The 988,338-nt window shown below is 44.3% G+C and overlaps 1 protein-coding gene, 1 non-coding gene and 1 pseudogene across 2 annotated transcripts; 1 reads left to right on the forward strand and 2 right to left on the reverse strand.

Annotated features, from left to right (window-relative positions):
- Positions 1 to 114,942: 114,942 nt before the first annotated feature.
- On the forward strand, positions 114,943 to 939,039 carry LOC126336930 (rap1 GTPase-activating protein 1). Its single transcript, XM_050001102.1, has 13 exons — positions 114,943 to 115,259; positions 410,154 to 410,247; positions 490,541 to 490,633; positions 786,255 to 786,605; positions 922,402 to 922,584; positions 922,708 to 922,946; positions 923,049 to 923,200; positions 924,941 to 925,067; positions 926,627 to 926,792; positions 927,912 to 928,187; positions 931,686 to 931,783; positions 937,157 to 937,364; positions 937,653 to 939,039. Exons 1-13 carry the CDS (start codon positions 115,207 to 115,209, stop codon positions 937,791 to 937,793), a joined length of 2,181 nt encoding a protein of 726 aa, XP_049857059.1. The 5' UTR covers positions 114,943 to 115,206; the 3' UTR covers positions 937,794 to 939,039.
- On the reverse strand, positions 394,955 to 395,071 carry LOC126337415 (5S ribosomal RNA; annotated as a pseudogene).
- Trnat-ugu (transfer RNA threonine (anticodon UGU)) lies at positions 746,383 to 746,456 on the reverse strand. Its single transcript has one exon. It is a non-coding gene; the product is annotated as a tRNA-Thr (tRNA).
- Positions 939,040 to 988,338: the final 49,299 nt, after the last annotated feature.

Raw genomic sequence — 988,338 nt, forward strand, 5'->3', positions numbered from 1 at the left:
CACCATTTATGGGGATAATGTCACTGGACAGAAAATCGTTTTCTCATTTAAAGGAGGATCGTTTTGGCTTTACTGACACTTCACGTTCAGGACGATCTTTAAGTTTTGATGAAGATTGTGTAAACGTGTTAAAAGGATCAAAAATGGAGGTTTGGATACCGGATGCTCTAAGCGAAAATCACAAAAATCAGTTGGTGTCCATATGTGCTTCCCTGCTACCTCGTCATCAGTTGGTTCGTGAACAATACAGACGACTCCTGTACTGTATCGTTACTGGTGACGAGGAATGCGTCTTTATGCTAAGAAAAGGAAAGGAATGGTTGAGCCAAAACAAAACGTCAACTTCCCATACAAAGACCTACGCGCGTCCACAAAAGATAATGAATGCTATGCATCTTCAGGAGCAGCGACGGTGCTTGTGCCACGAATATCTTCCACGGGGCGTAACCATTACTGCTGACATTTATTGTCAGCAACTAAGACATATTGCAGACACAGTCCGAGTACAACGACCAGAGAGAGTGCTTGAGGTGGAGCTCCTCGATGATAATGTCCGCCCACGCTCTGCTGCACTCATGAAAAACACTGCGTCGGAGTTGGGAAGTCATTCAGCACCCACCTCATTCACATGATCATAATTTCACATTTTACGCTCTCTATGAAACAACTTTCAAGGAACTTCCTTTCCCCATTCAGGTGTGGCGCCTTATATCGCTCTGTCTAGAGCCTGTGTACAGGAGAATTACACTTTCATTCTCAGATACAGATGCTCTGAAGCGGGTTCAGTCGAGTACGTCGTTCTAATTTTCATCTGATAGAGGACAGTAGTGCACAGAGACATTCAAGACACTGGTCAAGAGAAAGTTTTTGTCAATTGTTCTGTTTATTTCTTGAAGGCTTTTTTGCTTATTTATATTTGTACAGTTTTGTATATGCTTTTAGTAGTCTGAATGTGGTCATAAAGTAAATATGTCCAAATGAAAATAGTGAATAACGTAAATTATAAACAAAATATCAGAATCTTAAATATTTCTTTCTGGAGAAAGTAAAGTACGAAAGTGTGTTATATGTTGATTGGTTAGCAATGAAAAGCGCGGACTAACGTGGGAGAATAATGTTTTTCTATTTGCCTTATAGAAAACTGACCAATCAGAACGGTGTATTCTTCACGCGCGTTTCTCTTGGTGATATAGAATACTTAGAGCAGTCTTAAAGGGTCGGAGCTCAGCCTTTCCATGGTACGGTGATCTGTAGTATGAGCTCCGAAGGAAGTTGTAATTGTGCTACTTGTTTCAAAGGTATTTTAAAGTGAAGGAATATTTATTCCAATGAGTTTTTTAGAAAGTATGGATTTTTTAAAGTAATTTTGTCTATGAGAAAAGACAGTAATTCCGCGTGGAATATTGAGGAGATCGGTGACTAAAACCTTGAGTGCATTAAATACCGATAAACTTAATAATATGGCGAGCATTTTCATTTAAGAACAATCCGTGCTTAGTAGCTGTTCAGATTTCGGGAAATACCTTACCATAAACTTGCTAACGTGAATGAAAGGGTTTGTGCGTGACTGTGTTAAGATTAGCGTGGACTTGGCAGTGAAAGTGTACAACATCAAGGTTCAGTACATGCCGAAGTTGTGTCAGTATTTCCACCTTTCATTTAAAATTAAGACCTTTTCCCGATTCTTGGAATAGTTGCGTTGTGTGCAGCCTGGTGCGAGTTGCAGTACGGTAAGTTTCTGTTCGGCTTTCCTACTGGCGATCTGCTGCAACGAGTTCACAGGTAGGTGCTGGTAATGGACGAAAGAAACAGTGCCGCCACACCATGACGATGAAAATGCGTACCGAACATGGCTCAACGAGATCTTCGGGTCGAAACCTAGTGATTTCTATGGTCGTGGAAATCCCCCGTGTTAACGTACTCTTGTAAATGGTGAAGGAGAATATGCATCTACGTCGACATCATACTTCGGAAGAATCCTAATCGTGTATGGCGGGGAGTGCTTTCGGTACCACTATCTAGTCCACCCAACCCTGTTCCGCTCGCGAATGTCTCTAATTTCTCGAATTTTCTCCTCATGGTCAATACGCGAGATGTAGGTGGGGTGAAGTAATATGTTGTCCGACTCGTCCTGAAAAGTGCTGTCCCGAAATTTCAATAATAACTCTTGCCGTGATGCACAACGCCTCGCTTGTAACGTCTGCCAGTGGAGATTGTTTACTCTTCTGTCAGTCCTTCGTAATAGGGATCCCAGATACAGTACTGGCCATTAAAATTGCTAAACCACGAAGATGACGTGGTACAGACAAGAAATTTAACCGCCAGGAAGAAGATGCTGTGATATGCAAATGATTAGCTTTTCAGAGCATTCACACAAGGTTGGCGCCGGTGGTGACACCTACAACGTGCTGACATGAGGAAAGTTTCCACCCGATTTCTCATACACAAACAGCAGTTGACCGGCGTTGCCTGGTGAAACGTTGTTTCTGATGCCTTGTGTAAGGAGGAGAAACGCGTACCATCACGTTTCCGACTTTGATAAAGGTCGGATTGTAGCCTATCGCGATTGCGGTTTATCGTATCGCGACATTTCTGCTCGCGTTGGGCGAGATCCAATGACTGTTAGCAGAATATGGAATCGGTGGGTTCAGAAGGGTAATACACAACGCCGGCTGAATCCCAATGGCCTCGTATCTCTAGCAGTCGAGATGACAGGCATCTTATCCGCATGACTGTAAAGGATCTTGCAGCCACTTCTCGATCCCTGAGTCAACAGATGGGGACGTTAGCAAGACAGCAACCATCTGCACGAGCAGTTCGACATTTGCAGCAGCATGGACTATCAGCTCAGAGAACATGGCTGCGGTTACGCTTAACGCTGCATCACAGACAGTAGCGCCTGCGATGGTGTAGTCAACGACAAACCTGGATGCACTAATGGCAAAACGTCATTTTTTCGGATAAATCCAGGTTCTGTTTACAGCATCATGGTGGTCGCATTCGTGTTTGGTGACATCGCGGTGAACACACATTGGAAGCGTGTATTTGTCATCGCCAACTGGTGTATCACGCAGCGTGATGGTATGGGGTGCCATTGGTTACACGTGCCGGTCACGTCTTGTTCGAATTGACGGCACTTTGAACAGTGGACGTTACATTTCAGATGTGTTACGACCCGTGGCCTTACCCTTCATTCGATACCTGCGAAACCCTACATTTCAGCAGGATAATGCACGACCGCATGTTGCACGTCCTGTACGGGCCTTTCTGGATACAGAAAATGTTCGGCTGCTGCCCTGGCCATCAATTGAAAACGTGTGGTCAACGGTGGCCGAGCAACTAGCTCGTCACAATACGCCAGTCACTACTCTTGATGAACTGTGGTATCGTGTTGAAGCTGCATGGGCAGCTATACCTGTACACGCCATCCAAGCTCTGTTTGACTCAATGCCCAGGCGTATCAAGGCCGTTATTACGGCCAGAGGTGGTTTTTCTGTGTACTGTTTTCTGAGGATATATGCACCCAAATTGCGTTAAAATGTAAGCACATGTCAGCTCTAGTATAATATATTTGTCCAATGAATACCCGTTTATCATCTGCATTTCTTCTTGGTGTAGCAATTTTAATGGCCAGTAGTGGAGATGAACAATACCCAAAAATCGGGGGAACAAGCGCCTTATAAGCCACTGTTTTCGTGGATGAGTTACATTTCCTTACGATTCTTCCCATGAATCTGAGTCCGGTGTCTGCTTTTCACATGATGTTTTTTACATGGCCATTCCACTTAACGTTGCTCTGGATAGTTACGCCTAGATATCTTACGGCAGACGCTGTCTCCAGCCGTGTTTCATCAATAGTGTAGCTGTACAGTAGTGGATTTCTTTTCCTATGTATGCGCAGCAGTAAGTTACATTTATTTACGTTCAGGGTCAACTGCCAGAGTCTGCACCATTGAATGTGCATCTGTTGTGATTATTAAATTTATGGAAAAAACGCTACGTGATTGTGCACCAAGCCAATATTTGACTTGAGAGTAGACTGCAAAACCGCTATCGCGACTGTCCCCGTCTCCTACGGTGCGGCACGGTGCCCCAGACCCGCTGCAGCGCGCTTCCCCTGCAACACCAGCGCCACCCCGACAACATTCTGCTTACGAGGTCTGCGTTTACGACCCGCGGCCCCTGTCCTGCCAACCTTTTAACTGCTCGCGACGCTCCCACTGTCGCCTGCACGCCTAGTTTTATTACCGCCTTTTATTGCCACCTCGTTTCGTTATAAGCGACCACACGCTCCCGATTTCGTCCCCATCAAATTGTACTTTATGCGACCGCATTTCAGAGCCGTAACTTTTTTGCAGGAGCCGAGTCCGATAAGCGTGAAGAACTCATCTCGTATGAAACGAGTTTTAAATACCAACAGCTAGTGGTTACGGCAAACAGGAAACGGGGGGAACTTTATTACAGTAAATGCTTCTCACGGGTCCACATAACCTACATTGTCTGATGAAAAGAGTCGGACCTCCTATTTGTGGACTTTAACAGGAGGCGTGTCCACCCTTCGCCTTTACGACGGCTTGAACTGTGCTGGAGACAGTTTCAGTGAGGTGTCTGAATTTGTGAAATAATGGTAGCCTCTGCTTCTTCAAGGGCCGAAACTAGAGAAGGTAGTGTTTTTGGACCCACGAGTCTGGAGCGAAATCGACCTTCTATCATCTAAAAAGTGCTCCAATAGGTTTCAGTTCCAGACTCTGGGATGGCCATTCTATATGAGGAATGTTACTGTCCGTCTATCTTTTACTCGCTCCACACGGTCACTTTGCCTGAGCACATTTAATGTTGCTTGGTATGTTGTGTGCAATTTCTCCGTCATTAGTGTAATCAGTCGTTGACTGTTTTGCCCGCCCAACGTCGATGCGACACTGTGTAAGGCTTAGCATCTCTTCTGTTATTGTACAGAGGTGTAGCATATCCACCGCAGTTCGCTTTTAGTTTAATAACGCACAGCAGCTGCCTAGTTCAGATATTTTCAGTTCTGTTTTACGTTTACTGACAAGACGTTGTTTGCTGTTATTATTTTATTCTGCAGTCATGATCACTTTGTATGATCATAATTACTGGTTAGTGTCGACGCAGAGTGAACTATTGTATTGAATGTCACGCTTGTTGGATATTGCTGTACGATAGAAAATTAGTATCACGGTTTCATGGTGGCGAAAGATAACGTAGGCGGGAGGCAGAACCGGAGATACATAATCAACAGGATTGTTTTCTTTTGAGGCAAGAGTCAGTAAGTAAACTCTTCTTCTTCTTATTCCTCTTGTGGATTATCTACGACTGGCGCCGCTTCTTTCTCCCAGTCACCATCTCTTCCTTCTTACTTTCCTCAATATTCATACTCCTTGCTTTCATTGTCTCTTGCACATCATTTTCCCAGTTACATCGCGGGTGACCCCATTCCTTCCACTATGATGGTATCCGCCGTAGGATCCTATTTTTATCCTATCTTCATTCATCAGCTATCAGCTGATTTTGTTGGATATCGTCACAGACAACCCTATCCATTCTCATCCTTTGTCCTATTACGTCATTTCTTATCCTATCGATCCTAGTACAGCTTAAGCTTCGTCATAAGTGATCCATTTGACTCCCAAGCAGTTTATTTATTCGTCCGTAAAAATACTGCATTCTAGACTACACCTTTTTTTACACATTCTCACCTTCTTCGTTGTCGACGGCCCTCTTTAAGCTTTCTCTATGAGCAATCCTCCAGACTTGGCATAGAAAATACCAGGTTATGGGAGTGACTGTAGAGAACAGCAAGATATTTAGTCTGTATTTTCCATAAGACCAGCTTGTACTAGCAGAAGATTAAGGTGATCTGAGCTATATGATAAGAAAGCTTTAAAAGTTATACAATGAGGCTGGCCTGAAATGAACGTGAAGAAATGTGAATACTTGGCTTTTAGAACGGAAAGTAAATAATTTGGAGGTAGATGGAAAAGTAATTACAGGTGTGGAAAAAGGCTAAATATCGTGGAGGTACTATTTATTAAAGAGGGCACAAACGATGATGAAATCATCAGTAGGATTAAGGACGCGGTTTATCGAGGGCAGTAAACTCTGTGAAAGAAAAATAGTGAGGTAAATCACATAAGCTTCTTAGAAGGCACACTTAAAGTACATTGGAGGGAGGAACATCAAAATTGAATTTTAATCTGTCAGTGCCTGTCGGAGTCGTAAATTTCTGCCAGTTTTGTCTGAAGGTTCGAGAAAGAAACCTACTGTTGAGGAAAATGCAATTCATAAGTCAAACTATATTTACACAACGTGACCACTTTTTCAGGTTTCTTCCTCTTCTTTTTTCTCTTTCCAGCTCTACATCTGAGCTGCAAAAGCGACTTCTGGTAGTTATCTGTCCCCCCCTCTCCTTATGGAAAGAATGATTAGAGAGAAATCACCGTATGAGCTCTACTTCAAATGATTTTTTTGTGCGAGGCGTGTGTACGAGTATATAATATATCGCCGACTCTTCCTGAAGTGTACGCTTTCGGAATTTCAACCATAAACCTAGTAAAGCTTCCGGTGCAGGAGTTTATTGAGCATTTCTGAAACGCTCTAACGCTGATTGAATAATCCCGTTAGGAAATGTTCCGGTCATCGATGGATCTCCTCTGTTTCTTTTATTAATGCAACCTTGAGCAAGCCTCAGACGAGCAATACTCAAAACTCGGTGTTATGAGTGCTTTGTAAGCAACTTCTTTTGTCCATGAAATCAAATTCCCTGCTCTGTCTGTTTGTGCCCAGTACACTACATTTATTTACGTTTACTTATTTACTTTGCTGTGCGTTATCATCTGTAGTGTAGTCTTATACGTCTTGTGAATTGTTTTGTTTCCAAAGTTCAAGCACCGGTGAATCATGTATTATGATAATGTCGCAATACTGATTTGTTGCCATAAAAGACTTTTGAACAGAAAACGAGTATCTCATTTCCATTATGAGTGAAGCAGCAGTTTGGCGTGATGCAGAAACAAGAGGAGATGAGTAATTACCAGGGATTTTTCTTATGATGGAAAATCCGATCACTGTAACCGCAATATTGGCTAGATGCCTAGCAGTATGTGTGTGATTGAGGGATAGAAAATGCATGGTACTCATACCAAATAGGATATGGAACATACACAAAAAGCACGGCAGCACGAATGAATGGTTACAGATTTTTTCCCACACATTTGTGGAATATGACATGCTATAAACATAAAATTTGTTTATTGTGAGGTATGTAGACTAACTAAAACGTGTATTTTTAATATTTTTCTATATTTCCTTTAATTTACGTCTATGGTCACAAACTTTTTGTTAACAGACTACCGGTTTCTGTCTTCAATGACCATCATCAAGTCTGTTTCATAAAAACAAAGTCCTAATGTACTTTCTCACGAAATCAAAGGAAACTTATTACATATACGGGTTACTGCTTTTTAGCAACGATGTCGCAGCTTGTTTTCTATATTTGTTATTTTTATTTCTTGTTTCTACTTAAACCTGCCATAGCTTGTTATTTCTTTACCACTAGGCAGCTTTAACGTTCCGGAAAGTGGGACACTGGCTATCTGCTAAATAATTGAATAAAATCTTTATTTTAAAATGAAATAACAGCCGACGCGGCCTTTTTATGTATATATTTCATTGAGTTTTAGATCCGTCCTATTATCGAGCTGAAGTCACATCATACGTACTAGTATTCAGGTTTCATAAACCGGAATAAATGGGAGGCGTTAACCAGTTCTAGCATTTTCGGTACTACCAAGGCAAACCTCCGGCAAACCTTTACTGGAACTACAGCATTGGAACTACTTCTAACCCCCAACGACCTTGCCGCAATGGTACCACGGTTCCCGTCAGAACACCGAAGTTAAGCGCTGTCGGGCCTAGCTAACACTAGGATGGGTGACCACCTGGTCCGCCGAGCGCTGTAGGCAAGCGGAGTGTACTTAACCCTTGTGAGGCAAATTGAGGAGCTACTTGACTTGAAAAGCTGACAGAGACCGGGAGAGCGGTGTGCTGACCTCATAGCACTCCATATCCGCATCAAGGGACGCCTATAACCTGAGGGTGACACGGTTGTAGGTCAGTACCATCAGGGTCTTTCGAGATCTGTTCGGACGGAAATTAGTTACGTTTTGACTACTTTCAACTTATTTCTGGAACACTATGTGTCTAGCTGATCCAGCTTACAAAACTTAATGAAAAAGTACAAGGAGTCCCTATAAGGACCAGAAAAATAGGACTGTGCTAATACAGTGCGAACAGAGGCATTCGAGGGATCGTTCTTTCCGTGCTCCAAACTTGAATGGAACGGGATGAAACATGAATATCTGGTGCAATGGGAAGCACCCTCTCCTGCGCACTTCATGGTAGTTCGCAGAGTTTGTATAAGTATTTGTAGGTGACTAAAATGAGTATGGAACTGGTAGAGTATGCCAAAATGTTGAAAAATAAGAATATCCGATTTTGTGACTATGATGTGGATGTGATAAAACCAATATACAGGGTGGTCCATTGACCATGACCGGGCCAAATATCTCAAGAAATAACCGCCAAACGAAAAAACTACAAAGAATGAATCTTGTCTGACTTGAAGGGCGAAACAAGATGGCGCTATGGCTGGCCCGCTAGATGGCGCTGCCACAGGTCAAACGGATATCATGTTTCTTTAGGTACTACACGAATATGTAATAAAAAATGGGGGTTGCTGCTTAAAAAACGCAGTTGATATCCGTTTGACCTATGGCAGCGCCATCTTACGGGCCAACCATAGCGCCATCTGGTTTCACCCTTCAAGCTAGACGAGTTTCGTTCTTTGTTGTTTCTTCGTTTGATCCTTATTTCGTGAGAGATTTGGCCCGATCCCTATCAATGGACCACACTGGCACAAAATATTGAAAAACTAAGAACATCTGATTTTGTGAATACGTGCTGCAAAAGTGGTTTTGTGCCAAAGAAATATCCAAGATATTCCTAAGTTGTGCGAAAGGAAGTATATGTATTAGTCTACTGAATGCGTGATATAAATTTCATGTTAGAGTTTTAACACAACGATTATTGCCAATCACAGAAGGTATATTATCAGATGCCCAGCACGAGTTTCGCAAGAGAAGATCATATCCGCACTCTTTCACTATGAAACAATTCTTACAAAAACACCGAAAATTCAGTTTATGAGCATTTCTTGTCATCATTGACTACGAAAAGTTATTTGATCAAGAAAATCGAAACAAACTATGGGAAATTTTAAGATCCATCTTATATACGAATAGCAAAATGCAAATGGAAATAGCTGACAGCGGACGTAATATGGCTGAAATCAAACAGGGAATTAGGTAAGGGTGAGCCTTTGCACCAACTCTTATAATATATCGAAGATGTAACCGAAACCTGAGAACAGACAATTTTTTTTTAAAATTAATGATATGGATGTTTGTACACTGCTTTTTTGCTGGTGACCATGTAGGTTAATCACAACGAAAATTACCTACAAGAAAGTGCTTTTAATTCAAGTACAACAGCCGGAGAAGACAGTCTGAAATCCCCATTATGAAGACATCAGTGGCATTTTTAGGACACCAGCCGTTGCATATTTAACATTGAAAATGACAAGCAGATCATACAATAAGCCAGTATAATTTTACATGTAGGTTTCAATTACACTTATGGGGCAAATAATGAAATACAAGATAACTTAAACCTATTTAGCCATTCCTGTCGAACTAACTGCAGATCGATGGGAAAGCAAATCCACAGAGATACTCTACTGGAATTCTACAAGGTTGTGGCTAACCTGCATTAATCTATGTAAGCGACAACTGGACCCTTAAAAAGAAAGATGAAAAGAAATTAGAAGCGTGTGAAAAGAACTTCCTTAGATCGAGGCTGGATACACTTCATGGATTTAAAGAGAAATGGCATTGAGGTGCATTGAATATGCAGAACGTAACTGACAAAATAAAAAAATTCCACTTAAGGTGGTTCAAATGACTCTGAGCACTATGGGACTTAATATCTGAGGTCATCAGTCCCCTAGAACTTAGAACTAATTAAACCTAACTAACCTAAGGACATCACACACATCCATGCCCGAGGCAGGATCCGAAACTGCGACCGTAGTGGTCGCTCGGCTCAAGACTGTAGCGCCTAGAACCGCACGGCCACTCCGGCCGGCACCACTTAAGATGGAAATAACACATAAACCATACGGGAGATGCAAGACTCACTAAAATAAAAATACAATAAAAACCATGTTTTAAACGATCTTCAGGAAAACCAGTGAAGTGACGGTCCCATCAGTTTAGTAGGAAACGGAACGGACAAAAAGGCCGAAACCCTGACGCAGATGATGACAGTGACAATGGAGACAGTTTTCGCTCTACCACTTCCCCTCCCAAGTATTAGGTGTTACCACATTGTGAAGTGTATGCATGGAAGCAGGGGACTCGGTTTGCGTCAGGGTCGGAAAAGCAATCTGGTAGCAGTCGCTGGCGCCAAAAACCCGTGAAATAGTGCACCGGCTCCCAACCCCTAGCCCTCTTGCTCTGGAATTAATTTCTCAGGCTGCAATCATGATCGCGTTCAGTATCGGTGAGCGCGCCGGTACTACACGGAATGAAATTAATCCCCGCGAGGACAGTTTGTTTACCCTGACAGGAATGCGCTGCTGGTACAGAGCGGCGTTACGTGCGGTGCGCGAGGAGGTGTTACAGCAGCTGGCGCTACCTGGCACCTGCGTTTTGAACTGCACCCGCAGGCAGCACGCTATTCGCAGGTTGTGACACGCAGGGTCGTCGCATCCACTTGCGGAAGGGGCATTCCCGCCAACGAGCCTAATAGAACGGCGCCTGCCAGCACAACTTGGCGATAACGACGCTGCTATGAAGCTCTGTGCCGAGTTCTCGAAGTTTGGCGCGCTTGTAGCGTGTTTCTCTGCAGTAATTTGGGCGAAGAACCACTCTCACACGACCCTTACCTACCTCCCCCCCCCCCCCCACACACACACACACACGTTTTTATTTTACCTTTTTTTATTTTGTTGCGACAGTATAACAAAAACAATTAAAAATGCGGTTACCGATTTCCAACACTCAGTGATGAATATCAGATTATCGGAAGATAAGATACAGGAAGCAGAAATCTATGTTACTAAGCTGCTTATGTAGCGCACGGTGCATGTTCTCAGTTACTGGTTGCATACCTGACAGAGTTCAAGCGCAATAAAAACTACATTTACCATGTTTCATATAATTATGGACCGCTGGCCGCTGTGGCCGAGCGGTTCTAGGCCCTTCAGTCTGGAACCGCGCGACCGCTACGGTTGCAGGTTCGAATCCTGCCTCGGGCATGGATGCGTATGATGTCCTTAGGTTAGTTAGGTTTAAGTAGTTCTAAGTTCTAGGAGACTGATGACCTCACATGTTAAGCCCCATAGTGTTCAGAGCCATTTGAATTTATCATTTCAGACAGCCCATGTATTGTTCTCTAATTGCTATCTTTGTTTTTTTTTTTTTTTTTTTTTTTCAGGTGAGTTTCAAACGAACGACTATACTGTGCACCAGTCGACAATTATAAACGGCAGCAGGCGGTGAGTCCCGAGCAGAGGCGAAAAGCGCATTTGCTGTTTCGTAAGCCTAAAGCTGCTAACGCTGTCAAAGACCCAACGTTACTTTAACAGACAAAATATTTATTTGGCAGAATCCCCAAACAAAAATTTGGTGGGTGATTAGCTTTCAAGCTAATAATGTTAAAAATGCCATCCTATTCTACGGAATAGGCATTCAGATTATTCGGTTTTAAGAAAATAGCTACACACAAACCATTGAGAGTAAATAATTTTGCAATAGCAGGAGTTCGGCTTTAATCACAACACTTTACACTCATGAGCGATTGAATTACAGACACGCACTTAATAACGTTTAGCACAGCCTTTCGTCCTCTGAGTGACAGCAACGATCGTGATTTGACTCCACGAGGTTCTCAAATTGGCGGAGGCATTGGACTTTTTACGTCCCAGCGTTTTAAGGGCTTTCAAGAAGTATCTCGATGTGAGAGAGCCTTTCGGCCTTCCATGTGTATGCTCGAACGCAGCCGTTCTCAGCCCACATACAGGTAGATTGATCCAACGAGCGCTTGTTTTCGATGTGCTCTACACAATTGAAGTCGTGTATCTCGTACTGTCCTATCCCGCCAACCCCGCCTGTGGAATGTTCCTCGGGCAATTGTGTAATAATTCTACAGCGATGGGCTCATGCATATAAAAATATATGTCTTTATCTTTGACATACTGCTGTCAGTTAACTTTATTGTACAGCATATTTTGTAGACAGTTATTTGCAGCTGCGTTTAATAATTTAACATTTGTCTTGGGACCCATGTGAAAACGTAAATCTTTCTTAAAGTGCATTTCAGTATACCCGGTTTAGTTTTATGTTGTATGTATAAGGTCATAATTCTGACTTCGTATCACGGCGTTAAAACTGCCTTCGGCCAGCGACATCTTACGGCCACATCCCTTCAGCTGTTCGCACTACCGTTGTTAGTACAGTACCTTAGCAACGACCCGACATTACGGGTCATGAGTGTTTAACATTTAATCATAATTTTAATATATCTGACGATGCTATTTATGTCTATATATTTTATTTGCTTACTATGTTAACTTCACGAAGAAAAGTATGTTTCCTAACCTTCGAGCATCTGTACAGGGTAATTATAATTAAAATTAAACTATCAAACCGCTGTAGAAACAACATCACTGGTCAGAATGACGTCAAATTGGAACGCAGTATTATCGGAGAAGGGGGAAAACGTATGGCAGAAGAAAAATAAATAATTTCCAAAATGTAGCAACAGATGGCGCTGAAAGAATCATAATTTAATAGTGGTCGACTACAAATGACAAGTGAATAACGCAACAATGCCTAAGGTGCACGTTTGACGTTAAACAAACTGTACTACTCAGTGTGCGTGGATGTACAGGTGTGATACTGTTAGTTACGTAAGCGGATCCACCACGTCAAGATCATATCGCATCGGATGGGAAAAACCGGTTTTTAATTGTCCTGAGGCCAAAAACAGCATAAAAAGCATCACTCACGTCGGTTTTTAACTGTCCTGGGGCCAAAAACGGCATAAAAAGCATTAATCAAAATCAAATAGGATTATTAATTTCCGTATAGCTGGCGCGCAATATGCTGTCCATTGTTTCCTGCAACAAACTGAAATCCAGAAACAGCACGTTCCACAACTGATCAAAGTTTTTCCGGGGTAACGTTAAGAATGTGCTGCGCAATGCCTACCTTCAATGCAGCTAAGTTTGCAGTCGTAACACTGAACACAACATCTTTCAGATAGCTCCATATCCAGAAGTCATGCGGATTAAGATCAGGTGACCGGGACGGCCAGGCTGTAGAGAATTGGGGGCTGATAATTCGAGCAGCTGCTTAACTGGATTTGCAATGTGCGGAGGTGTGCCATCTTGCATAAAAATGATCCCATCCACACATCCACGCCGCTGGAGAGCTGGAATGACAAAGTTGCACAAAAGACACTCATGGCGCTTCCCAGCGGTGGTACAGGTAACAGGACCGGAAGCATCTGTCTCTTCGAAAAATTCCTATGATCAACGATGCTGAAAACCCGCCCAGGCAGTGACCTTTTCAGAATGAAGTGGTACTGGTTGATTTGCGTGTGGATTTACCGTGGCCATATTCGACAGTTCTGTGTATTGACATACCCTGTCAGATAGAAATGGGTTTCGTCTGTCCACAAAATCTTCCACGTTCACTCCCATTCGAGCAAGAAATTCTAAAGCAAAAGTCTCTCTTGCTGGCATGTCAACAGGAAGCAACTCGTTCACATGGGTAATTGTGAATGGATAGCAAAGAAGGATGTTTCGCAGGATTTTACCACCGTGCTCACGGATATGTCCAATGTTCGGGCAATTCTCCGTGCACTACACGTTTACACACCACCATTCGTCTCCTCCTACACTGCTGTGACCACTGTTTCCACTAAAGTCGAATCAGTTCGTTTCCTCCCTCTACCGAGTTGCACACCGAAAGAACCCGTCTTTTCGAATTTCCGAATCATTTACTCCAGACCCACGGCAGCCAGCGGACCACCGCCGTTTTCAAACCCTTCAGTGTCCGGAACTTTTGCAGAGCGACGTGCGCACAGTCGTTAGTCTTGTAACACAGGTTTACAAGCAGAACGCGATCCTGCATGGAGACAGATAAGGCGAACGTCACAGACGCGAAAGGAGGAAAATCAGTGTACCCGTCGTGCTTATACCAAATTCAAAGGGTCTTGCGCATGACAGGAGTTTTCATTTACATATTCTGACACATACAGCGCCATCTATTGATCAATTTTCACACTATTTTTTTTTTCTTCTGCCTTACATTTTCCCCCTTCTCTGACAACATTCCATTGCAATTTGACGTCATTCAGACCAGTGGTCTTATTTATACAGTTACACACATCAAAAAAGGTTTTGCACCTCAATTCCGAGAGTTCCTAAACCTGTACAGAAAATTGGAATAGAAAACACAAACATCATTTCTGCCCTTTTTATTGCTCATGAAAACCACACATTGCATGGTGTACCACTATCCAGGGAGTCCTTCAGAGGCGGTGGTCCAGATTACTGTACACACAAATACCCAGTTGTACGTCCTCTTGCACTGATGCATGCCTGCATTCGTCGTGGCATAGTATGCACAAGTTCATCAAGGCACTGTGGTCCAGATTGTCGCACTCCGCAACTGCTACTCGGCGTATATCCTTCAGAGTGCTTGGTGGGTCACGTCGTCCATAAACAGCCCTTATCAATCTATTCCAGGCACGTCGATAGGGTTCGTGTCTGGATAACATGCTGGCCACGCTAGTCGAGCGTTGTAGTTATCCTGAAGGAAGTCATGCACGAGCGAGGGTGCGTACTGTCGTCCATGAAGACGAATGACTCGTCAATACGCCGCCGATATCGTTGCGCTATCGGTCGGAGGACGGCATTTAAGTATCGTACAGCCAATACGGTGCCTTCCATGACCACCAGCGGCTTAGCTCGGCCCCACATAATGCCCCCCAAAACAGCAGGGAACGTCCACCTTGTTCCACTCGCTGGACAGTGTGTCAAAGGCGTTCAGCCTGACCGGGTTGCCTCCTAACACGTCTCCGACAATTGTCTGGTTGAAGGCATATGAGACACTCATAGGTGCAGAGAACGTGATACCCATCGTGAGCGGTCCATTCGGCATACTGTTGGGCCCATGTGTACCGCGCTGCAAGGTGTCGTTGTGGCAAAGATGAACCTCGCCATTGACGTCGGGCATCATGCAGACTATTGCGCACAGTTTGAGTCGCAACACGACGTCCTGTGGCTGCACAAAAACATTATTCAACAGGCTGGCGTTGCTGTCAGAGTTCCTCCGAGCCATAACCCGTAGGTAGCGGTCATCCACTGCAGTAGTAGCCCTTGGGCGGCTTGAGCGAGTCCTGCCATCGACAATTCTTATCTCTCTGTATCTCCTCCATGCCCGAACAACATCGCTTCGGTTCACTCCGAGACGCCTGGACACTCCCCTCGTTGAGAGCTCTTCCTGCCAGAAAGTAACAATGCGGACGCGATCGAACCATGGTATTTACGTCTAGGCTTGGTTGAACTACAGACAACACGAGCCGTATACCTCCTTCTGGGTGGAATGACTGGCACTGATCGGCTAATCGGCTATTGGATCCCCTCCGTCTAATAGGCGCCGCTCATGCATGGTTGTTTACATCTTTGGGCGGGTTTAGTGACAACTCTGAACAGTCAAAGGGACTGTGTCTGCGATACAATATCCACAGTCACCGTCTATCTTCAGGAGCTCAGGGAACCGTGGTTATGCAAAACTTTTTTGGTGTGTGTATAATCACCCTGCAAATAATGATACTACTTGTAATAGTTAATAGCCCACTATTACATACACGTTTTTTTTTCATAAATATCACAATTTTCTGTTTTTACATCGACCTAAAGACGATCTTAATAATTGAAACTGGTAACTGAATAAACAAATATTTGCGATCAGAGACTGTTGTGGTACTCGCAAAATTTTATATCATTTCATCGCTGTCATCTTCGTAGTGACTCCATCACTCTTCATCAGTAGGAAAGATTGTAGAATAGAAAAGTGTTTATTTGTAAGGTATCTGACGATGGCCGAAATAGAGTGGATGAAAAAAAAGCGTTTCTAAAAAATAGAAATTTGTTAGCAGTGGATGTATATATTAGTGTTAGGAAGTCTTTTCTGGAGATACTTTGAGTGTACGCTTTTACAGAATTAAAACTTGGACGATACGCAGTTCTAGAGAAAAATGCAGACCGTCATAGAATAGTTGATTTGGTAGTTGAGGGAAATTGAGAGGGCTGGAGGGGGAAGCAGATTTGCAATAAATGTTGGCTGTAGTAGCTAAACCGATATTATGAAGTTGGCGCAGGATGCTGTGGAGAGCTGCATTGCACCTGTCTTCTTACTGAAATCACCAAAACTTCAACATATAATACTGCACTTTTCCACCACCTTCACAAGTGATCTTCTCGTATAGCGTAACGCATAGCGTGATAAGCTTGCGAGACAAACTGGTGAGTCGCACACGGTTCGAAACTACGTCGTGGAATGATGACTGAGGCTGGTGCACTGACCTGCTTGAGTGTGAGTTTTTGGCAGTTTCCCAGGCTCTTTTAGGCACCTGCTGATCTAGTACCCAAATTCCACTTCAGATAGTAATACATACTTGTAAACAATTAAATTTCGTTAAGACAACGCTGTAATACAGAGAACAAAGTCTATACGATTCACAGTCACTTCGAAAACGACTTCACTCCCTCATGTTACGTAGACGATTGTGACGTCAGGAAGTGCATCCTGCCACCAAATTAAACAGTAAATTAAATTCTAGTATGAAAGCTTTTACGACCGGACATCGTAGTTGTTGATGAGCCTTCCGGGCTGTTATGGCCGTGGTCGAAGAAATCTTGCGATTCTTGATGTTTCGTCCAGAGCTTCGCTGGACATCTCCGCAGGTTCTCCTTGCGACGCTGAGCCTTGCCGATTAAACAGTCGGACTTCGGAGAGTGACACAAAAGTTAACCATCGATTATTGCCTGTCAAGGATAAAAACGTATCTATCGATTCTCCAGAGATCCTGTCGGTATATAATTGAGTATCAGTGCTTCTTTTTTTCTGTCAAAATTATCACTAATCTTAGATATTTCGACTGCTTCTCTTTACCGTCGTGGATGGTTGTTTGTCGTAATAGTGAGAATTTCGGTTGCCGAAAATTTAACATCATGATTTCCTGACTGAAGGGCATTCCCGTACTACAGCTGACTTTTCTGTTTTCCCTAGTCGTCAAAGATTTTTATCACTGAAGCGTGACATGATCGGGAGACAGGAGAAAAGACGGCTGTCTTAATGTGGTTTATTCCGCAATTTTCCTATTACAATTAAAGTTCGATAACTAGTTTCGGTTGCTATCTGCAAACATCTTCAGATCGTTCAAAATATGAAAAGGCAATGAATACGCATTGGAAAGAATCGTTAGCCGTAGTCAAGTAATAACACGCATTCGTAAGCACCAAAATATTAACATTACGTAGTTGGCAACGCCACCTTGAGCAAACTAGCTTGTGGACCGTAATTTCGCAGGTTGACAATCATACAGGGTGTTACAAAAAGGTACGGCCAAACTTTCAGGAAACATTCCTCACACACAAATAAAGAAAATATGTTATGTGGACATGTGACCGGAAACGCTTAATTTCCATATTAGAGCTCATTTTAGTTTCGTCCACCTACGCTCAATGGAGCACGTTATCATGATTTCATACGGGATACTCTACCTGTGCTGCTAGAACATGTGCCTTTACAAGTACGACATGTGGTTCATGCACGATGGAGCTCCTGCACATTTCAGTCGAAGTGTTCGTACGCTTGTGAACAACAGTTTCGGTGACCGATGGATTGGTAGAGGCGGACCAATTCCATCGCCTCCACGCTCTCCTGACCTCAACCCTCTTGACTTTCATTTATGGGGGCATTTGAAAGCAATTGTCTACGCAACCCTGGTACCAAATGTAGAGACTCTTCGTGCTCGTATTGTGGATGGCTGTGATACAATACGCCATTCTCCAGGGCTGCATCAGCGCATCAGGGATTCCATGCGACGGAGGGTGGATGCATGTATTCTCGCTAACGGAGGACATTTTGAACATTTCCTGTAACAAGGTGTTTGAAGTCACGCTGGTGCGTTCTGTTGCTGTGTGTTTCCATTCCATGATTAATGTGATTTGAAGAGAAGTAATAAAATGAGCACTAACATGGAAAGTAAGAGTTTCCGGACACATGTCCACATAACATTTTCTTTCTTTGTTTGTAAGGAATGTTTCCTGAAAGTTTGGCCGTACCTTTTTGTAACACCCTGTATAATGAATTGTCCAATTACATGAGTAGAAGTTGGATCAAAAGCTCATTACTTGTAATAGTGCAACAAGTACCATCGTGAGAGCAGTGTAGCCAGTGGTTCCAAAACCTGACAGCTGTTCCGTAGCCTGGCTTACACAAGAATGACCCTGCATGGCGTGGCGTGCAGTGTTCTTGTATTAACCTTCAGTCTGTACATATTTGATGAAGATGACTGCCTTTTTGTGTAAGGCGGCCAACGGAAAAGCTGACAGTTTTTGGAACCGTTGCATATGCTGCTCTCACGATAATACCTGTTAGACTATTGTAAGTTACGAGCATTTGATCCGACTTCTACTGATACAACTGCCCGATTTCCTATATGACCGTCAACTTGCGAATTACAGTCTACAAGCTGGCTTGCCTACAGTGACGTTTTCAACTACCTACTCTTCATGTTTTGGTACTTACGATGCTTTCCAGTGCTTACTCATCAACTTTTCATATTTTGAGCGATCTGAAGATGGTTGCACATATCAACCGAAGCTAGTTACCGATCATTAATCGTGATACCAGAATTGCGGTCTAGGCACTAAAAGTTTTTACTTTTGAAAATTTTTTATTTAATAAAATACATGTTCTTCATTGTAACTACCAAGAGAAGCGTAAACATCGAAGAAATGTAGCTTTGCCATTGCGAACACCGTGCTGTCTTCGCCCTCTCGGTGACCTCAATCATGTAAGACACGCCCTTCCACGCCGCCAGATAGCTCGCCCAGTTCCGGCGACCCTGTACCCCATCCGCTGTCCGCAGGCGGCCTACTCTAATTGCAACTGGCGGAGCCCGTGCTGGAGGTGGCGGCGGTCCCTAATTGAGGCGGCGAGTCTCCGGGGCCGGAGGCGGACATGCATAATTCATTAGCCGCCCCCACCGCCCCCGCCAAGCCTCCAGCCGCCTTCACACTTGCCGGCAATCCCGAGCGCCTCCCTGCCCAATTTCGGAACAGGTGCAAAAAGGCCGGCCGCTGCCTCGCTCTCGTTTCGCTTCCTACCCCGTGAGGCCAAAGTAGGCGCTGTGCAGCCTAGCAGAGGTCCGTGTAGAGCCGCCCTGCATAGTGTTACCTCTCAGTTGTGATGTGTTTACTACTTGCAGCTCGGTTATGTGGCGGCGCCGATACCTGCTAGGCGATGGTGCCCATGCACTAATGATACCTCCGTCGCTTAAATAATATCTCTTGGAGTAATGGTAGATGAGGCAAGACAACGCAAATACAGGGCAGTTGGAACCAATTACAGTGATTACCAACTGCTCTAGCCATTTAATGCATATCGATACACCTAGAAGACTTAAAGAGAAATTCGAAAACTTTGGCAGTTGTTCAAGCGCAGTGAATCTGGGGCCATTGTTGAGGTCAACACGATTGAAACTGTATAGTTCCAGAGACCTTTTCAGGTTTCAAACATTTATGATGTAGTGGATTTGGTACGTAGGACATCAGCAACTGAGAGGCATGATAATTTAGAGACATAGGTGTTCTAATATTTATTTCAACCAGAACCGCTTTTGAGACTTTAAAATCCCATCTTCCGGTGTATGAAATTATAGCATTTGGTAATACATGACACGTGGTTGGGCCAGTCAGTGCAAGAGTTTCAATCATGGCTTTTTGGTTGAAAGGCGTTCCTACAGTGCACCTGCCCAGTGCGGGCCAGTTTTCGCCAATATGAAGTGACCTCGTGTTATGTGCTACCAAATAATATAATTTCATAACCTGAAGATGGGATTTTAAAATCCCGAAACCGCGCTTGGTTTAAATAAATATTAGTATAACTGAAGCAGATCTATCTGAAATGTTCAAATGTCTGTGATTTCCTAATGGACTAAACTTCTTAGGTGATCGGGCCCTAGACTCACAAACACTACTTAAACTAACTTATGCTAAGAACAACACACACACATACACACACACATCCACGCTCGAGGGAGGACTCGAACCTCTAGTGGGAGGGTCCGCGCGGTCAGTGAAATGAGGCCTCAAACTAAGCGGCCACTCCGCGCAGCCCAGATCAATCTAAATTAATAATATATTATGTATATATGCAACTGAAGCGCCGAATTAAAAATTTGTACCGCGGCCGGGATTCGAATCTGGGACTCCTGCTCAATACGCAGCAGGCGGCTACGCACTAATGAGCAAGAGAACCAGTTTGTTATCCTGACTTGGGTACAAATTTTCATTCGTCGCTTGAGTCTGCATATATACATCATGGACGTTTGAGCCTTGTTTCTGGAAACAGAAAGATACACTTTATTAAGGCGCATAAGCCTAGGTTTGAGGCAGTATCCCTCGTTTCTTTCGATGCTGAGATACGGTTCCCATACAACTGGAGAGATTGTGCAGTGCTGGTCGACTTTAGGGAAAATACTACGTGGGCTGAGGCATGAATAGGAAGGGAGGCGTTCTAGGCTAGTTCAAATGGCTCTGAGCACAATGGGACTTAACATATGAGGTCTTCAGTCCCCTAGAACTTAGAAATACGTAAACCTAACATAAGGACATCATACACATCCATGCCTGAGACAGGATTCGAATCTGCGACCGTAGCACTGAACTGAAGTTCCTAGAACCGCTCGGTCACAGAGGCCGGCGCTAGGCTAGTCCGTGCAATTGTGCCTAGCCACGTGCGGGCGTGGCGCATCTGCATAGTGTGCAGGAGACCAGGGTTCGAATCTTAGCCTCGATATAACTTTCCGTTCGTAGTTTCAGTTTGCAGACTACATATTCAAAACTGTTGGATTCCCTCCGTGTTCTGGCCCTAGGAGGCCAACTGAGCACGACCGACTGCCGTGTAATCCTCTGCCAGAGACGTTATGGGATGCGGTATGGAGGGACATGAGGTTAGCACACCGCTCTCCCCGTCGTTGTCGGGGTTCGTGGCATTAGAACATCGGTCGAGTAGCCCCGCAGTTGGCCTTACGAGACTGACTGCACACCGTTTCAGTCCTCTCGCCAAGGAAAAATCCCTGAAAATACTGGGAATGGAATGCAGTTCCCCCGCAAGGCAGCAAGCCGCGCTAACCAAGAAGCTACGGAGGCGGACTTTCCGCTAAGTAGTGGCGAATAATGTAGCAATTTTTTTTTATGTGCACGTCTGGTCAAGGGAGTAGAGTGCAAATACGAGTAAGCATGCATATTTCACATTGTTTCACTGGTAGCTGAGTGACGTTCATTGAGGTCAGACTCAGCCCAGAACGTGCTTGTAAGCTCCGGATTCTCCCGCCGCTAGAGGCGGCTTTGTGTGCTTCTGCAAGTTTGGCTTATTGCAATGGGAAAGAGAACACTGGTTCTTTTGAAGTTTGATAATAGGCCTGTTGGCCGTCACCATGGTAACAGTATTCTCACAAGGACGGCAGGCAACGTGCAGAAGAAAGATATCTCGGAATTTGTAAAAAGCAGTTGTATTTCTGTCGGAAGAGGGAACATTGAGCTGAGACAAGCAAATAGTGCCATTCGGTACTTATGTCGAGCCTATAGACCGAATTATGATACTGACTCTGTGTGTGTGTGTGTGTGTGTGTGTGTGTGTGTGTGTGTGTGTGAAAGAGAGAGAGAGAGAGAGAGAGAGAGAGAGAAAGAGAGAGAGGGAGAGAGAACATTTGAAGATGATTCTGAAGACTCTGCTTACGTTTAACTTGATAACATAGCAATGACAGCGTCAAAGACTACTAGCTATTGCAGCGTGAACCATACCAAGTGGAGCTCTCCAGGACAGCCTCCATTGTTACAGTTGTTACATACAACAAGAAGATATGCAGAAGATAATAATTTACTTTAAAATTTTGTACATGGTTGAAGCAGCAACCGTATGATGAAATCTTCTTGTAGAAACAGCAAACAGCCAATCAGTTGCAAAATGGTAAGTTTATTAAAACCCCTTTACCATGGTTTCAACGTCCATAAAAACGTAATCTTCAGAAGGAAATACTGACAACTGGATTATATGTTGTGGCAAAGGTACGTTAAAACAGAGCCGAAAGACGTCAGTCAGACGTAAAATTTCACCTCCATAACAATTAAAACAGGCACATGGTGGTTGTAATTTGGCATTTCCTCACCAACGTTCGTGCTGCGCACTAGCTCGTTATTATATCGAGATATGGAAGAGAGTGTTGGATGTGATAAGGGAGTTCGGGTGGCAATCATTAAAGCTGTTACAGCGTAAAGTGAAGCGCCGGCACGCCAGTCGGGAACGTTGGAGCAGAGATGTCTGTGAAGAAGACGTCAGCTAATAGCACGCTGACCGACCCCTCTCCAGGACGACAACGCAACAGCAACGGCCTCTATGCCAAGAGGACATAAGCGCCGCACCGAGTGGCCGCACCCAATTCTTCTAGAAGCTTCAAGACCAGCCATCAGAATAGAAGTGTCAAAGTTCATACTTTGGTCGTACATTCTACGTAGCTCAAAGTTGGAACTGTTATATTGAAGGCCATTGATTATTTTGCATGTCACCCTTTGTTTGCCACACATCTGTTTAACACAAAGTTAAGAATTGTACTTTTTTCTTTTGTAATAAATCTGATTAATACGACTCGTTTGAATGTTGTCTAGCGATGCAAGAAGTAGATTTCCTAGACACTACATATCTGACGTCAAGGCAAGATTCAACAAAAGGAAAGGCATTTTTCGTTGTAGTGAGATCTTCCCATGAAATTTCGATCACCAGCTTTCTCTTCCGAAAGCAAAATATTTTGTTAACTCCCAATTACATAGGGATAAATGACCATTCCGTATTCTAGAGTGGAACAGCCGAGCAGTAATCTGAAAGTTAATCTATGAATCTTCCACTATAAACTTAAAAGTGAATTCTACAGTAGATATAGATAAACGCGCCGGTGCTTTGTATCACGATATGCAGGACATAAAATCCCGTCTGAGACCTGCGATTATTTTTATGTTAATAATTGACAACCAATGCTGTACAATCGCAATAAAGTCGTGAGATGTTCAATTGACTGTTTTATTAGAACATGTTACGCGTTTCGGGATTAGACCCATCTTCAGACATCTCTTACAAAAAACTAGAAAACATAAGTGAACAGCACACTCAACACGTCAGAGTGCTTGTGTCACAGTTATAGTCATATGTTATTGGACACTTTCTCTGAGTTGTCAAGCTCTAAACCAGGTTGGTTACGAAGGAGTTGAAGTTCGTGGTACGTAACTCATACGACCCGATCTCCTTTTCTGTAACGATGAGACGTGTTGAGTGTGCTGTTCACTTATGGTTCAAATTGCTCTGAGCACTATGGGACTTAACATCAGAGGTCATCAGACCCCTTGAACTTATTACTACTTAAACCTAACTAACCTAAGGACATCACACACTTATGTTTTGTACTTTTTGTAACATGTCTAAAGATGGGTGTAATCCTGCAACGCGTAACATGTTCTAATAAAACAGTCAATTGAACATCTTATGGTCCGCAGCTCGTGGTCGTGCGGTAGCGTTCTCGGTTGCCGCACCCGGGTTCCCGGGTTCGATTCCCGGCGGGGTCAGGGACTTTCTCTGCCTCGTGACGGCTGGGTGTTGTGTGATGTCCTTAGGTTAGTTAGGTTTAAGTAGTTCTAAGTTCTAGGGGACTGATGACCATAGATGTTAAGTCCCATAGTGCTCAGAGCCATTTGAACATCTTATGACTTTATTGCGATTGTACAGCAATGGTTGCCAAATAATTACTTTGTATCACGCTTATTTCTGGTATTCTGCTGATGTACAATGCGCGATGCGCGTCAACAACCTTTATTATAATAAGCAGATTCTTGTTATTTAACGACTTAACACAGTCTTAATGGCATGCTCAGTCAAAAATTACGTTTAACTAAAACCTCGTTTAGACGTCTCGAACATTTCAGGAAATCCAAGAGGTGTTGAGTCCATCGCTGCCAGACATGTTTATCACATAGAAACGTCAGCATCTGTGATAGCCAGTCAGCTATATCGTGTATGTCTGCTGTGGAGGCAACACTGCACTCACATACGAGATAGCTTGTTTCAAAGAATAGAATGTTAATGGAGATAAATGTGTGTGTGTGTGTCAGAGGAAGAATATCATTGTTCCTATTCTTTCTATGTCATACAACGGACGAATTTATCCTTGAACTGAAAAGAAGAAACTATATGCAAAGGGAAAGTGTTTCGCACTCACGTTCACAAACTAAATCAGCGTGCTCTGCGGAGAGAGGGAGCGCACTAACTCAGGTTCGTTAACAGACTGGGTCAGCGACCACCGACAATTAGCTGTACAAATCCGCCGTTCTCTCGCGTACGGCGCTTTCGCTGGGACAGATGCCTGAATAACGATTCATTTGCAACAGGCGGCAATTACTCCATCACCGGCGGCGCAATTAGTTGCTCCGGCTAATGAAATACATCCGGCCGCGACAGAAGCACGGCAATATCCGGCTTTTGTCTCCGCGGAGCGAGGGGGACGGGACTGTCTGTCCAGAGCAGGAAATTACTGAACAGGATTCGCGAACAGTCCGCCTAATAGATTCTCTGTCTGGCGTAGATTATTAGTGTTGAAGACACATTTAATTCAGTAGATCTTATTCGATTTTTTGCCTTCCCAAGGTGTTTCGACAATGCAAACTTGCACCTCACAAAACAATAAATTGTTTTTGTGCCCAATGTAACTTTTACGGGTGGGCTAGTCGCCCAAGACGACGTTGCAGTTAAGAAAAAAACAACAGTCCTGCACGTTCTTAGGTTATTGCTGTGTATTTTTTTTATTTCTTAGATTAAAACCACGTAATAATTTCATTTATATTGTCATTTATTGCAACACTGTGGCTGCTATCATCGTCAGGTAATTAAGAATAAGAGTTGGTAAGTATCCTCACTGGTGCACCCTCTCGACTAGCACTTAAATATATATAAACTTTCGAGCCAAGTTGGCAACGCAACCTACCCAAGGTGGCGTAGGTTTTATTGCACCTGAAACTCAACTTTGTTGTACGAGTTCTAAAGTTTTATGGGTGAACGCCAATTTCTTTTTTCTTTTTGATCTTTTACTTCCTTACTGACATCGACTGGCACTGTATACTTAACACCTCCGGTTCTCACGTTACTATAATCTACATTAAAAATATGAAAACGGCAGCAGTCGAAACGTCTTAGTAAATGAAGGGATATTAATCGATGTAGATGGCTTTATTCCCAAAGTCCGCAAATATATTATATTATTGTCGTTGTCGTCGTTTTTGTTGTTGCGATATTTAGTCCAAGGATTGGTTTCTGTACAGCTCGTCACGCTAGCGTATGCCGTACAAGCCTCTCCATTTGTACTTAAATACTGTAGCCTACTTTCAAAGAAAAGAAAAAACACCCACAGCTGTTTCCTGTCACTGGTCGATTGGTCTGAACTCCGTTCCTTTTTTACGAATGACCTAAATTTTCCTAGAAATCGTGTCTATTCGAGATGAATTCCGTTAGAAAGTCCGTAAAAAAATCAAAAATTAATTACATCATTCAGCATATAAAACACAACTTTCCTAAGCTGGGTAAGTTCAGACATTAACACGTAACTCGGTACTGGTGCGCACACTAACCATTGCCCATTGCTCTACGCTGTACTATCAGACAAAGTTCAGCTGACGCTGATGTGTTAGCAAGATCAAATGTGGACAATGGCTCTTACCTTGTATTAGCCCCGTTGGTATTCCAAATTTTGAACAACCTCTGTAGAAGTGTAGAGGAAATGGACGCTGGAAAGCGGTGGTACTGAACTGAGAGACGTATACACGTTTTAAGATCTTAATATTTCAAAAATGGACATATAAAGTCCCACACCAAGACGATGTGAACCAAGTTCCAATTATACATCCGATTGTTCCACAATATAACCAACCTCTTGAACTACAATTTAGTAGTTACGTTATTCATCAAAAATTTCAAATCTCATCACTCATTTATACGAGTAAGATTACACGAGACACATTTTCACATTTACAATACTGAAAAATCAATACAAGGTGTAGCCCGCTGGGTCAAGCTCCAGCTTCACTTAATACTTGAATAACACCTCACTCACATACCATAAGTAATCGGTACTTCACGCCACTAACGGTTACTCCCGTGTTTAGAGAACAAACAGTACATGCTTAAGCACGCCTGGAGGGCGTAGCAATAAGGTACACAATACAACTACAACCACACCACAATAAATCACAAAGTTGTTCATTTTTACTTTATTTTTTATTTTACAGCTCTCGGTAGGACCAAATTGAGGAGGAAATCTCCATGGACATAGAACGTGTCAGTACACGAAATCACAACAGAAAAGTAATAATCTGGTTTATTAATCCTGAAAAGATGACAAACTATAAGTTTAAATAAACTCAGTCAGAAATGTGACACAGGAATCAGCACGGTATTTTAAGGAACCCCTTGACAGGATAGAAGGAGGGACCTATGAGCAAACTCTTCAGTTCAAATTTGAAAGTGCATGGATTACTGCTAATTTTTGAGGTAGCGTACTCAAAACTGATGCAGCAGAATACTGCTCACCTTTCTGCACAAGAGTTAAGGACGTGCCATCCAAACGCAGATAGAATTTCTACCTAGTATTAATGCTTCGCTAATGACAGAGGTGCTCTCCCAGTGGAGTACACTCTTTGCGAACACGTACGAGCGCACTCGCTCTCGTTGTGTGTCCCTGCTCCAAAGGCGACAACGGAATGTCTCCTTTTTCTCGAAAAATTTGCAAGGGTATATCATTCGCTGTCTTCCCTCACTCCTCTGGCTCTTTGCGTCAGAAATATTCCGCCAATCAGCGTTTCTCTCTTAAACGGGAGAATGACGTTTCGTTTAAGTCGACCAGTGCAGAAATATGTAGCATCTCCATTAGTCATATACTGTCTTCCTGTGAGAACTCCGTAACTACAGAGTCGGGCCATCAAAAAATACAGCTTCTGAGCGCTTCCACACATTGTAGCAGAATTTGCTTTTAAGTCGTTATCTGTTCGCTCTGGCAAAAGCTGTCCTCTCTCTGGGCGGTCGCTCCAACCGAAGTAGGTATGTGTTGACTCACCCCTCTGAAGGACGCGCCACCCAGCAGGCTGGTCGCCTCTTTAGAACTAAAACACCTGTGGCTGTCATTATGTACACCAGCCTCGACTTTTTCAACCTTGGTGCGGACTTGCAATTTATTTATTAGATTTTCATTTCGCTTTCATGAATTCATACAAAATTTACTCTACCTTATCGAGTTTGGATTCGAATGAAGCGTCTTGATGTGCAGAATAAGATTGTGAGGACGGAATATGTTAGAAATGAAGGTCAGGAGACCACGCCACCTTACAAAGCTACCAAATGTTTATAGACTTGCTATATATGTCAGTCCAAGTAGTGCAAGGGGTGTTCAGTAAATAATGCTACACATTTTTCCTGGTCAATTTCGTGTGAAAAAAACATGGAATTTTTTGTGGGATATCGTGGAATATTCGCACTTCAGCCACTTTAGTTCCGTGAACTTTAAATAGGTGCTAGCACTCGGCCCAGCAAGGAATCTAACCCAGGCCCAGAGGATTGACAATCCGACACGCAGACCATTCAGCTACGTGGGGCGGACAACGTATATAAACTGAAGTGGCGAGCGAAAATTTGTACCCAGGCCGGGAATCGAATCGGGGTCTCCTACTTATTAGACATGTGCATTAGCCACTTACCCACCTTGGCACTGCAGTTCGCATAGCTGCACCGATTACCCTGGCACATCTCCCTCCACGATCCAAATTCTCACTACCACTCCGGCCTAATTTAAGTTTTTCCTTGCACACGAACAGAGTTGCCGAGGTTTTCCATGTTCTGAAATAACAACTCAGTGTGGAAAATAAATGGGGGATCCAATCAGAAACCTAGAGACTTTACTGGTCTCATACAGATATTATTTTATGTATGAGGTCACTAAAGTCTCTGAAATTGTGCCATTTCATTTGTCTAAGTACCTGCAGACTGGATCCCCATTTTTCTTTCGATGCTGAGACGCTGTTCCTGGAGAGGCTCGCCAATTCTGTTCGTGTGTAAGAGAGAATTTAAAGTAGTCATGGGTGGCAGCGAGAATTTGGACCGAGGAGGGAGGCGTGCCAGCGTAATCGGTGTAGCGGTGTCAAACGCTTTGCCAAAGTGGCTTGGTGGCCAATGCACCTGTCTAGTAATCAGGAGACACATGTTCGATTCCCGGCCTCGGTAAAAAATTTCACTCACAGCTTCAGTCTTCTGTATGACACCAGTAAGGTCTCAGAAATTGTCATTTAATTTACATCATCACAAGGAGGTCGCGCAAACCTGTCAGCCGACAGCACACAGGTGTGACTCCTGCAGTAGTGGCACGTTAGGACGCTCTCATTCAAGCTGAGTTCCTCGCCACCTAACAGAAGACTACAAAGGACAACGAAGTATCATTTGTGTGGAGTTGCTTGCGCACTACGAGGCTGAACGCGAAAATTTCTTGTCAAATAGTTCAAATGGCTCTGAGCACTATGGGACTTCACTTCAGAATTCATCAGTCCCCTAGAACTTAGAACTCCTTAACCCTGGCTAACGTAAGGACATCGCACACATCCATGCACGAGGCAGGATTCGAACCTGCGACCGTAGCGGTCGCTCGGTTCCAGACTGTAGCGCCTAGAACCGATAGGCCACCCCAGCCGGCAATTTCGTGTCACGTGATGAAACATGGGCTTATCACTTCGAACCGGAAAAACCGGCCGTTAAGGCCGAGCGGCTCTAGGCGCTTCAGCCTGGAACTGCGTGACCGATACGGTCGCAAGAACGAATCCTGCCTCGGGCATGGATACGTGTGATGTACTTAGGTAAGTTAGGTTTAAGTAGTTCTAAGTTCTAGAGGACTGATGACATTAGATGTTAAGTCCCATAGTGCTCAGAGCCATTTGAACCATTTCGAACCGGAAGCAAAAAAAGGCAGTCTGAAGAAAAACTTCAAAGCTGCCCCCTCAGTCGTTAAAGTCGTAGTGACGTTGCTCTGGGAATGTAAATGGGTTATTCCATTTGATGTCTTCTCTCATGGTGCAATGATCAACTCTGAAGTGTATCGTGCTAGCCACAGGAAACTGAAGAAACACCTTCAACATGTTCGTCGCAACGAAAATGCAAACGAACTTCTTCACCATGGCAATACAAAGCCACACATGAGTCTGTTCACCCGAGAGGATCTCACAAAACTTCATTCGACTGTTCTTCCTCATCCAACCCCCAGCCCGGATCTCGTACCTTCCGACTTTCACCCTACGAGTCCGCGGGAAGCAGTACGCGGATGATGGAGAGTTCATGGATACAGCAAGACGTTGGCTCCGATGTTGACCAGTAAGTGGACCCATGCGGGGATACAGGCCCTCTCACAAAGGTGCTGTAAGTCTGTCGCACTGAACGGAGAATATGTTGAAAAATAGAGTTTTGTAGCCAGAGCTGGAATCTGGTTTCGCAAGACATAGCGGATCAGGTTGTGGAAAGGGGCCCAGATCAGTTGCTGTTAGCTGTACAAACATACAAACTTTATTTTGCTAAAAAATCACACATACGCTTAAAAGAATTCAGATACGGCTGAAGGCCTTAAGGAACACACACGGCTGAAGGCTTTAGTTACAAAGTAGAAGAACTGAGGACTTAAGGCCTGGATAACAAGAATTTCAGTAAGAAAATTTAAAAAGGTTTTAAACAAATGACCTTTCAAATATTAATTTAATGCGGCTGAAGGCCTTACCTTAAAACATTTCACATAAAGTTCGGCTGCAGGCCATATACTAAACATAGAACAAATCGAGGCTTAAGGCCTGGATAACAAAATTAAGAGAGAGAGGAAAATTTTCAAATGATTTATAAAATTTTAATTTCTGACGGCTGAAGGTCTTATCTTAAAACATATGACATAGAAGTTCGGCTGAAGGCCACATACTGAACATTAAAACAAACTAAATTAATACACGGCTGAAGGCGTAGCACAGTACTTGAGACCAAAATAAAATCATAATCCAAAACAATGGAACATTGGTGCTCAGAAGTGTTCCAAGGGTCGGCCTGGGGAGGAAACTCTAATGTATAGGTGAGACAGGAAGCGAAGCGTAATACTAAATAATCGGAAGGCAACACGACCTAGGGACGGCTGAAGAACCAACCAACAACATAATCAATTCCCTTCCACCCGACCAGTGGCACGACAACCGAAAATATCAGCGAGGACGAAGATACCAGCAGCACTACGTCTTGACAGTTGGCGTCTAAATACAGTGAAGGCACAAAAACCACCCAAAAAAATATGAACAACACCAAGGCTGTCGAACTACACGCCACGCCGGACAGCATTAGCACTGCGAGGAAAACACACTGCCGGAAAACTACGCTTATGACCAGGGCAGGTGACTGGAATGTTAATTGCCACAAGGCAGAAGATACCGCTGGTGCAATTCACTAAGTTACAATCAATTCAATAGTTAAACACCATACAGGAAGAAGGCTGCCAAATTTTGCCGACTCCGGCTCACCATACTTCGCTGCTTGTGGGAATTTCCCAGGAAGCAACAACCGGCAATGAACAAAGAGATGTCACAGTAGTTGAGGTTTCATAACAGGTTAAGTGATTATTCATCTTCAGTATCCAGGTTCGGTGGGCGACAAACTCAGCAGCTCTCGCAGCTAGTGCCTCACAAATCCGACCGCGCGTGCAAGACGCCGCAGGCACCGGCTGACCGCACGCAGCGGGGAGTTTCTCGCTGCTCTGTCGCAACCGACCGACTGCCTCACACACACCACCACACGGAAATATAGCGGTCACACCAAAGATGGTACAGCAGTGCTAGTATCGATAAGCGCTGCGCTGCCATAGAGTAAATATCTCTGGAGTGAGCATTGCGTTCTGCGCATGTTGTCAACATTAAACCAGGATTGTCACGTTTCTCGGGACTTCATTGTACATGTGTGCTTTCCGCAGCGTTTGAAGTTTATAATATCAAAATTTTTTGTTGTGCTTCACCGTTTGTTGATAGTGTAATAGCGATGGTGAATAACTGTTGTTGCTACGGATGCAAAGAAAAAGATGTGAAAGGAGAGATAGTAACGTTTCATAGGTACATAACATTTAGCTCTAATTATAGTTATCATATTAGTAAGAGACACTGTATATGTTAAAAATTTCGAGACGCATTGTAATTAAGGCTTGATTCTGTAGACCTATTTTTCTACGATTTTATGACTATATAATAGATATTACGGCTGGTACAAAAGCTTACAAACATTCGCTTCCTCTCGTAAATTAGCTAGTGCGACAGGAAAGGAAATGGTTAGTTGCTTCAGCAAATACTATCCTCCATGCGTTTATTAGTGACTTGTCGATTATGTATATAGATTATTCAGTCTACTATGTATTTATAAACAGGGAGCAAGTACGTAAAATGCGTTAAATGAATACTTCAAAGTGTCACCAGTAAGAAAAATTGTGCTTTAGATCGCAAAAACGAGAAAATATATACGCAGAAGAAGCAGGAAAAAAAGACGAATTAGCAAGGATAAAATGACTAATGTGTGGAAAATTCGGTGTTTTTCGGACACTGTCGGCCGTGGTGGCAGAGCGGTTCTAGGCGCTCAGTCTGGAACCCCGCAACTGCTACGGTCGCAGGTTCGAATCCTGCCTCAGGCATGGATGTGTGTGATATCCTTAGGTTAGTTAGTTTAAGTAGTTCTAAGTTCTAGGGGACTGATGACCACAGATGTTAAGTCCCATAGTGCTCAGAGCCATTTTTTTCGGACACCTGCAAAAGTACTAGCGTACTGTCAAGTCGTTTTGTAAGACTATCAGTGCAAAAATGTACGTCAGGCTCTGTATTACTATAAAGTGCCGTATCATACCGAAAATTACAAAAAATCGAGTCCATCTGAACTGTGTCACCTATCGTAAAGAAGCAGAAAGCAATGTCACTTGCCCTTAAAAGTTACGTACCTGGTTTATTCCCGGTATCAAATGAATGCTGTTAAAATGTCTGCGCAACATACATAAAGAATCCACGAAACGTACGAAAAGAATCCGTCTGTACTAGGGATGTAGTGACATCCTAAATATACAGGGCGCTATACGGACAAGCACACGACGTCCCGAGAACACATGACCAGGCCGGCAATGTATGTTGACAACACAAAATCTGTTCTGCGCATGTGAATGCTCAAATTGTTGAAATGGCTCTGAGCACTATTCGACTTAACATCTGAGGTCATCAGTTGCCTAGAACTTAGAACTAATTAAACCTAACTAACCTAAGGACATCACACACATCCATGCCCGAGGCAGGATTCGAACCTGCGACCGTAGCGGTCGCTCGGTTCCAGACTGTAGCGCCTAGAACCGCACGTCCACTCCGACCGGCGTGAATGCTCACTCCAGAGATATTCACTCTATGTGCGCTGCCACCGATGTAGGCAAGCCAGCAACTCGTCATGGTAGTAACTCAGGGAGCAATAAGACGCCACTCGATTGTGAGAAAATGTCAAAGAAGAAACGGCATCAACGCGAGCCGGCCACGGAACACAACCTGTTTTCTGAAAAAAAATTCTTGCGCTACTTACTGAACGCCCCTTGTGCTATGTAAAGCTTTTGTGTAGACAGAATGAAAAACATAGAATTTCCAGCATATGTGAGGGATAAACATCGTTAATTCTGCTCAAAAAACCTAAACTTGTCGTATTGCGCGGAAAATTCCAGTTTGGAATACGTCACAGATTCACTGCTCGAATGAACACTCAAAGAAATCCTGCCGATTCGTACTGGCATCGCAACAGGGATGGTCGGCAAATACGTCAAACGTCCGAATCAGAATAGCGCGCCATAACGTCAATGTTGGCACGAATAGATGGCAATATCTGCAGACGTGGAAACGTAGCCAGCCATCAGCTGCCCCCGGTAGCAGATACGAGTGCGAGGCAGCGGTAGGGCCTTTGGGATCTGCCGCACTTTGCGCCGCTGACGGCCGTGTACCGACCGCAGACCGCAGAGCCGGCGGGCATTCGTTCCTCTTTCATGTGCGGATGCCAGCGAGCAGGCTGGCGCCGGCAAACCGCAGGGCTCGGATGGGCGGGTCCGCATTGGCACGCAACGCCACGCACTGCGTACGCAGGCCAGGCGCGCCTCTGCCGCTGATTCACCATTAATTACACCTCACCGGCGTGCGCAGCGCACGTCTCTACATACCGGATGATCAAAAAGTCAGTATAAATCTGAAAACTGAATAAATCACGCAAGGTAGAGAGGTACAAATTGAAACATATGCTTAGAAAGACATGGGGTTTTATTAGAGCCAAAAAAATACAAAAGTTCAAAAAATGTCCGACAGATGGCGCTTCATCTGCTCAGAATAGCAATAATTAGCATAACAAAGTAAGACAAAGCAAAGATGATGTTCTTTACAGGAATTTCTCAATATGTCCACCATCATTCCTCAACAATGGCTGTAGTCGGGGAATAATGTTGTGAACAGCACTGTAAAGCATGTCCAGAGTTATAGTGAGGCATTGGCGTCGGATGTTCTCTTTCAGCATTCCTAGAGATGTCGGTCGATCACGATACACTTGAGACTTCAGGTAACCCCAAAGCCAATAATCGCACGGATTGAGGTCTGGGAGGCCAAGCATGACGAAAGTGGTGGCTGAGCACACGATCATCACCAAACGACGCGCGCAAGAGATCTTTGACGCGTCTAGCAATATGCGATGGAGCGCCATCCTGCATAAACATCCTACCTTCCAGCAGGTGCTTGTCAGCTAGGATGGAGTTGATGCGATACTGTAACATATCGGCGTACCTCTCACCCATCACGGTAGCAGTTACAAAACCAGAATCACGCATGTCCTCGGAGAAAAAAGGCCCGATAACGGTAGATGTGGTAAATCCAACCCATACCGTGACTTTATCGTCGTGCAATGGAATTTCCACGACAGTTCTAGGATTTTCGGAAGCCCAAATTCTGCTGTTGTGGGCGTTGACAGACCCTCAGAGTGTGAAATGAGCTTCGTCGGTCCACAACAGGTTACTCAACCAATCGTCATCTTCCGCCATCTTTTGAAACGCCCACACCGCAAATGCCCTCCGGTTCACTAAATCGCCAGGTAACAGTTCATGATGCCGATGGATTTTGTACGGATAGCATCGGAGGGTACGCCTCAGTGCCAACCAAACAATAGTGTATGGAACGCCGGTGCCACGTGTGACTGCACGAGCGCTGACTTCCCCGTGCATAGACGAACCCGCTACAGTCTCCATTTCTTCCTGAACTGTCTCAGCAGCATTACGCTTTGTGCTCGATCGGCCACTACGGGGTCTATCGTCTAAACAACCCGTGGCTTCGAACTTCGAAATCATTCTCGCCACAGCTGCATTTGTCAACGGACCTTTACCCGTTCGAATCCCCTTTCTATGGCGATTGGATCGTAACGCTGAACTAGCAAATTCCCCATTCTGATAATACAGCTTCACTAAAAGCGCCTTTTCAGGTAACATCAAAATGCTGCGACAGCTGGCGCATCTGATTCTCTCTCTCGTTACTGCTCGTTTTATACACGCTTGTCATGCGCAGACATTGACGTTTTACTGGCCAGCGCTATCTGTCGGACATTTTGTGAACTTTGTTTTTGTTTGGTTCTAAAAAAAAACCATGTCATTCCAAGAATGTGTGTCAATTTTTACCCCTCTATCTACATTATTCCATGGTTTATTAAGTTTTCAAATTTATACTGACTTTTTGATCACCCGGTGTAAGAGTACTAGAAGTAATTGTCAACTGAAGTACGTGATCTGTTTCCAGTATATGCTTTTATTCAAAATTATACAAATTTGAGAGATAAATTATAGCTAATCGGCTTCGACTCTCGACAGACGTCGCCAAGAAATAAAAATCTATAGTTACACTTACAGAGTGACTCTCTGGTGGGCAGCCATGTGAGTGCCTCCAATCAACATCTGCCTTTCAGTAAGTCTAAGACACAGAGCCATCCTAACATATAAAGCCCAATTACGTAAATTTGCCGCGAAGCTGTAGAGCCGTAATAGCCTTCTTCAGCGCCTAGCTGGTACATCATGGGGAGCTGACGCCAACACATTGAGAACATCTGCTCTAGCACTCGTCTATTACTGCTCTGCAGTATGGTTTAATAGCTGCAATACTCACCTTTTGGACACTCAACTTCGATGCGTATCATATCTGAAACATTACTTGCTACTCCAGTCCAATGGCTACCGGTTTTGTATAAAATACCAGCTCCTCACATCAGAATACAAAAACGTCTTGGTCATGTGTGGTCCAGAATACTGAATAACTCGTCACTCACAGTTCGCGAAGATGTGAGACAGCTAGAATCATCCAGGTTGAAGTCCCGTAAATCGGCATGTAAAACGGCCATGGAATTGTTAAACAACCATTTAGACCCCAAAGACAGCTGGCGGAAAGAATGGACATCTTGAAGATTCAACAGTAAGGCTCAATGGTTTCAACTTGCCAAGATACACTTGGAGCAGGCTTAACAGTTTCAGATGTTGTGTGGGAAGAAGTGCTTCTATTCTTCATAAATGATGTTGGGTGGACATCCTATACTGTGACTGTGCTGACGTTCCACAAACAATGAAGCATATAGCTGTGGCTGCCCCCTCCTTGCCTTCTCTGGAAATCTAGGGGGTTCGAACCTGGTTACTTCCGAAGTGGTGGACTGGATCAATTGCTTATATATATAGATCTAACCTGTATTTTAATGTGTCTGTGGTACTGTATTTTATATGTTATTGTGATTCTTATGTTTCATGAGATAAATAAATAGCAATGAAAACTATCCACAAGAATATAAACGCAAATGACGATAAAAGGTGGCCTGTGTAATGTCACTGAGGTCTAAACATTGTATTTCTCACTAAACGACTGCCTCTATTATCTCCCATATAAGTAAATAAAATTATCAGAAATGTTCAAGGTATCTTGTGAACTTAAACGAAAGAAAGAATCAAATATCACGACGGATTTCATAATAAAAACATGTAAAATTGGGATGTGGGTGAAGATAACATCTTCATAAAGTAGAATGATCTGATTGGCGGATGACAAAGTTGAGCCAAGTGTGATGACTCGACTTTAATTGCAACTTCAGAGGGGTAACCCTGGCTGATTTTGGTCAATACGATTGACTCGGAAACAAACTACTATAAAACGCTTGGTCGGACAACATCTGCTGCTTCCCCGGGCGAACAGATGACTGACATCATAGGGGAGTTACGTAGGAATTTTACCACGGAGGACTGGATAGTGACAGTGAGTGGAGCAGGGAGCAGTCTCGATAGGGACGGGGAATATGATGCACGTGGTGACCTGATAAAGAGAGCTACTCAAACTGGTGGCACTAATGTGCATTTCGTGCAACTTTTTCACCGTCATGACTCAATGCGGCTGTTAGGGGCGTTAACATGGGGCTGGAGAGGGCACTGATGGCAGAGGGCAAGGGTCACATTGCAGTGGTGTCAGTTGGGTCTATCAGTAAAACGGGTTTCACTAGGCATGGCAAGGAGAGGCTGGCAAAGCTTGTAGGTGACAGTCTAGTGGGTGGTGGTGGGTTCACTCATGAAACATTTCGTGTAGTAGTTGGTGTTAGAGCGGCAGCTTTTTTAGATTGAAGTCAGCTGTTAGGTATACCTGTTTAAAGGACGTCCTTCTAGCTAAGGGCTCACCTTCAGAGGATGTAATGTTCCCAAGTAGAGAAGTAATAAGCATATCTCATCAACGTATTAGAGATAGAGTTAGTGAACCGCTTATAGATGTTGACTCTGAAATTATTGGTATATCGATGCACCACTTAAATAATTCGTTTACCAGATTAGCTGGCTGTTTTTCAAGAAATTCCTTGCGGGGTGGGGGAGTGGCTATGGACGTAAATAACAGTATTCCATTTGTGTCCATAGACGTATCACGCCACTGCACAGAACAGATATCTCAATGTTGAGCAGGGGCAGTTGGATTTAGTGAAACTAAACTAATTGTTGTTTATAGGTCCCCTAACTCTGACTTCAGAGCAGTTCTGCTCAAGCTAGTGAGGGTTCTTGATTCACTTTGTAGAAAGTACGAGAAATAAGTTATATGTGGTAACTTCAGTATAAATTTTGTATATGATGGTGCAAGAAAAAGCATGTTGGTAGATCTCCTAAATTCATATGATCTGATGAAGACTGTGTTTTTTCCAATTAAGGTGCAGGGGAACAGTAATACAGCCATAGAAAATATTTTTATTCATTACTAGATGGGCATTCTGTTAGTAAAAGGGTGAATTATCTTTCAGATCATGATGCACAAATTTTTACACTAACAGACTTTTGTACTCAAACAAATGTCATATATAATTACAAACTATGTAAGAAAACTAATTCAACAGCAATAGAGAGTTTTTTAAACCTTGTCAAGAAACAAGAGTGGCAGGATGTTTATAGTGCTGATAACGTAGATGATAAATATAATGCTTTCCTTAACACATTTCTCATCCTCTTTAAGAGCTGCTTTCCATTAGAACGTTCTAAACGGTTCACTAGCAGTAGCAGACAGACCAGGTGGCTCACTAGTGGGATAAGGGTATCATGTAGAACAAGCGGCTATTATATCAAAATCTTAGTAGCCACAATAAACGTATAGTAGCCCATTACAAACAATATTGTAAGGCGCTTAAAAATCTTATTAGGAAGCCAAAGAGTATGTGGTATGCAAATAGAGTAACTAATTCGCACGATAAAATTAAAAATATATGGTCATATGGTCAGTTGTGAAGGAAGTGTCTGGTCAGCAGCACAAGGTTAACTATATAAAGTCAGTTCGTAGTAAAAATATTTATGTTATTGATAAATCAGATATATGTACAGTATTTAACAATCATTTTCTGAGCATTTCTGGTGAATTAAATAAAACTTTAGTTTCTTTAGGGAATCATATGACTTTCTTGGCAAATGCTTTTCCGAGATTGATGCCCGAAATACTACTCATTGATACTAACAACAGGGAGATTGAGTCAATAACTAAATCACTGATGACTGAGGACTCTTATGGATATGATGGAGTGCCTATCAGAATATTAAATAACTGTGCCCCATATGTTAGCCCTGTATTTAGCAATATTTTTAATTTTCCTTTAGGAAGGGTCAGTTTTCTGAACGATTAAAGTACCCAGTAGTAAAACCGCTTTATAAAAAGGGAGAAAAGAATAATGCAGACAATTTTAGACCTATTTCTATTCCATAAGTGTTTGCTAAAGTTCTTGAAAAGGCTATGTATGTAACGATAATATATCATTTTAAACCACATAATTTGTTATTAAATTTACAGTTCGGCTTTAGACGTCGTTTAACAACTGAAAATTTTATATACTCTTTTCTGTGTGGAGCATTGGATGGGTTAAACAAAAGGTTTGAACGCTAGGCATATTTTTTGATTTAATTAAGGCGTTGGATTGTGTTGATCACAAAATATTGCTCGAGAAGTTGGACCATTACGGAATACAGGAAGTAGCTCACAATTGGTTCACCTCTTACTTTAGGAACAGACAGCAAAAGGTCATTATTCACAATGTTAAGAATTGCTGTGATGTGGGGTCTGAATGGGGTACAGTAAAGTGGGGGTGCCACAGGGATCAGTGTTGGGGCCACTCCTGGTCCTTATTTACATAAATGAAATGGCCTCTCGTTTTACGGGTAACTCTAAAATATTCCTGTTTGCTGATAACACTAGCTTGCTAGTAAAGGATGTTGTGTGCAACACTGGCCCGGTTTCAAATACTGCAGTTCATGACCTAAGTCCGTGGCTTGTAGAAAATAAACTAACGCTACGTCACAGTAAGACTCAGCTTTTGCAGTTTCTAACACACATTTCACAGAACGGGCATATGATTAGTGAAACTGAACAGTTCAAATTTCTAGGTGTTCAGAAAGATAATGAACTGGCGTGGAAAGCCCAAGTTCAGGATCTTGTTCAGAGACTTAATGCTGCCATTTTTGCTATTCGAACGGTATCTGAAGTGAGTGATCGTTCGACACGAAAATTAGTCTACTTTGCTTACTTTCATTTGTTTATGTCGTATGGTATTATATTCTGGGGTAACCCTTCCCATTCTAAAAGGATATTTCTGGCACAGGGACGGGCGGTTCGGGCAACAAGTGGTGTAAATTCACGAACCTCTTGTCGACCTCTTTTCACTAGTCTGGGTATTTTGCAATTGTCTCTCAATATATATATATATTCTGTACTGTCATTTCTCCGCAGAAATCAAACCTCCATTTGGATCGGACTTCCTTAACTCTATTTTCAATAGCCTGCAGCTCGAATTCAAAATCTTAGCAGTAATCCACGCGATTTCAAATCGAAAGTGAAGAGTTTCCTCATGGGTCACTCCCTCTATTCTGTCGAGGAGTCCCTTGAAAGATTAAGCTGTTTCTTGTTGTATTGTTGAGTGCTTAAACTTATGGATTGACATTTTCGGGTTCATAAACATTTTATTTTTATCTGTTATTACATTTATGTTGTGGTTTCATGTACTGACATGTTCCATGACCTTCGAGATTTGCTCCTCAATTTGGTCCTACTGAACTTGACGTGTAAGTTTAATAAATAGCAATAAAGTACCAGAATGTACTCTCAAGATCGCTACTCCTGGTACTGATCAATGATCACCATGCATGTAGAAAACTCTAGATGCGATGTGTAGTGTGCCTCGGAGATGGATCTTTCGTCCACACTCTTCCTCGAAACGAGGCTGAATCTTTTCCGCCCCCTTATCCTGAGCGAATATGCTTTCAATCGCACTCTTGCGTCGACTACGACCAAATGTACTCTTCCACACATTATCTCCCAGACCAACGGATTAAAACCGCCAATCGAAAGCTCAGAAAACACTCGTGCGTCAGTTGCGGATCACTTGGCGTACTATCCAACGTTCCTCCATAACACGCGAAAAAAAACTGTTCCTCCAGTCCTAGGACAACGACAGATGACAGTAGTCAAGATTTCTTATTTCACGGACAGCGGTCCAATCAACATACTGTTATTTTTCGCACTCGGGAAACGCCACGGACCAGAGCAAGGGAAAAACTCTGCAGCCTTTTCTGGAATCCAGTCTCCGGCTACCAGCAGTGTTTCCGAGAAATGTTTTCGCCAACCAGCAGATACAGATTTTTCCGGAAACTGGAGACAATACGAGGCCCCCTGCTGAAACGTGAACCGCACTTCGCTTCGCCTTGGAACAACTGCCACTCACATTCCGCAAAAGAAGTTGTGCATTTCTCCTCTTGCTGCAAGGGCGATACAGCTCAGCCCCTGCTGCTGCATTTCCACTTCTGTGTGTCCAGTGGCTCCTTGTGGTTCGGACTGCATCCTCTTCTGAAGACCACCGTCGTGTCAAAGTCCTGCCCGACTGCCCTTTGCATACCTATGCCCTGTTCCTCTCAGAACTAGCGATATGTAGCCTCACCTGCCACAGCGGTGGCTGCCCGATCGAAAACAAGTGTTCATCTCCTCCACCTCAAGTGACCGCATGCATTGATGCATATGATTGAATGCAGCGATACAACCACTGACAAGCCTCTCTAGTAATCGCGATGATAGTAGAACACAAGCAACCAAAATGGAAGAAAGGCGGGTCGAAAGGACCTGCCATCTTCCACGCTGCACAACAGAACTAAAGGACCATTTTTGAAACTACGTTATTGTCTCCCATTGCGACATGTAACTTTGAAATATGGATCAACGGTATCTACAACCCAACTCTATGATGGCGTAAAGCGCAGCGCTCTGCAATGTACCCTAGGGCTCGGCGACGCCTCAAACAGCAAGTCATAAACAAATGCCAAAAAAGTCCACAGCTCGAAAGCTGCAAGAGGGGTTAACGATGTCAAATTGGCTCCAAATTCCAGCAGTTCTGCCAACGCAACCGTGGATGTGTCACACAATAAATAAGTCATCACAGCTCCTGTTATCGACATTTCACCCCTTCTTTTCACATCTCTGCTGAGGAGGACAGGACCACGACACCCGTCTTTGAAATCACACGGGTTTCTTACCGATGGCCAAGAAAAAAATTTCAGACATACCGCTGTTCAGAATATCCACGAAAAGGCCTCTAAGGGTGGCATAAAGGGGCTTGACGAAACCCCCCTTCCCTTGGGGCATTGATCCTTACACATTGCGCGGTCGAAAAAGACAGGATAACCTGCGATGAGCAACAGGGAAATGTTCTTACCATCTTTGACACGGATGACAACCCATCTCTAAAGACACAGTAGGCTGCATCCCCACTGCACGCAATCACACCTATCTGGAGCCCAGCACGACCGCAGGTTTTGGTCAGGTGTACAGCTTGAGAGCACTAGAGATCGTTCAAAACCATTCGACGAAATTTGAATGTGATCCGAAGCATCAAAGGGTACTTATACCTTTTTTTCAATCTTCCTGTTTTCCGCTCTCTTGTGGCATGATCACATGGGAGTGCAACATTAATATGTGCGTGAGTAAAACTGCAAGTGGTCCATGTGAGACGTCCGAGTTCGGCAGCATCCTCGGTGCCACCCATTTAAATTTTTTGAGCACGTTAGCATTTACCTGTCAGGAACTTCGTCATCAATTCAGTGTGGCGGCTGCTCTAGCGCCTGAAGATAGGCAAATCGCATCAAAGGAGTGTCGAAGATGTTGCCTAACTCTCAGTCGTTAAAGTAGCCGTCAGACCGATTTGATGTCGACATTTCTGAAGGTATATTCCGACGTGCTCAACGAGGCTGCATGAGCGCCACGGTTTTGCGGCATTACAGAGAAACGTTGTAGGCACTTTTGAGCTAAAATGTTGTTGTGTAGTATACTTGTGCTGTGCAGGCACGTTTTGATATCGATAGCCCACGCTCGTTATTAGCCTCTCTGGCCACAATAGCTTCTCAAGTTGCTTGTAGCCCCCCACCCCTGCAGAGAGCAGGTCCGTCGGCTAGAATTTAAGCTCTGTCGTGGCCCGGAGGCGCTCTCGAAGTGATGGACCCTTGAGCGTGCGTTTGACAGCGGCTGGAGTAAACGCCGTGACGTGGTGACCGGCAGTTCCTTTGGCCCACAGTTAAAAGTTGCGCTTTATCACTGTGGGTTCGGTGGAATTGTGTGTCGGCTGGGGCCATGGAGACTGCTCGTTGAAAATGCAATCTCTGCGCAATCCAAGGAACTCGACTTGTTCTCGGCAATTTGAATTTGCAAGAAGTCTGTGTCCACTGTGGGCGCCGGATTGGGTTCATATCTGTCAGTTTCAAGAATCGGGTGCAGGGACATATGGTGAATAACATCCGTTGGTTCCTGATTCTTAGCTAACTCCTCATAACAATTATTGATGGCAGCTCTTGCAGGAGCAATTGTCCATTTGCTCATCGATCTACAAGAAGTTATGGTGAGCGTCCGATTACCGTGTGCATGGATATGTTGTGTCGCACTGTGGCTATTCTGACTTAACATGATCTCACGCTTCTGTGAACGTGCGTGACTAAACTAATGGTGCCCGAGCCATTTGACTAGGTTTGGCTTCACCTATAATTAAAATTTGTTGTTTATTTTGGAATCAGGTGATTCATGCGCAACGTTCGCATTTACAGTGTCCATTTGTATTGTAAATTAGTGGTTCGTATGATACAGGGTAGCTTGATGTATCTGTTGTTTATGTTGTTAATTCAGCTAAAGAGACCTGGGTGCGATAAACGTCGTAACTGAGGGTATCTACTTCTCTAGTGGCTTTCGCCTCCACACTTACGTGAAGAAAAACAAATTGATTGGCTCTGAACATTCCATTTCTATCATACTTCTTCTACTTATCTGTGAACAGGCACTTGATAGCGGATAGATGATGTTAATGACTTGTTAGCTATATTCAATACTTTTTTGACGCTTGTAATGTGGAATATGCAAGTTAATTTGCTAGACTTGTGATCTGATTATACCTCTGTGCTACGCCTCTATCAGTTTTCTTTAAATTAATGTGGTTCTCAAAAAACATTTTTTTTAAATTTCCTTAGTCATTTCTGAAAGTTATGTAATATCTACCAACAGTTGTGTTGTTGGAAATTAATTTAATCAATTTCGGGGATAGCTGCTTGTAATATCTACCAACAGTTTTGTTGCAGGAAATTAATTTAATCAATTTCGGGGAAGCTGCTCAAATTGTCTTGCATCATTTTCTTTGTTTTCAGAAACTAGTTTGTGTTTTTAATAAATTTGTTACTAAATTTGTGGCCCAGTATCCTTCCACTCAGCACCGGCTCCCTGCCACATTGCAATATCTTTGTGTTACTTCCACTCACTTCATGCCGTCATCAAACAGACAAAAGACTTCTATACGGTGAGTCGTGTAAGAAGTAACAGCCATTTTATTTTGTGAACGAGAGCAAGGAATGACCTCTTTGCTCGTACTACTCTTCATGTCTTGTTATTAGGTATCCGTGAAATCTCGCTATTATTCCAGAAAATGGTAGCTTGGAAAATTTTAGAAAGTAGGATATCCTGGATCGTTGCAAAATATTTGGCAGCTCTTAAAGGTTATTTGCACGGCAGAAATTCAGAGAGTGCCATATACGCAGATCGTAGAGCATCATGGCGATATTCGATTTTTGCCCACGAACAGGTCAGCATTTCAACATTAACAGTTCCGGTTGCTCCACTGATTTGTGCACGAAGGGTAACAATGTCATTGACGGGTGTTGTGTACACGCGATCCTTGACGTAACCCCACAAAAAGAAGTCTACATCGGGAGAGCGCGGAGGTCTTGAAACGGGACCTTTCCGACCCAAATATCTCTCATGAAACGTGTCATTCAGCAAATCTAGCGCATTTAGACTCCATCTTGCTTCCTGCTTGGAACGCAGATGCACGTCCACTTCGAGGAAGTCTGTAACACTATTGCCTCTTTTAAAGATTTCACTCACCTCATTATGCTTGTTTCTGAGGAAGGTGCCCTCACATACTGACGTCAATAATTTCGCAATACCGTTGTCACAGTTTGGCTTCTACACTGACGGGAAAAGAAATCACAACACCGAGAATGAGTTGTGCCAGATAAACTTAAGTTGGTAAGCGTATTCCTACACCTGAAACAAGATGTCAGTTCAATTTTCACGCCAGTCGCATCGGAGTGGTGCTAGCAGAGCCACTGACGACATAATTCAGATTTGCTTTAAATAAAAGCTGTAATGTTCATAAACGTTACTTACCTTTGAGATTGGACATGGTAAGTTGATGTTGGTCAATAGTGCCTATAAGACTATAAAGACGCCATTATCAATACATCATTGAGCTTGCATGACGTTGTGTAATAGAACTACGAGAAGATAATGTTCTTTCTGCGGCATTGCAGAAAGACTTGGCTGGAATGTAGCCGCTGTACATGATTGCTGGCAGCCGTGGTCACGAGGAGAACACGCTCCGGATAGCCGCGTGGCACTACTGAGAGGTAAGACCATGGTCTTTGGCGTATGGCTCAGCCGCATGGTACTGTATCTGCAACAGCAAATTGATCAGCAACTGGCACCACAGTGGCACAACGTCTGTTGCAAATCGGTTACTTCTAGGACAGTATCGTGCATTCCACTGACCCCAAACCACCACCATTAGTGACTTCAACGATGTCAAACAAGAGCTCATTGGAGGGCTGGATGGAGGTCTGTTGTGTTTTCTAGTGCAAGTTGGTTCTGCCTCGGTGGCAGTGATGGCCGAATGTTCGTTAGAAGGACAGTTGACGGCTTGCAACCAAACTGTCTGCATGCTACACAACTGGACCTATACCTGGAGTTTTGATCTCGGGTGCAATTTCGTATGACAGCAGCAGCAATCTCTTTGCTTTACCACGCACCCGAACTACAAATTTTTCCGTCTATCTGGTGATTCGGCGTGTTGGGCTCCATTAATGAATACCATTCCAACAAGATAATGCACACCTACATACCGCTATTGTAACGCAAAGTGCTCTACAGAGTAGCGACATGTTGCCTTGTCCTGCTCGATCACCAGATCTGTCTCCAATCGAGTTCTTGTGAGACGTCATCGGACGATACTCCATCGTCGTCCATGAACAGCATTAACTGTCCCTGTACTGACCAATCGAGTGCAACAGCCATGGAACTGTATCCCAAAAACTGACATCCTACACCTGTACAACACAATGGATCCACGTGTGCATTCAACAGTCTGGCGGTTACCATCTTTTAACATTTGCAGTGGCATATCTCACGCTTACATTAACCTATGGTCTTGCACATGGCAATCAGTTAAATGTGACCTAGACCAATTTATTCCCCAAATTTCATTACTCTACATTAATTATTTTTGGTGTTGCGATTCTTTGTCAGTCAGTGTATACACCAGACGACACATTGTAATTCTCCTGGTTTGTCGCCATTTTGATGCACTCGAAGTCAAATCTGCAACAAAGGATCAGGAAAAGTTTAAGAGGTGCTAAATGTTTTACAAAAATCAAGATTCTCTGCCTCTGTTTTCAAGTTGCCATTTTTTAAAATTATAGCTGGACTTCATGGAAACTCTGTATTGTTCGTCATGGCTCCTGTCATTTCTTTCATTGCACATTCGAAACACAGGGTGTTCAGAAACTGTTTAAAAAGGTTGTAAGGGTGTTGCACGGTAGGTTGTGCTGATAAATAAATGTTCAGAAAAATATTCAATACGTTGAGCCGTTTCTGAGATAATTAGCGTTGACGCTAGCCAGTCAGGCTGTTGAGAGCTCAGATTCATGCGGCTCACCAGGTATAATCAATGCAAGTTGTTCTCATACTGTACATGTCAGTGCACGAGACTGCCCAGACTTTGATTCGGGTTAAATGCTTACCACAGTCCCATGTCAAATTCTTGTATTGCTCTCTAGGTCGCTTTAAGGAAACCAAACGAAAAACAGCTGCTTGAATCCGGGTGCACAATGGCCTAATCGGTTAACTTTAACGCTAATCAACTCGGAAACGGCGCAACGTATCGAAGTTTTTTCTTAATAATTATTTCTCAGTATAGCCTATTCTGCAACACCCTACAAGCTTTTCAGACTGTTTCTGACCGCCCTGAATATGTTGAGCATTACAGGAAAAAGAGTGCTTCCCTGTCTTATGCCCTGCCAAAGCGAACAATTCTCTCTCGATTTTCTGTTAACATGTTCCATCTTGGTCGATAGACAAACACTAAATTATACTTCTTGTCATAAGCTTATACCCATTTTTTATACAATTTCATACATCTTGCACAATTTTACGGAGTAAAAAGAATTTCTGTGTCAACAGGTCCAATGAAAGCTTCTAGACTTTTCTTAAATCTTGCTTCCATGATTAAGAGTCACATCAAACTTGCCTGCCGAGCATCGCGCTACAAACTGCTTTCAGACAGACTTACAGAAATGGTTTGTAAATCGAATATTCACGTTGCTTTCGGTTAATCAAGGGCGATATAATGTTCTCGAAATGTATCGCAAACGTAGTCCACGCACAAGTCGCAAGCATTGTGTATCAGACTTTTTCGTTGTAACTGGCATCCTCAGGTTATTAATATCGTGGATAATGATTACGACAAAACAGATTGATACTAACTTAGGCAGTACGGCCTACTAACCTTTCTAATACATAAAGGGCCGTTAGTTAATTGTAATCGACCAGCACCTTGGAGAAAGACGGAAATGACACGTACACGTAGGTACCAACGAAAAACGAAGAGAAAATTTTAAATTCGTCGGCAAATGTCCGTGACAAGATGCAATAGTTTATATAAGGCTACAAAATGCATTTCCACTACGGCATGAAAATATGTCATCCACAAAATAGCAAAATGTCTATGGCAGACGAATGAAGTGACTTTTTACACGGAGAGTTCAAATGAAAAGAAGATAATCATAATTCACCTACAGACTAACGAACAACGACAGACAAAATTATGGCACCCACGTAAGACTTGCACTCCGGTTGCCCCTCCAGTGTATGCAGCCCAGCAGACAGCACCGCGATGCGGGTTGCCTAGCAACGGTTTCCTTTCTTCTGTACTAGCAAAGTTTCGCTGCCAATATCCGAGTAAACTTTTCTTTCTGTGGGGATATCACGGTGTCACGACGCCATTTGTGTCTAGAATTGTATTTCGCTGATTCACCCGTAGATGACAATAATAAGTTTTCTTTTGCAAATGTGCTGATTGCCATCACTGTATTATTAATAACATGGTGAAGAAAAACGTGTGTTGTATATTGACATGAAATCTGGCTCAGAATATTATAAAATCTGGACCGTCACTTTTGTCCAGCCTTTTAATATTACTTTAATAAAGCCATAAGACTCATTTCCAGAGAAACACAGGTTGTACTATTATTATGAAAATAAAAATTAAAAAGTGAATGACACTGTTGTTCGATTACAACACTATACATTGACGATTCATCAATACTCATTCACCGTGGAATGTGAGACCTAAATAACCCACTAGCCTTTTGAATTTTGTTACTTGATTTTCCTGAAAGTTCAATTCTGCCACAGTATTATCTGAGAAGCTCTTGAACCGGCTAAGTTAGTCAGCTACTTTTTGCCGTAAGAATACTTGCTTTTTTCAGGGATCACGGAATTGGCAATTTAAAACATTTTGCATATTTGCATACATTTTTGTCACAACCGATAACAATTTCTATCAATTCATAACTTGCACAAACGTGTTCACTGCTCAGAACAAGCACAATTTGGAAGTTTCACATCTTGTGGGCATCTGTTTATGCAATTGGAAATATTAACTGATGTCTCTTTGCACATTTATCCGCTCCTGAAATTGGTCGTAAACGTACATTCGAATTTGACAGTACGTATGTTCATAAATACAGCACTAGGAAAAAAATAATCTGCAGTACTAGTATTACAGAAAAAAATTAAATACATAGCTACACAGTTTTTTTACGATCTGCCCAAGGAAACGGAGTCTCTGACAGAAAGCACACTATTTTTAAATGCACCTTTACCGAAACGACTAAGTTCATACACAGTTCGCATACCGCTGTTGTTTCAGTATATATAACAGTGCAAAATTGCGGTATCCAAGCCGTCGCCGAAGTAACAGTTGTGCACCACGGTCCAGAGATGACGGGGGTGAACGATGGCTACGGACAGGTCTACGAACGCATAGATGTGAAACTGTTCAGCATCTGATGGCCCAGATGAACGAAAAAGCTACGAATAGTCTCTCTTCAACGACCGTTCAGCTAACGTTGCTGCGTATGGGCCTCCTCAGCAGGCGCGTGATCCATACACCGACGCTGACTGCTCTCCGTCGGCGAAGGTTGGAATATGCAGGCCTGTGTCGCAACTGTACATCCAGTGGGTTGCCTGGCCCTTCCAGGTAAATAACATTTTATGCACCATCGGACGTGAATCACCCTCCAACAGTCGTGGAAGTCCCTTAGCGATCTCGTCATTCTGGAAGGCACAATGGATCAGCACAAGCATGCATCTATCGTTGGGGACTACTCCCACCCCTACATACAGTTTGTTTTTCCTTGCCACTTTGTCACCTACCAGCAGGACAATACAATGTCTCTGGGACATACTCTCTAAGGCTGTTCTCGCCATGGATCCTGAACCGAAAAACCTACTGCAGACGGCCACGGCAGTGACATATACATGGCTCCAAATCCCTGTGAGTACCTTCCAAAACCTCGTTGACACTCTTGCAGCACGTCTCGGAACGGTCGGCGCTGCGAAAGGTATTTGTTCAGACTTTTGACAAGTGGTCACATTAAGGTGATTGGACAGAGCATTCGAATAACGGAATGTTCAGCTATAAAGCACTGCTATTTTTGCAGTAAGTTCTGAAATGTTACAATATACTGTTCCAAGCAGGTGTTAAGCACTTTTGCTAAATACGAGTGTCGTCCAGAAAATAAGTTCCGATCAGTCGCGAAATAGACACCAAGGTGAAAACGCGATGAAGCTTTGCACAGATGTGTTAGGTAGTGTCTCTAGTATGACCGTCGATCGCATCAATACGCTTTTTCCAGTTGTCAGCGCACTGTGAGCGAGTAAGGGTGCCTAGAACAACGGTGTCTAAAACAAAATAGGAGGGCCGGCTGAGAGGCTTCGCCTTAATGGATGCAGCCCACCTAACACAACTGCCACGCACTTCCTTCTTCGTGGCAATTCTCAGCCGCACTCTGCAGGGGCACTGGAGACGCTCCTGCAGCCTTTTCGTAGCGTTCGATCACCCACAACATAGGCCTAATTGCCTCGTCCTGAGTTCATATCTGTTCACATGAAACGCTGGATACGAAGACAACACTTGGGCGCAGCCTACGCGCTATAGACTAGCGTAGAGAAGCACAGGCGGCTGCCTTCAATGACGATAGTGTTGGAGATTTGGTATTACGCTCCTACAAATGTCAATGTCGGAGTGGCGGGTATGTAGAGAAGTTTCTGGAGAGTGTAGTTAACTCTTGCAAATGGAATGTTTCTGATTTTGACTTTGGTTTCCACTTAGCGACTGATTGGAACTTACTTTCTGGGCAACCCGCGTAATACCTCACATACGACTCGTGCAGAATTGCTGGTTGTATCTGTCTGTTTTGCATTTAAATGAAATAGACGGGTCGTATCACAGACATACACTCCTGGAAATTGAAATAAGAACACCGTAAATTCATTGTCCCAGGAAGGGGAAACTTTATTGACACATTCCTGGGGTCAGATACATCACATGATCACACTGACAGAACCACAGGCACATAGACACAGGCAACAGACCATGCACAATGTCGGCACTAGTACAGTGTATATCCACCTTTCGCAGCAATGCAGGCTGCTATTCTCCCATGGAGACGATCGTAGAGATGCTGGATGTAGTCCTGTGGAACGGCTTACCATGCCATTTCCACCTGGCGCCTCAGTTGGACCAGCGTTCGTGCTGGACGTACAGACCGCGTGAAACGACGCTTCATCCAGTCCGAAACATGCTCAATGGGGGACAGATCCGGAGATCTTGCTGGCCAGGGTAGTTGACTTACACCTTCTAGAGCACGTTGGGTGGCACGGGATACATGCGGACGTGCATTGTCCTGTTGGAACAGCAAGTTCCCTTGCCGGTCTAGGAATGGTAGAACGATGGGTTCGATGACGGTTTGGATGTACCGCGCACTATTCAGTGTCCCCTCGACGATCACCAGAGGTATACGGCCAGTGTAGGAGATCGCTCCCCACACTAGGATGCCGGGTGTTGGCCCTGTGTGCCTCGGTCGTATGCAGTCCTGATTGTGGCGCTCACCTGCACGGCGCCAAACACGCATACGACCATCATTGGCACCAAGGCAGAAGCGACTCTCATAGCTGAAAACGACACGTCTCCATTCGTCCCTCCATTCACGCCTGTCGCGACACCACTGGAGGCGGGCTGCACGATGTTGGGAGGTGAGCGTAAGACGGCCTAACGCTGTGCGGGACCGTAGCCCAGCTTCATGGAGACGGTTGCGAATGCTCCTCGCCGATACCCCAGGAGCAACAGTGTCCCTAATTTGCTGGGAAGTGGCGGTGCGGTCCCCTACGGCACTGCGTAGGATCCTACGGTCTTGGCGTGCATCCGTGCGTCGTTGCGGTCCGGTCCCAGGTCGACGGGCACGTGCACCTTCCGCCGACCACTGGCGACAACATCGATGTACTGTGGAGACCTCACGCCCCACGTGTTGAGCAATTCGGCGGTACGTCCACCCGGCCTCCCGCATGACCACTATACGCCCTCGCTCAAAGTCCGTCAACTGCACATACGGTTCACGTCCAAGCTGTCGCGGCATGCTACCAGTGTTAAAGACTGCGATGGAGCTCCGTATGCCACGGCAAACTGGCTGACACTGACGGCGGCGGTGCACAAATGCAGCGCAGGTAGCGCCATTCGACGGCCAACACCGCGGTTCCTGGTGTGTCCGCTGTGCCGTGCGTGTGATCATTGCTTGTACAGCCCTCTCGCAGTGTCCGGAGCAAGTATGGTGGGTCTGACACACTGGTGTCAATGTGTTCTTCTTTCCATTTCCAGGAGTGTAGTTCTATATTTTTAAAATAATTTTCATTCGTTCTAGCCGGGTCACTGCGCTCGCTGGTATTACCCCCGTATACTTCAACTGTATGAAATACTGTGTATGCTTCCCTCTAATCTTATAATTAGATACTATCATGCTCTTTTTCCGCGTTATATGCAGTGTCTTACATTTATCCACATTTACAGAGAGCTTAGATTCATTAGACCAAGTAGGAATTTTGTCCAAATTTTGTTTACATTTCCTTACGATTCTCCGATGGTGAACGGTCTGATGATGCTGCTAATACTTTCTGATAGAATTTTGCATTGCATTTAAAATTTTGCTTTGTTATCTGTCAGAGATCTTATTTTGATGGACAAATTATGGAAGATTCTTTGTGGCTCCATATTGTATACACATCTGGATCTCTGGAAGACATTATTTTTAATTACTTTGGACTGTTCTTCTCAAATTGCGATTTACTACGAATGGCACTAACGCATGAAAATATTGTAAAGGTGGAATTACAGTTCCTTGAAGAAGCGAGTACCAAATGACTGTTACTGAATAGTACATACTATTCTGACTGCTCGCTTCTGTGCTGTCGTAGCTTTCTTTCTAAATGTGTTATCTCAGAAGATAGTGCCACAAGATATTAATAAGTAGAAAAACGCAATGCGAAAGTGCCCTGAAGTTCTTGATTCATGCCGTTAATTAATTACTTATGAAATACTAACGTTTCGGTTTGTATATACACAGGCATGAGTCAGCATCTAAGAGTTAAACTCAGTGGTTATTACTTTATTTCTATGAAAATATGGTAGAACCTTACCTTGGTTTCCTATGCTATTATTTTAAGCCTAAAAATTATAATACGTACATCTAGTTTTGATGACATCTCTCTCGACTGCTTCCTGTAAGACTTTAATTTAAAGGATACATGCTATTGTACACTTAATACCCTGAAAACATGTCAGCAGAAAATAAAGGAGAAGCAGTCTTCTTTTCTTTTCTTCAAAAACATTTGTTTCCTAGAGATTATTTCCGTTAATAATAGTAGTAGGTACCCTTGTTTCAGAAATAGCTTCATTCCACTGAAAAAAAATTGTGATACAGGTTATTTGTAACAATAACACTAGTGGATATACTTGTTTTAGAATATTCACTACTAATACTGCCAGCAATAATCTGTCCCTGTGCCTGAAATAATATCGAAACCAGTCAGACCTCGCGGCAGATGTTCACACAGTTAAGGAGAAATTCTCTGAGACTGTACGTAAAAGCTGAAACGTGTCTAACTAGTAAAGAAAAAAGAAAGATTTTTTTGCAGCTTGCACTGTTAGAATAACTGTTATTATTTCGAAATGACGAAAAAAGGCTATAACAAGATCTTCAAAACTCAACAATATGCTTCGTTTGTACTCTGACAACCTAGTGAAAGAGAAAACAAGTAAGAATATCCTAATGATCGGAAGAGAGACATCGGTACTTGGACAAAGGGAACCCTTGCTGAAGCCTGCGATGTTTGATGGGCTCCACTGGGAACATCTTCTCCCACTCCCTCTCATTTTATTGCGATATTTGGTGAAAAAGGAAAAAACTTCTACAATATCTCGCACCACTCTCGCGAGAAAGTGTAAAAGAATTAAAATAAAAGATAGTGAAAATTTTTAGGAACTAAAAGTAAAACCAGAACTGATGAACAACACTGATTATATGGTATAATGGGATGACCACGACTAACCAATTCTATCTAGCAAGATAAAGAATTAATTTATTAAACAAATTTTTTTTAAAGTAAAAACATTTTTAATGCCTAGCCACATATTTTCCTATTGCAATTAAAGTGCCGGCCGCGGTGGTCTCGCGGTTAAGGCTCTCAGTCCGGAACCGCGCGACTGCTACGGTCGCAGGTTCGAATCCTGTCTCGGGCATGGATGTGTGTGATGTCCTTAGGTTAGTTAGGTTTAAGTAGTTCTAAGTTCTAGGGGACTGATGACCACAGATGTTAAGTCCCATAGTGCTCAGAGCCATTTGAACCATTTTTTGAATTAAAGTACGATAACAGTGTCGGCTGCTATCTACAACCATTTTCAGAATTGTAAACAAATGGAGGAAAAGTAGCTTAAGAAAATTTCCTATAATCAAGTATGATGTCATTCGGGAGGACGACGGTTCAATCCCGTCTCCGGCCATCCTGATTTAGGTTTTCCGTGATTTTCCTAAATCGTTTCAGCAAATGCCGGAATGGTTACTTTGAAAGGGCACGGCCGATTTCCTTCCCAATCCTTCCCTAACCCGAGCTTGCGCTCCGTCTCTAATGACCTCGTTGTCGATGGGACGTTAAAAACTAACCACCACCACCAAGTATGATGTAACGAAAGTGTGTATTTAATGCTCATAAGATAAGACACCGTTCAAAATGAAAAAATAACGGTTAATATACACTGGAAAGGCTCATTATCATCAATAACGGTTAAAGCTTGAAAATACATTACGAAGGGCAGAAGAGACAACTGACTACCTTTGAGGTGGCGGGCAGACTCAGGGGCCCTGAGCAGGTGTTACGTCTTGAAGACGACGGTGCCCACGCGAGAACCCCTTCACTGACCGGCAGTTCGGTTCTCCATCGGAACGTTCAACAAAGGAACACCTGGCGCTTTGTAGGTATGCACTGCGCTTTCTGTCCTGTGTAGCCACCGTGCAGAATAGCGGGGCTACAACTAAAAGGACGGCAGACGTATGCACGCCCACTTCCGCAAGACACCCGATCCTCTTGCAGGTACTGGATTGTCCCTGCGCCAACGGACGCCGCTCCAAGGCGGTTTCCCGCCAAGGGAATAGAGGGAGATATCCCTGCTAGTGATACGTAAAATGGAGCAAAACGAAAGGGTTCACCGTGAGATGCAACCTCTTCCAAGTTTGTCGTGCACGTTGGGGGAGCTTCTTGCAGGAAGAACTGTATAAGCAAGTTAATAGTCCCACTATTGTTAGATTACATAATTGGCAACAAATTAGTGAAAATAGTCGTGCGATATAAAGTAGGAAAATCGGATGCCAGGTTTAGATCCCTTGCTAGAATATCGAGGAAATAGATTTACAGAAGGCATAGAAGAGACGCCACTGTTAAACGAAGACGGGAGGACGGATAGGCGGAAAGAGTATATTGAAGGTCTATATGAAGGGTGGGGGACTTGTCTGACGACGTGATAGAAGAAGAAATTGTAGTTGACATGAAAGAGACAGGAGATAATGTTCTTCAGAATGTATAAGAGCTGTGGAAGATTTGAGATCAAATAAGGTAGTGAAGATGGATAACATTCTGTAGCAGTTTCTAATATCACTGTGAGAAGTGGCACCGAAACCGCAATTCAAGGTGGTGTGTTGATTCTATGGATAAGGTGACATATCATCAAACTTTTGGTAAAACATCATCCACACAACTTCGAAGGTAGCGAGAGCTATTATGTGAGAGAACTGTCACGCAGACAGCTTAACAGCTAATTTCTGACAAGAATATAATACCGAAAAATGGAAAATTGAGGATGTGTTAGATGACGATTGGTTTGGCTTTAAGAAAGGTATAGGTACCAGAGACACAGTCTGACGTTGCGCTTGGCAATGAAACCAAGATACACTTACAGACAATGTGAAATCGTGTAACATGTCCGAATTATTGAGAATAATAGGATTCAAGTAAACGGAACGACGGGTAATGTAAAATACGTACAAAAACCAAGAGAGGCAATAAGACTGGAAGACCAGGAGCGAAGTACTCGGATTCAGAACGTTACAGGACAGGATGAAGTCTTTCTCCCCTACTGTTCAATCTATACATCGAAGAAGTAATGACAGGCATAAAGTAACTTCTTATGTACGAATTCGTGCACCTTTGCACTGTTGCATTTCCAACTTTTTGGCCGCTGAACGCACTAATTTTGTCGGACTCTTGCGAAACCGTGCCGTTCCTAACCCCCGTTGGTGTCTGAAACAGATGGGCAAGCCGCCTCCTGTTAACTGAGAACGCTACCTCTTTCCATAGCTGTATACTTAGCGCGAATCACGGGACGAAAGTTTCCTTGCGCTTGGGTATCGGATTTCGTCTCTGTGATCCAACCTACACTCTGAACTTTCTCTTGTTTATGTTCATAGTATACGTCAGATGTTCGGTACCTGCAAAATAAAAGCAATAGAAAATAAATAAATGTATCAGTTATCTTTTCACACGCTGAAAACCAGTTATTATTTAGTGTACTTTTGAAGTTAAAGAAGAAAGTTGCGAAGAGAATTTACGGACGCCCTCCAGAAGGAATCCTTGCGGATTTCACGAAAGATTAAATATTTACTGGTTAGTTACAATCTGAAGTCAGATTAGTGTCGTCTCTGCCTCCCGCCCCATATTTTATACAGCGTTATGGATGAAATATGCAGCAGAATTTACTAGCGGAGCGTCTCTCGCTGCAGTCGTCTGCAAACAGAAAGTCTTCCCTACTTTTCCCGGCTAGGTGTCTGTTTTGCCAGAAGCTAGTCCGCGAGAAGTAATTAGCATCAAAGTGCGTTTGCGTGCGCGGCGAAAGGCCGCGAGTGTGTGATGGCTTGCGCGTAGTGCGCCACGGGTGAGATCAAAGCGAACCGCCACCTAGCGTCGAGAGAGTGAGAGAGACGGCAAACGCGGTACTCAACTTAAAGTAATTAAAACGCGCGTGAGAACTCTGGCTGCTCCGCCGTCAACTCTACAGCTTGCTTTCTTCTGGTCTGGTCATCGACGTTAATTACATTACACGAAAGGCAATCATTGTGGCTGCTACATTTTCAAGGTCGTGTTTTTACCTGGATCAAAAACTAAAATATAATACATGACTTATTATTTAATTTCATTATGCAGAATTTTAAAGCAACTGTTGCTCGAGAAATGCTTAAATTATATTGTCGTACTCATTTTTACGTTCATCAGCGAATTCGTTCTTTACTGAACGTCATTAGATTTGTTAAGATAAATAAGAGAAACGCTAAGGTATTATCAATTAAATAACCTGAAATACGCATATGATAAATGAAACAATACCCACCGTAGTTGCAGAGCAAATGGTCAGTTTCCTGTACTATAGACAGCGTCCATAGGTCACTAACGTAGACAGAATATAACGATAGAATTTCTGAGGAGTGCAGAAATGTTCTTTAGGCGATATCACCATCCGTGTATGGCACAGCAAAATAAAGTGAAAAACAAAACAGCTATAAAGATAAAATTAAATATGTATACCGAGTTAAAGGTAGAAGAGGCTATTGCCGCTCATGTCACGAACGTACTTCATTTCTGCAGAGAAACTAGGAACTATATCTGGTAATCTATATCTATTACGTAGCTAACATATACGGTAAGATGGGAAAATAACGAGTCAACGAAAAGCGGAAATGTTCCCAGTAATAACAATAGACATGAAAGTGATGATGTGGTTTACAGTGTAAGCATTGAAGCAGCTAATACTGCACAATGACCGTAGGCGATAAAAGCCACTTCTTCCTGTTCGGCCTCAGCGCAACCGGGTAGTGTAGTATCAAGTACCTTGCTAAGAGCATGGCCATATTAATACATGTCAAGACAAATATTTCCACATTACCTTTTTTATTCCAGCATAGAGTATAGTCGTTTTTGTTCGTCAAGCTTATTGTAAACTAAGGTAACAGTAGAGCTTCCTCACTGATTGCAACTTTAGGTCGGACTAGGAATCCAACCCGGTCCTTCCATGGGAAATGTTCTTAACAAGTGAGCTAGCTAGGATCTTTTCATGAACCACCCATCATATACAAGTAACGCAAATGACGTCCTGACATTGATTCCGAATGCTGTGAATGGATTGAAAAATTACATTTAATTTTATAAGTGTTTGTCCATAAACTAATGCTATTATATAATGTACAAGTACGTTACATATTTGCGCCTAATATTTTATCTATATTTCATAAGAACAGTTGTTTTATAAATCTAACATGAAGTATAATGGTATCTTGGGTTCAGACGTACTTTAAATGGGTAAACAACGAAAAATAGCCGTGTTTCAGACTTTGAAGTGCGTTTATAGGAAACAAACACAAACTTTAGTGACTCTATAAAGGACCTGTGGTTTGAGTAAGCAGCTTCTTATTCAAAGCATCAAGTGTCCAGTGAATTTCAGAAGTGAAATGAATGGTAACCTTCTGATGTACAGTGTTACTTTTAATGTATTTGTGTTGTATTAGAATACCTTTAAAGTGGTTGCTATAACACTCGTTATTTATGACCACAATCTTTGCTGAAATCTCCTCAGATCGTCATGTTATTTATTTGCAGCACGTACCAAAAAAATTATTTTACGTTTAAATTGACTTACGTTTTTATGGAATGCACATTTGAGTACCTCACTCACACAAGTGTTCAGTACTTATAAGTTAAGTGTAGTTTATGGCAGTCTGACTCGCAAGTGATAACCGCAAATAAAAAATAATTTGGAAAAAATTATTTACATTATTCAGGAACTGCTTACAATATTCTACAATCCGTGAACAAAAGAATTGTTGCATATTTAGCAGCAAATTTCTTCTGAGGATTATAAATACGGATACCTGCAACCATTCACTTTTGAAATATTTTTTTTAACTTCATAAACTAATTTTCGTGCATTTTCAGGTTTATCTTCAGCATGTGGGAGTTGCACGTTTATGTTTTTAACACGATGCTGGTGGCTAGCTCTGTGACAAGAAGATGGGGAATATTTATTCATTTATTTAACCTGATCTGATAAGAGCCATAAGGATCTCTCCTACATAGGACCAGGGTTTCACACATACAGTACCTTTTTTACATCATAGGTACCTAAGAAATAACAATTTTAATGGCGTTAAAGCGATTCGAGTGTCTATGGAGACAACGTAAGTAAGTAATATTGCCTAAACCTAATAAAGTTAATACCGTCAATACTTGTGCTACTGGAGCTATTGATAATAATAATTATTATGATAATAATAATACTATTAATAACCATAAGGATAGTAGCAGATATAAAAACAATTTATAGGTGTACAAAGTAGATGTTTTCTGATACAGAGAATTCTGGGAAAAGGAATTTTAAGGAGGCTGCACCAGCGAAGAATACCGGGAAACGAGGAGGATTTGGTTAGAAAGAAGAATCTACAAAGGTAACGATTGCATATAGGAACAATGATAACCAATATTGTTGCTCTAGTAGATATATCATAGCTTTCTTCTGAAGCTGGAGAAGTTACTCAATTCTCTAATATAATGCGAAAAATAATTCCAGGGTCTGGTTCCTGCTACAGAGAATGACATCGAGAAAGTGGCTTAACGATGGAATGGGACAGGAAGGATTTTTTTCTATTTGGAGCGGGTGTTTCTGCCCTATTGTTCAGACAAAAGCGTTAAGGTCGAGTAGAGAAATGAGGGACATTGTTGATTGTTATGACTGTAGAGAAGACAGAGAGTATGGAAAGCTGTGCGCTTGTCTGCACGCAGCCAGGATAGCTATGTGTATGATAGTGAAATGCGATCAAATAGTTGAACATCGCAAATATAACGAACACAGGCATTCTTAATCAGTTACAGGCGCCGTGAGCTTTTCTGCGAAGGGCCTTGTAGGATAATATTGCCGTAGTACGAAATACTACTGTACAGTAGTATTCAAAGAACTGCAACTGACGGCCGAAGAACTGGGACTGAGATGCTTTGAGACTAGAAAATAGTGCATTGGTAATGGCTAGTCACTAGCCGAAATCTGGATTTACCAAATAAAACCTGCAAACAAGGACGTGTGACTACTGTGTTCTATCGTTTATACATTTATAAATTGAAAGTGTATATGTTTGCACAAGTCAAGAGAGAATAGGTTTTTATATTTCTGTAGAGCATGGAGAGATGCTGATGTCTCCTTGAACCTTGCAGTTACAAGCGCAGTCCAACTCAGATTTTCATCTGTTATTACTTCTAGACTCTTTGCTGAAAGAGAGAAGTTGATATTTCTTCCATTTAGAGTTAAAGACGGTAGAGATTCCCGATAATTCACTAATGAGACCTAGAATGGCCAACCAGCGCCGCTTGTGTTTTGGATGGTTTAAGTTTTAACCCTGTATCCTGTATCCATTTTTATAGTGCACACGGGTCAGTATTGAGATTCTCTATAGCTGTCTTCAGGTTTACTGATTTTGCACGGGAGATCATTAGCGTACATGTGGTAGTTGCACCATGACGAAACTGATGACACATAATTGGCATGCAATGATGATATTATGGGACCTAATGCCGAACCTTGGGCGACGTCTGATACTACCTGTCTTCATTGTGACTGTATGGCGCTGGACATGACGCATTTTTGGCGAGACGTCAGGTATATATTGCACTGCATTTGGTGAGAAATTTAGGTTGGTACGTCTGGTAACTAAAATATCGAAGTCGACACTGCCAAAGGCTTTGATAAAGTCTAAGAAACACATGATAGTCGTGTCTTGTGCATCCATGGCAAGCTCCACGTCATCTGTTACCCTAATTAAGGCAGAAGTTGTGCTGCGATGTTTATGGAAATCTTATTGCTATTCGTGTAGTAGATTGTAGTTGGGTTGTCTGTCAGATGGTCGTGGACTATACTTTCTAAGGGCTTGGACAGTACAGGAAGAATGCAAATAGGTCTATAATCAGAGGGTGCTGAGGCAACGTCGTTTTTTAGTTGGTGACTTTATTACTCCCTGTTTCAAGACCTCATGGAAAACACTTGTTAAGGTGTGTTTGAAGATATAGTGAGCAGTAGCGAGTCAGTAATAAGCTTCATCATTTGAACTGCGACGCTATCGTGTCCAGCGGATGCTTACCTGATACGCACGAGGGCTTATTTGACGGTATTGCAAGTGACATGCTTTTGATAGAATTTTTTGTGGTTGCAGTTGTTTACCTCCATAATAATTATCAGTGAGTCTCCATTTCGTTTGTGGTTTACTTGTGGTTGTAGGTAATATGAAGTACTAGTTCATTTCTCCGGCTGGGACAATTTGATCAGCTGCTGCACTTACTGTGCTTAGACTGTCCGTTGGACAGCTGGTCTATTTCTGTTGTCGGTTAATGTCTGGGCTTGCCTGAGTTTTGCATTTCTCACAGCGTGGCTGGCTCTGTTGTGTTTCTGCCTGTAAGCAATGAGATTTTCAGGAGTGGGGCCAGTTTGTACACAGTTTATATCCGTGATACGTAACGTCTCTGAGATTCATGAGCTGTTTTAATTCTTCAGCTAACCAAGGTACAGGTTTCCCTCGTACTTTCCCGATTGCATACGTCGCCCTGTGTGCAAAGTATATGGCAACTTACCTAGAAAAAAAAATGCTTAATGGAAATTAAGAAATATTTTCTAAGTGACTGGTCGCAGTTACCTGCATTTACATTAAATTAATATGCAATCATGGTGCTCTACAACGACTGTAATAGATTAAATATTGTATCATCGGAGTGTTTAGAGGCTGTATGACTGGATAAAATCTTCCTGTGTCAGTCAGTAGTTTTACTCCTGATGACGGTGGTGGAGCTAACAATCAGAAGCTCGAGAGGTTTTGGAAACGCTGCCTGAAAACCGAGAACATTTTAAGGAAACTAAATTTTAAGGATCTGGTGTCTGGTGTCTCGTGTCTGTTCTTTCTGACATGTCCGACAGAACAGACACCATATCCATATCCATAGTTGTGGAAATACCGGCCATCACCTCCTCCTTCTGTGCGGATGCACACATATTCCCCAAACTCTTACGGGACTTGGTAAGAACGTCTTCCATGAGTAATGAGTGTGTTGGATATGGACACTGCGAATGTAGTGTGTGGACATATGAGGTCTCGCGGGAGGCGTGCGCGAGATAGTCCCTGCAGTCGCACTATCCTCTGTGCCCTCGGTGGCTCAAGTGGACTGCCGGCACGGTAGCTCAGCGTGTTCGGTCAGAGAGCCGGTTGGCCTCTGTAATAGAAAAATGAGTGGAGGGATCAACCACCGAACTTGAACAGGATGTATTGCGACGTCCGCAACGACCAAACACAACGATCAATAACGAACAAAATGCAAAAAAAAAAGTGGATAGAGCGTCAGCCATGTACGCAGGAGATCCCGGGCACACATTTTCACCTGTCCCCATTGATATATATCAACGCCCGTCAGCAGCTGAAGGTATTAATATAATTCTAATTTCGTTTCAAACTAAATTTTGTCCGTATAAGTTTACAAAAAAGAAGCTGCACAAGTTTTTGATATAAAATTAGTCGTAGTTGCTAAAAATGTTTTTTACTCTACAACTACTTTCGACAGTAAAGTCATCGTATGCGAGATAAAAAAAAAATACTGTGTGCACATGTAAGCAATATTAGAGAAATTTTTGGGTGTGAGGTCCGCCAGTTATGAAAAACACAGTTTTTCTCAGTACCCAAACATGTTTCGGCACCACTGTGCCATCATCAGTGGGTTTTAGTTTTTTTATTTATTCTTTACATTTGGTGTGCATGAACTTTCTGGATCAAAAATGGTTCAAATGGCTCTGAGCACTATGGGACTTAACTTCTGAGGTCATCAGTCCCCTAGAACTTAGAATTACTTAAACCTAACTAACTTAAGGACATCACACACATCCATGCCCGAGGCAGGATTCGAACCCGCGACCGTAGGGGTCGCGCGGTTCCAAACTGTAGCGCCTAGAACCGCTCGGTCACCCTGGCCGGCCAGAAAGTATATGCACACCAAATGTAAAGAATAAATAAAAAAACGAAAACCCACTTATGATGGCACAGTGGCGCCGAAACATGTTTGGGTACTGAGAAAAACAGTGTTTTGCATAGCTGGCGGACCTCACACCCAAAAATTTTAACTGCAAACACGGCCAATACAAGGAGCTGCATATCAAAAGATGAATGTTAAAGAAGTATTTAACATTGTAAATGCAAGTGGTCCTGGGGTATTGCAGGATTAGTAAAGTCTTTAAAAGAAGGAAATTCTTATCAGTTCAGGTGACTGCTTGCGTTGAACAGGAGTTCTTTGTCCGAATCGTGGTTTAACACAAATATTACTTTGTCACGACACATTCAGTTACCCTCGTTTCCCTGACGCTGAAGGTGTGAATCAAGCGACTGAATGCCACATCGCACCAAATGCGAGTAAAACACGCGGTGAAGCTGTACAGAAAACAAACATTATCTTCTCCTCTGGGTGACATCCCGTTCCGCGGACCCGAGCCCTCGGCACAGAGGCAGGGAGACACGCAGGCGGAAACAGCCGACGGCGCGCGGAAGCTCCCCATTCCCGCTGTTACAAGGGGTCAATTACCAAACCAATCGGCACGCTGCAGTTGATATCGCCTAACGAAGGCGCCGCGAGACGAGGGAAGGGTCGCAGAGACAAAGGAAATGAATCAGCGGGGCGTGCGGTGTGGAGGGGAGTGGAGCGGTGCCAGGCGCTGGGCGCGGGCTCGTGTGGGGGAGGTGTCCGAGTGGGGGAGGGGGGTGGGAGGGGGAGGACCCAGGGGGGAGGCGGCGCCGCGGCGCGTCCACCACTCTTCCGCCCGCGTACCACTTTCGCAAATTGTCTTGGCAGCTCGACCTAAAAAAAAATATGGAAAGTTAGAAGTGATGTTCCCTTCTTTGAATATTTCCCTCACAATCAGCGTGTGTGGTGTCGCTGAGAAAAGCTCACATACACTGAGTATTACACCGGTTTAAGAATGCAGTCTTCCGCGAACGGCATTTACTTTAATGAACATTCATTTAGACCTGAATAACACAATGCCAAGTGCGTCGAGAGCACGGCTTCAACTATGCAGGGTGAATCCACTGTAGGTTGAGAAATGAGAAGGAGCTGTATGTTTTACTTGGTAAAAAGCTTTCTACAGCCAAGATCGCAAAAATACACTACTGGCCATTAAAACTGCTACACCACGAAGATGGTTCTAGGCGCGCAGTCCGGAACCGTGCGACTGCTACGGTCGCAGGTTCGAATCCTGCCTCGGGCATGGATGTGTGTGATGTCCTTAGGTTATTTAGGTAAGTAGTTCTAAGTTCTAGGAGACTGATGACCACAGCAGTTGAGTCCCATAGCGCTCAGAGCCAGTTTTGAAGATGGCGTGCTACAGACCGGAAGTTTAACCGACAGGAAGAAGATGCTGTGATATGCAAATTATTAGCTTTTCAGAGCATTCACACAAGGGTGGAGCCGGTGGCGACACGTCCAATATGCTGACACGAGGAAAGTTTCCAACTGATTTCTCAAACACAAACAGCAGTTGACCGGCGTTGCCTGGTGAAACGTTGTTGTGATGCCTCGTGTAAGGAGGAGACATGCGTACCATCACGTTTCCCACTTTGATAAAGGTCGGTTCAAAGAATGATTCAAATGACTCTGAGCACTATGGAACTTAACATCTGAGGTCATCAGTCCCCTAGTACTTAGAACTACTTAAACCTAACTAACCTAAGGACATCACACACATCCATGCCCGGGACAGGATTCGAACCTGCGACAGTAGCAGTCGCGTGGTTCCGGACTGAAGTGCCTAGAACCGCTTGGCCACGATAAAGGTCTGATTGTAGCCTATCGCGATTGCGGTTTATCGTATCGTGACATTGCTGCTCGCGTTGGTCGAAATCCAATGACTGTTAGCAGAATATGGAATCTGTGGGTTCAGAAGGGTAATACACAACGCCGGCTGAATCCCAACGGCCTCATATTCCTAGCAGTCGAGATGACAGGCATCTTATCCGCATGACTGTAACGCATCGTGCAGCCACGTCTCGATCCCTGAGTCAACAGATGGGGACGTTTGCAAGACAACAACCATCTACACGAACAGTTCGACGACATTTGCAGCAGCATGGACTATCAGCTCAGAGAACATGGCTGCGGTTACGCTTGACGCTGCATCACAGACAGTAGCGCCTGCGATGGTGTAGTCAACGACGAACCTGGATGCACGAATGGCAAAACGTCATTTTTTCGGATGAATCCAGGTTCTGTTTACAGCATCATGGTGGTCGCATTCGTGTTTGGTGACATCGCGGTGAACGCACATTGGAAGCGAGTATTTTTCATCGCCAACTGTTGTATCACCCAGCGTGATGGTATGGAGTGCCATTCGTTACACGCCTCGGTCATCTCTTGTTCGCATTGAAGGCACTTAGAACAGTGGACGTTACATTTCAGATGTGTTACGACCCGTGGCTCTACCCTTCATTCGATACCTGCGAAACCCTACATTTCAGCAGGATAATGCACGACCGCTTGTTGCACGTCCTGTAGGGGCCTTTCTGGATACAGAAAATGTTCCGCTGCTGCCCTGGCCAGCACATTCTCCAGATCTCTCATCAATTGAAAACGTGTGGTCAATGGTGGCCGAGCAACTGGCTCGTCACAATACGCCAGTCACTACTCTTGATGAACTGTGGTATCGTGTTGAAGCTGCATGGGCAGCTATACCTGTACACGCCATCCAAGCTCTGTTTGACAATGCCCAGGCGTATCAAGGCCGTTATTACGGCCAGAGGTAGTTCTTCTGGGTACTGATTTCTCAGGATCTACTCACCCAACTTAGGTGAAAATGTAATCACATGTCAGTTCTAGTATAATATATTTGTCCAATGAATACCCGTTTATCATCTGCATTTCTTCTTGGTGTAGCAACTTTAATGGCCAGTAGTGTACTTCCTTTTCGACAACCGGTTCCGACAGATTTTGCTGTCATCTTCAGGTTTTCCAAAATTTTTGTTACAAAACATGTTGATTGTGTGTTGGAACCTCATGTCATGTTTTCATATTAGTGGATAACATTTAACATATTATATAAAGATTTGTCAGAAATAAAACATTTATAACCAAAATGCACCTTGTGGACATGCCCCTGTCCTATATCTAGTTTTTACAGATGAATATTAACGCTTGGAAACCAAATTATATAGTAAATGCACCTTGGTACATATTTTACGTTAGCTCCACATATTCTGTCTGTGAACGCTACACATGGTCATGTGCACAAGGTGCTGTTTGATTGTAAGTTTTATTTCTAATAAAACTATGTAAACTTGTTACATTTTATTCACTAATACGATAATTTGACATAGCGTTCTGACTTACAATGAACACGTTTTGTAATACAAATTTTTGAAGACCAGAAGATGACAGCAAAAGCTGTTGAAAACCACTGTCCAAAATAAAGATGTATTAAAACAGTCTTGGCTATAGAAAGTTTTTTCCACTGTAAGTTGTTCAGGGTAGTCTCTGGGTATTTTGGTATTCATGACTTGTTGTCTCTATTGACTTGGTGCAGAGTAAAGTGTGAATGCCAATGATGTGCTCTGTGTGTTTTGTTTGGAATCAAATATGTTTGTTTTACTCACTGTTGGCAACAGTAATGCCGACTTTATCCTTCGCTCTCAGGCTTCTATTCAGTACAGCTTGGTTCGGCCTCAGGTTTCTTTTCGTTTGATATTAGGTGAGAAAGGCTATTTGGGTGTTTGAACCTAATTTTTCCACTTGTATAAGGGCTCGCCATATAGTTTTAACAATCACCGCCAAAACATAGTTACGTAATTAATTTTTATCTTCTTTTACTCACACATTTCTCGTCTGTCTGCACAATACACGTTTGCAATTGATTTTAAGGTGACTTCTTAATGAGCTAGAAACTTGAAATTTTAAAATTAGCTCAGGTCTGTTCTGTAGGGGGGGGGGGGGGGAGGTTTTGTGGAAACTGTGGTAAACCTGATATCTCGGTTGCCCTGCAGGATGGGTGTGTTGTGTGGGTAATACCACAATGCGTTCCAGGCAGCAGGTGAGTGGGAGGGCAAGGCAGAGCACAGAGGGGAGGGAAGAGATGGATATCGCTTTCTTGTCTGACTTGTTACAAATTTTACAGTTGATGCAACTGATTAGCGAGACATGAAATTTAAACATAGGTCAGAGCTATGTGACAATGTAATATTAACTCCGTTTCCTGTCTGGTGTGTGGCAGAAGCTACGTTGCCTAACACTGCAGTTTCTATCTTCTCCTGTTCCAGTCAAGAGAGGTTTGTGGGATCGTGGGGAGAACGACTGCTGCTAAGCCTCCATTTGAGCTCGAATCTCTCTAACTTTCACCTCCACGGTCTTTTAGTGAGGTGTATGTGGGAGGAAATTTGAACACATCTCAGCTGTAATCTCATCAAAATGTCTGAAACTAATTGAAAATTTGCACACACAAGACTAAAAGCAAACAATAATTAATTAAATAGAAATAAATTTTAATACAACCGGTTTGTAAATCCTACTAAAAAGTAGTCCTAGCCCCTTAAAGATTCCTACCTCGTGCAGATAGTGCTGAAAATTTGTGACTGTCAATTTTTAATAGCTACCTACAAGATTATATGATCAAAAACGAAAAACATTGGGTGCATGCAATATGTAACTGATACACGGATCGTTTACCTCCCCACTATTACTTTATAGACTAACTGATGCATGAGTGGTTCACCTCCTTACTATTATCTTTTGAATGTACCTTACATTTTTCTTTTAAATCTTACATGTATTTTCATAGCTATTAGGTATTCATGAGCACAAATTTTCAGGACGATCTGTGTGGAGTATGAAATATATATGGGACTGGAAAAAATTATTTTATACTTTTCTGCCCAATTTAAAAACTTCGTACGCTAAAAATTTATTTTCGTTTTCTGTTGTTCATCGTAGTTAAATGGAAAAGAGAGGAAAGAGAAAGCACTCGTTTATAATAGGCATGGGAACTGAATATCTGTCTTAATCTCCTTCTCTCCCTCGTCTCTGTCCATCTCCTCCTTTTTCCCCTCTCTCTGTCCATCACCTCCACATGTCTCTGTCCATCTGCTCCTCCCCTGTATCTGTCCCCTCCCAACCCTCTCCCTTCCTCTCGCGCTCTCCATCTCCCCCCGCCACTCTCTCTTCTGCTCACTCTGTCCATCACCTCCTCAAACCTTTTCTCTCTCAATTTTCTCCTCCTTTGTCTCACTCCACCTCCTCCTGTTGCCTCACTCACCTTTCTCTCTGTCCATCACCTACTCCTCCTTTCTAGGCCATCTTCTCCTGCCTTTCTTTATATTTTCTCCCTCCATCTCCTCCTGCTTCCTTTTTCTAAGCCATCTTCTCCTCCCCCTCTTTCTCCGTGTGGTCTATCTGCATCTCCTCTTGCTTCATAGAAGAATCTTTGAAGAACTTTCCAGGATTTTCCCCTATAATTATTACGTATATATTTATATAACATATGTGGTGCTGTAGTAGGTGTATGAAAGCACGAGCATATTCGTATTAGGTTCTGCTGGTGGCGAAGCAGTAGGAGTGTAAGGCCGCCGACACGCCACAAGCTCGTATCGCACGCGAGTGCAGAGCGGCAGGTTAAGAGCTGACAGGCCGTTCGCTGGCCAGCGCGATGGTATCTGGTCCGGAGCAACGCCGGTTGCCGAGCTGGGAGCGGCCGGTCCGTATATACAGCGGCAGTGGAAGCGGCCGGCGCGGCGGGACTCCTGTTATTGCTGCTCCACTCCCGCGGAGCCAGACATGTGGGGCTCCACACACAAGGGCACACGAATCCCATCAGCAGCCGCGTCCGGAACAAGGCAGGTGCTGGCAAGGTGATCTGGCACTCCGCGACAACATTCGCAGATGCCGTTCCAAGCAGGTATAGGTTGTTGCTTCTCTCTCTCACCCTCACACACACACACACACACACACACACACACACACACACACACAAACACACACACACGCATATATCTACGCGAACTCTTATGATGCGATTTATTTGTGTCCAGCAGTTGCTTCTTCCATTGTCTGATGTTCTCTAGTTCGACGCTAGAATCCTCCAGAATTTGTGGTTGGACGATAATGACATGAGGCAGAGAGAGAGAGAGGGGGAGAGAGAGAGAGAGAGAGAGAGAGAGAGAGAGAGAGAGAGAGAGAGAGAGAGCGACCGACCGACCGGCACAAAAGTAGCTAGAACATTTAACAGCCTGCCTCAGTTCCAACCCTCTGATATTGTGAGTGAAATCGGAGAACGTACCAAATCTGACATTTGTCAGAACGAAAAATCACTGTATCTCATTTGTACCTAACTTATTTCTATATAAAAAATCATACTTGTGACTAGGAGTCACGCACCGAAGGTTCCTTATCTTTGATGACTGCACAACACAACGCTTTACGCCTCGCCTGGGCGAGGTCTGTTGATGACTGGAAACATGTTGCCTGGTCGGACGAGTCTCGTTTCAAATTGTTTAGAGCGGATGGAAGTGTACGGATATAGAGACAGCCTCATGAATCCATGACCCTGCATGTCAGCAGGGGACTGTTCAAGCTGATGGAGGTTCTGTAATTATGTGGAGCATGTGCAGTTAAGGTGATAGGGGGCACCCTGATAGTCTTGATACGACTCTGACAGATTACAAGTAAGCAAACATCCTGTCTGATCATTTGCATTCATTGACGTCCTTTGAGCATTCCGCTGGGCTTGGGCAATTACAGCAGGACAATGCGACACACCGCACGTCCAGTTTTGCTACAGAGTGGCTTCAGGAACACTCTTACGAGTTAAAACACTTTCGATGCCCACCAAACTCCCCAGACATGAACATTTTTTAGCATATCTGGAATGCCCTGCAACGTGCTGTTCAGAAGAGATCTCCACCCTCTAGTACTCTTACGGTTTTATGAACAGCCCCGCAGAATTCATGGTGTCAGTTCCCTCCAGCACACTGAGTGAGGTGGCGCAGTGGCTAGCACACTGGACTCGCATTCGGCAGGACGACGGTTCAATCCCGCGTCCGGCCATCCTGATTGAGGTTTTTCGTGATTTCCCTAAATCGCTCTAGGCAAATACGGGCATGGCTCCTTTGAAAGCGCACGGCCGACTTCCTTCCGTAATCCGATGAAACCGATGACCTCGCTGTGTAGTGTCCTCCCCCAAACAACCCAAAAAATGGTTCAAATGGCTCTGAGCACTATGCGATTTAACTTCTGGGGTCATCAGTCGCCTAGAACTTAGAACTAATTAAACCTAACTATCCTAAGACATTACACACATCCATGCCCGAGGCAGGATTCGAACCTGCGACCGTAGCGGTCGCTCGGCTCCAGACTGTAGCGTCTAGAACCGCACGGCCACTCAAACAATCCAACCCAACCCCTCCAGCATTACTTCAGACATTAGTCGAGTCCATGCCACCCCGTGTTTCGGCACTTGTGCGTGCTCGCGGGGCCACTAAACGATATTAGACAGGTGTACCATTTTCTTTGACTCTTCGGTGTTAATCTTTTCAGTGTCCTCTTTTCCGTTTGTACTTAAGTATACTTAAGTAGCTTGTGCGAGAGTCGGTGTAGGTGCAGAAGCGCATCAAGCTTAAGTGTTATTCGCGTATCCATTGATTGGCGCGTTACCGACGGAGATGCGTTTCTCCTTTGTAATAGTATGACTGCCATCAAAACCAAACGGAGGTGTAGCGGGTGTCGGGTGACGACAGAGCTAAGGGCGTATCGCACCGCCTTCTCTTGTCATCTGCCGGCGGCGATGATGGCCTGACGCGATCGGTAACGAGGTCGTCGGAGACGGCGGCGACGACGGCGGCAGAGGCAGAATCCGCTTAAGGCGCCGGGCTTCGATATTGCGTCGCCGGGAGGTGGAGACGCGCTTTTCAATATCGGAGCCCTCCTTCATCTGATGGGGCTCCCGCCGGCAACCAAAGCCGGAACACCTCTCTGCTTCGAAGATGATCGTCCTGTCACCTGATAGACCGCCTCATTGCCGATTTTCGCACTGCCATTGTCAGATCAGACACTCAAAAGCCGTGAAGGACAGGCGGGCGCACGAGAAGGACGGCTAATGGTATCACTGCTTTCAAAATATAGGATAAAAGCTCTGCTCTAGGGCATTCAGTAAAATCATTAAGGTCGTAGGGGAGACCCGGGCAGTTCGTCTCAGTTCACGTGGTTTTTGAAGAAGCTGTATGTCGCAGGGTGTATCCTTGGCTATAATTTACCACAAATTTCCAGAAAAGAATTTTTATGACAGCTAGTCCGGATTCCGGATTGGGCATAGAAGCTGATCGTCACAACAATTGTTTATTAAAAAAACTGAATTGAGAATAGAATAATCAAACAGCAGTACTGATAATACGCTAATAGATATTGAAGGCCAATTTAGACACTAGAATAGTATCCAGAATGAAATTTTCACTCTGCAGCGGAGTGTGCGCTGATATGAAACTTCTTGACAGACTAAAACTGTGTGCCGGACCGAGACTCGGGACCTTTGCCTTTAGCGGGCAAGTGCTCTCCCATCTGAGTTACCCGAGTACGACTCACGACCCGTCCTCACAGCTTCAATTCCGACAGTACCTCGTCTCCTAGCTTCCAAACTTCACAGAAGCTCTCCTGCAAACCTGCCAGAAAGTTTCATACCAGCGTGAAAATTTCATCCTGGAAACATCCCCCAGGCTGCGGCTAACCCATGTCTCCGTAATATCCTTTCCTCTAGGAGTGCTAATTATGCAAAGTTTGCAGGAGAGCTTCTGTGAAGTTTGGAAGGTAGGAGGCGAGGTACTGTCGGAATTGAAGCTGTGAGGACGGGTCGTGGGTCGTGCTTGAGTTGCTCAGATGGTGGAGCACTTACCCGCGGAAGGCAAAGGTCCCGAGTTCGAGTCTCGGTCCGGCACACAGTTTCAATCTGCCAGGACGTTTCACTAGAATAGTAATTTCATACACATACCTGACCCATGCAGTTATATTTGGTAGTGAATATAACTTATCCTCGATATGTTGGCGAAAACAAATTTTTGAATCCGGAGGTACGCGTAAAACATCATCCGAAATTGTGGTAACGCATTCTCTGAAAATTATTTCGAGTATGTACTTCATGAGCCCACTCGAACAGTAATCGGTTCTGAAAACACACTTGACCTCTTGGCAAAAAATAATCCTGACCTAATAACAAGCATGAAAACGGATGCAGGGATTAGTGTACACAGGGTCGCGGTAGAGAGATTAAATATTGTAATCCCCAAATCCTCCAAAAATAAACGAAAAATACCTATTCAAAAAAACAGATAAAATTCACTTGACGCCTTCCTGACAGACAATTTTCACTCCTTCCCTATTAACAATGTACCGTTGAGACAAGATGTGGCTTAAATTCAAATAAATAGTATTGGCAGAAATCGACAGATGTATACTAGATAAATTAACAAACGACGGAGCTGATTCCCCATGGTACACAAAACGGGTCAGCACACTGTTGCAGAAACAAATAAAAAAGCAAGTCGAATTTAAACGAGCACACAATCTGCAAGATTGGCGATATTTTACAGAAGCTCGAAGTTTAAAGCGGAATCAATGCGAGATGCTTATAGCAGCTTCCACAACTACACTTTTTCTCGAAACCTGTCAGAAAATCCAAAGAGATTCTCGTTGTATGTAAAGTATGCTAGCGGATAGACACAGCAATGCCTTCTCTGCACGGTAGCAATGGAAATACTATCGTGCGAAAGCAGACTTACCAAACACAGACCTTTAAAATTCCTTCACCAAAGAGGACGAAGTCAGTATTCATGAAATGGAATCAAGAACAGCTGCCAACACGAGTAACTTAGATAGCGTCGGAGTAGTAAAGCAACTTAAATCAATAAAAGTAAGTCTTCTGGTCTAGACTGTATACCAATGAGGTTCCTTTCAGAGTATACTGATGTAAGAGCTCCACACTTGACAATCACATACAACTGCTCGCTCGACGAGGCATCCGTACCCAAAGACTGGAAAGTTGCACAGGTCACGCCAATATTCAAGAAAGGTGGTAGTAGTAGTCCACTAAATTACAAGCCCATATTATTAGTGTCGATTTGCACCAGGACTTTGGATCATATATTGTGTTCGAACATTATGAATTACCTCGAAGAGTCAACACGGATTTAGAAAACATCGTTCTTGTGAAACACATCTGGCTCTTTACACACACGAAGTGTTAAGTGCTATTGACAAGGGATTTCAAATTGATTCCGTGTTTCTAGATTTCCACAAGGCTATTGACACTGCACCACAGAAGCGGCTTGTAGTGAAATTGCGTACTTATGGAATACCGTCTCAGTTGTGTGACTGGATCCGTTTTTTGCTGTCCACGTTTCAAATTTCGTGAGGCTGAAAACTATGTCTTGATTGACGGAACGTCATCGAGAAAACATTAGGTGACTTCTGGCGTTCCCCAAGGTAATGTTATGGGCCCTCTGCTGTTTCTTGTGTATATAAACGATTTAGGAGACAATCTGAGCAGCCTTCTTAGGTTGTTTACAGATGATGCTGACGTTTATCGTCTAGTAAAGTCATCAGAAGACCAAAACAAACTGCAAAACGATTTAGAAAAGATATCTGAATGGTGTGAATGATGCAAAAATTTGAAACTGATCCTAAATAACGAAAAGTATGAAGTCGTCCACATGAGTTTTAACAGAAATCCGTTAAACTTCGATGACACCACAAATTAGTCAAATCTAAAGGCCGTAAATTCAACTAAATACCTAGGAATTACAATTTCGAACAATTTAAATTGGAATGAATACAAAGAAAATTTTGTGGGGAAGTACACGAAAGATTACGTTTTATTAGCAGAACACTTAGAAAATGTAACAGGTCTACTAAAGAGACTACCTACCCTACGCCTGACCGTCCTGTTTTGGGGTAGTCCTGTGCAGTCAGTGGTCCTTGCCAGATAGGATTAAAGGAATGCATAGAGAAAGTTCAAATAAGAGCAGCTCGTTTTGTACTATCGTGAACTAGGGGAAAGAGTATCACTGACATGATACAGGATTTGGGGTGCACTCCATTAAAACGAAGGTGGTTTTCGTCGAGGCAGAATCTTCTCAAGAAATTTCAAACACCAAATATTTTGTTGACCTACATAGAGAAACGATCATCGTAACAAAATAAGGGAAATCAGAGCTCGCACGGAAAGATATAGGTGTTCGTTTTTCCCGCTGCCGTTCGAGATAGGAATAGCAGAGAACTATTGTGAAAGCGGTTCGATAAACCGTCTGTCAGTCACTTCAGTGTGATTTTTAGAGTAGCCACAGAGATGTAGATGACGAAATAAATGTTTTAAAACATGCGGTGTACTAGAAAGAAACTTTTTGGCGCGCTCATACAGTTCTTACAGATACGACAGTTTCTTAGCCTTGTGGTGCACAATTTGTGAGCCCAATACTTTCAATCTATGCATTTGATCGATTTTTTCTTGACCTTCACTGTTAGCTCCAATTACATCTGGTATCTGCGCTGAAGTAACGACCGTTTCGTCCACGTTTCAAATTTCTGGAGGCTGAAAATTATGTCTTCCACGAACTATTATTAACTTACTGAGAAAATATTCCACATTTGTTCGGTGGAAGTTAGGTGCTCGAGCTAAGGTGGTCTCCTATGGTTTTTATAATGAAAGAGTTGAGCGTCTTTTACAAGTCGGCGAACATCATCTATGGAACACCTATTACCCTTCCAGGATTTAGGATATTTGCCACACGAAGATCATAACCCAGAGTGTTGATTTATTTTGATGTTAAGCCAAAGTAAACATCAGCTACTTGAAAAACATACCGATTTAATATCCTCTCGTCGTCATAAGAAATACACTTCAGTGTTCGACGAATGGCTTTGGTGCGTCGCCTACCGCATCTGCTGCAGCAATCTCAGCAGCAGTTGGCACCACAATCACACAACAAACTGTTATAAATCGGTTACTTCTAGGACAGCTCCAATCCAGACACACTGTAGCGTGCATTCCATTGACCCCAAATCACTACCATTTGCAGCTACATTGGTGTCAAGCGAGAGCTCATTGGAGGACAGGATGGAGATCTGTTGTACTCTCTAATGAAAGCTGTTTCTGCCTCGGTAACAGTGATGGCTGTGTGTTCGTTAAGAGGCCAGTTGACGGCCTGCAAACAATCTGCGTGCAAGACACACTGGACCTACCCTTCGGACTATGGTCTGGGATGCGATTTCATGTGACAGCAGGAGCACTCTCTATGTTATCCCATGCACCCTGACTACAAATTTGTACGTCAGTCTGCTGGTTCTAACTGCTGTAGTTCCATTCATGAACAGCATTCCATGGGTGTTTTCTAACAGGATAACGTTCGCCCACATATCGCTGTTGTAATCCAGCATGCTCTTCAGAGTGTCTACATGTTGCCATGGCCTGCTCGACCACGAGATCTGTCTCCAGAGTAGCACATATGGGACATCACCAGACGACAACTCCAGCGTCATCCAGTAAACATTAACCGTCTTTGTATTGACCAACCAAGTGCAACAGGCATGGAACTCCTTCCCACAAACTGGCATCCGGCGCCTGTACAACGCACATTTTCATACTTGGATTCGACATTCTAGCGACTACACTGGTTATTAATGTACCAGTATTACACATTTGCAAGGCTTATCTCGTGCTTACGTTAACCTATGACCTCGCATCTTTAGTCACTTAAACGCGTTATGTAGATAAGTGTATTCCCGTAATTTCATTACTCTACATTAATTATTTTTTGGTTTTGCGATTTTTTTCCATCAGTGTATGTATGTGCTTTTCTCGAGAAGTTCTTGACCGTTTTACTTCATATTTTTAAACGATGAGCTAATGAACTTTCGGACAGACATATTTATACATTTTAAAGCATATAATATATCAATATACATTTAATACAAAAAGGAGAAACGTTGTTAGAAAAAAAAAACTCGAAAACTTCTTAAGCGATTTAGTCCAAATTTTTATTTGATACTGTAACAAACATTCAGGCGTACATAAGCTATATAGTTTTTTTTTCTTTATTGTTATTTTCAAACCTGTTCACAGGCAGGCCAGCAGCAGCATACTACGCCGCTCTTCTGCCGCAGAGAAACACACAAGATACAAATGATGACAATGTGAGAAAAAAATATACGGTGGACATGTAAACGGAGTTTTCTAAACGATAGTGTATATGATTTTTGTTAAAACTGACCGCGAGAAAGAAAATGCTGTGCTATACTATTACAATGTGCAGTTTAGATTTGTTTCTCGCAGCCGTTTCCAACTACGATAGGAAGGTATGTAATGAGTTAGTGAATTGTTTATCCCATATATACTCTTCCTCCTCATATATAATTCCAGACAAAAGTTGAGTACCCAGTAATGTGAAGTTTTCCTCCTCACAGCTGATTTATACAGAAAACAAGAAAGCTGTATTTTCATCCTTCAACCGTATCCTGTGCTATGGTCAGCTCACATCGCAAATTTTAAAATCTTAAAACATTCTAACTCTGTCATGTGCCATATTCAGGTCATATCGTAAAACATCACAACTTTTATAACACGTTCTTTGGAATAGGTAAATTCGTCATCATTTACAGTACTGTTAGTGAAGTAATGACATTTAGAAACGTCATACTTAAAGCTTGCAGTACATTTCAGACGTGTGCTGACTAAATAGTTATGGACCGTGATTTGAAAATGGACGTGTTGGTCCGAAACTATATGGTCACCACAGAGGAATGACTATTATCGCAACCGTGACGGGTATTGGAAGAAAATAAAAATATTTAATACTCAAGCTGCTGGTCCTATCCTCCATCTGTATGATGGAACTTCAAAACAATTTACGCCGATACTGTTCAAGTCCGTAACGTAGTGCGGTAACGACTTCTCTGCAGGTTCGTTGAGGACGACTCCAAGAGTGCGTGCGTGGGTGCGTGGGTGCGTAAAGTGCGTGCGGCGAGCTTCCGGCAAATTACGCACCTTACTTATTCACGGCCGCCGCACCCCCGGCGCGTTGCGTGGCTCGGATTGTTGTCTTCTCCCCTAAGCTGGCACAGATTTCCATACAAAGGGAGGACTGCTGACTACTTCCTGAAGATTGCATCGGCGCGGGTTCCATCCGCCTCTTTTAAATTTCAGATTGTTTAAGTTTTTAATGAGAAACTGGCCAAGTTTTCGGTTAGGAGGACAGTACGTTACTGCGAAGGTCGAAGGGTCTCGGCTGTCGTGGGTAGAGTTTAGGGAGCGCTGAGAGGGAGGCACAAACGTGTCATCGGTAGATAGGAGGAGGTAAGGCACGCCAGTGGCTCTACGGTATTAGCCCTGCGCCTTGTACCATCCCCCCCCCCCCCCCCTACGAAATCAATTATTCAATATTCAAACTATCCCTTAGTGTTCCTGCAACCATATAGATCGCTATTAATCCTCGGTGAATGTGCGTATATTTAGTTCTCGCTTATACTCTCGTGAATACATGAACTTAATGACACACGAGAAGGAAGGGTTTGCCGTCGATATTATTAAAAACAAATACAACAGTGCAGTGGAGAGAAAGGTAAGAAGAGGAAGTACTAATGGCCTCTTTGTAAAAACCATAGCAGTGAAAGTATCCTTCATACCCCCAGCTAGTCGAGAACACGCAACGATATCTCTGAGGGATGTGATTGTGGAGAGCGGAGGTGGGGGGGGGGGGGGGGGGGTGAGGGATAGCAGAGAGTAGGAGGATAGGGGAGCAGGAAGCGAAGATCTATATGGGAGTTTGTGACAAGTAATGTCGATGAGCTGCGTTTCATTTTCGTATTTATGTAAACAGTGCAGTCATACGGATTATTAAAAACGAAACTGCATTAAAATCGTTATACTCTATCAACCCTTTTTCTTCGTGTGTGCTCTCTCCTCGCAATTGTGTACTACTGAAGACGTGTAGCGACAGAAATGCTTGACATGAAGTAACCGTTTATCTTTAATTTGTGAGCGTTCTGCCGCAAAAAGCTACAGGTAAATAGTTTCGAAAGGAGCCGGACAGTTTACATATGGATGAGGAGCGTTGCGTTCAGGTGGGGTAGAAATTCACATCGAATAAACCTATAAGTGGCCAACGTCCGCTTACAATGGTTTTATTTGAAGGGATACAGGAACACCATGGAAGATTTTAAACAGGGTGAATACATTAGATGTGAAGCGCAGTTGCTGTAGGTGCAAGTTTGTGGAGGACACCCCAAGATGCGCTTATGATCGATGGAAGTGGTTACTAATGCCTTCCTTTAAATACCGAATGATGTATCAAATGTGTAACTGGGTAGTTCGGCTGACTATAGTAAGTCCTTGAGGAGTGTAGTGAATCGTATTTGTTATTTCATACTGTGACTGTATTCAACGAAAAGGAGGAATGGAAAACTTGTGCTAGGATATAACAAACTTCTGCACCACCTTCGGTTCGACCCAACTAACCATTGTGCACTTCCTCCACCTTCTCCTTCCCTTCTTCTCCTCCTTGCATCCCCTACCTCTGCTCCTTCCTTATCTCCTAATCCTGTTTTCTTCTTCTTTGTCTCAATCCCTTTCTCTTCCTAGCCGACATCCTTCTCGTCTGTCTATTGGACCTCCTCGTCATAACCGTTTTTCTTCTCGCCCTCCTCCTTCTTCTCCTACTTTCTTCTCTTATTCGGTTTTCTCTCCTGCTCCTTCTCCATAAACTCCTCTTCCTCCTCTTCTCCTATTCCTCACCCATGTCCTCCTAACATCCAATATTCTCCTCGTCCTCCTCCTCCTCCTCACCCTCATCCTCTTCTTCTTCTTCTTCTTCTTTTTCTTCGTCTCCTTCTCCTCTTCCTCACTGCACTCCTCCTCCTTTTTGCACTTCTCCTCTTTCATCTTCTGCTAGCTCAGTATGAAAAACTAGTGTGTACCATATACCTCAATGTAAAAAGGTAAGCTAAACAATCTAACTCACCCACATTATCCTCCTGATCCCTCACCTACTACTACTGCTACTACCACTACCACCACAACTAGTACTGTTGTCCCGCAATGAACTTCCGATCACATGTGCACGCGCAGAAAGCGGGAAGATCCCGCAACGGCGCCACTCGGCGAACAGGGTGCTGGCGACAGTGTTCTCCTCGTGCTGCTTCTCCGGCCGCACGCTGAGGCTGGGGGCGTGCAGCTCGGCCCGTCTCGGCGGCCGCAAATTATTGATCGGCGTGCGGGCCGGCAGTAATGAGGGCCGTACCGTACCGTAGCGTAGCGAGCCAATGCCGCAGGAATGCGGCAGCGCAGCGCGCCAGTAATTGCGACCGCAGCGCAGCCTCCGCGCTGTTTCCGTAAACAAACACTGGCGCCTGCCGTCTGCCGGCCGGACACCCGGTCATCGTAGGCAGCCAGGCCTGTCGCTGCAGCCCCGCGTCCTTCACAACATCCTAGCAATAGCTTTGTAAGCGCTGAATGTATCAAGGTCTTGCGAGTTACCTTCACGAAACAAGTCCACTTACCTGCAGGCCGTGCTCACGTCTGTCTGAATATCTGGCGGGCTCTTCATCACGAAGTGTTGCATGTGGAGAACACCCGTGCACTGAGAGTACTCTCCGTACTGCAGTGAATCGAGAACTCTTTCGATCTCTTGCATAAAATGGCATTGCCACATGTTGGGTAGCAATAATTAAGTAACATCGATAATCAAGGAAACTGAAACAGCAAAAGGTTATGAGATTAATGGACTGCAACGTGGATGGAACAGATTGTTTAGATACGTGAATGGGACAGATTGTTTTATTACTGTACTTTTGTCCGCAGCTCGTGGTCGTGCGGTAGCGTTCTCGCTTCCCGCACCTCGGTTCCCGGTGGGGTCAGGGACTTTCTCTTCCTCGTGATGACTGGGTGTTATATGATGTCCTTAGGTGAGTTAGGTTTAAGTAGCTCTAAGTTACAGGGGACTGATGACCATAGCTGTTAAGTCCCATAGCGCTCAGAGCCATTTGAACCAATACTGTACTTCTTCTTCATAAAATTACAAATGTCAGGACCGATTTAACTGGGCGTGGACACGACTCAGTTATTAAGGGGAAAGCAGAGCGAATGAAACCTCTCACCATTCTTCATAGCCATTTGTCGCTCGTTGATGTCGGCGGCAGGTACTAGGTCGGTACGGAGCTGTCCCTGTGAGGCGCGAGTTGGCCACTCTCCCCGCGGCTGAGGAGCGAGGATCTGGACCGGTCTCCATTGCAGGTCACCGTCAGTTTCATGACCCAGGAAGCGTTATCGCGGTGTCGGGAAGCGGATGTAGGCGTTGGATGGAAGAGTTCCCGTGTTCTTGGTTCTTTGCTTTCTCACCGACTTCCCGTTCACTTCCTACTCACTCCCCTAAGCTCGATGACTCCTTGAAATGTTCCTCCTGCCGGCGTTGTCATTGGGGGACAAAATTTGCAGTCCCGCCCAATGACTGATAGCCATTACATGACAACGGCTCAAATGGTTCAAATGGCTCTGAGCACTATGGGACTTAACTTCTGAGGCCATCAGTCCCCTAGAACTTAGAACTACTTAAACCTAACTAACCTAAGGACATCACACACACCCATGAACGAGGCAGGATTTGAACCTGTTACCGTAGTGGTCGCGCGGTTCCAGACTGATTGGCCACGGCTCCTAGTGCAGAGTGGAGTGGTGTGTGATTCGAGAAATGACATCTTTGTCTCGTTTTCACAGTCAAGGCTATTCCCAGCGATAATCACACATTTTCCGATGTTTTTCTGCATTTCTAAGTTGCTGTGAAAGCAGCCACACGACCATTCTTGTAATACACTCCTGGAAATTGAAATAAGAACACCGTGAATTCATTGTCCCAGGAAGGGGAAACTTTATTGACACATTCCTGGGGTCAGATACATCACATGATCACACTGACAGAACCACAGGCACATAGACACAGGCAACAGAGCATGCACAATGTCGCCACTAGTACAGTGTATATCCACCTTTCGCAGCAATGCAGGCTGTTATTCTCCCATGGAGACGATCGTAGAGATGCTGGATGTAGTCCTGTGGAACGGCTTGCCATGCCATTTCCTCCTGGCGCCTCAGTTGGACCAGCGTTCGTGCTGGACGTGCAGACCGCGTGAGACGACGCTTCATCCAGTCCCAAACATGCTCAATGGGGGACAGATCCGGAGATCTTGCTGGCCAGGGTAGTTGACTTACACCTTCTAGAGCACGTTGGGTGGCACGGGATACATGCGGACATGCATTGTCCTGTTGGAACAGCAAGTTCCCTTGCCGGTCTAGGAATGGTAGAACGATGGGTTCGATGACGGTTTGGATGTACCGTGCACTATTCAGTGTCCCCTCGACGATCACCAGAGGTGTACGGCCAGTGTAGGAGATCGCTCCCCACACCATGATGCCGGATGTTGGCCCTGTGTGCCTCGGTCGTATGCAGTCCTGATTGTGGCGCTCACCTGCACGGCGCCAAACACGCATACGACCATCATTGGCACCAAGGCAGAAGCGACTCTCATCGCTGAAGACGACACGTCTCCATTCGTCCCTCCATTCACGCCTGTCGCGACACCACTGGAGGCGGGCTGCACGATGTTGGGGCGTGAGCGGAAGACGGCCTAACGGTGTGCGGGACCGTAGCCCAGCTTCATGGAGACGGTTGCGAATGGTCCTCGCCGATACCCCAGGAGCAACAGTGTCCCTAATTTGCTGGGAAGTGGCGGTGCGGTCCCCTACGGCACTGCGTAGGATCCTACGGTCTTGGCGTGCATCCGTGCGTCGCTGCGGTCCGGTCCCAAGTCGACGGGCACGTGCACCTTCCGCCGACCACTGGCGACAGCATCGATGTACTGTGGAGACCTCACACCCCACGTGTTGAGCAATTCGGCGGTACGTCCACCCGGCCTCCCGCATGCCCACTATAAGCCCTCGCTCAAAGTCCGTCAACTGCACTTACGGTTCACGTCCACGCTGTCGCGGCATGCTACCAGTGTTAAAGACTGCGATGGAGCTCCGTATGCCACGGCAAACTGGCTGACACTGACGGCGGCGGTGCACAAATGCTGCGCAGCTAGCGCCATTCGACGGTCAACACCGCGGTTCCTGGTGTGTCCGCTGTGCCGTGCGTGTGATCATTGCTTGTACAGCCCTCTCGCAGTGTCCGGAGCAAGTATGGTGGGTCTGACACACCAGTGTCAATGTGTTCTTTTTTCCATTTCCAGGAGTGTATCTCTCCCTCTACGTGAGTTCTCGACAGTCTCATATTTGCCCTCTGTCTACGAATCTGCTGGCTTTCACGATTCAAAAGCAACCTTAATGCCCAAAAACAATTTTTAGGCCTGCTAACTTCTTCCGCAATTCTTTAGCTTCAAACACCTTTTTTCCCACTTACGCCATAGTCCCACAGTGATCGCAGGGTCAGCGTGGTTACAACGGATTTGGCAATGTTAGTTGGAGGGATGGCAGGATGCCCTTCCCGCCGCCGCCCCGTACCCCACAGGACGGAATCAGTGTATCCCAACTGTCTGCGTCTAGTGTAAATCGTGAAATAGTGCGGACGTGTTTCAAATGTCTGCGACGCGTGTAACTGAGGCGGAACGTGGGGACCAGCCTGGTATTCACCTAGCGGGATGAGGAAAACCGCCTAAAATCACATCCAGGCTGCCCGGCACACCGGCCCTCGTCGTTAATCCGCCGGGCGGATTCCATCCGGGGCCAGCGCGCCTACCCGAGTCCAGGAAGTAGTGCGTTAGTGCTCTCGACAACCCTGGCGGGTTTTAGCTTCACACACCTCCCTTGCCGAATTCTGGGCGCTTTCAGTCAACGCTACCTGCCAGTGTCTGTAAGGGTCCATCAGTTATCTGCACGTTCCGCATTGTCAGCCAGACTCTTCACAAGGCGTCAACTCTTCAGTGAGGCTAGGAAATCTGGCAAGCTACCCACTGTGTGTTTGCGGAAAGCCTCGCTGGCGCTCGCCCTATGGTGTCTGACTTAACCCTCACGCTAGGTCTCTGGCGCCGTGAGGCTGCGACAGTGGCCACCAGCAGAGGTATCACAACAACGAGTAATGCGAGCTATCGACAGGTAACCTCGAGTTGATTCCATATTTTTAGATTTCCAGAGGTCTTTTGTCTCCGTTCTTTACAAGCGTATAATGAAGTTTCAAGCCTACGGAGTATCGTGTCAGTAGCGCGACCGGAGTCGTGGTTTTCCGCTAGGAAGCTGATAGTTCGTGCTTATTAATGGGAAGTCGTCTAGAGAAACCGAAGTGATATATCGGACTCTCCACGGAAAATTATAGGCTCTCTGCTCTCAACGTAGACAATCTAAACAGCCTATTGTTTGCACGGCATGCTGTCGGTTACTATTTACTAAAGCCATCAAATATCAAAAAAATAAAATGTTTAAGATATGATAACTGCATGATGGGAAAAAATACTCTTGACAATAAAATCTGTGAGATCCTCCTCGTAAGTACACTCCTGGAAATTGAAATAAGAACACCGTGAATTCATTGTCCCAGGAAGGGGAAGCTTTATTGACACATTCATGGGGTCAGATACATCACATGATCACACTGACAGAACCACAGGCACATAGACACAGGCAACAGAGCATGCACAATGTCGGCACTAGTACAGTGTATATCCACCTTTCGCAGCAATGCAGGCTGCTATTCTCCCATGGAGACGATCGTAGAGATGCTGGATGTAGTCCTGTGGAACGGCTTGCCATGCCATTTCCACCTGGCGCCTCAGTTGGACCAGCGTTCGTGCTGGACGTGCAGACCGCGTGAGACGGCGCTTCATCCAGTCCCAAACATGCTCAATGGGGGACAGATCCGGAGATCTTGCTGGCCAGGGTAGTTGACTTACACCTTCTAGAGCACGTTGGGTGGCACGGGATACATGCGGACGTGCATTGTCCTGTTGGAACAGCAAGTTTCCTTGCCGGTCTAGGAATGGTAGAACGATGGGTTCGATGACGGTTTGGATGTACCGTGCACTATTCAGTGTCCCCTCGACGATCACCAGAGGTGTACGGCCAGTGTAGGAGATCGCTCCCCACACCATGATGCCGGGTGTTGGCCCTGTGTGCCTCGGTCGTATGCAGTCCTGATTGTGGCGCTCACCTGCACGGCGCCAAACACGCATACGACCATCATTGGCACCAAGGCAGCAGCGACTCTCATCGCTGAAGACGACACGTCTCCATTCGTCCCTCTATTCACGCCTGTCGCGACACCACTGGAGGCGGGCTGCACGATGTTGGGGCGTGAGCGGAAGACGGCCTAACGGTGTGCGGGACCGTAGCCCAGCTTCATGGAGACGGTTGCGAATGGTCCTCGCCGATACCCCAGGAGCAACAGTGTCCCTAATTTGCTGGGAAGTGGCGGTGCGGTCCCCTACGGCACTGCGTAGGATCCTACGGTCTTGGCGTGCATCCGTGCGTCGCTGCGGTCCGGTCCCAAGTCGACGGGCACGTGCACCTTCCGCCGACCACTGGCGACAACATCGATGTACTGTGGAGACTTCACGCCCCACGTGTTGAGCAATTGGCCAGTACGTCCACCCGGCCTCCCGCATGCCCACTATACGCCCTCGCTCAAAGTCCGTCAACTGCACATACGGTTCACGTCCACGCTGTCGCGGCATGCTACCAGTGTTAAAGACTGCGATGGAGCTCCGTATGCCACGGCAAACTGGCTGACACTGACGGCGGCGGTGCACAAATGCTGCGCAGCTAGCGCCATTCGACGGCCAACACCGCGGTTCCTGGTGTGTCCTCTGTGCCGTGCGTGTGATCATTGCTTGTACAGCCCTCTCGCAGTGTCCGGAGCAAGTATGATGGGTCTGACACACCGGTGTCAATGTGTTCTTTTTTCCATTTCCAGGAGTGTATTTAAAGCATTTGGTTGAATTTTATATATACAATAAATAACACAAATTTAATGGCTGTAGATTCAAGTAAGTACACAGGAATTACAATTAAGAACGATTTATACCTGTAGCCATCACAAGGAAAATGTTCTGGGGAAGGCGAACTAAATATTGCGCCCCATTGGCAGGGCACTTAGATGCAACCGGTTTACTAAAGAGACTGCCTACGTTACGCACTTGTACGATCTTTTCTGCAGTATAGCGGATCCTTACTAGATGCGACTGACGGAGGACATCGAAAAAGTTCGGAGGAGGGCAGCTCATTTTCTGTTATCTTGAAACAGGAAGGGGAGGGAGTGTCACGGATATAATAAACGAGTTGGAGTGCCATTCATTTATACAAACATCTTTTCGGTTGCAGCGAGATCGTTTCACGAAATTTCTCCTCCTAATGTCAAAATATTTTTTGTGCCTCCGATCTACAAACGGATAAGCGACCATTGTAATAAAATAAGATAAATCAGAACTCTCATCAACGGCTATTCGCGTTTGGAACGGTCGAGACAAGGTCCTAAAGTTAGTGTAAGAACACCTTGCCAAATACGTAAAGTATGAGTTACGGAGTAGTCCTGAAGATGTAACTGTAGATGCAGATGTATCTGCATTTCTCGTCCTTGTAAGTGGATATAGCAATTGGAAATTGTGACGGGGATTGATCGGAAGTGATTTTGTACAACCTCTTATTGATCACTGATTACAGGAATCATCAGTCAAAGAGCCTTTTTCAAAATTTAATTGGAATAGCGTAGTTACTAAAGTCAACGATTTACCACATTTTAAATTACTAGAAAAGAACAAGATTAATTTAAACAAAATCGTTAGCGCACGTGCATGGAGATCCCATGTGAACCGACTCCACTCTGTGCTGTAATTTAACTTACCGAAGCTACAAAGCAAGAACGTTTAAAGGTTCACATCCCAAAGAAGGTCCCAGAATTTAGTATTTATCCATCTTCAGCAACTGTAGTCGTATATAATGAAATAATGACTAACCTGTTGCATAAAAGAAATTTCTTTGCCGGTTCCGGGCACTTAGTGTCCTTCTTCAGGAGGTTTTACCTTCTGAAAAGGGGCACTAAGTGCCCGAAACCGGTATTGAAATTAAATTTCTTTTATGCAACTGGTTGTACGTTATTTCATTGTCTCAGAATTTACATTGCGAAGACTGCAGTGTGTATGCATTACGACTTACACAGCTAAACTAGATCCAACTACCATGCCAAGTTCGAAGTCTTTTAATTCCCGTCGCGCGGCCATAATCACATAAGACACCTTTTCACATGGATCAGCTGAATATGAATGGCAGCTCCGGCAAGGCACCGCCCTTTTATACCTTGTGTACGCGATATTACCGCCATCTGTACATGTACATATCGTATCCCACGACTTCTGTCTCCTCAGCGTATTCTGAAATTGAGTTACGTTTCGGTTATTTGGGCTACATAAAACTTTATAAATCGTGGAACATAATTTTGTAGAGAAAAATCATTGAGGATGGTATAATTCTTTTATATCCGTGAAAAGATCTGCAACAAGACAAGTGGTTCTTCATAAATTTTGCAACGTCTTCGACTGATTGAGGACAGTAACTTGAACGTCAGTTCGTTCATAAACTAGCAGGGCTACACCATTTTTAATATTCTCTAACAACAGCATTCTTCTTAGTCGTCTTTCCCCTCAATACGCGATTATTCTTCTACAAATGTTTATTCAATCACCTGGCCGAGTTGGCGGTAGAATACGAGGCCTGGGCTACGTCCTTGAGAGCCGAGTTCCTTTGTCACTTGTCTGAGACACCTGTCTTAAGCAGTAAATGACATGTCACGTCAACGACGGTCGCAAGCGTAAAAACTCAAAAGATCACTTGTCCGAGCGCCACTCTACATATTATTTCATAGTAACGTCACCGCCTCCTTTCTGATTTTGTGATAATGACGCCCGAAAGCGTAGTACACTAATACAAACTCCGATGGAGAATGATACCTACTCGCGCTTCAGCAACACAACTTATACGAATGGTCAGGCTGAAAGCGAGCCTAGTGCTCGTTTGCAGTAGTAAACATCAATCAATTAAGTTTATGAGCGGAATAGCAGTTAAATCACTTATGCACGCAACCTTATACGTGGGGAAGCCGCAGCTATGAGTATTCATCTTGGGTATTAATAACCTCTTCAGCTGTATTTGGTCCTTTATTACCGTACCACTACCTGTTTCGCGCCGCTAAAAGTCACATCTTCAGGTAACATACGATTAAAAAATTAGAGCAGAAAAGCTGGCAGTTTTTAATGCATGACATACAGTCTTTTAGCGATGTTTCATTTTGACTAACAACGAATTTTGAGAGAAAGATTCCGAGCTTTTCCGCTCTAATGTTTTAATCACATGTCATCTGAAGATGTAGCTTTTAGCTCCAAGAAACCGGTAGTGGTACAGTAATAAACTACCAAATACAGCTGAAGCGGTTATTAATACCCAAGATAAATCACGTATGCTTACGCTGAATCATTAAGATGTTATCTCCCTGACTAGAATTACTTTAGATTCAAAAGAAAACTTTCGTATCAACACCAACAAGACAAAAAAAACAATTAATCAAGTCAGACCACTCTGACGAAGCCAGACTAAATGTTGGACGGGTTACACAGGTAATGTTAAAAACACACTTTTAAAAATCAATTAACATTCAGTCGGGAATAAAATCACAAGTAACTTCAATTACTCACAACACAGATAATGAAAAAAATCCTTTGGTATAACGATCGTTAAAGGAATGCTTGATACTGTTTGTACAATATAGTAACTGTTTAAATAACTATTTCTTAAAACGTGGGAAAAGCCTCAGCTTGATATAAGGAAACATTCATCTCATCTACTTGCACTCGCAGAAAGAAAGGAACATCAGGATAAATTTGTACACCAGTCTGAAACACGATGGGCCAGAGAAACTTTATCTTTAGCAATCAGCCACGTGGTCGGCAGCTTGCGTAATGATTTTCCATGTCGTAGGTACAGGGTGTTTCAAAAATGACCGGTATATTTGAAACGGCAATACAAACTAAACGAGCAGCGATAGAAATACACCGTTTGTTACAATATGCTTGGGACAACAGTACATTTTCAGGCAGACAAACTTTCGAAATTACAGTAGTTACAATTGTCAACAACAGATGGCGCTGCGGTCTGGGAAACTCTATAGTACGATATTTTCCACATATCCACCATGCGTAGCAATAATATGGCGTAGTCTCTGAATGAAATTACCAGAAACCTTTGACAACGTGTCTGGCGGAATGGCTTCACATGCAGATGAGACGTACTGCTTCAGCTGCTCAATCGTTTCTGGATTCTGGCGGTACACCTGGTCTTTCAAGTGTCTCCACAGAAAGAAGTCACAGGGGTTCATGTCTGGCGAATAGGGAGGCCAATCCACGCCTCCTCCTGTATATTTCGGAAGGTCCAAAACAATCACACAATCATCGAAATGTTCATTCAGGAAATTAAAGACGTCGGCCGTGAGATGTGGCCGGGCACCATCTTGCATAAACTACGAGGTGTTCGCAGTGTCGTCTAAGGCAGTTTGTACCGCCACAAATTCACGAAGAATGTCCAGATAGCGTGATGCAGTAATCGTTTCGGATCTGAAAAATGGGCCAATGATTCCATTGGAAGGAATGGCGGCCCAGACCAGTACTTTTTGAGGATGCACGGACGATGGGACTGCAACATGGGGCTTTTCGGTTCCCCATATGCGCCAGTTCTGTTTATTGACGAAGCCGTCCAGGTAAAAATAAGCTTCGTCAGTAAACCAAATGTTGCCCACATGCATATCGCCGTCATCAATCCTGTGCACTATATGGTTAGTGAATGTCTCTCGTGCAGCAATGGTAGCGGCGCTGAGGGGTTGCCGCGTTTGAATTTTGTATGGATAGAGGTGTAAACTCTGGCGCATGAGACAATACGTGGACGTTGGCGTCATTTGGACCGCAGATGCAACACGGCGAACGGAAACCCGAGGCCGCTGTTGGATCACCTGCTGCACTAGCTGCGCGTTGCCCTCTGTGGTTGCCGTACGCGGTCGCCCTACCTTTCCAGCACGTTCATCCGTCACGTTCCCAGTCCGTTGAAATTTTTCAAACAGATCCTTTATTGTATCGCTTTTCGGTCCTTTGGTTACATTAAACCTCCGTTGAAAACTTCGTCTTGTTGCAACAACACTGTGTTCTAGGCGGTGGAATTCCAACACCAGAAAAATCCTCTGTTCTAAGGAATAAACCATGTTGTCCACAGCACACTTGCACATTGTGAACAGCACACGCTTACAACAGAAAGACGACGTACAGAATGGCGCACCCACAGACTGCGTTGTCTTCAATATCTTTCACATCACTTGCAGCGCCATCTGTTGTTGAAAATTGTAACTACTGTAATTTCGAAAGTTTGTCCGCCTGAAAATGTACTGTTGTCCCAAGCATGTTGCAACAAACGGTGTATTTCTATCGCTGCTCGTTTAGTTTTTATTGCCGTTTCAAATATACCGGTCATATTTGAAACACCCTGTACGAAAAATACAGACATATATAGGATAAAGCAAAGTCTCATAGGATTTGAAATTCAATGTAAGCAGCACCCTTGGATTGATAATAACGTTGAGCTGAAGGCTCTCCATGAGGCGCAAATCATGTGGTGTAGCATAGCTAACCAATACAAGGAAACACCGAACTCAGGAAATCAATTTAAAACACAGAAAAAATTTTAACACACACACACACACACACACACACACACACACACACACACACACACACACACACACACACACTAAATTAGTATTAACTAAAGCAAGACATAGGTTGGACGAAGCACTCTCCCATTGCATTCAGATACACTGTTTGATGAAAAGTATCCGGTCACCCTCAAAAACATACGTTTTAGCATTGTGCTGCCACCTACTCCATATTAGCGACGTCAGTAGTCATCGTGATAGAGCAGAATGGGGCGCTCCGGGGAACTCACGGACTTCGAACGTGGTCAGGTGTTTGGGTGTCACCTGTGCCATACTTCTGTACGCGAAATTTACAGACTCCTAAACATCCCTAGGTCCACTGTTTCCAGATGTGATAGTGAAGTGGTAACGTGAAGCGACACGTACAGCACAAAAACGTACTGGCACGCCACGTCTGTTGACTGACCGAGACCACCGACAGTTGAAGAGCGTCGTAATGTATAATAGGCAGACATGTATCCAGTCCATCACACAGGAATTCCAAACTGCACCAGGATCCACTGCAAGTATTATAACAGTTACGTGGGAGGTGAGAAAACGTGGATTCCATTGTCGAGCGGTTGCTCGACGCTTCCTTGGTGTAAGGAGGGTAAACATTGGACGATTGAACAGTGGGAAAAGGTTGTGTGGAGTGACCAATCACGGTACACAATGTGGCGATCCGCTGTCAGTGTGAGGGTATGGCAAATACCCGTTGAACGTCATGTGCCAGCGTATTGCCAACAGTAAAACTCTGAGTTGATGGTGTTATGGTGTGGTCGTGTTTTTCATGGAGGGGGCTCACACCCCTTGTTGTTTTGCGTGGCACTATCACAGCACAGGCCCACATTGATTTTTTTAAGCACCATCTTGCTTTCCACTGTTGAAGACCAGTTAGGGGATGGCGATTGCATCTTTCAACACGATCGAGAACCTGTTCATAATGCACGGCCTGTGGCGGAGTGGTTACACGACCATAACATCCCTTTAATGTACTGGCCTGCACAGAGTCCTGAAACCAATAGAACACCTTTGGGATGTTTTGGAACGCCGATTTATTGCCAGGCCTCATCGACCGACATCGATACCTCTCCTCAGTACAGCACTCCCTGACGAATGGGCTGCCATTCCCCAAGAAACCTTCCAGCACCTGACAGAACGTATGCCTGCAAGAATGGAAACAGTCATCAAGGCTAAGGGTGTGGCAACACCATATTGAATTCCAGCATTACCAATGGAGGGCGCCACGAACTTGTAAGTCATTTTCAGCTAGGTTGCCAGATACTTTTGATCAGATAGTGTAGATACTCCAGCCATACGGTTTACCATTGCCGTGTGACTAGGGCCTCCCGTCGGGTAGACCGGTCGCCTGGTGCAAGTCTTTCGAGTTGACGCCACTTCAGCGACTTGCGTGTCGATGCGGATGAAATGATGATGATAAGGACTACACAACACCCAGTCCCTGAGAGGAGAAAATCTCCGACCCAGCCGGGAATCGAAGCCGGACCGTTAGATATGACATTCTGTCGCGCTGATCACTCAGCTACCAGGGGCGGACGGTTTACCATTGCCATGCTGCTAAGAGACGTAATAGTAACTCAACCACGACCAAATGCTTACACATTCCAACTGTGTAAACCTACATAACAAGAGAGGACCAGAGCAGATAACCTCACCTTCCGATGAGCCAGCGAGCAGTGTTATTCCACGCTCCTGTTCAGAGATCCCAAGGTAGTAGCGGAAATGGACAGAGAAAATACGTTCCGACTACCTGCACTGACGTATACAGTAGCTACTGACCAATCTCCCCTTACGTCTCTTTGGCCCAGTAGAAGTCTCTCCCACAAAAACTGGCTGAACAGCCACTGCCACTCATAAAATCTCTGACCAAGGGTCATGAAAGCATCACACACAGTCATTCACATACACTCTCTCTAGCAGACAAGAGAAGAATAGGAAACGGAGACACAAACGTACAAGATGGAAAGGTAATAAACAAGTGGTAAAAGGAAACACAGGGCTATATATATACTTAGTATACCTATAGATATATGAAATGCAAAGCATAAATTGTGAAATGGCAGTCTCATTAAACATTCTGCTGCTCCTCCTCCAGAAACCAAAGCACGTATGTATCGACCAGCAGAGGTCCAAATAAGTATAGAAAGGCTGAAGGATCTCAATAGAACCAATGGAACGCCTCACATTGAAACGCTTCAATGGAACACATCTGGGGCACTGTCGTGTGCCAGCTCTGTGCCGACAGGGCACCGGCCCATAATTTACAGGAATTGCACGGCCTGTGGATAGATGTATGGTGCCAGACACTGTACCGCTAGAAACCTATCGAGAGCTTACTCACTGTACCACAAATCGCTGTGAACCAATATGCTGCTAAGCGATTGGTCACAATGTTCTGGTATGTCAGTGCAAATTAGAATATTAATATTCTAAGAGAACGCGTATCAGAGGAAAATAATCTAGAAACTTTGTGCATTACTTATTCAAATCCTTGTTGTGGTGCTCCACTTTGATGTCGCTTTGTTGAAGGTTGAATCGTTATTGGAACACTGGACAGCATCGAAAAGAACTGACACTCTGTTCGGAGCAGCTCTCAGACAGAGGGTTCCTATTAAATCGGGTCAGTGCAAATTCGTTAAAGAGAGTTGATTGTCCAATATCTCGTTAGAGTAGCCCTTCCTCGGCTGTTGTCGGCTGTAATCGAATTTCTCATCACAGCGACGAGAGCAGCGGAGCGGTGCGCGGGGAGGCGGTGGAGCATGCCCACTGTGTGCGGCAGATATCTGCTGGAGCAGGGGGTTGGCTTTCAGCCACGTTCACCAGTATGTGAGCACCGACACATGTGACTGCGATCAGGGCTAACAATGTGGTGATATTAAAATGGAAACGGGACTCTGAAGAAGGTCTCTGTCAGTCGAACCCTCGATCTATAGACTTCAAATCACTGTGAGGTGTACGGCAGAGACTCCACAGCGTTGTACTGGTCGTTAGGGTTTCTCCTCATTCCATTAGAGTATGGAGCGTGGAAGAGATCTTAAATGCTTCCGTGCGTACTGTAGTTAGTCTTGTCTTTGTAGCCTCTTTGAGAGTGATACGTATGTCGTAATATAGTCCCAGATTCGTTAATTAAGCCTAGTTCTTGAAACACTGTACGTAGCCTTTGGAGGATAGCTAGTTTCTGCCTACAAGCGGCTACAAGTTACAGGTGTTCAACAGTTCCATGACAGTCACCTATGGTTCAAACTAACCTGTGAGCATTCGTCCTGCTCATCTTCGTATATATCTAGAATCACCATACGTCTATATATTTTAGCTTTGGCAATTCAGATATTTTTGAAATGCCTGTGCTAGCAGGACAGAGCGGATTAGGTTGTGGAATGGGGCCAAAATAAATTGCTGTCAGTTGCACTCAACAAACAAATTTTATTTATCAATACACAATATTACAAGAAGGCTGGAAAACAATAAAACACTTTAATCGACCTCGTTTGATTAGCTTTAGATCGGCTGAAGGCCACACTCAAAATCCAAGACACAAGGCATAAACAAGAAACTGAAATACAAGGTTATTCTGGAGGTTTCACCCAATAATATTTTCTAAATCTTCAATCTAAACAGGCTGAAGGTCTTAGAAATTTAATTTTAATGGAATTTGGCTGGAGGCTGCATATTAAGCAATAACAAGAGTTTCAATCAAAAGGCAGAAGGCCTTATCTTAAAACATCTCATGTAAAATTCGGCTGAAAGCCCGATATAAAAGAGCAATAATCTCATACCTTAAGGGCAAGAGAAGAACATTAATGTAAGAGATATTGATACTCGGCTCAAGGCCACACATCAACCAAACAGGGAAATTACTATATAACACACAAGGAACGGCGCTCAGAAGTTTCCAAGAGTCGATCTGAGATTGTAACAAAAAAAAAAAAGCTCTGAGCCCCATGGGACTTAACATCTGTCGTCATCAGTCCCAGAGAACTTAGAACTACTTGAACCTAACTAACCTAAGGACATCACACATATCCATGCCCGAGGCAGGATTCGAACCTGCGACCGTAGCGGTCACGCGGTTTCAGACTGGAGCGTCTAGAACGGCACGGCCACACCGGCTGGCAGATAGTAACACTAAAGCCGTTTAGATGAGACAGGCAGCCTGTCCAAAGACTTCTTAATCGGAAGGCAACCCAATCGACAGACAGCCGACCCACCAATCAACAAAAATAGTTCCGCTCGACGCATCCAGCAAAACGACCACAAGATTTCAGTACTACGACACACAGAATATTGGTACCCACAACGACCGACAACACCTCTGCTGTCGAACTACACGCCGCGCTGGATAGCAACAACACGACGAGGAAAATACACTGCTGAAAATTACGCCACGACCAGGGCAGGTGACGGGAACGTCAATGGCCACAAGGCAGAAGATACCGCTGGTAAATTTCAATAACAAGGAATAAATTAAGTTAAACTCCACAGGAAGACGTCCTGAATCTTAGCCGACTTGAATAAACACACGTTGTTGCTTGTGGGAATGTCCCAAAAGCGACAGCCAGGATCAAACGAAGAAATTTAAACAGTTGAGGCGCGATAGCAGGTAAAGTGAGGGCTCAACTTTCATGTCCAAGATCGGTGGCACCCGCAAGCAGCACCTCACATTGCAACCGCGCGTGCACACCGCCAGTGGCCGCAGCCAGAGAACACGCGACGGAGACTTGCTTGCTGCTCCACGCTAACCGACCGACTGCCCAGGCCCGGAAACAGTGAAAAGACCAAATATATGTTGGCCGACGACAGACCAACCGAACGACCAACCAACGGTCGTCCCGCTCCAATCTCCCTCCGTCGAACAGTTCATGCGTGTCGCCAGCGGTCGGCGAGCACCGTCCCCGACTTCGCGGCTGCTGCTTCCCGACTGCACTGCTGGTCCGTCTCCAACCGACTGCCAGACACACGACCACCCGGAAATACTATCGGTCGCTCCACGACAGTGCACTTATCGATACGCGCTGCTGCTGCCGCTCACCGGCAAGTAAGGCAGGAAATTAGTAACGCCAGTAAATGGAATAAGAAAACGAGACAGCAGTACCGTAATAGAAGGTGACAAACAATAAAGGGCATGAAAACGAGCCGTGCACGACAGAATTTTGACTTTTATTTTTTTCTCGTATAGTGAACAATTTACAAGGGGCGTTCAATAAATAAAGTAACAGATTTTTTTTCCCGGCCAGTTTTGATTGAAACGCGGAATTCGTTGTGCGACATCGTGGAATATTCCCACTTCAGCCCCTATAGTTTCATGAAGTCCCTTTAGGTTGTGGCTCTACACGTAGCCTTCAAGATGGTGCCTGTAACGGAAGCGGGTTCCAAACAGTCATTGAGTTTCTTTTGGTACAAAACCAGAGCATCGCAGGTATTCACAGACACTTTCAGAATGTCTGCGGAGACGTGACAGAGAGCGAAAGCACGGTGAATCGTTCGGCGAGAACTCGCGACAAGATCACACAACCGCATGCTAGCCGGCTACACATAGCAGTGAAGGAACGGCGTCAGCGTATATATCGTTAAAAATCGCTAACGAACTTCTCCGTGAAGACGCAAGGCCTCACACAATTGCCGGCCGCGGTGGTCGTGCGGTTCTAGGCGCTCCAGTCCAGAGCCGCGCTGCTGCTACGGTCGCAGGTTCGTATCCTGCCTCGGGCATGGATGTGTGTGATGTCCTTAGGTTAGTTATGTTTAAGTAGTTCTAAGTTCTAGGGGACTGATGACCACAGCAGTTGAGTCCCATAGTGCTCAGAGCCATTTCAGCCATTTGAGCCTCACACAATTCTCCACATCAGAGACGAGTTCACAGAACATCGCTGGACTGTTCTCCATCATCCACCATACAGCCCGGATCTCTCTCCTTCCTACTTCCGTCTGTTTCGCCCAATAAAGGATACACTCGACGGGAAGCAATACTTGGATAAGGGGAAAGTTACCGAAGCAGTGTGACATTGGCTCCGACGTCGACCAGAAGAATGCTGGCATGCCGGCATACAAGCCTTCCCGTTAAGGTGGTGAAAGGCCGTCTCAATGAATGAAAATTATGTTTAAAAATAGGGATTTGTAACCAAAGGAGTGGAGAACAACGTGCTGTACTCGAATTCTGAATAAAACCAAGTTAATTTCGAAAAAAAACGTGTTGAGTTAACTATTGAATGCCCCTCGTATAAACTTTTTACTTTGGTTATTTTGTATTGTGGACATCCATAGGTGTAGAATTGAATCATGATGAACAAGGCCGCTTCAGCTAAATGATAAATCTTTGTTTCTGATTCATCTAGTTTCGCGGAATTAGAGCCATATTTTGAGATAGAAATTGTTACAATTCTGTATCCCTGAAGATGTGTCTCTAACGCCGTGAAAGTAGTTGGATCAGAAATAAAGATTTGTCTTACAGCTGAAGTGGTCTTATTTACCAGTCTTATTCACTGTGGTTATGTATGATGTGTGCAATAGTTTCGTTTTGTTTGTCTCGTACGTAATCTGGCGTCACGAAACGGAACTGAGGTTGGATTGGTAGTGGGTTCTCGTCCAACTGTTTACAGTTTTTTTTTTTTTTACCTTTGAGTTTTCTAAAATTTTGTGGGAGTTATCGCTTAAATTAACAGAAATAATTTGTATGTTTGATGTTCTCTAAATAAAAGTGCGCTCTGTGTCAGGAGTGGTTGCTTTGGATATGGTGACCTTTTATACGCTGATGGCCTTACTGAGTGGACATGAATCTTTCATTTTTGTCTTATTACATGTTCACGGATATTGAAATTTTTATTCGTATGTACCACAGGCAGAACAACATGACTAGCGTATGGTCAAGCCGAGAAATGTGCATTTTAATATAGCTAACGCAAGAAGTCTACGCGGCCCATTTTCGTGATCAAACTGTATGGTTAGCGAGCAAAATAAAGCCGACACTGCTGCTGGAGGGCGCTGCGAGCTCAAAATCACGTTAATCAGCTCGCGCCGTGCGTCTTCCGACGTTAGATGTCCCATCGCCTTGCACGTCAACCTTAGCTGCCTCCTTCAGTGTGTCGACGGCATGAGGCGGCGAGTTCGGAGATGACGTCATAGGTTCCGCTAGCCAGTTTAAAGCGAGCACACGGAGCTTATTTCTGATGTCTAGTTTGTATACGAGAGCAGAAACTAGGCAGGATGGCGGCAGTTAACCGACGGCAGCACCACTCCTTTCGTCCGGTCTCGGGTCGTCGGCTTGCGCCGTAAAGCCCCAGCATCAATTAGATGCCGGGCCGTCGCTTCGTGACGCGCCAGGCAATCTCTGCCGCGCACCGCAGCCTGCTCTGCCTTCGATAAAACAAGCCCGAGTCTGCACACGCCCCTATCCGCACTCCACTCCTCCTTTACTTGCTCCTCCCCTTCCCTCTCCCCACCCTGTCCTGCCCCCACCCCTCCTCACCCCTCTTCCCTAACAACAATGTTCAATAAAGTTGCCAATATCTCGGATGGGCGCGCTTAGGGGTCAGTAACGCCGTCGTAACGGCCGCGATAGATCGATTCCCTCATACTTTCCATAAAAAAAGGCTCGGATCACGACCGATCTCCGGCAGAGATTAGAATTCGATACCCCCCGGCGTCTGGCACCAACTGCACACCTCGCCTCGGGCGTGTCCCTATAATCTGAAATGAAACATCTCCCTCTACGGCCGTCTTCTCGTAGCGAGCAAGAGAAGAGTTAATCGAGCGAAGTTTCACTTCCCCTGTGATATACTGTGTCATTACACCCGTGACATCGGGGAACCTAACTTTGTTTTACGTGACACTTCGCAACCTTGTTGGGCAACGTCGCATTTCGAAGGTGCCAGCAGCGCAGGATTGCGCCATGTAATTGGTAATTGCTTTCTTGCCGAGGCAGTGTCGCAATTGCATTTTGTACATGCAAAATGTATTTAATATTAAATCTGATTCAACTATTAAATAGATATTACTGTGTAGCAAATTCAGTGAATACTTCTTATAAGCTTAGTGAATTCTGCATGGGCTATTTGGTGCCATCGTAAAATCTAATCTGATGAGTATGCTGGTATAATCATTTAAATAGTGTCTTATGATTTTTTTATTTTAAAGGCTGGATTTTTACAAATATGAAGAAAGCGAAAAATTTAAATATTACAATTTGACATCTTGCCCCTCACGAGCACCACCTGGCGGGTAGAACATACGTCTGTGTACAAATGTTTGAGCCAGCTTCGTATGCCTCCTTTGCTGAGCGATGCCGGCACTGTAGCTCAGCGTGTTCGGTCAGAGGCTAAGCTGCCCTCCGTAATAAAAAAAAATTGAGTGAACGGATCGACGATGAACTTGAACAGGTAGAATGGGACGTCCGCCACGAACAAATGCAACGAATAATAGCAAACAAAATGAAATCAGAAAAAAAGTGGTAACGTGTTTGCCTACCATGCAGCGGACCCGGGACATTTTCTCCGCCCACGGACTGGCTGTTGTGTTGTCCTCATTATCACCGACGCGCAAGTCGCCCAATGTGGCGTCGCGTGACGTAAGACTTGCACTCGGCGGCCGAACTTCCCCGAATGGGGCCTCCCGGACATCAATGTCACACGATCATTTCTCCATTTGAGCCAGCTGCTTGTTGACGCTCCGATTAGGCATAGGTTTTAATACTGGAGCTGAACCTTGTTCTACAAGTTCTAAACTTTTTGATAATTGGGCTTTCAAAGATTTTATAACTTTTTAATGCCTTATCTTTTGTACCTTGCTGTTCTTTAGGAAACACCTGCCGCTCCTTACTCTCCTCTAATCTTAAAAGCAAATATCTGATGGTAAATCATGTTTTAACAGCGATATAGACAATTTTTGGCACAAACATTGACAATGACCATGGACTCATTCAGGAATTTTATTTGCTTTATTAACAAGACATGTAAGCACAGCAAATACAGAAATACTTTATTCTCAGTATTGGCTGTAAAACTGCAAGTGATTCATTTCTTTATAATTTTTTTTAAATTAACCCTATGGTTAATTCCCCGCATAGAATGTCGTTACCTATTCCTGCGAGAGGAGAACAAATATATGCGAGCAAACTGACACATGAAAACTTACCAAACGAAATTACCGTGTAAATATTCACCCGGTTTTTTCATTGTATTATTTTAAATTATGTAGGCGCTGTTGTGGCAAATAGTATAATATGGAAGTACTAATATAATGAGGCTAGGAGGGCGCTTCTGGTATCACTATCCGAGCTTCGCTATCACATTTGCTAATGGTGCTTAGAAAGAGCGACTGTCGACAAACCTCGTTATGAGCTCCAATTTCTATGATTTTCTCGTCGCTGTCATTTCGTGAGATTTATGTGCGAGGAAGTAATATGTTGCCCACCTCTTCCTGAAACGCACTCTCTTAGCATTTCAATATCGAATCATTCGTAATGCACAACACCTCCCTTGAAGCATTTGCCACTCCGTAAAGCTCTAGCGCGAACTAAACGATCCCGTGAGGAAATGCGTCGCTATTCGTTGGATTTTTTTAAACACCTTCCATTGAACCAACCTACTGTAAACTTCCTCTAATTTCAGACATAAATTCTGTGTTACAACGATGACCATTTTCGACCTACAGTTGGTGATGAGTGGTATTTGGGGTTCATTACATTCATTGTTGACAATCACGTATGCGCTCTTCTGCGGAGCGATTAAAAGCTTATCGGAGCCGGAAGAATCTATAACCGTGCTGTAAACATTGATCGAAGTGATTTCGACCTAAAAAACCAAATGTGTTCGGCCTGTGAAACAATTTTGTGTGTGTATCATATTTTCCAGAACTCTGTGCTATATTAAATTATTTGTTACAGTGGTACAAATCAACTAACAATATATACAGATTAAGTTTATACAAATGGGTATAATAACGAATAAAAATAGTACATCATAAATTATTCTAATTTCTAAGTAACACACTGCTTCAATAAGTACGGAAGAAGAAATTTCTGACACTTGCATAGATACGAAATCTTCCACCTGTAAATCATCGTACGGCAGAAGCTGCAGTGCAAATAAAGCAGAATCAAAAGCGAAAATGTTGTGTTTCAAGCAACATTTTAAACTGGTGTCGCTGGTCAAATCTGGTGACAATTATTAAGAGCGAGGATTGATTTGCAACACATTACGTAACTTGCCTAGCGCTTTACGCGTCGCCTGGAATAACCATGGTTTATTCAAATGTCGTCGCGGAAGTTCGAAAAATGGCCCAACACACGAAACTGCAGTAACATAAATAAAGGTTACAAATTCAGCCACTTCTTAAATAGAAACCTCTGGAAGAAATGCAACATTTTCTCTATAGGACAGTTGTACAGAACCTGTACTCGAAAAAGACTAAGACCATTTTCCTGGGATAAGGGAGTTTAGGTTGCTTACAGAGACATGTAGACAGTGTTCCACTCAATATGCAAATGCATCATCATCTACATTCATCGATGAAGTTCGACAAATCTTTTCCGTCTTTAGTATGTTAATTCCAACACGTCGTGGTCCACCATACGTCTCTTACCCTTTTGGATCTACATTTCTAAACGTTTTTAGAATATCTATCTTTTTTTTCATTCTGTTTACATGTTGCTTGCATTGCTGCTTATTTGTCTCCATTTTTTCTGTTATTGCAAATATTTGAAGCTCATTTCTTATGTCTTCGCTTTTTATTCTGTCTTCTACTTCACAGTCTTCAACTTATTTGAGGAATTCTACTTCTGACGTCACTGTTCAATTTATGTCTTCTTGTTTGTCTAAGATCCACAAGCACCACTGCAACTGCCTTTTCAGTTGTCTTTTTGTTTAATTTTCTTAATATTGTTCCACATATACCCTCAAATTTTGCTGTTTTCTTCTTTATATCTGTATCATAATCAAAAGAATGGTCGCGGCCCAGGTAGCTAAAATAACCTACTCGCTGGACAATTTTGTTTTCTGTTATTGTTTGTGAGCGCACCTATTGTTTCCCCCGGATACCTGTCACTATTGTCTTGTCTATAGAAATTTTGAAATTATGATTTTCGCCAATTACATTTAATTTAAGAACATTTCTTTGGATTTCTTCTGATGAAGTGGGCGTTACACTCTGGTCGCCAGCATGTATAAATGTTTTTTATATAAAGCTCCTTATCTGGTTTTATTCCTTTGATTCCACATTCCGTTTTAATAAGGTAATTCAAACATAAATTGTATGTAAATTTATATATAAATTAGAGATAGACTGCAACCTTTTTTTACTCCTTGGTTAGTAAAACTCCATTCCTACTTATTTTGTTAAATGTTTTTACTACAGATTTAGTCCCCTTTTATGGCCCATATCAAGGGTCATGGAAATCCATTTTTCTGTAATATTGAGTAGAGTTTTGTCCTGCATGATTTGACAAACACCTTGACATGGTCAATAAAAGCTTTTTGTATCTCGTTATTAAATTCTTCTCTTTTGTTAGTATCTTCAAAGGCATTGTTGTTCGACCAAATCCAGTACGGTCTTCAGTTAAAATTGTTTCGGCTATTGGTCTAAATCTTAAAATTAAATGTTTTGCGTGTACTTTGTATCCAGCTGTTCCCCTACAATTATTATAGTCTTACCGGCCAGAGTGGCCTAACGGTTCTAGGCGCTACAGTCTGGAACCGCGCGACCGCTACGGTCGCAGGTTCGAGTCCTGCCTCGGGCATGGATGTGTGTGATGTCCTTAGGTTAGTTAGGTTTAAGTAGTTCTAAGTTCTAGGGGACTGATGACCTCAGAAGTTAAGTCCCATAGTGCTCAGAGCCATTTGAACCTAATTATAGTCTTTTCGATGTACTTTTTTTAGACAACTGAATACACAACAGCTGTTGTCTCTCTCAGCATAAATTTAGGAAATGTAAGGAAAAATCTTAGTTTGAGGAGAATCCCGCCGTATTTTAATAACTCGCTTCTAATGCGAACTGTACCAGCTGCCTTCCTGGTTTTCATTGTTTTTGTAAAGCTTCTTTTAATTCTAGCAGTGTCAGTATATCCACCCCTTTCTCCACCTTATAAAATCAATAGGGGATAAAATCATTAATAGTGATGCAAAGTTCCCCCCGTACTGTATAATGGCTTGTACAGTAGGTATGTACGTATTAACATAGAATGTAGCTACTAGACCTGTGTTATTTGCCACTTTTGGCACAGTGTACATCATTTTTAGTCACAGACAATGTGAAGCAAATGATTTTGTACCAAGGCAGGAACCGTTGTCCAGCGGGTTGACCGTCACCAGGATGCGATGATTCTCCGACCTTTTATGCGGAGGTGGATAACGGGGAGCGCATCTCGGCCTAAAATTGGCTCTAATGGACCGCCTCGTTAATATCCTTAATGTGCGGCAGTTAGCAGACATTCTCAGCGTGTCGTCTGTGTAAATGCGGCGATATCTCAGGGAGACGGCCGACATACGAGAGCGGCCACCGACGACAAGTCTCGCCACCAATAAACAACCGACTGCGCGCCGTGTGCGGTGCCGGCTCCCCGGTCCGCAAACGATGTCGTCCGAGGCGTGCCGGGAACACGACATCACTTCTAATTAAGCGCGCAGGCCCGCTTATTAAAGCGTTCCCCTTTCGCGGAAACAGGTGTTATAGTCCCGGGATAGGCCGTGCCGCGCCGTGACTCGTTAGTCTCGTACGGTGCCGTCTGGTCCGTTTGGGAGCGGCGCGTTCGCTTTGGAGGACGGCCGGTCTGACTCCAGCGGTCGTTGTCCGTGTGGAGGAGGCGATGGGCCAGAACGGACGCACAGCTACGGCGGATCTTCCAAAATAGGGCGTCACCTGCAGGGCCAGTAGCTGCCTAAATATCATTCCAAATAAATGAAACATCGCCAAGTGACGCAATATTAATTCTTTATTGTCAACTGGCTTCCCCACTTCAAAAGACTCATTTTCCGAAACTACGCTACCGGCCATTAAAATTACTACAGCAAGAAGAAATGCAGATGATAAACGGATACTCACTGACCAAATACACTCCTGGAAATGGAAAAAAGAACACATTGACACCGGTGTGTCAGACCCACCATACTTGCTCCGGCCACTGCGAGAGGGCTGTACAAGCAATGATCACACGCACGGCACAGCGGACACACCAGGAACTGCGGTGTTGGCCGTCCAATGGCGCTAGCTGCGCAGCATTTGTGCACCGCCGCCGTCAGTGTCAGCCAGTTTGCCGTGGCATACGGAGCTCCATCGCAGTCTTTAACACTGGTAGCATGCCGCGACAGCGTGGACGTGAACCGTATGTGCAGTTGACGGACTTTGAGCGAGGGCGTATAGTGGGCATGCGGGAGGCCGGGTGGACGTACCGCCGAATTGCTCAACACGTGGGGCGTGAGGTCTCCACATACATCGATGTTGTCGCCAGTGGTCGGCGGAAGGTGCACGTGCCCGTCGACCTGGGACCGGACTGCAGCGACGCACGGATGCACGCCAAGACCGTAGGATCCTACGCAGTGTCGTAGGGGACCGCACCGCCACTTCCCAGCAAATTAGGGACACTGTTGCTCCTGGGGTATCGGCGAGGACCATTCGCAACCGTCTCCATGAAACTGGGCTACGGTCCCGCACACCGTTAGGCCGTCTTCCGCTCACGCCCCAACATCGTGCAGCCCGCCTCCAGTGGTGTCGCGACAGGCGTGGTGGAGGGACGAATGGAGACGTGTCGTCTTCAGCGATGAGAGTCGCTTCTGCCTTGGTGCCAATGATGGTCGTATGCGTGTTTGGCGCCGTGCAGGTGAGCGCCACCATCAGGACTGCATACGACCGAGGCACACAGGGCCAACACCCGGCATCATGGTGTGGGGAGCGATCTCCTACACTGGCTGCACACCTCTGGTGATCGTCGAGGGGACACTGAATTGTGCACGGTACATCCAAACCGTCATCGAACCCATCGTTCTACCATTCCTAGACCGGCAAGGGAACTTGCTGTTCCAACAGGACAATGCACGTCCGCATGTATCCCGTGCCACCCAACGTGCTCTAGAAGGTGTAAGTCAACTACCCTGGCCAGCAAGATCTCCGGATCTGTCCCCCATTGAGCATGTTTGGGACTGGATGAAGCGTCGTCTCACGCGGTCTGCACGTCCAACACGAACGCTGGTCCAACTGAGGCGCAAGGTGGAAATGGCATGGCATGCCGTTCCACAGGACTACATCCAGCATCTCTACGATCGTCTCCATGGGAGAATAGCAGCCTGCATTGCTGCGAAAGGTGGATATACACTGTACTAGTGCCGACATTGTGCATGCACTGTTGCCTGTGTCTATGTGCCTGTGGTTCTGTCAGTGTGATCATGTGATGTATCTGACTCCAGGAATGTGTCAATAAAGTTTCCCCTTCCTGGGACAATGAATTCACGGTGTTCTTATTTCAATTTCCAGGAGTGTACATTATACTAGAACTGACATGTGATTACATTTTCACCTAAGTTGGGTGAGTAGATCCTGAGAAATCAGTACCCAGAAGAACTACTTCTGGCCGTAATAACGGCCTTGATACGCCTGGGCATTGTCAAACAGAGCTTGGATGGCGTTTACAGGTACAGTTCCCCATGCAGCTTCAACGTGATACCACAGTTCATCAAGAGTAGTGACTGGCGTATTGTGACGAACCAGTTGTTCGGCCACCATTGACCAGACGTATTCAGTTGGGGAGAGATATGGAGAATGTGCTGGCCGGGGCAGCAGTCGAACATTTTCTGTATCCAGAAAGGACCGTACAGAACCTGCAACATGCGGTCGTGCATTATCCTGCTGAAATTTCGGGTTTCGCAGGGATCGAATGAAGAGTAGAGCCACGGGTCGTAACACATCTGAAATGTAACGTCCACTGTTCAAAGTGCTGTCAGTGCGAACAAGAGGTGGCCGAAACGTGTGACCAATGGCACCCCATACCATCACGCCGGGTGATACGCCGGTATAGCGATGACGAATACACGCTTCCGATGTGCGTTCACCGCGATGTCGCCAAGCACGGATGCGACCATCATGATGCTGAAAACAGAACCTGGATTCATCCGAAAAAATGATGTTTTGCCAGTCGTGCACCCAGGTTCGTCGTTGAGTACACCATCGCAGGCGCTCCTGTCCGTGATACAGCGTCAGCGGTGACCGCAGCCATGGTCTCCTAGCTGATAGTCCATGCTGCTGCAAAAGTCGGCGAACTGTTCGTGCCTCTGGTTATTGTCTTGCGAACTACACCATCTGTTGATTCAGGGATCGAGACGTGGCTGCACGATCCGTTACAGCTATGCGGATAAGATGCCTCTCATCTCGACTGCTAGTGATAGGAGGCCGCTGGGATCCAGCATAGCGTTCCGTATTACCCTCCTGAACCCACCGATTCCATTTTCTGCTAACAGTCATTGGATCTCGACCAACGAGAGTAGCAATGTCGCGATACGATAAACTGCAATCGCGATAGGCTACAATCGGACCTTTATCAAAGTCGCAAACGTGATGGTAAGCATTTCTTCTCCTTACACGAGGCATCACAACAACGTTTCACCAGGCAACGCCAGTCAGCTGCTGTTTGTGTATGAGAAATTGGTTGGAAACTTTCCTCATGTCAGCACGTTATAGGTGTCGCAACCTGTGCCAACCTTGTGTGAATGCTCTGAAAAGCTAATCATTTACATATCACAGCAAATTCTTCCTGTCGGCAAAAGTTCGCGTCTGTAGCACGTCATCTTCGTGGTGTAGCAATTTTAATGGCCAGTAGTGTACATCACCGCAGCGGCCAACACGCCATGGAAAATACGCATCCCGAGTCCTTAGCACTGACGTTGAAGGTGGCTGCATACTCCACAACCTTTCATCATCTCATCTGTCATGCAGCAGACGATTGTTCACCGGTCTGCTGCACATTTAGATATATCTTTGTCATCCCTGGGCCTGCTGAGATAAAGTGTCGTTGTTTCAAACCTCATAGAATATTTGGTGGTTGCGAAAGGCTTTGTTCGTGGTAGATGACGTCACGGAACTTCCGCTTGTGGAACAGACAGCCGTTGAACAGAATACGCTACCAGAGGTCTGCAAACCCGTCGAGTACGCTAGGAGAGCATTTATGCTAGAAAATGTAGTTAAGCGCCGGCCGCGGTAGCCGACCGGCTCTAGGCGCGTCAGTTCGGAACCGCGCTGCTGTTACGGTCGCGGGTTCGAATCTTGCCTCGGGCATGGATGTGTGAGATGTCCTTATGTTAGTTAGGTTTAAGTAGTTCTAAGTTCTAGGGGATTTATGACCTCAGATGTTAAGTCCCATAGTGCTCAGAGCCATTTGAACCATTTTTTTGCAGTTAAGCATTTGTTAGCATTCCACTAGACAATGAATCGACATCTTTTAGTTTCAGTTGTGATGGAGAAATTATGGGCCAAGTTTAAACTGATTGTAAATAATGCTCTGCAAAGTATGTAGAAGTAATGGATAAAGTATGGAAAGGACCCTCCGTGGTATTGCTCAAACTCAGAGAATGGCGACGAAATAGAGATTATTGCACTCTTGGTTGAAAAAAGAACGCGCAAATGTCGACAGACAAAAGTTAGTAGAAATTCGTGCGTCCGTGAGAAGATCAATGCGCGAGGCATACAACGTCTTCCACCTTAGCGAAATATTTTGCGGAAAACAGAGAAAATTCTTGTCATACGTGAAATGTGTAAACTTATCGAAGGCTTGTATCCAGTCACTCATCAACCATCTGGGGTGGCAACCGAAGACAGCAAAGAAAAGTCAAAGTTTTAAATTTAACGTTTAAGAAATCATCCACACAGGATGATCGTACAAACATACGGTCATTTGACTGTTCCACATACCTCTGCGTAGAGGACATAGAAATATGCATCCGTGGCATTGAGAAGCAGCTGATAAAATTGAAAACAAAAGCGTCGCTAGGTCTATGGAATCCCTTCGGTTTTAAAGAAAGTTCCCTACGACATTGACCCCTTACTTAACTAGCAATTATCATGAATCTCACGCACAGCAGAAAGACTCAAACGGCTGGAAAAAATGCAGGTCACACCTGTACGTAAGAAAGGTAAAAGAACGAACACGCATATTTGCAGACCAATATGCTTAACTTCGTACGTTTTTGGATATATTTGAAAGACACACATAAATTGTGAATTCATACCTGTTTACCACATGGTGTGGTTTTTCTGATATGTTGTGTTTCTACAGGGACCGTTTTGTTCCACAGTTTGTCATCGGCAATACCACTTGCATCCTAAAGTAGATAAATTGTTTGAGCGAAAATTACTATTTGAAAAGTTATTTGTACGCCTGAAGTTAATTAAAGGGTTAAAGGGGTAGAAATAGCCTACAGGACATACAACCCAACACGGAGAAAACTAAGGACAACCAACACAAGCACAGACAAACACAACACATCTGGCATTTACGAACTAACATGTCAGGACTGCAAAGCAGTTTCTATAGGGCAGACAAGCATAAACTTTAATACCAGGTACACAGAACACAAAAGAGGATTAAAAAGTAACAGTCATTCCACATTTGCTGATCACCTCATGGACAAGTAACATAACCCAACAAACATCAAGACTGATTGGAAAATTCTGAAATGCAGCAACAGCCCTCCACAAAATCTAATAATTGTAGAAAATTATGAAATACAAAAGGCGCTAGTGGAAGGAAACAAGTGATACATGAATACACAGCCCTCTGCAATGGAACTCTGTTCTCCGCCCTCAAAGACCAACCTCCAACCCCCCCCCCCCTCCACCCCAGCCCCTCCCCCTCTCCACCACACAGACCAAACAAAATCCTAAAACCCACCCTCTCTCTCTCTCTCTCTCTCTCTCTCTCTCTCTCTCTCTCTCTCTCTCTCTCTGCTTTCACACACAAAACACACACACAGAATTAATTAATTTCCGGCATAGAAATAACTTTCAAATCGTAATTTTGGCTCAAACAATTTATCTACTTTAAGGAGTAAGTGGTGTTGCAGATGACAAATTGTGGAACAAAAGAGTCACTGCAGAAACACAACACATCAGAAACACCACACCATGTGGTAAACAGGTATGAACTCACAATTTATGTGGTTTTTTTCAAATATCTGTAATTACGATTTAAAAACTAATAGTTACATGTACAGTAAAGAACATTCTTTGTCTTTAACAGATGAAAAATAAAAGCCCACTTAAGATGCTGCAGCTGCAGTGATTTTTGAGTTAAAAAACGAAATTGTGTTTTGCTAAAGGCGGACCCTATCTAGAAACTTACGTATACGGAAGGGGAAAAAAGTGCTTCAACCCCAAGATCGGTTAACTGTAGAATTCATCAGTACATTCTGAGTTTCGAGTAGAATAAATTTCCTTGAGACAGAAAAGATTCTGTCCACAAACCAGCACGGAGTTAGAAACCATCGTTCGTGCAAAGCTCGGCTTATCCTACTCTCACTTCGTATCCTACAAACCATACTCCCAGATTTCGGGAAAGTGTTCGACTCGATGCCCACTGCAAACTGTTGACAAAGATCCCATTTATGTGAGTGGCTCGGAGACTTTTTGAATAATAGAACCCATTACGTTGTCCACGACGGCGAGAATTCATCAGAGACAAGAGCAACGTCTGCAGTGCCCCAGGACATACACAGCGATCTGACGTGCAGGGTGAGATGCAATTTACAACTGTTTGCTGACGACGCTGTGGTGTACGGGAATGTGTTGTCGTTGAGTGACTGTTGGAATATACACGATGACTGAAAGAATTTCTAGATGGTGTAATGAATGGCACCTTTATCTAAATGTAGAAAAATGTAAGTTAATGCGGATGAGTATGAAAAACAATCCATTACGTTCGAAAATAGCATTAGTAGTGTGCTTCTTGACACAGTCACATGAATTGTATATCTTGGCGTAATGTTCCAAAGCGGTACGACATGGACTGCGCACTTTAAGTTGGTAGTACGGAAGGCGAATGCTCGACTTCGCATTATTTGAAGAATTTTGAGAAAGTATAGCTTAAAAATACAGGAGACGCCGTATAGAACGCTAATGCGACCCTTTCTTGAGTGCTGTTGGAATGATTGGGATCCCCAGCAGGCAGATTTAAGGCAAGACATGGAAGAATTCAGATAGATTAGCTATCTGTAGTGTCGATAGGCACTCTAGTGTTATAGAGAAGCCCCGTTAACTTAAATGAGAACCCCTGGAGGGAAGACGACGTTCTTTTCGCATGCCACTACTGCTGTAATTCAGGGAACCGGCGCTTGAGGCCGACTGCAGTACTATTCTACTGCCACCAACGCACATTTCACTAAGGGGCCACGAATATAAGATGCGATAAATTAGGGCTTGTGCGGAGACTTTTAGACAGTTTTTTTTCATACGTTATGCTTGCGAATAGAACAGGAAAGTAAATGACCGGTAGTGGTATATGGTACCATTCTCCATGCACTGTAAGGTGGCTTGCGAAATATGTATGTAGATGTAAATGAAACACCGCGACCATGACAAATGGAGCTTCATGTATTCGTACTCGAGCCAAGTTGAGGTCATTTACGGTGAATTAAAAAAAAATGGTTCAAATGGCTCTGAGCACTATGGGACTCAACTGCTGTGGTCATCAGTCCCCTAGAACTTAGAACTACTTAAACCTAACTAACCTAAGGACATCACACACTTCCATGCCCGAGGCAGGATTCGAACCTGCGACCGTAGCAGTCGCACGGTTCCGGACTGCGCGCCTAGAACCGCGAGACCACCGCGGCTGCCTACGGTGAATGAATTTTAATTTATTTTGATTTCTTTCACTTCAGGACTCATGCGTTACCTCTGTGTTCTTTTTGATACCCCGAAATTCTTCGTGCAAACAAGAGTTGCTAGAAGCTTACCTTTGCATGATAATTACGTCAGTAATTTTGTTAAACGTGGGATATTTATTTGCTACCATTCATAAATTAGGTACCTGGTCCCCAGCTCATGTGATCGTTTATTTGCTCTGATGACATCAAAACGTCGGAAATCGCCTTACAGTGTCTGGCGGGGGTGTTTTGTATTCCCCTGAGGCTTCCCCCATTACCTGTACCTGTCGCGAAATGCTTGCGGCAAGAACGATTGCTGGTAATCCTTCCGTGTGTGTGAGAATCTCTCTAATTTTACCTTCATGGTGTTTTCATGAGATACAATTTCGAAGAAACAAAATATCCGTTGACTCTTTTAGGAACGTACAATATCGGGATTCCACCAGTAAACCACAGCGTAATGCAAAACGTCTGCTACTGGAGTTGTATCTTAACAGTTATTGACCATTCGTTTATGTAACTTCATGGTACCTTCACAACAAAATAAGCTCTATAAATGCTAATTTTGTTCGCTCGACCTTAGTCACATAATACCGCCTAACCGAACTTGTAGAGAGTCTTTCTCCATTACGTTGAAATCATTCCTGTTTTAAACTTCATCTTATGTGTATTTCAGCGAATAGGCAGGGCGAGGTCGGGTAATTGTACGCATCTATTAAGAGTTCGCAGTGCCGTTTTCTCTACATTGGCAACACTGATCGACAGCGAAAAACTACAGCCAGTTGTTGCTTCTATAACGACGCCATCACTTGTAATATTGAAGAGCTCCGCCAGATTTATTGGTTACAGCAGGTAATTATAGGATTTTGTTTCAACTTACGTAATATTTACGTTGCACATCGTAAGCAATAAGCACTATCTAGGAAGGCACTAGATAATAAAATTGTCAAAAGAATCACCGTTCTGTGAGGAATAAACCACAGCACGGCAAACAGTGGAACCAAACAGTGACTACCATTTGTGAGATTTTTTTTTAAATTACGCGATGCATCAGTTAAGAGTAAGCTATAAGATAGCGGGAAAGACTATGGCGTAGTCTTAACCCCCATCCCCGCCTTTGTTTCTAACGGTTACTAATCCACAAAGACCCATTAAGCAGACCTGTGTTAGTGCTTTGTTTCAAGCTGCATATCCAAGAGTAACCGCAATTCAGAGCGATGAGGAACCCTTCGAATTACAGAAAAAGAATTTTCCTCCTTCAACAGTTGTCACTGAGAGAGCCGAATTTCCAACAACTAAAGAAGGCAAAGAAGTTTAGCAGGATCCCACCGACAAATGCTGCTCCTGAGTCACAGTCACCAGGAAAAACTATTAATAGTTTCATATTAACAAATGACATTAATTAATAGTTTCCGACGCCATATTTGTGTACAAAATATGACAGTATACATGTGATGTGTTACGACAGTGAAAGGAAAGTGTGACCTCTGCAGACAGTGCCATAAGTACCTCCAAAATATCGTAGCACAGCACACACACAAATGTCATATTAACAAATGTAAAACCATATGATGATGGAGGTTTAAACCTTTGAAACGCGTCGTGGAGATAAATAAACAGTGACTGCTAACAGTAAACTTGATGTTTCATTTAAAGTCAGTAGCAGGTAAAACCTAACCTAAAATGATCGCATTTGAACTTCAGCCATGTTATGGAGGTGTAGTAAATTACATGCAAGTGTTTCGTGCCAAGTCGATAATGTATTAGCACATAGAGCAATGCAGTTTAGAGATGCTTATTCCAAATATGGGCACAGCGGCTAAATACAGGATGTTAAAAAAGTATTCCTCATTTTGAGATGTAGCCGTGTGGATCAAAATAAGAAAAATGTCCGGTAAACATGGGCTCTGAAATACATGCCTTAAGAGCTGTGAGGACTTAACTAGAGGTAGCTCGTTTGGGACATGACTAAACATCCGTAGGCTCAGGTAACTTAATTGAATTGTGCGCAGTGGATAAATTTGTTTCTGTGCCTGAAGTGGATAGTGTATCAAGTCCATAATTTAGAATTCCAGCAAATAGTAATTCAAAGTTTCCATGCTACGGCAAAATTCTACAATGGTGGCAAAAAATTATTTTGGTGCTTATTGTGTTCCCAGACTATTTCATCGGTATAAACTGGTTTTCCTTTTAAAATGAAGTTTAGTCACTGATGTTCAACATTAAAGCTAGCGTGCCCTAAAAAATTGTGGACTTTACCCATTTTACTCTCATGAAATTCTTCATTCTATATTGAGCAACGATTTTAACTTACGGTAATTGTGGTTCTGCTGGCTCTTACAAAAAAAATGGTTCAAATGGCTCTGAGCACTATGGGACTCAACTGCTGTGGTTATCAGTCCCCTAGAACTTACAACTACTTAAACCTAACTAACCTAAGGACATCACACACATCCATGCCCGAGGCAGGATTCGAACCTGCGACCGTAGCAGTCGCACGGTTCCGGACTGCGCGCCTAGAACCGCGAGACCACCGCGGCCGGCTGGCTCTTACAAATGATTAATAAATCAATAGATGAAGCATCGGTATTCACGAACATGATCATTTATTCTACATACATACTGGAAAACACAGTGGAAAAAATTATAGCTATGTTCAAAAATATTCATGGCACCTTCATCTTCTGTTCCACGGTAAATATTCCCAGCACTGCTCGGTAGTGCTAAATTTTGGCAAATATAATGGAACAGTGGAGAAATAAAAGGTATTAGGTTCATCAAATCTTTCTTTTCCTCATGCCGAATGCTGTATTTTTCGAAATGATTGCTTTTTTTTTGCCCGTCTCCACCAGCTCACATGTTTAAGCTGTTCCTCTTTTCCAATTGATGTTTTATAAGAAAAAAAAAGTCCCTGGCTGGCTGGGCATCTGGCTAGAACGGAAACAAACAGTACTAAGTAGGCATTCGAGGGCACTGTCCAAACCTCAATACCTTTGGGCCGCCGGCCGCGGTGGTCTCGCGGTTCTAGGCGCGCAGTCCGGAACCGTGCGACTGCTACGGTCGCAGGTTCGAATCCTGCCTCGGGCATGGATGTGTGTGATGTCCTTAGGTTAGTTAGGTTTAAGTAGTTCTAAGTTCTAGGGGACTAATGACCGCAGCAGTTGAGTCCCATAGTGCTCAGAGCCATTTGAACCATTTTTGAACCTTTGGGCCGACCTCGCATACCGCGGAAAGATGACATACAGGAGCACATCGCAGCATGAGGAATCCCCATAGGCTAGGGAGAGACCACGAGAGGGAGCAGATCATTGATGCGGCGCGTGGTCTACGGGGCCTGTGATCGCTGAAAAGAAGAATAAGTCACTTGACCTGTCTGGAAAGGATTGCTGTCCGTGTCTTTTGTGTGATTTTGCAATTGGGTTTCCAAAATGACAGTGTAGTCAAGAAAATCGTTTCTCTGCATTTCGAGGAGTGATTTAAAATGGAATGATCATATAAAGTTGATCGTCGGTAAAGCAGATGCCAGACTGAGATTCATTGGAAGAATCCTAAGGAAATGCAATCCGACAACAAAGGAAGTAGGTTACAGTACGCTTGTTCGCCCAATGCTTGAATACTGCTCAGCAGTGTGGGATCCGCACCAGGTAGGGTTGATAGAACAGATAGAGAAGATCCAACGGAGAGCAGCGCGCTTCGTTACAGGATCATTTAGTAATCGCGAAAGCGTTACGGAGATGATAGATAAACTCCAGTGGAAGACTCTGCAGGAGAGACGCTCAGTAGCTCGGTACAGGCCTCTGTTAAGGTTTCGAGAACATACCTTCACCGAAGAGTCAAGCAGTATATTGCTCCCTCCTACGTATATCTCGCGAAGAGACCATGAGGATAAAATCAGAGAGATTAGAGCCCACACAGAAGCATACCGACAATCCTTCTTTCCACGTACAATACGAGACTGGAATAGAAGGGAGAACCGATAAAGGTACTCAGGGTACCCTCCGCCACACACCGTCAGGTGGCTTGCGGAGTACGGATGTAGATGTAGATGTAGACGGCTGCGAAACTCTTCTTTTTCCCAGTTTGTCTAATCAGTTGATTCCAGTTGTGTGCTAAATGTAAACTGGAAATTTGTGGTAAGTTCCTATGTGGCCAAACTGCTGAGGTCATCGATCTCAAGGCTTGCACACTACTTAATCTAACTTAAACTAACAACAACACACCCATCCATGCCCGAGAGAGCTCTGTAGGTCCGTTGAAATTTTTCTTCTTGCACTTTATTAAACTGTGCGATGAATCACACTTTATGTTGAAGTGTCCTGGAGTAAGGAATCTATGATCAATTATTACCAACGTTGGGGACTTCTGAAGGGCAAACATGCACATCACTGCAGTATGGCTGTTCTTGTTTGGGCCTGGACAGCTGTCAGAATACATTATAAATGTTTTCACTGCTGGTTTGGTATGTTGAATGTATGTGTACAAACACATCCCACTTCATTAGCTACTGTTGCAGCTTCAGCCCTATGCCATAAATAACAGTTTATCAGTCGCTCCTAAAAGTCGTAACTGTTAGATTGTACGTCCATAACGACCGTGAGTAAAGGAGTTGGGGGATATTTTTGCAAATCAAATGCAATATTCCGTGTTTCGTTATTGTTCTTTCCTGTTTCTTTATCGGCAGCCTTACTTTTCTAAGTTGGATGTGCTGCCCCGTGAGATTCTTGCATAGCTATTATTACTTCAAGTTTTCACTTTCTGGAGCAAGTTTCAGTTGAATTTTCATTTTTTCACGGGTTGCACAGGTGTCTACTTTCGGTTTTTTAATACTAATTTCATCTCCCACTCAATAAAGGTCTGCAGGACGCACAGTCACTAGCCCTTAATTCGTTAGCACACTCTTCATACAGAGGTGTAATCTTAACGTGCGGGGCCAAATTCTCTTGATGGTCCTCATTACAGTTAACCTCTGCTACGATAGGTATTCCAAATGGTTCAAATGGTTCTGAGCACTATGGGACTTAACAGCTGAGGTCATCAGTCCCCTAGAACTTAGAACTACTTAAACCGAACTAACCTAAGGATATCACACACATCCATGCCCGAGGAAGGATTTGAACCTGCGACCGTAGCGGTCGCGCGGTTCCAGACTGAAGCGCCTAGAACCGTTCGTCTAAGCTATTCTAAGGTAGGTATCTAGTAAATTTGGAAATTTGTGGTAAGTTCCTATGGCATCAAACTATAGAGGTCTTCGGTCCCTAGTCTTACACACTACTTAATCTAACTTCTAACTTAAATTAACTAACGCGAAGGGCATCACACACACCCATGCCCGAGGGAGGACTCGAACCGTCGCGAGGGGGGAGGGGGGTGACCCACGCGAACCGTGGCAAGACCGCACAGCTAAACCGCGCGTCAGGTATTTAGTATAGTTTTGTATTGAAAATACAATAGGTGCCAAACTAAGATCTGTATAGTTTTGAAATGAATATTACGCCAAAAACTGATAGAATGTTGTAAAACAATGGACCGAAGTTTAGTAGCTCCGTATGTGTCCTCTGCACACCATGCCGCAGTGCTGCACATGGCCACGCCATGCCCCAATACACACGAAATTGCAAATATTAATGCGACGAAAAGCGTATGAGTAGAGCAAACACGGAATACGGACATCTTACGTTATGTTAGCTGCGCATGCGCACTGACGCTCGTTTTCTGGCTCTGCCTGACAGCTGCTCAAACGGACGTGAACAGTCGGCGGTGGACGAAACTTTTGTTGCCGAAAAACAAGAAGGTCGTGGTGGGGAACGGCCAAAACAGTGAAGGGTGACGAGGCGTGAGCTACCTGGTCCGCCGCATCTTAACTGCTCTGCCAGCTTCCGCCGTAGCAGGTTCGCACGGGGCGCCGGAAGCGGCCGGCCGTTGGAGGACAAGAGGAAGCGCACAGAGCCGCACGTAGCGCCCGCCTCTCATTCACTGGCTGGCGGGGTCGCGAGCGTTGAATGGAGCCGCGCGGCGGTTGCGGCGGCGGCCGGCAGACAGCGCCAGCGCCGCGGCCGGGCGCGCACTGCGGCACAGTAGCCGGCGAGACGTCAGTGCGCTCCGGACTGCCGCGTGTGCTGTGCGAGTGCTCCAGAGGGTGGGCGGGGACTGTGCGTGTGTGTGTGCTCGGGACGCGGCGCCACGACTCCGGCGAGGGTGCGCGCTCGCCGCCGCGACGGCGCTCCTATACGCGTGCGCGATGCGCTTCTCCACCAGCGGCCGGCGCGAGTCCTACACGCTTACGCGTAAGCGGTGAGTACTGCCCATCCTTGCCACTGGTACTAGGAATTGGGACTCCAAAGCAGTGTGCGATTTGCAGGGGGGATTCCCCCCTCTGCATCAGACCATCCCCTCCTCTGGTTTCAGTTTATGCATCCCAACCTGGGATGTTTATTTCCCACGCACTGGAGTAGAACTTTACATATAATTTAAATTTGTGGAGCCGAACACTGATAGTTTTTAATACAGTCTTACTATTAATACTACTAATTTGTTTGCTTATTAATTTTGAAAAAGTGTTACGTAGTAGGCAAGTATTTCAAAACATTTAGAACTAAACGACAAGACGACGCCCGCCACATTTCCGTAGCACGCCACAATGTTGCAAGACGTCGCCCCGGCGTAAACGAGGCTTTAGAGCCAGGTCTGTATTGTATGGTGTATGTGATGTGCTGCGTACGGAACTAAAACCTGCAATCAGATCCAAACGTCGTGGAAAACTCTGAAGAGATGTCGTCCTGCAGCAAGATAACGCTCGCCCACATTCTGCCAAGATAGCCGACGCAATACAGCAGTTGAGATTCGAGGCGCTGGAACACCCAACATACAGTCCAGACCTGGCTCCAAGCGATTTTCACATGTTTGGACCCTTAAAGGAAGCACTTCAGGGAAGAAGATTTAAAAGTGATGAAGACGCCATTGCTGCGGTGCAAACTTGGTTACAGATGCAACCTATAAACGTATTTTCTGATGAAATAAAAAAACTCGTAAAACGTCGGGAAAACTGCATTGAAGTCCAGGGAGGTTACGTAGAAAAATGACGCATGTTTAAAAAAAATGGCTCTGAGCACTATGGGACTCAACAGCTGAGGTCATAAGTCCCCTAGAACTTAGAACTACTTAAACCTAACTAACCTAATGACAACACACACATCCATGCCCGAGGCAGGATTCGAACCTGCGACCGTAGCTGTCGCGCGGTTCCAGACTGTAGCGCCAGAACCGCTCGGCCACCAGCGGCCGGCAACGCATGTTTCAGTTTTCTATCATTAGAATAAGTAAAGTTTTTACAAAGGTGACTTTACTTTTTGAATTCCCCTCGTATACCTGTATGTAGATGATTTTGTAAATAAGCTTTACCTATAATGTACTTTTAAAGATATAACAATGGATGGCTTTTCTGATCGTGCTTACGCATGAATAGTGAGTTTCGGCATTAACATCTATTTATAAATAACTGTTTAACCATGGGTAACACCACGGTCCAAGCTAGTAACATATATAATTATACTAACCCCCTAAGACATCCCCCCCCCCCCCCCCCCCCCACATGTAAAAGCACAAATCGAACACTGCTCCAAAGTCTAAAGGGTAGCTTAGACATCATCAGACGCAAATTTAGCAACAGGCGTGCTGCAAGGCATTGTGTTCGGACCATTACTATTCCCAACACAATTGAGCAGTTAATTGAAAAACTGGTTTCCATGCGTGTAATTGACACTTCGCACTGAAATCGATACGTCGCTTGTATTGCCGCTGTGAATGTAGCTCCGAGCTTTCTACAAGACGGTAATTGTAGACCGTTTTGATTTCCAATATAAATCAGTAATTTATCGAAAACAGCGTAAATTTATAAATGGGCTTTCTACAGGGCATTTCAAAAATGGTTCAAATGGCTCTGAGCACGATGGGACTTAACTTCTGACGTCATCAGTCCCCTAGAACGTAGAACTACTTAAACCTAACTAACCTAAGAACATCACACCCATTCATGCCCGAGGCAGGATTTGAACCTGCGACCGTATGGGTCGCGCGGTTCCAGACTGTAGCGCCTGGAACCGCTCGGCCACCACGGCCGGCTTACAAGGCATTTGGGTGGTTACTACTGCCAATATAAATTAAGAAGTTATTGGAATCCGTGGGTTCTCTGCGAGTGTCTAAAAATCCGGACTGAGGAATTCGAAGTAGACTACAAGTTGTTGATACTGGAGGAGGAGCCAACGGGCGCTCAATGCCGAGTTTATGTGAGACAGTGTGTTCTACACTTAAATTGCCAGTAGCACGCTCGACCTAGAAATTTGTGGTTGACAGGACACCGGTTGATCATTGAGGAAGCAAATATAGCGGCGTGCTTTCCCCAAGGAAGTGTGCTGACCCATTTCCATATCCAAAATAACGTATCTTAAGTGTTCGTTATTATGTTACTGTGCGTGCTTAAGTGTGCGTTATGATGTTTCTGCGCGTGTGGACGTTTTGCAATGATTCGAATTGCGAAATTCCTGGTAGCTATAGTCGAGCAAGTACTCCTCTTTGAGTTGTGTCTCAGAATCGACTATCATAGTTTTCATTCTACCAAAAACATTCTGGAGCCATCATGTTATACTGACAGCTAAAGGTATCTGGTGAACGAGTCCTCCCAACTGGTCATCGTTTAAGGCAGAACTCCTGCCGGGCCCACAACGATAGGTACTGTTTTCACTGTACATCAGTAACTTAAACTAAATGATGAATCCTTGTTTTTCTATCATGTCATCAATCGTCGTGACGGCAGATAAAAAATTGTACCACAGTCATGTTACACAATCCCGACTGTTTATTTCGAGACTTTCCGTTTCAAATAGCAACATACGTTACACCTGTTAATTCTGTTAGTAAGACCCATGTAATTCCATTATTCAGTTAACAAAAGCGAATACACGCGTCGGTTAATAGACAAAAATTAACCATAAAGCAAAATAATCGCCTATTTGCTGGATCATTGTTACCACATGTCCTTGTAATGTGACACACACACACACACACACACACACACACACACACACACACACACACACACACACATTTATTTTATGTGTAACATATTCGATACGTTGTTTCTTATCGAGATACGGGAAACTTGTGTTTGAGGCTATGTAAATCGGTTAATATAATTTTTTTAAGGAAAAAAAGTATCCGCCGTATCTTTGGAAAAGTAGTCCAGTCATATGACGCATATAACAGTTTGAAGTGAAACTAGCCAGAAATTTTTGGAAAATGAGAGTCCACAATTTTACCAACAGGAAACTATGGTAAGGATACCCATTACCATCAGTGGCAGAAATGACCCGCTGAGATTAAGATACGAAATTAATCTTCGTTAAATTGTATTCATCCCTGTCATCATGAATTACCAGAACGAGAAGACTGGAGCGATTTTTGGCAGACTTGGCCTCATACTTTGATATAATGGTAAAAAAAAAGTACTGAGGTGTTTTAGAGATCATTGTAATTATGGCCCACCAGGAAATTTGGACGATGTGGATAGTCGCTGTAACTTTTGGGTGCGATGGTGATATAAAGCAGATTCCAAACCAAGAGCATCTAATTAAATTAGCAGCTAGTGGAGGTAACTGGACGTCGGCATGAGTTTACCTTCTACTTGATTGTCACTGTTTTCGCGATATTCCCTGTTCATCGTCGTCAGATTGTACGGTACCGGCGACTTAATCATCTTAATTATGCTCTTATTAGCAGGAGTCTCATTCGTGTTGATTCACTTTTGCCAGTTGATTGTTTTTTATTTGTTTCGCAATTTCAATTTTGAATTTCATGCCAAGTGATTCATTACTACTCTTTCTAAACGACTTACATTTCATGTTTTAATAACCTACAAGAAAGATTTGCTTCATATTCTTATAAACCATGAAAGTGCCATTAACATGGCGACCCCTGTATGGGCAAATAAAGACCATGTTGTTTTTAACATGTAAGATGGCATGAAATGAAGCAGTTTCGAAAGGGTTGTGATCAGTCACCTGACAATGACCACAACACCTAAATTGCTGTAGTGTGACTAGAAGGAGACAAAATTCCGTGAGATGGCAAATGCATTGTCATTCAGACAATTCGTCATCTTAATTTTACTCTCCAGTACGTCTACTCAATGTTAGTACTTGCTAATAAACATAACAAGAAAACGCTTCTGAGTGGCGAAGCGTTTTCTTGTTACGTTCATTTATAAATCGTAAGTGACGATCCGGTACCTGTCTTCGGTAGTGATCAGTAACACCGTCTGAGTGCCATCAGAAGACCTGGGTCCAGTCCGCGACACTTCCAAGCTCCTTTTTCCTTTTTATCCCACTCAGCGCTTGATGCTACCTCTCATTTTGAGAAATTATGTGGATGAGTAACGGATCCGATTTTTAAAAGTTGATAAACCGGTGTTGGAGAGCGGTGTGCTTTCCGTATGCCTCAAACAGAGCTCGAAGAATCAATCGGGCGACATGCGAATTTGTTGTGGTCCGGTATAGAAAATAATCTGTTCCCCCAATGTTTTCGCACGAGAGGTAGGTCTCATTTTGATAGCGTTCTACCTTCATTCAGATGACGGTTTACTGCCAATCAACAGGAATAATTGCATTTTTTTTACCCCTCGCGGTGAAACAAAGCAAAGACAACGAACGGGCATCAGCGGGGGGAGAGAGTTTTGATAACGGGTGCCCAGTGAAGAGGGGACTGGGAAAATGGTGTTGGCCTTCGTCATTAATGCTTTTCTCGTCGATCCGAAACGAAATTAAATTTCCCAGCGAATTGGCGCAGTGCGCCTCTGTTAAATTATTCCCCGTGTGGACCCTCCATGCTGTATTGCCCCGCTGAGCCGAAAAAAAAATTAAAAAAATGCCGCAAGCCGATATGGGCACAGAGGCCAAATAAATTAAAATCTATCAGTTGCTCGGCAGTCATATTATTCGTGTATATTTGCGGTTAATTAAAGTCAAACAACGTCGGTGAAGGGGGGGGGGGGGGGGGGGACGACAGAATAAGGGAGACATTCTGTGGTTACTGCCTGACTGAAGTGCACTAAGGAGAGGCCGGCAGGTGGAGTGATCTATTTGGGACTTGTGGTCAGAGCTAAAAGGCGTTTATATCGGGTAGAAATAGGGGGGGGGGGGGGATGAGAGGGAGAGAGAAGTGTTGTAATTGGTTTCTTTATCGAGTCGATGACATTTGGACAGTGGGTTCAGTGTTTATGACATCTGTGATTGAATCACAGGTAGTCCCAGTACTCAAGAAGGATCGTCGAGCAGATCCACAAAACTATAGGCCTATATCTCTGACGTCTACATCTACATCTACATGACTACTCTGCAATTCACATTTAAGTGCTTGGCAGAGGGTTCATCGAACCACAATCATACTATCTCTCTACTATTCCACTCCCGAACAGCGAGCGGGAAAAACGAACACCTAAACCTTTCTGTTCGAGCTCTGATTTTATTTTGATGATCATTCCTACCTATGTAGGTTGGGCTCAACAAAATATATTCGCATTCGGAAGAGAAAGTTGGTGACTGAAATTTCGTAAAAAGGTCTCGCCGCGACGAAAAACGTCTATGCTGTAATGACTTCCATCCCATCTCGTGTATCATATCTGCCACACTCTCTCCCCTATATAATACAAAACGAGCTGCCCTTTTTTGCACCCTTTCGATGTCCTCCGTCAATCCCACCTGGTAAGGATCCCACACCGCGCAGCAATATTCTAACAGAGGACGAACGAGTGTAGTGTAAGCTGTCTCTTTAGTGGACTTGTTGCATCTTCTAAGTGTCCTGCCAATGAAACGCAACCTTTGGCTCGCCTTCCCCACAATATTATCTATGTGGTCTTTCCAACTAAAGTTGCTCGTAATTTTAACACCCAGGTACTTAGTTGAATTGACAGCCTTGAGAATTGTACTATTTATCGAGTAATCGAATTCCAACGGATTTCTTTTGGAACTCATGTGGATCATCTCACACTTTTCGTTATTTAGCGTCAACTGCCACCTGACACACCATACAGCAATCTTTTCTAAATTGCTTTGCAACTGATACTGGTCTTCGGATGACCTTACTAAACGGTAAATTACAGCATCATCTGCGAACAGTCTAAGAGAACTGCTCAGATTGTCACCCAGGTCATTTATATAGATCAGGAACAGTAGAGGTCCCAGGACGCTTCCCTGGGGAACACGTCGATCTGTTATAGAATTTTAGAACATGTTTTTTGCTCGCCTATCATTTCGTTTCTGGAAACCCAGAATCTACTCTGTAGGCATCAACATGGATTCCGGAAACAGCGATCGTGTGAGACCCAACTCGCTTTATTTGTTCATGAGACCCAGAAAATATTAGATGCAGGCTCCCAGGTAGATGCCATTTTCCTCGAATTCCGGAAGGCGTTAGATCCAGTTCCGCACTGGCGCCTGATAAAGTAAGACCCTACGGAAGATCAGACCAGCTGTGTAGCTGGATTGAAGAGTTTTTAGCAAACAGAACACAGCATGTGGTTCTCAATGGAGAGACGTCTACAGACGGTAAAGTAACCTCTGGCGTGCCAAAGGGGAGTGTTATGGGACCATTGCTTTTCACAATATATATAAATGCAATAGTAGATAGTGTCCGAAGTTCATGCGGCTTTTCGCGGATGATGCTGTAGTGTACAGAGAAGTTGCAGCGAAATGCAGGAAGATCTGCAGCGGATAGGCACTTGGTGCAGGGAGTGGCAACTGACCCTTAACATAGACAAATGTAACGTATTGCGAATACATAGAAAGAAGGATCCTTTATTGTATGATTATATGATAGCGGAACAAACACTGGTAGCAGTTACTTCTGTAAAAAATCTGGGAGTATGCGTGCGGGACGATTTGAAGTGGAATGATCATATAAAATTAATTGTTGGTAAGGTGGGTACCAGGTTGAGATTTATTGGGAGAGTCCTTAGAAAATGTTGTCCATCAACAAAGGAGGTGGCTTACAATACACTCGTTCGACCTATACTTGAGTATTGCTCATCAGTGTGGGTTGACGGAGGAGATAGAGAAGATCCAAAGAAGAGCGGCGTGTTTCGTCACAAGGTTATTTGGTAAGCGTGATAGCGTTACGGAGATGTTTAGCAAACGCAAGTCGTAGACTCTGCAAGAGAGGCGTTCTGCATCGCGGTGTAGCTTACTGTCCAGGTTTCGAGAGGGTGCGTTTCTTCCTCCTACTTATAGCTCCGAGGAGATCACGAATGTAATAAAATTAGAGAGATTCGAGCGCGCTCGGATGCTTTCCGGCAGTTGTTCTTCCAGCGAAGCATACGCGACTGGAACAGGAAAGGGAGGTAATGACAGTGGCACGTAAAGTGCCCTCCGCCACACACCGTTGGGTGGCTTGCGGAGTATAAATGTAGATGTAGGTGTAGGAGAGGGTGCCGTGGCGGTGTGCGGAGCATTTATTGCCCGTACAGCGGGGCGAGGGAACAGGTTTCCCGGGCGCCCCGATTTTCACTTGTCCGGCAGAGTGCGAGGTGTCCAAGGCCGGTTGGACGCCGCGCCGGCCTTCCCACGAGAGGCGCGCCGGCTGACGTTGCGTGCCCGTCTCCTGGGAAGCGCCTCGGGGTGGTGGGCGTGTCGCGGCCCGCTGCCGACCTGCTCTGCCGCCGCCGCCGCCGCCGCTGCTGGTGTTGATTATGGTGGAGGTGGTGATTGTTTCTCGGGAATCGAGGCGTTTTTTTGAAATCGTTACCTCGCCGGAGGCTGCGTGGTCCCTGACTGTGCTTTTGTTTCCATACATTTGTTACAGAGCAAGGGTGGGCAAAAAACACGAGCCTCGTGTCACAATCGAGCAGAAAAACAAGGACATAAAAATAAATAAAAAATATAGCAAGCCGAGGACGTACCGCCATAGTCCTCAGACCCAAAACTGCTTTGATGCATCACTACTACTGGAGCCTACAACAGTCTAAGCTCGCTTGCTGTGCTCAAGACTTTTGAGACCATCTACAAGTTTTAGCCCACTCTTTCCCCATGTGTATATTTTGTTTGCTGTAAGCATTTTGTCAACCAGATTATTATCAAGACATATACACGAGGGGAGTGTCTTTTATGTCTTGAGAACCTTCAACTTCGCAGCGCGTCAGCAATCATTGGTTAATATATTAAAAAACTAAAAAACCGCCTCGACTGCGAAAAAAGCACCTAGTGTTAAGTGTTAACCCAGGTTTCGGCGTAGATATCTACACTTTCTTCAGAAAAACAATAAAACCCACAAGTGCCTAAGAAGACTGTCCATGATTAAAAGAACACCATAGCTACACATTTATAAACGAAAAAGAACAGAAAACTACAGCCTTAACTGCTTGTGCTGCCACCTGCCGCCTGTGAGGAGTTGCTGCACGATGACGTGGAACATAGGTGGCGGTCACATTAATGCCACTGGACCGTGTATAACACCGTAAGCTGCTGTTAAAATGATTCTTCAACAAGCGACCGGTTTCAGTCAAACACCATTTTCCATCACACCTTGTGTTAATAGCGGAACTACACTGGAATATAATTAACGCAGAAGTGATACATGTAGCGTCAATATGCACTAATGTCTCTAGGATATTCCGCACAACGTCTGCAATTACTTATTGAGACGCCCTGCTAAACCCACAGGACAGGACAGGTAGTTTAAGTTGTGGAAAGGGGCCAAAATAAGTGGCTGTCATTTACATTCGAACATAAAACGTTTTATTTGATCAAACATTACAAGAGCCTAGAAAAAAATTTGTAAAAAAAACACAGCTTAGTTTTGGAACTTAATTAGCGGCTGAATGCACCGTACAGTCTCATTCCTTAAGGGCAAGACCACTTTAATTTAAAAATGGCTGAAAGCCAATAACTTAAAGCTCAACCAAAATCAGAAATTTAAAAGGCAAAGCCTTATCTTAAAACAGTTCGTTAATTAGGCTGAAGGCCCAAAGAATCTGACACTTTAAAAGCAAAACAACTTAAATTCAAAATCGGCTGAAGGCCCAACACCTAAGACTCAATAACATTAATTTTAAAAAGGCTTTACACAAACACTTCTTAAATTAGACTGAAGGCGCAAACCATCTGATACCTTAAGGGCAAAACAACCTTAATCTAAAAATCGGCTAGAAGCCATACAATAACAAACAACAAGAACAAACACGAAAAGGCAGTACGCCCAAGGGCGCTCACAAGTTCCGAGGGTCAGCCTGGAATTCAAACACTAACGCCCATTTAGGTGAGACAGGCAGGCGATCCGACGACAACCCAACCGACAGACAGTCAGTGGACCCAGTGACAAGCTAACCTCCGCTTCAGCCGACCAGCACACATCAGGGAGTTCAATGGAACAACGTAGAAGGTATTACCGCCCACAACCAATTATACATTGAGCTGTCAAACTACACACCGTGCTGGACAGCGACAACACGATGAAGTAAATACACTGCCTGAATTTACGTCAACGGCCAGGGCAGGTAACCGAAACGTTAATAGGCACAAGGCAGAAGATTCCGCTGGTGCACTTCAATTCAAATAACCAAGTACAGTTAAACTATAACGGAGGGTGGCTAAAATTTGCCAACTTGAAAACACACATTGTTGCTCGCATGAATCTCCCAACAGCCAACAACGAAATCCAAACGACACGAACAGTCGTGATTTGCTGGTAGATTAAGTCAAAACTCAACTTTCATGTCCATAGCTCCACAACTCTGACACTGCATAGAGGCAGCCAGCGGCCCGGCCAAACCACGCACCGCGGACATTTCCTTGCTGCTCCACGCCAACCCACCAACTGCCAGCACACAGCCCAGCTGGAAACTATAAGCGCAATGCCAAATATAGTCCAAGGTGCTGTCACCTGTGGAAACACAGGATAACAGCATAATCGCGATAACCTCGGGAGGGTAAACACAGAATAGCAACCAAGGTTTAATCCAATGCATAGCATGAGCCAGCCGCGGCTCAATTATTTTATGTCATTTGAACATGTTTACTGCCTAAATACTTTCCTGTCGACATTTTTAGATAGTGCTGTCTTGTTGACGTCATCGTATTCCAATGAAAGCCTTGATGTTAGTCCCAAAATATGCTGGAAAATGGTCTGTAGAGCGATAGCTCTCGCTTATTACAGAGCTACTTTTACTGGCAGTTCAGGGTGTTAGCTGTTATGTGATCTCATGTTGAACTTTATCAAGCCATTGAGGACAACCAAGAGGAAGTATTCTTGAAACTTCCTGGCAGATTAAAACTGCATGCCCGACTGAGACTCGAGCTCGGGAGCTTTGCCTATCGCGAGCAAGTGCTCTACCAGCTGAGCTACCCAAGCACGACTCACGCCCCGACTTCACAGCTTTCATTACGCAAACGAGGTACATTGCAGGCAAATATTTTCTCCAAATACTTACTTACAATTAAATTCACGTTCGACGCCAATGTATCTAATTTTTTTTTTTTCGGAAGAAGGTTATTGGCAGTATGCATTTTATGTCCTCGTTACATTTCCCCGTGTGCAAGGCTCATTTACTGCTTTTAGAATCTCGTTGCATAATATAATTCCCTAGCCGGTTGAATTTCTCATGTTGAGAAATGAGAAGGAGCGATCTGTTTTACTTGGTAAAATGCCTTCTACAGCCAAGATTCATAAATGCTTCATTTTCGACAACCGGTTTCGACAGACTTTGCTGTCATCTTTTGGTCTTCCAAAATTTTTGTTACAAAACATGTTGACTGAGAGTTGGAAGCTGGCCGTTGCGGTCGAGCGGTTCTAGGCGCTTCAGTCTGGAACCGCGCGACCGCTACGGTCGCAGGTTCGAATCCTGCCTCGGGCATGGATGTGTGTTATGTCCTTAGGTTAATTGGGTTTAAGTAGTTCTAAGTTCTAGGGGACTGATGACCTCAGAAGTCAAGTCCTGTAGTGCTCAGAGCCATTTGGACCATTTTTTCCAATGAAGTCATAGGGTCCGGCTTTCTCGGTAGAGATAATTGGCTTGAGAGTGGATATAATGTAAAATGTACGAAATGTCCAGGTAACTCCTCAATTGGCCTCACAAGGACTGAGTGCACCCTTTATATCTAGGGGCACTTCCACTAAGAAGAAACTACTGGACATCGGTCTTTGTCCACGGCATAAAGCACCTCTAAATGGCTCGAGCGATATTTGATGCTGTCAGCAACTTGACTGTGATGAGCCATAACTTCTGTATCAAAGTAACCTGCGTGCGTGCGTCCGTGAGTGTGCGCGTGTACGCCATACAGTAGGCCAGCCGTACGCAGAGCGCTGTTACGAATTCGTGGCGCTGCCCACAGCGCACGTCACAAGCGACTCACTTCCCGTCGCGTGGCGGGTCGCTTTTAAGATCGACCTCACTTACACGCAGGCGCCGACATCGTGACGAGTCCTGCTGACGGAGCATCCGGTTCCGAGCGGCACACTCACAGCCTTCTTAGGCTTTTGTCGGTAAGACGCCTCCGCACACTACGCCTCTGTAAGCCTGCTTCTCATCTGATTTACACCGTGTGACACCAGTTCACTGTGCTCCTAAAATGCTTGACAATTCTCACATTGACTGATACATTATTCTACAAAGTTCCTGTGACAGACAAAGTGGTCTGTTAAAATCTGATTGTTTTAGGTGGCTGTAGCGTAAATTCTCTCAGAGTAATTCATTTTAGGAGTGGACTAGCGTGGGGGAACCAGCGTAGACAACGATTCACTTACTACGTGGTAGTATTCATATGCATACTTCTCTTCGCAAGATCAGCGATTGCTCTGTAATTGATTGATGAAGGTTCTAATGTGTGAACAGTTCTACACAATCGTTTAGTGAGGAAAATACGAGCTTACCGAGTACTGAACCAGATTTGTGACTACATGTTTTCTTTCGCGCACGTTTGCGCTATTTATTTGTTTATTATTATTTATTTATAGCTATGCTACAGATTAGATGCATAGATAACATAACTAATGAGGTATTGAATAGGATTGGGGAGAAGAGGAGTTTGTGGCACAACTTGACTAGAAGAAGGGATAGATTGGTAGCACATGTTCTGAGGCATCAAGGGGTCACCAGTTTAGTATTGGAGGGCAGCGTGGAGGGTAAAAATCGTAGAGGGAGACCAAGAGATGAATACACTAAGCAGATTCAGAAGGATGTAGGTTGCAGTAGGTACTCGGAGACGAAGAAGCGTCCACAGGATAGAGTAGCATGGAGAGCTGAATCAAACCAGTTTGTGGACTGAAGACTACAACAACAACAAAGCTACTAACCAAAAACAAGTTTCATAAACTTTCATGAACCTACATGAATTGCAGCATCAAGATATTCATCATAAACTATTTATACGATATTCAGTTCAAACTACATCACGTTTCAAATTGTATTTTTTGTCTCTAATGCGTCCTAGTGTAAGCAAACTCAGATCAGCATTCACGGCTGAATTTCTCTAGTTAACCACGGCGCCCGTCACTGCTTCTCTGTAGCGCAAAAAATCCAAATCTACATTACTAATGTTATCTAAAAACCAATTTCTAATGTGATCATCATAATTAGTATTATTATTATTACATATCTATTGACAGTAGCTCATTGTTGGTGGTCAGCGATATACAGAGCGGTTAAAAAAATGGTTCAAATGCCTCTGAGCACTATGGGACTTAACATCTGAGGTCATCAGTCCCCTAGAACTTAGAACTACTTAAACCTAGCTAACCTAAGGACATCACACACACATCCATGCCAGCGGCAGGATTCGAACCTGCGACCGTAGCGGTCGCGCAGTTCCAGACTGAAGCGTCTATAACCGCTCGGCCACCCCGGCCGGCCTGCCTCTAGGTGTCGGTATTGGTACGACCACGTAGAGTTGAAACATGCATTACAGTTGCAGACAGTCGACATGGGTGAGGAACACGGTGTGCGGGGCTTTACTGGTAAAACTGTTTTGTCAAAGGAACAGCAATAGTCTTGCTGCTCTTGGTGAATGTGGACGCATTAAAGGAATGGGGAGAGGTCCCCTTTCCGCACCGGCGTAGAAGAACCATGATTCGAATTAACTGGCGATTTGGGAATTGATCCTAGGACAGGCCGACAGCTGCGCAACAAATCGTTGGAGATGTTACTATAACCATGGCTGAAAATGCTGAATGGAATGTGCGATCTTCAAGCCGTGTCACGACAGCTCATCATGCCACGGTCCTCCGTTGTTCCGAGCAGCAGTAAAGAAATCACTAGTGAAGTTCCATGCTGTTACATTGAGCAACGTTTGTCTAACATGGAACATCGACATGGTATGCAATTAACAAACGTTACCCACTTAAGAGTAAATTAAAGTTGGCTTCTTTCAGTGGTTTATTCGTTGTCTCTCATCCGCATTTTTTTACACATGTTTACACAAAATTTTATTGTCCTGCGATCATTTGTTTTTAATGGAAGTTCAATTATAATTCGCTCATTCATTCAACAGCTACACATTACTTGGCCAGATGCCGTGTACATGCCATGGGTATCAGCGAGAATCCGCGTGAAAGATAAAAAAAAATGCAGAACCAGTATCGTAATTCTTCTGTTTCAGACTATTCCTTTTTCCCCTCACATACATAAAACATCAGGATAGCTAGATAAGTATTTGAGCACAGCTCCTTCAAATAAGGGTCTACTGCTTAAAACACTGATCCCTTTCATTCCGCCCTAATTGCAAATTATGTCATTCCTGCGTTTATTTGCGTAGCGACTTTGCGCCTTGTGAAAGGGACGCTGTAGCTGCTAGACCTTTTTTGACAATGAGGGAGGAACGAGTCTGACATTGACCGTCGCGTGCAGCATTTCATAGAGTGTGATATTCAGTGACGGCGACGCCAGTAATATGAATCATGTGATGCGGTCGATAGCACTGTGCCGTAGCGTATTCGCTGGGAAGTCACGGTACAAAGGCAGTGCGGTGCGAAAAAAAATTATTACTAGCGGCGAAACTGTCGGAATTAGGTACACTTTGAGTTAGGCAGGCATTCACGCTTCGGTTCATCCGTTGACGTGATGCACTCGAGGGGGCTACAGAACGGGAGACTGCACAGCATGTTTGTGAAATATAACTCTTTTATCCATTTTTCGAGCATGGCTTCTTTTTCCCCCTTTTTTCACGTGGAGGTAGTTGGAGAGATAAACAAAACAAAAAGAACTGCCGCCAAAAAGTGCGAAGTCTGGCGTGGAGGACTCAGTGCCGGTACGTAATGCCGGCGTGTCCGTGTGATGTAGTACGGCTGCTGCGCGATAACTCACGCTGCGCGCCACGGCGCATGCGCGGGCGGGCCCTGACGTCACACGGTGAGTTACTGTCGTCGCGGGGACACTCGGGTGTCCGCCAACAGCCGCCGGGAAGTTGGTGCCTTCCGCACTCTTTTATTCTCTCGGTGTATCTACCTGTCCGCCACGATTGTGTAAGTAAAGGACTTCACATTTTCGGGAAGATGTATGTCAAGCCCCATATGTTACTTACTACTTGTAATGCGACGGAAATATCGTTTGTTTATTTATTATGCAGACTCCAACTAGTGAACTGACGTTGGTCGCGTGGTTCTATATTAGCGTAACTGGGTTACTGATACATAGCAATGACGCCATGATACAGGCTATCACTTCTGTCAACCATTCCGAATAGGTTGGACCAGATGAGAGTCCAGTCCTCTCAGTGTCATGTCAAATGGTATTGGAATTTTTCGTCTATTTTCAAGTAATATTGTAATTAATGATAATTAATTGAAACCCTCAGCTGCCGACAGGTGTTGTTGATATACCTCGATGGGGACAGCTGAAAATGTGTGCCCCCGCCCGGGACTCGAACCCGGGATCCACTGCTTATATGGCAGACGCTGTGTCCATCTGAGCCACCAGGGACACAGATGAATAGCGCGACTGCAGGGACTTATCCCTTGCACGCTTCCCGTGAGACCCCCATTCCCAACTGTCAACGATCTCAATACGTAATGTTCTTAATAGATGTTTTCCCATCCACTCCTTACTCGCACCAACTAGGGTGACGATTCCCGTGTCCTCGGTGGCTCAGAAGGATGAGGCCAGCACGGTAGCTCAGCGTGCACGGTCAGAAGGTTAGCTTCTCTTTGTAATAAGAAAACTGAGTGAACGGATCAACGAAGAACCTTAACGGGTGTCATCGGACGTCCGCCCCTATAAAGTTCAACGAAAAATATAGAAAAAAATGAGAACAAAAAAGAGATGCATAGAGCGTCTGCTGTGTAAGCAGGGGATCCCGAGTTCGAGTCTCCGTCGAGACACACATTTTCAGCTGTCCCCATAGAGGTACCTATATCAGTAAGAACTGTCGCCAGCTGAGGGTTTCAATTAATTATCATTTGTTCTAGAGATTCTCTATGGTCATCAATGGTATCTGTTCTTTCGAGAACAGTTACTATCTTCATAAAATATTGTAACTATTTTCGTTAGTTTCTGTCCCGGGTGCCAATAATCTACAAGTCTTTTTATTTTATGTTATCATTTGCGTTTCAGTCTTTGCGACTAGATTTGGCGTCGCTTTCCCATTCTCAAGACCTCATTATTGTAATCAGCCAAGCTGTCAAGCTGGAGCCTGGAAATGTCACCATAATTAGACTAAACTTGCAGTTTTAAGACGAATTTCTTGCGCGTGTTGTACGCAGAATCTAACAGACGCCCCATCATGCCCAGTAGCCGTTCGTGTATCGGGAGAAATTCGCTGATTTATGGTTCGCCTATCCCCCCCCCCCCCCCCCCCAAATCTCTCTCTCACTTTTATTCGCTCCCTTTGACTTCAGGTACATACACTTCGTGAATGTAGGTAAGTAGGCTTTCACGCCCAGTGTCAGTTTTATCAAAATCCTTCTGGAGGTACTGCGGCGTTATAAACACAGACATCATTCACGAATTAGGTTCAAATGGCTCTGAGCACTGTGGGACTCAACTTCTGAGGCCATTAGTCCCCTAGAACTTAGAACTAGTTAAACCTAACTAACCTAAGGACATCACACATTCATTCCCGAGGCAGGATTCGAACCTGCGATCGTAGCGGTCGCGCGGTTCCAGACTGCAGCGCCTAGAACCACACGGCCACTTCGGCCGGCCACGAATTAGGTCTCGGCGCTGTTCCGAATGGCACACTGGTACTTACAGGGCAGTAATAGGAGTGATGTGTGATCGCGGGATGTGTGATAAGCATATGTTCAATCCCTTTCAACCCTTATTTGTTTATTTGTCGTTATGTCTGCACCATTTCTAAACGCCGATATCACACTGTCAAATTTCTTTGTCAAAGTTGACATGTCAAATACTTTTGTCAAAGAAGTTTGATGGTGTAAAGGGCACTTTGTCAAATCTCGTCTGTCGTCAAATATATCTGATCAAATCTAGGGCCTCGCTGTAGATTTGATAATAATTCGCTTGTCTTCTGTTCACTACAATGTTACATGTTACAACACGGAGTGCTAGCGTCGCTGCAGCGTTTCTGCCATCTGTAGTGTGTTTATAAACATGGCCGGTAAATACAATTGTTGTGTACTGTCAACTACAAAATTAATAGAGATGTATGAAGCTGATGAGGAGCTTTACAACTTGAGGCACCCTGAATACAAAAATAGATTAAGAAGATTGGAGACCTGACCTAACCTAACCTAACTCTCTAGCAAGGAATCGGAGTGTTACAGCGAGACTCTTTTCTGCAGATATAGCAGTTCTTAAGTGAGTATTGTGCTTTGTGATATGAGAATACACTTCATTGAGCACATACAGAAATGTAAGATCATCCATTCTTAAGTAATTTATGTGCGACTTGACGTCCTCCGCTATAAGCTCACTTAACAAGTTTTGTTGAATGCTTTTATCGTCTCGTCGTAAAACCCACGGCTTCATCCATGTACGTTTCCTTTTTTTCCCCCGCTTCTCTTCCACATATGCACACAGTGCAATTGTGGTACATGCAACTGCTGCGGTTAATGACAAGTTGTTGTTGTCAGCCATCTTGAACTTTTTATCGAAAAATTCACTACTGGCCATTAAAATTGCTACACCAAGAAAAAATGCAGATGATAAACGGGTATTCATTGGACAAATATATTATACTACAACTGACATGTCATTACATTTTCACGCAGTTTGGGTGCATAGATTCTGAGAAATCAGTACCCAGAACAAACACCTCTGGCCGTAATAACGGCCTTGATACGCCTGGGCATTGAGTCAAACAGAGCTTGGATGGCGTGTACAGGTATAGCTGCCCATGCAATTTCAACACGATACCACAGTTCATCAAGAGTAGTGATTGGCGTATTGTGACGAGCCAGTTGCTCGGCCACCATTGACCAGACGTTTTAATTGGTGAGAGAGCTGGAGAATGTGCTGGCCAGTGCAGCAGTCGAACGTTGTCTGTACAGGACCTGCAACATGCGGTCGTGCATTATCCAGCTGAAACGTATGGTTTCACAGGCATCGAATGAAGGGTAGAGCCACGGGTCGTAACACATCTGAAATGTAACGTCTACTGTTGAAAGTGCCGTCAATTCGAACAAGACGTGACCGGGACGTATAACCAATGGCACCCCATACCATCACGCCGGGTGATACGCCAGTATGACGACGACGAAAACACGCTTCCAATGTGCGTTCACCGCAATGACGCCAAACACGGATGCGACCATGATGATGCTGTAAACAGTACCTGGATTCATCCGAAAAAAAATGACGTCTTGCCATTCTTGCACCCAGGTTCGTCGTTGAGTAAACCACTGCAGGCGCTCCTGTCTGTGATGCAGCGTCAAGGGTAACAGCTGCCACGGTCTCCGAGCTGACAGTCCATGCGGCTGAAAACGTTGTCGAACTGTTAGTGCAGATGGTTGTTGTCTTGCAAACGTCTGTTGACTCAGGGATCGAGACGTGGCCACGCGGGTAAGATGCCTGTCATCTCGACTGCTAGTGACACGAGGCCGTTGGTATCCAGCACGGCGTTCCGTATTACCCTCCTGAACCCACCGATTCCATATTCATCTAACAGTCATTGGATTCGACCAACGCGAGCAGTAATGTCGCGATACGATAAACCGCAATCGCGATAGGCTGCAATCCCACCTTTATCAAAGTCGGACACGTGATGGTACGCATTTCTCCCTGTTACACAAGGCATCACAACAAAATTTTTTGTGTATGAGAAATCGGTTGGAAACTTTTCTCATGTCAGCGCGTTGTAGCTGTCGCCACCGGCGCCAATCTTGTGTGAATGCTCTGAAAAGGTTATCATTTGTACATCACAGCATTTTCCTCCGGTCGGTTGAATTTCGCGTCTGTAGCACGACATCTTCGTGGTGTAGCAATTTTAATGGCCAGTAGTGTATGATGGCAGTGTAATACCCGTATTTAGCGCCACGTCAAAGATCTTTGTGATATAAATTTGACGAATATTTCATAATATCTTTGATCAAATCTTTGACAAAGAAATACACTCCTGGAAATGGAAAAAAGAACAGATTGACACCGGTGTGTCAGACCCACCATACTTGCTCCGGACATTGCGAGAGGGCTGTACAAGCAATGATCACACGCACGGCACAGCGGACACACCAGGAACCGCGGTGTTGGCCGTCGAATGGCGATAGCTGCGCAGCATTTGTGCACCTCCGCCGTCAGTGTCAGCCAGTTTGCCGTGGCATGCGGAGCTCCATCGCAGTCTTTAACACTGGTAGCATGCCGCGACAGCGTGGACGTGAACCGTATGTGCAGTTGACGGACTTTGAGCGAGGGCGTATAGTGGGCATACGGGAGGCCGGGTGGACGTACCGCCGAATTGCCCAACACGTGGGGCGTGAGGTCTCCACAGTACATCGATGTTGTCGCCAGTGGTTGGCGGAAGGTTCACGTGCCCGTCAACCTGGGACCGGACCGCAGCGACGCACGGATGCACGCCAAGACCGTACGATCCTACGCAGTGCCGTAGGGGACCGCACCGCCACTTCCCAGCAAATTAGGGACACTGTTGCTCCTGGGGTATCGGCGAGGACCATTCGCAACCGTCTCCATGAAGCTGGGCTACGGTCCCTCACACCGTTAGGCCGTTTTCCGCTCACGCCCCAACATCGTGCAGCCCGCCTCCAGTGGTGTCGCGACAGGCGTGAATGAAGGGACGAATGGAGACGTGTCGTCTTCAGCGATGAGAGTCGCTTCCGCCTTGGTGCCAATGATGGTCGTATGCGTGTTTGGCGCCGTGCAGGTGAGCGCCACAATCAGGACTGCATACGACCGAAGCACACAGGGCCAACACCCGGCATCATGGTGTGGGGAGCGATCTCCTACACTGGCCGTCCACCTCTGGTGATCGTCGAGGGGACACTGAATAGTGCACGGTACATCCAAACCGTCATCGAACCCATCGTTCTGCCATTCCTAGACCGGCAAGGGAACTTGCTGTTCCAACAGGACAATGCACGTCCGCATGTGTCCCGTGCCACCCAACGTGGTCTAGAAGGTGTAAGTCAACTACGCTGGCCAGCAAGATCTCCGGATCTGTCCCCCATTGAGCATGTTTGGGACTGGATGAAGCGTCGTCTCACGCGGTCTGCACGTCCAGCACGAACGCTGGTCCAACTGAGGCGCCAGGTGGAAATGGCATGGCAAGCCGTTCCACAGGACTACATCCAGCATCTCTACGATCGTCTCCATGGGAGAATTGCTGCGAAAGTTGGATATACACTGTACTAGTGCCGACATTGTGCATGCTCTGTTGCCTGTGTCTATGTGCCTGTGGTTCTGTCAGTGTGATCATGTGATGTATCTGACCCCAGGACTGTGTCAATAAAGTTTCCCCTTCCTGGGACAATGAATTCACGGTGTTCTTATTTCAATTTCCAGGAGTGTATGATAGTGTAATACCCCCGTCGCATGACCTCATTCGATTTCAAGTTTTGAGAACACTCAGTTTTCTTATTACAGAGGGTGGCCACTGCCCTGAACGAACACGCTGAGCCATCGTCCCGGCAACCTTTCGGCTATGGAGGCTGCGTCAACTTTAAAATGGTAAAATACTAAAATTTCCGGCGTTTCGGTTGTGTTGCAGGGGCCTTCAAGATGAATCTTCGTCGTGAGCGTGAAAATTCGGATAGTATTTTAGCATTTTTATATTATGAGGTGACGCAGTGCTCCTCGTAGAAAAATTATAATGAGACAATGTGGCTTTGTCCGGGCTGTGGGGTGATTAGAAGGCGTCCAGTGGTGCTCGTGTATAGCCGGAGCGATAGCGCGCCGCCTCTGCCGAGGACCACCAAGGCTATGCCGGCCGCCCTGTGGCCCCGGCCGTAACTCAGCGCGGCGCGGCCGGCGTACAGCAGGCGGGCAGGCAGGGGGACCGCCCAGCCGCGCTGACCCCGCGCCCACGACGCGGGCGCGTCTCACGACCGACATTACGTCGCGCGGGACCGCTCGGCTGGCCGCGGCGCTCCCTCTAACTCGCCGTTTCGCATCGCCGGTCTGGAATTAGGAGTCCGTTATCGCTGCCGCTGCTGCTGCCGTTGAGGTCCTTCGTGGCTGTCCAGGGCGGAGGCAGGTCGCGCGACTGTGGGCATTAGGACTGCCTGCAATAAAAAATGTGAAGTGGCCTCGAGACATGGTTAGTTGTCGCTGTTGCGCCTTCGGCAGGAACAAATGAGTGTGACAGGTAGAACGGCCACCAGAGTGCGTTAGTCGTGTTAGTATTTAGCGTTGTTGCCAGGCCTGGTAGGATTCATAAGCGGCGCGAACAGAGTCAGCCGCTCAGTGATCACTGTGAAGAACACAGAGATGATGCGTACTCCTGTGAGACAGTGCTATCGGCACATGGCCGATCGCGTTCGCGCTTCCCGAGCACGGGATCCCGGGTTCGATTCCCGGCGTGGTCAGGAATTTTCACCTGCCTCGAGATGGACTAGGTGTCTGTGTTGTCCTCATCATTTCATCACATTCATGAAAGTGGCGAAATTGGACTAACCAGAGGTTGGGAATTTGTACGGGCGATGATAACCGCGCAGTTGAGCGCCTCACAAACCAATCACCATCATCATCATCATCATCATCATCATCATTTGGCCGGCTGGTCGATTCGTGCAATATCCAAATTTGTGGGGCATTCGGTTGTGACACTGTTGGACTGAAAGGGGAGTCGTCAAGGTTCTGATTGACTATGTCTGGCCAACTCAAGGGAGGACCGCTGCATAAGGAGACATTTTGAACTGCCCTCTTAGATTGTTCGCAGGATGATCCTGTCATTCACCGTCAGGTCAATTCATCGAGAGATCAAAACCAATGGAGAAATGATTTGGACATGGTGACTGTATGGTGCGAAAAGTGACAATTGACACTAAATAAAGTGGAGGATGACGCCATCCACTTCAGCACGAAAAGAAACCGTTAATTTTCGGTTACACGATAAATAAACTCTGGAATTGCAATTACGAACAACTTAAATTGGAACGATAAAATAGATGATGTAGTAGGTAAGACAGGAGACTTACAAAACGCGACAGTACTAAAAAGATCGCCTGCACTACGCTTGTCCGTCCTCTCTTACAGTATTGCTGTATAGGATCCTTACCAGACAGAATTGACGGAGGGGATCGAAAAAGTGCAAAGCAGGGCAGCTGGTTTAGTATAATTGCTAAACAGAGCAGAGATTGTCCCGATATAATATGCGAGTTGGGATGGATGGCAATCATCGAAACAAAGGTGTTCTTCGTTCCGGCGTGTTCTTTTCACGAAATCTTCATCTCCAGCTATCTCCTCTGAATCCGAAAATATTTCATTTGCACTATTTTACATAGGTGGAAATGATCGTCTAATGAAATAAGAGAAATCAGAACTCGTACGGAAAGATCTACGTGTTGATTTTTCCCGCGCACTGTTAGAGAGTGGAGCCGGCCGCTGTGACCGAGCGGTTCTACGCGCTTCAGTCGGGAACCACGAGGCTGCTAAGGTCGCAGGTTCGAATCCTGCCTCGGGCATGGATGTGTGTGATGTCCTTAGGTTAGTTAGGTTTAATCAGTTCTAAGCCTTCGGGACTGATAACCTCAGATGTTAAGTCCCATAGTGCTTAGAGCCATTTGAACAATTTGAAAAAGCGTACTTCCTTAGATATTAACATTTGTTGTACGAGGGTGTCAAAGAGATTTGGTTGCTGATACGAGCACCTTCGTTGTGTTAAATCTCGGTGCATAGGGTCAGCATATATTTCTCTATCGTTGGTGATATCATATCTCGCAAAATATGAGTTTCTGGACCAGTGTATCAGTGTTTACATGGTATTTTATATTTTGGATATGTACTACTTCGTGTGACATATTCAACACTTTCTTAAAGTCGCATATTTTTTTAAATTGCGTATACCTACAATGTATATAATATAATAAACTGGCGCAGAAATTTTTAAAAAGGAAAAAGGGCGATCGTGGCGATATCATTTCATTATTCAGATTTTAAAATGCCAATTGCGTATAAGATCCAACGCAGTGAAGCTTTATTGTATTACAAACAAAGTTCTGGTTAATAGTAGCGCAGTCGGAATTAGATGTTCTCCAGCTTACAAAATTTAGAACAAACGATGTGAAAAAAAGGAAGCATGTAACCGCAGTACGTGGCATGGTTTAATGAACGTCAATGGTCGGAACATCTCTCCTCCATTCGAACTTTGTACAAAAACTGTATGAAGAGTACACAACAGGGTACAAAAAGAGCAGCCTCGTTGCTCGTTACGCTGTCGCAAGAAGCGACACACTGGTGGGTGGATCCCGTTACACCCGCCGATTATCTCACGCCAGCTTTTATCGACTCGTCCCAGTTACGCTGGTGCCACCACAATAGTGAAATGCACATGCCCGCTTCTGTGCGCTCGCGGTGGCGCTCGCTAGTTAAATATTCATCACTCTGGTTTCCACACACCGAGCACAAATCGCGAGAGTAGCAATAGGTCAAAAGATTATGAGTCGAATGTAATAAAATTTAGTCAAAGCTAAGAAAAATGACGCATAGTAAACAAAACAAAAAAAAACACGGTCGGGTGTTGGAACTTGGAAGTGTAGGAAATGGGTGTGATAAACAAAAATAATCGTCGTCGTTGTCATAGGGAATAACGCACAAACTAGCACGACTCTTCTTTTTGGACCTCGAATCATTGGTTGTGGGTCCACGGCTGGTTATATAGATCAGTTCATGGACCACAATTTATTTCAAAATGGTTCAAATGGCTCTGAGCACTATGGGACTCAACTGCTGTGGTCATCAGTCCCCTAGAACTTTGAACTACTTAAACCTAACTAACCTAAGGACATCACACACATCCATGCCCGAGGCAGGATTCGAACCTGCGACCGTAGCAGTCGCACAATTTATTTCACAGAGTTAACTTATGTTTACAGCAAAATAGCGCAATAAGGGTTTTTTCTTTGAGTTGTCATTCGTCCCTAACTTCCCTGCCGCTTCATGTTTTCCAAGTTCCTGTACGAATTGTACAAGTCGATTACATGGTTGTGAATCAGATGCTCGAACGCCGAAGTTTTCAGTATGATCAAGCTTTCGTGCGTGTTATATTTCAATGCAGCTCTAAACCCTTTACGCAGTCTTCCCAGCGTAATTTTTCTATTCTCCGGCGGAGCGAATATGATTTGTTCGCGGGGACGATAACTTGGCATAAGAAGCACCATGACCAGCCCACCAAATCTCGTGTTTAATTATTGTCCCCATGATACTAGTGGACTGGCTTCTTCGCTGATCGTGGTCTCTCGATTTGCTGGCCTTTACAGTTTATTCTACGATTCTCCTAGAATCCCGCTGATAACAATTTTCCAAGTAAATTACCTATCTCCTGTATAGTTCCTCCTCCTATACCTATCTTTTGTAATGGAATACCTTTCTCCTTTTGTTATTCCAAGTTTTAAATCCGTATAATAGCTTTTTCCGAATGGACGTAACTGTTATACACTTACGTACACTCATCATGATTTCTCCCTCCCCTGCACAAAAAATAAGAAAAAATCCCTCTATCGCTATTCCTCCCCTACTCTTACACAGTACATAAATACACAGAAGCATAATTAAATAAAATTACACACATACAGTAATATAATAAAAACAAGTTGTAGGTCAAAGACAAAGTAGTGGAAAGGGTATGTTGGCAACACTGCAAAACACAAACCACAACACATACTTAGAAGTACAAAAACGAATAGAATACAGTGAAGTGCATTAAAGTGCATCATGCAAAACATAAGAAATGTATAACGCTGCAGAACAACTAAAACTTAGACCAAAATTATCCGTGTTTAAGGCAGAAAAACAACGATGTGCTAGCAGACGGCATTCCCCGATGTAAGCGAGAAATCAACCGAAAATCGCTTTAAGTACAAACAAGTTATTCTTCACGAACTGTTTTTCGATCTAAAAGAAAATCAAAATGTAATTGGTTTAATTACAGACTACTGATGATGCTTTACCTCAATAAAGCGAAACGCGCCTGGTGAAAAAAAAATCACGCATTTTTGTAGTCGCAACGACAGAACAGAAATACCTTCAAGAATTAAGGCACGTTCATCGCATGATTCGTAAGACGAAAGGTTATTTTTAAACTGTCGGTGTGGCCGTTTCATGTTGTAATAGGAAACAACGCTTCGTGACAGCAGTTACAAGAGGTGATTTCTGTCGCCTATACATACAAGCGCGGGGCTATTTTGCCTCTGCTACACCCGAAGGAACTAATGAATGGGTGTCAGTTTTCCCCCGGCTCCAGGAAGCAATGCAGCCGTCTTTGCCAAGACGGGAAAACATTTTTCCCCGTAACAACGACCGGCTAACAGCACAATTCCATGGGAACGCACGAAGTTACGAGACACGAAAGAATCGCATTCACTGTTTCGCATGCAAGCGAAAGTGTCCGCCGCCTGCAGCGAAGCCTTGCACAATTCAGCCAAGTCGTAATGTCTGCTCATCGAGGTGCTGTGTCGGTTCCTCTGATGTTGATCTCCATTTATGAAGCTGTGTACACATATTTTTCAAATTAATTTATTAGATCTGTGTCGATCGAGAATGTATGACTTTTGAGGTCGAGGGATTACAGATGACAGTAAAAGCACTTGGACTTAACATTGTAAAATGGTTATCGGATGGACTGAAGTAGACGGAACACCATTTGGCTGGGTTAAAGCGTTACGAACGACGGTCAGCGGTTACTTTATGGCTGCGTTATTTTAAAGCCCGATTTTACGACTCTGGTTTAGTGCGACGGGCCGCTGAAGATATCTTTTTGCCAAAATTACACTAGCTGAAGGCCATCGAATCAGAAAGTGGGAACTACAGTCTACTGAAAACTGCACAGCTTGCAAGCAGATTACGTGTTTGTAGTCGTTGTTACTGATAGACGGAACGACGCTCTCTTTTCGTCTGTAGTACTGAATCTAATCGCGAACCGTTCCGGTTTTCAGTGGTTAGGGTACATCAGTCAGTGGTACTTGAGATAAGTTTTAATTACGGATAACGCACTGTTTTGTCATGGGAGAATATTGGATGGTATTTTACCGGAGGCAGCGCTAGTTGTAGATTGTCGGTATTTACAGTGCCTCTTCTGAATCTGCACGTATTAAACAATTCATTGTGCGGACATGACTATGCTATACTAAGAAATGGAACTGAAAGTACTTGAGGTGTTGCGGCAAGTTTCTGGGAAGAAAGACGATAGATAAAAACCGAAATGTAGATTTATTATAAGAAATAGTGAAAAATATTTGGATGAGAAACTGTTTCCAACGGTAGCGCTAAATTCCTGAGATAAGAATTACTTTACACATCATCACGTGACTCTGGGAGCAGCGTAGAGAGGAAACGTTGTAGAGCCAGATAAAGTTTAGCTTATCTGGAACAGGTTGTTATGGATTTGTAATGTGACAGACGTATGGAAAGCAAAGGAAAAGCGCAAGATAAGAAGAGGCAAAGAATTCTTTTAGGTGGTTTTTCTAGCTCGCAACTCCTTGAGTCCACCAATTTCCAAATTCTATTCGGCTGTCTTTGTGGATTCATTCTCTCTTGTTTCCCACACTCTACGGTTCGCGACTAAACACACCAGTTTCAGAAGAAATTCCGTAAAATAAAAGTACGTGTTACTGTCTCAAGTTCTATTATTGTCTCATCACACACTATTCTTTCTAACGATGTTGTCATATTCGAGATGACGTTCAAATCCACATGCGCGCATCTACATTTAGGTTTTCCAAGGTTTTCTTAAGTAACAAAAGTCAGATACAGATATTGCTTCTTTGAGAAAGTACAACACAAATTTCGTTGCCCAAGCTTCCCAACCCGACAGCGGATTTAATGAAAAACACCAGTATATGAGTATTTTGGTTTTACTGCTAGGTTTCAGGTATTCAGTGAGCACAAATAAGAATTTTGTTTGAACTTACTAAATGCCATCTGCAAATAGAAACTACATCCACCTAACTCGCGCAGTGTCGTGCAAACCGGTATGTTAGTATGATATTACAGAGAACCATGATACAAATTGAAGTTATGAATGCCAGAATTAGTTTCTCTCACAAGAAATAGTAAATGGTTCAGATAAGCCTACACAGATGTCCCTAGTTTTTTGGTACTGTACTTATTTGGAGGAAAACATTATTGGTCTCTCAGTCGGTAGAAAACTTGACAAAAGTGAAAACCATAAAGTTGCAGTGTAGAACCCGTTCATCAAATAATAAAATTGTTTCCCTGTTTGATTGTTACTGGGAGAGCCGTGTTAGCAATCGGAGCTGTAGCAAGTTAGCTTGTCCATTGCAAAATCGCATAAACAAATGCTATAAAGCGTTAAGTAGACCTATCACGAACATCGGAGAAATACCAACCTTTGCGTTGATTGAATCCTTACAACCAGTTAAAAGCTAAGGCGATATTCTCTTTAAAAAGGGCTACTCTTTTTTGACTCGAATGTTCAATAGATTTACGCAAATGAAACGTAACAGCTGCGTTGTAGTTGGGTCCTGTTCGTTACGTTTCGCGCGAAATAAAGGACGCAATTAACAATGCAAATCCGTGGTTGGGCGTCACGGGGGTAACGCAAATGCGGCAGGGACAGGCGGACTCGAAACAAAACAGTGGCTCAGTGAATCCAGTGGTTTTATGCACAGATTCAGCGCACACGTCCGGCACAGGTGCACATATTACATTGTACTCTCATATCATAACACTGTAGGGTAACTGCGTTTTGTGAAGCGTCTCAACGAAATTATACGTCCCCACTGTTCCCGTCAACATTTTGTTTTTATTCGCGGTTTAGGGTCTTGTCAGAAAATCGGAACTTCTCCGAAGTACATATCAGTCACTATACAAAGTGAAGAGACTGAAAAGAGAGGAAAAAAGACAAAGGACTTACTAGTCGCACGAAGATAACCCACACATTGACAGTTAAAATGCGTAACCAGTTTTGTACAGTTTTGATTATGGCTGGTCAGACCCTAAGTTGAAATGTGACGTTGTGCTCTAGAGGGAACTGTGTGATGAGTGGGATTCAGGCATGGGTTGTGCAGACGTGAGGCTCGATTTAACAACTAAGTTATTAAACATAAAATGCTTCTGGATAACGGTGAAACAGAATATAACTCTGTAGTCCAGTATAGTTCCTCAAGCAGGGCTGAAACAATAGAATACAATTAAAATGTCTGCCATGCAATAACCAGAATGAAAATCAAACCTTTGCCACAGGGGAACAACAGTAACAATTACTATATGTGGCTGTCGGGGATAGACTGGAATAATAACAGATGTAACTTCGGCCATTAAGTATAATATCTCACTAGGGGTAAGATAGATATTACCTACAGGAAAATTAAAGAGACGTTTGGAGAAGAGAGAGCCACTTGTATGAATATCAAGACCTCAGATGGAAACCCAGATCTAAGCAAAGAAGGGAATGCAGAAAGGTGGAAGGCGTATATAAAGGGTCTATACAAGGGCGATGTACTGGAGGACAATATTATGGAAATGGAAGAGGATGTATATGAAGAAGAAATGGGAGATACGATACTGCGTGAAGAGTTTGACAGAGCACTCAAAGACCTGAGTCGAAACAAGACCCCGGGAGTAGACAACATTCCATTGGAACTACTGACGGCCTTGGGAGAGCCAGTCCTGACAAAGCTCTACCATATGGTGAGCAAGATGTATGAGACAGGCGAAATACCCTCAAACTTCAAGAAGAATGTAATAATTCCAATCCCAAAGAAAGCAGGAGTTGACAGATGTGAAAATGATCGAACTATCAGTTTAATAAGTCACGGCTGCAAAATACTAACGCGAATTCTTTACAGACGAATGGAAAAACTGGTAGAAGCCGACCTCGGCGAAGATCAGTTTGGATTCCGCAGAAATGTTGGAACACGTGAGGCAATACTGACCTAACGACTTATCTTAGAAAATAGATTAAGGAAAGGCCAACCAACATTTCTAGCATTTGTAGACTTAGAGAAGGCATTTGACAATGTTGACTGGAATACTCTCTTTCAAATTCTAAAGGTGGCAGTGGTAAAACGCAGGGAGCGAAAGGCTATTTACAATTTGTACAGAAACCAGAGGGCAGTTATAAGAGTCGAGGAGCATGAAAGGGAAGCAGTGATGGGAAGGGAGGGAGACAGGGTTGTAGCCTGTCCCCGATGTTATTCAATCTGTATATCTAGCAAGCAGTAAAGGAAACAAAAGAAAAATTCGGAGTAGGTATTTAAGTCCATGGAGAAGAAATAAAAACGTTTAGGTTCGCCGATGACGTTGTAATTCTGTCAGAGACAGCAAAGGACTTGGAAGAGCAATTGAGCGGAATGGACAGTGTCTTGAAAGGAGGATATAAGATGAACATCAACAAAAGCAAAACGAGGATGATGGAATGTAGTCGAATTAAGTCGGGCGATGCTGAGGGAATTAGATTAGGAAATGAGACACTTAAAGTAGTAAAGGAGTTTTGCTATTTGGGGAGCAGAATAACTGATGATGGTCGAAGTAGAGGCGATATAAAAAGTAGACTGGCAATGGCAAGGAAAGCGTTTCTGAAGAAGAGAATTTTGTCAACATCGAGTATAGATTTAACGGTCAGGAAGTCGTTTCTGAAAGTATTTGTATGGAGTGTAGCCATGTATTGAAGTGAAACATGGACGATAAATAGTTTGGACAAGAAGAGAACAGACGCTTTCGAAATGTGCTGCTACGGAAGAAAGCTGAAGATTAGGTGGGTAGATCACATAACTAATGAGGAAGTATTAAATAGAATTGGGGAGAAAAGGAGTTTGTGGCACAACTTGACAAGAAGAAGGGACCCGTTGGTAGGACATGTTCTGAGGCATCAAGGGATCACAAATTTAGTATTGGAGGGCAGCGTGGAGGGTAAAAATTGTAGAGGGAGACCAAGAGATGAATCCATTAAGCAGATTGAGAAGGATGTAGGTTGGAGTAAGTACTGGGAGATGAAGAAGCTTGCACAGGATAGATTAGCATGGAGAGCTGCATCAAACCAGTGTCAGGACTGAAGACAACAACAACAACAACAACAACAACAACATACTGAACCAAGTCACAGCCTTAATTAAAATCTTCTACGAGATGCGTTCAACAAATAACGCTACACTTTTTTTTCTGAAGGCAGATTGGTTTTATTCACTCTTGTGGGTAAAATCCGTATTTTTCAACATAATCTTCGTTCAGTGCGACGGCCTTATGCCAACATATTAGGAGGGCCTGCATGCTTGCATGGTACTAGTATATTAGTCGACGTCGGAACCAACGTCTTGTTGTATCAGTAATCTCTCCATCATCAAAAAAAAAAAAAAAAAAAAAAAAAAAAAAGTTCAAATGTGTGTTAAATCCTGTGGGACTTAACTGCTAATGTCATCATTCCCTAAGCTTACACACTACATAATCTAAATTATCCTAAGGACAAACACACACACCCATGCCCGAGGGAGGACTCGAACCTCCACCGAGACCAGCCGCACAGTCCATGACTGCAGTGCCCAAGACCGCTCGGTTAATCCCGCGCGGCTCTCCATCATCCACGTACTGTTTCCCACGGAGCGCATCCTTCATCCAACCAAACAGATGAAAGTCGGAAGGTACAAATTCCAGGCTGTAGGGTGGATGGAGAAGAATAGTCCAGTGCCATTTTGTGAGCTCCTGTCGGGTGCGCAGATTTGTGTGAAATCTTGCGCTGTTCGGGAGAGCGGGAAGTTCGTTTGCATTTTTGGGGTGACGAACACGCTCCTTTAATTCCCTGATGGTAACATAATAACCTTCAGAATCGATGGTTGCATCATGAGACAGTTCATCAGACAGAATAACGTCTTCAGGGTCTCAGAAGACCGTCACCACGTGGCCACGATCCTGGCGAGCGTCTGAGCAGCGTGAACGTCCAGAACCACGTCCGCGGCTGTGAGAATATTCACGTGACCATTGATCCCAGCGTCGTTACACAACTGACGCAGCACGTTTAACTTGCATGGCAGTTCTCCGAAAGGACCATCCCCCCGCTCGGAAGGGAAGGCCACAGTTTAACCCCTTTCAAACTTGTCAGTTGGCTGTAGGAAGCACGAGTGCATCTCCGTTGCATGGTTACCTAAAAATGTTCAAATGTGTGTGAATTCCTAAGGGTCCAAACTGCTAAGGCGATCGGTCCCTAGACTTACACACTATTTAAACTAACTTAAACTAACTTATACTAAGAACAACACACAGCCATGCTCGAGGGAGGACTCGAACTTCCGGCGGGAGAGGCCGCGCAATTCGTGACGCCTCAAACCGCTCGGCCACTTCGCGCGGAATGGTTACCTGCTTGCTTCACACACACGTGTGCCGCACTAATCCTTCTGGCTGTGAGGATTCCGAAACTAAACGGTAGACATAGATGATGCTGTGATAGCTATGCCACAGTGCTATCTGTTGGCGCACGACATTATCAATAACTCTGCGTCATAGGATCAAAATCGGCGTCTTTCCTGATGTACTCTTTTTTTCCGGTTGTGTACGTTGGTGAACTGCGGGACCCTCAGAAAACTGAAATCACTAATTCGAGTAGATCGTCCACAGACATGGGAGCGCCCTGTCCTTCAGCATGACAATACCGGATCACACACGTGTTCTACGACATCTTCAGCGTTGCGAGGACTTGTGTTCATTATCTCCTATCACCCTCCATACAGTTCCACCGAGCGAGGTGGCGCAGTGGTTAGACACTGGACTCGCATTCGGGAGGACGACGGTTCAATCCCGCGTCCAGCCATCCTGATTTAGGTTTTCCGTGATTTCCCTAAATCACTTCAGGCAAATGCCGGGATGGTTCCTCTGAAAGGGCACGGCCGACTTCCTTCCCTAATCCGATGAGACCGATGACCACGCTGTGTGGTCTCCTTCCCCAAACAACCAATCCATACAGTTCCAACTTGGCCCCATCCGATTGTCATCGGTTTCCAAAGCTTAAAGAACTCCTTCGAGAATCTCACTTTCAAAGTTGATGAAGGGGTGCAAGGAGAGGGGAGGTTGTCACCGTCAATAAAGTCATACGTTCTATTACGACGATACCAACAAGCTGGCCTCCCTCCAAGGAGAGGGGAGGTTGTCACCAGCAATAAAGTCAGTCTGTTTTTTACTGTTTTTACGGAGTTTAACGAAGGCGATGTTGGCCTGATGTATTCGACGACGCCCTTTGGCTACACTGTCTAAAGGATCGTTCTAAGAAATACCAAATTAAGGTCAACCTGAAGATGCCTCAATAAGGCGAAACGCGCAGTTGAAAAATAAAAAGCTAAAATTGCAATCAAGACTGTTTTTAACCAATAAAATCAAACATTCTATAGTGACGATATTAACAAGCTGGTCCTCATCCAAGGAGAGGGGGGGGGGGGGGGGGGGGTGTCACCGTCAATAACGTCAAACATCCTACAGTGACGATATCAACAAGCTGGTCTCCCGTTGGGTGAAATGGGGCTTTTACCAAGATGACTACGTGGAGAAATAAATGTGCAGACATGAAGAATGAAAATGTAGATTGTTAATAACGTTCGTTTTATTTAAAAACTTTAAGAGCTTTTACATAGAAATTCGGAGGCATTACTTTTCAGTACGCCCTCGTAGTTTCCTAGTTCTTTTGTATTATTTTCTTTATTTCGTAGGTCAGCCACCAACTCGTATTGGGAAAGTGTCGGGATCTAATCACTGTTCCATCATCCAGATTTATGTTCTTCCGTGGTTTCCCTAAAATATCGCTTCTGCTGAGAACCGTGACTGTCCCATCATGGCAGACTTCTCTCCTCGTTTATTTCATCCTTATACTCTAATGATCCCATCGTCAACAGAAAACCGAAATTTAGTTCTTCCTGTCTTCCTTTTCAAGTAAATTGTTTTGATTTTTTGAGCCAACGGTTGCCTGGCGTGATCTCACTCCAAAGCACTTAGTAAACACATTCAGTCATTTTGTCGAAACGCGATCAGCAATACATGTGTGTTGGTCAGACATCGCACGCAAGGCCAATTTCGTGAAGCATATCCTTAAAGCACAACGAGGTCCCCCGCTAACTGTTTGATTGACCTCGTGCACTACAATCGATACGAGTGTCAATTGATGTGCCACTGCGCGTGAAGATCACGTGTCGTGCACGTGAGTTGCTAGTTGCAGAGTCGAGTCCAATAAACTGCGATCACATGCAGTGAACAGCAAAAGTGCCTGCAGTCATATTCAGAGTCATCATAATGTTTCTCAAACACGATCTTACAAAGAGATGATTCGAAACCATCCTCCCGATATGGTTGTATCTGCTTTAATCAGTTTATACACAGTAGCTTGTTGGTTCCTTCGTCTGTCGTTTACCGTTATGCCGCTACTCTTGGTAAGGGACAGCCTTCGCGGAGAAGTAAATATTTAGTCAATACAACACACGCTTGCGCAACCGGTTAAGCCAGCAAGATAACAACTCGCCACTTCCTCCAGTTTTCGGCGCCTTTAATCACCCAGCGTTGCGATTACAAAGGCGCGTCGTTATATTTCTCGCAGTGAATGGGAACTAATGGCCATTAAAAAAGCCGTAATGAGACGCCGCTGGCTCCTTTTCTTCCGATGAATGAAAAACAATGGCGGCAGCAAACAGCGGGGTGATGACCGCTTACTCCAGACGTGGAATGATGCGTGAGCCCAAATTAACGCCGGGGACCTCGACTTGATACCAGCTCGCCTGTCCCCACCCTAGCTGCTATCAAACTGATAATTAATTATGTGCTCGGGAAGTCGTATTAGCTGTTGAAAGCAGTTTTTGTTGACGCTCTCAGGCGCTACTCCGAGATTTCTTTTCAGTGAACTGCCATTGGGAATCACCGTAGGCAATAATGAAATTATAACTGTTTTTCCGAGTACTTGTTAAGCAAATAGCTGAGACGTGTCTTTATTATGCCCCAAGGCTCTGATAGAAAGCGTATCGAATGCAAAAATGACTCGTCAGTTACGTGACCCGTTCCAACAGATATCATGATCCCAGGGGAGGCGCTGCGAGCGATGTTGTGCTGTTAGCAAAAGCACTCGCGTCGGTCGTCTGCTGCCATAGCCCATTAATGCTAGATTTTGCCGCACTGTCCTAACGGATACGTTCATCTTATTTCCCACATTGATTTCTGTCGTTATGTCCCGCACTGTTGCTTGTAGCACTGACAACCCTACGCAAACGCCGCTGCTCTCGGTCGTTAAGTGCGTTTTCCGTGGTGAGGAGTAATTCCTGAAATGTGGTATTCTCGACACGATCTTGACACTGTGGATCTCAGAATACTGAATTTCCTAACGATTTCCGGAATGCAATGTCCCATGTGTCTAGTTCCAACTACGAGGGTGAGTCAAATGAAAACCTTAAACATTTTTTTTAAAATATTATTTATTGTGCAGAAGTGGTACAAGGCTGTATCACTTTTCAGCATAATCTCCCCCACGCTCAATGCAAGTCCTCCAGTGCTTATAGAGTGCATAAAACCGTTTAGAAAAAAATTATTTTGGTAGTCCGCGCAACCACTCATGCACCACGTGGAGTACCTCTTCCTCGGAACGGAACTTTTTCCTCCCATTGCGTCTTTGAGTGGTCCAAACATACGGAAATCACTTGGGGCAAGGTCTGGTGAGTATGGTGGATGAGGAAGACACTTAAAATGCAGGTCTGTGATTGTTGCAACTGTTGTACGGGCAGTGTGGAGCCTTGCATTGTCATTTTGCAAAAGGATACCTGCTGACAGCAATCCACGTCGTTTTAAGTTGATTGCAGGCCGCAGATGATTTTTTAGGAGATCTGTGTATGATGCACTGGTGACAGTGGTCCCTCTAGGCATGTAATACTCCAAAATGACGCCTTTTTCGTCCCAAAAGAGAGTCAGCATAACCTTCCCTGCTAATGGTTCTGTTCGAAACTTCTTTGGTTTTGGTGATGAGAAATGGCTCCATTCCTCGCTCGCTCTCTTGGTTTCCGATTGGTGGAAGTGAACCCAGGTTTTGTCCCCAGTAACGATTCTTGCAAGGAAGCCATCACTTTCTCGTTCAAAGCGCCGAGGAAGTTCTTCGCAAGCATCAACACGTCGTTCTCTCATTTCAGGAGTCAGCTGCCGTGGAACCCATCTTGCAGACACTTTGTGAAACTGGAGCACATCTTGCACAATGTGATGTGCTGACCCATGACTAATCTGTAAACATGATGCAATGTCATTCAGTGTCACTAGGCGGTTTTCCTTCACTATAGCTTCATCTGCTGCAATGTTCTGTGGAGTCACAACTCGTTGTGCCTGACCTGGACGCGGAGCATCTTCCAGTGAAGTCACACCATTTGCGAACTTCCTACTCCATTCGTAGACTTGCTGATGTGACAAACATGCATCACCGAACTGAACGTTCAGGCATCGATGAATTTCAATAGGTTTCACACCTTCACTACGCAAAAACCGAATAACAGAACGCTTTTCTTCCCTGGTGCAAGTCGCAAGTGGGACAGCCTCTTTATACTGATACTGCGATGGTATGTGTGCATCTGCACTATGTTGCCACCTACAGACCGTTCTACACGCTGTCTGTAACACGCTTACCAACTTACAGGGTAACGGCACGAAATTTCGATTTCTTATTACAAATTTAAGGTTTTCATTTGACTCACCCTCGTACCATGCCGCGTTTAAAGTCCGTTAATTCGCGTCGTGCGGTCATAATCACGTCTGAAACATTTTCCCGTGAATCCCCTGAGTACAAATGACAGAATTGCCAACATTCCCTTTCTATACCTTGTGTACACGACCCTACTGCCATCTATTTATGTGCACATAGCTACATTTGACTTTTATCACCTCAGTCTATAGCTGGGGCAGAAAATTTGATGTTACTTTATTTCGTAAAAATAGCAATTCACCGAATGGCCCGGATACGTGCATGAAAGGGATCAGAGGGGACAGTGCGCTCGTCCGGATATGCAAGCAGGTTGCTTTGTGCCGTGTCAGGCTGCACTTCCTGCGCTTTGTGCTGGGCCGGACGTGCAGGCCGCGCGGCCATCGCAGTCACCTGTCGTGACGAAATCATTGTAGCGGACTGACTGTGGCGGATGCACGGTTTACATTTTTTGCCTTTAAGCGTTTATTTGGTGACAGGGGAACGTGGACCGAAGAGTACTTGATGCAAATCACTGATCAAAACTTATTTAATAAAATTTACATTGTGGGTAATTTATTACGAATAAAAGTAACCACTGATGATGACACAAAGATGCCGAAACGTCTGGCCTTACGAGAAGTGGATCATAGTATGAATTTTCACTCTGCAGTGGAGTGTGCACTGATCTGAAACGACCTGGTGGCTTGAAATTGTATGCCACACCGTTACTCGAACCTGAGAGTAAGAGGACGGAAAGCTGTGAGGGCGGGTCGTGAGTTGTATTTCGATAGATCAGTCGGTAGAAACACTTGCACCCGAAATCCACAGATCTCAGGTTCGAGTCCTGGTGCAACACACAGTTTTAAGTCTGAGGAAATTGTATGCTTTTTTAGTTAGTCCGTTTCAGTTGGACTGATATAAGTGTCTGCTGCAGTGGTTACCGGTTACGGGCTGACACGTCCATTCTCAAACCACACATCTCGCTATTAATCGTAATTATGCATGCAATATGATTCCAAAAGCTCTGAATTGCTTCTGCAAAGCCAAGTACAGAGTAGGCAACAAGTACCCTCGTTGACCTTAGCTTATGTGTCTGTTCAGTTGACTGACACAGGCAACACGTAGGCTAGAATTAACGAGGGTACTTGTTGCCCACAGTTTACTTTTCTGTACAGAAGCATTTAGACACTTCTGACATCATACTTTATGAATAATTATGGTTAATAGTATGGTGTGTGGTTTGAGCGTGGACGTGTCAGCGCGACACCGGTACCCCCTGCAGCAAAATTTTATATCATTGCAACTGAGAAATAGAACCTTATAAAATTTCCTAAGTGCTGAACGGTTGAAGATCTACCATCCCGTTGCGGCATGCCTCGAATAAGCAAGCTTTATGTCTGCCAATAAGTTTCATAAAGAACACTTGTTTGCATAAAAAGCGAAACTGGGGGATGTCATCTTCCGCGAGGACACCTGTGTCTAAAGTTTTCTTATCTTCTCGTAAAATTTGAGTAAAGTGCCAGGATTATTGTTTCACGCTTTGTCGTTATTATTATCGTGCCCTTACACAATCGGTGTGCCCTGTATATATGAATAAAACGACGCTAAAAATGATATTTTACAAAATGTTTTGGTCTTGTTTCCAGTGCTATTACTGTATCTGCTTTGAAACAAGCTCATCTGCCATCTAAACTTTATTTCTTTTACTTTCAGGTGAGTACCGATCACAGAGATCCAACAACTTTCCAAGTGTAGTCGCTCTATCACTGTGGTACGTACATTTTATGATATTTGAAGTTATCTTTGCTACTTATGAATAAGTTTACAGAATATTTGCTTAACATTCAGGCAATTCTTCATTATTTATTAGGCATTTGACACTCTTACTTACATGAATAGCATGGTTGTCTTTTACCATTAAACCAGCGCTTGTTGCAAAGTACTTTGTCATCAGGATTAAAACGTCCAGTAACTGATTGGACTTGGCTCACATGTGTTACAAAAAACATTTATTAAATTTTTGCTGAACTTAGCATTAACCCACTTCAAAATGGCAAAGCCAACTTCGTGGACTCACAGATCAGTTAAATATGGTTTTAAGAACAAGCCAAAATTACTTAAAAGACTTAAACCTTTACTTATATGAATCACTTAAGGAAACAGTTCAGGAAATAGCCTCTCATGAAAATAGCTTTAGCCAAAATGTCTTAATTATTTAAACAAGTTTTCCAGTAACAGGGAATTCACAAATAATATTAGAGGTACGTCATGTAACAGTCAAAAATTATTACTGAAGAAAGAATTAATGTTCTTAAGGAAAAATACTTTCGTTAAGACAGGCGGCAATTGCGGCTTAAGTGTAAAAGATTAAATCAGGCCCAATACACACATACAACCGTTACTGCCAAAGGAAATTCTTGATTATGTGGCTCTCTTTGTCATATTATTACGCAGACACAGGGAATGCAGCTGCTTAGAAACTGTTAACAGCAGTAATAAAAAAAGCTATCTTTCAACACGTCCAGTTAACGTTAGAAAATGCTATTACAATAGATACAGTACATTCATGATGATATAAGGCATAAACAACGTTGCTTCCCTTGTTCACTATGTGCTGCACCGGCATCACTCTCCTTCCTACATGTGGCAGGTATTTGCCACATCGATTCTTTCAAGTAATAAATGAAAAGGGAATCGAATAATCTGCAACAGACTAGACTTAACAGCCAGTAACCACTGTTCAAGGCAGTTCAACACTTCTTCCTTTCAATACAACTGCTGGCCAGCGTAAATATCATCAGCACACTAATAGTTAACCACGTGAGTTCAATTCGTATTCAGAAAATAGCAAACACAAACGTCAGCGCCCAAAGAAACACTGTGTGCTGTAACAAAGGAACACAGTCTGTCGACCGACTCAATGCGGCTCACTGCCATCCAAGATGGAACTCAGCACGTATAAACAGTACCTTTTAGAGCAAAGAACAAGCGCAGCCCAGACTCGCTACACACAGTGCAAATACGCTTTCGTCTATCATACAGCACCACCAGGTTCAGATGTCCGACATACAATCTTTCAGCGCATAAACTTAAGACACACCAAACCAGCTTCTAAACCATGTTTACGAGGAAAGCCGTCACAAGTTTCCGCTTCATCCTAATGATCCGTATTGCCACTGTCCATTTCCTCCTTGTTGGACCATTGGTCATACGCTGGAGCAGCTCCAAACTTGGCTCATGCTACACACACTTTAATAGCACGTCTGAAGTACTAGCTTAGTGAAATGGACCACCTTGGCAACGATGGTGGTTATTTGAGACGTAGCACCTCAAGCTTAGCATTTAATGGGAGTATCATTGACTGTGGGGAAACCGAAAAAATGAGAATCAAAGTTGCTACTGAATGATGCGAAAAGGTAAATCCTCTGGTAAGATAAGAGTTGAAGAGGTCCTTCGCAGAATCGTCAAGGAAAGGAATATGCGGAAAACACTCATTAGATGAATGGACAAGATGACAGAACACATGATAAGTCCATCGAACTAGAGTGAGCTGTAGAGATTAAAAAATTGTCGAGGAAGACAAAGATTGCAGTACATCGTACAAATAATGGAGGACGTTTGGTGTTAAAGTGCCGGTCTCAAGTGAAGATGTTTGCACAGGGAAATAGTCATGGTGGGCGCCAACAGACCAGAGCCAGGACAAAGAGAAAAAGAAAATGAAATTTGAAAAGTTGAAAGTAGCCCCTTGTTGTCTACAACAAGGTAATGCTGTAATGCAATTAAATAACACCAATCCAACTAACGAGGTGACAACAGTCGGGGGTCACCTCCTAATATCGTGTCGTATCTCCTGTTGCACGGAATTAGTGCAGAAACCGGACGTGGCAGGCACTCAATTCCCCTGCGGAAATATTGAGCCACGCTGCTTCTATAACTGTCCATTCCTGGGAAAGTGATGCTGGTGCAGAATTTTGTGCACAAACTGATCTCTCGGTCATGCCCCATAAATGTTGTATGTGGTTCATGAAGGGCGGTATTTGGGTGGCCAAATCATTCGCTCGAATTGTCCAGAATGTACTTCGCGAACAAGTTGGCCCGATGACATGGCGCATTGTCATCCATAATAATTTCATCGTTGTTTGAGAACATGAAATCCTTGAATGGCTGCAAATAGTCTCCAAGCAGCCAAACGTAGTCCTTTCCAATCAATGGTCGATTCAGTTGGACCAGAGGACCCAGTCCATTCCGTGTAAACACAACACACACGATTACGGAGCCACCGCCAGTTTGCACAGTAACTTCGTAGCACATGACTGCAGCCGGTGTCGTGCTATTAGCAAAGGCAATCGCATCGCTTGTCTATTGTCATAGCCCATTAACGCCAAATTGCCTGAAATGTGGTACTCTCGGTACAGTCTTGACACTGTGGGTCTCTTAATACTGAATTCTATACAGTTTTGGAAATGGAATGTCCCATGTGTCTAACTCCAAGTACCATTACGTGTTCAAAATCTATTAATTTCCGTCGTGTGGCCATACCCACGTCTGGAAACTTTGTGTATGTGCCTAAGGCTATCCCAAGACTTGCCATCTCAGTCTTTAGCCCAAAGGGGAATAGAAACAACTTCAACAGACAAATGTACAATGAGTGCAATTTTCGTTGTAAGCCCTCAACCACCAACTCTCCAAAAACAAAAGAACCTCCCGATGGAGAGGGTGACACAACGCTGTTTTCAACGTAACTAATGAGGATACTGTTTAAGGAAGAGTGCAGCAGTAACTTCCCACTTTTGATGTAGACACAGCATATTCACAGCCAGGAGGGTGGTACTGGCCTGTAACAGAGTCGGCCTCTTCGCGCACGGTAATGAGGGCGATTTGATACACCAAAATTTTGGAGCGAAAGAAGCCGACGCTCGCCATATAGGTCGGGCACCACCTTTGTATTGAAAAGGCAATTGGGATGCTTGGTTGTGCTCTGGAGACAGCAGCGGCAGCACAGCATTCTCTGGTCTGAGTGAGGCGCTGGCTCTGCCAACAGAAGCACTGAGCAGGGTGCGGCCCGATTTCAGCAAAATCTGACCAGCAACACAGGAATGTTCGTTCCATGAAAGTCACTGTTCACCTCCAGCCGACAAACCGGAAACTGAGACCACGCCGGGAGTGCATCTTCCTAGCAAGAAATGTGCAAAGCTTTTCTTGTAGGCGCATCAACTTTTCTTGTAGGCGCATCAAAATGACCACACAGCAGTGAAACATTATCAGGTTTAGTTATTAGTTGGCACAGTGGATAGGCCTTGAAAAACTGAACACATATAAATCGAGAAAACAGGAAGAAGTTGTGTGTAACTATGAAAAAATAAGCAAAATATTCAAACTGAGTAGTCCATGTGCAAGATAGGCAACATCAAGGATAGTGAGGGCCCAGGAGCGCCGTGGTCCCGTGGTTAGCGTGAGCAGCTGTGGAATCAGAGATCATTAGTTTAAGTCTTCCCTCGAGTGGAAAGTTTATTTTTTTATTTTCAGACAATTATTATCTGTCCGTCCGTCCGTCCGATGCGAGGTAACTGCGCCGTAGTATGGGGACGCTACACCTAAACAAACATCGAAACACATGACGTAAGTCGACTACAGCGCACGGAAGAGAGAGTTTTCCAGCTAACGAGGCTCCCTGGCTGGCAGTTGACTGTTCGCTACTTTGGACGAGAGTGCATTAAATACGTGAGATGTATTCCGTGGGCAATATGAATCCAGCAAATACAGCTCGCGAAAATAACGACCTCTCGTTCCGCAGCTGCTCACACTATCCTTGATGTTGCCTATCTTGCGCGTGGACTATTCAGTTTGTATATTTTTTTCATAGTTCCACACAACTTCTTCCTGTTTTCTCGATTGATCTGTGTTCAGTTTTTCAAGGCCTATCCACTGTGCCAACTTATAACTAAATCTGACGGGGGTGCGATGGGGAGATTCCCTTGTAGGAATCCATACATCTCATCTTCTGGACGCAACGACTGCTGCTGTCCAATTATTAATAACATTTGTCATGCATGGAGAGTACTTAGGCGAATGGGCATATTCCCGTGACATATCTCAGAGCGGCTGATGGCGAGATCTCGGTCTGCTGTCGAAACAATGTACGGCTCAGCGATTCTTTTGTTCGGCCCTTGAGACACGATGTGCGCGGGAAAAGCGAGGCGACCGTTTGGAACGGCAATGACGACACTCACTCTTTGTCGCGTTGGAGTCTCATGCGCGTCTCGGACGGAAGGTTGGCAGGCAGCTCGGGAGAATAGCCCTCTGTGGAGACGGCCAGCTAACGACTCGACCGTAACCTCGACCCGAGCGTCGGCGCGCAGGTATGCGCCGGCAACGGGCGGGGTGGAGTGGGAGGAGAGGAGGGGGCGTATTTCAGAAACGTTTATTTATTCGCGAGAGCCGAAGCACTGTACGGCGCGTAGCTTCCCAGAAAATTTACGGAGCGCCTCGTTGGCTGGTGGCAGACGGGAGAGCCTCCCCGTCCCGCGGACGACTCGGCACCTGCCGGGCAGCGCCAGACGTGGTCGGCGTGTGTGCAGCTGCCCACGTGCGTGCTAACGCAAAGTCTTAAGCATCTGATCCAATATACTTGAGGGCGTTGTTGACACAGCGAGGCAGTTGGAGATCGTGACGTAACAGATCTCACCTAAGAGTATAGCAGTCCAGATGGTTCAGACGTCGAAATCAACAGCCATTCTGACCCGCTAGACACAAGAATATCTTCACATGTATGAGGACACCACGTCAAGAGGGTGTTATACAGCTGGAAGCCGCACTTTCTCATTACCTTACCTCGCGCTCCACACAGCAGCACAGATGGGTTAGTCCTCGAAACCCAATGGTGTTACCAACTGTTAGAAAAGAATATGTCGAAAATCATGAGAACGCTGAACCGTCAGATTGTTATGAATACAGAGCGGTCCAAAAAAAATGTACCCAATGTTTAAAAGTCCATAACTGGCAAACTAATTGATGGAGTTGCCTCTGTATAGTGATACCAGCTGGAAGAACGTCTATTTTGGTCATACCTTGTGCTCTACACAGTATCGTAAATGGGTTGGTCTGGGAAAGGCAATAAGCATGTTCTAAATATACAATTATAAGATCCAGAGTGTGCTACTAGGCACAAGAAAATGTCCAAAAGGATAAGGGCACTACAAAATCAGGGTGTTCCAAAAAACAACAGGAAGGCGCAGTGTCTGATGATTGTGTACTCTTCTCTCCAGACAGTAGATCAGGTGGGTGAGTGCTCCAGTCCGATCTGCCAGATACAAGAATGTGATGCAGTATACACGGACACCATACTGCCATCATTCACCAGATACAAAATGTCAGTTCGAAAGCGTGACTAGACCTTCTGTCTGGCGTAGTCACCCAGCTGGGTCAGTGCTCAAAATCAAATGTCACTATACCCTCCTAGTCTCAAGATTGTGCCCAAATATATGAGGACACCACACTGATATTCTAAACATTATTAAAGCTGCAAGCACAAGTGTCAGTGGTCACATCTCGTTCTACACACAGCAACCTTGATGCATGATAACTCGAAATCCACTCTTCTGTATTCCCCATGATACGTCGACGCTACCAGAGGTTTCTAGGTATATTCACTTGAAAGGCCTTACGCATCTAGCGGATCCCCGCCAAGGCTCATATACTGCCGCTCAGACACGTGTGAGCTCAAAGTTCATTGTCAGTGCCACTCTCTAGCTACTTCTCTCAAAATATGTGGACACCACTCAAAGACGTCCCAGATATAGTGATGGCAGCTAATGGCCTGATGCACGTCGTGTTGTCTGTAGCATGCACAGCCACATAAATGCACGAGAGTTTGAAATCCACTGCCAGTCCATCATGCATGCATGACCCAAAGCATGTGCACTGTAAGTGATGGGATTAGAAGATCTGACGTAATCAGTGTCACATGATCGGCCGGCCGCAGTGGCCGAGCGGTTCTAGCCGCTTCAGTCTGGAACCGAGCGACCGCTACGGTCGCAGGTTCGAATCCTGCCTCGGCCACGGATGTGTGTGATGTCCTTAGGTTAGTTAGGTTTAAGTAGTTCTAAGTTCTAGGGGACTGATGACCTCAGATGTTAAGTCCTATAGTGGTCAGAGCCATTTGAACCTTTTTTTTCACATGATCGTCCGTTGTGGTCTACACAACAGGCTAGATGTCTCAGACCTCGAAATCAGCTATTCAATCCTATCAGACTCCTGTGCCTCAAAAAACAGTACGCTAGCAGAGTGCCTGTTGGAAGGCTAAGTACATTACTGCTACAGATTGTGGCCACACAGCAAGGCAAACACACAAGACCACGAAATTCACAGCCACGACCGTGCCTGGTATAAGTATGTGAACCAAAGTATGTAGACACACAATACCGGAGTAGACTAGATACTCGTGATGGTTCCGTTACTGGTGGCACTTCATGATCTGTACAGCACAAACGTATTAACTTTTGTTCGGTAATCTTGGTTTCTGTTTCTCGTGATTTTTCTATATCACAGTCTTCGATCTCGACGTTGAAGGGATGCTAAACATTAGCTCTATTCCACCTCGTTATTTTCCTGAGCAAAATAGCATAATTTAACTAAGACATTCCGAAAGGCAACCCGTGTAAGCGCAGAATGGGTGCCATTAGTTTCATGCCATTCATTTATTTCATTGAACAAAAGACATTCTGAAAGACCAGCCACATCAGTGGAACCTTCAGTTGTATATCCTTCTTCCAATCCCTTTATAGTGCCGTAAAAGCATCCAATGTGATTGATTCTTGCGCAGAAAGGGACACATATGTTGCTGGCAATAAAATAAATTCAAAGGTATGTCCTATTCTATTAACTACACTATTTGCAAAAGAAGAGAAAAGACACAAATTTTATTTTATTGGTGTGTCGTAGCTGTTGGCTGAAGTGGCGAATCAGCCGTAATTTAAAGCGTCCTTCGGAAAGAGAAACCGAACGTCCTCCGAAGTGCTATCAGTAGCTTTTAGGATCCAATATTTCACTTCAGCACTACCTGCTTTTAACTCAACGGCTCTCACCCGCCCGCTGTCCTATACTTAAGCAACGGAAGACCGCAGATAATCTTTAACGGAGCCATTCTCCGTCTGCGGGCACTGGAGCTCCAAAACCGAGGACCGACATTCGAAGGTATGTGGTTGTCAACGGCATTTAGAAGGCCGTAGTTGTCGTTACTCAAGATTCGTTATCGTGTCAACTAACTTGTATTTTGAAACAACGAACCATGTTAGAGTCTGTTCGCTGGTGCAAATATGGTAACTGGCGCCTGGGGAAAAAAATCGACGTTGCATAGCCCCCCTCCCCCCCCCCCCCGTTCCAACATCCGTCTGCAACTCCCCATTTTATTTTGTCTAATCCTCACCCCAAACCTTCTCTCATCCATCCCGGTTACTTTATTGTGTTTGAATGCGTCAGTAAGGCAAAACAGTATTTTATAAAAAAGCAAGTTTAAGTTCAGAACAAAATTAGAGCTGAATGAAAAAGAAACTGGTATCGTTATTCTGAAATTTCAAACCAACAAAAACCATTAGTTTTTTAATTGATTTGGCTTGAAGATCACTGTTTTCACAGAAATTCTGACTGCTGTTTGGTCGCAGTAAATTATATTTATTTCAACAAAAACAAAATAAAAATTATTTTATTTTGTTTTTCTACTCACATTTGAGTGACTCAATCAGAAAGCACCCGACGCAATTTGCTGCTGCTGACTGCTCAGTCACTCCGGAAAAGCTTTTCAATACTAAGCAAAGCAGGTTAATTGAGCCATCTTTGTGCCATAAATGTTCTGAAATACGAAAATATAAGCTGAAGTTGTAGCATGGGGAGCTGCATCAAACCAGTCTCAGGACTGAAGACCACAACAACAACAAGCTGAAGTTTGCTAAAAGAGTATTTCTTGCAGCTAGAGATGGAGTCAGCGAATGTCTGCCAGATCTGGACAGCTCCCCCTATGTAGAGTAACATATTTTCGTCACCGTTTTCAACAACGACCTGAGACGTGCTCTTGAGACTTCGGTGGTATCGCGGTTTGGTAGCAACCTACTGCGGTCCGAATTTTTTGCATGCAGTTCTTCACTACCCACGTCCTCGCCGTAAAAAGTAGCCAAAATATTCTCATTTGGTTTTTTCAGGAAAAATTTCAGTCATCAGTTACAAATAAATTTTATTATACTTTACCGGTTTCGACAAATTATTTTGTCATCTTCAGAAGCCAACAAAATTATGGGTGTTATAAATTTTTAGACCTTGCCTCTAAATTTATGTAAAGTATAAAAAGTATATAACAGGAACTTACTATTTTATCAAAAAGTCAGTATCTTCTTCATTGAAGGATACTGTCATGGTATGTTCAGAAATTTACATTTGTATGTGATTTTTTAAACACTGTTTGACAATTTACAATAACTGAGTCACATCTATGTACTTGTTGTGCTAGTAGAATGGAATATGTATAAAAACGTGTATAAAACTATGAACAAGGCATGTAAAGAAGCTATATTTAATACATTTTAAAAAACATGACACACAATTCTAATGTATGAAAAGGAAGGGCTAATTTTTAAGTATTACAAGAGTTGATATAAATCAGAATATTGTCTTTTTTTAATGCTACTTGATCATTCAACAAATCTTTGGAATTTAGGCGACAATATTTTTATATTTCAAATCCTTCTAAAAGGTTCATTTTGTAGCCCTTATCAATTATATGTAAAATTTCCATGTTATTCAAGGATAGGGGAGGAAGAGTGTGTGTGTGTGTGTGTGTGTGTGTGTGTGTGTGTGTGTGTTCCTCTGTTTAGAGGTGGTCTGCAAAAGTTGACTTACATGAATTCTCGTCATCTTTGTTAAGCAAGTGCTCACGAAAGCAGGTCTTAAATGCCCTCTTTGTCCGTCCTATATAAAAATTTGGATATGTGTTACATTGTATTTTATATAATCCAGATTTGAGAAATTCGTCATTTGGAGGTTTCTCATTGCATATAAAGAGCAAAGTGGTAGCATCATTGATGGTAAAGGACACATAGATGTTATATTTTTTAAATAAATAGCTTATACGATATGAAATGTTACCTAGAAATTGAACTGTGGCGTATTTCTTAACAGTAAGGCCATTTTTATTAAGCATACAGGAATTTATCTTCTTGTTTGTTTTATTATTGTAAAGTTTTTGTACAATGTTTGCTTCATATCCTTTATGAACCGCTGTATACCGTAAGTTATTGAGTTCTGTAGCAACACTAGAAGGGGTTACTGGCACCTCAGTGATGCGGTCGATCGTAGTGTAAAAGAACTCCAATTTGTGCTCAAAATAGACACAAGAAGGGGTATGAATGACGCCATCTGTTGTGGTAGATTTCTTGTCAATATCAAAGGTAATTAATCTGAACATACCACGACATTATCATTCTATGAAGAAGATATTCACTGTCTGCTAAACTAAGTAAGGTTCTGTGATATGCTTTTACGCTTCAACTCATGTATAGCCGAGGTCTAAAGATTTATATTCACCCTAATTTTGTAGGCTTCTGAAGATGACAAATTAATTTGTCGAAACCTGTTAAGCATAACAGAATTTATTTTCAACTGATGGCTGAAATTTATCATGCAAAAATAATACCACAGTTGCTAAAAGCTACAGCCACGAATAAAATAATCCTTATTTGTTCATTAGGGCCACTTTATCAGAATCATAGCATTGCCTTCTTGATTCGAGAAAATATCTGAAACTTTCGCGTGTTTTATTCATTTCGCTTCAGCATTTCTTCTCCTTCTTCTTCCGTCTTCTTCCCCCCTCTTCGTCCGCCCTCTTCTTGCCCTTTGCATTTGTTCTTTCTTTTGTTTTTCGGTTACAAAAATGCTCCGCTACGGAAGTGTCGCCCATGGCACCGGATCACGCCACAGAGTGCGTACTTTTGTTTCATCCTGATTATCATAAACAAATTTCACGGGTGTCAAAACAAATATGAAATACAGCACATAATATTTATTGGACTAAATGCTCGTTTGAAATCAGATATTTCTTTTGAGCATTGGGGACAACACTGTAGTATCCTTCACAAGTCGCGAATAAAACAGTGATACAGAAAGTGGAGAATAAATTTATTTTATTTCCGTCTGTGAATCACAAAATTTTTAGTTCTTAGACTACCGCTTTCGGTCAGTGATTACTGTCTTCAGATCTCGGTTCTTATTTGCAGCTTCAGTTGAAAGAGCTTTTCTTGACTCTGTCGCAAACCAAAAATGGCACTAGTTTCACATACTGCGACATAGTCGTAAACTGAAGCAGCACGCACCAAGTACCGAGATCTGGAGATGGTCATCGTGTACCGGAACCGATGTCTACGGACAACAACAAAAAACATCTGTCATCATAGACGGAAATAAAAGAAATGTGTTGTAGTATCTTACCAGACTGCATTGCTGAGGGCGCCGTTTCCAGCTAATCCAGATACTGTTGCCGTTATGATTTAATGTTTTCGTTTAAGCCTGGCGTTCAACAATGTTCGGCTGATACCTTCCTTAAATATGTACCCATTTCTGTCCGCAAATGGGTTTCAAAGAAAAGTGTACACCAATCTGTCGGGATTTTTTTCCTATTTTGAAACGACTGTTCGGGGCCAGTAAATATCTCCAGTCGCTTGAGGTTACTTTCTAAGCAGCCTCCAGCACAATACTGCTTTCTTTTTGGCTACCGACGAACCTCTGAGCAACAGGCCGCCTGCAGACGTTCTTGCGATCAATCGATTCCGCCCGCTCGCCTCGACACAGGCACAGCGGGAGAATTTCAGGCATGACTAAGTCAGTGCGGTTCTTTCATCGCGGCAGCAAAAACGGGTTGCCAGGGAGAAAACGTGCCCCGCTGTTCTCAGACTGAGGAAAGAAACTGGAGCAAGACGGCCACCGGAAACGACCGTCCGACTTATTGGAACAGCGCCGGCTGGACATAGCCTTCCTAAATGTTGAAAACTGCTCGATGTACAGTGCAACTGCGTTGCGGTTTACTGGTGTAAAGTACAAACTGCCTGCTTCACGTGAATGCGTGCCGCGTTGAGTTATTTCAACTACCCTTAGCGTTACTGGTTCAAATGGCTCCAAGCATTATGAGACTTAACATCTGAGGTCATCAGTCCCCTAGACTTAGATCTACTTAAACCTAACTAACCCCTCCGAGGCAGGATTCGAACCTGCGACCGTAGCAGCAGCGCGGTTCTGGACTGAAGCGCCTAGAACCACTCGGCTACAGCGGCCGGCCCAGCGATTCTAGTTGACTTAGACTTCGTGTGATCATCCTGATTCCGAGACGATACTGACAATGATTGAGGTGCTTTTGGGGATATTATCTGCAGCAGTTATTACTCGCAATAGGTACATACATTTTTAAAGGCACAGAGAATTAATTTGGGCCTACCGGGTGGCCGAGCGGTTCTAGGCGCTACAGTCTGGAACCGCGCAACCGCTACGGTCGCAGGTTCGAATCCTGCCTCGGGCATGGATGTGTGTGTTGTCCTTAGGTTTAAGTAGTTCTAAGTTGTAGGGGACTGATGACCTCAGAAGTTAAGTCCCATAGTGGTCAGAGCCATTTGAACCATCTTTTTAAATTAATTTGGAATGATGTTTTTCGTTGATTTGAAAAGAAAAATCATATGCTGATAGCTTGGTAATAAGTTGAAAGCCTAAGACAGCATGTCTATTTTATATTAATGAATTTCTCTTTCTTTGAAAAGATAAAAATCAATTGTGAGTGAGTAAATAAAGAAATCCCATTTTCGGATGGTGTTTCATGCAATAATGTGGAGGCTCCCAATCATTTCGTCGCATTCACATCAGTTTTCGTGGTTATGTGTATGAACATGCAACAACAGTTTTCAAAATTGAAAGTTTTGAATTTTTAAAGTTCGTTAGCCGCACTGCCATAAAATACCACACAGCCATGTTACAGACCAATGGAATACCAAAACCACTCTCTCTAGTCAATAAACAAATGTATAATCGTACTAGACTTTGGCTCCTGTGCATGACGAAAATACCGTCACAGAGAGATCATCAACTAGGGAATACAGAAGGTTGTAGGTTTTTTTTCGATTAACCATCTAATTCTAAGAGATCTTTATTTCCTCTTAATGATATTGACGTTACATAAAATTAACGTAGAGCAAAGTTCTCTGAAATCTCTAACGAAAACTACAAAATAATTCTTACGTTATGGATTTGTAACAAATTATATGGAAAACTCTACGGAGATAACACAAAATTTCCTCATCTGGGCAGTTCGAGAATTCGAAGTTTAACCGAAGTATCATGCAAAGTAAGTAAGTAAGTACCAAGTTGTTCAGAATATGGATCTCCCTACTGCAGTTTCCCCAAAAATCAACAAGCGTTCGCCGATTAGCACCAGACAAAGACCAGGAGATGAATTGCACAGAATCTTACCTCAAAATCCTGAACTGCTAACCTTAAAAAAATCTTTGGAGGGGACGACTAGACGTTGTTGCCACTGTGACGAACAAGAACGTTACTTATTTTACGAAAAGAAAGCAGGAAAATATAGCAACAACTTCCCACTGGCGGAACACAAAATGCACATGAATAAACATGAGGTTGGTACTCCCCTGGAGCCTTCTCAGTTGATCAGCCTGTTGGCGCCAAGCGTGGTGGTGGGGGCAACTCATTCGATTGGAAAGGCCAAAATTTTGGAGCGAAAGCAATTGAGTTTCCCATGCTGGTCAGGCAGTGGTACAGTGCCCTGACCTTTGACGTACATACAGAAAGGCAAAAAGAAAGGTCATTCTTAGTTACTCTTCGGTACGGTAGTGGCGACACAACGTCCTCTGCCTTCAGTGAGGGCAGTTGCTGGCTGTACCAACAAAAGAACAGAGTAGGCCACAACCCGACTTCCGCGAAAACTGCCCAACTTCCCAGGGATGTTCGCCCATCTTTGAGACTCACTGATCACCTTCTGCCGACAAACAGTAAGTGAGACCAATACTGGGAGCACACCTTCCTAGCGATAAAAACGCAAAGCTCCCATGCACACATGTCCACTACACTCAATAAAATAACCATGAAATGGTGACAGGAAATTAAATAATATCACTTAGTAACATATAACAGTCATTTCACAAAATTATTAACGAAATGATTGCTACCCATTTGTCACCCTTCTCTACCACTGAGCAATAGTTTGATATTCATCCTAGCTTCATATCTGAATTTCAGATTTTAAGGATGCATAAAAGAAAAAGGTATGTAACTTGACTGTCACAGTAGCGGCGTACAACTTGAGACTGTTGGGGAATATTTTGTATTCGCAGCAGAAAGGCTAAGTTCACATTAACTTTCCATTAAATTACATAGGTTCATTATTTTATTTACAGTGAATTTCGAATCGGGTTTTGGCTTCATCTACAGTACAGTTATAGAGATGAAATGTTGCTAACAGTACGTAAATACCCGAAGATGAAGCCAAGAACTGCTTCGGTACTGATTGTAAATAAAGTAATCAACAAATGATACTGAGTGGAAAATTAGTAGTATGAAAACAGCCAGTGTGCTCCAAAACAGTCTGAGCTCCCATTAACCAGCGCGATAGAAGCTACAAGATCTCCGGGCATTGCGATAGTCGAAAAATGGAATCTGTTGACTTTAGAAAGAAATAAGAAGTAGGTGATGCTTTTTTTATCGGGGGAGGGGTCGGCAGGAGGCGGTGAGAGTGTTTTTCAAAGACGTGGGAAGAATACATTTGCATATCTGAGAGACTTTGTCCTTGTATAACAGCCATGAGGATCGTTTTATATTAGTTTAAAGGTTTACCTGGCCGTCGTCACTGATTGTAAAACCTTTTGAGTTCTTAGGCCGCGCCATGTTCCTATTCAACCTTCTAGAAGATTTATGGAAGTCCATCATCATCGCGGACGTGGGACAATAGCTGATGACGTAAATAGAGAAAACGAATCACGATAGCTGTCTAATCAAAGAAATCAATTTCAAACGACTTGTTTTATTATAGGATTTGGGTTCCTCCTCCTTGCAAACAAATTGCTTTTTGTTTTTACCCGAACATGTTTCAGCACCTCTGTGACATCGTCATTGAGTCTACTTGTTTAATGGAAACGGTAAAAAGTGAAAATGTTTTAGGTTATAACTGATTTAACAAATTGAGGTCTAAAGAAAGCTTTTGTTCGCTTTGTTTCTTACCGTGATTTTACATTATGTGATTTTGCAGGACCAACTGTAACGAGTCCTGCACTGATAGCTTGTCATCTGCAAACCAAGCGATGTAAATGTGAATTTCATCGGCGAGTTAATGCAACTCTTGATTTTTTTAAAAAAAAATCGCTTTTTACAGTTTTCAATAAACAAATAAACCCACTGTTTTGGCACAGAGGTGCTGAAATATGTTTGCGGAAGAAATAAAAAGCAGTGTGTTTGCTAAAAGGAGGAACCTATGTCCTATAATTCAACTGCAAATGCAGAAAGGAAGGACGAGAGCTGCAGATCCAAAAGCTGTATAAGGCTGGTTCCATGTCCATGTGGTGAAAGTGATGGCAACATGCTGTACGGTATACACTCCTGATGTTTGCAGTCCACGACGATTAATTTTATATGGTTCTACGATAGACGAGCCAAGGAATGAAAGTACTCTTTTGGTTTACAGTGGACCTGAAGACGGCGTAACTGTTGCTCCGAAACTAGTCGTTTTAAATAAATTTCTTTGATAAATAAATAAATGTAAATGTAGTGTGACTAGGGCCTCCCGTCAGGTAGTCCGTTCGCCGGGTGCAAGTCTTTCGATTTGACGCCACTTTGGCGACTTGCGTGCGGATGTGGATGAAATGATGATGATGATGATGATGATGATGAAAACAACACAACACCCAGTCCCCGAGCAGAGAAAATCTCCGACCCAGCCGGGAATCGAACCCGGGCCCTTAGGATTGACATTCTGTCGCGCTGACCACTTTCTTTTTGGCTGATCTAATTTTGTTATATTTTGTTCGTTGGATTTGTTGGGGGGCGGACGTCCTATGACACCCGTTAAGGTTCTTCGTTGATCCGTTCACTCAGTTTATTATTATTATTATTATTATTATTATTGTTATTATTATTATTATTACTATAGAGAGTAGCTAACCCTCTGACCAAACACGCTGAGATACCGTGGCGGCACCACTCAGCTACAGGGTGCGGACAATTTCTTTGATGATAAGGTTGCGGTAGTTCGTGTCCCTTATTTTTAGAGCACTCGACGTTTCGATCCCTCGGCTGGAATCTTCTTCAGGTTCTTTAATTGTCCCTGGAAGGCTGAACAGTGTGTTTGATGAGAATCATCACGCGATGTAACCAGGAATTTGGGCGCGGTCGGCAACACCGGTGCCATTGTTTTCGAACAGTACGAGGGTAACGCCGGGATTATTAATTAGTAGGGTGATTGATCCCCTCCGTACAGGCGTGCCGGCGGCGTCTCCTAATTCGCCGTCGGTGGTTCCATCTCGCGGACGACCCCATAACTCAGCCGGAGCGAGCTAATCCGCGTTACGAAACGCCGGACAAAAGCCTGACGCTAGCTGGCCTTTCCTCGTGGCGCGCATACATCATCGGCGAGACGGTAGAAAGCGCCGCGTATCCCGGGGAACAGATAAGCGGCCAGAGTCCGGGACGCTTTGTCCGCGCGGTCCCGTTCGCAGCCAGGGCGCAGTCTTGTGTGAAAGCTTACACACTCTCAGCTGTACGGCGTGGCGGCGCCAGTTTGATCGATTGGCTTGTTATGACGGCGCTTTCACGCTCCTCTGCACACGCGCGCACATACGGCCACATGACTTACAGCCGAGTTTCGTTTCAATTTCTTCTCCGTCGCAGACAGAAGAGCGTGACTAATGCGGTCCACGCGAGATAGCTGCATTTGCTATTCTTGCAAGAAACGGCCTGCCTACGACAGGAGACAGCGCTTGTGAAACAGCCGCTATTCGCTTAAGGGGGTTAGCGCGTCAAACGGGCCGGCTTCGGGAAGGAGAGGCACCACAGGACATTTAAGTTGCACTGTCTATACTTTTACAAACAAATTCCTAAAACTTCGTCAGCATGACCATGAAGGATTCAGGGCTCATAGCAGTGGGAGTTCAAAAACACGAAAAAATAATATTTTTCAAATGTGAAATTTTATGATTTTTTCTCTTACTGTTAGCTGTGTTTGTTGCTATAGGTACACTTTTCTTCATAAGTAAGAGAGATTCTTCGATGAATTTTGCACAGCTTACAAACCATACTTACAGGTGTATGAAACTCTAGAATTTATTTAATCTACTGAAAAATGAATGGGCTGTTACGTTATAAACTTCGTGTTTAGAGAAAACTCGAATTTTATAGTTAATTATCTCAATTTTTACCACAGTGATGAAATTTCACATGTAAAAAAATTGTTTTGTTATGTTTTTGAACTTCCTCTGTTATGAGTGTGAATCCTCACTCCTTCCTGGTCATGCTGACAAAGTTTCGTGAATTTATTTGTAAAAGTATAGACAGTGAAAATTAAAATATCCTGTGCTGCCTCTCCTGCTCCAAGTCGGCCCGTTTCACGTCCTACCCCCCTTAACATGATTGACTCGAGGTGTAACATTAATCCTACGCTCTTTGGACGCGAGCACCACTTTTTCGTGAGGTGCTGAATTTTGAATTTGTCTTCATTAATCTCTAAGTGATGGTACACTTACGAAAATGGAAAATGTTAGACCGTGAAGCACCACTCCGATATTTGTCAAGCTTTGTTGAGATATTCATCACATAAGCGTTATTAAATGATAGAACTTTCATTCAGTTCCGAAATGATGGACGTCATCCTCAACAGTATGAAGTGTGACCCCGTCACAAACGCGAAACACTCTTGTATTAGTTGTGACATGGAAGTAGACAACCTCTGAAACTCATTGAAGAAATTCTTGCCTTGCCTTAAACGCATGCTTTTTCAGTTCATGAAGATTGCTGGAGTATAGTGTGGAAGTATGGGTCGCCCCATCGCTTACGTCTGGATGATGATCATTCAAATGGTTCAAATGGCTCTGAGCACTATGGGACTTAACATATGATGTCATCAGTCCCCTAGACTTAGAACTACCTAAACCTAACTAACCTAAGGACATCACACACATCCATGCCCAAAGCAAGATTCGAACATGCGACCGCAGCAGAAGCGCGGTTCCGGACTGAAGCGCCTACAACCGCTTGGCCACAGCAGCCGGCGATTGCGGTGGCGCTATGCCGAAATATGCCATTTGTTATCGTATTCATGAAGGGTATGGTAAAAGGATTTATGTTTTTATTTGACATAGCCAAAGTGGAGATAAGCGATATGTGTTTATTGTAGGTTGTGGACTGAGAAAAATCCATTATTAGTAAAGATCACATGTATAATTTGTTGTTCATAGCTAGTTTCAGTAAACTTAAATGGCCAACATCAAATCGCAGTAATTTTTTTTCTTTGGTGTACAGCACCAGCTGGCGGCATACATCGTCACAATTTTGTTTAAGCTACAATGCTTATTATACAACCCAAGTTTACGAAATCGTTGCGTGCCATGTATAATAACAGAATCAAACATTTTCACATATGCATACGGAAAACATAACTGGCGCCCTGCATTATTTTTAAATAGTAGCACCAGAACAAATTTAGTCAATATTATAAGAATGTTCGATTCTGTTATTCTATGTGGGACACAACGGCCTCTTAAATTTGAGATGTATTATAAGCAATACAAAACAAAATTATGACGATTTATCCCGCCAATTGGTGATGTACAATAAACAAACAAGCAAAAATTTTGATCTGAAGATGGATACGAAATTTACCGGTAACTAGTAACCAACAAACATTGTAGGCCTACTCAGAGCTTGACTAATACAGGATTTTTCTGGGCCGGCCTGAGAGGCCGATCGGTTCTAGGCGCTACAGTCTCGAAACGCGCGACCGCTACGGCTGCAGGTTCGAATCCCGCCTCCGGCATGGATGTGTGTGATGTTCTTAGGTTAGTTAGATTTAAGTAGTTCTAAGTTCTACGGGACTGATGACAGCAGCAGTTAAGTCCCATAGTGCTCAGAGCCATTTGAGCCATCTGATTTTTCTGAATCCACAACATTCAAATGGATTTACCACATACTCCCTTCAACGAGTACCAAATCAGTTCTGTTTCCATATCCAGTAGTTCTTCACACCATGATTCCATCAGTTGTAGTGGCTCGATAATCGCTGCTTCCTGTTATTTTTCACCAGGTCGACGTTGGCATCGATTTGACTACCACGAATACAACTGAAACTCATTGCTGATTACCACGGAATGCTAACGAATGTCCCGTTTGGCTCTGGTTTTACACTGTGCAAATAATTATTGTCTTTGGTAAGGCACCAGCGGTAAATTATGCTCCGCAACTCGAGATTTCAACCCCAGTGTTCTGCTCCCGATGGACCGAGAAATGTGGCGCAGTCGTTAGCACACTGGACTCGCATTCTGAATCCGCGCCCGGCCATCCTGGTTTAGGTTTTCCGTAATTTCCCTAAATCTCTCTTGGCAAATGCCCGAATGGTTACTTTGAGAGCACGCCTAATTTCATTCCCCGTCTCTGAAATATTCCGAGCTTGTGATCCGTCTCTCAAGACCTCGACGTCGACGGGACGTTACACCTTAATCTACCTTCCTTGCTCCCGACGGTTCGTCAAAGTTTCAACTTCTCTTATCTCCCTATTCATCAGAGGCAGTCAAAGAACAGTACGATTTCCTCACGATGTATTTCTCTGTGGCCCTGAGACCACCTCGCCGCCACTAGTTTTTCAGCCACTGCGTACGCTTTAATGTCTGTGCAATCTATCGGTATACTGTTCCCATGCCAATAACTGAACCTTTCTCACAGTCCTAAAAAAAATTATTGGTATGGTGATCATGCTGTGATGTAATCTCCACCTAAAAGCTTCAAGTAGTAGCCAAGATTTAATCACACCACTCTTCATTCGTAGGAACGGCCTTTTTATGGAGTGTTGAAACAGGAAATAAGTTCGCACAATGGTGAAATTTTAATCAACATGTCCGAAAGCAACGGAAATACCGGAGTGTCAGTTAAGTAACGTTCGGTCAAGGTGCTCATTTCCGCTATACTCGCCCGAACAAGCATACAGTGAAATTCAAAATGGTTCAAATGTCTCTGAGCACTGTGGGACTTAACATCTGAGGTCATCAGTGCCCTAGAACTTAGAACTACTTAAACCTAACTAACCTAAGGACATCACACACATCCATGCCCGAGGCAGGATTCGAACCTGTGACCGTAGCAGCAGCGCCGTTCCGGACTGAAGCGCCTAGAACCGCTCGGCCACAGCGGCCGGCTACAGTGAAGTCAAGAGGCATAAAGCAGGCAGGGGTTGCATAACTCGTGACGCGATAGCTGACGTACGTTGTTAGATAGAATACAAGAAACTGAAATTAATCAGTTCTCCAAATGTGCGTCTAGGCCGCGGGTGGACAATCGACGGCCCGCGAGCCGGGCCCGACCCGCGATTAATACCAATACGGCCCGCGGAAGAAATTCCAAGAAGACAAAGAACTCTACAGCTGTACAAATTGAAACTAATTTAAAGTGTATTAGTTTCGACGAGTTGCTTTTATAGACGTTTATTCTTTCTTGGTGATATCAGCATTTCGAAATGCGAGCCATACCATCATAGAATGTTAACATTTATTTAAGTATCGTGGACGCTGTTTCTTCACTAACGGTGTTGTAAAATTTTGCAACGAAATTTTTTAATACAGCTACTCTAAAATGTCGTAAGTAGGAAAAAAAAACAATGTTGATTACGCTAGGAGATCTGTAATCGGTAGGCCTGGTTGCCTGTTCTGATACTCGTTTAGCACCATCCAGGGAATATGTAGAACTTAAGTCTACCCCTCTTCATTGGTTTCTAACTCTAAGCCACGTTGTGGCAACAGATCTTCGAAGACAGAAGACCCCTCTCTAGGAACGTGAAAAATTCATTGAAATTCCTCAGCTCCCAGTCCACTCTGACGTGCTTGCACGTAAAATGAGCCGATTAAAATTCAGGGAGTCACGATCGTATTGGCAGAATCCAGACCCCCATAAGATCTGGCACAAGACCAGCCGGCGTGGAAATACCGCGACGTACTTGGAAAACAATTAACAGGATTCGCATAAGCCATGGGATCTAAACAGGAAGACTCCACCAGGGGGAAAGGCTTCAAATTCTTACTCTGACTTTGGTAACGAGCATCGGACCACCAAGCACAATGTAACAAGCCGTAGCAGACGAGCGTATCCCGAAAATCTAGACTACTTATTTGCAGTGACAGAGGCAGTACGTAAATTGATTGAAAATTCAGTTTTAGTTGTTTGGTTTTGTTTGTTGTGTAAAATTATGCAATTCGTGTGTGTAACACTGCAGTTGTATTAAATAAATATATGAATGTGAGATCAACATAAAATTTCTGAAAGACCGGTATTTTGATGCATAATTTGCTGTCTTTTTCCTGTCAGTTAAATTTCTCGTCTGTAGCACGTCATCTTTGTGGTGTAGGAATTTTATTGGCCAGTAGTGTACGTTGGTTCCTTCAAGAAAGCCTTAACCTGCTATTTTCTCCATCATTAGTTATTAGTGTTTATTTTCCAGTGGTAACACCGGTCCCCGTCAGATTACCGAAGATAAGCGGGATTGGATACCACTGGGATGGATGGCTGGATCTGCCGAGCGCTGTTGGCAAGCGGGATACACTCAGCCGTTGTGAGGCCAGTTGAGGAGCTACCTGACTGACAAGTGACGACCCTGGTCACGAAAGCTGACAACTGCCGGGAGAGCGGTGTGCTGGCTACATGCCCCTTTATATCCGCATCCAGTGACGCCTTTCGGCTGAGGATGACACGGTGGTCGATCGGTGCCGCTGGGCCTTCCGAGACCTGTTTGGGGGGAGTTTAGAATTTATTTTCCAATGGCCTCGCTACCAACAACAAGCTGTCGAAAATAAATTGTTAATTGGACTAACGTGTGTAATGGTCAGATCTGTGTTAACAGCTCCATGCGAAGGCAACGAAATCTACTTGCTTTACAGCGAAAGCTCCTTTCAACTGGGAAAATGTGTACCGAATACGGCAGGCGAAAACTGCGACTGTAATGAATGCAATGTCTGAGTTCACCTCTCCTTTACGAACTGCTGTTTCGCGTTAGCGACTTATCGGGTCTTGTGCAGCGAAACAGTCGGGCGTAGCTGAACCACGCCAGAAGAGAAAGCAGACGCGGGCGAGGGACTGACTTGCCATTAGGAGTGAGTCCGCAGCTGGCCGATCGTTTGCTGCGTGGGAGTGTCGGAGGTGTTGCTCCCTCGGTAATGAGGGGGCGTGCCAGTCTGTGCGGTTAAGCGGCCTTTCCCCGGGTTGTTAGGGCAGGGCGTGTGCTGCCAATTCTTCAGGGGCGGCTGCGCTCGCTCATCTGTGAGCGTCTGCCTCCTTCCGCGTTTGAAGCTTCCGAGCCGCCTGAGTCAGGAGAGATGGACGAGGAAATGCACGGTGAGCACAAGGAACGCGTGAGTAATGCGGAATGCCAACGATAGGAACAGGAATAAAAGTAGCGGTGGACGCTAAAAATATGTTGTTGTTGTTCTTGTTGTGTTGCTGTCTTCATTCCGAATACTGATTTGATGCATCTCTGCACGCTAATCTATGTAGTGCAAGCCTCCTTATCTCCAAATAACTACTGCAACTTAAAACAATTTGAACCTGACTTCTGAAGCCTTGGTCTCTAAAAATTGTATGGTTCAAATGCTTCTGAGCACTATGGGACTTAACATATGAGGTCATCAGTCCCCTAGTTTTATAACTACTTAAACCTAACTAACCTAAGCACATCACACACATACATGCCCGAGGCAGTATTCGAACCTGCGACCATAGCGGTCGCGTGGTTCCAGACTGAAACGCCTAGAACCGCTCTGCCACCTCTGCTGGCGTACAAGTTGTATCCAACAACACTTTCTTTTATTACCGTGCTGACCGCGGTGGTCTCGCTTTTCTAGGCGCTCAGTCCGGAACCGCGTGACTGCTGCGGGTGCAGGCTCGAATCCTGCCTCGGGCATGGATGTGTGTGATGTCCTTACGTTAGTTAGCTTTAAGTAGTTCTAAGTTCTAGGGGAATGATGACCACAGATGTTAAGTCCCATAGTACTCAGATCCATTTGAGCCATTTTATTACCGAATTTACTATTGAGAATGTGTTCTTGTCAACCGATCTTTTCTTTTAGTCAAGTTGTTCCATAATTTCCCCCTTCTCATTATTTGTCCCATCCACAACCCTGTAATACCACATTTCAAATTCTCACCTTGTATCCTGCGTTTCTCTTCCGTGCTAAGCAACGCTCTTGACAATACCTTCATAAAAGACTTCCTAGAGTTTAAATTTGTATTCGATGTTAAAAAATCGGCGCGCAAACGACAGCTTGCACTACCAATGTGTTCCAAAACGCCGCCCATAAAAAGCGAGATTTTTCCAGGGCTCATACCTCGGGTTCTATTGGTGATAGGAAGACATGGTCAAGTGTTTAGACAACCATTCAGCTAGAGACCATTTGTTTACCAAACAGAAGGATCGTCTTATTGTAGACATCCTACAACATATGGTCAAAATTTGAATGTTACACATTTCTCCAAATTTAGCAAACCGGTTGGTTCTTTTTCCATTAGAAGTGATCTACGCTGGCCGTAAGGGGCTATTGAAGTAACATTTAGTTAACAAAAAACCAAATGTGTGTGAAATCTTATGGGTCTTAACTGCTAAGGACATCAGTCCCTAAGCTTACACACTACTTAACCTAAATTATCCTAAGGACAAACACACACACCCATGCCCGAGGGAGGACTCGAACATCCACCGGGATCAGCCACACAGTCAATGACTGCAGCGCCCCAGACAGCTCGGCTAATCCCGCGCGGCTACCATTTAGTTCACGGGCAGTTCTTGAGAAACCCAGAAAAAAACAGTTTTTTTACCTTTTCTTCGCCATCAGCAGTATATATGTAAATTACTTACAGCAGCAAGGCCCGCCCGGTTAGCCGTGCGGTCTAACGCACTGGTTTCCGGGGTTGGAAGGCGTGCCGGTCCCCGGCACGAATCCACCCGGCTGATTAGTGTCGAGGTCCGGTGTGCCGGCCAGCCTGTGGACGGTTTCTAAGGTGGTTTTCATCTGACTCGGCGAATGCGGGCTGGTTCCCCATAGTCCGCCTCAGTTACATATGTCGGCGATTGCTGCTCAAACTCTTTCTCCACGTATGCGTAAACCATAATTACTCTACCATGCAAACATTGGGGTTACACTCGTCTGGTGTGAGACGTTCCCGTGGGAAGTCAACAGCGGATCGAACCACACAATAATCCTCGGTTCGGTGTAGGGCGGCGGTGGGGTGAGTGGACTCCTGTAATCTTTTGTGGGGTTGTGTACCAGCGCGTGATGCGGCGCGGACGAAGCCTCTCCGTCATTTCTAGGTCCCCCGTTCCATAAAATACAATACAACAGCAGCAAATTGCTCAAAATTTCAACGACGTATTCCCTAGGTTTCTATCTATAAACTTCCCAGTTTCAAAAATTATGATATCACGTATCGATATGGAATAGCAAGTTTCTGTCCAATGCCGAGTGCGCACATGCGGTAGCTTGTGGACCCAGTAGTGTGCGCCGGCTGCACCACGCCTCTCTCAAAAATGGTTCAAACGGCTCTGAGCACTGTGCGACTTAACTTCTGAGGTCAACAGTCGCCTAGAACTCAGAACAAATTAAACCTAACTAACCTAAGGACATCACACACATCCTTGCTCGAGGCGGGATTCGAACCTGCGACCGTACTGGTCGCTCGGCTCCAGACCGCAGCGCCTAGAACCGCACGGCCACTACGGCCGGCACGCCTCCCTCAGCTCGGTACTCCGAGCGCAGTGTGGGAGTGTCGGCTGCAGTGCCTTAGCACTCTCGTGCTCGGAGCCAGTACGCAACTTATGCTACGGAGACGCCTGGTCGCGGCTCCGGCTTCGTCGTTCGTGTTTTAATGCTGAGAAACTTCTGCTTGTGGATATTGTGGTAGCTGGACACGGTTTCTTGCTTCATTGTTCGTAACGAGTGCACAGTAGTTTGGAGAAACACAAATTAGGCAGACCTTCTGTTTGTTGTGTTAATTTGTTCGCTGATCGTTTCTTCCCCTGTCCAGCATTCTCACGGCGACAGTTACCGCGCCCCTCCTTAGCCCACCTCTCCTTACCGAGCAGTACGAAGTCGTGCACAGCAAAAATCTTTATCTGTTATTGAGCCCAAACCACGGTTCTTGGGTACCTCGGATTCCAAGACGCCTGTCCATAGCAAATGGCTGTAATTTTTACCATATATTCCTAATATCTCGCCGGCCGGGGTGGCCGAGCGGTTCTAGGCGCTACAGTCTGGAACCATGCGATCGTTACGGTCGCAGGTTCGAATCCTGCCTCGGGCATGGATGTGTGTGATGTCCTTAGGTTAGATTAGGTTTAAGTAGTTCTAAGTTCTAGGGGACTGGTTACCTCAGAAGTCAAGTGCGATAGTGCTCAGAACCATTTGAACCTAATATCTCGATGTCCAAAAACCTTGAAAATGTTCCAGATAACTTTACCCGTTCCGTGATATGGAGGTTCAAAGTTACTCTATTCGTTCACGTAAAATACGCACTTAAAATCTGGTATGAGGCGAAAACATAGTTTATAAAGTGACTTACCACGGGAAAATATGTGGTTCTGGGAACCCGATGTTGTAGTGCTGAAACACATGCAAAATTTTTGTGTGAAATTAGATTTGCGTTATTTCAGGTTCACATAGATAAACCATCAAAAAATTTTGACCCGTGAAGTTCTTTTCATATGAGTGACGTGCTCTGCTGTTGCAGTGAAAAGAAGAGAACCAGTGAAAAAAGGCCAAAATTTTTGGGATGAGGCAGCTGGTACCCCATTTTTCAATCAGTTTTTTTAAGCAGGAGCATATTTTCCATTTTTGGCTCTGATAAGGGCATTATTCCTCTGGTTTCTCTGAAACAAAAAGGTTTTTCTTGCGCTTGCTAACCTCCATTCTCCCTGTTTCAGCCAAAATAACGAAGGTCACCTATTACTCTTAGTGTCTCATTTCCTAATCTAATTCCTTCAGCATCGCCTGACCTGATTCGGCTACATTCTATTACTTCTGCTTTTCAAGATACAATTCAATCCGTTCAACTGCTCTTCCATGTCTTTTGCTTGCGCTGACCGAACTACATCAGCATCGACAAAGCTCAAAAATTTATTTCTTCTCCTTCAACTTTAATGTCCACTCCAAATTTATTCTTAATTTCCTTCATAGCATGTTCAATGTACGGATTGAGTAACATCGAAGGGTAGGCTACAACCCAGTCTCATCTCCTTCAATCTATTGCGTTACACTAATTTGGAAACATGTGTATATTTCTTTCATCGTTTCGTCTCCCCCACTGTGTTGATCCTTTTTGTTTCAATATGAAGGACGTCCATTATGAGAAACTTGGAATCAAGTTTAAAGCATCACAGCTGGCTGCCTAGTGAACGAAACCTACAGACAGTGATTCGTTTATAGACACATTTCCAATAAACTACTACTTTTTTCTGGGTCATTCTAGGCGAAGTTTGTGATACTTTGTTGTGCTATACTCCGTATCACTTACTTCTCCAACCGTGTTGTAATCCAACCATCTCGCTGTCTATGGCATTAAAATCTAGTAAATGGAACACCATTTACACTCATACACATTGCCTGTTGGTATTTTTTATTTTTTTTTCCTTTCTGATCACTCCATTTCCATGCAATAGTTGTATTGCGTATGAGACCATTTCTTTTTCTGCTGTCCTTGTTTTCTCAAGACTGTGTAACTGACGCAAAACTCGAGTACACATTAGTATTTTGAATGGACCGTTGCCTACGAATCTCCTATTTCTGCTTAAGGGTGATGTTTGAAGTGAACACTGCCTCGAAAAACTGCGGACGCCAGTCATTGAATGCTGGCCCTTATTTTGACTGGACCCGAGGTGGGAACCTAAACGTCGGTCAGACGACATATAGAGGGCATACTATATCGCCGAAACTGGTAGATCAAGAAAATAAAAATCTAGAAATATAGACGACTGAAATTTGCTTGACTTGACATTTTCAACACCTGATCTGTCACCCAGGGTAAAATGATCATCAGTGACCTGCTATAGCCGCATGTACTTGGAGGTACTACCCAACCTACAAACATTCGACTTGTAATAGCTATAATTATTAGTCGCCGGCCGTTGTGGCCGAGCGGTTCTAGGCGCTTCAGTCTGGAACCGCGCAACCGTTACGGTCGCAGGTTCGATTCCTGCCTTGGGCATGGATGTGTGTGATGTCCTTATGTTAGTTACTTTTAAGTAGTTCTAAGTTCTAGGGGACTGATGAACTCAGAAGCTAAGTCCCATAGCGCTCAGAGCCGTTTATAATTATCAGTCTACAAATAACGTAAATACTGAGGTAATGTTGTTCAGTATAACGCCCTAAGTCAATAGTACAAATATCTGCCCTTACACAGGTTACGCCCTGTATGCTTAACTGAGAAGCAGACTCTTATATCCGAAAGAGAATTCAGCAACACCTTTTCATACCCGTGCTCGTACAGACCTCTGTCGTTACCTGAAAAAAAAAACTGTCATTAAAACTTTCTGTACAAACCTCTCAAACCCGAAATAGAATAACTACAGTCTCGGCTCCGTTAAATGAGAACATTGCACAGTTAAGTCAAAAACAGAACGCCTTTTTGAAGTCCTTTCTGCCAGAAGAAGCAATAGGTTACGTATTTATAGATCTACCTTGATCCTAACCATTCCCTTTTTTTTCATTTTGCTCGAATATGTTTCGGCAATACTTGTTGACGCCTGTGTTTCCTTATTTATGAGAAATGCGAAAAATTATAGGAGCTCCCAATGTTTTGCCTCAATTAATATTTAAAAACGCTATATTTTTTTCTTCGGAATTCCACAAAACCGAGGTTATAATTATTTTTCAATTACACGTTCCAATTTTCTGTTTTCCAGCTGCGTCTAACCGAGAAAGGTATAGCACTCCCGAATGAGGATCCCCTAAATGTGTCATCCTGTTTCGAACTTGGAACTTCCTCTCTTCCGATGAAACCTGGTTACCGCACGGTTGAAAAGTGCTGTTAATGCTCTTCCTCACGTGCTGTCGAAATTCGTTTACGCGTTCGTTGCGTAGCAACTGGAGTATCGTCTAGTCGTTAACTGCTGCCATTCATAAGCATCGTCCTTTCAAGTGTGGAAGTGAGGCTGTAAAAAGTTTCAAGTGCATTCACGTGAGTAGTCATAATTTAAAACTGCTTGCAAATGCCCAGTTCCTGGTTACGCCTGCCGGGTTCCCATGCACAGCCGGAAGAGAGAGGCAGTGGGAACAGCCGGCGCTTTCACTGCAGCCAGTTATCACACTGCATTTTGTCATCTCCCTGGGGCTGCGCGCCTTGCACAAGCAGCTGCGGAGGTTGTTGACGCCTCGTACTGCGTGGAGCAAATAAAACTGGCCCGGAAAAACATTTCATCCAGCCTGAGGTAGGCAACCCAACTCACATCATATACACGGGTTGCGTAAGATGTAAGCTGGGTTGCCTATTATAAGATGCATGAAATATTTTCGTGCTAGTTTTATTTTGCTGGCAACTGACGTACGATATAGGATTTCAGAATCAAATGTCGCTATCAGTTCCTACATTTTAGATTGTGGATTCTCCCAAAAACACACACAAGAAAATTTTAAAAAATTCGATGAGACGATTGAGATAGGCTGACGGGTAATTTAACCAACAAGGACAGTACCCAGGAGAACTTTTCTGAAGTTTGGAACGCAGGGGACGATCTACTGGCAGAGGCAGAGATGTGAGGGCAGTTGCTATGTCGTGCTTGGATAGCTAAGATAGTTGAGTACTTGGCTGCGAAAGGCAAAAATCGTATATTCGAGTCTCAGCTTCATTGTAGTACCAGATGTCAGGGATAGAGGCTTTAATATAGTAGGAAAAGGATGACTTCCATTGTACTGCACACTCGGAAATACGGAGATCATCAGAGCAAAAAAGAGTATGTATCATTGGTCCAAAAAAATTACGATATTACTGTTAAGTGTGATTACTCATCTGCTAAACATCAGTTTATACTCGAAGCCGAGATACAGTAGTTAAATGACGTTAATATACTACAGTGCAGCCTAAAAAGTTCTATGAATTTTCACTAATGATATCTTTCACCAGGAAATATGTATTAATGTAGCGGTTGTAATAATTTGAAAGTAACAAAGGTCTTGCTTCCATTTAAATCGCGACCAGTAGCTACAGGAAAAAGGAAGACGCGATTTAGGCAGACGGTTAAAAACCTAAATTTCGATGGCTGGACGAGGTTTGAACCGTCCATTGCATCACCACTGCGCCACCTCTATCCTAAGAATTCACTTTAATTGTATGATCATGGATAGCAGTAATCATTCCTTTCTTGGATCCCAGACTATCAAGAAAGGATAGCGAGGAGAGTGTTCGCAGGTGCGTTGGCGAAATCCATCTTATGGTTTGTGGCGGAGCGTATTTCGCGTTCCACCATCACTTCTCCCCCTTCAACCTCATCTGTTCTATTGGCAAACGTTGCAGGCTAAGGAACAATATAGGTGCACATCCAGTTGCCCTCTCTGTTTCTCTGATTTTATTGTTATGGTCATATAGCGCAGTGATTCCTTGTGTAACACTGATTTTTGCGGGGGAAGGAAACTGTTCTTAGTTATTCCGCCTCATAGCGGCGTTCAGATATTGCACTACCTGGGCAAGCTTACTTGACACCTTCAGGCGGTGTTGATGGGACAGGAAGTCATCTTCCACAAATACTGAAAAATCTGGGAGCAGTTGAAAATATTAATATGCAACTTAGCTCTTCCCGGACAGTGTATTCTCGAAATCTTAACGGCGCACCTCTCCGTGACGCATAACGTCTTTGTTGTTGCGTCTGCACCGCAGTTGTGTGAGCATCTCTGTCCACCCAACTAAGCACAGCTAGTTCACAGACGGTGGATTCCACTTTATTCATTGAATAGTTTCCAGCTTTATCACACCTTGCCTCACTGAAAGCATTTCTGCGTTGTCTAGAGGCCCACTATTATCGCCGATGAGTCCACTATTGCCGCCGATGGTCTGTTTGTTTTAATGGAGTCATTCTGCCAAGACTGCACACATAGAATATGTGTGGGACGAGCACAAAAATTTAACAAGTAGAAAACTCACTGCAAAGTCGTACGCTTCTCTTCTTCTCTAACAAGACAGAGGGAAGTATATAGCACGTTGAGCTGAAACAGTCTTCTACATCATCATTTAGATTACAGGAGAGCTTACGTCGATAATAATAGATGGAAGCGTTGTATGTTACACTGGCGAGGCTTAGTTAAATATGTCGCCACTGAACTTATTGCCGATTCTAGACGTAACCAATGGAAATATGAAAAAATAAAGTTTTAGTCTCCAGAGATGTAAACTACAGTGCGTTTCAAAAAGACGCAGCTGATTTCACAAGACTGTATATTCTACATGAATAACGATGCAAACGGCGTAATTGTTAAATTACGAAAGGGTTTACAGAGTTTTTGCTCAAAAGAGCCTACCTCTTCTACAAGGGTATATTCACTGACGAAAAAAACTCGTAGCACCGAGAAGGAACTGTGAGACATAAACAAAAGTTGGTGGGCGTGTTTATACACTCCCGGAAATTGAAATAAGAACACCGTGAATTCATTGTCCCAGGAAGGGGAAACTTTATTGACACATTCCTGGGGTCAGATACATCACATGATCACACTGACAGAACCACAGGCACATAGACACAGGCAACAGAGCATGCACAATGTCGGCACTAGTACAGTGTATATCCACCTTTCGCAGCAATGCAGGCTGCTGTTCTCCCATGGAGACGATCGTAGAGATGCTGGATGTAGTCCTGTGGAACGGCTTGCCATGCCATTTCCACCTGGCGCCTCAGTTGGACCAGCGTTCGTGCTGGACGTGCAGACCGCGTGAGACGACGCTTCATCCAGTTCCAAACATGCTCAATGGGGGGCAGATCCGGAGATCTAGCTGGCCAGAGTAGTTGACTTACACCTTCTAGAGCACGTTGGGTGGCACGGGATACATGCGGACGTGCATTGTCCTGTTGGAACAGCAAGTTCCCTTGCCGGTCTAGGAATGGTAGAACGATGGGTTCGATGACGGTTTGGATGTACCGTGCACTATTCAGTGTCCCCTCGACGATCACCAGAGGTGTACGGCCAGTGTAGGAGATCGCTCCCCACACCATGATGCCGGGTGTTGGTCCTGTGTGCCTCGGTCGTATGCAGTCCTGATTGTGGCGCTCACCTGCACGGCGCCAAACACGCATACGACCATCATTGGCACCAAGGCAGAAGCGACTCTCATCGCTGAAGATGACACGTCTCCATTCGTCCCTTCATTCACGCCTGTCGCGACACCACTGGAGGCGGGCTGCACGATGTTGGGGCGTGAGCGGAAGACGGTCTAACGGTGTGCGGGACCGTAGCCTAGCTTCATGGAGACGGTTGCGAATGGTCCTCGCCGGTACCCCAGGGGCAACAGTGTCCCTAATTTGCTGGGAAGTGGCGGTGCGGTCCCCTACGGCACTGCGTAGGATCCTACGGTCTTGGCGTGCATCCGTGCGTCGCTGCGGTCCGGTCCCAGGTCGACGGGCACGTGCACCTTCCGCCGACCACTGGCGACAACATCGGTGTACTGTGGAGACCTGACGCCCCACGTGTTGAGCAATTCGGCGGTACGTCCACCCGGCCTCCCGCATGCCCACTATACGCCCTCGCTCAAAGTCCGTCAACTGCACATACGGTTCACGTCCACGCTGTCGCGGCATGCTACCAGTGTTAAAGACTGCGATGGATCTCCGTATGCCACGGCAAACTGGCTGACATTGACGGCGGCGGTGCACAAATGCTGCGCAGCTAGCGCCATTCGACGGCCAACACCGCGGTTCCTGGTGTGTCCGCTGTGCCGTGCGTGTGATCATTGCTTGTACAGCCCTCTCGCAGTGTCCGGAGCAAGTATGGTGGGTCTGACACACCGGTGTCAATGTGTTCTTTTTTCCATTTCCAGGAGTGTATATCTTAGATTATGTCTGTTCAAATTTCGTGCCATTCGCATAACATTGGCGCTAGTAGCAACACAGTGAGAATATGTACATGGCTGCTGGCAGTCGGAAGGAGACCGGGCTCCGGATGGCGACGTCGAGAGGCAAAACCGTCGTGTTCGTCTCATGGTTCTGGCAGTGAATCTGAAGCAGAAATTTGAGCAGCACTTGGCACCGCAGTGACACAACAAAAACCGCGTACTTCAAGGACAGCTCCGAGGCAGACACCCTTCAGCGTGCACCCCAAATAACCACCATTTACGACTTCACTGGTGTCAAGCGAAAGCATTTTGCAGGGTGGAGAGAGGGTCTGTTGTATTTTCTGGTGAAATCTGGGTCTGCCTCGGTGGCAGTGATGGCCATGTGTACGTACGGAGCTCAGCTGAGGACCTGCAACCAACCCGTCTTGGTGGTACCCTCTCTGTACCTACACCCGGAGTTATGGTCTGGGGTGCGATTTCGCATGACAGCAGGACCACTCTCTTGCTTATCCCAAGCACCCTCACAACAAATTTACGTGCCAGTCTGGTGGTTAGTCCTGCTGTGCTGCCATTCATGAAAAGCATTCCAGGCGGTGTTTACCAACAGGGTACATATCGCTGTTGTAACCAAACATGCTCTACAGAGTGTCGACATGTTCCCTTGGCCTGCTCGATCACCAGATCTGTCTCCAAACGAGGAATTATCTGACAACATTGCACAACAAGTTCGCCGTCATCCACAAACAGCATTAATAGTCGCTGGATTGATAGACCATGTGCAGCAGGCATGGAACTCCATTCCACAACCTGACATCATGCACCTGCACAACACAACGCTTGCAGGTTTGCATGATTATATTCAAGATTTTGGCGGTTACATCGGTTACTGCATTTCAAATTTGCAACGTCTTATCTCGAGCTTACGTTAACCTGTGATCTTGCAATGTTAATCACTTCCATATGTTACCTTGACAAATGTGTGCCCGAAATTTAGTTACTGTAATTTAATTATTTTTTGTTGTTGCGAATTTTCTCCATCAGTGGTTTTACATGCAGGCACATACAACCTTGTGGTACTTTTTATAGTTACGTTTAGGATTTAAGTTCCGATGTACGCAGCGGCGGAGCAGTAAGTAACGAGACTATAGTTGAACTCGTCCCATACTCTGCCGAGCATGTCTGTTGTTGCTGTAGAGCGTCATGTTGTTGTTGTGGTCTTCAGTCCAGACATTAGTTTGATGTAGCTCTCCACGCTACTCCATCCTGTGCAAGCTTCTTCATCTCTCAGTACCTGCTGCAACCTACATCCTTCTGAATCTGCTCAGTGTATTCATCTCTTGGTCTCCCTCTACGATTTTTATCCCCCACGCTGCTCTCCAATACTACATTGTGATCCCTTGATGCCTCAGAATATGTCCTACCAAGCGATCCCTTCTCCTAGTCAAGTTCTGCCACAAATTTCTCTTCTCCCCAATTCTATTCAATACCTCCTCATTAGTTACGTGATCTACCCATCAAATCTGCAGCATTCTTCTGTAGCACCACATGTCGAAAGCTTCTATTCTCTTCCTGTCCAAACTATTTATCGTCCATGTTTCACTTCCATACATGGCTACACTCCATACAAATACTTCCAGAAACGACTTCCTAACACTTAAATATATACTCGATGTTAACAAATTTCTCTTCTTCAGAAACGCTTTCCTTGCCATTTCCAGTCTAAATTTCATGTCCTCTCTACTTCGATCATCATGAATTATTTTGTTCCACAAATAGCAAAACTCATTTACTACTTTAAGCGCCTCATTTCCTAATCTAATTCCCTCAGCATCACCCGATTTAATTCGACTACATTCCATTATCCTCGATTTGCTTTTGTTGATGTTCATCTTATATCCCCCTATCAAGACACTATCAATTCCGTGCAGCTGCCCTTCCAGGTCTTTTGCTGTCTCTGACAGAATTATTAATTTCTACTCCGAATTTTTCCTTTGTTTCCTTTACTGCTTGCTCAGTATACAGATTGAATAACATCTGGGATAGACTACAACCGTGTCTCATATTTGACCTAAAGTATCGTGACACCAGATGATATTGTAGCCCAATGTGCAGTGCAGATTCCTACGCCTGCCTACGATCGGTTGCCGTTGAGGCAGCTCATTATCAATAACTGCTCTTACAGCTTGTGCCAGAACGCTGTTGCTCCATCCTTTCGACGGTTAAAAAGCATTTTGTTGCTGTGATATCGCCGTCTCGGTTAACACACATTTGGTATTGAAGACACGTGCGAAACGTTCTGAAATGCTGCTCACCTCCGTGTGGGACGCAAATGAAGTGTTACAGTAGGAAGTATTCTGTCCTGTGCACTACACATAGATATGGATTTAGAACTAGCAGTGAGCCAGCTGCACCAGCGGGACCCTACCGGGAACCACATGACCGTACCAGGTTTGTTTGGTAAACGTGATAGCGTTACGGAGATGTTTAGCAAACTCAAAAAAATGGCTCTGAGCACTATGTCCCCTAGAACTTAGAACTACTTAAACCTAACTAGCCTAAGGACATCACACACATCCATACCCGAGGTAGGATTCGAACCTGCGACCGTAGCGGTCACGCGGTTCCAGACTGTAGCGCCTAGAACCGTTCGGCCACTCTGGCCGGCTAGCAAACTCAAGTGGCAGACTCTGCAAGAGAGGCGCTCTGCATCGCGGTGTAGCTTGCTGTCCAGGTTTCGAGAGGGTGCGTTTCTGGATGAGGTATCGAATACATTGCTTCCCCCTACTTATACCTCCCGAGGAGATCACGAGCGTAAAATTAGAGAGATGCGAGCGCGCACGTAGACATTCCGGCAGTCGTTCTTCCCGCAAACCGTATGTGACTGGAACAAGAAAGGGAGGTAATGACAGTGGCACCTAAAGTGCCCTCCGCCACACACCGTTGGGCGGATTGCGGAGTATAAATGTAGATGTAGAACTTACTGTTGACACAGATGTGAATTTTTCCATGCGATGACTAAATTAGAATTCACCCCTTGTGCCTGTCATGATTGATTTAGAACATATACAGTCAAATGAAAGAAGGTGGAACCTTTTTGAAATAGTCTTCCTGCTTTAGTTTATTTACTTACAGTTTCTGGCCGTCATGAGTGTTTTAAACAAGGGCTCTCGAAAGTTAGTAGCGTCAGTACTGAACGAGACTTGCGTGGCTTTCTGGGAGGCCTCCAGGAGACTGCAGGGTGCGCTCTGGATGTGCGATGCAGGTGTGCTGGATCGGCAGCGGCGGCAGCAGCAGCCTTCGCGCCGCCCACTGGTGCGCCGGCGCATAAACACGGCACTAAACGCCCGCCTGAGTCACGAGTCCAGCCCTGACCGCCGCCGCCGCGGCCCTGCCCCTGTCCCTGCCGTGGCGCGCAGTCCCTCAGGGAAACGTGCCCCGACCAGCCTCATTCGCAACTTACATAAACGACGATCCGGCACAGTACACTCGTGTACCAAATTTTGGCCCAAGGACACTCTTGCATGAGGCCTCACTGACACGCACCTTTGCTCGATGAAATGTGAATCATACACAGAAAGAACTGTTCCAGTGCAGTGCAGAACGTACGAGAGGCGTTGAATAAGTAATGCAACACATTTTTCTCGGTCAATTTCGTTCCAAAATTGCAGAATTTGTTGTGGGACATCGTGCAATATTTCAGCGTTAGCCCCTAAGGTTTCATCAAGTTCCAATAGGTGGCGGCGCTCTACCCAGCCTTCCAAGTGGAATCTATAACGTAGGTGCATTATAAGCAAAGAGCTGTCATTGAGTTTCTATTGGCGGACCAGAGCATCGCTGACATTTGCAGGCGCTGCAGAATGTCTGAGGAGATCGGGCAGTGAACAAAAGCACGGTGAGTCGTTGGGAGAGACGTCTGTCATCGTCGCAAGAATGTCGCCCAAACCTGTCAGATCTAGCCGGCTGGTGCGGCCGAGGGGTTCTAAGCGCTTCTGTCTGGAACCGCGCGACCGCCACAGTCGCAGGTTCAAACCCTGCCTCGAGCATGGATGTCTGTGATGTCCTTAGGTTGGTTAGATTTAGGTAGTTCTAAGTTCTAGGGGACTGATGACCTCTGATGTTAAGTCCCAAAGTGCACAGAGCCATTTCAACGATCTGTCAGATCTCCTGCGTGGGAACGCGTGAACATTCATTCATCACCGCAAAAATGCAGACGAACTACTTCTTTTCCACGACAGCACAAGGCCACACGCAAACCTGCACGCCCGAGAGAGCTCGCAAAGATTCACTGGACTGTTCTAACTTCTCCAGCCTACGGCCCGAGATCTCAAACCTTCCGACTTCCATCCGTTTCGGCCCAATGAAGAATGCACTCCACGGAACGCAGAGCGTGGGTGATGGGGAGGTTATTGATGCCACTTCGACTAGTGGAGTGGATTCCATGCTGCGATACAGGCCCTCCCAGAACGTTGGCGGAAGGCCGTCCCATCGAACGGAGATTATGCTTGAAAATAGGGTTTTGTAGCCAAAAGAGATTCAAAATGGTTCAAATGGCTCTGAGCACTATGGGATTTGACTTCTGAGGTCATCAGTCCCCTAGAACTTAGAACTACTTAAGCCTAACTAGCCTCAGGACAACACCCACACCCACGCCCGAGGCAGGATTCGAACCTGCGACCGTAGCGGTCGCATGGTTCCAGACTGTAGCGCCTAGAACCGCCCGGCCACCCCGGCCGGCACCAAGTGAGGGGTGAACAATGTGTGTACTGGAATCCTGAATCAAACCAACTTGATTTCAGAAAAAAAAATGTAATGCATTACTCGTTGGACGCCTCTCCCAAAATCGGGTGGTGGTTTTCAGTATAAGAACTTCGCGTTCGTATGAGTAAATTAAAAGTTACCTTAAGTTTCTAGCATTCATTTAGAACATATAGTGTAGTGCAGTTGGATGAATATTTTTGAAACACCCTAAATATATCCTACAGCTGACGGTCTGCCACTTGTTCAGCAGTCTGCATACAGTGCAGTGCAAAGCACTTGATAGTTGTTGATCATACCTATGCCCATAGCGCGCTCTTTGAACACTTAGCGCCGTAGAACCGTGACCCGACTAACTGCAGCAACTGTCTTACTGTTTCGTTATTCTCAGTTATACATATCTTTCCTCATCTTTTCAGACGAAGCTGCCAAACTGTATGGCGCATTAGTTAACACCTTGGCCTAGCAGTCGGCAAGAGTGTGGCTCAAACCTCCATGCAGCCATCCAGAATAAGGTTCTCCCTAAATCGTTTAAGGATAAAGTAGGGGTGGTACGTTTGAAAAGGACACAGTCACAATCATTCGCCATTAATGTTCAATCTGCGTATTTGTTCTGTCTCTATTACGTCGTAGGCGTGATATTAAACCTCAATCTTCCTTCCTTTCTTCGAAATAGGGCAGTCAAGCGCTTTGACCTCAACAAATCTAAATGTGAACGCAGTTGAATCAGTTTCACGAGTCTGGTGGGCTGGATCTACCAACACGAAAGCGCTCTCTTTCGTTCGTTTTAGTACAAGGTATCCACATTTCACAAATTTCGCAGGGGGTCTGTCACTCGACTATCCTTCTGTGACCTCCTCACGCAGAGGTTCCAATTGAAAACTCTCAGCTGAGTCTCATCTTCATTATTACATGGGTCTTCATTTGTACATGGGCAGTCGTGCAACTCACCCTGACATTGGTTGGCCTATTGGCGATGTAATTAACCAATTTTCCAGGAATAATAGGCGCATAGAATTCATCATTTAAACAAGAGAACCACAATTGTAACTTTTTTCATCGTAAGATGGCATTGCCTTGTATATGTGTATAATCAGTTTAAATAAAACATTCTTAAACTTTGCATGTGACTTGGTTACTTTTTATTGCGTCGAAAGTAAAGGCAGCTCAACATATCTTTAGCGCCCCCTCCTTTTCTGTATCCGCCACTGGTTGGGACCGAGTGATCTACGGAAAGCAGTTAACGCATTTAACTTACAATCTTTCCAGTCCTATCCGGACATCAACATTTTTGTAAAAATCGTGACGCTTTTTCCCTTCAGCCATTCTAAATTTAAACCGAGTGCGCTTTGAAATGGCTATGCTGTCATATGAGGGGGATTCCATTTCTGGAGACATATTTGTCTGTCGTCTCTGACCTGCCACACACTGAAAAAAACTTGCTGAAAGCGTCCTAGTTCCACGCCGTTTCCATTCGATCAAAGATTAAAAGAAAGCAGTTGTTCTCTCCACGCGTCTTCATTGGTATTCAATTGAAAGTAATTGCTACCGAAATCACTGTTTGTAGTTCAGTCGAAGGAAAACTTTTGTATGTTCACAATTTGCTCCTACCTTCACTGAAAGTAAATGAGGCAACTATGAGACGTTAGTAATGTAATTGATAATGTTTTGGTTTTTGACAGTGTAATTAGTTTCGTATTAGCTCTTTTATTATAACTTCTGAGTGTAGGCCTATTGGTCACTGTGTCCCCGTTTCCTTTTGCTTCTCATCGCAACAAAATATTAGCCGTTTTCTTAAAATAACTGTGCTAATATGATAACGTCGAATCTAAGACAGATGTTTAGTAATATCTTAAAAATGGAGAAAGGAAGATCAGGGTTCAACGTCCAGACGACAACCAGATCATTGGAGATGAAGGTGAAGACCGTTCAGGGAAAGGACGCCGACCGCATTATTTCAAAGGAATCATCCAGGCCTTACTCGATTTTAGTGAAATCACTGCAAAGGCCGACTGGGATTTGAACCTCCTTCCTCCTGAAGACGAATTCGTTGTCTTCACCACTGTGCCACCTGGATTTGTCATAATATCGTTTCCAGTAAACATGTGACAAGCCGTGGCATTGTACGACACGATTTCTGTGGGAGAAAGTAGCAGCAATTTGTTTCACCGGTAGCCCCTCAGAAAAAAAAAAAAAATGGTTCAAATGGCTCTGAGCACTATGCGACTTAACCTCTGAGGTCATCAGTCGCCTAGAACTTAGAACTAATTAAACCTAACTAACCTAAGGACATCACACACATCCATGCCCGAGGCAGGATTCGAACCTGCGACCGTAGCGGTCTCTCGACTCCAGACTGCAGCGCCTAGAACCGCACGGCCACTCCGGCCGGCGCCCCTCAGAACTAAGAAGTGTTACAGCTGAAGAAATCACCTACGTGGACAAGGGTATGGACATATTTTTAAATAGCATAAATAGTTTCGACAGGACTAGGCTGCGATATTCCCTGCTCGTGTGCGTACTGTGCTGTACCGAAGTCTTTCTTGGAAGCAGTCACTTCAGATCACAGAAAATACGAGACTTTTTGCTAGCGATTCTCAGAGAGGTTAGACTTCAGAGTATAAGAGGCCAGACGACATTAATGTCGCTTTTTCATGCAGTACGTGGAGAGCCAAGAATAACCGAACACACAGGGTGAGGTCACCGAAACTGAAGCTAAGATGAGCTAATCTGATTTATTAGTGACGGCCAATAACTCTCGGCTGGTTATCGGCTAGAATAGTGACGGTGTTGTCAGCCACGTGTCAAGAGCGGCTGATCCGCTATACTAGTGGTCCCAAATAGGAAAACAACTCATTTCATCAGCATTGCCTGAGAGCACAGTGCTTCTGCGAAAATGACTGCTCACAAAGTACTTGCATCGTCCATACTCAGATACTTACAATGAGGCGATAAGCTCTAGCATGCGTGTTTTCTAATCCGCAGAACCGGATGGCAGTAACAAGATACGAACGCGCACCATTTTTAGTACATCATCGTCAGAATTTAGTATTACGTAATAAAATTACACAAGATGAGTCGTCAAATGGTCTGGCTCATGAAGGAAGCGCCATAGCTTTTCCCAAAATGTTGATTTTTTTCTCAAATGAAACTCTTAAGTTATTAAGTCGTACTTAGTTTGGACGGTCGGTTTATTCAGTCACAATTCATTGTGTAATGGCCTAGTCATTCAAAGGAAATAGGGCGCTAACTTCTACAATATAACACACTTGAAGATCAATCAGAAAGAAATCGAAGGCGGATGTGTAAATTAAATAGTGGCTTAAATGGTAACTCGTGCATTTCATTTCAATAAACATGTCACCAATTAAAATATTTTGAAACCTTTGAAGATACCGTTTTTTTGTTGTTGTTTTTTTTACTCAGTAGTCAGGTGCAGTACTACAGATACAAAGGTCTCGGGTTCAATCCCCGGTTGCTTCAAAGACTTTAATCTCTCACTTATCACGTCTTTCATCTCTTGTGGTGTTTATCAATGTGAATAATTCATTTGTGCAGTGATTCGGAACCACGTTAAACTACAACACCCCCCCCCCCTCCCCCTCTTCCAGCCCCTGTAACTAGTTGGATAAGTCAGTTCATGTGACGGACATACCACTAAAATAATGCATAATAAAGCAACGCCGTGTTCTAACCAATCTTCAGGTTGATTACAGGTTTACCTTTGATTTTATAGTACACAAGAGGCTTAGTGTATTCTTAGAGCCGGCTGTTATGGCTGAGCGGCTCTAGGCGCTTCAGTCCGGAACCGCGCTGCTGCTACGGTCGCAGTTTCGAATCCTGTCTCGGGTATGGATGTGTGTGATGTCCTTGGGGTAGTTAGGTTTAAGTAGTTGTAAGTTCTAGGGGACTGATGACCTCAAATGTTAAGTCCGATAGTGCTTAGAGCCATTTGAACCATTTATATTCTTAGAATTTTTTTAAATCTGTGGAGATGTTCACGCAAACTCCTTTTCATTTCTTATTGTTGCAATGTAGTTCTTAAAGCTGCTAGAGAATTCTTCAAAAATGGGAAATTGCTGTACACTACTTGCTATGTTTTACAGTAGAACTTGTCACAAAAATGAAACACCAGAACTGATGGCACTTGCAATTTTACTTTTGTCGCAAAAAGGGATTGAAAACCAGTGAAATAATTATGCCATTATGCGCCACTTTTGCACTCATGTCCTCGAAACGTGTTACAAAGCAGCCTACGTCTACCTCTGTATCCGTATACTGTGAAGTGCGTGGCAAAGGAAACTACTCGTCATGCTGTACAACAAGGTTCCTTCCCATTCCATTAATTTTTGGAATTGTCTGTATGCCTCTGTGAGAGCCGTTATTTGGCCAATGTTATTTACTTGGACTCTACGGGAAGATAGATAAAATGCTCTAGAATTTTTGTAGTGTCCGTTTCGAAAGACTATTCTTAAGGTTTTGTAGGAGGATTTTCGTGAAATGCAAGCCGCCTTGCGTTGAGTGCCCGCCAGTAAGATGCGTCAAGATTTCTGAGTGGGGTGAATTCCCGATGAGTTTTCGTGATAAACGTCAGAGAGAGAGAGAGAGAGAGAGAGAGAGAGAGAGAGAGAGAGAGAGAGAGAGAGAGAGAGAGATCGGATAGTGGGTTACATTTTGAGAGAGATTAATATCTTCATTTACATCAGCGACTTAACGTGTACCCCGCAAGCGACCTTACGGTATGCGGCAGAGGGTGCTTTCCCTTATAATTTTCCGCTTTCCTGTTCCATATACGAATGTCTCGTTGGAAGATGAACTATCGAAAAGCCTCCGTATGACGTCCCATCGTCGTCATTTTGCGAGACGCATGTCAGATAGAAAGAAAGAGAATCGAATATATCCGACAAACAGTCGAGTACTCTGGTTCAAAATGGTTCAAATGGCTCTGAGCACTATGAGACTCAACTGCTGTGGTCATTAGTCCCCTAGAACTTAGAACTACTTAAACCTAACTAACCTAAGGACATCACACACATCCATGCCCGAGGCAGGATTCGAACCTGCGACCGTAGCAGTCGCACGGTTCCGGACTGCGCGCCTAGAACCGCGAGACCACCGCGGCCGGCTCGAGTACTCTGAGATACCGATGTTAGCAAAGGAGAGGAAGTAGCAGTGGGCCACATCAAAGCATTTGGAAGATTGATGACACAAAAAGAAAAGTAATTTGAAAGGTAGTAGTTTCTTGTCCGATTCTCCGTGGAACGTAGCTTTCCTTGTTGTACAACGTCTGTCTTGTAACGCCTACCACCAGTGTTCATTGAGCGTTTCCGTAACGGTCTGGGCGGTCAAGAAGGCACTGGTGCACTTGAGACATCATGCTGTAGGAAAGTTTCTTGTCTGCATGATTCTGTTGGTGCTCTGCAGGCTATTCAGCAAAAGACTCCAACCGACGGGATAGTTCAGATGGTTCAGGACAATGTGCATCCTCTCTACAGGCAGAAGAAAGACGTGGCGTTATGCTGGATCCGTGGATACATGGGAATCGAGGGGAATGAGGAAGCTGACAGCGCAGCGAAAACACTCCCAGGAAAATACCGCACTTAACATTTGCGTCCTCCTACAGGCTGTCGTGTCGTGGGAGACTAAGAGAAGCTTAGGTAGTGGGAAAGGCAATGGCTGGAACTGACCAAGAACAAGCTGGTGTCGGTTAGACTCACCATTCGACCACGCGATATATTCTCTCGAACTCGGAAAAGGGGCGAAGTTGTCATCACTGGCCTTCATATCGGGCACGGCCCGCCGGCCGTTGTGGCCGAGCAGCTCTAGGCGCTTCAGTCCGAAACCGCGCGACAGCTATAGTCGCAGGTTCGAATCCTGCCTCGGGCATGGATGTGTGTGATGTCCTTGGGGTAGTTAGGTTTAAGTAGCTCCAAGTTCTAGGAGACTGATGACCTGAGATGTTAAGTCCCATAATGCTCAGGGCCATTTGAACCATTTTTTTGGACACGGGCCAATGACGGATGCCTGCCTTTTACGACGTGTTTGCGGCTTCACAGTCACGGTGCACCACGTTTTACCGTCGTATGTTTCGTGTTTTGATAGGAAAAAAGCCTTTCGGTGTACCTATCCGAATTTTAGGAGATAATGAAACAATAGCAAGAAAACTGTCGGCATTTTGCCTTACATCAGGAGTGCTTTCCAGTTTTAATTGTCGAAGGAACTTATGGTAAGTTGGCTCAACCTATTAGTTCTGCAATCAACCGGTCATCCTAATACCATCCGTTGTTGTGTTAATGATATTTACCTATGAAGACGATGTTGTTGTTGTTGTTGTCTTCAGTCCTGAGACTGGTTTGATGCAGCTCTCCATACTACTCTATCCTGTGCAAGCTGCTTCATCTCCCAGTACCTACTGCAACCTACATCCTTCTGAATCTGCTTAGTGTACTCATCTCTCGGTCTCCCTCTACGATTTTTACCCTCCACGCTGCCCTCCAATGCTAAATTTGTGATCCCTTGATGCCTGAAAACATGTCCTACCAACCGATCCCTTCTTCTAGTCAAGTTGTGCCACAAACTTCTCTTCTCCCCAATCCTATTCAATACCTCCTCATTAGTTACGTGCTCTATCCACCTTATCTTCAGTATTCTTCTGTAGCACCACATTTCGAAAGCTTCTATTCTCTTCTTGTCCAAACTAGTTATCGTCCATGTTTCACTTCCATACATGGCTACACTCCAAACAAATACTTTCAGAAACGACTTCCTGATACATAAGTCTATATTCGATGTTAACAAATTTCTCTTCTTCAGAAACGCTTTCCTTGCCATTGCCAGTCTACATTTTATATCCTCTCTACTTCGACCATCATCAGTTATTTTACTTCCTAAATAGCAAAACTCCTTTACTACTTTAAGTGTCTCATTTCCTAATCTAATTCCCTCAGCATCACCCGATTTAGTTTGACTACATTCCATTATCCTCGTTTTGCTTTTGTTAATGTTCATCTCATATCCTCCTTTCAAGACACTGTCCATTCCGTTCAACTGCTCTTCCAAGTCCTTTGCCGTCTCTGACAGAATTACAATGTCATCGGCGAACCTCAAAGTTTTTACTTCGTCTCCATGAATTTTAATACCTACTCCAAATTTTTCTTTTGTTTCCTTTACTGCTTGCTCCATATACAGATTGAATAACATCAGGGAGAGGCTACAACCCTGTCTCACTCCTTTCCCAACCACTGCTTCCCTTTCATGCCCCTCGACTCTTATTACTGCCATCTGGTTTCTGTACAAATTATAAATAGCCTTTCGCTCCCTGTATTTTACCCCTGCCACCTTTAGAATTTGAAAAAGGGTATTCCAGTCAACATTGTAAAAAGCTTTCTCTAAGTCTACAAATGCTAGAAACGTAGGTTTGCCTTTTCATAATCTTTCTTCTAAGATAAGTCGTAAGGTCAGTATTGCCTCACGTGTTCCAACATTTCTGCGGAATCCAAACTGATCTTCCCCGAGGTCTGCATCTACCAGTTTTTCCATTCGTCTGTAAAGAATTCGCGTTAGTATTTTGCAGCCGTGGCTTGTTAAACTGATAGTTCGGTAATTTTCACATCTGTCAGCACCTGCTTTCTTTGGGATTGGAATTATTATATTCTTCTTGAAGTCTGAGGGTATTTCGCCTGTCTCATACATCTTGCTCACCAGCTGGTAGAGTTTTGTCAGGACTGGTTGTCCCAAGGCCGTCAGTAGTTCTAATGGAATGTTGTCTACTCCGGGGGCCTTGTTTCGACTCAGGTCTTTCAGTGCTCTGTCAAACTCTTCACGCAGTATCGTATCTCCCATTTCGTCTTCATCTACATCCTCTTCCATTTCCATAATATTGTCCTCAAGTACATCGCCCTTGTATAAACCTTCTATATACTCATTTCACCTTTCTGCCTTTCCTTCTTTGCTTAGAACTGGGCTGCCACCTGAGCTCTTGATATTCATACACGTGGTTCTCTTCTCTCCAAAGGTCTCTTTAATTTTCCTGTAGGCAGTATCTATCTTACCCCTAGTGAGATAAGCTTCTACATCATTACATTTGTCCTCTAGCCATCCCTGTTTAGCCATTTTGCACTTCCTGTCGATCTCATTTTTGAGACGTTTGTATTCCTTTTTGCCTGCTTCATTTACTGCATTTTTATATTTTCTCCTTTCATCAATTAAATTCAATATTTCTTCTGGTACCCAAGGATTTCTAGCAGCCCTCGTCTTTGTACCTACTTTATCCTCTGCTGCCTTCACTACTACATCCCTCAGAGCTACCCATTCTTCTTCTACTGTATTTCTTTCCCCTATTCCTGTCAATTGTTCCCTTATGCTCTCCCTGAAACTCTGTACAACCTCTGGTTCTTTCAGTTTATCCAGGTCCCATCTCCTTAATTTCCCACATTTTTGCAGTTTCTTCAGTTTTAATCTACAGGTCATAACCAATAGATTGTGGTCAGAGTCCACATCTGCCCCTGGAAATGTCTTACAACTTAAAACCTGGTTCCTAAATCTCTGTCTTACCATTATATAATCTATCTGATACCTTTTAGTACCTCCAGGGTTCTTCCACGTATACAACCTTCTTTCATGATTCTTAAACCAAGTGTTAGCTATGATTAAGTTGTGCTCTGTGCAAAATTCTACTAGGCGGCTTCCTCTTTCATTTCTTAGCCCCAATCCATATTCACCTACTATGTTTCCTTCTCTCCCTTTTCCTACACTCGAATTCCAGTCACCCACTACTATTAAATTTTCGTCTCCCTTGACTATCTGAATAATTTCTTTTATTTCATCGTACATTTCTTCAATTTCTTCATCATCTGCAGAGCTAGTTGGCATATAAACTTGTACTACTGTAGTAGGTGTGGGCTTCGTATCTATCTTGGCCACAATAATGCGTTCACTATGCTGTTTGTAGTAGCTTACCCGCATTCCTATTTTCCTATTCATTATTAAACCTACTCCTGCATTACCCCTATTTGATTTTGTGTTTATAACCCTGTAGTCACCTGACCAGACGTCTTGTTCCTCCTGCCACCGAACTTCACTAATTCCCACTATATCTAACTTTAACCTATCCATTTCCCTTTTTAAATTTTCTAACCTACCTGCCTGATTAAGGGATCTGACATTCCACGCTCCGATCCGTAGAACGCCAGTTTTCTTTCTCCTGATAACGACATCCTCCTGAGTAGTCCCCGCCCGGAGATCCGAATGGGGGACTATTTTACCTCCGGAATATTTTACCCAAGAGGATGCCATCATCATTTAATCATACAGTAAAGCTGCATGTCCTCGGGAAAAATTACGGCTGTAGTTTCCCCTTGCTTTCAGCCGTTCGCAGTACCAGCACAGCAAGGCCGTTTTGGTTAATGTTGCAAGGCCAGATCAGTCAATCATCCAGACTGTTGCCCCTGCAACTACTGAAAAGGCTGCTGCCCCTCTTCAGGAACCACACGTTTGTCTGGCCTCTCAACAGATACCCCTCCGTTGTGGTTGCACCTACGGTACGGCCATCTGTATCGCTGAGGCACGCAAGCCTCCCCACCAACGGCAAGGTCCCTGGTTCATGGGGGGGAGACGATATCAACATCTAAAACGAAGTTTTTTTTTTATGACGTGGCTGTAGCTGATGGTCTTTGCCAAGAGTTTTCATAAGAGTAATTACTCCTGAAACACTACCAAGATCTTGAGAAAGGTCACTGATGACCACGTCTTTAAACGGCCAACAGTTTTCAGTCTGTCCATCCATCAGTAAAGACGTAGCATGTACTAAACCATCCCGTGCCGAAACGGGCCGCTCTTTGTTGGATCTACTCCATCTTGTATGTTCATTCAACCTGTGACAAGTACTGCAGCTCACGAGGAATACTCAGTAAGTCTGTCATCTCATGTTATGTACACAGCTGGTAATGTTCTCCTGCTTGTGCTAACTTTGCACTTGGATTCCTGAAGATGGAAATGATTCTGAAACACGTCATGCATACTTAGTGATCAGCAAAGATGTTCTTCAATATAGCCTCACATATCGACATCATCCTACTACATCATAGCAACGGAATTCAAGTTCCCGTCTGACGCCGATAGCAGTATCTAGAGGACCCAAGCATGCGCGCCCTCAGCTGCCGCAGTATAGGACGGCTGGCGGCAGCAAGACAACCCGCGCGCGCTAGGAGACACTTCACAACGTGATGCTACACAGAGATGCCGTTTGGTCGGGCTCTGTCTTCATCCTTCATACTTTAATACAGAGAGACTTTTGCTTGTGTACGCTGTGACAGTTCGACCATGTCTCTTGCAGCATTAGGTGTATTGTCTCTTCGTTCGCTTGGAGAAACATAAGTTAATATTGTGTTTATCATGTTAATCTGTTCGCCAATCATTTCTGCTCCTGTCCATATCTCCTACGACGACCATTGCTGCACCACTATTTAGCCCATCTCTTTTTAATGTTGTGTTCGCTGTCACGCACAACATTTACCTGTTTTATGACTTTTTATCCAAGTTAGAGTTTACTACGGATATAAGCTTATTTTCTAGAATAGTCTCTAGAATCCTACATGACTTTATGTGCCACCTTCATTACTCATGAATTTGTTTTATAAGCTAGATCTTTCCTGCTTGAATGACTTTTCCTCAAGATTCTTCCAGTGAACCTCAGCCTTTCCTTCAACTACTCTCACGTAGATGGTACACCTTAAGTCGCGTCGGACGACTACGCCAACAAATTTTTTGATTTATCGACAATAGTGTAAACGAACAGTGATCTCTTCGCCTATTTATATGCAAAACCTTACATCTATTTACGTCCAGTGTCAACTGCCATTCCCTGCACCAATCGAGTCTTTAATATTATGCAATACGCGGAGGTGAGGTAGCGGTTGTTATACTGTACCAGAAATAGCTTCCCAGCTGCCTCTTTAAATGTGCTTCACACATTTTAACGACAAGTTTCGACAAACAGTTATCTCAGCTGATGTTTTAATCATATGAGCTATGTTGACAGTCGAGAGAATTCCCACAAAGCACGTTGTTCAGTCGTGTGTGGAGTACGTTTAAAGTGGTTCGATCCTACTAGTTAATACTGAACCGCCGGTCCTCTGCAGGTCTTCGGGCATTTGGCTACACTCTTGTGCCATCGCAGCCGTAACTTTCGATATGGAGGTCATCGTGCTGTGGAGCATAGCGTTCATGTGGAAACACGGCAAGAAATGGATGCTTCAACGTAAAAGCAGGTGCTAGACAAGTCTGTAGGTTGTGCTCTTGAATTTGAGCACGAACGGGACCTGTGCAGTGTCCTCAATACGTTGCAAGTGTTTATCGTGGCAAGGAAAATGTTCTGTGCAGTTGTGACTGCGTTATCTCGGAGATCAGTGCATTCGAACGTGGGCACATTGTTTATGCTCGTATGGTGGGTGCTGCTTCCGTAACCAAGGAAGCCGAAGTTTTTGGTGTTTAAAGAGAGTTTGTACTACATAAAGGGAAAGAGGAAAGACAAACGCTAAGTCACAACTTGGGACGAAGTGTGTGTTGTCTAAGCGCAACAGACGGTCACTACAAAACTGAATGTCGTGCTCGCGAACCCTGTCAGCAACAAGACAACATGAAAGGAGCTCCAGAACAGAGAATTTCAGGACGAGATCGAATTCTAAATCAACGTATCAGTGATGCAAAAACCTGTTACAGAGAAATGTCGTTCCGAAGTCATTAAACATGGACTATGCAGCAATGGAAGAAAGTCACTTGTTCGGAAATCTTCTGTACACTGTTTCCATCTCCTGGCCGAGTTTACAGCTCGAGAATAAAACATGGCTGATGCCTCAGGGAGTCGTATCGTGATATTCCATGGGCCTTCTCAGTACTCTGAAGATCACATTATTGCCAAGGGTTATGTGAGCATTCTGGGTGATTAAGTCCATATCACGATAGAATGTTGTTCCCCAATGGTGACCCTCTGTTCCCAGACAACAGGGCTCCTAATCACAAAGCTCGCAACGTCCAGAACTGGTTGGTCAGTAAGAATGATTTGTCCCCTGCCCACCATGGTCACCTGATTCAATATTACTGAGCCTTCCTAGTCTACTTTGGAGAGAGGCGTGTGTGATCGCTGTCTGCCTCCATCATCGCTACATAACCTGCCACTTTTTAGCAGGAAGAGTGTCAATAGATTCCCTTGAAAACTACGCGGGACTTGTATTTATCCATTGGGAGACGACTGGAAGCTGTTTTCCTGCACCGTATTAAGCATGTTAATGTGTTTGTCGCGACGAGCAGCCGCGCGGTTAGAGGCGCCTTATCACGGATTGCGCGGCCCCTCCCGCCGGAACTTCGAGTCCTCCCTCAGGCATGTGTTGTTCTTAGCACCAGTTAGTTCAAGTAGTGTGTAAGACTAGTGACCGATGACCTCAGCAGTTTGGTCCCTTAGGAATTCACATAGACTTGAGTGTGTCTTTTGCTTTTCCGTATTTTCGTCCACCCTCTGCACGTGTCGAAGACGCGAGCACTCTATCGGGCTTGTGTGCAAAGATCTAGGACGGCGCGCGTCGGCGCTTTTACCGGTAATCCCGATAGCTGTCGGGGCAAATGGAGTCGTGATCGTCCACAAAGGAGACGGGTCGGGCGCTGCAGCGCGCTGACTCACCGGCGGTAGCGAGTACCGGCGAAATCCCTGTCACTCGGGCGCTTCCTCGCCGTCTTCTTTTTCGGCCGCCCGGAGAGCGCGAGACGAGCTCGGTTAATAGGATTTCGGCCGGAACCGGCCCGGCGCGGCCACGGTCCGTTATGGCTTGCACGTGGCCCGCCGAGGTGCAGACCTCCTCCACCCAGCTTAGCCTCTGCATTAACGAGGGCCCTCGACACAGGTTAGTGCAGCGCTGCATTATTCGTCCACCCGGCACACGTTGTACATCAGATTTTTCATGTACTTGCAAAGCTATCCACTTACGGTGGTTAAATGTCAAGTGTTTCGAGTGGATGACATCGGAAGTTCACTGAGGCTTTTTGCAGATGATGCTGTGGTGTATCGAGAGGTTGCAACAATGGAAAATTGTACTGAAATGCAGGAGGATCTGCAGCGAATTGACGCATGGTGCACGGAATGGCAATTGAATCTCAATGTAGACAAGTGTAATGTGATGCGAATACATAGAAAGATAGGTCCCTTATCATTTAGCTACAAAATAGCAGGTCAGCAACTGGAAGTAGTTAATTCCATAAATTATCTGGGAGTACTCATTAGGAGTGATTTAAAATGGAATGACCATATAAAGTTGATCGTCGGTAAAGCAGGTGCCAGACTGAGATTCATTGGAAGAATCCTAAGGAAATGCAGTCCGACAACAAAGGAAGTAGGCTACAGTACGCTTGTTCGCCCAATGCTTGAATACTGCTCAGCAGTGTGGAATCCGCACCAGGTAGGGTTGATAGAAGAGATAGAGAAGACCCAACGGAGAGCAGCGCGCTTCGTTACAGGATCATTTAGTAATTGCGAAAGCGTTACGGAGATGATAGATAAACTCCAGTGGAAGACTCTGCAGGAGAGACGCTCAGTAGCTCGGTACGGGCTTTTGTTAAAGTTTCGAGAACATACCTTCACCGAAGAGTCAAGCAGTATATTGCTCCCTCCTACGTATATCTCGCGAAGAGACCATGAGGATAAAATCAGAGAGATTAGAGCCCACACAGAAGCATACCGACAATCCTTCTTTCCACGTACAATAGGAGACTGGAATAGAAGGGAGAACCGATAGAGGTACTCAGGGTACCCTCCGCCACACACCGTCAGGTGGCTTGCGGAGTATGGATGTAGATGTAGATGTAGATGTAGAATTCGCAGGTGTTGCAGTGGTATATGCACGCAGGAGAGTACCCAGGATCTGAGCTAGAGAGTGGATGACAAACCCATATAGTCTCCGGTTCAACAGCAATTTTTTTTTTCGCGAATACACAACCTTCCAGTCAGTATTGGTATGCATGCGACAGCAGCCTCAATTGTTTCGGGTAGCCCTTGGACTAGGGACCATTCGTATACCCAACAGAAGGATCGTCTTCGCTTCACTATCCTACAGCACAAGGCCAAAGTATGAATATTACACTCCTCCTCATGCCTAGGCAAATGGAGCGAATCGGCTGGTTCTTTTTGCGTTTTGTGTGGTATGTGCTGAGCTTGATGGGTCTTGTGGAGGCACGATTAGTTCATGGGCGATTCGACGGTAAATCTCCAAAAGGGATTTTTTACTATATTTTCGCCTCACCAGCGGACCAAGACCTAGCTAACCGCAAGAGAGCTGTTCATAACAACTGGCTGCAATTTTTACGACATATTCCTAAGATCCCAACCGTGAAATTTTTATTTAGTCTGTCCGTTTCCTAGCTAGAGGTTCAAAGTTATCCTGCTTGTACGAGTAAAACACTTGGGTAAAATCCGATGTGAGATGAAAACGTAATTTATAAAGTGACGTAGCACCGAGAAATATTCTGTAACGTGTCTCCGCTATCGTCTCTTAATCATATTTCTAGTGCTGAAGCACGTGCAAAATATTTTTGCATGTAAAATCCTGTCTGAGGCATAAAATTAGTTCTGTAACACGGCTTCCTGCCTTTACCAAACGAGGCTGTCGGCTGCAGACAACCTGCACTGATCGATTACTTACACAAAAACCGTTAACTTTACACCTAATGTGACACTGTATTTTACTATAATAGAGACAAACATTTCAAAATTACAACTAACCTGATTGCTTTACGAATGAGTTAACCCTAGTAAAGAATCTTAAATGTCATATTAGAAAAGACTGCGATTCTGATTATGATTTTTAACGATAGGAGGTTTTTGCTTGGCATTATCCATTCTCTTTACACTTGCTATTAGATGAACACGATTATGCAGCAACAACAAAAAATTGTGTAAGTATTTATTCGGTTGCTGTGTTTACATTTAATCTCATATATATCGTTTTTTTAATTCTGTGCGACGCCAGTGTTTACCAAGCAAAGATGTTTTCAAGAAGTCACTATTTCACTTACTCAGACTAAAACTGAGACTTTCACACGAAGTACACAGATATGACGATTATCTGTGCACGCGTTTCAGAGAAACTTCGCAGACATCGATCACCAAACTTGATGTGCTGTTGGTCAGACTTTACCTTGCTAGGTGTCAGGCAGGAACTGTTCCGTCCGGCTGCCGCGGTGCCTGGATGTTGACGCTCAAGAGGAACGCCAGCGAGCCGAGCGAGGGAGCAGCCTCATAGAACCCCATTATCGTATAACTGGTTCGCCACTCATCCCAAGCTCTAAGCGGGCCAGTGATTAACGACCAATTATTCGAGGAACATAAGAAAACTACCGTTGCTGTACGTCTTTTTGGAAGCTCAAAAAGAGGCTGTAAAGTTATACGGCCAATTTTAATGCGCTAATAAAGTGGCACCTCACATATAACGGTCGTCTCCCTCCGCGTTACGAAAATTGCTTCGCTCTTCAGGAGTATACACTAGTCACAGAAATTGTTCTCCAGTTTGGCTGTAACTGAGAAGGCCGTCTTTAACATCGTTTCGATCTCGAATATTGATGTTGCAGAACCAAATTCCTATGGATAATTCGAGCTGTAAACTTGTTTTCAACACACAAGTTGATTTATGTGCTACAGTGAATGGTCCTGTTGTTGAGTACGTCATTGACTTGAATCGCATTGACAGTCCACTCGCCAAATCAGTTCTGGCAGATCTACAGTTTAGCGATGAGTGATCCAGACTGCAAATTGGCTTCCTATACACTTATTTCCTCAGCAGTAAAAGACATGCAAAACGTCCAAAAAAAATCTTAAAATCACACAGAGATCGAGCACCTACCTTTTTTCGCCAATCCGTCTCAAATGACAGGACATGTGTGTCCTGACGCCAAGAAGCCCGTATGACTGAATACTTAATCGATTTTCACATTTGCAAAAAGCCTTTTATTTCTTACGAAGATACAATTTTTATACACATGCTGGACTATCCATTACCCTGTATCTGACCCAAATACGCATAATCAATCATAAAAACATCAAAAAATTCTGTTGTGATTTAGGGTGCTGAATGGTTCACCATGTGCCTCCCATGTTGTTGCTATTGTACAGAATGGTTGTGTGCAATTGTACACAATTTCATTATGTACAGCGATTCGCTTGAGAACAAAGGAAACTAACGATCACATGTTCGCTGACGCTTGTGTTCAGAAAATTGCCGGATTCCGCCTTGTATTGATCCAACAGGTCCCAGGAAATTCCCATTCGACGCTTCCGCCCGTTGTGTTACCAACAGCCTGCAATCACGATAAGTAAGATAGCGTAACATATTGTGTAAGGCATAAACAACATTCCCAAAATAGTGACTCCCATTTATTTTCATGTAAACTACAACAGTTACAAGCACTGAAACGTAGATAAAAGGCAAGATTTCAGGTGCATACTGCCATTTTTCCACAAAGTTACCACCATTCATTATGTGTTTTTGCCAACAATGAACAATAGCCTGCATATGGCGCTCGTAAAAACCTGAAACAGCTGAAGCTGGGCAATGTTTTTGCAGCTTTGGCGACAGCAGCTGAGACGGAAAAATGTCGACCGCTTAGTCCATCTTTCATAGTTCCAAAGAGATAGAAGTGTGAAGGTGCCAAATCACTGTACAGTGGTTCTTGTAGAGCAGTACAGCGAAATTTGACGAGTCCCATGGTCGGAAAAATTGTTTTGGGGCGTAACTTTATCGTTGTTGCAAGCGGAAGTTCTCAGACCTAAGTCGGGCTTACAACCAATTCAGTGTTCAAAATTGACCAATGCTTTATGCTTCAAGACATCCAAAAGAACTACGCCCTGCCCATCAAAGAAGATTGTGCACATAACTTTGCCTACATAAGGCTGTACTGAACCTCTCTTTAGCGTCTACTCGCTTGTCGCCGCTGTATTCTGAATTGCGGCTCGTACTAGTGCCCCACCCATCACGATGAAACGTGCTGATACCTTCATTCAAGGTGATCGACGGGTCACTATCAAACACCTCGCTGCTTAAAGGAATGTCTTCGTAGGTATTGCTGACACACTCGTCCACCAGTTGGGGTAGTCTAAGAGAAATTTCCACTGGCTTTCTCGCCGCCTGGAAGAAGACCATAAAGAGCAACGAAGGATGTTCGCGTGTTGAGAAGCTGATCGCGATAATTTTTTGTCGAACATCACCACTGGCGATGAAGTATGGATTCACCTCTTCGAACCGGAAACAAAACTTAAGCCTCTGAAGTGCCGCCATACTACATATCGTCCGAAGAAAACGTTTAAGGTCTCATCCCAGCCGGTAAGGTCATGGCAACGGTCTTCTGGTACTCTGAAGGGGCGTTATACTGTCTGATGTCCTCCTTCATGGAACAGCCTTGAGGGCTACCCTTCCGTGTGTTCATCATCACAAAAGTGCAAAGGAACTTCACCTTCTCCATGATAACGCCTCACGCAAGTTAGCGCACCGGAGACGAGTTCACAACACCTCATTCGAGTGTTCTTCCTCATCCAAACTACCGCCCGTATCTCGCACCTTCCGAGTTCCATCTGCTGCCCCAAGCTGTACATGGTTGATGGTGAGGTTATTGATGCAGCAAGCCGTTGGTTCCGCCGTAGACCAGTTCAGTGGGCATACAGGCTCCCCCGTAAAGTGACGCAAGATGAAAAATAGGGTATTGTAGCCAAAAGTGTAGAGAGTAATATGGTGCATTAGAATCCTGGATAAAACCAAAAAAATGGTTCAAATGGCTCTGAGCACTATGGGACTTAACAGCTGAGGTCATCAGTCCCCTAGAACTTGGAACCACTTAAACCTAACTAACCTAAGCACATCATAAACATCCATGCCCAAGGCAGGATTCGAACCTGCGACCTTAGCGGTCGCACGGTTCCAGACTGAAGCGCCTAGAACTTCTCGGCCACACTGGCCGGCCAACATGATTTCATAAAAAAATTTGTACACTACTTATTGAACGCCCCTCTTAAGTTAATTATGACCCTGAGAAGTGGCAAGGCGTAGGCACTTTGCAGCGTTGGTATGCAGTGTGTGTTGACCATTTTGGAATCAACTGCTCCGCACGAAAGAGGGCAGGCCACGCTTCTGAAATATCTTTCTTCGCTTACACTCTTTCTCAAGATATCATTGTTGAAAACCTATCAATTTAGTGACGTTTGTAGTAACCAGTTGGCCAACGGCCTTGCCCCAGTGGTGCCAACGGTTCCGGTCAAATCACCGAAGTTCAGCGCTGTCGGGCTAGGCTAGCACTTGGATGGGTGACCATCCAGTCAGCCTAGCGCTGTTGGCAAGCGGCGTGAAATCAACCCTTGTGGGGCAAATTGAAGAGCTACTTGATTGAAAAGTAGTTGCTTCGGTCTCGTAAACTGACTCACGGCAAGGAGAGCGGTGTGCTGACCACATGCCCTTTCAGTTCCGCATCCAGTGACGCCTGTGGGCTGAGGATGACACGGCAACCGGTCGGTACGGATGAACCTTCAAAGCCTGTCCGGGTGCAGCAAAGTTTAATTATCCAGTTGCAGCAAACCTGGTAGGTAGAACCCGCTAGTCCGGCGTAATCAAGTTGTCCCAGTGTCGATGAAATATATGTAAATACGCCTAGAGTTGCCGGGAATTGTAATCGAATATATTGTCTGTAATAGAAGTAGTTTCTCAAGAGGTGACATATCACCCTTAGACATTATTGTTTGAAACACCCTGTACATAAAGGAGGGCAAACGTAGTCGGTCTCCACGGTTATGAAATCCTGGAATAGTTAAAGACACGTTAGGTAACGTGGAAGGTATCCTCTCTCCCCTACGCAATCAACCATTAATAATGGTTCAAATGGTTCAAACGGCTCTGAGCACTATGGAACTCAACTTCTGAGGCCATCAGTCCCCTAGAACTTAGAACTACTTAAACCTAACTAACCTAAGGACATCACACATCCATGCCCGGGGCAGGATTCGAACCTGCGACCGTAGCGGTCACGCGGTTCCAGATTGAAGCGCCTAGAACCGCACGGCCACACCGGCCGGCTGATAATGGTCTCACCTTGTAGTTATAACTTCAGTGACTGGCGCGCAGTCGGGTGAACGTAAACTATAAGTTGAACCATTGCCTCCGTTTGTTGCGAAATTCGCCGATAACACAATTTCCAGTTGCCGAGTTCGCAGCGGATAGAGGGTCATAGCGATTACAGTTGCCTCGATTGCCCTGGAGGCTAATGAAACACGAGGTAGACAGAATAGGTGCCTAAAGAATGGAAGCTTACTGAACGACGTACTCTGCTAGCGTACGATTGTAGTGTAGTGATTTTCCTGCTTGTAAGTTGGAACAACAAGTTCGTGACACCGTCGCAAAACAAAATAAGAAACTGGTGAAGGTCCCGTATCCGGCGATGTGGTTAATAGCCCCTCGACTGGCCAACGCCCAGAGTCGTCGGTTCCAAATGTCTTGAAACTGAGCGGAATCCTGTCGCAAAGTTTACGGTTCCTGATATAAACGGCCGATAACCTGGCCGCAGAAGGCGGGGCCATGCGTCATGAGGATGTTTGTCTCGTCTGTGCCCGAAACGGCGGGGCCGGTCGGCGAGTAGTCAAGGTCGCGTGCGCCAACCATAAATTCAGTCTCTCTTGCCGCGGCTCGCACGTCCTCTGGACGACGCGCTGACTCCTGCGCCTTTTTTTATCGGTAAAATTCTGCACATCGCTTTTCGGACTAACTATTTTTTTGCTTTCCGGAGATGCGAGCCGAGGTCATTCGGTATTAGTTTTAGAGGGCTGACAGAGTATCCGCTACGCGGTATTCGCGATTCTCTGCGGTCGCACCTGATGCCCGTAATAATATGCGGCAACGTAGGAGGTCGGCATTAACCACTGTGGCAGTTCCCGTGGAAACGGTTTCTGGAACGGGTCATCTGATCGCCGATTTTATGTCGGAGCAAAATATTAACATTTTTATATCTGCTACGCTTGCTGGACAACGCTAAACAAGTCGTGCAACGCAACTTTATGTAACAAGCTTTTTTTTTAAGCTCAAATTTACACAGCCTAAAAATGTACTGAACTACTGAACCCTGATGTGTCCATGGGTCATCTGAATTCGGTGGACGACCTTTTTGTGTGTTCGACTCGGTCCTTACGATTTTTTTCCAACGTTGTCATTCGTATAGAGTTCGATGACATTTCCCCGTTACGCTCGCCATCTGCTACAGAAACGTATATCTTCTGCTTTTTGACCTTGTAAGCCAAGTTCTTTAAGTCTTCCTCGTAAAGGCTCGCAAAATTCAGGATAGTTCACAGCGGAGGTAAACATTTCACTGATGTACCGTTGGTAATCATATTGCATCTGTCCCAAAAGGAGTACAGAGACAGTTACGAAACTTGGTTAATTTTGATAAGTTTCTCTTTGCTGCAGGGAAATAATCACCGTACAAATGTTTGAATGTGTAGCCCACTGTTATAGCTGATATTACTACCGTTGGCTATCTGTTGATACTCATGTCTGCCGTTTATATTTCGCTGTAACATTTTATCTGTCCCATAGAAGAACACGTGATTCACACACACACACACACACACACACACACACACAACAGGCGACAGATTCCCATCTTCATTACGTCCAGTTAATACAGCTACTGCTGAAGTTGCCGAACAAACATATAGCTTCAGTCTGCCTGGAGTTTTCCACACTATAGTTGTTTAATGATCATCAGCCGGCCGCTGTGGCCGAGCGGTTCTAGGCGCTTCAGTCCGGAACAGCGCTGCTGCTTCGATCGCAAGTTCGAATACTGCCTCGGGCATGGATGTGTGTGATGTCCTTAGGTTAGTAAGGTTTAAGTAATTCTAAGTCTAGGGGACTGATGACCTCAGATGTTAAGTCCCATAGTGCTCAGAGCCATTTGAACCATTTGAAGAATCATCATCCAGACGTACAGGGTGAACCCAAAATCCATCAACAGCCTTTCGGAGGCTGCTCAGTAATATTGTGTTAGTATTTCGTTACAGAAGACGCGTGACCTCCTGTGCATGTCATTGTGACAGTGTAATTAACCCGTGACAGAAATGAGCAATACAATGAAAGTTAGAGGATTAAGACAAAAAATACAGTAAATGAACGGTACAAGTTCGTTTCCAAACAAGAAACACAGTGCACAGAATGGATATATACTCTGTCGCGCTGCTATTTTCAGTGCCATGGATGTAGAAATACATATGGAGGTAAGAAATCAAAATGTCATTAGCCCTTAACGAGTCACCGGAAACCACGTTTCCCCTTACTCCAAAATACCGCGCAAGAATCATCGAACTTTGGCGATGGAGTTTAGGTTCATCTGACATTCATGTTATGTAGTATGGTAGCAAACAATTAGGAGGAGAGTAGAGGTGAACAGAGAGTAGTAAGGCGGGGAACAAGAGCCCCTTTCCTCCTGAACAATTTTGTTTAAAGAAAATGGACCACCTATTGGGACTGCATAAAACAAACCTAAATTTCATCAAAGCTTTCCCATCATAAATGCGCTAGACCACAATCGTACGTCGATTCAAGGGTAAAGTTATGAAGTAAACATCTAATCCCCACAATTGTGATAGTCCATACTTAACTCAAAATTATTATATGTAGACATGAGATTAGTAATAAATGTTGAACGTGCAGTATTAAACAGTGTTTCAAAGTCCATGCGTGATACTTCGCGTCATGCGGAACAACGTTTTTTAGGTTCCCGGCGACGATAGGCATCCGTTGGAAGAACCAGTTGTGCTACATATTACATACTACAGTTAACTGGTTGAGTAATTTTCAACAAGAAATAATAACTATCCCTAAGGCGAGAAAGATATTTTAGAAGCGAATCAGGAACTTTAAATATCGCCTTTCATACGGAGCAGGTGTCTGGGTTATAGCCAACACAGAAGGCATACGCATGCTGCAGAGTGCCTACACCCTGCCACCTCTCAGGGGCATGACGAATATGAAAGAACGCCTACGATATTGTTTCTCTGGCGTTATATTACCCCGAAATGTTTGGGCAGACACTTTGCATCACCCTGTATAGTTCTTGAAAACAACTACACCTAGCAGATCGCCGGAACATCTTCAAATAGCATACACTGTTGTGCAACAGTTAAAGTCGAAAGTAACTTTCTTACGACGTGTCACTGCCAAGTAATAAAGCTAGATGAAACTTGGACCACAGATGGAAGGAACTGTCACAGTATAGTACAGAAAATAGCTGAAAGAAATATGCAGTGAGACGAATATTACACCTTTGTCGAATGACAATACTTGCACTGAAGTCACCACAGTTTATGAAGATGGGGGCATGGTTCTTGGGACTGATCGCCGCGAACGGGAGTGCATACTCTGGAAAGTGCTCCCATGCTGGCAACATGGTACTTAAGGAGTTCTTGTGGTAGGGGGTTCCATTCCTCCACTAGGGCGGTTGACAGCGGCTGGATGGTCTTGGCGCATGTGATCGTCCTGCAGTATGACTCCTGAACAAATCTCACACGTGTTCGATGGAACGGGCCAGGCTGTCTGTTCGCTTCATGTCATCTCGTTCTAAGATCTCCGTCAACTGAGTTCTTTGTTGCAGTCACGCAGTGACATCCATAAAAATAAAATCGAGGCCCAATGCATCCCTCAAAAGGCGTATCTGGGTAAAGAATACAGCATCACAATAATGTTTACCGGCCAGTGTATCGAGTCCAGAGATCTGGAGGTCAGTACGCTCTTGCAACGTTATGCCTCCCCATACCACAACACCTGAACCACGAAAACGATCATTTTCGGCAATGTTCCTCTGTGCAATGCGTTAGCTACACTTTACCGCCAGTTCTCTACATAGTCGCCATTCCGTCTTAGACGTTTGTCGTGGGTTGTATCAGCTTTCCAATAACCTCGTCATAGAAGGTAGCCGCCTGTGCTTTCCACCAATTCTCTACGCTCGTCTACAGTTAGTCCGCGCCAAAGCGTTGCCTTCAAAGCCAGAGGATCGCGTGAGCGAAGATGATACTCAGGACGCGCCGGTTACGGGCTATGTTGTGGGTGATTAAACACTTCCCATCGGAAACGATGCCGGAGCATCTTAACAGTTTCTGCAGAATGCGACCGAGAATTGTCATGAAGAACGAAACGCGTTACAGCTACGTGGGCTGCACGATATCAGGCGTAATCTCTCACCAGGCCCTCATACGTGGTGGGAGACACTATTTTCTAGGCGTCTTTATGTGCTCACTGTGCGCTCAGAATTGAAAAGAACAACGTGCCGCCAGCGACGGGCGTTCTGGACACACTACCCAACACATGTGAGCAAAACGTCTTCGGATTTTCACAGTGGTTTCTATTTCGCGACCAATCGGAACTTACTTTGCAAACAGCCGTCGTATGAGGACCTGCTGAGGGACTTCGCCGGATGTCATGCAGCCCACATAACATAACTGTCACGCGTTTCCTTCTTCATGGCAATTCTCGGCCGTACTTTCCAGAGGCAATGAAAGTGCTTGTGCAGAGTTGTCAATGGGAGTTCCATCTCTGCTCAGATGAACTGCTGGCTATGAAAACAACATTTTGGCACAAACAACGAGCTGTAGACCACAGTAGAGAATTGACTGAAAGCACAGGAAGCTGCCTTCTATGACGAGGGTATTGGAAAATTGGTACAACACTACAACATATGTTTAAGTGGCAGCGGGGCCAACGTAGAGGAATAGCTGAAAGGTGTAGCTAGCTGTTGCAAATAAAACATGTTTTTTTTTTTTTTTTGCTTTTCACAGTCGTTTTCATTTCGCGACCGATCGGACCATACTTTCCGAACAGTCCTCGTACCTTCTCATTCCCCTGTCTCTGTCTATCCATTCCTCTTTCCTTTCTATCTCCACCTCTCCCTTCTCTCTGTCCATGTGCCCCCCCCCCCCCTCTCTCTCTCTCTCCGCCCGCCTCCTACTCTTTCTCTATAAGTTCCCATCTCTTCCTTCCCCCTTGCAGTCTCCTCTCTCTTCCCTTCCCTTCTTTCTTTGTTACGTGGCAGTGAAACATCATGCGAAAGTTTCTTTCATTCTTAAATTTTGCACACCAGCGTAATTACGATCAGCTGACCTAGGGACGGCATGGTGGTTACATTTGAGCTATTTGCGCCGAGTGGCAATATAATCAAGAGAACTGTCATACGTTGCAGCTCGGTCGGAAGCAAGAGAAGAGACTCAGCCCGGCAGAAAAAAAAGCACAATCCCGTGGGTTTGCGTGGAAAGTGATAGGTAATGTAGCCCCAAGCCGTTGGATTACAAATTTGGCACGCGAGAGAGCTACCGTGATGGGCACAAACAGAGAGCCCTGCGCTGCGGTCCGGCTCTTCCGCTGTGTAAACGCGGCGGCCACTTGCCAGCAGCTATCATGGCTACCTACAGAGCGCCAGAACAAACAGGCGTGATTGATGGGAGGCGGCTGCGGCAATTTGTTGCCGTGGCCGGCGGCTAGCGAGGCCGCGCCGAGTGATGGATACCCGCGCTCCGGACTGCGGGGGCGTGCGCACACCGGCTCCCGCGTCACGGCTGCCTTGGCCGACTTCGCAGAGCGACCGGCGGAATGTCAGCGGTGCCCTCTTAGCGGCCTTCCACGAGGGCGGCCCTCTGTGGTGATAATGTCGGCGCTAGCCGTACGACGTCACTGCCTGTTCGTCGTAGTGGAACTCTTCCATGTTTCTGGAATAAACCACTTTGAGCTGCCTTTGAACAACATAACCTTTTTGGTGATGTTAGATCACATCTTCAGGTATACATACGTAAGTAAAACATTTTACGCCCCTCCCTTCAGCATCACGGCTTTAATTTTTAGCCGGCCGCGGTGGTCTAGCGGTTCTAGGCGCTCAGTCCGGAACCGCGCGGCTGCTACGGTCGCAGGTTCGAATCTTGCCTCCGGCATGGATGTGTGTGATGTCCTTAGGTTAGTTAGGTTTAAGTAGTTCTAAGTTCTAGGGGACTGATGACCACAGATGTTAAGTCCCATAGTGCTCAGAGCAATTTTAATTTGTAACTGTCACCTGAAGATGTGATCTGACACCACGAAACCGGTCGCGCTCCTGTAAAAGTTCACATACAGCTGAAAATATTTATTTCACAAGCAGGGATGAATTCTGCTGAAGTTGCCTCAGCAGGAAGCTATACCGGGAGTATTGTTCTGACGACCATACACCGTGTATTTAATGCACTGTCTGGGACTTAGAACCTAATCTCACTCGAGATAAACTTTATACTTGGGGCATATGTTTGACATTATTTCACTCGGTGTGCGATCTAAATTGATAGAAATAACGAACTTGAAAATGGCGCGGTCGCTTTGGTAGAGCATTTATTCAGATTACCGGTTTCGGCTAAACTGTTTTGCCATCTCTGTAGCTTATGCTTTGAAGCGCAGTGAGCGCAGTGCATAAGGTACGAAGGTGGTTACATACTTTTGCGGCAACCAATAATCTGAATAAATGCTCTGCTAAAGCTATCGTGGCATTTTGAAGTTTGTTACTTCTATTTTCGTATATACAAAGTGTACCACAATTCTTACTAATGCTTTATAAGTGTTGCAGAGCGGATTTAGTAAATCGAATAACACATTGGTATCCGAAAATTTACCGTTTGGATGTAAAATGACTTTGAAAATCCAATAACGTTTAAATTTCCTCCATCACGGCCCGCACATAGCGGAGACGATGACCTCTGACCTATGTGTTCAACAGTGGCCTACCGCATGATCTATGTTTCGAGAATCCATCGTCGAGTTCTCTTGTACGCGATGATGGTCATCCTCTTCAAATTTTAAAAAGTGTCATGTCCGTGGAGTTCCGCAGTCACCCCGCCTAGTTATGAATGTACCAGTTTCTTACTGCCATTGTAGTTGCACGGAGACCATATGTGACGTCATTATCAAAACAGGGACTGATGGCGGCGCCCTCTTCTCAGTTCGAGTGCTTACCGGATGCGGTAGATTTGGAAGTGATCCAGTCATTGAACATATTTTACATCCAAACGATACATTTTCGGACTTGGGTTCCTTAGCAAAACTTAATCTACCAAGCCCTGTTTACAACCCCTAGAAGCCTGTAATAAGAATTGTTAGACACCATGCATAAATGCACTGAGCTGATTCCTTGAAGAAGGTTTGATTCTAATATGAACTTAATGGCCATGAAGTGTTCTGAAACGCTTACGATTTGTCTTGCACACTTATCCTGTAACTATGCACAAACTAAATTCTCTGTGCATCTGTCCCACATCTAGTGGACTCGTACATAGACGAACTTCCATTCTACGCTAAAAACATTTATGTACAAGTGAGTGCGATGTACACGATCTATTAACTTACAACATGAGAATCACTGTGCGGGAGTTAAGGAAATTAATGGTTTGGGTGTACAAGAAATATTACTAGGCACTTTGATTGAATCTTTCTATTAAAGTGAAAAATAATAATATAAAACAACTGGGAGGGAGGGCCAATAGGTGAAGGTGCCCAATGCGTGACTACATGTCGGCGAGACTCTCGTACACGAAACTATAATTAGTGATAGTCACAGAGAGCACTAAGAAATTACGTAGCAAGAGAAGATGTAAGGCATTCTAAGGATAGAACATGGGAGCAAGAGTCCAAACTGGCATAAACATGTGTCGAATTACCGGTCTACCGTTGTTCAGTTCATAATTCAGTTGTAGAAACTGCGGTCAGCAACTTAATACAAAGCTGTAATGGCAATTCCGCCAAAGTGTTACTTTAGATCCACTCGAATATCAGCAAAAAGGAACGCTGCTCTAGTACCATAACTATAAGACAAGTTTATGTAAAATACCAGGTCGTTCGTTCAACGGACAAACATACATTGTACTTTGTTGGGCGTTATCTGTAGATGGTTCAATTGGCTCTAAGCACTGTGGGACTTAACATCTGAGGTCATCAGTCCCCTAGACGTAGAGCTACTTATATCTAACTAACCTAAGGACATCACACACATCCATGCCCAAGGCATGATTGGAACCTGCGACCGTACCAGCCGCTTGGTTCCGGACTGAAGTGCCTAGAACCGCTCGGCCTCAAGGCCAGCACATCAGCGAGTTCTGAAGACCAGCCATCAGAGATGTCGAAACATGAATACTGTAGAAGAAATAGTTTGGAGACGAACGTTACGCCATCTAACAACGCGGAAGGATTTACCTTGAAAGCGTCAACGGAAGTCAGTAGAGCTCTTGATGAGCTTGCTTGTCATGGTATAAACAATCCACGTTAAGTGTCACCTGATTTATAGAAAAGTATTAGTACCTGTTACAACATTGCACGTCGCAGGAATAGGGTGAAGTAATGGTCAGTCCACAGAAAAATATTTAGCAAGGTTAAAAGGGCTACAAAGTAAGGAATGTTACTACCACGAAGCCAATGCTTATCATGGAAATACTAGGGTAGAGACAAGTATGTACGATGTTGCGATAGTAAACGGAAGGAAGCAAATAAGACTGGATTCAATGTCGCATCGACATCAAGGTCATTAGTGATGGAGCCCAATCTCGGATTGTGTCAAGAATGGGGCCTGAAATCTGCCGTGACCTTTCAAAGGAACCATCCCTGCATTTGCCTGGATCGGTTTAGGGAAATCAAGGAAAACTTAAATCTGTATGGCCAAACATAGTTTTGAACTGTCGTCCTCCCGGATGCGAGTCCAGTGTGCTAACCATTTCGCAACCTCGCTCGGTCGTTGTCTGTCACAATAGTAAACTTTATTATTATTACATCTTCTATTGTAGTTCATCATGTATACTTCCTTCTTTCTCTAATTTTATTACAAAAATGCGATAAATAACTCTCAACATTAGATAGTCTCGAACTGATGGTCTGTGTCACTTCTTGTAGTTCTATGAACGTTCTGTCGATGGTTTCATCGTAATTGCTGTTTGCTATCATGTGGATGAAATTGCGTTTTTCATTTTTATGCCGACATTTCTTTCTTTCTGTTCGCGACAAGTATCAACAGGATATAATTTATGCCGCTGCTCTCGCGTAAGTTTGGGCCATCGCCAAACACACAAAGCGGTGTCAGATCTCAAACAGAGACAACTCTTGCATACATTTTCGAGGAGTTACAGCGTTGTCACAGGAACAACACCGGTCAATAAGCTTTAAATGGTCTTATGATGTAGTAGCTGTTAGTGTGTTACACACGTATTGCATGAATTCGTTTCCACCTTGTGCTGGGCAGGCAGCGAGAATAATTATTATCGTTTTGTCGCCTGCCTTTTACTTCACGCAAAAACGAGCTCGGCCCTTTCTTGGCGTGAATCCGGTTTCTTTTTATCATATTGTATTGCTAGAATGATACGCATTATTCAATATCCCTACGCACTGAATACAACTAATGTATCTTTCGGAGCTAATATCACTGTTTCTTGCAAGAAAAGGCAAGTAGTGTGTCAAAGACACGGAAACCTTGATGCCGGCCGGGGTGGCCGAGCAGTTCTTGGCGCTACAGTCTGGAACCGCGCGGCCGGTACGGTCGCTAGTTCGACTCCTGCCTCGACCGAGCTTTGTCATGAAGAACGAAACACATGCCTGTTATGTTATGTGAGCTGCACGAGATCTGGCGAAATCCCCCACCACGCCCTCATCCCTGGCGAGAGACAATATTTTCTAGGCATCTTTACGTTCACTGCTCGCTCAGAACTTAAAAGGGCGACGTGCAGCGATCTAGGGCATACTAGAGATACAACCCAACACATCTGTGCAAAAGGTCATCGGATTTTCTCAGTGTCCTGGCGGAGGTTCGAGTCCTTCCTCGAGCATGGGTGTGTGTGTTTGTCCTTAGGATAATTTAGGTTAAGTAGTGTGTAAGCTTAGGGACTGATGACCTACGCAGTTAAGTCCTATAAGATTTTCCCAGTTGTTTCCATTTCGCGACCGATCGGAACGTAATTTCCGAATAGCCCTTATTGGTCATCATTGTGTTTTAAATCGGTATAGCTCACAAGTTATAACGCCAAAAACATCAACTACAGAGGGCCTTTGCCTAGCGATATGTAGGTTACTGTCATGTTCTTATAAAAAAGCTGGAAGGACGCGTTTTCAAGAGATCCTCAGTATGCTAAGCTCTGAAACAATTTGTGTTCATACTACGTACTCACTGAGAACGAAAATCAACCAAATTCGACGTTTAAAGCTTACAATATGGTGGCTCCTTCGTTGTGCTTGTGACGAAAACTGCTGTCTCTTAGTGGCCACCGAGCAAGGTGGTGCAGTGGTTAGATACTGGACTCGCATTCGGGAGGACGACGGTTGAATCCCGCGTCCGGCCATCCTGATTTAGGTTTTTCGTGATTTCCCTAAATCGCTCCAGGCAAATGTCGGGATGGTTCCCCTGAAAGGGCACGGCCGACTTCCTTCTCCGCCCTTCCCTAATCCGATGAGACCGATGACCTCGCTGTCTGGTCTCCTTCCCCAAAGAACCTCAACCCAACTCTTAGTGGCCGCGCGGTTTGAGGTTCCATGTCATGGATTGCGCGGCCCCTCCCGCCGGAGGTTCGAGTCTTCCCTCGGGCGTGAGTGTGTGTGTTGTTCTTAGCATAAGTTAGTTTAAGCAATGTGTAAGTCTAGGGACCGATGACCTCAGCAGTCTGGTCCCTTAGGAATTCACACACATTCGAACGTTTTGCTGTCTCTTATCAATGGCCACTTTCCTTCTGACGAGCCAATAATCTGAGATGCCAGATTCTTTTATTTCGCGCTCCGGAAGGTAGTTGAAAGTGCAATTCCAGCCTGTGACGTCACCAACTCTTCGTTCACGTGCGTTTGCACGTCCCGTGAAAGGACGACCTTAGCGGCTCCGGGCTGTGGAGTAGAAGGGAAAACGGAAGACAGTGCCGGCTGAGATTGCGAAACGAGCGTGCGACGGCGGCGCGGCTGGTCTCCTAATGAAGGCTGTGACTGCCCACTCTGCAGGCACCTGCCGGCGCGCCGCGGCCCTACGTCAGCCAATGGGAGGCGACGGCCGGCGGACGCCCACGCGCCGGCCTCGCGGCGCACATATTTGCAGACGCCGTGCGACTGGCACGCCCTCTTCACGCCGAGAGTGCTGCCAGCAGCCGACAAGCGCCGTCGCACCGGAGGTAGCAATGTGGAGCGTACCCATAGGGACGGGACAGTAACTTAGCTGCCAGAAAACGTTGGTGGGTGCAAAATATCGTAATCCGTTCGAAAATTCATCCGAGCGTTCCATTGAAATACTTCAGCGAAACCACACACAACCTACTACATTACAGCTATTTGTCCGAAACGGGAATCCACAGTATGGATCATAGCATCATCACGTGGATTAGCACCATACCATCATTACTGGTTGTACACGGTTCAGTCACGTTAGTGTGACTTCCGCCTATGGTCGACGTCAATGTGCAATAACCATTGCCGGCCGGTGTGGCCGAGCGGTTCTAGGCTCTACAGTGTGGAACCGCGCGACCGCTACGGTCGCAGGTTCGAATCCTGCCTCGGGCATGGATGTGTGTGATGTCCTTAGGTTAGTTAGGTTTAAGTAGTTCTAGGGGACTGATGACCTCAGATGTTAAGTCCCATAGTGCTCAGAGCCATTTTCAGCATATGGGACGCTGTTGACTGAGTCGTGCGTGCCTTGTGGCTAGCCCTGACAAATTTCCGTCAGTTAAGTTTGGTGGTTATGCCCTCATGGATCAGGAAGGATACCCAACGAGGTGTCAGCTTAGAACCCATCTTACGGCGCGTTGCTATCATCACCAAGTTATAGCTGGTTGGTCTCTCTAATGTAGCTGCTCCTGCAATACGTAGAAGGCGAAGTGTGAGACAAGAGTAACGACAGATTTGCTGGAAATCGCGCACAGGAAAAGGGCGGGACGACATGAACTACTACTTACAAATTCAGTACGAATCTACCATGGTTCTTCGAAACTATAGACGTATCGGTAGTTAGCGGACAGTCTGCTAGAGGCTCTGCCACTAGCAAAAACATAAAGGGAGTAAGGCAACGTTTTATGTGAACACCTGTGGACGGCAGACGTCGGACACCAGCAAGATCATCCAGTTGGCGGTGGAGGCGGCGCGGCACGTCTGCAGAAGAGACTCGTGACCACTGGGAGGGCGTCGGCCGCCGCTTCCAGCTTCCGCAGTCACGGCGCCGATGCTCTCCCAGATAGCACAGGCTCCGCCTGTTCTGCCGCGTCGCGGCGACACTCAACAGCTCCCGGCTAACTACTGCCTCAAAGTTACGACTCTCCTCCAGCATCAGATGGGGCCCCAAGCCCACGATTCCGCGAATCGCTGCACATTTAAGACCGCGCGTCCAGAAACAAGACAAAGTACCCTAGCGCTGCAGTGCAATAACTCTATTAGGAGCTACCAACTTGGCTCTCAAAACAGACTTTTTAATTACCACCACAATTTCTTCTTTGCCAGTATTCCAACATCAGCAACGGTACCTACTGAGGCAGAAGCACCTACCGCGATAGAGTACTAAGTGGAGATTCCAGAGCTGTCCAGCTCCTACCTGTCTATTCTGATTTGTGTTTTCCCTGGTTTCCGTGAAGTACTGATGCAAACATAATCGCGACACTAAGAAGAATTTGTGCGACATAAACAAAAGTTGGTAGGCGTGTTTCTATATCCGAAAATTGATGTCTGTTCAAATTTCGCGCCATTCGCCCTCGAGTGGCGATAGTAACGCCACTACGAGGTTGCAAATCAGGTTTGCTGTAAGTACACGCCGTAGCGGTCGTGGGCGTTAGCTGCCTTTGAAACTGGACGTGGTGAGTTTTGATGTCAAAATGCCTAGGCGCTATTGGTTCAAAGCCGGTGGAGGAAGGAAATGTCAGTTGTCAAACCGCAGCAGGCGACAGATACAGGGTGTTTCAAAAATGACCGGTATATTTGAAACGGCAATAAAAACTAAACGAGCAGCGATAGAAATACACCGTTTGTTGCAATATGCTTGGGACAACAGTACATTTTCAGGCGGACAAACTTTCGAAATTACAGTAGTTACAATTTTCAACAACAGATGGCGCTGCAAGTGATATGAAAGATATAGAAGACAACGCAGTCTGTGGGTGCGCCATTCTGTAAGCGTGTGCTGTTCACAACGTGCAAGTGTGCTGTGGACAATATGGTTTATTCCTTAGAACAGAGGATTTTTTTGGTGTTGGAATTCCACCGCCTAGAACACAGTGTTGTTGCAACAAGACGAAGTTTTCAACGGAGGTTTAATGTAACCAAAGGACCGAAAAGCGATACAATAAAGGATCTGTTTGAAAATTTCAACGGACTGGGAACGTGACGGATGAACGTGCTGGAAAGGTAGGGCGACCGCGTACGGCAACCACAGAGGGCAACGTGCAGCTAGTGCAGCAGGTGATTCAACAGCGGCCTCGGGTTTCCGTTCGCCGTGCTGCAGCTGCGGTCCAAATGACGCCAACGTCCACGTATCGTCTCATGCGCTAGAGTTTACACCTCTATCCATACAAAATTCAAACACGGCAACCCCTTAGCGCCGCTACCATTGCTGCACGTGAGACATTCGCTAACGATATAGTGCACAGGATTGATGACGGCGATATGCATGTGGGCAGCATTTGGTTTACTGGCGAAGCTTATTTTTACCTGGACGGCTTCGTCAATAAACAGAACTGGCGCATATGGGGAACCGAAAAGTCCCATGTTGCAGTCCCATCGTCCCTGCATCCTCAAAAAGTACTGGTCTGCGTCGCCATTTCTTCCAAAGGAATCATTGGCCCATTTTTTCAGATCCGAAACGATTACTGCATCACGCTATCTGTACATTCTTCGTGAGTTTGTGGCGGTACAAACTGCCTTAGACGACACTGCAAACACCTCGTGGTTTATGCAAGATGGTGCCCGGCCACATCGCACGGCCGACGTCTTTATTTTCCTGAATGAATATTTCGATGATCGTGTGATTGCTTTGGGCTATCCGAAACACACAGGAGGTGGCATGGATTGGCCTCCCTATTCGCCAGACATGAACCCCTGTGACTTCTTTCTGTGGGGACAGTTGAAAGACCAGGTGTACCGCCAGAATTCAGAAACAATTGAACAGCTGAAGCAGTACATCTCATCTGCATGTGAAGCCATTCCTCCAGACACGTTGTCAAAGGTTTCGGGTAATTTCATTCAGAGACTACGCCATATTATTGCTACGCATGGTGGATATGTGGAAAATATCGTACTATAGAGTTTCCCAGACTGCAGCGCCATCTGTTGTTGACAATTGTAACTACTGTAATTTCGAAAGTTTGTCTGCCTGAAAATGTACTGTTGTCCCAAGCATATTGCAACAAACGGTGTATTTCTATCGCTGCTCGTTTAGTTTGTATTGCCGTTTCAAATATACCGGTCATTTTTGAAACACTCTGTAGCTTAGTTCTGGAAGCACCAGTATCTCACTGCTCGCAGCGCCACCCAGTGCATCGCAGCACTGGCGACTTTTGAGTCGGCACGGGAACCGAGTCTTTCTGCTGATGTGCAGAAGTATTGCGTAAAATGACGCACTAGAAAACCACAGGAAAGGGGAATTACGAATTTCCATAACAAACAGTAAAAGACTTGGATTTATTATACAATTCGAGGAACGTTTCTGAAAACATTTATTTACATTTGTGTCAACTGTTGTAGAGTTCCAAGAACTACAGTAGTCAGTTAATTGATCATCTCTGTGACGTCAGCATTATTATACAGACAGTGTTGGAAAATCAGTGTATATTTTCCTAAGCGCATATACATTGAACAACCAAAGACACTAGTATAGGCATGTGCATTCAAATACAGAGATACGTAAACAGGCAGAATACAGCGCTGCGGTCGGCATATAAGACAACAAGTGTCTGATGCAATTGTTACATCGGTTACTGCTGCTATAATCGCAGGTTATCAAGCTTTAAGTGAGTTTGAACGTGGTGTTACAGCTGGCGCACGGGCGATGGGACACAGCATCTCTGAGGTAGCGATGGAGTGGGGATTTTCCCGTACGACCATTTCACGAGTGTAACATGAATATCAGGAATCCGGTTAATCATCAAATCTCCGACATCGCTGCGTCTGCAAGAACGGAACCAACGACGACTGAAGAGAATCGTTCAAAGTGACAGAAGTGCAACCCTTCCGAAAATTGGTGAATGTTTCAACCCTGGGCCATCAGCGTGCGCACTATTCAACGAAACAACATGGATATGGGCTTTCGGAGCCGAAGGCCCACTGGTGTCCCTTGATGACTGGATGACACAAAGGTTTACGCCTCTCCTGGGCCCGTCAACACCCACAGTGTACTGTCGATGACTGGAATATGTTGCCTGATCGGACAGTCCCGTTTCAAATTGTATCGAACGGATGGACGTGTACGGATATGGAGAAAACTTCATGAATTCATGGATCATGCATGTCAACAGGGGACTGTTCAAGCTGGTAGAGACTCTGTAATTGTGTGGGACGTGTATAGTTGGAGTTATATGGGACCCCTGGTACGTCTAGATACAACTGTGGCTCGTACGTAAGCTCCCTGTTTGATTACCTGCCCCCAGTCAAGTCCACTGTGCATTCCGACGGACTTGGTCAGTTCCAGCAGGACAATATGACACTCCAGACATCCATAACTGCTACAGAGTGGCTCCAGGTACAGAGTTTAAACACTTTCGCTGGACAACAAACTCCCCAGACATGAACTTTAGGAAGCATATCTGGGGTGCCTTGCAACGTCCTGTTCAGAAGAGATCTCCAGTCAAATGGTTGAAATGGCTCTGAGCACTATGGGACTTAACTTCTGAGGTCATCAGTTCCCTAGAACTTAGAACTAGTTAAACCTAACTAACCTAAGGACATCACACACATCCATGCCCGAGGCAGGATTCGAACCTGCGACCGTAGCGGTCGCGCGGCTCCAGACTGTAGCGCCTAGAACGGCTCGGCCACCGCGGTCGGCAGATCTCCAATCGCTCATACTCTTACGGATTTATGGACAGTCCTGCAGGATTCATAGTGTCAGTTACCGCCAGCACTACTTTAGACATTGGTTGAGTCCTTGCCACGTCGTACTGCGGCATCTCTGTGTGCTTGCGGGGCTCCTGCACGATATTAGGCAGGTGACCAGTTTCTCTTGCACTTAGCGTATATAGAATGTAACTGATGCTCAGCAATGCGCTACTCCTATCGTCATTTCGAATAATGTTGAAACAGCATTTAATCTGAACAATATGGAGTTAGCAATAAAATATTTATTGCGTGGTATTTTGCGGCAGTGAGTTATAGCTCGCTCTGCGCACGCTACGATCGTTATGCGTTCGACAGTGTGCTGGGTGGTTTATTGAGTGGTCTTTAATGCCAGCGCACGGCCGCACCTATCTGCTGACTTGTTCAACTTTGACTCTACGGACTGTATCACCGGTACATCTGTTTGGCTGCGAAGTGTGATTCATCAGGGTCACAGCTAGCGGAAGTTACCTGTAGCCTCCCAAAGATCCTCGGCGTTACTGTGCCGAATACAAAGAGGAACGATAGAAACAGCACGGTGCTGTAAAACATAAACACCGGACGTCTTAAACATAAACAGGACATTTACGTCAGAACATCAGGGCAGCTTTGATGATGTAAATAAAGTAACATAATGTACTACGTCCGGTAAACAGTAAGCATAAAGGAAGCATCGAGGTATTCAGCAATAATACGTATGTGATTTACACATAACTGACGTGCGCCTATAGTAGTGCAGTAGAATAAAGAGTCAAGAAACAGTAATTATGCCCCTAAATGTGCACTGGAGCCGCGTTCAGTGGGAATTAAAACCTTCTTCCGGCCATCTTAATTTAGGTTTCTTTCCTTATTCGCTTGAAGATTGTGCTGAGATTATTACAGTGTTTGAATCCCTGTGCGATACTTCATCAGAAAAAAAAAATCAGATTTAGGGTTTAACGTTCCGTCGAGGACTACGTCATTAGAGAGCAATCAGAAGATTGGAATACAAAGTAATTTGGGAACAGGATTTATTTATTTTATTTATTTATTTATGTAAATGGGAATAGGAAACAGCCCTTGAGAGGGATCATCCCATCATTTGCTTTTATTTATCGAAACAATCAACAATCAGTTGCACAAAAGGAATTATATTTCCTTAACCGTCTTCAGGCACTTAGTGCCCTTCTTCAGAAGGTTACGACTATCGCATTATTTGCGAGTGTCGAAGTAATGTACTTACTATAACCTTCTGAGAAGAGCACTAAGTGGCTGAAACATGTTAAAGCAATAAAATTTCTTTTATGCTTTAAAATAGCTGATTATTTCAATAAACACACATAGAATTGCTGAAGGTGAACAAAATACTAAGCATTCGCTTTTATTGATTAAGGGGATTTTAATCTCGCTGAAACGATAAAACGCCTTAACAATTTGACAGCTTGCCCATGCGAAATGGTGTTCTGTGTACGATTACTCCATGACTATTAGGCTACGACGTAAAATCTTCCTTCAACTTTTTTTCCACGTTTACTGCATTAGCAAACTGAGGTAAGTTGTAAATCTGTGAAAGGATTGACTGTTCAATAGCTTGCCTGTTGCGACTGGAATTCGTTGCAACTAATCACAAGAAATTACCTCCAGTAGAAAGAGTTAATAGTCCACAAATTGGCAAGTACTTTTATTCTCGACAGAACCAACTTTCTATTGACCAAGAAGCTGAACTTTCCTCTGGGTGTCACGTTGCGGGATACAATTACCATGTCAGTTTGGCTTTGACTGCTTGATGTCCACTTTCGTCAGACGATTCGCGAAAATGACTTTCTCGTACCAGCTATAAAGCCATGTAAGGCGACCCCTTACGTCGGTGGGATGTCGGCTGAGAACTTTCCTTTATCCTCGTTTGCTTAAGTCCCAAATATGTAACATCGTCGTAATCGCTCTTTTCTCCCCCCTCACACACACACACACACACACACACACACACACACACACACACACACACGCACGCACGCACGCACACGTGCACGTAACAGAGAGAGAGAGAGGTTGGATACAAAGTAGCCAGTTGCTTTGCATACTACAGGGTGTCCCAAAAGTACGTTAACAATAATGTGGATGGACAGGAAAAAAAAGTTACACACACGCCGGAAATGACATGAGGTTTTATTGAAGCCTAAAACTGGCCAACACATGGTGCTAGATAACAACACGTCAGTGACGCCGCTTAATAATCGTCAGCGTAATTGGTGTGAGGTACGCCGTTATGTTACAGTATCGCATTATCCCTAGTTTGGCTTATGAACACCTGCTGGAAGGTACGATTTTTGTGCAGGATGACGCTCCACCACTTAGGTGTGAATATCTTGCGCACTTCGTTTGGTGAGAATCGTTTGCTGAACCGCCACTTCTGTCACCTTTGGCTCCCAGGTTCCCAGACCAGAACCCCTATGACTGTTGGTCGTGGTGTTACCTGAAGTCGCAAGTCTACCGCAATCGTCCTACCTAAAAGACAGCACACGACGGCAATTTCTCACCAGACCTACCGATATGCTGTACAGTGCTGTTCACAAAATTATCTCTCGACTATAGGTATTGTTGATGAATACCGGCATGCTGAGCATTTGTTATAAAGAACATAGTCTTTGCTAATCAATTGTTATGTTAATTATTGCGTATTACATGAAGCGCCATCTGTCTGTCATTTTGTGCACTTTTTTTGGCTTCAATAAAACCCACTGTCATTTCAAGCATATGTCAGTTTTTACTCTATACCTACACTACCGCGTGAAGTATTGCATTTTTAAATGTTAACGGACTTCTGGGTCACTCTGTACATAGCTGGCGCGATTTCTGTTCCAGTGACGACAAACGAAATCAGATGCTTAGTATGCAGATAGTTTACCATCACTTTTGAGGTTTTATGTGTCTGTTAGAAGATCTCAATTCTTCTTTTCCAACCGTCTGTTGGCTGCACTTATTATTCTTCTGATAGCCTGTCACTATTCTGTGTTGTTGCTACTTCATCGTTTAACCATTCATAAGCATGGATTCTCGTCTTACGCCGTGGCGAAATACTTTGTATTTCTAAAGATGCGCTTCTTGATACAAATGCTTTGTTACACTACATGCTCTTTCCAGTTTACTAAGTGTTACATCTAACAAAAATTCGTCAAGATATTGCAGTTTACTAACTCGCTCTTGTTTACTTATTTGTGTTCGTATGTGTTTTGTGCATTTTTTTATATTTTTCATTAATTCTACGATGTTAGCTGTTCCTTCAAGAAGGTTTATTTGAGTAACTGCTTCTTTAGATTTTCTAAAAGTATTTCAAATTTGCTTGGCAGTGCTAAGCAATCTGTCTTAACTCCATTAGATTTCTTCGCAGAATTATCGGTTCAGTTTTGCGATATATATATTTTTTTTTTTTTTACTCGAAATTCCTTGGAACACGTAGGACCTAGCTTCATGTTTGCCATATCATTTTCTCCCGCAACCTTCCATCATCTGAGGCTCGAGCGTGTATTAGTCCATGGGTATTATAAGGGATTATCTGTCTCTTTTTGTAACTTCTAACGTACAACTTTTAAGAGTAAATTCATGTAGGAAAGGACTCGCTGCGAAATCATCGGACAGTGCATGTTATTGATTTGCTAGTTGCGAGTCATAACACGCAACTCATCAACCAAACATTAGCTTTGCCTTACGAAGAGAGGCTATAAACATATTCCTCCGTTGGGAACGGGTGCACTTTCCACATAAACAGTACTGTCACGAGTTGTAGCAACTGTCAGCAAGAAATCTCGGATCAACTACGTATCAGACTTCGACTCACTAACGTCATAGTTAAGTAGTTGTACTTATGTACTACACTATTATGCTGCCATTTACATTATTCACATTTTGCTGCGACACATTTCGTTAATCTATTTCTAAGGGCTATGTTAATATTGGAAAATATGATCGTGACTGAAGTATATGGTTTTAAATGAAGAACGAAAGCAGTCGTGTCCTCTGTTATGCTTTCCCTCGGAAGCACAGGATCAAATGAACTTACTGCCTCCGCGGAAGTGACGTCTTGAATAGTTTCTGGAGAAATGTGATTGTGGTCGGATCAAAGTACTGGTCTTCTTTTTATATGCACTCCACTGTGACATTGTTCAGTTGCGAAGGCTGTGGTTTGATTCTGCCGCGTCTTCTTCAACAACAGTGGAAGCAGAAATACAACAGCAGCAGTCATTAAAATACCACGGAATGGTGAAAATCAGCCGACGAAATTTGTACACTGTCTACAGTATGCATTTAAATGGTTGTGTTTCTTTGGTCACTTGTCCCAAACGAATTAGAACAGGCTAACGAATCAAATATTCCTTCATTTATGAAAAAGTCAACAGTAGTTTGAGTTACAGAGTAAAGAAACCCTATAGAAGGCTAGAAAAAAATAGAAACAAACTGTTTTTAGAGTACAATACTAAATTTGGCTATCAAGGCAATATAAGTACGAAGTAGATAGAAATGCGGAAAAGATAGCGTGGGGAGAAGATGTGGGAGTACTATAAAAATAGAAAACTGCGACGAATGAATAGGAATTGAAGTTATTAAGTGATCCTAATCACTCAGTACGAAGATAAAAAAAATTACAAGCAGCTTTTGCGAACACCTATGTGCCCAGACATGACCACCATTTAGGTCTGAATGGCTAAAACTAATGTTTCGGCCACGACTGCAGTGCCCTATTTCTCTGGGACTACTAGTGAAGAAGCACTCTACACACGGAAAACTTTCACATTTGATGCTCAGCGATTCATGGTCGATGAAGGCTTCTTCTAGTGCAGTGGCTAAGAACTGCTTCGTGGCACCCTGCCGTGTTGGAGTGTTGTCAGAGGCAGCGGCTACCGTGTGCCAACACATGCAGCGCGAGTGTCAGCGTGAATGGAATGCGGCGGCGGTTTTTGCCTGTGCGAAAGAGAGCAGCCCGTCTGCTAATTACGGGGGCAGGAGCTGCTTTCTCTGAGCGAGTGCGTCCCGCGACGAGGAAGCGCCGAATCACGCGTGCCAAACACAAGAGCCCAGCACCGGCGTGAGCTTCCTTACTGTAATTAACAGCACCACGTGGCGCGCGGGAAAGCGAGTGGGGCTCTCTCCATATTCTTTAGACTGGAACCACAGGACCACCGGTAGGCGTGTGTATAATTTGCCTGAAACGACTTAGGGAAATCACGGAAAACCTAAATCAGGATGGCAGAATGCGAGTTCGAACCGCTGTCCTCCCAAATGCGAGCCCAGTGTGCTTATGATACAGAGTATTCGTAGCGTAACGTTATTTTATAAACCACAGTAAACATAATACAGCGCGAAATGTCGAGAGTCCTTTAAAGTAAAAATTATCTTTGTAACAGAGAACCGTTCTTGGATTGCTTTCTAACTGTACACTGCTCAAACAAATTCTGATACAGGCGGTACCTTGGGCTAGCCGGCCGGAGTGGCCGAGCGGTTCTAGGCGCTTCAGTCTGGAACCGCGCGACCGCTACGGTCGCAGGTTCGAATCCTTCCTCGGGCATGGCTGTGTGTGATGTCCTGAGGTTAGTTAGGTTTAAGTAGTTCTATGTTCTAGAGAACTGATTACCTCAGCTGATAAATTCCATAGTGCTCAGAGCCATTTGAACCATTTGGTACCTTGCGCTAATTGCGTTGTGTGCAACAAGTAAAGTCGTTCACCATCTATCGGCTATGTTGTGATTACAGTGTTATGTGACCCCTTTTAAGGAAGTGAATACTAGTTTCCCAGCGTTCTCTAGTGAGGTATACAGGGTGTTACAAAAAGGTACGGCCGAACTTTCAGGAAACATTCCTCACACACAAAGAAAGAAAATATGTTGTGTGGACATGTGTCCGGAAACGCTTACTTTCCATGTTAGAGCTCATTTGATTACTTCTCTTCAAATCACATTAATCATGGAATGGGAACACACAGCAACAGAACGTACCAGCGTGACTTCAAAGACTTTGTTACAGGAAATTTTCAAAATGTCCTCCGTTAGCGAGGATACATGCAGCCACCCTCCGTCGCATGGAATCCCTGATGCGCTGATGCATCCCTGGAGAATGGCGTATTGTATCACAGCCATCCACAGTACGAGCACGAAGAGTCTCTACATTTGGTACCGGAGTTGCGTAGACACGAGCTTTCAAACGCCCCCATAAATGAAAGTCAAGAGGGTTGAGGTCAGGAGAGCGTGGAGGCCATGGAATTTGTCCGCCTCCACCAATCCATCGGTCACTGAATCTGTTGTTGAGAAGTGTACGAACACTTCGACTGAAATGTGCAGGAGCTCCATCGTGCACGAACCACATGTTGTGTCGTACTTGTAAAGGCACATGTTCTAGCAGCACGGGTAGAGTACCCCCTATGAAATCATGATAACGTGCTCCATTGAGCATAGGTGGAAGAAACTAAAATGTGCTCTAACATGGAAATCAAGCGTTTCCGGACACATGTCCACATAAAACTTTTCTTTATTTGTGTGTGAGGAATGTTTCCTGAAAGTTTGGCCGTACCTTTTTGTAACATCCTGTATAGACGAGGCTGTCATTTGTGGACATTTGACTTAATCGATCACATGCAACGCGACATCTTAATGGAGCGCAAGTTGCATGTGCAGTCAGTTTGATCCAAAAAGAATGGACTTGTAGCTATCGATGTCAATTTCTCTCCATTGTCACCCACGGGTTGTAGGGTCGCAACAGTGTGACAGATCAGTACAGAAGGCCATTTAGACGAAGTTTCCGACGCATTACAACAGCACGTGAAGACCGATCTCTGACCATCTTTGAGTTTCAGCGTCGCACAGCTACCTCCAGAGCATTGCAAGACAATCTCAGGAGGTTCAGTGGAGCCGCTGAGTCCGATCAGACTGTATGGAACAGGTTGCGAGAGGACCCTGACGTCCTGTTCGAGTAACCACTTGACACGACATCATCTCGCAGCTCGCCGTCAGTTCTGCCTTTCCCATATCGACTGGCAACTTCGCCACTGACGAAACGTGCTGTTCACAGACGAGTCCATATTTCCCGTGACGTAAGGTGAAGGCGTGTTCGTGTGTGGAGACGCCGTGGTGAATGGTTCCTGGCAAATGTTGTCCAGGAAATGGAGAGATTCTGCCAAGGTTCTGTGCTGGTGTGGGAAGCCATTGATGTTGATATCCGTACTGATCTTGTTGTCCATGATCGCCTTACCGCCAGGCGGTACTTCGAACAGACTCTGTTGGACCATGTGGTGGCTGCTCCATACAGCGGTGGTATTGAATCGCAACTTATGCAAAATAACTGCAGGGCCCACGTGGCAGACGTCCCCAGGAATGTCTTGCGAAGCCTGAATATTGAAGTAATGGAATGGCCAGTAGTGAGTCTCCACCTAAAGCCCATGGAACATCTATGGAACATGCGTCCTGTTCCACCACAGACGCTCTAAGAACTCTCAAGGGCTCTAATAGAAGAATGGAAACCGATATCGCGGTGCGACCCCAACAGACTTACACGGACCACGCTGTGTAGGGATCAAGTGGTTATAAACGCTCGCGGAAAGCACATACGTTATTTAAGCTCTCAAAATCCAATAAAAAAACATCCAGGATGACGGAATGAATCATTGCTTCCACTTCATTTTCGACACCTGTCACAGACTTTAGTTGTTGTTATGTACATGGACGTCGAGTGCTGTGATGTTTTGCTGTGTACTTCGTTTGTGAAAGATAAAGGTATAATTTGGTAACATGTCTCGTTCTCAATTATTGCTCAGTGGAATATGACAGACGCCCAAAGTCATGTTCTCCTAATTCTTTTGAGCTCTGTATTTATTCCTTTTATGGATACCAAATAGTATGGATATAGTTCATTCAACAGTGTCGCTTTTGTGAATAATAAATATTGTTGTATTCAGTCTCAGACTGTTTTTATTTCAGTGAGTAAGCAACTCATTATTCCTCTGATATTAATTGCATTATGGAAGTGCTCACTGGCCGTTTTAACTAAAGGCGGTTCGTTTCGTGACGCCACGATCGAGCGCCATTAGCTCTCTGTCATTTCCTGTTCTTTATTTTAGGGGTGAACCTGCAATTTCATTACAAAATCCGATAATCTTTTGCAAAAATTTTGTTTGTGTGAGAATATTAATTTACGTATGCGGTCTAGCGTCACCATGTACGCAGGCGACCAATATCAAACTTTGGCTTGTATTTTTTTGTTTGGAACTAAAAATATTCAGAAATAATTTGGCAGAACACTTAAGAAAGCAAAGTCAAATGGCTCATTAAGTGCAACAGATGTATAAATTTCGTTCCATACATGTTGAAATGAGTCCTTTCGTTGAATACTTTGAATAATTTAAAATTTATCAGCACATCAAAAACTAAATAGTCGCACGGAAGGATACACTTCAGCCTGAACATGTGATGCTTCATCCTAATTTATACCAAGTATAAAGTAGGAACGGATTGAACGATTTGAACTCGTACAGGACTGGTCCAGGCACAGAAGGATAGGAGTTATTATGCTGCCAATACAATATCTAGCCAACAACCTTGCCGCAGTGGTAACACCAGTTACCGTCAGATCACCGAAGTTAAGGTGCTGTCGGGCTTGGCTAACACCTGGATGGGTGACCGTCCGGACTGCCGAGCGCTGTTGGCAAGCGGGGTGCTCTCAGCCCTTGTGAGGCAAACTGAGGAGCTACTGGATTGAGAAATAGCGGCTCCGGTCTCGTAAACTGATATACGACCAGGAGAGCGGTGTGCTGACCGCATGCCGCTTGATATCCGTCCTGTGGGCTGAGGATGACACGGCGGCCTGTCGGTACCGTTGGGCCTTCCAAGGCCTGTTCGGAAGGAGTTTGTTTAATACAATAATCAACAGCGTTGCAGTATGAATATCAACAGCATTGCAGTATGAATTATACAGTAGTGGAGGTAGGGATATTGCTGCCAAGGTACGGACCAATATGCATGGTAACCAAATGGATCAAGACCAGCGGTGTTTGGAGCGTACGCGTAAAAGAAGAGCAACACCAGATGAAGCAACAAAACATCGGTACCACGAGGTGGAAAGCTTTCGGAGAGCAAGCAGCAATGCGGACACAAAATTTTGTTCAAAGTGAAGACCGTGTCCGAGGACGGGGAATGAATGGTAAGGAGGGACATGGAGTGAGGCGCTGGTAGCTGTGGAGGCGCCACGGCTCTGGCAGCCCTGACCGGAAGCGAGGTCGCCGTGACGTAACGATGCGGCAAGTGGCAGACGTCAGAGGCACGCGCGTTTTTTGCCGCCGTGTGTGTCCTCCGCTTACTACAGCCAGCCGCTTAGGAACACACTCTCGCTCTCCGTTCTGGGTTCCTGCAGGAACCGCCCCTTAGCGAAAGTGCGCGCCACTCGCTGGGCGGAGAGCTCATTAAGGGCAGGATGTCCCTATTAGCGTTATCCAAATACGATTTCTACCAAATTATGCTGCACAGAACAGAAACAGGACAATATATCTGCCCTCAATCCTTACGCGTGACATGCTATCAGGCAAATATAAGCACAGTAATAAACACATCCAAAAAAGTTTTGCATCACCCAGGTTCCCCGAACTCCCGAAGACAGACGTTGACTGTGGATGTTGTATCACAGACACAGTCAGTTTGACTGTTCAGAGATGTCAGTAAACCCTCCCAAAGATTAAGCAACCATGCATGAGCAGCGCCTATTAGACGGAGAGGATCAGACAGCCGAACACTTCCAGTCATTTCACCAGGAAGGAGGTACACGGCTCGTGTTGTCTGCAGTTCAACCATGCCTAGACGGTTAATACAGCGGTTCGACCGCGTCTGCATTGTTACTTTGTGCCAGGAAGGGCTCTCAACAAGGTAAGTGTCCAGGCGCCTCGGAGTGAACGAAAGCCATATTGCTCGGACATGGAGGAGATACAGACAGACAGGAACTGACGATGACATGCCTCGCTCAGGCCGCCTAAGGGCTACTACTGGAGTGGCTGACAGCTGCCTACGGATTATGCTTTTCGTGCAGCCACAGGACTAAACTGTGAGTAATAGGCTCAAACTGTGAGTAATAGGCTGCAAGATGCGCAACTTCACTTCCGACGTCTATGGCGACGTCCGTCTTTGCAACCACGACACCATGCAGCGCGGTATAGATGGACCCAACAACATGCTTAATGGACCGCTCAAGATTGGCGTCACGTTCTCCTCACCGAAGAGTGTCGCATATCCATCAACCAGACAATCGTCGGAGACGTGTTTGGAGGTAGCCCGGTCAGGCTGAAAGTCTTAGATACACCGTCCAGCGAGTACAACAAAGTGGTCATGGAAGGCGCCGTAACGGCTGTACGATGCCATCCTCCGACCGATAGTGCAACCATACCAGCAGCTCATTCGCGAGGCATTTGTCTTCATGTACAACAATTCGCACCTTCATCGTGCACATCTTGTGAATGACTTCCTTCAGGATAACGACATCGCTCGCCTAGAGTGGCCAGCATATACTCATAAACCCTATCGAACATGCCTGGGATGGATTGAAAGGGGCTGTTTATAGACGACGTGACCCACCAGCCACTCTGAGGGACCTACGCTGTATCGCTGTTGAGGAATGGGAAAATCTGGACCAATAGTGCCTTAATGAAATTGTGGATGGTATACCACTATGAATACAGGCATGCATCAATGCAATAGGATGTGCTAATGGGTATTAGTGGTAACGGTGTGTACAGCAATGTGGACCACCACCTCTGACAGTCTCTTTCTTTGGTAGTACAGCATGCAATGTGTGGTTTTCATGAGCAATAAAAAGGGCGGAAATTTTTTTATGTTGATCTGTATTCCAATATCCTTTACTGATTCCGGAACTCTAGGAACCAAGGTGACGCAAAACGTTTTTTGATGTTAGTGTCAAGTACAGAATGAATGATTACATGCCGCATGCTTTTTACATTGCATTCTCTCGGCCCCCTTAACCCCTTAAATGCCAGTTCTGTGAGCTAAAGTGGCGGTCACGACCAGTTTCTCTTTGCAGGATGTTTTTGTTCGGCCTGAAGATTATGGACCGGCTTTTCACTACTCCTCGAAAATGGATTCTGTAGGTGACCTTCACTATGAGACCAATGGTATACGAAAAGATGTAATGCGGAATTCCCCACCTGATGCCCCGAGAGACGGACGCGCTAGAACGATATTTGAGGGGAGTATCGTGTCTCAGTAAGAAAGCAGAAACAGCAGAATGGGTCCGTGAGGACAGCTCAGTGACTTCCAAAGTGGACTGATCGCTTGGATATCACCTAAGAAGCCCAATGAGACATTTCAAACCGTCTAAAGTGCCCAGGTGATGCGAAGGAACAACCACAGTTAACTCAAGACCAGACCGACCTAAAGTGCTGGCACACAACGACCCGTCGAGTATTAAGAAGCGTTGTTGTGAAAACTCGATTCAAATCCAGCTAGAACAAAATCTGTGAGTTTTTTTTCTTTTTTTTCTTTGACCTGCCACAAATTCCCCTTCTGTGCTAACCTCTTCATCTCAAAATAGCGCGTGAAACCTACGTCCTCAATTACATGCTGGATGTACTCCAATCTCTTTCTCCCTCTACAGCTCCTTCTAGTACCTTATAAGTTATCCCTGATGTCGTAACACATGTTCTATCGTCTTGTTCCTTCTTCTTATCGGTTTTTTCCTTATATTTCTTTTATCGCCGATTCTGCGGAGAACCTCCTCGTTCCTGACCCTTTCAGTCCACCTATTTTTTAAAATTCTTCTGCAGCACCATACCTACAGTGCTTCGATTCTCTTCTGTTTAGGCTTTTTCGCAGTCCATGTTTCACTACCGTAAAATGCTGTGCTGCAAACGTACATTCTCAGAAATTTCTTCCTCTAATTAAGGCTTATATTTGATAGTAGCACTTCTCTTGACCTTGAATGCCCTCTTTTGCAGGCATAGCCAGCTTTTTATGTCCTCTTTGTTCTGTCCATCATGGGTTATTTTGCTTCCTAGGTAGGATAATTCCTCATCTTCATCTACTTCTGATGTTAAATCTGTCGCTGTTCTCGTTTCTGCTACTTCTCATTACTTTCGTCTTTCTTCGGTTTACTCTCAATCTGTATGCTATGCAAATTAGACTGCTCATTCCGTTCAGAATATCCGGTAATTCTTGACTTTCACTGAGGATAGTAATGTCATTAGCGAATGTTATCAGTTATATCCTTCCACCTTGAATTTTAATTCCACCTTTCTTTTATTTCCATCATTACTTCTTCGATGTATAGACAGGGACGAAGTACTACATCCCTGTCTTACGCCCTTCTTCGTCCGAGCACTTCGTTCTTGGTCTCCCACTCTTATTCCTCCCTCTTGATTCTTGTACACATTCAATATAACCTATATTTTTCTCAGAATTTCGAATATCTTGCATCAATTCACACAGTCGATCGCTTTTTCCACGTCGACAAATTCTATGAATGTGTCTTACCTTTTCTTCAGGCTTGTATCCATTATCAACCGCAACGCCAGAGTAGCCTCTCTCGTGCCATTACTTTTCCTAAAGAAACTGATCATTTAACACTTTACGCCGATAATTAAAGGAAATTGGTGTCTGCTTTTCAAGGACGACGTCACTAAAGTGGACCCAAAAATGCTCATTGGTCGCTTCAGTCTTCTCATTTTGGGAGCTGAGACCTATACAATTTAGGATAGGTCAGCTTTGTGAGAGTCTGGTGCCCAATCTGAGATGTGCCAGGAAAAGTTTTATGTCTGACAATGCGTGTTTGCTATTGGTGTTTTGCTTTTGACGGTGACTGTTGCGTAATCAATTGTAAGATATATTATACTACAGGACGATATAAATATTTATATACACTCCTGGAAATGGAAAAAAGAACACATTGACACCGGTGTGTCAGACCCATTATACTTGCTCCAGACACTGCGAGAGGGCTGTACAAGCAATGATCACACGCACGGCACAGCGGACACACCAGGAACCGCGGTGTTGGCCGTCGAATGGCGCTAGCTGCGCAGCATTTGTGCACCGCCGCCGTCAGTGTCAGCCAGTTTGCCGTGGCATACGGAGCTCCATCGCAGTCTTTAACACTGGTAGCATGCCGCGACAGCGTGGACGTGAACCGTATGTGCAGTTGACGTACTTTGAGCGAGGGCGTATAGTGGGCATGCGGGAGGCCGGGTGGACGTACCGCCGAATTGCTCAACACGTGGGGCGTGAGGTCTCCACAGTACATCGATGTTGTCGCCAGTGGTCGGCGGAAGGTGCACGTGCCCGTCGACCTGGGACCGGACCGCAGCGACGCACGGATGCACGCCAAGACTGTAGGATCGTACGCAGTGCCGTAGGGGACCGCACCGCCACTTCCCAGCAAATTAGGGACACTGTTGCTCCTGGGGTATCGGCGAGGACAGGACCATTCGCAACCGTCTCCATGAAGCTGGGCTACGGCCCCGCACACCGTTAGGCCGTCTTCCGCTCACGCCCCAACATCGTGCAGCCCGCCTCCAGTGGTGTCGCGACAGGCGTGAATGGAGGGACGAATGGAGACGTGTCGTCTTCAGCGATGAGAGTCGCTTCTGCCTTGGTGCCAATGATGGTCGTATGCGTGTTTGGCGCCGTGCAGGTGAGCGCCACAATCAGGACTGCATACGACCGAGGCACACAGGGCCAACACCCGGCATCATGGTGTGGGGAGCGATCTCCTACACTGGCCGTACACCTCTGGTGATCGTCGAGGGGACACTGAATAGTGCACGGTACATCCAAACCCATCGTTCTACCATTCCTAGACCGGCAAGGTAACTTGCTGTTCCAACAGGACAATGCACGTCCGCATGTATCCCGTGCCACCCAACGTGCTCTAGAAGGTGTAAGTCAACTACCCTGGCCAGCAAGATCTCCGGATCTGTCCCCCGTTGAGCATGTTTGGGACTGGATGAAGCGTCGTCTCACGCGGTCTGCACGTCCAGCACGAACGCTGGTCCAACTGAGGCGCCAGGTGGAAATGGCATGGCAAGCCGTTTCACAGGACTACATCCAGCATCTCTACGATCGTCTCCATGGGAGAATAGCAGCCTGCATTGCTGCAAAAGGTGGATATACACTGTACTAGTGCCGACATTGTGTAGGCTCTGTTGCCTGTGTCTATGTGCCTGTGGTTCTGTCAGTGTGATCATGTGATGTATCTGACCCCAGGAATGTGTCAATAAAGTTTCCCCTTCCTGGGACAATGAATTCATGGTGTTCTTATTTCAATTTCCAGGAGTGTAGTAGTCAGTACGTGCAGTATTAAGATGTGTTGATTTGTTTCCGTTTTTTATAGCACTTTATGAAGGGACAACGTAGCCCCGAAAAATATCGTGATACGTATGTAGACTGAAGGGGCGATTGAAAATTGCAAGTGCGTTAGTCGCTAAGCCACCGTGGCACAGCGGTTCACATAACTGTACGGATTACCCTGACACGCCCCCTTCCTCGATCGAATTTCCCTGTTACCACGAATAGAATTGCCGAGGCTCTCCATGTTCTGGAACAGCACCTCAGCATCTAACGTAAATGGGGGATCCAGCCAGAAACCCAGGCGCAGGTACTTATACAAATGAAATGACACAACTTCAGATTTTACTGGTCTCAAACAGATATGATTTTATGTATACACGCTGAAGCACCGAGGGAAAATTTGTACCAAGACCAGGAATCGAACCCGGATCTCCAGCGTAGGCAGGTGTGTTAGCCACTAAGCCACCAACTGGGGCGGCAGTGAGAATTTGGATCGAGGAGCAAGGCGCCAGGGTACTTTAAAAATGAACACAAACAGTCTCGACTGCAAAAACTTGTAATTTTGTGGCAACCAGTTTAGGTCACTTTTTGACCATCTTCAGACCTCATACCATTGTGCTGGGCGTTGGCGGTGAATCGAGCGGGTGTTAAAACTCCACGAATGTCAACAACGGATAGCATAAAATAAATGCTTTTTGCAGTCGAGACTGTTTGTGTTCATTTTTAAAGTAAAGTTATTAGTACTTTCTCATGAGGCAGTTGTACGATGACTTCACAACAGACATTACTCTTCTGTATTATTATGTGGAGATTATTCGCGAAAATGGCAGGGAGCCAGATGGAACGGTGTAGGAACTGAAGCGGTTTATACAAAGTGTTAAGTATTATATGGTAAACCCCTGGGGAATGGGTAAAAGACTTAAAAAGTGGAAAAAAGTTCATGCATAGACCTTCCTAGTTAGACACTTTTTTGGTGTCATATGTTTGCTTCGTTTCTGTCTTTTTGTTTTCAAGTTTACAGCTTAGTTCTATAGGCGTTTTTTTCGTTTCAAATATTGTTTGTTTTGGGAAGTGTTAAGTGGCTGGCTCTGAGTACTATGCGACTGAACTGCTGAGGTCATCAGTCGCCTAGAACTTAGAACTAATTAAACCTAACTAACCTAAGGACATCACACACATCCATGCCCGAGGCAGGATTCGAACCTGCGACCGTAGCGGTCGCTCGGCTCCAGACTGCAGCGCCCAGAACCGCACGGCCACTACGGCCGGCCAAGTGTTAAGTCAAACCCTTCATATGTTTCTCTTGGTTGTCACACTAGAAATAAATAAATGCATCCTTCTAGTATTAGGAACAGAATCAGTAGTGAAGGCTTATTCTACAGTTCTTATTCGACCAGTGTTTCGTGTGTACTGAACCTTATTCCCCTACCAGGAATCGAATTGGTTATTTCCGTGAGGGGTGATACCAAAAAAGCTTACTGGAGACTGACTGTTGTGTCTGACTTCCCGTCGGGGTGTGATGCCTCCTCGGCCGTGTTGTTGTTGGACTAGTGTGTACTGTACGTTTCTGGTTAAAATCTGTTGTAATCAGTCCGTGGAGAAATGCATCTGACGTATGGACCTGTTGCCGGCAAAGCGTCTGAAGTCAAACTTTTGTAAACTGAAATATTTTTAACAGACATTTACAAAGTAATAAGGCCTTTCAAAGAATATGTGAACGTCTTATAGATACAGGCACAAGAGGTCATTTCATTGCGAAAGACTAGTGTTAGACCAGCTGACTGAGTGTCTCATCACATTGGGGATAACAATGGCAGCAACACCATGAGAGAAATAATAGAGAATGTGAGTCATATGACGATGTGGAAACTGTTACGAGAGCAACTGCTTTATCCAGACCATCTTTAGATATTGCAAAGTTTTGTTGAAACACATTTTCAGTCCAGAAAAGCTTTTTGTACTCGGTTACTGAGAATGTGCGTTCACAACCAACAGTTTCGGTCTACCATATTATTCACTGACGAAGCAAAGTTTACCAGGAATGGAGTGCAGAATTTTCACAACACTCATGTATGGGCGGATGTGAAGCCTTCTCCACTTAACTTGACATCAACAACAGCTTAGTATTAATGTAATGGCTGGTATCATTGGAGACAGATGAACTGGACCTTTCGTTTTCCATAGAACACTGACTGGAGCATCTCACAGTGAATTTTTACTGGAACGTTTCAATGTTTTTCTGGAAGAAGTTCCACTACGCTTCATTCCAAACATGTGGTCCACGCACGATGGGACACCATCTCAATTTTCTTTGCAAGCAGGAACAATCTTAAATCAGCGTTTCCCAAATAAACGGCTCTAGGGGCAATAACTATTTGCTCTACTCGATCTGCTGTTCTCAATAAATTTGATTTTTATCTTTGAGAACATTTAAAGGACATAATGTATTCAAGAGAAATTGCAAATTTTGAAATTTCTCGCCAGTGCGTTCAAGGAGGATTTCAGCAGATGCAGCAGACACCTGGGTAATCCATGATGCAGTGTTTAGAAGCTTCTGGCAGAGCTAATTGTACGCACATTGAGTATTTCATTTAACCATCAGAAGACAACTTTCTAAAAGAAAAGAAAAAATTCCTGCACAACCAAGAAGGAAACACAACCAAGAAGGAAACTTGAAAACCAAAAGACAGAAACGGAGCAAACACGTAACAACAAAAAAGTTACACTCTGTAATTAAAACAGTAAAGTGTCTGTAACTATGAAAATTAAAAAATGACCAATATGAGCTCTTTTGCTACCTTTTAAGTTCTCTATCCATTCCCCATACGTTTCCTGGACATTAGTTAACACACTGTATATTGTTGAGCAGTGTATTAGTAGAAAAAGATTTAAAGATGTGAGGCAGATTATTAAATCCTGGAGCCAAAATATTATCACAAAGTTATTGGAAACGAATTAAAAATGCGTTGACTCGTTTGTGGATGATTTGATGTATCCCTAATTATCAGGTTGCTGTCATGATGGGCATTCATTTACATACGGATTTTGTGCATAAGAACTTTGTGGTTGCACTTAGGTTTCCATTTATGTCAGCTTTCATAAGAAATTGTCTTATATGCCAAGGAAAGACGAAAAGTTCCATTTTAGTAACAGAAGTACATATTACTTTGAAAATAACAGCTCAGCGATACAGTACATTTTAATGTCTACAGCGACGTAATTCGTAATAAGACAGACGTGCAGGGTACTCCTAATTTTATTCGTGTCAAGTGGTGTTCTGCGCAGTACAGTAGACAGTGAAACATCTGGTTTTATTCCCTTAGCACGTACACTGTGATGACGATTAAGTTTACTGAACGTGATCCTGTACAATACGTGCACTGCGCATGATGATCAGGGATGAGAAATTGCCGTGTACTGTGATTTTTCAGGTACGACTGAGTCGACGTATGAGTCTAAAAAGCAGCTTCTGACACTGACTACGTAGTGATTTTGAGTGATCTGTTCACTTCACCTTTATCAAAGATAAGGAAAGCTATGTACTTCCTTCCAAAAATATTTAAATTTCCTTGAAATTTAATTCTCAAGTTTCGCGAATGTATTTATGCAGATTACATCGTTAGGCTAATGTTAAGAAACGTTAGATCTTACTCAAATGGTCGATGGTGGATATTCATTACTTCGTTCAATTTATTCGGTAGTGAGGGGGCTCCAGTAAGTCAATTAAATTCCATTGAAATCATCGCGGAAGATATATGTGGAAAGGAACTGCATAACTGTGATATTTACGTTTGGAAGTATGCTGCGTGTTTAGGAATCCCTCTAGTTGAATCAGCCAACTCTATCATTGTTTTGAATTCAGTGTTTAGGCTGTATTACGTAGCTACAAAGAAAGGGAAATTTCAGTTTAACACAATAACGAACCACAAAAAAATTATTGGGTAGGCATGTGATTCAAATCTACGTATCAACATTCTCTTATAGGTTTTCCGTGCTTTCCTTGAGAAATCCATGGTGTCGCTGTGATGGTTCCCTTACGAAGATCATGAACGATTCTTCCTCTGCCAGCTGGCGCTCAATCTGAAATGCTTCGTTAGAGACTGTTACGTTTGTTTCACAATGGGAATTGGTGTTCTTTCCATATATGTAGATGTACCAGAAACAGAAATCAAATACAGAGCCACGAAAAAAAGTTGCCCATCGGTACTTTATCGGGAATTTTTTTGCACGTATGTTTTTACGCTTATCATCCGGATCTATTAGGTTGATCACGGTATGTTACCCTTTCAGTTAGCTACATCTGACGTAAAGATAGAAGAAGCGATTTCACCGCAAATGTGCGTGATTTTCCTGTATAAAACGTAGCTGATCAGCGCTCTTTCGTGTGCCGGTGCTGCTCGGAAAAAATTCTAGTATTTTGTGTGCTCGATCTTGAACACTGCAAACAGATTTTCTGCGCAGTTTATGCTTTTGGGGCACGAATTATGAAAGCGGCTCACGTCCTATCCAGAGGATTAAGCTGTAGCGGCGACCATATTCGGATGTGGACGCTTGATCCGTATCTGACTGCGAAAAACGGCGGACAGCCTTCCAGCACCGTAGAATGTAATTTAATCGCCAAATAAGAACCGCTTTGCCCGACACGCTTTCATAAGCGACATGTCCCTTCCAAGCATGAGTTACGCTGGGAAAATTTCGACCCGCGTTAGCAACTTTCACTGTGTGCGTACAGCTAGCACACTGAGTCATCACCTCCCAGTAGCTGACAAGCGGGCTGGATGTTGTAAACCGACGAACACTTTTATATAGATTACATACTTTATTTCCATAGAAACAGAAGTACAACTTCAAACAGTCAATATCGCTATAGTACAGCATTTATAGCGAGGGACGGTCTCAGCAAACTACGTTTCCAAAATGTTCAAATGTGAGTGAAATCTTATGGGATTTAACTGCTGAGGTCATCAGTCCCTAAGCTTACACACTACTTAATCTAAATTATCCTATGGAAAAACACACACAACCATGCCCGAGGGGGAACTCGAACCTCCGCCGGGACCAGCCGCACAGTCCACGGCTGCAGCGCCTAAGACCGCTCGGCTAATCCCGCGCGGCAATCTACGTTTCCATCATCAGATCTTCCTCATTACATTTCACTGAATCTTGATCAGAAACGTACCATATCATATCTGAATATGCATTCATCAAGATTGAGTGAAATTTATAGTGGAAGATCAAGTGATACCAACATAGTTTGCTGAAATCGGTCGTCACAATAAAGGATGTACAACAGCGATCTTGGCTGTCTGAAGTTGTACTTATGCTTCTATATTAATGTAGATCTCTCGTTAAGCATATACGTATAATTGATTCCCCCCGCCCCCAAATAAAAAGGAAGGATGATCGTTTCCTGATTACCACGTTGCGATTATCAGGTTCGGCCCTCTCTGCAAAGTATTGGCTCTTTTATCTCTGTTGTAAGCGATTCCGCGAGAACATTATCGATCTGGAGATAACGGAGGAAGATGTAATGCAAGTGCTTATCAGTTGTCGTCGTTTTTCAGTTGGAAAACAAGATTTGAGAGAGTTATGCCCTTCATATTTAAGAAGTAGTTTCACATTATTTTAAGATGCTACATTCCACACTAGTTTTATCTAATTTGACTTTGTCTCCATTACTCAGTATGTGTCTTCCCAATATTTCATAATAAGAGACTAGTTAAATGAGGCACGGAAACACACATTGAATTCACATGCTCTAAGTATGTTATCGGAATTGACACAGTTTATCTTGCTTACATTTTCTTTGCGAGATAGTAAGTAACAAATTTGGTCAGTCTTTTGAGAGCTAGCCGCACATCACTGATCATAATGCCCAAAAAAGTTTGAATAAACACGAGTGGCGTTCAGTAACTAATGCAACACTTTTTTCCTTGGCCAATTTTGTTGAAATAATTTGTTGTGGGACATTGTGCAATATTCCCGCTTCAACTCCTGTAGTTTCATGAAGTTCTGATAGATGCCTTCAAAATGGCGTCTGTAACGCAGGTTCGTTCCAAGCAGTGAGCAGTCATTGAGGTTCTTTTGGCGTAAAACCAGAGCATTGCAGACCTTCATAAGCGCTTACAGAATGTCTCTGGCGAAATGACAGTGAACAAAAACACGGTGAGTCGTTGGGCGAGGCTCCTGTCATCATTGCAACAAGATCACCAAAACCTGTCCGATCTCCCATATGCCGCACACAGCTAAGAGTCCTGCAGTTTTGGAGCGTGATTACACTCACATTCCAGGTGTCGGCGGATCGCAAACGTACTTCTCCTTCTCCATGACAACGCAAGGCCTCTCGCAAGTCTACAGACCCAATAGGAGCTCACAAAACTAAATTGGACTGTTCTTTCTCATCCACCCTACAACCCGGATCTGGTACCTTCCGACTTTCAACTATTTAGCCCAATGACGCATGCGCTCTACGTGAAGCAATACTTGTGTGATAAGGAGGTTATTGACACAGCAAGACGTCGGTTTCGACGTCGACCAGTAGAGTAAGGCGAGCATTAAGGACCTTTCAGTTAGATAACGTAAGGCCGTCACACTGAACGGAGATTACGGTGAAGAATAGGATTTTGTCGCCAAAAGAGTGGGGAGTAATGTGGTGTATTGGAATCCTGAATAAAATCAACATGCTTTCAGCAAAAATTGTATTACTTTACTTACTGCACGTCCCTCGTAGAAGAAAATTAATCCAAGCAGTTTTTGTCGAACTTACGTCTCAAATACGATCTCCATGACATGCGCCACAGATGTACAGCATTCAAGGTTCAAAATATTTTCTTTAGCTTCAGACAGCACGTTTTGTGAGTATTCCTACTACATTCGTCGAAAGTGATGACTTGCTGAAACATTTTATGTGAATGTTTTTGTACTAATTAGCGATCCATACTATTGTTTTACTGTACTGAAGAGAAGCACAGTAAAGTAGGTTAGATTAAACACAATTTGATTCCACAGATTTTAGTGAAGAAATGCTTGATGCAGTAGAACACGTCATGAAACAACAAGACATACTACTTGTCTACAATAATAAAAAAGAGATATGTTACCATACCATCCACAGATCCTAAGTGAAATGTTCTTCATTGATGTGAAATAAGTAAAAAAAATCTTAAAACATACTTCCATTTAAGACGACCTGATTACAAAATTTTCACGAAAAGCGTAACTGACAAGTCACTGAAAGTTTGTCTTCCTAAAAAATGGACACCTTTGTGGGTGAAAGTAAGTGACTTTAAGTCTATATGAAGATTTTTCTTATTTCTTATATGAACTAAGCTGTCGGTTTGAGAAAGAGATATTTTGTTTATGGCAGATTTAATCAAGAGATAAATAGAAAGAGAAGGAATAGTTAGTATCTACAGATTCTTCAACAGTCCTTTACCGCACTTCAGCTCAAAAAAACAAAAAAATCGAGTTACTTTCTTTTCATCTCGGAAATCTTTAGCTTAGCTAGATGAGTTACCCAAAAAATGATCCCGTATGGCATTATCGAATAAAAGTAAACGAGGTTTTTTAATCACCCATGTCTGGTAGCTTTCGCATTCCAAATGAAAATTTGTACAGGCACTTTAGCAATGCTGTGGTATGCTCTTTCCAGATGAATTTATCATGGTTTAGCGCTGACAGAATCATCTATCTCCTTTTATTTTTTAATCCTTTTGACAACGCAAAGGAAACCAAATGCAGTATATAGGTTCCTTACACCAAAACAAGAAAACTGTTCATATGGTTATATTTGAAATTCCTTCGTTTTCGAGTTATTAATGGAACTTTATAAATTAGGTGAATGTAGCTCATCAACAAAAAGTCATAATAAATGCTCGAAGAGTCCTCATATTGCTTATAAACAATCATGCACTTGTCGAATCATGGACCATCGCTGCCTTTAATGCTCATTGACGGTATTTGCGAGCTTCCATGACACGTCAATGAAGAGTATCTGAATCTGGGTGGTCTCTGCATAGACCAGTTTTTTAAGGTGCCCACATAGATGATAATCCAAAGTACTGAGGCCGGGAGAATGTGCAGGCCATGGAAATGGTCCTCCTCTACCTTTCCACCTGTTATGGTAGATAAACAGCAAGTGTATCTCAACACCGATAATGAAATACGCTGGAGCTCCATCGTGCATAAAACACATGTTTCTTCTTATTTGCACACATCTTCTTGTAGGTCTTGGAGGGTGTTGTGAATAAAGTCCCTGTAGACAGCACCTGTAAGATGCGCTGAGAGAACGTATGCCCTACCAGACAGTCATCTACAATTCCAGCTCACATATTAATCTTAAAATGATGATGATTTCTATCCAGTACTGCAGAATGAGGATTGAGCTCGGCCCATATGTGTTGGTTTTGGAAATCTGTTGTTCCATCTCTTCAAGATTCCATCTCTTCCAAACGTTGCCTCGTCTGTAAACAAAACAGAAGAGACAAGCAACGGATTGGCAGACTGTGTAACAAACTATCGGCAAAAGTCCTCCCACTGTGGATGATTGGCTAGCGTAAGGCCCTGCACACTTTGAAGATGGCACAGTTACATGAGTTACTCGTGAAGTATCCTACATGCTAAACGTGGTGCTGTGCCAAATATCAGGGTCATTTTTCTTGCGGTGAAACCTGGCTCTTCTTCGAAAGCCTGTAAAATGTGCTGTTCTTGGTCAGGTCTCCCTCGATCAGTAGTCTGTGGTGCTATGGATCCTGCTTCAGCACTGAAGGTTGGATGAATCGGCTGTCTTCGGTCTGGAAATGCCATCTGATATATCTGTCCCCAATGTCTTTCGTACTGCCATACATAAAAACCATGTCTCCCTGCCACGGAATGAATATCATCCATACTCAAACGGAGCACTTTCAGTTAACACACTATCTGTATTACATGTATACTTTGACACGATGAAGACAATCGAATGACGAAAGTAATCAAGTCTCCCAGGCAACAAAACAGCATCTAGCATACAACGGGCCAAACGGGTACATAGATAAACGAAGTTGTTGGGTTTTACGTGGAAAGCTGTTGAACGTCAACTTCATTAAAAACGAAGGATTCTGGAAAATATGTTTGTATGAACATTTTTTCTTGTTTTAGTATAAGAAACGTGTGCTTAAAGTTAATAAAAATGTTTTTCGAAAGACTACCACTGACAGACCGAAAGAGGCTACAGCACTCTCAAAAGCTCTTGTGATTTTGTCGTAAAAAGTAGAAATAATAAAAGAACATAAAACAGTCAATCTGCGAGATAGTAAGAGTTGAGATCAAAAAGTAACGGGAATTTTTAAATTTCGCGGGCTTTATAAAAACGATTTTCAATTTTTTTATCTTGTTGGTACACATGTTCCTGATTTATGTTTGCTGTTTCAGCTGTTTTGAATATTTATTTTACTGTTGACAATCTAAAAGGTTTTGCGTGTGTTCGAGTGTTCGGCGAATTTTTACTTTCGAAAAAGACGGACCAAAGAATTTGCATTAAATTTTGTTTGAAAAAATAGAATAAAGTGCAGCACCGTATTCTGCGTCTGCAGTTCGTGGTCTAGTGGCTAGCATTCCTGCCTCTGGATCTCAGGGTTCCGGTTCGATTCCCGGCCGGGTTTTGGATTTTCTCTGTCCGGGGGACTGGTTGTTGGTGTTGCCTTCCTCATCACCATCATCATTCGTGACCAATTGGACTGTGAAAAAATTGGGACTTTGTACGGGCGCTGATGGCCCTGCAGTTGAGCACCCAAAAAAAAAAAAAAAAATCATCACGGTATTCTAAATCTTGATTGTGGCCATTGGAAAACGAGCTATGAGTAAGACATGAGTTTACGAGAGGCATGAAAGTTTCAAAGAGGGTCGAGAAGACGTTGAAGATGAAGACCGCCCTGGACCCCCTAGTACGTGTTACCGACGACAGAAGAAGTAAAGGAAATGGTTCTGGAAAATCACTATCAGAGTGGTTGCTGACGATGTTGGGATATCCTTTGGCTCATGGTATACCCGGGCCGCTGAAACATTGCACTTGACGTTTGCGTAATAAGTTGGCAGCGTAACAGAGTAACAAGTGAAGAACGATAGGCGCTAGGCGTTCAGCGTGGGGCGCCAACCAATCACAGCGCACTGAGCACTGCTGTCACTCACGTGCTGTGACGTCAAAGTTCCCGCGTTGCCGGCTTTGTTTAGTGATAGTGTATACAACGTGAATTGTATGTTGTTTACCGCGTGTTTTCGTTGTACTGTGTGCTATATCGTTGTGACTTTTGTTACGTTGAAAGTGCCACCGAAAAGACTTCGTTCACCTAGTGACAATCCTTTGCGTCGAGGAGTGCCGCTAAACAGCCAGGCACTGGAGTTGCTACGCCGACCTCGTGAGTTTTACGAGCAGGAGAAAAACTACGTAAGCATTCATGGACGGCCATCAATTCCTGCCGGTAAAGTGGTGGAACGTACGTCGAAAACTCTTGGAATTAGTGCAAGAATGCAAGAACCGTAGTAAGTAAGGGAGTAATACTACAAAACTTGGAAGATACTGAAGTGAGCCGTAATGATTCCGAGCTGTCTGGATCAAATAATACATTATTAACAACCCCGGGAAAGAAGAAAAAGCAGCCTAGTCCTGTCGCAGATTTAGATTCTTTCCAGACTGATGCAATTCGTAGGCATGTTTATGCTTACTACAGCAGAAAAGAGTATCCGACTGTAGCTAAGTTATTAGTCCCTTTAAAGAAAGTGAACTCCTCGGGGGTGGTAAAACATCACTAAAAATTGTGCTGAAAAATATGGGTTTCCGTTACAAAACGCTAGACGGACGCAAAGTATTGTTAGAGAGGGCACATATTGTTACCGGTCGTAGCATTTTCTAGCACAAAATTGTGGGCAGAGACATTCATTCCATAATTTGGCTAGACGAAACGTGTGTTAATGCCGGCGAAGCTGCCAGTAAATGCTGGACGCATAACACACCCAGCAGTAGCGGCCATCAGCCGACGGGAAGAGGAGCTAGATTAATTGTGGTCCATGCTGGCTCCTCCAGTGGTTTTGTCCCTGATGCACTTTTAGTTTTTAGATCAAAAAAGACTGGTGATTACTATGAAGATATGGATCACACACGATTTGTTGAGTGGTTCAGGAAACTTTTAAAACAATTTCCTGTCCCTACAACAATTGTAATGGACAATGCTCCATATCATTCGGTGATACAGAACAAAGCCCCAACCACAAATGATCGGAAAGAAGTTATGGTGCAGTGGTTACAGTCTCAAAATATTGCAGCGGATATGAGTAGGACAAAGGTTCTATTATATTCTCTTGTTAAAGAAAATAAGCCTACGACACTTGCATATGTAGTAGACAAAATTGCCAAGGAGCAGTGTCATACTGTAATAAGGCTGCCACCATATCACTGCATTTCAACCCTATTGAGTTAAAATGGAGTGATGTAAAAATGTATATAAGGAACAAGTCCTTTACAATAACAGAGGTGGAAAAGCTGTTGCGTGAAGCTCTTGTGACTGTGGATGCAGGCTCATGGAGTAAAAGTAGAGCATGTCTAGAAGCTTATACGAGCAGCACAGACAATAGAAGGCATTATCAGTGGCCATGAACAATTAATGATTTGTCTTGCTGATGACGACGATGAAGACGGTTTTGGCGATGAATCGGACAACAGTGACGATGGCGAGCTGGATGGAATTGTGCCATTATCGCTGTAAATTGGTGAGTGAAAAATTACTAATATTGGTTATTTATTGCAATCTCGGTTATAATTTATTTTGTCAACTACGTACATTATTGATTTTAAAGTACCAGTCGTCAGAAGATTGTTTTTTGTATTTCTTTGCTCCGTTATCGAAAGGGTGTGTATTGTTATGCTTTTACATGCATTATTATACGGTTGTTTAATTCCTGTCATTGAAGTACAACTAAAAACGAGTTTTTATATAGACTGTAATTGCTCAGTCGCTTGCATTTACGAGACGGGACGGAAAACTGTATCGTCTGCTGTGTGTATAGACACTGCTGTTGCAACATCGCTATTACAGTATAGCCAAACTAACTAGACAAAAAGCGAACTGTCAAGTGCAATGTTTCGCCGGCGCGGTTGTTTTGGGCCTGAAACGTGTAGCAGCAAAGTTTGTTTCGAGGAAATCGACCAGAATTGTGACAAAACCATCCCCTTGGAAACTGCATCACGGTAATGCTCTTGCTCACGCCTCAATGCTTGTTCGTGTTTTTTGGTAAAAAATGAAACCGTTATGTTGTCTCAGTCACCGTATTCGCCATAATGGCCTCCTGTGACTTGTTTCTATTTCCAAGGCTGAAGAGAACCATGAAGGGACGTCGTATTGCCACCACTGATGAGATAAAAACAAGAGTCGCTGAAGGAGGTGAACATCATAACGAAAAGGGTGTTCCAGAAATGCTTACAAGATTGGAAAAAGCTCTGGCACAAGTGTATTGTATCTGAGGGGGATTACCTTGAATAGGACAAAGTTGATGTTGATGAAAAGATTCCATAATATCAGGGCTTCCCAACCTTTTCAGCTGGTGGACCCCTTCTTCAGTCGAAAATCCATGGCGGAACCCTAGTCTGTTCCCAATTACCCCCCATCTCCCCCCCCCCCCCCTCCCACACACACCGAGGTATCAATAGTCTTTGGTTTAGAGATGACTGAAAACAACTTGAAGGTCAAAAATCGACTTATGAAATAGGTAGTGCACTGACAAAGCAAGTTTAACATTTAATGATGCCTTGGGCCGCACACGTGCCAGCGAGTGCTGTGATTGATTGGTCGACAAACCTCGCTCCACGCATGCGTAAAAGGTTTCAGCGCATCTACCGCCGTGAGCCGGCGCACAAACAGCTGCTTGGAAATACGATCTGAAGTAAAAGTACGCATTTTTTTCACACGAAAAAAAGTGATGAATTTGATTTTCACATTTTTATTCAATAATTTTACTCATTAATATACACGATTTCGTGAAGGGTGGCCACGGACCCCCTAGAAAGAGCCGGTGGACCCCTAAGGAGTCCACGCACCACACGTTGGGAAGCCCTGCATAATATAATAGTAATAATAATAATAATTCCCGCAACTTTTTGATCACATCTCGTATGTTATGTTTTTCTAATTCCAATCATCTGCGTATCATAGAAACCCTTTGTGAGGTTCTCTCTTCCGTATAGAATATAGGAGACAGGGTGGTCTCTTAATGACCGCCTGCTTTCGGGAGGTCGTCACCGGGCTCAGGAATAGGTGCATAGCGGCGCGGAGGAATTTAAATGCGTCGCCTGCTGTCCAAACAGCGGAGGAGGGGCTTTTTCCTTTTGGCGGTAGCGCGTGCGCCAGGCGGCAGCCGGCAGCAGGCCGTGTTTTGTCAGACAAGCTGGCGGCCCTAAAACTATCGCGGGCGTGGCGTAAACACGGCGCCTTTGATGCCGCGGCAAGTGTGTGGCTGAGTGCCGCTCCATTAGGGGCGCGCGGCGGCCCGGGGCTGCAGATACGCGCCAGCTGGCGCCACCTAGCGGCCACCGCAGGAAGCAGGTGCGCCTCGTACGGCGCTGCCGTCACGCTCGCGTTCCTTCCGCCCAACCCTTTGAAACCGGGAGCCCGTGTTTACACGGACTCGCATAATTATTCTGAGACCAGGACTCCACAGAAGGCAACGGAGCAGGGAGGTGCAGTGGTTCGAGAACTGGAACTGCATTTCGGAACTGATGTTGACCTGACTCCAACTCTTTTCTATATCTACGTAGACTGTCAGAGACAGCAAAGGACCTGGAAGAGCGGCTGAACGGAATGGACAGTGTCTTGAAAGGAGGATAATAGATGAACCTCAACCAAAGCATAATATAATGCAGTCGGATTAAATCGGGTGATGCTGAGGGTATTAGATTAGGAAATGCGACGCTTAAAGTAGTAAATGAGTTTTGCTGTTTGGGGAGCAAAATAACTGATGATCGCCGAAGTAGAGGGGATATAAAATGTAGACTAGCAATGGCAAGGAAGGCGTTTCTTAAGAAGAGAAATTAGTAAACATCGAGCATAGATTTAAGTGTCAGGAAGTCATTTCTGAAAGTATTTGTATGGAGTGTAGCCATGTATGGAAGTGAAACATGGACGATAAATAGTTTAGACAAGAAGAGAATAGAAACTTTCGAAATGTGGTGCTACAGAACAATGCTGAAGATTAGATGGGTAGATCACATAACTAATGAGGAGGTATTGAATAGAATTGGGGGGGAGAGAAATTTGTGGCACAACTAGAAGAAGGGATCGGTTGGTAGGACATATTCTGAGGCATCACCAATTTAGTATTGGAGGGCAGCGCGGAGGGTAAAAATCGTAGAGGGAGACCAAGAGATGAATACACTAAACAGATTAGGAAGGATGTAGGTTGTAGTAAGTAATGGGAGATGAAGAAGCTTGTACAGGATAGAGTAGCATGGAGAGCTCCATCAAACCAGTCTCTGGACTGAAGACCACAACAACAACAACAACACATAGACGACCTATGGACGTAAGTACCAACTTGGAGTAGCTAACGGCAGTAAAGTCGGCATTAATCCTGTTCAGCGCAAAGTTCTGGTCCGCTGACCTCGATCAAAGTTAAATGAGCGAGTTGATCGTGGATAAATTTGACTGCCTGGGTTTATTCAAGATGACGAGGGTTTTATACGCGTACAGTATTAAGATGGCGGCGTTTTCGAGGCACTGAAGAAACTCAAGGCATTGGACATCATAACCAGTACTTGAGATGAACCCAAAAAGTTGTTAATTAATGAATCAAACGTACCATCTCATCACATTGCCTGTTTTTTCTATAACAAGGAGACCGCACCACAACCAAAACTATGTAATTTTTAATGTTTATGGCACGTGAAGCTTAAAACTCAAGTATTTCTCGCAAACCAGTTCGATGCAACTCTCAAAAATTCTCAAGAAAATAGACATCAAAGTTTTCCAGCCACGTTTAATATTCTAAAATAAGACAAAACATTGTCGAAATCAGCGTGTTTCTGTGGAATCAGGTGTGATGATTTTGGGGAGGGGGTTAGTTCAATTCTAGACGGATTCAAAAAAATTGAGAAGTAATATGTAGTTTTTTAAATCATAGAATCTTGATTAATAATCTTTTATTAAAGATTGATAATGAAGAATTGCAATGAAAACTGGATTGTTGGAGGAGGAGGAGGGAACTAGTGTTCAACGTCCTGCGACAACGAGGTCATTAGAGACGGAACACAAGCTCGGGTTACGGAAGAATGGGGAAGCCAATCAGCTGTGCCTAAAGCGATTTAGGGAAATCACGGAAAACGTAAATCCGGATTGTCGGACACAGATTTGAACTGTCGTCCTCCCAAATGTGAGTCCAGTGTGCTAACCACTGCATTACCTCACTCGGTAACTGGATTTTTGTGTGCAACATATAGTTACGAATATAAGACGTGCGTTTTCCATAAAAATGGCTATTAGGTGTTTTAATTGCCATACATAATTGATGAATTTTATGTTTAAATGGCGTAGGTATTCGAACAGAAGACCAAAAAAAAACGAAGAACTAAGACAGAAACGAGACTTTACGTTTATTATTTTACACTGCAGGTGTCAGTTTTTTTATTATTTTTATTTTCAAGAACTGATGCATTCACACTGACAATTTCAAGAAGTACATCCTTCTAGTACTTCGAAAAATTTGATGTTCTTTTTTGTTTTCCATTTCGCCAGACATAAACGAATGGACATGTAACAAAGTATAAACACATTTCTGCGTGTTAACGAAATTGAAAGCATGTGACAGTGACGTCACTCACCAGCGATTGTCTACAAAATTTGTGTGTATAGGCAGCTGCGAGAAATCTCTCATCTCCTTGGTGCCTCCATTGAAATATATGGAGTTAACCACAGTCAAACGCACAATTAGCTGATGACAGTTTGCTGAGCGTCGATTAACCTGTCCAAAGCCTGAATAACCACCTTCCGCAGCGCGAATTTGTGTGAGATCTGCAGTAAGAAATCAGTGAGATTCTGGAAGCTAGCTACAGGGATGTGGAGAAATGCCAACTGCAGTGCTGTGGCCAGTTGTTCTAGATTTCTCAGTTGAAGATCCATGGCACGTATAGCCCGATCAAGGCAGTCCCACTGCAGAGAGAATTTAAACGCGGTTTACTTTAAACCGCGATCACGGGACCTTGGATATTGACCGAGGTTAGTGCACTCGACCACTAGTCACGGGTTGGAAACAAAATATCACTTACGGCATAAAGACCACTCACTCACTCAGGCGCGCGGGGTAGCCGCGCAGTCTGGGCGCCCTGCTACGGTCCGTGTGGCTGCCCCGTTGGTGTTTTGAGTCCTCCCTCGGGCATGGGTGTTTGTGTTGTCCATAGCGTATGTTAGTTTAAGTTAGATTAAGTAGAGTGTAAGCCTAGGGATCGATGACCTCAGCAATTTTGTCCCATAGGAACTTACCCCAAATTTCCAAACTCACCCACACTGTTGGCTTCTCAGGGCATTGATGATCACGCGCCGCCCTCCAGTTCTTCGTGTCTTGCGCCGCTTCCTCCCATTTAGTGATGCCCAACACTTTGCATCTACGGTCACCTCACTTGGCCATCTGATTCTTAGTCGTCCAGAGCCTTCAGCCTTCCAGGGCTAGCAGGGGATACAAAGAAGACAGCACTAATGTTCATGGGTTCGTTCGACCCATGAGAGCGTGACACGAAGATGCTGGAAGAAATGAATTGGCGGACGCCTGAAGACAGACGCAAACTTTCCCATTAAAACAAACTTCTAAAGTTTGTAGAATTGTGTGAGATATGCAGGAAGAGGGGCAGTGAGGTTCTGGAAGATATCAACAGGAATGTGGAGCCATGCCGACTACAGTGCTGTGGCCGGATCCATGGCATATACAGCCTGATCCTGGCGGTCCCACAGGTTTTCGATTGCGGTTTAATCCTGAGAGTTTGATGGTCAGGGTAGATTCCCATTGTGACGAGGTTAGATGATGTGTATGTTGCTCCATTGTGCTTGCCCGAATGACAAGAACACCCAGCCATTGTAACGAAAACACTCTCCAGATCACAACAATCCCTCGCCCGCAGGGGCCTTTCCGACAAGTGTTGCAAAGTGTTTGCTTTCGGGCACTCCCCGCCGTACACGCCAACTACCATCTGTCCAGTGGAGCATAAAACTTGATTCATCGTAAAAGGCCACCTGTCGTGGTTCAGAGGACGTCCAGTATTGGTGTGAAAATTATAGCTTTCGTCGCCGAAGAACAGCAGTCAGCATCGGTGCATGGAAAAGGCGCCTCCCGCGGAGGCCCATATGCAGCAACGTTCGCTGAACGATCGTTGAAGAGACTCTATTGGTAGCCCCCTCGTTCATCTGGGCGATCAGTTGCTCGATAGTTGCACGTCTGTTTCCCCGTACACATTTCCGAAGCCGTCGTTCAGCCCTGTCATCTATGGCCGGCGGTGTACCATAATTGCCTCGGCGCTGGTTTTGAATGGTGCCATTTTGCCAAGCACGGCGTATTTTAATCACGGCCAGATGGGAACAGCATACAAACTCAGCTCGGAAATGCTTTCAGTCGTGCCCGTAAAGTAAATTTTGGACAATAAACACCGCAGTCAGTCACTACACCCTCAACAACCTCTTTCTCCCTTCTCTTCTCCAAACTAAACATAAAGTCAAAGAGCATAAGGACAAAGACGAGATCTCCACACTTAAAGTTTCTATTGCAGCCAAACTCAATTTATTATTATTCTTCCTCTAATAACCCTAACAAAGCCCGCTAATTTCGTTACGTAACGCCATCAGTTACCGAAATGCCCCGCACTCTACTAAGTGGCGTCTTACTTAACACTCCGTGTACATTCGCTAACCCTGGAAACAACCGCCAGTGGCCGTGCGGTTCTAGGCGCTTTAGTCTGGAACCGCGTGACCTCTACGGTCGCAGGTTCGAATCCTGCTTGGGGCATGAATGTGTGTGATGTCCTTAGGTTAGTTAGGTTTAAGTAGTTCTAAGTTCTAGGGATCTAATGACCTCAGATGTTAAGTCCCATAGTGCTCAGAGCCATTTGAACCTGAAAACAAGCAATAGATTAACATTTCTTCGACGCAAGCGAAAGGGAACGCACTTCCACATTCTGAACGTTTGGTTCAAATGGCTCTGACCACTATGGGACTTAACATCCAAGATCATCAGTTCCCTAGAACTTAGAACTACTTAAACATACATAACCTAAGGAAATCACACACATCCTGCCCGAGGCAGGATACGAACCTGCGACAGTAGCGGTCGCACGGTTCCAGTCTGAAGCGCCTAGAACCGCTCGGTCACATCGACCGGCATGAAGACCACATACTTATGCTAATGTTAAGAACCGTTAGAGCTTACTCAAAAGGTCGATGGTGGTTATTCATTACTTCGCTCAATTTATTCGGCAATGAGGAGGCTTCAGGAAGTCAATAAAATTCCGTTGAAATCAAAAATGGTTCAAATGGCTCTGACCACTATGGGACTTAACATCCGAGATCATTAGTCCCCTAGAACTTGGAACTACTTAAACATAAATAACCTAAGGACATCACACACATCCATGCCCGAGTCAGAATTCGAACCTGCGACCGTAGCGATCGCGTGGTCCCAGAATGAAGCGCCTAGAACCACTCGGCCACACCGGCCGGCTCTGAACGTTTCATACGTGAAAAAAAAAACCTTTCTGGCCCCTGACTACGAACTTCCCAAATACGCCTCCAAAGCACCTCCGCCGCAGAGGGCTAAAGCGCGCCTGGTGTATCCTACACGATTTCGTGAGATGCCCGCAGCTCCTGAATACGCCTTTCACATGCTGACGTACACCCTCATAGTGCTGGTCGCCGCCGACACTGTCAGTAATTTGCTACCCAAAGGGTCCCAGGAAACGCTAGCCATTCTGTGGGAAACAATTGCCTGTGGAAACCATCCGGTCGGGTCAGGCCAGGCCCCACCCGTTAGCCGGATTAAGCAAAGGCCACCATTTCGTTCCAGGCGTGAGAGCAGTTTCCTTTCTCCGGAAGCCGCAAAACAGACACTTCTGCCGACAATAGCGACGAGAACTCGCAGGCGGTCGCGGTCCAGAAATGATCCATTGCCCCTGGGAACGTGTTGATAGAATACCTGAAAATGCAAAACAATTGCTTGACTAAAAGCCTGTAGCAATAAGACAGGAGGGAAGAAAACGAAAGAGATGACTCGAACTTGTTGACCGGAACGGATGAAATGAATACATGAAGGATATGTCAGCGTGTCTCTGGATTCCTTGGTTGCCTGTTGTCATACCTATTTACTTAGGACTCCGGGCGCTGGAACAGCAGTCTTGAACACGCCTCACTAGCATCTTGTACGCAAACTACTTTTCGGAGGCAATGTATTTCCCCGCACGCTTCCAACAAATCTGACACTCTCATTTGCTTCTCCTAACTGACTTTACGTGAAATCATAAACGTGCTTCTAGGGTAGTTCTTACGTTACACCTGATGACGCATATCGTCCGAAATTAACTCTCTTTATTATGTCACTGTTCTGTACTCGGCACCGCCATGTCCTTTACAGTTCATGCAGATTAGATTAGATTAACACTTGTTCCATAAATCATGAATACGACACTTCGTAATTATGTGGAACGTGTCAGGTTAATAAAAGATGTCTGTACAAGATATTACATTACACAAAATATTGCATGACACTAATGTTTAAGTTGTTTTTTTTTTCCTTAATTTCTGTTCAAAGTCTATATTTATTACTGGAGTTGTGCCATTTACTGTACATAACTGTATATACTGTGTTTTATCAAAATTTAAAGTGAGTCCGTTTGCTGAGAACCACTTAATAATTTTGTGAAAAACATCATTTACAATTACATCACTTAGTTCTTGGTTTTTGGATGTTATTACTATACTTGTATCATCAGCAAAAAGAACTAACTTTGCATCTTCATCAATGTGGAATGCTAAGCCATTAATGTATATCAAGAACAGTAAAGGACCTAATACCGAATCCTGTGGGACCCCGTACTTGATAGCCCCCCGGTTTGAGAAATCAGCTGTTGTTTTAACAATACATGAACCACTTATTTCAACGTTCTGCATTTTTCCAGTTAAGTATGAATTAAACCATTTGTGCACTGCCCCCCTCATACCATAATGATTTAGCTTATCTAAAAGAATTCCATGATTTACACAATCAAAGGCCTTTGAGAGATCACAAAAAATACCAATGGGTGATGTCCGGTTATTCAGAGCATTTAATATTTGATCAGTGAAAGCGTATATAACAAGTGAAAAAGATTCGTAATTGAGTCGACACAGCTCGTTTAAATAAAAGTAAAACATAAATGACAACGGGGACGTTTATTGTCAGTAAAGTATTTGAAACTATAACGGAGATGTTCAGGAAATTTAAATGGTAATGTTTTTTAGAGAACCACTTACAGTTCGTATGACAATCCGCGGTGAATCGCATCAAAAACAGAGCTAGTAATCACGCGTAGCATGATGGCGATATGCCAACGACTTGTTCTCTTATTAGATGGTATGCAGCGAATTGCCATTTTCAAGCGTTCCGTCAATAGTTTACTTTACTAGCCGGCTATGCCAATATGTAATGGTTCTCCAAAAAATATTAACGATTTTTTCGTGTTCACTTCGCCATCTGCATACTGCAGCATCTGAAGCTACAGCGGTTGGACAGAAATATAGACGAATATGCAAAAATGCATCTGAAGCTACAGCAGTTGGACAGAATGTGGATTAACATGCAGAAATGCGTGATGGACCATAAAAGCATATGCTAATCAAGCCTGCAGGTTGTGCTGTTGTACTTGATCACGAACGGCAACTGTGCAATGTCCTCAATTCATTGCAGTAGTCAGTGGTGGTCATAACAGAGTCCTGTGTAGGTGTAAGTTCGTTTTTTCGGAGCCAAGTACATTCGAACGTGGGGGAAAATGTTGGTGCTTTTACAGTAGGTGCTTTCGTAACTAAGGTAAAAGAGCTGTTTGGTGTTTCAAGAGGCACTGTACCAGGAAAAGCGGAAGATATCACCCTCTAACGCAGACGAAAGTGTGTGTTCAGTTGTCGTCACGGACGGTCATGGAGGAGGATTGTGACAAAGAAAGAAGGTTGCGAACAGCTACATAAGTCTCTGCAGAAACGTTTGTCGCACTTGCGAATGCTGTCGGCACCAAACAACACGAAAGGATCTTCATAAGAAGGGAATTACATGGCGAGCTGGAGTTTCAAAACCGCTCATCACTGGTGAAAATGCTCGTAATAGGGAAACATGGTACCGAAGCCATAAAGCCTGAATTAGAGAACAATGCAAGAGTCATTTGGTCGGATGAGTCTTGGTTCATAGTACTTCCAACACATGGCCCAATTTACGTTTCAAGAGTGAAACATGGCAGGGCGGCTTCTGAGGTATTCCATGGGCACCATTGTTACTCTACAACTTCCCACTACTGACAAGTATTACGCGACTGATTTGGCTGATCAGGCCCGTACCATTGAACAATGTTTGCTTCACAGTAGTGATGCCGCTCTCCGAGAGGACAGAACCCCTGTTCACACATCTCCCAGCACCGGTTCTGTGAGGGATTGTCGCATCTGCCTGGCCACCACAGACACCAGCGCTCAATGTTATTGCGCCTGTTTGGTCTACTTTGGAGAGAATGGTGTGTGATCACTGCCCACCATCGTCGTTACTTGAACTTGCCACTCGTTTGCAGGAAGAACGGTGTAATATTTCCTCTCAAATCATGCAGGATCTGTCTTCATCCATTCTGAGGCAAACAGAGGCTGTTTTGAATGCCAGTGGATTTCCTACACAATATTAGGCTTAGTAATGAGCTATATTTTTGGCCTTTCCACGTTGTAATTACAATGAAATGAACACCATTAGCTGCTTACAGGCGTTGACATACGTCAACGGGGACAGATGAATATGTGTGCCGGCCGGCCGCGGTGGTCGTGCGGTTCTAGGCGCTCCAGTCCGGAGCCGCGCTGCTGCTACGGTCGCAGGTTCGAATCCTGCCTCGGGCATGGGTGTGTGTGATGTCCTTAGGATAGTTAGGTTTAAGTAGTTCTAAGTTCTAGGGGACTGATGACCACAGCAGTTGAGTCCCATAGTGCTCAGAGCCATTTGAACCATTTTGAATATGTGTGCCCCGACCGGGCCCTCCTGCTTAAAAGGGTAGACGCTTTATCCATCTGAGCCACCGAGGACACAGAGGAGAGCGCAACTGCAGGGATTTGGCTTCTGTACGAATGCACAAACAGAGCCCGAACTCTTACGGGAATCGGCAACGCGCCGCGAGTAACGAGTATAATGGACGGGACAGTACCTCGAGAACGTGAGTTTCGCGGGAGACGTGCCAGAGATAAATCCCTGCAGTCGCGCTATCCTCTGTGTCCTCGCTGGCTCAGATGGATAGAGCGTCTGCCATGTAAGCAGGAGATCCCGGGTTCGAGTCCCGGTCAGGGCACACATTTTCATCTGTCCCCGTTGACGTATGTCAACGCCTGTAAGCTGCTAAGGGTGTTCATTTCATTGTAATTTCATTCTAACGAGCTGCATGGTCACCGATGGTACCTGTTCTTTCGGACATGTCCGAAAGAACAGATACCATCTAAGTATATTTCCACTTTGTGTCCAACCCTTGTGATGTTACTCGAATAATTTTATTGAAATGTGCTTTTAGATCATGGGACCCGAAGTGCCGACATCGATACTTCCTCAGTCTGCGTATCAGACTGCCGCACACTTGCTATGTCTCAGTGAGCGGCATCGTTGGTGCAAAGATTCTGCAACAACGTTGATGTAATTTTGGAAATCAGACAAACTGTAGCGTCTCAATGTGGCATCATTTGTAATCCAAATGCAAAACCACTGACGCGCTAAGAAAATTAGCGAAAGTCTAGGCGCTAGCCTTGGATTCCCGTAACTTTTCAACAGCTTTCCTTATTGGCACCAGAGTCAGCTCTCCTTATTCGCTCTACGCTCATTACTCATGTTTAAATAAGGTTGTCCTTAATTGGGTGAGCAATTTGAAACTATTTATTAGAAGACCTCGACTTCGATATCCCATATCCACAATTACAGCTGGAAAACTGCCAGAACACTCCTTGGTGGCTCCTTCAACTGTGTAACCTGACTTTCCAAGTCATTCAACATGTTTGGAATATCCTAGGCTTTTATCTGTGTTGTAAAATGTAAACTTTCACGGCCGGAACTGTCATGATTAATAAAATTCTTTTCCGGGCTATTATGCCGTGGTCTGATGGGTTTCGCATTGTAACCCGACGTTTTCGTCCCCATCTGCGGAGGACATCTTCAAGGAGGTTCGTGGCTTCTGTTAACTTCCGAAACACACACTGTCTCACTACTGACTGCAGCAAATTTTTGTTTTCGCGTGCTCCCGCGCATAGGCGTGACGTCACATGTTTTGAATACGCGAGCGCAATTGGCCGTTGTCGGTTGCCGCCGTCCGCTGTTGCTATCATCCCATGGCGGAAGACTGGTACACATCTTCTTCAGCACCGGCATCCAGATGTCATTCAATTTCACGCCCTCCTCCTTCCTATTAAAATTCCTGGGGTGTTTCATAATCTCTATAGCCTCTCTGTAAAGCCTTTCATGATATCCGCTTGTGGCTGCCAGTACTTGAGTTCTATCAAAATAAATGTGGTGGCCTCCTGACTGCAAAGCGTGTTCCGCAACAGCTGATCTATCAATCTCTCCCCTTCTACAATTGCCCTTATCTGTGTTGTGCAAAAGTCTTTATCTCAGCGCGATACTTACACACAACGTCATCAGTTATTGATGAAATATTCTCTATTCACTATCTTTCCCAACAATTTTTGCTTTCTGGGGCTCCGGATAGTAAGTAGCATGCAAGCTAATCCCTGATGTCAGCACACATATGCTGTCACCCTGTCCCTCCTTCTAGTTCGCGATTGCCACATATGTTTCCTCGCCAATTCTGAAGAGAACGTCGCTTCTTCTTATCAGTCAACTTAATTTTAAGCGTGTTTCGATATATCTTCAAAATCTTCCGTGCTATGAGTTTCCGGTTTTTCCACAATCCGTGAACTTCAGACCAAAATCTAATGGAAAAGAGAGACGGAGAGAATGTGGAAACATTATGGTTGCATGTCTGAAGATACCTTCCACACACTTTCACTACAAATCCATATCACGCATGTCGCCACCAGTTCAAGGAGCTACGGAGCTTCTACACTTGCTTTTCTATTTTTCCTAGAAGTGGAAGAAAATTAAAAGGAAGAAAATTAAGGAAGCAACGTTCAGTATAAAGAAAAGAGTGCCGTGGTAGCGTTCTCGCTTCCCACGCCCCGGTTCCCGGATTCGATTCCCGGCGGGGTCAGGGATTTTCTCTGCCTCGTGATGGCTGGGTGTTGTGTGCTGTCCTTAGGTTAGTTAGGTTTAAGTAGTTCTAAGTTCTAGGGGGCTGATGACCATAGATGTTAAGCCCATAGTGCTCAGAGTCATTTGAACCAAAAGAGTGGCAAATGACTTACGTAAGAGACTGTCCCGGTATTCACCACAATCTATTCTGGTATTGAGCACAAAATCTGCCCAGAAGATGTATTCAAATTCCGAGTATGATTCCAGTGTCTTAATCACTATGTTACTACGTCTGGAAAGCGAAGCGGAATTAAGAACCCAAACTAGAATTCCGTCGAAACTCTGCAACGAAATTGGCGCAAAACTGTGTTAAGTATCCATTTCTTCATACACATTAATCGGAATACATTGTGGGTGACTTATTTTTATTTATTTAATCTGATCTGGTTAGGGTTATCAGGCTCTCTCCTGAGTTTCACACATACAGTCCCTTTTTTACACTATAGTTACCTAAGATAAAACAATTTTAATATGACAAATAGTATTAAAATGACCTGAATGTCTATAATGACGGTGTGAGTAATTAATACTGACTATGAAGTAATAACTATTTACCGAAGAAAATCGCCAAACAGCCGCATGTTCTGACGAGTTATTTTATTTAGGTAACCAATTTCGGCATCTCAGTCATGCCATCTTCACGGCTCTGTGCACTCCATGTGCAGACAATCAAATTTTCGATCCTTGCACTCTAGAGCTATCAATATCTGGATTTCTTGAATTCGCCTTTTCAGTGTTCACTTCGAAGACTTGACAATTTGTTGTTTGCTTCGAGGTCTTGACAACTTGCTGTCAAGTCTTCGTGGTAAACACTCAAAAATCGAATTCACATAATCCAGTTATTGATGGCTCTAGTACGCAAGTATCAGTAATCTGACAGTCTGTACATGGAGTGCATAGGGCCCTGAAGATGGCATTACTGAGATGCCGAAACTGGTTGACTAAATAAAGAAACTACTCAAAACATACGGCTGTTTGGCGATTTTCCTTGGTAAATATTTGACCGGCCGCTGTCCCGATTCCAGAATGGATCAACAGAGAGTGACTACTAAAGTTCATTCTGGCGGTACTTGTACTATTGCTGCTGCTGCCACTAACAGTAATAATAATAATAATAATAAGAAGAAGAAGAAGAAGAAGAAGACGGAGAATGACTGTAATAACAATACTAATAGTGGTAGATATAAAAAGAATTTATAAGTGTACAAAATTTATGTTTTCCGTCATAACGAGTTTTGGGGAAAGTAAATTTAAGGAGACTGCACCAGCTAAGAATACCAGGAAATGAAGATGATCTGGGTTGGGAAAGAAGGAGTACAAGGGTAACGAGTGCGGACACCGACAATGGTCAACAGTAATAATTATTCTTGCTTTAGCAGATATATCATTAACAGTCTTTTGAAGCCGGAGATGTTATTCAGTTTACTAATATAACTGAAGAGCCAAAGAAACTGATACACCTGGCTAATATCGTGTAGGGCCCCCGCGAGCACGCGGAAGTGCCGCAACATGGATACGACTAATGTCTGAAGTAGCGCTGGAGGGAATTGATATCATGAATCCTGCAGAGCTGTCCATAAATCCGTAAGAATACGACGGGGTGGAGATCTCCTCTGAACAGCACGCTGCAAGGCATCCCAAGTATGCTCAATAAGGCTCATGTCTGGGGGGGGATTGGTGGCCGCAGAAGTGTTTAAACTCAGATGATTGTTCCTGGTGCCACTCTGTAGCAGTTCTGAGCGTATTCCTGCAGGAATTGCGCAAGTCCGTCGGAATGCACAATGGACATGAATGGATGCAGGTGGTCAGACAGTATGCTAACGTACGTGTCACCTACCTGAGTCGTATCTAGACGTATCAGGGGTCCCCTATCACTCCAACTGTACCCGCCCCACACCATCACAGAGCCTCCAGCAGCTTGAACAACCCACTGATTCGTGAGTTTGTCTCCATACCCGTACATGTACATTTGCTCGATAGAATTTGAGAAGAGACTCGTCCGACCAGGCAACATGTTTCCAGTCATCAACAGTCCAATGTCGGTGTTGACGGGCCCAGGCGAGGCGTAAAGCCTTGTGCCGCCAGTCATCAACAGTACACGAGTGGACCTTCGGTTCCGTAAGCCCATATCGATGATTTTACGTTGAATGGTTCGCACGCTGACACTTGTTGATGGCCCAGCATTGAAATCTGCAGCAGTTTGCGGAAGGGTTGCTCTTCTCCCACGGTGAACGATCATCTTCCGTCGTCGTTGGTCCCGTTCTTGCAGAATCTTTTTCCGGCCGCAGCAATATCGGAGATATGACTTTTTACCGAATTCCTGATATTCACGGTACTTTCGTAAAATGGTCGTACGGGAAAACCCCCACTTCATCGCCACCTCGGATATGCTGTTTCCCATTGCTCGTGCGCCGACTCACTTAAATCTTGATAACCTACCACTGGAGCAGAATTAACCGATCTAACAACTGCCTCGAACACTTGTTGTCTTATATAGGCGTTGCCGACCGCAGCGCCATATTCTGGTTGTTTACATATCTCTGTATTTGGATAAGCATGCGTATACCAGTTTCTTTAGCGCTGCTGTGTATAATGAGGGAGGTTATTTCAGAGTCGAATTCCTGTCACTGAGAAGGACTTCGAGAAATGATAGGGGAGGGGGGGGGGGGCGCAAGACTTCGCTCTGATGGGAAAAAATGTTTCTGTCATTTTGCTCAGACGAGAGCGTTAAGATCGATGAGACATATGAGAGTCGGTCTACTTTGATAAGACAGAAGAGAAGACAGAGGGTATGGAAATCTCTTGCGCTTATCTGAACGTAAATAGGATAGCTATGGTTGTGATGGTGACATATGATCAGAAAAAGTCGAACATTACATATATAACGAACATAGGCTTTCAAAACAAGTTCCAGACGTAGCGAGCTTTCCTGAGAAAGGACTTGCCAGGGATAACATTGCTGTAATCAGTAATTTGAAGTGTAAGTGTTTATACAAGTGTCTGCTTAAGGTCAAGAGGGAAGAGCTTTTGTGTTGTGATTCTCCAATTTCTGCAGGCGTATTTAATGACGGAATAAATCTCGGGTGCACAGCCTGCTGTGAGTGGGCATGGGACACAATATTTCGGCAATCGACCTTGTTGCCATCACCAGGTGTGCTGATGTACTGCCAAGGGACGGCAGGCGTGAGGTATATATCCCCCTTCCCCTCCCTCGGGCGCTCCCATCGCCGTCCGCGCCGCCGGCGCTCTCGGCCGTCCGCGCCGGGGTTCGACGCCCGGCTTGTGGCCCCGCGTCTGGGTGTTCCCTCGTAGGTCTGCGCCCAGAGAGGTTTGCCAGCGGTGATTCGGAGGTTACTCCCCCTGCCCTCCAAGTCAGAACACTCTCGGATATTTATATCTTCTTCTTCATCCGGGTAATGGCTGGTTCCCAACCTGGATTAAGGGAAAGCCGCTGTCACAATTAAGGTTTTCTTACTCTGATCTCTGTAGCTTCTTTGATGATGCAGTCTCAATATTTCCAAGTCCGTGCTACGACCTTGGTCTTGTCATAATCCATGCCGTGAAGCTCTGACAGGCAATGCTCGGCGATTGCAGACTTATTAGGCTGTTGCAATCTCGTGTGCCGTTGGTGTTCACGGCATCGGTCTTCAATGGTGCAAATTGTGTGACCTATGTATTCCTTACCACATTGGCACGGTATTTTGTAAACCCCTGATTTACGTAACCCAAGGTCGTCCTTAACAAAGGTCGTCCTTAACACTGTCAAGAAGTGCTCTGATTTTAGTTGGAGGGCAGAAAATTATTTGCGTAAAATGCGTCCAACTTTTCCTGATAAGGCCCACATAATGGAATCAATGCCATGGACGTGTTTTCCTCATGTTCTTCATTAGTTTCCACAGGTTGTGTTCCGAGTGTCAGATGTAGAGCATCCCGGATTTGCCTTTCCTTATAACCGTTCCTTAGAAACACGAACTTCAGATGGGCCACTTCTTGTTGGAGACTGTCCTCGTCAGAGTTGAAAACAACACAGCTGAATAGAAGCTGGAAACAATGTTCGTTGGTACGTTAGGAATGAGGAGCTTACGCCCGTGCAGTCATTACAGTCTCATAATCCTTTCTGAACAGATACCACTGCCTAGTGAAACTACTCAAGACACTGCGGTGGAATATGCGTGGGAATGAATTATCTCGTGACCTTATCTAAAATACCACTGTCTAGCGGAACTATCCAAGACCTTGCGGAGGAGTTCGCATGGATATGGAATCAGCCCTACACAAACGCTGTAGTAATGTAAAATGTCGTGGATTCCGATGTGCTAGTCATCTTACTACAATGACAATAAAACCGGCATAAATTTGTCTCCAGATTGCGCGTCTGCCATTGAGAGGCGCAGTCTTTAGCCTGTATGGATACGGTCAGTATAATGTGCACAGCTAACTTGGCAATGAAGAGAGAAAAAGATAGAAATTGAGAGAGAGAGAGAGAGAGAGAGAATTTGGCGCTGTCGTACTCTGAATGTAGTAGAGCTCTGCCAGACATAATTAGCCACATTGCAGATAGACCGCAACAAGTTGCTCCTAACGAACAAAATCGATAGATGCAAAGGTAATTGCTGAAAGGTGGAGGTACTGAACGTAAATATGAAGAAAATATTACGCATACACATGAAAAAAAATCCACTGCTATAAAAACTATACTGTTGATGACAAATTTCTGGAAACAGTATCTACCGTAAAATATGTATGAGTAACTATCAAGAGCAACTTCAAGTGTAATGAAAACGTAAGAGGAGCTGTAACAACAGCAGAGGCCAGACCGAGATTCATAGGAATAATCTTACGGAAATGTATTTCATCCACTAAAGAAGTTGGTTACAAAGCGCTTGTTCGACACATTCTTGTTCATCAATATGGGATCCTTATCAGCTGTCTGATAGAAGAGATGGAGAAGATCCAACGAAGAGAGGCGCCTTTCGTCACGGGATCGATTAGTCGGTGCGAGAACGTTACATGTATGATTAACAAATCCTAGTGGCAGACGCTACAAGAGAGGCATTGTGCATCACAGAGAGGTTTACTATTTCGATAGAGCACTTTTAGGGAAGACTCGGACGGCATATTACTTTCTCCACTGCCACCTTGCAAAATTAGAGCTAATACAGAGGCTTACCTGCATTAATTCGCGAGTGGAATAGGGAAGGGGGAATCAGTTAATGTTGCCAGAAATACCCTCCACCAGACAACGTCAGGTAGCTTGCGGAGTATTGCTGCAGGTGTATACTGCAGTAATGCGAAGATTTGTGGTTATTAATCTGGACTGCTTGAGTTGATAGCTGCGGAAAGCAGAATTAATGTCGCATGTGTATTGCCGACGTTGAAGGATCTATCCCGAGGAGACCATCTTATCGCTCGAAAATGTCGTAAAACTGAGAAACGAATAATGACGTCCTGTCTGGCAAATACCTTGACTTGTTTAATGTGTATGTAGAAAATAAAGGACAGCACGATATTGCTTCTCTGCGGCGGTAACTAGCACTCAGCTATAATTCACATCTGCCGCGCCAGTAACTAGACCACCTACGTAAAATCGTAAATAACAAGTAATTTATTGAACTAACTTGAAGAGCAAACACAGTGTACTTAAAAGCCCGCAGACGATGCTCGTTGTAACAGAGAACTTGAACGATTGTAGTGGTAGACTACAAACTAACAAACTAATTCAAACAACAAGTCCGTACCCTAGTCAATAAAACAAGTAGAGTGCTTCATGTGAAAAGAGGTGTTGCAGCCCGTGAAGGACGGAGGTCGATGTGGAATGCAATTCGACGTATCAGGTATTGTGCTTGGGGTCTCTCTTTTCGAGTTACTAACTGACGCTGTGTAAATTTTAACGTGGGACGCGTCATTTCACAAAACAGTGACTTACTTCTCCAGCGAAAAGCACTGTACGGAATATTTTCTTTCGGAAACTAGGCAGGTAACTAAAGTGTGCCTAAATTCATTGAGGTCGCTACGACTAGTCATAAACGCGTCGTGTATCAACGGCTTTTAGAGAATCATTTGAGTAAATAAATTTGTCACAAGAAGTTCTATGAGGTGTTTAGACAGCATCCAAATAAAATTATTGATGACTAATATCACTTTCGATTTGCTTTAACCTCATCACATTTGCTTTGTAACTGTGTACTGCGGCATTGTGTATCAAACAGAAGCATCGTTTGGGACAAACACTACAGTATAATGCGTCAATAGAGACGTGCCATAAAGCTTAAAGCACCATATCAATTATTTTTTCTGTTGGCGATGGTCAACGATGAATTTATCCTTGCGTTCTTCTTTCCACATACACAACCTTAGGTAATAAATTAGTCTTGCGCTTCCTTCGATATTTCTTAGAACAGTAAAATTTTCTCTGTCTTGTCTTGCTCGATTATGGTACACACTATACTGTTTTGATGGGCCGCTTGGAGAATAAGTGAGGATGGAAACGAATTAGCCATTAAGACGCAGATGAGGAGACCATCTCTCAGTACTGATGAGTTTCTGGAACTTTATAACCCTTATATCCTCTGGTTATTACCCAGTTGTAGGAAAAACCTCGTGAATCTCATTCTCCTCCATTGCTTGTATAAACTATGTCTTGCTTTTGTTTCTGTCTTTGATGAGAAGACGAGTAAACACGCCTGGCTAATGAACTGAATCCAGTTTCCATGTTATGTTGTTTCCTTTTGTACTCAAACAGAATAAAGTTAATTATCTGTATAAGAATTACAAACATACGACAAGTTGTAAAGGAGTTGCAACCACTAAGTTAATTAGTGATTGCTATCTACTTTACAACTAATCTTTTCATACAGTCATGGCAACTTCAACATTTTATAGAGGATAGCATTGTAAGTCAAGCAGACTGAAAAATTTCACTTCATGGAGGTAGGACAATTAACGCACCAGTAGACACGAATCGAAGTATTTGATTCTGAGGGGAATTGTCGCAGTTTTTCTCGGGCGTCTCCCCCCCTCCCCATCTCCCAACCCCAAACATTAGGGCCTTCACCTCCACGTTTATCAGGCCACAGATGCTGGAATGTTTAATAATAAAACAATGAAATATATAAAGTATTGTAATATAACAATATTATTTTATTTACATCATTGGTTAGTAGAGCAAAGGGCGCTTTGGCACCTATTCGTCACTGAAACTGGCTGCATTTTTAGTATAGCTATCGTGCACCATGTAATCGACCTACCATCACGGCAACGTATATTTCGATTTCGTCCTAAAAAAAGTTAAAAACGCAGTTGGGTATAAAATTACTTGCTAGTTTCGATTTCCACGGACATCAGTACGATTATTTGAGGGCGTGCTGAAAAGTAATGTCTCCGAACTTATTGAGTGAAAACTCTTAAAGCTTCTTAAATAAAACGCGTCATTAAAATTCTACGTTTTTGTTCTTCATATCTGCATATTTTCAGCCCTATACCGCTGGAGCTCTCGGAATTACAAGTCTAAAATGGCGCTGTGTAACTCTGTCGCCGCGTGAGAAACGGCGTCCTGCAATCGAATCTCAAATCCAAAGAGCTCGTCCACACATGGAGCATCCCCTCCTTCAGGATGACCATACCTCCCCACGAACGAGCGACGCGACATCAGCAACAACCCAACACCTTAGGTTCACTGTCATCTGTCATTCTCCAGGCAGTCCCTACTTGGCCCCCTCCGATATTCATCTGTTTCCAAAAGTTAAATAACTCCTTCTACGACTACACTTTGATAGCGATGAAACCGTGCGGTTGTGGCTCCGTCGATAATGTCAAACATTCTGCTGTGAAGGAATCAACAACCAGGTCTCTCGTTGGGAGAAATGCGTCCGTTGCCAGGGTGACAGTGTTGAAAAATAAATATGAAGACATGAAGAACAAAGATGTAGAATGTTGACAAAGTTCGTTTTATTTTTAAAAAACTCTTAAGAGTTTTCAGACAAAAAAAGGAGCCATTGCTTTTTAGCACGCCGTGGTACATCTATATCATTACCTTGGCCCGATATATGGCTGTGACCTACGACAATAAATATGAATGCAGAAGTGTTTCTGGTTTTCAGGAGGAGTCTAGAGCAGAAGTAACCCAAGGAGACCAGCCGTGACATTTCGGTGACATCACTCAGCATTTGCGTTTGGTCATGGAGGATATTAATTGAGAGGGCACACGACCATTACAGACGCACAGATGTCAACAGGCAGTGAGTCATGAGCCTTTTAGACACACCGGCTCAAGGGCCCGGGGTCAATTCGGCTATGTCTGTCCGGTCCCCAGTGAATAACCGTTTCCAGGAAGCGTCTGATGCCAAAGTATCGTAGACACGCTTCTCCGTCAGACCTCTTTTATGACAGCTATCTGTTGAAAGCTATCGTCTTTCATTGCCTTGCACTTCTTCCTTAACGTACTGGTAGCTTCATCCATTTCTGACGTAGAGCACAAATTTTATTATAGTTGTCATGGTATCCTCACAAAGATTTTAAATTTTTTTAATAGAATGATAGTTGGTTTCATTTTCATACGTTTCGCGTGGAACTGAAAAGTCTGATTGTTAAGTCCAAGATTTTCAGAGTTATTCTGTACAGGAAGTTCATTGCAGAAATTTAGTGTTGCACAGTAGCGAATTTACTTCACATATTCTGTGCTTTTTATTTTTAGTCTCCTTTTTTTATTTTCAATTTTTTGGCAGTTTTTATGAATTATTTAATAACTCGCTCCTTGTTCGAGGAACTTATGCTCACACCATCGCGTAGGACCTGCTGATTTTTAAAAAAAAGTTTAGTATAGACAATATATGTCTAGGGTGCAGCTGAAGGTGTTGAAAATGAAATGGAATTCTTATGTCATGTGTTTACGCTTTTTGGGATGGTAGCTACAAAAAATGGTTCAATTGGCTCTGAGCACTATGGGACTTAACATCTGAGGTCACCAGCCCCTAGAACTTAGAACTACGTAAACCTAACTAACCTAAGGACATCATACACATCCACGCCCGAGGCAGGATTAGAACCTGCGATCGTAGCAGCAGCGCGATTCCGGACTGAAGCGCCTAGAACTGCTTGGCCACACCGATCGGCGATGGTTGCTACAGCTAGTCTCATCTGCGTGCGGTAATCATCTGTACTGGCCTAACAGAACTACAATGTTTTCACCGCTTCCGAAGACTAACTTGTTTATGATACTTCGCCATTTCGTTTTGGCTCATTTAGTCGATTCATCAGAAATCTGGAGGTGTACTGGGACTGCACGTATGTACGTAAAAAAATACGTCACTTCAGATTTTTGTTTGAAAAAGAAAAGAGTATTGGTTGCAAAATAATAATTAATTAATAACGCTTTTCACGGCTTGGTGGCATCATCAGATTATGTTGTATTCCCATCCGCAGCTCGTGGTCGTGCGGTAGCGTTCTAGCTTCCCGCGCCCGGGTTCGATTCCCGGCGGGGTCAGGGATTTTCTCTGCCTCGTGATGACTGGGTGTTGGCTGATGTCCTTAGGTTAGTTAGGTTTAAGTAGTTCTAAGTTCTAGCGGACTGATGACCATAGTTGTTAAGTCCCATAGTGCTCAGAGCCAACATGTTGTATTCTACAAATAAGCATTCGTCCAATATACGCGCAAGGTATGGTGTGGACCTGAAACTCACCAGCTGCTGTGAAACACTACTGAACAAGTGCTCATAGCTCTTAAAGTATAAATTTTAGAACCTATTTTTATTAGGCAATTTATATATATATAACCACCTCGCAGAATATGGGAAGCAAAGGGCCCGCAGGAGAAGAGAGTTGTTTCACAGTACTGAAGATGAATAAGAGGCAATGATTACTGGAATTTTTTTTACTTCGAATGATCTTTCCTGTCATATTCCTGAATATTGACGATTCCTCTTGGGACACTATACTAGTAAATGTCACGTTATTCCTGTAAATTACGGGCAGGTGGTTTGTGGGCACAGAGTTAGTAGCCAATAACGTCCCAAATGTTTGCCATCGGGTTCATATCAAGTGTGAGTTTGCGGACCAAGACATCTATGCTCATGCTCCCCATCCACTGTAGCAAGATTCTGGTGCCCCGCGGCATTTGCCGAGCGGTCTTAGGCGCTGCTGTCATGGACTGTGCGGCTGGTCCTGGCGGAGGTTCGAGTCTTCCCTCGGGCATGGGTGTGTGTGTTTGTCCTTAGGATAATTTAGGTTAAGTAGAGTGTAAGCTTAGGGACTAATGACCTCAGCAGTTAAGTCCCATAAGATTTCACACACATTTGATTTGAACAAGAACCTGGTCTTGTGACAAAGTTATCCTGCTGGAAGATGCCATCGACGTCTACAGCGAAGCCCCACGCTCAATATTGTGCGCCGAACAGTGTGCTCCGAAACACTTGGCCTGCACTGTACCTCTGTCGTCATATCCACCACAGACCGCAAGATATCCTGCTTTACGGAACGGGCAAACCTCACACGATGTTCTGTGATGAGGCGCGGACACCCAACATCTTTGTTACCTAGTCGTGGTTTCATCGTCTGTCAACCACTTTTCAGTCATACTCATCACAGTGGCATGCGAACAGCTGACCAGCTTCGCCGTTCTCGACATGCTCGTTCCCTTAGAACCGTGTGGTCATAATCTGCCTGTCCCAAAGTCATTGGATATATGATGAGTCCCCCCTTCGAATCTGCTCCCTATATATAAACGGGAGAGTCCAGTTAATATGACTACCGCCTATGTTCGACGTCAGCTTCCATTAACCACACACAGACTGTAGGTGACAACACCAGCAGTGAAGGGTATATAAAGCGCGTCGGGGGAACGCAGAAAACAGTGCAGTCGCTGTCGTAATGCGGATTCGGAGCGATCTGTCTGACGTCCAAAGTGTCATGAGCATTGGCTTCTAGGCCAAGTGTCGAAGTACTTCCAAAACGGAGAAGTTGGCATGCCGCCGTGGTTAAAGTACACTGTGCTTAGCAAATTGGAGCTTTTCGAAACTAGCCTACAGGCTAGTGTGGTACACCACGGGCCATAGAGGACAGGGGTGAATGATGGCTGTGGAGGTGTGTACGGGAAAATAGACATGCAAGTGTTGAGCAAGTGGCCGCTCATATGACGTACGGGGCTACACAACAGTGTCTTCTCAGCGACCGTTCAGCAAACATTGCTGCGTATCGGCTTCCACAGCAAGTGCCTGGTTCATGCACTGTTGTTTATCGACGACGAAGGTTGGAATTTGCACACCAAATCCTCCACTGGGTCCCCACTGAGTGGCGAGAGGTGGCCTCTTTCAATGGGTCACATTTTATGATCCAATGGACAGGTGGCAGTTAGTTTGTACGGTGTGAAATGTCTGAAAGCAAACACTGTTCAACAATTGTCACAGCGTAAAGATATCGGGAATCTTTTCATGGCATTTCCTGTGTGATATCACAATCCTGGAAGGCACAATCGATCAACACAAGTATGCTTGTATGTTTGTGGACCGTGTCCACCCCGTTACAAATGGCTCTAAGCACTATGGGACTTAACATCTGAGGCCATCAGCCCCTAGAACTTAGAACTACTTAAACCTAACTAACCTAAGGACATCACACACGAACCTGCGACCATAGCAGCAGCGCGGTTCCGGACTAGAGCGCCTAGAACCTCTCGGCCACAGCGGCCTGCTACCCCCTTATACGCAGTTTGCTTTTCTTCCGCACGATGGCATCTACCAGCAGCACAATGCGACGTGTCACGCAGCTGGCAGTGTACGTACGCGTTTCAAGAGCAGCAGGGTGAGTTTACCGTCCTCCCTTAACCACCAGACTACCAGGATCAAAACCTAACCTAGAATCTGGGGAACCACCTCCATTGGGACGTTCACTTCCTGGATACTCAACCGAGAAACCCGCCGCCGCTTGCCACAACACTGGACTCTGCATGGCCGATCCGCGCTGCAAAAAGTGGTTATTCAGGCTTTTCACAGGTGCTCACATTAATGCGATTGGACAGCGTACGTTCCTTACCAAATCAAATGACTGCAACGTCAGAAGGCGGCATTCACTCTCTCGTTTGGCAGTGCTCATAATGTTTTAGCTTATCGTACACTACTGGCCATTAAAATTGCTCCACCAAGAAGAAATGCAGATGAGAAACGGGTATTAATTTGACCTATCTTTTATACTAGAAGTGACATGTGATTACATTTTCACGCAATTTGGGTGCATAGATCCTGAGAAATCAGTACCCAGAACAACCACCTCTGACCGTAATAACGGCCTTGATATGCCTGGACATTGAGTCAAACAGAGCTTGGATGGCGTGTACAGGTACAGCTGTCCATGTAGCTTCAACACGATACCACAGTTCATCAAGAGTAGTGACTAGCGTATTGTTACGAGCCAGTTGCTATGCCACCATTGACCAGACGTTTTCAATTGGTGAGAGATCTCGAGAATGTGCTGCCCAAGGCAGTAGTCGAACATTTTCTGTATCCAGAAAGGCCCGTGCAAGACCAACAACATGTGGTCGTCCATTATCCTTCTGAAATGTAGGTTTTTGCAGGGATCGAATGAAGGGTAGAGCCACGGATCGTAGCACATCTGAAATGTAACGTCCACTGTTCAAAGTGCCGTAAATGCGAACAAGAGGTGACCGAGACGTGTAACCAATGGCACCCCATACAATCACGCCGGGTGATACGCCAGTATGGCGATGGCGAATACACGCTTCCAATGTGTGTTCACCGCGATGTCGCCAAACACGGATGCGACCATTATGATGCTGTAAACAGAACTTGTATTCATCCGAAAAAATGACGTTTTGCCATTCGTGCGCCCACTTTCGTCGTTGAGTACACCATCGCAGGTGCTCCTGTCTGTGATGCAGCGTCAAGGGTAACCGCAGTCATGGTCTCCGAGCTGATAGTCCATGCTGCTGCAAACGTCGTCGAACTGTTCGTGCAGATGGTTGGTGTCTTGCAAACGTCCTCATCTCTTGACTCAGGGATCGAGGCGTGGCTGCACGATCAGTTACAGCCATGCAGATAAGATGCTTCTCGTTTCGACTGCTAGTGGGATCCAGCACGGCGTTCCGTATTACCCTCCTAAACCCACCGATTTCATATTCTGCTAACAGTCATTGGATCTCGACCAACGCGAGCAGCAATTTCGCGATACGATAAACCGCAATCACAATAGGCTACAATCCGACCTTTATCAAAGTCGGAAAGGTGATGGTAAGCATTTCTCCTCCTTACACGGGGCATGACAACAACGTTTCACCAGGCAACGCCGGTCAAGTGCTGTTTGTGTACGAGCAATCGGTCGGGATCTTTCCTCATGTCAGCACGTTGTAGGTGTCGCCACCGACGCCATCCTTGTGTGAATGCTCTGAAAAGCTAATGACTTGCATATCACAGCATCTTCTTCCTGTCGGTTAAATTTCGCGTCTGTAGCACGTCATCTTTGTGGTGTAACAATTTTAATGTCGAGTAGTGTAGCTGTCGTATATAAACTCCTCAGTAGAGTAGTATGGCCTTTACTGTCAGCGACCGGTTGCTCCAGTGCCATCCTCGCGGGCCTGGCAGCCGCAGAGCTGAGGCTTCAGCGAACAGCGGCCGCCCCTGGCGTCGGGCCGTCTCCGGCCGCAAATAGACGAGCGACGGAGAAAGCGACGAGCAGGTGCCCTTGGCGCCGTTCCATTAGGAACTAGCGCTAGTGCGCCAAGGGCTTTCCACTCGGCCCTTACGTAATGCCCGGCAGCGTGGCCCAGCTGGTCGGTCGCACTACGCAGGCGCACTCCCGTGCCAGTGCATTAACTCATATGTCAGGCCACCCTTAAACGTGTTCTCGCGCTGTTGCTTCATCTAGACTGACAGCGCTCTCATAGCTATAGAAGGGGGGGTCTTGCAACACCGGCGCGTTCCTATAACTATCCTCTACTGGCATCAGAAAGCCGAGCGAGACATACACTCTAGAGTTGGGCCATTCACTGTGCCTCTTCTGAACACTCTCTGTGCTCTATAGCATCGGCTACAGAGCAAGGAACTGCATTTCAAATGGCTCTGTGCACTATGGGACTTACATCTACATCTACAGCATTACTCTCAAATTCACATTTAAGTGCTTGGCAGAGCGTTCATCGAACCATAATCATACTATCTCTCTACCATTCCACTCCGGAACAGCGCGCGGGAAAAACGAACACCTAAACCTTTCTGTTCGAGCTCTGATTTCTCTTGTTTTATTTTGATGACCATTCCTACCTATGTAGGTTGGGCTCAACAAAATATTTTCGCATTCGGAAGAGAAAGTTGGTGACTAAAATTTCGTAGATCGATCTCGCCGCGACGAAAAACGTCTTTGCTTTAATGACTACCATCCCAACTCGCGTATCATATCTGCCACACTCTCTCCCCTATTACGTGATAATACAAAACGAGCTGCCTTTTTTGCACCCTCTCGATGTCCTCCGTCAATCCCACCTTGTAAGGATCCCACACCGCGCAGTAATCTTCTAACAGAGGACGAACGAGTGTAGTGTAAGCTGTCTCTTTAGTGGACTTGTTGCATTTTCTAAGTGTCCTGCCAATGAACGCAACCTTTAGCTCGCCTTCCCCACAATATTATCTATGTGGTCTTTCCAACTGAAGTTTTTCGTGATTTTAACACCCAGGTACTTAGTTGAATTGACAGCCTTGAGAATTGTACTATTTATCGAGTAATCGAATTCCAACTGATTTCTTTTGGAACTCATGTGGGTAACCTCACACTTTTCGTTATTTAGCGTCAACTGCCACCTGCCACACCATACAGCAATCTTTTCTAAAACGCTTTGCAAGTGATACTGGTCTTCGGATGACCTTACTAGACGGTAAATTACAGCATCATCTGCGAACAACCTAAGAGAACTGCTCAGATTGTCACCCAGGTCATTTATATAGATCGGGAACAGCAGAGGTCCCAGGACGCTTCCCTGGGGAACACCTGATATCACTTCAGCTTTACTCAATGATTTGCCTTCTATTACTACGAACATCTGAGGTCATCAGTCCCGTAGAACTTAGAACTACTTTAACCTAAGTAACCTAAGGACATCACACACATTCACGCCCGAGGCAGGATTCGAACATGCGACAGTAGCGGTCGCGTGGTTCCAGAGTGAAGCGCCTAGAACCGCTTGGCCATAGCGGCCGGCAGACAAGAAGGGATTTGATGAGAAAGTTCTGGGAAAAGATGAGGAAAATGCGACCCATGAAGGGTCAACCGGTGGTACCACAGAAGCCTTAACACACGAGAAGAAAAAGAAGAAAAATGACGAGAGGCCAAGGCACAAGTGACTAATAAGAGTGGAAGAAAGCATTCGGAAGAGAGGAGAAGACTGTGGCAGAGTAGCGACGGAGATCTCTGGGAACTGTACAAGATGATGAGGAGCTGCTGTTCAAGTGTGCTGCAGTGACCATTCCTTGTGCACTTTCCTCCATTCGGCGACATCCTTCTCTTTCACAGTAAGCAGACAAGAGTACAAGTTTCAGGAGAACACGTCTCACTGGTTGTCACTGGCCACAGGCGTCGCCGTAGAAACCGAACTCCCATCCGCGGCGGGCTTTCCACGGGTTTCCGGTGTTTATCGCGGCCCACATTCCGCACAGATAAGGCGCCGGTTTCGCTGCACTGTCACCGCGCTCCACTCTCGCGTCCAGGGAAGCCACTGACTTGGTGTAAGCGTCACCACACGGGAATATTCTCTACACGGCTCACTCAGTCTCCAATATAGTATGTCTTTTTTTCCTCTCATCTACCGTTTCATATAATTTTACTCCCTAGGTAGGTAAAGGATTCGACAGTCTCACCTGATCATTATTAAATGACACTGGGCAGCCGTGCTTTTTGTTTTGCCTTTATTAATTTTCGTAGTATAGAAAGAGCTGAATGTGGTTTCCATTTGAGGTAGCATCGCTTGTAATTTAACTGCTTCTTCAATAACACGGTAATATCGTCAGCAAATCTCAGCACGTCATTTTCTTACAATGAACTTTAATTCCTGCTAGAGCTGCTACTCCCCCTAGGTTTCATCTATTGCTTTGTGAACAAAACAGTGGAGAGTTAACAACCCTGTCGTACACCCTGCTTAATAGTGGCCTCTTCCTTATGTTCTTCACACCTTATCTTCTCTCCGATACTGTATTTCATTCCAGTCTCCCTCAGAACCTTAAGAAGGTACATGAGAAATTATATTCTTTATATATACTAATATAGCATCTTAGTATATACGTATATAGTTAAGGCTCACCGGCCACTTTGGCCATCTTCTTCTGTGCGAATGCACAAACAGTGCCCGAACTCTTACTGGAATCGGCAACGCGCAGCGAGTAATGAGTTTAATGGGCGGGGGCACTACGAATGTAGTGCGGGACAATACGTTGAGAATGTGGGTTTCGCGGGAGGCGTGCCAGAGATAAATCTCTGCAGTTGCGCTATTCTCTGTGTCCTCGGTGGACCAGATGGATATAAAAAAAAAAAAAAACCTGCGTTAATTCATCAACAACGAACTGAAACGGGTGTCTTTCGACGTCCGCCCCGAGCAGATACAACGAACGAAAACGAACAAAATTAGATTGCAAAAAAAAAGATGGATAGAGCGTCTGCCATGTAAGCAGGAGATCCCGGGTTCGAGTACCGGTCGGGGCACACATTTCCATCTGTCCCCGTTCACGTATGTCAACGCCTGTAATCAGCTAATGGTGTTCATTTCATTGTAATTATATTCTTGTCATAATTTTGAGTATTGTAACCATCACAGTAATCAATAACGTGTCAGTATTATCATCGTCAATGTCACCGTCATTTCCTTCCCTGTCTTCGTCGACGTATCTTCCTGCCATATCACCGTCGGTTCTGTCGTCGTCACCTTTGCGATCATATCATAAGCACTATGACGTCATCATGTTCATCTTCTTAAATTTATCACCATCATCTCGTGTCTTTGTTGTCACTGTCATTGCCACATCGTCGTCGTCGTGATTGACCTTTTGCATGCACACCATAGTTACATGAATACAGTGATGGTTTTTCCTCCTGTAGTAGGCTGCTTGATAAGTAATAAAGGCAGCTACTGAAAGACATCTTCATGCTATGAAGAGGCCAATGCTGCGTTCAATGATGTAGATTTTCCAATCTCACCCCATCTTCAACGAAACTATCTGCCAGAGACGTCGCTCCCGTCTCATCCGTGAAAAAAGTACGGGAAGGCCGACACCGCTACTACATTAGCCCGAAATCCTTATATTTCAAGTGACGTAAATCCAAGAGCTGCAACAAAATGATTTATTAATCACGATTAGTTTCGTGACATTATAGTCATATCTCCAGGCAACAAACTGTTGGCCTTGCAATACACTGTGTCCTTAAAACTCCGAAGGATAAATAATGGAGTCCGCCACTTATGTCCCGGTTACATGTTCTTCTATTTCTACTGGTTACTTTATTCATGACGGTTCCATACTTTGTGAGGCCCGTTTTATACTGAAAGGTCAAGAGTTTGTTACCTGAAGATGTGACAGTAATGTGATGAAACTAGTCGTGATTTATAAATCATTTTGATTCGGCTCTTACGGTCTGTATCGTTTGAAATGTATCATCAAGTATGTGGATATCTTCATACCAAACGTTTTCCAAAATCCTTACATTTGAATACCGGTAGCTGAGAACTAAGTGGGCATCCTAAGCAGCGATGACAATATTAACAAAGGTATGCAGATCGTTGAAATGGATTTATGCACACATTCACCTTAAGTCACTAAATAACTTTATTTAAATTTTGCACAGTGTCATTTTCAATCTTTAAGTGCTTTCTTTCTTGCACTGTCAACAGGTGTCTCCGTAAAGGGTCTCTAGAGAATAGTGTTAGTAAATACGATGATATACACAAATACGATGTTATATAAAAAAGCATTACGACAAAAATTGGTTAAGTCTTAACCACAAAAGCATTTCTTAGGGTACCAGGATAAACTAGCTCCAGCAAGACAGAAAGTGATACAATATAGCACTATAACAAGATATCAAGTTAAACGCTACACAATATAAACACTGCAAGTCAATAAACCAGCGAACAGTTTGCGTACAAAGGTGGTTTGATACAAATGTTTCATGTATTTAAAGATAAAATGGTGCCGTGTAGCTACCATCGCCGGCCGCTGTGGCACTTCAGTCCGGAACAGCGTGACTGCTACGGTCGCAGCTTCGAATCCTGCCTCGGGCATGGATGTGTGTGATGTCCTTAGGTTAGTTAGGTTTGAGTAGTTCTAAGTTCTAGGGGACTGATGACCTCGGATGTTGACTCCCATAGTGCTCAGAACCAGCCATATAAAATGGTATTCATGCAAAATGGTTAAGTATATTGCAGGACTAAGTAAAATCGTAGTTGTAGAGCTAATCATTCAGTCAATATTCTGTTTAAATTTATGAAAATAAATTTCCTCCAGCTCTTCTAGTAAGTGGGACGGCTTGGATGAAGAAGAATGGGAATTTGCTTTTCCAGCAATATTTCTGTGTATTACTCCTCTCCTACTCAATGTCTCACTGTTTCTGTCATTCAATAAAACGCACTTTTTACGAAAGATAATTTTTTCTCAAGTAACAAAACACCAAACATGTGACAGTGAAATAAAAGTAATGGTACTCCCAGCTATCCAAGGAGTCGATAAGGACGAGCGAAGTGAAATTTCTTCATCGTAGCTGCTTACAACCCTCGTTCTGCGCGATCCCCCTTCATTAAAGAAGGATAAAAGGACCTGCCAAGTACTTGAGCTCCATCTTAATTGGCTTGTTTTCCTACGTCATGCCGGAACAAGCGGAAGCTGCAATAAAGCGCTAATTTTTTCGCTGGCTACAAAAAAAGCTTGTTTTGCGCGGATGAGATAGCCGTCGAATTGAGCAAACAGCCGGAGGGGAGAAAGGGGTTTGGGAGGGGGGGGAGGGGGGCAGTGTTTGTAGAATCGATGCTAAGCACTTTAGTGGCGGGCGCCTTTTCTTTAAGGGGGCGTCGCTGTCTGGCCGTTCTGAAAGGCGGGACTCCGGCTTGTCTGGGGGCGTCCTCTTCAAACGCCGCCTCGTAACCAGGTCTCTTGTCGCCAGAGATTGAATTTCTTCCTCGTCCGCCGTGCCAACTCTCCAGACAAGCTGACGTAATGTAAAATCTGCCGCCCGTCCTCGAAACCTCGACCAAGTTACATGTTAGAAATGTCACTGCAAAATTACTATAGTAACCGTCTGGAGCTACCTCTATAAAACTAGCTGTAGAAGAATAGATGCTATTCTGCGATTCTGTTGTTGATAATTCTTCCGGGTTGTATGGCCATGGTCCATGGAATTTTTCTATTCCTAACGTTTCGTCCAATACTACGTTGTACATCTTCAGAGATATGGCTGGTCCTGCTGAGTTCTGTCCGCAGGACTCAGCAGGACCAGCCATACCTCTGAAGATGTCCAACGTAGTATTGGACGAAACGTTAGGAATAGAAAAATTCCATGGACCACAGCCATACAACCCGGAAGAATTATCAACAACAGTACCATCCGGTCGTTAAAGCCTTCATTGTATAGTCTGCGAATCGTTGGATGAATTGTAAGCAAATTTAATTCACCCACGAAAGAAATGTTTTACGAAACATTTGTTCGCCAGATTGTAGAGTAGTGCTCATCAGCCTGCGACCATTGCTAGGTTGGATTAATGTCAGAGATCGATACGATAGAAAGAAGAACAGTACACCTCGTCACAAACATCTTCAGTAAGCACGAAAGCTTCACAGACATCCTCTGCAAACATAAGAAGCAGACCCCCAAGAGATGTGCATCAGCCGGCCGGTGTGGCCGTGCGGTTCTAGGCGCTTCAGTCTGGAACCGCGTGACCGCTACGGTCGCAGGTTCGAATCCTGCCTCGGGCATCGATGTGTGTGATGTCCTTAGGTTAGTTAGGTTTAAGTAGTTATATGTCTAGGGGACTGATGTTAAGTCCCATAGGGCTCAGAGCCATTTGAACCATTTTGAATGGAATGAAGTCTAATTATATAGAATATGGATTGAGAGTAAACAGAAGAAATACGAATGTGATGAGGGGTAATAGAGTTGAGATTAGCGATACGCTCAATAACAAAACCGAGGACAACGAAATAGACGAAGTGAGGGAATTCTAATACCTTGGAAATAGCACACGACAGGCAGAGCAAGGAAAGCAAAAAAGCAGATTATCACAGGCAAAGAGGGCACTCACGGGGAAGAAGCCTCAGTCTGAGGAAGAAATTTCTGATTACATTTGGAGCGCAACATTGTTTAGTATTGAATCACGGACTGTGCGAAAGCCGTGTGTCATGCCTGGATAGCTGAATCGGCAAGCATATCGCCCGTGAAATTGCAAGGTTCCGACCTGAAGGCCGGGTCCGGTACACAGTCTGAATCCTTCAGTAAGTTTCCAGATGACGCACAATCCACTGAGGAGTGAGAGATACACTCTAAAAACGGAATGTTCGTTACTAATCGCTGAAAGTCTCTGTTCATCATCGTCCGCTGTCGCCTTGTTTGTAAAACCACTAAGTTAGTGGAGTCGGTCAGCCAGTAATGTAAACGCTTGTAGTACAACTTCACTGCGTTGTTTCGATTGTATCGTGGGAAGGTGACACGCACGCACGCACGCACGCACGTTATAGCGGGGAGAACCTCGCGTGTAGCTGCAGCGCCGAGACGACGCCAACGCATCCCAAGTCGCGATCAGTCATAAGCGCGCGCGCGCGAGGGCGAGCGCGAAAGTGACCTCCAGCGAGGCTCCGCGCTTCCGGCAGATCCCAATTAGCATACAGATGAAAGTTCTCGCTTTATGACCGACCGCACTGTTTTATGGATAGCCGCTCACAAGGCCGTAACTTCGGCTGCTCCTCGCACTGTCGCCTCGCAAGTTTCGACTATTCTCTTCAGCGTTTAATAGTGACGAGACAAAGGAAGTGCGAAGCACCAGAAGTATTGTTCGCTGCTCAGTTCCATAACGAGTGGAAGTATCGTATTATTTACATTTTCGCCGATACTATTCAAAATTCAGCAAGTAGCGCATGGTACACGTACAAAAGTTCTTCTACTTCAGACAATGTTTGCATCTGTAGCCGAGGTCGCTTAAAGCACGCCGTGTGTGGCCGAGCTCGACTCGGCGGTAACCGGTTTCAGTGCAGCTGATGACAGAAATTTTCACATCCATTATTTGGCTGGCACAAGGAGGAGATGAGGTAGTATACCATTCCCCGATCACCAGACTTTGAGCCAGTGCTGCTGGTTATTATGTACAGTTTTCAGCAGATCCCATTTATTAATGATATGTTACTATGGTGTTGGTGGTCTGGCCATCAGATGGAGACGTTAAACTCGATTGGCTGTTTGGTGTCATTACAGAGGAGCAGTCCATCTGTTGCCGTCCACAACACGAGAAAAACAATAAACATTACTTTCAGTTGCGGTTGCTACCTCCACTGAACAGACAGACGTTTCACACACACACACACACACACACACACACACACACAAACGCGAGCTCGAAGGAAATTTTGGAAATTCCTATGGGACCAAACTGTTGAGCTCACCGGTCTCTAGGCTTACACATTAATTAATCTAACTTAAACTAACTTGCGCTAACGACATCACACACACTCATGCCCGAGGGAGGACTCGAACCTCTGACTGTGGGAGCCGCGCGAACCGTGGCAAGGCACCAAGACCGCACGGCTATCCCGCGCGGCACACAGCAAGGAAAGTTACCTATGACGTGCACGAGGAAGAGAATCCTTTCCAATTAGCTGGCTGAACAATCCCTATCAGTGCCATACAACTTCACTCTTACCTTTAGTATGGGTTGGGTAATATTAAACTGCTCTAGAAAATATTTCATGCGCCTTAAGATAGGCAATCCAGCTTACACTAACCACAACTGCGACTGATGGCTAAGTGAGTTTGCCTACCTTAAGGCGCATCGTTTACAGGCCGTTTTTATTTTGTCCACCCCATAGTAAAAATACTTTGTCACGCTGTCACATTGTGGAGTCCATTTGCTATTCAAACGTTACTCTATGTGGTAAACGCTTCTTTAAGGTGCTCGTTGCCGATACCATACTCCATTCTTCCGCAGCTAAATTAGTGGAGTAGCTCAAACGCCCTAGATTACGATGGTGGTTATTCATTTATTTATTGCCATTTATCTGTAAGCTTTCATCTGCTATTTTTTTTTAAATGTTGGTATTCTCACAGAACTAAATGGTACATGTACTCACACTTCAGATAAACACATTTTTTCTGTAACTGAACGTGTTCCAAGCTTCTGTCCCATGCTGTCGTTTCCCATGTGTTGATATTGGGAAATTCTGTTTATCTAACGCAGTAGACGCATATGCAACGTTTTTGCGGGGACTGTTACTCTTCTGCAGTGCGCCGAACGCGAACGACTGTCACGTATACTTGACCTTTACAATCTACGAATAGACTTCCTCACGTTTTCATGGTAGGCCCATATCTTGCTGCACTGCAGTTCAAAGTGACACAGATAGATGGTATTGTTTTTCAACACATTCGGTTCGATTCCCGGCTGGTTGTGAGATTTTCTCCGCTCAGGGACTGGGTGTTGTATTGTCCCAATCATCATCATTTCATCCCCATCGACGCGCAAGTCGCCGAAGTGGCGTCAAATCGAAAGACTTGCACCCGGCGTATGGTGTACCCGACGGGACGTTCAAAAATGGGTCCGATCACTATGGGACCTAACTTCTGAGGTCATCAGTCCCCTAGAACTTAGAACTACTTAAACCCAAGTAACCTAAGGACATCACACACATCCATGCCCGAGGCAGGAGTCGAACCTGCGACCGTAGCGGTCGCTCGGTTCCAGACTGTAGCGCCTAGAACCGCTCGGCCACTTCGGCCGGTCCGCCAGGAAGTCCTAGTCTCAAGACATTTACATTTTATCAAGTCTCTGCAGACAACGGTCGGAACGATCTACCAGTCGTTCAGTTCCTCGACAGTAGAAACCCGCCCTCGGTGAAGAGGCCGTTCGGAAACCACTGCGTGAACGTTCTCACAGTTGGAAATCTCTTAGCCCGCAGAAGAACATTCAGCATTACGGAAAGTTAGAAATCGCATGGTGTACATCCCGTTCAGTATCACCCATGTCTGTGTTGTCTCGGTAAAATTGTCGGGGTCATTTCGCTACGGCTCTACGCGAACTTCATAGCGTATCTCGTGCACTTTTGGACATTTTTCCCACAAGAACCGTACTGCCCTGCTTACAACTGTGGAGTACGTTTCGACGCCCCATACCGTTTCAATCGCACCGCAACAGAACTTCGGATACCGCAAACCTGGAACGGCCAGCCTTTGTGACCGGGCGATTCTAGGCGCTTCAGTCTGGAACCGCTACGGTCGCAGGTTCGAATCCTGCCTCGGGTATGGATGTGTGTGATATCCTTAGGTTAGTTAGGTTTAAGTAGTTCTAAGTTCTAGGGGACTGATGACCTCAGATATCAAGTCCCATAGTGCTCAGAGCCACTTAAACCAAACCCGGAACGTGTTCTCCCTTCTGACAGCGCTCCACTCTTCATGCGTAGTGCTCTTAGCGTGTGAGGGCAGATATCTCACTTTCTGCAGGCCCCATATTGGCACCCCCATTACGCGCCACGGGGGAGTTAGCTCCCAGTATTTTACGAGGACTGAAATGGTTCTGGCTCCTTAATGACTGCCGATAGTGTAGTCGCCTTGATGAAAATAGGTTGCGGTCATTCCGGAAATGGGGACGATTTCGTGCTGATAGTGACGTCACCTGAGTTCCCTATACCACAGAATAGACCGTTGCAAATTCGCGCCAGGTGTGACGGAAACCTGGTAACGTATGAAAGGGCAGGAAATGGGAAACGGCGTCGACCGCCTCCAGGGCGGCTATTAATGAGGAAAGAGCAGCTAATAGCCGCCCGCTGCCGATAGGCCTGGATGAACATCTTAACGACAGCGGCAGTCGCAGCGGCAGCCGCCCACGCGTCTTCCTGCCTCCAGCGAGCAGCGGTGGGCAGCTGGACGGCCGCCAGCGAGGGACGCACAGTGCCGCTCAAGAGGGCCCGCGGAGGACGGTGGACGCCAGCTGCCTTGCGGCTACGATGCTCAGGCGGCGTGCTTCCGTGCTGAAGTAATGTTGGGTTATGTGTGTGCCGGTGCGCACACACACACACACAAGGGGGGAACAACGAATTTGGTCTGAACAGTCGAACGTGATACTCACTAGCGACGGAAAGGTAACTTCCCTTGGGCGGGTCTGTATCTGTGGCATTCATTCTGTACAGGAAAAGAATCTTCTGACAAGTTGGAAAAAAAAGTACGGTCTCCACATCACAAACAAGAGAACCTTCTCTAAAACCTGCTCCGAACCTTCGCCGTGGTGCGCTATGAGCCCAACTAAGACCCAAAAGCCTTGCAGCACGATAGCGATACGAGGCACGTTCCAAGAGCTTCTAGCGATAGCTCTGGTACATGCAGTGTGGGGTCAAACTGGCGCATCATACAGCGCTGAGAATGGAAACAAACTTACCTAAACCGGTCTGTAAACAAGTTGGAGCAAATTTTTTGTTTCCCTTCGGTGGGCGTTTTGCCATTCGTGCACCCAGGTTCGTCGTTGAGTACACCGTCGCAGGCGCTCCTGTCTGTAATGCAGCGTCAAGGGTAACCGCAGCCAATCAATGCTGCTGCAAACGTCGCCGAACTGTTAGTGCAGATGGTTATTGTCTTGCAAACGTCCCCATCTGTTGACTCAGGGATCGAGACGTGGGTGCACGATCCGTTGCAGCCATGCGGAGAAGATGCCTGTCATCTCGACTGCTAGTGACACGAGGCCGTTGGGATCCAGCACGGCGTTTCATATTACCCTCCTGAACCCATCGATTCCATATTCATTGGACCTCGACCAACGCGAGCAGCAATGTCGCGATGCGGTAAACCGCAATCGCGATAGGCTACAATCCGACCTTTATCAAAGTTGGAAACGTGACGGTACGCATTTCTCCTCCTTACACACTTCACCAGGCAGCGCCGGTCAACTGCTGTTTGTATATGAGAAATCGGCTGGAAACTTTCCTCATGTCAGCACGTTGTAGGTGTCGCCAACCTTGTGTGAATGCTCTGAAAAGCTAATCATTTGAATATCACAGCATCTTCTTCCTGTCTGTCAAATTTCGCGTCTGCAGCACGTCATCTTCGTGGTGTAGCAATTTTAGTGGCCAGTAGTGTAAATTGTTTTTATCACATGCTTCTGGTGTTTTTGTACCTTCAGCCAATGATGAATTGAAGCCTGTGTATCAGAGAGAACGTGGCTGCTGACACGGGAGAGCAGGCGAACGCCGTGTACCTGGCACCTGCTCCGCCGCTGCTGCGATACGCGGCGCTCGCGACTGCGGACAGCGGCCGCCTATTACTCACCTGTCGGCAAAGCCGTGCCGGACACGCCAGGCCAGCACTCGCTCCCTCTGCCCGCGATGAGATCTGCCAGAGCCGTTAGCTTTTGCGGTACATTTATCAACCCGGCGAGCAGGCCCGCTGTGCGGTCGTGATCCGTGGAAAAAGTACTAATTACCGCGCTAAGATAAATTGGCGGCGCCCTTTGCCCCGATACACTCCGAGCCTAATTGCCGCCATAAACATAGCGCTACTTTCTTTTATTTCTTATCCTTACTTTTTTTTCTCTCCCGACGTAACAGATTGTGCACTGCTCGTGCGATATTGCTCGTGCCTCGTCAAGGTCTGGCGAACAAGGTGTCGTTGTTACGTCTGCAACTTCAAGCTCGGTTTCGACAGTGAGCTCGTCTTCATATCGCCTTGCGTTTCCTTGCTGTCTTCTCGTGGTGTTGTAAATCCGCTTGTGCCGTCTGTCGCGTATAAATGTTTGTCTCGATGGACGAGAAACGTATGCGCCAGATGCAGTTTATGACTCGAGGTCGGGAGACCCGTAAAAGACGCAGCGGGACGTCATGTTGCGTTGCGCAGGACAGAAGCGTCGAGGTTCTGCACTGTTCTGAATGCTCAGGGAGTATGGAATAACAGGAAATACACGTTTCTACAACAACATTAGCAAAAGACAGTTATTCAATCATTACTTCTTCACAGGAATCTAATTTACAAATTACCTCGTCACGTTGACTCATGGAAAGTAATATCCATAAGAGAAAGAAGGCAATAGGGTTCCATTACAAAGATGGTAGTAAATCGACACTCCCTTAATAAGGAAATTGATTATAATATGTGGTTGTGAGGAATTCTAGAGTGCTATTCAACCGTTCACAGTCCTTGTCAGCGGGGCATCATTGTCATCGCAACAAATTTGGAGACTCACAGTTAGGACACAATCTGTGTAACCCACACTCAAGTTTAAAAAAAATCATTTTCCGCTTGTGGCTGTTAAAGTTGTTATTATCGTGATACTACAGTTTCGACGTTACGCCATTGCTTAACTTAATCTTCACAGGTACAGTTGTACTTTAATTTGCATGTGAATGGCACAAGTTTAGGCAGTGTGTTAATTGTGTCATTGATCACAGCTGTTGCTTCCATTGCTACAAAGTGGGAAACATCCCTGCAAGAGCACTGTTACAGTATCAGTTCAAAAGTATCATGACACCTGTTAGTGGACATTAATATATGATGAATCCACATGAGAGCCTCAGAACTGATGGGAACGTTTTCAGTGCGGTGTCTGAATATTTGTGGAGGAATGTCAGTACATTCTTCCTCAAGAGCCGAAACTGGTATTGATGTTAGACGCTGAGATCCGATTTTCTAACTCAACCAAAAGGTGTTCCATTGGATTCAAGCCGGGTCTCAGAACAGTTCAGTCCATTTTAGGAAAGTTATTTCCCATAAACTGGTACCTCAAAACTGGTGCTTTATGGCAGGTTTGTGTTCTCATGCTGATGCAATCAATGATCATCTTCGAACTTTTTCCCTGGTGTACATAGCAGGCGATGCTGTAATATCTGTTCACACTCTTTCTAATGTAGCGTAATAAGGGGACCGAAATCTAGCCACGAAAAACACCCTCATACCGTAACACTGCCTCCTGTTTTTCACTGTTCGTACTACACATGACGACATGTAACGTTTTCCAAATATTCCCCAAACTCGAACCTTTCAGTTGGATTGCCAAACGATATGGCATGTCTCATCACACCAAATCAATCGTTTCCGTATTCCATTCTCCAGTAAAACGATGGTACGCCATTATTGACCAGGAGATAAGGGGTTGTTTAGTTGCCTGGTGCAGCTCGTTGCTGTTGATGCCACTCTGCAACTAGCGCGTCTGTGTGATGGAGCTGAGATAAAATAAGGACAACATAAACACCCTGTCCCCGAGTGAATAACACTGTCCGACACGGCTCGGAATCGAACCCTGCACCTCGCGCGATTCTAACCAACAGACCACGAGTTGCAGACATCCACTACCCACTGGCGTTGTTCTTTACCACATAAAATGTGACATGGCATTGTTTACTGAAATTTGCGGCAATATGACCAACACAGATTCGCATGTTGTCATCCAAACTAATACTGTGACCTAAACCCTCACATGAACAGCATGCGTATGATAATGGCGTTAGTTCAAATGGTTCAAACGGCTCTGAGCACTATGGCACTTTACTTCTGAGGTCATCAGTCCCCCAGAACTTAGAACTACTTAAACCTAACCAACCTAAGGGCATCACACACATCCGTGCCTCACTTGGGCAATACCAGCAGTACAATGCGACACCCCACACGTCCATAAGTTCTACATAATGGCTCCAGGAATACTTTTCTGAGTTTAAACACTTCCACTGGCCACCAAACTCCCCAGACATTAACGTTATTGAGCGTATCTGGGATGCCTTGCAACTTGCTGTTCAGAAGAGATCTCCACCCCGTCGTACTCTTCCGAATTTATGGACAGCCCTGCAGGATTCATGGTGTCTGTTCCTTCCAGTACTACTTCAGACATTCGTCGAGTGCATGCCACGTCGTGTTGCGGCATTTCTGCGGGGTCGCTTGAGCTCTACAGGATATTAGGCAGGTGTATTAGTTCAAATGGTTGAAATGGCTCTGAGCACTATAGGACATAACATCTAAGGTCGTCAGTGCCCTAGAACTTAGACCTACTTAAACCCAACTAACCTAAAGACATCACACACATCCATGCCCGAGGCAGGATTCGAACCTGCGACCGTAGCGGTCGTGCGGTTCCAGACTGTAGCACCTAGAACCGCTAGGTCACACCGGCGGGCGATCTCAAACAGCTACAGTCAAGTTTCTCTCTGCGTTTTATTGCTCCGAACAGCAGCGACATAAATAACAGCACGTGGAATACCTTCTTGAGGCCCCGGAAGCGTGTGTTTGGCTGTGTAGTCTGGCGGGGCGGCTGTTTAGATAGCCCTGCCGGCAGGGGTGGTTCCAACCCTGGCGATAAGCTGGCCCACCCCCGACCCGCGCGCCTTTACGCTCCGCCACCGGCGACCTCATTTGAGCCTCTCTACCTCGCTTCCGGCTCGCCTTATCGCCACCATATGTCACATCGGCCGCGCAGAAAAAGGAAAAATAAGACAAATAGCTTTCCCCGCTAGACAATGGCCGCTAAATGAGCTGCGGGACGAAGCGAGAGCCAAATAACGATGGGTAATAAACAACTCGCTGCTCTGTCCCGGAACATCTCAGAATTATGTGACACAATGCCTTCAGACAGACTTATGTTTTATGCTTCATAAAACTAGAACTTATTGATAAACCTACTAATAATAACAAACCGACGTTACAACGTTAATTCTAAGTCCTATTTCAGACATAAAGTATGCCCCATGAGGAATGGTCAATATTCAGGGATATGAGATCAACAATCATTCGAAGCCAAAAAGTCTAGTATCATGTCGTTTTTGGAAACCCAGAATCTCCTCTGTAGGAATCAACATGGATTCCGAAAACAGCGATCGTGTAAGACCCAACTCGCTTTATTTGTTCATGAGACCCAGAAAATATTAGATACGGGCTCCCAGGTAGATGCTATTTTCCTTGACTTCCGGAAGGCGTTCGATACAGTTCCACACTGTCGCCTGATAAACAAAGTAAGAGGCTGCGGCATTATCATACCAGCTGTGTGGCTGGATTGAAGAGTTTTTAGCAAACAGAACACAGCATGTTGTTATCAGTGGAGAGGCGTCTACAGACGTTAAAGTAACCTCTGACGTGCCACAGGGGAGTGTTATGGGACCATTGCTTTTCAAAATATATATATAAATGACCTAGTAGATAGTGTCGGAAGTTCCATGCGGCTTCTCGCGGATGATGCTGTAATATACAGAGTAGTTGCAGCATTAGAAAATTGTAGCCAAATGCAGGAAGATTGCAGCGGATAGGATCTTGGTGCAGGGAGTGGCAACAGACCCTTAACATAGACAAATTTAATGTATTGCGAATACATAGAAAGAAGGATCCTTTATTGTATGATTATATGATAGCGGAACAAACACTGGTAGCAGTTACTTCTGTAAAAGATCTGGGAGTATGCGTGCGGGACGATTTGAAGTGGAATGATCATATAAAATTAATTGTTGGTAAGGCGGGTACCAGGCTGAGATTCATTGGGAGAGTCCTTAGAAAATGTAGTCCATCAATAAAGGAGGTGGCTTACAAAACACTCGTTCGACCTATACTTGAGTATTGCTCATCAGTGTGGGATCCGTACCAGATCGGGTTGACGGAGGAGATAGAGAAGATGCAAAGAAGAGCGGCGCGTTTCGTCACAGGGTTATTTGGTTATCGTGATAGCGTTACGGAGGTGTTTAACAAACTTAAGTGGTAGACTCTGCAAGAGAGGCGCTCTGAATCACGGTGTAGCTTGCTGTCCAAGTTTCGAGAGGGTGCATTTCTGGATGAGGTATCGAATATATTGCTTCCGCCTACTTATACCTCCCGAGGAAATCACGAATGTAAAATTAGAGAGATTCGAGCGCGCACGGAGGCTTCCAGGCAGTCGTTCTTCCCGCGAACCATACGCGACTGGAACAGGAAAGGGAGGTAATGACAGTGGCACGTAAAGTGCCCTTCGCCACACATCGTTGGGTGGCTTGCGGAGTATAAATGTAGATGTAGATAGGCTGTAAAATGAATACCTTAGTATCTAAGATCACTTCTTTATCTTCAGTAATATGAAACAATTTTTTTTCTGTTGCAAGCTCTTTACTTCTCATATTTTGGATGAAGTAGTATGGTAAAAATCAAGAAAAAAAGTCAAGATGGCCTCTGAAGTTTATATCTTGAGCGCTATGAGTACTTTTTCATCATCGTTACTTTGAGACACATCTACTGAACAAATGCTCATGTCTTAAGGTATATATTTTAGAACACATGTTTACCAGGCAATTTTCTCTTGTTTTTCTCCCACAATATTGAAAGGAAAGGGCTTTTAGTAGATGACATATGTTTCACTCTAAGGTAAAGAAGTGCTCATACCTCATAAAGTATGCATTTGCGAACCCATGTTTACTTGTCTTTATTTCTCCTGAGACGCCCTTTATAAACTCTACTACTCAAATGTCACCCTAACCTGCTATTGGTGTACCCTGTACTGGCTGTGCCATCATAACACGTAGCGCAGAGAATATGCTGTACCACTCTCAAGACGAGGAAGCTCAGAGAAGCTCAGAAATGACAGTCACGTCACTAGTCACACCTAGGGGGACAAGTCAAGGTTCCCTGCTGGAAATAGGAGTAGCCACATTGGTCGACCAACGGCAAACGAAAAGACAAACCGTTTTGGGTGACAGAAAAGTTGAAGATTATATTAAGAGGTAGTCTAATAAAAGTTTTTTTTTTTCCTTTGCATTTCCCCGTCCTGTTTACGAACTAGTTCATGGTTTTAGTTAATGCTCCGATTCCCTTACGTAACTGACAAGTACCTTTTCTTTCTGTTTCAGGTGAGTGCGTTTACTGTGACCATTTATTACGAGGTACTGAGTTCGTAAGTAATCAGTAACAATGCTGTCAAGACAATAGTGCAGAAAATATTATTTATTTTTATTTCTTATTGTTATTCATTTTGATACGACAATATCATGCCTCATATCATCTGTCAGGAAGCATCATTTATATAAACCCTACAAACAATAGTTCTCGATTATTTAAATTTTTTAAATATCCTTATGACATGTATATAATGAAATAACAATATTACAGCAGTTTCAATTTAAATTGAAAATAGTTGTTAGATAGGCCATCGAAATCCGCACCAATGACGACCTCATAAACCGTGACTGTGGCTATAATCCTAGCAAGGCTTGGCAACCAGCGATTGGGTTAATCAAGAGTAAATCGAGCAAACGTATAGTTGTGACGACCACGGCGGACAGAGCCGTCACACCGACGTCATCTCAGACGCCGTCACAATCTGTTCCAGCGCGCGACCGTGGCACGGAGCGCGGACAGCGGAGGGAGCGCGCCGCTGGCGGAGGGTATTTGAATCGGCCGCCGCCGCGACCGAACCCAGTTCCCAGTGAGCAGCCATAGCGTACGGATCTCCGTGCCGGCACGTTCACAGGAGCTCAGTCCGTCAGTTCACCTGATGATGGCGACATGTATGATCGCCGAAATATTGTTCCCGTTGGACACTGTAGGCAGGGAGTACACCCGTGGATATTTTGATTAACAATAATACAGGTTAAGAAGAATGTAAATAATTTTGATAAACTGAGTAGTTTGGAAACCTTTCAGAAAGCAATAGAACCTGAACGCTTATGAGAGAGAATATCAGGCCGTAAAGGCAGTGACGAAAAAGATGGCAGACTGTTTCAATAGAGGAGTGTAAACGCTGTTACTGTCGAGTGGGAAATGTGATAGGAAGTGAATCATTAACTCCCACTGAAAAATTGCGCAACTTGTGTGAAATTTTGGGACAGATTCAGGTTCCTGATACAGAGAAATATTTTGAAAAAGTGTCTGCTGTGGAGTGGCGCAGTGATTATTCTGCGATGTTAAGAAATGTCTCTGATAATTTGCTGAGACATAATTGCTTGGTCAATAAACTTCTCTACTTTCTGTTCCCCAGCCGCTATGAACTTGTTAAATGTTAATGTTCGTAAACAACTAGAAGTTGCCTCGCACGTCGAGGATGACCGGTTTCGGCCTGAGAAGCCATTGTGAAGAAACACGAAGAGAAATCTAATGTGCTCCTAGGCTTTAGCTGCTCAACTGTCATGTGCAGTTCTTCATTACAAACGCACAACTCTGTAGGAGCCACCGTTTTAACATTTAACAATAAATGCTAGAGTACAAGACAAATAAAAAAGGACTACAGTAACAGTGAATTTTAAGCTGTCAGTTACCCGGTTCTTACTTATACTTACGTCATACATACACAGTAGCTACTACATGGTATAAAGTCCCGCAAAGACAGAACGTTAAACGTATCTTATCTTTACGCGCATGCAGGCTTATTCAGCGAACTTTTTCTCGGGAAGTCAGCCGAGTAATATAATTCATCAGTAAACACGTTGAAGATTGCTTCCAACAGTCAGTCATCTTGGATTTTTTTTAAAGAACTGTGCTCATTGTTGCTTATAACAGGGTCCACCCTCGTTTTATCGGATGAATAACAGTGGAAAACTGAGAACGAGGACAACTCAATTAAACATCACCACATATACAGAATACAACAAATCCGCTAAACTATTTTTTTCGTTGTTGTTGTGGTCTTCAATTAGAAGCCCGGTTTGATGCAGCCCTCCCAGCTATTCTGACCCGAACGAGCCTTTTAATCTGTGCATAACTGCTGCAACCTCCTTACTCTAGTCGACCTTTGTTGTTTTGTGATCGTGTTTCCAAGTTACTGCTATGTTAGTGACAATTTGTGAACAGTGACCAAGAGAGCCACGGAAATTGAAACACCGCAACGCATCACAACGAGACTGCCACGCCAGAAGAACAAAAAGATGACCGCAGTATATACGAAAAGACTAGGGACGTCAGTATGACCTTATTGTAAAGTTGTTTTTGTACTGCCATTTAGCCTGAAGATAAGGTATAACCCTCCAAACATGTCGCTAAATAAATAATTAATACAATAGGATGAGATTTTCACTCTGCAGCGGAGTGTGCGCTGATATGAAACTTCCTGGCAGATTAAAACTGTGTGCCCGACCGAGACTCGAACTCGGGACCTTTGCCTTTCGCGGGCAAGTGCTCTACCATCTGAGCTACCGAAGCACGACTCACGCCCGGTACTCACAGCTTTACTTCTGCCAGTATCCGTCTCCTACCTTCCAAACTTTGCAGAAGCTCTCCTGCGAACCTTGCACAACTAGCACTCCTGAAAGAAAGGATATTGCGGAGACATGGCTTAGCCACAGCCTGGGGGATGTTTCCAGAATGAGATTTTCACTCTGCAGCGGAGTGTGCGCTGATATGAAACAATAGCTGACAAAGTTTGTGACTGGTAGCGTTAATTTAAAAAAAACCTTTACATACTTCTTGAGACAGTCACGGTCGAAAAATAGTAAAAATGGCTTCAAATTCAAAATCGAACTTTTAGAAACTGACGTTATGCCAGTATTAAAGATATTCTAAATGTTTATTTGCATCTATTAAAAATTCATATTTAACCATGCACATTTTCGTTTAAAATGAAGATTAACAATTTTGATTTTGCTTCTTGAACTACTTTTCTATCTGCAAAGCAACTGCACGAACACTGTAGAAATTACGCCAATAGTTACCAGATAAAAGTTCAGTAGGGCTCTAAGTTCAAAATACACAAAATTTCTGCCAAATATATTTTTAGAAAAAGTAAGATGGTTTAAATGGCTCTGAGCACTATGCGACTTAATAACTGTGGTCATCAGTCCCCTAGAAATTAGAAGTACTTAAACCTAACTAACCTAAGGACATCACACACATCCATGCCCGAGGCAGGATTCGAACCTGCGACCGTAGTGGTCACGCGGTTCCCGACAGAAGCGACTAGAACCGCACGGCCACACCGGCCTGCCAGAAAAAATAAGTAAATTACCTCTGGGAATACCACAACTTTGGTGAAGCATTATCAAACTCAAACATAAAACTTTGTTTTACTAGAAGGCATATCCTGTTGACCATATCACCAGTTATCCGGCTTGTCTGGATACTAAGCTGAGTTGTACAGATGCACAGTGGTTCAGATATCAGGAGAACGAAGCCTTCGTAAACAAGCGATCGACCAGTGCATTGCCGTGCAGCTACCGGTCCAGCCGTACGGACGGCAACTGCAGAAGAAAGACGTAACTGGACCACTGTGTATCGTGTTGGCCCTGCCAAGCTGTTCGTTTAGCCTCATTGTGCTCTTCTTTATTCTGTCCCCCACTCTCCTCTCAAACTGCTCCCTCCTTTTTTTCCTATTTATCATCCCGCGTTGTGAGGGTATCCAGACACTGACAAACGAGTCGTGAACCGAAGGCGGTCATCCTGCCTCTCTCTCTCTCTCTCTCTCTCTCTCTCTCTCTCTCACACACACACACACACACACACACACACACACACACGCACGCACGCACGCACGCGCGCACACACACACACACACACACACACACACACACACACACACACGTACACTGCTTATTCACACACGGCCGGCGACAATTTAAATGTGAGGCAATCTTTTCCTCATAACTCCAGTTCCAGCCACAATGGGCGCCTCTCGGAATGCGGAAGAGCGGCAGAACTCTCACAGCCGTATTTATTTTTCACCTTCGCTTACTCTCTGCAGCTCGAAGAACATTCCGGTGCCATCGTTACTCAAATCTCCTTTCACGTGGCGGCCTTGCATGGATGATTTGTTGTGAGAGATTGTATTCACGGAGCCATCGAATTATCGTGTTTGGAGCTAAAGCATATTTTGCGGTTGTATAGTGATATAGTTAATCAGACGCCACAGGAATTGTCACAAAGATTTCCGTCAAGTTCCATAATTTGCCTTGGTGCTTGCTTTTAGCGCCTAAGGACGGATTTACTTCGCCTTATACATCTCCTTATACATCACCTTTCCATCGTCTGATAATTATTTATTTGTTATTACGTTTCTAAGACATTTTATAGAAAAATCCAAAACATTCAGGTGGGTATCGGACCACTGTCCGAGGCGTCTCCAGACACGTCACTGGATTACCCATTGACTGGAGTAGCATCGTCTTCAGTGATCAGTCCCGCTTAGAACTGAGAACGATGACCAGCGACCAGCGTAGACGTGTCTGGAGTAGCCCAGACAGCCCTGGGATACCAGCCTAACTGTCGCACGCCATACGGCCGACAACCAGGAGTGATGGTCTGCCGTGCCATCTCTCTTCCTAGCAGGACATCTTAGGTTGTAATCAGCGTCACCCTTACAGCACAGCGGTACGTCGCCGGTATTTTACACTCCTCTTTTGTTGCACTTCATTGCAACCATCCTGCCCTTACATTTCAGCAAGACAATGCCCGCCCGCCCGCACTAGGCGAAAGCTTCTGCTGCTTGTCTTCGTGGTTTGCTTGGCCAGCGAGGTAGCCGGATCTCTCCCCCAATTGAGACCAGCTCGGAGTTTTGACGGTCAAATGTGCCAGAGGACAGAATGAGGCCCGATATCCATAAGGAAATCACCCAAAAACTCTACCAATTAATGCCAAGCCGAAAAACTGTTTGCATAAGGACCAGGAGGTGGACTAAACGTTATTGACTTTCTCAATTTGGAAAGCTTTTGCTTTTCGTTACATGTGCATCACACATACCGATTTCTATCCCATTCGGATAATTCCATCGTGGTACATCGTTTTTTATGACGTATAGTGTATTTCCTGGGTGAGTGTTTTTTTTCCCTACCGGTAGAAGACATTAAGAGCTATCACCTACTGCAAAATAAAAGTAAGAAACGATCCTATGTTAGTACCTCACCGCCGTCCAGTGATGCCTTAGTTAAAATATGAACTTTTTAGTAGCGACTTTTAATTGCAAATAATTGAATTTAAGCTGCGGCTAGTTGCTTTCTTTATTAAACATATTCTGTATTTTATAACTGCCTTGTGCATTGAGAAAGCTAGCGTGGAAAAAATTGATGAACAGGAAAATAGTGATATGCATATAATAACATTAATCATAATAACATTTAACATAATATAATTCATTTCACAAGATTCGGCGATGGAAAGTTTATGCCATAGCTTGTTATGAGATTTTACGGTCCATCGACGGCCAGGTCGCTGGACACACAATGGAAAATTGGATAACGAAAGAAAATCGGCCGTTTCCTATTCAAAGGGACCATCCCAGAATTTGCCTTAAATGATTTAGAGAAACCAAAGAAGATCTAAATCTAGATTACCAGGGCGGGAGCAGGATCACTGTCCTGCCGAAAGCGAGTCCACGTTGTGTTACTGCACCACCTCCAGTTGTATCTAGATTTGAACAAGTCCTCTTCTTCTGAAAAACGATATTCGTCATAGACCAACATGCTACATTTACATCTACATCTAAATGCCAGAATGAGATTTTCACTGTGCAGCGGAGTGTGCGCTGATATGAAACTTGCTGGCAGATTAAAACTGTGTGCCGGACCGGGACTCGAACTCGGGCAAGTGCTCTACCATCTGAGCTACCCAAGCACGACTCTCGCCCCGTCCTCACAGCTTCACTCCTGCCAGCACCTCGTGTCCTACCTTCCAGACTTCACAGAAACACGCCTGTGAACCTTCCAGACTAGCACTTCTGGCAGAACCTGCACTTGCCCGCGAAAGGCAGGTATCTTGAGTTCGAGTCTCGGTCTGGCACACAGTTTTAATCTGCCAGGAAGTTTTACGTCTACATGATTACTCAGCAATTCGGAATTAACTGGCTGGTAGATGGTTCATCAAAAATGGCTCTGAGCACTATGGGACGTAACATCTGAGGTCATCAGTCCCCTAGAACTTAGAACTACTTAAACCTAACTAACCTAAGGACATCACACACATCCATGCCCGAGGCAGGACTCGAACCTGCGACCGTAGCAGTCTCGCGGTTCCAAACTGAAGCGCCTAGAACCGCACGACCACCTCGGCCGGCTAGATGGTTCATCGAAACACCTTTCAGCTACTTTTCTGATATACCACCCTTGAACAGCACGCAGGAGAAACGAACGCTGAAATCTTTCCGTGCGAGCTCTGATTTCTCTTACTGTATTAAGATGGTTACTTCTCCCTATGTAGGCGCCACACTCAGAGGAGAAAGTTGGTGACTAAAATTTGATGAGAAGGTCCTGCCGCAGTGAAAAGCGCCTTTGTTTTAATAACTGCCGCCTCAATTCGTCTATCATATCCGTGGCACCCTCCCGGTTATTTCGCCACAATACAAGATGAGCTGCCCTTCTTTGAACATTTTCGATGTCCTCCGTTAGTTGCATCTGCTGAGGATCCCACGCCGATACTCCAGAAGAAGGCGGACAAACGTAGTGTAAGCAGCCTCCACAATAAACTTGTTGCATTGTCTTTCTTCCAGTGAAGCGCAGTCTGTGGTTTCCTTTCCCCACAACGTTATCAGTGTGGTCGTTCCAGTTCAAGTTATTCGTGGCTGTAGTCCACAAGTATTTAGTTCAGTAGTTTACAGCCTTCAGATCTCTGTGATTTAGAGTCAATTGCCACTTTTTGCAGCACGCACCTTTCTTGTCTAAATCAATTTGTTTTGATCATCTGATGATAGCACATGATGGTAAATGACAATGTCATCTGCAAACAGTCAAAGAGAAATGCTCAGATATCTCGTCAGTGTCAATCGTTTATATAGGTCAGGAACGGCATGGGGCGTATAACACTTCCCTAGGGAACGCAAGATAACGCTTATGTTTTACTCAAAAATGGTTCAAATGGCTCTGAGCACTATGGGACTTCACTTCTGTCATCAGTCCCCTAGAACTTAGAACTACTTAAACCTAACTAACCTAAGGACATCACACACACCCACGCCAGATGCAGGATTCGAACGTGCGACCGTAGCGGTTGCAGACTGAGGCGCCTAGAACCGCTCGTCCACCACGGCCGGCTCTGTTTTACCCGATGACTTTCTGTCAACTACTACGAGCTGTGATTTTTCTGACACGAAATCACGTATGCAGTCACATAAGTGGGACTACACTCCATAGGCACGCAATTAGAAGTTGCTTGTCAGGAACGATCTCGTAAGCCTTCTGGAAATCTATAAGTACGGATCAGTTTGACGCCTCTTGTCGACAGGACTCTTTACTTCGTGAAAATACAGAGCTAGGGAAAGCAAACAGTGTGCCGGCAGATGTATCAGCCGTACAACGGGTAGGCGCTGTCTGGGGCGTAAAAGTGGATCCGCGCGGGACACCAGTCGAGTTTATTCGAAACAATCGCCGACTGCCGGGACACAATAGGAGCACTCAACGTGCGCCGAGCCCCCCGCGTAACACGGGAGAGTCGAGTTCACTTAGAGAGGGGCAGGCCGGCTAGGTGGCTGCCATTGTGGTGCTCGGCCCCTCTATCGAGCATGCTCTCTTGTGTTTACGGGCGCACAAAGCGGACGCAAAGTGACTTAATGGCGCGTGACCGCGGGAGGTGTGAATGGCGCACGCGCGCCCGCGGCAGATGCTGCTCGCACCCTGACGTCTTTATGGGCCTCCCTGCTGCTCGCCTCCGGTTTTAAACCCGAGCGGTATGCGATTTATACGGGACCATCGCAGGGTGACACGAATCAGAGCCTCGTGAAATTCGCAGCGTAAGGACGTACGCTCGGCACTGACGTCATTTGTCACTTACCTGGCTGCTTAGGTGCGGGCTGCGGGACTCACCAATACCTAATAATCCTTTTGTTATATCACCCAAACATGTTATACCACAGCTGTGTCATCCTCTAAGGATTTTTTATTATTTACTCGGAGTACATATATACAAATTATCTTTAGGTTACGGAATATGATACATCAGATTTTGTTGTCATTTAAATTCTATGTGCACCTTACCTTTTATTTTCCATTGTGTGTGTCCGGAGGCTGCCAACCATAATCAGTTGCATTTGATTTTTCTTTATTATTATCCAATCTTTAAAATGTATTTTCTGATAAAATTCGTGGCATGTGCCCATTGTTGACCTACCATTGTACTATTTTGCTAGCCCATAGCTGTGGGAAGGGTGACAATTATTGGACAGTATGCAGCTAATTTAAGTTTTTTTTTCATACTATGGCCTGCGCACACTTTATTCAACAGGTAACCTTCACTACAGATCTTCGGATTTCGGTTATTACAAGTACGATATCCCTGCTATCATTGGCGATGATGTGGCTCACACGTATAGCGAAGTTCTGCATGACCCGCTAAAGTGTCGGAACATCGATGCTATCGATGATCTCCTGAATAGCTGTTTTCAGTTGAGCGATGATTTTGCGGTTATTGCTGAACACCTTGTCTTTAATGTAGCCCCACAAAAAGAAGTCGCATGTGTCCAGACCTGGAGAATATGGCTGTCAATCGAGGACCATGCCAGTGGCCTAAGGGTACCACAGATCCCTTAAGTGCTTCCCCAGGACATGAAACACTCTCCTGCTTCGATGGATCGAGCTCCGTCTCGCATGAACCACATCTTGTCGAAATCAGGGCCACTTTGGTTAACGCGGATGAAATCATCTTCCAAAACTTTTCACCAATTATTGCGTGACTGGACATTGCACATCACAGTCATCCGTTGAGGGCGAAAAGACTCCTCCATCGCGAAATGCGGTTTATCAGTCCTCCAAGCGCGCCAATATTGCTTATTGGAGAACCCATCTATCTGAAACCGAGCGAGGTGGCGCAGTGGTTAGCACACTGGACTCGCATTCGGGAGGACGACGGTTCAATCCCGCGGTCTGGCCGTCCTGATTTAGGTTTTCCGTGATTTCCCTAAATCACTCCAGGCAAATGCCTAGATGGTTCCTTTGAAAGGGCACGGCCGACTTCCTTCCCCGTCCTTCCTTAATCCGATGAGACCGACAACCTCGCTGTTTGGTCTCTTCCCCCCAAACAATCCAATCCATCTAATTGAAAGCGGGCTTCGCCGCTAAACCATAAACCAAACCCTACAGCTCATACTAATTCCCCCCCCCCCCCCGGCCAACCATGCAGTTTGAACGTCCTAACGGAAACCGTTCAGAAGTTATGATAATTTTATTTATCGTTCAATAATTGTTACCTTGTATGCATCCTGCGTGTTTAGTATAGATTAGCTGAGCCTTTGGACATCGATAAAATTTTTGTGAATATTAGGTATGGCGAAGTATTTCATGTAGTTCGTTATTCGTAGATTATCTTTCGTATTTTGACAGTGTTTACTCAGGTTTTCACTTGCTCATTTGTAAATAATGCGTTCTGTTATGTTGCTGCGGCTTGGACACGCTTTTCACTGCACAGGTTTATGACGCTGGTGCGTTTCCGACTGTAGTTCGTTTATTGCTTTGTTTTGGTTTGACTTCAGCGAACTTTGAATCTGTACCGCTTGTTTCCATTCTGTGTGTGTGTGAGGGGGTGGGGGGTGGGGGAAGCGTGTGTTTCATTTTGTGTTTTCCCATAGTTCGTGTAGAAAGAATGTCGAATAGTGTATTGTTACACAGTACTCTTGTTGATTGACGACTTTGGCATGTGTGATAGCTTTCTGGATGCGATAATTTTAGGGAGGGTTGCACTTCTGTCACGCTGTACGATTCTCTTCAGTCGTCATTGGTTCCGTTCTTGCAGGATCTTTTTCCCACCACAGTTATCTGGGAGATTTGATGATTTATCGGATTCCTGATATTCACGGTACACTCGTGAAATTGTCGTACTGGAAAATCCCCACTTCATCGCTACCCTAGAGATACTGTGCCCCACCGCTCGTGCGTTGACTATAACAACGCCTTCAAACTCGCTTAAATCATGATAACGTGCCACTGTAGCACCAGTAACCGATCTAACAACTGCGTCAGACACTTGTGTTATATAGGCGTTTGCCGACCGCAGCGCCGTACCCTTCCTCTTTTCATATCACTGTATTTGAATGCGCGTGCCTATATCAGTTCCTGTGGCGCTTCACTGTATATTGCATACATATATGTTTCAAATTAGATTATGAGATCTTGTGTAGACAGTGATATTCTTCTTGTCCTGAAAGTAAGCTGTGCAAAATTTCATCAAGATCGGAACAAAACTGTGGATTTATATGAGTTACAACCAAGCAAACTGACATGCTTCTGTATGTCACTGGGTTTCAGCGGAATGTGAGGACTGAATACGTCATCCGCTGTGGCATGACGATGATGGACCGTATTACATTCGGCAAAAGGTTACTCATAGCCAGCCCTGCTCCCTTGCATATGTTATCATAATCAGTAAATAAGACTTTACAATCGTATATGTCAAGTTCAAATATAGAGCGCCTAAATGATTCTTTCTTCGTTTGATCGTTCTTTCATTCTCTTTTTGAACACTATGGCAATTTAGGCTCTATAGTCATTTTCATAACGAACCTCCAGAGTCAGAAATTTTACTTTTACCAGCAAGCTGAACAGGCAGCAATCAGAAAGTGTTTCAGTTCAAGCCACTATATCCAAGCAGTACGCACACCGATGAAGAAATACACATGCTATCAAGTCTTCGAACGAAGCACTTGTGTAACGATTGAATTCATGACACCCATGTTTATGGCTCTCGTTTATTTGAAGAGTTGCGTTTGAACCCTGAAGATGGCATAATGAAATGCTGAAACCGGTAACCTCCAAAATAAAATAACTTCTTAAGCTACACGGCTGTTGGCGAATTTCATTGACATTGACAGCCGATGTCCCTTGTCTATGATGGACCAGCAGAGATTCAGAGTGTTGTGTGCTGCTCGGCCCGCCTCGTCCCGTTTGCCGAGTACTCGCCAGGTTCCGGGCGGGGGCTAGCTTAGTCTGCTCCAGCGGCACTGCAGACTCCAGCCAGGCTCAGTTATCTGCAGCATCTGGTGAGGCGCCCCCTCCTGCCTGCGGATAACAACCATGCAGAGAGAGAGAGAGAGAGACAGACAGGCTATCGCGAGCCACCATCTGCGTGTGTACGCGACGCCTAGCAGAACAAAGGGCGGCGGGAACGATTTGTGACCACTTACAGCCGTGTGTGTGTGTGTGTGTGTGTGTGTGTGTTTGCTTGCACTAGCGCGCGCGAGTCGTGAGGCCGAGTGCAGAATAATTTGCCAGTGGATCCCCACGGCTCGGCGCAGTGAAGGAAAACTGCTAGAATGCTTCCCGCTGCAGTACCACCACACGGCTCAGTCTCGAGGCGCAACTGTTGATTATGCGCCAGTAACAACTGCGAAACACTGTTGCGGTGCATCCGCAGGTACAGCAAACTCCCCGCCCGTCTTCCTAGACAACTTTCTGTTGTGATCGCTTCTATTCTCGTTGAATGTTGTAAATATATCAAGTTTTCTCATTCCTCCTTTACTTCTACGTACAATAATAATGGTCCTTCTGCTGTGTTAGATCGACTGTTCGATGTAGCATACAAAATGCTGAATAGCCAAGTCACTGAAAGCTAACAAGGTCGCTCTGATACAGTTGAAACTTGGCATGGTGATATAAGGATGAAAATAAAGGAATAACTCTCTTGCCTTAGGGAATGAGATTTTCACTCTGCAGCGGTGTGTGTGCTGATATGAAACTTCCTGCCAGATTAAAACTGTGTGCCCGACCGAGACTCGAACTCGGGACCTTTGCCTTTCGCGGGCAAATGCTCTACCATCTGAGCTACCCAAGCACGACTCACGCCCGATCCTCACAGCTTTACTTCTGCCAGTATCTCGTCTCCTGGAAGGTATGAGGGCCGGGCGTGAGTCGTGCTTGGGTAGCTCAGATGGTAGAGCACTTGCCCGCGAAAGGAAAAGGTCCCGAGTTCGAGTCTCGGTCGGGCACACAGTTTTAATCTGCCAGGAAGTTTCATATCTTGCCTTAGATGCCAAAATGCAATACCTCCTGCGAAAATGACAAAGTTCCGATGCGACTCAGTCAGGCTACTCGTGTGTTGGTGGCGAAGGGGCTAAAGCAGCACACTTTCGAAATTGTGCTGCCTGAGTTCAAATACAATCTCATGTGTCTTATGCTGTCGCGGAAGTATGTGACATCAATATTTTCTTTGACGTCGTGAAATACAATAGAATTAATGGCAAAAGAAGGAAAGATTTAAAATACGTATTGTCATCACAGCTGACACGGATTAACATCTTCCAGAAAACTGCTACCAATTGTTTTCATTTTTCACCAAGAAGTGAGCGACAAATAGGGCTTCGAGGACATCAAGACGTACACTAATTAACGGAACGACATCAGAATGTGCACGCAATATCCACAAAATCTGGAAAGCTCTCAAAATAAGATTATCCTCAGTTTCTGGAATACGTAAAAATGGACTTGTCTCTGTACGTTACTGACTCGTGTGGTGGGTAAAAAGATCCATCCTTAGACGATGGGCTGTTTGTGGATGAACTCGGAATACCGATATGTTCATTAAAAGTAGTTGCCCCAAAGTGTATGCCGTTATGTAAACCCTGCCACACACAGTTTTACTGAAAGGTGAAGAATTGCGTCCGCCGAACTCAGAAGGGTCCTGCTTTCATCGCGTAGAAAAGGTAAATCACAAGTAGAAACGATGCTGTTAAAACACTCACCTTGCTCCATAATTATTGCATGCTCCAGCTTTCGAGAAAAAGCTTCGGTATGAGTGTTCTACCACGAAATTATCGCCAGGTCGCGAGATTGTTCTCCTAATGATATTCACACACAAAAATGTGACTGTGATATATGTGCCTTCACACGTTGCTCGCGGTGCTCCGAATTGTTAGGCGTCGAATGTTTTTATGAGTGTACTGGTCGTGTTGTTGAATAAAAGTAAAACATCTTGAATAATAGACGCTTGGCTGCTCTTATAAATAATTGATTTGACGACCGGATTCGTAACCTAGAAGCCATATTATCAGGTGAAATATAGTGACTCACGACATTAAAGCAGCAACATTGACGGGAACGAACGTTCCTTGTTAATGAATAAATGTCGCAATTAGCGGATTGTCTGGTAAGTGTGAATCCACGGTGTCTCAAGCGTGCCATATGAATCCAAACGGACGACAACAGAACGAACATAACCAGTTAACCACTGCATACACTGGTACAATCCATACCGGGTTGTCTAAATACTGCACAACGCAGTGTTGTTCGTTTGGAATCATGACACCCTTGAGGAAACGTGGACCCACACTTCCCGCTTGTAATGACGATACGCTAATTGCGACATTTATTCATAAACAAGGAGTGCTCTCGATCCCGTCAGTGCTGGAGCTCTAATGTCGTGATGCACCATATTTCACCTGATGATGTGGTTTCTAGGCTACGAAACTGGCCGTTAAATAAAATATTTACTAAAGCAGCCAAACTTTTATTATTCAAGACGTTTACTTACGGCTACTATTGTCCCTCATACAGGACGATGTGTATAAAAGTAAAAATCGAGACAAAATCTGAAATTTGTGTATGATTTTAAGTTTCAATTACTAATAATTATGTACGATATTGCAGAGTCCGCTTTATTCCGAATTACAATGCAAAGTTTCTTTGGACATACAGGCATTGCGGCGATTACAGTTGCTATGAAATACATTGAATGTATTCGCAATTCAGAATATAGACAACCATCAGCTGTAGAATGGAATGATGACAGTGAAAATTTTGTGCCGGTCCCGGGTTTTCCCCTTATCGCGAGCGGTCGCTTTACCGTCTACAGCTGATGGCTGCCTTCATTCGCAATTGTGAATACATTTAATGTATTTCATAACGGCTGCGGTCGCCGCAGTGCCTGTTCCCCATGCATGCATGTCCAGAGGAACACTGCATCGTAATTCGGAATAACACAGGCACTACAGTATAGTATTTATCCGCTGATACGGGAATATACGTAATGGATGTACCAGTACAGGTTGTAGACACGTGATTGACGACATATGGAAGTTTGGGTCTGGCTGTGAGTAGCGCACGAGTAGCCGAATGTCTAGGATACCGCTCCAGATAAAAGGGAAATCCTTGTTCGAGCCCCGGCCCGACACAAACTTTCATCTTCGTCACCCCGTTCTACAGCTGATGATCATCCATATTCGCAACTGCGAATACGTTTAATGCTGATTATATAACATTTGTGATCGAACAATCTATTCGTATTAACATAAGAAATGCTTATTTCTTTTCACAATAATGCCACTGTGTTTTCCGATATCCCAAAAAAATTATGTTCTTCCGCTACACAAAAGAAAAACAAAACATAAAATCTGAGGTGAACAATCGACGCGAAATGTCGAAATTGTGCTCTTAGCCAATGCACTACCAACAGATTTAGTTTTACGATGCGCCAGTGAACTGATGCAGAAGCGAAGAAGTCGCCTGGAAAACTTTACCTCCATTTTCTCGAAAACTACTGAGTGCGAGAACCTAAACCGAACTAGGTGTCCCTTTGTTTTCACCCTTCTCTCACCATGCCAAGTTTCGAGTGTATCAGAGAGCGAGATACTGCGGGTTCCCCTTGAAACTAACTAAACCGAAAATTATAAAGAAAAGGCACTACATAGCTACTCGGCAGCTCGAGCAGAGATTGGCTTATAAAGTGCAGGAAATACATTGTACGACCGCAACTTCACAAATCGCAGCTCAAAACTCCGCTTGAGAACTCTACCGCCAACGCTGACGAGGTACTCTGTATCAATCTCACGTACTTTTCAAGATCGATAGTGGCCCCAGTGCATCAGGAAATTAATACAAAACTGTAGTCAAGACAAACATACAATTCAGCTATGTGCGATAGCTCTACAGTGGCACTTATTGTTGTAAACGTAAAGATATTATCGGAAACTTACCACGGTCGATGTAAAACGGGTATCCTGACTCGTTCGGTGCGGCGCCATGGATTCCTGCCATGCGCCAACCTCGTCATCACATACACCCTACGTCCTCAATTATTTGTTGGATGTATTCCAATCTTTACCTTTCCCTACAGTTTTTACCCTCTGTAGCCCCTTCCATATCATGTAAGTTATTCCCTGATGTTTTAACGCACGTCTTATCATCCAGTCTCTTCATCTTGTCAGCGTTTTCCATATGTTCTTTTCTTCACCGATTCTGCTGAGAGCCTCTTGATTCCTTATTACTCCACCTGATATTCAGCATACTTCTAAAGCACTACATCTCAGACTCGTCGATTCTCTTCTTTTTCGGGTTGCTCAAAGTCTACAATTCCCTGCCTTACAGCGCTGTATTCTGAATGTTCATTCTCAGAAATAACTTTCTCAAATTAAGGCCTACGTGTGATACTAGGAGACTTCTCTTGGCCAGGTGCGCCCTCTTTTTGTCTGCGCTAACCTACTTTTTATGTGCTGCTTGCTTAGTCGGTCATGTGTTAGTTTTCTTCCCAGCTAGCAGATTTCCTTAAGTTCATCTACCTCGTGGGCACTAACTTTGATGTTAAATTTATCACTATTCTTATTTCTGCTACTCCTCGTTACTTTCCTTCTTCGGTGTACTCCGTCAACATTCTGTGCTCATTAGACAGTTCAGGCCGTCTAACATGCCTTGTAATCACGGCCAGGTGCAATCATTTGTAAGAAAATTAAAGTTATCTGGAAACGATTAAATTACGGAAACCGGTTGTTTTAGCAGCAGCTCTAAAACTGGGTTCAACTATTACTTTTTCCTTATATTTAATGTACCCAGAGACCTTTATTGAACTACTTGCTATAATTACACACCGTTGCAGGAGATTTCTCATTGGACCCCAACATGTGTGAAATGGCGTGAAGACAGCTCCCCAAACGTAGAAGATAATTTTTCAAATGACACCCACACCATTTGTAATGTATCATTTGTGGCATTATTAGTCTAACCATTTTCTGTGTCACTCGACTGCATACTGGATAGGCGGATAGCCACCGTCTGTGTACTTCCGTTCTTACTCCACTGAATAGCGTTGGAATCAGCAGAATTATTTTCTAGTATCTCAAAAACTGTTTTCTAGAATATCAGTTCGTTTCTGTACCATTAATCCTCTGGGCTGTTCTTTACCAGTAATGCTTTGGACTTCCCAGTTTCACATTCTTCCACTTATTGTGTCACAATTCGTCAGTAAACTCAAACGACCTCTGCTGTCAGCATAAACTGCGGCTACTTGAGATGCTAAAGTAAAAGCTGTTTAGTTTATAATCCGGGGATTGCTAAAATTTCCGTTAGTAAAATTCGGAACAACCAAAATCTCTTACGACGTGAAAGCATCTACTGTCCGTGATCAAGGTCTAGGGAAGTACGCGTAATACATTCGTGGGCGTTTTAGAGACAGACCACTTCTGATCTAATTGGAACTTTGTAGTTATTAAATTCCTACACGTCATTTACTGGCATCTCTGTCTGGCGGCTTTGTTTTTCAATCCTCCCCTACCTATGTTTACATCATAAAGCGGCTGCACAAATGTTAGGTGGAACTATCGTCTGGTGAAAATAATAACTTTTGACTAACGATGTTAGTCTTTACTTGCAAGGAGGAAGCTTCGTTAACAATAATTAAAATATTCTTGTCATGTCTGAAGCTGGATAATACAATCACTTTGAGATTTCAGCTGTCTGTCTGTCTTCAGCTTTAGGTGGCATCGCTAAAATATTGTACCAAGATGATTGTACGATTGGGCTGCAGGCTCGACAAAAATATTATCAGTCAGTACGTTACCATGCCGGGAGAGTTTACGTAGTGACATAAAGTAAACAGAGAGCCACTCAGCTGTTGTTATTCTTGTTGTTACACTCTTTTACATCTCAGAGTGCAGGAGACAGGCACTCGTTGGAATGAAATTGGATGGCCACAGCAGCCACATCATCAGGCAGCAAGTGCGGCTGTGCTGACCGCGGCGCCTCTGCTGGCAAAGTTTAGAACCGCGGGCCCAAAGTTTGCTGATGCTTTCCCGCTGATTTAGTTTCTGGCGGCGCCGGGGATGTACGTCCGCGCGCCTCGGTACTCTGCGAACACGGGTAAAAGTTTGTTCTCGAGTTGGCGCGCCTGAAAATTTTATCCTTGTGGTTACCGCGTGCACGCAACCTACCCTGAAGTGGCTGACACTCTTCCAGCTTGCTCCAGTCCAGAAGTGTAATGAAGTTCTTGACTGTGGCAAGACGAGAAATCTTGTACGGAGCACATTTTGTATTCAGCAGCTTGTAGCTTTTCGGCTGTAACCTCGTATTCAATTGTCAGATTATATAACGGACTAATCTGTCTATTCTTCTTGTTGGAGATCCTCTTAGCTAAAATATCTGCTTTTTTAAAGTTACCTCTACTTGCGACTACTTTTTAACCTCATTAACACGTTACGCAGAGCGAACCTATATCCCCGAAGTTATTTACAGCAGTTCTTGAGATGGCAATGTCTAAAAGTATTTGGAACAACAGATGAATAATGATAAATGATAAAACGCTCACCAACCTGAGATTTTCTGACGATATAGTGGTCCTAGCTAACAGTAAGATGGAACTGCAGTCCTCTATAAAAGACTTAATAGATCGTTCTCAGGAAGCTGGACTTGAAATAAATCACTCTAAAACTAAGGTTATACATAATAAATGGGTAGCTGCAGGACAAGTAACACTGAACGGCAACATCCTAAACAATGTTGCAGAATACGTTTATTTGGGGCAATTACTTGACACAAAAGGGGATTTGAAACCTGGAATTTTTCGTCGAATTAAACTGGTTTGGAGGGCTTACGGAAGGAATGCAACATTTTTCAAATGTAACATGCCAGTCTTCTTAAAGAAGACAGTTTTTGATCAGCGTGTCCTACCGGTTTTAATGAACGGGTGTGAAACTTGGACTTTAAATGAATTTTTCAAGGGGAAACTGCTCAGTGGGCAATGGAAAGGTTAATGTTAGATTTCACTAAGAAAGATCGACAGAAAAGTGAAGACATTCGAGCAATAACAGGAGTAAAAGATATTAAAGAACGCGTTAAGACTCTAAAATGGCAGTGGGCAAGACATACCGCACGAACGATGGATGGAAGATGGGTAAAATCAGTTTTAGAGTGGAGGGACCACCTGATCGCTGGGACAAAGAACTCAGGAAAGTTGGGGGGTTCAACTGGCAGAAGACAGCAGCGAACAGAGATGCTTGGAAAAACCTCTTAAAATGTATTTAATAACTTAAAGAGGCTACATCTTGTATAGATTGAATTAGCTGAACAATAAATAAATTAAATAAACGATATCCACTTTATCCACGGTTTATTTTCTCCGCTGATACACAGTGACGTAAATGCTATCTTATAAGGCGTGATCAAAAAGGTTCCATTCGAACGCCATATAGCGCAGAAACGGTATACCAATACGGCAAAATGTTTGTTAGCGTTGAGGCAAACATCCTACCGACGCGCCAGGTTGAAAGTACTATTTTGGCAAAATATCGTGTCCAACGAAAAAGCCCGTATCTGCGTGCTTCGCATCCTCGTCCGACAGGAATCGCCGACCTTTCTAGGTCTTTTTTAAGGAATCGAAGGCGTGATAATCGTGAGGGGAGAGATCAGAAGGATGGGTAATCGGGTGTCTCCCGCTCAAGTAGTCGAAACGCGATATGCGGATGTGCGTTATCACAGAGCACCAGCATCGTTTGTCGCCATATTAGCGGACGTTTCGCCTTAATTGTACGCCGTAATCTCTGCAGCTTTGCGTTGTACCGCACCCCAGGGATGAAGGCACCAGGTTCTTTGAAATCAAAGAACAGAGTGAGCATCACCTTCCCAGCAAATCGCTGAATCTTGAACATCTTGGGATGAGGAAACAACGGATGACACTGCAGCATCATCGACTGGTGGCACCAGCTTTCGCCACCTGCAGCAGTGCGCTCAAGGAACGCGTTGCCTTCAAAATTGAAGCGCATCATTTGCTTCAGGGAAATAGACGAGCGATTTGCTTTTTTCTTTTTCAACGCCCGGGGTACCCATGGTTGCAGACCTTTTTTTCATCCGTCTACTGACTCGTTTGATGCGGCCCGCCACGAATTCCTTTCCTGTGCTAACCTCTTCATCTCAGAGTAGCACTTGCAACCTACGTCCTCAATTATTTGCTTGACGTATTCCAATCTCTGTCTTCCTCTACAGTTTTTGCCCTCTACAGCTCCCTCTAGTACCATGGAAGTAATTCCCTCATGTCTTAGCAGATGTCCTATCATCCTGTCCCTTCTCCTTATCAGTGACTTCCACATATTCCTTTCCTCTCCGATTCTGCGTAGAACCTCATTCCTTACCTTATCAGTCCACCTAATTTTCAACATTCGTCTATAGCACCACATCTCAAATGCTTCGATTCTCTTCTGTTCCGGTTTTCCCACAGTCCATGTTTCACTACCATACAATGCTGTACTCCAGACGTACATCCTCAGAAATTTCTTCCTCAAATTAAGGCCGGTATTTGGTATTAGTAGACTTCTCTTTCCCAGAAATGCCTTTTTTGCCATAGCGAATCTGCTTTTGATGTCCTCCTTGCTCCGTCCGTCATTGGTCATTTTACTGCCTAGGTAGCAGAATTCCTTAACTTCATTGACTTCGTGACCATCAATCCTGATGTTAAGTTTCTCGCTGTTCTCATTTCTACTACTTCTCATTACCTTCGTCTTTCTCCGATTTACTCTCAAACCATACTGTGTACTCATTAGACTGTTCATTCCGTTCAGCAGATCATTTAATTCTTTTTCACTTTCACTCAGGATAGCAATGTCATCAGTGAATCGTATCATTGATATCCTTTCACCTTGTATTTTAATTCCACTCCTGAACTTTTTTTTTAATTTCCATTTGCAGACCTTACCGTAGCCTAATTTCATCTGGGTAATGTGCTGTGTCTATCTGATGGCGCAATCCCTTGCTAGCGCTCGAATGGTTATGTACTGGTCGCCCTAATCGTAACATCAACCGTCCACTTGCTGTTGTCCGTAAAGGAAGAGGCTGGCCTCACAGATCGACCGGAGTCTTGTATCGAACCGCGACCAGCACAGAACTTGGCGCACCATTCCACATCAATGGGGTATCAACAGACGTGCGGCGCCATACATATTCTTCATTCTCCGATGGATGCCTATAACTGTTTGTCCTTCGGCAGGCAAGACAAGAACAGCAATACGTTGGTCGTTTATGCATTTATCTCACACACGTCGGGAAGACACGAATGCTACAGCAATCGCTTGCCTACATGTCGGTGCTTACACACCCGTATCGGAGTCGCGCTACGTTGCATAACGCCGCAGCAACGCCCTGAGAGGGAAACTTTTTCGTCGCCCCTTATATAAAGGACGAGTAAAAATACGTTTAGAGAATTCTATGAATGCCGAAGTGTAACCTGTTCATACAGCCTAACGCTCAGCGCGCTAGCTTGCTAGATAGGGAAGTGAGACAGACTCGGATCGAACCGACACGGCAGAATAATGGCCCTAGACTGATACAACACCCGCACACAGTGTGGATTTTAGTCAGTTCCTCACACTCGTTTAGGAAAATGCCATGCTGGTCCCCAGATTCCACTTCAGAGAATACGATGGGCAAATAGTAAAAATACGATAACACACAGAATGTATTTACACGAGTCACTGACAGATGGGTCTCACGTCATCGCTCCTTCCAGATACCTTGCCAACAATGGTGTCAGTAAAGGCATCCGGCCTCAAAATTAAATAATAAAATTTTCCAAAATTGAAAAGTTTCTGAGAGTTGTGCAGGGTTTTACTTGTCCACGTATGAACAGTGTTGACATTTCTGCGGAGTGCAAGACACTTCAGGTACTATTTTTACTTTCACATTCGTTGGCTTCGCTAACTCGCTAGCAAATTGTCACCCTCCAATCGAACCTAGATCTTGGGTTGAGCTACAGATTGTCACCAAGCCTCTTATTCCAGTAGGAACTGAAGGTTCCGCAGAAATGTTCTCTGCACATGTATTCCAGTCCTTCCTGCAACAGCGGATCCCGTACTACACGGGATAAAAGATAGGGAACAAAAAGAGAGAAGAGGGATGTCAAAGTGCATCAAAAATACATGAGGTGCGTTATAATTCGGAAAGTCTTTGCAATTTCTTCGGAGCCATTGAACTTCTACATCTGTATCTGCTTCTACAAATACTTCTATACAACAAAACCACCTTATGATGTGTGGCCGCGAGTCCTTTTCGTTCCGCCATCCTCTTGCCTGCCATGTTCCACTGGCGGATGGTGAGCGGTAAAAATGACTCTAGTTAGACCCTTATTAACTCGAATTTCTCTCAATTTCCCATCTTCCATATTTCAAGTCGTAAGCAATACACCCGTAAGACAAAAAACACTACGCACTACGAAAGAACTATCCGAAAGGGATGGGAATCGGCAGAAGCAATGCACTTGTACAAACAAACAGATGACTACAGTGTCAGAAAAATGGGATTTTTCAACGCAAAAAGCTCCAAAAATTGCGTTGGTTCGTCTCTAGCCCTTATGCAAGCAGTTATTCGGCTTGGCATTGATTGACAGAGTTGTTGGATGTCCTTTTGAGGGATATCGTGCCAAATTCTGTTCAATTTGGGCGTCAGGTCGTCAGAATCCCGAGCAGGTTGGAGGGCCCTGCCCATAATGCTCTAAACGTTCTCATATGGGGAGGGATGCGGCAGACTTGCCGGCCGAAGGTAGGGTTTGGCAAGCACGAAGACAAGCCGTAGACACTCCTCCCGTCTGCTGAAATGTAAGGCCAGGATGGCTTGCTATGAAGGGCAACAAAACGAGGTCTAGAACATCGTCGACGTACGGCTGCGTTGTAAGGGTGCCGCGAATGTCAACCAAATGCGTCCTTCTTTGAAAAGTCGTGACGCCCCGATTATCACTCCTGGTTGTCGGGCCTTACAGCAGGCGACAGTCATGTTGATATACTTATATGAATACGGTGTCCGTTCTTGATGGTGTCCCACTGCTGTCCGGGACGTCTCCAGACGCATCTTTGGCCTGAAATCTCATTGACGGCAGTAGAATTGTCTTCAGTGATGAGTGTACCTTCTAACTTAGCCCCAATGACCAGCGAGGATGTATGTGGAGACCCACTTCCGGCACAGCGGTAAGTCGACGACATTCTATGTCCCTTTTTGTTACCCTTCATGGGAAGCAACCCTGCGCTTACATCTCAACAAGCTAATGCCCGCCCGCACGCGTCTAGAGTTTCTACTGTTTGTCTTCGTGCTTTCCAGATCCTACCATGGCCACTAAGGTCACCGGATCTGTCCCCAGGGTAGGGCCCTCCAACCTGCTCGAGAGTTTGACGGTTTGAGGCAGAATTTGGTAAGATATCTCTCAGTGGGACATCCAAAAACTCTGTCAATCAATTACAAGCTGAAGCACTTTCTGCCGCGTGGGATTAGCCGAGCGGTCTAAGGCGCTGCAGTCATGGACTGTGCGGCTGATCCCGGCGGAGGATCGAGTCCTCCCTCGTGCAAGGGTGTGTGTGTGTGTGTGTGTGTGTGTGTGTGTGTGTGTGTGTGTTTGTCCTTAGGATAATTTAGGTTAACTAGTGTGAGATTTCACACACATTTGAACATTTTTTTGAAGCTCTTTCTCTTGGATGAATCAATCTTTTCCGAAATTGTAATCAGTTGTTTGTCTGTGCACGTCCATCACATCTTCCGATTTCCATCCCATTAGGATAATTCCTTCGAAGTACGTTGTTTTTTCTCTTATTTTGTCTTATGGCGTGTATTTACTTTTCTTGGAAAGTACTTTCTCGGAATTCTGGCGAAATTTTCCTCGGTCTTGTAGTCGCAAAGTCAAGTGGAAAATTGCTTCGAACTTGGGGAAGTTGATGTTGCTCGCTTTTTAGAGGCATTCGGAAACTTCAGCCAAATGCTAGGAACCTCTGATCAAGACTAAGAATTTGACGAATGCTGAAAATACCTGTCCACTGCTGTAGCGGTAACAAAAAGTTCTGAAAATGTAACAGCTGACTTGTTTTTCCTCTTCCTTCTACCACTTCGGCGTGTAGCGACCCTACAGACTAAACTGACAACCAACACCACAACTTCACCATCTAAATCAGGTGGTTTTCTTGCACTGAATCATTCCTCGTTTTGTTTTACATTTTTTCCACATACTATGTTTATAAAGTACTCTAACAACCTTCGATTATCGTTAATTGTAGATAATTGTTTATTTTCTCGTTTAATCATTGTCAGTGGAGAGCATAGATTGTTTACCATGAGTGTTAATTTCTCTTGTTCATCTCCTACCGCTTCCGCCTCTGGATAAAGTGCGCGCGCTTAAAAAAGAGAAGTATTTGAATGGAGATAGTGTTTTTGTGCTTGTGTGCATCTGCAATCCCGTCCCTGATCCAAGTCCGACTCGGGTAGTTTGTTTACTTACAGGCTGCCTCAGGACGCTAGCAGCCACGAGTTCATATTTACGCTGACGTAACCGTTGGCAAGGAAAAACGCACCATTACATTCTTTTCTGTCGAGTTAAATGTCAGCTTAACAGGTTTTACCAACGACATCACCGTATTTGTTCTATTAGTCATCTGTGCTTCTTAGAGCCTCCCATCGTGTTTTTTAACTCTTAACATGTTCCAAAAAAAATTATAATCTTGTGCGAATAATCATTTGACAAACTACAGCTCTGTTAATATTAAAAAACCTCTCTCTCTCTCTGTCTCTCTTAAGCAAGTAAACAGTGTATGACCGAGAGTACTTTGTACCAATAGCTTCAGCTTTCTGTCTTACACCTCATTAGAAATACCGGGTGATTTTTTTAAATGCGGACACACTGCAGGAAATAATCCCATACACGATAAGGAGCGAAAGAAGTGATATGGATATATGGCGGGAAATGCGTTCCAAGGGAGGTGCATCCACTTTAATGCGGAGATAAAAGATCGGCAGTCTAGACTGCATCTACTTCTACGTAACTGCTCCACAAGTCGACTTCTGATACCACTAAGTGATCCCACCTCCCCTTTTCCACTCGCAAATGATGCGTGGGAAGAATGATTGCCGGTAAGCCCCTGTATTACCTCTAATTGGTAGAATTTTCTCACCGTGTTCATTTCGTGAAATGTTTATGGGAGGAAGTAACATGTATTCCGACTCTCTTGAAATTTCAGCAGTAAACCTCTCAACGACGCACAGCGTCTATCTTGTAGCGTCTGGCACTGGGGTTTATTGAATATCTCTGTAAAGCTCTCGCGCTGATTAAACAACACGTGAAGAAACGCGCCGCTCTTCTTCAGATCTTTATCTGTTATATCAGTCCTTCCTGGTAATGGTCACACATTGATGAAACATTCTCAAAAATTCGGTGGAACAAACGCCTTAAGCCACTTCTTTCGTAGATGAACTAAATTTCCTAAATATTTTTCCTACGAATCTCAGTCTCCTAAATCTTTTTCCTGCTATTTGTTTTATGTGCTCATTCCACTTAAGGTCGCTCTTAGTAGTTATCCCTAGATATTTTATGGTAGAGACTCAAAGGAATCACAGAGATTGGCTGCGAGTAGGCACTGACTTAAATCAATGTCCGAAGGAACAGACGTCGAATAATATATATTTTACGGTAGATCCTGTTTCCAGCAATTATTCACAAATAGTGTAGTTTTACAATAGCACATATCTTTTCCTAGGCATGCGCAGTAAGTTACATTTATTTACGTCCAAGGTCAACTGTCAGAGCTTGCGCTATTCATCAGTCCTCTGCAGATTTTGCTAATCGATGCCGTTTTCTGGGGCTGCTACTTTCCTATAGACAACCGCTTCATCTCCGAACTGTCTTAAAGAGATTCCGACGTTTATATACACTGTAAACTGTAACGGTCCTATCACACTTCATTGGGGTACTCCTGAAAGCATCTTCACATCTTCACATCTGTTGATTTTGTTCCGTTAAGAGCGACGAGTTGTGTCTGCGGGGAGGTCTTAGAATCCAGTCGCAAATCTGGTCCTATACTCCGTAAGTTGTACTTTTTTTTTATTTCAACAGTGAAAGCACAAATAAAGACACACCAGCAAAAGGGAATGTTTTGTCTGTTCTAGTGTTCTCTCCTCAAACAGATCAGGAAACAGGCCGTACAAAAGTTTTACAATGTGGTGGCAGTAATAGTTCTAATGTATGCGTCATAAACTTGGTCTGAAACTACCAGGCAGCGGGAGAGGAGCGAAACAAACATGAGACACTGAAGAACCACTAAATGGTTGCAAACTCGTATTTCGGATAAACAATACTGAAATTACAAATGAACTGTGCTTGAGAATCAGACTTCAGAAAATAGAGTAGTAAAGAACGAAATCGCACGAATACGTGAATTAAAATACAAATATACGCCTCAAAAAATGGTTCAAATGGCTCTGAGCACCACAGGACTTAACATTTGAGGTCATCAGTCACCTAGAACTTAAAACTACTGAAACCTAACTAGCCTAAGAACATCACTCAGAGCCGGCCGAAGTGGCCGAGCGGTTCTAGGCCCTAGAGTCTGGAACCGCGCGACCGCTACGGTCGCAGGTTCGAATCCTGCCTCGGGCTAGTTCTAAGTTCTAGGGGACTGATGACCTCAGAAGTTTAATCCCTTAGTGCTCCGAGCCATTTTTTCAACATCACACACGTCCATGCCCGAGGCAGGATTCGAACCTGCGACCACAGTAGTCGCACGGTTGCGGACTGAAGCGCCTAGAACCTCTCGGCCACAGTGATCGGCCCAATATACGCCTCAAGGGAAATGTTGGTAGCCCTAAGAAGAAGTGGAAAGGTCAGTTGCAGTTTACTTGAAACTGGAAGAAAAAATGATGCCTGAGCCAAAATTGGATATTATGATGATGATGATGATGACAGAAGTTATTGTAGAAGTTACGAATACTACAGGTCTCAAAGACGGCACCAAGTTTCAGTTGTCATGTTTTTCTTGTTGCGGCCTTCAGTGCTGAGACTGGTTTGATGCAGCTCTCCATGCTACTCTATCCTGTGCAAGCCTCTTCATATCTCAGAACCTACTGCAACCTACATCCTTCTGAATCTGTTTAGTGTATTCGTCTCTTGGTATCCCTCTACGATTTTTACCCTACACGCTGCCCTCCAGTACTAAACTGGTGATCCCTTGATGCCTCAGAACATGTCCTACCAACCGATCCGTTCTTCTAGTCAATTTGTGCCACAAACTCCTCCCCAATTCTATTCAATACCTGCTCATTAGTTATGTGATCTACCCGACTAATCTTCAGCATTCTTCTGTAGCACCAAATTTCAAAGGCTTCTGTTGTCTTCTTGTCTAAACTATTTATCGTCCACGTTTCACTTCCATACATGACTACACTCAATACAAATATTTTCAGAAACGACTTCCGGACATTTAAATCTGTACTCGATGTTAATAAATTTCTCTTCTTCAGAAACGCTTTCCTTGCCATTGCCAGTCTACATTTTATATCCTCTCTACTTCGACCATCATAAGTTATTTTGCTCCCCAAACAGCAAAACTCCTTTACTACTTTGAGTGTCTGATTTCCTAATCTAATTCCCCTCAACATCACCCGACTTAATTCGACTACGTTCCATTATCCTCGTTCTGCTTTTGTTGATGTTCATCTTATACCCACCTTTCAAGACACTGTCCATTCCGTTCAGCTGCTCTTCCAAGTCCTTTGCTGTCTCTGACAGAATTACGATGCCATCAGCGAACCTCAAAGCTTTTATTTCTTCTCCATGGATTTTAATACCTACTACTAACTTTTCTTTTGATTCCTTTACTGCCGGTCGGAGTAGCCGAGCGGTTCTAGGCGCTACAGTCTGGAATCGCGCGACCGCTACGGTCGCAGGTTCGAATCCTGCCTCGGGCATGGATGTGTGTATGGCCTTTGGTTAGTTACGTTTAAGTAGCTCTAAGTTCTAGGGGACTGATGACCTCAGAAGTGCCATAGTGCTCAGAGCGATTTGAGCCTGTTTTTCCTTTACTGCTTGCTCATTATACAGATTGAATAACATCGGGGAGAGGCTACAACCCTGTATCACTCCCTTCCCAACCACTGCTTCCCCTTCATATGTCGTCATATGTTCTCCGTAATGTTAACTGCCATCCCAACTTAGGAGACTGGCCACCGCCTAAGGGCGCTCGAGGTTGTACTTGGCTCGAAGAACAAGAGCGAACCTAAGTTGGCGGCGGCACGGACGGCACGGACGGCACCGCAGCACGCGTGACAAAGAGTTAATTTTCTGTTCGGATGCGGCCGCGTCCGTCTCGGTGACCAGTCGGGCGGAAGCGGGCACCGGACGAAAGAACGGCGTCAGGGACGGCGGGTGCGCACTCAACCTAATTTTCTGCCAATTATGGCTCGAAATAGGTTCGTTTCCTTGTGGTGGAGCCGCGTGACCGGGCCGCGCTGGCGTGACTCCAAGCGACAGTGGCCAGTAGACCGCCGCGACACACACACACACACACACACACACACACACAAGACGGAGCACCCACTTACAGGTCTAGATGGATGAATGTAACGTTCCGTTGTCATGAGGTCTTTAGACATACAACAAAGGGGAGCGCACTGGGGGAAGATAGCGTATAGACCAATTGCCGTCAGACTTCTTTGCTCAAGAACCAATATTGATATTGTGGGGCACCACCTCGGGCCGCATGAATACCGGTCTTATTATTCATTGCTAAGCTACATAATGCAGTGTGTTACGATCCCCCAGGAGACTAGCTATCGTCTGGGTCCCGTAACTTTGGCGCGGCACTCCTCAGTACAGATCGTTAAAAGTCGACACCATTCGGAACGCTTCGTGTCGACTGTTGTACTGTTACAGAGCGCTACCACCGTCAGCGATTCCAAGGCTGTGACACTGCAATTGCCAAAGAAGTGTTATTGTGTTGGCTGCGTGAGCGCGTGATTAGTTGAAAATGGCTCTGAGCACCATGGGACTTAACTTCTGAGGTCACCAGTCCCCTAGAACATAGAACTACTTAAATCTAACTAACCTAAGGATATAACACACATCCATGCCCGAGGCAGGATTCGAACCTGCGACCGTAGCGGTCGCGCGGTTCCAGACTGTAGCGCCTAGAACCGCTCGGCCACTTCGGCCGGAGATTAATTGATTATTATTAGTAATTGTATTTACGCATTAATCGATACTGAAGCGATCACGCATTTTTTCTAAATTTTTAATGTCATTTTTCTTCTACTCTTTGCATTGCATTACAACTACTTCACTTTAATTTCATATTCCTGCAAATATGTAAAAAAATTAACACTCCGTTGTTTTAAGGGGTGGTTCCACTTTGGAACATAATTTTAATTTTTCTCAAAAATTAACATTTATTGTCACAGTAGCAAACGAATATAAGAAGAAACTGTCAAAAGTAAAAAATTAATTGTATTCAGGAGGTTTTTTGACTTTCGAGCCACTGGGAAATATAGTTTTCAACTTCGCATCATTTAATGTTATTTAAAGATCTGGTGTATGTACCGCCTCTATCACGTGATACTTCAGAGCTCCGGGAGAGAATACGAGAAGCGACTGCCACAGTCGAAGATGCCATGCTGGGACGGGTATGGTAAGAATTCGATTAACGTATTGACGTCTGCCGGGTCACCCATGGTTCACATATCGAATGTTTATAAAACAAACAAACAAAAAATTCAGACTTTCTCTTTAAAATGCAATAAGTATGGCATCTGTACAATTGAATGTGTTACCGGACTTTGCTGGCCCCAGTGGCCGTGTGGTTCTAGGCGCTACAGTCTGGAGCCGAGCGACCGATGACCTCAGAAGTTAAGTCGCATAGTGCTCAGAGCCATTTGAACCACTTGTTACCGGACTTTATGTACACCCTGTATACATATCTATATAAAGTTATATGTTTGTTAGAAGCCTAGACAGACTTTTGTGCTAATACCCTGGTCATAACTATTCCCGGCACCTTACCACTTCCCTACGTCGTGCCTGTCGCAACCATCTGGCTCAGTGCATTCACGGCAGAGAGTACAAAGTCAATACTGCACGCTGTAGGCGGCGGCTTGCAGCGACGCGTGAAGCCCCCCCCCCCCCCCCCCCCCGAGCCGTCGGCCGTGCGCCAGACGCCCTAATGAGGCGGCATTTAGGCGCTATTACTGGCCAGTAAATCAAACCCGGCGCGTCTCCAGTTGCAGCCGGCAGTCCGGTGTCCACACGCGGCGAGGCTCCGGTTACTGTGCGGGGATCGCCCCCTCGTCCAGCAGGCCATTTGCATGCCGCGCGCGCTTTCTGCGACTGCTGACTGCTGGCACTCACACAACAGTCCTACTGTTGGCCGGATGTGTGGAGCCCCGCACATAACGATACCTCGACATCAGAGTCACAAGCTACCTACTGACTGAAGGGCCAAAGAAACTGCTAAATGTGCGTAATATCGTGTGGGACCCCCGCGAGCGCACAGTAGGTCTGCGGCACGACGTGGCACGTACTCGACTTATGTCTGACATATTGTGCAGAGAACTAACACCATGAATCCTGCAGGGCTGTCCATAAATCCGTATGAGTACCAGGAGACAGAAATCGATTTTCAACAGCACGTTGCAAGGGATCCCAATGTGCTCAATAATGTTATGTCTGTGGAGTCTGGTGACCAGAGGAAGTGTTGAAAGTCAAAAGAGTTCTTGGAGCCACACTGTAGGAATTATGGACGTATGGGGTGTCGCATTGTCCTGCTGGAAACCCCAAGTCCCTGGGAATGCACAATGGACATGAATGGATGCAGGTGATCAGAAAAGATGCTTACGCACGTATCAGGTGTCAGAGTCGTATCTAGACGTATCGGGGGTCCCATATCACTCCAACTGCACACGCCTCACACCATTACAGAGCCTCCTCCAACTTGAACACTCCACTGCTGCCCATGGATTCATGTGATTCTCTCCATACCCGTACACGTCTACCCGCTAGATTCAATTTGAAACGAGACTCGTCGGACCAGGCAACGTATTTCCAGTCATCAACAGTCCAATGTCTGGCCGAGCGGTTCTAGGCGCTACAGGCTGAAACCGCGCGACCGCTACGGTCGCAGGTTCGAATTCTGCCTCGGGCATGGATGTGTGTGATGTCTTTAGGTTAGTTAGGTTTAAGTAGTTCTGAGTTCTAGGGGACTGATGACCTCAGATGTTAAGTCCCATAGTTATCAGAGCCATTTGAACCATTTGATAACCTGCCATTGTAGCAGCAGCGGTCGAATGGATGAAATCGGGAAGATTAATATAAGAAAGAAAAGAAAAGGACCTGGTGTCACACACCGTCACTCAGTGCAGAGATTTCGGATTTAATAATGAACAAGGGTTCATAGCATCGTTCCCCTTAGCACCTCCCGATAGCCAGACAAATACTGGGAAATGAAACACTTTCACCTTGAGGATTCGAACCTAGTACTCAGGACGCGTCAGCGTCATCGAGCTTGGAGGCCCCACAATTGCAGAGAGGAAGAGCCGCCTTTCTAGACCGAATCACATGCCGAACGAAGCCCCGCGAGCGCAGGACGCCCGGGCAACCGGAGCCGTGTGGGAGCCGCACAGTAGTTTCGCCAGCAGCCAGCAGGGCCGCCCGAAAGGCAGCCTTTTTCACTGTGGACGCTGCAGCCGTTTTTATTGCGCACCACGGTGGCGCATGCGCACTGCGGCGGAGCTGCTAAACCAGCACGGCCGCTGAAAAACGACGTGGACAATAATTTTTGTCGCTGTCGCGCGTCATAATGGGTCCGCTGCTCCCTGCGCTCACGTATAAAGTTTCGTCTCTCGCTTTGACGCGGCTAAAGCGTACACGCATTGTCCAAAGCCGGGCTCGCCGCACTCGTGTTTGAAAGGCGTGCGCAAGAAAGACTGAGCAGACAAATCGTTTTTAGGATCTCCCTTTCAAGTTCGAACACGTGACACATAGCTTTGCGTCAAACACAAATTGTTTTATGGGGAACGGGAAACTTTTCGAAATATATCATTTAGGATATTCTTTTAAACTGCTGGTTTGTTTCCATATGCCGCATGAAGTATACAAGCAACAGTCCTATCCACTTTGAAGCAATGAAATACAATAATACATTAAAGCTCACTAAAGTGCCTCTGCCTAATTATTCTTAGGTTTAAAACGGTTTCATTAATTGAACCCACCAATCTTCCAAAGTGTTCGTAATTCATTCTATAAATTCAAACGCCCTTCTCTTGCTGCAATATTATGTTCATTTTCCCTACGCGTTTCGCCTTTTCTGCAACGATATAGTTTTTCCTTTTAGAAATGACAGATTCAAACAGTTCGTACCAAAATTTTCACAGAGATATAATATCACTGATAGGTGCTTTTCTCTCCTTCCAAAATCAGCCTGTCATCTTGCCATACGTTTGACAGTTACAGGATGTTTTCCCTTCACTTAAGAAATTTCGACGTCGACATCCTTTCGTTTTATTATTTTCACATTTTATTTTACGTTATCAGTAATTACATGTGAAATGCTTTATTCTTGGCGACGTACAGCCATTTCATGGAGGTATCAGGGAAGTATTAAAACAACGCTCTGCTCTCGCATTCGGGAGGATGCCACAATTCTGCAGGGTTTTTACCCTCTACAGTTACCTCTAACAGAAATTGTTCTCTGATAAGTTAACTCCTGGTGGCCGAGCGGTTCTAGGCGCTTCAGTCTGGAACCGCGCGACCGCTACGGTCGCAGGTTCGAATCCTGCCTCGGGAATGGATGTGTGTGATGTCCTTAGGTTAGTTAGGTTTAAGTAGTTCTAAGTTCTAGGGGACTGATGACCTGAGATGTTAAGTCCGATAGTGCTCAGAGCCATTTTAACCGTTTGAGTTAACTCGTGTACTATCATCCCGAACCTTTCTCCTGTCAGACCTTCTAGAAGTTCGCCTATAATGTCTCATCTAGATCGCACTCTGTCGCATTACACTGAAGAGCCAAAGAAACTGGTACACCTGCCTAATATCGAGGACGCAGAAGTTCTGCAACACGACGTGGCATGGGCTCGACAAATATATGATGTAGTGTTAGAGGGAACTGACAGCATGAATCCTACAGGGCTGTCCATAAATCCGTAAGAGTACGAAGGGCGGAGATCGCTTCTGAACAGCACGTTGCAGGGCATCCCGGACGTGCTCAATAATGTTCATGTCTGGAGAGTATGGTGGCCAGCGTAAGTTTTTAAACTCAGAAGAGTGTTCCTGTAGCCACTCTGTACCAATTCACGACGAGTAGGGTATCGCATTGTCCTGCTGAAATTGCCCAAGTGCGTGGGGATGTACAATAGACATGAATGGATGCAAGTGATCAGACAGGATGCTTACGTACTCGTCACCTGGTTCAAATGGCTCTGAGCACTATGGGACTCAACTGCTGTGGTCATCAGTCCCCTAGAACTTAGAACTACTTAAACCTAACTAACCTAAGGACATCACACACATCCATGCCCGAGGCAGGATTCGAACCTGCGACCGTAGCAGTCGCACGGTTCTGGACTGCGCGCCTAGAACCGCGAGACCACCGCGGCCGGCCTCACCACCTGTCAGAGTCGTATCTAGACATATCAGGAGTCCCATACCACTCCAACTGCACACTCCCCACACCATTACAGAGCCTCCACCAGCTTCAACAGTTCCCTGCTGACATGCAGGGTCCATGGATTTATGAGGTTGTCTCGTCCGAAAGCCAATATGGATGATGTTTTATTAAGTGGTTCGCACGCTTACAGTTGTTTATGGCCCAGCATTGACTCTGCAGTTATTTGCGTAATTGTTGCATTCCAGCCACGTTGAACGATTCTCTTCAGTCGTCGTTGGTCCCGTCCTTGCAAGATCTTTTTCTGCCCACAGCGATGACGGAGATTTTTATGTTTTATCGGATTCCTGATATTCACGGTACAGTCGTGAAATGGTCGTACGGGAAAATCACCACTTCATCGCTACCTCGGAGATGCTTTGTGTACCCGCATCTCGTGGTCGTGCGGTAGCGTTCTCGCTTCCCACGCCCGGGTTCCCGGGTACGATTCCCGGCGGGGTCAGGGATTTTCTCTGCCTCGTGATGGCTGGGTGTTGTGTGGTGTCCTTAGGTTAGTTTGGTTTAAGTAGTTCTAAGTTATAGGGGACTGATGACCATAGATGTTAAGTCCCATAGTGCTCAGAGTCATTTGATGCTTTGCGTCCCATCGTTCGTGCACCGATTGTAGCACCACGTTCAAACTCACTTAAATCTTGATAACCTGCCATTGTAGCAGCAGTAACCGATCTAACAACTGCACCAGACACTTGTTGTCTTATACAGGCGTTGCCGACCGCAGCGCCGTTTCTGCCTGTTTAAATATATATCTGTATTTGAATACTCATGCCTATACCTATACCAGTTTCTTTGGCGCTTCAGTATCGTTCACAATCCATTGAACCTACAAGTCATTGGGTAGCCATATGCGCATGTGCAGATGGCTGTATTATCGCCCACAGAAGGTATAAAAGGACAGTGCATTGGTGGACCTGCCATTTGTACTTAGGGGATTTACGCGAAAAGGTTTCCGACGTGATAATGGCCGCGAAACGGTAACTAACAGACTTTGAACGCGGAATACTAGACGCATGGGACATTCCATTTAAGAAATCGTTAGGGAATTCAATATTCCGAGCTCCACATTGTCAAGAGCGTGCCGAGAATATCAAGTTTTATGCGTACTCTCTCACCATGGACCGAGAGCAGCCGCGTATGCGTGAACTTGACAGTGCTAACAGACAAACAACGCTGCGTGAAATAAGCGCAGATAGTAGTGTGGGACCTGCGACGAACCTATCCATTAGGACAGTGCTGCGAAATTTGGCGTTAATGCACTATGGAATCAGACGACCGATCGAGTGCCTTTGCAAACAACACGACATCACTTGCAGCGCCTCTCCTGGGCTCGTGACTGACTCTAGACGACTGGGAAAAAATCCTAGGCTGGTAAAATGAGTCACAGTTTCAGTTGGTAGGAGCTGATGGCAGGGTTCGAGTGTTGCATAAACCCCACGAAGCCTTGACCCCAAGCTGTCAACTAGTCATTATGCAAGCTGGTGGTGGCTCCATAATGGTGTGGGCTATGTTTACATGGCAACGGCGTTGCCGCAATGGATATACCGGTTCCTGTCAGATCACCGAAGTTAAGGGCTGTCGGGCGTGGCCGGCACTTGGATGGGTGACCATCCAGACCGCCATGCGCTGTTTCCATTATTCGGGGTGCACTCAACCTCGTGATGCCAATTGAGAAGCTACTAGACCGAATAGTAGCGGCTCTGGTCAAATAAAATCATCGTAACGTCCGGGAGAGCGGTGTGCTGACCACACGCCTCTCCTATCCGCATCCTAATCTGAGGATGACACGGCTGTCGGATGGTCCCGATGAGCCACTTGTGGCATGAAGACGGAGTGCTGTGTTTACGTGGAGTGGACTGGATCCTCTGGTCTAACAGAACTTATGAATGGCATTGGTTACGGTCGGCTACTTGGAGACCATTTGCAGCCATCGTGGACTCCCAGGTTTCCTACAGCGATGGAATTTTCAAGGATGACAACGCGCTGTGTCACTGGCCCACAACTGTTCGCGATTGGTTTGAAGAACATTTCAGACAATTCCAGTGAATGATTATATCACCCAGGTATCCCGACAAGAAACCTGTCAACATTTATGAGACACAATCGAAAGGTCAATTTCGCAAAAATCCTACACCGGCAACACTTTCGGAGTGGTTCAGTATATATATGAAGGGGCCATCCGAAGGCTTGCTGAGTCCGTGCTACGTCTAGGTGCTGCAGTATGCCGGGTAAAAGAGGGTCCAGCGCGACATTAGTGGGCGTCCCATGTTATTGTCACCTCAGTGTATAACATGCTTTGGCTTACGACACATTATTTTGTTATAAAAAACAGCACTTACATGGTAAGAATGTGGCAACATAACGAATTCAGTAAATATTCTTCTGATATACCAGCTACAGTATCCCTGTACACTCATGTAGACGCTGCATTCCATACTACGCCGATAACCTGGGTGCCCACAAAGCGCACATACATACATTCCATTCTAAATGTCATATAGGCGTTGTAGATATAGCGTCCAATGAACTGAATAATATTTTACAACGAACAAAATTAATTTGTATCGAAATTTAATGATGTCTATGCAAAATGTCTGTTGATTTATCACTTTCTTTGTACTGAAAATGTGTTTTAGCGTTACCAGCTACATGACCCCGAGGTAACGATTGAAAGTCAGTCATATTTTTTTCAGGATATAATACACAATTCATGTGGTGTAGGTAAATTTGTCGTCGCTGGTCGAAACATTGTACTGTAAGGCAGCTGCTGTGACTTCAAGCGTAAATAGTGAGTGATGTTGCTAAAGAGGAGTCATTGAACAAGTGGCAGTGCGATGGATCGGATCAGAAGGGATACCAGGTAGTGATTTTAAACAATGACGAGGGTTTTTTGTCTGAATTAATTCAATTTGATTCCGACATTTCGCACGTTCCATTACGCCTGATTCGTGATTTACATCTGATGTTGAAAGAGTGATTGTTGAGACACGTAGCTGTGTCTTAACATTGCTTTAACATATAGAGTCTACTAAACTAAAATAGTTCCGAACAGTTCTCGGGAAGGCCCAGAGCTATCGACCGATCGCCGTGTCGTGCTCAGACGATTGGCGTCACCGGATGCAGCCATGGACGGGCATGGTTCAAATGGCTCTGAACACTATGGGACTTAACATCTATGGTCATCAGTCCGCTAGAACTTAGAACTACTTAAACCTAACTAACCTAAGGACATCACACAACACCCAGCCATCACGAGGCAGAGAAAATCCCTGACCCCGCCGGGAATCGAACCCGGGAACCTGGGCGCGTGAAGCGAGAACGCTACCGCACACAAGCTGCGGACGTGTGGACGGGCATGTGGTTAGCAAACCGCTCTACCGGCCGTTGTCAGTTCTCGTTGGTCGGAGTCACTATTTCTCAGTCAAGTATCTCGTCAAGTGACATCACCGCGGCTAAGTACACCCCGATTACCTACAACGCTCGGCAGACCGGACGTCACCAATAGAAATCGTAGCCAAGCCCTACAATACTTAACTTCGGTGACCTGACGGGCACTGGTGTTACGACTGCGACAAGGCTCTTGCCAAATAGAATCTACTGCTGCCCATTAATATTGCAAAACCTTGAAGACAGCACGCGACAAAACTCAAATTGACATGAAGTACACTACACGTTTGGATATGCAGATAGTTAGCATTCCAGGCCAACCACATAAAATAGGTAAGAGTAACGTCATATATATTCTGTACATATGGGAAGATAGGACAGCAGATTCCTCATAAAGAATTTTATTTGAAGTTTTGGTGTCTGTGGGAAGATGGAGTTATGCCTCATATAAAAAGATAAATCTTCTAACAACACGTGTCGAAATTCGACAGCGACAGCTTTGTGGACTGTCGACATTGCACTCCACCGTCCCACTGTATTATTGCTCGCATTGCTATGTATCCCATGATTGTCATACGAATATGAAATCTATGGTATCAGGATCACAACGGCCCCACGTGACTAGCGCCAGAGAGGACAGATATATTGTTTGCTTGGAGTGCAGAATCACACAGCCAAATCACGAACCTTCACTCAGGAAATAGGTTTACTTGCAGCGAGACAAGTATCGACTCTGACATCTGGACCACTACTGGCAGTCAGTAGGGCAACGTTTGTTGCGGCTCTCGTTGAGCAACAGAGAATGGCGCAACAATAGTGGTGCCTTCAGCGACATCAATGGACACAAGAATGTTACACTGCATATTTTCTGGCGAATCCTTTTCAGCGTAAGGAATCATAACGCACATGACGGTCTACGGAGGCTTCGGAGAGAACGAACGTTGCCGGATTGCATCCGCCGTCGTCATGTGGGCCCGACACCTAACGCCTTGGCGTTATCATCTCTGCTTCGCATTGCCGAAAATATGGATAGCAACCGTTGCGTTTCTGACATACTAAATCCGGTGCTAGTGTCTCATGTTTGAGACGACGTTATCTTCTGACAAGATAACGTGGGACCCCGTGTGCCCATGCTGTCCTGATATGCTTCGATACGGAAGGTGTTGCTCTGGCCAGCCTTTTATCCACATCTCGCACCCAATGAAAATGTCTAGTGATGCTTTGATGAGAGACTGTCGTGGCACCACTCCATTGATAACTGATGCAGCGGGAAATGATTTACCCGAGCGTGTAACTTAAGCTCAGTTCGATTTGATGCCCAGTCGGGTTAAAACGATACTTGGTGTCAGAAGTGACAATTCTATGTAATTAATAACGCATCCTATATTTGGGGGCGCAAATTACCTACAAATTAATCACGTACCCCCTTCCTGATGTACTGTTGACGCACAGTAAGTAAAATTTAGCTATTCGTTATTCTTTTTGGTGTTGCGGTTTTAATATCCGGTTATGAATGCTGTTTAAATGTAGGTGATGTGGTTTACCAATACAAGGATAGCGTACCAATAGGGACAAGAAAGGAGGCATAGAGGGCGCCAAAAACAGAAATAACAATCATTCATTTATTGCACCATTACGCACGCACATCAAGATATATGAGACATTACAATTGGCATACTCAAATGTATTATGACAAACAATATGTATCAGGAAGGGCACACACAATGGAGGTTAAGAAATTACAATGGCACATCAACTCCGCTATGACAAACAGTGTTCATAATGAAGGCCGCACAATTTTACCAAGGTAAGAAATTAAAATAATATTAGCATAAAATTAGCTAAAATGCCTTGAATGAAATATGTATGAGAACAACACGAAGGGGCCGCAAGGGAGGAGGCAATACAATAGTTAAGTCAGGTGCACCAAAACAAACAACGGGCACCAGGCCGCACCAACTGCTCTCTCCGTTGTGGTTCCGCCCGTTCCACATTTTAATACTTAGGCATTTTAATACTTAGAACAGTACATCAGTGATCAGAAAATTAAAAAAAAACAATAAAATGACATAAAAATAGAATAATTTAAGAAAATCACATCATATGACTATGAGCTTAAGGTCTTTCGGTAATTAACAGATTGCGAAACAGATAAAGGGACATGTGCCACTATTAAAGCTTCCGTAATTACACTACTAAATTTCTCAGTGCTAAAGTTGCAACTAACGCAACAAGAATTAAATCATTTAAGTGATAATGTACCTTAAAATAATAATAAAATCATGGTACTCCACGGCTCCGAGCACACAGCCCAATACAAAATGCAACACAACCACACCGACCCGGCGTACTACCAGAACCACCAGGCAGTAAACCAAAACCGTACTCAGCCAAAACAAGGACCGACTTTTAAAATAACGAGGCCTAGCGCGGGCCGGACAACAGACCAAATGCCGGGAAATCCATAAGAAACCTCAGCCAACTTAATACCAAAACAACAATTTATGAACAATTTGCAAAACACAAGACATCTCAGTCCAAAGGCTTCCGTTTAGTCGCGAAGGTGTCTCCGACCCGCCTGCTGAGCTGCCAAGCGCCGTACGGAGTGCCGAATCAAGCTTAACCTTGGTTAACAGAGAGCGGAAGCACCACAAGAAAAAATACACTCCAATCTAACTGCGCAAGCAGACTCTAAGGAGTGCCACTCGAAGACTATGCACTTGAAGATCAAACATAAAGCACCCAGATTAACGTGCCGCTGAAGACGGGGACGGTAAACGAGGTTAGCAATCCCAGCGACGGAGAGACAGGAGAACGAAATGACATCCCGCCGCACATAGAAGGTATTTCAAACTCTGCTTCGACAAACTACAACAGGCGAGATTTTGCTCCCCTTGCGAATCAAGTTAAACGGCACACCACGCCGCTGCCCACACAATTAACCGTAAAATCACGGTCCGGTCTTCCCATCGGGCCCCACTCGGCGTCCAGACGCAAGCAACCCCAGCCGAGCCGAACTGTCTCCACGCCAAGGCAGCCACCTCTTTCCTCCTCAGCTAAGCTGCGGCCAGCGACCACACACGGAAACAACCGCCTAACGCCAAAGCGCCGTCTCAGTGAAAACTCAGCACTAAAATCGATACGGACTTGGAAATAAGCGAGCACCGTAACAGTAACGTTCAAATCAGTTGGTTCAGATGGCTCTAAGCACTTGCCCGCATCTCGTGGTCGTGCGGTAGCGTTCTCGCTTCCCACACTCGGGTTCCCGAGTTTGATTCCCGGCGGGGTCAGGGATTTTCTCTGCCTCGTGATGGCTGGGTGTTGTGTGATGTCCTCAGGTTTGTTAGGTTTAAGTAGTTCTAAGTTCTAGGGGACTGATGACCATAGATGTTAAGTCCCATAGTGCTCAGAGCAAAAAAATGGTTCAAACGGCTCTGAGCACTATGGGACTCAACTTCTGTGGTCATTAGTCCCCTAGTACCTAGAACTACTTAAACCTAACTAACCTAAGGACATCACACACATCCATTCCCGAGGCAGGATTCGAACCTGCGATCATAGCAGTCTCACGGTTCCGGAATGCGTCCCTAGAACCGCGAGACCACCGCGCCAGGCAGTGCTCAGAGCCATTTGAACCATTTGAACTCTAAGCACTATGGGACTTAACGTCTGAGATCATCAGTCCTCTAGACTTAGAAATACTTAAACCTAACTAAACTAAGGACATCACACACATCGATTCCAGAGGCAAGATTCGAACCTGCGATCGTAGCAGTAGCGCGGTTCCGGACTGAAGAGCCTAGAACCGTTCGGACACAGCGGTCAGCTAAATGTAAGGATCAAAAAGTAACGTAAAGCCAGCCATAGAATCACATGTGACTAAGCATTATCGAATTTGCTAGAGAGTCATACTGGCGATTGAATCAGCGTTTCGTTACGTTACTCATGTTCTGGTGGGGAGCATATGAAAGTGTGTGTGTGTGTGTGTGTGTGTGTGTGTGTGTGTGTGTGTGTGTGTGTGTGTGTGTCTGAGTGAGTGAAAGAGTGAGTGAGTGTTGGCGCTCCGGAGACGGCATCAGCGTGCTGTAGTGTGGCGTTGCGTAGCGTTTGCCCTGCGGTCCCGTGTCGCAACGCGTGTTGTTTCCGCAGAGACGTCAGCGGCGTTTCCTTGAAGGTACGGCAGTGGCGCTAGCCGCCGCCTCCAAGCTCCCGCAAGCCGTCAGTCAGCAGTTACGTCGGCCGTGAAAACACCTCGTGCTGTGCGCGTCTCCTCCGCTCCGTAACCCTAGCCGGACCAATGTACTCGTAGTGAGCCTTGCGTGTGATGAATGGCGACCCGAATCATTAGTGCTCGTGTGGTTTTTCTTCATCCTGAGCTACGACGTGGCACCGCCTGAGGAGACTTGCCGGAGCCTTTGGTGAGAACAGTCACTCAACTTCCCTGTGTTTTCTCAGTCCATTCAAAAATATGTCGTGGTGCTCTCCACCAGATGGATTTTATCGGAGGCGCAACAGCGTCCTCATTATACACCACATTTCGTCTCTGCGTCTCGTTTCGCTCTTTTTGCTGCCCTGTTGCTTAAGATACTCGTCCCGAGGTATATGATATCCACAAGACGGAGACCTCCCTAGACGTAGCAGCGTATTACGCTCTCCAGCATCATTATTGCTCCTACAGGTTTTCTGACGTCTAACGTCATCCACCTATCCTCCATTTGGACGTTGTCTCAGTTTTATTTCTTGGATTCCAGCGGATATATTCGTACATTTGTCATACAGTCATCCCGCAACATATCCGGCCCACCTCCATTTGTTTTTCATTACAGCCATAATTGCGTCTTCAACTCTAAGTCTGTTCCCTGATCCAATTTGTTTGTTTTCTTGCCTCTTACAGTAATTCTGAGCATGCTCTTCCTATAACAGCTGGTCTTGGAATCAAAAGAAGTAAATCTCTTAACACATTTTACATTTTTCCAGTGAGCAATTTTATATGAAATAGTTTTCTGGCTAACTCATCATTTAGAAAGAAAGTATTCATTGCATAAAACCGAATAGTATGAATAAGACGTAGCGTTTACTCGGAATTATCTTGTAGGTTCCTCTTAAAAGTGCTAGGAATTTTAAATGCTTATTCACAATTTATAAATTTTCTGATGATATTCTTCATAAGTAATCCGTCACAGTTTGAGAAGAGTAGTCATGTCCATACCTACAACACTGTAAGAAACTAAGGCCTTTGTTGCCTATTCAGTCATAAATTATTTCGACGGGCACCAACAAAAAGTTTTGATCACTTGCCCAACAACATAAAATGTCTGATTGGTTGCGAAGCACATATGGACACTAAGCTGAAATCACATATTCTGGACAACTCCTGCTGTTGTGTAGACGAATTTTTACTTAAGAGGGGTAGGACGTCAAACGGGTGAACTTGGAGCAGGAGAGGCACCACAGGGCATTTCAATTTCCACTGTCTATACTTTTACAAGTAAATTCATAAAACTTTGTCAGCATGACCAGGAAGGATTCAGGATTCACACTCGTAGCAGCGGAAGTTCAAAAACATAACAAAATATTTTTTTACATGTGAAATTTCATCATTTTTTCATTTACTATTGGCTGCATTTGTTGCTATAGGTACACTTTTCTTAATAAGTAAGAGAGACTGTTCGATGAATTTTGCACAGCATACAAACCATACTTACAGGTGTCTGAAATTCTAGAATCTATTTAATTTATGAGAAAATGAATGAGCTGTTACGTTTTAAACTTTATGTTTAGAAAAAAAAAAAATTTTGTCGGTAATTATCTCAATTTTTACCACAGTTTTTAATAGATTTGCAAAATTCTACAGTTTCATACACATGTAAGTATGGTTTGTATGCTGTGCAAAATTCATCAAAGAATCTCTCTTACTTGTGAAGAAAACTGTACCTATAGCAACAAATGCAGCCAACGGTAAGTGAAAAAATGATGAAATTTCATATCTAAAATAAATTTATTTTGTTATGTTTTTGCACTTCCACTGCTATGAGTGTGAATCCTGAATCCTTCCTCTTCATGCTGACAAAGTTTTATGAATTTATTTGTAAAAATATAGACAGTAGAAAATAAAATGTCCTGTGGTGCCTCTCCTGCTCCAAGTCGGCCTGTTTGACGTCCTACCCCCCTTAAAAATTGGTAGCCTGTAAGGAAAGTATAGTTTTAAAGTGTACTTGCATAAGTAGGACCGGAACATGATGTGTTAAAAAAAATTAATAATGTTCACATATCCTGTAAATTGACTCGTTCTACATTACTTCCATAGAAAATGTTCAGACGATCTATGGAACATGTAATTAACCAACCAACTAACTAGCTCTCTTTTAATCTCCCATCAGCCATTAGTTCTTGAATAGTTTTCGCATTAAAATCCGTGTCACGTTAACAACTCAAAATCGGTAATATTCATTGATTGTTTCGTGTAAGATCGGTACCGTAGTTCTGAAAACTCTGTTTACTTTGAAACTGCTTGAACCCATGTTTTCTCTTGTTTTCATCTCTTTTTAATGTTAACCCAGTCGTTGTTTTCCACTGCTCAAAGTATCAAATCTCGGCATATGGTTTAATGGCTTCATCCTTAATTTGTACTATTTGTTTTCGATATGTAGATCATATATTATTTTAGTCTCGTAGTGATTGATTTTCAGGCCTACTTGCAAACTTCCTCTATTAGGTTCTTCCCTTAGTTGTTGAAGTTTATTTGCAGTAAAGTGAAAATTTCATCAGCTGAACGATGGCGTTCGAGATATGTTTCATTATCATGTATTGCACCATTTTATTCCAAGTATAATACCTAATACAAATCTTCCTCAGTGGAGGGATTAGATTGGTTATTATTGTTACTACTTTTATTATCTTCTTTTGTAAATTTTATTTAGTGATCGTTGAGAGTTAAGTGAGATCATTTAGTCATCAGTTTTTTCCAGAGAAATTGTCATATGCTAAAGTGACTCAGATGAAACAAACGAAAAAATCTAAATCTAAAGTTTTATTCTGTTTCGTTGAGCGAAAAAGTTGGTCATAATGGAGAATATTTTCACAAAGAAAATATAAACAATAAAAAACGTGAGCTTGTAAAAGACGTATCGACTAAATTATTTACTATTAATCCATACCTTTTTATGTCTAGAAGTGAGTAACTCCACACCCCAGTACCGACGATAAAGCATATTTGCGAGGAAGCCAAGCAATGTTCCAAGAAAAATGTACTATTCCAGTTCAGTGATCTGAAAACTTTGACTGGAATTACTGAGAAGAGTTATATTCTTAGGGAATTTTACCGGCTGATTCTCTGAACGTAGATGTTGCTGTCCGATGGATGTTATCGAATAATGGAAAGAAAGAAAATTAATGGTTCCATGTTTGTGTCATTAGGGTTGAATCAAAAGTTAACAGTCGTCAGTACAGCAAGCTACAGAGTAGTGATCTGTACCCTGAGAAAAAGAAAATAACGATGCCCGTGCGAACATGTTTCTGCGCCTGTATCGATATCAGTGACGAAATAAGTCTGTTTGCAGAAGGCGAGTGAATGTACCACTTCTTCTGCGAACACAGAATTAAGCCGATAAGCGACAAGTGGCTATTTATTGACTTACTAGGAACTCTTGCCCCGTATTGCAGCACCTACGGAAATGTGGTAAATTCCGCACCAACAGCTCTATAAACCAACACAGAGTTGTTTAGGATCAACACCACAGAGGTCTTACAGCAGAAGTACATACTTTTTTCACGGAAACAGTTTGCATAGCATGAATGGCTGTTGAGAGTTATCGAAAAACGTTGACGATAACATTTCACATACGAGCCTCTTTCTTCAGTTTGCTTCAGTGCACAAGCAGACTGTTTTATTTGAAAACACCAACATACAGTGTTTACTGACATCTTGAGGTGGATTCTTTAAATGATCTAACGTAGGGGATTCCAGGTACTTTATCTTACATTTCAGTCTCCTGACCAAAATTCCCTCGCAATCTATCAGCCACACATGTTCGTGCAGTTACTTTAACACTAACGGAGATTGGGAACAGTTCTTCATTCTAGCCGTAACTGTGCACAGTACCTTAGCGGAGATATTTTTAAACATTTTTAGCTTCCGCGCAGCGCAGATACTTAACGCAAATTATCCCGTTAAAAAGTGAGAGAAGTCGTGGTTTTCTGTTCATTGAACTGAGACCTATGTAGTTCCATAGGGCACCTGCAGGAAGGGTTGCTATATGCGCAGATACTCTTCCTCCCCACATAACATAAGCGTTAGCTGTCGCTGAGTTGATATAATTGGGACGTGGCCAAAATCGTGAATGTTTTCTGTTGAGAAATCATTATAAAAGTAATGTTGACTTTATCTATCATTTCCCCTCCAGTCAACATAATGAATGGATAAAACACATTCGATGACTATAAAATATGATTGCCCTCTCTTGCGCCAACAACTTTCAGCAAAGATTCAGTATTAATATTTTTTCTATCAGTTTCGAATGCTGAGGCATATGAAACACGTGGCTATATGAAGGACATCTGTTTCTCGTGACTGTTTCACTCACATGGTTTCTAGTCGACGGAACAGAGAGATGTCAACCGTTGCCTCTATAGAAGTATGTATTTTCGTGAGAGGGGTCGTCTGTGACATAAAATCCTGAAATCAGACGTACACTATGAGTACAGCGACGCAAGGAAAATCATAAATATTTATCACGAGCGAACGCTAAGCAAATAAGAGTTGTAATATGCGAAGCTGATGTCAGGATAATGAATGGGAAAAAGGAAGTACGCGACATAAATCAGAAGAGCAACAGAAGAACACGTAAGAGCGAGACTCAATGGAGGAGAACGATGGAGATGGCGTAGCAGAAAATCTCACAATAGAAAGTGTGACCTCAGCACGCGAGGTTGTCATTATTTCAATTACATGATACATTACTTCGAGAGCGTACCTAAAAAATGTTGTATTTTTCTTCGTATGAGCGGAAACAGCGACCACTGGAACATTGCATGACCGGGCTCTTGCGGTGCCTTTTTCAGCGATAAGACTAATTACGGCACTGTGTGTTTCCTCTTATTTGAGAACCAGACGCGTAGCTCACGCCTTTGTTCTTGGGATACACAGATAAGAGCTTTAGTCAACAACACAACGTCCACGACAATATTCGCTCCATCTGAATAAACTCCATGTAGTATAATGCCGCCGCGCACTGTAAAATGGTTAAAAGGCATTCTTCCGACTAATTTGCAGAGGTCTGTTTCAACGCCCCCATGAAGGATGTTGGAAGTTGGCCTAAAGAATGGTTCTCATTTCGTTTAATTTTACAGTACCTTGAGATCGGATACCCAAAAGGATTTTTATGTGGATATCATAGACTTACACTACGTTGTAACTGGTATCTACAACGCAATGTACAGGTCGGCTTAATACTATTCTGTAACTGCAACAGGCAATATACCTGGTATTCCAATGCATTTTGCCATTCTTCAGTTCTACAACTCGTGCATCTAACTTATATTTGACATTCCAGCATTTCTTCTTTGTCCAAGACGGCGCATTGCGTAGGTAACATTTCGGCAGGCGTATTGTGTACATAGTTTAAGTATTTGTTTCTATAATATATTGTAACGAGGTCGAAATGTTTAGCTACAGCCGCATGTGCGCAGTTCTTATTCTGTCTCTTCTTCTCTTATGGCTGATCAACAACTTCACTTCTGCATACTGCATTCTGATTTTATCGTCTTCCCTGATTACCTGTTTTTCATTACCATGTGGATAGTGCGTTACGACCATCTATTTTGTAACATTGCATTATTATTTGCCTGGAGTGTAGCGTTATATGGAAGCGGGCGCTAAGGAGTGCAGACAAGGGTAGAATAGGAGCTTTTGAAATGAGTTGTTACAGAAAAATACTGTAGGCTACGTGGATAGATCGAGTGACTAATGAAGTACTGCAGAGAATTGGGGGGGGGGGGATGGGAGGAGGAAAGATTGACGGCCCAACTTGACATAAAGAAGGGGCAGGTTGATAGGACATAACCTGCGGCATTAATGAATAGTTAATTTGGTAATGAAAGGGGGTGTGGGTGGTATCGCATTTTTAAAAAGATGTAGGTTGCAGTAGATATTCAGGGAAGGCGAAATATTTACACGCTGCCTGTTGACGTTGACATTTGCATCAAACTAGTCTTCGAACCGAAGAGTACAAGAGCAGCTGTGACTCTTACGGGTTAGGTTTGTCATGTACGCAACGAGCGAATTGTAAAAGGGTTTTGAACTTGCATGGACTAGGTTTTATCAATAACCATCTTCGAAACGTTCCAACTTTTCTACTGCTTCTAATTCGATGTTATGTAGTGGTCAACATACCAGCAGGAGTGCTCGTGTTATTCACTTGCTGTTGACGAAGGAATCATTAATTGAACCCGGAATAACACATCTCTAATGGCATTCTCAGTGCTACAGACAATTCCAAACAAAAATCTGATAGCACATTAAAATTTGTCTAGAAGTCCAACCTCGACACCACTGTCGCAAGAAAAATACATCGTCTGAACTTCCTGTTATCACATGCGTAAGTAAGTTGTTCCGAAGAAGAAATGACTTTCATTATTGGCGCGATAAAATTTTTCTTTCTCGCTGGTCCCTCGGTACCAGCGCGAGTTCAGCCTGCCTGCGGAGCAGAAAAAAATTAAATTAACCCACCCCCTCCCTCGGCTGTTAACAGACGCCGCTATTTAACTTGAGGGGGAAAAAGTGCCCCAGCGGTTTCTCGTATTTTCCTCTGTCTCTCTCTCAGATCCTCTTTCGTCTTCCTCTGCAATGGCGCCTGTGTATTCCAAAGGAATGCCTAATGTATGTTGATCCAGCAGACTTTACGAATATTGCTCTCTTGAGGGGAAGGGAAAAAAAGCTAGCCTTTTATCGGGAATGGCACACGTTTGTAATACTAACAGGGCTGATCCGTCCAAGTGGATTTTCCCATTTAAAGTGCGGAGACGTATTAAGGCAGTACGTATATCCTTCGCAAAGCCTCAGCCCCGTCTGCAGTATTACACTACCAAAAACCTGTATGGTCCTGAGGAGCAGTTCATAAATATTCAACGACTGTAAAACATATTCTGCTATGTATTACTTTGCTACTGGCATCTCGCATAAAGCACTTTTGATCCACGTAACAGAGCTGATTTTGAATATATTAAAAGAAATTAACTACTAACCTTGCACCTGACGATGAACAGTCGTCCGAAACGCATATGTCATGAATAAAAGATGGCCAACATGACAATGAATGGGAGGAGATTTTATTTAGAAGTTTAAATGAAAATGCAGTTCAACAAAATTAGCTACCGTAGGATCAAGAAAGTATGAAGTCTACGTACGGCAAGAAGACTGCAGAAATGGTCACTGACCAACGAATGTAGGCCAAAATTAAGTGAGAAGTTTCATCATCCTTTTGTTTAGAAATAAGGAGCCAGAGCTACAAGAAGTTTCTGTTGTAGTCTTGCAAAGAACTAAAGTAAAGATGTAAGTGAGACTCGGGGCAGATAAGTTTCCTGAGTGCAATCGTACAAGGTTTAATTGCCATAACTGAAAGTGATTCATAGAAGCAGAGGTACAAGTGAATGTCTTCGAAAAAAACATACAAAATGAAAAACATATGGTCTGTCCCAATTGGTCGTCCATTCAGGCGGGATCGATTTCTGAGCCCTTTATTGTACGACATTCCTCTGTTCTGTTATTTACTTTTTATCTGAAGTTTGATGTTCGCGTCCAGCCGATGTTGGATGATGAAGACCTTATTTTACATTAAAGAAAAGCGAAACATAATTGATCATTGAGCACATTCTTACTATATCATCGAAATGTAATCCGTCTCTTTAACCGAGATCGGAGGCTCACAGTTTCTGATTACCAGTCTGAAGTCCTGGGTTCTTCCTACCTTCCTCAATGCTTCTTTATGTGAAGACATATTATGCCATTGATGTCGAATGCGGCCGTTTGACTATTTAACTGGAAACTTAGTTACTTTGCGTCGTTGCTGCTTTCCGTGCAGAAATGCGTTTTGACGTGCGGTTGGTCCTGGTGGAGGTTAGAGTCCTCCCTCGGGCATGGGTGTGTGTGTGTTTGTCCGTAGGATAATTTAGGTTAAGTAGTGTGTAAGCTTAGGGACTGATGGCCTTAGCAGTTAGGTCCCATAAGATTTCACACACATTTGGACATTTTTCTGACCAAAATACTTGTTCTGAAATGCACTCTTATTCGTGTGTCTATGGAGGCTGTGATGACGATGTCGGTGCCTCGAATCTGATTTCTGCCCAAAAAAATGAACACATGTTGCATGAGACCCTTCTGAGACGTGGCGGTTACGTTCTGCTCTTATAATGAAACTATTTTATTTCTTGTCAAAGGAACAGAACACTGTGATACAAGTATCACATCCAAATTATACCTAGTAAGCTTAAGGCTTATGCTTAGTACGGGTGAGTTAGACACGATTCTTTGTATCAGCAGCGTAATATTCGTTTAACAGTGACGAAATTAAGAAACGCGTAAGGAAGAAATGGAATAAATATTTTGTAGTCAAGAGGAGAGTTTCATTATAAGGGCAAGAACATGAAAATAAACTAAAAGGCGAAAATGGGGCTAGGGGAGGAGAGAGATGGGTAGCGAAATAAAGTATGCTGGGACCCAGACATGAATATATCAAGTGGTTTTATTTAAGAATTTTCACAACGTAAGTGTGCGCTAATATGAAACATCCTGGAAGATTAAAACTGTATGCCGGACTGAGACCGGAACGCTGATCCTTCACCATTCACGGCCAAGAACTGTACCAACTCCTGTAAAGTTTGGGAGATATAAATGAGGTACTGGCGAAAGTAAAGATTTGAGGACGGGTAGCTCAGTTGTAGGGCAGCTGCCCGCAAAAAAGAAAGGTCCTGGGCTCTAGTTACTGTCAGGCACACTGTTTTAATCTTCCAGGACGTTTCATCTCCACAATGCGTTCCGTGTGTGAATGGACTGAAAGAGAATGTTTTGTTATACAAAACATGATCTTACCCAAATGAATTTTAATGCGGTGTATTAATACAAAAGCTGACGGTACAGTTACTTCAGGAATGAAAAAGTGGTACGCAATGACTGCTGGGACTATCAAAGCATGGTTGCTTAAACTGCGTCGGTTCCCGCCAAAGAGTGCCTGACCTGCATGCATTTGCGGGATCGCTTACACGCTGCGCAAAGAGCTTCTGCATTTTGGTGGGTGAGTGTTTTGCGCCCCTTCATGCTACTGACTTAACTGTATCAGTGGCCAGGCAACGAAAGATGCCACATTCACTCTGCGTAGATACGCTACTGGCCACTAAAATTGCTACACCAAGACGAAATGCAGATGATAAGCAAGTATTCATTGGACAAATATATTATACTAGAACTGACATGTGATTACATTTTCACGCAATTAGGGTGCATAGATCCTGAGAATTCACTACCGAGAACAACCACCTCTGGCCATAATAACGGCCTTGGTACACCTGGGCATTAAGTCAAACAGAGCTTGGATGGCGTGTACATGTACAGCTGTCCATGCAACTTCAACACGATACCCCAGTTCGTCAAGAGTAGTGACTGGCGAATTGTGGCGAGCCAGTTGCTCGGCCACCATTGGCCAGACGTTTCCAGGTGGTGAGAGACCTGGAGAATGTGCTGGCCAGGGCAGCAGTCGAACACTTTCTGTAATCAGAAAGGCCCGTACAGGACCTACAACATGCGTTCGTGCATTATCCTGCTGAAATGTAGGGTTTCGCATGGATCGAATGAAGGGTAGAGCCACGGGTCGTAACACATCTGAAATGTAACGTCCACTGTTAAAAGTGCCGTCGGTGCGAACAAGAGGTGACTAAGACGTGTAACCAATGGCACCCCATACTATCACGCTGGGTGATACACCAGTTGGCGATGACAAATACACGCTTCCAATGTGCGTTCACCGCGATGTCACCAAACACGAATGCGACCACCATGATGCTGTAAACGGAACCTGGATTCATCCGAAAAAATGACGTTTTGCCATTCGTGCACCCAGGTTCATCGTTGAGCACACCAGTGCAGGCGCTCCTGTCTGCGAAGCAGCGTCAAGGTTAACTACAGCCATGGTCTCCTAGCTGATAGTCCATGCTGCTGCAAACGTCGTCCAACTGCTCGTGCAGATGGTTGGTGTCTTGCAAACGTCCCCATCTGTTGACTCGGGGATCGAGACGTGGCTGCACGATCCGTTACAGCCATGCGGATAAGATGCCTGTCATCTCGACTGTTAGTGATACGAGGCCGTTGGGATCCAGCACGGCGTTCCGTATTACCCTCCTAAATCCACCGATTTCATATTCTGCTAACAGTCATTGGATCTCGACCAACGCGAGCAGCAATGTCGCGATACGATAAACCGTAATCGCGAGAGGCTACAATCCGACCTTTATCAGAGTCAGAAACTTGATGGTACGCATTTCTCCTCCTTACACGAGGCATTATAACAACGTTTCACCAGGCAAAGCCGGTCAACTGCTGTTTGTGTATGAGAAATCGGTTGGAAACTTTCCTCATGTGAGCACGTTGTAGGTGTCGTCACCGGCTCCAACCTTGTGTGAATGCTCTAAAAAGCTAATCATTTGCATATCACAGCATCTTCTCCCTGTCTGTTAAATTTCGCGTGTGTAGCACGCCATCTTCGTGGTGTAGCAACTTTAATGGCCAGTGGTGTAGAAGTGGCACCAAGCACGCCTTTGAAATTTAATACCCACTTTTATCTAATGAGAAATTCCAACTGAGAAACAAGTTTGTTGTTACGGTATGGTACGGGTGAGATTTGTGGATAAACGGAACTTTTTTCGCGTCCGTACGGGAAGTGTGCAGTAGGCGGCGGTAGTCCAGGAAGCAAGCGAGAGCACGTTCCAGGGGACGAACCTGCGCTATCTCGTCCTGGGAGCAGACAAGAAGAGAAGAGAGATGTCTGCAAGCGCTGGCGAAACTGTCTTGACCTGGCGCCGTTGTCGCTGCTGCAGCAACACCGTTATCTGGTCAACGCCTGCGCACTGTTGCGAGGGTCACCCGGCGAGTATCCTTTTTTATTATTATTATTGTTATTTTTCTCCCTGCACGGCACGACACCCCGCGGTGACCTCAGCGGCGATGACAGCGGCGCTTCCTTGTGCTCTTCCGGCGGCGCACAATTGGCTAGCTCATTGTGCGGGGGAGCGGACAATAGCGAGCAGGCGACACAATGCGCCGGCGCTATTCACGGTGGCAAATGTCACTCGCTAGGACGGACCCACCCGTGGCTCGCCCCCAGATCCAGCGCGTGCTGCAGAAAGCGTAGTGCGTTAAGCACCGCTACGCCACGACCTCATCTGCCGGACGGCCTTCGGCAACCTTGGGTGGTGATTCACGGCATGTGGTCACGCCTCCTTCAGGCGCCCGGTACAGCAGGTGTGAGAGCCGATTCACTCTCCACGCCAACTGGGTGGAACATAAGACGAGGTGCACCATCGGATCGTAGCTTTTTCACATTACCGGACGGGACGTCAATAAAACTTCGCCTCGCTTAGACCAGCAGTGTACTTCGCCTCGCTTAGACCAACAGTGAACGGCGAAAGTAAGATAACGAGATACCATCCGTGATACAAAAGATCGGAATATCTACAATACTACACGCTACAAGCGTACACAGTGCACAATCCCAGTTGCAGGTTGCCTATATAACGGCTTCCAACGGCAACAAAATTTCATTTTCGGTATTTCATATAACTATTGAGCGAAAAATGCTGTCACAATCTACTCATTAACCCGGCAGTGGTTGTAGGGGTGTGGTACAACCCTTATGACGAATTTCTGTAATTAGTTGCTAGATGGCATGTCACACTACTTTGTGGTTCCAGGCAGCCGCTACTAGATGTCGGTAGGGTGGTACAAGTGTGTGAGATGCTGCTGAAACAACACACCACTCTCGTCTCATAAGAAGAAAAGTAAAGGGAGCTATTTCATTGCATTATTGTACGTATTTTGAATGAGATACATATCTGACCGTATAATTAATAGCAAATATTGTTATATGTGGACAGAAGGGGACAAAGTGAGGGCTTTGATTAATCATGTACTTGATCAGGGGCAAATTCATTCTGATGATGGAGACGAAAAGGATACTGTTATTGCCAGTGTTCACGACACACCATCTGAGCAGAAGGGAGATGAAAACGATGAAGCAGAGGTGAGTGATCTGGGAAAAGATGGAACGACTAAATAGAGAAAAGAATTTCCATGATTTAATGTTAGAATAATGTCGCACAATTACCCATCTTCCAGGTGTCATTGGTGATGCCAAACAATATGCTACACCATTAGACCGTTTAATTCTTTTTATATTTTCTGATATTATTGAACAAAAATTATTTTGTTTACAAATGAGCGTACAGAGTGTCAGAAGTAATCGCAACGAAACTTACTAAAACTTACAACGAAGCCCGAAGTGATGGCAGTGGGTTCCTGTATTTAGCAGGAACCTACAGGGCAAGTAGATTGGATTCGAAGGCCCTTGGGCATCTGACGGAATTGGGATAAAGATTTTGTGGTTACTATGTCCCTCTAAAGATTCGGATTACTCTTGCGCTATCCTCGTTTTGATTACCGAGATGCTCGAGTAGCCAGAACGGAAGTAGATACTTTGATTCCAATTAAAAACATATTTGACTATTTTGTGACACTGTAAAAAACATTTATCTGTCACTGAATATTTTACTCTGGATGAGAAATTAGAAGCGTATGACTCACTATTTGTAACTGGTATGTGACTAATAATTAATAAATAATATTCCATTTTATTATTGTCACTGCTTATTAATAATATTAATGCATAGTATTAACTTACAGTTGGTCAAACCACTAATTTCAGTGTTAAATTATTCAAAATATGTAAAATACAAGATGGAGTGTACACACCTCACACACTACGCTTGTTAGAATTCCAGGCCACATAATTGGCGCATTAAGAGATACAATCTTACGTTGAATCTTTAACGCAATAAGACAAATGTTAAAGTTGCAATTTGTGTATACGTAATTAGGCAGACTATTACATGCCCAGTGCTTGAGAATAAGAACACTTACTGACTTCCAACTAATTTTCTCGCCAACACCTCCCAACCGCCGAACCCCACTTCCGTCAAAATAGCAAAAGGAAAAAAGTTTGTCGTTTACTACATTTTCGCTCTTCATGCATAACTGGAGGCCGAACCGCACAATAACCCTGGTTTCGGTGTGGGGTGGCAGAGGGGTGATGTAGACTGCGGTAGTCGTCGTGGGGTTGTGGACCTCTGCGGCTGCGGCGGGGACGGAGCCTCTCCGTCGTTTCTAGGTGCCCGGTTATACAATAAAATACAAAGGATGCTTTTCTGTGTCTAGATATTATAAAATCTTTTCCTTTTCCACCTTCAGTTATCTGGCCTCTTTTACGTAAGAACTCTCACAGGAAAGATATCTAAGTCGTCATAGAAACTTTTCAGTGCCTCGCGAACACAAACCAAGAATAAAATAAAGACTAAAACAGACACAAAGGCAAAATAATACTCTACTATGAAATGATTGAAAGAAGGGATACTAGATTAACGTCAGATCATTATTAAACATGGCTGCACCAGCAGCCGTAAACGAAATTCTAATAAATGATGTATACTGCTAGTCAGTTGCTTAAAGTTTAATGTATAGTCTGAGAAAGTTTTACATTTTGCTAATGAAAGAGAGGGACAGTTCCCTGGCGGAAGCGGACTGGGCTCATATCCCAAGGATCCGTGATCGAAACCAGATTTTTGACAGGATGTTTCGTCGTACTAATACAATCGTGGTCTCAGAATTGTTCAGCTACTAAAAGCAGTACACAATGCTGTTAAACGTGTTCGTACCCTTCCGCATTTAGCGATTTCTCAAGCGCAGTAAGCCGGCCGCGGTGGTCTAGCGGTTCAGGCGCGCAGTCCGGAACCGCGCGACTGATACGGCCGCAGGTTCGAATCCTGCCTCGGGCATGGATGTGTGTGATGTCCTTAGGTTAGTTAGGTTTAAGTAGTTCTAAGTTCTAGGGGACTGATGACCACAGATGTTAAGTCCCATAGTGCTCAGAGCCATTTGAACCACCAAGCGCAGTAAGGGGACCACACCTTAGTCACGAAAAATGCTCCCATATTGTACACACCACCTTCCCCGTAATACGCCGTTGCGACTACACGTGATGGCAGTCAAGGCTGTTCAGACATTCTCCAAACCCAAACACTTCCATCGGATTTCCACAGGGTACAGTGTAATTCATCACTCCGAATCACCGTTTTCCAGTCATCCACTGATCAATGGCGTCGCACTGTTTTACCACGTCAAGCGTCAGTTAGAAATGTGTGGCTTATGAAGAGTCGTTCTACCATTGTAGCCCATTCGATTTAACTCCTTGTGCACAGTTATTGTGTTAGCTGCACTGCTGGTAGCCGTTTGGAACTCACGAATGATTTCTTCCACTGATTTCATGCAATTTCTTACTACACCTTACGCAATACTCGAAGGTCCCTGTATGCCAGTGTATGATACATGCCAGGGCTTCGTTCGGCTGCGGTTGTTCCTTCGCGTTTCCACTTCACCAACAGTCGAGATGGACAGCTTTAGAAAGGTTGAAATGTCCCTGATGGATTTACTGCTCAGGTAGCGTCCAATGACTAGTCCACGATCCAAGTGCCTGAGCTCTCCTGATATTCTGCCGTTACTGCTCCTCTACTGACAACACAGTACTCATCGACGCCTCTTATTCTGACAGGCCCGCCTCTGTTCACATTCCGCATTATGTAGGAGCGTCCGGATACTTTTGATCGGATGGTATATCCCTCCGTCAATATGCTTTTCTCGTTCTTATCATTCCCACTTCTTTCCCCTCCTACTGTCAAAGTAGATCCGTATGTAAACACGACTAATGACTGCTAATTTCAATGTGTAAATGTGTTTGACAAATGACTAAGGCTAACACACTAATTTATTCGACATTCACTAAAATTTTTAATTTCTCTGACTGCATCAAAAACAATTTCTTGCCTGTCACATGTCGCACTAACGAGCGGTCTCTTGCGTGCAGGCGTGTGTGTGTGTGTGTGTGTGTGTGTGTGTGTGTGTATGTGTGTGTGTGTGTGTGTGCGGCTGCCCGTACAGGGAGAAGCAGCACCAACGTGGTACAGTGCGCAGTACCGTAGGCCACATCCGGCTGCGGCGCTCACAGCCAGTGTCGGGTTTCTGGGGCTGCCCACTGGCCGCGTGACGTGCATCCCGCATTCCTCATCCGCACGGCATTACTCGCTTCGCAACTGCTCTGACTTTAAAATGGATCTGTTGCCGTCAGCGACCTGTGGAAACATCTCCATAAATGTTACCCCCATATAAGGTATAAGGTCCGTGGATAAATATACTGACCTCTCGATTATGTCGAAGGGATTGATGTCGCATGTCGGGCCAGTTCGGTGGCCAAATGCTTCGTTCGAACTGTACAGAGCGTGCTTCAAACCAATCGCGAACAATTGTGGCCTGGTGACACGGCGCATTGTCATCCATAAAAATTTCATCGCTGTTTGCGAACATTACGTCAATGAATGGTCTCCAAGTAGCCATTTCCATTCAGCTGGACCAGAGGACACAGTCCATTCCATTGAAAGCCCACACCATTAGGAGTCACCACCAAGTAGCACAGTGCCTTGTTGACAACTTAGGTTCATGGCTTCGTACAGTCTACCCCAAACTCGAACCCTACCACCAATTCGACCCCCACCAACTGACATCGTGACTCATCGACAGACTCTAGGGTCCGAAAGATATTCTCACTAGCTCAGGAGAGGCACTGCAGGCCAAGTCGTGCTGTTAGCAAAGACATTCGCGTCTGTCGTCTGCTGCCATAGCCCATTAACGCCAAATTTTTCCTCGCGGTCCTGGCTGATACGTTCGTCGAACGGCCCACATTGATTTATGCGGCTATTTCACGCAATGCTCACGTTGGTACAATGTCATTCTTGGCGGGCCCAGGTGAAAGTTTTGTGTCGTGGAGTCATCAAGGGTACACGAGTCGGCCCATATCGATGACATTTTGTTGAATGGTTCGCACATTGACACTCGTTGATGGCCCATTGAAATCTGCAGCAGTTTGCGGAAAGATTGCACTTCCGTCACGTTAAACGATTCTCTTCGGTCCTCGTTGGACCTGATCTTTTTCCGGCCGCAGCGATGCCGGAGACTTGATGTTTTACCGGATTCCTGATATCCACGGTACACTCATGTGTACGTGAAAATCCCCGCTTCATCGCTACCTTGGAGACGTCGTGTCCCATCGCTCGTGCGCCGACTATAACACCACGTTCAAACTCACTTAAATCTTGATAACCTGCCATTGTAGCAGCTGTAACCGATCTAACAACTGTGCCAGACTCTTTTTGTCTTATATAGGCGTTGCCGATAGCAGCGCCTTATTCGGCCTGCTCACATTGTAAGTAGGCTGTTTAGGTTTTCTTACTATGTAAGTAGGCTGTTTAGATTTCCTTATTGGTAACGCCACGTAGCCCTCTGTATGAAAATCACTGGCTGTGCTGTGTGCAGTCTGTGGCTAGTTTGCATTGTTGTCTGCCATTGTAGTGTTGGGCTGTTGGCTGTTAACATCGCATAGCGTTGCGCAGTTGGAGGTGAGCCGCCAGCAGTGGTGGATGTGGGGAGAGAAATGGCGGAGCTTTGAAATTTGTAAGACTGGATGTCATGAACTGCTATATATATTATGACTTTTGATGATATTGAGGTAAATACATTGTTTGTTCTCTATTAAAATCTTTCATTTGCTAACTATCCCTTTCAGTAGTTAGTGCCTTCCATAGTTTGAATCTTTTATTTACGTGGCAGTAATGGCGCTCGCTGTATTGCAGTAGTTCGAGTAACCAAGATTTTAGTGAGGTAAGCGATTTGTGAAACGTATAGGTTAATGTTACTCAGGGCCATTTTTTGTAGCGATTACTGAAAGTCAGATTGCGTTGCGCTAAAAATATTGTGTGTCAGTTTAAGCACAGTCTTGCACAATTTTTCTAAGGGGACGTTTCAACGTAACTGTGTATTTGAATACGTATGCCTATACCAATTTCTTTGGCGCTTTAGTGTGTGTTTAGTAAAGATATAACAAAACCAACTGTAGAAATAAAATAAAAGCGAGTATTTAGACTGCTGAAGATATTTTTGTTTGACGTTTTATTCCCTCTAAGATGCTCACGTAAATAGTACACGATCAGCTTTGGCGTTTCCGAAATCCTTGCCCCATGCAAAGGGTCATAACAATGTGCCTTTTATTAAAATTGCTTATTTCAGTGAATTACAACTTCTACAGGTACATGGGTACTCTGCAAGCCACATTCAAGTGCCTGGCAGAGGGTTCATCCAACCACCTTCACAATTCTCTATTATTCCAATCATGTATAGCGCGCGGAAAGAATGAACACCTGTACCTTTCCGTACGAGCTCTGATTTCCCTTATCTTATCGTGGTGATCGTTCCGCCCTATGTAGGTCGGTGTCAACAAAATATTTTCGCATTCTGAGGAGAAAGTTGGTGACTGGAATTTCTTGAGAACATTCTGCCGCAACGAAAATCGCCTTTCTTTTAACGATTTCCAGCCCAAATCCTGTATCATTTCTGTGACAGTCTCTGACATATTTAGCGATAATACAAAACGTGCTGCCTTTCTTTGAACGTGTTTGATGTACTCCGTTAGTCCTATCTGGTAAGGACCCCACACCGCGCTGCAGTATTCTAAAAGACGACGGACAAGCGTAGTGTAGGCAGTCTCCTTAGTAGGTCTGTTACATTTTCTAAGTGCCAATAAAACGCAGTCTTTGTTTAGCCTTCCCCACATTTTCTGTGTGTTCCTTCCAATTTAAGTTGTTCGTAATTGTAATGCCTAGGTATTTAGTTGAATTTACGGCTTTTAGATTAGACTGATTTATCGTGCAACCGAAGTTTAACGAGTTCCTTTTAGCACTCATGTGGATGACCTCACACTTTTCGTTGTTCAGGGTCAACTGCCACTTTTCGCACCATACAGATATTTTTTCTAAATCGTTTTGCAGTTTGTTTTGATCTTCTGATGACTTTATTGGTCGATAAACGACAGCGTCATCTGCAAGCAACCGAAAACGGCTGCTCAGATTGTTTCCCAAATCGTTTATATAGATGAGGAACAGCAAAGAGCCTATAACACTACCTTGGGGAACGCTAGAAATCACTTCTGTTTAAACTCGATGACTTTCCGTCAATTACTACGAACTGTGACCTCTCTGACAACATTTGCTGCCTGTATTGTCGCCAGAATGATTTCTCATTAGTGTCTACCCCAGTTATATATTTTCCTTACACCGTCACGCGACCGCAACGCCAGGGAATTCAATCGCACCAGTGCGTGTTATTTAGTTTTGTATATAAACGTAATAGCTATGTTAAGCGCCAGAAACAGATGTATGAATCTGTGAATTTTGACCTCAGACATTTAGTAAGAGCCCCGTAACGCTGATGGATCTAAAGCACAAAGGAAAAAGTGGAATGAAAACAGAGATATTTATTCACGGTGCAAACCCGCACTTTCATACAAAATGAATTCGTTCTTTTCAGTGGATGAGATGTCCGTGTGCAAAGACATATGGGTAGTAAACCATTGCGTGAGTCACGAAATATATGCCGTCATCTTCTGCTCGGAGACGTAGCAGTGAATACTGAAATATATTCAGAGGCAAATTAGTTTTTTGTAACACTCCGAAATCTCAATGATCGTATTCATATCTCTTTGTGAAATCGAATGTAACTCTCCCATCAGCTACAGTTCTACTGGTCTGCATTTCCAGTGCGATCCATGGACGGTCGCGCCTGGGAGAAAGGCTATTACAGAGATGACTCACCTAAAATGGAGGGTCGCCCTTTTCACGCACTTCGCAGTTGATTGAAAGACCTTTAATTCAGATCTGCCCTCGTCTCATTCTGAGTCACTCCATCACTGGTCCAGTCCCAAGGGTACCCGCCTGGAGGGCCCTTGGCAGTCGCTGAGAAGAGATTGGAGTGGGAAGGGCTGGGAGCGGTGGGCACGAGCAGCGGATGGTAGCGCTGTATCTCGTACGGAGAACGAGGAACAGAATCTCGTATTCATGCTCGTGTATGTCCGCTCCTATAAATGCGACAGGAAATGCATGCTGTAGAGAAGATGAATCAGAACCACGGTTACATTACCATTAATCGCCAAAAGGCGTCATAAAAACAGAAGGGGACCCAATAGGAAACCGTATTCTCAGACTGACTACAGCTGATGCTTCGGACGAAGCAATTTAATTTCTTTAAAATGCTCGTCTATCGCGTTACAGAATATGCGAAAACGCTTTGGAAAATCTCGCTTTGCCTAATAATAACGACGACGAAATAGCATTATTTTACAACATTTGGACGTCAGTTGACTTGCGGATGTAAAAAAAAAAAAAAAAATTCAAATGGCTCTGAGCACTATGGGACTTAACATCTAAGGTCATCAGTCCCTTAGAACTTATAACTACTGAAACCTAACTAACCTAAGGACGTCACACAACACCCAGTCATCACGAGGCAGAGAAAATCCTTGACCCCGCCTGGAATCGAACCCGGGAATTCGGGAGCGGGAAGCGAGAACGCTACCGCACGACCTGCGGGTGTAAAACTTCCCCCTAAGTATCCTCACTAACTTCACATCATTGTGACATCCAACTATTTCAAAATGGTTCAAATGACTGAGAACTATGGTACATAACTTCTGAGGTCGTCAGTCTTCTAGAACTTAGAACTACTTAAACCTAACTAACCTAATGACATCACTCACATCCACTCCCGAGGCAGGATTAGAACCTGCGACCGTAGCAGTCAAAAATGGCTCTGAGCACTATGGGACTTAACATGTATGGTCATCAGTCCCCTAGAACTTAGAACTACTTCAACCTAACTAACCTAAGGACATCACATAACACCCAGCCATCACGAGGCAGAGAAAATCCCTGACCCCGCCGGGAATCGAACCCGGGCGTGGGAAGCGAGAACCGTAGCAGTCGCGCGGTTCCGGACAGAACCGCTCGGCCACCGCTGCCGGCCAACTATTTCTCAATAGAAAACATAAATATGCATACGCAGGAAGCAAATAGGTGTCATTGTGCTTCTACAGACGTAATATTAGCTAAACTTATTTCGAGACCTTCAAAGATAATTATATACAAAATTCATATGTGTTTTAACACAAGCTTTCGAGACTTGGACAGAAAATCAGAAGAGACAAAGCTAAGAAGCTTTGAAAACAGGAGGATGAAGAAAACTGCAAAACTCGCAATTCTCCATTTCGTATGCAGTGGCAGACATCATAAGCAAACTAAAACCAAGAGACTTTGTTGGACTGGACACATATTTTGAGCTCCTGAAGCAAGGAAAATCCAATAAATATGTACGGATTGTTCTGAAGGACGAAAACCCAGACTAAATTATCCTAACGATATCAGGAAAAATATGGAAATGTTACGCATTAGGAAGTGGTACAGTGAGATAATTGTCTACATCCGTATCAGACTGTATATTACGTGTACCACTATCGTCAAATTTTGTATATTTATGCCGTATGGTATGATTCAGTACAAGATGTGACGATATATTCTGTATTATTTCTTTTCCTCTAATCTGATAAGGGCTGCCTATCGCCATGATTAATTTATATTTAAAGGAGACAAATTACGCGCGAAATTGGTGTATGTTCGTTTCACAAATGAATCTTGTGCCTTGACTTCTTTTTGCCTTCTATGAGATACAGAATTGTCAAATTATTTGCCAAGACCCAACTAGCATAAAAAGCACTGCAAAATTATTTTTTAAAGAAACACACCTCCATTTGAGTATTTTATTGTTTTTTAAGTGTAACCCAGATTTCGACCCTTTATGCCATTTTCTAGTATTTGATTTTATGTTTTTAATATATATTGCAGGACACTTAACATGTTGTCAAGTTCGACAACATGTTAAGTATCTTACAACATATGTTAAAGACATGTAATAAAATACTTGAAAATGGCATAAAAGACCGAAACCTGGGTTGTACTTAAATAAACAATAAATCATTGAAATGGCGGTGTATGAGTGTGCTCAGCAACTTCAAAACTGTTGATTATAAAATTAGCTACTAAGACAAAATGGCTATATGGTCTTCTTAACAATTTGTGGCTGGACCACTGTTTTCTCTCATAATCTGAAGACGTTCGGTGTCGTACGAAACGACTAATTTTAGTTTGACATTTTTGAGTCGTGGCACTGCCGATCTTTTTTTCGCCTTTAATCGAGGTTCGACATCTCGCGTTTCATTGCAGCTCGGATATTAGAGAATCTCTGGCACGGCTAGTCTTAAAAGGCCACGACCGGTGGTGCCAGAGAGAGAGAGAGAGAGAGAGAGAGAGAGAGAGAGAGAGAGAGAGAGATCACAAGGTATAAGAGGTGCAGGTGTAACCATACTGCAACTAGGTGCGCTCTCTTATTATTAGATAAAAAAAATTAGTTGATGTTTCACTATTTACGAATTTATGTACCCAAATTAAGTTTACTAAAATGTTCAAATGCGTGTGAAATCTTATGGGACTTAACTGCTAAGGTCATCAGTCCCTAAGCTTACACATTACTTAACCTAAATTATCCTAAGGACAAACACACAGACACACCCATGCCCGAGGGAGGACTCGAGCCTCCGCCGGAACCAGCCTCACAGTCCATGACTACAGCGCCTGAGACTGCTCGGCTAATCCAGCGCGGCATTAAGTTTCCTATAACTTATTTTGTAAATTCCATACAACATCGATATTCCACATTTTGTGAAGCGTTTAACATTTGCTGGGGCTGACGCAAACCGTTGTCGGCGCGAAATTTGCACACTGGTTAACCCGTGGCTCTGCAGCCATCAGTCAGCAGTTTACTGTCGTGTTGCCGTGTGAACACCGGGGCCGCCAGACGCAGGCAGATAGGTAAATGGTACGTCACTGCTTCCCTAAGCTTCCACCGGACGCCAAACTCATCAGACTTCCTGTACCTGCTATTATTGTTCCTATAGTGCTTTTTTATTATAAAAAACATGATTTCTAAGTGAACTGGAAACCGCATATTAATAAATTATTGTTGTGATATATATTTGTTTTCACCCTGACATTAGATAACTGTTACTCCTCTAGACCATGATGTCCACATTTAGTTGTATTTACTTGGAGATCGTGTATGAGAAGGAGGCATCCTGGCATTTCTCTGAACCGATAAATCACAACCACGCAGAACATAGATCGAGATGGTCTACGTAATGTGAGTGCACAGGCTGAGCACTCGCTCACTGACGCCTAGAAACTCGAGGTGTACTGCACTGAATAAATCGACCGCTGCTCCCCGTTCTAAGGAACGCTGCGCCCCAGGGAAATTGCCGCCATGCGCAGGAGTTCTCACTCACAGCTCCTCGCCTTAGCGAAACGTGTGCGGTAAGTGGAGACACAGCTCCTCGCCTTAGCGAAACGTGTGCGGTAAGTGGAGACTTTCAATTTTCACGACTGGCGCAGCCAGCTGCGTTAATTAGCGAGCAGGACGTCCGCTTAATTAACGGCGGCGATGATTCATTCCTTACCAATAACTTCGACGCGTCCTGGGGCCAGCTGTAAACATCCCCAAGCAATTACGCTGGCCGTTCTCTGTCCTCCCTTTCGCTAGGGGAATTCTCACTGCCCACAGATTCACAGCTGTGTACGGTACAAGGAATTTTTAGTGCCCTCCCAGGCGACGGTTTTGCAGTTAAAAATGCGGGACGTACATGATCATGTGCTCCACATTACTGAGGACTCTGTTATACACTTCGATTTAATATTTCTTGTGTTTATTAAATAGCAACTAAATCGCTCATCGACCAGATCTTTGTTTTGAATCTTTCAAAAAAAAAAAAAAAAAATGTTCAAATGTGAGTGAAATCGTAGGGGACTTAACTACTGAGGTCATCAGTCCCTCAAGCTTACACATTACTTAACCTAAATTATCCTAAGGACAAACACACAGACACATCCATGCCCGAGGGAGGACTCGAACCTCCGCCGGGACCAGCCGCACAGTCTATGACTGCAGCGCCTAGACCACTCGGCTAATCTCACGCGGCTATGATCTTTACTTTCTCATATTGGAGATACAATTCCGTCGGCTTCATCTGACGTGTAAACTGCTTTGTCCAGTCAGTCATAGCTGCACATATAGTTTAGTATGGGCTCCAAAACAAGATGAAGTCATATTGTGGTTGAAATTAACTCTTGTGTCCGTATTTGCTTACAAATAAATGTGTTTTTGTATACTTTTCGCTTTGAGTACAGACAATTTTCTCATCTTTTTACCAACGTAAGTTCGTTTGTTTCCAATTTGTGAATATTTTTCTTAAGAACTGAAATACTAAGTGTAGAGACGGTAATAAGTAATTTTCATTCCATAACTAAACTGAAAGTATGGAAAAACTCTGATGGTACTCTAACTACAGCGAAACATTGTAAGTGGGCTGTTTAGGTTTTTATGTCGGTAACGCCACGTAGCGCTCTGTATGAAAATCACTGACTGTGCTGTGTGCAGTCTGTGGCCGGTTGGCATTGTTGGAATATTCGCTATTGTAGTGTTGGGCAGCTGGATGTGAACAGCGCCTAGCGTTGGGCAGTTGCAGATGAGCCGCCAGCAGTGGAGGAGGTGGAGAGAGAGATGTCAGTTTGAGAGGTAGCTGTAAGCGGACGACCTGAACGTGTGTCCGCCAGAAAAAGGAAATTTGTAAAGATGGATGTCATGAATTGATAGATAAATATATATGATGACTATTGAACACTATTAAGGTAAATACATTGTTTGTTCTGTATCAAAATCTTTCATTTGCTAACTATGGCTATCAGTAGTTAGTGCCTTCAGTAGTTCGAATAACGAAGATTTTTGTGAGGTAAGTGGTTCGCGAAAGGTATAGGTTTTTGTTAATCGGGGCCATTCTTTTTTAGGGATTATTGAAAGTCAGATTGCGTCGCGCTAAAAATATTGTGTGTCAGTTTAGTGATGATCAGAATAAGTAAAGAGAAAACTGTTTGAGTACGTTGAGTTTTGCTCAGCTGTTTGAAAATCAAATAACGTATGAGGTTTAAAACAGCACAGTCGTTTATAATTTTTCAAAGGCGACATTTCAACATTTCTAGTTGGAAGAAGTAAATACTGTGTTTGTTCTAGGCACAACTTGTTCTAAAACGAATTTATGGCTAAGCCAATTGCTACTTTGAGGGTTTTAGGGAGTTTTCACAACTCCTTCGTCCTTCATGAACAAACGTATTACTGTACGTTTGTTAACAGCCACATTTACCCTGATTATTTAAGCACTTTATGCTCGTGGAAGTATGTGTCACAAAATGGTTTTCATACGACGCAATGTAACGGAACGAACTGCTCTTAAATAAGCTGTCAACCTAATTTCAATTTTTTTTGGAGATGCTACTGATGTATATTTATATTGTATGTCAAATGAAGCTACCCAGGTGCGCCCTGAATTCAGCACTTGTTGCTCTGGACGACATTCGCGAGTAATGCGCATGTGGCGTGGCCTGCTAACAAGAATTCGATTCATTTTAATTGACAAGAGGGCAGAAGCCGGTTTATTAGTAGAAGCCCCACAAACTGATGGGCCAACCATCATTTTCAGACTCCATACTCCGCGGGTTTTCTGGTCTGATACTGATTAACCAACTTTTTTTTTCTTTTTAGTTGCCTTTTTTCTCTTCTCTCTAAAGAGCTATGGTGTAACAGTTATAAGTGTAGATATTTGTGTTGGTAATTGAAGACGGTGAAATGAAAAACAACAAAAAATGTGTGTGAAATCTTATGGGACTTAACTGCTAAGGTCATCAGTCCCTATGCTTACACACTACTTAACCTAAATTATCCTAAGGACAAACACACACACCCATGCCCGAGGGAGGACTCGAACCTTCGCCGGGACCAGCCGCACAGTCTATAACTGCAACGCCCAAGACCGCTCGGCTAATCCCACGTGACGAAATGAACAACATTACAGCAGTAATTTATGTAAGTCATATGTTTTTAGGTTCGGTAATACCTCCAACTGCATGTGGCAAGAGCAAGCCATTAGTGGTGGTGGTGGTGGCGGTTAGTGTTCAACGTCCCGTCGACAACGAGGTCATTAGAGACGGAGCGCAAGCTCGGGTTACGGAAGGATTGGGAAGGAAATCGGCCGTGCCCTTTCAAAGGAACCATCCCGGCATTTGCCTGAAACGATTTAGGGAAATCACGGAAAACCTAAATCACGATGGCTGGAGACGGGATTGAACCGTCGTCCTCCCGAATGCGAGTCCAGTGTGCTAACCACTGCGCCACCTCGCTCGGTAAGCCATTAGTGCTTTTATCCCCTAGGCATCAGGTCAGATGTGACACGTGGACGCCGGCCGCCGTGGTCGAACGGTTCTAGGCGCTTCAGTCCGGAACCGCACGAGTGCTACGGTCGCAGGTTCGAATCCTGCTTCGGGCATGGATGTATGTCATGTCCTTAGGTTAGTTAGGTTTAAGTAGTTCTAAGTGAAGGGGAATGATGACCTCAGATGTTAAGTCCCATAGTACTCAGAGCCATTTGAACCATTTTTTTGACACGTGGACGCAAAACGGTTAGTCTATACTGACAGGTTGGTTGGTTGGTTTAAAAGAGGGGGAGAAGGATCCAAACATTCTGTAATCCACTTAATGGTGCAGTTACGACCGTGCAGAAAACATTAGGTAGTACATTACGTGATATGTTCGTAGGAAGACTGTTCAATGTAGAGAGAAATGAACCAACACAATTATGTATGAACGTATTAAGTTACCACATATAAAAATATATGCACTTTACACACAGTATTTTAAGCACATTCGTCTAATGCAGTACTTGTAAGGGTGTTGTTAACCATAACACTGTGCGCCATAGGCAGACCTACAAACAAAAATAACGACGAATCGATGCGATTTAAATGAAGTGTGCCACATCACGTATTTACTGACACAAATAAAAAAAACTGAAATACAGTCTAACCTACACGAAGCCACGTCAGGTCCGAAACTCACGGTAATTGTCAGAGCCTTGTCTTTTTCTCCATCGTCTGCGTTACTTCACCCGGTTAGTAACCATTCATAAGCAGAGGTATGTAGACGAGTAAAAAGCAGGGGCGTCAGCGACACGAGTGACTGGCGGTGCGCTTGTGCAGGCCAGAGGCATGCGACAGCCAGTTGGAAGCGGCGGCCGCACTTTTTTGCCAGCCAGTGAGGTATTCTGCCAGCAGGCGGGGGCGGCGGCGGCGGCGGCGGCGGCCTTTGAAACGCGAGAGCAGACGCAGCGCCAGCAGCCACGGCGCTGCCAGCGCCAGAGGGCGCTCTTGCCCAGTTGGCCACTGTTTGGGTGGCGGCGAAGGCCGGCGCTCACCGATGTCAAGCGCAGCTAACGCCCACGCAATATCCAGTTAACAACTTGCGCGAGAACAAGTGCAGATGTGAGGGTATCATCTGGAGTGCCCTACGGAAGCGTGGTACGTCCGCTGTTGTTTTCAGCAACGTGTGGCTGTTTGCTGATGATGCTGTGGTGTACGGGAAGGTGTCGTCGTTGAGTGACTGTAGGAGGATACAAAATGACTTGGACAGGATTTGTGATTGGTGTAAAGAATGGCAGCTAACTCTAAATATAGATAAATTTAAATTAATGCAGATGAATAGGAAAAAGAATCCTGTAATGTCTAAATACTCCATTAGTAGTGTAGCGCTTGACACAGTCACGTCGATTAAATATCTGGGCGTAACATTGCAGAGCGATATGAAGTGGGACAAGCATGTAATGGCAGTTGTGGGGGAGTTGGATAATCGTCTTCGGTTCGTTGGTAGAATTTTGGGAAGATGTGGTTCATCTGTAAAGGAGACCGCTTACAATACACTAATACCACCTATTCTTGAGTACTGCTCGAGCGCTTGGGATCCCTATCAGGTCGGATTGAGGGAGGGCATAGAAGCAATTCTGAGGCGGGCTGCTAGATTTGTTACTGGTAGGTTTGATCATCACGCGAGTGTTACGGAAATGCTCAGGAACTCGGGTGGGAGTCTCTAGAGGAAAGGGGGCGCTCTTTTCGTGAATCGCTACTGAGGAAATTTAGAGAACCAGCATTTGAGGCTGACTGCAGTACACTTTTACTGCGGCCAACTTACATTTCGCGGAAAGACTACAAAGATAAGATAAGAGAGACTAGGGCTCGTACAGAGACATATAGGCAGTCATTTTTCCCTCGTTCTGTTTGGGAGTGGAACAGGGAGAGAAGATGATAGTTGTGGTACTAGGTACCCTCCGCCACGCACTGTATGGGGGATTGCGGTGTATGTGTGTAGATGTAGATGTAGATGTCGCTGGGGAGATGTGGTAAGGCTTTCATTGTGCACCACCGAGTTTGCCAACCAGTTGTTTCTTCCTTAGGGGTTTGCTGCCCATTCATGGAACTTTCATTCCCTTTATTTTCAACCTCTTCACCCGTCCCCTCCCCCCTCTCTCTCTACCTCCTTCTCTCCCTCCCTCCCCCCCCCCCCCTCTCTCTCTCTCTCTCTCTCTCTCTCTCTCTCTCTCTCTCTCTCTCTCTCTCTCTCTCTCTCTCTCTCTCTCCAGGCCGTTTTACTAAGGTACAAAGGAGAGAGCAGAGGGCACTGAAGCATGTAAATAATCCTAACGAGGTCCGGAAACCAATGGTTTCCTCACTAAGACGTACAGTAGGTGTATGGAGACTACGCTGTTGGTCGCAGTACAGTGAACGAACTGTTAATCCGAGACTTAATAGGAGAAGCGGATATGTGCAGAACGAGAAAAGCTAGAGAATAGAGGTTGGAAAAGATTTGCGCCACGTGGATAGCGAGTATGCACCGGCCACAAGAAAACACGGAAGACAGTGTGCAGTAAACTTTGGGTAGACAGCGAGAATTTTGAAGATGACTTCTTTGCAAGAATTGTGGCGGGGGATGAAATATAGTTGCGTCACTTTGAACCGGAAACAAAATGGCAATCGATGGAATGGCATCATGCAGAGTCACCGAAGAAGAAGAAATTCAAAACTGGGCCTTCCACAGGAAAAGTGACGACAACTGCCTTTCTCGATTCAGAAGGACTGTTGCTTGTGGCTATTATGCCGCGCAGAACCAGCAACACCACTTACAGAACTTCATGCTCTACTGTGTCGCGTTAGGCAACGTCGCGAAAAACACGACTTTCTGGTGGTACATAATGACACCAGGGCACATGTCAGTGTGAAAACCACCGAAATCACAAGGCCTGGGTAGACAGCATTGAAACGCCCACCCTACAGCACTGACCTAGTACCGTGTGATTACCACGTCTGTGGTAAACTGAAGAAATCTCTTCGCGTAACGAGATTTGAAGATGATGGCTCTCTAGTGAAGGCTGCAAACAGATGCTCAGACTTGCTGTACCCGACTTCCACCGTATGGATATACAGGCCTCAGTTCCTCGGCAGTTGAAAGGAATGGGAATTTCATGGAAAAACAACGTTTTGTTTTGTACGATGCCCCTTATGAAGAAGGGGTGCGTGTATGGTACATGCATGATGATGTACCACCACATTTTCATGTGGCTATTAGGGAATCTGTAGCACGAATCTTCGACAAGAAGTGTATCGCTCAAAGCTCGCAAGTACCATGGCCTTCCAAGTCTGTTGAACGCGGTGTATTATTTTTTTTTTTTGTGTGTGGGAATATTTGAAAATTTTGCCGTGCTCCAGCGAAACTGATAGTTAATACTGTGTCAGTCATTGATATATTTTGCCACTATGCCTTTAGATGTTTTACTCTGTCATCTTCAGGTGGAGTTAGTGAACAGCACAGAAGCCTTTCTACAGCAGCAGACCAAGGCAGCAAGAGTTATGTTGCGCATTTTCATGATAATAAAAATTGATTTTTACAGAACGCAAAGTTAAAAAATCTGTTTGAGAGCGTAAATCCTACTTACAGGGAACCACAATCGAAAAAAAGTCTGCACACTGCTACTTGCTGCATGTGCTTTTTTTCAACTTTACTTCCGCTGTAGGTACGACTTGTTTTTGTCCTGAGATACATATCTTAGTTTGGATCCTCGGGGACTCTTTTATAAGAAATTCATGTACTCAGTTGGGAAACTATTAGTTTCCAGATCTATATTAGATTTATTTGCTTGTTTCGTTGTTATCTGCTCGCATCCTTTTGTACCTGTAATAACCAAACACACACTCTCTCTCTCTCTCTCTCTCTCTCTCTCTCTCTCTCTCTATCTGTCTCTCTCCCTTCTTTCTCTGTCGTTGTTCTCGTAGCAGGACTTGAAGACATGCGTAACAATCCCTCTGAAATGGACACATCACATTAATCCTCTTCTATCATCCTATGTTGTTCTTTATCAAGCAATTGGTCAAAGTCTCGATTTTGTGTTAATATTGTTTTTAAACCGTTTTAATTAGTATCGTAGGATGATGCGGAGAACGGATGGTGACATTTAGAATAGGTAATGACGGGTAACAAACTTTGATTTCTGTTTTTGCACGTTTATTATACGAGCAGTAACAACGGAATTACACAATGACTTAATGTCATGTGTGTACCAGAACTTCCTGTAAACCTTTTCACAAGAAAACTCCAAATTGTCCAAATTTCTTGGCGCTACTAATTAATCTAGTACTGAATATCACACATGAAACGGTGATTAACGGCGTAATGTGGCATGAGACACATTTCGGTGCGCACGCTTTTAATTGTCTTGTCTGCAAAAATTGCATGCAGCGTAGGGCTGCCGACTTTCTATTGACTCAGTCGCACTCCACGAACAGCTATAAACTCAAACCACTGTCGCACGCTAAGGCAATCTTGTGCGACTGGGTTAACTATGCTGCATAGCCTCCACTACATCACGATACATGCGGCAAGAGAAAAGGACTCAAAAACAGAGCCCAAAGGAAAATTAAAATACTTACATGATGTCTGAGGATATGGGATCCTCACATATGTCTCAAGGAAATGACTTATTGAGTCAGAATGTTAACTTCACTCCAGAAGATGGAACCCGATTATGATAGAGTGCGAAGATTGATCAATTGTGTCAGTTCATTTTACAGTTTACTGTCTAATGTATTTTTACTACTGATGGCTATGACAACGGAGGAGTTTTATTTTATTTGGCGTCACATTAAATGTTGGGATTCAGGCTTTTAATAATTTTGTAATACATGAAGGAGATGAGATGACCGATACCGGTAGTTGATAAAGATTTATTTTATCAGCAGCTCTTGCTGACAGAGTATACGCCCTGGTGACATACCCCGTATGTCAGATCAGGACTCGAACCCAGATCTTTGCCTTTCACGGGCGTTGCTCTCACCCCATGAATTACTCAAAAACAGGTTTAATTTTACAAGTAACTCTCTCGTGAACTAATTTTTCGTTTACAATCTTTCTGGGCTAAGCTGATGAGAATTCGGATGGTGGAAAAATTTCGCTTTCGGTATTCGGCCGGCAAGAGGCGTCAGGTCGTGTAGTTTGGAACGTGGCTGTCTCTCCAGAGCGTCTCCATTCGACCAATCGCTAATTGTGTCTTGATTTCCTCCAAGCGACCTCCTTTTTGCAGTTCATTGTTCTTGCGCTGGAGTGATCCTTTCCACGATGCACAGCTACTAGTTCCCCTTAATTTCCTCCGTCACAGCTCTGATTCTGTGTAAAGTAAGTTGTTGTGCATAGTTTTATGTTGAGGTGTTGACGTCTGTGTGATAGTCTGTAGGGCAGCGGAATCAACGTTGTTCAGTACGGGCGCAGAATTTGATATTCGTCGTAGCTCCGTCGCTCGCTTTAACACCTTTCAGAACTAGCATGAACGAGGGAAAGGAGCCTAGTGTAAACAGCGATTTGCCGTCCCATTAGCTGCCGAGGCGAGAGCTGCAAACTGAGCGCGACCGCGACGTAACCGGATCGCGCCTGGGACCTGTATTGCGGCAGTGCGACGCGGCCGGCCGCTGTGAGTCACACACTCAGCTGGTAGCCGCTTTCCGCTACCACATCCTCATCGCCAGAAACTATGACGCCATGTACAGATTTTCCTTCTTTCTCTGGGCGCGCATGGCAGTGAACCTTGGTCTCGGCCTGTACTAACCCAGACAATCGGAGCCCGGGCTTTTTTGGACAGGATCAGTAACACCTAAGTTCTTCTCTGCGTATGGCCCAGCATGACGCAAAGTCACCGTTACTGTTGTCTGGTGACTTGCGGTGCTGGCTGGCAGTCGATGTGGTGGCGTCCGGTTTTGGTAACGTCTTGATCTGGGCCCGAGCAGACTTGAGAGGCGGACTGAGGCCCTGTATGCAATGAAATGTTTGCCCCAGCTGCAAACTACAGCCGCGCGGGATTAGCCGAGCAGTCTCGGGCGCTGCAGTCATGGACAGTGCGGCTGGTCCCGGCGGAGGTTCGAGTCCTCCCTCCGGCATGGGTGTGTCTGTGTTTGTCCTTAGGACAATTTAGGTTAAGCAGTGTGACTGATGACCTTAGCAGTTAAGTCCCATAAGATTTCACACACATTTGAACATTTTTTTGCAAAGTACATACGTTACAGGACTATTCATGGGTATCTCCAGGGCTTCAGGAAATGACTGCACGAAAACTACCACATACAGAAAGTACACATCAGTAGACAGAGCATCTCACCAAGTTTTTAACTCGCATTACCAGTTGCTCAATGTGGATAATGTTTCTGACGCAGAAAGCGTCAAGAGAAAATATTGAAGTGGCTGACACGAATTGTTTGGGAGGGTGGTGCAGCAGCCCACTTCGGAAATCTGTTCATTACGTCACCCGTCTACAGGTGCTAAATAATTAGGTCCGACAATATGGGGTGGATGATTTGTCTATATGCCCCTACTGCAAAAATACCATAGCGCGTATTAAGAATCGAAACATAGATCTACTGTTAACGCCATTTTTTCCCCTATGTGTTGTAGATTTCAAGCAGTCCTTTCCGAACCCTAGAGATACTTTCGAATAACCCTCTATTTACGATGTAAAATATATTTGAACATTTGTGTCGCTGCTCCAGGCAGCCACCATAATGGTAGTGGTACAATGAAGACTTCCATGATACTAAAGGGAAGTGTAGAGGGCAAGAACTGTAGAGGAAGAAAGAGATTGGAACACATGCAGCAAATAATTGAGGACGTAGGTTTCAAGTGCTACTCTGAGATAAAGAGGTTGGCACAGGAGAGGAATTTGTGGCGGGCCGCATCAAACCAGTCAGAAGACTGATGGCCAAAACAAAAAAATCTTAGTGATAAAGTACTACAATTACAACAATACCTGTACATTTCTTAGCAAATACTCTGTCATTCCTTAGACGCTCGTTTGATGAACGTGTTTCCTTGACATAAATGCTGTTTTAGCGAAAACGGTTCATCTAATATCTGCAGAGTACCCTTTGTCACCTGTAATGATACAAGGCAGTTATATAGAGATAAATGATTGTAATCTCCATCGGACTCAACTTATTTGAGCTCCTCACCAGTCTCCTTTTCTAACGGCTCTTTTTTCTTAATTCCTGTAGCCGTCGCGTAGTACCTATCATTAAACAAGCTTTATATCTGATGGCAACCGACGATTCCTATAAAGCGACAATTCAGACTTGCAAGAAACGAGTTCTCGCTTCTCCGCATTAACGTGTATCCAGGCACAATGTTACGCAAAAAGCTGCAGTAAAAGAAATAGGGTGAAATGCGGCGAGTGCTTCAGACAAAGAGGACACAGCGACAGAACATCACTCAGCGGACAGTCGAGTGTTGTGGGAGGGGATGAGTGTGCAGTGTGGACTTTCCCGCGGAATCAGGACAAGAAACCAGCACGGAGGACGCGTGGGCGCCGGCAGCTGCGATCTCAAGTGCGGAGGACGTTCGTCGAAGAGCGCTGCGCTGCTAATAGCGTTCTGCATCAGCTAGAGTGCAGAGGCTTAAGCTTATTGGTATTTACTATCCTGTTAAAAGGGTAGATTCAGAGCCCTGGCACCTTATACAGCCTGTAAGATTGACGAAAAAAGTGATTGTGTAACTCTGGCAATTACCACATATTACGGCGAAAGAATAGAAAATCATGATGGATTAATCTTACACTCACTCTTTCTTCTCTGGTGCTGCTCGCCCGTTGCTGATTTAAAGTCTGGTTCCTTTTCTTAGAAGCCTTTCCTGTCCCTATAAGTCATAGTAGTAGTATTAATATGTTGGCTACTGAAAAGCCAAAGAAGAGCGAAGTGTTTCGAGAAGGAAGAGAATATTTTCTCAGAAGAGACAGGCAACATATTCCAAGAATGAAGTTTTCACTCTGCAGCAGAGTGTGTGATATGAAACTTCCTGCAGATTAAGATTCGAACTGAAGACATTTACCATTCTGCACGCAACTGCTCTACCAAGTGAGCTACCAAACGAAAGAGAACGTCCGTGAAGTGTTGAAGTTTGTAAGGTAGGAGATGAGGACAGTTCGCGAATACATATATATATATAATTGACTTTCATTTATAGGAGCATTTGAAAGCTCTTGTCTACGCAACCCCGGTACCAAATGTAGAGACTCTTCGTGCTCGTATTGTGGACGGCTGTGATACAATACCCCATTCTCCAGAGCTGCATCAGCGCATCAGCGATTCCATGCGACGGAGGGTGGATGAATGTATCCTCGCTAACGGAGAACATTTTGAACATTTCCTATAACAAAGTGTTTGAAGTCACGCTGGTACGTTCTGTTGCTGTGTGTTTCCACTCCATGATTAATGTGATTTGAAGAGAAGTAATAAAATGAGCTCTAACATGGAAAGTAAGCGTTTCCGGACACATGTCCACATAACATATTTTCTTTCTTTGTGTGTGAGGAATGTTTCCTGAAAGTTTGGCCGTACCTTTGTGTAACACCCTGTATATATACGTTGTTGTAACGGACATTAGTGTAGAAGTTTCTGTGATGACTAAGGACGGGTTACTGAACAACATTACATCGGTATTTACACATTTTGTAGAATAACATACACTCCTGGAAATTGAAATAAGAACACCGTGAATTCATTGTCCCAGGAAGGGTAAACATTATTGACACATTCCTGGGGTCAGATACATCACATGATAACACGGACAGAACCACAGGCACATAGACACAGGCAACAGAGCATACAGTATGTCGGCACTAGTACAGTGAATATCCACCTTTCGCAGCAATGCAAGCTGCTATTCTCCCATGGAGACGATCGTAGAGATGCTGGATGTAGTCCTGTGGAACGGCTTGCCATGCCATTTCCACCTGGCGCCTCAGTTGGACCAGCGTTCGTGCTGGACGTGCAGACCGAGTGAGACGACGCTTCATCCAGTCCAGAACATGCTCAATGGGGGACAGATCCGGAGATCTTGCTGGCCAGGGTAGTTGACTTACACCTTCTAGAGCACGTTGGGTGACACGGGATACATGCGGACGTGCATTGTCCTGTTGGAACAGCAAGTTCCCTTGCCGGTCTAGGAATGGTAGAACGATGGGTTCGATGACGGTTTGGATGTACCGTGCACTATTCAGTGTCCCCTCGACGATCACCAGAGGTGTACGGCCAGTGTAGGAGATCGCTCCCCACACCATGATGCCGGGTGTTGGCCCTGTGTGCCTCGGTCGTATGCAGCCCTGATTGTGGCGCTCACCTGCACGGCGCCAAACACGCATACGATCATCATTGGCACCAAGGCAGAAGCGACTCTCATCGCTGAAGACGACACGTCTCCATTCGTCCCTCCATTCACGCCTGTCGCGACACCACTGGAGGCGGGCTGCACGATGTTGGGGCGTGAGCGGAAGACGGCCTAACGGTGTGCGGGACCGTAGCCCAGCTTCATGGAGACGGTTGCGAATGGTTCTCGCCGATACCCCAGGAGCAACAGTGTCCCTAATTTGCTGGGAAGTGGCGGTGCGGTCCCCTACGGCACTGCGTAGGATCCTACGGTCTTGGCGTGCATCCGTGCGTCGCTGCGGTACGGTCCCAGGTCGATGGGCACGTGCACCTTCCGCCGACCACTGGCGACAACATCGATGTACTGTGGAGACCTCACGCCCCACGTGTTGAGCAATTCGGCGGTACGTCCACCCGGCCTCCCGCATGCCCACTATACACCCTCGCTCAAAGTCCGTCAACTGCACATACGGTTCACGTCCACGCTGTCGCGGCATGCTACCAGTGTTAAAGACTGAGATGGAGCTCCGTATGCCACGGCAAACTGGCTGACACTGACGGCGGCGGTGCACAAATGCTGCGCAGCTAGCGCCATTCGACGGCCAACACCGCGGTTCCTGGTGTGTCCGCTGTGCCGTGCGTGTGATCATTGCTTGTACAGCCCTCTCGCAGTGTCCGGAGCAAGTATGGTGGGTCTGACACACCGGTGTCAATGTGTTCTTTTTTCCATTTCCAGGAGTGTAGTTATTAGCAAGCTTATATTTTGGGTTGGATAGTACCTTCATGTACATTTGCCAAAAGCAAGCCACTAACGCTTATTTTCCTTGGGCAGCAGATCGGGTGTTGAAGTGTGGACACGTGGACGCAAAACGGATAGTCTATAGTGACAGGTGTAGTCCACTTACTGGCGCAGTACGACCGTGTACAAAACACCAGGTCGTACAAGTTTGTGACGTGTTTGTGGGAAGACTGTTCGACACAGAGAAAAAACAACCAACACATTGATGCGTGCTTATATTAAAGCAGCACATATAAAAATATCTGTTCCTATACCTGTTACACTCTGTACCTATTAGTTCATAATGGATCCATAGCCCTAAGTTCAAGTTTGAAATCCAGTCACAAGCTTCAGCAGATAGCTTGTGAAGTTCTTCCACTGACTATGAAAGTTCAGACGTAACATTCAAATATTTCATGATGGACAGTTTTCTGCTCTTCGCCTCAGTCACACTGAGTTGAGAACTTCCATCGCCATTCCATAGTTTGGGATTGTGTGCATGTGGATCTAGACGATGAGAGAAAAATGATGATGATGTTTGGTTTGTGGGGCGCTCAACTGCGCGGTTATTAGCGCCCGTACAAATTCCCAACCTTTACTCAGTCCAATCTCGCCACTTTCAAGAATGAAGATGGAATGCAGAGGGCAACACAAACACCCAGTCATCTCGAGGCAGGTGAAAATCCCTGACCCCGTCGGGAATCGAACCCGGGACCCCGTCCTCGGGATGAGAGAAAAAGTAGACTACATCATCTGTTTGTGACCCTTGAGGCTATTGTTGTGTTTGTTTTTGCATTTAGCTGTTTGTTACTTGTTACCTTTCTGAGGCCAAGGTAGTTACCCGCAATTTTACGTGAAGTAAGTACGGAAAAAAACCATCATCAAGCTGTGAGGGGACGTGGGAGAGTGTGGGGGGGGGGGGGGGGGGGTGGTTGTACGATACCAAATGGTGAGAGTAATTGCCGTCAGTCCAAGCGGATACTGCTTATCACGCAAAGCCCAATGTCGACGGAAAGTAGGAGACGGAAGGTAGGAGACGAGGTACTGGCAGAAGTAAAGCTGTGAGGACGGGGCGTGAGTCGTGCTTGGGTAGCTCAGATGGTAGAGCACTTGCCCGCGAAAGGCAAAGGTCCAGAGTTCGAATCTCGGTCCGGCACACAGTTTTAATCTGCTAGGAAGTTTCAAGTTTCGGTTTGTTTGTGATTAAAAACATAAAGATTTTTAAGAGCGGTATTTTAGTGCCCGTTCCATAGAGCGGCCTTAAGTTAGTCTGGTGCGATATTTGTTATATGCGTATGTATTAACGGGGCAGTAAAACATGGATAATATCCAGTCCTCCACCATCGACAGCATCGTCTTCGTCGGCGCTGACTGCTACTGCACTGCTTGTACTGGTTATTCTTCAGGTTTTAGTGCATTTAGATAAAACAAATATCGCACTAGACTCATTTGGGACTACTCTGTAGAATGGACACGTAAGTTCCGCTTTAAATACATTTTGTTTGTAACAGTAAAGAAATCGATATTGGGCGTCGCATGAAAGAAGTAACGAGCAGTATTTACTTGGTCTGACGCCAGCTATACTTTGCAAAAACGAAATTGAAAATACCTGCCGAAACACCAGAAAAATGCTCCTGATCACTCAGGAGGGCCAGAAGACGTCACTTCCCCCACTTTGTAGGTTGGAGGTTCATTGTTTAACTGCGAAATGCTGTAAACGCTGCATAATACGAAGGCATTCGCCGTGGCTCAGGTGCGTATGGCTATCTTTCCAGCGCCTCTGCAGTAACTTTACGAGGGCAGCTAGCTGGCTGGAGCGTGCCCACGACGGGCGTGGCTGCCTCAAGACTCTAGCCTGTGCACACCTCCCTAGTGTGCGCTTGTGCTCTGTCCTGTCGCCGCAAACTGCGTGTCTAGAGCGCAGCGATACAACGAATTGCGCGTAGACCGGCCGCTAAATCTCTAGATTCTTTCGTAGACGGGACACATGAAATAAAATCTCAACTCGCCCCACGCTAAGTAACATCAATTCTGACGTCCCTGCTGGATGAAAAACCAAACAAACAAAAAACAATAGACAGCCAGAAGTCGGTATTTATGGCCACCAGTATAACAGGAGCAGCCTGTCACCCTTTTTGACTGTAAGACATTGACCATGCATTATGTATTTCCACTTAAATAACAATGATAACATATTTTAACGAATTATCTATGCTGCTATGGTCTAAACTAGTAAATAATTTGACATGTCCTAAAAAGAGATCTACGGATGAATAAAGCTACTACTACTTCTACTACTAGTAGTAGTAGATCTACAGATGAATAAAGCCACTACTACTTCTACTACTACTAGCAGTAGATCTATGGATGAATAAAGCTACTACTACCAGTAGTAGTAGTAGTAGTAGTAGTAGTAGTCGTAGTATTAGTAGTAGTAGCTTTATTCATCTGTAGATCTATTACTAGTAGTAGTAGAAGTAATAGTAGCTTTATTCATCTGTAGATCTACTACCAGTAGTAGTAGAAATAGTAGTAGCTTTATTCATCCGTAGATCTACTACTAGTAGCAGTAGACGTAGTAGTAGCTTTATTCATCCGTAGATCTACTATTAGTAGCATTAGAAGTAGTAGTAGCTTTATTCATCTGTAGATCTACTACCAGTAGTAGTAGAAATAGTAGTAGCTTTATTCATCTGTAGATCTACTACTAGTAGCAGTAGATGTAGTAGTAGCTTTATTCATATGTAGATCTACTACTAGTAGCAGTAGAAGTAGTAGTAGCTTTATTCATCCGTAGATCTACTACTAGTAGCAGTAGAAGTAGTAGTAGCTTTATTCATCTGTAGATCTACTACTAGTAGCAGTAGAAGTAGCTTTATTAATCCGTAGATCTACTACTAGTAGTAGTAGAAGTAGTAGTAGCTTTATTCATCCGTAGATCTCTTTTTATAAGGATATAGGACATGTCAAATTATTCACTAGTTTAGACCAACTTAAAATAAGACAATTCGTATACACATACATTTACATACTTCTAGTTAGATACAATCATTAGATTTACTTCTGATATACCATACCATACCTTTTTTTTTTACAAATCACGTATTAAATAGTGTAATGCTTCACCGTCACTTCGATTCTCTTCTGTTACGGTTTCCCCACAGTTCATGTTCCACCATCGTATATCGCTGTGCTTTAAAACTCACATTCTCAGAAATTTACTTCTCAAATTAAAGTTTATGTCTGATGCTAGCATAATTGTCTTCACCAGGCATGCCCTTTTTTCATGCTAACCTACTTGTGTCCTCTTTACTCTATCGATCATGGGTTATTTTGCTGCTTGCGTGGCAGAATTCCTTAACTTCATCAACCTTGTCATCACCAATTTTAGTTATGTTTTTTGCTATTTTCATTTCTGCTACTTCTCATTACTTTCGTCTTCTTTCGATTTATTCTAACTTCAATTCTGTGACTGTTCATTCCATTCTATAGATGTTGTAATTTTCCTTACATTCACTGAAAGCTTTAAGACTGGAATCCGGCAGCATTATTATTCATAGATTTGTCTCAGGGCTAGCTCTGTACGAAAGTTAAACGTGAAAAATAAACAGAAAATGGAAGAGACCCAGACCTTTTGAAATATGATGCTGGAGAAGAATGTTGGTGATTAGATGACCCGAAATAGGCGATTTTTTTATTTAAATTTTTTTGCGGAACTTGACCAAAAAACAGATATCGGTTGATAGGACATGTTCGTAGGCATCAACGAACCATCAATTTGGTAATGAAGGGAAGTACAGCGAATAAAAAGGCTAAAATATAGTAAGCAAACTGAAAGTGCCCTATTAGGATGCAGTAGCTATGCATAAGCTATGCTTTGTTCAGATGGATATGCATGGAGACAGGCATCAAACCAGTCTATTTACTGCAGACCATAGGGATAAAAACAGCAGTCTAAACTCCTTCGAAAACAAGGGAGAAAGCGTCATTCATACGTTTTATGCTTGCCCGCTGGTAGGTGGACAGCTTGGTGGCCTGTGTTAATTCACCCGTTAAGAATGGCATAATATCAGAAATTGGCTAACACTGGAAAATAAACAACAATTACAGTCGGAGGCGAAAATATTGTCAAGTCAGAAATTTTGAACAGATGTGACAACTGCACAAAGAGTAGTAGTAGAAGGTAATAATGGCAATACCAGAGATCATCGGATAGCGCGACGTAAGGAATGACGTATGGACCTTACCGTCGTGAGGAGGTCAGAGACGGGACGAAAGCTTAAGAAAGACGAGAAGGGAAATCGGCTTTGTCATTTGCGAAGGAACTATCCCTCATTTGCTTTAAACAATTTAGCGAAACCACGTGAAACCTCAATGTGGATGGCCGGACGTGAATTAAGACCGCAGTCGTCCCGTAAAAATGTGTTAACCACTGCCACATCGCTTGGTATACCTAGACGTAACGTGAATAGTTTCGAAATCATATAGATAGAAGAGGAAGTGATTAGACATAAGGAAACCATGCTCAGAAATGAATATTCACTTTTTATCAAACCACAATTCAGAGTAACAACGTAAGCTTGTGGCTGTTGTTCAACGTGACGACCGATCATCTCATTGATTGCATTACAAAAGTGTATGTCATCATTTAGCAAGTATCTAATTTCTCCCTGTGTGGCTACTGTACTTCTTGGATCTGATGATGGCTGCAGAGGCGAAACTGGTGATGCATTTTAATAAATCAGTATGTGACTGAAACGTTGATTTTACAATTTAAGTAGTGTGTAATCTTAGGGACTGATGATATTTCACACGCATTTTAACATTTTTTGTAATTTAATCTGTTACAAAGGTCGCCGGACTCCTCCGCTAACCCAAGCTGCCCCATTTGGCACACATTGTCAAAGTACAGCAAGCTTGCAGCCATGGGTGTTAGCATTTATTCACGGGGAAGAGGGGGAGGGGGGCGGGGCCTAGCTGTCAATCACGATAACATTTGGCTTAATCACATAATTATGTTGCCTACCTGACGAAACTCTACCATCTGGTGAGCAAGATGTATGAGACAGGCGAAATAACCTCAGACTTCAAGAAGAATATAATAATTCCAATCCCAAAGAAAGCAGGTGTTGACAGATGTGAAAATTACCGAACTATCAGTCTAATAAGACACAGCTGCAAAATACTAACGAGAATTCTTTACAGACTAATGGAAAAACTGGTAGAAGCTGACCTTGGGGAAGATCAGTTTGGATTCCGTAGAAATGTTGTAACACGTGAGACAATAATGACCTTATGACTTATCTTAGAAGAAAGATTAAGGAAAGGCAAACCCACGTTTCTAACATTTGTAGACTTAAAGAAAGCTTTTGACAATGTTGTCTGGAATACTCTCTTTCAAATTCTGAAGGTGGCAGGGGTAAAATACAGGGAGCGAAAGGCTATCTACAATTTGTACAGAAAGCAGATGGCAGTTACAAGAATCGAGGGATATGAAAGGGAAACAGTGGTTGGGAAGGGAGTAAGACAGGGTTGTAGCCTCTGCCCGATGTTATTCAATTTGTATATTGAGCAAGCAATAAAGGAAACGAAAGAAAAGTTCGGAGTAGGTATTAAAATCCATGGAGAAGAAATAAAAACTCTGAGGTTCGCCGATGTCATTGTAATTCTGTCAGAGACAGCAAAGGACTTGGAAGAGCAGTTGAACGGAATGGATAGTGTCTTGAAAGGAGGGTATAAGATGAACATCAACAAAAGCAAAACGAGGATAATGGAATGTAGTCGAATTAAGTCGGGTGATGCTGAGGGAATTAGATTAGGAAATAAGACTCTTAAAGCAGTAAAGGAGTTTAGCTATTTAGGGAGCAAAATAACTGATGATGGTCGAAGTACAGAGGATATAGAATGTAGACTGGCAATGGCAAGGAAAGCGTTTCTGAAGAAGACAAATTTGTTAACATCGAATACAGATTTAAGGGTCAGGAAGTCGTTTGTGAATGGAGTGTAGCCATGTATGGAAGTGAAACGTGGACGACAAATAGTTTAGACAAGAAGAGAATAGAAGGTTTCGAAATGTGGTGATACAGAAGAATGCTGAAGATTAGATGGGTAGATCACATAACTAATGAGGAGGTATTGAATAGAATTGGGGAGAAGAGGAGCTTGTGGCACAACTTGACTAGAAGAAAGGACCGGTTGGTAGGACATGTTCTGAGACATCGAGGGATCACCAATTTAGTATTGGAGGGCAGCGTGGAGGGTAAAAATCGTAGAGGGAGACCAAGAGATGAATACAGTAAGCAGATTAAGAAGGATGTCGGCTGCAGTAGGTACTGGGAGATGAAGAAGCATGCACAGGATAGAGTAGCATGGAGAGCTGCATCAAACCAGTCTCTGGACTGAACACCACAACAACATGTTACCTACACAAATGCATTACCCGAAATTTCTTATCCTGCATTAATTATTTCTTGATGATGGAATATTTTTTTCCAGTGTAAATACTTATGGTCAAGATGAGAGTTTTGTTATATCATTCACCTTGTATTAGAAGTTAAGAAAAAAAAAGGGGGTTCAAATGGCTCTGAGCTCTATGGGACCTAACTTCTGAGATCATCAGTCCCCTAGAACTTAAACCTGACTAACCTAGGGGCATCACACACATCCGTAGCGGTCGCGTGGTTCCAGACTGTAGCGCCAAGAACCGCTCGGCCACCTCGGCCGGCCTTAGGAGTAAACTGTAATACTGCTGAATGAGATTTTCACTCTGCAGCGGAGTGTGCGCTGATATGAAACTTCCTGGCAGATTAAAACTGTGTGCCGACCGAGACTCGAACTCGGGACCTTTGCCTTTCGCGGGCAAGTGCTCTACCATCTGAGCTACCGAAGCACGACTCACGCCCGCTCCTCACGGCGTTACTTCTGCCAATATCTCGTCCCCTACCCTACAAACTTTACAGAAGCTCTCCTGCGAATCTTGCAGAACTAGCAGTCCTGAAAGAATGGATACTTAGGAGACGGCTTAGCCACAGCCTGGGGGATGTTTCCAGAATGAGATTTTCACTCTGCAGCGGAGCTTCTGTAAAGTTTGGAAGGTAGGAGACGAGGTACTGGCAGAAATAAAGCCGTGAGGACGGGGCGTGAGTCGTGCTTCGGTAGCTCAGATGGCAGAGCACTTACCCGCGAAAGGCAAAGTTCCCGAATTCGAGTCTCGGTCGGGCACACAGTTTTAATCTGCCAGGAAGTTTGTATTACTGCTGTTTAACCCGTGCACTGAGAGGGTGGCCATGCCGTGTGAAAATTTTCCTCCGTAACAGGCGACCACTTGTTGGTGGAGCAAGTGAAAGCAGGGACAACAGAGGCCGGCGTCCCTCCTTCCCTGGGACCAGCGGCGCGCCGCTATCCGTCAGGCGGGCGTGGCGCACGCACACACACACAGCCGCGGCTCTTCGTATTTTGCAGGCAGGCGTCGACTCGTCGACAGCCCGTCCCGTCGCGCCAGGAACAACGGCCCCTGACGTACTACTGCGAGTCGTTCCGTATGCAGGCGCGCGTTACTCACCGGGCACGCCGACCGGCTGCTGCTCGCTATTTACGGGCCCCGCTGTACTCGTATTGTGCTCAAGTCTGCGCTCGCCAACGCGACTAAATATTTACAAACTGTGATCTGTACGAGATGAACATTCACAAAATACGCAAACTGCACGGGCGGAAATGGAGGAAATAAGGTTCTATGAGCATCTGTCCGGAAATGTTTTGTTGACAGGGTAGATGGCGCTGACGATTTGACAGTTCCTCTGGCCACGTGCCGCATGTTCGTTGCAGGCTGTGTGACTGAGGCGTATTGTAAGCAGCAGAACGCTCCTGGTATTCACGTCGGGAACAAGCCTAGATGGGCCGGAAAGGGTGGGCGAGCGGTTCTAGGCGCTTCAGTCTGGAACCGCGCGACCGCTACGGTCGCAGGTACGAACCCTGCCTCGGGCATGGATGTGTGTGATGTCCTTAGGTTAGTTAGGTTCAACGAGTTCTAAGTTCTAGGGGACTGATGACCTCAGAAGTTAAGTCCCATAGTGCTCAGAGCCATTTTTAGCCGAATGGTTCAAATGGCTCTAAGCACTATGCGACTTAACTTCTGAGGTCATCAGTCCCCTAGAACTTAGAACTATTTAACCTAACTAACCTAAGGACATCACACACATCCATGGCCGACGCAGGATTCGAACCTGCGACCGCAGCGGTCGCTCGGCTCCAGACTGTAGCGCTTAGAACCGCGCGGCCACTCCGGCCGGCCATTTTTAGCCAAGCCGAGATGGTGTTTGCGTACGACCAAGCAGATGGGAACGGTCGAGAGGCTTCACGGTTCTACCAAAACAATTCCCTTGTAGACAACAACCACTCCGCCACAGGCCGTGCATTATGAACAGGCGCTCGATCATTCAAAAAAAATGGTTCCAAGCACTATGGGACTTAACATCTGAGGTCATCAATCCCCTAGACTTCGAACTAATTTAACTAACCTAAGGACATCACACACATCCATGCCCGAGGCAGGATTCGAACCTGCGACCGTAGCAGCAGCGCAGTTAGAAAAGTCAGAAAAGTGTATGTAGAAGTAATAGCTGGTGCGTAAAGAACGAGATAATGAGAATCTCCCGCATGGTTTATGAAGGCAAACTGTTGCTATTGAAGGTTGCATAAAACGACAGCGGCAGGGGCAGCTGAATAACTGAATGCATATACTTTACCAATACTGAACTGAATTACGAAGAATGGTATACGTATGCTAACGTACACATATATCGGCAGAGGATATATGTAATAACATAATTATGGAAGATTTTGCTGTAGATAAACTAAGTTATTCCGCGTGTCAGTCTGCGTGTCAAGGTGAAGTAAGTCACGAAACACAGGGGTTTTTTATTGCTTTTTTTCGTGCGATAGATTCGGTATTAGCAAATGTTCAAATGTGTGTGAAATCTTATAGGACTTAACTGCTAAGGTCATCAGTCCCTAAGCTTACACACTACCTAACCTAAATTATCCTAAGGGCAAACACACACACACACACACCCTTGCCCGAGTGAGCGGCATTAACACCTGCGTGCTTATCAGGCGTGATTAACTAATGATATCCACTCAAGGATAAATAAACTGGTTGAATTAATTCCTAGATAGCTGATGTATGTACTCTATGTCGTTTCCAGCAGATAAAAACCGCAAGACTAGGATTATATGTGGTACACAGAACTTGTCAAATCTCCACCGACTTGCCACAATATATCAACTATAAATGTGCTGACATATGTCGTATGTTTACTCACGGTCGCTGATTGTGAGTTTACTAAAGAGAGGCAAGAGCTAACCCGCCGTAATTTAGAGTCTTGGAGTGTAGGTACCGGCAAGTCGTGTGACATCACAAGCAGGCACCGGACGCGGCTGTCTTCCGCTCAGCACTTAATTTGCGAGAGCCCCCGCTGGGCAGCGCTGCAGTCGTTGCGTGACCGGTACGTGCAAGGAACTTTGCGTAGGTCAATGTCTCATGGCCTGCAAAACCAGCATTATGCGCTCTTCCTGTAAACCGCTCATGCCTCACTTCGTCATGTTCCGGAAACCTCGTTTAAGAAAAGAATTTGTTTAGTGAAATAATAGTGACACGGTTCTCGCGATGATCAATGAAGCTGATTTGCTGGTCGAATGTCAATCGTTGCATTCACTTATAGGACGTTAGAACCGTCTGCCAGCCTGCAACGAGATAATCGTTACTTCATTCCACTTTCGTAAACACTATGACAGCTCTCAGCTATTATAAAACGGAGACTTTCGTAGTGAACCAACTAGTATGTAAGGTAATGGTGCCCTAGAATTTTTGGTAGCTCGTAAATATAAAAACCGATATATGAAATGCCGGTCGGTGTGGCAGAGCGGTTCTATGCGTTTCAGTCTGGAACCACGCGACCGCTATAGTCGCAGGTTCGAATCCTGCCTCGAACATGGATGTGTGTGATATCCTTAGGTTAGTTAGGTTTAAGTAGTTCTAAGTTCTAGTGGACTGATGACCTCAGATGTTAAGTCCCATAGTTCTCAGAGGCATTTGAGCCATTTTTATGAAATATCTCGATGCTATAGAATCCGTTCTTCGACTTTCTTTCTGTATTATTTATTTATAGTAAACCCATCTCTTTCAGATCAAGTATCACTTACATCCAGAAGTCAAATCGCTACTCTACTCATGAACACTGATTACTGCTTTTGCTGCCCCCCCCCCCCCAATCTCTCCCTCTCCCTCCCCCCCCCCCCCTCTCTCTCTCTCTCTCTCTCTCTCTCTCTCTCTCTCTCTCTCTCTCTCTCTCATTTTCTCTGTATATCTGTCTTCTTATCTATCCATCTCTTCAGGCGAAGATGGCAAGTAAGAAACTTGCTGAAACGTTGCCGGAGAAAAACGTATTGACTCGGCTGTCAACCAGAGAATATTTTATCATCGAGATGCGCTGAGGAAGCCTACAGTCTCGTATGGAGGTTATGATTAAAGTTTTGCTACTCGAGATGGCCCCGTAGAAAAACGAGTGATCATAGGACAATGAAACATTGTGGAAATGTTTGTATGGACATGTGGAAGAGAAATAACGAATAAACCCCTGAAAGAAATACATTTTAATTTCCGCATGCGTACCATGTTTACGTTCCAGGTGACAAATGTTGCTTCATGTGATGAAATGGTTCAAATGGCACCAAGCACTATGGGACTTGACATCTGTCATCAGTCCCTTAGACTTAGAAATACTTAAACCAATGTAACCTAAGGATTTCACACTCATCCATGCCCGAGGCAGGATTCGAACATGAGACCGTAGCAGCAGCACGGCCCCGGACTGAAGCGCCTAGAACCGCTCGGCCACAGCGGCCGGCTTGCTTAATGTGACGACCATCTGCGTCCGCGACAGTCTGGAACCACACAGTTGTTCGCAGCAGTTCTCGAACATTGGTCAATGGAACGTTCAGTTGACGTAACACAGCTCGCTAACTGCTTGAAGATAGCACGTTTCGTCCAACATCCTCATCCACGGCAACGGTAACTTCGTCAACAATTTTTGGCGCAATTGGCCTTCGGAGTCTCCAAGGAGCAATTCCCAAATCCCCAGTTAATGCCAACTTCCGAATTATGTTCTTCAATCTAGGTGCGAAAAGAGAAGCACACTGTATTCCTGAAATGCGTCTATGCTTACGAAGAACAACAGCATTATTGGTGTTGTTTTGGTAAAACAGTTTTACGTGTAAAGCTCTGCTCACCCTGTCGCGACCCATGTTAATTTTATGCGACTGAAATGGACACTGATGCTTGTGTTTGAATCCTAAATCGCTGTACCAGTACCGGTGCCTAACGGTAAGCCATAATATTAAATCTATTAAAAACTTCAGTACCCTGCGCACAGTCTGACCATCATTGCTATGTAGTTGAGTACCCAAACGGTAAATAGTTTCCCGTCTACACTATAGTGAACATCTAATAATAACCACCCTGTATACGTATTGAGGCTGATACTCTTGAGTGGTTATCTATTCTGCAGCAGACAAGATATTGATCCACTTCTCTTAATACAAAGTAAGCGTTCTGTGGCTTACCGACTTATTAACGAAAGGCGTGACGTTGTTTTCCCACCACCCGCATGATTAATGCCGTCACGTGTGACATCCCGTGCCCGCAACACTATTTCCTAGTTAGCGTAGAACTCGATTAATCGAACGTGTTCGAGAGAAATTGCACAAACTACGTGAACAGTTTCCGGCTTAATTTATCGCGAGTGCTTTTCGGATAATTGCTCGTTAGTCGCTGTCGATCGTAACGAACCGTGTTTATCACCAGATTGCCGATTAAGCCGGCACAAAGCTATTTTTCAGCACGAATAATTCCATATCGCGTTTCATTAGGGAGCTGTAGCATATTGCAACGACGGCGACCATTTAGCTGATTAGTTTGTCCGACACGTCTGACTAATCGTCAGCGTTTTGTCGCCGCAGGTTCTCGTGTAGACCCGAAGAACACTGGCGACACGTTCTTCTGAGAGCACAAAGTGGGCGCACATATGTCGCCAGGTACTATTTACACTACAATGATTCGTCCTTTGTCAAATGTTAAGTTCACTTCTCCGTCTCAGTTTCTTAGAGAATGCTCACTTAACACCCCGATCTCCGATGATGCTTAAAAATCGAAAGACGATCCGTCTGTTGCAGTCCTTCCTTTCTGTGGGACTCATCTGGCATAATCGGTTGGGTCCTGGACAGCGCAGGCACAATGTCTGTCTTCAGAGCGACCGAGATAAGAACAGTAACAATCTTTCCTTCAAGGTCCCTACAGCAGTCCCTATAGGAATGAGCAGCTATATTGGTCAATGAATCCATGTAGTTTCGGAACGTTTGGCAGAACACTGACAGAAACATTAAAATTTATGTTGGAAGTCATAGGACTCCCATAAGTAGCGACCATTGGATAGGCGAGTGGAAGTATTCTATCAAGCGTGCTCCTTCTTTTCCCAATATGTTCATACGAATGACTAAGTATTAAAACTTGAAAGATATATGTGTGTAAGTACAAGTTTTGTGTTACCACATTGGGTGACGTCTGTGCTTACGATGGTTATTTTGATGTAGCAGGACGTGTAGTTTGAAGGACGTTTGCGTGCAAAGCAGTCTCCTTTTCTCACGAAAAGCAGATTTGATCTTATTTACTTACAACAGTGGTCCCTTAGGTATGAAAAGCTACGAAAACTTGGGCTCAAAGCTATCCGCAATACGGCCAAGTAACTAACAGAGTCGTATTTTAAACCTTAAAGCACAATAACTTCCTCCAAATTGTAATACGTCACCAACTGGTGCAGAAGAAAATTCAGGTACCCGTTACGACTTAAAAGTAAAAATCTCAATCAAAAATCAATCTCTCTCTCTCCAAACACATATATTAACATTCATATTATTAAAAAAAAGTCATTTTATAATTTCGCGTAATTGCATTCTATATTTACGTAAATTAAACTTAGAAAGCGGGTCTCTTGTATGTAAGCAACTACGTAGCCTGTAGAAAATTACAATTGTAAAGATACGTTACAAAGCAACCGTGAAACAGATTTTCAGTGTAGTTAATTTGACATACGTTGACAGTTGTAAATTATTAGGAGATGCTGGGTTAAATTAGTTATGAGTAATATGAGGAAAGACAGGAAAAGAAAAAATGTTACCTTAACATTGAACAGTAAAAAACAGTCCAGAGGCCCGCCCATCCCCACCACGGACAGGAATTAAAATGATACCAAAATAAAAATAAACGAATAGTGTTGCATGGAAGCGGACTCCAGAGATGTTCTTCCAGTTGTTTACGTTTCAGCGGAAGTGCTGGGGCCAACAGCATCGCAGATTTCGACGCCATCTCGGACTGCATGGCAGTCGTTCCTAACGAATTAGATGGATATGTCAGCGAAGACTCCTGTTTTTATTCCAATCTGACGCAGCAGGTGTATCTTATACAATAATTTCGTCGTCAGAAACTGCTACAGATCTGACAATGTATAATCAAATATGGAAGCGGACTGCTCGACTTGTAAAAACCTGCAGATGTGAGACATATTTACGCTTTAATTTTAGTGCTTTTTGCACTGTAAATAGATGACTGTGCCGGCATTTTAACGTTGATTATAACAATCACGATCTCGTACATATGAAGTACGATGATATCAGAAAAGTCTATTAGATGACAATCAGTTTGGCGTTAAGCAAGGGAAAGGGACGAGAGATGTAGTTCTGACTTTGCGCTTGATAACGGAAGAATGACTTCAGGAAAATCAAGGATTTATCGATCTATAAAATGTGTTCAAGCAAACAATATAAAATGGCGCAACATTTCCGAAAATTTCAGACAAATCGGCGTAAACTACAGCGACCGACCAGTAATAGCTACACAGCATGTACGTGAACGAAGAAGGAGCAATGTGAATGAAAGACCAAGAACGAAGTGCTCCCATTAAAAAGGAAGTCTTTCGCTCCTACTGTTCAGTCTATATATAGAAGAAGCAAGACGTAAATAAACCAAAGTTTCAAGAGTTGGATTACAAGTTAGAAAAATTAGAGCGGAGGGGTGTCAGTAAGATTCGCTGAAGACATTGCTATCCTCAGTGAAAGCGAAGAAGAATTACAGGACCTACTGAGTGGAGTGAACAGTTTAAAGAGCAAAAACTACGGACAGCGAGTAACTCAAAGAAAGGCAAAAGTAATGAAGAATATTAGAAATGAGATTAGTGATAAACACACAAAAAATGATGTTGGCGAAACAAAATAATACATGGTGGACAAAACAAGGAGAACGTAAAAACCCACTAACACAGGCAATGGATAAAAGAAAAACTATTCTATGAAATTGATACCCTCACTAGAAAAAGAAATTTCTGAGAATGTGCATCCGGAGCATAGCATTGTATGGAATTTCATAATGTGCTGTGACAAAAACACGAAAAAAGGATGTCGAAGAGTTTGACATGTGGTGCTACAGAATCATTTTGCAAATTAGGTGGACTGATAAGATAAGAAATGTGCAGGGTCTCTACAGAATCGGCGAGGAATCGGGCATGTGAAAAATACAGCCGAGAATGGGGGAGATCGTGACAGGACATGTGTTAAGGCATCAGAGAATAAGGTCGTTGTACTAAAGGGAGCTGCAGGAGATAAAAAATACTGTAGAGAAAGCAAGAGATTGGAATATGTCCGACAAATAATTGAAGACGCTGGTTACCCTGAAATGAAGAAGTTAGTGCAGGAGATTACGTGACAGGTCGTATCAAATACCCACATGTCCCTCCCTCCCTCCCCCCCCCCCCCCCCCCATAAGAAAAGAAAAAGAAAAACTAGACGATAATTTCATTGTCAACAGGATTAAATCTGTCAAACCTTGAACTCAAATGCTCGTTCTCTGTGGGTAGAATGTGAGGAGACATTTCCGCATGGTTCCCGCGGTTGTGGACGTATACCGCTGGCTGCGTGGCGGTTCCTTGACCCCAGCGGCTGATGGTCCGCCATGAATATGTAAAATTGCGGCCACGGCCCACGAGCCAATCAGCCGGCTCGGTAATTACGGCCAGCAGTTCGCACTGCGTCCCCAGTCGCAGAGTAATAGCGCAGCCATTCCACCCATAATTAGCACCGTCTCTATTAGGTTTCGCCGGACACCACCGAGAGGGACGCGCGTGTGGGACCTTTGGGTAATCCACCTTGGTTCCTCATAATTGAGGCTACTGATGCCAGTGAACAATAGTCAGTGGGTTTTCGTAACTGGAGTCAATTTGTAGACCGCGCCATGATGTAAAATGTACCATTTGCACCGTTCTGAGGACCTTCATCAGAGTGTGCATGATATCACTACCTCAGTTGCACACTTTTTGTGTAAGTCACATTGCATTATTACCAAAGAACAACCTTGTAAGCCATTCGCGCTTCCTGTGGATCTCTTTAGGAGCCTATATAAGAAGCTTTCATCAGCTAAATGTAGTAAGATAATTGCTATACCGATTTCTCCACGCGAATTGTCTCACATCAGCTTTTCTTTTACTTGTTTTCTAAGCTATAAAACTCTCGATTTGTTGCACGTCTCCACCATACCTTCACCTTGTAATAATCATTTCTTCCGCATGTAACTACTAGACCCAACATCCCGCTATCATTTCCAAAAGTCCTAACTTGGAAACTTTTTCTGTTATGCCAGAATTTCATCGCTAGTAGAACATCGATATGATATTCGAATTTTGCCCATGTACTGTTCAGCACTGAAGCACCAACAGTTCTGATTGTTTAACTGATTCATCCATAAAGGGTGGCAATACCATTCAGTGATGCCGCGTCCACGCGGTCCTTGATATAACCGCACAAATAGAAAAATGGTGTGACATTGGGTGAACGCGTCCGCAGCTCTTGGTCTCGCGGTCGCGTTCTCGCTTCCCGAGCTCGGGATCCCGGGTTCGATTCCCGGCGGGGTCAGGGATTTTCAGCTGCCTCGAGATAACTCAGTGTTTGTGTTGTCCTCATCATTTCATCATCATGCATGAAAGTGGCGAGATTGGGTTGAGCAAAGGTTGGATAACCGCGCAGTTGAGCGCCCCACAAACCAATCATCATCGTCATCGTCATAGGGTGAGCGCGGGGGCCATGCGATGGCACCACCTCGACTCATTCACCTTCGTTTATCACATCCCGAGCTTTCAAACTCCAATATGGTGGTGTACCGACATGTTGGAACATGAAGTTCGGCGCATCTCTTCGATTTTTGTTAACAGGAACAGTTCGAGCGTGTCCAGCTAAACATTTCCCATTATCGTTTTCTATACGAAAAAACGAGCGTATTTCCCTATCACGCATTACAACACCAGTCATTAAGTTTCAGATTATCCCGGGTGTGTTCGAGTACCTTGTATGGGTTTTCAGAGCCCCAAAACGTGTTACTGTGGCGATTAACATGTCCAGATATGTGTAACCCGAATGGATACCGCAGATGATGATCGCTTGGCTGCAGTGCCTGTAACATTTACACTTTGTATGCAAAAAGATGCACCCACTTATATTATACTTTATTGACGCTCGATCTCAGTTCCCACAATTCGCTTTGAAATCCCACTTTCACTCTGTCAACACATGCTTGAGAAACAGGGGAGCGTCCACTTCGAGGAAGGTTTTCCACACCGCCCTGTACCTGAGGTTTTGAAGCACCTCTTTACGCTTGTTTCTGCCAGCGATGCCTCACTACACAGACGTCGACAGTTTCGCTGTACCTTTGTCGCAGATTTAGAGTGTACATATCAGATGTCACACTGCGCCCTTTACTGGTCTGCCACCATTCTGTTACACTACGAGTCAAATCTGCAACAAAGGACAAAGAAAAAAAAACTTCCAGATTGCTAAACATTTTACAACAAATACAATTTTCCATGTCTAATACTACACAAGTCGTTATTTTTTTTTAAATAATAGCGGGACTTCATGGATTCCCTGTATGTTTTGCATATCGATAATCTTTGTCTACCACTATACCCTTTTCCCTCAGCTCTTCTTTTCATTACATAGCACTCTGTCTCGCTAACCTCTCCCTGTTTCCAGTAACAGTTTTCTATAGCCTTTTTCTCGCCTATCCCTTTCAGTTCTTCATTTCACACTTCATGTGTCTACTTAAATTTTCATATCGATCTGTAGCACTAGATTTAAAATACGTCCAGTTATTTTCTCTTCTTCCTTTTCTCAATTCCCAACTACCTTCGGGGGTTTGTCACGTAGTTTGTGGCTAGATTTATTTCATATGTACAAGGGTTGGAACTTTAATAGTGGCAACTATTTATTTACAGCTCGTACAAAGTAGATACGTGTTTCAAAGTTTTATTGACCTTCAAAGTGGTCACCAGCATTATGTATAATCCGTTGCAAGCGTTGTGAAAGTCGTAGGATACTCTCAGCAGTGTCAGTTGTGTTGACAGTTCGAGCGGCGCGGTCTATTGCCGACGAATTTGTAGCAGTTCGAAGCGAATGCCGTGAAGTGTTTCCTTCAGTTTGTAAATGTAGTTGAACTCACAAGGGCTTAAGTCTGGAGAGTGCAGTTGGTGGTATAGCACTTAGCAGCCACATTAATCAAAAAATCAGTAACAGTTTGCACTGTACGTGTCTGAGCGTTGTCCTACAAAATGATGGTCAGGTCCTGCAGAAAGTGTCATCACTTCTGTGTCTAAGCTGATCGTAGGTTGTGTTCCAAAAATGAACAGCATAGAGACAGAAGTGATGAGACTTTCTGCAGGACCTGACCATCGTGTTGCAGGACGATGTTCATGCACGTACAGTGCAAGCCGTTACTGATTTGTTTGACTGATGGGGCTGCTAAGTGCTATACCACACACTGCACTCCCTTGACTTAAGCCCGCGTGAGTTCAACTCGATTTCTAAATTGAAGGAAATACTTCAAAGCATTCGCTTCAGAACTGCTATAAATTCGTCGGGCATTAGACCGCGCCGCTCGAACTTTCAACACAACTTACACTGCTAAGAGTATCCTACGACTTCCACATCTCTGGCAACGGGTTATAAACATTGCTGGTGACTACTTTGAAGGTCAGTAAAACTTTACATCAGGTCATTACGCAGAATCAGCGGCGACGAGTGAAAATTTATACCAGTGCGGGATTCGAACCCGGTATCTCCTGCTTACCAGGCGGAAGTGTTACCCACTGCGCCATCTGGGACACAGCGTTATCGCAATTGCGCGGATTATCTCAGCAGGCCTCACGAACAGCCAGAAAGAACAGATACCATGCATTCATATAACAGATTTATTTCAATGTAAAATTCTTGGAAATCCCTCTGAGGAGAATAGCTTGCTCCGAAAAGGTGTCTTACAAATCTTAATTGATAATAAATTTAGTGACTGAAGCAAAATTCTTATATGCAGTCATAAATGTCGAGTTCTGCGTCCTAGGAATCTTACTTGATAATAAAGGGAATTTCTGAAGCAGAGTAAAATTCTTGTGTACAATCGGACACCTGAGGTTCTGCATCGTAGCACTTTACTTGATCAAGGAAGTGATTCAGGCAAAGTAAAATTTTTATTTCCAGTCGTGAATCTAAATTTCCGGTTGGAATGGTTACAAAATTAAAACAACTTCGTTGATAGTACCGGACGGTTTCCATGTTCGTCGTAATTACGTAGACAAGTGCGACGGCAGAGTTGGCTGCAGAAATTACTTGTGTCATTTCATAGTTTTTTGTTCAGTTTGTGTGTGTGACTATTACACTACGACAAGTGTTAGTCTTGAATACGAAGCCAAGCAGTTCTCGTTTAAATAAACAGAAGTTTAACAGGTCACTTAACATTTAGGTTTCGCATTTAGCTATTTTTTGACGCGAGTTTCAGTAACAGTTGCATTATTCCTTGTTTCTGTTCCTAATGACTGTGATGCGCACATAATAATAATAATAATAATAATAATCTGTGCACTGTTTTTTTCTTACCTTACACTCTATCTCTTCCCGAGTAATCTTTATAGAGTTATTAAGGGCTTTACTAGACTGGAAGGAAAGCACCGTCGTTCTGCCCACAGATGGCCAAACAGGCCCGACCGGCCGCCGTATCATCCCAAGCCAAAGGCTTGAGATGCGATGTAGGAGGACGGAAAGGAGGAATGCTAGGGTTTAATGTCCCGTCTACGTCGAGCTCGTTAGAGACGGAGTACAAGCTCGAATTGTTCAAGCATGGGGAAGGAAATCGACAGTGTACCCTTCCAAAGGAATCATATCGGCATCTGCATTAAGTAATTTAGGGAAATCACAGAGAACCTCAACCAGGATGGTTGGAAGCGGATTTGAACCGTCTTCCTATCGAATGATAGTCGACCGTACCAACCCCTGCACCGTGCGGTAAAGGAAGGACGTCTGATCAGCACACTGCGCTGCCGCCGCCGTCGGGTTAACAGATCCCGTCCCCCCTGCTGCTCGGTCAAGTAGCTCCTTAAATGGCCCACGAGGCTGAGTCCACACAGTCCCAGTTGTCTCACCCAGTAAAAATCTACGGTATAAGTGGGAATCGTAGCCGGGACTTCCACACGGCAGTTCCCCACATTTGATGCTCGTAATATATGAAACATCGACCGAGATGCTTCAGTTGCTTCCAGATGAGCATGGGGATACACGTATCCACCAAGAGTCTGTTCGTTTCTGAACATTAAAAATATTTCTGCTGATGGTGTACCTACAGTATCAAAGAGTTAAAGGAGGACAAGGCAGCATCTCCTTGTTTTGCAAGATAAATGTAGTTTTAGAAGGCAGAAATCAAAATTATTGCCTGGGTGAAGCTTCATATCTGCGCTTGTGAGCAGTTCCGGTGGGCAAGCTTTGTAGTATAAAACACTGCACGACTCATGCTCCGTCCTCACCGTTTTACTTCTGCCAGTACCTCGTGTCTTGCCTTCCAAACTTCGTGCTTGGGTAGCTCAGTTGGTAGAGCACTTGCCCGTGACAGGCGAAGTTCCCGAGTTCGAATCTCGGTCCGGCACACAGTTTTAATCTGCCAGGAAGTTTCACTATGGGACTTAACAGCTGAGGTCATCAGTCCCCTAGAACTTAGAGGGACTTAAACCTAGCTAACGTAAGGACATCACACACATCCATGCCCGAGGCAGGATTCGAACCTGCGACCGTAGCGATCGCGTGGTTCCAGACTGAAGCGCCTAGAACCTCTCGGTCACGGCGGCCGGCTGCCTGCTGCCATTCATGGGCCATGTTTCACCAGCTGAGCAATCCAAATGCGACTCTGTACCGACCAGAATGTACATTCTGCTACCAAGCCCTCTGTGCCCCAATATGGCGTCCCTACTACTCCGCCACCCAAGTCAAACAAGAGTGACAACACTCTGCAAGGAAATAGAGGAATCGAAGTATACAACACCACTAAAGTACAGCGAAGACAGTTTCAGACCCTTTTTGAAGACATTCCTTTGTGTTGCTTATTATGTTACAAGTATACAGTCCGCAACATCTTGGGAAGATATCGCAAAGCTGTAGAGTATCAGGTTTATTCATGGTGAAACTTTCAGACTACTAGATTTTGTTTCCTAATTTATACCAAACAAATACTTCTCTCTCTCTCTCTCTCTCTCTCTCTGTGCGTGTGTGTGTGTGTGTGTGTGTGTGTGTGTGTGTGTGTGTGTGTGCGTGTGTGCACTCACGCACGCATGCTAGCGCGCGTATATTTCACGCTCATGGTCGATTTCTACTGACCAAGGCAAATCCGACTTAATTAGGACATTACTGACTAAAGAACGTTTCAACCACAATAATGACGCGCTATTAGTTTTCACGTACTTCTTGTAGTGAACTCTTACGGAATGACCACTTTGTACCTCCACAAAAAGCTGACATACTTCAAATGTATCAGCAGCGGTAGGTGGGGGCAGCAGGGAAAACCCTTGCGCAGTGGCCGACCGTCCGAGAACCAGCGTGGGTCGACGATTGTCATCGATAATGACGCAGTGACTGGGCTTTCGTGCGGCACGAATAAAAACACGTTCGCGCCATTTGTCGCCTGATTGCGCTAATTATTACCTCACAGCCACCTCCAGCGGCGGTCATTGAACTTTCAGAGACGAAACTCTGCTGCAGACACAGGTTCTGATCCTTGTTTTCGTCTCTACATTGCATACTGGAGTACTTACATATAAAAAGCTATTTATCCAGTAGATAGCCGGCCGGAGTGGCCGTGCGGTTCTAGGCGCTACAGTCTGGAACCGGGCGACCGCTACGGTCGCAGGTTCGAATCCTGCCTCGGGCATGGATGTGTGTAATGTCCTTAGGTTAGTTAGCGTTAATTAGTTCTAAGTTCTAGGCGACTGATGACCTCAGAAATTAAGTCGCATAGCGCTCAGAGCCATTTGAACCATTTGAATCCAGTAGATATATTTGTGGATCATCATGCTATACATACATCAATGCGTCTCCACAATGCTCTTGTCATTAGCGAACCTTCTCGGCAGTTCCACTTCCAAAGGCGTCCTCAATACTTTTGTGAAACTGTCCATTAGTCTTGTTCCCACGCTGAGCCCGTCAGATTTGATTGTTTGGTATGGCAATGTCCAAGATACGTGATGGCCATTTCAGCACGGGTGGAAATGTTGCTGCATCATGTCCAATCCCGTTATCCTGAAATTCGTCATCAATTAACTCAACTCACCCTTCTGAATGGCAAAAGTGTGCTGGTGCTGATGTAACCGTACAAGATCTATGACTCCCTTGTGTTCAGTCTATAAGCCATATTTGTCACAAGTCTAAATAAGAATTTTCATTCACGCAGCCTTCAAAAAACAAAAACAAGATCTGAATATGTATTTTGATGACATATCAGGCCGAATCATTACATGAGACGACTCCCTTCCAACTCTTCAGGGTATTTCTTCGACCAGAAAATCGCGTTATTCCAGTCTTGACTCTGATACGTCGCATATTCATCAGAAAACCGCACTCTTGAAAACAAAAGGCATTTGAAAAGCAAGACGGGCTGCATCTCGCTGCTCCATGTCGTTGTCACAGGAGTCATTTACAAACGTTGCTCAAAATCCTTTTGTTTCCAGATCTTTTCGTCAATTTCAAAAGAGGTATACCAATAAAACAACTCTTTATTTTACCAATAGCGGGCCGCGTGGGGTAGCCGTGCGGTCTAAGGCGTCTTGTCACGGTTCGCGCTGCTGCCCCGTCGGAGATTCGAGCCCTCCCTCGAGAATGTGTGTGTGTGTGTGTGTGTGTGTGTGTGTGTGTGTGTGTGTGTGTGGGTGTGGGTGTGGGTGTGTGTGTGGGTGTGTGTTGTCCTTAGCAAAAGTTAGTTTAAGTTAGATTAAGTAGTGCGTAACTCTAGGTACCGATGACCTCAGCAGTTTGGTCCCATAGTCCTTACCACAAATTTCCAAAAATTTACGAATAGCGTACAAAGACAAGAAGCGTATGCGGACTTCTCCGACACCCTGTACGTCCAATCTTCCATGTAGTGCAGCAAATACCCTTTCACGACTTTGACACGACACACTGATGAATTCCATCTCTAACTCGACAGGCGACCTACTCGGTATAACAGCTCAGCGAACGAATGTCGTCGCTGCGACAGATGTAATCTGGCGGGTCGCGCCGATAAATTGAAATTCAAATACTGTCCGCTTTATATTCCCCACCGTCGATTCGCCGAACTGCAAAGTCGTTGAGGGGACAAGCCGACAAGCCCATCCTTTTTTTCCCCTTTGCCGTCCCTTGAGATTAACTCGATCTCGTTCCGGGGGCTACAATGTATTAAAATTCATTTGCCTGCTACTCAATTTGCAGATTCCGCGTAAAATTTCGAAAAACCTGCTTTCTGAAATAACTTCGTGCTAATCTCCGGCGCTTACTGATTTGCAACGTACGCAGTAATTCGTCAGTTGCGAAAGTTGTGTTTACTTCACGTACAGGCGCCCGTAAGTGAATACGCTTAAGCACACTTGTGTGGTGACGCTCTACCCGCAAATAGCCAGTTCAAATCCCAATGATGGAGAGAAATTACCACCACTGGTATTCGCCCCTCAAATGGAGAGGAGCGATGGTGTACGCTTCCCAGCCACTTGACAGATTTTCTCTTTGTCCCGTGCAGCTAGAGGATGTGACATTGTTAATGTTGATCACTCTTTCAGCAAGGGACGTTAACATTGACAGGTCTCTTGCCGCTACATCAGAGAAGTACAAAATGTCCCAGCACCAGAGCATACGGTTTTCCACAATTTCTGTCATGCTACAGCGATATATATATATATATATATATATATATATACAAAACCAGGCTGTCCAATACAACAATAGTACACATTACAGTCATCTACTCAAAACAGGTGTTTTTTATCATCATAAATTGAGTTTTTGTTCTGCTATCTTGGTATCTGTGGTTTTTTTATTTATTTACTCGTCATGTTCCATAGGACCAAATTGAGGAGCAAATCTCCAAGGTCATGCAACGTGCCAGTACATGATATTACAACTTAAAAGTAACAACAGATAAAAATAAAATGCTTATGAGCACAAAACTGTCAAGCTGTAAGGTTAAGTAAACGCAATCAGCAATACAACAAGAGCTTAATTTTTCAAGGACCATCTAGACTAAATAGAACAAGTGACCCATGGGGAAACTCTTCAGTATCGACTTGAAAAGGCGTGGATTCCTGCCAAGATTTTTGAATTTCTGTGGTAACTTGTTGAAAATGGATGCAGTGGTATACTGGACACCTTCCTGCACAAGGGTTAAGGAAGTCCGATCCAAATGCAGGTTTGATTTCTATCGAGTATTAACTGAATGAAAGCTGCTTATTCTTGCGAATAAGCTGATATTGTTAACAAGAAATGACAGTAAAGACTACACATATATTGAGAGGCCAATGTCAAAATACCCAGACTCGTGAACAGAGGTCGACAAGAGGTTCGTGAACTTACACTACTTACTTCCCGAACCGCCCGTTTCTGAGCCAAAAGAATCATTTTATAATGGTTACCCCAAAATATAACACCATACGACATAAGCGAATGAAAGTAAGCAAAGTAGACTAATTTTCGTGACGAACGATCACTCACTTCAGATACCGTTCGAACAGTGAAAATGGCAGTATTAAATCTTTGACCAAGATCGTGAATGTGGGCTTTCCACGACAGTTTACGATCTATCTGAACACGAAGAAATTTGAACTGTTCAGTTTCACTACTCATATGCCCATTCTGTGAAATTAAAACGTCGGGTTTTGTTGAATTGTGTGTTAGAAACTGTAAAATCTGAGCCTTACTGTGATTTAGCGTTAGTTTATTTTCTACAAGCCATGAACTTAGGTCACGAACTGCACTACTTGAAACCGAGCCAATGTTGCACACAACATCCTTTACTACCAAGCTAGTGTCATCAGCAAACAGAAATATTTTAGAGTTACCCATAATACTAGGCGACATATCATTTAAATAAATAAGTAACAGGAGTGGCCCCAACACTGACTCCTGGGGCACCCTACCACTTGACAGTACCTCACTCAGACCCCACATCACAGCCATTCTCAACACTGTGAATAATGACCTTTTAATCACTGTTGCTAAAGTAAGAGGTGAACCAATTGTGAGCTACTCCCCGTATTCAGTAATGTCCAACTTCTGGAGCAATATTTTGTGATGAACGCCATCAAACGCCTTAGTTAAATCAAAAAAACTTTTACTTAACCCAGCCAGTACCTCACAGAGAAAAGAGAATATAGCATTTTCATTTGTTAAACGACTTCTAAAGCCGAACTGCACGTTTGATAGCAAATTGTGTGATATAAAATGATCATCCTTTTTAATAACTTTAGCAAACACTATTGGCATGCCCCCATCTCGTGGTCGTGCGGTAGCGTTCTCGCTTCCCACTCCCGGGTTCCCGGGTTCGATTCCCGGCGGGGTCAGGGATTTTCTCTGCCTCGTGATGGCTGGGTGTTGTGTGATATCCTTAGGTTAGTTAGGTTTAAGTAGTTCTAAGTTCTAGGGGACTGATGACCATAGATGTTATGTCCCATAGTGCTCAGAGCCATATGAACCATTTTTGAACTAATGGCATAGAAATAGGTCTAAAATTGTCTACATTATCCCATTCTTCCTTTTTATAAAGCGGTTTTACTACTGAGTAATCGTTCAGGAAACTGACCATCCCTAAGGAAAAACTACATATATGGCTAAATACAGGGCTAACATGTGCAGCACTATACTTTAATCCTATGCTAGGTACTCACGATCGTTTGCTTCCATTATCATTTATCGGTATCTGCAACATTTTTCAGCTGATCAAAGAGTCGATTCCTTCTTCTGCTTTTTGCCTTCCTCTAAACCGTTCTAGGACTGATTGTAGTCCGCAGCTCGTGGTAGTGCGATGGCGTTCTCGTTTCCCGCGCCCGGGTTCCCAGGTTCGATTCCCGGCGGGGTCAGAGATTTTCTCTGCTTCGTGATGACTGGGTGTTGTATGATATCCATAGGTTAGTTAGGTTTAAGTAGTTCTAGGGGACTGATGACCATAGATGTTAAGTCCCATAGTGCTCAGAGCCATTTGAACCATTTGAACGGATTGTATCCCCCCATTTCTCCTTCAGATTTGTCAAGTGCTGTTCCTCTTCCTTATTTTTTCACTTACTTTTCTTAAAACTTCAATTCACTATCGGCCAATTTTATCTATTCCATCACTGCCATGCTCACATTTCGAATGCCTCCAGCTCCTTCGTGTTGACCTTCCTAAAGATTCACATATCTGCAAGGTACAACAGAATGCACCAGATAGAGTTCAATATTTTAAAATTAGATAGCACGCATGCACTCCGTCTTCAGGCCATCTCCGGGGCCATCTGACCGCCGCGTCACCCTCAGAGGAGGATGAGGATAGGAGGGTTGTCGGGTCAGCACACCGCTCTCCCGGTCGTTATGATGGTATTCTTGACCGAAGCCGCTAGTATTCGGTCGAGTAGCTCCGCAATTGACATCACGAGGCTGAGTGCACCCCGAAAAATGGCAACAGCACATGGCGGCTGGATGGCCACCCATCCAAGTGCCGGACACGCCCAACAGCGCTTAACTTCGGTGATCACACGGGAACCGGTGTATCCACTGCGGCAAGGCCGTTGCCAAAATTAGTGTGACTGTAATAATTCGAGGAATAATGACACAAACCATCTTCCTTTCTTGAACTTGCTTACCGCCAAATCTGTTTACATCTCGAAAAAAATGAGGTCATCTCACTTTTCTACAGTCACTGCCGTTACGTAAGACGTCTACTCTGCTTGACAACAAAACAAACAAGAAAACGAATCAGAAGCACTGCTACACGAGCAGAAAGATCTAGGGCGTCGACAGCAGTGTGGTAAAAGTTTTTTTTTTTTTTACGGAGAAACCACTTAGCCAGGAGTTGCGGTACGGCGAATAGTTCTGTTTGCCGTCGTAGCTTCGAGACGGAGGCGCAGATCTGTCGCCTCGCTGGGATGTTTATGTTGCCGCCGCCGCCAGAGTTCGGCAAGTCGGCCACAGCACTGTGTCTCACTGTACCGCCCCACCCCCATCTCCCTCCCCCCTCTGCTTTACTTCCCCACCCACCCGAGATGAGGGCCGCCGTCAACAAGCGCAGGGAGTGTTTGCCTGCGCCGTGGGCGGATATTGTCTGCCGGAGGTGGAGCACGCCCGCCGCCTGCAGCCTGCAGACTTCTTCGCGAGCAGCGCCACAGCCGGTATATTGAACTGGTGGGCGCGACTGCAGGCTGGCGCCGGAATCCAATACGGGAGCACCCGGGTTCCGGCAAAACAGACACACGCTCTGGCCTTCGACGGCAGGGTATGTCGTTCCATCAGCACGAGGCTAGGTCGCTCCACCCAATTCTAACAGTACGGCCATCTTTGATTCCCTTGGCGTAGACGACGATTACAATACCGAAAGTTGCAGCAGTGTCGGCTTGGTCGTCCTTTGTAGAAAATTAACGTGCGAAGGTTACGAATATAGAAGGAAGATCAGCTCTGGTCGTAGATTTTAATCTGTTTATTGCAGATCTATTTCAGCTACTGTGTAGCTGTCTTCAGTGCATTGTATACAAGCCGTGATGACTAGTCGTGAATACAGAGAGCACAGAACTGCGTCTTCAGGCCACAAGTGGCCCATCGGGTCCATCCGACCGCCGTGTCATCCTCATGGAGGATGCGGATAGGAGGGGCATGTGGTCAGCACACCGCTCTCCCAGTCGTTGTGATGGTTTTCTTTGACCAAAGTCGCTACTATTCGATCGAGTAGCTCCTCAATAGGCATCACGAGGTTGAGTGCACCCCGAAAAATGGCAACAGCTCATGGCGGCCTGGATGGTGACCCATCCAAGTGCCAGCCACTCTCGATAGCGCTTAACTTCGGTGATCTCACGGGACACGGTGTATCAACTGCGGCAAGACCGTTGCCTGTAAATACAGAGAGTACATTAATAAAACCGAGAAACTGCAGAGACGGACCCCTGACGAGAAATGGAGGGTAAAAGGTCCTATGAACATTTGTCCAGAAATGGACGATGTGCATGCAACAACAGACCATGCCGACAAACATGCCGTAAAACAGTACAGAGATGTATCGCATCCACGTCACAACAGATGTTCGAAGTGGCCTCCATTGGGTGCAGTGCACGCGTTCACACATCGCATCATGAATTGCCGCACTCTTTCGCACGTTCCGGCTTCTCTCCGAATGGCGTCACAGGCGACATGAGCACGCTGTTGAAGGTTCTGCACATAAGGAACTGGTTAAGCATACACTAGACTAGAAATTCCCCCAGACGTACATCTACATTTATACTCCGCAAGCCATCCAACGGTTTGTGGCGGAGGGCACTTAACGTGCCACTGTCATTACCTCCCTTTCCTCTTTCAGTCGCGTATGGTTCGCGGGAAGAACGACTGCCGGAAAGCCTCCGTGTGCGCTCGAATCTCTCTAATTTTACATTCGTGATCTCCTCGGGAGGTATAAGTAGGGGGAAGCAATATATTCGATACCTCACGCAGAAACGCATCTTCTCGATACCTGGACAGCAAGCTACAACGCGATGGAGAGCGTCTCTCTTGCAGAGTCTGCCACTTGAATTTTATAAATATCTCCGTAACGCTATCACGCTTACCAAATAACCCTGTAACGAAACGAGCCGCTCTTCTTTGGATATTCTCTATCTCCTCTGTCAACCCGACCTGGTACGGATCCCACACTGATAAGCAATACTCAAGTATAAGTCGAATAACCACCTCCTTTGTTGATAGACTGCATTTTTCAAGGACCCTCCCAATGAATCTTAACGTGGCACTCGCCTTACCATCAATTAATTTTATATGATCATTCCACTTCAGATCGTTCCGCACGCATACTCTCAGATATTTTACGGAAGTAACTGCAACTAGTGTTTGTTCCGCTATCATATAATCGTACAATAAAGGATCTTTCTTTGTATGTATTCGGAGTACATTACATTCCTCCATCTTAAGGGTCATTCGCCACTCCGTGCATCAAGTGCCTATCCACTGCAGATCTTCCTGCATTTCGTTGCAATTTTCTAATCCAGGGGGTTTAAGTCAGGTGATACGACAGCCCTTGCTCAAGGGCTTCCGCTTCTTATCAGACGTATGAAGAAGACGACGGCGAAATGCAATGCGGAAGTGCGCTGGTGCTCTGTCGTGCAGAAAACACAAAACTTTTAGTATTGAAAACGAGCATTCTCAATCAGCCCAGGGAGAGTAGTCTGCAGGAAGTCTAGGTACGTTCCTCCGTCGACATGTTGTTCAATAATGACCATCCCATGAATAGCTGCCTGAACTAATGCTGTGTGGTTGTTATTCATAGGATGGTGTATTGCTGTTCTCCCACGGTTCAAATGGTTCAGATGGCTCTAAGCACTATGGGACTTAAAATCTGATGTCATCAGTCCCCTAGGCTTAGTACTTGAACCTAACTAACGTAAGGACATCACACACGTCCATGGCCGAGGCAGGATTCGAACCTGCGACCGTAGCAGCAGCGCGGTTCCGCACTTGTCCCACTGTAACCTGCACTGTCAATCCAGGGACCACAACACACACACCAAAAGACACCCTTAGTGGCTGGCTGTAGAATACGGCGTTAGTAACCTAGGAATCGACCGCATTATAATAACTTGCCGGATGAGGGAAATCCATTATTACTCCCTCTTCCTCTCCGTTTCGCTATCCGTTCTGTCTCTGTCCACCCCTTCTGGCACTTTGCAAGTCTCTCTCCATGGCACAAGTGGTGCCTTTGTGTAAGTCTCTCTCCATGCCACTGCTGCAGGTATTCTTCAGATCGTCTCCATCGCTGGCTTTCTAGAAATGTTACTCCATGTCACTACTGTAGGCATTCTGCAGAAGCCTCCTTTTCTGGAAATGTCTCCCCATGTTACTGCTGCTAGCCTTTTGGAAGTGTCTCTGCATCAGATACATCTCTATGGCACTACTGTTGGTTTTCTAGAAATGTTCGACCATGGCACTGCTGCTGGTCTTCTGCAGATGCCTCTCCATTGCACTGCTTGAGGCATTCTCCAAGTGTCTACATCTACATCTACACCCGCACTCCGCAAGCCACCTGACGGTGTGTGCCGGAGGGTACCTTGAGTACCTCTATCAGTTCTCCCTTCTATCCCAGTCTCGTATTGTTCGTGGAAAGAAAGATTTCGGTATGCCTCTGTGTGGGCTCTAATCTCTCTGATTTTATCCTCGCGGTCTCTTCGCGAGATATACGTAGGAGGGAGCAATATATTGCTTGACTCCTCGGTGAAGGTATTTTATCGAAACATAAGCCCGTACTGAGCTTCTGAGCGTCTGTCTTGCAGTATTCCACTGGAGTTTATCTATCATCTCCGCAACACTTTCGCGATTACTAAATGATCCTGTAACGAAGCGCGCTGTTCTCCGTTGGATCTTCTCTATCTCTTCTATCAACCCTATCTAGTACGGATCCCACACCGGTGAGCAGTATTCAAGCAGTGGGCGAACAAGTGTACTGTAGCCTACTTCCTTTGTTTTCGGATTGCATTTCCTTAGGATTCTTCCAATGAATCTCAGTCTGGCATCTGGTTTACCGACGATTAACTTTGTATGGTCATTCCATTTCAGATCACTCCTAATGCCTACTCCCAGATAATTTATGGAATTAACTGCTTCCAGTTGCTGACCTGCTATATTGCAGCTAAATGATAAAGGACCTTTCTTTCTACGTATTCAGAGCACATTACACTTGTCCACATTGAGATTCAATTGCCATTCCCTGCACCATGCGTCAGTTCGTTGAAGATCCTCCTGTATTTCAGTACAATTTTCCATTGTTACAACCTGTCGATATACTACAGCATCATCCGCAAATAGCCTCAGTGAACTTCCGATTTTATCCACAAGGTCATTCATACACGGTGGTCAGAAAATGTGTGAAGTGCCTGTAGGGATGTTACAGGGCAGGTTGTACTGAGACATAAATGTTAAGAAAGAAATTCGTTACGTTGCTCCGTTTCCGAGTTATTTAGCATAGAATTTAGCCAATCGGGACGACGCGCGCTTGCATTCAAGCGGCCTGCCAGGGGCGGTGTTGCCCAACGACTGCTTTGTCTCTTTAGCTGAAACTTGAATTTACTTGCGCGACGATCTGATTGGCTAACTTCAATGCTAAATAACTCGAAAACGGCGCAACGTACCGATTCTTTTTCTTTTTTTTAACATTCATATCTCAGTACAACCTGCCCTGCAACATCCCTACAAGCGTTTCAGATATTTTCTGACCACAGTGTTAATATTGTGAGTAGCAACGGTCCTACGACACTCCCCTGCGGCACATCTGAAATCACTCTTACTTCGGAAGACCTCTCCATTGAGAACGATATGCTGCGCTCTGTTATCTAGGCACAATGGCACTGCTGCACCCATTCTGTAGGTGCCTCTTCATGACACTGCAGCTGGTTTTCTAAAACTAACTTTCCGTTACGATACTGTAAGCTTGTTTCAAGTGTCTCTCCATCGCACTGTTTCTGCCAATTTGCAAATGTGTCTCCGTGATACCTCTTCTGGCTATTCTGTTGTCTCTCCATGACACTAGATTTCTCTCCATGACACCGCTACTGGCTTTCCTATACTGCGTTTCGACGGCCCCGACAACAACGGAAGGATTATATGATACGAGAGTAGTGTCTTTCAGTCGACGGAAGCGCCCTTGCCGCGCTCTGTGCAAACAAAGCCTGCCGTGGGCGATGCCGCCAAGAGCTCGTGCAGGTCTGTCCGGCGGTGACTAAGCAACCTTTGCCCCGGCCTCTCCTTTCCTAGACAGGGCTGCCCCTCCCTGACTCACGCACCTGTTTGCGCAACGCAGCACATATTCCACGCACGTCCTCACGTCCGCAACACAATAGCGGAGGAAATGGGAAACTGCCCCGGTGGCGGTGGCGGCTCTGGGGCCGTGCGGCAATCAGCGGGCGCTCCGGTTGTCTCGTGTCGATCGCGGCCGCTGTTCCAGACTCAGCGCTGTCCTTACAGGGCCGCCGGCGTGCCTCTGGTAATCGCCAATGACCCGCCGAGCACGCGAATCTCCTGCGCAGACACGCCATTTATGGGGGGGGGGTGCCTCTCGTCGATAGACAATCCGTCCAAGTTAGCCGACATTGTAAACGCGGTACAGCTAAAAGCTGCAGATACACCACCATAAGAAATGTGGGAAGCTGTGAGCTGTTCTGTCGGTTTACTGCACGAATACACATTCGTGCTACGCAGATGCACAGAATGAACTTTGCTTAAGGGTCCATTCTTCTCAGTCAGCCTATAAAATAAGCGGTATACAATTTTTTTTAACTAGTGAAACAATGAGCGTAAATGTTTTTGCAAATTGAAACTTCCTGGCTGATTAAAACTGTGTGCCGGACCGAGACTCGAACTCGGGACTTTGCCTTTCGCGGGCAAGTGCTCTACCATCTGAGCTACCCAAGCACGACTCACGCTCCCTCCTCATTCTGGAAACATCCTCCAGGCTGTGGCTAAGCCATGTCTCCGCAGTATCCTTTCATTCAGGACTGCTAGTTCTGCAAGGTTCGCAGGACAGCTTCTGTAAAGTTTGGAAGGTAGAAGACGAGGTACTGGCAGAAGTAAAGCTGTGAGGATGGGGCGTGAGTCGTGCTTGGGTAGCTCAGATGGTAGAGCACTTGCCCGCGAAAGGCAGAGGTCTCGAGTTCGAGTCTCGCTCCGGCACATAGTTTTAATCTGCTAGGAAGTTTCATATCAGCGCACACTGCGCTGCCGAGTGAAAATCTCGTTCTTTTTGCAAATTATTTATTGACTTTGGTACAACATTTTCTATTTTTTTTCTATATTCAGTCATCGTAAGCCCTCCAACAGAAGAGTTAAAGTTGCTCTGTCTGTAGTTGAGTCCCATAGTGCTCAGAGCCATTTGAACCATTTTAACCCAATTAATGACATCGGGCCACTTCTCAGACCTTTCAGTCGGCGATAATCAATACAGCACTGTAATTGTTGCCGTTCGTATAAAAGAGTTTCACGTTCTTTCTTCTCGATAGCCACACTGTTGACTGACGTTACTGCGTGTCAAATGACGGAGTGGATGTATACTGTCATACAAACCGATCACAAAAAATGGTTCAAGTGGCTCTGAGCGCTATGGGACTTTTAGCTCACCAGTCCCCTAGAACTTAGAACTACTTAAACCTAACTAACCTAAGGACATCACACACGTCCATGCCCGAGGCAGGATTCGAACTTGCGACCGTAGTGGTCGCGCGGTTGCAGACTATAGCGCCTAGATCCGCTCGGCCACCCCAGCCGGCAACAGATTACAAAGCCGTAGTTGCACCTGTTGGCCACAATCGGAACTAATTTACTTTCCAGCGTAAATGGGCTCTGCATTAACACATTAGTATATCTAACAAGTTTCGCTGGCATACGATAATTATAGTCCACACTGAACCTCCGTGAGTAGATGCACTTTAATTATAAGCAGCCGGGGTACAACTAACACTGCAGGAGACACAAAAATGAGACAGTATGCAAGTTTGAGGAGAAGAGTAATGTGGATACTCTTTATTGTCAACAGAATGGACGAAGTTTCTTTCCAAACACAGGGCTGTTTTACTCACACTCGGTTGAAGTCTCCGGATTTCGCAGTGATATGACACAAAGAAATTTATAAATAAGGCCTTTGTCGAAGGCAGCAGTAAGACCAACAAATGCTACGAATGTTTTCAGCTTCATTTGGTATCGTATCTCTATGAAGGATGTAAGAGAGTACTTGATCGCAGCAGCTATATCCTGGCCTGAAGCCTGGCTGATCAACTGGAATATGCTCTACGATAGCGCTCCTTATTCTGTTATATATCAACCTTTCCAAAAGGTTATATATATCAGCAGCAAAGAAGGGCGACAGGGCGATAGCTTTCTACCGCGTTGTTGCGTTTGCCACGTTTCAAAACAAGGATTATCTTCGCCTTCTTCAGCTCCAGTAGAAGTTGAGCGGTCAATAGGATGTTACTGAAGAATTCTGCCATCCATTTATTTAGCATATCCTCCCATACGAATCAGGAATTCTGGACGGATGCCATCGAATCCATTACGATGTCGTAAAGCGTCAAGTGTGCCCACGTGTCACGACAGTGTGTTGCGAAGCGTTCAGTAGGGCGCGGTCCCCGGCCACAGAGCGCCGTTGTCGTGCTGCTGCCGCGACAATAGCAGAGCAGCTGTTCGGCCGCTCGGCCCGCAGGAGAAACGCAGCGAATTATCTCGCCATGGCGGGGCTTCGGTCGCGGGGAGAAAGTTGCCACTGCGCAGACGCAGGGACGCGGGCCGGCCTGCCGTGTAACTGCCGATTGCGTGGCCATTGACAAGCGAAATAAACTAGGGGCCGTCCAGCACTGGCGAAATCGGTCGTACCTCCAGTTATACTGACCCCCTCTCCCCCGCCGACTCCAGTACAACAATGGACTACGGAATTACGTGCCCTGTAAGGTGACCGCATTTCGATAACGAAACAGCAGACGCAAAACAGGACTGGATTCGGTGCGCCGGAGCCAGATGATATTCTTGTGTTTGTTTTTTATCGAACTGCTATTGCAAACCATTCATTTTGCGACCTGGAAGTGTGAGAAGTGAATGCAAAGTACACCGCCGGCCATTAACCCTGCAACACCATGAAGGCGACGTGCAACAAACGTCAACTTGGCATGAAGAGTACTCAGTCATGGACACGCAAGTGATTAGGGTTTCAGCGCGACCGTACAAAGCCGGTAGCAGTAACGTCGTCTACATCCATACATCTTATAAAAGTGTAAGTGCTTACTAATGTATATATGTTCACATCTCCTCCTAAACCACTGGACCGATTTCAACCAACTGTCTGGAGAGATTCGTTGTTGGGCTAAGAACCATCTGTCCGTCAAAGGGTTGCGGAAGGGGGTGAATAAGAAGTGTAGCCAACAACGAGAGAATACACAGACATTGTTCACCCAGTATTCGAGAGTGATAGCACTTAGTGACTTGCACAAACTTTACTCGGAATTTCAAATATTTCCGAAAATTTTTCTCGCTGACAGCCTCCAGGAAATGATGGATGAAATGAAAAAAGGTTTTTGGCTTAATACGTTTTCGCTACTTATGCACTAATACTGACGCAAGAGGCATGATGTTTTAATTCTTCTTTATTACTAACTGTATTCACGACACATTTTATAGACAGTACTCAGAGATCGAATGTACTGCTAGCCTCCACAGTCTGCTTATGCCACATCGGACTATTACCAATACGACGGAAGTACGCACAGGATTTTTTTATGTTTTACTTCATCAATTTTATGAAGCTAGTCTCTACTGGATCTTACATCCTACGAGCTGTTATCCGGCCTGGGTCATTCAGCAGTCACGTCTTTTACTGTTTAACAAGTACCTTTCGGGTGTACTCAATTTTATCATCACAACCGACCATTATGGTTTGACTCTTAACGTGACTTCACGAAAGCTGGGACTCCGTAACTGTCTCTGTTATGGAAATATACCTATTGTAAACCTGAAGATGCGTCTATACTAACGTGAAACTGGAAGCTGCGAATAAAGCAACTTCATTTAAGCTGTGCAGCGTTTGCAAACACCTCGTCATTCTTGACTTTTTAATTGTTATAATTTTATGATAATTTGAATGGTTATTGAGTATTGAGTGTTATTGCTGTTATTCATAATGTCTCTGAGTTGTGGTTGCCGTCCCCAGAAAGTTGTTTTTATTCGCAAATATCAGTGAATATACTTGCAAATGTATACAATTTTGCGACACGTAGTTCAAGAGATATAACGTCATGAACACTGAGGTGCGTGGTTCAAATGGTTCTGAGCACATGGGACTTAACATATATGGTCATCAGTCCCCTAGAACTTAGAACTACTTAAACCTAACTAACCTAAGGACATCACACAACACCCAGTCATCACGAGGCAGAGAAAATCCCTTTCCCCGCCGGGAACCGAACCCGGGAACCCGGGCGTGGGAAGTGAGAACGCACTGAGGTGCGTGAGAAGCTTCCGTATCATTCAAGAGATTTAAGCGTATTACTTCTCCTACTAATTATTCATAACAAATGCTGCTGAATGTTCCTACAAAATTATATAATTGTACGACACTTACTTCAGGAGATATGACGTCACAACGATTGAGCGGCGTGAAATTCGCTACAGATACAAGTGAAGTAAGTGTGAAATACGTTAAATATTTGTGGAACAGATGCGTGCTCTGACAGAGCCGCTTGTAAAAAAGCTCCTCCTTAACCCCCGGATCGATTGCAACCAAACTTGGTACACACATTACTTACTGTCTGGAAATAAATCTTGGACAATGCTGCAATTATTACACCCGTCAGCTTCCTCTTAGTACTTTACAAGATATCCCTGGAATTATCTCCAGCCTCACAGGAAAAAGGGTTTTAGACAGGAAAGCGGAACAAGCTGGCTCTGAATGTGGATTTAATATAATTAACGGTTTGCATATGTGTTGTTGTTGTTGTTGTTGTCTTCAGTCCAGAGATTGGATTGATGCAGCTCTCCATGCTACTCTATCCTGTGCAAGCTTCTTCATCTCCCAGTACCTACTGCAACCTACATCCTTCTGAATCTGCTTGGTGTATTCATCTCTTGGTCTCCCTCTACGATTTTTACCCTCCACACTGCCCTCCAATACTAAATTGGTGATTCCCTGATGCCTCAGAATATGCCGTATCAACCGGGGCACCTCGAAATAAAACTATAAAAATTTACAACAAAATCGTAGAAACAGCACTTTACGCATTATAAAATCTCTGGCCGTTCAGTTATGATGAGTGCACAATGTATATGACATCAATGACGGATCTTCCTACACATTGCAAAGCGAATGATTTGCGAGTTACATGTTAACAATCAAAAGCAGACCCATTCTGTTGGCAGAAAAACCTCATTATATTCTGAAAAACATCACTTATACAATTAATATTGAAGTCACCACATATAACTAACTTTTTGTATTTCCTATAAAGTGAACCAAGAACCTCCTCTAGCTTTAGCAAAAATGTTGTGAAATCGGAGTCTGGGGATCTACAAATAACAACAGTTTGAGGTTTGGCTCCATTAAATTTAACCACGCCTGCACAACATCCAAGCACCTTTTCAGTGCAGTACTTTGAAACATCAATTGACTCAAATGGGATGCCGTTTTTCATATACATGGCTACTCCCCCACACCGCAAAGAGCTCCTCGAAAAACTGCCAGCCAACCTGTATCCTGGTAAAGGAAGCCTTTGAATTATCTCCTTATTTAAGAAGTGCTCAGATATACAATAATTTCAGAGTCAACACCTATAAGCAGTTGACTAACTTTATCTCTAATACCTTGTATATTTTGATGAAATATACTAATTCCCTCATTACTCGGATACCTAAGCTTTGTCAAAAGTGGTTCCTTTGTTAGAGAGATTTCCCTTATGCAGGAATACCTATCAGCTGACTTCAGTCTAAAAAAGGTTAGTTTCAAAAAATAGTTTTACGACAAACTTGAAATAATTAGGAAGAAATAAAGCAAAACTGCAGCAACGTTCGCTTGGCAGTGGCATGTTTTGGGATTAATCTCATTCCAAGTACAGATATTTCAGGCGAATATTAACATCGTGGTCCGTCCCCAGAAGCAACATTCCAGCTCTGTTTTCCCGACCTGATGTTCCAGCACTGCGTGTACTAAAGCTTAAAATTAAAAATCAGATCTCTGTTGTGTGCATAAGACTTGTTCCTAGCGCAGGTAACACACATAGACAGTAACTTTTCATTCCGGGATAAACGCAGCTACGAAATTAATGCGATAATTCCATCTTCCAACGATCGAAGAGAGGCAGTAACAGCCTTGGAACAATTAAATTTGCATATCAATTGAACTGATGTCCGGAACGTTCGTGAGGTTCGGCGAACCGTGACGTCGGGCTAATTCCTGATTATGCATTCAGTAGTGCAAGTCGTGAGTTACTGCGTGCTGATTCTATTTCCCTGTCGTCACATTTCACGGCGACGTTTACGGGCAGTAACCAGCATTCGCTGCGTCCGCCGACGTTGCCTTATCGCCAGATTCATCGCGGTGTATGTAAACCACTGGACCTCTGTGTTTGTCGTATTACATAAGTCGTCATATTCTCCGTTCACCGGAGCGTGCAGCGGCGGAGAGAGAGACAGAGATTTATGAAAGTTTGCCGACTTCTCTTGCAAAGTCGGAGGAATGATTTGTGAATGCTGATACAATCTTCGGGCAGGCTCTTTCTACCGCAACAAATTCCCCGAAGTGTCTCATCAGTGTTTATGTTTTTGGGATTAACATGTCAGTCTCATTAGCTCATCAGACTTGTTCGTTGATTCCCCTGAAGACTAAGCGACGTTTAATATGACCAGCTGTATCGTTGGTGACTTCAAGTGCCCGTGTTACACAGTAAAAGGTTGAGTGAACAGTAGTCTAGTTTAGACCTTGAGTGTCACGACGCTCTACTTTCATGAAGACTGATAGACCCATTCGTAGTGAGTGAACAGTTTACTGCCTATAGTGATGATCCAGAATGTTATGACCCGTGCCCACAGTGAAGCTGAATGCCTCCTGGTACCGATGTCAAAGCGCGACGTGGTAACGATAGTACTAGGGGCGTTCAGCAAGTAATATAACACAGTTTTCTTTCTGCAAGCAGTGCATCAAATTATCCCCCACTCTTTCGACTACGAAACCCTATTTTTCAACATAATTCCATTCAATGCGACAGCCTCACGCACCTTACCCGGACGGTCCGTGTTGCCCACTTGGTACCACTCCACTGGTCGACGTCATAGCCAACGTATTGGTGCATCGGTAACCTCTCCATCATGCACGTACTGCTTCCCACGGAATGCTTCAGTGGGCCAAACAGTTGCGAAGTCTGAATGTGTGAGATCCGGGGTGGATGAGGAAAAACAGTCCAGTGAAGTTTTGTGAGCCCCTCTAGGATGTGCAGACACATGTGAGGCCTTGCGTTATCAAGGAGAAGGAGAAATTTGTTTGCAGTTTTGTGGCGACAAACATGCTTAAGAAGTGTAGGACAGTAGGGGGGCAAATGGGATGCTGGCGAATTTTGTTAGTGTGGGTTGCCTACATCAGGGGCAGGTTTACCCCGAGTACATACCTGCCCCTGATGTAGGCAACACACACTAACAAAATTCGCCAGAACCTCTCTTGCCCCCCTACTAAACGGAATAGCCCGTCACAGTCCCAGAAGACCGCCGCCACGACTTTACCCTCTGAGGGTGGGGTTTGAGGCTTTTTCTTTGGAGGAGAAGCGGTGCTGCACCACTCCATACTTTGCGTTTTGTTTGCGGCTCGAAGCGATGAACCCATGTTTCATCGCCTATGACGATGTTTGACACAGAATTATCACAATCAGCCTCGAAGCGCGCAAGCAACTCTGCACAGATGTTCCTTCGTTGCTCTTTATGGTCTTCTGTTACGAGGTGAGCAACACAGCAGTTATACACACCTTTAAATACCGCTATTTGTGGACTGGTGTGTCAGCACTACCAAAAAGAAACGTCCAGCTGCGCAGCGGGGTTTTGATTGTGATCCGTCAGTCACCTCAAATGAGACTGTCTGCACGTTCCAGATTTCCAGGACACAGACGTGTGAGGCCCGCTTGCATGCCGGAGATCGGGCATGTTTGCGCGACCTTGTTTGCGATGATGAAAGACGCCTCGCCCAACTACCACCATGGCATTGTTCCCCGCCAGGTCTCTGCACACATTCAGCAAGCACCTATAAATATCTGCGATGCTCTGATTCTCCGCCGAATGAAACTCAGTGACAGTTCCATGCTTGGAATGCACCTCCATTACAGATGCCATTTTCAAAGCTACATATAGCTCCGCCACCTATCGGTATTTCATGAAACTACAAGGTCTGAAATGCAACTGTTCCACAATGTTCTCACTGTTTCAACAGAAACTGATTGAGAAAAAAATACATTGCCCCTTGTACTACTGGCAGCGGTGTTTTTGGCTCGTGCCACTGTTTAGTTGGACACATCCTGAAAAAAGCTGCCATTAGTTAGAATTTGAAACTGGAGGTGAAGCTGCCATTTCTCGGCTTATCGTAGAACTGTCAATTAACATGTCTAAAGGAAATCACATATCATGTTTTTCAATGGGTCTCCGCCTCTCCTACCTTTTACAAGTCCCTTCAAACCCTGGAACACCATGCGCTCCGTCTCACCTATCGCATCTGCCTCCCTACCCCCATGCGGATCCTCTATGACTTAATTCTTTTCCCACACCTGCTCCTCTTGCTTGAATGGATACAGATCCTCTACACCTCCCGTAAACTTGATCCCCCTCACCCACATTTCTCTCCCATCCTTTCCTACCCCTGTCTGCTGCCGCGCCTGTACACCTGCATCCCACCCGCCAAAGGTGGCTTCCGCCAACTCCCCTTCCCTGATGATGCCCTCGTCCCCTCCACCTATCCCTCCTACGAGCTTTGAACCTCCCCTTCCTCCTCATGAGTTTTTTCCTCCAGGGCTCCCTCTTTCCCTTCTCTCGTTCCTCACTTCCTCCCCCATCCTCCCACCCTCCCCTCCGCCCCTCCCCAGGCTTCCACATACCCCTCTACCGTCACCCCTCCCCCTCTCTTCTTCTCTCCCACTGGCATCTTACCCCCCCCATCCCTCCTAACCTCCCCTTCCCCTCTGGCAGGCCCCCGGCTTTTTCGTGTGCACAGATGTTTATAGCGCGCCGGAGATCGTTACCATTGTGCTAGTATTTGTCTTCCCGTCAGGTACTCAGTGTCTCTTCTTCAGTGCTCTTCCATTCACGTGTGAAACTCTGTGTCTCCGTTATGTACAGTGCTGAACGTTTTTATACAAACAGTGCGTCCTTGGACGCCTTCATTTATTTTATTTTAATATGTATGTCTCCTGTTTTTATGCTCCATGTATTTTTCTTTATATGTCTTCTTGTTTTATGTATGTTTTTATGTGGCCAAGTGCGGCATAGATAGGCCGCTGCCGGCCTACCTTTCTGTAAAGGTTTTAAAATTACAATAAAGAAAACAAATGTTATTCCTGCAATAACTCTTTTTCTCTTCGATTGTCCCTTACTATTGTTGTTTAGAGCCGAAGGCTCCAGTTAAAAAAAAACAGCACATACACACTTTAACAAGGGTTCAGACCCAAATGACACGCTTTCTTGGTGGAAAATGCTTTGTGCATCAGAAATATGGATGACAGCGTCTTCGTCTCGCTCTAGACAATTTTGCCACTCAGGACCTCTTACACGGGAAATACCCAACAGTTCTTTCTATAGTCCCTGTCCTCTGCCTGGACAGTGGTGAACAGTCAATTTAACATACGTAATATAGTCTCTCCCTGCACATAGGATTTTATTTTTGATCGTTGGACTCCTGTCTTCTTTTCCTCTGGTAGCACTGCAATATGCCCTATGACACGTAGGGGAAGAGCGAAGAACTTGTGTGGAGTGTGTCCCAGTGACAGTAGTGCAACTGGCCAGCGTCACTCGCTAAGCACAAGCCTCGGGCGGAAGCAGCAGGGCACTCTAAAAAGCACGGTGCACCTCGCGGCGCGCGCCGCCAGATAAACAGCAGACTGACTGAAGTGTTGGTGTGTGTGGGTGTGTTGCAGGCGGCAGCAGATGGAGGGCCAGCTGTACTGCCAGAGCCACGTGCCCAGTCCACCCAGCGACCCGCCAGACACCGGCCAGCAGGACAAGATCAAGGTGAGTTCTATCTCCGCTCCGTCCACTGTGTCTGCCTACCAAATCCTCCGACCTCAGTAAACGCGTCACGTTACCCTTTCCAAGAAAGATGTGCTCTGACGATGTTGGATGCCATATGTGTCTCTGTGGTACAGCTAGCTGAACGGTTAGTGCTAGATATTAACAGAGGCGCCAGACATGTGCTCCCTGAAGATGTAAATCAGAATTTACGATAGTTGCAGGAGTAACAGTCTGCAAAAGTAGCCAACACGGAATCGCCGAAGAGAGGGTTAATTGAACCGCGCTGTCCTCAATAACCTCCTCTATACATGCCACTGTCAGCACGAACCTTGGACGCCGCGGGGTGGCCTCAGCGATGTGGACAGCCAAACCGTAAAGCCAGACTATATTGTTCCCGAATTGTTACCACGCCAGCCAAACCCAAAATAACATCATTTAGTTGCAGGTGACAAGGTAAGGCGTACAATAAACTGAAGAGGGCCGTACAGACTTCAACAATGTAACAAATAAGGTAATAACCAGAACAGAAATAAACCGCTTTATGCGAAATTTAGTTAGAATAATTAGTACTTACAACATTTTTGCATTTCACACAACTGAATAAAAGAAACTGCTGATAATGACACAAAAGTCGTGAAACACATTTGGATATTTATAGAGAACAATTCTTTGCATAATAGGCTGACCTGAGTTGACTCTGCAAACATACCTACGTCAGAGCTCCAAACCAAATCCAAACGATGATGAAATTATTGCTGTTAACACGTCGATAATAGCAATGTTGAATTTTCGTCTCGTCCTTTTAATGTGGTACATTTGTTCCTCTTAGTCATCATCTCCAAGTATAGCTCCCCTCCCTCTCTCTCTCTCTCTCTCTCTCTCTCTCTCTCTCTCTCTCTCTCTCTCTCTCTCTCTCTTCCTTCCTTTTTTTTCGGTGCCGGTACCCATAGCTTCCATCGTCTTTCTTGACTTCTTCTCCCAAGTAAGTAAAATCTTCTAATCTGGAGAGATAATCTTTCTGCGCTCATTCTTTCGAGGTCTTCGTGCCAATTTCTCCTATGTTGCTGTATTTCACTGAGGATATCAAATACATTCAGTTTTCCCTGACTCCTGATTTTCAAAACCTGTCCGCCCTTGTGCGTCCCTTTCCTGCTGACAGACGTCTGTGCACATGTTACGTGCACTGTTACATAATTTAACATCCAAGAAGTATCAGCGGTATGTAATGTGTTTCGACATTCCTGGTTACACAAGACGCTTTTTAACATTGTTCTTTTCATTTTTGACAAGTCTGTTTTTACCTTCAGCGAACCTATGTGGAATGTACTACATACCATCCACCGTACTGTCAGCATGGAATGTGTGATACAGTCACATGGAACAGGACGAATAACTACAACATTTTTGAAGATCAGGAAATGATAGTCTTAACTGTTGAAACGGGTCATAAGGAATAAATAGTACTGAATGCGATCTTGGCTATTAAAAGTTCCATAAAGGAAGTACAGATCGCTCCTTCCAATCTCTAATTATGACAAATTTTAAGCAGAATTTCAATCTTGTTTCTTTCCTTATTTTTTTAAATATATTTATTGTTCCGGCTATAATAGCGAAGTTCACTAGAAATTCTTCCAATCCATATGTGGCATACAGCAAACCAATGATTAACAGTTATTGGTTAAAAACAGTTTTGGTTGCAATTTAAGCTTTTTTTTCCAACAACGCTTGATCCCTTTCACGGGAACGCGTTATGCAGTTCTTAGCGCCTCTCGTGTCCATCTAGAAAAGATAACCTGAAGGTGCCTAAATGAGGCAAAATGCGTCATTGAAAAATAAAAAACTTAAATTACAACCAAGACTGTTTTTAAGCAATAACCGAAGTTCACTGATTTCTTCTCTCTGTCTTCGTCATACTCACATGTGGCACCGAAACCTAAGTAGAAAATGTTTAACCTGTTCCCTTAGTCTGTTATTAATGACAACATATGTCTTTTCCTTTTTTCTGTGCCTTTGTCACGGCACATGTCGGCATGTTTAGTAAGGGATCTGGCATGGTTAATTAAAAGGGTCGCCCTTACTGATTCCACCCCCCCCACCACCCCCCGAACTCGACGCCTCCCCCGGAATATGAGTACCCAAACTGCCTATGTGTTGTGTTATCCGTGTGGAAGTGAGCGAAAGTTTTCTCAATGTGAGACCTTAACTTTCCCCGGCGAATTGAATGTTCAAATAATTTACGGGTTTGTTGCCGGGTGACATTGTCGACCAGTGCCGATATTTCGGCAGGAGCAGACTCTACCATTCTCAAGGCACAACAGCAAGGACGAAGCAATGTGCAAGGGAATTTAATGCCTCGATTCACAGAGGAGAAACAAGGAAGATACCACACACAGAACAAGTAACCGCAAAGTCAACACACAACCAAAGATAACCAACATTAGAAATATCGAAAGTGACTATTAATCAAATGGTGAGGTAGCACTAATTCTGTCCCTCTGTTTTTTTATGAGAGACAGAGCCGGATTCCAAGCAGCATTTGGACAAAATCCGCCATCTCTGTTCATAAGGTTGCTTGATAGTTTGATTTCAACAGCTTCCTTAGTGACACTGTCCCAATAGCTGGACGTGCAAGCCAGAATCTCCGTGTTGTTGTATTTCATAGGATGACCGGTGTCGAGGCAATGTTCTGCAATAGCGGATTTGCTCGGCCGTTTTAAGCGTGTATGACGCTTATGTTCAGTACACCAGTCTTCCACAGTCCTGATTGTCTGACCAATATATGACATGCCACAACTGCAAGGAATCCGATAGACACCAGCCTTACGCAAACCAAGATCATCTTTTACGGACGCCAACAGGGCCTTAATCTTAAAAGGTGGTCGAAAAACACATTTCACATCATATTTCCGCAAAATACGGCCAATCCTGTTAGAAATGCTTCCTGCGTAAGGCAGAAAGGCCGTAGACTTCGGTGCTACTTCGTTGCTATCGTCACTCACCCGTTGCACAGAAGGCCGATAGCGCAACGCACGTTTGACCTGCCTCTCACTATAACCATTCCGACGAAAGGTGACTTCGAGATGTGATAGATCAGCTGCCAAACTTTCGGGGTCTGAGACAACGTGGGCCCTGTGAACCATGGTATGTAGTACTCCTCCACTCTGAGCTGGATGGTAACAACCATTAGCTGGCAGATACAAGTCAGGCTTCTCACACTGACTTGTATCTGCGAGCTGATAGTTGTCACAATCCATCTTCATTTTCTATCAGTAATGTGTCCACCGTCCGATGCCCTGGTCCACGTTCTTTGGCTGCTGGGAAGAAGAAGTAGTATTAGCGACTGTGGCTGTCTGCGGACAGTGCCTGCCGTTGAAGAAGCTGCGCCTCGGCTGCGCTCAGCGGCTGGCAGTTGTAATGGTCGGCCAGTCAAGACGTAATGGGAGCGGACAACGTGGCCAGACGGACGAGCCGTAACAGAGGCGCTCAATTGGCCGGCTCAACCGTGGGACGGGACGGGGCGTCTCCAGAACACTCCGGCCGTGGCTGCCGGCGGACAGGCGTGTTCAACCAACTGTACGTCTTCATCATCATCATTAAGCTTCGCGCAGTTCGTTCTGTTCAAAGAGGAATTCCACTGTGACCGTTCCGTATCTCTCTCCGGCGTCGCTTTGCAGAGCTAAATTGTTTTCACAGGCCTTTTCCATTCGTAAGAGATGAGGGGTAAAAGGTGTTCTTTGTCTCTCTGATCTCTACTTTCTTTTTTATTTGACCGTTTCACCTACTTATGGGCAACGACTACATAATCACCTTCACTTCTTAATTTTGTTTCCCTTTCGCCAGTGTTGTTTCATTCTCTTACTCTTTCTTGCTCTTCTCCCGAGAACAAACTTTCTGTTCTCCTGGCTTTCTTGTCGGACAGGGCCACCATTCTCGTTACTTTTACTTAAAACTCTCTCTGTTTCCTAATCTTTTATATTTTCATTTATTCTGAATTTCCTTTATTTCTGTCACATGATCTCGTTTCTTGTTTCATCTCTGACAATAGTTCGTCCCCGTTAGCTGAGTGGTGCCGGCACGGTAGCTCAGTGTGTTCGGTCAGAGAGCTGGTTGGCCTCTGTAATAAAAAAAAAAAAAAAAACTGAGTGGAAGATTCAACAAACGAACTTGAACGGATGTCATGTGACGTCCGCAGCGACCAAACACAAAATGAAAAAAAAAGAGGTCAGCGCGACAGGATGTCAATCCTAAGGGCCCGGGTTCGACTCCCGGCTGGATCGGAGTTTTTCTCCGCTTAGGGACTGGGTGTCGTGTTGTCCTAACCATCATCATTCCATCCCCATCGACGAGCAAATAGCCGAAGTAGCGTCAGATTGAAAGACTTGCACCCTGCGAACAGTCTACCCGATTGGGGGCCCTAGTCACACGGCATTTACATTTTATCTGACAATATAGCCAGTCGTAATTCATAGGAATTTAGTTCGTGGTGTTTCGAAATTCTCTTGTTTCCGTTCAGAGCCCAATTCACACAAAAAGAACAACAGTAAAGGAAAAGGTACCACTTTTTTTTAAAAAAAAAGTGAATATTCTATTTTTTCTTTGTTAGCGTTTTTCTTGCAGTGCCACATGGCAGTAGGAATTTATCTGTTTCTCAGACGTTCAGCTTGATCGTAGGATATCAAAAATTCTAAATAGTTAAACTTACTTACTTATTCTATTACAAAATGGTTCAAATAGCTCTGAGCACTATGGGACTTAACTTCTGAGGTATTCCATTATATCATTGTCAATTACGAGCTTTGAACGGAATGGATATTTCCCCTTGAGAGCTACTTTCGTTTAAAAATTCAGTGGGTCTTGATCGCAAGAAATGTTTATTATGGTTAGCAATCAGTTTCGGTCTATAATTTAGACCATGTTCAGATCACCATCATGATGGCGGCTGGTGGCAGTGGATGAAGGAAGATTCGTAAGAACAAGAGCGACAACTGCTGTTTACTTCAGCGTTGTTTATAGTTTGGAACTAAGTTGAAGAGTTGATGTGTTGTTAACTGCAGGTCAGTATTCTTACATGCGACTTTGCTTCGCAGTAAATACAGAGAAGTCTGGAACCATATAAGGAATTAAAGCAGCAACCACATTTCTGCCTCGTATGTTTTACGCCGAAGAGCTACACGGCAGGTACCTGGTGCAAAACGCTCACTTTTATCTTTCGTAGCAAAACATCCTGTAAATGATTAAATGTTTTGAGGAACTAACGCACTCGATGAAGGCAGCTTCACTCCCAAAAAGTATTGCTTGATTGTTTGGAATGAAATGTAGAGCTTGTATCAGGGCTTTAAAGCGTTCCTAAACAACAACAAGAACAGCAAAGACGCCATGATTCCAATGAGTTCCGACACTTTTTAACTTTGTTTCTCACTTGTATGGTTACGTTTCTACTAATTTGTTTAGCACCGCACTGCATTTGTCTTTTCAGTTTTTATAGGCATCGAAAGGAGGGATACTGCGTATTGGTATACGAAGTTCTCGTGGGAAGGAAGACCTGTGAATGTTGTCACAAAATAAGAAAATCACCAATGGGGGTAACTGTATCTCTATGTTTTAGAGTATTAATAGGACGTTCGCATTCGGTAAAAGGGCGATATATTCTGTAAGTACTCCTAAAAAGCACTAAAATGAATACACTATCATTTCAGTTGCTATTTACGTGATTACCATTTTGGAAGAAACTCGGATTATAATTTTTCAGTACTAGGAATCTAATATACGCTTACATTGTCGCACATTTGCAAGGGTGAGTAAATCATATTAACGATTTTAATCCAGATGCCGGATAAAATAAATAGATTACTGCCGTTCCCCGAGGCATGTGTATTTATTTTGAATCGCGTGTAGAAATTTGTAAATTGTATTCAGGGTCTTACAAAAAGGTACGGCCAATCTTTCAGGAAACATTGCTCACACACAAATAAAGAAAAGATGTTATGTGGACATGTGTCCGGAAACTCTTAATTTCCATGTTAGAGCTCATTTTAATTTCGTTAGTATGTACTGTACGTCCTCGATTCTGATGATCAAATTGTAAATTTTCACAATCAACATGTGTGGGCTGACGAGAATCCGCACGAAATTGTGCAATCACGTCATCAACACAGATTTTCTGTGAACGTTTGGGCAGGCATTGTTGCTGATGTCTTGATTGGGCCACATATTCTTCCACCTACGCTCAATGGAGCACGTTATCATGATTTCGTACGGGATACTCTACCTGTGCTGCTAGAACATGTGCCTTTCCAAGTACGACACAACATGTGGTACATGCACGATGGAGCTCCTGCACATTTCAGTCGAAGTGTTCGTACGCTTCTCAACAACAGATTCGGTGACCGATGGATTGGTAGAGGCGGACCAATTCCATGGCCTCCACGCTCGCCTAACCTCAACCCTCTTGACTTTTTTTATGGGGGCATTTGAAAGCTCTTGTCTACGCAACCCCGGTACCAAATGTAGAGACTCTTCGTGCTCGTATTGTGGACGGCTGTGATACAATACGCCACTCTACATGGCTGCATCAGCGCATCAGGGATTCCATGCGACGGAGGGTGGAGGCATGTATCCTCGCTAACGGAGGACATTTTGAACATTTCCTGTAACAAAGTGTTTGAAGTCACGCTGGTACGTTCTGTTGCTGTGTGTTTCCATTCCATGATTAATGTGATTTGAAGAGAAGTAATAAAATGAGCTCTAACATGGAAAGTAAGCGTTTCCGGACACATGTCCACACAACATATTTTCTTTCTTTGTGTGTGAGGAATGTTTCCTGAAAGTTTGGCCGTACCTTTTTGTAACACCCTGTATAAAATGCTGTACAATCAGTCAACTTTTAAAACGTGCACACAGAAGCATATTTGATTGTTCAGTTGCCACGAAGTACAAAGTTTTCCTTTTTAACAGCCTACCCGTATATGCGTTGGCTTTTGACGCTGAAAGAAAGACGGAGGGAGGTGAGGGCTTCACGTCCCCCGTCGAGAGTCAGTCTGTAGAGCATAAGCTCGGATTGAACGAGCTCAAGGACGGAAACACGCCACGGTCTTTTCAAAGGAAGCAATTCAGAACTTGCGTTAATCGATTTAGGAAAAGTCACGGAAAACACAAATTTGGATGAGTGGATGTGGATTTGAACTGTCGTCCTCCTGAATATGAATGTAGTATATCACTTCCGTGACACCTCTATCGATTGTAGAGTCTGAGAGAAAGTCGGCTTTGTGTATGTATAACAACACTGGGCTGCTTCTGCTGCACGTAAAATTTACCAGGAAGTCTCTGTGAGAACAGGCAGCGCGGCGCCTACTCGACGTTCGTTTCAGTGCGAACTCCTACGGGAATTAACAGTTTGCGGTTAGGTGGTTACTGGAAGAGGGACGCTCCATTGCAGCATTTGATAAGTTGAGAATTTGGGTTGGACAGAAAACGTGTCCTAATGGTTCAGGCACTTAAGGTAACTGTTCTAGAGAAGCAAAGCAACTGGGTTCGAGTCCCGGTCCAGCACAAATTTTCAACCTTCGCCACTGCATTACCACAGTGCCCTACGTAGCTGGAAATCAAGAGTTTCCAAAAAAAAAAAATGGTTCAAATGGCTCTGAGCATTATGGGACTTAACATCTGAGGTCATCAGCCCTCTAGAACTTAAATCTACTTACACCTAACTAACCTAAGGACATTACACACATCCATGCCCGAGGCAAGGTTCGAACCTGCGACCGTAGCGGTCGCACGGTTTCAGACTAAAGGGCCTAGAACCACTCGGCCACAGCGGCCGGCCAAGAGTTTCCCACCCATCCTTTCCCTTTCCTTGCCCATTCTCTATTTCATTTAAAAATCTCGCAAAATCCAATTGCTGGTCATGGTGTCAGAAGCCACGTCTCCTCAGTGTAGGGGCCACACGTGGTATACATCCTTAGCTGGCAGCTTCTCGAAGCGAAGAACGGCAGTGTCGTTGTAGCGGCGCCCCCAGAGTGAGATCCAGATAATGGAAATACTTCCTCATTCGGCTCCTGTCCCAAGAAATGCTCTCCGAGGAAAATGGTCGAGTGTAATCTGGTCTTCGCTCTAAATACTGCCTGGGCGCCAGGATAATGCTGGTATTATTTTGGGTTGCCGCCTGGTGACCAGACAAAAGACGGCCACCCCTCGTCTGTCATTTGAAGAGCTGTCCCCTGTAAGGACTGTGCGAGCATAGCTCGTCTTTGTTGTTGGGTGCTAACTGAGTAGGCGCGCTGCATTGTGGTAGCACATCCCAACAAAGCAGGATCAGTGGTTTACAACCCCAGACAACACCATTTTAGGAGTGGTGTCATCCAGATTTAGAGTACCCTTGAAGGAGAATATTTGGATGGCTCCTGAAATACGATGTGGCTTCTTTCCTTCATATCCTACTCCAGATACAATAGTGCCCCATTTCTCCATCTGTATGTAGGTGGGAGCTTGAGCCCTCTTTATTTCCTATAGGTTGTGGATCTGAGACGCAGAAGATAAACAGCTGCCACCAAATACTAAACTGATCTCCATAGCCAAGGCTCTTATTCAGAGATAGCCGGCCAGAGTGGCCGAGTGGTTCTAGGCGCTACAGTCTGGAACCGCGCGACCGCTACGGTCGCAGGTTCGAATCCTGCCTCGAGCATTGACCTGTGTGGTGCCCTTAGGTTTGTTAGGTTCTAGGGGACTGACGACCTCAGAAGTTAAGTCCCATAGTGCTCAGAGCTATTTGAAACATTTTATCAGAGATACGATCCCTCCAAACTGCGATATTAGTGTTTTACAAAGTTTCGAAATAATCAGGTGACATAAACGAATAAATAAGGTGACACAAACGAATAAATATTGGCCAAGGGATGATGGAGAGAAAAAAAAAATTACAGTCAAATAAAGGCAGCTGGAGGGTATAAGATAGGGAACATCAGACGTTTTCATGAATAGAGGAAGTCATTTGTTCTTTTGGTGATCAGTTTTAAGAACAGACACAGATTCAGAGGGTAGTGAGACACTGCGGCAGAAAAATTTATTAAAAGCATTTGTTTAATACATATAGAGTCGAGGGGCATGAAAGGGAAGCAGTGGTTGGGAAGGGAGTGAGACAGGGTTGTAGCCTATCCCCGATGTTAATCAGTCTGTATATTGAGCAAGCAGCAAAGGAAACAAAAGAAAAATTCGGAGTAGGAATTAAAATCCATAGAGAAGAAATAAAAACTTTGAGGATCGCCAATGCCATTGTAATTCTGTCAGAGACAGCAAAGGACCTGGAAGAGCAGCTGAACGGAATGGACAGTGTCTTGAAAGGAGGATATTAGATGAACATCAACAAAAGCAAAACGAGGATAATGGAATGTAGTCAAATTAAATCGGGTGATGCTGCGGGAATTAGATTAGGAAATGGGACGCTTTAAGTAGTAAATTATTTTTGTTATTTGTGGAGCAAAATAACTGATGATGGTCGAAGTAGAGAGGATATAAAATGTAGACTGACAATGGCAACGAAAGCGTTTCTGAAGAAGTCAAATTTGTTAACATCGAGTATAGATTGTCAGGAAGTCGTTTCTGAAAGTATTTGTATGGAGTGTAGCCATGTATGGAAGTGAAACGTGGACGATAAATAGTTTAGACTAGAAGAGAATAGAAGCTTTCGAAATGTGATGCTTCAGAATTATGCTGAAGATTAGATGGGTAGATCACAAAAACTAATGAGGAAGTATTGAAGAGAATTGGAGAGAAGAGAAACCTGTGACACAAATTCACTAGAAGAAGGGATCGGCTGGTAGGGCATATTCTGATGCATCAAGGGATCACCAATTTAGTATTGGATTGCAGCGTGGAGGGTAAAAATCGTAGAGGAAGACCAAGAGATGAATACACTAAACAGATTCAGAAGGATATAGGTTGCAAAAGGTACTGGGAGATGAAGAAGCTTGCACAGGATAGAGTAGCACGGAGAGCTGCATCAAACCAGTCTCTGGACTGAAAACCACACACACAATATATATTAATGTCCAGATTTCTCAGATACCTTTAGGAGAATATAGTAACATGAAAATTGTAATAAATTCCAAATAACTACTAGAATACTAGTCCATTCCAAACTGATGAATATTAAGATACTACGGTTAGAGTAAAATATTCGCGAATGCTTTAAGTACCTATGGGTTTGGGGACACCACAAGTGTCATTGTTCTTGTCTCAGGCAGATCTGCACCTGCAAAGCGTACATAATAATTCACTGCACCATCACAGTCACTCACGGAGCTGGGGAAGTTAACTAGCTTATAATGAGTGTTCCTAAGCCTCCACTCCGGTTGCTGTGGAGGGAGCACCGAAACTGCTGCGTCCGCTTCCGGAGAAGAGCAGGAGCTTCCGAGATGGCGAAAGGGGAGCTGCCGCAAGGAAATTTACAAGAGGGCGAGCAAATAATGGGGACTGCAAGTTTCCGGGACGGATCTGTGTCCCCCCTCTCCGACATCACATCACACCACGCCGCGGCTCGAGTAGCACGTCTCCGCAGCCTGCCTTTGTGTCGTCTTGAAACTTGGCGGCAAGTATTTTCTGGCAGGTCCTATGCATTCAGAGGAGGCGGCGGGCGGCAGGGCGTGAAGGCGGCGAGAGGCGAGAGGCGACTCGCCGCCGGATTCTGCATTCATGGGCCGCTCCGCTGCGTTTGACGGCTAGCTCCCTAGCTGCGCCACGGATTAAAGATTAAAGGTCGCGCGCGCGACGTACAGCGACTCCCGCCACCTCACATTACATTACTGGAAGTACCAAGAGGATAACCGCAAGTAAAGGAATGAGAGATGGGTGGAGCTTCTCATCTGCTCTTTTTAACATTTGTTTAGGTCATGCAATCCGGGAATGGCAGGAGATTTTTAATAGCGGAATTACGATTAACAGAAACTCCTGCCTACATATCTGAAGACGATGTCAGATTATTGGCAGACATTGTAGTACCTAAAGTCTACAGACGCTCCACTCTGTGACGTGAGGGTTGTTGTTGTGATCTTCAGTCCAGAGACTGAAGGCATAGGTAAGAAAGTGCAGTAAGTTTAGATGCAGATCTGCAGAAGAAGGAAGGAAGACTGGGTTTAACGTCCCTTCGACATGGAGATCATTAGAAACAGAGCATAAGCTCGGGTTATGTCAGGGATGGTGAATTAAATCGGCCTTGTCCTGTCAAAGGAACCATCTCGGCATTTGCCTGAGGCGATTTAGGGAAACCACGGAAAACCTAAATCTGGATGGCCGGACATTGGTTTGGACAGTCCATTGTGATAACCATTGTGCCATCTGCAGGAGTAAGTCAGCTCAAGGGACTGAGTAAGTGCTTGTGTAACATTCATTATAGTAATAGCAAGCGAGACACACTATTTATCATATCCCTGTCACTTTGTAGACTTCTTGTTCAGTTATTGGCAATCGGAGTAAACTTAGAGAAGGTTCAGCGCCTGATATACTGCCGTAGTCGTATCAGGAAATTATAGAAAGATCCCCTATAATCTTGAAATAAGTAAAATCACTTCAGAAAATAATTATTTAAATACAAATAAGTTTAATATAACATGTTTTTAAATTGGACTAAATACTATCAAATAATTTCTCCTAAAACCATATAGAATCATAACCCCATACAGATAGTCCTGAAAATTAGTGCTTGTGAAATTTTAATAGTACTTGAAAGATTTATAACGAAAAACGTGGCATGTGTGTCACACATAATCGATCCATGAAGAATTAATCTCTTGACTGCTATTATCTATAGCATGCACCCCACTTTTTTCGTTATGTATCTTACAGATACTGTCAGAGCTATTAAAAATTCTCAAGCACACATTTCCAGGAGTATAGCCGGCCGGTGTGGCCGCGCGGTTCTAGGCGCTTCAGTCTGGAACCGCATGACCGCTACGGTCGCAGGTTAGAATCCTGCCTCCGGCATAGATGTGTGTGATGTCCTTAGGTTAGTTAGGTTTAAGTAGTTCTACGTTCTAGGGGACTGATGACCACAGAGGTTGAGTCCCATAGTGCTCAGAGCCATTTGAACCATGACTATATGTGTATGTAAGCCCGTATAGGACTACGAGAAATTATTTTATAGATTTTAGTATGATGTAAAAACGTGTTATATTAAAAATTTATTTTTACTTAAATAATTATTTTCTGCATTTTAATTGTATATGTGAAATTTCTCAATGGGTTTTAAACATCTTGATGAGATAAAAAAATTTTATTTACATGATTATATACATATATTAATTTTTCCTCTGGCTTCACATATGTATGTGTGAGCACGTATATTGCGCACATCTCCTCCTCTCCCCCTCCTCTTCCCCTTCTCTCTACTCAGCTATAGCCACTCGCTCGTGTACGTCTGTAACGCATTGTGATACTACCTGTGCAACATGCGCTTCTGCAGGCATCTGAACTGTCAGTCACTCCCTAACCACACCCCTACCGAACAGACCGATAAGAAAGCGAGCTAGTATTGCATTCTCATCCAGTTCTGAGCTCCGTTTAAAATTTCATGTCTCTAGATCATCAGGAAGTTAGCTTCAGATCAGTTGCAAAATTTGCAGACAGACAAGAGAGCTACCTAGTAAAAACGTGTTAATAAGGAATAACAAAAATACTAACGAACAACTTCAAAGCAAGGACTAGTGTAATCACATTCCATTGTTTTACGCAATGCTTCATTTAGCAGCACAGTTGAAACTCTTTGTGCTGAAAGCTTTAATTAACAAACTTGTAGTCAACCACACACATTTCTATCAGTACACATGTACTCGATTCAGACACATCAGAGGTGAAATCACAGGAAGAATGATAATAACGAAATCGACAACGACTAAGATATCGTGGCTGGGTTTAAACGAATATCGTCAGAGAGAGCGACAGATATCTTTATGAAAGGATTCAGTTGCATAAGCTACATTCAGAGCATTGTCTAAAAAACTGGCTGTGACTACAGTGATGTATGCTTTGAATTTACACACTTTTGTTCGTTTTATGACGTGATTGTATTGTAACTTATGGAAGTTTTGGAGCGAAATCATTCTCTGATCCAAATGTAGTTCGAACTGAATTAAGGATCTACACAGTGGCAAAGCTAATGTGACAGCGTCTCTCAATATTACAGTACAATGCGATACAGAAACGTTAGTAACTAACACGTACCCAGTTGGACCAAATTTGTTGTGATTGCTTTTAGGAAATGGAGCCAGGAACCTTCATTTGGCGGACGCATTCCGTAACCCACAATGTAGGAAACATCGGCCCCTTACATGCTTGATGCCCCGACGTAACTCTATTGAACATCTTTTAGGGGCAGCAGAAAACCAGCTGATTGATAGTTCGCCTAAAATCCGAGTAAGAGTTAAGAATGGTCCCAAATTGCGCCTGCAGTGCATCAGAACTAAACGGAAAATGTTATCGCAGTAATACTTGCCAAAGGACAGCCCACAAGCCGTTAGTTACAGAGTGGCGTTTTCACAACGCACAGAAACTTGGATCCCGAGAAAGTGTTATTGCTGCACAATCTGGCTTGACAGCCTCCATACCAAGCCAGATAATGTGAAGGATTTGTGACACGATTAAGAGCACTCCCACCCTCTACCTACCAGTCCTAGATCACTACTGCTGCGAAGACAACAAGCATTTCGTACATTACTTACAAAGATCCAAAACAATCGACAACTTCCTTTTCATCAGTTCTGTAAACATTTTAAGAAACTGTATGCTTAGGAAATAACAGCTTTGATATTGCCCAACACCGGAAGAACGCCGATCTCAAGAAATTACGTCTCGGAAAAACCGACTGACTTTTATCTCTTACGAAGATCCTGAGTAATTCTAAACCGAATTAGAGCCAACCGTCGCAAATGTGCTGACTCGTTATATAAATGGAAACTAAATAAATCTCCAAAATGTGGCTGTGGAGCAGAAAGGCAGACAGTATAGCGTTTAGTGCAGACATGTTCGCTATGTGCCTACAAGGGACAATCTAAAGACTTCCTAAGTTCGATTAACTATAATTATATTTGTAACCTAGCTGTTTCTTTATGAATGTTATCCTTTCACTAATTTTCTTGGTAGGTCGAAAGATTGTCTACACTTGTAACTTGGCCAAAACTTTCCCAGTACGGTCCGTGATGTTATAAATAAATGGAAGAAAAACTTTTCCAGCCGACGGTTGTTGTTGTCGTGTATTTTCGGACACTTTTCTTCTAGGGTGGAGTGCTCGACCTATCTCGTTGTCAGTTACCCAAATAGTGAAAGTTTAAGATCGATGAAAGACGCACGACACCCCTTAGCTACCCCAGGTGTCTATAAAATTCCGTGTAGCTGTGGCATGTTTTATATTGGAACAACTAAAAGGAGTGTTAATACTCGCCTAACGGAACACAAAAGGAAATGTAGATTGGGACAGATTGACAAAACAGCTGTAGTGGAACACGTATTCAAAGACGGTGACCACGAAATAAAATTTAGTGAGACAAACGTGATAGCTAGAACCTCACATAATTATACTCGCATGGATAGAGAAGCTATAGAGATCTACAAGCACGGAAAGAATTTTAATAGAAAAGAAGAAGGATTAAAACTAGACAAGATATGGCGGCCGACTTTGTACCAACGAAGTGACAATCGATTACCTGTAATCGAGAGAGATGGCACTAGCCAGAGATAGTTTTAAAGTCGAAAGCACGTGACGAGTGGTGACGTCATCCAAGCGCTCTATATAAGCGGGACCACCAGCGCCTAACAGCCAGTCGCCGACTTACCTCAGAAGATGTTGCCCGCAGTAGGCAACGAAACGTCAGGAAGGAGAAGAAGTTTTATATATGGACCACGGGAATTCAACCCGGAAGTTTTAATTAATAACCTAAGGACAGCACACACAACCATGCCCAAGGCAGGATTCGAACCTGCGACCGTAACGGTCGTTCGGGTCCAGACTGTAGCGCCTAGAACCGTTCGACCACCCCGGCCGTCAGATTCCCTATCATTCATCTTAGTTCTTTCCGACATGTTTCGAAGTATTTACACGTGAGGTTACTATTACGAATAATCGTGCCTCCACACTGTCCCGTTTGCATTGGACTGTCCCTTGTAAATAAACTGCTCAGTGTTGTTTCAAAGTACGCAGGTCTTTAGCGATACAACCAAACAGAAAAAAAATTAAGAGATAGAGCAGGCGTGGTGCAGCCAAACAGCGCGGGCGGAGCTTCCGTGATGGAGGGCCCTCTACGAGTTGCCCTTTGGCTCGGGCTGCGGCCGGCGTGCTGGTGGCAGGTGGCTGAGAGCTTTCGACACAAAGAACGGCCGGGCCTCCGGGGATCCAGCGGCCGTCACGCCCACCTCCAGGCCTCTTATCGTTCCAGCCGGCCGTCTCTCCCGGAAGAGCAGCTCCGGGCCAGGGGCTCCCGCCAGATTACCTGCGGCTCCTCGCTGTCCCGCCACCCGCCGAAGAATGTCGGACGTATTTTCTGCGGACCAGCCTTTTGCTGAAGGAACGCGCAAAGTTTTCCATAAAACTCCCGCTGAATGCTCCACCGCAGGATTTATTTTCACTGCAGAACCTACACTACTGGCTATTAAAATTGCTATAGGCGCGAAATTTAACCGACACGAAGAAGATGCTGTGATATGCAAATGATTAGCTTTTCGGAGCATTCACATAAGGGTAGCGCCGGTGGCGACACCTACAACGTCCTAACATGAGGAAAGTTTCCAACCGATTTCTCATACACAAACAGCAGTTGACCGGCGTTGCCTGGTGAAACATTGTTGTGATGCCTCGTGTAAGGAGGGGAAATGCGTACCATCACGTTTCCGACTTTGATAAAGGTCGGATTGTAGCCTATCTCGGTTGCGATTTATCGTATCGCGACATTGCTAGTCGCGTTGGTCGAGATCCAGTGACTGTTAGCAGAATATGGTTCAGGAGGGTAATAGGGAACGCCGTGCTGGATCCCAACGGCCTCGTATCACAAGCAGTCGAGATCAGCTCGAAGACCATGGCTGCGGTTACTACTTGACAGGAGCCCCTACGATGGTGGACTAAACGACGAACCTGGGTGCACGAATGGCAAAACGTCATTTTTTCGGATGAAGCCAGGTTCTGTTTACAGCATCATGATGGTCGCTTCCGTGTTTGGCGACATCGCGGTGAACACACATTAGAAGCGTGTATTCGTCATCACCATACTGGCGTATCACCTGGCGTGATGGTATGGGGTGCCATTTGTTACACATCTCGATCACCTCTTGTTCGCATTGACGGCACTTTGAACAGTGGACGTTACATTTCAGATGTGTTACGACCCGTGGCTCTACCCTTCCTTCGATCCCTGCGAAACCCTACATTTCAGCAGGATAATGCACGATCGCATGTTGCAGGTCCTGTACGGGCGTTTCTGGATACACAAAATGTTAGACTGCTGCCCTGGCCAGCACATTCTCCAGATCTCTCACCAATTGAAAACGTCTGGTCAATGGTGGCCGAGCAACTGGCTCGTCACGATACGTCAGTCACTACTCTTGATCTCTTGATGAACTGTCGTATCGTGTTGAAGTTGCATGGGCAGCTGTACCTGTACACGCCATCCAAGCTCTGTTTGACTCAGTGCCCAAGCGTATGAAGGCCGTTGTTAAGGCCAGAGGTGGTGGTTGTGCGTACTGATTTATCAGGATCTATGCACCCGAATTGGGTGAAAATGTAATCACATGTCAGTTCCAGTATAATATATTTGTCCAATGAATACCCGTTTATCATCTTCATTTCTCCTTGGTGTAGCAATTTTAATGGCCAGTAGTGTAAGAATTATGTTCGCTTAAATTTTCTATAATAAAACATGCTTTCTGGTGGACTAAATAAAAAAGCAACATTATTATGGACAAGATAAAAATATTCGAAAAACCTATAGTTGTTTTGCCATTTACTTAACACTTTACCTACCAATTTTTTTCGGAGTGAAAGGCATCTTTACATGGTTGTTTTAATTAATATCGCAGAAGTAACAATACGAAAAAATATCTACCGCCGTTTCATTTTCCAATGCAGGAAGGATTATTCATAAATTTTGTACATTGCTGCACGTTCAGAAACCGTGTATAGTTACAACTGAAAGAAAACAGCCATCGGTCACTATTTTTTACGAATTAACCGGGTTTCAACACTGCTAGGAGTGTCTTCCTCAAAATTTAAATCAAAGAATGGTCTATATCATGATCACAGAATTAAGACTAAAACATATGATACAGAATATAAGTACAAAATTATCGTGAAAGGCTGGCAGTAATTGTATGTCATTTATAAAATAATAAATATGCCAAATGGGCATTAGTCACAAAGATATTCAAGATAAAAAATTGTGATGGAAAGCCACTAAGGGCTGCTCGTTACTTACGCGGTTACAGGTTGCAAACGGATTTTTTATCTTAAATATCTTTGTGACTAATGCCCTTTTGGCATATTTATTATTTTATAAATGACATGTAAGTACTGCCAGTCTTTCACGATGATTCTGCACTTACGTTCTTAGTCATAATTCTGTGACCATGTTATACACCATTCTTTGATTTAAATTCTGAGGAAGACACTCCTAGCAGTGTTGAACCCGATCAGTTCGTTAGAAATAATGACCGAGGGCTGTTTTCTTTCAATTGGGATTATTTATAAAAACCTCCGGGGATCCGGAAGAAGACTGCGCGAAAAACTTCAAAAGCTAGAAAAAACAGACACACATCAGTTGACAGCGCATCACTCCAAACTTGCAACTCACATGAGGCTCACAGGTGCTTGGTATGGGCTCCGCTTGTGACGCGCCAAACGTCAATACGTGCATACAGTTCACTGACACAAATTGTCGGGGAAGGCACGACCGCAGCCTGCTTTACAGATCTGTTCATTAGGTTGCCTGTGTACAGGGGCGAACTAATTCGATGTGACAGAACAACCTACTGGTGCGATCTTTATTCATAAGTTCGTGCGAACCGTTATCGGGTTTCTGTTTGCCAGTCGGACATTGATACGTAACTATAACATGCAGCTAATTCCCATTCCCACTCTGATAATCTTTCGTGGGATACATACTTCCCAGTTATAGCGATAAACTTTTTTTTTCGTCGAATAGTGCATTCAAAGAAATTTCGGTCTTGCAGCCGGTCGGCGTCAGTTACACTCCACAATATTTCGACTGGGAACCTGTCAATCATCTTCAAGTGAGCCATCGAACACTAATGAAGGACTGTGCGGCTGGTCCCGTCGGAGGTTCGAGTCCTCCCTCGGGTATGGGTGTGTGTGTTTCTCCTTCGGATGATTTATGTTAAGTATTGTGTAAGCTTAGGGACGATGACCTTAGCAGTTAAGTCCCATAAGATTTCACATACTTTTTTTTTAACCAATGACGGCGCCCCTCGTCCCACAATGTACAGCATCGTCAAAAACAAACTTAAAAGCTTGTAAGCGGATTGCAGTGTAAGATGTCCTTTGGAATAATTGTCAAGAAAAAAATTCATAAATCTGAGTTCTTAATTTGAAACCCTGTTACTACATTTCGCGAGCGGAACGCTACCCATTACACCATCAGTGCACACTTAATGAAGCTAGGGGCTCCTTCTCTTTTGCTCCCAGACACTATGGAGTGTTCAGCCTGTGATGCTGTGAGAGCATCACCTTAGAGAGAAACGGCAGAGCGGTTGATTCTGACTTATCCACATTACCATAGTTTTTGCAGAGAAGTACTGTGTCTAGCATTGGAAATTAAGAAGCTCTATCACAGAAAATATCCTTGCAGCCATACATTCAGCCTTGGAGTAGTTGTAACGCACAGGGAGACAAATGTAAGACGGGTCGCTTAAAAGCTTGCCACATTTCCGCAAATCGATTGCATCAGATTAAGTGGCGTGTTCTTCTGCAGCTGAGGTAACACCCTCGTGCCGCCCGCGTGATGGATTCGTTGCAGCGCGGCGACAAGAACAGCCCGGCAGAGCCATCCGTCTTCGCCAACAGGGTCGCCGTCCCCAGGGCCTCGGCCCACTTCTTGCGAGCGCAGCAGGCTCCGCCAAGTTGGCGCACAGCTAAGCTGCAGCACCTGCGTCCGCCACATCCCTGAACGGCGCTGCGTTGTATGTCAGCCACGCCGACCATGGTAGAATACTACAGTCCTGGCTTGCTGGCCACCTATTACAACTGCGTCTCTTGTAGTTGTTTGTAAATGATTGGTAAATTATTCGTTTTTATACACACTTAAGTGCCAAGGGAACTGCTGTAGACATGTGTACTCAAATATAGAGTGATGTAAACAGGCAGAACACGGCGCTTCGGTCAGCAACGCCTATATAAGACAAGTGTCAGGCGCAGTTGTTAGATCGGTTACTGCTGCTACAATGGCAGATTATCAAGACTTAAGTGAGTTTGAACATGGTAATATAGTTGGCGCACGAGTGCTGGGACACAGAATATCCGAGGTAGCGGCGATGTGGAGATTTTCCCGTAGGATTATTTCACGAGTGTGCCGTGAATATCAGGAATCCGATAAGACATCAAATCTCCGTCATCACCGCGGCCGGAAAAATATCCGGCAAGAACGGGACCAACGACAACTGAAGAGAATGGTTCTACGTGACAGAGATGCAACCCGTCAGCAAATTTCTGCAGATTTCAATGCTGTGCCATCAACAATTGTCATCGTGCGAACCATTCAACGAACCGTCATCGATATGGACTTTCCACCAGTGCACCCTTGATGACTGCACGACACAAAGCTATACGCCTCGCCTGTGCCCGTCAACACCGACATTGGACTGTGGAAACACGTTGCCTGATCGGAAAAAGTCTCGTTTCAGATTGTATCGAGCGGATGTACGTGTACGAGTATGGAGACAACCTCATGAATCCATGGACGCTGCATGTCAGCAGGGGATTGTTGAAGCTTGTACAGGTGTGGGGCATGTGCAGTTGGAGTTATATGGGACCCCCGATACTTCTAGATACGATTCTGACAGTTGACTCGTACGTAAGCGTTCTCTCTGATGCCCTACTCCCATTCATGTCCATTGTGAATTCCGACTTGGCCAGTTCCAGCAGGGCAGTGCCACACCCCACACGTCCAGAATGGCTACCGAGTGGTTGACTCTTCTGTGTTTAAACACTTCCTCTGGCCACTACACTCTCCAGGCATGAACATTATTGAGCATATATGCGATGCCTTGCTACGTAGTGTTTAGAAGAGGTCTTCACCGCCTCGCACTCTTACGGATTTAAGGACAGCCCTGCAGGATTCATGATGTCAGTTCCCTGCAGCACTATTTCAGACATTAGTCGAGTCCATGCCAAGTTATGTTGTGGTACTTCTGCAAGTTCGCGGGGGTTCTTCACGATATTAGGCAGGTGTCCCAGTTTCTTTGCCTGTCAGTGTATAGAATGTGTACACGAGCAGTGATTTGATTTGATTCATGTTAAAGCTGTTAACAATGGAAAAACTGAAGACCGAACTTAAGGATGTGATGATGACATGCATATATGTCAGACAATTTATTTATTCGAGTCAGGAGCAAGTACAATGTTTGTTAAACTTCCTGGAAAATTAAAACTCTATGCCGGACCGAGACTCGAACTCGGGACCTTTGCCTTTCGCGGGCAAGTGCTCTACCAACTGAGTTATCCAAGTACGACTCACGCTCCTTACTTACAGCTTCACTTCTGGCAGTACCTCTCCTCCTACTTTCCAGAATGAGATTTTTATCCTGCAGCGGAGAGTGCGCTGAAATGAAACTCCCTGGCAGATTAAAACTGTGTGTCGGACAGAGACTCGAACTCGGTACCTTTGCCTTTCGCGGGCAATGTTGGCAGGAGAGCGTCTGTGAAGTTTGGAAGGTAGGAGACGAGGTACTGGCATAAGTAAAGCTGTGAGGACGGGGCGCGAGTCGTGCTTGGATTGCTGAGATGGTAGGGCACTTCCCCGCAAAAGGCAAAGGTCCCGAGTTCGAGTCTCGGTCCGGCACACACATTTTTAATCTGCCAGGAAGTTTGATATCAGCGCACACTCCGCTGCAGGGTGAAACTCTCATTCTGGAAACATCCCCCGGGCTGTGGCTAAGCCATGTCTCCGCAAATGAAACCTGATTTTGTTTTCTTTTGTTGCATCGCGACAAAGGGCAAGCAAAGCGTCCTTGTGTTGTTAGTGGGAACCAACTACCCACTCGGTCGGAATTATTTCGGAGAGGGAGCGGATACGTAGAACCTGGTGCCACCTTACATACAGAAGTATGTTCCCAAGCATAATCTTCTCATACGATGGCCAGGTGTCAAAGAGCAGCGATTGATCTAGCCATACTATGAAATACTTATAGATTTACAGTTAACTTTATAAGAATTAACTGTAGACTTTGACGCACATGAACGTTACGCCTCCATCTCTCATTGCACTGAAATTCAAATTCTAGGGTTTTATAGTGATCTCTTCTTCCCATCAACAATATCTGAACCGAAAGCTTTGGTGACTAAGGTTACAGGGGCTTCACGTAGTGTCTATTACTAAAGGCATTCTCTAAACTTGTGAATTCGAGATTGTTTAATGGGCAACGTAGCTTTAAGAATCACGCGGTGGAAACCAGAAAAGAAAGAAATATCATCCGCCGACTGCCTACCGTATGAAGATAGATAAACAGAAAGTTCACTGCTCGCCAGAGCAGTCTGACGTAACTGGTCTTTTATTGTACGAGGGGAGTCCACTAAGAAATGCAACACTTTTTTTCTGAAAGCAGGTTCGTTTTATTTGAGATTCCAATACACCATATTATTCCCCCTCTTTTGCCTTTTCAACGTTATCTCCGTCAATGCGACAATCTTACGTCACCTTACTGGGAGCGCCTGTATGCCTGCACGGAACTGGATGACGTCAGCGCCATCGTCTTGTTGCATCAACAAACTCATCGTCCACGTACTCCTTCCGGCGGGTTGCATCCTTCATTTGGGCAAACAGAAGCTCTTTAGGTCTTCTGCTAGGCGGCGAGGAACCGAACTGGTGGACGAGTGTGTCAAAAATCAAATGGCTCTGAGCACTATGGGACTTAACTTTTGAGATCATCAGTCCCCTAGAACTTAGAACTACTTAAACCTAACCAACCTAAGGCGACCGTAGCGGTCGCGCGGTTCCAGACTGTAGGGCCTAGAACCGCTCGGCCACCCCGGCCGGCGTCGAGTGTGTCAGCACTACCAACAGAAACATCCAGTTGAGCAACGAGGTGTTTCATTACGATCCGTCGATAACCTCGACTGAGGGTGTCCGCACATTCCAAGTAGCCACAGCTGTGTACGACCAGCTGGAACGCGGTAGGTAGGACAGATTTAAGCGACCCTGTTGCCAAGACGACAGACGCCTCGCCCAACGAGTCACCGTGCTTCTGTTCATTGCCAGGTCTCCATATGGCAGCTCTCTGCCTGGAACGCTATTCCGTTACAGACGCCATTTTGAATGTTACGTATTGCTACCCACTGGAACTTCACGAAAGTATAGGGGCTTAATCGGGAACAGTCCACGACAATTTTTTTCAATCGAAATTGACCGACAAAAAAAGATCGTGTTGCATTACTTATAGAACGCCACTCTGAACAGCGGAAAGTGAATCGGAAACAGAGAAATAAGTTATATATGTGGTTCTCGGGCGAGACGTCGGATGTCATAGTGAAAACTCAGAGCTCTCTTGGGCTCATCTAAGGACAACCTTCGCCTAAGAAGACCCGGTGTTTACGAGATTCCTTGTAGCTGCGGCATGTCGTACATCGGACAAACTTGTAGCACTTTAGAAGAGAGATGTACTGAACACCGACGCTACACTCGTCTGGAGCAACCACAGAAGTCTGCAATGGCCGAGCATTGTCTCAGTACAGGCCATTCTATGAATTATCAACACACCAAAATTCTCGCATCGACGAGTTCGTACTGGGACAGTGTTATTAAGGAAGCAATGGAAATACCTAGCTCGACGAATATTGTAAACAGAGACACGGGCTTTCAGCTCAGTACAGCTTGGGATCCAGCAGTGGCCATATTGAAGTCGCATCGAGCAGAGAGGAGTACTATTGGTCATACGACGGATGACGATTCGCCAGCAACATAAATATTCTGTTGCCAACGGAAGGGTAGTCACGCACCTACGCGGACGCACATTTTTGCTTGCGGCTTCCGACAGAGGTCGCAGGGACGGGCGATGGCAGCGGAGAGCAGCAGCAGCCTCCGCGCCTGCGCCGAAGTCTTTGGTTCTTCATCCTGTAGGTGGCGTTGCTGTCCTTCCAGCTATCGGTTGATATCGTCGCTATTGGCCATCGGATTTGGCGCCTCCACGCATGCGCACTTCCTGCCTAAGACTGGCATAAATAGGGGGCTCTGGTCCTGCCTTAGTAGTGTGTTCCTCGCACCTGAAGATGTAGTCCAGTTGCGGTGATGAAATGTTGTGGAGTTTTCACTATAACATCCGACGTCTCGCCCGAGAACCATATATACAACATGTCCGTCGGGAAAGCCTTAAGCAACACAGAGAAAAAAGTATTCGTGTATATTGCTACGGAAAAGTCGGAGCTTCTTACTAAGGCTAGACCGTACTGTTGCTTAAACCTTGCCATATTATTGACGATCCGTCGCGAAGTGATAACAGAAATGTAACCGAAACTGGGGAAGTGATTCTACGTTTCTGTTAGGGGGCCATGGCGAGGCCAAGTAGGAGGAGCTAACAGGTGGTGGGAGCTGATTTGCAGGGACACTTTGGCGAGCGGAGAGGAGGGGAGAGACGGGGGAGCGCTGAGGGGAGGCAGTGAGCGATGCTTCCGGGCTGCGGGCGGCCAGATAGCCATCGCGGGGCCGCGCCCCGCCCACGCCACGCGGCGAGAGCTCAGCTGACTGCCAGGGTCGTCGCCCGCGCACGCCACAGCCGGCGGCTTACACCACCCCCAGCCGCCCTAACCCGCTCTGTGTTGACGGTCTCTCCCTCTCGCACAAGGCGATACAAAAATTTGTGACGTTGTGTTCGTTCTTTTCCCGAATACATGGCGGTATTTGTACGTGGATGGTTTCTCAGAATTGCTACCACCTCGAGGCTGGTCCTCCTGGATCCAGTAAGCGTCAGGGTAGGGAACTCTTTATTCAGCTTTTAATGACGACTCTGGGCTCTAGATCCTTCAACCCTTCTAGGGGTGATTGCTGGTGGTCACACACATCGTTGAGAAGTTGTTCAAACAATGGTTCAAATGACTCTGACCACTATGGGACTTAACATTTGAGGTCATCAGTCCCTTAGACTTAAGAGATAATTAAGCTTTTACGGGTACCAGTGTCATATAGACGGGAAAAAATGGCTCTGAGCACTATGGGACTTAACTTCTCAGGTCATCAGTCCCCAAGAACTTAGAACTACTTTAACCTAACTAACCTAAGGACATCACACACGTCCATACCCGAGGCTGGATTTGAACCTACGTCCGTAGTATCAGCATGGTTCCATACTGAAGCGCCTAAAACCCCTCGGCCACAACGGCCGGCTCAGAAGTTGTTCATCGGGGTTCCTCGACAATAGCTGTAGGTGTCCGGATGCTACGCCATCATTCGGGAGCAACAGCTCCCACATGGTCCAGGTGTCTGGTTGTATTGCGGAGAGTTTCTATTTTGTCCAACAGTTTCTGGTTGGTCCCTCGAATGGCTTCCTTGATGCTCGATACGTACAGTTTCTCATGGAATTCGCGTAATTCGCGCCTACCTCGGGAGACCGAGAATCGAAAGGAAGCAGCTGTTCTGCAAAGCCCCGAGACGTTGAAGATTGCTATGACTAGTAGTGCCCCAGGATGAGCAACCATGAAAAACTGAAGACAGGATTGTCACTCGGTAGGGGCACAGCTTGGTACAAACGTTGACTGCTAGGTAGATGGATATAAATGGTATTTATTTATTCATTCGTATGGGTCACATTCAGTGTAAAAGTACAGATATACAATGAAGAGACAAAAAAACTGCTATTGTTGTTGTTGTGATTTTCAGTCCAGAGACTAGTTTGATGCAGCTCTCCATGCTACTCTGTTCATTCTTCATCTCCAAGTAACTACTGCAACCTACATCCTTCTGAATCTGCTTATTGTATTAATCTCTTGGTCTCCCTCTACGATTTTTATCCTCCACGCTGCGCTCCAATACTAAACTGGTGATCACTTGATGTTTTGGAACATGTCCTCCCAACCGATCCCTTCTTTTACTCAACTTGTGCCACAAATTCTTCTTCTCCTCAATTCAGTTCAGTACCTCCTCATTAGTTACGTCGTCTACACATCTAATCTTCAACAGTATTCTGTTACACCACATTTCGAAAGCTTCTGCTCTCTTCTTGTCTACAATATTTATCGTCCACGTTTCATTTCCATGCATGGCTGCACTCCATACAAATACTTTCAGCAAAGACTTCCTGACACTTAAATCTCTACTCAATGTTAACAAATTTCTCTTCTTCAGAAACGCTTTCCTTGCCATTGCCAGTCTACATTTTATATCCTCTATACTTCGACCATCATTGGTTATTTTGCTCCCCAAACAGCAAAACTCCTTTACTACTTTAAATGTCTAATTTCCTAATCTAATTTCCACAGCATCAACTCATTTAATTTGACTACATTCCACCATCATCGTTTGTCTTTTGTTGATGTTCATCTTATATCCTCCTTTCAAGGCACTGTCCATTCCGTTCAACTGCTCTTAAAGTTCCTTTGCTGTCTCCGACAGAATTATGTCATCGGCAAACCTCAGAGTTTTTATTTCTTCTCCATGGATTTTAATACCTACTCCGAACTTTTCTTTCGTTTCCTTTATTGCTTGCTCAATATACAAATTGAATAACATCGGGGAGAGGCTACAACCCTGTCTTACTCCCTTCCCAACCACTGTTTCCCTTTCATATCCCTCGATTCTTGTAACTGCCATCTGCTTTCTGTACAAATTGTAAATAGCCTTTCGTTCCCTGTATTTTACCCCTGCCACCTTCAGGATTTGAAAGAGAGTATTCCAGTCAACATTGTCAAAAGCTTTCTCTAAATCTACAAGTGCTAGAAACGTAGGTTTGCCTTTACTTAACCTAAGATAATTCGTAGGGTCGTAGTGCCTCATGTGTTCCAACATTTCTACGGAATCCAAACTGATCTTTCCCGAGGTCGGCTTCTGCCAGTTTACATTCGTCTAAAGAATTCGTGTTAGTGTTTTGCAACCATGATTTATTAAGCTGATACTTCAGTAATTTTCACACCTGTCAACACCTGCTTTCTTTGAGACTGAAATTATTATATCCTTCTTGAATTTTGAGAGTATTTCACCTGTCTCATACATCTTGCTCAACAGATGGTAGAGTTTTGTCATAGCTGGCTCTCCCAATATTGTCAGTGGAATGTTGTCGACTCCCTTGTTTCGATTAGTAACGTAAAATGGTACACCTGCCTAATATCGTGCAGGGCGCCCGTGAGCGTGCAGAAGTACGGCAACACGACGTGGCATGGACTCTATTATGTCTGAAGCAGTGCTGGAGGGAATCGACACCATGAATCCTGCAGGGATGAATATTGCAGGGCTGTCCATAAATTCGTAACAATACGAGATGGTGGAGAACTAATCTGAACAACTTGTTGCAAGCCATCCCAGATCTGCTCATAATGTTCAAGTCAGGGTAGTCTGGTGGCCAGATGCAGTATTTAAACTCATAAGAGTGTTCTTGGAGCCTCTCTGTAGCAATTCTGGACGTGTAAGGTGTCACATTGTCCTGCTGGAATTGCTCAAGTCCGTCGGAATGTACAGTGGACATGAACGGAGGCAAGTAATCGGTCAGGAAGCTTACGTGCGTGTCACCTGTCCGAATTGTATCTAGACGTATAAGGAATCCCCTGTCACTGCAGCTGCATACGCCCCACACCATTGCAGAGCTTCCGCGAGCTTGAACAGTCCCCTGCTGACATGCAGCGTGCATGGATTCATGAGGTTGTCCCCATACCTGTAAAGGGCCATCCGCTCGATACGATTTGAAACGAGACTTGTCCGACCAGGCAACATGTTTCCAGTCACCAACAGTCCAGTGTCTGTGTGCACGGGTCCAGGCGAGGCGTAAAGCTATCCTGGCGTGCAGTTATCAAGGGTACACGATGGGGCCTTCGGCTCCGAAAGCCCATATCGATGATGTTTCGTTCAATGGTTCGCACACTGACACTTCTTGATGGCCCAGCATTGAAATCTCCAGCAATTTGCGGAAGGGTTGCACTTCTCTCACGTTAAACTTTTATCTTCAGTCGTCGTTGGTCTCGTTCTTGCAGGATCCTTTTCCGGCCGCAGCGATGTCGGGAATTTGATGTTTTATCAGATTCCTGATATTGACGGTACACTCGTGAAATGGTAGTACGGGAAAATCCCCACTACATCGCTACCTCGGAGATGCTGTGTCCCATAGCTCGTACGCCGACTATAATACCGTGTTCAGCCTCACTTAAGTCTCGATATCCAGGCATTGTATCAGTAGTAACCTATTTAACAATTGCACCAGACACTTGTTGTCTTATACAGGCACTGCTAATCGCAGTGCAGTATTCTGCCTGTTTACATATCTCTATATTTGAATACGTATGCCTACACCAATTTCTTTGGCGCTTCGGTGTGTATACTACTGATTTCTAGTTCATTCTTTTCCTTTAGGATTACCATGTCTGTCTTTATGCCAACTGGTAGTAGAGAGTCATTTGTAACATAATAGCCGAAAATGCAACTTCTCTACGATTTGAGGTATTTTTTGCTGCTCGTTAGCACTTTACCGGCAATGCTGAACGGTAAATCGCCGAACACGTACTGACATTGATTGCAAATAATCCATTGACGAGTGTGCCTTCTGATAGGCCGCTCTTTGCTGGCGGGCAGCTTACTGCCTTCATACGCCACAAACAGCTGTTAGATCATAATACCGGTCACAATAGTAATGTAATACGATATTTCATAAGTGTTTGGAGACAAGGATGAAAATAAATCTGGAATAACACCTCTCAACAACGTGGTTACAATGGCACAGCGCTGGAAATGCGCGTATCGCTTCATTGCTTAATTTTTTTTGTCTACCTGTAAGATGTTTCTTTGATGAGAATCGTAGAAGGAAAAACGAAGCGCTCAGGCAATGAAAAGACCGTAAACGTAATTGCACCAGTGGCTGCGTGTAATCATGAAATAGTGACACTCTCAGAGGGTTTAATTATTACGACGTCTCAGTGCCTCGGCCGCCGTAAATCGACCAATCCAGCACGAAGACTGTCTTCTGTTTGTGTCGCTGAAGCGTGAGAAAGAATCTCCGAGCGAGTGCTGCCGGCGCTCGGGGAATGTTCACTTCTGTCAGCGGTTTCGGCAGCGTAGTCGGAATGGGCAACAGTAAGTTGTGTGTGACATCGGTCCAGTATATACGAGCCAACCACAATGTGGAGACGTTGGTAGCAAACGGCACAGCGTTGTAACAGCTGGAAGTCGCTCTGTTACGTAACGTGTCTGTCGCTCTGAGACGGGGTAGCTGCTGACAGAGCTTTGGCGTAATCTTCCTGTCTAATCTACACGAATGAGTCACAGTCCGCCTAATTCTCCTTCCTGCTGCGTTCTTAAGTGCATACGTTGTTGCTCAGTGGAACACAGACAACGAGAGGTATTGGTTATCGTCGCATCGGGATCACTTGGCCGTGAATCTGATTCTGGTTCGCATAGAAGGTTGGAAAACCTGTTCTGTGAATGAGAAAGACGCCCCATGTCACAGTGTTCTTATCATTTATTTTTTACCATTTAGATTTTAGACCTCAGTTAATTATCGAGTGGAATATTGAAAAACCAGAAGTACCAATGAAACAGATTTCCTCCTAGATTCTGGAAATTTAAGAGATGTTCAAAAACTGTGCGTTTCAAGACTGTTGCAACGAGTATGCAACCCAACGCGACTCAGATGCGATGTAAGCATGGCCTTCCAAAGAAAACTTTTTGATCGCCCGTTGTACATCGTGAGGGAGTACGCCCGTAATCCAGAGTAAGTCTAGATCATGTTAATATTTTCTGACATAGCGAAAAATAAATTATAATAGTGAAGGTGATTATGTTGTCAGACATAAAAAATAGAATAAAAAATTCATTGTTTAAGCGTAAAATATCTTCTACGCGGCTAAGTCCCAAGCGTCTTATAATTTTTCTCAAAGTATTGCTCCGATGTGGATAGGCATAATGTTTATGAACTGAAGTACTTTCATTAATTCCGTAATAAACGCAGGTTCAAGTTATCTTTACTGAACCGTGTCTGTGCACGTATCCTAGATACGATGTTGGCTTCCTAAGCTGCAAGAAATAAACTATTTTATTAACTTTCTGTTCTATATTTGGGGACATAGGACGCTCAGTGACTAATATATTAGGACCGTTTTTATTTCGTGTTCTTTTTCAATCAATGTCCTTTTTTTTTTTGCTAGAGCTAGAGAGAAATGTAATTAGTAAAATTGTGACTGCCGTTGTTCTGGGGGAATGCTGCACAGAAAGAGGCTGGCGAACACCAAGTCTGTAGGCTCAAAGGAGTTTCACCTGCTTCGCCAAGGAAACATCGCGCAATAATAGGGAGCCACTGATGGTTTTTATGTTTACATTTTCTTCCTCTTTTTGCTTAAATTTTCACCGTAAAAAGCAACAAGTTGTTCTTTTCAAGAGGGCTCGAAGCCCCATTAAATTGAAACACCATAAAAATGTCGCTTCAGTATCCTTGCATAGACCAAACAACAGTGCCCTCTTTGCCTACTGGTAGTATCTATCGCAGATAGTGGTGCACTGGTAAAACGCTGGGCTTGCATTCGAGAGGATGACGCTTCGAATCTCCGTTCAGCACTCAACGTTTGCACTTTGCGTGGTTTCTCTATATCGCTTAAGGTTAATGCAAGGATGATTCCTTTGAGATCATGGTCAAATTCCTTTCGTCATTCTTGCCCAGTTCGAGCTGGTGCATCACTCTTGAGTGTATTTCCAACTACAGCGTCATATATTTTCTTTTCAGTGTTCTCTCTGAGATCGAGGACGCTTTCCATAATGGTCTCCTGCATGTAGTATTGTCACGCGTAGCCGAATGTAAATCGAATCTTTATGTGGCCCATTGGCCCTGTTTCGGACTCTGGCCTGTATTTGTCGAACGAGACTTCTGTCGCACTGGCCGTTCTTTGGTTCTGGACGTCCTGCATAAAAGCAGAACAGCGCACTTCAACGAAAAATTGACTAAGCCCAGGTTTTCCAACCATGAGGACTTTCACACAGCGGTTCTCGAAGGGTTCTGTGACCAAAGAGCGCATTTCCGATGTCGAGGAACTGAAGGATTGGTAGAAAGAGGTGACCGTTGTCTACGGTTCTCGAAGGGCTCTTGAGCAAAGGACTGATCTCTGACGTCAATGAACTAAACGATTAGTGGAAAGATATGACCGTTGCCTACAGATGTTTTGTGATTATGTTGACAAACAGTGATGCTGATCTGCGTCGCTTCGACGTAATGCAGCACTCAATAAAAGTTCGTTGGCCTGCCATAATAATTGTAAGTAGCACTTTGATCCCCACTTGTAGCTGATTTCCATTCGGTCCAATTGAGGAACGCGTGTGAAATTATTTAGCCGTTTTTATTTTATTCTCATTTTCTTCTTGTCTCTTCATTCGTTAATTGTTTCCTGTCTTCTGTCTACCCTGAATTTAGGTGGGTTAGGTTTCTCAGCAAATATGTTTACGTGAATTGTGATTCTAAATTCCATTCTATCGATGATGATTTCTTCACGAATTCCAGTCTGTTTTAGCTCTTTATTAACTTCTGTTACGCAGTATTCAGGGTATTTCATCGATAAGGCTATGTTTAGAATTTTACCGTAAAACGCTAATCGCCTTCTCCTCATGGCAGCTATGACTTTTTTTATATGACTTGTCAGATGTCGTTAGACCTACGCTCCATCCATATTCCATGTTTTGGGTTTTGGTCCTCAGATTTTTCTGAGAATTTTCCTCTTTACTCTTTCAGCTTGAATGTTTGTGCATATCTAGCATGCCGGATTAATAACGAGGCTGCAACTTGTGTTAACCAGTCTGATGTAGAAAACAGCCAAAGTTGCAACTGTGGCTGTTTTTTTACATCAAAATATCGTAAGTCTAAAAATCTTTGACCATTGCGTAATGCCGAAATTATAACAAAAAGGGCTCTGAGCACTATGGGACCTAACTTCTTTGGTCATCAGTCCCGTAGAACTTAGAACTACTTAAGCCTAACCAACCTATGAACATCACACACATCCATGCCCGAGGCAGGATTCGAACCTGCGCCGTAGCGGTCGCGCGATTCCATACTGAAGCGCCTAGAACCGCTACTCCGGCCTTCTATAACAGAAGAATAAAAACATCTACTGGCATATGCGGAATATGACGTCCTTTATCTACTGAAATCGTTGACGACGGGACATAAAAATTATCACAAGCTGTGACATGGTCGCGAATTGAACAGTGGCCTGAGTATAGAATAAATTTCCTTTACTTCAAAGTATGGTCACAAACTTTTTGTCTTATGACTACCGGTTGCGATCTTTAATGACAATTTTTATATATTTTATAAAACAGATCTGAAGATGGTCATTATAGACCGAAACCAGTAGTCTGCTGACAAAATATTTGTGACCAAACACGTAAAGTAAAGGAAATTCATCAAAATCATTTCGCTTTCCCTGTTTCAGTGTCTTCAAAGGTTGGGGTTCGAGGCTGGTATCTCGGGCCACTCGCCGAGTAGATGCAAGTTTGTTGCCGGTCCGGCAAGCGGCTTGCGGCGAAACAATGCGAGCGGCACAGAGGTGCTACTGCGGCGCGGTGCGCGGCTATAAATCGGTTTCGCAGCTTTGCAGAGTGCGGAGTGTAGAGTGTGGAGTGCCACACCTCGCAGTGTCGCGTCTAGTGGACAGTAGACGTGTCGCCTCCTCCCACGGCGCCATAAACCGTGTCCAGGGGACAACCGGCCAACACGACGGGCCGTCCTGTAGCACCACGGCGCGAATAGTACACCCCCCCACTCCACGCGTCCTCGAGCGATGGACTCTGCCAGCGGTGGAATCGCAGCCGTCGCCTCATACACTTCGTTTTTTTATTCGCGCTAGCGAGGAAAGGCGTGTTCCCTGTCGTCGTGTCTTAAAAACACCACAACATTTCCTTAGCGTCGATGTTAGACACGGGAACACCAACAGCTGTAACTACGAGAGCTACTTTTTGTTCCTGAGATCCGATCGGGCTCGAAATGTGAAAATCAAAAATGTTTTATTTGCAACATTTAGCTACACCTTCCAACGACTTCTCTACAAATGGCTGACCCATTTGTCTTAGCGTGATACCAACTTTCCAGTACCCTCTTCACAGCAGGAGCCTTCTCTGCTTTCCGCCAATTCCCTACACTGGTCTGCGTATCACTGACTCTGCCAAAGTGCTGTCCTCATATCCAGCGTTCCATGTGAGCGAAGAGATGAAAATCAGAGGGAGCCAATTTCGGGCTTTATGGTGGGTGTTAAAACACCAGGAGCGTCCTTGTTGCAGCTGAGTGTGAGGCGTAGCACTCCCTCGAGGCAGTTCTTATTCAATGTTACTTATAACCCGTCTTGATTGCAAAAATGTTTCACCAACTGCAACATAATCACGTATACAAACGGTGATCCAATACTGTCAAATGCTTTTTTATTCCAGTCTCTGATCAGAATATCAAGTCTTTAGATGATGACCGGTTTCAGCCCGTAATGACCATCCTCAGATCTTTTTTACACCATGTCCTGAAGTGATACGGCCATAATGGCGTCGTCAAAACATATAATCAGCTGATTATATTTATATGTTTTGACGATGCCATTATGGCCGTATCACTTCAGGACATGGTGTAAAAAAGATCTCAGGATGGTCATTACGGACTGAAACCGGTCATCGTCTAAACAATTGATATTGTGTTCAGAGACTGGTATAAAAAAGCATTTGCAAAAATGTTTATTCACATGACCGGTTTCGGTTCCTCTAGAGCCATCTTCAGATCTGCAATTTCAATTACAGGAGTAACCCGTCCACACACAGCTACCTTCACATATTGCGACACATTCAATGTGCAGATCTGAAGATGGTTCTAGACAAACCGAAATCGGTCACGAGATTAAACATATTTTTAATCAAGACAGATTATAAGTAACATTGTATAACCAGTGATTGCGGTATCCTATTGTATAACCAGTGATTGCGGTACCCTATCAGACATTATGTCTGTTTTTGCATTGCTCATGAGGAAGGACAATGCCGGATGACAACATTCCTATTCCCTAGCTCCGAATTGCCCTTCATAGACGATTTCCTCTAATCGCCTGGTACACTCGCTAAACTAGATCATCGATACACACTTGCATTCTTCCCTGACTGCTTGCATCATGACCGTTTATACGTCCCACATCAAAGATCCTGCACTACTGCTGCACTTTGCTGTCATACATGAGTCACACGATGTGGGTCACATGAAAACAGGTAGAAACCCCTCAGCATGAAGACATCGAATGGTCGAAGAGTCTATTGTTCGTGACATCTTTACGTGCTGTAAAGTGCAACGTGGCGCGAATGACGGCCATACTACAGGAACTGCAAAACACACTGTGGCAGTAGTTTTCATTTTGCGACCGATCGGACCTTAGAAAAGCACTATTATGCGCAGTTTCACGTGTTGACATTTCAGAATCCTGGGACGGCTTGTGCAATCGAATCGAGGCTGACAGGACATGGCACTAGTGAATGCTCGTTTTCTTTTCTTCAGCTGCTACCAAATAATGTGGAATGAACGGATTCTCGCCGTATCTGACTGCAACTTCCGCTCGGGAGTCCATTTCGGATTTAGATTTATAGTTAATAATGGGCTGCTGAGCGGCTTCCGAGACGAATAGGTGCACAGATCAGTGAAGATGGTGAAATACTGTGTTAACTTTGAATGTGCAACACACACTTACGAAGGTAGCACTGGCTGAAAATGACATTTCTCCATGGCATAATACTTCGAAGATTGGTCTAATGGATTTCGTCAGTTATTGCTGTCAGATTTCGAGAGGTTGGAAATGGAGGATACTTAACCAAATGGCTCTGAGCACTATGGGACTTAACTTCAGAGGTCATCAGTCCCCTAGAACTTAGAACTACTTAAACCTAACTAACCTAAGGACATCACACACATCCATGCCCGAGGCAGGATTCGAACCTGCGACCGTAGCGGTCACGCGATTGCAGACTGTAGCGCCTAGAACCTGTCGGCCACTCCGGCCGGCGATACTTAACCCTTTCACTAGCATCGGGGCCTATGTGTTCCACAATAGCAATGCAATTGTCATACAGCTCACCGGTGAAGGGAAGCTTGCAGATGATTTGAAGAATTATTATAACTACAACTTGCACCTGCGTGTTGCACTGCCTTCTTATTTCGTTGTTAATCATTTGCTCCGCTCCGTATTAGTGCGCGCCTGCATATATGCAACCCAATGAACAGACATGCAAAGCGGGGTGCTGTCGGGCAATCCCGGAGAATTCGTTTAACGGATCGGCGGACGCACTGACGTTTCCGTGTCACAAACGGAGCCCAGATCGAGCACCTGTAATGTGCGTTGCAAACTTGCAGAGATGCTCTGTCCGCTGTTTTCTGTATAGTTTTCACGTAGTCGTCTAGTGAATGCCCTACGTCATCCGGCGGAAAACCCGTGAACAACATTCACACTCTATCACTTGTTCTCGGATGGCAGGCGCCGATGTGAAGAGGTTTCACTTTGCCTCAGGAGCAATACTAGTGACGGTCAGAGGTGATCGACTAGAAGCTCGACGACGAGTATGCTTCCCCACACATTCCCATGCAGTGCTACATCGGGCCAAACTGAGGCTCCATTCATACAATGAGGTGTTGATAACGCTCTCTCACACGAGTACTCAGCCTCTCCGTCTCCTCCACAGTGATCACTCAGCATCTGACACTCATCACGTCCCTTGTACCGGGTGGTCAGAAACAGCCTGAAAAGTTTGTAATGGTGTTGGAAGTTAGTTTGTTCTGAAAAACAACTGTTAGAAAAAAAATTTGATATTTGACAACGTGTCAAAGTTAACTTGCATTAAAGCTGACCAATCAGGCCATTGCGTTCCCAAAATTCAAACGGCCCGCCAGATAAAATTAATGTCAGTTGTTCTCATATCACAGATGACAGCGCACGAAACTGGACAGCTTTTCGCTCGGGTTCGGTTCTTACTACCGTCCCATGCCTGGTTTTTATATCGATCTCTTGTTCAGTGTTAGAAAACCAAACGAAGAACACGTTTGACGACAACGTCTTTGGTGTGACGCTTGAATTTCTGCACGCAACTTTTCAGTGCTGCGTAAAGAATTTTTTTTTCTTAGCGGTTCTTTCTTAGCACAACCTATCTTGGTTTTCTGACCACGCTATACATTCAAGCCGGCAGCAACATTAAATAGGAATACTACTAGTGCACTTTTGTAGCCGTTCTATTTGGCACGGAGAATCGCAACGCTCGTCATTTACATACCCACCGATTGCGTGTACGTTGAAACGTCCCCTTAGAAAAATTTATGAATCACTGTGCTGATATACCTCTTACGTTATTTGGCTTTCGAACAACTGAGCAAAACTGAGCGTACTCGATTTCTCTCTTTACTTATTCTGATCAACACTAAACTGACATACTAACTTTTTAAGCGCAACGCAATCTGACTTTCAATAATCCCTACAAAAGAATGGCCCTGACTAACATTAACCTATACCTTTCACGAATCACTTACCTCACAATAATCTTCTTTACTCGAACTACTGCAATACAGCGAGCGCCAATATTGCCAGCTAAATAAAAGAAGGCACTAACTACTGATACGCATAGTTAGCAAATGAAAGATTTTGATAGAGAACAAACAATGTATTTACCTTAATAGTGTTCAAAAGTCATAATATATGCGTATGTCAATTCATGACATCCAGTCTTAAAAAATTTACTGTCTCTGATGGACACACTTCCAGATCATCCGCTCTCAAAACTCCGCCATCTCTCTCCCCACATCCACCACTGCTGGCGGCTCACCTCCAACTGCGCAACGCTACCCACTGTTCACATCCAACTGCCCAACACTACAATAGCGAATATTCTAACAATGGAAACCAGCCACAGACTGCACACAGCACAGCCAGTGATTTTCATACAGGGCACTACGTGGCGTTACCAACATAAAAACCTAAACAGCCTACTTACAACGTGAACGTCTTTTGAGTGCATCACATCTTTTGTAGGAAGTGTACTTAGTCTACGTGCCCTGTCCAATTAACATCGTAACATATGTAACGAATAAGCACAAATATTAAATTAGCTTAGGCGAGGCAAACCAGTTTTTCCTCTAAAACGAAGAAATTTACCTTTTTAGGAGTCCGCTTTATCCTCGACCGAATGCACATGTTGTGTTCATAATGAAGGAGAAAGACGTGAAACAGGCGTAATGAAAGTCCTCGAGGTTATACCTCGCAGCCGTGAAACGAAGCCTCGGACAAAGCTCACACCGCACGGTTGCTCTCCTGTGTGTACGCGTGTTTAGCGATGAGCGGCATCAGGCCAGCGGCCGGAAGTCTGCACAGCGTAGCACGCACTGCCGACATCGCGCAAGGACGCCCAGCTTCCGGCCGCGCACCGGACACGCGCGGGAGGGGCAAGAAACGCACGCACACAGGCAAGAAACGCACGCACACAGACAAGAAACGCACGCACTGACACGCGCACCCAGCACGCGCCACTAGACGCGGGCAACCACCCCAATTCAGCGGCCGCGTCTGTCTGATGTAGGTTTTACTGTTACCTGGCAACACTTGAAACATGCGACAGTGGTTGTAGCGTGATTTACTTTCAAAGAATATTCGTAAGAACTTATTTTATTTACTAGCGACTCATCAAGAACATTAATACATTTAATCACAATATGTGAGCGTGGAAGTAGTTTCCAGGGAGTAAGCAAATTCCTTTTCAACTAATGGTAATTTATTCACTTTAATGGTGCCTAAAGCATTTTTGAAAGAAATGTTTAAAATTATAATCAGAAAGCACCCTCTAAATATCAAGTTACAATTTATTCAGAGGCAGAAAAAAACAAATTTTTGACTGTATGAGCTTTCCGGGTGAGAACCTTGCCGCTCCCTTTTGACACAGCCGTAGTTACGACCTCTCACAACAACCTCTAAAAGACTACACTGGTGCAAACCTGCAACACACCAGATTACTTTGAACTAAAAGTTTTAACCATTCACACAAGCTATGCATCCCGTGGGAGGGATGGAAATGGTACAAAACACTAGCATTAAAAAATCTGACTTGCCACCGAAGGTGCAACTTGATTTTTTTTAAAAAAAACTCTTACGGTGGAAGGGTGGCAACTTTATATACTAAAATGAGCATTTAAATAAAAGCCCATGAAATGCAATCTTATATAAAATTATACAAGGTTTGTCAAACGAGTTAACACGCTCTACAGTACACATATACCGCCTCTCAAGATGATAGGTAATATAAAAACGTATTTAAGGAATTAGGCCGTTACACTCCAAGCAATAAATTCGTTAACACACCGAATCCGACAAACGGAGGCAGCTCCGAACGACAGACAGACTGCCTAACAAATGCGGACGAGAGACAGACGAGCATACTGGGGACTAGAGACTGACCAAGAAAACAAGTAGAATTTACCAAATCACACAACATATCACCAATCACGAAACTTTTAATAAAAAGCGATTTCTCGAGAAGACCTGGCACAACACCCTCAAATCGCTCTCCAGAACCGTCCGCTGCCAGCCTCTTCAACGGACGCAGGAAGGCGCGCCGATCTCCCGTCTTTCCGGCTCCTCACCAACAGACCGACTGCCCGCTAATCCGTCCGCGACTGCTGCTCCGTCGTAACTGCACTGCTAGCGCGTCTCCCACTCACTTCCAGACCCACGACGGCGGAAATACTGGCTCGGACCCAATCATGCAGAGGAAACACGCCCACTGGCAAAACGACATCCCTGCACCAGGAAAGGACCGAGCCAAGCTCCACAAGTTGGTAACTGAAGGAGAACCAGTTACACCACGACGTCACAGCTCGCACCGGCCAGACCGACGTCGTGGGTTGTTGACTCCTGTTGCTCTCGTGTCGTCCGCGAAGCCACTACCCCTCTTTCTCTGCCTCGTGATGACTGGGTGTTGTGTGATGTCCTTAGATTAGTTAGGTTTAAGTAGTTCTAAGTTCTAGGGGACTCATGACCATAGATGTTAAGTCCCATAGCGCTCAGAGCCATTTGAATCATTTGAACGGCGCGGCCCACTTGACTCACGTGGTGACCTCACATGCGCCGACGCTCAAGACGGACAAGTCATCTTGTGTCTCAGTGCGCGAACGACCAACCGATCGACCCAACCGCCAATGACCATTGCCTGTGCAAACTCGAGCAGACTGACGGCCTAACGCGCAGACTCAGAAGCAGGAACTAAGCCCCGACCGGGCGACCACTCGCTGAGTTCTCTTACTGGCGGAGTGGAAAGACTCTCATTTTGCCAGCTTTAAAGGTTGATCCGAACGAAAGACATACTAGCACTCCGGACGACAGACAGACTAGCAGGCTGTGGACGAGAGCCTGACCCCAGACTAACCCAGACTGATCGACTGGCGAGCTCATAGCGTCCCTTAAATGCACGTGAACAGGCAACCTTTCCCCTTTCCCATCAGAGGGGGACAGCAAAGTTGCAATTGCCACAGCGGCGCCACCGCTAGAAACGGAGGGCGACTGCTTCACACTACGCGTTCGTCAAAACAGCAATTTTTACCACTGCTCAGTGGTAACTAAACTTGCAAACAGCTTTCCTCTCAAGCTAATTATAAATGTTTTCCCTCTGTAAAGAAGTTAATGAAGATAGTTGTGGTATCACTAACCTCTGTGTAATGTCTCCGCTCAAATTTAGAAGCTGTCTTGTCTGTATCTTCAGTTTTTGACTAGTTTGATGCGGTCCGACCTCTCTCGTGCAAACCTTTTCTCCTTAGAGTAGCGCTGATTCCTGAAGTCTTCAGTTCACTCTTTGAACGTATCCCGTTAGTCCAAAAAATTTCGAGAGTGAATTAATAAAAAAAATAGAGAAACAGATGTGAATTAATAAAAAAAATAGAGAAACAGATGTTGTACAAAGTCTCCTCCCACTTGAGTACAACGCACACAACTTGCATACAACCAGACAAGACGTTTGGCACGTCGTTACACTCACCAGTCACTTTGGTTAAAGCCGTTGACCCTTCCTGTGAATTTCTGCACTTCGTAGTTTTGTGGTAGATCGTTACTCGTAAGTCCCGTCACCCGTGATTATTGTTTCCCAGGAAATAATTGTCCTCGTGCGGCATTTTAGCTGAATCGCGCCAAGCGTCTGGACGTCAATCACTTTCTTAGTGAGTCAAGATATGCTGAACATACTTTTGCACACATTTTTCATCAACACATTTTGGTGATTAGTTCCGTATTTGACTGATTCAAACCATCTCACCAATTAACGCGATGGCGTCTGAGGAGAATTAACTAACATTTTCATCTGTATGTGAATTGCATGTGTTTTTGTTTTCTTTTAGCAGATAACCGACTGCGAGAAAATAAGTATACGAACAAAATTGCCTCCTGTTCAAGGAGATGGTGATTGACCTTTATAAATGTTTGTTTATTTTAGACACAGTCACTCCGCAGAAAATAAGACTATATTACAAACAAATTGAGAAAGGAATCTATTAACTTGAGACACAACTTAACTTGTCATTTTTCACTCATTTCAGAAAAAAATTACACAAGGCAGGCGATGTTGTTTCACCTCTTGCTTGTGCTGTTCCACCTCCTACCTTTCCTTCTTTAGTAACAGGTGTTACAGCTTCAACATTACGTTTAATACACTACCAATTTCATTCGCTGAAAACGTGTACAGCAGGATTCGGAACATACTATCGGGGTACATAATGACTCGAATGAGGAAAATCTATGCATCGCCGTTCTACGAGGGCGTGCTGAAAAGGAATGCCTCCAAATGTTTTATTCTATTCTCAATTTCGGCTAGATATCATGCATATTACTCTCTCGACTTTCCTGCTTTTTTGTCGGTTGCAACCTTCTGCCGCTAAAGAGCTCCGAATTTTAGCGTGTAACTTGGCGGTTAACCACGTCGGTGCGTGAGAAACAGAGTGCTGTAATCGATGGTCGAATTGAAGAGTTTGTCCACAGTCGGAGCACCCTCTCTTTGAGCATGACAGTACCAGGCCACACACAAGCGCTGCAATAACCCGTCGTCCATCTCCCTCCGTAAAGTACTGACTTGACCCCATCCGAATGCCATCTGTGACCAAAACTTAAAGAACACCTTCAAGGACTTCCCACTGATAGTGATGAAACGGTCCAAGCGGAGGTGAGGCTGTAGCTCTGTCAATAGAATGAAACATACTAAAATTAAACTTCGCCCGAACAGGCTATGAAGGCCCAACGGTGCCGACCGGCCGCCATGTCATCCTCCGTCCACAGGCGTCACTGGATGCGGATATGGAGGGGCATGGGGTCAGCACACCGCTCTCCCGACCGCATGTCTGTTTCCGAGACCGGAGCCGCTGCTTCTCAATCAAGTAGCTCCTCAGTTTGCCTCACAAGGACTAAGTGCACCCCGCTTGCCAATAGCGCTCGGCAGACCGGATGGTCACTCATTCACGTGCTAGTCTAGCCGGGCAGCGCTTAACTTCAGTGATCTGACGGAAACAGTGTTACCACTTACGATTGTGACAAGGCCATCGGCGAATGAAACATACTACAGATACGAATTCGATGAACCGGTCTCTCGTTTGGCGGGGGGGAATGCGTTCGTCGCCTGGGTGACTGTATTGAGAAATATGTAGACATGAAGAATAAAACCACATAATATTAATAACATTTGTTTTGTTTAAAGAGCTTTAAGAGTTTTCACGTAAAAATGTCGGATGCATTACGTTTCAGCACGCCCAAGTCAAAGAACTTCAGTTTACTGACGCTTAAAGAATCTGCGTACAAAAATTATGGAGCAATGCGAAGCGTAAGAAATTTACAAAGCGAAATGCAGTGTACCTCAGCTCACAATGATGCTTCCTTAGGCCTTTCCCAGTTCGTTTGACCCCAAAAACAATTCGTATCTCACAGCGATTTAACAAGAGTCTGAAGCGATAACGAGAAACAAAGACAGTTCCTCGGCGTAATAGTTACTTCAGTCATACTGAGGGGCTACCATATGGTCAGCTTTTATGGCTTCTTCAAGGTTTTCTTTTATACCGGTGTCTCAAGAGAGTGGCCGTCCAGCAATGCAGCGTTTTCCTCTCACACGGCGTTGCGGCTCAGTATGGGCGGACTTCCGCGTCGGGCGATGGGCGTTGGTTGCTACGCAGCCGGAAGGCGCAACTGCGGTACTCCCATTCTTCTCACGTCTGAAGAAACCACATTCGCACCCGGAAGCGCTGTCTAGCGACATTGATTCCCATACATTTCGTCCAGCGTCGCGATGCACTACACGAGTTAAGGCAACCGTATTCCTTAATGGAGTCCTGATCGTATGCTTTCTTTACCCTTCTGCTATCTCACGGAAATAAGGTTCATTATGAATTACAACAAGCAGAGCGGTACGTTCTGTGATATAAGAATTCAATTGCTTGCTGCGGAAGTTTCAAGCACTTAATAGCTTTACTGAAAGTGGTCTTTGTGATATTTTGAAAGTAAAATGTGGTCACTCGAAAATAGTTATAAATGAAAACAAGGCCGTCACTAGAATGAATAAAGATCACAATGTGTCCTTGGCTGTTTCCAGACATTTTATATAAAATTCCCATGCAAGTTTTCTTTTACAAGGCGAATAAAACAGAAAATATACTTAGTAACGTAATTATTCGAGCGATTAAGAGCTAGTTGAGGAGAAAAATTATAATTTTCTCGATGTTGTGCAACGTAATTGATCAAAGCCGTGTACAGACAAAATCTGATTCCCAGTGCACCAGCTAAGTTATATCAGTATATTTGATCCGCTTACTCTATCGGGGTAATTCTTTGCTCACCCGAGGCTTCCACTGGAGCTACGGTCACGCATCGAAGGGGTTCCTTAGAACAGGAAGAGGAGGAGATTAGTGTTTAACGTGCCGTCGGCAATTAGATCATTACAGACGGAGCACAAGCTCGGATTAAAGGAAGGTTCTCTCCCGGTATTTGCCTAAATCGATTTAGGGGAATCACGGGAAAGCTAAACAAGAATGGCCGGACGCGGGTTGGAATCATGGTTAGAACAGAGATGACGTTGCGCTCGTGATACGGCTAAACTGCTAGCAGCTGGAAGTGTTCATTTGCGACTGTGTCGTCAGTGACACTGATTTTCGGTATTATACTCAACTGGCAACACTACATGACATGAGTGTACAATCTTGCGCGGCAGTGTGAATATATCCACTGCCCTCCATAAGTTTGGAAACACCAAGCTGTGTATTACAACGGAGCAAGATGGAAGTGATCTATGTGAGTTATTGGTTAGAATACGGAATAGCAAGCTCAAATAACGGTTAATAATGACACTTACAGTATTGTACACTTCATTATTGTACATATACATACATACTGGAACGTACTAGTATTACTCTGTTTTATGTAAACCGACGTTATCTGCCCAAGCAGTTCTACTAAACACGTCAGGTAGCGCGAGTAGACCGCATGGCTATGTAGAGGTACGATGTTTACATTTCTGTTCACTTGTAGTTGCGTTTGCATAAAGGTATAACACGCCAGAAAGTAACTGAAAATGTCCCCAACGTGCCAGAGTCCTTATGAATCACGGGTAATGATAATCACTTTGCAGCAAGAAGGCAATAGTGTCGGACAAATAGCAAAGAAACTGATGATTTCCATCAGCGGAGTTGTCAAAACCATACACCGGCATCGAGAAACAGACTCCTATGGAGATAGTCCTCGCTCAGGAACATCCAGGAAAACGATTTGGTAGTGACGAGTAAACGTAACAGAATTGACTGCTGAACTAAACGCAACGAGGGATACACCGGTGAGTCAACAGTGAGACGACGCCTGGCAGACAAGAACCTCCGAAGTTATGTACCAACAAGGAAACCACTGTTGCGCCCTGTTAACAAGAAGAAAAGCTTTCAGTGGGCTAAGACACACCAGCATTGGACAGGGGAGGACTGGGAAAGAGTCTCATTCACTGATGAATCCAAGTCCAAAATATTTGGAAGTAAACGCCGTCAATTTGTACGCCGTTTACTCCATGAGCGCTTGAATCCTAGGTGCGTAATTTCAACTGTAAAGCGTGGAGGGAATAAAGTCGGAGATTTGGTGAAAACAGATGGATAAATGAACGAAAAGGATTATCATGCAATTCTTCAGCGACATGCTAAGACATCTGGTTTGCGTCTGATTGGGAAAGTGTTTGTCTTACGGCAAGACAACAACCCGAAATATACGTCTCACTTATGTCAGACCTATGTGAAGTCTCTAGAGGTTCGTAAAATATTGAAAAAAATGGAATGGCCGCCCTAATCCCCTGATTGTAACCCAATCGAGCTGTTATGGGATGAATTGGATAGTAGGTTCCGAAAACGCGAAATCATGAGTTGGTCACAATTGTGGGAGGTTCTGCAGCAAGAATGGATATTAATTCCAACTGAAACCTTCGCAAAACTGACGCAGCGCATGCCGAGAGTGTTCAAAGCAGTGGTGAAATTAAAGGGTGGCTATTTTGAGGAATCGAAAAGTTAATTGTTGCATCTTCCTGTGTATTGTTTGAGCGTAATAACCATTTGGAAAACAACAAAATGCATTTTTATAATGTATTTCCTTTCCATTGTCTATAATTACCTAGGTGTTTCCAAACTTATGGAGGGTAGTGTATTCTTATGGGAAAAAAGCACCGCGAAGGAGCTATTCAAATTTGTCACAAATTTGTATTCATCAGGTATCGACGGAAAATGCAAAACTTCCGATCGATGAATGTTTGACGCTGCAGTGCAGTTTCAGAGCGCATCTGGCAAGGATACCGAACAGGGGACATGTCGATACCAGGCCATAAGGCCTTTGCGAATTTCTTTCCGTGTACTCAGCTGGACAGTAACAATATACACAGCATTTGAGGGAGGACGTGAAGTTGATCTCAGAGAAAGTGATTGCAGTAATCGGCGGATCACTCGACATATGAGTAGCAGCGATGGCATTCGACGATGCTGCTAGGAGTGGGTGAGCCATGGCCGAACACAGTGCCAAAGTCGACCTAGCGAGATGACAGAACGTAAGGACCGGGAATAGCCAGAGAGGCACTCAGCGTCATGGGTTTATCATCAGCGATCCGACGTGCAGCTGGTGTTTAAGTGAGCACAAGGACCATAAATAGGCGCTTGCAGTGGTGTCGGGCACATTCGTCCAGGCATCTCATTGACTGGAGTAGAATTGTATTCAGTGACAGGTCCTGCTTCGAACTGAGCTTTCATGACCAGCGAAGATGTGTCTGGAGATGATGTCCCAGACAGAGGTCTGGTAGCAACCTCAATGTCACCCGCCACATGGCTCGACGGCTTGACATGATTGTTTGGGGTCTCACTTCATTTCATAGCAACATCCATTAATTGTCATCAGTGGCACCCTTACAGCAAAGCAGAACGTCAACGGTGTCCTACGCCTCGTGTTGTTGTCCTCCACTGCAAGACATCCTGGGCTTACATTTTACGAGGGTCGCACCAAAAGAAATGCGCACTATTTTGTTTTAATCCGTCTTTTATTCTACTGCTTGAAAGTTTTACAGTGTGTAGATACATCCTTTAGGAACAATATTTTCATTTCTCCACGTAATTTCCCTCCTTCTCAACTGCCTTACGCCATCTTGGAACCAGCACGTGTATACCCGCCACGGTAAAATTCTGGACCAACCTATTGGAGCCACTGTTTGGCAGCGTGCTCAAGGGAGTCATCATCTTCAAACTCTGTTCCATAAAGAGAGTCTTTCAGTTTCCCAAATAGATGATAGTCACTTGAAGCCAGATCAGGACCGTAAGGCGGGTGTTTCAGTGCTGTCCATCCGAGTTTTGTCGTCGCTTCCATGGTTTTTTGACTGACATGAGGCCGTCCATTGTCGTGCAACAACAAAACATCCTGCTTTTGCCGATGTGGTGGAACACGACTCAGTCGAGCTTGAAGTGTCTTCAGTGTCGTCACATATGCATCAGAATTTATGGTGGTTCCACTTGGCATGATGTCCATAAGCAACAGTCCTTCGGAATCGAAAAACACCGCAGCCATAACTTTTCCAGCATAAGATGTGGTTTAGAATTTTTTTCTTGGGTGATTTTGCATGATGCCCCTCCATTTATTGCCTCTTCGTCCCTGGTGAAAAATTATGGAGCCATGTTTCATCACCTGCCACAATTCTTCCAAGAAATTCATCTCCACCATTCTCGTACTGTTCCAAAACTTCGCTGCATACCGTTTTCCTTGTTTCTTTGTGAGCAATTGTCAACATCCTGAGAACCCACCTGGCACAAATTATTTTTAATGCCAACACTTTCAGTATTCTGCAAACACTTCCTTCTCCTATCCCAACGTTGTTGTTGTTGTGGTCTTCAGCCCTGAGACTGGTTTGATGCAGCTCTCCATGCTACTCAATCCTGTGCAAGTTGCTTCATCTCCCAGTACCTACTGCAACCTACATCCTTCTGAATCTGCTTAGTGTATTCATCTCTTGGTCTCCCTCTACGATTTTTCCCCCAACGCTGCCCTCCAATGCTAAATTTGTGATCCCTTGATGGCTCAGAACATATCCTACCAACCGCTCCCTTCTTCTTGTCAAGTTGTGCCACAAACTTCTCTTTTCCCCAATCCTATTCAATACTTCCTCATTAGTTATGTGATCTACCCATCTAATCTTCAGCATTCTTCTGTAGCACCACATTTCAAAAGCCTCTATTCTCTTCTTGTCCAAACTACACTCCTGGAAATGGAAAAAAGAACACATTGACACCGGTGTGTCAGACCCACCATACGTGCTCCGGACACTGCGAGAGGGCTGTACAAGCAATGATCATACGCACGGCACAGCGGACACACCAGGAACCGCGGTGTTGGCCGTCGAATGGCGCTAGCTGCGCAGCATTTGTGCACCGCCGCCGTCAGTGTCAGTCAGTTTACCGTGGCATACGGAGCTCCATCGCAGTCTTTAACACTGGTAGCATGCCGCGACAGCGTGGACGTGAACCGTATGTGCAGTTGACGGACTTTGAGCGAGGTCGTATAGTGGGCATGCGGGAGGCCGGGTGGACGTACCGCCGAATTGTTCAACACGTGGGGCGTGAGGTCTCCACAGTACATCGATGTTGTCGCCAGTGGTCGACGGAAGGTGCACGTGCCCGTCGACCTGGGACCGGACCGCAGCAACGCACGGATGCACGCCAAGACCGTAGGATCCTACGCAGTGCCATAGGGGACCGCACCGCCACTTCCCAGCAAATTAGGGACACTTTTGCTCCTGGGGTATCGGCGAGGACCATTCGCAACCGTCTCCATGAAGCTGGGCTACGGTCCCGCACACCGTTAGGCCGTCTTCCGCTCACGCCCCAACATCGTGCAGCCCGCCTCCAGTGGTGTCGCGACAGGCGTGAATGGAGGGACGAATGGAGACGTGTCGTCTTCAGCGATGAGAGTCGCTTCTGCCTTGGTGCCAATGATGGTCATATGCGTGATTGGCGCCGTGCAGGTGAGCGCCACAATCAGGACTGCATACGACCGAGGCACACAGGGCCAACACCCGGCATCATGGTGTGGGGAGCGATCTCCTACACTGGCCGTACACCTCTGGTGATCGTCGAGGGGACACTGAATAGTGCACGGTACATCCAAACCGTCATCGAACCCATCGTTCTACCATTCCTAGACCGGCAAGGGAACTTGCTGTTCCAACAGGACAATGCACGTCCGCATGTAACCCGTGCCACCCAACGTGCTCTAGAAGGTGTAAGTCAACTACGCTGGCCAGCAAGATCTCCGGATCTGTCCCCCATTGAGCATGTTTGGGACTGGATGAAGCGTCGTCTCACGCGGTCTGCACGTCCAGCACGAACGCTGGTCCAACTGAGGCGCCTGGTGGAAACGGCATGGCAAGCCGTTCCACAGGACTACATCCAGCATCTCTACGATCGTCTCCATGGGAGAATAGCAGCCTGCATTGCTGCGAAAGGTGGATATACACTGTACTAGTGCCGACATTGTGCATGCTCTGTTGCCTGTGTCTATGTGCCTGTGGTTTTGTCAGTGTGATCATGTGATGTATCTGACCCCAGGAATGTGTCAATAAAGTTTCCCCTTCCTGGGACATCACGGTGTTCTTATTTCAATTTCCAGGAGTGTATTTATCGTCCATGTTTCACTTCCATACATGGATACACTAGATACAAATACTTTCAGAAAAGACTTCCTGACACTTAAATCTATATTCGATGTTAACAAATTTCTCTTCTTCAGAAACGCTTTCCTTGCCATTGCCGGCCGACCGCGGTGGTCTCGCGGTTAAGGCGCTCAGTCCGGAACCGAGTGACTGCTACGGTTGCAGGTTCGAATCGTGCCTCGGGCATGGATGTTTGTGATGTCCTTAGGTTAGTTAGGTTTAAGTAGTTCTAAGTTCTAGGGGACTGATGCCCACAGATGTTAAGTCCCATAGTGCTCAGAGCCATTGCCATTGCCAGTCTACATTTTATATCCTCTCTACTTCGACCATCATCAGTTATTTTGCTCCCCAAATAGCAAAACTCCTTTACTACTTTAAGTGTCTCATTTCCTAATATAATTCTCTCAGCATCACCCGATTTAATTCGACTACATTCCAGTATCCTCGTTTTGCTTTTGTTGATGTTCATCTTATATACTCGTCTCAAGACATTGTCCATTCCATTCAACTGCTCTTCCAAGTCCCTTGCTGTCTCTGACAGAATGACAATGTCATCACCGAACCTCAAAGTTTTTATTTCTCCTCCATGGATTTTAATGCCTACTCCGAAATTTTCTTTTCTTTCCTTTATTGCTTGCTCAATATACAAATTGAATAACATCGGGGAGAGGCTACAACCCTGTCTTACTCCCTTCCCAACCACTGCTTCCCTTTCATGCCCGTCGACTCTTATAACTGCCATCTGGTTTCTGTACAAATTGTAAATAGCCTTTCGCTCCCTTTATTTTACCCCTGCCACCTTTAGAATTTGAAAGAGAGTATTCCAGTCAACATTGTCAAAAGCTTTCTCTAAGTCTACAAATGCTAGAAACGTAGGTTTGCCTTTCCTTAATCTTTCTTCTAAGATAAGTCGTAAGGTCAGTATTGCCTCACGTGTTCCAGTATTTCTACGGAATCCAAACTGATCTTCCCCGAGGTCGGCTTCTACTAGTTTTTCCATTCGTCTGTAAGGAATTCGTGTTAGTAGTTTGCAGCTATGGCTTATTAAACTTATTGTTCGGTAATTTTCACATCTGTCAACACCTGCTTTCTTTGGGATTGGAATTATTATATTCTTCTTGAAGTCTGAGGGTATTTCGCCTGTTTCATACATCTTGCTCACCAGATGGTAGAGTTTTGTCAGGACTGGCTCTCCCAAGGCCGTCAGTAGTTCCAATGGAATGTTGTCTACACCGAGGGCCTTGATTCGACTCAGGTCTTTCAGTGCTCTGCCAAACTCCTCACGCAGTATCGTATCTCCCATTTCATCTTCATCTACATCCTCTTCCATTTCCATAATATTGTCCTCAAGTACATCGCCCTTGCATAGACCCTCTATATACTCCTCCACCTTTCTGCTTTCCCTTCTTTGCTTAGAACTGGATTTCCATCTGAGCTCTTGATGTTCATACAATTGGTTCTCTTATCTCCAAAGGTCTCTTTAATTTTCCTGTAGGCAGTATCTATCTTACCCCTAGTGAGATAAGCCTCTACATCCTTACATTTGTCCTCTAGCCATCCCTGCTTAGCCATTTTGCACTTCCTGTTGATCTCATTTTTGAGACGTTTGTATTCCTTTTTGCCTGCTTCATTTATTGCATTTTTATATTTGCTCCATTCATCAATTAAATTCAGTATTTCTTCTGTTACCCAAGGATTTCTACTAGCCCTCGTCCTTTCTGGAGTGTGTGCAGTACGCGGCCTGCCGCTGCGAGGACAATCCTCAATATTGCCGTGCCCGATTTCATCACGTAACCTGCTTGCCCACCGACTAACTGTACTACGATCGACAGCAGCATCTCCGTACACCTCTTTCAACCTCTTGTGGATGTTTCCCACTGTTTCGTTTACACAGCACAGGAATTCTGTAATAGCACGTTGCTTCTGACGAACGTAAAGTGTAGCAGACATCTTGAAGACATGCTGTGACGGCGCCACTCACGCGAACAGGTTGAACTAAGTTTGAAAACAAGCGGGAAGGGTGTATCTACACACCGTAAAAATTTCACACTTGCAGAATGAAAACAGTATTTTTACAAAAATAGTGTGCATTTCTTTTGGAGTGACCCTGGTAGCAAGATAATGCCCGCCTGCACATGGTGAGAATTTGTGCTGTTTGTCTTCGTGTTCCCAAACGCTACCTTGGCCATCAAGATCTCCGGATTTCTCCCCAATCTAGAACGTTTGGAGCATTATGGGCAGGGCCTTCAAATCAGCTTGAGATTTTGACGTGCCGGATGGACAAATTTAGTCAGTATACCTCTATGGAGGGCATCCAGCTCGATCAGTGTCAAGCTGAATAACTGCCTGCGTAAGGGACGGAGATGGATCAACGCGTTATCGACTTGCTCAGTTCGTGAAGCACTTTCTCTTGATTAAATCATCCAATTTTTCTGAAACTGTCATTAGTTTGTAAGCGCCATGTACATCAAACCTACGGATTTCCGTCCCATTCCGATAATCCCTTCGTGTTGCGTCGTTATTATTGTCTTAGAGTGTATTTAAAACAGCTTACAAGGCTATAGAAAAAGGCGTCAAATAATACAAAATCCGAAATTTGTCATTGTTGTCAAATACAATTGTTTGACATCAGTGACCTATCACGGATTTTACAGTATTAAGGGGCTCTAAGAGTTTCGTGAGCAGCTCTTGGCAATGGTGAGTCATGACATTTATCGAATAACTAATAGTACCTTATAATGTTCTCATTTAAATTCACGGCCTGGTGGAAAACGCGTCTTTCTTTAAATTCATCGAGGTTTTGTCGTACTCACATGGGAAGTCAATCGAATAATTTGGCACATCGACCATGGCCTCTCAGCCCAATAGGTTCAACAGAAGTAAACGCCGGTCGCGAATGGGTTTCATACAATGCTATACTGGTTACACTGGCGTGAAACTTCGGCGGCTTTGGACTTGCCGTTGTGAAAGGTACGGCACGTGCCGAAACTGTTCCGACTTTCCGGGCCAGACTTTGCTATTTCCCCGGCGGCTGCCGGCTGCCGGCTGCACTCGCTACGCTGGACCGGCGCTCACTGGTGCTGTTCCAATCCTCCGGGCCGGACTGGACGGTAATAGCTTATTGATCACAACCGCTGCATTCGGTCCGTACCCGCCAGACGCCCTCGAAATTCGTTGCCGGCTCACGCGGCCGCTCGGGGAATTGCCTTAGCGCCCCAATTCTGAGTGGCGCGTTCCATTTCGCCTCGGAAAAATATTAAACTTTCCGCATCCTTTCGCGGTATTCCTCAGCTCCGTGGACTTTCCCAAAAGGCACCTTCCTCCTCTCTCTCTCTCTCTCTCTCTCTCTCTCTCTCTCTCTCCCTCCCTCCCTCCCTCCCTCCCTCCCTCTTCCACCCCTTCCTCTTCTTTACACGCTGGCTCACAGAAGTGCATTTTCGTATACCTGTTCGTTGCGAGAATCCTCGTTTTCCACGGTCATATTGCATATCCACTGCAGATGGAACTTTTTATTATTGAGGGTAAAATCTTCTAGGTAAGCTACGTCAAGTACCTCTTCATAATTCTTCTTACACAGTCGACGTTTCGGTGTCTCTTTTGGTGTGCCGAGTTAGCTAGCCAGAAGGTCCTTAAAAAGATACCAGCGCGTGCGACGAAACGCCGGTTTTTTTATTGTATTTCACTGGACAGCAACTAAAACAACAATGATTTTTGCAAACACACAAACAAACAAAATGAACCTCATGTTCATAAATTAACTCGTAACTGCAGCCTTGAATTAAAAGATTAATTTCGCTTCGTATTACTTGGAGAACATTTCCGAGAAGCATTAACTGCACAAAACGCATCCAGTGACTACGGCACAAGCGTGGCGAGGTACAAGATGTTTAGTTCCAGTCGGAGAATAAACTGATTTCGTCACGGATTAATTTTAGCACCTGTTACGAGTCTAATGAAAAACTCATTTAAGCATTGCACTGATGATACACCATTTAAATTTTTCGCAGTTTCCTTTTTCATAACGTTTTATGTCAAAATGTTGTAATAACTTTGTAATTAGACATGACTGTCTTAAGGAGAACCACTATATGTAAGTTTCTTCAAATTTATTTGACTTCAGTACAGTAGTCAAACCATTATCGCAGTAAAATACAGAAAGGTGGCGTAATAAGACCAGTCAGCGAAGACGAGAAGAGGTGAAATGTGGCAAATAATTCGTGCAGTCGCACATTTTTGTACAGCGGTACGAAGGAGTGCCTTGAACAACGCAGTAGTAACCCTGACTGATGGGGCTTGCGTGTGGGTGTGGGGGTGCGTTTGAAAGTAATTTTTGTACGGTTTTCTTGAATAAACTACGGAGATTAGCGAAAATGTGTCCTCGTATAAAATTTAACTACATTAAATTTCTTACGTGAAAGGTCCAGATCATTTTTCTGTAGGACTAACAGTTTGCGCTTAGAGAGCGAGCGAATATAAAAATCTCGCGCATGAATCTTAAAGTCCAGATACACTGAAGAGCTAAAGAAACTGGCACACCTGGCTAATATCGTTTAGGGCCCCCACGAGCACGCAAAAATGCCGCAACACGACGTGGCATGGACTCGTGTAGTGTCTAAAGTATTACTGGAGAGAATTACCACCATGAATCCAGCAGGGCTGTCGATAGATTCGTAAGATTACGAGGTCGTGGAGATCTCTTCTGAACAGCACATTGCAAGGCATCCCAGATATGCTCAATAATCGACATAAAAGCTTTCTGGGTAATGTACCGCGTCATAATGTATACTGCTGCTGGAGAAAAACCAAGGTTTCGGCCACGATTGCAGCAGTAGTTTTATACATTATGACGCGGTACATGAACCAGAAAAGCTTTTATGCCGACTGACTGTGGCCGCGGAAGCCTCTGGAATTATATGCTCAATAATGTTCATACCTGGGGAGTTTGGTGGGCAGTAGAAATGTTTAAACTGAGCTGAGTGTTCCTGGAGCCTCTCTGTAGCAATTCTGAAATTGTAGGGTATCGCATTGTCCTGCTGGAATTTCCCAAGTCCGTCGTAATGCACAATGGACATGAATGTATGTCTCCTGTCAGTCAACTTAGACGTGTCAGGAGTCCCATATCATTCCAACTGCACACTCCCCACACCACTACAGAGCGTCCACCAGCTTGAACAGTCCCCTGCTGACATGCAAAATCAATTCAGTCATGTAGTAGTCTCCATACCCGTACACGTCCATCCGCTCGATACAATTTGAAACGAGACACGTCCGGACAGACAACATGTTTCCAGTCATCAACAGTCCATTGTCGGTGTTGACGGCCTCAGGCGATGCGTAAAGTTTTGTGTCGTGCAGTCATCATGGGTATACGAGTGAGCCTTCGGCTCCGAAAGCAGATATCGATGATGTTTCGTTGAATGGTTGACACGCTGACACGTGTTGATGGCCCAGTATCGTAGAGGATGGCAGTCAGTCAAGGAATATTTTAGGGAAATGGTTCAAGAAATTTATTTCAAAGCCCCAGTAGAATCATTACAAGTTTTCTCCCAGAGTAATTCACGCCGTGTCTACGTGACACAAGTCGCTTGTCTTTCAAAACCGAGGCTGTTCTGTCCAGTTAAAACTGCTGACAATAGACGCCCTGAGCCCTCTACTGAAACTGCTAGCGAATTCAAGCCACTGATTTAAGCCAATAGCGTGTGCGCGATACCGATCACGCGTGTGGCCGGCGGAGCGTTCTGCAGTACACAGTTGCTCCTCTCTCTTGGAATCCAGACTTCGAGAAGCACAGACGTCTTCTTGGAAGACAGAGCCTCTGGCTCTGCTTTTCACGCCCGGCCATCAGCGTAAGTCAACATGAACCGCTTCCCCTTCCGTTCCCCATTTCATTTAATTGCTCGATCTCATAGACTGGCCTAAACCTGCTAACTTCCGACCTCAGGCGCTCCTTTTGTACTCCGTATATTGAAATATATCCTCTTTATTGTACTTAATTCCCTGTTTTGTCATCTAACGGCAGCCCTGGATGCCCACTCTCTAATCCTGACCGCCCGACCTCCAGCACACTGTCGTCACGAAGCATATGTAACAAAACAGCCCCCCCCCCCTCTTTCCCAAACACTGTATGTCAGAAGTGCCCTTATACTTTACAATTTGTGTCAAAAGTGGGATAAACTTTACAGCACTGAAATCTGCAGCAATTTGCGGAAGGGTTGCTCTCCTGTCACGCTGAACGTATCTCTTCAGTCGTCGTTGGACCCGTTCTTGCAGGATCTTCTTCCGGCCTCACCGATGTCGGAGATTTGATGTTTCACCGGATTCCTGATACTCACGGTACTCTCGTGGAATGGTCGTACGGGGAAATCGCCACTACATCGCTACCTCGGAGACAATGTGTCCCATCGCTCGTGCGCCGCCTATGACACCACTTTCAAACTCACTTGAGTCTTGATAACCTGCCATTGTAGCAGCAGTAACCGACCTAACAACTGCACCAAAGACTTGTTGTCTAATATAGGCGTTGCCGACCGTAGCGACGTATTCTGCCTGTTTACATATCTCTGTATTTGAATACGCATGACTATACTCGGGTATCCCTACCATCTCTTATCCTAAATGGAACAAACATTAACTTATCTACCTCAGCAAAGAGTTTGGGAGTAGTAATAGATGAAAATCTAAATTGGACAGAGCACGTAACTGCTGTGTGCAGAAAAGCATCAGCATCCCTTCATGTCCTACAAAAATATAAAAAACTCTTCCTTTTCGATCTGAAAAAGAAATTAGTACAAACGCTTATACTTCCAGTCATTGACTACAGCGATATTATCCTACAAGGCCTCTCTCAGGAAAATTCGCGACATCTAGAACTGGTCATGAATGCGTGCGTCCGATATATCTGTGACGTTCGACTTTTTGATCACATTTCACCAGCATATGCAAAATTGTCCTGGCTACGGGCAGACAAACGCAGAGATTTCCATTCACTCTGTCTCATCTACTGCCTTATAAATGTACGCTGTCCCTCATATCTCTCCTCATCCCTAACGCTCATGTCGGAACAACATGACAGAAACACACGTTCCCATTATAATAAAATCCTCTCTGTTCCGCTGCATCGCTCAGTCACCTTCTCCAAGTCCTTTACAGTAGCGGGAACCCGACTCTGGAATAACCTCCGTCGTTATGTTAGAGAACTTTAAAACATCTCCAGCTTCACAAACAGTTAATGACGTATCTAATTAAGCAACAGTAATGCCTTCCTCTGTACCTGAATGCACTTCGCCTCATTACTTCCCTCTTTCCCCCTCCTTAAATCTCCCTTCCCCAAAGCTCGCTATACTAGTAAACATCTATTTTACACACCAAGATATTAATGTGCATCTGCACAAATCTTCATTACTATTGCCAATTTTTCTCATGTTTCTCATTATTATTTGATTTTTTTCTGTTATTATTATTGCTTTTATCATAATCTGTATGTATAGCACCTGCTGTAAAAATACTGCCAGAATTTACTGAAGTAGGTCTTATTCACTGCTCTTTATTCATATTGTCACTAGAGTGATCTAATTTTCTCATTGAAACTATTGTCATGATGTAACTCTGATGTGTGAAATGGTGCATGTGTGGAACACTGGTCCGATGTAAGAGAGGGCCTGATGGCCCTAATCTGATCAGGTTAAATAAATAAATAAATAAAAATATGCCAGTTTCTTCGGCGCTTCAATGTGTAACTTTGCGGGTTGCATAAAATGACATTAGTAGCGGCGGCTGAATCGCCCGAAGCAGCTCGATAAGTCATCCGTCAGCAGGAGATGGTCCAGCTGATGGTACCACCGCTACGGCGTACGCAGCGGAGAGCGTGCAACTTGCAAAGACGCAGTGTCGGCGGGCGGCCTCGCTGGTTGCGCAAAGCGCCTTGGGAATGTGTGCCGCGCCGCCAGACCACCTGGGCCGGAGCGCATTTACGGCGTGGACGCGCAATTACCAATTACGCTCGAGCACCTCGGACGGCCCCATTAGCGGTTCTTCGGAGCGCACACTCTCGCCGTATGGCTACTCACGGTAGTACGGAGTTTCTCCTCCTAATGGGTTTATATCCCTCTCGAACAGCACTTACTCAGTAAAGAGCCGCAGTTACTACGTACTCCTGTCATTGCAGTCGCATTACGGGCCAGTGGACCTAAAGACGGGCGAATTGGAAAGTAACGTCTGTTCTCCGACGACTATTGTGCGGAATTGGCACGCACATGGGGTGGGTGGCAGCATCTCATTGGTACGCTGTGTCCTGTGACGGCCGGCAGGGGTGGCCGAGCGGTTGTAGGCGCTTCAGTCAGAAACCGCGCGACCGCTACGGTCGCAGGTTCGAATCCTGCCTCGGGCATGGGTGTGTGTGATGTCCTTAGGTTAGTTAGTTTGAGGTAGTTCTAAGCTCTAGGGGACTGATGACCTCAGAAGTTAAGTCCCATAGTGCTCAGAGCCATTTGAACCATTTGTCCCGTGACGTTGCTACCCTAGACTGGTGATCTTTCTTTTCATTATAGAAACTGAAATAAGGTACCTACCCTTTCTTTGTCTCCCGTTATGGTTTTTTTTATATCAGACTACACATTGGTCTTACCAAAAACGCAGAAGCGGTTCTTCTTTGTGTTGTAACTCTCATGGGCACCGTGGTATGTTCGCTGTGTGAGGCACCTCTGGGCACCTCTGTGTGTCTCGCTGGCGCTTCGGACTTCGTCGCTGCTGAACCGCGGCTGCGGCCATTCGTGTTACTCATTTACATTCAGAGGATTCTTTCGCGAAAAAGATCGTTATTCACGTCCGTGTACACCTCAACAATAAACACATCTGCGATTCGACCTTGAGCAAAACGGTTTTGTTTGTTGTGTTATATTTGCCAGAAATGTATGGACTATAACCGGCGTGGCTGGTGGTCTAACGCTCAAGCGCTTGCGAGGAAACGCCATTGCCAGCCGTTGTGGCCGAGCGGTTCTAGGCTCTTCAGTCCGGAACCGCGCGACCGCTACGGTCGCAGGTTCGAATCCTGCTTCGGGCATGGATGTGTGTGATGTCCTGACGTTAGTTAGGTTTAAGTAGTTCTAAATCTAGGGGACTGATCACCTCAGATGGTAAGTCTCATACCGCTCAGAGCCAGTTGAACATTTGAGAGGCCGTGGGATCCAATCTACATCTACATCCATACTCCACAAGCCACCTGACGGTGTGTGGCGGAGGGTACCCTGAGTACTTTTATCGGTTCTCCCTTCTATTCCAGTCTCATATTCTTCGTTGAAAGAAGGATTGTCCTATGCCTCTGTGTGGACTTTAATCTCTTTGATTTTATCCTCATGGTCTCTTCGTGAGATATGCGTAGGAGGGAGCAATATATAGCTTGGCTCTTCGGTGAAGGTATGTTCTCGAAACTTCAACAGAAGCCCGTACCGAGCTACTAAGCGTCTCTCCTGCGGGGTCTTCCACTGGAGTTTATCTATCATCTCCGTAACGCTTTCGTGATTATTAAATGATCCTGTAACGAAGCGCGCTGCACTCCGTTGGATCTTCTCTATCTCATCTATCAACCCTATATGGTACGGATCCCACATTGCTGAGCAGTATTCAAGCAGTGGGCGAACAAGCGTACTGTAACCTACTTCCTTAGGATTCTTCCAATGAATCTCTGTCTGGCATCTGCTTTACCGACGATCAACTTCATATGATAATTCCATTTTAAATCACTCCTAATGCGTACTCCCAGATAATTTATGGAATTAACTGCTTCCAGTTGCTGACCTGCTATTTTCTAGCTAAATGGTAAGGGATCTATATTTCTATGTATTCGCAGCACATTACACTTGTCTACATTGAGATTGAATTGCCAATCCCTGCACCATGCGTCAATTCGCTGCAGATCCTCCTACATTTCAATACAATTTTCCAGTGATACAACCTCTCGATACACCACAGCACCATCTGCAAAAAGCCTCAGTGAACTTCCGATGTCATCCACAAGGTCATTTATGTATATTGTGAATAGCAACGGTCCTATGACACTCCCCTGCGGCACACCTGAAATAACTCTTACTTCGGAAGACTTCTCTCCATTGAGAATGACATGCTGCGTTCTATTATCTAGGAACTCTTCAATCCAATCACACAATTGATCTGATAGTCCATATGCTCTTACTTTGTTCATTAAACGACTGTGAGGAACTGTATCGAACGCCTTGCGGAAGTCAAGAAACACGGCATCTACCTGGGAACCCGTGTCTATGGCCTTCTGAGTCTCGTGGACGAATAGCGCGAGCTGGGTTTCACACGATCGTCTTTTTCGAAACTCATGCTGATTCCTACAGAGTAGACTTCTAGTCTCCAGAAAAGTCATTATATTCGAACATAACAAGTGTTCCAAAATTCTACAACTGATCGACTTTAGAGATATAGGTCTATAGCTCTGCACATCTGTTCGACGTCCCTTCTTGAAAACGGGGATGACCTGTGCGCTTTTCCAATCCTTTGGAACGCTACGCTCTTCTAGAGACCTACGGTACACCGCTGCAAGAAGGGGGGCAAGTTCCTTCGTGTACTCTGTGTAAAATGGAACTGGTATCCCATCAGGTCCAGCGGCCTTTCCTCTTTTGATTGATTTCAATTGTATCTCTATCCCTCTGTCGTCTATTTCTATATCTACCATTTTGTCATCTGTACGACAATCTAGAGAAGGAACTACAGTGCAGTCTTCCTCTGTGAAACAGCTTTGGAAAAAGATATTTAGCATTTCGGCCTTTAGTCTGTCATCCTCTGTTTCAATACCACTTTGGTCACAAAGTGTCTGGACATTTTGTTTTGTTCCACCTACCGCTTTGACATAAGACCAAAATTTCTTAGGATTTTCTGGCAAGTCAGTACATAGAACTTTACTTTCGAATTCATTGAAATGCCGTACGACACCATGTAAATGGTCTGTCTGTCGCCTCTCAATGATGTGGGGAAGTCTCCACGAACGACACGTGGTTTGGATTCCACGTTAAGCGGTAGGTCGGGTCCCCTTTCCCCGGTTGCGTACGAGTAACGGGGCAGATTAAGGACATACAAGTCACTGAAGTGGTGCCCAATTGGATGACTTGTACCAGGCCACAGAGACGCACGCAATTATTGTTATCTATCATGAGTAGGTTTCTCGTTATTATATTTGTTTATGGTGCTTTGTGCGTTATAGAACGTTTAGAGTAAACATTAACCTATTCAGACCCTCAGGCAACAATTGTGCCTTAGCTGCAACAGAAATGTTTTTCCCCGGCGGAAACCCGAGCTACACATTTGTGAATGTTCAACCCTTTCATCATGAGCAAGTGGTGCCAACTGTTGGTCATCACTACGAAAATATCAGCAAGCAATTTAGTAGTGCGCAGTTCGTGGTCAACAGAATGCCCGGTTGTCGTTGGTTTGCTATATTCCACTGTATAATTGAATAGTATTATTGTTTTTTGCAAGGTAATTATTGAATGTTCGTTTTATTTACTACAACAGAAAATATTCCACAGTTATATAGGTCCATAAAATGAAGCCAAGTGCACAAAGTATACAGGGTATACAGAATTATCTAGTGATGGTACTTCCAATGCCGTATCGGTTTATTGGTGATTACTTTTAACATGTTCACGACAAAATGTTCAAATGTGTGTGAGATCTTATGGGATTTAACTGCTAAGGTCATCAGTCCCTAAGCTTACACACTACTTAACCTAAATTATCCTAAGGACAAACACACACACACACACACACACACATGCCCGAGGGAGGACTCGAACCTCCGCCGGGACCAGCCGCACAGTGCATGATTGCAGCACCCAAGACCGCTCGGCTAATCCCGCCCAACGATATCACGACACACTTCCCATTTTTCAGCTGTGGCGTGAAACACGTTCTGAAGCATTACTGGTGTTATGGCAGCAGCAGCTTGTGTGATGTGGTTCCTGAGCTCCTGCAGTGTGTCGAGTGAACACACGTCGTTTGAGGAGCCCCACACAAAAAAGTCCATCGGCGTGAGGTAAGGGGAAGGTGCTGTCCACGGCAAGGGGCCTGCGCGCCCAACCCATCTCCCAGGGAACTGTGAACTCAGGAAAGTACGAGCATCTAAGGCGTTATGACATCTTGACATACAATCCTGGAAATGGAAAAAAGAAAACATTGACACCGGTGTGTCAGACCCACCACGTATAGTGGGCATGCGGGAGGCCGGGTGGACGTACCGCCGAATTGCTCAACGTCTCCACAGTACATCGATGTTGTCGCCAGTGGTCGGCGGAAGGTGCACGTGCCCGTCGACCTGGGACCGGACCGCAGCGACGCACGGATGCACGCCAAGACCGTAGGATCCTACGCAGTGCCGTAGGGGACCGCACCGCCACTTCCCAGCAAATTAGGGACACTGTTGCTCCTGGGGTATCGGCGAGGACCATTCGCAACCGTCTCCATGAAGCTGGGCTACGGTCCCGCACACCGTTAGGCCGTCTTCCACTCACGCCCCAACATCGTGCAGCCCGCCTCCAGTGGTGTCGCGACAGGCGTGAATGGAGGGACGAATGGAGACGTGTCGTCTTCAGCGATGAGAGTCGCTTCTGCCTTGGTGCCAATGATGGTCGTATGCGTGTTTGGCGCCGTGCAGGTGAGCGCCACTATCAGGACTGCATACGTCCGAGGCACACAGGGCCAACACCCGGCATCATGGTGTGGGGAGCGATCTCCTACACTGGCCGTACACCTCTGGTGATCGTCGAGGGGACACTGAATAGTGCACGGTACATCCAAACCGTCATCGAACCCATCGTTCTACCATTCCTAAACCGGCAAGGGAACTTGCTGTTCCAACAGGACAAAGCACGTCCGCATGTATCCCGTGCCACCCAACGTGCTCTAGAAGGTGTAAGTCAACTATCCTGGCCAGCAAGATCTCCGAATCTGTCCCCCATTGAGCATGTTTGGGACTGGATGAAGCGTCGTCTCACGCGGTCTGCACGTCCAGCACGAACGCTGGTCCAACTGAGGCGCCAGGTGGAAATGGCATGGCAAGCCGTTCCACAGGACTACATCCAGCATCTCTACGATCGTCTCCATGGGAGAATAGCAGCCTTCATTGCTGCGAAAGGTGGATATACACTGTACTAGTGCCGACATTGTGCATGCTCTGTTGCCTGTGTCTATGTGCCTGTGGTTCTGTCAGTGTGATCATGTGATGTATCTGACCCCAGGAATGTGTCAATAAAGTTTCCCCTTCCTGGGACAATGAATTCACGGTGTTCTTATTTCAATTTCCAGGAGTGTATTTTGCTGCAAGTAAACAGTATCCCAACGCCAGTGCTGAATAAGCTGTGGTAACAGCATGTCCACCGAGCGAGGTGGCGCAGTGGCTAGCACACTGGACTCGCATTCGGGAGGACGACGGTTCAATCCCGCGTCCGGCCATCCTGATTTAGGTTTTCCGTGATTTCCCTAAATCGCTCCAGGCAAAGGCTGGGATGGTTCCTTTGCAAGGGCACGGTCGACTTCCATTCCCGTCCATCCTTAATCAGATGAGACCAATGACCTCGCTGTCTGGTCTACTCCCCTAAAAAATCCAATCCAATAACAGCATGTCTAGGTACACTGCTTTTATGGTTTCTTCGGCAAAGAAAAAAGTTTCGTATACGATGTCACACGTGGTGCCCATCCAGACATTAACCTTGGGAGAGTCTCGCAAGAATTCGCATGTTCCACTGGTGGTGTGTTATCCCAGATAATGCAGTTATGCCTGTTAGCCTTATCACAAATGAGGAAGGTCGCTTCATCGCTGAAAAATATGTGGTTCAGGAAGTTGCGCTCTTCATGTGCAACGAGCAGGCCGATCCACATGGCTACACGTTCTGCAAAATCTTCTTCATGCAGATGATGGAGAACCTGCAAGGTCGGATGGCTTCTTCTTTAGCGTAGACCGCAACACTTCAGTGTATATTACACTACTGGCCATTAAAATTCCTACACCAAGAAGAAATGCAGATGATAAACGGGTACTCATTGGACAAATATATTAAAGTAGAACTGACATGTGATTACATTTTCACGCAGTTAGGTTGCATAGACCCTAAGAAATCAGTACTCAGAACAATCACCTCTGGCCGTAATAACGGCCTTGATACGCCTGGGCATTGAGTGAAACAGAGCTTCGATGGCGTGTATAGGTACAGCTTCAACACGATACCACAATTCATCAAGAATAGTGACTGGCGTATTGTGACGAACCAGTTGCTCGGCCACCATTGAAAAGACGTTTTCAGTTGGAGAATGTGCTGGCCAGGGCAGCAGTGGAATATTTTCTGTATCCAGAAAGACCCGTACAGAACCTGCAACATACGGTCGTGCATTATCCTGCTTAAATGTAGGGTTTCGCAGGGATCGAATAAGGGTAGAGCCACGGGTCGTAACACACCTGAAATGTAACGTCTACTGTTCAAAGTGCCGTCAAGGCGAACAAGAGGTAACCGAGACGTGTAACCAATGGCACCCCATACCATCACTCCGGGTGATACGCCAGTATGGCGATGACGAAAACACGCTTCCAGTGTGCGTTCACCGCGATGTCGCCAAAAACGGTTGCGGCCATCACGACGCTATAAACAAAACCTGGATTCATCCGAAAAATTGACGTTATGCCATTCGTGCACCCAGGATAGTCGTTGAGTACATCATCGCAGGCGCTCCCGCCTGTGATGCACCGTCAAGGCTAACCGCAGCCATGGCCTCCGAGCTGATAGTCCAAGCTGCTGCAAACGACGTCGAACTGTTCGTGCAGGTGGTTGTTATCTTGCAAACGTCCCCATCTGTTGACTCAGGGATCGAGACGTGGCTGCACGATCCGTTACAGCCATGCGCATAAGATGCCTGTCATCTCGACTGCTAGTGCTACGAGGGCGTTGAGACCCAACACGGCGTTCCGTATTACCCTCCTGAACCCACCGATTCTATATTCTGCTCACAGTCATTGTATCTCGACCAGCGCGAGCAGCATTGTCGCGATACGATAAACCGCAATCGCCTTAGGCTACAGTCCGACCTTTATCAAAGTCGGAAACGTGATGGTACGCATTTCTCCTCCTTACACGAGGCATCGCAACAACGTTTCACCAGGCAACGCCGGTCAAATGCCGTTTGTGTATGAGAAATCGGCTGGAAAGTTCCGTCATGTCAGCACGTTGCAGGTGTCGCCACCGGCGCCAACCTTGTTTGAATGCTTTTTAAAAAGCTAATCATTTGCTTGTCATAGCATCTTCTTCCTGTCGGTTAAATTTCGCGTCTGTAGCACGTCATCTTCGTGATGTAGCAATTTTAATGGGGAATCGTCCCAAGATATTACTTTTTATATCATTATACGTTTAACCAGGACACTCTGTATACAAAAAAGAGATGCTGTTGTCTCTTCGGAAACGTATTGCAACATATCTCGGCCGGAGTAAAGGTCGCTCGCGCAGAAGGTCCTGGGTTGTGCTCCCCGCGCAGCGCGTACGGTGACGCTGGGAGCGGCCGCGCCGGGCCGCCCTTGGGCAGCGGAGCGGAAAGCGGCCGGGCGCTACGTCTGCTCGCGAATAACAAATAGCCGACTGGGCGGCCCCCGCGGCCACTGGAGCGCGTCGCCACCGCGCAGCCGCCGTCCCCAGCCCCGCGATCCCATCTAGGCCGCGACCACGCACTATTATCTGGCCCCAGCCAGGTCGGCCGTCTGCGATAGTTACGGCGGGCCGCGCTGCTTTCACTGCCGTCTTGTGCAAACAAATTGCTCTGTATCGTTCACTATAATACGTGTAATACTCCATCCACGCTGAGATCACCGAGTCCGATGATTTATCTTACGATTGCAAGACGCGAGGCAGGGGACTGGCGCTGCATTTCTGTAACGGTACTTATCAAATGCACTGACATTGCTAAATTCGATCAATAAATTCACCCGTTGCGAAATATCCTTGCTGGCCGTGCTCTTGGGGTCGTCCTTAACCAACGTGGACGCCAGGGACATTCTCCAGTAAAAGGGTGAAGGTAGCCAGAAACATTTGCGCAATTTGACAGATTTTTACAAAAACGCTTGAGAAGTTCGACGCACTGCAGCAACATTCGGTACATCTAAGTATATACTACCACCACTGCTGAAGACGAGCAAACTCGGTGACCAGTTGCGTGTACGAATATGCTTCCCTTGTCAGAGCGCCAAGGTCCCAGATTTGGGTGCCGGTTGTGAAGTTTCATTATGCACGAAGAACTTGTCCCACATCACACAGGGGCTACATACTGCTTTCCTGCCTCCGCCCCCTCCTCTGATACACCCCTTCGTTTTCAGACCCACGTGCACACCTACCATTATAATTACTGTCTGTGGTACATGAGCGTACGCCAGAGAGGCAGTTTCGCGCAGGCGCTTTCAGAAACAAACCCGGTGCACGCGGAAGCACAGTCTCCCACCTTCCCACCTCCACCCCCCCTGGAGCAGGTCGTTCGCGAGATTTCAGAGCGATAGTTCCCGCCAGCAGCCGTTACCCCCCCCCCCCCCCCCACCACGCGCGTTATAATTGGCGAGCAGCCGGTCGTAACCGCCAATCGCAGCGGTAAGTGTTCCGCCGCTTGAGCGAAACTTCCAAGGGCGATTCTACTATCAAAGTTGGTTACGAGGCAAGCGTGAAGGCATTTAGCGAGCCTTGAGGTGAGATTATAGTTTGTAGCGAAGTAGACACTAAACCGACTGTAGGACATTACGCCACCGCGCTGTAGAATCCACATTAAAGCTTCATTATCTGATCAAAAGTATCCGGACTCCCCTATGTAATGTAGAATTGACTACTAGCTTTCAAGGGAGGCGGACCCGTCATTACAAAAGGACAAAAGGAGGCTGGGGGTATTGTGTTGTCACTAAAAAAAATAGTGACTGAAGAATGGATCGGTCAGATGAACCCAGTGACTTTGAACATGGACTAGTCACCGGATGTCAACTTAGTAATTAAACCAGCAGAAGGATTTCAACCCTTCTAGAGCCGTCCAAGTCGATTGTTTGTGATGTGGTTGTGAAGTGGAAACGCGAGGAAACGATCACATGTAAACTAAGACCTGGCAGGCCTCACATACTGAGGGACGGAACCGTCAATAATGCAGAGGGTGGTAGTGAAATGTCGCATCAAACTAGTGAAAAGAATTACTCGTGAATGCCAAAGTCATACATGCAGTCCGGCTACAGCAAAGACTGTGCAAAGGGAGTCTAGGGAATGTGGTATAACGATGGAGTTAGTCCTCAAAAGTCAAACATACCTGTAGGTAACGATCATCGACGCTTGAGATGGTGTAAGAAGGGACGCCACTGGACAGTGGATAATTGGAATCGAGTGATTTTGAGATATTAACTATATGTCCTGGCAAACCGATGGAAGGGTTAGGTTTAGTCGAATTTCTGGAGAACGTTACCTGCCATCATGTGTGTTGCCAATAGTGAAGAACCGAGGAGGTGGTGTTACAACATGTGGGTATTTTTGTTGGTTATCATGTGTTCCCCTTGTTGTGCTTAGGAGAGCGTCAAATGCGAAAGGATAGGGACACATTTTATAGCACTGAGTGCAGTACAGCTCGGCGACGATGACTGCATCAGCTTGACAGGTGCATCTTTGAGATGATGGTTTGCCAATGGTAACATTCCTGAAACAAACTGCTCGGAAATCCGAGATAAACCCAGTGGAACACATTTGGCTTGTCCAACATCATTATCTTCTATGGTTGGGACTGTTAAGATAGAATGGGTTACCATTCCTCCAGAGACATTCACACACATCGTTAAAATTGTCGCCAACAGAGTTCAAAACGTTATAAATGCGAAGGAGTGACACACACCGTACTTGTGTCCAATAGTAGGAGTCCAGTATTTCGGTATATCATTTTTCCATTACATTCAGCAGACCCATTCCCGAGGTGCAAATCGATCAACTCATCAGCAAACCTATTCATACTTCTGTGTATCACTGTTGGCATACAACTAATATTGCGGAAAAAAACAAACCCTGAGACGGATTCGATTGGTACTGAATTTCAGGGTGAAGAGCAAGATTGTCATTACCGTTGTGAGCAGCAATATCTTCAGTAAATGGAAAAATGCTGTTTCCGAACAAGACATACAGCACATACTGTCAAAATTTGCACTATTGTTCAGAGATTTTGCTGTGTTTTAAAGATACCCAGATAAATGGGGGTTTAAGAAATCAAAAGAAATATTATTACCTTGTAACTATCCACTGGAAACCATACCAAAACGCTCAAAAAGCATCCCTGAACAAAATACGATTTGTTTTCGGTACAGTTCACCTTCCATACTTTGGAGGGAAGAAAATTAGCACTAGGATTGTGGTTCTGAATTTACCTGTTAGAGTTTCAAGAGGACCTCCTTCGTCTTTCTTCAAAAGATTACCATTTAAATTCCGTAAACTCTCTGTTACGCTTTATCATGGGCTATACCGACCTCTTACGAGTCTAGCAGTTCGACTCTGAATTAGTTCAAAGCCGGTTGTCATTTCTTCTTGATGTCTCCAAACACTGGAAGAGGATTCTAGAATTGATCGCACCAGCACCTCATATACGATTACCTTCACAGATAGACCATATTTTCCCAGAACCCATTCAACAAATTTAAGTCTTTCGTTCGCACATCCTAATACTGATTTTATCGTCCCAATTCGTATATAATACCTTTTAGCCACACATATTTAAACGGTGTGATTGCTTCTATAACTTTACCACTGATCTTGTCGTCCGATATTATTGTGATCGTTTTCTTCGTTACAAACTCTATCTTACATTTACCCACATTTAAAGAGAGCTGTCATTCATTACGTCGGGTACAAATTGTGTCCAGGACGTTTTGAATTTCCTTAACCCATCATCCAGCAGAAATATCATCGTCAGTAAACAATCTGATAGTACTGCTGACTGTGTCTGATAAAAAGTTACGGTGAGAGTCGTTCCGTCGCTCTTTCTAGGGCAAAACGTAATGGTTACAATGGTTACTCAGTTTCCGTTGTACGTTTGTTGTCCAGTATAATGCGGCGGAAGGAACTCCAACGTTGCCAACAGCATAGCTGGGAATACAACCTGTCTGACGTATCCTGGTTATTATTCGATCATATGCTAGTTATGTCTCTTGGAACCCTAGAGAAGCGAAACTACTGTTGTGTAGGGCATCTTCCAATTCCTCGCAGTTATTATTGGCTTTAAAGTTTTAGGCCTTGTCGTTTTATCGCGAGATTCTGTGCCTAAAGCAGGCATTCTTACTTATACTCAGTTCAACGATTTACCACTTCGTAAGCAATAATTCAAGAACAGTCTTAATCGCATTTATTATTGTTATAATGCCGCCAACCGGTTTCAACCGACATAGGGGTCATATTCTGGGCGTTTACACCACTGGTCGACTGCTGGTGGTATCACTCCTGTCTTCATAACGGCATAGTTTCCTAGCAGTTTAGGAAACTATTCCGCCCTTGCTCCAAAAGCCAATGACCCAACCCTTTTGGACGTCAGATAAATCGCTCCGTTTCCGAATTACGACAGCGACTGCATAGTTATGTAGACAGGAGTGACACCACCAGCAGTCGACCAATGGTGTAAACGAAAGATGACCCCTACGTCGGGTTGAAACCGGTTGGCGGTATTATGACAATAATAAATGCGATTAAGACTGTTCTTGAATTATTGATTAATCATACTAATCGCTGCTTCTCTCCACAACCATGTTGTCCAAAAAACTACGTAAGCAGTCTAATTTCCATTTATCCAACCCCGCTTAGTTCTCAACGCCATATACAGTGCAAGATCAGGTGTCAAGCGTTTTATGGAAATGTTCGTCCGTTGACTACTGTGATGCACAAGTCTTATACTGAAATCTCGTTACTTTCCACAAAAATTGTAAATTTGTGGCAAGGTCTTGAGGGACCAAACTGCTTACGTCATCGGTCCGTAAGCTTACACAGTACTTAATCTAACTTAAACTAACCTACGCTATGGACAACACACACGCACACCTAATCCTGAGGCATGACTCGAACCTCCGACGGGGGGAGCCGCGCGTACCGCGACAAGACGCCTCAGACCGCGCAGTTGCTTTCTATATTTTGAGAGGTTATAGTATGGACGAAAACAGGGAAATAGTACGCTTGGGCTGTACAACGAATGCCTTAGGAACTATGAGTACTTGTTTGTCTTCGCTAATTGAAAGACACCTCTTGCATCCTCAAGTGCCCGCGGCATGTATGCATTTTAGAGGCCATATTTACTAGACAACTTTTTCTTGTGCAAGTCTGCAGTTTTTCGTGGCTGTTGTCACAGAAGTTAAAATCTTCTGGGTTGTTAGGCGCGTCATGTTTCCATCTGAAATAATTCACGTGTCTACGCCTCTGCTGGGATCGTCTTCAAGATGTTTCGGTGTGGCCTAATAAGCCAGAAGATTTCAACTTTCGTTAACTTTTTCTTGTTTTGATCCATACTACCTCCTCCCAAAAATATGCAATAGTAAACAGCTTTCAGTAGGAGAGATGTGTTCCACATTATCGAAGATGAATTGCTCATAGCTCTTACGTAATGCATTTTAAAATCCATATTTAGACGTTTTTATTTTTTTGGTCCATACTACCATCTCCGAAAGCTCTGATTCATCCACTATATCATGTACATACATTTTCTTTTTCGTCCTCCATTCATTGCCCCTGTTTACTGTTCGTTTATCTCATTCCTGTTTCTTTTTCTCTCTATATTTCTCTCTTCCATTTTCTCCTTTTAGTTTTCTGACCCAACGTAACCAGTGCGTTTCACGTGGCATTCCTGAGTAGTGGTTTTCAGGACATTTTCGAATCGCGCAACGTAACTCCAACTTTAGGGCGTCATAAAGTCTAGCTTTGTGGTTGTCGGTGAGAGCATAGCAACGAGAGGCGGCGACCAGCAGGAAGCGGACGGAGGTCGCTGCGGTCACGCCGCGTTTCCGCTCTGCCCAACAAGGCGACACAACACACATGTTGCGCCCAGGCCTGTCGGTCGCCCGCCGCTGACTTCATAACACTAGCATCGCATCCGCTGTGGTCACTTCGCTTCTCAGAACATGTCTGAAATGCCGGGCCTCAAGTAGTAATCGATTAAACGGGGCATAGCGACACAACTAACGAACGCCTTTGTCCTACCCATCTGGTTTCTAATACACTTGCACAAATGTGAGAAAACTAGCGTAAAGGGTATGCCGCTACGAATTGCTTGAAAGACCGCAAAGGAGGTTTCATTTTAAATCTCTTCTGGTCGGGTACTGAAATTATTAACATCCCTCCCGGCCATCTCATCCCCCACAGCTGGAAAACTCAGAGAATGTGCGTTCCGTGGAATACCAGTGTTTTGTGTATCAAAGGGCGTAGCGGGTGCGATAGCTGCGATGATTCACGCATGACACAACTTGTGGCACCGGCAGAAGACGAATGGGTCAGTCGTCGAAATACTGTATAGAAAATTGAATCAACAACTGAACACACGAAAGCACGCGGTTAATCCATCAGACTGAAAAATCCTGAGAGATGACAATGCTAAACTATAATTCACCTGTAGGTATTTGTCTGACCGTAGTGTAGTTTCCTCCCAAAACGATCATCGTCCATCGAAACACTGCACAAATACTCGTCATAGGCAATGAGTTATCATTAACAATGGACTAAACCTCTTATGGAATCAGATCCCAATATGCGACTTTGATTCGTTATGTCATTCATATCTAGTGTGGAATGAAACATTCATTCAAGGAGTAAATAATAAGTGGATAAAATTATCTCCCGTGAAGTCATCAGACTTTTGGTTGTTATTAATTCTTTTCTATAAGTAAAGCACACTTTTTACTTTTCAACACTACTGCTGTAATTGTTATTTTGCCTCAACATCAAACTTCTGACTTATAATTAGAAAAATAAATATTGTCAGTATATCTCCATCTTGGCAGTAGAATAAGTCCAAGATTTACCTCACAGTATTTCGCAGAATACTTACACTCCAAATTAGTGTATTTGTGTTTTGCTGTTACTTTTTCTTCGCTTCGTAAATGGTTATGTTTACTGTACAGGCAGAGTGTTTCTCACGTTGAAACGCCAACGGCATCCCCATGCAATTCCAAATTATTATATCTGGATTTTGCAGTTACATTTTCTTCGCTTCGTAAATGGTTACATTAACTGTATAAGCAGAATGTTCCCCACGTTGAAAGGCTAACGGTGTCCCCCTGCAACACTCACCATGTGGCTGCCAAGCCAGCATAAGTTGTTTGCGGGACAGTATAAGACACAGGCGCTCTCACAAACGCCAGAAGCTTCTTGTGCGATAGGAGGAGTGACGAATACACAAAAGTTCCGTAAAACATCAGCAATCTAAAAAATAATAAATAGTCATCATATTGTACAGGGTGGCAGCCAGTCAATATTTTAGGGAAATGGTTTAAAAAATTGTATTTCAAAGGTCCCAGTCAATTTTTTTACAAGTTTCCTGCCATAGCAACTTCCGCAGTGCCTACGTAACACAAGTTGACTGCCTTTCAGAGCCGAGACATTCTGTTCAGTTAAAGCTGATGACAAGCGACGCCTTGAGGCCAGCGCTGAAACTGCTAGCGAATTCACGCCATTGGTTTCAGCCAATATCGTGAGTGGAATACAGGTCACGTGTGTGAATGACAGAGGATTCTGCAATGCTGAACATAGTTGCTTCTTTCTCTTGTGATCCAGACCTCGAGCATAGCAGACCTCTTTATGGGAGGCAGAGCCTCTGGCTTTGCGTTTCATGACAGGCCATCGACATCAATTCACATAAACCGCCTCCCCTTCGGTTGCCTATTTCAATTAGTTGTTTGTCCTCCTAGACTGGACTAAACCTGGTAACTTCCGACCCTAGGCACGCCTCTTGTATACCATACACTGAACTATATTCTCTATATTTTACCTACTTTCCTGTTCTGTCATTTAGCGGCAGCCCTGCATGCCCACTGACAAGTGCTGACCTCTCGACACCTTGTACATTGTCGACGCAAGCAGAATACAACAACCTTCTTCCCTATCCGTGCGCCTGTACAGAAGGAAGATATTTACGGCTTACAACAGGCTAGAATGCCATATTTGGTCGGGCCCGTTTCTATATCTACAGCGACACGTTTTCAGGTTCAACATTTCTTGACGTTGTGCACTTTTTCTAGAACATAAAAAATTCATAAAATGCAATCTTATACAAGTGTAGCTGACATTAACGTAAAAGAGGCCACAAATTTGAACCTCGCGTAATAAGCAAAATGTTCTGTCACTTTAGTAGCTAATTATTACATTTCGAAAACAGTCACACTGTCGTGATTATTTGTATGGAGACGAATAATCCTTTATATTTCAAGATCAGCAGCGTTCTTCATCAAAAGAACTGACGCTACCTCCTGACTTTTTTTTAGAGAATATACCTTTAATATCGAAAGTGAAAAAAATTAAAGTATGGTGCAGTTGTTCTAGAAAAGGATGATTCAAACCAGCACGTCCGCCACCATGATTCGTAAAGCTTCCATCTTTTGCGCAAACACAGCGCAAGCAAGACGACCTAAAAATATTCATAATAACTCCGAGCGTTTTACGACTTACCGAAATGCAGCTTAAAATTAAACGAACAATTTAAATCCATTCAAGCTCATTGTGTTGTCGATCGTCACTGAAGATTCAACAACACCCACGCATGGATGATGCATGGCGTAGATAGGCTTGCTAAATTATAACAGGTGCTATTTGTGTTTTCCTGCACATTTGAAGAAAAGTTACAAGTAGTTTTTCTCTTTTTCTTACAGGGAGGACATAGCAGTTTCAATGTTTCATGTTTCCGATGCGTTTATATGTTAGTCTTGATGTGATGGTTTAAAGAACCTATCCCCCCCCCCCCCCCCAACACACACACACAAATGCTCATTCACCACCCGTTGATAAGAACACTCACGTGAACGACTTTGTATACACAAAACCGGACATTAATTTGGGTTTGTTTACCGATTCGTAATAGCGTCGTCCTTCATCTTGTCGATATTTTCTCAGTGACAACTATTGAATTGCTAACGTTGGGAGTGGCCGTAGACGTTACTCTAAATGTTACCGGTCGTCATAGATTATAATTGCCGAACCTCTTAAGGCACCCCAGTTGCCTTTTAATTTATCTTTTCCTCCCAGTAATGGTTGCCTAAAGGCAACAAGACAAAAGAAAAGTATGCAAAGCCCTTTCAACTAACGTTCTCCGATGTACTACCTGACATAAAAGTCGGCGCAGTCCGGCTTCCACTCAACAGAAAAATAATTTCATTCAGGCTGCAGTGTGCAAAACGCCGGTGGCGTGCGCTCCGCAATAAGCCCCTGTCTTTACTGCCCGACGGCCGACAGCTGGCCAAGACAGAGCTCGTAAACAGCCGCCGTAACGTTAATTGCGTACAGAAGCTGTAGGCCGCCTGCTCCGATACACTTTACATTGCCCACTCAACTGCGAAATTCTCTCTCTAGTAACGAGGCGTTACTCTCGTACCGTGGTGCTTTTTACTTTTACGTAAATGGAAACAGCTATCGCAGCAACGATTTACTCGGGTGAACAATCATAAAACTGGGAACTTCTGTCGATATGTGACACACTGGACCGACAGGCTGTCCGGCGTTCTCCTCAATGGACGATACTGTCCTTGTCTCTGAGGAGATAGCTCTCCTTGCACCGTTTCATTTATACGGCGCTTGCGAACTACGTGCAACGCTTGTTAATGGGCGGCTGGAATACTGTATCGCGCGAGCTGTCAAAGTGCTTTGGCACCTGCTTATGCAACCCGAGACGTACTGCACTCAGCGGAGTGAAATAACGAGAGCCGAAAGGAAAATAGTCACAAGACGATGCGTGAAAATATATTTCTCCCAGTACCACACACACACACACACACACACACACACACACACACACACACACACACACACACACACGGTTTGTTGTATTTCAGGCTTTCGCTTATAAGATTCTAGCCACTCCAGTAATAGAAGTATCATATAATATTCCATTTGGAAACAATAGCATTCACTTTACGTGGACTCCTCTCGTTTTCTTAAATTATAAGTGTTACTAGCCAACTTTATGTGACTCTTTTTTTTGTTTTTTTGAAATTATAGAAGTTCCTCGCCAAAAGTATTTAACAAATGCGAAAAACTTTTCATTGTAAAACGTGGTCATATACCTATGAATAAATATTCTGGTCAGATCTAAAATGCTGCAATAGGTAAAGTCTTATCTGTGCTGTATGTGTTACAATGTTACTTTTCTATACACCAATAATCAGTAATTAAAATCGAATTAAGAAGTATTATAAAACAACAGTAACAAATTAAAAACGTTTTGGAACCTAAGCTATTGACAACTAACAGACGTTTCCATTTTCAAGTCAGGGAACATTTTTAATAAATTAAAAGACAACGGTCAAGTAATATACCTTACATACCGTGTTTTGCAACATTACAGTTGTAAAAGACGGTATTTCACCTATACTAGGGGCGTTTGAAAAGTCCGTGCAGAAATAAAAAACTACTTACGAGTTTCCGGTAAACCTTTTTATTTTTCGACATAGTTTCCTTTTAGACTTATGCATTTCGTCCAACGCTGTTCTAATTTGTTGATCCATTCCGAATAACAGGAACTGTCAAAGTCTGCAAAATAGCTATTAGTTACTGCAATCACCTCCTCGTTTGAAGAAAATCCGTGTCCCGCCAGTCATTTCTTCAAATTGGGGAACAAACAAGTAGTCCGAGGGAGTCAAGTCTGGAGAATAGGGGGGATGTGAAACGAGTTGGAATCCTATTTCCATGAATTTTGCAACCACAACTGTTGAAGTGTGTGCTGGTGCATTGTCGTGACGGAAAAGGACATTTGTGCGGTCCAATCGCCGGCGTTTTTCTTGCGGCTCGGTTTTCAAAATGTCCAATACAGATGAATAATATTCACCTGTAATAGTTGTACCCTTTTCCAGATAGTCGATGAGGATTATCCCTTGCGAATCCCAAAAGACAGTCGCTAAACCATTGCGGCCGAAGGAATTGTCTTCGCCTTTCTTGGAGTAGATTTTCTCGTGGTAACGCGTTGTTTAGATTGCTGTTTGGTCTCAGGAGTATAGTAATGTATCCATGTGTCATCCACAGTGACGAAACGACGCTCTGCGGATTCTTCCTGAACAGTTGCAAACCACCCTTGCAACATTTCACGCGATTCCGTTTTTGGTCAAGCGTGAGCAACCGCGGGACCCATCTTGCAGATGGCTTTCTCATGTCCAAATGATTATGCACAATATTATGTACCCGTTCATTTCAGCTGGCCACAGCACTAGCAATCTCACGCACCTTAACTCTTCTGTCATCCATGACCATATCATGGGTTTTATCAATGATTTCTGGAGTCGTAGCCTCCACAGGGCGTCCAGAATGTTCAGCATCACTTGCGTCTATATGGCCACTCCGAAAATTTTGAAACTACTTATAAACTGTTCTAATAGAAGGTGGAGAGTCACCGTATAGTTCATCAAGATCCTCTTTCACCTCCTGAGGCGTTTTGCCTTTCATAAAGTAACGTTTAATCATCACACGAAATTCTTTTTCGTCCATTTTATGACCGTCACTCGACATCCTTGATTCACACGAACGCCAAACACAAAGAAATAGACCAATATGGCTGAAACTAGGCGTGCGTTCTTTCCAAAGATGCTACTAACTAAACATGACCCACATACGCGCCGGTGGTGCCATCTCTCGGACTTTGCACGCACTTTTCAAACGCCCTTCGCATAACTTGTATATCTGCGACTGCGGAAAAAAGGCCGGAAAAAAACCAAAGAAAACTGTTCATTTGCAAATATAACGTGTTCCATGGACGACGACCTTTTTCCGTTTCAAGGTAGGCTAGAGAGTTCCGAATACCATCGTGTAACATGTCGGTGTGTAATATAACAATGTCGTGCGTGAGAAACAAAAGAGCTATAATAGTGGTTCGAATTCGAAGAGTTCGTCCACCCACGCAAGTAGCGCCCTCGGCAAGACAATGCCAGAGAACACATATGAGCGCCGCGACATCTGAACAATACGACGCCTGGCGTTTATTGGCATCAGTCATCCTTCATACAGTCCCGACAGGACTTCACCAGATTTTCGTCTGTTTTCAAAACTGAAAAGAACAGTTTTGAGGACTTTACCGTGACAGTGATGAAGTGGTACAGGCAGAGGTGAGGTTGTGGCTCCGTCACCAAAGTCAAACAATAATTCGCCTCTAGTTGGGGAAAATGTATTCGTCGCCAAGGTGATCATGTCGAGGAAAAAATCTGTAGACATGAAGAATTAAGACATAGCTTAGTAACGATTGTTTTCCTCAAAAATCTTTAACAGTTTTCACATTTAAAAAATCGGAGGCATTACTTTTCAGCACTCCCTCGTATGTTTACAGTGTGCTGGAAGTCGCTAAGTGCCCTCATCACGAAACATAGGGTGAGCTAGTTTTTCACACCTGTGATGGAACACATGTTTGTTTCGTGAAAAGGGCAACGACAGAGCAGACAGAGTACAATTTCTTACAAAATAGAAGTCAAAACTGTTGAAAAACTGTGTTACTGAATCACCAAATGTAGGCTACCAATGTCGTCACCTTACCTTCTGCCTACTACCTACAACATACTGAGTATAATTTTCAAGAAATACTTGCTTGATATGTTGCTGTCGAGCAGGTGACGCTCAGATACATGCGAATATTTACTAGATTCACATCTTAGTAGTTTATAAAATAGTCGAACACAGAACCATGTCGTATTTTCATTTGCAAAAAAAGCAGCAGGAAGCGCCGAGATAATTGTGAGATTCATGACAAACGGCTCTGTATGCGCTGGTCAACGGTCAATAACAATTACTTGCTAATGATACGATTACGATACTAAAATGACAGTTCTGTCAGCGCGGGGTGCGGGTTCGGTTAGCGGATTTATTTTTTCTCTAGGGGTGGAGGGAAGGGGGCGGGGCTTAGGATGGAGGGGCAGTCGGAAGCTTGCTTCTTCCCCCCCCCCCCCCCCCCCCCATCGCCCGTCCCTCACTTGATACGCTCTCGCACAGACACCACCTGGGCGTACACATAGTGGTCTTCAGTCTTCTGACTGGTTTGATGGGGCCCACCACGTCGTCCTATCTTGTGCCTACCTACTTACCTCAGGTAACATACCAAACGTTCGCAGTTATTTGATGCTTATATTCCATATGTCTTCCACCGCAGTTTTTACCGTCTACACCTACCTCTAGTAGTATCGAAGTTACTTCTGATGTCCTCTCGTCCTGACCCTTCCTCTAGTCCATATTTTCGACGAATTGCTTTCCTCGTCGATTTTCCTGAGAACGTCCTCATTTCTTAGTAACGCAACTAATTTTCAACATCCTTCTATAACATCACACCTCAAACGTTCGATTTTCTTCTTTCCCGGTTGTACTGTAGTTTCGAAATCTTTCACAGATTAAGGTCTAAGCTTAATACGTATTTCTTTTAGAGATAATTGTCTCTTGGCCTGTGCTGGTCTGCTACTTACATTCTCCTCGCATCGCCCATCAAGTCTAATTTTTCTTCCAAAGTTGTAGATTTCTTTCAGTTTCAATTGTCGACCCCAATTTTGATGTTACGTTTTTCGCTAACATCATTCCTGCTACTCTTCAGTACTTTCGGTTTTCTTTGGTTTACTCGTAGTCCATATTATCTGCTCATTAGACGGCCCTGTAAAACTACAGCAGTACCCTTCAGTGAATCTTGTCACTGGCATTGCTCGATGACGATGATTTTACGACGGTTGTTAGTTGTGTCTCTAGGTGATCCACCTATTGAATTGCTTCGCAGATCCATCAGTTTGTTTTGCCCTCTGTAACGCTACGGATTTAGTAAAAGCAAATTCCTGAACTGAATCTTACTAACTGCCATCATTTCTAAAGGACCGTGTAATGGTACTTGAATTACGTAACCATCGCGGCATCTCACCTCAACCTCTCGATACCAGCAATATTCTACTGTTTTTCTGTAAAGTAGTTAACATATTTCTGAGACAACATTCAGATTTGATTTCATTAATGTAGAGGTCCTTTGATACATCGATATATTTATATTTCAATTATATTATTCTTATGTTTATTCTTTCTTTTGTCACTATGATCTTTGACGTACTTGTAACTCTGATTTTTGGCCGCGTAAGTGGTTATTAGATAGTCAAGTCTTGGTCGTCACGTTGAAAAGACGCAAATTGTAGTCAGTTTATAAAATGTGAACTTTAACAGTGAGGAAGATATTTTCAAGTATGTTTTATATTGTGAAGTGACGTTTTGTGAATTACGTGATATTGCAACAAAAGTAATAAAAAAAGAAGTGTAACTTAAATTCGGAGTGTTGATTACTTTTTTTTACATCACCATTGTGCTAACTTGCGTAAGTTTAATCTTCAAGAATGGTTTATGAAACACATCTATAAAACTTTTGAATATCGCAGAGTAACACCTAGGCGGCCTCTTTGCATCCGAGCTTGGAATCATCAGCATCTAGATTTTCGACCATTGAACCATGAGTTCACAACGATACCAGCGTGGGAAATACGAAAAGATGAGTGCCTAGTTTATCCATTATTTCATGAAATGACTTTATTAACTGTGCTCTAATGACACCTGCCACATAATATAACGTTGTTGTTGCCCGAAAATGCAACATTTAGTAGCGAGAGCAACACTACACCTTTGTAGTGGTAGGCTTGTTAGAACCGCTCTCAGTAAACGACAAAGGGACGACTGTAAACTGTGGGTTCATTCCGTCGGCCTGAAGGGGACCGACTTGCGTGACTCACCCAGATAGCGCACCGGTATAAATCAATCTTAATTAGCCTAAGTATACGTTAGTGCAGTCGTAGTTTGTGCAGTCGATATAGGCAGAAACCTAGAAATCAATTTTGCAGCCGTCTTAACTGACTTCTTAGCAACCACGTACTATACCAGAGCAGTGCAAAAGGTGACGTCTCGCTTTCTTGACCGGTTGTCCAAGAAGTCAGCAAGCTTAGGACGCCATGAACGTCACCTCACTTTTGCACACATCAAGTTGTTCTGGCCGAACCTAGTTCTGTAGTAGTGGTCGTTTAAACTTCGGAAATAGTGGACGCTGATTCGCGCGCTTGAATCGTTCGAGCGCAGAGCAGGGCTGATGTTCCGTTACGCCGCCATCTTGCTTACCCGTGCACTGTGCGGAAGGGGTTGCTTTGTGCGCCAAACGCGGTTGGACGCTTCCGGCCAGCCCGTGAAGACCAGGCCGCCTTTCCCACGGCTATGCATCCTTCTCATCACTTTATAAATCATTTGTATTAATAAATTAGTTTCTGTATATAGTTTCTGTGTAGGTTCCCGCCTTCACCAACGACAATTTTTCTTATTTTTATCTCCGAACATGTTTTGCTGAAGTTGCAGTGTCTTCACAATGTTTTTATTTGCTTCGTATCACATTACAGAAAAAACTACTTTCTACTGTCTGGACATATAGAATTCGCCGGTTGAAACGTGTTGTTTGTGCATCTTTCTGTACTTTTAAGTATAGCTGTTATTCTTTCGCCGGCCAGAGTGGCCGTGCGGTTCTAGGCGCTACAGTCTGGAGCCGGGCGACCGCTACGGTCGCAAGTTCGAATCCTGCCTCGGGCATGGATGTGTGTGATGTCCTTAGGTTAGTTAGGTTTAATTAGTTCTAATTTCTAGGCCACTGATGACCTCAGAAGTTAAGTCGCATAGTGCTCAGAGCCATTCGAACCATGTTTTGTTATTCTTTCACCAAATATCATCTGCAACAATAGAGGACTTCATTAAGAAGATTACACCTAGATAAATAAATGAAGTAATTGATAGCATAACGCAACAGTAATTATGTAATGACTACTACTCTGCTGTAGGGCCCACACAGTCTCATTATTGTTGTTGTTATTATATTATTATTATTATTACTAGTGGCAGTGGTCGGACGCAAAACAATGGCAGCCGCAAGTTTTAGAATTTCTAGCAGTTACGAAGTAAAAGAGTTCAGCGACCAAGTGATTTCCAAACGAAGTACAGTGCACACTTTTTAGTTTTGTCAATTTTAAATGGGTGTGTAGCGAGTGGATGTGGCAAGTAACGCTAGGGAGAGGAATGTCCCCCCTCAGTGCAGACAGCTGGATTCCTCCTCTGACGAGCATTGGCGATGCACTGAGAATTTCTATCATTATTCCTTAAAACAAAGTTGTTAGAACAAGCAGCATCAGTTGTCTTACTGACTCTTTAGTTCGTGGTGTCATGAAACCCTTATAAAAATAAACATCATTATCTTTCGTCATTTTAAAAATGAAACAGTTCAAAGAACTGAAGTTTAACTAGATGGGCTGAAGGGAGGATACAATCTAATATATGATGGCACTCAGGGTGGTGTCCTCAGATAGGTTGTGAACCACTAGTGAATGCTATGTGTTTACACTTACTTTTACAGGTTTCCACACTGCCTTCTCTCCGAAACTGCAATTGCTACTTGCACTGTCTCACTGTTTACAAGATACGAAAACAAATGGTGAAGAGGTTACTCTCCCTCTGTCTGCCTCTGTGTGTGTGTGTGTGTGTGTGTGTGTGTGTGTGTGTGTGTGTGTGTGTGTGTGTGTGTTCAAAATGTTCAAATGTGTGTGAAATCTTATGGGACTTAACTGCTGAGGTCATCAGTCCCTAGGCTTACACACTACTTAACCTAAATTATCCTAAGGACAAACACACACACCCATGCCCGAGGGAGAACTCGAACCTCCGTCGCGACCAGCCTCACAGTCCATGACTGCAGCGCCATAGACCGCTCAGCTAATCCCGCGCGGCCGCGCGCGCGTGTATGTGTGTGTGTGTGTGTGTGTGTGTGTGTGTGTGTGTGTGTGTGTGTGTGTGTGCGTGTGTTTGTTAGTGTACTTTCGTAACACACTCGACTTCAGGAAAAGTTTGGCTCATTTCCCGACTCATCTGCGCCACATAATCTCGTCGTCTGCTCACGCTAAAGTTCAGTTGCGCCAATTAATCTGAGCAATAGGCGTTCCCTTTCAGTGTCCTCTCACCGTGAATTTTAATCACGCGCTTCAGTCTTTGTTTCGTTGTCAAATATTAATGTGATCTGGCGACCCTTCAGGAGTACTACATGAACAACCCCATATTTCGCTTTTCCCTATTCTGCATAGCTGTGATGTGCAGGGGCCGCGGAACCATGCGACCGCTACGCTCGCAGGTTCGAATCCTGCCTCGTGCATGGATATGTGTGATGTCCTTAGGTTAGTTAGATTTAAGTAGTTCTAAGTTCTAGGGGACTGATGACCTCAGATCTTAGGTCCCATAGTGCTCTGAGCCATTTTTTGAGGGGCCGCGGTCGGTCATATAATGCACCATTTCACGTACTGGCCGGCAACATTTTAATTTTAGACAATCCCGCCAGCAGATCCATCTGAATATAATTCCCGTGTATCAACCTCTGTGGCCACGTGCTAACAACATACATCGCCGACATGCGATACTTACGTGGACGAGAAGCATAACCCTACTAATGGTGTCGGTTGTTTCCTGTTTCAGAATGCGACGCAGGACCTGTTCGAGTTGCTGGAGCGCGTCCAGAGCAGCCGGCTGGACGACCAGCGCTGCGTGCTGCCCGCCTACTTCACACAGGTCAGTGAGTGAGTGAGTGCATTTCTGCCGCTAGTTTAAAACCATCCGACGCACTGCATCAGGTGGCATCCGATACACGTCCATGCACTTGCTGTACTATAACGACGTAACTCGTCCATTTCAATTAAATTGGACATTGTGAAAGTGCAGCAGGCGAGCAGTTCGGAAAAATTTATTTTTATTCACAGTTGTCTTGATCGGCATTTGTGGACGAAAGTAATACCTCAGGTAGTCGTGGTCTGTTGATCAGTTGACTACAGGTGGCTACGATGGGCGCCAAACGACTGTTTGACGTTACAAGATATTGGTTCTGTTGAGGGCCCATGAGAGTCGAAACTAGTAAGCTGTCATAAGCCCACAAATGCGATCAATACAGTCAAATACACAAAAATTAATATGTGTCTTGTTGCAACTCTTGTTCACAGTACGAACAGTCCTTAGCGGCTCGCCATCTCACAACTATTCATGACGTCGCCTTTCCGGCTTAGATCTTTTTTAATATGTGACTTGTATGTACTGCATCTTTCTCCAGTCAGTACAAACTTTAATTTTATTAATGTATTACATATCTAATATGTTTTAGAATAGTTAGTCTAATTCTGAAGACGACGCTCATAGTAGCGTCGAAATCTGGTCAATTTTGACTTAATATTTGTGACCGAGGGCTTATTTGTTCTAATATAACTCTGACACGGTCACTTAACCTTAGCAGCTATGTTCAAAGAATATCTGTTTGTTTGTTCGTCTTCTGTGCGTTGTTATAGCATTCATCCGATAGCGATGAAACGTTATTGGGTTGTTGTGTACACCTATATGGTTTCTGGGGGGGGGGGGGGGGGGGGGAAGGAATGAACTAGCCACCAGTCTTAGAGGTTGGGGTGAAAAGGGGGCTTATCTCAAGAATTTCTAGAGCAATTTCAATCACATTTTGTCTATGCACGATTCATTATTTAAATGAAAAGACTGTGCGGGTTAGTACATCGCAACCACCCCTAGGACTGGGTAGGCGGTAGTGGGAGGGGATGGGAAGACGTAAAAATATTCCTGACGACTGATATTAGTATCAAATCGATCATTTTAAAGGTAGCTAGGCTCATTGGTGACTGACTCGATAGTGTTTCACCACTGGAATTGGGGGTGGGGTGGGAGTGACAGGCAGTGACGTATCAGCATATCTCTGTAACGCCTGAAGGATACTCTCCCAGAATTAGCACACACATCTCTTGCTATCTCGAAAAATTTACGGCAGCATTATGACATCTCTAGCCCTTTCTGAGAGTGTGTGGTCAAAAGGCGTGACATGGGATGTCAGGAGTAATTGCAGCTAAATCTGGTATATACGGGGCTCATTATTTATATAAAAATATTGCGGCGGTCCAACACTAATTTTAATTTGCCAGGAAGTTTCAAATCAGCGTACAATCCACTGCAGAGTGAAAATACAATTTGGAGTCAATACATTATTTTGCATTCGTGCAGCTTTCCCCTGAGCTGCCAATATTTAAACACAACCAAAGAGTCCTTACTTTTTGCAACGTCTCGTCACGTCCGTGTGTGTTTTGCTGTCAGATATTAGTGAGAACGTTGGGCTTCTTCCACCGGGAGCGAGGAATAAATGGTATCTGCAGGGCCCGCCTGTCGCTGAATGCTACCACTGGACTAATTAGGCGGTCAGAAGAGGCGCATAAATTGTCCTCTAAAGCCGACCAGAGTTAGTGGCCACTAGACCGTGAATCACCCTCTCCCATATAACATCCGCAGGACCTGCCCCCCCCCCCCCCCCCCCCATGTCTACGCCCACCGGCCAAAAGGAAGGAGCACAAAAAAAAAGAGCTCAAACTGACGTAGCCACACTCCTATTCTCAACTGGCAAAGCTCTTTGCTTTTGAAACCTGGTACAGGAATAATATATGCGTTAACACACACTCCAGAGATTAGGGCCAACTCGTCTCTTACCCCTAACAATACAACGCATTTTCCATAAGGTGCAATACCAAGGGGAGGGAGGTGGGCGGGCTAAAGCTAAAAAAGGAACCAAATTTCATTAAATATATTTAACTTTTAATAACAACATAATTTTTAAATACGCCGCAGAACATGAAAATATATTTTAGCCCAGTCCTAGCAACACCAAGACATTTTCAGTAACGTTTACACTGGATGGACGATCACTTTATGACCACCACAAAAGACTTCAAAAAAATAAATATTTTGGTGATGGTCGTTGAATTTCATCCACAACACATTTTTTAAAGTTAGTTGTGTAAGAAGGGCAATGAATCTGAAAACAGGAATATGACATCTGTTGCGAAAAGTTACTTTCGTTACTAAAACTTAAATTTTACTCAACAATTTAAAACAGTTACGGAATTTCATATAAGAAATCATTAAAAACAATCATTTTCTTTAAATTTTAATGTATAAAATACCAGACTAGGTTATAATATACACTCCTGGAAATTGAAATAAGAACACCGTGAATTCATTGTCCCAGCAAGGGGAAACTTTATTGACACATTCCTGGGGTCAGATACATCACATGATCACACTGACAGAACCACAGGCACATAGACACAGGCAACAGAGCATGCACAATGTCGGCACTAGTACAGTGTATATCCACCTTTCGCAGCAATGCTGGCTGCTATTCTCCCATGGAGACGATCGTATAGATGCTGGATGTAGTCCTGTGGAACGGCTTGCCATGCCATTTCCACCTGGCGCCTAAATTGGACCAGCATTCGTGCTGGACGTGCACACCGCGTGAGACGACGCTTCATCCAGTCCCAAACATGCTCAATGGGGGACAGATCCGGAGATCTTGCTGGCCAGCGTAGTTGACTTACACCTTCTAGAGCACGTTGGGTGGCACGGGATACATGCGGACGTGCATTGTCCTGTTGGAACAGCAAGTTCCCTTGCCGGTCTAGGAATGGTAGAACGATGGGTTCGATGACGGTTTGGATGTGCCGTGCACTATTCAGTGTCCCCTCGACGATCATCAGAGGTGTACGGCAAGTGTAGGAGATCGCTCCCCACACCATGATGCCGGGTGTTGGCCCTGTGTGCCTCGGTCGTATGCAGTCCTGATAGTGGCGCTCACCTGCACGGCGCCAAACACGCATACGGCCATCATTGGCACCAAGGCAGAAGCGACTCTCATCGCTGAAGACGACACGTCTCCATTCGTCCCTCCATTCACGCCTGTCGCGACACCACTGGAGGCGGGCTGCACGATGTTGGGGCGTGAGCGGAAGACGGCCTAACGGTGTGCGGGACCGTAGCCCAGCTTCATGGAGAAGGTTGCGAATAGTCCTCGCCGATACCCCAGGAGCAACAGTGTCCCTAATTTGCTGGGAAGTGGCGGTGCGGTCCCCTACGGCACTGCGTAGGATCCTACGGTCTTGGCGTGCATCCGTACGTCGCTGCGGTCCGGTCCCAGGTTGACGGGCACGTGCACCTTCCGCCGACCACTGGCGACAACATCGATGTACTGTGGAGACCTCACGCCCCACGTGTTGAGCAATTCGGCGGTACGTCCACCCGGCCTCCCGCATGCCCACTATACGCCCTCGCTCAAAGTCCGTCAACTGCACATACGGTTCACGTCCACGCTGTCGCGGCATGCTACCAGTGTTAAACACTGCGATGGAGCTCCGTACGCCACGGCAAACTGGCTGACACTGACGGCGGCGGTGCACAAATGCTGCGCAGCTAGCGCCATTCGACGGCCAACACCGCGGTTCCTGGTGTGTCCGCTGTGCCGTGCGTGTGATCATTGCTTGTACAGCCCTCTCGCAGTGTCCGGAGCAAGTATGGTGGGTCTGACACAGTGGTGTCAATGTGTTCTTTTTTCCATTTCCAGGAGTGTATATGAAACGTGGACACGATGTACCCTCCCCTTTTCTCCCCCGTCCCCTTGGTATTGCGAGGGTCTGGTTGAAGGCATATGCGAGCCTCATTGATGAGGAGAACATGATGCCAGTCCTGAGCGATCCGTTCGGCATGTTGGGCCCATCTGTACCGCGCTGCATGGTGTAGTGGTTGCAAAGATGGCCTCGCCAGGGACATCGGGAGTAAAGTTACGCATCACGTAGCCTACTGCGCACAATTTGTGTCGTAACACGATTTCCTGTGACTGCACGAAAGGCATTATTCAACATTTCACCATGGTGGCGTTGCTATCACGATTCCTCCGACCCATAATCCGTAGGTAGCTATCATCCACTGCAGTAGTAGCCCTTGGGCGGCCTGAGCGAGGCATGTCATCAACAGTTACTGTCTCTCTGTGTCTCTTCCGTGTCCGAACAACATCGCTTTGGTTCACTCCGAGACCCCTGGACACTTCCCTTGTTGAGAGCCCTTCCTGGCACAAAGTAACAATGCGGACGTGATCGAACGGCGGTATTGACCGTCTAGGCATGGTTGAATGACAGACAACACGAGACGTGTACCTCCTTCCTAATGAAATGACTAGAACTTATCTGCTGTAGGACCCCCTCCGTCTAATAGACGCTGCTCATGCATGATTGTTTGCACCTTTGGGCGGGTTTAGTGATATCTCTGAATAGTCAAAGGGACTATGTTGTGATACAGTATCCACAGTCAATGTCTATCTTCAGTTCTGGGAACCGGGATGATGCAAAACTTTTCCGTGATTTCCCTAAATCGCTCCAGGCAAATGCCGGGATGGTTCCTCTGAAAGGGCACGGCCTACTTCCTTCCCTGCCCTTCCCTGATCCGACGAGACCGATGACCTCGCAGTTGGTCTCCTCCCACAAACAACCCAACCCTTCATTCATGGTTTACAATAGCCGCGCGGGGTTAGCCGGGCGGTCTGAGGCGCTGCAGTCATGGACTGCGCGGCTGGTCCCAGCGGGGGTTCGAGTCCTCCCTCGTGCATGGTTGTGTGTTTGTCCTTAGGATAATTTAGGTTAATTAGTGTGTAAGCTCTGGACTGATGACCTTAGCAGTTAAGTGCCATAAGATATCACATACGTTGGAACATTTTGTTTTTGTTTACAATAAAAATATAAAGCGGCTGATCTTCTTGCTGTTTCTTCCTAACATGCCTTTATCTGCTTGTAGCCCTTGAATACGGACAAATTAACACGAAAAATAGTTCATCAGCCTCAGTTTCCACCTTTTAGCACTGGCTACTCGTATTGTCCAAATAGTGGTAGGATCCCCGATTACAACACGATTTTTGAACAAAGTTTCACTAAATTAAGAGTCTGTACGACAGTGCTGGTGATTTTTTTTTTTTTTTGTAGAGGTCGACCACTTATCACTTTTCGAGAAAAACAGTGAACATCGGTGAATCGACCGTTTTCTGTTATTTGCTTATTTAATTTAATATTTTGATTCTGTGTATCTTGAAACCGAGGGAATCAGGTCTTACTTTGATTTCAGTGTTCGTTGCAGGAAATAATACGGATAAAGAAACCGAAATCGGTTATTTTACAAACAGGTTATTTTGAGAGTTTTAACAAACTGGTTAACTGATGTCGGAAAAAAAACGATATAACCGAAAACCAGCTGTTTAAGCGATACCGCCGTAGCGTGTGTGGGCGATTAGCCAGACGACTCTGGCGGTACGGCACGGCCTCGCATCGGCCACCTGGTGGGCGCATCTTTATTAATTAGCCGCGCGCCTCCCTGCGGCAGCCGGCTACCGGCTGTCGACCGCACCTGGCGGGTGCGTGGACCGCCGCAGTATCTGCCCATCAGCTCTGACGGACGCAGCCAAAATATGCACTCACGGAACGTAATCCGTAACTGGAAAGGGAGCCACTAACGGAACTCTGTACCACATGCTACAAACGACCAGGTCCGCAATACACTACTGGCCATTAAAATTGCTACACAAAGAAGAAATGCAGATGATAAACGGGTATTCATTGGACAAATATATTATACTAGAACTGACATGTGATTACACTTTGACGCAATTTGGGTGCATAGATCCTGAGAAATCAGTACCCAGAACACTCACCTCTGGCCGTAATAACGGCCTTGATACGCCTGGGCATTGAGTCAAACAGAGCTTCGATGGCGTGCACAGGTACAGCTGCCCATGCAGCTTCAACACGATACCACAGTTCATCGATTGTAGTGCCTGTCGTATTGTGACGAGCCAGTTGCTCGGCCACCATTGACCAGACGTTTTCAGTTATTGAGAGATCTGGAGAATGTGCTGGCCAGGGCAGCAGTGGAACATTTTCTGAATCCAGAAAGGCCCGTACAGGACCTGCAACATGCGGTCGTGCATTATCCTGCTGAAATGTTGGGTTTCGCAGGGATCGAATGAAGGGTAGAGCCACGGGTCGTAACACATCTGAAATGTAACGTCCACTGCTCAAAGCACTGTCAATGCTAACAAGAGGTGACCGAGACGTGTAACCAATGGCACCCCATACCATCACGCCGGGTGAAACGCCAGTACGGCACGACGAATACACGCTTCCAATTTGCGTTCACCGCGATGTCGCCAAACTTGGATGCGACCATCACGATGCTGTAAACAGATCCTGGATTCAACGGAAAAATGACGTTTTGCCATTCGTGCACCCAGGTTCGTCGTTGAGTACACCATCGCAGGCGCTTCTGTCTGTGATGCAGCGTCAAGGGTAACCGCAGCCATGGTTGCCGAGCTGATAGTCCATGCTGCTGCAAACGTCGTCAAACTGTTCGTGCAGATGGTTGTTGTCTTGCTAAAGTCCCCATCTGTTGACTCAGGGATCGAGACGTGGCTGCACGATCCGTTGCAGCCATTCGTGTAAGATGCCTGTCATCTCCGACTGCTAAGGATACGAGGCCGTTGGGATCCAGCACGGCGTTCCGTATTACCCTCCTGAACCCACCGATTCCATATTCTGCTAACAGTCATTTGATCTCGACCAACGCGAGCAGCAATGTCGCGATACGATAAACTTACACGAGGCATCACAACAACGTCTCACTAGACAACGCCTGTCAACTGCTGTTTGTGTATGAGAAATCTGTTGGAAACTTCCCTCATGTCAGCACGTTGTAGGTGTCGACACCGGCGCCAACCTTGTGTGAATGCTCTGAAAAGCTAATCATTTTCATATCACAGCGCCTTCTTCCTGTCGGCTAAATTTCGCGTCTGTAGCACGTCATCTTCGTGGCGTAGCAATTTTAATGGCCAGTAGTGTAACTACTGGACGGACTCACGCACTGGCAGAGACACGGGACTCTCTTCCGAGAGGAACGGAGTTCACATCCACACGTATTCATTTAGAATTACATTTTCCGTACTTTTTCCTTAACCGATTGGCGAAACTATCAAAAGGACACGACCACTGTGTTTCCCCACCCCTGTCTTATCTAAGCTAGTGACCCCTCGCTGATGGCCAGAACTGTTGCATATCGTTTGTTTTTCTTTTTCTGATTAATCAGGTGCCCAACTAGGGCCAACTCAGTAATTTTGGTATTCCTCCAGTTAGTTGTCTACAGCACATTAGGACTAAGATAGACAAAGATCATTGTCATGGTTTCCACCTCGGGTATTGATTTATCAACAAGTACACTGTGGACGCAAAAGTCATGGTACAGCGATATGTACATACATAGTTGGCTGTGGTATCGCGTACACAAGGTATAAAATTGCAGTCCGTTGCCAGAGTTGTCATTTATGAGGTTCAAGAGGTAATTGTCCGCGCGACCGGAATTAACAAACCATGAACACGGAATGGTATTAGAGCTCCATAAATACCCCAGCAGTTTAGCGCCTAAGTAAGTCGGTCAGACGGGTCAACGGCGTGCACGACGTTCGCATTCGATGCCCTCATTGCAGCGAAGTGACGTCTGGCACAAGTCTCTTGTAGATTCCCTGCACGCTACGGACAACAGCCGCTACCGGGAAAGACGGCTACTTCGCCATAAACACCAATCGCAAAAGTTCAACACTACAATCTGCCTCTGTCGCAGATGGGTGAATCTGGAGGTCTTGCCTAGCCACCAGGATCAGAGCAACAGCGTTCCGAAGGGTTTAGTTGAGCCTTCCTGGACGGCAAGCCAGTATTGTCGAACTTCACGGCTACTCGGTACGCGGAATGACGAAGAACGGTGGTGAGCGGGAGGGGATACAGCACCTACCGAGTCGGTATATATAAGTTCAGTAGACGCGCCGCTGTCACTGACTGTCATCGCGCCGCGGTACAGCTCCTGTCGGGGTCACCGCAAACGGCGAACAGCCAGCTGGAACGAAGTGTGCGGTGTCATCTGCCTCGAGCGAGCTGAAGGTCGCTTACGACGCGATTCCTCAACGGGCATTGACAGAAGGTGGTAAATACAACTGAAGACGTTACCTATAGTTTTATCGAAATAAATTATTATTTCTGAATCTCCTTTCGCTGCACCTGCCGGGCATCATGGATCACTACCATCCTTACGAGGAAAACTGGCAAGCAGCAAAATGGGAGAGTTCTTCCTGACGAGGAACCGACACTACTTGCGTCCTCCTAATACTCGCCTCTTGCAGTACTCACTAAACGCCACTCCCCGGTCTCCGTGCGGCGACCGGAAAACAAATACGTGTAGCAATGATATCAAGTATCTCTGATAGGCGCCGGAGGCAAATCGAGCCCCAGCAAGGCTCAATCTTGGCGCGCGAGTGCCTGTCTTTCATACAAGAATCACCAGATGAATTTACCTGAAGATGGACGACTTAGAGCGAGCTTTTGACAAAGTTGACTGGAATACTCTCTTTCAAATTCTAAAGGTGGCAGGGGTAAAATACAGGGAGCGAAAGGCTGTTTACAATTTATACAGAACCCAGATGGCAGTTTAGAAGAGTCGAGGGGCATGAAAGGGACACAGTGGTTGTGAAGGCATGAGACAGGGTTGTAGCCTCTCCCCAATGTTACTCAAACTGTGTATTGAGCAACCAGTAAAGGAAACAAAAGAAAAATTCGGATTAGGTATTAAAACCCGTGGAGAAGAAATAAAAACTTTGAGGTTCGTCGATGACATTGTAATTCTGTCAGAGACAGCAAAGGACTTGGAAGAGCCGTTCAAAAGAATGGACAGTGTCTTGAAAGGAGGATATAAGATGGACACCAACAAAAACAAAACGAGGATAATGGAATGTAGTCGAATTAAGTCGAGTGATGCTGAGGGAATTAGATTAGGAAATGAGACACTTAAAGTAGTAAAGGAGTTTTGCTATTTGGGGAGCAAAATAACTGATGATGGTCGAAGTAGAGAGGATATAAAATGTAGACCGGCAATGACAAGGAAAGCGTTTCTGAAGAAGACAAATTTGTAGAGATTGTCAGGAAGTCGTTTCTGAAAGTATTTGTATGGAGTGTAGCCATGAATGGAAGTGAAACATGGACGATAAATAGTTTGGACAAGAAGAGAATAGAAGCTTTCGAAATGTGGTGCTACAGAAGAATCCTGAAGATTAGATGGGTAGATCACATAACTAATGAGGAGGTATTGAATAGAATTTGGGAGGAGTTTGTGGCACAACTCGACCAGAAGAAGGGATCGGTTGGTAGGACATGTTCTGAGGCATCAAGGGATCACACATTTAGCATTGGAGGGGAGAGTGGAGGGTAAAAATCGTAGAGGGAGACCAAGAGATGAATACAGTAAGCATATTCAGAAGGATGTAGGTTGTAGTAAGTAATGGGAGATGAAGAAACTTGCACGAGATAGAGTAGCATGGAGAGCTGCATCAAACCAGTCTCAGGACCGAAGACCACCACCAACAACAACAATGGACAAAAGAATCTGCGCCGAAATATCGTGACAGCACGTTACGGACATCCGGCAGTTCGCACGAAATTTCAGGGACCAACAGTCATATGGCTGTGGGATGTAATTATTACGTGATAAATGCAAGAGCGGTGCGGCGAGCCCAGAAAGGACGAGGGAAGCCTGGCGGGGCCCTCGTCTTGTGCTGACTGGCGCGCGCCGTCATCAACAGTCAAGAAGCGCGCTCATCAGGGTAATGAGCGCCGCGGCGTGTTTGCGCCGACAGTCGATCGGCGAGGGTCCGCGCCGGTGCTCGCTCCGACGAGGCCGCAGTGCCAGCCAGGCTGTGCGCGAGCCAGCCGCACCTGCCGGAGCGTCGGATCCTCGTTACGGTCTCGGGAAACGAAACGATGTTCCACGGCCGTCTTCTAGGAAGAGCGCATGCCGCTTCTGTCTCATTTCCACCTGCAGCCCCTCGTCCTGTGTGAAGACTGTCGCCTCGAGAGCTACATTCGAGAGCTGTTGCGTTAAACTTGCGAGTTCCCTAGTCTCGTATAGCTTCCGGAAGCTTTATATTGTTCTCTGCATTTGCATAACAATACAGAGAACATCTGTGCGTTTTCTGATTTTGGAACATACCAGCTCTCGAACACCTTGTGGACCAGTGATAGAATTGGGCCAACAGAAACGACGATCCGTCTTGTCAGTTTTTAAGAGTGGTCATACTTTGGCAATAATCGTTGGACTACACCATCAAATTCCGTATGTGGGCGTCGTCGTCTTCCCGTTACACATGAGCAGCATTCTACAGGTAGGTAACAATTAATTTCGTCCTAATGCGCCAACATGAGAGATGACGTTTCGGCGCATCTTATATACCCTGACGGTGCAAAGTGTTTGGTAGGGCAGTGGTGCGTTTTCGACCTGCATTTGGTGCGGTGTGTCCAAAGTACCTCCTCCGAGAATGGGAATAGTGCAAACTAAAATTCATTATTCTTCATTTACTCTCATTACACGAGTAGCTTTCTTCTGTTTGACAGCAAACTATGGCATGGCACTACACTTTGCTTGCTTTGGCTGTATATATAGGGTGCTTCTTCAAACATCCAGGGTTAGTGGATCACGTCATGGGGAGGAACATTTGTTAGAGACAAAATCTTGACTGAGCTTCCAAGCAACACTAGACGTCCTTGTGTATTGGTTGTGCTCCTGCGAGGCAGTAGGGCGTAGACACTTCGCAACCTCAGTATGCAGTGTGTGTTGCCTATAATTCGGTCAGCTGCTCCACGTGGAAGGAGGTAGGCCGAGCCAATTACGTTTCTTGTTTCGCTTCAAAAATATCTTTCTCCACTTAGAAACCCTCATTTTTAAGGTTTCCCTGTTGAACATCAGTCTGTCAGTTTACTAGGGCAGGTAGTACGCAGCACTACTGGTTAGTAAACCCTGCTAGTTCGCTGAAATCTTGTTACCGCAGGGACAGCGAATACGAAAGGACGCCTATTGTCGCTGATAAATGACAGCGCACACGTTATTTCCGTATTGTTTTTAATGTTTTAACATAGATTTACTGCACTGAAGATGGCTACACAGTGACCAAAATCAGGATATGTAATGGTTCAAATGGCTGGTAGCACTACGGGACTTAACATCTGAGGTTATCAGTCCCCTAGAACTTAGGACTACTTAAACCTAACTAACCTAAGGACATCACACACATCCATGCCCGAGGCAGGATTCCAACCTTTGACCGTACCTATCGCACGGTTTCGGTCTGAAACGCCTAGAACAGCTAGGCCACCGCGGCCGGCGGATATGTAATAAATGTCATAAACATCATTTTGGCTAATTGCTGTACCCACAGCTGTTGCCCTTTGGAATGAAACCTGAATAGGTGTCAGACTGCAAACCTGAATCTCTTAAGATTCAAACCTCTTTCAACTCTAGCAATCATTTCTTAATATGAAAAATACCTAGTAACACTTTGCTTCTAAGACAACGTTCAATTGTTGGTTCCTCTGTAGCTGGCTGAATAAATCATTTAAAAGGTCGAAGGTAGTCAAGGATGCGACGCCTCCAATAGAACCATCTATATTAAGGCTTTGGGTTGTCCGACCCAAACGTGTTGACGACAGCTCTTAACATTTCATTTCTACAACGAGTATAACAGACTGCAGATGCCATTCTCTTCATTCTCTTTTTAAAAAGACGTAAATATTGTCTACTGTAGGAAAGAATGTGTTCTACATAACGAATCTGTTCATGTGAAACGATTAGTTAAAAATAGTTTTAAAACTGGCTCTGAGCACTATGGGACTAAACTTCTGAGGTCATCAGTCCCCTAGAATTTAGAACTACTTAAACCTAACTAACCTAAGGACATCACACACATCCATGCCCGAGGCAGGATTAGAACCTGCGACCGTAGCAGTCACGCAGTTCCGGACTGAAGTGCCTAGAACCTCGCGGCCACCAAGGGCCGGCAGCAGTGCAGGGTATAGAAAGCCTGTCGGAGGGACGCAGAAAACTGTGCGGTCGCTCTGGGAATTCGGAAACGGTGCGATTTATTTGACGTCTAAAAGAGTTGGGTCATTGGCTTTCGGAGCAAGGGTGGAATCATTTCCTAAACTGCTAAATTTGTAAACTGTTCGTATGCCTCCGTGGTTAAAGTACACCGTGCGCGACAAAATGGCGCTATCCAAAACCGGTGCCTAGGCAGTGAGGCACCACGAGCCGTAGATGACAGGGATGAACGACCGCTACAGAGATGTGTACGGGAGAATAGACGTGCAGCCGCGCTGGATTAACCGAGCGGTCTGGGGCGCTGTAGTCATGGACTGTGCGGCTGGTGCCGGCGGAGGTTCGAGTCCTCCCGCGGGCATGGGTGCTTGTGTTTGTTTGTTGTTGGGATAATTTAGGTTAAGTAGTGTGTAAGTTTAGGGTCTGATGACCTTAGCAGTTAAGTCCCACAAGATTTCACACACACAATAGACGAGCAACTGTTGAGCAACTGATCACCCAGATTTTTTGACAACATAGTTGTGGAGATGAAGCAGCGGTTAGTATGATTAATCAGTTATTCAAAAACAATCGCATTTATTATGAGTATACCGCCAACCGGTTTCAACCCGACGGAGGTGTCATCTTCTGGGCGTTTACACCACTGGTCGACTGCTGGTGGTGTCACTCCTGTCTACATAACGGCAGGAAACTATGCAGTCGCTGTCGTAATTCGGAAACGGAGCGATTTATCTTGACGTCCAAAAGGGTTGGGTCATTGGCTTTCGGAGCAAGGGCGGAATCCTTCGCTAAACTGCTAGGAAACTATGCCGTTATGAAGACAGGAGTGACACCACCAGCAGTCGACAAATGGTGTAAACGCCCAGAAGATGACCCTTCCGTCGGGTTGAAAGCGGTTGGCGGTATAGTAATAATAAATGCGCTTAAGACTGTTTTTTAGTAATTAATTAACTGATCACCCAGATGAACCAAGGAACTACCAACAGTGTCTCCTCAGTAGCTGGCCGCGGTGGTCTCGCGGTTCTAGGCGCGCAGTCCGGAACCGTACGACTGCTACGGTCGCAGATTCAAATCCAGCCTCGGGCATGGATGTGTGTGATGTCCTTAGGTTAGTTAGGTTTAAGTAGTTCTAAGTTCTAGGGGACTAATGACCACAGCAGTTGAGTCCCATAGTGCTCAGAGCCATTTGAACCATTTTTGTCTCCTCAGTGAGCGTTGCTGCATTTGGGTCTCCGCAGCAGTCGTCTGGTCCATTCACGCACACCGACTGCTCTTCATCAGCGACCAAGGCTGGAATTTTCACGCCAGTACCGCAACAGACATGTGCACTTTTCAGATGAATCACGTTTTATGCCACATCGAATAGACGGCCATTTATGCGTACGGCGTGGAACATCTGACGTCACATTAATGTGATATGGCCCACATCTACGTGCCATCTCTTACAATTAGGATTTTTAAATATTGATTAACTGTGAAGGGTATGAGTTAACCTATCCCTCGTAAATGACAGTCAGTAGTAAATCTCAATTGTAAATCCACTACCAGCAAAAGTACATGACCAACAGCGTTCCATCATGAAAGTCCGGATTGCTTGTGTAAGGGACGAATGCTATTAATTGCCGTTGTGTGCGGAATAGCTTCACAGCGCAGCAAGAGCACCCACTAGACTTCCTCCCCCAGCTTCGACCGACTCCACCCCTCTTTTGCTACATATTACCACTAGCTTTACTTCACTTCAAAGAAGACCGTATACTACTCGTAAAAAAAAAGGTGACATCTGATGATTACTGAATGTTGAGATATCGAGTGTTGAGGCCCGCTGGATACATTATTCCACAAACTTTCTTTCTGTTCACTTCGTAGCCACTTGGTTTAAATCTATTACTCGCAGCTGTCATCCCGTCCGGCCTCTGAACTCTGCTCCCCGGCCATAAGTCGCCCTCTTTTCGCCGCTAAGAGATTTTCCGCAAGGAGCGGCAGAGAAATCTCATTTTCTCGACCGCCGAGGGAAGCTGCTGCCCCGTTTGATTAGCTTCGCAATGTCGCAAAGCCGCCCAGACGCTGAAACTCGCTTGCCAACTTCCGTCCTACGATATTTAATTACAGGTGCCGTATCCTGGCCAACCCCTCAGGAGTAAAGAATGAAACTTCTGTGACAAAAGCTTTCTTTCTTTCTTTCTTTCTTTTTTTAGACCAGTTTACCGTCTGAAACGAGATTAGTGACTTCTCTTCCACAGCTTTGTCACGACGTTTGCGGTAGTTCTTGCTACTGGAAAAGAACTGCGTCCTTAAGCACGCCATAGGAACCTTTAGTGGACACCTTTTTCTACAAAAGCGATATCTTAGGCTACGTTCATAGTGGCAGCGGCAACGGTCGGCTGCGCTGTCCTCAGAGATCGCCCGATAACATCGGCCGAGAGCTTGGTCGTAATGCGATCGATCTCTTTCGAGAGTTTTCAGGAGGTCAAGGAGATTAGATTAGGTTAGGCTACAATCTATTCTAGGTATGAAGTAGGCTACGTTTTAACCACCAAGGATGGAGTGGATGCCACAACGCGTGCTTGGAGACGAGTGTTGCAATACGGCTTTTGCTATTAGAAAGATGCCAAATGCGTGTGAAAGAGCTGTATGTGTTTCCAAAAGAACGTCTGTCGTCAGTTACTGGAATTATCAAACAAGTTTTACGAACATATAAAATGATGGGAGAAATCTTCTGCTGCATAATCCAGATGATTCGTAGTGGCCTTGAAAAGCGAGATTAGAAAGACTCTGTTCTGCTGAACGTATTTGAATTTGTGCAGACATGCGTCAGTTAACATTCAATAACTGCGTACGAGGCTTGTGGGCTACTGGCTAGCGTTGCTGCCTCTGGATCATGGGGTCCCGGGTTCGATTCCCGGCCGGGTTGGGGATTTTCTCTGCCCACAGACTGGATTTTTGTGTTATGCTCAACATTTCATCATCATCATCATTCGTTACAGTGGCTAGAATGGACTGTCTACACAACTCAATCTGAGAAAAAATTGAGACTTTGTAGGGGCGCTGATGACCGCGCAGTTGAACACCTCACAAACCAAACATCATCATTATCATTCAATAATTGTCATTTATCTTACGTGTGAAAGACACACATATAGTTTATAATAAGATACTCTGTATATCTAAAGCACTGAAAAGTGGAAACACGTGCACCACATTTGCAATCCAATTCAACTACCAGAATAACCACCCTACTGGCATAAAAACGCCAGTATACATTAATAATAATCTGTAAACAGCTAATCTCCACATAACGCAACTCAGGAAATATTCGCTACAGTGACTTTAAGTATAAAATTCACCAACCTTCTCACTTTAACAAATAATTTTTTTGAGGTTGTAATTTACGCCTAAAATTTCCGATAAAGATTTTGCCTACTTGTGGTTTCCAATAAATCTACAATTCCCAACTATATAATAATCATATTTCTCATCCACAACAGAAGGAAATAATCTGATTTTCCGGACTAACAGGCCGTGGTCGATGTATACAACTTTCTCGTAAAGTCTCCTGTCCGACTGCGGGAGACATCATCAGAAGTGAATTGGCGAACTGCAGTCGGAAAGGAAACTTTCTGTTAAAGTTTTATATATTGCCCACAGCTTATTAGCCCGGAAGTTTCAAGTGATGTCAGTACCATCCCACTGCCATTTCAAGGAGCGTACTGTCTCTAAGATGTCCTTAAGCTTCGTCACAGACCGGATAACATCTGCCCTGTTCCTATCCTTTTTTATATAGCCCTGCATTGTTCTTTCCATGGCTCTCTCTACTGTCCTAAGTTTTCCTTTTGTAAATGAGTTCAGTGTCCATGTCTCGCAGCCATACGTCAGCACAGGAAGACTGCATTGATAAAATACTGTTTTCTTCAGATTTACTAACATTTTTTATCTGAATACTGTTGAATTCCTTGCATATGCTTGACAGCCCAAGCTTGATGCGCCTATAGATTTATGGCCTTACATCTCCCTTCATATTTATACTCTGGCAAAGGTAAATATACCCACTGATCTCACTGTCCTTGATTTCACATATCCAGCTGAGACCCATTCGTTGGACATTACTTCTGTTTTGGAAATGTTCATCTTCAAGGCAACCAACTGACTTTCCGATGCAAGATCTGTAACTATATTTTGGAGCTCTGCGAAGTCGTTGGCCAGGAAGGCAATATCATCAGCAACTCTCAAGTTGGTAAGCCTTCTTCCATTAATTATAATTCCCTTATCTTCCCAGCTCAGCTTTGGAAGCCTAGAACAGTTCTGAGGAGATGGAATCGCCTTGCTTGACACCCCACATGATGATGCGGAATTCCTGAGTTGATGCGCCGATATTAACGTAAGCTGAAGAAGTCTCGTAGATATTGCCGAGCACTTCAATATACGCTGCTCCCACTCCTTGCTCACTCAAAGCTTGGAGGACAGCTCCATGGCTAACGGAGGCAAAAGCCTTTTCAAAATCAACAAAGGTCTCTCTAGGCAGTTGGTATTCATTTGCTCTGTTTTTCACTTCACTAACGGTCAGAACTTGATCAGTAGTGCTAAAATTGCTTCGGAATCCTGCTTGGTCTATAGGTTGGGCTGAGTCTAGAGTGCAACTAATTCGATTTAACAGGATCTATGTGAAAATTTTGTACAAAATTGCAGGAAGTAAATACTTTTGCCAAGTGATTTATCGTTACCTCTACTGCCTGTTGTTTTGTATACCGGATATATTAGCGACGGAAAATATTTACACCCTAGCAAATCTCTGTGATATCCAGAATAATCTTAAATATTATCCACACTGTCGATCCCGATGTTATTAACTTCAGTATCACAGCCGATGTGTCACAGCTATTGTAACTGTATATTTGAAAAAAGTCATATTACGCCTTGAGCTGCTGGTAAAAAGCCAATTTCTGTCGTCTGACCATTATCAGGTTCATAAAAGCATTCACAGCACCACCTTAGGCGAAATATAAAATCGTTATCGTCAGATGACAAACCATCAATAATTACAGTAGACGTATCGTTATATGTATTAAGTCGACAATCTATAAAAGAATAGTACTGGTTAAAAACCGTCTTGGTTGCCATTTTATTTTTTTATATCTCTCAACGACGCGTTTCGCCTTACTTAGGCATCTTCAGGTTATCACTCGTTCCTGTGAAAAGATAACCTGAAGATGCCTAATTAGGCGAAACGCGTCGTTGAAAAATAAAAAACTAAAATGGCAAACAAGACTTTTTTTAACCAATACTGTTAAGCACTAGTTTGCTGTATGCCACATATGGATTTGAAGAATTTCTATAAAAGAATATTCTAGGCATGTACCCATTCACGTTGAAATTGTAATTTTAACATAAATGTGTACACACCGTAGCACAGCTTTTATAGACTGACGACGTAATTCATATTACGCTATGATGACAGCGTACTATTTATTCAAGGTTTTTCGCCTGACGATTGTAATCTTCGCCTAATATGATTGTGTGAATAATTTTATGAACCTGATCATGGTCAGACGATTGAAACTGGTTGTGTAAGCGATGTGTAACCGTTCGCAGCTTAAATGATAATTTCAAGTGAAAGACATAGTGTATTGGCGCGGCTATGTGGAGTTAAGCCACTGGTGACTGGAACGCCGGTCGACCACGTGCGCGCTGGAGGCGTCGTTTGGGGAGCTCCCTGCCATCTACCGGTGAGACCTCGAACTGCTAGGAGTGTACTGCATCACGTGACCCCCCCCCCCCCCCCCCCTGGCACCCATTCTCACTCTGTCCCTCCCCCTCTCACTCTCTCTCCACAACACTGCGGCCTGGATAATTTTACGAAAGCAGTGCTGCTGTTACTCACGAGGCGTGAATAGGCAGTTTGCGCTCATTGTTATTTTAAATGCCTACTTAGCCACCAGGCGCCAAAGCCTCGTTCCATCGCCGGTCTGTCGGACACATCATTCAGTGTAAGGGCCTGCCATTTCTAACCACAGCCGACAACAGCCATTGTTGGACAATGTCTGCCCACACCATAAATATCTTTGATCAGCAACTGCAGTAGTCCATTGGCTACCATTTGCGTCTCGCGCAGTTTGTGACCTAATAGTTCTTCTTAACACCCCATTGTCCGCCCGGGTTCGTTATGTCGTCACTTCAATTGCAGCCATAAGTATACCCAGTAAGAAGGCATTGTAGTTCCACACAATAAGCCGTTTCGTTGAAGAGTTTTCTGCGTCAACAAAAAAAAAAAAAAGAAGTGCGGTAGTTGTAACCAGTTTCTTTCGTTTCATACCCAATCGGTAACTGTGTGTCTGAATGCAGATAGTATAAACACAGAATTGTGTACATTCAGTACCGAAGGTTGTGCATGGTTCCAGATCAGCAAGACAGCCTGATTTGATTCACATCGACCTGCGTAGCCAGATGTCATCGATGTCTAACGTACTATGTTCAGTAATGAATACGTCACGAATTACTTTATAACTATCAGTAAATGGTTAATGAAAACTTTCGCAATTTAACCCGTTTATAATTAGTTGGCTGGCACTGAAGAACTAGGGTAATTTTTTGTGACTCCAAAAAATATACTTTTTTATAAAAATCTACTATGGCGAATGGGTTTAAGATGGCTAAATGAAAAGGCACATGACGCGATTGCCGACTTAATGTGAATGTCTATAATTCCTTTACTTCGATTTTCACTGATGTGTAATTTAGTACTTGCTTCAAACTAAGCCACAGAGCTGGTAACTGTTATGTTCGCCATTCTGTGCACATTTTCTAGCCAAGCTGCGTAGCCATGCAGGCATAAATTATTCTGGGTAGAACAGATAGAACACGTCGGCTGAAAAAATTTGATCAACAGAAGAAACTTAATGTTAGGTGATTCTTTTTCAGTAGTTGTCACACCTACGAAACCTTTCTTACAATGAATTTGTGCAATCGATTATTGCTGCATTCGAGCCAAATGACATTTTTTTTATAAAAGAAAAGGGACCTTGATATCTTCAACTATAGTACGTTATTAATAAGATTTCGAAAACACGGTGGTTGCAGTGTCGAAAACCTTGTGACTGGCTTAATGTAGGTGAAATAGGAAACCAATACGTTTAACATGCGGGGAAAGAATATAGCACTGAGAAAGTTTTGGTTCTGCCGGGGCTGATTTCCATTCAGACTGCAGTTGTTAAAAGTGGAATTTTCATATGAAAAGTCTCCAAACCACTGTACCGTTCATTTAACGTTTAGTTTCGAGAACTCGCTTCTCGTTGTCAAATGTGTAAATAAACAATAACCCTTGATAACATTAACTACACAACTTGAGAGCTGAACTACAGCTGACTAGAAAATTAACTATGGTCTTTGACTATTAGATGCTGACGTGCTCAGGATCGAAATTTCAAAATGTTGAAATATAAACGTATTAAATTTTAGTTATTAACACAAAACACAGAAAAAATAAAAAATATATAACGAACAATCAAAAAGTATCAGCCTCAGAGTGTTGCTGCTGCGAATATGCAAACTGCTCAATTTCGGTATGGGTGCATAATCACCGACCTGTAGGAAAGGCGGTTAGTGTCGTCTTCGAACAAAAACCTTTTGATCGCCCCTTATAACGGCATAAGCACATTAGGCAGAAACATTGTTTTGATTAACTGTTGCTCGTATGTCTTTAAATTGACACAAATGAAGTTGAAGTTGAGTATAGGTGATAATTAACAAACATGTCATCTTAGGGAAAGCATACACTTCTGGAATCAGAAAAATTTGGGGTACTACGCAATGAAATTTTGACAGGGGTGCGTTTTAAGATTCTAATATTCCAAAATAGCTCATTTTGAACAGAAATAGGTTTTGAATTTCCAAGTTTTTGGAAAAATTTATTTGAAAGAGGATAATGATGCTTTTCAAATACGGTATGTCAATTCTGAAACAAATAACTAGGTAGTTGCTTGGTTGATTCGGAGGAGAGGATCAAACAGCGAGGTCATGAGTCCCATCGGATTAGGGAAGGATCGGGAAGCAAGTCGTCCGTGCCTTTTACAGGAACCATCTCGGCATTTACCTGAAGCAATCTAGCGAAACCACGGAAAATCTAACTTAGGACGGCCGGATGCAGGTTTGAACCGTCGTCCTCCCGATTGTGAGTCCTGTCCGCTAACCACTGCGCCACCCCGCTCCATCATATAAGTAGTAGTAAAGTCGAAATATGTAGTCCACGTGGTTTTAATTGTAAGTAGGCTGTTTAAGTTCTTATATTGGTAACGCCACCGCTACGTAGCGCTCTGTATGAAAATCACTGGCTGTGCTGTGTGCAGTCTGTGGCTGGGTGGCATTGTTGGAATTTGCTATTGTAGTGTTGGGCAGTTGGCTGTTAACAGCGCGTAGCGTTGCGCAGTTGGAGGTGAGCCGCCAGCAGTGGTGGATGCGGGGAAAGAGATGGCGGAGTTTTGAGAGCGGATGATCTGGACGTGTGTCCATCAGAGACTGTAAATTTGTAAGACTGGATGTCATGAACTGTTATATATTATGACCTTTGAACACTATTAAGGTAAATACATTGTTTGTTCTCTATCAAAATCTTTCATTTGCTAACTATGCCTATCAGTAGTTAGTGCCTTCAGTAGTGGTTCAAATGGCTCTGAGCACTATGGGACTTAACATCTTAGGTCATCAGTCCCCTAGAACTTAGAACTGCTTGAACGTAACTAACCTAAGGACATCACACAACACCCAGCCATCACGAGGTAGAGAAAATCCCTGACCCCTCTGAGAATCGAACCCGGGAACCCGGGCGTGGGAAGCGAGAACGCTACCGCACGACCACGAGATGCGGGTGCCTTCTGTAGTTTGAATCTTTTATTTAGCTGGCAGTATTGGCGCTCGCTCTATTGCAGTAGTTCGAGTAACGAAGATTTTTGTGAGGTAAGTGATTTGTGAAAGGTATAGTTTAATGTTAGTCAGGGCCATTCTTTTGTAGGAATTTTTGAAAGTCAGATTGCGGTGCGCTAAAAATATTGTGTGTCAGTTTAGTGTTGATTAGAATAGGTAAAGAGTGAAATGTCTGAGTACGTTCAAATAACGTAAGGGGTTAACCAGCACAGTAATTCATAAAATTTTCTAAGGGGACGTTTCATAATGAACCGTAAATTTAGAATATTTCTGTGAGTACAATACCTCTCCCTCAACCATATACAGTATTGTTATCATCAGACCGTGTATGAGTATTTCATACAACGTGCTATAGTGGCTTACAGGGGCAAAAGAAATTTGATTGTCAGTGTTTCGTGTAATTATTGAGTGAATTTAAAAATATAAAGTGTTATCCCCCAATCTACTCATTAAGTGGTATACCTAATCTTACTTTAAAGTTTGAACGCACTAAGACAGGTTTTAGAGTTTAGGAACTGTGTATTAGTCTTGAGGCACCGTAATAGCTCAAAGCGCGCAAACCATGCAGACTATATTCACCCGGTATTTGAGAATAAGGTGACTTAGCGACTTCTTGTAACCTCTTCGAAACTTTTTACCTTCGGCTTTTTTGCCCCCCCCACCCCACCCCCCGCAAATACGCACACTAACACTAAAAGGAAAAAAAGATTTTCACTGTTGATGCAGTAAAGCTTCTGGATTAGGCATAGCGTTTTAATTTATTACTTCTTTACTACTTCCCTATTCGCAAAAATGTTGCATACAGTATTCATAAATGCCACCTAAAGTACTTGCAAAATTATATCTTTGTATTATCATTACTTCCAGAGGTATGATAAACAATGGGATGCATGGTAAACGAGTAGTCTTAAAAAAAGAGTTGTTTTATATACGGGGGTTCGATTCTATAAAAAATATTGGGTCGAAATGGGGGATGGTTATTGGTAAAAGATGGGATAGTAAGAAAAATTATTTAACGATTGAGTGTATAGAAAGGGACTATTTACGATGCTACGTCTCAGTATGAACATACAAATAGAGCCACATACGATTAAAAGGATGCATTACGCGGCAGGTAGTTCATTATGTTCCCAATTAGTGAGTAAACTAATACAGGGTGTTTCAAAAATGACCGGTATATTTGAAACGGCAATAAAAACTAAACGAGCAGCGATAGAAATACACCGTTTGTTGCAATATGTTTGGGACAACAGTACATTTTCAGGAGGACAAACTTTCGAAATTACAGTAGTTACAATTGTCAACAATAGATGGCACTGCGGTCTGGGAAACTATAGTACGTTTTCCACATATCCACCATGCGTAGCAATAATATGGAGTAGTCTCTGAATGAAATTACCCGAAACCTTTGACAACGTGTCTGGCGGAATGGCTTCACATGCAGATGAGATGTACTGCTTCATCTGTTCAATTGTTTCTGGATTCTGGCTGTACACCTGGTCTTTCAAGTGTCCCCACAGAAAGAAGTCACAGGGGTTCATGTCTGGCGAATAGGGAGGCCAATCCACGCCGCTTCCTGTATGTTTCGGATAGCCCAGAGCAATCACACGATCATCGAAATATTCATTCAGGAAATTAAAGACGTCGTCCGTGCGATGTGGCCGGGCACCATCTTGCATAAACCACGAGGTGTTCGCAGTGTCGTCTAAGGCAGTTTGTACCGCCACAAATTCACGAAGAATGTCCAGATAGCATGATGCAGTAATCGTTTCGGATCTGAAAAATGGGCCAATGATGCCTTTGGAAGAAATAGCGGCCCAGACCAGTACTTTTTGAGGATGCAGGGACGATGGGACTGCAACATGGGGCTTTTCAGTTCCCCATATGCGCCAGTTCTGTTTATTGACGAAGCCGTCCAGGTAAAAATAAGCTTCGTCAGTAAACCAAATGCTGCCCACATGCATATCGCCGTCATCAATCCTGTGCACTATATCGTTAGCGAATGTCTCTCGTGCAGCAATGGTAGCGGCGCTGAGGGGTTGCCGTGTTTGAATTTTGTATGGATAGAGGTGTAAACTCTGGTGCATGAGACGATACGTGGACGTTGGCGTCATTTGGACCGCAGCTGCAACACGGCGAACGGAAACCCGAGGCCGCTGTTTGGTCACCTGCTGCACTAGCTGCGCGTTGCCCTCTGTGATTGCCGTACACGGTCGCCCTACCTTTCCAGCACGTTCATCCGTCACGTTCCCAGTCAGTTGAAATTTTTCAAACAGATCCTTTATTGTATCGCTTTTCGGTCCTTTGGTTACATTAAACCTCCGTTGAAAACTTCGTCTTGTTGCAACAACACTGTGTTCTAGGCGGTGGAATTCCAACACCAGAAAAATCCTCTGTTCTAAGGAATAAACCATGTTGTCCACAGCACACTTGCACGTTGTGAACAGCACACGCTTACAGCAGAAAGACGACGTACAGAATAGCGCACCCACAGACTGCGTTGTCTTCTATATCTTTCACATCACTTGCGGCGCCATCTGTTGTTGAAAATTGTAACTACTGTAATTTCGAAAGTTTGTCCGCCTGAAAATGTACTGTTGTCCCAAGCATATTGCAGCAAACGGTGTATTTCTATCGCTGCTCGTTTAGTTTTTATTGCCGTTTCAAATATACCGGTAATTTTTGAAACACCCTGTACCTAGGGCTTGAACATAAGGATTTAACATAAGGTGTGCGCATTAGGCCAAATCGTAAACAACAACTGAAGGCATAAAGTGGACAAAGCACTTCTAAACAGAGGTGGGTCACAAGGTCCTGTTGTTTAAGTCTTGCTTCTAGATTTTTAGCTCGTCGTGGTCTGCTGATGTCAAAGCTTGTAACGATTATGTCTAAAGTAAGGTGTGATGTTTATGTCTAACAAAGAGTAATTATATCAACAGGTGTGTTGACTGCGAATCTGATTACGTGTATCTGTACATTCATCTGGCCCTGTTTTAAACAATCTGTCTACTAACTAGAAAGCAATACCATTAAACTCAAACAAATTAAAACCTGTGTCCGATAATCAAAAATTAGAGGTAAGTACATTCAGAACTACTCAATCTTACTACGGCCCTATAAATCTGAATAAGTACAAAAGTCGTCCCTGTGCGAAGAGCCATAAAGTGTGTGAAATAAATCTCATACCTCGTATTGGTATCGCCTTGGAAAATGCGTTGCTCTGCTCTCATCACTACCAAACTAACTACAATTGCTAAGGCCAAAATGCAAGATATTTGACTGAAACACAGAATTTGTTTGAATAAAAACGATTTGGAATTAGGCGGAACATGACTGAGGAGAATGGCTGTAATTTATTACTTGAAAATCTTAGTGTATTGTGAAACACTTGCAACTGTTAAGCCGTATCATGAAAATCACATTTACCCAAACAAATGATCTTACAACAAAGGACATGGGGCTACATACAGAGATGGTTTCGTTCAAATTCGTTCTACAGCAAAAGCGTATAAATACATGAATATTGATTGCCTTATTGTAGATCGATGTAACAATAGGTAGAAACATTTTTCATCAGAAATTCATAATAATATTTGTAGCATTTTCTTAATTAATTTTACTTCAAATGTTATTTCTTCCATAAATCATTAATAAACAACACTGAAATTATTACACTGAATATTTAATACTAAGCGAGTGTCCATCCGGAGCATCGCAACAGACACTGCCGACCTCTGTCACGATACCACTACGACTGCTGAGCAACAACTGCCCACTACTGCGCGACCTAACACAATCTCTTTGTTACACATATGGTACTCTGCCTCAGCGATAGCTAATCTTTGTAATCGGTATATTGCTTGTGCTCTTGGATAATAAGTTAAAATTTACAATTTCCATTATATGTACCTATTTCGTACTGTACTGCTGCCTGGTAGTGCATTTAAAATGGATCTAGCGGCCAATAGGCCTGATACCTCAATTCCCGGCAGCAGGCAATATTCCACGCGAGCTGAAACCTCTAGCGTCCACCGGCGACCAAACGAAGAAAACGAGATACACTACCACATGTGATGTATTGCTTAAATTCTCCAGCTATGCCATGTTTAAAATACCACCATAGAATGCTCCGTCAGATGCTGAGTTTTAGGAGTGGTAGTGCTATCGAACCACCTGAGCCGGGACTTCAATTCTGTTGCCGACGAAACGGCACAAATGCGTCTCGGGAAGCTGCCCAGCAAGAGCGCGCAATGCAGAAAAGCGGTGTTCGTTCTCCCTTTCATAGACACCACAGCCCGCGTGCAAAGTAAACGCAGCCACAAAGGCAGGGGATTGAGATAAATTTCACTGGTAACATATTCTTCCTTCTTTTTTACTGCTGTCTCGCCACTTTTTCGCACTCGACACGCTGGAGGACCGGCAGCGGTGAAATATCGCTCAACAACGCAAGTTATGAATGGGCGGCCGTAGAGGCTGTTACAGTCACTGGCTGGGAGCCAGGGGTCTCGGCCGCTACCAGAGGGCCGCTGGCGTATCTTAACACCGCCTGCTAAGAAACTGACTCCTTCCTCGTTACCACTCCTCGTACCCACTACTTGTCTCCTTTGCTCTCCTTCTGGGTGAAAAGTGAGCAGAATATGGTTAAACGAGGACTCTGAATCAGACCTAAAAAAAAATTGTGTGTGCAGAATGCGAATCCGCTTCGTATGTTTTCATATACATGGATAGTCTGCAAATAACATTTAAGTGCCAGGCACGAAAATCATAATACTAAAATTAATTTCAATTGCCACTCTGTTAATTGCAATTGTTACACGGGATAGTACCATGGTCAAAGAACAGGTAACTTTCGACGATCGCCAGCCCCTTAATCACCTTGCACCACTTTTTCATTTCCTTTTCGACGCTGCCGCAACTCGGCACTTTTTCGGCTTTATGGATTGTTTTCAATGTGCGTTTTCCTCTGACTTGCGTTTTCTATAATTACGAGCATCTGTACGAGACGTGTGAGACATTTTTCATTATTCTGTAATTTTAAGTTCAACTCAAGGAAACAAAAGAAAAATTCGGAGTAGGATTTCAAATCCATGGAGAAGAAGTAAAAACTTTGAGGTTCGTCGATAACGTTGTAATTCTGTCAGAGACAGCAAAGGACCTGGAATAGCAGCTGAACGGAATGGACAGTGTCTTGAAAGGAGGATATAAGATGAACATCAACAAATGCAAAACGAGGATAATGGAATGTAGTCGAATTAAATCGGGTGATGCTGCGGGAATTAGATTAGGAAATGGGACACTTTAAGTAGTAAATTAGTTTTGCTATTTGGGGAGCAAAATAACTGATGATGGTCGAAGTAGAGAGATTGTGTGATCATATCAGTCCTTCATACTCCCAGCTAGGTTGGATACAAGGCACGCGATCTCCACACGGTGTGCTTACTTCATCGATTTCTTAGCCACTGGTGCCCCCAATACTTATCTTCTCACATTAAACACCTATTATCATTCCACAATCGCAATGCCAGATCGGATACGTCTAGCATCTTGGCTGTACCTTTACGTAACACAAAATCTTTCTGCGTGTCATTCTCCATCTCAGCCATACGACTATGGAACGCGCTCCCCTGTGATCTGCGTCTTATCCAGAACTACTCAACATTCAAGAGGGAACTCAAAACTTATATATTAGGGACGGTATAGCCACCATTGTTGTTCCCCTCTCATCTCTTTCTTTCTCCTCTCCATCACAGCTTCGAATTTTCCCATTCTGTTTCTCTTCCTCTAACCTATCTACCTCTTATATATCTCTTTTACCTCATTCTATCGTCTTATGTCTCTGCTCGATGAGAATAACTCACAAGCTGCAAGAACATAACGAGAAAATTTCCAACTAACAATAGGACTGACATTCACAAAAGAAAAGTATGTTTACTTTCATATACATAGTCATTACTATTATTATTATTATTGATTGTTATAATTATTTTTTATTGTTATAGTTATCATTGTACTACTGTTATAATCTCTATTTTTCTTCTTTAACATCAATACTGCATAATACATTATATCTCCTTAATGTTCTGTAGAAACTGTAACTCGTTCAATCTGAGTATGCCTGGTTAGGTGTAAGAGAGGGCCTGAAGGCCCTAATCTTGCCAGGTAAAATAAATGCACAAATAAATAAATAAAATGTAGACTGACAATGGCAAGGAAAGCGTTTCTGAAGAAGAGAAATTTGTTAACATCGAGTATAGATTTAAGTGTCAGGAAGTCGTTTCTGAAAGTATTTGTATGGAGTGTAGCCATGTACGGAAGCGAAACGTGGACGATAAGTAGTTTGGACAAGAAGAGAATAGAAGCTTCCGAAATGTGGTGCTACAGAAGAATTCTAAAGATTACATGGATAGCTCACATAACTGATGAGGAGGTATTGAATAGAATTGGAGAGAAGAGAAATCTGTGACACAACTTCACTAGAAGAAGGGATCGGTTGGTAGGACATGTTCTGAGACATCAAGGGATCACCATTTAGTATTGGAGGGCACCGTGGAGGGTAAAAATCGTAGAGGGAGACCAAGAGATGAATACACTAAGCAGATTCAGAAGGATGGTACTGGGAGATGAAGAAGCTTGCACAGGGTAGAATATCATGGAGAGCTGCATCAAACCAGTCTCTGGACTGAATACCACAAAAACAACAACAACCTGGAAAACAAAAGTGGGGAAAATATTATATCGTTACTAAATTGTCGTGAATTTTATTACTCTGTATTTTATTTACAGGAAGATATACGTTGAAGCGCCAAAGAAACTGGTATAGGCATGCGTATTCAAATACAGAGGTAAGTAAACAGGAAGAATACGGCCCCGCGGTCGGCAACACCTATATAAGACAAGTGTCTGGTGCAGTTGTTACATCGGTGACAATGGCAGATTATCAAGACCTAAATGAGTTTGAACGTGGTGTTATAGTCGCCGCACGAGCGATGGACTCATCATCTCCGAGGTAGCGATGAAGCGGGGATTTTCCCTTATGACCATTTCACGAGTGTACCATGAATATCAGGAATCAGGTAAAACATCAAATCTCAGGCATCGTCGCGGCCGGAAAATGATCCTGCAAGAACGGGACCAACGACGACTGTAGAGAATCGTTCAGCGTGACAGAAGTGCAACCTTTCCGCAAATGGCTGCAGATTTCAATGCTGAGTCTTCAATAAGTGTCAGCTTGACGAAACATTCAACGAAACATCATCGATATGGACTTTCGCAGCCGAAGGACCACTCTTGTATCGTTGATGACGTCACGACACAAAGCTTTACGCCCCATACGTAAGCATCCTGACTGGTCACCTGCATCCATTCATGTCCATTGTACGGACTCTGGAAATTCCAGCACGACAATGCGACACCACACACTTTCAGAATTACTACAGAGTGGTTCCAGGAACACTCATCTGAGTTTAAACACTTCCGCTGGTCACCAAATTCCCCAGACATGAACGTTATTGAGCATATCTGGGATGCATTGCAACTTCCTGTTCAGAAGAGTTCTCGACCCCCTAGTACTCATCGATTTATGGACAACACTCTATTCTTCAAGGTGTCAGTTCCCTCCAGCACTACTTCATACATGAGTCGAGTCCATGCCACGTCGTGTTGCGGCACTTCTGCGCTCGCGGAGACCCTACACGATGCTAGGGAGTTGTTTCTTTGGCTCTTAAGTGTAATGCAAAGTTGATTACAATTATAATGTCTCCAACGGTATTTTACACACAAAATAAGTACAAAATGAGCAGCTTTACGCCCTGTACTGACAATATGAGATTGATGAGAACTGCGAATTGGTGCCAGATTTAATCGTAAATTTTACGAGGGTTAATATCGATTTTCACTTATATTCATGGGAATATTCTTATTGTCTCACTTTACGTAGTAGTAATCTCCGCAAGCTCTTCACAATAGCACTCGATTCAACGTTCTAGTTACTCGCCTTTCGGCATGACACAAATTTACAGGTTTACACAATGGAACCACGCGTAGTAGCCTACACTAGTACGATGACGTCACAGGTAAAACAAATACTGTGAGACAAAAAGGCACAGACATGATTTATCCCTTATGGGCTCAACCACTGTTAACACATTATTAGTCTTACTGGCAATCTGACGGCATTTCGTAATACTTTCTTGTTCAACCGACGAGCGAACAGAAAAAAAGAAACAGATCCAGTGCTGTATTTAGCATAGATTTCTACGCTCAGTTTGCGGTGCAGGTCCTACCAAAGGAAAGGTGATAACTAACCCGCAAAAAATTGAATCTTAAGCTATTTTCGAATTAAAGGCGTATTACGAGCCATTTGAAATTTGTTATTTAATTGTATAAAATTTTCCTGTAGAGTTTAAGATTTTATTAATTCAACTTATTAACATGCGAGGCCGTGAAGTGCTGGTTAAGATTTTTTTGTGAAAATCCTTAAAACGTTTCTAATAAAATCAGACTTTATTCTTCATATTTATTCCTCAAAATAGCCACCCTGGCGACGAACGCTCTTCTCCTAACGAGAGAATAGTTTGTTGATACCTTCACTGTAGACTATTTGACTTTGTTGACAGCGCCGCATCACCACCACTCCGAGCGCCGCTTCATCAAAGTGAAGTCCTCGAAGGTGTACTTAAGTTTTGGAAAAAGAAGGAAACCGGGTTGTGGCCGGTCAGTACGGTAAGAAGGACGAGCGATGACAATGAACCAAAGGCGTCGAATTGTTGCAGATATCGCAGTGCTCGCATGTAGTCCGGCATTTTCATTGTGAAGGGGAGAGTGCACCATGTGTAGACGAGATTTTCCAGTGCGAAACCCGATTACGGCGCGCTGTTTCTCACGCACCGAAATAGTTACGTTACACGCCGCCATCTTACACGCAGCATTCCAGAACCCTCTAGCGGAAGACGGCTGCAAATATGTAGACATGAAGAATAAAGCTGTAGAATGATGATAACAGTTGTTTTATTTAAAAAGCTTTGAGAGTTTTCACATAAAAAATTCGGAGACACTTCTTTTCAGCGTGCACCCTCGTAGATATGATTACACACATTTATTAAAACAACTGTTGTGTTCACCACATACGGTTGACATACGACATAAAGATGGCAGGAAGAGAACTCTCTCAACAGATACACACATTTAGATGGACTGCTAAAGACGAGACAGTTTATCGTTTCAGTTCCGTCAAAACTACGTAAGAACAGAAACTAAAGGAATCGCATATTAAGATACAATTAACAATCATATTTTAAAAGATTATATACATTCATGTTCAGAAAAAAATAGAACACGTTGAACGACTACAGATAGAACGTTCATATTCACAGGATATATACATTAGTATGTTCTGTAGAAATGATTAGCATTTGAACTATGTCGGCCCGTCGGTTCAAGGTCAACATAGATATCGGCGCAACGCCACCTACCGGTAAAAGTGTCTGCGGCTTTCCTTGTCGCTATAAACCGAAGGTAACGGATCATTGGGACTGGGGCAGATGTACCTGATGCCTCGCTGACATATGCCCAAACCGTACTATCAAACCAGTGATTTTGAATGAGGTCGTATTATTGTCGTGAGACAATATGATGCATCCATACGGGAAACGGCTGCTCGTGTGGGACGAAATGTTTCGGCAGCGTAACGGATGAGTGCAGAATGGTTCACGAAAGGCTGTAGAACACGACGAGCTGAGTCAGGTCGTACCACCCAGATAACAGCCATTTGAACCAATCCGCATCCAGTGTCGGCTGTGGGTTGAGGATGACACGGCGGCCGATCGGTACCGTTGGGCCTTGATGGCCTGTTCGGGAGGAGTTTAGTTTAGTTTTTTGGAGTTCATGGTGACATTATATTAAGTCGTAAAATAGGATTAACATAGGAGTGCTTCGACATAACACAGGTTTTACAATCAAAAGAGTAAATAAGATGAAAATGGAACACAGCATACTTAATATTAGCATACTGTAAAAATCCTGCTGTTAACACAGAAAGAAATGTTGAATCGCCATTGATACACATTTGAGGTATTCCCAGTTCAGTCCACACGAATGACTATGTATCTAAACTATTAATAAAGTGTAATTTGCATGTCCTGTGAGAAAGTTTCAAAACCCACTGGCAGAGAACTGAATATTTGTCCAGATTGATATGTGCCATATTTGAAGGCTCAGTCTTCCATATTCGCAGTTAATTGCGCTGTGGTCTTTTCCTGGTATTCTAAGTACCAGGGGCACCAGATTAGCGCCGCAGGGAACTACATCTTGGTACTGGCCGTATTGACCAACACGTACAATAACTTACACGCTGCTACATCTTTGGATGCTAGCAGGATTTGGAAGCTGCTTGGGAACTGAAGACTAACAGCCCGAAGGTTACATGCAAGGACTTTTATATGTTCCGATGACGCTGTAGCGTTCAAGATAGCGCTGAATGCGGAAGAATATGAAGAAATTTTTCAGCGTTGTATGTCGTGTACAGAACAGCTTGTAGACAATAACATTTCTGAAATGGACTGACGTGCACAGCGGAAGACCTTTGGGATGAGTTAGATCGTCGGCTCCGCTCCAGATAAGTGGCATCGAAGATGACTACCTCCCTGGTTGAGGAAGAACGGGCTGCCACTCCTCCACTGACATTGACACCTCACTGAAAGTTCAAGGCGAAGGATGGACACAACCATCTTAATGTCTACTAATAGGTGTCCGAATACTTTTGATCACATGTATAAGATACAGGCGTCATCAACCCGAAGGTTGACTGAATAATGCTTTTCTAGGCACAATCCCACTGGGGGCCGTATGCACTTCGCTTCGTAGGACGTGTACATATACATATAAAAGGACTTTATGACAAGTGAAAGGAAAGGACAGCTTAATAGGACGCTATGGGCGATAAATCACGGCAAGCAGCAACACTCGTAAAATAGTTGCTAGTAACCGTCCGAAGCGACCTAAAGAGAAACGACTGCATGAAGCTAGTTCAAATGACGCCCCGGCGCTCGGAGTGAATTGCGTGGAAGGAATGGACCTGGTTTTGGATAAAAATGATTTACCATTTGTAAAACATTTATTACAAATGATTATAAAGTGCAAAATTTTTAGTTTCACAGTAAGCAAACTAATTATAAGGTGCAAATTTGCAGTTGCACATTGAGCCAACTTTCAACATATACCAAACGGCTACTGCCGCTTAATACATATAAAATAGTGACTCCAAAAAATTGTTTGAGAATTTAAAAACAAGCCCTCACTGCATTTAAATAAAACTTGAATAATAAATAACAGAATTTAGTCTACTTTTTAATTTTACATATTTAAGAAAAGGGAAAAAAGGCTATCAGTGCCAACAGACAGCGTAATTGTACTCATAAAGACGACCAGATGGCGTTCTAGGATCGTATATCACAATTCAGATCTCTAAACTGGATTCCGACTAGTACGAAACCAAGAACATGAAGCATAATAACGACAATTACTTATAAATGCATCTCCCTTAATATTCTGGCCCTTTAATTAAATCTTGGCCAGTGCCAGGTAACAAATTTTGGAAAAAAATTTAACAAACTAAGAAACAGCCAATAATGTCTCTACAAAAATTTAATCCTGGCTAGCGCCAAACGGCAAAATTTAAAGAAATTTAACAATCTGGGCAACGGCTAGTCACGGCCCTGTAAAACATTAACACAACAGAGTGTAACTATTTAACTCACATTAGTTAAAATACGAAATAGGATGAGATCTCTCTCAGAATAGAGGGGGGGAGGATAAAACAAAATTTTGCAATTATTGCAGCGCTACGCCGTAACAGAGTTAGATAACTCAATTCATTCCGGCGTGAGTTGATGGAGGAGGCGGCAGACTCGACGAAAACAGTGTTTGCAGCCGATGCACACAGGCCCCAGGCGAACAAGATAACCATGGGGCAACATGCGTGTGACTGTAACAAATAATTGGGTGTTCAGGCAGGAAAAGATTCCCTTAACTGGTGCGAACTCCACCAAAGTCAACAGTTCTCCGCACACGGGATCAACAAAAAGAAATGTATACAATTTTAAAAGGGTATACCCTGTCAGACTTAATGCTGCACATAAGCTTACTAGAACCAAATCTCAGGCATTGCAGCCCCTTGATTCTGCACTGGGAAGCAAGATATCGGGACAGGAAACGAACTCGGGCACCACCAATATCTGAAGGTTTTTTAAAAATTACCGCTATCAGTCACAAACTTTGTCAACTATTGTATTACCTATTTATTTAGCGACATGTTTCAATGGTTATTCCTCGTCTTCAGGCTAAATGGCATTACAAAAACAACTTTTACGATGTCATACTGATGTTACATAATCTTTTCGTAAATACTCTGGTCATCCTGTGGAAGAAGAGAAAACTTAGTAAGAGGAGATGTCACTTTGGAAGCTGGACCGATGTTTGCACGAAAATGTTTTGTAACGGTCAATCACTTTGTTCTTCTGGCGTGGCAGTCTCGTTGTGATGCGTTACGGTGTTTCCATTTCCGTGGCACTTTTGTCACTGTTCACAAATTGTCACTAACGTAGCAGTAATTTGGAAACAGGCTCACAAACAGTTCTGTAGTGTAGTGGACAAGATGGCGGTCGAAATACAGGTGCTTTCGATTTGTCGATCTACGGGGTGTCAGATGTTTACATGTCTGCACGTCTTGTTATCGTATTATAGATGTAGGTTGACGAAATACATTACAAAAATGGTTCAAATGGCTCTGAGCACTATGCGACTTAACTTCTGAGGTCATCAGTCGCCTAGAACTTAGAACTAATTAAACCTAACTAACCTAAGGACATCACACACATCCATGCCCGAGGCAGGATTCGAACCTGCGGCCGTAGCTGTCACGTGGTTAAAGACTGAAGCGCCTAGAACCGCGCGGCCACGCCGGCCGGTGCGAAATACATTACAAATTGAGCATCTGTTACAATATTATTGAACACAAATTGATATAAACTATATCATGAAATATATTATAGATTGAGCATCTGTTACAATATTATTGAACACATCATGATATAAACTATATCGCTGGCTATGCAATAGCAATCTTCAGAATATCTCATTCTATTCCACTGCAACAAGTCATAATGTAAAAATAACAAGAGTCCAACGTCATCCGGACATCTCGCTTTTGGTTTCACATTTCAGAATATTGCAGAACAGTACTTTTAACAAGGACAATGTTCTCCACCAAGACGTTTAACACCGAAGACTAGGTCCTTCAATGCTGTTTTTTGAAATAAACCGAAAAGTTTCCAAACGGAAATTTTCAGCACTACGATTTCCTAAAAGAGTTTAACGTACAATTTCTCCCGAGCACTACTATTAGGCTGATTTACGCTTGCACTTAAAGTTTTTTTAAATGTGGATTACTGATGTTTTTTCTAGGGAAAACCAGGTTGATATGAGAGAGGCAGAACTTTTGTGTGTTGATGCGAAGTCCGTGGCTGGATTTACTGTTTTTATCGAAAATGTTAAATGAATAACTACGGCTTTTGCAGTAGGCAAATGCAACAAAACACCGATGACTTTAGCTACCGGGAAGTATACTTGCCTTAGATAAGTTTTTCAACATTCATCGGGCGTAAGCTATGACGCGTAATCGACTGTCTTGGGTCTCGCGTTTTTCTTCACAATGACGAGGTACTCATATTCGCACCAAAAGGATAAATGAAACATCAGCGTGAGGATACAGTACTTAGCATCGTGTCAGGCAAATTCGTTTTGCAGTTACTTAAGTGGACGTAGGCAGATTATTTCACTATCGCTTATGATGTATTACCCTCTCTGATGTCAACGTAGAGTCGGTTCCACAACTAACGGTGCACGCCACACTCTATACAGCACACAATAGACCATTGTCTTCGACGAAAGGCTTATGTCCACACCAACGGTTTCTAAGTATAGATCTGCATGTGTTGTTGTCTTTTTACGTTTTCAGCATATCATGCTGCCATAGTATCTGCAGTTTCGCAGTTCGATATATATTATTTTGATATTTTTCAAAGCATGTAGCACCCATTCCCTACTCGTCATCGATCACAACTTTTTTTTCCATTTCCTTTTACTTACAGTGAATGTACTACGTCTCATTCATGGACATGTTTTAATACGCTTAAAAGAACTTCGAAGCAAGCAAAAGAAGCGAAATCAATGTGTAACAACTCGTCTACTACGAGATCACTAGAGACTGAGAACAAGTTCAAATGGGGAACGGGACAGGTCGAGTTCTTTCTAAGAAAACGAACCTGACCTTTTCGTTAAGCGATTTATGGACAAAACGTTAAGTCTAAATCTAGATGGCTAGACAGGGACACAGGGTCCTTCGGACTTATCACAACGTTACCCTCCTTCCCTCCACAGCTTGGTAACGAACCACGACTTAATACTTTTTATCAAAGGAAGAAATAGTCAAAGAGGCACAGATCATTTTGGCATTACAAGGAGACCAGAATAAAACCACATTAAATTCATTTGCATTTGTGAATAGGGACAACCATCAGATGTAGATCGGACTGACGTCTGTGAAAATTTGTACTGGACCAGGACTTCATACCTGAATTTCCGCTTATCACAAGCGGTCGCATTACCATCAGGACCGGCCGCTGTGGCCGAGCGGTTCTAGGCGCTACAGTCTGGAACCGCACGACCGCTACGGTCTCAGGATCGAATCCTGCCTCGGGCATGGATGTGTGTAATGTCCTTAGGTTAGTTAGGTTTAAGTGGTTCTAAGTTCTAGGGGACTGGTGACCTTAGAAGTTAAGTCTCATTTCACTCAGAGCCATTTAAACCATCAGGTTAGCCGTGCACGTTTCACAGCCAGGCCCAAACTTCCATATGTCGTTAATCACGTGTGACCAGCCAAAGGAACACTGTAACGTAATTCGGAATAAAACAGGCACTCCAATATCGTATTTACTTGCCGACAGGGCAACCGACTTTCAATTAAAATGTGTCTCCTGTACAGGAATATACATAATGGATGTACGAGAACACATGGTTGACGAGATATGGAAGTTTGGGTCTGCCCATGAATCGTGCACGGATAGTCTAACAACAAACTGCTCGTGATAAGCGGGTAATCCGGGTTCGAATCCTGGTCTGGCACAAATTTGCATTGCTCGTCATTCCAGTCTACAGCTGACGGTTGTTCCTGTTCAATTTCGGATACATTTAATGTATTTCATAACAGCTGTAGCCGCCACAGTGCATGCATAGGAACACTGTATTGTAATTCGGAGTAACGCAGCCACCACAATATCGCAAAATAAAACCGGCCCGGAAAATGTTTAATGCAACTTAAGATAAGCAACCCAGCCTTACACAATCCGCCTAGGAAGCGGAGCTGGCCTGCGTGGCCGAGCGGTTCTAGGCGCTACAGTCTAGAACCGCGCGACCGCTACGGTCGCAGTTTCGAATCCTGCCTCGGACATGGATGTGTGTGATGACCTTAGGTTAGTTAGGTTTAAGTAGTTCTACGTTCTAGGGGACTGATGACCTCAGAAGTTAAGTCCCATAGTGCTCAGAGCCATTTGAACCATTTAGGAAGCGGATGATGTAAGATGGTTTGCCTACCTTTCTTCGGGCCAGTTTTATTTTGGCTATCTTGCACTTATGAATTCAACTAGATCCCAATTTTTTGACACTTTAGACAAGGGTTAATCAACCTTTTTTTACCTACTGCCCTTTTTTTGTGCCTGTGTTAGTAGTAAAAAAGTTTCTAACCGCCCAACGGTTCCACAGTAAAGTAAGAAAATTACTTTACAAAATTTATAAAGTAGAGCTACATCAAGTAAAACGTATAACAATAAACATGAACACTGTATGTCAACATTTTATGAAGACCTATTGAAAATATCTTTAAAACCTCCACGGCTGACTGGCCACCAGGAAAACTGGAGCGTCAACTAGTGGCCGGTAGTGACCAAATTGACTACCGCCGCCTTTGACCAAAATGGGCGCGATACGCATTACAGCGAAAAGTTCTTCACAGTGCTACAGCCCTTGTTTGTTTCCTTTCCACAGTATTACTGTGGCTGTGTTATCAATGTCGGAAAGTCTCTTTTTTCCCTAGTGTTCAGCCCATCGTGTGGGGTCCGCTGTTCGTATGATTTGTGAGAGTTTTATTTTACTTTGTGGCCAGATGCTCTGCCTATCACCATAATCATCACCAAACTTAAGGGAGCCAAAGTGTGTGTCATCTTTCTGTGAATTATGTGTACTCCCTTCTGTTTTGAAAATAATTTATTACCGACACAATGATAGTAATTTGAAAAGGAAATAATCGATATTTTCTGGTCTTATCATATATTAACTGTTTGGGCAACGCATTTTCTAAGGTGGAGATCGGGAAACAGCCCATCATTTGCCTAAACAAGAGAGCAAAAGTGCCTAAAAATCACAGGCTGGGCAGTTCGTTATTCTACCGGGCCAATTCGATCCAGATGTGTTCACTTCCATATATAGCACGTTACCTAAAAGACTAGGTGCAGTACAAACGTGATAGGCGAAAGATTATTTAAGTTACCTCTCTTCCCCCCCCCCTCTCTCTCTCTTCCTCACCCCGCTCCCCCCCCCCCCTCTCTCTCTCTCTCTCTCTCTCTCTCTCTCTCTCTCTCTCTCTCTCTCTCTCTCTCTCTCTCTCTCTCTCTCGCTGTGTGTGTGTGTGTGTGTGTGTGTGTGTGTGTGTGTGTGTGTGTGTGTGTGTGTGTGTGTGAGAGAGAGAGAGAGAGAGAGAGAGAGAGAGAGAGAGAGAAAGAGAATTTTTCTCCCACTCCATCTTCTTTGTTATGATTTAACAATAATGGAAATATATGGGCAAGATATTTTAGATGGAGACTTATGATAAGCCACCGATATAATAATTACCAAATTTATATTACTGTCGATTGTAGGATAACAGGCGACATTTTTGTACGTAGATAGTACCAACTCGGGCTTTGTATTTACATTTTGCCGTTAACAGAACGTCTACCGGCGTAGGTGTATGACACTGTGAGTTCAAAGGCACTAGGCAAATGTGAAACGTTCCACAGTGTGGATGAACGTAAGGTTACAGTTCGTCTCGTTCACGTCATTAAAGGGGCATTTTGTCGTCCTGGGGAGTTAAAAGGCGAGGCTGAGGGACGGGGGGGTGCAGAAGATCGACCTTGTTCATTCCAAGCACTTAGAAGCAACGTCATAAAACCTTAGGGGAACTGGGTGGGAAATTCGGATGCACTTTCTTAACCACCACATCGTTTCGTCCGGTACCTCCGATAGAGCATCACCGTGTAAACATCTGTGATATTCCAGGCAGCCTATGGTTTAATTGCTTTAATTAAGATAACAGTAAACAATCGAAGTAAAAATTGTGACATTAACTAATAGTTAATTATCCTGCCTCAGAATTCTCTTCTGAATGAGAAGACATATCGTCTACACTTTAGGAAATTTAATATTTGCACTCTGCACGAGAAAGCGCTTAACAAAGCTCGAAGTATTCGCAAGTACTACATTTGTTTCTTTTCTTGCAGCAATCTTGCCGAGCTAGTCGATTTTAATGGCAAAAGGCTTGACAAGTGTATGGTACGGCCATCCATAAGCTGACTGGGAATCCCGACAGAAATGGCGTCGTAAAAGGTTCGCGACAAGTCGCCTCTTCCATCGCAGCAGTGCTCTCTGTGTGAAGTAAGATGCGCATAAACGCATGTAGCGCACTGGAACCAACCCAGCGAAATGCTAATTTCCTCGGTCGCTGCGTGTACTTCACCAACTTAAAAAACAAAGGATTAAGAATTAATTCAGAATATCGTATCGCAGAGCCTACACACTTTTTCAAGGCAGTCTTTACTATTTCGTCCCTGCTGATCAACTGTGGCTGTAAATATTTCGCAGCATTTCTGATGCAACATGTACGTGGGAAATCACGTCAGCGGGGGGAGTAGATTTTTAATAGCCTATTACGCAAGGTGACTGGATGTACTATACCATAAGTATTGTACACAGGGTGGGGGAGGGGGAAGGTGGGGCAAGTAAAACTGGCCCGGAAAATATTTATGAGCCTGACGCAGAAATGACCGTTGTTAATGAACAGAACTGCCCATCACAGAAAATGCTGCCGACCGCAGTCTCGATATACCAGTCGGTTCCTCGCATCTCCCACTTGCTCTGTCCCGATTACTTTGCTATGTCATAACTTCTGTGTACGTAAGAAGAGCAATAACGTGTTCAATGCAACACAAAATGCTGCCTACAATAAAACATTGCATGTTCATTGTCCAGTGTTAGGCGGAGCACAACTGGTGGAAATCGTGGAGGAACTGTATCCGCAGGAGTTTAAGACTGGAAGTGTTTTTGACAAAATCCCCAGCAAAGTCTGCAATGCAAAATTTTTTGTGGCAAAATGGGTCTCTATAATAAAAATCAGAACCGTCATTAACAAGGTCAGTCACGTATCAGTCTTACTGTAAATATAATTGTAAATATAAGAGGCTGTCAAAAATTTTCCGTTCGAAGGCCGCACGTTTCAGAATCGGTATGCCAATCAGGCAAAATCGCCGTGAGCAGTAAAGCAATCATCCCACAAATGCACCAAGTTGTAGATCTCCGTTTGGTAAAAAAAAAAACTCTATCCTGCTGCATGAAGAAACCCGTAACTGCCTGCTGCACGTCTTCATCAGGGCTTTTTTAAGGGACCGAAGGCGTGATAATTATGTGGCGAGAGATGAGGGCTATAGGGCGGATACTTGAGTTGGCGTTACTTCCGCTTAACGACATTAGCGACATGGGGATGTGCGGTATCATGAATAAGCAGCACCCCGTGGTACACCGTTCCACTTTGACAGATTTGCTGCTCCATACGTATTCTCCATTCCCGGATGGATATCTTGCGGTGTTTGTCCTTCGGCAAACAAGAAAAGACTAACTACAAGCTGACCCTGTTTGCATGCCATAGTTCACGTTTCCGCATTTACGGCAAGCACGTCGGAAGGAAACGACTGCCACACGAATTACTTGCCTACACGTCGGTGCTTATATACCTGCATCGGAGTCGCGCTACGCTCGACATACGCTGTGGCAACGCCCTAATATTTTCCGTGTATTATTTTTCCCGGCATGTATAAAAGACATTCGTATAGCAAAAAAAGTAGCTGTTACATAACCGTTTATTCTGGCGTGATTAGTTTCGACATTTAGACAACTTTTGGTAGGCTTCACAGCTTATGGCAAAATAAGCGATTTTTCCATCATTACAATTTTCCTTAAATGTACAGGTATATTTGACGCTAAAGTACGTTGGAATCATAGACTCTTGGTAATAGAATGCAGTCGAATTAAATCATGTAATTAGATTAGCTGATGAGACACTGAAAGTAATATTCAGTGAGCAAAACTTACTGACGACTGCCAGTGGGAGAAAAACAGAGACTGTATGCTGGACTTAGAATAGTAAGAAAAGACTTCTGAATAATGGGAATAGCTTGCATAAATTGTTTAGGAAGTCTTCTTCTTTTAAGTATTTGTCTGGCCAGAAGGAAAGTAAAAGCTTTTCAAATGTATGCAGCAGGTAATTGAAGTGCAAGATGTAAAGGTAAAAGAGGAAGAGAACGTGGCTCGGCCGGTCGGGGTGGCCGCTGGTTCGAATCCTGCCTCGGGCATGGATGTGTATGTCGTCCTTAGGTTAGTTAGGTTTAAGTAGTGCTATTTTCTAGGGGACTGATGACCTCAGAAGTTAAGTCCCATAATGCTCAGAGCCATTTGAACCATTTGTAGAGCCACCTGATCGTAAAAAAATAAAAGAAAAAGACGCTACTGACACGAAACTAAGCTTTACGTCTTTGCCCCCACCTCCCTTCCTGGGGATCACACCACTCAGTCTCAGCCTCGGGGCCCCACTGTTCGATCCGAATGGGTGAACTCAGAACAAATATACACTCCTGGAAATTGAAATAAGAACACCGCGAATTCATTGTCTCAGGAAGGGGAAAATTTATTGACGCATTCCTGGGGTCAGATACATCACATGATCACACTGACAGAACCACAGGCACATAGACACAGGCAACAGAGCATTCACAATGCCGGCACTAGTACAGTGTATATCCACCTTTCGCAGCAATGCAGGCTGCTATTCTCCCATGGAGACGATCGTAGAGATGCTGGATGTAGTCCTGTGGAACGGCTTGACATGCCATTTCCACCTGGCGCCTCAGGTGGACCAGCGTTCGTGCTGGACGTGCAGACCGCGTGAGACGACGCTTCATCCACTCCCAAACATGCTCAATGGGGGACAGATCCGGAAATCTTGCTGGCCAGGGTAGTTGACTTACACCTTCTAGAGCACGTTGGGTGGCACGGGATACATGCAGACGTGCATTGTCCTGTTGGAACAGCAAGTTCCCTTGCCGGTCTAGGAATGGTAGAACGATGGGTTCGATGACGGTTTGGATGTACCGTGCACTATTCAGTGTCCCCTCGACAATCACCAGAGGTGTACGGCCAGTGTAGGAGATCGCTCCCCACACCATGATGCCGGGTGTTGGCCCTGTGTGCCTCGGTCGTATGCAGTCCTGATTGTGGCGCTCACCTGCTCGGTGCCAAACACGCATACGACCATCATTGGCACCAAGGCAGAAGCGACTCTCATCGCTGAAGACGAGACGTCTCCATTCGTCCCTCCATTCACGCCTGTCGCGACACCACTGGAGGCGGGCTGCACGATGTTGGGGCGTGAGCGGAAGACGGCCTAACGGTGTGAGGGACCGTAGCCTAGCTTCACGGAGACGGTTGCGAATGGTCTTCGCCGATACCCCAGGAGCAACAGTGTCCCTAATTTGCTGGGAATTGGCGGTGCGGTCCCCTACGGCACTGCGTAGGATCCTACGGTCTTGGCGTGCATCCGTGCGTCGCTGCGGTCCGGTCCCAGGTCGACGGGCACGTGCACCTTCCGCCGACCACTGGCGACAACATCGATGTACTGTGGAGACCTCACGCCCCACGTGTTGAGCAATTCGGCGGTACGTCCACTCGGCCTCCCGCATGCCCACTATACGCCCTCGCTCAAAGTCCGTCAACTGCACATACGGTTCACGTCCACGCTGTCGCGGCATGCTACCAGTGTTAAAGACTGCGATGGAGCTCCGTATGCCACGGCAAACTGGCTGACACTGACGGCGGCGGTGCACAAATGCTGCGCAGCTAGCGCCATTCGACGGCCAACACCGCGGTTCCTGGTGTGTCCGCTGTGCCGTGCGTGTGATCATTGCTTGTACAGCCCTCTCGCAGTGTCCGGAGCAAGTATGGTGGGTCTGACACACCGGTGTCAATGTGTTCTTTTTTCCATTTCCAGGAGTGTAGTTCCACATTCCCTGGAAATTTTCCATTCGCTTTCAGTGCCCGTCTTGTATCGGCTTCACGAACGCGACCGCTCCCAAGCGGAAAGAAGTATCGCTTTCTTTTGCACAGCCGCCCTGCACTCCGGCCAGCCGGGGGTTCCCCCTTTGTGCGCCCGGCGCTCTTAACAAGCAGTCTAGCGGGCGCGAGAATTGGTGAACAAAACGGCGGGCAGAACGCTCGAGTGGCCGCTACAATAGCAGGGCGGATTTCGGCAGCGCTTAACGAGCCCGCGACTAAGTGGCACCATTATTATAAAAAGACGCTCCTCGCTAGGCGTCGCCCAGCACTGCGCAGTCCGAAGGCCGCCGTCGGGTCGAGCTGGGACAATGGGGCCGTAGCGGGGTCCTTGACGCTCGCGCCTTATTCCGCAGTAACGGACTCACTGTACCCGCTCCACTGTGAACTTAAATTTGGCATTCAAAAATTCACGAAGGGAGGTCGCCCGAACATACCGTCCTTTGACCGTCGCATGAACTCCCGTATGGAAAACGTAACGTGCAGACCTAATTAGGTTTTACGGAGAGTACTTTACGGCATTTGATCCTTACTTAGCTCGCATTTATCACGAAACTCTCGCCCAGCGGAAAGTTCGGAGCACCTGGAGAAAAGACCAGCAAGTGACTGCCATATACAGTGTGGACACAAACAGTCTAAAATACTTGTAATGGTGTTGCAGGCAAGGTTTTGCTGGGACATAACTTTTAAGAACAAAAATTCGATACGTTGAACCGTTTCAGAGTTAATTAGCATGAAGATAAGCAGGAAAAAGAATCCTGTAATGTAGTAAAAACAATCCTGTAATGTAGTACTACACTGAAGAGCCAAAGAAACTGGTACACCTGCCTAATATCGCGCAGGGCCCCCGCGAGCACACAGAAGTACCGCAACACGACATGGCATGGACTCGGCCAATGTTTGAAGCAGTGTTGGGGAAAACTGACACCATGAATCCTGCCGGGCTGTCCATAAATCCGTAAGACTACGAGGGTGTGGAGATCTCTTATGAACAGCACGTTGCAAGGCTTCCCAGAGTCTGGCGGCCAGCGGAAGTGTTTAACCTCGGAAGAGTGTTCCTGGAATCACTCTATGACAATTCCGGACGTGTGGGGTGTCGCGTTGTCTTGCTGGGATTGTCCAAGTCCGTCGTAATGCACAATGGACATTAATGGATGCAGGTGATCAGACAGGATGCTTACGTACGTGTCATCTGTCAGAGTCGTATCTAGACGCGTCAGGGGTCCCAAATCAATCCAACTGCAGAAGCCCCACATCATTACAGAGCCTCGACCCGCTTGAACAGCCCCTGCTGATATGTATGCGAAAGGCGTCCCCGGAGGCTGATCAGAAAGCCTCCCCGGTGCGTCTGACAAACCGGTTTCAGGCACTGTCTCTGGCTGAGCCAGATGCAGCCGCCTGCCCTGTTTCAGAGGATCATTCTCAGCCTTCAAGGTCTGGGCAATCGCAGAGGGTGGGCTTACTGGTAGTTGGGAGCTCCAATGTTAGGCGCGTAATGGGGCCCCTTAGGGATATGGCGGCTAAGGAGGGGAAGAAATCCAGTGTGCACTCCGTGTGCATTCCGGGAGGAGTCATTCCTGATGTGGAAAGGGTCCTTCCGGATGCCATGAAGAGCACAGGGTGCAGCCAGCTGCAGGTGGTGGCACATGTCGGCACTAATGACGTGTGTCGCTTTGGATCTGAGGAAATTCTCTCTGGATTCCAGCGGCTATCTGATTTGGTGAAGGCTGCCGGTCTTGCTTACGAGATGAAGGCAGAGCTCACCATCTGCAGCATCGTTGACAGAACCGACTGCGGACCTTTGGTGCAGAGCCGGGTGGAGGGTCTGAATCAGAGGCTCAGACGGTTTTGCGACCGTATTGGCTGCAGATTCCTTGACTTGCGCCATAGGGTGGTGGGGTTTCGGGTTCCGCTGAATAGGTCAGGAGTTCACTACACTCAGCTGGCGGCTACACGGGTAGCGGAGGCTGTGTGGCGTGGACTGGGCGGTTTTTTAGGTTAGAAGGCCTCGGGAAAGTGCGGGATGGGCTGCAATGTCAAAGGGTGCTTGGCAATTACAGGACGTGCTTGGATCAAGGAACAGTCGGAATTATAGTTGTAAACTGTTGTAGTTGCGCTGGAAAAGTCCCTGAGCTTCAAGCGCTAATAGAAAGCACAGAAGCTGATATCGTTATAGGTACAGAAAGCTGGCTAAAGCCTGAAATAAGTTCTGCAGAAATTTTTACGAAGTCTCAGACGGTGTTCAGGAAAGATAGATTAGGCAGAATTGGTGGTGGAGTGTTTGTGTCTGTCAGTAGTGGTTTATCTTGTAGTGAAGTCGAAGTAGATACTCCGTGCGAATTGGTGTGGGTGGAGGTTATACTTAACAGCCGAATTAAGTTAATAATTGGCTCCTTCTACCGACCCCCAGACTCCGATGATACAGTTGCGGAACAGTTCAGAGAAAGTTTGAGTCTCGTAACAAATAAATACCCCACTCATACGGTTATAGTTGGTGGGGACTTCAACCTACCCTCGGTATGTTGGCAAAAATACTTGTTCAAAACCGGTGGTAGGCAGAAAACGTCTTCCGAGATTGTCCTAAATGCATTCTCCGAAAATTATTTCGAGCAGTTAGTCCACGAACCCACGCGAATTGTAAATGGTTGCGAAAACACACTTGACCTCTTGGCCACAAACAATCCAGAGCTGATAGAGAGCATCATGACTGATACAGGGATTAGTGATCACAAGGTCATTGTAGCTAGGCTCAATACCATTTCTTCCAAATCCATCAGAAACAAACGCAAAATAATTTTATTTAAAAAAGCGGATAAAGTGCCACTAGAAGCCTTCCTAAAAGACAATTTCCATTCCTTCCGAACTGACTATGCGAATGTAGACGAGATGTGGCTCAAATTCAAAGATATAGTAGCAACAGCAATTGAGATATTCATACCCCATAAATTGGTAAGAGATGGAACGGATCCCCCGTGGTACACAAAAAAGGTCCGAACGCTGTTGCAGAGGCAACGGAAAAAGCATGCGAAGTTCAGAAGAATGCGAAATCCTGAAGATGGGCTAAAATTTACAGACGCGCGAAATTTGGCACGTACTACGATGCGAGATGCCTTTAATAGGTTCCACAACGAAACATTGTCTCGAAATTTGGTAGAAAATCCGAAGAAATTCTGGTCGTATGTAAAGTACACAAGCGGCAAGACGCAGTCAATACCTACGCTGCGCAGTGCCGATGGTACTGTTATCGACGACTGTGCCGCTAAAGCGGAGTTATTGAACGCAGTTTTCCGAAATTCCTTCACCAGGGAAGACGAATGGAATATTCCAGAATTTGAAACACGAACATCTGCTAGCATGAGTTTCTTAGAAGTAGATACCTTAGGGGTTGCGAAGCAACTCAAATCGCTTGATACGGGCAAGTCTTCAGGTCCAGATTGTATACCGATTAGGTTCCTTTCAGATTACGCTGATACTATAGCTCCCTACTTAGCACTCATATACAACCGCTCACTCACCGATAGATCTGTACCTACAGATTGGAAAATTGCGCAGGTCGCACCAGTGTTCAAGAAGGGTAGTAGGAGTAATCCATTTAACTACAGACCTATATCATTGACGTCGGTTTGCAGTAGGGTTTTGGAGCATATACTGTATTCAAACATTATGAATCACCTCGAAGAGAACGATCTATTGACACGTAATCAGCATGGCTTCAGAAAACATCGCTCTTGTGCAACGCAGCTAGCTCTTTATTCGCACGAAGTAATGGCCGCTATCGACAGGGGATCTCAAGTTGATTCCGTATTTCTAGATTTCCGGAAAGCTTTTGACACCGTTCCTCACAAGCGACTTCTAATCAAGCTGCGGAGCTATGGGGTATCGTCTCAGTTGTGCGACTGGATTCGTGATTTCCTGTCAGGAAGGTCGCAGTTCGTAGTAATAGACGGCAAATCATCGAGTAAAACTGAAGTGATATCAGGTGTTCCCCAGGGAAGCGTCCTGGGACCTCTACTGTTCCTGATCTATATAAATGACCTGGGTGACAATCTGAGCAGTTCTCTTAGACTGTTCGCAGATGATGCTGTAATTTACCGTCTAGTAAGGTCGTCCGAAGACCAGTATCAGCTGCAAAGCGATTTAGAAAAGATTGCTGTATGGTGTGTCAGGTGGCAGTTGACGCTAAATAACGAAAAGTGTGAGATGATCCACGTGAGTTCCAAAAGAACTCCGTTGGAATTCGATTACTCGATAAATAGTACAATTCTCAAGGCTGTCAATTCAACTAAGTACCTGGGTGTTAAAATTACGAACAACTTCAGTTGGAAGGACCACATAGATAATATTGTCGGGAAGGCGAGCCAAAGGTTGCGTTTCATTGGCAGGACACTTAGAAGATGCAACAAGTCCACTAAAGAGACAGCTTACACTACACTCGTTCGTCCTCTGTTAGAATATTGCTGCGCGGTGTGGGATCCTTACCAGGTGGGATTGACGGAGGACATCGAGAGGGTGCAAAGAAGGGCAGCTCGTTTTGTATTATCGCGTTATAGAGGAGAGAGTGTGGCAGATATGATACACGAGTTGGGATGGAAGTCATTACAGCATAGACGTTTTTCGTCGCGGCGAGAGCTTTTTACGAAATTTCAGTCACCAACTTTCTCTTCCGAATGCGAAAATATTTTGTTGAGCCCAACCTACATAGGTAGGAATGATCATCAAAATAAAATAAGAGAAATCAGAGCTCGAACAGAAAGGTTTAGGTGTTCGTTTTTCCCGCTCGCTGTTCGGGAGTGGAATAGTAGAGAGATAGTATGATTGTGGTTCGATGAACCCTCTGCCAAGCACTTAAATGTGAATTGCAGAGTAGTCATGTAGATGTAGGGTCAGTGGATTCAAGGAATTGTCTCCATACCCGTACACGTCCAACCACACTATGCAATTTGAAATGAGATTCGTCCGACTAGGCAGTTTCCAATTATCAACACCCAATGTCAGTGTTGACGTGCCCAGGCGAGGCGTAAAGCTGTGTGTCGTGCAGTCATCAACGGTACATGAGTGGGCCTTTGGTTCCGAAAGCCCATATTGAACGGTTCGCACGCTGACACTTGTTGATGTGGAAGGGTAGCACTTCTGTCACGTTGAATGATTCTCTTCAGTCGTCGTTGGTCCCATTTTTGTAGCATCTTTTTCCGGCCACAGCAATTTCGGAGATAGGATGTTTTACCGGATTCCTGATATTCACTATACACTCGTGAAATACACTCCTGGAAATTGAAATAAGAACACCGTCAATTCATTGTCCCAGGAAGGGGAAACTTTATAGACACATTTCTGGGGTCAGATACATAACATGATCACACTGACAGAACCACAGGCACATAGACACACGCAACAGAGCATGCACAATGTCGGCACTAGTACAGTGTATATCCACCTTTCGCAGCAATGCAGGCTGCTATTCTCCCATGGAGACGATCGTAGAGATGCTGGATGTAGTCCTGTGTAACGGCTTGCCATGCCATTTTCACCTGGCGCCTCAGTTGGACCAGCGTTCGTACTGGACATGCAGACCGCGTGAGACGACGCTTCATCCAGTCCCAAACATGCTCAATGGGGGACAGATCCGGAGATCTTGCTGGCCAGGGTAGTTGACTTACACCTTCTAGAGCACGTTGGGTGGCACGGGATACATGCGGACGTGCATTGTCCTGTTGGAACAGCAAGTTCCCTTGCCGGTCTAGGAATGGTAGAACGATGGGTTCGATGACGGTTTGGATGTACCGTGCACTATTCAGTGTCCCCTCGACGATCACCAGAGGTGTACGGCCAGTGTAGGAGATCGCTCCCCACACCATGATGCCGGGTGTTGGCCCTGTGTGCCTCGGTCGTATGCAGTCCTGATTGTGGCGCTCACCCGCACGGCGCCAAACACGCATACGGCCATCATTGGCACCAAGGCAGAAGCGACTCTCATCGCTGAAGACGACACGTCTCCATTCGTCCCTCCATTCACGCCTGTCGCGACACCACTGGAGGCGGGCTGCACGACGTTGGGGCGTGAGCGGAAGACGGCCTAACGGTGTGTGGGACCGTAGCTCAGCTTCATGGAGACGGTTGCGAATGGTCCTCGCCGATACCCCAGGGGCAACAGTGTCCCTAATTTGCTGGGAAGTGGCGGTGCGGTCCCTTACGGCACTGCGTAGGATCCTACGGTCTTTGCGTGCATCCGTGGGTCGCTGCGGTCCGGTCCCAGGTCGACGGTCACGTGCACCTTCCGCCGACCACTGGCGACAACATCGATGTACTGTGGAGACCTCACGCCCCACGTGTTGAGAAATTCGGCGGTACGTCCACCCGGCCTCCCGCATGCCCACTATACGCCTTCGCTCAAAGTCCGTCAACTGCACATACGGTTCACGTCCACGCTGTCGCGGCATGCTACCAGTGTTAAAGACTGCGATGGAGCTCCGTATGCCACGGCAAACTGGCTGACACTGACGGCGGCGGTGCACAAATGCTGCGCAGCTAGCGCCATTCGACGGCCAACACCGCGGTTCCTGGTGTGTCCGCTGTGCCGTCCGTATGATCATTGCTTGTACAGCGCTCTCACAGTGTCCGGAGCAAGTATGGTGGGTCTGACTCACCGGTGTCAATGTGCTCTTTTTTCCATTTCCAGGAGTGTAGTCCTACAGCAAAACCCCACTTCATCGTTACCTGGAAGATGCTGTGTCCCATCGCCCGTGCGCCGACTATAACGCCACGTTCAAACTCATTTTAATCTTGATAACCTGCATTTGTAGCAACAGTAACAGATCTAACAATTGCGCCAGACACCTAGACACTTGTTTTCTTATATAGGCGTTGCTGACCGCAGCGTCGTATTCTCTCTGTTTACGTATCTCTGTATTTGGAATTCGCATGCCTACACCAATTTCTTGCCGGCCTTGGTGGCCGAGCGGTTCTAGGCGCTCCAGTCCGGAGCCGCGCTGCTGCTACGGTCGCAGCTTCGAATCCTGCCTCGGTCATGGGTGTGCGTGATGTCTTTAGGTTAGTTAGGTTTAAGTAGTTCTAAGTTCTAGGGGACTGATGACCTCATAAGTTAAGTCCCATAGTGCTCAGAGCCATTTGAACCATTTTGAACCAATTTCTTTGGCGCTTCATTGTAGTGGTGTGCTGTTTGACGGAATTACATCGATTTAATATCCAAATGTAACGCTGCAAAGCAACATGAAATGGAAGTAGCTTCTAAGGTCTGTTGTAGAGAAGGCGAATATTCGACGAATCCTAGGAAAGTGTTGGTCATCTATAAAGGAGACCGAATACATAACACGGCTGCGATCCACCCTTGAATACTGCTCATGTGTTCGAGGTACTCACATGGTCTGATTAAGGGAAGACTTCAAAGTCTGTCAGGGGCAGGTTCGACCAATACGCGAGTATTACGGTAATGCTCAACTCAAACGGGGAACGGAAGAAGACGTTCTTTTTGAGAAAGTTTAGAGAGTCGGTATTTGTGACAGACTGCATGACGATCCTAGTACCACCAACATTCATCTACCGTTAGGACAGAGAAGACAAGACGAGGGAAATCAGGCTCGTACGGAAGCAAATCAGCAGGTATATCTTCCCTCGCTCCATACGGGAGAGAAACAGGAAGGGGAATGACTATATCTGTACAAGGTACCATCCGCTATGTACCATACGGTGGCTTGGAAGGTATGCAAGTAGAAGTAAGCTTAAGTTTTTGTTTTCACCTACGCACTTAAGGTTAAATGCATCTTACATCAAATGATGGGTATGTTGCAGTATTTTAAAAATTATTAGAGAATAGTTGGCTCGACATATTTTAACTTGTCTTAACGTATCGTTGGACTCGGCGAATGTTCTGACAGCGCAGAACATTTCCGTTATGAACAATCCTGAATTAGTAAGCTAATGGTTTTAATTCGCAAGAAATTATATTTTTTGATTTTAACTACAAAATGTTACTTTACTCCACAGAAACAACCTTTACAACTAATTTAGGCTAACTGCAGACGTGAATTCTCTTTATCCTCACGAAGCAACTGAACGTCAAAGCTGACGTACTAATCAGCGATAGACGATAGTTACGCAGTACAAAAATTTTACGTCTGTTCACAAAAATTAATATTCTTAAAGAACTGATTTACAAGATGACCTTTAGTACTTGTACAACACGTGTTCAGATGTACGTAAATAATATTGGAATAACTTTTTGACACATTATAATTTTATACTGAGAACAGAAAAACAGCTGTTTTGGATGTGACTTAAACACAGGCACGAGCTTCATTACACAACTGTTACTGCAAACATGTAATGAAAAACTTGAACCTTTCAGAATGAGATTTTCACTCTGCAGCGAAGTGTGCGCTGATATGAAACTTCCTGGCAGATTAAAACTGTGTGCCCGACCGAGACTCGAACTCGGGACCTTTGCCTTTCGCGGGCAAGTGCTCTACCAACTGAGCTACCGAAGCACGACTCACGTCCGGTACTCACACCTTTACTTCTGCCAGTATCCGTCTCCTACCTTCCAAACTTTACAGAAGCTCTTCTGCGAACCTTGCAGAACTAGCACTCCTGAAAGAAAGGATACTGCGGAGACATGGCTTAGCCACAGCCTGGGGGATGTTTCCAGAATGAGATTTTCACTCTGCAGCGGAGTGTGCGCTGATATGAAACTTCCTGGCAGATTAAAACTGTGTGCCCGACCGAGACTCGAACTCGGGACCTTTGCCTTTCGCGGGCAAGTGCTCTACCAACTGAGCTACCGAAGCACGACTCACGTCCGGTACTCACAGCTTTACTTCTGCCAGTATCCGTTGTCACAAAAGTGACGAAATGATATGGTATTACTTCATGATCACCAATGTAGAGATCGATACCCAACGATACGACATCCATAATCTCTAAAAATGTTAAGTTATCTTTTTACATAATAGCCTGCTATTTGTTTTATTTCCGAAATTTTGAGTTTAATTTGAAGAACAGCCTGTACGTGAATCAATTACTAGATCTGTTCAAAAACTACGGACATTATTTTTGCGTGGCAGCATTGTACTCGTCATTATCCCTGAAATAACCACTTTGTTCATATTTCGTTTAGTTTATTGTTGATGTAAAATCTGGAATACCCGTGGTCTCTATATATGTCACAACTTACATTCATTTATAATAGTTGTACGTACTGCATGTTTTTCTTTTTTCTTGTTTGCTAATGATCTTTCGTTTTCTACAAAACTGGTTATCTATTCAATGTAATAATGTAAGTGGCTAAATATGTAGACTGATGGAATCCAATATAAAATTTTTTTTAAATCTCACTCGGTTACGAAGCTGTCATTTGAGCGTTGGTTTCTTCTGAAAAGGTTGTGCGAGAAAATCCGCAAAACGAGGTCACAGTTGTGGCAAGACAGTTTCGTGGCTAATTCGTTTACTTCGCTTGGGCCTAAAATTTCTGTGTACTCTGCCTTACCACTGCTCGAAAATACGCTCTCCGAGACTGCATAGCGAACTACAAATATTGCTGAGAATAGGTGAAGGGCCGTACTTTGAACAAGTCAAGGACTTAAAATGTTGGATATATTTTTAATGGACCTAATAGTGGACAATTTATTTTTGAATGTCAGTTACTTTTCCTCATTTAGCCCTTAAATGAATAAAAGGAATTACCCTTGTTACTTGCTTTAATACTGCACCCCGGCAATAAAGTGAAACAAGGCGAACAATGGCATCTTTAGTTTGTCACTGAACAATAGTACATCTCACTGAAAAATACGTGTGTAGTGCACCAGCGTGCATGAAACATATAATGAGACTTACTTGAAATTTAAAGGATGCTTACACTATTTCTCTATGTTTTATAGAATTAGTTCTGTAAGTCGAGTTTTCTCAAGTACTGCATTTTTAGTTGTGTATTTGTTCTTCCAGCCAACAGGAACTTTACTCGTACATTTATGTTGAATACGTTTTGTCTCATCTTACATCTGCAAACTTCAGTGTATATATTTCACCATCTACCAGAGTAAACGTGTCATCTCAAGCAATTTGAAATAATGCATATGGGAAACGGAAAGGAAAACTTGAACTGCGATCCAGTATACACGCTCTAAGCGCCCTTACAGACAACGCCTCTTGCGCCGAAACTGTGAACTACGTATTGGTAGTTGTGCGCCCCGGCGCTAGATGCCGTGACAGTCGAGGACTGCGTAGTAGAGACCCTAGCGGCAGACCAGATAACTAGCGCCGAACACGGTGTTCCAGTCACGTGGCGCACTGACAGCGAGAACGAGGGGAAGCGGTCGTGTTCACCGGTGCGCGTTCGCAACAAAAGACCGGAGCCGGAAATAAGGCGTCCAGCGAGAATCCGGCTTTGGGAGGCGGGAAGCACGTCGGACGCTTCAACTACTGCTTGTGGACGAGGCACGTTTTCTCAAACAGGAGAGTTTCAGGAGCCGTTCTTAGAAACGTAAGCCTCGTTTTACTGTCTTATCCAAGGAAAAAAATATATTCACACTGGACCATTTCTAGAAGCTGCGATATAGTGGTGAATAAAAACAGTGATCCAGAAAGGTTTCTTTAATTCCACGATCACAAAAATTGTGATCTATAAGAATATGTTTTAAACATATGGTAACTATGAACGGAAATGGACGGCAGACAATTATTGTGATCGTAGACTGGAATTAAAGTAACAAAAGGGTCTTTTATGATCAGTGGATTTGAGAACTTATTTCCACCTGTGATTTTGAAACTATGGTAGATACTGTATTAACATAATATTGAATGTCTACATACTGAGTTGTACGGAAACAGGCTATAAGTGCATCAGTCAAGAATTGTTTTCAATATTCGTATTTTAACCCGCTCCATCCTTCGATGAACTGATTCCTTGAACGGCAGATTTGGTTGGCGTGCACGACGAAGATAAGTAAAAAGTTTACGCTTCTTTCTGTTATAAAAAAAGCACCTGTAGATAGTGACTTTGTTTATGAAGACGATATGCAAGTAGTCGTAATAACCATAATTCGGTCGGGAAAAATAAAAATGTATGGTAACCCATGTGATATAACGGTTCTGTTTCAGAGAAAGGCAGGACTCTGGTTAGTATTTAATGCGTGCGAAATACATGGAAATGCAAAAATAAAGAAGAACTGCAGAAAACTAAATAATTTGATGAATATGCAAACTGTAGGGAAAGCAAAGTAATACTGTTACCTGAAGTGCAAGATCGCTTAAGTGCGAAGGTGCTTGGCGCAGACAAGAATATTCTTCTGCTATATAAGTTTACTGGTATCAATGGTGCAGAAATGAGGAAGAAGGCACTTAAAATTTCTGCGTTTGGTGCGCAATACTGAAAGGAAGAGGCATAGAGACTGTGGGAAGAAATGAAAAGGAAAAAAAAACCATTTTACATTGGTCCATCAACAGAGAAAGGTCGAGCCTGGTGGTCTTGAAGTAGAGAGCGTGCCTGGAAACAACGAGTTCGCAGGATCGAATCCCGGCCGGACCACAGAAATTTCCAGTCTATTTTTAATCTGGCTTTCGCCTCTCAACGTTGTAAGCTTTCGCAAGGATCGACACGTATTCTTAGTTGTAAAATTGTAGGTCACCTTTCCCCGATTCGTTAACGGGGGTTGATTAGGGACACAAAGTCGCCGTAGTTGCGTCCAGTCGAAAGACTTGCACTGAGTCACTCGATATTATTAGCAGCGGAAAGATGAATTTTTAGATACTACAAACTATTGTTATGATTACAGTTCTCTTCTAGATGATTGTGTAGAAAGTAAGACACTCGTTCATAAAGAGGAGGGAGGGGGGATACAACGGACAGCCCCTTGCTCCAAATTACAGAACTATATGCCTAATATAACATCCAGCAAAAATACTCACATCCTTACTTTAAGAAAACAAAATATAACTAGAATCTGAAGTGAATGGGTTTGACTTTAAACCAAAATTAAGTACTCAGGAATTATTTGACAGTATTAGCTGGAAAAAAAAAATCTTCAAGATCTTGAAGGATAGACAATGGGGAGATATAAGCGCGACATTAAGTGTGTACAGAATCAAAGCATGAAGGCTGATACTAATGGAGAATATTTTAAAGCTAGAATTAGAAAAGGATGCTTATCATCCCCTTTAACATTTTTTTATCTCGTTATGAGGACAAGTTACATAGATTGTGACTGTGGAAAATGAGGTCGAAAAAACAGAGAACACAACATGGCGAAAAATGAATGAAAGCCATGCTTTCTAAACTTTGAGTAGTTATGGAAAAGTTTCAACTTAAAATTACTAGTTAAAAAAGAAAAATTTTTATAGTACGCAAATCTAAAATGGAGCCAGCTGACATTCACACTGAAAGCAATCAAATTAAAAAAAATGATAAATTTTGTTACTTATTCACCTTATACAGCTTCGAAACAAGAAAAAAGCATTTCAACAGCCAAATGCGCTTTCATTGAACGAGAACACTTATTTGTGAACAAGTCGTTTTGTGCAGACAGGATACACAGTTTGACAAGATGTTGATTTGGAGCTTGCTCCTATACAGGGTGTTCGAAATTTCCCGTTACAAACTTCTACGACTTATAGAAGGGAGTGAGTACATAATATTTTGATCCGGAAACGTTATCCACCGACGCTACAGAGCGTAAAATGTATAGGCGCCGATGTCTGTAAATATATCTATATACTGGGTGATTCCGTGATGATATTCAAAAATGTTGGAGACGGACAAATGTACCCATTTGAGGTAGTGGTTCATGGTTCGGAAACGAACTAATCGAAAGTTAGAAGCGAAAATCGTTCCGATACCTCTGACAGTGGAATACATGTACCGGTACTGCTGTTGTTACGATTGCAGGATAGACAACTTTTAAAGCATGGCAGTAAGGACCAAAACAAGAAAAAATGTCTACCTGAGCAGCTATGAGCAGTTTTTCATCTTCGCTGGTGTGATACACATCTCCTCTATAGAAGCTCATAGCTCTTCAATGCAGCCGGCCGAAGTGGCCGTGCGGTTCTAGTCGCTGCAGTCTGGAACCGCGAGACTGCTACGGTCGCAGGTTCGAATCCTGTCTCGGGCATGGATGTGTGTGACGTCCTTAGGTTAGTTAGGTTTAACTAGTTCTAGGGGACTGATGACCTCAGATGTTGAGTCCCATAGTGCTCAGAGCCATTTGAACTCACTCCCCTGTAAAAGACATAGAAGTTTGGGCACTGGTGAAGACAGAGATTGCTTAGAGCGATGAAAGTGTGGCTTTGCACATTGGAAAGGATCGTTTTGGGGGGAGAAAACAAAGGGAACGCCAAGGAAAAAAAAATCTATTGTCAATAACACAGAGACAAAATTTTGAAGAAAAAAAGAGGAAAGTGCGAAATAGTGTAGAACGGTTGCAACGACAAGGCAGACATTAGAAAAAAAATGGCGAGGGATGAAGTTCGTGGAAAATCTTGTACTGCACAGGGGAAATGTCGAAGATTGTGACACAGCTTTAACAATTCACCAGAGGAAGCAAATGTGATGTTGATGCGTAGAGGGACACAAGGATTGGAATGTGTGTCGCATATAGTCTGGAGGGAGCTAGTGTAATAGATGAGCAGAGATCGTGACATAGTGCCAAGTAAAAAAAGAGAATGCTATATACCGAGTAACTTGGGAGAGAAGCACATCACTTCCGCTACGGGACAAGTGAAATGGGGTGGACGTAGGCTGCGAAAGGCGAGATAGATACCGTGGCGCCATTATTTGCGGGCGGACAGTTAAATTGGGCCCCGAAGCACGGCTGTGCCGTAAACCGTTAGCGCTGGCGTCGGCTGCCCCAATAATATAATTCGTCTCTCCGGAGCTATTCGCCGCGCTGAAGCAGATCCCTATATAGGCCTGATTTAGTGGGACGTGCTGGACAAGTCACGATGCTATTGTTTGGGAACTGCGGCTGCTGGTCCGATGGCTGTGATTTTCGCCATCTCTTCAGGTTTGTAAGATCCGTGTGTTTAACAATTTGGATCCGACGGATCCAGCCGTACTGATGGCAGTATAGGTGTGGTGCTAGCGGCCGGGTGATCAAAAAATCCGTATAAATTTGAAAACTTAATAAACCACGGAATAATGTAGATAGAGAGGTAAAAATTGACACACATGCTTGGAATTACATGGGGTTTTATTAGGAAAAAAAAAAGTTCACAAGATGTGCGACAGATGGCACTGGACAGCAAAACTGCTACCGTGACGGGTGAGAGGTAGGCCGATGTTACAGAATCGCATCATCCGCAGCCTGGCTGATAAACACCTACTGGAACGTACGATGTTTATGCAGGATGGCGCTCCACCTCATATTGCTAGACGTGTGTAAGATCTCTTGCGCGCGTCGTTTGGCGATGATCGTATGCTCAGCCGCCACTTTCGTCATGCTTGGCCTCCCAGGTCCCCAGACCTCAGTCCGTGCGATTATTGGCTTTGGGGTTACCTGAAGTCGCAAGTGTATCATGATCGACCGTCATCTCTAGGGATGCTGAAAGACAACATCCGACGCCAATGCCTCACCATAACTCCGGACATAGTTTACAGTGCTGTTCACAACAGCATTCCTCGACTACAGCTATTGTTGAGGAATGATAGTGGACATACTGAGCATTTCCTGTAAAGAACGTCATCTTTGCTTTGTCTTACTTTGTTATGCTAATTATTGCTATTCTGATCAGATGAAGCGCCATCTGTCGGACATTTTTTGAACTTTTGTATTTTTTTGGTTCTAATAAAACCCCATGTCATCTGTGTCAAATTTGTACCTCTGTATCTACATTATTCCGTGATTTATTAAGTTTTCAAATTTATACTGACTTTTTGATCACGCGGTATATCTCGAGCTGATCCTGTGTTCCTGGAAGAACTGCAAAAGCTGCCTTCTTCCTACCTCCCTCGTAAACCTACCCTTATGCAATATTTTCTATGCACATTTAATAAAAATGAGACATTACTGAAAAAATATAATATTATTCCCCTTTTCAGCGATTACGTGTTTCACAGATGTTCTCATCGGATCTTTTAACACATTAACAGAAGTTCATAATCTTTACAAACTTGCAGGCCACGTAGTAGCAGTGGACATCTTTTTATTGTAAAATTGCGCGACATCACTATGTGGCTTCCGAGTTAGTAAAGATCATGTACTTCTGTTAATACTTTACAAGGTGCAGTGATGACAGTGCAAATCTGTCGAAAGCAGTAATCGGTAAAAAGATTTACAAGCGATATTGGCGAAACTGTTTTTTTAAAAGTAGTGTAACAATTCAGGTACGTCCCTAACAATTGACAAAATGACAAACATACATGAAAAATATTACTTAAATTAACAATATTGATGAAAAATACGACACACGATAAATTAAATGTATATTTGTAGTTATTAAATTATAAATAGTTTCTAAAAAAAACTGAAAGCAAAACAAAAATCTGTGTCTTGATCCTGCGACGATGAAAGAAATCTGCTCATGACCACCGCGGTTAACGTGCGCCAGCGCTGCCAACGCCACCGCTGTTCACAGCGGTTTGCGAAAAACACGTCCATATTGGAACGAGTGGAAGCCACAGGGAAACCGACTGTCCAGTGAGATTTTATACAAGAACTACGCGCCGCGCGGTCCAAGGCGCCTTGCCACGGTTCGCGCTGCTCCCCCCGTCGAAGGTTCGAGTCCAGCTTCTGATATGGGTGTGTGTGTTGTCCTTAGCGTAAGTTAGTTTAAGTTAGTGTGGAAGCCTAGGGGCTGATGACCTCAGCAGTTTGGTCCCATAGAAACTTACCACCACTACCAAGAACTACGCGGGTTAAACATTCAGCACAGTGATTAGCAAGGAAACATTAAATACTGGGAAAAGGATGCACAATGAAACATAAGACTTTCAATGCTTTTGCATTTGTCAGTTTCATTCGCGTTAGAATAACAGCAATGTAGCTAAGTAAGGCGTATTTGCAGTGGTCTTTGAGCACTAGATGGGTGAAAAGTGTAGCCGATGAGCAATGGCAGAGCGTACGTTGGTTACACGAGGGTTCAACATAGATGAACGAAATGTAGGAAACTAAATAAAATCTCCAGCTTCAGAAGATAGTTTACGACATACGTACTGAAGCAACAATTCTGAGTGCCATTGTCCTTCTACGCACTCACTTCCGCCGTACATCCTCCATTCCAGCCATATCTTCGCCATTTTTGAACATTCTTAGCTGATGGACTCTTCTTAAATTTCCTCCCCCCAAAACTCGCTATATCAGAAAAATCTTTTTTTTTTAATCTGCTACCATCGTTATTACCATTGTTATCATTATCATTATTAGTGGCAGCAGCAACCGCAGCAGCAGTAGTAGAAGTACTGCCAGTATCAACTTAGTTCATAGTCAGTATTATTTAATAACGTTGTGTCTATAGATAAATCATTTTAATACTAATTGTCATTAAAACTGTTATTTCTTAGGTAACTGTTACGTAAAAAGGTATTGAATATGTGGAATCCTGACCCATGTAAGAAAAGGTCTGATGGACCTACTCAGATCAGGTTAAATGAATAAATAAATATAGGCGCAATGACTTAACAACTCCCGTGGTATTATTAATCAGCCACAGAAATCTTACTCTTGAATAATTTTTATTTACCCAGCAGATCTTGCCAACAGAAACTAGTGAAAAACTGAAGTAGTGGCTGGAGAAACGGTTAAGTTACATGTTCCCGCCATCTTTTTGCATTAGTACGGTTGAAGTCACGAACGATGGCGGTCGAGTTTAGGCTTGTTCTGCGCACCTAAGTCACGTCTTCTGCGACCGCCAATGAGCGTCCAGTAGTGTTCTGAGTGCTCTGCTGTGAACGCTGCAACTTATGCGAGCATTAAACGTGATCGTAGCAAGTTGTTTAGTTAATTTCGATTCCATTTGTTGTCATCGCTGATTGTGGCAGTAAGTGGTAAATTCTGCATAAGCAAGCAAGAGACATAACTTGCAGGATATACCTTTTCTCCAAGCGAAAAGCGGTCGCTTCCACGTACCGCAACTGTCGCTTGGGCTCGTCAACAAAGCAATCCCCGTCCGTCTCTCGACATGCGCGAAGCGCCATCGTTCGTGGATCGGGGCGGCGTCATCTTAAGGCTCAGGTAGGTTGTAGCTTCGGTGGAGACGAGCGTAGTACCTTTAACCCCTCGGTTACAGTCTCCCTCATGAACGTTCTGCAAAGATAGGTTCATAAATTTTTAGGAGATATGTGATACATTTTCCACTTTCACGTAATTAAGTCGTCGTTTAAGCGCGTGTGTTACGCGAGGAGGATGGAAGGGTACTGCCTTGTAAGTTCGCTATTCGTGGTTGAAGGACAACAAATGCCCTATAGTTGGTACCTTTATTGGACCTGTATGGCACTCGGGAAGCGCGCGAAGACTAGGAATGGGTGGACAAGAACTTCACAGTTCGGAAAGGGTGGACAAAAGGCCCACTAATCCCGCAACACGAATTCCTCAACAGGTAGAGGAGAGCTGACACGGGGTTTCCCCGCCAAACAGGTGCGTCCGGCGGCGTCAACTTAAGGCTGGGCCAGGTAGCTGGCAGCTTCGGCGGAGACGAGCACAGTAGCTTAGACTCTAGAGCTGATGAACTCATTAAGTAAGAAACGCTTGCAGAACTGTAGGGTAGTGAAACTGAAGGAGGAGAACAGTATAAAGCTAATGTACAGTGAAAGGGTCAGGCTCTGCTGTGTTGCAAAAACTTTGCTTTCAGATACGATAGTAAAGTGAAAGCCCCTGGTGAACAGGGTTGGAAATGCTCGAGCAAGAAGTAGGTTACTGGTGTGCTGGGGGTATAGGGCAAGAGAAAATAACAGGTTTGTTATTAGTCGTGGTGTTCTGGTACTGGGTGTATAAGGGCAGTTTCGGGCAAGGTGCGGAGTCAGGAAAAGGTGCCGTGTTCGTGTGAACCGCCGAAGTATTGTTGTAGTTTTCCAATACACCCTATTTCGAGACGAGTGTAAAATATCGTAAATAGTGAGATTAAGGTTGACGAAGTACGATTGCTAATATTGAAAACTGAAAACTCTTAAAACAGTGGCTCAGAATTGGGAGCACATTTCGGACGAAGGCGAAGAATTTTCAGAACACAACGGTTGATCACGTGAGCTATAATGTTAAAACTCAGTTGTAGGTAGAGTAGCTTGTTTACAGAAAGCCATCAGGCCATTTCATTAGCTACACGGAAAAAAAAAACATAGGCGTGTCCTTCAAATGAACGCCACCCATTTCTCGATAGAACGCAACTATTCCAACAAATGCTGCAGTCCAAAATACGAAGGCTAAAATATTCGGCGTCTTCTTCTGACGTTCGCTGCTAAAGGATGAACGTTTGCATACAGTCCTGATTTTACAAAAATAGAAGTCGATCACATATCCGCGTCAGGGAAAGAACCCCGCCCTACACCATCGTAGTACAAACCGGGTCTTGCTAGTTCCTTCGATAGCAGCAACAAAAGACTGATATCTGTGTTGATTTCACTGTTGGTGACACATTGATTACAAAAAGAAAAACTCGGTTTTGGCCAATGTTGTACTGGTTATTTATTATTTTTGTGATCTGGGTTTCTGGTTATTGACCCAAGATCAATATCTTGGGATTGTAATACAAAACCTAGATCAAAAAATAATAAATATTCAGTGAGACAACGGGAAAATGTGTGTGTGTGGCCGGCCGGTGTGGCTGTGCGGTTAAAGGCGCTTCAGTCTGGAACCGCGTGACCGCTGCGGTCGCAGGTTCGAATCCTGCCTCGGGCATGGATGTGTGTGATGTCCTTAGGTTAGTTAGGGTTAAGTAGTTCTAAGTTGTAGGGGACTGATGACCACAGATGTTAAGTCCCATAGTGCTCAGAGCCATTTGCACCATTTGTGTGTGTGTGTGTGTGTGTGTGTGTGTGTGTGTGTGTGTGTGTGTGTGTGTGGTTTTTCTTCATGTAAACAGTCATATATTTAGTGCGGGCCACATAAGTCGTACCATTTTATGTGCAACGGCGACGATCTTTACGATTATCTTTACATTATATCTATGGTTGCAGTAATTTACAAGGTGTGTCTGAAAAGTTCGGTGACAGATCTAAGAAAACGGAGGCAAGAGGATTTACAAACAACATACCGTTACTGACCTTTACAATAATCGCCATTAGCCACAAAACACTTCTGACATCGCTTGAAAAGCTGTTGGAAAATGTCAGTAAACGCATCTTGCGGAATCGCTCGAAGCACCGTGCTCACCCTTTGTTGCATATCCGCATTACTACAGGCCTGGTGCTACCTTTGCGATCCGGATGCCAAACGACAGTCAATGGCATAGTGTTCATCGACTTCCTTCCAAAAACAATGTCGGTTGCCAAAATCCGACATTAAGACGATTTTGATCTCGAAAGGAAATGCTCGATCCATCACAAATTTCTAGCCGAAGGAGGCGGGGGAGACGATGAACACCACGCCACTGACTGTCGGTTGGTCTCCGGATCGTATTGGAAGCACAGGTTTCATCTCACGTAATGGATATCCAGCAACGTGTGTCCACGCTTGCTTTGAGCGATTCCACACGACGCTGCTTCTAACAGTTCTCGCCAGCCTTACAAGCGATGTCAGAAGTGTTTTGGGAGTGATGGTGGCTACTTTGAAGACCAGCAAAGGCATTTTGTTTGTAACTGCTGTTTCCTTTATTTTCTGAAGACAGTTCACCGAGCTTATCAGATGCGTCTTGTAATATGCAGTAAAATTTGTTCACGGTGTCTCGAGACTTCACCGCTAATAGTAACCTGAAAATGAATGGTTGGCATTCGATCGGACGGTTACTTAAATTCTGCTATGCACGCGAGACGTTGTATTTAATCACTAGACTACAACACTGATCCTGTGTCCACTTTTCCGTCTAAATCCTAATGTTTTTGCAGCAAGCTATAAGAAACCTCAGAACTGAGTCAGCTCTTAAGATCTCAGTATACCATGGAAGATTATTACTTCCGGGCAGGCGATAAACTGTAGCGGTATTGAGCGCAGGACACACACGCTACTGTGCTGCGAGCCGAAGTTGGACAGCAAGCAATAGCCTCGCCGAGTTCACTGGCTCTCCAGTACGTAAATACTCCCCAGTTGGCAGCACTGCCAGCAGACTGAAGAGGTCCGGGAAGTTGGCGGCGCCGGATCGAAGATTTCGGGGCCCCGGCAGCTATTTTCTTTCCGTATTCTCTCCCTTGGCAGCTCCATTCAAGCGTGAGATTGTTCGCGAAAGGTTCACTTGCAGAAAACAAGAGGAAGCGGTGCTCCCAACGTCCGAAGAGCCGATTTGCAAATCCGTCGTCACCTGCGGAACAGCCCGCAGAGTAATCGTGTGCCTGCAACAGTGTAAAAGAATCAACACCATTCGAATATGGGGTCGTGGTTCAGGAGCTGGGGTGCGAAGATTGCTGTAAGTAAGTTGTCTAGAACTAAAGAGGACAGTGAGAAAAGCACATTCTGGAGGACAATTCCATAAACGTTGCGAATCTATTAGGGGGAGTGGAAAGTAATGTTTCCGTACATATCGATATTCGTTTGTCATTTATCAGCTTGTTGTGTACTTCAGGGTCGTGTCAAAGACATTTCCGGGTTAGAGTAACTTGTTCTCTCACAAATAATGAAACTGGTGAAATGGCCAGCCAAATAGCAGAATAGGTACACATCCGTTTTTAGAGTTTCCCGGGAGTAGTAACGCAACAGTTTCTACTGAAAACAGTTTGAGATGTTTATCCAAGTGCATCACAAGTTCATAAACGCCAGTGGCACTTTTCTAAGTTCAAATCCGGTAATTCTGATCTTTCCGATTGTATCGATCAGGAAGACCATGACATGTTAAGGGCGGAAATGGAACCAAATCCATGTCAGACAATAAAAAAAAAAAGTTCAAATGTGTGTGAAATCTTATGAGACTTACCTGTTAAGGACATCAGTCCCTAAGCTTACACACTACTTAACCTAAATTATCCTGACAAACACACACACACACACACACACACACACACATGCCCCAGGGAGGACTCGAACCTTCGTCGGGACCAGCCACACAGTCCATGACTGCAGCGCCTAAGACCGCTCGGCTAATCCCGCGCGGCGTCGGACAATCGCGGAACTGTCAAACATTCTAAAGTAACCATGGGTGACACTCCACGAACATTTGCAGCTTACTGGCAAGGACAAACAAAACTAACAGATGAGCCACATGCTTCTTATTTCCTTTGCAGCACAGTAGAAGAGCGTTTTTTTTTATCACTGGAGATGAAAAATAGGTCCCCTATGATAATCCTTTGGTGAAATTAAAAGCAAGGTCGGTAAAATTACGAGTGCAATGGTAATTCCAGTGTTAAATGCAGAGGAGAGAGCGGATACGTGCAAAGAGTACATTGACGGTCTCTATGAGGGGGAATACTTATCTGATGTGTGATAGAAGGAGAAACGGGAGTCAAAAGGGAAGACAGAGGGGATCCAACATTAGAATCAGACTTCAGAAGACCATTGGAAGTCTTAAAATCAAATATGGCAGAAGGGATACGTAATATTAGATCGGAATTTCTAAAATCATTAGGAGGAAATGGCAACAAATCGATTATTCACGCTGGTGTGCGGTTGCAAAATTTAATTTGTGACGCGTTTCACTCTCACAGGAGCATCATCAGACACAAGTTTCCTCAGCACAACCTTATGAGCCAGGAGCCAACTATAAAACTACATTGTCTGTTAAATAAAACAATTGGGAAACCACGACCCGAATTGTGAAAAGAGTGTCTGATGATGCTACTACGAGCTTGAATGCATCACAAATTAAATAACTAATAAACCATTTTGACCGGGTGTTGTGTGATGTCCTTAGGTTAGTTAGGTTTAAATAGTTCGAAGTTCTAGGGGACTGATGACCATAGATGTTTAGTCCCACAGTGCTCAGAGCCAAACCATTTTGCAACTGAAACTTCCTATTCTTTCTCTAACGTTTCAAGAGGTTTCTGTTCCAGTAGCTGAAAGATGGAGTGGTGTGATTTTCACCTACATTCTGTGTACAGGGAAATATCACACAAGGAGCTCATTCAGAAACCTCGTTTAGATGTCGTTTGTTTGTGAGAGGATTGTGTAATGCCTTCTGCAAGTAAGAGGAACGTTACCAGCACGTGTCGGAATTCGACAGTGGCAGGATGTCGGCTGTCAAGACTGCGGTTCGTCATTGTGAGACATTGCTACTCGCGTAGGTCAGGATCCCACGACTTGTGAACGCGGAATCGGTGGGTTCCTGAAAGCCAATGTAACGCTATGTAGGATCTCAGCGGAATCGAGCGTCTAGCGACCGAGAGAAAAGAAATTGTTCGCCTAGCTGCGCAGGACGCTGCAGTCACGACACGTACCTCAAGTCAGTAAATGGGCTTAGCTGCAGCAAGACAGAGGTGTCCACACGGGCTATGCGACGGCGACTCCAGCACCATAGACTGTCGGCACGGCCACCGTTGTTGCGGCTCTCCGTGGTGGCGGCAGCAGAGAGAGGTAACGGCATGCCGCAGCGATGTCCTGTAAAGTACGTCAAGAGATCGACGTATGGTCTAATAATACCTTTGTCCGAGCTGTGCAGTTTGCCCAGCAGGTAGAAGAGCCGACGGCTGTTAACGAAGTGTACAGATGAAGAGGACTCGAAGTGAGTCTTGTGAAGTTGGTACCGACATTCGAGACATACACATTTTTTTCAGTTCTTGATAGATATCGTATAACACTCCCTGCCAGATTCAAAACTGTGTGCCGTACCGAGTCTCGAACTCGAGACCCTTGCCTTTCGCGGACAAGTGTTCTGCGCTGCAGAGTGAAAATCTCATTCTGGAAACATCCCCCTGACTGTGGCTAAGCCATGTCTCCGCAATATCCTTTCTTCCGGGAGTGCTAGTTCTGCAAGGTTCGCGGGAGAGCTTCTGTGAAGTATGGAAGGTAGGAGACGAGATACTTGCAGAATTAAAGCTGTGAGGACGGGGCGTGATTCGTCATTGGGTAGCACAGATGGCTGCCGGCACGGTAACTCAGCGTGTTCGGTCAGAGGGTTAGCTGTCCTCTGTAATAAAAAAAAAACTGAGTTAACGGATCAACGAGAGACTGAAACGGCTGTCTTGCGACGTCCGCCACGAGCAGATGCAACGAACAAAAATAAAATATGAGATTTTTAAAAAAAAGATGGTAGAGCACTTGCCTACGAAAGGCAAAGGTCCAGAGTTCGAGTCTCGGTCCAGCACACAGTTTTAATCTGCCAGGAAGTTTCATATCAGCGCACACTCCGCTGCAGAGTGAAAATCTCATTCTGGAGATATCGTATAGTTCTATAGCTACCTGCACAACGTCAGCAGCATTTCGCGATGAAAACAATAGTAGTCGGAAACTCTTGTGGATCGTAAGTTTTTTCGCGAATTGGCGAACATTTATCTTCTTACAGTCCGCCTCCACAACGCAGCGGTAGCTTAACTGCCTACCAAGCAAGGGGGCCCGAGTTCGATTCCCGACAGGGGAATGGGTGTTGTGTGTCCCTCCTCACCATTCTCACCATCATCCTTTGTTGTAACATAGTTCACATCTGTTTCTTTGTTGTTGTTTTTTTTTCTTTTCTGTGCGACATCTGTGTGGTATCTCTTCTGCTCTATTTGTGGCATTTAATTGCGACGGTAACGTATTCTGACCACGTGACTCACAGTTTTTAATCAGTGTATAGTATGACAACTGCCAAGACTACAGAAGGAGAACAAGCATTTCAATGGCCGGACGGACGATTCATAAAGTTGTGTAAAAAAGTGAAAATAAATGGCACAATAGGGTTTAGTAGCTGGCTCGCCCACTTCGCAGTCCCACAGGGTTACCACTTAACCGCGACGCTATAGCTCTAGCGCGTCACTCAATGTCGCACTTCTTAAGCTTGGATCGTTCCTGTTTCTATTTTGCTCTCTATTTTTTTGTATAGTTCAGTACACCCTCTTCCCATTTCCATTCTTGATATATGTTCAGTTTCTGACTGGCTACCCTTGTCGCGGTTCGCGCTGCTCCCCCAATGAGAGGTTCGAATCCTCCCTGGGGACGGGTGTGTGTATGTTGTCCTCAGCATGGGTTAGTTTAAGTTAGATCAAGTAGTGCGTAAGCCTAGTGGCTTGCCACAAATTTTGACGGGCTATCCACTGAGCCATCTCACCACTAAATCAGAATGGAGTGCGATGGGGAGTTTCCCTTATCAGTGACAGCACTACACATAAGAGAGGCAACGCCTTGCCTTTTCATATGAGCTTCGGTTCTGCATAGACCATCACGATAGACGTATCCGTATGAGGAGACTCCTGTCAGAACCGCCGTCGTCGTCGTACACGCCCAGCATCCAGCGTGATGATCAAGTAGTGCGTAAGCCTAGTGGCTTGCCACAAATTTTGACGGGCTATCCACTGAGCCATCTCACCACTAAATCAGAATGGAGTGCGATGGGGAGTTTCCCTTATCAGTGACAGCACTACACATAAGAGAGGCAACGCCTTGCCTTTTCATATGAGCTTCGGTTCTGCATAGACCATCACGATAGACGTATCCGTATGAGGAGACTCCTGTCAGAACCGCCGTCGTCGTCGTACACGCCCAGCATCCAGCGTGATGATCAAGTAGTGCGTAAGCCTAGTGGCTTGCCACAAATTTTGACGGGCTATCCACTGAGCCATCTCACCACTAAATCAGAATGGAGTGCGATGGGGAGTTTCCCTTATCAGTGACAGCACTACACATAAGAGAGGCAACGCCTTGCCTTTTCATATGAGCTTCGGTTCTGCATAGACCATCACGATAGACGTATCCGTATGAGGAGACTCCTGTCAGAACCGCCGTCGTCGTCGTACACGCCCAGCATCCAGCGTGATGATCAAGTAGTGCGTAAGCCTAGTGGCTTGCCACAAATTTTGACGGGCTATCCACTGAGCCATCTCACCACTAAATCAGAATGGAGTGCGATGGGGAGTTTCCCTTGTCAGTGACAGCACTACACATAAGAGAGGCAACGCCTTGCCTTTTCATATGAGCTTCGGTTCTGCATAGACCATCACGATAGACGTATCCGTATGAGGAGACTCCTGTCAGAACCGCCGTCGTCGTCGTACACGCCCAGCATCCAGCGTGATGATCAAGTAGTGCGTAAGCCTAGTGGCTTGCCACAAATTTTGACGGGCTATCCACTGAGCCATCTCACCACTAAATCAGAATGGAGTGCGATGGGGAGTTTCCCTTGTCAGTGACAGCACTACACATAAGAGAGGCAACGCCTTGCCTTTTCATATGAGCTTCGGTTCTGCATAGACCATCACGATAGACGTATCCGTATGAGGAGACTCCTGTCAGAACCGCCGTCGTCGTCGTACACGCCCAGCATCCAGCGTGATGATCAAGTAGTGCGTAAGCCTAGTGGCTTGCCACAAATTTTGACGGGCTATCCACTGAGCCATCTCACCACTAAATCAGAATGGAGTGCGATGGGGAGTTTCCCTTATCAGTGACAGCACTACACATAAGAGAGGCAACGCCTTGCCTTTTCATATGAGCTTCGGTTCTGCATAGACCATCACGATAGACGTATCCGTATGAGGAGACTCCTGTCAGAACCGCCGTCGTCGTCGTACACGCCCAGCATCCAGCGTGATGATCAAGTAGTGCGTAAGCCTAGTGGCTTGCCACAAATTTTGACGGGCTATCCACTGAGCCATCTCACCACTAAATCAGAATGGAGTGCGATGGGGAGTTTCCCTTATCAGTGACAGCACTACACATAAGAGAGGCAACGCCTTGCCTTTTCATATGAGCTTCGGTTCTGCATAGACCATCACGATAGACGTATCCGTATGAGGAGACTCCTGTCAGAACCGCCGTCGTCGTCGTACACGCCCAGCATCCAGCGTGATGATCAAGTAGTGCGTAAGCCTAGTGGCTTGCCACAAATTTTGACGGGCTATCCACTGAGCCATCTCACCACTAAATCAGAATGGAGTGCGATGGGGAGTTTCCCTTGTCAGTGACAGCACTACACATAAGAGAGGCAACGCCTTGCCTTTTCATATGAGCTTCGGTTCTGCATAGACCATCACGATAGACGTATCCGTATGAGGAGACTCCTGTCAGAACCGCCGTCGTCGTCGTACACGCCCAGCATCCAGCGTGATGATCAAGTAGTGCGTAAGCCTAGTGGCTTGCCACAAATTTTGACGGGCTATCCACTGAGCCATCTCACCACTAAATCAGAATGGAGTGCGATGGGGAGTTTCCCTTGTCAGTGACAGCACTACACATAAGAGAGGCAACGCCTTGCCTTTTCATATGAGCTTCGGTTCTGCATAGACCATCACGATAGACGTATCCGTATGAGGAGACTCCTGTCAGAACCGCCGTCGTCGTCGTACACGCCCAGCATCCAGCGTGATGATCAAGTAGTGCGTAAGCCTAGTGGCTTGCCACAAATTTTGACGGGCTATCCACTGAGCCATCTCACCACTAAATCAGAATGGAGTGCGATGGGCAGTTTCCCTTGTCAGTGACAGCACTACACATAAGAGAGGCAACGCCTTGCCTTTTCATATGAGCTTCGGTTCTGCATAGACCATCACGATAGACGTATCCGTATGAGGAGACTCCTGTCAGAACCGCCGTCGTCGTCGTACACGCCCAGCATCCAGCGTGATGATCAAGTAGTGCGTAAGCCTAGTGGCTTGCCACAAATTTTGACGGGCTATCCACTGAGCCATCTCACCACTAAATCAGAATGGAGTGCGATGGGCAGTTTCCCTTGTCAGTGACAGCACTACACATAAGAGAGGCAACGCCTTGCCTTTTCATATGAGCTTCGGTTCTGCATAGACCATCACGATAGACGTATCCGTATGAGGAGACTCCTGTCAGAACCGCCGTCGTCGTCGTACACGCCCAGCATCCAGCGTGATGATACGGGGTTCCGTTCGGCACATAATGCGATCATCTGTGGTTCGCGCAGCCTGAAGTTTGGACAGCAGGCCCAACCATCCAGCAACCTCCCGGGCAAAACGTAGACTAATAATTGTGCCGACCGTTGTTAGTCAGAAATGTTCAAATGTGTGTGAAATCTTATGAGACTTAACTGCAAGGTCATCAGTCCCTAAGCTTACACGCTACTCAACCTAAATTATCCTAAGTACTAACACGCACACCCATGCCCGAGGGAGGACTCGAACCTCCGCCGGCACCAGCCACACAGTCCACGACTGCAGCGCCTTAGACCGCACGGCTCGTTGTTAGTCGAGCAGCGGTCATGTACCAAATAGTTTTATCTTGTGGCTGCTGTTTTACATATCTTATGGAAAAGAATGACCATGAGAGCAGTCGATTTTTATTTTTTGTGATAATGATTTTATATTAGCTTGACTGCCTCATGTATCCTTATTTCACATGGTTTATAAATGTTAATCTACATTCAAATCCGATGATGGCACCTTTAGTGTGTTGAAACCGGTTATCCAGTAAACAGTATTTAAGCGATCTTGGCATTTGAATTATTTCTAATACTTATGAGGTGTTTTTTTTTTTAGGAAAACAGGTAAAGCTTGCTGCTTGGTTGTGTAAACTGCCATCCCATCAGCAGCGTTCTGTGTAACCAGAGGTACAGCGCGCTCACTAAGTAGCAGTATGTGTGTGTGTGTGTGTGTGTGTGTGTGTGTGTGTGTGCGCTTTTGTGTGGGTGGGTGGGAGGGAGCATACTCGCCTTCTCGAGATAGTTTCATATTTTTCGGTGAAATAATTGGGGAAGATGTGGCAAGGAGTTCTGTAAGTTTTTGTTCGCGTCGCGTCGACCCACTTTCACCTTTTGCAGATGAAGACCGTTCTGCGATTCATCAGAATAGATTGGGTACAGAAACCGTCTGGAAAACTTCAGGAGTAAATATGTTACCCGACCCGTGACACTGACCCACATTTTCGATTCCTCAGTACTTGATGTTCACCAGCTGTAAACTTGTCACAGCTACAGAACAGTCGCAGACTGCTCTATTCTTTACTGACACACGATGTGTGTCTTTGCCAGTTTTAGTTCTCTTTGCTTTGAAACATCAGACCATCTTGCAGCAGGTTAATCATAGTGTTGTAGTCGCGGGATGTAGCCTCTATGCCATTCCATAAGTATTCTCTATCTGCTGTTTGACGCAATCTCCACTGTACCGGTCCCAGGTATACATTGAAATGTAATTAGCCACAATTCCATTATTTATCAGGAATTTCATTTTCCCTATCCAATATCGTATTGTTATATTGTCGAAGTGGGTTAAATTAAAATCCTTTTTTTGTTAATATTTTTGGAACGTCTCTGTATGTTCCATTTACCAAACTATTTTGCTGTGTAGGCTCAAGGAACATTTTCGCCAAGCTCAGAAGTTAATATAAACTGTATTCTACGGGGCGAATAATCCTTGCTAACATTGCCAAAATAATCGGTTGTTTTGTTTTTATTGTCATCAAACACAGTGACAAAGTGCTTCCTAAGTCTCTCACCATACACTTCTGTTTGTAAAAAGTGAAACATTCAGAAGCTTTGATCTGCACCATGCCACAATAAGAGGATGTGTAGGGCAGTGGAACCATAAAAGTAATTTCAATGGCAGAGAGGTGGCCTGCACGTAGACGCAACAGCGCCCTATTTTGTGTGAGCGGACAGGTTAATGTTGCGCATCGCTCAGTCGGTGCGGAGCCGTATTACAAAGTGCAAACGTGTAACCAAGTACCACTACGCCTCACCGACATCACAGGATGGAATATCGGCATGTGAGTGCATTCGAACGGGGCAGAATGATCGGTCTCCGGGAGGCGTGTCCCTTACTTCGCGACACTGCGGCTCGTACAGGGCACGCTGCTTCAACAGTGAGGCGTATTTGGAAACAGTGGAGAGAAGAGAGCCGGGCTACTGGACTGCACAATCTGATCACAGAGTGAGATGACCGCCATCCTGTCCTCTGGCCGTACCGGACAGAACAGCTCTGCCCACAGTTTCAGCACGACGCTGGAGCAGTGCGAAGAGTGTAGACATGTCTGCGTCGATGGTTTGACGCCGTCTTCTGCTGGCTGGACTAGTGGCACGCATGGCATTCCAGCATTATAAATTTAAAAAAAAATTGTGATCTACTAATGCCGCATAGTGTAACAGACCCGCCAGATGGCCAAATGATAATATTCAGACTTATTCCAGTTATTATTATTATTTGTTTTAGTGTGGTTATTCTATGTAGATTTTCGTTCCTAAAATTGCTTAGTTATTACTATCGCATTTGAAATCATGTTAAAATCTTACGTGCTTCATTCACTTCAATTCATATACAACTCAGTATGTTCTTTTATGTAGATAACAGACTAAAAGAAAATAGCAAATAAACAAACAAATGCCACTACGTCGGATTTCATTGGCCAAAACACACAAACGGTGAAGGTGACAAGTGGGCGTCGATGCTGGCTTGCTGTGATAAAATATAGTGTTCCCTTCAACTTGTTAAACAGTGATGGCCGCATATGCGTTCGACACCGCCGTGGTGAACGCACTCGGGCAGACTGTACTGCTGAGCGACGTAGCCAAGTGTGAGGGATTGGGGCGCCATTGCCTATATCACGCAATCGCGTTGCCTATATCACGCAATCGCGCATCCTACGTCTTGAGGGCAATCTGGACAGCTACCGCTGCAGCAGGTAGGTTTTACAGCCCGAGGCACTGCCCCACCTGCAGGCCGTTCCACTTGCCGTATTTCAGCAGGACCGTTCGCCTGACTTGTTGCTGGAGGACACGTGTGAGATACTATCTGTTGGTCCATCATTGCCAGAGGCATCGGCTTGTAATTAATTTTCACTGACAATAAAACTAACAGTCGTATACTTTAAGATATTTTATTTTATTCTGGAATCAACAAGTCTCGGCATTTCATTTTGCCATCTTCAGGTCCCATACGCTTTTATCCATATAAACGAACTTGTCGCCTTAAATTACTGAATGTCCTGAAGAGTTGCTGTCACGCCTTCGTATGAAGCAATTGTGTAACGATTGGAATTTACGATGTCGAGTAATTTATGGCGCTATACGACAAGTTCGTTTATTTGGATAAAAGCGTATGGGACCTGAAGATGGCAAAATGAAATGCCGAAACTAGTTGGTTTCAGAATAAAATAAAATATCTTGAAGTTTACGGCTGTTGGTGAGTTTTATCGACATTGAAAAAAAAATAGTCTGAGATAAGATCGGTAGGCCTTTTGTTCGTTCAGGTCCTGATGCAGCTACAGATGATGCTTTGCGGACCCACCTACAAACCACATGCCGACTATTGCGCACAGCACATTCACGCGCTCTTTGATTCCAAGCCGCAACGTATAGCGGCTGTGCAGCACGTGGTGGTGATACTTCGTACTGAATTTCCACAGTCACTGTGCCAGTAAAGGTCTGTATTGCTAATCATTTGTGTAGCGTCATATCCCTAATCGGTGGAATTTCATATTGATAACATCTTTCGGTCTTGGTGTTCCACTTTTTACAAACAGTCCTGTAGATGTAATGAGTTTAGACGTTGTTTCACTGTACATCGCACCATATTAATAACGACATCAAAAACTAAAACTCAACGTGCGAAAACACCGTTGGGCAAAGGTTCTTGTTGAAAGCTGGTAGCTTTCAGTCGTAGATGTTGCTCGGTTGCAGTGGAATAAACGATGTGACATTTGATTAGTCACTTCTATTTTCTTCCAAATATATTGGCACTTATATACAAGATTGGCCATATTTAATAGCAATTTTCATACTTTGGGCACAAGAAAGCTCCTGGCCTCTTGTGCATTTCGAAATTTTTCGAAGTTTCACAGATGTGGAGCAGTGCTAGGGTCGGTTCAGTCGGGAGGGCGTCGTCCGAGAAAGGCCTCCAGTTTCGAGATCGTATGCATTTAGCTTGTCATTTATCTGCTTCATTTTTAAGCACTGCTCTGTATCAACAACGATGAAGTAAATCTGTTTACAATATGAAACTACTTCATTGAGTGTTCGCTCACTGTTTGATAAATTAGTAGCTGTCGTCGTTGGTATTCCGGAATTCGGCTGATGTTTTCGAATAAGCGGTATAATTTGGATAGTGGTACATCCTGAGTTGTGCTTAGGAAATCTTGCGGTTATTTACACTGAATTATTTCCTGGCGCTTCGTTCTGTCAGAAGTCGCTGCATGTGAAGTCGAAGTCACGGAGCGAAATGGCGCGGCGAACTCGAATAACGCGCGGCGCATGCCACAGCTGGCAACGGACTGGCCTGCTATTGGCGGAGACGCCGCCGCGCGCTGCACGACGGGTAACAGCAGCGCCGCCGGCCGCAGGCGGCAACCCGAGGAGCTAGCGCGCCGCGGCTTCAGTTGCTGGAGTGTCGGTTGACGCAGCGGGTGATGTGAACGGCGGTGGAGGCGGAGTGCGTGCGGTGAGCTAGGATCCGGCGTTCCGCGGTACACTGCAAGTCGAGCGGTAGCGAGGCCGCCTCAGACTGGCTCAGGGTGCGTGGGCCACCGTCGTGATGGGCGTGCTGCGCTGGAGGGACAGGTCTGCCTCCGACTGCCGAAAGTTCGAGTCGCAGGTGCGTACCCCAGACCCTTCAACAGGTTTGACAGGAACCACCGCCTCGCCGCAGACGTTGCAGATCGCGCTCCGCCCTCGTCTGTAAGCGCACTTTGTGTTCTTATACACGAGGTCAAAGAGGGAGAAGACAAAAAAATTCAAATGTCATGTCGGACCATTACCATAGCTTACCGCGTCGCAACACACCTGCCAGCAGCAACAATAGCCAGTGTATGGAATGACATTTACGGCACATGAAGTGCAAATTTTTACCTCTTGCCGAGGAAGATAGTAGTTTCGACTGTAGTGAATAAACTATTTGCCAGAATTCCTCTCTCTCTTAAATTGTTTATTAATGATTGTGTCAAATTTAATAAAGTTGCTGGTTACCTGTCAACAAAACGTTGAAAATGAAAAGAAACAATTCTTATCAGTATCAGTGTCCGCCAAAATAACTTTCAGAGAGAAAGCCCTTATTCGGCCTCTTCTATCTTTAATGCCAAATTGCGGTATTAGTGGAATGTTTTTGCGACCTGCTTAACCCTAGACTATAGGGGGGAAAATGTTAGACTGTTACCAAACCATATTTTGTTCGAAGATGTCATAATTTATAGTGTATGCGCTAGTTAATTACAATTACGGCCTATAACGTCTTTAGTGGTTTGCCATGTGAAAAATAGCATAAAATGTCCTGCTTTACACTCTGTACTGTTAATACCAGATTGGTGGGATCCGCGAATTGGTGCTAGCTGCCGTCGTAAATTTAACGAGTTTTTAGTAGCTCGGAATAAAGTAATATGGTGATGATGAATTTATATTAATATTCTAAAGAATCTTTTCCGCGTTTTGGATGTGTGATTACGTTTTCCATTCCCCAGTAATGACTCGGGGAGAGTTGAAAGTAATTCACAAATTCAGGAGCGGACTTTTTTCAAATTTTCGGTAGTCTTCCATTGCCAGTCACAGTATCATCTTCGTTACAAACGATATGACGTTATAAGTTTTTCTTGTGTTTAGAAAACAAGTTGCCATTGCAACACAGTTTTACTGTGTCATTGTACACCTTCATGTCCGACTTAACGGAAGTTTATGAGCAACTTTTTGTGACATTTTTCATATTTGTGATTATTTCTTTACGTGTCTCGGAGTTACATTGGTATCCTATTCGCGTCGTTTTTTAGCGCTCAGAAATGTTTTTGACAAAGTATTTTAATTTAATCTTATACGTTACAAGTATGGTAGAGGTCAGAGGGTACGGAAGGTCACGTTTTTTCTTCTTATCCTCTTAGAAGTTCTTCCTGTTGGCTGTGGTGGGAGATGAAATGGATACTCGGATAAATTGGTGTGCCTCCTCTGTATTTTTAGTTGGTAGCTTGAGTCGTTGACAGCGCCCACAGCAGGGCGTACGTCTCGGATAATGTACGATGTTTTGCCCTTGGAATGAGGAAGAAAGTGTACGTGAAGTGAGGCAGACCGTCGTCGTCCTCGGAAATGGGCTGCCAGGCGTCGTAACATCACCAGCGTCCCTGAACGCTAGAAATCGTTATGCAACGTCCGAAGGGACCACAGCGCCATCTACTAGATGCATCCACGTATTATGAACGTCAGAGGGTCTTGCCGTCGGTATCAAGCAACAATGTCGGTACTTTCGTATGCTACGACGCTTGAATCTCATATATTACGCACCTTGAATAATCCTCCAATTTATCCAACTAAATACCATTGATTTTCTGGCTCCCTAGAGGAAAGTTTCGATGTTGTACCTACATCGATTGTTACCACATAGTTATCTGTTATTAAACAGGACTTGGCATAGAGTGACAGTCTGGAAAGTGATCGTGATGTCCATAATTTTCATCTAATTGTCTTGATCGCGAAGTTTTTTTGAACAGAATTGCCTGTTTCGGATATGCAGTAGCCATCCTCAGGATCTACAATGGAAGTAAAAGAAAGTAAATTACTTTCTACTACAGTAAGAGATTAAAATAAATGACAGAGCCGATATACCTCTCATTCTGTGTGCTGCAACAAGTCGTAACCAAGTGAAACTAACGAGACAAACTGCCATGCATGTTTCAATCAGTTATGTACAGGATTCAAAGTTACCATAGAAGTCAATGATAAATGCGTAACATGCAGATAATTATGCAAAGTAATTCATTTAAAACAAGAGTTGCACGACGTATTCTCAGTTGCATACAAGAAAGCAAAATTCTTTTTTTTTAATATATTTGTCTTTTGGCAGTTTAAAACTGGTCATAATTTAACAAAATGCTTTGCATCCTGTATATAACTGGTTGAAGCACGCACGGCAGCTTTTACTCGTGTTATTTTTACATAATATGACTTGTTGCAGTGCAGCAGAGAGATATATCGTGTTTTTGTTTTAACATGTGTCATTTGTTTTAATATTATAATGTAGCAGTTAGTAATTTTTCTTTTAGTTCCATTGTAGATTCTGAAGATGGTTATTGCACAGGCGAAACGGTAATTATATTCAAAAATACTTCGCAGTCAACACAAAAATTATTCTTTGTTATTTTTTTTCCAATTTCTGTAACTTATCACTGTTCACCCAAAAATGTAGCTGGACACGAAAATATGAATTCGCTTTTGCTTAGTAGAAAACTGAGCGAGTAGCTAAAAAAAAATTTTCTTTGTTCATGTAGAATATTTCTGTTAATAACTACCTTTTCCAACTTTTACACTTTTCCGAGTCAGATTTAGCTAGTACGAATAACTTTTCTCTGCGGAAAATAGTAACGTGACGTCCTATCCGGGATCGTAATTTGCTAATGGCTAATGATGTGGAACGTTGTCTCCTGCCCGTAGTTATTTAGCTATATCACTCATTACTAGACTGACATCAGTAGTGGATTGCGAGAGTTGTTTTTCTCCTTAGCAGACACGCCTAGCTTTCTCTGACCTTCGCTGCTTAAGTTATTTAATTCTTGTTCTCGAGTTGGTAGCCCAGAGTACCGAAAAATGCACGTGGTATTAGAACCTGTATTGAGATACGGTGCATCGATAGCGCTATATTGGTTCCGCCTCAGAAGCGGATATTACTTTAAGTTGATGGTTTCTGTTAAATTAGTGGTTGTAATTGGTCAGGGATTCGGACCCCGATGTATTACCTTTGTGCCTGGCGAGCTACCCGAGAGCACCACACGGCCGGACACTAAGTTTGCCCGTCACACTACTTTAGTTGTCCACAGAAGTGGCGATGCATTTTACAACTAAAATTACTCTGCATTTAATTACCGTTGTATCTCGCCTTCGTCATTCAAAATCGCCACACCCTTAATTAACATGCACGTTTGACAAGTACTAAATACAAGTCTACTGTGGCTGGGAATAATGATACAGTAAGGAGAAATTATGACTTACGACAGTTGAAGGGGTAACGTGCGAGAAATAAAGCCTATTTTAATAAAATATTCGTTTGTTTTGCTAAAATGTTTGTTAATGTGTTACCTCACATTCGTACCGGTCACCGTAGAGGATAAATGCCTTTTACATTACTGCATCTCGTTGACTTTCGGTGTAAGAACTTCGTAGATATAGCATCTCTTTTGGAGAGACGGCACGCCGGAAGTAATTTAACGGGAGTGCTCTGGAGACGGTGAGTTGGACGGGTAACAGCGGGGTAAAGGAGAGAACAGATGACTCCAACAATTATCTCGTGCACCGTCCCGTGACTGGAGGAAGACAATAGATTTAAAGTTGGTAGTGTGGAAAAGGGGTTGCGGCTAACCGTGTTAAAGCCCCAGCTTCGTCAGCTGTGCACCCTTCAAGGGGAGACTTTGCGTATAGGGGCTCCGCACGAGGAGATTCTTACAAAGAGGTGAACAGCACTTCGGTAAGGCAGTCGTCTTCAGTATGCCTTTTAAAATGCTTGTTTGTCCATTCTCATTTGAGAACTGTGCTTTAAAGCAAGAATACAACCGTGTTCAAATTATTCCACCTGCAGCACACCTACTCTAAAAGTGTTTTGTTTCTGTATAAATCTCCTTGGATCGTCTTGTCGACTTTCTGTCAAAGTGTTTGAAGATCCGGTGGGTTGTTCATTTGTCACCCATCCCACGTAAGTGATCAGAAGATATCACTTTCATTTTTCTTGTTGCTTCTGTTGTATACTGAAGAGCCAGAGAAACTGATACGCCTGCCTAACATTGTGCAGGCCCTGCGCGAGCGCTCAGACGTGCCGCAGAACGACGTGGCATGGACTCGACTAATGTCTGAAGTTGTGCTGGAGGGAATTGAGACCATGAATCCTGGGGCTGTCCATAAATCCGTAAGGGTACGAGGAGGTGGAGGTTTCTTCTGAACAACACGTCGCAAGGCATCCCAGATACGCTCAATAATATTCATATCTGGGGAGTTCGAATCTCGGTCGGGCACACAGTTTTAATCTGCCAGGAAGTTTCATATCAGCGCACACTCCGGTGCAGAGTGAAAATCTCATTCTGGAAACATCCCCCAGGCTGTGGCTAAGCCATGTCTCCACAATATCCTTTCTTTCAGGAGTGCTAGTTCTGCAAGGTTCGCAGGAGAGCTTCTGTAAAGTTTGGATGGTAGGAGACGGATACTGGCTGAAGTAAAGCTGTGAGTACCGGGCGTGAGTCGTGCTTCGGTAGCTCAGATGGTAGAGCACTTGCCCGCGAAAGGCAAAGGTCCCGAGTTCGAGTCTCGGTCGGGCACACAGTTTTAATCTGCCAGGAAGTTTCATATCAGCGCACACTCCGCTGCAGAGTGAAAATCTCATTCTGGAATTCTATAAATGATTTGAGAGTACGCATTAGGAGTCATTTAAAATGGAATGATCATATAAAGATGATCGTCGGTAAAGCAGATGCCAGACTGAGATTCATTGGAAGAATCCTAAGGAAATTCAATCCGAAAACAAAGGAAGTAGGTTACAGTACGCTTGTTCGCCCACTGCTTGAATACTGCTCAGCAGTGTGGGATCCGTACCAGATACTTTTGATAGAAGAGATAGAGAAGATCCAACGGAGAGCAGCGCACTTCGTTACAGTATCATTTAGTAATCGCGAAAGCGTTACGGAGATGAGAGATAAACTCCACTGGAAGACTCTGCAGGAGAGACGCTCAGTAGCTCGGTACGGGCTTTTGTTGAAGTTTCGAGAACATACCTTAACCGAGGAGTCAAGCAGTATATTGCTTCCTCCTACGTATATCTCGCGAAGAGACCATGAGGATAAAATCAGAGACTTTAGAGCCCACACAGAAGCATACCGACAATCCTTCTTTCCACGAACAATACGAGACTGGAATGGAAGGGAGAACCGATGGTGGTACTCAAGGTACCCTCCGCCACACACTGTCAAGTGGCTTGCGGAGTATGGATGTAGTTGTAGAACCCGATCTGGTACGGATCCCACACTGATGAGCAATACTCAAGTATAGGTCGAACGAGTGTTTTGTAAGCCACCTCCTTTGTTGATTTTCCAAGGACTCTCCCAAAGAATCTCAACCTGGCACCCACCTTACCAACAATTAATTTTATATGATCATTCCACTTCAAATCGTTCCGTACGCAGACTCCCAGATATTTTACAGAAGTAACTGCTACCAGTGTTTGTTCCGCTATCAAATGACCATACTATAAATTGTGTCTGATCTGTCGGACATGTCCGTTTTTCGTCAAAATGAAACAGTTTCAGTGCGGATGCACACCCAGCGTCCGAACTCCTGCGGGAAGCAGTAATCTGCGAGTAGGGGGTTAAAAGGCGGGGGTCGTTGCGGTTCGGAAAGCGGCAAGTTGGGAATTTGGGTCTGACGGAAAGCGTGTCCGGATGGCGGTTATGGCAACTGTTCTGAAGATGTGGAGCATCCGGGTTCTAATCCCGGTCCGGCACAAATTTTCAGCTCTCGCCGATACATTGCCGCACTTCCCTGAGCGGCTGAAAGTCATTATTTCCTTCCTATCCCGTTTCCTCTCCATTCCTGTCACCCCAATTATTCATGAAGTATGGGGCGCCATTCCTCTACAGACGTTCGGACATCTCCTTTTAAAGCGTCCCTTTGCAGAGTTCAAGCTGTCTCATAAAGGTGAATAGTGGACCCCTCGTATTAACGTTCACCAGTATACTTTTGGTCAGATTGAGCATGAATAACTCACCCTTGCAGGCAAATCGTAAACATCTCGCCTAATGTCCCAGTGCAGACAGTTAACGGAAAGTGACGAGCGAATGGCGCAAAAAAGCGTCAGTAGAAACCGGCAGGCGCGCGCGCCTCTGCGCCACAAAGCAGTGCGTTCGCTCGCTCCCTCCCCTGCGCAGCTAGCGCTGTTTGCTCGCCGTGCCCCAGTCCACAGCCGCAGAGAGGATTAAAACCCAGCAGCCGGGACGCACACATACACGACACGCCAGAGCTGCCGCAGTGTTACGTACCTTTTGCTTACAAGTCAGTTCCCCGCATCAAAAACGACCGCCGCCCCGTGTCCCCGCACGGCGGGCGGATCCCGGGGAAATTTAATGACAGGTAAGGGAGAAATTGTTGTGTACCGGTCCGGCGCGGGCCCTCCCGTAGCGAAGCGCAGGGGCTAGGGAGACGGGCAATACTGCGGAGGGGAACGCTGGGGAATCCCGCTTTTTGCCTACTCGTCACAATGGCGCATTATACGGGCGAGCGACCGCGGACCCGGCATCGAGTAATGACCGTAGCCTGTTGGAGGACTGTCGCCTCGCCTCGCGCTTCACTTGTTCCGTCTGGAGGCCTTATCTCGACTGTGGGGGCACCACCGCCTTCTTTGTGTCGCAGAGTCTTCAGCCAAAATTTGAGAACTGGCGTTTTCTACAAAGCTGGCGCCAGGAGGTACCGACCCAAAAGCGCTCCAACTCTATGGTTTTGTCATGATACCATCCTAACTAAGCTAGGATGCACGGACAGGCCACATAAATTCCAAAGCGCAAAAGCAACTTCATCGGAAGAGGGGGGGAGAACTGAAATTACTCAAGTTGTGGGACTTAGTGCCAAATAAAATGAAGAGCTCCAACTCTTCCACACTACAGGCACCGCAACACACGTGGACGCGACTCCACGTTCTTAAGGGGAGGTTTACTGTATTTGGCACGTATAAAAGCATGTCTTTGAGAATTTTTTGGTTCAAAAAATGGTTCAAACGGCTCTGAGCACTATAGCAATCAACTTCTGAAGTCATTAGTCCCCTATAACTTAGAACTAGTTAAACCTAACCAAACTAAGGACATCACACACGTCCACACCCGAGGCAGGATTCGAACCTGCGACCGTAGCGGTCTTGCGTTTCCAGACTGCAGCGCCTAGAATCTCACGGCCACTTCGACCGGCGAGAATTTTTTTTCTCGGGGTGTGTTATATCAATGTCAAATTTGGTTAATATGTTTACTGATATTTCCTCTACAAACTGGAATTTTTTCGACCGGAAATGTCGAAGGGCAAAGGCGGGAGTGCCGTCGGAACGAAACAAAATTTCTATGTAGAACTCCACGCGCGGTATGTCAAACGTCAGTCGGCTCGTCTGAAATCAAAATTCTTAGTGAAGTATATAAGATTCTTTAGGAGTTGTACCTCGATTAAGTCATTTGGACCGTAGAAAACAAAATAGCGGCCATATGAAAAAAAAGGATTTTTTCTTCGATTTTTTCGACTTCGTCGGCCAAGTAAAAATATTTATAGTTGATGGATCGGAATAGAAGTGGTGCAACTCCTAGACAGTTCAATTAGCTTCGTCGGAAACAAAGAATCATGGCAATCGGTTCGGTAGATTTGAAGTTACCGTACCGCGCGATAAAAAAAAGTAATTTCGAGAAAAACGCGTTTGAAGTTTTGACTACATATAAATGCAATATTATGTAGTGTACGATCAATCGGCTATTCCGGGTCCATAAACTAGTCCTTCCTTTTTCTCATAGAGGGCGTTCTGCTCGATCTGGGCCATCCTGCGCTGCTCCAGAGCCGCTCGTACTACGGTTTTTGGCCGCTTGAATCCGGTGGTCGTCCGAATGTTTGGCGAACTGAGTCGAATAGAGTCCCAGGGTGACGTCCATCGTTGTCATGGTCTTCAGAATTGCTGAATACTCTTCGTCGTTGAAGCTGCTCACTGCCAGGAAAGTCGCATCTCCGCACTCTTCGCACCACGGCCTTTCCGTGATACGTTTCTAAAACATACGTTTTCGACTTCATTCAAGAAGCGGTTATAAGTTCCGCTATGTGTATTAGTGTCACCGCGTTTCTCACCAACAATAAGAAAATAATCGTTTTGTATGTTCACACACTGAAACAACGCGAAAATAATCTTTAAAGGAAATTTAAGACCCTTGGAAAACATAAAAAAAGCTAATTTCCGTGTCTTTGACAAGTAATGCAAGGTTCTTTTGAAGCAAAAGGATAATTACTGTATTACTTCAAAAGATATGGGGAAGAATAATGAATGTAAAGTTCAGTACAAAATCTAATTGCCGTCTCGAAGTGTCTGCAGTACCTGGCTCCAAGGTCACTAACTTGAGCCGGCTCTGAACATGGAAGTGAAATGAGCCCTGATGATGGAAGTGATTTCAATTAAAAATCTGATCTGACTGGCAAGATGGGGAGATTTTCTACAGGTTTGCCGTATTAGATACCACATCGTGGCTATTGTCTCGTGGAAGGACAGTTTGAGGGAGTATCGATGGTGGTCCGGTCGTCTGATGAGAATATTAAGTTGTAACGTCCCTTTAGAAAAATTATGAATGACAGTGCTGGTAAACCTCTTACGTTATTTGATACAAAAAACAGCAGAGTAAAACTGAACGTCCTCAGACATTTCTCTCTTTGTAACCGTAGGCTTCCGCGGCCGTTGTCAATGTCAATAAAATTCTTCTGGGTTACAAACCGCATTGTCATTTATAAAAAAAAATTACAATGCGGTCTGTAACCCAGAAGAATTTTATTGACATGTCTCTCTTTGCTTATTCCGATCAACAGTAAACTGACACACGATATTTTTAGCGCAAAGCAATCTGACTTTAAATAATCCCTACAAAAAAATTGCCTTGACTGACAAAAACCTTTACCTTTCAATAACGTTTACCTTTCACGAATCACCTACCTCACAAAAATCTTCGTTACTCGAACTACTGCAATACAGCGAGGACCAATACTGCCAGCTAAATGAAAGATTCTAACTACTGAAGGCACTAACTACTGATAGGCATAGTTAGCAAATAAAAGATTTTGATAGAGAACAAACAATGTATTTACAGTTATATATATACAGTATTAAGGTAACAATGTATTTAGTTATATATATATATATATATATATATATATATATATATATATATATCCGTTCATGACACCCAGTCTTAAAAATTTCCTTTTTTCTGACGTACACACGTCCAGATCGTCCGCTCTCGAAATTCTGCCACCTCTCTCCCCACATCCACCACTGCTGGCGGCTCTAATATGGCCCTGTTCCCATCCAACTGCCCAACACTACAATAGTGAATATTTCAACAATGCCACAGACTGCACACAGCACAGTCAGTGATTTTCATACAGAGCGCTACATGGCGTTACCAACATAAAAACCTAAAAAGCCTACTTACAAAGTCCTCTCGTTGCTTTTTGGACGAATACCTGCCAAACTGGCGTCTTTTTCATCCGTCTCGTTTCGGTCCCGTTCATATCACCACCAACATCACTCCTCCCAACAGTCATCGACACTGTCATCCAAACTACAAGTCTTTAGACGACAACTTCAAACCATCTGCAATATCATCTCTTTACGAAAGTTATGCGTTACTTCCGCAGTGATCTTGATGCTCAGAACTGGGACGGAGTTCATCGGCCTGTTTTCGCCACGTTCTTCTGGAGCTTTACCTCAACAATTACCCAGAATACCGGTCGATGTCTGGTTTTTCAGTGCACATGATATTCGTCAGCAGAAACGTATCCCGAGCACTGAGTGTTAGCGTGCTTCTAGAGATACGACGCCTCTCGACACTCGAGCTGCACTTCGGTTGCGCTGACGGCGTATCGCTGCCGCAGCGCTAGGCCGGTTCCGAGTGGGCCCGTCGGTAGCAGTTCCGTAATGGAACAACTTGCGGTCCAGCTGCTGGCCAGATGTAGAAGTTTGGGGTGGGGTGTGGGAGAGAAGTTAGAGATGACGGACGAACGGAAATCGGTCGTCCGCAGAGTGTCGCTGCAGTGAATCGTCATTCCAACTGCCTCTCTCTGGCTAAGTATGCACATGTAAGCGAAAGCGTTTATTCTTAGAAACTGAGTGCAGCGCATACTGTTGCAGAGCGTAAAATGTTCTTACGTTGTTAATAGCAGCGCTGTTTCGATAACCTGGAGAAGATTTTTCTTCTCAACGCCAGTATCCGTGTTTTGCTCCTTACGAAAATCTAACAAAGAACAAATTTTAATATAATAATTCTAATTTACTGGTCACACTACAACCGTTCCTCTCGTACAGGTGAAATCATCAGCTATTTGACATCCACTGTAGACTTCAGCCACACACATCTGTAGGAACCACGCGGTCTTGTGGTGCGAAGTGGTGCTCGTTATGACCTCCATTATTGAAAAAGAGGCTATTCTTGATTAGCGAGCAGTACTTCCGAAATCATCTTGCGACCGTATGCTGTGCCTACAACTTGCTCGCCCACTTATTATTTGTCCGGCCACATGTTACATTCCGACGCAAAGCACACTGGCATCTGCTCGTTAACCAGTGATCTCTATACAACATGGATCCAGAAGTCTGGTCTCTTGAGTACACAACTGCAGCGCCTCTGCAGATTCATGCGCTTTACATCGTCCGCCATGTTGTCACTTTGACAAACAAATTTCCATCGGTCTGCACGTAACAATGAACTGTAAATTGATTTCTTCTTTTGAACTTTATGTCAACGTGTGATGTAATTGGCTGACGTGGGAGAGGACTCGAAAAGTATTTTCTTTTCGTGTTCTAGTGACATTTCTTATCAGCCATATTTTAGTTTGGCAAGAAACGAAATATGAGCATCTATGGTCGGCAAGATCAGACAGCTGAATTTCAACATTCAGCATATAGATCACTAGTGTTAACGCACATGTTTATTCCACGCCACAGATGCTTCGCAACTACTACTCTGTTTTCACTTCTCCGACGGCGCTCACTCTCGGCAGCGATGCTATTGTTACACAAAGATATTACGTGTTCTTTATGCAATAAAAACTTCTCTGACATGGCCAGCGTGTTTACTATAGTGATTTGACATCAATAATTCTTACTTAAGCTTTTAACATACCGCGTGATCAAAAAGTCAGTATAAATTTGAAAACTGAATAAATCATGGAATAATGGCGCTTCATCTGATCGGAATAGCAATAATTAGCATAACAAAGTAAGACAAAGCAAATATGATGTTCTTTACAGGAAATGCTCAATATGTCCACCATCATTCCTCAACCATAGCCTGTAGTCGAGGAATAATGTTGTGAACAGCACTGTAAAGCATGTCCGGAGTTATGGTGAGGCGTCGGATATTGTCTTTCAGCATCCCTATAGATGTCGGTCGATCACGTTACACTTGCGACTTCAGGTAACGCCAAAGCCAATAATCGCACGGACTGAGGTCTGGGGACCTGGGAGGCCAAGCATGACGAAAGTGGCGGCTGAGCACACGATCATCACCAAACGACGCGCGCAAGAGATCTTTCACGCGTCTGGCAATGTGGGGTGGAGCGCCATCCTGCGTAAACATCGTACGTTTCAGCAGGAGTTTATCAGCCAGGCTGGGGATGATGCGATTCTGTAACATATCGGCGTGCCTCTCACCCGTCACGGTAGCAGTTTTTCTGTCCAGCGCCATCTGTTGGACATTTTGTGAACTTTTTTTTCCTAATAAAACCCCATGTCATTCCAAGCATGCGTGTCAATTTTTACCTCTCTACCTACATTATTCCGTGATTTATTAAGTTTTCAAATTTATACTGACTTTTTGATCACCCGGTATGTTAAAAGCTTAAGTAAGAATAACGTATGTCAAATCACTACAGTAAACACGCTGACCATGTCAGAGAAGCTTTTATTGCATAAAGCACAGATAATATCTTTCTGTAACAACAGCATCGCTGGCACGAGTGGGCGTCGTCGGAGAGGTGAAAGCAGAGTTGTAGTTGCGAAGCATCTGCGCTGTGGAACAAACATGTGTGTTAACAGAATAGTTAAAAACTCGAGAAATAAAGTAGCTCAAAAATACGTGAAGCAGTGGATTGCAGTGTTACAAACTGAAAGCAAGCTAGATGGTGAAGAGTAAAATAGGCACTCGTGTTGTCAGCAGCGAATACCGTGAACGAATGAAAAAGTCTGTTTCGCAACAAGGCGTACTGAGCATACCCTCGACATTTGTTCTGTCATGCAAATATTTTCAGGGCAGTTGAGTGCGAGTAAGAAATCAAACGAAACGCTATTACTCTCTAACGAGGTACGACAGATTACAGATCCCTTGTACTGAAAAACTCAGAAAAGATCCCTGATTCCATCACGAATGTTGTCGGTAGAGTTGGGGTGGACCCCCATATAAGACATTTTTGTCGAGTACTGCCTCGTATGCAGAGTAATGCGGGCGCTTGCTGGTTTCGGATGGAACACGTAAGGGTTGCCAGTGTGGAGGCGGAATAGGGTAGAGAGGGAAAGAAAGAAAGAAAGAAAGAGAGAGAGAGAGAGAGAGAGAGAGAGAGAATAGACAATAGGCTCTTACGGCGAGTGAACCCACCGTATGGGAGAGGAGGGCGGGCGAACCGCGGCCGGAGCCCGGCGCTGCCAGCTCCCTAGACGTCTGGACGAGTTCTTTTTTAATGAGCTCATTTTTCAGGCCGGGGAGCTGAGCGAGGCAGCTGCGAGAGGCACAGTACGGCGCCGAGCCGCGAGCAGGTCGATGACGGCTGGAGCCAGCCGGCGAGGCGAAACGGGAAGAGAAGGAAAGGGAAGAGTAGGCTAGGGTTGAGTGCAGCCTGGCTGGCTAGCGCTGCACGGGCTTACCTATACCTGATACTGGCAGCTCTCGTAGTATGTTTCCAATATTCTACTCAATCGTTCAGAGAACTTACAGGAATGCGGATTGTACGAGGGTTGCCCAGAAAGTAATGCACCGAATTTTTTTTTCTTCAACCAAATATATATATATATATATATATATATATATATATATATATATCAGTCCCTAAGCTTACACACTACTTAACCTAAATTATCCTAAGGACAAACACACACACACACACACACACACACACACACACACACACACACACACACGCCCGAGGGAGGACTCGAACCTCCGCCGGAACCAGCGGCACAGTCAGTGACTGCAGCGCCTTACACCGCTCGGCTAATCCCGCGCGGCTTTTCTTCAACAATTTTTTATTGAACACAATAAGAATTACACACACGAAAGAATGGCGTTTTATCTGCACACCCTATTTTTCCACATAATCTCCATCCCGATCTATCGCCTTCCTTCAACGCGAAACAAGGGCGTGTATACCATTAAGGCAATAATCCTTGTCCTGGTGGTGCAGCCAGTGCTTCGTTGTGTGAATCACCTCCTCATCGTCCTCAAAATGTCTTCCACGAATGACATCTTTTAAAGGCCCAAACAAGTGGAAGACCGAGGCGGCTAGGTCACGGCTGTAGGGCAGATGGCTCAAAAATGGCTCTGAACACTATGGGACTTAACTTCTAAGGTCATCAGTCCCCTAGGACTTACAACTACTTAAACCTAACTAACGTAAGGACATCACATGCCTGGAACCGCTCGGCCACTCCGGCCGGCCAGAAAATAATGTTTTCTAAACAAACACTAGTAACACCATATATTTGACCTACTCGGGTAATACTGCTGCTTGCGAGAAGCATGACATATGGCTACAAGTCCTGGTCTGCAACAAATTGCCATTTGTCTCGATGCATTCATAACATGTGACATTTGCACATTAAGGCAGGTGGTGAATAGGATCACCAGTTGAGCGCGCCGTTCCTTTGGGATCTCTAGAGCGCAGCACTCGCAGAGGAGAGCTTTTTTTTCCCCCGCGAGCTTTCGTTGCGCGCATTGTATTTACGGTCGAATTGCCCATCTATTGTAGTGCGCGCCCAGGTTCCCATTTTCTGATCACGGAGTCTGAGCAGTGCAGAGCAGTCCCTTATTTGAAATACACCCTCCACTTCACGGTCTGCCGCCACATCGACTCGCCGGCCATTTTTTCCCCCAGCTGCTACCACTGGCCGAGTGCAGCTGGCGCGCCGCTTTGTACCGTTGATTGATACCATGGACGTCGGGAGAATGACCACCGGCTTACTGGACGGAGCATGCCTATCGGACTCATGAAGGGCAATACTAAAACTTTTGACTGTCACCTTGAAATTTAAAAAAATCTGGGACGGTTCCGTTTTATAATGGCGTTAGTACGTCTGTACCTTCAGTGAGGTGACAGGAGTCATGGGTTAGCGATATGCACGTACACTGATGGCAGTAGTGTCGCGTACGCCAGACATAAAAGGGTAGTGCATTGGCGGAGCTGTCTTTTGTACTCAGGTCGTTCATGTGGAAAGGTTTCCGACGTGATAATGGCAGCATGACGGAAATTAACAGACTTTGAACGCGGATGGTGGCTGTAGTTAGACGCATGGGACATTCGGTAAGGAATTCAATATTCCGAGATCCTCAGTGTCAAAAGTGTGCCAATAATACCAAATTTCAGATATTGCCTTTCACTATGGGCAACACAGTGGCCGACGGCCTTCACTTAACGACCGAGAGCAGCGGCTTTTGCGTAGAGTTGTCAGTGCTAACAGACAAGCAAAACTGCGTGAAATAACCGCAGAAATCAATGTGGGACGTACGACGAACATTTCATTAGGATAGTGCTGTGAAATTTTGAGTTACCTTCCTATAGCTTGAAATCGTCTGCGACGCCTTTCCCGGGGTCGTGACGACATTAGTTGGTCTGGAAAATGCTAGTCTGGTCAGAGAACTTCCGATTTCAGTTGTAAGAGCTGACGGCAGGGTTCCGTTGTGGCACAGACCCCACAAAGCCATAGTTACAAGTCGTCAATAACGTATTATGCAAGCTGGCGGTGGCTCCATAATGGTGTGGGGTGCATTTACATGGAATGGGTTAAGTCCTCTCGTCCATCTGAACCGATCATTGACTGGAACTGGTTATGTTCGGTTACTTTCTATTTATGACAAATGCGCCATATCACCGAGTCACAATTGTTCACAATTCTAGACGATTCGACCGAATGATTTTTGCCACAGAGGTTGCCCTGTGTGAATCCCTTCGATCACTTCTGGTACATATTCGAGAGGTCAGTTTCTGTACAAAATCCTGCATCGGCTAGAACCTCGCAATTTCGGACGGCTGTAGTGGCAGCATGGCTCAGTACTTCTGCAGGGGACTTCCAGCGACTTGTTGAGTCCATGCCACGTCGAATCGCTGCAGTACGCTGGTCAAAAGGAGGTCCGACAATTTTAAGAGGTATCCCGTGAACTTTGTCATATCAATGTATTTCCTCTTCACTGCGACACATTTTTTCCCAAAGGTGGATGAGTAGCCAGTCCGTTTTTGTACAACAGCAACTGTATGCAGCGAGTTTGTTGTTGTCTGTCGCACCTCGTTGGAGATGTCTAGGTGCATCACATCTCGCGGTTGTTGACCTGAAATCCACTAACCTTCTTTTCCGGTCAAATAAAATGAAAACAGCTGCAGTCTCTATTGCATTTAATTCATTTTTGCAAAAGTGGCAGCTCCGGGTGTTTTATTTCTTACTGAACAGCAGAAGTCCTGGTAACCATCCATTACAAGAATGGACCAACAAATATCTTTCAGATGATAACTCTTTCACTGTAGTGGAAGCGCTGGGCGTGGACTCGCCAGATCTGGATGCGGAGGTATGGCTACAACAGCGAACTTATAGAGTACTATGACTTATTTTATGTATTTTATTAAGGCGTCTCTGCAGGAATGCCTTCGGAATCGAATGATTCATCTTATCAAACTCGGGGTGAATGTTTGCCAATATGAACTTCCAGTACACCACCACCGTAGCAATGGCGTAACAAACTGTCGCCGTTTTCATATTTGCTTAATAGTCTTATCATCCCATGTGTTTGCCGGCCGATGTGGCCGAGCGGTTCTAGCCGCTTCAGTCTGGAACCGCGCTGCTGCTACGGTCGCAGGTTAGAATCCTGCCTCGGGCATGGATGTGTGTGATGTCCTTAGTTTAGTTAGGTTTAAGTAATTCTAAGTTGTAGGAGACTGATGACCTCAGATGTTAAGTCCCATAGTGCTCAGAGCCATTTGAACCACCCCATGTGTTCAGTTTGACATTCACCTACAGGCGCTTAATGCCAGATTTAGTGTTGACAACAGACTATAACAGATCATCATTTTCGATTTGCACCTGAATGAACTAAGGGACATAGTAGCTTCGCGATTGTTTGAGGGTTAGTCATTGCATCGCCGGAAGATGCACTTGTAACGGAGCGAAACTGGTAGTGTTCCCAAAGGAGCACTACTTAACAGCTAGAGCACCTGTGAATCCCATCGATTTATAAAAACCTTTTTGTTAAAAAGAAGTAGTTTGAAGATTTGCTAAATATTGATAGTTTGTTTGGACTCTGCTCTGTAGACATCTCATCGTGTAGCAGGACTGGACCGTGTGCCTGTACACACGCAAAAAATTAATTACCTAACTATATTTTTTTCGAGGTGATGACTGTAACTTAATCACTGGTAATGTGATCCAGTTTCAAATCCTATGGTCGGTTTCAGAAGTGCGGACCGTGAGGGCATCTGTGATGAATATTAAGGAAAAGAATGCCGAACGAGTTTTATATTTTAATGACAGGTGGCAGGTTTTCTCTGAGTAGGAAGCTTCGCGGTAGCTGGAGTCAGTTGCAGTTGCATGTTAGCAAGGGACAAGTACCTGCTGCAAGGAAACTCGATAGTGTCATACCGTCTCGGCGGCGGCCTTCGTTTCTTCTTTCGTAACGCGACGCTGCTCGTTCACACAGCCTTCACGGCGGCGTCGTCCACAGTCTCTCTCGGGTAACGTCATTTTTATCTGCTTACTTTTTTTCCCTTTGCTTCTAGCTTCGTTTCTTTAGCCTTTGCCTCGCCGCACAATCGCTGCTCTTACAAGCTGGAGACCGAATTCCGGGCGATGATTGCGCAACCGTGCAACGATAATGTCGTACTATGTTGGGCCAATGACTGATAAAAGATGTGGTATGTAATACTATCCTATATTACGAGGGGACTTCAAAAAGTAAGTTACACATTATTATGGCAGGCCAAGTAACTGTCATTGAATACTGCACTACAGTTTAGAGCACTGGTTTCTAACCAGTTTTAAACTATTACACCTGTTTGCAATTAGGTATTAGCTACTAGCCCCGTCCACCCTCTCCTCCCCCCACCTCACCTCCTCATTAATATTAGTAACAACTGTAGAATGAAAGACTTTTCGGGGAACACTTTTATTTTTAAAACGATAAAACGTGAATTATATTGTGTGTGTGTGTGTGTGTGTGTGTGTGTGTGTGTGTGTGTGTGTGTGTCAGAATGAATGACGAAGGAATTCCTTGTGCATCGAAGTGCTACTGAGATAAGTAAACACTTGTTACAAAACATACTTCCCTTGGATTACTCTTTTACATTGCGGCACTTGCTTCATCTGCACACTGCAAACCCATTGTAAGTCAATAAAGCTAAAAATTGTACACTATACGTACCGTTCGTAAATCACTTGATAGCTGCACTCCTTACTTCTAAATTGACACAATCTCGAAAACTTCAGGCTGTTCATACTTTGTTTCTTACAACAGCCACTAATAGAAATAACAATAATACTGTTACAACGCTCAGCAGCCCTTTATGAGAGAGGCGATTATTATTACGAGTAGGTTTACTGTTTACATTTCGAAAGCGTAGGTTGCAAGAAATCGCATACATCTTGGAAAATGACGAAGACAGGAAAATGAGAAAAATACTTCGCTCGTACGGTAGCTTATCCGTTCGAGAATAGAACAAGGGAGGGGGAGGTGATAATGAGCAGGCAGTACCTTCTGCGTTTCTCGACAACAAATCTTGTGGTTTAAGAACTCGGCTTACTCTGCGACTACTGATTTTCAGTTGAAAGAGATAACCTGGCTATGTAACTCCTGCTCCTCGCACCTGTTAAGAGAATTGCTAAAAGGACTGTCCCATATATCTGTTATGACCCATTTAGTCGTCATTCAGTTTGTTTCAGCTAATCTACCGGCAGAATGTACAGCTACAGCAGTAGTTCTGGAGTCCAAGAAGTGGTCATACTTAGTGGTTCCCAATATACAGGCTGGTTAGAAGACTCTGAAAAGTTTACAAGAGTTAGGAGCGTAGGTTGTGCTAAGAAATTGTTATGAAAAAAAAACCGATGCGTCGCGCACTTTCCGAGTTAATTAACGTTGAAGTTAGCTAATTGGGTCGTTGAGCGTGCAAATTCAAGCGGCCCGCCAGAGACGGTGTCGCCAGAGGTGTTCCCATAGTTTGGTTTCCTTAAGGCAAACAAGAGAACGATACAAAAACTGGACATGGAACGGTGGTAAAGATCGAAGCCGAACCAAAGGCTGAGCAGTCTTGTTCACTATCATCTACGCCATGATAACAAGTGACACTAATTGTATCTGGCAGACCACTTGAATTTGTGCTCGCAATGGCTCTATTGGTTAACTTCAATGCTAATTAACTCGGGAACGGCACAATGTATAGAATTCTGTCTTATTACTTATTTCTCAGCACAACCTACCCTGTAACACCTTCACAAAGTTTTAGTACTGTTTTTGACACCCTGTTTATTAAAATTAACAAGGCCTCCGCGAGCGCACAGAAATGCCGCAACACGACGTGGCATGGTCTAGACTAATATCAGCAGTAGTGCTGGAGAGGACTGACATCATGAATCCTGCAGGTCTGTCCATTAATCCGTAAGAGTACGAGGGAGTGGATACGTCTTCTGCAAGGCATCCCAGATATGCTCAATGATGTTCGTGCCCCGGGAGTTCGGTGGAGAGCTAAAGTGTTTTAATTCAGAAGTGTGTTCCTGGAGCCATGCTGCAGCAATTTTGAACTTGTGCGGTGTCTCATTGTCCTGCTGGAATTTCGCAACTCCGTCGGAATGCGCAATGGGCATGAATGGATGAAGCAGGTGATCAGACAGAATGCTTACGTACGTGTTACTTGTCAGAGTCGTATCTACACGTGTCGGGAGACCCATATCACTCCACCTGCACACGTTTCGCACCATTACAGAGCCTCCACCTGCTTCAACAGTCCTCTGCTGACGTGCAGAGTCCATAGGTCATAAGGTTATCTCCATACCCGTACGCGTCCATCCGCTCGATCCAATTTGAAACGAAACACTTCTGAGCAGGCTGCATGTTTCCAGTCATCAAGAGTCCAATGTCAGTGTTGACGGCCCCAGACGAGGCGTAAAACTTTGTATCGAGCTGTCATCAAGGGTACACGAGTGGATCGTCGGCTCCGAAAGCCCATATCGATGATGTTTCTTTGAATGTTTCGCAAGCTGAAGTTGTTGATAGCCCAGAATTGAAATATTCAGCAATTTGCGGAAAGGATGCACTTCTGTCAAGTTGAACGATTCTCTTCAGTCGTCGTTGGTCCCGTTCTTGCAGGATCTCTTTCCGGCCGCAACGATCTCGGAGATTCGATGTTTTACTGGATTCCCGACATTCACGGTACACTCGTGAATGGTCTTACGGGAAAATCCCCACTTCATCGCAACCTCGGAGAAGCTGTGTCCCATCGCTCGTGCGCCGCCTATATCAAACTCACTTAAATCTTGATAACGCGCCATTGTAGCAGCAGTAACCGCTCTAACAAATGCGCCAGACACTTATTGTCTTATATTCGCCGACCATAGCATCGTATTCTGCCTGTATACATATCTCTGTATTTGAATACGCATGCCTATACTAGTTTCTTTGGCGCTTCAGTGTAGTATCCTTGGGAGCAAATAAACCAGTCGCAACTGTTCTCCCACTTTCGAAAGGCGTCCTGGAGTTATTTCTTAGGATACCACTTCTCGCACTAATTCAAGGAGGATGTGTTGGGGGACACCTAGCGATATTAGAACGACCTCGTAACCATTCGCTCGCAGAATTCGAATTTCGTGATAGTGAGTTACGAACATATGTTTTTAATTGGCTGCTGTCTTCCCGCCGAGCGGGATTAGCCGAGCGGTCTAAAGGGTAGAGCAGTCATGGACTGTGCGGCTGGTCCCGACGGAGGTTCGAGTCCTCCCTCGGGCATGGGTGTGTGTGTTTGTCCTTAGGATAATTTAGGTTAAGTAGTGTGTAAGCTTAGGGACTGATGACCTTAGCGGTTAAGTCCCATAAGATTTCACACACATTTTTTGTTGTTGTCTTCCCCATACTGACTCTAGTTTACAGCCATATAATTACCGAACAACGGCATCGCTGTTGTAGCCACAGGTGACATGAAACTGTAATTAACGGGTCGCCTGAGAGTGTAGGGAAGTTTAAGTGCGTCCGTGTAGAAACAACACACTCGTCGACTCTAGCAAGACCGTAGTCCTTTGTGATGTAGCCTGTGGCCATATGCTCTGCTGGACAGGCTCAGAGCAGAGCTCGAATTGAGGCTAAGTGTGCCGTAAGACGGAGCGGCCGGCGCGGCCTGCAGGTGCAGCACCGTTACCCGCGACCTGGACACTCCGAGCAGTCCAGATCGCTGCTTTCGGGGAAGCCAGCCAGGCGGCGCAGTGCTAACACACTGCACCTGCATTACGAACGACGGCGGTTGAAGCACCCGTTCTGCCTTCCTGATTTAAGTTTATCGCTGTACGGCCAAATCGCTTAGGGCAAAATCCGCAATGATTTCTCTCAAAAAGACAGTCGAAATCCATCCACGCCGTCCCAAATACGACTTAATGTTCCGTCTGTAACGACCTCGACGTCGACGGCATCTTAAACCGTAATCTTCCTTCCTTCATTTTCGGGACCATCCCGGTCACACAAGTCTGCAGTCAGTATGGAACAACTCCTTCGATGTCTTAATTAAACAAGTTTATAGCATTACGATATGTTCAGCATAGTTGATGTCATGTTCAAGCTTTACATAGTAAACGTCTCGAGAATTCCGTCTCTTTCATAACCTGAAGTTTTTCTAGCTTTATACCTTCAGTTGAAACCATTGTCTTTAAATGATTTAGCTAGTGACAGGGCTATTTACCATGAAACGTATTAGCTGGGCCATATTAACCGAAATTCACAGACAACCTCACGATCGCCGTTTGGTTGGTTCTCGTTGTACGGCCGTAACTGCAGAAAGAGTTTGTGGCACAACGATAAAATACGTTGACATTGCTTCCGAGCCAAAGAAACTTCAGGTAGCTTTTCGCTTCCACATTCGTTGGCATTGTCAACTCACAACCGAACTGTCAAATTCCGACCTAATCTAGACCTCGGGCTAAGCTACAGATGAGTGTGTAACCAGAACCAGATTTTTTGCTTTCACATTCGTTGTCTGCTCCAACTCTGACTACCTGCGAAAGCCGCTTATCCCGGAAAGAGTGAAACGTACACTATAGGCTATTTAGACAAGAAGAGAACAGAAGCTTTTGAAGTGTGGTGCTTCGAAAGAATGCTGAAGATTATACGGATAGATCGCGTAACTAATGAGAAAGTATTGAACAGCATTACGGAGAAAGAAATTTGTGGCACAACTTGTCTGAAAGAAGCAATCATTTGATAGAGCACATTCCGAATCATCAGCAAATCTTCAGTTTAGTTCAAATGGTTCTGAGCACTATGAGACTTAACTGCTGTGGTCATCAGTCCCCTAGAACTTAGAACTACTTAAACCTGACTAACCTAAGGACATCACACACATCCATGCCCGAGGCAGGATTCGAACCTACGACCGTAGCGGTCACGCGGCTCCAGACTGTAGCGCCTAGAACCACACGGCCACTCCGGCCGGCTTCAGTTTAGTATTTGAGGGAAGTATGAGGGGTAGAAACTGCAGAGGGAGACCAAGAGGCAGCTTCACATGGATGTGTTTTGTAGTTGTTATTCGGGAGTGAAGAGGCTTGAACGGGGTAGAGTAGCGTGCATCAAATGAGTCTTCGTACTGAAGACAACAACAACAACAACAACAACAAGAACAACAATATTCTGTCAAATGAAAGGGTTCTAAACGAAATTTTTAACCTTAACATTAAAAAAGAAACTCTCGCTTGATGACCAAATGACACTTTACATTCGAGAGGTTCCACTTCCGGCAATGCTGACATCAGTCTCTGTTGTGTATCAAATATGCAGTTTTTTGAGTTTCACGTTACGGTGCAATGCGACCGACTTTAAAAGTGATGCCTTGGGAAACGGATCGTTGTGATGCGATATTCTCGCCCGTAAGGAACGCCTAGCGATCCTGAATGTATTCCATGTCGTTATGCTCTCACTGTTTGGGCAGGTGTTCACCGTACATACTACGTTTCTTGGCTGAGTGCCAGATCAGGTCGTTGACTTTCCTGTCTTCAGCAAGTGCTTCCTTTGGCGGACATTTCGGATCCGTAACTCAGAGAGGAAGATTGGATTCTCCCTGGTACTGAGTCCCCTCCGCTTCGGAGACTACGGGCGGCAAGGGAATCGGCTTACGTTTGAGGATTATTCGGCCCCGGGAGCAACGTCAGCCATCTTCTCTTGCAACAGGAGCTTACCCTTTGCGCAAAGGAGGCCTATGGGGGCATTTACCGCTTGCTTGCATGTATTCTCGTGTGACATTAAAGATTGTTATTTTCGAACATGAGTGAACATGCATCTTTTTTTTATTGGATATATACGTCTCCTGGACTGGGGAATCTGTAGAAAAAATTCACTTATGTTCTTATGGCCGTTTCGGCCACCAACTTGATCTTTGTCGCAGTTCTCCTTTGCTGTCGCGTGCAAGCTATCCTGTCCATTTCGAAACTGGTGAGTCCTACGCCATCGACGATCTGTTTCACACCCACTGTATGCGCGTGTGTAAAACAGATATATAGGCTTGCGCCTGCAATTATCTCCAGCCACCATCCTTTCAAATACTGTTTTCAGTAACAACCAATGACGTAATACGTCTCAACCACTTTTTCTTCGTATGAGGAAATAATAGCCACTGGTTGTACAAGAAATATTTTTTTTTTTTATTTGCGAAACATCAAATGGCAGTAACTCGAAGGAACTCGTGCAAGTTCAAATAAGCTCCGTCTTCATAAAGTGGTGATTAATGTCGCTTTACGATTCAGTGCTCCATTTCGTATCGCTTAAAGAAGATTCAAGTTAAGCTGTTGCTTAATACGGCACTGCATTTGATAGGTTGGGGCGTATTACGCCATTGGTTGGTACTGAAAACTATATTTGAAAGAGTGGTAGTTGGAGAGAATTGCAGGGGCAGGCATATATGAAACAGATCGTCGATGATGTGTGATTCACCAGTTTTGTCGAAATGGACAGGATAGCTTGCAGGCGATGAGTAGCGAGAAATATGGAAGCTACACTGATAGTGAGAAACACATACGTACAGACGCCTTGGGATACCCATAACTGGTTTGGCGTCTGTTCAGAAGGCATACGTGAAACTGACGAGACAGTTGCGTTCCCTCGTGACTCCGAAGGTTGCTTATTAATCGATCTGCAAGGGAAGGTCACAGGATGAGGAATATTCCAAATCCCACTTAAAATCAAGATATAATCGTCTTAATAATTTTTCTGCTCAGAATCGGCGTTTCCACGGTATCCTATCGCGAAGCAATTAGTCTGTTATATGCGATTGGTTTCGTGTGATTGGGTGCGTGCGATTGTGTACAGTTCAAGGAAAAGACCTATTTCTCTACTTGTCATTGCCATTGCTGCTTTTAGATATCTCGTTACAAGTCTAAATTTTTTTGTCTAAATCTATCACACGTAATGCAGAGTTACGTGATACGGTAACTTCGATCTTCTTTAAACGACAGGAAATTGTGACAGTGAGCGGTAAAGTGACATGTAATTTTATCACTTTGTAAGAAGTTTCTTTAACGCATAGCGTCTAAATACTACGAACGCGGCATATTTTTGTGAAAATGGTGCTTTTTCTTGAATGGATAAGAGTTCCTTCGAGTTACTATCATTTGGTGTTTCGCAAATAAAACTGGTATTTCATGTACAACAAATGGCTGTTACTTTCTCATACGAAGAAACAAGGTACTACAACGCTTTTTTTCCTTCAAAAGAACTGTCATATTTTACAACTGTATGTATTACGCGCCACCACTTACAACCTTAGGACACCTTTTCATTTACGTTTAGATCAAATTTCTCGTTTCCCTTTCAAGCGGGCATTGAGCAGATTTACCGCTAATCACAAGACAAACTTTGAAGTCCTGTACGTACGTTAAAATTAGGCCCTAGTTTCGGTCTTATTTCATGTGGAAGATTAGTCTCGTGACTTTGGATCAGTAGTTTTGAAACGAAGTTTAGTATGATTGTAGCGCGGAATGGCTCCCTCTAAAAGCTGCACATGTGGAGAAATCCTTATAAAAGTCATGCAGAAGAACCCAGCAGTACTCAATTCTACCAAATGTTTCGTTCAAAGCTCGGAGAGATGCGGTTCAGCTTCCCATCAGTAAGGTGACCGCAGTAGCATGCCACGAGAGTAGCGCACTCTCAGTATCGCATTTTTGCTTTTCTGGGTATCTCCGCTCTCAGCCAGCCGCTAATGACCCTACCCTTAATAACAAGAGCCTCAAAGCTTTCGCCTCAAATAGCGCCAGGGAAAGCTGACAAAAGCTTCTCTATTCGAAACTTTATTTGTGTCTTTAATGACCCTCTTCACATTTGCGGTGCGTCATCTGGCGACAGCAGCGAAATTAATGAAAGCCAGCGACGCTAAATATCTTATTGCAGCGTGCATGTCCGTAAGCGAAAAAGCGCATTGAGCAGAAGCTTCTACCGCGGATACTGTGCCCACCAAGGAGCTTGGTAGCAGCAATGCAGCTTGGAGAAGATTTGGAAAGGGCTGCACGAAGGCTTGTTTCTCGTGGGTGGCAAGAAAGAAGACGAAATGAAAGACGTAGGGATGTCATGTGCTGCTTACAGCAGCGGCCAGATGAAACTGTTGCATTTAAACGAATAACGGCATTGGCACCTTCTTTCCACAAATCAGTTTGTTCATCACTTCGTTTCTTCTGAGCTGATACCAGAGGTAGCAGTCCATAACTTTGTGACGATACAAGCAACTTTTCTTTCGTATATTGCAGGGAAACACTTACGATGCAATTTATGGTGCATTTGCAGAGGAAAACAGTGTCGGCGATAAATCGTTTCACTACATATAGCCTCCATATCATATTGAATAAAGGCGGATTCCAAAGAACATTTTATAAGCCCTATCTAATTTTGGGCCTAAGCATTTATCAATTTACTTTTCTCCAGTTTGAAGGCTTTGTTCATGGCTAAGTAAATCGTTTATTGGACGAAATTATGGCTATTGTTCCTCTTGCTGCTAGGGAGTTCATCGTAGTGCGTGATAGGTTTGTAGGAATACCGCTTCACTGCCGCATTACCGCGATTTCTTGTTTGGTCTCTCAAACAGCTGTATCAATTACCCGTTTCCTCCTTCAGCTCGTAATGTAATTATAGAGTGAGGTGGCGCAACGGTAAGATATGGGACTCATATGCAGGTGGACGGTGAGCTTTAATTTCACTGTTTCCCTACCTAATGAGTTATCGCAAGTAGCTTATTCATTGGGCTTTATGCCATATTCCCGCGCAGTGCACTGAACTTGCTCATTAAGTAATATTTGCACCAATAGATTACAAACTGGAAGTCTTCCTGAATATAGCAAAATGTTACTGTTTTTGTCTCTCACTAGCCACCACCGAGCGAGGGGACGCAGTGGTTAGCTTGCCGGGCTTGCATTCGAGAAAACGATCGTTCAAATCCTCTCTCAGCCAGCCAGATTTAGGTTTTCAGTGATTTCCCTAGATCGCTCCAGACACGTGCCGGAACGGTACCTTTGAAACGGACGTGACAGAGGTTCTTCCCCATCCTTTCTTGATCTGGGCGTGTGCTCTGTCTCGCGCTGTCGACGGACCGTTAAACCTTAATCGTCTTCCCCTCCTTTCTTCCAAAAACCCCGTCGACGACAGTAGGATTGATAATAATCTTCCTTCCTTCATAATGCACTCCACTGGTACTTGTATAAAAATATTAAACGTGTTTGTAGGAGACGTGTCTCGACGGACACAGAAAGCTAATGGCGGGTAGAAAAAGAGGGGGGAAGACAGAAAAACACACTAACAAATATCGCAAGTGGTTTAATAATGATTATACTGAGGACAGCCTACGAATAAGAGAGCATCAGAAATTGGTTAGGGAACGATATATTACTTTTGCAACTGCTTTAATTCTTTTGTTTTGCATAAAAGTCCCCTAGTCTTATTTTTCGTGTGTGTGTGTGTGTGTGTGTGTGTGTGTGTGTGTGTGTGTGTGTGTGTGTGTGTGTGTGTGTGAATTTATTACAATGCGAACATTCTCTCAACTGAAAAATGCGAGTGATATGCTTACGTAACTGATGAAAGGTGTCGCAAAATCCATCTGAAACTGTGTAATTGTATTCCAGTTAACTGCTGAAAATAATTAAGAAACCTAAAGCTGTGTCGTGTGAAGTTATCACGTGAAACTCTGTATTATGCAATGCACTGGAAAGTGCTAAAATGCATGACGTCACAGTACGTATCTTGCAATTCTCACACACATCACTAACAAAATAAAAATCCTGTATAATGTTACAATGCCTTACAAATTTACGTACCGAAACTTAGTAAAATTCCGAATATTGAATGATAACACACGCCAACATCTAACAGCACTGTAAGAGTATTTGAGAATAGAAATGAGTTTTGAACTTAACTGAACTGACCTGATGATAATTCTTAATGCGATGAGTGAGTGTGAATAATCTTACCATGCCCTAAAAGTGATGTTAAACTGACCCTAACAAATTTACGTGGCTTACCTTGTGGCGGTACTGCTCGAAAGCGGTGAATTTTAGAATGTAGCGCAGCAGCAAACCAGCTTAAGAAAATCTTGCTCAATTGCAAGGAAAGGAAAAGCAACTGCGCTAAGCACATCACACTGCAAGCTTTAAGTAACCATTCCGTTACATGCAAAGCGGTGATACTCGAACACAAAGTAGAACTCATGGAAAGGGGACGCTGAAAGAAACTGAATTTACTGAGTGATACAGAAGAGACTAGCATTTAAAAAGCTGTATTATGAAAATGACTTTTAACGATTACACCAATATTTACAAAATTCATTTGTTACAGTCATAGCTCTGCCATGTGGCCCGTTAATGAAGTAGTGAAGGAGTGGTGAATCTATGACTCTGTGCAGGCCATATGAGCAGATAATTTTGTTTAATCGCCTCTCTGAAATAAAACTAACCGACCCGAATCAGTAAAGAAAATTCATACCGTAAATTTACGATTCGAAAACACTCCATAAACTAAGCACGAGTCGGCAATACAGCTGCAATACCATCTCACTCTAAAATTGGTCTTTATATAAAAAAAAACCTCTTCGTCTGCATCTAAGTCTTCTGCTAGTTATTTCCTCAAATTATCGGCAGCAGACACTGTCACTTACTACACAGGAATGCTACACTGGCAACGGCAACATCACATTGTCTGTACTCAGAACCTCTATGATATAATATATCGATTATTACAGGCACCTGTCTGCAAAATATCCAGTGTATAAGTAAGAAGCAAGACTCATCGACTAAAAAGAGAATTATCATCACTCTCATCGCCTACCAAAAGTAGAGATTACGACACATTAAACATTCTTCGATGTCGAACGGGCAGGGAAAGAGCATGAACGAACTGGAAGACGGGGAAAATAAGACACCGGTAGCACGTACCAACAGATACAGGATGCATTCATCTGAAACTATTTAGGTCAATCGCGCGGAAGCTGACGCAAGCTCCCTGAGAGAGGAATCCGACCGTAGCGCCACGTCTCTGGAGAGACCGATCTGTCTTCACTCGATGGGAGTCCGTACACCTGCTAGCTGTGAAAGCGCCTCGGGGCCTACAGTAGTTCTTCCGTAGTGCCGCAGAGCGGGAATTATGACGAAATATTGGATCCGCGGGCGAAAAGTTTCCCTCCCTCCCTCCCTCCGTCTCCGCGCGCGTTTTCCATCAAACTGAAACTTGCCTCCCGCCGCCCCCTGACGCGTCGAAATTCGTCCGTAATAACTTGGCGAGTAGACGGCCGCAAGTTTGGAATTCCTGACGCGCTCTGCTCGGGCCCTTTCCCCCGGCGCCGGAACCACCCTCCCTCCCCTACCCGGACACAGCTGTAGGGGTAAGTGGGACACAGGGGCGCCGGTCGACAAATATTGTTCCAGCTGCGGAAACGCGGCCGACTCGCACCTTATTAGCGCACGCCTCGCCGCTCGCTGTTGCTTTGATTCACATCTTCGGAAGGGCGGAATGTAGCCTAATCACTGGGCTAAAGCAGATTCGTATGTGGTGGATTTTGCGAATCACGTGCAAGCACCCGCCCGCATAGTTCACGGACGACGCTAACGCAAATTGGAAGATAACAAACTAAAAATGAGCGCTTGTAACATTTTCTTCTCACATGACCATAATCGCAATGTCCTACTCAGTGGACAGGTTGTCTCGCACAACATACAGCCTCATGTGGCTACAATGCAGACATGAAATACTCGTACGGCTGTAGCTTACCTGTAGACATACATTAAGCATCCACTTCTTATACAGGGTGTTACAAAAAGGTACGGCCAAACTTTCAGGAAACATTCCTCACACACAAAGAAAGAAAATATGTTATGTGGACATGTGTCCGGAAACTCTTACTTTCCATGTTAGAGCTCATTTTATTACTTCTCTTCAAATCACATTAATCATGGAATGGAAACACACAGCAACAGAACGTACCAGCGTGACTTCAAATAATTTGTTACAGGAAATGTTCAAAATGTACTCCGTTAGCGAGGATACATGCATCCACCCTCCGTCGTATGGAATCCCTGATGCTCTGATGCAGCCCCGGAGAATGGCGTATTCTATCACAGGCGTCCACAGTACGAGCAAGAAGAGTCTCTACAAGACCTTTCAAATGCCCCCGTAAATGAAAGTCAATAGGGTTGAGGTAAGGAGAGCGTGGATGCCATGGAATTGGTCCGCCTCTACCAATCCATCGGTCACCGTATCTGTTGTTGAGAAGCGTACGAACACTTCGACTGAAATGTGCAGGAGCTCCATCGTGCATGAACCACATGTTGTGTCGTACTTGTAAAGGCACATGTTCTAGCAGCACAGTAGAGTATCTCGTATTAAATCATGATAACGTGCTCCATTGAGCGTAGGTGGAAGAACATGAGGCCCAATCAAGACATCACCAACAATGCCTGCCCAATGAGTCACATGTCAACACAAGCACCGAAGTCACGTTACCTTCCTTCAATTGGGCCAACTCGCGGTAAATCGAGGAACTAGAGTACATACTGACGAAACTAAAATGAGCTCGAACATCTTTTCTTTATTTGTGTGTGAGGAATGTTTCCTGAAAGTTTGGCCGTACCTTTTTGTAACACCATGTATATTTTAGTTAAGCTAAGATACGTTACGGGCGTTCAAGCATCTTCAATTGGCGTAATACATTTATTTATATCTTCAACAGTACAACGTTTTTATGACTGTATTTTGAACGCCGCAGCTATAAATATGCAAATACGTAACTGCGAAATTTTTCACCATTGGTTAAAATTTCTCATTTTGAGAAATGAGAATGAGCGACCTGTTTTATTTGTTAAAAAACTTTCTGTGGCCACGATTGAGACGAGGTACTGGCAGAAGTAAAGCTGTGAGCACGGGGCGTGATTCGTGTTTGGGTAGATCAGTTGGTAGAGCACTTGCCCACGAAAGGCAAAGGTACCAAGTTCGAATCTCGGTCCGGCACACAGTTTTAATCTTCCAGGAAGTTTCTTATGAGCGCACACTGCACTGCAGAGTGAAAATCTCATTCTAAATACTTCTTTATTTCGATAGCCAGTTTTTATAGACTTTGCTGTCATTTTATGGTCTTGAAAAGTTTTTGTCACAAAATGTGTTCATTGTGGGTTGGAACCTCATGCCAAGTTATATTAGTGCCACATTATGCAAAGGTTTGTGAGGAAGAAAAAGTTTACAATCAAAAAGCTCCGTCTGCACACGGCCATGTCTGTAGCGCTCACAGACAATCTTTAATTTTTTTTAAAAAGAAAAAAACACGCAATTTTAAGTTTATCATTGACGATTGAAGCGAGCGGAGCTGTCGACTGTAGGGGACACAGAGATCGTTACAAACCGCCAGAGATCGCCTATTATTTGCTTTTTTGTTACTATCTTCACTCTGCCAGTGAGAGCATTCTCAGATAAGAGTGGGTGCTAAAAAGTAATTTTTATGTAAAAACTTTAAAAGCTTTCTAAATAAAACGTTCTACATCTTTATTCTCCGTGTCTAGGTATTTATTTCCCAACATGGTGACCCTGGCGACGAGCACATTTCTCCCAACGAGAGACCAGTTTGTTGATACCATCACTGTAGAATCTTTGACTTATTGTCGGAGGCACATCACCTTTGCTTGCACCACTTCATCATGAGCGTAGTGAATTCCTCGAAGGTGTTGTTTAAGTTCACGAAATAGATGAAAATCGGGTGGCCCAAGCTGGGACAGTACGGAGGATGATCGATGACAGTGAACCCAAGGCGTCGGGTTGTTGGAAATGTCGGAGCGCTCGTGTGTGATCCGGCATTGTCCTGCTGAAGGAGAGAGTGCTCCATGCGTGGAAAAAACTCTGCGAATTCGAAACTCTATTACAGCACGCTGTTTTTCGAGTATCGACGTAGTTACGTTACACACCGCCAAGCTACACGCTGCAATTCAGAGCTGTCTATCGGCAGAAGACTGCAAATATGCAGACATGAAGAAAATAGAAGGACGTTAATAATATTCGTTTTATTTTAAAAGCCTTACGAATTTTCGCATGAAAAATTCGAAGGCATTACCTTTCAGCACGCCCTTGTATTTATCGTCTGGTGATAACTCATCAAAAATTAATAGCTACGTTCATCTTGATCAACACTGTGTGATTTCTGGCGATTAATATCTCAAGAGGTATAGCTGGTAGAGCAAAACAAGTAATGAACAAGCAAATTATATTCAACTTCCGGCAATGCGTTTTGACATAAACTGCAAGGAAAGCGCCATCTAATTCCATTAAAAGAATACTTCATTCTGCTCTGAAGAAAGTATTTACAAACGTTACAACTACTAACAAAGCAGACAAACACTTCCTTGTGAGTGCTGTTGCCAACTTTCTTCTTTTGATATCGTTGGGTGTTAATGAGATGACTGTTAGTATCGGCAGCAATTTCTCGCTGTATTCAAGATTAGCAGTTTATCAGCGAGGGTGCAAATGTTTGATACTGACTCCATATTCACAAATTCGACGCGGTATAGGAGAACAGCCGAGAAAATTCTGTATTGAGCGGCGTACAAGAAACAACTCATTAGATATATTGTAAAAAAGTGAAATATTTAGGCGTTGGCGTCAACAAGTTGCGATAGCACGACTGGATGAACGTTGTTGCGTAAAAAGACCGAGTAACATATCGGGTTTCTATAATTTCTGCGTGCGCGCAACGTTGAGTATCCCTTGGGTTCATAAAATGTGTGTTAGACTCTGAAATTCTTGATGTTATTGAAATATCTCCATTGTCATTAGCAGTCCTCTTAGGGTAGAACGTAAACGCGTACGGATCTGTGTTCTTCCGTAGAGCTGAAGTTAGAAGCAGACGTTACGCCGTTTCTCAGACAAGTGCTCCCAGACAGCTCTGCTAGGAACCCCGGAGCGCACAGCAAGTAATCGCGAACTTCCGTTTCCCCTCCGAGTGTCGGTGGGGGGTCTGGAGGAGTGGGGGAACGATGGGAGGGGAATCAGAAGCCCCCAGACAGCCCGGCGCTGTGATTGCTCAAGTGTTGCGACCTTGTGCTAGCTGCCGGTAGACACGTCGTCCGCATTAGTACTAAAGAGAAAAAGGCGAGCAGTTTGTACCGTAAAAGCATTTCGTGTGTTAGTGTCTGGTGCGTATTGGCGAACGTGACGCACGCTCTATCTCTGATGGAAACGCAACACCAGTTGCGTAACAGGCGACCACTATTGTGAATAGGTACTGTAATGTAACTGTTGCTGTTTTTCGCAGTTTTTGAACGGACAATTGTGGACAGTCCTTACGTCACTACCCACAAAATATTGAAGTTCGGAGAGGTTGCGGGACATTTGCGAAATCCTGCCCTTGGGAAAACTTCACAATGACGAAAAACGAGACCGGTTCAGAACGATTAGGTAGGAAACACCATTCAGTATGATTGTCAGTTTTTCGCATTGGAGAATTAGACCAAATGGTGAACGCTCCCTTTAAGTGGTCTTACGGAACACCCCCCCCCCCCCCCCCACACACACACACACAAACACACGCACACACAAACTTATTACGCTTCTAATTTTGGCATTTGGTTTTCCTTCAGTTGTGCACCTTAACATTTCCCACGTTTATACAGAAAATCGAAAATGCTCACTGTGACTCAATTATTCGGAGATGTAAAAGCAAAAGATGCACTAAGCAACTGGATAAGCTCTACAGAGTCGCTCAACGGTGGGTTACTGTCCTCGCCCCAGTACTCTTTAATCTGAGACTTTTCAATATGCCTGAAGCTAGATCTCGTTTCTTTGCATTTGCCGCCGGCTACTGTGGCCGCGAGGTTCTAGGCGCTTCTGCTTCTACGGTTGCAGGTTCGAATCCTGCCTAGGGCATGGATGTGTTTGATGTCCTTAGGTTAGTTAGCTTTAATTAGTTCTAAGTCTAGGGGACTAATGACCTCAGATGTTAAGTCCCATAGTGCTTAGAGCCACTTGAACCATTTGGATTTGCCAATGATTGGGGCAGTGGGATGCGGAAATTTTGAAGAAACCGAAGCCACCTTAGCATTTGATCTGGTGATAAAGGGGACAAACTTTCGGAGATAGACTGAAAGCGAACCCCACCGCGAGAGAGACGGCTAGCTTTCATTTGTGCAACAGACTGGCGAATAGGTAGCTCCAGGTCCATTTTGGTGACAGACTACTTGACCACAATCAGCACCTAAAATAACTAAGGTTTACAGTGGACCGGACACTGTCCTCGAACACACCGCAGCTGAGAAACGGCCAAGGAATAATACCTTATATAAGTTGTGCCGAACAATCTGGGGATCCGTTGCTGGAATTCTGCGAAATTCAGCACTTGGACTAGCATATTCTTCTGTGGAATGTGGTAGTTCTGTATGGCTCAACAGCGAATACCCGCAAGTGCTCGACGCACAGCTGAAAATCACAATGAGAATTGCATCAGAGGTATACTAACATCAAACCACCGTCGAATATTGTCACAGGCCGCCCCTTCGCCTTCGACGAGAAGCAGCTCTTCTTTGTGAGTTCAAACGCATAAAACTCGTGCAACTCCCAAACCATCAGCACTCAGTTATCCTAGGAAGAAGCCGGCGTCGATGAAGAAAACCATCCATGAAAACAACCCTGGAACTGCGCACGTCTCTGTTTAACTTAACCGACTCCTCGGAACGAGACTGGCTATTCGCCTCCACATTGCCAGAACTTCCTTTGCATAAGAAAAACCCCTACCTTCGAGCATTCGCGCAGAACGTGGACAGTGATCAACAGAATACGCACCAACCATGGCAGAAGCGCAGACTCTGTAGGTTCCGCCTCCAAAATGCGCTTGTGGAGCAACCAGGCAAATCATTCGCCACTTTTTACAGTACGTTTCAGTAGGGCGTATCGTGGAACTTTCGACGATTTCCTGATGGCAACGAAAGACGCAAATTGCATGTGTTATTATTTATATTTTAATACTTTCCTTAAAACCGCACCATAAATAAGTAAAATAAGGAGGTGAATATCGTTATCTTCTGTCATTATCTGCGACATATTTTAGAGACGGCAGTACTGGGATAATTCAGAAGTTGTGTGGAAAAATTCACCGGTTAATATAACGTAAAGCGTAAAATCTGTGTACACAGAGCTTTATGGTACTCAGTCCAGCCTATCTGTGGTTTTTAAGAGCCTTCATTCGCCATTGTTCTAGTTTCCTCTTTAAGGCTGAGAAGCCACCACACGCAAACGGATTTTACTCCATTCACTGACAGCCTAGATTTATCGGACGACGCACCCGAAAGTGCATCGGTTACAGAAACAAAATCAGACAGGTGTTGACCGAACAGTTGCAGGTCCAGGCTCTGAAAATGCATTACGCAAAGAAGGGGAAAAAATGAAACAAATTCTTGCGAATCGCGTGTATTCGAATAAGGAACCAGAGTTTTCCTAGGCTTCCGTCGCCATCACGATCAGATTGAAATGGTTCGTTCTAGTTGTACAATTTTAAGAGGTCTGAGAGAGAATACGGGAGACTGACTGCTCACGTATTAGTGCACGAGTCTAATATTCCGACCTTAAACTAGATATTTGCCCTGTACCAAGCTGGAAGTTACTCGATCAATTCAGGGACAGCAGACTGTGGACGAGCATTTTACTAAAGAAAGATTCTTGTTGGATTTTGGAGAAACGTCGCGTACGAAACCTTATTTAAAATGTTCATATTATTTTTCCTTGTCTAGTTAATTCACATCTTTACTATAAATAGATAAGCACAACGCGAAGCAATCACTTAACTTTAATTCCTCAATTACCAACCATTTACGAGACGTATTCCATCATCAGGTTACAGTTTTTAGAATTTAGCTCAGGAGCATTGCTTCCACGAAAAAAGTGATGCTTCCACGAAAAAAGTGATGCTAGGATTTCTAAAGACATTTTAGATTTAACATTTCCCGGCCGGAGTAGCCTAGTGGTTCTAGGCGCTACGGTCTAAGTTCTAGGGGACTGATGACCTCAAAAGTTAAGTCTCATAGTACTCAGAGCCATTTGAACCATTTTTAACATTTATTTTAGAAGTGTTTCCTTGTACTAATCCACTAAATGCAGTTGCAGCCAGAATGATATATTATACAAATACAAAAATTTATCTACAAAATTTTAACGTAGCTGTTTTCGTGGGAGTAGTTCTGCTAAGCAAAAGACCGAACCTGTCACTTGGTGCTAGAACAAAATATCCGAACTCTTCGTAAATGAAGTATTAAAATTTAGCTGCTGTTTACACTTTGTGTTTATTTATGGCTCAAGTTACAGTGACGGAAACCGTGCATAAAAGAAATCCTGACGACACACCCCAGTAATTCTGGTGAGACTGTGCCCACGGCCTTGGGGCTGTAATTCCGGCGGGGATGTAGGTCGCTAGCTTATACCTGGAGCCGGTGGTCGACTATTACCCGTCCCGCAATACAGGTGCGGGTAATTGCTAAGTGCAGCCCGCGGGAATTACGTGCGTCCGTAATAGTGCTGTCGGCATTTCGCGTCCGCTACGCCCCGCGCCTGTTAGTACCGCAGTACGGCACTCCACTGGGGGCTGGAGGAGGACGAGTTTCACGTAAGTGGTACACCACTGCGGAGCTCAGGAAGTGCGTACTTACATTACGGCCCCTCTGATGAGAAGGTATCTTATCCTTTCAAAACGCCTATTATTAGTAATACGAAAAGCCGACCACATTTTACGCTGTAACCTCTCATAAATGCGATGTGCCATTGCAGCATGCACCGGCAACTTGTATAAAGTAAAAACTATAGACACGGCCAAACTTTCAGCTTAAATTCAGGGATTTTGGCGGAATTATTTGATATCTTCGCTAACACCCAGTACCTTACAAAGTATTAAATTGTTCACGTCTTGGACGTGTTTTGTCATACTTGAGTTGTGACGAGTACTTTACAACAGATTAAAAAAAAGTCGGCGACATATCGTATTGCGCTGCACGGCTTTAAGTACAAAGACGTCTGCCATCTTATAAAAATTGTCTCAAAACTTCAGTTGTGACAGTCAAGCCCACAGAAATTTAAGGTGGAATTTTGTTTTCTGCGATCAAGTTTGACACCGACGTCTGCTGTATAGGTGAATGTAAACAGCGGCTTTAGTTATTGTGATCACTTCTTAGTATTGGTTACTGATAACTTGATACCAGTGTCTGAGTTTAATCTGCACATATCAGCACTGAAGATGATCACCATGTGATCGAAAATCGATTCTGCCATCAATAAAACATTAATATTGTAGACAATGCTGACCTTCCTTTTAATTTAACATACACTCCTAGAAATGGAAAAAAGAACACATTGACACCGGTGTGTCAGACCCACCATACTTGCTCCGGACACTGCGAGAGGGCTGTACAAGCAATGATCACACGCACGGCACAGCGGACACACCAGGAACCGCGGTGTTGGCCGTCGAATGGCGCTGGCTGCGCAGCATTTGTGCACCGCCGCCGTCAGTGTCAGCCAGTTTGCCGTGGCATACGGAGCTCCATCGCAGTCTTTAACAATGGTAGCATGCCGCGACAGCGTGGATGTGAACCGTATGTGCAGTTGACGGACTTTGTGCGAGGGCGTATAGTGGGCATGCGGGAGGCCGGGTGGACGTAACGCCGAATTGCTCAACACGTGGGGCGTGAGGTCTCCACAGTACATCGATGTTGTCGCCAGTGGTCGGCGGAAGGTGCACGTGCCCGTCGACCTGGGACCGGACCGCAGCGACGCACGGATGCACGCCAAGACCGTAGGATCCGACGCAGTGCCGTAGGGGACCGCAGCGCCACTTCCCAGCAAATTAGGGACACTGTTGCTCCTGGGGTATCGGCGAGGACCATTCGCAACCGTCTCCATGAAGCTGGGCTACGGTCCCGCACACCGTTAAGCCGTCTTCCGCTCACGCCCCAACATCGTGCAGCCCGCCTCCAGTGGTGTCGCGACAGGCGTGAATGGAGGGACGAATGGAGACGTGTCGTCTTCAGCGATGAGAGTCGCTTCTGCCTTGGTGCCAATGATGGTCGTATGCGTGTTTGGCGGCGTGCAGGTGAGCGCCACAATCAGGACTGCATACGACCGAGGCACACAGGGCCAACACCGGGCATCATGGTGTGGGGAGCGATCTCTTACACTGGCCGTACACCTCTGGTGATCGTCGAGGGGACACTGAATAGTGCACGGTACGTCCAAACCGTCATCGAACCCATCGTTCTACCATTCCTAGACCGGCAAGGGAACTTGCTGTTCCAACAGGACAATGCACGTCCGCATGTATCCCGTGCTCTAGAAGGTGTAAGTCAACTATCCTGGCCAGCAAGATCTCCGGATCTGTCCCCCATTGAGCATGTTTGGGACTGGATGAAGCGTCGTCTCACGCGGTCTGCACGTCCAGCACGAACGCTGGTCCAACTGAGGCGCCAGGTGGAAATGGCATGGCAAGCCGTTCCACAGGACTACATCCAGCATCTCTACGATCGTCTCTATGGGAGAATAGCAGCCTGCATTGCTGCGAAAGGTGGATATACACTGTACTAGTGCCGACATTGTGCATGCTCTGTTGCCTGTGTCTATGTGCCTGTAGTTCTGTCAGTGTGATCATGTGATGTATCTGACCCCAGGAATGTGTCAATAAAGTTTCCCCTTCCTGGGACAATGAATTGACGGTGTTCTTATTTCAATTTCCAGTAGTGTATATGGTCGTTGTGCACACAGCAGTCCATGGAGTCGCCAATCAACTAATGATTTATTTCATTTAAATCTGACGTTTAGCCACTAAGCCACACATGCATGTAATGTTGGTTTGATACTTCTTTTCTGGTACGTGATACGCCTTTCCCGTAAATGTTTTAGAAGAGTGCCGAGTTGTGAAAAAACTTGTCATCGCTAGCCACGTAAACAAAAATTACCGCGTGTGTGTGTGTGTGTGTGTGTGTGTGTGTGTGTGTGCGCGCGCGCCCCAATTACGGGTCTTAAATCGTGGCTCAGTGCGCCCGAGATAGCTGCGCGGCCGCCGCTATGCCGGTTGGACGGTGCGCCGGTATTACTGCAGCGTGTTAGTGCACCTTAATGGCGCGTAATAATCCGGCGTCGAAAAACAAGACTGCCCCTCCCGTCGCGGTAAGCAGGCGTCCGCAGTGAATGGGCTCGCGAGGAATGCGGTCCCGGCACGGCCGGACCGCTGCCTGCGTGAGCTGCGTGCGTGCGTGCACCTCCCGCACCGGCCTGCCAGCTGTAAAGAAAGCAGGGAAAGGAACGGAAAGGAAAGGGTGGAGTCGCTGTGCGTGAGTCGCATCGCACGCTCCTTTACGGCTCGCACGAGACTGCTGCACCTCGCGCCCTCGTCCTCTCGCTGTCTATTTTTAGCCCAAACAGTGTTTCGAAGAATGTAATCTTTTTCATAATAATAACTCTCCCAGGAAACCACACTTGAGGCCGGATAGTAAGGTTTTTTACAGGCCGAGGAATGAATATTCACATTAACGAGAAAACACGGTAAGTGCCATCACTTGATTACACAGAAATTTCGTTCACAAGGGAACCTCTCCATCGCACCCCCTCAGATTGGGTTATAAGTTGGCACAGTGGATAGGCCTTGAAAAACTGAACATAGATCAATCGAGGAAACAGGAAGAACTTGTGCGGAACTATGAAAAAAATAAGCAAAATATACAAACTGAGTAGTCCATGCGCGAGATAAGCAGCATCAAGGATGTGAGCTCAGGAGCGCAGTGGTCCCGTGGTTAGCGTGAGCAGCTGCGGAAGTAGGGGTCCTTGGTTCAAGTCTCCAATGAAAAGTTTACTTTCCTTATTTCCGCAATGTTATGCTCTTTCCATTCGTTCATCGTTGTCTCTGTTCACTGTAATAAGTTTAGTGTCTGTGTTTTGCGACCGCACAGCAAAACCATGCGATTAGTAGACGAAAGGACGTGCCTCTCCAAGGGGAGCCGAAAACATTTGATCGCAAGGTCGTAGGTCAACCGATTCCTCCACAGGAAAACACGTCTGATATATTCTATAGGACACTGGTGACGGCATATGCGTCACATGACAGGAATATGTTGTCTACCCACCTAACTTGTACACTTGAGAATGGGTAAAAGATTCTTCTACCTTGCCCAATTTAGGTTTTCTTGTGGATGTGATGATCACTCGCAAAAAGTGATGAAAACATAAGAGTTTGTCACATAAACTGCAACAAATGAATGCAACAGCTTCACAGTCGCACAGTTTTTCCTGTGCTCTGTCGAAAGATATGTTTTTAACGTTTACAAATTTTTCCGTGTGTAGACGGTCAAATCCTGCAAATGTCCAAGCAAATCTGAACATGTCCTGGAATTTTGGAGAGCGAAGTTGATTATGTGTGGGTGCCTCAACGTTGATAATTGCCTGAAAATAAAAAATTAAACTTTTCACTCGAGGGAAGACTCGAACCAAGGACCTCTCGTTCCGCAGCTGCTTACGCGAACCACGGGACCTCGGCGCTCATGAGCTCACAACATCCTTGATGTTTCCTATCTTTCGTATGGACTACTCAGTTTGTATATTTTGCTTATTTTTTTCATAGTTCCACAACACTTCTTCCTATTTTCTCGATTGATCTGTGTTCAGTTTTTCAAGGCCTATCCACTGTGCCAACTTATAACTAAATCTGAGGGGGTGCGATGGGAAGGTTCCCTTGTCAGTGTAAGAGATGTCAAAATAAGCGAACACTTGTCTCGGCCTATCCGTAGATACAGGACCGTTTCTGACGAAATGTTTCCCTTGTAATTCATATGCCTTTTAGCAGACTGAAGTCCATCCAAACAGTGTATAGCGTCGCTTCTTCGCACTTTTGCGCCCATTGTTCGACTCCCTATTATTGTTTTTATTTTAACTTTAAATGCTAACATTTTAGGTTAGACTTTAGCGTGACTATCATTGGTATTAAATGAAACAACAATCATTGTTTCTGTATCTTCACGAAGCGTTTCAAATGTTTAAACCTCCAACTTCAGGTGGATTTAATTGGTTAGTATGTTGTGTTACGATTTTGTGGAGGAACTTGTGGCACTGTTGCCAGTGGTCACAGGTTCCTTTCACTACCGTAGAACATCACATGTATAATGTCATGTTTCAAAACATACCTTGCGTTTATCGTCTTTTGTGGAACTGAATATACAATGGATCTGTATATCAAACGCGTTCCGCTTTTATAGTTCGAAATTTTATCGTGTTATGAGTCGAATAACTGTGCGATTTGCTGCAGACTTTCGACGAGTTCGCCACTCATCACCCTCAAGCATGAAGTTAGCCCTGCAAAGCCGACAGTGCGAGGAGATTTCACCAGCAGAAAAAGAGTTTATAACAGTTTAGGTTCAAGGTGACGCCAGTCATTATACTGACGATAAACTGAGTAGCGAGCGAAGATGATGAATGACAGAAGTGTCCAAATGTTGCATGAAGGGAGACTATTATATGACTAATAAAGCGAGATTTCATCAAGGAAATTCTCCAACGAAAATCTTCTTCTTCATTCCTCATGGTCTAGGCCATAGCCCTGTTCCGTCTTCTAAGTGTCTAGCCATTTTTTCTTGGTCTTGCTAGGGTCTCGTACCTAAAAGCCTGAAATTTAAGACTCATTTTGGTAGTCTTGAATCTGGCATTCTTCGTAAATGTTCTACCCAGCTTTGTCGACTGCTCTTGGTGTTCTCATTTATAACATACATCCCAAGTTCATGTCTTCGTTTCTTACTCTATCTTACCTTGTTCACTCCGCTTAGAAATATCAGTTTTGCAGTTTGGATTCTACTTTCTTTCTTTTTAGTAGTTATCCAAGTTTCACTTACAAATAGTAATGTGAGGGTGGCCATTATCTCATAAAATTTGATTAATGAGCCTTTCTTACTTTGTTTCCCAATGTTCTATTGATTATTCCGCATGTCATCCGATATTTCTGCAGTGTGTTGTCGACATCAAGTTCAGTGTGGGACGTAATGAAATTTTCCCAAGTAACTGAAGTGAATAACTTGTTCAACGGCTTTGTTTCCTACTACAATCTTAGTCCTCATCGGTTTTACCCCGTTGAAAGTCATGACATAGCTTCGCTTAGTTTAGCGGAGCATAGCTCTGATGATGTTACGGGTATATCAACAACACCTGTTGGCAGTTGACGGTTTCCATTAATTATCACTTCTTTCCAGAGAAGCTGCATGGTCATCATTGGTATTTGTTCTTTCAGAACAGTTACTATCTTCATATAGTTAAAGGCTACCCGGCCATTGACCTTCTTCTGTGCGAATGCGCACACTTTTCCCGAACTCTTACGGGAATGGTCACTATAGTTGGCGCGAGTAGTGAGTGAAAGGGGAAAAATCCTTTAGGAACATTACGAATGTAGGTTGTGGACGGTTGGGAATGTGGGCTTCACGGGAAGCGTACAAGGAACAAGTCCCTGCAGTCGCGCTATCCTTTGTGTCCTCGGTGCCTCAGATGGATAGAGCGTCTGCCAAGTATGCAGGAGATCCCGGGTTCGAGTCCCGGTCGGGGCACACATTCAACTGTCCCCATTGAGGTATATCAACAACACCTGTTGGCAGCTGAGGGTTCCGATTAATTATCATTTCTTTCTAGAGAAGCTGCATGGTCACCATTGTTGTCTGTTCTTTCGGAACAGTGATTATCTTCACCTGCTGGACTAACACTATTCTCAAAAATCATTTCACCACCATAGCTACATTCTGGTGCACATTTTGACAGTGTAGTAGTTCAGGCTTGCCCTGTTAACGATATTAGCGTCGGTTAAATCAGTAATACCAATTTATCGCTTGAAATTTAAGTATAGTTTCCACAGTTACGTAGCATAGCTTAGCTTAGTTTAGCGTAGCATAGCTCTGATGGTGTAACGGGTATTATGATTGTGTGGGATACAATCGTCTTGACTAATTGATATTGTTTTGCCCGTGTCACGCTCTCTGCGTCGTATAAATCTTGCCTAAGACGAGTGTGATCTCTTACATAAGCTGAGATGATGTATCGCCGTCGCGCAGCTGTCCTCCATATATTGGTCTTACAAGGGATATTTACGTGAAAACATTATTAACAAAGCAACTTCTCTGGGACTCGCATAAATATTAAAGTTGCTGATGCAACAAATGGTCAAATTAATTCCATTGAAAGGCGTGAAGATTGAAAGTACGGACATAACAAATTGCGAAATTAGCTTGTCTAAACCAATTAGTCGCTGTATGGTTACAGTAAATATTAAGACTAAACTGATTTACTCAAGCCCGGAATAAAGTTTACGACTTAATGCGAAATTGTTGAAACTCATCCAGCAGGTAACTCAATAACAGCTCTCAGTTATTGCGGTCGGATTTTTTATCAGGAAAACGTAGCGGTGAGAAGAAACTTTGTTTCCGAGCAATAGAGGAAATGGAGTTTTTGAAGTTGTAAAGATGGCGTATTAACAGAAGACATTTCGAGAGCAGCTGAAGCTTGTAGAAGTTTCTCCTCTGGAATCTCACAGAAACTTCTACTTCTTTTTGCGAGCAACGAAGTTACGGAAAGACAAGCGCGACCGGTGGCTGGTTGTTTCCTCGTCCTGTTCACTAGCATCTGCGTACCACTCCGCGTAACAAATACTGTCAAAACTGTCGGCTCTCTAGCAGCAGCAACGATTCATCTATTACACAGGGCTGACTGCTTCACCCAGTGCTTCCTTCATCATGATTGTTAAAGAGCTCCTACCTTACGAACTTTAAAAAGCTTTCGCACTTGGTCGTCGCCAGATTCTTTCGCAGGTCGTCGCCACATTCTTTCGCAAGCCTTTGTCGACGACACAGATTGGCGTTGTCTTCGCAATCCTTACTTTTTGGTCATATCCGCCTTGTGTTGAATTCATTTACATTTGGCAACAGTATACTTAATCTTTCTATGTGTGTTAGGTACTGTACTATGGTTCATTCAAGCAAAATGAAACCCACATTCTAAACAACACTGTCGCTACTTATTTCGAGCACGGACAGTTTATTCCAGCTGCCTGTCCCGTTATCGACATTTATAACTATTTAGAGCTCGTATGACCAAATGTTGATGTAAAAAGTTAGTTCATACTGAAATCGCATTTGAACACGAATACTCCTGTTGCCTGAGTCTTATCTGCTCTAGTGTGCCGGCCGTGGTGGCCGAGCGGCTCTAGGCGCTCCAGTCTGGAGCCGCGCTTCAGCTACGGTCGCAGGTTCGAATCCTGCCTCGGGCATGGATGTGTGTGATGTCGTTAGGTTTCAGTAGTTCTAAGTTAAGGGGTCTGATGACCTCAGCTGTTAAGTCCCATAGTGCTTAGAGCCATTTGAACCATTTTTTGCTCTATTGTGTCATAAGAACGGCCCATCTCTTGGAAAAAGTCTTATATCTTGCCTTACTTCCAGTGAGTGAAAGTCTGTAAAAGAAGTGAAGCGCATCGCCGGTTATTTCCTTCTAGGGGTAAGAGCTGGGATGGTTCCTTTTCTTTATTATTGCTCTCTCAGCTCCGTCCTAACTCATGCAGAAAGAGCGAAAGCGCTGACATCCTTGAAACTCGTCTTTCATCGAGTCAAACGTTCCGTAATCTCAATGGTGAAAAACATCTCGCTCTGAGCAGAAACGGGGAGCGGGAGAATCGTGTAATCTGCGCCTACGTATTTACTATTTTTCTTCTCCGTTTTGAAGTGATGAACTTAAGAGCTTTACTCGGTTTATTCAGGATCTTTTCGTCGACTATATTCTCGAGTTATTTTCTTTATTGAGACTGCAGACATACTGCAACGTACACCTACTTTAAGCACTTTACTGTAATCAAGCTTCGGCCTTCCTCTATAATTTAAACAGCAACACTTCCTTCGATTACAAAATTAACTATTCACTGACACCTCAGTATGGTCCCCTTAATCCTTTCCTTATTTGGGCAAATTTCGGTATCAAGTTCTTTTTCTTCCAATTTGATTCACTGCCTCCTCATTATTCCTTCCAGCTAAGCATAAAATCTGCAAGCGTTTCAATAGCTTCTGTTCTCGTCTTGCATGGAGGTTTATCGCCCAAGTTCCACTTGCGCAGAAGGTTAGACTCAGACCTTCGGAAAAGACTTCCCAGCGTCTCAATTTAGGAAACTTCCTGGCACATTAAAACTGTGTGCGGGACCAATACTCGAACTCGGGACCTTTGCATTTCGCGGGCAAGTGCTCTGCCAACTGAGCTACCCAAGCACGACTCACGATCCCTCATCACAATCTTACTTCCGCCTGTAATTCGTCTCCTACCTTCCAAACCTTACAGAAGCTCCTCTGCGAACATCCATTCCGGAAACATCCCCCAGGTTGTGGCTAAGCCATGTTTCCGCTCTGAGGAGTGCTAGTTCCGCAAGGTTCCCAGGAGAACTTCCGTCAAGTTCGTAAGATACGACACGTACTGGCGGAAGTGAGATTGTGAGGACGGGTTGTGAATCGTGCTTGGGTAGCTCGTTGGTAGAGCATTTGCCCGCGAAAGGCAAAAGTCTCGAGTTCGAGTCCGGCACACAGTTTTAACCTGCCAGGAAGTTTCATATTAGCGCACTCTCCGATGCTGAGCGAACTTCTCATTCTGGTCTCAATTTATATTTCATGGTTTTCCCTCTCAGAAATGATTTTTATTGTTACGCCAATCTGGATTTTGTATGAAAATAGCCCGCATCTCGTGGTCGTGCGATAGCGTCTCGCTTCCCACGCCCGGGTTCCCGGGTTCGATTCCCGGCGGGGTCAGGGATTTTCTCTGCCTCGTGATGGCTGGGTGTTGTGTGCTGTCCTTAGGTTAGTTAGGTTTAAGTAGTTCTAAGTTCTAGGGGACTGATGACCATAGATGTTAAGTCCCATAGTGCTCAGAGCCATTTTTGTATGAAAATAGCAAAACCCGTCTACTTCATTTAGCGCATTATTTCTTAAGCATCTCCTGATTTACTTCCACCACACACCCATGTTCTATTTTCGATGATAATATTGTTGTAATCTATAACGCACTAGCCATTTCTGTTTGCAAAATCTGTAGACAGCTTTGCCAACCTTATTGTTCACGAGCTTCTACGTTTCTTTTTTCTGCAGGACAGTATTGTCACCATCTTCGATGAATGCTTAGTTCTTTCAGGTGTTTCACTACTTTTAATCGCCCCTATTTTGTCGAAGAACTCGAGGTTTACGCGTATCTGGGATGCGGCACCTCGCTCGGAGGCCCGTTACCTATTGCGAAGCTGCCCCCGTGCTGCGGTATAAACTTTCAGGAACGACTTTCCCGCCGGCGTTCATCACGCAGCCCGGTTGGTGTAGGCCCATTAAGGCGTTCTGCGTGCAGAATGGCGATCGCGTAACTCAGCGGGCCGCCGCCAGCTGTATCGGCGAAAGGAAAACTCCATTAGGGCGAACAAGGCCCTGTATGCCAGGCAGACCCAGTTAACCACCGGCACCAAGCGCTCAAGAGAAAAACTTCCTGCGCATTCCCGGCTCGCGACGGGACAGGAAGGAAAATTTAGGCAGATGCGAAAGCGGCGAGTCACTAATCTGTCGTGAAAGCTGCGAATGGCCCATGATACGATAATTGACAGTATAGTTCCATTTATAGGCAATTATTAATACACTGCTTCAGTCCCTTACACAGTTAACACCGATATTCGTTCCAATGGTCAGGCAGTCATTGTCATCACTTGGTTTACAGTAATTTTTCATTGTTGAATTTGTTTGTTACATGCAGATGTACTGCCCTATTTGTGCTTAGCGCTGCAGCAGTGAAGTTGCGTGTAATCTTGCATGTATCTGGACAAATATATAGGATGTTAAAAAAAAGGTATTCCATATTTAGGCAGGTGGTAGTAGTATGGACCGAAAAAAAGAAAAAAATACCCACTAAACAAGGGCTCTAACATGTGTATGATAGGAGCTGTGAAGATATGTTCAGTATAAGAGATGTTTCCTAGCAGCGAAGATGTTTTCATCTTAGAGCCCACGTTTTTCCTTGTTTCGGTCTGTGCTGCCACCCCTCCAAACAAGCAATCATTTCTCTTAGCGCCATGTATTTAGTGTATGCTGCCGTAGCGAAATCCCTGTGTTTCTCACTACACACTCTACAGTATTACGGTACTTACAACCCTTACAGTTCAAAGAAATTCAACAATGTCAACGTATCGTAAACCACCTGATGATAATGGCACGACAAACGGAACGCGTAATGTTGTTAACATAAAACTAAAAGTGACTAAAGCAGTGTACCAATAATTGTATCTGATTATTCACATCCCTTCACAAACAGTCCGTTATGGACGACATATTTGTTTTCTGTTTATGTTTCCGCATACTGGTCTCGCGTAAGTTATTTACTCAATAATAGCTAACATATACCCCAAAGTAGTCTGGCCGTGGCTGAAAAGAGTCTCTCCAGAATAGCTGTGTTGAATGAAAACAGTGGAAAACTCGCCGTAAGTTTAGTTTGCTTACGGATAGAAATGTAACTCGTCCTTTTTCCATTTTTCCGTAAATATATGATGCATTGCCTTGTTAGGATTTGAGTCCGTTCATTCTTCCATATTACCCATGAGAAATGATGATTCGCCCATGAGTAACACGCTTGAACTCTCACTCGTTGTGCAACTGATGTAATACTCCTGTCCAGGCCGACAGTTGTGGTCGAGCGGTTCTAGGCGCTTCAGTCTGGAACAGCGCGGCTGCTACAGTCGCAGTTTCGAATCCTGCCTCGGGCATGGATGTGTGTGATGTCCTTAGGTTAGTTAGGTTTAAGTAGTTCTAAGTCTAGGGGACTGATGACCTCAGATGTTAAGTCCCATAGTGCGTAGAGCCATTTGAACCATTTGAACACCTGTCTATAATGCATCCCCAATAGCCGCAATGTTTAATACATTATGAGACTCGTTGGTGAACGTACTGACCGCTGTCACGTGTTGTGCCTAACGCCTCACTGCACTGCAGTATCGTAGAGAGATGTGGACAGCACATGTTGATGTTTGAGTTCGAGGTCAGAGTAGCTGTTATGCTGTCAGGGAATAATTTCCGTGGTGGTACAGGGAGAAAAAAATGTAGCAGTTGTAGAGGACAGAGACTGATATATATACGATAGATCATGATTTTGGATGAGATGTCACAGGAGGGGAAATCTGGGCAGACCCCCACAAGCCACTCGGGGGGGAGGGGGGGGGGGGGAGTCTCAAAAGGAAAAATTTGCGGTTGTTATGGCGTAGAAACCAAGTCGCCCGTATAGCGGATTCACAAAGAAGTTGTGCAACACTGCTGTTATTGGTATATTCATGAAATGGCCAAAGCATACTTGGTCGAAAGATCGTGGATTTTGAACACTTGATGAGGCTAGAAGTCTGAGAGAATTATATGCTTCACATAATAATGAAAATCTTCGCCTGTTCTTGTACAATACATATGATTTGTTTACGTTGTCAAACTGGAACAAGCGGTCTATTTTGGAAAAAAAAAAAAACAAATCTTGATGTCATTTGTGGACAGCTCAGTTTACCGGTTTCGAGTCTTAGGTCATTGTCACAAAAGTAGCACCCACATCTACATCAGTACATAGCAAGCCACGATGTGTGGTGAACGGTACCTCTGGTACGACCATCATTTTTCCCCTTCTCTGTTCCATTAGCGAATGGTGCCTGGGGGGGAGGGGGGGGGGGGGGAACAACTGTGTATGAACTTCAGTGTGAGTTCTAATTTTTCTTATTCACTATTTTCCTTCAAACGCCCGCTCTCGAAATTTTAACACTAAGCTTCTCCGTGAATCACACCACAGCTTTTGGCGACTGCCATTGGAATCTGCTCAGCATCTAGCGACGAAACGTGCCACTCTTCGTTAGTTCTGATCTCTCTCTCTCTCTCTCTCTCTCTCTCTCTCTCTCTCATTATTTTTTAAATCCTACTTGAAGAAGTCCCAGACTAACGAACAATATCAATAATCGTTTGAACAGGTGTTTTCTCAACTACTTTTTTTCGTGGATAAATTACAGTTCCTTCCGATCTTCCTGGCACCTGCTTTCCTACAATTAATTCTACGTGGCCATTTCACTTCAGATCACTCCGTACAATTACTCCTAAGTATTTTACGGTTCTCAAGTTTCCATCGGGTTTTCACCAATAACGTAATAGGGCAGTAATTGACCTAGTAAAATTCTCTAGGGCTCCCAATCGCTTCAAGTGCTTTAAAATCCACGAGCTTTCGATAGAGTAGTCCTCGGTCGTGGTCGAGCGTTGAGTGGTGGGTCACCACTTGACATTGACAATGGCCATGGAGTACTCGGTCGAAAGTTCGTGGATTTGGAACCACTTGATGTGAGAGAATTTTCTAAAAGTGAATAATGCCGCGAAATTATGCTTCACATATTTTGACGGAAAGCTTCGCCTGTTCATGCCCAATATGTATGATTTGTTTACATTCAGCTATCACTGCAACAGTCATCGACCCTCTGTAGGTCTTCTTCCTGGATTTTGTCATTGCCTTTTGGTATTGCCACTTTACTGTAGACAATAGCAAAAATCTATAAAAACTCTTTTGCTTTCCGACTTTATTCACTGATCATTTATCCATATTGCAAACAGTAGTCGCCATACAACATTCCCTTGGGGTATTTCAAAAGTTATCTCTATATCTATCGATTTCGTGCCTTTAAGAATCACATATGGATTTCTATCTCTTAGAGAGCCATGAGTCCAATCATATACCTGGCTTGACACTTATAAGCTCGTACGGAGCGTTAGAGGAATACGCCGGCCTTCTAGCACACGTCGGCCGCTATGACCGCTTCAGTCACGAGCCGCTCTGCTGCTACGGTCGCAGGTTCGAATCCTGCATCGGGCATGGATGTGTGTGATGTCCTTAGGTTAATTAGGTTTACGTAGTTCTACGTCTAGGGGACTGATGACTTCAGATGTTAAGTCCCATAGTGCTTAGAGCCATTTCAACCACCGTAGCACACATTTTTGTCACTTGAAATTAAGGAGATTTAGATTCTGATGATGGCGAAATAGGTGGACTGTCGTAAGACCACAAGTTCTGTGAAGACCGTATTATTATCTAGAAAGTAGTCATACCATGGTGTTTTCCTTTTCTTTTTCCTAAAATAAAAAATCTATTTCCTTAAAATGGTACCTCAGGCGCATTTCTCTCGTTTCAAAACCATGGATGTCACTCGTCAGAATACTGAACTTGAATGTCATACTGTCATCCTGGGTACTGATTGTGTGGGAGGGAGAAGAGGTGGGGGTGAGGGGGAATCAAAATTTTCAATTGCTCTTACCTCATCTTTTGAGTTTCCGATGTCCTTCACCTGCAATTCCAATCTCATCCAGAAGAGCGGGGAACGGGCGGCAGAGCAGGTGCATGTGTGCGTTATGCGGGTGCCAGAGGTGGGTTCGGAGCTCATCTCGCACACTCAGCCCGGCGCGGGGGCGGCGCGGTTCAGTGGTATGCGTGGCGACGCACAGCTGTGCGCACGCACGGCCGCCCGCTGCTGCGGTCTCGGCGGCTCGTCAGCGGTGATTGCGTGTGTGCTTAAGCGGGCGTGCTCGCAGTCGCAGTAGGTCGATGCGGGCCCGCGCTCGGTCGATCCCGCGGTCGTAACGAGAGCGCCTGGCGGGCTGCAACCCGAAGAGCAGGCCCGCTCTGTCCGTGTGTACCGACCTATTCGGTTCAGCTAGTCGCTCTGCAATTCACGCGCAGATACCAAGTAAACCTACACTAGTGGCACACTTCGATTTTGATCGGCTTTAAACATGTTCTAGTAGAGAGCAAAATAATAGCCACCTATTTTTTTTATACGTGCCCATATGACCGTTAAAAGTGTGAATCACCCGCCAAGAAAAAAAGTGAGTTTAATATATCTGAATGAATATCGTTGGAACAGTTGACAGATATATAAAAAAAGAGCTTCAAATAAAAATTCTTTGGTTTTTAATGTACGTTACAACGGTGCATTCAGATTTTATTTCTACATTTTATTTTCATTTCGCCATTTGACTAACAGCGAAACATCGAGCATCGTTAATACCAAACTCAATTATATATGTTGAAGTAAGTGGTATCCCAAAGTCACATTTGTCAGAAATAAGCTAAAAATGTATCTAAAATAATAAAAGTGTGTGAAACCTTATGGGACTTAACTGCAAAGGTCACCAGTCCCTAAGCTTACACACTACTTAACCTAAATTATCCTAAGGACAAACACACACACACACACACACACACACACACACACACACACACACACACATGCCCGAGGGAGGACTCGAACCTCCGCCGGGACCAGCCGCACAGTCCCTTAGAAATATATCTATATCGCTGTACACGTGCCCGATATGTGTCCGCTTCAATGGGAATTGTCATGTTGGGTTATTTAATAAGTATTTCCGAGATAAATATATTCATTTATACTTTATTTTAATTTTATGAAATGTAAAATATTTTTGTGGTATTTGTGTTTTCTTTTTCACCTTTGGTATATTTTGGATTTTCAAGTTGTAAGCTTTTCAAATTTAATTACGTTTATTTGAAATTGTTTGTACATTATTGCTGTAACATTATCGTAAATGTGTACAGTATTGAGGAACTCAAATGGTTCAAACGGCTCTAAGCACTATGGGACTTAACATCTGAGGTCATCAGTCCCCTAGACTTAGAACTACTTAAACCTAACTAACATAAGGACATCACATACATCCATGCCCTAGGCAGGACGCGAACCTGCGACCGTAGGAGCAGCGCGTTTCCGGACTGAAGCGTCTAGAACCACTCGGCCACAGCGGCCGGCTATTGAGGAAGTGCAGAATTGCTCTGGTCAGACAAAAATGCTGAATGCTCTGATTTTTCCAGGGAGTGCTTCACTCCCTTACAGGCTGTATGGGCACATACAAAAGACTGTGTCTCTTGTTCTGCTCTACACTACAACATATTCAAAGCCGATAAAAATCGAAGTGTATCCCACGGGTAGGTTTACTTGTAAGAACAGGGGCGGACTAAAATATACTAACTTTCCCCCTTCACCGAACGAACTGGACCATGAACAAGTGAAGAAAACGAGAAAAAAGGTCATGCGGCTGAATGTGGCACCATTAGTTCTCATATACTAAACAGCTGTCGCCCCTTTACCCATAGAAGATGGATATACGAAAGTGCAATAATATTGTCCATACCGATTGACAACTTTTTATTTATTAATTATTCCATAACGTGTTTAGGACGCGCCCATAATCAGAGAACATGATGAAGTATTGGCAGTACATTACGAGTAAATAAACTTGAAATTTCACTCTGAAAATTTAGTACTTCTTCAATAGTCAAAATACATCTACAGGGAGGTGTGGCCGAGCGGTTCTAGGCGCAGCAGTCTGGAACCGCGTGACTGCTATGGTCGCAGGTTCGAATCCTGCCTCGGGCATGGATGTGTGTGATGTCCTTAGGTTAGTTAGGTTTAAGTATCTCTAAGTTCTAGGGGACTGATGACCTCAGATCTTGAGTCCCATAGTGCTCAGAGCCATTTGAACCTCTACGAGGGTATTCAAAAAGAAGAAACAGATTTCAAATATCTATTGCTTCCGAACTAAAAAAAAAAGATAGAAATACAATTCCAACGTTCCTGGGAAATGTTCAAATTTTTAAGCACTCAAGAGGAGCACCATGTGTTACACGACAAATATCAAAACGATGACTCATTTCCCGCCACACACAAAACAGTTGGTCTCTCGTCATCGAATTCACTGCCTCAACAATGCAATGTCGCAGACTTTCAAGAGTGTCAGGCATAGGAGGATAAAAATGCGGTCTTTTACGTAATCCCACTGATAAAAAGGGACAAGGTGTGAGGTCTGGAGACTTGGGAGGCCACCGGCGATGAAGTTCATCTTCTGCTTCTCCCAATCCAACGTCCTGGAATGGCGTCATTCAGGTAATGTCGGACGTGCTTAGGGGAGTTCTCAATTTCCAGCAATCCGCGCTGAAGGGTGCACCCCAGACCACCTACAGAGCATCACTGTTATGCTGTCTCAAACACATCGCACCCACCCTGTTTCACAGAGCGGGAAAGCCTCTGACGTCATTTCATGACGAGGCATGAGCGTCGAACAGGCATGGACGTCCAACGCACTTGTGTACTCGTGGTTTCACTGTCCTTTAACGAGTTTTCGTCGATTATCACGCGAACAGCCGGCCAGCTTCGGAATTTCCGAAATACTCGTTCCCTGACCCTGAACCGTAACAATCTGTTTTTTGTCAAAGTCGCTTATATCAGTGGATTTAACTTATCTCTGACAGAATCACTGCCACTTCATGTGTACTCCGTTTATTTTGTTCCCTTACCGTGTTAAGTGTCTGGAATTCAGTGTTACGGTGGGCAGTGGTCGTAATGTTTTGACTCAAGAATTTATTATGTTAAATATCGTAACGAAAAAATCAAGCAATCGAGACAGTAGTATTCACAAAGTTTCAGAATGATTCCATCGTTTTTTTAATTTTTTAATGTTTTTTTTAATTAAAAGTTTGTCAGCAGCTGTGCTTGTTTTGGCCTCATCGAAGGATACTTAAATACAAATGCCCGAGATCAACGTTTCTGCATTAACCGCGTGTTCGTTCTGTTGTACGCAAGTGTCAGCATACAGTTAGCACATATTCATAACTGTACATGTTCGTCAAGAACGAACGTCTACGTTACATCGGCGTCTGCTGCTGTGAAAATGTTTGTTATTGGTACCATTTTCAGTTTCCTAAGCATCTCAAAGGTACAACAAATTTTTAAATTACAGCACGTGTGTGTGTACCTATGTTCCGTCCCAAATGACGTCCGGTCCCATTGTACATAACGTAAAAAAAAGGTTTAAACAACAGACCTCAATAATTTATGCATTAACACATAAAGGAATTAACGACTTTAGCGGCTAGTGGGCATTGATTTAAATCATTGGGGAAGGTTAAAAATTTCTGTGGGGCAGGGATTCGAAAACGGATCTCCTGCTTATTAGACAGATGGGCTGAGCACTATTCCCATATGGCGCCGTTGTCCCCGCTGTGCCTTGTAAGCCGTAGACTCTGGTTCGAATCCGGGTCCGGCACATATTTTCAACTCTCCCCATTGATTTAAATCAGTACCCACTAGCAGCTAAAGTCATTAGTTCCTTTCTGTCTTGATTCATAATGGCTGCGGGTTCAGAGTTTTATCGAACATGCCCGGAAGAGCAGTCACCACATTCATTTAATTTATACATTGTTCAGAAGATATAGTATGTCATTAACGTAATGATATTCACCATCCTCCGGAGATACTTATAAACCAGTGGAACATCAGCGTTACGTCTCTGAACCACGGCTGTCCTCAAATGTCTGTAGCATCAGATACTGAAAAGAAAGTGGTTATTAGAGTTACTTTTCCTTTTTCACCAGCCCATTTTCTTTAGTATGTTGACGCTGACTGCCTGGTATTTACCCTTCTTTGCATCGTTCCCTCAGTTCGCATGCGTCCGGAATCTCCACGTAGATTTGTCAAAACGTGGACTTGGAGTCGGTTTTGGAGTCATGAGGCCCACGACTGTGAGTGTAGTTGCTCGTGTGTCAGAAAACAACCGAAAACACGCTACCAGGAACGAGATCTGAAAGCTGTAGCGTACGCGTAAAGTGGCCTATAGCAACGCAGGACCAGGTCGGATGTGAGTAAAGCAGCCTTCACCGGCGGTAGCCCCTCGCATTTTATGTGCTATTTACGACGTCACTCGACTGTTCGGCGCTTACCTTCAGTCTCCTGCATCTCTGTGGTGAGTGGGCGCGTAGCAGAAGAACGCACGTTGCGACACAAATGTTTGGTCGACACTCGGCTGGGCGTATACTCACGACTCGCGCAGGAGAGGTGAGAAGGCCGCCGACCCGGCATTCCAGACGGGCTGGGCGCCGGCGCCACTTTGCCGACCCATTCTTCCCCCGCCTTCCCCCCCCCCCCCCCCCCCCCATCACAACTACCACCACTTACCCTACCGCGCACACACTTGCGTAAAAAAGAAATTGCGACTATCGAGGTCATTGGATAACGGGGGCGGTCCGCAGCACTTGACGGATGCTCCGCAAACAGAGGCCTGTCTGGGAAATGCAAGCGCAGATTTTGTGGAACCGCTAAATTCTGTACTCTTCCCACAGTGCCAGGCGCTTAAGTGTGATTTGCAGAGTATCGATGTAGATGCATTTCAGGTATAGTCGATATGTACTTAACTACTGGTCCGCAGGTCGTGGTCTTGCGTTATCGTTCTCGTTTTCCGCGCTCGGGGTCCTGGGTTCTATTTCCAGCGGGGTCAGGGATTTTCCCTGCCTCGAGATGACTGGGTGGTGTTGCGTCATCATCATCATCATTATCATTCATACACATTACAGTCGGAGAAAGGCGACAGCAAACCACCTCCGCTAAGACCTTGCCTAGTTGGCGGTGAGGGTCCCCGCATCGTCCCCTACGCTCATCGGAATATGGGACCTCACCATCACCTAACTACTGACAGCAAAGTAGCGACAGTGTGTACTGTGTCGGTAGGCTGCGAATACTGAAGATGTATTTATCTTTAGGTGTCAGCTCATATTTTATTATTTGATGCTGTAGACGATAGATCGCGATTCAGTGTTTCGTCGATATCCTCGAATAGACAAAGGATAGGGGAGCAATGGGCCGTGATCTTCTCAAGTGAACTGCCCCAGTATCTATAAAAATCACGAAAGCCTAAATGCTGCCGATTTTCCGGTCGGAGGTTCGAATCCTGCCTCGGGCATGGTTGCGTGTGCTGTCCTTAGGTTAGTTAGGTTTAAGTAGCTCTAAGTTCTAGGGGACTGATGACCTCAGATATAAAGTCCCATAGTGCTCAGGGCCTGCTGATTTCCAAGTATATCCTCCTGAATTGAGATCTCTTGTTGTGAGCAGAGCGCCACCTCACTGTGTGTAATAATAACTTCGTACGTGATGTAACGTCGCTATACCACTACCAGACACACCTTCGTCGATGTAGTTCTATACAGGAAAAATAGGGACAATATGTGCTTCACCATGAAACGTTTGTATTTTACTCGTAGAGGTCACGCAATAACACTGAGAATGAACTGTTTAGTTCCGCTTAATGTGCTTCAGACTCGAAATAATTCACATACGATCTGCTTAAGTGACATTTTAGAAGCAATCATTAAAATGTTTTTCCTTTATTTCATCCAATTCTCGCGACATACACTAGTTCTACAATTTGAGACAGTGAATCATTGTACAGGCCATGACGTAACGGGAGAAAGATGACGATGTCATTAGATACCGAGGAGATTCTCGGATCAGTAAGGAATTAATACGTGCCCTTTCAAAGGAACCTTCGCGGCATTCGCTTACGCGGCGTAGGAACGTTTGTTGGAGTTTGGAAACGGAAAATTTTATCAATGTCTCGCGTACCAATTGGAATGACAACAGAGTAATAATAATAATAATGAGGCCGTTGTCGGCGGGACGTTAAATAGAAACCACGCAGGAAGGTATACGAAATACCGCATCATAGGAAAACCTAAATGTGGCTGGATGAGAGAGAATTTGAACCGCCGCCATAGTCCCGAATACGAGGCTGCGCCAGGAGAGAGACGAAACTATTGAAACTGCATACAGCATACGCAGCGCTAGGAACAACTGCAGATGTACCAAGTAACAGTAATTAACTTGTTCGCCGCTGCAAAGTTTGCGAAGTCGGTATCGCCTGCCGTGTCGGCCGTTATTAGTTCGTAGAAGTGCCCTGCGCTGGCAGCTAACGAGAAGCCGGCCGAGTGTTTTGCTTCTCAGCGCGGCAAGCGTGTTGGTGAACGGGACGGCAGCTGGCGCTCGCCTTGTCAGCTGGTATCGTACACGGCAGGGGGGAAGGGGTCGATGACAGCGCGGTGTACGGGCGCGGTCGATCCCGCCGCCGGTCGACACTCGACAGCAATTCATGCGGCGCCGCGGCGCCGGCACGAGAAAAATGAAGCGTCGTGCGCGCGTGATCTGCGTTATTATACACCGGCGTGCAGTGTGTCAGCACTGCGCCTCCAAGAATCCCTGCTACCGCAGCCTAGCTGGGCATGCCGTTCAACACAGTGTTCACTGTACAGGGGCTAACATGTCTCAGCCAATGCCACCTACTTTATTTAAATGACAGGGATGAACAATAATTATAAATGAAGCTATATATACATTAGGGGTGAATTTTCGGAGTAGCTACTGTAGAAGCCAGTGCAGGTATCCGTAGGTATATCTGCGGAAATTCGCACTAATAGCTACCTGCTGAATTTATCGTATGATTGTGCACAGTGTAACACGTGTATCATACTGCAATATTACCAGCAGCTCGCTCACATCTGAATCATTCCTGTTTCTTTTGCAGAGAAAGAGGTCAATACGCAGTTACCGAAGTCTTATAAGGCTGTTCTAGGACTCCGGAGTCTTTCCTTTATAGTTCTGAGTGCTGTGGAATCTTCACTTTATAGTGTCACGTACCATACTACTGTTGGTATAAAACCGGTGACTCTACCAACATTTCTGTTAAAAATGTATGTTAATAGTACACAATGCAATTGATACGGTGAGAAGTCAGCACATTGAGATGATTTACTATTGTGGTAATTTAACTTAAAAAAGATGAACTACGTGACAAACATTTAACAATATGCAACATACAAGTGCTTGTAGCACGATTTCATTTGAATGCTCAGTGTAGGGGAAAAATGACAGTCCGTTTCGATAATTACGATAGAACGTTATAATTTGCGGAAAGTTTTTATTAATATGTAGTCGTGATCCACCGTTTCGACTTAAGGCTCAAAGCGCAAATTACGAGGAACGTACGTAAAATGTTAATAAACGGTTACGAATGATCTTAAACGGTTACGAATGATCTTATTAGCAAGGCATCTTAAACATAAAGAAGCAACAAAAACGTTTTGTGGCACTCATGGATACAAAATGAAATAAGTTTAGGTTTCATTTGACTGAGTTGAAAAAAAAAGTTGAAAGATAAACACGAACTGAAGTAAAACGGATGATAAAAAATTATCCAATTTAAATCAGGTGATGCCGATAGAGGCCGGCCGTAGTGGCCAAGCGGTCCTAGGCGCTACAGTCTGGAACCGCGCGATAGCCACGGTTGCAGGTTCGAATCCTGCCTCGAGCATGGATGTGTGTGATGTCCTTAGGTTAGTTAGGTTTGAGTAGTTCTAAGTTCTAGGGGACTGATGACCACAGATGTTGAGTGCCATAGTGCTCAGAGCCATTTGAACCATTTTTTGACGCCGATATAAAGCGGACTGCAGCAGATGAAAAGTCTCTCTTCTGAACTACGGCGTACCGTACGGTTAAAGTACTTCAAAAGGCTTTAATATCCACGGATCCGGGTCAAAAACTTGCCGATGCGCTTTGCCGATGGCAGCAAGCGACCTGCAGACAGTTTTTCTCGTAGCAGATCTCTTGCTATAAGTGTTGACGAAAAACTCGAGGGCAAAAAGCAGACCGTTGACTTCGGGGTTGAACCTGGCTGCAAAGACCGCATTTGTGGTCGTGCCGCCACTGTGTTCGACCGCAGAAGAGGGCGCGTTGTGGTGCCCCGCGCCAGTCGATAGGAAACGGCAGCGAAATGCAATTACGATTACCCGCCGGCAGTCGGCAGTCGGCAGTCGGCAGCGGTGCTGGCGCGGTGAAGGGGCTCAGGGCAGCTCCGTCCGCGCAGACTTCGTGCTCCCCGCGTGACGTACGTCGATCTTCACACCGGCCGACTGCGCCTTTCTGGACATCACGTTCACTTCACACAGTAATCGTTTGGGAAGTAGAGAACATTTCTAAATACGGGCAGCACACTCACAATGTCAACTCAGTACATGGGAATCTACATCTATATGGTTACTCAGCAATTCACAATTAAGTGCTTGGCAGAGGGTTCATCGAACCACAATCATACTCTCTCTCTACCATTCCACTCCTCAACAGCGCGCGGGAAAAACGAACACCAAAACCTTTCTGTTCGAGCTCTGATTACTCTTATTTTGATGATCATTCCTACCTAAGTAGGCTGGGCTCAATAAAATATTTTCGCATTCGGAAGAGAAAGTTGGTGACTGAAATTTCGTAAATAGATCTCGCCGCGACGAAAAACGTCTATGCTGTAATGACTTCCATCCCAACTCGTGTATCATATCTGCCACACTCTCTCCCCTATTACGTGATAATACAAAACCAGCTGCCCTTTTTTTGCACTCTTTCGATGTCCTCCGTCAATCCCACCTGGTAAGGATCCCACACCGCGCAGTAATATTCTAACAGAGGACGAACGAGTGTAGTGTAAGCTGTCTCTTTAGTGGACTTGTTGCATCTTCTAAGTGTCCTGCCAATGAAACGCAACTTTTGGCTCGCCTTCCCCACAATATTATCTATGTGGTCTTTCTAACTGAAGTTGTTCGTAATTTTAACACTCAGGTACTTAGTTGAACTGACAGCCTTGAGAATTGTACTATTTATCGAGTAATCGAATTCCAACGGATTTCTTTTGGAACTCATGTGGATCACCTCACACTTTTCGTTATTTAGCGTCAACTGCCACTTGCCACACCATACAGCAATCTTTTCTAAATCGCTTTGCAACTGATACTGGTCTTCGGATGACCTTACTAGACTGTAAATTACAGCATCGTCTGCGAACAACCTAAGAGAACTGCTCAGATTGTCACCCAGGTCATTTATATAGATCACGAACAGCAGAGGTCCCAGGACGCTTCCCTGGGGAACACCTGACATCACTTCAGTTTTACTCGATGATATGCCGTCTGTTGCTACGAACTGCGACCTTCCTGACAGGAAATCACGAATCCAGTCGCACAACTGAGACGTACCCCATAGGCCGGCACCTTGATTAGAAGTCGCTTGTGAGGAACGGTGTCAAAAGCTTTCCGGAAATCTAGAAATACGGAATGAACATGAGATCCCTGTCGATAGTGGCCATTACTTCGTTGCACAAGAACGATGTTTTCTGAAACCATGCTGATTACGTATCAATAGATCGTTCCCTTGGAGGTGATTCATAATGTTTGAATACAGTATATGCTCCAAAACCCTACTGCAAACCGACGTCAATGATATAGGTCTGTAGTTCGATGGATTACTCCTACTACAATTCTTAAACACTGGTGCGATCTGCGTAATTTTCCAATCTGTAGGTACAGATCTATCGGTGAGCGAGCGGTTGTATATGATTGCTAAGTAGGGAGCTATTGTATCAGCGTAATCATAGATTGAAAAGTTTGTTTCTGTGTTCTTTTGACAGCTGTGTTGGTTAAACTCTGTTGTCACTATTTTATTTTACCGAAGGAGCCATCAGTCTTTGTATACAATTTCTTTGAGAAAACCATACTGGCTGGCAGCCATCCTGTTTTGTCTCACGTAAAGTAACTGCTCAAGTGAGTCACTCTCATTAAATCTACGGCTATTGAGCAATTTTCTTTTGCTAGGGGTCTGATTCGAAGCTGAAATTCTTTCATTTTAGGTCCTCACGGTTGAGTTCATATAAATAATTTTGAAGCTTGTCGTTGCAGAATTTCTGTTTTCACATTAATTTTTTGTCACATTTTCGTATATCACACAGTCTTTTGAATTTTCACACGAACAAAGCCGAAATTACATTGTTCGCCCTGAATACAAAAATACGTCCTATTACATCAGAGGCATGGTTACTACTACTTCACTCTGCGGTAATAACAATATTTCAAAGAGTTTACAATATTTCTTGACAAATGAATTTGTATTTCGATTGTTATTTCATAAATCAATCCAGAAATAAACTAATAAACAGTACTAGATTGCGTAATTAATAATAGAAATTTGGTGTGTGCCAAATAATTCGTAATTTCAAATGTTTCTAAAAAAATTAATTGTACATTCAGAAGTAGTATTTATCGATCATAACATCCAAAATAATAATTCCTATTCACAAATTTTAGCTTGAAATGTAACATATTGTGTATAAAATTATATGAATTTTTTCAGAAAAGCGATTGAGAAAATACTGATATGTCCAAAATTCGAAAAATGTTACTGGTATCGACTACTGCTGTTGAGGAAAAGTAATGCTAGAGCAGCTGGCCTGCCCGTTCCCCCGACTTGAATCAATCAGCCACGTGTGGGATGCGTTCGAGAGTCACGCTGCAGAGCTCCACGTACACCAACTACGACCCAGCTGTTGTTACCTGCGCTCTTAGAGGAATGGGACAATCTACGGCAAGAACTTCGTACCAACCTTGTGACCAGAATCACACTCCCTGTTACGAATCATGTCCCTCGTTTCATGGTGTCCAGGGGGTATTACAAATCGTGGGGACTTCTGTGTAATTTTCTGTGGATAAAAGTGTCATTTCTATTTGTCTCATTGCGTACTTCCTTCAATGACATGCTGTACTATGGGGTAGCTGTTCTTTTTATCTGTGACACAACTTTCATCGAGCTGTGTTACTTGTCAGTGCGAAAGTTACTTTTGTACTTAAGTTTTGTTCGCCAGCTGAAACTTCCCCTTAGAACGTCAGGAATGACAGTGCTGGAAAAATTCTTACGTTATTTGATACAGAAACAGCTGAGTAAAACTCAATGTACTCAGACACTTTTACCTTTACTTATTCTGATCATCACTAAACGGACACACAATATTTTAGAGCAACGCAATCTGACTTTCAATAATCCCAACCAAAGAATAGCCCTGACTAACAATAACCAATACCTTTCATGAATCACTTATGTCACAAAAATCTTTGTTACTCGAACTACTGCAATACAGCGAGCGGCAGTACTGCCAGCTAAATAAGAGTTTTTAACTACTGAAGTCATTAACTTCTGATAGGAATAGTTAGCAAATGAAAGATTTTGATAGAGAACAAACAATGTGTTGTTAATGTGGTCTTCAGTCCAGAGACTGGTTTGATGCAACTCTCCATGCTACTCTCTCCTTTGAAAGCTTCTTCATCTCCCAGTACCTACTGCGACCTACATCCTTCTGAATCTCTTTAGTGTATTCATTTATTTGTCTACCTCTACGATTTTTACCCTCCACGCTGCCCTCCAATACTAAATCGGTGATCCCTTGATGCCACAGTATATGCCCTACCAACCAATCTCTTCTTCTAGTCAAGTTGTGCCACAAATTTTTCTTCTCTCCAATTTTATTCAGTACCTCCTCATTAGTTATGTGATCTACCTTGATAGTGTTCAAAAGTCATATATCAGTTCGTGACATCCAGTTTTACACATTTCCTTTTTCTGACGGACACACGTCCAGACCGTCCGCTCATAGTAACCTCTCAAAACTATGGCATCTCTCCCCCCACATCAACCACTGCTGGCGGCTCACCTGCAACTGCCCAACGCTACGGGCTGTTCACATCCAACTGCCCAACACTACAACAATGAGTCCAACGGGCCACAGACTGCACACAGTCATAGAGGGCGCTATATGGCGTCACCAACATAAAAACCTAAACACCCTACTTACACAGCGTATATTCAGAAATTCAGAAGCTCTTCCTTTTTATCGCTAATAGTGCATCAATAATATTCTTTTAAGTAATTTGCACTTTTATATGTTTAAAAATATTAGTTTGTTTTATAATTGTTGATAGTGTAATTGTTGAAGTGTAAACAGTGCAATTGAGGGCTAAACAGAGTAGTTGAAGGCTAAACAGAGTAACTGTTGATAGCTACATAGTATGTCCATTCCGAAGCCAAAATAAAAAAGAAAAATCAAGAAGAGACAGTGTGATCGAGAAGTGGGGGAGAGTGATGGTAGTAGTTGAAGAGGTAGAAGAGGAAAAAGAGGTAGAGGAGGGATATGGATAGAACAAGAAGTGTGAGAGAGCATTTGGGGTGATCAAAAACAGGTATGCCGCCATATTACTCTTCCTGACTGATTGTCGTAAGACACTAAAGTGCACCACTGAGATGACAGAGCTGGCGGAATCTTCACAGGGACCGCTGTGAAGATGGAATGAAGAGGTAGGACAGGGAGAGGAGGCTGTTGCGGAATAATTCAGCGCGGCTTAGCGATAAGGGGAGGGAATGCGGGCCAGTAATCCGGAGCCTGAGACGGCGCCCACCTGCATAAAGCTCCGGGCTGGAGGCGCTCGCTATGATTCATACCGGGCTTAGGAGCGGCGCGCCACGGCGCTCGTAACGGCAAATTTACGGCGAGCCGTCCGCCCTCTTCCCGTAGCCCGCGCCGCTGTAATAAGGCGGCGCTCCGAACGTACACACGCGTGCGCGCCGAGCAAGACGCTCCAATGTTATCAACACGTCGCAGCGCGCCGCGGGCGTATACGTCAGCTCGCGCTGTGGGGCGGGATGCGCTGACAGCCTTAACAGGTGTTGTTCACGGCAGAGGGCTCTACGTTGTCACAAGAAAGATCGCACGGGCACGCTGTTTCTCGGGAGCCTTACCTGTCGCTCACAATGTACTTAAAATTAGGCAAAAAATAGCTGTGAGCACTATGCGACTTAACATCTGTTGTCATCAGTCGCCTAGAACTTAGAACTAATTAAACCTAACTAACCTAAGGACATCACACACATCCATGCCCGAGGCACGATTCGAACCTGCTATCGTAGCAGTCGCACGGTTCCGGACTGCGCGCCGGCCGGCTAAAATTAGGCACCTTCTCGTTCTACTGAACGAAGTGGCACGGTGGCTAAGACACAGGATGTCAGCTCTGGAGTCTGTCCCTCTCTCCTAACAATATCGCAGCGTGTGACGTCACAGTGACATCTACATCTACATGGTTACTCTTCAATTCAAACTTAAGTGCCTGGCAGAGGGTTCATCGAACCATTTTCATACTACTTCTCTACCATTCCACTCTCGAATGGCGCCTGGGAAAAAGGAACACCAAAATATTTCCGTTCGAGCTCTGATTTTTCTTATTTTATTATGATATATCAGCGGGATGTAGCGATCGTAGTACTATGTTATGTGAGGGTGGTAAAGTGTTTGTAAAACGCCATATTTGATCACAAAGAGGTAATAAATGCACCTGCAACCGATTCCTCAGATCACCATTAGGTATCTTAAGGCATTTAAAACAATGGCGATGTAAAACTTATAGCACCAAATTCATCACAAGTCACTGGTGTCCGATATTAAAATACCGGTGCACCCTCTGTATCACCGATTCTTGCCAGTTCATCAAACGTCGTACCTCGGAACTACGAGAAGGTACCAAGAAATAGCTGACCTCCCTCGTTTTTTTCTTGACTTCTTCTGTGTTGTCAAATTGGCGTCCTTTCTTGCTCCTTTTCATGCGTGGAAATAAGAAATGATAGCACGGAGCCAGGTCGGGTGAGTAAGGTGCGTGGGGCAGCGGAATCGTGCCTTTTTTTTTTAGCCAAAAACGTTTCTAACACAGATGGCTGTGTGTGCAGGTGCGTTGTCGTGGTGGAAGAACCAGTCTCCTGTCTGCCACAAATCGAGACTTTTCTACGAACCCTCTTGACAGTTGCTCAATTGTGAGCACAAGCTTTCGAACTTTTTAAATGTTTTAGTCGATTCGAGCAGTTGATGGCTATCCCGAACGAAGATTGTTGTCGATCTACAAGTCGCATTTTTAATTCGAGCAAACAACTTATACACTTGATTCATCTTGGTAAGCTGTTTTCAACATTAAAACAGTTTCAGCAGTATTTTTAACGAGTAGGAAACAAGCTTTCACAGTTACATGTTGTGCATTTAAACTTACCATCATAAAAAACGAATCGAGAACAGAACAGCGCTAGCAAAAATAGTCACTGCAGGTGAGCAGAACTGGCCAGGTTGATAACACAGGCGCCACTGAACTGGCAATGACTTGCGCTGTACAAACCTAGCGGAAATGCGTACTACGCAAGCTCTACCCACGGCAATGTTATTGCAAGTTTTTTTTTATTTTTATTTTTTACCCCCTCGTATGGCTAGGACAGTGACAGAGTTTCGCATTTACGTTCAATGGTATAAGTGCACGCCTCCTGCAAAATCCCTTGCGAATATTCGCTGTCCAGTCGCATTGTTGGCTTGTCAAAGGCCTAAATAACCTCATTTTGCAGGAAGAGAGGCAGTGAAGTTCTGAAGGTACCTGCCCGGGAGCGGAGCCATGTCAACTACAAAAAAAAAAAAAAAAAGAATAGTTCAAATGGCTCTAAGCACTATGGGACTTAACATCTGAGGTCATCAGTCCACTACACTTATAACTACTTAAACCTAACTAACCTAAGGACATCACACACATCCATGCCCAAGGCAGGATTCGAACCTACGACCGTAGCGGTCGCGCGGTTCCAGACTGTAGCGCCTAGAACCGCTCGGCCACTCCGGCCGGCCCGAAAATTTGAACCAAGACTGGGATTCGGAGTCGGGCCTTCTGCTCACTAGGGAGATGCACCAACCACTTCGCCATCTGGCCATCTGGCACAGTAGCTTTGCGCAACTACGTGGAATATCCTAGCAATCCTCCCTCCTCACTCCAAATTCCCATTCACACCTTAACCCACTTGGTACACAGTTTCATTTGTTGCTTCAGTCTGCGTGTGTTCATCAATTATATGAAACATTAAAAATCGAATCTCGATTGTCTCTGGAGGCTGTTAGATGTACATCCTGCAAATGGGATTGTGCCTTGTTTTATGTTTAGTAGTACAGCTGTTACTCTTCTTCTTTTCTTTTTCCCAGTATCGAATTCCAGTTACTAGGCAGTATTAAATTTTCCGAGGATAATGACGGTATAAACGCTGAGGAGGCGAGGGCGGAGCCGTGATCGATATCTGCAGCTGATTTATTAGCAGTCAGTTTCACCTAGACCGGTGAAAGGCATTGCAGTTGAACGGCAGAAACATGGCCACGCGAACACACAGTGCTGACGGTGTCCGACGGCCACTCCCTCGTTAGCATAACCCATCCTTCGGGAGAAGAGACGGAGCCGAGGAAGCGGGCAGATGGCGGCAGAGACGGCAGCGAGACAAAAGACGCGCGGGACAATGGAGGAGGAGGAACGCACCGACGCACGAGCGCGCTCGCGTCTCTGAGGAAGGCACGCATTGCGTACGGCGCACGCACTCGCTACGTGCGCCCGCCGAGTGTTTCCCACAGCGTGCCGGTGCTCCAGCGAAAATGTGGCCGTAACTTCCGGGGCGCACAAAGCGGGCCGCCGGAAGCGCGCATCCTTCATTGTTCGGCTCCGCCCCGCCGTCGGCTCGGATGACGCTCGCGGGGGCGTACTCGTACTTGCTGTGACGTCACTCTGTCGCCGTGTGTGTACTTTACAAAATGAGTAAGCACGTACAAAACGCGTAGGCAAGGTGAAACTCATGTAAGGCTTTCCAAATATTGACATCTTCTTGGTTGGCACCACAGCTTCGGGACTAAATTTTAAGAACCACGTAGTCTCAGCTAGGCTGTTAGTCTAAATGAGTACTACAGTAACCTCTACTACATACAGCTATGTACGTGGCGGAGGGTACCTTGTCATTTTATTTCCTGTTCCACTCTCAAATACAGCGAGGGAAAACATCCTCCGTACGGGCCATAAGTTTTCGCATCTTATCTTCGTTGCCTTTACGCGAAATGTACATTGGAAACAGTAAAATCGTTCTGCAGTCGGCCTAAATGCCGACTCTCTAAATTTTCGCAATGATGCCTGGCGGAAACGTCGTTTTCCTACCAGGGATTTCCATTTGAGTTCACGAATCATCTCCGGAATAGTTGCGTGCTGATTGAACATACTGATAACAAATCTAGGAGCACGCCTCTGAATTGCTTCGATGTCTTCCTTTAATCCGACGTATTGGGGAATTATTCTTCAGTTATTGTGCTTCCGAGATATTTAAATGCACTTACTTGGCTAATGGCAGATTGTCCTATTTTAATATTGGACAGTCTGCGTCTTGTACTGATGACCATACTCTTTGTTTTTGCCATAGCGAAGGAGGCATTCAACAGAAAGAGGAGACTCTTATGCGGCAAATTAGATAAAGGACTAAGGAAAAGGCTTGGCAAATGTTTTGTTGGATTGTGGCACTATATGGACCAGAAACATGGACGCTGAGACGAGAGGACGAAAAAAGGTTAGAAGCATTTGAAATGTGGATGTGTAGGAGAATGGAGAGAATAAGCTGGATGGAAAGAGTGAGTAATGAAAGAGTATTGGAAGGGGTTGGTGAGAGAATATGTCTGCTGATGGTTATAAGAGAAAGGAAAAAGAACTAGTTGGGACATTCATAGAGAAGGGAGTGCTTACTAGCAGATGCCTTGGAAGTATTGGTTTGTGGGAGAAGACTGAGAGGAAGAAGGAGATACAAGATGATAGACGACATAAAGGGAAGAGGAAATTATGCAGACCTGAAGAGGATGGCAGAAGACCGGACAGCCTGGAGAACTACCATGTGAAAATCTATCTTTACGCAGAACACTGATGATGATTGGGGAATGCCGAACACTCAAATAGTACTCAAGGCTGGGTCGCACTAGCTTTTTGTGCACCGTCTCCTTTATGGATGTGCTACACTTCCCAAAATTTTCCGTTTGAAACGAAGCCGAGCTTTCGCCTTCCCTACTGGCAACCTGACGTGCCCATTCCATTTCGCTTTGAAACATAACGCCTAGTTATTTCTTTGAAGTTACTGTATCAAGATGTACCCTACTAGTGCTGTATTCGAACGTTGCAGGACTGTTTTTCTTCTTATGCACATTAACTTACATTTTCTACATTCATCACACCAACTAGTTGTGCCTAAGTCATCTTCGAGCATTTGCTTGTTTTCAAATGCACAATTGATGTGCACACATCTGCCTCATAAGTAGTGTAGAACAGCAGTCACATGACTTGCCGGTATATCTGGAATGATCGTCAGGCGGATACGACGTGAGAATAGGTATCCACAAAACACACATACACTAAACTGACTACAGTTGTGTAAACTTTGGCCCGCATCTCGCGGTCGTGCGGTAGCGTTCTCGCTTCCCACGCCCGGGTTCCCGGGCTCGATTCCCGGCGGGGTCAGGGATTTTCTCTGCCTCGTGATGGCTGGGTGTTGTGTGATGTCCTTAGATTAGTTATGTTTAAGTAGTTATAAGTTCTAGGGGACTGATGACCATAGATGTTAAGTCCCATAGTGCTCAAAGCCATTTGAACCATTTTTTTGTGTAAATTTTTTCTTAGCCACATGTATAGGTTTGGTATGAGTAGACTTCTTTTTGACAAGAAAAGCTTTCTTTGCCTGTGCCATTAGTAGCGTGCACGTAAGAAAGACTATGCACAGTGGAAAACGACAGTGTGCCACCTAACGCTCATGCCAACTGCGGCATTTTGATGCTCGTGATTGTTTGCGGACGTACAATAGGGTTGGGTTCTATTTTAGTTTAAGTATGGTCTCGTATGACGTAACAATTGATCTGAGATGCTCTGTGGGTACTTAGCCAGTGTATTGTTCATTATGAGTTGCGTGAAACGTACACGACTTCTACTACATACAGAAACAACATCGATGAATTCTCGTGTATAGAAATTTTTATGAGGACAGACAGAAGCAGAAATAGAGGCCCAAGAGGGCGCTTAGCCAAGCATTGCTATTACCAGGATAAGGCACAGCTACAGCGTGTGGTGAGGGGGCAGTGACAGGGCTGATACCGCATCCCCCTTTGCACACAATGCATAAAACTGAAGCCCGGTCTCCAGTTTTGTGTTAAATTTATCTCTTATCTCATTTCTGCCACTCCTCATTATATTCGACTTTCTCCCGTCTGCTCTGATTCCATTTTCTGTGCTCACTAGACCATTCCATTCAATAAGTCCAGTAAACGTTGCTCATTTTCACAGTGTGTAGCAACGTCATCAGCGAGCTGTCACTGGCATCCTTTCACCCTGAACTGTAACCACACTCCTGAAACTTTGATTTCCTTCGTTGTTTTTGCTGTCTATTATTATATTAATGTACATCATATCAAAGGGCACTCAGTGATGTGGAGATTAGCCGGAATCGACACTTGGGTCAGCTTACGTGTTAAAGTGTACGTCCTGTTACCACAGTTCTGGGGTACGTTGAAGAAACGCTCAAGTCGCCGAAGTGGCATCCAGGTGAAAGACTTGCACCAGTCATTGCGCCATTGTAGTCATTATAATAATGTATGTTTCATTTGTTTATTGTTTGACAAAAAATGGTTCAAATGGCTCTGAGCACTATGAGACTCAACTGCTGTGGTCATTAGTTCCCTAGAACTTAGAACTACTTAAACCTAACTAACCCAAGGACATCACACACATCCATGCCCGAGGCATGATTCGAACCTGCGGCCGTAGCATATTGTTCGACACAAACACTTGAGACATGTATGGTGCAGCGGCCACTTAGTAAAAACAAGCTGCAGAAGGACTCAGTAGAGCCGGCCGGGGTGGCCGAGCGGTTCTAGGCGCTATAGTCTGGAACCGCGCGACCGCTACGGTCGCTGGTTCGAATCCTGCGTCGGGCATAGATGTGTATGATGTCCTTAGGTTAGTTACGTGTAAGTAGTTCTAAGTTCTAGGGGACTGATGACCTCAGATGTTAAGTTATATAGTGTCCAGAGCCATTTGACTATATCGACAGGTGTCGAAATACTCTACCAACATTACCTAGCATTGACTCAGTGATTTATGACTATACACGTCGATGATTAATGATTCAAACTCAGTTACAAACAACAATCTAGAGATCATTGACCTTGCGCGTCACTTCTTGTTTTGTGGACGTAGATGCCTGAAACACTAAAATCGGCAGCAGCCAGAAATCAGCAGGGCGATGTCATTTGATTTTTGTCGATTCAGCGGCTCGCGCCAGCCACCGCGTCGAGAGTCTTAAGATGTTGCGAGCAGCATTTACGAGGAGACTGCGGAGGATGACAATGGCGCAGGCTGCCACTCCAGGGACGGTCTCAATGGAGCCGCAGTGACGTCAGATGCGTGCATCGATCTCATGCAAGATGGAAGATCGCGGCGGCCGTAACTCTGCGTGTCCGCCTTGCCCATTTTTCAGGCCGCTGAATATTGATGCCTCGGCGCGCCTTGCGACCCGTCCCTCCAGCTTTTACGGTCACCGCCTGACCGGAGGCCTCGTAACGACCAGCGCCTTCAGGCGTTAACGGCCGCCTGCTGAACTAGTAATGCCTGCCCTCGCCGTAAGCTGCCCCTCGGGACACCTCCTACTTTGCTGGTGCAGCCAGTTCCGCCGTTGGCTAAACTCTAGCGAACAATCGACCGTGACGTCAAAGTTCCTGTGTCTCCTACGTCAGAGACGGATCAGCAGCGCTCACAGTTACTATAGGCTGTCTGTAAACTCGAGAGCGAGCAGCGCTTTTGGTGGGGGAAGTGGCCTTTCCCGGAGGAAAGCTGCCACCGGCCTACAGGTGCACACAAAATGTGTTGCCCGTTATTGTCTAGCAGTGTAGATCGGCGTGCAGTGATATACGTCGTTTCTGTTCGTGGCATCTTAAGTTGCCAGTGTGAGTGAGTTACCTTTGTATGCTTACCGATGTACTTCGATATCGAGAAGTGATGCATAATCGTCTAGCATTGCAAGAAAATGTGCAAAATAATAAGATGAGGAGGTATTTGGGGACTAACGGCCGTTTGATCGTCTCTAATGTTATTAATGCGTGTATTAAAGAGGCGACCCAAAAAGAACTGTTGGCTAATATTACCAGTACCAATCAAAGGGCTGCAATTTATGCAAACGTCAGCCTCACCTAATTGGATGAATAAGTAAGGAATGGAAAAATAAGCCGCATGTTTTACTGGAATTGTCACGAAGGAAAACTAATAATTTTGGGAGGAAAGCCATCGTTATAGACAGTTTCCAAATCACGTAAATCCTTTGATGCTTGTGGAACACTATTCACCTGATTCTAAGACATATATCTTAAAACATGTGCGCAATAGCTATTCTAAACACTGCTGAAATTTCCTACGAAACATGTACACCGATTCTGGACTTCTAAGCAAAAAGCTTGACATACGAGGTGTGTTCACATATTAATTTTTATTTTTTGGTAAGAACTTTATCTGTTAATCTACAGTAATGTTATCCTCTTCAAAATATTCCCCATTACATACTATACATTTATGCCAGTGTTTTTTTCCAATTCCCGATATACTTTAGGAACTGTTTCTTCGGAATAGTTTACAGGTCTCTTATGTGTGCATTTTTAATCTCTTCCATGCGTGTAAAACCGCTGTCCTTTAAGGTCTGCTTTGAAATTTTTATACCACTTGTCTGCCCTTAGTTCACTCAAAACAGGATCACCAAAACCAATGTTTATCATTTCTAAAAATTTCATACACTTTATGCCATTCTTATAACAAAATTTAATACAGATTCTCTAATTTATTTTTATACAAAACAAATAATAGTTGATGCTACCAAAACACACGTAACCTTTTTGACAGATGACAACAGAGTATATACCCAATATGCATAACATTGAACACATGCTTTTGAGGCATGTTTACGAAGACAGTGACAAAAAGTAGTGCAAATCGGACTAATACAACACACAAAATTATAACACTCTTAGTCTTGCAAGAATTGTTAAGTACTAACGCAGTTCTTCAAAGAGAACTTCTACCTCTTAGTAGAAACACAAATTAAGTACAAGCCTTAAATTCTACAGACTGATCGCAGACAATAAATTTAGCAGTCTTTTTATCTTATATTTAGCCAAACTGCTCATAGGCTTTTTACGCCGTATTAATAAAAATGCCTCTTTTGTTTGCAGGTATGTCCAAAGAAATAAACTCTTACGACGAAAGTTCAACATAAAGACGTACCGAAGTTCGGGTGGTGTTGCTGTTGGTGAGTGTTTTAAGTTCGTTCGTTCTCTCTCTCTCCCCCCCCCCCCCTTACCCACATCTACCGCCCCCCCCCCCCTGTCTGCACAGCGTAATTTTCACAGTTTAAAGAATTTGTACATTCCTTGGTCCATATTAGCGTGTATTAACGGGCAACTGCAGGACACTGTCGTATGCACTACTTCCGAAAACTTTCTTCTGTCAATTTAGGTCAAAAAAAAAAAAAAGAAATAATCGTATGGTATTGTTGGCCGGGGGACCCCCATGCGGGGGAATTCCGCACCCGTATTGCAAGTCCTTTTTAATTGACGCCACTTCGGCGACTTGCGGGTCAATGATGATGATGATGGACACACAACACCCAGTCCCCTACCGGGAATCGAACCCGGTCCCTTTGCATGGTAGGCGGAAACGCTACGGAGGCGGACCATGGGTTACAAACAGTCTATCGGAAAAGCGCTCTTCTGCCTTCAGGATTGGGAACGTTGTGCTGTCCGTCGCGACAACAAAGAGCTGGCACAAAACGCTAACGCTAATTCATCCCGAGGGTCATTACACAGACGCACTCATTGTTCCAGGGAGTGACGCTAGAAAGCGCGGAGCTTCGTGCGTCTGCCGCTTTTAATGCTTTTGTGCAGCCGTAATAGCGGAGGGAATTCGTGCGCCATTACTAGAGGAAACCCGGCCTGTACAATAAGGCTGAAAGTGGTCACGTTTTGGCTCGCTACCTTGTACCTCTCGTCCGCTCTCAAGGTGAATCTTGTGCTTCTCAGCACCGGTATTCTTGCTGTATACATCACTACATTTTCTTAGTGCACCTGCAGTCATTAACGGAATTACATGGTAAGGCCGTGCATTTTAATTTTTTTCCGCTGAGTCGTGGCCATCCTTCATGCGAATATTCAGCTAGTACCGAAACGTTTCAGTGTAACGTGTTTTAACTCGTAGAATTAATTCCCCCAGCATTAAAAACCGTAGTTCTTCTCCGGAACCTTTTCTCTCTTTCCCCTAATAGACCGTCTACTTCTTACTAATTAATATGTGCTGTGACCTCGCTCAGATGTTCTACAGTCTTCTTGTGTCCTTTCTTTCTCCTCGCCTGAATTTTCACTTTAAAAATCGTACTGAGACTAATACCTAACCCAGAATTAAAGTTTTTCATCCTTTGTGTAGCATCTAGACTGCCCTTTTGTTCTTTCAGTACTTTATAAGCTACTCCCGTACTCTTCTTTCTATTCAGGGAGTTTAGTATTCCTCACTCACATCTCTGTTTCTGTGATTTCAAATAAGATATATGACTGTAAGTCGAGAATCCTATTTAGCAGCAAATTTTCTGTTATAATTTTTTGTCATTATTTCTGTATGTTATTTGAAATCATCGGTGCAAAACAGTTTGCCTGCATGTTGTATTCTGATAGTTCCAGACCTGGCATTGTTTTTGTTTTAAAAATAATTTACATTTATTTAAGAATAAAAAACAAAAAAGTGTTTTTGTTCTACCAATATTGGTTTATTTAGAGCCGGCTTGTGGGTTACTGTCACGAAACAACTGACTAGCGTTGTTTCCTGACGGTGCCCCAACAACCGCTTCAAAACAAGCAAATATTAGTAGAAAGAAACGCCTTTTATTTATTCATTTTTTCATCTTTAAATATGAAATTGTTCTGCCAAGAAGTGGCGGAAGAATCCGTAAATATGATTACATGTGGAGGGTGTTCGGAAATTCCCGTTACAAATTTCTAGGACTTGTAGAGGGGAGTGAGTAGATAATATTTTGAATTGGTATCCTTCTACGAAACTTACCGTTTGAAAACATGTTGGTAAGGCGACCACTTTTACAAGTGGCTGATTAGACGTGTTCGTGTACTCGTTGGCAGTTTTCAACGTGATGTAGTACGGCCTCTTCCAGTTGGCTGTGCAGCGTCTCCTTCGAGCACCACAGTCACGCCTGCTGATGGTTAAGGTATCGCTTTCTCGAAGCTGTTGCGTAATTATGACGAAAAGAATGTGCGATGGAATCAAAGGTTGTGGAGAACGAGTCTGATAATGGCGCGAGCAGTTCTTCCATTGCCGAGCTTCGCCATTCAGAAGGACCATGTTGGTGTATTCTGTAAACGAGTACTCAACCTTGTTGCTCTGACACACACACAGCCACGAATGAGGCTCAAACTACGTCAGAGAGGTAGGATGGACGTCAAATGAAATCAGCCGATCAGACGTACCCCCCCCCCCCCCCTCCTCCCCACGGCTACCTAGCAAACATGTTTTCAAATGGCCGTAGTACAGAAGTGGTACGTTTCCGGACATGGGTTCCTTTGCAAAATATTGTGTACCCACTCCCCTCTGCAAGTCGTAGAAGTTTGTAACAGGAGTTTCTAAACACCCTGTACATTTTGTGTGTGTCTTCAAGCGCCACAGACGAGGCCTATGGATTATGGTGAGGTATCCCTACAGAATATGAAGCGACTGATAGAATCTCTGCTTCCCCAAAGCTGCTACCGCTTCGTTCTACTTGGGCAGTGGAGTTTCTGCGCTTTCCTTTCCATTCGTCGAAAGGTCAACACGAAATCAGCAGATTTGAAAAATACAGGCTCTGGATTCTCCCCTCCCGCTCTCCCTGCGCCCCTCCCCAGGAACACACATATTCACCCATACGTTTATAAGTTTATAATTTAACAAACGGACAGTCAATCCGACACACCGCCAGATGTAGCTGCGCCGGTAAGAAAAATGAAGTGCTGGATACTTGGTGAGACTCCATCTCACCTACGCAAACCTACTGCTGGGTGATAGATGGAGCTTCTTTGCTGGAAGTGAGAAGCTTGTATCGCCTGCGAGAGCAAATAATCTGGTTTTCTAGCAGGCGCGAAGCCAACGAAATTCTTGGCTGATGGCTGGGAATCGGCGAGGGCGACCTCCGCACGTAAAAATAAGAAGTAGCAACCGAGAGGGAAAATCAGAGCAGTCGTAAACAACCAACTGGGAACATTCGATTTGGGGAAGAGAGGAAAACGATCAAGATTTAAAATAGATACGCTGGTTCTGCACGGTCTTTCTGCGCTCGGGTCGTAGTAAACATTTATGACGACAGCGATCTGTTCCATCTGTCTCTCTTGCTGATCGACAGAAACAGAGCTCTCTCGCAGACGCTAATGAGTACTCTACGAACTCCTGAGACGTCAACTTGACGGCGAAAGAAGACTGTCCGATAGCAAGTAAAGGATACCACGCGTACTTTCCACGATTGATCATTGCAAAATGCACTCGTCTCCTAGTTAACCACATCCCTTGAGAGCGGTAACACGCCCCGTTCTTCAGTGTAAATCTGTATTTAATTTTCCGAGTATCAGATGACAGCAAACGGGAAAGGTCAGTACTGTTTCAGTCACCAAGGGCACACCTGTGATTCGGATCACCTGCAAATAAAATGGCGATGTTAATTGCCCCGTTGCTCCGAAACGGCTTTGATCTTGGTGTACAAAAAATTAAAAAAAGGAGAATTGTACAATAATCTTGTGAAATAAGAGCTCAAAGACCCATCATAGTCGAGATCCTTGCAAATAAGTTCACGCTCCTCGTTCTCGTACGCAGTGGCCCCCTGATAAACAAGAGGTAGGCTGCATCCTTTTGGATCTTCTATTGGCCTGCTGAAGTACTGTGAACCTTGATTTCAGTGTATACCTGCAAATAAAATCAATAACGTAACTTTATTTTTTCGACGCGACAATTGAAACTTTGTCACTCGTAGGTGCTTTTGTACATAATACGAGTACTTACTGCACTATTTTCTTTAAAAAAATGTTGAAATGAGCTTTGGATCTACAACTGCACAATTCCTGAGTATGAATTCGATTTATCTAACTCTTTCTTTCTCGCGGATAGACAGGTTTCGGGATACACGCGGTCAAATGTCCACGGACATGTAGCCAGCGAACAACGAAGTGCAGAAATGGGATAAATCGACATGTGCAGTGTACAATCAGTATGTGGAACCTTATCCATACAAGTGTGATCCCCCCTCTACGCCTGAATCGTTGTTACATTTTATATTTTCTGTCTTAGTCGTTGAAACGTCCCCTTAGAAAAATTATACATGACTGCTTAAACTGACACACAATTTTTTTTTTTTATAGCGTAACGCAATCTGACTTTCAAAAATCCCTACAAAAAATGGCCCTGACTAACATTAACCTATACGTTTCACAAATCGCTTACCTCACAAAAATCTTGGTTATTCGAACTACTGCAACACAGCGAGCGCCACTACTGCCAGCTAAATAAGAGATTCAAACTACAGAAGACACTAACTACTGATAGGGATAGTTAGCAAATGAAAGATTTTAATAGAGAACAAACAATGTATTAATAGTCATTATATATATATATATATATATATATATATATATATATATATATATATATATATATATATAGCAGTTCATGACATCCATTCTTACAAATTTCAAAACTCCGCCATCTCTCTCCCCACATCCACCACTGCTGGCGGCTCACCTCCATCTGCGCAACGCTACGCGCTGTTCACATCCAGCTGCCCAACACTACAATGACAGACAACAATGCAAACTAGCCACAGACTGCGCACAGCACAGCCAGTGATTTTTCGTACAGAGCGCTACGTGGCGTTACCAATAAGAAAACCTAAACAGTCTACTTACATCGTTAACGAGGCTTACTACAAATTACCAACAAAAAAGGAACCACCCGCGAAGCGTAAACAAGCTGTTACACGCGGAACAGAGACTGACGAGATCAGTAAGAGCAGTTTGTCTTGTTTTCCACTTGAAGCTATCGTAACTTCCAACAGAAGCTCTCAATAGCAATGGGCCACCGCAGCGACTGCTCAAATGGCTCTGAGCACTGTGGGACTTAACATCTGAGGTCATCAGTCCCCTAGAACTTAGAACTACTTAAACCTAACTAACCTAAGGACATCGCACACATCCATGCCCGAGGCAGGATTCGAACCTGCGATCGTAGCTGTCGCGCGGTTCCAGACTGAAGCGCCTAAAACCGCTCGGCCACGACGGCCGGCCGCGACTGCTCAGAAGATGGCCTACTTTTTGAAGCCTGATAGTTTTGCTCGCATCCGGATAGGAATATCTTCTGCACAGCGAACGGCATGGGCCGCGTCCGCATCCTTCGCGGGCGTTTGTTTTCTCATGCCCACTAGCTGACCCAGTTTGTACTGAGAGCGCGTGTTGCCTGCAGAAAACACACACACACACACACACACACACACACACACACACACACACACACACACAGAGAGAGAGAGAGAGAGAGAGAGAGAGAGAGAGAGAGAGAGAGAGAGAGAGAGATAGAGATAGAGAGAGAGAGACTATCCAGCTACTGGATGACGTCGGAGCACGCGAAAGCCTCCGCTTGTGTGTGTGTGTGTGTGTGTGTGTGTTTGTGTGTGTGTGTGTGTGATCAGCACCGAGCCCACTATTTGGCTCGCGGGCGGTTTCCTGCACGCGAACAGCGACCTTACACTTCCTCCAACGCCCATCGCGTGTTGTAGTATACAGACTCATTTCCTCATTACAGAGAACTGCAGAAAATCTCATTTCTGAAGAGCTCACGCGCGCAGAGTGTAGCTGGAAGAATGTTGCTTCAGATGTAATCCACGAGAAACTTCCCTCTCACTCTCGCTAACAACCTTGCAGAAACCCGCTCTGCGAAACCCTTCTTTCTTCTTCTCTCTTTTCTTCCTGTCCCACCCCTTCTCTACCTTCCAAATTTCTCCTTTCTATGCTAATAACACACCTAATTGTCATATAATCTTTACGTTCTCCATTCCCTTTAACCAGCACTTCTCCTAATTGCACCTTTCTTCTTCAGGCTCCCACCATCGGCTGCATCATTGGCGTGCCTCCCGTCATTTATCATCTTTCCCTCTTCGCTGTCTTTCTGAAGCACCTTTGCGTTTGAATGCGCTCAGTGGATTACATCAGCGAAAACGGAAGTAGAAGACAACTTCCAAGGTATCGAATTCTCTGAGGATCTTCTGGTATGATGCTCATTACATCATGAGACGTCCCTGCTATATCACGCCTTAAGTAAGTTCTCTTTGTCTTGCATTTGCCGATTTCCCGTCTATCTCTTGTACTGGAAATAGATCATGAGTGTGTTTTACGTCGTGCAAGCCAACGGCCTTGCCGTAATTGTAACATCGGTTCCCCGTCAGATCAACGGAGTTAAGCGCTGTTGAACTTGGCCGAGCGCAGTTGGCAAAGCGGGTTACGCTCAACCGTTGAGCCAAATGAGGAGTTACTTGACTGAGAAGTAGTGGCTCCGTTCTCAAAAAGTGACAGCGGCCGGCAGAGCGGTTTGCTGACAACATGCCGCTCCATATCCGCATCCAGTGACGCATATAGGCAGAGGACGACACGGCAGTCGGTCTGTATTATAGGGACGGAGGTACAGAAAATTTTCTCTTCTAAAAATTTTGGTGTTACAAAAATGGTTCAAATGGTTCTGAGCACTATGGGACTTAACAGCTGTGGTCATCAGTCCCCTAGAACGTAGAAGTACTTAAACCTAACTAAACTAAGGACATCACACACATCCATGCCCGAGGCAGGATTCGAACCTGCGACGTAGCGGTCGCGCGGTTCCAGACTGAAGCGCCTAAAACCTCTCAGTCACCACGGCCGGCTTTGGTGTTACATTACAGTTCAGTTCGAGCATCTCTAACCCTGCTCAGCAGTAGATTTTACATTACTGTAAGAGCTTGAAATAGAGTTCTAACAAGACAAGAGTGGTCCCTTTGACTACACATTACTGAGAACACTATTTTCTATCTGCAATGCATGTCTAAAAAGCATTTTTTTATTTTTTTATTTTTTTTTTTTTTTTTACTTTCTCATCGCTACATTCAACACCCGTGCTCATCTCTGACGCCAGCATCGATTTACGTTGGCAGGCGCACCTGTCTGGCAGAAAAAAAAACTCGTTATTTTACCTGAGCGGCCAGTTGCGGAATAAGTAGACTTGATCGATGGATGCTCCCGCGATCTTTTACAGTCTTGCGGAGTTCGCGTTCGACCGCCAAGCATGCTTGCACCAATTGCATGATGAAGTATGCTCGTCAAACTTGCAGTTGGCTGTGTGGCAGCCTTGAGGCACCATACATCTGTATCCTACGTTTCGAGACTGCTACTAGCTTCCGTTGCGGTCGCATGAGCGAAATGCTTTGCCGCGTGAGTGTGCAGCTGCAATCAGACGCATCCTAATGACGTCTCCCGCCAGCTCGCATCAGCCACAGACGCACATATGCAGTGCTGCCACTGCGCACGGCGCGGCGGGGCTCGTTGCGCCGGATATGAGCTGCGTGGTGGCTGGTGCCTAGCGCCCACTGGCTGCAGTCGCCATAATTTCCGCCCTTCACGCTCCGGCGAACGCCACAAGCATTGCCACCGTCTGTAGAGGGGAGGGGAGGGGTGGTTGGGCTTGGGGTGGGGGCGGGGGGGGGGGGAGGGGAGCACAGCAGCGCATCGCCGCCAGGTGCGAACGCTCCTGTCCCTACGTGCGTACGTTACCTTACAAATGCCAGCACCTGGCTACCCGCATAGTCTGAGATAAAGTCGTCGCTGACACGCTGTGGCATAATCAGATAGCGCACTTCTTCCCCACAAAGGAAGACAAGCAGCCCTCCTTATAATCAACCAAGGCAAAATGTGCATCAGGGTTCCGCGGGGAAGATATCGGTAATTCGCAAAAAAACTATTAACAACACTGCGTTTCCTTTCGACAGTTTGAGAATACTACGAGGGTATTTTTGAGCAACATGGTTGTGGAGAGAAGCAGCGATTAGTATGATTAATATATAATTCAAGAACAGTCTTAATCCCATGAACCACGGACCTTGCCGTTGGTGGGGAGGCTTGCGTGCCACAGCGATACAGACGGCCGTACCGTAGGTGCAACCACAACGGAGGGGTACCTGTTGAGAGGCCTGACAAACGTGTGGTTCCTGAAGAGGGCAGCAGCCTTTTCAGCAGTTGCAGGAGCAACAGTCTGGATGATTGACTGATCTGGCCTTGCTGTTGTGGTAGTGCGAACGGCTGAAAGCAAGGGGAAACTACAGCCGTATTTTTCCCCGAGGGCATGCAGCTTTACTGTATGGTTAAATGATGATAGCGTTCTCTTGGGTAAAATATTCCGGAGGTAAAATAGTCCCCCATTCGGATCTCCGGGCGGGGACTACTCAAGAGGGCGTCGTTATCAGGAGAAAGAAACCTGGCGCTCTACGGGTCGGAGCGTGGAATGTCGGATCCCTTAACTGGGCACGTGTGTTAGAAAATTTAAAAACACTAAGCAGATTCAGAAGGATGTAGGCTGCAGTCGGTACTGGGAGATGAAGAAGCTTGCACAGGATAGAGTACCATCGACAGCTGCATCAAACCAGTCTCAGGACTGAAGACCACACACACAACAACAACATTATTATTATTATTATTATTATTATTATTATTATTATACCACCAACCGGTTTCAACCCGACGTAGGGGTCATCTTCTGGGCGTTTACACCACTAGTCGACTACTGGTGGTGTCACTCTTGTCTACATGACGGCAGGAAACTATCACTCCAGTTCCTGCCGCTATGTAGACAGGAGTGACACCACCAGCAGTCGACCAGTGGTGTAGACGCCCAGAAGATGACCCCTACGTCGGGTTGAAACCGGTTGGCGGTATAATAATAATAATAATAATAATAATAAATGCAATTAAGACTGTTGTTGAATTACTGATACTACGAGGGGAGTTCAATAAGTAATGCAACACACTTTTTCTGAAAGTAGGTTGGTTTTATTCGGGATTCCAATTCACCATATTATCCTCACTCTGTAGGCAACAAAATCCTATGTTTCATTATAGTCTCCGTTCAATGTGACGGCCTTACACCACCTTACCGAAGGAGCTGTATGCCCGCATAGTGTTACTCTGCAGGTCGACGTCTAAGCCAACTTCTTGCTGATAAATAAGCTCCCCATCGTCCACGTACTGCATCCTGTGAAGTGCATCCTTCATTGGGCCAAACAGATGAGAATTCAGAAGTTTAGAGATCAATTTTGTAGGTTATAGGATGGATGAGGTTGAACAGTCCAGTGAAGTTTTGGCAGCTCCTCTCGGTTTCGCACACCTGAGTATGAGGCCTTCCGTTGGCACGGAGATGGAGAAGGTCGATTGCATTTTTGTGGCGACGAACGCGCTAAAGTGGTTTCTTCACTTCCCTGACCATAGCGCAATACGCTTTAGAGGTGATCGTTGCACTATGTGGGAGGATACCAAACAGAATAGCCCCTTAAGAGTCCCAGAAGACGTTGCCGCTGCCGCTGACGTTGTGGTTTTAAACTTTTTCTTCGGTAGAGCGGTGGCGTGGTAGCACTTCATGAATTCGAGTTTTGTTTCCGGTTCGATGTAATGAACTCATGTTTCATCGCCAGTGACGATGTTCGACAAAAATTGTCACTGTAAGCTTCTTGAGGCGCAATCAGCTCCGCACAGATGATTCTTCGTGGGTGTTTATGGTCTTCTGTCGTTGCTTATATGTATAAATTACTGCCGGCCGGAGTGGCCGAGCGGTTCTAGGCCGTACAGTATGGAACCTCGCCACCGCTACGGTCGCAGGTTCGAATCCTGCCTCGGGCATGGATGTGTGTGATGTCCTTAGGTTCGTTAGGTATAATTAGTTCCAAGTTCTAGGGGACTGATTACCACAGCAGTTAAGTCCCATTTTTTTAATAAATTACTAGTAAAACCCTTCGCATCAGCAGTGCCATGTACGGGGAAATCAAAATAGCACACATTCTTTACAAGGAATTAAATATGCGGCTGGTAACTACATGTGGTTGTACAGGCAGTGCGGCATTTCCTTCTGCGTGACACCACACAACTGTCTTAATTCGTAATAGTGTAACACTGCTGTATCTTGCCAGATCAGAACAATACACTAAATTGCCAACACTTCCACCTACGTGACGTCTTCATGCGATGCCCTTGTCCCAGCACAGCGTAGGTCTTGAGCTCGTTCCTTTTGATGTCGGTTTGTATGAAACTGCAATGAAAATCCGAAATGACCAGAAGCAATTGTGGTGTGGAAGGAGGATGTTAGAAATTAAGTAGATAGAATAGAAAATGATGAGTTTATCACCACAGAGAAAGAGAGATGTAATGTGACATCTGGTGCGGTAACCAAAAAGCAGCTGCAAAGCTGGCAGAACAGTAGGGAAACAAAAATTGTAAAATGCAAAATAGGTGATTGGAGCGAGAAAGAGAGTTGAGCAACATGAAAACTATCGATAGTCTGAACACTTTGGCGCAGGAAAGAAGGGCTAATCGTTGACTAACACTGGGAATCTGATTGTTTTTTCCCTAATTTTGATTCTAGCTTAAAAGTTCAAGTTTGTGTTTACTTTATGACCGTGATAGCGAATTATTGGTGGCCCCTAAGCTCGAGATTTCAATTGGAACATAATCGCCGTTTAATACTTCATAGTCCGTAGAGGGGAGAACCGAAGAGTTTAGTGTTTCAAATTGAGGAGGGTCGCGGCATTGAAGTCCTCATTCGACCATACAGATTTAAACTTCCCATAAGCTCCCAAAATCAACTCCAGCTAACCTTGGAGATGTCTCCTTCTGAAATACTGTCGTCGACTGCTGGCACTTAGTTTTCAAAGTGTGAACCGCTTCTAGTGCACTGTATGTTGTTCGTCTTTGTTTATTATTCCCTTGTGTTAGACCTTCAAAAATACCAAGGAGGAAGGCGGCGAAAGAGCTTGGAAACACGGAACGCTTTTCCCGCCGGTTGCAGCATACACTGTCGACACACAACTTTCTCCTGAGTCCGAAAAGCTGTTTGGGATTTGCTGGGCGTAGTGGCCAGACAACGCCGGCAGACTACGCAACGGCCGCCGTATCTCTGTGAGAAGTGGACCGTGCCAAATCTCTCTCTCTCTCTCTCTCTCTCTCTCTCTCTCTCTCTCTCTGTCTGTGTGTGTGTGTGTGTGTGTGTGTGTGTGTGTGTGTGTCATATATGTATATCCCATCATTTTCCAGAAGCCAGCAAAACGGCAGTCAGGAAATATCTCTCTACCAAAGTTTCAAGAAACGAAAATCGTGTCCGCTGGATTACAGTTGTACAATCCGTAGTCGTCATAACCATCATAACCGTCTTAAAGGCTACGGCATTCGGCCTCTTCCATCTCAGAATCGATCACGCTATTTTTCTTACGGGACTTCCAAACTATGTCTTTCCTGTTGGTTTGTATGTTACTGCAGCCTTAGTTATGCTATTGTTAGACATACTCGTACTCTGGCCATGGTCTTTCCAGTTCAGACTGTATTTCTCCAATTAAAGTTGTAGCTGCTTCTATTTTGAAGTCAAGTAATGAATATCCTGCTAGAAGCGGCAGAACTTTGATGATTCGATTCGTCGTAGCTGATCAGATATTAGGTTCTAACATTTGCTACTGTGCAACAGCAAAGGCAAGGTAATTACTTCGTAAAGTTTAATTAATGTTTCTTTCCGTAGGTTATGTTTTGATGTACGTTTTATGGTTCCGCAGAAATGTCTGAATCTGGCCAATTTGAGCTCTGTATCATCTGGCTTGGAAAATTTAAAACTGCGCCCTGCATATTAAAACTCTTACTTATTCAATTATTTGTCTATCTATATAAAAAAAACTTTGGCTCTTAAGGGTTCCAGTCCTGGAAATGACGTCACATTTGTTTTATTTCTCGCTTTTCTCGTACCGTATTTAGCGGCAATTTGACTCAACTTACGTACTGTAACTTGAACCTTTTCTTCAGCTTCTCCAGTTATAAGCTGATCATCAGCAAATGGTGGTGCCATGAAATTAAAATTATCACTTTAACGTGCCGTTTAATATATTGGACCCTTTATGAATGATGTCGTCAGTAGAGACATTGAAAATTTGTGAGTGACAGTGGACAGCCTTGTGTAACCCCATGGTTGATATCGACGGATTCTGTGGCATTCTTATTTTATTATTTTCGTGTAGTGACTGTACTGTCGTAATCAGATGTACAGGACCTCCCATTTCATTTAGTGATTTTCATAGCATTTTCCGTTTTACTTTGTGAAACACCTTTTCCTAATTTCACCAACTGCGACATAATCGCATGTACAAACAGTGATCCAATACTATAAAATGCTTTTTTATTCCAGTCTCTGATCACAAATGAATTCTTTAGACGAAGACCGGTTTCAGTCTGTTATGACCATCCTCAGATCTTTTTTTACACCACGTCCTAAAGTGATACGGCCATAATGGTATCGTCAAAACATATGCTGATTATATTTATGTGTTTTGACGATGCCATTATGGCCGTATCACTTTAGGACATGGTGTAAAAAAGATCTGAGGATGGTCATAACAGACTGAAACCGGTCATCGTCTGAAGAATTAATTTGTGATAAGAGACTGGAATAGAAGAATTTTACTTTTCATAATTGATAAAACGTAAGAAGTAGTTAATATAAATGCTCTTCTTTTGTCTATTACTTCTGCCAAAGTGAACAGACAATCAGAACATGATCTACCTTTTCTAAAACCATGATGTACTTCTACGGTACGTGCTTCTACTATTGGTATTAATATCTTGTTTATAAATTTAGCACATTTATCTTACAGTTAGTACCAGAAAATTCTGCAGATTTATTGCACGGTAATTTGCGCAATTTGATTTATCGCCTTTCTTGTAAATATGGCATACGAAAGCTTCATTCCATTCGCGTGATACATGTCCGCTTAGCCAGCAAACCTTCATATAATTTAAAATTCTGTGCTTTTGTTAATCACACGCATGTTTAACCACACTCCTCGGTGAAGCGGTGAATGAACATGTATACAAACAGGCTATGATTCTATTTTTACGCTAGCCGTGTGTAAGGATGTTGTTATCCATGTATTCTTGACAGTGGCGAAATTCCGAAGCCGAACAGGAGTGTATGTAAAATATCCACGGGTGTACTGCCGGTCTACAGTGTCCAACGGGCCCGCTGTACACTGTAGACCGGCAGTACACCCGTGGATATTTTGATTATCAAATACGCCGGGAGAAACTCAAGAATGATAGGAGTGTGTTTATTCAGACAGAACATCCTTTTCGGAAACTTCTTTGGAAATGATTTCGGATAGAAATATGAAATAGACGCTAAATGAGTTCACTTTGACATTCTTCCTTCACGTAGCTCTTCGGTGGCGGGCAGTGTATGGAAATAAGATAGACACGTGACACCTGTGAGGAGAGGGCACTGTTTGCTGCAGTGTCATTAGTGACCAGCCAGATGCAATGCCCTTATCTTATTTTCTATTATTTCACATTTCACGCAATATCCTGTAACTTCTCCAAGCTACTGACTTAATTCAGAACTGTCATAGCCTACCCCAGTTACAAACGTTGCTACGGTTGAGATCTCGATACTTATTCGTAGCTGGACCCATTACATCACTCCTTCAATCTCACATTCTCATCAACCGCGTGGAAAATTCCATAGTGTGTTCTGAATGACGTACCATCAACCTTGGTCAAGGACCGAGAGCTTGGATGTTTCGGATGCTAGACATTAGACAGCTGTCGCACATGGCGGCAGCAGACTAACGGGAGCAGATGACAGCAGAAAAAGATGAATAAAAAATAAAAACAGGCCTCCTTTCGCGGACGGGAGCTATATCGTGGCACTTGGGCCGTCTTCTGGGTGACACATCAGGCAGCGACGAAACGAGTGCAAAAAGTCGTCTCACAGTGCCGCCTGTTAAACTTCCAGACGGATCTAGCAATGGTAGGCAGAGAAATTGCATCATCAAGAAATAACCAGCAGAAAGTTAAACTAACGCCGTATCGGTGTCTTAATGGGAAAACAGGGTCTCGTTACGTACGTCAAACTGAAATTAGAAATCAAGCTTTCCGGGCATCATTAACACGTATTCGTCGAGAGATAAAGCAGATAGATAGACAGAAGAGAGAGAGAGAGAGAGAGAGAGGGAGAGAGGCGGGGGGGGGGGGGGGGATATTTTATGTCCTGGCAGTGGTATGTTCGTTGAAAGCTTCAGTTTTGATTTAATACAGGGAGTTTTTTTAGTCTTCGTTTTGAAGCAGGTTTTGCATGTCTCACGTCTGAGTAACTACTGCAGCTTGTATCCATTTACAGCTGCAGTTTACGCTCCCAACGTCTCCCCCTCCCACGCACACACAAAATTCCAAAGACAATTTAGTTAAGCTGGACCACAGTTTGTCAATTAATAATAACGTGTCAAACAGATTATTTACCTCACCATTGAAGCAAAATTCAGTATTTACAAGCTGCGACCAGAAATACCTAGGCAGTGACAGTTGCGGTCTCACTAAAGAATTTCTGAGGTAGCACCTGCTTCATTAAACCAGTTCCACCACACTGACAGGACAGCAGATATGTTGGTAACGAAAAGGTAGTAGACTGCTTTATTAGCAAATATAATCGTTATAGCAGAAGACACACAATGTCACTTAAAAATGTGTTCCGATTATCATTTAATATTGGAAACTCGTATAACAGAACTAAATCGCATGTGAACTAGTTCACAGTCGTTTAATCGGAAACATCTACATCTGCATACATACTCCGCAGTCCACCATACGGTGCGTGGTGGAGGGTACCTCGTACCACAACTAATATCTTCTCTCCCTGTTCTACTACCAAACAGAACGAGAGAAAAATGACTGCCTATATGCCTTTGTACGAGCCTCAAATGCTGGTTCTCTGAATTTCCTCAGTAGCGATTCACGAAAAGAACGCCTCCTTTCCTCCAGAGACCCCCACCCGAGCTCCTGAAGCATTTCCGTAACACTCGCGTGATGATCGAACCTACCAGTAACAAATCTAGCAGCCCGCCTCTGAATTGCTTCTATGTCCTCCCTCAATCCGACCTGATAGGGATCCCAAACGCCCGAGCAGTACTCAAGAATAGGTCGTATTAGTGTTTTATAAGCGGTCTCCTTTACAGATGAACCATATCTTCTCAAAATTCTACCAATGAACCGAAGATGACTATCCGCCTTCCACACAACTGCCATTACAGGCTTTTCCCACTTCATATCGCTCTGCAATGCTACGCCCAAATATTTAATCGACGTGACTGTGTCAAGCGCTACACTACTAATGGAGTATTCAAACATTACGGGGCACGTTTTCCAATTCATCTGCATTAATTTACATTTATCTATATTTAGAGTTAGCTGCCATTCTTTACACCAATCACAAATCCTGTCCAAGTCATCTTGTATCCTCCTACAGTCACTCAACGACGACACCTTATCGTACACCACAGCATCATCAGCAAACAGCCGCACATTGCTATCCACCCTATCCAAATGATCATTTATGTAGATAGAAAACAACAGCGGACGTACCACACTTCCCTGGGGCACTCCAGATGATACCCTCACCTACGATGAACACTTACCATCGAGGACAACATACTGGGTTCTATGTCATTTATTGCTATGTACCTACGGTCAAGTTTACGCGAAGACAGTTTACGGAATAACCATTGGCAAGATGGGACAATCGTTGAACGTTCATAGTAGGGCGTCAAAGTCGTCGTCAACGCCGTCGTCGTCATCGTCATCATCATCATCATCAGCAGCAGCAGCAGCAGCAGCAGCAGCAACAGCAAGACAGGACAGGACATGTGTTGTTGTGCAAGAGTGCGTGACATGAACGCTGTGAGAACAGGACGAACAATTATGTCTTGGACCGACTGGCTCTTACTAATTGTCCGATATGGCGTGTGAGTGCCATCGCAACCAGGCTACTGCACATGCTAACTACTGTGCGTCCTGCATTCTAGATACCCTCCCACTCTAGCGAACCAGCAGAGCGACATCATAATTGCCCTACAACTGCTGACACAACAGCCGCAAGCCTGTAATTACCGCAGAGGATAGCTTTTACACAAACAGCTATGTTCTACTAAGGGTTTGCTCCCCCGCCGGTTTGTAATAATATTTTGCCCGGGGGGAAACCGCGTATACTCCCCCCCTCCCCACCCTTCGTCCCTCTTCCACGCGCTGCCACAGCTCTACCGAGAATTTCGAACAATAACAGCGCATCTGGTCTGCCGGGTGCTCGTTTGAATATAATAGAAGCAACTTTGCTACTGTTTCCTCCTCTGCCGCTGCGAGAGGGGACGTGCGAAATTATTAATGGCAGCGCCTGGCGACTGAGAACGGTTTTGATGCACGTTGTTCGCCGCGCTAGGCGCGTGTGAGCAGAGCTCACGCCGACAATGACATGGACTGGGGGAGGACGCATCCCCTGCTTTCACTCGAGTTAATAGGCCTGCCCGCGCCCTGCCTGCAGCTTTATTGATACGCGCGCAACCCTTCGTACCGACAATGGGGTCAGTCCAGGGGTTGGCGAGGCTGCGATCGGCGCAGCTCCGTATTTATCACGCCATTGTCGTCTGCCGAGGGGAGGGGGTTGGGTGTCGGAAGTACGGCTGGGGGACAACTGTGTCCTTTTTTTTTCTCTCTCTCTTCAGGACCCCCAGTCATTGATCTTTCCATCAGTAAAAAGATTTTTTTTTAGGAGCGAATTTAAAAATGGGCGAAGGCGAGGGTCTCCTTATAAATGCAGCAAAAGCTTAACAGAGTCTCCCTAAAGATTCGTAATAAAAGTCAGGGAATGATTCTTAGGAGCCAGCCGGTGTGGCCGAGTGGTTCTAGGCGCTTCAGTTTGGACGCGCGGGACCGCTACGGTCGCAGCTTCCAGTCCTGACTCGGGCATGGATGGGTGTGATGTCCTTAGGTTAGTTAGGTTTAAGTAGTTCTAAGTTCTAGGGGACTAATGACCTCAGAAGATAAGTCCCATAGTGCTCAGAGCCATTTGAACCATTTTTTTTTTAATTCTTAGGATGAAAATTGGACAAAATGTTCCCATCAACAACACCCACCACCATGAGGATATATGCATAAGATCTGCAGATGATTTTGCTTCAATAGTTGACAGTAAGAAACGCAAAACGTAGTTCCTAAATTTTCAGCAGTTCCGAAAAAGTCTGAACTTAAGAGTCAAATGCTAAAATAATTATACTAAAGTATATCGAAATGGGCCGCGCGGATTAGCCGAGCGGTCTTGGGCGCTGCAGTCATGGACTGTGCGGCTGATCCCGGCGGAGGGTCGAGTCATCCCTCGGGCATGGGTGTGTGTGTTTGTCCTTAAGATAATTTAGGCTAAGTAGTGTGTAAGCTTAGGGACTGATGACCTTAGCAGTTTAGTCCCATAAGATTTTACACACATCTGAACATTTTAAAATCGACATTGAGGATATCGCCCGACATTCTGATTGAAAGAAATAATAAAATAAACAATACTTGGAGATAACGTTTAGTACCGAAAAAAAACATTTAACAATTGATTCGGCATGTGCTGTTAAATGGATGTGAAAACTGCACTAGGTGAAGGCAGAAAGCGCACTGAGGTGACGGAAATATAGCTTTGTGGGAAGGATGGGCAGAAAGAAAAATCAGATAGATGTTCCGAAAGAGATAAATGAACAGAGAAACTTCGCACAAACGATATTTAAATATCACAGTGGCCGAATTCTCTTGAAGCTGATACATCGGCTGTATTGTAAATATCTCTTATTGGACATTTATGGAGTTTTTAACAGGCGCATTGGAAGGAAAAAATCTGTAAAGAAAAGCTAGGGGAGGCCAAGAAGGCAAATACCTATTGGAAATAACAAAGTAACAAAATTATCAAGAAATGAAAATATGATGATGATGATGATGATGATCAACTACCACGGTGTATTACTACCGAGTATCATGTTACACTGCTGCAGTACGCACCCAGTGACTACATCACGTAAGATCCTTATAGTGTTCACAATAAGCAGCAATTCATCTGTGGCAAAGTTCCATCAAGCATGCACTGCATGGCTGGCGAACTGCTTCGGTCACTTTAACGGTAATACAAACAAACTGGCCTCCGTGAAAGGGCAGTACGCTGGTTTGTTCACTAACATGTGCTGACCGATCAAGTTATCACGAGTATCTCACTATATCTCGAGTACAACTCATTGTAGATAATGGACTTCTAACGCAGCAAAGAATTCATCACCCGCCCTCATGCGTTATGAAAGTTACTGATGCCGTGTCGTCGTTATAGTGTCTTGCCGCTAAACAGGACATCGTGATAGTACACACGGTACCTCACCTTGTCGGACATGGGTTCATAGGAATATTTTATTGTGTTTTTGGCGCTAGGTTTGTTACAGGTGTCTAGAACCCTGCATTTTCGGCCGTACCATTCTCGTGTTTAAAATCTTCTTCTGTTTACATCCTACGATCCTAGAGTAAAAGTGTGGTTATGGGACATTACACATATTGCTACTACTATTTGGAATTCTGTGCAAGCCACTGCTTTCCCATGAAAACGAAACGGTCGTAATCATAGATATCAAGCAGATGCTTTGTAACTGTTTTCTAGCGTCATCAGATTTCACATAATCATTGATAATACAGTTCACCGACGGTTGTGCAGTTGCAAGGATTTATGACCTCACTTAAGTCTGTTACTTCATTTCCAGGTGCAGCTTTAAAAACTTTCCGAATTATATTTGCAAAAGATGATAAAAAAAAGAAAGAAAGAGAGGGAGAAAAAAAAGGAAGATGAGAGAGAACGCGAACAAATCATGTATTACTCTTTTCTGATCGCGCGGGTCGTTAAGTTTGAGGCAATACTTTGACCTACATGTGACACAAAATATTTGTTTGCCAGAAATGTCCTTGCTACTTCCAAACTGTGATGTCAGGATTGCAACTGCTAGTGTAAAAAAAAATTACAATTTATTCGTGTCACAAGATTTATGCTGATGCGTTACGGTTTGAGGCTGTTATCCATCACACGAGGAGAGTCGGCTTATCGGATCTGTTCATAGCAGGAAGAATAGAGAGTCTCTAGTACCAGTAGCAGCTGTTTACGATATGACAAGCACGCTATATTGCACCAAGACCACGTCGTGTGTTGGTGAAATATATCGCTTGTGCTATCGAATAAGAAAAGCTTTGTAAATGATACCAAACAACTGGTGATGATGTAACCGTCAATACGCGCTAAGTCCGCAGCTCGTGGTCGTGCGGTAGCGTTCTCGCTTTCCGCGCCCGAGTTCCCGGGTTCGATTCCCGGCGGGGTCAGGGATTTTCTGTGCCTCGTGATGACTGGGTGTTGTGTGATGTTTTTAGGTCAGTTAGGTTTAAGTAGATATAAGTTCTAGGGGACTGATGACCATAGATGTTAAGTCCCATAGTGCTCAGAGCCATTTGAACCATTTTTTGAATACTCACAAAGAATAGATTCGAAGCTTGCGACTGACGCAGAAATTACAACATTTTATCTTACTGTAATAAAATGTACGCTTCTCATTTAGTTACTTGTCGACAACTGTTACTTTCATACTTTCTCCGTCAAAGCGCCAGAGAACGTGCTTTCCCGTCAACATTTCTTCTCTACAAATACCAGTATTTGGTAAGTAGGAAGTGTCTGAATTGAAAAAAAAGGACGTGTTTACGAGTCAGTCGCCGTTTGCTTCAAGGCTCGTTTCGGAAACTACGTTTCGTTATGAAGTAGAAAGGGATGAAAATAATCACCTTGATAGGAAAAATTCACTAGCACGACGGTAACTGAAGTTGAAGTAGAAACAAATTTGTATTTTTATCTTAAAAATACAGCAGTGTAATTGACGCAATCTTGCTCGACATGATGCAGAAACATATCGAGGTTTGGTCAAAAGAATTAGAAGCGACTGATGTGACCGACTGTTTCCCATTGAATAACTGGCAAAGAAAGCTGTTCTCCACAAAGTTGATGCGTTACTAAGTTACTGCACAGACAGCTGCGACGGGCGTCAACCAACACAGTAATTTACCGCCCGCAGTGACCTTTGAAGGACAGCCTAACATTCTGCGTGTTTCGTCAAGAAATGTCACACTCCCCTTTAGTCTCTAAAAGGTCGGTTGCTGTCGCAAGGTCCAACCAGGTCTCTGCGCGTTGACATTACGCTCTTCACTGGGTTAGACGACGCTCTGCCGTCTAATTTGGGGTCTTGAACGAAGTTTAGCTCAGGCAGACTGGCACTGTTAGGTACCTTTCGATTCGAGGCGACAGATTATCCGACGCTAACAAATCAAATTCATTAATTTGAAGAAAAAAAAAGCTGAAAACTGGGTGAAATAACGCAAAGAAATTAGTAACGCAGTTTATGCGAATGCCAAGTACCGGTAGTATAAGTATTTTAAGAAATGAAGGAAGGTGTGAAAAACAAGGTTATAGTTCATCATGTACATGGAGGATGCGGTGGAGGAAATGAGCCTTACGAGAATCGCGTAGCGCATCTTGAACACAGTTTCAGAACAAATCAGGGGAGATTTATCGGACATGCAATCGCGTCGATCACAATGACCAGAAGAGTATGGAGGCATCTTCGAGAACGGATGAAAGAAACCATATGGGTGAGGAAGGAAGGACTGAATCGAAATGAGGATCAAGGTAGAAGCGGAAGACGAACGATATCCCAGAGATCGGCAGTAGATACATGGAGTGAATATAAAGTAGTGGTAACACTGTTATAATACGTACAAAACTGACTTGAGAGAAATTAGAGGGAAGGTCAGCGTTGGCCGTTATTTTGATGGTTTATTGACAGCAAACTCGAGTTTTAATCACATAATGATCATCTTCAGTGCTGCAATGTACAAATTAAAACTCATAGGCAATGGTTTCAAGTTATTATCAGTAACCAAAGCTATGAAGCGATCACAATAATTGACAGTACGTGAGGGACGTTACAAGCCCTCCACGGAATGCGTCGTACACATTCAGCGCGCCCAGCTCTGTTGATGTCTCGCAAGGACTGCCCTATGCTACGGATGATGTCTTCTCTTTCGCTGTAACGCGTGCCACCAATAGGTTCCTTCATTTTGCCGAACAGGTCGTAGTCGCTGAATGTTCCAGTATCTCTCAGCTCTAAGTGTGTAGGAGCTCCAGCACGGGGTTCGCCATGTGGCATCATGCACTCTCATGAAGGATGATGGATGCAGCGCCAGAAGGTGTCGTCGCGTTCTTCTCAGTGTGAGACGAAGATGATGTCCCAAGAAATTGCAGCAGTAGGCTGCAGTGACCGTCTGTCTCTGTCGTGCGACATGATGTGGGATTAACTCATAGATGTCGTAAGCCACAGTAATCTTCACTTCGGTACCAGCTGGTCCACGGCGCACTCTGTGCGCGCGAGGGGAACCGAGCCGTTTTCTGTAATTGGATCGCAGCTATAATCGTGGTTCGAACGACCTATTCCGGGTTTCGTCCACAGTGATGAACCCAAGAATATCGTGCACAATGTGGCGCACTGTTTGGTGGCACTTGCCTACCACAGTGGCTAACTCACGCGCAGTCCATCAGTGATCCATATGCAACAGGGAGGCCAGTAGCTTAATTATCATATTGTCCGTCGGTGTCGCCCCGAAAACGGCCGATCTTGAATGTCATCCCCACAATTTTGAAACATTGTCACCCCTCTCGCCAACGTACGATATGGCTCACTTTGTTGTGCGCTCCGACCATGTTTCGCTTCAGTATTGATCCATGTACGTTGTTCGTGTTTTCTAAACATTCTGTTACGGCGCTTGAGCTTGGCCTCCGCCCTTTCATACAGTACACAATGCAACTGTCTCAAACACAGCCGTCACCGCTGACTGCACTACTTCAGCTCACCACCTGTTGTCAGCTACAGACATCGCGCATGCCATTTGACGCACATTCTTCATGTCATGGCATTGTGCCACTACTTTTTCCGGATCAGAGAGAAGAAAAAGGATGTGAAGGGGTTCTAAGTGGAGAGTAGGAAACTCCAGTCTTTGAAAGGACTGTGGTTCTGTAGAGATCAAAAAAATGGTTCAAATAGCTCTGAGCACTATGGGACTTAACATCATAGGTCATCATCCCCTAGACTTAGAACTAATTAAACCTAACTAACCTAAGGACATCACACACATCCATGCCCGAGGCAGGATTCGAACCTGCGACCGTAGCAGCAGCGCGGTTCCGGACTGAAGCGCCAGGCTGGCTGTAGAGATCGTTACAAATAAAGAAAGATAATACGGAGCAATAAATTTCTCAAGAAATGAGCCGTGCATTCAGTGATTTAGGGAGGCCATTGAAACCTAAATCTGTGAGTCTGGAAGGCGATTTGAAGTCACTTCTCCCGAGTCAGATTCCAGTGACATGACGACTGCACTACCTTTCTAGGTAAGCCATCCAAGCATATTTGACTGACACTGGAAGAAGTAGCAGAATATGCTTCCGTGAGACGAAAACAAATTTAAAAGAATTTATGGCGATTAGGGTTGTTATTTGACAAAGCGAAAAGTAAACCAGACTGCAGCGGAAACTTGGTAGCGTTGCTAGCTAACCCACGTGTCTGGTCAAAGTAGTGCCCTCACAGTGCAAACAGAGAAATGATAGTGGAAAATGTCATCGTAGACAGGCGCGACAGCTTGCACTTCTACGCTGTTTATTAACAGTGAGGGAAAAGAAAGAGGAACAGTGCAAAGGTTGACGGAGCGAGCAAGCAAACCGTTGAAAGTTGACTGATTTTCAGGTTTGAGAATCATGACAGGAGCAGCACAATGTTGACCAGAGTGGGATTAAAGAATCTACGGCATAGATGAAGACGCAAAGTGCTCACAATAAATAACCCATTGGCAATAAAGACAACTGTGATATTAGGCATTCATTTGTGCAATATTATGAACGTCGAAATGGAATAACAAAAATGGTTCAAATGGCTCTGAGCACTATGGGATTTAACATCCGAGGTCATCAGTCCCCTAGACTTAGAACTGAGCGCCTAGAACCGCGAGACCACCGCGGCCGGCGAAATGGAATAACAGCTTTGCAAAAGCCTCACAGTTTATGTCGAACAGAGATGAACTTAGAAGCTAGTGAGAACATTGTTTTGTGTATGAGATTCGATTTTAAAAGTTATCAGAGTAAATAAATCGACTCGCCTGTCAGTACTAGAGGATTCGCAGTAGGGTCTCGTATACCGAGAAAGTCTGCCATTAGAAAGTATAAGGTTAAACGAAGAAAAGCGAGTCACCACTTCTGTTCACAATGTGAACAGTTATTTTTTTTTTTTTTTAAGAAAACTTTTTTTATTTAGTCTTGACTTGATGTTACGCTGCGCTTGTGCATGGCAAGCATTTTTGTATCAGTAGCTGTGCTTTGTGAGCTTTCTTGATGGTTTGTGCACCGTCGCCTAGATTCTTATTCAGCTCTACACTTCTCGCTAAAACTGCGCCCACTGACTGCAGAGCTTTAACGCCCGCGGCACGAGATATAGCCGCCGTGAAATGCCGGCTAATGGCTGAAGTTGCAACAACTGCACCGGCAATAAGCAACTCAAGTGGAGGAGCGAGAGAAATGCGCGTAGTAAAGGAGGATACGAGTCGAGTAGGACCGGGGGCAGTAGGCAAGCAGGCGCCGAAGAACGGAGCAGCACAATGGATGTGCGTGGCGCGCCCAAATCCGCTTACCGGCTTAGCGCGTAGTTGGTAAGCGGAAAGGACTCCCCGGCTTCAGATTTTAACCTGTGGCGCAAAAGCCGATCTGCTGCATAGCTGGCCAGTTGCGTGTGGGAAGCCTTACCTCCAACGCTGTATGGCCGTTTATCAGTGTGCAGGTAGGACGCGGCTCATCTAATATAAATCGATAGATTTGCTGTTCATCTACACTACTGGCCATTAAAATTGCTACACCAAGAAGAAATGGAGATGATAAACGGGTATTCATTGGACAAATATATTATACTAGAGCTGACATGTGCTTGCATTTTAACGCAATTTGGGTGCATATATCCTCAGAAAACAGTACACACAAAAAGCTCCTCTGGCCGTAATAGCGGGCTTGATACGCCTGGGCATTGAGTCAAACAGAGCTTGGATGGCGTGTACAGGTACAGCTGCCCATGCAGCTTCAACACGATACCACAGTTCATAAAGAGTAGTGACTGGCTTATTGTCACGAGCCAATTGCTCGGCTGTCATTGACTAGACGTTTTCAATTGGTCAGAGATCTGGAAAATATGCTGGCCAGGGCAGCAGTCGAATATTTTCTGTATCCAGAAAGGTCCGTACGGGACCTGCAACATGCGGTCGCGCATTATCCTGCTGAAATGTAAGGTTTCGCAGGGATCGAATGAAGGGTAGAGCCACGGGTCGTAGCACATCTGAAATGTAACGTCCATTGTTCAAAGATCCGTCAGTGCGAACAAGAGGTGACCGAGATGTGTAACCGATGGCACCCCATACTATAACGCCGGGTGATAAGCCAGTATGGAGATGACGAATACACGCTTCCAATGTGTGTTCACCGCGATGTCGCCAAACACGGATGCGACCATCATGATGCTGTAAACAGAACATGGATTCATCCGAAAAATGACGTTTTGCCATTCGTGTACCCAGGTTCGTCGTTGAGTACACCATCGCAGGCGCTCCTGCCTGTGATGCAGCGTCAAGGTTAACCGCAGCCATGGCCTCGGAACTGATAGTCCATGCTGCTGCAAACGTCGTCGAACTTTTCGTGCAGATGGTTGTTGTCTTGCAAACGTCCCCATCTGTTGACTCAGGGATCGAGACGTGGCTGCGATGTTTCGTTACAGGCATGCGGGTAAGATGCCTGTTATCTCGACGATACGAGGCCGTTGGGATCTAACACGGCGTTCCGTATTACCGTCCTGAACCCACCGATTCCATATTCTGCTAACAGTCATTGGATCTCAACCAACGCGAGCAGCAATGTCACAATAAGATAATCCGCAATCGCGATAGACTACAATCCGACCTTTATCAAAGTCGGAAACGTGATGGTACGCACGAGGCATCGCAACAACGTTTCACCAGGCAACACCGGTCAACTGCTGTTTGTGTATGATAAATCGGTTGGAGCGTTTTCTCATGTCAGCACGTTGTAGGTGTCGCCACCTTGTGTGAATGCTCTGAAAAGTTAATCATTTGCATATCACAGCATCTTCTTCCTGTCGGTTAAATTTCGCGTCTGTAGCACGTCATCTTCGCGGTGTAGCAATTTTAATGACCAGTAGTGTAGTATAAATCGATACAATTTATAGGCGAATTGTCAGTCGACTTTTGGGGAGCGTGATAGCTAATTGTGGTGCAGTTTCAGTGATAAGTAACGATTTTCCGGAATAGAAAGGTCACACATTTGTGTCTTGCATGCTCTGTCCTAATTATCGGCTTGAACTGTGTAACAGATTCGACTCTTCCCTCTGGAAGTACACAAAATTTCAGCCTTGTTAGTACATTAGGTACGTGGTCAGTATCCAACAGTACCACCATTATAGTGTTTTATGACTACACATGCACTCATAATTCAAATTTCTGGCGGTCGTTACTAACTCGACATCGACTACCTATTGACAGAGGGAGGGATGAACTCACTGTTTAGTCCCTTAACCGCCAAGTAACCAACCTTTATCATGTCTGGAGTTTTCCAGGTAAGACCGATAGAGGAAACCATTAATGAATCTCCTTGGGGAGGATCATAAATATGGGAGTTGGAAGACACGCTTCTCATGCCTGAAACTGAAATACTTCTTTTCTCGAGTTTGTTTATTTGTTGTTATCTTGTCATTATTTATTCTTATTCCGTGACTGGGTCTAGATAGTTTCATTGCACAAATATTGTAATTTTACTGTTTCTTTTATTTCGTTTATGAATACAGTTTTAGATGTTTTTACACCAAATATGTGTTGTTAAAACAATCTTTTTAACTATAGAAAGATTTTAGAGGTTTTGAAAAGAAATGGTTCAGATGGCTCTGAGCACTTTGGGACTTAACATTTGAGGTCATCAGTCCCCTAGAACTTAAAACTACTTAAACCTGACTAACCTAAGGACATCACACACATCCATGCCCGAAGCAGGATTCGAACCTGTGACGTAGCGGTCGCGCGGTTCCAGATTGAAGCGCCTAGAACTTTTGAAAAGTACTTAACGGATATTGTGCAAATAATTTTTATCTACTGTCACTCTATACGCTTGAAATTTATTCGCAATTGCGAATATGGAGAACCATCAGCTGCAGCATGGAATGACGACAGTCAAAATTTGTGCCGGACAGGGAGTCGACCCCGGATTTCCCGCTTATCGCGGTCGCCTTACTATTTGGCTATCCGTGCACGACTCACGTCCAGTCCGAAATCTCCATACGTCGTGTACTCGCACTGCACAATGTACATTGTAGTAGAGCTGAGACATTTTACTTGAAAGCCGGCGGATAAAAACAAAATTGCAGAGCCTGTGTTATTCTGAATTACGATGCAATGTTGTTTCGGACATATGTGCATACTCGAAGGGATATCGCATCGCACTTCTGGACAACACGTGCACTGACTGAAACTGTTGTAAGTACTGCGTAAATTTCCTCTACGAATGTTACTGTCAAATCTCGAAAGCGTTACAGAGATAGAGGTACTGTCGAAAAATTAACGGAGGCTGGTACTGTTTCATTGGTGATACCACGCCAGAGTTCTTATCGCCAAACACCCCTAACCGCATTTCGTTAACATATGACTCGCTGCATAGTAGTAGTAGCGTCAATGATACAGAGTTCTCAAATGTGAAGCTTTGAAAACTGATCACAATGATTAAATGTTATATTACGTACTGAATGTTAGAGAATTATGTATACATTTTGACTAAATATATTCTCTGAATTTTATCCATAGTGGATGCTGTCGAACTCCGTGACTGCTCCTTTATGGGGTGTAGAAAAATATCCGCTACCACTCACAATAAAAGATTATTTATTTGTCACACGACCGGTTTCGGTCTTGCGCCCATCTTGAGGTGTTTATACATTCCTGTACGTGTTTGTACTTTTGGAGATCGATAAAGATGAAGCATCATTATTACAGTTATGCTGTGGTGATAGTTTTGCCACTTAGTTACACACTTACGGTCATTTTGACGTCCATATTTCAGTTTTACCAAGTATAGCTTCATATTACACTATTATGATGTGCACTCGTGAAATATACTATGTATACATACGAACAGTCACCACAGTATAACTGTAATAATGGTGCTTCATGAATGTATAAACACCTGAAGATGGGCGCAAGCCCGAAACCGGTTGTGTGACAAATAAATAACCTTGTATTGTGACTGGTAGCGGATATTTTTATACACCCCATAGATATATTCTTTGGGTGTAGATACTGGCTTGAAAATGAACTAATACGTTTGAAACGAGTCACCGTGAACTGTGATGTTAACGCAGTTAACACAGAAATTTAAATAAATATAGTGAGAACAAATGAAGCCCCTGGTCCTTCTGATAGTGTCAACGCGGTCCGACACCCCACTGTGGGGGGTACAGAGAGCGCTTCCAGTTAACGAGGACTCCCTGGAGTGAACAAGTAGTTGCCAGGAATACTAGGTGCAGATTTCACACACTGTTGTGTGGGCGTATATTTCGCTGGGCAAGTTCCCATACATCAGAGAGAGAGAGAGAGAGAGAGAGAGAGAGAGAGAGAGAGAGAGAGCGAGAGAGGGGGGGGGGGGGGGAGGGGCGGGGGCAGCATCGGTCGCGAACCTCGGCAACGCCGCCAGCCGGCAGGCAGCCGGTATGCAAACAAGAGGCGCGCCGACCAGCCGGAGAAGCGGCGAGGCACGCAATTGAACAAGTCCGCCTCGCCTCTCCTCGCGCCGTGTCGCACGCACCGCCTGTGAGGAACGCAGAGGTGCGTCACACGCAGCTCCGGCACAGAGCTAATGCTCGCGGGCCGAGGACCGCGCGCTTCAAACGCCAGCAGCTTCAATGGGGGAACCCTGAACGTGTGTCTATTAATGAACACTCCTCGACGACAGGCGCGGCGGCTGATCCAAGTTGTCTAAACGGTGCTGTTTGATTAAACCTCAATTTACAAGTAAGTGCCGCCATATGACCACCTTCTTCTGCGCGGAGGCACAAACAGTGCCCGAACCCTTGCGGGAATAGGCAGGAAGCCGCGAGTAATGAGTATAATAGGCAGGTGCACTATGAATATAGTGCGGGACAATAAGTTGGGAATGTGGGCCTCACGGTAGACGTGCGCGAGATACGTCCCTGCAGTCGCACTATCCTCTGTGTCCTCGGTGGCTCAGATAAATGTCGACACGGTAGCCTATCGTGTTCGGTCAGATAGTTTGCCTCTGTAAAAAAAAAAAAAAAAAAAAAAAAAAAAAAAAAAAAAAAAAAAAAAAAACTGAGTGGAAGGATCAACAAACGAGCTTAAAACGATGTCATGTGACCTCCGCAACGACCAAACACAACGATCAACAACGAACAAAATGAAAAAAAAAAAGATGGATAGAGCGTCTGCCCTGTAAGCAGGAGATCCCGGGATCGAGTCCCGGTCGGGGCACGCATTTTCAGCTGTCCCCGTTGACTTATATCAACGCCTGTATGCAGCTAGGGGTATTCATTTCATTGTAAAATATTTTCACACCGTTCCATAAAATTTGGGAAAATTGCCGGATGTCTTTGCCACCCTCCAAGCCATTAAGCCCTCTATTAGCCGAACATTGTATTTCCACTTCATTTCCATTGGTTATTTGATGAAATACATCAAAATAAAAAATTGTTGCCAATACGACAAACTTTCGGAGCTCAATCGTCAGTGAATCAGTGGAATTACGACTCTCCGTGTCTCTTATTACACGAGACGGCAACTTCCAGTTAAATTCTACGTGCAATTCCGTCGTAGAAAAATTTGAGACTCTGCGTAGACCGCGTCATTTTCCATGCGGAGACAAGCTATCTGACATGGATGAAGATAGCTTTCTCCACTGAGGGAGACGCGCAACGTACTGACTTGCATGCGCTAACGCCATCTGGACACACCATGGGGGGGGGGGGGGGAGGGGGGGTCCTAAATACGTGAGGTGAGTGCCTTCCCGTCAGTATTCAGCTGAAGATGGCAAGAAGCAAGCCTCTGCTCCGATATATCAAGTGGCAGCAGGTTGCAGGCATCCGGCGGTTGTCCCGAAATTTTGTAGAACGAACGAGGAAGTTTTAATCGTCACGGACTTTCACACTCTGAGGAGTGACTGAAATTTAATGAGAAGGTACTGCTGCAGCGAAATACGCCTCTGTTTTGATGACTGCCACCCCAATTCGTGTATCATATCCGAGGGTGTGGCGCTCTCTCCTCTGCTTCACCTTCTTTGAACTTTTTCAACCTCCTCCGCCAGTCGTATCTGATGTGGATCCTACACCGCATAACAGTACTCCAGAAAAAGACGGACATGCGTAGTGTAAGCAGACTGTTTACTAAACCTGTTGCATTTTCTAATTGTTCTGCCAATAAATCGCAGCATTTGTTTTGCTTTCCCCAGAACATTATCTGTGTGATGTTTCGCCGGGCCGGCCCCGGTGGTCTCGCGGTTCTAGGCGCGCAGTCCGGAACCGTGCGACTGCTACGGTCGCAGGTTCGAATCCTGCCTCGGGCATGGATGTGTGTGATGTCCTTAGGTTAGTTAGGTTTAAGTAGTTCTAAGTTCTATGGGACTGGTGATCTCAGATGTTTAGTCTCATAGTGCACAGAGCCATTTGAACCATTTGTGTGATCTGTTATTCCTAAGAGTTCAGTTGAGTTTTTAGCCTTTAGAATTGTCTGATTTATCATGTGACAGAAATTTAGCGGATTCTTTTTAATGTCCATGTGGATGATTTCATACTTGTCATGATTTGGAGTCAAATGTCAGTTTTTGGGCTATCCAGATAGCTTGAGTAAACCATTTTGCAATCCGTTTTGATCATCTTATGACATTATGGGACGGTACAGATCGATGATACATGACCGGCGCCGACAGTTTTCCCTGGATGCCAAACTAGTCTGACAAATCCATGTGCTTTTGTATACGAAAGGAAACGTGACACGGCAAATAAAACTCAGCACGTTAAGACAACACAGAATAACGGCAACAATGCCAGTATACACGGTGATACCGTGATGATGAAACTTTCAGAGAAAAAGAGAATTGCATCTGCTTGAGGTAGGGGACCCTGGTTAAAAAACGACCGAATCTGAAGTTATAAAAGAAAATCGTTGTGAAGCCTATGGCAGTGGACCTCTTCTACTGCAACCTTTCTGCTTTCCATAGTATTGCAGGAAGTACTATGAACTAAAAACAGAGAAAATGTACCGTAAACGTGGGTTCTAAAATGTATACCTAAAGAGACATGAGCACTTGTTTATATTCGCTGCTGCGAAATTTGTATGTGTTACTAAACAAGTTCGAGGTAAAAGAACTGACATACTACAATACTGCAAGCGAAGAGTGTAAACATTTTCGTAACTGGGAGAGAAAATATTGAAATTTACTTTACACAACTGTTCTTAAAAAACTTCATCAAAACTTTATTGCAAATAATTTTATGAGATTAACGTATTTTTTATTAATCATTAACTACAAAGTTGTTCAATTCACAGGAAATGAAAGCAGCAGTTTACAAAGTATATCACATACATAGAACTTGATTTATGTGAACTTTTTTTAATGGAGTATTGATACCCACCGGCATCGAAGGGTTCTTAATATGTACTGGGACTGATTACGTAATAATCGCAACACCGCTAAAAAAATTCTAATTTTTTTGTTTGTAATGAACAGACGATGGCGAAACTTTTCCGAATCATACTAGTGCAAAGAACAAAACAGCTGTGTTAAGCATCAAAGCAGACCTACAATTTTTACCGTGAAACCTGCGTCCGTGTTTTTCATTTCATTTTCTTGTCCCCTGACGTCGGATGCAACGTAAGACGGTGCGCGGTTCGCTTTGGCATGCTAACACGCCGCCGAGGGTTGGTAGGAAATGCGCAAAAACAAAACAAAACAAAACAAAAAGGAGAAGAAAGTCCCGTTTTCCGATACGAGCATCTTTTGCGTCGCAGCAGAAATATCGCAGCAGATCTTCCAGTCGCTTGGTAGATGGCAGCCCAACGAGATGAAAGGCTCCGTTACTTTTGGCTAAGGCCGATAATTCCGCCGCAGACGAGATGTTCCTTTAATCACAGAGTCGCGTACCTCTGCAGGGAGCAGATGAAAGAACAGAACCCGGAGCGCGGAGTGCGAAAGTGCAGAGCCCACCGCTGTGCCAAAGTCTGCGTCGCGCGGCTGGCCGGTAGGTGCGAAACGAGTGACGTGTTTCCCGCCAGTGGCGGCGGCGGCGGCGGCGGTGACGGAAACACTCATTAGCGAATCCCCGGCACCCCTGATTTCTTTTCATTAGTCTGTCGCGAATCACCTGGAAACGCGTTCGCGCAACCCCGCACACCGTGTAGCCTAGCGGGTCACTGGCTTTCAATGGCACTGGATCGCATTTCTGGTTAGCGTCACTAGGTTGTGCAGCTCGGTAAATCGGTAGCAGTCTGTATTATGCTGATAATGTGTGCCTGGATCAGTGCTTCCGTACGTACGGCCGTAGTTACACGTCTGGAAAACGGACCGCTCTTAGTGTCGCGTGTGTGTTGCGAACTACACTAATTTACGTAACGATCTTTAGTCCAGGCCCTTTTTCTAACGGGCGAGCTTTGGCTCCATAGTTGTAAGGACTGAAGTTGCCGTATGAACCCCCTGTTTAAGAAAGGGCTTTTACGAAAGTAATTCGGCCACGGAGACATGGTTATCACTAACATTGTACAACGGTTTTTACCAAATTCGTTCTGTACTTTCAAGAGAAACGAAAAAAATCGCTAAAAACCATTCAAAATCTACGATCGCGTAAAAAATTTCTTTATTTGAGACGGCCGGTTTCAATAGTCACTGCTGTCATCTTGGTTGTATAACATACTGATTTTACGCTGAACCTCGCGCACAAGATGTCACGTGGATAAAATTCAGCACATTATAAACGTATGTCATCGATGAAATATTTAAAAACATAAAGCAACTTGTCCAAAAGCCCATGTCAATATACAAATTGCTTACAGATGCTTGGACAAGGTGTTTTATATTTTTAAATATTTAAGCGATGAAAAATGTTTATAATGTACTGAGTTGTATCTACTTGACATCTTGCGCGAGTTGTTCAGCGTAAAATGAACATGTGTTGCTACCAAGATGTGAAAGACCCGAAGATGATAGCAATGACAGTCGAAACCGGTCGTCTTAAATAAAAGAATTTTTATGCCATCATCACTTTTAACAATTTTGGTTTTTAACAATAAAAACGTATCACCTTTCAATACTCTGAAAACGTGAAAATTCAATCGAAAAAAATCAAAATTAGAAAAGTAGAAACAGTATGGGCGACCAGTTTTCCCGTTATGATATATATGTTGAAAACTCATTCTTCCAACGCTTCTTGGTAGAACAAGTTTAATAATTTTCAAATAAAAGCGTACAGTTGTGAATGTTCCACAAGAGTTATTTGCGTCTTACGGGACCATCATCAAATTGAGTGCTGTTGCCAAAGAAGACAAACGGAATAGTGGTGAACTTGTTACACAATAGTCGCCGGCCTTTGTGGCCGAGCGGTTCTAGGCGCTTCAGTCTGTAACCGCGCGACCGCTACGGTCGCAGGTTCGAATCCTGCCTCGGGCATGGATGTGTATGATGTCCTTAGGTTAGTTAGGTTTAAGTAGTTCTAAGTTCTAGGGGACTGATGACCACAGATGTTATGTCCCATAGTGCTCAGAGCCATTTAAGCCAACTTGGGTGCAGCCTTTCACCACTACTGTTCAATCTGTACATCAAAGAAGCAATGACAGAAATAAAAAAGAGTGGAATTAAAATTCAATGTGAAACGATATCTTATCAATGATCAGATTCGGTGATGACATCGATATTCTCTGTGAAATTGAAGAAAAGTTGCAGGACCTATTTAATGGAATGAACAGTCTAATGAGCACAGAAAATAGTCTGGGAGCAGATCGAAGAAAGACAAAAGTAATGATAAGTACCAGATATAAGAACAGCGAGAAAGTTAATATAATTGATGATTACGAAGTTAATGAATACCACTACCTAGGCAACAAAATAACACATAACGGATGGAGTAAGGATGACTATAAACCAGACCATCACTGGCAAAATGGACATTCACGTCCAAAAGAAGTCTACTAGTATCAAACGAAGATCTTAATTTGAGGAAGAAATTTCTGAGAATGCACGTTTTGATTACAACATTGTATGGCAGTGAAAAAAAATGGACTGTTGGAAAACGGGGATAGAAGAAAGTTTAAAATCAGGTGTGCTGGTGAGATAAAGAACGAGGAGGTTCTCCGAAGAATCGGCGAGGAAAGGGATGCGTGCAAAACACTGACAAGAAGTAGTAGCGGGATGGTAGGACCTCTGCTAAGGCATCACAGAATAATGTCCATAGTACTAGAGGGTGGAAACTGTAGAGGAAAGCCGGCCGGAGTGGCCGAGCGATTGTAGGCGCTACAGTCTGGAACCGAGCGACCACTATGGACGCAGGTTCGAATCCTGCCTCGGGCATGGATGTGTGTGATGTCCTTAGGTTTATATATATTGATGAAAATAGGGACTAGAATACATCCAGCAAATAATTGAGGACGTAGGTTGCAAGCGCTAGTATTGAGGTGAAGTAGGTGAGACCGGGAGAGGAATTCGTAGCAGGGCGCATCAAACCAGTCATAAGGCTAATGGCCCAAGTTTTTAACATGTGCCAGATTCGCACGTACGCAGCCTGGGAACGTCTTGGGAGACCACCGCCCTCTCTACGCATCCTCACGCCGCTGAAGGCTTGAGATGAGCAGTGCTCCGGACCGTGATTGTAAACAAGCGGGCCACGCAGTGGAAGGATTACGAAGCAGGTGACGCTGCACGCGGCTAAGCCGATTAGCTGCAGAGGTGCCGGCGCCACGGCTCAGCAACACAGCGGACAGCTGCGGCAGTCGCAGTCAACCAGCTCTCGTCGCAAAGCTCTGCACCCCCATTCCCTCTCAGCCTCCTCTCTCTCTAATCCTGTATCTTCCCTATTTCCTTCTCCCATCATTTATTCCCCCTCCTCGTTTCCCTCTTACTATACAGGGTATTTGGAAATTCCAGTTAGAGGAGGAATGAGTAGATAATACACTGCTGGCCATTAAAATTGCTACATCGCGAAGATGATGTGCTACAGACGCGAAATTTAACCGACAGGAAGAAGATGCTGTGATATGCAAATGATTAGCTTTTCAGAGCATTCACACAAGGTTGGAGCTGGTGGTGACATCTACAACGTTCTGACATGAAAGTTTCCAACCGATTTCTCATATATAAACAGCAGTTGACCGGCGTTGCCTGGTGAAGCGTTGTTGTGATGCCTTGTGTAAGGAGGAGAAATGCGTACCATTAAGTTTCCGACTTTGATAAAGGCCGGATCGTAGCCTATCGCGAATGCTGTTTATCATATCGCGACATTGCTGCTCGCGTTGGTCGATATCTAATGACTGTTGGCAGAATATGTAATCGGTGGTTTCAGGAGGATAATACGGAACGCCGTGCTGGATCCCAACGGCCTCGTATCACTAGCAGTCGAGATGACAGTCATCTTATCCGCATGGCTGTAACGGATCGTGCAGCCACGTTTCGATCCCAGAGTCAACAGAGGGGGACGTTTGCAAGACAACAACCATCTGTACGGACAGTTCGACGACGTTTGCAGCAGCATGGTCTATCAGCTCGGAGACCATGGCTGCGGTTATCCTTGACGCTGCATCACAGACAGGAGCGCCTGCGATGGTGTACTCAACGACGAACCTGGCAGTACGAATGGCAAAACGTCATTTTTTCGATGAATCCAGGTTCTGTTTACAGCATCATAATGGTCGCATCCGTGTTTGGCGACATCGCGGTGAACGCACATTGGAAGCGTGTATTCGTCATCCCCATACTGGCGTATCACCCGGTGTGATGGAATGGGGTGCCATTGTTTACACGTCTCGGTCACCTCTCGAACAGTGGACGTTACATTTCAGATGTGTTACGACCCGTGGCTCTACCTTTCATTCGATCCCTGCGAAACCCTACATTGCAGCAGGATAATGCGCGACCGCATGTTGCATGTCCTGTACTGGCCTTCCTGGATACAGAAAATGTAGGACTGCTGCCCTGCCCAACACATTCTCCAGATCTCTCACTAACTGAAAACTTCTGGTGAATGGTGGCCGAGCAACTGGCTCGCCACAATACGCCAGTCACTACTCTTGATGAACTGTGGGATCGTGTTGAAGCTGCATGGGCAGCTGTACCTGTACACGCCACCCAAGCTCTGTTTGACTCAATGCCCAGGCGTATTAAGTCCGTTATTAAGACCAGAGGTGGTTGTTCTGCGTACTGATTTTTCAGGATATATGCACCCAACTTGTGTGAAAATGTAATCACATGTCAAATCTAGTGTAATATATTTGTTCAATGAATACCCGTTTATCATCTGCATTTCTTCTTGGTGTAGCAATTTTAATGGCCAGTAGTGTATTTTGAATAGTAATCCATGTCTGGAAACTTACAGTTCTACGAAGGTTTCAGTTCAGATGTTAAACTCATTCACTTCTGTTTGAGGAACTGAATAGACTGATGACCTCAGATATTAAGTTCCATAGTGCTTAGAGCAGTTTCAACCATTTGAGTAACTGAATAAATCGTGACGCACTACAATAATTAGGTCACAATTCCAAAGGAGGCATAACGAGACAGCCATTTATCACTTACGCACTTTTGTTTGTATTTACACTTAAACATCACGTGTTTACATTATTCCAAAACGTAAAAGATTCTAGCATAATGTAAGTACAGAACATTGTTTCTGCATTCAACGGCTGCTCGATTTGGCTACCACCAACGTTGTTACAGACATAGTATCTACGAAGCGTGTTCTGGTACACACTCTCCATCCAGCCTTGTATCTCTTCAGTTTTAGTGCAGCAGCCACAAGTCGTCCCACCAGATCTTCCTCCTTCTTTTGTGGCCAGATCGTCTCTTAGTTATTGTCGATGCTGTTTAACGGTCAGACTACCCGGGTAGCTCAGGACTGAAAGAGGGATGCCACCTAGAAAGTTCGGTCATTTAGGTGGCTCTCTCATCCATCCTACGTAGGCAATAACAGAAAAACTTTGTTGTTTCACCCTTAGTAGATTCATTAAAAATGCATGGCCAATAAATATGCAGAAGCAGCCGAAGGACGGGGAAGGTTGTTGTAGAGTTTTTAACGATTTAAAGGCTAAGCGGAGTCTTCCTCCCTTAGATAATGCAAATAAATCGATTCGCCCTGTCTCTCTCTCTCTCTCTCTCTCTCTCTCTCTCTCTCTCTCTGTGTGTGTGTGTGTGTGTGTGTGTGTGTGTGTGTGTGTGTGTGTGTGTGTGTGTGTGTGTGTACACATCTTTCATCTTCTCGTTAATACGTCTGCAGTCATAGTCGTCGAATGCCATTCACGACATACGAAAGTGTTAACAATTCTTTATCGAGACTTTCTATTAGAAACTTACGCGTATACTCCATCATTGTAAGCAATAAAAAATACTTGCCATGTAGGCTTTCACGGCCGGCGTCTTCATCAGTAAACACTTCCGGGCTAAATTGCCATGGTCGATCTGTAGAACTTCTCCCGGACGTTTGTCGTCGACTCACCTCGGAAGATGTTCTCCGTAGTTGAGAACGAAGCGTCCGGGAGAAGAAGTTCTACAGATCGACCACGGCAATTTAGCCCGGAAGTGTTTACTGATGAAAAAATACTTGTCTTCGCCATTAAGTAAGTCCTATAGAGAGGAGCCCAGTCTCAGTGACAGTATGCAAATGCAAAATCAAACATCAGGAAGACGAGAATGTGATACCATTCCTTCTGACAGCCGTTCGAGATATTTTGTACAGAACGTGTACTGTTTCTGAAAAGACCAGGATGTTCTTAATTTTGTTGTTCAGTTTTCCCAGGATTATGTAAGACAATCTGCCACTCGCATTACTTTGTCCTCCTCTCTGGATTTTCGTAAGGCGCTTATTAACATCCAGTTGTCGCAAGTGAAACACAGTATTGCACAGTATATTACATCGCAGAAGACGTTAATTGTTGAGATGTATATGTCAATCTCGCAATATTACATTGTCAGAATTTGTTTCTTGTTTTACCCTCGCATTAGAGGCAAGGGTTGCAAAACAATATTTAAAATACATGAACTCCGCTTGACCGGCCGCCGTGTCATCCTCAGCCCATAGGTGCCGCTGATGATTTTGATAGGCAGTATTTGGCAGGATGAAACTGTTTATAATGGAATAATACGTTATTTCAAAAGAAACAGTTAACTATAGTTTGTTACCTGAAAATGTCCGCCCCTGGTAAGCTGAGTGGTCAGCGCGACGGAATATCATACCTAATGGTCCGGGTTCGGTTCCCGGCTGGGTCGGAGACTTTCTCCGCTAAGGACTGGGTGTTGTGTTGTCCTTACCATCATCATTTCATTCCCATCGACACGCAAGTCGTCGAAGTGGCGTCAACTCGAAAGACTTTCACCAGATGAATGGTCTACCCGACAGGAAGCCCTAGCCACACGGCATTCCCGTATCTGAAAATAAATGGTAACTATAGTTTACATGATGTGTGCCCTCAGTGGAAGCTATTCAAATTGGAAAGCTAAAGGTAGGAAGCAATGGTGTTTATATTACACAGCTGCGTTGGATGAAGACTTAGTGCCTTAGCAACTGGGTGAGATACAGTCATGTTACAGATATTGCCGTTGTCAATCCACATCAAGCTGATTTTCACTTACATTTAACATCGTATAGATGGTAAAACTGTCAAGGCATAAGCGAGTTAAAATAACAATCGGTCGTGAACTAGCTGTGGCGTATTAGTATGTCAGTTTTTCTCATTACCCAATCACAGCCACATGTTCCGGTGCTAGATCGGTAGCGCGGGTGTTCCGTGTCCTTCTGTATATACTCAAGTGCACACTGGATTCAAGGACAGATGAGCGGGGAGGTGCTTCCGCGTAACCGCGTCTTACGAAATGGCTGTCGAGTGTGTCGCTAGGTGCTAAGATCGCCCTCGTGGGCTGAGGTGAGGTGACGGATGAATAGTGGCTGCAGCAGATCGTGAGGAACCGACAAAGTGGCATGGGGGAGGCGGAAGGGAAAAATTGGACGTACTGGAAGGCCACATGCGCGAACGGCAGTCAGTCATAACACTGGTTAATTGGTGAGCATTCCTACTCTGTAAAAATGTGTGGAAGGGGTGATGAATCTGTAGCACAGCGTACTCCCGCGCTTGTTTTCGTTCCGTCGCAATTGTCTTCTCATCGTTGTGAAGTCTCGTTTATCAATGTTCCTTACATTGAAGGAGTGCGTCGTTTCGGTTTCGTATTAAGAAGCTAAGTCCCTGTTTTCTAGCCGGCCGCCGTGGTCTCGCGGTTCTAGGCGCGCAGTCCGGAACCGTTCGAATCCTGCCTCGGGCATGGATGTGTGTGATGTCCTGAGGTTAGTTAGGTTTAAGTAGTTCCAAGTTCTAGGGGACTGATGACCACAGCAGTTGAGTCCCATAGTGCTCAGAGCCATTTGAACCAACCCTGTTTTCTCTCCCTGCTGTCAAACGCCACATTATATTATATTCAGTTAACCGTGGACAGATTCAGTTAATCTTGGACAGCACAAGACCCAAAGGACCCAGCGGAAGAGTCGATCTTGTCAAAAAAATATGACGCGGCTTAAGAAACCAGAAGATTTAACTTTAGTGGCAACGTCCAGTAAAGAACGGAGACTTAGATAACAGTTTAAATAAACTTGACAGTGAATGGTTCATAAGGTATCCTTTCGCCAGGAACTGTTTTCAGATCTAGAAAACTAAACAGATTGTAATTACGCTCACATTGCGGAGTATTGACGATGTTTTTACATCGATAAAACGAAACTCGTATGCTGACATAAATACGCATTTTCTTCTAGATGCACAGACGGACTTAAATACGAGCTTTCAAACTTCACAGCATTTGATGAGTTCTTGTCGTTTGTGCACATCCACATTTTCATAACGAAGCTAACAACCCAGTCAAGCCCAGTTGGTCTGTGTCGTGATGTGACGTTTGAAAGATGTGCAAATCGAAAATGGAGCAGCAACAGTAATGTGTCATAGTCTGCATCATCATTATTATTCGCATATAAGGAATATGAGTGTGATACGAATGAAGACTTCTTTGATACTGGCCACACTAAAGTATTGCAAAAAGAAAGAGAGAGAGACAGAAATAGAACGACTTCATTGTCGTTGCTTGTCATACCTTGTGCTCTTGCATACACCTTCGTAACTGTACTGTTAATATTTGAAGCCATTTCTCCTCAGTTGCTGCTTCAGTCATGTTTTATCGCATGGATTGTACCAAATATGTTTCGCCTATCTTTAGTGGTCTGTAATACAAAGAAAATTATCCAATTGCGCGTATTTTATTAAGAGATACGTAGTGATTATTAGAAATATAGTTAAATTTAAATGGTCTGCCAATAACCAGTACAGAAGTCTTATAAAAATGTATAATTAAATAATTTTCATAGACCATTGATGATCCTAGCATGAACAGCGAAACATGTTTGCTACACGCAAATAAATGCAGTTGCAGAACACAGAATTTTTGTCATCTGTATGATAAAGGATAACTGTTTTAATTGCTCAGCACAACTGATTGCAATGGCCGCAGGAAATAAACGTGGGAAACGTTTGGTTCTTGTCCCCAAATAGCCTGTATACTTGGCGATAAGGCTTAGAAGCACGGAAGGGGTTCTTCTATTTAGCCTTTTAATCGGCGACAAAGACAACTTTCAATATCGTTTACCAACCAGAACAGGTATATAAGCTGCATTTTCATTAACCTGCATTTAATCTTAGATGTCATTTGAAACATAAGTTTAAGCACTGCTATTTAATTCCTCTGCAGTCTAATATAAATATGAGAGTGGTAAGAGTGAAATAGTGATTCCGGCAGATAGATTTTTTTTTATAGCTAATAATCACAATTTTGGGGAAAGAAACTGCGCTCCGTCGAAAAATATCAGTGATTAGCGTAGTGTGACTTCCTTTTAGTTTATACACAATCACGTTCGATGAAACAATAATGACCGGTTGCGGTCTGGAACGGCTATTTCTACAATGGCCGTCTTCATATGCTGTTGGCCATATGCAGCATTTGCTTAACAAAACAAATCATTATATGCGTTATCCAAGGAGTGAGACAGATGGATTCAATAGGAGTGAGGTCCAGACATCCAACCCGCCGTCTGGATGAGTTCTTTACTGCGGTTTCAGTTAGTCACTTCCTTAGAATAGAGGAAGAGTTGTTTGGAAACAACACGCCGGATCCCTTGCGCCCTCTGTTAATTAATCCGACTTGTGTTTCGTTTCGTTTCCACGCCTCGTTTACTGAGTTCAAAGTCAATACTTCTCAGCAATCCAACGGTCTCGCCCGTGGAGGTGTGGAATATTTGCACGTCGAGTGCTAGCCAAAAGCGGCTGGCCTTCTCTGCAGAGTCTTCACTGCCAAGGATAGAAAACAAGCGCGGTGCTGCAATATTCATATTGAAACGCGTCTGTTTTGTTTGCCGTGCGTAAATGCCGACTCCCGTGTACCGAAATCTCTTAGAGGAGTTTCGCGCTGTGCGCAACAAGATCCTTGGAAATGTCGCAGGGACCTGAATTTCGTGCAGCTCGTGTACCGACGGCACTGAAACACTTCGCACCTATCCTTTTACTGTTAGTTGGAGACTAAGTAAGACGAACTGTTTGTGGTAGTGTGATGTTTCTTCCTCCAAGCAACACAACAACATGTGTTTCCTGATCAGAAGTTCATATCTGCATGTGAATCCATCTCGCAAATCGTGAATGTTAATGTTAATTCCTAACCTTTTTTTACACACTTGGAACATCTCACAAGATTGTGCGTGTGATGTTCCTTGCCAGCAACACAGGAATATGTGTTTCGTCATCAGAAATTCATACCTGTGGGTGGATCCGTTTCGCAAACGAACGCTAATTTACAGAATTTCCAAAGCATTCAATATAAAACATTGCAAGTGATGAAGAGTAATAAACAGCCGAATTGGAAACGATGAGTTTAACAACAGTAGATAGCTGCACAAGTCACAGAGTGTGCATAAACGACTTGAAAATGTAATTTACACGTTGTTACAGTAGGCCAAATAACTTTTATTCAGTGCTGCAGTACACTCCAAAATGGCACACACACGTGATACTATTTTTCTACCTAGACATCAAGTCACTACAAACAACGATCAGAGAATTCTATCAATCGATAATGATGGAAGCTGAAGATATGTATTAAATTTTGTGCCACAGCCAGGACTCGAACCCGTGTCTTTTTTATTACTAGGCAGAACGACTGACCATTACACCACCGTAACACTATGGTCAACATTGCTGCACGAACTACTCAAGTTGACTGCCCTCCCCAGCACAAACTTCAATTAATATCTTCAGCTTATTTTCCCCTTACATTGCCACTATCGCCAGGGCTCTTGAAATATCACCCCAGCGTTGGACGTAACGGGAAAGCCCTGTAGCACATTAAACTATCCCCGAGACATTTCAGTCTCATTTTTATCTACGATAATGATGGAAGAAGACCCGGGTTCGAGTCCCGGCCGCGGCACAAATTTTTATTTATTTCTTTAGCTCCCGTCAGTATCGTAGATAAAGATGAGACTTAAATGTCTTTGGAAAAATCTAATTGTAAATTCTATCAATCGTTCAAGTCATCGACGATAGAAGTCAGCTCGTTGATTTGGGTCTAATGGGGTATCCTCATCTTTCAAGTAAAATTTTACTTACCGAATTGTGAAATGCGGTATTAGTTTTATCAGCATATATTAACAGGACAGTAAAACGCGAAGAATATACAGAAATACAACAGCGAGTCGTGTGTCGTCCTGCTGAATTGCTATTTATTCTTCGTGTTTTAATTTGGTACTGATCTATCGAATGGCACGAAAAATTTCGCTTTAAAAATCAATTTGTTTGAAACGGGAAACATGCCGACGTTTTTCTTGACACTGAGCGTCACATGAAACATGATGATCAGTGTTCGTTTGGGCCGGCTACATCTACTCGCTGCAAAAACGAAATTTCAGGTAACTCTCGAAACACCAGAAAAAAGGCTCCTGCCGACACTTACGAGAGATATAGTACCGGGTGGTTATAATTAAACTGTAGTAACTCTAGGAGGTTCAATGTGGTCTTTAATTATCGCATTGCAGCGGAATGTGGTAGATATGCTACTATGTTAATGTGGAACCGATTTACGCTGGTGAAAAAAGAAAGTTCCAGTTTTGATCACCAGGCGCAAGTCTGGCGCTGTACAGCATCTCGTCGACGTGTTCGGTGCTCATATTGAACAAATTGCGTAAGTGGCGTATTATAATGTCTACGTTTTACCTTTCTCACATGTTAGAACGTTCCCTGCCCAAGTCCTGTTCCTAATCCATTGCTTATAGAAATACTTCTATAGTCTTACTTGCATTCACAGTGCCAGATTTCTACCTGGTGGCCAAAACTAGTACTAATTTTTTTCCAGCATAGATCGGCTCCGCGTTAACGCCTTAGAATGTTTACCAAATTTCGCTGCCATACGATTAGTACAGTCCGCCCTAGACCTATGTGAGTAGCTGCACTTTATTTATAACTACCCGGTACGATGTCGAGGTCTTAATTGGAACAGCGGATAGGAAGCTAACCAAACTACGGAAGTCTTATGGATGTGGTCTTCGTAAAATAGGCAACAGGAAGAACTTAAAACGATCGACGACGATACGTCAGAACCACGACATTTTAGCGTGCAAAAAAGTGGTACGCCGTGGATCTAGTCGCTGATGATTAACTCTGTCAGTGGTCATGATTCCAGTTTCAGTGTTGAAATCAGGTACCGCTGTAATCTTCATTTAATCAGACTCGTACTAGATGTCTATCTCAAATAGCAGACAAATAACGCAATAAATTTAAGGGGGAAAATGCTTCTGTTGCTATTTTCCTTGTGGTAGCGCAGCTTTGTCGTTTCGGTGTGCTGCAGTGAGGTGACCGACCAGCAGCTATAAGCGCATGCGGATAACTGCGTTCTCGTTCCCGTAAACGTCATTGTTACAGGGTAATTTGCCGCCATAAGCCGGCACGCGCCCTCGAGTGCGCACGTACTGGTAAGCGCATTTCACTCAACGAGCCCTCGTCAACTAAAGCTAGGCTAGAGGCAGCGCATACCGCATGTGTAATACCAAACGCAAATAGTCTACAATTAGCACCTGTCTCACAACCAATTCAGTGGAGCTTGCGCTCTACCATCAAGTTCCAGCAGTATTCCAATGAAGATAATGACTCAGTCCATTGATGAGGAGGGGTTGACAAGAATGGAGAAAAAAGACACGGATAAGAAAATTCTTTCTCCAACGAAAGAACTCAGTAAATACTGATGTCGGTTTGAGGAAGACATTACTATAGTAAAGTGGACATAAACTACCGAAAACCGAGCATGAAGTGTAAGAGGTCCATGATTAAAGAATTTGTTGCTAGCGCACTCGAGCAGATGTAATTTCGATGATTTGCTCACGCGCTGCCTGCGATATGTAAGCTATAAGAGAATCTCAGACCAAAGAGCAGTGTTGACTGCAGTAGGAACTGTGTAGCAGTAGGAGTAAGTAGTTAGTAGCGAGCAGTCTGGTGTATCGTGTTGGCTGGGCCGGTCGTGGTGGAGCGATGGCGGAGCCTGAGCGTTGTAGTATAAGGTAAAAGCAGCCTCGCGCATACGTAGTATTGTTACATCAAGCCCCATGTAAATGTTTTTAAAAAAATCCCTTAATAATAATCTTTCTCGTAAAAAGTAACTTTTGACAATCATTCATTTCAATTTAAAGAATTTACTAATTTCTCCAATCCTTGGTCATTCCGATTATTGAAAAGAAAAATCAGTTGTTTCTTTTATACATGCCAAATCTATCGGCCAGCATTGCACTGAGCTGCGCCAGAAACATTTCTTATAGGAGCAGATATATACGCGTTATCCGGCGAGCTAATTGAGGTAAGATTTTTCAATTTATTCAGGATGAATGTTCAGGGCCATGACGCAGCACTGCTGACGTCCTAAATTTACCAGTTTAAATTTACAGTGATTATTGAAAGGTTATAAGTGAGTCACATTTTTTATTATTGAGAGAATAGTCACATTTTATTATTGATAGGTTACGCAATTTTCCTGTTGGTAGGTTATACTGAATGTGAACGACATAATTATATTTTTTTACTGTTGAGAGGTTTAGGAATTTTTCTGTTTTGAGGTTACACTAAATGTGAATATTATTCATATTATCTTATTTTGTGGGGAGGTTACAGAAGAAAGTGGAACAATTTGTAACACAGTGATGCACAACAAACAAAAAATTAAATTGCTAGAAAAAGTATGAAACGACAAGACGTCGTCAGAAGGATAGGAATCAGTGGAAAACTTTCGAAAAGAAGGCCGATTAGTTAAATATATGCAAAATGCTGGATGATTTGTTTCTGTCTGTGTTCAAATAGATTACATCTGAAGAGTAATAAAGAGCCTGTAAATGCGTCTTCGCCTACGGCTGCATCAGAATCAACATTTCGGTGAGGCCCCCAGCACAGGAGAAATGATAAAATCTAAGAAATGAAAAAAAGTGCAAAGACTTAATGTTAGTCTTGAGTTGTCGACAATTTTTAGACAAGATGAAGGACTTTCCCATTGCGACGATTGCTGTTTTAAGGGTTATTGCCAAAAAATCCAGCTTTCGTCACCGTTGACAATCCCGGAAAAAAAGTTTGGATCGTTTTGAAGGACTTCTGTAAGCTCCCTGCGGACGTCGATGTTGTGATGCTGCTTATCACCATTTGAAGCGCCCACCTTGAAATCTTCTCTGCAATCGTTCTCATCTGCAATTCTCCTGACAGAGCACGTTAAGACGTACCAGATCTCTCAAGTTGTTATCTGACATGGTTAAATTTGGAGATAAGCGATCTATTGAGTGAAAGTTGTGAATTCAGAAAAAATCCTAATAGTCAAGATCGCAAATATAATTTTACTGATCAATAGTTTCGACTTATCTACAAGGCATCTTGATAATAACAAAATACATTGGTTAGTGTATATATGCCCGATAGAAACACACACACACACACACACACACACACACACACACACACACATATATATATATATATATATATATATATATATATATATATATATAGTAATTTCGTCACAGTAGTTTCGACCTACGACGTTTATTTTCAGGACAGGCCTATTAAAGCTCCACTAATAATGGTTGGTTAGGCGACAATCGTCCACACAGATAATAACACACAATAGATAGTCACATGGATTATTAGACCTTTTGCAGAGTAGTTGCATTCAGTAAGTACAGTTGAACTAGATTGCACTCTATGAGTAAATCTACTTTGCAACATTGATCTGTCGTTCCAAGTGACTATGTATTGCGTGTGATTACCTTTGTGTGGATTGATTGTCGCCTAACAACCACTGTTAGTGCAGCTTTAATAGGCCTGGCATGAAAACATTGTTCCCCGAAAATAGTCGCCACGTTAATAAAACGCAACTGTGACAGATTTATAGCCGGCCGGAGTGGTCGAGCGGTTCTAGGCGCTACAGTCATGCCTCGGGTATGGATGTGTGTGATGCCCTTAGGTTAGTTAGGTTTAAGTAGTTCTAAGTTATAGGGGACATGACCACAGAAGTTAAGTCCCATAGTGCTCAGAGCCATTTGAACCATTTGAACAGATTTATAATAAATAATTTCTTATCCAAGTTGTTGGCCCTGTGCTGACTTCCTGTTTGAAATGCAGAATACCATAATTAGTGTTGTTATTTTGTACTCAACGGAACGTTTTTCATCATGATGGAAGCCAAGAGTTTCCTGATATTATTGATAAATGTGAAAGCTGTTTATGAATAACGAACAAGTTTATGTAAGTTCGATGAAGTATAGAAGTGGTTTGATATGTTTTTGTTTTAAATTTTTAAATTTTACCTTTTCGTTAAGGAATTAGCGTTTCCTTGCACTATGTGATAAGTACTAATATGCATTGTTTTCTTTACTTTTACTAAAACATCCAATTTTCCACACAAAAAATCAATTGTCTAATAAAACCTAAATTAAACTTTGACAGGTTCAATTTTGTTATCAGCACTGTTTATTTTCAAGCAACAGACAGTAGGATAACTATGTAGAGCAAAACTCTTCTGTAGGTTACCCAGCCTGTTATATATCGTTACTCAATTTGTAGACAGCGTGCCGGCCGCTGTGACGGAGCGGTTCTAGGCGCTTCAGTCTGGAACCGCTCTGCTGCTACCGTCGCAGGTTCGAATCCTGCCACGGGCATGGATGTGTGTAATGTGCTTAGTGTGCTTAGGTTAGTTAGGTTTAAGTAGTTCTAAGTCTAGGGGACTGATGACCTCAGATGTTAAGTCTCATAGTGCTTAGAGACATTTGAACCATTTTGATCTAGGTGGCTTACCGCTTCCAGTGTTTAGGGGAGCCTAGTAAGACACTGCTTGCATATATGAGGAAAGCGATCGTTGTGAGATAGCGCCAAATAGGTACGCAACATACCCAATGTAGAAGTAATGCAGGTACGATCTTATCTGGCCAAAGCTAGTAGGAAAAGTACCGTAGTATTCGGTTACTTATGATAGTTGTGACGTCGGTGGCATTTGTTACGTTATATACAAAAAATACATATATTTTTATTTTTAATTTATCAGCATGGTTCTTTCGCTCAGGGATATTGTCTTTTCTTATCACTTTTACTTAACGTGCATAAGTAAATATGAAACGGGTTCTTGAAGGGCCTCAGTTATTCAGGTACCAACTTTAGATTTTGAACGTGATGACTAAAATATAGTTGCCGTTAACTGAATTGAATGTAAGTTTGTTAATTTCTATTTATTGACTGCAAAGAAAAGCTTGAGATAATTTTGATTGTTGCCGTCCAGCGGCCAAGATAAAACTTACTGGACTCATGGAATTTGTATTATTTAAAAAATGAACTTTAACGTAAATTTAATATATGTTGCAATTTAAAAAGGTTCTTATAACGAAATCTCTCGCATTTACAGTTACTGTTAACAATGAAAAATAAATTAATACTTCGGCGCGTAATGGCCGAGCAGAGGCTGCATCGGATGGTGAACTTCTCGCAGCGGAAATTACTGAAAAATGCTTATTAAAAATAGTTAGCCACTGAGGTGACAACTATTACAAGGAAATTAATTTTTGTGACCGCTACTGTCGCAGGGTCGAATCCTGCCTCGGGCATGGATGTGTGTGACGTCGTTAGGTTAGTTAGGTTTAAGTAGTTCTAAGTTCTAGGGGACTGATGACCACAGATGTCAAGTCCCATAGTGCTCAGAGCCATTTGAACCCTTTTGAATTCATTTTGTGATAATAATAACAATTTTATTTTAGCAATAAATACGAATAACTTACATAAAATATGTGTAGCCGCTCAGTGGCTGCCTTCCGTATAGCGAAACAAAACAGTGTGTGTCCCATAAAATACGCCCTTCCTCCTCGGCCGTACAATCGCGTCTCTTTCGATCCTTTTTTTATTTTCATAGACATATCAGTTGCTTCAAGAACATTGACTATATCTTTTACACTAATTATATTCACAAAATACTACTGTTTACAACCGATAAAAATGTCTATATTTATGTGACGTACCGTCACATAGTCTACGGTAGTTAACGGTAATTTTAGGTATCACGGTTTGGTGTTTTCGGAGGGGGAAAGCGTAATGACTTCCTAGCGACGATCTGTAGCTTGACAACCGGCGATGTCACAGATGCAAGTCCGATTTGAGTTCCATCTTCGGTGCGGAAGAGACGAGTGAAGTTGGGCGCAGGCCAGGCCGCGACGCGGCGCATCGGATTTGTGCGAGGGCGTCGCGGCGGTGGCGGCGGGCGTAAGACGAGACGGAAGCCCGCAGCCCGGCGCGGCGGTGGCGCGCAGAGCCGGCCAGGTGGGCGGAAGCTGAGGCTACCACCGCCCCGCGCCGGCTTCCCACCGCCTGCCTGCTTCCTGCTCTTCACGGCGTTTCCGGTCTCAACCACGCATTTCGTGTAATCCAACCAGCGGCAGCCCTTCCGCTTGGGGCAGTATCAGCCAGGACCCCTAGTGGGCCGGCCGGTGTGGCCGAGCGGTTCTAGGCGCTGCGCTACAGTCTGGAACCGCGCGACCACTGCGGTAGCAGGTTCGAATCCTGCCTCGGGCATGGTTGTGTGTGGTATACTTAGGTTGGTTAGGTTTAAGTGGTTCTAAGTTCTAGGGGACTGATGACCTCAGCAGTTAAGTCCCATAGTGCTCAGAGCCATTTAAGCCATTGCAAGACATGTTTTTAGGTTGATTTGCACCTCCAAGTATATGTGGCAAAAGCAAGCCATTAATGATTACAATCCGCTGTGCATCAGGTCAGGTGTTTGAAGTGTGGACACGTAGATGCAAAACAGTTAGTCTATACTGACAGGCGTAGCCCACATATCGTGCAGAAAACATCAGGTCGTAAAGTATGTGACGTGTTTGTGAGAAGACTGTTTCACTCAGATGTGTGTACATTTCAAGGTACCGAAAATAATTGCAGCTGGACACATTAAAACCTGTATATTATAATAGAACAGCATTTTTTGAGATCATATGGTCAAGGTGTTATCGATGCTGAAACCGACGACCGAGCGACGTGGCGCAGTGGTTAACTCCACGGACTCGCATTCGGGAGGATGACGGTTCAAATCCGTCTCCGGCCATCCTGAATTAGGTTTCCGTGATTTCCCTAAATCGTTTCAGGCAAATGCCGGGATGGTTCCTTTGAAAGGGCACGGCCGATTTCCTTCCCCAATCCGAGCTTGTGCTCCGGCTCTTAATGACCTCGTTGTGGGCGGGACGTTAAATACAGATCTCCGCCTCCAGAAACGGACGGAACCAATATATAACGAGCAACTGGAGAGCAGAGATTCCTTATACCAGCAGCTGCAACGAACAACACTGATCTTGTCGGTAGTGCCGCCGCTTTGCAGACTCCCACGAATTTTCTACCGGCATTATGTAATGGGAGTTTTGTGGTCTGGAGAGCGAGCTGCGTTAGCGTGTGAATAAATGCGTAGCTTCCGACGCGCGAGCTACGTAACCGGTGCGTGAGAAACCGGGAAGAGCACGGGCTAAGAGCCGGGTGCTGTCGCCAGGACAGTGTTTGGCAACAATGCTTCCGGGCGTGACGCAACGCGCCCAGCCTCCTATGCTCTCCCGTATTCCGCGCGCGGCCCCGACGGCAGCGGCGACTGCTGGAAGCCAGCAGCGTGGGCGGCGGAGCAGGTAGCCACGGCTGTATTATTCAGGCGCGGGCCTGATCAATTATTCGCGTCGCCATCGATCGACATTTCGCCCGCCCCGGAGCGCAGAAGTCTGCTGACCCTCTCGCAACTTTGCTACTTAAGCTCGGGCGAATTAGCGGACTTCGGGGCACTCTCTGCCGGCGTATATGCCATCAACGGCTTAACGAAACCCGCCTGCTGAAGGCTATATAGAGATGCAACAGAAAAGTAGATAAACTCGGATTACTCTTTAATCTTCCTTATTGCAAATAACAAAGGACTATGAGTCGGGGAAATTCAAATCACAAGCCTGATTCCGCATTCCCCTCTCTCTCTCTCTCTCTCTCTCTCTCTCTCTCTCTCTTTCTCTCTCTCTCTCTCTCTCTCTCTCTCTCTCTCTCGTGAGCCACAGGACCAATTTCAACCAAACTTGTATGTATATAAAGGAGCCCGTAACGGGACACCCTCCTCTAGCATTACTTTTCCTCAAGAGTAGATGTCGAGTTCAGTTTTTTTTCGTATTTTGGACAGTTCTATATAATCTCACTTGTTTTTCTGGAAACTTTCATATTATACACAGTACGTAATATTTAGAGCTAAAATTCATGAAATGTAATTACGTTATAAAATATTTTAGTTTCGGTGTTATTATCGATAAGTACTAGTTCTGAATGTACAGTTAAAATTATTTTTTAGAAACATTTGTAAATCACGAATTATTTGCACACTTAAAATTTCTATTATTAATTACGCAACCCTGTGCTGTTTACTAAGGTTATTTCTGGGTTGATTTATGAATAGCCGGCCGGTGTGGCCGAGCGTTTCTAGCCGCTACAGTCGGGAACCGCGCGACCGCTAAGGTCTCAGGTTCGAATCCTACCTTGGGCATGGATGTGCGTGATGTCCTTCGGTTAATTAGGTTTAAGTAGTTTATGTTATAGGGGACTGATGATCTCAGAAGTTAAGTCCCATAGTGCTCAGAGCCATTTGAACCATTTATGAATAACGTAAACTAGTAGAATTCATTTGTTAAGAAAAATTGTAAATCCTTTGGAATGTTGTTATTTCTCCAGAGTGACAGACTCGTAAGGTTGTCTCTTATGTGATCGGACGTATTTTTGTATAATAGGTGCGAACAATGTAATTTAGGCTTCGTTGATGTGAAAAATCAAAATGGTATACTAAAATGTGAGAAAATCATGGAAAATATATTTACGTAAAAAATTCTCCAACAACAATCTTCCAATTTATTTAGTTCAAACCAACCGTGAGGACGTGATGTTAGATTTTCAGCTTCAAGAATCAGACTCGTAGATAAGAACTGGAGCCATCTCAACATGTCAAGCTAAGTAAACTTGAAAGTTTATTGCAACCTTCGCTCCTCTCAAATCTTCATGAAAGACTTTGCTTATCAATTACATGGACTGGTCATTGTTTAATGTGGACAATAGACGGAAGAAGGCGGGAGACTATAAGCCCATCCACTCACTTACCGGCATAGTGGCCAACACAAAAGGTCAACTGCCATCTCTGCGTGTTGGTTAGTTTTCACTAAGTGAAGATTCGCATGATGTGGGTACTGCTATGTTTGCGTACGTCTGGTTATCATTAATCATTAATATGCGCTCATGTGAAGGTAGACTGGATCGAAAGTTGAACGAAAAGTAGCGGTTTGAAGGGCAGACGAAAATAGATGCGAAGGCAAGAGCCAAGGGGGTAAAAAAACCTCTGCGGTAGTTGGGTTGGGTAGTAAACAACATGCTGGGAACACCAACGTTCGAAGCACGGACATTTTTAGGTCGGCACCTTCACAGCTAACCTGCCTACGTATTCACTGCTAATAAGTTTTCCAAACAGTGAAAATAAATTAGCCTTTCAAACGAAGCCATACGCAAATACAACTGACATGCAGTTACTACCAGAACATCATAAACTAAGGCTCTTTGTCGGGAATAAACCCATGTCGTCATTGCTGGTATAGCTCTCCCGGCCATGCAGTGCGGTCCTGGTTTCTCACGTGTTGCTAGGTTTTACTGCTCGTAAAAGAGCATTACGCGTATGTAGCACCTTTACTACCACAGTCAATACCCTGGCGTCAACAACGCCAACGAGTTCGTGTGTCACCGTAATAAAAGGTGTCTCCATATTTAACGCTCATTTATTGCTCTGATCACCAAACCTCTCAAGAGTAAGATGCTTCGAGTAACAATGATGTTAGCCGTGGAGGAGATGAAACTATGCCAGAGTGGATAAAGAGCGAGGGGTCGGTTTTCCTGCGACGTGAAAGTCGTAGGATATTCTCTGTAGCGCCAGTTGTGTTGATAGTTCGAGTGAAACAGTCTGTTGCTCGGTGAATCCCTGTTACAGTTTAGAAGAGAATGCCACGCAGTGCTTCCTTTAAATTAGGAAAGAAGTCACGAGGACGTAACTCGTAATAGTGTGGTGGCTGAGACAGAACCCATTAGGTCGAACAAATCAGTCACAACTTGAGCCATATGCGCCCCAACATAATCCTGCAAAATGATGAAAATGTGACGTCAGCCACATGAGTGCTAAAAGGAACCGTTAAACTCCGGTTACACGATAAGTCGGTCAAATCTAAAGGCCGTAAGATCATCCAAATACCTAGGAATTACAATAGTCAAACCAAAGACTGCGTTTTATCGGCAGAACGCTTATAAAGTGAAAGAGCTGCTAAAGGGACTGCCTACACTACGCTTCTCCGTCCTCTTTTGTAGTACTGCTGCGCGGTCTGGGATCTCTGCCAGGTAGCATTAGCGAAGTGCATCGAGGAAGTTCAAAGAAGAGCAGTGCGTGTTGTATTAGCGCGAAATAGGGGGAGAGTGTCACTGACATGATACAGGATTTGGGGTCGACATAATTAAAACAAATGCATTTTTCGTTGTGTCGGAACCTTCACGCGAAATTTCAGTCACCCACTTTCTCCTCCAAATGCGAAAATATTTTGTTGATTCGGACCTTTTTAGGAAGAAACGATCATAATAATAAAATAATAGAAATCTGAGCTCGCACGGTTAGATATGGATGGTAGTTTTTTTTTCGCGCGCTAATTGAGAGTGGAATAACAGAGAATTGTGAAGGTGTCTAGAATGAAATATTCACAGTACAGCGGTGTTTCAATTGTGAAGGTGTTTTGACGAACCCTCCTCAAGGCACTTACGTGTGATTTGCAAAATATCCATGTAGATGTAAAGGTAGACTGATCCTGCAGAAAGTGTCGGTGCCTCTTTTTCTGGGATGATAGCAGGCTGTTTTCCAAAAATGATCAGCTTGGAGATAGAAACAGTGACACTTTCTGCAGGACCAGCCCATCATCATGCAGGATGATGCTCGGCCGTATACGACGCAAGTTGTGAATGACTTTCGCGATCGATTCGACTGGGAAGCGCTGTACCACCCACCACACTGCCAGAACTTACGTCCTTTTGACTTCTACTTGATTCCTAATTTGAAGAAGCACTTCATAGCATTCGATTCAGAATACTTTCAGAGGCTCGTCGGCCAATAGACCGCTCCATCCGAACTATCAAGACAACGGGGGATGCTAAGGGTATCCTACGAATTCAACGTCGCTTGCAATGCAATATTGGTGGCTCCTATGAAGGAAAGTAAAACTTTGAAACACGTCTGTTTTCGGTACAAGTTGTAAATAAATCGTTGTCTGCTGTACCCTCGTATATAATTGAGCGTATGGTGTCAAATGACAATGTGCGAAAATATATACTGAAGAGCCAAAGAAACTGGCACTTCTGCCTAATATCGCAGAAGTACCACAGCACGACGTGGCACGGACTCCACTAAAGTCTGAAGTAGTGCTGGAGGCAACTGACAGGGCTCTACATAAATCCATATCAGTGTGAGGAGGTGGAGATCTCTTCTCAACAGCACGTTGCAAGGCATCCCAGATATCCTCATGCGGAAGTTTTTAAACTCAGAATAGTGTTCCTGGAGCCACTCTCTAGCAGTTCTGGACGTATGGGGTGTCGCATTCGCCTGCTAAAATTGCCCTAAGTCCCCCAGAAAGCACCATGGACATGGATGGAGGCAGGTGATCAGAAAGGATGCTTACGTACGTGTCAATTGTCAGAATAGTATCTGGACATATCAGGGGTCTCATCACTCCAACTGTACACGCCCCCCACCATTAGAGAGCCTCCACCAGCTTGAACAGCCCCTGCTGACATGCAGGGTCCATGGGTTCGTGCGGTTGTCTCCATACCTGCACACATCGATCCGCTCGATACAATTTGAAATGAGAATCGTCCAGCCAGGCGTCATGTTTCCAGTCATCGACAGTCCAACGTCTGTGTTGACGGGCCCAGCAGAGGCGTAAAGCTTTGTGTCGTGAAGTCGTCATGGGTACACGAGTAGGCCTTCGGCTCCGAAAGCCCATATCGATTATGTGTCGTGGAATGTTCGACATGCTGACACTTGATGGCCCAGCATTGAAATCTGTAGAAATTTGCGGAAGGGATGAACTTCTTTCACGTTGAACGATTCTCTTCAGTCATCGTTGGCCCAGTTGTTGCGGGATCTTTTTCCGGCCGCAGCTATGTCTGAGATTTGATGTTTCACCGGATTTCTGATATCCACGGTGTACTCGTGAAGTGGTCGTACGGGAAAATTCTTACTTCCTTGCTACCTCGGATATCCCGTGTCCCATCGCTCGTGTGCCAACTTTAATACCACATTCAAACTCACTTAACTCTGATAACCTGCCATTGTTGCAGCAGTACCCGATCTAACAATGGGACAGTGCTCAAATGGTTTAAATCATACCTAACTGGAAGAGTGCAGAAAGTTGAACTAAAGAGTTCACATTATATGCAAAAAACTGGTGATTTCTCAAACTGGGGAACAATCAAGACTGGGGTGCTGCAAGGTTCGGTCTTGGATCCTCTGCTGTTCTTAATATATATTAATGAATTGCCATTCTATATTCACGAAGATGCAAAGCTGGTACTTTTTGCCGATGATACAAGTATGGCTATCACACCCGACAGACAAGAATTAACTGGTGAAATTGTAAACGATGTTTTCCAGAAAATCATTAAGTGGTTCTCTGCAAATGGGCTCTCATTAAACTTTGACAAAACAAAGTATATACAGTTCCACATAGTAAATGGAATGATCCCATTAATAAATATAGACTTCGATCAGAAATCGGTAGCTAAGGTAGAATATTCAAAATTTCTAGGTGTATGCATTGATGGGTTGAACTAGAAAAAACACACTGAGGATCTGCTGAAACGTTAGAGTTCAGCTTCTTATGCTGCTAGGATCATTGCAAATTTTGGCTATATACATCTGAGTAAATTAGCTTACCACGCCTATTTTCATTCTCTGCTTTCGTATGGCATCATATTCTGGGGTAACACATCATGGTGTAAAAGAGTTTTCATTGCACAAAAGCGTGTAATCAGAATAATTGCTGGAGCTTATCCAAGATCATCCTGCAGACACTTATTTAAAGAGCTAGAAATCTTCACTGTAGCCTCACAATATATATTCACTTATGAAATTTGTTATTAACAATCCGAACTAATTCAAAAGTAATAGCAGTGTACATGGCTACAACACTAGGAGATAGGATGATCTTCACTACTCAAGGTTGAATCTAACTTTGGCTCAGAAGGGGGTAAATAATGCTGCCACAAAAGTCTTTGGTCGCTTACCTAATAGCATCAGAAGTCCGACAGATGGCCATATAGCATTTAAAAGGAAATTGAAAGAATTTCTTAGTGGCAACTCCTCCTACTCATTAGATGAATTTTTCGATATAGTAAGTGGATAATTTCCCAACCTCCACAAAAAAAATTGAGTGTCATGTAGCATTTTGTCTAATGTAATAGCTTGTATAGACACCTTTTATTAAGCTGACACGTTTCACATCATTACGAAGTGTCGTATTCATGATCTATGGAACAAGTACGAATCTAATCTCAACTGCGCCAGAAACTTGTCTGATGGAGGCCCTGCCGACCGCAGCGTCGTTTACAGATATCTGTATTTGAATAAGCATGCCTATAAAGTTTCCTTGGCACTTCAGGGCATAAACGAAATACATAATGGTGATATCGACCACTATGCTGAGCAAAGTAAAAGGTGTAGATAATCGTTCGGAAAACATAAAACGGGCGTTCTCCGCGAGTCTCGGCCTGGAAACGAGATCCGGCAGGGCTCTGCCCCCCCTCCCTTAGCTGATGGCCACCAGCAAGAGGCGTCAGGAGGACACGCCCGTGGTGTGGGAGGCAGCCCAGCCCAGCCCAGCCTACCCTGAGGGCAGGGCCAGTTCAGCTCCAGCGTGTTCTCCGCCCTTCACGTCCGGGAGATACAGCATCCGGCGCACAGCTGAGTGCAGAGCAGCCCAGCCTCGACACGGCCCTGAACCGCGCCGGATCTGCCCACACGGAAGTGGGGCTCTGCCGCTCAATCTCTGGCGCGAATCCGCTCGCGAGGCCCGAGTCGTTACGTCTCGAGGCGCCATGCTTGGCAGGCGTACTACTACTCTCCTCCCGCCCCCATCGATACTCTTTTATTTCTTTTGTGTGTGTTGCTGGGAGCAGACGGGCGTGGGCAGCCATTACGGGCCGAGATATCAATCTCAGCGAAGCTGGCTGGGTATTACCTTCTGGTAGGGGTCGACAAGTGTCGCGCCGCGCGGCCAGAGTAATTTTATTTCACTGCACTTTTCAACTGCATTCCCGCTCCGGGGCCTTTCCTATCCACGAAGCTACATTAATTTGTTTTCACTTAACAGTGTGTGTGTGTATGCGTACACAGTACAACCTCAACAGCTGATCTGAACTGATCTGAATACAGCGTACAGTTTACTAAATTCGTGCCGACGGCAGGAAACGATCCGTGAGAGCATACATGGTCATATTTTCGGAGAAAATAAGTTCCAAGCGAACTACAGACACTTGAAGGTGGAGGTAAAACGTCTATGACACTGTTTTTTGAAGAACGAAAACATATATGAGAGCTCAACTGTGAATGTCAAATTAAATACCTTTCAGCCGCGGCCGGCCGGAGTGGCCAAGCGGTTCTAGGCGCTACAGTCTGGAACCGTGCGACCGCTATGGTCGCAAGTTCGAATCCTGCCTCCGGCATGGATGTGTGTGATGTCCTTAGGTTAGTTAGGTTTAAGCTGTTTTAGGGGACTGATGACCTCAGCAGTTAAGTCCCATAGTGCTCAGAGCCATTTGAACCGTTCAGCCGTTTAGTTTCCAATCTTATTTTGTTGGGCAACCAGTTTCAGCGTTTTACTAAGCTATCTTCAGGTCCCTGGACGACTTGCTTCTGCAGATATAGAATTATTTGCAAAACAAACCTCAATATTTGATAAAATAACAACATTTAATAAGTAGTGTAGACCTCGAATGACGGATTGATGTGGTTAAATAACTTTTAATTCAGTACAGTTCTGAACCGTTGACATAAAAAATCCACAGGAGCTTTGGAATAGTGATAACAATTAGTGAGGATAACAAGTGGTGCAGAAATATAACAAAGAGAGTAACACAATTTTTTTAAAAAAACTTGCGTTGTTGAAACACCGATTTACACGCTGTAAAAGATCAATCAGCAGTTAGCAGCCGACACAGAAGAAGATGAACACACAAGTAAAAATATTAACCATAAAAGGTGAGGTGGAAATGCCGTGTGGCTAGGGCCTCCCGTCTGGTAGACCGTTCGCCTGGCGCAAGTCTTTCGAGTCGACGCCACTTCGGACACTTGCGTGTCGATGGGGATGAAATGACGATGATAAGGGCACTTTTTTTTCACTAGCTGCTTATTTTTTATGACCCACCGTCTAATTTCTTATGGTGGGTTGTGTGTTGCCACTTAGCCTCTGTGACTGGGTCCGGAGTGACTAAAAGTAACACCACACAGGCTCCCGTCCCCACTCACACAGTTGCCGGTGTCCCGCCACGTGGAGGCGGGCTCTATTTGTGTAAATCCATTTGATATCTTTTTTGTGCAGCATTAGAAAAACCTATACTAATACAAAATCAAGTAAGATACTAATAAACAAAACGGAATTAAATAAGGACAACACAGTACCTAGTCCCTGAGCGGAGAAAATCTCCGACCCAGCAGGGAATCGAACCCGGACCGTTAGGTGTGACATTCCGTCGCGCTGACCACTCAGCTACCAGGGGCGGACAAAGGTGAGACGCGAAGCAAGCTTAACATGAAGTTCTCGCCGAATATCTATTCTTTTATGATCGTCCTGGAGTACCGAAGTCGTAGCCTTGAGTGTCACGTGCCAAACTTACAGAGCTTAGACTAGTAAGTTAAGAGCCAGGCCTGGACTGTAGGAACTCACCAGAAGTGTGAAGGCGCCAAGACGAATTGCTCACTCGGCCACAACATAGTCCACCCTTAGCCCATCGTCTGTGATTATGCCACAAGTCACTCCAGGACACAACTGGCCCAGCAAATTGTAGCGATCCTCCTAAGTCGGCATTGGACCGGGTGCACCCTTTAGGCACGGAAGGTAAACACGCTCTCGCCAGTTAAAAGACTTACTGTACTTGTATATACTATCGATACCGCGTATTGAAATGGATAGCCGGCCGAAGTTACCGAGCGGTTCTAGGCGCTTCAGTCTGGAACCACGCGACCGCTACGGTCGCAGGTTCGAATCCTGCCTCGGGCATGGATGTGTGTGATGTCCTTAGGTTAGTTAGGTTTAAGTAGTTCTAAGTTCTAGGGGACTGGTGACCTAAAAGTCCCATAGTGCTCAGAGCCATTTGAACCATTTTTTTAATGGATAAAATATATTAAAATGAATGTTTTCTAGCGTAATATTCTCAGTTAACGATAATAAATATCAGGGCATAAGATAATCGAGTTTGGCTGAATATGGTAGAAACATAATCGTTCACCAGTGAACCTACAGTCACGTCACAACCGTTATTGTTTCGTATTGCGAAACCGCAGACGTTGCAGCTCAAAAGATTCTGTTTGTAGATTTCAGTCAAAAATGATTGGCCATAAAGGGTTAAGGAACGCGTAATGTACTCGGGGCACCTTCGTCTTGCTAGACTTGCCTTTGTTCTACGCTCCGCTTTGAGGCGGCGCCAAAGGAGAACAGTTGGTGGGCTTGCGTGAGGTGGTCGTAACAGCAGCAGCTGTGGCGACAGTTGGCGCCACTGAATGCAGGTGTACCAACAGCTGTTGTGTGCCCAGGCCGAGCAGCTGACTGTGGCTTCACCTGCCTCGCCTCGGGACAGCCATTCTACACAATGGCCAGAGGCCACAGAATGAATCTGGTGGAAAACCTCAATTAACTCTCAAGCCATTCATCTCAGGAATATACTGCAAAGTAGTCTGGCAGTCCATACACGTGTCGTCGATTGTAGGGCACATCACTTAGAAAAGGGATATAACAGCATGCAACATAAATTACAGCAGTGCGTCCTGCAATAGCAAAAGCGTAAACAGGGACACGCAACTAATTCCGATCGCGAAAAATTCTATGCTGACGTACGACACAAATAAGAAATACTAGCGATAGGACAATAATTTTCCTGAACAAGCACTGCGGATTGCAAACTGGAGACCCCAAACGCAACACATACAAATTAACTTCAAGTGAAATTAAGTAACAAAAAGATCTCATACAGAAATAATATATACTATCTGATAAAAAGTATCTGGACAGTCCTATGTAATCCAGAACTGACCACCAGAGGTCAAGAGAGCTAGACTTGACTGTGTAAAAGGAGTTGTTGTTGTTGTTGTCTTCAGTCCTGAGACTGGTTTGATGCAGCTCTCCATGCTACTCTATCCTGTGCAAGCTGCTTCATCTCCCAGTACCTACTGCAACCTACATCCTTCTGAATCTGCTTAGTGTACTCATCTCTCGGTCTCCCTCTACGATTTTTACCCTCCACGCTGCCCTCCAATGCTAAATTTGTGATCCCTTGATGCCTCAAAACATGTCCTACCAACCGATCCCTTCTTCTAGTCAAGTTGTGCCACAAACTTCTCTTCTCCCCAATCCTATTCAATACCTCCTCATTAGTTACGTGATCTATCCACCTTATCTTCACTATTCTTCTGTAGCACCACATTTCGAAAGCTTCTATTCTCTTCTTGTCCAAACTAGTTATCGTCCATGTTTCACTTCCATACATGGCTACACTCCAAACAAATACTTTCAGAAACGACTTCCTGATGCATAAATCTATATTCGATGTTAACAAATTTCTCTTCTTCAGAAACGCTTTCCTGGCCATTGCCAGTCTACATTTTATATCCTCTCTACTTCGACCATCATCAGTTATTTTACTTCCTAAATAGCAAAACTCCTTTACTACTTTAAGTGTCTCATTTCCTAATCTAATTCCCTCAGCATCACCCGATTTAATTTGACTACATTCCATTATCCTCGTTTTGCTTTTGTTAATGTTCATCTTATATCCTCCTTTCAAGACACTGTCCATTCCGTTCAACTGCTCTTCCAAGTCCTTTGCCGTCTCTGACAGAATTACAATGTCATCGGCGAACCTCAAAGTTTTTACTTCGTCTCCATGAATTTTAATACCTACTCCAAATTTTTCTTTTGTTTCCTTTACTGCTTGCTCAATATACAGATTGAATAACATCGGGGAGAGGCTACAACCCTGTCTCACTCCTTTCCCAACCACTGCTTCCCTTTCATGCCCCTCGACTCTTATGACTGCCATCTGGTTTCTGTACAAATTATAAATAGCCTTTCGCTCCCTGTATTTTACCCCTGCCACCTTTAGAATTTGAAAAAAGAGTATTCCAGTCAACATTGTCAAAAGCTTTCTCTACGTCTACAAATGCTAGAAACGTAGGTTTGCCTTTTCTTAATCTTTCTTCTAAGATAAGTCGTAAGGTCAGTATTGCCTCACGTGTTCCAACATTTCGACGGAATCCAAACTGATCCTCCCCGAGGTCTGCATCTACCAGTTTTTCCATTCGTCTGTAAAGAATTCGCGTTAGTATTTTGCAGCCGTGGCTTATTAAACTGATAGTTCGGTAATTTTCACATCTGTCAGCACCTGCTTTCTTTGGGATTGGAATTATTATATTCTTCTTGAAGTCTGAGGGTATTTCGCCTGTCTCATACATCTTGCTCACCAGCTGGTAGAGTTTTTTCAGGACTGGTTGTCCCAAGGCCGTCAGTAGTTCTAATGGAATGTTGTCTACTCCGGGGGCCTTGTTTCGACTCAGGTCTTTCAGTGCTCTGTCAAACTCTTCACGCAGTATCGTATCTCCCATTTCGTCTTCATCTACATCCTCTTTCATTTCCATAATATTGTCCTCAAGTACATCGCCCTTGTATAAACCTTCTATATACTCCTTCCACCTTTCTGCCTTCCCTTCTTTGCTTAGAACTGGGCTGCCATCTGAGCTCTTGATATTCATACACGTGGTTCTCTTCTCTCCAAAGGTCTCTTTAATTTTCCTGTAGGCAGTATCTATCTTACCCCTAGTGAGATAAGCTTCTACATCCTAACATTTGTCCTCTAGCCATCCCTGTTTAGCCATTTTGCACTTCCTGTCGATCTCATTTTTGAGACGTTTGTATTCCTTTTTGCCTTCTTCATTTACTGCATTTTTATATTTTCTCCTTTCATCAATTAAAATCAATATTTCTTCTGTTACCCAAGGATTTCTAGCAGCCCTCTTCTGTGTACCTACTTTATCCTCTGCTGCCTTCACTACTACATCCCTCAGAGCTACCCATTCTTCTTCTACTGTATTTCTTTCCCCTATTCCTGTCAATTGTTCCCTTATGCTCTCCCTGAAACTCTGTACAACCTCTGGTTCTTTCAGTTTATCCAGGTCCCATCTCCTTAATTTCCCACATTTTTGCAGTTTCTTCAGTTTTAATCTACAGGTCATAACCAATAGATTGTGGTCAGAGTACACATCCGCCCCTGGAAATGTCTTACAACTTAAAACCTGGTTCCTAAATCTCTGTCTTACCATTATATAATCTATCTGATACCTTTTAGTATCTGCAGGGTTCTTCCACGTATACAACCTTCTTTCATGATTCTTAAACCAAGTGTTAGCTATGATTAAATTGTGCTCTGTGCAAAATTCTACTAGGCGGCTTCCTCTTTCATTTCTTAGCCCCAATCCATATTCACCTACTATGTTTCCTTCTCTCCCTTTTCCTACACTCGAATTCCAGTCACCCATTACTATTAAATTTTCGTCTCCCTTCACTATCTGAATAATTTCTTTTATTTCATCGTACATTTCTTCAATTTCTTCATCATCTGCAGAGCTAGTTGGCATATAAACTTGTACTACTGTAGTAGGTGTGGGCTTCGTATCTATCTTGGCCACAATAATGCGTTCACTATGCTGTTTGTAGTAGCTTACCCGCATTCCTATTTTCCTATTCATTATTAAACCTACTCCTGCATTACCCCTATTTGATTTTGTGTTTATAACCCTGTAGTCACCTGACCAGAAGTCTTGTTCCTCCTGCCACCGAACTTCACTAATTCCCACTATATCTAACTTTAACCTATCCATTTCCCTTTTTAAATTTTCTACCCTACCTGCCCGATTAAGGGATCTGACATTCCACGCTCCGATCCGTAGAACGCCAGTTTTCTTTCTCCTGATTACGACATCCTCCTGAGTAGTCCCCGCCCGGAGATCCGAATGGGGGACTATTTTACCTCCGGAATATTTTACCCAAGAGGATGCCATCATCATTTAATCATACAGTAAAGCTGCATGTCCTCGGGAAAAATTACGGCTGTAGTCTCCCCTTGCTTTCAGCCGTTCGCAGTACCAGCACAGCAAGGCCGTTTTGGTTAATGTTGCAAGGCCAGACCAGTCAATCATCCAGACTGTTGCCCCTGCAACTACTGAAAAGGCTGCTGCCCCTCTTCAGGAACCACACGTTTGTCTGGCCTCTCAACAGATACCCCTCCGTTGTGGTTGCACCTACGGTACGGCCATCTGTATCTCTGAGGCACGCAAGCCTCCCCACCAACGGCAAGGTCCATGGTTCGTGGCGGGTGTAAAAGGAGGAAGGTAGTATTGTGTTGTCAGTAGAGACGCAGTTGCAGTAGAATGGGTGTATCAGGAGAGCTCAGTGGTATAAACGTGGCTTGTCTGTATGTATTAAACTGGGAACTTAGAAACGACTCAGAGGCTTCTACCCGACGTAGCCCTCTGGTTCACACCCCCACAACAGGCCACCCACCCAACCGCCCCCCCTCCCCCCCCCCCCTCCCCCGTCACACACACACCGAACCCAGGTTTATTGTGCGGTTCGGCCCCCAGTGAACCTCCCCGGGAACGCCTCATACCAGGCGAGTGTAACCTCAAATGTTTGCATGGTAGAGTAATTACAGTGTACACGTATGTGGAAACGGTGTTTGCGCAGCAATCGCCGACACAGTGTAACTAAGGCGGAATTAGGGAAACCATCCCACATTCGCCGACGTAGATGGAAAACCGCCTTAAACACCATCCAAAGCCTAGCCGGCACACAGGAACCCGATACTGATCCGCCGGGGCATTCGTGTCGACGACCGGCATGCTTTCCCGCTCGGGAAGCAGCGCGTTAGACTGTCCGGCTAGCCGGGCGGGCAACGTGGCTTGCTAACCGAAGTAACAAATCCATCAGCGATGTAGCAGCGCTTCTTAAATCTGCCCTGGTGGACTCAACTGTAAACACGAAGGAACAGCCACAGCCAAACCGAGACCAAGCAGGTGTCATCTACTGACGGACAGAGACCGACGAGCACTGCGGAGGATGGTTGTAAAAATCGCATGAAATCAGCAGAACGTATAACTAGTGAGCTCCAAAGTGCCATCAGGAGTCCAGTTAGCAGACTGACTGTGCGCAGGGACTTGAAAATAACATGGAAAAAATAACATGGACAGTGGTCCAGCAGCTCCTCATAAGCCACATATGTACAATGAAGCGCCTGAGAAACTGGTGTAGGCATGAGTATTCAAAGACAGAGATATTAAGCAGGTAGACCTGGGCACTATGGTCGACAACGCCCTTATAAGACAAGTGCCTGGCGCAGTTGTTAGATCGGTTACTGCTGCTACAACGGCAGGTTATAAACATTTAAGTGAGAATCGACGTGGTGCTACAGTCGGTGCACGAGCGATAGGACACAGTGTCTCCGAGGTAACGGCGAAGTGAAGATTTTCCCATACGACCATTTCATGAGTGTACCGTGAATATCAGACATCGCTGCCACCGGAAAAAGAGTCTGCAACGACGACTGAAGAGAATCGTTCAACATGACAGAAGTGCAGCCCTTCGACAAATTTCTGCAGATTTCAATGCTCGCCCGTCAACAAGTGTCAGCGTGCGAACCATTCGATGAAACATCATCGATTTGGGCTTTCGAAGTCGAAGGTCCACTCATGTACTCTTGATGACTGGAAACATGTTGCCTGGTAGGACGTTTCAAATTTTGACGAGCGGTTGGATGTGTACGGGTGTGGAGAGAACTGCATGAATCCATGGACCCTGCATGTCAGCAGGGGACTGTTCAAACTGATGGAGGCTCTGTAATGGTGGGGGCGTCTGCAGTAGGAATGGAACCGTTGATACGTCGAAATGAGGCTCTGATAGGTGACACGTGCGTAAGCATCCTGTCTGATCAGCTGCGTCCATTGATGTCTATTGTGCATTCCGACGGATTTGGGCAATTCCAGCGGGACAATGCGACAATCCACACGTCCAGAATTGCTATAGAGTGGTTGCAGGAACGCGCTGCTTAGTTTAAACACTTCCGCATGAGCATATCTTGGATGCCTTGCAACGCGCTGTTCGGAAGGGATCTCCACCCCTTCGTACTCTTATGGATTTATAGACAGGGCGGCGGGACCAAACGGGAGCGGCTCGCGAACAAACAAAACGAACGAAAAAGGACTGACACGAACAAACGATGGACGTCCGAGCAAGACCTTACGAACAACAACACGCAAGAATGAACGGAGTCACAAGCGAAAACCTCACGAATCAATAACGTCCACTCGTAGACGGAAAAAAAGTAAACACGCTGTCTGTTGGCGAGATATCGATAGACTCACGCGAATATCAGATTGCGTCGGTGACGGAGAGGCAGGCGCTTAAATACTCGATAGGGTATGTCGCTGTTTGCCGCTGGGACCACTTGCTCCACGTTATAAGAGGGCCAGGAGCGGACGCGCAACCACGGCTTACTGCGCGACGGCTGCAGAGACATCTAGTGGTAATCGAGGTCCATGTTGGTAACATTCCTGAAATGGGGTGATCTCTGAGTCTTTACATGAACCTCTGGAATGAAGCTAGAACTCGATTTAGCTTCAGACACCAGTCCAATGTCAGTAACTTCCCTGGTTCCGGCTCGGCTCTTGAGGAAGAATGGGTTGCGATTCCTCTACAGTCATCGAAACATCTCATTGAAAGTGTCACCAGAAAAGTTCAAGCCGTCATCAAGGCAAATGGTGGACATAACGCATATTAATATCAACTAACAGCTTTTATTAAGGAACTAATCCGTCGTTCACCAAGAGTGATACAAGAAAGCCGCGCGGGATTAGCCGAGCGGCCTAAGGCGCTGCAGTCATAGACTGTGCGCCTGGTCGCGGCGGAGGTTCGAGTCCTCCCTCGGGCATGGGTGTGTGTGTTTGTGCTTAGGATAATTTAGGTTAAGTAGTGTGTAAGCTTAGGGACTGATTACCTTAGCAGTTAAGTCCCATAAGATTTCACACACACTTGAACATTTGATACAAGAAAACCGACGGAAAACGTAGCTCAAGTATGATCGCGCGGAAACCTCACTACTTTCGGACCCAAGTTCAGCGTCTTCAACCAGTGCATGACAGTTTGTGCAGGGAGGTTGAAGGTTATTATTATTTTCTTACCTCGTCCAGAAAAGAGTAAAGCGAAATGACATTGACCAGTTCCGTCGTTCGAGAGCGAGAAATAAGTAACAACCTTATTTATTACCAGTACTTCATAGTTAAATGGCGTTACATAAGATTAATATTTGATTGCTTCAGCATCCAATCAAGAGTCCCCTGAATCAGCCTCAGATAACTCTACATCTTGGTACTCGTACAACGGCTCGTATCAAACGTATCATAAAATTGTCTGGGAAACTGTAATGTGCACAAGATTTGAATATGTAACAACTTTTTAAACATCTTTACTGAGTGCGCCAAAAAAGTTCTACATAAAACGAGAATCTCAACAGCAGCTAGAACTCGCATTCATGCGCCCTCCCCTAAACCACGGCCCTTTCATGACGTCTGGTGAGAGCGTGCTGATGAAAGAAGCTTTCAAACTACTTTCCTCACAGGTATCAAAATTATCTTTATGTGATCGGTGTGAGGAGCTTGTTAGCTGTTTCTTTTTTAGACTCGTAAATGCCTTTTAAAACATTTAAATGCTTCCCCCCTCCCCGTGCACTACGTAATGAGGCCAATGCCTTACATCTTTTTAATTCAGGTTGCGACTGTGCAGTTCGACACTGAGCCCCCTGTAACTGACCGCGAGTCAAGAAAAACTGCCAATTAAGGTACACGACTAACCATCCTCACAGCCCTATATAATATTTAAAATTCAAACTTGGTCTCCCTCGTTGATGTGAATGAGTAACAGCAATTCAGAAAACAAACAAAAACAAAAAAAAACAGAAGTCGTCAATATGCAAACAGATACCATTATATAAGACCCATCTAAAAAAATCTGTGGTAGAACTATGGAAACAGAAAGCAGGTAGAGATGTATGTCATGTGGATGTACTACGAAATCGGAGACGGATAACTGCATTTGGGCCGCATGGATTGACAACCCTACTTTCGATAGGCAGACCCTGTGACGATAGATGGCAGAAAAGGTCGTCGCAGAAACTTGTTCCGAACAACCATGGTGTTGTTCAGTCATTGTTACAGAAACTGAACATTTCCCGAAGATGTCAAGAGGGAAGAAACCAGGAGAACAACATACCTCGATACATAAATGTCCACTAGCAAGATGCGTAAAACGAGATGGCTCCATAATGACTGGTCGTGTTTGTAGTACTTTTTTTTAATTTTAAGTCGTCAATCTTCTGACTGGTTAGATGCTACCCCCACCAATTCTTCTCTTGTATCAGCAGCTTCTTCTCAGAGTTGCACTTGCAGCCAACATCATTATTATTTGTTGGTCGCATCCCAATCTGTGTCTTCCCCCACAGTTTTTATCCTCTACTTTTCCTCTTACTACCATGGAGATTATTCCCTGATATACTAACAAGTATACTTTTATCCTTCTTCTTGTCAGTGTGTTGCTTTCTTCGACGATTCTGTGGAGAAACACCTCATTTCTTACCCTACGAGTCCACCAAATTTTCAGAACTCTCCTACAGCACCACATCTCAAACACTTCAGTTCTCTTCAGTTTTCCCATAGTCCATGATTCACCACCATAAAATGCTGTGACCCAAAAGTACATTCTGAGAAATTTCTTCCTCAGATTGAGGCTCATGTTTGAAACCATCATATTTCTTTTGACCAGGAATTCCCTCTCTTCCCGTGCTAATCTGCTATATATGTTTTCCTTCCTTCGTCTGCCACGGGTTATTTTGCTCCCAAGCTAGCAGAATTTCATTAGCTCATGATCTCCAGTTCTGATAAGTTTATTACTTATCTCATTTCTGCTGGTCCTGATTATTTTCTTCTTTCTTCGGTTTTACTGTAAATCAATATTCTGTACTCACTAGTGTGCTCATTGCATTCAACACGACCTATAATTTTTATCCACTCTCAGTGAGGGTAGCAACGTCATCCAACAAGATGGACAACTGCTCGCGTAACAAATTAATTTGATAGTAGAAATAACGTTCTAGAGTCCCGTATTCCACCACCAAAGATACCACACCATATGTTTGGATATTCAACTTTGTTCATAGACGTTTGCGCATCAGGTTTTCTGATTTCAAATTAATGAGATTTACATAGACGTTTACGCAAATGAATAAGACGGTGAATGAAATAGAAGTGAGATTTTTGTTTTAAATATTTTTATTTGACAGTAAGAAGTGCAGGTACTTTTTCTGCGTTGTTCCCTGCTTTCGAAACATTTCTTTCCAGTGCTTATAGAACGAAGATGGTTGTATCTGCGCACATTCGCTTCCATCCCAGTGCCATCGTTCGAGTTTTGATATCCCAGAGCTTCTATGGGTGGACGGAAGACATTAAAATCGTACTGAGATAAGCCTGGGCCAAATGAAAAGTGTTCACATGCTTCCGAGCCGACTTGCTCCAAGGCTGGTGTTCCGGGACGCATATTGTCATTTGAGGCTATATTCCTGTCTAACCTTGCCACACCAGGAAAAAAAGGAAAAAATGCTGGCTGCAGCGACCGGTCCGGGCATGGCGCCCCCCCCCCCCCCCCGCCCCACACCATCACCACTACCTGCTCGCTAATGATGCACCCGTGTTTCATCAAATGTGATAATGTGAAAGGGAAACGGATCTCCAGCATCTGAAATTTAGTCAACAGGCGCACATATACCTGCAAACGGTTTGTCAAAAGTCGAGGAACTCATCCGGGGCACATTTTCCTGACGCTAGCTCTTCTGTGATAAAAGTGCTTCCATAACTTACCCTGACCCCATCTCTGTTCTAACCAACCTTCAAACGCCTGTTACCTTCAAGTAATTTCAAACACAGCAGATAGTTTTGCTTGTGATACTGGTGCGAGGTCAGCGATCATGGTCCTCATTCTCAACTTCTTCAGGACCCTCCACGAATTACTTGTGCCACGTAAAGACTTGTACCTTCCCAATTGTTCAGTCATCTCCTGAACGTTTCACCTGCTCTTACCTTTCCGAGCGAGAAACTTGGTAATGATTCGCCGCGCACCTGAGACAGCAGACAGGTATCCGTTGCTCATAGATCGTGGTAATGACTAACCACGGAAACGAGCGCGTTTGCACTCGACTGTTTCCCGCCACTCGCCAGGAGTGATAAACCATCACATATCAGCACTTGCGAGCGCAGGGGTCTCGCGTATATTTCAGATTTGTGATGAGGTGGCGCTTTGCAGCTGTAAAAAAATTGTGAAACTTCATTCTAGATGTCCATCAGCTGTTTGCTTATACGCTCTGCTACGGTTTTCGATCAGTGGACCAAAATCTTCCTTACCACCTCTTCCCTGAACGTTAGTATCGTCATAATGGTATCGTGATGTAGAGAACGTGGAATGAATGCTATGAGAAACTGGAATGAATGCTATGGGCAGAAGGTTTCTCTGTGGCCTATAGAGGACTGCTGACTGCTGTGGGTCCAGATGGAAGAAGATTCTGCCCCCTCCCCCCCCCCCCCCCCCCCCCCCCCGCCATCACTCCCACCAGCTCCCCGGGTCGTGTTAGTTCCGTAGTTCCGTCTTCTGCCGACTGTCGCAGCGCCGTGCGACAGGCTCGTATTTCACTCGGCGTACGTCTGAAATGGATTCGTCCACGACGGTCGGCCATTAGGGGGTGGTGGTGGTCCGCTGTGCGTGTGTGTGGCCCGGGGCTGCAAAAACTCGCCGCTAAGCGGGGTTGGAGCCGTTTTTTTGTAACCTGTCGCGAGTCACGGGGGAAAGCAGTCGAGAAGAAGACATCTCGTGGAGGAGGCACTCGTCTGGCTCACTAACAGCATCGTCAACTGCGATTTTTTTTCTTTCACCACTCGGGCTTTGATCTAATTTAACTTGTATACATTTCTTTTGAAATTCTGAAGATAACAAGGACAAAATCAGGGAGTGAAAGGTTACTCACAGCTTCTACAGAAATCGGACTGCAGTTATATGTGTCGAAAAAAACGCAGTAGATTGGGAGTGCGATAGGGTCGTAACCTATCTCGAATGTTTTTCAGTGTGTACCTTCAGCAAGCTGTGAATGAAACGAAGGATAAATGAAATTAAAATACGATGATTAGAAATAAAGACATTGAGCTATGCTGATGAGATTGTAATTCTGTTAGAGCCGGGAAAGTTTTTGTCAGAACAGTTTAGCGGAATGGTTAGTGTCTTGAAAACAGATTAGAATAACAACAAAAGTGAAATAAGGTGATAGAATTTAATCGAAGTAAATCAAGCGATGTTGAGAGAATTACATCAGAAAATGAGACACATGATGTAGTATGTCAGTTTTATTATTTGGGTAGCAAAATAACAGATGATGGCCTAGAGAGGATGTGAAATACAGCCTGGCGATGGCAAACAGGAGATAATTTCTTTGGAAGTCTTTGCTGAAGGTATTTGTATGGAGTACAACCTCATGCGGAAGAGACACTTGGCCAATAGACGATTCAGACAGGAAGAGGATGAAAGCTCTTGAAATATGCTACTACAGAAGAATGCTACATATTACCTGGGCAGGTTAGATTATTAACGGAGAGATACTGAATAGAACTGTGGAGGAAATAAATTTTAGAGACTGATTGACAGGTCATGTCGTGAGTAATGGAGGGAAGTGTGTGTGTAGGGGGGGGGGGGGGGGAGGGGGATGCCTAAGTTGCCAACTGTATGCGGGTTGCAGGAGTTAGGCAGAGATGATGAGACTTGCACAGGATAGTTTAACATGGAAAACTTGATCAAACTAACTTCGAACAGAAGATCACTCCAACAGCTGCAGGATTTCTCATGTTTGTTTGCAGTTATCCTTTGTATATTGATGATATTTCATATCCAGTTTTGCAGCCACTCTAAATGAGCATTTATCTTTCAATTCGCTTTTCGTTTTGTTCATTTAAAACATCGTCATTCGTGTGGAGTGAGTGAGGCAGATTTATAATTTCAATGTTTATTTCACACTACAATAATGAAACCATAGTCACAGTAGATAAAAATTTTCTCGAAGAAAAAAAAAGGGGTTGCTTTATCGGTTTCAACTAACTACGTCGTCATTTTCAAATGTAAAACTTCTATCGGATATATATATTTATAATTCTGGTTTGCTGCAATATCTGAAAACGATTTACTTCGAAAGTTATTGAAGTGGTGTTTTTACCTACAGCATTTTGTCTAATTTCCACTCACACCTTAAGAATCGTCTGCAAGAATGTTTTTCAAGTATTCCTGCGTTTGACACCGATGTTTCCGCCACTTATGCTTGCAGTGCTACGCATTCCTTGACATAAAACACGACAAAATATTGCACTAGAAATTTTGTCTCGGGTGCAAACGTATGTTCATGTTCATAGGCAACTTATTTGCTTGTCCTGTTTTTCGCTTTATCTAAACTTGTTCTCTTGATCTACGGTTTGCTACAACTGTACTATGTAGTCTTGTTTACGTTAGTGTGTGTTTATTTTAAAATATTAGAATCAGTTTTGTTATATGAGAGAGAAGACAGAAACTGATAGAAAATAAATTCGTTGTTGATCCAGTGGGTTCTTACCTTCTTACCGTTTAAATCTTGAAACGCAATTTACTAAAAATTTTGCCGGCCGCGGTGGTCTCGCGGTTCTAGGCGCTCAGTCCGGAACCGCGTGACCGCTACGGTCGCAGGTTCGAATCCTGCCTCGGGCATGGATGTGTGTGATGTCCTTAGGTTAGTTAGGTTTAAGTAGTTCTAAGTTCTAGGGGACTGATGACCACAGATGTTAAGTCCCATAGTGCTCAGAGCCATTATTTTACTAAAAATTTTCATGCTTTGGCGAGATATAAGAATTCCTGAGGTTACAGCACTTGACTGCTTGCTAAAGTATTTACTTTAAGAAAACATGTTGCTTTACTCCAGGTTCTCACAAAAATGCTACTTTATTATTATTCTACTCGCATATTCCTACACACGTTTCTTTTGTTTTCAGGTGAGCATCGGGTGGCTATTGCACTGCGTCTCAGAACCAGTCGCCTTGCAGCTTTTGTGCGTATTTCAAGATTAATCAGGTGTTGAGTCTCGAGCGTAAGTATTAAATAAATTAATGAGAGTACTGTCTACTGTTAGCAGGTGCCACTGATTTTCAATTTAGGTATTAGCATCGAGGTTTTACTGTTATTACACAGTTATAATGGGAATATTTGCCGTTAAATGGTCACTGATTTTTATTGGTGGACCCAGAACTTTCCCAAGCAGCTACAAAAAATTGAATTGTTCAACGGATTATCTCCAAATCGTTTTTTTCTCATACAAATACTGGTCTGTTTCTGGGAGGACATTGTGTCTCATTGGTTTCTAAAAACGAAAAATGGTGAGCTAGCGCGACTAATTGTGACACGCAACCGGAAGTTCGTCGGTGCAAGATAACATCGACCGTTCACTCCTTTTAAAAGGGGTTTAGCGACGCGGAGAGGTAGGGGGCGCAACAGTTTGCCTTTTGAAAGGGGGATGACCAAGTTCCAATTCCCTATACTTCCTGCAGAAATCAGATTTTCTATTTTTAATCTGAGATTAAATGATTCTGTAAGGCTGAATCGATACAAGCACCTATTCACAACGAGGTGCGGTTCATTACTGACTGGAAATCCACGGTTTGCGCACACACACACACACACACACACACACACACACACACACACACACACACACACGTGTGCGGCGTATATCGAACTACTGTTATGACGTGGGAGACCGCCATTATATAATAAAGGAACCTACGAAAATATGACGGGAGTGTGAGAGCTCCATCGAAAATAAGAAATTTATGTTGCAGAAATGAGTTCTATAAGATAAGTAAGTTTTTAAATAGAAACTAGTCACTGAATGGAAGCAGTATTCAAACGGCTTCATTGTTCAATACTTTAACTGTTGCAGGGTCGAAATAATTAATCTGCAGGTACCTGCGAACACAATGAAAATCATTAAAGTTGTTTTTCTCGGTAGGGTACGGGGAAACCGAAAAAAATACAGGTTAATTCTAACAATAAGGTAAACAGCAATCAATAACTCTTATTAACAGATCTAATATTTTATAAGAAACAATAGCGCCGTTACCGGTTCCGAACCTAGAGGTCTGTCATCATACGACCAAATCCAACATTATATTTCCAAAACTTATTTGGAGCTAACTGTACTTTTAGACGTGAGTAGCTGTTGACGATCGACTTAACGGTTGGTTAAGGCGGGTTACTGCTTGTGATCAGAAATTCCATAAGACGGACCGTCTTCAAAGACGTTCTGGTCGTCATCAGCTGTTACATCAAAAGAGAAAGTCACATACGATACATATTGTAATTCTGATCATTACGAAAAATTGAATAAATATGTGCCTTACAAGCCACGGACTCATCATGTCCATTTTCGACTGAAGCCACTGAAAACGCCTGCAACGGATGGGCAGTGGTGCCATCTCAAGCTCGTGAACGAGCTACAGTCACGTGTAGATCAATTGTCGCCTTTCGAAACGGTAACTTGCTCTGGACAAAAAAAGTAAAGTTTTAGTTCAGTGTAGTTGTTTGTAACATTGTATTATTGATAAGTCCACTGCTCATGGTCTCGCGGTAGCGTCTCGCTTCCCGAGCACGGGGTCCCGGGTTCGACTCCCGGCGGGGTCGTGGATGAAACCTGCGTCGAGATGTCTGCGTGTTGTTGTGTCGTCTTAATCATTATCATTCATCCCCGTCACGGTCGGAGGAAGGCAACGGCAAACCACCTCCACTAGGACCCTGCTTAGTAAAGCGGTGCGGGCCTCCCGCATCGTTCCCCACGCTCAGTAAAGAAGCATGGGACTTCATTTCCATTTTTCATTTTCATTATCAATAAGGTTCAAAATCTTCAAATGTGTGTGAATTCTTAAGGGACCAAACTGCTGAGGTCACCGGTCCCTAGAGTTACACAGTACTTAAACTAACTTTTGCTAAGAACAAAACACACGCACACACACACACACACACACACACACACACACACACACACACACACGAGGGAGGATTTGAACTCCGGCGGGAGGGGCCGCGCAATCGGTGACATGGCGCCTCAAACCGCGGGGTCTGATGGAAACCTATGGGGAAAGACACTGATTAAGTCATCGTTTCAGTGACATCGAGAGCTTTTGAAACGGAATCTTACCACAGTGTAACAATACAGGCTGAAGAGCTCGGGTTTGGGATTGTTCACGAAACTATCCCCGACTGGAGCGACTTAAGGAGATAACGGGGTAAGGTGACCCGGGATTACGATATCGGCATTGTAAGCGTGCTCAGCTTTCTCGACCTTTGCACCAGTTCTCACGGCCAGACTGTAGAGGCGCTCCGTTATTGTAGAGGTATCGAGCCCAGAGCAGGTGAAAGCAGGGTGTGCGGTGAACAATGGAGGTGGGATGGAAGGAGCGGGGGCGAGCAGGTTGTGGCAGCAGGCACGCCCCGGCGGCGCCGACGCCCTCCGGGAGGTTGGCGCCACTGCTACGCCCAAACATCGGCCCCGTCTGCGGCGCGCACGTGTCCTTCAGGATGTCACCGACAGAGGTTCTTCACTCTCGAGATGCTGTACGTCGTCGTGACACCAGCAGTGGCATTCAGCCAGCAACATGCTGACTCGATCGTGGTTTACGCGACCGCAGTGCGATTCAGAGGCAGTTGTCGGCTGTGTCGAGCTCGCAAATCACATTTTGTATACGAAGTGGTCGGGAGTAAAGTTCGTGCTTTCTATGAAAAGGCGCATATCCTGCCTTAGCCATATGCTACTCATGTTTTGTCTGTAGTATACAAAAAACAAAAACGTAAATATCCGTGAACGTATTAAAGGCAAAAAGTGAAGTTCCATGTTAAATCAATGTTCAAATGTGGGTGAAATCTTATGGGATTTAACTGCTAAGGTCATCAGTTCCTAAGCTTATACACTACTTAACCCAAATTATGCTAAGGACAAACACACACACACACACACACACACACACACACACACACACACACACACACACACACACACACACGCCCAGGGAAGACTCGAGCCTCCGCCGGGATCAGACGAGATCCATGTTCAATCAGTAAAGACATCAGCTTGTAGAAGTTCCATCACAAATCGTGCCATAGAAATTCCCAATAGTCTTCCACATAAAACAAAAGTTGGTTCATATGGCTCTGAGCACTATGGGACTTACCTGCTGTGGTCATCAGTCCCAAACCTAACTAACCTAAGGACATCACACCCATCCATGCCCGAGGCAGGATTCGAACCTGCGACCATAGCGGTCGCGCGGTTCCAGGCTGCAGCGCCGGCTCGGCCACTCCAGCCGGCCGGGTTCGATTCCCGGCGGGGTCAGGGATGACTGGGTGTTGTGTGATGTCCTTAGGTTAATTAGGTATAAGTAGTTCTAAGTTCTAGGGGACTGATGACCATAGATGTTAAGTCCCATAGTGCTCAGAGCCATTTGAACTCCAGCCGGCGTCAAATGTCTCCCTTGTTTGTTTTATTACTTACTTTTATACAAATCATTGAACAAAACATTAGCCATTTATTTTTTAAATTTCATTTGTATTTTGAAATTTATTTCAGAAATAATGATCTCTTTAACACCTCATTTACTTTCCTACCGTCTTCTGCTTTCGAAATATCGCAAATCCAGTGCTTGATTCGAAAGATGCCTTTTTTCACAGTTAAATATCACACCAGTGTGATTTTTATGCGCAAAATAGCTAGGTCTTGAAGATATAAACAGAAACTTCATTTCCATTTGATGCAGCAGTTGTTCGTGAAATATTTGTTTCCCTTCAAATCACTCAAGTGTTTCTTTATTACCCTGATTAATTTCAGGTTTTTTTTCCAACCAAATCTGACCGTAGTCAGTCTGTCCATGACCCAATCTTCTTGTGGCTATGAAAATTCGGACAACAATACATCGCGTAATTTGTACGCAATCTTTTTGTTTTCGTTCCACTCAAACATTTAACCAAGAAATCTATATTTTTGCCTTGTAGATATTGTTTAATGTCTTTGTAATTACATATGTTCTAGAGCAAATAAATATGGAAGCTTTGAATTGTTTGAACGACGCTTTTCCTATTCACTCAATCTTTGTCAAAAACCATACACTATGAATTTCGCTTTGGTCTTCAATAAATTTTACTATAACTGCCTGTTCCTACATCCTGTTACTTTATATCGATTTTTCCGTAAAAAAGGGCGGTCTCTCATAACCCCACTTTCAACGTTAGGTGGAAAATGGCACAGCACACGGCTCTCACAACGTATAGAATTTTGGCGCCGACGTGTGAACGAAACGGACCAGTCGTGACCGCTAAGACTTATTACAGGAACAAAACACCATGGTCACTGCAATAGATTCACTTGCGTCGTGTTATCGATTGAGGTTAAAATTACGTGTGTAAAATGGTTACCACGGGGTCTCCACAGTGGAGGAAGGTAACCGTAATTGCTTCAATTAGTGCATGCAGGGAACAGTCGTTCTTCTTTTTGAGGATGCTCCCAGCTGGTCTAACAAGCGTCTGCACTTGAAACATTTTTTCAACCAATAACTTAATCGAAGATCGCCTTACTCCGTGTACGAGCTTTACGGGTCAGGCTTTTACAATGCCTGTGAGCCAAAACTCTTGCAAGATGTCTTCGATCGGCTAACTCATTCACACGTTGTCTGCTTCCTTCGAGTGTACAAAAAATGCCGTCTTCTTCCTAGTTTCTAACTCCTACATTCAGAGATTTTGTAGAACATTTGTATCGCACGAGCCCGCTAGCTGGTCAACGGGAAAAGCTGTGTGTGTGTGTGTGTGTGTGTGTGTGTGTAAACAGCCACAGAATATGTGTGTATCTACGAGTAGATTCATGGTCATGAAAGGTTAGAAAAGAAAATCAGTACACTGATGATGGGGAAACTTCCCCGTAACATGTATGATCGAGAATGAAAAACATTTGTTTGCTCTAGGCCGCATCATTTTCCAGCACATTTGTTAGCAAATTTAGACACCGAAAGAGAGCTGTAACCTCAGGATGTATATTAATTCTTGTATCAGAAAAAGATGTTCCCTATGGAGAATAAAACGTAACTTCGGTCGACATTTCTGGAAAAAAATACATAATTTTTAATATGACGCTCAGAACGTGTTGATAGTGTGTAGACCATATAAAACACAAGACATTTACATCGTACCCCTACGACTGTGCAATTTGAAAGTGTTTTTAAAATGTCTAGTATCTTCAATGCACCTCAAGGTGGGGACTGATTTCGCATGTCGGTGCTCACCTTTCCTTACACGACCGTGTACTCAGCAACGCCTGGTTTATTTCTTATGCTTATCTGAGTAGGCACTAGCGACCAGGCTGCGTGATTTACGGGCTCACTCTGGAGTGATATTAACCGGACTTTTATAATCCTCCTGTCTGTGGAAACCGTTCGCTACTTATCTGCTCCATTAATGCGTTCCCTTCGCTGTCGCCTGCTTTTCCACAGTGCCGACTCTCGATAAATATTCCAGACCAGACAGCGCGCACCAACTGCGTCGTTTCTTTTTCTCAAGTACCGCGCTTCATAAAGGGTGTTGATCTTAGTATTTTTAGCTGAGTCGTGCTCAAATCTCGTTGTTCAGTTTCTTACGGACGCGACTTTTTGCTACACACACACACACACACACACACACACACACACACACACACACAAAAATAGAGTACCTACATTTGTTGATCTCTCTTATATACTCGGCGTTCAGCGCTAAACCCCTATGGACGGAAATTTTCAAGTTCTTTTTTTGGTTTATCGCTTGCTTAAATACTTTTGCCGGTATGCCGGTATACTAAGGACCTCCTTGCATATTCTAAAGCTTTTACACGTGCATTCTTGGTGTGCTATGTAGATAGTTACTGTATATAGTCAATTTTAGATGGTCTTACTTCTTTGTTTATTCTCCGAGATAGCAAGAAGTTTCAGCAAGTAGTTTCTGATTGCGTTCATATTCAATCGCAAGTGTCTACGTCTTCGTCCATTGCAAGTGGGACCACTGTGAAGTACTAACCATAGTACCTGCTATATGTTTGGATTTCTTTCCGTTCCATTCATGTACGGCGCACAAGAAGAATGACTACGCGGAATTAGTCTCGTCTTCCGCGGCTCTCAGCTAAAGCAATCGTAGCCCGCTGTGCTTTATTGCTAGTCGGAGAATAAGCAAAGGAGTAAGACCATCTAAAATTGACTATATACAGTAACTATCTACATAGCACACCAAGAATGCAAGTGTAAAAGCTTTAGAATATGCAAGGAGGTCCTTAGTATACCGGCAAAAGTATTTAAGCAAGCGATAAACCAAAAAAAAGAACTTTAAAATTTCCGTCCACAGGGGTTTAGCGCTGGTATTGAAAGTCTGTAAGTGGAATAATTGGCGTTTGTCTGATACTTTCTTGTGAGCCAGGCAAACTTGTGACTTCTCAGAAGAAACGACTCCACCATACAACTCTGCAAAAACGGCTGCTCTCCTCTCTCATTGACTTACTTCTCATTAAAACGATCTAATAGTCAATCAACCGATTTAAATTTTTTTTTTCATCCTTACCGCTCTTTCCTTCACAGCCGGCCGATGTGGCCGAGCGATTCTAGGCGCTTCAGTCTGGAACCGTGCAATCACTACGGTCGCAGGTTCGAATCCTGCCTGGGGCATGGATGTGTGTGATGTCCTTAAGTTAGTTAGTTTTAAGTAGTTCTAAGTTCTAGGGGACTGATGACCTCAGATGTTAAGTCCCATAGTGCTCAGAGCCATTTGATTTTTTTCCCCTTCACTGTCGTTTCTTATATTCGACATTTTTACCACTTTTACACTGAAAACGTCTCCTTCTGCTGCGTTTCATCCTTCCTTTCTTTGAAAGTTGACATCAACTTTAATGTAGTAAGCCTTTTACCTATACGTAACTAACGGAGCTGTACCTCTAGCAAAATACAGGTATTGGTATTTATCCAAATATGGTTAACCTCTTTCTTTTTAAATTAAACTTTGTTCTTGTGTGACTACCTATATAGCCATAAATTTGTTAATAATAACTCTTGTTGCGATGGGCTTGTTTAGAACTTCACGATTTTTTTTCATTTTCTTGATTTTTCCTAACGTTAATTTTGTTTATTACCTAGGCCATTTTTTTCTTTCTCATTTACAGTTTCTTACAGTTAGTCGTTCGAAAAGGGCACTGGGTGATACTACTGCAGTAAGCGGAAAGGGCTAGATTCGTAGAAACACTGTTAGAGATATTGCAGCATGAAGAAAAGGGTTACAAACCACTAGCAACTAGCAACGAGATTCACTGGACTCGCATTCGGGAGGACGACGGTTCAATCCCGCGTCTGGCCATCCTGATTTAGGTTTTCCGTGATTTCCCTAAATCGCTCTAGGCAAATGCCGGGATGGTTCCTTTCAAAGGGCATGGCCGACTTCTTCCCCTGTCCTTCCCTAATCCGATGAGACCGATGACCTCACTGTCTGGTCTCCTTCCCCAAAACAACCAACTAACGAGATTCATTACTAAAGGAGCCAGGAGAAGAGAAAGCTACTTGGTAACAGAGGAGGTAACGGAATGAAGATTAAAAGCTTCGCTTGAATAATGCAGAGACGGCGGCAGAAGGTTTCTCGCGCAAGGTTTCTGGCTGAGCACCTGACGTAATTCGTCCTTTTAACCATTTAAAAGGTAGTGTCACCCGCAAGGGGAGACATTTCCTTCTCCTAGCAGCGAGAAGGCACGGTTCATACATTTTTCAGTTGAGCTTGAATAATACAGAAATTGTTTCACAATAAAAAAAAGGGAGATAATACCAATGTAAGACAGTGCGATGATGTCGGTAGCGAGAGTAGCACCAAACGCATTAAACACTGCAAAAGTGTGGGTTTTTTTACAAGCTAGTTTCCGTAGCGCAGTGAAGGGCACATGGTTGCGCTCATCCTATCGCGCCTCAAAAGCATTACTTTCAAACGACTTCATACAATTCTGCATCCGTCATACCTTTCTATTCGTATAAATTGTGCGTCGCTAGGTCGTACAATAATGGTCGGTTCTACTTGAGTGTAACTATTGTGTCTTCGGAAATTCTCTGTTTCTGTCAGTTAAAAAAAAAAGAAAAATTATGTTGTAAGTAAACTGATTGATTGACCAGTAAGGTAGCCGACACACAATACGTAACTGTGCTGAAGTACGCTTAAACGTAGCTAGTTTCTTTTGTATTTGTATGTTCTTCGTAGAGCTCATATTTTATATATCTTTTATAATTTTGTACTCACCCTAGTTGTGTTCAGGATGAGCTCCAACTACGCTCCGTCACGAAAGTAACATAAAATTTTCTAAGTAACGACTTTCCCAGGATAACATGTGTGCGATAAAAACTTCCTTTAAAGGAATTTCTTGACGTCACTTGGCCGAAAAAAAGAAGAAAGAAAACAGATGTGTCTCGGTTCTGGCGAAAACGGCAAAGAAGCATCTGGCAGCATAAACAACAAGCGTGGCTTTAATGCGCGGTAATTCGGCTTGTGAATGTGTCATTCAACGCACTCTTGTTATCCACGCTAGGCATTCCTGTTCGAACTAACAAGACAAGCAGCCTACAACGCGTTACGTTTTTCGGTGAAAATTTGAAGATGAAAAAAAATGGTTCAAATGGCTCTGAGCACTATGGGACTTAACATCTGTGGTCATCAGTCCCCTAGAACTTAGAACTACTTAAACCTAACTAACCTAAGGACATCACACACATCCATGCCCGAGGCAGGATTCGAACCTGCGACCGTTGAAGATGAAACATACTGTTCTGATAACATCTTCTTCATGTTTCTTTGCCTTCTCAGAATGTGATGCAAGTACGCATATTACCTCTGGGCCTCTTCTTTATTAAGCCGACAGTTTCAGAGCCGTCCGCTGTGGTAGAGCGGTTCTAGGCACTACAGTCTGGAACCGCGCGACCGCTACGGTCGCAGGTTCGAATCCTGCCTCGGGCATGGATGTGTATGATGTCCTTAGGTTAGTTAGGTTTAAGTAGTTCTAAGTTCGAGGACACTGATGTCCCCAGTTGTAAAGTTCCACAGTGCTCAGAGCAGTTTATTTAATCCAACCGCCGCCATTATCGTTTATAGCTTGACACCTTTTTGGTTTGCTTTTCACGAGATTTTCTGCATAGTCTTTCGATAACGATCTCCATGTCGTAGTATATATTGGATTTCCTCTAAGCTTCATCTTAATATACGACCAGACATTTTAGATTAGATTTGCAGCCGGAGACATCGCAGGCTAATCCGTTGTGGACACCCCATTATTTTGTTTCCACGCTATACAGAGACGACTGCGAGTGTTTAGGATCATTATCCCCAGGAAGCACCCAGTTTGCCTCGTTCGAACGAAATAGATTCTTAGCGAACCTCAAAAGGCATTTTTGATAAATATTGAACATTTTTGTAGCGTTTAAACTGGCTGTAAATAAGTGCAAATAGACAAAACTGCAACCGACAAAACAAAACGTCCAACTCTCACACTATGAATCTGCACACTGTGCAAAGGCGCATAGAGTACAGATTCGAGACCATACCAGAGATGTTGCTGCGGACGTTATATTTGTTATTATGGAGTACACTTTTTTATGGAACTGACTGTACTTTCTCTGTGGAAATGATTGTGTAGTCTGTCAAGAACGCGAATTTGCTTGGAGGGTATGTCGCCACCAAAAGGGCAAAAGGCTTTTGCAGAGACACGACACGGAGCCATCGGCCTCCCACGTCTGCCGTTCTTTTTGTTTTGGTTTTTTCGCTGCAGATACCACACATAGCGGCTGATCCCCTTGTTCTCTCGCCACATTAGCCGGCAAGCCAAGCGTGCTGAGGCTAAATGTCAGACCCTGTTTCTGCCCACCTCTGCGCTCCGCAGACTAGCTTTGAAGACTGTCGATGCACGCGGCTTTTTTGCGATACAGCATTTGTCTTGTAAGTGACATCCGGTGATATTACTCTGACACAGGTATCAGTAGAATTACATACATAACATCTGTCGCTATTGCTTGCTCAGTCAGATTCAGCTCTGAGGTTAATTCTTCTTAGGTTGTAAAGTACTTCGTTTTTGGTGCCTCTCGAAAACAATGCGCAAATTCTTGTTACGAATGTAATAGAGCAACTTCGTAAGTACACACTGGTCTGCAAAAATAGGACGATAGGAAATTTTGCATGATATTTCACTGCCAATTATCATATCTCGATGAAACTTGGACCATATATAAAAAGAATTGCTACAGTAAAGTACAGAAGGTAACAAAGTAGTACTCAATGAAACGAACAGGAACGTTCCTCAGCTGTATTATTACACATTTTTGTTACGACCGGTTTCATTCTTTGAACATCTTGAGGTTGGCGAGTTATTCAAAGACAATAATTCAGCTGAAGTCACAGCGATTTTGATCATTCCCTGCTCATAAAAGACGGGACCTGGTTGTTAACAAGGAGTGCCGTCCACGGACGGCAATGCATGCCCTGCAACGGCTTACAAGGTTGGTAAGGAGATCTTGTGGTAGGGTGTTGCATTCCTCCACCAGCGCGGTTGACACCTGCTGGGTGGTCCACGTGGACGTGTTGCAAAACGTTTCCCCAATGCACGTGCTCAATCACGGGCAGGTCAGTCCATTAGCCGAACATCAGTTCGTTCCCAGAGGTCTTCCACGTGTGCAGTTCGATGCGATCGCGCACTGTTGTCCATGAAAAGGAAGCCAGCGCGGAGTACACCCTGGGAAAGACGCAAATGGCGAAGTAGTACAATGTTACAGGTGAGTGTACGGTGTACAAAGGAGGTGAGGTCGTTACGCTCATGCAACGTCATGTCTCCCTACACTCGTGGACCACCAAAACAATCATGTTCGACAAAGCTGGACGATACTCATGTGGCGAGAGGGGAACACGTAATTCAACCTGCCGTATTTCTTTCGCTTATGGAAGGACGGGAAAATGATAATCTCTCTTCACATAAGGATCTCCCTATCGTATTTCCGCAATCCCTACGTAATGCATAAGTTGGAGGAAGTACAATTATTACGTATTCCTAGAATACTGTCTCTTTAAATTTGCGCTACAACTTATTTCAATAATAACTTTGCCTGTCCAGTTCCAGTTGATTAATGGGCATCTTTGTTAAATTCTCGTAAGAGCTCCTCTACCTATTACTATGGTATAGACGAAGCTCTAAGTTCCTTTTATGTATCATGTCATGCCTACATGATAACGACGTTTGAGATTAACTCCAGAATAGGTTTTAGTAGTGACTTGTATTCCGGTTCCCTTTGCACCGCGCTTGTCCAAAACCCTTCCATTCGCCTGCTACAGTACTTAATTTTTATCGCTTCGTATTATTACCCTAGATACGTAAGTTAGATGACACGGTCCAGTGGGTTGCCAATCATCTTACACCAGTTTTTGCTCTTTGTTATTACGCAATAATTTAAAGAAAACTGTCATTCGATATATCATCTGGAAATCCTGTACAAATCGTTCGGCATTTCCTTGCCACAATCCAGTGACCTCAACGACAATAGCGTCAATTAACAATCTTGAAGATGCTTCGTATGATCGTCTCCTTGCTATCAGACAACTTTTTCGTACAATTTCGAATGCCTCCCGGAAATGTAAGAAAACACACTTTACTCACTTCCTTGAATCTACTATTTAAGAATTAATGAAGACCTCTGTTCACACAATGGTTTTTCTTGAACATGGATTCTTGAGAGACGCAGTCTCCTTTCCTCCAGGAAGAACAAAATGTTAGAGCTCAGAATATGCTAGAAGTGGGCGCTAGGGACATTGGCCGCAAAATTTGCGCACCCGTTCTGTTTCGCTTTTGTAAACAGGAGGTGAGCGTGTGTTAGACAGATGTTTCACTCCACGCCCGGAGCTGCTCGCTTTGCTGTGGTGCACCAGAAACCTCGTTCCGCTCAGAAGAACTGCGGTGAGTGTAAGCCAAGCTTCCGTGAGAAGCGGTGGTCAGAGCCAGGACACGTTAATGGTTATTCTGCGCACACCTGCTGACGCACCGCGTCGTGTGTGTGTGTGGGGGGGGGGGGGGGGTACCGTTCCCCAGACACAGCCACTGCCAGCAAAGCATCACAGCATTGGAGAGCCACGCAGGTCATCCAACCGTACTCGGTTCTTACGTCCGTATCATCATAACTGACATTCCTCTATCGAGATGGTTAAATGGGCACGTTCCGAAAGCCAGTGAATTGGAAGAACAACCTTATTCCGTCTTTTATCACAGCGAAAGTCTTGGTGTACACGACTATTACCAAGTTTAAAAAATAAATCTTTAATTGCATTCACTTTTTTTTAGCTAAGGGTGAGGTTATTCATCTTAAGGTTAGAGCTGAGGCTACGACCGTGTTTTAGAGAAAGGATTCCGTTAGCAAATTCAGATTCCCTCGTTATCGCCTATAAATGTCTCGGCGGAATTTTTCCATTGTTATGAGATTCATTTTATTTTATGTTGAATAAGAGGTAAAAAATTGGCATAATAATGCGTACAATTTTGGGATTATGGTCATTACATTTTAAACATGTTGACGAAATGCATTCTTTAATCGCACATACTTCACTTAACTGTCTGTCGCCAGTACACTTCGTTTGCAAATATTTTAGATTTATTCAGACTATCACTCAATGAACGAAATGTTGGGCCTAAAATGAAAACCATTTGTGCTTGGAATTTTTTGCGCTTTGTTAATGTTACATTGTATTACTGCATCTATTTATACGTTACATTGGGCTATGGACACTGATTTGTAGAAACAACTTCGAAAGTTATTACAATTGTCTATACAAACAAATGCTGAAAAGTAATCAATAATACTTCGTTCAATATAAGTATTATATAATACAGCAGAGATACGCCTGTACTGCAGATAAACACAGGTAAATGAACATCAGCATGTGCTGCTAAATGTTATTAATGAAATGACGATAATCCCAAAAGTATAATAATCGTGCAAAATTTTACATGTTATTTGACAGAAAATAAAATACAGACACTGACGAGCGTGAAACTTCACCGAAACGTGTACGTGATAATGAAGAACATTGTGTTTCTTCGAGATAATCCTTTTTCTCAAAAATACCCAAATGTGCAGGTATAAACTGAGTGTCCGCCTCCGTAACTGAAAAATAAAGAGGTCAGCGCGGCTGACTTGCCATGCTGAGGCCCCAGTTTCGATTCCCGGTATTGCTGGGAATTTTTGCTCTGTGGGACGTCTGAAACCGGGTGCAGTCTGCCTCTTGATGCCAATTGAGCAGCTGCTTGGCCATGTAGCAGCGGCTCCAGGTCACGAGGACCTTCAACGGCCGGGAGAGTAATGGGCTGGCCCTACGCCCACACATACTGCATCCAGTGACACCATTGGCAGAGGATGACACGGCGGTCGGTCGGTGCTGATGAGCGCCCCAGGGCCTGTATACAGATTTTTGTTGTTGTTGTTGTTGTATAAACTGAATCGTGTGAAAATGCACAACGATTTATAAATACTAAACTTGTCAACTTCCAGATTTATGAGGCTCTTTTAATAAAGTGACTTGCAAACTTCATTTGTAAGCCCGTTAAATGTGAATAACTGTAATCAGAAATAGCAGTTCTCTTGAAAACAGTCAACAAATCGAAAACGTCTGATAAAATATTTGTTGCGGAAAGAGAGTAATTCAGATTGAAGCGACATGCAAATGGAAGCAGAAGTGGATGCCATATTCAGTTGTAAATTTCAGAAAAATTTATTTGAAGGGAGGACTTTGGCTTTTGCTGTTCTGGGGAAGATGAACCTGAAGATGGTTATAGTAAGCCTGTGTTATTTTTCTCATAATTTAGCGAAAAAACGAAGTGTGATAGTAAAATTGGTGCGTTCTATCTAGTACATTTAGTAACTGATAAGTATGGATTTATAAATAATTATTAGACGAACAAGGCATCGGACTTATTACTAAAGGTTACAGATTCTATCTTGTGTCAAATGTTCTAATGTTGACTTCACAAGAAGGCTCACCAAACGGAACTTCACTGCGAAAGCCTACTATAATTTACTTCGTTCTCTTAGTATGAGGGATATAGTCAATACTGAAGGCATACTGTTTACGATAAATTGCTGATACTTCCAAGCCGGCCATTGTAGCCGAGCGGTTCTAGGCGCTTCAGTCTGGAGCCGCGCGACCGCGCCGCTCGCTGGTTCGAATCCTTCCTCGGGCATGGATGTGTGTGATGTCCTTAGGTTAGTTAGGTTTAATTAGTTCTAAGTTCTAGGGGACTGTTGACCTCAGATGTTAAGTCCCATAGTGCTCAGAGCCATTTGAACCACGGAACTTAAGTTAAAGCTGGGTTCTTTATAGATGATTTACGAAAGATCTAAAGACAACACCATATCATGCCTTTTGCAACTAATCGTTAAGTACATCAACATTCAAATAGACTGCTCAATGTCGAAATCTCGGAAGGAGGAAGACAGAGCATAGGTTCCGTCGTTTTAAAAAATGGACTGAAGCGCCTAGAACTGCTCGGCCACAGAGGCCGGCTGTGAATTCCTAAGGGACCTAAGTGCTTAGGTCACCAGTCGCTAGATTTACGCAATACTTATACTAAGTAAAACTAATGCTAAGAACAAAACAAACACACACACACACACACACACACACACACACACACACACACATGCCCGAGGGAGGTCTCGAACCTCCGGCGAGAGGAGCTGCGCAATCCATTCATGTTGCCTCAAACCGCGCGGCCAATTCACGCGGCGTTTTTTGGTGATTGAAACCTGCAGTGTCTGAAATAAATGCCAAGGTTGGCACGAAGAAAGAAGTTCTTTCACCAGACTAATGCACCATGTGAAACCTCAGCCACTATGATGGGAGAAGTGCAAAAGAATTAGGCTGTGAATTGGTTCCTGATCCACCCTATTCACCAGACTTAGCTCCAACGAATTCTTTTAGCTCCAACGAATTCTTTATGTTCCCTAACTTCAAACTTTGGCTTGCTAAGAAGAAATCTTCATCAAGTGAGAAAGTGATAGTTGCAGTCACCCAGTGTTCTGCAGAGCTTAACAGAAACTATTTTTCCGATGAGATGGAAAAGCTGGAGGATCGCTGGACCAAGCGTATATCCCTCAAAGGAGACCGTCGAGAAGTACCGTGAGTCTTTTTCTCACTTTTTATTTTTTTAAATTTTTATTTTAGTAGGCTTATCAAGTTACCGTCGTATCGTGGGGCAGAGCGCGAGTGAGAGACCTCCCCCCCACCCCCCGCCCCGGAGTTACTTACACACACACACACACACACACACACACACACAACACTGAGAGAGGAGGAAAGCTAGTTTGCCGGCGTTTGCTCACGCAATTAAGGCTGCGGCGCTGGAACGGTCCGTGGTTCAGCGCCGGCGAGCAGAGCACGGTTTCCGTGGGCGCTAGCAGCCGGTGCCAAGCGCTCTCTCCTGCAGCTGCTGAATATGCAGGCGTCTCGCGCAGCGCGCATCCTGATGACCTCTGCGGGGGCAGGCGCGGGTGCCGGCACCCTGCTCGGGGATGAGGGAACACTTCCTCGGAAACAGCGTGCGCTTTGTCTTCGAATAGTGACATCGAAAACGTTCCTGAAAGTGTCGGCGGTACCATTTCAGTAAAAAAATAAAAAATAAAAAAAATCCAAATCTGTCACTATGTATCTTACTTCTTAAGACCAAAAATAAAAATAAAGAACACTGCGAATGATGTCGTCCATAGGTCACTGGAATGAATCTGACTATGCAGCGGAGTATGTGCTATTTCTTGCTGGCAGCTTAAAATTCTCTGTCATTGCTACACTAACCTGGAAGGGTCCTATGGTTTAATCTGCTGGGAATTTTCAGAGCAGCGTACACCTCGCTGCAGGGTGGAAGGATTCATTCCCTGAAAAGAGGGCTAGGATGAGGCTAAGTCATTTCTCCACCATGTAGAGGAAGTACAGCAGAGTATGTAAGGCACTGTGGAAAGTAACTGAGATGTACTGGCAGAAGCGAACCTGCGAAGACAGTCGCCCCGCAGTCGGTAAAAGCAGTCGCGGAAAGCAAAGCTCCAAGTTCGGTTACTGCTCCGGCGATTATTCGTGACTACCTGTGTACCTCTACAGTAACGTTATTAAGGTTGAAGCTTAGCCGGAAACAGTGACATTGAGAAATATTAACAGCACTCTTTACTATCTATTAAAGGTGCGAAGAGTGGGAGACTTAATGAGTGGTTGAAGCTCTAGCACAAAAAAAAAAAAGTCTTACGGCGTGAAAGCAGCTTCAGCCGCCTAACACCTGATCGAAAAGGTTTTTCTTATCCTCCGCAGGCATGTTTCCTTCGCGAAGTAGGAGAGCTGTGTATGGAAGTGTAGATTTCCTGTAATGGTGTGTCATATCGTATCATGTCATATCAGAGATAAAGCAGTAAGGGAGAGGGTGAAACGTGGTACCATCACACAGCCTACTACTCTGGAAAGGCGCTTAGGGATCCGTAGCCTAAAGCAATGGGAAGATTCTCAACAGATCGCGGCCTAACCGGATGGTCACACTTCGCTGATCTGACGGAAAATGGTATAGCCACTTGGGCACGGCCGTTGACTTTAGTAAGCTCACAAACTACTTGGGTGGTGCCTGTTCAACGGTCAGTGCTTACATGTATCACCGGCAGTGGGACTCCCGTTCGACATGCACGCTATCAGATATAGTTTTGCGTGCATGATCATCATCTTCACGAGAAACAGCCGTTGGTTCCGAACTAAGAAAATTACTTTTAAAAAACACCATAAGATTAATATGCTAATTTCTGAGAAGTCTGTTCTTTATTGTGTGAATGATAAGAAACACACTTCCTGCACTGATTTACTCATTCTGAAGATGACTAAGAAAAAGAACAACAGGCAATACGGGTCGCTATTCATCAGATGGTTGCACGTGAGGTTGGTCTTCCCGCACTATGAAAAATTTGTATGAAGTAAGCTGCTGTATGTTTCGCAGTGAGGGATTGTTGTTAGTGATTCGTTTCTCCTTAGCTTGTAATTATGGATCACACAGGAGGCTGCAGCAACGTTGTCTTAAATTTCATGGTGGCTCAAAGTTTTTTAATACGCGCACGTGACACGTGAGGACGGGGAACTTACACATCAATGTTTCCGCAAACGCAACTAAGTTGCATAATGCCACAGTCTACTTTATGTGGATGAACGGTTGTAGCAGTTTTCGCAGAATGACGCATCTGACCTCCATTGCCGTTGCCGACTGTACATTGTTCTTTCACTTCTGAGCAGGTGGTAATGTCAGTTTCCCAGAGAACTACGTCATGTCTCTCTTTGTCCATATGGAATGCCCCCCATAACTTGCTACGCACACACACACACACACACACACACACACACACACACAGAGAGAGAGAGAGAGAGAGAGAGAGAGAGAGAGAGAGAGAGAGAGAATGAAGTAAATGAAGTAGGAGATAGAAACAGATAATCCATTCTCGCAGGTAAAGATGCAAAAAATCTGCTAACGACGGCGTATACATGTGTGTGTGTGACGTCACGAGGTGAACAAAGCTGCTACCATCGCCACCGTGGCCAGCAGTTCGATCGCCACTTCCCCTCACCCCTCCCTCCGCCATCTTGGCATGTAAGGGGAGTGATAGCACTTGTTTCTGGGCGTACCCTTTTTCCGGTATTGCATTCCCTCCCACCCCACCCCACCCCACCCCACCCACCTTCCTCCCACGCCTTTCTTCTTCCGTTGTACACCGTCCTCCGACGATTGTCTGTGACGCCGTCGCATTGCACGCCATTGTCGTGGGACAAATGCGTATTCCATAGGGCCAGAACGCGCGTATTGTATAACGGGGACCGAGCGCTCGAGGCGAACCGTGCCTTACCGACCGTCTCGTGTAAATGCCAGCCATCAAACAAACGCATTGTTTGTTCTATTTTCATCCTTTTGTATCTTCAGGACCAGCTTGCTATGGGAGTGTATTTTATTTAAAAATAAAACTTTCTAGGACGAGGTTTCAGCTATTAACAGCAGGATGCACAGTGCTAATTTTCTCCTCTTTCTTTGGCTCCTATTCTAGCTGTTGTTGTTGTTGTTGCTGCTGCAGTTGGTCTGGCTTCCTGCAGTAAACGGCAGGCTTCGGAATTGTGTAGCATCACGATGTGGGTCAGCAGTCTGTGATGAACTTGTTTTGAAAAAAAAAAAAAAAAAAAAAAAAAAAAAGCCGTACGTTTTTTAATGTCAACCACGTGAGTTTCAAGTGCTTCTACCCTCATCTGCAGGTATTTTTGGGAGTTGGATCCGTCTTACACAAAAATTCAATTACATTGTTTCCTCGTTGCAGTGAATTTTTCAGTATTTATTTCGAAATCAATGGTTGCCAGTTAAAACTACTGCACTGTTATCCGTTTTTTGTTGTTTAATCATTATTCTCACCATTTACGTCACCATATGATGCGAAGCCCACCTTACTTATACATTACATATTCGAGGGCGTGTGCTGAGAAGTAATGCCTCCAAATTTTTTTAGTGAAAACTTTAAGAGCTTTTTAAACGAAACACGCCTTATTGACATTTTAATCTTTATTATTCATGTCAACATATTTCCACCCATCTGCCTTCACTCGCGCGAGATGATCGTTCACAGCCGGCCGGGGTGGCCGAGCGCTTCTAGGCGCTTCAGTCTGGAACCGCGTGACCGCTACGGTCGCAGGTTCGAATCCTGCCTCGGGCACGGATGTGTGTGATGTCCTGAGGTTAGTTAGGTTTAAGTAGTTCTAAGTTCTAGGGGACTGATGACCTTAGAAGTTAAGTCTCATAGTGCTCAGAGCCATTTTTAAAAATAAATATACTAGCTTGGTTGTTCATATTTATGTTTGTATGTCATTCTTTACGAGTAGTTTAGGGGTTACGGCTCCATTCTCAAGCTCTCATTCTTGTAATCGTTATACTGTCATAGTGGCTTCTCGCAACATCGCCCGTCACAGCGACACATTCGCAAAGAATCAGATATAAATAAATAAAATAGACTTTGACGTGTAGCAGAAACCTCTTGTCATTGAAGAAAACCATCTTCAGCTATGGGCCGAAAATTCTCTTTTGAAAATAATGGACAAGGTCATGAAATATTAATGAGAATTCTTGGAATGCGGGTCGAAACGTGACCTGATTGAGTGCCAGTTTGGTATATGAACGGTCTTCTCTTATTCTTGGAGCATCGTTTCCCAAAATGTCGACCAGTTTTTCATAATTAAAGATAGTTAGTGCTGTCAGTAGTGTCCAATGCTGAAGAAAAAGCCCTTTGCATCTGCACTTAAAGCTGTGTTTTCCATTATTTGACAGGATTGCTTACGACCGTCTAAACAACAAGGAACTCACTTTGATGTTGAAACGGTTAGGACGAGAGGCAATAACGACGACTTTAGGGAACTTCTTTTAATAGCCGGGGGAGATTATTTCTGTCCGTATTTATGGCGCTACTGAACTTCGGAGTCGACAAGGGAGGTCCTATAAATGTGTCTAAACGCCAGGGCGCAGCAAGGCGTTACTCATCTCCTTTGTTCTCAGCAGTGTTGTCTGATACACGTGGGAGAGACGTTGGTGATACTAAAATGACGATTAAAGAGCCCTTTCAGTTCGAGAAAGGTGCTCATCTGTTATTCTGTGTATCTGATTTGCAGAAACTTCTGTCGTCAACGTACGGAACATAAACGTCAGTTTCAAGCCGAGCAATGTTATACCGTAAAGAGTGTTGAGAATTATTAGTTTCATATTTGCAGCAGTCTTGCGTGTTGGCATTGTTGCATCAGTTACGTAGATTGGTAATGGCTGTTGAAAAAGGAATGTGGAAGGTGATAGTTTCTGTCACACTTGAGTGAAATTTTATAGCACAGAGGAAACAAACCATTGTTAAATGTATTGCACTGTTGCGACATTGTTCTTGCAAGTGTAAAATGATGGAGAAACATGTGGAGGCAAAGGGTAGGAAAATTACGAATCCTTTGGTAAAAAATTCTGGCATCAGACGAGGAGAGTAGAGGGAATTTGGGTAGGGATGTAGAAGTTACGTGTTTGTACTCTGTATTACACAGTCTATATTTTAGTTCATATTTACTAGTTTACAGTTCGCTACCAAAGTTACCACAGAAATGTGACAGACATTACAATACAAAAACGTGGCCGGCCGGAGTGGTCGAGCGGTTCTAGGCGCTACATTCTGGAATCGCGCGATCGCTGCAGGTTCGAATCCTGCCTCGGGTATAGATGTGTGTGATGTCCTTAGGTTAGTTAGTTTTAAGCAGTTCTAAGTTCTTGGGGACTGATGACCTCAGAAGTTAAGTCCCATAGTGCTCAGTGCCATTTGAACCACTTTTGAACAAAAATGTGAAGTTTGCACGGCGAAATAAAATTGTAAACATTGTTATAACTAAGCGAGAACACCCAGTCTCGACGAGACGATGACGAATCTCCGGGAAGTCTTACAGATTATATAGGCTTAGGTACTTAAACTTTGTATCTAGTTGACTTTAACGGGAAAAAGAAAAAAAAAATATTTAACTAAAACAAAACGAAACGGTTTCATGGCATAGTCACGGTGCAAATATTACCGAGGTCACATTAGATACAACTGACGGGCTTGTTGTTTGTGACAATCAGAGTTGCCGTTTATTATAAGCGTTCTGCCACAGGTTTTACCTTTGTGTATTGCTGGTTTTCTTAGTTAGAAATGCTTGCACGGTAGCACTAACCATTACGAGTAATGGCAATAGAGTTGCTGTGTCTGAGGTCTGCTTTGCTGTACCTATACTTAAAAAAACGTCATCGAAAATCTGAGTGCTGTCTTGTATTCTCAGTTAAAGCTTTTAAAGGGCATTATATCAGATGCTGTTATAGAGGTCAGATTTACTCTTTCCATTTGGCTCTTTCGGGTCCCTTTCCGTGTACTTTATAAGGAGGCGTAAGTCTGCTTATTGTTAGTAAACTGAGTGGCCAAAAGAAACAGGATGGGTTGTCGTATTTGAAGATATGTTGCGTAGGGCTCGAATGTAGACACGGTATCTCAATCTCTTACGGACAGGTGTGTCGTGAACGTGGAAGCACGTCGCGAGTTAACCTGCTGTACACGTGGGTTATTGATTGTGCAAGACGCATGTGACCTAGCGTATTGGACATTACACGAAACTTGGGTAGTACAGAAAGTCCGCCTGGGACGGATGTGCAGTATTTAAGAGAAAATGTTTCCACATAGTAGACCTCCGCATAGGACAAGTTGGCGAACAGGCGTTACGTCGCCTCCACAGAACTATACGGGGCGATCGACGATCTACTGAGATTGCGGTTGACTTGAATGTGGGGCGTCAGGAACCGATTTCTACCAGGACAAATGCGCTGCAAAGGCATCAGTCAGTGGATACATTCGATTCGGCTGACATGTTGAATCTGTACCGCTTGAAAATCGTGACTGATCTATCGTGTGCCATGCTTATGAAGGTAAGATCGCTGGTCCACGTTTCCATCAGCTCCTTACTGCACCGCTGTGGAAAGCCTCAGCTGTCGGTTTTAAGCGGTCCCTCTTCTGAGCCGTCCTTCATGACCACGGGGCGGCTTGGTTGGGGAAGCAATAAGAAGACTGCAACTTGGCGAATACCTCGCTCGCCAGCTTGCCAGCTTCAGCGATGACCTAGGCCCGCTGGAAGGCGGAGGGAACTCAAGCTGCAGGCAGTCCTCTACAGGCCGACTCAAGTGAATGCGGTCTTATAACCAAGAAGAAATGTGACGAGACGGCTGAAATAAACTGTTCGTTAAACCGAGACTGAACCAGGAATATTGTTGCTCTTGTTAACTCCGAACGATGTAGAGGATGAAACCAAACTTGGGTATTTTCGCCAGTTAAAGCGAGGTAGAGCTATGTTGGTTTGAGAGTAATATTTTTTATTACCGTCAAATTCCAGAAATATTTTAAAAAAATTCTATAAAAATGTAATTACGACAAATATCTCTTTCTTAGCATTAATCCCATAGTAGTCACTGTCGTCAGCTAAACTAAAGGAGGGAATTTACCAAACACAACTCACCAAACAGCCGTATATTTTCATAAGTTGTTATATTTACAGGACTCGTTTCAGCATGTCATTAACGCTATCTTGAGGCCCCTAAGCACTCCATGCATAGAGCATCGGATACATCGATGCAAATCTTCGTAAGTGCACACTCTACAAAAAGTTCACCGAATCCAAGTATTGATGCCTCCGGCTTTGCACACGTCGATGTATCTGATTTTCTGTATATGGAGTGCATAGAGACACGAAGATGGCATTAATGAGGTGCCGAAATTGGTCGTGTAAATAAAATAAAAACTTCTGAAAATAAGCGGCTCTCTGGTGATCTTTCAATGGTAAATGTCTGCCCTGCTGCTGTTCCGTATCCACGATGGATCAACAGAGATTACTTCAACTCTGTGTTGTGACATGGAGATTGACGACGAGTCCAGCGTTTTCCCAAACGAACCTGGGCAATCGCCAAAAAGTCGGCAACCAATCTGGCCGGTACACCAGAGAAACGGACGTTAACTAGCAACACTGATTCAGTCTGCGTTTGTGTGATCTCCCTGTCTCGCAAACTAGTACACTGCGCGATAACCTATACAAAAAAGTCCATAATTACGATAAATGTTATGTAAATATTCCGGTTGAAGATGAAATCTATCACAATTTTGAACGCAAGTTATCTGTTTCTTAACCGCATTAATTAATAGTGACCATTTTGTGTTTAAAGGAATTAGAATTACATTAATACCTTCAGCTGCTAACGGGCGTTGATATATATCAACGGGGACAGGTGAAAACGTGTTCCTCGACCGGGACTCGAACCCGGTATCTCCTGCTTACATGGCAGACGCTCTATCCATCTTAGCTACTGAAGGCACAGAGGATAGCGCGACTGCAGGGATTATCTCGCGCACGCCTCCCGCGAGACCCACATTCTCACCTTGTATGTCCACACACTACATTCGTAGCGTCCCACCCCAACACAGTCATTACTCATGGAACACATTCTTACCAAGTCACGTAAGAGTTCGGGGAATATGTGTGACATGTCCGAAAGAACAGACACCATATCCATAAAAGTATATTTTGCGTTTAGATCCATCTAGTAGTAAAGAAAAGGTTGTTAAACGTTTGCCGTAGTCCTTTCGCTAAATTCTTTCAAAGCATTCGCTGTGACCTGTAAAGTAAGTGTAATACCTTCACTAGAAATCTAAAAAATGATGTTGACAACCACATTATCAGAATTACATTTACATTCTTAATAGACGAGTGCGGCTTGTTTGTAGGCTATGTAAGAAAATGGCTCTGAGCACTATGGGACTTAACAGCTGCCCCCTCGAACTTAGAACTACTTAAACCCAACTAACCTAAGGACATCACACACATCCATGCCCGAGGCAGTATTCGAACCTGCGACCTAGCGGTCGCGCGGTTCCAGACAGAAGCCCCTAGAACCGCTCGGCCACTCCGGCCGGCCTATGTAGAAGATTGGAAAATAAAAAAAATTAAAAAAAACCGCTGGTGCTCAAACATTTAATAGCCTTTTGACTACCCTCAAAGACAAACCTCTTCTAAAAGAAAAATCACTGTACTTCATCGTTACCTACGTTAGTTTTCTCAAGTGAAGTTATCAGAGCGATTTATTACTCTGGAGCACTCCAGTCGCAAGTTACATTTTTCTCTTCGCAGAACACAGTGGCAAAATACACACCGTGTTTTGTGAATTGTAAAACCAGTGGAATTCCACAGAAGCATGTGCCGTGTTTGTGCGCGCATTTCCACAAAAGATGAGTGTGCAGAGTAAAACGGACGCCTCGAAACAAACTGTAGGAACACTCAGAATATAGTATCGACGTATTTACGCTCTATTTTTATTGGAAAATTGCTACTTGAAGCTTGTTTACAGGACAGAATATTTATGAAGCACAGTTATTTGCTTAATAGGCGAACCTGGATTTCCGTAATAGAGTGCGTTACTTGAAATTCTCCGGTTGCAGTGCCCACATAGGACTCGCTATGACGCCAGCAGTGAGCAGTTCGGCAATCTGGAGAGCATCTGCCGTGCTGTTGGCTGCTGACTGCGGCACCAGAAACCAGGATGCGGGCGCGCCGACAGCTGCTGGGTTGGGCTGACTCTCCTCTCCGAGCCGGGCATGTCTGTCCTTGGAGGCGCGCTGAGTCGAGTCGCAACAAAGACGAGAGGGGGCCGCGCTCACCTGCCGCTTTGTCCGCCGCCTGAATATCTCGCCACTCTAAACACACACACACACGCACACACTACCTGATCTTCCGCTTCACCTGTCCGTCTGTCTGCACTCATCTTCCCCCGTCTCCCGACCTCCCGTATACCTCTTCCTCACGTCCTCCTCTTCTTCTCCCCTCTCACCCCCCCACCCCCCACCCCCCCGCAGGACCAGCAATGCTGCCCCCCTCCTCCGCCCGTCCCACGGGAGCATCAGTGTGTTACAAGTTAACAATTCGCACAAAGCTCAAAAGTTTTCAACAGATTGTCAAAGCTACTGAAACCACAGCCTGAATCAGATTTCCTTTTCCACATTTCCCGAAATCGTTGACAGGAGCGTGGTCTGTAACGTGTACGCTTTCAACGGACCAACCGATTTCTGTTTATTTTCTGTAAACGCTCGTTTAAGAGGAGCTTACGATTTCATCAGAAGTTGTACATATTGTAGAAACTGTTAGGTGGAGAGACGATGTTGGACTCGACAGCATCTCCAGTGAAGTCGATTCTGCAGCAAAATGCCTTAAAGAAACTTTTAATCGCCAAGATTGCATTCAGTACTGTTTATTCCTGATGATTGATTTCAACATTTAAGACTGTCATCTTTTGGTCTTTAAAAACTTGTTGTTATGCCTCCTGTTCCATTATGAATGCATCACATATGCCGTGCTGACTTTGTAGTGGATAGTTAAAATCACGTGTGCAGTACAGTCGTAATGGAACAGGACTTGAACAACAATTCTTTTAACGACCAGAAGATGACAGTCTTAACTGTTGAAACCGGTCATTAGGAATAAATAGTATTGAATGAGCACTTGGCTATTAGATGTTTCTTCACAGAAAATACATATGTCTCCTTCCAGTCTCTAACTATGAGAAATTTCAGTCAAGATGACTTGGTTTTCGGTGAAATTCATTCACATAATTGAACTCCAACTCATTAAATTTTACTTTTGTACAAGAAGGCACAGTAAGCCATCACAGTATCCCGTAAAAAACATTCCAGTAGCCAGTTTTATGGGCAATTAAAAAAATGTTCTTGTTATATACAGTGGACGATCAATCTTCGCTGCATATTGTTGGCTAGAAACTGCAGTAACTGACGTCCATTACTGCTTTTACGTGTATTTCTTTACGAGGACTACGGAAATTTATGTCGTGGATGCCAGAAAGAATATTCTGTATGGATAAATGATGATGATTATGATAAACAGCTTTGTGGACCGGCATCAGCAAGGCGTTTCGCGCCCGCATTAAAATGTAAAGTCGAGTGTGGAGAAATATCGTAAATTACTAAAATGAGAACTGCGAATACAATAAAAACGTAAAGAAAGTCCTGAAAACTGGCGCGTGCACAAAAACACACACACACACACACACACACACACACACATTGTCTGAGCCAACACAGAGAAAAAGGAGAAAAGCTGTGGAAAGAATTAAAAGCTGATCGTTGGAGTAAGAATGGATGAGCCAGTCACTCTGCATCACACGAAAATATCTAGTCCAAAAGCTGAGGCCACAGTCCAGACATTTAAAATTTTAAAAGCTTGACCTCACTCACTTCGTCATCAGATAAACTAGGGAGCAAATCCCCAGTAAATTCTCTTCTGTCAGTTTGCATTGTTCACCCTGGTCCTCCTGGTTCTTGCGCGATACTTAGTGGAAGAAAAACAATCAGTAACCAAACGGCTGGTTTGCATCCCCCAGTGCGTGCATTGTCATGATACTACTAAAAGGAAGCCGACGACATAACGCTGTTGGAGCTGGTTTGCCCTTGCCACCCTTCGACATCGTGAATAGTCATCCAGTCAGTTACAGTTAAAAGGGCATCTGAAAAATAGTGGAATTTTTCAAATACACAATGTGCTGCCTGAAACGAATATCTCGTTAACTGTTAGAAAATCCTAGCACCGCGGGATTTTGCAGCGTTGGAAAACCTCCAGAAAGCGACTCAACTTCGTTCCCATCTATTCTCAGATATAAGTGAAAAAAATAAAATTAAAGAATTTTTCAGTCCTCGTGGCCTGTACCTGGTCTTGCTTCCGACTTTTCTCCATCAGATGAGAGTAGATTCAAGACTGTGTTACATGAGACAGCTACCACGCCATCCCTTTGAACTGCGCCCAAGATTGCGTTTCACGCTATGCGTTTTTATTGAACTGGTGTAAAAGTTCGTAACGTTTCTCCATTAGTTTAATGAATACAACAGATACACAGAGACTTTTGTTATCAATAATATATTCTCCTTCAATATTTACAACTGTCTGCCAACGTTGGGCTAACTTTGGTATTGAGGCGAAGAACTCGTCGAGTCATGTTCATCCAGCCCGCCCGGTTGGCCGTGCGGTCTAACGCACGGCTTTCCGGACGGGAAGGAGCGCCTGGTTCCCGGCACGAATCTGCCCGGCGGCTTTGTGTCGAGGTCCGGTGAACCGGCCAGTCTGTGGCCGGTTTTTAGGTGGTTTTCCATCTGCCTCCTCGAATGCGGGCTGGTTTCCCTTATTCCGCCTCAGTTATACCTCTACGTACGCGTACACCACCATTACTCGTCAGGTGTGAGACGTTCCCTGCGGGGTCCACCGGGGGCCGAACCGCACAATAACCCTGGGTTCGGTGTGGAGTGGCGGAGGGGTGAAGTGGACTGCGGTAGTCGTCGTGGGGTTGTGGACCTCTGCGGCTGCGGCGGGGACGGAGCCTCTCCATCGTTTCTAGGTCCCCGGTTAACGTACAACATACATACATACATATTCATCCGAAAAAGAAATTTCTTGAAGGTTGTTAGATAGAGCGCGGAAAAGGCGAAAATATGAGGGCGCAAGATCAGGAGAATAAGGTGAGTGCTGAATGACTTCCGAACACAACTCCTGTACAGAATTTTTTGTCAGTCTAGCTGAATGCGGGCTGGTGTTATCGTGGAGTAGCACTACTTCACGCAGTCTTCCTGGTCGTTGTTGTTAGACTGCGCAGCAAGACGTTTCAGCTGTTGGCAGTAAATGTCAGGAGTGGTGGTTACACCTCGGGGAAGCAATTCGCGGCACACCACACAGTCGCTGTTCCACCAGATGCGCAACATTAACTTTTGCGGATGCGCTCAGGATAGGAATTGTCAGTGTTGTTCATGAGCCACAATAAATGTCAGGAGTGATGGCTACACCTCGGGGAAGCAGTTCCAAGTAAACCACAGCGTTGCTGTTCCGTCAGAGGCATAGTATTATCTTTCGTGGATGCGCGCAGGGTAGGAATGTCCGTGTTCACGAACCAGATGACGAGTAAGGTGAGGTGCATATGTGGTCACCCGCTTATTTTTGTCATTTTGGCTTAGATCATGACGTACCCATACAGCCGATTTTTAAACCTTCCCTACTGCGCGTAAACGTCGCACGGCGGCAGAATGATCACAGTTCATCATATTTGCCAGTTCTCGAGTACACTGACGAGGATGATTGTGGATTAGAGCGTTTAAATGTTCTTCATCAAACCCCGGTCTTCCCCCGGTAGCTGGGTGGCCAGCGCGACAGACTGTCAATCCTAAGGGCCCGGGTTCGAGTCCCGGCTGGGTCGGAGATTTTTTCCGCTCAGGGTTCAAATGTCTCTGAGCACTATGGGACTTAACATCTATGATCGTCAGTCCCCTAGAACTTAGAACTACTTAAACCTAACTAACCTAAGGACATCACACAACACCCAGCCATCACGAGGCAGAGAAAATCCCTGACCCCGCCGGGAATCGAACCCGGGAACCCGGGCGTGGGAAGCGAGAACGTTACCGCACGACCACGAGATGCGGGCTCCGCTCAGGGACTGGGTATTGAGTTGTTCTAATCATCATTATTTCATACCCATCGACGCGCAAGTTGCCGAAGTGGCGTCAAATCGAAAGCCTTGCACCAGGTTAGCGGTCTACCCGACGGAAAGCCCTCGTCACACGCCATTATTATATCAAACCCCGAAGGTCTTCCTGAACGTGGAGACTGACTAATGTCAAAACGAGAAGATCATTTCCTTGCCGTGCTTTGTCCACTGACATTATCCCCATATACGGCGCAGATGTTTCTGGCTGCTTCCGTTGACATCACCCCTCTGGTGAACATAAACAGAAGAATATGTCAGAAATGTTCAGATATCTCCACTTGTCACGGCGTCCACAATTTCACTCACTATCTCCAAATGGCAAAACGACAATTGTTGTTGTTGTGGTGTTCAGTCCTGTGACTGGTTTGATGCAGCTCTCCATGCTACTCTATCCTGTGCAAGCTTCTTCATCTCCCAGTACTTACTGCAACCTACATCCTTCTGAATCTGCTTAGTGTATTCATCTCCTGGTCTCCCGCTACGATTTTTACCCTCCACGCTGCCCTCCAATGCTAAATTTGTGATCCTCTGATGCCTCAGAACATGTCCTACCAACCGCTCCCTTCGTCTTGTCAAGTTGGGCCACAAACTCCTCTGCTCCCCAATTCTGTTCAATACTTCATCATTACTTATGTGATCTACCCATCTAATCTTCAGCATTATTCTGTAGCACCACATTTCGAAAGTTTCTATTCTCTTCTTGTCCAGACTATTTATCGTCCATCTTTCACTTCCATGCATGGCAACACACCATACAAATAATTTCAGAAACGACTTCCTGACACTTAAATGTTAACAAATTTCTCTTCTTCAGAAACGCTTTCCTTGCCATTGCCAGTCTACATTTTATATCTTCTCTACTTCGACCATCATCGGTTATTTTGCTCCCCAAATAGCAAAACTCCTTTACTGTTTTAAGTGTCTCATGTCCTAATCTAATTCACTCAGCATCGCCCGACTTAATTCGGCTACATTCCATTATTCTCGTTTTGCTTTGTGTTAACTCAAATAGCAACAGTGGGCTACAAATAAAAAATGACAAACGATAAATAAACCCTTGGCACCCGGAATACCAACACGCAAAATAAAAATGCTACGAACTCGTGCACCAACCTAATATATTAGAGTAACTGAAGGTCTGATGATACCGTCACACGCGCACGCAATCTTGGCGGAATATTCCTTCGGGCTTATGGGTTGCCCTTTTTCCTGCTGGAGAAGCAGCAGCAGAAACATTGTTGTCGTGTCGGCTATTTGCCCGCACTGCCGAGGTCGGCTCATCCGTCAGCGGGTGCCTTCCGCGGGGATATACGGCCGCCTGTGGCAGCGCAACTCTGCGCGGGTCCAAAGCGGCGCCGCCTACCGCAGAGCAATATTCTGGCTGCTGCCGCGTCTCCTGGGAAATACGCCCAGCCGCATCGCCGTCGCCGACGCGAGAAGAACTTTGCAGGTCACGTCCTCTGGACACAGGCACTGAGGGGAGCAGCACACACACACACACACACACACACACACACACACACACACACACACACACACGACGAATCAATCCTTCGCTTGGAACACGTATCTGAATTTACATAGTTCTCCGCAGAGATTTTGAATGTATTTATTCACTCGCAATTCACCGGAGTTTGTATAATATATGTCACAGATTGCTTTGTTGATGCAATGGCATATCAAATCAAAGTTGCAGAGACAAGGTTTTTTCTTTTCTCTTTGTCTGCTACCGGACGACTTTTTCTTCAACGCTGGGTAATTGCCTATTTAACGGTTAGTGAGCTATAGTTGTGCCATTTAGCAACGCTCGTAAGGGTGCCGCGCTACGTACCCATACAGGCTGCAAATATTAACTTTGACCTCACTGTCGTACCCAGCTACCGTTTCGAGTTTGAACTCTCCGAACTGTAAGAAAGTCATACTTTTGCTACCAAAACGAGGCACCGAGAAAGGTGACTCAGTAGTTAGCACAATGGACTGACATTCGGGAGGACGACGATCCAAACCCGCGTCGGGCCATACTGGTTCAGGTTTTCCGTGATTTCCCTAAATAGCCTCAGGCAAATGGCGAGATGCTTCCTTTGAAAGGGCACGGCCGACTTCCTTCCCCATCCATCCAAAATCCGATGGTACCGATGACCTCGCAGCTTCATCCCCTCCCTCAAATCAACCAAATTACCAACGAACCAAAACGTGGGCGGGGTTCGCTGTCCTTATGCAGCCAAATTATTGAAAGGAGTCTTTCCATTTCTAACTGTTGAAAATATTTATTGCCAAAGAAATTTCGTCATTTTTCAAACAAGCTGAAATCAGACATCGCCCCGCCGTATTAGCCGAGCGGTCTAACGCGCTGCAGTCATGGACTGTGTGGCTGGTCCCGGCGGAGGTTCGAGTCCCCCTCGGGCATGGGTGTGTGTGTTTGTCCTTAGGATAATTTAGGTTAAGTATTGTGTAAGCTTAGGGACTGATGAGCTTAGCAGTTAAGTCCCATAAGTTAAAAAATAATCAAACAACGTCGCCATGTGAAACACGCTGCCATAAAAAATAAAATACCGTTAAACTCATTCCATTAGTAGTATTTGCATGTGGTGTTAAATACCGCGACTTAACGTTTAACGTAGACCTTAATGAAGGGTAGAGCCACGGGTCGTAACACATCTGAAATGTAACGTCCACTGTTCAAAGTGACGTCAATGCGAACAAGAGGTGACCGAGACGTGTAACCGATGGCACCCCTTATCATCACGCCGGGTGATACGCCAGTATTGCGATGACGAAAACACGTTTCCAATGTGCGGTCACCGCAATGTCACTAAACTCGGGTGCGACCATCATGATGCCGTAAACAGAACCTGGATTCATCCGAAAAAATGACGTTTTGCCATTCGTGTACCCAGGTTCATCGTTGAGTACACCATCGCAGTCGCTTCTGTCTGTGCTGCAGCGTCAACGGTAACCGCAGGCATGGTCTCCGAGCTGATAGTTGATGTTGCTGCAAACGTCGTCGAACTGTTCGTGCAGATGGTTGTTGTCTTCCAAACGTCCCCATCTGTTGACTCAGGAATCGAGACTTGGCCGCACGATCCGTTACAGCCATGCGGATAAGATGCTTGTCATCTCGACTGGTAGTGATACGAGGCCGTTGGGATCGAACAGGGCGTTCCGTATTACCCTCCTGAACCCACCGGTTCCATATTCTGTTAACAGTCGTTGGATCTCGACCAACGCGGGCAGCAATGTCGCGATACGATAAACCGCAATCGCGATAGGCTACAATCCGACCTTTATCAAAGTCGAAAACGTGATGGTACGCATTTCTCCTCCTTACACGAGGCATCACAACAACGTTTCACCAGGCAACGCCGGTCAACTGCTGTTTGTGTATGAGAAATCGGTTGGAAAATTTCCTCATGTCAGCAAGTTGTAGGTGTCACCACCGTCGCGAACCTTGTGTGAATGCTCTGAAAAGCTTATCATTTGCATATCACAGCATCTTCTTCCTGTCGGTTAAATTTCGCGTCTGTAGCACGTCACCTTCGTGGTGTAGCAATTTTAATGGCCAGTAGTGTAGTTCTTAATTAACAGCCGAGGTGGAACCTTGGCACTGTCGTTTGGGAAACGGCCGTGTTTAATGTTACATGCAGGCTGCGGACCCATCCCACATAAAAACTACAGTAACCTTGCAGCGGATGAACGAGCGTATGTGTATTGACGGCGCCTTGCCACATCCTCGGAGACAGCTAACGCGTACGTCAGCGGACAGACAGGGAGACTTGGCCGGCGACTGTTGTGGCAGCGCAGGGCGCCCCGGTCGGCCTTGAGCCTGCCGTGACACCCGATACAGCAGGCGCGCGACCCCCGCGGCTGTGGCGCGGCTTTGCGTCGCTCGCCCGGGCCTGGCTTGTTAGCCCTGCCCTGTCCTGCTACGTTAAGCCGTCCGACTGCCGGCGTTTTTAGACCCGTGCCTGAGGGCATTGCGGCTGGCGCGGTTGCGGTCCGCTTCTGGCCCGCGCTAGGCTTAAGAACAGGAGGAAGGCAACTGCAAAACCAGCGGTTACCGCGGTGTACCATCGTTCTTCTGGCGACATTCCCCACGGTATACACGTTACGGCGTTTGCTTCGTGCTGCGGTAGGATAGAAGTGGGCTAGGAAGATGGCAGAAGACATTAATCGCAATAAAGTAGCAGGAATCTCATTTGAATTTGCATGTTTCTGTCGTAAAAATTGGAAGGCTGCTATCAATACGGAGGTTGTTTCGAGCACCACAGTGCTTTTCTAGGTTGATCCTTGAGGAGATTGTATGCCGTTGACTTTTTCCGACCTCTGAACTGGCTCACGCAGCCTATTACTGGGATTCGCACCGGTTAACGTGGACTACGAACGACGATGGAACTCGGCATTGTTTACAATAAACAGGTGAACGAAGTAATCCGCGACGGACTAAAAACCTGGGACTGAGCTAGTACAGAACCTGAGTCCTTTGGGTTTCTCAGTGTGGCTGTTTGCCATTTAGCCCAAGACTTTTTTTTCTGACACACTTGCACATGTGTGTCTGGAGGGGAGAGGGAGGTGGAAGAGGGACATAAAAATATATCTCATTTGAATTATTGGTTCGGATTTATTACTGAACAGCTATCCACCTTACTTGTAGCGCCAATAACGGTAATTTACAATGACTCGTGACAAATAGTAGAATATTTATTACGTGTAAATTTTATAATGTAGTTGGTAATGGTGAAGTCAGTACATCGAGGATTTCCCAACGACTTTCGTAAGACGTGGTATCGTCTTTTCAAGAGGCGAAAGTCACAGAAAACACAAGAAGTGATAGATCCTACCGGGGATCTATGCGTAGTAGAGCTTTCGATAGATGTTTTGACTGTTGCCAAAGCTGCGTCCAATTAACATATATAATTGGATGCAGTAAAAGGAATCGAGACCAACTTAAGCTTAACAACGTGCGAAGCAGGTATTTAAGAAAGAAATTTGGACGAAGAGGACGGCACTACAATTCCAAGACATCATTTACTCTGAAACAGTATAGTGATTTCAGTCGTGTTCAAAAAGAAAGTTGCAAGCAGTATTTCTTTTTGCCTCGGTATCTGTGCACTGGCAACAGATTTCCCGACTCACCCCCCCCCCCCCCCCCCACCTCTCTCTCTCTCTCTCTCTCTCTCTCTCTCTCTCTCTCTCTCTCTCTCTCTCTCTCTCTCTCTCTCTCTCTTCCCTCCCCCCACTCCCTCCCTCTCTACTTTAAATCGTTATCTCACGGCGGTGGTACAGTAATGCAGGTGCCTCCCAGCGTAAAGCACCGAGCGAGTTCGAGGCGTGCTGAGACACTACGTTCGCAATCGCGAGATCAGAGCTTTAAATGAAAGAAAAATGTCCAGGTGGATTCCTTGAGAGAGGGACAACGATGACGCCCTTCCGCAAAAACAATCTCGTACTCCATACCTAATGACCTTCTCGCCGATGAGTTTTTAAATGGTAAGTTTCCTCCATTTTTACCGTCACCGTCCATCTCAAGTTATTCGACTTTCGAGCTACTCATGAGCTTGTTGCCCGCATCTCGTGGTCGTCCGGTAGCGTTCTCGCTTCCCACGCCCGGGTTCCCGGGTTCGATTCCCGGCGGGGTCAGGGATTTTCTCTGCCTCGTGACGACTGGGTGTTGTGTGATGTCCTTAAGTTAGTTAGGTTTAAGTAGTTCTAAGTTCTAGGGGACTGATGACCATAGATGTTAAGTTCCATAGTCCTCAGAGCCATTTGAACCATGAGCTTGTTTAGCCACGTATCCTGAGGTAACTTATGGATTCTGTCGCTATGATTGCAGTGTTTTGCTTGCGTGAGGGAAACGAGTGTAACCTCTTCTCAGCGCCCGGGCTACTTCTGGAAATTGAAGGGTGTTGCCTCGCTTGGGAAAGGTTTGGATTTTAAACCGAGTCCCCTTCTTGTCGTGAGGCATATGTTGACCGTGTGAATTCCTTCATCGCCGGGATTCGTACCGGCTGCCTCGGGGTCCAGTCCGACTGCAGTAGCAAGTGTTGGCGGCGTCGGCTACGTAGGAGGGTCAGTAACATTGGTGCCGTTGGGGCTGACCTTGATACGCGAAGGACGCGGAACGAGGAGGCGGTCACCGTGGCACAGGAATGGGCCCAGTTAGGAAAACGAGCGTGTGTCAGCGCTGCGAGGGCGGTATTTACAGGCAGAGTTGCGCGTGGCAGGTAGTTGGGACGGTGAGTTGGCGGCCGTTGTCCAGGAGACACGCTCCGCCGGCACGTGACGGCAGGAAGTCTGCGTCGCCGAGCACGCCGCCTGCCTTCGCACTGCCATCACCGGGTCGTGGCACCCCACGTGTATCACCGTCTGACTCTGCAAATCACTCTGAAGTACTGCGGAAAGTCATCATCATCGCCACCACTCACTCGTTAACTGTTTGACAAATCGCTGAGCTGTCATTTGTACTCAGGTGATTCATATGTGGAAATGGTTCCGACGTGTTATGGCCGCACGACGGGAATTAGTGGCTTCGAACGCGGAATGGTATCTGGAGATAGACGCATGGGACATTCAGTTTCCATAAACGTTCGGGAATTCAGTAATACGAGATGCACAGTGTCAAGAGTATATCAGAAACACAAAATTTCAGGCATTACCTCTCACCACGGAGAACGCAGTGGCAGACGGCCTTCATTTAACGATCTAGAACAGCGGCGTTTGCGTCAGCATTGACAGACAAGTAAGACTGCGTGAAATAACCGCTTAAATCAATGAAGGACCACGACGAACGTATTCGTTAGGACGGTGTGGCAAAATTTGGGGTTAATGGGCTATGGGAGCAAGTGATCGACGCAAGTGCCTTTGCACGACAGCCTGCAGCGCCTCTCCAGGGTTCGTGACCATATCGGTTGGATGCAAGACGACTGGAAAACAGTGGCATTGTCGGATGGGCTCCAATTTCAGTTGGTTAGAGCCGACGGTAGGATTCGAGTGTGTCACAGAACCCACGAAACCATGGGCCCAAGTTGTCAACGAGGCACTGTGCAAGATGGTTCGAGCTCCGTAATGGTATGGGCTCAGTGTACTCGGAATGGACTAGGTCCTTTGGTCCAACTAAATGTTTATGTTCGGCTACTTATCCCAAATATGTTGTGTCTCCAGGCAACAATTGTACGCGACTCGTCTGGACAATTCGAGCGAATGGCTTGGCGATCCAGATCGCCCAAAATGGCTCCCAGCGAACATTTATGGTCATAATCGAGATGTCAGTACGTGCACAAATTACTGGACCGGCAATACTTTCGCAATTATGGACATCACACACATCCATGTCCGATACAGGATTCTAACCTGCGACCGTAGCGGTCGCGCGGTTCTAGACTGAAGTGCCTAGAACCGCTCGGCCACAACGGCCTGCTCGATATCCTCGAACGCCGACAATTGAACACATTCGCTTGGAGGCAGACCGCTAACTGACGCGTCCCGGACATAAATAGTGTGCAGTAATAATGTACCATTCTTGCCCACTCGCTTTCGCGCAGTATATCTGCACAACACTCAGTAGTATTGAGGGTGTGAGGGCCGCGGCACAGGTAATCGTACTGGAGTTACAGCAACAGCGCAATGGCTTCCGTGAAGAGGCCAGACTAACATACATGGTGAGTCAAACAGGGACTTGCAAATTTGGAATGACATAGAAATGCACTGATATAACTTACAGGACCGGTATATATGTCATTTTGTAGCAAAACAATCTCAAGTTTCACATAAAAGTGCCAAGTGTCACTTCGGATCGATGTGACTACCATTTGTGATGCAGTAAACATTCCATCAGTAATCAGTTTCTTCCCACTCTCGATGCAGTAAATCAAGCGTAACCTGTGCAACGGCATCATAAATTCGACTGTTTGAGTCGTCTAAATTATTTGGTAGGGGAGGAACATACACACGGTCCTTAATGAAACACTGTCTTTAAGGAAACCCCCAGAGAAAGAAATCCAGTGGTTTCAAGCGAGGTGCCCGTGTTATTGGCCGCTCATGGCCAATCCACCTGGGAAGCAATTATCGAGGGTATTTCTAACTTCCGTGAGGAAATGAGGTAGTTCACCGTCTTGCTGTCAGTACACCAACCCATTTCGGTCATCTTCATCGATATGTGGAATTAAAAAGTTTTCAATGATATCCATATACCGAATACCAGTAACAGTTTCCTTACGAAGAAGAAAGGGGCGTATTTAAATTTTCTAAGGGCACAAAACGAAGTTCTTCTGCCAAGAGTAAATTGTGTGTCGGTTTGGAGCTTCCTTAGCGTTTTCGGTGCGAAATTTACTCCGAACAGTTATTGCAGAGTTCGTTTCATAAAACCAAAACACGCAGTGAGCACACTCTGCACCAGTGGAAGTAGCCATTTTAACTGTGAACTGCGCCGGCGCTCCTGGTGGCGGAATGGGGTACTGATGCACTACGTTAATCAAATTTGAGTTGTGTGCTACAAAATGACACGTCTACCAATTCTCTAAGTTATCTCAATAAATTTCTGTATCATTCCACTGTTGTAAAGTCGTTTTTTACTCATCCTGTATGGTTCCTGAAGACGGACGCAAGCCTTTTCAGTAATTGCAGGAGGCAACCGTATGAATGACTGATCCAGCCCTGAAATAGTAGCCAACATGGGCGTGCTGTACTGGTGCTTCGAACAGCTGAAAGCAATGGGAAACTACACCCGTTTTATTTCCCGATGGCCGCGCGGGATTAGCCGAGCGGTCTTGGGCGCTGCAGTCATGGACTGTGCGGTTGGTTCCGGCGGAGGTTCGAGCCCTCTCTCGGGCATGGGTGTGTGTTTGTCCTTAGGTTAATTTAGGTTAACTAGTGTGTAAGCTTAGGGACTGATGACCTTAGCTGTTAGTCCCATAAGATTTCACACACATCTGAACATTTCCCGACGCCGTACTGCTCTACTGTATGCTAAATGTAGTGCTGGAGCTTAGGTAGTTGACAGGATCGGATATCTGAGGAAGAGGTATTAAATCGAATTGAGCAGAAAGAATTGCAGAGCCTTTCCAAGCGTCGTTGTCTTTACGAAGCCAACACTACCACCGCTCACTGCCAACTGTCATTCACAAAGTTATTTTATTCCATTTTGTACAGCCGCGGTAGCTGAGTGGTCAGCGCGACAGACTGTCAATCCTAAGGGACTGGGTGTTGTGTTGTCCTAATCATCGTCATTTCATCCCCATCGACGCGCAAGTCGCCGAAGTGGCGTCAAATCGAAAGACTTGTACGAGGCGAACGGTCTACCCGACGGGAGGCCCTCGTCACACGACATTTCATTTTATTCCATTTATTGTGTTAACATGTTGATAATGCATTTACGAAATTATAACCAGCAAAAACTGTAATGGTTGACAAAGTTTCTAGCTTACCTGTTGCTCGTCACGACGTAATATTGTGGACGTTTTTATTTCACCCTCTTCCTTCACTGTCCGCGACGGAAAAATTTCAAATTATATATTTGACACAGTTTTATCCTAGAAGGCATTTTCTGTCTATCTATGGAAAAGTTCTTTCTTGACATACAGAGTTTCAGAAAACGCCGGCGGTGTGCGTCAAATGGCATATCTTGATGACCGTGTCACAATGGCCCGTGATCTCAGCAGGATTGCGCATTAGCCTTCATTTACGTGACTCACGTTCATGGGCTCGCCGACCGCATGACTTCGACGCTTTCACCACCCCACCAAGCCGTAGTTCTGTGCCACGTTCTCCGCATGTGCGCGCCATCAAATGTCAGAGGCTCCTAACGAGTACCTCCGACCTTGAGGTATGTGTTCCATGCATCAGGACCCATACAGATTTAACAAAGGTCAGTGTGGTCCACTGTAAGTAGACCATACTGGTATTTACCACTTGCTTTCTATCCATCACACGTATTTGACGCCATTAATATGTCGAAAATGAAGTTACGAAAGTTATGCGGTACAACCGTCAAACGGCTGCCACATGTTACATGAAGTACACGGACTTAGAAATGAGGACTTAATTTCGTAGAAGCCTCACTGCTGATAATAAAAGTTTCCTGATATTTATGATCTAGAAAACGGAACACTAGAAGATGCTTTTAAGACAGCTTGACGACATTTACTTGTTTGGGATTGCAAAGATGTGCGTCGCTCGTTGTCAGCAGTGCATGTGCAAGGGCTGTGGGTCAGGAGGTAGGCGTAATACAACAGTTCTAAGCATAACTTTATTGTAACTAACCATCCAGTACTCTGCAAACAGTAACAAAAGAAGGGACACGAAAATAACCATGTGAAGTACAGTACATATGTGTAGCGTGACAAGTTTTCGGACTCTTCCTCCCGCAAAGTTCTCTTAGTTAAATATACGGCACAGCTGAGCCACATAGAACACGCCCGGTATTCAGATCCTTGGGCGACGACCATCCCAATCACCACAGCTCACTATGACTCAAAAAGGTTAATGATCGGTACTATCCACGGTGTCACCAATACCGACCAAACGCATCTTCTGTCCGGAACACGTCGTGTAGCAGTTAGCGCAGTCCGGGGCTCCGCTCTTCCGTCTCGCCCTCTGGTTGTCGCCCTCTGGTTGCAACCGTTCTCCACGTAGCTGGCTCCGGAAATTGTCCAACGTTTTTGCCAAGATTTTTAGGGATATGGTTTTCGTATGTTCACAGGGTGACTGGCCCACCCATATTTTACTTCACTGGTCAGCCAGTGACGTTTTCCTGAGCCTTCCTTTTAGCTCCTTTGTCGTTTTACTTGTGTTTCAGTCTCCTGTGTAGCAGCGTATATTCTTTCCCGTTGGCTTAGCGTGTATGATCACTTGTATAAATGATGACTAACTGAAACCCTCAGCTGCCGACAGGTGGTGTTGATATACCTCGATGTGGACAGCTGATAATGTGTGCCCCGGCCGGGACTCGAACCCGGGATCTCCTGCTTACATGGTAGACGCTCTGTCCATCTGAGCCACCGAGGACACGGATGAATAGCGCGACTGCAGGGACTTATCCCTTGCACGCTTCCCGTGAGACTCACATTCCCTACTGTCCACAATTCCTATTTATGTACTGTACCTTAAAGACTTTTGCTGGAGAGCTGATCACTTTTTAATAATTTTTTTCCACATTCGATTCTCTTATGTGTCTAAGGGTGCTGATAACCTCGCCGTTGTGCTCGGACTATACGCGCGCGTATATATATATATATACGCGCGCGTATAGTCCGAGCACTTCGTTCATGGTATTCCACTCTCAATGTTATTATCGCTTTTTCCCTCTGCGTGAAATAACGATTTTTTTCGCGGATAGGTATCGAATCGTATAGTTCCGCATCTAGAACTACCGAACAGGCCGTCGTAAGTAGCATCGACCATTAAGGTATAAGGACAGTGTTATCCTTCCGGGAGCGTATATTGAACTCAACTGAGTGGGTTTCCTTACACGCTCCGGCGCTGGTTGTCACGCGCCCGCTCCTCGGCGAGCAGACGGCGCAGGGGGTGTTTGTTTACGTAGCAGCTGGCGCAGACACGCACCTTCCGTGCCGTGCACTGGGAAGTGCTGTACGGTAATGGCGGCGCCGCGCTATCGCGATCTGCCTAGCTAGCCTGCTGAATTATTCAACGTTATCGGCCGCGCGCCCGCGCAGCTCGCCGCAAACGGAGTTACAGCTAACCCTGTCCCGCCACCGGCCGTATCCACTTGTTTACATCGCTCCCAAGGCGGAACAGTGTCGTCAGCCGTCCGATGACAGCTACTCCGCTCCCAATGGCGACTGCGTGTTTCCTGCTCCGTCACACTTGACATTTATCCGTGCTCTCCGTCAGTTCTACATCTGCTTTCCTACAGTTGTCGCTCCTCCCGGTCAAACCTAAAGATCTGTCGTTCATGATCATTTGCACCAACAGTTTTTTGCTACGTTAACACGACCCTCGCGCTCCGATTTCTGGTGGTCCATCGCTTGCTTCTTAATACTGAATTATGTGTTATAGTTAAGCGTATCGTTTTCGACCTGAAATCTGTTTTTCTCTCGCCTCCTCTTCCATATATATTTTTCTATGTTTCTAACGATAGCTCGTTATTTGTTGATACACGGTCCAGTCACAATAAAGTGACCACAGCCTACGGTCGACGTCAACGTGCGATAGTTACTCACAGGTGCTAGGTGAAAAGTCTAAAGGCTCCCGAAAACGATTTGCGAAGCAAGCTAATACACGTTAAAACTGCGTTTTTCGGTTTAACCACACTTTGAAGCAGACGCTCTTGGTGTGTATTTTGGGCAGTGAGTACGGCGGCAAATGACGACAAAGCAGTCCAGGCATTGACTTTGGCACTGTGTTTAAAGAAGAAAATAAGACTCTGGGGCAGGGAATGGCTTAAAATGAAAGATTTACCCGGGAAAATATGCTAAGGGAAATACTACTCTCAGAACCCGGTGATAACAACTACTTTCTGCGAATGGACAATGTAACTTTTTTAAACTTGTTAAGGCCCTCCTAGAACAAACTTGTGTGTCATGTTAGCTCTTATGTAATATGCCAAACAAGCCCGTACACGTATCAAGAAAAGTTATCATTTCTTACTTCTGAAGCAGGCGCTTTCGTGTGTGCTGTATTTTGGCGTTTGTGGGAATGGCTAGAAATGCAGATAAAGCACTACTAACACTGCCGCCGGCAACGTGTTTAAAGAAGAAGAATACAATACACTGGACCAGAGAATAGTTTAATATTAGCACTATACAACTGAAAACGCGTTAATGGAAATGTTACACTCAGAACCTGATGATTACGTATCTTTCTGCGGAAACGTTTAATAACTTGCTTAGCGGTACTATGCCCTCACATTGAAAACTTATTCTCTTAAAATATCAGAACATGGGAACGTGTAGCGCACATCGTCCCTCGAAGAACCGGAAATCTTCTATTTGTTTTATTTCATTCCACTATGCTTGTGTCTTAATGTATGCGTAATATCTGGCTGGAAAGGATATGACACCTCTGCCATTTTAGTAACTGCGACTGTTATTTTGTTTTTATATTTGATTGTAGTTTTTGTCCGCCCCGACAGCTGAGTGATGAGCGTGACGTATTGCCGTCCTACAGGCCCGGGTTAGATTCCCGGCTGGGTCGGGGATTTTCTCTGTTCAGGGACTGGGTGTCGTGCTGTCTTCATCATCATTTCATCCCCTTCCGGCGCGCAGGTCGCCCAATGTGGCGTCGAATGTAATAAGACCTTCACCAAGGCGGCCGGACCTGCCCCGTAAGGGGCCTTCCGGCCAATGTCGCCAAACGCTCAGTTTCCATTGTAGTTTTCATAGTTGTGGAAACTCATGATACAGTGAATAAATTGTAATAAAACATTTTTTCACCAAACATATGTGGCGACACAGATGGCGTCCACACTCTTGTCAAACTTCGCGTCAAATGGTTCAAATGGCTCTGAGCACTATGGGACTTAACATCGAAGGTCATCAGTCCCCTAGAACTTAGAACTACTTAAACCTAACTAACCTACGGACATCACACACATCAATGCCGCCCGAGGCAGGATTCGAACCTGCGACCATAGCGGTCGCGCGGTTCCACACTGAAGCGCCTAAAACCGCTCGTCCACTCCGGCCGGCAAACTTCGCGCCAATCTCAATTTCTCGCGCGTCAATCGAAATTTCTCACAAACACATCAAACAAGATGCATGCGTAACAAACACGTCAAACAGCACCGTACATGGTCACATATTCGACAAGCGTAGTTGCGTTTGACAGAATGTTTGATCTTTACAGGAGCCTTTACAATGAAAGGGACTGTATCTAAAGCGGTTCGGGCAGGGGGTGGAGAGATAGAGATGCATAAAACAGTACAGTCGTTGTCACAAAGCGGAAACGAATGTCCAGAAGCGCGTGATCATTGGTACTTTTTTCTAACCTCATTTTGTTCGTTTTCGTTCGTTGTATCTGCTCTGGGCGGACGTCGAAAGACACCCGTTTCAGTTCGTTGTTGTATCCATTAACTCAGTTTTTTTTATTACAGAGGGCAGCTAAGTCTCTGACCGAACACGCTGAGCTGCCGTGCCGGCTGCCTTAAAGAAACTCCCTGCATTTAAACACGATCGAGAATCTGCGGGACTACCTCCATCGGGCTGTTCACGGCGTGCCACCACATACCTGTCACCACCTCCCACAACCTCCTATACCTCTCGCAGCGGCCCGCGCTGCACCACGTGGCTATTCAGGGTTTTGTTGGGTGGTCTCAGTAATGTGACTGGACAATGTATTTGTCCTGACCAGTTTATTTCTGTTCTTTTCGTAGCATTCAATAATGGTCATTAATCTGTCACGCTTCTCTGCAGCTCATTTATCATCGTATCTTCTACTCTACTTGCATCTCTGCATGTTCGTTCACAGTGTTGTTCAATTTGTTGACCATGTGAATTTTATTAAGATGGTGGGGGGTGGGGGGGGTGGGGGGGGGGGTGGATAGGAGTAAATTTCAGACAGCGATTAATTTTAAAGTTTCCAAGATACTGTAGTTTCTCTGCGGAGACAGTATCTAACTTCGACCACTGCTTGCTGGGAACCATATCAGCACAGACTGATGATGATAACGTCTAATACATACCAAGTCAGATGCAATGTATTTAAAGAAAGCCATCGTGCAGCATGTGTCTCTTCGCAGGTGATTATAGGAGCGTCAGTCGGTTTCCCCCTCTCAGAAACACAACCGAAGACTACAAAATAGACCGATCTCGTGCAAATCTATCTAAAATCCCGTAAGTTGAGACCGATGGTGACAGACGACGACAAAAGGCAAGTTACGAAATGGTATATGGCCAGATAGCCATAGAGTCAGCTTATACTAAATATGTTTTTATCATATTACATTGGTCTCTCTCTCTCTCGTTCTTTCTCTCTCTCCCCCCCCTTTCCCTCCCCCCTCCCTCCCTCCTCCTAGCATCTTCTATTCAGTACCATACTCGACACCGAATGTTCTTTGAGGCCTTTTCCTTGAATACCGTGTTTTATACCCGATGCCACCATTCTCCATGCCCGCTTCCCACCAATAACCTTTCAATGTGTTTGCCGGGACAAGACGGTTTCTGTCATATTACTCCCTAATGAATGTCAGGAATTGTAACTTATTTTTTCACACACTTTTCGTCCATCTACTTTTGTGCGGGCTTCATGTTATATGTAATAAGTACTTTGTTTCAGCGATGGGGTTCTGAGGTTTTATGACAAGCGTTATAGCCGCCTCAAAACACACACAAAGCCAGAACATACGATCGAATTTATACCCTCCCCCCCCCCCCCCCCATTAGGTGAGTAGTTGATGCTGTTACCACACGGTTAGCTCCAGCTCGCCTTTTGTTTTCAAGTAATCCAGTTACAGAAGTCGCTGCTGACGAATACAATGTGGCGTGCACTTCTTTCTGTCAGTCTTCGTAGCTGCAATACAGGCCGCCCGTATTTGGCAGCGAGCCTTTCGCGAAACGCAGGGCATTGCACCAGAGCAGGGCACGCCAGACGCGGGGCGGCTGGAGAGCTGATCACATATCGGAGCGGGAACCGCAACCTGGCAGCGGACTGCCGTACAAGGAAGGTACGGCGAGGACTGGTCGCGGCCAGCCTGCTGTTCGGAGCGCCGACCGCGGGTGACAGCGGCGGACCGAACGCGGCGCGCATGCGCAGCAGGGCTGCAACAGCAGGTAGCAGTAGCCCTTCGAGTAACGGAACGTTCTGACGTGCGACGTTTTACTCTCTTTAAACTGCAGGTGCGCGCGCATACCTTGAAAGCAGTTCTGCAAGCGAGCTTCTCCTTTTTATATGGTCTCATCAACTCCCCTCTACTTCTCTCCCTCTTTCTATGTGTTTTTTTTGCGAGAGCAGGATACTGGCTTACGTAATGAGTTATCAGCTACAAGTGGGAGGGGACAATAAGCTAAGACTATCCGTCGAAACTATAGTGTACCACCAACTATGCTAATATTAATTTTAGTTAGACAGCTAGTTTCATGTTCCATCGATCATTTGCACGATAAATCCTGATTGTATGGAACGAATCATTTTCACGTCACAAATCATTGTGTAAATTTGCCTATATACAGATCATTCGCAAGTGTCCTTTTTCTTTTAGACGACATACAGATGTGAGTTAGTAATTCTTAACAACCTTCTTTAGATTACAGTAACAGAAATTCTTCTATAGGATGAAAGGGATTGTCAATGAGAAACTTTTCAGTTTATTTTCAGATTTTATTTTGCTGTCTGTCAGACATTCTATACCACTGGGAAAGTGACCAAAATGTTGGTTGTAGCATTGTGCACACCTTTGTGTGCTAAAGACAACCTAAACGTGATGGACGTCAAGTTTTTCTCCTGGAATTTTAATTTACATCATTGTACCTTTAACTGCAGTTCAAAGGACTTGAACATTTCAGAAAGACCCAAATCAACATATATATGTACGGTGCGTACTTTTCCCTGAAACTGCGATGTGAATCAAATACTGACGGCGCCACGTGCGTTTTTGGACGAACATCGTGTTATTTAACTTTTATATTGATTCTCAATCCTAATTTTAGTCTACAACATGATACTTAATCTAATGAAATGTTTTCTGTCTGAACCTACCTCAGTGAGTGTTTCGTTGGTCCTCAGGCTGATAAGTTACTTCACTTTTTATCATAATAGAGTTTTACTTCACACCTAAACAACAACGGATTAAACAATTCAAACACTGCGACTTAAGAAGACTAAGACTGACTGACTTAATGGGAACAATGACTGTTTACAACGTGCCACAGTGACATAGGAGACGTCGAGACGAATAGTTTACGACACACACATTTGTGGTCTATCAAGTCAGAAAACACCGTCAAGAGCTGAAGCTACCTCGCATGAACTCCGCGCAAGGTTTTCGAATATCCTCCCCCTCTCTAACGCCACCGCCTTAGCATTCGTGTAAATTATATCTCACTGTTTTGTGAGTTTTAACAGTCTAAAGTTAACAGTTAAATCGTCTGCTTCTCTGCCCTTCATACTGCGAGACTACTGTGCTTGTAAGGATTCAGACCGAATTGGAAACCTTTCAAAAGTTTTTTTCCTTTTTTCTTTTATTACCTGTTCATGTTAACGAAAGTCGGTGGAATAAGAGGGTGAGAATATTAAACATCTCACAAAGTCTACGTGCGCTATAGCTTTCTTAGCTTGGTACGTTAATTTGAGGGAACATGCACTTCAAGCTCGAACTCTTACTGGAATCGGTGAAATGCTGCGTATAGTGAGGGATAATGGGCAAGAGACACTACATCACCAGTCTTTGAGTAAGTTGACAATGCGGGGCTGGCGAAAGGCGTGGAGGTGCGATGACCAACCTGTTTGGATGGCAGACTGGTCTAGCGCATCAGTCTAGTGAACAGGAGACCCAGGTTCGAACCCCGGTCTTTCCAGCTTTCCCCATTGATTTAAATCAGTTCCCGATAACAGTTATTGTGTTTAATTCCTTTTTGTCCTTATTTGAGGGTGTTTCCCGGCTTGATAGACAACAAGCGTCGAATATAACAGTGTTCGTCTTCACTTTCCCTACACCACTGTATGATATTGTAAACTCACTATTTACAATAGTGGTAAAGCAGTCGTACTTAACTTCATTTCTTTAGAAAGGCTTCACAAAGCTTCTCTCATACATTTCTTCGTGTTTATTTTTAAAACCAATGATATACTTTGTAAATTTAGCACTTCGTATGGGGTCTTTCATATCAGAACAGAGTTACATATCTCTTACAAAATTTTGCTATTGTGTTGTGCTTTGGCTATTGCCCACATGTATTCGTTATCATTTTTTACATTTTAGTAGTGTACACTCCTGTTATCGTATCGCGTGGTCTTAGGCGCCTTGCCGTGTTTCATGCGGCTGCCCCCACCCCCTACCCACACCCCCCACCGCGGGCGGAGGTTCGAGTTCTCCCTCGGGCATGGGTGTGTGTATGTTGTCCTTCGCGTAAGTTAGTTTAAATTAGATCAATTAGTGTGTAAGCCTAGGGACGACGACCTCAGCAATTGGGTCCCACGGGAACTTACCACAAATTTTCCGATAGTCGTAATTTTAGGCATAAATCCACATGTTTCTACCAAATAAAGTATACAATACCTAGGAGTGATTACTGAACGTAACATTTAATAGGAGATTCTTCGCAGAACCGGCGAGGGAAGGAATGTATGGAAAACACTGACGAGAAGAAGGTACAGTATGATAGGACATCTGTTAAGACGTCAAGGAAAGACTTCCTTGGTATTACAGGAAACTGTAGATGGTGAAAACAATAGAGTACGACAGAAATCTGAGATAAAAGGTTGGGAGAGAAGAGGAATTCGTGGCGAGCCACATCAAACCAGTCAGGAAAATGATGACTTAAAAAGAACAGAACACTTGTAATATTCAGATTTCATCTTCAAATTAAGCAAAACCTTTCTGAGTTGCATCCAACGCGTTATCTCACAGCCAAACTGCACAGTGATGTATCAAACTCACGAAGGAGCAGTGGTTTACATTGCGAAAACTTGGGGTGTCATATTCTTCGTTTAACCACTGTCTCAGACACTATACTAGTCAGTAGTTGAGGCAGCGACATTTGAAGAGCCAGTGTTCTACTACGGATACAGCCGTTTCTGTGTCACCATGTTCTACATAGGAAGGAAGGAAGTTGACAGATTAATGTCTTGTCAGTGTGATGTTCATTTAAGACATGTTTCACATAGTGACTGTGAGGAAGCCCTTAAAGGCACTCCGGAGTACTGTTTTCTGAACGATAGTGCTGACTGCGCAGGTAAAATTCCCGTATCTAATGGCGCTGCGATTTAGGCGAACAAAGATCCCTGACGTTTCATAAATTTGCGGAGGACAGTCCGTTTCGTAGCTTTTCTCACTACTCTGCAGGAAGAAACGTGTGCTGTTAGAGAGTAGGACAAAAAAAGAAATGGAGTCCTGCTTCGTCGACGCAGCTTAAGCCTCGAGCTTCCTTCCTTCGAATCATACTTTTTAATGATCTTCAGCTTGGCGCTTAGTGCAGCGAAAAATGTAAGCTTCGTGTGTGTGTTGCGGAACATTTTATTCGTATTTAGCCAGAAAATTTCACCTTCTCTCCGACCTTTCCCTTTAAGGCTTCGTACAACCTCCTCACATTAATACAGACGCACGCGCTCTTTACAGCATACACCATTATAACAAAAATATTTCTCCATTGCTTTATCATATATAGTGGTATATACCAGAATGCAATACTTCCGGAGTTTGGACCCTGCATATGGGAAAAGAACGCTTGTTTTATATGCACCTAAACAACCTAGGACAGTAGAAGTTTATCGCTTGTGATGTCGTTGGCAAAATTTTAATAGTCGTCCTTTTGATTGTGTATTGTGAGGACTTTACTATTACGTTAGTTGTTTTGTACCTATCATTTGACGGAGGCGAGTACGGAATAAGTGCAGTGCTTCTCCTATTTACCGAACCCGAACAGAAGAGGAAGATATTGTACGTGGCTTAGCGATTCTCAAGTACAGGCGGCTCGAATCATGCAGAAATTTAATGATGGTAAGGTTCAGATAGCCAGCGGCCTTGCGGCTGTGGTAACACCGGTTCCCGTCACATCACCGAAGCGTTGTAGGGGTTGGCTAGTATTTGGATTGATGACTGTACAGGTTTGCCGAGCGCCGTTGGCAAGTGGGGTGCACTCAGCCCTTTTGAGGCCAGTTGAGGAGGTGCTTGACTGGAAGTGGTGGCTCCGGTCACGAAAACTGACAACGGCCGGCAGAGCCGTGTGCTGACCACACGACCCTCCATATCCGCATCCAGTGACGCCCGTCGGTAGATGATCACACGGCGGTCGGACGGTACCGCTGGGACTTCTGAGGCCTGTTCGCGCGGTCTTCATGATGTAGATGAGTTGCTAGATGTAGTTAAATCACTGCTCTGTCGTACAGACAGTGGAAGAACTGTGAGCTTTTGTGCACGGTCTCCTTCAACAAAGTCTCCTCCACAATTGATACACCGCTCCCATCGCCGGTTCCAGTTCCGGAAGCAGTCTTTGTACACCTCTTACTGGATCACGAGAAGTGGCGTCTGCGTAATTTCTTTGATCTCACCTGTCGTTGCAAATCTTCGTCCTTTCAACTAGATTTTCAGCTTCAAAAATAAAAGTCTGCAGCAGCCAGGCCTGGAGAGTACGAAGAATGAGGCAGCACACTGATTTCGGTTTTTCTGCAATAGTCGCACACCGTCCTGATAGTACCATAGACTAACAGTTTGTCCTTGTGATACTGATTCATGATGAAATAATTCTTTGATAGATGTCGAAGGGCGTCCTTAACGAAAGCCATCCTTACCTTCCGTTCGACCATTTTTAAACCGTGTGAACCATTCGTAAGACAGAGTAATACTTAAGCACTCATCACCGTAGTCATCCTGCATTCTTGAGTTTCACGCAAAATTCAACGCAGACGTGTTGCTCCTCTGACTCTGCCATTTTGATATTCGCAAACTGTGGGACACAGCATTCTACTCATTACAGCACTGAAACTTCTGGCAGTTATATATTAAAAACAGGCGTGTGCAGGGATGCCAACCGCATTTCGCTCCAACACACTATTGGCGCGAAATTAAGAATGTTGCGAAACTTTTTGAACAGATCTCCTATAAATGACCAAGTTAGGCTGCGCATCGGCAAACTGGCGTACCAAGTCTAGTGGCTAGTGACTGCGCAACATTTGCAACCGAACCTTGAATAGGCGACCCATAACAGCATTTTACTGCAAGTACATTCCGTTTACTCTCAGCGTTGTCTTACTTTCTTATGACGCATTGTGCTCCCGACAAAGTTCCCTACGAGCTGCCTAGTCTGAACCAGCAAGCAAGTCCATGAATCAGCGGCGATTTAGAAACTGCTGCCCGAATGCCCGTCGTGCGTCATCCAACAGAGAGGAAATAATAATGCTACTTAAGAAGTTGAGACCTTCGTTGTAAATCGGCGAGGGCAACTTTCTAAGCTGACATTCACGGTACATGAAAGCCAGCCGCATGCGGCGCCGCGTCAGGGGTGGTTACCTCGCGAAGATGCACTGCGGGACTACTTTCATGCGTGCGCATTAATAAAGACTTTCACTGGCTGCCACCCAGACCTCGGAGAGCGCTTTCTCGGGCACTTGGTCGTCACTGCCCCCCCCCCCCCCCCCTCCCTCTGTTCGCAGCAGCGCTTCCTCCTAGCGCGGCCTTCGACGCGCTCGTCGTAACAGGAAGAAAGTGAAGGGTCGCCGCGGTGAGAGTTTGCCCCCCAACAAGCTCACTGCCCGTGCGGATCTCCTAGCCAAGTGTGGAGCGCAGTGGTTTCCGCCGCAAATCGGGGTTTCTCTTCGTTGGGCTCCTGATTCGTTTGATGCGAACCTGCAGCAATTCCTCTCCTGCGCCACACTCTGATCTCATAATAGACTTAACAGAAAGTGCACAGTTATCTGTGACGTATATTCCATACAATATGTACAAGAGCCAAAGGCAACACTGGACGACCAAGAACGAAGTGCTCTGATGGAAACGGGTGTAAGACAGGGCTGCAGTCATTCGCCCCTCCTGTTCATCGGAGAATCAGTGATGGAAATAAAAGAAAGGTTCAGGAGTGGAATTAAAAGCCGGCCGGAGTGGCCGAGCGGTTCTAGGCTCAACAGTCTGGAACCGCGGGACCACTACGGTCGCAGGTTCGAATCCTGCCTCGGGCATGGATGTGTGTGATGTCCTTAGGTTAGTTAGATTTAAGTGGTTCTAAGTTCTGGGGGACTGATGACCTGAGAAGTTAAGTCCCATACTGCTCAGAGCCATTTTTTTGGAATTAAAATTTGAGGTGAAAGGATACCAGTGATACGATTCGCTGATGGCATCGTTATTCTGAATGATAGTGAAGAAGAAGAAGAAGAAGAAGAAGAAGAAATAGAACGTGATCTGCTGAATGGAATGAAGAGTCTAATGAATACAGAATAAGAGCAAATCGAAGAAAAACGAATGCAATGAGAAGTAGTAGAAACAAGAAAAGAGAGAAACTTACAATCAGGATTGAAGGTCACGAAGTAGATGAGGTTTAGAAATTCTGCTACCTAGGCAGCAGAATAACCTATGACGGACGGAGATTTCTGGCCAACAGAAGTTCATTAGTATCAAACATAGGCCTTAATTTGAGGAAGAAATTTCTGAGAATGTACATCTGGAGCACAGCATTGTATGGTAGTGAAACATGGACTGGTTCAAATGGCTCTGAGCACTATGGGACTTAACATCTGAGGTCATCAGTCCCCTAGAACATAGAACTACTTAAACCTAACTAACCTAAGGACATCACACACATCCATGCCCGAGGCAGGATTCGAACCTGCGACCGTAGCAGCAGCGCGGTTCCGGACTGAAGCGCCTGGAACCGCTTGGCCACAATGGCCGGCGAAACATGGCCTGTGGAAAAACCGGAACAGATGGAAATCGAAGCATTTGAGATGTGGTGCTACAGATAATTGTTGAAAATTGGGTGGACTGATAAGGTAAAGAATGAGGAGGTTCTGCGCAGAGTAGGAGACGAAAGGAATATGTGGATAGAGATGGGACCCCTCCACGCCCGCACCAACGTGGTGACCAAACCAAAAGTTCTGCTGTCACCTCCGTCAACATGTTAATTATCTAGTAAGTGGATCACAGGATGCTGGGCTTTGATGTTATCCGTGCGTCTGGGTAAGACTACTCATTAACACGGTCCATCAGGTGATAGATAGTTGACGAAACGCGAGTGAGGGTATCAATTTGAAGAGCAGAGGGAAAGAAGTGCCAAGGCTCGTGCCGTGGGAAAAATCCTCTGCGACAGTGGGATGGGTAGTAAGAGCAGTAGTGGCTTACTAGCTGCGATAGTTCATGCAAGGTTGGATTTGTTAGTATGGGTATCATGCATCATTACCGTGGCAAGCGATGGCGATGTATCCCAGTTGCTGCTACATTCCTGGAACAATCAAGATCGTTATATAGTAGTGGGAGATCGGCCATAGATCATCTCACTGTGTGGGTGATGTGAGGAGCTTGTCTGCATGGAGTGTACGGTACGGCTTCCCTGCAAAGTGCCAGTTATTCGGCAGTGTATTCCAGCTGGATATCCAGTAATGGCGTCTGATTAGCAGGGGCTCACCTGTACCGTTGTGTTTGCTTGTGCTTGGCCATAGATGTTAGGTCCTTACAAGTATGTCTTTTGGTGTTTTATGTTTCCATCTATGGTTGTGGTCGTAGTTCCCCAGATTCAGAATAAACTGGTTCTGCGAATGTATTAGTATTGTGGTGAGTTTGTGGATTACCTCCGTGAGAGTCTCAAGTCGGTATTCCCGGTGAAGGTCCGCGATGTGTGTGTATCGTCGAGCATTGCTTATGATTTTGAGTACTTTGTTTTGTATGAGCTGCAGAAAACACTGACAGGAGAAGGGACAAGATGATAGGACATATGTTAAGACATCAGGGAATGACTTCCGTGATTCTAGAGGGAGCTGTAGAGGGTAAAAACTGTAGAGGAAGATAGTGGAATACAGCCAGCAAATAAGTGAGGACGTAAGTTGCAAGCGCTACTCTGAGATGAAGAGCTTGGTACAAGAGAAGAATTCGTGGCGGGCAGCCCCAAACCAGTCAGAAGAGCGAAGACTTAAAAAATAATTCCGTAACTGACTATGCAGCACGTGCTCCGGGTAGCGCTAGCGCTCATGCAGTGTCCAACCCATGGTCAACAGTATGGAAACTTCTGCGGTCTATTTTACGCCGGTACCCGTACAAGGTCCAGACGGTGCAGCAACTGAAACCTCATGATCCGTAGCTATGTTGTGAATTTGAGCTTCCGTTTATGGCACGGATCGAAGTTGATGACATGTGGCCGGGCAATATTCTACGGAGTGACGAGCCACATTTTATAATACGTGGTGCAGTGAAGGCGCAGAGCTGCCGAATTTGAAGTACTGTTAAACCGCGTGTTGTGCGTGAATAGCCATAGCACTCGCCGTGTGTGACTGTGTGGTGTGGATTCACAAGCAGCTTTGCTGTCGTCATTTCTTCTTTGTAGAGAATGCGCCCAGAGTCCTCCCAGGCCTAAGGTGACGCTTGCACAGGACTTGATTCCTAGTTTGGAAGAGCGCAACTGTGTGAAAACCACTGTTTTCATGCAAGATACGGCAACACCTGAAGTCCCTCGCCCAGTGAAATATCTGCTTAATACAATCTTGCACTAACATGTTATCTCCAGAGGTTTCCCAGATGCATGGGAATCCACGTGGAGTTTTGGCATTGCTGATATCTGAAAGAACGCGTTTGCCAGGGACACGTTCAGTCTTTATCTGATCTGAAGGCCAGTGTACACGAACACATTGCTCAGAATCCACCGGTGCTGCAAACAACTTCTGATCACGTCGGTTTACGGATGCAGCATCTCGCCGGCGTCTCCGGTGCTCATATTCAGCAAATTGTGTAAGCAGCGGTTAATAATAAAATCAACATTATGCCTTTCTCTCATGTTTGACCTTTCCTGCCCACATATGTAAAGAAATGAAACGCCTACAGCCGTCCTTATGATGTCATTTATTCTGTGGCTACCAATTTCGGTGCTTCAGTGCACGAATTTCAGGCATTAACTGATGCAGACGGGTTAACACCATCCGTATACGCGATGCTACCTATATCAGCGATGTTGTCTCCAACCATCAACTATGTCTGGAGATTTACAGGTAGTCTGCGAAAACTGATTTTTTTAATTCTTTTGGCTTATCTTTATGTTAAAGTATTTATTTATAACTATTTTTTCTAATGCGTGAAGACAATGCACTGAAGCAACGAAACTGGTAGCCATACAATAAATGACATCATAAGGACGGCTGCAGCTGTTTCATTTCCTTACATAAGTCAATGGCCGTAATCCCACAGACCCCCAACCACGAGGATGGACATACAAAAACGCTTCTGCCCACGTCCCGTTCCTAATCCATTACATACGGGAACATTTCTATACTTCTTTCTTGCATTCACAGCGCGAGATTTGCAGCTGGTGGCCAAAACTGCAACTAATTTTTTTTTTGGCTGTAAAACGTTTCTGCACAAAGGCATAATACTCTCCTGGAAATTGAAATTAGAACACCGTGAATTCATTGTCGCAGAAAGGGGAAACTTTATTGACACATTCCTGGGGTCAGATACATCACATGATCACACTGACAGAACCACAGGCACATAGACACAGGCAACAGAGCATGCACAATGTCGGCACTAGTACAGTGTATATCCACCTTTCGCAGCAATGCAGGCTGCTATTCTCTCATGGAGACGATCGTAGAGATGCTGGATGTAGTCCTGTGGAACGGCTTGCCATGCCATTTCCACCTGGCGCCTCAGTTGGACCAGCGTTCGTGCTGGACATGCAGACCGCGTGAGACGACGCTTCATCCAGTCCCAAACATGCTCAATGGGGGACAGATCCGGAGATCTTGCTGGCCAGGGTAGTTGACTTACACCTTCTAGAGCACGTTGGGTGGCACGGGATACATGCGGACGTGCATTGTCCTGTTGGAACAGCAAGTTCCCTTGCCGGTCTAGGAATGGTAGAACGATGGGTTCGATGACGGTTTGGATGTACCGTGCACTATTCAGTGTCCCCTCGACGATCACCAGAGGTGTACGGCCAGTGTAGGAGATCGCTCCCCACACCATGATGCCGGGTGTTGGCCCTGTGTGCATCGGTCGTATGCAGTCCTGATTGTGGCGCTCACCTGCACGGCGCCAAACACGCATACGACCATCATTGGCACCAAGGCAGAAGCGACTCTCATCACTGAAGACGACCCGTCTCTATTAGTCCCTCCATTCACGCCTGTCGCGACACCACTGGAGGCGGGCTGCACGATGTTGGGGCGTGAGCGGAAGACGGCCTTACGGTGTGCGGGACCGTAGCCCAGCTTCATGGAGACGGTTGCGAATGCTCCTCGCCGATACCCCAGGAGCAACAGTGTCCCTAATTTGCTGGGAAGTGGCGGTGCGGTCCCCTACGGCACTGCGTAGGATCCTACGGTCTTGGCGTGCATCCGTGCGTCGCTGCGGTCCGGTCCCAGGTCGACGGGCACGTGCACCTTCCGCCGACCACTGGCGACAACATCGATGTACTGTGGAGACCTCACGCCCCACGTGTTGAGCAATTCGGCGGTACGTCCACCCGGCCTCCCGCATGCCCACTATACGCCCTCGCTCAAAGTCCGTCAACTGCACATACGGTTCACGTCCACGCTGTCGCGGCATGCTACCAGTGTTAAAGACTGCGATGGAGCTCCGTATGCCACGGCAAACTGGCTGACACTGACGGCGGCGGTGCACAAATGCTGCGCAGCTAGCGCCATTCGACGGCCAACACCGCGGTTCCTGGTGTGTCCGCTGTGCCGTGTGTGTGATCATTGCTTGTACAGCCCTCTCGCAGTGTACGGAGCAAGTACGGTGGGTCTGACACACCGGTGTCAATGAGTTCTTTTTTCCATTTCCAAGAGTGTATATACCATGTTTCCCTACCATACGATAATTGCAGCCCTCTACTGGAACTCTGTGAGTAAGTGCACTTTAATTATAGCCACCCAGTACATTGTGGTGTATATCACTGTTAACGTACCACTATCATTACCGGAAAAAAACACGTGTATGCAATCAGGAGGGCCAAGAGCAAAGTGGTCATTACTGTTGTGCTTAGCAAGTGCCATGACTGAATGGAACGAGTTCGTTTTCAGTGAAGTCAGGCGGCACATACCATCGACATTTGCAATGTTGTAGTGCAATAAACACGAAAAGATAAAGGGGGTAAAAGTATCAAATGAAATGCAATTACTCTCTAACGAGCCACCTGAGACCAGGAATCGGTTACACCGAAATTCTCCGAAAATATCCCGGAACCATCAACAAAATTTTGCCGGCGGAGTACAGATTCACAATGTTTCTCGAACCTTCTCTGAAAGTGGGTTCGTTGAATTTTAACGTAGAAATGAGTACGCGGCGGCCTGTGTTACGTGCAGCGCCCTACCAGCACGTATCCCTAATTCGATTAGCTGCCGCCGTGTAATCCGCATCCGGTCTCGTTTTCCCTGGAGTGCTGACCTAGTCTCCCTCCATCCATATTTTACAAGCACTCTTCAGCCCAAGAGCCTCGCTGGAGTTGCGCGTCATTAAAATTCGGGCCGAGCACCCTGTTCGTTACAGTTAGTGCGGCTCCGGAAAGAACGCGGACGGGGAACGACTCAGTTCCCGACACACACACACACACACACACACACACACACACACACACACACACACACACACACACACACACCTATCCTTCCTCGGGCCTTGGCCGGTTTTTTCGATCGGCAAATAAATCTCCCTTGGCGTCCGCCCCTGCGACCAATATTTCCACCACGGCGCGGTGCCATCGAGCAGAAGACGCAATCTTTGTGAGCGTGTTATTTTTTCGCCCCGTCCCACCCGTGTAAAACGCCGCCGATATTGAAGTGCCCTTCCGGACGGCAATAGAGGCCGAGTCCGAGGATCCACAATCCTCGCGACCTCCTTTTTTCTCTCTCTCTGGCCTTTGCCTAGAAGGTGGGCGATAAAGCCCCGCCCCTCTCTCGTCAACCCTTCCCCCTTCCTTATCAGCTGCCTCTGCCGGGAGATGGGCAGGGGGGGGGGGGGGATGATAGAGGAAGGGAACGGGCGCCTGGTCTGGTGATAAAGCCTCTCCCAGACGGCCGTGTTTACTTCAGTTTCTCGGCAGTTTGTGTGTAAATGCCGGTGAAGATTTCCTTCGGAGCCTTATTCTATATGTAAGTTTCTTCTGGCAACTCCTTGCTTCGCAGTTTCGCCTTTCCGGTTTCCTGTCATCTGCCGAAATTATCTTGTTTGGCTTTCCAGAGGATTGGAGTCGCCCATAGTTACGGATGATGTAGGGGAAACGTTAGAATGATGTTAGCACCACCTCAGCAGTCACAACGCACATTTACATTCTTTTAGACTGTACGACTTTGCGAATTCAATTTTACTGAATCGCTGGACGAGGTTTTTCGATTCTTATTTTATACTTTTCTTAAGCAGTTTGACATACATCAATAGGTCGTCGGGGACTTCTGTGTGATAACCAAGTTTGCTTTTTTATGTATACCTGCGTCCATCGTAGAATCGACAGAAGGAACATCAAAGACTATATTATGTTCCGGGCAACCGCAACTGTTCAAAGGCCTGATGTTAGGAAGAACTCCGCTTTCGGCTGGTAAAATTGTTGTTTATTAAAACACGGTCGCTCCTAGTCCTAGTCTGAATAGTAAATTTTGCCTAGGACACATGCGAGCGGTTCTAGGCGCTTCAGTCCGGAACCGCCCTGCTGCTACGTTCGCAGGTTCGAATCTTGCCTCTGGCATGGATGTGTGTGCTGTCCTAAGGTTAGTTAGGCTTAAGTAGTTCTAAATCTAGGGGACTGATGACCTCAGCTGTTCAGTCCCATTTGAACCAATTTGAGAAGCCAGGAAATCGGTCGTGTTTTAATAAACAACAATTTCAGCAGGTGTAATCGGAGTTCTTCGTAACAGCATGAGCATCTGTCTGTTCAATAGTGTACTTTATTTCTTGGTGGAGGAAAAGCAAATTTTAATTTTAAGTAAATGCCCGCTAGTGAAGATGAGAAGTCCAGAATCGAAGTGAAAGTGCAGCGTAGAACAACAGTGTTAAGCTCTGTGAGTGAAATAATCTTGAGTGTGTTCTGCTGCCACATCTCCTTAATATTAATGTTAAGAATAGCGCCACTGCATTCTATACGGACATTCACAAATGAAAAAGTGACATAAATTTGCCGGTGTCTTGATTTAAAATGCTTAATCGCCCGATAAAACGTTGAAGGTTCGTGTTGGAATATGACAACTACAAAGTTTCTGTTTTTTTGGCCCTGTTTTCAGAGTTTTATTGAGCGATTAAGAATTCTGAATCATCTTACCGGCTCGTATCTGCCACTTGTCATCCATGGGTGTTCTTTTGTAATGAAACCAGTGGCGGCTTAATAACTGCGCCTAGAATGACTGTCTACATCTACATGGATACTCTGCAAATCACATTTAAGTGCCTAGCAGAGGGTTCATGAAACCACCTTCACAAATCTCTGTTATCCCAATCTCGTATAGCGCGCGGAAAGAACGAAGACCTATATCTTTCCGTATGAGCTCTGATTTCCCTTATGTTATCATGGCAATCGTTTCTCTCTGTGTAGATCGGTGTCAACAAAAATTTTTACATTCGGAGGAGAAAGTTGGTGACTGGAATTTCGTGAGAAGATTCCGTCGCAATGAAAAACACCTGTGTTTTAATGATGTCCACCCCAAATCCTGTATCATTTCAGTGACACTCTCTCCCCTATTTCGCGACATTACAAAACGTGCTGCTCTTCTTTCAACTTTCTCGATGTACTCCGTCAATACTATCTGGTAAGAATCTTTTTCATCTAGCATCGACTTACGTATGAAATTTAGGAAGAAAGTTTCTGAATCTGCGAGTCTGCATCATAAACCTGTGCGTTAAACGAGAAGTGGAAAGGGGACAATGTAGTAACAGGAAAAAAAGTGTCAAAGAGAACAATAAAAGTAAGAGAGGACGCACAAGGCTATAGATGTATAGGTGTTTAAACAATACCCAAAGAAAGAACACATTTAAAAATCATTACGAGACAGTTTTTGGAAACATATACTTCAAATCATGGAAATGGGAAGTCGGAAACGGTATTGTATGATAATAGTAAGCATGAGTGATAAAATAAGTACAAAAAATGGTAAAAACTCTGTAGGAAAAACAACAAGAGTCTGGTTATCTATGAGGAAGTGACATAACCAAAGGTCGTCGACGCAGAGCACTTAAACAGCTGAATGTCAAATGTGAAGGAATATTTCTTAAAAAGAATGATTAATTCAATTTATTTGTACAACCGCAGTTGCATGTAATAAAGATTGTAAAAATAAATTTTTCTTAGAACACATACAGTTGTTAGTGGCAAACAGGCTGGGACATTGGGAATTCATGGGTGAGTGAAACTACAACAATGTTGCATTTTCCTAGCTAATCTTCATTACATTGAGTGAATAATCGCAATCTTTCAGCAGTGAGTCACACTAAAAGTGCTCAACTCAATCTCCCGCTGAGTGAATCACGATCTTGTTCTTCGGGATAACGATAGGAGAGAGCATAACTTGAGCCAACTGTATGCTCGCCAAGGAATACTGGTGTTGCCAGAAAATCTAACAACAGAACTGTAATGTTCAAACAAATTTCGGGCTTGCAGCTTACCGTCGTTCAGTTCATCGCACGATGTTTCGACTAGGCACCTGGCAGCCATCTTCAGTGGCTCACCTCAAGATGGCTGGCAGGTACCCAGTCGAAACTTCGTGGGATGAATTGAACGATGACCGGTTGTGAGCCCAAAATTTGTCTGAGCACTGAGTACGACGGTCATATTTTAAAATTCACCGAACAGTGGTGCCACGGAGGTCCATTCTCACTGGTGAGTTTCACCCATTTAATCGTCGGGTAAGAGCTAATTACGTTGGGTGTGAGGACTTCAAGAAGTAGAACATGTCCGTAATTAAATATTAAAAAGTTGGAATTGTTTTGTTGTTTTATTCACCGCAGAAGGTAATTGCTATATTGATGAGGCGTGCTTGCTCGCAGAAACTGCCTTGTCACAGGGTAATTTAGGACTGCAACAAAAATAATGTTGCCAACACAATGCTCCTACCGGCGTCGTTTTGTGCAACTCAGCTTACGTCTGTGTCGGGAGCAGTATCCTGACAGGCGACAGCTACGTAGCCAATGTAAGTTCGCTATTAAGAGGTTAGGTTGATTGTAAGTAACCGGGAATCATACTGTAAAAAGTGCAAGTAAGGACTGGCCATGTGTTACATTTATTTTTGGACCAAGACAAAGCTTACTTCTGCGACAATTATCCTAGTGTCGTGAGTCTCTCTTTGTGTCATCAGCGGTGTGTGTAGTCATACAGGTTTTGGATTTCTCAATCAGCTTATTCCGTTAATAGTATTTAATCTTTCGTAAATGGTCCAGAAACGTTGACTTATAAAGTGTATTCCGTCATCAGAAACGACGAAATTAACAGGAGGTATCAAAATGGGAAACATGGAAGTGGCAATTTTCCAGTATATTAAAGATTATTTACACGCTACGTTATTGTGCTAAAGTAGTTTCATCAACAATATTTTTACACTATGTCTAAGATGTCTCCGTTCACTTTACCAGCTATTTGCGACACTTTTGAGAATGCGCTTCACATCTGGAAGACGAACTTGCCAACAACATTGTTCTGTCATGTCGGGTTGCAGAAAAAGACATCGGTAGGGGCAGCTGAATAACCGCATGAATGTGTACAGGGTAAGTCGGTAAGAAAGATACATGCTTTGAGGGGTGATAGTATTAGTAATTATGAACAAAAAACTTCGGATGGACATTTGCTCTGTTGCGAGTGGTTTCTGAGATTGAACACGCTTAACGTACATTGTTATGTATTCTGTGTTCTATACAACATTGTCATTGTTTACAATGTACCACGGTAGTGTAGAGGAAGTTGAGAGGAACAGTTCGATACGGGACACTCATAGTCTTTCAAGTCGGGAAACTGTCCCAAACTGGCCTCTAAAAGAAACTACCTAAGCTACAATGCATGCGCGTCTTGCAAGATTTTTAGTGTAATTGCGCTCACTTCGGGCAAACTATTAGTTTAGAGGAAAAAAAAAATGAACGTATGAAGTTTTTCTGTTGAGAATCATAAGTATTCTCCCTGGACACATCTCGTATAGACAAATACTCACCTTTAGTCTGACGATGATGTGTGGCACTAATGTTAAAGATCTGATAGTAGTGCGAGTCTGGCCAACACAGTATCTAAGTTCTGACCCTGTTCATAAATGTACACTTAGACAATCGGGGATTGCTGTGTCAGTGTGCGATGACTGCGCCAAGTGAAGCCGGACGTCCACTTAAATCTGCGATCGGCAGATGAATGTTCATTTGAAAACTATTGCCAACCGTTGTGACTGAGCGGTTCTAGGCACTTAAGTCTGGAGCCGCGCGACCGCTGCGCTCGCAGGTTTGAATCCTGTCTGGGGCATAGATGTGTGTGATGTCCTTAGGTTAGTTAGGTTTATGTAGTTCTAAGTTCTAGGGGACTGATGACCTCAGATGTTAAGTCCCATAGTTCTCAGAGCCATTCGAACCACTTTTGGAAACTATTTGCCTTATATCAGGCGGAAGCAGAGTGTAATCTCCGTAATCAGCGGTCTCTGTGCCGTCAGAGCATAACTGTGGCGGATGGATGCGACATATGGCGGAAGTATAATACGGTCCCTGTTAGGGTCGCCCTCTGAGGCGTCGAATGGTAACTATCTGACACCACACTGGAGACTGCATCTGCCTATGGTGCCCTCTGTGTGTATAGTGTGGTCAGGAACAGTCTGAAAACCTTGTAAAGGTGTTGCAGGGCAGGTCGTGTTGAGAAATAACTGTAAAGAAAACAATTCGATACTCTGCGTCTATTCCGTGTTAATTAGCATAGAAGTTAGCCAATCAGTCTGTTGCGCGGTTCAAGCGTCCCGTTAGATACAGTGTCAGTTGTTCTCATAGCGACTGCTCAAGTGACTCGGGTTCAGTTCTTACTATCGTCCCATGTACAGTTTTTGCATCGCTCTCTTGTTCGGTTTTAGGAAACCAAACGGAGAACACGTTAGGCAACACCGTCTCTGGCGGGCAGCTTCAATTCGCGCGCGCAGTGGCCTAATTGGTTAACTTCAGTGCTAATGAACTCGTAAATGGCGCAACGCATCGAATTGTTTCCCATCCTTACAAGGTTTTTAGGCTGTTTCTGACCAACCTGTACAGTTTTGTTCCGTATCTCACGGCGCACACTGCAGTTGTAAAACAAAAGATCGTCTCCTAATTTGCAGTTGTTTATCAAAAAGTGAGGCTGTATTTGATTTGTCATTCTGGAGACGGGAAGAAATGGGCATAGATGAGTGGAACTGTTGCCCTTCATATACGAAAGGTGGTAAACATTAAGCGGCGGATTCACGACCATGTGGTAAGTGTACTTCACCGGAGAGGACGCGAATGGGTCACTCGATGCTTCCGGCTGGCCGAGGAGCAGATATACAGAGTTCTCGACACGGCTGTTGAGGCGGCGTCGCTGCCAGAAGTGGCTGGCGACAGTGGAACCACTTGAGGGCGGCGAGCCGTCTCAAAATACCGGCCGCACCGCACGCCACGCCTCTCCTCGGAGCGCCCCGCTTCCAGAAATACTCCTACGCTGCCGCCCGCGCCAACCACCGGCTGCGCTGGAGTCTGGGGACCCGCGCAAGCATCCGCACGATTTACCATGTTTTGCCTACATCTACATACATATTCTGCAATGCACAATACCAGCACTCCCTTTCCTGCTCCACTCGCAAATATAGCGAGGGAAAATGACACGCCGGACGTGTGACCGAGCGGTTCTAGGCGCTTCAGTCCGAAGTCGTGCTGCTGCTACGGTCGCAGGTTCGAATCCTGCCTCGGGCATGGATGTGTGTGATGTCCTTAGGTTAGTTAGGTTTAAGTAGTTCTACGTCTCGGGGACTGATGACCTCAGATGTTAACTCTCATAGTGCTTAGAGCCATACGAACTTTTTTTGAAAACGACGCTCTGTACGCCTCCGTACGACGTCTAATTTCCCTTGCCTTGTCTTCTCGGCCCTTACGTCAGATGCATGTTGATGGCAGTAGGATGGCTTTGCAATGTGTCGCAAGTGTCGGTCGTCTGACCTTCTCAATAGTTACGTACTGCATTCGGAAACCGCGAATACGATTGTACAACTACTGTGCAATACACTAGTGACATAGGAAAATTTGTGCCGAACGAGAACTCGAACCAGAACTTCCCTCTTTGCGCGACTGGTCGCCTTAATTGCTTCGGCTATCCGAGCACGCTTTTCAGAACCGACCCAAACTTCCATAAGCCCCAGTGTCTACGTCCCATAGTGCTCGCACACAAATCGTTGCGTAGGGAGAGACATTATTTACACGCCAGTTCGCCTTGCTTTGGCATGAAATAAAACTGAGCGAGATGGCACAAATGCCGGGACGGTTCCTTTGAAAAGGCACGGCCGACTTCGGTCCGCATCCTTTCCTAATCCGATGGGCCCGATGATCTCGTTGTTTCATCCCCCCCCCCCCCCCCCTCCCCGCAAATCAACCAACCTGCCATGAAATAAAATAGTGCTGTGTCTGTGTTTTACGGTCTGTGTAGTTCGACGCAATGATCCTTCGGACATGAAGAGGTCCTCCGCACAAACATGCAAGTCCGATTAACCACTGCATCGAACTAAACAGATACTGTAAAATGCACTTTTTAAACTGTGGCGGCCTGTGTGGCCGAGCGGTTCTAGGCTCTTCAGCCTGGAACCGCGCGACCGCTACGGTCGCAGGTTCGAATCCTGCCTCGGGCATGGATGTGTGTGATGTCCTTAGGTTAGTTAGGCTTAAGTCGCTCTGAGTTTTAGGGGACTGATGTTAAGTCCCACAGTGCTGAGAGCCATTTGAACCATTTTAAACTGTCCTTATAACGTCTTAATTATGTCCTTTCGCAAATAAAATAACAGTGAAAACATAGTGCAGCACCTCCTGGCCACATTGATGCAAATTCCATATTTAAAAAGAGAATAGTTCGCCTGTTTGGTGATGGCGTCTCCATTTGCTCCTGCAGAACTGTCGATCCTCAAGCAACTGTAGATGCTGTATCGACTTGACTGCGTCGAGTAGGGTAGCACATCACTGCTTTGCTTTACGCACTCATCTGCACTAACTTTTCTCTACAGTGGAGCTAGCTGCCTTTCCTCGCAGCTACTAGCAATTTTGTCTAAGTCGTCTTGTATCCTCCAACAGTCACTCAACGACGACACCTTCCCGCACACCCTAAGATTGTGAGCAGACAGCTACAGATTGCTGCTCACCAAGTCCAGCAGATTATTTTATCTATTAGACAATAATAGAGGTCTTACTATTTCTTCTTCCTCCTCTTATTCTTTCCGCCTTCCACTGTTTCTTCCTCCCTCTTCTTCCTTCATTGCTCTCTCCGTATCTTTTTACTTCTTCCTCCACTTCTCCTATCTTTTTTCTAGTTTCTCTTATTTCCTTCTCCTACTTTTATTCTGCATATCTTTCTTCTTGTGTTCTTTCTTCCTCCTTTAATTATAATTTTCTTCTCATTCTATAGGCTCTTCCTCCTCCAGACCCTCCTTAAAAGGAAGAAGAAAGAGGAGGAGTAGGAAAATGGTTCAAATGCCTCTGAGCGCTATGGGACTTAAAAACAATGGTCATCAGTCCCTTAGAACTTAGAACTACATAAACCTAACTAACCTAAGGACATCACACAACATCCAGTCATAACGAGGCAGAGAAAATCCCTGACCCCGCCGGGAATCGAACCCTGGCGCGGGAAGCGAGAACGCTACCGCACGACCACGAGCTGCGTACGGAGTAGGAAAGTACTGTCAACTGTCACCTTCTTCATTCCTTTCATCCTTGTTGTACTCTATTTCGCTTTCTGCTATTTATTAGTCCCTCACCCCTTTAGTCTTCATTACTTTTTTTTCCTTTCCCAACGTTTTCGTCTTCATCCTTCCCAACTATTTCTTCCTTTTTGTCCTTGATAGTTTCACTTATGTCTCATCATCATCATCGTCGTCGTCGTCATCTCCTCTCCCTCTCCGTCTCGGTTTTTGCCTTTGTCGTTCTTATAATTTCCTCTTCTGAACGATGAGACACAGTCGGTGTAAGGCATCGCATTCGCATCTGAAACCAGAGGCAGCCTTGTCTCCGTCTGGCCGTACAATTACAGGTCGTCCAAGTTTCCCGTAAAAAAGGCGAAATCAGGAATAGTTCCTTTGCAAACGAGCCTAGGTTTCCTTTTTCGTCCTTGTATAGTGTCTTTGTTTTATTTCTGATGACCTCATCCTTAATGGTCCATTAAACTGTAACTGTCTCCTTCCTTCGTCTCTATCTCCTCTTCCTCCTCTTCTTTATGTCCTGTTCTTCTCCTCCTTTCCTTTTAAGAGATCGACAAGACCATCTACCTATAAAATTCCTTTTCTGCATTTTCTGTTAAGTGGTGTTAGCGTATTAACGACGAGAACAATACCAAATGTGTTCCTTAGAGCTATTTCCCAAGCCTGTGAACTGTAGCACGCTACCACCCTCTCCCCGGAGCGTAGCCTACCTACGTTGGCGCCCGTCACACGTTTACGACTCTGACCTGTTGTTACATCCTTGTGTTGGTGTACGTTGTAAACTTTAATGTACCCTAATTATCCGGATACTTCCTCGGCATCTGCTGTCTCTCCTGGTAACAGCTTAACAAACTTCCTCTCGAATGTGAGCGGAGGAGATAAACCGGGCTTTCTGCTGAACGCGGGAACACCATGTTCTGCTTCCGTTTGCCTCAAAGGGATCGGTTACCGATGTATACATTGGCCCTTCTTCCAAAAACAGTTGTCAGGACTGTTTGTTTACCTCGAAACAACACACAGCACGTGTCCAGTCGAACGAAACCTACCGAATCTAGATTTTTGCAGAAATCAATTTCACTTACTATCGCTTCGGTGGTACGGCGTATAGAGTGAAGCGATCGCTTGGCCAATTTCAGGTTACCGTGGCGTGGCTTATTGTGTAACTACATTTAAGCTGGGCGATGTATGTCAAGTATTCAGTTTTATCTTGAATGCAAGGGAAAGTCACGTAAAAATTACTATTCTTTCCCTCTCCTTTAATCTCCTCTCTACATCCCTCTGCTTGCCTTCACTGTAGCACTTTAGATTTCGTATCATACTCCCTTTCCCACGTATGGAACCTATTTAATTTCGCTTAACAGAACCTAATGGCATATTAAGCTAAGTAGCGTCTTAACAGAAATAAGACGACCCAAAAGAATATTCAGTTTTCGTGACACTTCTTTTGATGATGTAATTCTGATTTTGTGTCCATCTGAGTTATAATTTGCCTCTGGCTAACGATATTAACCTGAGTTATTACATCCTGTCATTCCGTTTGCTGTGGCTTAATTAGCGGCGTCGGTTTAAGTTTATGACAGGCCGAATTATATGACACGCCCTCTCGTCCTTGTTGCCTACACTGACACCTGTTTCAAATCGAATTTATACGCGTTCTCTCTCTGTGGAATGTTACTTTTGCGTTGGACCGAGCTGCGTGTGGGAAGGCTAAATGTAGAAAGAACATGGAAAAGCTAGTATTTCATAATGGCCCTGGCTCCACAGTATGAAAGCCCACGGATACAGCATGAAAAACTTATTTGTGTATTGTCCAGAACCTTAATTTATCATGATAATTGAAGTTATTTTTCTTTTCTTTTTTTGTATCAGTTATTCGAGTAATGTGATTAAGTAAATGCCTGTCACTGTTTCCACAGAAACTTATACACGACACCGTGTTGTTCAGCTTATTTTAGCTGTGAAATATCTCTCTTTCGTTTGTCTAAAGTATAGGTTCTGTGATGTTTAGCTAAAATATGGAGAAGTTCTAGCTTATCGCGAAACATGATTGTCCTCTCTACTGATGTCTGGTAATGAAATCTCAAATGTCGATCTGCCCTATATGCTGTACGGAAGAAACAAATAGGAGAATTCAGATAAATTGGAAATTGGAGAGCTGTATTCAGAAGTAAAGTTCCGAGGGGTCTGGAACGAAAAGTCGATAAAAATTTATAGACTGTCCAAAACTTCCGTGCGTCCCAACGGGCGATGAAAGCAAATATCGGGAAAACAAAGGAAGACCTATATCATTGTGTTTATTTCCTTGTAGATCATCACATTTTATTGTGTTCATTACTACGTTACATCCGTACATTATCATATCCTTTTCTTGCGAGTGCGTTCTTCAAACCTTTAAACATTCTGCACCAAGACAAGGTAAAAACGATTAAAAATAAAAAGTGCATACTTCATGAACTGAGTTTGTAACAACAGATTGTAGCAACAGACGGACAGTCCAGAGTTCAGGCAATCACTCGCCAGTTCAGTGCCGGACAACGACGGCGAGCACCCATGCCATGAACGGCCCATACGTGTACCAATGCTTCCAGTCTCCAGCATACGTCACAGGATACATGCGCGCGGAAACACCGAGAACTCTCATATGCGAGTTTAGTTCATGAGGTAAAAAGAGCTAATCGACAAAAAAGTAACGTGAACACTTGGAGCTACTTGTTTCATTTTTCACTAGAATTTCTTCATGACTTGTTATCTCGAAAAATGATAAATGTGACTTGATGTGAACTCAGAACAGTACTTTACAACTAATCTGAGCAATGGCGAAAATGGTAATGATCTAACAAAAGTGAGCTACAGTTTATCGATTTGTTATAAATCGGACTATAGCTGGAGTAAATTGAATTAAATATGAGTGGTGTTTCAGACAAAACATTATACAGGAAATGATTGTTCCCTACAGTTTAGACCGGCAAGTACCAATCACTAAATTATGATGAAAGCGAAAAAAGTGCATTATCTGGCTGGTAAAAGTCACTAAGCAAACCATCATTGTACTCTGAACGCAGCAGTGACTTCGAGACTTTGACAAGTCATATTTAAAATCACTAGGCGCTGTTGATGAAATGAACCCGTATTAAATAACAGTGTCTATCAAACGGTCGGCAACAGGTACCAGCAAATTAGTTACAAAAACCTGTATGCCAACGTTCTTAACGTGCCGTCAAAAACTAAATATATAAGAAAAATACTTTCGTTAACTGCAAAATGGATCAGTATAGACAACTGTAAAATGCTTTAATACAGTCAACAGTAAAATGCATAAATACAGTTCATTAAACTTCGTATACTGTCATATTCACGTTCCATCCTCATGTGTGGTGTTTGATCTGCATACGCCATAACTTTTGGTGTCTGATGATATAGTCAGGTGACTGTAACTGGGATTTAACAAAACTTTATTTCATCATCACCTCTTGGTAGTCATAAAATACGAATGTCAAATATTTACGAGGCGTAGAACAGTACCTGCACAAAATGTACGCAGCAGAGTGTATATTCATCCAAACGCTCGCAAACATGAACCCGTTCCTCGCGTCCGAATTGCCCGCGTTGCGTCCGTGGTATTTGAATTTGGCACTTTGCGCCGACAGAGTATGACAGAAACGTACATAATGCGGCTAGCCCGGCACTGGCCCAGAGGAAATTTAAACGCTCGCAATTAATCCGCGCAGTGCAGTCGGCTGCCACAATTGGCCGCAATTAAATTCGGTACAATTTGCGGCCGGGTCCAGCTCTGCGGGACCTCGCGCAGCGAACTGCGCGGATGTCTTCCGTCGGCTGTTTACGACCTTGGTGGCGCCACAGAACTTCACAGCTATTACTTGAATTCTTGGTGCCGCGTAAGCGGATAGGCGGGGCGGGGGTTGATAAACCAGCTGAGCTAAAAATACGGCTTGCCTGCCTTTCTCTCTCCCACCTTTTGCGCCAAACCCCTATACTGGCGAGACATTACGGCATTGCCTCGGCCCGTACAGGTCGCCCGCTCGCTCCGAGAATGTCCTTTGTCTCTCCTTGTCCTTTCAGCAAGGTCTTAGAGGCGACGACGCGTGAAAAAAGAGTTATTTAGGGGCTCAGCGGCTTGGGTAACAAGGACCAGTAGAGGGGGTGCTGGCGAGGCCCGGTGTGATACTAGATGCGGGGGTAAGAGGGCGCGGGGGGGGGGGGGGAGGGAGGGAGTGTCTCGTCATCAGCGTAATGACTCTCGCCAGGTAGCGCCCAGCATAGCGCCAGCACTAATGAGCTGGCGCCAGGCACCGGCGCCGTATCCCCCACCCCACGCAACCCGTCCTATTCCACAGATCCCATGCACACATGCGCCACAAAGGCGCCGCCAGCGCTACGTCGGGATGCCAGATGCGGAGAAGCACACTTACCGAGAGCGATGGCGGCGTCGGCTTACCCAGCAGGGCAACGCCTAGACCGCCATCGCGGTTGCGCTGCTGGGAAGGAAATGGGCAATAAATGAGAGCGATGTTGGCAGCAAATCTTTCGTGAAAAAAAAGTAGTGGGTGTTTGTGTGGCGGGAGTAATACTTTTACTAACGAATGATTGAAACCTTTAGCATGAACTCTAGATCAATTACCGTAATGAATGAGATAGGAGAAAAATGCACAAAGCTGTCGCGCAGGTGAGAAAACGAAAACCGTGTTGTTTGTATATGACGTACACTGAAGAACCAAAGAAACTGGTACACCAACCTAGCACGCAGAAGTGTCGCAGAACGACGTGGCTTGAACTCGACTAATGTCTGCAAGTAGTGCTGGAGGGAATTGACATAATGAATGTTTCAGGGCTGTCCATAAACCCTTTGAGTATGAGAGAGTGGAGATCTCTTCTGAACATCTCGTTGCAAGGTATCCCAGATATGCTCAATAATGTTCACACCTGGGGAGTTCGGTGGCCAGCGGAAGTGTTTAAACTCTGAAGATTGTTCCTGGAGCAATGCTGGACGTCTGGGTGTCTCATTGTCCTGCCGCTATTTCGCAGGTCCGTCCGAATGCGCAATGGATATGAAAGTACGCATGTGGTCAGACAGGATGCTTACGTACGTTGCCACCTGTCAAAGTCGTATCTAGACGTATCAGGGGTCCGAAATCACTCCAACTCCACACGCCCCACACCATTACAGAGTCTCCACCAGCTTGAACAGGAGGGTGTAATGGTGGTCCCACTATCTACAGCCACGTCCGTGCTGCGGAAACCACCGTAGGGTGCATGGCGGAGGGTACGTTGTCCCACTACTCGTCATTTTGTCTCCTATCCCAATCTCAAATAGAACAATGGAAAAACGACTGCCTAAAAACCATCTAATTTCTGCACTCTATCTTTATGGTCCTTATGCGAAATGTATGTTGGCGGTAGTAGAATCGTTCTGCAGTCGACCAAAAATGCTGGGTCCTTAAATTTGCGCAATAGTGATTGCGGGAGGGGTCTACGGTAACAAGTTCGTAGAGTAGAGTCGTCAACTGCACAAGCATCAGTAAATCATGCTGGGTTCTCGATAGAAAAAAAACTGTATCGTAGGAGCACCAAGACAGCGCCGTGGCGAGCCCTCTTTATCCTAGGTACACTGGCCATCAAGAGTAGTGACTGGCGTATTGTGACGAGCCAGTTGCTCTGCCACCATTGACCAGACGTTTTCATTTGGTGAGAGATCTGGAGAGTGTGCAGGCCAGGGCAGCAGTCGAACACTTTCTGTATCCAGAAAGGCCCGTACAGGACTTGCAACATGCGGTCGTGCGTTATCCTGCTGAAAGGTAGAGTTTCGCAGGGATCGAATGAAGGGTAGAGCCACGGGTCGTAACACATCTGAAATGTAACGTCCACTGTTCAAAGTGCCGTAAATGTGAACAAGAGGTGACCGAGACGTGTAACCAATGGCACCCCATACCATCACGCCGGGTGATACGCCAGTATGGCGATGATGAATACACGCTTCCAATGTGCGTTCACCGCGGTGTCGCCAAACACGGATGCGACCATCATGATGCTGTAAACAGAACCTGGATTAATCCGAAAAAAATGACGTTTTGCCATTCGTGCACCCAGGTTCGTCGTTGAGTACACCATCACAGGCGCTCCTGTCTGTGATGCAGCGTCATGGGTAACCGCAGCCATGGTCTCAGAGCTTGCTGCTGCAAACGTCGTCGAACTGTTCGTGCAGATGATTGTTGTCTTGCAAACGTCCCCATCTGTTGACTCAGGGATCGAGACGTGGCTGCACGATCCGTTACAGCAATGCGGATAAGATGCCTGTCATCTCGACTGCTAGTGATACGAAACGTTGGGATCCAGCACGGCGTTCCGTATTACCCTCCTGAACCCACCGATTCCATATTCTGCTAACAGTCATTGGATCCCGACCAACGCGAGCAGCAATGTCGCGGTACGATAGACCGCAATCGCGATAGGCTACAATCCGACCTTTATAAAAGTCGGAAACGTGATGGTACGCATTTCTCCTCCTTACACGAGGCATCACAACAACGTTTCACCAGGCAACGCCGGTCAACTGCGGTTTGTGTATGAGAAATGGATTGGAAACTTTCCTCATGTCAGCACGTTGTAGGTGTCGCCACCGACGCCAACCTTGTGTAAATGCTCTGAAAAGCTAATCAATTGCATATCACAGCATCTTCTTCCTGTCGGTTAAATTTCGCTTCTGAAGCACGTCATCTTCGTGGTGTAGCAATCTTAATGGAGAGTTGTGTGCCGGCCGCGGTGGTCTCGCGGTTCTAAGCGCGCAGTCCGGAACCGTGGGACTGCTACGGTCGCAGGTTCGAATCCTGCCTCGGGCATGGATGTGTGTGATGTCCTTAGGTTAGTTAGGTTTAAGTAGTTCTAAGTTCTAGGGGACTGATGACCACAGCAGTTTAGTCCCATAGTGCTCAGAGCCATTTTTGAGAGTTGTGTATTTAGTTTGTACTTCTTTAGGCAAAGTTTATTTTATCTTCAACAGATACTAAAAAGAAATGAAGGAAAGTTCTCTTTAATAACTTGTGTATCTCAAAGGTTGCTACAGACAAACGTCAGCTCAGTAAGATATTGGTGTTATTCAATAAAACCACAGAACGGCGCTGGTCGGTGTGAAAGACGTTTCCTCGTTTTAATCCAGTCCTTCCTTGACGCACGATTTTTCACACTGACCTTTCTGTTCTCACGATGCGAAAAACGTGTCATGGGGCCATGTGATCCTGACGAGAGAGCGGCGGCAGAGTCTCTGTGGGGCTGTGGTGACGGATGGCCGCGCTGTGACGCTGGCCGCAGGAGAGGCGTCCAGTTGCTAGAGAGGAGAGCAGAGCAGAGCTGCGCAACGCGACGCGCCCTGGCCACGCCGACACCTCGTTACGGGCTCCAGCGTAACGCTACACCACCGGCCTCCCTCCGCGCTCTGTCCGCCAGCGCCGCGCCACCCAACTCCGGAACACCCACACTTTCCGTCCGATAAGCTGCCCCTGTGAGCGGTACAGTTCGCTGCAAGTGTTTGAGAGACAAGGTGAACACTCTCTGATAACCTAGCGTGCCTGAGGAGGACACGAAACTGTTGTTCGTGCTGGTATAGCCTGGAAGAAATATGAATATGTCACCCATACCTAAAAAATATGCAAGATCTGCAATAGCCATTGGCAACGAAGATTCGTTTCGTTCGGACTGATCGAGACGGCGCAGTGGTTAAGATTGAGGAGGCCGTTCAGGTTTTGGTATTCTGTGGTTTTACTGAATAACACCAACATCTTACTGAGCTGACGTATGTCTGTAGCAACCTTTGAGATCCGCGGGTTATTAAACCGAACCTTACTTCTTTTCTTTTTTATTATCTGTTGAAGATAAAATAATCATTTGCGTAAAGAAGCACAAACTAAATACACTACTGGCCATTAAAATTGCTACACCACAAAGATGGCGTGCTACAGACGCGAAATTGAACCGACAAGAAGATGCTGTGGTATGCAAATATTTGGCTTTTCTGAGCATTCACAGAAGGTTGGCGTCGGTGGTTACACCTACAACGTCCTGACACGAGGAAAGTTTCCAGACGATTTCTCATACACAAAAAGCAGTTGACCGGCGTTGCCTGGTGAAACGTTATTGTGATGCCTCGTGTAAGGAAGAGAAATGCGTACCATCACGTTTCCGACTTTGACACAGGTCTAGTTATAGCCTATCGCGATTGCGGTTTATCGTATCGCGACATTGCTGCCCGCGTTGGTCGAGATCCAATGACTGTTAGGAGTATATGGAATCGGTGGGTTCAGAAGGGTAATACGGAACGCCGTGATGGATCCCAGCGGCCTCGTATCACTAGCTCTCGAGATGACAGGCATCTTGTCCGCATTGCTGTAACGGATCGTGCAGCCAAGTCTCGATCCCTGAGTCAACAGATGAGGACGTTTGCAAGACAACAACCATCTGCACGAACAGCTCGACGACGTTTGCAGCAGCATCAACTATCAGCTCGTAGACCATGGTTGCGGTTACCCTTGACGCTGCACCACAGGCAGGAGCGCCTGCGATGGTGTACTCAACGACGAACCTGGGTGCACGAATGGCAAAACGTCATTTTTTTTCGGATTAATCCAGGTTCTGTTTACAGCATCATGATGGTCGCATCCGTGTTTGGCGACATCGCGGTGAACACTCACTGGAAGCGTGTATTCGCCATCGCTGGCGTATCACCCGGCGTGATGGTATGGGGTGCCATTGGTTACACGTCTCGGTCACCTCTTGTTCGCATTGACGGCACTCTGAACAGTGGACGTTACATTTCAGATGTGTTACGACCCGTGGCTCTACCCTTCATTCGATTCCTGAAAAACCCTACATTTCAGCAGGATAATGCACGACCGCATGTTGCAGGTCCTGTATGGGCCTTTCTGGCCGGAAAGCGATTCAGCTCCTACGACAAGGTGATAGAAGAGGTTTCATGTAGTTCAGTAATTGTTACCCTGATTCTGCCGTACACGAGGATTCTGCTGCACTGGCAGAGGAGCTTGGTTGTACCACGAGCGCAGACTCCCACAGTGAACGCAGAGGATTCCTCGGCGGCGACTAATTGGAGACGAGTGCGTAAATTTCCCGGCGACTTCCTGGGCGCGGAGCAGCCCACGCCTCTTCCTCCGCTGTTGACACTGCGCGGCCCACGTGTGTGTGTGGACAAGCGCTAGCGCCCGGCGGAGTGGAGCCCAACCCTCCAGGCGGGTTCCCGCCTCGGCTTCTGCATTGTGTCGCACACAATACGTGGCTTGGGCAAACATACGGAAAACCGCCCAAAGGAAAGAATGCATTAATTATTTGCAGTCGGCGGTGGGCTACGTTTAGATAATATGAGCCTCATGCAAGGCTTGCTTGCTGAATGCTGTTTATACTAGCATTCATACGAAATTAGCCTACATAATTAGTCTGTATTTTGTAACCAAGTGCATAATGGGAGCGTACATTCTCATCAGCAGTGTACGAAAAGGATTTGGCAACTCAAAACGCCTTCGGCCAAAGATTGCAAAGTGATGTTAGTGTTGGCAAAATACAGGGCGAGTCAAAGTTGGAAGTTAAAAAAGGGAAAATTGAAATGTGATGATGGGAACATAGGTTTGATGAGGGGCGTACGATTTTTACCCTCCACGCTGCCCTCCAGTACTAAATTGGTGATCCCTTGATGGCTCAGAACATGTCCTACCAACCGATCTAGTCAAATTGTGCCACAAACTCCACTTCTCCCCAATCCTATTCAATACTTCCTCATTAGTTGTGTTATCTACCCATCCAATCTTCAGCATTCTTCTGTAGCACCACATTTCGAAAGCTTCTATTCTCTTCCTCTCCAAACTATTTATCGTCCATGCTTCACTTCCATACATGGCTACACTCCATACAAATACTTTCAGAAACGACTTCCTGATACCTAAAACAAAACTCGATGTTAACAAATTTCTATTCTTCACAAACGCTTTCCTTGCCAATGCCAGTCTACATTTTATATCCTCTCTACTTCGAGCATCATCAGTTATTTTGCTCCCCAAATAGGAAAACTCCTTTACTACTTTAAGTGTCTCATTTCCTAATCTAATTCCCTCAGTATCACCCGACTTAATTTGACTGCATTCCATTATCCTCGTTTTGCTTTTGTTGATGTTATTCTTATACCCTCCTTTCAAGGCACTGTCCATTCCGCTCAACTGCTCTTCCAAGTCCTTTGCTGTCTGTGACAGAATTACAATGTCATCGGCGAACCTCAAAGTTTTCATTTCTTCTCCATGGATTCTAATACCTACTATGAACTTTTCTTTTGTTTTCTTTATTCCTTGCTCAATATGCAGATTGAATAACACCGGGGATAGACTACATCCCTGTCTCACTCCCTTCCTATCTGCTGCTTCCCTTTCATGTCCCTCGAGTCTTATGACTGCCATCTGGTTTCTGTACAAATTGTAAATAGCCTTTCGCTCCCTGTATTTTACCCCTGCCACGTTTAGAATTTGGAAGAGAGTATTCCGGTCAACATTGTCAAAAGCTTAAGTCTACAAATGCTAGAAACGTAGGTTTGCCTTTCCTTGATCTTTCTTCTAAGATAAGTCGTAGGGTCAGTATTGCCTCACGTGTTCCAACATTTCTACGGAATCCAAACTGATCTTCCCCGAGGTCGGCTTCTTCCAGTTTTTCCATTCGTCTGTAAAGAATTCGCGTTAGTAATTTGCAGCTGTGACTTATTAAACTGATAGTTCGGCAATTTTCACATCTGTCAACACCTGCTTTCTTTGGGATTGGAATTATTATATTCTTTTTGAAGTCTGAGGGAATTTCGCCTGTCCCATACATCTTACTCACCAGATGGTAGAGTATTGTCAGGACTGACTCTCCCAAGGCAGTAGTTGATAACTTCAAATGACGGTCAGTCATTTTCTATGGCCGCAGAGGCTGGTGTTCCGAACATTTTTGATCATATGCGAAGGTCTGTTTTGTCGGACATTCTGTTAACATGAGAATTGATCTCCTCGTGGGCGTTGTGAGTAAATAACGCCTCTACCGTGTGACTGGTACCCCAACCAGTAATTTGCAGACAACAAGTGAAAATGTAGGTGGCCCAGAGGCAGATACGTGGGAAGCCAGTACAGGACTCTTTGAGGGCAGGTTGGAGGGGGAGGAGGACACAGCGAGCTTTCCCTTTTGCCGGAGGCTGCCGTCAGGGGGACAAAGCGTGGTGCGGGGTCGCGGCTAATTAATCCTCTGCAGGCGCGGTCGAGCCGGCCGTGGCAGGCTGCTGCCCTCATTAGCTGCCTGCCTGCAAATGAACCACCGCCGCCGCCTGCTCTGTTTTTGGATTCACGGCTGTCTACAAAACGCGCCTCCCAACTGCTGCTCGCGCTGTCCTAACATCTGTTATCCCTGCCCTCTAAAAGACCTCGCACCAGCCGAATCGCCGCACCTCTGGTCCAACCCCCAAAAAGTATATGTGCAACGGTTAAAACTACCCCCGTTTCGGACCCCGAGTACCCAAGTCCAAAAGATTATCTGGAAAGAAATTTCCATGCAGATTGTGTGATTGCCTTACTTTGCTTTACTTTCTTCTGACAATTACAAAAGTAAGGCTCAACGAAATTAAAGAAATTAGCCATTGAAATCAATAGGGCAAGTTAAAAATGTGTGCTGAACCGGGATTCGAACCCGGGTATCGTGCTTACTAGACAGATAGGCACATACGCTCACCACTGTGTGACTCGGACACAGTGGTGAACACAATCGCACTGACTGCCCTAGCACGCCTCCCGTCAGACCCAAATTCTCAACTTCTCAACGTTCCCCTCTTTCTTAGCCTCATTACTCGCACCATCGCCGGCCGCTGTGGCCGAGTGGTTCTAGGCGCTTCAGTCTGGAACCGCGCGAAAGCTACGGTCGCAGGTTCGAATCTTGCCTCGAGCATGGATGTGTCTGATGTCCTTAGGTTAGTTAGGTTTAAGTAGTTCTAAGTTCTAGGGGACTGATGACCTCAGATGTTAAGTCCCATAGTGCTCAGAGCCATTTTTTTGGGCATGTGAGGTACTGCATAGTCAAATAGACGGCTGTTGGCAGACGTAATGCACACAAGCACTCCCGGTTTGTCCAGATTTTTCAGTACCCGTGTCTTGTTGAAGGAGTCTCGTTCAGAATGCTGAGAGTCTTCAGTTCCTTCAATCTATATCTACAACTATACTCCTCAAGCTACATGTTGGTGTGGGTGTGACGAAGAGTATTTTGTTTAGCAGTGTTAACTTCTCCCTTTCCTGTTCCAGTAGCAAATGGTACACGGAAGAATGATTGTTGGTCGGAATTGGTTGATCTGATGTTTCTCTACTTTCATACTTTTTTCGCGAGATATACGTACGAAGAAGCAATACATTGGTTGACTCTTAGAATTTTAGCAGTAAATGACACCAGAATGCAGGTTGCCTCTCTTGTGGCGTCTGCCACTGGAGTTGGCTGAGCATATCAGGCGGGATGCCTCCGCGCAAAGTAAGTGAATCTGTGACGAAACGCGCAGCTCTTCTTTGAATCTTCTTTTCTTCCCCTTGCAGTCCTCTCTACTGCGGATCCGAGAGTGACGAGCAACATTTAACTTATGGTCGAACGACGGTTTTGTAAGCTACCTCCTCTCTGGGTGGGCTACACTTTCTGAGGATGTTTTCAAAAATGTTCAAATGTGTGTGAATTCCTAAGGGACCGATCTTTTACACACACACACGAGGGAAGAATCGAACCTCCGGCGGGAGGGGCCGCGCAATCCGTGACATGGCGCCTCAAACCGCCCGGCCCCTCCGAGCGACTGATGTTTTCAATCAACGTCAGTGTGGCGTCTTGCTTACTTGCGATTACTTTCTGCAGTTGTTCCATTACAAATCGCTCCTACACGTTTTCTGAATATAAATGCTTCTAGCGACTGACTTGTAATGGTGTAATTACGCAAATAATGTGTCTTTCCTCATGTTTCTGCACAATAATTGACGTTTACGTTTGTTAAGGCTCAACTGCCAACCATTTTACCGAGCGTCGTGACTATGTACATCTTCTTCTTATAATTTTCTAGCGTTTCGACTTCTCTGTATAGAGCAGCATCATCAGCAATATGCATCGCGGAACTTCAGAAATTATGCACTAGGTAATTAATGTACACTGTCTAGTCACATTGATGTGACCATCTGCCTAAAGCCTGAATGACCACCTTTTGCATCGCAAACCGCTGCGAGATGCGCAGGGAGAGTGAAAGAGTGTCAGCGAAGACCACGAAGATAGCAATAGGGGTGTGGAGCCATGCCGTCTCCGTGCCGTGGATAGCTGCGCTATTTTTCTCATTTGGGGTTCCATGGCTGTAAAGCCGATGATCATATCCTATTGGACGTCAGACAGATCGCTCCATTTCCGTAATACGACCTCTTTATACATCCTCCACTGCTAGTGCTGACACTTGCCCACTGTGAGTGGTTATTGCACTTTGAGATCGAACATGGGCGGTGATCACATAAATGTCACAGCACCCTGTCTCGTGTGAAAAGTAGTAGTACCACAATACTCCCTCGGCTTACGCTCGAAGTTTATTTTCCTTGAGTCTTGGGCCCACGGACCGTGCATCCGAGCGTTGAGCGTGCCGAGTTTCTGACGTTATAGCGTGGAATAGCACGCTCGGGAGTCTTTCCGAACGTGCAGAGCAATATCTGGCATGTCAGATATTCTGAGTGTGCGTCTGAGCGTTGACCAATGAGATGCCACAACGCCACCTACGTCACAAGCACGCCGTCTCCCTTCAGTACAGAGTTGTGAGGCGTCATATTGGCATTCATTTCAAACCTATCTGCATATATGTCGTTTCTGAGCGCCAGCAAATTGAGAACCACGGCTACACCCTTTGTTAACTGTGCGATTCGTTGCAATAAAATAATGAGAAACATCATATTCGTGGCAAAAGAATTATTGTAACTTGCGTATTATGAGAGTAGGCTATTTGAAGGCAGCGACACACTGAAGATCCACACAAAACGCATTGTTCTTGGTACAATTTCAGTTAGTAACATATCTACGATTAAGGTTTTCAGCAAGTGGCAAGATCCTATGTTTAGATACAAAAGGTGTGATGTTGGTTTAGCGTAATGATTAGCGTCAGTGTCCTGTACTGAGTCATTTTGTTGGGACGGTGGTTCGCGTATTCGCGTTTTTATTGGGTTCTGATACTTTATTATTAGTTTAATATAAGTATATACTGTAATATTTTATGTTATGTAAATACAAGTTTGTTCGATTGGCTTAATCTAAAGGACAGCTTGCGCTTCTTGTATAAAGATATTTTGCTCCTTTTTCTTTTACGCTTCGTAATTCACATGTGACAAAGATTCAGCTACTGGGTAGGAACAGTGATCAAGTAAGACTGACCTTGGAGTTTTACTAAAATGTGGGAATGATGAAATAATGTTTATCTTATGCGGAGAAGTATTCCAAATTTGTACCGCACTTATTGTAATGGAACTTTTATAAGCCTGTGTCCTTATTGATTGGACATGGTACTTTCCTTTTCGTGGACGATGGAGGAAATGTGCGTTTTAATAGAGCTAACGTGGGAATTTTACGCGCGCGCGTTGAGTAAACAGTGTGATTTACGAACTAGAAACATTCCTCAACTGCCGGCCGCGGTGGCCTCGCGGTTCTAGGCCCGCAGTCCGGAACCGTGCGACTGCTACGGTCGCAGGTTCGAATCCTGCCTCGGGCATGGATGTGTGTGATGTCCTTAGGTTAGTTAGGTTTGAGTAGTTCTAAGTTCTAGGGGACTAATGACCACAGCAGTTGAGTCCCATAGTGCTCAGTGCCATTTGAACCAACCATTTGTGCCATCCCGCGTATACCACGTTGGGGCCCACGTACCGTATGCACAAGTCGGATCTTTCCTGAGCGATCAGCAGCACGTTGAACTTGGCACGCTCAACGTTAACGTTCGACAGCACGGTCCGTGTGCCGACGGCCTTAGAATGAACACCTTAGAATGAACAAGTTGAGAATGAGCATATGATTTTTCCGTGCTTATTGCAGGTCGGTGGACACGTGTAAGAGTACTGGCTGGTGACTGGAGCTGTTTGTCCGTAGACGCCGTCTGCGGCTGGCTCCGCGGGCAGCGGCGCATCGGCGACGTCCGCTCCCGGAGGCGGGGTGTCGGCCCCCGCGGCGGCGGCGGTGGCGGCGGCGGCAGCGGCGAGCGCCAACAGCGCGGCGTCGCGGCGCCTGCTGCAGGAGGCGCTGTCGCGGCCGGCGCCCTACCCCATGATCGTGGCGCCGCCCGGCTACTGGGTCGACGGCCACGACCACGACTGCGCGTTCGACGCGCGCGGCAACCCCGTGCTGCCGCAGCCGCCGCAGCCCGCCGCGCCGCAGGCGCACCGCTACAAGATCGAGACCGACGAGACGGCCAAGTGCTACCGCAGGTTCTTCGTCGGACTCGTGAGTACCCTACCCCTCCACTGCTGGCCTTACGTCGGTTAAATATGTTGTGGTCCCAGGTCCAGATAAACCTCAAGCAGTCGTCGTCCAAACCACCTGCCGGTTGCCAGTCTATGAGGTGTCACTTGACCGCGACAGTAGGGACCTGTCAAAAGTACCTTGATCTGGCTTTACATACTGGAGCCGGCACTTCTCCTCAGTTATCGAAACCGCTGCATCAGTAAATAACCTATCATTTGACACCAATGAACAGCTCCACCAACCAGAGAACTGTCACTGGGGAGATGGGAAGGACTGGGCATCAGTAGACAACAGGTGAATCGTAAATCTGAACTAAACACCTACTTTTTACCATACACCAATTACTTCTGAAACTCCGAGCCTATGTATCAGTGAGAAAATTCCTACGTCAATATTCCTAGCTAAGTGGTCACTGGAGGAGCTGCATAGGATCTACAGTAGAGTCGAAGATGTTTGGCGGGAGTGTTGGAACTGGTCCTCTTCAAACTATTGCTGCAGTGGTCGATATTCCGACCCCTTTCCTGAGATCTGGTTATTCCGTCAGAAGAGTAGTCCAAATGCCTCCAAGCACTATGGGACTTGACATCTGAGGTCATCAGTCCCCTAGACTTAGAACTACTTAAACCTAACTAACCTAAGCACACCACACCCATCCATGCCCGAGGCAGCATTCGAACCTGCGACCGTAGCAGCCGCGGGGTTCCGGACTCAAGCGCCTAGAACCGCTTGACCACAGCGGCCGGCCCAGAAGAGTAGTGACGAATATCCCAGCAGAGGGGTAGAAACGTACGCTATTGAGGAACATGACGTAAACATTGAAGATAACAAAGGAGCTTCAGAGTTGCTAGCTGTGCAATGTTTCTCAATAGAGGACGGGAGAGTGGTGTGCTCACCCCACCTCGTCCAATAACGCCATCGGCAGAGGATGTCGGTTGGTGCAAATGGGGCTGATGGGATCAGTTTTACGTTTACGTCGCCTTTCTCAATAGTCTACCCGCTATTCCTCTGCGTTTCAGCCACTTAGATATCTATATCTTCATACATACTCCGCATGCCACCGTACGGTGTGTGGCGAAGTTGTACTCCTTTCCTGTTTCACTCGCAAATACAGCGAGGGAGAAACGACTGCGTGTATGCCTCCGAACGATCCCTAACCTCTCTTACGCGGAATGTACGTTGGCGTCAATAGAATCGTTCTGCAGTCGGCCTCAAATACTCAGTATTCGTCCTCAAAAAGAACTTCGTGTTCTCTCCAGTGATTCTCATTTAAGTTCCCGAAGAATCTCCGTTTAGTTACGTGATATTTCAGATATCTGGAGAGAGATAGGAACGCCAACCACTGAAGTAATTGTTTGTAGAGAGATATGACTTGCCCTAATTGCTCCGAGTTTACCTTCAGTGACAACGATTGCGAAAGTTGGAGACGTGTGTAATGTTTACGTGTTCGAAAGCCTACGTTAATGGTCGGCAGGTAGTGTGTTAATTACAAATTTCTCCAATACTGTAGACTAGAAGAAGCCTTAGCAGAGACGACCATGGGGTGGTCAGATTAATTCTGGATTCGCTTCTTTATTCTAATTGAAACGTAGACTGTTTATTTTGGCCAAGATGATGCAAAACGTTCCATCCGAATGCATGTCATCTGAGAATTGAATACGTTCAACCATCGACCAGCTTACCTGTAGAAAACCACGTACAGTTATCATATTGGAAAGGCGAGCAGCAAGAAATGTTATAATAAATCTGGGATTTCGATCTGACTAAATAATGGTGTTCCTCAAAGCTCAGTACGCAACGACACGACATTTTCCCAATATCAGTGAGTATTCATCGACATAGGTTCAACATAATGGCACTGCCGAAGAGCCTTTGTAATTCACTAATGTGCATTTCACGTAGCATTTTGCTTCGAAGCTCCCGTGGGTGGCACAATATCGAACTGGCCACTTCGGTAATCTCTTCGCGCAGTGCTTGTTTGCCCATTGTTTCCACAGAATGTTTGTTAATCGTTCTCAGAAGACTCTTTTTCGCTCTAATTATCTCCTCCTTACAGCCTACCCCCTTCTCTGCGATAATGACTGAGCTACGGCACGAAGCATTCGTTTCTATACCGACAGCATTGAATACTTCCCCAGTAAAAAAAAATCCGATCAAAGCGATGTCATCTGCAACTGTTGAGAAAAATGCGAGGTCCCTTGCAGGCTGAGAGTCTGTGTGCAGGTTAACTTGCAGTCGTACTACAGATAGCTTTAAGTGAAGCATGCATTTGAAGTAGCGCATGCAAAATTCATCTGGAGCGTTTCCACTTTCGCCCTTTGTACCTCCACAGTGCGTGGCTATTGTGCCGCCAACACCCATTTGTTGCGCTGGCCATAACGCGCGCACACCTTTTACGGACTGAGAGATCTCGGCTGTGCGAAAACGGGTACACGCGGCCGCTGCCGCCGCCCCGCGGCGTGCACTCTCCACTGGCACGCCAGTCGCTACCTGTGGCGCCAGCACTGCCGCCATTGTGCACGTTTCTGGGCCCCGGGCGTGCCGGCGCAGCCGCTCGCCAGATAATGACTCCGCGGCTCGCCTGCCCCCACAAAGGAGCTGCTTCACCCCAAGAAGGTCGCCTTGCCTTCAGACGCACTGGCGCTACTATACAGCTGCCTGCTTTCACCGACGTGCCACATGCTCCGTGCAAGCCGCTGTACAGTGGACATCGTGCCTGTATTATCGATGTTCTATCCCAATCGCGTATTGAACAACTGAAAAAAGTCAGTCTACATGGCCCTGGTACGTACCCTAATCTCTCCCTGATACTCATTATCCACATGCGAGATGTACAGGGTGTTGTAGCTGCCCCTACCGATAGGTTTTATGCAACCCGCAACGCCTTCAAATATGTCGCAAGATTTTCGTATTCTCCCGCTCGCTACACGCAAACTATTAGTCCTACAGACAAAATGAACGGGACGTTTTTGTAGAAAATTTAATGTATCTAAAATTTTTACTGCTGTATGTTCTCTCTAGAGGACGTAGTGTTCGAATTATTCAAGGGAAACGTACGAGAGTAACCTTCAAACGGGTTTTCATTTAATAACGGCGGTAGCTGTACGTTATCGGATAATTTGTTGGAGTTCCTCATTTCATGTCAACATCACAGCCATCGTCTTTGTTGTGAAAGCTAAACCTGTATCAAATTAAATTATAGACCCATTGCTTTACAAATGTTTTCCCTAGAAGACCTAGTTTCCTGATTATTCAAGAAAAACGTACAGCCGGGCAGTGTGGCCGATCGGTTCCAGGCGCTTCCGTCTGGAACCGCGTGACTGCTATGGTCGCAGGTTCGAATCCTGCCTCGGGCATGGATGTATGTGATGTCCTTAGGTTAGTTAGGTTTAAGTAGTTCTAAGTTCTAGGGGACTGATGAGCTCAGGTATTAAGTCCCATAGTGCTCAGAGCCATTTGAACCAAAAATGTACAAAAGTAACCTTCAAACGCGTTCTACTGGAATAATTCGAAATCTGTGGCCTGCAGCAAAACCGTATCTAAGTACAAAATATAACTACATTAAATTTCGTACAAAGAGGTCCCGTTTATCTTTTTTTGTAGGACTAATAGGCACGTAGCGACCGAGAGACTAAGAAAAACTTGCGTGTGGTTTTTGAAGGCATTAAGAGTTGTGTAAGAACTATGGTAGGGACAGCTGTATCGAACAGTATAATGGTCGCAGCAAAGTGGTTGCAAAGTCTTTCCTATATTTATTCGGTTTGGTTTCGCGAGAGCTATGTCGTCTTTCTTGCGAGGGTTCTCATTTAAGTTCCCCATGCATTTCTGTTACACTTGCGTATGGGCTACACTGTGCTGTTACAATCCTATTCATAGCAGCCCAGTTCTGAATTCGATATCTCAAATAGCCGATTTTCTACCTCATCTGATAAGTCATTTATCTTCACGCCATCAGCTTATTTCGGTGATGTGCCATTTTCTGGTACTTCGTAATTTTACAAAGTCGCCCTGTATGAATATTCAAAGTATGTCTGTCATTTTCATATATAATTGCTGTTGTGTAATAGACTCGAACGAGAACAACGTTTCACACTGTTCAGCAATTTGAATTACGGTACTGTCGTAATGGTGCACGCGAGTTAATGAAGAGCTTACGACAATTTGCACAGAACACTGGTATTGACGTGACACTGTCCACTGAACAGTGAACAGAAGTTCAAAGATCAAACGACAACGCGCAGCTGACCGAAGTTATCCAATTTTCTGTGCACATGGTGCCCAATTATTACATTATCTTACCTCGGCGAGTTTAAATAACAATAATAGCTTCCATACTGAGCATTCTCTGAATACTTCAGTATTAGTTATACGGTTGACGGCCGGGGGAATGTTGATCTCGTTCGAGTCTATTATGCCAGCAATTACGAAAATGACAGGCGCGTTTTGCTTGCACCCAGAAATTGTGATTTTGCAAAGTTGCAGTGGTATGAGGAAGCATTAGAAAATGCTGCATCGCTGAAATCAGTTGAATAGTGTAAAATAAATGACCGTAATCGTAATACAGCCAAGGTGAAAAATGAAACTGTTTATAGTAAATTTGTGGCTGTGGCATCCGATACGGTTCGATGTACGTTGTCATACCTTCTTCATTAGGACTCCAGAATACTGTAGCAATAGAAATAGTCTCACAAGAATCTCGTACGTCATTTTCTTTACCGATGCACAGAGTTTTCCAGAACCCTTTCAACAATTTCAAGCCTTCCATTAGCATTCCTTATACGTCAATTTTAATATCAAAAAGGTTCAAATGGCTCTGAACACTATGGGACTCAACTGCTGTGGTCATTAGTCCCCTAGAACTTAGAACTACTTAAACCTAACTAACCTAAGGACATCACACACATCCATGCCCGAGGCAGGATTCGAACCTGCGACCGTAGCAGTCGCACGGTTCCGGACTGCGCGCCTAGAACCGCGAGAAATTTTAATATCGGTTTTTAGTATTGTCCCAAAATTCGCCCACAATGTGACGTGCTAAAGTTGTTCCCTATTAATCTCGTGATCGGATTATTTCTCTTTGTCATACTCATTATGCACTTTTAAATCGAGTTGCCATTTATTACGCCAAGTGGAAATTTTGTCCAAGTCTTTCTGGGTTTCTTTACAATCGAACAACGACGGTTGAAATAGCCTGCGATATAAAAAATAGGAAGGATGTGCGATGAAATAAGTGTGATGAAAACGCAGAAATGACAGGCTTTCATGCTACGAAGAAGTGAAGGACAGTGTCAGATCAGCTGACAGGCAGTAATTCATAAAAGTACTAGGACGGGACTCATATTGTTGTTCTTTCTCTTCTACTTCTTCGTCTTAGCACCTGAGAAACATCCCTTTCCGCTTTTTCCTTTCCTCCCTACTCACATACTGACCGCTGGGCTCTGCACGTCGCACCTTTACCCCCCTTGTTTTCGTTCCGTTACTCCATATTCCAAACCTCCATATTTCACGCTTTCCACGGGGGGTAATTAAGCGTACTGTACAACGAACAGGGCGCTTAGAGGCGAACTGTGTCCATCTGCACAGGGACGGGCCTCTGTGCGGTTTGCACAAGAAGATTAGCATAATTCCCATTTCCATCTGATTAAGCGTGGGCATGGATGCGCTCATATGAGTAAAACACATTGGAGAGAATACTAATTTCTGGACGCCCGGTGGCCCGCAAATTGCGGGTCTTGCTAATGTGTGTGTGTGTGTGTGTGTGTGTGTGTGTGTGTGTGTGTGTGTGTGTGTGTGTGTGTGTCCGGAGTGGCGGGGGGAGATCGCCTTGAGCCGCATTGGCCAGCGGTGTCTCATCACGACGGACTACCTGTTCAATGCTGCGCGCCGCAATGTGCAGGGAAATTTGCGATTGGTATCTCTTCTGATGCAGGGTGTAACGGTTATAATTATACACATTTTTAAATGCGGTACTTTAATATGTACGGACATCAGTGTGCTGGTTGGTTTTTTTTCGCTGTATCGAACAGTCTTTCGACAAACACATCACAAACTTCACGACTTGATGTTTTCTGCACGGCCGTAACTGCACCACTAAGAAGACTACGCCATTCACTATAGATTAATCGATTTGCGTCCAGGCTCTCACAATTCAACACCTGAAATGCTGCCCTTAGACATTCTAACCAATCTATATAATTATTATAAATGAACATAAACAGTTTCGACCGCAAAAAACTTTATTTTGAGATAACGGTTTCATTCAGTATTTGACCATCTTCAGAGCTCATACAACGATGGTCGGCAATGGTGATAAATGGAGTAGGATTTACGACTCCAAGAATGTCACCAGTTGTTCTCGGAGTCATGACACCTGCTCCGTTCACCGCCACCGCCTATCATCGTGATATGACTGAAGATAGTCAAAAACTGACCGAAACCCGTTACCACAAAATAAACATTTTTGTGCGGTCGAGACTGCTGATGTTCATTTTTAAGCGCTTTTTGCCACACGGATGTCTCCAGGAGAAAAGCTCTCAAAAATTACCATAATTATTAGTCTGCAATTGACAATTCTGATTGAATGTCACCAATAAAACATCAGTACAAACACCCGTTACTCCCTGTGCTATTACTTTCTGCACACTCGTACGATTCTGTGTTTCATTTATTTCCCTATCACATTCTTCTCTTGTCCTTCCTTAAACTTTGACGTTGAAACCAGAACGGCGCAGACGCGTTGTGCACAAGCAGTGTCGAAAATAATGGGCAATACTTGGGCACGAGACTCCCTGAAGAAGAGATCATATCAAAATAGGACCGAAATTTTTTATTTATTTCTGTTCGTTGAAGTGCAATGAGAATAATAAAAAAATCGATGAATTTCATCGTGAACCAATACGAAGCAGATTTCTCACCATATGCAGGCACGACTGCTTCACGAGTTCACGATGAAATGCCTCAGATGAATACCGAAAAACCTGATGATCAAGCTTTCGCTCTGTAATACATACAGGAAATAAACATCGAAATACCGACACTAGGTGGACATCTGTTCATACAGTACAGTTCCTGAAATGTTTAGTTTCCAACTCATGAGCAAGTCATTTGATATTATCCAATCTGCGTTGGTTTCTTTTGACATGTTAATGGGTAGGTAGAACAGCACCTATTCGTTATTGGCAGTCTCGGTTAAATCCGCGTGACTCCTTAATACGAGACTGGATTAAGTCGACAGTTCACGCAATATCTGTGAATGATCAAATGGTTCAAATGGCTCTGAGCACTATGGGACTTAACTGCTGTGGTCATCAATCCCCTAGAACTTAGAACTACTTAAACCTAACTAACCTGAGGACATCCGTGCCTGAGGCAGGATTCGAACCTGGGACCGTAGAGGTCGCGCGGTTCCAGACTGTAGCGCCTAGAACCGCTCGGCCACCCCAGCCGGCTGTGAATGATCATCTCGCGCGAGTGAAGGAACTACCCTCTATTCTGGGCCTTCGTCAGCTGCAACAACTATTAAAATGTTTTCCACCAAGCTTGGAGCTCAACGTGGCGACAAATTGAAGACAGTGTTCCAATCAACAGCGAGTGTCTTGAATATTTGATGTTAAGTATTATTAAACTTCTACAAAATTCTGCTGAGTAATGGACAGGTTTCTACAGAGTGGCTCTGTAAATGACAGAAACGAAAGAAGAAAATAGTGGAGTACAGGTATTTCTTTCTTTTTCTGCTTCACAAACGATACAGAAACATATCACTATTAAAAATCTCGCGCATTCTTCTGTGCTACTAAGGACGATGTCATTAAGCAACTTCATATAATTTATAAAATTCTCAGTTTAAATTTCTCTCTCTCTCTCTCTCTCTCTCTATCTCTCTCTCTCTCTCCCTGTGTGTGTGTGTGTGTGTGTGTGTGTGTGTGTGTGTGTGTGTGTGTGTGTGTTAGATACTAACCGGTAAAGCGAAAGATTTCGAACATCGTGCTCTGGTCTGCGTCGAGAAACTGAATCGGATTTGTGAGATTTTTCCTTAAGTTAATAATATTGTGGCTTGATATCTTTACGCTCAAGAACTTGGCAGTCGTGCTGCCTTCGCATATCGAGTTTACGCGCTTTGCGTGTCGAGTTGCCCAATCAGCTACGAGACTTCATTACAATGTTGCCAGGTTGCTCGTAGGCAGATTCGATGTTCGGCGACATTGCGTGAGTTTAGAGCTGGACAAATTAAACTCCCTGATATATATCAAACTTAGCACAAGCTACCTTTACTTTCCTCTGTCTGTTTCCAACAAATTATGTAGGGTGGGGTTCACAGTCTACACGCAATCAGCAGTACTAAGTCAGAAAATTTATGAGTTGTATTCATGCGACTTTATTTCTACCTCTCTTACAAGCTTTGCAGAGTATGTACACTTTTTGCCTGTATCTTTTCTTGTCACGCTGCCTCATTAATTTCTGCTGTCATTAGATGGCTTTTTTAGGGCACCTACGAGTTCATATAGAAACTATCAATCTTACAGTACTGGTTAAAGGATAGTTGCTGTGAGCTATCTGGCAGTGATATCCGTGTTCAGATGTGTGAGATCTCAAGTACATATACATCTAGCTGCCGCCTATCGATACGGGAAGAAGTTAGGAAAGTCTAAAAACTCCTGTAACATTAAGTTTTTTTGTACTAACTAACGCCTTTAACACAGTCATCGTTGTTCCACTAATGCGTAATAAATAAAATTTGGTTAAAACAAGATTGTCTTCCTGATAGTTGCCTCCCAGACTTGCATTACACGCACATTTGTTAGTACCCAAGGCTCCAGAGAATTGAGATCAAGAACTTAATTCCTTCTGCGATGTGGCTGGCGTAGATCCTCCTCCTGATTATGGAGGAGTGTAACCAGCGTTACTGGTTAAAGTTTACTCTAGTAGGAAGCTGCAAATTTTCCTCAATTAAGGCAGTTCGCAGCGGAAAGATTCTTGTTGGACTAGGTGGCTCAAGTAAAGTGTCAGACCAAAAATTCATAGGTCCGCTGTTCGACCCACGGTGAGATATCGAGTATTTATCTGTCACGTATCACTTCTTTCACCTCTGGTAACATTTTTCATGTGCAAAATGCCGTACTGCATCGTGGTTCGGAATCCGTGTTAAACTGGTATTCCCTCTATTGCTGTCTGGATAAGACAGTTCAAAAGTCGAAGAAAAGCAAAGACACACCACCTCCAACACGACTATGTTTAGTAAAGCAATGTGTCGTTTAAACAGTCTTCGGATTCGTGACAGCTGTTATTTTCGTAACCTGGCGGCGGACACCTGTCTTTACCAGTCCAGTGCGGCCGTACAAACTGAGTGAGCAACCATGGGAAGGATTACTCCGTGCCCTGTATCAAACGCGAGTGTGGCCTTCTAAGCCAGGGGCAGTCAATCTTTTTTTTTTTTTTACTAATGGTCCGTGTCTGTACCTCTTGTTAGTAGTAAAATTTTGTAACCGCACACTGTTCCACAGTACTGCTGATTTACGAAGTAGGTTTGGAACTTAATAAAATTTATAAAGCAGAGTTACAAGGAGTTAAAGCATAAAATAATAATAATTAGCCAAATAATTTGTTAAAATTTCCTGAAAAGCACGCACAGTGAGAACTGGAACAGCCGCTAGTGGCCGGTAGAGATCAGATTGACCATCACTGCTCTAAGCAGCCTGTTACAGACAGGAGTGCAGAGAAGGTGACAAAATGTCGCGAGTTAACTGACTTTGAACGTGGGCTGATAATCGGTGCGAGACGCATGGCTCATAAAATATCTGTTACTACGCAGTCTCTAGGAAAATCTTCAACACTAGAAAATATACAGCATCTGGTGCAAATGATTTTAGTACATCATTTACTCCTGCTCTTCAGTGAGATGGTGCGAAATGTGTTTCTGTTGTAAGAAGGTTACATGTTAAGTTTCAAAATTCGCAAATAAAATAAAAGAAGGAAAGGAAAAGGAAACTTAGTGATCATGCACTGAAGACCTCCCAAAAGTCGACCGACCGCCGTGTCATCCTCAGTCATTCATCATCGCATGCGGGTCAGCACATCGCCCTTCCTGCCGTTGTCGACGTTTCGACCTTGGAACCGCCACCTCTCGATCTGGTAGCTGCTCGGCATCATGAGGATAAGTGCACCACAGTCCTTCCACCAAGGAAAAATGCCTGGAAATACCGGGATCGAACCCTGGTCCCCCCGTAAGAGAGTCTGTCACGCCGATTTTATTTTATTTTATTTTATTTTTTACTTGATCGTGATACCAATGGGTTTATTATATTCAAGTCCGAGATGAGAGTGGGGTCAGGGTATCATCACGCCGTTCGTGGGTGGGGGGAGGTTGGAAGGCTCTCGAAATCACCGGCAGACAAACGCATGAACTAAAACGTAAATTCAGGTCGCAGCCTTGGACATGTTGGTACGCCACACCGTTCCGGAAATGATGGTACACATGTAAAGTATGTGGGAGACTGGGTACCCTCAATTATCGGGGGAGCGGGAGGCAGGGATTGTTGATCACGCTGGGCATATGTTTGGGGAGCATTCGTGCGTACTCTGCGTTTCCAGTATATAGCACCAAAAATCAAATGTGGGGGTAAATGAGAAGTGTGTGGGAGGAGTAGAAGATTGGGATGGGACGTTGCTGGCGGGGCGCGCAGGTAAGCAGGCTATCAGTACACATTGGGTTACGCAACAAACGCTGCGTTTCATAGTGCATGAAAGGCAGTATTCGTCAGTGTCCTCACTTAGGTAACTTGCGCAAAATGGCGACGCAGCCAGACGGATACAGGTATTCGTTTGCTGTTCGGAAACTTGCCATTGACATATGGCTCTGATGTCAGAAGTAAAGGTGCACAGACAGTCCTCCACACTGTCAACCATTGGACTACCGGGCGTTGTGCCTACAGCACAGCACAGCACGAGACAAGTGCAATCTTGTGATGGAGGAGGTTAACGTGACACATTGTATCTAATGAACAGTTCTATGTGACTGAAATAACACTGCCTTTGAAAATGACGTAAAGTGGAAAAGCGTAAGGTTGTTGGGGAAAAAAGTGTTCAAGATATAACAGAAGTTATCAAAAGTGCGTCCAAATGGTCTCGAGGGTCACAGCATTTTCACGAAAGTTGCAGAAAATCAACGCCTCCTGAAAATAAAATTTTACAAATTTTTCTTCCAGGATTTTTCGCTAAGTTTTTCAAAATGGTTCAAATGGCTCTGAGCGCTACAGGACTCGACATCTGAGGTCGTCAGTCCCCTAGATCTTAGAACTACGTAAACCTAAGTAACCTAAGGACATCACACACATCCATGCTCGAGGCAGGATTCGAACCTGCGACCGTAGCAGTCGCGCGGTTCCGGACAGAAGCGTCTAGAACGGCTCGGCCACCGCGGTCGACCTAAGTTTTTCACTGTTTCTCATGTCAGTTCCCAGTATTTGGTCCTGAATTTCGAAACTTAACACCTAACCTTCTCGCAACAAGAACGTACGTTTCGTATCACCTCTATCAATAGTAGAAGTAAGTAATGTATAACTGGTAAAACGATCTGTACCTAATACTGGACCCAGGAGGCTCCGAAAGGCATCGTGTAATTCAGCAAAACACTAAAAAATTGTGACTGAAACCGTTACTATTCATAGTTCCTGTATGCTGAAAAAAGCCACGTCCTCGATTGCAAAACGTGGATAAAACTAGATCACAGACAATGTTTCTACAGGTGTAAACAGCCTACGGGACGACCAGAAGCGTCGACAGACTTAAGTGAGTCACCCCCCGATTTGAATGTGTGGCATCGGGAACCCCTTTCTACAAGCACTGTACGGGCTGCGTGCACCACATAATCTGCAGCGGTCGCTGACTGATAACACATTAAGGCTCTCTGACATTCAGTGTATTTTGCTGACACGAGCAAAATGTTCGATTAGCGCCCAATCTCTTTAAAAGACTCGTTGTGGTAAAATGGCGGTGGAACTGCCTGACGAGATTGCGGTGGGATTGTTGGTGGGCAGCAGGCTAAATGGTGATTGTGAGAACTTCGTGTCAGCACTTGTTACGACAGCAAGAATGGACTCCACGTGTCGTCCCAGGGGACACCTGCTTAATGAAAGTGTAACGCAATTTTTGGTAACCGGTGCCACCGGTGTTATTAATGTTAGCTAAACTCGATTAGGCAGATTAATAATTAGACAGGTACGCTCGTTTCAGAGTCACAAGCAGCGCCTGAGGACGCTGCGTAATGAAACCCTGTACCTGCAAGAGAATAGTGGTCAGGGCAGCGTGTATATGTGTGTGTGTGTGTGTGTGTGTGTGTGTGTGTGTGTGTGCGTGCGCGTGTGTAGAGGGAGGGTCGCAGGGGAGGCGTGTTGGCGCTGCAGCTAAATAAAAGCTCCAGGTCCCTCACGTTCTACATAAAACATTCGGCGCCGTCTCTATGAGATCTGTGCCCTGTTAAAGAGAATGTCTCTGCTGAATTATGTAGCGGGTCTACCGGTGCACTGAGGGAAGAATATTAATCTGCTGCCCAAAACGAACTGGTTTATTCCGAAATGAAAGTGTTAAAAGAGAGGAGAAAATTCGTTGATGAATCTGTGTGCAGCAGTCAGCCTAATGGATAAGCGAAACTTTCTGCCCAGTACATGGTGTATTGTCTGTGTTGTTATTAACATTTAAAACTCACGAGACCGCCGATCTTAACGTACCTAACCCACCAAGAGTTCGTCAGCTCTCCATGGCCTTTTCAAAAAACATTCATTAAATATGTTGCGTTACATGACGTACTTGATGTCTAGAACAGATTGTATAATACATCTATGTTCATTGTATGACATTTGCCGTATTATGCTGACAATTTTATGTCTGAGCTTAATCTGAAATATAAAGCACTCCGTCTTCAGGCCACAAGTGACCCATCGGGACCATCCGACCGCCGTATCACCCTCAGCTGAGGATGCTGATAGGAGGGGCGTGTGGTCAGCACACCGCTCTCCCGGTCGTAGTATGAAAGAAATTAAGCAAATACAGCATAAATTATAGGTAAAGCAGAATCTGTACACTCGTTAGGTGAAATACCTGTGATGCAAATACTTGGTTCTGAAAATTCATCAGTAATCCATTTGATCCATCCGGGGTCTTTGCGGTACTGGTATATTAAAAAAAACGACGTAGGCAAAATCCCACTTGACTGGAAATACATGTTGTTATAGCCAAGAACATATCTGCAATTGAGGTCACCAAATTTATTCACTTAACTTGCGTAGAAGATAAAATACCAGATTCTCCTTGTGCCACACCGTAAATCGACAAGTCAATCCTTTACATAAAAAAAAGCTATTTACCGGACCAGAATTCTATTGCAGGACCTTTCCTTTCACGGCAATGTTCTTTTATATTGAGCGAGCTATCAATAGACAACTCACAATTTCCCTCCCCCCCCCCCCCCCCACACACACACAAATACAGACACACCAACTACTGAATTCCTTTTCCAATTGTCACATTTTTAAAATATTATCATGGTTTTAAAAACGTAAATAAACATGGATTCATCTAACGGAGGTCCAACGACGAGCCCATGCCTTGGTCTTTGATATCAGACGGACATCCGATGGAGTCCTGCACTGTTGTTTAGTGAACGAAATACGCGCTTACAGAGTTTCGGACCAGATTTGTGATTGGATTCAGGACTTCCTTGCAGATAGTATTTAACAATTCGCTCCTAACGGAGAGCAGCTCCAAGAGTAACCCAATGAAATGTGGTAGGACCGTTATTGTTTACAGTATATCAGTGTCCCAGGGGGTTGTAGAGGATGTCTTGAAGATCCAAACGAGGAGACTAACCAGTGCGAAACGTAAGTTCTAGGTGCAGGCGCTTGCCACTAGGCTACCCCTTCGCCATTAAACTTGACTTTGTGCGTTGACGGACCGTAGGCGGCACGTTTCGCAGTGTTCTGTGCTATTCAGTGATCGCTACTGATTCCCACGATCGCCAGTTAGGGGGAGGATGGAGCTAGCTGCTACATAGACAGGCAACGCTTTGTTCCTCTGTGGATGACGGTTGCGGATGTGAGATTCCAACCGCAGTTTGTTTGTCCTACTGCAGCTGCAGACTCTAGATCATACACAGCACAGTATTCAGAATCTGTCCCTATCTCAGAGCTACCGAACTTAGCGACTGTCCGCTTTCACGGCACAAGACGCTCTCCCTCAGCCTCGCTCTGCACGATGCCCTTGCGACAATCTTGCCGCCAAACTCTAATCAGCCAATCCCGATGCTGCGAAGGTATCCAAAAATTTGTCTGTTCAAACAGCGGGCGTTGACCCTCAGCGTTTCTCGCTGCCCAATCAGAGGCACAATGCTCTTCCGGCGCTCGCCGGCCTTCGCCTCCACTGACAAATTCACTTTGCTTACACCTACAGCATGCAACTAAATATTATCATTACCAAAGCCCGTATTATTTCAGACATGTGTTTAATCATCACGTATCTCTCTTTCTAATCCACCTAATAAGACTAATTAACCATGATATGTGTTTATAAGATTTCACACACATTTGAACATCTGAATCCGTAGCTCCATGAGGCTCCACGATCCAGCGAAGATAGAGGACTAGCGAATTGCGGGAAGCTCTACATAAGATCGATGCTTGCTGGAAGGACTGGCAGTTGACGTTCAATGTAAATAAAAGTAACGTGTTGAGGATATATAGGCGAATGGCCGAGAGTAACTATACAGAGCGACCTAAAGTGGAATGACAACGAAAAATTATGGGGAAAGCAGAAACCAGGCTGAGATTCACTGGAAGAGGCTTCAGGAAATGATATTCAGCCATTGAAGACGTGGAGTAGTCTGGGACACTTATCAAGCTTGATTAATAGAAAGAGAAGATGAGAAGATCCAGGGAAAAGCGGCGCGTGAGATCGTTTAATCACCAAGTGAGCGTTACACAGCTATTCAACAAATTCCATTGCCAGACGCTACAGGACAGACATTGTGCATCACCGAAAAGTTTATTGTTGAAACTCTGGGAGAATACGTCCGGAGTATAATAGGGGGAGCATACGCGGCCGGAAAAAAATACAGCAGCGTCAACGACAATGACATCTTACTGACAAGTGAGCTGACAGGAGAATGTGATACATTCAGACCAAATGAAACGCCCGTGTGACAGTGAAGGGTGTCCAAACAGTAGTATCAATATACAGTGTAAGCCCCCCCCCCCCCCCCTCTGCCCTCTGGTGGAAAAGCAGACTTGCATTCTCGCACGCAAAAATCATAAAGGCATCTTGTCATAGATTTTCCCCAGGAATCTTGCGCCTTTTTATGTAATTCGGCAATGATTTTTGCAGACTTTCGTAACGAGTAAGTTTTCACTTCGTCATGACCCATACGTGATCAGTTGACGAGAAACCTGGTGATGTTGCAGCCAGGGCGGGTGTTGTATACCTTGCTGGAAAAAAAAATCGCCTTCCTGTCGAAGAAATGACAGTAGCAAGGGGGATAATGGCACCTTCAGTGTAGTGAACATTTGTTACTTTACTTTGCAAAAACACCAAATATGACCGTGAAGTGTAACTGATGCCCCCCCCCCCCCCCACACACACACACGCACCGTAAGCGTGGGATGGAAGCTGTATGTTGTCGGCGTGCTCTCTGGAATGGGCAGCTCACCAGTTACCTGAAGTACGCGTCTACGCCCATTGCTAGCATACAGACAAAATGGTTCAAATGGCTCTGAGCACAATGGGACTTTACATCTGTGGTCATCAGTCCCCTAAAACTTAGAACTACTTAAACCTAACTAACCTAAGGACATCACACACAACCATGCCCGAGGCAGGATTCGAACCTGCGACCGCAGCAGTCGCGCGGTTCCGGACTGAGCGCCTAGAACCGCTAGATCACCGCGGCCGGCGCATACAGACATAACCTACCTTCATCACTGTAGACTGGAGACTACAATGGCGCTCTATTGTGAACTCTTTCACGACACCAGAGTAGCTGTCGAGATGTAACAGCTCGGTCAGAGGCACACGTGATCCTAATCCTGCTGCAAGAAGACCGTTCCCAATGGTCGCTGATGACACAGCTGATTTCCTCCCTGGATTATAAATCAGTCGCTGACAGCTGCTCACATAGCGTGTCTGTACTACGCGGATGTCCAGAACCTGGTCTACAAGTGTAGGAACGTTCCAAAGACTACTGTCGAAATCAGCGACGCAGCACCAATACATCGTGCCTAATATGTGCAGCAATCCATCGATACGACCATCCATCTCCTGCAACCCAGTAATACGACCTTCAGATGGCTGAAGCTGTTCAACAAGAATGCGTACTCGGGGTGAGGTATGGTTCTACCCTAACCTGTAAGTTGCAAACGCTCTTCACCTGCAAACTCACCAAAGTAACTGCCTGCAGTGTCAAAACAGACGGCGTAAGGACAGACCTTCGTGAGCGCAACCTGATCGGTGACCGTGACAAACAAATCAGTAATTTTTTGCCGGCAGTGTCTTACTTCCTCCGCTAAAAGTTTCGCGATAGGACGACAATGAAGAAAAGAAACTAGAGCTAACACGAAGGATTTACCCATAGTAATACTTGCGTCGTGCCATTCGCGAAAGGGATAGGAAAGAGGTATCAAAAGTACCCTCCACCTCATACAGTAAGATGGCTCGAGGAAAGTAGATGTAGAAGTCGGCGGCGTGGCCATCCACTTTTTTAAGCACCGCCGTCTCGGCCGCTTCTGGCGCCCTGTCCATGCTATATTTATTGCCGCGGCGCAGCCGACGTTTCCAGCGACGGTACATGTAGCGGCCAGAATTTACGGTTCGGAGTGAGCACAAGACATAACGGGAGCCGTTTGCATGCAAATGACGCCGCACGGCGCCCACATCTGGATCGGTCGTCGCCGATGTGGTAAGCCTTCCGTTTACGTGTCATTTGTATTCATTGCTCACGTTTTCATTTCCTGCGCCTAACCGGGGAACGGCGGTACGTCCCCGGCTCTCCGTCTGTCCCGGACGAGTGTTGATGGCGCGGTCTAGTCCGCCAGAGACCCTGGACCTCTCCAGCTGGCGTCCCGCACGCGGCGCTGCGGCTGGCCGCACCGGAAATTGGGTTCTGTTTTGGCCGTGCAGCGAGCCTGCAGAATGGACAAACTTCGAATGACGTTCCTTAAAACGACCCCGTGACATTAGCTTGAGATAACGCTGAGCTGTTTTGCAAAATGCGCTCAATGACATACACCGTCAGTCCGTCAACGCACAAAGTCAAGTTTAATGGCGAAGGGGTGGCCTGGTGGCAAGCGGCTGCAACTAGAACATCGATACTCTGTAGCGCTTTCGGCTTACGTTTCCCACTGTCCTCGATTGGTTCTTCAAGACACCCTCTACAACCTTCATAGCTTGTCGCAACATTTCTGGGAGACTGATTTTATTTTTGGCACATAAGCGACGTCGCCGCAGTAACTACAATGGCAGCATGAACTAGCAAGTATAAATCACAGATGTGCGTTCGACCAGTCAGTTGCGAGCAGGCTGTTTTAAGTACACGACGTGTGACCTGCTTGTGGAAATGAGGAATGCTAACAGACGTACGTTTTATAGATGATGATGAAGTCCCATGCTCCTTGACAGAGCGTAGGGGACGATGTGGGAGACCCGCACCGCTGTACTAGGCAAGGTCCTAGCGGAGGTGGTTTGCCATTGCCTTCCTCCGACCGTAATGGGGATGAATGATGATGATGATGATGATGATGATGATGATGATGATGATGATGAAGAAGACACAGCAACATCTAATCATCTATAGGCAGGTGAAAATCCCTGATCCCGCCGGGAATCGAACCCGGGACCCCGCGCTCGTGAAGCCCGAACGCTACCACGAGCTGCGAACACTTTTTGTAAAACTTAAATGCGCGACCAATGTTCACACTACCTTTCCCGAAACAAAAGAATCACGACCCGAAGAGGTCGCCACCTCCCCTGGTAACTTCTAACTTGAGCAGTATCATTCGTTAACGAACATTAATTAGGACCATACACATATATACCCATTTTATTTCTGTCAACTGTGGTCGGATATTTTACTTGGCAAATATTTGTATATTCTGGATGCAAAATGCTGTCTATTTACGCTTTGCAAAAAAAAAAAAAAAAAAGTTCAAATGGCTCTGAGCACTATGCGACTTAACTTCTGAGGCCATCAGTCGCCTAGAACTTAGAACTAATTAAACCTAACTAACCTAAGGACAGCACACACATCCATGCCCGAGGCAGGATTCGAACCTACGACCGTAGCGGTCGCTCGGCTCCAGAGTGTAGCGCCTAGAACCGCACGGCCACTCCGGCGGGCTACGCGTTGCACTTATTTAATTTAAACTTGTCTTTGGCTACATTGTAATTTTGACTTTTGTTTGAGAATGGCCACAGCACGAAAACAGCCACCTTCGTAAACATCCATTTTAGTTGCTACTGTGGCTGTCTCTTTTTGCATCACAATGTTAATATCATATGCAGACACGTATATAAACTGAATGGTTTTATCCAACGTCGGTGCATTAGGAGAGGTACCCTGTATATTAACGGGGCTCGTGAATTTCTGTTTACATGATGTGTGCACTCCAGCTATTTAGCAACAACTGTCAGCTGTTGTTGTTAGATGGTTGGAGTGCACACACCGTGTAAACAGAAATCCATGAGACTAGTGGCTATACATAGTGCCCGTGTTAATAGACCAAGGTTTGAATATTGCTACATAGGGGCCTGAAGATGACGCTAATGTAGTGTCGACTCTAGTCGCTTAATTACTGTAGTTTATAAAAAGTACTGATGCTGGTATTCCTTTTTTCCACAAATTCATGACAGTCCCACGTACACTTCGATGACGGGTCATATAAAACAGTGTGTCATTTCATACAGGAATTTTGACCTGGTGCACCTGGACAACTGGTGCCTCGTTAAGTCATCGGTCTGCTGAGTGCAGAATATGGATTGAGAGTAAATCGAAGAAAGACGAACGCAATGAGAAATAGCAGAAATAAGAACAGCGAGAAACTTCACAGTAGGATTGGTGATGACGAAGTAGATGAAGTTAAAGAATCCCGCTACCTAGGCAGCAAAATAACACATGTCGGACGGAGCAAGCACTGGAAAAGAGTACATTTCTGGCCACGAGAAGTCTTCCAGCATCAAACATAGGGTATAATTTGGCGAAAAATTTATGAGAATGTACTTTTGGAGCACAGCATTGTATGGTAGTGTAACATAGACTGGGGGGAAACCGGAAAATAAGAGAATCGAAGCATTTGAGATGTGGTGCAACAGATGAATGTTGAAAATTAGGTGGACTGATAAGGCAAGGAGTGGTGAGGTTCTCCGCAGAACCGGCGAGGAAAGAAATATATGGAAAACACTGACAAGAAGAAAGGATAGAATGACAGGACATCTGTTAAGACATCTCGGAAAAACTTCCATGGAAGGAGCTGTGGAGGGAGACAGAGAATAGAACACATTCCAGCAAATAATTGAAGATGTAGGTTGCAAGTGTTACTCTGAGATGAAGAGGTTGGCACAGAAGAGGAATTCGTGGCGGGGCACATCAAACCAGTCAGAGGACTGGTGATAAAAAAAAAAAAAAAGTCTGTAATTCCTAATTGACTGATATGACTGCTATTGATTTCACTTTTTCGTTAGAGATGTCCTTTTTTTACTGTTTCACTAGAATTAGAATTATTCGGCAGAGTACCAAGCAGCAACCATTTTCTTCATTACGGACCATGTCGTGAATACTATCCGAGCGAGCGGGTAGCGCAGTGGTTAGCACACTGGACTTGCATTCGGGAGGACGACGGTTCAATCCCGCATCCGGCCATCCTGATTTAGGTTTTTCGTGATTTCCTTAAATCGCTCCAGGCAAATGCCGGGATGGTTTCTTTGAAAGGACACGGCTGACCTCCTTGCCCGTCCATCCCTAAACCGATGAGACCGATGACCTCGCAGTTTGGTCTCTTTCCCCCAAAACAATCCCCAACCCCAACAACACTATCCGATTTTAAATCCTGTCCCTTTTTAAATCCAGTATACCGATAATGGCTCTGAGCGCTGTGGAACTTTACATCTATGGTCATCAGCCCCTAGAACTTAGAACTACTTAAATCTAACTAACCTAAGGAGATCACACAACACCCAGTCATGACGAGGCAAAGGAAATCCCTGACCCCGCCGGGAATCGAACCCGGGAACCCGGGCGCGGGAAGCGAGAACACTACCGCACGACCACGAGCTGCGGACAGTATACTGATAACATTTAAACGAATTGTGCTCAGGCGTTCTTACCAGCCCACAGCTGCACGTCTGTGCCCCAATCAGTTCTACATAAACACACAGGATACGAACCATGCCGTGTCAAAAAATGCGTCACACTTCGGAGAAATTTAAATAATGTAGTTGAAACCTATCAAGGCTACGTGGAAAAAGTATCCGGATAATTATAACGGCGAAACTATTGGCGTATTCGTCAAGGCGACGTTCGATACCTCAGCACATCAGCGCTTCCATCGATGTGTAGAAAGTGTACACCGAAACCTCCATGTCTGTTGTAACAGACCCCAAACTGTCAGAATCCGCTACACTGCAGAAGAAACACAAATATCGAAATGACCCAGAAGAGCGAATCCGTCCAAACATTTTCATTGCGATTGGCGACTAACAAAAGGTGACGGCGCTGTGTACGGCAGCCGGGGCTGAACAAACAAACGGGCGGGTAGCCGAACGGTGCGCGCGTGCGTGGGCCAGGCAGCAGGGCTGCCAATACACACGCACGGCAGCCCACGTGGCGGCAGACAGCAGAGCCGAGGCGCAATGATCCCGGAGTTGGCCGCACCTCGGTCCCCGCCATACCCCCACGGACTATTGTCACACGCTCGGCGCTGACGTCAGCTGCCAGTCTGCAACACCGCCTCTCTGCTTCCTCCTCTGTGGAGGCCACTAACGATGAAAATTGCATTTCGTATTGTCCGGCTCCCTAGTTGAAGGATTAATACTGGCCACCAGGTTCCACCGTGACAGTTCTAGGATCATTCAAAGAGATTCTACATTCTGTATCGCAGAAGTACTTCAACCTACCTAGTATAGAGTGGGATGTATATGGATTCGTTACAGGTGGTACAGACAAGCCGTCGTGTGAATTACTTTTGAACACAGTAACCGAAAACTGTCTTGAGCAGCTAAATCGACAGCCAACGCGTAATGGAAATATTTTAGATCGGAGGTGAGGGTATCATCTGGAGTGCCCCAAGGAAGTGTGGTAGGTCCGCTGTTGTTTTCTATGATATCTATTATCTTTTGGATAGGGTGGATAGCAATGTGCGGCTGTTTCCTGTGGTGTACGGGAAGGTGTCGTCGTTGAGTGACTGTAGGAGGATACAAGATGACTTGGACAGGATTTGTGATTGGTGTAAAGAATGGCAGCTAACTCTAAATATAGATAAATGTAAATTAATGCAGATGTATAGGAAAAAGAATCCTGTAATGTCTGAATACTCCTTTAGTAGTGTAGCGCTTGACACAGTCACGCCGATTAAATATTTGGGCGTAACATTTCAGAGCGATATGAAGTGGGACAAGCATGTAATGGCAGTTGTGGGGAAGGCGGATAGTCGTCTTCGGTTCATTAGTAGAATTTTGGGAAGATGTGGTTCATCTGTAAAGGAGACCGCTTATAAAGCACTAATACGATCTATTCTTGAGTACTGCTCGAGAGTTTTGGATCCCTTTCAGGACTGATTGAGAAAGGACATAGAAGCAATTCAGAGGCGGGCTGCTAGATTTGTTACTGGTAGGTTTGATCATCACGCGAATGTTACGGAAATGCTTCAGGAACACGGGTGGGAGTCTCTAGAGGAAAGGAGGCGTTCTTTTCGTGAATCGCTACTGAGGAAATTTAGAGAACCAGCATATGAGGCTGAGTGCAGTACAATTTTACTACCGCCCATAAAGGTAAGATAAGAGAGATTAGAGCTCGTACAAAGGCATATAGGCAGTCATTTTCCCTTCGTTCTGTTTAGGAGTGGAACAGGGAGAGAAGATGCTAGTTTTGGTACGAAATACCTTCCGCCACGCACCGTATGGTGGATTGCGGAGTATGTATGTAGATGTAGATGAACAAGTCTGCCACACGGAGGAGGCACCTTCTATCCGTGGAACCATCAAAGGCGCTTCATCAGTTCGAGCAACGTAAAATCGTCAGTTTTGGCTGGTACAGTCCGCTGTCAATTTGGATTTCATACACGTTGTAAAACAATGAAATGAGAAAAAACATCGCGTAAGTTTAAGTGATTTTACGAACGTGGGAAAGTAGCGTGGCAGGATACCGGTAGTTAACAATGCTTGGACGTATTTCATTGAATCGATACAGATGTGATTGGGTTCTCGGATACATCTGATGGAATGTGTGTTCTGAAATCAGCCATCTTGCATGGATAGTCAACATACGTTAAATAGAGCCTAAGGAAGTCTCAAGTATTCACGTAATAAAATGGAAAACGTAGTCTGTGAGGTGGCTGACCCAACGCACGTGAAAGCAAAAAACTTGGCTGTGGTGAGGTACTGGACTGTAGGGTAGCTGTAGTTTATGCAGAGTGAATATTAATAAAACCGACAAGCTGCAGGGACCTGAAGTTGAAATCTTCTGTGTTATTAGGCAACGTCATATTTCCTATAAAATAATCGCCTTTTTGACCCCTCTGCTGGGATCTTCCAGCTAGAACACAGCAGTAGTAGACACCGGAAGATCCTGAGGAAGATCCCAGCAGAGGGGTCGAAACGGCGATTATTTTAGAGGAAATATGACGTTGCCTAATAACACAGAAGATTTCAACTTGACGTCCCTGCAGCTTGTCGGTTTTATTATTGATTTCTGGCGTCCCCCAAGGTAGTGTTCTAGGCCTTCAGCTGTTCTTTATCTATAGAAATGATTTAGGAGAGAATCTGAGCAGCCGTCTTAATTGCTCTCATTTATAGTCTAGTAAAGTCATCATAAGATCAAAACCATTTACAAAACGACTTAGATATAATATCTGTATGGTGCGAAAATCGGCAGTTGACGCTAAAAAAGGAAAAGTGTGAGGTCACTCACACGAGTGCTAAAAGGAGTTCATTGAACTTCGGTTACTTGATAAAGAAATCAAATCTAAAGGCCCTAAATTCAACTAAATACCTAGGAATTACACTCACGAACAACTTAAACTGGAAAAGAACGTAAAGAAAATGTAGTGAGGTAGGCGAGCCGAGCACTGCGTTTTATTGGTAGAACGCTTGAAGATGCAACAGATCGGCCGGCCGAAGTGGCCGAGCGGTTCTAGGCGCTTCAGTCTGGAACCACGCGACCGCTACGGTCGCAGGTTCGAATCCTGCCTCGGGCATGGATGTGTGTGATGTCCTTAGGTTAGTTAGGTTTAAGTAGTTCTAAGTTCTAGGGGACTGATGACCTCAGATGTTAAGTCCCATAGCTCAGAGCCATTTTTGCAACAGATCCACTAAAAGCATTGCCTACACCACACTTGTCCGTCCTCTTTTCAACTACCATTGCGCGATGTCGGATCCTTACCAGACTGGATTAACAGAGTACATCGAGAAAGTTCAAAAGCGGGCAACACGTTTTGTATTATCGAGAAATAGGGGAGAGAGTATCACGACTTAATACAGGGTTTGGGGTAGAAATAATAAAAACAATGGCGTTTCTCTTTGTGGCAGAATCTTCTCACAAAATTTCAGGCACCAAAATTTCTTCTCCGAATGCGAAAATATTTTTTTGACGTCGACGTACATGGAGAGAAAAGATCATCATAATAAAATAAGGGAAATCAGAGCTCGCACGGAAAGATGTAGGTGTTCGTTTTTTCCGCGCGGCCGCTATACGAAATTGTAATAATGGAGAATTATTGTGAAGGCGGTTCGATGAAACCTCTGCCAGGCGCTTAAATGTGATTTGCAGAGTATCCATGTAGATGTACCCGACAGGGCTTTCTTCCAAGAGCATTCGTGTTATACTTTCGTATGGGCTATTACGACCTGTTGCCATCCTACCATCCCGTGGTACTCGAAAAGCACTCCAAACATTGGACCAATCGAACTGATCTTTTTCTATTATCAAATCAGCAAAACCCAAAAATGTTTGGAGGAACCTTTGAGAGGTGAGGTCGATAGGAAGTGGAGTAGGTGACAATTTGCAATTTCTGAGTTGATATTTGTAAGGCGTTGTTGGACTTCTCAATCTGAAGAGCACTTGGAGCAAAAAGCAAATATCCGGCTTCGAATCCTGGGCTGACAACTTGTCTCCAAAGATCAACGCGACCAGTACATTGTAAAAAGCAAGGACACTCATTTCGGCTGTTGACTGCATCAGTTTTACCGCCCCCCCCATTGCCCCTCCCACCCCATAGTGTTTTGCTGATTGTTCCCGTATTCCACGAAATCCCTTCCTCACGAATAGGTAAAACTCCGGCCATGCGTTCATTTTTTTTTTATTTTTTCAGCGGCATACACAACGATTTGTTCTTTATAGTCAAAACTGGTTCTTTCCTCGCTGAGAATGGTTCGACGTAACAAAATAAAGAAAAAATAATAGCTGTTTCCGCCACGGTAACATAGGCAGACGTAGCGTGAAATTGAGGGCCAATTAAACCGCGCTTCGGGCGACGCTATTTTACGCTTCGTTTGGCAGCAAAGAATCTGCGGCCATCTGTGAGGTTACGTGTGCCTACTTGGCAAGTTCGATGGCGACACTGTAATGTACGCTGGGCGGTTACAGAGGCAAAAAACGGTGGAAAAGGGGATACAGGGGAGGGAGTAGGAATCACTGGCTTCACCCTCCACCCTTCCCCCACCACCTATATCGTTCTCCGCACAGACCCATGTGAGCGTGAAGCTCGGAGATCGCTATTGCGAAGTATTGCATCGATCGAACGTGGAGACAGAGAGGCGCGTTTTGAAAATGTGCAGTGTCTTTCTGAGCAGTTAATTCCGCTGCCATAAAAGCGAAATGAAAACAACAGGCGGCTGAACAACTTTTCGATTGGCTGTTCATTGTGTGAATGGGGTCTGCGCTCGATGTCTGTGATCAACTGTGTTTTCCCCCGCCGGCGAGCAGTGGAGCAAGCGAGTGGAAATTTTTCGCAGAGGCGTTTGTAGCTCGTCGAACAGACATCGCAGAGGAATAAATGTAATCGCGTATACATATATATTTTTAATTATTCTGCCTGCTTTTGAGGTTGACAACGGCAGCGGGAAGAATATTTCCAGGCCGTTCCGCCAATAATTTAGCCGCGATTTAGTCCAATGAACTGAAATTTGCGCAAAGAGATCATGGCGCTCTGTCGATTAGTTTAAACGAAGCTGACGTGATCAGCACACTAAATTTATGATCGCCGTAAAAGTATTTCGTGAGCTGTAATGTGTACATTGTCACAAAGTGCACAGAAACGGATACTCCAATATTTAAACAAGTAGCGTACCATGAGAACAGGAGACTATTCCACTGTCTTCTTAACTATGAAGTCGGGTGGAACGCTACAGTTGGAAGTCTTATCACGCAACTTGTTAGAAAGTAAAGCACAGTATAATGACACCTTGAAACGTCCCCTTTGAAAAATTATAAATGACTGTGCTGGTAAACTTAAACGTTATTTGATTTTCAAACGGCTGAGCAAAACTCAACGTAGTCAAACAGTTTTCTCTTTACTTATTCTGATGATCACTAAATTGACACACAATATTCTTAGCGCAACCCAATCCCTGACAAAGAATGGCCCTGACTAACAATAACCTATACCTTTCATGAATCACTTACCTCACAAAAATCTTCGTTACTCGAATTACTGCAATACAGCGAGCGCCAATACTGCTACCTAAATAAAAGATTCTAACTACTGAAGGCACTAACTACTGATAGGCATAGTTAGCAAATGAAAGATTTTGATAGAGAACAAACAATGTATTTACCTTAATAGTGTTCAAAAGTCATCATATATATTCATCTATCAATTCATGACATCCATCTTTACAAATTTCCTTTTTCTGGCGGACACACGTCCAGATCGTTCGCTTATAGTAACTTCTCAAAACTCTGGCATCTCTCTCTGCACATCCTCCACTGCTGGCGGCTCACCTCCAACTGCCCAATGATACGGCGCTGTTCACATCCAGCTGCCCAACACTACACAAGCGAATGTTCCAACAATGAGTCCAACCAGACACAGACTGCACCAGCGCAGTCAGAGATTTTCATATAGGGCACTACGTGGCGTTACCAACATAAAAAACTAAACAGTCTAGTTACAATCTTCACACATTGGATTGACTTCCTTACTTATTACGCCAAGAACAAATCAGGTTACTAGAACATGGCTCAGTCACACGGAAACATCGCCTCGCTCCTATTTTATTTAATTTTTTTCATTGCAGATAGAACGGTACACTGTTCCTGCCTCTGCCGATCTGAGGAGGCTGATCAATCGCAAAGAGTCAAACTGGCGATCACATGGGTGCAAGGGGATGCAGGGGTAAATTTATAACGTGCGGACTCGCTGGAGGTGAGAGGAATTTGTGCATAAAATAATACACAGCATCATCGTTTCTCCTTTTGTATTAAAGGATATATTTTAAGTTACTCGCCTCTCCTGTAAAACTCCGCGATTCGTGCCATTTGCTCAAATTTTAAAGGGAGCACTTCCAATTCACGAGACGAATAGATGAGAGGAAACGCACATTTCGGCAGGAGAGATAACAAAAGAAAAATATCCAATGACGGTGCTTTAGTACACTAGTATGCAAAACTTGAGGATTAGAGTAACTTTCGCATGATACGTCACTGTTGAATATCATAGCTCGTTGACGCTTGGACCATACAGTTACAGTATAGTACAGACTGGAAAGAATGCGCAATGAGACGAACAGAAATGGAATTTTTATTCAAAAATAGCAATTACGCTGAAGTCACCACGATTTATGAAGGTGCTCTGGACGTTGAAAATCGTGGCACATGATTCGTAATATGGTATGTGTCATTATGGATGACAGTTCTTGCTCTGCAACGTGCTCTCATGATGCCGTAAGGTTGGTAAGGAGTTTTGGTGGTGGCATATTCAGTTCCTTCAGCGGTATGGTTGGTAACTGCTGGATGGTCGTCGATGCATATGGACGTGCTGCAATAGACCCCCAGCGCACTCCACACGTGATCGATGGGACTGAAGTCGGGGGAAGATACAGCCCCTTCCATTAGCCGAATATCTTCTCTTACCACAAGCTCCTCGACCTGTGCAAGTCTAATCGTCATCCATAAAAATGAAGTCAAGGCCACAGGCACCCTTCAAAAAATGCACAGGGGGAAGGAGGGTACTTTCAGAATAACGCCGACTGGTGGGTCCGAAAATATTAGTGGGTGTTTCTACCTCTCGCTGTATGAGGTACCTCGAGCTGTGTCGAACGCGACCGTTTAGCGGTCTACTTGTTACGGTGTGGGGAACCAGGGCATTGTATGGACGTACTGACATCAAAACCCTTGAACACGCTACACTCACCAGTCAACATTATTGAGACACTGTACACCTTCTCCATGTCCGTCTTTTGACTTCATTTTTATGGATGAAAATGTGCGACCGTGCAGGTGGAGGTGGTCTTGGAACGAAAGCGTATTCGACGAAGGGATTGTCCTACAGATCTCCCGATTTAAATCCAGTCGAGCGGGTGTGGGATGCATTGGGGAGACGTATTACACAACGTTCACATGTGCCAACGACCGTTCATCAGGTGTCAACCGCTCTGGTGGAGGAATGGGATGTCGTCCATAGTAATCACACACTCCATTAAGAACCATGTCCTGCCCTTTGTAATGCCCAGGGCATCGCATGTGATCACTATTTTTAAACAAAAGTGTCATTTCTGTACGTCTCATTGCGTATTTATTTAAGTTACCTTCAGTTTTACACTGTGGCAGTTCTTTCTGTGTCTGGTCCGAAGTTCACCGAGCTATATTACTTGACACTAATACATCATGCGAAAATTTACTTCACCCTTATTTTGCTCACCAGTGTATAAAGCACGACACCCACCAGGAACATAAATACACTCCTGGAAATGGAAAAAAGAACACATTGACACCGGTGTGTCTGATCCACCATACTTGCTCCGGACACTGCGAGAGGGCTGTACAAGCAATGATCACACGCACGGCACAGCGGACACACCAGGAACCGCGGTGTTGAACGTCGAATGGCCTAGCTGCGCAGCATTTTTGCACCGCCGCCGTCAGTGTCAGCCAGATTGCCGTGGCATACGGAGCTCCATCTCAGTCTTTAACACTGGTAGCATGCCGCGACAGCGTGGACGTGAACCGTATGTGCAGTTGACGGACTTTGAGCGAGGGCGTATAGTGGGCATGCGGGAGGCCGGGTAGACGTACCGCCGAATTGCTCAACACGTGTGGCGTGAGGTCTCCACATTACATCGATGTTGTCGACAGTGGTCGGCGGAAGGTGCACGTGCCCGTCGACCTGGGACCGGACCGCAGCGACGCACGGATGCACGCCAAGACCGTAGGATCCTACGCAGTGCCGTAGGGGACCACACCGCCACTTCCCAACAAATTAGGGACACTGTTGCTCCTGGGGTATCGGCGAGGACCATTCGCAACCGTCTCCATGAAGCTGGGCTACGGTCCCGCACACCGTTAGGCCGTCTTCCGCTCACGCCCCAACATCGTGCAGCCCGCCTCCAGTGGTGTCGCGACAGGCGTGAATGGAGGGACGAATGGAGACGTGTCGTCATCTAACCTATCGTTCTACCATTCCTAGACCGGCAAGGGAACTTGCTGTTCCAACAGGACAATGCACGTCCGCATGTATCCCGTGCCACCCAACGTGCTCTAGAAGGTGTAAGTCAACTACCCTGGCCAGCAAGATCTCCGGATCTGTCCCCCATTAAGCATGTTTGGGACTGGATGAAGCGTCGTCTCACGCGGTCTGCACGTCCAGCACGAACGCTGGTCCAACTGAGGCGCCAGGTGGAAATGGCATGTCAAGCCGTTCCACAGGACTACATCCAGCATCTCTACGATCGTCTCCATGGGAGAATTGCTGCGAAAGGTGGATATACACTGTACTAGTGCCGACATTGTGCATGCTCTGTTGCCTGTGTCTATGTGCCAGTGGTTCTGTCAGTGTGATCATGTGATGTATCTGACCCCAGGAATGTGTCAATAAAGTTTCCCCTTCCTGGGACAATGAATTCACGGTGTTCTTATTTCAATTTCCAGGAGTGTATTATACTGCAGCAAGAGAAAACCGTTTGAAATTATAAACTTGCTGTGAAAAATCGACACAGAAACATGCTCCAAGAGCAGGACATTAATAGAAGGAGAAACAATGAAGCAATTGTATAGCAGCAAATACGGATGCAAATTCCTTTGCAGAGTTCAACTGAGAGACTGACTGTGACTGGCTGGGGAAATCTTCAATCCCGCACGTTGACTTTGTGTATGTAGCGGCAGCTCAGGACGGACAGATGAACTCGTTTTACCTGTCGAACAGCGGAGGTGTTCTCCCCGCGCTGGGCAGAAGTGGGGCAGTGGCGCACGTGCCACAGACGCAGACAAAGAACCCTTTTCCGGCTGCGTGAGGACGGCGGAAGTGGCGGTATCAACAAGCGGGGACAGCGCGCGCCCACCTGCCAACGCAGCTTCCGCCCCCCCTCCCCACCACTCTATTGTCATAGGGCGCTCAGTCTACAGTCGACTCCAGCGCAGGCAAACCGCACTCGGCGCGCTGGCCGCCTCAGCCATCCCGTATCCCGTGCCGTCCCAAACAAACTCCATCTCTCCGGTGCCCCGTTTGATATTTCTGTGCGTCCCGACGACAACCGGTTGTGTATTGTGCTTCGTCGAATCACTGCAGCCGGTTTCGCGTGGGCATTGATGGACATATCCGACGAAGACCGCACGGCTGCCACGCGGCGGCATTGATTCTAATACTTCACTTCCCACAGTCGATGTGTCGTCATTGGTTCAGTTTGCGCTGTCAATCTGAAAACTGTTCACCTTCCATTTAAAAAACTGGGAGGAAAATTTATTTATGGATTCTTCCGTTACTTCTTGATAGAACAATTCCATGTGCAAGGTTGTCTATGTACTTATTATTCAATCTTAAATAGAAGCAAATCCCTTCCTCAGTGCGTGCAAAGCTCTCAACCCCTTCTCTACTCGCTGGTAATCTGGCTGTCACATAGCCCGCCCTGACCTCCAGACTAGCGAAAAATGGGCGCTTTTTTTTTTTTTTAAATATCCGTTCAAATTTATACATGTTATGTGTTAAAGTCTCCCGCCACGTTTTTCTGTCTGCCCTTTATGATAATAGACTGAAGAAACTTTTAATAAACAAGGTTCAAATGTGTGTGAAATCTTATAGAACTTAACTGCTAAGGTCATCAGTCCCTAAGCTTACAAACTACTTAACCTAAATTATCCTAAGGACACACACACACACACACACACACACACACACACACACACACACACACACACATGCCCGAGGGAGGACTCGCTAACCTCCGCCGGGACCAGCCGCACAAAACAAGGTCACATTCAGTACTGTTTATTCTCCATAACCGGTTTCAACAGTTATGACTGCCATCATCTGGTCTTCATAAAAGTTGTTATTAAACGTCCTTTTCCATTATGACTGTATCACACATGGCATATTGATATTACAGTGGATAGAATGTAGTCCGTTAGTGACAAATGCCTCATGTATCCAGATTCTTTGAAATATAGACTCTAACTTTGCCATGCACAGTGTACATCAACTACGTCGGCGCGCAAATGATTAACAAACGTAGCCGTTTCGGAAATGCTTCCACCCTCGGCTCGAAAGACAATTGTTATACTCTCTTGGAAGTCAGATAAATCGCTATGTTTGCGCGTTACAATAATGCGAGCACTTAGCGACTTGCAAGAAAGTTTACACATAATTCCAAAAACCTTACGAAACATTTTCTCGCTCCCAAGCCCAACGAAATGATAAAAGGAAAGAAAGTTGGTAGCTCACAACGTTTTTCGCTGTAAAACTTCACCATTAGATGTGACGTTTTAATTGATTTGTTCTTCACTACCAACTCTATTCGTAACACATTATGCCGACAGTATCCACATAAACCAGTGAATGTACTTGCAAAAGTATGTCATTGTACGACATACAGTTCGGGAAACATGACGTTTTAGACGTGTGAGAAACAAGCTTTTGCTTAAAATCGTGAGCAGTGGAACCTCAGCATCAGGCATGACGTTTTGTCACTTCTTTACTCACTATATTTGTGACACACTTTTCCGAGTATCCGCATATATCACTGGTTGTACCTGAAAAATTATATCACTATATGACAAATACGTTGCGAGACATGTGTCTTAAACATTGAGATGCTTGAAAAAACTAGTTTTTGCTTAAAACAGAGCACAAATTACTCGCTCTATATTCATCAAGTGTTTGAGAATACGATTACCTAGCGGCTTCCCACAAACTTTAAGCGTACTTCAAAACCTTTTCTAAAAATTTTTTCTCTCTTATGTGCTTAAGGTCGAATATTTAACATAATAACTCGCCTGTAAAGTAACCAGACGTTTGAAGCTTTTTGATACATGGGAGCTCAAGTCCTTAAGGACTCGGTGATTCACTAGACGGTTCTAGGCGCTACAGTCTGGAACAGCACTACCACTACGGTCGCAGGTTCGAATCCTGCCTCGGGCATGGATGTGTGTGATGTCCTTAGGTTAGTTAGGTTCAAGTAGTTCTCAGTTCTAGGGCACTGATGACCTCAGAAGTTAAGACTCATAGTGCTCTGAGCCATTAGAACCATTCTTTGAGTCACTAGTGTAGACGAGGTTTTGGCGGCAGTAAGGTTTGATATCGGAGTCGTGCTTCGATAGCTCAGTCGGTAGATCTCATGACCACCGAAGGCACAGGTGCTAGGTTATAATCCTGGCTCAGCACACACTTTTAATTCGTCAGGAAGTTTCAGATCAGCGCACAGTCCGAAAATCCATTCTGCAGATCTCTCTCTCTCTCTCTCTCTCTCTCTCTCTCTCTCTCTCTCTCTCTCTCTCTCTCTCTCTCTCTGTCTCTCTCTGTCTCTCTCTCTCACACACACACACACACACACACACACACCCCACACACACACACACACTTTTTCTACTTACTCGGGGTGATCCTTGCGAAAAAACAAAGAGAAGACTCATACTACGAATCGCTTGATTACTTGCCCCAGAATATGAATTTTAAAGTTCTGAGATGAGAGATACCTGATGGTCTCGATAAAGCCCAACCCCACTTAGTCGGATGTCCCAGTTGATAGTGTTACTTCTGATAGGTGAAGGTCCAGGTTTGTCGTATGTCTGAGACACAGTAAGTTTCGAATGATTGGTAATTGCTTACACAAACACGACGTGAACTCCGATACAGGCTAGATGTTGTTGTGATCTTCAGTCCTGAGAGTAGTTTGATGCGGCTCTCCATACTACTCTATCCTGTGCAAGCTCCTTCATCTCCCAGTACCTACTGCAACCTACATCCTTTAGAATCTGCTTAGTGTATTCATCTCTTGGTCTCTCTACGATTTTTACCCTCCACGCTGCCCTCCAATACTAAATTGGTGATCCCTCGATGTCTCAGAACATGTCCTACCAACCGATCCCTTCTTCTAGTCAAGTTGTGCCACAAGCTCCTCTTCTCCCCAATTCTATTCAAACCTCCTCATTAGTTATGTGATCTACCCATCTAATCTTCAGCATTCTTCGGTAGCAACAGGATGTCTAGATATCGGAACTGTTGAGGCTAGATATGGGGAAAAAAATACAGACGAGAATCCTTGTTAAGAAGGGCACTGTTAAACCGAGTAGGAAAAACGTCTAGTCTCCTACAGCGTATATTGGTTCAAAAATGTTCAAATGTGTGTGAAATCGTATGGAACTTAACTGCTAAGGTCATTAGTCCCTAAGCTTACATACTACTTCACCTAAACTATCCTAAGGACAAACACACACACACACACACACACACACACACACCCATGCCCGAGAGAGGACTCGAACCTCCGCCGGAACAAGGCGCACAGTCCATGACTGCAGTGCCGTAAACCGCTCGGCTAATCCCGCGCGGCCTATAGTGGTTAATTTTGGAGCGGCACCGACTATACTTAGGCAACAGCGAACGTCACCGTTTGCAGGGAACGGCTCTGAAAATTAGATAAAACCTGCGCAGTGGGCGTGACGTTTCGAGGCAGCCCAGAATCCCGTATGCGGCACACGCGTCAGACATCCTCCGCCACACACGTGCTGTTGGGTGTGTGGGAGGCTGCTGTCTCTGTGGCGGCGACAGCCCGCGGCCGGTGGACCACGGTGTGGGCGGATGCCGGCCCCACGTTTGCAGTAAATAACTTACCGCTTCCACGGCCACGCTGCACTGTGTTCAGTTCAGGTGAGAGGACGAACCCTGACCTTTCTAGTTTATGCTGTGCCGTACAAGAACTAACTTGCTGACGTCAGTTGCTTGCTAGCCTATATTACTTCACTGTGCTTAAAAAGGAACTGTCGCTTTCGTCCTCATGGAAGTAACAAAATGAACCATTATAACAAATACGAGGCGTAGTCGGAAAATAAGGCCCGATTTGCGCGAAATGGAAATTATTGTGAAAATCCGATGGCACTTTGCACAAATGTGTTGGGTAGTGTCTTTTAGTGTGCCTGTCAATCACTTCACGTCGCTCTTTTCAGTTCAAAGCGCAAAATGATCACGTAGAAATGCCTAAAACAAATGTTTCCCGCCAAGTGTATGGGCCCGGTGAGAGATTTCGCCTGAAGCTATGCAGCCCACATAACATAAATATCATGCGTTTCTTTCGCGAGACGATTTTCAGTCGCGTTGTGCAGGGGCAATGAAGACGCTCCTGCAGCGTTTTCGATGGGAAGTGTTTGATGACTAACTATACAGCCCTTAATTGGCTCCCTCCGTTGTTCGTCTCTGCTCACTTGCTACGAAGACAACATTTTGACACAAACAACGAAAGGCAAACCAGTGTAGAGAATTGGCGGAAAGCACAGGTGGATGCTTTCTGTGACGTTGGCACTGGGAAGTTTGTACAACGCCACGAAAAATGTCTAAGCCGGAGCGGCGACTATTTAGAGAGGTAGGAGGAAGGTGTGGCTAACTGTCGCGAATAAAAATTTTTTGTTTTACTGTGGTGTTCTTTGTTTTCATTTCGCGACCGATCGGACCTTACTTTCCGAACAGCCCTCTTAATGTATCGGAAACATAGAGTAGGTGAATTTTTTTCAACATACTAGAACATCAGCAATTACACTGAATATGAATAAAAATTGTCCAAATTGCAGGTGCTTGGAGCTTCTGTGTCATTATAAAGTGCAAGCTGGCTCCCCAAGTGGGTTTGGAATCGCCAGATGGCCGTTATCTAACCGAAAAAATGTAACCATCAGCAGAAATAGAAGTGATTCGGAAGTAATTCTTATTTATAAAATAGATGATTCTTCAGATGCCATGGTACTTTAGAACGAGATGGTTCAGTGGTTAAGATAAGTGATTTTAAGTTTCCGCCAGACGATTCCTACTTGGGAATACGATATTTCACTGCCTGTGTTATTAAGAAGAACGATGCAGTGTTGTATCGTCCTTCTTAACAACACTGGCACTGCAAATCGTATTTACGCCACGGTCCTGTGCAGCAACTTTCAATTACAATGTTCTCACCTGTACGGCAATTACGTAGTGTGTGTACGAGTACTGGTTGTGTCGCAGGAACGACATATGGAAGTTTGGATCTAGCCGTGAGTCGTGCACTGATAGCCGAAGCGGTTAAGGCGACCACTCGCATATAGCGTGAAATCCGGGTTCGAGTCCCGGTCCAGCAAAAATTTCCATTATCGTTACTCCCATATACAGGTAATGGTTATTCGTATTCCCAACGGCGAATACATTTCATGGACTTCTAATCAGGTTTTCGTGCTTTTCCTAAATCACTCTTGTGGAATGGTTGAGCGGCTGGCGCAACAAATCTATGGTCGATTCCTTCAACTATGTTTTTTTTTCTTCTTTTCTTCATTTCACTGCCAAGGAGAAGGATAGCGGAGATTAAGCTTGAATTTGGCAGCTGTAGATTAACACCGTCCCCGTTTGTAGTCGCCAAAGGAATCGTCTTATCGTTCAGAGAAGTTTGAAGGACATAAGAAGCTAAACGCTAGACATTTTTGAAAAGGTAATTGCATCGAACTGGTTTCTTCTCCTTAGGTACAAAGTCTGACAACGAGCAGCTGAAAGTGATTACTCATTGAAACCACTCTTCAACAACAAACCACCTCTGCATCTTCAACTACTTGTCGACGCTCTCTGACCTGCTCTAGTGTTCTGTACCTTCACACATTATAATTTAGCGCGCAGTTTACCGACATGGACAAAAAACGATGTTATCCTGCGAAATGGAGACACAAAGTCTTGATTAAACAACACAATTATAACAAGATTTTGCTGTGTAACTATTTTAGTTTTAAAATGTAAGGTCATGAAACATCAACACTACAACAGAGATTTTTACACCACACCCTCTCCTTAAAGGGATAAAAGAATCTACAAATTTTCGTCTGCAGGGAACCATCATTAACGGAATGTATGGTTAAATCTAATAGAATTATGTCAAACAAATTGGATGAATTTTCCTTGTGGGAAATGATTTCGTATACAGGGGGTTAGAGCAAATGATGGAAACGTCGCAGATAATGCATGCTTGAACATAAATGCAGGCTGTAGTGTAGTCTGCAGATTGCGCTCTTGTATTTGACCACCAGCGTCATCTGTGCGATGCCTCCAATACGTTACAAGTGTCAGCCGTCGTCAGCACAATGTTCTGTACAATTATGAGTGCATTATGTCTGTGTTAAGTGGATTCGAACGTGCGCAATTTGTTCGTGATCCTATGGTGAGTACTTGCGTAACCAAGCTGGCCGAAGTTTTTGGTGTTTGAAGAGGCACCGTATTGAAGATCTATCCCGGATACAGGGAGGGCGCAAAAACTTCATTCACTAAATCACCACATGGATGAAAATGTGTGTTGAGTGATCGTGACAGACGCTTATTGAAGAGGATTGTGACGAAAAAATGAGATTTCGGCAGCTGCAAAAGTCACTGCAAAGCCGAATGTCGCACGTGCGAACCCTGTCATCACAAAAACAACACGTAACAGTAAAACGTACTGCTGGAGGCATATAACAGAGATTGTGGAGCAATGGAAGAAAGTTGTTTGGATGGATGAGTTCTGTTTCACACAGTTTCCAACTTCTGCCCGAGTTCACGGCTCAAGAGTGTAGCGAGCGAGTTGATGCAGTGGCTAGCACACTGAACTCACATTCGGAAGGACGACGGTTCAATACCGCGCCTGGCCATCCTGATTTAGGTTTTCCGTGATTTCCCTAAATCTCTCCAGGAAAATGCCAGAATGGTGCCTTTCCCTAATCAGATGAGACCGACGACCTCGCTGTCTGGTCTCCTTCCCCAAACAACCCTACCCAACTCAAGAGTGAAGCATGGCGAGGATTCGGTAATGATCTCGGCAGCTATATCGTGGTATTCCATGGGCTCTACGGCTACTCTGCAAGGTCGCAAAGGTTATGTGACAATTCTGGATGACCAAGTTCATCCCATGGCACAGTGTCTGTTCCACAATGGTGATGCCGTGTTCCAAGATGAGAGGGCCCCACTTCACATAGTTCACATCGTCCAGGACTGATTTTGTGAGAACGAGAATGGGATGGCGCATTCCCCACTCCCACTTCCCTGCCCACCACAGTCACCAGATCTCAATATTATTGAATCTTTCTTGTCTGCTGCGGAGAGATGTGTTCGTGATAACTATCCACCTCCATCATCGTTATCAGTACTTCACACTACTCTCCAGGAAGAATGGCAGAGGATTCCCTTGAGAACCACATAGGAGATGTATGTGTTTCCTACACAGCATTAGGCGTGGTAATGTGTTGTATTTTTACTGTTTCCGTATTTTTGTTCAACTCCGTATGTACAGCCGACAACAAATAATTCAGATATGGAGCACAGTCAGTTCCTGAAATAATTTACGACATTTGATCGCGGAGTCGTATTAAAACCTAACTGCTATCAAATAACAATGTTGGCTTATGATCTGGAAGCTTTGCTGTGTAACCTAACCTCCAGATCATTTTTTATTCGACTTCATCCATAGCTTTGCCATAACAGTGTTTCTGAACCTCTTTATGAAAGTGAAGCTTATAGCTAGTGTGAGCTGCTGCATATCCAGGGAAAATCTATGTAGCATATCCTTTGAATGGCGGTTTGATATTTGGAACGCTAGTGAACAGTTCAATTCCAGTCGAGCAGATAAATTCGTAATTACGCGGTAGGTACGAAATGAAGCAGATACGCCGGTCAGCGCTAATGGAATTACAGCCTTCGTTCGCAAGCGGCATGTGTTTCATTGCATCATTTGATGCTGCCTGCCGATCGTAAACCGATATGGCTGTGTAATGCAGAAGTACCACGGTTTGTAGCTGACTGAGGGATCAGGGTTCGAAGCCACAGATAACTGCTGGTCAAAGTCAGCCGATACAGTAACAAACCTGGTATTTAGACGTACGCGATGAATATTAACACAACACGAGTAGAGGCAAACATGGCATGGCGATGAGCAGGCCTCAGTACCGTGATTACTGACTACAGTGCTTTGAGGATAAGATAAAAAATGGGGGGAATAACAACTGTTCAATAAATCACTTTATGTAAATGTTCAGTCATAGTTGAGTATTTTTTTTGTTGTAATATTTCACATGGCCATTCAATGAATGTATCGGACGTGTACTGTCAACCACCACATCTCAAAAGATGTACTAAGTGCCGTTTAAGATTCCTTCTCTTTCTTTGTTTAAGGAAGATCTACGTCAAGGAGGAAAGAATAAAAGAAAATTGTTAGCTGCTTGTTATTTGTGCTATGAAGGGGACCGTGGAATTTTTTCATTCGTTTCGATATTGATTCAACTAATAGATTATTCTGATACATTTTTAAGTACTGCACGTAGTGAAAAACATTATTAAGTACAAGGAGTACGTGTCTTTTCGTGGCATGTCATTCTGTAGCACTAAAGTTTCATTGCCAACATTTGGCTTTACTGATCACAATTCACGTTGCTTTCAGCGTAATATGAGATACTTCCGTCAATTAATTCAGGTTCATCAACCCGCTCTGTGGGTTCGTACTTAGTCAAGGCTAAGTAATATCCAAGAGGGGGTATGTAGGGAAGCAGGTCCACGACTTTTAGATAGTTTCTGAAATTGTTAAGGTCGTAATCGATGTCGTCTGTGTAGAATGGTCACGCTTCTTGAAATTAATTTCAAGGAAGTCTGTGAACAGCGTGCTTCAACAAAAAAATTGAATGCGGCTTTAGGGCCAATAAGCTTAACAACTTCCGAAAAGTTAATAGGATGTCCATCCATCGCTATATTTCTTTTTGTTATCTTGGAAATTAAGTCTTCAACGTTGCGGAAGAATAAAATGCGAAGATGAGTAATAGGATGGTCCTTCGAAACAACACTTAACAATATAGTAAGTTAACAGCTATATAATGGCATGCCACAATGATCCCTTTAGTAGGCACGAAGTAATGCCCATCACATCTACAACAGTCATTTGTGGTTAATGGGCTCCAAATAAATATCTTAGCAATTGTCCCATAGTTTATGCTTGCACTTAATATTGCTATTATTTAAGAGTATAACATGTAATACTTCATCATCGCACGAGGATTCACAAGCTGCTTCTTACCATACTGCGGCATAAAAATAATTTGCTGTGCCTTGATGCAATATTTTAAGAGTAGAAATAATCAGTTGTCAGCTGCACAATTTTTTATTAAATTAACTTCTTGACTAGTTTCGACAAATTAATTTGTCATCTTCAGAAAATCGTACAATTATGCTGACATCGGAAAGCAATCATCGAGCAAACCCTGGAGGATAGTGTCCTTCGTTATGTATGATATACCGAAGATGGCAAAATAATTTAAAGAAAATTTGTGCAGCTGACGATTGATTATTTCTACTCTTAAAAAGTGCTTCTCAGCTGCTGATTAATAGCCATGGAATAAAATTTTATACTTGCAATACATAACAACAGAGTGTGTAGTACCTCCTCTTGGCTTGTTCAAATACTGCTCCACCAGTGGCTTGCTAATCTCGCGCAGGTACGAAAAGTGTACGAATATTGGCATTGCTCAGTGTAAGGCTTACTGTTATCTCGTTCCGAGGGCCTCACTAATACACGTAAAAAATTTGAACCCTCCTACCACAATTTTTAAAAGTTTTTTGGCACGTGGCTCTTACGGCCCTTCCTCTTCCCTCCTCCTCCCCCTCACCCTGCCCCTCCTGACACCCGCCCCTCTTCCGTGAATGAAGAGGCTTCCATAGAATAGAGTAGCACGGAGAGCTGCATCAAACCGTCTCTGGATGCCAGTAGCCTTCTTTGTCCCGGAATGGTCTCTTTCCCTGTGCTAGTCCGCTTGTATGTTTTTTTTCCCCCTTCCGACATGGGTTATTTTGCTTCCAAGGTAGCGGAATCTCCAAAACTTCGTATACTTCGTGATCACAAATTTGGATGGCTATTTTGTTGCTGTTGTCCTTTCTGCTACTTTTCATTACCTTTGTCTTTTTCCGGTTTACTCTCAGTTCATATGTTGTACTCATTAGACCGTTCATTCCATTCAACAGATCATGTTATTCTCCTTCAGTTTCGGTGAGGACAGCAAATTCGTCAGCGGATCTTATCGTTGTCATGTTTTCACCCTGACTTTTAATCCCACCCCAGAGACTTGCTTTTATATCCGTCATTGCTTTTCCTCGTAGAGATTGAACAGTAGGGGAGAAAGACCGCATCTCTGTCTTATACACTGTTTAGTCTGATCACGTCATTCTTGGTCTTCGAGCTTTAGTTTTCCCTCATGTTTCTTGTATGTAATTTGTACTACCCGCATTTCTGTGTGACTTACCCCCATTATTCTCAGAATTTCAACATCTTGCTCGATCTGACAGGGTTGAGAACGCTTCTTCCAGGTCCACAGATCCTATGAATGCGTCTCGATTCTTCTTCAGTCTTGCTTTCATCATCAGCCACATCAGAATTGCCTCTCTCGTGCCTTTACCTTTCCTAAAGCCAAACTGATCGTCATCTAACAGATCCTCAGTTTCTTTTCCATTCTTCTGTGTATTACTGTCGACAGCAGCTTAAATGCACATAAATGGCTCTGAGCACTATGGGACCTAACTGCTGAGGTCATCAGTACTCTAGAACTTAGAACTACTTAAACCTAACTAACCTAAGGACATCACACACATCCATGCCAGAGGCAGGAACCTGCGACCGTAGGGGTCGCGCGGTTCCAGACAGTAGCGCCTAGAACCGCTCGGCCACCCCGGCCGGCAGGTTAAATGCAACAGATTTTAAGCCGGCTGTGTATGGTAATTCTGGCACCTACTTTAACAAATAAAAAATAAATTAATAATAATATAATAATTTGTAATAATAATTATTGTAAGTTTTGAATAAGTAATTGAGAGATTAAAATTTACGCCGTGAATTTACCGAGCTTCGCACGTCCGAAGTACAGAACGTAGCCAGGGCTCATTATATATTTTTTGTAGACAAACTCTGATATCTGACCTCAGCTTCAATCATGACAATGGGGTGACTAAAACTACTAAAACAGAGAAAAGCATACCATTAAATAAAACATATATTCATTTTAACATATACATTATTATATAAATGACACTTACGTCAAATTGTAGATGAATAATTGCAGATAATTCACAAATGAGAGCGACTTATTAATTCTGCGCCTCTTTTCTGCAAATAAGTATCAAAATGGCTAACTGTGGAGTCATATAAAATTTTATGTCCTTCTAGGACAACGAATGACATAAGAGTGTGGATGCCTACTGGCTGCGACAAGAGAGTGGTGTTAATTCCTTTATTTCGCTTTCTCTTGTCTTAAGAAATCGATATTTATAATCTAAGTAAATTAAATATCGTCTGTGCTCGAGTGCAAATGGTTCCTTAAACTACCTGCCCTTGCTATCTTCGGAATTATGGCGACGATATTTTTCCAAAAGTCTGACTGACATTCTAAACGCATGCTTGAATTCCGATAGGATGTTATCCTACCTCTTCTGCCTTATTCGAGCTGCAGCCTTCCACATCGCCTTTACATTCTGACACTAATACTAGATTGCCCATCTGTTCCATGTGGACTCCAGTTCCTTCTTCCCCGTCCCTCGCCCACGGTTGGATCTGCATCTAGACACAGGTGGGTCTAGGGGCGCTTTGCTGAGTAGTGACAGAACGTGTTGTGTGTTGGCTGAGTTTCTGTGCCGTTGGAGGAAGCGGTTTCCAGGTTTGGCGCAGCACCAGACCGGCAGTTGGGAGTCGTGCACGTAAAACGGCGGCGGTGCTCCCATTCGACGCACGCGAGGGGCCAGGCGGTGCCAGGCTGCAGAAAGCGTGCCCCGGCGCCACAATGAGGGCGCAGCCGACCGCTAAAGGCGGGCCGGCTGAACTGGCCGGGTCGTGATTGAGGGCCGCCGTCTGTGGGGGCGGCCGTCGTAAATACCCGATCTCCTGCCGGCCGCGCGTTACGTCACTGCAGGCCGGAGTATCGCCTGTGACATTTCATTCACTGTCGCCGCGCCCTGGCGCTCGTCAAACTCCGATCCTACCAGAGTGCCAACAGGCACGCAACTCCAACGGGACCTCTACAGTTCATCGGCGTACAATGCCTGCACGGAATACAGTGTGTTCCATAAGGGTGTGTGGATAAAAATCATAATTAAAGATCACAAATTTTCTTTACTGATTACCAGTTTCGGCTCATTACCGAGCCATCCTCAGGTCGAAAAAAAATGTTTACTGTGTGAGACTCATCACACATGGTCGTATTTCTTAGAGCTAAGCTAGCTTAGAAGCTACATTAAGAAAAGGCAAACATACGTTTCTAGTCTGACTGTTGACTGGAATACTCTCTTTCAAATTCTAAAGGCAGTAGGGGTAAAATACAGGGAGCGAAAGGGTATTTACAATTTGTACAGAAACCAGATGGCAGTTATAAGAGTCGAGGGGCATGAAAGAGAAGCAGTGGTTGGGAAGGAAGTGAGACAGGGTTGTATTCTCTCCCCGATGTTATTCAGTGTGTGTACTGAGCAAGCAGTAAAGGAAAAAAAAAGAAAAGAAAAAATCGGAGTAGGTATTAAAATCCATGGAGAAGAAATAAAAAACTTTGAGGTTCGCCGATGACATTGTAATTCTGTCAGAGACAGCAAAGGACTTGGAAGAGCAGTTGATCGGAATGGACATTGTCTTGAAAGGAAGGTATAAAATGAACATCAACGAAAGCAAAACGAGGATAATGGAATGTGGTCGAATTCAGTCGGGTGATGCTGAGGGAATTAGATTAGGAAATGAGACACTTAAAGTAGTAAAGGGGTTTTGCTATTTAGGGAGCAAAATAACTGATGATGGTCGAAGTAGAGAGGATATAAAATGTAGACTGGCAATGGCAAGAAAAGCGTTTCTGAAGAAGAGAAATTTGTTAACATCGAGTATTGATTTAAGTGTCAGGAAGTCGTTTCTGAAAGTATTTGTATGGATTGTAGCCATATATGGAAGTGAAACATGGACGATAAATAGTTTGGACAAGAAGAGAGTAGAAGCTTTCGAAATGTGGTGCTACAGAAGAACGCTGAAGATTAGATGGGTAGATCACATAAGTAACGAGGAGCTATTGAACAGAATTGGAGAGAACAGGAGTTTGTGGCACAATTTAACTAGAAGAAGGGATCGGTTGGTAGGACATATTCCGAGGCATCAAGGGATCACCAATTTAGTACTGGAGGGCAGCGCGGATGGATCGTAGAGGGAGACCAAGAGATGTATACATTAAACAGATTCAGAAGAATATAGGATGTAGTAGGTACTGGGAGATGAAGAAGCTTGCCCAGGATAGAGTAGGATTTAGAACTGCATCAAACCAGACTCTGGATTAAAGACCACAACGACAACAGCAATCTTTTCGTATAGTATCAAACTTGGTAGTGGTGAAACGGTGTTGCATTCGTCAACGCCATTCGATAATTCGGATACGATACTACGAAATTATCAAATAGTTCCTATCGATACCGGCACCACAGACATGGAAACAGAAGTAAGTCCCTAGAGACAAGTCTGTGGCAGAGCTGTTGGTTTCAGTTTTTGGCCACAGCCCACCGCCGGCGGCTGAGCGGGAGCTGTCGCCTGGCCTCGCATCCCGTGCGTGTCCTCAGGGATGTGCGGCGGCGGTCTCGTCTGTGTCGCTGCCAGGGAATGCCAAGGCCGCCGGCGCCGCATTGGGCACGTCGACAGTCGCCGACCTCGCTCGCGAGTGCGAAAACGACAGCTGCACGTAGCCGGCAATATAGCCGGGACACAACGACCAGGGGGCATTGGCGAAACTTAAAACTCTACCACCTGCGATTCATCTCATTTTCTTCAGCCACTTGACATCCATTTCTTAATAAAGTCCTCCTCCACACCGCTTCTTGAGCTTTACGGGGTGAGGCTGACCTCTAGAGACTTTAATTACGGATCCTTTGTTTCTGCCGCACCCTATTTTCTGTTATATTACAATAATTATATTACTATTACTGATGTCATACACAAGCTACTTGATATTTCTGTTGGGGAAATTGGTGGACGCCAGTTCACGTTTAAAACTGAGATTGTGAGTCCGAGAGTTTTTCTTTTCAGCCGCCTCTCACTTGGGGTACAGACGCTGACCAAATTATGGAAAGAATTGGCTTCTGTACGGTAGATTGTCATCTGCTTAGTTTGCAAATTAACATATTGCTTTATGTCTGAACGTAATTTTGTTGGGCGAACATATGTCGATACTATATTCTGAGTTTTCTAAAAGTTGGTTTCGAGACGTCCGTTTTACTCTGCACTCTCATCTTTTGTAGAAATGCGCACACAAACACGGCACATGCTTCTGTGGAATTCCACTGGTTTTCCAATTCACAAAACATGGTGTGTATGTTGCCAGTGTGTTCTGTGAAGAGAAAAAAAATGTTACTTGCGATTGAAGTGCTCTAGAATAATAAGTCGCTCCAGATTTTGACAAGTCCGTAAAAACAACATTTCCGTATATTTAGAACTGAAAACATAACGCTACAGTTTTATCTGATGGTAAGTTATCGTAGGTCAAATCAAAGAAAGCTTATAACTTCACTGAGGAAACTAACGGAGGTAACGATGGAGTACTGTGATTTTTCTTTTCGATGAGGTTTGTCTTTGAGTGAAGTCAAAAGGCTATTAAATGTTTGAGCAACAGCGTATTTTTTTTGTTTTTTATTTTCCAATCTCTTAGGTAGGCCAGCCGGTGTGGCCGAGCGGTTCTAGGCGCTACAGTCTGGAACTGCGCGACCACTACGGTCGCAGGTTCGAGTCCTACCTCGGGCATGGATGTGTGTGATGTCCTTAGGTTAGTTAGGTTTAAGTAGTTCTAAGTTCTAGGGTACTCATGACCTCAGCAGTTACGTCTCATAGTACTCAGAGCCATTAGAACCATTTTTAAAAAAGCTACAAAATTTAAATATCTAGGTGAAATTATACAACCAAATGCTTTAGACAAAGAAGGTAACGTAGCAAGGGCAAGGAAAATGGATGTGGCTTTTCAACTAACAAAAACCTGTACAACAAGAAATCTATTTCCCTAAAAGCAAAACTTGGGCACTGCAGTACTACCATTAACCCAGAATGTCTTTATATATCAGAATGGCTTTCGTTAAATACAGCAAAATAATCTTGTGAAACAGAAAAGAAGAAAAGGAAAATAATCAGGAATATCTTGGGATCAAAATATGAGAATGGAAATGGAATTTAAGAAGTAATAAACCAGTTAATGAAAAAACAGAGCGAATATCAGACACGATGAGGAAGAGAAGAGCTGGATTCTGTGGACACCTAAATAGGCTAGGGAAAACAGGATAACAAAAAGAATTTTTAACTTCTTTCACAGAAACTACAAAACATCAATGACGTGGACATAAGAAGTTAAAGCAGACCTGAGGCAACGGGAAATAATGGAAAAAGAAATAGGAGAAAGAGAATGGTTCAGGGCAAACGTACAAGGTCTCAAGGGCTTCCAGGAGAAAACAAAGAAAGACAAGTGAAATTTGGACAGAAGACAAAAAGGAAAGAGAGTAAAGGAGAATACGTAACTTATTTCATATGGGCCTTAGTAGGCCAAACAAATAAAAAAGAAAGAAATTACTGATGTTACTACAGAAAAGTGCCAAGGAGACCTTGAGAATTTAACACAGCTTTGCTAGTAGCAATGATATCCACTAGACCTGGGGTTAGTGAAAAGCGGCTCACGGGCCGCATGCGGGCGCTGAGGGTTTTTGTGTGTGGTCCGCCAAGGCAGAATATTTCGCCTTGAAACGAGCTTTCCTCCACTAGGACTAGACTTCCGGTTAACACGCAGTCTTCAATACATATGTGCGATTTGTTCCGGTTGATCTGCTTTATTTTCATTTTGTCTGTGCCACACTAAATAAATTGATTTCCTATTTTAGTGAAACCATGAACCCTCCGAAAAAAATTGTAAAATTAGGGATGAATGCTGTGTGTTTAACAAAGGATGGACAAATACGTATTTCCTTGTCATCATAGAGAATAAAGCAATGTGTTTATTGTGTCATGATTCGACAGTCGTATTAAGCAGTACGATGTGAAACGATGTTACGAAACAAAACATGGTGAATTTGGTTACAAAATTTGCACGGAAGAATACAAAATAAAACTTGCGATGTGTGAGAAAAGGCTGAAGTGTTGTTGTTGTTGTTGTTGTTGTCTTCAGTCCTGAGACTGGTTTGATGCAGCTCTCCATGCTACTCTATCCTGTGCAAGCTGCTTCATCTCCCAGTACCTACTGCAACCTACATCCTTCTGAATCTGCTTAGTGTACTCATCTCTCGGTCTCCCTCTACGATTTTTACCCTCCACGCTGCCCTCCAATGCTAAATTTGTGATCCCTTGATGCCTCAAAACATGTCCTACCAACCGATCCCTTCTTCTAGTCAAGTTGTGCCACAAACTTCTCTTCTCCCCAATCCTATTCAATACCTCCTCATTAGTTACGTGATCTATCCACCTTATCTTCAGTATTCTTCTGTAGCACCACATTTCGAAAGCTTCTATTCTCTTCTTGTCCAAACTAGTTATCGTCCATGTTTCACTTCCATACATGGCTACACTCCAAACAAATACTTTCAGAAACGACTTCCTGATACATAAATCTATATTCGATGTTAACAAATTTCTCTTCTTCAGAAACGCTTTCCTTGCCATTGCCAGTCTACATTTTATATCCTCTCTACTTCGACCATCATCAGTTATTTTACTTCCTAAATAGCAAAATTCCTTTACTACTTTAAGTGTCTCATTTCCTAATCTAATTCCCTCAGCATCACCCGATTTAATTTGACTACATTCCATTATCCTCGTTTTGCTTTTGTTAATGTTCATCTTATATCCTCCTTTCAAGACACTGTCCATTCCGTTCAACTGTTCTTCCAAGTCCTTTGCCGTCTCTGACAGAATTACAATGTCATCGGCGAACCTCAAAGTTTTTACTTCGTCTCCATGAATTTTAATACCTACTCCAAATTTTTCTTTTGTTTCCTTTACTGCTTGCTCAATATAAAGATTGAATAACATCGGGGAGAGGCTACAACCCTGTCTCACTCCTTTCCCAACCACTGCTTCCCTTTCATGCCCCTCGACTCTTATGACTGCCATTTGGTTTCTGTACAAATTATAAATAGCCTTTCGCTCCCTGTATTTTACCCCTGCCACCTTTAGAATTTGAAAAAGAGTATTCCAGTCAACATTGTCAAAAGCTTTCTCTAAGTCTACAAATGCTAGAAACGTAGGTTTGCCTTTTCTTAATCTTTCTTCTAAGATAAGTCGTAAGGTCAGTATTGCCTCACGTGTTCCAACATTTCGACGGAATCCAAACTCATCCTCCCCGAGGTCTGCATCTACCAGTTTTTCCATTCGTCTGTAAAGAATTCGCGTTAGTATTTTGCAGCCGTGGCTTATTAAACTGATAGTTCGGTAATTTTCACATCTGTCAGCACCTGCTTTCTTTGGGATTGGAATTATTATATTCTTCTTGAAGTCTGAGGGTATTTCGCCTGTCTCATACATCTTGCTCACCAGCTGGTAGAGTTTTGTCATGACTGGCTCTCCCAAGGCCGTCAGTAGTTCTAATGGAATGTTGTCTACTCCGGGGGCCTTGTTTCGACTCAGGTCTTTCAGTGCTCTGTCAAACTCTTCACGCAGTATCGTATCTCCCATTTCGTCTTCATCTACATCCTCTTCTATTTCCATAATATTGTCCTCAAGTACATCGCCCTTGTATAAGCCTTCTATATACTCCTTCCACCTTTCTGCCTTCCCTTCTTTGCTTAGAACTGGGCTGCCATCTGAGCTCTTGATATTCATACACGTGGTTCTCTTCTCTCCAAAGGTCTCTTTAATTTTCCTGTAGGCAGTATCTATCTTACCCCTAGTGAGATAAGCTTCTACATCCTTACATTTGTCCTCTAGCCATCCCTGTTTAGCCATTTTGCACTTCCTGTCGATCTCATTTTTGAGACGTTTGTATTCCTTTTTGCCTGCTTCATTTACTGCATTTTTATATTTTCTCCTTTCATCAATTAAATTCAATATTTCTTCTGTTACCCAAGGATTTCTAGCAGCCCTCGTCTTTGTACCTACTTTATCCTCTGCTGCCTTCACTACTACATCCCTCAGAGCTACCCATTCTTCTTCTACTGTATTTCTTTCCCCTATTCCTGTCAGTTGTTCCCTTATGCTCTCTCTGAAACTCTGTACAAGCTCTGGTTCTTTCAGTTTATCCAGGTCCCATCTCCTTAATTTCTCACATTTTTGCAGTTTCTTCAGTTTTAATCTACAGGTCATAACCAATAGATTGTGGTCAGAGTCCACATCTGCCCCTGGAAATGTCTTACAACTTAAAACCTGGTTCCTAAATCTCTGTCTTACCATTATATAATCTATCTGATACCTTTTAGTATCTCCAGGGTTCTTCCACGTATACAACCTTCTTTCATGATTCTTAAACCAAGTGTTAGCTATGATCAAGTTGTGCTCTGTGCAAAATTCTACTAGGCGGCTTCCTCTTTCATTTCTTAGCCCCAATCCATATTCACCTACTATGTTTCCTTCTCTCCCTTTTCCTACACTCGAATTCCAGTCACCCATTACTATTAAATTTTCGTCTCCCTTCACTATCTGAATAATTTCTTTTATTTCATCGTACATTTCTTCAATTTCTTCATCATCTGCAGAGCTAGTTGGCATATAAACTTGTACTACTGTAGTAGGTGTGGGCTTCGTACCTATCTTGGCCACAATAATGCGTTCACTATGCTGTTTGTAGTAGCTTACCCGCATTCCTATTTTCCTATTCATTATTAAACCTACTCCTGCATTACCCCTATTTGATTTTGTGTTTATAACCCTGTAGTCACCTGACCAGAAGTCTTGTTCCTCCTGCCACCGAACCTCACTAATTCCCACTATATCTAACTTTAACCTATCCATTTCCCTTTTTAAATTTTCTAACCTACCTGCCCGATTAAGGGATCTGACATTCCACGCTCCGATCCGTAGAATGCCAGTTTTCTTTCTCCTGATAACGACATCCTCCTGAGTAGTCCCCGCCCGGAGATCCGAATGGGGGACTATTTTACCTCCGGAATATTTTACCCAAGAGGATGCCATCATCATTTAATCATACAGTAAAGCTGCATGTCCTCGGGAAAAATTACGGCTGTAGTTTCCCCTTGCTTTCAGCCGTTCGCAGTACCAGCACAGCAAGGCCGTTTTGGTTAATGTTGCAAGGCCAGATCAGTCAATCATCCAGACTGTTGCCCCTGCAACTACTGAAAAGGCTGCTGCCCCTCTTCAGGAACCACACGTTTGTCTGGCCTCTCAACAGATACCCCTCCGTTGTGGTTGCACCTACGGTACGGCCATCTGTATCGCTGAGGCACGCAAGCCTCCCCACCAACGGCAAGGTCCATGGTTCATGGGGGGGAAAAGGCTGAAGTAGCAACAAAAATTAATTACAATCCAATCGACCCTTCAAAATAGCGCTACAGAAACAAGTTTCTTCGTCGATAATCTTGTTAAATGCAACAGGCCTTATTCGGATGGCAAGTTGATTAAGTAGTGTGCAGTAGCTTGTACAAGCATATTATATTGCGATGGTCGAAGGAAATTTGGAAGTATTTCGTTCCCAAAAAGGACCGAACTGCGGCGCGTTGACTCAATTAGTCACCAACTTACAGAACAACTGAGGACTGCGAGTAGAGGTTTAGTTTGGTTTTCTTTGGAAGTGAATGGGAGCACAGATGCACAATCACTCATGTTTAGTCGTGGAATTAATGAAAATTTCGTTATAGAATCGATGAATTATAGAAAAAACTGCCCATCAGTTGCTTGGGTGTTCTGTGAATTGTGTGGAGGAAAGGGGCTTGTCCTGGAACAAAATGGCAAGCATTACTACATACGTAGATAGAGCTTTCAGTGGGAAAAATGTAGGTATGGGCAACCTATTTAAAAACTAGCTCAAGTCACGGACAGTGATAGCTTGATTTTGTACTGAATTTGGTATCAGCAGAGTCCTTCTAAAGCTGCACTGGACTTAAAGCACGTAATAAAATAAACATCTACAGCTGCCTTATTGATGTTATTTTATTATATTGCAACTGGCTTCGGTGAATCATTACTTAATCTTCAGGACTTAACTGAAGCTGAGGTGGTGAACTCCAATCGTATACACGATCCCACCAGTGACCAACATATATGAACTGGCTTCCGTAGAGTATTGTAAAATTGATGTTGTGTCTGCAATTATCAACTAAAAACTGACGTAGTTGGCAGTTGATGACTTTTGGCACAATATACTGCGAAGCCAGCGCATACAAGTTAGCCACTGATCGTGAATACGATTGGAGTTCACCACCTCAGCTTCAGTTAAGTCCTGAAGATGGTATACTGTCACCGAAACCGGTTGCAATATAATAAAATAACATCAAAGCGACGGCTGTAGGTGTTCCATTTTGTTACGTAAGTGAACGTCCGCAGTCCCGCAGACCATCAGTCACAAGGATGGACATACAAAAACTGGACTTAAAGCATGTGGCACGCAATTTACCTGCAGGCCTCTGGCCTTCGGCACAACATGCTCTACAGTACTTGGGTACACAAAGGACCGGAAAGTCGAGTATCGCACATCCAAAGTTACAATATTCGCGACAGGGAACAGGATATACTCGATAGGCCGACCTATCCAGTTTGCAAGATGCCACTAGATGGCACTTAGAGTGGCAAAGTGTATTATGGAACTCAACATCTACATCTACATGACCACTCTGCAATTCACATTTAAGTGCTTGGCAGAGGGTTCATCGAACCACAATCATACTATCTCTACTATTCCACTCCCTAACAGCGCGCGGGAAAAACGAACACCTAAACCTTTCTGTTCGAGCTCTGATTTCTCTTACTTTATTTTGATGATCATTCCTACCTATGTAGGTTGGGCTCAACAAAATATTTTCGCATTCGGAAGAGAAAGTTGGTGACTGAAATTTCGTAAAAAGGTCTCGCCGCGACGAAAAACATCTTTGCTGTAATGACTTCCATCCCAACTCGTGTATCATATCTACCACACTCTCTCCCCTAACGAGCTGCCCTTTTTTTGCACCCTTTCGATGTCCTCCGTCAATCCCACCTGGTAAGGATCCCACACTGAGCAGCAATATTCTAACAGAGGACGAACGAGTGTAGTGTAAGCTGTCTCTTTAGTGGACTTGTTGCATCTTCTAAGTGTCCTGCCAATGAAACGCAACCTTTTGCTCGCCTTCCCGACAATATTATCAATGTGGTCCTTCCAACTGAAGTTGTTCGTAATTTTAACACCCAGGTACTTAGTTGAATTGACAGCCTTGAGAATTGTACTATTTATCGAGTAATCGAATTCCAACGGATTTCTTTTGGAACTCATGTGGATCGCCTCACACTTTTCGTTATTTAGCGTCAACTGCCACCTGCCAAACCATACAGCAATCTTTTCTAAATCGCTTTGCAACTGATACTGGTCTTCGGATGACCTTACTAGACGGTAAATTACAGCATCATCTGCGAACAACCTAAGAGAACTACTCAGATTGTCACCCAGGTCATTTATATAGATCAGGAACAGCAGAGGTCCCAGGACGCTTCCCTGGGGAACACCTGATATCACTTCAGTTTTACTCGATGATTTGCCGTCTATTACTACGAACTGCGACCTTCCTGACAGGAAATCACGAATCCAGTCGCACAACTGAGACGTTACCCCATAGGCCCGCAGCTTGATTAGAAGTGGTAAATCCCATTGTTGGTGTGGTGGAGACAGTCAGAGCACGGACACTCTACCATCGAGAGTTCAAATCATTTCTTGCGATTGTGGTGGCAGTTTATTATATAATTCATAACAGTGTGACGTGGGTGAGCCCGGGCAAAGTGTTAAAAAGAAGTCTGAGCATTGCAGAATTAAATCGTCTTATTTCTGGACACGAAGGAGAAGTGTCTCTAATCTAGTGATAACATGGATCACAAGAAATATTGAACATACAAAACCTGACTGCCCTTGGCACTTAGTACCCTAACAGTGACTGAGGATCAAGACAAATATCTGTCATTTGTAACGTCTTCGTTTCTTCAGTGCCGCAAGGAGCCTCTACCCACGTAACCGCACGTTTACCTAACTCCCTGAGCGGCCATCTCCATCTCCGCTGCTGCTACCTGTTTTTCCTGGCAGTGGAGTTGGCGGGCGACGTAAAAGGCACATCCGACGCGTGGGAAGTTGTAACTCGGAACCAATCGGCATCCGTCACACGGCAGCTCGCCATTAAGATAAGCCGGCCCGGCGAACCGGCTTCGCGTCTAAAGCCTTCTTCTCAAAATTGTAGCCGTGAAAAATTGGATCCAGTAAATGGGGTCACTGGACTCGGCCCGGCGGCCTTGTCAAGTCACGCACTCTCCATTAAGTTTTCAAAGGTTACCACAGTGTTTTGCACATCAGAATAGACGGTAACACACAGGACTCGTGTTCGGAAGAAACAGCGTTAAAATCATTTAGTTGTCCATGATATTGGGGGAGGACTGAATTACTCGAAGAAATGAACCAACAAGCACAGACGGTTTTCAAGTTTCATCCCATTTCAGTTGGTGTGTTACATTTATATCTTTGTCAACAAAACATTTTATTGACGTATTTTGAAAGCTGCAGTTGCTGCTTGTTCTGTAACTTGTAGTTATTTTCCCCGTCTTCACATAGACACTTTCAGTTTCACTTAACACCTGATGTATCCCAGCATTCCCCATGTGGCCCATTTTTGCACTTGTTAACTAAGCAAGGTCTCGAAACGTCAGGAGTCAATTTTTAAAAGCCTCAAAAATTGATAACATCAGTAAAAAACGGTGTCATGTTCCTTGCCTACTATACGAGGAGCGTTCAGCAAGCAATGCATTTTTTTCTCGGTCAATTTCATTTGAAAGAAATGCGAAATTTGTTGTGGGACATCGTGGAATATTCCTGCTTCAGCCTCTATAGTTCCATCAAGTGTCAATCGGGGGCGGCGCTATGCGTAGTCTTCAGAATGCTGTCCAAGCCGAGAGCTGTCACTGAGTTCCTTTTGGCGGAAAACCAGAGCATAGCAGATGTTCATAGACGCTTGCAGACTGTCTGCGGAGATACGTCAGTGAATAAAAGCACGATGAGTTGACGGAAGAGGCGTCTGTGTCATCGGAACAAGGTCCCGCTAACCTGTCTGATCTCACGCATGCCGGCGGGCCGCATAAATGTTCAAATGTGTGTGAAATCTTATGAGACTTAACTGCTAAGGTCATCAGTCCGTAAGCCTGCACACTACTTAACCTAAATTATCCTGTGGACAAACACACACGCATGCCCGAGGGAGGACTCGAACCTCCGCCGGGACCTGCCGTACGGTCCACGACTGCAGCGCCTCAGACAGCTCGGCTAATCCCGTGCGGCCGGGCCGCACACACCTGCAATCTTGGAACGTGCGGACACTCTCGGTCGAGGTGATGCAAACGAACTACTTCTTCTCCATGACAACGCAACGCATCACCAAATGGCTCAAACGGTTCAAATGGCTCTGAGCACTGTGGGACTTAACATCTGAGGTCATCAGTCCCCTGGAACTTGGAACTACTTAAACCTAACTAACCTAAGGACGTCACACACATCCGTGCCCGAGGCAGGATTCGAACCTGCGACTTAGCGGTCGAGCGGTTGCAGACTGAAGCGCCTAGAACCGCTCGGCCACTACGGCCGGCCAACACCTCGCCCAAGTGTGCGCACCCAAGAGAAACTGGACTGTTCTTTCTTATCCACTCTACAGCCCGGATCTCGCCCCTTCCGACATCCATCTGTTTGGCCCAATAAAGGATGCAACCAGCGGGAAGCAGTAGGTGGATGATATGAAGGTTACTGATGCAGCAAGACGTTGGCTCCGATGTTGATCGGTAGAGTGGTAACATACGGGTCTACAGGCCCTCCCAGTAAGCCGGCGTAAGGCCGTCGCGTTATCCTGGAAAATAGGGTAATGTAGGCAAAAGAGGGGAGAAGAACATGGTGTAATGGAATCATGAGCGAATCCAACCTGCTTTCAGAAAATAATGGGTTGTATTACTTATTGGAATCCACTCGTATAATGCGTGTACTGCAATGAGTAGCATTTGGTTATTTTTACAGGCAGCATGTTGCAAAACTGCATGAAGACAGATCAATATGAAGATTGTAAGACGATCAAAATCGGTAATTGAGTAAATGTACTTGCGGTCAGTGACAGTTATGGTATTCGCCGGCCAGAGTGGCCGAGCGGTTCTAGACGCTACAGTTTGGAACAGCGCGACCGCTACGGTCGCAAGTTCGAATTCTGCCCCGGGCGCGGATGTGTGTGATGTCCTTACGTTAGTTGGGTTTAAGTAGTTCTAAGTTCTAGAGGACTGATGACCTCAGATGTTAAGTCCCATAGTGCTCAGAGCCAACCAGTCGTGGTATTCACATAAAGTGATAAACTATAGTTTACACCAGTGTAAGGCACAGGACATTTATAAAGAATATTAAATGTTTATTCAGGTAATTCGTGTTAATATATCTATGGTACGATGCTCGTTTAGGCGTGTAAAGTAAGAAAGCAGTCTGACCTATTTGGCTTTGTGTACGGTACAGAACTGTTGGGATACGAGAAATAAATGTAGCACTTGCGAAACGCTTCAGTACTTCTATATAAATGTCGTCTACTTTGTATATCTCTCTCTCTCTCTCTCTCTCTCTCTCTCTCTCTCTCTCACACACACACACACACACACACACACACACACACACACAGCGTCTTTCACTGACTCAGAGCCAGAAAGAATACGTGTTGGCACGGAGGTGAGCTGTTCATTCATTTTGTTTTCCCCAACAAACTCGCCCACATCTCAGCAGCAACAATGGGCGGAACCGTCGCTTCCAGGGCCGTAGAGCTTTTGAAAGGGAAATACGCCCGTTGCCAGACTTGCGTTGTGTGACTAATATTAGCCCGTGAAATCACGCAACAAATGCTAATCAATTTTCAGTATTCGAATTGCGAGAAATGTGAGACTGTGCCGGTGCCTCTACGAATACGAATCGCCGAGTTATTATTTCCGTTGTGTAGCGAGGAAAATTGACACCTGATTGCCTGACGCGACATTCATTTGGGTAGCAGCCAGTTGGCCTTCATTTCCCAGCGGTTTATCAGCATTAGTTGTGTAGATAAATGTTGTAGATTCGACAGAGTTGAACTGGATTCGTTACTACCTGTCCAAAGAGTTGTACAGTCACGTTGCGTGGTCGATGTGAGATATTCTGAATGATTATGTGATTTATTGCGATAATTTTTGTCTGGATAGAGAACGTAGTAATAATGTTCGCCGAAGGTAAGAGCCAGGAAACTTGTGCGAGAGGATGTGCTTGCCTTAATTTGTATTTCATTTTCTCAGTCATTACTCTTCTGTCTTTTCGTACACTGTGACAAAGGAAGCCAAGCTCGAAGAAAATTAGGTCAATGAAGGATATATGAGCCATATTCATCTGTCAATAGAACAAAGCTCAGTGCATTAAACGAAGTTGTTGACGATTCTGACAGAAACAGCACCTAGTTGCGATTTATTGTCAAAAATATTTATTCTTAAGCGAGTTAGCGTTAAATCCACTGTAGGATCGTCATTAGATTATGGCAATAACAGAAGCTTGGTTTCGTCATCTACGTGCATTTTACTGACACATTATCTAAGTGAAATTTTGTGCACTCCAAAGAAAAAAAGGCTATATGACAACATATAATACGCTTCAGTGTGGATATATAGCAACCAAATCCACATAGATTATCCATAAATTAGCATAATCTTCTGGACTGTAAGTTGCTGTTAACTATCAGTATGTGGTTCAGTAAATTCTGTTTTGTAAATTAAGGAAAACCCTGTAATGCCTTGAAAGCAAGCTCTTGGAAAAATAAATAGATTACTGCAACAATCGCGATTAGTTGTCCGTATCGTGCTCTATTTATACCACACTTAACGGTATTCAAAATCACCCAGAGTGACTAAGAGAAATTAAGAGTGGTGATCGTTGATAAGAAAATTAGAGAATCATTTTAAGAAGAGCAAGCGGTCCTACTGACTGAATCATTGGATAATGACTGTCTAGAACGGCGCATGTTAGACTTTGTTGTACTGTTAGAAAAAGTAGTGCGTCTAAAGTTGTTTACAGACCAGCGTACACATGAAAATTCCATTGTCACCAATCATAAATAATAGATCCATCATTTTCTCTAACGCACATTAAAATTGAGAGCAACTTCATTGGTATCTCCTAGTTTCAGGAATTTAAGCTATGATATTAGGCATACTTGTCTCTTTTTCGTTGCCTGATGTAGCTAGGCTATCTCTTGGTGTTTTGATCCTCGGACGTTTACTGCGTCTAAAGAGGAAAACTTCGAGCAGTTTATGCGTTCACATAACTAAAAACGTTCGGCTGTGAGAATTTGCGTTGCGGTATCAAATCTTCAGTTTTGTCGGTATGTTGTTACGCTGCCTAATAAAGTATCTTTCTCGGTCGCATTTACTGTATGAATGTGATGCTTTAGTTGCCTTTGCAATTGCTCTACTCTGTCTCAACTGTAACTACCGACATTCCACTTACCGCTAAACCTGTTGGAGACAGACTACATGTATTACAAGAAGCGTTACACGAACAACGCTCACGCCGCACAAAGCAATATCACGCGCCGTACAACTCGCGCTTGGTAAGAACCTGTACTGCGGTAGTAGGACTTCCGTTCGCCGTTACCTTACAACGCCTGCTGAATTTTAAAGCTGGCATGCCATCCAAGACAGCAGCATCTCCTAACAGTAATACAATGCATTCTAGAAGACGGAACAATGTCTAATATCGCACTCTGCCGTTATGTGGCGACGACCTGTAGTGAATGCGTCATTATAAGTTAAGAAGAGTCTTTGTTGAATGGATGAATTGGTCTAATGTGCGTAATATTTACAGTCCCTCTCAACAACATTACTTCGATATCCTAAAAACATCGCGGAAAATGTCGAGAAGATTGACATATTGAAGCAACGAACGTGTTTTCAGTACTGTAATTCTAACGCAATATGTTGCGTTTAGATATCAGCTGTTCCTTTTAGATATCCATATCCACATTAGATCTCCCCCCCCCCCCCCCCTCTTTTTTCCCTCTGAGACCCTAAGAATGGCATCGTAGAACGGCTTTCGAATATTGGCAAAATGAGAACTTGGAGCATAAATTTTAGTCTACCGGTATCGTTTCAGCATGGCGGTTCATGAAGCTAGACGTAGCATCGACTATGTAAATAAACGGAAGCAACAGCCAATGAACCGGACAGCCGAGTCGCAGGAATGCGCCGATACGTCGCGCTGACTCACTTTCCTTCCAGCTCTGACTGCTGGCCGACTGGCATCTTGTTGCTGCCGGAACATTTTCAGTGCGAGTCTCTTGTATTATGAGCAGCGTCATCACGCCACCCGCTGTCAGCGATAAACCACGGAACACGTACCCGTGGTCTGATTCACGCAAGATGTGACCATCAGTAGACTACGTCAAATAGCACTGTACACGTAATGTTTTACGTTGTGGGCGCCGCCGTAGTTCCGAAACATATTAACCGAGCTCATTCAAACGGAAGATTAGTTACGTATGACTACAAAACCAATAGCAACTGTGATTATATCGACTGGCCTCAATTTGCAAGATTCTGAACAGTAAGTGACAATTTTCAGCAGTTACACCCCACGGAATTGCGTTGGAATTAAACATTAATGCAAATTAACAAACTGGAAGCACTTTGAATTGAAATTTTTTCATGCAAAGAGACAGTGTTGCGAATAAAATACATGTTTATTGAGTAGGTGATTGGTTTCGGGTTGATATCCATATTTTAACCAAACGTCCGAACTTTGCAAGTCTTGTTTGCTTCGAAAACGAGTATTAAACCGAAATCGGTTACCTACCGATAAACATTATTTTATCCGCAATGCTGGCCGTCCCTTTGCATCATAATTCAACAAGAGTTGATGGAAGAATGGAAATGTTTTGAATTGTCAAAAGAAATAGAAAATAAAAAATATTCGACGCAATAAATAACAAAAGAAGGTTAAGAGATTTGACATACCACCTACATTTTGTTAGAGGTAGAATATTAAGGTGAACAACGATATGGGAGGATATAGATCTTGCTTTTAATCGCGAACCCGATGTATTTACGGAGACAGTGGAGAACACAAACTCGGATAGTGGAATAGGTGTTAACGAATGCGCCACAGCGTACAGAACAAGTGGCGAAAGAAACAATCCATGACTCTCTTTATCGGAAGGGGAATATTTGTCAAGGTATGCGGCAATAGCTTCACAGAGACAGGCTTGACGAATACAAAATGGGATGAACAGCTGCAAAGAAAGAAAGAAAGATAGAGAGAGAGAGAAGGTGGGAGGGAGCGTGATTTTTGAAGGACAACATTTTCGCCTATGATTCTTTTTAATCATGACGATTGCCGTTTGGATTGTGATGTAATTTTGAATTTCGTTCGTAAGTGAATGTCCATTAATTTAACGGCCTCTGGCAAATAAGTCAAATTTTTTTGATATGCGGTGACGCACGAAATTTTCCACTTAAAAATGGCCGTATGGCAAAAATTGAAGCTGTTGCACAAGAAAAGATAAAATTCGAATAGTGTGCTTCTGACGTAACGCGTCATGTAGTGGAATCTCTATGTTGTGACGATATGTGTGTGCTAAAGATGAAAGAAAGTACAGGAAATTCACAATGAGCCAATACCGAGACAGAATTCGTACAAAAATCATCGCAGTGAAAAGTCCTGGTTGAAGCTTGTAAACTCTGAAGATCGAGCTAAACCCGCCCCCCCCCCCTCCCCCCATACACCCAATACGTATAGATGTAATGAAAACCTGAATAGAACTTACGGAAATTGATTTGTGGACTATCTATGTTCACACTGATGGTATTCGTATGAGAAAGGAAATGCTTTCAAAAATGGCTCTGAGCACTATGGGACTTAACTTCTAAGGCCATCAGTCAACTTAGGACTACTTAAACCTAACTAACCTAAGGACATCACACACATCCAAGCCCAAGGGGCAGGATTCAAACCTGCGACCGAAGCGGTCACGCGGTTCCAGACTGTAGTGCCTAGAACCGCTCGGCCACCTCGGCCGGCGAAATGCTTTCACTTCAGCGCCAAAATGTCCTAAGCTCTTGCAAAAATTTCTGTCTCCTTCTTGTCGCTGGGTGCATACTTCTGTCCATCAGCGTTTCATCCCGCGGATTCGATACATCGCCTAATTTTCACACCCAGAAAAAAAAATACGTTGAAGATATCGTACACACAACACATAAGAAGAAAAAGAGTGATGTAGATAAAAAGTCATTTTTGGATCTTGCAGCGGGACACTGAACATTAGAAAATCTGGGTGCGGTAGGATAAATTTCCTGTGCGTGCTCGTGTATGTGAGTACAAATGCTAGGGAGGGCTTCATCAACGTCTCCGAAAATAGGCGGTCCACGGCGTCTAGATGCCAACAGACAGGCACGAGTGCAGGAATTGGTGACAGCCTTCGCTCAGGGAGTTCACTGACCTCCCCATTCGTCGCTGCGACCACAGTTAACTTGGTAATTAATGAGTTCGGCTGCGCCAGACTACGGGACCGTAATGTGCTAGCGGATGGATGGTCTCTGTCAGGGCCCCCGTAATGGGCGATATTATTTGGCTACAGCGTGTAGTCTTTTGAAATAGGGGGCTTTCGGCCAATAAATTCTGTTAGCGGTTGGCTCTGTTCGCTGCCTGTCTGCCGCGAGACAAAAACTTGCCCGTTACTCACGGAGCATATAAGGACGCAACGATACTTTTCGTCGCATCACAGACCTGACGGGCGTTTTTGCTCCGCCGTTGTGTCATCAGTTTCGTGCGGAAGACTGTCTGCTCGTGAATACGGTCAAGAATATGTAGTGTCGTTACAGAACGCCTTCGTTGAAGGAATAGCCTCGGCAGTACAGCTGCGACATCAGTTTAAAGCACTTTTGCACGAGATAGACAGGCTTATTTGGTACGCCTTGATTTCTGAATGGCGCTAGACACTGCACCGTACTGTCGTTGAATGACGAAGATACGAGCATTTATCTTCGCAAATATGTGATTTCCTGGGGCAATTTTGGATCCGTATAGGCCATTATGAAATTCTGGACTGCAGCTATTCATCAAGAAGAAAAGTAATAAGTATGTGCGTCCCAACCCCCATCCTCCGACACAAAGGTTGCTCTCTGTCCTTTCAAACCGTGTCAGCAGTACCACCATATTAGTTGTGTATGGAAAAGTATCATAATTGGGTAATTCTAGTAAAATTCAGAAAAAATAGAAAACTAATGATCTTGATGCTTGGTGATTAAATGTGAGATAACGCATATGAGCGTGGAGAAAAATCCAGTTTTTTTTTACAGCTTTGTTGCTTGAACTCTTCGGCTAGAGTTTTTAGTTTTTAAGCTACATTCAGATCCGATGATGGTACCTTTAGTGTGTTGAAACCGGTTATCCAGTAAACAGTATTTAAGCGATCTTGGCTTTTGAATAGTATTCCTACAACAGAGTGATCGCCCCACTACACACTATGTGTTCACTGAAAAATAGTTTTTAGAAGTTACATGAAGTGAAATCAGTGTTAATGAGAATCAATGTACTACTACGATTAACTGAGAAATTATGGTTCAAATGGCTCTGAGCACTATGGGACTTACCATCTGAGGTCATCAGTCGCCTACAACTTAAAACTACTTGAACCTAATCTACCTAAGGACATCACACACATCCATGCCCGAGGCAGGATTCGAACCTGCGACCGTAGCGGTCGCGCGGGTCCAGACTGAAGCGTCTAGAACCGCTCGGCCGCACCGGCCGGCGAGAAATTATGGGTAAATATAGTGCTTCCACTAACGTGACCGTGTGCAGGCGACGTATATACTCGTACAAAGTCGTCGCGTCTCCAGTGGTAACGACGTAATATATGCGACAGGACCCGAGAATATCAGGAGTGCTATCGTGGGATATATACGTTTCGAGGTTTTCCTACTATGAAATACACACCGTATGTCGACATGTGGTGCACAAGTCCATCTCTCTTCAAGTACCTGCATGGAAGAACAGCAAAATCAGTAGGTACAGTTCGGCATGAATGACAAAGGTGCGCCAAAATTTGAAGCCAGACTGCAAAATGGTGAGCTGGAATCCAGTTGAATAGACGCTGTGATGGCCTTGAGTGCTTTGCAGCTGCAAGGAAATCAGTTGTGAAAATGGACCGCCAAACTAGTACTGAAAAAGTGTAAACAAAATTTGTGTTGGATTACAACGAGTCGATGGGTGCAGTGGACGAATACGATACGCTACTTAGCTCGGCAGGTGGTTTTTCTTAGACATGTGCATACTAAACACCCAAGTTATTTAGAAAGTTCGTGTCGTAAAGAGTACGTCTGTCACCGAATTTCAGCCTCATTCGTGAGTTATTAGAGACATACCACCGAGAAAGGGAAGCATCAGAAGGATGACGAAGAGACGTGGACAATCCAGCGCAGATTCCATATAGGCACTATTTTAAGAGCTTATTGTTCAGAATAAATAGAGAAAGTGATGGTAACGACTCGCTGCGGCGCTCGTCGCCATATATCGCTCTTAAGACGGCGCCACCGTTGCCTAGTGAGTCCAGTCCACACGCGTAGTATGAGTGCACTGTTACGGCGCCCTCAGTGGTAATAGGGTTAACTCCTGTACGATCGACTTTTTGAGTACTACTACCGTTTTTGTGATCGTATCAGATTGCAATAAAGGAAGAGAGAGGATTCACTAGGGCGAAACCACATTTGTTAGCTATCAGTCCGGTAAGGCTATCCTGGAAATGAATCAGTCACGACCGAATATGGCAGTTAAAGTAAGTCGTCACTGCCAGTGTGATTCCATTCGCTGTGTTACCACTGGCTCGCTACTGTGTCCATTTGTATTGGAGTAGCAGCACAGGGAAGTGTCCTAATTGTGTCTAGGCGCGTCCAAGCAAAACGTAGAGTTTCTGGGCATTTTTTTCTCATTTTCAAACTGAGTAGCAAATACTAAAATTTCACGAACCAAATTACACTTTTCTAAACTTACTTGCACACTGCACTTATCCACATTTGCAATCTTAGATACGCACTGCAATCTATACTACCTAATTGTTCGACCTTACCATCTTCCACTAACAACTAAATTGCTTGGCCCAACTACTACGGTAGTGGAAATGTAATAATACTGTACCAATGGCCGTTATTTTGATATTATTTTATTAGACAATCGGTTTCGACGTTCCAGTTACGTTATCTGCAGGTCTATACAATAAAGTTGCAAAACAGCAATTGAACACATAATACACTCCTGGAAATTGAAATAAGAACACCGTGAATTCATTGTCCCAGGAAGGGGAAACTTTATTGACACATTCCTGGGGTCAGATACATCACATGATCACACTGACAGAACCACAGGCACATAGACACAGGCAACAGAGCATGCACAATGTCGGCACTAGTACAGTGTATATCCACCTTTCGCAGCAATGCAGGCTGCTATTCTCCCATGGAGACGATCGTAGAGATGCTGGATGTAGCCCTGTGGAACGGCTTGCCATGCCATTTCCACCTGGCGCCGCAGTTGGACCAGCGTTCGTGCTGGACGTGCAGACCGCGTGATACGACGCTTCATCCAGTCCAAAACATGCTCAATGGGGGACAGATCCGGAGATCTTGCTGGCCAGGGTAGTTGACTTACACCTTCTAGAGCACGTTGGGTGGCACGGGATACATGCGGACGTGCATTGTCCTGTTGGAACAGCAACTTCCCTTGCCGGTCTAGGAATGGTAGAACGATGGGTTCGATGACGGTTTGGATGTACCGTGCACTATTCAGTGTCCCCTCGACGATCACCAGAGTTGTACGGCCAGTGTAGGAGATCGCTCCCCACACCATGATGCCGGGTGTTGGCCCTGTGTGCCTCGGTCTTATACACTCCTGATTGTGGCGCTCACCTGCACGGCGCCAAACACGCATACGACCATCATTGGCACCAAGGCAAAAGCGACTCTCATCGCTGAAGACGACACGTCTCCATTCGTCCCTCCATTCACGCCTGTCGCGACACCACTGGAGGCGGGCTGCACGATGTTGGGGCGTGAGCGGAAGACGGCCTAACGGTGTGCGGGACCGTAGCCCAGCTTCATGGAGACGGTTGCGAATGGTCCTCACCGATACCCCAGGAGCAACAGTGTCCCTAATTTGCTGAGAAGTGGCGGTGCGGTCCCCTACGGCACTGCGTAGGATCCTACGGTCTTGGCGTGCATCCGTGCGTCGCTGCGGTCCGGTCCCAGGTCGACGGGCACGTGCACCTTCCGCCGACCACTGGTGACAACATCGATGTACTGTGGAGACCTCACGCCCCACGTGTTGAGCAATTCGGAGGTACGTCCACCCGGCCTCCCGCATGGCCACTATACGCCCTCGCTCAAAGTCCGTCAACTGCACATACGGTTCACGTCCACGCTGTCGCGGCATGCTACCGGTGTTAAAGACTGCGATGGAGCTCGGTATGCCACGGCAAACTGGCTGACACTGACGGCGGGGGTGCACAAATGCTGCGCAGCTAGCGCCATTCGACGGCCAACACCGCGGTTCCTGGTGCGTCCGCTGTGCCGTGCGTGTGATCATTGCGTGTACAGCCCTCTCGCAGTGTCCGGAGCAAGTATGGTGGGTCTGACACACCGGTGTCAATGTGTTCTTTTTTCCATTTCCAGGAGTGTATAATGTCACACACAGTATTGCATAAATTTGTGTGAAGTTCCTATGGAACCAAACTGCTGAGGTCATCGGTCCTTAGCCTTACACAATACTTAATCTAACTTAAACTAAATTACGCTACGGACAACACACACATCCGTGCCAGAGGGAGGACTCGAACCTCCGACGGAGGGAGGAGCGCGAACCGTCGCAAGATTCAAAATGGTTCAAATGGCTCTGAGCACTATAGGACTTAATTTCTGAGGTCATCAGTCCCCTAGAACTTAGAACTACTTAAACCTAACTAACCTAAGGACACCACACACATCCATGCCCGAAGCAGGATTCGAACCTGCGACCGCAGCGGTCGCGCGGTTCCAGACTGTAGCGCCAGAACCGCTCGGCCACCCTGGCCGGCCCGTCGCAAGGCGCTTTAGACCGCTCGGCTACCACGCGCGGCACACTTTTTGATAAACGAAACAAGTTATACATAGTAATGTATATAAGTAAAAGAAACCAGTAATGGAGTACAATATTCAGCTTGTCATTAAAGATATACTGTGAACATACATGTTGTGCATACATAAAACAAGAACATCAGTTCCCTCGCAGAAACAACTATAAAACACTAATGTTACTGTAATGTCTAGAAATATGTGGGGTATAAGTGATATATATTCACGTAGAACGAGCAAGAAAATAGCGCCAGATATCTAACGTAAAATTGCAAGAACCGATAAACGTGTTACAAGTAACGTAATTCAATGCTTTTAGGCTAGTGTGAGGTATTGAATTCAAGGGTTACTTCTTATATGTGGATTCACGTACATCTTACAAGATTTCGACTCACATATGACCTGAGATTCTTCTCGTAGTTGGTTCAGATGTTTACACTCCCTTGTTCTGATTCTATTCTGGAGGTTTCTAGCACCAATGCGTAATCGATGGAATTATTCATATTATGTAGTAGTGGCTGCTTTGTTTTACTACATTTTAGGTTATCAGCCGTCATGGTTATTTTTGCAGCACAGTTAACTTCTGTCGTTACGTCTAACACATATATTGGTTCTTGCAATTTCCCGTTAGATATCTTGCGCTATTTTTCATGTTCATTCTATGTATATTAGAAAAATATCCTTGTCGCGTACACCCCACATATTTGTAGAAAACGAATGTAAAGGACTGATGTTTGCATTACACTGATACTACTATTTTATAATTATTTCTGAGAGGGAACAGATGTTCTTGCTTTACGTATATCATGTTGTACGTTCATAGTATATCTTCCATAAAAAACTCAATATTGTACTTCATTACTGGTTTCTTTTATTTTTATGTATCATTTGTATCGTTTATGTAATACTGTGCGTGACACCTATTATGTGTCTATCTGCTGTTTTTGACTTTATTGTGTAGGCCTGAAGAAGACGTGATTGGGAAGTCGAAACTGGTTGCCTAATAAGATAATATCAAAATAAGGGCTGTTGTAACAGTATTATTATACATTTTCATCGACCAGCCACTGCCCCAGGCTTCTGAGCTCAAGATAGAGTTACATTTACTTCGATAGTCGTTCGCTCGTCGCGGAGCCGATTACACACGAAGTGATTCGGCTCTTTCTAGTTATTCAAAAGTATCGTGAGAGGTGATAGTAAAACGTTTTGATGGCGTAATGTCAGCGCAGTGTTAAAGCCTGGGTGTTAACTTAGTAATAATTGATTGAAAATACGAGTTTCAGCGCGCAGGCCAGAGTGAAATCGCACCTTCTTTTAATACAACGGGCAATCAGAACACGACCCGGTTCAGTTGGCGCAATTTCCCATAATAGGCGTAGCTGGATGTAGCATCTGTCCTTCGTAGCTCTCTCCATCGTATGGCATCATGCGTAAGCTTCGTCCAGCTGATTGTGGAATCTGGGACTAAAGCTACAGCTCCAAGAGCCAGAAATGTTACATCAGGCTGTGCGATGGTATTACGGATATTGATCAGGGATCTCATGAAGCAGGCAAAGGTGTTTCGAGCAAGAGGTGGAAGCCTCCTAATATTTTCAGAATATATGCGAAAGACAGCCCCAATTCAGCACTAACACTGAGGATGTGGAGAATCCCAAATTCTCACTACAAGAATATTCTCGGAAGTTCTGGTCCCGTAATATATCTGGAGTGTGAGGGTCTCCATAGAATCTGTAACGAATGTGGAGACGCCTGTGACAAGCTTCAGTTTGGGCTGTGAGACGTTCTCGGATAGCTACGAGTAACTTGGTTGTTCGTGCCCACGCTGCATATAAAATAGTTGTTCAGCTATTTTCGAATACCGATATTCGAGATCAGTCATGTACAGTATCTCGCAGAACGAGCGTAAGAGCAAGCTATGTTAAATAGCGTATGGGGACACATTGTCAGCTACTTTCCCTCGATCTCAATTCACAAGTTAAATGGTAGAAAGTACCTCCCGCCACGCACTCCAAAGCATTTTTGCAGGCTACATATGTACGTGGGAATAATAATTTCGCTTTTGGCAGCAAGCAAACAGAGAATTTATTAGGAAAGCGAGCGCAATACGGCTGCTCTAACGTCTCTAGTGGGATATTATTAATGCCAGTTTCTAATTGTTTGTTTTGTCATTGAGTTGAGGTCGACTTAGAAGAACCGGTTCGCGTCCCGCGGTGTTTCCTGCTGCAGTGAGCGAGCGAACTGTTCGCTGTTCCATTTGCGCCGTCCACGGCAGCAGACAGTGAGTGATTACTTGCGCGAGCGTTTAAAACTGTATTCCTGTCGCTCTCCGGTCTCATTAAAACTGCATATCACACAATGAATTAAAAACAAAGGGCAACACGGGCCGTTGATAACAATATCGTGTCACACAGGGCCATCGATTCGCCCACGCGCCATTCAGAGCTGATATTTATTTAATTCCGCGAACAGGTGGATAGATTCGTTATGGGCGCTGTCAGCGAAAGGTAAAACACACACACACACACACACACACACACACACACACACACACACACACACACACTCTTAACGCGCCGCTGATACTTTTGACAGCTAACAGCAGCAGACGAATACTGTTGTTGGAAACGCCAACTTTTTCAAATACAGTGGTCTTTCGAAGCGGCAAAATACGCCAAGAGCTGTCAGGTTTTGTTGTCAGGGTCTTTCACGTGTCAGTACGAGTCCTCTGTTTCGTCGAACACGCTATTTCAATTATTTAAAAAAAAATTGGAAGGGTTTTGCACTTTGTTTTCACGACAGCGGCAATAGCTTCTCCTTATCTTTGAATTGCGTGTAAAGTACTATCGTTTCATCATTTAGGCATCACTGTGTGTGCAGTGGTAAAAAGCGTAGGATTTCATAGTGCTTGTATTACCATGGTGATGATAGTTCGTGCCTTCACAAGCGCGCTATTGGGATTAAAGGAGTAGTGTCATTGTCTTTCGGCTGCTCATGAAGAATGTTGTTGTTGTTGTGGTCTTCAGACCTGAGACTGGTTTGATGCAGCTTTCCATGCTGCTCTATCCTGTGCAACCTTCATCATCTCCCAGTACCTACTACAACCTACATCCTTCTGAATCTGTTTAATGTATACGTCTCTTGGTCTCCCTCTACGATTTTTACCATCCGCGCTGCCCTCCAATACTAAATTGGTGATCCCGTGATGCCTCAGAACATGTCCTACCAACCGGTCCCTTCCTCTCATCAAGTTGTGCCACAAACTCCTCTTCTCCCCAATCCTATTCAGTACCCCCCATTAGTTATGTGATCTACCCATCTAACCTTCTGCATTCTTCTCTAGCACCACATTTCGAAAGCTTCTATTCACTTCTTGTCTAAACTATTTATCGTCCATGTTTCACTTCCATACATGGCTACATTCCATACAAATACTTTCAGAAACGACTTCCTTACACTTAAATCTATATTCGATGTTAACAAATTTCTCTTCTTCAGAAACGCTTTCCTTGCCATTGCCAGTCTACATTTTATATCCTCTCCGACCATCATCAGTTATTTTACTCCCCAAATAGCAAAACTCCTTTACTACTTTCAGTGTCTCATTTCGTAATCTAATTCCCTCAGCATCACCCGACTTAATTCGACTACATTCCATTATCCTCGTTTTGCTTTTGTTGATGTTTGTCTTATATCCTGCTTTCAAGACACTGTCCATTCCGTTCAACTGCTCTTCCAAGTCCTTTGCTGTCTCTGACAGAATTACAATGTCGTAGGCGAACCTCATAGTTTTTATTTCTTCTCCATGGATTTTAATACGTACTCAAAATTTCTCAAAAAAAAAAGAAAAAGAAAAAAAATGGTTCAAATGCCTCTGACCACTATGGGACTTAACATCTATGGTCATCAGTCCCCTAGATCTTAGAACTACTTAAACCTAACTAACCTAAGGACATCACACAACACCCAGTCATCAGGAGGCAGAGAAAATCCCTGACCTCGCCGGGAATCGAACGCGGGATTCCGTGCGTGGGAAGCGAGAACGCTACCGTCCGAATTTTTCTTTTGTTTCCTTTCCTGCTTGCTCAATATACAGATTGAATAACATTCGTGGGTTGCGCGCTTTCTGATAATTCGTAGTCCACTACCAATCGACAAGAGTTTCGGGCCGTGTTTTCCGTACCAGCACACTCAGATTTTTATAAGAAGCAGCATGGTGTTCGATACACTTTTAAAACGTGATACCACTGTGCTGGTCATACAGGTAGTATTAAGTCAGAACTGGCGAGTTGGGTAAGAGGCGCGTCGTAGGCCAGCGGAGGGCGTCGTGACTGCCACCACAACACAGCCGCGTGTCTCTCGCCCTCTGACGGCGCAAGCGGCGACGTTTCAGCTCGTTTGCAAGCCTCTGTAGGACGCGGCACGCACCGCCAACACAAACTGTCAACATTTGCCTTTCTCGCGCCTTCCCGTCGCCATATCCGCCTCTTCTATTTTACACTCCCTGAAGCCACTTCTAAATGCACTGCTTTACCAATAGCTGGAGCTATGGACATGAAATACTCCTCTTGTATTGCCAAGTTTGTCTTTGATTCCTATTGTGTGGCACAGATACTTTGTTAGATGTCAGTGTATTATTTTACTTGTCAGTACCTACGTTGACTGGTGTGCGATCTATTAATTCAACAAAAATAAAGCTTGTGATGTGAAGTTCTTTTATTGCCTTCATCGCTTGTATATACACTAGTTTCGACTGGACTAAGCTAGCACCTTCATATCCATATAGTACAGGTTGAAACGACCCCTTAGAAAAATTAATGAATTACTGTGCTGATAAACCTCTTACATTATTTGATTTTCAGACAACTGAGCAGAACTGAACGTACTCAGACATTTCGATCTTTACCTACCCTGATCAACACTAAACTGACACACAATATTTTTAGCGCAACGCAATCTGAAAAATCCCTACAAAAGAATGGCCATGACTAACAATAACCTATACCTTTCATGAATCACTTACCTCACAAAAATCTTCGTTACTCGAACTACTGCAAAACAAAAATGGTTCAAATGGCTCTGAGCACTATGGGACTTAACATCTGTGGTCATCAGTCCCCTAGAACTTAGAACTACTTAAACCTAACTAACCTAAGGACATCACACACATCCATGCCCGAGGCAGGATTCGAACCTGCGACCGCAGCAGTCGCGCGGTTCCGGACTGAGGGCCTTAACCGCTAGACCACAGCGGCCGGCTACTGCAAAACAGCGAGCGCCACTACTGCCAGCTAAATAAAAGATTCTAACTATTGAAGGCACTAACTACTGATAGGCATAGTTAGCAAATGAATGATTTTGATAGAGAACAAACAATATCATCCAGTCTTACAAATTTACTGTCTCTGATGGACACACGTCCAGATCATCCGCTCTCAAAACTCCGCTTTCTCTCCCGACACCCACCACTGCTGACGGCTCACCTCCAACTGCGCAACGCTACGCGCTGTTAACAGCCAACTGCCCAACACTACAATAGCCAACAACAATGCAGACCAGCCACAGACTGCACACAGCTATCCGGTGAATTTCATATAGAGCGCTACATGGCGTTACCAACATAAAAACCTAAACAGCCTACTTACAAGGTTATGAAATCATGCTGTGCGATAAACCGCACGTTTGTTTTCGTACCATCGTAACGGGCTCATATGAAAAAAAAAGTGCGGTTTCATAACCTGTACTCTGTGGACATGAAGATGGTAGCTTACTCCTGTCGAATTCAGTGTACATACACGCGGTCAAGCCAATAAAAAACTTTCGTATCGGAAGCCTTATTTACGTTCAGTTTATTTGTCTACACTGTACTCTGTTCAAAATTATGTATTCGGCAGGAGCTCGTAGAGGCAGCGAATGTAATTGGAAAATCACACACGGGACATATTCGTAATGTTACATTTTTTTCGAGTCCCTGGAATTTGCAATCTGTTCACTGTACAGCGGAACCTGTAATGAGTGTGTTATGGAAGACCTGTAAAATTTCTTCATTTCAGTTTTATTTGCGACTGCAAGTTAAGACGATATGCGACGGTTTACGAAAAGCATTTCGGAACGACGTTCTGGAATTTTCACCATTATAGAAACGTGATTATTATTAGTTTAGCTGAACGCATTTTGCTTACTAAATCTTAAGAATATTCAATATTTTTATGTGCTTGGAACCAGAAATCTGTCGACGATCTGGAACACGAGATAATCTTTGTTAAAAGTGACGCATAATGCTTAGCTCGGGCGTTAGAAGCTACACCACAAGAAATTATGTATATAGAATTGACGTGATTTCGGTATGCGGGTTCTTCAACACCGCAGAAAGTACCCATCGAGCAAAGCTGAAAATTTGCAGTAACTTAGCAAGTATGTCAGGGTGAATTGACATTTCTAATTTTTTCAGATAGTACAGTTTGGCGACCAATTATATGCCGCCACTACAAGAAATTTACAACCCGAGAACTCTTCGCCAATTTACAACCTATTATGGACGAAAAGGCTTGTGGAGTCTCATTTGTGACAGTGTAGTGCCTATCCTTGAATTAACTGGCTACGAAATAGTTGGAATGCATTTTTACTGTTTCTTCAACCGTTAAGTAGCAATTTGAAAGCAAAAAAAGAAAAAAAGTTTTCAAGTCTATCTGTTGTAAGAATAATAAAGTTGCTTATCGACTTGCGTGCTTGGCGTTTCGGCTCTTACATCTGAACTCTAAATTTACTACAGTGAAGATGATTTGTACTTTGTCAGCATGTTTCAAGCTTGCTCCTTTGATATTTCGGAGGTTACTACTACAGACAAAAATTACTACAAATCAAATTATTTGGATCGCCATAGTATTTTTAAAACTGCTGTAAGGGGCGATATTTTTATGTGAAGACAAATAACTAATCAACCACTATAAGTACTTCGTTACTGATATGAGCGGTCTCGTTTTTATGTCCTCATAGCTTGAGACAGTTTAGTACTATAAAATCCAGTTATCTCTTGATGACCTAGGAGAAGTGCTTAAATGTTGAGACGCCTATATGAGGAAATGTGTGGCAGTCGCATTGTGAATGGCTCTGAGCACTATGGGGCTTAACTTCTGAGGTCATCAGTCCCCTAGAACTTAGAACTACTTAAACCTAATTAATCTAAGGACATCACACACATCCATGCCCGAGGCAGGATTCGAACCTGCGGTCGTAGCGGTCGCGCGGTTCTAGACTGTAGTGCCAAGAACCGCTCGGCCACACTGGCCGGCGCAGTCGCATTGTGTTATATAAGTTGGATCTGTACCGATTTACGACAGCAGTCTATAAAATGCCCACCCTTGGTCTGAACTCTTGATTCCGATATACACCGAAGATTCAAAGAAACTGGTACACCAGCCTAATATCGTGTAGGGACCCGGCGAGCACGGAGAAGTGCCTCAACACGACGTGGCATGGACTCGACTAATGTCTGAAGTAGTGCTGGAGGGAAATGACAGCATGAATCCTGCAGGGCTGTCCATAAATCCGTAACAGTACGAGGGGGTGGAGCTCTTCTGAACTGTAGGTTGCCCAGATATGCTCAATAATGTTCATGTCTGGGGAGTTTGGTGGCCAGCGGATATAGAAACTCAGAAGAGTTTCCTGGACCACTCTGTAGCAATTTTTGATGTGTGGGGTGTCGCATTGTCCTGCTGGAATTGCCGAAGTCATTCGGGATGCGCAATGGACACGAATGGATGCAGGTGATCAGACAAGCTGCTTACGTATGTGTCACGTATTAGATTCGTATCTAGACGCGCCAGGGGTCCCATATGACTCCATCTGCATACGCCCCATGCCGTTACAGAGCCTCCACCAGCTTGAACAGTCCCCTACTGATATGCACGGTCCATGGATTCATAAGGTTGTCTCCATCCCAGTACACGTCCATCCACTCGGTACAATTTGAAACGAGACTCCTCCGACCAGGTAACATGTTTCCAGTCATGAACAGACCGATGTCGGTGTCGGTGGTCCCAGGCGAGGCGTAAAGCTTTGTATCCTGCAGTCATCAAGGGTACACGAATGGGCCTTCGGCTCCGAAAGCCCATATCGATGATGTTTCGTTGAATTATTCACAATGTGACACTTGTTGATGGCCCAACATCGAAATCTGCAGCAATTTGCGGAAGAGTTGCACTTCTCTCACGTTGAACGATTCTCTTCAATCGTCGTTGGGCCCGTTCTTGCGGGATCTTTCTCCGGCCGCAGCTATGTCGGAGAATTGATGTTGTACCGGATTCCTGATATTCACAGTGCACTCGTGCAATGGTCGTGCGGGAAAATCCCCACTACCTTGTATATGCGCTCGTGCGCCAACTATGACACCACGTTCAAATTCACTTAAATCTTGCTAATCTGCCATTGCAGCAACAGTAACAGATCCAACTACTGCACCAGACGCTTGTTGTCCTATAGAGGCGTTGCTGACCGCAACGCCGTATTCTGCCTGTTTACATCTCTCTGTATTTGAATACGCCTGCCTATACCATTTTCTTTGGCGCTTCAGTGTAAATCATATTGTGTCAGGAACGTGAGTGTTAATGACGCCATTGGTTGGGCGTTGTCTGTACCAGGCGCTTCGGAGACCGTCACTGTTAATGCTCGACACAAAGTGAGCATCCACAAAGTCGCCTGCAGACTACAACTTTGGCGGGCCCGCCGGCTTCGAGAGGGCAGCGAGTTACGGCGCTGTAATAGTCAGTCAGCGACGGTGCAAAAACTCGTGGAGACGTGTGGTGCTGTAAATACAACCCCCTCCCCGTCCCCCCAGCTCGCAAACCACGGTCGCTGGCGAGAGTTTGGCAGAGATTTACCGCCAGCTGCCTGCGTCGTCTTTTTTTCCTCGTCGCCACTGGCCGCGTAACAAGTGGGCCCGTTGAGCTGGTTCAAAAATGGTTCAAATTGCTCTGAGCACTATGGGACTCAACTGCTGTGGTCATCAGTCCCCTAGAACTTAGAACTACTTAAACCTAACTAACCTAAGGACATCACACACATCCATGCCCGAGGCAGGATTCGAACCTGCGACCGTAGCAGGCGCACGGTTCCGGACTACACGCCTAGAACCGCGAGACCACCGCGGCCGGCGTTGAGCTGGTGCAGGCGCACGGATGACGGGAGGAATTAGCATGCTGGGCCTTTGCCGGAACTTCTCGAAAGACGTGCCACTGCTTTTTTAGCATTCGCGAATCAAGGACGGCGTTTTATTGCCAGAGCGCACGGATAGTGCAGCAAATTTACTATAGAGAAACTGGCTACGCTGCGCTTGTCCGCCCTCTATCTGGGCGATATGGGATCCTTATTGCCGGTCGCGGTGGTCTCGCGGTTCTAGGCGCGCAGTCCGGAGCCGTGTGACTGCTACGGTCGCAGGTTCGAATCCTGCCTCGGGCATGGATGTGTGTGATGTCCTTAGGTTAGTTAGGTTTAAGTAGTTCTAAGTTCTAGGGGACTAATGACCACAGCAGTTGAGTCCCATAGTGCTCAGAGCCATTTGAACCATTTGATCCTTATTACCTGATCGCGTTGACGGAGGATATCGAGAAAGACCACAGGAGTACATTTCGTTTGGGAGAGACAGTCATGGAAGTAAGTTAGTCGGGGGTGGTAATCAGTAAAAAAAAAAAAAAAAAAAAACATGCTTTTCATTTCAGCGAGATATGCCCACGAAGTTTCGATCACCATCTTGTTTCTCCGAATGCCAGGCTCATCCACGCAGGGAGAAATGACAGTCTTGGTAAAGTAAGAGAAACCATACCAACTACAGATAGTTCGATGTTCGTTCACAATTGAGCTGTTTGAGAGTGCAACGGCAGAGAAAAAAATCTAAAAGTGGTTCTATGCACCCTCTGCCAAATTCTTAAAAGAGTTGTCTTGTACATGTAAATGTAAATGTCACATGAAGCTCTACGTCCATCAACTGACATACATCGTATCGTGCTTACAAAGGCACCATACGAACTTTCTTTAACCGATTTGATTCGTGTGTAGGGCACGACCAGAACTTCAACATACGTAAACAGGAAGACGTAACTCTCAACTGTTTTCGATAAAATTTGCTTCGAAAATTTTTAACATGCTTTTGTACTTCGTGTAGTCCGCAGCCGAACGGCTAAGAGCTGAGTTTGATAAGTGCGATGGCTCTGGATCGAATCCCGCTGCCAATACCTGCATTTTTCTTCATTCCCGTGTGATCCGTCCTGAGAAAGGAAAAAGTTCTTTTTTTGTAAGGAATTGGAAATAAAAAAGGATGCATGAAACTCCCAATCAAATCAGCATAGTCATTTTATTTTTGTATTACTAACATTTGGATCAAGGTTTTAAAATACAGATATTTGTGAAGACTTCGACGGATAATACTGTCATCGTAGAGGTAGAAGCTTCGGATACAATCTAACACGTTAAAGCCAAAATCCAGTATAAAAAGGAAAGCCCTTAGATCATCATCTAGCAAGCGGCTGGAAGATGGCCGAACCAATGTATGGTTACAACATGCAGAAAGAATCTGTTTTACACCTTGTGTTAAGCCTCCGTGGTGGTGTTAACGAGCGCAAGAAGCAGAATTACTCCCCACTAATAATAATAATAATAATAATAATAATAAAACGTTAGAAGAAGAATAATGCTAAGCCCATAGTCCTGAAATTTTGTAAGATTGATGAAAATTGGAAGATTCATCGTCTCTGCCGTGAATGCCCATCAGAACAAAGTGGTGAAACGTAGGCATTTAGCGTGGAAAATGTGTGTGTGTGTGTGTGTGTGTGTGTGTGTGTGTGTGTGTGCATATTATTATTCAAATGGGCCCATATTATTATTCAAAGCTGATGAGAATGAACTTGTTACTCTATTATTTCTTGGAATTGTAATATTACTGATAAGTAATTAGTAGACAACCAAAATGGGCGACAGTATGGGACGAGTCAGAAGTTTTCTGAATCTGTGTACGTAATTCTGTGTTAGTCCCGAAGCTTTAAATCAGAATCCAATTTTCTCTAATCGGCTGGTTACATACACTGCAGTTTCTAGATTGGGACGCGAAGTGTGGCATACTGCTGCACCCTGATTCTATTGGCAACTGAGGTAGCAGCAAGATTAATTCGCTCTCGACAGAAGTAAGTAGCAAACAACGAACAGTACGTTTAATCTACAGGAGGCACAGTCTCACATTGATTTCTGCGTAAGTATTGAAACTATACAATAACAACGCAAACTTAAGACACAGAAACAGTAGTAAATTGTGTATGTTCGATCAGTTTTGAGGATATCGCATCCTGGTGCAGCGTTATTAAGAGAGAACTCAGCCGGCCGCGGTGGTCTCGCGGTTCTAGGCGCGCAGTCCGGAACCGTGCGACTGCTGCGGTTGCCGGTTCGAATCCTGCCTCGGGCATGTACGTGTGTGATGTCCTTAGTTAGGTTTAAGTAGTTCTAAGTTCTAGGAGACTAATGACCACAGCAGTTTAGTCCCATAGTGCTCAGAGCCATTTGAACCATTTTTGCGACTACTCAGTAGGAATTACAGTGCAGTTGGCACGATCCGACCTGGCTTTCGAACCCATGTCCTGTGACAAGCCATCGAATCATGCAACTGAGTACGGCGGCACTGCAGAGGAGACGCGACGTCTCCGTACTGTACTAGGGTGGCTGGGCTGCTGGCTTCGGTGATTCATGGCCGACCCAGTTCCCGGTCGGCTATCGACCTCAACATCTCCTCCCCTGGAAGCCGTCCAGCCTGCTGGAGGGTAGGGCAGGGTGGGGATAGGGGGGGTCCGGGCTTTCCGATGCCGGTCCTACCAACACGCGGCCTGCGGGCGCTAGCCACGCCGTTACTGCTAGACCTCACCAAGTCCGCTTAATGCGTTCCGCACAGTTCTGCCGCTCTGGCGATGTTCCACATACCCCCACCTCCTCCGCCCTTCTCTCCCCCCCCTTCCCCCTTCTCTCTCTCTCTCTCTCTCTCTCTCTCTCTCTCTCTCTCTCTCTCTCTCTCTCTCTCTCTCCCCCCCTTCCCTTTCTGTGTCCTCCGTCTACTTCCCTTACCCACACCCACCACCCGTCCAGTCTGAACTGTCCAGCGAATTGCTCTTGGCAGTGTCTGCGTGTGACTGGCCTTAAACCTTACACTTCGGACGAGGACAGCAAAGACACCGACCATGATTTGCTTCTGTCTGAAGACGTCCACCGTAGTCCACTTCACAGAAAATAAAGGAAGGAAACTGTCCCCACACTCCCAAAGCAAAAGGTACAATTTAAACTTGGCGTCGAGGTCGAGATCGTGACTGAGGAAGCACGCGTTCGGAGCAAACAAGGATCATCTTATATGCTGAACCATTACGTTAATGATCTCAAATGAACGAGGAAAATCTAAATCATAGTGGCCGGATGAGAATTGTCCAGCATCTTCATATCTACATCTGCACTCTGTAAATGATTGCAGGGTTCGTGGCGGAGGGTTCTTTGTGGAGGTATGACTGCTGCAACATCTCTGACAGAAATTCACGTAATTTTAATGTACGGTCTCTCTACGTAGATGTTTAAAGAATACTTATCATTGCAGTAACGTACTCAGTCACATAGTCGTAGATAACATTTAGTATTACGCTGTAGATGAGCCCAATGACGCATGTCTTGCTCCGGCGAGAGGATCCTCCAATGTGTGGCGCATGTGGCGTACAGATCACTGCGCGGCACATTTTACTAGACTGCATTTATTTTCGGAACAACGGGCTGATTTGGCAATGGATCTGCAGTCTATTTTAGATAATGATCAAACGAATGTTGTCCGAATTTTAAAGTTTTGTGAATTGTCCAACGTTTTTACCAATCCGGTTCTAATATGTTTACAGGATGACTTTCTTGCCCATATGTTACGTAAGTGGACAGCCAGTGACATTTCTCTGCGCCTTCCATCTAGCTCCCTTGTCGTTTTACTTGTGTTTTAGTCACCTGTATGGCATCTTTTATTCTTTCCCGTTGTCTTAACGTTGTATGGCCACATTTTGTAATTTTTCTCCACATTCGTTACTTTTAATATAAGTAAGGGCGCTAATAACCTCGCCGTTGAGCGCCCGTCAGCACGAAACAAACACACACACACACACACACACACACACACACACACACACACACACACACACAAAGCGCCGCTCACGAACACAAATTTGCTAGGGTGGTACTACTGAAGTGGGTTTCCTTGTTCTCTACGGTGGCTCGGTTCACCCAGATACATATTGGGAAGTTTTTTATGATGAAACCTGGTATTCCCTACATACACCAGGTACTGCCATATTTGCCACCATAATCGCGTTCCTTACAAAGGAGACGTTAAATGCCCTAAATTCTCTAAATTGGAATTACTGAGGCTTTGGAGCAGCTATTAAGGAGAAACCTATGGCAAACCTTTCCTTTCTTCCTTCGAACGTGACAAGGAGCGTGCAGATCACATAGCTACCACAATGCATGTGTAAGATTAATTTAAATACTGGGATTTGCCAGTAGTTTTGGTCCAGTGTAGTTATTAGTGGAATACAAATAAACCTCACCTCACTGTTAACTGAAATCGACGTATTCACTATATGCCTAGCCAATTTGTTTAGTACACCATGAATTTGGTAAAGTAACCATCAGCCAGACGCCACAGTGGATTAGCAGGCATGGTCCTGTCGCGGTTGAGATGTCATTTGCCGCCGGCCGCAGTGGACGAGGCAGGAACCGCGCCTCAGTCAGGAACCGCGCGACCGCTACGGTCGCAGGTTCAAATCCTGCCTCGGGCATGGATGTGTGTGATGTCCTTAGGTTAGTTAGGTTTAAGTAGTTCTAAGTTATAGGGGACTAATGACCACAGCAGTTAAGTCCCATAGTACTCAGGTCCATTTGAGCCATTTTTTTGTCCTTTGCCTTCCTCTGCCCTTTAAAAGAGACGTATCCAGCGAACATGGGAGGGGGCGGGGACTATAGTTGAACATGGTCTCAGCTGGTGAAAGAAGTGATGTGAATAAAATGACCAGGAATCGAACATCGGATCTTTGGATCTGTGTTCTGACATCTAACCACTGAGTTACCTACACCCTATAGCGTTGGCTCCATAGATGCCAAGCGCACTGTTGCTTGTGAGAGACACTGACACCGTGTCGAATGCCGAGGCAGATGGCGATCAAGGATATCAGCTGGTAATTGACCTTGGAAAGTGCAGATCAGGATGCACAGTAGTATGTGCGCAAGGTGAATCGAACACGGTGCTGGCTACATTTGGAGGCGGCTATCCGGGACAGCCTCGTACGGTAAAGGTGCGTGGCGTGCGCTGTGCGCAAGGTCGCAGACTTCTGCCCCACTCTGCGCAGCTGTTGCCTGCGAAAGCTTTCTCCTGGCCCACTAACACCCGGCTGCTTTTATACTGCCGTGTTCACTAAGCGACTGACGCCTCACCCATTTCTAATGAAACGAGAGAAGTATAGAGGAGGAGAAACTCGCTTCCGTGTTTCCTTTGTGTGTGTGTGTGTGTGTGTGTGTGTGTGTGTGTGTGTGTGTGTGTGTGTGTGGGTGGACATGTAACTATACTTTTATAGAACGAAACTTTCGCTGCAAAATTTGTGCATACGATAACAGGATATTATTTCAGGCACGCTTGTTCGCCCGTCACAGAAATTAAAATAGGCTATATTCCCCAATCAGAAATTCGTATTTACTTTGTTTGTCGCATAATATCAGTCTTTGTCACAGTTTTTTTTCTTCTTTCTCTCGGCTGTTCTGAGTGCAGAAGTCAAAGTTGACACGTCTCATTTTCCCGTAGACATGTGTTCCTTTTAATATCGTGTAGTCGCTGGTAATTACGTCGATGAGCCTCAGAGGCAAGAGGAAAGTAATTAGCAGCCGTGCAGGCGCTAATAAGTGGTGCTATTACAATAACAGCGTCGTATACACCTGTGCTGAACTGTGCAACACTTGTAGCCCGATATCGTCCGTTACGACTGTAACCCATAAGTATCCTTTTTTTGTCGTCTATAACTAAGTTTAAATATAAGTTTTCTGAAATTGTAGATGATTTACCTGTGTAACTGGATAGGAGTTATTTCGCTCCTTTTTCGATCGATACAAAGAAGTCAGGTATACTCACACCAACATTAAGACAATGACTGTACCTTCAAGAAAATTTGCAATTTTTTTTCAATGATAATCGCAGTAGACTGCTTTTGCAAGTACCTTGTTTACAGATATGTACGAGCTTGAGCGAGCATTGTGGTAAATGGGCAAACGGTAGGTGTCAATGGCGAAGTGAATGCCATTGAGGTTTTCTGAAAACGTCATATAAGGAAACTTAGTACAGGAGGTTAGCAGTGCTTGGTGAAATAGATATTGTACATGCAGAAGTCCTTTCAGCGCTGAAAATTTCAACTTTTGCTATACAAAGTTTGTCCCGCGCACCTTGTCTCCCAAACAAGAACGACGACGAGTGGACGCCTGTCGCGACTTGAAGAAATGCAAAACGCTGACAATTCTTTGCTGGAAAAAAAAATCAAGACGAGTGATAAGACTTCGTGTTATCAATACCTCTAACATCAAGTAGCACGTCCTCTTGCATTGATGCATGCCTATATTCGTCGTGGCACACTATTCACAAGTTCATCAAGGCACGGCCATCCTGATTTAGGGTTTCCGTGATTTCCCTAAATCGCTCCAGGAAAATTCCGGGATGGTTCCTTTGAAAGGGCACGGCCGACTTCCTTCCCCGACCTTCCCTGATCCGATGAGACCAATGATCTTGCTGTCTGGTCTCTTCCCCCCAAACAACCCAACCCACCCCTCATCAAGACACTGTTGGTCCAGATTGTCCCACTCGTCAACGGTAAATTCGGCGTAGATCCCTCAGAGTGGTTAGTGGGTTACGTCGTCCATAAACAGGCATGTGCGATAGGGTTCATGTCTGGATAACATGCTGGCCACTGTAGACGAGCGATGTCCTTGTCATGAAGGATGTCATACACAAGATGTGCACGATGGGGGCGCGAAATGTAGTCCTTGAAGACAAATGCCTCGCCAATATGCTGCCGATATGGTTGCACTTCGGTCGGAGGGTGGCATTCACGTATCGTACAGCCGTTACGGCGCCTTCCAAGAGCACCAGCGCCGTACGACGGCGCCACATAATGCCACCTCAAAACACCATGGAACTTCCAGCTTGCTGCACTCGCTAGGCATTGTGTCTAAGGCGTTCAGCCTGGAAGGGTTGCTTCCAAACACGTCTCCAACAATTGTGTGGTTGAGGGCATATGCGACACTCATCGGTGAAGAGGACGTAATGCCAGTCCTGAGCGGTCCATTCGGCATGTTCTTGGGCGCATCCGCATCGTGCTGCATGGTGTCGTGGTTGGAAAAATGGACCTTGCCAAGGACGTGGGAGTCAAGTTGCGCATCATGCAGCTTACAGTTTCAGTCGCAACAAGATGTCCTATGGCTGCACGAAAAGCATTATTCATCATGGCGGCGTTGCTGTCAGGATTGCTCCGAGCCATGATCCGTAGGTAGCTGTCATTCACTGCAGTAGTAGCCCTTGGGCGGCATGAGCGAGGCATGTCTCTCTGTATCTCCTCCGTGTCCGAACAACAGCGCTTTGGTTCACTCCGCGACGCTTGGGCACTTCCCTTGTTGAGAGCCCTTCCTGGCACAAAGTAACAATGCGGACGTGATCGAACCGCGGTATTGACCGTCGAGGCATGGCTTAACTACAGACAAAACGAGCCGTGTACCTCCTCCCTGATGGAATGACTGGAACTGATCGGCTGTCGAACCCCCTCCGTTTAATAGGCGCTGTTTATGCATCTACATCTACATCTACATGACTACTCTGCAATTCACATTTAAGTGCTTGGCAGAGGGTTCATCGAACCACAATCATACTATCTCTCTACTATTCCACTCCCGAACAGCGAGCGGGAAAAACGAACACCTAAACCTTTCTGTTCGAGCTCTGATTTCTCTTATATTATTTTGATGATCATTCCTACCTATGTAGGTTGGGCTCAACAAAATATTTTCGCATTCGGAAGAGAAAGTTGGTGACTGAAATTTCGTAAAAAGGTCTCGCCGCGACGAAAAACGTCTATGCTGTAATGACTTCCATCCCAACTCGTGTATCATATCTGCCACACTCTCTCCCCTATAACGTGATAATATAAAACGAGCTGCCCTTTTTTGCATCCTTTCGATGTCCTCCGTCAATCCCACCTGGTAAGGATCCCACACCGCGCAGCAATATTCTAACAGAGGACGAACGAGTGTAGTGTAAGCTGTCTCTTTAGTGGACTTGTTGCATCTTCTAAGTGTCCTGCCAATGAAACGCAACCTTTGGCTCGCCTTCCCGACAATATTATCTATGTGGTCTTTCCAACTGAAGTTGTTCGTAATTTTAACACCCAGGTACTTAGTTGAATTGACAGCCTTGAGAATTGTACTATTTATCGAGTAATCGAATTCCAACAGATTTCTTTTGGAACTCATGTGGATCATCTCACACTTTTCGTTATTTAGCGTCAACTGCCACCTGCCACACCATACAGCAATCTTTTCTAAATCGCTTTGCAACTGATACTGGTCTTCGGATGACCTTACTAGACGGTAAATTACAGCATCATCTGCGAACAGTGTAAGAGAACTGCTCAGATTGTCACCCAGGTCATTTATATAGATCAGGAACAGCAGAGGTCCCAGGACGCTTCCCTGGGGAACACCTGATATCACTTCAGTTTTACTCGATGATTTGCCGTCTATTACTACGAACTGCGACCTTCCTGACAGGAAATCACGTATCCACTCGCACAACTGAGACGATACCCCATAGCTCCGCAGCTTGATTAGAAGTCGCTTATGAGGAACGGTGTCAAAAGCTTTCCGGAAATCTAGAAATACGGAATCAACTTGAGATCCCCTGTCGATAGCGGCCATTACTTCGTGCGAATAAAGAGCTAGCTGCGTTGCACAAGAGCGATGTTTTCTGAAGCCATGCTGATTACGTGTCAATAGATCGTTCCCTTCGAGGTGATTCATAATGTTGTTTACACCTTGCTACGGTCGCAGGTTCGTATCCTGCCTCGGTTATGGATGTGTGTGATGTCCTTAGGTTAGTTAGGTTTAAATAGTTCTAAGTTCTAGGGGCCTGGTGGCCTCAGAAGTTAAGTCCCATAGTACTCAGAGCCATTTGAACCATTTTGTTTACACCTTTGGGCGGGTTTAGTGACATCTTTGAACAGTCAAAGGGACTCTGTGTCTGTGATACAGTGTCCACAGTAAACGTCTATCTTCAGGAGTTCTGGGAACCGGAGTGATGCAAAACTTTTTTTGATTTATATATGTTCTGAAAGCAATTGGCTGTTTGGCGATTTTTCTTTGGTAACTGCAGTGGTGAACGCCTTTCTGAAATCTAGGAAGATGGATTCCGCTTGTTCACGTGCGTGCACTACGAGTATAGCTGGTAACAAAGAGGGGTCGCTTAGGTGGGAAAACGCGGTGCGTATAATTTAGTTGTTGGTGTGTCGCGCGTGGCGGCCGCGGCGGGTGGCGTCGACCCCGTCGTCTTGTTGATCTCATTAGAGTGGTGGCGGGGCACGCCGTGTCATTACGTGGCGATGAATGGCCGTATTAGCATAAACCGCTTCAGGTGAGAGCGGCCCTCGCTGCCCGGCCCGTGTAATTGTTCCCGTAAATCACGGCACGCCCGTCCGCCCACGCGCTCGCCGCCAACTGTCGTCGCCAGGGAGTGTCGTCCCGCTCTCGCGCCACCACCGCTCTCCCCTCGCGGCGACTACCTTGCGCGCGGCACTGTACCGACGCGCTCGTAAACGGGTTCTCGGTCTCTTCGTTCTCCGGGAGGGCTCCAAGAGTGGGCTCGGCGAGGAACAACACGGGCAGCGTGGCACTAGAACTTCCCATTCATTTTGTGTACGAGGGGAAAACAGCTCGCCGTGAGGCTTACGTTGTCCCGTTAAGACTCACTGCCAGGGACTAAAACCACCCCCTCCCCCTTTCCCTCCCCTCTACTTCGCCACCGCTCCGCCCACTCTTCGACGCCACATCTACGTCTACATGTCTACTCTGCGAATCAGACTTCAGTGCCTGGCAGAACGTTCGTCGAACCGCCTTCACACTAATTCTCTATTATTCCACTCTCGGACGGCGCGCGTAAAGAAGAGAACACCTATATCTATCCAAAATAAATGGTTCAAATGGCTCTGAGCACTATGCGACTTAACTTCTGAGGTCATCAGTCGCCTAGAACTTAGAACTACTTAAACCTAACCAACCTAAGGACATCACACACATCCACGCCCGAGGCAGGATTCGAACCTGCGACCGTAGCGGTCGCTCGGTTCCAGACTGTAGCGCCTAGAACCGCACGGCAACTCCGGCAGGCATATCTTTCCATGCGAGCTCTGATTTCCCTTATTTTATTATGATGATCGTTTCTATCTATATAGCCGGCCGCGGTGGCCGTGCGGTTCTAGGCGATTCAGTCCGGAACCGCGTGACTGCTACGGTCGCAGGTTCGAATCCTGCCTAGGGCGTGGATGTGTGTGAAGTCCTTAGGTTAGTTAGGTTTAAGTAGTTCTAAGTTCTAGGGGACTGATGACCTAAGATGTTAAGCACCATAGCGCTCAGAGGCATTTGAACCATTTGTTTCCACCTACATAGGTCGGCGCCAACAAAATATTTTCACTTTCGAAGAAGAAAGTTGGTAGAATGAAATTTTCACTGTACAGCGGAGTGTGCGCCGATATGAAACTTCCTGGCAGATTAAAACTGTGTGCCGGACCGAGACTCGAACTCGGGACCTTCACATTTCGCGGGCAAGTTCTCTACCACCTGAGCTACCCATGCCTAACTCACGTCCCATCCTCAAAGCTTTAATTCGGCCAGTACCTCGTCTCGTACCTTCCAAACTACACAGAAGCTCTCCTGCAAACCTTGCAGAAATAACACTCCTGGAAGAAAGGATATTGCGGAGACATGTCTTGGCCACAGCCTGGAGTATGTTTCTACAATGAAATTTTCACTCTAAAGCGAAGTGTGCGTTGATATGAAATTTCCTGGCAGATTAAAGCTGTGTGCCGGACAATGGCCCGAACTCGGGTCCCGGATGAGTGTCCTATAGGAAAGCTGGAATCAACCCCAAGTTGGTTCACACGTTCTCTATTAGGGATGTTCGTATTGGTAGCAGTATGTCTTCGCGTTCGTCCCACCTTTAGCCAAATACAGTTGACGTACAGCTAAACGTGGACTGCAAACAACTCGCCATATATTAACATTGCCTGAAGTGAAAGAAATAAGTGACAAAAGGTTCTAGGACTTACTCGGGATTGAACTAAAGATCCTTGGAGCTGTAATTTAGGACTGAACCACTCAGCCCACCTTTTTGTATGTAACAGTAGTTTTTTCCCCATGTTCTACGAGTGTATTTAGAGTGAGAAATATTCGAACCATGTTGTGGAACATCATCGAATATTCCCGCTTCAGCCCGTATAGTTTCATTAACGTGGTGGCGCTTACCTAGGCTTCAAAATGGCGTCCATAACGGAGGTGCGTTCCAAGCATAGATGGTCTCATTCAGAAACCAAAGCATCGCAGATATTCAGAGACGCTGGCAGAATGTCTATGGAGATCTAGGGAACAAAAGCACGGCGAGTCGTCTCTTATCATCGCATCAAGATCGCGCAACCCCGTCCAATCTCCCGCGTGCCAGCCGGCTGAACACAGCTGTGATACTTGAAAGGCTGGACAGTCTGCTGGACAGTCTCATTCCAGGTAATTGTAATGAACTTCTCTGTCTCCATGACAAAACAGCGCCTCATAAAAGTCTACATAACCGAGAGGAGCTCACAAAACTTCATTGGCCTGTTCTTCCTCATCTACCCCGCAGCTCGGATCTCGCACCTTTCAGGAAAAGTTGTGTTACTTTACTTATTGAACGCCCCCTCATGTGTAGGTGATGATGTGACATTACTTCTCGAAACGCACTTTATGTAGGTACATTGTTATTGGCAGCGGTTACCATTTCAGATACTCTGGTCATTTAGCCGTTAATTGTGTAGGATGCACACTTATTTCACCAAATCACGCTAATCTGGTCAGTAATGAGGAACTGGCAGTCACAGTGTTGGTATGTGTGTGGTAGACGAGAGAAACGTCGCTGGCTGTGAGCCGGCTGCCTGGTGGCGGTGTTTCGCGACCTTCCTTTGTCTGAGCCGCGCTGCGGGGGCGACAGCACTCTTCCATTACGGGGGCGGCCTCGCCTGCACAGCCCGAGGCAGCGCCGTGTCCAGCGGCCACTGCTAGGACCACTGTTCTCCCTAGGCAAGGCAGCAGGTGCTTAGTGCTCAGTTAATCTGTGTTACTGAGGCGGCTGCGTGCCTCAGTTCTCATTATCCGACGTGATTCATCTGACACATTAGCGAAATATCACGAGGCATGTTCAGAAAATAAGTATCACGTGACCATAAAGGATTTTTTTTTTTTTAGGGTTGGTAACACACTGCGTGATAGAGGGGGCGAGGGGCTCCCCTGAACCAGAGCGAGAATCGCAGGAAAACGGATGTACGTAAGCTGACGTTGCAGTGTCCAGTTGCGTGAAAGCTGTCGATAAGAAATACGTGCTGCGATCCGCTTCCTATTTGCGACAGGAAGAACACCTACCGAATTTTTTTTTCAAATCGGAATGATTTACGGCGAAGATATTATAAACAGAGCGAATGTGTTTAAGCGGTGTAGGTAGCTTACTGGAGGCAGAACAAATGTCCATGACGAACAGAGGAGCGGAAGATCTTCCATTTTGACTGATGAACTGGTGCAAGAAATTGAGGAAACTGTTAGTGAAGGTCGCTGACTGACAATGGCTGTAGTTCCTGCGACATTTGCACAACTCTCCAGAATGCTCTTATACGAGGCACTCACACAAACACTGGGATGCCGGGAACAGCGCGCAAGATGGGTCCCAAAACAGCTGACAACGCAGTAAAAGAGAATTCGGGTCATTAGCCCCCGCGAGTTTCTTCAGCAACTTAGAAAAAAAAGGATTTTCTGAGTTCTATAGTGACTGGAGATGAAACGTGGGTATACGCTTCAGAAAAAAAAAAATCGTCACAGTGGCGCCACATGAATTCTTAATCTGCCAAAAAATTCAAAACAATTTGGGGCACAATAAAAATCACGGCCCAGTATTTTAGTAGAATTTATGTCTAAGGAGGAGACTATCAGTGGACAACGATACTGTGATACACTACAAAAATCGAAATCAGAATTCAAAACAAAAGAAGGGGAATGTTGTTGCATGACAGCGACCGTGAGGGGCGGAGCTGGTGAGAAAGTTCTTCGAGGAGGGCATAAAGCAGCTTGTGTCACGGTTCACCACTTGCACCGAATGGGATGGCGCTTCTGTGGGAAAGTAATCAACAAGTGCGTCAGCAATATCCTGTGATTGGCGAAATGAGATAGCGGTCAAGTAGGAAAATAATAAAAAAGTTCCGTGAGGGACAACGGCTTAGTACAAGTCTTTCAATTAGACGCCACTTCGGCGCTTTGCGTGTCTTTTAAATATAAGTGCCCTTAGTAATCCTATGAGGGAAAGGGGCCGACAGTTTAGCGCGGAATCAAAATCATCTGTCGTTACTAACAAAACTTCACAGCAGTGATAGCTTATAGGCAGAGTGAAAATTCCCTATTCCGACCGGGACTTGATCCCCGACCTACACCACCAGACCAAACAGCGAAGTGATAAAAATGTGTTCGGGTTACAGTCGTAGATTACGTTGAACAACACACCAAGGGATCACAATAGGGCAAAAAATGATATACTGGTAGGTCATAAAATGTGTGAAATGTTCTTGGTATTTTCGCCGACCTGCTCGTATAACTTACGGTGAACTGCGTTAGCTTGCATAACTGAGAGGTGAGCCAGGCACAGGTCATACCCGCGCCGTGGAATATCGACTGTTGGCCTGCTAACGTGTCAGGCTTAGTGTGGTTTTTAGGTGGTTTTCCACGCTCGTGTAGATAAATTTTTCCCTGGGTCGTAATTTCCGCCTCAGAATATACGACACACAGTTACTGTACAGTAAAAAACAGTAACAAGTGTACACGATTCGCAAGCACACACGATTTCGGTAGTGGAGCTGGAGACTGTGGTGACAGGAACGGCATCATAATAAATTTTCTAAAGAACGGCATTTCGGTCGCACTTCAGATGTCGGTAACGGTTCAGATGTTTGTTTTGAAAAAAGTTTATCATTAGTCACAATAAAAAAAAAGTTCAGTTGACAATGTGGTTTTCTCAGTGCCTGGAACGCACTACTGCATCGGTTTTAAGATGTGAAGCTGGCAGGTGACTGCCGAAGCAGGTAATTTCGTACTGAAATTGTGTCTAATTGTGCTGGATTCGCTGTAGTTTCGCACGTCAGATTAGAATAAAATCTCGAGCTTTCGAAACTAATTTCCGTCGCCTTTGGCAGGAACAGCTGGCTGTCACCATGATGCAACAGGTACTGTAGACCTTTGCGGTACTGGAAAGTAAGGAGGACCGCGAATATTTCTGTGGTATATCAGAATGCCGTGAGCGCTCTTTCATGCAACACGAAATATTATAACCGATGCCAAAGTTAAATCAATCTATTGCTGCTAATTCTCATCTCATAGTAGCTCTTGAAATGTAGTGTTACAGAAGAATTCTGAAGATTAGGTCACGTAAGTAATGAGGAGGTACTGAATAGAATTGGGGAGAAGAGGAATTTGTGGCAAAACTTGACTAGAAGAAGGGATCAGTTGGTAGGAGACCTTCTGAGGCCTCAGGGGATCACCAATTTAGTACTGGAGAGAAGCGTGGAGGCTAAAAATCGTAGAGAGATGCTAAGATATAAATACACTAAGCAGACTGAGAAGGATGTAGGTTAAAGTAGTTACTCGGAGATGACGAGGCTTGCACAGGGTAGAGTAGCACACACACACACACACACACACACACACACACACACACACACACACACACAAACACACACACACACACACACTTGCGCGCGCAATGTCCCACGTATTAATCTGCTGCAATACATAGGCTATGCTGAGCAACCGGTGATGTTTTGTGAATTCTGAAAGATGCAGAAAAATGTGAAACATGTCTGGGTGGAAAGAGGAAAGACAAACTAATGGTATTTTGCATTATTACGAAACCCATATCTATTACTCACACAAAAAGGAAGAATAGTAACGCATTTTTTCATTTGCGTGACGCACAGCTGTTTAGTTGTCTTTTAGTAGAACAGCCTCGTTTCGGTTTACACTATCATCGCGGTAACTATCCAACCAAATAAAGTATGAAACAAAGAGAAATGCACAAAAAGCAACCAGGGATAAACAGGTGATACAAATTAATACTTTCCATCACATGTGATAGCAAGTGTCACAGCTGTAACCCATGTAACAAACATATTTGGTTTTGTACTCTTTCACATGCGTGTACTTAGCTGATGTACAGTTTTAACTGTGATTTGGATACATCGTCTTTTGTGCAAAGATACTAGTTGGAGCCGGCCAGTGTGGCAGAGCGGTTCTAGGCGCTACAGTCTGGAACCGCGCGACCGCTACGGTCGAAGGTTCGAATCCTACCTCGGGCATGGATGTGTGTGATGTCCTTAGGTTAGTTAGGTTTAAGTCGTTCTAAGTTCTAGGGGATTGATGACCTTAGAAGATAAGTCCCATAGTGCTCAGAGCCATTTGAACCATACTAATTGGATTTTTTATATGTTTAGCATTCTAGAGGGGCCAGGAATTATATGGACTGCTATATTGATGTATTCTATGATATGCGATTGTTGTGTATTAAATAATAATATCTATGTATCACTGATTTATTTTCGTGCATTTCTGTTTGTTTCTGGCCTTGTGTGGCTAGATACAGATATCGTACTGATGGTGTAAACCGAAACCGGTTGTTGTATTGAAATACGATTAAACAGCTGCGTGTCATGTGGGCCTATTTAAAAAAATATATATTACAGTTGTCGCGGCGCGGCATTAGCCGAGCGGTGAGAGGCGCAGCAGTCATGGACTGTGCGGCTGGTCCCGGCGGAGGTTCGAGTCCTCCCTCGGGCATGGGTGTGTGTGTTTGTCCTTATGATAATTTAGGTTAAGTAGTGTGTAAGCTTAGGGACTGATGACCTTAGCAGTTAGGTCCCATAATATTTCACACACATTTGAACATTTTGAGGGCGCTGAAGACCTTGCTGTCGTGAGCCCAAAACCCCTCTACTAATACTACTGAACATTTTGAACAGTTGTCGGAAATAGTCTTCAAAAAATGTTTAGTAAGAAGACCTAGGTAAGTGCTGCTGATTCATTACTGACGTAGAGGAAAATCTATCTGATCTGTCTAGCTGCCTAGGTGCAGGCCAGGTTGTGGACGAGAACAATTACTCGCTTATCTGAACACGGAATGCTGCGTCGCTTCGACGTTTGACGCGCAGGTTGTGCGTGCCCCGCTCGTTGTTTTAGCCGCTGGCACACTAGGAAGTTAAGCCGGCAGTCGTAGCGGCCTGCAGCAAGCTTTCGGTAGATGTGGGCGACTTGTCGCCGTAGGGACGTCACGGGGAGTTACTGCGCCGCGGGGCGTGCTTTGTAAGGGCGCGGCTCTTGTTCTAGTTCCCACAGCCGCCTCAAAGAGCCCATTGTCACCCCTGTGCGCCGTCCGCCAGATTAGCAAACTCACAACTGCTAGAGCGGCCGCAGACGAGTCTCTGTCTCTGTCACAGTTAACGTTCATAGTAAATGGAAAGTGTTGCCAACGTCAGCTACTACCAGCCCGGTTCTGCAGGTGATTAGAGGGAAAAAAAAATATTGTCACTATACTATAAGGGAGAGACTGACAGCGTGTAGTGAATGAGAGGAGGGGGAAGAATCACTAACACTCATTTGCAATGCCGCAAACTGTACGCGGTGCGACATTATTATTTTTCCGTTATCATAAATTGGAGACGCCTAACGTCGACAGTTGATGTTTCTAAATTAAGAGAAAATGAAAATTCAGTTGTTTGCAGTCACAATGAAAGTGAGGGTGAAATTTTACGTCCGTCCACCAGTTGCTTCTGTAGCTGAAGGGATCAATACTATGGAGCTATAATAAGCTGTTCATCTTATATCCTCCTTTCAAGACACTGTCCATTCCGTTCAACTGCTCTTCCAAGTCTTACAATGTCATCGGCGAACCTCAAAGCTTTTATTTCTTCTCCATGTATGGAAGTGAAACATGGACGATAAATAGTTTGGACAAGAAGAGAATAGAAGCTTTCGAAATGTGGTGCTACAGAAGAAGTCTGAAGATTAGATGGGTAGATCACGTAACTAATGAGGAGGTATTGAATAGAATAGGGGAGAAGAGGAGTTTGTGACAAAACTTGACAGGAAGAAGAGACCGGTTGGTAAGACACATTCTGAGGCATCAAGAGATCACAAATTTAGCATTGAAGGGCAGCGTGGAGGGTAAAAATCGTAAAGGAGACCAAGAGATGAATACACTAAGAAGATTCAGAAGGATGTAGGTTGCAGTAAATACTGTGAGATGAAGAATCTTGCACAGGATAGAGTAGCAAGGAGAGCTGCATCAGACCACTCTCAGGACTGAAGACCACAACAACAACAACAACAACAACAACAACAACAACAACATAGTAAGCTACTGGACTTGTGTATGTATCGACATGTGAACACCTGAGATGCTGCATAAAACGAAGTTTCTCAGCAAGAGATGTCAAACAGATGGACCAGGAATTGACAAAAAATGGTTTCTAGTGGAAAGTGAACTACGCGAAATCCGGTGAGCTGCCTGTAAAGACTTTGCAACCGGGGTCTTGTTCCCCCCCAGCCGATGTGAGCGTACGGTGTGTAAGATTCACACTGGAGCACTATCTCGCAGCGCCGCACTGCAGCAATTTAAAACCCACACTGCGGTCGTTAGCCTGTACTTAGCGCACCGCGTTCTCTTCCGGCATTTAAATGTGACTGCGCTCCCATGCGTGACCAACGAAGTGTATTTCATTTGCTGCAATTACCGCAGTGATGGAGTGACTCCCTAGTGGGCGGATTTTCAGCTGCCTGCCAGCTTTCACGACGCGCCGTATGTTGTCCTTATTCTTTGCTTTGCCACCCGTGAGCCATGTCAGATTAGAGAGACGCCCATAATATTTTTTGTGGGTTCTCTGCAAGTTGGAATTGAATGTGATGTGCGGATGTGCAGAAAAGATCATCGTCTCACTGGTTTCATTTGACTAATTTTGTTCATGAGATTTACTTAAAAAAAAATCCCTATGCATTTCTCTGAGAAGAAAAAGAGACTACAAACCCAATCAGGAGCCCAGACTTGAGTGCATGGTTTCTCCAGCGTAATTTTTGTTTTAGCTGGCCAAAATAGGAAATATAGAAGAAATGCAGGAAGAAGGAAGATTACGGTCTGGCGCTGAGGTTGTTAGAGAGGGGAAAGTGCGGAGGAAACGCAGAGGAAGATAAAAGGAAAACTTCTCGTCAACTGATCCAAATTCACAATTTTGAAATGTTGAGACATGCAATGTAGAAAAATATTTGCACTAAATGTTGACAATCGAAGAAGGGCATTTTCGGAAAAATTTCTTTCTCAAGTTACAGAAACTTGATTTTAAGCGGAGTGTTTTGAAGACTGCAACACCTGAAGGACATTTTTTATGCGGGTAGCAAGCGTACACGACAGAGTTAAGTACGCTAACAGTACGACTGTTTCTCACTTCCCAAGGTCCTCATTTTTACACCTCTGTGGAAACCGGTAGGCCTGTTTGTCGTGCGACAAGGGACACCATTCTGTCCCAGAAGTAGTTTTTAGGAAGATAACCTGCGATAGACTAAAAACTAGATAGACTAAAAACTAACGTTAGCAACTAGTACACTTTGACATCAGGCTACTTAAAAGAACATTATCTCACGTCTCTGAGCGGTATGTCCACATGCCACTTTCCCTTGGCGTGTTTAGTACCGATTGCGCTTTTGAAGGACTTAAAAATTTCTTTCTTATAAAAAGTGATTTATATCTTGATCACATTTTATTATTTCTTATTACACGATTCGGCACTCAGTCGTCGTCAGATCAACAATCAGTGTAATACACACTGATGAACCAAAACTTTATGACCAGCTGCTTAATAGCTTGTTTGTCCGTCTTCGAAACGAAATACATCACTCATTATGCATATCTCGGATCCGACAGTTTGTTGGTAGGTTTGTGTAGGTATGTGGCATTAGATGTCTACAAACAGTTCGTGTAATGCGCGCAAATAACGAGCCTCTGACTTGCGTACGCAGTGATGGCTTCCGATAGCAACCTAGATGGGTTCCACAGAATTTACATTAGGCGAATTTGGTCGCCGGGACATCAACGTGACTTTCCTATAGTGTTCCTCAAACCACTCTGTTGTGATTCTGGCTCCCACAATTATACTGCTGAAAGATGACACCGCGGGCAGGAAAGCCATCAAGAATGTCAGCAGCCGGTCTTCGATTGCTAAGTAACCTAAGTAGCACAATACTGCTCCCATCAGCCTGCGACAGTGGCTCGCTACGCATTCCGAGCCGCCGTTCACCTCAGTGACTGTGTTTGAAGACGACCAGCGACCTAGTGTAGGCAGAAATGTGATTCACTCCAAGAGCTGACACGTTTCCATTGATTGACAGTCGAATCCCCATGGTCCCATGCCCACTCCAGTCACAATTGACGATGTCGTTGGGCAGCACATGAACATGAGGGGATGGTCTGCTGCGGAGCTCCATATGATGAACAGTGTTCTCCGAAACACTTGTTAAGTGCACCATCAATCCTACTTTACAGAGCAGACAAGCCTCCGAACCCACGTTCTGTGAAGAGTCGTGGACCTCCAACCATTTACCTAGTAGTAGTTTCACTGTCCTAACTTTTTTCGTAGATGCTCAGTACAGTAGGACGTGCATATTCGACCAACTTCGGCGTTTTCGAGATATTCGTTCAGTTTCTTCGTAATGATAATCTGCGCTTTGACAAAATCGCTTATCTCAAGGGATTTCCCCATTCGCAGCTCATATCTTCGCTCGGGTGACCCCCGTAGGTGTCTACTCCAACTTACATACTTCTTTCTCTCTCTCTCTCTCTCTCTCTCACTCTCTCTCTCTCTCTCTCTCTCTCTCTCTCATTTCGCGGCGGGCCCTAGTTGGGTTGGGTTGTTGTCGGGGAGGTGACCAGACAGCGAGCTCATCAGTCTCATCGGATTAGGGAAGGACGGGGAATGAAGTTGGCCGTGCCCTTTCAAAGGAACCATCCCGGCATTGCCTGGAGAGATTTAGGAAAATCACGGAAAACATAAATCAGGATGGCTGGACGCGCGACTGAACCGTTGTCCTCCCGAATGCGAGTCCAGTGTGCTAAACACTGCGCCACCTCGCTCGGTGGGGCACTAGTCATAACGCTTTGGCTTGTTAGTGTAATACGCCAAATGGTACTTCCCCGTACCATGAACAAGCGAGTATTCAAGTACTGATCTGAGGACTGCTTAGGGCCAAAACGGATAATCAGATCCGGTCGCGGAATTAAAACCACAGTGGTAATGCAATGAAGCTATTCGCTGATGTGTTGCGCTGTGTCCCCTACTATGCCCGCCGGTTGTGTCACTGCACAGAGAGCACACGAAGATACCTAGCCCACAACGTCTCCTGCCAAAAAGTGTGAATTGCGTGCTCACTTTCAATTTATTCACGCTTCGGGGTTCCGCCTGTTTTCATGCAGCCTCCGTAGCGTAACTGTCTTATGTGATAGCAAAGTGCGGCAATGGTGCAAGAACTTTGAAGTACGGCATACAAACAAGGTGGTCAGAGAAGGAAGCGAGTATCAACCGATGATCTTGTCCAGCTAGTGGACCAGACGATTTGAGGAAATCATTTACGAAGGGTAATTAAGAACAAGCGAAGAGGAGTGTTGTCCTTCATGACAGAGCTCGGCCACATACTGCTGATTCAACAAACACGGTCCGGACTTTGCTTCCTCTGGTTTTTATCTGTTTGTTTACATGAGTCACTGGCTATGACAATTTGGCACAAATAACTAGCTGCAGTCCAGCAAAGAGAATGGCGGAAGCACAAGTGTGGCAAAGTTGGCACCATGTCACGACAAATACTTAAGTTGGAGCGGCGACTTTGTCGAAAAATAGCTGGAAGATGTAGCTAAATATTTCAAAGAAAACATTTTTGATTTTCACTGTGGTTACCATTGCGCGACCGTTCGCTCCTTGTAAAAAAAAAAGGAAGCGCCCTTATAATTAAGTGCAACCAAGACTAGAAACAAAGAAAAAAATTGTGTATACTTGCGTAAATATGGCCGATGGCCCGTAGAAAGACGTCCTGTCTCCGTTATCAATTTTCTTATTTAGTTATTTTGCCGGATGCCCTCCCTGACGCAACAGTAAACTCGTTCTGTGTGTTATTGCGTTTTATGTGTCTATGTATCGTATTCTCTGAAGCGAGACTTGGCGACCAGTCCAGCATTTACCTAAACGAGCATGGGAAACCGCCTAAAAACCACAATCAGGCTGGCCGGTGTCGTTAATCCTCCAGGCGGATTCGATTCGTATCTAGCTCATCTCCTTGTATCACAAAATATGGCATTGCACGTTTCGCTGTACGAGCAGCTCACACAACTAAGTAATACTAAACCGGATAAAAAGTAGACTCTGTACTGTCTCAGACCCAAAGCTAAGTATAAATAAGGAGTGTGCAGATATGTTACGTACAGTCGAACTTGTGCTCGGAGGCTCAATAAGCAGTCAAAGACAATAAAGAAAAAAGATTGTATGAACTGTAGTTGTAATCGTAATTATTAAGGAGGGTGTGTATGTTAAAGATTTAACCGTATTTCTCAGGTCGTCTTCAGATGTTTTCCTCGTTTTTGATACCGTTCTGCATGTTTAGTACCGACCACCCTGCTGCTTATCGTACCCCAAGTACATTTTATTACACTTCTTGTACTGATAAAGCAGAAGATAAACTGTTAAATACTCCAAAATACAACAGTTTTCTACTCTAGAATGAATTGTACCATGCACGAAGTAGTTTCGCTTTGATTTGCTTCCGACGGCGCAAAGTAGCTACCTGCGATTCCTCAGTAGAAATATAATTCTGCATCCGATAAAATCCACTTATACGCGGCATAGATGATTCTGAACATGTGGTAGATAGTTCGTTGGCCTCCGGGGGTCCATCCTCATTGCAGTTATCATGTAGCAAAGCTACTTTCGGTGTCATGTACTTTCGGAGGGGCACTTACTGCGTTCCGCAGGTGATGAAGTGAAAGTCGTCTGCGCTCCGTGATTTAATGTCAGAAACACTAATGTTTTGAGGTCGCGGTGGACAGCCTCGTAACATGCTGTGAAATCACTGACGAGGCTGTAGTATATTACTGGAAAAAAGTCTCCAAGAGTTCTTAGGTTTAGAATTAGGATATTTTTAAAATGTTCATTTAATTCTAATTATAAAGGAGATTTACGGATTACAACGCTTTTGTCGGATTTGTGGCGTTCTCCTACGCTAGTAGTCTAAAACATGACGAAAGCTGAGTGTCTCCTAGGAAGGATGGTTGCTACATATACTTGCTTTTCGTCCGTTTCGACAACTGCAGAAGAAGGAATCGGCCATAGTTATGTTACAGGAACAATTTCGCAATTCACGCGGATGGTTACGAAAAATCTGACTACGTCTGAACCCACCGTGGGTAGGTGGATTGGTGGAAACTTTCATTGGTCCCTGCTCGAGGCACTAGGAACCTCATTCGACTGTAGCAAGCTGTATACACCGGTTTTCGAGTTGGTGCTTCGCGCTGTTCGAATAGATTAATATTGTTGCTGTGCCCGTAAAGGACTTCAATAAGAAGTCATTGATTGTAGATGGTCAGCTGGAGTAGGATAGTTTCGAAAATTACGGAGTAGGGTGAATTCCTCAGTTCAGTAGCCTTGGATACGAGTATGGAACAATTTAGTACAGGATTTTTTTAAAGCATTAGCCGTTCTATTCAGTTGTGCCTTGTTTTGCTTATACCCAATATATCCGACGTTTTATATATTCTCAATCTTTGCCTGGCCCTACGATTCTATCCAACATTCTCCTCCCCTCTCTTCTGCATCATCCAGTGGCATGTTAAATACCGTAGCAGGTATCCTTCCAACCTGTTACAGGTTTTCCGTAGATTTCTTTCGACACCTGTTCTTCCTAGCATCTCTTCAGTTCGAGTTTCATCTGCTCACTTTCTATGGAATATCTGTCAAGAATTCAGTTTAAAATCGGTCCAGTAGAAGTATTAAGTGACGCAGCCATCAAAGAAACGTTTATACGCGTTTTGGAAACAAGCCTCTTTCTAGAAATCTCCAGTCGAATATGAAAATATTCCCTTGCAGAAGGGCCCGAGGGATTTATTTCCCCCATACTTATCCATATCGAGCTTTTCGTCAGTCTTTAATGATCTCGACGTCGATGGCACTTTTAAACTCCCTTAAACAGACAAGTGATCGTACGGTTTCCTTAATAAATAAAAAAGTCTATGTACTTAGTACATGAAAGTGTCGTAAGGAAAAAGTCTAACAGTCCATTATTAGGCTTGGTTACTGCTTTTGAAAGAAGCAACATTGGAATTACCTGTAGCGGTAGGGACCATTAGAGGCAGAGCACCTGCTCAAATGGACAAGTGTGTGAACTTTTAGTAGTAAATATTCTACCACCGATCCAGGAAATCCCACGAGAGACCTAAATATGGAGGCCGGGACAGGTATTTCAACCTCTGTTCTCCCATTCACGACTCCGGTGGCTCAGTCACGACTGCGCCACTCCCGATCCGATTTTCTGCACCCAAGTCAGCCTAAGTCAGCCTTCCATACGGTAGGTGTCTGTGTGATATGCGGCACGGACACACCCTGCCGAAATGGCGTTGGCGTGACAAAGCGAAACGGAAACAGCGTTAAGTGTGCAGCCTCGGTCGGCCCACTGCTGTTTATCTACAACGCTGGAACTGGCGTCGACACCGACCGTTCAAGAGCTGCTCCAAATATTACGTTCCGTAAGAGATTTATAGCACCGTCCGGCGCAGCGATTTTGCCTTTCGGAATTATTAAGCCGTATCTTTTGATTTACGCGCGTAAGTTACCGAGTCCATAACTTACGAGGGCAAAAAAATTCTGCGCCCGCCACCGAGCGATTTAAAACTTCTGGCGACGGGGCAGCAGCAGCAGCAGCAGCAGCAGCGCAGAAGGAAAGTAGTACTAGTATGACGAACTGCGTCGAGAGTTTCTTTTCCGAATTGTCGGAATAAACACTTCCTCGCGGAGACAGTTTTTCACTGTCTAGCGGGGCGCTATTCACGGAATGGCGCAGGTGATGAATGGGAAAGAAACTTGGTAAGAGGAGTGCCCTCGTATTTATAAATATGCAAATGGCGCACCCCCTCCTCTCACGCTTTGTTCGACCCGCGTGTTATCTGATTTGTAGTTGGGCGGCGATTGTTCTCGTTTCCACGGGACCGTTGCCCGCCGGAAACAATAGCTGGCTAATTGCATCACCGAATTGTTTGATGAAATTTAATTGCACCGTAATTAATGTGCTTTTGTCGTCGGTAGGATAACTGCTTGTGTGGAGCTGCCGAAAACTCACTCCCCCCCCCCCCCGGTTCCTTCATCTCACAGCACCACAGTTTTCCTTGAAATCGAACAATAAGCTTGTAGCAGCTCTTGTTGGAGGCCGCTTATCTGTTTACTTGAGACGTGATAAATTTGTGTATAAGAAACGTTATTAATTAGAGTTCATTGGCACAGTATCAGTTCACGGGAATTGAACACAATAACGATATTGGAATGTAATGACTAGAGCCCAGATGTTCATCCACTATCAAATCCTAAAACGTGCATGCATTCATGCAGTATATTATGACTAAACGTACACAATGAGACAACCACACAATAAAAATACGCGGTATCGAAATCAGTTGTACAGGGATTCCGAAACTGTCTGAAAAGCTTGTAAGGGTGTCAAAGGTTTAGATTGTACTGCAAAATACTTGTTAAGAAAAGAAATCGAAACACTGCGCTGTTTCCGAGCCATTCAGGCCGCTGAGCGAACAAATTCAAGCGATCCGCCAGATGCAGTTAGTGTGAACTGTTCTCATAGCGTAGAACAGTACGCCACGATAGTTCTTGGGGGAAAAAAAGCTAAATGGTCAGCGTGACGGGCTGCGTCCTAAGGGGTCCGAGTTCGATTCCCGACTGGTCGAGGATTTTCGCCGTTCAGGGACTGGGTGTTTTGTCGTCTTCTTCATCATTTCATCCCCATCCGGCGCACTCGTTTCCATTCCCATAGCGTAGAACAGTAGATAATAGCGCATGATACTCCGCAGTTATGGCTTGGGATCGATTTTTACAATTTTTGTATCGGTCTCTTGTTCGCTTTTAGGAAACCAAACTAAGAACACGTTGGACGGCGTCTCTAATTTGCGCGCGGAGGTCTGTTTGTCTAACTCAGAAAAGGTGCAACGTATCGAATTTTTTCTTAAGTTTTTTGGCAGCACAACCCACCCTACAACACCCTTAAAAGCTTTTCAGACTGTTTCTGCCCACATTTTATACTTATTTCTATTTCTTCTAAAATAATACACAACTACCAGTTTCTTCGAGTTTCCTGCAGTTGAACTCGTGCGTTTATCTGATGCATTTTCAACGACTGGGAGATGCACACTTACGTGAAGAAATTTTGAAGGAAGACATAACAAATTGAAAGCGTTTTACGTTTTCGCAACAAAATACTGAAACACGTACGCTTGAAATAAGTGAAACATGTAAGTCTGAAACACGATTGAAATTACGTAACTGTCAGTAGTCTGAAACACACATTAGAATGGCATGTGAAAGTGTATTCGCTTTGCGCAATGGTAACACCCTTCGCACTGCTCTTTGTTAGTACCGGTACTTTAAATTGTATAGTCAGCAAGCAGCTATTGTGCAGGGCTGTCGCTTAGCATACATTTTAATTAAATCGGATATGACTGAGACAATAACTTCCTGAGAAAAATAGATAATCAAAAATAACATGGAACTCATATTGATTTGGGATGAGTAACAATATGACACTAACTTTAAAACTTGTATTTTGACTCTTCGAAAATTAATTATCTTCAATTAATACACTCAATGAACTGTTTATTCATTAACAATTACCTTTACAAAATCTATGGATGTGAGTGCTATACTTTGTCTGAATCTTCACTTGTGAATACGTGCATTGCATTAGTAACGAAACAAGTTTCTTTACTTTAATTATTTCCAACTTCTACTGAGATTTCTTCTACAATTAGCAAATAAAAAATCATTAGTGCCCCTAGCGAGTAAATATATATCCAGCACACATCAGATACAACACGTCTTTACACTTGACTCCTCCATATGTCTCTCGATCTAAAGTTACTCAACACATTACCAATAACATCTTGAATGAGCGATAGCTGTTGAGCAGTGACGCTGCTACACAGTCGATAGTACATTTAACATCTCTGGTTCAATGTAACATTTTCTTTAAAAAATTGCATTAGTTTACGCTGTGTATATGCCTTTGAATATATTTCGTTGTTAATTTCCAAAATTTAAAATCAGGATTTTATCCGATAACTTTGTTCAGAGTATCTTTTCCTGCAACACTCTTTTCTCCATAGGATGATAGCACAAAAAGATTTTTCAACCTCTTCAGTACTTGTCAAAGTTTCTACCAATGGTAGACCTTGTGCTGTTGCGCCTCGGTTAGGACGTTTACTTTCCTTCCAATATTGAAACTGCAGACGAAGATCTCCCATGAACTCCGTGTATTCTTTAGTTTCTGGGTTAGGGCGATACGAACAAAAAAGTGAAAGTGGGGGTAAGAGTTAATTAAAATGAATGTGAAAATGAGAGGTATGGTTGGAGTTCCATCAGGTTAAAAGATAACTGAGTTAAGCATCAAATGTGACGATATGCCCTCCTCCTTGGCTGACGGCATTAATACCGATTCCGTCAGATCATCGAAGTTACGTTCTGTCGGGATTGACTAGCACTTGGTAGGGTGACCACCCCGTCTACCGAGCGCTGTTGGCCAAAGGGGTGCACAGATCCTTGTAAGGCCAATTGAAGAGCTACATGGTTGAGAAGTAGCGGCTCCGGTCACGAAAACTGACGACGGCCGGGACAGCGGTGTGCTGAACACATGCCCATTCATATGCGCATCTAGTGACACCTATCGGGTGAGGATGACACGTCGGTCGGTCGGTGACGTTGGGTCTGCCGAGGCATGATCGGACGAGTTTGCCCTCCTCCATGTTACCACGAATGGCACAGAACTCTCTTTTCTATTGGAAATGCTAGACAAGCGAGATGGGACACGGAGATGGTTACACTTCACTAACCTGATCTCTTCTACACTGGACTCGTATTCGGGAGGACGATGGTTCAATCCCGCGTCCGGCCATCCTGATTTAGGTTTTCCGTGATTTCCCTAAATCATTCCAGGCAAATGCCGGGATGGTTCCTCTGAAAGGGCACGGCCGGCTTCCTTCCCCATCCTTCCGTAATCCGATGAGACCGATGACCACGCTGTCTGGTCTCCTTCCCCAAACAACGAACGAACGAACGAACGATCTCTTCTATAGATGTCGTTGCGAAGTGCAGATGTAGCGCTGAGGACACGATGTTCTTGAAGTGAAGCTATAATATAACTGGCAAGTTGGTTCAAATGGCTCTGAGCACTATGGGACTTAACATCTGTGGTCATCAGTCCCCTAGAACTTAGAACTACTTAAACCTAACTAACCTAAGGACATCACACACATCCATGCCCGAGGCAGGATTCGAACCTGCGACCGTAGCAGTCCCGCGAGTCAGCTAAGGCTCTCGATTCTGCTAAATGAAATGGAACGCCAATAGCTTTTTCTATTGATAACATACGAAGCAGATACATCTATAAACAGCTAATAAGACATTCTGCGTAAGTACCATTACTGAGACACACCTACTATAGTTAATATTAGAATCAGTCAGAATCGTATTACATTATATCTTGTAGAAAACACGTTCACAAAATTGTATATGCACTATTACTCTGTTCTTCTCTGCGGCGGTATTTGAGTACATTTATGTGGCACGCTTTCGAAATCTTAACTGAGCGACCGGCAACAGGAATTACATTGTTCATCACCTCGCGCCAGACTGACTAGACAGCCCGAATCACTTCGCTTCGTGGCGCTGTTTTGGCGGGAGCCTTAGGTGTACGAAGTGCATACTCCGAATATCGTTATTCTAATGCTAATGAAAATTGTTATAAAATTGAGATCTGGAATAGGTATATATTCAGCGTGGTAGACAATAAAACTAAATCGGAATTAAATCAGATATTAATAAACGGATCTAATACATTTGGCACGCTGGCTCCTGCGTCGGCAACCAATCAGATTATCCTCATACTAAACTGAAGCAATTTCCCATGAAACTGGTACTCAATGTGAAAACTGTTGTCTTCCTTTCACCCCATCTCTTACGTCATGCCTCTTATACTGTAATCTCAGCGAAACTATGGAATCTTGGGAAGGATCCTATGGCTCCAAAGCCGGAAATATCACAGAATATTGCTAATTGGTTTGCAGTCGGCAGGCCACAAAAATGGTTCAAATAGCTCTGAGCACTATGGGACTTAACATCTGTGGTCATCAGTCCCCGAGAACTTAGAACTACTTAAACCTAACTAACCTAAGGACATCACACACATCCGTGCCCGAGGCAGGATTCCAACCTGCGATCGTAGCAGTCGCGCGGTTCCGGACTGAGCGCCTAGAACCGCGAGACACCGCGGCCGGCAGCGGGCAACATCCACGTGTCATACATGCCTTTGCTTTTCATAATAATAACATTAAAGTTTATGATACGTTTTAGTAATAATAATAATAATATTAATAATAATAATAATAACTTGTCTTTATCAATGCTTAGTACGTTGCCGTAGCATAACTTCCAAGAAATTGCGGTACAGAGAAAGTAGCATTTGAATGACATTCGTCGTATGATTTGGGAATTATTATGTTCACGCGTTTGATTTAGGAACTGTAACAACAACCACCTCTCACACCTTTGACAGCGTCGTAAATCATACCACATAAAATCAATGTGTTCATTCACCATTATCAGTATTTCACTAGCACTGCGATTATGAACCCAGGTCTGCCGGCTATAGCTGTGCAAGAGTCTAAGACAGGTGAATTCTGTTTATTTGAGTTACTTCTGTTTACATTTTTCTTTAGTGGAGGGTCTTTCCCGTCCCGTCGTGCCTTGTTCAACCACCTCTGGTTTGCCACTTCCATCCGAGGAACATAGACTCTGTTGGTTTTGTTGGCAGGAGGTATTCTCAACCTATAAATGGGCGCATATTCCTACCTTGGATGTTCTGAGCAAATGGTCGAGCGTAATCAGCTTAAAAAAAAATCTTGTGTTAAACATAAGCTATTTTTTGAGACTTAGTTTTCTTGCTACTTTAGTGGCTCTGAGCACTATGGGACTTAACATCTATGGTCATCAGTCCCCGAGAACTTAGAACTACTTAAACCTAACTAACCTAAGGACATCACACAACACCCAACCATCACGAGGCAGAGAAAATCCCTGACCCCGCCGGGAATCGGAACCGCGCGACTGCTATGGTCGCAGGTTCGAATCCTGCCTCGGGCATGGATGTGTGTGATGTCCTTAGGTTAGTTAGGTTTAATTAGTTCTAATTTCTAGGCGACTGATGACCATAGATGTTAAGTCGCATAGTGGTCAGAGCCATTTTTTGAACCGCCGGGAATCGAACCCGGGAACCCGGGCGTGGGAAGCGAGAACGGTACCGCACGACCACGAGATGCGGGCTCTTGCTACTTTAGTCTCCAAAAGTTATTTCATATATTTGGGAAATGATATGTATAAAATTCATATAGTTTCATGATAAGCTCCACGAACCCCGTTCTTTGTACCGCCGCCAGTCTCAGATAGTGAGCCATGTGAAAACAGTGACCTTCGTCCATAACAAATAACTCCTCGCTTGCGTGCTGTGCACGGGGACAGGGTTAACCCCAGTCGAGAAGAGAAGCTTAAGAAATGAGGTGGTTTTTTTTTTTTTTATTGAAACCCTGGAAGCGTTAGCGTGTTAAATGACGGTTCGCTGTAGCAAGTGTACGCGGACAGGCGACCACGCCTGCGTCGGATGGGCCGTTGGCCGCCATGCGCAGAGCAACAGTTGTCAGCAGCGGGTCATACCGTGTCCCGTCCCCCCCCTCCCCCCCCCCCCCCCCCAATCTGTGCGGGCGACCAGCTGTCCTCCGGCCAGGGGATGCCCCGCGCCACGTCACGCGTGGCTAGCCGACCTCGCGGCCACAGCCGACGCCGCTAGCGACACTACCGGCGATCGATGCCACTGTGCGCTTACGTCACCGCTGCGTTCCCGCACGCCGGCCGACGCAGTCGGACTCGCAACGCCCACTCCCTGCGGCCCGGGGTCATCGCGAATGACGTACTACGCGCTCTCCGCCTGTAGCTCCACCCACACGACCGATCGGTCCCGTAAAAGAGAGGGTGGGGCAGTGCTGTCAACGGGAACATTAAGTCGTCTGGTTCGCACGACCTGACTCACTGACACCGTGCTTGGCTGCTTATTATCACAAATTGTAGATGCAGCTGTTTTTCTCTTTGTCCCCCACATCATATGTTGGTTTTCTAGGTGTGCACTGAATAGAGAGGAAATAGTGACAAATTAATGTTTAGAGTCAATTAGATTGTAAACAAAACGCAGATGACACATTTCGAGTCCCGTCTTACTTATTTGTCACGTGAGATCTAAACCCTCATTGCTTACTATGTGATAGAGTGGTAACTATGGTAACTGGCGCTCAGGGCGAACTTCCACCCCTCTCTCCCTTTTCTCCTCCTACCGACATTTCATTTTCAGTTTGACCTTCATCACTCCTTAGACTGTTTACTCCTTAACAGTGAAGTAAAAGGTACATCATCGGTAAACAGCACTTGTGAATGATTATGATGATATGTGGGGTACTCAGCTGCGCGGTCATGAGCGCTCGTACAAAGTCCCAATTTTTACACAGTCCAATTTTTTTTTACACAGTCTAATCTAGCCGCTGTCATGGATGATGATGAAATGATGAGGACAACACAAACACCCAGTCCCCGGGCAGAGAAAACCCCCGGCCCGGCCGGGAATCGAAACCGGGACCCCGTGATTAAGAACAGCACTTGCGGATTAGGCCTTTGGCCTGTTCCGATTGGCTGACTGTTTCCTACAAGGCAGTTCGAGGAGCGACCTGTGATCGTGGCATATGTGATCAACATGTCGCCAATTCCTCAACTCGTTATTGCCAGTAGATGACCCTTGAAGATTCAAGGAGCTCCTCATTTGAGTTCACGTGACTGATTTCTCCCCCTTCCAGACCTCCCTATCTCAGAAAAATCTTACTAGGTACGGCGAATCGAAACAATCCTTCGGCACCGTAGACAGCGACGCACAGGAACGTTAGCAGAAAGTTATGTCAAACATTTTTACAACATCTCAATTTGTTTTCCTTTGTTTATTTTGCGCTCAGGGCAAAACAGCAAAAAAGATAAAAAAAGAGACAGACCGAAAATCTAGCATCCGAACACAAGAAACAAGTGTCTCTATAGGAGGTAAAGAGGTTTTATGGAACTGTTACTCAGCACTGTCCAGTCCGAATCTCCTCATGGTTTCCCACCCATACATTTTCGCTCCTTTACTATTTAGTGCCCTCCGATTATTTCACTTCTACTGCTACTAATACTGATGTTACTATTTCCGCCCCGCCCTCTTTCCCTTCTCTTGGGTTCTTCGTCACAAAACGACACCGCCGGCCGGTGTGGCCGAGCGGTCCTAGGCGCTACAGTCTGGAACCGCGCGACCACTACGGTCGCAGGTTCGAATCCTGCCTCGGGCATGGATGTGTGTGATGTTCTTAGGTTACTTAGGTTTAAGTAGTTCTAAATTCTAGGGGACTGATGATCTTAGAAGTTAAGTCCCATAATGCTCAGAGCCGTTTTTTGGAAACGACACCTAGAACACACGACCGACTTCCATACCGTGCTTTACTCTCACTCTACCCGTTATAGAATCAATACAGATTATAAACCCCACATACCAGTACTCGACTCCGGATCTTAGCTTATCATGGCATCTCTGTCCCACTCAGCGCTCCGAATACCACGACGGACCGCTTCACAGTTGAGTCACTCGATCGTCTTTGAGACCAGTAGGGGTTCAGTCTCCGTACTACCATCTGACTTCGGTTTTCCGTGGTTCCCATAAAAATCATCCCCTGCTATTGACGGAATGGTTATTTCCAGGTCTCGCCAGTTTGCTTCCTGCGTCGTTGTAAAATTTTTAGAGTCACTTCTTCCCTGCTGTCAAATGGAACTGACACTCTCGATTGTCGCTACAGAACGAAACCGTCGGCCACAAAGAGGGGTGGATACGTACTGTTTGCTACAGGTATGGGGCTCTGTAGGTGATATTTATGTAGCTAAAAACATACAGCCATGGACGAGAAAGATGCACGGCCACATACTTCAACCTTGTTAAGATAAACAAATTCAAAGTCCCATGTACTACTTGCACCTCTCAAATGCATTCAGCTATTCTGCATGTATCTCCAACATGATGCTTTATCGATAGATTTGGGTTGCCTATTTCTCTGTATTGATATAAAGCACTTGGGTTTCCAGCCGAGTCATTTCGTCGAAATGGGGCGACGTTTCGGAGAACTTTGTACCGGGTGTCCCGGAAGAAATGGTCAGTATTTTGGTGTATGACAGTAGCGATCGTTAGAAGTAAAAACGTCTTATAAACTGACTGTAAGATTCATACCTTATGAGCTGCTAGCACTTCATCTTCGATACTGTGAAACAAATCTCTTTTACGCAAGCTCTTTAATCTCCACAGGGCTTATCAAAAAGCATCATCCGATTTGGTACGTTTGTATTTCTGAAACTAATAAACATATACAATGAATTTGGTTTTTTGATGAATGGGAAACAAAAAGTTTTTTTTCATGTCTTGTCATAGGTGTTCAATACGCCCCCGTTGAGATGCACGGCATATGTTAATGCGGTATTCCAATTGTTCCTATTCTGCAGCGAGCATGTCTGGAGTTACAGCTTCCACAGCTGCTGTTATGCGATGTCTCAGTTCATTCACTGTTGTTGGTAACGGAGGCGCACAGTCTTTTATAAACAAGAAATAATCACATACAGTCAGAGCCGGTGATCTTGGAGACCAATAATGTAAGGTTGAGTCATCTGGTCCAGTGCGACCGATCCATCGTTCAGTAATCCTTTGATTTAAAAATTCCCGCACTTTCAGATGCCAGCGTGGCGGTGCCCGGTGCCCCATCTTGTTGGTAAATAAAGTCCTTCGAAGCAGTCTCCCGTTGTGGGAAAAGAAAGTTCTCAAGCATATCGAGATATGTACTTCGTGTAAAACAGTGGATCTTACACCTTATCTCAAATAATATAACAGTTATGATTTTTTTTTTAAATCGGCTGATTCTTTTTGTTGTATCATGTAGGAATCGAGAGTTTGCTTTTTTCCAACAGCACGTGGTTCACGCACTTTTTTAAATAATATAATAGTTATGATTTTTTTAATCGCATGATTCATTTTGATACACCCTGTATTTTGGAAGGAGGTAGTAAGAACCAAAACAAGAAAAAATTGTCTATTAAACATGGGATGTGAGCACTTGTTCAGTAGAAGAGATGTTTGACAGTCGCGGAGGTGAACAAGTGCACATAGCTCTTAAGGTATGCATTTTAGGGCCCACGTTTACTAGACTTTTGTGCTCCGAATGATCGTTTCTGCCGTATCCCTGAATCTTGGCCATTGCTTCTGTGACATCCTATAGTGGTTCAACTCACCGATAAAAAGACGAGATCATACCACTTCACTGTATTCGTCTTAAAATTGTTTTCGCGGTCACTTTTTCTTCCCACATAACTCAGTTCAATGCTAGTATTTACAGTCCACCCACCGCCACCACCTGTCTTGAAAAGAGTAGGTAATAATCCCGCATAATTCTGTTGTAGGCAAATAAATGTAGCTTCAGCATCTTGTAGGAAGAGGTATAGCACAGGCTATAGCACCAGGAAAGTTAAGTAATGCGGAGCAAATGCGGCATAGCCTATAGTTGACCTTAGGTTTCGCATCTTGGCGGTCCACGTGATTTGACGCGTCAGCCGTGAAAGGCGACCACAGCGAAAGACGTCGGGCGAGCAGATCAGATCTTTGGTGGCCACACACCGTGTAAGCAAGGTCGCACGCCAGCTAATGAAAGGATACGGAACAGCTGTTACCTGACGCCCCGTAATCGCCGCTGTTATGACGGCCTGTGTCACGAACGCCCTAAGTGGAGAACACACGTTTTCTTCTTATTTACAGCTTCGTGGGTCGCCTACAGCGATCGATTTCGTGATAATTCGTGGCTTTTGCAAGGCTAACAGCTGCCTGGGTACGAAAATGTATCATTTTGCAAGCAGGCATCGAAGCTTTATACCCTCTGACAGCGTTCACTGAAGATCGTTGCCGCACGCGAAGCGTGCTGCGCATGTGGAAGTCCTGTCGCTAATTCTGTGCCCGCCACTAAAATGCAGTATATCACTGGTGTGCTGGTAGTTCGCTAAACGTTCATATAGACAGTACACTGTGCGCCATGTCACAGTTCCGCGTAAGTAGGTTATGTATTCGCACCTGTATGTATCTACCGTGATGAGCCAAAGAAACTGGTACAGATGGCTAATATCGTGTAGGGCACCGACGAGCACGCGGTAATGCCGCAACACGACGTGGCATGGACTCGACTGATGCTGCAGGGAACAAGTTTCACAACAAAAAGATTTTTTAAAACCTGAAGATACAGCAAAATTAGTCGAAACCGGTTGTTTTAAATAAATAAATATTTATGCGATCTTGGCTAATGAATGTTTTTGGCAAGTAGAACAGAAAGCTGCTTCTGTATTCTCAAAATGAGAAAATTCGGCAACTACATATTGCTACCAGTCCCCACAACCTCCGGAGCTACTGTACAATCGTTTTCCTGCCTCGGAGCGCCACCTCGCCACCCGACGTGGCAGCTAACCAAAGATACACAAGCAGCGATGGATCGACTCGAATCGATCCGCCACGTCTCTAAATGGACATCAAAACAGATCACGTAATACAGCTGCATCGGGAAAGCGACACTGTTGTGTACTGTGCACGTGTGTCGCATTACAAGACTTCTTTTGAAGCCTTGTTTTGACTGGACAGGATCTTAGGGATGGGAACAACTGACCGGTTAAAACCGATACCGGTATTTTAGTTCTGAATAACCGGTCTTCTGCGGTATTTGTTTGGTCTCGGATATAACATGTTCTTTTTGTTTTGTTTTTTACTAATAACCTAGTGAAAAACACGAAATAACAATTAGCCATAGCAACAGTGTTAAGATTTTTCGTTTAAATAAACCTTTCTTTCTTTTTAGAAAAGAAGTAATTTTTATTCTTAAAAACTGCATTGCTTTGAAATGTTGTGTTACTGTAGAAAATGGGCAAAGCGATCAGTGCCGTTTCAATAACAATACTAACAGAAACGAGCAACAAACACTTGCCATAAGAACTGGCACAGCATTTCTGAGACAGTTATGTCCCTGTTGCCACGTATCGTGGCTCCACGTGTGATTGTATGTACGGTGTGTAAGACTTGTCCCCACCTGATTTAGACTTCAGTTCCTCGCTGTCGTCACCGGCAAACCGCAGTGTTACTGAATAGCAACAACCCTAGTCTGGAAACATTTTTTACGAAGTTACGTATCTGTGAAGAGCAAGGCTTCATTTGCTTTACAAGATTAAAGATTTGTCTGCCATTTCCATGAAATAATAAAAGAGGAAGGAAATTATGCGAAGACTATTAAATTACAAACTCGTCTATAGCATACAATACAAATGGATGCAGTTGATCTGGTGCTTGCATCTACAAAATACGCCTTTATCGGCTTGTAGCCCTTGAAAATGGACAAATTAATGCGAAAAACAGTTCTTCATCCTCTGTCTTCACATTTTATCACTGACTATTTTTACAGCCCTCCATTGAAATATGATTTTTTAGCAGAGTTTCAAAAAATTAGAATCAAAAGGAGAGTACTAGTGATTTGTTGTAATATTAAAAACTTACTACTTTTTGGGAAAAGTAACGAACTGTGGAAGGACTAAGTTTTCTTTTAGTTGCCTAATTAATTTAATATTTTAAATCTACGTATCTTGAAACTGAGAAATTCAAAATTTTTCAGTATTTTTTCGATGTTTACCTTTATTACAGGAAATAATAGGAATAAAAAAACCGACAACCGGTTATTTCCGAAAGCAGTTATTTTGAGCTGTTTTAACAGTCAGGTTGAAGTGCCGTGGAAAAAAAATCGATGCAACCGAAAACCAGTTGTTTCAGCGATAACCGCCATCCCTACTAGATCTGTAAAAGATTGTGGTGTGCGGGTCGAGACCCTGTTTGGCACAACATTTAACTCGTAAGCGACTCAACTGATTAAAAATATGTAAATAATAAAAAGTTTCCCATTACTGGCTTTAAGGAAGGTAAATGGCGAATCTGCGTCCAACACAGATTCCAAGTACCTCAGATGACCAATTTGCTAGGGCCGTTTTTCCGTTGGCCGGCTGTATAGCGTAACTCAGCTGATACGGAGGACTAACTTCGGACATTGCTTTCGTGAACCTGCAGTAATAATGTTTGTGCGGCGGTTTGCCATCAGCGCCAGGCCACCGCGGGCAGATTATATACCCGCCGTGGGAAGGCGGCCGATGTCGGCGTGGCCCGATAACGACCGAGCGCGCGCCCCGAGTAACGAGCTGCCCCGCGCCGTAACTAACCCCGCCGGCGGGGGCTGTGGGCGAGATTTACGTGGCAACTCGCGGCGCGGCGGGGGCGGAGGGTGGGATTTACTGCGGCGTGGCGTGGCGTGGCGTGCCGCCTCCCCGGCCCTGCAAATTGCTGCGCTCAGATTGGACAGTCGCCGGCTTAACTGGGGGCCACTTTGCGTCAGCCTCCTGACATACATACCGCCATGTGGCGGCAGATGATCTGCTGTTGCTCCGTGCGACTTCGCGTAATGGGCTAAAACCGCAGCTCTCCAAGCTAATGGACCATTCCTCTACGCAGGCACTCGCTTCTGTCAAAGTTTGCTGCGGTTATTTGGCTAGTATTGAGCGGAGTGCCATCTTTCGTAATACGTAGAACTTCTGAGGATCACGTTTACTCTAATTTGTTCATTTTTCCCATGTAGACTGAGAGAATCAGCGAGCTCATTATTTTTCACTGTAAAGTTTATTTCAGTCAATCTGCATGTACAACTACGTCTACGTGATTACTCTGCAATTCACAATTAAGTGCCTCGAAGAGGGTGCATCGTAAATTGCCGGTAAGGGCAGCTGACACTTCATGCGCTGTAGCTGGTTTCCTCCAATCAAAGTGCTCTACGTCACGTCCGAATCGTTAGCCGTTGTAAAAGTGCCACAACAATTAGTAAGTTCAGCCGTTACGACTTGATCACCAGGGCCATAAACACTACATCCTTTCGCAGTGTAATGGCGTAGCGCAGTGGCTAGCGTATTATAATTCATGTTTCTCATACTTTGCCGCGTCATTTTCATATTCGTATTGACTTTTTCATTTGCTCTTATTTTTCTTTCTATCATTCCTTTTTTTTTCGTATGGGATCTGCTTATATGGCCTTAATATGCAGCCAAATACCGACTACGACTGCTCATCACGTGGCAACGCTGCAGCCCATGTAGACAGTGTGAGGATAGTTTTAGGTAACCTGTAATAGCGAGAAATATCACTTCGCTTTTATCGTTGAAACTGAAATTTTGCCGTCTCCAATTTGCTCTTAGAAGTTAGCCTTAAACGCCGTGAACAAAGCGATCGTGCTTTTTAGTTCTGGAGCAGATTGTTGATCTTCATTTTCTCCTAATCGTTGCGCATCACGAGGTTGTGGTTGGGTTAGGACATGAGTTTAAATTCATGATTACAAAGCACGGTGTCTCTCACAGTTCAATCAATGCTCACTTACAATCAGCTTTGGACAGAGCATCTCGCATTTCCGTTATATCCTGTGGCGGCCGCTTCCAACGTTGTCCGCGTTAAACATTAACGGCGATTATAAAATGACCCTCCGTGTTGCCTACAACCGAGCAGTAGCCGGCAGTGGGACCGAGGGAGGTGGCATAGTTGTTAGCACTCTGGACTCGGATTCGGGAGGACGACGGCTCAAACCAGAGTCCGGTCATCCTTATTTAGGTTTTCCGCGATTTTCCTAAATCGCTTCAGGCAAATGCCGGGATGGTACCCTTGAACGCGTGTGACCGACTTCCATCCCCATCCTTCCCTTCTCTGATGTCGCCGATGATCTCGCTGTGTCGTCCCCTCCCCCATATCAACCAACCAACCGGCAGCGGTTAGGGCAACGCTGCCAGTTACAGACGTCAGCTGTCAAGTCCTTTTAATCGGACTGCAGTCATTAAACAATGAAGGCTTTCACGTACGGTTGTCACAGTTGCTGGTGAATCTTGTGGGTTGTATGGTGTTGACCATGAAACTTCATCGTTTCTAACATTTCGTGCAGAACTGTGGTGTGAGTCTAGTCATTTTTAATGGAACTTTAATATTTCTTGGTCGATGATTTTGATCCACATTTTATTGAGGCTCCAGTACTCTATTAAGAATAACAGCCACTAAACAATGTAAGAGTTTGTGATCATAAATATAATAACATTTATTCCAGTTATTAACCGTGTTCCAGTTCCCTAACCCATGTGTCTTTCATTGTGTCAATATGATCATTTTCTTTTACCCTTCTCCACTGTCTGGCTCTCACTGTCCTCTACATGTATATTTTCTGGTTAAACATGTATCCACCCAATGCACCTTACTCTTATTTGCTGCACTCAGCTTTAAATATTCAATCTCTTCTTTCTGCATCTTTCAACTACCAATCTTGCCATGGTCCCATCTCATTTTCCAGAATAGTGTAATTCATGTAGAATTAATGAAACCATATGGTTCCAGAGATCTTGACAAGTCCCAAACATCTCTTATGTGCGTATGAAGGCTGAAGCGACAAATGAGAATTTGTACAAAGGCCAAACCAGGTTCTTCTGATTACTAGGCAGATGCTGGCATAGTGGCTTTGCACAACTCCTCGCCTCTCTCTTCAGTCCAAATTCTCATTGACGCCCGTAAACTCTTAACAGAATTGCAGAGGCTCTTCAACTGCATTAGAATAGCACTTCAGCAGCGAACGAAACGGGGATCCCGTCTGAAACCCAGGCATAGGTGCTTTAATCAAGTGAAGCTGTATGGTGTCAGAGATTTTTTTCAAGTCTCAAAGGAGTTTGAGTTTAAAATTTGGCATTTCATATTAGTCAGTGTGTAGTCAAGGTGTAATTTATGTTAGTGTTACTAAGTATCTATCTCACTTGTGCCTGGAAAATATTTCTTTTTTTTTTCGGTGACAAAATAAACTTCCGTACTATTAGGGAACACGGCACTGAGGCTGAATTTTTCATCTGTCAGTTTGATAATTTATACGTTTTTGTACGTTGCACCCATGTCATTCAGTACGTTGGTCTGTTTTACCCTGCGCAAATAGTCACAAGACATTTATAAAATAGGAACCGACCTAGTCTTCATAATCACAAGATCGAACTTTTTTCTCCAAGTGAAACTAATCTGTGTTGTGACCACGATAACAGTTGTCAGTGAGACAAATCGAGTGGTGTGGTTGCTCCCGCAGGTCTGAACAAGAAATTACAGCGGAAACATGCATTTGGAAGTGGGACACTTCTGTTCTAGCGGCGTTTCGAATAGCGTATCGCCGGGAAGTTGGTGCCTCTACGCGGATATATACTGCACCGAGGTAAAGAGACGGTGAATAAACTATCAGTCTGTCTAATTAGTACAGGGAAAGTTACAGCTGACATGAGTAGTATGTGAAGGAAAATCTGAATGCTGGTGAGAAGCCCTCAGGTATATGAATACGCAGGATGAATCAGTGCACGAGTTCTCTCGAACCTAAATCACTGCTGCCATTAATGAAAGTTGCCAGCAGAAAGTTCGCAGAGATTCCGAGATACGGTCTGAAATTCTCAGTCCTAATGACCTCCACTCCTTGCTGTGACGTCGAACACGTGACCTCATCAGGTGCTTGACGAGCTTATTATTACCTTTACCTACCGTCGTATCAGCTCCCTCGTTAGACACGGCCACGCTGTTTTTACATTCTTTTTTTCCCACCTGATATTTTTTCTCGTCTCGTCGCGAAATTCTGGTACAGGGACAGATGCAAGTTCACAGCTTCTTCGCGAGTTTCTTGGTACAAGTAATTATCGTTGCGAGAGTGGAGACACGTTTCGTTGGCCTGTGTGTGTGTGTGTGTGTGTGTGTGTGTGTGTGAGAGAGAGAGAGAGAGAGAGAGAGAGAGAGAGAGAGAGAGAGAGAGAGAGAGCGCACATGCATGCACGGCAGTTCCCTTTGTTGTGGGCTGCTCATGGCGCATACCCATCTCGGTGCACCAGCACTCCGTCGCTTCTTGACGGGAACGCATTTAGATGGCGCGAAATTTCTTTGAGAACGGAGAAAATTACACGCCCGACGAGTTCAATTCAGGCCCGGCGTCGCTTTGTGCAAAACGGAAATGAATGTCTCGGCCCGCTTCGCCGCCAACCCTTTTAAATGCGACACCCGCATGCGGAGCAAGCGTGTGAGAGGAAAGGAAGAAAAAGGGGGGAAAAAAGAGGTGGAAAAGGGGCTAGACGCGAATGAGGACAAGAAGGAATGAGAAGAAATCGCCCCCGAGCGTGCCGGTGGCGCAATTTCTCAGGTGTGCGTGTGGGAGTATTCTCTTACACGTCGTGCACTGACTGACGCCTTCGATCGCGCTCAGCTTCGAGGGCGAAGAAGGGTGTGAGGTGCGAGGTAACTGTTTTGCACGCGGGCAGCGCTTTTCGAAACATGCAAGACGAAGCCTTTCTTTTCGGTCGGCACGCTACTTTCCACTCGTTCTCAGGCGGAGCTTAGAATAGAAATAAGGTTCGTACTACTAGCCTTGCCTTTAGAGACTTCTGGGATTGTATTCTTTAATTCTGGTTCGACCCCTTCACCTAGGTGTGTACATACGCACTGCCGGGAACCTGTGACATGTTGTGAACTGCAAACCGCTTCGAATGGCGTAACGAACGTAGACAGTGGCCACGAAACTTTTGGGCCATACGCTACTGTCAGTATCTACGTGGTTTCTCCTTATGTCTGTTCTTTGGTTGAAAGGCGTCATTGGAACCTATTCTATGGCGGATTATGGTAGCGTAAGTATCGTTTTTATGTTCAGAAAGAGAACCTAATCCATACTCAGATCAAGGACTGATGATACATTACTTGTCCTTTGTCATTATGGTTTTGTTGCCTTACACTAGAGATCATTACAGCTAACTCTTTTTTAGTCAGTTATAAATTTTGTCGTAGCATTTCAAATATTAAGGAACAAACAGAGAGAGACAGTGACAGCTTTAATCTTCGTGTTGGAGGTAGGAGAACTGCGTCGAGAACATTCTGACTAAAATTCACACAGATAAGGTTGTAAGGAAATTAAGAGCTTAATATTTGATATACATCTAGTTTATTATACCGAAGTGAAGGTTGGTAAATGGCTCAGATTCGTAATTGTCCTGTAGTGAGGGAGGAAAAATTTCTGAATATCTGAATGAGGATGGCCAGAGAGGGAATAGATCTCTGTTCTGTCTGTATGTGGGTCTGGTATCTTAACCAGTACACTATCCAACCTTGTAAAGGAAGAAAGTGTTAGAGGAGGAAAGGGTAGTAGAGGACAAGTGAAAATGTGGCAATGTGACGAGCTTCGGAAGGAGTAGGATGAAGGAATAGTGGGGTGAAAGTGGTAGATGAGTACAGGAGAAGCAGAACTGAAGAAAGGTGAGCTAAACGCAAGGGGCACAAGAAATTACGGGATAAGAATGCTGAAGAAAAAGAAGAAACTTCAGAGTATAGAAGAAGAGGAGAGAGATGTAGCAGAACTGAGGTGAATGACATTGGAAGGCAGAGTAAGTGTAAGTAGAGGAAGGAAAAGACAGGTGAAATTGGACGAGAAGAGAAGGGTGAAGAAGGAAAATAATTTTAAGGAATGTGTGAGAGAGGAAGGAGATTGGAGGGGAAAGGGACGATAAGTAAATAATGGGAGGTGACGGAGGAAGAGGAGAGGAATGGGGAAGAAGAAGGGAGTGAAGAGGAAGAAAGGAGGAGGCAGGTTTCAAGTGCTGTCAGAAGGCCATTACCACGGCTGCCGTTGCCATGACAACACCGACGGACACTGTAAGACGACGCAGGGCGCGCACCCAGCAAGCGGGGCGCCGTGTGCAACAAGTGTGCACTGCAGCGGTGAGGATCGGCTTGCAGGCGGCTTGTGTTTCGCACGGCGGCTGGCGGTATTTCGGTCGCAGACTGCTCGTGTAACACACAGGGCCGCCCTTGTCCGGCCTTGGCTCTCACTCGTGATTTATGATAGCGTCTACCGTTACTGCTCCTTTGGAAGTCAGAACGAGCGCAACGTTTGCGGGGCCTCTTGCTGCTTTCCAAGCCTCGAGTAGCCAACTGCAAAGGACACGCCCCCGTTTGTTCAGAATTCAAAGAGATTATGCCAGAGACTGCACCACACCTTTCACGCGCTTCACTGGTAACGTTCTGACGAGGAAGTTAATGACTGTTGGGATCCGTTGTTGAAGCTATTAGTACTTCAAGCTGGCGTTTCGTTCACTTAAACGATATGAACCTTTGGAAACTGTTGCTATGTTAAACAAAAGTTTCTATAGATAAATTAGTCTCCGTGGCACGGTTACCTGCTTCCTTCACACGTTTACACCAAGCATTCCCTAATACAGGGTAGACACGGATGTCGCTGTGTTAGCTATGCCACTGAGCTGTGTGTTGGCGGACGACGTTGAAACCGTTATCGGTGCATCTAATGTCCACCACGTGGCTTATGACTTCATAGGATCAAAGTCTACGTTGTCTTTCAAGGTGAGCTAATTTTTTTTCCGGCTGTGTATGCAGACATGAAGAATAAAAATCTAGAATGTTAATAACGTTTGTTTTATTTGAAAAGCTTTAAGATCTTTCATATAAACAAATATGAAGGCACTACTTTTCAGCGCGCCCTTGTACACCGTAGTAAACAACACCTACGAGAAGTTAAACACAGGACGACTTTGCGAATGTTTTTGTTTTATCAATGGACTCAGCTAAGGTGCTAAATAAGTGAGACCTATCCGCGATGCACAACGGCTCTCTAGAAGCTCAGTGTCCTTACAAGGGAACCTCCCCATCGCATCCCCCTCAGATTTAGCTATAAGTTGCCAAAGTGGATAAGCCTTGGAAAACTGAACACAGATCAATAGAGAAAACAGGAAGAAGTTGTGTGGAACTATGAAAAAATAAGTAAAATATACAAACTGAATAGTCCATGCGCAAGATAGGCAACATCAAGGATAGTGTTAGCGCAGGAGCGTCGTGGTCCCGTGGTTAGCGTGAGCAGCTGCGGAAGGAGAGGTCCTGGGTTGAAGTCTTCCCTCGAGAGAAAGGTTTAATTTTTTGTTTTCAGACAATTACTATCAGTCCGTCCGTCCGATGCGAGGTAACTGCGCTGTAGTATGGGGACGCTACACGTAAACAAACATCGAAACACACGACGTCAGTCGACTACAGCCCACGGAAGAGAGAGTATTCCAGCTAAGGAGACTCCCTGGCTGGCAGTTGACTGTTCGCTACTTTGGACGAGAGTGCATTAAATACTTGAGATATATTCCGTCGGCAATATGAATTCAGCAAAATACAGACACTAAACTTATTACAGTGAACAGAGACATCAATGAACGAACGGACAGATCATAAATTTGCGAAAATAAAGAAAGTAAACTTTTCACTCGAGGGAAGACTTGAACCAAGGACCTCTCGTTCCGCAACTGCTCACGCTAACCACGGAACCACGGCGCTCCTGAGCTCACATTATCCTTGACGTTGCCTATCTTGCACATGGACTACTCGGTTTGTATATTTTGCTTACTTTTTTTCATAGTTCCACACAACTTCTTCCTGTTTTCTCGATTGATCTGTGTTCGGTTTTTCAAGGACTATCCACTGAGCCAACTTAGAACTAAATCTGAGTGGGGTGCGCTGGGGAGGTTCCCTTGTTAGAATGAACCATAATAAGACAGTCCAGCACGCCTGCAGTGGTGAACAAAAGCAGAAGAGTGCCGGGATGCCGGCTGCGCACGCAGGCGTGAAGCAGTCGGCAATTAGGCCGGCTTCCGCCGCTTGCGTGGTTCCGCCCGCGCCCGCAGTGTCTGCATCTGACCCCGCGACCTCTGCGGCGCACACGCCCTCTGGAATGTCGAGCCGAGCTGCACTGAGCGGTGACCGCGCCCGGCCTCCCGGGCACCGCCCATTGTCCGACACAAACACCTTCTGCGTGCGCTCGCTTGCGTAATGTCCGCACGCAGCCGGCCGAATGTTGACGCTGTCTGCGCATTCCTCGCTGCCGCTCTGTCGACTTCTGCTTCCGACTCCTTGCTGGCCGCCCCCGTCACCAAAGCGCAGGCCTTAAGCTAGGCGCGCACTGGGACACAGGCTACGCGGCGTAGGAGTAGCGCAGCGCAACGCAAACGCGTGTTTGTGTGGTTCACAGGTTTCTTTCTGTACAACAGTGCTAGCTGAGACGCAGAGCGGGACAGCACGGTACGGCGCCTGCTTTCGAGGCACAGTAAAGTTCACTGCGCAAGCGTCTCTTAAGTATCTATCGACAGGGGATCTCAAGTTGATTCCGTATTTCTAGATGTCCGGAAAGCTTTTGACACCGTTCCTCACAACCGACTTCTAATCAAGTTGCGGGCCTATGGGGTATCGTCTCAGTTGTGCTACTGGACTCGTGATTTCCTGTCAGGAACGGAGCAGTTCGTAGTAATAGACGGCCAATCATCGAGTAAAACTGAAGTTATATCAGGTGTTCCCCAGGGAAGCGTACTGGGACCTCTCCTGTTCCCGTTCTATATAAATGACCTGGGTGACAATCTGAGAAGTTCTCTTAGATTGTTCGCAGATGATGCTGTAATTTACCGTCTAGTAAGGTCATCCGAAGTCCAGTATCAGTTGCAAATCGATTTAGAACGTTTTTCGTCGCGGCGAGATCTATTTACGAAATTTCAGTCACCAACTTTCTCTTCCGAATGCAAAAATATTTTGTTGAGCCCAACCTACATAGGTAGGAATGATCATCAAAATAAAATAAGAGAAATCGGAGCTCGAACATAAAAGTTTAGGTGTTCGTTTTCCCCGCGCACTGTTCAGGAGTGGAATGGTAGAGAGATAGTATGATTGTGGTTCTGTGAACCCTCTGCCAAGCACTTTTATGTGAATTGCAGAGTAATCATGTAGATGTAGAAGTATCCCAAACCGAAGCATCTCCACTGGGGCGTTCAGATCAAGAATCCGGAACACCTCGGTCTTGTTCTACAGAAGCCAGAGATTTATCTTTGACACGGAAGTACCCTCTAGACCTCGCGCTAGCCGGCCGATGTGGCCGAGGGATTCTAGGCGCTTTAGTCAGGAACCGTGCGGCTGCTTCGGTAGCAGGTTCGAATCCTGCCTCGGGCATGGATGGGTGTTATGTCGTTAGGTTTAAGTAGATCTAAGTCTAGGGGACTGATGATCTCAGATGTTAAGTCCCATAGTAATTAGAACCATTTTTACCATTTTTTAGACCTCGCGCTCGACTCACAAATATTCTCATTAATTTTCCTGATAACACTTCTAAATCCTGTCAAATAGTTCTTGTTATTTCTCTAGATGCTGAAGTGTGAGAATAATTTACATCAGGAACGCAGCTAGTTTCCCTTCACTTCCCGTTCGTATTTGGGCGCTACAGTTTACGAAAAAAAAATCACAAGAACAAAAAGTGGCCCCTATTCGAGAATACACTTGTCTAGGGAACGTATTTAAGTGATTAACAATGCAAGATTACAGTCTAATGAAAGCTCGAGATAAGCCATTTGAATGCTGGTACATCAATAACTGATGCAATGGCCAGAATGTTGAATGCAAGCGTGGAATCGTGCATACATTGTTTTGTACAGGTGCTGCATATCAGATTGTGGGATGGAGCTACATGCCTGCTGCACTTGGTCTGTCAGCAAAGGGACGGTTAATATTTGTTGTGGACGAGGCTGAAGTAGTTGTCAGATAATGTCCCATATGTGCTGTACTGGAAACAGATCTGCTGATTGGGCAGGCCAAGGCTTCATGTCGATACTCTGTACCGCATGTTGCTTTGCAAGATTGGTATGTGGGCGAGTGTTATCCTGTTGGAAAATATCCCCTGGAATGCTGTTAGTGAATGGCATAACAATAGGTCGAGTCACCAGATAAACGTACAAATTTGCATTCGGAGTGCTTCGGATAACCCCGAGACTTTCCAGAATAAGATTTTCACTCTGCAGCGGAGTGCGCGCTATATGAAACTTCCTGGCAGATTAAAACTCTGTGCCGGACCGAGACTCGAACTCGGAATCTTTGCCTTTCGCGGGCAACTGCTCTGCCATCTGAGCTACCCAAGCACGACTCACGACTCGTCCTCATAGCTTAAGTTCTGCCAGTATCTCGTCTCCTACCTTCCAAACTTCACAGAAGCTCTCTTGTGAACCTTACAGAACTAGCTTCGCAGGAGAGCTTCTGTGAAGTTTGGAGGATATGAGACGAGGTACTGGCAGAATTAAAGATGTGAGGACGGGTCGTGAGTCGTGCTTGGGTAGCTCAGATGGTACAGCACTTGCCCGCGAAAGGCAAAGGTTCCGAGTTCGAGTCTCGGTCCGGCACACAGTTTTAATCTGATAGCAAGTTTCAACCTCGAGAGTTCAAATGGCTCTGAGCACTATGGGACTTAACTTCTGATGTCATCAGTCCCCTAAAACTTAGAACTACTTGAACCTAACTAACCTAAGGATATCACACACATCCATGCCCGAGACAGGATTCGAACCTGCGACCGTAGCAGCAGCGCGGTTCCAGACTGAAGCGCCTAGAAGCGCTCGGTCACACCGGCTGGCTGCAGTGTGTAGTTAGAACAAACGTGATTTACCTCCTAATGGTGCTACTACAGCCACTCTTACGCGATTGGCTCGAAATCTGAGTAGAGATCATCTTTCAGATGTAGAAACGCGCCTGTGAAATTTCATTTATTTCGCACAACTCCTTCTTAGCGTTGCGATTTTTTTTTCGTCTGCGTATTTCCTCAAAAATCCGTGGCATTGACTCCTGTTGTTGTTGTTGTTGTTGTTGTTGTTGTGGTCTTCAGTCCTGAGACTGGTTTGATGCAGCTCTCCATGCTACTCTATCCTGTGCAAGCTTCTTCATCTCCCAGTACCTACTGCAACCTACATTCTTCTGAATCTGCTTAGTGTATTCGTCTCTTGGTCTCCCTCTACGATTTTTACCCTCCACGCTGCCCCCCCCCCCCCCCCCCCAATACTAAATTGGTGATCCCTTGATGGCTCAGAACATGTCCTACCAACCGCTCCCTTCTTCTTGTCAAGATGTGCCACGAGCTCCTCTTCTCCCCAATCCTATTCAATACCTCCTCATTAGTTATGTGATCTACCCATCTAATCTTCAGCATTCTTCTGTAGCACCACATTTCGAAAGCTTATATTCTCCATTGACTCCTATCTAATGGAAAGTAGTTAGTGAGTAGTTTATCAGAATACTCAGACGTCAAGGCGTATTTTTACCTAGATTTCTTCTCGTGATACAACTACAAATTTTACAAAAAATTGGAAAAAGATACTTCGCAAGAATGGAAGAGTCATATTACGAAAGGGAAGGATCGGACAAATCACTCACAGAGGACAGAGGTGGTCGCTGGTGCCCGCGCGTAAGCTCCAGCTGACACTGGGTGCCGTCTTTGGTTGATGTTTCCGGACAAGGGCCCATATCCTCACTTTTTTCTCAATACATAATATGCAGCCCCTCTTTTTTTTACGCACTAATGTTTCGATAAAAGTATTGGAAGGTTCATTTTTACGGAAGGGGTAGCAAGAGGAATCGTAGATTCGCTAACACGGTACATAATCAAAGCCGATCTAGCAGACGGAAGGTGAAGAAGTCGTTCTTACACTACTGGCCATTAAAGTTGCTGCACCAAGAAGAAATGCAGATGATAAACGGGTATTCATTGGACAAATATATTATACTAGAACTGATTACATTTTCACTTAATTTGGGTGCATAGCTCGTGAGAAATCAGTACCCAGAACAACCACTTCTGGCCGTAATAACGGCTTTGACACTCCTGGGTATTGAGTCAAACAAAGCTTGGATGGCTTGTTCAGGTACAGCTGGCCATACAGCTTCAACACGATACCACAGTGCATCAAGAGTAGTGACTGAGGTATTGTGACGAGCCAGTTCCTCGGCCACCAGACTTTCTCAAATGGTGAGAGACCTGCAGAATGTGCTGTCCAGGGCAGCAGTCGAACATTTTCTACATCCATAAAGGCCCGTACATGACCTGCAACACGCGGTCGTGCATTATCCTCCTGAAATGTAGGTTTTCGCAGGGATCGAATGAAGGGTAGAGCCACGAGTCGTAACACATCTGAAATGTAACATCCACTGTTCAAAGTGCCGTCAATGCGAACAAGAGGTGACCGAGACATTTAGCCAATGGCACCTCGTACCATCATGCCGGGTGATACGCTAGTTTGGCGATGGCGAATACACGCTTCCAATGTGCGTTCACCACGATGTCACGAAACACCGATGCGACCATCATGATGCTGTAAACAGAACCTAGATTCATCGGAAGAAATAACGTTTTGCCATTCGTGCACCCAGATTCTACGTTGAGTAAACCGTCGCAGGCCCTCCTGTCTGTGATGCAGCGTCAAGGGTAACCTCAACCATGGTCTGCGAGCTGATAGTCCATGCTGCTGCAAACGTCGCCGAACTGTTCGTGCAGATGGTTGTTGTCTTGCAAACGTCCTCATCTGTTGACTCGGGGATCGAGATGTGGCTGCACGATCCGTTACAGGCATGCGGATAAGATGGCTGTCATCTCGACTGCTAGTGATACGAGGCCGTTGGGATCCAGCACGGCGTTCCGTATTACCCTCCTGAACCCACCCATTCCATATTCTGCTAACAGTCATTGGATCTCGACCACCGCGAGCAGCAATGTCGCGATACGAGAAACCGCAATCGCGATAGGCTACAATCCGACCTTTATGAAAGTCGGAAACGTGATGGTGCGCATTTCGCCTCCTTACACGAGGCATCACAACAACGTTTCACCAGGCAACGCCGGTCAACTGCTGTTTGTGTATGAGAAATCGGTTCGAAAGTTATCATTTGCATATCACAGCATCTTCTTCCTGTCGGTTAAATTTCGCGACTGTAGCAAGTCACCTTGGTGGTGTACCAAAATTAATGGCAAGTAGTGTATTTTTTTGTGCCTGTTGAACAAAGGAGGATGAAATGAACTGAAGTTAAGAGTTTAACCTCCACGATAAAGCCTGGTGAGCGATGGATGATGAAAATACATTTGACTGACGAGATGGAAGGCAGCAATCTCGATGTTGTGGTAAGAAGCCCCCAGTTTGGGTCAAGAAGACGGCACTTGGTTGGTTGCGAGGAGCCATCCGACCGCGGAGACGGCGAGCGGTGGGTCAGGTAATGCGGTCGCTGCGTTCCCACAGCGCTGCGGCGCGGCGTGGGAGTCTCCCACGTCAGCAGACGCGACGCTTTGCCGGCAGGGCGCGCTCCGCGTAGCCTGCAGGTCACTTAGTGGCACCATTACTACAATTACACAGCGAGCTGCACTAGCGTGGGCTGGAGCCACCTGGACCTTCACCGACACCTCACACACAGACCAGTAGCGCACTAACACAATCATCACTTCACCACCGCCGTCATCGTCATCGTCTGCATCATAACCATGCATGCATCGTCACAGGGCTATTTGGTAACCGTGATAGCGTTACGGAGATGTTCAGCAAAGTCAAGTGACAGACTCGGCAAGAGAGTCGCACTGCATCGCGGTGTACCTTGCTCGATAGGTTTCGAGAGGGTGCGTTTCTGGACGAGGTATCGAATATATTGCTTCCCCCTACTTATACCTCCAGAGGAGATCACGAATGTAAATTTAGAGAGATTAGAGCGTGCACGGAGGCTTTCAGACAGTCGTTCTTTCCGCGAACCATACGCGACTGGAACGGGAAATAGAGGTAATGACAGTGGCACGTAAAGTGCCCTCCGCCACACACCGTTGGGTGGCCTGCGGAGTATAAATGTAGATGTAGATGCTGTCATCATCAGCACTGTCATCATCATATCGTATTTGCTATCAGCATCGTCATCATAATTGCTATCAGCATCAACATTATCATTATCTTTGCTGACACATTATCAACAGTCATCATCAGGAGCATGATGTTCGTTATCATCATTATCGTCATTATCACCAGCATATCATTCATATAGCACTAGCGTCGTTGACAACAAAAATCGTGTGTAATTCGTCTTTACGTTTCACGAGTGAGCACCCCTCTGGGCGTTGACACAAGAATAAGGCAACCTTTGGAATCTTGGGGGAGGAGGAGCTGTCTGTACAGTATGCGACTTTTAATTAATAATACTTCGCTTTACATACAGTATTTTAACACGGCTGTTGTGATGACGTAGCCGGACGCGGTGGCCGAGCGGTTGTAGGCGCTTCAGTCTGGAACCGCGCGACCGCTACGGACGCAAATGGTTCAAATGGCTCTGAGCACTATGGGACTTGACTGCTGAGGTCATCAGTCCCCTAGAAATTAGAACTACTTAAACCTAACTAATCTGACATCACACACATCTATGCCCGAGGCAGGATTCCAACCTGCGACCTTAGCGGTCACGCGGTTCCAGACTGTAGCGCCTAGAGCCGCACGGCCACTCCGGCCGGCGCTGCGGACGCAGGTTCGAATCCTGCCTCGTGCATCGATGTGTGAGATGTCCTTAGGTTAGTTAGGTTTAAGTAGTTCTAAGTTCCAGGGGACTGATGACCTCAGATGTTAAGTCCCATAGTGCTCAGAGCCATTTAAACCATTTTTGAGATGACGTTGTGTGGTCCACAAATATGAAGCCTATGAAACGTCTTAGAATTTTGACTAAGAGGCCTATTTCCAATACGTACTTTTCAAATTTCCTTTGAAGTTGTCAAAAACACTCCCCGACACTATTTGGCGCAGCAGAGATTTCCTGGTGGAGTGGTTCCTTCAGGTACGTCCAGTGTACGTGATTTGTTGGCGTACACCTTGAATTTATGCATCCCCAGGAAAAAAAAATCACGTTATGACATCTAAATATTAGGAATCCACTGAACTCGACTCTCAAAGAAGTCATCACAATGTTAGCTGAGTGAAAAGTCGCCCCATCTATCTGGAGCCACATTCGGCTGAGATTTAGGCGTCGTTCAGCAAGGTATACAGGAAAGCTTCTGAGAAAACTGGAAGTAGGAGAGAAGTACTGGCAGAAGTAAAACTGTAAGGTCGGGTCGTTAATCGCGCGTGGATAGCTTAATTGTTAAGAGTAGTATCCTTGAAAGGCAAAGATTTTGGGTTCGTGTCCCATTCCGGCACACAGTCAATGTGTGAGGAAGTTTCAGAAGAGTACACTCCGTCGCAATCTGAAAGATTCATGGCTGATATATGAAAGTTAGCAAGTTTCATCATCATCTCCTTGTTCTTGTTTTTCCCTTGCTTATCCCGTATCTTCGCGGGGTCGGCTTTGCTCTAGTCTAGTGCTATAGTGAGAATGTTTGTGAATCGTGTAGCTGAAGCGGGACGTGGATATCAACCCGGTATTCACCTAGTCGGATGTGGGAAACCGCCTAAAATACACATCCAGGCTGGCCGTAACACCGGCCCTAGTCGTTAATTAACCGGACGGATTTTATCCGGGGCCGGCGCGCCACCTCTAATCTCGCTCACAGTTGTCCAGACTGATGTGGTCGGTAACAGAAATCACAACTGCTGATTTGTGACACAAATGTGCAGCTCCAGTCCCTTTCTCTTCCTTGCGTTTCAGTGGAGAAAAGGAAATGACGCTAATAAGTGAAAGGCTGTTCCATACCGGAATGTTGCTTTCAACACCACGGTGCATTAGTAGCCATCGTACTATTACAGGGGTATCCTGTTGGGTTCCTTTACGGTAAGTGAAAGAAAGAGAGAGAGAGAGAGAGAGAGATAGCGAGGGGGATTTGTTTCCCTCGTAAATTTCCTCCCTTCTTACCTCCTCTGTGTTATAAAAGATGTGTCGTTGACCTCAAATGTTCAAATGACTCTGAGCACTATGGGACTTAACATCTGAGGTCATCAGTCCCCTAGAATTTAGAACTACTTAAACCTAACTAACCTAAGGACATCGATGCACGAGGCAGGATTCGAACCTAAGGACATCACACACATCCATGCCCGAGGCAGAATTGGAACCTGCGACTGCAGCGCCCGCGCGGTTCCAGACTGAAGTGCCTAGAACCGCTCGGCCACCTTGGCCGGCCTTTGATCTCATTTGTACTAAGATTGCAGTACATGCGTGGTAGCTAGTTGCTTCCACCGCCCTGACTGGGATTCGTAAGTTCTGAATAATATCCAACAATCTGCTGTCTTCTAAGTTACCTCGTGCACAGAAAATAGCACGTACGTCTTGAATCTGTTATCTTGAGGCTGTAACAAAATGTTAACGAGAAACTGTTACTGTATAACTAATTATATTTTGATTTGGTTTGTTTAAACGGGATGTCACTCGCTTTTTTGTTAACAGAATACGACAAATTGCGCAATTACAGTCCATTTTATCAATCACAAACAATTTCCAATATTCACACTTTCACAGAGAAGAAATAAAATAATTAATTGCGTGTTTGCGTAATTACTATCAAAGCAGTACTCAAGATTGCTAATTAAGTTCTTAACCACTTGTCTGTCCTCAGAGACTGCCGATCGAGCTCTTACAGACACAAACCAGAGATCGCTAATTAAGTCTTAACTGAAATTCACCACGACAGGTATCAACTCTGTTCTCCGAGACTGCCGATCGCATTCTGATCTTACTGTCGAACCACCTCGCCCGCCATCCAAGTTCGGAGATCATATTGTCGCACCTAAGTGCTTCGTATGCCTTTTGGTTTAGCAATTGTTCATCATTCTGCTGGTAATTAATACGTATGAGGTAATGGAATAATAGCCTACTTTGAAATATGATTTTATGTGAAAGACAAGTAAATTAACTGTTCAGTTTTCCTAGTATTAATAAGAGACGTTTTTCCTAGTATTAATAAGAGACGTTTATTATTTTGGCTCCCTACTTCCGAACACAGTAGCCAATCGTGGAAAGTGACCCCAATTTAGGCGGTCTTTCTGACGATACACGTGCCGAATAAACCCTGTCACCTTTACCTTACCGTTGGTAAGGCGGGTGCCAGGTTGAGATCATTGGGAGAGTCCTTAGAAAATGTAGTCCATCAACAAACGAGGTGGCTTACAAAACACTCGTTCGACCTATACTTTAGTACTGCTCATCAGTTTGGGATCCATACCAGGTCGGGTTGACGGAGGAGATAGAGAAGATTCCAAGAAGTGCGGCGCGTTTCGTCACAGGGTTATTTGGTAAGCGTGATAGCGTTACGGAGATGTTCAGCAAACTCAAGTGGCAGACTCGGCAAGAGAGTCGCACTGCATCACGGTGTAGCTTGCTGTCCAGGTTTCGAGAGGGTGCGTTTCTGGAAGAGGTATCGAATATATTACTTCCCGCTACTTATACCTCCCGTGGAGATCACGAATGTAAAATTAGAGAGGCTTTCAGACAGTCTTTCTTCCCGCAAACCATACGCGACTGGAACGGGAAATGGAGGTAATGACAGTGGCACGTATAGTGCCCTCCGCCACACACCGTTGGGTGGCTTGCGGAGTATAAATGTAGACGTACTTCACACCACTTTACGCCACCTTCCCACTGCTACCCTCTCAACCTCTCTAAGAAGAGCTTCTTGTAGCTGCGTTAGATGGCTGTAAAGCCAAAAATGTTACAACTTACCCAGCCTGTTATTGGAAGTCCTACAGATAAAAACTGCCTCCGAACCACGGAGCACCTTGGAATTTTTCGCTTTAACGAACATTGCCAAAGGTGAAAGAAGTGATAGATACAAATCTTAGTACCGACTAGGGACCGAATCCGAGATCTTTTGGATCCGCAGCCTATCAAATAATAAATTAGCGAAGGGAAGTGCCTGACGCAGAGCGATAATGGATAACGAAGCACAGCGACAATGAGATGGGCAGCGGTGCGTATCGAGGCGAAACCGCCCAGCTGAGCCGTAACTTGGTCCGGCCCTCGGCTCTGGAGGGCCCGCAGGCAAACGGCCGGTCCGTGCATCACAAAGGCTGGCGCTCCGGAGCGTGGGCGGGCCGGATTCGTGACTAAGGACCCGGCTGGGCTCGAGAGCAGACGCGCCACCGCCATGAATATTTATGCTGCCGCGGAGAGCGCTCGGAAATAGCGCGAATTATCGGCGGAGGTGACAAGTGCTGGGCACTCCTAGCGCCACACTCTCCAGGGCGGAAGGAGGAAGCAGTCTTACCGACCTCTGGGAAGCCATCTCCGCTTCCCTCCGGTTTGCCAGCTGACAAGTCTCTGTACTAAGGCGACTGACACGGGGCCCCGAACTAGAGATGGGTAGTTCGCGAACGAACGGGTGCAAAGGAACGGTTCGCCAAGATGAAGACCGAGGAACTAATTCCAAGGAACGATCGGTTCAAAGTTCACTTCGGTCGCGGAGGTCACTTTAGCAGTTCTCGTTCCAGCCTCGGTCGCGTGCTCATCTCAGTCTCGGTCTCCCTCGGCCGCACTCGTCGTTCTTTGCATGACCACCTGTCTCAGTTCCACTGCCGACTGCTCCTAGTTAGTTCAGTATCCAGTTGTTCGTTTCGTTCACTGCGCTCGCCTATTTTACATGTCTTCCAAGCTGTTCTTGCACTTGGTTCTGGCTATTCAGCGTCATTATACATTCCATAAAGTCTCTAATTTGCCTACCAACTGAGAGACAACGTGAAGTATATATAGGTTGTAAACCATTATTGTTTACAACGTAGCATAGCTATGTGGTGAAAGACGAAACGAAGAATTTTATACAAGACACTTTTGGTCTATTAAGTTGGGAAACAGCCAAGCTCTCTACACATCGTCATCGATAGTTTCGCAATTGTTGTTTGCATTAGCTAATTATTACTGCCTAATTATTACATGTTTGTCTGTTTGTTGTATCTGCTCGTAACGGGCAACACATCGTCCGTAATTGGCTGAGCAGTCTGTACTCGGGGCCGGTTTTCCGTGCGCCACCCTATATTATTTCCCGATCAGCCACACAAGGCTACGGTTGGCTAAACGAGAGGTTCTGCAGAATCACAGAAATTATTTCTAAAAGTGTGTAAGAATTCTGTAATAAATAAAAACTCTATACTCCCCTCTACGTGCCCTCCATCCTTCAGTCACCTACACTACTGGTTTTCAGTTTTTCATAAGGGGTTACAGTCAGACTTCATACTCTGTTGAAATTTGCCATCTCTGCTGCACTAAAGGCCCTCAGTTACGTTTTATTACGAAACACAGCACAGGCGATAAACCGTAGGTGTACGAGAGATGGAACAGGTGTCAGGTGTAAAGAGGTTACTTGGGAAATAATAAAAGTAATGTACAGTGTTACCTTAAACGTAGCGTGCAGGATTAAAATGTTTAATTACGTACTGAATACAGTCCTTTATAATAATAATTGTTGTTAGAGTGAGAGAAAAAAGGTCGAGAGCTTCCAACCCACACGCGAATGAGCGTGACCAGCCGACCGAGAAGCGTACTCATACTTGTGGAACAACATGCGATGGGCTGACCGCTGCAACACGAACGCAACTGACCTCCACGGCCGAGAACAAACGTCCACATTGTACGGTGTATTATCCCGGTGGGAAGGCACCGAGTGAGTTGGTGCAGTGGTTAGCACACTGGACTCGCCTGTGGAAGAACTACGATTCAAATCTGCGTCCGACCGTCCTGACGTAGATTTTCGTGATTCCCTAAAACGCTCCAGGCAAATGGGCGAGGCCGATTTCCTTCCCCATCCGTGAACCAATCCGTCTATAATGACCACGATGTCGGCGAGTCGTTAAACCACTCCTTCCTTTCGCGACTAGGCATCCACAAACCCCATTTTTTGCTGGGCTTCCGGACTGTATTGCCGTGGTCGAAGAAACTTTACGGTTCATGACGTTTTGTCCAGAGCTGCGCTGGACATCTTCGGAGTTACTCCTGGTGACGCTCAAGTCTTGCCGTCGTTTCCCATGGCGCGATCTATCCCCACAGACGTTTGTTGCAAAAGACTTGGTACACTGTATAACCAAACAATAGCAAATGATCGTACCATATAATTTTCCCATGACATACATATTCTTATATAAAAAGACTCGAGCTTCACTTTTGGTATATCTTACCAATTGAAATAAGTTTATGTTAGCAGTACAGGGTCTATAGAATGATGTAACCATCTGAGTGTGAAAGTGTTAACGGAAGATGATGTTTTCCTTACTTTGCTCTGTTTGCGAAACAAATTTCCCGCAAAAATGTACGAATATACGCAAATGAAATAATTTTTACATACAACTCAGTTAAGGTACGCACTAAAATAAATGTATCTTTCTGTAAAGGGTTACATTACGATACATAACCTCAGTAACACTCTCAGGAAGTAATATGGACTCATCATACCCGGATTTTTTTTTCAGTCACCAGTCTTCTATCTGGTTTGATGCGGCCCGCCACGAATTCCTCTCCTGTGCCAACCGCTTCATCTCAGAGGAATTATTTGCTGGAAGTATCCCAAGCTCTGTCTTCCTCTATTTTTATCCTCTACGGCTCCCTCTAGTACCACGGAAGTTATTCCCTGGTGTCTTAACAGATAATCTTTTATCCAGTCCCATCTCCTTCTCAGTGTTTTCCACATATTCCTTTCCTCTCCGATTCTGTGCAGTACCTCGTAATTCTTTACCCTATCAGTTCACCTAATTTTGAACATCTTTCTGTATCACTACATCTCGCATGCTTCGCTTCTCTTCTGTTTTACTTTTCTCGCAGTCCACGTTTCACTACCATGCAATGCTGTGCTCCAAACGTACATTCTAAGAAATATTTTCCTCAAATTAAGGCCTATATTTGATACTAACAGACTTCTCTCTGCCAAGAATGCGCTTTATGCCATTGATAGTCTGCTTATGATGTCTTCCTTGCTCCGTCCGTTATTGGGTATTTTGCTGCCTAGGTAGCAGAATTCTTTATCTGGTTCGTGATCACCAATCCTGACGTTACGATTCTCGCTGTTCTCATTTCTTCCGTCTTTCTTGGATTTATTCTCACTCCAAATTTTGAACTCGTTAAACTGTTTATTCCAGTCAACAGATTCTGTAATTCTTCTGCAGTTTCACTGAGGATAACAATGTCATCAGCTAATCATATTATTGATATTCCTTCACCGTGAATTTTACTTCCACTCTTTAATCTTTCTTTTGTTTTCGTCGCCGGCCGGAGTGGCCGAGCGGTTCTAGGCGCTACAGTCTGGAACCGCGCGACCGCTACGGTCGCAGGTTCGAATCCTGCCTCGGGCATGGATGTGTGTGATGTCCTTAGGTTAGTTAGGTTTAAGTAGTTCTAAGTTGTAGGGGACTGATGACCTCAGAAGTTAAGTCCCATAGTGCTCAGAGTCATTTGAACAATTTTTTTCCCGTCATTGCTTCTTCGATGTATAAATTGAACAATGGGGACGAAAGGCTACATCCTTGTGTTACACCTTTTTCAATCCGAGCACTTCTTTCTTGGTTAGATTAATGTTACGTATATGTAACATTAAAGTGTCGTGGTAATAAATATTAGTAAAAAGTGACTGAAGCAGTGAAAATTATTATAAATTTAAAATAAAGTCGTAAAGCTCACAGTTCCATAAACGCGGATAAAAAAAGGACTCACTTGTAGACTGAATGTTTTAATCGTGATCAACACCCGGCGCAATGAATTCTCATACGCAATACGGCAGCCTATTAGCAACGAAGCCTTCTAATGCTAATGACTACGTATGATTCGCAGACTCAAACCCCCAGACAAGAGATGAAGAGGAAGTACGCAGTTGAACTGTGAGTTATCAGCGGTCTCCTCATATCTGCTGCAAGCTCCATGCACAGTTGTACGTGCACCTAGAGCAGCTGCGCACGGTTCACCGGCTTGATGGCGGGCGCTTTGTGCGCCGGCGAATGGTCGCTAATGACCGAAACGGTGCCGGAAGCTGCGGGCGTGGGCGGGTGCGTGCCCTTGCTGAATCGCTCGTTACCTGGCGATTGTGGCGCGTCTCCTCCGGAAGCGGGTTTCCGCGCCGCGCGCAATTCCCCGAACCGACCGTGTGTTTACAGCACCTGCCGCGTATCCTAGGCAACCAGTCGTTAGCTCTGGGCTTATGGTGGGGGGGTGGCCGCTGGGTGGTGCATTCCACAGGCACACGGCTCAATCGGCTGCGCCTCATTCCTCGGTATTCATGCAAGTACCAAAGGCGACGCGTCCTACCAACCTTTCCTGCGCAGTATTTTCTCCGCTCCAAGCGCTGTGCCGGAGCAGTTAAATGGAGCAAAGGCTAGACTCCCTCGTCCGCTGATCACCATATAAAATTCCCTAATTAGTGTGTGCAAGAGCGTATCGTGGATCTAAGATGGGGGAGGGGGAACTGTAACTGCTGCTAATTTACAGAGTAATTTTTCTGCCTTAATTACTTTTACTAGCATCTGATAGCGCAAGCTCGTAAGTATTCTAGTGCGCATTAATAACGTAAAGCTCGGAAATTTTTGGAAAAAAAAGAAAAGAAAAAACGAAACCCGAAGTATTCCGCTATAACTGGAACGAATATTTCAGCTTAAAACATGCTATTATGCATGTGACTCGGGTTTTATCACTCACGCGGAACCATTGAACACGGAAATGGCTTGGTGCGTTGTTAGAACCTCAAGGAAAATATTTGTTTGATCGCGAAGTAGGGGAGGGAGTGGGGAAATGGAGGGAGAATACCAAGGATGTGATACGCGAATTGGGGTGCCGATCTTAGTTAAAAACAAGTCGCATTTCGTTGCGGCAGGATCTTCTCACGAATTTCAACCACCAGTTTTCTCCTCAATGTGAGAAAATATTTTGTTGGCGGCCACCAACACAGGGAGAAATGATCATCGTAGTAGTCCAAGATAAATCAGAGCTCACATGGAAAGTTTCAAGTGTCCGTTTTTCCCTGCGAGCTGTTCCAGAGTGGAACGGTAGAGAAATGGTTCAAGTGACTCTGAGCACTATGGTACTTAACATCTGTGGTCATCAGTCACCTAGAACTTAGAACTACTTAAACCTAACCAACCTAAGGACATCACACACATCCGTGCCCGAGGCAGGATTCGAACCTGCGACCGCAGCGGTCACGCGGTTCCAGACTGAAGCGCCCAGAACCGCACGGCCACACCGGCCGGCGGTAGAGAGATAGCTTGAAGGTGGGGTTCTAAGAACCTTGGCACTTAATAGTGAATTTCAGAATAATCATGTAGATACAGACTGTACCGACGTTTTAACTCTGAAAATGAGAACCGTTGTCAGCAAAGAAGAGTATAGGAATGGCAGAAACAGTAAAAAATCATTCCGAATTATTTCCGGAAAGTGAACTGAAACCAGTATTGCTAAATACAGCTCTCTTTTAGTTAATACTGTAAATAAATTGTCAGTTTACGGCGAGTAACGCGTAAGTAATGCTGTGAGCTTTCATATGTATATTACATGATAACATTTCTTAAAATCGTGAAGATGAAGCTGTAGTTGCGTCGAAATCAACTGCAAATAAATTAAAACAATAAACACAGCTCACTGGAAGTAAGGTAGTAAGACAAGTAGCCTTTGTTCACTAAACGTCATAATTGTTTCTTGTGAACGAGGAAACTGTTTTGAGTTTTCACGACAAATGGTTCTGGGTACACTTGCAACTTTCTTCAGAGTAATACTGAACTGATAAGTCTGTCTGGCGCTGCAGAACGCGAATGGTGGTTGCGGGTGGGCAGGAGCCGCTATTATCCCTTGTCCTTGCTGGGTGCTTCCTCGATTGTCGCTCATTTCGGAATCTGCACCAACTAGAAGATGCTATCGATTTCTTGGTACTTCATTATATTCTAAACGTACCAGGAATTTGAATGTAACAGTGTGGTGCACTCTAATGTAGGTTATTGGGCGATATGTTTTGTGCGTAATGGAAACATAATGTTTGCTCAGATGTCTTTGAATACAGATTCTATAAATTTATCCAGCAGGGTTTAGCCTGAACTCAATTTTTTTTTTTTTTTTGAGAGTTCTCATTTAAATCCACTTTCATATGGGCTATAAAAACACGTGTTAGCACCCTCTGCCCATCTCTGAATTAGTTCGACATCTGTTGTACAAATTTATACAACTATATTTGGAACAGTATTCTAGAAGTTGCAGTAGCGTCTTATTCCTTTGCATTTCATTTTCACAGAACACTTCCAGCTAATTCAGGTCTTCTTCCATTCGCCTTCCCTAATATTGATTCCCATGATGGTCGCATTTCATACTGCTTCTTACAATCCCTAAATACACTCCAGGACACAAAACGTCGCATCATGAAGGAACAATCCGAATGGGACGGAAACGATAGATGTGATGTACATGATCAGACAAACAAATGATTACACTTCCAAAAAAATTGGAGAATTTATTTAACAGTGAGAGCTTTAGCAACTAAGTCATTAATGCTTTGGTCCACCTCTAGTCCATAAGTAAGCGGTTATTCGGCTTGGTGTTGATTGACAGAAATGTTTGATGTCCTCCAGGGATATTGTGCCAAATACTGTCTAACTAGCGTGTTAGTTCGTCTAAATACCGAGCTGGTTGGAGACCCCTGCCCATAATGCTCCACACGTTTTCAATTGGGGAAAGATCCAGTGAGGTTGCTGCCCATGTTAAAGTTTGGAAAACATGAAGACGAGCAGTAGGAAGTCTCGCCCAAAACAGGTGGGCATTGCCTTGTTGAAATGCAAACCCAGGATGTCTTGCCATGAAGGGCAACAAAATGGGGCGTAGAATATTGTTGACCTACCACTGTGCTATAATGGTGCTGTGGGTGACAATCAGAGGAGTCCTGCTATGAAGTGAAACAGCAGCCCAGATCATCAGTGCTGGTTGTTGGGCTGTATGGCGGCCAACTGTCAGGTTGGTATCTCACAACTGTCCAGGTCATCTTCAGACACATCTTGTTGGTCATTGGGGCTCAGTTCCAAACAGGAGTAATCACTGAAGACAATTCTACCCTGGTCAATGAGATTCAATGATGAAGGTGCCCGGCATGAATGCAGATGGCTTGTTGGTGTAGAGAGGTTAGTGGTAGTTGGAACAAGGGGCGCCGAGAGCTCAGCTCCCATACTGTGAGCAGCCTGCTAATGGTCCTCGTGATCACTGAAGCACCAGTTCTCATCACGTTGATGATAATGATGACTCCAGGGCTCTGATTGCCTCTGATTAATGCTCGGTCCTCACATTGCATCGAGTCTCTAGATTGACTGCTTCCATCGTGCGTGATGCTGTGTTCGGCAGTGATTCAGCCATTCATCCCAACATGATCAAATAGTGGCAATACTCCTGCTCAGATGTTGAGCGATTCACCTATTGCTCTAACCAGCTTCTTTGAGTCCAACTACACATACACTCTCAAATGCTGATGTGTGTATATTGTTTAATATCTATGACGCATAGTTACTGTCCAACTAATTACATGGACTGAAATTCACAGAGGTTTCATGCTCTGGTATCTACATGTCCTATGTTTGCTATCCTTGCCAGCTGTACAGTGAAATTCTGCACACATTCACTTCTTAGAGTGCACTTAAACAATGTATAGTATCGACTGAAATGATCCATGATTGTGGAGGACCTGTCACTATGGTCACACCACCATGCTAATGGAATTAAGAATAATACAATTCATGCTTGAAACCATATTTATTGCAAGAAAAATTCTTTTTATTATTAATTTCTTCTGATTAATTAATCAGTTGTTAAATAATATATGTGCAAACAAAATTCATATTTTCATACAACAGTGAAACAGAGAGCACAACTTGTCTTTACTTCTGTATTTGAAACTGTACAAACATACACTAAATAGTTGTCATCTTACTGTTTGTAGGAGCACGTGAACCTAGTGGCCTCAGATGATGAACTCGGCCCAGTGTGTCTGTCGGTGAAGACGGAGAATGTCGCCAACCAGGAGCACACCCGTATCCTGCTGCGCCTGCGGACTGGCACAATGCACGAGCTGGTTCCTTCCTCGTGCCTGGGGCCTGTACCATCACCAGCCAAAATGGCAAAGGTAAGGCTCACATCCTTTTTAAAGATCTGTTAGTGAATTAGAGTGGCCATTTTACAAACTATACACAATTTTTTTTTTTAAATTCTGAGTGCACTGCGCTAACTCGTGACAACTGCATTACAGCTTCTTAATGACCAACTCACGGTGGATAAGTTTACACCAGTGCTGTACCCAAGAGCATCGAAACTGATTGCTGAATATGATGAACATGTCTTGGTGTCTACTTTCAAATTTGGGGTCCTCTACCAGAGATTTGGACAGACAACAGAAGAGGAGCTGTTTGGGAACATGAATTCAAGCCCTGCTCTTGATGAGTTCTTGCAACTCATTGGACAAAGGATTCCTCTGAAAGATCACAAGGGGTAAGCTTTCCTCCTTCTGCAATTGAGTTACTGATGTCTCTGAAAATTTTAAAATCCCCAATCAAACATTGGTGATGATTAATTTTCCTTTTCTCTTCCTAGGTATCGTGGAGGCCTGGATACACAGTTTGGTCACACAGGAGAAGAAGCTATTTATGAAGTATTTAAAGACAGAGAAATCATTTTCCATGTTTCTACAATGTTACCATACACGGAAACTGATCCACAACAGCTACAAAGAAAGAGGCACATTGGTGAGTCCATTTCTCTATTACTATTGGCTGCTTTATTGGTCCCATGTCTAATGTTTTTATTGTAATGCAAGATTGGAGCTATGGAAGACTTCAGAACAAAAGAGAAGTTATTAGGACAGGACATATAATTGAAGTAGTCTGCAAGTAATGTTGTACCGTATGCCTGCCAAATGCTAAACAGCTCTCCTGTCATTCTAATCTGTCCTTAAATACAACACTGATTTAAGAATCATCATTATCACGGTAGCTGTTGAACACTGAGATATCAGATATGTTTCAACAATACATGGGTAGATAACAGACACAGTAAGATTATTGCCTGTTGGCACTAGGAGACTTAAATGCCTGGGTAAGCTACAAGCTCTTACGAACAGCATGCTGTGGAATGCTGAAGCTTTTCAGTATTTACATTGCCTGTCAAGTATGACCATGCAAAACAATACAGTTGCTAAGGCACTGGATCCATATTCAGGAGAACTGGAGCTTAAATCATCATTCAGCCACCATGCTCTAGCTTTCCCATGGATTACCTTAATTGTTTCAGAATAACGCCGAAGAAAGACCTATCAATAGACTGTAGTCCAGGCCTTTCTTCCATCCTCCTCCAGCTGAATTGGTACTTCATCTCCTATGATATTTATGTCAAGAAGATGCTAAATTTGAACTTTCCACACATTTTCTTAGCAGACTAACAACAATAACACATTTGTATTTAATTCTTCAAAATATAAATAGTATATTAAAAGAAAACTTTAAAAAAAGTTGGATTTTCAAGCCACAGGCATGTATTCTTATTTTTCAAGATAAGCCACTGTGATGGGTTGAAAGGCTCAGATGTGGGGCAAGTGAACGTAAACAAATTCACCAAAAGAAGTTGTCATTTTCCACTTATGCTGCATTAATTTTCTTTGTTCACAACTTGTTGCGGCCTTCAGTGCCATTCTCAAGTGATTTTGTGGTTTTGTACAAAATATAATATATTACCTCCAGAAAAGGAAATTCAACAATATGAATGTAAACATACTTGAAACACATTTACCTTCAAAAGAAAACTATTTCTTATACTGAAATGACAGTGTCTATAAATTACTGTTTTCTGTTTGTATTGGTTCACAAATGCTGTCTTGTTGGTTTGATAGCTTGTCATTTATGAAGTTATTATATTGACTAAAGAGAAAAGCTAAGCACCAAATAAATATTGCAATATGAATTCCAGGAAAAATTAAATGTATATATATATTTTTATTGTGTAGTTGATTTCTGACTGGCCATTAGCAGAATGTGACTGATGTTAATGGGGGAATTTTTTTATTCTGAAGATCTGTTTGCCCATTAAGAAATTATCTGGTTGACTTTTTGAATCACTGGAAATGTTGATTTTTTTCCCTGAGATATTCATTTGCTTCCCTTTTTTTGTTATGGTACCCTCTATAAAGAAAATAATGCATTGTGTAAATCTACAACAAAATTACACCAGTGTTTTAATTATATGACCAAACAATTTAACTGAATATGTTCCTGAATGCATAATGGTAATACAAGCTAAAACTCTCACAATTTATTGAGAGATCTTACGCCGCATGGATAATGAATATTTGAAATTGGTAATCAGCCTCAAGAACTAATATTATATTACATTTACTAAATGCAACACTATTATAAATGCTTCATGTAAATGCGGCTGGAATAGATATTTAAATGTAAATGGAGTAAAATGCAGCATTGTTTTCTTTGTTTCAGGTAATGACATAGTTGCAATAGTATTCCAGGAGTCCAATACACCATTTTCTCCAGATATGATTGCTTCACATTTCCTACATGCATATATTGTTGTGCAGGTATTGGATCCCAACAGCCCAAATACAAGGTGAGGCCATTTCAAGATTTTTATTTCATTATATGTTGCTGTAAATGTGTTTCATCAAATAAGTTCTGTTAAAACAACTGAACATTTCCTTTTGAAAGATCGTCCTTTACACGTATGAGGTGTGAGCAAAAAATAACTGGGACTTTTTTATTTTTGTGTGCTTTAAAATTTGATTTTCAATTTTTCTTATCTTGTTGGTACACATTTTCCTAATGTATGATTGCATTTTCAGCTGTTTTGAATATTTCTTTTATTGCTGACAGTGTTGTGTTTTTGAGTGCCCAGCAAATTTTTACTTGTGAAAAAGATGGATCAAATAATTTGCATTAAATTTTGCTTAAAATATGGAGTAACATGCAGCACTGCAATCAAAATGTTGAGTGTGGCTTTTGGCGAATCTTTTATGGGTAAGACAAGAATTTATGAAGGAGTAAAACCACAAAGAGGGTCGAGAAGACATAGAAGACAACAACTGCCCTAAGCTACGTCACCATCAGAGAGGTGGTTGATGCTGTTGGCATATCCTGTGGCTCATGCCAAGCATATGGGTACAAAATATGTAGTAGCAAAGTTTATTTTGAAATTGTTGAGTTTTGACAAAAAATGACAGTGCATAGACATCACTTAGGAATTGCTGAATGAGATCAATGATGATCCAGAGCTTCTACAGAAGATTGTAACAGGTGACAAAACATGATGTCAAAACCAAGGCCCAATTGTACCAGTGTGAACTACCTAAGGAGCCAAGGGTGAAAAAAATGACAATTTGATCACATATAGAAGGTTCTTCTCATTGTTTTCTTCAATTACAGTGGGATAGTGCATCATGAGTTCTTGCCTTATGGTTGTACAGTCAATAAGAAACACTACCTGAAAGTTATGTGCTATTTGCATGAAGCAATGCGAGGAAAACAATTAGAACTGCAGCAAAACTACTCATGGAAATTGCATAATTATAATGCTCCCTTTCACATCTCAGAGCTTGTTCATGATTACCTTGTCTCAGACACCTTATTTGCCAGACATGGCCTCCTGCGAATTCCTTCTAATCCGGAGGCTGAAGGGAACCATGAAAGGACGTTATTTTTCCAGCATTGATAAGATAAAAACTGAACTGCTGAAGGAGATGAACAACATAATGAAAATTGAGTGCCATAAGTGTTTCCAAGATTGGAAAAAGTGGTGGCACAAGTGTATTATACGTGATGGGGATATCTTTGTAAGCGAAAAATTTGATGTTGATGAATAAATAAAGATTCTTTAAGAAGAACAGAAATTCCTATTAATTTTTGATCACAACTTGTACACAGAATGTTTTTAGATACCTACCGAGTCTCCTGTTTGGCTTGAGGCCCTATTTCTTAGCATATAGAATTTTTCTAATGTTTTTATGATGTCTTTGATGAGTGTTTGATCACTGTGTTCATATACCCTCAAAAAAAGTGGTGGGAGACAATAGACAATCTGAATAAATTCAGTTATCAATTGCTTAGTTTATAGTATGAAAACATTACCTTAACCCACGATAAAATACTTTACTCAGTCACATTTCGTTGCAGGTACAAAGTTAGTGTCACAGCCAGAGATGATGTACCCTTCTTTGGACCAACTTTACCAAGCCCAGCTGTTTTTAAGAAGGGACCAGAATTCAAGGAATTTCTCCTTACTAAGCTGATAAATGCAGAGAATGCTTGCTACAAGGCAGAAAAATTTGCTAAACTTGAGGTGAGAGCAATTTTTCAGAAAAGCCCAAATTTCCATTGTACATTGTACACACACAGGTGTTGAGTACTTCACAAAGTATTAAATCTTTCAGATTTTAGCATTATGGTATTGAATGTAGTCTGACAAAGGATAAGAGTTATTATCGATGCATTATGTGGAGGTAAAGGAGAAACAATACTGTCAAAAATAAATAACTGGGAGTTGCAGTGTCCATCATTTACTGCACCTGCAAGGTTGCTACTTGCTGGAACAATGGCTGACATAACTGAGGATGCTCAGTGTTCTTTACAACCTAGTTTCAGTTGAGATTAGACATGTATCATTTTATGTTTAGTTCTTAATTGTGGTATTAGAAATGACATTGAAGGCTCATAATGTAATTAGGTGGATGCAGAAAGAGCATTAAACAAGTTGCCACCCACCTCAGGCTTTGGTAAGGTACTGGAGATTAATGAACCTATTGCAGAATGGCTTCCTAAGACAGTACTGGCTGAGAATTAAATATTGTATTTTTTGTAGTATGAGACAAGGAATTACACTGACAAAAGGCATTGTACTACACAATCATCCATAAAGGATAAAACCCCAAAAATAGGATGTGAATGAAACTTTCATTATAAATTTTTCTAATTAGCAAGTGATGATACACCATGTACACACAGACAGCCAGTCAACTGGTCTGAGAATCAAAGGTTTCTCCATCTGTCAAGAGAGGGGGGGGGGGGGGGGGGAGATCATAGGTGGAAACAAGGCTTTACTGACATTAAGGAGAGAATAAATAGGTTTTGGCTTTCTCTGTTTAATTTAATTTTTGTTTCTTCACCAAATTCCTCTCTTCTGCCAGGGAAAGCTGGTGTTTCATGTAATTATCTCTGTGTGTGTGACTCTCTTGCTGTTGGTGAGCAGAATTGTTGCCCCATCTACATGTGGACAATATGTGACTAAAGAAATTAAAAAGGATAAAAGAAGAAGACAATTAATGTAACTTTAAAAAATCATTTAGCAAAAATAATTTTTGAAGAGGAATATTGTACTTTCTCCCAATATGTAAAATTTTCTTTGAAACCACAGATTTATTTTAACATTTAGGTCAAAAGTAACAAGTATTGTCTTTTGCAGCTGCGAACCCGATCTTCACTACTGCAGGCACTGACAGACAAGCTACGTGAAAAGACAAGAGAGTTCCTCGGAGCAGAAGAGTCACCGACATCAGCACCCGACACCCCAAAGTCTGATGGGGGTGGAGCAGGCAGCCGTTTCATCGACACTGTGCGCAAGGCGTTGATCGCCAGGGTGCGTAGCCAGAGTGTCGATAATAACCTGATCACGGCCGGGTACAAGAAGCAGACAGTGTCGCAACCACCACCCTCGATACCCGAGACGGCCACACCTTTGGTGAGCCAAAGAGCACTATGGTGACGGAACAGGCTTGGCTGCACTAACCCTCATACTGTAACCCTAAATATAGACATCCTCATCTCAAATTACTAATGTGGTCTAGTAAATGTAACAAAACTAAGTAACAAGCATGTTTTTTTTTCTTTCAGAATAATCCTTTTTTTATGTCAAGAAATTTAAATCTTCAGGAGTGCCTTTGTATTTTTCTAATAAAGAGAGAAAATAAAATGCAGTTTTGTAATAAATATTCTGCAGTTTAAATAATACCTAAAAATCTTTTGTTTTTGCATGACCTACTGACAAGCCCATATAGGTAGAAACAGATCCTAATGTATTTGTTTATAATACTAACAACATAAATGAAGCATGTTGAATAACTTCTGCAACCTTGGAAGAACTTAACTTAAAACTAAATTTGATTAATCAATAAAGTGTTGCACCACCATAATAATAACAGATATGAAAGTCATATAGAATCAACAATAATCACCATAATTGAGACCCTTTGTATTTTGGGTATCAAAAAGACGCAAAGTTTCTCATTGATTTGGTGCACCTCAAAGAGCCTGAAATGACAGTTGTAGCAAACATTTCGTTACAATATAGGGAATTCAAATATGCTACACGAGATATATGGATCATTAGGGAGTCCTTTCCTCCCATCCCCCCCCCCCCCCCAAAAAAAAAAAAAAAATCTTAACGTGTCACCAGTCTAAAGGACACATTCCTTACTACATGTGCAAGTTGTAACTATGTAGCTTCCTGTACATGAATAATGACAGATTGAAAAACATGTTTAGTAGTTTCAGTCAACAGTTCCAGACAATGTTGCTGGATATTGTTTTAATCTGTTGTCTGAGCTAAACCTACATATACTTTTTTGCACATTATGTGCATAGTCTGGCAGTTTACAGCCAGAACAGGAATTGCAAATGAAAACTTGTGTGTATTGTGGAGTTGGGTAACACAAGTGTATTGCCACTAATTCATTGCAAATAAGGTTTAACATCTGAGGTAAAAGACCTCTGAACAAAACAGCAGTAGTTTTAATGCTCATTTGATGATAAAATCCCTGTGGCATATATACTAATCTACTTTCTCACAGTTTGTATCGTTAGTTGCAAGTGTTTCTCCATGTCAGCAATATGATATGTACAACTGTTTTGTTACCAAACACTTCTGTTTTGAAAGATGTTGTGAGACAAATATGGACCACCACGGAAATGAAATGGAAAATTAGGCTGTTTACTGCAATCTGTATTTCACGTAACAGCTGATTAACTAAGCCATATCATCAGCTACGAGAATAATTATTCCTTGTTCTAGTGAAACTGAAATTCCTTACAGGTGTATTTTTTAACTATTATTTTGATTTTTGTTTCATGTATGTAAAATCAATTTCAAAACAATGTTGTCTAATCTTCAAGTAACTGTTAGGGGTGCTCCATGAAACTTACGCCGCAATCACCATAACAATATTATGAAAAGGATAGTTGCTACTCCCCATATAGTGGAGGTGCTGAGTCACAGATAAGCACAAACCAAAAGACTATCACAAAATAAGCTTTCGGCGGACAAGGTCTTTGTCAAAAATGGACAACACTCACACACACACACACACACACACACACACACACACACACACACACACACACACACACAGAGAGTCTCTGGCAGCTGAAGCCAGACTACAGAGTCTGTCTGTCTGGTCGTGTGTGTGTGTGTGTGTGTGTGTGTGTGTGTGTGTGTGTGTGTGTGTGTGTGTGTGTGTGTAGGTTTATTTTGTGATATTATTTCTGTTGTGCCTATCTGCGACTCAGCACCCCCACTATATCGTGAGTAGCGACTATCATTTTTGTAATAGTGTTACATTCCATCCCAGATTTTTCATTGTACCATAATAGTCATTCCATCAAGGGAGAAGCTTCTAATGCATCTGTAACACAATCTGATAATTCATGTCCAGCACCCTCCACGCTGTGCTGTGGCAGATGCATTACAGGTGACTCCCTTGACAGAATGACAATTGCAGTACTTATGGCATTTGATTCTTGAAGAATGCCTGACAGGTACTTGAAAATGAACCAATATTGCCTTGGAAACAATATTGTCTTGAAACTGATTGTACTTAGATGAAATGAACATCACAATAATATAAAAACTACAGCTGCTTGGAAATTTACTTTCATTGGAATAAATAAATTACAACTGAGAGTCTTTGGGCTCGTGCTCGTGGTATGTTGCCTACTCCACATAAAAAAACATCCTTTGGTTACAGTGTTATTTACTAGTTATGAATGTAGGCAAGGTATGGTTCAGCAATTAAAATATTTTAGTATGTATGAAAGTGACAAACTAGCTGTCTGTACTATGTTAATAATTTCAATCAGTACGGATGAATAATGTGGGAAGCCCCACGTATCCTAGAACTATAGCTTCAACGCAATATTTTCACATTTTTTTCATAAAAAGTTAATATGATGTGAAGATTATACAAGTTGTACAACGGCAGTAATTTATTACAGGAAATTGTTTTTACCATCTATGAAATAGTTCCCAGTTGGAACTGTGGTATAAATTGCCTGCTGAAAACAACTTATTCAAACTTGGCTGAGCTGCTTCATTGCATGCTTCTGTTGCTCATGTGATGATTCTGTCCTCAGTCACAATCCATACAAAATGCATGTTTCCATATCAGTATGTATAAGACATGTGCATAATTGTCACTTTCTGTTGGCTAAACTGGAAACAAATTAGATAATCAAATAGCCACAAGTACATGAAACTACTCATTGAAATAACATGCTTTCAGGATTTGCAAAATGGAATTTCCAAATATTAGATGCAGTAGAATATTTCAGAGTTGCAAAATTTAATTTGTATTTTATTTTTTAGCATGGCCCATCTTGTAGTAAGTTTTGTTTTGATAAGTAGAGTTCACATAGAATATTATATCCCATTTTAATTTTTGTGATTTGGAATGCATGCAGCATGACTTTTGCTAATTTTGCATAGTGCAGGAGGTATCTAAGAAGCAAGGTAGAAACTGTAGGAATCTTTGTATTGTATACTTGGGGAGAATGTCCTCCATGTGAGCTGACTGTAATGAAAATTAATGGAGCTGAATTACACAGATGATGCAATCTGCTCTGTAATGATCATACTGATGAAAGGAGTTCTGCATTAATGACTTTACTTCTTGGATTCCTCTACTTTAATTTTTGTTCTGTCTTAGTGGATACAACAGAGTGCTATGAAAATGATGCTATACAATAATTTACTTTTTTATTTTTGAATTAAAAAATGCACTCTTATATGTTCACAGCCAATGTTATGCTGCACAGCTTTCATGATTTTTGGCATTGTTGCAATTTACACATGAGAAAGCACAGTAAAGGAAATACACTCATGACTAAATAGAACAGCACCAAATATTTATATTTTTGGAATAGATAATTATGCCTGGGTATGATGATTGTGTATTTCTGTCCACAGAGTGGACGGTCTATTGCAAAAGGAAGTGGTGGTGGCAAGAAGAGTATACCATCATCTCCAGTGTCAAGTCCAGACATTCAAGGACACAGACCAACGAGGTACAAACTTACTCGATTATACTGATAAAATATGTTTTAAAAACTATAGTTAATCTGGCTCTGCTGCAGTTGTGTTCTTTGTTTCAATAACTGTTTGAAAATAGCACTCCATACTAGTCTCTCCTGCAAAAGTCTCTTCATCTCTGTATAACTATTGCAGTCTACATCCACTTGTACCTGATCACTGCAGTCAAATGCTTGTGCCACCTCCTCCACTCCCACCTCCCTCATACATCCTTCCATTATCAAATTATCATCCCATGATGCCTCAGAAAGTGTTTTGTCAACCCAGTGCTTCTTTTAGTGAAATTATCCCATACATTTCTTAGCTCGCTGATTTTTTTCAGTATTTCTTCATTAATTATCCAATCTAAGCATCTTCTGTAGCACCAATTTCATAAACTATTTGCTTCTTGTCTGTACTGTACATTGTCTACTTGTCACCTTCTGCATATGATTGTGATACAAACAAATATTTCCATGAAACATTTCCAAATATTTAAATTTATATTAGATGTTGGCATTTTCTCGTTTTCAAAAAATATTTTCCCGGTAATACCAGTATGCATTTCCTCTCCTCTTTATTTCAGTGACCATCAGTTATTTTGCAGCCAGAATGCAGAAATTTGTCTGTTACTTTTAGAGCCTGGTTTCCAAATCTAGTTTCATCAGCATGACTGATTTAATTCAGTTACAATCTGTCACACTTGTTTTACTTTTGTTGATGTCTATTTGAGAACTTAAGGTCAGTGTGGATGTGGACATCTTCAGTAATAATAAGATATTATGATATTTAATACGTAATATCACACATGTGATGAAAATTACAATAGCCTACTACAGACCATGTTTTCTTTTATTAAGCATTTCAAGGCTGTAGATCCATACTGGAAAAAAATTCTTTGTGCGGTAATACTTACTTTTATGGTTAAAAGTTTACAGCTAGTGTAGTATTATGGTTCTCACGCATTTATTTTACATGCAATCAATAATAATATTTATTATTGTTGTAAGTCATTATTATTACCTGTTCTGGACTGAGCATCTTTCTGTGGGCTCGAGAGGGCAGATACACTGTTGAAATATGTAAGGGTTAAATGTGGCAACATGACTTTCTTTTAACTTTCCTGGACAGTTACACATTCCACCTGTTTCCTTCACACCAGCAGCTAATGTGTGTCATAGTCGTATCTGTAGCATTTGCATTAACAACTATCAATTATGCAATTACCAAAATCTGCCAAAAAGTGATGCAGTCTACTGTATGACACTCCACATGGTGGAGTCATTTTACATATGACATAAATAACATGTGGCAGTGAATCCCTCAACATTTCCCATAAATATATTTACAAGCACCTGCTGCAGTGCTTACTACACTGAGAAGCATAGCATGTTGACCTGATATAGTATTATTGTGAATTAATGTACATTTGGTAAAGAAATCACATTACAAACATTGTCAGTATGTAGTATGTGACAACTTGTTATGGATTCATTTGACTTCCAGTACTGTGGAAATGTTTCATGCAAAAATCTACAAAAATCAGTTTCAGTAATTTTGACAGAAACTGTAACTTAACATATGTGTCAATAATATGAGAGGCTATGTTGTGTCTAAATGTGGTCATAATCAGCCTCTCCATTCTTAGCTAATGGGATGTATATTACAAGGTTGGACTTCAGCAAATGAAAATTCCGGCAAAGAGCAAGCCTGCCATCAGACTGCTGGGTTACGAAATGGATTAAAGTGATTTAAAAAAAAAATTAATTTGTAGGTGCAGACAAAAGACTTGCAGTTGTTGATAAAGTGCTTGTGGATGTAGTGGTGACAGTATTTCTCTTATTTGCACAGACCTCTTCTTATAGCTTCTTTTCAAGGTACTATCCACTTCCATTTTACTGGTTTTCCATGTCCTTAGCTGACTGGCAGAATACAGAATTATAGTGTTATCAGCAAACCAAAAGTTTCTGTTTCTTTCCCATGTACTACAAATACCCTTTCCAAATGTCTCCTAGATACTTGATTTTTATAGCACAGTGTTTTTTCATCCACTACAGCATAAACACAGGGTTTGGATGATAGTGAACTGTCTAATGGCACAAAAGATACACTACCATGAAACTTTCAGAGATGCGTAATATCCCAAAAACACATAACATACCTTACCCTGAAAAATTGTTGTTTATTAATGCAGTAGTCTGTAAGTTTATTGTATTAATTGTGGAGTACACAGTGATATGAAATTATTTTTCTGTTGGTGCAAAATACCAACTTATTAGAACTCCCAACTGGTACTTGGTGGTTACAGTTAAATTATTTCTATTCATCTTCCATTTTTTTCCCCTAAAAATAGTAGAGAAATTCACATCAAGAGATAGTTAGCCAGTACTTAGCCATAGGTAACACATTTCTGTCAAGGCAATGGAAACACACAAAAATAAGTAACAACACACTTAGCAACTAAAGGTTTCATCCCAAGAGAGGAGAGAAAGGTGCTGATTGGGGGTGATTGAACACAATGGGGTTAAGGCAATTGGAGAACATTTATTAGATTGATGTGTTACAAGTGTTTAATTAGTGATGGTATGTATGTATGGAATACTACATTGTATGGTAGTGAGCCATGGACAGTGGGAAAACTGTAATGGAAGGTAACAGAAGCATTTGAGAGGTGGTGATACAGAAGAATGTTGAAAATTAGGTGGGTTGAGATATATGGAATGAGGTGGTTTTCCACAGACTCAATGAGGGAAGGAATGTATGGAAAATACTGACAAGAAGAAGGTACAGGATGATAGGAGATGCATTGAGACACCAGGGAATAACTTCCATGGTACTAGAGAAAGAGTAGTGAAGGGTAAAAACTGCAAAGGAAGACAGAGATTGGAATACATCCAACAAGTAATTGATGATTTAGGATGCAAGTGCTATTCTGAGATGAAGAGGTTGGTTCAGTAGAAGAATTTGTGGTGGGTTGCATCAAACCAGTCAGAAGACAGATGTCAGTAGCAAGAATAACAATTTCTGGCAATTGTTTCAATTTAATGTAATGTGTTTACTTTTTTCTTTGTGTATCTGGTATATCTATCTAAGCAGCATCGTCTAAAACAGAGCAGTGGTTGAGGAGTAGTGATCTAAGCTAATAAGCAATAATTTAAAGAAATAATCAGAAAGTAAATGAAGAAGTTAGGTGCACACATGGAGTTCTGTTCTTATTTAGTGGTTGTTATCAAGCCGTGAAGAAGAGGAACCCTGAAATAAAACTATAATCATACATGCCTCTTCATTGGGTTGATAAAGCTACCACATGCTGTGTACCCTCTGTTCAAGCCCATCTGAAACATTCCCATTTTTGTTACCTGCTGATATTGTCCTATGTCCCACTGACCTCACCAGCTTCTGCAAAGACATTTCTTTTGTATGTGTGCTTATTGTTGAAAATTTCATTAACCAGAAAATCAGCACCCATGGGGATGCCAGGAGGCAGAAAAGTGGCTAAATGGCCTTCATCAACACAGAGATATTTCCTTGTATGGCCTGTGCTGTTAATCACTGAGTTACACATTTGCCCCAACAGCTTCTGGGTTTCAGTTTCATACTTTCAGCATATATTTTACCTATAAGTATAAAAATCAGATAATTGTTATGGTGTTAATATCTGAGCCTTTACCAAAAGACCTAATCTTTTTTATATTTACTTCAAAAAGCACATGTTCGAATGATAACAATTGCTTCCAAATTCAACAAGATGTATTTTCTGTTAGTCTTTCCTTGGTTAATGGAGAATTAACTTTTCAAAAGTCTGCAAACTGTCAGTCCAGTCCTCTTCAGCATGTTCACCATCTGGAGCAACTGTGAAACAAAACTGTTGAATTCCCTGTAACTGTTGTATTCCCTCACACATTCCTTTTCAGTAAGTACTTTTAACTTCATGCCATTGACCTGCAGCCTACTAATTGCAAGTTACACAATTTTCTGCAGGGTGAGGATACCAAAGAATAATTTTTTTCCACTTCAAGAGTTGCTATTCTTCCTTTGTCACTTGTTGCCTTGATGTTTGAGGAAGATATGACTGTTCAGATGTCGTGCACCATACAGATACACAGCTTATCCCTCTAGTCTTCTCTTTTCAGAATTATCTGAAAATCTCAAGTACCCGTCTTGGCCTGGAGAGATCAACCAATCTGTAAATGGGCTGTGATTTTCTGAACTACCCATTACCTTATTATATGGTTCATGTATTTTAGAATGTTTGCACAGCAGTACTTGTTGTTTGCATTACCCTAGTGATAAACTCATCATGTACCAGCAATACACACAACTGATTTTTACTGCTCTCTTCAGCAAGATACCACTATAAAGGAATGCAGACAGCCAGTGAACTTGTGTAGATAAAAAGAAATGATACCCTATTGTGAATCATATCATGTGACACAATAGATATTATCTTGACATCTACTTCATCACCAGGTGATATGAATTCATCCACAAAATTGCATTCACATTCAGAACTTTCTCTGTGGAAATGTGTTCTACCACACTGGTTGTTTCGTGTCACTGACTTGACTTCAGCACTTACTGACCTTTTGCATTGTCTAAATTACTTTCACTCACTGTCTCACTTGAAACATTCCTTTGGCTTCTAATTATTGATCAAGTTTTCAAATGTTTGATTTTACTAGGAATTCGTGATCATTTGTCCTTTTGTGGTACTTCACTTAAACTGGAGTTCTCAATTACTTTCTTGCTTAATCCATTACAGTAATAGCCAGAATTACCTAAGTGGCTTAAATACTGTATACCATCTTATCCTCAAACTACTGACTATTCTCAGAGACATCTGTTGCTGAATTTGCCTTTCGTTCATTCATTTATCCATTTATAGATCAAGATCCATAAATCTCACTGTGGAAGAGAATCTACAGGGATTTTGAATGCATAAAAGTATGAATTGAGGGAAAGTAGCTGTTAGCAGCTTCTCTAGGAACTTCAGAAAGTTAACTTTGTATCAGTTTTAGTTTGATGGCTAGTGCCAGGTAAGCTGTAACTTCTCCATTGCTATTTGACTGTGATATGTGGGATGAATGTATTGGTAATCATAATTCAGTTTATGGCCATGTTAAAGACAGGCTCAGTTACTTTGAAAATGTTTTGTGATGAGTAAAAGAATTATTTTGGAGACCAGGAAGTGGGAAGAAGGTGTTGATTAATGTAGTTTGGGTATGAAACTTATGCTTTTTCAGCAGAGGAAATAAAAGCCTGATAATTTTTTATTTTATAATAATGAAATAATTGTGATCAGACCTCTTCATTCTGTAGTTATGTTTCTTTATAACTGTGGTTATAAATACTGTTCTCTCTTTCTTCAGGGTTACAATGTCAGAAAGCGATGATTCCTCACTGAATAGTGTGGACTTAGATGCAGCAGTATATGTGGATAGTGACACTGGGCTAGAGAGCATGTCATCTGCAGAAACACCCCACAAGGCATGTAGTCTTTGTGTTGAGGGAGAAGCCCTGCGGCAGGAAGTTTCTCGCCTCAAATGTGACAAACTTGATCTCCTCCAACAGAATGTTGTGAGTAGAAATGAAATGTTTTTTGAATTGAAATGCCATTATTCAGTCACTTCGTTTGTCAGAACAAAAATGAAAGTTAATATTCTACTTTTTATTTACACTTGATAAATTTTGATGATGTTAAAGTAGATTTGTGCAGTGCAATGTGACTTTCCTATTTAAAGCAAAAACAACATGTTCCTAAGATGAAATACTATTTCTGTTTATTATTTGTTGCATTAGTTTTCAAAAATTTCTTTCAGCTTGTGTGTGTTACAGATTTTATTAACTTGAATTCAAATCTTTCAGACACGTCAGAGAGACATCAAACGGCTGAAGGAGAAGGAAATCCAGCTCCAGACAGACCTAGCAGCAGCTTCCAAGGAAATATCACGTCTGAGGGAACTATTGAAAAATTATGGTACAGGAGGTGATGGTTCTCCCGTGTAATAGAAAAAAATGGCTGTAGGCAGTGAATGAAAGCTACATTAATTAACAGTCTGTGACACAACCTACAAAGTAGCAGGTGTCTAGATTTCACCCTATAGATTCCATCATCCCTTCTGTGGAGTGTAACTTGATGTAATTATTCTGACTGTGAATAAGAGGAAGAGCGAAAATATTGTAGAGTGCCTGTGTATATGAATGAGTAAAAGAATGCCTGTTTAATTTTTTTATAGGTGAAAACCGCTATGAATGGATGAATGTATCAATGAGTAAGTGAGCATGTGTTTAGCTGCGCATTGAAAAACAAATTTGTGCTATATTTGTACCTTGAACGTCATTGTGAGCCCCCTCTTTACTGCCTCGAGATTATACTGGTGTAATTTAGACTTAACAGTCCTTTTTACCTTCTGAAGCACTGCCAATGCTAATAAGAATAATGTATTTCACTTTCATATCAAAAATCAGTAATACAAATTTATTTAACTTAACTGGCAGTGTTTTGTTTTAAATTGTGTTTTACTTTTAATAGACCATGTAATGAAATACTGTGTAATGAAATATGAATTCTTACAAAGCAGATTGATTGATTGTTTTTGAATTTGTATCTTTAAGTTTTATCATGGGCATTGTTGTATGTACAAAAGCTTAATATATAGGACAATGACTTCAGCAGCCCTGTGGAAACTGTCAAATTAGGCTCCTTCAAAGTAGATGAGCTGAATTAGCAGTCAGTGTATTCATACATATTTATTACTTGTGTTCTAACACTATCATCAGACACTTTCATCTTTATTCACAACTGATGTTATTTATAGCAATTATATTTTATACCTAGTTTTTCATTCTTTGTACAGGAAATATGTAATTTTTATGACATATTTTGTTAGTGTATAAATAACACCTCTCAGCGTAATGTTTGCACCACTGAAAGTAATTAATGAAATGTACCAAAGCTAACATTCCTCAGTTTCACTAAATGTCTCGCTTATTGGTGTAAATAAATAGTTTAAGGACAGCGAGAAGAGAGGAAAGATCAGTTGTCATGCTGCTGTTAGTTTTCTTCATGGAAATACCAAAAATTAAAGTAATTACATTCTGTAGGTGTGTATAGATGATCTGCAGAATACTTAGTGTTAATGTTGTCAGAAAAGGACTCTCTGTATGACTTAAAATATTACTTGGATGGCATAGCATTCTTTGTATATTGCACATGTAAATATAAGAAATTAAATTATCCACAAACCTTAAATTGACATGTTTTTAATTTGCTAATACCCACATATTACACAATTATCCTCTTCCTTTCTGTCTTCTTTTTCTTAATATACTAATTTTCTCCATAATCTCCATTATTTCAGAATTAATTTGCATAAAGCAGGTGTTATGGAGACTTTTTTTCAAACACTGATGAGATCTGTTTCCTGTAACCCCATCTCTCTGTTTTGGCGGGTTGAGGATGGCCACATTTCAGTTGCTGTAAATGTGATATTAGTGCCACAAACAAAAAATATGGTAGAATCAAAACAAAATAATAATAGTAATAATAATAATAATAAAAAAATCAAAACATGGAAAAAAGCTGAAAGGGAAATATACAGGACAACAGCCTAGTTGTTAATTTGTAATTATTTACAGAAAATTTTGCATGTGCCGAACAAAAATTGCAAACAAACCAAATGTGGAAGAATAGCTCCAGTGAACATGCTATCAAATTTTTTTGTGCTACTAAACTCTGGCTGTGATAAAACAAACTACACAGACAAAATAAAATCCTGCATGAAAACTTGCCATAAAAACTCAAAAAAGAATCTTCCAATGGCAAGGCGGAAAAAAAATACTGATACTTTATGCTGACAGCCATCGAAAATACCTGCGTACACCATCTGTGAAAACCTCAGCAAGAAACATTCTTTGTTTGTGTAAGTGCTAGTGCCATATGAAATGCAGTATTAGTAAATATTGCCACAAGTCAGCTGTAAGAAGATAACCACAATGTAAAATTGTAGGCAGTGACAATATATATATCAATATAGAGGGAGAACACTTCAAGGTTTTTTAAACTTAATGCCACAATTTATATTGTAAAAGTCACACTGCAGAAATTTTACTAAGACCTGATTGCCACTCTTATTGTATTATAATAAATAAATAACCAGTGTAGAGGGTGGGGCAAATAAAAGTGATGCAGAGAAAAGAGTTCCAGGGTAGAAACACAACAGAGGAAAAGAAATATGGTACTAACCTGAGTATAGCAGATGTTAAAAGTGACCACTACTCATCTCGTGGCACTTTTGGGCACCAGTCAGCAAGTTGCAGAAGGCCGATCAAAGCTGGACTGCTGCAGTCTCATTCAAAATGTACTGATGCAGTTCTTGAAGACCGTGAGGGTTGTTGTGATACACCTTACATATGAGGGCTCTTCACGCAAAGTAATCACACTGACAGATTACGTGACCTGAGTGACCAGCTAGGGCCGTGAGCACTCATCTCTGCTAACAGCTCTGTCAGGCGTGAAAACTGTATAAGCGTGCTCCAAGGTTTGGATGGTTAGATGGGCAGCTGTTTCATCCTTTTGACAGTAACTGTAGGTGCTTTCCTCCTCCGTTAATGCTGCCACAAATGCCTTCAAAATGCTGGAAGTGTAACACATTGAAGTTAGTGTATTTTGAAACAAATGGGACCAATAATGAACACAAACTGCACACCAAATACCAACCTTCTGATTGTGCAATGGTATTTGGTGGGAGTTATGCATGTTCTCCACCACCCAGAACCTGTGATTCTGCCAGTTGACATAACCACTCAGCTGAAACCAGGTTTCATCAGACACAAGCAACAGAGCTATATCCAAGTCAGTCATTGTTATCTCAGTGAACAGCCATTCACAAAACTGGAGGAGCTGAGAAGTACCTGCTGGTTTAAATGCACAAACAACAAAAAGTTGGTAGGGATGCATGTGTTCATTCAGGTCGAGTATTCATCTACAGTGATCAACGTAATATGCAAGTCACTTGCGACAGGCATCGGGTTGATTTGGTAAAACTCTGAAGTATTTTCTAGTGAACTGCAGCTACATTTTCTGTTGTGCAGAAACATCCTGAAATGTTTTTTGACTTTTTCAATACAGATCCTATCCGATCCCATTTTCGGACTAAGTGTTGCATAGTTCTCTTTGACACCATTAAACTGCTCAGTAAACAACTGATTGCTCCATTTCCATGACTTTGATATTACCTAACTTTCCACAATGAATACCCATTGCTCCACTGAGGGAACCATTGTCCCCTTTTCACTGCTCCGCTCACACTGACCCAGTCTGTACTATGTTCTGAACCACTGTTGATCACATGGCAAGCATACACATAGCATGCATGTCACAGGGTGCAGTTATATGAATACATTCACATCCTATTGTATCGAGGCCACTGTTATTTGTCCCAGCCTGTTTTACAATTCAGAGCTTCAAAAAGCTGTGAATTTTTATGTACTCTTCTGGAGACAGCTGCCCATGCATAGAAAGGGAAAGGCAAAATTAGTTACAGAGATAGAAAGGGAAAGGCAAAATTAGTTACAGAGATAATAGGACTGTGCGATAATGTGGGAAGGTGAAGGATCCAGTTGTTCTAGACCATAATCAAAAGCTATTTTTAGGATAAAGGGCCATCATACTAGTTTTCAGGAATACAGTTCAGGTGTGTCTGGAACCTGGGCACAGTCTGAGAAAAGTCAGGTTTAGAAGTTACCTATCTTTCCAAAAATAAGACACTGGCCATACAACAGAACTGTGATAAACGTGACTTAATCATGACACAGACACTGATGAACCTGAATCTCCAACATCACAGAAAGAAACATGGCTTTATTTGAGAATGAAGATTCACTCACTACATGTGTTGGTAATAACTGAACATGGACTAAACAAAACAGTAAAATCATATATTATAAATTGTTATGCCATAGTAAGTAGTTATGCAGGCAGCAACAAGGAGGAGGTGGTGCAGTAATTGTTTGTAACAAAGTGCAGTTTAAAAAATCCACAAATATGTATTTTAGCAAAGCATAAAGTGATCAGGGTATTTCCCCCACAAATTGCTGGTGCAATTCGCTTCATGGATGGACTTAATGAGATGTATTCAGAAAGTAAATGTACTGTTACCATAACAGGCTTCGGTTTAGTGTCTTTGAGAGTTGGCAACACTGAGTGGTGGAGGAGGAGGAGATCTTGGTCACAACAAGCATTGCAGAAACACAGAGAGTAAATGTACTGTGACCATAATGGGTTGTGGCTTAGTGTCTTGGAGTGTTTGCAACACTCAATGGTGGAGGGGGGATCCTAATCACAACAAGCATCGCAGGAACATAGCAGTACATAAACTCTCGTTGTATGAGCGTTGAATGAAAAGTAATGTCTCCACCTTTGTTAATTGGTTTTGGGTGGGAACATTTTAATAAATCAAATGCAGAAATAATCTTAGAATGCGATCTTTAATTACCAATATTCACTTTTTCACATAATCACTAGCCAATTGGATACACTTGTGTCAACGATGAACAAGTTTTCTGAAGCCATCACGGAAGAAGTCGACACACTATTTCCACAACCACAATCTCACAGTTCTCTCAACACCTTCATCAGAAGCATAATGATGTCCCCACAGATTGTCAACAGATGGAAGTCAAATGGTGCTAAATCTGGACTGTATGGAGGATGCTGTATGGTGGTGAGATTCAGTCTCTGAAATTATGCTGTGGTGGCAAATGAAGTGTGTGGTTTGGCATTGTCATGCTGCAGGAAAATATATCCCTTTCACTTTTGGATCCTTGTTAGCAGTCATTTCACAGTTCACAGTGTTGTGATGTAATGCTCTGAATTTATTGTTGTTCCACGATCAAGGAAATCAACATAGATAACACCATCTGCGTCCCAGAACATTCTGGCCATGATTTTTCCAGCTGAGGGCCTCATCTTGAATTTCTTTTTCTGGGCGAGTCTTTGTGTCGATATTCCATGGACTGACGTTTTGTCTCTGGATCATAATGGTGTACCCACGTTTCATCTCCTGTCACAACTGAACGGAGAAAGGCATCACCTTGATTCTCGTAATGTGAGAGGAGTTCCTGGCAAATTTAAAGTCTGTGCTTGTTCATGTCAAGAGTCAGCATCCGGGATACTCATCTTGTAGAGATCATCAGACAGCCAAGCAAAGCAATAACGTGACCCACATGTTCTTGTGAAATACCGATTGTGCTTGCACTTTCTCTCTGAGTAATACGACGATCATCCTGAATCAAACTGTCAACATTTTGCTTGTGAAACTCGGTTGTTGCTGTCACAGGACATCCAACACAGGTCAGATGGTCCCGCCTCAACATTTTTAAATTTACTCACCCAAAGGTGCACAGTACTGACATCAACACAAACACTATAAATTGATTTCATTCTCTGATGAATCTCCTTTGGGGTGACACCTTTTGCTGTCAATGATTCAATGACTGCACATTGCTTAAATCGCATTGATCGACTGTCTGCGTGGGGTTCCATACTTTACACTGTAACCTTGCAAGGCAGTGTAAAATTGTCACAGCTGATATACCCCATAGCAAACAAACTTCTTTTTAAAACACACTCAGATCTGACCATTTGACTGGAAAAAGTGCACTGCAAACAGTCACAACACCATCTCAAACTGACTAAGATTCTCCCACTGTCAATCTCCTATGTGAACAAAACAAGATAACCATCTTGAGTAAAAAATGAGAAGGAAACATGCAAGAAATCCACAATTCAAATTTCTATTGGAATGAAATGGAATTTCTTATCATTTAACAAACCTAAATCAACCAACCTGATTTCTGTAATCTCCACCAGTGCCCCAGTAGAAAGTGAGTCTGTTGTCTTGAAGGTGAAAATCTCATTAAGTATTTGATGGTGTTTATTAAAAGATGTAGAAATCACCACAATTTGGTCGCCTTTTTTACATATTTGTGAACCACAAGGTTCTATTGTTAGCACAATGACTACTTGTTCAACTTCATAGGATTAATAACACATTAAATCAAGTCAGCACTCACAAATGGATAGGAGTGCAGTGGTAAATTATTCACATAATTATAAAGTTACTTAAGTGCCAAGAATCAGTGGTAAGTCTAATAATTGACTAAACAAAGTAATTGTACTGCACAATGCAATTCATCTTTACACTATACATCACTATTCTCATACCATCTTGTAGTAATTCACCGGCTAAAAGTACAGTGCAATAGCCCACTTACTTCTAATGGCAATGAAGGTCCAAGCCTCCTACAATCATCACACAGTTTAGTCAAAACATTATGAGACTTGAATTAAGAAAGCACCTGTAGTCTTTCAAGCTCTGAAATTATTTTGTTTTTGCATATACTAAAACACATATTTTCATGGACAAACTGCACATAGCAATTGCATGTGCAAATACTGGGAGCAGGCTTGACTTAAGTGTTTGTTAGCTCGACTTGTACTGAGCAATTTTGAGTGATTCTGACTGTTTAGATCAGTGTACGAACAAATTACTATTTTGCAAACTACACACTCATTTGAAAAATGGCTGGGTTAGAGTGTGCCATTCAGGATGTGCTACAAGTGTTGACAGAAATGTGGTGATCTACAAATGCTGAAAGGTTTATGGAACCATTTTAAGCATTGCATGTTAGGAATATCCAACTTAGGAGTTCAAATGCCGTATTGAAAGTTCTGGTAAATGACATAAAAATCCTAACTAACAACTTAATCTATGAATTACGTATGTCATCTCCAAAAAATCTGCTTTGCAGCGCTACCATCACACCACAAGACACCAAACATGCCTCATGTACCCTATGAGAAATGCAGGCTGACTTCCTGATTTTGTGAGCTCCTTTACTTTCAGGGCTTTCTGCTAATTACCTTTATGAGAGAAATGCAGGAATTCACATTGGCTATTTCATGTTCCCACTACTAACTTCCAGTAAGGGTTCTTCAAAATTAATTTTTAATACATGGCAGAAAACACCTGCCATTGTGGGGAAATCAATTGCTCTTGAAAACAGCAGTCAGCACAGTCCATTACCCATTTAATACACCTTATGAGAAACCGGCCTGTTCTCGTCAGGAAGAACAATAAGCTTCCTTTTCCTAGATCCCAGAACCCACCCTTGGTGAATACTAAAGCCACTGAGTGACGTATTACACAGCATAGTTACCTATCACTTTACTGTATTTGATGGTTTAACATATGTGCATCTTCAACTAGTATAATGAACAGGAAACCAACTGATGTATTGAGCTCATATAACCTTCTAAATATGGTAAGCTCAGATGCAAGAATGATAATAAATTATGTAATATCGGTAAAATGTTAAAGATAATGTTAATTTTAGCACTTATATTTATCACTTCTGTCGCATGGTAGAGTAGCTAAATCTAGCTATGCAAAAAAGAAAAATAAACGTTCATCAAAAGGGAACATGAATCTCTTCAACATTAACATCTTTAAAATAAGCTAGCAGAGAAGAAACTGGATATTATTTATCAGGTGAAAAGACTTGGCAATAAATGGAACAAATTCTGTTCAAGTTTTTTGAGATGTTATGATTACTGGTATCTGTCAAAGAAATTAAGACAGTTTTTAAACATAATGTAAGTGAAAATAAAGCTAGACTGAAACCGGTGACAATCCATAAGAGTTATGTGATAAGAAACTCTTACTTCTCTATAGATTGAAAAATATAATTGCGCTAGAAACAGAAATTACAAATCTTAAGAAATGAGTTAACAGATAGTGACATAACAATCAGACTGTATAAGTAAAGCATCTTGGGAACTGATTGACTTACATCATAAAACAACCAAGCTAATAGACTCTGCTCAATTAAGGATCAAATGTGGAGGTAATGTGTAAAAAAATACTATATGAAATATATTTGAATGTAATTAATTAGTAGTTAATTTTATAAATGCACATGTATAGTAGACACAAGATCACCTATTACAATACACTGACTTTTAATATGTGGAGGTGAATGAACAAGAAATACACATCCATATTAAAGAATAAATATTCATTTGAGTGAGATTGAATATCCATTTTTGTTACTAAGACATGTTTCAAAGAAATCTTAAAACCTCTTACTACCATACTAACTGCATTATTAAATAAAAAAAATTAAACATGTATACAAATGCATTAAAAAGGAGTGTGGATGAGCCAGTCTATAAAATGGGCACAAACTACTCACAGGACCACAGCCTGGTTATAGAAAAAAGGGATGTATGTGCACAGAAGTCACACAGCTCTTCCATGGCATATGCCATCAGCTGGATTAGGACCTGCAGAATTCAAGTACACCTTTAGTTCTGATGTAAGTTTTTGACTCATTAAATCAAAGACTACTTAAAAAGAAAGCTGAAACCATTTAACATAGGCAAGCTACCTGTACATATTTTACTCAAATACCTAATGAATCATTAGCAAAGCAAAAAAATAAGTGATAACTTCATCAATAAGTCCATTGCCAGTAAAACAGAATCACAAAATGTACCTTAAGGCTCATTAGTTGATCAAAAAAATGTTCAAATGTGTGTGAAATCTTATGGGACTTAACAGCTAAGGTCATCAGTCCCTAAGATTACACACTATTTAACCTAAATTATCCTAAGGAGAAACACACACACCCATGCTCGAGGTAGGACCATCATTACCATCATTAGTTGATCCTTTTCTTTTCCCTGTATATATTAATGGCCTGGCTTAAGTCCCTGATTCCCACATATTCAGCTTTATTCCATTAAAGATAAAATAAGGAGCTAGAATTTTTCACAAGTAATAGAGTAAGATATATAATTAAATACTACAATGATTAGTACCTGAACACAAATGTCAGTATATCTCTTACTGATGATTAAATGAAGCACCCTTCACCACAATATAGTAATTAATGTTGTTAGTATCTTGGCCATAGAAATAGATAACCACAAAATTGTTTGCATGAACACTGATGCTCATCTTCATTTAGCAAACCATATTTATTTTTTATCTGGAAAAATCAGTAGTTGCATATGAGGTGCTGTCAAAAAGTTCCTGGAATTTCATTATAAGTGTCTTGCTCCACCTTACGTTAGTCTGAATTAATAACTCTGATTTAACTGATTACTTTTTATTAGTCTGCAATAATTTTCATAATTTTTTTCTTGATTTTGTTTATTTAAATAAGAGGGTGTGGTGATCAGTTTGTACAATGTCGGAGTTCAAGCAAAGGGTAAACGACAGATTAATGTGCAGATTGGGGAACTCTGCTGCAGAGACTTTGTTAGCCTTACAGACCATATACAGGGGTACTGTTTTAAAGAAAACACCATTTATGAGTGGTTTTCATGATTTAAACATGGACAGAAACTGTAAGAAGATGAGCACCACAATGGAAAGCCATCTACATCCACAAATGAAGAAATGGTCAAATAAGTGCAACAGTTAATCAGATCATACTGACAATTGATCATAAATGAATTGGTACAAGAATTGCAGATTTCTCATTCATGCAACTCTGTTGAATGGTTTGAAGACAAAACGTGTCAGTGCAGTGCCAGATTAAAACTGTGTGCCGGACGGAGACACGAACTCGGGATCTTTGTTTTTCATGGGCAAGTGGTCTACAATCTGTAGTACCTAAATACGACTCATGACCCATCCTCACAGCTTTAATTCCACCAGTACCTCATCTCCTACCTTCCAAACTTCACCAAAGCTATCCTGCAAACCTTGCATAACTAGCACTTCTGGAAGAAAGGATATTGTGAAGACGTGGCAAGCCACAGTTTAGGGGCTGTTTACAGAATGAAATTTTCACTCTGCAGTGGAGTGTGTATGGATACGAAGGACCTTTGCCTTTCATTGGCATGTGCTCTACCATCTGAGCTACCCAAGCATGACTCACGACCCATCCTTGCAGCTTCAGTTCCACCAGTACCTTGTCTCCTCCCTTATAAACTTCACAGAAACTCTCCAGCAGGTGGTAGAGCAGTTGCCCATGAAAAGCCAAAGGTCTTGAGCTTGAATCTCAGAATGGCACACAGGACCGATACTCAATCTGTAATCTGCCAGGAAATTTTGTGTTGGTGTAATGTGTGTCCCATGTATGCTGACTCCAGATCAAATGGAAAATTGTTGGCTGTGGATGAAAAAAAAAAAGAAAAAAATAAATAAACAGAAGACCCAATGTATCTAGAGACAATCATTACTGGTAAAGAAACCTGGGTGTACGTATACAACCCAGAGTAAAAATGGCCGTTTTCCAGAGTGGCACACTATGTACTCTCAGTGACCACAGAAAGCTCGTCATGTCAAGTACAAAACAAATGTGAAGCTCATTGCATGTTTCAACAGTGGAGGTGTGGTGCACCATAATGAATTTTTACCAACAGGACAAACTTTAATGGCCCTTTCTACATACAGGTTTTGCAAGGACACAGAAGGCAACCCAAAGAAAACATCCTGTGAAATGGCAAGAAGGATGGACACTGCATCATACCGTCCTCTCTACCGCACAGCGCTTGTTGTGGAGACATGGCTCACAGAAATGAACATTCCATTCCTCTACCAGTCTCCCTATTCACTCGATTTAGTACAGGCAGATTTCAGTCTCTTCTCCAAGATCAAGAAGGGCCTCAAAGGCAACCATTTTCTCACCATAGAAAACATCAAAACCAACTTATATTGATAAGAAAACTGACTTTCATCATGTGGTAATAAATAGTTATAATAAATTCTGAGATCTTTCTGACTACCCCTTGTGTGTCTCTCCAGCCAGCTGCAAAATATAGCCCCTTGCCAAACATTAATAAATGTGTATAGTAGTTGTGAAACTTGTGTTTCTCCCCACATGCCTGTTTGAACAGCTTATGGGAATACAGTCAGGTGACATCTTCACCAAATGATTGTTTTGTGCCTTGCAAACTATGGGGTGTGCAGATGTTGAAGTGTCAGTAATCCTCAAAGATATCTCCTGGTTGCATTCCCATAAGATGTTTGAATATATATTGTTGTTGATCAGTTGATATCACAGTTGTTGAAGTGGTCTTCATCCAAAGACTAGTTTAATGCACCTCTTCATGTTAGCCTGCTCTGCACAAACTTTCTTTCTGTTAACCACTGGAAAATGTTTACTGTAGATAATCCTTGGTCTCCCTCTAAAATTTTTAACCCTCTCATTGTCTTTACTGTTCCTTGAGGCTTCAGGATGTATTGTATCAACTGATCCCTTCCTTTAATCAAGTTGTGCTGTAACTCTCTTTTCTCCCCAATTTGGCTCAGTACTTCTTCCTTATTTATCCAATCTAACCATCTAATCTTCAGAATACTTCTACAGTACCACATTTCAAAACCTTCTATGCCCTTCTTCTCTATACTGATTATCATCCATATTTCTCTTCCTACAAGAGTGCTTTCTAGTCAGATACCTTCAAGAAATACTTCAGAGGATGTCAGTAACCAAGAGCTGAACTACATAATATTAGCATTATGAAGCTCTCCTTTCAATTATTAAAAATGAAAAAGCATGCACTGAATATGAAACATTCAAATAATATACCAAAAATGATCTGGAGCATTATTAACTGAAGAATAAATAAAAATGGGGCTACAAAAGAGAATTATTTCTAGACAATAAATGTTAGAAATGATGACAGGTTGCAATTATCATTCATATAGTCAGTGTGTGGTGGGAGACAGCAGTATGTGACGTGGATAAGGGTGGAGTGGTATGGAAAGAATAGAGAAGGGAAAAGGTTAAGGTGAGGCAGTGGGAAACAAGTTAGCAAAAGTTTAGACCAGGTAGGTTGTGTGTGTGAGAGAGAAAGAGAGACAGAGAGAAAGAGAAAGAGAAAGAGAGAGAGAGAGAGAGAAAGAGAGAGACAGAAAGAGAGAGAATTCCCAACTGTGTAGTTCAGAGAAACATGGAAGCTAGTGTTTCTGTGGACCACATGTAAGTCCACTATAGGTAGCTGGTTGCCTTTCCATTATTTTTTGTATTATTCCATCCAGGAACTTCCATTATTGCAATTCCTTTAATTTTTAATAGGTATGTAAATTGAAATAATCAGTTAACAATGACTAAACAATACTTGTAAAAATACATTCTAGTAACAGTGATATATTAAATTAATTACTCGGAATCAAAGTAGCAAATAAAAAATTAGGGAAAGGACACAAAAATTAGATAAATTCAAAGGAAAAATTGTCCGTAAATCAAAATAAAAAAGGATTCTTGAGTTTTGTGCATTATTTTCCACTTAAGAGATTTAATCTCCCATTTGTAACTGTAAGTGTAAATTCAGGCAGTCTGTGGCGCACTTTTCATTTCTTCTGAACAACCAGCTGCACAGCTCATTAAGATATCAGCATTCATTGGTAACACGCAGGAGGATACATATGTGGGTTTGTGTGTGCTTTTATAGTTTCATATTAAACCACAGTTAAACACATGCAGTAGAGACTTTCATCGCCACCATAACTTCCTTGGTGAATTTTGGGCATTTTACAGATGAAACCTTAGACACAGAAACATATCTTACACCACAGTCTAAGATCAATGGAACAAAAATCACCTAGAATGAAGGCAGTTATTCAACTCAGAGTAGCACTTGCAACTTACATTCTCAACAATTTGCAGGATGTATTCTAGTCTCCATTTGCCTCTACAGTGTTTAACCCTCTACAGCTCCCTCTAGTCCATTCTTGTCAGTGTTTTTCATATGTTCCTTTCCTTGCCGACCTCCTCTGGATCACAGGGTTCTGGGTTCGATTCCTGGCTGTGTAGCAGATTTTCTCCACCCGGGAACTGTGTTTCTGTTGTCATCATTCGGAAAAGTGGTGAGACTGGACAGTGAAAAGATTGGGGATTTGTATGGGCACTGATAACCATGCTGTTGAGCTCCCCACAAACCAAATGTCATCATCATCATTTCCTTGCCAACTCAGAGAACATCCACACTTCTTACTTTATGAGTCCACCTAATTTTCAACATTCATGTGTTGCATCACGTGACAAATGCTTCAATTCTCTTATGTTTCTGGTTTTCCCATGCTCTATGTTTCACTACCATACAGTGCTGTGCTCCAAACATAAATACTTAGAAATTTCTTTCTCAAATTAAAGCCTATGTTTGATACTAGTAGGTTTCTCTTGGCCAGGAAAGCCCTTTTTGCTAGTTTTAGTCACATTTGTATGTCCTGCTTGCTCCCTTCATCATGGGTCATTTTGCTGGCAAGAAGCCAAATTCCTTAATGTCATCTATTTTGTGATCAACAATTATAATGTAAAGTTTCTCACTGTTCTCATTTCTGCTACTTTTCATTACTTTCATCTTTCCTCAATTTATTCTCAATCTATATTCAACAAATCCTGTAATTCTTCTTCAGTTTCACTGGGAGCAGCAGTGTCATCAGCAAGTCTTATCACTGATATCCTTTCAAGAGTTCTAATCCCACTCCTTTCTTTTATTTCTGTCATTGCTACTCCAATGTACAGATTGAACAGTATTACATCCTTTTCAATCTGAGCACTTCATTCTTGGTCCTCAGCCTAATGCCAAACTGATCGTCATCCAACACATCCTCAAATTTCTTTTCCATCTTTCTGTATATTTTTCTTGTCAGCAACTTGGATGCATAAACTATTAAGCTGATTGTGTAATAGTTCTTGCACTTTTCTGCCCTTGCATCTTTTGAAATGTGTGGATAATATTTTTCCAAATGTCTGCCTGTATGTTGCCAGCCTCGTAGATTGCATCAACTTGAATTCTGATAGCATACCTTCTGCCTTATTTGATCTCAAGCCTTCCAGAGAACTTTTAAATTCTGATTTTAATACTGGATCCTGATCTCTTTCATGTTGACTCCTGTTTCTTCTTCAATTGCATCATCAAACAAGGCTTCTTCATTTCAGAAGCCTTCATGTGCTCTTTCCACCTACCCGGTCTCTCCTGTGCATTTAACAATGTAATCCCGATCATATTCTTAATGTTACTCCTTTGCTTTTAATTTCACTGCAGGTTGTTTTTACTTTTCTATGTGCTGAGTTAGTCCTTCTGACAATTACTTCTTTTTCAATTTCTTCACAATTTTCATGCAGCCATTTGGCCTTAGTTTCTGTACACTTCCTATTTATTTCATTCATACATGATTTGTATTTCTGCATTCCTGTATTTCCCTGGACTTTTTTGTACTTTCTTCTTTCATCAATCACCTGAAGTATTTCTTCTGTTACCCATGATTACCTTGTTACCTTACTTGACACTATGTTTTTCATTCCAACCTCTGTGATTGCCCTTTTTAGAGGTATCCATTCTTCTTCAATTGAACTGCCTACTAAGCTATTCACTATCACACTACCTGACAGAACTTCAAGCATAACTCTTCCTCCCATTTCTCTGTGCACTGATTATTTCTAACTAATCTCTTAAACTTCAGCCTACTCTTCATAATTACTAATTTGTGACCTGAGTCTATACTACTGCCTTAGAATCCAATATCTGATTTTGGAATAGTTGTCAGGCCCTGGTGTAGTTTATCTGGACCCTTCCTGTATTCCTGGCCTTTTCCAAGCATACCTTCTCCTCTTGTGATTCTTGAACTGCGTATGCACTATCACTAGCTGAACTTTGTTGCAGAACTCAATTAGTCTTTCTCCTCTCTCATTCCTACTACTGAGCCCATATTCACCACTGACTCCTTCCCCAAAAATGACATTCCCATCCCCCATGACTATTAGATTTCCAGCTTTCCTTACAAATTGAATTACAAGTTCAATATCTTCTTATACTTTCTCTATGTCATCATCTTCTGTCTGTGACATCAACATGTATATCTGAACTATTGTTGTCAGTGTCAGCTTGCGGCTGATTCTGATGAGAGTAACTCTGTTACTGCACTGTTAACAGTACCTCACTCTCTGCCTTCCTTCCTACTCATAATGAATCCTACTCCCATCTTCCCATTCTATGATGCTGTTGACGTTAATCAATACTTATCTGACCCGAAGTCCTTGTTTTCTTTCCATTTCTCTTCAGTGTTCCCACTATATCTATATTGAGCGTTAGCATTTCCCTTTCCAGGTTTTCTAGCTCCCATACTATGTTAAAACTCCTGATATTCCATGTCCCTATTTGTAGAATGTTATCCTTTCACTGGTTGTTCAATGTTTTTCTCATGTTTACATACCCCTCGGCAGTCCTCTCATGGAGGTCCAAATGGGGCACTCATCTGAAATCTTTTACCAATGGAGAGATCATCATGACACTTTTTCAATTACAGACCACATGTCCGATGGATACACATTACATGTCTTCAATGCAATGGTTTGCATTATGTTCTGTATCCTCATGCCGTTGAACACTGCTGATTCTTCTGCCTTTTAGGGGCAGTTAATCACTCCAAGAGCAAGAGATTGCCCTTAATCTCAGTCCACTCTTTCACAATTTTTGACAAGACTGTTGACAGAACAAGGTTGACTTCTTATGCCAATTGTCTTTAGCTACCATAGTTCGTGACGTTTATTCAAAATTTAAGCAGTCATGGAGTTCAAACCTGGGACTGAGGACATTTTGGTTACTATTCAGATGATAAACATAGACCACAGGTGCAAATTCAAATAATAATATGCCCGTTTACCTTCAGAGTGTTCATGAAACTCAGAAAATGCATCGGGATTGAATACAACAGCCACCTTGCGGACTTTTGTCCATGGGAGTAATGTCTCAAACTGTCTTTGCTTTGATCGTTCCCTGGAAGAACAGCAGTAGTTTCCGAAGCACATGTGGAGGCGTTCTGTAATCCGTGGACCTTCAGAGAGTTGATGAAACTTAGAAATTTGCATCGGGATTGAATATTATAGGTAACTTTTATGGGTGTTAGTAAGAGAACTTTTACTGCTTTAATGCTTGTCATCAACAGGCAATGCATGACCAGTGTCTGGGCATTGAGCAACTCCATGGATTTGACACTGTGCTACATGTCTCCAGCTCAGTCAAACAGGAACAGCCATTTACCAGCAGTCAGTGTAACAGATAGCCATCAGTTATGCTTGCAATCAAAATCTCTAAGGTGAAATTCTAGTAGATGTTAGAGTTTTCACAGCAGTAGTTGAATGCAAAGTGTCCCACAGCAGGAGCATATCAGTCTCTTGCCCCTCCTGCCATTCCAAAAGATTTGTACTTCTTGTGTCTTTACTTTTCATGGGCAACTTTGTGATCTTTCTCCATTCCCTTGAGCAATGCTCTCTTTTATTATGCTAAAAAACAAACACTTACCAAAAATGCTTTCCTATAAAAGCAATGAAAAGTAATGCTTATTTCACAAGTACTACCCTGGTGTTCAAAATCCAAAGACAAAAATAACTTCCACATTATGTGTCCCTGTCAGATAACACTGTTCAATGAAACTTGGACCATACACATGGAGAACTGCTAGAACATAGTACAAACAGAAACTGAAAGAAAAATGCAATGAGACAATTAGAAATAACAATTTTATTCAAAGACAATAATAGCACTAAAGTCACAATGATTTATGATGATGCCCTGGATATTACAGAAGGTGAAACATGATTCTTGATAGGTTGTGTGATGACAGTGCTCTGCAATGTGCTCCTATGCCAGCTACAAGGTTGGTAAGGGGTTCTTGTGGTAGAGCATTCCATTCCTATATCAGCATGGTTGACAACTGTTGTATGGTCATTAGTGCACATGGATGTGCTATAATACATCTCTACAATGCATCCCATATGTGTTCTCTCAGATTTAAGTTGGGGGTAACAGGCAGGGCAGTCCATTCGCCTAACACCTTCTCATCCGAAGAGCTCCTTCACCTGCGCTGTTTGATGTGGTTGCACACTGTCAGCCATAAAAAATGAAGTCAGGGCTGAATGAACCAATTAAAAGAAAAACATGGAAATGAGTATATGGTCACAATAACATTGACCAGTGGGTATACCAAGTCCAAAGATTTGTAGATCAGTACACTCATGCAACATCATGCCTTCTCAAACTGTAACACCTGGACCACCAAAACAATCAGGTTTACCAATGTTCCTGGCTGCATTATGTGTTCCTAGGTCTCATCATAAGAGATGTTATGTCCAGTATCACTACTCAGACTGAATCTGCTCTCATCTGAGAAGAGCATACAACCTCAGTCCTTGTCAGGCCAATCCTTATGCTCTTGGCAGAATCACAAACAGTGCTGCTGATGTGCAGATGTTAATGGAAGACAATTTAAAGGTCATCAGGCAAAGAGACCACCGACATGCAATCACCGTGCCACTATGGAATGTTAGATTGTGTGCCCATTGCATGTGACTGCAACTGCACCTGCTCTTTGACACGGTCCCCTTCTTGCCTGTTGCACAATGTAGCAGTAATCTGCTGCTGTAGATGACTGCAGTTGACCTCCTCCTCTGCTAGTTCGTAGTTTAATACTAGTTCAACTATTTTACATTGAATAATAAAATGTACATGCAACATGAATGTCTCACAATGTGTTCAAGTATAGTAGGTACAATTGCCAACATACATATTAACCACCTTGAGCAAAAACCTCTTGCTATAAGATCAAGCTTTGTGGGTAAAACTATTTACCGCACAAATTATGTTGATGATACATTTTTTTTAGATGGTGATACAATTTATATTAACAATGTACTTGATATACTCATTACACAGGATGGAAATATAAACTTCAAGGTAGAATGAAAATAATGGCAGCATCAATTTCCTAGACCTTAACACAATTAAAGAAAACAATTCACACATCTCCAAAGTTTACAGAAAGACAAAAGCAACAGATACCATCGTACACAGATCATTTTGCCACCCTATGGCACACAAGCATCCTGCACATATAGCATTAATTAACAGAGCCAGCAGTATAACAATGGATAAACACGCAAAGCATGATGAGCTCAGTACAGTTAAATAAATACCTACAGCAAATGGCTACAATGACACACTAATTGACAGCCTCACACAAAAAAGAATACAAACTATATTAAACCAACTTCCACACAGAAAATGGAAAAGAAACTCTCTGCTTGCATTCCTTTCACAGGCAAACTCTTCTAGAAAATAGCAAACATTTTCAGACAACACAACCTCAATATTCCCCTCACAGTGCATAACAAACTGTGACACACACAAACACAATGTTAACATACATACAGATAAACACTTAAAATCGGGCATCTATAAAATAGTGTGTAGTACCTGCAAAGGCCTCTGTGTAGGCCAAACTGGGCGAGAATTAAGGGAAAAAACAATGTACATATAAAAGCCTACCATACTAACCACTATAATAAATCAGCAATAGCCACCCACATAAAAAACACAGGGCACCCATTCCATGATCTAGCACAGGATCTTCACATATTACATAAAACGGACAAGGGTCACCAAATGGACTTATATGAAGAAATGGTAAAATTCATTCATGACACTGTACATGGAGACATGTTACTAAACGATTAACTTGAAAGTAATAATATTAACTTCATCAAGAACTTCTCCAATGTTGAATGCGTGTTTCAATGAGATAAAGAAATTATCTTTTTCAACTACTCATCTAATATGCAGTGCCATGGCATAATGCATCTAGATATAAATGTTTCATCTCCACTGTTTTAACAATAGAAATATGTTTACTTTAGTTTTCAAGATTCTTCTGATTCATGTAAACAAATGACTTTGAAAGTGTTAAGTTGCGAAGTACTTGTTACTGTGCTCTGTGTGCCATACAACAAAATTACCAACAAAAACATAAGTATATGCACAAACAAAATGAGCTAATTATGCCTACCACTTAATGTACACTCAATGAAATGTTTATCTTATTGAACAGGCATCCTTTTCAAAACATAATATCACTGGCACACATACAAAGGAAACTAACCACACTTCATCTTAATTACAATGAAAAGTAACTGTAAATGCACCTAATGATGGCAACATGCTAACAAAATGCATCATGCTACCAAAATATTAGTAACAAGTGACTGCTGCAGTGTGTATTACTTTGTATTTCATAAAAAGTCTTCTAACAGTACAGTTGCAGCCCTCAAACAACATCCATACAACACGGATGAATTTAAGCACCAGGAGTTGTGATCATGTTTGACATGTAGATTATCTGACAGGAAGTGTCAGGCATTGAGACATACTTTTAAGGGAAGGGTTGGCAGCTGTGGCGTCTGGCTGCAGGCAAGATTGCATGTCTGCAAGCAGGATGCATGGGTGGAAGCAGGGCTCATGGTTGATCAAAATGTTGTCATGCCAGGTCCATGCTGCTTTGAGCTGACGCATAGTGACTGTCACAGGCTGTTAAACATGTGAACCCCATGTTTAAGAACCTTGTGAAGGTCTGTTTACAGTAGCTGGAGTGCCAGTCAAAAGCATCACAAAATCACAGTCAGCCAACGATGTGTGGATGAAGGTCCTCAGACATGCTATGTGCTGTTTGACATGTTTGAGGAGGGTGGGCAGGTCCTTAGTTGGATGGCGATGGCGCCTGAGCACAAAGTGCTTGACAATATAGGAACTCTGCCAGGAAGGAACTAAGGTAGTCCTTGTGGATGAAATGAACACCCAAGAGTACCCAGGGAAGGGCATCATTCTGTTGACTCCCATGGCCCATGAGGGCAGCTTCTAAAGTACAATGCCAGTATTTAATAAGGCCGTTACTTTGCAGGTGGTGTTCTGACATACAGTATCAGTGGATGCTGCAGAGCTTGCTGGTTCAAACTGCTGACCTTAACTGACGTTTGTAGAGGTTAAATAACTGAAATAGCAGATCCACATACTGAAGAAATCCCTGGCCACTTACTCTGCAGTGATGTGATGTGCTCAGTGACAGAGCACTTCTCACTAGTAGCCAAGCCAAGCAGTGGCCCTACTATGTCAATATGAATATGATGAAATTGTTCTTTGGTATCTCAAGCCAAGTGTCATCTGTGCATGACATTCCAGCTTTTCTCCATTGGTAGGCTATGCATACATGCGTCCACTTTTTGCAACCCTTTACATTAAGCCACACAAAGCATTTCATGATGAGTTGCGTTGTCGGGTATTTGCCAGGGTGCAACAAATTGTGAAGCTGTTCGAACATGATCTTCTGCAGTGGCTTGGATACAAAGGGATGAGCATGATTTTGCAAAATGTCACACAAGAGGCATCTCTCTGTGCCAAGAATTAGGCAATGTTCTGCCCAAAAGTTGGTCATGTATTGTGGACTAAGTTCATGAGATTTTGATCTTGCATCTGCACCTCTGTGAATTAGGTCAGAATAGATGACAAGTGGTCTGAAAAATCACATTGTATGCTACCAGTAGTTCACAGTCATAGGCCGACCATTTGTGCAGTGAATCGGTCAGATTACACCAAAGAAACCAGTGCGGACACTGTATGCCTGCCACTTCTTGCTCCAGAACTGCTCCAATAGGGAAGTCACTCGTGTCAGTAGTAAGCATGAGTTGAATATGCAGAAAGATGTATGAACATCTTAGCTTGCTTAAGTTGGTCTTTTATTTGCCTGAAGGCATTCCATATGTGAGGTGTCCACTATAGCTTAAATTGATAGTATTCTTCCCTATGAGAACTTCCACGAGTGGTGCCTACACAACGGATATGGTGATGATAGAAACTAATCATCCTGAGGAAATGTCATGAGTGAATGTCACATCTGAGAACCATCCAGGTAATGTTGTGGCACTGAATTCCTCCGACACCTGGCGGATTATGCAATGTGAAGCGTTGTTTTCTTCCTGTGGATGTAATGATTCCAGTCTTGTCTCAAGATAATGTAGCTGAAGTTCTCGCAGTCTGATGAAGAATGTGATGCATTCTGGTAGGAATTGTTGACATTTTTCAGTCAAGCTGTGATCCTAAGTGCCATTTCACAGACATGCCTGAGGCATGCCATGGCATTGGGGGAAAGGCATAACCAACAATGCCAGTAATGGAGCAGAAAATATCCTTATGGTTCGGATTACTGCAGTCAAGACCTGGCAACAGCTGAAAAGGAAGTTCCATGTAAACAGTTCCCCAAGCCCGAGAGCCAAGGTATGAGACTTGGCCTGATAGGTGGTGACTGATGAATCATTCATTACGTGAAGCTGTAAGGGCAGGAATGGCACTCAGTGCTCAAGGTAGACTGGGAGGTGAGGGACTCACAACAGAATCCATGTCAGTGGGAAAATGTTGTTAATCAATGCAGTCAAAGTTGTAGAGTCTGCTTCCGTGTGGTGATGGTATGGAAGACGTTTTGCTGACATAACATGGAGTATTATCCTTTGAATAGCCTTCATGATCCTGTGTGCCTACTGTGACCTGTGTATGGCTTTTGTGTAGTTGCAAGGTAGATGGCAGTTCCGTGCAGTGTTGCCTAGTTGCGTGTAGAACTAGCAAAGCCATCCCTTTACTGGTGTGTCAGCATGCAGGGCATGGTTGCCAGTTGTGGGGATGTTTGTTGAGGTTGTATGAAAGTCACTTCCCCTGTGGTAGAGTTGACATCATGCTCGGTGCAGACGGGTGAGATTGGTCAGTCTCAGCTGTAGTGAGGTGGTAGGCAAGGCACGGTAAGACCAATCTATCAATCAATCAAATTTTATTATCACGTAACATGCCTTATACAATCAAGGATTGCGACATAGGTGACTTGTCAGTTTTTATACTACATACAGACTAATAAACTTAATTTTAGGTTATAATACATGTGTTGCTATACAGGTATTTTACACATTTGTCATAATAAAGTATTTTACACATTTGTCATAATACATATTGTGGTGATCTATACAATTATTTTTACATGGTTATCATTCAAGAATTCTTCTACCGTATAGTAGCATTTATTTTTTAGATATGTTTCCAAGTCTCCTTCAGTATATTTTAGAGGTGGGTCACATTTCCCCTTCCAGATAGTATTTGTAAATTTCATGCCCATATAATGTGGAGTTTTTTCATATAGTGTTAGTCTATGGGTAGGTAACATGTAACTTGCTCTATGCCTGGTCTCATACTGATGCAAGAAGCAGTTGCCTTCAAAAAGTTGTGGGTTTCTTTTTGTGAATATGAGAAGCTCATATATATATAAGCTAGGTATGGACATTAGATCTAGTTTCTCAAATATAGGTTTGCAGTGTTGTCTCCTTTTTGCTCCTACCATGGCTTGGATTATCTTTTTTTGTAGCCTAAAGGCCTTGAGCAGATTTGTTTTCTCAGACCCCCAAAAAATTATACTATACCTTATGACTGATACAAAATATGCATAATATACAGTTTTCTTTACAGCTAAATCAGTAATGCTATATAGGACATTCATGGCATATACGAGACTGTTCAGTCGACTTAGTATGCTGTCTACATGGTAACCCCACAGCATATTCTTATTCACTAGTACCCCAAGGAATTTGACACAGTTTGCAGTGTCCAATTTTTTGTCTTTGTATGTTATTTCATTTATACATTGAGCCGATTGTTTTGTGGTGAAATGAACAATTTCTGTTTTTGTAAGATTTAATTTCAAGCTGTTATTTTTGACCCATTTCTCCACTTCCCCAAGTGTTTGCTCAATACGATGGATTAAGTCTTTATCAGTTTTGCAGCATACTATTGCTGTTGAGTCATCTGCGTAGAGGATGGTATCGGACTGAACCTGGCATGGCATATCATTAATATAACACAAAAATAGTAGAGGCCCTAATATAGAACCTTGCGGTACGCCTAACTGAGTGTGTTTCCAGCCAGAGACTAATTTTTTGTTACTGTAGTTTACAAGTACTCTTTGTTTCCTGTTTGCCAAGTATGACGACATCCAATTAAGAGATTTTCCTTGAAAACCATAGTTTGTCAGTTTTTGGAGAAGCAGGTCATGATTTACCGTATCAAAAGCTTTGGTAAGATCACAGAAGATGCCCAATACACACAGTCTATCGTCAAGACATCTGCTAACTTTTGTGACCAATTTGTTTATTGCCCGAGTTGTGCTGCAACCTTTCCTGAAACCATACTGATTGCGTAAAATAATGCTGTGGGATGAATTGTAATTTTGCATCTGATCACATGCTGCTCTTTCAAATATTTTTGAAAAAATTGGTAATAGTGAGATAGGCCTATAGTTTCCCATTTCATCTTGTTTGCCTTTTTTATGAATTGGCCTTACTTCTGCATATTTTAATCGGTCTGGGAAACATCCTTCATCAAAAGACTGGTTGATTAAGAGGGAGAGTGGATGCGCAATACTATGACAGGCTATTTTTATTATTTTAGTGGGGACCTCATCCCAACCCACAGAGTTTAAATTTTTTAGGGACATTATGATTTTTATAACATCAGAGCTGGAAACATGGGAAAATTTAAAACCCGTGCAATTTTGCTCTGCAGCACTACCCTTTGTACTTGGTGGTGGATAATCACTAGTTTTGTTACAATTTATGAAGACGTCATTGAAGGATTCACAAATGGTACTGGGATCTGTAACAGCTCTACCATTTATCATTAGTTTTGAGGGGCATTTTTTCTCCATTTCATTGCCGACCTCACTTCTTATAACAGACCAAACAGCTTTTGATTTGTTTTTAGCATTTGAGATATAGCTATTATTTGCAATACGCTTTGCTAATTTAACTACTTTGTCAAATATTTTTTTGTATGTGCTTACGTATTTAAGAAATTCAGGACTTCGATTTACTTTAGCCTCCATATGCAGTTTCCTCTTTGTAGCACTAGACACTTTTATTCCTTTTGTTATCCATGATCTATTTTTAAGAGTCCTAGTCTGTACTGTTATAACAGGGAAACATTCATTGAATACACTCATGAATTCAGTTAAAAAGTTATTGTAGTTTTCATTTGTGGAAGTGTCTTTGCTGACTGACCACACAGTGGAGTTTAGTTTTTTAATAAATTCCTCTACATTTCCTTCACTAAAGCTCCTACATCTTTTTGTTGGGCAGGCTGGGTTTAGTTTTGATAGTGATACAAATAGTGCTGAATGGTCTGAGACTCCTAGATCTAGAATAAATTTTTCTTTTACACTGTAATTATAACTGCTAACAACATTATCTATACAAGTTGAAGAGGTTGCTGTAATTCTTGTGCATTGATCAAAATTTAGATTTAGCCCATATGTAGCTACCAGGTTCTTTAAATGTAAAGAAAATTTGTCATCAGTTCTTACATCAATGTTGAAATCAGCACATATAACTATTTTCTTATGCATTTTTCCTGTTTTTAATTCATATAACAATGTCTCAAATTTTTCTAGGAATACAGAACTTATGTGGTACCCAGGGGTGCGATATATACTGATGATTAGCATGTTATACTCTCTAAGTTCAATGCAACAACTCTCAAATGTATGTTCTTCATTTAAATAGCTAAAATTCTGTCTTATTTCATAGCCTATTGAGGAATGCACTAGTATGCAAGAGCCACCATACCCATTAGTCCTACAGAAGTAGGTAGCTAGTTTGTAACCTGTAAGTTTATTGAGGAGTTTGATATTTTCAGGTTCAAGCCAATGCTCATTTAGACATATTACCTTTACAGATTGTTTCATACTTTCTAACAAAATTTCTATATCATAAAGCTTGCTGATCATTCCTTCAGATAGACCTCTAATGTTCAAATGCATAATGAAATTACTACTGCAAACATTACCAGCTAAAGCATCTTTAAAACTAACTTTTTTACTACGTAATGGCACTTCCACATGCGTTTTCAGTACTTGCACTGAGTTTTTAATGTTGGGCCAAAGTCGGTTGGAATTGGCCCATTTCGCTAGTTTCCCTGCATGCTATCATTTAGGGCGATAACGTGTTTGTTTTCACAACTCCTTTCGCGCAATATTTCATCAACAGCTTTGTTTATATCTGATGCGAGTCTCATCGTACCAGATCGATTTAGGTGCTGTCCATGCTTTGTGAAGTAAGTTTTTTCATATATGCTGACGTCAAGTAGTCTTACGTTTTTGAATTTCGAACAGAAGTGTTTTAATTTTTGATTTGTTCGCCGAATTTCACTGTTTACACACGACCAGTCGGCCAGGTCAAATCTCATGGGTACATTAGTTACTATTACATTTGTAGTTGACAGCAGTTGCAGGATAACGAGCAGTTTTTTTATATATCCACTGGCTTCGTTACAGTAAACGTCGTTCGATCCCGCTATGAGAACAACACAGTCACTTTTACTGGAACTGGCACATTCTGTTTCTACATTTCTAATCACGTTTCCAAACTTAGCCCCTGGCTTAACGATGGCAGACACTTTCACGATCTCTTTAGCACTGTTTGTGACATAGTTTGAGACATTACGTGCATGGCTGTCTCCGAATATTTTTACCTTGGCTCCATGTTGCATTCCTTTTTGTGTGGTAGTAGTATTGTTCTTGGCAGATTTCGTCTTTGTTTCTAAGCGTCCACTTTCACCCAGGTCCTCTTCTACTACTAATACACTGTTTTCTTCTGAAACGTCTCTTCCTGGATTTTTAGACACCGCACCTTCCTTGTTTACACGCGAGTTACAAGTTTCAGAACACTTACTTTTGTTTACTTTTGAACGACGAGTATTATTATTCGTCAAAATGTTGTATTTGTGTTCCAATGCAGCACATTTCACTTGTAAAGCTTCAAGATCACTTTGTAACACTCTAATTATTGCATCTTTGTCTCTAATAATGTCAATATACCTTTTCTCATACGTTTCCGTTACACATGCATCACACAACCATGAGTGGTCCACTTTTATCAGTTTTATGTTCATTTTGCAACAGTTTTCGTGAAACCACCACTTACAGCATTTGCATTGGATACCTTTCCTTACTTTTTTGTTGCACAGCCTACAATTATTTCCACCTTTCACTTCATTATCATCACTTTTGTCGGAGCAATTTACACCTACTAATCCGATCGGCGCCATCTTGCCTTCAGCAGACTGCTGTTAACTGCTTTCAGTGGCCTGCAATACTTAAATATTGTCAATGTTGTAACAAGATAAACATTCTGTCCATCAATTACAACTCACAATCCAGTGATTCATGTTAACGTGGAGTCATTGCAATTTGTACTTAAGGTGGAAGTAGGGCATCCCAGAGAATCCAGAGTGTGTGATCCAGCATCAGTTTTAAATCCAATAGTATGTGTAACTGGCACCAAAGCTGTGAAGGCATCCTGTTCCCAGGTTTCTGTCATAAATAACTTCTAACTGCTGTTCCAACAACTGAGAGAGGCAATGGAGAAGAGCAGAATATGCATTGAGGCATAATTAGCTTGGTGCAAAAAAAAAAATGTCACCGATCACATCCATATGTTCATCGAAGTGGCAGTCACGTGACAATTTGGCACTGTCACTTGATATGTCATATGTAACAACGATGCCCTTTACAACTGTGAACCATACAGTGAGTTGATATAGGTGAAATGGCAGCAGTTTAGGTTGAGCACTATAAAAGATGGTGGTGTTGTCAGTGAATGGTCGTACTTATGACCAATGCAACATCTGGAGTGCTAGAATGGGCAAGTGCATAGTCCTAGGTGCGCTAAGAACATCTGGAAATTGTCTGGTAGGTTGGACCACATAGTGTGGCACAGACAGACTGAACAAATTTGAACGTGGTGCACAGACATGTCAACAGTGGTGAACACTCACAAATGTGGTTGTTCGAGCAGCTGATGCACATTATTTACCTGATGTGTGTAGAGTAGGGTCTTGAGTGAAATCAACTTCAACATTATCTGTAGGGTTCCATTGTTCAGTGCCACTATCCACTTCTTTGTACTGCATTGATGAAAGTCATGTTTGCTTTTGACGAAAAAGAGTTGATGTGGAGTTGTCTGTAAAATAGTGTACATTTATGTGTGGAAATCATTGTTCTGCCTTGACAATTGTTACATACGGCAGCTGCACAGTGTATCCATTGATGATGCCTAGTATATAAATTCAGAGAGAGGCATTTAAACAGTCATTTTCCCACACTCCACAAGCCAATGCAATGGAAAGAAACAATAATATGTGGTACGATGGCAAGTACCTCCTACAATGTATTTCAGCATGGTTTTCAGAGTGCAAAGTAGACAACAAATGCTCCATCATAACTAAAGGAGCTGACAGACTCTGGTCCATTAGCAGGATACTGTCAAAATGTGTTCACTTTAGGAAGGAGACAGGTTACAAAACACTTATGCGATCCATCCAAAAATAGTGCTCAAGTTTATGGGCCCCATACTAAATAGTGTTAACAGGGGATACTGATTATATGCAAGTAAGGACACCACGAATGGTCACAGATGTGTTAGACTCATGAAATGATGAAAAATCTGAACCAACAGATGCTTGTACAAAGACTCCATCTATTCCATGAAAGCATACTTACTCAGTTTCAAGAACCATTTATTATGTTAGAAATCTAGGGATATACTATAGATCTCTATCCATCACTCTTATAGCAACTCTAAAGACAATGCTGAACTTATTACTGGGATCACAGTAACATTTAAGCTGCCATTTTTCCTGTGTCCCAAACACAAATGAAACAAGAAGAAAACCTAATATGTTATTTAGAGGAAAGAGCACTCTGCCATGCACATCACAGTGATTTGCAGAATGTGGCAAGGTTCAGATGCAGAAGTAAATGTAGATGAAGGGCTGCCTTGCAATAATTGCATCCTTCTTTATTATGTTTAAATCATATCCTACCAAACTATTCTCAATGCATTTACTTAGTCCATTGGTAACTGCTGTAGAGAATTTATAGTTTGCTTAATTTTTTTCACTAGTTTATTATCTGAATCCATGTCCATATCTGTGCATGATTTATAATAGTGTATGCAACCTCACAAGAGGAGTTATTCTGTTGATACTTTTTCATGACCTTGTCAAAATATTTGTGCAGATAACAGAATTATATTCAGGAAACCATTGAAATGGTCTTTTTTTGAATGACAGAAAACAGAAGGAAGCAATGGACTGCACCACAGTTGAGGAACTAAACCTTGAACAGCGGAATATAAAATTCGGTTGTTCTGCAAGGGTCTTCGTTGCATTCTCTTCTGGTTTTTCCCTTGTCATGACTGTCTAAAGGAGTGAAAAGACTGTTCAGGTAGTGTACTGTTATCTTATGGTACAAGAATACTGACTTAAGGACCAAACTGAACTACATCACTCACATCCACAACAATAGGTAACAGGCCTACAATTGATCTGCAACAAACAGTTTATCTCAGTTTTATAAATGCTCAAATTGACCTTAGTTAAACCCATATAAATGACCTGCAAGACCTAGAAATAGTTGATGATACTGCAAGTCAACCTCCAACAATTACTGTGTTGTCAATTCCTTCATCATCTTCAGACGAGAACTGTTTGCAGCTGAATCCAGTAAGGCAAGATCATTTCAGAAGTCTTGGTTGATCAAATATACGTGGCTAGAATATGAAGCATCAACCGAAAAAGTTTTTTCCAAAACCTGCAAAGAGGCAGATGCTAAACATCTATTACAATTTTTCTTTAAAAAAGAAGATGCATTTACTTCTGTAGGGTTTTATATCTGGAATAAGACTTTGGAAAAATTCTGTTTTCATGAAAATACTTTTACGCATGAGGAAGGTGTTCTGAAACTAAATTCTATCACTAACCGAAGAATGGCCTCCCAGTTGAATGAACAGTTAGATAGTGATATGAAGAGAGGATGTTTAGCTTTTGAGACAATTTTTACTACAGTGCAATTTCTATGCTGACAAGGACTAGCAATTAGAGGGCACAAAGATATAAACTCAAATTTTTTTCAATTGTTGGAACTCCAAAAGAGTGACATACCTGAGTTTAAAGATTGGTTAGGGCATTCAGAGTATATGTGGACATCTCATGATATTCGAAACGAGATCATTGATCTACTAGGAAAGTCTGTGTTGAGAAAGGTATTGGCTTCAATAAAGAAGATTGAACATTTTTTCTATTATGGCTGACAAAACAAGTGAGTCTTTGATTCACAAACAAGTGTCATTGTATCCATACTGTCAGTGATTTCTTAATCATCAACGAAGACTTTATTGGCTTATACAAGACCTGCAACACTGAATCACAAATTCTGTTTAGTATTTTAAAAGATGTTTTTGCTCGTCTTGATTTGTCAGTGGATAACGTAAGAGGACAGTGCTTTGATGGTGCCTCAAATATGATACGTACATTCAAAGGACTAAAAAAAGTTAGTTTTGACATACAACCAAAAGCACATTATGTGCACTGCACTGCTCACAGTTTCGATTTGGCAGTTGTAGACAGTCTCCACCATCTTACATCTATGAGGGATTTTATGGCTTTAGAGAAGGACTTAACAAACACCTTAAGGAAATCCAACAAAAGGATGGGACTTTTCAGAAGCATACGCTGTGAAAGCCCCTTTGCTCGACTCGATGGACTACGCGAACTTCTAGTATCCTGAGAATACTGAAAAACTTTGAAGGACTTCTAGAGTTTTTTGAAGCATTTTCTGCAGAGGAAAAATCAGAGGCAGGTTACAATTGAGCAAGCTACCTTGAGTCAATGTTACAATCAAGACTTATTTCTTTTTACGTATTTATTGCCATGCAATGAACCCAGTACGGGATATCAATGAAAAAATTCAATGCCCTCATCTAAGTGTTGCTGATCTGGAAAAATATATGAGGGGTTGATTTGTATATTGAATGGAATGTGTGATAGTTTTGAACACTTTCGGAAATTGTGTTTAAAAGAAAAACCTTCACAAGTTGATGATCCTTTGCTTCCTCAGAATTGAAGTATACCAAATAAGTGTGAAACCAATGAAGCTATCTCACTGCATGCTTCCAAAAACCCCAAAGATATATTACAAAGATGTTTACATTGAAGTTTGTGAAATGGTGCAATCTTGCATTACTGAGCGGTTTGCTACAACTGGACCCACACAGGTCATTGCAGATGAACAAGAGTGCTTTCTTTTAGTAAACAGAGGTGACACAAATTTGTAAAAATCAACTGAGTTTTTCAAAAATGACCTAGACATTGAGAGACTACACTTACATTTGAATATGTTAGCTGATATCGCTAATGAAAAACGACTGGCCTTAAAAACATGCATGGTAAAAAAGTACATTACACAAGAACCTGGAGTTGGAGAAATTTTATGTGAAGCAGTGAAGTGCATTAACCTTGTCCAAGTAGTTCCAATCATGACAGCAACACCAGAATGATCATTTAGTGCCCTTAGATGTCTGAAGTCATATCTCTGATCAACAATGGGACAAAAGTGGTTGAACAACTTGGTTGCTCTTCATGCCCACCGAGATGTTTTAGATGAACTGGATATCTGACCACTCATCACTGACTTCATATTCAGTGATCCAGTCAGATGGTGGACATTTGCACCTTTCTAAAGACACTCTAGCCCTTAATGGCATTTAGAGCAATATTAAAAATCTTTATAAAATAGTGAATTAAATACATATACAATGTTAAATTTTCAGTTTCAGAGTATTAGTACTAGTTTAGTGCTGTATTACTATATTATTATAGTACTTTATTAGTTAGTTTCAAATACTTAAATATTTTTAGGGTGTAAGACTCAATGAAAACTCACTATTTACATAGTTTTTGACTGAAATTATTAGGCATACTGTATTAACTTTATTAACTGTATTAAAGCGTTAACTTTGAGATATTGTGTTTATTTAATGAACCCTGACCCTTATTCAAAGTAAGCTTAAATTAACTATTTATTTAATCAAAGTGCTATTACTGTGTGACAGCAATGTTTTTTATTTTATTCTTTTAATGATAGTTTAGGATTTATTATACATAATTTCAGTCTTTTTAGAGCTATATATTCACTGCTCTGTAATAGTCTATAAGCATGATTATTACTGTAAATTAAATTAGCTTTTTACATAAATACCATGTGTGTTTATGTTTTGTTTCTTTTTCAAAGCCAAAAAAATGTGTCAGGCTTGTCAAGTTTCCCAGAGTGTCAAGTTATCGAGAGTCCAGTTTTTGGGGTTCTAATGTTGGTCTTATGACTCTAAAATGCTTAAAAAAACTTTAAACTAATTATTTTTCATCTAAATTTTAGAAAATTTCCTGTGGCAAGACCCCTTGTATCCCCCCCCCTCCCCAATATTTTTTATAAGTTGGTGCCCCTGCCTGGAGATTAAATGTTACCTTATTTCCATTGAGTTTGTAGTTATCAGAAATGTAGCTAAGATACAGAGGCCTCTTGAACCATACTTTAACCATATAATGCTTAGTTGTGCCATTTGGCGACAGACCATAAATTTACGTATAATGTTAACAAAACCAATCATATATGCATGATGCTGTCTGGCAATGCACACAGTCTGACTGCATTGAGCAAGACTGTGTTTGGATCCTTATACTGGCAGAAACAGCGGCAAATCGATAATCACATCTGAAGATCAAGTGTATATAAACACACGGGAAGCAGCTAAAAGAGTGAATTATTTCTGCCACCTGGATCACATCTAGTTAAATTTTTAAGGTATCTAAATTATGCTTAATGATAGCACAGATTATATTTTCACATCCCTATAACTGAATGATTAATAATTAATTATTATTTTCAATTTGTTGCCATATGTCAACAAACCTAAAATATTGAATAAATCAAAGTTCAAGCAAAATTTCTATGTTAAAACTGTTACATAGTATTTTGTGTATCAGACTCTACCCCTAAATATTTTTTTCGCTGAAACTGGTTTGCTAAAAAAAGTCGTGCCAGGAGGTTCAAGGTTGTGCATGATATTTGTTCACTGATGTTCCATAATTGTTATTAGCTAGTGGTGATAACCAATTTCAGATGAACTGTTTTACATTTTGTGAAATTATGCAATTCATGTATGTTAGTCATGCTTCAGTTTGTGTTGCCACACACTAAATAAGAATATACACGGTAGTCAGAAATAGTGTGAAAAGCTTTTAAGGGTGTTACAGCATGGTTATGATGTGAAGTAACTGTTAAGAATAAATTTGGAACACTGCAACATTTCTGAGTTAAGTAACAATGAATTAGCGAATCAGGCCACTGTGCATGCAAGTTCAAGAAGATACAATTAGCATCAGCTGTTCTCATAGCATAGATAACAACACATGAGACAGCTCACCCTTTGGCTTGGGTTCAGTCCTCATTACCATCCTACATCCAAGTTTTGTATCGTTCTCTTGTTCAGTTCCAGGAAAACAAACAAATTACACATTTGGTGACACTGTATTGTGGGCCACCAGAATACGCATTTGCAATGGCCCGAATGGCTAACTTCAATGCTAATTAATTCAGAAATGATACAAGATACTGAATTTTTTCTTAACAACTATTTCTCAGCACAATGTACTCTGCAACACCCTTACAAGCTTTTCAGACTGTTTTCGAGCACCCTGTATATAACCACAACTAAGTTACAGAAAGGACATCTATGTAGATTTAATCTCCTGGTGTAAGGTTTAGGGCACAGTTCTATATTCCAAAAATTAAAAAAAATTAAATACATATCACACATGACATTCCTGTTGGGTTCAAATTACACTTGGATTAGAAGACTGAAAAATTCCTGCTAGACTCAAATTATTGTTCTGATATCTGCTATTAATATCCATTTAAATTGCAAGCACTGAATTAACAATTTCAGATTCCTACTAAAGCGTATATTGTGGCTGTACATTCACTGTCGAGAGATGAGTATTTAGTAATAGTTAACTGGCTTGATAGGTGCTGTGTGTGTATCTGGCTATGATTCAAAAGAACTGGGTTTCATTCCTCAGTTGACATTAGCATTTTTTCAGCACTTGAGGGTGACTTTAACCTCTAGAAATCCTGTTGTTAACAGAATCAAGTTGTATGATCGTTTGATTTCCACAGTAATCTGTTGCTTGTCATTCAAACGGCTAGGTGGACATATTGTGAAGTGAAAGGAATGTGAAGTTGTATCATATCCAACTGAACCTTGAGTAGTAAAACACTATAGCGTTAAATTTAATTTTTCTGTATAAGTAATATTTCATATTAAACAATGAAATACAACAGTTGTTCACTTCTTTGCAGAGAAACAAAACTGAGCAGAAGATAACTTTAAAATTTTGGAATGAATTACTAAATATGAAACTTGTGGGCAGTTTCTAATGTTTTCGCAACAAAAGCAGTTGTGATGGCTATGAGAGGAAAAATTCTTTGATGTATAGTCTGAATTACACACACATGCATGTTTCATTGGATGAACAGCAAAAGAATAATCAGAATTTTAAGACTGAAAAACACTTGCAAACTCAATCTTAAGCCCCATTTATTTTTTGTGAACAGTATTGTTTAAGCTGTAGATGAACAACAACATGACACATGATGCCTCAGTGTCAGTTCAGTTGAGCACACAGCACACTGAGTTGCATGACAGGAAGGCGAGACAAATTCAAATTTAATATGAAAGTGACATTTAGATAGTTGTTCAAACATTATTTAATTTCTACCACTCCAGTACGGATACATCTGTGGTGTACAGTGTTGAATGGCAAGTGTACAAAGAAAAAAAATTTTGAAAAGTTCAATGCAAATGTTTCACAAACAATTTTCTTTTCCCAGTCAGATAAGTTCCATATTATGGAGGACTAAGGATATTGATTCACACTGTTCCCAAAAATATTACCCCCGACTGATGTCAAACAAGTTTTGGCATCTATCTACAGTCTAGTTTGTATTTATACTTTGACTTGATTTCACTATCTGAAAACAGTTCTCCATTCACTATCTGAAAGCAATTCTCCATTCACTGAAAATTGTCATAGAACCTGGTTATCTACTTGTAGATTTTTTTAAGCAAGAGAAAAGATTTTAATCCTAATGATAATTGATGATTACTACAATTGGATGAACAGCAAAAGGGTAATCAGAATTTTAAAATTGGCATGGAGTGCTTTTCATAAATTAACCAAGTTTTCAAAACAGGTATACCAATGTGTCTGACACTGAAAGTTAACAGATATGTGCATTACCACTTTGAATTGTGGCAGTGAGGGATAGACTTAGATGCAGAAATCATTCAAAAACGAAGGGTTGTCCAGCGAGTAATGGATACATAAATGATAGGAAAGGATGAGATAATGATTACTTGAAAAATGGTAAATCACATTAGAAAATATCAAGACACACAACGTATGCATGTTGTTGAAAAATGGGGTGTCCAGAGAAATAAAAAAAACAAAAAAGTGGCCTTGATCTAGCAGTACTGATTATCATGACAAGGTGATGATTTGGTAAATACTAGAGTCTAACAAAATAGTGGAAGACGATGATGTTGTTGTTGTGGTCTTCAGTCCTGAGACTGGTTTGATGCAGCCGTCCATGCTACTCTATCCTGTGCAAGCTTCTTCATCTCCCAGTACTTACTGCAACCTACAGCCTTCTGAATCTGCTTAGTGTATTCATCTCTTGGTCACCCTCTATGATTTTTACCCTCCACGCTGCCCTCCAATACTAAATTTGTGATCCCCTAATGCCTCAGAACATGTCCTACCAACCAGTCCCTTCTTCTTGTCAAGGTGTTCCTCCCCAATTCTATTCAATACCTCATCATTAGTTATGTGATCTACCCATCTAATCTTCAGCATTCTTCTGTAGCGCCACATTTCGAAAGCTTCTATTTTATTCTTGTCCAAACTAGTTATCGTCCATGTTTCACTTCCATACATGGCTACACTCCATACATATACTTTCAGAAACGAATTCCTGGCACTTAATTCTAAACCCGATATTAACAAATTTTTCTCCTTCTGAAACGCTTTCCTTGCCATTGCCAGTCTACATTTTATATCCTCTCTATTTCAACCATCATCAGTTATTTTGCTCCCCAAATAGCAAAACTCCTTTAGTACTTTAAGTGTCTCATTTCCCAATCTAATTTCCTCAGCATCACCTGATTTAATTCGACTACATTCCATTATACTTGTTTTGCTTTTGCTGACGTTCATCTTATATCCTCCTTTCAAGACACTGTCCATTCTGTTCAATTGCTCTTCCAAGTCCTTTGCTGTCTCTGACAGAATTACAATGTCATCGGCGAACCTCAAAGTATTTATTTCTTCTCCATGGGTTTGAATGCCTGCCTTGAAATTTTCTTTTGTTTCCTTTACTGGCTGTTCAATATACAGATTGAATAATATGGGGAGAGTCCACAACCCTGTCTCACTCCCTTCCCAATCACTGCTTCCCTTTCGTGCCCCTCGAGTCTTATAACTGCCATCTGGTTTCTGTACAAATTGTAAATAGCCATTCGCTCCCTGTATTTTACCCCCTACCATCTTCAGAATTTGAAAGAGAGTATTCCAGTCAACATTGTCAAAAGCTTTCTCTAAGTCTACATATGCTAGAAATGTGGGTTTGCCTTTCCTTAATCTTTCTTCTAAGGTAAGTCGTAAGGTCAGTATTGCCTCGCGTGTTCCAACATTTCTATGGAATCCAAACTGATATTCCCAAAGGTCGGCTTCTACCAGATTTTCCATTTGTCTGTCAAGAATTCGTGTTAGTATTTTGCAGCTGTGACTTATTAAACTGATAGTTCGGTAATTTTCACATCTGTTAACGCATGCTTTCTTTGGGATTTTCTTGAAGTCTGAGGGTATTTCACCTGTCTCATACATCTTGCTCACCAGATGGTAGTGTTTTGTCAGGACTTGCTCTCCCAAGGATGTCAGTAGTCTTCACATTCACTGTGAAGGAATGGGACTCATATTCATATCCATGTATTCATATAGTCATGATGTAAATAAAACAGAAAGAAACTTCCACATGGGAAAAATATATTAAAAACAAAGATTCCAAGACCCACCAAGCGGGAAAGCGCCGGCAGACAGGCACAATGAACAGAACACACAAACACACACACAGAATTACTAGCCTTCGCAACCGATGGTTGCTTCTTCAGGAAAGAGGGAAGGAGAGGGAAAGACGAAAGGATGTGGGTTTTAAGGGAAAGGGTAAGGAGTCATTCCAATCCCGGGAGCGGAAAGACTTCCCTTAGGGGGAAAAAGGACAGGTGTACACTAGCACACACACACATATCCATCTGCACATACACAGACACCTATGTGCGGATGGATATGTGTGTGTGTGCTAGTGTACACCTGCCCCAGATAATTGTATCATATCTAGTAACTGAGTGCACGTACTCTTAAAACTACTTTGAATGAATTACTGTTACACACTGATGCTACTATCTCTAAAGAATAGCATGCAGATGAAACTCTTTTTGCTATTCTTGTAATATGTTCTCTCCAGTTCAGTTGGGTATCCATAACCATCCCTGTAAATTTTGATTTAGTTTCGTAGCTTACTGAGTCATCATTTAAATTTAATTCAATATTATTATTGTTTGTCTAGGCAGTTATACTTTTTGCCTGCTTTTTGTTAAGTGTTACTTTATTTTCCTCTGACCATGTGTATATACCTTTTAACATAATCAGTTTTGTGCAGCCCCAGCTCTGAAGTCTTATTTGTGATTATTATATTCCTGTTGTCGGCAAACAGAATTTTGTGGATAGTTTCAGTTTCATTTAGCCGAAACAGATACTGCTCATCATCTCTTCAATGGAAAGCATGTTTTTCTTTCCAGTTACAAACAATATGGCTTTCAAAGCAGAATTTTACATGCCCATTTGATACAGTGATCCCAAATTAATCTATCAGTATATGTTATCAGGGACAGAAAAAAAGAGTAATAACTAGCACTCCAGCAATGACAACATAGGCCTGGTCCATGCTGATTGCTTGCCATGCAGCAGCACTGCTCATTCACTTCTGGATTATTGGTTATTCTAATATTTTACTCTCCATGTTAATACATATCGAAAAAAGGAATACAATACTTGCCTAATTTGGGACCACTCTATCAGATAGTCACATAAAACTCTACTTTAAAAATCAGTTTCTTTATAACAGGAAATAAACCAAAGCATTTAATTGACACTGGGCATCACAAGAAAGATATGATGAGCAATATTGGTCTGGGATGACTCCAACTACACACTGTAAAAATGAAATTGGAAATATCTGTCAAAACACCAGATGAGTCTTTTTTTTTTTTGGGGGGGGGGGGGGGAGCTATGCCTTACAATACAATATCTGACTTAGAGTTCACTACCTGAATGACATGACGCAACCCAGATAGATTCGTTCTGTCTCTCCAAAACAGTCTCATCTTGCCAAAAATATACTAGGCTATGAAATGTCATTGATGTCCAAGCCAAGGAATGACAATGTTTGGCAGTGTTAAATACCAGGCATATCAAAAATTTGAGGGTTATCAGACAATTGGTAACCATGCGGTATTATCAGGTGTAAATGTAATTTGTTGTCTGCACTGTTCTTCACTTAGTGTTCTTCGATGTCTACTGTTAGAACCTGTCTTATGAAGTGCATAATAGAGTTTTTGTTTGCAGATTTGACAACAGCAAAAGAACCCACACAAATATCTTTCTTTTCTCCACTCGTCTGACCACTGACTTCATTATTTAGAGTGTGTTACAATTTCCCAGAATCAAAGTTAAATTCAAAACCATTCTTGGCAATCGAATTATTGTGCAGGAGGAGAGGGCATCCATTTAGCGTACAAAATGAGTGTCATGTAATGTGTGCATATCATGAATAGCTGTATCAAATAAAGACTTAAACTGTTCAACATGATCCTTTGAACAAAATGTTACCACAACTGATCCTCTTCCTGTTTTTGGCAACCTCATAAAAGGGTAATGTATTTGTAACATGATATTTTCCAGCCGTCAATTCGATTATTCGTTTACCCAAGGTTTCTCCCTGGCTATGTTTTACTTTTGATTGTCCTTCCTGAAATTCCCAATACCATTCAACTGAACTGCCTAGTGTAGTATTCATTATTGCAGTATCTACAACCTTAGAGGTCTCCTAGCACATCTCGTCATTGCTCAGTACTTCAGTATCCCACTTCTTTCCACTATAATTCTTTCAGATGGTTCCCCTGAATTTTTGTCTGTTGTGATGTGAGTGTATACCTACTCCTGGGTGTGCCTTACAATACAATATCTGACTTTGAGTTCAATACCTGAACATGATGTAATCCAGCTAGAATCGTTCTGTCTCTCGAGGCCTTTTCCAAGTATGCTTCATCTTGTGATTCTTGAATATGCTATACGCATTGTTAACGGAAATTCATTGCAGAACTGAATCACACTTTCCCCTCTCTCGCATTTGCTAGCTATTCCATATTAACTTTGTCTTCTATTCCTCCAATATTTATGGTATATTCCAAACCCCAAAATAATGACATAAATGGCTGGTCTTCTGGGCCTGAAGTTTTCCTATGTGGCACGTACTGATTGCTAAGTTTTGAATGAGGGTCTAACGTTCCGTCATTTTCGTAGTTCATCGCACATCCTCATATGTAACATAATTCATCTCCCGTGAAAGGAAATTTACTCTGTAAGTAACGCTTCTCACATCACTATTCGCAATATTTTCCCGCGATTTGTTAGAAATGTAAACTGTTGTGACGTCAGTCTCATCGAAACGAGGCCCATGAGAAAAACGCAGTTTGTTGCGAAGTACTTTGACATATTTTGCAGCTTTGCTTTTCATCTTTTAGTGAAGCCCTTAGAATAGACTCCACAAGGCACAAACCAACAGCTAGCAGGCAATGACTGCAGCCACACATTCCCTCACATCAGGGCTTGGTGTCAAATGCTTAGATGTCGCTACAGCATGGTTTCTAATGTCTTCTGAGTACTATTAACTTCATAAAAAGAATCTAAATTGAAAATTCACATATTTAGATAAAAAAGAAAGCAATAAAATCTTTCCAGAGATCATTCAAATACTGTAAGACAAAAAAATCCATTTATCTTAACAAAACGGCAATTTTTTACAGTAAAAATGCAACTGTGGTACGACTCATCTCGCTGATTCTCCGTAGAACCTCCTCATTACTTACGTTATGAGTCCAACTAATTTTCAACATTCTTCTGTAGCTCCAAGTGCCATATACTATGATTCGTTTCTTTTCCGACTTTCCAAGAGTTCATTATTCGTTAGCACACAATGCTGTGTTCCAAACGTACATTCTACATCTTCAGTCTTGCTTCCATTATCATCATCAACGGCAGAACTGCCCCTCTGGTACCTTTACCTTTCTCAAGGTTAACTGACCTTCATCTAAGAGATCCTATAATTTCTTTTCTATACTTCTGTATATTATTCCAGTCAGCAACTTGATGCAAGAGCTGTTAAGCTGATTGTGCGACAGTTCTCCCACTTGTCGCTCTTGCTGTCTTTGGAATTGAGTGGATGATATTTTTCCGAAAGGCAGATTATATCTCCAGACTCATTTGTTGCCACTTAACCCACTGATTTTAGAAATCCTGATGAAATGTTATCCATCTCTTCTGCCTTATTCGATGTTAGCCTTCCAAAACTCTTCTAAATTCTGATTCTAATACTGGATCCCCTATCTCTTCTATATGGACTTCTATTTCATCTTCTATTGCTTCATCAGACAAGTCTTCTCCCTCATAAAGGCCTTCAATGTACTCTTCCCACGTATCCCGTCTCTCCTCTGCATTAAACAGTGGAATTTCCATTGAACTCTTTATGTTACACTCTTTCTTCTAAGATCACTGAACGTCGCTTTGACTTTTCTATATGCTGACTCAGTCATTCCGACAATCATTTTTTGCTCGATTTCTTAACGTTTTTCATGCCGTCATTTCGCCTTAGCTTCCCTGCACTTCCTGTTATTTCATTCCTAAGTGACTTGTATTTCTGTACTCCTGAGCATTTTTGTACTTCCTTCTTTCGTCCATTAACTGAGGTATTTCTTCGGTTCCCCATGGTGTCTTCGCGGTTACCTTACTTGACGCTATGTTTTTCTTTCCTACTTCTGTGTTTGCTCTTTTTAGAGGTATCAATTGCTCTTCAACTGAACTGCTTCCTGAGCTATTCCTTATCACAGTATCTATATCCTCAGAGAACTTCAAGCGTACCTAACTCTTCATTCATTAGTACTTCTGCATCCCACTTCTTTGCGCATTGATTCTCCCTGACTTGCCTCTTAAATTTTAATCTATTCTTCAGCACTACTAAATTGTGATCTGAGTCTGTATCTGCTCCTGAGTACGTCTTACAACTGTTAGATTTTTGTCTCATTTTATGTACCGAATTACCCATTCAATATCTTCATATAATTTCTCTATCTCTTCATCTTCGGCTTCGGCTTGCGACGTCGGCATATACACCTCAACTATCGTTGTCGCTTTTGGATTGCTGTCGATTGTTATGAGAATAAACCTATCACTGAGCTGTTCACAGTAACTCACTCTCTGCCTTACCTTCCTACTCACAACGAATTCTACTCCCGTTATACTATTTTCAGCTGCTGTCGATATTACCCTAAACTCAACTGACCAAAAATCATTGTTTCCTTTCCACTTCACTTCATTGGCCTTCACTAAATCTAGATCGAGCCTTAGTATTTCCCTTTTCAGATTTTCCAGCTTCCTTACCACGTTCAAATTTCTGATATTCCGTGCCCTGATATAATACGTTTTCCTTTCGTTGGTTATTCAGTCTTTTTCTCATGGCCACCTCTCCGTTGGCAGTACCCTCCGGAGAGCCGATTGGGGAACTACCCCGGAATCTTTCGTCAAAGAGAGATCATCGCGACACTTTTTCAATTACAGGCCAGTGGATACACTTTATGTGTCTTCACTGCAGTAGTTTCATTGTCCTCTGCATCCTCAAACTGTTGACCACTGCTGACCCTTCCACCTTTAGGCAAGAGAGTGCATGAGCGGTGGTGGGTTTCGAACCTGGGCTCTAGAATGTTTTGATTATTAATCAAAGACGTTTCACGGCCAGAGTCGGTCAACGAAACCTGCGTACTGGCTTAGCAGTCGGCTTTGATGTAACACAGAGACAGAGAATTCACAGAAATAGTAGAAGACTATAATAACATGAACAGAGAGGACGGACTGCGTCCAGGAGCCGATGCCTCATTCGTGAATGAGCACCAATCATAGCTAACAATGCACGAAGCAATAGACAACGGCAGATACCCACTCCCTCCACCGTAGCAACCCGTTGCAATTAAATTTCCGCTCCTTCCGCGTCAAGTGAACAATCATAACTACGATCTTTTAAGATTATGACGTAACGTCATGCTCAGTGAGAGGCAGTCACAAAACACAAGCGACTTCTCACAGCCAAAGCACATCAGCGGACTCAGAAGAAGGCCACTGTATGCGTAGCCGAAACGGTGGTTTCTCAAGTATAATTTTTGTGTTATGACGCAGTACGATAGAAAACTTTTATGTGATACCACGTGGCCTGGACGTTGGTACGGAGGCAGGGCTGATGGATGCTACATCACTCTATGGGCCACTGGACGAAGGGATATTTGGTCTCCGGTACGTTACAGGAAGTGCAGCGCAATAATAAGGAGTAAAAATCCTTGATTCTGGGCGGTCGCATATCCGGGAGGCCGGTGTGTGTGTGTAACTGTAGTCAACGAAGAAGGCCAAAATGTGAGACAGAAGAAGCGCAATGTGGCCGACAGACGCCGTTGGTGAGGTAGATTCAGGCACGAGGATCTCAAGGAAGCTGCGCTTTAGGAATGTGCTACATCCAGTCCACTGTTTTCTCCTAGTACTCATGTACAATACAGCAGCTTGCACCGGTATGTCTGAGGCCACTATCCAGTGCGCTAGGTGAGAGTCTCATAAGGGACGTTAAACATGGAAACAGCAATAACAGAATAGCGAACGGCTGCCTTAAGGTTGCACCCAATCGCCGTACGCAGACGGAGCACTTGCACGAATTGGACCAATTTTGACACCACATAACGGTTAAGGAACTCAGTTTGTTGAAGAGTGTCCTGGTGACGCAGGAGGTTCCGGTGGACGTATTAACAGGCGACGGAAATTCGTCGTGGCTGTGCTTGTGATAGAGGGGGAGGGGTGGAGGGGGGAGATAAAGGTAACGCTCAGGTACCGGAACATCCGCGCTAGCGGCAGGGGTGCCCCCTCTTCTTCCTGGAGGTCTCGCTCAATGTATATCACAGAAGATTTAACTACGTTCATGGCATTGCCTGCAAGCAGCCCCATAACGTGTAATGAGTTCAAGGACTGCTCGAATTTCAAGAGCCAGAGCAGATGAGCAGTAGGAGGTCGTGAGCATATGCCCGGCAGCGAAAGATGTGTTGATGAAGGGTGAGTCTGGAGAACTCAATCGACAGGTCCCAAAGGAGAGGCTCTAGGCCAGTAGCATACAGGAGGGTAAAAAGGGAGCATCCTCGCCAAATTGAGCAGCGGATGGGTACCAGTTCTGTCAATGTCCGTTCACTTGGACTCAGGAACACAAATGTAAGAATCGTCAACATCTCGGTGAGAGCTACTGCATTGGCCATGAGCACTACGAGAAAACACTGGACTGGATGTGGCACGTCAATGAAGAGATGTGGGACGCCCATGTGCGCTGCCACCAAAAACAAGAAACAGTGGCGCACTTTACCAGAAGCGTTATCGAAATCTAGAGCGACCACTACTGTGCGGAGTTTGCAGGTTGCCACCATCGAAATTACGTTGCGGCATTCGCCCGTCACAGTTTGTATGTTAACCTGTCCCCCAGGTGCCGTTTGCTCTGGGGAAAGGGAGCGAAGGAGTATTTTTCGAAGACGCATTGCCAGTAAGCGGGTGAAAGTCGTAGTCTGCATTGATTAGTGTGAGCAGTCGATAATTTGTGATTGCCGATGCGTGGGACGGTTTGTGAATCGGAATGATGATACCCTCAACAAAGGTGGGTTGAACTGCTTGGTCAGATGTCCTCAGTTTCTGGTACATAGCCAGCTACTAAAGTGCCATGGGCCCCAAGAACGCTTGGTAAAAGTGAGTCAGTAAGCTGTCAATGCCAGGCTATTTGTTGAAAGTATCCTTATCGATTGCATCGTCGGCTTCGTCTCGCGTGGCCGCCACTCTTAAAGTATCTCAACTATGCATTTTCGTGAACTTCGCTGTCTATCTATATTTGGTTTCCCGCCCTTGTCGCGGTTACGTTGTGGTTCTTCTTCCTTCTACGTGTGGCAGCAGTGATGTGTATCGATATTTGCGCCGTGTACGGTCCTTGGTTTGGTGCATATAGTCTCCAGCAAGGGGGTCTGGAGTCAGTCGGTCGGTTGTTGCGGATGAGGGAAGTTATCTCCGCTCGGTGCTGTCGGCTAGGGCCGCTGGCAGCCCCTACGCAGTGTCGGAGCGTGTGTGGAGCTGTCCGATCGCTACGAGCTTCGTGGTTCACCGACCCAGGACATCAAAGTTGAGTAGTGGTTTCAACTACCCAAGCCGCGTCTATTCCTGTTGTGGTGGTTTTGCTGTTGGCGAGGTTTTCCGGTGAGCGACACTAAGTGGTTCTATTGCTGAGATTTAGCCGCCATGCGGTGCAATTAACTATTTTGGTCGACTACGATTTGAGTGCACCAGTGGAATTTTCTGTCTTGTGGCCGTTAGTGTTCTGGTTACCTGCCCTGGGCACTGGCGTAAATTCAGGCAGTGTTCTTTAGAGCGAAGCTAACTATTACCGTGTTTCAAATTCAAGTGTACCAGCGGAATTTTCTGCCTAGGTGGCCGTTACTGTTCCGGTTACCTGCCCTGGCCACTAACGTGATGTCAGGAAGCGTCCTTTCCTCACCTGTTGTCGCTGTCCAACATGGTGTGTAACTTTGACAGCTAATACGTACTCCCTTGTGGGTTATCACGTTTGTAACATTGCCGGTTTGAGCTCTCATGTGCTGAATGACGGGAAGCAAGTCGTGTAGGTCGGTCCGTGGCTGTCCCCTGGTTGCGTTCCGACGGATCAAGTATAGTCGGACTTATCACCTGTCTCACCTAAGTGAACGAGGGCAGACCAACCTCCCTGGAGGCCTTCTGAGTGCCCCCTTTGTTTAATTATCTGTTGTAAGCTATTTTAAGTTTTAGGCTTATGGTTATTTGTTTTCTTAAAATTTTGCAAAATTAATTTTTAAATTTATCTTTCAAACTTAAACATTGCGGCCTTCTGCCTTTAAAGATTATGTCATATACTCGTATTTTAAAATTTTCAAGTTTGATTGTGGCCCTCAGCCATTGGTATTGCCCCTTGCTTTTGTTCCTTCTTTAAATTATTTTATTACTATCTTAATTGCATTTTTATCTTGTTAAGATTTCTTGTTGGAGGCCTTCAGCCGCGAAAGAGTTACATTCAAGATTCGGCTATGTGCCGCTTTGGTTGTAAAGGTTATTAAATTACAATATATGACAATTAGAAGCAGAAACTGACCTCATCCATTGGCCCTTTCCTCAGTCCTATTACCTGTTCTGCCCAGCGGGTTTAGCGGGCGTATCAATATGGATAGGGGTGCGCGTGACATATGGCATGATGGAATCTTCCTCACCGGCGTCGGCATCCTCTTCCCTGTAACTGCGACAGCCACGTTTGACGAATACGATAACGATATAGGTCTGATCAGCCACCCACAGGTCATATGGCGTGACTAGAGTGTCGATGAGCTGTCGCCGACGTCATCGTAGGACACTGTGTGATGCATGGATGGAATTTCCAATCCCGCTTGGCCGTGGTGTCACGTCCGTATCACCGCCCTCTACAATTTGCAGCGTGCCAGCGCAATTATCCTCGCCTTAATTATGTGCCGTTTCATCTGGCTGTCTGGGGTTAGCAATTAGTCGTCCAGATCTTGGAGGATCGCATAGTAGAAGTTAATGATGTTGCAAATGCCATTTGGCTAAATCCTTTTCCTATTCCATCAGTGCTCTCGGGAGCGTCTGTTTGGCGCAGTCCATCCACTACATCACAGCCACACAGTATCTGGGAAGACATCGCTTGGAGGCTGCCCATGTCACAGTGACTTGCTGGCGACAAGCCAGGTTGTGCAGATGGGAAGCATCCAGTTTCCAAGGCACACGGGTGCACCATACATATCGGGGTGGAACGAGGACAGTTCAGATGTAAGCGCAATGGTCGGAAAAGGCTACTCGTCACTGTCTGGTGTCCTGCATCATAAATGTGAGCTGCCGCGAGAAATATATCCTGTCTAGACGGCTTGCAGAGCGGCTTGTAAGAGATGTATGGCTGAACGTAGTTCTGGGCTTTTAGTACAATGGAGAGCCTAATCTTTTGGGTGCAGAACCCAGTTAAAATCATCTCCTAGCATTCAGTGTTTCTTTCACCGTAAAAACAGGGGGCGATGTCTTCAGAATAAAACTGAGCCTTGTTATGTCGTTGGGTAGTGCCCAAAGGGGTGCAGATATCGAGGAAGCGTGACCCCCAAGGCAGTGACAGGAATCTCTTCATGGGTGTAGATGGCCACTCGACGGCTCATGCGATCACCTGCAGAGACATGGGCGATGTAGCTGTTTACAGCCGAGAGACTAGCCATGTGAACTTCCTACAGGGGGGCGACATCAACACCAGAAGCCCAAAACATTTCCTGTGAATTTTCAACCGATGTTGCTGCTGATCGTAGCTGTCCGATAGCCCTGGTGGTGGACCACTTGAGGCGGATCTGCCGTGGCGTCAGCAGGACTTGGACGCCATGGTGAAACGTCGCTGCTCACTCCATGGGGTTCGGGGGAGAGTATGATCAGCAGAGCGGCGCCGAAGATGCAGGGCCCCATAACTGGTCCTGTTCCTCGCCCTCCTCTTCGTCCCATGTTGTGGAGGGGGGCACCACCAGTGCATCGTCCATTCTGTCCTCCGAAGACGATGGAGGGGTTCATGAGGTATCGGCAGAGCTAAGTCCATTAAGGGGGGACGTTGATGAAATTGAACAAAAATGACAATTTTCGATTTATTTTTTATTTGTTAATACAACTCATGGACAATAATTTCCCAAAGTTTCAATGCTGAAATCGCATCCAAAGTGCTTGAAAATTAATTAAAAGTGTGACGCGGCCTCCCTGCCACGACCAAGTTTTGAAGCAGCACTTCAATTCCGGCTCAGTGAACAACGATTCTGTGTATTACTTTCAACCAAACATGATACATACTCTTTGGTTTTATAGATCATCTTAGAGTCTGTTCCGTATCTTATAAACAATAACAAACTAGGTGCATCGTTTACCACGAAGCAATTCTCTTTTTGCCTTGTGATACTGACGGAGATTTATACAAGTTCTTCATTCTTTCTTCATTCAGTTATGCCACGATCACAAAGAGTGTATAAAAAACTGGATAAACTGCGTTTGAATAAATTAGTGAGTGGAAGACGTGAGAACAATGACAAACCAGCAATGAGGCTACGTCTATGAAGCGCGTCTCTGCAGATTAAAAGTCAGTTTAAGACCTGATAAAGGAAAGAAGACAGACAACAAGAAACCAGAAGAGAAGCCTTGAAGGGAAAGACGACCCAGGGTGAAGTGACATAAGGAAAAAAGTTTGGTTGAACTTTAAACTGCGCTTCCTGTAAAATTTGTTTTGTAAAATGTTTATGTATCTTTTCCTCAGATTCTATGAAATTTTGTAAACATATTTCTGTAAACCTAATAAACGTTGTCTCAAGAGCAAATTTTGAAATTCTGATTGCAAGCTGAGATATGGGGCAAAGTGCTTGGAATTTTGCATGAATTTAAAATTATACTTGTGGAATTATAATTAAAAAATTATGAAAATTCTCCTATTTGACCTATTCCAAAAACCGCATGAGAGAAGCTCACAGCATATAAAGAGAGAAAACAGATAAATTTTTGTAGATGGTTCAAATGGCTCTGAGCACTATGGGATTTTACATCTGAGGTCATCAAAACCCTAGAACTTAGAACTACTTAAACCTGAGCTACCCAAGCAGTTGGTAGAGCACTTGTCCGCGAAAGGTTTAGGTCCCGAGTTCGAGTCTCGGTCCGGCACACAATTGTAATCTGCCAGGAAGTTTCAGAAAGTGAACACTTTGCATACCTGGATTTGATCCTGTGAGCTTCTGGCTCTGTGCGGTTTAACTTATGGAAGAGGCATGTCCTTGCAAGTTCCTACAAGGGAATCCAAATGAACGAGATCACGCCAACACGTTATCCATTTTATGCCAGTACTGACGAATTGTTCGTAACGCCTGTGAAGGGTGAACCTAACGACAATCCCAGCGGTGCAATACAGACTTCATTGTCAAGACAAATTGCTGCTACGTGGCGACGTTATGAATATTCAAATAGTGTAAATACAATGAACACCAAGTGCAGACTTAAAATAAACACGAACTGCGCCTAATGCAATGTAATGTAATATTACATCATGCAGGCACTTTTTGTTGTTGTTGTGGTCTTCAGTCCAGAGACTGATTTGATGCAGCTCTCCATGCTACTCTATCCTGTGCAAGCTTCTTCATCTCCAAGTACCTACTGCAACCTACATCCTTCTGAATCTGCTTAGTGCATTCATCTCTTGGTCTTCCTCTACAATTTTTACCCTCCACACTGCCCTCCAATACTAAGTTGGTGATCCCTCGTTGCCTCAGAACATCTCCTACCAACCGATCCATTCTTCTAGTCAAGTTGTGCCACAAATTACTCTTCTCCCCAATTCTATGCAATTTATCCTCATTAGTTACGTGATCTACCCATCTAATCTTCAGCATTCTTCTGTAGCAACACATTTCGAAAGCTTCTATTCTCTACTTGTACAAACTATTTATCGTCCATGTTTCACTTCCATACATGGCTACACTCCATACAAATACGTTCAGAAACGGCTTCCTGACAACTAAATCAAAACTCGATGTTAACAAATTTCTCTTCTTCAGAAACGCTTTCCTTGCCATTGCCAGTCTCCATTTTATATTCTCTCTACTTCGACCATCATCATTTATTTTGCTCCCCCAAATAGCAAAACTCCTTTACAACTTGAAGTGTCTCCTTTCCTAATCTAATTCCCTCAGCATCACCTGACCTAATTTGACTACATTCCATTATCCTCGTTTTGCTTTTGTTGATGTTCACCTTATATCGTCCTTTCAGTAAATTGCCTATTCCGTTCAACTGTTCTTCCAATTCCTTTGCTGTCCCTGACAGAATTACCATGTCATCGGCGAACCTTAATGTTTTTACTTCTTCTCCATGGATTTTAATACCTACTCCTAATTTTTCTTTTGTTTCCTTCACTGGTTGCTCAATATACAGATGGAATAACATCGGGGGTAGGCTAGAAACCTGTCTCACTCCCTTCCCAACCACTGTTTCCCTTTCATGCCCTTCAACTATTATAACTGCCGTCTGGTTTCTGTACAAATTGTAAATAGCCTTTCGCTCCCTGTATTTTACCCCTGCCACCTTCAGAATTTTAAGAGATTATTCCAGTCAACATTGTCAAAAGCTTTCTCTAAGTCTACAAATGCTAGAAACGTAGATTTCATTTCATCAATCTTTCGTCTAAGATAAGTCGTAAGGTCAGTATTGCTACACGTGTTCCAATATTTCTACGGAATCCAAACTGATCTTCCCCGAGGTCGGCTTCTACCAGTTTTTCCATTTGTTTGTAAGGAATTCACATTAATATTTTGCAGCTGTGAATTATTAAACTGATAGTTCGGCAATTTTCACATCTGTCAACACTTACTTTCTTTGGCTTTGGAATTATTATATTGTTCTTGAAGTTTGAGGGTATTTCGCCTGTATCATACATCTTTCTCACCAGATGGTAGAGTTTTGTTAGGCCTGGCTCTCCCAAGGTTGTCAGTAGTTCTAATGGAATGTTGTCTACACCCGGGGCCTTGTTTCGACTTCCGTCTTTCAGTGCTGTGTCAAACTCTTCACGCAGTATCGTATCTCCCATTTCATCTTCATCTACATCCTCTTCCATTTCCATAATATTGTCCTCAAGTACATCGCCCTTGTATAGACCCTCTATATACTCCTTCCACCTTTTTACTTAGAACTGGGTTTACATCTGATCTCTTGTAATTCATACAAGTGGTTCTCTTTCCTCCAAAGTCTCTCTAATTTTCCTGTAGGCAGTATCTATCGTACCCCTAGTGATATATGCCTCTACATCCTTACATTTGTCCTCTAGCCATCCCTGCTTAGCCATTTTCACTTCCTGTCGATCTCATTTTTGAAACGTTTGTATTCTTTTTTGCCTGCTTCATTTACTGCATTTTTATATAGTCTCCTTTCATCAACTAAATTCAATATTTATTTTGTTACCCAAGGATTTCTACTAGCCCTCGTCCTTTTACCTACTTGATCCACTGCTGCCTTCGCTACTTCATCCCTCGAAGCTACCCATTCTTCTTCTACTGTATTTCTATCCCCCATTCCTGTTAATCGTTCCCTTACGCTCTCCCTGAAACTCTGTTCAATCTATGGTTTAGTCAGTTTATCCAGGTCCTATCTTCTTAAATTCCCAACTTTTTGCAGTTTCTTCAGTTTTAATCTACAGTTCATAACCAATAGATTGTGGCCAGAGTCCACATCTGCCCCTGGAAATGTCTTACAATTTTAAATCTGGTTCCGAAGTCTCTGTCTTACCATTATATAATCTATCTGATCCCTTCTAGTATCTCCAGGATTCTTCCATGTATACAACCTTCTTTTATGATTCTTGAACCAAGTGTTAGCTACGATGAAGTTATGCTCTTTGCAAAATTCTACCAGGCGGCTTCCTCTTTCATTTCTTACCCTCAGTCCATATTCACCCACTACGTTTCCTTCTCTTCCTTTTCTTCCTATCTAATTCCAGTCACCAATGACTATTAAATTATTGCCTCCCTTCACTATCTGAATAATTTCATCAATCTCTCTGTCATTTGCAGAGCTAAGTTGGCATACAAACTTGTATTACTGTAGTAAGTGTGGGCTTGGTGTCTATCGTGCCCACAATAATGCGTTCACTGTGCTGTTTGTAGTAGCTTACCCGCACCCCTAATTTTTTTGTTCATTATTAAACGTACTCCAGCATTTCCTCTATTTGATTTTGTATTTATAACCCTGTAGTCACCTGACCATAAGTCTTATTCCCCCTGCCACCGAACTTCACTAGTTCTCACTACATCTAACTTTAACCTATCCATTTCCCTTTTTAAATTTTCTAACCTACCTGCCCGATTTTTTCTTTTGAAAACTAAAGAATAAATTAGTTTGCTAAAGATGATTACAGTACTAAAATAATACTATTTATCGATTTGGTTACTAGACCCTTGGCAAGTATTTAAGTACCAGTTGTTAGATATTAATGTGTGCTAATCTACAGCAACACAAATTTTTGTTGCAATAGTTGGGATAGGTAAGGTGGATCTAGAGGTGTAAAAGAGTATTCTGACGTCAAAGAAAAGCGAAAATATTGAAAATAAAAGAACTGACAATGACGTCAGTGGACGCTACAATTAAAGATGCGCTTGACAGAACAGGATAATAGCTGGAATGGAGCAGAAACACAGAAGACAGTCAAGTACTGTGGAGCAAGAAGTAACAGATACTAGCCAGAGGAGG

The sequence above is a fragment of the Schistocerca gregaria genome, chromosome 2 (genome assembly GCF_023897955.1).
Source record: "Schistocerca gregaria isolate iqSchGreg1 chromosome 2, iqSchGreg1.2, whole genome shotgun sequence".
In the NCBI taxonomy this organism is placed as follows: domain Eukaryota; kingdom Metazoa; phylum Arthropoda; class Insecta; order Orthoptera; family Acrididae; genus Schistocerca; species Schistocerca gregaria.

Coding starts and splice junctions, on each gene's coding strand:
- LOC126336930 (XM_050001102.1), top strand. CDS start 115,207: ATGCGCTTCTCCACCAGCGGCCGGCGCGAGTCCTACACGCTTACGCGT. Junction 115,260..410,153: donor TACACGCTTACGCGTAAGCG/GTGAGTACTGCC, acceptor GGTGTGTTGCAG/GCGGCAGCAGATGGAGGGCC. Junction 931,784..937,156: donor CAAGGACACAGACCAACGAG/GTACAAACTTAC, acceptor CTCTTTCTTCAG/GGTTACAATGTCAGAAAGCG.